Source organism: Alternaria triticimaculans (genome assembly GCF_023758025.1).
Source record: "Alternaria triticimaculans strain BMP 0046 chromosome Unknown scaffold_12, whole genome shotgun sequence".
In the NCBI taxonomy this organism is placed as follows: domain Eukaryota; kingdom Fungi; phylum Ascomycota; class Dothideomycetes; order Pleosporales; family Pleosporaceae; genus Alternaria; species Alternaria triticimaculans.
In genome coordinates, this window is record NW_026055969.1 from 1 (window position 1) to 1,069,135 (window position 1,069,135).

At 51.9% G+C, this 1,069,135-nt stretch overlaps 359 protein-coding genes and 3 non-coding genes across 362 annotated transcripts; 174 read left to right on the forward strand and 188 right to left on the reverse strand.

Moving 5' to 3' along the window:
* Positions 1–12,069: 12,069 nt before the first annotated feature.
* On the reverse strand, positions 12,070–12,525 carry J4E78_007530 (uncharacterized protein; the record flags this gene model as incomplete). Its single annotated transcript, XM_049368136.1, has 1 exon — positions 12,070–12,525. The coding sequence occupies one exon, from the start codon at positions 12,523–12,525 to the stop codon at positions 12,070–12,072; it is 456 nt and encodes a 151-aa protein (XP_049219790.1).
* A 2,915-nt stretch (positions 12,526–15,440) lies between these two features.
* J4E78_007531 (uncharacterized protein) lies at positions 15,441–16,229 on the forward strand (the record flags this gene model as incomplete). Its single annotated transcript, XM_049368137.1, has 1 exon — positions 15,441–16,229. The coding sequence occupies one exon, from the start codon at positions 15,441–15,443 to the stop codon at positions 16,227–16,229; it is 789 nt and encodes a 262-aa protein (XP_049219791.1).
* A 4,101-nt stretch (positions 16,230–20,330) lies between these two features.
* On the forward strand, positions 20,331–21,323 carry J4E78_007532 (uncharacterized protein; the record flags this gene model as incomplete). Its single annotated transcript, XM_049368138.1, has 1 exon — positions 20,331–21,323. One exon carries the CDS (start codon positions 20,331–20,333, stop codon positions 21,321–21,323), a length of 993 nt encoding a protein of 330 aa, XP_049219792.1.
* Positions 21,324–22,622: 1,299 nt separating this feature from the next.
* J4E78_007533 (uncharacterized protein) lies at positions 22,623–23,075 on the reverse strand (the record flags this gene model as incomplete). The annotated part of the gene is made up of 3 exons (XM_049368139.1): positions 22,623–22,800; positions 22,858–22,964; positions 23,031–23,075. The coding sequence occupies 3 exons, from the start codon at positions 23,073–23,075 to the stop codon at positions 22,623–22,625; spliced, it is 330 nt and encodes a 109-aa protein (XP_049219793.1).
* A 558-nt stretch (positions 23,076–23,633) lies between these two features.
* On the forward strand, positions 23,634–25,447 carry J4E78_007534 (uncharacterized protein; the record flags this gene model as incomplete). Its single annotated transcript, XM_049368140.1, has 2 exons — positions 23,634–23,856; positions 23,919–25,447. The coding sequence occupies 2 exons, from the start codon at positions 23,634–23,636 to the stop codon at positions 25,445–25,447; spliced, it is 1,752 nt and encodes a 583-aa protein (XP_049219794.1).
* Positions 25,448–26,407: 960 nt separating this feature from the next.
* Positions 26,408–27,464, reverse strand: J4E78_007535 (uncharacterized protein; the record flags this gene model as incomplete). The annotated part of the gene is made up of 4 exons (XM_049368141.1): positions 26,408–26,516; positions 26,569–26,964; positions 27,014–27,378; positions 27,432–27,464. The coding sequence occupies 4 exons, from the start codon at positions 27,462–27,464 to the stop codon at positions 26,408–26,410; spliced, it is 903 nt and encodes a 300-aa protein (XP_049219795.1).
* Positions 27,465–30,501: 3,037 nt separating this feature from the next.
* On the forward strand, positions 30,502–32,307 carry J4E78_007536 (uncharacterized protein; the record flags this gene model as incomplete). The annotated part of the gene is made up of 2 exons (XM_049368142.1): positions 30,502–30,505; positions 30,605–32,307. 2 exons carry the CDS (start codon positions 30,502–30,504, stop codon positions 32,305–32,307), a joined length of 1,707 nt encoding a protein of 568 aa, XP_049219796.1.
* A 219-nt stretch (positions 32,308–32,526) lies between these two features.
* Positions 32,527–33,240, reverse strand: J4E78_007537 (uncharacterized protein; the record flags this gene model as incomplete). Its single annotated transcript, XM_049368143.1, has 1 exon — positions 32,527–33,240. The coding sequence occupies one exon, from the start codon at positions 33,238–33,240 to the stop codon at positions 32,527–32,529; it is 714 nt and encodes a 237-aa protein (XP_049219797.1).
* A 1,407-nt stretch (positions 33,241–34,647) lies between these two features.
* Positions 34,648–34,742, reverse strand: J4E78_007538. The gene has a single exon. It is a non-coding gene; the product is annotated as a tRNA-Val (tRNA).
* Positions 34,743–35,321: 579 nt separating this feature from the next.
* On the reverse strand, positions 35,322–36,491 carry J4E78_007539 (uncharacterized protein; the record flags this gene model as incomplete). The annotated part of the gene is made up of 3 exons (XM_049368144.1): positions 35,322–35,341; positions 35,931–36,179; positions 36,233–36,491. The coding sequence occupies 3 exons, from the start codon at positions 36,489–36,491 to the stop codon at positions 35,322–35,324; spliced, it is 528 nt and encodes a 175-aa protein (XP_049219798.1).
* A 536-nt stretch (positions 36,492–37,027) lies between these two features.
* J4E78_007540 (uncharacterized protein) lies at positions 37,028–38,140 on the forward strand (the record flags this gene model as incomplete). Its single annotated transcript, XM_049368145.1, has 2 exons — positions 37,028–37,209; positions 37,381–38,140. The coding sequence occupies 2 exons, from the start codon at positions 37,028–37,030 to the stop codon at positions 38,138–38,140; spliced, it is 942 nt and encodes a 313-aa protein (XP_049219799.1).
* A 171-nt stretch (positions 38,141–38,311) lies between these two features.
* J4E78_007541 (uncharacterized protein) lies at positions 38,312–41,359 on the reverse strand (the record flags this gene model as incomplete). Its single annotated transcript, XM_049368146.1, has 1 exon — positions 38,312–41,359. One exon carries the CDS (start codon positions 41,357–41,359, stop codon positions 38,312–38,314), a length of 3,048 nt encoding a protein of 1,015 aa, XP_049219800.1.
* Positions 41,360–42,113: 754 nt separating this feature from the next.
* Positions 42,114–43,356, forward strand: J4E78_007542 (uncharacterized protein; the record flags this gene model as incomplete). Its single annotated transcript, XM_049368147.1, has 2 exons — positions 42,114–42,120; positions 42,176–43,356. 2 exons carry the CDS (start codon positions 42,114–42,116, stop codon positions 43,354–43,356), a joined length of 1,188 nt encoding a protein of 395 aa, XP_049219801.1.
* A 484-nt stretch (positions 43,357–43,840) lies between these two features.
* Positions 43,841–45,039, reverse strand: J4E78_007543 (uncharacterized protein; the record flags this gene model as incomplete). The annotated part of the gene is made up of 2 exons (XM_049368148.1): positions 43,841–44,901; positions 44,955–45,039. 2 exons carry the CDS (start codon positions 45,037–45,039, stop codon positions 43,841–43,843), a joined length of 1,146 nt encoding a protein of 381 aa, XP_049219802.1.
* Positions 45,040–48,919: 3,880 nt separating this feature from the next.
* Positions 48,920–51,945, reverse strand: J4E78_007544 (uncharacterized protein; the record flags this gene model as incomplete). The annotated part of the gene is made up of 2 exons (XM_049368149.1): positions 48,920–51,757; positions 51,940–51,945. 2 exons carry the CDS (start codon positions 51,943–51,945, stop codon positions 48,920–48,922), a joined length of 2,844 nt encoding a protein of 947 aa, XP_049219803.1.
* A 912-nt stretch (positions 51,946–52,857) lies between these two features.
* J4E78_007545 (uncharacterized protein) lies at positions 52,858–55,687 on the reverse strand (the record flags this gene model as incomplete). Its single annotated transcript, XM_049368150.1, has 3 exons — positions 52,858–54,401; positions 55,114–55,588; positions 55,634–55,687. The coding sequence occupies 3 exons, from the start codon at positions 55,685–55,687 to the stop codon at positions 52,858–52,860; spliced, it is 2,073 nt and encodes a 690-aa protein (XP_049219804.1).
* Positions 55,688–55,875: 188 nt separating this feature from the next.
* Positions 55,876–56,489, forward strand: J4E78_007546 (uncharacterized protein; the record flags this gene model as incomplete). Its single annotated transcript, XM_049368151.1, has 4 exons — positions 55,876–55,938; positions 55,991–56,015; positions 56,067–56,388; positions 56,438–56,489. The coding sequence occupies 4 exons, from the start codon at positions 55,876–55,878 to the stop codon at positions 56,487–56,489; spliced, it is 462 nt and encodes a 153-aa protein (XP_049219805.1).
* Positions 56,490–57,259: 770 nt separating this feature from the next.
* On the forward strand, positions 57,260–60,716 carry J4E78_007547 (uncharacterized protein; the record flags this gene model as incomplete). Its single annotated transcript, XM_049368152.1, has 4 exons — positions 57,260–57,601; positions 58,300–58,932; positions 58,986–59,127; positions 59,458–60,716. The coding sequence occupies 4 exons, from the start codon at positions 57,260–57,262 to the stop codon at positions 60,714–60,716; spliced, it is 2,376 nt and encodes a 791-aa protein (XP_049219806.1).
* Positions 60,717–60,764: 48 nt separating this feature from the next.
* Positions 60,765–61,340, forward strand: J4E78_007548 (uncharacterized protein; the record flags this gene model as incomplete). The annotated part of the gene is made up of 1 exon (XM_049368153.1): positions 60,765–61,340. The coding sequence occupies one exon, from the start codon at positions 60,765–60,767 to the stop codon at positions 61,338–61,340; it is 576 nt and encodes a 191-aa protein (XP_049219807.1).
* Positions 61,341–62,615: 1,275 nt separating this feature from the next.
* On the reverse strand, positions 62,616–64,031 carry J4E78_007549 (uncharacterized protein; the record flags this gene model as incomplete). The annotated part of the gene is made up of 2 exons (XM_049368154.1): positions 62,616–63,784; positions 63,836–64,031. The coding sequence occupies 2 exons, from the start codon at positions 64,029–64,031 to the stop codon at positions 62,616–62,618; spliced, it is 1,365 nt and encodes a 454-aa protein (XP_049219808.1).
* A 430-nt stretch (positions 64,032–64,461) lies between these two features.
* On the reverse strand, positions 64,462–65,458 carry J4E78_007550 (uncharacterized protein; the record flags this gene model as incomplete). Its single annotated transcript, XM_049368155.1, has 3 exons — positions 64,462–65,170; positions 65,217–65,234; positions 65,301–65,458. The coding sequence occupies 3 exons, from the start codon at positions 65,456–65,458 to the stop codon at positions 64,462–64,464; spliced, it is 885 nt and encodes a 294-aa protein (XP_049219809.1).
* Positions 65,459–65,713: 255 nt separating this feature from the next.
* Positions 65,714–67,069, forward strand: J4E78_007551 (uncharacterized protein; the record flags this gene model as incomplete). The annotated part of the gene is made up of 2 exons (XM_049368156.1): positions 65,714–66,727; positions 66,779–67,069. The coding sequence occupies 2 exons, from the start codon at positions 65,714–65,716 to the stop codon at positions 67,067–67,069; spliced, it is 1,305 nt and encodes a 434-aa protein (XP_049219810.1).
* A 6,245-nt stretch (positions 67,070–73,314) lies between these two features.
* On the reverse strand, positions 73,315–75,574 carry J4E78_007552 (uncharacterized protein; the record flags this gene model as incomplete). The annotated part of the gene is made up of 3 exons (XM_049368157.1): positions 73,315–73,435; positions 73,467–75,525; positions 75,568–75,574. The coding sequence occupies 3 exons, from the start codon at positions 75,572–75,574 to the stop codon at positions 73,315–73,317; spliced, it is 2,187 nt and encodes a 728-aa protein (XP_049219811.1).
* A 1,018-nt stretch (positions 75,575–76,592) lies between these two features.
* J4E78_007553 (uncharacterized protein) lies at positions 76,593–80,216 on the reverse strand (the record flags this gene model as incomplete). Its single annotated transcript, XM_049368158.1, has 1 exon — positions 76,593–80,216. One exon carries the CDS (start codon positions 80,214–80,216, stop codon positions 76,593–76,595), a length of 3,624 nt encoding a protein of 1,207 aa, XP_049219812.1.
* Positions 80,217–81,114: 898 nt separating this feature from the next.
* J4E78_007554 (uncharacterized protein) lies at positions 81,115–82,199 on the forward strand (the record flags this gene model as incomplete). The annotated part of the gene is made up of 2 exons (XM_049368159.1): positions 81,115–82,117; positions 82,168–82,199. The coding sequence occupies 2 exons, from the start codon at positions 81,115–81,117 to the stop codon at positions 82,197–82,199; spliced, it is 1,035 nt and encodes a 344-aa protein (XP_049219813.1).
* A 1,332-nt stretch (positions 82,200–83,531) lies between these two features.
* J4E78_007555 (uncharacterized protein) lies at positions 83,532–85,343 on the forward strand (the record flags this gene model as incomplete). The annotated part of the gene is made up of 3 exons (XM_049368160.1): positions 83,532–84,085; positions 84,180–84,702; positions 84,756–85,343. 3 exons carry the CDS (start codon positions 83,532–83,534, stop codon positions 85,341–85,343), a joined length of 1,665 nt encoding a protein of 554 aa, XP_049219814.1.
* An 862-nt stretch (positions 85,344–86,205) lies between these two features.
* J4E78_007556 (uncharacterized protein) lies at positions 86,206–87,954 on the reverse strand (the record flags this gene model as incomplete). The annotated part of the gene is made up of 2 exons (XM_049368161.1): positions 86,206–87,836; positions 87,891–87,954. 2 exons carry the CDS (start codon positions 87,952–87,954, stop codon positions 86,206–86,208), a joined length of 1,695 nt encoding a protein of 564 aa, XP_049219815.1.
* Positions 87,955–88,213: 259 nt separating this feature from the next.
* J4E78_007557 (uncharacterized protein) lies at positions 88,214–88,845 on the forward strand (the record flags this gene model as incomplete). Its single annotated transcript, XM_049368162.1, has 3 exons — positions 88,214–88,260; positions 88,352–88,636; positions 88,689–88,845. The coding sequence occupies 3 exons, from the start codon at positions 88,214–88,216 to the stop codon at positions 88,843–88,845; spliced, it is 489 nt and encodes a 162-aa protein (XP_049219816.1).
* Positions 88,846–89,197: 352 nt separating this feature from the next.
* On the forward strand, positions 89,198–90,214 carry J4E78_007558 (uncharacterized protein; the record flags this gene model as incomplete). Its single annotated transcript, XM_049368163.1, has 4 exons — positions 89,198–89,459; positions 89,514–89,734; positions 89,786–89,977; positions 90,026–90,214. The coding sequence occupies 4 exons, from the start codon at positions 89,198–89,200 to the stop codon at positions 90,212–90,214; spliced, it is 864 nt and encodes a 287-aa protein (XP_049219817.1).
* Positions 90,215–90,971: 757 nt separating this feature from the next.
* LOS1 (pre-tRNA nuclear export protein) lies at positions 90,972–94,187 on the forward strand (the record flags this gene model as incomplete). The annotated part of the gene is made up of 3 exons (XM_049368164.1): positions 90,972–90,983; positions 91,040–93,623; positions 93,673–94,187. The coding sequence occupies 3 exons, from the start codon at positions 90,972–90,974 to the stop codon at positions 94,185–94,187; spliced, it is 3,111 nt and encodes a 1,036-aa protein (XP_049219818.1).
* Positions 94,188–95,894: 1,707 nt separating this feature from the next.
* Positions 95,895–97,463, forward strand: J4E78_007560 (uncharacterized protein; the record flags this gene model as incomplete). The annotated part of the gene is made up of 1 exon (XM_049368165.1): positions 95,895–97,463. The coding sequence occupies one exon, from the start codon at positions 95,895–95,897 to the stop codon at positions 97,461–97,463; it is 1,569 nt and encodes a 522-aa protein (XP_049219819.1).
* A 7,328-nt stretch (positions 97,464–104,791) lies between these two features.
* Positions 104,792–106,048, forward strand: J4E78_007561 (uncharacterized protein; the record flags this gene model as incomplete). The annotated part of the gene is made up of 1 exon (XM_049368166.1): positions 104,792–106,048. The coding sequence occupies one exon, from the start codon at positions 104,792–104,794 to the stop codon at positions 106,046–106,048; it is 1,257 nt and encodes a 418-aa protein (XP_049219820.1).
* A 1,805-nt stretch (positions 106,049–107,853) lies between these two features.
* Positions 107,854–109,145, reverse strand: J4E78_007562 (uncharacterized protein; the record flags this gene model as incomplete). Its single annotated transcript, XM_049368167.1, has 4 exons — positions 107,854–108,037; positions 108,087–108,255; positions 108,308–109,045; positions 109,142–109,145. 4 exons carry the CDS (start codon positions 109,143–109,145, stop codon positions 107,854–107,856), a joined length of 1,095 nt encoding a protein of 364 aa, XP_049219821.1.
* A 1,301-nt stretch (positions 109,146–110,446) lies between these two features.
* On the reverse strand, positions 110,447–111,623 carry J4E78_007563 (uncharacterized protein; the record flags this gene model as incomplete). Its single annotated transcript, XM_049368168.1, has 3 exons — positions 110,447–110,829; positions 110,883–110,997; positions 111,054–111,623. 3 exons carry the CDS (start codon positions 111,621–111,623, stop codon positions 110,447–110,449), a joined length of 1,068 nt encoding a protein of 355 aa, XP_049219822.1.
* A 1,631-nt stretch (positions 111,624–113,254) lies between these two features.
* J4E78_007564 (uncharacterized protein) lies at positions 113,255–115,152 on the forward strand (the record flags this gene model as incomplete). Its single annotated transcript, XM_049368169.1, has 5 exons — positions 113,255–113,640; positions 113,704–114,326; positions 114,433–114,805; positions 114,870–114,923; positions 114,981–115,152. 5 exons carry the CDS (start codon positions 113,255–113,257, stop codon positions 115,150–115,152), a joined length of 1,608 nt encoding a protein of 535 aa, XP_049219823.1.
* Positions 115,153–115,691: 539 nt separating this feature from the next.
* J4E78_007565 (uncharacterized protein) lies at positions 115,692–119,678 on the forward strand (the record flags this gene model as incomplete). The annotated part of the gene is made up of 5 exons (XM_049368170.1): positions 115,692–117,537; positions 117,952–118,150; positions 118,215–118,288; positions 118,351–118,562; positions 118,788–119,678. The coding sequence occupies 5 exons, from the start codon at positions 115,692–115,694 to the stop codon at positions 119,676–119,678; spliced, it is 3,222 nt and encodes a 1,073-aa protein (XP_049219824.1).
* A 327-nt stretch (positions 119,679–120,005) lies between these two features.
* On the reverse strand, positions 120,006–122,523 carry MEF1 (Elongation factor G, mitochondrial; the record flags this gene model as incomplete). The annotated part of the gene is made up of 3 exons (XM_049368171.1): positions 120,006–120,911; positions 120,960–122,247; positions 122,315–122,523. 3 exons carry the CDS (start codon positions 122,521–122,523, stop codon positions 120,006–120,008), a joined length of 2,403 nt encoding a protein of 800 aa, XP_049219825.1.
* A 511-nt stretch (positions 122,524–123,034) lies between these two features.
* J4E78_007567 (uncharacterized protein) lies at positions 123,035–125,207 on the reverse strand (the record flags this gene model as incomplete). The annotated part of the gene is made up of 2 exons (XM_049368172.1): positions 123,035–123,668; positions 123,718–125,207. 2 exons carry the CDS (start codon positions 125,205–125,207, stop codon positions 123,035–123,037), a joined length of 2,124 nt encoding a protein of 707 aa, XP_049219826.1.
* A 798-nt stretch (positions 125,208–126,005) lies between these two features.
* On the reverse strand, positions 126,006–128,735 carry J4E78_007568 (uncharacterized protein; the record flags this gene model as incomplete). The annotated part of the gene is made up of 3 exons (XM_049368173.1): positions 126,006–128,131; positions 128,184–128,561; positions 128,630–128,735. 3 exons carry the CDS (start codon positions 128,733–128,735, stop codon positions 126,006–126,008), a joined length of 2,610 nt encoding a protein of 869 aa, XP_049219827.1.
* A 3,146-nt stretch (positions 128,736–131,881) lies between these two features.
* Positions 131,882–132,671, forward strand: J4E78_007569 (uncharacterized protein; the record flags this gene model as incomplete). Its single annotated transcript, XM_049368174.1, has 2 exons — positions 131,882–132,226; positions 132,282–132,671. The coding sequence occupies 2 exons, from the start codon at positions 131,882–131,884 to the stop codon at positions 132,669–132,671; spliced, it is 735 nt and encodes a 244-aa protein (XP_049219828.1).
* Positions 132,672–133,676: 1,005 nt separating this feature from the next.
* J4E78_007570 (uncharacterized protein) lies at positions 133,677–134,917 on the forward strand (the record flags this gene model as incomplete). The annotated part of the gene is made up of 2 exons (XM_049368175.1): positions 133,677–134,145; positions 134,193–134,917. The coding sequence occupies 2 exons, from the start codon at positions 133,677–133,679 to the stop codon at positions 134,915–134,917; spliced, it is 1,194 nt and encodes a 397-aa protein (XP_049219829.1).
* A 252-nt stretch (positions 134,918–135,169) lies between these two features.
* Positions 135,170–137,199, reverse strand: J4E78_007571 (uncharacterized protein; the record flags this gene model as incomplete). The annotated part of the gene is made up of 3 exons (XM_049368176.1): positions 135,170–136,030; positions 136,167–136,948; positions 137,175–137,199. 3 exons carry the CDS (start codon positions 137,197–137,199, stop codon positions 135,170–135,172), a joined length of 1,668 nt encoding a protein of 555 aa, XP_049219830.1.
* A 1,661-nt stretch (positions 137,200–138,860) lies between these two features.
* On the reverse strand, positions 138,861–140,049 carry J4E78_007572 (uncharacterized protein; the record flags this gene model as incomplete). Its single annotated transcript, XM_049368177.1, has 2 exons — positions 138,861–139,448; positions 139,504–140,049. The coding sequence occupies 2 exons, from the start codon at positions 140,047–140,049 to the stop codon at positions 138,861–138,863; spliced, it is 1,134 nt and encodes a 377-aa protein (XP_049219831.1).
* Positions 140,050–145,555: 5,506 nt separating this feature from the next.
* J4E78_007573 (uncharacterized protein) lies at positions 145,556–147,609 on the reverse strand (the record flags this gene model as incomplete). Its single annotated transcript, XM_049368178.1, has 3 exons — positions 145,556–146,653; positions 146,706–147,085; positions 147,138–147,609. The coding sequence occupies 3 exons, from the start codon at positions 147,607–147,609 to the stop codon at positions 145,556–145,558; spliced, it is 1,950 nt and encodes a 649-aa protein (XP_049219832.1).
* Positions 147,610–149,033: 1,424 nt separating this feature from the next.
* Positions 149,034–150,385, forward strand: J4E78_007574 (uncharacterized protein; the record flags this gene model as incomplete). The annotated part of the gene is made up of 3 exons (XM_049368179.1): positions 149,034–149,040; positions 149,492–149,991; positions 150,053–150,385. The coding sequence occupies 3 exons, from the start codon at positions 149,034–149,036 to the stop codon at positions 150,383–150,385; spliced, it is 840 nt and encodes a 279-aa protein (XP_049219833.1).
* Positions 150,386–151,648: 1,263 nt separating this feature from the next.
* Positions 151,649–152,455, reverse strand: FPR2 (Peptidyl-prolyl cis-trans isomerase fpr2; the record flags this gene model as incomplete). Its single annotated transcript, XM_049368180.1, has 3 exons — positions 151,649–151,701; positions 151,751–152,042; positions 152,393–152,455. 3 exons carry the CDS (start codon positions 152,453–152,455, stop codon positions 151,649–151,651), a joined length of 408 nt encoding a protein of 135 aa, XP_049219834.1.
* A 2,764-nt stretch (positions 152,456–155,219) lies between these two features.
* On the reverse strand, positions 155,220–156,299 carry J4E78_007576 (uncharacterized protein; the record flags this gene model as incomplete). Its single annotated transcript, XM_049368181.1, has 1 exon — positions 155,220–156,299. One exon carries the CDS (start codon positions 156,297–156,299, stop codon positions 155,220–155,222), a length of 1,080 nt encoding a protein of 359 aa, XP_049219835.1.
* Positions 156,300–158,277: 1,978 nt separating this feature from the next.
* Positions 158,278–160,535, forward strand: J4E78_007577 (uncharacterized protein; the record flags this gene model as incomplete). The annotated part of the gene is made up of 2 exons (XM_049368182.1): positions 158,278–159,396; positions 159,444–160,535. The coding sequence occupies 2 exons, from the start codon at positions 158,278–158,280 to the stop codon at positions 160,533–160,535; spliced, it is 2,211 nt and encodes a 736-aa protein (XP_049219836.1).
* Positions 160,536–163,937: 3,402 nt separating this feature from the next.
* J4E78_007578 (uncharacterized protein) lies at positions 163,938–166,014 on the reverse strand (the record flags this gene model as incomplete). The annotated part of the gene is made up of 5 exons (XM_049368183.1): positions 163,938–164,775; positions 164,829–165,339; positions 165,405–165,717; positions 165,775–165,903; positions 165,958–166,014. 5 exons carry the CDS (start codon positions 166,012–166,014, stop codon positions 163,938–163,940), a joined length of 1,848 nt encoding a protein of 615 aa, XP_049219837.1.
* A 519-nt stretch (positions 166,015–166,533) lies between these two features.
* Positions 166,534–168,605, forward strand: J4E78_007579 (uncharacterized protein; the record flags this gene model as incomplete). Its single annotated transcript, XM_049368184.1, has 2 exons — positions 166,534–167,953; positions 168,034–168,605. 2 exons carry the CDS (start codon positions 166,534–166,536, stop codon positions 168,603–168,605), a joined length of 1,992 nt encoding a protein of 663 aa, XP_049219838.1.
* Positions 168,606–171,047: 2,442 nt separating this feature from the next.
* Positions 171,048–171,521, reverse strand: J4E78_007580 (uncharacterized protein; the record flags this gene model as incomplete). The annotated part of the gene is made up of 3 exons (XM_049368185.1): positions 171,048–171,126; positions 171,189–171,461; positions 171,517–171,521. 3 exons carry the CDS (start codon positions 171,519–171,521, stop codon positions 171,048–171,050), a joined length of 357 nt encoding a protein of 118 aa, XP_049219839.1.
* Positions 171,522–173,582: 2,061 nt separating this feature from the next.
* J4E78_007581 (uncharacterized protein) lies at positions 173,583–177,549 on the forward strand (the record flags this gene model as incomplete). Its single annotated transcript, XM_049368186.1, has 4 exons — positions 173,583–174,558; positions 174,603–174,674; positions 174,721–174,939; positions 174,986–177,549. 4 exons carry the CDS (start codon positions 173,583–173,585, stop codon positions 177,547–177,549), a joined length of 3,831 nt encoding a protein of 1,276 aa, XP_049219840.1.
* A 1,610-nt stretch (positions 177,550–179,159) lies between these two features.
* Positions 179,160–182,592, reverse strand: TIF32 (eukaryotic translation initiation factor 3 subunit A; the record flags this gene model as incomplete). The annotated part of the gene is made up of 4 exons (XM_049368187.1): positions 179,160–179,799; positions 179,848–182,219; positions 182,271–182,499; positions 182,555–182,592. 4 exons carry the CDS (start codon positions 182,590–182,592, stop codon positions 179,160–179,162), a joined length of 3,279 nt encoding a protein of 1,092 aa, XP_049219841.1.
* Positions 182,593–183,332: 740 nt separating this feature from the next.
* On the forward strand, positions 183,333–183,737 carry GNG1 (Guanine nucleotide-binding protein subunit gamma; the record flags this gene model as incomplete). Its single annotated transcript, XM_049368188.1, has 3 exons — positions 183,333–183,502; positions 183,563–183,623; positions 183,675–183,737. The coding sequence occupies 3 exons, from the start codon at positions 183,333–183,335 to the stop codon at positions 183,735–183,737; spliced, it is 294 nt and encodes a 97-aa protein (XP_049219842.1).
* An 867-nt stretch (positions 183,738–184,604) lies between these two features.
* J4E78_007584 (uncharacterized protein) lies at positions 184,605–187,221 on the forward strand (the record flags this gene model as incomplete). The annotated part of the gene is made up of 4 exons (XM_049368189.1): positions 184,605–184,610; positions 184,927–185,628; positions 185,676–186,675; positions 186,725–187,221. The coding sequence occupies 4 exons, from the start codon at positions 184,605–184,607 to the stop codon at positions 187,219–187,221; spliced, it is 2,205 nt and encodes a 734-aa protein (XP_049219843.1).
* Positions 187,222–188,047: 826 nt separating this feature from the next.
* Positions 188,048–192,843, reverse strand: J4E78_007585 (uncharacterized protein; the record flags this gene model as incomplete). Its single annotated transcript, XM_049368190.1, has 3 exons — positions 188,048–190,580; positions 190,627–190,925; positions 190,975–192,843. 3 exons carry the CDS (start codon positions 192,841–192,843, stop codon positions 188,048–188,050), a joined length of 4,701 nt encoding a protein of 1,566 aa, XP_049219844.1.
* Positions 192,844–193,293: 450 nt separating this feature from the next.
* Positions 193,294–195,239, forward strand: J4E78_007586 (uncharacterized protein; the record flags this gene model as incomplete). The annotated part of the gene is made up of 10 exons (XM_049368191.1): positions 193,294–193,330; positions 193,428–193,510; positions 193,562–193,578; positions 193,696–193,793; positions 193,844–193,860; positions 193,911–193,996; positions 194,380–194,486; positions 194,542–194,619; positions 194,760–194,986; positions 195,057–195,239. The coding sequence occupies 10 exons, from the start codon at positions 193,294–193,296 to the stop codon at positions 195,237–195,239; spliced, it is 933 nt and encodes a 310-aa protein (XP_049219845.1).
* A 264-nt stretch (positions 195,240–195,503) lies between these two features.
* J4E78_007587 (uncharacterized protein) lies at positions 195,504–196,804 on the reverse strand (the record flags this gene model as incomplete). The annotated part of the gene is made up of 3 exons (XM_049368192.1): positions 195,504–196,077; positions 196,143–196,274; positions 196,398–196,804. The coding sequence occupies 3 exons, from the start codon at positions 196,802–196,804 to the stop codon at positions 195,504–195,506; spliced, it is 1,113 nt and encodes a 370-aa protein (XP_049219846.1).
* A 455-nt stretch (positions 196,805–197,259) lies between these two features.
* Positions 197,260–198,460, reverse strand: J4E78_007588 (uncharacterized protein; the record flags this gene model as incomplete). The annotated part of the gene is made up of 2 exons (XM_049368193.1): positions 197,260–198,223; positions 198,276–198,460. 2 exons carry the CDS (start codon positions 198,458–198,460, stop codon positions 197,260–197,262), a joined length of 1,149 nt encoding a protein of 382 aa, XP_049219847.1.
* A 300-nt stretch (positions 198,461–198,760) lies between these two features.
* Positions 198,761–199,613, forward strand: J4E78_007589 (uncharacterized protein; the record flags this gene model as incomplete). Its single annotated transcript, XM_049368194.1, has 2 exons — positions 198,761–198,839; positions 198,889–199,613. The coding sequence occupies 2 exons, from the start codon at positions 198,761–198,763 to the stop codon at positions 199,611–199,613; spliced, it is 804 nt and encodes a 267-aa protein (XP_049219848.1).
* A 411-nt stretch (positions 199,614–200,024) lies between these two features.
* On the forward strand, positions 200,025–202,565 carry J4E78_007590 (uncharacterized protein; the record flags this gene model as incomplete). Its single annotated transcript, XM_049368195.1, has 4 exons — positions 200,025–201,239; positions 201,292–201,656; positions 201,714–202,134; positions 202,194–202,565. 4 exons carry the CDS (start codon positions 200,025–200,027, stop codon positions 202,563–202,565), a joined length of 2,373 nt encoding a protein of 790 aa, XP_049219849.1.
* Positions 202,566–202,744: 179 nt separating this feature from the next.
* J4E78_007591 (uncharacterized protein) lies at positions 202,745–203,375 on the reverse strand (the record flags this gene model as incomplete). Its single annotated transcript, XM_049368196.1, has 3 exons — positions 202,745–202,792; positions 202,843–203,011; positions 203,173–203,375. 3 exons carry the CDS (start codon positions 203,373–203,375, stop codon positions 202,745–202,747), a joined length of 420 nt encoding a protein of 139 aa, XP_049219850.1.
* A 299-nt stretch (positions 203,376–203,674) lies between these two features.
* Positions 203,675–205,625, forward strand: J4E78_007592 (uncharacterized protein; the record flags this gene model as incomplete). Its single annotated transcript, XM_049368197.1, has 2 exons — positions 203,675–203,891; positions 203,947–205,625. The coding sequence occupies 2 exons, from the start codon at positions 203,675–203,677 to the stop codon at positions 205,623–205,625; spliced, it is 1,896 nt and encodes a 631-aa protein (XP_049219851.1).
* A 2,226-nt stretch (positions 205,626–207,851) lies between these two features.
* MAT1 (CDK-activating kinase assembly factor mat1) lies at positions 207,852–209,062 on the reverse strand (the record flags this gene model as incomplete). The annotated part of the gene is made up of 2 exons (XM_049368198.1): positions 207,852–208,774; positions 208,822–209,062. 2 exons carry the CDS (start codon positions 209,060–209,062, stop codon positions 207,852–207,854), a joined length of 1,164 nt encoding a protein of 387 aa, XP_049219852.1.
* A 659-nt stretch (positions 209,063–209,721) lies between these two features.
* On the reverse strand, positions 209,722–210,661 carry J4E78_007594 (uncharacterized protein; the record flags this gene model as incomplete). The annotated part of the gene is made up of 2 exons (XM_049368199.1): positions 209,722–210,381; positions 210,608–210,661. The coding sequence occupies 2 exons, from the start codon at positions 210,659–210,661 to the stop codon at positions 209,722–209,724; spliced, it is 714 nt and encodes a 237-aa protein (XP_049219853.1).
* Positions 210,662–210,785: 124 nt separating this feature from the next.
* Positions 210,786–213,134, forward strand: J4E78_007595 (uncharacterized protein; the record flags this gene model as incomplete). The annotated part of the gene is made up of 6 exons (XM_049368200.1): positions 210,786–210,790; positions 210,815–211,160; positions 211,217–211,826; positions 211,874–212,617; positions 212,666–212,975; positions 213,023–213,134. 6 exons carry the CDS (start codon positions 210,786–210,788, stop codon positions 213,132–213,134), a joined length of 2,127 nt encoding a protein of 708 aa, XP_049219854.1.
* A 730-nt stretch (positions 213,135–213,864) lies between these two features.
* Positions 213,865–214,995, forward strand: J4E78_007596 (uncharacterized protein; the record flags this gene model as incomplete). The annotated part of the gene is made up of 3 exons (XM_049368201.1): positions 213,865–214,090; positions 214,149–214,448; positions 214,511–214,995. The coding sequence occupies 3 exons, from the start codon at positions 213,865–213,867 to the stop codon at positions 214,993–214,995; spliced, it is 1,011 nt and encodes a 336-aa protein (XP_049219855.1).
* Positions 214,996–217,311: 2,316 nt separating this feature from the next.
* Positions 217,312–220,814, forward strand: J4E78_007597 (uncharacterized protein; the record flags this gene model as incomplete). Its single annotated transcript, XM_049368202.1, has 5 exons — positions 217,312–217,655; positions 217,733–218,962; positions 219,140–219,369; positions 219,417–219,955; positions 220,002–220,814. 5 exons carry the CDS (start codon positions 217,312–217,314, stop codon positions 220,812–220,814), a joined length of 3,156 nt encoding a protein of 1,051 aa, XP_049219856.1.
* Positions 220,815–221,299: 485 nt separating this feature from the next.
* Positions 221,300–221,904, reverse strand: J4E78_007598 (uncharacterized protein; the record flags this gene model as incomplete). The annotated part of the gene is made up of 4 exons (XM_049368203.1): positions 221,300–221,344; positions 221,396–221,577; positions 221,641–221,692; positions 221,749–221,904. 4 exons carry the CDS (start codon positions 221,902–221,904, stop codon positions 221,300–221,302), a joined length of 435 nt encoding a protein of 144 aa, XP_049219857.1.
* Positions 221,905–222,337: 433 nt separating this feature from the next.
* On the forward strand, positions 222,338–224,297 carry J4E78_007599 (uncharacterized protein; the record flags this gene model as incomplete). Its single annotated transcript, XM_049368204.1, has 3 exons — positions 222,338–223,287; positions 223,341–223,449; positions 223,497–224,297. The coding sequence occupies 3 exons, from the start codon at positions 222,338–222,340 to the stop codon at positions 224,295–224,297; spliced, it is 1,860 nt and encodes a 619-aa protein (XP_049219858.1).
* Positions 224,298–224,322: 25 nt separating this feature from the next.
* On the forward strand, positions 224,323–227,365 carry J4E78_007600 (uncharacterized protein; the record flags this gene model as incomplete). The annotated part of the gene is made up of 6 exons (XM_049368205.1): positions 224,323–224,327; positions 224,453–224,478; positions 224,790–225,905; positions 225,954–226,324; positions 226,372–226,571; positions 226,621–227,365. 6 exons carry the CDS (start codon positions 224,323–224,325, stop codon positions 227,363–227,365), a joined length of 2,463 nt encoding a protein of 820 aa, XP_049219859.1.
* A 1,135-nt stretch (positions 227,366–228,500) lies between these two features.
* On the forward strand, positions 228,501–229,800 carry J4E78_007601 (uncharacterized protein; the record flags this gene model as incomplete). The annotated part of the gene is made up of 4 exons (XM_049368206.1): positions 228,501–228,508; positions 228,539–228,619; positions 228,671–228,958; positions 229,011–229,800. The coding sequence occupies 4 exons, from the start codon at positions 228,501–228,503 to the stop codon at positions 229,798–229,800; spliced, it is 1,167 nt and encodes a 388-aa protein (XP_049219860.1).
* A 143-nt stretch (positions 229,801–229,943) lies between these two features.
* Positions 229,944–231,029, reverse strand: J4E78_007602 (uncharacterized protein; the record flags this gene model as incomplete). The annotated part of the gene is made up of 2 exons (XM_049368207.1): positions 229,944–230,741; positions 230,799–231,029. The coding sequence occupies 2 exons, from the start codon at positions 231,027–231,029 to the stop codon at positions 229,944–229,946; spliced, it is 1,029 nt and encodes a 342-aa protein (XP_049219861.1).
* A 2,455-nt stretch (positions 231,030–233,484) lies between these two features.
* Positions 233,485–235,353, reverse strand: J4E78_007603 (uncharacterized protein; the record flags this gene model as incomplete). The annotated part of the gene is made up of 4 exons (XM_049368208.1): positions 233,485–234,946; positions 234,997–235,123; positions 235,177–235,213; positions 235,267–235,353. 4 exons carry the CDS (start codon positions 235,351–235,353, stop codon positions 233,485–233,487), a joined length of 1,713 nt encoding a protein of 570 aa, XP_049219862.1.
* A 273-nt stretch (positions 235,354–235,626) lies between these two features.
* J4E78_007604 (uncharacterized protein) lies at positions 235,627–236,403 on the forward strand (the record flags this gene model as incomplete). The annotated part of the gene is made up of 2 exons (XM_049368209.1): positions 235,627–235,830; positions 235,882–236,403. 2 exons carry the CDS (start codon positions 235,627–235,629, stop codon positions 236,401–236,403), a joined length of 726 nt encoding a protein of 241 aa, XP_049219863.1.
* A 694-nt stretch (positions 236,404–237,097) lies between these two features.
* J4E78_007605 (uncharacterized protein) lies at positions 237,098–238,886 on the reverse strand (the record flags this gene model as incomplete). The annotated part of the gene is made up of 4 exons (XM_049368210.1): positions 237,098–237,509; positions 237,556–237,996; positions 238,046–238,758; positions 238,809–238,886. The coding sequence occupies 4 exons, from the start codon at positions 238,884–238,886 to the stop codon at positions 237,098–237,100; spliced, it is 1,644 nt and encodes a 547-aa protein (XP_049219864.1).
* A 437-nt stretch (positions 238,887–239,323) lies between these two features.
* Positions 239,324–243,725, reverse strand: J4E78_007606 (uncharacterized protein; the record flags this gene model as incomplete). The annotated part of the gene is made up of 4 exons (XM_049368211.1): positions 239,324–239,603; positions 239,659–239,996; positions 240,044–241,779; positions 241,829–243,725. The coding sequence occupies 4 exons, from the start codon at positions 243,723–243,725 to the stop codon at positions 239,324–239,326; spliced, it is 4,251 nt and encodes a 1,416-aa protein (XP_049219865.1).
* Positions 243,726–244,579: 854 nt separating this feature from the next.
* J4E78_007607 (uncharacterized protein) lies at positions 244,580–249,167 on the forward strand (the record flags this gene model as incomplete). The annotated part of the gene is made up of 4 exons (XM_049368212.1): positions 244,580–244,855; positions 244,906–245,278; positions 245,325–245,607; positions 245,663–249,167. The coding sequence occupies 4 exons, from the start codon at positions 244,580–244,582 to the stop codon at positions 249,165–249,167; spliced, it is 4,437 nt and encodes a 1,478-aa protein (XP_049219866.1).
* Positions 249,168–250,111: 944 nt separating this feature from the next.
* J4E78_007608 (uncharacterized protein) lies at positions 250,112–251,713 on the forward strand (the record flags this gene model as incomplete). Its single annotated transcript, XM_049368213.1, has 2 exons — positions 250,112–251,111; positions 251,169–251,713. 2 exons carry the CDS (start codon positions 250,112–250,114, stop codon positions 251,711–251,713), a joined length of 1,545 nt encoding a protein of 514 aa, XP_049219867.1.
* Positions 251,714–251,858: 145 nt separating this feature from the next.
* On the reverse strand, positions 251,859–252,546 carry J4E78_007609 (uncharacterized protein; the record flags this gene model as incomplete). The annotated part of the gene is made up of 2 exons (XM_049368214.1): positions 251,859–252,037; positions 252,099–252,546. 2 exons carry the CDS (start codon positions 252,544–252,546, stop codon positions 251,859–251,861), a joined length of 627 nt encoding a protein of 208 aa, XP_049219868.1.
* An 811-nt stretch (positions 252,547–253,357) lies between these two features.
* Positions 253,358–257,977, forward strand: J4E78_007610 (uncharacterized protein; the record flags this gene model as incomplete). Its single annotated transcript, XM_049368215.1, has 8 exons — positions 253,358–253,365; positions 253,541–253,640; positions 253,687–254,640; positions 254,690–255,292; positions 255,344–255,493; positions 256,436–256,577; positions 256,630–256,883; positions 256,949–257,977. 8 exons carry the CDS (start codon positions 253,358–253,360, stop codon positions 257,975–257,977), a joined length of 3,240 nt encoding a protein of 1,079 aa, XP_049219869.1.
* A 1,076-nt stretch (positions 257,978–259,053) lies between these two features.
* Positions 259,054–260,238, forward strand: J4E78_007611 (uncharacterized protein; the record flags this gene model as incomplete). The annotated part of the gene is made up of 2 exons (XM_049368216.1): positions 259,054–259,557; positions 259,612–260,238. The coding sequence occupies 2 exons, from the start codon at positions 259,054–259,056 to the stop codon at positions 260,236–260,238; spliced, it is 1,131 nt and encodes a 376-aa protein (XP_049219870.1).
* Positions 260,239–260,599: 361 nt separating this feature from the next.
* Positions 260,600–261,976, forward strand: J4E78_007612 (uncharacterized protein; the record flags this gene model as incomplete). The annotated part of the gene is made up of 2 exons (XM_049368217.1): positions 260,600–261,202; positions 261,254–261,976. 2 exons carry the CDS (start codon positions 260,600–260,602, stop codon positions 261,974–261,976), a joined length of 1,326 nt encoding a protein of 441 aa, XP_049219871.1.
* A 565-nt stretch (positions 261,977–262,541) lies between these two features.
* Positions 262,542–264,403, forward strand: J4E78_007613 (uncharacterized protein; the record flags this gene model as incomplete). The annotated part of the gene is made up of 3 exons (XM_049368218.1): positions 262,542–262,715; positions 262,771–263,304; positions 263,351–264,403. 3 exons carry the CDS (start codon positions 262,542–262,544, stop codon positions 264,401–264,403), a joined length of 1,761 nt encoding a protein of 586 aa, XP_049219872.1.
* A 615-nt stretch (positions 264,404–265,018) lies between these two features.
* J4E78_007614 (uncharacterized protein) lies at positions 265,019–266,063 on the reverse strand (the record flags this gene model as incomplete). The annotated part of the gene is made up of 3 exons (XM_049368219.1): positions 265,019–265,280; positions 265,334–265,769; positions 265,832–266,063. 3 exons carry the CDS (start codon positions 266,061–266,063, stop codon positions 265,019–265,021), a joined length of 930 nt encoding a protein of 309 aa, XP_049219873.1.
* A 1,054-nt stretch (positions 266,064–267,117) lies between these two features.
* J4E78_007615 (uncharacterized protein) lies at positions 267,118–269,278 on the reverse strand (the record flags this gene model as incomplete). The annotated part of the gene is made up of 2 exons (XM_049368220.1): positions 267,118–269,182; positions 269,232–269,278. The coding sequence occupies 2 exons, from the start codon at positions 269,276–269,278 to the stop codon at positions 267,118–267,120; spliced, it is 2,112 nt and encodes a 703-aa protein (XP_049219874.1).
* Positions 269,279–269,765: 487 nt separating this feature from the next.
* On the forward strand, positions 269,766–271,659 carry J4E78_007616 (uncharacterized protein; the record flags this gene model as incomplete). Its single annotated transcript, XM_049368221.1, has 4 exons — positions 269,766–269,788; positions 269,841–269,940; positions 269,987–270,354; positions 270,402–271,659. 4 exons carry the CDS (start codon positions 269,766–269,768, stop codon positions 271,657–271,659), a joined length of 1,749 nt encoding a protein of 582 aa, XP_049219875.1.
* A 3,383-nt stretch (positions 271,660–275,042) lies between these two features.
* On the forward strand, positions 275,043–277,201 carry J4E78_007617 (uncharacterized protein; the record flags this gene model as incomplete). The annotated part of the gene is made up of 2 exons (XM_049368222.1): positions 275,043–276,831; positions 276,888–277,201. 2 exons carry the CDS (start codon positions 275,043–275,045, stop codon positions 277,199–277,201), a joined length of 2,103 nt encoding a protein of 700 aa, XP_049219876.1.
* A 233-nt stretch (positions 277,202–277,434) lies between these two features.
* Positions 277,435–279,588, reverse strand: J4E78_007618 (uncharacterized protein; the record flags this gene model as incomplete). The annotated part of the gene is made up of 1 exon (XM_049368223.1): positions 277,435–279,588. The coding sequence occupies one exon, from the start codon at positions 279,586–279,588 to the stop codon at positions 277,435–277,437; it is 2,154 nt and encodes a 717-aa protein (XP_049219877.1).
* A 543-nt stretch (positions 279,589–280,131) lies between these two features.
* TSA1B (Peroxiredoxin TSA1-B) lies at positions 280,132–280,950 on the reverse strand (the record flags this gene model as incomplete). Its single annotated transcript, XM_049368224.1, has 3 exons — positions 280,132–280,278; positions 280,341–280,777; positions 280,860–280,950. 3 exons carry the CDS (start codon positions 280,948–280,950, stop codon positions 280,132–280,134), a joined length of 675 nt encoding a protein of 224 aa, XP_049219878.1.
* Positions 280,951–281,976: 1,026 nt separating this feature from the next.
* On the reverse strand, positions 281,977–283,824 carry J4E78_007620 (uncharacterized protein; the record flags this gene model as incomplete). Its single annotated transcript, XM_049368225.1, has 3 exons — positions 281,977–282,307; positions 282,361–283,102; positions 283,155–283,824. 3 exons carry the CDS (start codon positions 283,822–283,824, stop codon positions 281,977–281,979), a joined length of 1,743 nt encoding a protein of 580 aa, XP_049219879.1.
* A 422-nt stretch (positions 283,825–284,246) lies between these two features.
* Positions 284,247–285,155, forward strand: J4E78_007621 (uncharacterized protein; the record flags this gene model as incomplete). The annotated part of the gene is made up of 1 exon (XM_049368226.1): positions 284,247–285,155. One exon carries the CDS (start codon positions 284,247–284,249, stop codon positions 285,153–285,155), a length of 909 nt encoding a protein of 302 aa, XP_049219880.1.
* Positions 285,156–287,528: 2,373 nt separating this feature from the next.
* Positions 287,529–288,907, forward strand: CHIB1 (Endochitinase B1; the record flags this gene model as incomplete). The annotated part of the gene is made up of 4 exons (XM_049368227.1): positions 287,529–287,585; positions 287,637–288,203; positions 288,253–288,723; positions 288,800–288,907. 4 exons carry the CDS (start codon positions 287,529–287,531, stop codon positions 288,905–288,907), a joined length of 1,203 nt encoding a protein of 400 aa, XP_049219881.1.
* A 525-nt stretch (positions 288,908–289,432) lies between these two features.
* On the reverse strand, positions 289,433–290,734 carry J4E78_007623 (uncharacterized protein; the record flags this gene model as incomplete). The annotated part of the gene is made up of 2 exons (XM_049368228.1): positions 289,433–289,722; positions 289,774–290,734. The coding sequence occupies 2 exons, from the start codon at positions 290,732–290,734 to the stop codon at positions 289,433–289,435; spliced, it is 1,251 nt and encodes a 416-aa protein (XP_049219882.1).
* Positions 290,735–291,140: 406 nt separating this feature from the next.
* Positions 291,141–294,054, forward strand: J4E78_007624 (uncharacterized protein; the record flags this gene model as incomplete). Its single annotated transcript, XM_049368229.1, has 4 exons — positions 291,141–291,207; positions 291,263–291,987; positions 292,037–293,762; positions 293,822–294,054. 4 exons carry the CDS (start codon positions 291,141–291,143, stop codon positions 294,052–294,054), a joined length of 2,751 nt encoding a protein of 916 aa, XP_049219883.1.
* A 176-nt stretch (positions 294,055–294,230) lies between these two features.
* J4E78_007625 (uncharacterized protein) lies at positions 294,231–295,501 on the reverse strand (the record flags this gene model as incomplete). The annotated part of the gene is made up of 2 exons (XM_049368230.1): positions 294,231–295,304; positions 295,361–295,501. 2 exons carry the CDS (start codon positions 295,499–295,501, stop codon positions 294,231–294,233), a joined length of 1,215 nt encoding a protein of 404 aa, XP_049219884.1.
* Positions 295,502–296,166: 665 nt separating this feature from the next.
* COQ4 (Ubiquinone biosynthesis protein) lies at positions 296,167–296,850 on the forward strand (the record flags this gene model as incomplete). The annotated part of the gene is made up of 1 exon (XM_049368231.1): positions 296,167–296,850. One exon carries the CDS (start codon positions 296,167–296,169, stop codon positions 296,848–296,850), a length of 684 nt encoding a protein of 227 aa, XP_049219885.1.
* An 8,278-nt stretch (positions 296,851–305,128) lies between these two features.
* J4E78_007627 (uncharacterized protein) lies at positions 305,129–306,265 on the reverse strand (the record flags this gene model as incomplete). Its single annotated transcript, XM_049368232.1, has 3 exons — positions 305,129–305,579; positions 305,636–305,935; positions 306,027–306,265. The coding sequence occupies 3 exons, from the start codon at positions 306,263–306,265 to the stop codon at positions 305,129–305,131; spliced, it is 990 nt and encodes a 329-aa protein (XP_049219886.1).
* An 885-nt stretch (positions 306,266–307,150) lies between these two features.
* On the reverse strand, positions 307,151–308,215 carry J4E78_007628 (uncharacterized protein; the record flags this gene model as incomplete). Its single annotated transcript, XM_049368233.1, has 3 exons — positions 307,151–307,628; positions 307,685–307,989; positions 308,039–308,215. The coding sequence occupies 3 exons, from the start codon at positions 308,213–308,215 to the stop codon at positions 307,151–307,153; spliced, it is 960 nt and encodes a 319-aa protein (XP_049219887.1).
* Positions 308,216–308,755: 540 nt separating this feature from the next.
* On the forward strand, positions 308,756–309,920 carry J4E78_007629 (uncharacterized protein; the record flags this gene model as incomplete). The annotated part of the gene is made up of 5 exons (XM_049368234.1): positions 308,756–308,821; positions 308,869–308,897; positions 309,018–309,092; positions 309,139–309,758; positions 309,808–309,920. The coding sequence occupies 5 exons, from the start codon at positions 308,756–308,758 to the stop codon at positions 309,918–309,920; spliced, it is 903 nt and encodes a 300-aa protein (XP_049219888.1).
* Positions 309,921–310,527: 607 nt separating this feature from the next.
* On the forward strand, positions 310,528–312,049 carry J4E78_007630 (uncharacterized protein; the record flags this gene model as incomplete). Its single annotated transcript, XM_049368235.1, has 4 exons — positions 310,528–310,536; positions 310,695–310,959; positions 311,008–311,367; positions 311,418–312,049. The coding sequence occupies 4 exons, from the start codon at positions 310,528–310,530 to the stop codon at positions 312,047–312,049; spliced, it is 1,266 nt and encodes a 421-aa protein (XP_049219889.1).
* A 493-nt stretch (positions 312,050–312,542) lies between these two features.
* On the forward strand, positions 312,543–314,476 carry J4E78_007631 (uncharacterized protein; the record flags this gene model as incomplete). Its single annotated transcript, XM_049368236.1, has 3 exons — positions 312,543–312,591; positions 312,662–313,128; positions 313,178–314,476. The coding sequence occupies 3 exons, from the start codon at positions 312,543–312,545 to the stop codon at positions 314,474–314,476; spliced, it is 1,815 nt and encodes a 604-aa protein (XP_049219890.1).
* Positions 314,477–316,506: 2,030 nt separating this feature from the next.
* J4E78_007632 (uncharacterized protein) lies at positions 316,507–317,800 on the forward strand (the record flags this gene model as incomplete). Its single annotated transcript, XM_049368237.1, has 2 exons — positions 316,507–316,782; positions 316,832–317,800. 2 exons carry the CDS (start codon positions 316,507–316,509, stop codon positions 317,798–317,800), a joined length of 1,245 nt encoding a protein of 414 aa, XP_049219891.1.
* Positions 317,801–318,283: 483 nt separating this feature from the next.
* On the forward strand, positions 318,284–319,747 carry J4E78_007633 (uncharacterized protein; the record flags this gene model as incomplete). Its single annotated transcript, XM_049368238.1, has 4 exons — positions 318,284–318,304; positions 318,383–318,609; positions 318,683–319,212; positions 319,284–319,747. 4 exons carry the CDS (start codon positions 318,284–318,286, stop codon positions 319,745–319,747), a joined length of 1,242 nt encoding a protein of 413 aa, XP_049219892.1.
* Positions 319,748–321,555: 1,808 nt separating this feature from the next.
* On the forward strand, positions 321,556–322,515 carry J4E78_007634 (uncharacterized protein; the record flags this gene model as incomplete). Its single annotated transcript, XM_049368239.1, has 2 exons — positions 321,556–321,724; positions 321,776–322,515. The coding sequence occupies 2 exons, from the start codon at positions 321,556–321,558 to the stop codon at positions 322,513–322,515; spliced, it is 909 nt and encodes a 302-aa protein (XP_049219893.1).
* A 687-nt stretch (positions 322,516–323,202) lies between these two features.
* Positions 323,203–325,140, forward strand: MET3 (Sulfate adenylyltransferase; the record flags this gene model as incomplete). The annotated part of the gene is made up of 4 exons (XM_049368240.1): positions 323,203–323,221; positions 323,281–323,430; positions 323,528–324,445; positions 324,500–325,140. The coding sequence occupies 4 exons, from the start codon at positions 323,203–323,205 to the stop codon at positions 325,138–325,140; spliced, it is 1,728 nt and encodes a 575-aa protein (XP_049219894.1).
* Positions 325,141–331,116: 5,976 nt separating this feature from the next.
* Positions 331,117–334,492, reverse strand: J4E78_007636 (uncharacterized protein; the record flags this gene model as incomplete). Its single annotated transcript, XM_049368241.1, has 2 exons — positions 331,117–332,313; positions 332,384–334,492. 2 exons carry the CDS (start codon positions 334,490–334,492, stop codon positions 331,117–331,119), a joined length of 3,306 nt encoding a protein of 1,101 aa, XP_049219895.1.
* A 2,223-nt stretch (positions 334,493–336,715) lies between these two features.
* On the reverse strand, positions 336,716–342,046 carry J4E78_007637 (uncharacterized protein; the record flags this gene model as incomplete). The annotated part of the gene is made up of 6 exons (XM_049368242.1): positions 336,716–337,258; positions 337,316–340,894; positions 341,375–341,464; positions 341,514–341,733; positions 341,804–341,826; positions 341,915–342,046. The coding sequence occupies 6 exons, from the start codon at positions 342,044–342,046 to the stop codon at positions 336,716–336,718; spliced, it is 4,587 nt and encodes a 1,528-aa protein (XP_049219896.1).
* Positions 342,047–342,529: 483 nt separating this feature from the next.
* Positions 342,530–343,105, reverse strand: J4E78_007638 (uncharacterized protein; the record flags this gene model as incomplete). The annotated part of the gene is made up of 2 exons (XM_049368243.1): positions 342,530–342,925; positions 342,980–343,105. The coding sequence occupies 2 exons, from the start codon at positions 343,103–343,105 to the stop codon at positions 342,530–342,532; spliced, it is 522 nt and encodes a 173-aa protein (XP_049219897.1).
* Positions 343,106–345,649: 2,544 nt separating this feature from the next.
* Positions 345,650–346,885, forward strand: HHP1 (casein kinase I; the record flags this gene model as incomplete). Its single annotated transcript, XM_049368244.1, has 4 exons — positions 345,650–345,661; positions 345,737–345,809; positions 345,863–346,351; positions 346,398–346,885. The coding sequence occupies 4 exons, from the start codon at positions 345,650–345,652 to the stop codon at positions 346,883–346,885; spliced, it is 1,062 nt and encodes a 353-aa protein (XP_049219898.1).
* A 1,991-nt stretch (positions 346,886–348,876) lies between these two features.
* J4E78_007640 (uncharacterized protein) lies at positions 348,877–349,991 on the forward strand (the record flags this gene model as incomplete). The annotated part of the gene is made up of 4 exons (XM_049368245.1): positions 348,877–348,942; positions 349,062–349,290; positions 349,391–349,418; positions 349,472–349,991. The coding sequence occupies 4 exons, from the start codon at positions 348,877–348,879 to the stop codon at positions 349,989–349,991; spliced, it is 843 nt and encodes a 280-aa protein (XP_049219899.1).
* A 390-nt stretch (positions 349,992–350,381) lies between these two features.
* J4E78_007641 (uncharacterized protein) lies at positions 350,382–351,335 on the reverse strand (the record flags this gene model as incomplete). The annotated part of the gene is made up of 2 exons (XM_049368246.1): positions 350,382–350,998; positions 351,059–351,335. The coding sequence occupies 2 exons, from the start codon at positions 351,333–351,335 to the stop codon at positions 350,382–350,384; spliced, it is 894 nt and encodes a 297-aa protein (XP_049219900.1).
* A 463-nt stretch (positions 351,336–351,798) lies between these two features.
* Positions 351,799–353,811, reverse strand: J4E78_007642 (uncharacterized protein; the record flags this gene model as incomplete). Its single annotated transcript, XM_049368247.1, has 1 exon — positions 351,799–353,811. One exon carries the CDS (start codon positions 353,809–353,811, stop codon positions 351,799–351,801), a length of 2,013 nt encoding a protein of 670 aa, XP_049219901.1.
* A 572-nt stretch (positions 353,812–354,383) lies between these two features.
* Positions 354,384–355,016, reverse strand: YAE1 (Essential protein Yae1, N terminal; the record flags this gene model as incomplete). The annotated part of the gene is made up of 1 exon (XM_049368248.1): positions 354,384–355,016. One exon carries the CDS (start codon positions 355,014–355,016, stop codon positions 354,384–354,386), a length of 633 nt encoding a protein of 210 aa, XP_049219902.1.
* A 432-nt stretch (positions 355,017–355,448) lies between these two features.
* J4E78_007644 (uncharacterized protein) lies at positions 355,449–356,459 on the forward strand (the record flags this gene model as incomplete). The annotated part of the gene is made up of 1 exon (XM_049368249.1): positions 355,449–356,459. The coding sequence occupies one exon, from the start codon at positions 355,449–355,451 to the stop codon at positions 356,457–356,459; it is 1,011 nt and encodes a 336-aa protein (XP_049219903.1).
* Positions 356,460–357,680: 1,221 nt separating this feature from the next.
* J4E78_007645 (uncharacterized protein) lies at positions 357,681–359,626 on the forward strand (the record flags this gene model as incomplete). Its single annotated transcript, XM_049368250.1, has 2 exons — positions 357,681–358,354; positions 358,402–359,626. The coding sequence occupies 2 exons, from the start codon at positions 357,681–357,683 to the stop codon at positions 359,624–359,626; spliced, it is 1,899 nt and encodes a 632-aa protein (XP_049219904.1).
* An 822-nt stretch (positions 359,627–360,448) lies between these two features.
* On the forward strand, positions 360,449–362,069 carry J4E78_007646 (uncharacterized protein; the record flags this gene model as incomplete). The annotated part of the gene is made up of 2 exons (XM_049368251.1): positions 360,449–360,828; positions 360,884–362,069. 2 exons carry the CDS (start codon positions 360,449–360,451, stop codon positions 362,067–362,069), a joined length of 1,566 nt encoding a protein of 521 aa, XP_049219905.1.
* Positions 362,070–362,637: 568 nt separating this feature from the next.
* On the forward strand, positions 362,638–363,739 carry J4E78_007647 (uncharacterized protein; the record flags this gene model as incomplete). Its single annotated transcript, XM_049368252.1, has 2 exons — positions 362,638–362,737; positions 362,832–363,739. 2 exons carry the CDS (start codon positions 362,638–362,640, stop codon positions 363,737–363,739), a joined length of 1,008 nt encoding a protein of 335 aa, XP_049219906.1.
* A 2,573-nt stretch (positions 363,740–366,312) lies between these two features.
* J4E78_007648 (uncharacterized protein) lies at positions 366,313–367,669 on the forward strand (the record flags this gene model as incomplete). The annotated part of the gene is made up of 2 exons (XM_049368253.1): positions 366,313–366,494; positions 366,724–367,669. 2 exons carry the CDS (start codon positions 366,313–366,315, stop codon positions 367,667–367,669), a joined length of 1,128 nt encoding a protein of 375 aa, XP_049219907.1.
* Positions 367,670–368,125: 456 nt separating this feature from the next.
* J4E78_007649 (uncharacterized protein) lies at positions 368,126–369,316 on the reverse strand (the record flags this gene model as incomplete). Its single annotated transcript, XM_049368254.1, has 3 exons — positions 368,126–368,709; positions 368,766–369,125; positions 369,196–369,316. The coding sequence occupies 3 exons, from the start codon at positions 369,314–369,316 to the stop codon at positions 368,126–368,128; spliced, it is 1,065 nt and encodes a 354-aa protein (XP_049219908.1).
* Positions 369,317–369,961: 645 nt separating this feature from the next.
* On the reverse strand, positions 369,962–371,704 carry J4E78_007650 (uncharacterized protein; the record flags this gene model as incomplete). Its single annotated transcript, XM_049368255.1, has 1 exon — positions 369,962–371,704. One exon carries the CDS (start codon positions 371,702–371,704, stop codon positions 369,962–369,964), a length of 1,743 nt encoding a protein of 580 aa, XP_049219909.1.
* A 159-nt stretch (positions 371,705–371,863) lies between these two features.
* Positions 371,864–373,368, forward strand: J4E78_007651 (uncharacterized protein; the record flags this gene model as incomplete). Its single annotated transcript, XM_049368256.1, has 3 exons — positions 371,864–372,683; positions 372,737–372,965; positions 373,071–373,368. The coding sequence occupies 3 exons, from the start codon at positions 371,864–371,866 to the stop codon at positions 373,366–373,368; spliced, it is 1,347 nt and encodes a 448-aa protein (XP_049219910.1).
* Positions 373,369–373,779: 411 nt separating this feature from the next.
* Positions 373,780–374,488, reverse strand: J4E78_007652 (uncharacterized protein; the record flags this gene model as incomplete). The annotated part of the gene is made up of 3 exons (XM_049368257.1): positions 373,780–373,954; positions 374,009–374,276; positions 374,326–374,488. 3 exons carry the CDS (start codon positions 374,486–374,488, stop codon positions 373,780–373,782), a joined length of 606 nt encoding a protein of 201 aa, XP_049219911.1.
* A 1,454-nt stretch (positions 374,489–375,942) lies between these two features.
* J4E78_007653 (uncharacterized protein) lies at positions 375,943–376,446 on the forward strand (the record flags this gene model as incomplete). The annotated part of the gene is made up of 1 exon (XM_049368258.1): positions 375,943–376,446. One exon carries the CDS (start codon positions 375,943–375,945, stop codon positions 376,444–376,446), a length of 504 nt encoding a protein of 167 aa, XP_049219912.1.
* Positions 376,447–377,481: 1,035 nt separating this feature from the next.
* J4E78_007654 (uncharacterized protein) lies at positions 377,482–378,006 on the reverse strand (the record flags this gene model as incomplete). The annotated part of the gene is made up of 1 exon (XM_049368259.1): positions 377,482–378,006. One exon carries the CDS (start codon positions 378,004–378,006, stop codon positions 377,482–377,484), a length of 525 nt encoding a protein of 174 aa, XP_049219913.1.
* Positions 378,007–378,690: 684 nt separating this feature from the next.
* J4E78_007655 (uncharacterized protein) lies at positions 378,691–381,632 on the forward strand (the record flags this gene model as incomplete). Its single annotated transcript, XM_049368260.1, has 3 exons — positions 378,691–379,211; positions 379,261–379,397; positions 379,450–381,632. 3 exons carry the CDS (start codon positions 378,691–378,693, stop codon positions 381,630–381,632), a joined length of 2,841 nt encoding a protein of 946 aa, XP_049219914.1.
* Positions 381,633–381,801: 169 nt separating this feature from the next.
* J4E78_007656 (uncharacterized protein) lies at positions 381,802–382,428 on the reverse strand (the record flags this gene model as incomplete). The annotated part of the gene is made up of 2 exons (XM_049368261.1): positions 381,802–382,149; positions 382,204–382,428. 2 exons carry the CDS (start codon positions 382,426–382,428, stop codon positions 381,802–381,804), a joined length of 573 nt encoding a protein of 190 aa, XP_049219915.1.
* Positions 382,429–382,807: 379 nt separating this feature from the next.
* On the forward strand, positions 382,808–384,919 carry J4E78_007657 (uncharacterized protein; the record flags this gene model as incomplete). The annotated part of the gene is made up of 4 exons (XM_049368262.1): positions 382,808–382,855; positions 382,926–383,166; positions 383,333–383,635; positions 383,682–384,919. The coding sequence occupies 4 exons, from the start codon at positions 382,808–382,810 to the stop codon at positions 384,917–384,919; spliced, it is 1,830 nt and encodes a 609-aa protein (XP_049219916.1).
* Positions 384,920–386,584: 1,665 nt separating this feature from the next.
* Positions 386,585–390,272, forward strand: J4E78_007658 (uncharacterized protein; the record flags this gene model as incomplete). Its single annotated transcript, XM_049368263.1, has 6 exons — positions 386,585–386,589; positions 386,616–386,799; positions 387,019–388,385; positions 388,437–388,762; positions 389,171–389,323; positions 389,377–390,272. 6 exons carry the CDS (start codon positions 386,585–386,587, stop codon positions 390,270–390,272), a joined length of 2,931 nt encoding a protein of 976 aa, XP_049219917.1.
* Positions 390,273–392,530: 2,258 nt separating this feature from the next.
* J4E78_007659 (uncharacterized protein) lies at positions 392,531–393,093 on the forward strand (the record flags this gene model as incomplete). The annotated part of the gene is made up of 2 exons (XM_049368264.1): positions 392,531–392,757; positions 392,820–393,093. 2 exons carry the CDS (start codon positions 392,531–392,533, stop codon positions 393,091–393,093), a joined length of 501 nt encoding a protein of 166 aa, XP_049219918.1.
* Positions 393,094–393,343: 250 nt separating this feature from the next.
* J4E78_007660 (uncharacterized protein) lies at positions 393,344–394,013 on the reverse strand (the record flags this gene model as incomplete). Its single annotated transcript, XM_049368265.1, has 2 exons — positions 393,344–393,780; positions 393,836–394,013. The coding sequence occupies 2 exons, from the start codon at positions 394,011–394,013 to the stop codon at positions 393,344–393,346; spliced, it is 615 nt and encodes a 204-aa protein (XP_049219919.1).
* Positions 394,014–394,264: 251 nt separating this feature from the next.
* ARO8 (Aromatic/aminoadipate aminotransferase 1) lies at positions 394,265–395,896 on the reverse strand (the record flags this gene model as incomplete). Its single annotated transcript, XM_049368266.1, has 3 exons — positions 394,265–394,559; positions 394,607–395,669; positions 395,716–395,896. The coding sequence occupies 3 exons, from the start codon at positions 395,894–395,896 to the stop codon at positions 394,265–394,267; spliced, it is 1,539 nt and encodes a 512-aa protein (XP_049219920.1).
* A 561-nt stretch (positions 395,897–396,457) lies between these two features.
* J4E78_007662 (uncharacterized protein) lies at positions 396,458–396,902 on the forward strand (the record flags this gene model as incomplete). The annotated part of the gene is made up of 2 exons (XM_049368267.1): positions 396,458–396,709; positions 396,798–396,902. 2 exons carry the CDS (start codon positions 396,458–396,460, stop codon positions 396,900–396,902), a joined length of 357 nt encoding a protein of 118 aa, XP_049219921.1.
* A 356-nt stretch (positions 396,903–397,258) lies between these two features.
* On the reverse strand, positions 397,259–398,256 carry J4E78_007663 (uncharacterized protein; the record flags this gene model as incomplete). Its single annotated transcript, XM_049368268.1, has 3 exons — positions 397,259–397,908; positions 397,974–398,173; positions 398,222–398,256. The coding sequence occupies 3 exons, from the start codon at positions 398,254–398,256 to the stop codon at positions 397,259–397,261; spliced, it is 885 nt and encodes a 294-aa protein (XP_049219922.1).
* An 878-nt stretch (positions 398,257–399,134) lies between these two features.
* On the forward strand, positions 399,135–401,081 carry J4E78_007664 (uncharacterized protein; the record flags this gene model as incomplete). The annotated part of the gene is made up of 2 exons (XM_049368269.1): positions 399,135–400,050; positions 400,105–401,081. The coding sequence occupies 2 exons, from the start codon at positions 399,135–399,137 to the stop codon at positions 401,079–401,081; spliced, it is 1,893 nt and encodes a 630-aa protein (XP_049219923.1).
* Positions 401,082–401,536: 455 nt separating this feature from the next.
* J4E78_007665 (uncharacterized protein) lies at positions 401,537–403,558 on the reverse strand (the record flags this gene model as incomplete). Its single annotated transcript, XM_049368270.1, has 2 exons — positions 401,537–403,460; positions 403,509–403,558. 2 exons carry the CDS (start codon positions 403,556–403,558, stop codon positions 401,537–401,539), a joined length of 1,974 nt encoding a protein of 657 aa, XP_049219924.1.
* A 979-nt stretch (positions 403,559–404,537) lies between these two features.
* On the reverse strand, positions 404,538–405,694 carry J4E78_007666 (uncharacterized protein; the record flags this gene model as incomplete). Its single annotated transcript, XM_049368271.1, has 3 exons — positions 404,538–404,739; positions 404,803–405,622; positions 405,688–405,694. 3 exons carry the CDS (start codon positions 405,692–405,694, stop codon positions 404,538–404,540), a joined length of 1,029 nt encoding a protein of 342 aa, XP_049219925.1.
* A 672-nt stretch (positions 405,695–406,366) lies between these two features.
* Positions 406,367–409,048, forward strand: J4E78_007667 (uncharacterized protein; the record flags this gene model as incomplete). The annotated part of the gene is made up of 3 exons (XM_049368272.1): positions 406,367–407,063; positions 407,116–408,044; positions 408,098–409,048. 3 exons carry the CDS (start codon positions 406,367–406,369, stop codon positions 409,046–409,048), a joined length of 2,577 nt encoding a protein of 858 aa, XP_049219926.1.
* Positions 409,049–409,442: 394 nt separating this feature from the next.
* J4E78_007668 (uncharacterized protein) lies at positions 409,443–413,411 on the forward strand (the record flags this gene model as incomplete). The annotated part of the gene is made up of 1 exon (XM_049368273.1): positions 409,443–413,411. The coding sequence occupies one exon, from the start codon at positions 409,443–409,445 to the stop codon at positions 413,409–413,411; it is 3,969 nt and encodes a 1,322-aa protein (XP_049219927.1).
* Positions 413,412–413,491: 80 nt separating this feature from the next.
* On the reverse strand, positions 413,492–415,769 carry J4E78_007669 (uncharacterized protein; the record flags this gene model as incomplete). Its single annotated transcript, XM_049368274.1, has 2 exons — positions 413,492–415,509; positions 415,736–415,769. 2 exons carry the CDS (start codon positions 415,767–415,769, stop codon positions 413,492–413,494), a joined length of 2,052 nt encoding a protein of 683 aa, XP_049219928.1.
* A 603-nt stretch (positions 415,770–416,372) lies between these two features.
* J4E78_007670 (uncharacterized protein) lies at positions 416,373–418,212 on the forward strand (the record flags this gene model as incomplete). Its single annotated transcript, XM_049368275.1, has 2 exons — positions 416,373–417,252; positions 417,302–418,212. 2 exons carry the CDS (start codon positions 416,373–416,375, stop codon positions 418,210–418,212), a joined length of 1,791 nt encoding a protein of 596 aa, XP_049219929.1.
* A 3,792-nt stretch (positions 418,213–422,004) lies between these two features.
* J4E78_007671 (uncharacterized protein) lies at positions 422,005–422,976 on the reverse strand (the record flags this gene model as incomplete). The annotated part of the gene is made up of 1 exon (XM_049368276.1): positions 422,005–422,976. The coding sequence occupies one exon, from the start codon at positions 422,974–422,976 to the stop codon at positions 422,005–422,007; it is 972 nt and encodes a 323-aa protein (XP_049219930.1).
* A 2,540-nt stretch (positions 422,977–425,516) lies between these two features.
* J4E78_007672 (uncharacterized protein) lies at positions 425,517–426,835 on the reverse strand (the record flags this gene model as incomplete). The annotated part of the gene is made up of 3 exons (XM_049368277.1): positions 425,517–426,379; positions 426,427–426,745; positions 426,803–426,835. 3 exons carry the CDS (start codon positions 426,833–426,835, stop codon positions 425,517–425,519), a joined length of 1,215 nt encoding a protein of 404 aa, XP_049219931.1.
* Positions 426,836–427,452: 617 nt separating this feature from the next.
* On the reverse strand, positions 427,453–428,607 carry J4E78_007673 (uncharacterized protein; the record flags this gene model as incomplete). The annotated part of the gene is made up of 3 exons (XM_049368278.1): positions 427,453–427,913; positions 427,963–428,425; positions 428,473–428,607. The coding sequence occupies 3 exons, from the start codon at positions 428,605–428,607 to the stop codon at positions 427,453–427,455; spliced, it is 1,059 nt and encodes a 352-aa protein (XP_049219932.1).
* A 606-nt stretch (positions 428,608–429,213) lies between these two features.
* On the reverse strand, positions 429,214–430,662 carry J4E78_007674 (uncharacterized protein; the record flags this gene model as incomplete). The annotated part of the gene is made up of 3 exons (XM_049368279.1): positions 429,214–429,423; positions 429,478–430,596; positions 430,645–430,662. The coding sequence occupies 3 exons, from the start codon at positions 430,660–430,662 to the stop codon at positions 429,214–429,216; spliced, it is 1,347 nt and encodes a 448-aa protein (XP_049219933.1).
* Positions 430,663–434,538: 3,876 nt separating this feature from the next.
* J4E78_007675 (uncharacterized protein) lies at positions 434,539–435,533 on the forward strand (the record flags this gene model as incomplete). Its single annotated transcript, XM_049368280.1, has 2 exons — positions 434,539–434,635; positions 434,692–435,533. The coding sequence occupies 2 exons, from the start codon at positions 434,539–434,541 to the stop codon at positions 435,531–435,533; spliced, it is 939 nt and encodes a 312-aa protein (XP_049219934.1).
* An 18-nt stretch (positions 435,534–435,551) lies between these two features.
* On the reverse strand, positions 435,552–437,592 carry J4E78_007676 (uncharacterized protein; the record flags this gene model as incomplete). The annotated part of the gene is given in 3 exon segments (XM_049368281.1): positions 435,552–435,593; positions 435,613–437,453; positions 437,499–437,592. 3 exon segments carry the CDS (start codon positions 437,590–437,592, stop codon positions 435,552–435,554), a joined length of 1,977 nt encoding a protein of 658 aa, XP_049219935.1.
* A 1,100-nt stretch (positions 437,593–438,692) lies between these two features.
* On the reverse strand, positions 438,693–441,331 carry J4E78_007677 (uncharacterized protein; the record flags this gene model as incomplete). The annotated part of the gene is made up of 2 exons (XM_049368282.1): positions 438,693–441,114; positions 441,300–441,331. 2 exons carry the CDS (start codon positions 441,329–441,331, stop codon positions 438,693–438,695), a joined length of 2,454 nt encoding a protein of 817 aa, XP_049219936.1.
* Positions 441,332–443,031: 1,700 nt separating this feature from the next.
* Positions 443,032–444,899, reverse strand: J4E78_007678 (uncharacterized protein; the record flags this gene model as incomplete). The annotated part of the gene is made up of 5 exons (XM_049368283.1): positions 443,032–443,719; positions 443,848–443,970; positions 444,035–444,415; positions 444,465–444,559; positions 444,609–444,899. The coding sequence occupies 5 exons, from the start codon at positions 444,897–444,899 to the stop codon at positions 443,032–443,034; spliced, it is 1,578 nt and encodes a 525-aa protein (XP_049219937.1).
* A 4,765-nt stretch (positions 444,900–449,664) lies between these two features.
* Positions 449,665–450,154, reverse strand: J4E78_007679 (uncharacterized protein; the record flags this gene model as incomplete). Its single annotated transcript, XM_049368284.1, has 2 exons — positions 449,665–450,108; positions 450,149–450,154. The coding sequence occupies 2 exons, from the start codon at positions 450,152–450,154 to the stop codon at positions 449,665–449,667; spliced, it is 450 nt and encodes a 149-aa protein (XP_049219938.1).
* Positions 450,155–453,824: 3,670 nt separating this feature from the next.
* On the reverse strand, positions 453,825–455,141 carry J4E78_007680 (uncharacterized protein; the record flags this gene model as incomplete). Its single annotated transcript, XM_049368285.1, has 2 exons — positions 453,825–454,877; positions 454,929–455,141. 2 exons carry the CDS (start codon positions 455,139–455,141, stop codon positions 453,825–453,827), a joined length of 1,266 nt encoding a protein of 421 aa, XP_049219939.1.
* Positions 455,142–456,310: 1,169 nt separating this feature from the next.
* Positions 456,311–457,394, reverse strand: J4E78_007681 (uncharacterized protein; the record flags this gene model as incomplete). Its single annotated transcript, XM_049368286.1, has 3 exons — positions 456,311–456,876; positions 456,929–457,237; positions 457,301–457,394. The coding sequence occupies 3 exons, from the start codon at positions 457,392–457,394 to the stop codon at positions 456,311–456,313; spliced, it is 969 nt and encodes a 322-aa protein (XP_049219940.1).
* Positions 457,395–458,137: 743 nt separating this feature from the next.
* Positions 458,138–458,839, forward strand: J4E78_007682 (uncharacterized protein; the record flags this gene model as incomplete). The annotated part of the gene is made up of 1 exon (XM_049368287.1): positions 458,138–458,839. The coding sequence occupies one exon, from the start codon at positions 458,138–458,140 to the stop codon at positions 458,837–458,839; it is 702 nt and encodes a 233-aa protein (XP_049219941.1).
* Positions 458,840–459,480: 641 nt separating this feature from the next.
* Positions 459,481–460,047, reverse strand: J4E78_007683 (uncharacterized protein; the record flags this gene model as incomplete). The annotated part of the gene is made up of 1 exon (XM_049368288.1): positions 459,481–460,047. The coding sequence occupies one exon, from the start codon at positions 460,045–460,047 to the stop codon at positions 459,481–459,483; it is 567 nt and encodes a 188-aa protein (XP_049219942.1).
* A 1,582-nt stretch (positions 460,048–461,629) lies between these two features.
* On the reverse strand, positions 461,630–464,734 carry J4E78_007684 (uncharacterized protein; the record flags this gene model as incomplete). Its single annotated transcript, XM_049368289.1, has 4 exons — positions 461,630–462,247; positions 462,298–464,057; positions 464,105–464,394; positions 464,451–464,734. 4 exons carry the CDS (start codon positions 464,732–464,734, stop codon positions 461,630–461,632), a joined length of 2,952 nt encoding a protein of 983 aa, XP_049219943.1.
* A 789-nt stretch (positions 464,735–465,523) lies between these two features.
* On the forward strand, positions 465,524–467,147 carry J4E78_007685 (uncharacterized protein; the record flags this gene model as incomplete). The annotated part of the gene is made up of 2 exons (XM_049368290.1): positions 465,524–466,787; positions 466,843–467,147. The coding sequence occupies 2 exons, from the start codon at positions 465,524–465,526 to the stop codon at positions 467,145–467,147; spliced, it is 1,569 nt and encodes a 522-aa protein (XP_049219944.1).
* Positions 467,148–467,549: 402 nt separating this feature from the next.
* J4E78_007686 (uncharacterized protein) lies at positions 467,550–468,261 on the forward strand (the record flags this gene model as incomplete). The annotated part of the gene is made up of 3 exons (XM_049368291.1): positions 467,550–467,603; positions 467,781–467,945; positions 468,139–468,261. 3 exons carry the CDS (start codon positions 467,550–467,552, stop codon positions 468,259–468,261), a joined length of 342 nt encoding a protein of 113 aa, XP_049219945.1.
* A 775-nt stretch (positions 468,262–469,036) lies between these two features.
* Positions 469,037–470,894, forward strand: J4E78_007687 (uncharacterized protein; the record flags this gene model as incomplete). The annotated part of the gene is made up of 2 exons (XM_049368292.1): positions 469,037–469,045; positions 469,428–470,894. 2 exons carry the CDS (start codon positions 469,037–469,039, stop codon positions 470,892–470,894), a joined length of 1,476 nt encoding a protein of 491 aa, XP_049219946.1.
* A 555-nt stretch (positions 470,895–471,449) lies between these two features.
* Positions 471,450–472,820, forward strand: J4E78_007688 (uncharacterized protein; the record flags this gene model as incomplete). The annotated part of the gene is made up of 3 exons (XM_049368293.1): positions 471,450–471,513; positions 471,562–472,099; positions 472,148–472,820. The coding sequence occupies 3 exons, from the start codon at positions 471,450–471,452 to the stop codon at positions 472,818–472,820; spliced, it is 1,275 nt and encodes a 424-aa protein (XP_049219947.1).
* Positions 472,821–474,259: 1,439 nt separating this feature from the next.
* J4E78_007689 (uncharacterized protein) lies at positions 474,260–474,802 on the forward strand (the record flags this gene model as incomplete). The annotated part of the gene is made up of 3 exons (XM_049368294.1): positions 474,260–474,598; positions 474,650–474,691; positions 474,764–474,802. 3 exons carry the CDS (start codon positions 474,260–474,262, stop codon positions 474,800–474,802), a joined length of 420 nt encoding a protein of 139 aa, XP_049219948.1.
* A 2,109-nt stretch (positions 474,803–476,911) lies between these two features.
* J4E78_007690 (uncharacterized protein) lies at positions 476,912–478,324 on the forward strand (the record flags this gene model as incomplete). Its single annotated transcript, XM_049368295.1, has 1 exon — positions 476,912–478,324. The coding sequence occupies one exon, from the start codon at positions 476,912–476,914 to the stop codon at positions 478,322–478,324; it is 1,413 nt and encodes a 470-aa protein (XP_049219949.1).
* Positions 478,325–478,362: 38 nt separating this feature from the next.
* On the forward strand, positions 478,363–479,812 carry SDS22 (Protein phosphatase 1 regulatory subunit sds22; the record flags this gene model as incomplete). The annotated part of the gene is made up of 3 exons (XM_049368296.1): positions 478,363–478,368; positions 478,499–478,933; positions 478,979–479,812. 3 exons carry the CDS (start codon positions 478,363–478,365, stop codon positions 479,810–479,812), a joined length of 1,275 nt encoding a protein of 424 aa, XP_049219950.1.
* A 232-nt stretch (positions 479,813–480,044) lies between these two features.
* Positions 480,045–481,228, reverse strand: J4E78_007692 (uncharacterized protein; the record flags this gene model as incomplete). Its single annotated transcript, XM_049368297.1, has 2 exons — positions 480,045–481,045; positions 481,225–481,228. 2 exons carry the CDS (start codon positions 481,226–481,228, stop codon positions 480,045–480,047), a joined length of 1,005 nt encoding a protein of 334 aa, XP_049219951.1.
* Positions 481,229–482,797: 1,569 nt separating this feature from the next.
* On the forward strand, positions 482,798–484,991 carry J4E78_007693 (uncharacterized protein; the record flags this gene model as incomplete). Its single annotated transcript, XM_049368298.1, has 4 exons — positions 482,798–483,288; positions 483,345–483,555; positions 483,607–483,790; positions 483,850–484,991. 4 exons carry the CDS (start codon positions 482,798–482,800, stop codon positions 484,989–484,991), a joined length of 2,028 nt encoding a protein of 675 aa, XP_049219952.1.
* Positions 484,992–486,390: 1,399 nt separating this feature from the next.
* Positions 486,391–488,560, reverse strand: PYR7 (CTP synthase; the record flags this gene model as incomplete). The annotated part of the gene is made up of 6 exons (XM_049368299.1): positions 486,391–487,539; positions 487,592–488,063; positions 488,111–488,175; positions 488,347–488,381; positions 488,435–488,462; positions 488,513–488,560. The coding sequence occupies 6 exons, from the start codon at positions 488,558–488,560 to the stop codon at positions 486,391–486,393; spliced, it is 1,797 nt and encodes a 598-aa protein (XP_049219953.1).
* A 548-nt stretch (positions 488,561–489,108) lies between these two features.
* On the reverse strand, positions 489,109–489,703 carry J4E78_007695 (uncharacterized protein; the record flags this gene model as incomplete). Its single annotated transcript, XM_049368300.1, has 2 exons — positions 489,109–489,648; positions 489,698–489,703. 2 exons carry the CDS (start codon positions 489,701–489,703, stop codon positions 489,109–489,111), a joined length of 546 nt encoding a protein of 181 aa, XP_049219954.1.
* A 2,854-nt stretch (positions 489,704–492,557) lies between these two features.
* On the forward strand, positions 492,558–493,538 carry J4E78_007696 (uncharacterized protein; the record flags this gene model as incomplete). The annotated part of the gene is made up of 3 exons (XM_049368301.1): positions 492,558–492,585; positions 492,709–492,855; positions 492,934–493,538. 3 exons carry the CDS (start codon positions 492,558–492,560, stop codon positions 493,536–493,538), a joined length of 780 nt encoding a protein of 259 aa, XP_049219955.1.
* Positions 493,539–497,065: 3,527 nt separating this feature from the next.
* J4E78_007697 (uncharacterized protein) lies at positions 497,066–497,944 on the forward strand (the record flags this gene model as incomplete). The annotated part of the gene is made up of 1 exon (XM_049368302.1): positions 497,066–497,944. One exon carries the CDS (start codon positions 497,066–497,068, stop codon positions 497,942–497,944), a length of 879 nt encoding a protein of 292 aa, XP_049219956.1.
* Positions 497,945–499,055: 1,111 nt separating this feature from the next.
* Positions 499,056–499,831, forward strand: J4E78_007698 (uncharacterized protein; the record flags this gene model as incomplete). The annotated part of the gene is made up of 3 exons (XM_049368303.1): positions 499,056–499,267; positions 499,322–499,601; positions 499,631–499,831. 3 exons carry the CDS (start codon positions 499,056–499,058, stop codon positions 499,829–499,831), a joined length of 693 nt encoding a protein of 230 aa, XP_049219957.1.
* Positions 499,832–500,698: 867 nt separating this feature from the next.
* On the reverse strand, positions 500,699–502,300 carry J4E78_007699 (uncharacterized protein; the record flags this gene model as incomplete). The annotated part of the gene is made up of 2 exons (XM_049368304.1): positions 500,699–501,900; positions 501,958–502,300. 2 exons carry the CDS (start codon positions 502,298–502,300, stop codon positions 500,699–500,701), a joined length of 1,545 nt encoding a protein of 514 aa, XP_049219958.1.
* A 1,140-nt stretch (positions 502,301–503,440) lies between these two features.
* Positions 503,441–504,990, reverse strand: J4E78_007700 (uncharacterized protein; the record flags this gene model as incomplete). Its single annotated transcript, XM_049368305.1, has 4 exons — positions 503,441–503,946; positions 504,035–504,777; positions 504,826–504,897; positions 504,947–504,990. 4 exons carry the CDS (start codon positions 504,988–504,990, stop codon positions 503,441–503,443), a joined length of 1,365 nt encoding a protein of 454 aa, XP_049219959.1.
* Positions 504,991–507,526: 2,536 nt separating this feature from the next.
* On the forward strand, positions 507,527–508,566 carry J4E78_007701 (uncharacterized protein; the record flags this gene model as incomplete). Its single annotated transcript, XM_049368306.1, has 4 exons — positions 507,527–507,618; positions 507,766–508,063; positions 508,123–508,150; positions 508,325–508,566. The coding sequence occupies 4 exons, from the start codon at positions 507,527–507,529 to the stop codon at positions 508,564–508,566; spliced, it is 660 nt and encodes a 219-aa protein (XP_049219960.1).
* A 157-nt stretch (positions 508,567–508,723) lies between these two features.
* Positions 508,724–509,640, reverse strand: J4E78_007702 (uncharacterized protein; the record flags this gene model as incomplete). The annotated part of the gene is made up of 2 exons (XM_049368307.1): positions 508,724–509,294; positions 509,351–509,640. 2 exons carry the CDS (start codon positions 509,638–509,640, stop codon positions 508,724–508,726), a joined length of 861 nt encoding a protein of 286 aa, XP_049219961.1.
* A 2,417-nt stretch (positions 509,641–512,057) lies between these two features.
* On the forward strand, positions 512,058–512,979 carry J4E78_007703 (uncharacterized protein; the record flags this gene model as incomplete). The annotated part of the gene is made up of 2 exons (XM_049368308.1): positions 512,058–512,226; positions 512,288–512,979. 2 exons carry the CDS (start codon positions 512,058–512,060, stop codon positions 512,977–512,979), a joined length of 861 nt encoding a protein of 286 aa, XP_049219962.1.
* A 53-nt stretch (positions 512,980–513,032) lies between these two features.
* On the reverse strand, positions 513,033–513,719 carry J4E78_007704 (uncharacterized protein; the record flags this gene model as incomplete). The annotated part of the gene is made up of 1 exon (XM_049368309.1): positions 513,033–513,719. The coding sequence occupies one exon, from the start codon at positions 513,717–513,719 to the stop codon at positions 513,033–513,035; it is 687 nt and encodes a 228-aa protein (XP_049219963.1).
* Positions 513,720–515,405: 1,686 nt separating this feature from the next.
* Positions 515,406–516,596, forward strand: J4E78_007705 (uncharacterized protein; the record flags this gene model as incomplete). The annotated part of the gene is made up of 1 exon (XM_049368310.1): positions 515,406–516,596. The coding sequence occupies one exon, from the start codon at positions 515,406–515,408 to the stop codon at positions 516,594–516,596; it is 1,191 nt and encodes a 396-aa protein (XP_049219964.1).
* A 549-nt stretch (positions 516,597–517,145) lies between these two features.
* On the reverse strand, positions 517,146–519,825 carry J4E78_007706 (uncharacterized protein; the record flags this gene model as incomplete). The annotated part of the gene is made up of 5 exons (XM_049368311.1): positions 517,146–518,024; positions 518,270–518,967; positions 519,025–519,466; positions 519,518–519,637; positions 519,688–519,825. The coding sequence occupies 5 exons, from the start codon at positions 519,823–519,825 to the stop codon at positions 517,146–517,148; spliced, it is 2,277 nt and encodes a 758-aa protein (XP_049219965.1).
* Positions 519,826–521,640: 1,815 nt separating this feature from the next.
* J4E78_007707 (uncharacterized protein) lies at positions 521,641–523,266 on the forward strand (the record flags this gene model as incomplete). Its single annotated transcript, XM_049368312.1, has 2 exons — positions 521,641–521,984; positions 522,453–523,266. 2 exons carry the CDS (start codon positions 521,641–521,643, stop codon positions 523,264–523,266), a joined length of 1,158 nt encoding a protein of 385 aa, XP_049219966.1.
* Positions 523,267–523,354: 88 nt separating this feature from the next.
* J4E78_007708 (uncharacterized protein) lies at positions 523,355–524,650 on the reverse strand (the record flags this gene model as incomplete). Its single annotated transcript, XM_049368313.1, has 2 exons — positions 523,355–524,424; positions 524,620–524,650. The coding sequence occupies 2 exons, from the start codon at positions 524,648–524,650 to the stop codon at positions 523,355–523,357; spliced, it is 1,101 nt and encodes a 366-aa protein (XP_049219967.1).
* A 601-nt stretch (positions 524,651–525,251) lies between these two features.
* Positions 525,252–527,412, reverse strand: CRN1 (Coronin-like protein crn1; the record flags this gene model as incomplete). The annotated part of the gene is made up of 7 exons (XM_049368314.1): positions 525,252–526,233; positions 526,280–526,741; positions 526,788–526,934; positions 526,987–527,129; positions 527,179–527,238; positions 527,295–527,323; positions 527,379–527,412. The coding sequence occupies 7 exons, from the start codon at positions 527,410–527,412 to the stop codon at positions 525,252–525,254; spliced, it is 1,857 nt and encodes a 618-aa protein (XP_049219968.1).
* A 1,730-nt stretch (positions 527,413–529,142) lies between these two features.
* J4E78_007710 (uncharacterized protein) lies at positions 529,143–529,893 on the forward strand (the record flags this gene model as incomplete). The annotated part of the gene is made up of 2 exons (XM_049368315.1): positions 529,143–529,531; positions 529,596–529,893. The coding sequence occupies 2 exons, from the start codon at positions 529,143–529,145 to the stop codon at positions 529,891–529,893; spliced, it is 687 nt and encodes a 228-aa protein (XP_049219969.1).
* A 207-nt stretch (positions 529,894–530,100) lies between these two features.
* Positions 530,101–533,826, forward strand: J4E78_007711 (uncharacterized protein; the record flags this gene model as incomplete). Its single annotated transcript, XM_049368316.1, has 5 exons — positions 530,101–530,109; positions 530,229–530,383; positions 530,444–531,201; positions 531,701–531,708; positions 531,763–533,826. The coding sequence occupies 5 exons, from the start codon at positions 530,101–530,103 to the stop codon at positions 533,824–533,826; spliced, it is 2,994 nt and encodes a 997-aa protein (XP_049219970.1).
* A 3,826-nt stretch (positions 533,827–537,652) lies between these two features.
* J4E78_007712 (uncharacterized protein) lies at positions 537,653–538,885 on the reverse strand (the record flags this gene model as incomplete). The annotated part of the gene is made up of 5 exons (XM_049368317.1): positions 537,653–538,078; positions 538,134–538,376; positions 538,428–538,531; positions 538,588–538,678; positions 538,727–538,885. The coding sequence occupies 5 exons, from the start codon at positions 538,883–538,885 to the stop codon at positions 537,653–537,655; spliced, it is 1,023 nt and encodes a 340-aa protein (XP_049219971.1).
* A 2,312-nt stretch (positions 538,886–541,197) lies between these two features.
* On the reverse strand, positions 541,198–542,340 carry J4E78_007713 (uncharacterized protein; the record flags this gene model as incomplete). Its single annotated transcript, XM_049368318.1, has 3 exons — positions 541,198–541,966; positions 542,148–542,154; positions 542,202–542,340. 3 exons carry the CDS (start codon positions 542,338–542,340, stop codon positions 541,198–541,200), a joined length of 915 nt encoding a protein of 304 aa, XP_049219972.1.
* A 1,731-nt stretch (positions 542,341–544,071) lies between these two features.
* J4E78_007714 (uncharacterized protein) lies at positions 544,072–545,126 on the reverse strand (the record flags this gene model as incomplete). The annotated part of the gene is made up of 2 exons (XM_049368319.1): positions 544,072–544,431; positions 544,488–545,126. 2 exons carry the CDS (start codon positions 545,124–545,126, stop codon positions 544,072–544,074), a joined length of 999 nt encoding a protein of 332 aa, XP_049219973.1.
* A 984-nt stretch (positions 545,127–546,110) lies between these two features.
* Positions 546,111–546,852, reverse strand: J4E78_007715 (uncharacterized protein; the record flags this gene model as incomplete). Its single annotated transcript, XM_049368320.1, has 2 exons — positions 546,111–546,525; positions 546,584–546,852. The coding sequence occupies 2 exons, from the start codon at positions 546,850–546,852 to the stop codon at positions 546,111–546,113; spliced, it is 684 nt and encodes a 227-aa protein (XP_049219974.1).
* An 829-nt stretch (positions 546,853–547,681) lies between these two features.
* Positions 547,682–548,953, reverse strand: J4E78_007716 (uncharacterized protein; the record flags this gene model as incomplete). The annotated part of the gene is made up of 5 exons (XM_049368321.1): positions 547,682–548,088; positions 548,153–548,252; positions 548,381–548,536; positions 548,589–548,698; positions 548,947–548,953. The coding sequence occupies 5 exons, from the start codon at positions 548,951–548,953 to the stop codon at positions 547,682–547,684; spliced, it is 780 nt and encodes a 259-aa protein (XP_049219975.1).
* Positions 548,954–549,903: 950 nt separating this feature from the next.
* Positions 549,904–550,635, reverse strand: J4E78_007717 (uncharacterized protein; the record flags this gene model as incomplete). The annotated part of the gene is made up of 2 exons (XM_049368322.1): positions 549,904–550,514; positions 550,563–550,635. 2 exons carry the CDS (start codon positions 550,633–550,635, stop codon positions 549,904–549,906), a joined length of 684 nt encoding a protein of 227 aa, XP_049219976.1.
* Positions 550,636–553,903: 3,268 nt separating this feature from the next.
* Positions 553,904–554,872, reverse strand: J4E78_007718 (uncharacterized protein; the record flags this gene model as incomplete). Its single annotated transcript, XM_049368323.1, has 1 exon — positions 553,904–554,872. One exon carries the CDS (start codon positions 554,870–554,872, stop codon positions 553,904–553,906), a length of 969 nt encoding a protein of 322 aa, XP_049219977.1.
* Positions 554,873–555,230: 358 nt separating this feature from the next.
* J4E78_007719 (uncharacterized protein) lies at positions 555,231–556,510 on the forward strand (the record flags this gene model as incomplete). Its single annotated transcript, XM_049368324.1, has 3 exons — positions 555,231–555,288; positions 555,343–555,819; positions 555,870–556,510. The coding sequence occupies 3 exons, from the start codon at positions 555,231–555,233 to the stop codon at positions 556,508–556,510; spliced, it is 1,176 nt and encodes a 391-aa protein (XP_049219978.1).
* A 729-nt stretch (positions 556,511–557,239) lies between these two features.
* On the forward strand, positions 557,240–558,770 carry TPK2 (cAMP-dependent protein kinase catalytic subunit; the record flags this gene model as incomplete). Its single annotated transcript, XM_049368325.1, has 3 exons — positions 557,240–557,962; positions 558,013–558,266; positions 558,314–558,770. 3 exons carry the CDS (start codon positions 557,240–557,242, stop codon positions 558,768–558,770), a joined length of 1,434 nt encoding a protein of 477 aa, XP_049219979.1.
* A 4,076-nt stretch (positions 558,771–562,846) lies between these two features.
* On the forward strand, positions 562,847–564,584 carry J4E78_007721 (uncharacterized protein; the record flags this gene model as incomplete). Its single annotated transcript, XM_049368326.1, has 5 exons — positions 562,847–562,998; positions 563,055–563,073; positions 563,132–563,487; positions 563,536–564,347; positions 564,400–564,584. 5 exons carry the CDS (start codon positions 562,847–562,849, stop codon positions 564,582–564,584), a joined length of 1,524 nt encoding a protein of 507 aa, XP_049219980.1.
* A 928-nt stretch (positions 564,585–565,512) lies between these two features.
* J4E78_007722 (uncharacterized protein) lies at positions 565,513–567,753 on the forward strand (the record flags this gene model as incomplete). The annotated part of the gene is made up of 4 exons (XM_049368327.1): positions 565,513–565,628; positions 565,678–565,977; positions 566,038–567,639; positions 567,747–567,753. The coding sequence occupies 4 exons, from the start codon at positions 565,513–565,515 to the stop codon at positions 567,751–567,753; spliced, it is 2,025 nt and encodes a 674-aa protein (XP_049219981.1).
* A 2,519-nt stretch (positions 567,754–570,272) lies between these two features.
* J4E78_007723 (uncharacterized protein) lies at positions 570,273–570,971 on the reverse strand (the record flags this gene model as incomplete). The annotated part of the gene is made up of 2 exons (XM_049368328.1): positions 570,273–570,745; positions 570,824–570,971. 2 exons carry the CDS (start codon positions 570,969–570,971, stop codon positions 570,273–570,275), a joined length of 621 nt encoding a protein of 206 aa, XP_049219982.1.
* Positions 570,972–572,438: 1,467 nt separating this feature from the next.
* Positions 572,439–579,525, reverse strand: J4E78_007724 (uncharacterized protein; the record flags this gene model as incomplete). The annotated part of the gene is made up of 5 exons (XM_049368329.1): positions 572,439–573,118; positions 573,178–574,184; positions 574,281–577,219; positions 577,789–579,272; positions 579,321–579,525. The coding sequence occupies 5 exons, from the start codon at positions 579,523–579,525 to the stop codon at positions 572,439–572,441; spliced, it is 6,315 nt and encodes a 2,104-aa protein (XP_049219983.1).
* Positions 579,526–580,174: 649 nt separating this feature from the next.
* J4E78_007725 (uncharacterized protein) lies at positions 580,175–581,360 on the reverse strand (the record flags this gene model as incomplete). The annotated part of the gene is made up of 7 exons (XM_049368330.1): positions 580,175–580,264; positions 580,327–580,406; positions 580,462–580,873; positions 580,918–580,996; positions 581,047–581,086; positions 581,205–581,304; positions 581,358–581,360. The coding sequence occupies 7 exons, from the start codon at positions 581,358–581,360 to the stop codon at positions 580,175–580,177; spliced, it is 804 nt and encodes a 267-aa protein (XP_049219984.1).
* Positions 581,361–582,125: 765 nt separating this feature from the next.
* Positions 582,126–586,837, forward strand: J4E78_007726 (uncharacterized protein; the record flags this gene model as incomplete). The annotated part of the gene is made up of 5 exons (XM_049368331.1): positions 582,126–583,532; positions 583,577–584,866; positions 584,916–584,976; positions 585,640–586,178; positions 586,241–586,837. 5 exons carry the CDS (start codon positions 582,126–582,128, stop codon positions 586,835–586,837), a joined length of 3,894 nt encoding a protein of 1,297 aa, XP_049219985.1.
* Positions 586,838–587,148: 311 nt separating this feature from the next.
* On the reverse strand, positions 587,149–587,279 carry J4E78_007727. Its single transcript has one exon. It is a non-coding gene; the product is annotated as a tRNA-Thr (tRNA).
* A 226-nt stretch (positions 587,280–587,505) lies between these two features.
* On the reverse strand, positions 587,506–590,111 carry J4E78_007728 (uncharacterized protein; the record flags this gene model as incomplete). Its single annotated transcript, XM_049368332.1, has 2 exons — positions 587,506–589,437; positions 589,494–590,111. 2 exons carry the CDS (start codon positions 590,109–590,111, stop codon positions 587,506–587,508), a joined length of 2,550 nt encoding a protein of 849 aa, XP_049219986.1.
* Positions 590,112–590,455: 344 nt separating this feature from the next.
* On the forward strand, positions 590,456–592,299 carry J4E78_007729 (uncharacterized protein; the record flags this gene model as incomplete). The annotated part of the gene is made up of 5 exons (XM_049368333.1): positions 590,456–590,975; positions 591,025–591,266; positions 591,330–591,534; positions 591,594–591,811; positions 591,862–592,299. 5 exons carry the CDS (start codon positions 590,456–590,458, stop codon positions 592,297–592,299), a joined length of 1,623 nt encoding a protein of 540 aa, XP_049219987.1.
* A 198-nt stretch (positions 592,300–592,497) lies between these two features.
* J4E78_007730 (uncharacterized protein) lies at positions 592,498–593,472 on the reverse strand (the record flags this gene model as incomplete). Its single annotated transcript, XM_049368334.1, has 2 exons — positions 592,498–592,574; positions 592,638–593,472. The coding sequence occupies 2 exons, from the start codon at positions 593,470–593,472 to the stop codon at positions 592,498–592,500; spliced, it is 912 nt and encodes a 303-aa protein (XP_049219988.1).
* A 1,530-nt stretch (positions 593,473–595,002) lies between these two features.
* On the reverse strand, positions 595,003–596,232 carry J4E78_007731 (uncharacterized protein; the record flags this gene model as incomplete). The annotated part of the gene is made up of 1 exon (XM_049368335.1): positions 595,003–596,232. The coding sequence occupies one exon, from the start codon at positions 596,230–596,232 to the stop codon at positions 595,003–595,005; it is 1,230 nt and encodes a 409-aa protein (XP_049219989.1).
* Positions 596,233–596,729: 497 nt separating this feature from the next.
* On the reverse strand, positions 596,730–597,479 carry J4E78_007732 (uncharacterized protein; the record flags this gene model as incomplete). Its single annotated transcript, XM_049368336.1, has 1 exon — positions 596,730–597,479. One exon carries the CDS (start codon positions 597,477–597,479, stop codon positions 596,730–596,732), a length of 750 nt encoding a protein of 249 aa, XP_049219990.1.
* Positions 597,480–598,235: 756 nt separating this feature from the next.
* On the forward strand, positions 598,236–600,043 carry J4E78_007733 (uncharacterized protein; the record flags this gene model as incomplete). Its single annotated transcript, XM_049368337.1, has 2 exons — positions 598,236–598,239; positions 598,404–600,043. 2 exons carry the CDS (start codon positions 598,236–598,238, stop codon positions 600,041–600,043), a joined length of 1,644 nt encoding a protein of 547 aa, XP_049219991.1.
* A 57-nt stretch (positions 600,044–600,100) lies between these two features.
* On the reverse strand, positions 600,101–601,308 carry J4E78_007734 (uncharacterized protein; the record flags this gene model as incomplete). Its single annotated transcript, XM_049368338.1, has 3 exons — positions 600,101–600,735; positions 600,795–601,221; positions 601,273–601,308. 3 exons carry the CDS (start codon positions 601,306–601,308, stop codon positions 600,101–600,103), a joined length of 1,098 nt encoding a protein of 365 aa, XP_049219992.1.
* Positions 601,309–602,321: 1,013 nt separating this feature from the next.
* On the reverse strand, positions 602,322–603,874 carry J4E78_007735 (uncharacterized protein; the record flags this gene model as incomplete). Its single annotated transcript, XM_049368339.1, has 4 exons — positions 602,322–602,634; positions 602,688–603,028; positions 603,081–603,652; positions 603,712–603,874. The coding sequence occupies 4 exons, from the start codon at positions 603,872–603,874 to the stop codon at positions 602,322–602,324; spliced, it is 1,389 nt and encodes a 462-aa protein (XP_049219993.1).
* Positions 603,875–604,457: 583 nt separating this feature from the next.
* Positions 604,458–605,451, reverse strand: J4E78_007736 (uncharacterized protein; the record flags this gene model as incomplete). Its single annotated transcript, XM_049368340.1, has 2 exons — positions 604,458–605,209; positions 605,274–605,451. The coding sequence occupies 2 exons, from the start codon at positions 605,449–605,451 to the stop codon at positions 604,458–604,460; spliced, it is 930 nt and encodes a 309-aa protein (XP_049219994.1).
* A 539-nt stretch (positions 605,452–605,990) lies between these two features.
* Positions 605,991–607,397, reverse strand: J4E78_007737 (uncharacterized protein; the record flags this gene model as incomplete). Its single annotated transcript, XM_049368341.1, has 1 exon — positions 605,991–607,397. One exon carries the CDS (start codon positions 607,395–607,397, stop codon positions 605,991–605,993), a length of 1,407 nt encoding a protein of 468 aa, XP_049219995.1.
* Positions 607,398–607,950: 553 nt separating this feature from the next.
* On the forward strand, positions 607,951–609,513 carry J4E78_007738 (uncharacterized protein; the record flags this gene model as incomplete). Its single annotated transcript, XM_049368342.1, has 3 exons — positions 607,951–608,116; positions 608,168–608,204; positions 608,265–609,513. 3 exons carry the CDS (start codon positions 607,951–607,953, stop codon positions 609,511–609,513), a joined length of 1,452 nt encoding a protein of 483 aa, XP_049219996.1.
* Positions 609,514–611,344: 1,831 nt separating this feature from the next.
* On the reverse strand, positions 611,345–612,793 carry J4E78_007739 (uncharacterized protein; the record flags this gene model as incomplete). Its single annotated transcript, XM_049368343.1, has 1 exon — positions 611,345–612,793. The coding sequence occupies one exon, from the start codon at positions 612,791–612,793 to the stop codon at positions 611,345–611,347; it is 1,449 nt and encodes a 482-aa protein (XP_049219997.1).
* Positions 612,794–613,649: 856 nt separating this feature from the next.
* J4E78_007740 (uncharacterized protein) lies at positions 613,650–614,521 on the forward strand (the record flags this gene model as incomplete). Its single annotated transcript, XM_049368344.1, has 2 exons — positions 613,650–614,085; positions 614,460–614,521. The coding sequence occupies 2 exons, from the start codon at positions 613,650–613,652 to the stop codon at positions 614,519–614,521; spliced, it is 498 nt and encodes a 165-aa protein (XP_049219998.1).
* Positions 614,522–614,997: 476 nt separating this feature from the next.
* Positions 614,998–616,084, reverse strand: J4E78_007741 (uncharacterized protein; the record flags this gene model as incomplete). The annotated part of the gene is made up of 4 exons (XM_049368345.1): positions 614,998–615,386; positions 615,434–615,661; positions 615,728–615,798; positions 615,855–616,084. The coding sequence occupies 4 exons, from the start codon at positions 616,082–616,084 to the stop codon at positions 614,998–615,000; spliced, it is 918 nt and encodes a 305-aa protein (XP_049219999.1).
* Positions 616,085–620,023: 3,939 nt separating this feature from the next.
* Positions 620,024–621,798, forward strand: J4E78_007742 (uncharacterized protein; the record flags this gene model as incomplete). Its single annotated transcript, XM_049368346.1, has 3 exons — positions 620,024–620,303; positions 620,753–620,939; positions 620,988–621,798. 3 exons carry the CDS (start codon positions 620,024–620,026, stop codon positions 621,796–621,798), a joined length of 1,278 nt encoding a protein of 425 aa, XP_049220000.1.
* Positions 621,799–622,207: 409 nt separating this feature from the next.
* On the reverse strand, positions 622,208–622,945 carry J4E78_007743 (uncharacterized protein; the record flags this gene model as incomplete). Its single annotated transcript, XM_049368347.1, has 1 exon — positions 622,208–622,945. One exon carries the CDS (start codon positions 622,943–622,945, stop codon positions 622,208–622,210), a length of 738 nt encoding a protein of 245 aa, XP_049220001.1.
* Positions 622,946–624,084: 1,139 nt separating this feature from the next.
* J4E78_007744 (uncharacterized protein) lies at positions 624,085–625,564 on the reverse strand (the record flags this gene model as incomplete). The annotated part of the gene is made up of 4 exons (XM_049368348.1): positions 624,085–624,165; positions 624,219–624,399; positions 624,451–625,273; positions 625,327–625,564. 4 exons carry the CDS (start codon positions 625,562–625,564, stop codon positions 624,085–624,087), a joined length of 1,323 nt encoding a protein of 440 aa, XP_049220002.1.
* A 684-nt stretch (positions 625,565–626,248) lies between these two features.
* Positions 626,249–630,676, reverse strand: J4E78_007745 (uncharacterized protein; the record flags this gene model as incomplete). Its single annotated transcript, XM_049368349.1, has 5 exons — positions 626,249–626,788; positions 626,845–628,080; positions 628,137–630,094; positions 630,145–630,297; positions 630,352–630,676. 5 exons carry the CDS (start codon positions 630,674–630,676, stop codon positions 626,249–626,251), a joined length of 4,212 nt encoding a protein of 1,403 aa, XP_049220003.1.
* A 4,495-nt stretch (positions 630,677–635,171) lies between these two features.
* J4E78_007746 (uncharacterized protein) lies at positions 635,172–638,207 on the forward strand (the record flags this gene model as incomplete). The annotated part of the gene is made up of 4 exons (XM_049368350.1): positions 635,172–635,519; positions 635,571–635,733; positions 637,162–637,742; positions 637,797–638,207. 4 exons carry the CDS (start codon positions 635,172–635,174, stop codon positions 638,205–638,207), a joined length of 1,503 nt encoding a protein of 500 aa, XP_049220004.1.
* A 3,318-nt stretch (positions 638,208–641,525) lies between these two features.
* J4E78_007747 (uncharacterized protein) lies at positions 641,526–641,959 on the forward strand (the record flags this gene model as incomplete). The annotated part of the gene is made up of 2 exons (XM_049368351.1): positions 641,526–641,610; positions 641,658–641,959. Coding segments are annotated over 2 exons (387 nt in total), but the record flags the coding sequence as incomplete, so codon positions are not given.
* Positions 641,960–642,411: 452 nt separating this feature from the next.
* J4E78_007748 (uncharacterized protein) lies at positions 642,412–642,962 on the reverse strand (the record flags this gene model as incomplete). The annotated part of the gene is made up of 2 exons (XM_049368352.1): positions 642,412–642,838; positions 642,886–642,962. The coding sequence occupies 2 exons, from the start codon at positions 642,960–642,962 to the stop codon at positions 642,412–642,414; spliced, it is 504 nt and encodes a 167-aa protein (XP_049220006.1).
* Positions 642,963–643,360: 398 nt separating this feature from the next.
* On the forward strand, positions 643,361–644,077 carry J4E78_007749 (uncharacterized protein; the record flags this gene model as incomplete). The annotated part of the gene is made up of 4 exons (XM_049368353.1): positions 643,361–643,363; positions 643,418–643,851; positions 643,900–644,016; positions 644,068–644,077. The coding sequence occupies 4 exons, from the start codon at positions 643,361–643,363 to the stop codon at positions 644,075–644,077; spliced, it is 564 nt and encodes a 187-aa protein (XP_049220007.1).
* Positions 644,078–645,621: 1,544 nt separating this feature from the next.
* On the forward strand, positions 645,622–646,529 carry J4E78_007750 (uncharacterized protein; the record flags this gene model as incomplete). The annotated part of the gene is made up of 2 exons (XM_049368354.1): positions 645,622–645,895; positions 645,946–646,529. 2 exons carry the CDS (start codon positions 645,622–645,624, stop codon positions 646,527–646,529), a joined length of 858 nt encoding a protein of 285 aa, XP_049220008.1.
* Positions 646,530–647,893: 1,364 nt separating this feature from the next.
* Positions 647,894–649,633, reverse strand: J4E78_007751 (uncharacterized protein; the record flags this gene model as incomplete). The annotated part of the gene is made up of 1 exon (XM_049368355.1): positions 647,894–649,633. One exon carries the CDS (start codon positions 649,631–649,633, stop codon positions 647,894–647,896), a length of 1,740 nt encoding a protein of 579 aa, XP_049220009.1.
* A 1,634-nt stretch (positions 649,634–651,267) lies between these two features.
* J4E78_007752 (uncharacterized protein) lies at positions 651,268–655,987 on the reverse strand (the record flags this gene model as incomplete). The annotated part of the gene is made up of 4 exons (XM_049368356.1): positions 651,268–651,942; positions 651,996–655,718; positions 655,767–655,892; positions 655,970–655,987. The coding sequence occupies 4 exons, from the start codon at positions 655,985–655,987 to the stop codon at positions 651,268–651,270; spliced, it is 4,542 nt and encodes a 1,513-aa protein (XP_049220010.1).
* Positions 655,988–656,663: 676 nt separating this feature from the next.
* MRH4 (RNA helicase) lies at positions 656,664–658,361 on the forward strand (the record flags this gene model as incomplete). Its single annotated transcript, XM_049368357.1, has 1 exon — positions 656,664–658,361. The coding sequence occupies one exon, from the start codon at positions 656,664–656,666 to the stop codon at positions 658,359–658,361; it is 1,698 nt and encodes a 565-aa protein (XP_049220011.1).
* Positions 658,362–659,197: 836 nt separating this feature from the next.
* Positions 659,198–662,233, reverse strand: J4E78_007754 (uncharacterized protein; the record flags this gene model as incomplete). The annotated part of the gene is made up of 2 exons (XM_049368358.1): positions 659,198–661,764; positions 661,915–662,233. The coding sequence occupies 2 exons, from the start codon at positions 662,231–662,233 to the stop codon at positions 659,198–659,200; spliced, it is 2,886 nt and encodes a 961-aa protein (XP_049220012.1).
* Positions 662,234–663,485: 1,252 nt separating this feature from the next.
* On the forward strand, positions 663,486–668,749 carry J4E78_007755 (uncharacterized protein; the record flags this gene model as incomplete). The annotated part of the gene is made up of 8 exons (XM_049368359.1): positions 663,486–663,610; positions 663,674–664,578; positions 664,638–665,883; positions 665,929–666,157; positions 666,205–666,518; positions 666,570–666,879; positions 667,021–667,084; positions 667,137–668,749. 8 exons carry the CDS (start codon positions 663,486–663,488, stop codon positions 668,747–668,749), a joined length of 4,806 nt encoding a protein of 1,601 aa, XP_049220013.1.
* Positions 668,750–668,894: 145 nt separating this feature from the next.
* J4E78_007756 (uncharacterized protein) lies at positions 668,895–670,474 on the reverse strand (the record flags this gene model as incomplete). The annotated part of the gene is made up of 2 exons (XM_049368360.1): positions 668,895–670,183; positions 670,234–670,474. The coding sequence occupies 2 exons, from the start codon at positions 670,472–670,474 to the stop codon at positions 668,895–668,897; spliced, it is 1,530 nt and encodes a 509-aa protein (XP_049220014.1).
* A 381-nt stretch (positions 670,475–670,855) lies between these two features.
* Positions 670,856–672,867, forward strand: J4E78_007757 (uncharacterized protein; the record flags this gene model as incomplete). The annotated part of the gene is made up of 2 exons (XM_049368361.1): positions 670,856–670,913; positions 670,967–672,867. 2 exons carry the CDS (start codon positions 670,856–670,858, stop codon positions 672,865–672,867), a joined length of 1,959 nt encoding a protein of 652 aa, XP_049220015.1.
* Positions 672,868–673,090: 223 nt separating this feature from the next.
* On the reverse strand, positions 673,091–675,049 carry J4E78_007758 (uncharacterized protein; the record flags this gene model as incomplete). Its single annotated transcript, XM_049368362.1, has 3 exons — positions 673,091–674,643; positions 674,693–674,876; positions 674,960–675,049. 3 exons carry the CDS (start codon positions 675,047–675,049, stop codon positions 673,091–673,093), a joined length of 1,827 nt encoding a protein of 608 aa, XP_049220016.1.
* Positions 675,050–675,872: 823 nt separating this feature from the next.
* J4E78_007759 (uncharacterized protein) lies at positions 675,873–677,120 on the forward strand (the record flags this gene model as incomplete). The annotated part of the gene is made up of 1 exon (XM_049368363.1): positions 675,873–677,120. One exon carries the CDS (start codon positions 675,873–675,875, stop codon positions 677,118–677,120), a length of 1,248 nt encoding a protein of 415 aa, XP_049220017.1.
* Positions 677,121–678,110: 990 nt separating this feature from the next.
* J4E78_007760 (uncharacterized protein) lies at positions 678,111–679,440 on the forward strand (the record flags this gene model as incomplete). Its single annotated transcript, XM_049368364.1, has 3 exons — positions 678,111–678,351; positions 678,415–678,662; positions 678,715–679,440. The coding sequence occupies 3 exons, from the start codon at positions 678,111–678,113 to the stop codon at positions 679,438–679,440; spliced, it is 1,215 nt and encodes a 404-aa protein (XP_049220018.1).
* Positions 679,441–680,927: 1,487 nt separating this feature from the next.
* On the forward strand, positions 680,928–682,795 carry J4E78_007761 (uncharacterized protein; the record flags this gene model as incomplete). Its single annotated transcript, XM_049368365.1, has 3 exons — positions 680,928–681,845; positions 681,910–682,287; positions 682,331–682,795. 3 exons carry the CDS (start codon positions 680,928–680,930, stop codon positions 682,793–682,795), a joined length of 1,761 nt encoding a protein of 586 aa, XP_049220019.1.
* A 357-nt stretch (positions 682,796–683,152) lies between these two features.
* Positions 683,153–685,258, reverse strand: J4E78_007762 (uncharacterized protein; the record flags this gene model as incomplete). The annotated part of the gene is made up of 2 exons (XM_049368366.1): positions 683,153–684,774; positions 684,955–685,258. 2 exons carry the CDS (start codon positions 685,256–685,258, stop codon positions 683,153–683,155), a joined length of 1,926 nt encoding a protein of 641 aa, XP_049220020.1.
* A 1,528-nt stretch (positions 685,259–686,786) lies between these two features.
* J4E78_007763 (uncharacterized protein) lies at positions 686,787–688,127 on the forward strand (the record flags this gene model as incomplete). Its single annotated transcript, XM_049368367.1, has 2 exons — positions 686,787–686,979; positions 687,052–688,127. 2 exons carry the CDS (start codon positions 686,787–686,789, stop codon positions 688,125–688,127), a joined length of 1,269 nt encoding a protein of 422 aa, XP_049220021.1.
* A 714-nt stretch (positions 688,128–688,841) lies between these two features.
* J4E78_007764 (uncharacterized protein) lies at positions 688,842–689,458 on the reverse strand (the record flags this gene model as incomplete). Its single annotated transcript, XM_049368368.1, has 3 exons — positions 688,842–689,066; positions 689,136–689,350; positions 689,422–689,458. The coding sequence occupies 3 exons, from the start codon at positions 689,456–689,458 to the stop codon at positions 688,842–688,844; spliced, it is 477 nt and encodes a 158-aa protein (XP_049220022.1).
* A 4,183-nt stretch (positions 689,459–693,641) lies between these two features.
* J4E78_007765 (uncharacterized protein) lies at positions 693,642–696,589 on the forward strand (the record flags this gene model as incomplete). Its single annotated transcript, XM_049368369.1, has 8 exons — positions 693,642–693,758; positions 693,859–693,958; positions 694,008–694,089; positions 694,141–694,187; positions 694,238–694,564; positions 694,615–695,433; positions 695,482–695,649; positions 695,697–696,589. The coding sequence occupies 8 exons, from the start codon at positions 693,642–693,644 to the stop codon at positions 696,587–696,589; spliced, it is 2,553 nt and encodes an 850-aa protein (XP_049220023.1).
* Positions 696,590–697,256: 667 nt separating this feature from the next.
* On the forward strand, positions 697,257–699,146 carry J4E78_007766 (uncharacterized protein; the record flags this gene model as incomplete). Its single annotated transcript, XM_049368370.1, has 4 exons — positions 697,257–697,993; positions 698,201–698,256; positions 698,307–699,028; positions 699,084–699,146. 4 exons carry the CDS (start codon positions 697,257–697,259, stop codon positions 699,144–699,146), a joined length of 1,578 nt encoding a protein of 525 aa, XP_049220024.1.
* Positions 699,147–699,556: 410 nt separating this feature from the next.
* J4E78_007767 (uncharacterized protein) lies at positions 699,557–700,113 on the reverse strand (the record flags this gene model as incomplete). Its single annotated transcript, XM_049368371.1, has 2 exons — positions 699,557–699,989; positions 700,082–700,113. The coding sequence occupies 2 exons, from the start codon at positions 700,111–700,113 to the stop codon at positions 699,557–699,559; spliced, it is 465 nt and encodes a 154-aa protein (XP_049220025.1).
* A 1,432-nt stretch (positions 700,114–701,545) lies between these two features.
* J4E78_007768 (uncharacterized protein) lies at positions 701,546–703,429 on the reverse strand (the record flags this gene model as incomplete). Its single annotated transcript, XM_049368372.1, has 1 exon — positions 701,546–703,429. One exon carries the CDS (start codon positions 703,427–703,429, stop codon positions 701,546–701,548), a length of 1,884 nt encoding a protein of 627 aa, XP_049220026.1.
* Positions 703,430–704,226: 797 nt separating this feature from the next.
* On the reverse strand, positions 704,227–706,826 carry J4E78_007769 (uncharacterized protein; the record flags this gene model as incomplete). Its single annotated transcript, XM_049368373.1, has 2 exons — positions 704,227–705,815; positions 705,866–706,826. The coding sequence occupies 2 exons, from the start codon at positions 706,824–706,826 to the stop codon at positions 704,227–704,229; spliced, it is 2,550 nt and encodes an 849-aa protein (XP_049220027.1).
* Positions 706,827–707,239: 413 nt separating this feature from the next.
* Positions 707,240–708,484, reverse strand: J4E78_007770 (uncharacterized protein; the record flags this gene model as incomplete). The annotated part of the gene is made up of 3 exons (XM_049368374.1): positions 707,240–708,025; positions 708,118–708,314; positions 708,367–708,484. 3 exons carry the CDS (start codon positions 708,482–708,484, stop codon positions 707,240–707,242), a joined length of 1,101 nt encoding a protein of 366 aa, XP_049220028.1.
* Positions 708,485–709,829: 1,345 nt separating this feature from the next.
* On the forward strand, positions 709,830–712,212 carry J4E78_007771 (uncharacterized protein; the record flags this gene model as incomplete). Its single annotated transcript, XM_049368375.1, has 3 exons — positions 709,830–710,092; positions 710,144–710,619; positions 710,669–712,212. The coding sequence occupies 3 exons, from the start codon at positions 709,830–709,832 to the stop codon at positions 712,210–712,212; spliced, it is 2,283 nt and encodes a 760-aa protein (XP_049220029.1).
* An 812-nt stretch (positions 712,213–713,024) lies between these two features.
* On the reverse strand, positions 713,025–715,369 carry J4E78_007772 (uncharacterized protein; the record flags this gene model as incomplete). The annotated part of the gene is made up of 2 exons (XM_049368376.1): positions 713,025–715,090; positions 715,138–715,369. The coding sequence occupies 2 exons, from the start codon at positions 715,367–715,369 to the stop codon at positions 713,025–713,027; spliced, it is 2,298 nt and encodes a 765-aa protein (XP_049220030.1).
* Positions 715,370–716,805: 1,436 nt separating this feature from the next.
* J4E78_007773 (uncharacterized protein) lies at positions 716,806–718,379 on the forward strand (the record flags this gene model as incomplete). The annotated part of the gene is made up of 7 exons (XM_049368377.1): positions 716,806–716,810; positions 716,831–717,002; positions 717,054–717,094; positions 717,148–717,283; positions 717,338–717,521; positions 717,915–718,138; positions 718,359–718,379. The coding sequence occupies 7 exons, from the start codon at positions 716,806–716,808 to the stop codon at positions 718,377–718,379; spliced, it is 783 nt and encodes a 260-aa protein (XP_049220031.1).
* A 169-nt stretch (positions 718,380–718,548) lies between these two features.
* J4E78_007774 (uncharacterized protein) lies at positions 718,549–719,680 on the reverse strand (the record flags this gene model as incomplete). Its single annotated transcript, XM_049368378.1, has 3 exons — positions 718,549–718,592; positions 718,649–719,004; positions 719,055–719,680. The coding sequence occupies 3 exons, from the start codon at positions 719,678–719,680 to the stop codon at positions 718,549–718,551; spliced, it is 1,026 nt and encodes a 341-aa protein (XP_049220032.1).
* Positions 719,681–721,217: 1,537 nt separating this feature from the next.
* J4E78_007775 (uncharacterized protein) lies at positions 721,218–722,310 on the reverse strand (the record flags this gene model as incomplete). Its single annotated transcript, XM_049368379.1, has 3 exons — positions 721,218–721,750; positions 721,801–721,858; positions 721,921–722,310. The coding sequence occupies 3 exons, from the start codon at positions 722,308–722,310 to the stop codon at positions 721,218–721,220; spliced, it is 981 nt and encodes a 326-aa protein (XP_049220033.1).
* Positions 722,311–724,604: 2,294 nt separating this feature from the next.
* On the forward strand, positions 724,605–726,032 carry J4E78_007776 (uncharacterized protein; the record flags this gene model as incomplete). Its single annotated transcript, XM_049368380.1, has 3 exons — positions 724,605–725,366; positions 725,417–725,467; positions 725,517–726,032. The coding sequence occupies 3 exons, from the start codon at positions 724,605–724,607 to the stop codon at positions 726,030–726,032; spliced, it is 1,329 nt and encodes a 442-aa protein (XP_049220034.1).
* Positions 726,033–728,868: 2,836 nt separating this feature from the next.
* J4E78_007777 (uncharacterized protein) lies at positions 728,869–730,497 on the forward strand (the record flags this gene model as incomplete). Its single annotated transcript, XM_049368381.1, has 3 exons — positions 728,869–729,513; positions 729,567–729,704; positions 729,757–730,497. 3 exons carry the CDS (start codon positions 728,869–728,871, stop codon positions 730,495–730,497), a joined length of 1,524 nt encoding a protein of 507 aa, XP_049220035.1.
* An 813-nt stretch (positions 730,498–731,310) lies between these two features.
* On the reverse strand, positions 731,311–732,682 carry J4E78_007778 (uncharacterized protein; the record flags this gene model as incomplete). The annotated part of the gene is made up of 3 exons (XM_049368382.1): positions 731,311–732,196; positions 732,252–732,453; positions 732,676–732,682. The coding sequence occupies 3 exons, from the start codon at positions 732,680–732,682 to the stop codon at positions 731,311–731,313; spliced, it is 1,095 nt and encodes a 364-aa protein (XP_049220036.1).
* A 366-nt stretch (positions 732,683–733,048) lies between these two features.
* On the reverse strand, positions 733,049–735,543 carry J4E78_007779 (uncharacterized protein; the record flags this gene model as incomplete). Its single annotated transcript, XM_049368383.1, has 4 exons — positions 733,049–734,270; positions 734,316–734,728; positions 734,782–735,199; positions 735,539–735,543. 4 exons carry the CDS (start codon positions 735,541–735,543, stop codon positions 733,049–733,051), a joined length of 2,058 nt encoding a protein of 685 aa, XP_049220037.1.
* A 14-nt stretch (positions 735,544–735,557) lies between these two features.
* On the reverse strand, positions 735,558–736,841 carry J4E78_007780 (uncharacterized protein; the record flags this gene model as incomplete). Its single annotated transcript, XM_049368384.1, has 1 exon — positions 735,558–736,841. One exon carries the CDS (start codon positions 736,839–736,841, stop codon positions 735,558–735,560), a length of 1,284 nt encoding a protein of 427 aa, XP_049220038.1.
* Positions 736,842–737,275: 434 nt separating this feature from the next.
* On the forward strand, positions 737,276–739,250 carry J4E78_007781 (uncharacterized protein; the record flags this gene model as incomplete). Its single annotated transcript, XM_049368385.1, has 3 exons — positions 737,276–737,438; positions 737,512–739,030; positions 739,085–739,250. 3 exons carry the CDS (start codon positions 737,276–737,278, stop codon positions 739,248–739,250), a joined length of 1,848 nt encoding a protein of 615 aa, XP_049220039.1.
* Positions 739,251–739,548: 298 nt separating this feature from the next.
* KU70 (ATP-dependent DNA helicase II subunit 1) lies at positions 739,549–741,580 on the reverse strand (the record flags this gene model as incomplete). Its single annotated transcript, XM_049368386.1, has 2 exons — positions 739,549–741,462; positions 741,515–741,580. 2 exons carry the CDS (start codon positions 741,578–741,580, stop codon positions 739,549–739,551), a joined length of 1,980 nt encoding a protein of 659 aa, XP_049220040.1.
* Positions 741,581–741,970: 390 nt separating this feature from the next.
* J4E78_007783 (uncharacterized protein) lies at positions 741,971–743,310 on the forward strand (the record flags this gene model as incomplete). Its single annotated transcript, XM_049368387.1, has 2 exons — positions 741,971–742,195; positions 742,246–743,310. 2 exons carry the CDS (start codon positions 741,971–741,973, stop codon positions 743,308–743,310), a joined length of 1,290 nt encoding a protein of 429 aa, XP_049220041.1.
* A 408-nt stretch (positions 743,311–743,718) lies between these two features.
* Positions 743,719–745,228, reverse strand: PDA1 (alpha subunit of pyruvate dehydrogenase; the record flags this gene model as incomplete). Its single annotated transcript, XM_049368388.1, has 5 exons — positions 743,719–744,036; positions 744,091–744,326; positions 744,378–744,832; positions 744,889–745,022; positions 745,091–745,228. The coding sequence occupies 5 exons, from the start codon at positions 745,226–745,228 to the stop codon at positions 743,719–743,721; spliced, it is 1,281 nt and encodes a 426-aa protein (XP_049220042.1).
* Positions 745,229–746,512: 1,284 nt separating this feature from the next.
* J4E78_007785 (uncharacterized protein) lies at positions 746,513–747,796 on the reverse strand (the record flags this gene model as incomplete). The annotated part of the gene is made up of 1 exon (XM_049368389.1): positions 746,513–747,796. One exon carries the CDS (start codon positions 747,794–747,796, stop codon positions 746,513–746,515), a length of 1,284 nt encoding a protein of 427 aa, XP_049220043.1.
* A 6,804-nt stretch (positions 747,797–754,600) lies between these two features.
* On the forward strand, positions 754,601–756,417 carry J4E78_007786 (uncharacterized protein; the record flags this gene model as incomplete). Its single annotated transcript, XM_049368390.1, has 2 exons — positions 754,601–754,925; positions 754,988–756,417. 2 exons carry the CDS (start codon positions 754,601–754,603, stop codon positions 756,415–756,417), a joined length of 1,755 nt encoding a protein of 584 aa, XP_049220044.1.
* Positions 756,418–756,827: 410 nt separating this feature from the next.
* Positions 756,828–758,126, forward strand: J4E78_007787 (uncharacterized protein; the record flags this gene model as incomplete). The annotated part of the gene is made up of 1 exon (XM_049368391.1): positions 756,828–758,126. One exon carries the CDS (start codon positions 756,828–756,830, stop codon positions 758,124–758,126), a length of 1,299 nt encoding a protein of 432 aa, XP_049220045.1.
* A 337-nt stretch (positions 758,127–758,463) lies between these two features.
* Positions 758,464–760,772, forward strand: J4E78_007788 (uncharacterized protein; the record flags this gene model as incomplete). The annotated part of the gene is made up of 3 exons (XM_049368392.1): positions 758,464–758,679; positions 758,731–760,098; positions 760,710–760,772. The coding sequence occupies 3 exons, from the start codon at positions 758,464–758,466 to the stop codon at positions 760,770–760,772; spliced, it is 1,647 nt and encodes a 548-aa protein (XP_049220046.1).
* A 214-nt stretch (positions 760,773–760,986) lies between these two features.
* Positions 760,987–762,295, forward strand: J4E78_007789 (uncharacterized protein; the record flags this gene model as incomplete). The annotated part of the gene is made up of 2 exons (XM_049368393.1): positions 760,987–761,133; positions 761,192–762,295. 2 exons carry the CDS (start codon positions 760,987–760,989, stop codon positions 762,293–762,295), a joined length of 1,251 nt encoding a protein of 416 aa, XP_049220047.1.
* A 536-nt stretch (positions 762,296–762,831) lies between these two features.
* J4E78_007790 (uncharacterized protein) lies at positions 762,832–764,189 on the reverse strand (the record flags this gene model as incomplete). Its single annotated transcript, XM_049368394.1, has 2 exons — positions 762,832–763,993; positions 764,038–764,189. 2 exons carry the CDS (start codon positions 764,187–764,189, stop codon positions 762,832–762,834), a joined length of 1,314 nt encoding a protein of 437 aa, XP_049220048.1.
* Positions 764,190–768,604: 4,415 nt separating this feature from the next.
* Positions 768,605–783,292, reverse strand: J4E78_007791 (uncharacterized protein; the record flags this gene model as incomplete). Its single annotated transcript, XM_049368395.1, has 1 exon — positions 768,605–783,292. One exon carries the CDS (start codon positions 783,290–783,292, stop codon positions 768,605–768,607), a length of 14,688 nt encoding a protein of 4,895 aa, XP_049220049.1.
* A 252-nt stretch (positions 783,293–783,544) lies between these two features.
* Positions 783,545–784,284, forward strand: J4E78_007792 (uncharacterized protein; the record flags this gene model as incomplete). Its single annotated transcript, XM_049368396.1, has 2 exons — positions 783,545–783,760; positions 783,949–784,284. The coding sequence occupies 2 exons, from the start codon at positions 783,545–783,547 to the stop codon at positions 784,282–784,284; spliced, it is 552 nt and encodes a 183-aa protein (XP_049220050.1).
* Positions 784,285–784,671: 387 nt separating this feature from the next.
* On the reverse strand, positions 784,672–785,382 carry J4E78_007793 (uncharacterized protein; the record flags this gene model as incomplete). Its single annotated transcript, XM_049368397.1, has 1 exon — positions 784,672–785,382. One exon carries the CDS (start codon positions 785,380–785,382, stop codon positions 784,672–784,674), a length of 711 nt encoding a protein of 236 aa, XP_049220051.1.
* Positions 785,383–785,756: 374 nt separating this feature from the next.
* J4E78_007794 (uncharacterized protein) lies at positions 785,757–786,659 on the forward strand (the record flags this gene model as incomplete). Its single annotated transcript, XM_049368398.1, has 1 exon — positions 785,757–786,659. The coding sequence occupies one exon, from the start codon at positions 785,757–785,759 to the stop codon at positions 786,657–786,659; it is 903 nt and encodes a 300-aa protein (XP_049220052.1).
* A 343-nt stretch (positions 786,660–787,002) lies between these two features.
* On the reverse strand, positions 787,003–790,795 carry J4E78_007795 (uncharacterized protein; the record flags this gene model as incomplete). The annotated part of the gene is made up of 6 exons (XM_049368399.1): positions 787,003–788,464; positions 788,518–789,649; positions 789,703–789,982; positions 790,167–790,519; positions 790,575–790,684; positions 790,731–790,795. 6 exons carry the CDS (start codon positions 790,793–790,795, stop codon positions 787,003–787,005), a joined length of 3,402 nt encoding a protein of 1,133 aa, XP_049220053.1.
* A 548-nt stretch (positions 790,796–791,343) lies between these two features.
* On the forward strand, positions 791,344–792,570 carry J4E78_007796 (uncharacterized protein; the record flags this gene model as incomplete). The annotated part of the gene is made up of 2 exons (XM_049368400.1): positions 791,344–791,470; positions 791,516–792,570. The coding sequence occupies 2 exons, from the start codon at positions 791,344–791,346 to the stop codon at positions 792,568–792,570; spliced, it is 1,182 nt and encodes a 393-aa protein (XP_049220054.1).
* Positions 792,571–793,694: 1,124 nt separating this feature from the next.
* On the forward strand, positions 793,695–793,784 carry J4E78_007797. The gene has a single exon. It is a non-coding gene; the product is annotated as a tRNA-Cys (tRNA).
* Positions 793,785–794,304: 520 nt separating this feature from the next.
* Positions 794,305–795,432, reverse strand: J4E78_007798 (uncharacterized protein; the record flags this gene model as incomplete). Its single annotated transcript, XM_049368401.1, has 4 exons — positions 794,305–794,429; positions 794,485–794,803; positions 794,859–795,068; positions 795,145–795,432. The coding sequence occupies 4 exons, from the start codon at positions 795,430–795,432 to the stop codon at positions 794,305–794,307; spliced, it is 942 nt and encodes a 313-aa protein (XP_049220055.1).
* Positions 795,433–795,702: 270 nt separating this feature from the next.
* J4E78_007799 (uncharacterized protein) lies at positions 795,703–796,425 on the reverse strand (the record flags this gene model as incomplete). Its single annotated transcript, XM_049368402.1, has 1 exon — positions 795,703–796,425. The coding sequence occupies one exon, from the start codon at positions 796,423–796,425 to the stop codon at positions 795,703–795,705; it is 723 nt and encodes a 240-aa protein (XP_049220056.1).
* A 331-nt stretch (positions 796,426–796,756) lies between these two features.
* J4E78_007800 (uncharacterized protein) lies at positions 796,757–799,284 on the forward strand (the record flags this gene model as incomplete). The annotated part of the gene is made up of 5 exons (XM_049368403.1): positions 796,757–796,876; positions 796,931–797,033; positions 797,084–797,317; positions 797,371–798,475; positions 798,525–799,284. 5 exons carry the CDS (start codon positions 796,757–796,759, stop codon positions 799,282–799,284), a joined length of 2,322 nt encoding a protein of 773 aa, XP_049220057.1.
* Positions 799,285–802,276: 2,992 nt separating this feature from the next.
* Positions 802,277–805,906, reverse strand: J4E78_007801 (NRPS; the record flags this gene model as incomplete). Its single annotated transcript, XM_049368404.1, has 1 exon — positions 802,277–805,906. The coding sequence occupies one exon, from the start codon at positions 805,904–805,906 to the stop codon at positions 802,277–802,279; it is 3,630 nt and encodes a 1,209-aa protein (XP_049220058.1).
* A 506-nt stretch (positions 805,907–806,412) lies between these two features.
* On the reverse strand, positions 806,413–814,419 carry J4E78_007802 (Type I Iterative PKS; the record flags this gene model as incomplete). Its single annotated transcript, XM_049368405.1, has 5 exons — positions 806,413–807,194; positions 807,367–811,748; positions 811,799–813,094; positions 813,150–813,652; positions 813,799–814,419. The coding sequence occupies 5 exons, from the start codon at positions 814,417–814,419 to the stop codon at positions 806,413–806,415; spliced, it is 7,584 nt and encodes a 2,527-aa protein (XP_049220059.1).
* A 965-nt stretch (positions 814,420–815,384) lies between these two features.
* J4E78_007803 (uncharacterized protein) lies at positions 815,385–816,600 on the forward strand (the record flags this gene model as incomplete). Its single annotated transcript, XM_049368406.1, has 2 exons — positions 815,385–816,385; positions 816,438–816,600. The coding sequence occupies 2 exons, from the start codon at positions 815,385–815,387 to the stop codon at positions 816,598–816,600; spliced, it is 1,164 nt and encodes a 387-aa protein (XP_049220060.1).
* Positions 816,601–818,265: 1,665 nt separating this feature from the next.
* Positions 818,266–820,488, reverse strand: J4E78_007804 (uncharacterized protein; the record flags this gene model as incomplete). Its single annotated transcript, XM_049368407.1, has 9 exons — positions 818,266–818,645; positions 818,707–819,244; positions 819,562–819,585; positions 819,638–819,742; positions 819,799–819,863; positions 819,928–819,984; positions 820,040–820,058; positions 820,115–820,149; positions 820,206–820,488. The coding sequence occupies 9 exons, from the start codon at positions 820,486–820,488 to the stop codon at positions 818,266–818,268; spliced, it is 1,506 nt and encodes a 501-aa protein (XP_049220061.1).
* A 459-nt stretch (positions 820,489–820,947) lies between these two features.
* J4E78_007805 (uncharacterized protein) lies at positions 820,948–821,719 on the forward strand (the record flags this gene model as incomplete). The annotated part of the gene is made up of 2 exons (XM_049368408.1): positions 820,948–821,105; positions 821,161–821,719. The coding sequence occupies 2 exons, from the start codon at positions 820,948–820,950 to the stop codon at positions 821,717–821,719; spliced, it is 717 nt and encodes a 238-aa protein (XP_049220062.1).
* Positions 821,720–822,332: 613 nt separating this feature from the next.
* Positions 822,333–823,206, reverse strand: J4E78_007806 (uncharacterized protein; the record flags this gene model as incomplete). Its single annotated transcript, XM_049368409.1, has 3 exons — positions 822,333–822,478; positions 822,544–823,085; positions 823,145–823,206. 3 exons carry the CDS (start codon positions 823,204–823,206, stop codon positions 822,333–822,335), a joined length of 750 nt encoding a protein of 249 aa, XP_049220063.1.
* Positions 823,207–823,767: 561 nt separating this feature from the next.
* Positions 823,768–825,542, reverse strand: J4E78_007807 (uncharacterized protein; the record flags this gene model as incomplete). The annotated part of the gene is made up of 4 exons (XM_049368410.1): positions 823,768–823,997; positions 824,047–824,889; positions 824,942–825,251; positions 825,537–825,542. 4 exons carry the CDS (start codon positions 825,540–825,542, stop codon positions 823,768–823,770), a joined length of 1,389 nt encoding a protein of 462 aa, XP_049220064.1.
* Positions 825,543–826,544: 1,002 nt separating this feature from the next.
* Positions 826,545–827,161, reverse strand: SNX3 (Sorting nexin-3; the record flags this gene model as incomplete). Its single annotated transcript, XM_049368411.1, has 4 exons — positions 826,545–826,573; positions 826,639–826,938; positions 826,992–827,013; positions 827,084–827,161. The coding sequence occupies 4 exons, from the start codon at positions 827,159–827,161 to the stop codon at positions 826,545–826,547; spliced, it is 429 nt and encodes a 142-aa protein (XP_049220065.1).
* Positions 827,162–827,568: 407 nt separating this feature from the next.
* Positions 827,569–828,825, forward strand: J4E78_007809 (uncharacterized protein; the record flags this gene model as incomplete). Its single annotated transcript, XM_049368412.1, has 1 exon — positions 827,569–828,825. One exon carries the CDS (start codon positions 827,569–827,571, stop codon positions 828,823–828,825), a length of 1,257 nt encoding a protein of 418 aa, XP_049220066.1.
* Positions 828,826–829,119: 294 nt separating this feature from the next.
* J4E78_007810 (uncharacterized protein) lies at positions 829,120–829,827 on the reverse strand (the record flags this gene model as incomplete). The annotated part of the gene is made up of 1 exon (XM_049368413.1): positions 829,120–829,827. One exon carries the CDS (start codon positions 829,825–829,827, stop codon positions 829,120–829,122), a length of 708 nt encoding a protein of 235 aa, XP_049220067.1.
* A 928-nt stretch (positions 829,828–830,755) lies between these two features.
* Positions 830,756–832,075, forward strand: J4E78_007811 (uncharacterized protein; the record flags this gene model as incomplete). Its single annotated transcript, XM_049368414.1, has 2 exons — positions 830,756–831,776; positions 831,837–832,075. 2 exons carry the CDS (start codon positions 830,756–830,758, stop codon positions 832,073–832,075), a joined length of 1,260 nt encoding a protein of 419 aa, XP_049220068.1.
* Positions 832,076–832,229: 154 nt separating this feature from the next.
* J4E78_007812 (uncharacterized protein) lies at positions 832,230–833,689 on the reverse strand (the record flags this gene model as incomplete). Its single annotated transcript, XM_049368415.1, has 2 exons — positions 832,230–833,447; positions 833,501–833,689. 2 exons carry the CDS (start codon positions 833,687–833,689, stop codon positions 832,230–832,232), a joined length of 1,407 nt encoding a protein of 468 aa, XP_049220069.1.
* Positions 833,690–834,376: 687 nt separating this feature from the next.
* J4E78_007813 (uncharacterized protein) lies at positions 834,377–835,036 on the reverse strand (the record flags this gene model as incomplete). Its single annotated transcript, XM_049368416.1, has 2 exons — positions 834,377–834,774; positions 834,958–835,036. The coding sequence occupies 2 exons, from the start codon at positions 835,034–835,036 to the stop codon at positions 834,377–834,379; spliced, it is 477 nt and encodes a 158-aa protein (XP_049220070.1).
* Positions 835,037–837,150: 2,114 nt separating this feature from the next.
* J4E78_007814 (uncharacterized protein) lies at positions 837,151–838,667 on the forward strand (the record flags this gene model as incomplete). The annotated part of the gene is made up of 5 exons (XM_049368417.1): positions 837,151–837,375; positions 837,437–837,560; positions 837,608–837,830; positions 837,889–838,222; positions 838,275–838,667. The coding sequence occupies 5 exons, from the start codon at positions 837,151–837,153 to the stop codon at positions 838,665–838,667; spliced, it is 1,299 nt and encodes a 432-aa protein (XP_049220071.1).
* Positions 838,668–839,497: 830 nt separating this feature from the next.
* Positions 839,498–840,427, reverse strand: J4E78_007815 (uncharacterized protein; the record flags this gene model as incomplete). The annotated part of the gene is made up of 1 exon (XM_049368418.1): positions 839,498–840,427. One exon carries the CDS (start codon positions 840,425–840,427, stop codon positions 839,498–839,500), a length of 930 nt encoding a protein of 309 aa, XP_049220072.1.
* An 831-nt stretch (positions 840,428–841,258) lies between these two features.
* On the forward strand, positions 841,259–846,834 carry J4E78_007816 (uncharacterized protein; the record flags this gene model as incomplete). Its single annotated transcript, XM_049368419.1, has 2 exons — positions 841,259–846,536; positions 846,755–846,834. 2 exons carry the CDS (start codon positions 841,259–841,261, stop codon positions 846,832–846,834), a joined length of 5,358 nt encoding a protein of 1,785 aa, XP_049220073.1.
* Positions 846,835–847,897: 1,063 nt separating this feature from the next.
* On the forward strand, positions 847,898–848,653 carry ISY1 (NineTeen Complex (NTC) component; the record flags this gene model as incomplete). Its single annotated transcript, XM_049368420.1, has 1 exon — positions 847,898–848,653. The coding sequence occupies one exon, from the start codon at positions 847,898–847,900 to the stop codon at positions 848,651–848,653; it is 756 nt and encodes a 251-aa protein (XP_049220074.1).
* Positions 848,654–849,028: 375 nt separating this feature from the next.
* On the reverse strand, positions 849,029–849,713 carry NIP7 (ribosome biosynthesis protein nip7; the record flags this gene model as incomplete). The annotated part of the gene is made up of 3 exons (XM_049368421.1): positions 849,029–849,154; positions 849,215–849,517; positions 849,585–849,713. 3 exons carry the CDS (start codon positions 849,711–849,713, stop codon positions 849,029–849,031), a joined length of 558 nt encoding a protein of 185 aa, XP_049220075.1.
* Positions 849,714–849,917: 204 nt separating this feature from the next.
* Positions 849,918–851,960, forward strand: J4E78_007819 (uncharacterized protein; the record flags this gene model as incomplete). The annotated part of the gene is made up of 1 exon (XM_049368422.1): positions 849,918–851,960. The coding sequence occupies one exon, from the start codon at positions 849,918–849,920 to the stop codon at positions 851,958–851,960; it is 2,043 nt and encodes a 680-aa protein (XP_049220076.1).
* A 1,714-nt stretch (positions 851,961–853,674) lies between these two features.
* On the forward strand, positions 853,675–854,988 carry J4E78_007820 (uncharacterized protein; the record flags this gene model as incomplete). Its single annotated transcript, XM_049368423.1, has 4 exons — positions 853,675–853,853; positions 853,917–854,345; positions 854,425–854,690; positions 854,750–854,988. 4 exons carry the CDS (start codon positions 853,675–853,677, stop codon positions 854,986–854,988), a joined length of 1,113 nt encoding a protein of 370 aa, XP_049220077.1.
* A 1,659-nt stretch (positions 854,989–856,647) lies between these two features.
* On the reverse strand, positions 856,648–857,770 carry J4E78_007821 (uncharacterized protein; the record flags this gene model as incomplete). The annotated part of the gene is made up of 4 exons (XM_049368424.1): positions 856,648–857,070; positions 857,120–857,380; positions 857,430–857,582; positions 857,636–857,770. The coding sequence occupies 4 exons, from the start codon at positions 857,768–857,770 to the stop codon at positions 856,648–856,650; spliced, it is 972 nt and encodes a 323-aa protein (XP_049220078.1).
* A 327-nt stretch (positions 857,771–858,097) lies between these two features.
* Positions 858,098–858,456, forward strand: TIM13 (protein translocase subunit; the record flags this gene model as incomplete). Its single annotated transcript, XM_049368425.1, has 2 exons — positions 858,098–858,205; positions 858,271–858,456. 2 exons carry the CDS (start codon positions 858,098–858,100, stop codon positions 858,454–858,456), a joined length of 294 nt encoding a protein of 97 aa, XP_049220079.1.
* Positions 858,457–858,557: 101 nt separating this feature from the next.
* Positions 858,558–859,565, reverse strand: NUC1 (nuclease; the record flags this gene model as incomplete). Its single annotated transcript, XM_049368426.1, has 1 exon — positions 858,558–859,565. One exon carries the CDS (start codon positions 859,563–859,565, stop codon positions 858,558–858,560), a length of 1,008 nt encoding a protein of 335 aa, XP_049220080.1.
* Positions 859,566–859,976: 411 nt separating this feature from the next.
* J4E78_007824 (uncharacterized protein) lies at positions 859,977–861,613 on the forward strand (the record flags this gene model as incomplete). The annotated part of the gene is made up of 3 exons (XM_049368427.1): positions 859,977–860,159; positions 860,236–860,338; positions 860,388–861,613. 3 exons carry the CDS (start codon positions 859,977–859,979, stop codon positions 861,611–861,613), a joined length of 1,512 nt encoding a protein of 503 aa, XP_049220081.1.
* A 657-nt stretch (positions 861,614–862,270) lies between these two features.
* On the forward strand, positions 862,271–863,392 carry J4E78_007825 (uncharacterized protein; the record flags this gene model as incomplete). The annotated part of the gene is made up of 2 exons (XM_049368428.1): positions 862,271–862,460; positions 862,509–863,392. The coding sequence occupies 2 exons, from the start codon at positions 862,271–862,273 to the stop codon at positions 863,390–863,392; spliced, it is 1,074 nt and encodes a 357-aa protein (XP_049220082.1).
* Positions 863,393–863,784: 392 nt separating this feature from the next.
* J4E78_007826 (uncharacterized protein) lies at positions 863,785–864,852 on the forward strand (the record flags this gene model as incomplete). The annotated part of the gene is made up of 3 exons (XM_049368429.1): positions 863,785–864,147; positions 864,218–864,583; positions 864,676–864,852. The coding sequence occupies 3 exons, from the start codon at positions 863,785–863,787 to the stop codon at positions 864,850–864,852; spliced, it is 906 nt and encodes a 301-aa protein (XP_049220083.1).
* A 3,352-nt stretch (positions 864,853–868,204) lies between these two features.
* Positions 868,205–871,383, reverse strand: J4E78_007827 (uncharacterized protein; the record flags this gene model as incomplete). Its single annotated transcript, XM_049368430.1, is given in 3 exon segments — positions 868,205–869,384; positions 869,441–871,359; positions 871,375–871,383. The coding sequence occupies 3 exon segments, from the start codon at positions 871,381–871,383 to the stop codon at positions 868,205–868,207; spliced, it is 3,108 nt and encodes a 1,035-aa protein (XP_049220084.1).
* A 6,618-nt stretch (positions 871,384–878,001) lies between these two features.
* Positions 878,002–878,841, reverse strand: J4E78_007828 (calmodulin; the record flags this gene model as incomplete). The annotated part of the gene is made up of 6 exons (XM_049368431.1): positions 878,002–878,036; positions 878,085–878,297; positions 878,347–878,472; positions 878,600–878,615; positions 878,675–878,731; positions 878,839–878,841. 6 exons carry the CDS (start codon positions 878,839–878,841, stop codon positions 878,002–878,004), a joined length of 450 nt encoding a protein of 149 aa, XP_049220085.1.
* A 318-nt stretch (positions 878,842–879,159) lies between these two features.
* Positions 879,160–880,397, forward strand: J4E78_007829 (uncharacterized protein; the record flags this gene model as incomplete). The annotated part of the gene is made up of 2 exons (XM_049368432.1): positions 879,160–879,715; positions 879,766–880,397. 2 exons carry the CDS (start codon positions 879,160–879,162, stop codon positions 880,395–880,397), a joined length of 1,188 nt encoding a protein of 395 aa, XP_049220086.1.
* Positions 880,398–881,080: 683 nt separating this feature from the next.
* On the forward strand, positions 881,081–881,953 carry J4E78_007830 (uncharacterized protein; the record flags this gene model as incomplete). The annotated part of the gene is made up of 1 exon (XM_049368433.1): positions 881,081–881,953. The coding sequence occupies one exon, from the start codon at positions 881,081–881,083 to the stop codon at positions 881,951–881,953; it is 873 nt and encodes a 290-aa protein (XP_049220087.1).
* An 80-nt stretch (positions 881,954–882,033) lies between these two features.
* Positions 882,034–882,763, reverse strand: J4E78_007831 (uncharacterized protein; the record flags this gene model as incomplete). The annotated part of the gene is made up of 3 exons (XM_049368434.1): positions 882,034–882,189; positions 882,245–882,346; positions 882,404–882,763. The coding sequence occupies 3 exons, from the start codon at positions 882,761–882,763 to the stop codon at positions 882,034–882,036; spliced, it is 618 nt and encodes a 205-aa protein (XP_049220088.1).
* A 1,720-nt stretch (positions 882,764–884,483) lies between these two features.
* J4E78_007832 (uncharacterized protein) lies at positions 884,484–885,669 on the forward strand (the record flags this gene model as incomplete). Its single annotated transcript, XM_049368435.1, has 4 exons — positions 884,484–884,613; positions 884,662–884,788; positions 884,852–885,505; positions 885,567–885,669. 4 exons carry the CDS (start codon positions 884,484–884,486, stop codon positions 885,667–885,669), a joined length of 1,014 nt encoding a protein of 337 aa, XP_049220089.1.
* An 816-nt stretch (positions 885,670–886,485) lies between these two features.
* On the reverse strand, positions 886,486–887,198 carry J4E78_007833 (uncharacterized protein; the record flags this gene model as incomplete). Its single annotated transcript, XM_049368436.1, has 3 exons — positions 886,486–886,711; positions 886,763–886,929; positions 886,995–887,198. The coding sequence occupies 3 exons, from the start codon at positions 887,196–887,198 to the stop codon at positions 886,486–886,488; spliced, it is 597 nt and encodes a 198-aa protein (XP_049220090.1).
* Positions 887,199–889,029: 1,831 nt separating this feature from the next.
* Positions 889,030–889,505, forward strand: J4E78_007834 (uncharacterized protein; the record flags this gene model as incomplete). Its single annotated transcript, XM_049368437.1, has 2 exons — positions 889,030–889,266; positions 889,320–889,505. 2 exons carry the CDS (start codon positions 889,030–889,032, stop codon positions 889,503–889,505), a joined length of 423 nt encoding a protein of 140 aa, XP_049220091.1.
* A 1,058-nt stretch (positions 889,506–890,563) lies between these two features.
* On the reverse strand, positions 890,564–891,566 carry J4E78_007835 (uncharacterized protein; the record flags this gene model as incomplete). Its single annotated transcript, XM_049368438.1, has 3 exons — positions 890,564–891,203; positions 891,260–891,319; positions 891,373–891,566. The coding sequence occupies 3 exons, from the start codon at positions 891,564–891,566 to the stop codon at positions 890,564–890,566; spliced, it is 894 nt and encodes a 297-aa protein (XP_049220092.1).
* A 1,449-nt stretch (positions 891,567–893,015) lies between these two features.
* On the reverse strand, positions 893,016–894,353 carry J4E78_007836 (uncharacterized protein; the record flags this gene model as incomplete). The annotated part of the gene is made up of 4 exons (XM_049368439.1): positions 893,016–893,161; positions 893,237–893,372; positions 893,426–893,971; positions 894,105–894,353. The coding sequence occupies 4 exons, from the start codon at positions 894,351–894,353 to the stop codon at positions 893,016–893,018; spliced, it is 1,077 nt and encodes a 358-aa protein (XP_049220093.1).
* Positions 894,354–894,710: 357 nt separating this feature from the next.
* J4E78_007837 (uncharacterized protein) lies at positions 894,711–895,265 on the forward strand (the record flags this gene model as incomplete). The annotated part of the gene is made up of 3 exons (XM_049368440.1): positions 894,711–894,787; positions 894,850–895,097; positions 895,186–895,265. The coding sequence occupies 3 exons, from the start codon at positions 894,711–894,713 to the stop codon at positions 895,263–895,265; spliced, it is 405 nt and encodes a 134-aa protein (XP_049220094.1).
* Positions 895,266–896,439: 1,174 nt separating this feature from the next.
* On the reverse strand, positions 896,440–898,645 carry J4E78_007838 (uncharacterized protein; the record flags this gene model as incomplete). Its single annotated transcript, XM_049368441.1, has 6 exons — positions 896,440–896,586; positions 896,640–896,753; positions 896,808–897,863; positions 897,918–898,184; positions 898,233–898,492; positions 898,552–898,645. The coding sequence occupies 6 exons, from the start codon at positions 898,643–898,645 to the stop codon at positions 896,440–896,442; spliced, it is 1,938 nt and encodes a 645-aa protein (XP_049220095.1).
* Positions 898,646–898,916: 271 nt separating this feature from the next.
* J4E78_007839 (uncharacterized protein) lies at positions 898,917–900,292 on the reverse strand (the record flags this gene model as incomplete). Its single annotated transcript, XM_049368442.1, has 3 exons — positions 898,917–900,059; positions 900,188–900,240; positions 900,286–900,292. The coding sequence occupies 3 exons, from the start codon at positions 900,290–900,292 to the stop codon at positions 898,917–898,919; spliced, it is 1,203 nt and encodes a 400-aa protein (XP_049220096.1).
* A 1,404-nt stretch (positions 900,293–901,696) lies between these two features.
* Positions 901,697–902,592, reverse strand: J4E78_007840 (uncharacterized protein; the record flags this gene model as incomplete). The annotated part of the gene is made up of 4 exons (XM_049368443.1): positions 901,697–901,944; positions 901,996–902,248; positions 902,312–902,496; positions 902,547–902,592. The coding sequence occupies 4 exons, from the start codon at positions 902,590–902,592 to the stop codon at positions 901,697–901,699; spliced, it is 732 nt and encodes a 243-aa protein (XP_049220097.1).
* A 613-nt stretch (positions 902,593–903,205) lies between these two features.
* Positions 903,206–904,866, forward strand: J4E78_007841 (uncharacterized protein; the record flags this gene model as incomplete). The annotated part of the gene is made up of 2 exons (XM_049368444.1): positions 903,206–903,374; positions 903,431–904,866. The coding sequence occupies 2 exons, from the start codon at positions 903,206–903,208 to the stop codon at positions 904,864–904,866; spliced, it is 1,605 nt and encodes a 534-aa protein (XP_049220098.1).
* A 2,866-nt stretch (positions 904,867–907,732) lies between these two features.
* J4E78_007842 (uncharacterized protein) lies at positions 907,733–912,331 on the reverse strand (the record flags this gene model as incomplete). Its single annotated transcript, XM_049368445.1, has 1 exon — positions 907,733–912,331. One exon carries the CDS (start codon positions 912,329–912,331, stop codon positions 907,733–907,735), a length of 4,599 nt encoding a protein of 1,532 aa, XP_049220099.1.
* Positions 912,332–912,640: 309 nt separating this feature from the next.
* Positions 912,641–917,609, forward strand: J4E78_007843 (uncharacterized protein; the record flags this gene model as incomplete). The annotated part of the gene is made up of 4 exons (XM_049368446.1): positions 912,641–912,667; positions 912,720–915,692; positions 916,673–916,853; positions 916,933–917,609. 4 exons carry the CDS (start codon positions 912,641–912,643, stop codon positions 917,607–917,609), a joined length of 3,858 nt encoding a protein of 1,285 aa, XP_049220100.1.
* Positions 917,610–918,186: 577 nt separating this feature from the next.
* Positions 918,187–920,404, reverse strand: J4E78_007844 (uncharacterized protein; the record flags this gene model as incomplete). Its single annotated transcript, XM_049368447.1, has 5 exons — positions 918,187–918,348; positions 918,402–918,820; positions 918,868–919,760; positions 919,807–920,227; positions 920,284–920,404. The coding sequence occupies 5 exons, from the start codon at positions 920,402–920,404 to the stop codon at positions 918,187–918,189; spliced, it is 2,016 nt and encodes a 671-aa protein (XP_049220101.1).
* A 531-nt stretch (positions 920,405–920,935) lies between these two features.
* On the reverse strand, positions 920,936–921,797 carry J4E78_007845 (uncharacterized protein; the record flags this gene model as incomplete). Its single annotated transcript, XM_049368448.1, has 2 exons — positions 920,936–921,021; positions 921,071–921,797. The coding sequence occupies 2 exons, from the start codon at positions 921,795–921,797 to the stop codon at positions 920,936–920,938; spliced, it is 813 nt and encodes a 270-aa protein (XP_049220102.1).
* A 306-nt stretch (positions 921,798–922,103) lies between these two features.
* J4E78_007846 (uncharacterized protein) lies at positions 922,104–922,837 on the forward strand (the record flags this gene model as incomplete). The annotated part of the gene is made up of 2 exons (XM_049368449.1): positions 922,104–922,264; positions 922,318–922,837. 2 exons carry the CDS (start codon positions 922,104–922,106, stop codon positions 922,835–922,837), a joined length of 681 nt encoding a protein of 226 aa, XP_049220103.1.
* Positions 922,838–923,970: 1,133 nt separating this feature from the next.
* J4E78_007847 (uncharacterized protein) lies at positions 923,971–925,245 on the forward strand (the record flags this gene model as incomplete). Its single annotated transcript, XM_049368450.1, has 1 exon — positions 923,971–925,245. One exon carries the CDS (start codon positions 923,971–923,973, stop codon positions 925,243–925,245), a length of 1,275 nt encoding a protein of 424 aa, XP_049220104.1.
* A 740-nt stretch (positions 925,246–925,985) lies between these two features.
* J4E78_007848 (uncharacterized protein) lies at positions 925,986–928,694 on the forward strand (the record flags this gene model as incomplete). The annotated part of the gene is made up of 2 exons (XM_049368451.1): positions 925,986–926,048; positions 926,100–928,694. The coding sequence occupies 2 exons, from the start codon at positions 925,986–925,988 to the stop codon at positions 928,692–928,694; spliced, it is 2,658 nt and encodes an 885-aa protein (XP_049220105.1).
* A 40-nt stretch (positions 928,695–928,734) lies between these two features.
* J4E78_007849 (uncharacterized protein) lies at positions 928,735–929,730 on the reverse strand (the record flags this gene model as incomplete). The annotated part of the gene is made up of 1 exon (XM_049368452.1): positions 928,735–929,730. The coding sequence occupies one exon, from the start codon at positions 929,728–929,730 to the stop codon at positions 928,735–928,737; it is 996 nt and encodes a 331-aa protein (XP_049220106.1).
* Positions 929,731–930,588: 858 nt separating this feature from the next.
* Positions 930,589–931,377, forward strand: J4E78_007850 (uncharacterized protein; the record flags this gene model as incomplete). The annotated part of the gene is made up of 1 exon (XM_049368453.1): positions 930,589–931,377. One exon carries the CDS (start codon positions 930,589–930,591, stop codon positions 931,375–931,377), a length of 789 nt encoding a protein of 262 aa, XP_049220107.1.
* Positions 931,378–931,542: 165 nt separating this feature from the next.
* Positions 931,543–933,484, reverse strand: J4E78_007851 (uncharacterized protein; the record flags this gene model as incomplete). The annotated part of the gene is made up of 3 exons (XM_049368454.1): positions 931,543–931,694; positions 931,758–933,447; positions 933,476–933,484. The coding sequence occupies 3 exons, from the start codon at positions 933,482–933,484 to the stop codon at positions 931,543–931,545; spliced, it is 1,851 nt and encodes a 616-aa protein (XP_049220108.1).
* A 288-nt stretch (positions 933,485–933,772) lies between these two features.
* On the reverse strand, positions 933,773–935,053 carry J4E78_007852 (uncharacterized protein; the record flags this gene model as incomplete). The annotated part of the gene is made up of 1 exon (XM_049368455.1): positions 933,773–935,053. The coding sequence occupies one exon, from the start codon at positions 935,051–935,053 to the stop codon at positions 933,773–933,775; it is 1,281 nt and encodes a 426-aa protein (XP_049220109.1).
* A 5,987-nt stretch (positions 935,054–941,040) lies between these two features.
* J4E78_007853 (uncharacterized protein) lies at positions 941,041–941,928 on the forward strand (the record flags this gene model as incomplete). The annotated part of the gene is made up of 2 exons (XM_049368456.1): positions 941,041–941,300; positions 941,352–941,928. The coding sequence occupies 2 exons, from the start codon at positions 941,041–941,043 to the stop codon at positions 941,926–941,928; spliced, it is 837 nt and encodes a 278-aa protein (XP_049220110.1).
* A 3,500-nt stretch (positions 941,929–945,428) lies between these two features.
* Positions 945,429–947,308, forward strand: J4E78_007854 (uncharacterized protein; the record flags this gene model as incomplete). The annotated part of the gene is made up of 2 exons (XM_049368457.1): positions 945,429–946,454; positions 946,502–947,308. 2 exons carry the CDS (start codon positions 945,429–945,431, stop codon positions 947,306–947,308), a joined length of 1,833 nt encoding a protein of 610 aa, XP_049220111.1.
* Positions 947,309–948,062: 754 nt separating this feature from the next.
* J4E78_007855 (uncharacterized protein) lies at positions 948,063–949,459 on the reverse strand (the record flags this gene model as incomplete). The annotated part of the gene is made up of 3 exons (XM_049368458.1): positions 948,063–948,316; positions 948,365–949,202; positions 949,259–949,459. 3 exons carry the CDS (start codon positions 949,457–949,459, stop codon positions 948,063–948,065), a joined length of 1,293 nt encoding a protein of 430 aa, XP_049220112.1.
* A 290-nt stretch (positions 949,460–949,749) lies between these two features.
* J4E78_007856 (uncharacterized protein) lies at positions 949,750–951,391 on the reverse strand (the record flags this gene model as incomplete). The annotated part of the gene is made up of 8 exons (XM_049368459.1): positions 949,750–949,917; positions 949,967–950,335; positions 950,391–950,657; positions 950,705–950,791; positions 950,839–950,910; positions 950,962–951,069; positions 951,123–951,289; positions 951,340–951,391. 8 exons carry the CDS (start codon positions 951,389–951,391, stop codon positions 949,750–949,752), a joined length of 1,290 nt encoding a protein of 429 aa, XP_049220113.1.
* A 907-nt stretch (positions 951,392–952,298) lies between these two features.
* On the forward strand, positions 952,299–954,056 carry J4E78_007857 (uncharacterized protein; the record flags this gene model as incomplete). Its single annotated transcript, XM_049368460.1, has 3 exons — positions 952,299–952,338; positions 952,497–952,887; positions 952,940–954,056. 3 exons carry the CDS (start codon positions 952,299–952,301, stop codon positions 954,054–954,056), a joined length of 1,548 nt encoding a protein of 515 aa, XP_049220114.1.
* A 723-nt stretch (positions 954,057–954,779) lies between these two features.
* Positions 954,780–955,997, forward strand: J4E78_007858 (uncharacterized protein; the record flags this gene model as incomplete). The annotated part of the gene is made up of 3 exons (XM_049368461.1): positions 954,780–955,341; positions 955,434–955,807; positions 955,863–955,997. 3 exons carry the CDS (start codon positions 954,780–954,782, stop codon positions 955,995–955,997), a joined length of 1,071 nt encoding a protein of 356 aa, XP_049220115.1.
* A 1,791-nt stretch (positions 955,998–957,788) lies between these two features.
* On the forward strand, positions 957,789–959,375 carry J4E78_007859 (uncharacterized protein; the record flags this gene model as incomplete). The annotated part of the gene is made up of 1 exon (XM_049368462.1): positions 957,789–959,375. The coding sequence occupies one exon, from the start codon at positions 957,789–957,791 to the stop codon at positions 959,373–959,375; it is 1,587 nt and encodes a 528-aa protein (XP_049220116.1).
* Positions 959,376–959,704: 329 nt separating this feature from the next.
* J4E78_007860 (uncharacterized protein) lies at positions 959,705–960,565 on the reverse strand (the record flags this gene model as incomplete). Its single annotated transcript, XM_049368463.1, has 3 exons — positions 959,705–959,835; positions 959,900–959,928; positions 960,018–960,565. The coding sequence occupies 3 exons, from the start codon at positions 960,563–960,565 to the stop codon at positions 959,705–959,707; spliced, it is 708 nt and encodes a 235-aa protein (XP_049220117.1).
* Positions 960,566–961,111: 546 nt separating this feature from the next.
* On the reverse strand, positions 961,112–963,575 carry J4E78_007861 (uncharacterized protein; the record flags this gene model as incomplete). The annotated part of the gene is made up of 2 exons (XM_049368464.1): positions 961,112–963,324; positions 963,512–963,575. The coding sequence occupies 2 exons, from the start codon at positions 963,573–963,575 to the stop codon at positions 961,112–961,114; spliced, it is 2,277 nt and encodes a 758-aa protein (XP_049220118.1).
* Positions 963,576–963,732: 157 nt separating this feature from the next.
* J4E78_007862 (uncharacterized protein) lies at positions 963,733–965,403 on the forward strand (the record flags this gene model as incomplete). The annotated part of the gene is made up of 5 exons (XM_049368465.1): positions 963,733–963,859; positions 963,970–964,041; positions 964,099–964,359; positions 964,421–965,096; positions 965,145–965,403. 5 exons carry the CDS (start codon positions 963,733–963,735, stop codon positions 965,401–965,403), a joined length of 1,395 nt encoding a protein of 464 aa, XP_049220119.1.
* A 1,838-nt stretch (positions 965,404–967,241) lies between these two features.
* J4E78_007863 (uncharacterized protein) lies at positions 967,242–969,481 on the forward strand (the record flags this gene model as incomplete). Its single annotated transcript, XM_049368466.1, has 2 exons — positions 967,242–967,659; positions 969,192–969,481. The coding sequence occupies 2 exons, from the start codon at positions 967,242–967,244 to the stop codon at positions 969,479–969,481; spliced, it is 708 nt and encodes a 235-aa protein (XP_049220120.1).
* Positions 969,482–970,085: 604 nt separating this feature from the next.
* On the reverse strand, positions 970,086–972,090 carry J4E78_007864 (uncharacterized protein; the record flags this gene model as incomplete). The annotated part of the gene is made up of 3 exons (XM_049368467.1): positions 970,086–971,484; positions 971,533–971,887; positions 971,937–972,090. 3 exons carry the CDS (start codon positions 972,088–972,090, stop codon positions 970,086–970,088), a joined length of 1,908 nt encoding a protein of 635 aa, XP_049220121.1.
* Positions 972,091–972,331: 241 nt separating this feature from the next.
* J4E78_007865 (uncharacterized protein) lies at positions 972,332–975,068 on the forward strand (the record flags this gene model as incomplete). The annotated part of the gene is made up of 6 exons (XM_049368468.1): positions 972,332–972,438; positions 972,493–972,664; positions 972,714–972,768; positions 973,174–973,341; positions 973,388–974,026; positions 974,083–975,068. 6 exons carry the CDS (start codon positions 972,332–972,334, stop codon positions 975,066–975,068), a joined length of 2,127 nt encoding a protein of 708 aa, XP_049220122.1.
* Positions 975,069–975,287: 219 nt separating this feature from the next.
* J4E78_007866 (uncharacterized protein) lies at positions 975,288–976,826 on the reverse strand (the record flags this gene model as incomplete). The annotated part of the gene is made up of 3 exons (XM_049368469.1): positions 975,288–976,583; positions 976,638–976,690; positions 976,748–976,826. 3 exons carry the CDS (start codon positions 976,824–976,826, stop codon positions 975,288–975,290), a joined length of 1,428 nt encoding a protein of 475 aa, XP_049220123.1.
* A 450-nt stretch (positions 976,827–977,276) lies between these two features.
* On the reverse strand, positions 977,277–978,069 carry RAC1 (Rho GTPase protein rac1; the record flags this gene model as incomplete). Its single annotated transcript, XM_049368470.1, has 5 exons — positions 977,277–977,343; positions 977,390–977,622; positions 977,673–977,853; positions 977,899–977,957; positions 978,007–978,069. The coding sequence occupies 5 exons, from the start codon at positions 978,067–978,069 to the stop codon at positions 977,277–977,279; spliced, it is 603 nt and encodes a 200-aa protein (XP_049220124.1).
* A 439-nt stretch (positions 978,070–978,508) lies between these two features.
* Positions 978,509–979,395, reverse strand: J4E78_007868 (uncharacterized protein; the record flags this gene model as incomplete). The annotated part of the gene is made up of 2 exons (XM_049368471.1): positions 978,509–979,023; positions 979,074–979,395. The coding sequence occupies 2 exons, from the start codon at positions 979,393–979,395 to the stop codon at positions 978,509–978,511; spliced, it is 837 nt and encodes a 278-aa protein (XP_049220125.1).
* A 285-nt stretch (positions 979,396–979,680) lies between these two features.
* Positions 979,681–981,383, forward strand: J4E78_007869 (uncharacterized protein; the record flags this gene model as incomplete). The annotated part of the gene is made up of 3 exons (XM_049368472.1): positions 979,681–979,960; positions 980,010–981,132; positions 981,281–981,383. The coding sequence occupies 3 exons, from the start codon at positions 979,681–979,683 to the stop codon at positions 981,381–981,383; spliced, it is 1,506 nt and encodes a 501-aa protein (XP_049220126.1).
* Positions 981,384–981,400: 17 nt separating this feature from the next.
* On the reverse strand, positions 981,401–982,505 carry J4E78_007870 (uncharacterized protein; the record flags this gene model as incomplete). Its single annotated transcript, XM_049368473.1, has 3 exons — positions 981,401–981,503; positions 981,558–981,663; positions 981,719–982,505. 3 exons carry the CDS (start codon positions 982,503–982,505, stop codon positions 981,401–981,403), a joined length of 996 nt encoding a protein of 331 aa, XP_049220127.1.
* A 1,616-nt stretch (positions 982,506–984,121) lies between these two features.
* On the reverse strand, positions 984,122–984,484 carry J4E78_007871 (uncharacterized protein; the record flags this gene model as incomplete). Its single annotated transcript, XM_049368474.1, has 1 exon — positions 984,122–984,484. One exon carries the CDS (start codon positions 984,482–984,484, stop codon positions 984,122–984,124), a length of 363 nt encoding a protein of 120 aa, XP_049220128.1.
* An 8,847-nt stretch (positions 984,485–993,331) lies between these two features.
* J4E78_007872 (uncharacterized protein) lies at positions 993,332–994,537 on the reverse strand (the record flags this gene model as incomplete). The annotated part of the gene is made up of 1 exon (XM_049368475.1): positions 993,332–994,537. One exon carries the CDS (start codon positions 994,535–994,537, stop codon positions 993,332–993,334), a length of 1,206 nt encoding a protein of 401 aa, XP_049220129.1.
* Positions 994,538–995,922: 1,385 nt separating this feature from the next.
* Positions 995,923–998,061, forward strand: J4E78_007873 (uncharacterized protein; the record flags this gene model as incomplete). Its single annotated transcript, XM_049368476.1, has 4 exons — positions 995,923–996,041; positions 996,097–996,712; positions 996,776–997,574; positions 997,628–998,061. 4 exons carry the CDS (start codon positions 995,923–995,925, stop codon positions 998,059–998,061), a joined length of 1,968 nt encoding a protein of 655 aa, XP_049220130.1.
* Positions 998,062–998,691: 630 nt separating this feature from the next.
* Positions 998,692–999,755, reverse strand: J4E78_007874 (uncharacterized protein; the record flags this gene model as incomplete). Its single annotated transcript, XM_049368477.1, has 3 exons — positions 998,692–998,881; positions 998,930–999,501; positions 999,633–999,755. 3 exons carry the CDS (start codon positions 999,753–999,755, stop codon positions 998,692–998,694), a joined length of 885 nt encoding a protein of 294 aa, XP_049220131.1.
* A 1,402-nt stretch (positions 999,756–1,001,157) lies between these two features.
* Positions 1,001,158–1,002,631, forward strand: J4E78_007875 (uncharacterized protein; the record flags this gene model as incomplete). Its single annotated transcript, XM_049368478.1, has 3 exons — positions 1,001,158–1,001,224; positions 1,001,289–1,002,527; positions 1,002,582–1,002,631. 3 exons carry the CDS (start codon positions 1,001,158–1,001,160, stop codon positions 1,002,629–1,002,631), a joined length of 1,356 nt encoding a protein of 451 aa, XP_049220132.1.
* A 469-nt stretch (positions 1,002,632–1,003,100) lies between these two features.
* On the reverse strand, positions 1,003,101–1,004,063 carry J4E78_007876 (uncharacterized protein; the record flags this gene model as incomplete). The annotated part of the gene is made up of 1 exon (XM_049368479.1): positions 1,003,101–1,004,063. One exon carries the CDS (start codon positions 1,004,061–1,004,063, stop codon positions 1,003,101–1,003,103), a length of 963 nt encoding a protein of 320 aa, XP_049220133.1.
* Positions 1,004,064–1,004,198: 135 nt separating this feature from the next.
* J4E78_007877 (uncharacterized protein) lies at positions 1,004,199–1,005,685 on the forward strand (the record flags this gene model as incomplete). Its single annotated transcript, XM_049368480.1, has 2 exons — positions 1,004,199–1,004,223; positions 1,004,283–1,005,685. 2 exons carry the CDS (start codon positions 1,004,199–1,004,201, stop codon positions 1,005,683–1,005,685), a joined length of 1,428 nt encoding a protein of 475 aa, XP_049220134.1.
* An 825-nt stretch (positions 1,005,686–1,006,510) lies between these two features.
* On the reverse strand, positions 1,006,511–1,008,646 carry J4E78_007878 (uncharacterized protein; the record flags this gene model as incomplete). Its single annotated transcript, XM_049368481.1, has 1 exon — positions 1,006,511–1,008,646. One exon carries the CDS (start codon positions 1,008,644–1,008,646, stop codon positions 1,006,511–1,006,513), a length of 2,136 nt encoding a protein of 711 aa, XP_049220135.1.
* Positions 1,008,647–1,009,795: 1,149 nt separating this feature from the next.
* J4E78_007879 (uncharacterized protein) lies at positions 1,009,796–1,010,960 on the reverse strand (the record flags this gene model as incomplete). Its single annotated transcript, XM_049368482.1, has 4 exons — positions 1,009,796–1,009,882; positions 1,009,936–1,010,235; positions 1,010,308–1,010,709; positions 1,010,784–1,010,960. 4 exons carry the CDS (start codon positions 1,010,958–1,010,960, stop codon positions 1,009,796–1,009,798), a joined length of 966 nt encoding a protein of 321 aa, XP_049220136.1.
* Positions 1,010,961–1,012,498: 1,538 nt separating this feature from the next.
* Positions 1,012,499–1,015,017, reverse strand: J4E78_007880 (uncharacterized protein; the record flags this gene model as incomplete). Its single annotated transcript, XM_049368483.1, has 4 exons — positions 1,012,499–1,013,795; positions 1,013,899–1,014,001; positions 1,014,058–1,014,931; positions 1,014,985–1,015,017. 4 exons carry the CDS (start codon positions 1,015,015–1,015,017, stop codon positions 1,012,499–1,012,501), a joined length of 2,307 nt encoding a protein of 768 aa, XP_049220137.1.
* A 1,863-nt stretch (positions 1,015,018–1,016,880) lies between these two features.
* Positions 1,016,881–1,018,084, forward strand: J4E78_007881 (uncharacterized protein; the record flags this gene model as incomplete). The annotated part of the gene is made up of 5 exons (XM_049368484.1): positions 1,016,881–1,016,935; positions 1,017,023–1,017,106; positions 1,017,266–1,017,505; positions 1,017,605–1,017,880; positions 1,017,930–1,018,084. 5 exons carry the CDS (start codon positions 1,016,881–1,016,883, stop codon positions 1,018,082–1,018,084), a joined length of 810 nt encoding a protein of 269 aa, XP_049220138.1.
* A 373-nt stretch (positions 1,018,085–1,018,457) lies between these two features.
* On the forward strand, positions 1,018,458–1,019,074 carry J4E78_007882 (uncharacterized protein; the record flags this gene model as incomplete). Its single annotated transcript, XM_049368485.1, has 2 exons — positions 1,018,458–1,018,678; positions 1,018,798–1,019,074. 2 exons carry the CDS (start codon positions 1,018,458–1,018,460, stop codon positions 1,019,072–1,019,074), a joined length of 498 nt encoding a protein of 165 aa, XP_049220139.1.
* A 2,437-nt stretch (positions 1,019,075–1,021,511) lies between these two features.
* J4E78_007883 (uncharacterized protein) lies at positions 1,021,512–1,022,418 on the reverse strand (the record flags this gene model as incomplete). The annotated part of the gene is made up of 2 exons (XM_049368486.1): positions 1,021,512–1,021,953; positions 1,022,015–1,022,418. 2 exons carry the CDS (start codon positions 1,022,416–1,022,418, stop codon positions 1,021,512–1,021,514), a joined length of 846 nt encoding a protein of 281 aa, XP_049220140.1.
* Positions 1,022,419–1,023,258: 840 nt separating this feature from the next.
* J4E78_007884 (uncharacterized protein) lies at positions 1,023,259–1,024,332 on the forward strand (the record flags this gene model as incomplete). Its single annotated transcript, XM_049368487.1, has 1 exon — positions 1,023,259–1,024,332. The coding sequence occupies one exon, from the start codon at positions 1,023,259–1,023,261 to the stop codon at positions 1,024,330–1,024,332; it is 1,074 nt and encodes a 357-aa protein (XP_049220141.1).
* A 605-nt stretch (positions 1,024,333–1,024,937) lies between these two features.
* Positions 1,024,938–1,027,529, reverse strand: J4E78_007885 (uncharacterized protein; the record flags this gene model as incomplete). Its single annotated transcript, XM_049368488.1, has 2 exons — positions 1,024,938–1,026,266; positions 1,026,318–1,027,529. The coding sequence occupies 2 exons, from the start codon at positions 1,027,527–1,027,529 to the stop codon at positions 1,024,938–1,024,940; spliced, it is 2,541 nt and encodes an 846-aa protein (XP_049220142.1).
* A 429-nt stretch (positions 1,027,530–1,027,958) lies between these two features.
* Positions 1,027,959–1,030,149, forward strand: J4E78_007886 (uncharacterized protein; the record flags this gene model as incomplete). The annotated part of the gene is made up of 2 exons (XM_049368489.1): positions 1,027,959–1,028,371; positions 1,028,427–1,030,149. The coding sequence occupies 2 exons, from the start codon at positions 1,027,959–1,027,961 to the stop codon at positions 1,030,147–1,030,149; spliced, it is 2,136 nt and encodes a 711-aa protein (XP_049220143.1).
* A 132-nt stretch (positions 1,030,150–1,030,281) lies between these two features.
* On the reverse strand, positions 1,030,282–1,030,710 carry J4E78_007887 (uncharacterized protein; the record flags this gene model as incomplete). The annotated part of the gene is made up of 2 exons (XM_049368490.1): positions 1,030,282–1,030,611; positions 1,030,702–1,030,710. 2 exons carry the CDS (start codon positions 1,030,708–1,030,710, stop codon positions 1,030,282–1,030,284), a joined length of 339 nt encoding a protein of 112 aa, XP_049220144.1.
* Positions 1,030,711–1,030,931: 221 nt separating this feature from the next.
* J4E78_007888 (uncharacterized protein) lies at positions 1,030,932–1,032,200 on the forward strand (the record flags this gene model as incomplete). The annotated part of the gene is made up of 1 exon (XM_049368491.1): positions 1,030,932–1,032,200. One exon carries the CDS (start codon positions 1,030,932–1,030,934, stop codon positions 1,032,198–1,032,200), a length of 1,269 nt encoding a protein of 422 aa, XP_049220145.1.
* Positions 1,032,201–1,032,402: 202 nt separating this feature from the next.
* Positions 1,032,403–1,033,128, reverse strand: J4E78_007889 (uncharacterized protein; the record flags this gene model as incomplete). Its single annotated transcript, XM_049368492.1, has 1 exon — positions 1,032,403–1,033,128. The coding sequence occupies one exon, from the start codon at positions 1,033,126–1,033,128 to the stop codon at positions 1,032,403–1,032,405; it is 726 nt and encodes a 241-aa protein (XP_049220146.1).
* A 1,718-nt stretch (positions 1,033,129–1,034,846) lies between these two features.
* On the reverse strand, positions 1,034,847–1,035,797 carry J4E78_007890 (uncharacterized protein; the record flags this gene model as incomplete). The annotated part of the gene is made up of 2 exons (XM_049368493.1): positions 1,034,847–1,035,740; positions 1,035,792–1,035,797. 2 exons carry the CDS (start codon positions 1,035,795–1,035,797, stop codon positions 1,034,847–1,034,849), a joined length of 900 nt encoding a protein of 299 aa, XP_049220147.1.
* An 855-nt stretch (positions 1,035,798–1,036,652) lies between these two features.
* On the forward strand, positions 1,036,653–1,037,110 carry J4E78_007891 (uncharacterized protein; the record flags this gene model as incomplete). Its single annotated transcript, XM_049368494.1, has 2 exons — positions 1,036,653–1,036,661; positions 1,036,775–1,037,110. 2 exons carry the CDS (start codon positions 1,036,653–1,036,655, stop codon positions 1,037,108–1,037,110), a joined length of 345 nt encoding a protein of 114 aa, XP_049220148.1.
* Between the last annotated feature and the right edge of the window lie 32,025 nt (positions 1,037,111–1,069,135).

Sequence of the window (1,069,135 nt, forward strand, 5' to 3'; positions counted from 1 at the left end):
TATAATAATAAAAATAGTATATTAATACTATTATAGAGCTTAGGTTTTTAACCTCTAAGTTCTTATACCTTAGAGATTCTAGTCTAGGCTTTATATTTAGTTATTATTATATAACTATTTATATTAGTAAATAGAAATAGAAATAGAAATAGGTTTTTAGTTTTAAGATAGTTATTAAAACTTCTTATATAAATTATTATTAATAAGTTAGTTATAAAAACTACTTATATTTTTCTATTATTTAGTTATTATAAACTATAGCTTAAGAGAGTATGTAAAGATTATAATAACTTAGTTATTATTATCTTTTTATTATTATTAAGCTTTGTTAAGATTACACTTATTATTATTTCTTAATAAATTAGAAAAATTTCTAGTAAATCTAATTACTTACGTAATTAAGATTTTAGTAGCTAGTTTTAATCTACTACACTAAAAGATTCTAAAACACTTCTATTTGTCTTAGCCTAGTTAATATTAGAGTTATTACGTAATTTAATAACTTTTATCTTCTTATCTCTCTTTCTGCAATTGCTAAAAAATCTAGTAATAAACTAATTATTAGTCTATATAATATAACGCATAAACTAATATAATTAGTACTAGTCTAGATTATAAATCTAGAAGATAAGAAGAATTTAGCAGACTTAGATTATAAATCTAGAAATTAATAGAAATTAAGTAGATTTAATTATAAATCTTTATCTCTAGGTAGAAATAGGCAGATATTTACGTAATTATTCTAGTAGCTATTTTCTATAAAAGAAATAGCAATTCTTTATAGTTATTCTTTACCTAGTAATAATATTATTATCTTTTACCTATTATCTACTCTATAATTATATTATAATTTTTATTAGTTAATACTATTTATTATAGTATTTAACTACTTTATTCTAATAAAGCTATATTCTATTATTAGAGAATAGTTCTTGTTACCTATCTATTCTTTATATAACTAATATATAATAAAGTAAGTAGCGCTATATAAACTAGTATAAAGTTAAAGATAACTTTAATAACTCTAACTTTACTAAGGCTAACTCTAAGAATTACTTATATATTCTATATATTATACTACTCTTTTAGTTTAGAAAGTATAAGTGTAAGCCTAGTACTAGTTTATTCTATTTAGGTTTTTTTAAAAGTCTAGACTATAAGCTAACTTCTTCTAGACTCTTTATATTCTTTCTATAGCTATTATAAAGCAAAGTATACTTTATATATACTTAAGTTCTTTATTAACTCTAAGCTACGCTATATATTCTATAATTAGAACTACTATATTAAGTAAAGTACTAAGCATAAAAATACTTATATTATAGATCTAGAGACGTATAGCACTATATAGTCTATAACTAGAACTATACTAAAGTTTACGCTACACTTTTATATTCTCTACTACTACTTTAAATTAACTCTTACTATAACTAAGTAAGACTCTAGTCTAGCTACCTCTTATAAACTCTCTACTTAACGCTAGTATAAGGCTTTACGCTTATCTAATAACTAGATATTTTTATTTAATCTCTCTTAGAGAAATATAGTTATTTCTATAGTATCTAGTTATAGCTTAAATAATTTAAATAATCTTACGTATTTTATTAGTAGCGCTCTAAACGTTATTAGTAGTTAGTTTTAGTAGTAGAAGAATATATTTAGTAAAATTATAGTATAGACTTTAACTTTCTTTATACTATTTATATATTAACTTTTATTAAAACTAACTTTTACCTAGCACGCTCTTAAAGCACTACTACTAAGTAAACTATTTACTTCTAAGTAGCTCTAGTTTTTACTACTAAGCTTACTAGATTAATAACTAGTTTAAGAATAAATATAACTTAACTAATAAGAAGTATAAAGTCTTTACGCGCTATGCTAACTACTATACTAACTTCTTTTATAACTACTTTTAAACTACTAGAAATACTATCTACTATAGTTACTATTACGTTAATATCTAGCCTAGTACTATTTCTTTTCTAAACTTAAGTATATAAGCTCTTTTTACTATATATAAGTAGCGTAGCACTTCTAGATATAGTACTCTAGTATCTATCTCTACGTAGAATTCTTTAGCGCCTTATATAAATATAGTCTACTATAGTACTAAAGCCTATAAAAATATTAAGTAGAACTAAAATAAGTTAATAGAGAATTTTGCTAAGTAGTCTAGTAACTCTAGACTAGCTTTAAACTCTACTTTATTTACTAACTTCTCTACTTTTAACTAACTTTAGCGCTATATCTTAATATTATCTAGCTAGCCTACGTTTAACTCTAAGTTTAAGACTAAATTAGAGGCTTACCTTTTTTAAATTCTACTATTATTAACTTTTAGTAGTAATACTTTACGCTAAGACTTTATTAAGTAAGAGACTTCTTTACTACTATATAATAACTATTCTACGTACTACTATATTAAAGGCTAACTTATTCTAGAGCTATTTTTCTAAAGCTTTAGCTATATTTAGAAGTAGCTTTTACTTAAGAAGAAGCTTTCTCTACTTAAGAAGAATTTAATTCTATCTAAGAAGAACTTATAATAGTAGCTAAAGTAGAAATTTTCTAAAATTAAAAAGAAGATTCTAGAGCTTAATAAGTAGTTTAATATAAGTAGTAGTTTTTCTAATAAGTAAATCTATTATAAGATAAAGAATAACTAAGTAAACTTTATATACCTTTAGTCTAGGTTTATATAGTATCTATAAAGTTACTATTCTTAAGATTTATAGTATATACTAGATAGCGTAAGCTAAAGGCTATTAAATTAACTTTTTTATTATAGGCCTAAGGCTAAATTTATTATATACCTTTTCTTTTTTTATTATAACGTACTAGTTTATTATAAAAACGCGCGTTTCTATATTTAGATTTAAAATAATCTAGTGCCTTAGTTTTAGAGAGTTTAAGTAAGTTAACCTATATTAGCGTAATATAGCTAGCCTACTTTACTAAGACTTTCTACTAGCTCTAACTAGAAGTGTTTTTTACTTATAAAACTTTCTCTACTATCTATTTACGTAAATTCTTATTATTTTTATATAGGTCTACTATAGACTCTAGTTATATATCTATTAGTAGCTAGCTTAGTAGAAGATTTACTACTACTTACTCTACTAGATTTATATAGATAGTCTTATATAGATTTCTAAGTAAGTCTAAAGTAACTATAAAAGAGAATAGCACTACTATTATAGTGTACTTTACTTAGAGCTAGTCTAATTTCTTACTAGGCTAGTTTATTTTAATATTACGTATAGAGAACTATACTTTATTACTAACTTAGAATTACTTTATAAAGTAGCGTAACTAGTTTATAATCTTTTATTACTACTACTAGATAAAAATAATTATAGCTTAGGCTAGATTAAGTTTAAACTTTAGGTACTTTATAAACTAGACAGCGCAGCTCTTAGAAGTATACGTAGACCTTTTCTAAAGTAAAACCTACTATAGCGTCTTTACTATATATTTATTAAGTAGTAAGTTTAGGCTAATCTTTATAATACTTAAGTTATAGTTATTTAAAGTAAGTTAATACGCTAGAAAGTAATTAAGCTAGTTAGTTTATTTAAAGTTTACTATTATATATAGTACTATTTATACTTTCTAGTTTATATACTCTATATTTTTATTAGTCTAGAGGTAGTATAATATTAAGAGTAGCTAGTCTACCTTTATAAGCTTATATAAGATAGTTTAGAAAGCCTCTAACTAGTTAAAGCTATAGTCTATAATAAGAGCTAAAAAAAATCTATAGAAATACTACTAGTAGTTATAGAATACTTATATAATATAGTCTAAGGCTATAGAAAAAACTACTTCTAACTAAATAAATTTTAATAAGTAATCTATAATAACTAAAGATACTATAGTAAGGTTTTATTATAAGCTAGTAGTTTTATTATAAAGTTTATTAAGATCTACTACTAGTATCTATCTACTACTAGAATAGGTTATAATAGCTCTTAGTACTTCTTCTAAAAGAAGTAAGTAGTATAGTAGTAGTAATTTCTAATATAATATATAATATTACTTAATATACTATTTTAGTAATAGTTTTAGCATATATAGTAGAAAGTAACGTTCTTCTCTAGATACTTTACTAGGCCTAACTTATAGGCTCTTTAGATTACTATTATAGTAAGTAGCTCTTAATTTAGTAGCTATAAAACGCTTCTCTAAAGTAGTATACTATATATACTAATAGCGTAGTCTTTAATTTACTAAGTTATATTAGTCTTAAGTAGAAAAGCTCTTATATCTAAATAAACTACTTTTTACTTTCTAATATAGCTAGAATTCTTTACTAGTATAGTATTCTATAAGCTCTATATATAGAAGTTAAGAAATACTAAAGAGTTTAGTAAAGGTATATTTTCTACCTAAACTTAGGCTATACCTACTAAAATCTAGATAAGTATTATAATATATATTAACTAGTAGAAATTCTCTATATAGTCTTACTTATAGTAGCTTAATATATTAAAGTACACTATAAGGCGTCTAGGCTAATAACGTAATATATACTAGAATTTAAAAAGGTACTTTATCTAGTAATACTATTACTTACTAAGGTCTTATATACTAGTAAAGTACTCTAAGTTCTTATAGTTAGTAAAAACTTTAAAAAGCTTATATACGCTAGTAAGCTTAGCTATCTATACCTTAAGGTAGCGTACTATAGTAAGTAACTTCTTATTATAAATAGTATAGTTATACTTTTTACTTATAAAAGCTACTAAATAGTAAGTAACTAAGTATAAAATACTTTTAATATACTATAAAAGACATTTCTCTAGAGTAACACTTAAGTAGTTTATCTTAATAATTATTTAGTAAGAGAAGTTCTACTAATAAAGAATAGAGTTTATAATAAATATAAACTTTAATATTTAGAAAGCCTAATCTTTCTCTAGTCTCTATTTAAACTAGGTAGCCTTTTTTATAAGTTAGTAAAGAGAAGTAGCTACCTTAGAGAAGTTAGAGATAAAGTTATAATAAAAGTTTATAAATCTAAAAAAACTATATATATCTATTACTATTATAGACGCTTACTAGTTCTAGACTATCTAGAGCTTATCTAGGTCTAAATATATAGCACGCTTTACCTTAATAATATAACTAAAATAGTAAATCTTTTTTACTATAAATATACTTTTCTTAAAGTCTAAGTTAAGTTAAGTATTATATAGTAAAGTTAGAACTTATTTTACCTTAGTAAAGTAGTTAGCTCTACTTTCTCTAGAGTAAATTAGAATATTATTAAGGTACGCTATTATAAAATTATCTAGTGCTTTCTTTAGTATACTATTAATATACTACTAGAAGAATATAAGTATACTAGTTAAGCTAAAAGAGTAGATAAGCTACTTAAATAATCTAAATTAAGTATAGAACGCTATTTTTACTTTATTACTATTAGCTATATATAGCTTATAGAATATAGTATAAATATTAATCTTAGTAAACTAATAAGCTTTTAAAAGTATATATAGCGTTTTCTTAATTAAGAGTAGTAAGTAGTAATTTATAACTATAATTTTGTTAAGACTATAGTAGTTAATATAGAGGTACTAACTTTTAGAGGCCTTCTTTACTAGAAGAACTAGTAACTTAGTAGAGAAGAAGCTAGTCTAGATCTACCTCTTATTAAGTAGATCTATAAGCTATATATATAGCTCTAGTAGCTAATTATATAATATTAGATATAAAAAGCTTTATAGCGTATTTTACTTATAGCTACGCGCGTTTATAAATAAGTTAATATAATAATTAAAGTAGCTCTAGTAAAAAAGTAGCTTACTAGCTTTATTCTTATTAAAGAGGTTATAAAACATAGCTAACTTAGGTAGTAATTTACTTAGCTTAGGCTCTATAAAGAGTTAAATATCTTCTAATAAAAAGTAGAACTAATATAAAGTATAGGTAAAAGTATAGATACTTATAATAAGAACTACGCTTCTATACCTAGAAATACGCGCTTTATAATCTACTACTTTAGCTATTTTCTTAATACTAATTATTATAATCTCTAGCTACTCTAGAGTTTAATTATACTTATATACTACTATCTCTTTAGTATAACTTATAGTAAAAAAGCTTTATAGAACATTAAGAATAATACTCTTCTAGTATATCTATAGCTTATCTAGAATAATATTATAATATAAGTTTAGAACTATATAGATAATAAGGTAAGTTAGCTAACTATTAATATTATACTCTACTATAGCTAACTATAAAATAATAAAGTTCTATAAGAAATCTACTACTTAGCGTAGTAACTATAAAGTTAATTTAAAAAATTAGGTACTTACTCTTCTAGTAACTACTTTATTAATTATATAGAAATATTTATACTCTAAGTTAACTAACGTCTATACTTACTTAGCGCTTTCTAAAAATAAAAATACTAAAAATAGGCTCTTATTTATAGACTAGCTAATATTAACTAAGTAAGTATTAAAGCTATGTATTAGTAACTTCTCTACTAATATAACTATAGTTTACCTTTAAGCTAGACTCTCTTTAGAGGTAGTTAGTTTTCTAAATATACTTTCTTTTTATCTAAACTAACTAATTATATTATAATAAAGTATATTATAGCTACATTTAGGTATACTCTTATATAGTAGCCTACGCGCCTATACTATATATAGATACCTACTACTTTATACTTACTAAATATATTTATAAAAATCTAGTTCTTTTAGTTAGAAGCTAAACCTTTATAAAAGTCTCTAGACATAGTACTTACTACTTCTACGTTTACTATATAAATGTTACTATTATAGTTTTACCTCTAAAGCACTATAAGTATAAAGTAATAGAGCTAAGACCTTTAGGTAGACTCTATTTCTACTATCTTAAAGTTAACTATAATAGCCTTATATATAAGAACTATAGCGTTATAGTTAGTGCGTAATATACTCTAGTTTATAGAAACTTCTTTTATATAATTATTTAAAGTATTATAAAGCTAGTCTAGCTTATACTTATTAGCTTAGTAAAGCTTACTTACTTATACTAGAGTCTAGCTAAAGATAATAAAAAATTCTATAAAAAACTAATACTTTCTTTAGCGTAAGTAGTTTAAATATACTAAAGCTTACTTCTTACTATAGATATTACTATAGTAAAATAATAGGTAGTTAAGAAACTCTAGTAGATTCTAAGTACTATATTTACTTATTTTAAAGTATAGAGTAACTTACTACTAGACTATAAGTAATAGTTTAGCGTTAATAAATATAAACTATAACTTTTTATCTTCTAGAAACTCTTAGTTTATTACTAGCTTATACTTAATTATTACTTTCTAAGCTTAGAAGTACGCTTTATTACTTCTAAAGCGCTTCTTTATCTAAAAAGGCCTACGCTTATCTATATATATAAGTAGAGAAAAAGAAGAAAATAGAAAATTTACACTAGCGCTAAAACTAATAATAGGCACTTCTATAGTAGAAGTAGCGTTTCTCTTTTATAAAGTATTACTAGAGAAAGATATAGTATTAAACTACGTACTTAAGGCCTTAAGGTATTAGGTAAAGTATTTATTCTAGACCTAGAGTATCTAAAATAAGGCGTAGTCTTTTGCATAGTCTTAAATTAGTTATTATAGTTAGTTTAGAATTACTTATAAAGTTATATTTTTAGCTATTTTTATTTTTTAAGCTTAGCTAGTCTATCTCTAAACTTATATATAGTATATAAGAAAGAAGCCTTATAAATATTATAGACTAGCCTTAGAGTTAGAATATACTAAGTATTAATAGAATATTATAAAGCTTAGAACTTAAAAAGCTATATATAGAATCTAGAGGTTTATATAGCAAGTCTAGATCTTATCTATACTTTCTTTATTCTAGTCTAAGCTTAGGCAAAGCCTAAGACTATTATACTACTTTATATACTATATAATACTTAATTACTTATATATACTATACGTATTATATTATATATATATATACTAATATACTAAATATAGCTTTATATTTAGCTACTCTTATAGAAATACTATTACTAGTAATATTATAATACTATTACTATTACTATCTACTACTCTACTATATATATATAAATACTTATACTAATATAATACTTAACTAATATATTATACTATATACCTTAGTACTTAAGTAAGAAAAAAATACTTCTCTAGATTATTTTATATCTTTAGCGCTTTTATAAATTTTACTTTAGTATTACTTATTTTTTACTTACTAATCTAAATAATTAATACTTTTAGTAAATTATTTTACTTCTTTATAAATATATTTTTAGCACTTTTTAGCTTATCTATCTTTTATTAGTCTATACTATATAGCTATATACTTACTATATACTTACTTACTTTTTTATATTCTTAAAAAACTATTTAAATAAACTAAGCTATTACTTTAGCTTTAGCTTTAACGCGCTAGTTACTTTTTTATTATTTTTAGTAACTTTAGCTACTTTCTTATATATAACTATCTCTATACTTAGAGACTTTAAGTTTATTTTATTTATAATTTATATTAAGTAGCTTTTTAGATTTATATATAATTAGCTACTATATATATATATATATATATACTATAGAATACTTACTAGTTATAACTAGTTTTAAGATAAAAAGCGTTATCTTATTTAAACTTATTTAATCTTATTTAAACTTATTTAATACTTTTAAATATTCTTAGAAAAAATTTTATAAAGAATACTTTTTTAGATTAAAGTTCTTATAAATATACTATATACTTCTTTACTACTACTCTTTAAGAAAAGGTAGTAAGCGTAATTAAAGTAGCTGTAAATAGAATAAAAAGCGTAAGTATAGTAATTATAAGTTATATAGCTAGAACATAGTAGAGATTTAGATTAATTTAAGTTATATATTTAACTATAGTAGCTAAAAAGCTAAGAGAAAAAAAGCTAATTAAGAGTATAGTTATAAGAGTATAGTAGTAAAAAGCATACTTTAAAAGAACTTTATTTAGTCTAAGAAAAGTATTATTAAATATATTCTAATAAAGTAAAAAATATATAAAGCTAAAGTATATAGAAGATTCTTATAAAACTACTTAAAAAGGCTAGTAAGTATTATAAGCGTATATATATATATATATATAGTTACTAATTATATATAAAAAGATACTAGTTTATATAAATAGTAGATTTTATAAATTTAAACGCTAAGACTATTAAGAAGTAAAAAAATATAAGCGTAAACTATAAAAAGTAGTTACGTAAAATATTAAATAAAGACGTTATTAAGTTATTTAGTAAGTTTATTAAAGATCTTAGCGCGTAAAGTATATATATATATATATACGTATACGTGTATAAGATAGTTTATAGCTAATAGTATATATATAGAAAGTACTAATACGTTTATTAATAAGTAGCTTAAAAAGCTAGAAGACCTAAAAGACTAGATACTAATTAGAAAGAATAAGAAGAATAAGAAGTTTAAGAAAAATAAGAAGAAGATAGAAAAAATTTATAAAAATTAGATAGTAGTAATAAAAGTATAGAATAAGTTAGAGCTATACTTACGTATTTTATAAGCGCCTATAAGGCGTATAGTATAATATATTAGTTAAGTATTATATTAGTATAAGTATTTATATATATATAGTAGAGTAGTAGATAGTAATAGTAATAGTATTATAATATTACTAGTAATAGTATTTTTATAAAAGTAGCTAAATATAAAGCTATATTTAGTATATTAGTATATATACGTGTAATATAATATAATATATATAGTGTAAAGTAATTATATAGTGTATAAAGTAGTACGTAAGATAGATGTATAGTAGGTATATAGTAGATAAGTATAGATATAAGTATAAGTATATTATAAAGATACTAGCTAGATAGCTACTTAAGGTAGTAGGCGTTTAAGATACTATATAGCTTTAGTAGACTTAAGAGCTATATTAAGTAGGCGTATATAGATAGATTATTCTAACTTAGACTAGAGAGTCTAGATTAAGAGCTCTTACTACTACTCTTTTATACTTAATATCTTATATATAGTTTTTAGCTTTTTTTTTTTTTTTTTAGCTTTTTAGCTACTAGGCTTTAAAATATAACTTAAATTAACTTAAAATATCTACTATATTCTAGCTACTTAACTTATACTTACTATACTTATACTTTTTATTTTATTTATAGCTACTATAATTATACTTACTATTTCTTTCTAGGTAAGTATTATAGCTATAATTAAGTAAAAGATTAGTATTATAGCCTGTGCGCTACTAGCGTCTACTAGCGTTGTGTTCGATTTTTCCCTATAATGTGGTGCAAGGGCCTAGGAGGAGCGTGCACGGTGTACGGGAGAAAGCTTGAAAAGCCCATTGTGCACGGGAGATCTTCGATGTGGGCTTGACATCGTCGATGTGGCAGGCGTTGTGTCAAGCCAAGGCCGGCGCTACCAGGAGCAAGGCCGGGGTGGCGTTGGAGACGGAAATACGGGGAATGTGACCTAATGGTTGTTCCTTGGGAAGAGATGGTTACTCCCTGGGCGAGTGTAGTGGGATTGGCAAAGCGAAACGGCGTTTTGTGGAGCATGCGATGTGTTTACTATGATGATACGCGTCGTGGGAAATGCGCGGATGATGATGGATGCTCTCCGCGTTCGCGATTGGCGATAAGCTGATACGGATAAGGAACCTTATCACCGGATCTAAGTGATCACCCAGCCACGCACATGTCAAACAGCCCAGGAACCTTCCAAGGTTGGTTCAGTAAACCTCAGAGCAATCTCAGCCAACAGTAGACATCGGCCTTTGATCCGTTTCACGCGTTCCAACGGTGCTTTTGCTTGCGCGTTCACCATCTTCGATCCCCAAACTATGACTCCGTGACCCCCAATGTATTCTCTTTTCCTGATTAATCCGCAACGGCACCATCAAGGCGAGCAGTTGAGAAAAAGCCAAACACTGTACACGGTTTATTGCAAACTCTACGCGCATCACGCGTCTGGCGTGGCATCGACCAAGTATCGCATTTCCAACAAGCCGATACCCACAATTAAAGCCGTCGAGATCAGCGTGCCCTGCATCGTGCCTGGCGCACGCCATCGAGCGATGTCATCCCGCCCCCTTCGACTCCCCTACTTGAAACAGAATAGCGCTGACGCGGAAAAAGAGGAGTACAGTAGATCCTCTGAGCATGCGGTCGAAATGTAAAATCCCATGCACGAGTAAGTAATCCATACGACTGGATGACAGCGGGGGGATGCGTGCCCGCGGAGGACAGAGGTAACCGGGGAAACGTTCCCCAAGCTATGTTTGACCTGAGACGTTGTTTGGGTGATGCCACCACGCGTGAAGCTCTGCGTTTGGCGTGGTTAACGTGATCCGCGTCGGATGTTGGTTTTGCGAGACAGCAGTCACAAGGCACTTCTGGTGCCCGACAGGCGAAGTTCAGATTGACAGTTCGCGCTATGGTAGTTGCGGGACTAGCGGGAAACGGATTCTGTGCACACGGGGGTTTTGTGCTTTCCGAAGATCGTCGGATCGCGTTTTCCTGTGTATTGATGGACCTTGGCCGATACGGCACTGCACTGCAAGTGGATTAGGGGCGGGCAATATTGAAGCGGCAAATAAACCATCACGATGCAATATGGGAAATGTCATGGTTGAAAAAATCGAATTTGTGGGTCGGCGCTGTGCGCGACTGGTGTATTGTACAAATGGGTATCATATGGTCAAATGCTCCTGCAGGCCAGCTGTTGCAGCGTAATAACGTGAAGGCCAGCTCCATGACTTCCAACTCGTGGTGTGCCTGACCACACCAATAACTGCGCAATGTCCTCAGGATATGAGTAGATCCGGAGAGGGCCAAAGTGCGCTACCGACTGGCTCGAGGCCAATGTGCGGTGCCTGTTCCTCGCTCGTGCAGAGCTCCACGGCCGGGGCTGGAAAGCAAAACGGCTCACGTGGCGTGGGTTGACAGCGGATGTCTGTGTATGGGTGCAGTAGTGGTGAGGCGATGATGGTAGCCTGTAGTCGAGATGTTGACTAGGCGGTAGGGTGTAGAGCGTGTTGGAGGCTCGGGTGGGTTTCAGCCCGCGCTGTAGCCAGTCATCCGTGCGCAGTGGCTGCAGTAGTAGCGGTTGGTGCCGATCTGGTACATGTTCGCGAGGCACTCGCGGCGGCAGCGGCAGCAGGAAAGTGTGGACGGCGAACCCATGCCCATGCTCGACGTGGAGCTGTTGGAGCTGCTGGAGGAGGTGCTCGAGGTGCGCTGTTGCTGGATGGGCTCAGGGGCCGGGCGATGGGCAGCTTGTGTTTGCAACTGCAGTAGGCGCGAGGCATCCGAGGGGCTCGTCATGTAGAGAGGTGGTGCCGGGCGGAAGGCCAGCAGCGGGTTGGTCGGGTCTGAGGGGGTGTAGGGCTGGTAGTCGGAGACAGGGCTGTGCGAGGGAGTTTCCTGGGAGAAGTGGACGGCGGGCACGATGCTGAAGTAGCAGGAGGGAGCAGTGGGGAACGAGTCGGGAGTGAGGTGATCAGCGGTCATGGTCTGGCTTGTATGTGTCTGGAGTAGGACGACGGCGGGTGTGAATCACACAGCGTACGTGGGATCGCGGTCGCCTATATGCTCGTACAGCCATCGAGCGATGGCAGATCGGCCAGTCGCAGGCCGCGTGCTGGGCGGGCGGTGCGGCCGACTGATTGGCGCGTGGCTGGGCTGTGGAACACGTCTGGCAACCATCCAAGACGCTGGGTCCGAAGTCTTTGCTAGGCCACCACCAGGCTGAGACGCGCCCGCGCCGATCGCCCGACTCGGTCTCGATCGTGGCTGCTCAAGCCCCCCCGCACACGGCCAATCCTGCCCGCCCACAGCATAGCGACGTTTGTGCATCGCGATCACGCTGCAATTCCATCGCCCACGACGGCCATCGCTCGATGCGGCTGCGTCGCTGCGACATGGTTTTTTGTTCCGCTCTGGATGAGATCACTCGCACCGTCACTCGCATCCCTCGCGTTGCGTAGGAGTACGCGTCGCGTCGGCCTCGCGCCGGTGCTGACTGTGTTGGTGCCTACCTGAGGCTGTGCTGCTGAGCTGTACATACACATACCACCGCGTCAGAGCCTCCGGTTCCTCCGCAGTCCGCAGTTCGCTGTCCGCTCCGGGTGCCGAAACCACCCGTCCTCTACCGCCCATCGAGCATCGAGGTACCATCACCACGCCAGCCCCATCTCCTCATCTACAACCACCCCAATGCGGCAGTTTCGCCAATAACCCGTCGAAAGTAGCTCTTGACTGCGGACATTGCGACCGCAACCCTCGCAGCCTGTTGCTGTCCATCGTCGATGTCAAAGCGGGCCGTACCGTTGGCTGGCGGTCTAGATCATGGCCATGAACCCTCCTTGGGCCTGGGGGAACCACGCAACCTAATACATGCTCTCAGAGCCCTGCGTCGCCGACACTGAAACGTTGCTGTTGCAAACTCTACTATACCTGTCTCGCCTATACCACTTCCTCCCTGCCACGACCTCCACAGCTGCCAATCTTCACACGAATAACATGCTCGACAGATGAATAGTCGCCAGGCATATACGCCCTCTGTTTCAACACCCTACAATCACGCTGCTGCGCCGTTGGCTCCGTCCACAAGCGCTTACGTTGCACTCGGAAACTTCCACCACCCCAGAATGCAAATGTGCACCTGCATACAGCACTTGTGGCACGATCATCGACCCAGGTAACAATAGCCCCTGGTAGACAAAACAGCTGCGCGGATTATTCCACTACATTCCACAGAGGTACCAGCCCTGCATTGCCCTGTTGCAGACAAAGTCCTGGTGGGTAACGGTCTAGACCCTTTGGCCCTAGCTGAACGGCGCCCGAGCAATCGACGTCTAGGCCTCGTTGCACCCCATGACTGGATAGTCGCCACTTCGATCGCAGACCAAAGAGGTGGAGGGGCAAATGAAGTCGTTTCTTTTGCAAGATCGAGACTGCCAAACTTGGTGAAGCCTGATCCTCCAAAAGCAACGTGGTCTCTCTGAGCTTTGTCTAGCCCTGCAGTACCGTGGCTCTGCATGGTCCCAACAGCCAGTTATACGACCCGGAGCTCGGCCGTCAACATAGTCAGCTGAGGATCCTTCCGGAGCTTCCAGTCACCATAGTACGGCTCGAAACCCAACGGAGTTCGCGACGTGTACCAAATCAAGCAGGGCCACGCCTGGAACGAGTGCAGTTCAACACCTCCAGTGAAGAGATGGCATGCACAAAGCCTGGCAAACAAAGCAATATGACCTTTCGAGTCCTGTTCGCGCGGCGGTGCACGACAGCGTCTAGACTCCCAACTCGGCTTGCCTTGTTCTGCTCTACTGTGACAAATGCTGATTGCCCCTTGAAGACGCACATATCAAGCTTCTCTGAATACAAAATTGTGGGCGATCTACAGGTTTGAGCAAGTTACATGTGGCCGTGGTTCCGCTCATCACCAGTGGTTGCGCTGCGACTTCGAATAGGACCTAGTACTCTGAACCGGCTCAGTACGTATCGCCCACGTTTGATACCGAACCATATTCATACGAGGAATCGGGTGCAGCGCCAGCACCTTGTGGTGGCTTCGGACATGTTGATACTGGAAAATAGTCTTCATGCAAGCAAGCTCGGTTTTGTGTGCACCATGCCTAAGAAGAAGCGTGTGGGTACACACTAGTATCTTGATACGAGATCTTGTGGAGGTCTTCAGGAATGTACCTAGACACATGTCAAGAAATCCAGTGTCTCTAATCCATAGGTCCTTCCAGCCTGAACCAGCCGCGAGTCTAGAGCGTAAGAAAGAGGGACCTGATAACCAATTCTAGAGCATTCGATCTTGCATCCTCAACTAGTTTAGATGGGGGGTAGATACATCGTCAACATCGTGGGGTAATCTTGGAACTGATCCAGCGCTGCAAGGGACACATGCACGTGATAGAGCCCAATGCGGGCTAGCTTGTGATGTTTTCATGATGGTCCAGACGGCGCGTCATTGGTCAGTCCGACGGCGACGGTCATGTGCAGGTTGCGAGAATACATAACTCTTGTGGATATTGTTCCTTCTTCTAGTCAAATTCCCTATGCTACCATGTCCTGTTGTCTGCCTTTCAATCACGACGCAAAATGACCCAGGCCGAGCGAAATGATAGCTGCACGATTGGCTCAAAATGCACGTCGGTATCGAGGCCCGATCGTCCATGAGGTGACACCATAGGCAGCCGTTGCCGCCATTTTTTCGCCTTGTTCTACTATCTTTTTTTCACGATCGTCGTACCGTTGCCCAAACGCTGCCCACGTCACTATCGTGGCAATCGTCACCGGCCCGCCGCCGTCGAACGAAACAACGGCACATAGCTAGGTGCCCCACCTGTCCGAACCCCTCCATCGCGCGCCGACAAACTTCAACTCACCAACCCAACACACACATCAACACCATGGGCAAGCCTCCGAACCTATACGCTTTCCAGAGCGCTGCTGAGCTCGCCCCGAGCCTGCGCACCTACGTGCTCGACGCCCAAAACGCTGCGCTCGAGCGCCACCAAGTTTTCCGCGTCGCCGTGTCTGGCGGCTCCCTGCCCAAGACGCTTGCGCAAGCGCTTCTCAAGGAGACCAATGGCGAAGGAAAGGTGCAATTCGACAAGTGGGAAATATTCTATGCCGACGAGCGCGCGGTGCCTCTCGATCACGAAGACAGCAACCATCGACTCGTCAAGGAGGAGCTTCTCGACAAGATACCGTCTGAGTTGGGCACACCCAAGGTCTACCCCATCGACGTCAAGTACCTCGATGACGTACAAGAACTGGCCGACCAGTACGAGAAGACGCTCGTCAGTGTGTTTGCAGCACGCGACAGCGTAAAGTTGCCACTCTTCGACCTGCTTCTGCTTGGCTGTGGACCGGACGGACACACCTGCAGTTTGTTCCCCGGCTCTGAGCTATTGCGCGAAACCGAGGCATGGGTACTCTCCATCTCCGACTCTCCCAAGCCTCCCCCGAAGCGCATCACCATCTCCCTTCCCGTCGCACAACATGGACTCAAGATCGCCTTCGTCGCGACTGGCGGAGGAAAGAAGGACATCATGCGCCAAATCTTCGATTCGGACGAGGGTCAGCAGCTGCCTTGTGGTTTGGTGAACCACAAGGGCGGAGACCGCGTTAGCTGGTTTGTTGACTACGCTGCTATCGAGGGTGTTTCTTTCCCAGCGCGCCGTGGTAGCCTGTGAGAACAGGAAACGGAATAGCTGTGCTTTCGTAGGGATGGACGTACGCGCCATTTCACGAAGTATGCATTGGTCGCTCACTCGGCTTAGATACAATAGATAACGAACTCTGACGATATTCCCTTTCCATTCTTTGCTACTGGACATGCTCTTGCCATAGCTAGGGTTCTAGCCATATGTGGTGCTAGCGCTGTGGCCCGCGCTCATTGGATGTCAACAACCGATGTTTCGTGTGTTTGTGCATAACCGGCAACATCAGACCGAGCTATCAACACGTTCACGATAGCGCCGCGACCTGTATCGAAGATGAACTCCAAGCCGCGCTCACAGATAGGCAGAATCGGCCATGCGCCCCCACGGGCTCGGGTAAGCCATGCGCCGTCCCGTAGTAGACAATACCTAACAGGTTCCAGAACGCTGCACCAGTCGCGCCGACCGGTGACGACAAGAAAACAACAAGACATGGCACAAGTGGCATTGCGCGCCCTGCCTCTAGTAGATTACCGTCAATTCAGGGCGATTCGGAGAATCGTCGCAGCTTACTGTGGGTGATACCTGAGCGTGTGAGGGATCTGGCTAAGACTAATCTTCTTCCTATCTAGTCCCCAGCCCGGCCAGCATAGATACAATACCCGGTCAAGTATATTACCTGAAGTATCTGACAGAGACGCTGGATCGGAAGATGCGGGGGATGACTTGAACGGGACGCAAGATCAGCCAGACACAGCGTCACCAACGCAATGCGTTCAGGTTCCGGGTCCAGTACCAGGGCGACTTCGACCAAAATCCACATATCAGACGGGCACCCCATCATCTCAGCGCACGGAAAGTGCTGAAAAGACAAGTGCTCCCCGGACGATGCTGCCTCCAGCTTCAGCCAGCAAGCCTGCAGAGCCGCAAGTACGAGGGCTTGCCCGATCGCAGTCTTTACGGAAGCCAGGTGCTACGTCGCACTCAGCTCAGGCATCAGGCCCTCCTGGTCATGCCAGGACCCAGTCGACCAGTACCATATCAGCCCCTAGACGTGATGTTGCTAGATCGAACACGATCTCCGAGCGACCAAAGTCTCTACTATTGGCACCAACGCGTACCTCGAGGACTAACAACACATCTGGCGATACCTTATCTGGTCCAACGCGGACGTCGCTACGGAATGCAGGGCTCAGCCGCTCTGCTAGTACGAAAGCCAGGCCAGAAGCATCCAGTGGCCTGCCGAGCACTGGTACGGTGCGCAGGGCCGAAGAGCCCGTTGGCACTCAGTCAAAACGTAAAGACGTCGTGTCAGAAGAGCCGAAGAAGGCTAACCGACCAGCTTTCAGCACGCTTCAACAGCACTTCACACCACGTAAGGTTGGGAAAGCTCCCACTGCCACATTCATCAACCCTGCACCTCAAACAGTGTTGCAGTCGCTTTCTCCAGAGGCGATCAGCTTGCAATCTGAACTGCTTCAACTTCATCTTCTGCATCAATCGTCGGCGGAGACATATAGATGCTGGGAAATCAGTGCGAAGCGTAAGATGCGCACGAAGTTCGAAGAGGTTGCTAGCCTTTACCAAGTCATGTTAGACAGCGAACGTACAGCACAAGAACAGAAGAACTTGCAGTCCCTGCTGGAATGGAGTGCTAGCGGCTCATCTGCGGGCCTGGTTGAGTACATCCAGGTCCTTTCGGAGCCCCTCCACGAACTGCCGTCGCTGGTCGAATCGGGTGGTCGACTACAGCGTCTGGTGAAAGAGTTTGAGCATTGGTCGTCCTGGGTCCAGGAAATTCGGTCCGCCCGCCAAGGTCCGCATGGAGCCAAGGCGGCTCTTGGGACAATTGAAGGCCTTGGGGATTCATGGAAGGCCGAAAATGCTGCGTTGATCAGGAAGTTAACAGCATTTGCACGCGACCTGGACAGGCTGGCTTTGCCAACACCCGGATCAAGCATTGCATGTATAGTCGAAGCATGTAAAGCCATTCTACACGGCATCTTGGATGAGTTGCAGACGATGCAGAAGATTGAGACTGAAGTGGTGTCACGCGAGAAAGACTGGGTTGAGGATCGTCTTCGACTGATTGCCCGGGATGTCGGGACACAGTTTGTGGATACTGACGGGCAGAGTGCAGCTTGGCGCATGTGAAAACGCGAAAGCTGATGCAAAGACTCAGAGGTACGGTGTTGGTGGTAACAGGATGGGAAGAGATTAGGAAAATATCGTGGTAATACAGAAGCGTTCCTTCCAGGGCGCTTGTAGCACATGTGCGACGAGTTCCGCATTCGGGAAGGTTGCGATCACCTTGCCCCAATTCTATTACTTGCATCTCAATACGGTGTTTCGTGTTACCGCAAGCGCATGCCGGTCAGGCCACAAGTCATGTCTTCAGTCTAGATTCGGCAGATGTCGTAACAGAGAGCTTCAAAGATCCCGTGCTGACTGACGACGCTAGTTTCGGATGATTTCCCGCTCATCATTACCGATAACGATCTTTCCGTCTTACTCAGCCGTCATCCTTCCACAAGCTCCTCCTATCGTTGGCTATGGATGCATCCGGCAAGCACGTCGTCGAGATTCCCTGATACTTTGTTCGCGCGAACCGGCATGTCGACCCCAGTGAGGTCTCCTCACAGTACTGCATCGAATCGCGCCTCTCGTGCCTATGGCGTTGACAATAGCTCTTTCACGGGCATCTTGGCCTACGACTTGGCTCTCGATTGTCCAGGCTACTGAGCGCAGGTATGCTTCGGTGCAGCAATGGCGCTGACTGACTCTGGTACCACCGAGGGAGCGATACGCACGTATTTGCATACTACAATGCCGGCCTTCGGCCTCTCTGTAACGGCGGCCCCTATGAATGACCCACCGGATGCATTACGCCTGGTTGTCTGAATATTCCCATATTAGGAGCCATGCCACCGAACACGAGCTCCGACCTTTAAGCAAGACTCCGACTGCACGGCACTCACACGCGGCACCGATGGCACTCTTACACTTCAGCTCTTGCATGCCATGATATCGACTATCTTACGGTTGAACATATATTTCGAAAGATCTTATATCGACACTGTTCCTAAGGCATTATGCCTGTTCTGATGGCGGAGGCCAACTTCTGTGTCCGGTTTCTAGGTTTAAGTCCCACCTGTGCAGTGTCGTACGGACATGGAACGACGACAGGAAGATACCAACATCTTTGAAGTGCGGTCCAAGCGCCCCGGCCCGACTGTCACAGCCTCCATCAATCAGCGTCATTATTCTCGTTCCCGCCACGAGCCGGCTACTATACTCACGGCGGTTACATCCCGGATCAACAAACGTTTCTACTGTGCCCCAATTCATTCCAAATCATCTCAGTAGGGCCCAAAGTTTCGGATTCTACAGCTGCCGTCGTTGAATACAGTAGCATAACTCTACGTACCTACAAAGTTTCAGGTCTCCGTTTCTCTTTCATATCTATCAGTGTGTATATCATACGGTAGCTCTATCATGTGGTGCAGATGTGGAAGCCTGGCCATGTATGTGTATACCAGCGCGTTAAGCGGGAGCGTGTTGACCGACATGTAGCCGGCGCATGAGGCTTTCATCTTATTGGTGTGCCAATTTGCACCTTCCAAAAAGGCTACCATAGCTGACTCTATTACACAAGATCCGCCAATATGTTACCGTAGTACTGGCTGGGCCTGTCTCCTGCAAATCAGCTTGGTCATCCATCCGGGTCATGGGCCTGAGCAAGCGCACGCAGTAGGGATAGTTACTTATGCTTGCCGAGCTGCCAGGGCCAAGTATTCTGCAGCTTGCATGTATCAATGCGCAAAATTGCCACGGGCTTGGAAGTTTTGACCAATAGAGACAGAAGGTTGACGCGTACAAAGCACGATCTAGTCAATTCAGTGAGTTGCTCTAACTTCCCCTATTGCCGCTCGATTAGCACCTGGCCTTACCATGCTTGGGAACAACTCTCATACGCTGAAATAGCCGCCTGTACACAATATTGCCAGCAGTGAAGAGCTATTGTAATGGGTGCTTCGTTCGCAGCATGAGCATGATTTCTGGTTACAAGGGCACATGAAGCAAGGCTCGTCGCGTCGCCCGCGGTCCTCGTCGCCATTTCTCAAAACTTCCAAGATGAGAAGAGCTCAAGATTACTCCGATGACGGCGAGGATCGGACGCCTACACAGAGACAGGAGTCAAATCCCGGTGTTTCTGGCAGCTTCAGTCGTCCCAAATCCGCATCATTCGCAGGTAACCCTTCACCGGATATCACGCCAGCTTTCGACTCGATGAACGCCCCAATACGGGCTCAACAACGTCCGCACTCGATAATCCTACCTTCACCTTCTTCCTTCAACTTCCACATCTCCCAAAGCCTGCCTTCAATATCACCACCAGCGATGTCGCAAACATTAGGACCAAGTCCGAGCTTACACGACCTCCAACAGCAAATCAGCCTCAAAACTTCGGAATTGCGTACCCTACAGCGCGAATACGGTACTCTGCTCCAGAGCCTCGAAAGACAAAAGACGACATGCGCCACGCTCGAAAGAAAGCTCGAAATCAACGACGGAGAGGTCATCCATCTCATGGATGAGAAGGACAGGCTGTCAGCACAAGTTTCGACAATGGAAGGTCAAATGGGAGAGCTACAGCAGAGTAGGGATGAGGCTCGGCAGCAGCTCATCGCTAATGGCGCACAATATATGCAAATCATGGACATGGCCAACCGGCTCCAGGCACAAAGCACTGAAGAAAAGAGGGCATGGGAAGCTGAGAAAGCCGGGCTCGAGCAACGCATACGTTTACTGGAAGAAGCTATGGTAGCTGGAACTGAGACGTCGGTGTCGGTATCAGACACGGAACAACAACCTGGCATCACTCCAGATCCATCGCCCGTCGACTTTACACACAATACCAACAGTTCGGTTTCCTCCCAGAGAGAGACTATTATCGTCCTCCGTGCTGAGATCAGTCGTCTTCGCGCGAGAACCCAGGCACTCGAAGCGGCGGTGCAAACTATGCGGTGCGAAAGCCTCTCTATCCAGGAAGCAGCAAGGCAGATACTGGAGTCCAGTGGGAAGATGGACGAGACTTCAATCGGAATAGAAGGTTGCCCAAGATGATGTACTTCTCGCAGCACAAATTACTCTCCCCACAAAAGTTTGTTCGCCAACAGCTTCGCAATCTTGTTTGGGTTTCGCATTGGAAGGAACTTAGGCCCAAGGGACGGATCACGAGGTTTTCATGTTACTCTGCTATCTATACCCCGTCATAGTGTTCTATGTAGGCCGAAATGTAGACGCTCCTGTAGAAGTATATGTCTCAAGCGCAATGGAAGATTAGAAAGGTGCTGATTACCGTACACTGTTCTGCGTGAGAAGAACATACACCTTCATTTGCTTCAGTTACACCTACTTCCTCTGGGTTTCTCAGCGACACGTACCAATGGTTGATGGGATGATCGCACTGTGAGTTTGGGGTGTTTCTCTAGCGACATCGCGGTGTCTGGCTCAATTCGCACGCTGACCGATAACTGCCCAGGTCGACAACACTCTAGCTGTATCCATCATCACCCCATCTTTACTAAGCTTTATTACCTTTTCTATCTAGGTAGTCTTCACTTGCATGTAAAGAAGCTTGACTAGGTGCTGTGTAATATGCTCAACCCTGCAGGCCAACGACATGCCACGCATTGCTTGATTGCCTCACCATCGCCCTTGGTACACATGCTTTGCGTTTTTGGATGGCGGTATGCCTGCTGTGTTGGTGAGGAGCGTAGAAAAGGCCTAGATTCTGATTGTTAGATTGCGTTAGTCCATTTGCCTGCACTTGTACAGGGCCAAGGTTCAAGGGTTGGCAGGGTCCCGGAATAATGTGGAAGCCCGTATTGACCGTTTCGTGCTGACGATCACCGCCACCACTTCGTAACACCTTTGCTTGTTTCGAATAGAATGTATTGACTTCGATGGCTAGTCGAGCGTGTGGTAGCTTATGGGAATCTTCCTGTCACTGAACTCAGCCGTTTCTTCTTCAACAGAAGGCTAGCTTTATGGACTGGTGACTGTAATGCGGAAAGACGGGGGCTAGATCGGGGGTGCCAACTCCATCTCGTCGGCGATCTCGTATCTGCGTTCCGGTTTCTGCGAGATGCTAAGACATGGCGTTGGATTGCTAAGCTTTACGTTATGGTCACTTTATGAAGCGCCTATAGGAGGAAAGTGACTATATACTAGAGGCTTTCAAGGCGTTGGGGATATTAGATTAGACTACACAACTGTTCTGAATTTACCCTTCCTTCAATCTGCGATGGCTACTAAGCACAAAGTCCCATATGTATACCATCCACTAGCAGAGCTTTATCGGACGCCCATTGCCAAACAGTTCCATAGTCGTTCTTCGTGGGTATCGGTCATCATCCGCACTTATCCCTGGGTGGCTTCCTTCTGTTTCCGGGCTTCGTCCTCTTCAGGCGTTCGAGTGATGAGTTGCAGCGCGTGTATACCGCCTTCTTGTGCTAACTCGTCCTTCATCAAGGAGTTGATCATGCGATGCCGTGCGAGCTGCATCTTGCCTTGGAAGGCTGGCGATGTGATGAAAACACTGCGAGCGTCAGGAACACAAGTCACGTAGTTGAGAAGATTGCAGGTCGATGAATACCGGAAGTGTGTCTCTCTGCTGGTGACTCCTTGCATAGCTTTGTGGTGGGCATGCTTATTCGAATCGTTGAAGATCTCGAGTGAGGTCGGCTTCAAGGCTTCTGTGATCTACGGAAACTTTAGATGCGATGCTGGATACGTAGTTGAGGTATGTCAACCAAAGTGCATAACTACCTTCGTCCTCAGAGCATCTTCCATTGGTGTCATGGACTGAGCCATGGCTGACATGAAACGCTTTCCAGCGAGCGCGATATTTGGAAGGAACATTCACCACAATGCTTCCTAGTCAGGTAGGGTGTCAAGTAGGACCAATGGGAATACTGGATCGCAGTGGTGGAAGTATTGGGTTGCGTCGGCCCTAGAATTCGTGCCGAGGCAAGCGCCAAGACGAAATCGGAAGGCGTCGCGTCATGGTTCCGAAAGTTTGAAGCGCAGTCAGACGAGCCATTGAGGCCATTGGAGTGTCAGAGCACCCTTTGAAAGATGATTGTGACATGTAAAATAGCGTCTTGATCATACTGCACGATAATCTGGATGGCAACTCTTGCACTCCTGTCTGGAGACTGCGGTAACAGGACCGCTCCGACGCGGCTCTAAACACAGCATATCTCGCACCGATCTGCCGTACTCCGAAGCCTCGAAACCTGCATCAATTGCGCTGATCCGGGACATCTCCCTGCCGCCATGTGGGCGCGTAATCTTTTCGCTCGCACCCTGACACGACACAAAATATCTCTGTCGGCATACAACAGCCATTCGCCCTTCTATACCGTGAGAATGGCATCCACGCTGCCCCGCCTCCCCGTCTTCGAAGCCATCAAGAAGCATGATGCGCAAAGCACGGCCGTCGTCCACTCTCTTTCCGGGCGGTCCTTTACGTACGGCGAGCTTGTAAACGATGTCGCTGCTGCAAAGGACAAGCTGCAACGGAACTGCGGCGGACAGAGCGCAGAGGGCCAACGGATATCCTTTCTGGTAGAAAATGGATACGACTATGTAGGTGCGCGTTCCTCTACGCCTCGTGTACAACAGCAAAGGCAGCAGAATCTGACGCATACATAGTGACCCTCTTGTCCATCCTCGCCGCACATGCAATCGCCGTACCGCTATCGCCGACCTTCCCGGCACACGAGCTCCGATACATCATCGACCAGAGCGAGTCTCTGATGCTTCTCTCCTCGGAGAAGTTCCAGAGTCAAGCCGACGATGTGCTGAAGGAGGGAATGGAGACGCAGCCCATCAACTACAAACAGGACAAGATTATGATGGGCAAGACGGACGACTACGTCACGCTGGAGGAGCCCACCAGCGACAAGGGAGGCATGATGCTGTATACATCGGGCACTACAAACCGACCCAAGGGTGTTTTGTTGCCTCAAGACGTGCTAACGGCACAGTCGCGATCGCTGCTGGAGGCGTGGAACTACAGTAAAGACGATGTGCTATTACATGTGCTTCCTTTACACCACATCCACGGCACCGTCAACGCATTGCTTACGCCTCTCTTCGCCGGCAGCACCATCGAGTTCCAGTTCCCATTCAATGCTGCCGCTGTATGGGATCGCCTGGCAGCTCCCTTCCTACCGAGCCCCGATCCAGCCAAGAAGCCCATTACCTTCCTTACCGTCGTCCCAACCATATACACGCGCCTACTCGCGTCGCATCCTACCCTTTCGTCCGAACTTCAAGCCGCGACCAAGACCGCGCTTCACCCATCGAACATGCGCCTCAACATCTCAGGGTCCGCTGCCCTTCCTACACCAGTCAAGTCAGCGTGGACGGAGCTCACCGGGGGCAACGTGCTGCTCGAGCGATATGGCATGACTGAGGTGGGTATGGCGCTTTCCTGCGGATTGAATTTTGCAGATCGCGTAGATGGCTCGGTAGGCTGGCCGCTTCCATCAGTACAGGCGCGTTTAGCAGACATCGAGACCGGAGAAATCATAGAAGAGGGCAAAGAAATCCATGCGGAGACACAGCGCGAACGCCAGGGCGAGATCCAACTGCGCGGTCCTACAATCTTTAGAGAATACTGGAAGAACCCCGAAGCCACCTCTAAAGAGTTTACAGAAGACGCGGATGGACAAGGGAAATGGTTCAAGACAGGCGATGTCGCTGTTCGAAGGAATGTCAAGGGAGCAGGCGAGAGCGACCAGGCATGGGCCAAGGGACCTCTCTACTTCATCCACGGGCGCAAATCAGCCGATATCATAAAAACCGGTGGCGAGAAGGTTTCTGCCCTCGAGATCGAACGCGAGATGCTTTCACTGCCTCAAGTCGACGAAGTTGCCGTGGTCGGTCTACCATCAGAAGCCTGGGGTCAAAAGGTCGCTGCCGTAGTGGTACTCTCCGAACAGGGCAAGACAGCAGGCAAGGGAGGCAAAGCATGGTCTGCGCTGGACATGAGGAGGGCGCTCAAGGAGATGCTCGCAAACTACAAGATCCCTCAAGAGATGAAGGTCGTGGATACTATCCCAAGGAACGCAATGGGCAAGATCAACAAGAAGCAGCTTGTCAAGCAAATCTGGGGCGAAGCATTGGAGGGGACCAAGGAGAATGGTGCTATACAGGTGCCCAGTGGAAGTGTCTAGTAATGTGTAGATAGTAATAGTGTAACATCTCCAATCATAGACAAACATTGTTTCGACAAGAACAGGGCCATGATCCATAGATTAGACGACTTTTACAGCCTTAGAAACCCCTCACCTTGATCACTATACTCCGCAAGATGAGCACAACAACGCCAAGATGGCAAAGCCACACCCGTCATACTGTAAACGGTCCATTCCCCGGGTATGCATACACCCTTTCCCCGCCCACACGGAAGCAATCATCGTAACTTGCATGAGCACAGCACCTCATACAAAGGAAAAACTAAACAGGTCTGCAGCCTACATTAACATGAAAACTTGCAAAGTAGTTGCCCTAACGATGATGTAGGCTCTAGACTTGTTCAGTTTTTCTCTAGATTGGCGTGACAGCGTCAGAGGAATCCCACAGCGCCTCTGACCTCAGCCCAGAAAGGAGACTTGGGGTGGAAAATGCTTGTACATCGTGGCCTCACGCCACGCCAAGGCAAGCCACAACTGCCATGCCGTGACGTGTGCCATGCCTCCTAGTAGCAAGCCGTTGGCGCCTGCAGCGGAGGAATCGACCGATGGCTCAAGGCAACTAGGTTTATTGGAAGATCTGCAATGCGGGAGATGATTGTGAGGTAGACTCCGGCTGTGCGAAGAGTGCAGGTTGTCATGTTGGAGGGAATTGGGGTACGAGGAAGAATGATTGGGAAAGTGGAGACGCAAGTATGGCTTAGACGGCAATGCATCGCATCGCGACATTGCATTCAAGCTATTCAAGAATGGGTATTCGAAATGGTATTAAAAAGAATACATGTTCGTCACGGGCGATACACGTGATTTACGCGTATCTGATCCCATGCGGTGGTCATCAACTTCGGCGCATTCAATGCTGATCCATGATAACGTATCCCGTGTTATCCCCATGCATCAAACATCGACTCGTGGGTATGATAGTGCATTCTATGCACTGCCTTATGCGGTGTGGCCAGCATCGGCACGGGCAGCCGAGTTGTCGACCTTGTTGCGACGCTCGCGGCCCTTCTCAGACCAGGGGAAGTGAGCAACGGGAATGACGAAAAAGCTGTAGAAGATTAGTACGGATTGGGATGATAATAACGGCATTGAGTACTAACCTGTTTGAGCTGTCCGCAATACCAGCCAGGGCGTTGTACCAGGCGATGAAAGCAGCCATGAGACCAAAAGCACCACCAGCGACGATGCAGTCACTTTGTGGGCCCGCAGCATCAGCGTTGAGGTAGCCGATGCCAAGAAGGAGGAAAGCCATGTCCAGCGTGAAGAAGAGCGAGAAGAAGGCTATGGTGGATCGGAGGGTGCAGATCAACAAGAGGAAGGTAAAGATGAACCAGCCCATGAGGAAGAGACCGAAAGAGTTGTAGAAGTCGCCCGATTCCAGGAGCGTCTCCTCAATCGCGAATCCACCTGGTGTAAGGATGATGGCGAAGGAGATCCAGAAACCTCCGTAGGATGAAAGAGCGGTCGCACCAAATGTGTTTCCCACAGCCATTTCCCTAGTCTTCTGTTAGGACGTGCATGGACAAATTGACTGATAATACATACCACATGCCAGCCAACAGCTGCACGAGACCTCCATAACCGTACGCAGCAGCCACGACAATGTTTGGGTGGCCAATGCCTCGGGTCTTGACGTTGATCAAAGACAGAACAAAGGTGGTGAGGGCGAAAGCCGACAGACCCAGAGGGGCTGGGTTGGCGAACTTGCGGTTCGGCGGCCTGTATAGACCAGGCTGGAATTCACCACCAAAAGCTGCGAGACGGAGATCTGGGTCGTTGGTAGCAACGTGGGCGAGAGGGTTGCCGCCATAGTCGTATGGTACCCTTTGCTTGGGCATTCCTGCACCGTTGACTGCCGCGTGATCGGTCGCGCTGGTGCCGTTGGTGTTCTTCTCGAAACTCGGGCCACGCTATCAAGACGGTTAGATTTGGTACATATGTTTGGCGCATTCGAGAAACATACCATGGTGTCGTTGTGCTCACGAGCGGTCGCCATGATGTCTGCTATGATTGACAGGTGCTTGACGTGTTCCGGTCCGGACTAACTCAAGACGGGTTCAACGGGGGAGAGTCTGGGGAAGGAGAAGTCAAGCCGATTCTGGGGGAGCGGAGAGACTGATATATGTCCAGAACAGATCAGACCTCGCAGGGGAAGCATGGTCCATCTACGTGTGCCATGAGCCGTCGTCCCATACTGGTGCTAGTCCCGCGACTAAGGCTAGGTAATTAGAATTCCAAACAGGTGCTAAAGCGGACCACTCATGGCAGTTCCCCATAGACGCCTCTCCATGCCGGGTAAAAGGACAGCATGCGTCTCCACTGCGAATCAATCAACTGAGGGCACGGTGGACGGACGAACGACAATCAGTCGACCCCAAGCCACCATGCGCCGTGTGATCGGCGCCAAAGCTGCCTTAGCGAGGCCGGATGGACACCGACAATGAGGATGGCAGGTGGTGCGCCAACCGATCCAGCAGTATTCTGTCTTGCTCAGGCGGGCTCAGCTGCCGCGATGACGCGGAGAAATAAGATGCGCTGCTCGAATTCCCAAGTACAGATCGCCGACCAAGTCCCAAGCATTACATCATCGTCGCTTGTGACCATGACACATCAGCTTCCTTCGAGTGTTTTGATCGCGAACACGGCAGAAGGAGCCTGGGATTTCGAAACTTCGTATAACACACAGACCGCTATCGATCTCTGCATGTTAGCGGTCTGACTGCATGTTTACCCTTGAGGAGGGCCCCCTGCGAGAAACGTGTGTGGGAGTGGAGCTCCAGTCAGTGCGCCAACGCTCAATTTGCTCGGAGTAGTTAAAACGCGAGGTCGGGCGTTCTGACATGTACGCGAGCCTCCCAGGTGCATTCTGCCCGTTGGACTGGGATGCCGGATATCGCGGGTGCGATATGGTGACACGATATATGAACGCAGCTCTTCCTTTGGCCTTTGCGCGGTTGTTGGATGATGCCTCAGTTGGCATTGCACTGCAAACAGGCACACGGCGTCCTGTTGGTGTAGAAGCAATTTACCGGGGCGTGCTTTGAAATTCAAGATCGTCAAAGGCCGCGGAGGAAACGGGATGATGGCCTTGTGCATGAGGTAAGGCGGCTAAGCTTTGTCCAAGAGCCTCGGCATAAGCCCCCGGCATCTTCCAATATCATGACACAACGAAACTCTAGCAAAGGCTGCGAAAATGCGCCGTCGCAACGGCTCGAACAGTCGCCGAGTATTTGAATTGGAAGTGCGCTCTGGAGAAACGACGAACACAAAAAGTCTGTCCATCAATTGTGGGATCGATAGTGCTAGCGTAGCGTGCTGCCGCCATGTCCTGGCCGTCCGGGGCTGCGTGGGGCCCCCTAGTGGAGCAGCAGCTCACCACCCATCCTAGAGGTGCGGTTGAGACGCAGGTTGGCTGTTGCACGTCCTCGGTCCAGCGGGAACACATGTGAAGTCATTTGCACCTGCACCCTGCCGTTCCGTGTCTGCTGTGTCCGCGACAGGAGTGGTGTGTATGCCAGGCGTGGCGGTTGATGCCGTCTCAGAGCCTTTTGCTGTTCCGGCAAGGTACAAATGAATTGTCCTCGTAGTGCCTTCATTGTCAAAGATGGCTGAGGTCGCGCGAGAGGATGGAAACAAAGATCCAACAACATTGATGTGTAAGGGCTTCCACGACAACGGATCACTCCAGGCATCCATGTCAATTGCGTGAGACAGTGAGATGGCGCAATTGCGTGGCACTTTAGGCTAATGAAGCACTGTAAAGGTGCATCTGTAATGTTTGTGGTGGCATTGCTTGGAGTGCTTCATGAAAAAACTGAACAGGTCTAGAGCCTACATCGACGCCGGGTCACCTATCTTGTAGGTTCTTGTATTGATGTAGGCGGCGGACCTGTTCGGTTTTTTTCTTGTTTGACTTTTGTCAATAACATGCCCCAGCAATGATCAGGCTCTGCTCTCATTGTGAAACCCGCATGTACTACAGACATGCATATTGTACAAGCTCTCTAGAATAGTAATCATTTTGCCTGATAAATAGAGTGCGTTCTACTGCTTGTAATTTATGTTGGGTGTTCCGAGCTTCGCGACAATATTGATCTAGGTATACCGCCGTCGAGGCGCGTTGTGGTACCTGCATGAAACAAGCAAGCTCCTCGTGTATTGCACGAGACAAGAGAAAGGCCGGTCTTTCCATAAGCCGCATCCACACGACAGACAGTTAACAAGTGCTGATATGTCATGCCTATGTTTGCCTGAGGTGATCGGCTACGGTCCCGCCGCACTGCCAGAAGGTTTCGGAGACGAGGAAGAAGGGTCCACCCAGATTGTGGAGAGACAAGATCTGGGGACTCCACTTCGACCCTGCGTAAGAGCGTGCCAGGAGTCAGGAGAGTCTGGGACAGCGGAAAGACAGTCTGGTTACCCGCCAGTTACCGAGGGGCCAAGTGGTTTCCGCGGTCCTCCGGCACGCTGCTATCCATACACCGGCCGGGAGTCGCGGGTGTCTTTTCGCCGAGAACTGACGAGTCTCAGTATCCATTCCTAGTAGCCATCAGGTAACTTGACAAGCGTATGTGTGAGGAGGTACATAAGTCCAATGTTGTTTGTCGTTGTTTCAACTTGTTGCAGAGTTTTGGCTAAAGCAGCAGCGAGCCTTGGAGGCTCCAAGGCTGACCATAACCATACACCTCAAGCTGTCTGGCTGACGCCAACTTACCTATAACGTTTTTGTGGTTGCTAGACAACTATTACGCCTCGAAGCATGGCTTTTGAGGTCGAAAAGACGAGAGGACGTCGCAACAAAGAGGACATGGGCAGAGAGGTGGCGTTTCTTGTCCCTCTTTGCCGGCTTGTCACCTGCTTGGCGCATCTCGCTACCAACACAGACACCGGCAAGCAAAGGAGGGCCGAATACGGTGTCAAAGCTACCGAGCGCGTTGTCGGGAACATCAAGTCGCGCCTTGAAGCTGGTGCGCGATGTTTGGTTTGGTGCCCAGGTGGTGAGGCGCGTCTCCGGGCAGAAAGCTGGCTACGTAATGGGTTGGCGATCGATAGGTAGCGCGGGGAAGCTCCAAGCTCCAAGCTGCCTGCCCAGGTGTACTCGGGGTTTAGGCAGACAAGGTCATTTGAACGCGTGAGGGAGTTATAACCTGAACGCCCCAAATTATTCACACCACACACAGTCTGTCCTGTCCATCATGTCCGACAACACGACGTCCCAGGAGGACATGGCCGCCCTCTCCTACTTCGACCACTCGTCGGGCAAGCGCATCAACACCGATGTCGTCCTTATCGAGGCAATCCGATCGCAATACCCCAACCTCGACCTCACCGTCGCGCCTCAGGGACGGCTGAACCTCCTCGCATACGCATCCGCTGGCTTCGCAAAAGTCACGCCCCTCGAAGACTCGGTCACGGACCCCGTCTACGGCCCTGGAGTCAAGTGGCGCTCCTATGCTCCCCCAAGCCACAGGCTCGACCCCAGTCCTGGCTACATGGTCGAACGTGTCATCTTTGGCAAGTACATGTACAAGTGGAAAGACCAGGAGGCTATCCTATACATTGCCGAAGGTCGCGACGGAGGGTCGTATTACCCAAGCCCGACGCTGCACTATGTCCTCTCCAACGCATCGCACAAGGTGGATGAGTTGATCAAGGACGCGACAAAGTGGGGTAGCGAATTGCACAACGAGGTCTGGGTCTTTGACGGTGGCTACTGGCAGAAGAGCGCGGAGCTGTACCGCTCCGTACAGAAGAGTACATGGGACTCCGTCATCCTCGACGAGGACATGAAGAAGGCGCTCATCGCAGATGTGGAGAACTTCTTCGATGGCAGACAGACATACGAAGACCTGAAGGTGCCATGGAAGCGCGGTGTCATCTACTACGGACCCCCCGGAAACGGCAAGACCATCAGCATCAAGGCCATGATGCACAGCCTATACCAGCGCGGCAAGGAAGACGACTCCAGACTCGCCGTCCCCACCCTCTACGTCCGCACCCTGACCTCTTTCGGTGGACCTGAATATTCGTTAGCGCAGATCTTTGGCAAAGCTCGCGAGCAGGCGCCCTGCTACCTTGTCTTTGAGGATTTGGACTCAATCGTCAGCGACCATGTACGATCATACTTCCTCAATGAGGTAGATGGTCTGAAGTCCAATGACGGCATCTTGATGGTCGGTTCCACAAACCACCTAGATAGGTTGGATCCAGGAATTGCAAAGAGGCCTAGCCGCTTCGATCGCAAGTACTACTTCCCAAACCCTGACTATGATCAGCGCATGCAATACGCAAAGTTCTGGCAGGGAAAGCTCAAAGACAACAAGGATCTCGACTTCCCCGACGAGCTCTGTGGAAAGATTGCCGAGATTACGCCCAAGTTCTCTTTTGCTTACATGCAGGAGGCTTTCGTTGCGTCGCTCCTTGCTATTGCCGCGCGGGGTGGTAAGAGCGTCGAGGACGCCGACCGCGATGCAGAGAGGTGGGCAGGCCCCCAGGATCCGATGAAATCGACCACCGGCACTCTGCATACCAACTTCGCACGGAGACTGCCCTTTGGCGACATATACGACCCTGCCTCGGAGCCAGACTCTGATCTTGACAAGCTAGAGCTGTGGCAAGAGATGAAGAAGCAGGTCAAGATCCTGCGCGAGGAGATGGATGAGAAGAACCGCAAGAGTGACTGGGAAGTGCCTATTCGGTCAAAGGCAGCGGATCCTCGACCAAACCCAACTCAGTTCAGAGATGAGCTCGACGCCATCCTGCATGGAGGTCAAGAGAGGCGCCCCAAACATCCGCACCCAGAATTCGAGTATCTAGCCAGTCAGACTAGGTTCGAGTAGCGACCGCTTAGTCGGTATTACACAAGGCAGTATGGCGTTTTGGCGTGACAGTAGCTAGCTTTTAGTTTATCATGAAATATCCACAAAGAATTAGCGATTCATAGAGTTGACTTGGACTATATATTACAACCACCTCGAGCAATACCCCTTTGATGTAATTCCATGCTCTCTACCGTGATGTACAATTGCCTCTCTGTTTGGTAATGGTGCAACGAAAATCTAATCGCCATGGGTAGCAGCCTCCTCCATAGCCAGCACGGCATTCTCCAGCTCCCTAATCCTCTGCCCCACCCTCCTCTTCACTTCATCTGCGACCGGCCTATCCTCACCTTCAACAACCCCTTTGTAGTACTCGAGCAATCTATCCAACTCTTCCCTCGCTGCAGCCCGATCGTCAGGCGCATAAGTTGTGTTCTTCTCGCTCTCTTCCGACGCAATTTCAAACTCGTCTTTGGCCGTGCCGTAGAGTTCTTGTATTTCCTCAATCGCTTCCTCAACCGCTTGTTGAGCTTCTGGAGATAGCGAGGATGGGGCTGACGACGTGGCGGATGCGAATTTAGCGCGTGGCGTTGAAGTAAATGTGCGGACGGCGGAGAGGGTGTTGTAGGGTGTGGTGAAGCGCGTCCACTGGTTTGGCGCTGCTAGGATGGAGGTGTTGCGTGCTTGGTATGGTGGAGGTGGGGACGGCGACCGTGAGCACTGTTGTGTGTAGGTTTGGTAGGAGAACTGTTGCGTGGCCGGGTAGGACGTCCGTTGCGCTGCTATTGCGCTTGCACGGAGCGTCGTCTGGCGGAGGAGAGTGCGGATGGGCGCGGCGCCGGATGCCATCTTCGGGGAGGACTGTCTGTGGTACGAGGCGCCAAATTGGCGCGGGACGGAGCGTTGGGCTACATTGCGCAGCGAAGGCGCTTTGGTGAAGAGCGTGTGCGACATTGTGGGTGGTGGATGGTGGGTTGGTGAGATGGGGCTGTGGTGAGCCTGAGGTTCACCGGAGTTAAGCCTGTCATGCGGACATGACGGTGCCACCCAATACCATTATTTTACTAACCATTCATGGATACCTCGGGTTTCTTGACAGCATGTTGAGATCCAGACGTTTACATCACTATCAATTTTTTGTCAGTGGCTCATGCGATGCGGTTGTCGACTGCAAATCCGAATAACACTCTGTAAAGCGAAGAGATGCTACACGGCTACGACGTGGTATAGAACTCCAGATCTAGGTAGGTAGTATCTACGCGTGGAGACCTAAAAGATTGGAGTAGATGTAAAAAAGTGCTTCTCATGTGTCACGTAAAAGAGATGGCACGTGTGGTAGCTTCCTCTATACCTAGGTAGTAACGGTCATCGCGAATTGCACAGCGAAGCATGCTCTCAGTCCCTTAACACAATGTATTTATGGATATCTCTGAGAGACAAGGTTCCCGGACCGCGCATGGCACTGATCTACAAGCAAACCCAGCATGATGGCACGAGGGAGCTTACTGTTGCCTGGATGCATCGCAAGTACGCAGGAGTATCGCATCCTGGAGCTACATACTGCATTCTGCCTCGACGAGCACAAGATCTGATGCAGTTGGTATCTCTAAAATATAGAACACAGCTTGCTGATAACAATATTTTCTGTGTAGAGTATGAAAAGAACAAAAGAAAACAACAATGAGCAAAAAAGAAGTCTTGAAGGTCGTGCCCGGGTTCTTCTCAACGTTAGGAACAAGTCTTGAGGTCACAGCAGAGGAAATGTCTTACCGAACCGGGGTTATCAGAATATTGGTGAAGTCAAAATCTGAAGTGATAACCACTACCTAGAATCGAATGAGCGCATGCTCCATGATGTTACGATAGTGGATCAACGTACACTACACAACCTGTGGATGCTTCAAATGGTGCAATATGACAAGTTCCCCTGTTACATCGTTTATAAAGCAATCACCGTGCTACTCACGCTGCACTCGAAGAATCCGACGTTGTCATTTGAATTATTTCTAAACGAACAGCTGCCCCGTCAAGAAGCATGACGCCTAGACTTGAGCAAGCCCACAAAGTGGTGGGGCATCATGTTCGCAAAAGTCAAAAAAGAGGGGTCCAAGTCACCGATTTCGGCAAACTTCTCACAACTGTCCAGAACGCCAGGGACGACGTACAGGATATAGACAAAGTACAAAAATATGCAGTATATGCGTGTAACCATTGTATTCAAGCGAGGGCAGAATTGACCCAGGGAAAGAGGGGTTGTTCCACTTGTTGGTGATGGCAAAATTGCAAAAAGGGGACTCCACAACCACACGTCTAGGACAGCTGTAGAAGCACTCTAAAAAGACAAAAAGAATGATGCAATAGCTCATACGAGCGGGGAGGATCGAACTCCCGACCTTCTGCGTAACTTTACATTTAGAATGTAAAGCAGACATCATAACCACTAGTTCAACGTTAGAAAGGCACTAGAGAGTTGGAGAAGGGAACGAACCTAGACTACGCTCGCTTGAGAGGCGATTGATGGAAAAACTTCAATTTCATGCGTTAATATACAGTAGACCAGATCCCTGGAGCTGCTGACTGGGTCATTAGGCGAACGCAGCCCATGCGCGGACTGATGAATGGCGGCAGCGGGGTTGGTGGGGTCAGTGTCAAATTCGCTTCTTTGCAATTCGTCGTAATGTCCGCCTCATACGAGGAAGAAACTGACCCGCTACTCTACCTAGGTACTGTCTACATTACCTTAGGGAGTATATAAACTTTAACCTCTATAGTAGTGTAGACAGTAGAGTATCTATTTAGTCAAAGTTTACACACTCCCGAAGGCAATGTAGACAGCAGAGTGGCTATTTAGTTAAGGTTTGTGTATTCCCTAAGGCAATGTAAACAGCAGAGTGGCTATTTAGTTGAAGTTTGTATATCCCCTAAGACAATGTAGACAGTAGAGCAGCTGTTCAATTTCTTCCTTGTATAAGGTATGTCTAAGTACATGCTACCTAGGTACCACGCTCTCACTTTGTGAACATGTGTTACTCACACTACTTCTCGTTCTCTAGAGCTAGAGCTTGTTGTTCTCACACCACCTGCACTAATGCCGCGGCACTTATTGCCGCTTTCCACAAAACTCAAACCAGACCGCGGAGGTACTTATTGTTTTGAGCCTGGGAAGCTTTATGTAGAACAATAGAGACGGTGATGAACTGTCGTGTATCTTGTATTATGCTTTGCTTGAAATTTGGTCAAGTCTGAGAGATTTCTGCACATGTGCAGAGATAGATCGTGTAGAATTTGTATCATATGTTTGGCTAGAATTAATGACGAATATGAAAGGGGTATACTACCGTTATCTGGCCAGCGCGTGATCCCATTGCTGACACCTGTACGCCTCGCTATACAACAATGCTAAGGAACCTATGCTGCCCACAATGGCCGTGCTATGCACCATCCAACTATCTTCACACTCCACTCTTACCACCACCGCCTCAAATTCCTTCCACTGGTCGCGCACTGCAGGCAATGCCTCGTCGATGACACAACCGCACAAGTCCCACATACATTTCGCCCACAGTCGCTGCATGCAAAAGGACTATGCGCCACAGCTCCACCCATGTCCATATCCATGTCTACATCCATCTCGTCTCGCTCACCATGTAATGGTGTATCGCAGTCTTCGCATCGGGGCACTTGTGAGGAAGCTTGGTCCTGCTGTACAGGCATTGAGAAGATGGGTTGAACAGGCGGCGCGGGTAGCTGTTTCCAGAAAGAATGCAGCGTAGACTTTTGTGGTTTCGACGAGGCCAAAGTTGATGGCTGGTGTGTTGGAAGAGCGTCGGACGGGATGGGCGCGGCCTCTGGATGTTCACGTTGCGCGGCGAAGAGCATGTTCAGCGTGTTTTCTGGGATACGATTAGCAACTAGAAGCTCGAATCACCGAGTCAATAAGCCTTACTGTGTATCGCTTGCTCGTCGGGTCTGTTGTCGCGAACCCGCTTCTGTGTGCGGTTGCCCCAATCGTTGCTCTTGACTCGACTCGCGCTTATGAAGTCCCAGCCATTGGATCTCGAGGTCGCATGTGCATGTGTATCCATCGTCTTGTCATAGCCCTTGATGAAAGACATGGGCGATTGCGCATCCGGTGTGGAGACGGCGCCGAAGCTGGACATGGAGAGCGGCGAGTCGTCGGAGGAGTGCTTGCGCTTGAGGCCCATGGCTGCGGATTGAAGTATTGACGGGTTGCGATAAATGACGGGGTATTATTCGTGGTGTGTGGATGGCAGCAAATGTTTATTTACGGGTTCGTAGAGCGATATGCGAAAGGAGAGCGAGATGGGATGAAACGGGGAGTGATGATGCTAAGTGGCTGGCCTGGGAGACGCGAATTGTCGGCGCGAGCGCGTCGCGTGATGGCGTGTCGGGATCGCAATTGCATCACTACCCTCCGACCGGGCACCTGGGCAACATCACCGAACATCCACACGTGACCTGCTGTGCACTCGTTGCAGCAGGCGTCATGGAGCATGGCTTGGTGGGCTTTTGTATCTGGCGTCTAGAGATGTCCCTCGCACATTCCCAGCGGCGATGATGGCAGGCAAAGGCATTACGTCGGCTGTACGAAGGTCGCGCTCAGCTTACCCCACTGCCCCTCACGCTCCCAACACCAACTACTCGATACAACGTCACGATATCAGCTCCCAAGATCTCTAGCAGCGCATCCCGCTCCGTCGCACAATACCCGAAACCCACCATGGTCACCCGCAAAGCCACCCACGCCGGCTCCTGGTATACGGACAATAAACAGCTCCTATCGCAGCAACTCGACGGCTGGCTCGCAGACGTTCCCGCTACCACCACGCCTATCGGCTCCGTTTCCTCACAGCAGGGCCAAGTCTCAATACCGACGCCGGATGCGCGAGCCATCATCGCCCCGTAGGCTCCCTGAAGAAGCTATAGAGAACATGAGGCTCATGGACATGCAGGCATGCCGGATACTCGTACTCAGGGCCTGCTGCTGCATGGGTCTACAAGAGCGCTGACTGGGCAAATGCGTGGGTGCAAGACTATGAAGCGGAGGTTTATTGCCATACTGACGGCTTATAGCAAACGTGTTTTCCTCCTCGGCCCCTCCCACCACTACTATCTCGCTGGCGCTGCGACAACAGGCTGCGACAAGTACCGTACACCGCTCGGCGACCTCACGATAGACAGAGACCTGGTGGAGGAGATACAGCAAGACTGGGATCTGGAAATCATGTCAAAGGGAACCGACGAGGACGAACACAGCTTAGAGATGCACCTGCCCTACATTTACAAGATGTTGTCGCTCAAGAACACGAGCTTCCAGAACGACTCGAAATCTGTTCCTCTGGTTCCCATCATGGTCGGCAATACTGAGGCAGCCCTCGAAGCATACTATGGTTCTATGCTCGCTCCCTATCTCTTCGATCCCCACAATGTCTTCGTCATCTCATCTGACTTCTGTCACTGGGGGTCCCGATTCCGGTACACGTACTACCAGCCACCCGACGGTTCAGCGGCAACCCACCTGAAATCAAGCTCTGCTGTGCCGAGCGACTACCCCATACACGAAAGCATTGCCGCTGTCGATCACGAGAGTATCGACGCTGTGGAGAGTAGGTCACATAAACGATTCTTAGACCAGCTCAAGAAGACGGGCAACACCGTGTGCGGAAGACATCCGATCGGCCTGTTCATGGCCGCGGTAGAGAAGGCAGGTGAGCTACGTGAATTAGGTGAAGGAAAGGGCACATTCAAGTTCCTGCGATATGAGAGGAGCAGTCTGGTGGAGGGTGTGCAGCATAGCAGTGTATCGTACTGCAGTGCTTTCGCAGTGTTGTAGGGGGCAGTTCATTTGTACAGCATGATGGGCCTTTCATAGTGAAAGATAGTAATACGGACAACAACCAACGACTACGATGCCACTGAACAACGTGACTGAGCGCTGTAACGCCGATCCATGCAACCAAATCTATCTCATCGCAAAAACCGAATAGGCCTCCCCAAACGTACATCAAGGTGGCCGTGGCTTCGGCATAGCACTGTGCTTTACACTCCACGGCTGCATGCTTCTCCTCGCGCCCAGTGTCTTCCTCTGTGCCGACTGGTTTTGTACCTGACTCATTGATGTTGTATGAAATGTCGACGCCGGACGGAAACCCGCTGCCGAATTAAAAGATGACGATGCTTGTTTCGTTGGACTTGCCGGTTCTCCGAGCTCTTTCTCTGCTTGGTATGTATTCTCCGCGTCAGGTTTAGGCGGTGAGCTGGACAAAAGAACGTATCGCGTGTTCTCCATCCCAGGTTCTGGCTCCGCACGTTTCGGCTTGGTGAGGATAGGTCGGGTTGTAACTTTGTGACTGGGTATCGAAAGGGGCTGGAATGGACGTGGTGGACGTGAGACAGCGGGCTGAGTGTTGGAGATATCGTAGAGTGGAGTATTGGTTGCAAACGAAGACTGCGAGCGTTGTAAAGACGGCGCGTCCAAAGATGGCGGTGGTTCGGTTTCCTCAGACAGCGTGCTGTTTGATCGCTTGAAGAAACTCGTAATGGAACCTTGACCAGTTGCACGTGGCTTGACAACCTTTGCGCGCGCAGGCTTTGCTTCTGCCTTCTTCGCATCCTTGTAGACTTCTCTACCAGCCTCGACGTATTGAGCACTGGCTAGAGTGCGAATCCGCTCTGCTTCTCTTTGCATTGCTTGTAGGTCTCCAAGATCTCGTGCGCTAGTGAACCCGGCTTTTACACTCTGCATCGTGGTTGTCGCTGTCGAGAAAGCAGACGTTCGGTTCATCGTAGATGCTACTGAGTCTTTAGACAGAGAGCTTGACGATTCCAACTTACGCCGCTTGAAAGATTGGTCTAGCCCAGCACCGTTGGTTTTGCCACTGTATGCGGCCCATGTTGGGTCATCTCCGTCAATCTCCTCCCGAGTCGTTGGGTACTGGTCATCCTCTGGACGTTCCAACAAGCAGAGAGCTGTCTTCATATCTTCAGATGATGGGCATTCTCTGCGAAGGATGCGGGCTAACTCTGGTACGGTACTCCTCTTAAATGCAAGATCTGGCCCTCTATTGCTGAAAAGCTTTTGGATTTTCCGATCCGATATGAATCTCGAAAGTGTCGTCTGCTCCTGGCCCGACTGTTTGACTGGGCAACTTAAGTACAGTAAGCCTTGTGCTCGAGTCATGCCAACATATAGCAAGCGCCGTTCTTCGTCGTGATCGTCCGCTCGGGAATGGGGGATGGATCCGTCGTAAACAGCAGGCATGAAGACCACAGGCCATTCAAGACCCTTTGCTGCGTGAATGGTGGAGATGGTGACCTGGTCTAGTTCACTGCCCTCCTGGTCTGCCGCGCTCGAGAGGGTGACATTGGCTAGAAACTTGGACAAGATATCAGCTGCAGTGTCGTGCCGCTGTTCGATGCCTTCTACTGCTGGCAAGGCGTCGTCAGAGATCTCTTCTCCATTGGCGACTGCTGTAGCCATTTGTGTCGCCTGATTCACCAGCTCCTCCACGTTGGCCCATCGATCTTGCCAGTTCTCCTTGTGCGCCTGCTTGAGATAGGACTGGAAAGAAATCTTGGTTGTAACGTGCGATATAAGACCTAGCAGGTTGCAGTCTTCGCCTTTAGCAGGAAGAAGCTTCTCACGAGAGGTGATGATAACATTGACGAACTGCTCAATACCCTTCTGCGCCTGGGCGGACACTTTGCTTTCCGGCTTTCTCCTGCCTTGAGCCACGTCAAGCACTAACTTCCACAAGGTCACTTTCCTGATCTCTGCTTCTTCGAGAAGGGCCTTGACAGTAGTATCGCCGACCTTCCGAGAAGGTACGTTGATGACACGCGCTACCGCATCGTTGTGTTCAGGCTGGCTTATCACACGGAGGTAGTCCAAGATGATTTTGATTTCCGCACGGTCGAAGAATTTCGTGCCAGCGACCATGCGATACGGAATTCCAGCTTGTCCGAGCGCTCTCTCAATCTGTAGTGTGAGTGGAGACGATCGCACAAGTATAGCGTAGTCATTGAAGCTCAACAGCCCGGCTGTAAGCGTTTTGGTCCGGTGTATCTCTTCAACGATCCATTTTGCCTCCACATTCGCCGATATAAGATGGCGAAGAGTGGGTTGCTCGCCGACACCGTGGGTAGCAATCAGCGACTTCTGTGGCCGACTCTCATCCTGCTCTATGACAGCCATAGCGGAGCTTAGGATGCATCCCGAAGATCGATAGTTGTTCTCCAAATTGATCACAACTGATTCTGGGTAATCAGTGCGCATCCGCAGCAAATTCTTGATCTCGGCTGATCGGAAGCTGTATATGCTCTGGTCCGGATCACCGACGATGGTAATACGTCTTGTTTTCTGAGATAACAATCTCATCAACTCATACTGGATGTTGTTGGTATCCTGATACTCGTCAATGAGTACAGCCTGTATCGTCGAGACACAAGATGGTGATTTTCTTAACAGATCCACACAGCGGACGAGGAGGTCGTCATAGTCGAGGAGATTTGAGGCGGCTAAGTGTTCCTGGTAGGACGAATATACCATGGCAAACTCGTTATCGTTGACATTCTTAGCTGTCCTGCGAAAGTCGTCGGCCGTGATGCCCTTGGCTTTCAACTTGGAGATCCTGGAGCGAGCATGGCCAGGCTCTACTGTGTACTGATGGCGCGTAACGATACGCTTCAATATTGCTGTGCTGTCGCTAGTATCCGCGATGCCAAAGTTCTTATCAATCCCAATCTCTTGACCGTACCGAGACAGGAAGCGACGCGCGACCGAATGGAAGGTACCCAAAATCAGTTTCGCCTCAAGTTTCTCTCCAACAAAACCCTTGATTCTTTCCTTCATCTCCCGTGCGGCCTTGATGGTGAACGTGCATACGATGATGTTCCATGGTTGTAGTCGCTCGTGATTGATGTGGTACGCGACGCGTGCTGTAAGTGTTTTGGTCTTGCCTGACCCCGGCGGCGCGAGCACTTGAACAACATTGGCGGGACTTGTCACCGCGCTCTTCTGCGCGTCGTTAAGCCCTTCCAACAATGCGTCCATGACGGTTTGTGCGAAAGATGACGTCTCATTGAGGGCGGGCTCAAGTCGTTTGGCGTGAAGGGACTCAGAAACGCGCTAGGAACACGCTGCACGTGTCGATAAGATAAGCCACTCCCTAGGTATAGCCGAAGAACGGCACCCTTCATGGCTCACAGCAACGCTTAAACTGAGTCTTGAGTGCCTAAGACCAAAAGCCGAGCTAAACCTGTTAGTTCGAAAAGCGTAACACTTCCGCTGGGCTCTGCGCCGGCGGAATCTCCGTGGTGAGAGCGTCAGTCTGCCAAGTACTAATTTCTCGTGTGTTTCCCCGCAAATGCGGAGGATGTACCCTTACTCGGACAGCTTTTATCCGACAACCCGGCGAGAAGTGACGATGATCATCGGATTTTGGCTTACATTGAGCAAGCCTACCGACGGGCATTGAGGCTCTTCCCAGTTAGCTGTTCACGATGGCTGTACCGAGAAGTATAAAGGTCCGAATGTACCCAGTGTCTATGCCACACCCCGCAAGGCATCACTCAATTCACTGACCATGCTGGGACTGCGCGTTTTACTTGGCACAGCATTTGCTGGCGCTGTCGTTTCGGCAGGATACTTGCCCGAAGTTTCGAGCCACACTGCTTTCCGGTACAATGCGCGTCGACAGGCAACGAACAGCACGTCTCCATCTTTCAACGGTCCGTACAGTACCAGAGGCCGAGATATTGTTGATAGCAATGGCGAAAAGACGACTTGGGCTGGTGTTAACTGGCCAATGAGTGGTATGTATCAAGTTCAGACTCATGCCCCACTGCAAGAAACTGAGATCCTCTGTAGGCGAGACTATGGTTCCTGAAGGACTTGAGTGGGCGTCAGCGGAAGAGATTCTTGATTACATCGCGGGTGTTGGCTTCAACTACATCCGCATGGGCTACGCCATTGAGATGATTGACCAAATCTACGATCGAAACGGCGTTGACGTGCCACTCGAGGTTGGCCTCATCAACGCCCTGGGCTATGTGAACGGCACCAAAGTAACCAACGAGATCATCGAGAAGAACCCTGGTTGGACAGCTCAGACCACTCGATTCGAGATCTGGAGCGACATCGCACGCATCGCTGCTACCAAAGGCATTTTCATCAGCCCAGATGTGCACACAGGCAAAGCGCAGTGGTGCTGCTCACACATCGACGGTACCGCATGGTTCGACGACCTTGAGTTCAACGCAACGCACTGGCGCCGCGGTCTTTCCTATGTTGCCAATTGGGCAAAGGATCACCCAAACGTAGTTAGTATGTCTCTTCGCAACGAGCTGCGCGAATCTTGGAACGTCACGGATCTCTATTACAACTGGGACACTCTCGTCGGCAATATGACCGCTGGCGCTGACGCAATCCACGAGGCCAACCCTGATCTTCTCATCCTCTGGGGAGGTATGCAGTACGGGCAAGATCTGTCAGCACTCACTAGCGGCAAGAACATTCTCACCGCTCCATGCTACAAGTGCACGGCGATTCGCGACGCCGCGAGGAGGGAGCCAGTGTACTTCAATCTCGACGATCACCCCTGGGCTGATAAGCTTGTTTGGGAACTCCATCTCTACAGCATGAGTGAGGACATCGACACGGGCACCTGCGACATCGTCAAGGCAAACTTCTACCGCAACGGCTTCAATGCTCTGGGCATTGATGCACCAGCCGCCTGCAACATTACGGGTGACTGCCCGAAGGCTGTGCGCGAGACACCAGTCATCCTGAGCGAGTTCGGTAGTGCGCAAGACGAGACACTCTTCAACAACACACTACAAAACTGCTTGAAAGAGTACACCATCGATAACGACATCAGCTGGATGATGTGGTCTATCGCTGGTTCGTACAGAATCAGATCGGGTGTTCAGGGTTTCCCAGATACGTGGGGTATGACAAACTACAACTGGACTGGTTGGAATTACGAGCGCGGTATTGAGGATTTCTGGAAACCATGGGTTCAAGCAATGAACACAACCAAGATTCGTTAGTTATCCGTATCTACTGACAGCAAGTGCATAGACAATATTACTATCGAAAGACGCATTGAAAACAACCAGTATCTGACATGAACTACCGTCCTTCCCGCCTCCACACACAATTGAATTTATCACCTTTTCTCCAGCCTCGATTCTTGGTTCTCACATGCTGGATTCAGCCAGGAGCGCGAGCAAGAGACAACAGAGAGCGGAGCCGGCTTCGGTGGACCAAGTAGTAGGGCACGGCAGAGGCACCTTATCTAAGGAAAAAACTAAACACCTTAGAGCCTACGTTAACGTAAGGTTACCTACTTTATACATCATGATCTTCATGTAGGCTGCAGGCCTGTTTAGCTTCTTGCTTGTCTAAGGTGGAGGCTCGGGAATCTATGAGTGTGCAGTTTGACAGGTGATTGCGCGCATGATCGCGACTTATTGTTCATTAGAACATCGTTATGTTAGGGCGGCATGAATCGAATGCTCATGTCACCTGTTACTAGAACATCGCTCCGAAGCTAAGTGCGCCCAAAACGGCACCCATCCACCACTCCAGTTTACGCCTCCTCCCTGCTCCAGCCTCCTTGCTGGAGGTAGTAGCCAAACCGCCAGTTTGCTCACCAGGATTTGCAGCATCAGTGGTACTTGCTTCGAAGCCAGATCTTGGTACAACCATTGTAGTAGGCGCAACACGCACAGTGGCAATGACAGCAGTTCCGTCCGAAAAGACCGAGACCAAAGTGTTACCTTCGGCGTCAGTCGTTAATCCTACAAAGGTAGGGAAGAAGTTGCTCCCGATGTTGGTGCTAAGACCAGCCGTAAGCGTTAACGTCTGTGTTCCATATACAAATTCGCCAATGGCTACTGCTGGCGCTGTTTGTGGTGGAGATATCATGTCCGTATTGCTCGCCATGCCAGAGTCGGGAGTGGTTGCTGGCTGGGCAAGCGCACTATCACCTCCATTATGGTTATCGATGGGCGCTACAGTTTGACCAGGGTTTTCTGTCGCAGGAGATGCGGGTTGAGCTGGCTGCACATTCGATGGTGCGCGCCCAATCTGAGAGACTATCTGCAGTAGGAGACTGTGCTGCTCTATCTGCTGTTGCGCCGATCCTGTAGCACCGGGTCCTTCTCTTATCGTGTTCGAAGCCCTAACTGTGCTCGGTCCTATGATGAGGCCCGGCTGTCCAGCACTGCCCTCGCTTTCTTGTTCGGTCCCCCATACGAGGACGCTGGTGTCGAGGTTGAGGATGGTCGGCCGAGTCGTCGTGACAGTCGTGGCGGTCGGAGTAAGTGTCACGAGGCGATCGGTAGCTGGACCCGTCAGTCCCCAACCTGTGGCAGACGGAAGAACAATCCATTGCAAGCCACCACAACTACCCGGATCGATAGAACAACAGCTGCTGGCGTCGAGAGTACACACTTCGACCTTCACGTCGACCCGATCTACAGAACTCTCGGTAGCAGTGGCATCGGACGGTTCTGTTATCTGCGCCGCGATCGATACGGTCGACTGTTGGGTGGGAGCAATCTCGGTGACGTTGGGTAAGAAAGAGGTCTCTGTTTGCAATCAGCGTGTATGCCCTCAAGTTGGTACGATGTTGGTTGCGCACGAGGGACAGCTGCTGCGGCGTTCGCTAGAAATAATAGCGTCAAGAGCTCTGGCGGAAGGTACATGTCGGTGCGGCGCTCCCTCATGCCGTCAATCTGGCATTGGTAAGGAGACAGCGAGAGCCTCCAGCGCCCTCAGACACTCAGGCCCCTTGCGTCCCGCCATGTTCTCGAAGTGAGTAAGTTCGCGCGCTGTGCCGCAGGGCAAGCCTCATCGTGGCTAGCCGAACGTCGACGAGCACGCCAAGCGCTGCCGGGCGTTGTCACAATCTCCGAAGTCTCATGCACCACGCTGCAACTTTACGACCAACGACAGCGACGGTTCAGCGATCCTCCAAGATTCACATCAGCACTAGGACCCATACCTGCCTTATATGGCGACGCTTCCAGGTGTTTTGCATGCACTATCGCGGCAGTGGCGGTACAAAGAACGCGTTGCAGCTGACCGGCATCGAATCCCTCCGCCTCTCCAATGCACAAGCGTCTAGATGCAATTATACCACCAACGAGAAGGATCGAATTCAAGGGAACGCGAAGACGTCCATTCTTTTTTCAGCACGCTCGGATACACTACGCTCTAGAAGCATACGCAATGGCTCACACCCACACATATCCTCGAACATACCTAGGTACCGTATTGTATACCTCCACGACAGACCTCTAATTGTTGATTGCGACCCATGAATCACGATTGATTTCGTATCTCGTGCCCTGTGTGATCCTGTAACCAGGCTGGTATAGCGCATGCATACTCAAGCGCTGCCTCCGTCTCTTCACACACGCAGACGTAGCGACTAACAGCCCAGTCCCGAACGTGCTGTCAGTACGTTTACGCCTTCACTAACCTAATGAAAGTCTAACACCCTAGAGCCTACATTAACACTAAGTAACCTGCTTTGCAAGTTTCTATCTTTATGTAGTCTGTAGACCTGTTCGGCTTTTATCTTGTATACCAATGTAAGGCCAACCGTCTGGCTTCTAATCTGACGTTTATAAGCCACAATACTGTCTACGTTTAATCAGTCTAATTAATTTGACTACTGCGCTGAAATCCGAACCTGCAGATAAGGCTGTTTCGTGAGAAGCGCTAAGAGAAGCAACAGGAATAGCTGGAGAGAGAAAGGTACAAGAGCTGCGTAGGCAGTCGACGAGGCGATGAGCCGAACGAGAAGGCAGCGAAGATCCGTGAGAAACAGGACGAAGGTTTTGGGTGACGTTATCTGTGTGGCTGGCCAACAATGGCACCTCCCAGGCAGCACACTTGTTCGTAAGGGTCACATGGGGAAGATTCCCAATGCTCTTCAATCAGTGTGCGTCAACCGCCTGGTCAGTCTTTATTGCAGGCCTCCTGGATTAGGAGACATCAATATCCGAATGACTACGACGTGCAAGTGCGCAACCGATGAGTCACTGCCACTGCGACGAAGGACATCGCCTACATGGATCATAATTTTGGTCATGCTCTTCACTGCCCATCTCTCAATTGCGACATCGTCATACCAATACTCGCTGTTCTTGACCAAACCTTACTAACGAGAAGGCTGAAAAAGGAGCCCCTGACCCAAACAATGATTCATCCAAAGCGCATGACCCTTTGAGCGTCGTAAGCTCCAACCGGCGAGGTACCCACGAGAGCGAATAACCAGAGACATCAGCATAGACATCGGGACAACATGGAGTTATGCTGTAGGCATCCAGCTCAACATCGGAGATTACCCGCTACGTTTTCGCACCTTGATTACACAAACCCAACGTTCACCGTCGTGTTTTCGGCCCCCACACCTCCACATTGTCACAGCCTCGTAGTGGCGACCGCACATTCAGCTGCCATGACCCTTCCACGATACACACTGCAGGGGCCCTTAGGATCATATACTTAGGCAACTCTGAAGACTCCATTCAAGCCTCAATGTTCTGGCGGTCAGGAACTCATCGGTAAATAATCGTTCACGCGGAGCACGCCGACAGTGGGCGCAGCCAATCAAATCCTGGAGCGGTTTGCACAAGCCACAATCGAGCCGCAGAAAAAGAGGCGGTGCACGTTGAAATTCATGGAGCCCATGCTAGCCAAACAAGGTGATTTCTAAGTCGTCTAGGCAGTTGAAACATTTCGTCAGATAATATAAGAGGGTTCTGGAGGACAGTGGGCTTACTTCTCCAGTCCTCACCTGTACGAATATAAGTGCCTGCAATCCATTGACATTGCAAAACGCATAACTTTCTCCTGAGCATTGTCATTACAATCATTCCATACCTACCAAATCACAGTCATCATCTCAAGGCCTGACTAATCAGCCGCACCAGGCAGCCGACTATGTCATACCTGCACCTAACGCGTACTCGCACCCGCGAGCGCGCTCCAGAGTATGAATCTTACTACTCACGTCCTCTCGTTCATCACGACTCCAGCAAACACCGGCGGAGCATCACACTCTCAGATCTCGATGACGAAGATGGCCATGATGACTACCCCTACTCGTCCAACCATAAGCCAGTCAGGTCATCCCGCTCCCTAACAGTACGGGATCAGCCCTCTCAACTCGAGCGCTTCAACGTCTGGACTGACACTCGGCGCCCCCAAAACGATGCGGAAGACGAGAACAGACGCCGTAGCTACGACACACGACGTACGTACGAATACTCCTCAGACCGCGCCGCTTCTTCCGAGCCAGACGACCAAGCTTTCCGCCTCAGCATCAACGCTAAGTTCAGCCGTCCACACTCGTCGCACCATCACCATACTTTCTCGCTTCTCTCACCCTCATACGATCCTTTCCATCGTAGTGAGAAGTGGTGGGTGGATGAGCGTTGGGAGTCTCGTGAGCGGTCTACCTCACGGGAAAGGACCCGTACACGACGAGATAGCTTCTGGGGCGACTCTCCTTTCGAGGGGAAGGAGAAGGAGACCGAGCAGGAGAAGTGGAGAAGCTATCATAGGGTTGGCGGGAGAGAGGTGGAGAGGGAGAGCGTCAGACCGTTGAGTGGCTGGAGGAGAAGAAGGATTATCTTGGGTGACGACTAGGAAGAGCATCTGGTGATAGAAGAAGGTGCTTGATCCAAACAGTGCTTCTTAGTGTTATAGCCTTTACGTTGTTGTTGGGTTTAGACGGGTTTGATATACTTTAGGCGTCGCGATAGCCTGTTTTTGGGGGTTTGTTTGACCCGAGTAGCAAATGTGGCTAGAGGTGCTTCTGTACCCCGAATGATCTCTAATTAGTAGCTCAATGAGTGATGTGTGCAAGTATACGTTAGGATAAGAGCATGAGCAAGAGCTGGGTATCATCAAGGATGAAGTATGCATTTCCTGCACATATTGCAGGGATGATACTTTCGATGCGTTTGCGTCTGCACGATATTGGACTGCATTCATACCCGTACGACCAGCGCTCTCGAATGAGAAGTAATGCTAGTACAATAAATGAATTACACTAGTCACTCGCCAGACCGCCAGTTGACAGTGGGTCCTACGCAAGCCCAACCCATTGAGTAAAAGCATGGAGCATTCGTGCTGTCATTCGTATCGAAACGAGACAATAATATAAGACAAAAGCAGGTGACCCTAATCGTGGTCGTCTCCATTGGAGTGCCCGTGTGTCCAGGAACGCCAAGAATGCTCAACTGTGTTTCGTACAGCATCGTCCATCCATAACATGCAAGACTCTATGTAACCGCACAAGAGAAAGACAATGAACAAGCAAGAGCCAAGGTATGCAAAGACGCCATATGTGCGCCCTTCATCTGGCTATGTTGGATTCCCACGAAGGCCAACCCTTTAAGGGAGGCAGCACTCAATGGAAACCCTCAAGCCGCGATGAAGGGATGACAGGGATGACGACAGCACGACCGAAACTTTGCGAAACGGATACCAAACACCTTGATCCATCCACGCCTACCCAATGCCTGCATGATATTCCAAACTCCGTAAACAAAACAAGCATTTTGAATGCCAGCAGAATCGATGACATGACTACAAGAGGCGCAGCTTCTTGGGTGGACCGAGGGAGCTGTTGAAGAAGGAAGACTCTGCGGGGCGCTTCTTGACAGTGGTGAAGGCCTGAGGCGCAGGCTTCATAGCCGACAAGGTCGCTTTCGATGGCGTCGCCCCAAGGAAGATGGACTTTGATGGGGTCTTGATGGCTGATCTGCTGAACAAGAAAGACGACTTCTTGACGGGAAGTGTGCGAGGTGCAAGCGGGCTCTTGTCGTCGAAGAACATGCCAACTTCGCAGTTTTCCTTGTCGTCATTGAAAGAGCGATCGAACTCTGAACTTGTCGGAGTGCTAGGCATCTTGCACTGGGATGAAGGAGGTAGCGCGTACTTGGAAGGAGTCTTGAAAGGTGTGAATGGCTTCGCCGTAGTAGTAGGCAGAGGAGTGGCTGGCTTCGCAACGGATAGGTCGACCAGGTAATGGTCTTCGTCCATACGCTTCTTGTTTGACTCACTATCCAACACCCACCCCACGTTGACACACTTGATGGCTCCCTTGCTTTCAAGGCACTTCTCCAGTGTGGACATGCTTCCATCCTTGAAGAGAACGTGGCTAAGAGACGCATGCGATATGTCTTGTACTACCTTTGCGCCCAGATCCTCGAGCAGACCGCGGAACAAGAAGTTCTGCTCCCTACCGTTCCGTGTGACATCGACGTAGAAGACCATGCCCTGAAGGATGCCTTCGTAGAGGAATAGATCGCTCTCGTCTGCTGGAACGTCTGTCCAAGCGACAGTCTTCTTAGGAGTCTTAGCGTCCATGACCTTCTGAGGTGATCGCAAGGCGGACTTCTTCGGTGACACTGGCTCGAGGGCTGCAAAAGTAGGTGCAAGTTTGAGCGGAGCCAGATGCATGGTTGGATTAGTAATAAAAGGAGAAGCCTCGACAGCTGTGTCTGTGAGTGCGATCTCACTGTATTTGCTAGCTTCAGTGAGCTCAGTGAAGTCGGCAAGCTCGCTTGGTTCCTCGAGATCGAATGAGTCGTTCTTCAGAGTTGAGAATCGTATAGGTGACGGTGTCTGTTTCTTGACTGAAGCAGTGATCTCTTCCTGGAGAGCAGCCTCGAGAGCCAGGCTTGGTGTTGTGGGGTAGTCGGGCAGTTCAGCGAGAGCGCGACGTGGAGTCATTGGTGCATTAATATGAGCTGGTGTTTTGGGGTAATCGGGGAGCTCGGCCAATGCTGCCTTGGAGGTCACAGGCGCGCTGATATGAGCTGGTGTTTTGGGGTAACCCGGGAGTTCGGCCAGTGCTGCTTTGGAGGTGATGGGCGCGATGATGTGGGCGGGTGTGGCAGGGTACGCCTCAGGAAGCTCCTCGAATGCTTCCTGATCGGTGACGCCCCAGACGATCTGTGCAGGTGGAGTGCCAGAAATCTCCGAACACGAACGCTGGGCGGGCGTCGCATCATAGTATGGTGTCTTTAGCTGGACCGATACCTGGGTCTTTGCATCCGGTGTCAAGGAGACATCGGCCGTAGTCTGGCGGCCCTGGCAGTCAAATTCTTCAGTAATGTGCGGATTCTCGACGTGCTGAGGGCCCTCTGGCACTTCTATTGTGGCCTCGACCGCGCTCTCAGCAGCTGTAGAAGTATGACAAGCCTCAATCTGGTCGACTGCTTCTTTCTCCTCAACATCGCTCATGGCGACATCATTATACCCATGCTCGATGAGTTCGGCCTGAACCTCGGGTGTAGCGATTGCGACAGGTGCAGCAATATGCGCAGGTGTCGTGGGATATCCTGCGAGTTCGGTAAGAGCGGCCTTGTTCGACAAAGGTGCGAGGATATGCGAGGGAGTCGTGGGGTAGCCGGGAAGCTCGGCGATGCCCTCTCTTGAGGTCATGGGGGCAGTGATGTGGGAGGGGGTTGTCGGGTAGGTAGGGAAATCTGCGAACGGTTTCTCGATTGCCTCCACGACAGGCTGCTCCACCTCTTCCATGTCTGCATGTTCGTTTGCCTCTACAACAGATTGCTCGATGATCTCCGCAACAGGCTCCTCGACTGTTTGAGCGGCCGGCTCTGGCTCAGACTTCGCCTTAGTGACAACAGCAGCCTTCTTTGTGAGCTTGCGGGCCGGAGCCTTGAGCGGCGACTCCTGTGGGACTGCAGGGGCATTACGACCGCGTGTGGCTCTCGGTACAATGACGGGTGCGGGTGCGGAGGCTTTTGGCACTGCTGCTTTGCGTGTACGGGGAGCTGGCTTAGCAGGCTCGCTGGCGACGGTCTTGTCGACAAATGCAGGCTCGCTCTTCTTGGAAACGGGTGTCTTCTTTGCGGGTGCTTTGCGTACAGCTCTTGATGCTGGCTTGGCTGTTTCTTCGACGGCAGGCTCTGGGGCGACAGCAGGCTTCTCGACCTTGGGTACAGGTGCCTTTTTCACTGCTGCGATCTTGCGCGTACGGGCGGCTGTTGGCTTAGGGGCCTCTTCAATGGCTTCGGGCTCCTCTGTAGCGGCAGGCTCCTCGGCTTTGCGACCACGCGTCGCCCTCACTGCTGGAGCAGGGGCGGGTGCGGCTCTGGTCTGGACCTTGATGGTGCGCGCGGCCTTTGTCGCAACAGTCTTCTTGGCCATGGGCGGCTCAACATCCTCAGGCTCAGCCCTGGCTTTGCGTTTCGCAGCAGTTGTCTTTGTGGGTTTGGCCGGGGCAGGCGCTGGCTCAGCAGCTTCCTCGACTGCCTTCTTCCTGCCGCGCTTGGGAGGGGCGTTGAGCGTGTTGGGGGGTGCAGAGGCGACCTCTGGGGCGGTTTTCGCACCGCGACGTGTAGCGACCATGATGTCTGTCAATGTTCGCTGTCTTGGTGGTATGTCGTTGTCGGTCTGGGGTGAGACTGGTTCAGTCGAGGTTGTGGACGTGCTTGCCGTGTTGTGTTGTCAAAGCGCGAACGACGACTAGCCGCATCGGGACACGCGTTGCTCCAGCAACAATCCATGGATCGCTTGGCCGCCAATCGCCCCTGTGCAAACTCACAGCAGCAGACACTTGGGTGCGGACGAATGACCATCATGCCTATCGATTGTCTATCACCCATTCAAAGCTATACGTATGACTTCCATGCCCACTCCGCAGACCAACACCCTCGCATCGCCACCACCATTGCCTTCATCAAGCACCGCCATACTCGACGCATCTGCAACATTGGTCTTGATTCTATTTATCCTCTGGACCGTCAGAGCGCCTTCATGCTGTGCTGCAGTTTCAGCTCCAGCTTCGGAGTTTGCCTTTCGCAGTACAATCCGCCACAATCTGATCCACTCGTCATTTCCTGATGTGACGAGGAAAATGTGTGATTTATGTCTGAAGAGAGCGCACGACGTTACTGCAGAGCCATGTGCGCGACTGACGAGGATGGGTGGCGGAACATGGGTTGTCGTAGGCGAAGTCGACGACGGCAAAGACGTAGACTGTGCGAGTACACACGCCAGACTGCCATCGTCACCACCGGATACGATGAGCCAGGTATCCGCACTAATGGCTCGGGATGTCATGGCTTTTGATGAGCTTTGATGTATCCTTGCCGGATGATGCCATGTCAAATGATCATTTGACCCAGTGGATCTTCCACGCGATCCTTCGGTTTCTGCCATTAGCGGCCATACTACAATATGGCCATCGGTACCAGCTGTCAAGACCTTTTCTCTAGAGAGGAACATGCACTGTGTCAAACAGGATGTAAAGTAGAGACCCTTTCCAAGAGGCTTCCATGTGACAGTAGCGGCAGGATCATAACGATAGATCTTGTCAAATCAGCGCCATGCTACATTGAGAATACGGAGATCAGCTCACCTTGATGCTGGAATCTGAGAACACCATCGTGATAGTATGTGTGGATCCCGATGTGGTCACATCGAAAGACATGAGTCTCAAATCTGCGTGCTCACTTTCTGGCATGTACACATGTTCGCACACGACTCCAATGTCAAGAGCGGAGGCGGGTAAGTCCCGGATCCGCCATACATAGACTGTGAAAGAAGTCAGCAGCAGCTTTGCAGCGTTGTACCCAAACCTTACATTCTTCACAGCCACCGCTGCTGAAAAGATAGTCACCGTCTTGCGACCATTGTAGGTGCTGAATCCCCGTGGTGTGCTTGCGAATAGTCCTTTGGCATATCAGATCATGATCAACATGGCGGAAAATCTTGATATCGGTATCCTCAGCGCCTGTGGCGATGAGCGGGTGAGATCTACCGTTCATCTCCGATGCAACTGCGACCGCCTTGATCTCACGTCCATGACCCCCTCGTCGAACGACAGTATGATTCGGTCTGTTTTGACTGCATATATGCATACTAGAGGCTCGAGTCCATACTAGGATACCTCCTAGCGACGAATGTGACCGGAAGGCCCAACTTCTATGCGCTCCTCCGGTTTCGATGCTCATGACTTGCTCTTCGCTAGTGACATCGTAGAGATACCATTTCTTGCTTGAGAAGCCGTGTATGAGGAGATGGTCGTCCTGGAAGTATAAACCTTCAATGTTTGGTCCGAATGGTACCGCAAGATCATGCACCAGCTCGACAACGTTTGCAGATGCATCGAACTGGTGTACGCTGAGACGCCCATCTCTTCCTACGGAGAACAGATGGCCGTGTACGGAGCCTAAGGAGCCTCCAGATGAGGGACACCATGTAAGAGAAGTGACTGCTTCCGCACCGTGTGCTTTCTCAATGATCCGTAGCAAGATAGCAACATCCGTAACCCCCTCACCTTTACGGATTTCATACAGTGCGATCGAACCCTGACGGAACCCAATGATGAGAATGTCTCTCCCGGTTATTCTTGCATAAGTCATACTCGTGATGACCGAACCGGTCGAAGATTCTGCAATGGGTATCTGCACAACTCTCAGAACGTTCGTGTTGCTATCAGGGTCCACGTATAGCAATTGCGCTTCACCTTGACCAACAAGGGTCACAAGTAATGCCGCCGTATTTGGACCATCCGTGTTTGATACCTCCACAGCGAAGATGTCTCCGACTTTGCTACCAATGGCATGCAGATTTGCCAGGGTATTAGACTCCTTACTGTACACGTAGATGTTGCCGCTACTACCAGCGATGTAAGCGAAACCAGGACGGCAGCCACTCGTGCAGACAGAATAACCAGAAAGATCTTTCAGTTCATCGAGTAACTTTGAGTCTGAAAGGAGGCTTGATTGACATGGGGCTGTCCTGGACGAAATGGCGCCGATAAGTACGTTTCCAGAGTTAGTAGTAAGCAGAAATGAGGTTTCATCGACAAAGCAATAGCTCCGGAAGAACTCTGCTTTCCTTGGAAACTTTGGACCGTCCACAAATTCAGGCCTGTTTGGATCAGGCTCGGCCACTCGCGCCCATGATAATATGTCGTGTACAGTATACTCAGCGATCGCACCACGTAAGTTCTTCTCTGCCTGCAGGATGCGCAATAACGGGGAAGCGGTGACTTTACTATCAGCGCCACCTGCAATAACCTGCTGTATTCCTGTTGAGTCATTGGAAACAACACTCGACCACAAGTTCTTCCCGCTATGATGCGCGGTGCAGTCAAGTTCTAGCAACCTGTAAGGAAAGCTCGTGCTACTTCCGGGGTTTGGCGTAAGTTCCCACGTCCTTGCAGTTGCATCTTCACCGGCAGACTGGAGCAACAGTGATCCATTGCATGGCGATGCTTCGAGAAAGCGGACCGTCCAAACGCGTGAAAGATGACCCCACCCGATGGCGAGACAGCTCGAGCTATTAAACTCATTTGAGTCGAAAGCTTCGTTGGTAAAGCCGGTATGACGAGTTCTCAGAATCTCCAAGTCATTGCTATGAGCTTCCGAGGTAGTGGCACTAGTGTTCACATCCGATACGTCCCATATTCGGATTGTGCGGTCATCGCTGCAGCTTGCTACCACCCGCCTCAGTCTTTGACAACATTCGGTGGGTAGCTCTTCCGAAATCTGGACCCCGAAAATTGAGCCCTCGTGACCCAAAAAGACGCGATGAATACGGGAGGCGGATCCACCGCCGCCATTGTCGGACCATGACCAGTATATAATTTCACCGAACGCTGTACCAGCAGCAACGAGGACCTGGTTTAGATTCTCCCAGAACAGGTGAGCGGAGTAGAGGATAGATCGAGAACTTGAAGTAAGATCAGATACAGCTACATCAATGTAACTGAAATCAAAATGTCAGCAAGAAAATGATACTCCAACGGATCAATGTGTGGTATGCGCACTTGGTCATGTGGAAGTCGTCCGACGTCCTTTGTTCCATCTCAACGTGCAGCAGTGCGTTATGAGCAGTGACAGCAATGCAGGATCCTTTGTGGTACTGAGCATCGTCATCCAGGCCTTTGGGACGAGGAGCGAGATCAAGAATCCAATCTGAAGCTTTCGCGACGTTGGAGAAACATAGGCTCAGGCCTTGTTGGCCAACTTGATCTGCAAAGTCAATCTCGAGGGCGCGGACCAGTCTTCCACCCCAGATGACCAATTTGATAACGTGCGCATGCTCTTCCGAAAAGACGCGTATTCCATGGATTGCTTGAGCTTTGAAGACGCGCTCCGAAGAGATGTACCGCGAGTCGCTGGCATGGTGGAAGCGTAAAAAGGGGCCTTCTGCAGCGATCAGCAGAGCGCCGCAAGAGGCCAGTGCTGTCACTGGTACGCGAATGCATTCATGCTGCGGTGATTAGCTGCTGTCTGGCTCGGTGCAATGCAGACTCACGTGTAGAGTTGGCAACATTGGCTCGCCAGAATCATATGTGAGGTTGGTGTTCATGATGGGAAAATTGGGGTTGAGTCAGCCCCGCGAAGTGTGGCGGGCGTGGCGGGGCAATGACGGAGTGCGTTTCCGCGATTTTTTGTCGACCTTCACCGCGCTGATTGCTGCTACAAGCACCCACATCACTCTCTACACTCTCACTTCAAACTACCCATAGATAGTATTTCCCTAGCAAAATCGCCAACATGTCTCTCGCAGGCCCACTAGGCACGAGCATCAATCCAGAGGAGACTGAGAACTTTGAGGATGCAGGTACCCCAAAGCCAGCGCGTCGACAGTCATCGCTAACAGCGTCTACAGATCGAGAAGCAGTTCGCGGTCAAAGGTACAGATCACGAGACCTGCCGGTCGCGACCATGCTGACAGTATCACACAGTTGTGCAGCACATGGAAACATACTGGAAGATCCTCGAGAAAGTACCCGGCTCCAAGCTGCGACTCACCAAGATCGACGACGAAATCTACGAACACCTCAAGACGGAATTCCCCGAGTTCGACGCATCAGCCACACTAAACGAGGATGAGATGAAGAGCAAGGAGGGGAAGGAGCGATGGCGCAAGTTCATCAGTGAGTACGAGAAGAAGGTCGAGGACTACAACTTCGGCACAATGCTGCGCGCAAGTCCCAAAATGGAATACAGCCAGGAAGGCACAATATTCGCTGTTCGAATGCAGTTCTACGCTATTGAAATCGCACGGTAAGCTACGCCCTGGATATAGCGGCGCGCCCAATGCTGACATGCGCAGTAACCGAGAAGGCCTGAATGACTGGATATACGAGAAGGCGCAGGGCAAGTAGTTCGCCGCAGGATGATCCTGGAAATTCTAAATTCCAAGTTATTGTTCGCAAGGGACGCCAATACGCGGCTGCATTGCCGACATCCGGCCCGTCACTTGTTCGTCGCTTACGAGCTCACGTTCTTTGTCGGCCGCCCAGCTATGACCGTCTATGAATATCTGTCATGCAAGCCACTGGATCATCGGTGGAGTACCATATTGGCTTGGTAATTGACGTATTGGTGAACATGTAATCTTCGTCAGTTGCCGGCCTATACTGTGCATGTCAACTACAAGACCAACAAAGCGCTGAATCGGGAGTGTCGCTCTCAGCTCACCATCCGCTGATGACCTGCGCGGAGGAAGCCACTGTTTCATCTCGTTTTAAAGTGATCGCATGAGTGGATGCAATTTTTGGGCTTTTCGTGAAGGCGGCGATTGGTGGCTGGAGAACAACGTCAAGGAAAGACAAAGTAAGCGACGAAAGCAGGTGCGCGGAAACCATCTTTCCAGGGCTACGACCACATGGCCGCCACAAACTAGTCCATATGTGGTAATTCCCTATTCTCTGTTCTCACTTCATCTCTTTGGGTCGCTCTTACCTTTTGTCGATTCCACCACCTTACACTCTCTTTTCGCAGTCGCTGCCGGCGAGTGGTCAAGATGGTGACGATGATTAATCCAAACGCGACCGCCCGTTCCGAAAAGCCGCCGTCTCTGAATGATGAGGATCAGGATTATATAACGAACGTGGGATGGAGGACGTTGTTCACTTTCGCCACAAAACAGCATATGCCCGCACTGCTTGGCGGTATTGCGATGGCGTCCGTCGCTGCGCTGTCCATGCCCGCTTTCGCAATCCTCTACGGTCTCGTATCTGGTCAATACACAAGCCATGGCGAAGGATCGAGAAGCAGCAGCCAACTCATGAGCAACATGGCCAGGTTCTGCGTAATTCTTACCGCTCTCGCAACACTCAACTGGATTGCCGATAGTTTCTACTATCTATTCTTTCTCAGGTTCGGAGAGCTCCAGGCGAGGAGTGCCCGCAACAGAATCTTCGATGCTCTTATCAAAAAGGATATGGCTTGGATCGATACGCGGGAGGATGGAATCGCCGCATTTCTGCCGATAGTACAGATGTAGGTGCCACTCTAATATCGGAATCGCCGTAGAAATACGTTCGCTAAAGAAGATCCTTGGGGGTCGCTTTTTACTATTCGTGGAATCTAACATTGGTCGTATTGTGTACAATACCAGTTCTATACTTGGTTCAATCCTCAGTGGCAAAGCGGTTGTCACTACGAGTACACGAGCATGCCGAGAACTTGAAGTCGGCACTGAAATATATTACGACTGCAATGACAAGTATTGAGACGGTTAAATGCTTCAACGGGGAAAGATACGAACTCCACGTCTTTACCAGTATCGTCACGATTGCAGCGAGCTTATACAGAAGCGTGGGCAATTTCCGCTCTATGCAGATCGGCATTATGCAATTTTTTACGATCAGCGATTTTGTTCAAAGATTCTGGTATGGTAGTCACCTCGTCGAAACCGGGGAAAGTGACCCAAAACAGGTCCTCATGACGTTCTGGGCAGCACTTATGGCAATGTCTGGGATGACCCAGATAATGCCTCAGCTGATTGTATTGCAGCAAAGAAAGATGGCCGGTGCAAAATTAAGTGTGCTTATGAAGTTGATTTCAACGAGCGATCAGCAATTCAAATCGCAAGGCAAACTGCGGCCTGAGAGATGTACGGGCCAGCTCGAGTTTCGAAAGGTAATGCTTCTCACGCCGCGTCGATGCTCCTTACTAACTATTTACCAGGTCACATTCTCATATCCTTCACGCGCAGACGAGACTGTCATTCGAGATGCTTCGCTTCTAATCCGGGCTGGAGAGACGACCTTTGTCGTCGGCAAAAGGGGTTCCGGAAAGAGCACACTAGCACAACTTCTCGTCCGCTTCTATCGGCCTTCTTCAGGACAGATATTCCTGGATGACGTTCCACTCGAAGATTTGGACGTCAAATGGTTACGACAGAAAGTCATGCTTGTTGAGCAGCACAGCGTGCTGTTCAATGATACTATCCGCCACAATCTCGCTCTTGGTCAGCTAGGTGATGCAGTGGATATGCAAGATATCCGCAATGCAGTCAAGTTTGCTATGCTAGAACCTGTTATGGAGAGCTTTCCCAATGGACTGGATACTGAACTCGGCATGAAGGGTGGCTCATTGAGTGGAGGGCAGAGACAAAGAATGGCTCTAGCTCAAGCTAGGATTGGGATCTCGCCGGTGCTGATCCTGGACGAATCAACCAGTTCTCTTGATTACGTTACACGAGCCGAGATGCTTGACGCTATACGAAGCTGGCGGAAAGGGAAGACAACGATTATCATTACCCATGACATCTTGCAGATCCGACCCAACGACTTCCTGTACTTGCTGGACAACGCCCGGGTAGTACAACAGGGGTGTCGAAAAGAGCTCGAGTCACAAAATGGATCTTTCAGTCTTGTCTTGATACGCACACCGAGGCTGACACAGACGATGAGTCTGATGATCATGAGGACGACTCCTATTGGGGGCCTGAAGCTGGTGACGGCAATGTGGAACACGAGGAGTCACGGACAGCCCGGATCATTTCTATGACACGTCCGCTATCTGCTGTTCACTTTGGACAGTCAGTGCTGGAGACCTATTCTGAGAATACCTGCGCGTCTTGGGGCTGTACTATACCGGTCGATGTAGGCCCAGGCCCAAGGCTATCCATCCATGAACAGACGGCTGATAGAGGCGGTAAGATGGAGCCCATTGAGACGAATCAAGCATCTCCAGATTCTGTGGCATCGAAACATCTCCCGTCTATGCCGTCTCCTGTCAAGAAAAGGATCTTATGGAAAAACCATGGCTCGAGACCTATTGCAAGGTCGAATCTCCACAGACGCTCTCTGTCGTTTTCAAAAGAACATAGCTCACGTTCAGACCCTAAACTATCTACGCGACCAGTCTCGCCGATCGGTCCGTACTCGCGACCCTTTGCGACCAACGAGTCTGTCCCAGTTCTTTCGGACGCACCGAAGAAATCTTCGAGAAACGATAAGCTTCTTCAGAGAATCGAACGCTTCCGCAACAAGAACCCTAGTGAAGACAAGGATTTCCCGGCCGCTTCTCTTCCTATGAAAGAGATAGTCATGTCTGTATGGCCCGCTATAGTCTGGGGTCCGCGTCTCCTCATTCTAGCGGCATCCTTCAGCGCAACGATTCATGCTGCATGCAAACCAGTATTTGCATGGGTTTTCGCCCAGCTTTTGACTACTTTTTACGTGCCTGGCGCTAGGAAGGAAATGTCCCAAAAATACGCCCTCGTCATTCTTGGTATTGCCGCTCTCGATGGTTTATCGTGCTACTTCATTTTCTTGCTCTCAGATACAGTAGCGCAGACGTGGACTCTTTCGCTGAAGAAGGAAGCCATGCGGCGCATCCTGATGCAACCACGGAAGTTCTTCGACAAGGAAGAAAACAGCGTGTCGCGGCTTGCCGAGATGTTGGGTCACTCTGCTGAAGAGGCCCGAAATCTTCCAGGCCGGTTTGCTTGTGTCTTTCTCACTATGAATCTTATGGTTTGTATTTCTATCTTTTGGAGCATGGTCATAGCATGGCAGTTGGCCCTAGCTGCTCTCGCAACCGGTCCTGTTCTCTTCGTAATCACGAAGTGCTACAACGTTATCAGCAGCCGCTGGGAAAGATTGGAAAATGAGGCCGCTGATAAGGTTGGTCAAGTGCTCCAGGACGCGTTCGTCAGTATCAAGACCGTTCGATGCCTAGTTTTGGAAGATTACTTCAAGGAAATGTATACCAACGCAACTGCCGAAGCCGTAAATGTCGGCATCAAGCGCGCAATATACTGTGCATCCATTGACGGACTTTCATTCACTGGAGCCATCTTCGTAACTATCCTGCTATACTGGTATGGAGGTTATCTCATGTCGAAAGATGAGTACACTGCCAATGAAGTGTTGGAATGCTTCTTGGTTCTCATGCTTAGTGTCAATCAAGTTAGCTATATGGCGAACTACGTCACTCAGGTCAACATGGCAAGGGATGCTGGGTCACGATTACTACGTCTCGCACGACTACCAAAGGACTCACACGAGCTCACCGGCGAAATTCAGATACAGTTTGCAGATGACATCTCGCTAAACAAGGTCACCTTCATTTACCCAGCCCGGCCTAAGATTTGAGTACTGCATGAAGTGTCGTTCCAAATTCGACAAGGGAGCTGCACCGCTATGGTCGGATCCTCGGGGGCAGGCAAATCTACAATTGCCTCTCTCCTCCTCAAGCTTTACCAAATAGGAAACAACTCACTCGCATCCTCCAACCCGTCAGGCGATATGACCGTCTCGAATTACGATATCAAGACCTTGCATACTACCATCCTCCGTTCCCGGATGGCCATAGTATCACGAACGCCCGTCCTCTTCCCCGGCACTATCGCAGAAAACATCGCCTACGGCCTATCCCGTTTCCTTCCCGAAACAAGCATCAAAAGCATCCGCGCAGCCGCCTCCGCAGCTGACATAGCTGAGTTCATCGACAGCCTGCCCCAAGGCTACAACACGCCTATCGGCGAAGGCGGCACATGTCTATCCGGAGGCCAAGCTCAACGCGTCTCGATCGCACGCGCCCCCGTTAGAAACCCCGATGTGCGTATCCTCGACGAAGCAACGAGCGCGCTAGACGTAACTTCCGCTCAGATCATCCGCGAGACCATCCTCAGTCTCGTTCACGGCATCGAAGACACTGGATCCACCATATTCCCCACCCATATCACCCTGGAGCCGTTCAGGTTGGTTTTGGGATGAGATAGAGGGGAATTGGGATTACAAAGTTGGATATCCCCTGAAGCAGCGGATGACTCTGGGTAGTGGTAGTAATAAGGGCAACAGACCGAAGAAACGGATGACGGTCATCATCATTACGCATGTGCGGGAGATGATGGCTATTGCTGAGCACATTGTTGTGTTGGATCAAGGAAGCGTGGTTGAACAGGGTAGCTTCAACGAACTGAAGAGGAAAAGGCAAAGTGCTTTTGGAAGGTTGCTAAGGGGTACGAGGGAGTAAATTGATTGAAGTAGGGGTTTGAATGGCGAAAATAGCCATTTGTCTTGTTTTTGAGAGAGTTTTGTGTCTATCTCTTCTTTGTATAATTTCAAATACATGCTGCTCTCTCGATACTGATGTGTTCATGTTCCTTTGTGCAAGCACGAAACTGAACCGTTACATAAATACTAATTATGCTGCTACTTGACAGACTGTAATACATCAGGTTTAGAGCAGGCAGCAAACTGGATAATAACGTAGCCGCCCGTGGCACCTAGGTATGCACGTTCTCTTGCGCATTAATATGGTACTGCAGGAGAGAACGAGGCGTGTGGCCCTTTCTTTCGTGTCTATATAGTTAATCTGACGATACTTCACGAAGAGACATCAAGCCTATCATGCGAGTGGAAACCTCCAAGAACAAAACATTTATTCCTAGTTGATCATAGCTATGGCGTTTCTTCCCTTATCCCGCACGCGCTTCCTACGGCAGACTATCGTTCAGTCTCACAGACAGGCGTACAAGAAGGCGGTAAAGCATATATTAGAACCTCGTTCGAAGTGGATGGTAACATTCTTAGCCGTAAATGGGCGGCAGAAGTACCATGACCATGTAGCGAACGAGGCAATTGTGCAATTTTATTGTAAAGCAAGAATGAGTGCAAAACCACACAAGGAGAGAGTGCTCGTAGAGAACAAACCCAATAAGAAGGTATGCCCTTGAAAAGTGTAGTCGACCCGGTCAAGTCGTTAGATGTAGCGACAGCTCTGGGTTGACTGTGAGTGGAAGGATGTGGGACATGATGCTCCGTTGGACCAGTTGCTAAGACCTGCGCTCATTTTCTGCTCAGCGTTGACATGATGTGATGTAGACTAAGGGGCCGCGAGGTCACCGTACTGTCCAGTACCTGTCCTATCCTGCTCAAAGCCCCTTGTGTACTGATGGCTCGTGTCTTGATCGTGTTCAACGTTCCGTTCGATGGCGGCGTTGTGAATTTCGACTACTGCGTTGCTACTGACGCTCATCTTTCGGTTTGCTAGTTGGGCTCCCATAGCTTTCGCCGTCCACCGCCGCGAACGGGGCCCACTTTGGGGGCAGGGCGAGAGAAAGAGTCTGGATCGAGAGGCGCATTCGGATCATGTCGAGGAGCTGGTGGAGCTCGGAAGACTGGGCCTGGAGGAACGTATGCGCCGCGCGATGCAAAGTTACCACGGCCCCGGAAGGCTGGTCCACCGCGACCGCGGGGCGCCGCATGAGCTCCACGTCCACCGCGAAGGGACTGTTGCTGGTTTGTGCGAGCAAAATCGTTGGGGTCGAAGACGTGTTGGTTGCCGGTAGTGGCGGCAGGGCCTCGAGGGGCGCGCTTGAAAAGTACCTCGTCCTCGTCATCGGAGATGTCTTCGGGCTTAGTCTCGTTTACGTTCGTGTGGATGGGGCTGGACTTGGGTCGCTCTGCGGCTTTGGGTGCGATTGGAGAGGCGCTCTTAGCAGCGGTCGCTTCGACCTCTAGCTTGTGGATGGTCAGATGGTTCTTGTATTCGCGGTCTTCACGAGCAACAGCATCTCGGAGCTGCTCAAGGCGTTTAGCACGGATGCCGAACTTCTGAGCGATGGCCTGCTTGGCAGAATCATTGGTGAGGAGGATGAAGGACTCCAGGGCCGCATCTGGATTGCCCTCCTTGTTGATGCGCCACATGATGTGATTGAAGAGGGGCTGGAGATAGACAGGCACGGAGCCTTTGGTCGTCTTGTCAGCGCGAGCCATGTCGGTACTGCTGCGTGCGGTACGGTCGGGGGACGCTCTGAGTAGCGTGGCTGCCTTGTCTGTGTGTGGGGTGGCGTCGACAGGCCCGGACGCCGTGCTCGAACGCGAACCAGGCGACTCGGGAGTCTTGGACACGTTCTCGAAGCTGTGCGTAGAGCTGATGGATGTGCCATCGGACATGTCGAGGGCGTTGAAGGAGCTTTCGAGATCCTCGTGGTAGTCGTCCTCGTCCGACTCGCTATCCTCCATGGAGAGCAATGTGTCGGGTAGCAGGAAGTGCTCCACCTCTCCCCACGTCGTGTAGGCTTCGTCGACGCCTTCGAGCTGGACACGGCTCGCGGCTTCATTGGACGTGACTTCGTCGAGCCACTTGACGGCTTCGCGGGCGTCGGCGTGGATGCGCTCAGTGCCGTTCTTGAGGCGGTGGAGCTGGGTAAGGGCTTGTTGTGCGTTAGTCAAGGGGACAGGGAAGCTGCGATGCTATGGCCTACTGTGCAGCGGGACATAAAGACGTATAGCGTCCTGGGCGATCCACTTGCGGATGCCATCGCGGGTGCTCTTCTTGACGCCGGCGATCAGAGCGGTATCGTCGACGATGCAGTTGAATACCTTGCGCTTCGGTGGCTCGGGTGCGCGCGTGGCGGCCTCGGGCTTGCCAGGCCGCGAGGGGCAGGTACTGCGACGCATGATTATCGCCGATGTGCCTCGCAGCCGCGGGTAGTGAGGGTGTAGTAGCGATCGGCTATGGCGGTGCGCGGATGGGAGTAGTAGGCAGCTTGGTTGATGAACCACGGTTCCGGCTGGAGCAGGGCTAAGTGCGGGTTTGTTGTTGGGCGCCAGTACGTGCCATGGGTGTCGACGCAGGATTTCAGGGTGTGCGCATTAGATTTGCGCTGGCCAGTCGAAGCGCGGGAGCGAGGTCATCAGTCTTGGGCATGGTGCAGAGGACCATAGTCGTTGGTGTCACTGTCACCGACACGGGCGTGTGAAGTTCGGGCCTGCATCACCGCACCATGATGCCCACGCCAAGTGGGGTGCGCCACGCCACCCACCCAGCCACACCGGAACAACTGCACAGGAATGATATCTTGCATTTCATTCGCCTTGGTAGTCTGGCTCAGTAACTTTCTACCTCCCTGGCACTGCTCATATCTGGCATCCAGCCCTTGGGACGCTCGTTTCCACGCACAGTCAAACCATAGAGACCCTTCTCTACCTTGTCCACGCACTCGCGCATCACGGGCATCTTCTTCGTCTCCAACTCTGCTGCAAACTTGGACCCTCCCGGTGCGTCGAGCATCTCGAGCTGCAGCCGGATCGCCCTCAGGTCATCCAAGACAGTCCGCGGCTTCTGGCTTTCATTCGCAACTGATGCTTCCTCGTCGATGTCCATCTTGTCGCCAGCATCGTCTTGGCCATTACCTTGCTTCAGCCTCTTGTTCGCCTCTGCTTGCTTGCCAGACGGAAGTTTGCCGTTTGTCGCCATGCTCGTGACAGAGAAACGCATCAGCTCGCCAGTCATATCGCAGACACCGAGAATGTAGTCTTCTGGCGTAAAGGAGATAGGTCCAGCTTCGCCGCTCATAGCAGCGATACGGGCCTTGGCTTCATTGTACGAGATCAGTGATTGTGTTTCAAGGTAATGCTGGAAGCTAAGCGCTTCCATGAACTCTTGATTGCCGCCCGTGATGTTGTGCGAGTAGCGGTAGGCATTCAGGCCTTGAAGGTCGGCGGCGATGTTCTTGTAGCGATCTTCAATCGTCTCCCAGTACTCCGCATTCTTCTCGGTGACCCATGGCGGTACTGCTTGGCCAACAGCGCGGACCCTTGTCAGGTCAGTGTGTGTTTGGTAAGGCCATCATGAAGACCTACCTCTGGAGAGTGAAGATGCTGCACAGTTGTTAGCAATCGGCTACAAGAACCTCGAACATTGCCTAGTACATCTTCTTGCTCGACGCGGTGATGTCACGGGACGCCTTGATGATTCTCTCTCGTCGATCATGGTGTTCATCCAGCTCTGCGCGGAAGCCTTCGAACATCGACACAAAGGGCGATTGAGATTGCTCTGGCTTCTCGTCCGCCATTGCTGCGTCTCTCGGTCGTTTGAGGCCCATGAATCTGCGTGGATGGTGAGCTTATACTCAACGTCAGGCAAACGCTGGGATTGTCCGCTAGTGCACGTCCTCACGTGGACGCTATCGCGTTTACGGACTAAGGCGCTTTCGGCTGCCCTCACTCCCGGAGAGTCCATCCTGTAGGGTTTCATCAACACACCACCCAGCGAGATCAGTTCCGATCCTCCTATCATCGGGTTCGCTTTTTTCAGCGTCTTGTCTGGTCAACTTGGCTTTTGTAATGCCGGAGACAACATGGCTCTTTTCTTTTTCTTTCGCAGTCCACCACTGGTCTTCACAACGTCAATCGTCCTAAGAGTTGTCTTCCTGTTATATGGACTCTGGCAGGATGCGAATTCACCTATGAAATACACCGACATTGACTATTATGTCTTCACGGATGCTGCGCGCTACATCTCGCGCGGCCAATCCCCTTACGCACGGGACACGTATCGTTATACGCCCCTCCTGGCGTGGCTCATCTACCCTACTGTATGGTCTGGGCAATTCTGGTTTTCTTTCGGAAAGGTCCTGTTCGCCATCGGCGATGTCGCTACAGGGTGGATGATGTTTCGTATTTTGAAACAGTACAAGAAGATGAGCAATGAGCGAGCCCTCAAATTTGCCAGCATTTGGCTGCTGAATCCAATGGTGGCCACTATCAGTACAAGAGGTAGCTCCGAGGGACTGCTTGGAGTATTCGTGACTGCATTGCTTTGGGCGGTGTTGGCAAAGCAAAGAGCACTTACTGGGTTCTTGCTCGGGTTCGCAGTGCACTTCAAAATCTACCCGTTCATCTACGCAGCCTCTATTGTCTGGTTCCTCGATGACACGCAAGTCGCAACAAGGGCAGATATCCGACAGCAACCATCGACTTCCTTGCTTGAGAGAACGCGCAACTTTCTCAATCCCATGAGAATATATTTCGCACTCTACAGTCTCCTTGCGTTTGCGAGCTTGAACCTGCTTATGTACAAGGTTTACGGATGGCCATTCCTCGAGCACAGTTACTTTTACCATCTGACTCGTACGGACCACCGCCACAACTTTTCGCCTTATAATACGCTCCTCTACCTGAAATCGTCCCCAACGCCTACGAACTTGGAGCCGACCACATTATCTTCCGGACTGGAGCGTTTGGCATTCCTTCCGCAACTGCTTCTCAGTGCTTTCTTTATACCACTAGCGCTAGCGAAGAAGGATCTTCCGAACACGATGTTAGCCCAGACGTTTGCCTTCGTTACCTTCAACAAGGTCTGCACAAGCCAGGTAAGCGATACGATGGATTGTCGGTCTTGCATGAATACTAACTCTGTCGAGTACTTCCTCTGGTACATGATGTTTCTCCCATACTACCTTCCAGATTCGACTCTCCTGCATTCAGCGCCCATTGGGATCACAGCACTTCTGCTCTGGCTTGTGGGCCAAGTTGCCTGGCTCCAGCAGGGCTTTCAACTTGAGTTCAACGGTTGTTCGACCTTTGTTCCCGGACTCTGGGCTTCGAGCATACTCTTTTTCCTCGTCAATGCTGGTATTCTTGGTGTCATCATCTACGACACTGAGCATAAGAAACCAGGGAGAAAGGCTGCCCCAGAAAAAAAACCTTCATAGCCCCATTTTTGCACGTCATCTTTGCGCAAACACACATCAGCTCAACCCATATTCGGCTCCATCCACTGTGTAGCTTCCCCTCCGGTCGTAGACTTCATGTTTTCCGATGAATTCTCTCTATACCAGTCGTGCTTCTAATCACCTCCCTAGAGGTCGCCGTCCCTCATCTGCTGTTTTCTCTTCGCAATTTTCACACATGCCCATGTCACTGGCAGTCCCCTCTCAATGTAGGGCATGCTAGCCAATCCATACGAACCGCTATGTCGGTGCCAACCCAGCTGATGCTCGTCAAACTAGCTCAGTAGTTCATCCATCGCTTTGTGTGGTTCCATGTCTTTCACTGCTCCGGCTGTCACCGTTCCAATTGCCAAACTGGACTATCCGACGACTCACGTGTTGTGGGGGCATTTTTTGCCACATTTCTTCTTTTGCGAGTTTTGGACATGGGTTTGTATGTGGACCTCTTGCGTAAAATGGAGGGTCTCTCGGCAGTCTTGCTCGATGGGCCTGTATCAGACGCAATAGCAGTGTTGTCGGGTTGGATTGAAACATTTTGGCTTGGTGGAGTAGAGTTGGCTAGCACATAACGAACACTGGCAGGGACAGGGTTGGGCGCGAGTTGACGGAGCTTCGGAGACATGCTGGGTTTATCGCTTCCGGAGTAAGCAGCGGTCGTCGGTCTCCTGCGCCTTTTCTAAGTTCTTCGGCACTGGAGAGTAGCAGGGTGAAAATTAGTGCTCTTAATTTAAATGTTAGTGTTCACGTTAGCTTCTATTAGAAGGGAAGATTAACGCGCGAGAGATAACAAAGTTGCAGAGACCGACTCCGACTTAATGCAGCTAAGCCGTGCCTTCTGTGAGTGAAGCCGAGAGCTTGTCAGTCTCTTGCATAATATCTGTATGTCTTTAGGATAATTGAGGTTGGTAGGTAAACTAGTGTCACAAAAGATAGAATAAGAAAGAAGCCATCGTGTCTACGACAGATACATGTATAGAGCAAACATAATAGTTTTAACTAGAACTAGTATCACACTCTATAAAACTTAGAATAGAAGGAAATTAACACATATTAAGCGAAAGACACATGCGCTAAGAATAGGAATTTTATCTTAACGTTCATGGCTATGTGATACATTGTTTAAAAACTCAGTGTAATGTGTCGTACACTTATTGTTTAGGAGCAGGAAAACTGCTGCCTAGTCACTTTTCTTTGCACACATACAAGTCAGTAGACACATGGTGTAACGAACGTTGCTTAGATTCGATCTGAGCTTTATGTCAGCTCTAGGCTGCAAGTATTCGTCCTCATCCTTATTTACATGCACTGTGCTTATCATAAGTTAAATTCTGAGAAGGAGCTAAGCGCTGCTTCGCTATCATCCCATGCCCCATATGATTATTCTTCTCCAGCACATCTTCCACTGTAACCTTGCTCTGCATACCCTTCACCACTATGGCCTCATCTTCTTCCTTCTTGATTTTCTCCTCGCCCAAGTCTACGTTCTCACTTTCGACAACGGTGACACTAGCAACAGTACCCTCACACTCATCCATCTCCTTGATCCCATGGAGAACCTTATGCAAAAGACTACCCGGCGCCACTAGTTCCTGGCTGTAAGAGAAGCGTTCTGGATTCGGGACACCGTAGAGAATGAACTGTAGAACGCCTGTGCGCTCAGAATCTACTACAGCAGAAATCGGAAGGGTCCTGTCGCTCATGAGTGAAAAGGTTGTACTAGCTTTTGGTCGAAGCCATGACGGGAGGGAGTATGGCCATGGTTTAAAGGCTACTTCCTCCACACCCTCCTCTTTCTCTCTCTTACTATCCTTCATAGTCTCCTTCATGTCGTTTTTTTGAGACGTGGATTCCAATACTGTAGGCATTGTCGTTACCATCCCGCTGCATAGCGGAAAAGAAAGGGGACGCGTTGAGCACGGGTGGAAAGTTGAGTAGGCGACTGTGAAGCCGAAACCTTCTTCGGTTTCGGCGTTTGAAGCTTCAACAGCGTCGAGAGTATTTGGACGGAGACTGTCGAATCGCGACATGGGTTGGGCGCTAGGTGTTATGCGTTGACGCATTGTTCGTACAGAGAAGATCTTGCGGAACATTGTGGCGTTCTAATTGAATAATTTATGCCTGCTATTTCTAGAGGTTCTCGTACGGGTGGTTTATCGGAGTTGAGTAGAATGACCAATGAAAAGAGGAGTGAGTTGTACCGTTAGAAAGATCAAGCGTCGGCGGAAAAGGCTCCATCGGTAGTGGGCGAAGGGGATTTAATTTCCCTTGGTATAGACGACGTCGCACACAATACCCGCATAGCGTTGTCCAGACACGAGTGAAAAGTTTGAGGTAGGTATGCGTTAATAGTGTTTGGGCGCCGCTAGTGTTTGCCTCTCTAAAACCCGGCCGGATCGCGAAGTTCGAAACGTTCGAGATGGTGTGTTGCAGCTTTTACGTCTTTGTCGATTGAGGAAATGTTTGTGTCTGGATTGGTAATATTCTGCTCTTCTCTCACCGTCAGAGGTGGGCCCCTAAGGACCACGGTACAGAGATCTTGGTGTTGGCAACGAGTTTGACTCCCCATCAGGTCCGAACTGTGGAAGAAACTGGATACGTTGTCTTGCCGAGCAGATAGTGAATTAAATCGATGTTGTAAGGGATGTGTAGTGCGGAACTGGCGCTGCACTGCCCTAGGTAAAAAAGTTTATCTACTATTACGCACAATTTACAGAAGTAGAAACAAAGCTGGACGAAGAAAAGAAGATGAAGACCGAGACTGTCCAATGTGTACCAGGAAAAACGATGAGGGTATCCGAATTTCGCTCAAAACGCGTAGATCAACCAAGATGCAATGATGTGTGATATTCACAGAAGGAAATGTGCGACCATATCACTTCGCGTCGAATATATTAACGGGGGGAATTAGCGCGAATGGACCAAATTTGGGATGATCACAAGGAAAAAGGGCGAACTAAAGACTGGGGCTCAGTCACCATCCCACATGGGAGGTACCCACTCCTGTCCAGGATAACTAGTCGCCTTCATAGTGGGCTCGTCATCTTCCACGGCAGGCAGCTCAAATACCTGTCTGCTATTGCTGTGACTCCCACGTCTCTCCCAGGTTAAAGCTCCTCCGGTAGTGCTACCGCCAATGCTTCTCAGGCTGCCAACCTGCCCGCCACCAGACGCGCTGCGCTCAAGCTCTCTTGCTCTTGCTCTTGCAGCCTCGCGTTCCTGCCTATCGCGTTCATGTCTCTCGCGCTTCTCCTTTTCGCGCTGGACGCGTTCCATGTGGGCGAGATTCTCTTGCTGTAGGAGTTGGCGACGTAACGACTCCGCACCCATGTCTGGTGATGTGCGTTGAGGTGAAGCAGCCATTGAGGCGGGTTGTGGATGCTGCAGGATACCAATCGAGGGTTGACGTGGACGAGAATCTGGCTGTCTATCACGCGGTTCACCGTCTAGATCCGTTGTGATATTGAGCGGTCGAAGTCCTTCGGGGCGACTCTCATCTAAACCACTATTAGGCACACCAGGACCGTCATATGATGGTGGGGCTTCATTATGAGCTTTCACATCATACTGGGATCCATTCCCGTGTGACGAGGCATAGACGTAGTTTGGCGACGATGGGCTATGAGAATGCGGCCGTTGACCCTCAAATGAAAAAGGCTGGGCGTTAGAAGGTCCGGGTCGCATAGGACTTTGGGCTATTTTTGGTGGTGGAGGTGGGGCAAATCCGCTTGCAATGAAATTCTGGGGACTATTGATCACCGTGGGGTCGGGAGACATGGGCAGAGGATACGCTGCGGGTGGCGGGGATTGTCCCGGATGTATCGGTGTTGGCTGTACAGGTGTCGCGTCGCGGCGGATAATGGGCTGAAGATTTTGACTTGATTGTGCTGCCTGCGAGGTCGCATCGGGCTGCGTGAAACTTCGCGGCAGAATTTCCCTGAATCCACCGCCGTGTGCTTGAGCATGTGGAGGTACAGTATTTAGCGTAGTCTGCTCGGGCGATAAACGAGGCGATGGTGATCCGGCAGCTCTCTCGTCCTGCTGTTGTTGTTGGGCGGTAAAGCGTTCTTGCATGTATTGTCCCTGTCGTGCTCGAACAATGTCTTGTTCGGTTGCTCCTGCTGGGAAGTCGAGATGCCATGGAAGATCCTGCTGATGGACTTCTGATATGCTGCTCATCCTTGTATTCTGGTACCGTTGGCTACTAGGGGCTGGAGAGTAGCTAGGCATTGCTGGAGAGTTTGATATTGGCGACACGAGGGACATTGTGCTAGCATCCGAGTGCATTCGACCGTTTGGAGGTACTTGTGAGTGTGCAGACACTTGCGGCGACACAGCCTGCATTATTGACTCCGAAAGCGGACGATTGTGTTGATCCACTGAAAGTTGCACGGGCGCATCCGTCTGACTGAGTGACAACGACTGCTGTTGCCGATCAAGCGGCGATACAAATGCCCCAGATACATGACTATACGCCGCAGGTATTGGAGGTGCGTCATAACTCGGCTCTTGCGTAGGGGACACTGCAGGTGGAGATATCGGCTCATCATCTTGAGAAGCAAAAAGAGGTCCTGAGCCGTGCGCATCGTGGTACGGAAGCTGAGGTTGATAGTCGTTCGGTCGCCACTCTACCAAAGATTGGTGTTGTTGCTGCTGACGCGGTCGTTGCACCCACGCATCGTCGTTCGGCCATGGCCTATTGTGCTCTGGTGCAGATCGCTCCTGTCGTAGTAGTTCCTCCCGTTGTGCTCGCCAGGTATGATGGGCAAGGTGGTCCTGGGATGTCTCGGGGTGTGCTTGTTGTTCTAGTTGTCGCTCATATTGATGGTCCCTCTGAACACTCTGCTCGTACTCAGACTGCTGTTTTTCGGGGGGTTGCTGCTGTCGCTCAGCCTGTGGGACCGTATAAACTCCTTGGTGAGCTGTTTGCTGTTGATTACGTTGATCTACCTGTCCCCGCGCGGCTAAAGAAGCTGCGTAGGCTCCACTCCCAGCTGGAGCTGGCTCAGCACGATGATTATAGTATCCTCCAGGAGGTGGATCCGAATCTTGATCTCGCGTGTGTGCAAGAGTGTTCTGGAATGGTGCACTAGAGGGCTGTGCTTCAATCCCAGGCTTGGAAGCTTGGGATTGATTCAATTGTAAGCTGCTTTGCCGAGCTTGGTGTTCCATCGCTAGCTGCTTTGTTTTAAGGAATGCAGACGCTTCCTCTGAATGTAAACTAGAGATTGGCTCTCGTGATGACAGAACTTGCTGCGTTTGTTGCTGATACGGCTGAGGTAGCTTTTGAGGATGCATGTTGGGTGCTGGTTGCGATGGCCCAAGCTTTTGACCCAGGGGTGGCCTACTTTGTATGGTATGAGGCGGAAGTTGTCCGGGAGGATAGTATGCTAAGCCAGACTGCTGTGGCTTATTCTGCTGATGCTGAGGTACTCTATGAGAGGCGCTGGGAGTAGCTGGAGTAGCGGTCGCCTGTATACTCTTCTGTGCCTTCTTTCTTTCTTTTGACATCTTGTATTTCATAGCCGATCCATCACCATTCACACCACCTCGAATGAACAGAGCGCCCAACGCAGAAAATCTCTTCTTCTTGCCAGATTCTGGTCTTTTCGAGTATGATACTTGATGGGCCTGGACTTGAACATTGGATATTGACGGTGGCTGCTGGGATGAAAAGTCGTTGGGAAGGTCGGATGCAATGCGCGTTCTCGAATCGACACGCGGTTCTACCGAGTGTACCTGTAACGAAGCCTGCCCAAACTCCGGTGGCTGCCCCATGTTTGGGCGACTATGCGGCAAGAAAGGATGTTGCTGGTCGATAAGCTTTTCTGCCGATGCCTCCCTAGGGCGCATAAATCTGTCCATTACAGAGTGAAGCGGAGTACCAGAACTAGGATCCGGCGGAAGTGGCTTGGACTGGGAGATTATGGCTGTATTGCCAGAGTTGGTCGTATACTGGAGGTTCGCCTGTGTCTTACCACCAAAGCTCTTGAACATTGATGTAAGCCGAGGTTTCGAAGATGACTTCTCCTGGTTTCTTGATGTTTGCTCGGCAGGTTGAGACGAAGAATTGGCGGGTGGTCTAAACGCGGCAACTTGGTATTGCCCTTGCCTCTGCAACAATTGCTGTTGCAGTTCAAATTGATTTCTGGGTCCATGAGATTCCATCTGCCCTTGTGCGCGATTCGGGTTGCTCTGCGGCCCCGAAATTGCTGGCCTCTCTTGTTCTGCTAGCGGAACCCGACCCGAAGCTTGAGTGGCCTGTGGTAACTGACAGTTAAGATCAGGACTTCCGAAAACTGCTTGCTGGGAAGCTTGATGGCCCGCAGGACGCCAAGAACTGACGGTAATCTGAGTGGTTTTGTTACTGGGGTCGATTGACTTTACCGCCTGGAAGATGTTCTTGGATGGAGATGGGCCAGATGCAAGCATTGGCTGGTGCCTCAATGCGCTCCGATCCGAGGGCGGTGCGACGTTTGCTAGCGGGTTCGGTGAGTACACTGTGTCCATGTGTAGTGATTGCTGGGACTGATTACGATGCTGCATAGCGACTGGGGAAGATTGCGTTGCATTCGCAGATGCGGTCTGGTTGATCTGATCTTGAGGTTTGCCGTCTTGGTCTTCAGGTCCTGAGACGAAGCTCATTGGCCTTTCAAAACTGTATCTTGGGCGATCACCATCGCGAGATGATGGCGCTGTCGCAATACCGGAAGTTGAAGGCTGTGATGGCTGTTGTTGGGTAGTTGCCCCTCGCACCTGGAGATGTCCAAGTCGCAAAGGCTGGCCATGCTCGTCTTGCACATCCTTGACGACTCCGTTATGATCTGCGTAAAGATCAAAACCATCGTCTCCACCATACGACATCAAAATCTCCTCTGGAATCTGTGGTGGGACTGCCGAAGGCTTCACGGTGGACTCTGGCTGCATGCGACGAATTGTTGACGGGGTTGATCTTCCAGTAGATGTTTGAGAGTAAGGGTTGCTTCCCTCGTCAGAAACCATGGCAGATATCTGCGAGAGCATGGATCTTGACCGTTCTGGAGCCGCCGTAGCGCTATTTGAAACCTGCAGTTGCTGTGCTTGGTGCTTGAAGTCCGGAAAGCTGGCCTGGCCATGGGAGTGGCTGTTTGACATGGCGGGACGTGAATGCTCGCTGTACGGTTGTCCAGCCTTGGGTGTCTCCGGACCGTTCTGGGTGGTAATGCGCGGAACCTGCCCGGCGGGCGTGACGAGGTTGCTTTCGTCCCCCATCTCATCGGAAGCGCGCTCAGCCACGCGTGGATCAATGATGCTGTGTCCGCGGCCCCATGATGGACCAAGTGATCTAGAGGCGGTATGCTTTTCAGCGGCGTCGACAACTAAGGAGGGCGGCGCGGAGCGCGTCGAGGTGTCGCTGTCAGCCGCCGCAGCACTGGCCCCCGCAAGGGTATGGCTAAGCGAAGGCTCCCGGTCCCCATGTCTTCGTATTTCCTGCTGGGCTGGGGCTGCAATCGCGCCAACGGCCATTACTCGACTGCCTGCGTCCGCGTCGCGTTCTTCTCCAAATGTTGTCGCGCGGATTTCTGCGCTTCCATCTGCATTCCCAAGATCCCGAGTGCTTGTCGGAAGCTGCAAGTCGCTCTTAGCAAACCACACAGGACTGAAAGCGCGTTCCGCATCCGCCTTTTCATCTCTCGACATGCCCTCGTCGTCTTTGACATCAAAAGGCGCCTCGGATGCAGGTACACTAGCTTCGAGCGACGATACTCGCCAGACTTTGCCAGTACGAAAGGCATCATCAAGAAGACCGAGAGTAGGCGATTCAACATTAGATGCACGTTCTCCCTGGCGGATCGTTTGTTCTGCGCTGGCGAGCTCGTTGACTGTGTGGTGCTGCGGAACCGAAGCGCTGCCGTAAACAAACGTCTCGTGTCCGATGTCCAGGAACGAGTGTTCTGCAGACTCCTGGGCCCTTTCTTTCGAACCTAGGGTATTGAGAGGATCCATAGACGGCCATTCTATAGCAGCGACATTGTCTGGTGGCTGTCGCGCCAGCACAAAGGGTGTGTCTTCATACCTGGTGACCCGGGCTCCACGCATTTGGTCATCGCGCTCGAAATCCCCCACATCCCCGTTCTTATCTGATGTAGTACTGGCAGATTTGCCCACAGGAGCTAGTACAGGGCTGACACTGTCAGATTCCTGTTTCGCATTCAGTGCTGTCACTGGTGCCAAGCTTCTTCCACGAACAAGCTCCCTGTCGCTGTCTTCATCGCTCACATCCATGTGTCTGTTAGTGTACATAGGAGGCGGTTGCTGGCCATGTCGCAAGGATGTTGGTAATGGGTCGTGATTCAACTGTGGCGGTTGATCGTCATCATCGATGCGATCATCTCTGACCCTCTTTGGCGATTCGTCAATGAACCCGAATTGAAACCCATCGCGTCGGAGATCATCAGATTCTGCTGTAGGTAGGTCTGGTTGGAAAGATCCCTCTGGGGCACGAAGCATTGTCTTATAGTCATTCGCTCTTTCTTGCGCACCAGAGATGTTATTATCGTCAGCAAAAGCTGGGTGATAATCGAGGCTTTTTGGATCTCTCGTAATCGCTGCTGGCATCGAATGTCTATTCAGAACAATAGGAGGGGTTGAATGCCGAATAACAGATTGCAACATCCGATGGCTGGCACTGTCCTGACTAGACCTACGTCGATAATGCTTGATGGCAACCTCGTTTGGAATGGGGGGAACGGGCGGAACATAGTCTTCAGCATCCTTGTCCTGGTTTGAAAAGGCACTCTTTGCTGGCGACGGCAATATGCCCAAATGCGCCTGCGAAGAGCTTCTTCGCATCGCTGTAGTATTGAAGTACTCGTTGAGAGCAGCCGGTGGAGTGCCGACCCAAGAGTCTGGAGCATGGAAAGAATGCGGCCGACGTTCCCCCATCAGGTAGTGATGGAGCTCGCGGGGAGGCGAGGTCTTAGATGTCGAGTCAAGGACCGATGGAGTAGTTTTCGGCAGCGCCACACTACTCGGTCTGGTTCTGGAGCGACTGGCACGCCGAAATTGGGACGAGAATGAAAATCGACGCTTCTTCTTCTCTTCGTTCGAGACTTCCCCCTTCTTTTCCTTTTCCGTCATGGAGCGTAGCAGTTGCACTCCTGACGATGCTCTCGATCTTCGTGTGACGAGCTCGGGCTCTTGAGAAGCTTCGCGCGAAGAAGGAGCAGAGTCGGCCCGGTTATACGAGGAGGTCTGAATCACGCATCACATCAGCAAACAACACCGTCGTAAGGAAGCTGAGCCGCCTCAGTCAGACTTGGCATTACGTTGAGATGATTATGAAGCTACAGGCGAGGACTACGATCGTAAATGGCGAAAGAATGAAAACGCCCAAAGCAAGGTCAGAAACGCCACATTCAATGTCCATACGAGTACATCCAATCACCCGCTGTAGTCCATGGACCAAGGAAAATGGTAGTCGTGACATACGATGAGAATGCCAAGCAAAGAAAATGGGTAGAAGAGATCATTTATCTACCTTTTCGCGGCCGAAACGGCTCTTGCCTTTCGCAAACAATCCCTTGGCACTGGTCATGCCTTTCCCTCCTAACACATTAGCAGTATGAAGCAAGTCCTTGCCTTTCAATTGCATCTGCTGATTTGCAATTCGTCCGCCAAATCCTGAACCAGATGATGCAGGATTAGTGGGAGAGCCTGAGCTCGCGGGGACTGGTACGCTAGCATTGTTATTTTGGTCGGCGCTCACGTCGTAGCTACTCGAACCACCAAGCTTGCCAAACAGTGCAAGAGAGCCAGTGTGCCTGTGACGTGCCGAGCTTGTAGGCACACGCTGTACTGGGTACGTCTGCGTAGCCAGCTCGGGGTTTGCTTCGAGCGCAGAGCGTAGCCAGTCATTAAGGCCATGATCAACTGTCGCCCAGTACTCGCGTGTCTTGTTGTAGGTGTCAATTCGCTCAGCAGCAGTGTTAAGCGTTGCTATTTCTCGAGCGCCCAGAGGCTTGTCCGTAATTGGCGACTTCGGCGAAGGCTCCTCCTGTACGGCAATGGGTGTTTTCGGCTCGTCGTCAGATGTTACGATTGCGGGATGTTCCGCAGGCTGCTCTATCCGTTGCTTCTCGTTCAAGCTGGATCCTCCGAGTCCCGAAGTCTGCTCATGCTCCGCACTGAAACGTGGTGGGAGATCCACGGCTTCGGGATTGAGCTCTGTGTTGACAACATGAAGTCCCGGGGAGCGTGTTTCTTCTCGAGCAGGGCTAGTTCCGGGGCGCGCAGTATCGACGGTTGGAGAAGCAGATCGTTGCGGCATATCACTGCTACTACTAGGGTCAGGTTTAGTAACCGTGAAAGTGTGCTCTGGGCCAAAGTACGAGTCCGGAAGGCCTTCTGACCACTCTTGTCGTTCTTGATCTGCAGCTCGTTCCACAGTGGGAAGGCGACTCTCCGTTGCCTGTGAGGCTTTTGTAGGCTCAACAGCGGCTACACCGTGCGCTTGCTGGTCTGGTGTTTGCGGTTGCGGGTTGCTTGCCTCCCAGCTAAATCGATTGAGTATCACAGGCTTGGTCGGTTCTTCCGATTGTGGGAGAAAAGACATGGCTGCATCGGATGGCTGATCTTGAGCATAGCGCTCAGTATCCTGCGAAGATCGACGAGAAGCCCGATCTTCATCTGCCCAGTAGGTATCATACTCACTGGGCAGAATAGAGCTAGCACGATTTGTGCCTGGGCTGGCGGGGTGGAGCGAGGCTTGATTAGACTCGCTGGCCGGCGACGCTGGAGCCTTGAAAGGGCTGAGACTGGCGACAATCTCCTTGCGAAGACGGTCACTTTCCTGGTCTTCAGCAGAAGGGTCAGTACTTAACTGAGGATCAAGACTCGGTCGTTTAGGCTGACTCTTGAAGGGCTGTGAGGGCCTCTCCTTCAAAGGCGGGGGTGGCGGAAATTCTGATTCCGGGGTGTCTTTCGCGGGGGGAGTTGGCGGCACGCTTGAGCCGGAAGTGCCAGTACGATCTAGCTGAAGAGGCCTTGGTAAATAGATATTTCCGTGGTCAGTACGACGTGCTTGCTGCTGTTGAGTCTCGGATGTTTGGTCATCGGCACCCAAGGTTGTGCGGATAGAATTGACCATTGCAGCTCCAGCATCTCTAAGAGCGGCGAGCGGATCCGGAGTGTCCGTCTCTGCCGACAATGCCCCGGCAAGTGGCTTCTTATCCGTTGTAGCCGTCAGATCGGATTTGTTGAGCGCACTCGGACCATTGTTCGCGAAACTTAATCGACGGTCTTGCTCGCCCAGATCCGAAGGTGTCATAGCGGTAGTAGCATAAGACTCCCACTGGCCTGGAAGATGGGGACGAAATTCTTTGACAGGACTGCTGGGTTTCGAAGGGCTAGCTTTCGTTGGAGACGCCGCACGTGAATTATCGTTGCTCCGTTCCCACGATTGAACACTGTTCCTCGAGCGATTGGACTGTGTAGAGCCACGTCTCGACGATGCCACCTCTCCAAATTTGCCAGCCAACGCCTGCACACGACCCTTGCTTGGAGACTCTGAGCGATCGCGCGGCAAGCCATCATCGAGAGGGCTTTGCGCGTTATGCGACTCGAGGAAGTTGTTCTGTGATTGAAGCTCTGAAGCGCCCAGTCCGGGTGCGCCATTGTCTGGACCATCCCTGACAGCAGTAGCAATATCAGCCTCGCGAGTAGCATATGCAGGGGATGGACCATTAAGGCCGCCTTCCATTGCGCCCGGAGTTTCGTTGCTTTCCATGGTAACAAGGGCGGAGGAGGGTTCGGGTACGTCTCTGCTCGGTGCTAAGATAGGGGATCGTGCAGGACTGTCACCGCGTGTGGGCGTAGCGAGGCCGCTGCGCGGTAGAGAAGAGTTGGAGAAGTTGCGATTGTGACCTGGGGACGGTTTTCGTGGAACGTGGTGTATGGGCTCGACGATCTTCGCAGAGGTTGGCTGGGTAACGGGCGTCGTGACTTCACTTGGTTCTTCTGCGATGGCGGGTGTGGTGCTTTCTGCTTGATCACGGTTTCTCAGTGCTGAGGCTGCTGAACTGGGCACGCGGCTCATGATTGGGCTGATTCCGGAAGTGCTTCCAGTATTGCTCCTCAGAAGGTCTGAAGTTGAATCGTTGTCGTTTGATATGGGCGTTGGCGGAACGGAACGCGATTCGTCAGCGCGAGTAAATGCCTGATCAACAACAGAGCGCAGACCCTTGTCATCCTGTGGTGACGCAAGGGATTGATTTTGCTGGGGTTGTTGTTTGTCGTGCGGGGCTGCTGCATCATAATCAGGCAGATACTCGCTCTTGCGCTCAGCGACGGTTTCCATAGGCTGCAGCGATCGCCCGCCTTCTTGAGGAGAGACCACGTTGTCCTGTATCGGAGAAGAAAGAGAGTCCAGGCTTGGTCGCGATGATTCCATTGACGCCCGCTCCCGCTCCTCTTGGTGCCGCTTGTATATGTCGGCTGGTCTGATGAAGGGTAGCGGCTTGTCAGATGCCTGACTGCCATTGCGTGATCGTGGCGAAGTAGACGTTGGCATGTCTCCCTGGCCTATGCTACTCTTGCGCGGGGGAAACTGTGTGTTGAGCGGCGGGGTGAAATCGGCAGGGACCTGCGATATGCGAGTCTGGAGAGGCGGGGGCATGGCAGAGTAGCCCTGCTCATGCTCGTGGCCGTGTCCATGTTGGGGTTGCGGTATTGTTGAGGAGAAGGCGCGCTGTTCCTCGCCGTGCTCGAAGGAATTTCTTCGGGGTCGTGGGAGGGGCGCCTGCTGGGAGGGGTCGGTGAAGCTGCGCGATGGTTGCTCCGTCCGCTGGGCATAGTAACGCTGCGCCAGAGGCTGTGGCTGCTCGGGCTCCTGGTTGACGCCGTATTGGTCGTACTCGTCGTAGCCGCCCCAATCGTCGCCGTCGTAGGCGTTCTTCTTCGCCTGTACCCATTTCTTCGTTTTGGCACGGTTGACATTGGTCTTGAACGACACAGGCTGGCCGGCGGAGAAGGGCGACGCGGTCCGATCGCTAACACGAGTCAGTTCAGGACAGCAGGCGACATGCGCGTGCAGAGGCGGTACGTACAGCGGCGACCTGGCTTCCTCTTGCTGGAAGCGGAAGGGGCCAGACATGATGGCGTAGGAGGGTCCGGAGATGGCTAGGATGCACCGCTCTCGCTCTACTAGGGCCGAGCCCAACGCCAGCTATGTCCTGCAGCGCATGCAACCGGGAGACACGAGGGGCAGCCTGCCGAGATGGAGTCTGCGACAACGGTGGGGGCCGGGGGAGCGAGGCAGTGGTGGTGCAGGTGGCCGGAGTGGTGATAGACAGCGTGGCTGGAGCCGGGCGGGAGGGTTGATGAGGGCTCGACCAAGCTTCCGGGGGATACGTCACCTGCCTGCGCGTGCGAAAGGCCCGACGTGATCACGACAACGGCGCACTCGACGGGAGCAGCTGGGCAGGCGAGGATGGGCGCAGAGGACGCGGTGGAGGAGTAAGGAGAGCTAGCGATCAACTCCCCTTGATGCAGCTGCTCCGCGCGGTCTGACGGGTCTACGGCCAGTATAGCGCGCTGTGGAGGTGTGGCGCAGGGCGTCCAAGTTTGGCCGACGCGGAACTAACTACGTTTCCCCATTCCCCATTTCACCCCGACCCTCAACACATTCCGCTTTTCTCTGCCCGACTCGCCAGGAACACGCCGCTTCCGATTCACCGCCGCGCACGACTGCATCCCGCGTCTCTCGTCACTCCTCCAGGCCAAACCCCGCCGCCGCCGCCAGCTCTCGCACGCCCCGTCTACGAACCGCGTGTCGCGCGCCATCACCTCACAATTGCATCTCGCCCGTGGCTGCTCTGGATCCTCGAGCAAACGGGGCCTGAGCAAATCCGCGACTGCACACAAATCTGCCACCCGCCTCGGCGCAACTTCCACGTCGCCTGTGCATCCGCAGCGCCTGCTGTCCTGCCCACAGGTGGTGCGCCTCCCCCTTTCCGCCCTCGCCCTCCCTCCCACCACAACGAATCGTCAACATGGCTGTGTCGATACAGGACCGCACCGACGAGTTCCGCTCGATTCTTGCACAGGCTCGTCGGCGGCAAGCGCAATCCAAGACGGGCGCGCAACGGCAGTCGCTCCTCACAGCACAAGAGAAGACACAGGCAGATGCCAACCCCCGGCGTCAGCGCTCTGAATTTGCGCGCAATGCGGCCGACGTCGCGCGGGGTGTTGCGAGCACCATGCAGAAGCTCGAGCGCCTTTCACAGCTGGCCAAGCGCAAGACGCTGTTTGACGATCGGCCAGTCGAGTTTGACGAGCTCACCTTTGTCATCAAGCAGGACATGACTGCACTGTCAGGCCAGGTGCGGGCACTGCAGCAGATGAACTCGAAGCAACACCCCAAGGCGAAACCCGGTGTGGACCAAGAAGGAGAGCACAACGGCCAAGTCGTCAAGCTGTTGTCCGACAAACTAACCAACGTGGGGACCAACTTCAAGGACGTTTTGGAGGTGCGAACAAAGAACATGCAGGCATCGCGATCACGCACGGAGCAATTCCTGTCAACAGCTGCGCAGCAATCCCACAGCAACCTCGAGCCAGGCCGGACAGATTCTCCACTTTACCAAACACCCCAGCGAGGTCGATCACCAGGAGGCTTCGCCCGGAATACCAATGCAGCGCAGCAAGACCTGCTCTCGCTCGAACCTTCTGGGTCGTCAGCTCTGACGCGAGGTGCACCGCAATCGGACGCACAACTACTGCTCATGGAAGAGGCCCAGCCCCAGAACGCATACATCCAAGAGAGGGGGCGAGCAATTGAGTCGATAGAGTCTACTATTCAAGAACTAGGAGGCATCTTCAGCCAGCTCGCCCAGATGGTGTCCGAACAAGGAGAACAGATCCAGCGCATTGACGCCAACACCGAAGACGTTGTAGACAACGTCGAGGGTGCCCAGCGTGAGCTGATGAAGTACTGGAGCCGCGTGCAAGGCAACAGGTGGCTTGTCGCAAAGATGTTTGGTGTGCTGATGATTTGTACGTATACCCGCACACTCGTACATTGACAACATACTAACAAGTCTTAGTTTTCTTGCTTTGGGTCCTTATCTCTGGGTAGATTTGCGCTTCATGGCTACGGCATTTTCAGGCGTTCAGCAAGTTAAGAGGCGTTTCTACCAGCTCGGTCTGGCATCGAACTGGACGAGCAGCCATTGCATACGAGGCTGCGCACTTCTCACATGTATCTATATATATTTCTTTTGTCGCATGTTTCACTTTTGGGCCTGGCTTATGATCACCATTACGTCATATGAGCGAGCCGTTTTAAGCTACTATTAATGAATTCAACCCGTCTTTTCACTTGCGACATCAGGACGATTTGCTGGGTGTGGAAGGCTTCCCGGTAGCTCGGTCCATGTCTGTTGTGTACTGTACCATATTTGCTTGCGTGCCTTGGCTGCATATGTACAACATGCGATTTGGTAGTCGCTTAGGACAGTAGATCAGTGCCCATCACGAAGCTTGCAATACAAATGCGTGTACTCTGGGTCAAATTCGTACACTCAGGTGGAGCATGCGCCAACGACCACCACCTGCGTCATCAAGGCGGCGGTGTGATCGACGACTACAGGCTGAAACCAAATTGGACAGTTGTGCGTATCCGACCGCTTCTTATTCTCGATAGCCCCTGCGCAGTATCACCAACGTCGCAACCGAATTATCATCTTCACATGCTCCAGGATGACCCCGACACGGACGGCTACCACCTAGGTGGAACATCAGAACATCGGAAATCATGGCAACTAAGCGGCAATGCCGAAGCTATCCTCCAACCACCTAGTGGGCTCCCGGCACAGTATTCCGGCTACACCACTACGAGTCGTAGATGGAGAACTGACAGGCGCCGAACTATGCACGTCACCGCCATGACAGCCGAAGTGATATCAACGGTACTTAGCTCGTCACTAAGCGGGCCTGATTGGCGGCGCGAAACATGTAAAGTGCGACATGACGAAAAGGACGGCGCAACGTCGGTCGGATAGCCGCGTTCGACGGGCGCGCGCAAACTCATTAGCGGGCCATGGACAGATGTCATATCGGTGTTTGGCGGGTGGGATGGCTTGCAGGCGACATGCTGAATGCAGCATCAGCAGATGATCCACCTGCTGCAGAGTGGGCGTGTGGGCGCCCGTCTTCCATGCTCTAGCGCCCACTCCTTCCATCCGTATGTCAACCACACTTCCAAGGTTCTCACACCGTCGTGCGTCCTCGACACCTGACCCGCCCTCTGTTTGCTGCACCCCTCTGTTAGTCGCCCAAGCTTGTGTGCCGCCCTCCCAACGGTGCCGCCTGTCCTGCGCAAGAAGAGATTACCCTTGCGCCGCTCGCATGTCTTGGTAGCGACCTCTTGACATCAGTCAACAGCCAAGTGCATGCGCGCTCCGGCGCAATGCCTGACCGTATATGGGACGAAACCGTTGCGCTCGGCACGGCTCCCATATTTGACGATGCTATATATCTGGCCGAAGCCTTGGGTCTGCCTATGAATCAGAATGAGGACCATCTCGACGCCGAGGTGGCGCTGCTTGCTCGCGAATCTGGTATCCCCGATCCTTATCGTTTCGTACCCCCGCCAGAAACCATCTCTCGCGCAATCTCGACTATGACGCTGGATAGCGATCAGAGAAGTTCCAGATCAATTCACTCTCAAGAAACGCAGTCAACAAGCTTCACGTCCGCGCCTTCCCGAACTTCCAGAGACCACATTTTCTCCACTGACGGCTCAACCACGAGAAGGGTACCTCCAGCACGCTCACAGATTATGTCACCTGTTGAGAAGTCTCGAGACTTTGTTGACCGTCCCGAATCTGATTTCCAGTCAAGACAATCATCGACACTGTCCATCACACCTTCCGCCATCTCCAGCTCAGCCTCGTCACAGCAAGCGCAACCAAGGAAGAAACGGGGCTCCGTCATTTTCTCCATGTTCAGAAGGGATTCAGGGTACGTTATGGACAGTGACTTATGACAGCTTCCTACTAAGTCTTTTTAGTAGTACTTGCACCACGTCCGCGCCGCACCACGGATATCACAGCAGGCCTCGAGGCGCAAAGCTGGTATGCGGTCACATATCGTCTGACGCCGACGTTCGCGCACATATACAAGAGTCATCAAAGAGAGGCGCACACGTAGCGCCCGACTGCTGTGGAAGCGCATTACCGCAATCCATTCTGGAGCGCGTCTCAGCAAAAGACGATCCAAGGCTCGCTATGGAGACTGCTACCGAGCTGCCTGAGCCTCTTTCCCGTGACTCTGGCTACTGCGAAATTGTGACCTCAACTGCTGACAGTTCACATCCCATAGTCGACTCTCTAGTTTCAGACATTTCCTCCACTTTGCTACAATCTTCAATGAGGCGCACCCGACACGAGGCGATCAGCATCGGCTTGGCGTTAGCTAAAGAGGCTTTTATAAGTTACAGGACACAACAGAAGGAAGAGCTCGCACGTGTCTCGCTGTTCGAGTGCAGCCAAAGAAAAGCCTTGTCAGCATACCAGTATTGTTCAATGCAACAATTGGGAGCACAGCTTGAGATTGATAAGAACGAACGGATCGGACAGGTAAGTATAATTCGTGTTGATGTGATATACGTCAGCTGACTCAAGCGATGTAGCACAATGAGGACCTGGAGCGATTAGAAGAACGACAACTTCTCGCTGAACACGACCTGTTGAAAGCACAATCTCAAGAGACACAGAACGTAGCAACAGCCCTAAAGTATATTGAGGCGTATTGCCTACGTACGAGAAGCAACCAAGAGCGTGTGCATGCTGTGTCGGAGGAAGACTTGAAGAAGCTGGACCACCAAAGATTAATCCAACAGGATCTTCCCAGACGACACGCGAGTGCAATCAACGTCTTACGAGCAAGGCAAGAGATGGACACCGCACGAAGACTAGAAGCACAAGAAGCAGAGCTGCAGCAATTAGGCATTGAGCACGAGAAAAAGAAGTTTGCAAAAGAAGCGGAATATCAAAAGGAGCTGGCAAGGCTTGAAACCGTTATCGAATTAAGAAGAAAGAGGCTTCTACAAAGGTGGGATCTCAGGTTTGAAATATGGCGGCGAGACTGGGAAGCGCAGCACAACACGACTCTGACGGTAGAACTCGAACACGAAGACTGGCCACCTCGCAAAGCAGATCACACGATTTCCATACCTGAAGCAAGTTTGCTAGCTCAGTACATCAAGGCTGCGGCATGATGCGACGGCCTTGGCTGCTCTTGATTTCTGAAACATCGCACCTCCCGTCTGTGCGATATCTGTTCGTCCCATTGACATCGATTTGGGCAGCACCACCATTTTCGTCAGCATCTTACAGCGTAGCGAGGCGTTTACTTGAACACAAATGCTCAGACGCGCAGTCATTCTCCATCCTTTGCGGCATCGGCGGGTTTCCATCTTCGCGACTTTATACCCTTTTTGTACCTTTGCGAAGACGCATTTTCTACACACGGTTTTTAGATGTTGTTATCACGAGAGATGCTCCGCTTATATGTAACAGACCAATCTTGTTTGATTGGATAACTAGATATACGTTATATTGTAATGAGATGATTTACAATGAAGTCTGCAGCCACTGAACCCACCGTCTCTGGAAAGCCAAAATATAAATGTAACGATACTCCCATAGATCTGGTCTGACCCAGGCGCCCACACTAGAATAAGGTCTCTGCTAATACAATCTCATCGACTAGTGAACCATAGCTTTGGGCGTGAAGAAAAGGTGTGGCAGACTAGGACTAGCAGCCCGATCGCCTGGATCCTACGGAGCTTTTCCCCGCCCCTACGGCGATCGAGTAGCGACCGAACGCCGTTCGCTAGAATCGACGGCTTGGCATGATTGACAAGCCGAATGGGGAAGTTTGCGATCTGGGGTTCATGGCAGGAGTATCGGACGCTCCCGTATTTGACATGATTTAATTACTATTTGGGTATCTTGCTAACTCGTGAAACTCGTGAAACTCGTGAAAACATCATTGACGGCCATCACATCGGGCATGGGAAAACCTCCACCAACTTCCACAGACGATTGCATTCGGCAGCTCTGACAGGCATCGCTGTCTCAGCCACGAGAGAGATCGCTGTTGTACTGCTCAACGGGGGTTAGCATGTCCCATTGTAAACTCTCTTGGGCGTCCGTGGCTGGTGGCAGGTGACCCAACCCCATCGCCATGTCCATCTCAGCGTCATCCTTTATGAGTGAGAGCTGGTCGAATTGCTGATCGAATAAAGCATTTTGCCCATCCATGCTCTTCAAGTCAGAATATGGTAGCATCGGCATGTTGCTCTCCATGAGGTATGGAGCAGGCGTCTCTGGGATGCTGGGCGTAGCAGAGTCGAACATGCTCATTGAGTCGTCGAACCCACCAATCCAGAACTGCCCTCCACTGACAGCATCGCGCTCCTGTATCATGTCTTCGATCTCGTCCTCGGGAATATAATGCTCTGCGAGCAGATGACGGCGTAAATCACGGTCCATGTAGAAGCGGTACTCGCACGTCTTCACCAAACAGGGCACCTCACGGCCTTGCTCATAGCCAACACCGGTAAGCATGGTAAGCATCGAAGGCTCCGGCTTCTTCTTTGACTTTGCGGCCTTCCGGAGCTGCTTGCGGTTGCCGAGACCAAGATGATTTTTCCGAACATGCTGATCGAGAGACGACTTGGCCTTGAAGGAGGCGCCACAGGCATTCTCTCCGTTCCAGGCTTGGAGATCTGGGTGTTTTGAATTCTGCAGAGCATCGGGGGTACATGAGTACCTGAACTGCTTGTCGTGGACCGTCTGAATGTGAACAGTGAGGTTGTGTTTCCGGTTGAAGACACTCTCACAGCCTAGTCTGGGACAAGGGAACTGCGTTTGGTCTTGTGGGTGCCCATGGACGGTGTCGAAGTGTGTCTTGAGATTGGATGCAGTCTTGAACTTCTGACCGCACTGTGTACATATAGGTGGGTGACACTCGGCTGTGTGCACGTTCAGCTCGTCTTTTGTCGCGAAAGACGGTAAGTGTGGCGGGATGGTGGATGTGTCAACAGACTCGCTCTGCATTGTGTCCGCGTCTACTCCAGCCGTCGCACACAGCATGCAGAAGTGGCCCTGCCCTTGTATGTCTGCATGTGTCTTGCCCATATGCCGTTGTAATGCGCCCTCAGTCTGAAAGCCACTCGCGCATTTCTCGCCGGTCTCTTGATCCACGTGAGAACAAGTGAAGGGCTTGACGTCCATGTGCTGGATCTTGACGTGTGCCTCCAACGCCTTCGCCTTCCTAAAAGCCTCGTTGCACGGGGGGAAGTCGGTACAGTAGAATTTGGATTCGTGGACGTCTCTGTGCCTCTGGAGCCTGCCGTTGGAGGTGAAACTCTTGCCACACCCGGTCCAATCGCATGTGAATGTCCGCTCGGTCGCAGGGTCGCTATGGGCGTTCTTGAGGTGACGCTGTAAGTGGTCTTTACGAGGGAACGTCTTGTTGCAGCCGGGCTCGGTACAGATAAATGGTCGCTCCTTGTTGTGGCTTCGCATGTGTGTCTCGAGGCGACATGGTCGGTTGAAGCGTTGCGAGCAGGTTGGGCAGACGTAGTTCCATTGGCGACGGGCCTCGCTCTCTGCCCTCAAAGTGCCGTTGTCGGTGAAATTGACCTTGTAATCAGCAGAGTCGTCTGTCGCATAGTCCTGGTCGGGTGTGTCCTCCGCAACACCTCCGAGAATGTTAGCCTTCAGGATCGACGTCACGGTGCTCGGGGTTACGGTACTGTTGCGAGACCTCTTCTGCGGCGCCACACCAGCGTCTTCGGTGATTCTCCGCTTCGGCGCCATAGTATGGCATACAACGTGCGCGTGGTTGCAAGGCGGCTCGTGGATGCGCAGAACCATGGACGAAAGTCGAGCTCCACTGTATTTTGCGACCGCCAAGATTTCCCACGCTAGTGCAGACGCCGACCCCTGCGATTTCTGATCGCGAACTTTCTTTGCCAGTCGCATCGCACCAGGCATACACCCCATACTCCACGCGTACCTCTCCATCTCTCGGCATCCCTTCCTCAGACACGCACGCGCGTAGAAACCTGCTGCAAACATGTCCGACTATGGCGGTGACGACTACGACGGCGGCGCCGGTGACATGTACGTTCAGCTCCATCTCTGGGTTTCCTCCACCGGGCGCATCAGCTAGGGGAACGGTAGGAGACAGTCCCGCCGATTCTAACTTCAGTAGTGACGAGCCCCTCATCGAGTTCGACGAAGAGGCCGAGCCTGATCTGATGGACGACGAAGACGACCAGCCTGGCGGCGGTGAAGACCCAGACAATGCCGAACCCAACGACGACAACGTAGTAGTATCTGGCGATGCCAACGCGGCAGCTGCTGCCAAGGAAGCCTCCAAGAACACAGTCACAAGTGAAAAGGACAAGAAGGTTCCGAACGACAAGCGCACAACCACCCCATACATGACAAAGTACGAGAAGGCACGCGTCTTGGGCACAAGAGCACTTCAGATCAGGTAGACTACCTTCAGAGGGAGGTTGCATGTACAAGGACTAATGAGATTGCAGTGGTAACGCTCCCGTGCTGATCGACGTAGAGGGAATGACGGACCCTCTGCAAATTGCTGCGAAAGAGCTCCAAGAGAAGAAGATTCCCCTTGTTGTACGGCGGTACCTCCCCGATGGTTTCTACGAGGACTGGACTTGCGAAGAGCTTCTGACATGAAGCGTGGTGTGGCTGATTGCATTTGCTATGGAGTTTTGTTTGGCTAAATATGGGGTATTTCGGCGAAAGGAGTCTCTGAGTGGTTGCGCAATTATATCCCGAGTCTCACCCGATCTCCGTTAATTCCAAGCCTTGTCCGTTGCCTGTGCGGATCCGCGGATAAGATTTCTGTAACAAGCCAAAAGTCTAGAGGGAGGTGGGGTAGCTCGACATAGCTATTCGTCCCCCGCACTAATTTCAGGCACAACGTCACTCAATGCGCCTGCTCACAAAACTTCCAAGGGCCCCTCGACCTGCGTTTGCATTCCAACCTCCTACTGTTCGTTTTTCTCGCTATACCACATTGTCCAAGATGTCTTTCGAAACCACAGGCACCATCGCATCCTTCGGCGGCAAGCTTCTCAAGTTGAAGCACAAGTCCTCAAGCACGAACACCGACATGGAGCTGAACGTGTTCCTGCCTCCACAAGCACTCAAGTCCGGCGCCAAGGTCCCAGTTCTCTTCTACCTTTCCGGCCTCACATGCACCGGCAACAACTGCTCAGAAAAGGGGTTTTTCCAGCACGGCGCAGCCAAACATGGCATCGCTGTCGTGTACCCTGATACTTCACCGAGTGCGTGCCTACCGTGAGACTATACGCGGAGCATTTGACTAACCCACTCACTAGGGGGCCTACAGATCGAAGGTGAAGACGAGTCATACGACTTCGGGTCAGGCGCAGGTTTCTACGTCGATGCCACCAAGGAGCCATGGTCAAAGGGCTACAACATGTACTCATACATCACCAAAGAGCTCCCCGAAGCGCTGTTCTCGTCTTTCAAAGAGCTAGATTCCAGCAAAGTCAGCATCACAGGGCACAGCATGGGTGGACACGGCGCATTGACACTGGTTGGTCAGCTGCTTGCATACCAGGAGGACTAGACTGACCACCATCGATAGTTCCTCAAGAACCCCGGCATGTACAAGTCTGTCTCTGCATTCGCGCCCATCGCCAACCCCATCAACTGCCCATGGGGCCAAAAAGCTTTCAAGGGATACTTTGGCGAGGACCAGCAACAAAAGTGGAAGGAGCATGATGCGTCAGAGCTGGTCAAGCAATGGAAGGGTCCTCTTGAGATGCTCATCGATGTGGTGCGTATCATATGCGACAGTCTTGTGTCGTTTTACTAACTGAGCTAGGGCACTGGAGACAACTTCTACAAGCAAGGCCAGCTTCTACCGGAGAACTTCGTCAAGGCAGCCAAGGAAGCTGGCAATGACAAGGGCATTCAACTGCGCATGCAGCCCGATTACGATCACAGCTACTACTTCATGGCCACATTTGCTGACGATCACGTCGAGTGGGCGGCGAAGCATCTAGGCGCATAGTAAGTAGACGTGACACCGATTGTAATAGCAGTCTGCTCACTACTACAGAAGCGGCTGGTGTATCAGAGAGAAACTATAGAACCTAATAGAATCCGTACACATCTGGAAAGACTTGACTACTCATTCGTGATTTATTGGGCTGATCAACTTTTTGCACGTGAACACCGAATTGTATCTCAGCTCTTGCCGCCGTGAATTCGCCATAGAGTGCGGACTTCAAATGTATAAGCATGATAGAGGGACGACTGCGTTGCTGGCTCTCCATATGGGGACTCTCATACACGATTAAAACTTCAGCAATGCGCGTGGCGGTGTCGAAACCAAAATCTCGTGCGCACGTGTCACACGGTCAAATTGGGCGCGAGAACATCCCACCAGGCCCGGGCTTGGCGCTGCCACTTCAGTCATTGCACAGCTGTTTTCGGCCTCGACGCCTCGACGAAGACGGAGAACAACTTTTGCTTTTTCCAGTCGGTACCCTAATCGCCTGGCACATAGACCCTGAGCTCTGGCCATCGTTTCTTTCACGCACGAACCCTTGCACACGCCGTACGTCAGCCCCTCGTGCCCCGCCTCTGCCTACACCGCTGTAACGCTTTCGTGATGCAGTCTTCCACAGTTTGCTCCATGGTCCGGTAGCATACCAATCCGCTCATAGTTCCTACCCCACCACGTCCGATGTACAATCTATAGGGCAGACCACACCGACTCAACCTGTGACTCAACCCTGCTTGCTCAGCTTTGACAACACGAGGCAATGGAGGGCCAGGTACGTACCATTGTTTGCCCGATCCATGAAGCATATACTCACACTCCATTTCAAAGGTCGAAAATGCCATCCAGATCGCCGCAAATCCGACGTCGAGCCAGGAGCTGCGCGGTCAGGCTATCGAATACCTGAACCAGCTCCGTGCCGAAGGCTCCGCATGGCAAGCTGCCCTCACACTCTTCGCGCGCGACCCTCGTCCCACCGACTTTGTCCGCCATACGTCGCTCGACCTTGTGAACAACGCGATCCAAGAACATCGCCTCGATGAGCAGAGTCTTGCGTACATCAAGGATACCCTCATGGGCCATATCCACCGATCCTACGTCCCGGGCAGTGGAGCTGCAGACACAAGCCATATCCAGAACAAGCTGATGCAGACTGTCACTTATCTCTTCGTAGCTCTATACCCTTCCTCGTGGCAGTCCTTCTTCGACGATTTCCGTGCCTTGGCTGGCGACCAGTCTACCATCGGAAACGTCAATACAGCCACGACGTTGCTATACCTTCGCATGCTCGGTCAAGTGCACGACGAAATCGCTGACCAGTTGGTCGCCCGCCCAGAAGACGAGAAGAAGCGCAACACAGAGCTGAAAGACCTCATTCGGCAACGGGACGCGCAGAAGATCTCGTTATCTTGGCAAGAAATACTCGCGAAGTGGAGGGAGACAGACCTGAATCTTGTGAAGATGTGCCTGGAGACTATCGGGCGCTGGGTTAGTTGGACCGACATCAACTTGATTGTCAACCAAGCCATGATCACAACTTTCCTGGAAATGGCGGGCCAACAAGGAATCGCTGATCCCGAGAGCGCTGCTGGAAAGGTGCGCGATGCGGCAATCGATACATTCTCAGAGATCGTCGGGAAGAAGATGAGCCCATCGGATAAGATTGAATTAATCACTTTCCTAAATCTTTCCGAAGTCGTCGGCCAGCTGATCAGCAGCCCAGCTCTGGCCGATTTCAACAGCTCGAACTACGACAACGACCTTGCCGAGACTGTCGCTAAGCTCGTGAACAACATCGTGTTCGATATCGTAAAGATACTAGAGAACGAGGCTGTCGAGGAGCATGTTCGGCAACGCGCAGACGATCTCATTCGCATCTTCACGCCTTACCTTTTACGTTTCTTCGCTGACCAATACGACGAGGTCTGCTCGACTGTCATCCCATCTCTTACAGATCTTCTTACGTTCCTCCGCAAATTGCAAAAGAAGTCTGGATCGATACCTCCACAATACGCCGCAGTATTACCACCCGTTCTAGATGCGATCATTGCAAAAATGAAGTACGACGAGACAGCCTCATGGGGTGAGGAAGGCGAACAGACAGACGAAGCAGAGTTCCTCGATCTCCGCAGACGCCTCCACGTCCTGCAACAAACAGTAACCGCCATCGATGAGCCTTACTACATCGAGACACTCAGTCGCTTAGTCAACGGAACCTTTGGACGCCTATCTCAAGGCGATCAATCCCTGAACTGGCGCGACCTCGAATTGGCTCTGTATGAGATGTATCTATTTGGAGAACTTGCAGTCAGAAACCAGGGACTGTATGCGAAACGCGAGCCCTCATCGGCTGCAGCTCAGCAACTCGTGAATATGATGAACAGCATGGTCGAATCTGGTCTAGCAAGCTACCCGCACCCTGCTGTTCAACTGCAGTATATGGAGATATGCGTACGCTACTATCAGTTCTTCGAGCAGAATCCTGGCCTCATCCCCAAGGTACTTGAGAATTTTGTCAACCTTACCCATAGCAACCATGTCAAGGTCCGCTCGCGATCCTGGTATCTCTTCCAACGCTTAGTCAAGCATCTGCGGGCCCAACTGGGCAACGTCTCCTACGACATCATTCAAGCGGTTGGAGACTTGCTTGCCATCAAAGCTGAGCTACCAGATACTTCAGAAGATGAGATGTCGTCCGATGAAGAGGATCAGTCGGCGGATGCGCTGTTCGACTCGCAGTTGTACCTTTTCGAAGCCGTGGGCTGCATCGCTTCGTCCAACACCGTCTCCGCGGAGAACAAGAGACTCTACGCGCAGACCATCATGAGCCCTCTGTTCTCAGACATGCAACAGACTCTTCCCCAGGCGAGGAATGGTGATGAGCGGGCTATACTCCAAATCCACCATATCATCATGGCCATAGGTACGCTAGCTCGAGGCTACTCAGACTGGGTACCGTCAAACAACAACAGCGTCGCGCCCCAGAGTGAGGTGGCGGATGAGTTCGTCAAAGCATCTGAAGCTATCCTCGTCGCCGTTGAATCACTGAACTCATCTGGCTCCATTCGACACGCTGCAAGATTCGCTTTCTCGCGCATGATTGCCGTATTAGGCTCGCGTCTGCTACAACAGCTGCCATCCTGGATCGAAGGACTCCTTTCTTTGAGTTCTTCCATGGACGAGATCAGTACCTTCCTCAAAGTGCTTGGTCAGGTCGTCTTCACCTTCAAGTCAGAGATCGCTGGCATTCTGGATACCGTCATGAGTCCAGTCTTGCAACGCATATTTACTGCACTAGCTGTAGTTCCTTCGGGTACAGATGACGAGATTCAACTAGCTGAGCTCCGTCGAGAGTATCTGAACTTCATCGTCGTTGTTCTCAACCAAGGTCTCGGGTCTGTGTTCGTCAGCAATGGTAAGTCGACGATATCAAATATAGACTTGACACTGCTAACGTTCCGCAGTAAATCAAGCGACATTCGAGCCCATAATTTCTTCGATCGAAACGTTCGCTCGCGACACACACGACTACCCTACCGCGCGCCTTGCAATCTTCGTGCTTATCCGCATGATCACGGTGTGGGGCGGACCCGACAAAGTCGGGCCTGGCGCGAACGCAACACCCACATCTCCCGACACTGCTCAAGCACCATTGCCGGGTTTCGACAACTACGTGGTAGATAAGTTTTCTCCGTTGGCATGGTCAATTCCGGCATCGCCGGGCTTCAACTCGAAAGACGCGCAGGCAAAGCAAGTCCTTTTTGAGGCCGCCAATCTGCAGCACGAGATCATTAAGAAGGTTGGCGAACCGTATGTGGAGCGACTCAAGAGCGATCTCGGTGGCATGGGAGTGGGCGACGACGGCGCGGACCAATACCTGCGCACCCTCGCCGGCTCGTTCGAGGGACCGAAGAAAGAAAAGGAATGGCGCAACTTCTACGTTCAATTCGTGGATCGCATGCTTGCAAGCCGAGGTTGAGCTTCGATACCTAGTCGGGTTTCGGGGATCATAGTGGAGGTGGTATTTATCAGTTTGGCGTAATATTTGTCCATCATGAAGGCGGCATCATTCTGCATCGTAGCGGGCGCCAAAAGGCTTGGTATTGAGTTTGATTTCCGTGATAACCCCAGCAGCTAGCTCGCATCTTCGTAGTGCAGCCTCATTACAAAATAGATTTCTCATCATTGTATACATTCAATGTGCTTGCAGTCTAATACTGTGCCTCATAGCATGATGATAGCATTTCATAGTGAGGGACGAGCAGAGATGCGAGCCTCCGGACGCGATGTAGTCGCGCCTGCCGCTTCAGCCCTACACTCTCGCGCTGCACCAACTTCACAACGGCACTACCCTCCAGCTTCCTCCACCAAACCACCAATTCTAAACCCGCCTCATCCCGGCCCGAGCCTCTCATCATTCCCGCAAGCAGTGTCGCACGAATGCCAACATGCAATGTGATAGATTCGCGATTTCTCCACATGTACCGAAGAATGGCTTAGCAAGACCCGCCCAAGCGCTTCGCGTTTCACCCCACGCAAACCGATTCGTCAGGAACGCCCCAAGTTCAACCTGAGACTTCAGGAAGCGCGCTCCTAAAATGTCGAGTGGAAAGTTCATTTAACCCTATGCTAAGGATTCGCTCTGGTACTACGCCGTATAGGATGGGTATACGGCAGCAAAAGAAGTGTCGTTCGCTGTGTGCGAACTATCAGCCTCATCCTACCTTTAGCTTTCTTCCCGCTCAGCGTCGTGTCCACCCCCCTCCTTTTCAGAACTTTGTCACGGTGACGCGGCTTCGTATTTTGTGTGACCAGAGGGAGCCATGGATGTTAGCGGGTTTTCACGCTGGAGCCCTCTTCGTCGGCATGATTTGCGTGGCCTGCCGACTGTAGGAGTGAGGGTTGATGCCGGAGTGGACGCGGGTGCAAATGCGACGCCGGTGACCGCGGCGAAATCGAAGCCGAAACCGACGTCGAAACCTGAGATTTGGGAGACTACAATTGAAAAGGTTGGGAGTTGGCCTGAGGAAGCTCGGCCATTGAAGGCCCATACCTGGTTGAAATGGCTCTATGCATTGGGAGACATCTTACTCGCATTGCTGCCGCTGTACTTCATCCGTAAGCTACCAAGTTTCATCCTATATTGCTGATCTAACTTGTGTAGTTCTTAGTGTTGCCGTGATCACCCTGAATGGGAAACCAACTCAAGGCTCTGCATTCGGGTCTGAGGTGGAAACGGCTATGGATCTTGTAAAACAAGAAGATGTGTCGGTATCATACAGTTCACTGACAGGTGCAGGGCCCAACAATGTTTCCTATCGTGTTTGCTGCCATAACGGGAAGAAGCATGAAGATGATTGCGCGGTTCCTGGTGGAAAGAGGGTCCAGAATCAGCGTATGTACATCTTCTCGAAGCTGGTTCCCCAAGAAGCTGCTGCAGTCGTGGATCAAGTGACTAATTCGTCTTTAGACACTTGAACTGCTCATGGCAAGTCAGTCTGTTTGGGGCACCTTGGAGAGTCAACTGCTGATGCAACGACTTACAGTCGTTGGCGTGAACCTTCTCTTCCTGTGGGCTCTTTCGCCACTGGGTGGCCAGGCATCACTTCGACTGATGACAAGAAGTCTGAGAGCTTCTCATAAATCTGGGAAACTTCGATACATGACTACCGGACCAGCAGCAACTATGTGGGGGCTGTCAACAACCTATATCGACAATGGGAAGTTTGCTGATGCCGGAGCTCTCTATACCGCAGCACTATTGGCACCACTGTCCACGAAGCTAGGAACTCAAGATCCCTGGGGTAACGTCAAGATACCCAGTTTGCAGTCAGTCAACTCGTCGTCGCCCGATTCCAATGGCTGGTATACGGTGCCTAAGGACGCCTCATCGCCGGAAGACTATTCTTCTCTGGTTGGTCTTCCCATTGTTGGTCTTCCATCCCGTGACAGCTCAAGCTTCAATCTCCAGTACACGTACTTGGCGTTAGACTGTCAGCCCTTTACACAAGCGCCTTACCCTGGCGTGAACGGCTCAGATAATTACTATACCACCAATTATACTAAGCTGGACGATATGGCGCCTGGCCAAGTATGGTTCGAAAAAGAGGAGGATGATCCCTTCGGCAACCCCATGGGAGATCGCAACTCTTTCTTCATGGATACAACCCGGAGTTTTCCATGGGGGATCAAAGTCGGAGACGACCAGGACCTCTTCATGGGTCGTCTAAACGGGTTCTTCGGCAACTACAATACCTCCCTCATGCCCGAAAAAGAGCTTACCATGAATCGAGAGCTTCTGTTTGTCTCACAATACGCAACAACCAATAGTGGCAACGAGATTGGACTAAACATTGCGACATGCTCTTTGTCTCAGACTCACGTTGAAGCATTCGTACAATGTAAAGCGAGCACTTGTGCCACAACCAAGCTCCGGAAATCGCTTGAAGATACTCGTTCCACATCGCTCACTGGGCTCGAGCATGGTACGATCATGTTCGCGTTTGCGAAACAGTTTCCTCGCGCAGTAAAGTTCACGACTGGTTCGAGCCCAACCGAGCACTTCTTGGCCAACACTTCGGCCTTTCCATTCGTGCAGCAAGTCGGCCACTCACCTAGCGATGTCATGTTTACGAACCTTTCACGGGTGTCCCCCGATTTGTTCTCGAAACGACTCAGTCTGGTAATGAACACCTTTTACCAACTGAGTATTCAGCCGACTGGCTATTTTGGTAGCTTACCTCAAAACCTATCACTTTATGGGCCGGACACAGATACGTTCGACGACATTAATGCTTACCTACCGAAGAACTTGACGGCCACCGAGCATACCTTCAGCGACTGGTACACTACTTTTGAACAACAGACACAGGACATTAAATCGCCATTCATTGCAGCGACAACATCAGCCATTATCACCGCTACAGAACAGATCTTTGTTTGCAACTTTGCTTGGCTTGCACTCCTGCTTGCCGCATCCACGATCACCCTCATCACAGGTGGTGTGGCTTTAGTCTTGAAGCGCAGGACTTTAGGACCGGAACTCTTTGGTTTCGTTACCAGCATGACCTATGAGAATCCTTGGGTCAAGGTACCCGATGGAGGGACCACGCTAGATGCGATGGAAAGAGCGAGACTCCTGAAAGATCTTGAGGTATACGTTGGCGACGTGCGCGGCAGTGACAGAGTTGGTCACATTGCTCTGGCTGCGGGCGTGCCGATTCGCAAGTTAGAACGAGGGCGGCTCTATTACTGAGCTCGGCTAAAGCTCAATGCCGCATGGCTCAAGGAGACATATGCCACACCCGCTCCACATGCCGTCGTGGCGCAGCATACTCAGCCCTTCTCCACGACAGGCAAGATGCAGGAGGACTCCGAAAAGATCAAGACTTCGCAGACCCTGTAGCATGCTGGCTTGACAATGCATTTCTAGAGGACGAAGATTGCGTTGTTGCTCCCAACCGGCAATCAGAAGCGATATCTTGGATACCCACAGTCGTAGCTGGCGAAGATCATGACCGACAAGCTGGCGCTTTCTGATAGCCAGTCTTACACAGTAAACGGATAAAGTAGAGCTTCTAACCCTAAGTTTAACAGTTAGACTATTTTTGCGCTAAAATTACCCCTAACGCACAACCTAACGCATAGCCTACTTTACTAAAGTTTACTAGTAGTCTTATATTATTACTAATAATTACAGCATATAATATAGTATTATTACTAACGCCTATACATAGAAATAATATATTATTATAAATATTATAGTACTATTTATATATTACGCACAATTTTTTTAACGTTTTAGGCTATATTAGAGCACTTTTAGCGCGTTCTAGATATTATTTTTTACTTTTTTTATAAAATAATTACCTATAGATATTATTTTATATAATATATATATAATAATAACATTATTTATAGGCCTTTTTATAATTTTATATATATATAAAGAGACTATTAAACCTTAGAATAACGTAGTCTTTTTAAAGAGCAAAATTTATATATAAAAATGTTAAAAGCTTATTTTAAATATAAATTTAATAGTCTTTAATATATAGAATTATAGTTTAGACTATTTTATTGCCTAAAACGTTATAGCGCTAATATTTTAAAAGTATATTAATATTTTAAATGCGTAAACTTTTCTTAATATAGACTTAGCGCTAATAAGTAATTTTTAGAAATAATTATAGTAATATTATTTATAATCTAACTATTTTCTACTATATTCTTAGTATTTATATTTTATAGTTAAGGTTATTTCTAACGTTTTTAATACTTCTTAGCTATTATTAGTACGTATGTACTTCTTAATCTTATTTTACTCTTACTATATAATATAAGATTATTATACTTAACGCTGCTAAGCTACTTCTTTACTATATTAGTATTATTTTAGTTAATATCTACTTTTCTTCTCTTAATTAGTGCTAATAAAGGCTTTAATATAAGTATTTATAGCTATTTTTTAACGTCTTAAATAATCTTACTATATTTATCTTATACACTATATATCTTATATACTTACTCTTAACTTAAGTCTTTTACTTTATCTATATACGTTTATAATAATGTAGATTAGTAAAGGTAATATAGAGTATTATCTTAGACGTACTTTATACTAATAGTAGTTCTATTTATATATATTTTATATTTTAGAAGTAAAACTACTACTATATATAAGAGGCTATAAGAAGAGAGGTAGAAGCTAGCCTTTAATTATTATAAGCGCTTTCTTTAAATTATTTTATATAGCTTTAAGATTATAAATTAGTAGCTTTATAATTAGTAAAGAGATCTAGATATTTTTTTTACTAAACGTTATAGTAACGCCTCTAACATTAATAGTTCTTATCTTTTCTCTTTAGTAAGTACTTATAATAATATTACTTAGTTAGATAGTATTATTAATATAGCTTTATGTGTTCTCTTATTAAGAATAACTATATACTATTTTTTTTATTTCTTTAGATATTAGTAGTATAGCTATAGTATACTATATATTATATATAACGTTATAGTACTAGTAAATATAGAGGTAGATAGTATCTATACTAAAGAGTAGCTAAACATTCTTAATAAGTGTAAAAAGAAACTAGTTATATAAGTTAACTTATAAAGGTATAAATGCCTAGTAATATTATAATAGTAGTAACGTTAGTACTACTATATTACTAACGTTATAGGCTAGTAGTAGTAAAGTATATTATAAACGTTAGAGCGTATAGATAGAGAGATTCTCTAGTCTATAAATATCTAAGTCTTTAGTACGTTCTTAATATATTAGAGCTAGCTATAATTATTAGCTATGTTCTTACTAAATAGCACGTTATTATTTTTAACGCGCCTACTTAATTACTACCTTTTTAGCTACTTTTCTTATCTATATAAATATTCTAAATCTATTAGCTTTATACTTTTATGCTTATAATAATAATACTTATATATATAACGCTAACTCTTAGTTTTTAGTAGAAGAAACGTTATAAGTATTTAGTATACTAAGAGTACTACGCTTTTAGAAGTGCTAAATTTATTTAAATACCTTCTACTTTAAAGTATTATAGACTATATTAAATAATTATTAAAAGTAAATAAAGTAGAACGTTAGTAGGTTAAAGTAGTATCTTGCTATTTATTATATTATTATATTTATTATTAATAATAGTAAGTAGGCTAGATTTATAGTAGATAATAATTAGTAAGGTAGAATTATTAGAGACGCACTAAAAAGGTCTTGCCTAGTTATATATATAGGCTCTACTACTTTGCTTTTTATAGTATTTAGAACGTATATTACGTTTATAAGTATAGAGATATCTTTACTCTATAACTATTATACTCTACGCTTATTATTATTATACTTTATAATACTACTATATAAGAAAAAGATAGTAATGTTTAACTTACTTAAAGAGGTGCTAAATATAATTACTTTTAGCTAGAGCGCTAGAGATAATAAGCTAAAGAATAATAATAATCTTAATACTATTAACTAAGATAATCTTAGCTATAAAATTAATGTTGCTACTAAGTACTAAGATAAGCTTAAATAAGTTAAGTAGAAATTAGTGTTTATAAAGAAGAAGCTTTAATTATTAGAGATAACTATAAAGTAGTCTTATACTTAATTTATAATTAGAGCTTATAAAAAGTATATTAGTAATAATTATATATAGTAGTTATTAGCGTTAATAATAAGTCTAAAATAGTAGAAACGTTTTAAATAATAGGTTAAGGTAAAACGTCTAGGTTTAGAGCGTAAGCTTAATAATTCTAGTTCTTAGATACTAAAGCTTATTACTCTCTAGATATAAAAGTTATATAATACTATATTATTAGCAATAAAAGAGAAAGGCTAGTTCTATTATTATTAATATTCTTTAGCCTATTCTATTATATTCTCTACGTATAAAGACTCTACTCTAGATTTAAGAGCTACTTTAGTAATATCTAAAGTAATTAGAGATAAGCTAGATACTAATATATATAGTAGTTAATTATTCTCTTATGCCTAAAAAATAAAAGTAATAATTAGCTAGTACTATAAGTATTAAAAGAAGCGTAGTATAAGTAAGTAGAAAGAGAGAAAAAATAGAAAATATACTAGAAATCTATTTTATTTTATAATAGTGTTAACGTTAATAAAAAGTATTAAATATTAAAAGGTATATTCTTTAACGTTCTTAGAGAGTATTATTAATAACGTTTAAGTATAAGTAGGTAAAGTAGCTAAAAGTACCTACGTAGTTAAAAAGAAAGATTTGCGAAATATATAAAATAATACCTAGGCTAGATTTCTAGGTAGTTATAATAAAAAAGCTTTTTCTTAATAATTACTACTTAATAAGCGTAGTTATATTATTTAAGTATAATATTATTAATAATTAATAATATACTTAGTATATATAATATTATTCTAATACCTTTTATAGCTTAAGAAGTATCTATAAATTAAGCTATAAATACTGTAGATTATTAATAAAGAGAAAAGAATAATTAAACTTACTCTTCTTTTTTGTAAAACATACTAGAATAGAGGTTTATACTATTACTCTATATAATTACTTCTATTAACATCTAGTATATAGAGATTAAGCTATTTATTTTTTACGTTAATTAGCGTAAACATTATCTCTTAATTCTAAACCTATTACTTAAGTAGCTAGTAATTTTAGAAATTTAGGCTAGCTATCTTTTTTAACAATTTAACGCTTTTAATTATTCTAAACTATAAAATATAAAGGTAATTATAAGTATATATGTTAGTATTATTTAAATAGCAACGTTACTAATATATTATAAAATAGTAATAGCGTTTATTAAGAACTTCTATAACTATCTTATTAATATTAATATTAATAGTAGCTACTACTCTAGCTACTTATTTTATTAAGATAGTGTTTAGTATTTCTTACTTAATAAACGTTAGTAACTAAAATATATATATAAATAAAGTAGGTAGTTAATAGAGTTTACGTTAATAATAATTATAAAGTATTTTATTAGTATAAATAATAATCTAAGTATAAGACAGAATAAGTATATAGACTTATTATCTTATTTAGAACAATTATATTAGTAATATAGTTAAATATATCTTTGCGCTTAACGCTAATAATAATAATATAATACTACTTTTTTCTTTATTAATATTCTTAATAGTGTAATATTAAATATATTATATATTTTGTATATAGTAAACGCTTACTTATTAACGCTGTATACGTTTTCTATTAAAGTAGTAAATTTATTACTATAAACGTTATATATATTAATCTTTAAAGTAGTAAATACTTATTACTATAAACGTTATATACGTTTCTTATTAAGGTAGTAAATATATTACTATAAAGGTTATATATATATATATTCTTAATATAGTAAATTTATATTACTATAAACGTTGTATATATTTACTATTAAAGTAGTAAATATATTACTATATTACTATAAATATTATATACGTTAGAGCTTACTAGTAAGTTAATATATTACTATAATTATTATAAATGTTAGACTTTACTAGCATAATTATATATTATAGTAATTATTATAAATATTTTAAATATTAGTAGAATTTAACTAGCGCTCTACTAGGTAAAACTTTTACTTTTTTAGTTCTAATAATTATAAAGATTATTATAAATAATTAAGTAAGTAAGAAAGTATTATAGAGAAGAGAATAGTTATAAGTTATAAGTTGTAATAACGTTTCTAACGTTTTAAATAGGCTCTTTACCTAAGAATAAGATTATTTAGAATATTATAGTAAATTATTATTAACTTTTACGTAATTACTATAAGTCTTATAAGTAGCTTAGCGCGCTTTATACTAATCTCTTTTAGATATAAGCTATAATTATTAGTAACGTTCTAATTAGAAAAAGTTAAATTATTACTAACGTTCTTAAAGTAGTGCTCTATATTCTAAAGATTAAAAATAAAATTCTAAAGGCTATAATAGAAGTTAAATAAAAGTATCTATAATAATTAGTATATTATTAATAATATTTAATAAGACTAAACTTATAATAATCTTACTTTTAAAGGTTTTTAGCAAATAGCTTTTCTATATATATATTAGTATTATTAAGAATAATTAGAATATTATTACCTATAATAATAAGAAATTCTTTAATAAGCGCATTTTTAAAGAGGTATCTATAGAAAAGAGTATTATTATTATTTAAGCTAAGAGAAATCTAAAATGTTATTAATAATAGAATATAATAGTATATTATTAGAAACGTTTACCTAGTTGCTAGAGAAGTTTAGCTTATTACTAATGTAGTAAAAGTAATATTTTAAAAGTAAACCTGTTAAGTATTAGATTATTATAAATAATAGTAAAATTATTTATAATAAACCTTTTTTACGCTATATTCTACTATAGATTACTTTATTACTTTTCTTATTATCTAGCTTATACTAATATTAGAATATTCTAGATAATTATAATATAATAATAACTTACTTAGTATTAGCACTCTAATAATCTTACTACTACTTAACTTTACTAGTAATTATTAAAAATAATATTATAATTATTATAAATGTTTATATACTAAGTATTCTCTTTAAACTATACTAAGCTAATAGACTTATTCTTAAGAATAGCCTTCTACCTATAATATTATTAGTAATAATTCTAAATAGGTAATTTTAGTACTTATAAATTATTTACTATATTAAGGTAAAATAGTTTTTCTTCTTTATAAGAGCGTTTACTACTAGTACTATAGCCTTTCTTAGAGGTAGTTTTAAGCTTAGAGTCTAAATTATATAGAACGTTTTTATAGTTCTACTTAGTATCTACTACTATATTAACCTTAATAATAATTATCTATAATAATATAGAAAGTAGTTACTATTTATTAAGAATAAGATAAATTTATAGATAGCTAGTATTAATATTATTAGTAATATTTATAAAAATAGTACTTATTAGCTAAAGTAAGACTAGAGGTAGAGTAGAGTTAATTAGTTATATTATTAGAAAAAATTATATAGTAAAAGTAAGTTAGTTTAAGTAATTATAAAAAATAATTATAAAGTAAAAGTAAGCTAGTTTAAGTAATTATAGTAAATAATTATATAGTAAAAGTAAGCTAAAATAGAGAAATTATTAGAAATAATTAGCTGTAATTATTATAGCTAATTAGTTTAAATTGTTAAAGCTACTTATAGTTATAGTATAGTAAAGTAAGAAAGTAAGAAACTTAGTTTAATAGGCTATAATAAGTATAGTAGAGGCTTCTGCACGCTAGTGGCCACTAGGCCCAATTAGGCCTAGATCGCTACTAAGACTGTTAAACCCCGAGTAGAAGGTGTGACAGGGCATACGCGGCGCTAGGTAAGAAACCAAGCTTCGTTCCCACACGCGGTGGAGCGGATTGTGGACGCTAATAGCTGAAGGCGTTGAGAGGCCGTAAGCGGCTCACCAATGGGCCTGGCAATGCAGGGATCATTGGCTCGGAGGTGCGACGCAGCATAAAACACACAGGGGTCCGGACCTTTTGCCGACCTGCTAAGCGACGACGCCTCAACCAATGGACGTTCAGATGCAACATCGAAACGAAACCTCTCTCCTTAGGCCCTTCACCGACACATGGTGATCCTCGAGTCCACGTCTTCGTCGCCTTCCCACTTAGGCAGTGACGCATGATGTACCTGCGTCGGCTGCGTGCCGTTCTAGTATTCCCTTGGCTGAGAGCCTCAGTACACCCGGACCGCCCGTTTCATCCCGTAGACGCTCGCCGCTGTGGATCGCCAACGACTCCCATGTACCTTGTCTTACGTTGACACTCTCGCCCTCTAGACTACCCGTTTGATTAGGGGATCATTCGATGATTCGCAATGCGGAGGCTTTGGTGGCGATACGCAATGGTGGTGACACAAGTATAAGAGACTACAGCTGCCTCACAGCATAATGCTCTCATCGCAACACACGCTCTCTCGGCAACTTCTACATTCTTTCCATTGCAGTATCTTTTGCACGACTAGCAGGGCTAGCTCATCCACATTCTCTTCGATTTTAACATTCTACTGTCGTTGTACGATATCACTACTACCATCATCAACATGTCTCTCCGATCTATCTTCATGGCTGCGGCTGCCATTTTCGCTACTTCCAACGCTCACATGATCATGAAATCTCCTGTACCATACAGTGCAGATAAAATCGACAACGCACCCATCACCGCATCGCAATACCCGTGCAAGTCTAATCTTGGCTTCACTGTCTCGACTATGAACTCGATGGCTGTCGGTCAAAAGCAATCACTCACTTTCTCTGGAAGTGCTGTTCACGGGGGTGGCTCGTGCCAGCTCAGCGTCACTACAGACACCGAACCTACAAAGGATTCCGTCTTCAAGGTCATCAAGTCTATCGAGGGTGGCTGCCCTGGTATCGACGGACCCGAGGCTTTCGACTTCGAGCTTCCTGACAGCATCCCCAACGGCAAAGCTACCTTTGCTTGGACATGGTTCGCCAAGTTGAGTGGCGGCCCAGAGATGTATATGAACTGCGCACCCATCGAGGTTACTGGTGGTGCCAGCGACAAGTCCAAGTTCGACGCCCTTCCAGATATGCTCGTCGCCAACATTGCATCAACCACTTGCAAGCAGGAAGTCAGCAAGGACTTGAAGTTCCCCAACCCTGGTTCAAACCTCCAAAGTGGTGCAGATGCCGGCAATGTTGTTGACCCCAGTGGCGACTGCGGATCTACTGGTACTACACCCTCTGATCCTTCTGAGCCATCTTCCCCTGCTGGTGGCCAGTCCTCAGCTGCTCCCTCATCTCCTGCTGGTGGAGAGCCATCTGCAGCTCCCACTTCTGCAAACGATGGTCAGTACCATCCTGCTCCTACCACCCCCGCCGCGGGTCAGCCATCTGCCGTTCCCACATCTGTTGCTGGTGGCGAGTCATCTGCTCTCCCGCCCAATGGCGGGGGTGTCTTCGCTCCTGGAGCATCTAGCGCTGCATCTATCGCTCCCCCAGCCGTACCCACAGTGCCATCGACGTCCACCACACTCGTTACTGTTACCGCCTCACCCACTGCTCCCTCTCCGGTCGCACCCACCGTTCCTGCTGGAACCGGCTCTCCTGCCGCTCCTTCTATGCCTTCAACTCCTTCAGCTGGTGGCGCGGGCACTTGCACCGAGAACGGCTCTGTGGTCTGCAACGGCGCCGATCAATTTGGTCTCTGCAACAACGGCGAGGTCGTCTGGCAAGCCGTCGCAGCCGGCACAACCTGTGTCAACGGCAGCATCACAAAGCGTGGTTACAACGGACGCATCGCTCGTCCTCGTTGGTCCAGCCGCCGCGTTGTCAACTAAACGCACAATGCCTCATGATACGCATCGCTCACGACACATGTTGAAACATAACTGCATTCACACATTCGTTTCTTCCACCGTTTTCGACTGGGAATGTGGTCTGGGACCGAACTTTCCGCTGTACATAACCAAAGCTTTTCTTCGCATCTATTGGCGTTCTGTGTTGGGACTTTTCGAAATTTTCGAACGAACACTAAGGGGCCTGAGTATCGACAGGGTCACAAGGATGCCTGCCGGTAGCCAAAATCACCCTCGGTTTAGAAGCCTTAGAAATGAAACACGATTTCTGATACCATGCCTTTTCCGATTTAATTGCGTGACTGTAGCATCTGTCGTTACTAATGTGTATTGAAATCGGCTGAGAGGTAATTTCAGTTGTCGAAATAGTGGGCGTTGTTGGTTGATTGACAGCTTGATGATCCTACAATTCGTTCATTTCACATCACACAAAACTTGCTCCCGTTAACCATCTCGTTTATCTATCACAACACTATCAGCCCCATGTCTACCCAGCATGCGCACAAACATATCCCATTCTCTCATCCACTACAGTCCACCCTCGAATATCCATCCGCCTCCCTGAGCCAGATCACTAATCAGGCTCAGAGCGCGGATGTCTTAAACCTCGCATGCCTGACCATCACAGGGCCCTCGAAACCCGGACCCCGGCATCAAAGCCGCACAAGCATCATCCCACGACAAATGATGTGAATCATCTTAGATCTGGAAATAGAATTAGGCTTGCTCAGCCACTATAATAGCTAGTGTCAGGTACTAAGCGCTTGATGTCCATGGAGTGGGGTTGGTGGGGGTGTGGCGCAGTATGGACGAAAAAGGCGAGGGCGATGTTTCCAAAGTTGGGATATGCCTAGACGCAGAGCGATTGGGCGATACAAAGAATGCCTTTGGTGTTTGCAAAGTGTGGTGCGCTCATAAGTGGAGAGACTAAGCCCCAGGGCAGGTTAGTAGTTCAGAAGTAAATATGTCTTCATTGCGCGTATTATTCAACTCCAAATCAACCCAGAACCTTTGAATGCCAAGTATATCCTTCGCAGGAGCCAAGACTCGCAAAGCTATCGGTCGGACAGAATGTTGTGCGAGTCCTTCTTTGCACTGGCAGACTATCGTCGGAAACCCTATGTCGCTGGTGAAGCTGTTAGCTGTTTGGTCGAAGCCACAGAACAAGCTTTCGTCGATACAGCTCGATAAGTTCGCGGCTTGAGGAATGGTCGATAGTGCCCAGGTGCCATGGGGGAAAGTTGCATTGCTCAGCTTTGGAACCTGTTTAAGGCAGTGACGCGTTGTGCAGGAACTTAGCTGCTCTAGATAACAGAAACGATAAAGAGGTGTACAGAGCGATAGAGCACGAATAGTAAGATTATGAAAGCTATGTGAAGCTGGCTTCTGAGCTTATGATGTCATGATCCAGATACTCATGTCAGCTATTGAAATGACCGTGCCATTATAAACTTGATAGCAACTTTTGTGACCGCACAAATCCAAGGGCATTTTACCGTCGCTTACCGATTGTGGCATGGTGGCAAAGAGGGACCAACCCCTATTTCGTGCCGTGGCGATCGGCAGGATTGAGACGAACTCCGGGGCCATCATCGATTTCATCCCAGCCATCAAGCCCATGTTATAAGCGACCCTTACTGCAGACCCTTTGATTTGTGTGAAGTATCTAAGTGTACCGCTCTTCGATTCGGGATATCTACCCCCCGTGGAGTGTGTCCGCCAGACCTGGCCGAATGCGGCTAGCGGCGCAAATTTCCTCAGAAATGCGGGACAGCGGTGTGAAGTTTTCAGGCCTTGGCCCAATGCACTACTCCTGGCTCGCTCGAGGGGCGAGCTTCCACGTACTTGGCAGTAGTGAAGGCTTCCCATAGGTCCGCGAGGAAAGATGTCTTCTTTTGCGCAATGTACTTGTCCCCAAGCAACGGCGCAATGGCAAACGTAGCCTCTTCGCAGTGATAGAAGGGAATGCGCCTGGGCTGTCAGTTTCAGATCCAACACTAGTTAAAGCGAATCTACTTACGGGAAGATGTGATGCACGACATGGTATTCAATGATGCCGTGAAAGATGTGGCGTCCAATAAAGCCGAATTCGCGATCCACAGTGGACATGGCGCCCTTCTGGTAAGTCCAGGCCCCATCTTCGTAATGAGGCGCTTCTGGGTGCGTGTGGTGGAGATAAGTGATAGCGACTTGCATGGTTAGTGAATGCTGTTTACACGGTTGGGCCAAAAAGATGCTTACCGATCCAATGGTTCATCCAGAGGTAAGGAAGACCGTACAAGAAGAAAGTGTTTCGGTAGCCTAGGGTCTGGGCGACTTGATAGAGGACTGCAAAGACGGCCACGATGCCTGCGTTGGATAGAAGGACGTATGGCTGCTCTTGACGAGTGAAGACGGGCGAAGTGGGATCGAGATGGCTTTGCTTGTAGGTCGGCACGGTGGATCGACGGCCTCTGGTAAGGCTTTGTGCGCCAGCTCCTGCGTTGATCAGGATGTAGGCTGGCCATCCGAAGAGCTGGTGAATCGCCAGAGTGAAGAGACTGACGATGGGTGTATCCGCCGCGTCGTGGTCCACGAGGCGTGTCAAGAAGCTCGGTTCGGCCTTTGACTCGGAGGTTGGCTTGCGGTTGGGCACGAAGACGGTGTCCTTGTCCATGTGGTTTGCGTAACGGTGATGACGGGAATGGCTGAACTTCCACGAGAAGAATGGGACAAGAAGAATGCTGTGAAGGACCCAACCAACTGCCGCATTGACTTGGAGATGGCTTGAGAAGGAGTCGTGGCCACATTCGTGGGCCAAAATCCAAAGCCCTGTGAAGAACAGACCTTGGACAAAACTGTAGAGGACCCAGAGCGGAATGGCCCAAGACGACTCAAGACGTGTCAAGCAGACGGCAGAGTAGAACAAGGCGCTGACCGCCACGAGGTCTCGTGCAACGTACGAAAGGGATCTCAGAAGAGAGCGTTCGAAGCATTTTTCTGGGATGGCTTCTCGAAGAGCCTTGATTCCGGGCACAGAGGCATCTCCAACCGGTGCCATGTCCGGCGAGGTGAGCGTCTGGGTTGTGGTTGCACTCATGGTGGGTGGTGGAGGAAGAATGTGAGAGAGACGGAGAAAGGAAGAGGAAGGGAGAGGGCACGATTATCTACTCAGACGACAAAGCTGCACAGTCCTAAAGGGCCCTTGGTGCGTTCTCAACAAGGCAAGACGAAGACGCTCAGTGGATCAGATTGGACCCCTATGTGGAGTACAGTGTTGCGGAAAGTACCTAGGTAAGTCCTGGACTTAGCTTTGGAGACAAAGCTTTAGTCTAGAGCGGCCCGACGATAAAATCGAGGGATGGAATGCTGGAGCGGCACGCAAGGCCCGTTTACGCGCAAAAGTCGGTGTGAAAGATCAAGAGCAACCAAACGGCGTCCGCGTAATTGCTCCTTTACTCGACAGGGCTGGGCGGCCGTTGGAACGGTCTACACATGGCTGCCAATCTCGTACCCAACGTGAACAAGACTGCAGATCTCATTCGCGTCAGCGACCCACATGGAACCAGGAGTGTTTGCTCAGTTTCGGCGGTTTTCATATCGCAGGTTCTGGCCTAGCTATGCAAACCATGTATATACCATTGATAAGTACCGGAGAAACTGTTTGGGATTGAGTTTGCGCAACACGGCGGCTCAAAACGGCTTTTTACACGCCATGGCGTCCGTTGCCACGCTTATCTCACGGCGCGAGGGCCCGTATGCTCAACAGACGCATCCTAGCCATAGAAAGCAGGAGGGAGGAGTCTTTGTCTGGGTAGCAAGCAGACTAATGCTACCACTGTGGGGTCCCGATGTCGTGGTCGCAGGAAAAAAAGGGTTCAGGCACATTTGCTGGACCCTGGAACTAGCTCCGAAACGACTTGGCGCCTCGGTAATCTCTACCGCCTGTGCGCCTCCACGCGCCCTCGGCTCTTCGCCTCTTCGTCGTCCATTTAACCATACTTTAACTTTCGGCGGCCATGCTCAGTGACCTCGGGATGCTGTACCTCGATTCTCTGCATGCCGTTGCTGCAAACCTAATCGGCCGGCGCGAGAACGCACGAGAATGTCGTATGGGGTATTCCGACACGCACGGGCCACCTCACCTGGGTAGCATCATCTACACCGGACACTTTGGTCTTCTCGCCAAGCGTGCCCGATATCTCCCTTTGACCCGATGCACGTTTGGGATGACGCTGTCCTGCAGTCAACAGGCATCGCCAACATCACCATCGTTTTGTGTCTCTCGTCTCGAAGCACGTCATGTGTTATCTTGGCTAGCTTATGTACAACATGGGTCCGTATAGCCGTATTCGCACCGACTAGCCTCCGCACTCATCGAGCCGCTTGACAGCTTCCGCTTCACAGCTTCGATAGCGCACTAACCTCTTCCACGAAGCCTCGCTCCCACGTCTCGAGTCCTGCTCTGGGGCACCAACCCAGTCTCTTAGCGATTTCACTGCGAGTCCTGCATGTGCTTGCGAACCCCAGCTCAGCGACTTGCTCAACACCACCAGTCAAGAGTTTGGCTCCATCGGCGAGACAAACAGACTTTACCGTGTTACTCTTGACTACGCCGGCGTCGAATGCTGCATTGGCAACCGCCTGCGACACCTCGATCCACGTGTGACGCCCATGTGCGCTGAAAACAACGCCTTGTTTCCCCTTGGGCAGAGAAGCGCCTCCCTTTGACAAGATCTCCACGAGTACCAGCTCGTAGAGCTCTGCCAGGTCCTCGATATGAACTAGAGCAAGAGATCAGCGTGCGTTTGTGACAGAGATTCGGCGGTAATAGTACCGTTGTCCCACACGCCCTTGCCGTCACCGATAACGATGGCTTCCCCTTCAGAGATCGCCGCTCGGGCCAATCGAGGAACTTGCAGACTACGCTTATTCCACAAGCCCGTTCCAACCTAGACGAGGTGTCAATATCGTGCGGGGCCGCAGTTTGCGGGGAGGCGTCGCTCACCCCGTAGATCAATGGAGACATGAGAACGACAGTCTTCACGCCTGACTCGAGTCCAGCATCTATCATGCCAAGCTCCGTTGTGCGTTGAATGTACTTTTTTACTGTGTTGCGCGACTTCTCATACGCATAGATGTTGTCCCCCGAGTCGTCGAATTCCAGATCGGGTTTTGATTCAACGTGAACACCCGAGAGTGGCTGGTCCGCAAGGTTCGAGACACCTGAAGTGTGGACCATCCAAGCATCTTTGCCAGTGGACTTCTGGCGCAACGAAAGACCCTCGATAAAGGCCGCAGCACTGGCGAGATGATAACCGAGCGTCATGTTGAAGATGACGTCGTACTGACTTGCTATCTCGACAAGGCGGTCAGTATCGTCCAGACCTTCGAAGCCGATAACCTTGACCTTGTCACCAAACGCAGCGTGGAGCTGTGCAACTCTTTCTTGGCCTCGAACGAGACACGTAATATCAGCGTCTTTGATCGCTGCATGTTTGCTGCGAAGCAGTTGGTGGAGCACACTGCCCCCAATGTATCCTGTGACGCCGGCAAGCAGAATCCTTTCCCGAGCCATGATTGGAAGATACGACAACGTGATACAAGTACGAGATATCGGCGATGATGATATATTGGCGGTCCGAGGATTGCCTGGGAAACCTGCCTACTTTTGAAGTGATGATTACTAAGAGGGTATTCAGACAACGGCTGGGTCAATACTATGCACCTCGACATACCTGCTCTGCGTGGGCGAAAGACATCATCTTGCCCGGGGCCTCGCACTCCAATGGAGGCAGCGGAGTTCTCTCCGGAACTTTGCTTTGCATCGGTACTGCATTCCCGCCGTTGGAACTTTGTCTTAACAAAGTTTCGCTATTCTCCCGATACGGCCCGCTCCATCGGCATGATAACACATCTAGCTGCTGACGCGGCTGAATACAAACTCAACACCCTTGGTGACTGCACTACACAACTGTAGCATGGAAGAATTTAGAGTCATGCAGCTAGGGCAAAGTCCTTCATCTCAGACACCCATATCTCCGAATAACGCATATGGCATTCATCGGCCTCATTCAACATGATACCTCATGATAGCTGCAGCGGTGCGGGCCGAATACCAAGATCACTGCAAGCAGGCTTCCTACATCCCAGTCGCCTTGATTGTCTGGTGTTCCTTATGCGAAGATAGTTTTTGGCATCGTTCGTGTCGTTAGTATTGCGATAATCAGAGGTGACTCGTGGTCTGTGGGCTACGATGCAAAGAGGATAGACCAAATGTAATTAGAGTACGACACCACGCGCACATAGACCGTGTTGTCAGCACACACCAAGCTCTCACCGACCTGGGGGCGATCCCCAATGACCTGAACCCAGGCCCGGTGCCCAAAGTCAACACCATCCTCGTGGGGTTTGTCACATGTCAGTGGATGTTACCGTATTACGGCAACTACTTGTTTGGTGCAACAAGTGCCGATTGAGATAAGACGACGCAAAAAGCCAAGTCCTGAGCACCCAATAGCCACGGAAAACCAGTCAGCTTACTCTGACCGGCCGTCTAGCTAGCGTCGGCCGACTGCCGAAGTATCTACCTGGATATGACGAGGAACGTGGGCGAAGTCAAACAGAGAATGAAGCTAGAAACACATGCACTGACGTTACGTGCATAGGGCGAACAGTCCTTGAAGTTAATCGACACTACGCTACGTCACTGAGGCTGAGATCCGTTGTATTCAACAGCCTCAAGTCTAGTCGCATTGCCGACGAAACTTGTGCCCATGATGCTTCCGGGTTAAAACTTGTCTGTAGTCTCGTTGAAAGAGTCGGTATATTCACTGAGTCATTTACCCTACTGCCGGTCGGTTTTCGGTACCAGACTTGTGGGGGTCTAGTTTACCCTCCACTGATCAGCCTGCGATCTAGCAACTAGTGTATGGCAATCGTCTGGGGACTCTGTATCAACCTAGCTTTGAGGGTCTCCAGGTTCTAACCACGGCGATCCCCAACGTGCGTGAAATTGGCGGGATCGCAGGGGGAGTGACTTCGGGAGAGTATTATAGCGATTGATCAAACGACCTGACTATAAGACGCCACTTCCACGTTAGGAGCCGTTAATCCAACGCTTCATCTCATACCTCTTCATCGTATCTACCTTGATCGCTCACAATGAACGTCTCTACTCCAACTTTTCCATGGCATCTCATGCCGACCATGGACTCTCTCCCTTCTGCAGAGCAGTTCTCCACCATCGAGATGCACCCGCGCAATATAGTCGCAAGTCTCTTGGCCATAGTGATCAGCTTTTCTTACCTTCGATCTGTTACGAAAAAGACTGGCCTTGAGCGCTTCCCCGGACCGTGGTATGCGCCCTATACGGCCCTGCATCTGCGATGGCTCTTCGCTCGTGGCACGATCCACGAATATGTCGAGAAGATGCACAAGCAGTACGGCGATGTCATCCGTTTGGGACCAAGACAGCTCTGGATCTCTGATAAGGGAGCTATGAAGCAGATTCTTCTTACGATTGATCTACCCAAGGTTACCATGTATGCTGAGATCTCGAGAGACAGAAAAAGTCCCGGTCTCTTTGGAGAGATGTAAGTATCAGTCTCCCGTATTTCCTTGCGAAAACGACGGTAGCTGACGCCGAAAACCCACAGCCGCCCCGTTCCCCACCGCAACCTCAAGAAGTTCCTCAGCCCAGCTTTCACTGTCTCTTCTGTCGACAAGCTAGACACGTTCTTCAAAGCGTGCACATCGATCTTGCTCAGCAACTACTACACTGAAGTCGACAAGGCTATCGCTCAAGATGCCAAGTCCAACCCCAACGGCGACTTCGAGACTGACCTTATGCGTGACTTGCACTGTCTTGCGCTAGACATCATGGGCGAGTCGTCATTTGGTAAGGGCTTCGGGCAGATCGACAAGATCTTCGATCCCAGCAAGCTGTTGTCCGGCAGGGACAAGCGCTGGAGCAAGATTCCCGACGCCATCTTCAATGGTCAGGCGAAGAGGTATGGGTTGGTCTTTGTGAAGAGATTCCTCAGGCGCATGGGATATGAGTGGGAGGTTGATTGGCCCAAGGAGATGACGTCTGCGATTTGCGAACTCGTCGACGAACGCGCGGCAGCTCAGGGAGGACACGAGAACAGGAAACGCATCGATGTCCTCCAGCACATGTTGGACGAGGGCGCGCGACCAGACACGGGAGAGCGTATGTCGAACCAGGACATCATCGATCAGATGTCTGAGCTCCTTCTCGCTGGATCGGAAACCACGTCTGGTACGTTAGATTCGTCCATGCCCCATTGCCACTCCTTAGCTCCTAGGTTGCGGCCTTCAAGTTTCCCTCTCCACCGCGCATCATAGTAGCTAACGAGGCGCCTTAGGAACCATGGCATGCCTGTTTGTGGAACTCGCACGAACCCCCGCCGCTCTCGAAAAGCTACTCGCTTCTCTTCCCGTCCTTGGCCCCAATGACCCCATCCTAGACTCAAAGACGGTGCGCACAGACCCACAATATCGCTACCTCGAAGCCTGTCTGAAGGAGAACCTGCGTATGAACCCCATTGCCTCGGAACTGGGTCGCCGTACCACAGACCAAGGCCACAACATCAACGGCAACGAGATTCCGCCTTACACGATTGTGTCGGCCAGCTACAGAGCGCTCCATCGTGATGAGAGGTACTGGCCTCAGGCGGAGAGGTTCTGGCCGGAGCGGTGGCTGGAAGGTGAGGAAAGAGAGGACGCACCCGAACCTGAGTAAGTCGCCCTTGGTGATGAGACGAGAGATTCGATGTGGACATTTTCTAACGTGAGATTGTAGTCTGGATGCTTACTTTCCATTCTCCAACGGCCGACACAATTGTATCGGACAAAAGTATGTTACCTTGCCCCTCATCTTCTGCTGCAGCAGCGCACTAACATGCATGGCCAGCTTCGCATACGCAGAGATGCGCACAGTCTCGGCCAATCTTCTTTCTCGCTTTGCTCTCGAGGAGGCTGGATACCAGCAGATCCAACTCCGGCAATTCATCACGATGCAGTTCCATGATGGCAAGTGGAGAGTTGTGCTGAAGCCCCGCTGGAAGGATGCTGCGAAGGCTTAATGCGCGAGCTTTCGCGTCGCTACTGCAGCATGTTGGGGTGGACTGCGTTGAGCGGGAAGCACTCGATTGAAGAACAGATTGAAGAACAGATTGAAAGAAAGGGGAAAGCGCGAAGCAGGACCATTCTCCAGTTTGAGGGCACATTCCTTTTCTCTTTTGGGTAGTGCGACTAGACAGTAGAAGGCACAATTTGATTGATTCCACCACCAACTCCCGTGCTCGTCTGCTCTCTTGCAACATGACATGGCTCTGGACTGAAGCGTGAGGCGAGCGGAGGCAGCGGAGGCAGCGGAGTCAGGCTGCATGAAGGCAAGGATATCGACCCGGGCTGTGGACAGAGGCTCGGGCTTATCTCGCAGCCTGCAGCCAAGGCCGAAGTAGCAGCGCATGCCGTCAGCGAGCGTGAGGCAGCCCTGGAGTGCCGGAGGCTAGCGCGCCGCTGCACGGGAGCGCGTCAGGGCAACTCCGCAGCAACAGCAACAGCCTTGTGCACGACACCATGGCCATGGCCACGACCCCGACCCCGACCCGCACACGACATGTCTGAGCCCCGACGGTCGACGAGGGCGCGCGCCCGCGAAGACGCCGCCCCGGCTGCCCCCGACACGCCCAACGACAAGCCCGCCAAAGCCGCCAAAGCCGCCCTGAAGCGCAAGCGGACCAGCCTCGCCGTCAAAGACGCGCCGCCCTCGACGCCCGTTGCTGAGGGCGCGCCGCTGCCCCCACGACAGACGCTGCCCCTCCAGCTGGTCGACGGCGCGCCGCTGCCCACACTGCGCGAGCCACAGCCCCTCCACCTTCCATCGAGCGAATGGCAGACGATCCAGCAGAGCCGCGTCCTCGAGACGTCCTTCGAGCGCTCCAAAGCTGTCTGGCTGTCTGGCGCCAACTTTCGCACCTTCCATGCCCACTTCAACCAGCCCAAGAAGCTGGCCGACCGCACCGACGAGGACAAGGCCAAGACGGCGAGACAGAAGGAGCTGCTCAAGAACTTCCCCCAGGTCGGTGCCGACCGGGTGAGCGTGAAGCTCGTCATAGAGCCGCACACGCTGCCTATTCGCCTCTACGGCCCGCGCGAGGTGGGCAGACCAGCACAGAAAAAGCCTCCCGCGCCATCGCCCTATGCTCCCTGGCCAAACCACAACCAGCCCAACCAACACACCAAATACCAGGGTGGCCAGCCCATACAGCAGAAGCCCCAGCCACGCCCACCCCAGCCCCCCAAACCTGTCCAGGCCGCGCCTCCGCCTCAGGCCCCCGCAGCCCCCGCCCCCGATCCCGTCATACACATGCTCGCCGCGAGAGCAGGAACAGATCCCGAGCTGAAGGCTGTCATGAAGATAGTCGCCGCTGGCTCGGCAAGCAAGGAGCAGCTCGAGTTCTTCCAGACACACATCAACGAATTGACGGCGATTCTGGCCAGGCAGAAGGAGGAAAAAGCGCCCAAACCAACTCCGCCAACGCAACCCCCCAAATCTACGCCGCCGCCTCCAGCACCGAAACACACAGCTCCTCCTCCGCTTCCCCGCCCAGTCCAGCCAGTCCAACAGCCTCTGCAGCCCAGCACGCCCAAGCCGTACAGTCCGGTCCCGCCACAGGGACAGATGCAGCAACCCTCGCCTACACAACAGCCATATCCACCCTATCCGAACAACTTCAGCAAACCGCCGCAATACCACCCGCCGCCGCAACTATCGACCTACAACCCACCCCCGAGGACAACATATCGCCCGTTGGTCTTCAGTTTTGTCCATGGCAGCGAAGACAAGTTTTACTTCCCTTCGTATAGTTTCATGGAATGGCTTCCCAATGGCACAGGTGCAAAGCTGTCCTTCCTCATCACCAAGATGAAGCCAAGGCCGGATCCAGTCGTCAAACCTCCGTCTGCCTCTGCTCAAAAGTCAATGCCAACGCCGATTCCGACTCTCGGTACTGCGACTAATGCTATGCCTGACGCACCCCCACCGAATGCCATCATACCAACACCCAGCCCCACCAACCCTGCTTTTGCGTCCATACAACCCGCCGCATCAGCCCCCTCGGCAACCTTCGTGCCGCCTAAACCGCCCCAACGAATCGAAGATTTTGACGAGATGAACGAGATAGACAACATTGAATTCTACCAGCCAGTTACTGTCCTTCTACTGATCGAGCACGATGAAGGCGACGAAATCGCAAGCGCCTTGCCGCGCTCGATACGACCACCGCATGTCGTGGATAAATACATGAACGAGGTGTTTGATAAGTGCAAAAGGGCAGAGGAGACGTATCTAGCCTTCAGACTGCCCAAAGACGGCGATGAGTTGCCAGAGAAGAGAATAAGGAGCGGCGACGTGACGCCTGCGGTTGCAACGCCGACTCAGGACGTCGCCATGGGAGGGATGGGTGGGTCTGCCAGTAGTATGGCAGAAAAGAAGAAAGCTGGACGGCCTAAGAAGAGTCTTGTATGAGATCGTCTGATCGTGTGCCGATATTGTGGAATCCTTGGAATAGTCTTGCGGTGTGTATGAGTACAAATGATACCCATTTCTTAGCGTCAAACTACACACATTCTGCTCCGGTATCGCGTGTCATTGATATACGGTTGCGAGATACGTGAGACGGTATTGTCTGAAGCATGCTCTTCGTTACACATGAGATCCGGAGCTGCCATCGCTCAACTCCGATGCCAAGATCTTCGCTGCGGCCTGCTTATCCTAGTTAGATCACCCGCAGCTGCCTATCTCCATGCATCTGTGCCCTTCGCGCGCTCCATTTCCGCAACGTCACCATAATCCTTTTTGCTTTACCTGAGTCCAGTGCTACGGTCGCAGTACTTTCTCTGCGTCGACATTCCCGACAGTATAAAGTATTTAGGCAGCGCAAGACCACGTCCTGTGACTGAAATCATGCCCAACCTCAAAGCCATCTTTACAAAAGCGTACTGGACATTTGCCATTCTAGGCATTGTCTGGGCCGCGTTTGTGGGCCTATTGGTCAATCCCACGGTACAAAGGCAGTACGTTTTGCTCTCATCATGACAGATGAGATGATGTTTGGAGTCGATTCTAATGTCTTCTCAGCGCTCTCTATGCCCATAAATTTCACACGGGGTTCTACCACAACGTGACGAATCCCGAAGAATTCGGCTTTGCGAGTAAGTGCATCTGTAACTCTTCCTCGATTTGTTCTATCGCTGTACTAAGTACCCATGTGTAGAGGGGCAAGTACAACCCTTTTGGCTTACTACAGCGGATCAAGAGAAGCTCTTTTGCTGGCATGTACTTCCTCTAGATGTTTATCTGGAGAATGAACATGAGCTTTTTACTGCTGCTGTTTCGGGGGAAGTTGCAGAGGAATTGAAGGGAACGATAGGAGAGAAGCTGTTGAGCAGCGACCCGGAAAGTAGGGTTGTGGTCAACTTTCATGGTGTAGGTTGTGCTTTCTTTCGATTCTTGACTTTCGGTTTGGCATGCTGTCCCTTTCTTTCCAGAGTCTTTGGTCTTATCACATCTCAAACTCTCATCTCAGACTATATCGACTCTTCTTTCTTAGTTTTACATGGTTTCTCCCTCATTCTTCCGTCACTTCATCCACCGTTAACTCTTCTTAATATTTCCAGCTTATCTATCACTCATTCTAATCCACCCAAACAGAACGCTGGCCACATAGCCCAAGGTTACCGCCCCTCAACCTACCGCTCCGTCTCTGGCATCCCAAAAACTCACCTCGTAACCTGCGACTACCGGGGCTTCGGTCTCTCCACGCTCACACACTCCCCGCATATCCCCACTGAAAGCGGTCTAATAGCCGACGCCTTAAGCCTGATTTCCTACATCACCTCGGACCTCTCTCATTCAAGCACACGCACCGTTCTCCTGGGCCAGAGCCTCGGCACCGCCGTAACAGCCGCCAGCGCGCTCTACTTCACCAATTCCACCTCCGAGCACCTCCCATTGGCCATTACATCCCCATCTGTAACATTCAAACCATCCCGTAACTTTGAAGGTTTCGCCGGCATCGTCCTAGTAGCCCCCTTCACCTCGCTCCCCCAACTCCTCAAGACCTACAAAATCGGCGGCGTTCTCCCCATCCTAAAACCACTGCAAGGCTACCCCAGGATAGCAAACTATCTATCCACTCGCATCGTCGACCACTGGCCCACCCTCACCCGCCTACGCGCCCTCATCTCCACCGCCTCAGCCAACAAGTCCGGTTTCCACATTACTCTCCTGCACGCACGAAACGACCAGGATATCACGTACTGGGAATCTGAAGCGTTGTTCCAGCCACTGGCTACGCAAATGTTGACGGAAGAAGGGGTTGTGGCGGAGGAGGAGAGGAGAACGATTCAAGGGGCGAATAGGGTCAAGAGGGGTGCTTTTGCGTATAAGAAGGTCGAGGACGACAAGGGAGATAGGATGGTGGAGTTGGAGGTTGTGAGGTATGGAGGGCATAATGAAGTGGTGGGGTGGACGCAGGTTAGTCTTGCGATTAGGAGGGCGTTTGTGAGGAAGACGATGAGGCCGGGGTTGGACGTTGAGTAGGTTTTGGAGGAAGGGGTAAGTTACATTGGTTCTACCTGGGTTTGTTGAATTGAAGAAGAAGACGGAGAAGCAGCTGGATGGAGCTGGATGGAGCTGTTGAGGGGATATCATTCGTCGTCATATGGCGGTGTTGTTTACAACATTACATGTACAATACTTCTACACCTTTCTACCAATCCCACAAGAATACGCCAGACGTCCGCCAATGTAGATAAATCGATGTATGTCATCAGCACTCGAATCATCCAGGGAGCTCGTTGTACCAACACCGAGCTTTTCCACGGCCCCTATCCTGTTTCAACTCCGATTGAGCTTAGGAGGCTAATCTTACGCATTCCTAGCCTGCTGTTCCTTCTCGTACTTTGCCACAAGCTCCTTCTGCAGCTGCGGCGGCGCGGGACTGTAATGGCTAAACTCCATGCTAAACTCCCCCTTACCCTGCGTACTAGCACGCAACTGGCTGCTAAAGCCAAACATGCTGTTCAAACTGCAATCCGCATAGACAGTAAAGTCCTCCGGACCAATCTCCGTATCGTTGATAACAGCATTGCGCTTATTCAGAAGACCAACAACAGAACCCTGGAACTCATTCGGCGCCGTGATGGTCGTCTTCATAAGCGGCTCAAGTACCTGAGGCGCACCGGCCTGGAAAGCTTTGCGGAAAGCTTGCTGGGTGGCCATTTTGAAGGCCATTTCCGAGGAATCGACAGCGTGGGTAGCTCCGTCGTTGATGATCATGGAAGTACCCAAAACCTTATGGCCGAGAAGCGGGCCCTTGGCCGTGGAGGCCATGAAGCCCTTTTCACAGGCGAAGAGGAACTTCTCGGAGATGGTGCCTCCGGAAATCTGTTGCTCGAACTTGTTCTCACCAGCAGCTTCGCTTGGCTCCATCCAGCCGACTACTCGCGCGTAATCTCCTGACCCACCACTCTGCTTCTTGAGCGTGTGGTCGAAGTTGACGCGCTTGGTCATTGTCTCGCGGTAGGCGACTTGTGGTTGTCCGGTTTCGCACTCGACGCGGTATTCGCGGCGCATGCGCTCGACATAGATGTCCAGATGTAGTTCTCCCATACCGGAGATGATGGTCTCTTGCGATTCGGGGTCGGTATGGACTCGGAATGTAGGGTCTTCGCGCGTGAAGCGGCTCATGGCTTTGCTAAAGTTGGGTGTGTCTTTGGTGTGCTTGGGCTTGATTGATAGGGAGATGACGGGTTCGGGTACGAACATGGAGGTCTATCGTGTCAGCTTGAAGATATGATAACAATAGTCTTAAAGTCTTACCATGGTGTATCCAAGATTACCGTCAGTGAAGGTATCTCCAGACGCGCAGTCAACACCGAACACGGCACAGATTTCTCCAGCACCAATTTCCTGGATTTCCTCCATGTCGTTGGAGTGCATGCGCACAATCTTCGGTATCCTGACCTTCTTGTCTGACCTCGCGTTGAATACATTCATTCCCTTTCTGAGCGTACCCTGGTACACACGGATGTATGTCAATTGTCCAAAACTACTTTCTTCTAGCTTGAAAGCCAGACCGACAAATGGCAAAGAGTTGTATGATACCAGCTTGACCGGTGCCTCTGCTCGCTTCTTGTCCAGTGCCATGTTCTCGACTTCGGAGGGGTTTGGTAGGTAGTCGCAAACAGCGTCGAGCATTGGTTGGACGGATTTGTCTGCAAGCGCGGAGCCCATCATAACCGGGGTGAACTTGAGGGAGATGGTGGCTCGTCGAATCGCAGCCTTGATCTGGTGAATTGTCGGTTCCTGCTCGTCCAAGAAAAGCTCTGCGATCTCATCGTCGACATCTGCAAGTGTTTCGATGAGCTTCTGCCTCTTCTCCTTGCAGAGCTCAACAATATCCGCAGGTATCTCGTCGGTCTCCCTAATGGTCTCGCCCTTGGGTCCTTCGTTGTAAATCGCCTTCATCCTGACCAGATCCACAACACCCAAAAAGCCATCCTCGCGGCCGATGGGTACTTGGAGAGCCGCAGCCGGTATGCGAAGCTTCTGGTTGATCTGTTCGACAGCCTTCCACGGGTTGGCTCCCATACGATCCATCTTGTTCACAAAGGAAATCCTTGGAATGTTGTACCGCCTCATCTGCCTGTCGACTGTGATGGTCTGACTTTGCACTCCGCTGACAGCACACAGGATCATGACGGCTCCATCAAGGACTCGCAGTGCTCTCTCTACCTCGATTGTAAAGTCGATGTGACCGGGGGTGTCAATCAAGTTGATGTGGTATTTCTGGTCCTTTCCTTCATCGTCCTTCTTGATCCAGTCACAGAAGGTCGCAGCAGACTGGATAGTGATGCCCTTCTCACGCTCGAGATCCATAGAGTCCATCTTGGCACCCACAGCATCTTTGCCGCGTACCTCGTGTATGGCGTTGATTCGGCCGGTGTAGAAGAGGACGCGTTCGGTGGCGGTGGTCTTGCCGGAGTCGATGTGTGCTGCGATGCCGATGTTTCGCACTCGCGATAGTCGCTCCCATTCGACAGGGTCTAGGTTCTCGACGATTTTCTCTTGCGTCAAGGTAGAGGGGTCTTCCTTTGCTTGCTCCAGCCTATATGACGTTCAATCAGCCTTCCATTGCTCTCTGGCCGTCACAGAACAAACATGGCAGCACATACACTTGCGCAGCCGCAGACTGCCATCTTCGTTGTGGCTTCGTGGTGTGGGCCCCTATCCATGTGTCTGTCTTGGTGCCGTTGGTATAGGGCGTGCGCGTTGCCGCAATGGTCGAAAGAGCGCATCGTGAAGGCGTCGCAACCGAGCGTGCTGAAGAGCGAAGACTGCTCGTGGCAAGTGCTTGCGCCCGGAAAAGAGACTGAACCCTCATCTTGAACAAAGGGGCGACGCGGGGTCTGCTGTCGCTTCGCAATGTCGAATTGCCCGCCAGGAAAAAGTTGGGCCATCGGAGTTTCGGCGGAGGTGCCAGTCACGTGTCGACGTGTGCCCGCCCACCCTACCATAGGCATTGCACGAGTGGACAAGTAGACAGAAAGCCATCTTGGAGTGAAGAATGGGATTGTAATCTAATAGTGATGTCTGCCAGATTCTGCGAAGCCTATCGCTAAAGAACAACTATGCACGCAATAGTCCTATCCAAACCCACCTCCGCTCCATGTCCTTAGGTATCCGCCCAAATATCAGTTACGCCAAACAATCGCTCCAGAAAATGCTGTTGAGAAGTGAAAGAAGATGGGAGCCATACAGCTCCGCGCACATAACATCGCCCATAGTTGTGCAAGATGGCATGGTACGGCAACCTAAGACTTGACCAAGTGTTGCAGGAATACATACGATTTGAGAAATGTATACGCCTAGGTCAGAGGCATAATGGCCCTCGTCTACCGGACCGTCTCCTCTGGGAAGTTGGGTGTCTGGAGTTCTGCAACTGACGAGTCTACCTCTTGAACTGGAGTGGCTGGTTTCTGCGATTCGTGTGTTGGCTCATTGGCGATAGGCTCCTCGGTTGTCCGATCGCCATGTTCAGATTCCTTTGCGGGCTCATCTCCATCCTTGTGCTCCTCAGAATTTCCGTTCGTAACCACTGCTCTGGCCTTGGACACGACCTCTTCCGCCTTCTTCTTCCCCTTTTGTAGAGTGCCGATCTTGGAAGCGGCAGGAGCCTTACGCGGTGGTGATGACGGCTTTTCATGGGGCTTATCGTGTGTCTTGCTGGAGCTGGCGGCCGTGGGTCGCATCATGCGCTCGAGGAAGCCTCCTTTAGGAGCAGCACTTGCGGTTGAGGTGCGCGATTCAGGTCGTTTGGGCGCAGGGGGTGCGATGGAAGGGCGCGAAGTCTTTGGTGCCGGGGCCTTGGGTGTAGGACGGGTGTTGGTGGAGGGCTTGCGTGTGACCTTGGGCTCCTCGCCATGTTTGGCAGCCGAGGCAGCCGTCGGCGCAGTCAGACGGGTTGGTAAACCGACTGGACGAGTAGGAGACTTTGGGGCTGGCTTCTTAAAGCCTGTTGGGGACGTGCTGTAGCGTTGTTAGCATTGGCGCATTGTCCCACGTGGCTCTGTCATACCTTTTGCGGGGGGCGGAAGTAGTGGGCTTGGGAATGGCAGGCTTCTTGTTCTCCACAGGTGCGGCCGCAGGCTTGGTCTTGGAGGCAGCAGCAGCAGTGGATGCCGTCGCTGAGGACGCAGATGTTGCAGGTCGCAGAGAGGTGCGGCTGGTCTTAGCAGTTGGAACCTTTGCGGCTGGAACCTTTGTTGTGGGAGCCTTGGCAACGGGGGCCTTGACAGGCTCCTTGGGGGCTGCGGGCTTTGTGGTCTTCGCAGCTGGACTAGGCTTGATGGTGGGTGCGGCCGTCTTGGGTTTCGTAGGGGTCTTGGGTGCTGCTTTAGGTAGCGGGCTTTTGGCAGGGGCGGCGGGAGCCTTGGCAGGTTTGGCAGTCGAGATGGCAGCGGGCTTCCTGATCTCGGGCTTCTTGAGCCCAGGAGTTCCATTAGCCTTGGCCTTGGTTACAACAGGTGTGGCTGCTTCTGAAGCAGGTTCGGTGCTCGGGGCCATTACTGCTTCAGCCGGCGCAGGAGCGGTCGCGTCGGGAACAGCGGCTTCGTCGGCAGGCGCAGCAGGTCGTAGAGCAAGCTCCTCTTGAGCACCCGTCACTGCCTTGTCTGTATTCTCGGCGGGCTGAGCAGCGGCTGGGGCCGGGGCAGAGGGCTCCTCGGTGGCAGCAGCTTCAGCTTGCACAGCTTCGGCTTCCTCTGCAATGGCAGCTTCCTCGATGACAGCGGCCTCCTCTGCGATGGCGTTCTCCTCAGCAACAACGGCATCGTCATCGACGGCAGCGTCCGGCAGAGCAGGCTTGTCTTCGTCCACGACAGCCTCCTCGGTGGGCGCGGCAGGTCTCAGGGCGACATCCTCCTGCGCGCCTGTAGTAGCCTTGTCCGGGTTCTCGGCAGGCTGGGCAGGTGCTGCTTCTGGCGCGGGGACTGGAGCGGTCTCGACAGCGCTCTCGGTGGACTCGGCTGGTGTCTCGTCGACTGGCACTTCTTCCAGCTCCGGAGCCGGCACAGCGACGTCGGCGGCAGCAGACTCCGGAAAGTCGGAGCCCTTCATGATGGAGCCCAGGTTGGGCATGTTGGTGGGTGTGTCGTCGCGGATGGGCGGCGCGGGCATGGAGGACTCGCGCGACGCGACGGCCTGCTCGGGCACGGCCTCGGGGATGGCGATGCTCTGGCGGCGCTGCTCCTTCTCCTCGCTGACGACCTTCTTGAGCTCGGCCAGCTCGTCGGTCCTGTCGTGGCTCACGCGGAAGCTCTCGCGGCGGGTCGCGTTGACGCTGTTGGAGGGCGTGCCCTTGGTCTGGCCGAGGTCGGTCGAGGCGTGGGCGGGCGTGGGCGTGGGCTCGACCGAGACAAACGAGGCGCGCACCTTGGACTTGGGACGCTCTTCGCCGCCGTCGGTCGCGGCTGCCGTGTCTGTCGGGGAGCGGCCGCGGGGCTCAGGCGAGGCAGCGGCGTTGCCGTTCTCGAACATGGCGCGGAGGTTGCGCACGCCGTTGGACATGGCTGCAGGGGGACGAGGCGAGCGTCAGTGGTGCTGGGGCGGCGGGCGTGGGAGCAGAGGGTTATAGGATACGTGGGAGATGGCCGTGGCCGCGCCTGAAACCCGGCCAATTTGTTTATGTACACGCAGTGACGGCGGCGCGACAGGGTTCTCGGGCGTTGCACAGGGAGGCTGCAACTTACAACAATGGACAATGCTAATCAACTCGCGTTCAGGAACAAGGGCGGTGACAATGGGGAACCCCTGGGGACGTCGGTCGAGCAGGAAGGAGTCGCTGGTGCTCCCGAGTAACCAAGACAACTGCCCAAAGCATCATAGCTCCAGTGACGTCTGGCCTCGCCCTCGCCCAGCACAGCACAACAGTGCGCACTGCACATGCATTGTATAATCTTTCATTTCGACTCCGCATTCAATCCTCAGCCCCTGGAAGCCTCTCGCTGCACATCCGCCAGTCCTCCCTTCACTGCACACACCGCTCATTGCCAATGCCGCATCGTCTGGCAGCCGACAACGACTATCTTCGTCGGCACCACGCGAGAAAAAGAAAAAGGCTCCGATGCCATTGGCAGCTGCACGCGAATGCCACGGATGAAATGTCAGTGCCACGCCAATCATGTCGCATATGGGCGCAATTCCCTCGTCATTTCCTGGCTGTGGCCAATCAGCGATGATCCTCCTTTCCAGTCCTCGTCGAGCCCGCACCTAAACACACGTGACGCATAGAGCAGCGCTTGAACAGCCGGACATGTTGGTAAAGCAGGAACGAACGGGTATCGAATTCAGAACATTAAACGCAGTTCACACAGGACTGTCCAAATCACCCTCACAGCTTCCACTGGCCGTCCCACACCTCAGATGCAGATCATCCGACGCAGCACCAATCCAGACTCCATAATCACCGCCAACAGCAGGAATCACCCAGTTCTGCGACACTACATCCCACACACTAAGATCCTTTCTTGTGACCCTCAGGCTAAGCGTCTGGCTAGCCCCGGCCTCCAGTTCCCTCGTCTTTTCAAAGTCACGAAGCTGAATGACGGGTGTGTCGACTGTGCTCTCGTTGGGGAACTGGATGTACAGTTGTGCGACGGCCTTGCCCGCGCGGCTTCCCGTGTTGGTGACGCTGACGGTGATGTCGTATGCCGTGTCGAATAGAGCAGGGTTTCCTCCTTGTGCGCCACCAGCTGGTAGACCAGGTTTCTGCTCGTTTGAGTAACCCGTGGGGTATGGGTATGTCGAAGTCGAGTTGCCAATCTTGGCTGCGGCATCGGCATCGTTCTTGTCGAGCCACGAGTAGAGGTAGCGCCAGATGCGGTTGAAGTTCTCTGGCCAGTACGCCTCGGAAGCCGGAGGGATGGCGGTTGAGTAGGTGGGTGTCTCGCCCTTCGCGGGACGAGCTGGCGGCGCGGCTGTAAGCCGAGTTACTGGAGTAATGGTCGCGTTGGCGAATGAGAACGACGTGTAGCTGAGTCCGTGACCGAAGGCGTACCGAGGTGTGATATTGGCCTTGTGGAAGTGACGGTAGTCGATGTAGAGACCCTCGGTGAAGGTATCCTGTGGTTGCCCAATCTGATATCCGACAAGGCTCAAAGACTGGGGGTAATCATCTTCGGAGTTGGGGAGAGTGTACGGCAGATGGCCTGATGGAGACACATCGCCGTAGAGAACCTGCATCAGTGAGTCTCCTGCTTCTTGGCCAGGCAGATGGGCGAAGAGGACGGCTTTGACCGAAGGTAGATCGTGCCATTGATCCATGAGAATGGGACCGACGGTATGTACCACAACCACAACGTTGGAGTACTTGGCTGCTACGTCCCTGATAAGCTTATCGCCATTGTGCCATAGGTTAAGGTTCGAAGAAGTCCGATCTCCTGGGTTGTTCTCAACAGTAATATAGTTTTCGCCAGAGTCTGCAGTCACAAAGACGACGGCAGTGTCGCTCGGCGATGGGTTCGAGTTTCCTGGGAAGGAATCCGTATTGAAGAACTGATAGTTGGCGCCACGGGTCTTGAAGCCGTCGATCGGGCTGTTCATGTAGGGGTATCTCGCTGAGCCAGATCCCCATCCCATTCCTAGTGTGCCTTTGTTGCATCCTTGGTCCGCGCACGAGTTTATCCCGTCGGGGTTCTTCTCCGCGTCTGTGCCAAAGATCTTCAGGGTACCGTTGGAAGACAGAGGTAGCAAGCCGTCCTGATTCTTCAAGAGTGTGATAGCATCGCGGGCCACTTCACGAGCGACCTCTGCATGGTTGCCCTGAACATCCACAAACTCATTCACGATACCTTGAGGCGAGATAAGAGCGCCTGGATAAAGAGGACCCTCGGCGTTCTGAGTGTTGGCATCGAAATTGGGTCGCGGGTAGTCCTGGTCCTGGCCCATCTTGAAGTAGGTGGCAAGAATGCGTGTGACAGCATCGTTCAAGCGGTCCACTGGGAGAGATCCGTTGAGAATGGCACGCGACTGCTCGTACATCCAGTAAGAGTTGCCAAAGAGTGGAATGGTGTGGATGTCTCCAGGCATGGACATGTCAAGTCCTGCGAGCGCCGAAGCGACACCGGAGATCTGAGCAAGCCAGTCAGACATGACGAAGCCCTGGAAACCGAGCTCCTCCTTCAATATACCGTTGATCAAGTAACTGTTCTGCGAGCATGCACTTCCGTTGACAGCGTTGTAAGCAATCATGACGGCACCAACGCCGGAACGTACACCCTCAGCAAATGGCCAAAGATAGAGCTCATGAAGCGTGCGATCGTCCAAATTCGATGAAATGCCAGGCTTGACCAGGTTGTACATGCGGTACTCTTCCTGCTCGTTTGCGATCAGATGCTTGATTGTGGCTATGACGCCCGTGCTCTGGATGCCTTCGATGGAAAGAGCTCCACCAAAAGCCTGGAGAACAGGATCTGAGCCGAATCCTTCCCAGTCTTTGTCTCTGTTAGCTCAAACATCAAGGCTGGCTTCTGTTGATGCACTTACTTCTACCGCCACGCGGTTTACGTCCTAGCGGACCGACCGACGGTCCGAGATGAACGTTTACTCCCTTGCCACGGAACTCTTCGCCGATCGCAACACCACGACGATAGAGAAGATCCTTGTCCCATGTGGCTCCCACCGTGATGCCGGCAGGGAAGGCAGTGTTGTGATCCGTGTTTCTGACACCTAGAGGTCCGTCCTGCAAGCAGAGCTGAGGGATGCCTACTCTTTCTGCGCTGCCTGTGTTTCCGACGCATCTTCCCATGAAGATTCCACTACCGGCTGTAAGGTTGGTCTTTTCGGCAAGTGTCATGTTCGAAACAAGAAGAGATGCCTTTCGGTAGCTCTCAGTCCAGTCCGATGCCCATCCTCCATGGGGAGCTATGTAGAATCAGTATCGCTATGCTCGGTACAAAACTAGTCGGTCGATGTTATCTCCGATAACTTACCTGGGTAATATGGTGCCGCAACATATCCAGCTGGAACAGGATCACGTCGCTGAAGAGCAGCACCAGCGGCGAGTGTAGAGAAACATAGGACAAGAGAGGGAATCATGATGAAGGAATGACTGTAGATCAGCGAGTGAGCGTCAAGGAGGACGGTAGCCTACAACTAGGCATGGGAAGGAGATCACGGTCCTTTGTATAAAGAGCCCCTGCTTGAGCCAAATCCAACCCCGCAACACCAAGCCGGTATGGATATCGCATTTCTACCAAAACTAAGCGTGCACTAGCCATGGTGTTGTATAGTGATAGACACGGTGGGTAACGCGCATGACGGAAACAGGCATAAGACCGAGTAGTATTGTCGTGCGTCAAGGCTCAATGCTGGGGTCAAGGATTTAGGCCGGCTAATGATCGGATGCTCAAAAGGCGCATGACAATCTCGGAAGGGACTGCAGCTGTTACACAACCGCTAGGGGCAGCGCCATACGCCTGAGACAACCCAACTCTTCTTAACAGAGAAAGTACAAAGAGAAACGTCCTCGCTCACGAAGAAAAGTACATGCCTAATGTATATTCAAAGTGATTGGTCTTGAATTGATATTCGTATCTCGTGTAGAGTGCTAAGTTCAAGACTGGAGTACAAAGTCGTTGTATTGCCAAGCTGGCGGTCTCCTACAAGCTGCCTGTATAGGTGCACCACGATCCGATCCGATCGAGTGTAGATTGCGAAGGCTTTGTCCAATGCGCCACGTGCAGCCATAGCAGTCATGCGGCACGTTGCGTCGAAGCCATGATCGTAGCTGAGTGTATTCGTCTTCAGCCACATCAACGGTCCTATCACATGTCAAGATACCCGTTGGCTCGGACAGTGGATGAAGGGGTTGCGGGGTGGAGATGAAGACGACAAGGAGGATCGTGATGATGGACAGGGGCAAGGCGACCTCGGCTGCACTGGCGTATCCCCTTTCTGCTTCCGGCACACCCATCGAGCTTGTTCTCCGCCAACCACCACGCGTGTGGACCTATGATCTCATGTTCAAATCACACCGGCATTATGCAAAGTAGCAGGTACCGAGATGGAGTATTGGATGCGATCTTAGCATACACCAACCGGGCTGCTGGCTCGACTCGAATCCGAGTCATCGATCAAGGCCCCGGGGCAAATCTTGCCGAGTAGAGAGACAACTGGAAGCGGTGCCGTGGAAGAGTAACCTTGCCCCTTTGAAGTGCTGAGCGGTAAACACAAACCCAATGTTTCGCTTCACAAAAATGAGCACCTACAACGTGATTATCAAATCATCAGACGCCAGAGGTACTCAACTCATGAGAAGTCGCCCAACCGCCTGTGGCATTGAGGCTAACAGGCTGGACGTTTTCGAATGTTCGTGCAACGAAAGCAAAAGGCCATAGCGGAACTCCAAGTTCCGCGAATGACTTGGGTCTGGTAGCTATGCAAGCCCGAAGTTGATCCGACATGTTCAGCGAGTTGGGGACCAAGCGAACGCGCCTGCTACGATGGTTGTAAAGCATACAGTATACTCGGAGAGGACCTCGGGACCATCGGGGCACACGACAGTTGGTTCAACAGAGTGACCAGCTGGATGGGTACCGAAACACATTCGTTGGGGTACTGAGCAGTTGCTATTCTTAATGGACCATACCCAACTTCGATCCAGAATGTTTATTGCTATTCTCCGGGCACACGGTGCGGAGTGCTCTTTCCGCGGTTTAATGGTGAATGAATTGCAATGAGTGACGATGTTGGGGTGAGGAGGCTTGGTGCATGCTGTTTATCGATTCTGGTGAGTTCGGATGCCGAGGTTGGGGCTGTGTGAAAGGCCACCTGGGCACGCTGCAGCGTCAGACGAACGCTTCTCTGGTACGACATGACCGCTTGTCGAACCGAGAAATTCTTTGTATGATGCACTACCGAAACGCATTTTCTAGTCATCTACGGCTTGGCTATGCCCTTACTTAGAATACCTACATAGTAAAGCGCGGCATTGCTGCACCCACACAGGTCTGCAGGTGCCGTCGAATCCGATGCAGCTGCAAGCGACGCGGTACCGCACTTGCGAAACACTGCTACAGCACGTCAGGCATTGATCTCCAAAGCTCCAGTTCGTCAGAGGCACAGCAACGGCCGGCAGCAGTTCGCGGGCGCTTCTCATGGGAGCCTTGGACAGAACGTGCTTTCGGTTCTTCCCGCGGTCCCGCTGTGATGTGAATTCGTGTTTGCTGAGACCCACAACCCACACTCGCCCATCCAGTGGCCGCGCCTATCGTGAGCGCCTCGCGGGCTATCGGGCGGCCGCATATTCTTTTTGCGTCTTGAGGTCGGCTATTCTCAAGCCCTCCAAGGTTCCCTTGAACTCCCCGAGCTCAGTGCGCCGTTTCGAAAACGTCTTTGGAACGGGTTGCTGACCTTCCACTCCACGTTTCTGCACATGCATCTATCTGCAGGTCTCCGAGCTCAGCCCTACTGATTATTGATGACTACGACATCCTACAGGTGTTCGACCAGATGAGGCACCCCTTGCCCTTGTGTCGCTTGCCAAGGTCTTTATTTGGGCCCTACTTATGCGCTCGCCGAATCAGATTAGCCGCCCTTTCCCCTCCATCGCTGCCCCTCCACCACTCGCCAGCGGGGATATTCTTAGACACAGCCGCATCAGGGAACACAGTGGGATATTCTCAAACAGGCGCTTCCGCTATAGTCCCCCTTCCTTGTTCGAGGGACGAACCGCTCACGGTTTGTGCTTCGGCCATTCACAGGCCCAATTTGGGCCTGCCCTGGTCCCTTTTCATGGCGCTTGGAGCCACGACCCAGTGAACAGCCTCCTCTTCGCCTAGTCGCACATGCCGTTCTCGGTAGATGAAGATCGATCCGGCGATTACAGAAACATGTCCTGGTTTCAAAACAATTCTCCGAGTGGCCTACTGGTCTTTGTCGTGGATGGAGGCTCTGTATGCGGCTCACTGTATAAAGATGTTGGCCATGCCCCCTTGATAGAGCCTCAGACAATACAGACCCAAAGGTACGAACAGCAGTTGTTTCATTTCTACTCGCAAGGATATCTCCTACCTGTCGTTCCTCATCCGTCACTCTCGTTCGCCTACGCCAACACTCCCCTAATCATAATACGCTACTCGGTCGCTTCCATTGCTCTCATCTTCCTCCTCGCCGCGTCTTTCCTATCTCCATTCTCGTCATCACTTTCTTGTCCTACTAGTCTTTTCATTCAACTGGTCAACATGCCTAAGATTGAAAAGGGCCCGGCGCACCGCCTTTCCGTGTCGACTGCATCGGCCGCAGGCGGAACTCGCAGTTCCTCTTGGTCCGCTAGAGATGATGAGACGCTCATTCAGGCCAGGGCTCAAGGCCTCAACTGGAACCAGATTGGACCGAAGCACTTCCCTTCCAAGACGCCAAATGCCTGTCGCAAACGGCACGAACGGTTGATGGAGAGGCAAAATGCGGAGCAGTGGGACGGCGTGAAGCTGGACGTACTAGCGCAAGCCTATATGGAAGTTCGAAGGGACATGTGGAGCATGTTGGCTGCCCGAGTTGGAGAGAAATGGCAATTGGTAGAGACAAAGGTATGTCATGCGTGATTTCGTACTCTTTGAAGCACCTGGTGTTGACTCTACTCAGTGCATGGAGAAGGGTCTCAAGAACCTCACTCAGGCCTTTAGGTCGGCACAAAAGAAGCTCGAGAATGGTACCTACCACGACCATGAAGATAGTGGCGTAGGCATTTCTGACCTGGAAGAAGAACAAGAGGATCCCCATGTGGAAATGCATAGCATGTCTACGATTCCCGAAAATCATTACTCCGCATACCCAAGCTACCCGTTACATCAACACCAACATCAGCAACGGGTACCGAGCATCCAGTCTATGCTGCAGCCAATGCCACAACACCAACATCACATGCAACAGCCGATGCAACAACAAATGCAACAGCAAATGCAACCACCGATGCAGCAGACTATGCAGCAGCCCATGCAATACGCTTCGCATCACCTCCCACATCAGCAATAATACCGCAGTGTCATTGCCAGCCGGCTGACTCTCTCTCAAAGTCTCATATCTGTTTTACATCTCGTTGTCACGATCGCTACGAACTCTCAGCTTACCTTAAAAGCGGCAAGCAGTCTCTTTTTGTCCCAATACCCCCCCATTGAAGACAGTCGATACCACGGGCAACCTCTCTGGTGGCTTTCTCAGGCACGCATCACCTCGATGATGGATTATAGCCAGTCGTACTGGCAGTCACCTTATACCCCTTGAACCTACGACATTCGCACGGAGGACTGTAATCAGGAAGGAGGAACCGGACATTCATTCCCATCTGGACCGGGTATGCGAGGAAGGCTTAATTGGCGTTTTTCATTTTCGAAGTTTCCAGTACATGCTTTTCATGGTAACACTTGGGCATGGAGAGGGCCCTTATCGATGATGTAGCCATATATTTCTTGTCAATGTTATATTTTTTCATCCCTTTATTCCACGTCGCGGCCATGGTTCGCAATGGCTGTCATACTGTCACACATCCGGAGCAAGTCCGATCCGTTACTGTACATATCTCAGCCTACTAGCAATCACAGAGACTCGGCTGCATCGATTTTGTGATCGCCCACGGGTCATGAGAGTAGCCCTCATCGAGCGCTTCATTCTCAAGTTTGAGCCGTTGTTGTGACAGCTACAGCACAGCCCCCCACATGCACTCAGCCTCACACTGCACCTATATTCTACCCCACCCCGCAAACTCCCAATACAAACTCGCAGCACCTTGCAGCCCCCAAATATACGTATTCCTGCAGCGGCACGATAGCTATCCGTCGGCTTACCACGCGACAAACTCGTGCGGACGCGCAGGCTGGAAATCCATCTCGGGCCCCGGACCTCGATGGTGCCGCGCTAAAAACGTATCATGACATAACCACCGTTTTGGCCGCACGCGCGCTTGCTGGCCCCAATCCGCCCTTTGGCTTCTGCGAAGGTGGACGCGAGAAATTACAATGTTTGAGCGTGTGCGATTGCGCGATGCCCCGAGCCCCTCTGCTTCGCGTTCCCTATACCGATCCCCTCCCGGCACCTAAGCTGATTCCCGCGAGCGCGACGACGGCGAGCGGTGCCATCGCGGCTTTGGTCGACTTCTTGTCGCCGTCCCTGTCCACGTCCGGTGCGCCTTCGAGGGCGGCGCAATCGAGCCTCTCGACTCGGCTTGGTCGGGGCGAGCATGCGGGCAAGACGGTGCTGCTTACGGGGGCAGGTATCTCGGTAGCGTCTGGCTTGGCCGATTACAGAGGCACAAATGGCACCTACACACTGAACAAGACGTACCGGCCCGTCTACTTTCACGAGTTCTGTGACAGCCACGAAGCGAGGAAGAGGTATTGGGCGAGGAGTTTCCTCGGCTGGACGAACCTAGAGAAGGCCAAGCCAAACAAGGCCCACGAGGCTTGTGGCGAGTTGGGGCGCATGGGTGTTGTTGGAAGTATCATCACGCAGAGTATGTTCTCCCTGGCAAACGTCACAGCATGCTAACGAGTTGAGCAGACGTAGACTCGTTCCACCCAACGGCGCACCCCGACCTCTCCACCATCGAGCTACACGGCTACCTGCGCAACCTCGTCTGCCTCACCTGTCGCAACGAATATTCGCGCCGGGCTTTCCAGAGCCAACTCACCACCCTGAACCCCTCCTGGGCCGCTTTCCTCGCCGAGATGATCGAATCGGGCGCCCTAGACACCGAGAACCCCGACGAGCGCCGCAAGAAAGGGCTCAAGTCGAACCCAGATGGTGACGTCGACGTGCCCAACGCCCCGTACACCACATTCCGATACCCGCCGTGTCCGACGTGCTTGGAGAAGCCGCCAAAGCGCGCAGACGGAGGCAAGGTCCACGTACAAGTCGACAAGGATGGCGCCTGGGACCCGGCGAGCGAAGGCGGAGTGCTGAAGCCTGCTGTCATCATGTTCGGCGAGTCTATACCTGCTGCCACAAAAGTCGCTGCGGAAGAGGCAGTCGATGCAGCAGGCAGGATACTCGTCATTGGAAGTAGTCTTGCGACGTACTCTGCCTGGCGGCTAGTGAAGAAAGCAAAGGACATGCAGATGCCGATTGGGATACTCAACATGGGTGGTGTCCGGGGCGAGGAAACCTTCTTTGGAAACGTCGCGGACACCAATACTGGCCGGGAAGCTGCGCGCTTAAGTGAGAACGCGGAGAAGGTTCTACCCCAGGTTGTGAGGATACTGCAGGAGATGAAGGAGACGAAGTAGAACATGTACGAAAGATGACGAAGTCAACACTGGCTCGGCAAGATACCATTGAGTCAATACGGTAATCAAGTTTGCCGTGAAGGCCGCCAAGCTAGCTAAACGATGCACAGCATTCTAGGTATAACTTCCCATCCAACTCCAACGTTGCGTAAATGTGATATCATGTAATGAAGCAATTCATCCGCCCGATGCGCGCCTGTACTGCGCGTGGGAAGAAGACAACCGGACACCCAACCCAAACCCAAAGAAACCTTACGCAACACCTTCACTATCCATTCCCTCTCCCCTTTCCTCCCCATCAATGTCCTCAACAACCATCGTAAACCTGTCTTCCTTAAGCTTCATTCCCGGCGCCATGACCTCCCCCTTCTCTCTCTTCTGTATCAGCGTTCCCAAGTCTCTGCCTGAAATCGCCCTCAGATCCTCACTACAGCTACGGCAAATCCGCAACTGACACCACGTACACGCCCACTTCCTATCTTTGTCGTTCTCATGGCACACCATGCAGCCCATGGGCTGGAATATATTGTTAGACCAGATGTTGTGGCAATGTCTTGTGTAGCAGGAGAGTTGTGCGGGCGTGATACGTGGAATGTAAGACACGGGCAAAGGGATTGGTCGGCGGGTTAGGGGCTCGAAGGGAGGCGGTGTGGGTGGCGTTGTGGGCTCTGTGCGCAAGCCGTCAACGGGTGATGTTGGAACGGAAGGTCCTGGGAAGGGGGAGAGGTTGTAATCTTGGAGGTCGGATGATGTTGGGCGGGATGATGGGGCACTTGTGGGTCGTTGGAAGCCCGGGGATGGTTCGGGTGGGTCTAGTGATGTGGTGCGCATGGGTAGTCGGGTCTCAGCTGGTGGAGTGGTGCTTTGAAGTGGTAATTCCGACATTGCGAGGTATTCTTCCTGCTCTGTTGACTTTTGCTGGGTCTCAGTGGTGGCAACAGCAGGTTCGAAGCTAAAAGGCCGCCTCTCATCTTTTGGTGGTGGCAGTGGGGAAACCGGAGAGATCTCAGCATCCTTCTTTGCTAGGACTGGCTTCAACGTCGGGGAAGGTGTCATCTCAGGCGTAATGGTGTGCAATTCCATCGTGGGGATTGGAGGAGCCGGCCTCATTGCCTACGAGATCTCAGTCAGCAAACAGTATTCTTCTTTTGGAACAGGATCCAGGTACCCTTGAGTTTGCGAACATTGCAACGCAGTACGACAACTATCGTACAAGTACTGGAGAGGGAAAGGGGAGGCAAATATATACCTTCAAGACATTGAAGCCTGTGCTGCTTTTGCCGCGGAAGTGAAGGGGCGATGCCGGGGCTTTGATACGAGGGTTTGAGGGAAGACCCGTGAAGACTTTCTTAGGTGGTACAGGGACCCTGGTGTCTTGTTCTTCCCCCGGTGTCGGTGGGAGCTCTGCTTCCGTCTTTCGTAGCTTTTCGGCGGGCTGAGGTGCGGCAGCCTCGGGCATGTTTGCTTGACTGTCGACACTGCCTTTCCTTGAGACAGCATTTGATCGCTGGCTATCAACGCTCAAGGTTCTGGGCGCTGATGTGGGGGGCATTGGAGCGCCCTTCCTTCCTCGCGGTCCGTTATTCAGTTCTGCCAGACTTTTGAACTTTTTGAGACCTTGGTCTGGTACTGCTTTGCGCCCAATAACCGATGATGTGGTTGTAGTAGACGTCTCCGTAGAGTCTCTGCTTTCGCCTTGGGAAAGAAGCGAATCGTTTCTCGCGAGATCCGTCGCTGGCCTTGACGATTGGCTTCCCGCATCAGACTGCTTAACCGACTTCCGCCTCTCGGACTTTGCAGGTGGTGGAGGTGGAAGATCTTTCTCCTCTATTGCTGAAGAAGGGAGAGACTCTGATCGTGCTGGGAATGCTGGGGTAGGGGGCACAGTCGCTGTTGAACCGTTGCTGATGGTAAGCTTGAGAGATGCTGGCTTAGATTCGCGAGATAGGCTACGTGACTCGATCCTCCTCCTTGGTCGAGGTGGGGAGCCTGGCACCGGACTCCTTGGGAGAACAGGTGCGTCTTGGTCATCTGTTCTCTGTTAGCACCATTCGCTCGGGTTTATGATATGATGGCTTTGTCCATGCGGCTCTCTGAGCGACGACAAAGCAACGATGATGTATCACCACGCATACAGCACATTGGCATGCGGAATCGAGGTTGCAATATGACACACAGTCTGTACCAGCGAGCTCTTGATGAATAACCAAACACGGATGCAATCCATTATAGTAGAATTTGTGTGATCTCTGCTTACCTCTCAACTGAAACTTTGCTTCCATTCTCAACGCAGCTGGAAGCGGTTCACGTGCGCCGCTATCTGATCGTGACGGCGGCGCAGGAAGCTTTTTGTCCGCAGGTACGGGCGACCACGTTGAAGGAGATGCGTCGCCTCGGCCAAAAGAGTTGCCATAGTCGTTAAGTAGTGCGCTGACAATGTCTTGTCTGGATGCAGGCGCAGATAACATGCTTTGTTGAGCCATGACGTCGGCCATCGTAGGGTCGAGATATGGAATGTCGTGTATTAGTTCAAGTGGAGGTAGCGGTCAAGGAACGGTGTCGGGTGTATGAAAAGTATTCGAGGAGACGTCGATAATGAATGTGTCTAAGGAGCGTGGTGGCAACAAAGAGAGTGACTATGCCGTGAAGCAAGATGAAGAGACAGGCCTGCCCGATTAATATCGACTTTGTCAATTAGTACAAGTCATGAGGGAATGAGAGGAGTGGAAGGGACACGCATAGCAAACCCTCGCGGCGAAGCTGGACGTCTCAGGTACAAGAAAGTGCATGGGACACGGCTGGCAGAAGACTGGTCGGGCCTTTCAAACGCATGAAGTGTTTGACATAAGAGCCAGGAAGAGGCTGGCCTGGCACAGCTGACGACCAAGAGCTGCGCGGATCATCCATGCAAGGATGGAGGGCGTTGGAGATGACAGGACAGTCCACAGCTCCACCGCGGCGCGGGAAACCAACGTTGTTCTGCTGAATTGGTCCACGGGGCATGCCGGCCGACCTGGCAATTCCTTACCACAGCCGGTCTTGACATGGACGCAATCAAGTCCATAGCGCAAATCAAGTGCATGTTATCGACGTTGTACAAAAGGTCCGACAACGGGAAGCTGAAGCACAACGTTGATGTGTAACGTCCCAGGCGACCGCTTTCTGTCAAATCACGGCACCCCGCAAGGCTGATCACCACGTGACGAGGGTCCGCCACGTTTCAGGCTTGTTCGGAAGAGATCGAGAAGACATGCCGAGCAGGTGATCAGACCCACAGCCGGACATGCGCTGACGTGTGACGTTCGCAGATCCACATATTGTCCTTGTCCGCCTTACATGGAGTCACCATATCCATCGCGCGCTATGCTGTAATTTCCTTTTCTTCGGAAACAAGTGCGTCGGCCGAAACGAAATGACAACAACGGGGACAGGGTATAGGCAAATCGTCAGCGGGAGCGGACCCAAAGGCGCGATCGTGACGGATAGATTACCTGGGTATGTGGCATCGGTGACCAAGAATCCCAGGCTCATGGGTTGCGCCATGACCCTTCATATTACACCGACAGACTCACAGCCAATCACTAATCAAGCCCTCGATACTGGTATTCGTGAAACGAGTTCAAAAAACTGCTTTGTGCGTAGCTGACTTTTGATCATTCGATCACAGTTTGTGCAATGTTATTGGTGTACAGAAAAGACGCCTCACTCATGGCGAACTGTGTACACGTCCAAGTGTCTCGTCGTGCCTCGACAGGCCGGATCGCGGCAAAAGCCAACGTTATGGGCCAGAGGACCCCATGACTATCCCGCCAGGTTTGCAACAATCCAAGACGGCCAAAAAAGAATCCTCCCAAGCGCCGTCGCTAATGACCAGTCGATCCTGATATCAATAATAACTAAGGTAAAGTATTTACAAGTATAGAATGTATAGGGTATCGCTCCATCACTGGAAGAAGTAAAGTAAAAACATTAAGATCAAGCTTATCGTGGGTGTGATTGTGGTGGTGGTCGTCGTCGATGCAGCCCCTTTGAGTGGGGCGGCCGTGACGTTGACAAACGTCGAGCCGCATGCTATTGATATTTGCTGAGCGGCCGAGGTATAGGTTTTTGAAAGAGGTTGTGTTGCGTTGTTGCTGTAAGTGGCAAATACACCCATTGCTTGTTGCAAACACGAGTTGCAGGTTGGCCTTGATCCGCCGGGAAGTTCTTGGCCAATGGGTAGGTAGTATGGGTAGGCATCTCCCGGTGATGACATGTTGCTGACGGCGTTCGCAAAGCAATAATTTCCCTCGTCATCATGCAAACAGCTTGCTTGGTAAGACGGTTGGTATGCAACGAGGCCATTGTAAGCCTGTAGCACCAGGGGATTGTCGGTGTCGTAATCGGCTTTGCATGCCATTTCCGATAGCAGCTCCACTGCGAGATTATCCAGGGTAGGTTTGCATTGTGCTGCGTTTACTCCACAGGTTGCATCGAGAGTCTGTGTGATGCGTAGTGTAGATTTGGAGGCGTCGAAGAAACCGCTTGACGTCTGCATGGTACTGATTAGCCACACTCTTCTCTCTCGTATTATTGAAGTACCATACCTGCAATAGCAAGGAGAATGGGTGGCAGTCGTTGAATGCCTGACTCTGACGTAGGCGATTAAGGAAGTTTGCGCATGAGTTTGTGAAATTATTTGATAGGCCAGTATCGAATGCCGTGGGGACTTTGAATCCGGTGCCAGAGCCATCAGAGTCTGTTGTAATGGCGCGTTCCGAAAGAGTTGCAGAGGGTGTGCGGGTAACATCGTCGTCGCGTTTTAGAGGAGGCATCAATCGCGACGCGGTGGGTGGTGGGCTGAGATCCAGGTATAACGCCGATCCTGTCCAGGCAAGGTCGTCTTCGACGAGCAGGGCCGGTCGATCACCATAGGCTTCCGTTGCGGATACGGGGGCAGCCTGGGAACTGCAGGATAGAGATATGACGAGCAGCAGAAGCAGCGCGCGAAACTGTCGGCCGATGCGTGGTGACACTCGAAGATATAAGGGGTCACCGCGGCAGCGGTTTTCGTGTTGCCTCCTCCGCGTTGGCAGGGGAGCATGGTGCGACAGGATCGCTACCGACTCGCATTCGAAACATTGAGGACTCATCTCCAATAAACGGTACTATAGCAGTCGAGGATGCTATTATTAACCGCAGAATTTCCTCGGAATCCGGATACCCATGGCCGTACGTAGGTACCGTTGCTGTGACAAGGAGGTTTGCCGCCACTGTCAATGACTGCCTAGGTACTTCGTCCAACCTCAGATTCGGGTACCTTGCAGTGGTTCAGCAAGTGTCCGAGGGCTTTTTGCGGGCCGTCAGGGGTAGGGTAACGGTGGTGACTAGGAAAAGGCAAAGAGTGACGGCCAGCTGGGGGGACTTGCTTATCAATGTCGATCGCAGCCAGAAGAACGGCACGAACAGCCTTTCGTCGATTTATTTAGCAGCCAGAACGTGACCAAGCATGAGGAGCGGCCGGCCCTTATGATGATTGCCATGCAAGCAGCGAATCCTTCAAGCCACCGGCGCCCATGCCTGGCCTGCTAGCAGCTAACAAGCCACGACGGCCCCGTGCAAGCAAAACTCGTTTCTTCGGCTGATGACTGGCACGCGATTCGGGTAATAGAAGCTTTCGACCGAATCACGGTCTGTGAGCGGAATGACTATGATAGGCTGGATATGCACTGGTTTGTACAATGCAATAAAACGCAGCCAAATCGAGCGACGTTCTGGCCAGAAAAAACGGGACGCGGTTGTCTCTGGCGGCGCGGTCCCCAACGCCTTCGCCAAAGCCTGCCCCCTGCGCGGCAACAAGGCTCACACTACAGCGCCAGAATGCAGCCGCTACAGGGCATGTCGCGAGGAGCAGCGCTGTCAACGTAACTTTCCGGCAAGCGTTGGAAGTTGCGTTGCCCCTCCATGGCGCGGATGATGATGTAGATTGTGTTGTCCTGTTGAACATGGAGGTGGACTCGTTGCGCAGTGCGTTAGTGCCGGAGGTATAGCCTGGAAGTCGCTGCAACTGTCTCGCCGTCACGGCACCCAACACTCTAAACAGTGTCGCCAAGCCAATAAGCCACTGCGAGCCACGCCCCTATCGGCTCCGTTCCTTAACATCTTTCGTGTCTCGGTCAGCTACAGAGCGTGAGTCGATGTTCACATTGGACCACACGCCCGCTCGCTGGCCTCTTTCAGCGCGCGTGGCCGGTCGTCTTCTCACGTCCCGACGTTTGAGGGCAGGTGTGTAGGACTAGCGAAGAACTTGTCCGTTACCCAGCAACCTTCCTGTCCGGCGTCCTGTGCCTTTACCAAGACTGCTCAATATCGTCTTGTCAGCAAACCAACATCGATGGCTATGTTGGCAAACGGCGCACGTATATGATACCGAGAACAATCTGTTTGCACCCTACAAGTGACCCCGCCCCCCTATGCACTTACCTATTCCGTAGGCACACGCCGCATGGAGTGACTACCTGTTCCTTGCCGTTCTCGAACGTCAGCTTTCGGCCACTGTCAAGCGGCAGTGTTAGTGCTCACGTTCCGGCTCTCCACATTATCAAAGGCGTATATCACACCGCTGTGTGCAGTCGCCATCTTTCAACATGAAGATTTTTAAGCCGATACACATTTGGGTCTGAGTTGCACACGAGACCTAGCCAACGACTTGAATGCACGGCGACCGCATCGGAGATCATGCCAAAGTCTCGGAAAGGACGGTGCGTCAAGATCTAGAATCAAGCCATGGCCAATCCATTGAGCCTAAACTACCTCGTTCATAGCGAGCATGACATATACCGATCGCTCGGCATCTGCAGGCTGTGGACGGACATGAGGAACCGTTCGGATGATTCACAGATGTGAACTTGTGGAGACGACAGAGGTCATTTTACTTGCCTTGGGTACGAGTACTTGCTCACAACGTAGCTGCAGCATGCTAGATTGAAGTACACTGATACTCTTGCGGATGCGCGCCATGTACCTGGACAACCTTCGAGCACATAGAGTGCCCAGAGAAGATCTCACGGCAATCCATGCGTCTTCTCTCATCAGGTGCAACATGTCACTACTACAACGAGAGTATATGATTGCAGGCAAATTCTGTACGAGCACGTATATATCATGCACTAGAGGACTCTCGATGCAGTCGGTAGTTCAGAGAAGATGCACTTCTCGTGACCATGGCCCATGTCCCTACTGTTCAACAAATGACACTACAACAAGACCTGAATATTCAGCAAACCAACCACAGCACGACTGTACCCACACGCATACTGTATGTTTATTACTAGATAGTTGAAGAAATACCTAAGAGCAGTCCTATCCCTTCCCGAATCTAAAGAGACTAGTAGAGTTCAGAGTAGAGTTGCCTAGCTATAACGGCCGTGCAGTGTTAAGGGGTGCACCGATGCTTGTGAAGGCGGAAGAGTGTCATCTCCGAGACTACTACATTAAATACTTCGAGTCTCTAGTTCGCGGGCAAACTAGCATCTCTTAGATTTGCAAGTGTTAAAGATCAGCGACTCATCTACTATTAAGCAGATGCATACAGGTTTCCGACCCGTGCTACGTATCCTCGATTTGTGTAGTTGTTACCTGCAGCCGTCCAAATTCTAGAGTATTTTGCGTACTGGATATTTCAAAAAACTTGGAACTCCGAACGTTATTCCGGGGCTCAGAACTCTTGCCATTTATCTTGGGCTGCTCATCCGCTCCTCGGAGGAAATTGCCGTCACCCAGCTTCTTGATCTCCAGGCAATAATCGTTCCCAAGAAATCGAGGCGCTTCGAGATTACTAACGTCAAGCCGACGTTCCTTTACCGGGCCCATAAGTGAATATAGCGCAATTGGGTATCTCGAAGTGTCGAGCGAGCTGATGGCGCCTCATTGCGATCCCTTCATCATTGAGACCTAGACAGCCCTCTTATCAAAGTGTGGAGATGTTGGAAACGCTTGCTACCAAGTTACAAATGATGAAAGCGAGACTAAGACTTTGACGGGAGGATGGGGCCGGTAAGTAGGACCATCCACTTGTCTAGGTTTGACTATAAGGGGTGGATATCCACCGAGTTGAGATCTCACGATCCACATTGCACGCCTGCACCAATTCCGGGAGATTGACAGACGCGTCTGTAAAGGTGGACAGCTCACAAACCGACTTCTCCGGTGGCGACTGTAAAGATTGTATCAGTGTTGACTTTGCCCGAGCGTGTTCCTGTCCTTGCCGAGTCGGGTCAAACTTCCCATATAGGCGTGCTGCTAAGTAGTAACAACAACAGCCTAGCTACCTAGAAGACATACGTTCACGAGTAAGGCCACAAGCGACCTCGCTAAATGGAGGTCTTGTGTGTCAAGTGTGTGTCAATGGGATTGGAGTTGCTCACTCGCAGGTCATGACGTCAGGTTGTTGCTCCGCCTCGGCATCTGTGCAGTCGCGCCTTCCACGACAACCCAAGCTGCTAACGGCCCGACACAGCAGGAAAGACCGACATGCTTACTACTCAAACCCTGGAGAGATGCTGACGAATCTTATGCAAACGAGGATGGCTGTCCCCTCTTCTGGTGGGGTCAAGGCGACCTGTTAGCACAGTGAACTTCGTGCACGACTGTGCCGGTCATCTTTACTACATCAACAGTACTCGCCGGGCTAGGACGCGCTCCTGTAAACATGGCGACGCGATCTATCGTAAGTTGATATGAGATGCAGCGGTCCGAGGGTGATTGACGATTGGTAACTGACCCGTAACGCAGCTGCTTATCGCAGCAATCGCCATTGCCGCGCCGTGGGTATACGACCGCTATCTCGGGTTCTCCACGATATTTGCAAACAGACCAGGGAAATTTGAAAATGTCAACCACTTCAAGAGTCACGAAGTCAAGTTCCGCGATCGGCTTCGCAATTGCGAGGATGTACTGGTGGAAGAAGATATGGGTATTGCGTTCTTGAGCTGCAATCCAGAGAGAGATCAGTGGAACACGGTAATGGTGCGTAGCCGCCCCTTGGATTTGCCCCTAAGAGCAAAATAGTTTCAACGCGACGAGGGCTTACATATGCAGGGAGCCTTTGCGTCACCTTTGGACAAAAGAGATGGTACCGATAGCCCACATATCTGGATCTACGACTATTCAACGCCCGACATTCTGGACTCAGACGCTTTGAAGCCTCTCGTTCTGACTGACTATAATAACGCGGTGGATTTTCAGCCTCTGGGCATCGAATTTGACGCCGCGACTTCTACGCTATATGTCGTCAACCATTCCCGCAACTCTGGAAATCTCATCGAAGTGTTCCAAGTCTCCGTCCAGAATGCGGTAGCCAGATATTTGCAGACACTGAAACATCCGTTGATCCATACGCCGAATTCCATACACTCTCTAGGAGATGGGAAGCTACTAGTTACCAATGACCACTACATCGGCGCATTGGTCTCACCGTTCATATCACAGGTCGAAACATTTTCTGGCATTCCTGGAGGTAGTGTCGTCTATACTGATATCCACAACCTGCAGCACACCAAGACGTTGACGCACGTCCCCTTCGCCAACGGCATTGCCATGCTCAACTCGACGACTGTTGCCGTTGCCTCGTCTTCCAAAATGGGCGTAAACATCTACAGCTTCTACCCTGACACGATCAGTCTGTATTTCAGAAAATATATTCGTGCGCCTTCGACGGTCGACAACCTTTTTGTCGATTCTTCTGGCAAGCTTCTTTTGGCAGGCCACCCTTTTGCCCCAGCACTCACAGCTGTGAGCAAAGCGAGAGCAAATTGCAACATGCAAGGACTAGATGAGGAGAAAGGACCTTGCGAGTGTACGGCGCCTAGTTGGGTGGGAGAGTGGAGCGAAGAGGAAGGACTGAAGACCTTGTATAAGAATGACGGAGACGAATTCTGCAGCAGTACTACGCTCGCTCGCGACGTGGGCAGAGGCGTGAGTATCGTCACGGCGTTATATGATAGAGGTATATTGGTGGCGAAGGGATGAGGACGACGCGCAAAATTCAACCAATGTGGACGGAGCGAGGCACCGATGTGTCCACACATGCCGTGATGAACATGGATTCTTTGTGAAGGTTTGCAAGATCAAATGAATATCTTATTGCAACAAACGCGATGTTAATCGGAGTTACAAAGTGGTCTACAGCTTAAGCAGGTGGCCCTATCGCGCGTTGTATCTTGGGGGTAGAAGGACCCAGTATGGGTGGCTTTTGCGAGTTTCTATTGTCGTCAACTCCCTACTCAGGTACTCCTCAATATGTAGGAGGAGTACTCGAAATCACTGTGGCCAGGACCGTACTTTCAAGTCGTCGTCACAAGGATATCGCAACCGAAATCCCGACAAAGAATAGAGAGACGAGCAGCCGTTGAGTAGTTACTTTCTCAGTGCGGTTTCATCTTCAATGCTGTCTGTTCATGTCACCACCCGAGAGTGATGACGCCGTGCGAGTATGGACCAGTGCATGCATGTTGGTGTCACTCAAGGAATAGTGTCATAGCTCCATAGTCACATTTCAGCGCATCGTGTATAAGATCAGGAAGGACGCTTCGAGCTACTATGTCTGATGATTGGCCTCTATGTTGTAGCTACGAAAGGTTTGCCTGCAGTTCGCTTCGCTCAGGCCCGGCACAATCTTCCATTCTGAGTCTGAACACCCTGTTCTCCGTCTTGAACCACCCACCTCTCACTTCCAACGGCAGTGGTCGCGTAGAAGACATCGGTCGGGTCCCACTTCTTCTTGATCTCGCTCAGCTTAGGGTAATAACCCGCATAAAATGACTCCTGCCAGTCAGGCTCATCCACGCTCGCTTCGTTGAGATATGTACCACCACCCTCTGATACAGGTGCTATGTCGCGCCAAGGCTGCAAAATGTTCTCGTGAAGATCCTTACTGGCGGCGGCAAGGGCTTCAGGTGTAGAATGGTCGGCTGATCGGTTTGAAGAGGTCACCATGAACAGAGCACACTCACGCCAGGCTGGGCTGACGGCGTTGTTCGTGTTTGCATACTTCTTTGGTGCCTTGTGGTATCCCAAGAAATGTTTCCCGGATAACACGTGCTCTTTGATGAGCGCAAATGTTTCGTCATACTTTTCCAGGAAGTTGCGTCTGGGAACAATTCGATTCGCGGGCATTGAGCCGTCCGAACCGACACCAAAGGGTATACGCCCCCATGTTGCTTGGTAAGCAGAGTAGAATGTGTTATGCGCGATAGGTGCGTCGGGTACCGTGAGAGTAATGTTGTTGTCCTGGAGGTATTGGAAGAAGGGCTTTACAAGCTCGGTATATGACTCCATAGTGTGGTTTGGCGCGATCAGGAATCCCATTTGTAGGTATGGGGCAGGTTTTGCCCCCATGAAGTAGAAACTGTATATTCCCGCGTCCGCCCAGTCAAGGAACAGGTCATAGAACTTCTTCGTACCCGCCCAGAAGGCATCGACGCTGTTGTTCGAAGCGTCAAGGGTCCAACTCGATGTGACAGAGTTGAGCTTAGGATGTGCTCGAATGATGACGGATGTGACGACGGCGAAAGTTCCGCCGCCGCCGCCTCTAAGCGCCCAGAATAGATCAGGGTTCGAAGCTTCGGAGACAGTGACAAAGCGACCAGCCGCAGTGACGACCTGGAAAGCGACGACGTGATCGGCCGACATTCCGTAGATGCCAGCAAGAGGATTTTGTCCTCCTCCGGTTATCATGCCACCAGCATATCCAACACTCTACTTTGCATTAGCTCGACTGTTCGCTTGATGGTAGAACGAAGACACTTACCGCGGATACCGCGCCCAAGACGGTCACGCCGTTCTTGTCCGCGGCCTCATACACTTGCCTCACATTGACACCCGCAGAAAGCTTGAGTGCTGGTCCCGAGTACCCAGGGCCTTCATACTGAGACATAAAGTCGATCTGGTCCATGTTGTGCATCCATAGACTCAATGCTCCAGCGCCAGTTGACTTTCCAAGATAGCAGTGACCAGTGTTCTTGATGACAAGCCGCATGTTGGTGGCACGCGCGAAGTTGATTGCAAGCTGGATCTGTGCCACATTCGTGACCTTGACCGCGTATTCTGGGTATGCGCCCAGAGTGCATGTCTCGCCGGTGGTTTCGTTGCCAGGCATACATGTCCTGCCCTGATAAATCGGCCACATATCTGGAGATCACCATTAACATAAGCTCGAAGTCTGTCAATGGAAATAGCTTACTTGATGTGGGATCAGCAGAATGGAACAGCGGACTTGTGAAATTGTTGATAACATCCGAGCACGCTGCAGCATCTTTCTTTCCCCATCTCGTGTCGTAACACGATGCCGCAATTGGCTTCGTTGGAATCAATGCTCCGTCGAGGAGCACGTTGAACATGTCCCAAGTGGTGTCTTTAGGCCAAGCGTCGTCTCCGGGAAACGTCTTGCAAGACGCTGAATAGGCAGGAGCATCGCCATTACCAAATTTGAAGTATTTGGCATAGTCCGATGTGGCTTCTTCTGTTTCCAGGCGTTCGATCACTTCATCGGTCAATTGGAGTTTCTCCGCTGCCTGTAAAGGTGCTCCTGCTGCCGGCGTGTCTGCAACGGTAGCAGCTGCAGGCTCGATACCATCCACGGCGGATGCTTGGACGAGTGTAAGCAATGGCGAGAGAGCCAAGAGTAGTGTCGTTGACCGCTGCATAGCGTACATGGCGACCTGAAAAGCGAAGACGAAGTGGATGGGGCTGGTAATGGTTCAACACTGAGCTGCTCAACCTTTTATCTTGTATCCTTTAGCCGGTTGATGACTATCTCTCTGGCTCATTCTCGGTGGGCTTTCAGTACATGATTCACGTGTCACTGCTCTAGATTCTGACAAGACGTAGTTCTTGACTATCATGTTACCCAAGAGGAAGGCCCAACAAAGTCATGCACATGTATACAGACGCAGGGACTGCAGGAACAAGACAGCGGTCGGTTTGATATACGATTCGTCAATCGCAAAAGAAAAGAACACGGAGACAGTCTCCCTTGTACTTTTGCTGATTTGCCGCTTGCACGGCCTGGTAGGCGGCATTGGCAAGCCCCAATCGTACCTCGGATTTCAGGCCATATGTTCCGAATAGGGTATGGTCAATTTTCCCTCAGTCTACTACTGCAAGGTTGCAAGGACACTTCATGAACCCAGAAGAATTGCCACCTTGGCACGGTATATGAGGCATGTCCGAGGCGCTGTGGGAATGCGGCGCAGCTCCGAGGAAACCTTGGAATACGTTGACCGCTGTTTCCGCCCGGGCTTGTGGAATCTGATAGTCGGTGCTGCTTTCGCGATACATACCGCCGCCGTCGATAAAATTACGCTGTGAAGAATATGTACTAAGTACCTCGAGAAAGTGGAAATGGCAGGGAAAAGTTCGCCATCTCTAAGGGGGGCGGCACGCCCGCTTCCCCCTAGGCCGAGCCCGCCCCACTCATCGTGCTTACCTAGGGAGCCCTTACTTTAGAGCCTTGGCACTGAATCCTACATTTGCACCTTTGCCGCTCTGTTGCACATGCGGCAATCCGCGGACCAATGTCAGCGACCTTCGTTGGTTTTGGGAATAGATTAGAGCATTGCGAATCCTTTGCATTGCCGCCTCATCCGAGATTGAGGGGCACTCCCAAAGCGAGGTCTGACACCTTCGTGCTTTGGTCAATGGCTTACTTCTCGCATCTGTTGACAGCTCACGAGGCGACATAACCTGGGCTTGTGACTAGTGCAGCTGTCGAAAGGGTTGCTCGTGCTATTGGATGCTGATGTTTCTAGGTGGCAACATATTGGGTTCCCCGTCCATACCCATGCCCAGATTTGGAGCTTTGTCTTTATGGGATGTGGCACGGTAAACGGGACGGGACTATGGACCGCTCGCCAATATCGACACCCGACGTTTTGGAGCGTATCACACATGTGATGAACATGAAAGCATGTCGGATTGCGGCGTCATGAAACTCTTCTTAGGACACGCGAGCGCCATATCTGAAAATGAGATTACCTACACTTCTATACAATTAAATCACGTTCCACTCTGTCGAGGACAGACTTTCATGCCGCTGTAGCCATTCGAAGTGAAGTCGTGATCTTCCCCTTCGCGCAGCATGGCAGGTACAGGCCTTCAACCAGTCAACATCTTCCTCATCATTTTCCCTTTCCTGGTGTCCTTCTCGATTGTATCTATCAGGATATGGAGAAAGATAAAGGAGCGTACCTATGCTATCGGTTGGTGATACTCTTCCCTGCAAAACTAAACTTACGCTGACAAACTGCTCTAGAGGATACACTCTTGGTGGTAGCAGAGGCTATACTGGCAGTACTCACAGCCACTATGTGGAAGTGTACGTTGGAAATGTCCTCTACACCTCTACCATCTGACCGAATTTAGTCATTCTGGTGTCTTACGCAGGATACCATTCGGCCGATATTCCTGAGGGAGCCCCGAGGCGGTCAGACGTCACTTATGTATGGTCAACTGTAATACTCAGGCGTCAACTTTGGTACTGACAACCATCCTTATAGTGGCGGCATACGAACAACGTCGTCTACAACCCCATTCTAGGTCTAGCCAAGATCTCGTTCCTGATCACGCTCTTGAAGCTCCGTTGTATGGATCGCCTCATCATCGCAAGTCTCTGGACTCTGATCGCTATAAACATCATGTTCATCATCAGTTCTACTCTGGGTAGTCTGTTTATGTGCTGGCCTATCCAAAGATCATGGAATGGGGACATAGATGGTACATGCGGTGATCGCGCTGCATATGTATTCGGCACGATCGGTGTGACGATCATTACCGATGTCCTCGTATCACTCATTCCAGCGTGGGTCCTCTACGATCTACGAATGCCTTTAAAGAACAAGGTGTTCGTGATAGGGTTTCTCTCGCTGCCACTTACCGTCACAGCTATTGGCTGCTATCGTCTACACAAATTCGTCGAGGTTATGAAACTACCCACAGTTTACAAGGAGGACCCCTACAACATACGAAGCGTTTTGTCAAATGTAGAAGCCAATCTGGGTGTAATTGCCGCGTGTGGCCCAACGATCAAGTGGATGCTGGTAAGATTCTCCCTGTGTACGAAGATGAGATCAGTGCTGACTGCTCATCTCCATTATCCAGAGCCATTGTATTCCTTACTTCGATACCAGTCCGAGCAAGAACCCATTCCCGCCACTCTCATTCCCACGCTTCCAATGGCGCACACGAGAGAGTATGAAGGGGGCCGTCGACATCGAGCTGCAAGAGCATTATGTCGATACCTCTGACGAAGATCAACACAACGCAAGCCGCGATCGGAAGTTCACAACCACCAGTAGCGACAGTCAGAAAACAGCAAAGGCACAAGATAAGGGCGATGTGATGATGATGGAGGAACAAGGGCTACAGTTGCAAGTGAACGAGCCCAAGCCTTCTTTCCAACCTGGTAACCGAGGCTTAAACTCCTTTCCCTAAACTTCAACTGTTCATTCCTGTCGCAATAACATTTGGTCTTTGTATGATGACTGGTCTTTACACCAAAGGAAGCGCTTCTTCTGCCGCTGTACCCCTGTTCATAGCTTCAACCGCCTCGGAAGCATCTATCAGATGCAGTTTGTTTCCCTTCGTAGGGTCAGCAAAGTGCATGGAGATTCGCGAGTCGGAGGCGGCGTATATAATGTGTCTTTGAGACGAATCTGGAGCGGGAGCTGGCATAGGTGCAGGCTCAAATATCTGGGTTTTGTTACTTCATCACACATAATAAATCCATGCTTTTGACAGCGCCAGTCTTATCATCGCGCCCAAACGACTTCAGCCTCGGGATTGAACTCCTAGTCATCGAATTGCGGCTCGAACACAGCTACAGTTTAATGGCTTTGTCCTTGTTGATGAAAGGATTGAATCTATCAAGCAACGCAACACCGCTTATCATGTGTGCTGAGCGCGTCTGCTTTCATGCGCTCGAGGAACAGGCCTCTGCACTGGAGGGTACTGGTTTACGAAGCTTATTTCGCTCTGCCTTCTTGTTTGTCTTGGGTGGAAGGACGTTGCGGCCCTTCGGGAACACGTCAAGCTCGTCCTCTTCCTCGACTACCTGCGTCTTCGTCTTCCACTTTTCGTCATGTGCTTTGTGGCGAATGCGTTTGTGTCATCAGTCTTGCGCTTCTTGGAACTTGGCTTTGACCCTCGGACGACTGATGGAGCGAACTTGCTGATTGCGACTTTAGCATACTGGACGATACCCAGGCATTGGAGAAGGATTGAATCTTGCTCGTCCGTGTAGAAAGTTTGGTGTGGGGAATGCGTGCTGATTAGTGCACGCTGTCTGTCAAGTTGCAGTATGATCGTAACAGGATATACTTTGATGAGACTGGCGGAGAGTTAGAAAGACACGAACGTTAGCTTGCAGAACGTCGACTAGAGCTATGGTAAGTGCGGAACATCCAAAGTTGAAGTTACAAGCCGGCTCAGTTGTGTCAATGTTCAACAATAGCATCCCACTGGAAACTAGAATTACGCAGAGCTGGAAATAGAGGAATCTCGTCTAGACGGCAGACTCGACGGATAGTGAGCCAAAAAGCTGAGGATCTGACGTATTGAAGGACACGGTCAGTACTGACATGAGTCACATCGTGTTGAACCTGCTATGGGCAGCAAGGTCGAGCCTGCCTTCAGGAACCTCGAGTTGATTCTCACATGTACAATACTATGTGTGTGCAAATAACCATCTCAGACCCTTTACAACTCCTCCTTGTCAACGCCGTCAATGGAGACCAACTCGGACTCGAAGACTGTCATACGTCAGTCAATGTATTCGCCGTGTGTCCCAATAGCACTTACTCAAGACGCTGTTGGCGGGGATGGGGCCAGCACCCCGCGAGCCATAGGCCCACTCAGGCTGGATTGTGAGCTTCCTCTTTTCGCCGGGGCACATGTCTAGCAGGCCCTGGTCCCATCCCTTGATGACTTGACCGGTACCGACGGCGAAGGACAAGGGCTGGCCGCGGTTGTATGAGGCGTCGAATTCGCTGCCGTCGCTTTCGAGGGTGCCGCGGTAGTGGACGTTGACCTTGTCGCCGGCCTTGGTCTTGCGCACGCAGTTGGATTCGGTGAGGACTTCGGTCTTGAGATGCTGTACAAGGCGTTAGCACGCCATGCATGCCGTATAGCTTCGCGGGGTGTTACTTGCCTCGTTGTTGACAATCTCGCCAGCGAGAGCGGCCGTAGCCAACGCGAGGATGAGGGTGAGCTTCATGCTGACGTCTATGTATAGTGAATTTGCTTTTCGGACACTCCACGGATGTCTATGAAGCAACCTTGGAAGGCGACGTTGCAATGGCGGCGGGTGGAGTGTCTATGTGGGGATACATGTGGCGCCAAGCGGTAATGTGGCCCAAACCATATGCAGGGACCTTGGGGACGTCATTGGATGTCGCTAGCGTCATTTTACAGCATCGAAAAGACCACGGACCCAATACCTACTTCTCTGTCTTTCGCGCTCAAGCCCGAGGGGTCTTTTCGCGACGGACCTTTGGTTGTGTACATTGGAGGGGGGGGAGATATTCGGTAACGGTGGTTGACCCAATACCTACTATCTCATCGCTCGGGAGCCGCGGTACTATGACAACGACTGTTGTGAGTAATAATATCAATATGTCTGATGAGTAATAGGGGACTGGTTTCACTCTTAAAGAACCAGGTGTTACTAATAACCATAAAACCATCAGTGGTAACCTCAGAACAGCGACGCCACCCCTCTTCCAAATGATAAGAACACGAATTGAAGAAATCATGACCACACATCCTCCCCATCGAAACCAACTCCCTCTTCCCCAAGACTCTTTACCAAGAACAGAAGGCACGATCAATAGTAAACCCCTTTTTGCAACCCAATCATACCCTCCTCCCTCCCATCCATCGCCACACTCTTGATACCAAAATCCTCGACTGCCAAATCCGCAGCATCCAACTCCGCGAGAACTCCAGCCTCTTCCACCTCTTTCCTGCTTCCGCCAGAGCTGCCCTGCTCAATACACTTAAAGCTTCCGAACTTGGGCATGCCGATTGCGATACCGGGGAACGTCAGCTTCTGAAGAATGTCGCCTGTACACGAAAAGTTCTGGTAGAGGGCGCATGTAGAGCCTTGATCAGGTCCGAGTGATGCGATACCGCCAGGGCTGCCTTGGATGTGGCATTCCGTGTTGGGTTGCGTCCAGCTGCATTCGCCGGCGAAGTTGGATTTGGTGCAGGTGTAGTAAGCACCAGGAAGACCGCGCCGGGAAAGAAGATGTGTTGGTAAGGCTGAGATGGTGGTTGTAGTGGTGGCAATGGTGAGTAAGAGGGCTATGAGTGCGATAGCTGTATACATTGCCGGGTTTGTTGGACCGGACGACGATTAGGAATTAGCTTTGGGCTATGCCTGTGTGTATGGCGTAGTGCGCGTATGTGTGTAATTTGTCTTTGGGGAACACTTGACTCGGTGTTTCAAATGTTCTTATGACAGCCGTGGGGTGTATTTGTGACTGAGCCTTATCGTCTTGTGAGCCACCGAGTCTCATGATTGTCTGCGCGCGTCGTACGGACGTAGATTATACGGTCACGGGTTTGCGTACCTATTGCACAAACGGACAGGTTGGTGCATCAAGCACAAAGTCTGGAGTTTGTCTCTTTGTCACGGACAGCAAACATCTACATGGAGATGTAGAGATGTATTGGCGTGACTCCATGGCGATGACAACGCCACGAAAGCTTTCAATAGGCCATACGAAGAAACCAAAAGACGTATAGAGAAGGGAAGAAGAATTGCAAGAGTGCCAAAATATCCAAAGACTAGAGATGTGAGAAGGTGATATGTGCTACAAGGTGCATCGGATGCGCTCCGCAACGATGGCGCGACATGGGTGGGTTGCTGCTTTGAAACGTCCTTCAGCGGGGCTGATGATGAGATGCAACCAAAAGGGTCGCAGTACTCGCAAGCTCATGCCACGAATCGTCTTACAGCCGCGAATTCGCTGGGGGACGCGGGTGGCATGCATCTGGGCTGTGTCATCAACGTGTCGCCGCCAAGCTGTCGCCGGTGCCGCCAATACGCACTTTTGGCTTGACAGGTATGACTGGGTTTGGTTGGTTATGATCGTCAGGTACGAAGCTGCGAGACGTCTGCAGGATGCCGCTATAGTGGACAGCGATCTTACACGTCGCATGGGTCGTGCATTTACAAAAGTGCTGCTCTTCGCGTCGGGTTGTAAAGTTTGTGTCGTTTTGGTCGTACCTAGGTACCTAGGTAGGCAGGTGTGCATGATAGAGGCGCGACGGTGACGCGCCGGCAATAGGTATGCACATGCCATGCCATGCCACGCCAACATCGAACTCACATGCCATGCTTTGGACTTGAAAAGCAAAGAAAAGGGTCCATTACAATCTCACTCCTCCTATCTTGCGCAGGGGCTGTTGGGTACAGAAGATAGATTGCGCGGTCAAAGGATAGGTAAGTCGGCCGCAATTTGCTTGCTTCTGCCAGCGTCATCTTACACTCGGCAATAGAAGAACGTTATCTTAACATGAGTCTAACGAGCCATCACAGTAAACTTAATACAGGTGTACATCAAAGGGCGAAGGCATCCTCGGACCCTACAGGTCAGTGGCTATCGCAAGCCCGACATGCAACCCACCACCATTTCCACCCTTCCACATCTACCAAACGGCCCGACACGATCCGAGGACTCAAATCCACTACCCCCAAGAATAAACCTACACAATGCTTCCGCTTCATGATGCGCAAAACGGCATGCGCCGCGTTCCACTATTCTTTCGTTGCGTCTTCCGAAACCGCGAAACCCCAGGCGTTTTGCAAATAGGGAACCACCCCAACTGTGGGGGTACCTAGCCACGCTAACACGTTAGTGAGGTTGATCAAACACACTCGGCACAGTACAGATGTGGTTTTGTGGATGGTATGCTGCAGGCATTTACTATGTCATGGGGATTGCTGAGCGTAAGGATAGTATAGCTGGGACGTAGTCGCTATCTTCTACGTCGTGTTGTACGTTACCACACAGCAGCTCGGGGGTGTACACGAGTCTCTGCGGTAAGCCTTGATTATGAGAAACGCTGTGAGTACCTCCAGGTTATGAGATCAGCCTCATTGATGTATTGCACGACGGTCACAATATGCTCCAGGGTATGTTGGAATGCTCATCTGTATCTCATTCAAAGCCACTGTCACCAGCAACTAGATATAACCGCTACTCTCCAAACCTGCAAGCAGATCTGTAGACGCCACGTCACGCCACATGATTTAACCCCGTCCTTACGATAGTCTAGCCCTCTTGCGAGCCCAACCCGGTCCCTCATCGGACGGAGGACCCGGATTCGAGGACGAGGACATCTGCTGCTGCTCGGGAAAACCTCGGCCGCCAGCAGTGAAAACGAACGCCGGTCGTACTAAAGCTGGAGCTCGAGGAGTAGGCGGCTTCGCCATGTGTTGTGAGATGTAAGCCTCATACATCTCCTTTTGCTTCATCAACTCCTTTTGATGGCCTTGTTTCATCTGGAGCACCTGGGCTCCGCATCGCTTCCCGAGCGCGTTCAACTTCTTTCGACACTCCTCTTCCAGGGCTTGGTCGTAATCTAGATGGCCTTGGATGTCCTGGATTCGCTTGAGCTCGGCAGCCTCGGTCGCTGAGAGAACCTTGGCTACGGTGTTCTGCCAACTGTTCATGATGAATGTCAGCTCAGGAGCACGTCTGGCCAGCTCGTTGGTGTCGAGCTCTTGTACGTTCTTCGCAGCTGATCTGATGTGGTTGAGGAGAGCATGGAGTGGAATGTGTGGCGGAGTCGAACCAGACGTAGAGCCGCTGCCGGTAGATCCGTATGAGCTAGACCTAGCAGTAGACTTCGCTGGCTCAGAAGCTGCCAATAGCGACAAGATCTTCGTTTCGGCGATGTTGGAGTCGTCATGTACCGAGGGGAAGGGGCGCACAACGTTACGATCTTCAATTGTCTTGCCCAGAGAGCGTGCAATAGCTTCAGCAATGTCCTCCTCGTCTTCGTCGCTGGCGTTGTCATTTCCCGCGGCACGTGGAGATTCCGACTGTTCCGCTCTCTTTCCAGCTTTCAAAGAAGAGATGGTGTGTGACCCCATTTTGCTCTGCCTTGCGACGTTTTGTAAACAGTAGTCGATCCTGGTCGCTCGTCGCGCGGCGTTCTCGTAGAAGTCATTACCGCCGTGGGCGCTGAGAACGATCCCTTCGAGGGTCTCTTCACGCTTCGCTTCGTCTTTGACTATGTTGCTGGTCGCATCTGCATTGCGTGAAGTAGCGGAACGGCGACTGTACGTTATAGGCGGTCTAGGGGCACCAGAGGGACCGGGAGTGAGCTGTGAAGGCATCGTGTGAGATGATGGTGCAACGTCTGCGTTAAGCGGAAAGAGAGTCATCGTGGCGCAGGTGAAATAGAGTATATAGGTAGACCGTGAAAGACATGGACAAGTTGGGGTCCGACGTGAGAAATAGGGTTTTGACGTAGTCCCGCGGGCGAGCAGGGGGGGAAGTGATTTCCACAATAGAAACAACGGGTGACAGATACGAATGGGGAAAAGGTCAGACTACAGTAGCCCAAGGGTGCGTGACCAGGAGTAAAAAAGTGAAGGTGAAGGGAAAGACGGTGACTACAGGCGATCAATGACGTTCGTCTTCGCCAGCTCAATTCCGTGTGCCTCTAGTGAGGCTGCTCTGCTGCCTATTATACATTCGCAAGTCTTGAAAGTAGTTGCTGCACACCACTCATGTACAATGCTAGACCGATCCAGGTTCTCGCCGCTGACGACCTGCCCACTGGTCAAGACGTCAAATTTTCTCAGTTTGAGCAGCGCGGGGGTATTGGTATTTTCTTGGGAGGATCATGGGTCTTCGGTGAGCGCTGGCGAAAGCTTGTGTAGCGATGGGGGAGCTGTCCGTCCGGATGGTGGTGCCAATGGCCATGAAGAAGCTGCAGGAAATGTCAGAACATAACAGCGTGAGCAGCTGGAGCAAAGTATGCATACCCAAAGGTCGCTGCAGATCCCATCATATATTGGCCTAGTGTGCGCAGCATTCCGTTGGGTCCAGGGCCGAAGCGGACGATGTTGGTGAAGCCTACAAGAGTCAGCGAAGAGCATGCAAAGGCGTGAGACGAGGCGAACCGAAGATGAAGCCAATGATCAGGCCGACGGCTGTCAGGAGGTCAGCGCATGCATTTCCTGGTCTGTATGTTCACCGTACATCCACCCATCATGCCACCCATCTTCACTATGCGCTGTTAGCTATGGCCAGGCACAGGCAAAGTCAGAGCCTTACGCTTGTCTAATGTTGAAGGGCCATGCGCCCCTTGAGGCATTGAACCGACTGGTACTGGCATCTTGTAGCTCTGCAGCGTCGGATGGTGAGAGAAGGCAGGAGGGGAGTTTGAGTGTCCCACTTGAAGCTGCAGTCTCGCCCGCCGCGGCTCATCAACGCCAAGACGAAACCACCGAAATCCGGGGAAAACGCAGCCATGGATGCACGAGGAAGCTACTGCTGGGCATGTCGACACGACGTCAGCAGATGCAGTGGCACGCAAGAGGTACAGCGCGTTCAGCCCCTACATGAGGCTTTGGTGGTTTCCACAGACTCCCTTGACCTGACACGACGGCGCTGCGCACGTGACCTCTGCAACGGCTGCCCAGGTGGCCCCTTCAGTCCAGGGCTGGCGGGAATGAGGCGAAATAGTTTCAACCACGGCTTGACATCTCCACCGCGCGCGTGTTGGACGTAGCCGCAGCATCTGCCTCGTTGCGTCGTGATTCTGCTCGTGCTGCCCCCTACTCGACGTCGCCATTGCGCCTGAGCCGTCGTGTCGCCCAGCTGGCCAGTAAGCGTTGCAGCGTCCCCAAGGCCCGAACAGGACCTCCTGCTCGTCGAAACACGCTCCCCCATCTATACTGCCCACCCCAACCATCACGCAGCCCGTCCCGTGGCCTCCGCTGCTGCCCACCCATCCCAGAGACGCTGCTGCTGCATCCTCCGCCTGTCTGCAGCGCCTTGCATCGCTGCGACGTCGCACGGGCTCTCCCCGGCCAGCACACGAACGACAGAAGACGACGACGACGACGGCGGCAACCCCCCCAAGCCCACCCGCGACGCCCATCCCGGACACCGGCATCGAGCGCGACGCATGCGTGCATAGCCGACGTCGCGAGGCCTCTTTGTTGTTGTCGCTTGCTCTCGGCGTCGTCACGCTGGTGTCGCGCCGCTAAATTCGGACAAGACGGGAATCGTGCAGGAGAGGAAAAGTGACGCCGGACCCCAAACACGCCCACCTCCTTCCCTCCGCCGCACACGACCTCGCCAATGACGGCAGTTGCGCCCCCCGTCAACTACCAGAACATCAATCGGCAGGCATGGAGCGCTGAGGGCGTGTCCAACGGTGGTGGCATGTTCATGCCTCGGAAGAGCGCCCAGCGGTCCAACTCGTCGTCGAGCCTCTCTTCACAGGCCTCGGGCACCTCGACTCTCTCTGCCTCGTCCTCTGCCTCGCAGCCAAACGGCACCCCCCAGCAGCCCGCCGGCACCGACTGGGCGGCCACCCGCAAAGCAAAAGCCCCCAAGGGACTATGGCCCGCGACCAAGACTGAGCCCATCGCCGGAATCACTGCCGCACGCCCCCAGCCCATCGCCTCTGCCGGCCCCGCCTCATCAGCCGCTTCGGCCATGAGTGCCCTGCAAGCCCCTTCCGCCATGGTTCCCTCACAGCACAATGGCCAGGTCCCGGCCCAGCAACAGCCCAACGGCGCCCAACGCGCATCGCCCCAGGAGAGCACCGCCGTACTGCACCTGGTCCCCATGAACGGCACCTTTGAGCGCAAGACCATCACCGTCCCCTTCTTCCCCGACGTCCTCCGCATTGGCCGCCAGACCAACAACAAGACAATTCCCACGCCACTCAATGGATACTTCGACTCCAAAGTCCTCTCGAGACAACACGCCGAGGTATGGGCCGACCGTCAGGGCAAGATCTGGATCCGAGACGTCAAGTCGTCCAACGGCACCTTTGTCAACGGCTCCCGTCTGTCGCAGGAGAACAGAGACTCTGACCCCCACGAGCTACGCGAGCAGGACATGCTGGAACTCGGCATCGACATTGTCAGCGAAGACCAGAAGACCATCGTTCACCACAAAGTCGCCGCGCGCGTTGAACATGCGGGCATTTATGCACGATCCAGTAGCGACATGATCGACCTCAACTTCGGCGAGCTCGAAGGACCCCAGCTCTCTAACATGATGAGCCCCAACGGCCAACAGCAAATGGCGAATATGCGTGGTCGCACGCCCAGCCAAGGCTCTGTCAACGGTCAGCGACTCCCGGGCCCGGGCGCCATGGCCAATTACCCAAACGGCATGCAGCAACCCCGACACCCCAATTTCTGGCTACAACCCATCACAATGGAGCAGGTTGTGAAGAAGCTCAATGTAAGTGCGACCTAGCTACTCGTGGGACCCCTCTCTAACAGCCTTAGACCGAAATCAAGGCAGCAAAGCAGCAGTCGCAGGACCTCCAGCAGACCCACCACTACATCAATGCTATCCTCTCCGCAGACACCAAGAAGGAACCCGCGAAGGCCTCGCCAATCAACCAGGCCAGAATATCGCCGATCAAAGACGGCAGCATCAAGGCGAGATTTTCAGATCCGCCTGCGCCCCCACCACAACAGCCTTTACCCGAAAAGCCCGACGTTGCATCGTCCCTTAGGAGGTCCGACACCGAACGTCCAAAGACAGCGTCACCGGTGCGCTCTGACGCACAGCTGTCTACACTCACAGAGGCCTTGACTAGTGCGAAGAAAGAGATCGAAACGCAGGGCATGCGGCTGCGTGACTTGGAGACCTTGTTGAACGAAGAGCGTCGCGCAAGGGAAGACGCAGAAGAGCGAGCAGCCCGCCTCGAGCGTGAGACAACCAAGGACCAAGGAGACACAGAGACTATCCTTGGCGAAGATGAGACGCCCGAAACCGAGGCAGCCGATACACAGCGCGAAGAGCTCACTGATTCAGATAACGGGCCCACATCTCCCGCCAGCGCCGAGGACGCCACTGCTCGCTTACAGCAACGCCTGGAGCTCATGATGTCCGAGATGAATGAGATGAAGCAGCAAATGGAGCGGTACCGGGAAAGAGCCGAGACAGCAGAGGCCGATCGCAAAACCTTGGCAGAGATGATCGAAAACATCAGAGAAGACAATGCAAAGACTGCTGGCAAGGAAGCTCAACGGCGGAGCAGAAGCAACAGTGCATCCGCAAGAGCGAGCAGTAAGACTGGCGTTGAGGGCTCAGACGATGAGGCCGAGCAAGGTGAAATCACCATCATCAAAGAGAAGGACCTCGACGAAGACGGCCCAGAAGTATCACTTCCCAATACGAGGGAACAAAACGGACATTCTGTTGAGCCAAACGGTTCAAAGCAGTCAGGGAAGGCGAATTCCTTGGTTGCCCATCGGCCTGATCGAGCTGCCATGTACTATGGCGGTCCGGTTGGGGCCATGGTAACAGTCGTTGCAATAGGTGTCGCGGTCATGGCCATGCTCAACCAGTATCCCAAGGCCGAACGTTGAAGAGACAAATGCCAAAGTCTTTTATCACTATGCTAGGAAAGACTGGCTTTGTGAGGCGCCACCTCAGCGATCGGGCCCAGGAAGAGCATACTGAGCGTCAACGCTTGAGATGGTCTCCCGCGGAATTCTGGGTTATACGCCGATGCTAGACTACTGTCATTCTCATCAAGGCCATTCGCTGCGTTACACTACGATGCCCACTTATGGATGGCTCGCAGCAACATCATTGTTAGGCTGTTCGCGACGCAATGTTGCACGATGGTAGCACCTCCACGATGTCGTGACTAATCGCAAATGTTCCGCAACAGAACCACCCACACAACTACCCAAACTATCCATGTCACCGCACTTGTCTCAGATGAGACAACTGCGGCTGGAGACATACCGTTATACCGAATCACCACAGCAGACTTTCTTTCCTTTCGGCGTAGTTAACGGGTAATGCATCTGTATCTTTCGTTCTACTGGCGTTCAGGACTCACAGTGTCAGCCTCTGACCTCCCAGGCGTTTATCTCTTTCGGAAGGGTGGGAAGAATTGAAGGATTCTTTCGAGGCCAAACAGTCATTCACTGCGGTCAGCGAGCGATGAACCTTTTCTTTTGTAAACACGACTATCTTTTCCTTTGCGTCTCCTTTCTTCACTGGCTTGGGAATTGGGGGATCCGCGATGAATAGGTGGGCAGAGAGATTGGGATTAGGAGAGCAATCGGAGAACACATACACTTCAACGACACAAACATGACTCGCGAACTATGTTGTAAATTGCCTGGGTATCTACTTTACATTAATGAACCAAGACTGTCGTGACGTGTGAGAACTACATTACTAAGCCGATAGTAACAGTGACAGAACTCAAAATGCGTATCCTCGTCTCCGGTACATCATCTGCATCCTCCGCTACTTGGCCCATCTCCGCTTCCCTACCCTCGTCTTCTGCCATCCGATCCCCGGCCTCAACATCATCAATCGCACTCACATTCCCCATCTCAATCTTGACCCAACAATCCTCTTCGCCCTGAAAATGCAATCCTATCTCCAACGCCCTCGGTATCGCCCGCCCTGTCGCTTTAAGATGGACGTTTTCTCGCTTGCCATCTCGAGTCCCACTTTCACCCACACCATCTGCATAGCCCTTATTCCTACCACGACCGTCGCTACCCTCCCTACCCATCGCGCTTGCGATCTCAGCCTCCACATCCCTCGCTTCTAACCGTCCATTTGCTTGCGCATATCGTCCCCCGCCTCTCCCTTCTCCTCCTCTTCCCGCCTTATTCAAGGACGCGGCAGATTGCTTCTCGCGCTTGGTTATCTGCGTGAGTAGTTTCCGGATCCGTTTCAGGGCGGGTACGTACGGTGACGTGGCGGTTATGTATAGGGCTTTGGGGGAAGCGGATGAGGAGAAAGGAGTTGGTAAAGGTGCGTGAAGAAGTGGCCGGGTGCTTATTGTTGTGTCTAGGAAGTTTGTTAGATTTGGTCCATCTGTGAAACGGGGTCTACGTACTTTTGGGCAGTCTGGCGAGCTTTTGGCGGGGTTGATGGGTTGCGGAGCGAGGCTTGGAAGGTTGCTTTGCTGGCGCAGACTTTGAAGGAGAGTCCTTTGCGTGAGACGCTCGTTTTGGTGGGTTCGTCTGCTTTTCTGTAGTGGTGCCGGACGAGGTGATGTTGCTGGAGGGTGCTTGCGGCTGTCCACATGGTGGTGTCGCATCTGTCATGGCTACATCTTCCGGCTGTTGAGGCTGGTTATGGGGTTTGACTTGTCCGTTGATTGATCGCTTGATCCCTGCCATGATAGTGCAATGAACAGAGCGGGGACTCGTGGTTGTGCGTAAGATGCAGTCGATGTCCTCGCAGTCGCAGAGTCAAGTCGCGTCGCGTTACAAAACCTTATCGATAAGTCGATACCAAGGTCCCAGACCCCAGACACTCATCTCGGAAGACTTGCGACGACAGTAATGGCAAGCTCTATCCCGCAGAAGCTGCACCATATCCACCTACGAGGCCTTGTTTCCTACGCAACAGCAGCTCGCCTTCAAGAATCTCTCGTGTCGCGCTTTCTCGCCTCGAAACCGCCACTCAATGCGTCCCCACCACCACCACCACACATCATAACCACTGAATTCACACCCGTCTACACATGCGGTCGACGAGAAATTGGCAATGTCTCCCCAGACCAACAAACCTATCTGCGCGCCAATAACCGCGCCTCCTTTACCGAAGCCCTGCGCGGCGGCCAAACCACCTTCCACGGCCCCGGTCAACTAGTCGCGTATCCCATCATCGACCTGCGTACCCATAGACTCACACCTAGAAACTACGTCTGCTTGTTAGAAAAGAGCCTGATAGCTACCTGTGCGAAATACAGTATCAAAGCCATGACAACAGAGCATACAGGTGTCTGGACGAGTCCAGAGGATAAGATTGCCGCCATTGGTGTGCATATGCGGAGGAATATCACGAGTCATGGGGTGGGGCTGAACGTGAATACGGATTTGTGGTGGTTTGACAGAATTGTGGCGTGTGGGTTGGAGGGGAAGAGGACGACTAGTTTTGAGAGGCAGGGTGTCGAGGGACAGAGCGTTGAGGGGGTTGGGGGGAGCTTCGTGGACGAGGTGGGCGGGAGGTTGATGGGTGTGGAGGGCGTGCGGAGGCTGGGTCAAGAGGAGGTTGAGGCGTTATTGGAGAGCTCAAGAGGCGCATGAGCATGTTCGACAATCTTGACATCACGCATGTGGGCTTTGTGCTGCCCGCCGACTGACACTTGTGTACGATGGTGCTCCCTTCGAGGTGAAGGCCTGATTGGTGTAAGTGGACCGAACCTCCAAATGTTGATGTCAGAGTCGCATTGCAGGAAAGAGAAAATGAGGTGCGTCCTTTGCCAGACCGGAATTACGAGCTACGTCACCGTCACCATCACCATCACTGTGGTTGCAGCACGTGTCAGCGACACCGTAGCTATGCGAGCGACTCAAATTGACATTACAACACATTCAGAGTTCTAGATTGAAAGCGCTCCTAAGTAAACATCAAGATATGACGCCTCGTAAGAAGAGAAGAGGCGCACCACAAGAAACACTAGGGAAATAAGCACAAGGTGGAATGTGATCTTGTATGTCGAATGAAGTCGTGCTAGCCCATCTAGCCTCACTTTGTAACGCGGATGCATACCGTTTTGAACGCGAGATCTACAGATACGTTGCCGAGAAGTGGGTTGGTGACCAGAACTCATGTCAATCGTCTGATGGGTATCTAGCTAGCAAGGAACTGACATGAAAACGGACATGAATTGGAGGAACTATGCGGGTATCGTTAGTGAGGCATCTTTATTCTACAGGTATCCGAGTCAGCCCATATCATCGTAATTCTAAAGGGTAAAAAAGACGAGGTTCTATCTAGCAAGACGATCAAACAGCATGAGGATGAATCTCCTTCTGTCTGTGTCTCCACCACTTCTTCTCCATGTCCCCCTCCCTCAATCCCCCTTCACTATCCCGGTCCACACTCCTCGCACTCGCACTTCCGCTTCCCCTCGCAAAAACTACCGAATTGTTCCCCAATGCACCTTCCACGTTCACAGTCCCTCTACTCGCAACACCACCACGATCTCGCCACTGGCCAGCCTGTAACTCATACACGTCCTCTTTTTCGCCAGCCAGTTCCTCCAGTCTTGCTCTCTTCGACTCTGGAACAAGAAAACTGGTAAGCATACCCAGGAACATGAAGAGCGCGAAAATCTGCATTACACCGTGGATCCAGGGTGTAGGATTGTCATGCGTAGCCCCCCTCTTGATCATGGGTGCAAAGAAAATCTGTGCGAACACGGCGCCTAACTTGCCCATTCCTGCGCTGATTCCATGGCCTGTACATCGTACCCTAGTCGGAAAGATCTCGGCTGGCGCTATAAAAGTCGTGGCATTGGGCCCGAAGTTGAAGAAGAATTGTGCTAAGACGTATAGTACTAGTAAGTGGGTTTTTGTGAGGCCTTGCCAGGCGAAGCCAAGAACACAGAAGATGATGGTCAGGATTCCGAACCCGGCGATTTGAATGGGTTTGCGGCCTATGGTGTCGACGGTGAAGACGGTGAGCCAGTAGCCAGGAAGGGCACCGGCGCAGATGAGCACAATTTGCCCTGTGGCCATGTTGCGTAGGTAGAGGTAGAGGTTTGCGCGTTGGTCGAAGCCCATAGTCGACATCAGTGATGCAGAGGAGAAGCCAAGACCATAGAAGGCCATGTCTAAAAATCTATGTGAATGTCAGCTTGTTCTATAGCTAAAGTAGTAAATTGCTGCACATACAACCAGGACATAGAGGTGCCGAATAGGCGGATAGCTTGGCGTTTCCGTGAGTAAAAACGCAGTACTTCCATCAACGTAGGCCGCGGCGTCTTGTACTTGGCCATATCGCTACGCGCCTTCGCCTGTGTGACTGGATTGACCACGTTACCCTGCTTACCATAGCGGTACTTTCGCGCATCAACTGAGGCCTTTTCAACATCGTACAGCACATCAAACGTGTATCGTGGCGTTTCCGGTACTGTGAGTCTGTAGTAAAGCGCGAACCAGGCGGGAATTCCACCGAAGGCGATGATAATGCGCCACATCTTGTCAACATGCATGGAGCATTGCCCGACGCATTCTCCAACGTTAGCTACCACGATCAAGTGGTCTTTGTAGACTATGACTACGATGAGAGTTACTAAGGCGGCTGCAAGTTGGCCGAGGCCTTGCATGGCGAAAACGGCGGCGATGATGCCTCCCCGGTATCTGGTACTGGCAAATTCTGCCGTAATAACTGCACTAAGCGGGTCTGATGTATGATTAGCGTATCATCGACAAGAGGATATGGAAACGTTGCATGGAACGTGTACGTACAGTCACCACCTACGCCGATTCCCATTACAACTCTGTAAAAGATGAGCACACCCACGATGGAAAGGGTCGCTGATTCACCGCAAAGCGATTGTGCGAGTGTTGTGCAGATAATAATAATCAGCTCTACTCCGTACATCTTCTTCCTTCCTAGAACATCGCCCAAGTACCCAAAGATACATTGGCCGAAGATGGCGCCGGCGGACGTAGCGACTTTGATGGCTGTATCGGCATCATGGGGCATGACGCCTTGATGTTCCGTATCTTGCCAGTACACAATTCCTAGCAGGATGACAGCTAGGTTTATGGCGAACAGCTGAAGATATTGTTAGTCGGCTTTCAACATTGTCGTTCATGTTACTGTCAGACTCACAGAGTACGCATCGGTGAAGAAACCAATGCCTGTCACGACTGCTAGTCGTATATGATACCAGCCGAAGGGCGCCTTGTCTACCTCGGCGAGGGCCATCCGCCGGCGCTCATTGGGGTCGGCAATATGTGTCTGACAGACTTGTCAGATACAAGAGAAGATGGTAGGGTCCGAGCCACCACGTACATAGACTCCGGGTACATCGCGATACGCCGCATTTCCGACTCGTCCAAACGAAAGCATAGGTGGCAGCGGAGATGGACACTCTGGACAACGACGTCCATAAGAGAGGATGCAATGAAAGGATATGTCAGCGAACAGCCGCGGGATATGCGAAAGGTAAGCAAGGCAACGCCAGGCCCGTGCCGAGTTCCCAACATGGGGATGGCGAGAGGCTCGATATCATGCCGCTTGGAGTCAATTGGTAGACACTCGCGATCAGACTCAGCATGACATGCCGTGTGAGGGCGCGAGTTCACGTTGTCGGAGGCTCGCTTGCGATTGGCTGGCTGGCTCGGAAGCCCAAAACGGCCCCATGTCGCTCTGGTGACTGACGGCACGCCTCGAGGTCGAAGTCGGCAGTGGCTTCGCGGGAGGACTGTTCAAGAGTCAGGGAGTCGGTGCCGTGGACCAGTGTGCTGGGATGGGACCGACGCTGAGACGAGAGGCGCTAAGGGTAGCGGAGGCGCACGTGCATGGAGGTGCACGGGTGGCATTGCCCGCAGACAGACTACTGGACCTTGGCCGCCGTGACACAACACCATGGAGGACCCAGAGCCATCCTCTCCGGGTCTCGCGTCCTCCAGCCCTGCACTCCCACGGGCGCCTGCCCGCGCCGACACGACGCAGAAGACGCAGAAGACGCAGGCGACGCCAGACACTGCCCGCCCGACATCGACGCTGACGACGGCGGACCTCGCGCCCGGCACGGCAGCCACGGATCCCTCGCTGCCCAGATATCACGTCCGCGCCCCGTCGACGGCGCTGAAGCTCGACACGGACCTCGCCATCGCCTCGAACCCCAACTCGGCACGCTCCCTCGACCCCGCCAATCTGGAGCCCAGCGGGAGCGACGCGCTGCGGCAGTCGGCCACGGCGCCGATTGCCATCCAGGACAGCGGCTATCTGAGGACCGCCTGGTCGACTGCCAGTCTCGGCTCGCTGTCGCCCTCGTCCGCCATCTCGTCGCCAGCGCTGGCTGCGCTGGGCGACATCACCCCGCTCCCCTCGCCCCTGGTCATGGGCGACTCGCCCGGCCCATGGCAGCGCGCCGACCATCGTCCTCGCTCGCGCGGCATCTCGGCCGCCTCGCGCGACGACGCCTTTGCCATCTTCGCCAAGGGCACCCTGTCGCCCTCGCCCTCGCTCAAGAAGAAGGGCTACTCGGGCCTGAAGGCCGCTGCCATGGAGGCCGCCGCCGCAAACTCGCAGCAGAGGAACGAGGCTGCTCGCGAGCGCAACAGGAGCATCAGCGAGTACACCCCGGATTCAATGCACAACACCCGCCCTCGGCACGTCTCGGTCGTCGACACGGACCCCGCCATACAGCAGCGCATGAACCGCGAGACATATCTGGCGACGCAGCGAGGCCTCGTCCCCGCCAATGTGCCAGCCGGCCTTCCCACCCCGCCCGCGAGCAACGCAAGCAACCGCAGTGTTACCGACACCGAGGAAGACGACGTGACCGAAGATGACAAGACTCAATATATAGTGGTGCGGTGTGGGCCTCAAAAGACGAAGAAGCTCTGGCGCCCTGTCCGCCAACTGGGGCAGGGCACCTTCAGTAAAGTCTACCTCGCAACCTGTGAGAAGACCAAAGCAAAGGACCCTCTCGATGAGAACGTTTTGGATCCACGGAAACTGGTCGCCATCAAGGTCGTCGAGCATGGCCCTGCCGGGGGTGCCGACGAAGAGCGCGTAGAACTAAGCCTCAAGCGAGAAGTCGAAATGCTCCGATCAGTATCGCACCCCTCTCTTGTCCATCTCCAAGCCTTCGATCACGATGACGCCCAAGCTCTTATTGTCCTTACCTACTGTCCCGGTGGTGATCTGTTTGATGTAGCCAGTGACCATCGCGACAAGCTGACTCTCGACATCGTCCATCGCGTCTTCGCCGAAATGGTCAGCGCTGTACGTTATTTGCATACCCAACTTATTGTGCATCGCGACATCAAGCTAGAAAGTACTGCTTCCATTCTTTTTACCATGCCACAGTTCATCTGGTACGTTTCTTCGCTTTTACTCTGTACTAATGACATCCAGACGTCCTTCTCAATATTCCTGTGTCTACCGTGCCTCTACTCAAGAACCCACAGTGCCATCCGCATGCCATAGCGACACTCACGGATCTCGGCCTCTCACGACGCATCCCTGCTCCTCCCGAGTCGCCTCTTTTGACAACACGATGCGGTAGTGAAGATTATGCTGCTCCAGAGATTCTCCTCGGTCAGCCATATGACGGCCGTTCAACCGATGCCTGGGCGCTCGGCGTCCTGCTCTATGCTCTCATGGAAGGACGTTTGCCCTTTGATCCACCGCCAGGCAAGGCCGCGTCTCGTAGTAGAGCCGCTCACCGTATCGCCAGATGCGATTGGTCTTGGGTCAAATTCGGTGACGAAGACGGCGAGTGGGATGCGGAAAAGGGCAACGAGTGGGCTGGCGCTCGCGAGTGCGTCGAGGGTCTGCTGAAGAAGGCCTCACGTGGTCGCAAGAGCCTGGAGGACATTGAGAAGCTGGACTGGGTTCAGCAAGGCATTCAGGTCAAAGGCGGCTTGAGAATGAGACCGGAAGATGAGGTTGCTGAGATCGCTGCAGCTCAGATCTCGTCGAGGTGATCGCTAGTGAAGAGCGGAGATGCATGGGCTGCTGAACTCGAATGATAGGACGTCTACGTTTCGGGACATAGCCGAGCGGCTTTTCAGCATCTCGTTTGCTAACTCTGTCCTTCCAAAGATCAATGAGCATAGAAGCTCCGCCAAGAAAGATCCATCATCAAATTTCAGCGTCTCTGTGGCAAGCCTCCATGCGCAGCTCGCCCCGGGGCTATTACCTTTCCTTTCTTACGACTATTCACTCTCACATTCGTTGTTCTACTGATATCCCATACCTGGTTCGCTTCTTCGTCTGGTTACACTTTGCTTCATCGTCGTTCAATCGGCTATTCCCTTTGCCGGCGTGGCTCCGCCACTGTATGTTATGCCCAAGTTGGGTTGATTCTCTTTTTCCAACTTCTTCCATTAGATGGCATTTGAAAATGAAATTCGAAACTGACTTAAGATAGCGCTAGCAAGCATGCCTTTTCTGACTGTTTTGTCGAATATTGGATTGAGCTGGCTTGGATAGAAGATCAATATAGCGGTTCTTCGCCCCTGCCGTGTGGTTCTGTCGTGACTAGTGCAGCTGGAAGTATTGGATGACTATACGCGCTTCGAATCTCACACTGACATACTTTCTCCATCACGCATAGTTTACTTTCACATTGATGAGTTAATATCGCGACCTACACACAAATACTAACCAATGCATGGGAAAGAGGAGTAACTATATGATGTTGATTGGTATCGAAAATGGAAATGCGACGATCCCGGGGTGAGGGAACAGATTTTGAACGTAGCACTAGCGACGGACTTTAACCTGTCTAGATATTAACTACGTCATTTTCGGCAGCAAATGCGCTTCCCCTTTCAATGCTATTCAAGGGCGCATCTAAACAGCGGATCTCAATTTAGCATTTTGCTAGACTCATTTCAAAAGACTTGTGTATGCATCTTGGTTAGCGGTGGTACCCTTTGAGGAGGTGTTCCAAGGTTCGTACGTGGCTACACCTGGCCACCTCACGATAGGACCTTCGGAAATTCAAACAGCGCGTCACAGTCGGACAAGGCAGAATGGAAGTGGACATTAAGATTAAAGCAGTATGGCGTCCGCTATCCGCCGGTGACATTGCCAGCCTCGTCCAAGTAGCTGATAAGATCCATCCCGACCTCCCTGAAAGCGACGAAGTCTTCGCAGAACGCGCCAGGTTATTCCCGCAAGGCTGCCAAGGTCTCTTTGACGAAACCGGTGAAATTTGCGGATATATCGTCTCGCATCCCATTCGCAAATGCGAGCCCCCAGCTCTCAACCAGCTTCTCGACGAAATCAGGCCGGATGCGGATCAGTACTACATCCATGACTTGGCTATTCTGCCCGCATTCCGTAGATATGGACTCGCGTATCAATGTCTTCACGAGATCTTGGAGATTTTTGCCAAGGGATATGCAACTACTGGTCTTGTTTCCGTCTATGGTACAGGAGACTTTTGGGGTCGATATGGTTTCGAGGCACCAGTAATCGATGAGGTATTGGAGGGGAAGGTTCAAGGCTATGGGGATGGTGCGGTGTATTTTGAACGCAAGAACGAGTCGTAGACATTTGAGTGAAGAATGCATAGAGCGAGCTGTTTCAATCGGGATAGGAAGCAGCGTCTTTCAAAGCCGACAGAGAAAAATTCGCACTATATTGCAACGAAATTCTTCAACTCATATGTATCACCCTCTCCAGGCGACTAAGTTGCGTGTGCTGGCATGGATTTTGGCAGACGCCAGAACTCCACAACGCCGATACATTATTCTCGTGGATAGGGAATGGCACATCACTACGAAAGTATTCTTTTCCAGTGGCTTAAATAACTCAATAACCTCATTCTTCGACTTGAAATGCTATCACAAACACTACAGGTCGACAGTGTTTAGTCTCGCTCGTCCGTGCCAAGACCAATTCGTAAAGTCTATCTGCAACTGTGTAATCTACATACGAGGTAATCAATCTGGTCCAATGTGGGCTATATTCTGGGGATTTGTATCAAGTCAAAACGCGTGTCAGAACCCAGCGTTACTTTGCATGGGGGCATATGGAGGGTCAGTGTAGGTTGCTCCAGTTGTGCCCCCACGGACGACGCCGAGGAGACTTGCCATAGGTCTGGAAGGGAGGGGAAACGCGAAACAGGCCGGCAAGCCATCAGGGACAGGAATTGTTGAGACGAGGGAGATCAAGAACGTGGCCTTGCCAATGCTCCCAGTCAATGGCCGAGAGCTGTAGGAAGATGGGCCGGGGAAATGAAGGTGGGATGTTTCGAGCCGCGAAACTGGAGAGATTCCAATTGCATGGAGAGATATGCGAGTGCTACGCATCAGGTGGTTGGGACGGGCTTGCTTTATTCATGGACATGGATCTGTAAAATAGCTACTGGAAGTGGTACTGATATGGTAACGATGCGATATTCGGTAATGATCATCTCAGATTTTACAAAGCGTCTGCATTGCCTCTTTTGTGCTTTGCGACGTCTCTTTGACTACCTTGATGATGTCTTTGAATCTATTTATTGTTAGCCATCTAGTCCATAACAGATGACCCTTCGACACTGCAATTCCACTTACTCGGGTGTACTAGCGTCCCCAACGTATTCGTACATGAAGCTCTCACTAGTGGTCACCACGGCACCTTCATGGCGTAGCCTTGCCAAAGCGATCGGCACCTCTTCTTTATTACACGAGCTTACGCCATCAGCAATGACATAGACTTGGTGTCCGGCCCGGAGGAGATCGAGTGTGGTCTGAGTGACACAGATGTGGCTCTCGATGCCGACAATGATGCAGGAGAGTGGGCCAGAGGCGTTGAGCGAGTCTAGTGCTTGCTTGACTTCTGGTGTTCTACCATGAGTCAGCAAGTAGTATTGACGCACAGATCCCTTGTGCTGTGGCTTACACCATCGAAAACAATGTCTTGTCAAGATGACAGACTGTATTGATGCCATCAGGCTGATCCAGCTTCAGCTCCGGACATGTCTCGCCCAATCGCGCTACGGAGGCGGAAGGACTACGTCAGTACATGTCTCACATACGGTTCGTACAGCCGTAACCTACCTTTGTTCTGGGTAGTCGCGAAGACTGGAATGTTCAGTAATTTGCCTGAAAGGGTTGGTCAGCAGTCAGCACGCGGGGCGGAAAGTATAATGAAAGGTTTTGGTGAGCCTGCCTGAGAGCTTCAGGCTGACGCTCAGCGGGTGGCAAGTCTAGAGGGTGGTGTTGGTGTCTTATTGGAGTTGGGACACGGTGTTGGACAAAAGAAGGTGGAGCATACTCGCTTTCAGCAACTTTTGTGCCGTGGAGACGACTTTGGGAAACTCATAAATGGCTGGACGAAACTTCTCTTGAAGATCGCAGATGCTGTAATGATATTAGAAGGGAATTGTCACGGCTGTGGTCTGCATACAAGAGGGCGGGGTTCGCTATGGTCCATCAGCTATTGTCGCACAAGATGTCGCTAAGCAGCCTACCAATGCGTCGCTGAGCCATGGCTGAAGAAAATGATCGAAGAGAAGGTCCACGGGCGGCGAACAATACAGATGGTCGTGGGCGGAGAAATGCCATAGTCGATGCGCCTCAAGCGGAGATGCCTCGGCTGGAGGGAATGACATAGTCGCTTCCCCATCGGTGCAACGCGCCTGCCGTAGCCAAAAGGCCCCTTGCGCTTGCGCCTGCGTAGCCGTGGACATGATGGGCACGGCCGTCACGTGATGAGCCGAAAGTCGGCATCTGAAACAGAGTCCGCCCGTAGCCAGTTGGGTGCATATTTTGGAGCCCCAATTTACCGCGTCGAAACAAGTCGACAAACGCGAGAATGCCCGTCTTCTGACATCAAGACTCTGGCGGGTGGCTATACTTGGAACCGGAGGCGCGGGTACCTTGGTCATTACGAAATGCCGCCGTTGGTGCTGTCCCTGCGTCTGCTCCGGCGGTGATATACCGGTCAGATGCAGATGGGACGAGACCAGAAATACACGGTGACACAGGGTTGGTGAACAATGTCCGAGGCAGAGGACATGGCGGGCGGTCTGACTGCGATGCAGCAAGCCCCTACAATCTCACGAGTAGGCGTCATGTCCTATGACACGGGCTGCACGAGACAGGAGACGCCCATGCTGCAGCTTAACAGGAGTTCTACAGGAAGCTGTCATGTAGCGTAGAAGCACGGCGGAGTGGCCCGTTGAACACTACCGTCTCCGCACGGCCAGCCAGCACGGCCAGGGCTGATGACGGCTGACGGTGTGGCGTGGATTGTGCTTTTTCCCTTTTTCCCTTGTCCAGTGCTCTGGGCGCGGGGAAGGCCAGCGCCGCGGTGGTGATGGCGGTGGGAGTGGGAGTGCAAGCTGGTGGTGTAGGCCAGAAAGACATCGGGCAGCCCCCCGCCATGGAGCAGCAGAGGATAGATTACATGGCGTGTTGTATGTGTATGGGCCATGGAGAAGGCGCCCCTGTCGCCGTCACACGTCCCAAAGCGCATTAGAGGCAGCCCTGTGCGTTCATCCCTCGTTAGGACCTAGGTGTGGCCCAAATGCCCATGCCCATGCCCATGCCCATGCCTATGCCTATGCCCATGCATGCCGCTGCACTGCACACAACCTCACAGACTGTCGACCTCGTCCTCTGCACCGCTCCGCCCGCCGTCTGCAGTGCCTCGATTCCCGTCTGCGTCTGCATCCCGCCATTGTTTAGCGCTGACCGGCGGAACCACAGTCGACGCCGGATCCCTAGCACCTTCGCAGCGACGAGTGCGGACCAGGCTCTCACGGCAGGGGTTCACGCACCACCCTCTCACGACGCCGAATTCCGAGTACGCCCTCACCGCGGGCTCCTTTGCTCCAGCCCTCTGCCTTCACCTGCTCTGGAAGCATCTCTCTCTGCTCCCGCCCACGGCCCTAGCCCCCGAGCCGCCGCCGCCCCTCCGCGAGCACCGCCATTGCCATAGCCAGTGAGCGCCCACTAAAGTTTATGAGCGACCGCCGCCACAACAACCCACAATATCTCTACCTCCAACATCCCCAGCTCATTCATTCCGACCCTCGCCGGATTAAACCCTCCTCGCCCGCCCTCGCTGCCCCCGCCTACTCCCCCCTGCCGCTCCCTCGACACCCACTGCACCCGCACATCCACTACGCCCACGTGCCGCCCCAGCTGCTGCTGCACCCCTTCCTGCAGCTCGCGCGTATCGACGAAGTGCATCCATCCGCCTCGCACACGCCCTTCCCCGCCGTAATTGTGTCTCCCCACTCGCTGAGCCCGCCGCCCCAGCGGGACTCAGGCCGCACCCTCTCCAAGAAGCCTCCCGTCAAGACGGCCCAGGCGCACAACAATACCACAGATGGGAATAAGGCTACACAGCGTAGCGTGCCCACCAGCGCGCCCACGATGACATCAAACCGTCTGCCAAATATGTCGAGCAAACGGGAAGAGGCGGGCGCCCAGACGCGCGCCCAGCGCCCGTCCATCGTCTCGCAGCACTCCAACTCCGTCCCCTCGACGCCCCTGCAGGTCGCCCGCAAATACACAACGCGCTCACGCTCCCCGTCGCCAAACGGCGGACTGGGCAGCCATTCGCCACGCTCCGTCTCGTCCGAAGCAAACGGCACCATGCCCACGCTGAGACCCGCGCGCCCATTCAAGTGCAGATTCGAGACCAACGTCGGTATGCTGGGCCGGAGACGCATGCCCTACCAATCAGACGAGATACTCGAAAGAACCAAAGAGGAGCCCAAGAAGAGTCTGGATCCCCACGAGGATGACAAGTTGAGCGGAGACATGCGAGAGCTATACGACCGGTTAGAGCCGAAACAGGAAGACACCCACATCCGAGAACGCTTCATAAAGAAGATGCAGGGCATACTCGAAACCGAGTTCCCAGGCACCAAGATCATGGTCCACGTCTTTGGCTCCTCTGGCAACATGTTGTGGACTTCCGAAAGCGATGGTATGTTCCAACCCGCATCAAAAGGCCCGCACTAACATGGACAGTCGACATTTGCATTCAAACGCCCATGAAAAGGCTCGAAGAAATGCACCCCCTGGCTGAGGCCTTGGACAAACGTACGTTGCTACCATGATTCAGCTTGACTTAGACTAATCTCCCTAGACGGCATGGAACGTGTGGTATGCATACCAGCAGCCAAAGTGCGGATTGTAAAAGTTTGGGACCCTGAGCTGCAAATCTCCTGCGACATCAATGTGAACAACGTCGCAGCAATCGAGAATACGCGCATGATCAAGACATACATCCAGCTCGACGATCGTGTTCGGCCGCTCGCTATGATAATCAAGCACTGGACAAAGCGCCGGATCCTCAACGATGCTGGTCAGTCTGTCGCATACCCGTCTCCTCCTAATCTAACATCGCTCAGGCATTGGTGGCACAATTAGCTCGTATACATGGATATGCTTGATCCTCAATTTCCTCCAGACCCGGGACCCACCGGTCCTCCCTACCCTGCATGACCTTCCCGATCGAGCGTTAGACGAGACAACCGGCCAGCCTTCATTATCGAGTTTCGCCGACGACGTCGACAGATTGAGAGGCTACGGAGATGACAATAAGGAAAGCTTGGGCCAGTTGCTATTCCATTTCTTCCGTCTCTATGGTCACGAAATCGACTATGAGAAAGAAACGATATCAGTACGTCAAGGCAAACGGATACCAAGAGAGGAGAAGGGGTGGCATCCTGGCGGTGGCCAGAAGGAAGGTGTCAATCGCCTCTGTGTAGAGGAGCCTTTCAATACCGATCGAAACCTTGGAAATTCCGCGGACGATTATGCATGGCGGGGCATACACCTGGAGCTCCGCCGCGCTTTCGACCTCCTTGCAGATGGCCAGCAGCTTGACAAAGCTTGCGAGCAATTTGAGTATCCGCCAGAAGAGAAGTCTAACGCGATCTTCAAGAAGCCGCGATCCCAGAAAGCCATCATTACCTCCAGCGTTCCGAACCGGAACGGACGAGGTGGCCTGAATTCGAGAGGAGGTAGAGGCGGCTTCAACCTAAAAGGCCAGCATGGAGGCAGTAGGCGATCTTCCGGCAGCTCCAACTACGGTCAGGGTCGACCACCGTTTCTGCATAGTCCACCTATTCCAGCGAGCGCTGGTCCAGAATACTTCAGCTTTCCCCGAGGAATTCATGACCAGCTACATGACCAGCTGTATCAACAGTACCAGATGTTGGAAATGCAATCGAACTCTCTACGTGCTCAGCTTGCTGCTCAGCAACACGCTCAGCAAGCACATCAAGTGCGAGCCGCGCAGATGCACGCTCACGCCGTTGCCCAAGCACAAGCGCAGGGCAGAGCGTCTAACAGCACAAATGGATCGCCGCAGAAGTCGCCCTATGTGAATGGTCGACAAAGTCCTCGTTTGGCTGAGCGTGGGATACCGCCAAGCGCTCTTCCCCAGGGCTTCCTATACCATTATCCTGGCTTTTTTACTGCTCCCCAATCGGATCCCATTGGCTCCCAAGATGGGTCTCGAACCAATCCTTCTTCGCCATCTTTGAGCAACAGCATACCTGGTGTACACCGAGGAGTGCATCGCGCTTCGAATGCGAGCGAAACAAGTTCCCTTCGTTCGCATTCGCAGCCTCCTCGCAGTGCGGGACAACAGCCTATCATCGTGGGATATCCACCTGTACCCCAACTCGTTGATTCTGGAAGCTTTGCTGGCTATCCTATCGCACGATCTTCGCAGGATCTCTTGAGGCCGCAGATGACGTCGGATATTCCCACAAAACCAAATCTATCACAGCCTGAGTCGATTCCATCTTCCGACACCAGTTCGCCTAAGGAGTATGTTGGCTATTATGTAGAGCCACAGGCACGCCCGCGACAAGAGTACTCTGTCCCATTGATTCCGTCATTTAGCGAACTGGCTCAGCGTCGCCGACGCGTATCGCCAGAGATCACGCAGCCGCTCCTGAACACTGCGTTACGTCGAGTGACACGGTCTCCTTCTCCGCTCGGACATATGCGAAGCTACTCTACTGGCGTGAGTCAGCCGAATGAGGTGGCCACCCCTGAGCTGCGGAAATCACGTATCGACTCCGTCCGTCCACCTGTCGACAACGGTCCAGTCATTGTCAATGGCTCATTTCCAAGCCAGCCTCGTCACAGGAGCGACACGGTCGAAACTGTACCACCGGATATGCCATCTCAAGCTTCACTTGGGCTCTACGCAAATGACCAGGCCATACATCAGATCCAGCAACTCCAAGCACGTCAGCAACTGGTTCTCCAAGAGATGGAGAGACAGAAAGCAGTGCAAAACATGGGGCCTCCCATTGTTAATGGCTCCATGAATGGCAACCCACCGATGGAGACAAACGGCTTGACCCTCCCTGGCGAAGGCCAGCCATCATTTCCCACGTTTAGTGAAGGCTGGGTGAATTACGAGACCACAAATGGCCATCAAAGCGACCGTAGCGACGACATCTCACCAACTCGCACTGTTCCTCACCAGTGGGGTACCCCGACTTACACTAACGGTCTGCCTCCTCTGGAAACTTCAAACGCGCAGCGAGCACACCCTCAAGAGATCAAATCTGCAACCATACCACTGCTGTCTCCCGTATTTGAGACGCGTACGCCTTCCCCTACCGCCAATAGGTCGCCTGAGTCGAGCAAGCTTGTCAATGGTAACAACGGTCACAAGTCGCAGGCGAAGTCAAACAATCAGCAACATCGGCGTGCGTCGCTCACAGGTGCACCAAATGGTAACACCAAGGAGAACCGCAACGGGCAGCAGCAGAAGAGCATTTCAAGCAACGAGAGGATGAACAAGTCGAACGCAGCGGGGAACAGTCCCAACTCTTGGCAACAACAGCAACCCCGTAAGAAGGGAAAGAACAAGAAGCCAAGGGCGTCGGACCAGAAGGCATCGGGGGAGCCACTGCCCGTCAATGCTGCGGATCGCAAGGGTGGCTAGATGTTTGCATTTGCCATTGATGCGGAATTACCCACATTGCTATCCGATGGCTACCCACCATGTGCTTTTGGATAGTTGGAATACATCACAAAATTGTGCTTGAACATCGAGCAACGCAGGATCCGCTTGTAAGCTATATTGTGGGTTGGCAGAGCAGGCCAAGCTTTACGATGCGACCAGGAGCATGCAAAAGGCGAGACGCCATAGGAACAAAAAGGAAAAAAACGCAGGAAAACACCCATCGGTCGTTTTACTCACCGAAAACATGTCGCTGACTTTCCTGTCATAATCAGCGGCACGAACCACGCGCTCGCGCAAAGCGCTCTGTGCTTCTTCCCATTTGCTCGGCGTTATTGCTCTTGCTACGCGCGACACGTGCATGTTATCGCATCACCTTGGAGTTCTGTTTTCTTTGTACCTGTTTTCTTTGTTCCATCAGCGGCGCGGCGGTGTTCTCGGTTCAAACGGAATATCTCGGTACGCCACCAAAGCGTTGTTTTGTTCCCCTCTTTTCGGTCTCCTCTTGGCTCGCCAGTGTGCGGAACTCGAACCATGGGCTGGCTCATTTGCGATGTTTGTTACTGGTTAACCAAATGGACATTGAAAGGAATTGAGTTATGTATAGATAAAAGATGAGCGGATTTGACCCTATTGGCTTGGCTTGTACAAGGCTGGGGCTCTCTGGGATGAGGTAGCGAAATGATAAGTTTACAAAGTCAATTCTTGACATCATGTGAGTCGTCTTGTGACGTGTGGGGTTAGAGGAGGGATAATATAGAGGGCAAGATGGCTTCGATGTTGACTTTGCGGCCTATAACGATGGTTGGTGATGGTCTAGTACTACGTTTTCGCCCCACCCCAAACATTACAACTGTCTCTGCGCGTTCGCTGCGAGAGTTATGATGCTCTCAGCCCTCATACAGATGACAGTATACATACACATCCAAATTCGCATCTCGGCGGGCGCTAGCTGTAGGAACAGGCATTGACATTGTTCACCGTTTCTATTCACTTCTAGCTTCCTCAGTCCATGTCGTTACACATTCTCGACGGAATGTTCTGCCGCTCTACGGTAGAAGCAAGCACAAATATTGAACACATCAATATCAAATAAAGTTATGTATCCTTGCGCAATCGAGGACATTTTACAGGTCGGGGAAGTGTATATCGTGTTCTGTGGATGGTGAATATGCTGCATGTCTGCCGTGTGTGTAGGGTCGTTCTTGAGATGGAATTGATCAATGCCAGGTGTAGAGATGATTGCAGATGGACATATGTGGATGAGTAGTGTCGTTGCTGAGGTTGACACGCAGGATCCAAGCTAACGTCTAGAGGGTGGCCTCTCGAATAGGAACATACCTTGCTGATGGCATAACCACTCAACACACATGTCATGAGCAAACAAGACGCGGACCCAAACTCTGGAACAATCGGAAATGCATTTATGAAGAAGACTACATACCGTAGGCGCAGGTTCCTTACCGCCCAGCTCTAAGAAGAAGCACAAACTCCCCTACGCTATCATGTCCTTCCTATACCCGCAGTTGATCATGTCGTCAATCGTAGGAAGCGTAGAGAGGAAACGAACGCCTTGCTTTTAATGTCGTACTTTACTGCCTGTCCCTCAAATGACGAGGGACGTACTTCCCACCAGCCGGTGCTTGCGCAGGAGGCCTAGACTCACGCTCGCCGTCACCCTCACGGGCTGGTGCACTGCTGCGGACACCAGGGGCGACATAGCCACCGGCGTTGGCAGGCGATGCCTTCCTGTCCGAACCCCATCGGTCTCCTCCGCGAGCAGCCTCGAATCGGCCACCAGTAACAGGAGACTCGGTGCGCTCAGGACGCTCGGCACGGGCAGGAGGCGCGCGACCGCTGCCGCTAGCCTCACGCTCGCGCCATCCACCCCCAGGAGCGCCTCCCTGGCGGAGTGCTGGTGGGACGTACCCGCTCCTCTTGGGGGCTTCGGTCTCAGGAGCTGGTGAAGCAGCTGCCGGTGCGGGCGCTGGAGATGAGCTGGCAGGGGGAGGAGTCTGTCCCGCGGCCTTCATGGCCTCACGCTCTCGCCAGCTGGGCTTGCCGCCAGGAAGGGCGATCTTTGGTGGGCCAGAAGCCGAAGAAGACTCCGCAGCTGGCTCGCGAGAGAACGTTCGGTCCGGAACAGCACGGGCGGCACCGGCACCAGCTTTCCGCTTGGCCATGGCCTCTTCCTCGCGCTGAGCTTGAAGACGCGCTTGCTCCATAGCGGCACTGCAAATTGTTAGTGTATGGTTATGGAGATCCACGGGTACTACTGACGCTCGCTCTTCTTCCCTCTGTGCCTTAATCTCCGCCAATCTCGCGCGCTTCTCCTCATCAGCTTTGGCCTTGGCCTCCGCTTCCTCCCGCTCGCGCTCTTCCTCCTCTCGCTGGCGACGTTCGGCCTCCTCGCGTTCCTTCTTCTCCCTAGCGATACGCTCCTTGACCTCCTTGACACGTGCGGCCTTCTTGCTCTCGAGCTCCTTCTGTGCAATCTTCTGTCGCTTCTCGAACTCAGCCTTGCGTTGTTCCTTGACGGTCTTGACGAAGGTTTGGTATGGGGAAACCAGCCTTGACAGACGATGCTTGAGTTCGACGTCTGCCTTGTGCCTCTCTTCTGACTCTTTCAGTTCCTCAGCCTTGGCCTTCTCATATGCTGCGAGATCTTCTTCCTGCTGCTTCTCGTAGTCAGTCTTGAGATGCTTAATCTCTTCCTTGCGGTAGGCTCGCTCCAAATGATCGATACGCTTGCCGGCAATGCGGAGTTGCTCGCCGAGCTGGCTCTTCTCCCTCTCAAGAGCTTGAAGCTTCAAGAAGCGTATTCTCTGGGAATCGAGATCGTCAAGATCCTCAGGAAGCTCAATGTCGACCTTGGTAGTCGCCTTGAGCTCTTTGATTTGCTTCTCCATCTCCTCACGTTGGATGCGCTTCTGTTCAGCTTTGATGCGCTGTTCAGCACGTTGCTTCTGCTCTTCGGCCAGGCGTCGAGCTTCCTCATCCTTGATCTGTTGTTGGCGAATGAGCCTCTTGGTCTGCTCTTCATTCTCCTTGGCCTGTTGAGCCTTGAGCGCAGCCTCCTTCTTTTGGGAGATGATGTCGCGGCGGGTGAGTATCTCTTGATGCTCCTTCTCGGCGCCTTCCTTGGCTCGTGCAAGAGCGGCCTCCTTATTGCGCTGCCGTTCCGAGTTGAACGAAGGATCGACGTATTGGCAAGTGACAAAGAGTGATTTAGCGAGACGAGTGAGCTGAGATCGGACAATCTCAGCTGGGGTGCTCTGCAGACGCTGAACAGAGCGAGACTCAGTTTCGGCTGATCCGGCACCTGAACCGGGGTGCATAGCTTTAGCCGAGGAGAAGACGTCAGAATCGAAGGTGAGCACACCAGTGGCATGGTCGGTGCGGATGGCAAGGTCTCCCTTCTTGCATCCGTTCATGATAAACTTCTCAATAGTACCGGCGCTGACGTGGAACGGCTCTGGGAACTGGGCGAGGCCAAGCACAAACTTGATCTCAACAGAATCGTAGACTTGAGACAGTTGCTGGAACAGGCGGGTAAGGATGACCTGCTGGAGCGGGCCAACGTACTTTTCCATCCCCTCATCAGCACCAATCTGAGACAAGATTGGGGATATCTTCTTGCAAATAGAGAGGGGATGGAAATCGACCTCGAGGATATTGTAAAGATCGCGAATTTCAGGGCGGGCACGCTTGAGCAGACCCTTGCTGAGAGCGTCCTTGAAGAGAATGGCACGGGTGGGGGCCTGGGACATGCCGAGTAAGTTGGTGAGGCGTGAATTCTTGTTCTTCCTTGCCTCGTCAACGTCAACGAGAGCACCGCGGGAGCGGGAAGTGCTGATGACAGGGATGGCGAGAGCAGAGAGGAGTACAAAAGAAGCAGCCTTGGTCATGTCGGCTTCCGTGACAGCAGGGTTATCCTTCTTGGGGCTCTGGCCAGATGCAACGGCTGCAGCGGACTGGCGAAGGAGGTTGTAGTATCGACTGTAAGCGGCAGCGTGGAAGAGGTAGTTCTCGCTGACCAAGAAGATGCGGGTAAGCTTCTCGAAGTAGTTGGCCATCATGATGTTCTTGGCTGGGCGCTTGCTCAAGCTGAGCAGTGTGTGGATGTCCTCGACGCTGCGGAAGGCCTCCTGCCACAGCTCAAGCTCAACGGCCACGTTCAGCTGCTGGAAGCGGGTGTCTAGATGGCGCTGTAGGGTGTCTGGATCAGACAGGTTGATGGCGTGCATCTGAGAGGAGAACTTGGCGGCATTCTGCAAATGGTTGCGGAGCAGCTCACAGAGACGACGGAACTCGGTCTTGCGGGCGTACTTGGAGCAGAACTGGAAGGCCTGGTGGGCGGTCGACTGGTACATGAGCTCGAGGCGGGCGTTGTTCTTGAAGATGTCCAGGACGGTTCGGTAGGTCTCCCACAGGAACTTGAGCCATGGTGTTACAATGGCACGGTCGGTGCGGTCGCGCGATTGCTCGCCAGAGACGGTGGAGAGGAGGATCGACTCGGGCGTCTCGGTGGCCTCTAGATCGTCGACGTTCTTGTCGTCAGAGGGCTCGAGCGAGGACTGAACCTCGTCTGCCTTGGCCTGGGCCTCTGTGACCTTTTGCTCGGCGAGTTCGATGAAGCGCTTGAAGACAGTCTATGGCGGGTTAGTGCCAGCCGACGACAACGCCTTGGGCGGGTGTCCTACCTCGATGGTGCCAACGTTGGTGTTCTGGGCGGTGTTCTTGTACTGGTAGAGACCGTCCTTGGCCAGCTTGCCCTTGCGTAGGTCGACACAGAGCTCGACAAAGAGGATCATGACAGGCTCGAGCGAGGCGATGGGGCTGTTGCGGGTGCGCTTCGAGGTGACATGTTCGTGGAGTAGCTGGAGGGCAGCCTGCTGCTGCTCGACTCCGATGAGTTCTTGGGCACGTTTCCTGGAGCGTGTCAGTGGTGGTGCGGCCTAGAGGGCTTGTTCGAGGCGGGGCGCACAGTGTGTTCTCCGGCTTGGAGTGCGGTGGAGGCGCCATGCTGGGCAAGTTGAGGTCGCGGATCCAACTGCACGAGTCGGATGGGCTTTATAGCAGGCAGGCGACGCAGCGGAGGGCTTGGGGTTGAGATATGGGTGGGCGGGTCTCACACGGCGACGGAGTCAGGTCTGCAAAATGGTTGTGGTAGGCCTTAGTAAGCGAGCGGGCGAGGTATTCCCAGGCGCCGGCAGGTTCGCGCCCGACTCCCCGCAGATGCACGCGGCTGCCAGACGTCGGAGGCGCGCTGGGGCGTCTGAGTGAATCACGGCTACGGTGCGGTCGCAGGCAGTCACTCTGTCGCATGCAACGCGCACCTCGAGTCACGGGATTCCTCTTGGGTCGACGACACGATGGCGAGAGATTGGCTGTGGCGGCGGGCGAGGACAAAGCGCTCGTTAAACCCAATATGGCGCTATACCGCAAGCGTTGGGGCCCGACGAACAGACCCATCAAGGGGAGGGCCCTCATCTTCCAACCACCTCTCCTGGTTCCCGTGCTTCACCTGTCGCCCATCTCAGCAACTCGTCGTCAACGCCCTCGCAGCAGCCTTGCTCTCGCGCTGATACTCGGCGGCAGGCTCACCCGGCTGGCCGTCCTTCGCTCCTTACTCTCCCTTCACCAGCTCACCCTGTCCGCGCCGCACGCCCGACACGCCCAAGTCACGTCGCACCACGACGCACCCCCCATAATATCATCAACCCCAACGCCCCTCGCACCCCCATAATACTCACACGCGCCCCATGCCCGTCATGATGGCTCAAGCACCCTACGAGATACGGACGGGCGGCGACGGCAAGAGCAAGAAGCAGAGCATGGCCGAGCTCAAGCTGCGACGTCTGACCGAACTCAACCAGCGCCTGCGCGAGGACCTCGAGCGCCGCAGGATACCCGTATCGGAAGCCGCGTTAGAGTACGTTTAGGACCAAGTCGCCGTGCCCCGACGAACAAGACGGCTAACAGGCACCCGCAGTCTCATTGCATTCACGGATAAAGAACCCAAAGATTGGATGGTACCGTCACGATGGGGAACGGTCAGTACTCGCGCGCAAGCTGTTCCGCTCACTCGACTAACGCATGCCCAGATTGACAAGCGCGACGACCCCTACGCGCCACAACAGAGCAACGGCTGCTGCATCGTAATGTAAACGACGAAGAAGATGCAGGTGGTCATGTCCTTTACCGGCGTTCTGCGGGGCCCTTTTACGGCAGAGCCTGTTTTCTTTTACCCTTTAGGAGGAAGTTGATTAATACCCAAGGACCCGGAGTGGCCCAGTCTCGCGCAGTCGTCCTGGGAGCGAGGCCACCAGACGGGCCATGTACTTTTCAGCAATGTGTAAATTACTCGGATGCGGAGCTCGCTGCAGTTGATGTTTGCAGCGCAGCGGGGATTTCTGCATTTTCTTTTGGTCGGTCACGGCGGCTTTTTAGGTTCTACAATCACGAGACAAAAGCACTCTCATAATTCACTGTCGTCGTCTTTGACATTCCCACATGTGACCAGTGCTTGCCATAGCCAGCCTCGACATGTCGCCGTAGAAACGAGGCCATCTGGACAGGCGGGAACTTGCTGGAAGGGGTAGGTGGCTACATGCTAGGGCAAACGAGATTAACAAGGCGCATCGACATGGCGCGCTCCACCGGCAAACAACCGTAGTCAGTCGCGCTACAGCCCAATCAGCCTGCCGTAAAACAAACATGGCTTCGCCCAACCAGACGCCTTCACGTGCAGCTGCAGGACGAGGCAGCCCGAGTCTGCCGTTCGCTCGACCAGCTGGCTGGCGCAGCCATGTCCAATGTACCATGCACTGGCATGGGACGCAAGTCAACAAGGAACGAATGCAAAGGGCAGCTGTCCTCGCCTACGCCTCCCCCGGTGGAGTGCGGGACCGGCACTATTGGCCGACTAGTCTTGTATGCAATCCATGGCTGCAGCTTCGCAGACCCTGAAGCGCGGCCCAGCAGTCGAATCAAGTGAATGACGAGGGCATTGCGCAGTAGCTGTTCTCTTGTCTATGTATGTGTGTGGTGTGCATCCCACGCGCGCGAGTCAAGTCATCTGTGAGCCGCTGGTCAACACCATGCACCCAACTCGACGACCGGGCCAAGGCTGAATGTCATGTGGGCTAGTTGCTGGGTGCTGGCACGGCACCTGATAATAGGCTGAGGACGCGAGGCCAGGTTTTGCAAGCCGCAGTGGGCTATAGCCCGCGCTGCATTCGACGTGCGCGGGCGAACTGCCCCCCCAGCCCAGTCTTATCAAATCACCGTGGGGGCCTACCACCCGGCCTCTTCTCGTGCAGTGCCTCGTCCTGACCCCGACGACACTCTCTTCAGTATCCGCTGGAGAGAGCGACGCCCGAGTCGCAGCCCGCTGCACCCTCGCCAGACGCGAACTTGAGCCGACGCACATGCGAAGCAGACGCAGCAACCCGGTCCCAATCCCGCGCAGCCCCACCCGCCCATCTTCGCAACGCCAATTTTCTCTCTCCCCTCCGCCCAGGGTCCCGCGCCGACGATATGAACAGCTCGACTGCGCAGTCGTGGAGTGCTGCCGAGCACTTCCAAATGGACCCGCCCGCTGAAGACTTTGCCGGCGCTGAATTCATCGACTTCGACAATCTTGACCTGCACTTCAGCATCGATGGGTACAATCACGAAGGACCCGCCTCTAATGGGAACCAACTCGCCGATCTGACCGAGTCGCTCAATGTCCACCATCTCCAGGGCCAGTTTCCCCCGCAACTTCCCCAGGACCACCATCATGGCCCCAACGCCAGACAGCACGCCCAGAATCTGCCTGGCCATGGCTTGTCCCAGTCAGCCAACACTTTCTTCGACTATGGCATGGCCCAGTACAGCCAGGCTGGCACCCCGTCTTTCACCCAGGCCCAGGACCAGATTTACCGCCCACACCAGGGTGTTCCGCCCACGCCAAATAGCATAGAAATGCATGGCGACCCCCATCGCTATCTCCAACAATCAGATCACCACCAGTCGCTGTTCGACCAGAGATACCATATGCGCAAGGACGATGCGGTATGTTGGACTCGGACACTACCACAGAATCTCACTGACCCGTATAGACTTTCACCCCACTAGTTTCGCCTGCTGTGACGCCCCACGATGCGCGCTTCCAGATTCCCGACTTCACAATGCCCGGAGCCTACTTCAGCCCTCTTACATCCCCTGCCTTGAATGCCCAGAGCCAACAGCATGTGCACCACCAGTCGCAGCACACAACGTCCGGGAGCTCGACAGGCCACTCGCCCATCGATGTGGATATGGACATGCTAGGGGAACCTGCCCTGGTGCCACAGGAACAAGGACGCAGGAGTCTACGGAGTACCAACAAAAGGAATGCGCCGCGCACAAACGGCAACGGCCGTGTACGACAGTCCCCTATCGTTAAACCTAACAGGCGGAAAGCAACTGTGTCCTCTCTCATTCCACCCAAGGAGGTGACCGAACTCATGCAGGATGCGCGACTGACACGCCCGTCTGCCAACGGTCTGGATGTGCCAAGGACTCGTGAAAGCTCAGAAACCGATTCTATATCTCCTGAGCCTATGCTGTCGGAGATGCGACCGCCGCCGAAGCCTACTTCTTCAACAGCTTCCCCTGCCATGATGGCCCAGCGTAGCAGCCAGAACGGCACTCCGGCCACTCCTGCATCTCTCATGCGGATACAACCTTCGCCCGATGTCAGTGGCTCCCAAGAAGCACCACCAATGCTGGAAGATCTCACCCTACCAGAGGCATCACTAGACAGACCAGGGCTATCAAGAATCGATACAGCTATCCGGAATGGTGATGGTGACGCCTCTCGTATGTCTGCGCGGAAGACACCCAAGTTGAATCCTCTGAGCACGCCAGGCGCCTCCATGTCAGCCAGACCTAGTCCGATGCTGGACGCCATGTCTACCCCAACGAGTCCAGCCTTCTCTACAACTAATGGCAAGAAGGACCCAAAACTGGCGCGCAACCCCAAGAAGAGGAACAGCGTTAGCTCGAGTCTTGTCAGCCCTGCATTGAGGCCCAAGATCTCACCAAGCATAAAGCCTTTACTACCCGACGGCGGAAGTGGTAAGTACCCCTCAGTATCTGACTTGCTGTCTAATCTAATTTGCAACAGGGGTAACTGACAACACCCACGCCCTTCTCCTAGCATCCAAGTCAAACTACCAGAACATACTTGATGGCACCACCGTCCCCGGAGTCGTCTACCCCACATCACTTTCCACTAACCTCACTTCAAAACGCACATCTCACAAGATCGCCGAGCAAGGCCGCCGAAATCGCATAAATATGGCCCTCCAAGAAATGCAGGCTCTTCTCCCTTCACCGCAGCTTGGTGCTATTCCAGACGCCAAAAGCCCCGATACAAACGCCCAAAACTCCAACAACTCCAAAGCGGCAAAGGTTGAAAGCGCCATCGAATACATCAAGCAGCTGAAACAGGAGGTATCGGAGCGGGACGACTTGATCAGCCGAAAGGACCAAGAGATGGATGCACTGAAAAAAGAGCTCGCTGCGCTGAAGGGGAAAGGATCAGAGGTTTTGACTCCCGAGGCAGCAGCCCAGCTCAAGGCTGAGCCCTCTTCCAGCCCCAACACTGAGAACGAGACTTGACGAGGCACGGTGATGATATGAGTTATCCATCTACCTGATATTGCTCGGCTGAGCATTTGGTAACATCTGCACGCTACGTACGCATCCTGCTTTCTGCACTGCATCAGAAACGACGTAGTCGCCACATGGCAACGTCAGTTCGACGTTTCCATACTGTCGTGACCGTGTTCAGCAACACTCGAGACGGGGCCCATGTTCCACCTTACCGTACATGCTACATTAATTTGGTGGTTATCGGATTCGCGTTGAACTCAAGGGAAAACGTCTAGTCTGGACAAGACGACGTTTGTGACTTGTTCACATGTTAATACCCAAGATCCATACCTTGTGTGTGTTACAATGGCATGCAAATGTCTGTCTGAAAGCAGACAGGATTGTTAGCATACCAATTCGTGTGAAAGCATCATGTACTGGTACAACCAGATGTATCGAATATTTGAACCCAATCAATATGTGTGGTGCATCTTAGAAAAACAGAAAACATCAATGCTTCAAGTCTTTCCAACCTCAACGCCCTACTGTATGGCTGCCACAGCAATGCAAATGGCCAAAAAAAAAATACCCTATATAGTCCCTTAACGCTATATGCAGATGAAAACCGTCCCGCAAAAAACTCCGGTGTAATGCAATGTCATGAGCAGATCATAGCAGTAACCCGGGAAAACGCCTCGCTTCATGCTCTAGAACTGAAAGGTGAAGGTAGTGTGAAGTCCAACAACATAAGAGACAAAAAGCGAACGTGAGAAAACGACATGAACGAAATGAAGGTGTTCTATCCCACGAGAGAACTTGAACATAGAATAAAAGTGGCATGATACTTGTGTACTTACACCTTCCGCGCACCAAAGAGACTTAAGTTGATTGCAGTCTCATTTCCATTCGGGTTACCAGAAGATTCGGCTAGAATTTCCCACCTAGGCTGTACAAAAGGATAGTGCCGTATCTCCCGGTCTTGCCTCATTTGCAGCTTGCCCGGCGCCTGCGCAATCATCTGGCTCTGGCTACTAGATTGGCCTTGACCCGCTGCAGGAGTAGGACGCTGCGAGTAGACGGGCGATGGTTGCATGGCGCGCTGTTGCATTTGCTGCATCTGTTGCATTTGCGACATTTGCTGCAGTGGAGAGGGTGAGGCCTGGCCTGACGGGGTTCTTTGGAGTTGTGCGGGCAGCATCTTGTTCTGCGGGTGCTGGTGGTACTGCTGCTGCGCACGTATCTGTTGAGCCTGTTGAGCCGCTTGCATTTGCTGTTGTCTTTGTTGTTGCTGTTGGAAATAGCGTTGTTGCGGTGTTGCAGAGCCACTCGCAGGTACCTGCGGGCTCTGGTACGGTGATGGCTGATTCTGAAGGGGCGTTGGTGTCGGTGGTTGCGACGAAGCCTGGACCAGAGGGGTGTTGACGGGCTTGGCCAGGACAAGCCAGCCGTCGACGGGAGCCGTTACTCCCAGGATGAAGACACAACGCGCATCGCTTGCAAGCCTTGCTCCTTCCAACCGAGTAACGTGGAACCGAACGTCATCCGTTATGTAATCGGCCAAGAACACAGTGACATCAAAGACATGTTCGGTAATCGTAGGATATAGTTCCAAAGACGGATGCATGAGCAAGGCAGCCATGGAACTCATCAAAGCGGTCTGATGTGGATGTGTAGCCTCGGCCAACATGTCCGGTGCATGAGATACTACCAGACGAAGTAGGGCGTTCAACCAAACATAAATCTCTAGAACAGAGAGTCTGTTGTCTTCAAGAGCTTGACTTATGCCTTTGAACCTCTCGACCAAGGCTTGGAGAAGCGCAATCTGTTCCGTAGATGTCGCGCGCTTGTTGGAAGTCAGATCGATGACAGTGAGATATTTTTGTACCACTGCGGGCGAGACCTTCTCTGGTTCCTCTACTTTGACGGTGGATGTCATACACAGAAAGCTAGAGGCATTCAAGATCTCGCGTTCAGCGTGCTGTCGTATTTGGTCGGTGAGAGCAGCGTCCAAGCTCGCAAGTAGCCCCAGTCCTGAAGGTTGATCCTCTTCCACTGCTGTCTTGATGGCACTCAAGAGAGAAGCAGAAAGTACCTCACCGGAACCTCCCAGCGCGGTTGCACTAGATGAGAACAGCTGCTCGATAGTCGCTTGGCAGATTGGTAAAGACAACTCGCTAGTAAGTGCAAAAACTGCAAGTACCTGCTGTTCAGGGCTCTTGTCGGGCAACCGTAAGTGACCTTTGGGGTCAAGTAGGCTGTCCAACGACGGCTTGAGCAAATGACTCGAGGCATACCTGTTCAACTTTGACAAGCATCCTGGATCGCCGGCAATGCGATGTTTCAGAACATGCAGCATGGGCTTACTGCGTAGGAACTCTGTGACTTGTCCCTGAGCCTTCTGAGAAGTAATGGTTGAAGCAAGCCCAATCACCTCACTAACACATTGCGTAAAGCACCCTTCAGTTTCCAAGCAGAGCTTTCGTTGCTCCAAGCGGTATCGATATGCATCTTGCGGCGAACAAGACTGAACTAGAGCGTCAGACGGCAGAGTGATCATCATGCCTTTGAGAGCAGTTTGGAGGCCACCTTCAGAAGGATTGGTCTTGAATTTTGCGATGCAAGTTCTGAGTGAATCAAGGAAGGACGCCAAAGGAATACAGCCTGAACCAACAAGTGTAGGCAAGGCTACCCGTAGGGTATCAGTCCTTTGAGCCATCAAGCTCAGAAGCAGCCATTCATTCACGACCATGTCGAAGGTCGGCTCATCGAAGCAGCGCAGCCGATGGAACCATGCATGGTGATTGTTCAAGTGGAAAGAGCCCTTGGCTAGATGTTCCTCTAGGTTGCTGACGATCTTCCTCAGTACTCGGCCCATCATCTGTTGATCCATGCTGGTACCACTCGAAAGTATGCGTTCAATCTCGTCATTGGAAGACGATCCTGTTTGCATGACCTCACCCATGTTGTCGGAGGCTGGTGAACAGGCTACAAGAGAGTTCCTTTGGTTCAGTTGGCTCAAATCATAGTTGAGGAGCTGGGGGAGTTGGCCATCAGCTTGTGCTGTACGAGCTAGACTGGCAAGACTAAGCAGTAATTCGCGATCCGGGAGTCGGACAGTTCGTAGAGCGGCATATCTTGTGGCAATTCTAGCAAACAGTGGGTCAAAGGCACCTATTGCACGAAAGGTTCTGGCGTGGTAGTTGATCGTGTCCGCAGCAGAAGCAAGAACACTGGAGTCCAAGGATGTAGTTGCGACGCCGACAATGTCCGCAAGGATAGCAAGGTCTCCGAATCGCTCAAGGTACGATCTTACAGTGTGAAAGTCCCAGGGCGTTAGAAGAGAGACCGCGGCGGTTTCTTCGACTGAGGAGTCCTTCGTGGGTATGCTGTGTAATGTAAGCGAAGTCATGGTTAATTTACGAGAATACTTACTGCGCGCTAACCTCGGCATACTGAGCGACGTGTTGACGCAACCAAATGCCCAGTTCGAGCTTGATCGTCGAACTGAGCTTGTCTAGCTCTTCGTCGTTGAGCTTATTTGTGGTACTGTAGATGCCAAACAAGGTAGGTAAGGTCTGAGATATCATGTGCTCAGCGTAGCCAAGAGCTCGTTGTTCCAATTCGGCGGAGTGTAAGGTTCCACGGAGGAGTGTGCTCCGCAATGTACGGATTTGGTCCGGTAGCCCACTGAGGGGTATCTCGGTGATCAAACGCAACGGCCAGGACTGCGGCTATCGAATAGTTAGAACCAACAGATGGAACTTGTGGGGCATGACTTACTGAAGACAGATCTGTATTGTGACCTGTAGATCCCGTAGCAATAAGCCACTGAAGGTAGCGCCCAGTAGCGAAAGTCTTTGAACGGACCAGTTCAGCAACGATTTTGAAGAGTACATTTGAATCGCCGGTAGCAACCCACGTCATGTCGCGGAGGTGTGAAACTATGCCGTCATATACGTCCGCGCCGAGATGGTTCCATCGACGAAGTAATCGCGTCGCCAGATAGATCCTGTGTGCTCCTGCTCGGTAATAAGTACATGCCCACTGGAGGAGAACACCGATCAAGCGTGGAGCGTCGGCGATTATCTCCATGCAGTCACAGGACAAGTCCTCAATACGCACTGGCTTGCTGTAGTCTACCGAGTCCAGTACCCGATAGACGCGGCCAGCCGGTGTCTGTGAGGCCGAAGGAACTTTCTTCGGCGATCGCAGGAGCCTAGCGTTCCTCAGCTCGAGCCTCCGGATCGCTTGCATGACATGTGCATGATTCTTCCTTTCAGCGAGATTCCGCAAGAGGGGACAATATCTGGCCCACGCAGTCGGAAGCAGCAGGCAAGCAGGTCGTGTGGCGAGCAAGCGGACAATGGTGTTTTCAAGGTATTGCAAAACGGCGATATAAGGTCGCAGATCCTCAAGTCGATAGATTTTGTCGAGCTGGGTGAGCAATGACTCGGCGAGACGTTTGCCGCGGCGTCGACAGCAGGTTACAGCGGTCCAGTAGTGTGATATGGAAACGACCAGCAGCCAGATAAATAGGCGTTCCGAGGGACAGGTATCCAAGCCATTGACTATCCAGTCGAGAAAGTGGTCGTCGTCGAGCAGATGCTCTTTGTAGAGATGGGTCGCAAGCTGGAGGGCGTAGGTGATGCGGGGTTTCCAATCACCCTGGCCAATGGTACTGATGACGCCGTCTATGAATTGCTCGACCGAACTTGTCCAGCCTCTGCCCCATGTCACGGTACCGGCCTGGCCCTTTCTTTTATGCGCACGCAGCTCGTTGATACCTACGCACTTGGCCAGCCACAGGGCTCTCGGCAGAGGAATGTGCTTGTTCAGACATTGTTCGAGCAGCACTTTGCCAGTGAGGCCGTGCGGTATGGTGCGGCTGAGGCGGCGAAGGCCAATGGTTGGGTTGGCCAAGTCGTGCAGCCACTGCTCGCGGGTCGAGTCTCGCAGGGTCAATCGCGGCGGGGGCTTGAAGGTGTTTGGGGTTTGGAGGCGGCCCGTCTGCTGTCGCTTTTCCAGCACGGCGACGAACAGGGTCGACAGGGTGCTGAGGCCCGACTTGTTCTTGAGGTTGTTGATGAGCGAGGGGCGTGCGGTGTTGGACTCGTTCATGATCTGGGGCTTGTTGCTGACGCCTGCCTTGACTAGCGCCTCGGACAGGTTGTCCTCGGGGTTGTTGCCGGTCCATGGAAACAGATCGGCAGCCTTCCCACCGGGAAAATGGACGGGTGGAACGACGACTTCGGGCCCACCGGGTTTGGGCGCGTCCTTGACTCCGGTGCCGCCGGGCAGTATGCGACGCTGGTGCGAAGCGTCTCTCAGGTGCAGGGAGCCCGGGCGTGGGGGCTGGGGCAGGTTGGCGACCGGCTGGTAGGGAAAGGAGTGCAGGGGCAGCTCGGTGCCGTGGGTCGGGATGGTGGTGTAGAAGAGCGGCGGGCGTCCTCGCGGGGGCGGCCTCGCGGCATCGTGGAGGGCAGCGTGTGCCGGTGGACGGTCGTCCTCTAGGGCCGGGTCGATGCAGTCCGGCTGAAGGAGGGTGTGGGCGGGCTTCGAGGGCCGGCGCTGCACCTGGGACCGAGGAGGCAGGGCGCTGCCACGGGTCTGTAGAGATTCGTGAATCCCCGGGCCAGGTCGAGAAGTCATCGCACACACAGCGGCTTCATCGTTGTATCAGGCGCATGCAGTGGGTGGGCCAAGGGAGCGAGCGACGAGGGCTGCGAGGTCAGGAGCCGCGTCGATGGGGCGGCGGCATGTGCGAGCCTCACACGCGGGCAGCAAAGGAGGGACGGCGGTGCGGCTCGGATGGGGCTGATGGGCAGAGCGAGGCGTGTCGAGGGAGCGACGGTTGACGTGATGTCTGAGGTTATCTTGGATTGCGAACAGCGGAGTCGATCACCCGGTAATACGATAGAGCGAGCAGGGATCCACGCTACGACGCACTACGACGGGGGCCAGCGCCATGCCGGCCCAGCAAGACACACAGCCGCCGCTCACGCCGCCCAGTCCGAGTGCTGCACCCTATCCTCCACCACCCATCTCCACCCGCCCACACACCTGCCTACACCTGCCCGACACCTGATCGCCAGCTCCACGATGGCCTCCAGAAAAGACATGCGCCGCGCCGACCTGAGTATGTGATGCCGCACCGCGCCCTCATAGGGGTTCCACGGCTCGACCCGTCTATCCCAACGCCATTGATCACGTGTCTAACGCACCTCCTCCTGCAGTCGTGCCCTATGCCGAGCCAGAGAAGGCCAAGGACGACAACGACATGTCGAGCACGCTCTCGAGCACACTGCCCATGGCTGCTGTAAGTGCTGCTCTCCCAATCCCATGTTGCACGGCTGATATCGTGTCCCAGATCTTCACGCGGAACAAGTAGGCAACACCCAGATGCGCGCAAAGCTCCATGACTGACATCACGCGTGCTGCACAGGATGATCGGCTGGTAGGCTTCCCCATCTTGTGCCACGTTCCCTAATTGACTCGACGCAGGGTTGCTGTAGTATTCGCTATCCAGTCGTGGCTTGCTGAGACCCCCGAGCAGAAGAAGACGTCGACTACACCCGCCTACTTCCAGGTTGGCATGTCTGGTATGTGCCGATTTCCGTTGTGCTTGCTCAGACAGCTAACCAGATCACAGCCATGTCGCTCCTCGTTGTAAGTTCGGCCCTGGCTCCGACAGATCTCGTGTTGATGCTGTGCCACAGACATACTCGTCAATATTCCTCCCCCCACCACCTATCAGGCCGGGCCAAGCATCTGGCACGGAGGCGTTTGCTGCTGCGCCGCCGTCGTAGGCCGCCGTAGGAGAGGTTGGTGCGTAGCCGGTACTCAGGTAGCAACGGTACCGTGTAATTGTATAATTCGACGTCCTCGCCGAGCAAGCGATAATACATGTCAGCTCGCTCGTAATACCCATATCACTTGCACGCCCCATGTGTCCCATGCCACCCTCGTCTTGTCTCATTCGCACCTCCAGCCTCGCATCCGGTACCGAGCCCTGAACGGCAAGCATCACCCTTTTGGCGCGCACAGACCACGGCGGGGCTCGCCTTCCTCTCCCGCCGCATTCCCCACCTCTTTCTCTCAGCCTGCTCGACGCTACAAACCTTGGAACCCTCACTTGCACCCTCCCGAGTTGTCACCACCCCAAAACCACCCCAACTCCACTCCCAGCCCACCCAAGAAATCGCCGCTACCCAAAGCATCCATACCCAACTACCCCCCACCTACACGCGCGCTCACCGACTGTCGTATGTCCATCGAGAACCTCAAGACCTTCGGTAAGTCGTGACCCTCGAGGCGCATACCAGGCAGCTACTGACACGATATTCATAGACCCGTTCGCGGAAGCGGATGAAGATACCGGCCAGGTCAAGCAGACTCAGCAGGACTACATTCATATTCGTATCCAACGTAGGTCCCTCACCGCCCTTGCCCACTGATGCAAAAACCTCACCACGCACCCAACCCATTCGCACACCTCGCTCCTGCCCATAACGGCCCGCATCTGCCATACGCTATTCTTTAGCCGCACCAGGCTAACACGACATTAGAGCGCAATGGCCGCAAGACCTTGACGACTGTCCAAGGTCTCCCCAAGAAATTTGACCAGAAGAAGATCCTCAAGGTGATCAAAAAGAAGTTTGCCTGCAATGGCACCATTGTAAGCGACGCCGAGATGGGCGAAGTCGTCCAACTCCAGGGCGATCAGCGCAAAGACGTCCAGGACTTCTTGACCGACAAGAAGGAGGGACTTGGTCTCGATGCGAAGACGATCAAGGTGAGTCACAGCCCGGCACGATTTAGCATCGAGTCACAGTCTAATCAGAAATCAGGTCCACGGTTTCTAGTCGTCCATGACTACTACCTTGTGCCTCCTCGATATGCCAGCTGCCCTCGTCCGTGGCACGGCTAAAGCGGCACAGCTTTTTGTAAGCTTGCGTCATACGCCTCTATACCAGGATGAAGAGAGGGGCGGAGTACGAGGCTGGTTCGAGCACATGCGCGGCAGTGGAATGCTGGGCGCCGAATGAATGCGTGTACCTGGATTATCGTTATTGCTACTGGCAAGAGCTCAAATGACATGACCACCTTCCTCTACACAGTGGACTTTTTTCATGTAGCATGCTCCACGTGATGTCCGGTTCAGAGTGGAGCGCATATCTGCAGCTTCAGAGCTGGGTTTCCACATCATACATGGCTACGTCTGAAGTTTCTAGGCACAATTACATGCCCTCATGATGTCCATCACATGTACAAATATTGTTACAACGTGTCTATCCCCAGAGCTACCAACACTATACAGCACCACCAGCCTGTACGTTCAGCATCTGCGACCAATACAGCTCTTCTCTCGCAAGCACACTCGGCGTGGACGCCTCGGTGAAGCCCCAGACCTTCCAGTCCTCCTCCGTACCCTTGATGACTCTCTTCTGCAACACCAGATACTCGACTACAGTCTTCTTAACTCCATTATCGATAAACGCCTCGTCGCTCTTGGCGACCGGCTTCTCCGTCTCCCCTTCATCCTCGGATTTTTGCCTCTGTTGACGTGCCTTTTCCGCTCGTTGGCGCGCAGCATCTGGGACCCAGGGTAGCCGAGCAGCAGATATGGGAGACTTGGAAATTTTGGGCGATGTCGGCGTAGACCGTTCGACGGATTGAACGGATACGAGGCGTACAACGACTTGTCTGTACGCTGTGTCTGGTGTCTGCTCGCCCAAGGGCGACGCGCGGTGGCTCATTACGCGCGCGGATTTGAATTCGTGTAGGTTCCATTTCAGGGTCGTCTTGCCGCGGGCGGCGATTCGTTGCTTAAGTTTCTTTACGAGGGGTGGTAGGCATACTTGCTTGAGGGGCGTTACGTTGCCTCTGTTGGTTGGTTTGTGTTAGTGTGTTTGCAAAGTATGTCATATGAATTTTCGGGAGAGACGTACGAGGCGAAGCTTCTGTAGATGTGCTGGTAGTATCTCTTGGCTAGGACTTTGTATTGTGTGTTATGGAAGAGGTCGACGGGTAGATATTTTGTCCAGCCGGACTTCTGGATGCAATCGCGGTAGTAGTATCGTCTAAGGGTTTAGGTTAGTCCTATACGCTTTCAACTTTAATTTCGGATGTGTTGTCCTTCTTCTTCTTCTGCTTCTCCCCTCATGTCCCAGGCCCGGTCCTAACCCGAAGAAAGTCCAACTTACGAGTAGAGACCTGTTGCCTTTTGCTTGACAATCTCCCAGTAATATCTCAGGACCCCTCCGAGGCCGGGCGATTCATTGTACACGTCCAAGAATGGCGCCCTCACGATAGTATTTTGCAGCAGACCAATGTCCTCCGCCATGGCATCTGTGTTGGTTTGCGCTTGCTCAAAGTTGACATTTGGTGAGGGCGAAATTTGGGATCGGGCTGCAGCTATGGCTTGCGCTTTATCTTGTCCGAGTTGTCTGTGCTTTGCTGGGTGTGACGGGGTGCTGGAGAAGGCGCGGCGGGAGGATGGGTGGGTTATGGTGGGTTGGGCGGCGTGCAGGAGGGTTTGGTGGCGGAGGAAGAGACATTGTCGTTGCAGCGCCGGTATCCGTATGCCCCGGAGTGGCATTTGTGAGGACATTGCGGGGGGCTGGCTTATGCTCGGGGCGAGCGTTGGGCGTTCGCGATGAGGATGCTTAATATGTCAAAGTCGATCAATGTTCGGGCGCGAAGTTCGCGCTAGTGAGGTACATGTACGATTGGTCGGGTCGCACCGTGCCCTGCTGAACTTGCACACCCACAAGCAAGTCACAAATTACAAGGACCAATGCAGAGAGTACTAGATGGTTTTCTGGTCAGGAATACTGTTCAAGTGCACTTGGTCGAGTGAAAGCCGAATTCCGTTCTTTATGCGCAAATCTCATGTCGTCATATATTCTTCCATCTTTCTAACATAATACAAGTACATGCTCGGCAGGAGCAGAGTGGTGATACAAGACGCCGTGTATGCGTCGCAAAATCCCAACTTTTCATAACGCCGTTTGTATGCATCCAGTCCTATACATGTTTACACCACCTCTATACCGGCGTTGGTAATCACATGTTACTGCTCTCTCCGAGGAACTTGAGCACACCTTCATATGTTCCAAACATGATGGCGGCACTAGGTACCACACGGAACATGTGAGGAACCAGACCGCCGTAGAGTGCTGCCATACCCTCTTCCTTCCATATTAGTCGAAAACACTGAACGAGGCCAGTGTACTTCTGTCGGCCATCTTCCATTGGTGCTTGCCGCAGACGCGTTCGCACAACCTCATGGGGATATGTGATGAGCGCTGCAACAAATTTGGCAGATCCAGCGGCAGTCAGCTTGCCAGTCCATGCTACAGTCTGGTCCCACACGGTTGGCGGTCTGCCACTAGCAATGACGCGCTCTTCTCTCCGTGCCAATGACAGCTTCATTTGCTCGTAAAGCATCCACTGTAATGTGCTCTCGGTAACGCCCAAGTAGCTTGCAGTCAATCCGCGATATAAGCCACGGACACCCTCCTTCCGTATGGTCTGCATGGTGCAGTCGAATGCGTTCTTGTATTGCCGCCCGCGGCCATCCGAGTGTGTGTTTTTGTCCAGTTGCAGTCGTGTCTTGACCAGCCAGATGGGATTCGTAGCGGTCCCAGTCACGATACCAGCCGCTGCTGCACTACACAGATGTACCCATGCTGCCTCTTGACCATTGTTGAAATGTGTGCTGATCAGACGCTTGCCGTTTCCGTATGCAAAGAAGTTGATTGCGCGTGCGGGGACTACTCCGATGAGATTTGGTCCCAGTCCTTTGAAGAGAGCTCGCCACCCCTCTGCCTTTGGGACCTGCCATAATATCTCTCCAGTTTCCCGTATGTGCAGTAGCGAGCTGCGGCCGAAGGACATGGTCTCGATGGGGGGCAGGCCGCGGGCGGTGCGCATTGCGGCGAGATGCTGCTGGTAGAAGGTGGATTGCAGCCGAGTCTTGAGGACATCGAGCGGGGCTGTCAAGGTTGCTGAGGCCATGCCACCCAGGCTGTGACAATGTTAGTCGTCAAGGTGTGGTCCAGAGTGAACTGTAGTCTTACCCTCCGGCGACAAAATGCGCCCACGATTTTCCAGACTTGACATCTTGTTTAGCTACCGGTGTCCCATCTGGTTGCTTTGGAGGGGTGACTTCTCCCAGCTCTCGCGACGTAGGGGGCAGTGGTTGCAGCGGCTGGGTTGTGGCGTCTCGGAGGCCTCGAGGTCTGGGTGCTTCTTGCAGTGGCATCGAGGCAGGGGAGGCGCGTGGCGATTGGTGGCGGCGTGGGTTGAGGAAGGCGCACGCAAAGTCAAGGGTCGGAGGTTCGGGGCGTCGGCTGCTGTGGTATCATGAGGGGAAGTCGTCGCGCCGGGCAGTGGAGGGTGGTGGCATGTGTTTGCACATGCAGCGGTCCCCAGATTTTTGGAATGGTCATCCAAAGCGGCTAGCGGCTGGCGAGACTACCGCGGCGTCATTCACACCCCAGTGCCATGGATTGCGCTGTGAGCTCATCGAGGCCCCTGGGAAGAGCACACACCCCACGCAGCCATGCGACCAACATCGGCGTGCCTCGCGCCTGGCTTCGTCAAGCGGAGTCTGGACGAGTTCAAGCGCCTCTCCAACTTCGGTGAGCTCTGCAGCTGCATGTGTGCATGCGCCGCCACTGACACGCGCAGCACTCAAGCTCGAGGGCCTGCGCTCCCCGTCCAAGCCCTTTCCGCTTATGCACTTCGACCACGCTGAGGATCTGGAACGATGCAAGCGCATGAGCGACAAAGACATCGGCGGCTTCTCCACCGTCAACTTCGACCACCATCCTGTCTCCCAGACGGAACCCCCCCACGTCCGCTTCCATGGCACCATATCCACACAACTGCCACACAACCAGCCACACATCCAAAGAACGGGCTATGCCGGATGGAGGACACTTGATCGAGGCTCCACCATCTTTGGCAAGTCCCTGTGGGACGTGAGCATGTACAACTTCCTCGCAATCCAGTTCAAGTCGGACGGCCGCAAGTACTTTGTCAACGTGCAGACCGAGTCGATTGTTCCTACAGACATCCACCAGCACCTGCTGCACTCCAAGACACCGGGCGAGTGGGAAACCATTCTAATCAGGTGGAACGAGTTCGTGCGGACGAACCATGGGCAGGTCGTAGAGCCACAGAGGGAGATGTTGACACAGAAGGTGAGGACGGTGGGCATATCCTTGATAGACCGCATACCGGGGCCCTACGATCTGAGCATTAGCAAGATTTGGGCAACAAATGCGACAAACGAGGACGAATTTCTGAACAGCGCTCCTGTGCCGCGTTTGCAGTCAAGTGCAAACGATCTCAAGAAGGTCGCGAGGAAAGACTCAGGATTTGGCCATGCGTCACGGGAAACAGTTGCATAGATGTAGACGTTCATATCCATATCAAACTATGAAATCTTGTTTACAGTCGTGAAATGAAGTCTGTACCGCCAGATCGCCGGCAAATTGATGGCTTGGTAACCTAGGCACCAATCGCGTAGTGATTGGGGCACCTGGGCAGTCTTTCGGGCGCATGACTTCGCGACAAGTATTGTACGCGCTGCGCGCTGCGCGCCGCCTCGGTTGTTCATTCCCTCCCACGACCTCCAGCAAACACCACATCCTGGACGTCGCAGCCTTGCCTGACAGTCAGCAATCGCCTTACCTGGATACAATGCACATATTGCGCGAAATCACACGACAAAGGTTTTTCTGTTGGCGATAATCGCCAGCGCTGACACCGTCAACGCCCAGCGCTGTGTTCTGCTACAAGCATTAAACCGCCAAATAAACATGGCCACACCGCGCTACCTCACGGCGCAAAAGATCAGCCTTCTTGTCTTGACCCGTCTCTACTGCACTTCAAGTCTTCCCTATTCCGCTACGATACCCGTACTTTCCTTCATCTTGTCAAACAATCTTCCTTCGGCACCGTCCAGCGCTCGGCCACAGCGCTCCAACATCTCCAGTCAACAAGACACGTGTTTCTCAATCGATGCCTTTGAAGATGTACTTCAAGAACACCCCTCCAACATGCCGGGCCGAACTCTTCTCGATCTCTTCCTCAAACACATGTGGGAAATGAACTCTTTCGATGCGCTGCACGCTCTCTTCGACAGTATCCTAGATCTGGTTACACCTCCGCCACACGGTACACAAGATCAAGAATCACCAGATCGGATCCATCTTTCCAAGACATCACCACTTGGAGCTTTTGTTCGCAGAGCGCACCTGGAATTTACGAGGCTGCAGTTCGACGATTCAATGAAACTATGGTCTTCATTTATCAGGTACAGAGCCCCAACAGCTCAATGGACAAAGAGATTGGCTGGCTTGGCATCAAGTGGTGTAGACATGGTTGTATCCGAGATGGGTCTGAGAGCTGGCGACGACATGTACGAGATCGCGTACGGGAATCTACAAGAAGATCAAGAGGAAGGAGCGGGCATGAGTTTGAACGATCTGGATCGAATCCTGGACTTCCAACTCGATAGGCTTCAGAGGTTCGGAGACCGTGTTCCTGGCGATATGAAGAGTCAACTTCGCAATATGGTCAAGTCGTCCGGCATTGTACATCGGCAAGCGCATCTCGTACAATTCTTCGATGCCTGGAAAGCCGGAGACTACACATCTGCTTTTGACAATCTACATCGCTACTACGATTACGCTATGCAGACTCGCGAGAAGATCCATTACCAGTATGCTTTACTGCATATGGCTATCCTTCAGGCCGACTTCGGCTGCTTTGGCGAAGCGATAGCTGCTATCAACGAGACAATTGCCACAGCCCGGGAGAACCAGGACATGACTTGTCTGAGCTTCAGTCTCAGCTGGCTGAATCATATGGCGAAAGCCTACCCCAAGCAGATGAGGGGTGCCGGTTACATGAGCATGCTCGGAACTGAGAGGGATGCGTTGGCCTTTTTGAAAGCGAAAGCCAAGGAGACCAAGATGTACAACCTGCTCTGCGCAAGTTTACTCAACGAGGCAAAGCTTTCTCTAGCGACGGCACGTAGTTCATGATCGCGTTGATAGACTACCAGGACTAACTCACACATAGGGTGACTCTATTCCCCGGGCATTAGAACATATTTATCAGTCTTCACATCTCAACATCAAAGAAAACGTCAACAGTTACGGTAGTCAAATGCTTCTCACAGGGACATTCTATCAGCGACTTGGCATCCCACATCTAGCCAACATTCATTACGAGCTTCTCCTCGATTGCTATTCACATTCCTGTCCGATTGAAGAACGTCTCCGTGCGATCGCTCGCAGAGCTTTCGTTACAAGCCAGAGCGGCCGCTACGGCGAGGCTATCATGATGCTAGAAGCTGTGGATTCTTCGGTGTACAAATCGCTCAAGTTTTACCAATTCTTGATACTTTGCATTGGCCTCATTAAGCTCAGGAGAGCCATTCGAAGGTACCATTTTACCCGCACCTGCCTAGATTCAAGTCATTCATGCTGACATCAGTGTAGATCCGACTGGTCAACGTCAACTCATTTGCTCGAAACCCTTAAACCGACAGCCTCGCCATCTACCCCAACTCTCGATCCGGAACTCTCTTTCCTTCAACACGACACGTACATTGAGTACCTCATCTCCACATCGCAGTTTCCTCTAGCCTATCAATGCATTTCATTACTGGCACAATCTCTCAAAGAAGACAATGCAGACATCCAGCAGCGTGTTTCAGTGCTGCTAATGCAGGCAGAGTTATGGAGAAAAGCAGGTAAACCGGAGAGGGGCTTCAGCGTTGCGCTGCGGGCGGCAAGTGTGAGTTTCAGGGCGCGGCTTGCAAGTTCGCTATGGTCTGCAGTGGGCTGCCTGGGTGCGATACTGAATACTCTGGGGGAATGTGGAGAAGCGAGGAGGTTGGTCGAGACCGTGTTGCCGCAGGTACGTTGCCTTTTTGTCCTTACTCGCTACGGAGTTGCATATGCTGATGTCTTGAGCAGGCTCTAGAAGGCGCAGATACCATGCTTACAGGCACTCTGTACTCGCACCTAGCAGACTCGTATATGGGTCTCGCCAATCCCACCGCCTTGACAGTCTCGACGTCGAACGCTGGTTCCCACCCCCCCTCAACACCGAGAGCAGGCGAGCTGACATCAAACCGTTCCCGTGTCGCAAACATCGCCAAAGCGGAACTCTACGTCGACCGGGCGAGGGAATGCTTCCAAAAAGCAGCGTATCTGGATGGAGAGTGCGAGCAGCTGATGAAGAAGGCGATTATAGCGAAATTGAGAGGTGATGAAAAGGTTGCAGAAGAATGGGCTATGAGACATAACAGTGTTTGGGATGAGGGCTATGGATCACAAGATGTGTAAGACTGCTACCAGAATGTCACATATGACAGGGCAAGGTGCAGACGCAAAGGAAATGTATTGCTGGCTACCCCAGCTTGCTTTCGCTCGTCGTACTATATACACATTGAACCCCACACTTGACCCAAATGCTGGCCCGCATGATTCTTGAATCAATGCTTGGGAGCGTACTGTGCAATAGCTTACTCATCCTTCTTGTGGTAGTTGACTTTATCGTTCCAGAAGAGGGTCTATCGTCAAGTCAGAACACTAGCCCATCACGTTGTCGTCGAAGTCTTACCTTGTCTCCATCTCCCCAGAAGTAGTTCTTGGTACGGATGTTCTGGTATGCGTACTCGGGCCTCTCGGAGCGGGGGTTCTCGTGTTCCTCGTGGGCTACGTGCTCCCAATGAGCATCCCACCTGACCTTGGCGTTGACACTGGCGACGATGATGCAGGGGACGGCAACGCTATCATAGCATTAGCAGATTCTCTTGCTTTATCAACAACCCTTTTAATATGATGATCCGATACCACCATCCTCTCGCATGTGCCCTGGCTCCACGCCCTTCCCTCTGCCCCGTTTAACCCCCTCCACCTCCGGAACGGCCCCAAGTATCTAGGTACTTACTAGAGCGACAGCTTGCGCCAGAACTCGCCAGACTCAGCGGCGTGCTGAGCAATGTGGGCACGCTCGCGGTTGAACTCGTTGTCCTCGGTTCCGGCAAATTGCTTGGGGCTCTCGGAGCTGTAGTTGCGGCGGCCGGCGCGGGCAGGGGCGCGGGCGAGTGCCTGACGAGGCGCGGCGCGGGCGAAGGAGCGGGCGGCGAACATGGCGACGTTTGTTCGGCGTGATAGAGTGGAGGGAGGGTGCAATTGGCGTTGGCGTGAGACGTGACGACGGGAGCTCGAATTGACGAAGCAGAGGCTTGGCGGATGGGCTGATGCGGAGTTTCCCGCTTGCTCTTAGCGTGGCCGCGCTCGGCTGCCGGTAATGTGACGTCGTGTCTGGCGCGTGAAGTCGCGTGTGACCGTGTCTTGCATGTTCCCGTGAGATATAGAACGAATGAGATGACGACGTGATGATGTTCTTGGTTCGCGCTCACTGTCGCTCTTCATAACCGATCAACGCCATGGTCCGCATCACCACCTGGAATGTCAACGGCATTCGCAACCCGTTTGGCTACAAGCCATGGAGCAACACGAGGACCTTCAATGCCATGTTCGACATCCTCGAGGCGGACATTGTCATCATGCAAGAGCTGAAGATTCAGCGCAAGGATCTGACGGATGACATGGTCCTTGTACCTGGCTGGGACTGCTACTTCAGTTTACCAAAACACAAGAAAGGCACTTTCCACGTTACACAGTCCTTGTTCAGCGGCCTTGCACTAACACAGTCCAGGCTACTCAGGCGTTGGTATCTACACTCGCCAATCCATATGCGCCCCCATTCGCGCCGAAGAAGGCGTCCTAGGCGCTCTCTGCCCTCCCGGCTCGACCACATCGTACCGCAACCTTCCTGAATCTGCCAGCATTGGCGGTTACCTCAGCGCCGCGCAAATGGCCCATCTCCCCCCCGATCTCGACGCTGACAGCCTCGACTCAGAAGGACGGTGTCTGGTGCTTGAATTCCCAGCCTTTGTCCTCTTCGGCGTCTACAGCCCAGCGAACAGCAATGGCCTACGAGACGGTTTCCGAATCGGCTTTCTCACAGCGCTGGAAACACGAATACGGAACTTGACGAACATGGGCAAGCATGTGATACTCACGGGTGATCTCAACGTCTCGAGAGATACCATCGACACGGCCAGGGCGGAGGAGAATATGCTGTCGCAAGGCATGACGCATGCCGAGTATCTGAGCACTCCGAACAGGCGAATCTTCAACCAGCTCTTGTTCAATGGAATGGTTCCGGGTCAACGAGACGAGGGGAGAGAAGAGCCGGTCCTATACGATCTGTGTAGGGAGTTCCATCCTGACCGCGAAGGAATGTTCACACACTGGGAGCAGAAAATCAACGCTAGGCCGGGCAACTTTGGATCACGGATCGACTTCATACTGTGCAGCATCGCGATCAAGGACTGGTTCAAGGAGGCCAACATTCAGGAGGGACTGATGGGGTCGGATCATTGTCCAGTGTACGCTGTGACGAAGGATGTGGTGCCCATGTCACAGATATCAGCGACCGGTGAGCACGGTGCTGAAGATCAGGTGCACGTGTTGGACTTGATGAATCCAGCGGGCATGTTCAAAGACGGCATCCGGCAGCGAGAGTATGACATAGTCACAGATGTCCCAGCACTCAGCGGAAAGCTCCTAGCCGAATTTACGAAGAGGAGGAGTATCCGAGACATGTTCACCAATAAGCCTACCCTACCGAAGTCTGCACCAGCGCCTACGCCACAGATTGTCGACGAAGAAATGCCGACAAAGGTAGATGAAATGTCTACTCCCAGTACGACCATGGACGACTCCGACAGAGACCTTAAACTGGCCATCGCGGCTTCCATGGCGGAAATGCCTTCAGCAGTTGATAGTCACCTTGCATCCACCCAGAGCCCGCTCAAGTCGGTCGAGAAGCGACGCGCTTCGGCATCAGCATCGCCCAACAAGCCAGTCAAGCGGGGAAAATCCAATACCACAACCACGTCCAAAGCCCCCAAGAGCCAGCAGTCGCTCAAAGGCTTCTTCCAAAGCCGAACCAAACCTGCTGATGCAGAGCCACTCAAAGATGCAGCACCGCCCGCCTCGCCGTCTACGAACAACGATGCTACCAGCCATTCCACCATAGACATGCCTCGTCCGCTGTCGCCCATAACCTCCAAATCTTTCGACTCCGATCCGCGCGCCTCCCAGGAAGCGTCAAAAGAAGGCTGGACAAAGCTCTTCTCCAAAAAACCAGTACCGCGGTGCGAACACGGTGAGCCTTGCATCTCGTTCACGACCAAGAAACCAGGCATGAATTGCGGAAGACAATTTTGGATGTGCCCTAGACCGATTGGACCGACGGGGCAGAAGGAAGTGGGCACGCAGTGGCGGTGTGGGACGTTCATCTGGTGTAGTGATTGGAAGGGTAGTTGAGAGAAGGGACATAATACATGGATACTGATAGATGGTTCTGCTAGGCTATGAATACGCTGCTCTGTGGCTCGCATTGGTTCTGCTTACGATGACGATGCTAAAATCCTCAGGGCAGTTGTGGAGACTGAAGCTCGCCGCAGAAATAGCAGGCAAGGTCGAAAGTGTCTGCATAGTTACAGTATCACCTATCAGGCTCGGCAATGAGATTCATAGTTACGCCGGGGCGGGTAGAAGGAAGTTGAAAGTTACAGGGCTGTCCATGTCAGACCATATCAATGTGTCATGTTCAACGGTGCAAACAAGACCACAGTCTCGACAACTAATATACTAAGTGCTCTACAAAACCGTTGACGTTGATCCTAGAAGCTACAGCACTATATGCATATACGTAGTACGTCGTAATGCTACTGTGATATCTCTGCTTGACTTAACACTAAAGTACCATGTGTGTGTTGAGATGTTGCATCAGTCGTCTCTACCTAGGTATAATGGCACTGCATTCGGCTATTACTCTACTAGTATACATTAGACGTTGAAAACTGCTCTTAATACACGTTCAGTACTTATTATGAAGCTGTGAAGATCTTAGGGAGTTCTAGTAAGTGTGTTAGGGTCACTATCTTGCTTTTTGTCAGCCCGTAGGCCTGCCTCGCAGACAGGCATATACCTCTATATAGCTGTACTAAAGCACTACCGATAAGTTTAAGAAACATTTGAAATAGTGAAAAGACAATTTAACAGGCGCTCTGTAAAGGCTGAAAGGTCTATGGGCTTTTCAGTCATAAAGGGATAGGTATCCCTTTACCCCGGTCGTGACTCCTCGCAGCCAGAGCCCGGTCGTCACCACTCGTACGTCGGTCACGCCCAAAGTTATCAGAGATACATTGAGTTTTATACAAATATTTCATTCCATGCTTACTAGGATTGATGTAGAAATGCATTGTACATAGATGCTACCTCTTGGACTGGGTTATAATAAGCTATCTGTTGACTTGACAGTACGACCACTGTATGTAAGGTCACAAAAAACTTGCTTAACTCATCTTTATATATTTAAGAGTCTTTCATGAAGTGCTTGCCAGGCTAGACATGAGCTTGCGTTGGCGATACTCCTGCCAGTCAGCCATCCTCGATTTCAACATCCAACCTTGGAACCCGACACCGAACGAAGATGTCGTACCTATATGTCCCATCCACTTGTTAGAGAACCCAGATGTTGATTCAAACCTTATGAGTCACCTCCGCTTACGCCTAGGCACATCAGAGTCCTTCGGCACATGGGCGCGCTCGGACGAGAGGCGAGACAGTTTCGGCCATTATGACACCTGGGCACCTGGGCACCAATACACCACCACCCCTCCAAAACCGCAGCGGCAGAGATATCAATACACGACTCATAAGTGGTCTGATAAGTCCGCCAGCTTCACTGGGAATACTATATAACGACCTCATTGTCGGGACTGAAACACCACCATTATGCAAGCCCGTCACATCCTTCCATGCAGCCACCAACATTACAATCACATACTTGCATACATCTCCTTACATGTCAGCTTGAAGTCACGTCGGTCAAGCAAGTCAGCAAGCAGATCACTGCATATTGTTTTCAAATCACGCTGGGGAGAGAGGTGAGTTCTTTTTGTATGCATTTTTGGTATCTTTTATCTATCTTTTTTTGTGGTTGATATGTTCTTCTGATGCTGCGCATGCGCGTATGATCGACGATGTGTATGCTACACCATGTAAGACATAGGGTCTGGACGGGGTATCTGAAGTAGTGACCACGAACCATATATCGTCAAAGGCAACTTGGTCGTGATCGAGAGAAAAACACACGCTTCACCCATGTTCCCACCATCAAGATTCAAAAGCCTCTTTTATGGGATCGTTCATTCTGTATGCACATTGCCTGAGGTATCGTGGGTTGTGATCGTAATCGTAATCCGGGAAAGAGTGGAAGGTGTGCTTGACTGGGTGCTGCACAAGAAAACGTGGCAGGCTGGTGACAAGTGAAAGACTTTTGAGTGCGCTAAGAGCAAGGGGAATGCCAGATCGAGACGTAGAGGCAAGCCGACTGTGTTGCCAAAAGAAGGCGGAACATATCGACTGGAAATGAGTGTTGATGTGTGGGATTCGCCGGCGTACCGAGAGGCGCAAATCGTTGATGAGTGACGTGCGGGCCTCCGTTACATGAAATGTGAAGATGCAGGCTACGTGTCTCGAGGATCAAGTGTTGAGAACATCGTCGAATGCAGGAAGGGTTGTATCCTCGTTGGCGCCTGGGCGAAACGCATCAAAGTCATCTGGATACAAGACCATGCTTGATGCGAAGTTGGTGATGTTACCGTAAGCAATGGTGTCGGAGACGAATACGTTGTCGATCAGAGTTGCGTCAGCCTGAGGATTTGCATCATCTTGAGAGTCCGTAATCGGGCTGTCGAGATAACCAACAAGTTGCTGATAGAACGGGTTGATGTCGTAGTTGGGGAGAGCAGGAGTGGGGTAACGGTCAGGTACGTGTTCGCCGGTGTGTCCAGGGACAGCCCTGTGCGCGGCGAGGATGTCTTGCTCGATGTTTATCCTCAAAGCAGAAGTCCTAGCAATGTCTCGCTTCGCGCGGCGCTTGTTGCGAGCGACGATGCGGCGGTCGATTACAGGAGCTACGATCGGTGTCGCTCGCAAGGCGAGACCGCCCTTCTCCACAGTTGAGTTGACAGAGCGTCCGAGGAAAGTTGACGACGAGGTGCCCTCGATAGCGACATAGGTAGACGCGTATCCCATTGACTGGACGTAGGCGATGATGTCCTCAACAGAGAGCGCAATGTCTGCAACTCCGGCGCCGATGCATGCAAACTCGAGGGAGCCGTCGCGAGAGATGAAAGGATTACCCTCTTTATTGATTGAGAGAGACCATCCATAGAAGGCGAGGTATGACTCAGGTTCAGGTATGTGGAGGTGACCGCAGATGATGATAAGGAACCGGTCTAGGGGAGCTTCGACCTTTCCAACTTGGTCGCGGATGGTAGACCAGGCCTTAGCCATTAGAGACCAGTAAGACTTGTACATGTCGGCTTCCCAGAGAGCTCCGATGATGCTGGAGAGCTTCTTCATGGGCCACTTCTTCAACTCAGAGGCAGTGACGTAGTAGCCTGCAAAATTTAGTGAGGGTTACTGCAATAGTGAGAGATATACTTACATCGGAAAGCAACGAACGCGTTGAGAGCTTTCTTGGCTTTCTCTGGAGTGGTGAAGCGAGCATCGTTGACGGGAGGTCCGAGCAGCAGCAGCCTCGCTGTGAGCGCAGCCTGTGCCTTAGGATCTGGGATCAAACGAAACAACTGGATCATCTGCTTGCCACTGCGAGTCTGCAGAAATCTGTCGATTTCCGCTTCTGCCGGGTTGCGCATGAGACGGGCAACGAAATCATTGCTTGACATAACGAGGTTGAGTATTGTTGCAAGAGAGTTTGAAAAAGGTGATTTGGAGGGAAGGTTGCTATGGGTATAGGTTGTAAAAAGTGGTTGCTGTAGAGTTTTTGGAGTAATTGCAAAAGAAAAAAAAGGTTTGAGTAGTGGAAGTGGGTGGTATTTCGACGAGATGGTGAGAGCAGAGACTTTGTTTGTGGCCGCGCCAAGGCTGAGCAGGCCAGGCAACGAGTCTGCGCGTTTGCAATGGTCAGTGCATAGGTACGTCAACAACAGTATTTCCTCGCTCACCTGATGAAACTGTCTCAGTCTCCTTCACTTCGTAAATAATCCTGGACGGTCCCCTTTATAGCGTTGTTAGAAGCAGTCTGGATACTGAGCCTTATCACAAATGCTATCCGATATGACAAGCACTGTGATGTGACTTGGGAATGTGAAAACTAGATGGAATTGGAGAAAACCCCAACATTTGTCCGCTAAGTGATATTTTGAGACAAAGGAAATAGCATCAAGCCACGCACGAGATAGCGCTAAGATACGTGTACCTGATTTGATGAAAGGTATGCCACTAACCAGATGCTGCGCAAATACGGCAACCCCTTGCATACGCGACACAAGCCGCAGAATTCCGAACATGTCGGTCGTTTCCAAAAAGAGACTCCTGGTGATTCTCATGACGACATTCCGTTCGGGTTGATTTCTTGTGTGTTTTCTGAAAGGCTCCAATCTCTAACTTGGCCTTTCCAGTCTGCGATGCGCCCGTCACGAACCCTGACTACGACAACTCTGACCTCTGCTCCCTCGACGTAACACTTGGTGCCCCCGTCACCTTCTCTTAGTGATTCATCAGCGTTTTCTTGTGAACCTATGCCCCCACCGCCCCACAGTCCTTCGCCAGCGGGAGGAGCCGAGTGTGTGTCCTCGCCACCAGGGCTAAAGGTATTGTTAGCCAGGTGTTGGGCTTTGTACCATGTCTCTTCCTCGGAGCCAGAAGGCACGAGTTCAGCAACGCCATTGATGGTGGCGCTGATGCGACTCAGGGACGCGGTGTTCATGCCAAGGAGAAGTTCGGCCAAGGATCCCGAACGTGGTGCTGGACCTGACGGCGAAGGCGAGCGACCCGGCTGGCTCAAGGTTGGAGGGCGGTGAGAAATCCAGTCATGCACCAGGAGAGATACTCGAGTGTTGGCCTCGAGATTTTGTGTTTTGCGGGAAGTTGAAGGTGTTGTCATGATGATAGTGGGAGTTGGAGAATACGGAGTGTTAGGTAAGTAGGTGTAGTTCATCAACGAGACGTGAGGAATGTTTTCCGAGCATGTTGCAAGATGGAGCTGTTTGAACTTGTTAGCACATAAGCATACGAGAGATCGGGGGTGTTGGCAATGCACGTGTTTATGAGGCGGGTATGAATCACGACACTTGGTAGGAAGGGTTTGGGGGGAAATGAACTGCTCGAAACAAGCGAGGAGGGGTCATGTAAGCATGCGACGTGTGTTTGAATGTGATCCCGATGGAAGAATGAGATGAGACAAGATAAAAGTGTTTGGAGGGACTCACAAAGCGGGCATTCTGGAGGCAGGTCACCACCTCATCCGGTAAGCCGCTAGACATGGCGAGACGGATCAAGAGGGGGGTGAAGACGTGAGTCAAGAGAGGCAGGCTGCGAAAGGTGGACGGTGCTGCCGTGCTTGATCAGGCGCGTGAGGACGGTTGGCAGAACTTGACGGCGGGAAGGATGACGTTGCGTGGAGCTTGTCCGTGCAGCATCTCCGCCTCCGCCGACGCGCGCGGCATTGCGCATTCCGACGGCGACCCGGCGACGCAGCCATCACCTCCTGCCACAACAGCCGCGTCTGCGATGGCTGCCCCGAATGCAATCCCGCCTATGGAGGGCACTGACAGCGTCCATGCCGACCCGAACAGCGTATCGTCGCCCACGCATGATGGTGCCCCCGCCTCGCCCATGGATGAAGCGACTCCCACATCGCCTGACCAAGGGAGCGCACCCCCCAACGCGCAGACGCAGCAGCGCGTGCAAGACATGTTGCACTCAGACGTGGGCGTCTCCACCCTGCTGAACCGCCTCAAGGCCAGCATTGCGAGCGCCAGAGTCAGTGGCCACGAAGCCGGGCTCTTGTGCATTCCGACGGCTAACACGCTGGGCAGGACTTCGCCAGCTTTCTCAAACGCCGGGGAGCTCTCGAGGAAGAGCACGCCGGCAGCCTCAAGAAACTAAGCCGTCTGACGCTCGACGGCGTGCGGAAGCCTGACACGCGGCACGAGAGCTACCAGACGCAGTTCGAGCAGGTCCTCCACGCAAACGAGCGCATCGCCGACAATGGCACCCAGTTCGGCCTTGCCCTACACGCCATGCACGAGAACCTGCTACAGCTGGCCAACAAGATGGATACAAGCCGCAAAACTTGGAAGCAGCAGGGGCTCTCGGCAGAGAACAAGGTTCAAGACGCCGAACGGCTGGCCGAGAAGGCCAAGGCCAAGTACGACCAGCTCGCCGAAGACCTTGACCGGGTCAAGACAGGCGACACAGGTGCGGGCAGGAAGTTTGGCTTGAAAGGGCCCAAGTCAGCCGCCCAGCACGAGGAGGACCTCCAGCGCAAGACCCAGGCGGCAGATCAGGACTATGCCAGCAAAGTCCAGACGGCACAGGTCTCCCGCAAAGAGCTCGTCGCGACTCTGCGGCCCCAGGCTGTCTCTGCGCTGCTGGATCTCATCAAGGAAACCGACGCTGCTCTGACTATGGAAATGCAGAAATACGGTAAGTCCACCTGCTGCCCGCGTCAGCTTCGACTGACGCTGTCATAGCCTCGTTCAACGAGAAACTTGTCGTCAACAATGGCCAGGTCGTCAGTCCACAGCCACCCAAGGGCGCGACTACTCAGGCCCCGTCCAGCATCAACCAGCTCATCTACCAGATCAACAATGAGCGCGACTTTGACGAATATATTTTGAGCCATGCCTCCAAAGCACCCATCACCAAATCAGAGCTACAGTACCTGAAGCATCCGACACAGGCGCAGACGCGGTCACATCCAACACCACCTGCTGCTGCGAGTACTAACCGACGTACCTCCATGCAGCTGCAGAGTCAGCCGCCGCCCTCTTTCCCCATGCCGCAGCCAGATGCCAACCCTCTATCGCCTCAGGGCCCTTCCAGTCTCGAGCCCTCGTTTGGGGGTCCTGCACAGCTGCCACCTTCGTCGTTGCAATCGCAACCACAGCCTTCGCAAGCGCCGCAGTTCAGCAACTCGCCCTACTCACCCGTGGGGCCCACGCCTTACCCACAGTCAGACTATCCTCGTGGACCTGTCGGTCAGGCTACGGCACAGCAGACTAGCGGAATTCTTTACAACAACGCCCAACCCCCGGTCAATCCCGTCTTTGGCGTCACTCTGGAAGACCTGTTCCACCGAGATGGCTCACCCGTACCCATGGTAGTCTATCAGTGTATTCAGGCTGTGGATCTATACGGACTGGAAGTAGAGGGCATCTATCGGATCCCTGGAACCTCGTCGCATATCCAGCAAATGAAAGCTCTCTTTGACAGTGGTAGGTGATTATGAGAATTAGTCAATGCGGGCGACTAACGCTATACAGACGCTTCCCAAGTAGATTTCCGCAACCCAGAGTCGTTTCAGCACGACGTCAACAGTGTGGCTGGTTTGCTGAAACAATTCTTCCGCGAGCTTCCGGATCCACTGCTCACCCGCGAATTCTACGGCAAGTATATCGATGCTGCACGCATCGATGACGAGACCATGCGACGTGATTCCATGCACGCGCTAATCAATGCTTTGCCCGATCCGAATTATGCGACACTTCGTGCCCTTGTTTTGCATCTGCATCGTGTGCAGCAATCCTCCGAGGTTAACCGCATGAGCACCGCAAATCTGGGTATCTGTTGGGCGTAAGTCATCACTCGACCGAATCTATGTATCGACTAACCTCGCATAGGCCGTCCATAATGGGTCCTCATAAAGGCAACAATATGGCCGATGCCGGTCTGCAAGCCCGCGTAATCATTACCATTCTTGACAACGTGCTCCAGATATTTGACGAGGACTGAACACCTATCTTGCCTGGGCAGGGGCTCATGTCTGTCATGTTCTTGCAATCTCAAATCACGTTTCCTATTACCCTCTAGGTGTTCAATGTCTAATCCAATGCGGGCTCCGCTTGTGCGGGACGGCTACCGCATTCGTGAACAGCACTTTGTGTATGATTATGGTAGAGTACGAGAAAAGCAGGGACTAAGCTACATCATAAGAAGGCATGGTCGCTGCTCGCTGCTCGCTAAGGGGTATGAATAGCCACACGCAGGGATGGAGCAGTCAGGGACAGCGAAGTTCGAGGTCGAGGTTTAGAAGTGAATTGATCCAAATGGTCTCTTTCTAGTCTCGTGGTACATCTTGGGCCTCTACGATCATGTCAACAGATTAGATGCAAAGAATACGACCATGGATCTGGATGTTGGCCTGAAGACGCGATGAAAGTGTTCTGCGCTACATTGAAATGTAAACAGCGTTGCAACGCTTCCAGTAGAGCAATGTAGACGCGTGACGGAGGTTGGTGAGGTTTGCAGTGGGGCGCGCTTACCCCAGTGCCCCGGGCGGATACCTAGGCAGCGGGACGCTAGTGAGCTTGACAGGGACAGCTGCAGTAGGCTGATTGAGGGGAAGCTGTGCTGTAGCCCGCCCAAACCGACACAAACACCACCACTACTCCACTCCATACACGCTGTCGCGTTGGTGTGCAAATTGACCTCACCCTCCAGCTCCGGTCCCGACAGTACCATCATGCTCACACGCCGTGTTTGTGCCAGTGTGCGCGGCATCCTCTCCCCGCCGTGTGCCACCGCCGTCCGCTCTCAGGCCTTCAGTGCTGGCGCTCCAACACAAAGCCCGGCTAGAGCTCCTACCCTCGCCGACATCACACCCGATAGTGCTGCCAGCTTCAACGAGAAGCAGAAGAGCTTCCGCGACGGTCTGGTAGCTGCTCAGAAGCGAAAGGAACAGGAAGAGAGTCCGTTGCACGTCGCCCAACCTGAATTACCCAAGAGCGCTAACGTGAGTAACTACAGAAGATGCCCGCGCCCGTGAGCAAGAAAACGGCAAGAAGAAGGGCGGTGCGCTATCATCTCTCATCTACGGCACGCCCGAGGGCCGCGAACTCGACAAGGACATTGAGCGCAGCTTTTCTCAGGTCTTAGCTCGCGGCAAATACGTCCACTCCATTGTGTTCCACGAGGTATTGCAAGACAAGGTCGAAGAGTACACCGAGTTGGTTGGAAGCTGGTACCCAAAGATGGCGTCCATTCCCGAGAACAAGGTCCATCTTGTAGGTAGCTGGAGGACTGAAGTGGGAGATTGCAACACCTTTGGTAAGTCTGCAACTCGCTCCAACGCTCGCATCTCTCTCAACGATGCTGACTATGCACCAAAGTACATATCTGGGAGTACCAACGCTACGAGGGTTACCACGAATCGCTACACAACATCCAATCCCATCCAGAGTTCCCTGAGTTCGATGTCAAACTCAAGACCTTGATCAAATCCAAGCACAACTCCCTAATGCAAGAGTTCTCCTTCTGGCCTACGACACCCCCACGCCAGCTCGGTGGCTTGTTCGAATTGCGCTCGTACACACTACATCCTGGCAATTTGCTCGAGTGGGAGACACATTGGCGACGTGGCTTGAAGGCCAGGCGGGAAGTCATGGAGGGTGTGGGTGCTTGGTTCGTCCAGATCGGTGATCTGAACACAGTACACCATCTGTGGCAATTCGCCAACCTGGAGGAACGCAAGGTCCGTCGTGAACAGAGCTGGAGTGTGGAAGGCTGGGGCGAGACAGTGCACAAGACCGTGCCGCTCATCCAGACCATGAGGAGCAGGATCTTGATTCCTTGCTCCTGGAGCACTGTTGCATAAGCTTCGATTGCACCGATCAAGCCACTCATTTGGTGTACGACCAAGTAAATGGCACTGTGCGCTGCTTACAGTGAGAGGGTGTCATGTCTGCTGTATCATGTATATGAGCAAGATCGATCACAATGTTCCAGAATGAGGCAAGTATCGCTAGTGGAGCCATCAAGCCTCCAGCGTCTAAGTGGTGCGAAGTTGCGAGGGGCTGCATCAATGTCAGATACACATTCGTAGAATATGATGATTCATCTCATTCGTTGTGCACGCCGAGGTAGCGATCGTACCTGACATACCGTTTCGACGCTAAGATGTTGCCAAAACCGGCGGGCGGACGGGTCGCTACGTCATAAGATTTTGCGCTTGGCACACCACCACATAGCAACAAGTGCCGCCGAAATCACTTTCGCTGCCAGAACCCCACAACAAGTCGCCAACAGTTGCTGGTACTAAGCGAATAACACACCATGGTGTACATACGACAGGATAAGCTACCAAAGCTCAGGGAGTACAAGTACTCTGGCGTGGATCACAGCTTGCTTTCACAATATGTCCTCAAGCCTTTCTACTCTCATGTGGTCATCAAATGCTTTCCTATGTGGATGGCGTGAGTATTTCCAAAATCTCATACAAAGCAATACTAACATGTCTTAGACCCAACCTTGTAAGTTTGGCATAAAAAAAAGATTTTATATGTCGAACCCCGCCGCAAGAGCTTCGTCCTTACTTACATGATGCTGTAGATAACACTCTCTGGGTTCGGGTTCATCATAGTCAACTTCCTCACCTTACTCTGGTATACACCGACCCTTGATCAAGATTGCCCGCCTTGGGTGTACGCCAGCTGGGCCATCGGACTGTTCCTCTACCAAACATTTGATGCTGTGGATGGGAGTCAGGCCCGCAGGACTCGCCAGAGCGGTCCTCTAGGCGAGCTGTTCGATCATGGAGTCGATGCGATCAATACGACACTGGAAGTATTGTTGTTCTCTGCGACAATGAATCTTGGCCAAGGCTGGAAGACAGTCCTCACGCTCTTTGCATGTAAGCCAGCACCTTGACATTACTTGCTTTGCATCTTATCTTGCTAACTACTGCAGCATCTCTGACATTCTACGTGCAGACCTGGGATGAGTATCATACCCATACACTGACTCTTGGTGTTATCTCTGGGCCAGTCGAGGGTATCATAACCTTGTGCATAGTGTATGCCTCAACTGCCTACCTTGGTGGAGGTAGCTTCTGGCAACGCTCCATGATCCAAAGTCTCGGAGTGAAAGAGCAAGGATTCATTCCAGAAGTGCTGTACAATTTGGCATGGAACGAATGGTATATGGTCTATGGAGGAGTTGTGCTCGTGTTTAACACTGTTTCGAGGTATGAACACATGCCATTGTACGAGACAGTAGGCTGACAATGACACAGCGCGCAAAATGTAATGAAGGCGCGTCGTGCCCGTGGTCAAAAGGCGCGAGTCGCTCTCCTGGGTCTTCTTACCTTCGGGGCGGCTTGGGTCCTCATCACGGCGTACTTGTACCTGCAACCTATGATCTTGCATCACCATCTGGTTCCGTTCATCTTCTACGCTGGTCTCATCAACGCGTACTCGGTGGGTCGCATGATCATCTCTCACCTTACGAAATCCCGATTTCCTCGAGGCAACGTACTGATGTACCCTCTCATCTACGGAGTGATCGATTCGCTCGGGCCATGGCTACAGGAGCACATTGGTGTCGGCTGGCCAAGTGCCTTGGGCAACGATGTTTATCAGGTTGCCTTTGTGTTCATGTGTCTAGGTCTTGCTGTCGGTGTGCATGGAAGCTTCATCGTGGATGTTATTTGGACGATCTGCGATTATTTAGACATCTGGTGTCTCACGATCAAGTACCCCTACCAGCCAGTAGAAGAAAACATCGAACGGAAGGGACAATGACGATCAGGCTACTGGGTCTCAACCACAAGGGGAGATGGAAAGGGTTGATGGGATTAATCCCACTATAAATTCCTTTGTTTGGGGATCTTTGCGTACGCCCGCAGGAACTCATCATCATATCTAGATGTTAGAGCTGTTGGCTGAGTAGCTTTACGAGGAGCACGACATCACGTAACTATAGGCAGTGAAATACACCACACATTATCAACCTCAACTTCAGATACTCAAATATGTACCTTCCGCATTTCAAGGTTCCTGAGATTGATTGTGCCGGCCCGCATATATGTGTGGTGCCAGCGTGAGCCACGCTAGACCGATGTAGGTCACCCCCGAGCGCGTCTCCGCAATCACTCATCAACCGGAGCCAGGACTCTACAACCTCCAACGCAAACATGTCAACCGTGGGGGTAAATTTGGCTGTTACTAAAGACGGTGAGAGCTACAACAAACTACAGCGGCCCGATGGTTACCTTATGTCGACGCAGCCGCCCTCCATATCCTCCTCGACAGCGTCCCCGACTGCATACGGCAGCAAAAGAAAGTGCGCGCAAGAAGAGGCCGTTGGTGTTAAGCGCGCGAGGATCGCGCGCATCACAGCGCACCCAAAAAACCGGCCGCGCGCTGTAGATTCGTACCAAGAGTATGGGACACGGACGGTGCTACCAGGACTCGACGGTGAAGAGCAGTCATCCGACGAGACCACAAGCGAAGCGTTGGCCTACCTTCACGGTGTCCGGTGAGTGCTTACTTCATCTTTTGCACTCCCCTCACATGAGAGCATTATCAAGTGCATCGCTTATACATGAGGCCTAGGTCTGAAGCATCGGCGATTCCCACTCTACTCGTAGCCCCAAACAATGTCAACGCTGGCAAACTCGACTCAGACCATGACGAATCGCAATACAGAAGCCCGATGGATACTCAACGCGTCATATACAGGGAAGGAACCTGGATTGCCGTGGATTGTGAGTACAACGCTACCAAGTGGGAAACAGACTCGTTCGCCCTTGATCCACAGGAAGCTTGCACCAATGCTCTCCTCCAGCGCTTTCGAAACCTTCGCAAGAAACTCGCCGAAATGCGGAGGTATGGACGACTACCAGACACAGCAGCGAGCCGCGCAAAAGTAGAGAAGTTTGGAAAGCAGAAATGGTCGGAAACCATAGAGAAGGACTTACCGATTCTCCAAGAAATCATGCACATTGACGAGTCGACGCTGTATATGGCTCTACAAGGCTGCACGTTAGCATTGGGTCGATCAGCTAAGATATCCCGGGAGAAGAGCAGCTGGATATGGACCTTGTTGGCCCTAGTTGGAGATTTCGGTACTTTGGATCATGAGCGTGTGAGCAGAATTCGAGACTTGGGGCTCAGCGCAGGCCGGCTAGTGGGCCGACTCTACGCAGACAACAGAACATTGACGTGTGATGCACAAGAAGGCGAGTGCACTAGTCCCGAGGTCCCAGAGACCGATCCCAGAGAACAGACACATGGAGCTCACGACACGAGACATCTCGCGCCGAAAGTCACACAAACTCTGCGCGATGTTTCGGATGAGAAAGACAACGGATTAGACACGACGTCCTTCAGAAATGACAATGCCGTACTCAGCCAAAACACAGTCATTGAAGAGACGGATGATTCTGACGCAGAGATGATCATGTCTGAGGATGAAGTTGAATCAGAAAGCATTCCGGAAGATGGAGGTCTTGAGGAAGCTCGAGCGCGTCTTCTTGCGCAACTCGGAGACCGCTTGGTACATTCACAAGTGCCTCTGCCTCATACGCCCCCAATGCAAGTCCATCATCACCTTTCAAGGGTCGAGGCTGAGAGGCAGCGACAAGAAATACGCCGAGGAGAGCTGCAGCAAACTGCAAGTGCCACCAAATTGGCGCCAGTTTCCGAGCCGACGCAGGCCAAACCGCAGTCCATTACCCCATTGTCCGAGAGTGACTGGAACACGAAGGCAGCCATCGACATGATTCTGACAGTTGTAGCCGAGTGCTATGGACAAAGAGATCTGCTGAAATTTCGACTGCTCTGGTAGTTGCACACAGCGCGATGACTAGAAACCCATGCATCAATTTATTCCTTGTAATCCTGTGACTATATTTTGGCTACCGCAGTGACGTCGGTGTGAAGATGCACGGGCCAAGTCGCGGAGTAGAACGATTCTTTGCACACGCGCGCTTGCTCTTGGGCGATTGAGTCACTTTCCAGGTCCATGCAGCGCATTTCACCCCACTTTGTCTGCCCCGCGCTCTTCCAGGACGCCCTCCGATATACCTTCGCATACCGTAAAGTCAGCCGAACATTTATCCGAACCTACATTCTTGCACCCCGCCGCCGCTTCTCTACGCAAACTTCGCCCTTGGGCTTCGACGACGACATGGGCAAAGAAGACAAGAACAAATCGTTCAACCTGAAGGTGCCAAAGGGCACACGCGACTGTACATTTTGCCCACATTGCGCCCAAACGACTCGCTAACTATGTCAGGGACTGGCGAGGATGCCGCACTTCGCGACAACCTGTTCCAAACGGTAACGGAAGTTTTCAAGCGCCACGGCGCTACGACACTCGACACGCCCGTCTTCGAACTCAAAGAGATCCTCAGCGGTAAATATGGAGAAGACTCAAAGTTGATATACGATCTGCAGGATCAAGGCGGCGAGCTCTGCTCACTGCGCTACGATCTCACCGTTCCACTTGCACGATGGCTCGCCATGAACCCTAGCGTCCAGAGTTTCAAGAGATACCAAATCGCTAAGGTGTACCGCCGCGACCAACCAGCCATGACCAAGGGTCGCATGCGAGAGTTTTACCAATGCGACTTCGATATCGCGGGTTCCTACGACGCCATGATTCCAGATGCCGAGGTACTCAAGATTGCGACCGACGTCTTCGATGCGCTCAAGTGGGACTCGTACACGATCAAGATAAATCACAGGAAGATTCTAGACGGCATGTTCAAGGCTGCTGGCGTCAAGGCAGAACTGATAAGGCCGATCAGCTCTGCTGTGGACAAACTAGACAAGGTGAGCTGCAATCTCCATGTCTCTGCCAATCACTAACATGCTGCAGCTACCATGGTCAGAGGTCAAGCAAGAAATGGAGACCAAGGGACTGCCAGCAGACGTCGCGGATAAGATTGGTGAATGGGTGCAGCGCAAAGGCGGCGACGACATCATCGACTATCTCAAGACAAACGAGACCCTTTCTCAATCGGAAGATGTCAGCCAGGGTGTTCGGGAGATGGAACAGCTCTTCTCATACCTCGATGCTTTTGGTGCCCGCAAGAGGATCTCTTTCGATCTCTCACTCGCCAGAGGTCTAGACTACTACACTGGGCTCATCTACGAGGTAGTTACAGAAGGCTCAGCACCGCGCGTAAAAGGTCAGCAGCAAGAAATCGGCGTAGGAAGTGTCGCCGCCGGTGGTCGTTACGACGGGCTCGTGGGCATGTTCAGTGGCAAGCCTATTCCCTGCGTTGGCATATCTTTCGGCATCGATCGAATCATTAGCATCATGAAAGCCCGCGGCCAGTCGACACAGCGTGCCAAAGATGTCGATGCCTTCGTCGCAGCCTTTGGTGGTAAAGGCTTCACCGGCCTGTTGACAGAACGTATGCAAGTCGCTCAAGAGCTATGGGCTGCAGGCATCAAGGCTGAGTTCTCGTACAAACTGAAGCCGAAACTCCCTCAGCAATTCAAACAAGCTGAGGTGGCCGGTGTCCCGCTCCTCGTCATCCTTGGTGAGGATGAGCTCAAAGACGGCAAGGTCAAGATTAAGGTCCTGGGAATCAAAGACGACAACGACCCCGAGAAAGACGGTGTACTGGTGAACAGGACTGATATGATTGCCGAGATTCGGAAGCGACTACCAAGCGCAGCTTGATTGCAGTTGGCGGGCGGACTTCCAGACTGACAGTGCACTTATAGATACCCATAGACTACATTCTACAAGCTCCCCTACCCGGGGTTCACAGTGTCATTCGCAAGGACTAAATTTGGAGAGAGTCTAGAAGAACAAAAGCATGTATACCTCGACCTAGGACGGACACGACGTTGATCTTTCCAGTCGGATGAATAGCGGTTTCCCTAGCATTACTTGAGTCGGATGTGTATGTATACAAAAAGTCTACCGGAAATCACCGTGGTGCTTCAGGGGTTTCTTATCATTCAAGTCCGCATTGATTTTGCTGTCGCGTTGTTAGGCAGACCAGAACTGTGCGGCACCAATCTGTGTGAGGACATTGTAGAGAACTTATTTCATCTGCGCAATAGGTCTTATGTACAGACGCATAACTGAAGGAAAAATCTCGCACTCTGCTGCCATGAGGTTTTGATTGGAAATTGGGTAGTTGATGTCAGTTTGCGTGTCTAGTAGCCGTCCTTGCCCCACTTGTTGTATGTGTCATGGAGTTCCTACGCTCGTCAATACAGTCTGATTGCTGGTAATCAAGGGCGTCAGCTTACCTTGGGGAGAGTGACGTTGGGAATGACGACCACGTTAAGCGCAGAAGGCGCATCCTTCTTGACGCTGGTGTCACCTCCGGGGTGGTACTGGTATGGGCCCACACCACCATCCTGCTTCCAAGGCTCACTGCCTGCGGCCTTGGCGACAGCTCGTTCCGAAGAAGCACTGGTAGGAGAGCGGGCTTGCAATTGTCAGCATGTGAAGACGGGCGCACGAGGCAGAATCGATGTATCCGGGAACATACAGAAGTGCCATCCTGCCAGACCGAAAACACCGCTCATGATAGCGAACAGAACCTGTAGACGAATCAGCTATGCGCCCTGTATTGTCCAATTGACGTGTCGCATCCTACATAGAGCTCAGGGTCGCGCTTCGCTCCGGTCTTGAGGGCGTCCTTGCCGGCCTGTCTCTCGCCCTCAGCGGCGGCGCTGGCCCATCGTCGAAGAGCAGGCGTAGGACGGACACGCGGGGCGGCGCGGAAGGCGGAGCGGGCAATGATGGAGGACATGATGGGGGGTGAGTGGCGTGGACGGGATGCGAGCTATGGGATGCGTGCAGCGCGGAGCAGTGGTTCGATGTTGAATCTCGCGGACGCCAAGCTTGGCGGCTGCGTCACAGCGACGGCCATGCCGGAAACAGTCAGGCGGACCTTGCAGTGCGCCGGGCAACGTCGAAGGGTCGAGCATCAACTTTATGCGCCCCTTTCAGCGCAATCACACGTCTTGTCCATCGTTCCATTAGCCTTTCGGCGCCGCAGCCCTTCCATTCACTCACTTCCAGTCGCTCCTTCCCCTGCCGGTCGCCATCCTCGCCCATCCGCGCTCCCCGTATTCGTCGCGACCACGCGCTGCACAAGCCGTGACTTCCCTCCAGCCACACCCTCAGCTCTTTGATGTCATGCTGCGTGCCGAGAGTGTAATCGCGCCCGCAACCACATCACCATGGCCATGACGCCGTCCGAACAGAAGCGCAGCTCGACTGGCAGTCGCGTGTTGGGCATGACGGGCCCAGCAGGCGAGCCCGGCCTGCCACCCTCGCGACCGTCGTCGATTGCGACTGCCAATTCGGGCAGCCAGAACAGATGGTCCCAGGCCAGCCCTGCACGACGAGGCGGCGGCATGAGCGTCGCCGGCAGTCTAGGACACAGCCGCCCAACGACGTCTGCCAGTAGAACCCATGTTCCGCTGGCAGCCCACGGCTTCTTTCGCCCCATGAGCTCGCAGCGTCTTCAACAACAACGCAACCAGCGCCCCAATTCCCTCCTCGGCCACGGCTCGCTCTATTCCGACGCTACACACGAAACGGGCAGCAATCCGTACCGCCAGAGTACAGGCTCTACGCAAACAATTCGGCACGGCGCCCCAACCCTGGGCCTCCATCACGAGCTGGACCCGCAGCCTCCGCCGTCGCGCGGCACCGACATCACCGATAGAGACATGCCCGACCGCACCACAGCCAACACCACGCCCACGGGCGCAGAAACAGTGCGCAGTCGAGGCGAGAGCATCACTCCCCTGCAGCGACCCAGGCCTCAGCACCTGGATCTCTCTACTGTTCATGGCCACGATTCCGGCAAGCTCCCAACGCCCAGCAAATCGCCCCGCTCTTTCGGTTCCAGCTTCATGTTGTCCAGTCGCGACGGACGCTCAGCCCAAATACGACCCCATCAAGGACACGAGAAACTCACCTCTGCCGAGTCGTCACCCAGAATAGCCCGCAAAGAAGCTACTAAGGAGGCAGTCAAGCGGGAGCTCGGCAGGAACTACCAGTACTTCTCTGGCAATACCGCGTTTTGCTGGGGCGGTAGATTACAAAATACCCGCGACCGTCCAGTCAACGTCGCCACGGCAATCCTCATCATCTTACCTGCTGGCCTTTTTTTCGGCTTCTCGTTCGTGGACTCCCCTCCACTGCTATTGTTCCTCACGCTAACTATTACTATAGGGCCCCTTGGCTATGGACCAACGTTTCTCCATCGATACCCATCCTCTTTGCATATTTGCTTCTCGTCTCCATCTCCTCTTTCCTTCATGCTTCAGCTTCAGATCCGGGCGTATGTCATGCACCTCCTTTGTCATGAACACTACTAACGCCGTATAGATACTTCCCCGAAATCTACATCCATTCCCCCCTCCTAATCCTAATGACGATCCGCTCAGTCTCGGTCCGCCCACCACTGAGTGGACCATGGTGGTCTCCGCAACCGGTACGAATGCAGCTATGGAGGTGCCGACGAAATATTGCAAGAGTTGCAATATCTGGCGACCTCCACGTGCTCACCATTGCCGTGTATGTGACAATTGCATCGAGACGCAAGATCACCATTGCGTCTGGCTCAACAATTGCGTGGGACGCCGCAACTACCGTTACTTCTTTGTCTTCGTGTGCGCCACCACGTTGCTAGGTCTTTTCCTCCTGGGCGCTAGTCTGGCACACATACTAGTCTGGCGGGCGCAAACTGGAGCATCCTTTGGCGAGGCCATCGATCGATGGCGTGTACCCTTTGCCATGTGTATATACGGACTCCTCGGGTGGTCATATCCCTTCAGTCTTGGCATATACCATCTGTTCCTGGTTGGTAGGGGCGAAACGACACGTGAATATTTGAACTCACACAAGTTCCTCAAAAAGGATCGGCATAGGCCCTTCACGCAGGGCTCCGCGTTGAAAAACTGGGTTGCTGTATTACAGCGACCACGCCCACCGACCTATCTCCATTTCAAGAGAAAGTACGAGGAGGGCGACCAAAGATTTGGCTCGCGCAAAGACAAACGGACTGCGCCTCTAGTGCCAGAGCAACAGGGCGGCGGGGTGGAGATGCAGGATGTTAGTGGGTCTGGGGCATTCCAGGGCCCAGCCAGTAGGTCAGGACGTGACGCTGCAGACGCGACTGTGGCATGAGACGCTGTTTCTGATCAGCGTGATCATGTGGTTAGCCCATCTTAAGTAATAGCTTCTTCACAATACACGAGTGCAGGCACGGCACCATATGATCGTTTGCATGCACTGATGAGTGACTTCCTTGATTATGTGTACATTCCATGATAACATTGCAGCGGGCTCGGTTTCGAAGACCCGGCCCGTACGTGCCGGTAATAAGACGGAATGCGAGGAGTGGTGGTGCTGGTAACATTGGATATACAGGGCACGACGGCCTAATCGGCTGACTGACTAGCTGCATGTGTTTACCTCCCCAAATCGTCCATCCGTCCATCTATCTCCCAACTCTGGCTCGATGCGCCTCCCAATGCATGCCCACAAACTCTCCTAAACCGGACCGACAGTTGTACACGTTTCTTCGCGTGCTCTTTGCCTATCGCGCGCAGACTTTGGCAGTGTTGCTTCGTGAGCGCCGTTGACCCGCCCAAAGCGTCCACCTCCTTCGCGCGTCAGTGCCTCACCCCTCAAGACCACGACCACGACGCGTGCTCCTGCCTTGCCCGTCCGCTGTCATGGCCGAGCGCGATCTATCCCCAACTTCAACATCCTCTACGCTCTCGAACATCACGGTGCGAACTGACAAGCAGGGCGATGCTCGCGCCACGTCCAGCGCGTCGCCTTCCATCTCGACGCCACCTACCAGCCTCGGCGACGAAGCCAGCGTCATGTCCGAGATGACGAAGATCGAACAAGCTGTCGAAGTGTACGAGGAGGCTCCGGGCCTCCAAATGCTCGGCGAGACCTCAGCGTCCGCGCAAACCACCACGCCCGACGCCGTCAACAACGAGGCCCGCCGCCCTGCTAGGAGCTCGCGCAAGTCCGTCACCACGTACAACGTGCAGATTCTCGCCGGAACTGCGATTCATACGCCGACCAAATACCTTGAGAAGCACCACAAGAATGTCGTGCACGGCTCTCTTGAGGAGCTCGCGAGGAAGGAGAAAGCCACACCTATGCGAAAGAAGATGCTGAAGCGGAAGTCTGACATGACTGATGCCAGCGATCAGGTCGAGGATCAGCTGGCTGCCGAAGCCGCCCAGGCAGCACGACGTCGCACCTCCTCTCGCGTGACGGACCTTCGCAAGGAGGTCCTCCGCAAAAGCGGTGTCGGCGACACCGTCGCAAGCATGTACTCAGGGGGAAAGGCTTTCGTTAAAAGCACTTTACGGCGCAGTACTTCAGAGCCATCCTTCAAATCCGGCCAATCAGCTTCCCCCGCGGCTTCTCTCAAGCGGTCTCGCGATGCCCTCGAGGATGGAGACGCAGATAGCCAAGACCAGGAAGGAAAGATCTTCTCGCAGCCCAAGTCGAAAGTCTGGCTTAAGCAAGGTTTGTATGTTGGCCAGGATCGCGACTTTGATCCTCGTCTCTCAGAAAGCCAGAACCGCGCGAAGAAGAGGGCCAAGAAACCATGGCAGGCCACAATCTTGCCCCTCCCGATTTTTGCCTGCGAACGTCTATTGAACGAGGACCCAAAACATGTATTCCGCGATTTCAAGTTGCCATTCGATACTTACAGCCCTCTACCCAGAAAGGTTAAGGTCGACGGCTGGGTCAAACTCAACAAAAGTAACCTCACTATGATCCCACTCAGTCAACAATGCTAACGACTTGCAGACAGGTTCATTGGCGACGCATCTGCGCTGTGGAAACGCGACAAGCAAGACTCCTCCCAATGCTATTGCGATGAAGAAGATGGCTGTGGAGAGTCCTGTCACAATCGGATCATGGCGTATGAATGTGACAATACCAACTGTCCCCTGCCTCCGGAACTATGTAACAATCGGCCATTCGCAGAGCTCAAGAAGCGTGCAAAAGGCAACCGTTATGACTATGGTGTGGAAGTTCTCGATACAAAAGACCGAGGGTTCGGTGTTCGTGCTATGCGAACGTTCGAGCCACACCAGATCATCGTAGAATATGCTGGAGAGATCATTACCCAGTCTGAATGCGAGCGACGCATGAAACAGGTCTACAAGAAAGACAAGGTACGTTGTCAAGGTCTTGCATACAGATTTCTGCTAATCCTCTGCAGTGCTATTATCTCATGAGCTTCGACAACAAAATGATCATTGATGCGACTCGTGGGACTATTGCTCGATTCGTTAATCACTCGTGTGAACCCAACTGCGAGATGATCAAGTGGACTGTGGGTGGAGAGCCTCGGATGGCGCTGTTCGCCGGTCCCCGCGGCATCATGACTGGCGATGAGCTGACTTACGATTACAATTTTGAGTAAGTCATGTCCCATAACATATATGTTGAACCGTTCTGACTTCGTTAGTCCGTTTTCCCAAAAGAACATTCAGGAATGCCGCTGTGGCACTGAATCATGCCGTGGGGTCCTCGGTCCCAAGCCAAAGAAACCCATTGAAGAGAAGTCAATAGCTTCAGTGCTCATCACAGGCACGAAACGCAAGCTGCAGGATTTGCTCGGTCCTCGAAGGCCTGGTTCTGAAAGCACCCAAAGCTCCCCCAAGAAGCGCAGGATGCTTGCAGGCAACTCAGCTAGCGCCAAGGCGAAAAATGCTGTCGCTCGATTGGAGTCTGCTCGTGAGCGAGTCGAGAGGGAAGCAGATGCGCTGTCGCGCCAGAATGCATCCCGCGAAAACCGCGCTCTAAAGCGATCAAGTTCCGGAACTCTTGATAAACGTACGAGAGCAGCTAATCTCCGGACGGCAAAGCCATTTACCGTCAAATCTACCCGACACACAACCGTCAGCTTTCAAAGGAAGGTTACTAGGCCTGGTGCACTGAAGAAGGTCAAGAAGCCTACTCGACCACTGTCAAGCAGAAAGGCACTTCGCTCCCAACGACCGAGCACGCCAAATCGAGAAACGAGCACTGAGGTACTGGATTCAGAGGATAATGCTTCACCAAACATAACCCCTGCATCTTTACGCAGCGCTTCTAAGAAATCGCCTTACACCAGCCCTGTCTCACGAGAGCCTCTTGCAAAGGGCGCTACGACTGCAGTGAAAGACCGTGTTTCACACAAACCTTCAGTACGGAGCCTACGAGGAAGGTGATGAACGTGTCATTAAACTCCGTTGTATCGTAGCTTTGTTTCAACCCACATCATGCGGCAGATTTTCGCGAAGGGCTATCTGACTTGAACAGGCTTGCTGGGCTGTTTCCCAGTGACTTCAGATGTGTATGTACAGGTAGTCCTCTCCGGTTTTTAACGTGAACAATAGAATGATGGTTCCATGCGAATAGTAACTATTGCGGCGTGATGTGTCAATGCTTTGTTCACGTTTTCGCCGCTACCCAGTGGTCGTGTTGTAAAGCTCCTCCTGTTGGTAACATTCAAATCAGTGGAGAGGTGTCCATATCTGTGATACACAAACGCCTCTCCATCGCCATTTCGGTGAGACTATATCATACCGTGCTAAACCGAGCACGGCGGTACAAACTTTGCTGACACATTGAGTCACTCATTAGTCACCAGCGCTCACAGAAGATGTACAAGGCGAGCGAGTATGTACACATCGTCAAGCTCTCTCTGAACGATCACTGCCCTCAATCCAAAGTTCAAAGTAAGAAACCATCCTACAAAAACTCAACCTGGCGTACGTGTTATGTTGCCATGAATGAGCGAACACAGGCATACCGTCACAAATGTTCTCTCGGTCAAGGAGATAATGGGTATCTAAAGTCTTCAAAGAGAAGCAGCGTGATGAGATGGATAATAAACGTGATTTAGAGACTCAATGAGCTATGCAAAGGTACCGGTGTACGAGCACTCAAGGTCATATGTCTCCGGTGCTTCCGGACGGCAAGCGAAATCCTTACATATGCATGACTTCCGAACCGAGAAGACTGGCGGTAACATTGTCGATCGAGCGAATGGTAGAGTGATGGTTTGCTCCGAGTTGTATACGCTGCCATTCCGTAGACGTCAGCGTGCCTGCGCGCAGAGGAGTCGGCTATGATAATCGGACAAGCTGCCACTGAGTTCCGAACCAACTATTTGGTACTTGGTGTCCAAATTATAGAATATATGCGAAGCTCAGGGCTCATGTGTAGTATCAAGATGGTAATGAGATTGTTGTGACGCAACGGTGGGTAACGCGACGATGACTAATAATTTCCCGACGGGCATGCTGCTGCAGGGTTACCTTCCAAGACATCACATTATCACGAGCAATCCGCAGTCCACCAATGACGATGTACGCGATGAGGCTACTTGCTCGCTGCAGCTACGGCCTGCCTTTACGCCGCGCATTCCAGACGGCCGCTGCTCCCTCGGTCCGTGCCCCGGAGTTTGCTTTCGCTTTTGAGTAAGGCCTGCACACCATCAGCTTCTCAACACAGCAGCTGACGGCTGTCAGTATCGATGGAGTGCTCTTAAGAAGTTCAGATCCGCTGCCGCGAGCTCAAATGGCCCTCTCTTACCTGCAATCACAGGGCATTCCCTTCATACTTCTTACCAATGGCGGCGGCAAACATGAATCCGACCGCGTGGCCGAGTTGAGCAGTAAACTGGACGTGTCTATCGATACATCCATGTTCGTTCAAAGCCATACCCCCTTCGCCGACATGGACGACCTCAAGGACAAGACGGTCATGGTGGTGGGTGGTGTGGAGGATAAATGCAGGAAGGTCGCTGAGGCATACGGGTATGACGGAACGACATTACATGGGGCTGCAACATTCTAACAGGTTGCATAGTTTCAAGAATGTAGTTATACCTGGCGACATCATGGTTGCTCACCCGGATGTATGGCCATTCTCGCAGCAACTACTGTCCTACTACAAGACCTTTACTCGACCGCTACCCGTCCCTATCGACGTTGATTCGCCATCTAGATCGCTCCGTATCGATGCAGTCTTTGTATACAACGATCCTCGAGACTGGGGGTTGGACGCGCAGATCATCAAGGATGTCTTGTTATCAGAGCATGGCATCGTTGGAACTTTGTCACAGAAGAACGGCAATCCAGCTCTGGAGAACCGTGGCTACCAACAAGATGGACAGCCCCCACTATACTTCTCAAACCCAGACCTGCTATGGGCGGCAAAATATCACCTACCACGTCTCGGTCAGGGCGGCTTTCGCGAAGCTTTCGAGGGTATCTGGGCTGCGATAACTGGCGGACAGACACAAGGTGTTAAGCTGCAGAAAGTCGTAATGGGCAAACCACACCGACCTACGTACGAGTTCGCTGAGAAGCGTCTGATAGCGCATCGGCATCATTTGATGCAAAACTATGGTAGTCCGCTGGGCCATCTGAAGCGCGTGTACATGGTCGGTGACAATCCCGCCAGTGACATTGCTGGCGGTAACAACTACCAGAGTCCGCATGGTACAGATTGGGCTAGTGTGTTAGTGGAAACAGGTGTCTACAAGAAGGGTACAACACCGTCGCCTGAGCCGCGCAAGATCGTGAGCGATGTTTGGGACGCTGTAGCGTGGGCTGTCGCGCAGGAAAAGTGGGCATCTTCAGCAGATGCTCCGTGATATTGAATTATGTACATGTATTGTCATTGCAGATATGATGATCCTCTTGGAGTGTCTCATAACAAGACTTCATTCCAACCTTCTGGGATACATCATCAGAACCGTGCGCATGAGTCGTCTGTTAATAGACTTTCACACCCAACCTACTGCTGCTCCAACCACTGCACAAACATCAAACCGCCGGACCCAAGGACCTCAGCCGTAGCCACCGGTTTGCTGTCTTCGATCCTTCCCGTTTCTAGATTTCGGCTATAGACAGCAACGTTCTTGCTAAATTGGTTCGCAATCGCAATCATGGATCCGTCCTTATTCATGTTGAAGTGGCGAGGGTAGTATCCGCCTGATTTGGCGAGTTGGACAAACGACAACCTTCCGTCCGCTGTCGGCTTGAATGTTGCAAGTGAGTCACTTGGAACCTGGGTGCTGTTCTTTGGGTCGGGATTGTCTACTTTGAACACCGTGCCGTTACGATTCGCCGCAACGAGGAACTTGTTGTCGGGTGACAATATCATCTCCGAGGCATATGACACTGGCGGGAGCGTAGTGTTGCCATATGTGCTGACCTCGTCGACCTCGGTGAATTCCAGGCCGCCGCACTCAGGGTAGTCTACTTTGTAGCTGATGATCTTGTTGCTTTTCTCGTGGACGACAAAGAGGTATGTGGTCTTAGAATCGGGGCTTGTCCAGAAAACTGCATGCCGAGGACCGTATTCCGGCTTTGATTTGAGTGGCTCGTGTTCGGTGAGCTGGTGGCTTGCGGGATCGATACAATATACGTGGACTAGATTGGCACCGAGACTAGGGAAGATCATGAATTGGCCTGTGGGGTCGAGGACAGCCTGGTGGATCTGTTCAGGCTTCTCGAAGGTGAAGTTCTGTAGGGATGAGAACTTGTTGCTTCCGTCGATGGTGAAGAGTGAGATTGCTGCCTGGGGGCCATACTATTTGGATTGTTAGTACATGTTCATCAAGGATTAGAAAGAGAGGGTTGTACGTACATGGGCAAGGGCAAGCGCCGTTCCGTTGTTGTAGGATATCGAAGACACCGCTCCTCCCAAAACCGGGCTGCTCGAAATCTTGCTGAGGCTGCCATCAGCACCAACGCTCAACATTGTAAGGTTGGCACCAATTTCTACTTCGTCTAGACACACTATCCTTTCACGACCAAGGGAAGCATCGAGCCATGTGGGTAACTTCCCACACTCATAGCTCTCATGAGTAACCTTCATCGTTTGGCTAGTGTTTTCGTTTGTGCTAGGAGGTAGTTCGAGAGTCTGGATAGCGCCAGGAGAAGTGTCATTTCCATATGATGCGACGAGGAGCCGACCCGCGGCTACTTGTCCTATAGTCGCTAACACGATGAGTAAAGTGTTCATTGCTGCTGATAATGAAGGTATGGAGTTGTGTAGTAATACAGAGGGACCAAGACTTGTGTGGTTGTAAGAAGAAGGGAGGGCGTTGTATCGTAGGGATTATATTTTGTATCAAAGATCTATGAAACTGTGAAATGCAAAGAGAGACAGAGTAAGGAATGTGAAATGGGTCCTTGTGAATAGATGCGGGGAATCACAACCTTTGTTCTCATCGCGTGTGTATATAGTGATGCGTGTCGCATGTTTCACATTAACCGCCATGGGTCCTGTCAATAGGGATTTAGGTTTTAGTAGGACCGACAGATCCTAGGCACCGAGTTCAGCTCTAAGGGGCGGGTGTTTCCGTAAACGCGTGTGTGAGGGTCTTGATTGGTGAGTGCGGGGTTGAGCGTGAGCTGTGTCTCGGTGTTACTCGGTGATAGCCCAAAACACCAGTCGCGCTAGTGCGTCATGTCGCCATCTCTGCGCGCACGCGCTTGTGTGATGACCTCTTCACGAGTCCAAATGCATGTACGCATGCTCACATGCAGCCACACTAATCATGTCTACTTCCTCTTCCAGTTATGCCAACTATCTCCCGAACGAACTGCTGCTTGAGATCTTGGCGTACTTTGCATCGTGGGGCGAGATCGAGAGGCAAACCGCGCTTGCACGCTTTTCCGCTGTCAATAGGTAATGTGTCGCATTGAGGATCCTGGTCACATGAGCTTACATCAGTAGACAGTGGTATGATGTATGTGAATGCCATGCTACGGGCCATCAAACGTATTGTGACTAATTTGGCTGTTCGATGCATAGATAGCAGTTCAACCACTATACGAATCACCATATCTATCAGGAAGTGCGTACGATCTCTTTGTACGAACGATATGTCCTTCTGTGCTAGCCCGCATCAAGGTAAGGATGTTCTGAGTAGTTGGTGATACATGCTAACCTATCACAAGCCCACAGCATTGTCAAGTCTAGTAAAGTCGCTGGACTTATCCCACATCGTACATCAAGGCGCCAAATCGACAACAGCTAGATTGCTAGGCCGAACGAGATTATCTCTTGAAGTCTTCGTAGCACCTCAAGCTAGCTTTGCAATCAACTGTTGGGCTAGCCTGAGCAAATGCACCCGGCTACGCGTTCTCGACCTGAGCCTGTTGGTAAACCCCAGACACACGATCTTTGTTCGAATCGTAAACTGACATGCTCTTCTAAAACCAGGGTATCCGAATGCATCAGTTTCCAAAGCTTGAACCAAACGATACGGCAACTTGGGGATCTACGCGAGCTTTACTTGCCTCGCTGTTCATCTAGATATGAACCCTCCGCCACACCCGGTGGTCCCAGTATTCGCTGGCCACCTAACCTGGAACACCTCGCTCTATCTGGATCGGTCTCTGGTCAATTCCTATGGGATATGCTACGACAACCGGCCAACTTCCCTCCGACTTTCTCTTCGCTGAGTATTCACCATAGTCCAGGTCTAGATCAGTACGTCAAGACTCTATTGCAACGAGTTCACCGTACGACTGCCACTGGAGGATTGGATGCTAACATAAAGACCGCAGGCAAGGTATCAGACCCCTACTTGACAGCTTATCTGCATCGCTTACGGTCGTCGAACTCCGCGATCTACCAGCCGTCAAACAAGGCCGATTGAACAGTGTACTAGACTGGCTACCAAACCTCGTCTCTCTAACCATAGCACTAGACTACATCGACAGTCGATTCGGAAACATGCCACCAGATTTCTCACCAGCCCGATGGCAAGAAGCCAAGCCACTATACAGACTGACTCTCCTCGCTTGTGGACGGACGGGTGATCCCTCACGTAGTTTCACGATGACTGATCTCTTCACCTTAATAGACGAACGGTATCTAGGCCGTTTGCGCTATCTAAACATAGGACATAGCACGGAGTGGCAAATTGAGGATGAAGTGCTGGGCGCACTCGAGTCCAGTGTATATGAGCAGGACAAGGAGAGTTGGTTGGGCCGCAGATGGCACTACGAAGACGTGGATTTCACGGATACGAGGGGTTTGGAATACGAGCAATGGATCACAGACACAAGACTTGGGAGGAAAATGAGGCCTTGGTTCCGACTCTTGAAGAATCGTTAGTTGGACTGCTTGGCGCTTTGCATATTCAGGGCTCAGGTGCTCTTCATTGTGATCAACTCGAGGGTCTAAGCCCTCCGATAATCCTATCCAAGCTACCAAAATTGGTCTAGTAGAAACACAGGCTGTCTATGTCGTTCATATCGCATGTAATGAAAATTTTGCGGTCCAGCGCCTGGCGCATCAGTATAGTGGTCGGGCGCATCTAGGCGCTGCCGTTGACCTTGCGTCCCTGGATGAGACCACGAATACCGCCCTTGCCACCTACTTCGCGAATGATGGCATTTATGCTCAGGTCGGCACCGATGTTGATCTGGACCTCGACCTTTCCTCCCTTCTTGACACCACGGACTGCAGCTTCGCTCAGCACTTGTCCAACCTTCCATGTCTTCTCCCGTAGCTCCTCTTCCTCTTCCTCGCTGTCGTCGTCGCTGTCATCCGAATCATCCTCGTCTTTTTCAGCCTTGGGCTTGGGCTCTGGCTTTGTGACCTTGATGTGTCGTGAGCCTTCCGCAAGCTTGATGAGCACGTCACCTCCCTCTCGTGGCGTTGCAATGGTCGCAGTGCGTCGGACAGGTAGTTGTGTCTCCGCGTCGACGATGGCATGGAAAACGCCAGAGGACTCATCGCCAGAGATGCACAGCACACCAACAGCGGTGGAAAGGTGAGGTGTGACAGTGACCATAGGGTGGGTGCTTTGTTCAATGTCCTCAAGCTCGAACTCCTGGATAAGGCTGGCTTGGATAGCAGCACCACGGGCTGACAATTCCGAGGGGTTGATGGCTGATGGGGATGTGGAAGGTGCGAGGACGGTGGTGGATTCCGGGAAGGCTGAGCGTACGGCAGAAGCGACCTTGGGAGTGTGAGAGTTACCGCCAGCCAAGATAATCTCGGAGATGTCGAGAGGATCCAAGTTGGCCTTCTCCACAGCTTGAGTGACAAGACGAGTAAAGGCAGAGAACAACTTGCTTCCCAGGAGATCGTAGCGGGTGCGGTTGATGGTCGCGGTGAAGTCGGTGCCGCCTACTAAGCTCTCGACGGAGAAGTTGGCGGTGGTACCAATGGAAAGCGCCTTCTTGACAGCTTCGCACTCAAGCTTCAACTTGGCCAACGATCGATCGTTTTCCCGAGGGTCACCGGCCGACTTGTGCTTCTTGAGGAACTCCTTGGCGAAATGTTCCATAAGCACTTGGTCGAGCTTGGAGCCACTGACATCGTAGTCGTGTAGAGTGGCCAGGATGGTGTAGATGCCGCCACGGGACGCAACTACAGCCACGTCCGAACGGGTGCCTCCCAGATCGGCGACGACGATGATCTTGTCGGCCAACTGCGCACCAGGACGGGCATCGTATGCTAGGACAGCAGCTGTGGGCTCGTGGATGAACTGTAGGACCTCGATGCCAGCGTTTGTCGACGCCTTCTTGAGGGCCTCCTTCTGGGCATCACTGAAGTTTGTGGGTACGGTGATGACGGCGGCGTTGACCTCCTTTCCAAGGTAGTCAGAGGCAGAACTCCGTAGTCTCTTCAGGTGACGTGTTGTGGCATCGATAACGGATACGGTGTTCTCCTGCTCGTCGGCGGTATCGCGGATGTTGAACGCAACGCCGTCTTCGTGCTGTACGGGATGGGCCGACTGGTGGCATGGGGAGGGGTCTATCGATTTGTAGCTGCAGGGTGTCAGTCGACGTGGTTGGACAGGTAGAATAGGATTGCCTACTCTTGGCCGAGGAAGTCGCGGAAGTAGGCGACTGTGTTCTTCGCATTGCGGACGAATTGGGTCTTGGCCTGGCCTCCGTGTAGTTCTTCTCCTTCGACGTAGGACAGGGCGGTGGGGATTTGACGGTCTTTTCAAGTGTTAGCAGTCGAGGGGATCCAGGGCGTGCAGCAGGCGGCGTACCTCCGTCTTCGTTGGCGATGACCTCTGCTTTGCCTTCCTGTTACGTGTCAGAATCATCCAGAGACATTGGCGACAGACATGGACACTTACACCCGAGGTGAAAGCAATGGAACTGTACGAGTTGCCAAAGGATATGCCTATCGCGACTCGCTGCGCGGGGTCCGCTTGCGCACTCATCTTGCGCGGGGAGACGTTTTCGGGTTACGGAAAGAGGATTCGAGTCAAACAAAAGCCGTTCAGTATCGACAATAAAGCGGCAGGGGCAGGTGAACAGAAGATAGCCGGCTGTGGTAGCGTTTGTAGCGCGTGTGTTTCTTCGCGGCTAAGAAATTCAGAGTCGTGCATTTTTCTCGGAAGCGCACGGGCTTCTCGGAATGAGCTCACTCGAGGGACGGCGCATGTTACCAGGTGCTCTACCACACCCAAGGACACCACTTTGCTAGCACTACCATGGCAGCCTCAGCCACTATCGTACTGCCTGGCGACAACATCGCGCAGAGCGCCCTGCCAACTGGCACAGGCAAAAAGAAGACGCTTACCCTCGGACCCGGTTTGCGACACACGCCGCCAGACACGGTCACGGCCACGGTCGCGGGCGCGCTCGTGACGGACAACAAGAAGAATGCCGCTTCGGTCGAGTACAACACTGGAAGGGTGAGAGATCTATTCTGTCTCTTTCACTATTCTTGCTAATTCCCTTGACAGTATCTTCCTTTTGCAGGCGACCTCGTCATCGCGACTGTGAATGGCTCTGCCGCCGAGAACTTCAATTGCCTCCTCACCCCGAACACGCCGGCTGCGACCCTTCCCCACCTAGCCTTCGAAGGTGCGACCAAGAAGACACGGCCCCAGCTGCCCCCAAATTCCCTGGTCTACTGTCGCGTCGCGAGTGCCGGCAAGGACCTACCATCAGAGCTCACCTGTGTCGATCCCTCCACGGGCAAGGGCGAAGGTCTCGGTCTGTTAAAGGGGGGCATGGTGTTCAAGATCAGCCTGGGTATGGCACGGAGGATGCTTGCAGCGCGCGGAGGCATATCTTTGCTGGAAACCCTGGGCTCCAAAATCGGCTTCGAGGTTACCGTCGGCCGAAACGGACTTGTGCACGTTGATGGAGGAAACGTCAAGACGACATTGGCAATTGGACAGGCTATACAAGAGGTGGATTCCGCGGCCCTCGGGGACGAAGCACAGAAGAAGCTTGCTGCCGCGACGCTGAAGCAATGTTGAGGAAGATACGCGGATTGCTATGTCAGACTTTGCAATCGCACGATGGAAGGATGGCGCCATTGTCACGCACGTTGGTCTATGTGAAGACTGATCGTAGGCGGGCTATCAGCTGTTGGCGGACGACTGGCTATGAAGGGCAAAACTCGACGTTTGCGACTAGCACGCGCGACGCATGAGAGATCGGCGTCCATGTCAATACCAGAATGAGTTGTCGACGGATCTTACATTGCCAGATTCCGTTGATCATCTGCGTCTGGTCGCACTGGATGAAGGCTGTTGGAATCTAATGAGCCCGCCTGAGTACATTAGAAATGTTCCAGCGAGAGCACATCTGGAGTATCACGATTAGGTGGTCATAAGCGGCACATCCCGTTGGAAGCAAGCAGGTATCGTAGAACAACTGTCCAAAGGAGTAGTGTGCTTGTAGGCTGAATGATGAACATGTAATATATTTATATTTTTCTAGTATCTGCGATTGACACTACGGGTCGTGAGCTCCATGAGACGCGACGCCGTCAATAGATCAATTCTCAATCTTTGTCTCATGCCATACACGTCAGTTCTGAGACCATGTGCCGAACTCAAGACCCTTTTTGTACGAAAGGTGCTGTGTCTGCGCCCATCATCGTGACCCATCCCTGCTAAGCCGACGCTGTCGAGCAGTGTTTCATCGTTCTCTTTTAGCAGATTATCTTTAGGGCACAACACGCTGGGGGTCTCGGGGGAACAGGCTGCACATCCTGATGTTAGGCAATCCGAGCCAGAATTGTACAATCCTCTCCAGACCGAAACCACCTCCGGCGTGCGGCGGGCAGCCGTACTTGAAGCAGTCTACGTAGTCCTTGGTTCCAGCACCGGCGGGATCAATCGGGGGATCATGCTTGCGCATCTGCTCTGCGAGCAGCTCTGAGTGATGGATACGCTGCGCACCCGAGCAGATCTCTTGACCCCTCATGAACATGTCATAGGAGTTTGAGAGAGCAGGGTCGGTGGGTGAGGGCATCGTATATGCGGGACGGATAGCAAGAGGGAATTGGTCCAGAGTGTAGAAGTCGGTGTTGTACTTCTCGAGAACAAGACGGCCAAGCATCTTCTCTTGAGGTGTTCTGGAAACATTAGTTAAGCCTTTGAGGATTTCACCTTCGCACTTACGTTAGATCGTCGTAGTCTCCAAGCTCCTCACCAGCTTCGCGCAGCATCTTGATACCTTCTTGGAAAGGAATTCTGGGAACGTTTCCGGACTGAGGAAGCTTGAACTCATCGACGTGATATACTCCTCTTACAAGTTCTGTCTCTTTCTTGTAACGTGCGTTGAGCTCGTTGAAGATGAAGAGCATGAGGTCTTCCAGCACACTCATGACTTCATGGTAGTTCTCCTGGAATTCCATCTCAAGATCCAGTCCAGTGAACTCGGTCAAGTGACGGGCCGTGTTAGAGTTCTCGGCGCGGAATACAGGACCGATCTCCATGACCTTTTGGAAACGGGAGGCGATCAACATTTGCTTGTAGAACTGTGGTGACTGAGCAAGGTAGGCGGGGCGACCGAAGTACTTCAGCTCGAAGACATTAGCACCTCCCTCAGAGGCAGCTCCACTAAATGTCATATTAGTATCTGCGACGAATCACGACACGAGGAACATACAGAATCTTTGGAGTATGCACCAGAACGAAGCCCTTCTTCGAGAGGAACTCCTGGAACAAGGCGCAAACACCGCTCTTGATGACGAAGATGGATTGGTTGATCTTGGCTCGCAGATCAAGCGTCCGGTTGTTCAACCTTGTGTTCAGACTGACGAGTGGGCGCTCGCCACCTTCCTCCTCTTTCTGATCCTCTTCCGCAGCAGTCTCAGTTGGCATGGGGCGTTCCGCGTCCGACACTTGAAGCGGTAGCGGAATCTCAGCACTGGCCTCGACGAACAGCTTCTGGACATGAATCTCGAAGTCAGTGATACTGGCACTCTTTATGGGCTCCTTCACACGCTTGACTATACCCGTAACGACGAGTGTGCTCTCGGTGCTAACGCTGCCGCAGAACTTGACCATCTGCTTGCTCAGCTTGTCGCTGGCCGCAACGACAGCCTGCACAGTGTTGAGGTTTTGTCGCAGGTTCAAGAAAGCGAGCTTCGCAGATTGCACCCTTGCATTCTCAACCCAGCACCTGAACGTAATCTCCTTGTCCTCATTGTTGGCGACATCGGTAAGCTCAGTGCGCGCAGTTCCCGTAGGCTTGTACTCTTTGGATCCAATGAGGGGAAGTTCGCCGTATGCGCCTGCGGAAACGTCGGCGCCGTCATCGGCTTCTTTCTTGGTACGCTCAGCGAGTTCGCGGGCTTTGGCTGCGGCCTTCTTCTCTGCCTGGGCTACTGTTAATATCATGGACTTGACGGGAAAGAGACTCTACTGACCTTCTCTTTCTCTTTCTGCGCCTTCTTCAGCGCGTTCTTGGAGGGCGGCTCAGCGCCAGCAGCTGCGGCGTCACTCATTGTGGTTGGATTGGGGATGTTTTGAGTCGCGTTGTTCTATAGTCAGACGTGTGCTACGGACTCACATTTCCATAGTGGGGCAGCCGTGGATGAATCACAGCCCCGCTATCCCCGCGGCGTCATAGCCCACTACGGGATCCTTGAACGCCTGGGCTGTCTAAGTACAATACAATGCTCGCCTAGTAGCTTCAATGGTTCCGATACATGTCTCAACTCTCATACAATTACTAACTAATGTAGCTGGGTATAGTAAAAATTGTCATTCCCGCTCAAACCCAATGCTTCCCAGACGCCCTGCAGCAAAACAAGCTGCTATGCTTCATGGTCTTAAAAAAGAAGGTCATGTCCTCAACGATCGTTTCGTGGTTCAGCCGACAGCGCAACTATCTCATTCTTTTTGCAGTCTCTCACTGCTGGGTGTCGTTGATAGCCAATCTTCAGCCAACGATGGACGTTCGACTGGAGGTCGACGCGCTCGCATTCCCATCCCAAAGTTTCACTGTCTTGACAGCTGAATGCTTTGGTTCGTGACATGAGAATATATTGACGTGAGTGTCGTTCGCAGCCGCCGCAGCAATCATCAGTCGGTGAGGGTGAAATGCAGTGACCGAGATAGGGGCAGATCGATCGCGAAGGAAACCCGAATAGGGCTCAAGGTGCGACACAGGCTGGCCGTTGTTGATGTTGAAGATCTTCACACGATGTCGTTGCGTGCCACTACACACGTTAACGTTAACATGTTTCGTAATCTTGGAATGTGATGAGCACTTACGTGGCAAAAACGGGAGCATGTTCATGAACGCTGAGTGTTCTCAGGGTGTCGGAAGTTGCTTGGATAGTCTTCACGCTTCGGTCCCAGCGTATGTCCCATAGCTTGACCTCACCGCCACGGCAGCCGCTCACAAGTTCACGCTGTCCACCGCGCTGCAGGTGAACGTTGGTGATCCATTGCTTGTGCTCTTTCCAGACCTTGACCATGGCGGTGGCGGGCTTTTGGCGTTGATCGTATACTCGGATGGCACCATCACCAAAACCAGCAACGAAGACATCTCCCTCGACTTGATCAGAGGTTAAGGATGTAATGCAAGAGCCGGATCGTGCGGGAAGGTCCTACTCAGGTCAGCTACGACATCACGGATGCGGAGAGCGCAACTTACATTAGTGCATACTTCGGTCCCAGCGTTCCACACGCGAATGACCTTCACGTCGCCAGCAACTAGGATGAGACCTCTCCCTTGCTGCCAATCGAATACCAGACCGGCGTTCTTGTTACTGGAAACAAGATCGGTAAGCGCGCGGAATCCTGTCACTAGTTCCGTCTCTCCTTTACGGTCGTAATTGCGGAATATCTTGATTACACCATCCGAGGATCCTGTCATTAGTAGTGCCTGGTCGTCCTCGTTGATGAATCGCACGTCCGTTATTCTCGACTCGGGAGGGTTCCCGTTGGAGAAAGAATTGATTCTGTTGACCGACTTTGAGTAGTCGAAAATATTGACAGTATCCCGTGTATCTGTCACTACGAGATGGTCCTCAAACTGGTGGAAACACATCTTGGCAGGCTGGCTGAGGTTGTCGAAATATCCTCGTGGCACGTCCCAACGATTGGAAACGGCAATGTCCTTCAACGGCTGAGTCTCGGCAATGATCCTGTCGTTACGGTTCCTCCGCCAGAGTCTGCCATTATAGTCGGTACTTCCTGGTTCGTCGGCTTCTGTGGGCTTCATCTGAGGTTCGCGGAAGTACTCTACGGACCATTCGAAGAATACACTCTTGAGTGGGATTTCTGGTTTCTCCGTCAAGTTCCTGTTCTTGAACCCTCGTGAGGTTGGCTGCTCTACGGTATGATACTTTTCAGGTGTCTGGGGGCGAGAGACCGCGGGAGTGTGGGCATCATCGGCAGCAGATCTCCCTGAAGATTTCTGTCGAGGGCTTGCTGAATCTTGGCCTGCCCAGAGATTCTTCAGCGAAGCACCGACACTCGTGGACTTTCGGATGCCACCGAAGAGTGACAAGTAGGTTGAGTCTTTGGTCGGTGTTGGGGGATTCGAGGCTTTTTGCGGCGCAGAAGTCTCTTCTACTGCACGGCGCATGGGTCGAGGAGCTGGCGCGTTTTGGAGAGCTTCGTCTAGTTGGGGCTGTACAAACTTGGCTAGAGACGACTCGATAAGTGATATCAGGATGTAATCAACAACAATTCCAGCGTCTTTTGCGATCTCCGGATGCGGATCGACTGACATGACCAGCAACTCTTTCCAAATGGCAGAGTATATAGTATTTTGCGAACAAGACGTCGATTCGGAAGCACTGCCCGTAGCTCCTGTACGTGCTTTCATGAGGAGCGCATCGGGGTTCTTGTCATCAGATTGCTTTGTGTCTGAGTTGGCGTAATCCTCCGATAGTTGCTCGAATGCGGCGACGATGAACCGGGTCTTGTAGCGGGCAACGAACGTTGAGAAAAAGATGAGGAGCTCTTTGCGCACCATACTATTACCGTCCATGGTCATAATGAGGATCATAGACGCGATGGACTCTTCGATGTTGGCCACCTGTGGGGTAACATCGCGGATACCAAGGAAGGACGCCAATGCATGCAGCATTGCTGCCCGTACCTCAGCAACGGGATCCACGATTAGCTCGCAAAGTCGTTCATGTGCCATGCACCGTATGCCGACCCACTTGGCTTCTTCGTAGTTGACCCAGAGCTTGCTCAGACAAAGGCACGACCACTGCCTGAGCAACGGGTTCTGCATATCTTTGAGATGATCCAAGCAGCTCTCTACAAGCTCTGTGCTTAGTGAAGCACGTTGTCCTTGGTTGTAGTCTTTGCAGAACATGGAGATTATGAAGGCGCACATTGCGCGGTGTTCGCTTGCGTTCTGAATAGGTATACCTGTTTGAGTTTAGCTAAGGGGCAGTCTTTTAGATTGAATCTTGAATACCAGAATTGGGATTGAATATGTTGATGAAGTACTGATAGCCGTTGTCCTTGAGTAAATCGGCTTGGCAGGATTGATCGACTGCAAGAATTCGGGCCCAGATGAATACCATGACTGGCTTTAGCTCATTGGCTTGCGATTGTAGTAGCTTGAGGACGTATGGGAAGATGCCAATGCTGAGTGCAAGATTTACTGCCCAGGGGCCATGATCTAAGAAACTCGACAATAGGATCAACGCTCGGAGACGATGCACTTGACTGAGTAGTACTTGGAGCACTATAGGAAGTTGTTCTGGTACCTTTTGCTCCACGGCGCCCTGTGTCAGGTATACCTCGAAAGCGGTCAGCTGTTCAGAGAAGAAGTCAGAGTGTTTGTAGTTGAAATCTTTCTCTCCGCGTGCTTCAGCCTGCAAATCCGGTAGCTGGGCCAGGATCAACTCAACGGCCAAGTCCCAACTGCGCCAGAGCGGGTGGTTGTGTGTTTGGGGAATCTCGGGATGGGAGACGGGATTGCAGTGGTATGCGCGCATGACGCGCTGTGCAAGAAGATAGTTGCGGAATAGTGCAGCAACCATCAAGTCCTGACGGAACAGTTTCTTGAACAGAGGTTTGGAGAGAGAGTTCCACGCGATGGTATCGGTAATGGCTGTGAAGATCCAGTTCAGCTCACCAATAGGCGTTCTACGCTCAGAGACTTTGCCTGGAATATTGTGGGCATCTCGTAGGCTGACCTTGCTCGGGAGTGGGTTTTGCAAGATGAAGAAGCGTACTGCCATGGTTATGGGGTCAGTTAGACAGGATGTGAAGATATCAGCAGGCAGCTCGGGGTTAGTAGGGAGAGACTCGCGCTCTCTGCATGCTGCCAGATGGATGCAATCACTGAAATCGACATGCTCGACGCTGGGATCTCTCCGGCGCGCCTCCTCAAACTCGGCCTGGTGTTTCTCGGCAAAGCGGTTGAAGTTGCTAATGATCAGGCCAGCATCGGAGCAGTCATAGACGAACAGACTAGGTGCGCCGATCCAGGATTGCAAGTCGTAGAGCGACAAGGGAATGTACTGCGTGTAGTTTCTGTTGAAGACCCAGATCTCGCCGGAAGATGTTGGTTTGGGCACGCCATGGCCGTTGTAGTGGAACAAGACGCGCTCATTGCGGGCATTCCGGCGCAGAGTCGACGCGTATTTCCTCGTCTCTTCGGTTGTGGGGTCTAGCAGCAGTTTGTAGCGCGTGCGCATGCTCAGCTGCTCGTACTGGGTCTGGAGGGCCTTTCCGATCTGGTTCATGGGCGTATGGCCGGGCGTCTGGGAGGTAACCGTCGGGTCGATCCAGCACTCCTCCTTGGCACACGGGTTGGTCTTGATGACGTCTGGGGGATCAACGCCAATGTTGAGGCAGAGGGCGAGGACAGCCGAGACGGTCTTGAGGCGGTCCCGCATGCGCCATTCTTGGACGGGGAAGGCACAGTCCTGGTTCTTGGGGTGGCCGCCCGTCTCGTGTTTCTTGTCGGTGTAGTACATGAAGAAGTTTGAGGTGAGCAGGTTGCTGTACTCCTCCGAGTTGAGCTGGTCGTCCCAGCCATGGCGGATCTTGAAGTGGCCGTCGACGCTTCCCTCGTCGGTGCTCTCGGGCGGGAGGGCAGGATGGCGCGGCCCAAAGTCGCTCTTCGCGCGCAACATGCTGGGACGGGCAGACTGAGGGCCTATCGAGGCAGGGCGGGCAGGCGGCGCATGTTCGTCGACGGGCGAGGCAGGCGCGGCATCGGCGGCGGCAGCGGTGCTGGGGCGCGAGGAGGCAGCGGGCTCAGGGTGGTGGGCGCCGTTCATGGCGAGGGGGGCGTGCGAGGCAAGCGGATTGGGGTGCGTGTGGCCGCTGGCAAGAGGTAGTTGGTCGGCGGTTCTCATGGTGAGCTTCAGCGAGCAGCGACGGTCGTGACGGGGCCCATAGCGCGAGGCGGTGGCAGCGGGACGCGTGTGGGTGAGAGCGGCAGGCACGAGTATGGGCTGTGGCAGTGGACGTCACGGCAATGGCACGTCTATTGCACAGTGCGCGTGGATCTAGGGCAGCAGAGGTGAGGGAGCTCGACAGTGCATGTCGTCGGCGCTAGGCCCGAGCCAGCGCGCGGTGAGAGATGCGCTCCACCTAGGCACCGCGACCACGGAAGGCCAGAGCTCGGGTGCAGCGCGGATGCAGTCAGTCTCGCATGGTTCGGTCGCAATGCTGGCTGGCCAACGGCGCAAACACTGGCTAGCCTCTGCACCATCGCGACGCGCCTCTGGCACTGAGGCGTCTTTGCAGGCCCGTATGCATGCTCCGGTGGCTGCAGCCAATGGCACGCCCGTAGCCTCGTCGGCGTCCGCTGATCCTCCCGGTCTCAGGGGCGCAAGGTGAACAGAGCAGACCGACCACCGTAACCCGTTGTCCGCCTGGTCGTCTTTCCTTGTGTGTCTACCGGACGTGTCGCCCTTGGAACTGCTGCGCCGTCGTCTGCCTCCGCATCCTCAGCAGGCCATAATACAGCCCCCCAAAAGCTGCCGCCGCCCATCCCTACCACGCTCTGCTGTCCTCTCCCCAGCCGTACGACATGCGCGCGCGCCCCGTCCATTGCTCTGTCTAATTACCTCACCCTCGCCAGCCCAGCCTCTGCGTGCGCTCCGCCTCTCCTCCCTCTGTCTCTGTCTCTGTCTCCCAGGCCGAATGCGTGCGCGATAGGCCCCGGCCGCTCCAGCACCACCGCCCTCGCACCACCGCCGCCGCCATGTCCTTTCTCTTCGGCAAGAAGAGCAAGCAGCAGTCGAATACGCTGCCGCCGGCAACACGGGAAATCACCTCGTCGCATGGCCCAGGCCAACCGCCCCCCGCCGTCAATGGCACTGGCTCACGCGAACTCGAGAAGCCCCGTGGCGGCCCCCCGTCCCAGACACCCACGCCCGGCACCAGTGTGAACAACTCGTTGAGCTCCCTCCAGAATCCTGCAAATGCGCCCACCCCCGAGCCCAAGGCCCTGCGGGAGAAGGCCGACACCAACATTCAGGTACGCGCCATCGCAACTTCCTCGTGCCGCGCCTGTGCTGACTGCGACAGAACACGAACCCCAGATTTGCCGGCAATTCGCCAGACTCGCCTTACCCCTGGTCCTCCCGCCGCCTGAACTTCACCGCAGGCAATCCGTTCCCGCGATACGGCGCCGCCATCAATGCCACGGCTTCCAAGGATGGCACCATCTACCTTATGGGTGGACTGGTGGGCGGCGCGACGGTCAAGGGTGATCTGTGGCTGACAGAAATGGGCAACGGCAGCATGGCCTGCTATCCCATCTCCACCACGGGAGACGGCCCTGGTCCCCGTGTCGGTCACGCCAGTTTGCTCGTTGGCAATGCATTCATCGTCTTTGGAGGAGATACCAAACTGGCTGACAACGATGACCTGGACGATACCCTGTATCTCCTCAACACATGTGCGTAGAGCCTGAATGACCTATGCCTCCGACTAACGTGTCGCAGCTACAAAACACTGGTCGCGCGCACTACCACAAGGCCCCCGTCCCACCGGTCGCTACGGACACACCCTAAACATTCTCGGCTCCAAGATATACATTTTCGGCGGACAGGTTGAGGGCTTCTTCTTCAACGATCTAGTAGCGTTCGACTTGAATTCATTGCAATCTTCGGCCAGCCGATGGGAGGTGTTACTACCAAACACCAAGGAACAGGCTTCTCCACAGGGCAGATCCCCACCAGCCCGCACCAATCACTCGGTGGTGACTTGGAACGACAAGCTCTATCTGTACGTATCCCAATTCCTTGCCTTGTTCAAACTTTGATTGACTGATTGTTTTCAGGTTCGGTGGCACAGACGGCATCACCTGGTTCAACGATGTCTGGACCTATGAGCCACGTTCCAACGCGTGGACGGAGCTCGACTGCATTGGCTACATTCCCGTAGCCCGCGAAGGCCATTCTGCCGCCCTCGTAAACGACACCATGTACATCTTTGGCGGGCGCACTCAGGAAGGCGTTGATTTGGGCGACCTTGCCGCATTCCGGATTTCCTCCCGCCGCTGGTACATGTTCCAAAACATGGGCCACTCCCCGTCAGCCCGATCAGGACATAGCATGACCGCATTTGGAAAGCACATCGTCGTCTTGGCTGGCGAGCCCAGCTCTTCAGTCAGTGACAGGAACGAGCTCAGCCTTAGTTACATACTGGACACATCCAAGATAAGGTATCCGCCCAATGAAAGTGCTCCTCCACCACAACCGCAGAACACCCAGCGGAAGATGAGTGGTGGTGAGAGAAGCAATGTTCCTCCCGCTAAAGTCGGCTCCCCTCCAACGCGCGAGAGCATGATGTCCGGCCCCCAAATGACAAGAGCCCCAGAGAATATGGGCAACGGCATTAACCCAGGATCACGGCTGCCTCGTGCAGCTAACCAGGGACCTCCAGGCCCTCCGCCACTTCAGCAGCCTCCGCAACCCCGTGAGAATGGCGTTGTCGTACAGGGTGCCGCGAAGCCCAGGAGCAAAACTCCCACCAAAACCGAACGCGGATACGGCCCACCTATCGATACAGGCGCTGTATCCGCCGTGGACAGAGACAACATGTCACCCATGACCCGCGACAGCCCGTCTACGAATGACATGCAAAGGAAGGCTTCGGATGCTGTAAGCCAACGTACCCCGAAGGAGTCTATGGACACCATGCGCACCGCTAGCACCACCGTTTCACGGAACACGTCCAAGTCTCACCGTGCGCAAGCTTCTCAAGATAGTACAGACCAGGCAACGAGGCAGTCTTTCGAAACACAGCAGCATCGCGGCTTTGTCCGTGACGCTGATCAATTACCCAGCGAAGGCCTGAAGAACGCATCGCTCGCCAACGACCAGAGAAATGCTGACCTGGTCAGAGAACTTGAGCACGTCAAGAGTCGCAACGCATGGTACGCCTCCGAGCTTGCACTTGCCCGTCGAGCAGGTTACAGTTCGGGCAACTCCACAAGTCCTGTATTTGATGAACGATCGGCCGACGCGTTTCGGGATGAAGACAGACCTTTGCTGGAGGCGCTTCTTAAGATGAAGACCGAGCTTGAACGAGTGCAAACGTCAATCAAAGCCCAAGGTGACGATGCCGCAAAGAGGATCGCTGAAGTGGAGAGGCAGCGGGATGCAGCCGTCAGCGAAGCCATATACGCAAAAACCAAGTTAGCGGCTCATGGAGGCGGTAGTCAGAACGGAACCCCACAGCCAGATGGAGCTCGAAGCACAAGTACACCTGACGCCGATCGCCTCCAGGACATCAGTCGTCGATTAGCTACATCCTTGGCTGCTCAGGGCGACCTGGCTACCAAGGTGGAGCATTTGACTCGTCAGATTGACGCTGAAAAGAAGGCCAAGCAGCTAGCAGAGGAAACCGCGGAAGCTGCACAGAAACGCGTACAAGAACTGGACTCGACCCGACAAAAGGCTACGGCTGAATCAGAGAGTTTACGCGCCGAGTTGCACGAAGCTGAGCGTATCGCAAGAGAAGTTTCCACTAGCGCCGCAGAAGCGGAATCGGCATCAAAGCTGCTAGCCATCGACAAGCAAGAGCTGAGCGCCAGGGTTGCTAAGGTGTCCGAAGAATCGAAAACTCAGTCTTCCGTCATTCAATCTCTGCGCGATGCGGTTTTTGCATCTACAGAGAAGTCAACATTGTTGGAAAAGAAACTGAACGAGGAGCGGACGCAAAGCGAGAACCTGCGCCAGAAGTTGAGCCAGCTTCGTAGCGAATACGAGGCACGCGTTCTGGAACTGGAGACTACGACACAGAAGCTTCGCGATGCGGAGGAGCTAGCGGAGAGCCATGCAGAAGAGGCACGCCTTCATCGAGCCACTGTTTTCTCTGGTCTGCAAACGATGACGGAACGTTCCGAGCACGATGGCGCAAATGCCGATGAGCGCGTCGTGGTGCTGCAACAGCAAGTCGAAGCTGCAAATACCATGGCCCGCAAGAACCAGACAGCAGCTGATCAAGCGTCGGAGAAGCTTCGACGGGCAGAAGAACGAATCGCCGGTCTTGAGGCCTATCAAGAGCAATCTAGTCGTGAGGGACTGACCATCCGTAAACAATTACAACAGGCTATGCGAGATGTACAGCTCTCCGAAGCTGAACGTACCGAGCTTCGCCAACAACACGAACGTCTGCGTCTTGAGAGCAATGCGTTTGAAGTCCAGCTCAAGACTCTTCGCAATCTTCTTGATGAAAGAGGTGTGAACCCCGTCGATACGCGACGCTCGAGGGTACTAGACAGTCCAAACTCAAGATTTGGCACACCTGAGTTCAATCGCGTTCGCGAGCTGGAACAACAGGTGGATTCTATGACTAAAGCACATGAGGAGTTGCGTTCCATGTTCGAGGAGCGTGAGCATGAGGTCAGTAAAGAATGGGAGGAGAAGCTACAGGCGCTTCACAACGACCACCAAGCTGCCGTCAAGTACCTCCGTGGTACAGAGAAGATGCTTTCGAAGATGAAACAGGAGCTTGATCGTTACAAGAGCGCGAACCTGAAGCTCGAGGAAGAACTCACTCAAGCGAGACAAGACAAGCGTAGCCCTGCTGACGAAGCTAATCACGCCGAATTGGACGCAGAACGCACGGCACTCCGCTCCGAGTTGGACAAGTCGCGGGAGAACATGGAAGCAACCGTTTCGCGTTTCGAGACCCAGTTGTCCAAACTGCAGTCCGACCTGGCTTCCGCTCGCGCCGACGCCGAGACGGCAACGAATGCCACGAAGCAGGCCGAGCATCAGGCGGCTCAGTTCCAGGCAGACCTCGAATCGCTTCGCCGACAGTATGCACAGACAGAAGAGCGTGCACGCGAAGCTGAGAGCCGCGTCCAAATGTTCCTTGATCAGTTTGAGACATCGGTCGATAACTACCGCCGCCAATCCCAGGTTCCGGCTGAAAACGCCCACCCTGAACACAGTCGCCACCGGGCACACGATAGCGTTGCATCGGCCGAGTCTCTGTACAGCCACAACGATGGCTCCAGCACGCCAGAAGCCATACCCCGCCCTTCATCTTCTGCTACACGAAACTCAATGGCCCTTGACAATCTTGCTTCTGAGTTGGACGCACTCAGGAGTCACTGGGAAACTACCAACAAAGCTTACCGATTGAGCGACCGCTTTGATTTTGAACGCATGCCTGAAAACGATAACACTGACGATGTGGATGAACTTTCGCAATGGAGGAAGAGGGTGGAGAGCGACGATGGTCCACAGACTGCCACAGGCAGCCAGGACCCAAAATCTGTTCAGCCGGCTGCAACCATGATCTCGCCTACACAAGTCCACGGATCTTCGTAAAGGCACACACGAACCTTGAAACGCTTTGCTGCTACCTGATGGGACATGTGTTCAGCGATTTGTAAGGCGTAATTTGGTTTTTTACACTTTCTCCTTCTCATTGTACCATCGTGTTTCGATGGGATTTCGTTTTATACCATTTTTGCTATTGCAGGATCATTGACTCAAGACTCTTGAGCTTCTTGCGCCTTGGTCCACTTTCTGGCACTCAGTTGCTGTTGCTCAGTTTGCGCATCAATGACGTAGCGGTTTGCAAATCATGTCATGGATGTCAGAGGAGTTTATTGATTCAAGAACAACCACTGGCAAATGTAGGATTTTGATATCTTAATGTATATGATTTGGTATTTCAGAAAGTGAGCCTTTGACGCGCGCATATTTGTTCATTCTATTGTTCGAGAAAGAGGCTGTTGACTCTTCACAAAAAAGTGAAGGTGAAGGGGACTCGACTAGCGCCCCGACCTCGTCGCTCTCCCACGTGGTACAATAGGAACGACGGGCTGTGATTCGCCAGGATCGACCAAACAATACGGTGATATGGAAGTTACAAGCATCTTCGAGCTCCAGAATGGGACTTTGTACAGGAAAAAATCACGCACTATTGTCCGACGTCTCGACAATGGAGAAAACGATACACACGGGGCAGCCCACGAGTCTAGGGCTAGTATAACATCTCTACAGCTTCTGGTCCTTCTCCTCCTTGCAACCTACTTTCTACTCACCAAACTTCTATCTTTGCTCAATTTCTTCTTCTTCTTTCAACTTGCCTTGCTTCTGACGCTGGTCGTCTCTATATTCTCACACTCAAACTTCTTCATCACTCGGTCTGGCACCGCTTCTTTCGAGCTACCATGTCTTCACCCCATGCTCCCAACTCTCCGGCTCGCTCGGAGGCGCCAGATTCAGGTGCTGATGGACGCAACTTTTCGACCGTTCTTCCTGATATGCCTGTCGACGCACCTATCAACGCACCTGGAAACCTGACTTCAAACTCGCCTGCTCCTCGCTCAGAGCACTCGGACTCGTTCAATGCTGTCTGCGACGCCTTTGTCGGTCCCCCTGACTTGCCTGTCAACGGCAGTCCCGAGCTACCTGCCTTCAACCCCTTCCAGTCCATTGATTCCGGTCTTCATCAACAAGACGACGGCTTGGGTGATCTTTCTGGTTTCCAGTTTGACGCCGACTTCGCTCAACACCAAGATCTCGGCCGCAACGATCAGGCCAACGACTTGGCCAACGATCACGGTGCCGTCCACGATGCCTTCGCTACACTTGCAACAGCATCCACCAACAACCTCGACTTCGACATTGGAAACATGGACTTTGACCACGGCCTGTTCGACAGCAACGAGTTCACCGGCAACCAAGACAACGCCGACTTCACTGCCACCAACTCGGAGCTATCCCTACAGCATACGCTTGCTTCGACTCAGACTCAAGATGGAGGCTGCGTATCTACCATCGAGGAGCACACTGCACAAGCTTGCAACGAGAAGCCGCAAGTTCCAAAGTACATCAGTTCCGATGCCGAGTTCAACTTTGAGGAGTTCTGTGCACGCTTTCACTCTGGAGAACTCAGTCCAGCTCAACAGGTTAAGGCTGTCGCCGCCTTGTCCGCGAAGAAGAAGAACGCCGTATACCAGGATCTGATGCGCTCTTTTGGATTCCAGCCGGCCAAGCCACGTGCTCCGGTCCCTGAGGGAGCTCTCACCGAGGACAACTACTTACCCATTCCATGGGAGCCCGAGGTAGATGAGGATGGATATGAGATTATTCCCATCGAATTCGACGCTCCTGAGCCTGATCCGTCGGATCCACAGCCCATCTATCCAGCATTTAGCGGGCGCTTCAAGACCGGCGCAGCCGCTAGAGCATACCGCAAGCGCGCCCGCGTTCCAAAGAAGGGTCCAGCACCAGATGTCGAGCGCGTCAAGAAGTATGGACGTAAGTCACAGCATATTCATTACTGTTCCAACATGAACTAATCAGATCTTTTTCTAGGCATGTACTGGGTACGCCGTATCTACGACTCCATCATCGACGTCTCCGACGTCCGCGACAGCGGGAAATCGACCAAGCTCGTTCGCTTTGAGAAACAGGCGGTGTACGATCCCGCGGACATCGAGGCTACGGCTCACCACGTCTTCGACGAGGCCGTCGCCGTACACACGCGAGGCTGGGTTCGCCCCAATGTCTACCACAAGAAGGTGGTTCGCGGTAAGCTCACCGATGTCAGCGAGGGGAGCGCGGAGAGGCGCTTGGCCCGTATCTGTTTCCTGTTGAAGCACGTGAAGGCGGCGTGCGATGATGCCTTGCGTGGAGGTCTTACTCTTGCGCTCTTGTGCGACAACCCCGAGGCGAGGGGCTCCACCAAACACTCGAACAACAGTGGCAACGGAAAGCGTGGAAAGAGGTTGAAGGTTGTGACGAAGATGTTGAAGGCTGGGTACACGGTTGAGACAGATAGCGAGGAGTCTGACGAAGAGCATGGCGAGGACGAAGAAGAGGAAAGCGAAGGCGAGGAGCGAAGTGGTGATGAGGTTTGATGGTGATGGTGGCGGCGATGGATGCCAGATCTTCGCTGTTTTTCGATCCATTCTTTTTGAGCTCTCTGCTTGAGCGGCTGGTCCGCACAAGAGGCTTAGATGTCCGTTCGATATCGACTTCCATATCACGTGGCCTTTTTCAAGCTCAGTAGAACTTCACACCTCCAACGCTTTCTACTTCTTGTTTCGTGAACTTGGTACTCGGTGTCTTTTGTTGGTCCTTATCTGGTGATTGAGTAGCCTCTTGGATAGCAGCATCTTTCTGTGCCTTCCTCCTCTTCTTACTTTGGAAAAGAGCCTCCTCGTCCTGGATATCCTTCAGAACTATGACATGTCAGCTTTCAGACTGTCTCTAATCATGCCGCAATCTCGAGTGTCGGCTTACCCTCAGCCCATTCTCTTTCGTCGGCCTCATTGCCCGTTCCCAAAACCGCTTCTACAGAGACGTCTTCCCCTCTCTGTACGCGCTCAATGACCTCTTTCAATACCCCAATCTTCGCTTCGGCTTTGCGAAGGTTGTGTGTCCTCTCCTGCTTCAACCATAATATCTGGATAGCCTGGCTGCCAACGAGCAATCCAAGAATGATGTACGGGGTAGCGGGGTTCCAGTCTTTGCGCCTAGGTCTCTCAGAGCGCGTCTTGAGTGGTGTGGGTATCAGAGAGGCCCAGAAGCTCGGCTGCACAATGCGCGGGAGGGACATGAAGCGTGGGTGCGACAGCGGGGGTGCGAACATGGCGAAAGCGCGCGCATTTGGACGCGTAGGCGCGAGTAGGGCGGTGCGGTGGCCTACGGGCATGCGTAGCAGCTGGCGGAAGAGTCCGGACGGGTCCATGGCTAGACGTTGCTTCGACAGGTGGGCTCAGGGCGCGTGGGATGGAACTTTTGGTCTATCTACCATATTTTCGGATGCAGCGGCTCGAAGTAGTTAGCGCTGTTGGAGATACCGAGGTCCCGCCCGCATGCATCTCGCATCATTGACACTGCTCCATCAGCGTCATGTCTCTTTCCATTCACGACGCTCGAATATGAGTAGATTTGCAAACAAGGAAGGCGCAAGAGGGGCCGCAGGAGGCGACGAGGAGGATTTGTCGCCATTCCAGAAAGTATCGCAATGGTTTGAGGCCATACGCGACAGTGATTACGATGCATGTTACCTTGTTGAGTCCATCACGCTGCTCTAATGCCATATCTGTAGGGCCACGATGCTATTCTTGCGCGAGAACTCAAGGTCGAATCGGTTACCTATGCGCCGACAAGCAGCAATCCTCACGAGTCGCGCAACGTCATGAGCTTCACGGTACCTAAGCAGCTGTGCAACGCTGGTGGTATGCTTCATGGCGGAGCCGTGGCTTTGATCTTTGACATTACGACTTCCATGGCCATTACGCCTTGTATCCGCGAAGGGTTCTGGGATGGTGGACATGTCTCACGTAACTGTAAGTGCACTCTTGAAGCATCCAAGAGGTTGGAATATGGAATGTGCTAACTCGGCATAGTGAACACGACCTACCTCAGGCCTGCCGCTGAGGGCACAAAGGTCTTTGTCGAGAGCTGGGTCGTCCATCTTGGGAAACGATTAGGGCAGACGAGGGGGGTGATGAGGCTGGGGTCTGAAGACGGCAAAGTCGGCTATACCTGTGAACATGGGAAAGTGAGCCTGGGTAGTAATCTGTAATAAATGCAAACGTCGGGGGCTGATAGAAAGAAAGACGGCGAAATGATGCACATGTTGTGAGGTGATGGGGATTGCGACTAGTGGACCCTGTATGTCATAGCCGTGTAGCCAACCCCAGCGCCAATGCATAGCTGCCATGGCCATACCGTAGGCTTCCCACGGCACCTGCGACTTCCACTACCATCACGCCCACACACACCCAATCATTGCGCCAATGGACCTTGGAGATGAAGGGAGCTCTCCGTGGGGAGGTACGTGTCTCTTGTCCTGCCGACGACACTGCGCACAGCTGACAAGCCTCCAGATGTGCCCTCACGGTCGAGCCCTGCGCCGAGTACTCACAAGGTAGAGCAGAACGACAGCCTGGACGCCGAATCTTCCACGACCTCATCCAAGCCAGCGACCGATGCTGCCCCTACAGCCTCCGCGGCCCCGCGCTCGCCCGCAGGACGCGGCCCCCGGCGGCGACAGTATGGCCTGCAATCCACCAAGCTTGAGGCTGTTGATGACCCGCTGGGCCCTCTGGGTGCTCCCTCGCCGTCCGCAGGCCCTGAGGTTGCTCCTCCAGCGCCGCCTCAGAAGGAAGCTGCTGCGTCGCGCACCACTCGGGCCGCCCCCGACGCCTCCACGCCTTCGCTGCGCGGCATGATGGATTCGGTCGACCTTGATGACGACGACGCGCAGCTACGCTCTTCTCAAGGAGCCAGAGTACCGCCCCCAGTACAGGCTCCTTCGAATGCCGCACCGCAGCGCCAGACACAGCCAAGCGTCAGCGTTGAGCAGGCCGCAAAGCCGTCCTTTGCCATCTCGGTCGGCGACCCTCACAAAGTCGGTGACCTCACGAGCTCGCACACAGAATACTCTGTTACTACCAAGACGACGTCCAAAGGCTACCGCAACCCCGAATTTACCGTCTCGCGCCGCTACCGTGACTTCCTCTGGCTATACACACAACTGCATAACAACAACCCCGGAGTCATTATCCCTCCACCACCGGAGAAACAGGCCGTTGGGCGCTTCGAAGCCGATTTTGTTGAGTCGCGACGCTCCGCTCTGGAGCGTATGCTTAACAAGGCGGCTGCGCATCCAGTATTGCAACACGACAGTGACTTGAAGCTGTTCCTCGAAAGCGAAGCCTTCAACATGGACATCAAGAACAAGGAGCGCAAAGATCCCGGCATAAGCGAAAGCAAGGGCATGTTCGGCTCTATGCTCTCTGGCAGCAGTGGTAAATTCGTTGAACACGACGACGTACGTACAACGTTTCTCAAGATTAGTCACTATACTAACGGTACCATAGTGGTTCCACGACCGCAGAATCTACCTCGATGCTCTAGAAGCACAGCTCAAAGCTCTTCTCAAGGCTACTGACTCTGTAGTCACACAGCGGAAAGGTCTAGCTGAGGCGTGTGGCGACTTCTCGGCTTCTCTGCATTCTTTGTCTGCTGTCGAGTTATCACCATCTCTGTCCGGTCCGCTTGATAGCCTATCCGATATCCAGATTCGCATTCGAGAGCTTTACGAGCGCCAAGCCCAACAAGACATTCTCACCATGGGCATCGTAATAGACGAGTACATTCGTTTGATAGGCTCCGTAAAGACCGCGTTCCAGCAGCGACAGAAGGCCTACCATTCCTGGCATTCTGCCGAACAGGAGCTACAGAAACGGAAAACCAATCAGGACAAGCTCTTGAGGCAAGGCAGATCACAGCAAGACCGTCTGAACCAGCTCAGCGCCGACGTTGCAGATGCCGAACGCAAGGTCCACCAAGCAAGGCTGCTTTTCGACGATATGGGTCGTCTGATGCGCAGTGAGCTAGAGCGCTTTGAGAGAGAAAAGGTCGAAGACTTCAAGTCAGGCGTGGAAACCTTCTTAGAGAGTGCTGTAGAAGCACAGAAGGAAGTAAGTTCACCTACCACATCTAATATTCCGGTTTACTGACTGGCGTACTAGCTCATCGAGATTTGGGAGACTTTCCTGATGCAATTAGACACGGATGAAGGCGATACTTTCGTTCCTCCCGCGGGTGTCGTCGCTTCGTCGAACGTGGATGAGGCACCAAGTAACGATTCTACCAATAACCAAGACTCAGAAAGACCGGAAGTGGGTAACGAAGGTGTGTCAGAGGACCAAGACTAGAAGGGCTACACGAGTCGTGAAGCCTTTGCCATGTGGGAAGTGCGGGCGCGGCGTTGTGAGGATTAGCGCTCATGTCGGGATAACAAACCCCGATTCCCGTATATACCGCACGGGTTAGAGATACTCGGTGCTCGCTAGACTGTATGTCAAGTGAGCCGCATGTGGATACTGGATAATTCATAACCTGGGATGCGTGGAGCACCTCCCTGTTTGGATTTGGTAACATCATTGCAAGTAATCTAGCTCATGCTGAACTGCCTGATGGCCAAACTATGTGTACCATCAGGCCTTGACTCTACACATTGACAATTCACATCATTGGCTTTGAAGTTGTTAGCTATGCGTTTCGTTACATCCTACATGACAGTGCCTTGCGTCATCATAATCGGAGGTGCGCGTCTATCCGCTCCAGTTTTCGCTTCCTTCGGCGTGATGTTGCATGTCGGGCCAGGCGCGGGGTTGAGAACACTGTATCGTCAGCTGTTGGCCAAGTAGGCGCCGGCAAAAGAGGCGGTTCGCAGCCGGCTAATTCATTGCGGGCAGTCGCCGATATCTTCGATGAGAAGCACCGTATATAGCTGAGCTGTCATGCGAGAGTATCGCAAACAATACACATAACGTCTAACCCACCATCATGCCGCTAGTTCGTAATCCCATTCTTCCAGGTTTCAACGCGGACCCATCGGTCTTGCGTGTTGGAAATGACGGTAAGATATTGTAATGTTCAACTTGAGAGAATGAGCTAACCAGAGTACCATAGTGAGTATTACAGTTTCTACAACTCCCCGATTTCGACTGCGGGACTACCATGAAAGCCACTGTTGGGATTTTTCGATGTGATCTGGGGATTGTTGAACCTCAGACCTTAGAAGTAGGCCATGGCACATACTAATTGTGTCAAATTAGTACTACATTGCAACATCCACTTTTGAGTGGTTTCCAGGAGTGCAAATACACCACTCCACGGATCTCGCCAACTGGGAGCTTGTCACACGCCCACTGAGCAGGAAGAGTCAATTGGACATGCGCGGTGACCCCGATAGTTGCGGTACGTATTCGATCAGAATTGAATGTATCCGCGCATTTCTGACAGACTTTAGGTGTATGGGCACCTTGTCTCACACATGACGGCAGCAAGTTCTGGTTGGTGTACACAGACGTCAAACGCAAGGATGGCTCCTTCAAAGACACGCCCAACTACATCGTCACTGCTGATCGCATCGAGGGTCCGTGGTCTGACCCCATTTACATCAACCACTCAGGATTCGATCCTTCACTGTACCATGATGACGATGGCAAGAAGTACTTCATAAATATGCTGCAAGACCACCGAAGACGTAAGCAGTTCTTCGTTGTAAGTAAATCTCCTCCGGCGGCAAGTCGTTGCAGCAGATACTGAGCTCATGGATCTACTTTTAGGGAATCAGAATGCAGGAATGGGATCCTAAAACGAAGAAACTTGTTGGCCCGTGGAAGACTATCTTCCCCGGTAGCGACTTAGCACTGGTAGAAGGCCCACATCTGTACAAGCGGAACGGGTGGTACTACTTGTTGACTGCTGAGGGCGGCACAGCATATGAACACGCCTGTACCTTGGCACGATCCCGCGATATCTGGGGTCCATACGAACTGCACCCTCAAAAGCACATAATTACTTCCAAAGACGCGCCGCTAGCTTCGCTACAAAGGGCGGGCCATGGAGATATAGTCGACACTCCGGACGGCAAGACGTACATTGTCCATCTGGCTGGCCGCCCTACAACACAATTCCGTCGCTGTGTTCTTGGGCGTGAATGCGCCATTCAAGAGGCTTACTGGGATAAAGATGATTGGCTATATGTCAAGAATGGGCCCGTTCCATCTCTTCATGTTGAACTGCCGGCAGCGCGCGACGACACCGCATACTGGGCCGAGCAGCGCTACGAATTCAACAGCAAAGATGGTCTTCACAAAGACTTCCAGTGGCTCCGCACCCCGGAGCCAGAGCGCATCTTCGACGTCAAAGATGGTGCTCTGCAACTCATTGGGCGCGAGGCCGTTGGATCCTGGTTCGAACAAGCCCTTGTTGCACGCCGTCAAACGCATTTCTCGTATGATGCCGAGACAGTCGTTAGCTTCAGCCCAGACGACGAACGCACATTCGCAGGCCTGACTGCCTACTACTGCCGCTTCAACTTCTTCTACTTGACCGTCACGGCCGACTCTGATGGTAAGCGCGAACTGCTCATCTTGAGCTCGGAAGCTTCGTGGCCGGACGGCAATTTGAAACTCCCGCTCGCGGAGCCGGTGTCACTCCCACAAGAGGGCAAGGTACGATTGGCGCTGAGCATTCGGGGTAGAAAACTCCAGTTTAGCTATGCGCTAGAGGGACAAAAGGATCTGACAGAGATTGGACCGGTCTATGATGCTTCGATCCTGAGTGATGAGTGTGGTGGTCATCAAGCGTGAGTTACCTTCCTCTATCAATTACATGATGATGCATGCTGACTTTGCAAACACAGACATGGAAGCTTCACGGGCGCATTTGTGGGTATGGCGGCATCTGATTGCAACGGCACAGAGAAGGTGGCGTCTTTTGACTACTTCATATACAGGCCTGCTCACCACGAAACGGACCGCTACGATATGTGATAAGACAGTATATATTCGTCGGCACCCCGGTGTAGCACAGCTCCATTCAATATCGAAGATGCCCTGCTTGACATGGTGCACGCACAAGTCCGTAATCTCATCAGAAATGTATGCCTACAGCTTGGCTGAGGCATCTATTGCACGAGGGCACGAATACGTGTTAGACAGGATGTGATAACCGGTAGTGTTGATACAAGATCGCGGCTTGAAGTGTTTCAGACCAGCATCCGTAGCGCCGGGTCTGCTCTAGTCTGAACTATCGGCAAACGGCGCCATGACTCGCGTAGAATTTGGTGTTACACCATGGTGAGATGGGGCTCCAAGTGGAGCCTTTTCAAAAGTACGGACTCGAGGTGTTGTACCAAGTCGGAATTGTGCAGTCCAAGGCTCAAAGGCAATCTCAGGCTGATACGGCTGTCGTTCATCTGTCTGTGTCGCAGATCTCTGTGTCCTGACCCCTGCGTCTCAGCATCGTTTCATAGCATGACCGCGAATCCACGATGGACTACATAGAGGTTGTCTTGAACCTCGACTTTTCGACAGATATCAAATTCATCTTAATTACTAAGAGATCTAGCTGAGCTCAGCTTCTTCGTTCGATTGTCCCGGTTCGCCATACACGCAGACATTGCGCAACAGTACCCTTCCGACTTCAACCCCAGCATAAGATGTGGGCACCAAACCGCGTAACTCCAGGAGCGAAACGCACACCATCTGTCCATTCTATCGCGTCCTTTCAATCAGGAAGTCGCCCCGTTTCGATGAGTTCACCTCAAATGCAGAGACGACCGACGAATTACGAGTCAGACAATTACTCTGACCTGGGTTCAGAGGACGAACAGCCACAGCCACAACAATACTCCCGTCGTCCACAAGACACCTCCATGTCAGCCATGGCGCAAATGCAACGACAACAGCAACAACCTAACCCCACAGCACCGTTGTTCTCTCAGAAGAAGGCAAACGATGTCGTACACACAGTCCACGCGAGCAAACCGCAATATCAAGATCAGCGAACCTTTGTTGAGCGACCGGTGGACGACGATGCAACATCGCGATCTTCTACCCTGGACGGCAACGAGGAGGACGTCCCCTATCCATCGAAGAAGTCATTGGCGCCTTCAGCCACGAAGATGAGCCTCACAGGCCAGGAGCCGGTATCTCCAGCACCCGCACCGCATGTCCCTGGTCCTCTGGAGTCGCAACTTGCCGCCCTAATGTCCAAGCTTGTCTACATCGAACAATCGAATCCTGTCATATCAGTCAAGCCTGAAGAGTACGAGCAGACGATGGCGCGTCTGAAAGCGTTGGAAGACGAGAAGAAGACATGGTGGAAGCGACACGACGCCATCTGGGCCCTTCGAGACGAAGATGTAGAGAACAACATTAAGATTCGTGTAAGTGTGAAGACGATGGATTAGCGCAAGACATTCACTAACATGTCGATACAGGGACTGCTAGCTAGCTGTCGACGCGAACTGGACGCGACCAAAAAGCTGCGCGACGAAGATCTCATCAACGTGCAGATTGTACGGAGCAAGCTTGCGGAAAAGACAAGAGAGGTGGAGCGATTGCATGCACAGACCGGACGTAGCAGTCCAAGCCGGGGACGTCCAGGCAGCTTCCTCGAACGGCGCGACACAACCGACCTCTTCACTGCGGCCAAGGTGGCAGCTCTCGAGCAGCGAGCTCTCGAACTGGAAAAGCGAAACTCTGATCTTGTCGCGCAATTAGGGGCGCCGCGAGGTGGCAGCATCGACGATCTAAACCGATCGACCGCTCACCAAGCGTGGAAAGGGACCGTTGCTGATCTTGAATCCAAAATCAGGGCCAAAGACGCTGAGCTCGAGCGGCTACGGTCCCAGGGTGCTTCGGGAGGAAGCGGGCAGATGGACTGGTACCGAATCGAAGCCCTGCTGGAGGAACATGCCACCTACCGCGAGAGCATCGGAGGCAAGCTGCAGGCTCTCCGGTCGGAGAAGGAGGGACTCATGAGAGATCTACACCGCAAGGAGAATGATTGCCAAGTATTGGAACTCAAAGTGCAGACGCTGCAGAGACGGGCGAACGTGGTGTGACGAGACGGTGTATGACGAGACTGTGTAACGCTAGAAGCGAGTTGGCTACCCAATACCCCTGGTTATTTGATTGTTTTTATTTTCACCGTATCCACCCATTGAGGAGCCGGAAGATGTGAGATGGTGGCTGACGTGGCTGGTGAGGTCAATGCGCAACCGCTGCCTTGGCAGGTACCTGGCAAACATCGTCATATCCCGTCGGTTGTGGTCGAGCACGACCTGCTTTCGGCTTTCTCCACAGCGTACGGCACGCTGGATCCGGACAATGACATCGTTTGCGCAGCCTGGGGCAGAGCTTAAAGGCGATCATGTATCCCAACTTTCCTAGGTACGGCTCGCGCTCTAGCCTACATTGCCCACCATGCAGTCGGCCCTCGTTTCCATCCTCGCAATTGCTAATGCAGCCACGGCACAGGCCGCCTACTCGTTCGACCCTCTGCAGCATCTTGCCGGCATTGCCCCGTACTTCGAGGACCCGCGCCTCGACCCCAAGCCGCCACAGGGCTGCAACGTAACGCGCGCGTCGTACCTCATTCGCCATGCCGCCATCTACGCCAACGACTTTGACTATGAGGAGTACATTGAGCCCTTCACCGACAAGCTGAAGAACACGACGGCCGACTGGCGCAGCGCGGGACCCCTGTCGTTCCTGTCCAAATGGCAGACACCCATTAGCGACGAGGAGCTAGAGGATCTCACCTCGGTCGGAAGACTGCAATCGTACAAGCTGGGTGTCGATGTCCGTCTGCGTTACCCTTCTTTCAAGGACCCTGAGCGCGTATGGACATCAACGGCCGAGAGGACCGAGCTCAGTGCATCCTCCTTCATCGACGGCCTTGTGGCTGAGAGCAACGGCACCGAGCGCGTTTCCGTCCGCGAGGATGCTGCTCGAGGTGCAGACTCCCTGACACCATACAAGGGTTGCCCCAAGTACAGCTCTTCATATGGTAGCGAGCAGTCATCTGTACGTAAACTCACCAAGACAACATAACTCCAACTAACAATACTCTTCCAGCAATACCAAGAAACGTACACCAAGCCCATCGTCGAACGTTTGAATGCATACGCCCCTGCCTTCAACTTCACCAAGTCGGACATTGTAGGCATGCAGCAGCTGTGCGGATACGAGACAGTCATTCGTGGCTCTTCCCCCTTCTGTTCGCTCGACCTTTTCTCCCAGGACGAGTGGCTCTCCTTCGAGTACATGAACGATATCATGTACTTCTACAACACCGGCTATGGAAGCCCCGAGCTGTCGGGTGCTCTTGGCCTTCCCTGGCTCAACGCTACCGCCGTCGAGTTGCTCGCGGACGAGGCTGACCAGGATCTCTACGTCTCTTTCACACACCGCGAGTTGCCTCCTACCGTCGTAGTTGCTATGGGTCTGTTCAACAACTCCGCTAATACCGGAGTAAACAACCCAAACATCACAATGCCCCTCGACAGGCCCAACCATGCGAGAGCGTGGAGATCATCGAGGATCCTACCCTTCTTGTCCAACATTGCTGTTGAGAAGATGTCATGCGACAGTTACGGATTCGCCGCTGACGAGTACATCCGCGTCCTCGTCAACAAAGACCCGCAGCCGCTGGCTTGTGCTGATGGCCCTGGAGAGAGTTGCTCCAAGAGCGCGTTCCAGGATTTTGTTCAAGAGCGCGCCGACATGTTTGGCGGATTTACTGAGGAATGTCAGCCCGAGTACTCTAACTCTACCGATATTCTCACCATATTTAATTAAGACGACGTTCTGAGTCGCTAATAATATAATGTTGTAATGTTCAAATATCTTCTACGCATGCTGCAAGGTGAATGCCGAGCGTCGCTAGTGGACCCCACGATCGCGGGCACTTGTTGAAGCGTCGACGATCATCATGAGATGAACAACACTGAGGATCGCACATCACTAGATAGTCAAGTGACAGTTTATTGCGCATGCGCCAAGTCTTTCGACAATCTCTTGTCCGCGGGCTTCCGCTCTAAGCTGCGCGCGGATAGCATGTGTGAGCTACATTCGCGTGGCTTATCGGCTTCAACATCGCATGCAGGGGGCGGAAAACCATCCAAGGAAAGATGCCGATTAGGATTCAGACAGCCAGAAGCTTTCACGTGCAGCGCAAATGTGCCGACGCAACTCAACAATTGCCCAAGGTGCAAACTAGCCCTATTGATTTTTGTAGACGTCATGACTGGCAGTCTTGGTGTGGACTGATCCAGGAATACCCGAGCGTGGCGCGCTACAACGCGTCTTCTTCACAACGCTCATCGCAATTGTGCCGCTTCTCACACATCAATCCGTCTACTAAATGGGGGAGCACATCGAGAACAAGGGCACGCGCCCTAGCGCGATCGTCGTCGGTGCTGGTGCCGGAGGTGTCGCTACCGCAGCGCGGCTCGCAGCGGCAGGCTACAAAGTTACTGTAGTCGAGAAGAACGATTTCTCTGGCGGAAGATGCAGTTTGATACATCGTCACGGATATGTAAGTCGATGAACGTGCGGCAGCATCACACGACTCAACGCTAATCGTTACGCAGAGGTTCGACCAAGGTCCGAGCTTACTACTCCTACCTCGATTCTTCCATGAAACATTCGAGGATCTGGGCACCTCGCTCGATGCAGAGGGCGTCAAGCTGGTCAAATGCGAACCGAACTACAATGTTCATTTCCACGATGATACTACCTTCAAACTCTCCACCGACATCTCCATCATGAAGGCTGAAGTCGAGCGTTTTGAAGGCAAAGACGGATTCGAGCGGTACCTTGCTTTCCTGCAAGAATCACATCGACATTATGAGGTATCCATCATCCATGTGCTGAAGAAGAATTTCTACTCGTTGCTGAGCATGGTCCGTTTCGACTTCTTGTTGCATCTTTTCGAGCTGCATCCATTTGAGAGCATCTATTACCGGGCGAGCAAGTACTTCTGGACAGAGAGGTTACGGAGAGTCTTCACGTTTGCAAGCATGTATATGGGCATGAGCCCGTTTGACGCTCCGGGAACGTATAGTCTGCTGCAATACACGGAGCTGGCGGAGGGCATCTGGTATCCTATTGGCGGTTTCCATAAAGTTAGTGTACTCCATTGCAGAAAACTTTCTTTACTAACGTGATCAGGTGGTCGAGTCTCTTGTCAACGTAGGTGAGCGTTTGGGTGTCGAATTCAAGTTCAACAGCCCCATCCGCAACATACAGATATCGGACGACGGGAAACGTGCGACCGGCGTTGTTTTCGAAGATGAAAGCCAGGAGCCATTGACCGCTGATGTGGTTGTCTGCAACGCTGATCTGGCCTACGCATACAACAATCTTCTCCCTTCCACCTCGTTTGGACGAGCTCTCCTGAAACGTCAAGCGTCTTGCTCAAGCATATCCTTCTACTGGGCGCTAGACCGACAATTCCCCGAACTAAGCGCTCACAACATCTTCCTCGCGGAAGACTACAAAGAGAGCTTTGACAGCATCTTCAAGAAGCACCTGATTCCAGATCAACCCAGCTTTTACGTCAACGTGCCCTCCCGCGTCGATCCTTCCGCCGCGCCAGAGGGCTGTGATTCCATCGTTATCCTGGTCCCAGTCGGGCACTTGGAAGGCTCATCCGATGACCAACACAAGGGCTCGGGGCACACGAAAGGCCTGACCCAAGACTGGGACTCCATGGTAGCATCAGCCCGTGAAACCATCATCAGAACCATGGAAAAGCGACTCAAGATCTCGCTCGGTCCCCACATCATCGAAGAGACCATCAACACGCCCGTGACATGGAAATCCACCTTCAATCTCGACCGTGGCGCCATTCTCGGTCTCAGCCACTCCTTCTTCAATGTGCTCAGCTTCAGGCCCAAGACAAAGCATCGCAGCATCGAGGATCTGTACTTTGTCGGTGCGAGTACACACCCTGGCACGGGTGTTCCCATCGTGCTTGCTGGTGCCAAGTTGGTCACGGAACAAATTCTCCATGACCGCAATGAAATGAGCCGCATCCCGTGGCGCCCGCTGGACGCCAAGGCAGAGCCCAAGCCAGCTCCTGGTCCCCTGGATCGCACTCAGAACGGACCGTATCTTAGCTGGCTTGTCTGGATATTGTTGAGCATTGCCCTCGTGTTTGTGACGGTACCGGGTGTTTTGGTGTATCAGAAGGCTGGTAATGGGTTGCTGGGCGACTGGTAGTGTTGTCGTATGTAGTTTACTGTAGATACGGGCGTAGATAAGGGCTTTTAGTATATTAATGTTGTTGGTATACATTGTACTTGATTTAATGACCACTTTTTGTCATGGAATCCTGAGGGGTCACGATTGTGGGTGAATAGATATGAGCAACAAACGTTGGCTAGCCTGTTCATCAACGTATGCGCGGGACTTGGAGAAAGGGTTGCGGAAGTTATATAGTCAACGAATACGGCACGAATGGTGAAAATTAATGGTGTGTGCGGAATGCATACTCTAGGCGCAGAAACATGGGTTGTACAATCGAGTCTGCCTGTGTTGGTGGTATACATCAGCGGAGGGTTGGGTGGTTAATGGTCGTGCACTAGCTGTGAACATGTCAAATGAATGTATGCAGAATCATTCGGAAACACGTTTGACAAGGTAAAAAATTAATTAAGTATCTACCAGAGAGGGTATCTTGAAAGTACTCATGATTCGATCCGCGTTACAGTTCCACGTTCTCATCCCCGGTGGAATTGCAAGCGCGAAGGTCATCCTAACATTACAACTACCACCATACCTCTGATCTCTCGTTCTTGTCAGAGGCCACTGTTCACCTGAAACCCATACATTCGTTTAGACAGTGTTGTCGACGTGAGGGGCAGTGCCGTTGTACCCATCGGGGTGGGTAGCAGTTGCGCCTGAGGCAGCAGTCTCAGGCTTGATCTTCTTCTCCTGAACAACAGCGTCGGCGTCACCGTAGTCGTGGATGGCAAGACCCAGACGGGCGGGGTCGATGTTCCTGTGGCCCCACAGAAGGAGGGCACCGAAGCAGGGCTTGGCTAGGAAGTCAAGGACACCGTAGAAGACGGCTTCACTGTCGGGAGCGATGAGGTTGCTGTTCTGGTGTAAGTGACTGCACAATTATGATCGTTATTGGGTAAAACTTACGCGCCCTCGCAGACTCCCCACGCGACTGGGTACAAGATCCAGAGCAAAGTAGTCAAACTTCCGCACATCATGAAGGTCCTCTCGACATCACGGCCGAATGACTTGGCGTGGATGCGCGATTCCCATGCGAGCTGGTAGACGATGTAGAAGAGAGCGACGCAGCCGAAAACGAAGTAAGCCCACTTGTAACGGCTCTCTACGAGAGCACCGACAAGACCAGTGATGACCATGATCTCATCAACGACAACAACCCACATGATGGTAGGCCATGGCATGCCGGCAGTAAGGAGCAAGTCGATGAGCAGAAGAGGCGTGGTGATGAACCAGTCGATGTATCGGACGTAGTAGATCGAACGGTAGGTTCCTGCTACCTTGGGGTCGCTACGGGGGAATTCGACTGCGATGGGTGTGAAGCCCAAGTTGGCTCCCATGGTGACTGTGAAAGTATACAGGTCAGTACATGTCTCTTATGCTTGTGATTGGAGCTTTTTAACTTACAGTAGGCGATGCATGCGACGAAGACTACGGAAGCAGTGATGTAGTGGAAAAGACGGTCGCGACGCGCCTTGCGGTATCCAAGACCGATGAAGATGAATCCAGAAAGACCCATGGCGGCGCAGATAGCGAAGTAGAAGTCGGATCCATGTGTGGTAATGGCAATGTCTGCCGTCGCACCATTGACGGTGTTATCATTGAGGTTCAGCGCATTGTTCCTGCGAAAGAGATCCATTGCGAAAACAGTGGTAAAATGCCAAATGAATAGTATGGGCTGGAATGTACCAAGAGGACTGCTTAACGAAGACAAGAGGTAGCAGGTACTGGTTATATCTTGGACTACGCGCCCATGAGATCCAGAGATGCCATCATGACGACATACCTCGAGCGGATTGGAGCTTGATCATGCAGCATGTCAAAACCCTCAATCGACCAGGGGCCCAGACTAGGCCGGGACTTATCACTCAAGAGCCAGTGACGGTGAGTGATGGCCAGTCAGAAGCATGCGTTGTGTTTAGCATTTCCAGTTTCTCTGGTCCAAATGGCTGATTTCAGTGACGGCTGCTCGGTGCAATAGCCATGTCACACTAGGATCATCATCATCATCGACGCTAAAGATTCTGAGCATAGCGCCCGGCCTTTCCGTCTCACCACCTGAGCGAGCGCCACTAGGATTAAGCTTTATGACGTTGATCTATTGAGCTTACTTCGACATCGACTTGCATCTGTTGCATAACGCCAACCGAGCCAACTTAACGCTGGCGTTGAGTTGGCTCAAGGCTAGTTTGTGTTCTATCGTGTGTTGAGATTGTTTGATGATAGCGACATAGAGTTTCGTTGTGAGATCGTGAGAAGGGCCTTCTGGCTGCGCATCATGAGGGGAGAATGCGCATCGTGAGGGGAAGAAATGCATGGCAGCGTATCATTACCGTAACGGCAATATCATGGTGGTGTGATGTTCTTATCACTCACTGCCCAGGCAGGAATCGTTCCTATCGGGTGGTTTCCAAGGTTTACGTCAGTGCGGGAGTCGAGTAGATCAACACCTACGGCAGGGATCGGCGCAACGAAGCTTTCTGTACAAAGCGGGGCAAATCTAGATGCCGCATTGACTAGGGCAACGTCGCACATCACCAGGACAACACTCGGCACATGTGAAGAGCGGTAGTATGAAGCTTTGGATATTAAAACTCGCGGAAAGAGTTTGTCGACTACGTAAGAAGGTGGTAGCGCTAACGTCTCGAAACCATTCGATCCGTTAGACAAGTGGTCCGAACACAGAGGCGTCACTAGCCCAGACAACTAACTAGAGCTTTTCGCAAATTGCTCGATCCTGCCTCAGACTGCGTTTCTGACACGGATCGCACGCTTGCGATTTCTCGCTGTTGAGCAATGTCCTCTTCTGTAAACCAGTTCCCGTGCAAGCCGTAGGGTATTCTAGCGCCGAGTTGGATCTTGCAAACGACAGTCTGCATGTCCCGTGCATCCAATACCCATAACTCGCTCTCTGCATCCGCCTTGCATTCACCGTCTTCGTCTAACTGGTCCTCGTTAAAGACGTAGAACAGTAGGTACCCGTCTTCTTCGACAAATCCCGCTTCGTCACCACTTGCACTGTTCGCTGAACGAGGTACAAACCTCGCTTCCTGTCCAAAGTGATTTGGTGGAAGGTGGAATGCTTTGATAGGATCATCGCGGTCGTCTGATGCAAGTATCTCGTCTATTGTGCGGGTGTCGACGCAGCCATCAACAGCCTGTGGAGGTGATTTCTGGGCACGATTGAGCAGCGTTTGCACATCAACTCTTACGAGTATGTCGATCTTTGTCGCCTTGCCTAATGCCGCGCCAAACGATTCGTCGGAAGTGCTACAGCCGTAAATGTACCGTGCGCGTGACATTTCAGTGAAGGGCGAGATGGTGGGGAATTCGAAAGGGATCGCTGCCAAGGCGAACTCATGTGTGATAGTGTTCGATGAGCCCGGCGCGAGTGAGAACCGGTAGTAATACAGCCGACATTGTTCCTCGTCGTCATGTGAGATGGGAACGTTGTGGGGCGCCTTTGATGACTCTGGTTCGTTGTGGACTCCTAGCAAAGGCGAAGTTTCATCTGAATGAGATTTCTCGGGATCCTGTACATGCTCTTCGTCATCGTATTTAGCGAAGAAAGACATGGGCCTACTCGCTTGCTTGTGGCTTGGGTTTGGAGGCGGTTCAATGTTCCCGGCACTGAACACAAGAGATGCGGTAGTCAACCGACAGGCCAGCATGTTGACGGCTGATATATCGCCGGCGCTGTTGTACTCATCCCAAGTGTTGGCCGTATGAAGGATACAACAGCCGTCTGTCTCGAACCAACGTACTAATTCCGGGTGTCGCCGGGGAAAGACACCGAATCTGGCAGGTTTCTCGGGTTGGTAAAAGACAATGGGCTTGTTCATCGCCAAGTTTAATGGTGTAAGGGAGAGCGGCAGGTCCAGTATAACGGTATTGTGTCGTGACACACCGAAATCGTGCATAAGCTTACCGCCAGAGCACCCGGGCACTGGCGCGTTGATTAATCTGCTTCCCTCTGAACCTGATCTCTTTGCAACAGAGCCTTCTGCTGGAAGTAGGGAATAGTGAACGTAGGGCACGACGAAGTTGCAATGGAACAGAACCATCTCGTTCGTGACCTTGTCGACCTTGGGATGACCCGTTGTCCACTCTTTCATCCAGCTCAGTACACCAGTTCCACCAAGAGCTTCAGGCTGTTTCTCGTCGTTCTTGTCTTTGTCGCCGGGTGTAGCCTCGCCTTCGGCACGGTTACCGTCGAACCAGCCGACGGTTTCCAGGCTTGGCAACGCAATGCGCATTGGCGGTCCGCTCTCACATGTCGCCAGCGCACGTCCATCGTGGTATAGTATGCTGGTGTTGGCGACGCTGATGCGCTTGATAGCGCGTGCAGAGCCTGAGAGATGGGTCCAGAAGACGACCAGTACAGTACGTAGGATGCGCCAGAGGATAAGCAACAAGCTGGAAGCAGGGTTGACAAGGGTCGCGATGCTAGGTAGGATAGGCGTGCGTAGAGTCGGATTCTCAACGGCGGTGCGGTACACGTCGGTGGTGATGAATTGGTTGACGAACTTGACAGCGGGCTTGGTAGGGTCGGCGACAGAGCGACTGAACCAGACTCCAGCGAGCATGCCGTCGCCGTCGAACCAATGCGCTTCACGTCCCAAGTCGGAATTGGTCACGGGATTGCCGCCGTTGCGGACGTACATGCCGCCCAGCAGCTCTGGTGGAATGCGGCCGGTCCATGAGACAGGCGTAGGGGGACATGTTGTAGAGACAGGCGCGAAGTTGCCAGAGAGATATCTGGAGCGGGTTAGTCCGGCCGTGTAGGGCAATGAGCAGGAAGGCGTACGGGTGTTTAGGCGTCGACTTGCTGCTGTTCGGTCCAGGCGTGGACATTACGGCGGTATTCTTAGCTTGGCGGCATTGGAGAACGGTTTGGTTCAGGACAACGGCGCAGGCAATTCATTAGTACAGCGCGTGCAGTCTTCACGTGTCGCCGCGGCCGTTGGGGGGCAGGGCACGGAGTCAGGATCAGGAGCTGGTGACATGATATGATGCAACAATGGCAGGGCTGCCCGCTTCCACGGGTATCCGGTTGACATGTGCTCCACGGCCTTGGTCGTGATGGCGGCCGGGCAATCGTGATGTCATGTCGAGGCTTGCATGGCCGCTAGGCCGCTTGGGGCAGCGCGCATCCTTCACAGCCGCCCGAGCAGCGCCGTCTCAACCATGTTGCAAATATTCTCCATCATGGCCTCTCTTGCGCATTATCTTGTGCCTGACGCCCGCCGTGGCCTAGTCTCTCCCCCTGCCGCATTGGCTCCATGAGTGACGCCGATTGCACATCTCTCCGGCTACTCCCTTCTGCTCCCACGGTGCCATCATGGGCTTCGACTACGCGCTCGTGTACGTGACGCGCCTCCTACGTTACTCCAACATGGCTGACAGTGACGGCTAGTCATCTCAAGTACACGATCCCTCCGGCCGTGTTGCTCACCTGGCTCTACCGCCCTTTCTTTACTAAACTCGACGTGTACAAAGTCGTCTATCTGGTAGTGGTTGGTACGCGTATCCTCGTCAACATACTTCGTGCTAACACATCAGGTTGCCGTTGTCTCGACTATACCATGGGATTCCTACCTTATCCGCACCGGCATCTGGAGCTACCCCGCCCATGTCATTATTGGTCCAAAGCTGCTTGACATTCCGTTGGAAGAGGTCTTCTTCTTTGTCGTCCAGACATACAATACATCAGTGCTGTACCTTCTCCTCAGTAGGCCCACCTTTCAGCCTGTCTATCTAAGTCCGGAACGCGGCGCGTCCAATAGCCGATGGGCATACACGAAACGTACTGGCCAAATCTTCTTTCTGGGTGTCATCGCATGGGGATGGCGTTGCATCCAGGATGACAGCAAGGGCACATATACTGGACTCATTCTAATATGGGCCGGGCCCTTCCTGCTGATGCTCTGGTAAGCCAACCGCTATTGCAACCCGGATTCCTACTAATTAAGTCTAGGTCTCTCGCCTACCAGTTCATTCTGGCCCTTCCTCTGACCAATACCGCGATACCCATCATCCTTCCTACGCTCTACCTCTGGATAGTCGACACCCTAGCCTTGCGCAGAGGAACATGGGTAATCAACACAGGTACAAAATATGGTGTGCACTTGTGGGACGGTCTCGAGGTTGAGGAAGCGCTCTTCTTCCTCGTTACCAACTGCCTCATAGTGTTTGGTCAATTAGCATTTGACAATGCCCTTGCAGTGCTGTACACGTTCCCGGCCATGTTTGCGAAGCCCTCTCTGCTTCCATCACCCAAAACGCTGATGGGCGCTCTACTCACTCCATGCTCCAAGTACGATGATGCCCGCCTAATAGGCCTTAGCGAGGCTGTGCAACGTCTCAAGCGTAAAAGCCGTAGTTTCTACCTGGCCTCCGCAACCTTCCCCGGACCTTTACGGGCAGACCTGCTGCTGCTCTACTCCTTCTGCCGCGTTGCTGACGATCTGGTGGACAATGCTTCCTCCGCTGATGAAGCCAAGGCCTGGATAGCGAAACTGCGCAAGTTCCTGAACAATACGTATAGCGATTCTGCATCCAAGTCTACAGTACATGACCAAGTTCGCGAGGACTTTCCTGCTGCCACACAATCTGCGCTCCTCCAGCTTCCAGCCGTTAAGCTCTCGCATCAACCACTGGAGGACCTTCTACGCGGCTTCGAGATGGATCTTGCTTTCGATAAGGGACCCCTAATCAAGACCACGGAGGATTTGCGCTTGTATTCAGAGCGAGTAGCGGGTACTGTAGCTCAGATGTGTATTGAACTCATCTTCAACTGGTATCCGAGCGCCTTGCCCGCCGAAGAGCAGCGTGCCATAGTCACTGCTGGTAACAGCATGGGTGTCGCCTTGCAATACGTCAACATTGCACGAGACATACAAGTAGACGCTAAGATAGGTCGTGTTTATCTTCCTTTGGAATGGCTGTCTGAAGTTGGATTGAGTTACGATGAGGTGTTGAAGAAGCCAGACCACGCACAGATCGAGACGCTACGTAAGCGTCTTCTTAAGGACGCGTTTTCTTTATACGAGAAGACCAAGGTCGCAATCGAGCAACTACCAGTTGAAGCGAGAGGGCCAATCCGGGTCGCGGTCGAGAGCTACATGGAGATTGGGAGGGTGTTGAAACAGGACAATTTCAAGGTCAAGGCCGGTCGCGCTACCGTGCCTAAGCCTAGGAGGATAATGGTCGCTTGGAGAACACTTAATCGTTAATAATACAACTCGAGATGTTGATAACCTGAAAGCTCGGACATAATTTCGGACATAATCGCGCCAGCCCGCATTTGGCCGCACGTGCAGCAACGCGTTCCCCCGACTTAGATCTAATGTGAACTATCTCCTCATCATCAACCATACCTGCGAACAAACCAAACAAGCGTGACATGTACCAAAACCGGCTACTAGATCCAGCGGGCGCATCACTCGCCGCTACCAGCAGGAAGCGAAAGGGCGGACCGCGAATCGTAAACCGGCCTGCAAAGGGCAATTACAAGAAACTCCTGTGGTTCAAGCAGCCCTGTGAGTGCTCACGCAGGCCCCTGTCTCGGATCTCGATCCAGGTCTGACGTATACAGTTCCCGATAACTACACAGATGAAACGACATTTCTTGATCATCTCCAGCGCAATCCAAGATTACAGCCCTATGAGTTCTGGTCGCTGATGGGTGATGCCACGGTTATTGTGCAGCATCTTGCGACAGTGGTTATCTTTTGTTGCTGTTTTGTGGCTATCATCCACGACAGAGTATCACCCGTCGCGGTAGTGGGGTGGGCTACTTTGTGCACAGTTCTAGCCTGGTTCTTATGGGATCATTGGATGGGACAGGAGTTTGAGACCGTCTCCAATGTGGCATCGACACCCGCTTCAGACTCAGACCAAGCTGCAACCAAACCATCGTCGGCACTTTCAGGACGAACTCAACAGCGCTTGGCGACTGCCAAATCAGCGTTGTTGATTTATGCGGCTTTACTTGGACTCAGTCCTATTCTCAAGTCACTTACGCGCTCTACGACAAGCGATTCGATATGGGCGCTGAGCACATGGCTCCTCATGATGAACGTTGCCTTTTTCGACTACAGTGCAGGCACAGGCGCACAGTATGAACGACACTAGTCTTTTGGATGTACGTACGGCTAAGTTGTATGACTACAGATTACCAGCTTCGATATCCACGAATTCGGCCATGATGGCGTCGGCTGTTCTTGCATCACGCCTGCCATCCACCACACACGTCTTCTCGTTGACCCTCTTCTCCATCGAAATATACGGTCTATTCCCAATCTTCCGTCGGCAGCTCCGCGCTCGATCTCCGTGGGGTCATCTCGCCCTGACCATCACTCTAGTAACTGGCGCGTGGGGTGGTCTTTTTGTCACCTTGACAGGTGGGGGTCGCAGTACATTCTTGGCAGGTGCGATCGTAGGGGTCATCCTCACTGTGTTGAGCATGGGGGTCTGCAGTTGGTGGCTCATCGGTCTCCAGAAGTACAAGAATGAGATTTATGGTCCGTGGGACCCAGCGAGGCCCATCATTCGGCGGCATTGGGATTAGATGTTTTATCCACGGACTCTTCTCCATAGGTGTGGCGATTCTCGCAGGCAAAGAAGGAACATTCTCCGCTCGGTGGCAAGAATTTTGTGCTGCTCTCGTTCTGTGGAGCTCGTACACCTTGTGCGGCAACGCTTTCGTGTAAACCCGGCTTGGAGATTACTTCGAGTTGTAATCTGCCGTTTTGTCGCTGCCACTTGACGGTGTTGTTGCTGCCGGTTTTGGTGACACACTTATTCATTCGAGTAAGCAGGTCGCGGGTTCCAACGTCATCTCCACCAACAAAATGGACTGGCGACCATGGCAGTTTTCGTTCCATCGCCTTGCCTCTGCTCGTTCCAGTCACAACAATTCTGTCCAAGCTCTCGAGCTCCGATAGCATGCTTCGCAGAAATTTCCAAAGTTCACTCCGAATTACAGCGACTGATAGTTGAAATGCCATGTCAGTATATATCTCACATGAAGTTATGACTGAGAGTACTCACTAACTGGCCATGCCTCCAGGTTGATCCGCAAGCACCGTAGACCGGCTGCGTCAGCGCGCAATGAATTCAAGCCTCCATTCTTTGCTAGCGCAACGTATTGCAGCCACTCACGCGCAATGTGAGGGCGATCGGAGTTCAACTCTCGCAAGTCAATTTCGATGTCCTGGATGCGCGTTCTGTATTCCAAAGGAAGCGCACACAGGAAAGCCCGCATCATGGTCAGATTCGAGAAACGGAAAGTGTTTTGCGCGAATAGTGGACGGCGGTCGATCTCGTGGTAGGTTCTACGGCATGTCTGAAGCAGAGCAGCGCCTGGTGTCGTACGAACGGCATTATCATCTCGCGTTTTGGAACCGTCGATTCGGGGGTCGATTATGGGGGTGTCGGCAACGAAACACAATCCAAATATGATGTGTTTGATTTCTGCTGGCAGTTGGAGGAGTGCAGATTGCGGCTGGAGATTACTAGGAGGCGGGACAATGACAGCCATGATTCTAGTAGAATGCGAAAAACGTTTGTAACAATTGAATATGGTATCACCTCAGCTTTAAGTGACATCTAGAACAGCGCGGCTCGTGCTGATGGTCACGGCCTATAAGCTGCTGTCATGGTTTGTTTATCTACGCATCGTGGCGCTCTGCCGATACACCACTTCAGCTCGAGCTGAAATCTTTTCACCAGACGGATAGGCTAAGCATTAAGGTACCAAGCATTCCCTGGTCATGTCCGTAGAATGCTCGATATTTCCATGTCAGGTAGCTGAAGCGGTGAGTTGAGACCCACAGTTCCTGTCTTCGCCGATGGGGACGTTGATTTCGGCGCGTTACGGAGCTGGAGCGGCTCAACATAAGTTTCTGATAGAGGTTCTTCGGCGTTTCTAGCGCTCGCTTGACGCTGTGACGCAAGATAAGAATCATGACTGTGATTCAGTGCGGACGGATGTGTTGGAGTCGGGAAAGCCTCCCTCTCCACTTTCGACGTACGTGCACGTCAAACCAACGACATCTTTTGTACCGTGATGCTACAAGGAACGCACGGAGCTGCTCCACGATGTACGCAGGCGCCTACCCAATCTCCGGCACCAAAGAGAAGGCCGAATTGAGCAGCGGTTTTGGCCCCCAATGCAAACATGAGCGAGGCTGAAAGGAGCGGCAATGGTGTGGCAGCTTCCAGCCATCGCAATTTTCGTGGCGCCGTGCACTGGACCGAAGTGTTCAGCGCGTAAACCTCGACCACGAGAATTGACATTAGTCTCATCAATTGAGCAGCGAAAGATCAAGGCCATGTCTTTGCGGCCAGACGACAAGTCAAGGCGGTCGCGGTCCAAATCGCCTGGGCGCGGTCGAGAGGGTGCGCGCTCACGCAGCCGTGACGGGCGCGAGCCTCAGCGATACAAAGGTGCAGCTGACAACGGCGCTGCAACCCCGCAGTATGAGATTAGGCAGCCGGGTCAGCAATATGCGACGTGAGTACTGCGCGAAAAGCGTCTGCCAGATGTCTGCGACAGACATTGCGGGACTTGAACTGAGAAATGGCGACCAGACCAGCCAGCGAACCCATTACCATGGGGAACTACACCGATCTCCCTCCCCACGAGAGACCAGGGTATACCCAGTCCGCCTCGTTCGCCCATCCTGCCACCACGGCACCCAACTCGGCGGGCGTCGCGTATGCGCAGCCGGGCAACGTCCAGTATGCGCCGACCGCCCAAGGCTTTGCCTACACCGCAACGTCGGCATCCCACAACGCGCCCACGCGCACCCCGACGGCGACAGCGAAGACCAACGGCGCTTTCCAGTATGCGAGCCCGCCCACGAACATCCAGTATACCGCGAAACCTGTGGGCAGCAACAACCAGCCGCCGCCAGTCGTGCGGCACAACTCCCAGCCCATAAGCCCTTCCTACCCTCCGACGCCCCAACTCCAGTATACAGCCGTGCCCCAGGCCCCTTCCTCGCAATCGCAGTATGCATCGCAAGCTCCCCCGTCGCAGTCTCAGTATGCATCGCACGCGCCGCCTCCGCAGTCCCCGTACGCATCACAGGCCCCTCCATCGCCATCTCAGTATGCGACCATGCCACAGGCTCCTCAGCCGCCCCCAGCCGACCAGTCCTTCTACCCGCCTCCTCCCATGGGCAGCCACTCGCCGCGCCCTGATCATCACCGAGCGGCTTCCTACTCGGGGCCAATGAGCACACACGACGGCCGTAATGTAGTAGAGATGCGTCCACAAGGTCACCTTGGCGCAGGCGACAGGCCGGATGGGCTGCGCATGGATAGGCTGTCCGTCAGCGGGAACAGACCCGATATACAAACCATCATTCCAGGAGGCATGCCTGGGGGATTCCCCTCCGGACTACCACCGCCGAGTCCACTGCTCGAAGCGTACCATGGAACGTATCAGTCCATTAGCCCTATGCCTCAGGCGCTGATGCTAGATGACGATCTTGACCATCTGCCTCCTCTCGATACTCTCTCCCCTCGTGAGTCTGGTCATGGCCGCCGTCGCCGTGCTCATTCCACCTCCTCGCGACGAACGCCCAGCCCTTCGAGGTCCTCCCGGCATACCGACAAGCTGGCAATGGCTGCATATGGCCGCGACGAGCGCCTCCCAGAAAAGGAGAAACGAAAAGCGAGAATATACGATGCCACTGATGACGCTCTAGCCCTAGTCGACGCACTGGCGGCGCGGACGCCAGATGTGGAGACTATATGCGAGATCCTCCCAATCCTCACGCACGACCAGATGCTCGAGTTACGAGCCGAGTACAAGCGACACTGCAAAGTACAAGGCAGGGGTATCAACATCGCCAAACACATCAAGTTGAAGACCAACGGCAATTTCGGAAAAATTGCCTACGTGACTGCCCTAGGCAAATACGAAGGCGAGGGCTACTGGGCAAACTATTGGTACCAGTCCAACTCGGCGAAGAGAGAGCTCCTCATCGAATCGCTAATGGGTCGACAAAACCACGAGATCCGCGAAATCAAAGATTCATTCAAAGACAAGCGCTACAGCGACTCCCTCATCCGCTGCATGGACAAGGAGCTCAAAGCCGACAAGTTCCGTAAAGCCGTGCTGATGGCACTGGAAGCCAATCGGCAGGAAGAAAGCGATGTGTGGCCGGTGGAATATCGCAATCGCGATGTCGATACTCTATACAAAGCCATCCGAGCCAGGGAAGGCGGAGAAAGTGCCATGCTCAGTATTGTCATCATGCGAAGTGACGCACATCTGCGCGAGGTGCTGAGGACATATGAAAGAAAGTACCAAGGCAATTTCGCGAGAGACGCTCTCAAGAAGAGCAACAATTTGGTCGGTGAAGTCATTGCGCACATCCTCAATGGCGTCAGTAAGTGTTCTCCCATGCCTCCCAGCTCTTGGTTATATACTAACTACGCGTCCCAGTCAACCGTCCTGCAAGAGATGCCATGCTCCTCCACCACGCTCTCGTCGACCTAATGGAGCCCGCAAACGACGGCCGCTCCTCCAACAGTCGCCTGTCCTCGCGCGAAGCAACATCCAGCAAGCATGAACGCCAACAGCGAGTCGAACTACTCATCTCGCGTCTTGTGAGATTACATTGGGACCGGCAACATCTTCTTAGAGTCAAGGCGGAGTACGAGGAAAAGTACGGCCGTGTCGTTGAAGAGGATGTGGAAGAGGCTACTAGAGGAGACTTCCGAGAATTTGCTATTAGTATCTGCCAGACTGCGAGATAGGAAATTTGGGCCATGGTCGGTTTGAACAAGTGATACCCGGGTTTATGTGGGAGAAGGGCATGGGTCGTGTAGACGGGATGGATTGGTCTGCAATTGAGCTCTCGAGAGTACCGAATTGGAAAATTATACTGAAGTTTGTCGTTGTATCGAGCAGTCCCTATCCTGCCAACATGAGGTGGCTATTTGACCGTCTACCTTCGTTCCCCACTGCACATGCGACACAACAGCCTATGCTAAGATCGATGCCTATACATCCCATACGTCGGAACCCTCTCACCACCCAATAGCCAACTATCCGCCTCAGGCAGCACCATCCCCCTCCCACCATCCATCTGCTGCTGACCTCCCCCTCCTCCTCCGAGAAACCCGTTCATCCCCCCCTCACCACCATTACCACCACCACCACCACCGGACCCGCCCCCGCCAGCACCCTTAGTACCAAGACCAGCACCAAGCCCATTCCCCGTCGACGCCGAAGCAGAAGCCGCAGAAGTAGCGGGCAAGGCGAACAGAGACGACGGATTCGCATCCGCCCAACGGAGAATATTCCGACTTAGTGTTATTGGGCTTTCGTCGCCAACGGTGCTCATGTCTTGTGTGAGGTCGGTGTCTGGGTCGTCGAAGGGTAGGGTAGGGAGGGGGTCGGAGAGGTAGGAGGAGGGGTTGAAGGGTTTTAGGGCGGGGTTGAGATTATTGACGTTGTTGGTGGTGGTGTTGTTGGAGATTGGACAATGCGATGGCATGTTGGTGTTTGGTCCGTTGTTGTTGAAGAGATTCACGTCTTTTGCTAAGATGGTAATGTCGTTCTGCGAGTGACTTGATTTCGCGTGGTGCGAAGGGTTCTGGAGTGGATTGTGGTCTGGTTGTTGCGAAGAATCGTCCTGTTTCTCTTGTTCTTGTGCTTGTTTCGATAGTGTACGTTCCTTCTCTTTTGGTTTGAGTTTGTATCCTGCTTTGGCGTACTTGTCTGGATACCGGATTCTGAATCGATCGCGTAGGTCTGTTGGATGCCGAGTTGCAAACCCTAGATCCTCGTCGTCGCGCATCGAGTGCCATACAGACCCGTATTTTTCAAAGCCCTTGAGCAGGTTAACGTCGTCGCGTGCGCTAAAGGCCCGGCGTGGTCGACGTGTGGTTTTTGAAAATGGTTCTCGGATACCGAGCTCGGCTAGATCCAGCTGCGTAGTAGCCTTATTGCGAGTAGCTCCACGTTGCTGGTTCTCGGTCGGGTTGGGAGAATTCGAAATGAGGTTGTTATCGGAGTACCGTTCGCTAATGGGAAGAGAATGCTGGTGAGTGTAAATGGCTTGATCTGGCAAATCCGGTGGTGTCTCAACCATGCTTATCTTCTCTTTTCCCTTGGTCTTTGGCTGCCGTGGCTTCAGACCTTCACCAGGGCAGCATACACGAAAGCGGTCTTTTAGATCAACGGCGGTGCGATTGTTAAATGCAAAGTCTTGGTCCTGTAGTATCTTCTTCCAGTTGCCTATACCGTACCTGCTGACACCTAAAAGCAGATCTTTAGTCTCTTGTTCAGACCACTTGTTTCGTTTCTTTCCACGCTTGGGCTGTAACAGCGCTTCAGAGTCCTTGGAGGCATTTGCTGCTACATCTGTCTCATGGGCCACATCTATTATACTAGAAGATACAGGCGGAACTGACGCTTGCAGAAATGATGGGGTTTCGGCATTTTGAACAGTTCTGTTGTAGTCCATGGCATTCCCCTCGAGAAAGGCATGCTCATCCACATCCTTGGTCCTGGACTCTTCAAAACGTGCATCATACCCTCTGTCGCCCGCGAAAGCATTCTTTTCCCCAGTGATCGGTGGGAAGAGCCTGCCCTCAGGCGGCAGTGGCGGGGGTTGATGCAAGCCCTGTAGCAACGGTGGGATTCTAGGTCGCTTCGCTGTCCGCTTGGGAGGCTGCGGTAACCTCGGTAGTTTGATGACAGCTGGGCTGCATCCTGTGTTTTCTGGCTGAAGAAACTGTTGCTCTTGATCCCATCTTTGCCTCGCATGATCCGGGCTATCCAGAAGCAAATCAACTAGCCTTCCACTGAAAGGTGTTGTTGATGGGGCAAAGGTGGATGGCACGGGTTGTGCGGCCTCTAGCACATTCGCCTCATCGTTCAATACCTGTGCTATCGGAGCACTGGGCATCGATCGTGTGGCATATAGCCTCTCCTGTCCATCTCTTCGGAGGTCGTTCGACTGAGCGGTTTCAGGAGATGCGTTCGTTAGCATGAGCGCTTTTGGGCGTACGAAGCTGTGATTAATGTGGTGTGATGGTCGTTGCGAGCCAGGTGAGCTCATGTTCGATGGCTCTGTGAAGTACGACATGCTGCTTTGGTTCGAGATGTCCAGTAGCGTATTCAGGCGTGGCTCCATGATTGGAGGCCCTTCTTGTGGGCTATGTCGAAAGAGGTACAGATCCGTAGCGTTCGCGTTGTTTCCGTAGCGCCAAGCGGAAGCTAACGCGCATCCTTCGCAATGTCGCGACAAGCTTACGACTTAATTATTTGACAGAAGTTCTGGAGCTTTTTCATCTTGCTAAAGCCATTTGTGCGCTCACGTAGGAACCCGATACCTGTTGCAAATCAAGTGACGAAGATCAGTCTTCCGAACTAAGCCTTCACGATACACGCAGTGCCATGAGGTTCAGGGCAGCATTTGATTTAAAGTTTTGAACATTGTATAGAGTGGATTCTATTGGTATGATGGGCGTAGCTGAGCCGAAGACCGCAACCAGAGAACCAACGCGACAGCGGCAGAACAACGCCGATCAATGCAACTAATCACAGATGAAAGACGAGACGCATTTGCTAATATCGCAGGATCAAAGCACGCCAAAACATCTGCATTTCATGCAGTTCCTGGAAGAAGGAAGATCAGCACACTGTTTTCGAAACATTGAGGTCTGGCCGGCCATTATCAACGCGCCGAAGAAGTCGTACCGTTTGTCTTTGCGGCGACGTCAGACATCTTGGTGTCAGTATGGAGCTTCTCGAGGTATTCCTTGTTGCCTGCGGGGGTCGCTTTGATGGTTTCGTCACCCGGGTTCCAGTTAGCAGGGCAGACCTAGTGAAACTATGTTAGCATACAGCGTACTTGGGAGTGCATGGAAATAGGAAGCAACGTACCTCGCCGTACTTGTCGGTGAACTGGAAGGCATCGATCAAGCGAAGGGTTTCGTCGACCGATCTTCCAACAGGAAGGTCGTTGATCGTGATCTGTCGTACGATGCCATTCGGGTCGATCAAGAACAGCCCTCGCAACGCAATCCCCTCCTCTTCGATCAGCACACCGTAGTCCTTTGCAATGCTGTGGTTCTTGTCGCTCAGCAGAGGAATATTGATTTTGCCCAGGCCTCCTTCCTTCTTGCTTGCGTTTGTCCAAGCAAGCAAGCTATACTCGCTGTCTGTGCTGGAGAAGACGACGCTGGCGCCACGGGCAGCGAAATCGGATGCGCGTTCACTAAAGGCAAGGATCTCGGTCGGGCAAACGAAAGTCCAGGCCATGGGGACGAAACCGAGGACGAGCCATTGCTTGGTGGATGTGTAGGCTGTTAAGCTGAGGTCTAAGAGATGTCAGTACGTTGCTCTGACTGATAGGCAATCGGAAGGAAGGAGAAAGGTGCAAGACGGTAATCAGTCGCATACCTTCAAATGTGCCATCGACGACTGCAGTGCCAGAGAAATGAGGCGCGGGCTTCTGGACCCGCGCCTTAGGTTGGTACGCTGTAAAAGCCATTGCGACTGTCCGTACAATACAGAAGGACGACGCGACAAGATTGGCGATACAGGCGGTATCAACACTGTTCGTAAGATTCGAGATAAGACGATTCGCGGGGACTCGTTATCAGTGTTGCACCTCGGCGGGATTGGCGTAGGTAAGGGATTGGCTGGGCCCTTGGATGTTCAACGGCTGCGGTAAACTTTGGGGTTGATGTAAAGTCGGACGTCGATCAAGGTGTCGGACTAGGTAGGTTTATGCTGCGACGGACGGAAAAGGGCGCGACACGTCAGGCGAATAGGAATAGAGGTAAAAGAGTATTCAAGATCAGCAGACAATTTGCGACAGATGTCAAAACGCGATGTCGAGGGCGACTAGCCGCAGGAAGGTAAGCGTCGACGCCTTGTGCACGTTTCCGAGGTATGAGGCTACTCTAGCTGGCACAGCGTGTCTTCGGCGACTTCGGGGGTTTGCGAGATTCTCGGAGAAGGCGCAGGCATCTGATCCCTCAAAGCTTTGCTAGTTCACCCCGGGCCGCAGCCGTTACACATGGCCTGACATATCGCACCAGCTAACATGTCCCTCTATCGGCGTCTTCGGCATGCTGAGTCGAGGCTCGGCCTGCTTACAGAACGGTCCCAGACCATCTGATGACTGACAACTGCGAGCCGCTAAAGTTCTTTCACCCAATAACTTCAAGTCATAACCAGCCAACTGTTGCAGGCCGCTCGTGAGCAAACCCTTGCATAGTTTGATCCTTCTTTGAGCGGTCTGAGACATGTACTGCGGCGCAAACGTACCTGCATGCGCTCCAGACGGCGTGGCTTACACTGGTGCATCAGGCCACCCACTATTGGCCGATCAGCACGCCTGGTCACGGGAGAACGCGCGAGCGCGGCACATACGTGCGCAAGCGGCTTGGAGATGGATTGTTGCCATGTTTCTGGGTCCAAAAGTTTTTGATCAGCAGCCTATAGCCGCGCAATGTGCCTTCATCTAAATTCAAGCTTTGCATCTATATCGTACACTTCGTAGGTCATCTACCTATCCAGCGATCCTCCATGCCCTTAGCGGCAACGCCTGTATGCGCATAACGGCAGGTTTGATGTAGCCCCAGAACGTCACTACACCAATCACAATACACAGAATATTCACAATATAGTATCCGTCACTCGTGACGTTGCAGACACCCCCGCCTGCCTGGCAGCGATGCTTCTCTGCCTCTAGGGAGCAAGAGAAGGCCTGTGTGATAAGTGGCCCCTTCAAAAGATCTGCCTTGGGAACATCCGTAGGTGGTATGCAGGTTGCCGAGGTGAACATGTCGACGGCTTTGAGGACAAAGTAGCGTGGGAATGTACCCCCAAGGTTTGAGACGCTATAATGTTGTTAGTGATACGTAGAGAGAGAGAGCAGGGGAATGAAACTTACGTAGCGAGCAGCGTCATGTAGGTACCACCGATGAGCGGGTCAGAGATCTTTGCGTGGAACGCGCTGACTGCGACGAACATGACCGTATTCATAAAGGTCGACAGCACATGCTCAGCGATGACTAGCATCAGGAAACCAGACGATGCTCCTCCAGCCGGGAAGATGGACACGACAAACTGCGCGAACCCAGCAGCCACCAGGCGGCCGATGAACGACCAACACCAGATGTGCATCGGCGGGTAGGTCTGGCACCATTTTCCGATGTAGTAGCCTAGAAAGACCTCGACGGGAAAGTCTACAAGAATAACGAGAGACAACTGCTCCTGCTTGAGGCCCTTGTCTAGGAGCTTCAGACTTGTGACAGCATCGTTGGCTTGGAACCCGATCTTGGCGATGAGGTGGATGATGATGAAGCTTTGAATGTTCTTCAACTTCAAGATGCCCCACATGGTACGGTAAACCTCGCTGATGCCATCGCCGTTCTTGTCGCGGTCTTCGCGTTTCATGACTGCCAGTCCAAGAGTGACTATCAGATATGCCCACCCCCAGAAGCTCAGATAGCCATCAAGCTCCATGATGCCGGTGTCTGCAGGAGTGCTGCGGAACCACTTGTTCGCGAAGTCTTTGGAGTTGAAGGCCAGGAAGACGGTGTAGGAAAGGAACTGGCCTGCGGTCAGGCCGACGGTTTGCGCAGTCGATGCGTATGCGAGGTTCTCCTTGGAGAGAAGGGTCAGCGCCCAGCCTGTTCGCAATTAGCTTCGTGCATGCCAATCGTAGAAATGGCAGTGTCTTACCATCCACAGCAATGTCCTGAGTGGCACAAAGGAATACGAGCGCAAACCACCACCACGTAAAAGTCCAAACCCCGCTGTCAGTCTCGCCGGCCTCCTTCATCATGCGGTTGATGTTCTTGCCCAGCCAGATCATGGAGAAGCCAGAGATGGTCTGGATGGGTAAGATCCAACTCTTCCGGCGTCCGACTTTTGGTGACCATACCGCGTCCACGATGGGACTCCATAGAAGTTTTAGCGAGTACGGGTAGGCTGCGAGCGAGAAGACACCAATGGCAGCGTAGGACACGTTGTGTTTGAGCAGGAATGGCACAGAGCCGTGTGCCAGACCCATGGGTATGCCCTGCAGGAAGTACAGCAGCACGAGGAGGAGGAAGTTGCTCTGGTCCTTCTTGGACAGCTCGAAGAAACCTTTGGACGTCCCTTCGTCTTCTTGGCCCAGCTTGGGCACATCGTCATCGAGCGAAAAGTTGGAGTTTCCCATGAGGGATGCAGCCTGGCTCGATGGCGAATTGCTGTCAAAGGACGAATGCTTGCGCCGATGTTCCAACATGGCGCTGTTCATGGCCGTGGAATTTGCATTTCCGTTCTTCTTCTCCTGCAGCGAGTCGGTGGAGCTCTGCTCACGTAGTACAGAGCCGCGGTTCTTGGATCGCGAGGCGCGTTTGCTCATTTGGGTGCGTCGGTGGCGTGCGTCCGATGAGGAGGGGTTTTGGCGGTGGAGTTGGGTGGGTAGGTAATAGGAGTCGCGCGGGTGATAGGTGGCTGAAGTCCGGGACTGAGATTGGCGAAGCGTAGGAAAGAAGACGCAAACTCTGGGTTGCGACGGATGTTTAGAGAGCGACTAGTGAATGACAAGAAACGTGTTAGTAGCCGGGTAACAGTATGCAGTAACGATGGCCACTGGCTCTGAATGCCTGGGCGGATACGGAACCGTGTCCTCTAGTCTCGAGCTCGAGGGCGGAGCACTAGGCGGGTCGCGGGCTTCCATCCCACCTCCGGCCACCCCTGCTCGACGCTTAGTCACGTGTTAGCGCGCTCTACGCGTTTCGACCTGGACATCGATGCGCCTCCGTGACAATCCACTGCTTCACCATGGAGACTACCGAACAGCTCGACGAAGACATTAGCGATCTCCATACCCGACTAGCAACACTCCGTGCCCACCGTGCGAACCTGTCCTCCGTCCTGCTGTCGCAACCCCACCTCGCAGCGCGCCTTCAAAGCACCAACACAAACAACAAACCCGCGAATGATGCCAATGATGTCATCACACGGCAGTCGAAACGCAACCTCGAAAACATCTACCGCGCCTGCGCCGGCGTGACTGCATACAAAGTCAAAGATCCCGACCCGCATGCGCTGAACGACGGCAACATCCTCGGCGTCAGCATAGACGTAGCACTGGGAGGCAGATTCGTCGAGACGTACCATGTCTTGCTCAGCGTCAAACAGAAAAACGACAAGAGAATCATGAGAATACACAAGCACACGGTTCCACCATGTATACCTCTGCAGCACCTGTCAGACAAGTGGCTACCTGCAGGCGGCAAAGACGAAGAGAACGATCCAGAGCAGGACCTCGTGCGATTTGGAAGACTGTTGAGGAAGGAACTCGTGAGCTGGCATCTGCGCGTCAACGCGGTGGAAGAACTACGGAAGGATGCTGGTCTGGCACAATCGAGACAGGATAGTGAAGACGACAGCTTCACATCCAATGGAAAGATTCTAAACGCTTTTGTGAGCGACGACGAGGCCAGTTCGGATATCGAGCAGGAGGATGCCGATCTCGGGAGCGCACGCATATTGGACATCGAAGCGGATGCGGCGGTTAGGCAGGTTACCGTTGTCTGGTCCGACAGGCGGACAGCAGTCATGGCCATTACCAAAGACGGCAGGGTCGAGAGAGCCGTGTGTAGAACAAGAGATGGGGCGAGAAATGCCGTCTTGAGCAGAAAGGCCGTGGGGCCTCTAAATGGCTTGGTCCGGAGACTACGGGCGTGAATAAGAGAGTTTCTCATCAGATCCACGGTCCCTACGAAGGTCTGGTGGTCTCCGATATGCTAAGCATGGCGTTTATTGTTGTTATGATACCCTTTGATAGCAAGTCGTTTATCTTCATCGTTTGCATCAACCCTTTCCATCTTAAGAACGGCACACGTGCGGCGCATGTTTACCTCTGAATGCGTGAGCCCGCAACCTGCTTTCATGTATGCAAATGGTTGGCGTTTCATTGACCTGGTTCCGTCGAGCTGTCATCTTGGAGTGGTGTGAAGATACTACAGTGCAGTGGGAGGCTGAACGTGCACTGGCCACGCCACTTGAACGACTGGTCACACGAGCCATCTTTCCGCCTTTTGAACGACCACGCTTCTTTCTCATCAACTATCACCATCTCTACACACTCCACGCTCCAACTCACGCTTTCTATTCGCCGTCACTACATACTCATGTGCGCCGGGCACTCAGCCCTGCCATCCGTGGGGGATCGGCTCGGCGGGCAGCGGCCTGGCCATCCTGCTTCCGAGGTTACAGTCGCAGCCATGATGCATCGCGACGTGCGTACTGACCCCGGCAGCTCTAACTCGTTATCAAGACATGGGCCGTACTATCGCTATAGCGCTTCTCTGATCTGCAACAACCCCAACAAAGCACCGCGTGTCTCTAATCACAAGTGCACGAACGTGGGTAAATCCTTCTTATTGCACGCGAAAATGTGTCGAGAAAGGGCTTATTCGGAGCGCTTGACGCCTATCTCTTCGCAGATTGGCAAACTACAAGGTCGCTGCATCCAGGCCGGGTTTCCTTCTGTATCTGCTCATACCTCGCGTATGCACCGCGGCTTAATGCGGCCACCCGTCCGTCCCGCATGCCATCCTTCCCGTCAAGCACCCTTCCCTCGTGCGGCTTCAGTCCCCGCTCCGTCTCTACGATACGCTGCGGTCAACTCACCATCTATTTTCACCTGGCGCTATCGCACTTCTCACAGTATTTTTGCTCGGCCTAAGCGACTACAATGACCGACGACTTGACACACGCATGTGCACGCAAGAAGTGGAGACATAACATCACCCACGGAATACTCAATCTGAGCTGATCGTAGTCTCCTACAGCCTAAAGCTCGAATCCTCCGTCCACACCGTCTGTAGTGCAAACACCTAATTTCCCATCCCGGCTCAGGTGGTATCTACCGCATGCACCCTACTCGAGTACACCATCATATCTACTGCGCTCGCTTTCCACTCGACACTGGGATTATGTCTTCATGTGCCTATGCATGGTTTCACCCGTGGACTACCCAGCGAAACTATGCCGTTTTGAAAGATGCGCGTAGCAAGCGGTATGGGATCACAGAGCAATCTGATGGTTATGTTGTATTTTGACGTTACACATCCTAACGCCCCGAAACGGTCCAACGAGCAGTATGGGAGCTTTACACTATACAATTTCCATGGAGCGCCATCGCAACGAGAACCTTGGAGCCACTTACTACCCGAGCAACTTCCAAATGTCCTTTTTGAGCGACTAATGAGCTGTCGTTCCGTTCCACATTATTCACTAGAGGAGTATGGAGAAGTACACCGAAATCGCACTGCCGCTATCATTGGAGCCATGCGTTCTATATCCGATGGAGATGCCAAGTGCATTCATGTACCGAGTGTCCAAGCTCTCTTGTCGCTCTTGTCTCCAACTCGACTAGTCAGAGCTTCAAGCAGTCTGTCCTAGAGGCCTTTAACCGTCGTTCCCAGATCGTAGCCGTCTGTACCTGGTCGATCAAGGGCACACTTCATAAGGCTTCCAGATCTTGGAACTGACGTATCTTGTCAAATATGTATGTGCAAACAGCCTTGCTGCCCATGCTGCGCTTGCAGCATGATAGGCGCGCGTGGACGAAGATATGTACCCTTGAGACCTAGGTCTTTGCTAGCTTTTAGGCCCTCCTTCTCTCTTCCACTGTCACATTCCTTTCAGAGAAATTTCGTAGCATTCGCTAACTGCTCCTCCCTCGCTCCTTGGCCGTTGCATGGTCGAGTGACCCTCCTTTACGCTTTTTCACACACACCTTCAGTCGACTCGCCTTCGCCATAGCTTATCTTCAGTTGATCTTTGGGATATAAATATAGGTTCTTTGGTCGGATATCAACGTCGCAAATCATACTTTTCTCGATTTCACTACACACTTGAGCTTTCGGCACTCAATTCAAGCCGAGTTCGTACCTGCACTAGCCCGCGCCACAGCCACGTAGCACAGCATAGCGCGCCACTAGCGACATCATAAGGATGCGCGCCGCCAACATGCTCGCGGGAGTAACATCACTACTCTCGATCTCCACCCTTGTACAATCCATCGCAATTCCGCGTGGTACGAACGACACCATGACTTCAATTTCAAGCGCATCAGGCTACAAGAACGTTGCTTACTTCGTCAATTGGGTATGTCGGCTGGTTCAAATGCGGAAGATCTACATCTGACATTCCTTGCAGGCTATTTATGGTCGCAACTTCAATCCTCAAGACCTTCCTGCACAAGAGCTCACCCATGTCCTCTATGCCTTTGCCGATGTTCGGGATACCGGCGAAGTCTTCTTGACGGATTCCTGGTCTGACATTGAAAAGCATTATGCGACTGACTCGTGGAACGATGTGGGTACCAACGTCTATGGATGCGCCAAGCAGTTGTATCTCCAAAAGAAGAGCAACCCCAAGTTGAAAGTGCTCCTATCGATTGGTGGATGGACTTATTCTGCCCACTTCGCCCAGCCTGCGTCCACCCCCGAAGGTCGGGCCAAATTCGCGAGCAGCGCCGTTCAGATCTTAGCGGATGTTGGTTTCGATGGCCTCGACATCGATTGGGAATATCCTACCAATGATGCGCAGGCAGAAGACATGGTTCTACTTCTACAGGAGACTCGTCGCGCTCTTACCGAATACTCTAAGAACCATGCGCCTGATCAGAAATTACTCCTCACAGTCGCTTCACCCGCAGGCCCCACCAATTACAACAAGATGAAGCTCAAGGCAATGGACCAGTATCTAGACTTCTGGAACTTGGTCAGTACTTTCGACTCATCAAGTCACACTGACTGCTAACACCAAGTAGATGGCCTACGACTACGCCGGATCCTGGGACGCCAACGCCGGCCACCAGGCTAACGTGAACCCATCCTCTTCCAATCCCACCAGTACCCCCTTTAGTACGAAGAAGGCAGTTGACGACTACATCGCGGCGGGTATTAACCCTAACAACATCGTCCTGGGTATGCCCCTCTACGGCCGCTCTTTCGAAAACACCGATGGGCCCGGCAAGCCCTTTTCAGGTATCGGCCCCGGTACCTGGGAAAATGGTGTATTTGACTACAGCAAGCTTCCTCTTGCTGGTTGTCAAGAAAACTACGACGACAGCGTTATTGCAAGTTGGTGCTATGACCCAGCCAAAAGGTTCATGGTTAGCTACGACACACCTCAAGTCATCGCCAAGAAGACTGCGTACATCCGAGAGAGAGGACTGGGTGGTGGTATGTGGTGGGAGAGTTCGAGTGATAAGAAAGGTGACCAGAGTTTGATCTCTACGGTAAGTATTTTCGATTCTTGCGCTTCATCTCGATCTGGGCTGGTAAAAGAGGAAAACGACTGACATGTCGATGTAGTTTGTCAAGAACATTGGTGGTATTGGTGCCCTGGATCAAACCAAGAATCTGCTCAGCTACCCGGTCAGCAAATATGAGAATCTGCGCGCTGGCATGCCGAACAACTAGGCGCATACCTGCGTTGTCTCGTCGATTTTGAGACTGGATGGACGGACGTCTGCGCGTTGTCGGAAGACTGTCAGGCGCTAGGGGACGGCTTAGTGGGAACTGTATTTGTTTTTCTCGGTACTAGTAACGCTTTTTGGTTGGGTGTACACGCAAGGGTTTTCTGTACATATGACGGTCGTTTATTTCTTCTTTTGCGCGATGTCTCGCCGAACGGCGTCTGGGAGGTTGGAGAGGTGTGGGTCGTTACACAGGAGACCTTTTGTAATGGTCTATACATATAAACACGTACGAAATCTTCCTTACTCGCCAATTCTTTTTAGTGTTGATCGTAAGATGCGCAAAGATGCCTTGTTTCTCGATGCTTGTTGAGGCGTCGCATGGATTAAATGCTGTCAAACAGTTTATGTGATCAGAAGAGTGTTGTACATTAGACAGCCTGGTTGAAGCAGACTTCTACTCAGGATCGAGTTGAGGTAATCCCGAAGTCGCATAATAGCGATGAAGTGTTTCCATGAATCTACATATTTACAACGTCTTGCTAGTCTCTTCCGCGACACTGAGATCTGCAACTTCGCTCTTTCCTGCATTGCCCATCCTCCGCTTCTTCAGTACGTTCTCGATAAAGGCCTCGCCGGCCTTGTAACTTGAGCGTACGAGTGGGCCGGAGGCGCAGTATAGGAAACCCATGTCGAGGGCGCGCTGGCGCCAGAGTTCGAATTTGTCGGGTGTGACGTAGTCGTGGACGGCCATGTGGCGCTTGGTGGGGCGCATGTATTGGCCAAAGGTTACGACGTCGACGTTGTTTGCGCGGAGTTCTGTGTGAGCGTTAGTTTAGTCTCGTGGTACATCAGGCTGTATGAACGTACCCCTCAACGCATGCCAGAGATCCTCATCCGTCTCGCCCAAGCCCAGCATCATGCTGGTCTTGGTGATGAGCTCAGGGCGCGCCTCCTTGGCTGACCTCAACACATCCAGACTCTGCTTGAACTTGGCTCTCCTGTCGCGGACAAACGGTGTGAGGCGCTCGGTTGTTTCGATGTTGTGCGCAAAGACATCGACACCACTCCGTGCGACTACCTTGGCCATCTCCAGATTGCCTCCGTAGTCTCCACCCAGCAGCTCAACAAGCTGCGTGGGGTTCTTTTGCTTGATCTTCATAATGGTTTCGGCAATGTGATGCGCTCCGGAATCCACGAGATCATCGCGATCAACCACGGTGATGACGACGTAGCCCAGCCCCCACCTCCGCAGCGCTTCAGCGGTGTTCTCTGGTTCGTGGGGATCCAGTGGTGGAGGTGCTTTGGACGTCTTTACGGCGCAGAATCGACAGCCTCGTGTACATGTGTCTCCCATGAGCATGATGGTCGCCGTTGCCGCACTCTTGGAACTTCCGCCCCAGCAGTCTGAGATATTGGGACATCTTGCTTCTTCACAGACTGTGGCTAGATTCAGCCCGCGCAAGTCTTTCTTGATCTGCTTGTAGTTCTGATTTGCGTTTGAGGGTATCGGCGTCCTCAGCCACTCTGGAAGTCTTGTGATGGTCTTCTTGCGGCCTTCCGGGCCCACCTGCACCGTCTTGATCTCATATGCTTCGGCCGGGGAGAGGGGTGCCTCGGGGTTGACGAAATCGCCAAACGATGGACCGGCATTCAGTGTATCGCTGAAGGACGTCGGTGGTCGTGACCGCTTTGTGGGGGCTTCTGGTACTGCGGTTTGCGGCGTGTCGGAGGTCGTGGCAAAAGTTCTAAGCGGCGTCCTTGAGCGAGGGACAGCTTTTAATGTGGAGGAAGAGAAGAGACATCGCGATCGTGGGATTGAGGCTGCCATGTCGTATGTTTGAGTGTACAAAAAGAGAGGAGGACAGTGAGTGAATGGATTGTTGGGTATATCTTGCGCGGCAGAGCCTTGAATACCCGCACCGCATTGAGTTGCGCATTCCGAGCGCCAAGCCCTGGAACATGCAAGAGCAGCCCACACGCCGACATCCCTGCAGGTGCACTTGCTCGCGCTGGTCGAGGGCATCTTCAACGTCGCCAATTCCAGACGGCCAGGCAAACACCACTGCGACCTCGCCCCGACCCGTCCACGTCTCCTCGCCCACCAATTCCAATTGCAAGGCCGCATTTGGACACGTTTGCACCCCCCGTCGCAAGAGGACACGTTAGGCGGAGGAAGAGCGGGACCAGTTTATACACACACCGCGAGCTAGCACGCGGAGCTGCACCACAACACCATGGACAAGAAGCACGAGGACGCCGGCGGAGTCGCCCAGATCGACAAGACGTCCGTCTTCCAAGAAGGTAGGGCACCTCCCGCATGCGCCAGAGGTTGGCGGGGGACGCTGACGCTGTCCAGCACGAGTATTCAACCAGAGCCCCATCTCGCCCAGGAAATGTAGAGTGATCCTGACCAAGCTGGCGCTGCTGCTCTTCACCGGCGAGAGCTGGGGGCGCCAGGAAGCCACGACCCTCTTCTTTGGCATCTCCAAGCTGTTCCAGAACAAGGATGCCTCGCTCCGCCAGATGGTCTACCTGGTCATCAAGGAGCTCGCTGGCTCCGCCGACGATGTCATCATGGTCACTTCCTCGATCATGAAGGACACCTCCGTCGGCAGCGACGTCGTATACCGCCCCAACGCCATCCGCGCCCTCTGCCGCGTCATCGACGCCTCCACCGTCCAGGCCATCGAGCGTCTCGTCAAGACGTGCATAGTCGACAAGAACCCCTCAGTCTCCTCCGCCGCCCTCGTCTCCTCGTACCACCTCCTCCCAGTCGCAAAGGATGTCGTCCGAAGATGGCAGTCAGAGGCCGCCGAGGCCGCGTCAGGAAGCAAGTCGGGTGGTGGTTTCTTGGGAGGGTTTGGAGGGGGCTCACATACCACCCTCCAGGCCAGCACAAACTACATGACACAGTACCATGCCATTGGTCTCTTGTACCAGATGCGCGCCGGCGACAGGATGAGCTTGGTCAAGATGGTGCAGCAATACTCTGCTGCTGGTGTCGTCAAGAGCCCTGCCGCTACTGTCTTGCTGGTCAGATTAGCAGCCAAGCTCGCTGAGGAGGACCCAAACCTGCGAAAGGTGAGCTACACAACATCCATTGAAAGATGTCTACTAACAATTTCTACAGCCTATGATGCAACTCCTCGACGGCTGGTTGCGCCACAAGTCGGAGATGGTCAACTTCGAGGCTGCAAAGGCCATCTGCGACATGCGCGACGTTACCGATGCCGAGCTCGTACAAGCCGTCCACGTCCTGCAGCTCTTCCTCACCTCTCCTCGCGCCGTCACCAAGTTCGCCGCCCTCCGCATCCTGTCGCAAATGGCCTCCTTCAAGCCGGACGCCGTTCGCTCATGCAACCAGGATATCGAATCGCTCATCACCAACTCGAACCGCAGCATCGCCACCTTCGCCATTACCACACTCCTCAAAACGGGCAACGAGTCTTCGGTTGACAGGTTGATGAAGCAGATCACTGGCTTCATGGCTGAGATCACCGACGAGTTCAAGGTCACCATTGTGGAAGCTGTCCGAACATTGGCACTGAAGTTCAAGGCGAAGCAGTCCGGCTTCCTTGCTTTCCTCAGCGGCATTTTGCGCGACGAAGGCGGCTACGAATTCAAGCGATCCGTTGTCGAGGCTATCATGGACCTCATTCGCTTCGTACCTGATGCCAAGGAAGATGCGCTTGCTACACTTTGCGAGTTCATCGAGGATTGTGAATTCACAAAGCTCGCCGTCAGGATTCTATTCGTACTTGGACGTGAAGGTCCTTCAACACCGCACCCCACCAAATACATCCGTTACATTTACAACCGCGTAGTCCTGGAGAATGCGATTGTTCGGGCTGCGGCGACCTCTGCTCTGTCCAAGTTCGGCGTCGGACAAAAGGACCCCGAAATCAAGAAGTCTGTCCACGTCCTCCTCACAAGGTGTCTGGACGATGTTGATGACGAGGTCCGTGATCGCGCTGCGCTCAGTCTTCGTTTGATGGACCAAGAGGACGACGACATGGCTGTTAACTTCATCCGTAACGACTCCATGTTCTCCCTTCCTGTTCTTGAGCACCAGCTGGCCATGTACGTCTCTTCAGATTCCCGCGACACCTTCGAGACGGCCTTCGACATCACCAAAATCCCCACAGTCTCGCGCGAGCAAGCAGATGCGGCAGACCTTACAAAGAAAACCGAAGGCGCTACCCCAACCCTCAAAGCACCCAGTGCAACCAAGGCACCCTCGAAAGCTGGTGCCGATGCCGCCGCAAACGCAGCATCGAACGCGCAGAAATATGCTACGGAACTGCAAAAGATTCCAGAACTGGCTGCGCACGGCGGCGTGCTCAAGTCAAGCGATGTCGTCGAGCTCACAGAATCCGAGACCGAATACGTGGTCACTGCCATTAAGCACATCTTCAAGGACCACATTGTCATTCAGTACGACATCAAGAACACTCTTGAGGACACAGTATTGATGGATGTCGAGATGGTTGTCACACCGGAAGACGATGGTGACGTGCAATTAGAAGAAGAGTTTGTCATCCCAGCGCCAAAGCTTGTCACCAACGAGCCTGGTACCGTCTACGTATCCTTCAAGCGCCTGGAGACCGAATCGCAGTTTATCGCCGCCAGCTTTACCAACGTACTCAAGTTCACCAGCAAGGAAATCGACCCGAGCACAAACGAGCCAGAAGAAGGTGATGGGTATCCAGATGAGTACCAGGTTGAGGATCTGTACCTCACTGGTGCCGACTACGTTGTTCCCGCATATGCAGGCAGTTTTGATAATGTCTGGGAACAGTCGAACGGTGATTCGGCGACTGAAACACTGCAGTTGGGTAACATGAAGAGCATAACTGGTACGTCGATAAAATTGCGAGCTATCACTAATGACGAACGGATGACTGACGCGTTACAGATGCAACCGAACAACTCACCAAGACTCTATCTCTCCAGCCTCTCGAAGGTACAGATGTCGCTTTGTCAACATCAACCCATACTCTCAAGCTCTACGGCAAGACTATTACAGGTGGCAAGGTTGCTGCTACGGTACGGATGGCTTTCAGTGCCAAGACTGGTGTGACCATGAAGATCGATGTAAGAAGCGAGGAAGAGGGTGTTGCAGCATTGGTGGTGGGTAGCGTGGCATAGGTGATAGATGAACATTTGTTTAGTAGCGTTTCTTGAAAGCGTAAAAGGTCCACAGGCTTCTCAGTAGAACTCTTGGTAGCCACAGCTCAATGATTATGACATATATGTTACAGATTGAGAATATTGAACAATTGAACCCACAAGCGCTCTGAGATACCGACTCTGTCTGCACCCTCTTATGAAGCAAGTGCGTCGATGGCCTTGTTGACAATACTCCGTATCTGTTTCCACCGTCTCACCACCGTCTCCCTCTGGCCTTCCGCAACCTCATGTTCCCCTTCACTCAAGTCCAGCTGTTCTACCTCTTCCAGCGTATCCACTATCTCCCTCGAATACTTAGTCAACACATCCGCTAGGTACTTATTCAGCCTGCCCTGATCCCTTACTCCATCATCATCCCCCGATACAAACGCCGAATATCTCCTCGAATCCAGCACCAACAACCGAAGCACAGCTTGCGTCCTATAGCAGACAATCTCCTCTTTGCCCGCACCGAACAACGTGTAGTCCCCATGAAAGCCATCCTCCTTCAGCGCATCCACCTGCTGCTTATCCAGCAAAGGCAGCAACAAGTGATCCAAAGGCAGCGTATCATGAACGTTTTCCTCAAGGATGAAACCGTACTCCACGAGCAGAAAGTCGCTTGTGTGAGACCCATACGTGACAAAGACTTCTTCGCCCGCAGAATACGATCGGTCGGCCGTCACAGAGTAACCGTGGCTGTCGTGTTCGGGATGGCATCCGTTGTCGGAGTGGTTGAAGTAGTCGATTAGCGGGCACATGCAGTAGCAGTCGTCTGCTGTTAGTTTTCCACGCCGTTTGGGTAGGCTGGGGTGGGCGTTGGGCAGATCTGGATATTCCCAGTAGAAGGTTCGGGTGTTTACTATCAGCCAGGTGTATGTGTAGAGGGACTTTGTTATGGCGGGAGGAAGATGCGGTGAGAGTGTTGACCAGTCTTTTTCTAGGTTGGAGCGTTGTTTCGTGAGGAGCGTTTTGCAAGCTGGTGGTAGGAGCGACTGGAGTGATGCGGGGTAGTGGAATGGCATGGTTGATGCGAAGTCTTGTTGTGTGGGCCAGACGTCTTGCCAGAGTTGGTAGCCGTGTGGTTCCTGGCCGCTGTACCATAGGGAGAGGGAGGCGGCGAGTTTTCCATGGACGGTGGCGTTTTCGGGGAGCTTGAAGGCTTGGATTGAAGGGAGGGCCACATGGACGAGAGATTTGTTGGAGACGTGGACTAACTTGTCTCCTTTCTTGATGATTTAGTTGAGGGGTTTGAGTGAGGGTGGCTATGGTGGGTTGGACTGACTTTGATATCTTTTGCGGCTACGATGCCCATTCCTCGACCGCTGAAGCGTGCTGGGGCTATTCCATCGATGTCAACGCCGTTGGATTTGGCCCAGTCGACGAATTGGGTATGTTGTTCGCCGGGGTCTAGTGCTGCGGTCATGGCTGCGGTGGATGATGCTGATAGCCTAAAGGCCGAAAGTACTCCTTTGATCCTAACTCTCACATCTGTTAGAACTGTAGATATCTCATTGGTTGAGACAGTCAATTATCGTACCGAAGATTCCTTCCAGAAGCGGATACACAGTATCTTGATTTGAAGTTGTTCTTTGTAGGGTCAGGATCTGAAGAATTTGGTGAGCTACCTTGAAGGGAAGCCTATCCACTACAGAGTAAAATCTCGTTTATTGAAAAAGCAATCGAAGATGTTGCAGCTGACAAGTCCGGAAGTTGGACAAAGAGTCATCTGCTAATACTTTGGCGTGGCTGGTGCATGTGGCGTATCGATAAGAATCGCGTCATTATATCGGCTCGAACCAGATGAGAACCATCAAACCCACGCTGTCCGCAACCCTCCCCGAAACGCGTAAATGGCGAGAAGTGTGCGACCATGTCAGCTCCCAAAGCTGATATCGCGCTCACTGTTCCAAACGTCATCATTCGCGCAATCAACACGCTGTTTTTCAGTCCTCAATCGTCCCCCGCCGAATTATGAGGGTCACATACCATTGACGCGTACGGAAAGGTTAGGGCTGGCAATCGGCTCGGGTCTTGGAAGTTTCCTGGACCCGCGAAGAGGAGGTAGACACGATCCAGATTCTCAATTTCATGGTTCGCTGCTTACACAAGCCAGACCTCATTGCATCCTTTGGCGAAGCCACCGCGCAACCCTACTTCATCTACAAGCTCCGTGATCGCATGCTTCTAAATCCAACAGGCCGACGAATACTACGCGACCGACCACGCTTAACGTCTACCTCGCTCGACATTCCACGCCTCCGCAAACTCCCTCCGAACACATTGGGCTATGCATACGCGGCATGGCTTGACCGCGAGGGCGTCTCGCCAGACACACGAGCGCCAGTACAGTACATAGACGACGAGGAGTGTGCATATGTCATGCAGCGATATCGCGAATGCCACGACTTCTACCATGCCTTGGTCGGACTACCCGTCTTTCGTGAAGGCGAGGTCGCTCTCAAGGCATTCGAATTCGCCAATACCGGCCTGCCTATGACTGGCTTGGCTGTGTTTAGCGCTTTCACCCTGAAGAAGGCTGAATGGAGGCGTTTCTGGGACGTCTATGGGCCGTGGGCTACACGGAACGGCGCACAAAGTGACGATGTAATCAACATCTACTGGGAGGAAGAACTGGAGACGGATATCGACGAGCTAAGAGCTAGATTCAGCATTGAGAAGCCACCGGATCTGCGAGCTATGCGCAAGGCGGAACGTGAAGCGCGCAAGAAAGAAAAGGAGGCTAAAGAGACCATGGCACGGGCTGCCGTATGAGATTACAACCATGTACATTATCGTGTAATAACCACCTAGCACATGTCTCGACCTTGGCCTGTCATCTGCGTAGGATAAGTCCCATGCAGGTTACTTGCTCAAACCAGCAGGCGACACAAGGATGCGGGGTCTCCACACGGGACGGCACCCGCCAGCCGAATCGTCCACTCCAGACGACCATTTCCTATGAAAGCGCGACCCACCCGCACCATGCAGTTTTCTCGCTGCCTACATCAATCTCCGATCATCGACTGCTGTCATGGCCGAAAAACGGAAGCATGGCGAATCTCCCGGATCTGACCAATCACGACTTCCACTTGATGACGGCCGCCCGTCTACCAGCCCAGCGGGCAGTCTAACAGTCGTCGAGAACTACCCCAGAAAACGTATAGCGATAGCTGTAGGCAACACTACCCCTGACTTCCGACATTAATTACTTATAGCTTGTAGTGCAATGTTTGTAGATTTCGGAAGACACGCTGTGACGCCCAGAAGCCGGTTGGTCAGACAAAATTGCATTCATATATGCTTTTGTTGACATTTGCAGTCTTGTGGTTTCTGTACTGAGCTCGGAATTGAGTGCACCTACCGAAAGCCAACAGTCGGCGACCGCACAAAACCAGTCGGCCCCCCGTCAGAGGCCTGGTCAAGCATTGAAAGACGACTGGCACAGGTTGAAGCCAAGCTAGAATCCACGAATCAATATGCGCCTGGTTCTGCAGCACTTTCACCCAACACGTCTACTCATAGCGATATGCACCCTCCTCCAGAGTCCAGATCACAACACTCGAGCGCCAATCGAATGACAATTGAAACGATCAACAACTCCACCATGTCTGTTCCATCAGTTGGTACACCAGTATCGTATGACTTTGCTTATCGACAGACAAGCACCGAAGGAAAAACTCCGAGGCCTAGCCTCACTACTTTCCACGCACCTTCTTACATCCATGTGGAGAGCTGGGACTACACAGCTGACTTTTACGATGATGAGATCTTAGCTGGCGAACAACTGGCGGATCAGTGTGACGCAGTCATCTCACACCCAGTAGATCTATCCCGACGAACGTGCCGACGACTCCAACAATCGTTTGTGGAAAACTTCCTTCGGTGGACGCCTATTTTCGATCAACGAACCTGCGTCAGTGCGCTTGAACAGGCAGACTCAAGTAGCTTTGAGCACCCTAGTGCATCAACATGCCTAGCATTTCTGATACTGGCCCTTGGTGCAATCTCTGAAGATAGGAATGAGAATACGAATAATCTCACTCCAGGGTTGGAGTACTTTGCACGTGGATGTCGCCTCCTAGAGCACCTATCGCTTCGCATCGGACTAGCTAGCCTTCAGTGTCGGATACTGCAAGCTTCGTACTTCAAGTTCGCTATCAGACCACTGCAGACATGGAACTCCATCACGCAGGCTGCGAGAGACTGCATGCATATCTTGAGCTCCAGAACTATGCAACGATACAGCCCATCGGACCAAGAAGCATTCAACCGAGCGTTCTGGGCTTGCTCCACCGTGCTGCACGAGTAAGTTGTCCAAGCGCGGCTTGCATCGTTAGCCTCGATAGCGAAAGACTTTACTAATGTAACATGTGCTTAGACTTGAGGCGACATGTAAAATGCATCCCATCGGACTACGCCACTTCCATGAATTGGTGCCGCTTCCCCAGTTCGAAGAAGAGGATTCAGGCTTCTACTTCTTTCTGGCGCAGATCAGCCTTAGGAAGTTCCTGACACAGACTCTTGAAGTTGTCGGTTACTGTAAGTGTCTCTGCAGAGTCAATTTTGCTACGTGCACTTACCATGCGACCGCCCCTTCCAGTTACAGGACAGGTCATCTTCGCACCCGTCGTCGTTGGCGAGCTACGTAAACAAGTGCGCGAATGGTATCATCATCTACCTTCTGCCGTTCGGTTTCCCTTGGATTCGACGCCGCTGTTTGACTCTAGGAAGTCTTTCCTAAGGATTCAGTACATGGCTCTACACGTAGTGCTTGGCTGGCCTTCAGTACTTAGGATACTCGAGAACAGCGAAGGGGAGGCCAGTGCTCAGGAAAACGAAACGATTGTAGTCACAAGGGAGCATGCGCGACACTGCATAAAGAGTTCAGCCTTGCTTCTAAGTGTAGCGGACGAGCAACTCATGGGAAGAAAGATGGGAACGCACTTTACACTATACCCGTATGGTCATTGCGTTCAAACATGTTGATGTCTAACTAACTTTATCTAGGACATTTGCGTGCTTCGCAACCTTACTCATAGCGTACAACCATACGGCTCTCTCTTTCATCGAAGAAACCAAGCAGGAGCAGCATATACGCAATGGATATGAATTACTGCGGCCATGGACGCATCTGCCTCTGGTTCGACGAGGATTGGAAAGGGCGCGCATTTTAATGCAGCAAAACGATCTTGCGCATATATTTCGCGCATATGCAGATGAATCACCTCAGCCTGCGTCTGGCATTAGTCCACCAGTAGCAACGAGTAACGACTGGAGATCTCCCCATCCAGGGTTCAGCATCAAGCCATGATAGCCGCGCGGACCCTGAGATGGCATCTGAAGTTCCGTAGGAAGACCGATCGCAATGCGGCATGGTTCGATTTAGGGAATCCCACGGGCTTAAACCACGCCACAAAGACATCATGCCAATCGGAAGATATTTGTGACAACCGGTATACACGACCGGCCCGAGGTCTCGTTACGAGCGTCCGATACGAACCTGGTCTTGAGTTCTTTCGCTGTTACGCCAGGGCGCCCTGCGGACAGATCCGTGCGAATGGGATCCTTTCCACACGGAACAACAATCACAATCCGTAGATGCATCTCGATGCAGGACCGTTGATCCACATTTGAAAATCGGTCGGTCATCAGCAGCGTATACTTGGCATTCTTGGACTGCGCACTCATTTCGCGTTTACGAATACACGACGGAGAGGGCTTTTGTGTGGTGATGCGCACACAACCACCACTGGCACCAGCATAATGATTTACACGCAGAGAACCCCACGACAGTCTACCAGAATGCAGAAGAAGTTGCGGCAATACCACCGAATACGGCCTGCATGCTATCTCAAGTCTATCGGTCAACATAACTGCCCGCCTGCGGAGCAGAGACCACAATGATCACCAGTGTTCAAACATCAGTCCCTAGGGTCTACGTAGTAAGACCGTGCTGAAAAAATAGATGTTCGAGCTGCGAAACATCCTGGCTGAACCCCAAGTGTTCGCCTGCCGGCAAACACGAGCCTTGCATCATAGCTCACCTTAGGATCACCTGAATATGCAGTTGGGGATCCTGCAAAGTGACCTGAGCCCGGCAAGATCCACATCAGTCCAAGCCATAACATCGTGCAGCTTCGCGATCTCTGGGGTAGATACGTCCTATCGAGTGCGTTGCGCTTATCAGTCACCAACCGACCGCTCAGGTGGCCGCTGCGGCTGTGATTTGAGTAAGGGCTGTCCTGCCTTGCACGACTGTTACCAGCATCAGCTATGAGATGCGAGAAGCGCTACGTCCCCAGGACCGTCATTCATCGCGCCATCTTAACACGATCTAATCCTCTGAATCAGCTTCGCGTGCAGTGTCTTGTTTCATTCATTCTAAAACCAAACATTCTCAGTATAACACCACGCTAGTCCCAAAAGAGCACGGTTCATCGCTAGTGTACAAACGAGCGTTGTCTCATAATACCTAGATATCAATTGCTGATTATCTCTTTTCTCGTTGTGCGACACATTTTGTGGCCCGCCATGGGACACAACCGACAACCGGAACTCTACGCAGCGGCGCTTATAACTTATACTGCTGCTGCAGTCGCGCTTGTCTTTCGATTGGTTGCACGTCGTCAAACCAGCCACCCGTTGGTATGGGAAGATGTTTTGGCCGCAATTGCGTTTGTATGTATACTCGAATTTGTATTGACACAAGACTTACAGTGCGGCAGTCCACTGGAAGTGCTTTCACTTTCATCAGCATATACAGTATGTAACATTCTGCACTCTTAACAACTAAGCGCTGACGGTGACCAGAGATGCGATGGGGACTCGGAAGGCCACTTCACAACATCGATATGGCAGAAGACGAGATTGTGTACCACTATTTCCTAGAACTATGGGTAGATATGTGGTTCTACACGTTTTCCGTCGGGCTATCCAAATTTGTCATACTAGGCTTCTACTGGAGAACATTTGGTCTTTCCGTCATCCGACAGCCTATCAGGATCTTGTTCGTCTGCTCGGCATGCTGGATCGTTGTCAGGGTAAGCAAGCGATCTAAATCGACTTCTAACGGCGGTAAGCTGATCTCACAAGGTTGTCCTCATCACGATGCAATGTCAGCCGATCCAGAAGTTCTGGCACAAAGACATCCCAGGCAAATGCACATTGCCACCGATGATGTCGCTCTTTGCTGCGGCCATACCTCATTTCATACTTGAGGTCGCGATATTACTCTGTCCGCTCTATGAGATATCCAGACTGCATATCTCGACAGCTCGCAAGGTTGCTGTAGCGGCAATGTTTGCAGCTGGCCTATTGTAAGTCGCACAAAACCAATACATCAACATCTCACTAATATATTCGAAGGGTCTGCGGCTCAGCACTCGGTACCATTGCTCATACGGTCGCCCTTGGCAGAAACCCCCATCCAGATCTCACATACGACGGTATCGACGACCAGATATGGGCAGTATGCGATGTGAACCTGGCATCCTTTGCAAGTCAGTCATCTACTCTGGATCTTTTCTCGAACCAAGTCGCTGACAGTCACCATCTAGCGTCCCTCCCTCTCCTCCGACCCGCCCTGCGCTCCTGCGGCGGTATATTCACCACTCTCCGATCAAACAAAAGATCCGTTGGCCCCAGTAATTACGGCAATCCAAACTCCGCACCGACCTTTGGTAGTGCTCCTAAGAGGGGATGTAGCCGCACATTAACAACTACCTGTCCCGGTACTGAGTCTACGATTGAGCTTTCTGCAGACTTTTGTATAGAGAGAGGCGAGAATCATGGTAGAGTAGCGGCCTCGCACGAGCATGGGAATGAGTGTGGGAGCGAGTGTGGTATGCATCATACCGCAAGTCTTGAGCTGGAAGATCGGCGTCTTGTATAGGCACGGAGTGAGGTGGAAGCCGCACTTAGATTTTCTTCAAACCATGAGGATGGACTGAAGATGGTAATCTCTTAGACAAAAGACCACCTATCAAGTTAACCGTACGATGTTCAAATCACGCTTATTTGATGTAGTTTGCTTCGAGCACCAATCTACAGCTCATGCAATCCAGAAGTCCCTTTTCTTGTAGGATGAAGACACTGGAGGATCTTCAGCCCCTGCCTTAGCCTCGAATGGTTGCAACCATAGACCAACTCGCTCCCAATTCGTCCCTATTCTGGATATGAGGAGGAAAGCGAAAACTGTCTCCACAGGTTCATTGTACCGATCTTTCATATCGACAGCGCGAAATAGAAAAATGGCGTAGCAAGTTCTGATCTCAATTGCTCCAGCGCCGACATGTGAAAATTCAAGGCTCTCGAATGGACAGTCGAGCCGCGCCATCTCTGACCAGTAGTCATGACCTCCACCTCGCAATACCGATGCATCGTGGCCATGTACCACGCGACCAAGATGTCTTCCAACAACAGCTCTCTTGCGTAGCATAACCTTGAATGATGGCGCTGAAACAAATATCCGCTGAGAATAGTGGTGCCGCTGGGTAAAATTCGGACTGGCTTTCTCAAAGTCTTGCAAAGACTGCAAAAGCCCATCCTTTTTCTCAAATAGAATCGCTAGGTCTTTTGGGACCACCAGGGTCGTGTTCGGCGTTCTTCGTATATGATACACAGCATTTGGATTGTGCAACCATCCTGCCCAAGAATAACTTGGGAAGCCTAACCGGCGATTGATCTTCTCATTCTGGATATCATGGCGCCAGCACAACCCAATGAGAAGCCCGTTCATATACCCGGATGTATCGAAAGGCAAAGGTATACCCCAGTATGATCTGATGGGTGGTTCTTGTTGCTCGAACTCGCCCAAAATGCCATCGAATGCATTGAGGATGTCAACATCGTAGGTGAGGGCTCTCTCAGTATAGGACTCAATCAAATCGTAGATGATCTCTCCGTCCACATTTGACTGCCACTTCTCTAACATGGAGTGATAAAATATCTGAGAATGCTGTAGGTCCTCGCTAATGACGCCTTCATCACAGTCGAATAGGACTTGTTTCTCGGTGAAGATGAGCCTCCGCCTTGAGAAGTAACCTTCCTGAAGGGTCCAGCCACGTCTGAACCATCCTTCGGTGTAATATATCAAGGCCCAAGGCCAGGGCGAGAACGTGACTAGATTGAGTTCGTTGTATCGACCTTTTGTTTGCACATTTTCCCGTGGGATCGAAACTCCTAACAGTCCTGAACTGGCATCCGCGTCTCCGGCTGCTATTATCGTTATTTGAGCAGAGCGGTAGATGAGGTGCATTTGGCGGATCTGGTGCTTGAAATCGTCTTCGTTCTTCTGAAGAACACAATATGCGTCGACCCAAAGATAACGAATGTCGAGACTCTGGGTTACTCGAATAGCATCCTCTACCGTTGAAGGGAGTCTTGCCGGAAGGATATCTGTTTGCAAATCATGAGACTCGCCATTGCTTTTCCCCCACCGATAGCTCAACGCGGCATATGGGATGTCGCCAGAATGTCTGACGACTGCTCGTGTGTGACAATCAATCACCCTAAGCTGGCTTGGCCGGCTACTGAATGTTTCCTTTTGTTGATCGCAGGTACTATGATGGGCTAAGCAGTTCTGTAGGTGTTGTCTCGTAGCGCTGGATTCAAGCCAGGTCGGAACTTCGTTTACTCGTAGCGGGGACGGTTGAAGCTCTGGAGTTTTGATCTCCGCGGACACACCGAAAGGAACTACCAAGCTAGGATGGCTAGCAACCTGAAGCTCAGGCTTTCTGTCTTCAAAGTCATAGAATATATTGACATGAGACGACAGCTTCGTCACGGGCCCAGACTTCGTAGATACCCTCATCAGGCTTTTCCCGCGGTCAAGTTGGAGATAGCGTGGTTGCAGCGAGTCGTTTCGCGGGAATAAGTTGACCTTTGTCGCCAAGATGAAGTCACAGAACTCGCAACCAGACTGCGACTTCCATATCCAGATAGTGGTGGGGTCAGAAGATCTTGTGATCCACACTTCATGTCCCTTCTTTAGCGGTATGCCTTCGTGATTGCCTTGCAAGATCGCAATGAGATCGATATCTGAACAATTGGCGCATAACATCTTGGCAGGACCCGAACCATACGGGTTATGTCGTAGAACATTTGGAAGAAGACGGGTACATGGTCTTGGCTCAGGAGCTGCTGCCTAGAGCTATCTAAAAAGTAGGAACCAATTCGTTATCGAGGCCATGGGTGTGCATGCAGGAAGCGGATTCCTCGGGTGCCGAGCCGCGAGGCTTAGCCTAACCTTCCCCAGGCCGAGGATATGTTGCATTCACTCTTATCTTACGACCTTTTTGAAACTGTTAGAGGGCTATACCAGATTTAGACATCTTCTTGATGATACCTGACGGCTTATATATTCATCTTAATGCATGAAGCGGGATCAGTTCCTGCGCGCTTGTCTCGTGTCACCACACGCGGCAGGAACCTATAAGCCTACAAAAGCACATGTACTAGCGACATGAGTACGGCTTCATCCAGCCACTATATCATCGTCGATAGGTGTATGTTCCCAGTCCCGACAACCACAACCACAACGTCCTCCACAATGTACACAACCAAGCTTCCCTCGCGAAAAGACCCCTCAGGGCTCGAGCGCAAAGACAGAGAAGACCACGACGTCCTCCAACCCTTTGGCACAGCCAATACGATCCAAACCCTATCAAACCACCCTACACCTGATGTTCACTACGCATTGGTCACTTAATACCCATCTTTGGCTTTGCATACGTGCACGTCCAGAGTTCAGCTGCTACAGTCCTCACAATCTCTTCTCGCAGTCCCATCATCCAATAGGTCATGGCATTAATCACACACAAACGAGCTTATCCAAAGGTCGCAACATAGCCATCGATTTCAGTGTCACAGAAGACGTAGCGTTACATATATTGAAATGGATAGATAATCCGATTCCACCTCTCACACCCCATAATGAGTGAAAAGCCCAGTTCCCAGATTTGGTATCATCGAAAAAGAAAAACGCACAAGCACGCTCAAACGCCAAACCCAGACAAAAAGAAGATGATTGCACGTTGATGAGCTTGAGTGCTTAGTACGCATTACCGCCCCAACCCGGTGTCTTGCCCTTGCCCTCATGTGGCGAGTAGTATTCGTCTTGCTCCATAACTGGACTGATGGTTATAGACCCTGGCTGGTGCTGCGGCGGCCCATACCAGCCGTTCCCTCCCGCAGGCACATTGCTGTAGTAACCTCCTCCTCCGTGTGCAGCCTCCTCGCCGCCAAGGTTGTTGAACGCTTGTGTACGTGGTGTCATGGGCGACTTCATGCCGCCAATGGTACCGGGTGTACGGGGTAGTTGTTGGAGTTCCCACATGTGCTGCCATTGTTCGTCGGCAGTCATCTCGTTGTCGTAGGGCGATGAGGCCCACTTCTCTTTCTCGGCTTTCTTCTCGGCTCTGCGAGCGGCGTGGGCTTGTTTCTGGGCGGTGGTTGGGATGAGGGAGTAGGCTGATAGGGCGAAGAAGACGACGTAGATGGTGCTGTTGGGGTAGAGTTAGCGCTTTACTCGGATGGGTACGGGTGGTAGGGGACGTACAGCATGATAATGCTAACGGCGAAACTGCTCTTGGCTTGCATGCAATAACTCTTGATGTGCTTGTCGTCCACGATGTTGCAGTTCTTGGTGAGATACCAGGGCGCGCCGTTGTTTACGTGCTCTGGGTCAATAGTGTCGGGTGCGGTTTGGATGTGGATGCCGTATGCCCATAGGGCCATGAGTGCGATGTGGAGGAGGAGCGAAAGGATCGGGAAGAAGACCTTGAGGAGCCATAAGGTTGTTTTGACGAGCCAGAAGAACATGCATACTACGCCGATTACGAGGTGGTATTGAGTGTTGCTGTGATTGTCAGTACACTATTCAGGTTTTGAAGTCGAGTGGAATGATAGCAAGGATATGGACTGCAGTGTTGGTTCGACATGTTACTTACAAGCTACTCCATACTAGAGGTGTATCTACTGGCCGGTAATTCGCAGCCGCGTACAAAACGGTGCTTGGCTTCGAGTTGAAGCCAAACTCGCCTCCCACTCTCCACAAAATGGTGCGATAGAGGTTTGGCGATGCGATACCGAAAAGGGCAAGATTGGCCACGGTGAATGGCAGTTCAAAAATCATGAGAAAGTAGATGATTTTCGGCAGGCGCCATGTTCGCGATATGAAAAAACCCATGACGGGCGTTCGAAGCCGTCACGCTCGACGGTGATGTGCGGTGGTGGGCGTTGCCGTATACGTGATGCTGCGCTTTCAGCTGCGCTCGGACGAATTGCGATTGCGGGATAAGGCTGAAATGCGCCGTCCAGTCTTGTTGCGCAATTGTCGTTAACCGAAAGTCGATAGCTGGAGATGCTACCAAAAGCCTCCGATGGTCGCACACAGTCGTTGTTCGTGCTCGAGGTCCGGACGTACAAGAAAAGCATCAGCATCCAGCTCTCCGGGGCCTTTCACGCTCTTAACAGCCATGTAAGCCCCCATCTTAGCCGACGCCAGTGAGGGAGCTGAGGGGCGAAAGAGCCATCGCAGGCGCTGAGTGGCACGCGCATGCTGCGCGATCACACAGCTTGTGAGGTGTGACGGCGAATCAGACTTGCAGGTCGGCGCTGCAGGCGGGAGCTAGACGGCTTGTTCCTTGCGCCATCCCTGCTCTTGTACCGAGGAATGTGGGTTAATATCGACGAATCGGGTAATTCAATATAGAACTCCAAGGTAAGAGGTCGGATGAAGTGGAAGGCCCTATCGCGGGGTTGCACGGCGCAAGCGATCGCTTGCTGTGCCGTACAGTGCCCGCGGACAGGAAACGGTGTGTGGCGCGAATAACGTTGATGGCCATGGTTCCCAGACTGAGTTTTGAAATGTGGAGCTAGTCTAGTGGAGCAGTCCCTCGACTATCACGAGCCGTCTGGAATTTACCGTCTTTGTGGGCGCGTAAATTCGAGTTAATGGTGTGAGCGTCGTACATACAACAGCGCTTGCCGCTGCGACGGGATCATTGTCGAATGCAAAACCTAGTATTGATCGCCTTGAACTATCCAATGGTAAATTACCTTAACCTTTCCATTACCACCACTTCTCGCACAGCACTCTCTCTGGAGCGACATTATCCTGCTCCTTGATAAACTTCACCATGTCGTCGGTCATGTCTGGGGGCCCGCAGACATAGAAGACGGTGGATTGGGCTTCCTTCCTGTTGCCAACTGCGCTAGAGAGGGCAATATCGTCAATGCGATGCGTCCAGGCACACACTGGCACTTCGGTAGCCGAGTCAATTTGCGGCAGCGTCAGAGACATGAGTGGATGTATCAAGTCACCTTCATTTGTGCCCATCTCAGACCCGTCCCACGTGCCTGTAAAGAAAAGCTCAAGGCGGTCTTTGGTCACCTTGAATCTGGGTATGCGGAACAGGTCGAGCACATCTTGCAGGAAGAGGACTTCGCTCGGGTCGGTTTCGCGCGAAGGGACTTTGGTAGAGTATAGGAAGCGTACTTCGAGGTTCGGGTAGTTCTGGTTTATGTAGGTCATCATTGACATCATAGGGCTGTGGGGTGTTAGCGGGCGAGGCGTGCGACTTTGTCACGGCACAGCTGGACGCACTTAATTCCGACACCTCCTGCGATGAAGATGGCGCGCTTAATCTTTTTCATGTCCAGACACGGGGGAGGCCACACGAAGCTTCCGCCCACACGTACAGTGACCTCCTTGCCTAGTATCTCCTCCGCCGGCTGCCACAGCCATGCTGCCGGCGGGTTATTAGGGCTCTTCTGGACAGCGAGCTCGAAGTAGGGGACAAAATCGGGATCCGACCGCGGCAGGGCTTCGGAGGGCGACGAGGTAATGGTGAAGCCACCGGCCTTGTCTACATCGGGCACAAAGACATCAAGCCATTGGCCGGGGAGGAACTGACTTATCCATCAGCGCATGTCGCGAGCGAGATGGAGATCGTCATACGTTGAAGCCGTCCTTTTCCTTGATTTCGAATTTAAAGCGCTTGATCCGGTCGTTGACGGGCGTGACTTTGGCGACGGTGGCCGTGTGCAGGTCGTTCTCTCGCGGTTCCGTCGCGGTGCGCTCTTGGTGGCTTAGGATCGCTTTTGCTGAGCGAGCTTGTGGCATGCTGCTCAGCATGCTTCTCTGCGAGGAGAGTCGTCGCTGAAATGAGTGATGGGACAAGAGTCGACGGGCAGGAAGGCTCATAGCAAGAAGAAAGTATCTTACCACGAGGAAAATGTAAGTGGGGACACCAGGTAGAGGGGTCCAATGCGTTATGCAGGATGATCCACTGGGCGGGAGCTTGGACGACAGCCGTTAAGGCTAGCTGACTTCACCTTCACCACGGCATCGGCATCATCTCGGGCCTCCAAATATAGCCAAGTGGCATTGGCCATGAGCCTCCGAAAATGGGCTGACTGTCATCGTGTCGCACGCTGAGCTGTCGCGTTTGACATGTGCGAGTGCATGGTGTGTACTAAGCAAGCTATGACGCGTGCGGGAGCCGCGGCTGTCACCGGAGAGCTGAACACCATAAGACAGCAATTGCTCTGCATCCTCCTTTGACACGAACTCATCTGCACGTGCACTGCCCAACACACGACATATCGTCACTGACTCTACCGCTCAGCCGACAAACACCTCCAATATCTCCAACTCTTACCTTATTCAGGCACAATGTCCGTCGAGGAAGGCACCCATGCCTTGGCTGATGGCAAGCAGCTATATACGAAGACATTCAAGGTATGGTGGAGCCATAGCAATAAGATCGACATTAACGCAATGAGCAGACGGACGGTCCGGCCAAAGCCCGACTTGTGTTCATCCACGGATTCTCAGACGTACGGCTCCCATGGACACAATACTGAATGCATGACTAACGTTGCCTCTAGCACGGTGAGGCCATCTAGCTACATGAATAACTCCCTTCTGACACAAGTCAAGTCAACACGTACGGCGACTTCTTCCCCCATCTAGCGTCTAGAGGCATTGAAGTTTATACGTTCGACCAGAGGTGCGCACGTGCACTGCTTCCAATATTCACTACTGACAGGGCACAGAGGATGGGGCCGATCTGTAGCAAAACACGCCGAGCGAGGAGACACGGGCCCGACTACCCAGGTGCTGGACGACATTACCTCCTTCATCAAGACATTGATCCCGAGCCCTGTCCCGCTCTTCATGATGGGGCATTCCATGGGTGGCGGTGAAACGCTCTGCTATGCCGCACAGGGTCCGGAGGAGGTGCTCAAGCACATTCGCGGCTTCCTCTTGGAGTCGCCCTTTATCGACTTTGACCCCAAGTCCAAGCCATCACCCATCACGGTCTTCTTCGGTAGGGTCGCAGGAAAGCTCATGGCAAAGCGTCAGTTGACCAACAAACTGGATCCAAAACTCATCTCGCGAGACCCGGAGGTCTGCAAGCGATTCGACGAAGACGAGCTCTGCCACGATACCGGCACACTCGAGGGGCTCGCGGGATTGCTCGATCGAACCAATGCTTTGTCCAGTGGGAAGATCATCATACCTGACAATGTTGGAGAGGGTGGCGTAACGAGGATTTGGATTGCTCACGGCGAGCAGGATGGCATCACTAGCTACCATGCCTCAAAACGCCTGTTCGATGCCTTGCAAGTCAAGGACAAGGAATTCAAATCGTACGCCGGACACTTTCATCGCTGTAAGTACATGTCTGACCCAGTCCACGGTATTGGCACTAACCTTGTCAGTACACGACGAGCCTAGTCCTGATAAAGATGTGTTCCGGGACGACGTCGTAAACTGGGTACTGGCTCGCGTGACGGACCCTGTGGGTGACGATAGTGCGAAGCCAAGGCTATGAATCTGTGTAGAAGCTCTCTAGAATAGGAAACAAGCGCGCTGGCAACGTAATCACGATACGATTATCTTTAGGTGTGCATTGCTTGGCCCAACTCGTACGTACACGCGCGGCTCCCGAGGCGCAAGGCGGAGGATCTCCAGGCCCATGTCCCTGCAGGAAATTGACGACGGCACGGGAGTGATGCATGAAGGTTGCAATGACATAGTGTGCGGTTGTTAAATTTGGCAACGTCCGTGATCGGTAGCAGTAGAAGTCATCACTATTGATTGGACTATCCCGTTTTTTCACCTGTGGCAGGTAGAACATGAGACTGCTTGCAGATTGGAAATATACACCGGCATTGTGTTCTCCTGGTCCTGCTGTTAGAAGTGCGATAGTGTGCATCTTGCCTGAGTGGGACGGATGGTGGCGCCCCCACAATTGCCGTGTGTTGACGCAAAAGGCGCCATGAGAGGCCAGGCTCGAGGGCCGATAGCAACCGCGAAAGAGGCTCCAAATTGTCTTGGAAGTATTCGCAGCGAGTGGCATTGAGGCATCCCGCAGTACTGAGAGGCGCAACGGCTGCCACCACATCCCATGTTACTGCGCACCGCCTGCAGCAATGGACATGGCCTGCGTGTCCAGTTTAGCCAGCGTGCACGCGTCTCACTCCACGACTCCTCTACGCAACCCTCGGTGCGACGACACGTCCTATCACGTCACGCCTACAACCCTCCTACCTGCCGCCCCAAATTGCGCGTCCTGTGCACGCAGACGACGACCAAAGGTGCCCAGTACCTCGCCATCCCGTCGCATACAGCGCCTCTCCGCAACTGGTCGACGACCGTCCACCGCAAACCACTCTTTTCCCCTTCCACCATGACGGGCGCCACGCAGAAAAGAGGCCACGCCGGTCATCACCACCATAACCACGACAACACCTTCCTCTTGTCCAAGAACAAGAATGACGCCGGCGTGCGCATTACCAAGATTGGCCTCTACGTCAACCTGGGCATGGCTGTCAGCAAGGGCTTCGGAGGCTACGTCTTCAATAGTCAGGGTGAGATGGTCAGGCGCGTTGATACGAACGTCTACTAACGCCTGCCAGCACTCATTGCCGACGCCATCCACAGCCTCACCGACCTCGTGAGCGACATCATGACGCTGGCAACAGTCGGCTGGTCCCTCAAGCCCCCTACGGACCGCTTTCCCAGCGGGTATGGAAAGGTGGAGAGTCTGGGCTCGCTCGGTGTCAGTGGCATATTGCTCGCAGGCGGTTTCTTCATGGGCTGGACCGCGCTGCTGGCCCTCTGCAAGCAATTCTTCCCCGAAGCCGCCGAGGTAGCGGAGCAATGGGGGCTTATACCACACCACCACCACCACGGCATCGACGACTTGGGCCCCAACATCAATGCTATATGGCTTGCTGCTGGCTCAATCGTCATCAAGGAATGGCTCTACAGAGCGAGTAAGGGCACCCATGACAACATCGCAAGCGCCTGCTGACAATCACTCCAGCCCTCAAGATCGCCAAAGAGCGCAAATCGACGGTCCTCGCCTCCAACGCCTACCACCACCGCGTCGACTCCCTTACTGCCTTCGTCGCTCTCCTCCTCATCGCCGGCTCCAACGTCCTCAACAATGCAAAGTGGCTAGACCCTATCGGTGGGCTCGTCATCTCGCTCATGGTTGTCCAAGCTGGTTGGGGAAACACTAAGCAAGCGCTACTCGAACTGGCAGACGTCGGCGTAGACCAGGAGATGAAGGACAACGTGCGGAAAGCAGCGACTGACGCTGTCAAGGATGTTACTACCGCATCAGAGCCAGTCAATGTGCGAGCGATTCAGGGTGTCAAAGCTGGCCAGAACTACCTCATGGATATTGAGATTGGCGTCTCTGGCACCTGGACTGTTGACCAGACACGCGACGTCGAGAATGCAATCCGGGACCGCGTTGGTGTCAACGTGCGCGGCGTGAAGAAGGTGCGCGTGCGCTTTGTAACCAACTCGGCGCAAGCACCAGACTTTCTCGACGAGTTCATCCCTGGCGACTCTGCTGCGGCGGCGAGCCAAAAATCTGAGGCAGAACATGACCACGACCACGACCACGATCACGAAACTACCGATGGCACCGCAAGGCGAAGGAAATGATTGGTGTACACCTATAGACAAACATAGCTGGGCGTTCTGGAGTTGAGCAATGCAACTACCCGGCGGCATATACGAGACATCGGACACTTGTATATATTCTGAATATCCATCACCTGAATTCAACCCTGGCCCACGCTCTAGACTCGTACTTCCCCACGCTAACGAGATTCCCTAGCTGACATCGGCGTTTGGCCGAGATGCAACTCCAAAAAGTCACAGCTGTACTCACGATGTCTCGGCACGAATTTATCCGCCATCCAATGATACCGCGCCAAAACACTGGCGCTTCTGCAGGCACCGCCGGCAAAATTGCCTGTGATGTAGCGCGTCCGTCAATGTGGGTCTTGCGTAAGTGTGCCGTAGCCGTATCGTGGATGTGAGGCAGGGACCTCTAACACTACGAGATATGGTCTGCTTATCCTAGCCATGTCTCGTCAACATAACACCCTAACATTACCCTCACAGCTCGAAACGGCACTGACACACTTCGACCATGGCTGATCAGTTCTTGGGCTTCGATTTGAGCACTCAGCAACTCAAAGGTGCGAATACCCCGCTAGAGCTACCCCACCATCTGGTCTTCCAGCTTGGACTGACGCTGCCGTGTTCTAGGTATCATCGTCGGTTCCGATCTCAAACTTATCCACGAAGCCAAAGTCGATTTCGATGCCGATCTCTCCAAATATGGCATTGAGAAGGGTGTCCTCACAAACCCTGCTGAGGGCGAGGTTTTCGCGCCCGTCGCCCTGTGGCTCGAAGCCATTGATCTTGTCCTGCAGCGATTGAAGGAGCAGGGTGCCGACTTCTCCAAGATCCAGGGTATCTCGGGTGCGGGTATGCAACATGGTACCGTGTTCTGGAGCAACGATGCAGAGACACTACTTGGTAGTATGGATGCTGGAAAGACACTGCTCGAGCAGCTGGAAGGCGGTGCCAAGGGCGAGAGGAAGGGTGCCTTCAGCCACCCCTTCAGTCCAAACTGGCAGGACGCAAGTACACAGAAGCAGTGCGAAGCTTTTGATGCGACACTGCAAGAACCTAGGAACCTGGCCCTAGCTACTGGAAGCAGCGCCCATCACGTAAGTTTCCAGCACTCTCCAAGTCTTTGTCCCTACTAACACAATAAAGCGCTTCAGTGGCCCTCAGATCCTTCGCTTCCACGACAAATACCCCGAAGCCTACAAAGCGACCGCTCGCATCTCTCTCGTGTCCTCTTTCCTCGCTTCCGTCTTTCTCGGTAAAGTCGCCCCCATCGATATCGGAGACGTATGCGGAGCCAACCTGTGGGACATCAAGAATGGTCGCTGGCATGAGGATCTTCTTGCGCTCGCAGCTGGAGGGAGTGACGGCGTCGAGGACCTCAAGAAGAAGCTCGGAGGTGTTCCGGAAGATGGTGGCTCAAGCTTCGGTACCGTCTCGCCATACTTCAGCAAGCGCTATGGGTTCCCATCGTCGGCTCAGGTCATTGCGTTCACTGGTGACAACCCATCGACCATCCTCGCCCTTCCTCTACGCGCGTCCGACGCCATCGTCTCGCTAGGGACCTCAACAACATTCCTTATGTCTACACCCCAGTATAGGCCCGACCCAGCATACCATTTCATGAACCACCCCACCACAGCAGGCCTCTACATGTTCATGCTCTGCTACAAGAATGGTGGTCTAGCACGCGAGCACATCCGCGACGCCATCAACAAAGCCTCAGGCTCATCCGACAAGTCCTGGGACAAGTTCAATGAGACAGCCCTCACAACTCCTGCGCTTGGCCAAGCCCAACCATCCGACCCTATGCGTCTAGGTCTCTTCTTCCCCCGACCAGAAATTGTACCAAACGTCAAGGCAGGAACATGGCGATTCCTTTCCAAAGATAATCAGCTCTCGCCCATAGCACCAGAAGCTGCCCAAGGCAAGACGGAGGACAAATCTTGGCCCGTTCCTCAAGCCGACGCCCGTGCAATCCTCGAATCGCAGTTCCTGTCATTGAGGTTGCGCTCTCAGTCCCTTGTCGAACCCCAGGGCTCCCTTCCCGCACAACCCCGCAGAATCTACATGGTTGGCGGTGGTGCCGTGAACCCTGCCATCGCCGAACTTGCCGGCCAAGTTCTTGGTGGCTCAGATGGTGTATACAAACTTGAGATTGGAGGAAATGCTTGCGCTCTCGGAGCCGCTTACAAAGCTGCCTGGGGCGTACAACGTTCGTCTCCACAGGAGAAGTTTGAGGATTTCCTTGAGGCGCGATGGAATGAGGAGGGCTTTGTCAAGAAGATCTGTGAGGGCTACAGGAAGGGTGTCTTTGAACAGTATGGCGATGCACTCAAGGCTTTCGATGAGGTAGAGAAGGTAGCACTTAGGGAGAAGGGTGAGGCCGAGAAAACGGATGCTACCAAAGAGGCTATGGGGCTGCAAGGCCTGGATAGCCAGAGGTAAGATGACGGTAGTGTGAGATACTCTGGAATGTCACTTGATTGTTTGGGCACAGATCCCTTGAAAGCGAACGTCTTGGCTAATCGACCATCTGGTACCACAGTTGTGTTTTTCGTTTGACGGACATGTGACGGCGCGGCAACGCGCCGGAAGGGCCACGCGACACTTCCAAGGTTGACGTAACCTCCAACACTCCAGCTCCACATTATCAAACTTATCACATTTGAATCTTCTCCACCTGCCGCTAACACCACAGTCATTTGCGCATACTGCTTCACGCGTTGAAACATGTCCGAAGGTACCGAGAACCATATTGTATGCGTTGGTGCCGTCTACATCGACACCATATTGACGTATGTATCAACGCTCTGCAACAACCCTACCCTATTTATAGGAAAAACTAAACACCTAAGAGCCTACATTAATATAAAAGCTTGCAAAGTTAGTAGCCTAACAGCAACGTAGGCTTCTAGGTATTTTGTTTTTCCCTTGTATAAGGTGATCCTAAGAATTAGAAGCTTACTAACTCTCGAGTGTTCAGAGTCCCGCATTTCCCCATAGAAGATGAGAAATTACGCGCCAAAGCTCTCACGCGAAGAAGAGGAGGAAACACGGCAAACAGTCTAGAAGTGTTATCGCAGCTGCAACGATACGACCCTAAAGGAGCACATCCCAGTCCCACGAGTCTGCATCTGCTAGCTGTGCTCCCTGAGGAACAATCTGCGGCTTCTCAATTCATATCTACATCACTTCCTGGGGTAAACATATCCGACGTGAGCCTCTTCCGCAACCAGCACCAAGAAGCTGCGTCAAGCTACATCATCCAAAGCGAAGAGAAGCGTTCCCGCACAATCGTCAGCATCAACCAGCTCCCCGAAATGCAAGCCGAAGAATTTATCCACCAAGTCCGCAGATTCAGTACGGAACAAGGACATACGTGGAAGAAAGCGTGGTTCCATTTCGAAGGCCGTGTCCCAGAGATCACACTGCAGTGTGTCCGCTTCCTCCGCGAAACATACCCTCATTTCAGGATTAGCGTCGAGTGCGAGAAGCCTGAGCGGACGGGCATGGCTGAGGTGGCGCAGTACGCAGATGTAGTGTTTTACTCGAAATTGTGGGCCGTGAAGAATGGGTATGAGGATGCGAGAAGCTTTCTTGAAGCCAGACGCGATGAAACGAGAGATGGGGCTCTACTGTGTTGCACATGGGGTTCTGGAGGCGCTACAGCGGTTGAAAAGGGGGACGAGGAGGTTTGGGCGGATGTGGAGGCGTGGCAGGCAGATGGGGAGGAGGGGGCAAGGGTTGTGGACACGATTGGTGCTGGGGATACTTTTATTGCGGGGATGCTTTTTGCGGTTAATGAGCATGAGGAGTGGGGGCTGCAAAGGAAACTCGAGTTTGCGAATGAGTTGGCTGGGAGGAAGGTGCTGCAGGAGGGGTTTGGGGGTCTGGGGAGGAGGATGTGGTAGCTGGTGAAAGATAACGCGCTACTTGCTTTGCGATTGCTCTGGCCTATAAGGACTAGACACCTGGGTATGCGAAAAGTAAACCTACGTACAGCAACGGACGCTTGACAGCGAGTGTTTGCAAGCGTCCGCGCTTCTAGTGTTTCGTGTTCGCAGAAAGCGCCTCGCAGAAGTAGTTCGATTCGCTCGAGACAGATCATGACGCTTCCAAATCATGAGCTGGAAAGATGCGTTCGAGACCTGATCTTCAATTCAGTTTCAACCATTGGTCAGGTGCGGCGGACTAGATCGACGACGCAGACGGGAAAGGGTCTCCCGGAGCAACTTCCGGCCATCCATCGCACGGGTACACCTCGAAGAACTGGAATCATTGACGCGCTACCCCGCATTATCTTGAGCTATCGTGCCCGGAATGAAACATGGAGAAGAGCAGATGTCGGCGAGGCGGAAGCTAGATGCAGTTGCGGGGTGACCACGGGGACTGTGTTGGTGCCTTAAGAAGGCTGCCGTCCATTCAGCAGCATACGGCGGAACAAAGAGTTCATACACTACCAACAATTCATCAGCATGAGTGGAACTAAGATCGAAACATGCCCCATGGGGTATCACCGAATTCAAAACATCCACAACGGCAAGGTACCGAGTGGCACCGTCAAAGCTGGTGGACAAGACAAGAAGGCTACTGGTGAATACATCAAATGGGATGCACCAGGTGTTGAGAACATTCCGGACAATGAGCAAGAGAAGATCAAGGAGGTTTCTGCTCAGTTCAATCGTTTCCAAATGATGAACTTCAACGAGCATATGCATTGTTTGAGGGGCACGCATTTGAAGACTCAGGGTGTAAGTATTTTGGGCTTCTCGAGATGAACGTTACTGATGGCATGAGCAGTGCGTCATGGGCAAGTTTACCGTGCACGACAACCTACCTAAACATCTCGCCCAAGGAATGTTCGCAAAGCCTGGTACTTACGATGTAATCATGCGGTACTCGTCTTTGACGCCCAAGATTTTGCCTGACAACCTGGCAGCCCCACGCGGCATTGGCATGAAGGTCTTTGGTATTGAAGGAGAGAAGCTCTGGGGAGAAGATAAGAAGACGCAAGATTGGACCTTCAACAACTACCCGGTATTGGAGCTACGTGATCCCCAAACCACATACGATATTGCAGACGCACTGGAGCGAAACTGGAACGACTTGCCTACCTTTGCGGACGAGCAGAGCAAACGCGTTGATGCCGACGTAGCGACCCTCGGTGGACAACTGCCGAAACAACACATGGTTGCTATGCCCGAGTACTCACAATCAGCCTACCGCCACGGAGCTTATGTAGCCAAATACGGCGTCTTCCCCAATAGCAAGTTCCAAAAGGATCTGGAGAACACCGAAGTCAAAGACTCTGACCCCATCAATATCCTCTCGCAGACCCTCCGCACACACCACCTGAATAACACCATAACCTACAGCTTCTGCGCGCAACTCTTGCAGGATCTCACCGAACAGCCCGTCGACGACATCGGCATCGAATGGGATCCCAAGAAATATCCGTTTGAGCAAATAGCTACCATTGAGTTCCCGCCGCAGGACTCGTGGCTACCTGAGTTTAGGACGTGGTGGGATGATCGCATCACGGTGAACAGCTGGCATGGATTGAAGGAGCATCAACCGCTTGGAAGCACCAACCGAATGCGCAGGGTAGTTTACGCCGAGAGTAGGAAGTTGAGGCTGAAGGTTAACGGGTATAAGGAAGAAGACTATGTGGAGCCCGCGGGGCTTGGTGATATCCCTGGGAAGGGTGTGGAGGCGCCGCAGTTGGATTTGAAGTATCAGAGTGCTGTTACTACTACCGAGGTTGCATGATTGAGAAATGCAAGCTAGCTAGATGTAGGTTGTGGAACGGAAGCGCTTTTCTTAGATGTACGTATGCAAGGTTCCGGATGTATGCACGTTCGGTTGGTGACGTCTGTCTGACGCGTGAACAAGTCCGAAATGTCATTGAAGCTGCTAAGCTAATGTCTCTAGTAATGAGTGCAGTTGAAATACATGCAGCTTACAGGTAGGGAGTGACAAGGCAGGTGCGACTTCCGCGAGTGGCGGCTCCCCGCACATGCGCATGCTAAGTACCTGCAGCTAACTCACTGGGCCAACAGCAACAACAACAACGATTAGTTCACTCTACAAGAATACATGAACCATATTTCGCTTCGTGCTTGCGAGACTGTGAGTGAGCTACAGCTGTCAAACATGCGAATCCCTTCTTTATCTTTACTGACATGTGGAGCAGTCTACATCTCAACTCTAACCACAGCTGCAAGCATCGTCACCCTCTTCCCTCATATCAGAATGTCGTCTAACGAAAGAATGGTGAGTGCTTTTAAGTGAAAGAAGAGCTATCTGGCGCTACGATACTGTCACTGAACAAGACATACTAACGTGACAAAGGCGTATCCCTACGGCAAGCCATACTCAACGCCCTCGAATGGTACACAACATGACGAGAACAGACTATGGATGCAGATACAATATGAAGCATACAAAGATGGTATCGACCTAACAGTATTGCCTTTTGCCAAAGAAGCTATTGCGAGCATCGCTTCGCTAGCGAGTAGCGTGGTGAATGTGAAGGAATTTGACTTCTCGACTTCAAAGAGGGTCGATACGCATACACAGTAAGCTCAAACGCTACCAAATACAGTGCCAAAGACGCAAGTAAGTGTGCCGATGTACTGAAAAATCTCGTAGCCCCATCCCAGACTGGTTCCGAGCCCTCGAATTGAACGCTGCAGGCCGCGCAACGCCGTCCTGGAACGTATCATCCCACCTCAAATTCATGAGTGAACACCACATCGCTCACTCTGTACTCTGCGTCTCCACACCCCAGGCTAACGCCTTCTTGACTGAAAGAGACGAAGTGCTGAGAAAGAAGAAGACAGTTGCCCTTGCGCGTTTACTCAACTCCTTCACAGCGGAACTTTGCAGGATCTATCCGGAGAGATTTAGTTGGTTGGCCATTATGCCGTTACCCCATGTGGAAGAGTCGATTACGGAATTGAAGCGCGTTTTTGGAGAGGAGGGAAAACAGCCAGTAGGTGTCGGTGTGCTAACGAACCACGAGGGGATGTACCCGGGGGACGAGACTTTTGATCCATTGTGGGATTTTCTACAAGAGAGATCCGCAAAGATGGGAAGCGATGGGAGGGAGGTGGTCTTCGTGCATCCAACGGAGCCCATCATCAAGCTCGACGATGGCCGATTGATAAATTCTCGACCATGTGAGTTCTCTCTTCCCAAACTCGGGCTCACAAACGACCAAAAGCTAGAGCGAGCTGACAATATGCCACAGCACCCCTTCGCTCCGGTCTCGGAGAATTTTACTTCGAAACCGCGCGAGCCATCTCGAGTCTAACGGCCTCATCCACATTCCTCAAGTTCCCGTCCCTCCACTTCCGCATCTCCCACGGCGCAGGCGCTTTCCCCGATATCTCCGAGCGTTTCCTTCTCGGCTTCCCTAACATCTCGACCGCAGCAAGGGAAGCCTACAAAACGCGCTTTTGGTACGATAGTGCAGGACCAGTGTGGCCAAATCAGGTCAAAGGGCTGACGGAAGGAATGGGTATTCCAATTAGTCAGATGGTGTTTGGCACGGATTATCCGTATGGCATCGGGTTTTGGGATGTCGATGCTAATATTGATGGGTTGGCTTGGGCGGGGGAATTGAGGTTTGAGGAGAAGGAGAAGGTGTTTTGGGGGAATGTGAAGGAGTTGTGGAGAGGGAAGATTGCCGTGTTGGATGCTATGGAAGAGTAGAGTGATTACAGACTTCCCCTCTCCATAATCTGCCTCGATAACCAAATAGTGACTGTTTTGTGCTCCAATGAACGTATCAAATGTGGAGCTTGGTCGAGACTGCCTCGACTGGTGTGCGCCTTTCACAACGTCTGTTTGGCAACGACGAAGTCGTCACTGCCGTTCTCAGGTATGTCTGACACATCTCAACCCCGCTTCGTTCTTTCTGCCTTCTCATACCCTCTCACCCTTCTCGCATTCATCATGGCGGCCTCAGAGTACGAGACGGTTGCTAACGTTGCTTGGGATGTTATGAGTGTTGATCTATCCGCCACCCAGCTGCTTCGCTCAATGTACCACAACTCTTCGGTTATCCTCGAAGCTCTCGACTACTTCTCTGTGCAATTCGCACCTTCTCTCCATGGGATTCTTCGGTCACGTACTCCACCTACACCTCAGCAGCTGCAGTTATCCACCCTTCCCGAAATCGCGCGACAGTGTTGAAGCTCACCAGTACATCGTTGCTACCAATCGCATGGTTTCGGCGTACGTTCTCAATCTTCGCGCATCCATGGGAGTAGACCCTTGAATTCGGACATGGTGTTTGCACAAAAATCAAGAACAATTCCACGCCAACCAAGAAAAAAACTGAACAGGCCTGCAGCCTACATCAACTTAAAACCCTACAAAATAGATAACTTAGTGTTGATGTAGACTCTAGACCTGTTCAGCTTTTTCCTTGTATGAGGTGATTTGTTGATTGCGGTAATAAACTCCATCCAATTGATATAGAGTTGTAGACCATGCCGGTTAGCTGCGGCGATTTAGTGCGACAGACGACCTTCGACCCCGCCGTGTGACATCCGCCACCATTCACGACAACAACAGCACCGACAACACGACATAAGATTATCACGAAGCGCCCAGGCGGGAATCGCGCGACATGATTGCCCACCAAAAGGCACATGCTTGTTGCAGATACCGAAATCAGGACGACGGATCTCGCGCCCCACGAGTATGAGGTGCACCGAGTCGTGCAGGAGGCTAGAAAAATTGTTCAGCCTCAAGCATGGACAGCTATAGGTAAATATGCCTGACGTTCCACAACGACTCACACTAACCGATGGTTTTACAGTAAATCCTGATGCGTGTTACAAGTCTTCTGGGCGAGGCCCCGGACGCGATCGCCCGGCGCTTGCCGATGGGCCGGGGCACTCCACCAACTCCATATTGTCAGCAGAGGCAAACATCAAGAGAAAGTCAAGATGAGACAACATGGCATTCCTCAGCCCATCAATAGGCAGTCCGTCCGTCCGTCTAGTCCGTCAGCCAGAGCCAGATCATCATGACTTCAGCCATTCGCATTGTTCGGTAATCGTCCACGGGATGACGTTGATGACAAAACCTCAAACCATCGGGCGATTTCCAACCAACGCACAGCCGCGGAGTGCATGAGCATAGACGTCGTCCGAGCCTCAGAAGTAGCAAAACGTCTACTGCCGCCGGATGATTGGCGAGACTGCCTTACATAAGGCTGGCAGGAAGAGTTTTGCTCCACCATGTACTAGCGCGAATTGCGTGATCGCACGTCTTCACCCCCAGCTATCGCACCTTGCGGAGATGGTTACAAAGCGATCCCGATGGCGGCGCCCAATATATACTCCAGGCCGTGGTCGCTCTCCCTCTTCCCACCTCCAGACTCAAACGATTGATAATAGTAGTTTCTCCTGGGAAGCCTCCATTTAGACACCAACCCACAAAGACATACTCCTTCTGGCTTCTCCGCACGTGCCTGCCATACCCCAAACTTCCGCCACACCATCTTGAAGATGTCGTCACCATTGTTCGCAAAGGTTGACGCCTACAAGCAGCCTACACTCCGCGAGGAGTCTGGCTATGCTTCAGCCGAATCCAGTCAGGAGAGCCTACCTGAGATCTACTTCACGAAGCCTCATTTGAAGTTTATCAACGCCCAGCTCCAGAAGCTTGAGCCTCAAGGTACGTGATGGCACTTTACTCCTGAAAGTTTCCCAAACTAACTTGGAGTAGACATCCTCCGATGGTGCATCACATCTCTGCCTGGACTATTCCAGACCACCGCCTTTGGTCTTACTGGCCTGGTCACAGTGGACATGCTTTCGAAGCTCGATGGACCTTTGAAGCACAACATCGACTTGATCTTCCTCGACACTCTCTACCACTTTGACGAAACCTATGCCCTTGTTGACCGGGTAAGGAGGCGATACGGAACACCGGTACACGTCTACAAGCCTGCTGGCTGCGACAACGTCAACGACTTTACTGCCAAGCACGGTGACAAGCTGTGGGACACCAACGACGAACTTTACGACTACGTTGCCAAGGTGGAGCCTGCTGAGCGTGCCTACTCTGAACTTCAGGTCAAGGCTGTCTTGACTGGTCGCCGACGTAGCCAAGGTGGCAAGCGTGGAGATCTGGACATCATCGAGGTCGACGAGGCCGGCCTCATCAAGATCAACCCTCTCGCCAACTGGAACTTCGCCCAGGTTAAGGAATACGTCGACGCCAACGATGTCCCATACAACGACCTTCTCAACCAGGGTTACAAGAGTGTCGGTGACTGGCACTCTACACAGCCAGTAGCTGCCGGAGAGGACGAGCGAGCAGGACGCTGGAAGGGCAAGAACAAGTCCGAGTGCGGCATCCACAACCCCAAGTCGCGATATGCTCAGTTCCTCCAAGAGCAGGCGATGAAGCAGCAAAACGAGGATCTAGCCAACAAGCTGCAACAAGTCTCTTTGAACGTTTAGAGTGATGTAGGATATCTTGATTCCTACTTGTTGTACCGCATTAGCATGGGCGTTTGGGTTATTTATGGGACAGGGCATAGCATGGGGTTTGGGTCACGAAAGAATGGGGTTTGCGGCAGTCGCATCCGATTATGTATATACGGGGCCGAGATACCACCGACGCAGGAGCCAATGAAGCTCCCGCATGAATCAAACGAATTTCCAGCATTGCGCTAGACCTGTCATATACGTGAGGTGTTCCTGAAAATCGCTAAAGCGCAACACAAACTGCAGGACAAGTTGCTCCTTCTCCGCTCCGCTCACGTCACTGTGGTCGCGTCGCCCAACGAAAAGCCGGGTGAGACAGGCTCTAACTATCGCGTGCAATTGCGCAATCGCTTCCAAGATCTGCCGACCCATACAACAACCCGCTTTGTGCCCTAGTCTCTGCAAGCAGAGAAAATCCAGAGAAGCCTATGGTCAACAATCGGGGACATGGCGCCTGAAGTGTCCGTAGAACCCGGGGAATAAAAAGCCCTTTCCACCCGTCCCGCCTTGTAGTCCTTAGTCGCGCATCTTTCTGTCTGAGTGACCCAAAACCTCCCTCGCGAAGCCAGTCTTGTATAGTCAGGAACGACATCAAGTCTTCGCCGAACTACCTGACCAGATCCACCACCGGATTCTATATTCCTCACATATTCTTTAGACATGGCGAACGCACCCCATGGTGAGTTGATCAACAGAGTCGCTGGAGTTGGTCACGAATGCTGACGGAGGGGACCACAGGCGGCGTCCTCAAGGACCTGATCGCACGCGATGCGCCCCGACGCAAGGAACTGTTCGAGGAGGCTGAGAAGCTTCCGGCTATTGTTCTGTCCGAGAGGCAGCTCTGCGACTTGGAGCTCATCCTGAACGGAGGTTTTTCACCTCTGGAGGGTAAGTCGTCATCCCGCAGCGCTAGGCGAGGGGCAGCGAAGGCGCCCCTCGTGTTTGCGATGTTTGCAGCAGCACGGCCCCTGACAGCATGATGCAGGTTTCATGAACCAGAAGGACTACGACGGCGTAGTGTCCGACAACCGTCTCGCCGACGGCAACCTCTTCTCCATTCCCATCACACTCGACATCTCGAAACAGACCATCGATGAGGTCGGCGTCAAGCAAGGCGCCCGCATCGCCCTGCGCGACTTCCGCGACGACCGCAACCTGGCCATCATCACCGTCGACGACGTCTACCAGCCGGACAAGGAGAAGGAGGCCCGCGAGGTCTTCGACAAGGACAACGACGTAGCACACCCCGCCATCAAGTACCTCTACGAGACAGTCAAGGAGTACTACGTCGGCGGCAAGCTCGAGGCCATCGACCGCCTGGAGCACTACGACTACGTCGGCCTCCGATACACCCCCGCGGAGCTGCGTCTGCACTTCGACAAGCTTGGCTGGTCCAAGGTCGTCGCTTTCCAGACGAGGAACCCCATGCACCGCGCTCACCGTGAGCTCACCGTCCGCGCTGCCCGCGCCCGCCAGGCCAACGTCCTCATCCACCCCGTTGTCGGCCTGACCAAGCCCGGTGACATTGACCACTTCACCCGTGTCCGTGTCTACCAGGCGCTGATGCCCCGCTACCCCAACGGCATGGCCGTCCTTGCTCTTCTGCCTCTGGCTATGCGCATGGCTGGTCCCCGTGAGGCCATCTGGCACGCCATCATCCGCAAGAACCATGGTGCCACCCACTTCATTGTCGGCCGTGACCACGCTGGCCCAGGCAAGAACTCAAAGGGTGTCGACTTCTACGGCCCATACGACGCCCAGGACGCCGTCGAGAAGTACAGGGACGAGCTCGGCATCGAGGTTGTTCCCTTCCTCCAGATGACCTACCTCCCCGACTCGGATGAGTACAAGCCCAAGAACGAGGTTGAGCAGGGCATCAAGACCCTCGACATCTCCGGAACTGGTACGTCAATTGCATTTCCTTTAATTAGGGGTTGGAAACTAACATTGTGAACAGAGCTCCGCAAGCGCCTCCGAACCGGCCAGGAGATCCCCGAATGGTTCTCGTACCCCGAAGTCGTTCGCGTCCTTCGCGAATCCCACCCTCCCCGCAGCCAACAGGGTTTCACTGTCTTCCTGACAGGTTACCAGAATTCCGGCAAGGACGCCATCGCGCGCGCTCTCAACGTCACCCTCAACCAGCAGGGTGGTCGCTCCGTCTCCCTCCTTCTCGGTGACACCATCCGCAGTGAGCTCTCCAGCGAGCTGGGCTTCAGCCGATCCGACCGTGACAAGAACATTGCCCGCATCTCCTTTGTAGCCGCCGAGCTCACCAAGGCTGGTGCAGCAGCCATCGTTGCGCCCATTGCTCCTTTCGAGGACTCAAGAAAGGCAGCCCGCCAAACGGTAGAGCGATACGGATCCTTCTACCTGATCCACGTTTCTACCCCGCTCGAGCATGCGGAGAAGACCGACAAGCGGGGTGTATACGCCAAGGCGCGCGCCGGTGAGATCAAGGGTTTCACTGGTGTCGACGACCCGTACGAGGTGCCCGCCAACGCTGACCTGACTGTCGACCTGTCGACTACCAACGTCAGGACAGCCGTCCACCAGATTGTCCTGCTCTTGGAGAGCCAGGGTCTTCTGACACAGTTGTAGACATGAGAAAAAGCGTTTCGAAATGTTTTTGGATTTTAACGATTATGATTTGATGGACATGGAATCGACCTGGCTTAATGGTGCCGGGTTTTGAGCTGCGCAGTATAGACGATGGGTTACCTAGACACAAGGTTTAGACCATGGGTTATGAATGGCAACTTTGTTGCTTTCTTGATTGCAAGGACGTGGCGTCACAGTGATGGATGTCTGATGTCGATGTGATGACATGAAGCTGTGCGTAGGAAACAAACGCAACATGCACTTGTAGTTGATTCCAGACTGATCATGCTTTTTTGTATGTTGCTAGCAATGTCTCGCTTCAGACTTGTCTCTTGTCCCTCTCCACTTTTTCAGACCAACCACCCAGCAGCGACAGCCAACCCCCCAATCATAGCAGCAAACTGCGCGTCTACTCAGGCATATTAGCATGTATTCCCGGACCATCAATACTCCCAATCAACATAAATGACGCAACTGGTTGAGCAGCCGAAGTAGCTTTTGCAGGTGCCTGGGTTTGAGGTGTTTAGTGTGTACCCTGAAGCGGTTGTCTCAGCGTCGGAGATGGGCTTGGTCCGGAGCGAAGGTGAGGATGGTGAAAGAGAGAAAAGAGGAGACTTGAGGCGGATGAAAGGAACGCATTGCGGACGGGTTTTTCTTATTGGCATTATTTGGTGGGTAGAAGAAGACGATGTTGGACAGTTCAGGCCTTGGAATAAACAACAGCCTTTGTATGCGGCGGTGTACGTAGTGCGAGAGATTAGAGTTAGAATTGGAGATAAAGTACCATGCCATCACCCACTTGTACATGTACATGTACGCAATCTTCTACATGCATCCAAATCGATAATATTGCATGACTTCACCTTATCACATTCTTTCCCCGTCGCCTCAACGTACAGTCAAACAGCACAACCCATCTACATGGCCTCAGCCTCCTATCCCAAATCGTCAGGAATACAAGCTACAATCACCTTCCTCTCCAAGAGTACAATCAATCCTGGACGATAATCTCATCGCAGCGACATGTCACGGTAGTGGGCTGAGAGGAACCGTAGAAGGTGCGGGTACACAGACCACATGCGTTGATGCAGGTCCACAAATTGCCCTCTTTTTGGTCATGTGCCGAGTCCTTCGCATGTGTGTTATTCTGGGTGGGTGACTAGATGGCGCGAGGTGGTGTACGCAACGTCAAGCACCATCGCACGTGAGGTGCATCGCAAGGCAGATTGTAGGCTGAGAAAGCAGGCGGTGGCATGTCGGCGATGGGAGCTGTATGCAGCGTTGGGGGTGGCCTGTTGATAGCTGTCGTCGCTGGCTATCGTTGGCTATTTGTCGTTCGGCCCACACGCTCCGCCCGTACGTACCGCGCTGAGCTGTCAAGGGCTCCACATCACAACAGTGCAGCGCGACAACCCTCCGACGATGCCTGTTCAACGCACGGCCATATGCAGGCGTGGGTCTCATATTGCCGCCTCAGGGTCGCTCTCAGGATAGCGTCTTTTACCGTACCTCTGTGAGTGATGTGCCATAACGCGTGATTCGTGGAACTGGTTGTGCCCTTGTACACATTACACATTATGATCTTGATCATCTTAACGTTGCCGTCTTGATGGATCATATCTCATTTTAATCTCAATATTTTCCCATTTGATGTTCGTCAGGAAGCGAAAAGTTGTAATAACTCGGTATATGTGCCCTGGTAATTAATACCCACAAAACTCAACACCCCCACAACTCAACACCCCCACAACTCAATATTACAACATCGCTAGAAGAACATGTACAAAACGATGATCTCTTTTCAGAGAAGCTCGATGGACTCTTGGGTTATTCAGTCCCGAGATTCCATTATTACCTGAAAGCATGCTGGGAGTTCTCATTTCTACATTGTGGTGGATGGAGTGGGAAGCCCAAGAGATTCTGATGACGCTCGCCGCCTTTATCTAAGGATCGCCAGTAACCAATAGGCTTTTGATCATTATATGCGGCAGTGAAAAGAAACGGAATAGCTTCTTTTTTGCTGTGGACGTTTAAGGAAAGATTGCAAAGGTGATTGAACACGACTATGCTGCTGACGTGGACATAAGAAGTACCCCTGCTTTACAACAAGGGCGCCTGGTTAAGAGGCGTATATGAAGGTATTTATTGTCTATATTCGCACAAAGACAACGGCCTGAACTCTACTCCCTTCTCTACTCTTGAACGGATCGTCATGATGGAAGCGAAGCAAGACATTGACCTTGGTGAGCTCTACGTGTCGTATACTTTAGAGGAAACTAATCTTCCATTAGGGTTGTTCAACTCCAAAGACCACAATGGTTTTGTCTGGCCAGTCAGATACAGTCACGACTACATGCCAAAAAATGAAGCGTCCATGCCACCTTTTGTCGACCTGTCCTGCTTCCCTGATCTGAAGGCTGAGACTATCAGTGTTGAGCCAGTCATCAACGCAGTTCAGATTGAAACTGGATACTTGATCAAGGAGTGTGAAAGACTTAGCATGAACAGCATTCCTGTCTTTCCTGTACATGCAAAACTTCCATGGTATTCTTCGATTCACCATGTAAGACAGAACATACACTGGCCAATGGCTATAGAAGCAACACGAGTGCTGCTACAGCATTTTGCTTCCGACCAAACTGCGACAAGTATATTGAAGAATGGAGGCAAATCGTACTCCGAGATAGCCGCTAAGGAGCTGCCGATGTTACATGATAACTGGACTCGGTTCTGTGCTTATCTGTGGCCGGCTGCAAGCGAGGAGCGACTGAAACTCATCGCTGAGACTATTGTCTACATCTTCATCTTTGATGGTAAGCGGAATCTTACAAGAAATATTACTACTCTAATCACTTCTGGTACAGATGTATGGGAGATGAGTGACGAAAGTACAGTGAGTCGTTCCAAACTGTTGAGGCTCCACATATTTAACAGCTGAATGGCAGATCCAAACATTTCAGAACGAATTCGTATCACGACTAAAGGCTCAAATGCCTTACGGAGACGATGAACCAGTCTCGATCTTGCAGAAGGCCATGCATGCTACTATCCAAGGCCTTCATGATCAAGATGGCATCATCGGTGACGGAGGAGCCGAGGTAGTTGCAAGATTGATGGATTTCATCAATCACCCCCCGCCCCCCACCGAATTCCACAGTCTGAGAGAATTTCTGGACTATAGAATAATCGACGCAGCTGTCCCGTAAGTACGGATCAATAGTCTACACATTACGAAGGAAACTAATTATAAGTTCCAGTTACGTCATAGCGTGCACGAAGTTCTCTCTTTGTTCAACTGTCGACATTTCCAGCCCCAGAATTGCCAAATTTCTCAGGCTATTTGCGGACCATGTATCGATTTCAAATGACCTTGGTTCTTTCGATAAAGAGAAAAGAGCCTACGTAGAGAGAAAGGTGCACTACCTTGTGAACACAGTGGAAGAAGTTCGGAAGACTTATTCCCTTCCCAACGACGAAGCCGCGAAATTTGTCACGTTGGCTATCCAGGTGGAAGTGGAAAGAGAAATGGCAAGAGAACTTTCACAACTCAATGTCGATAGCAGCGTTCCTGAACCTGAGAAGGAATTCGCAAATGCGTTGGTATTCACAGTCAGTGGAAGTGTTTTGAGCTCAGTTGTCATGTCTCGATATGGTGGTAGATATATTGGCGGTTGAGGAGTTAACCGAACTTACACCTTCTTTATCTTAACTCGAAACTTATCGCCTTGAATATGAGTTTGTAAGATCTTGTCTTCCTCCTTACACAGCTCATGAAATGTACAGATGATATCATGAGCCGATTCCGTAGATGAATATTTGCTGCGAATGTTGAACCTCAATTCAAGAAGTTTTTTCACATCGACACCATCCTGTAATGGGCAATGTGGAAGTAGCATCCCTAAGCCAGTCAAGCACAGCGCTGTGATGACAACTCGATATTCACTACGCACTGAGTGTTTGCCCTGGTTTATGGAAGTGGTTCATGGAAGTAACAACGCTCGCTATACAGATAAGTCGCAAGGAAAGAAGGAGGCGAGTCAAGAGTGTCATCGCTCTTGGACGACGATCTCATCGCGGCGAGATGTCACGGCAGTGGGTTGGGATGAACCATAGAGGTACGAGTACGAAGGCACATGCTTTGATGCAGGGCTATTCTGTGGCTTGAGAGTGTCTTTGGAGCTAAGGGCGCGTCGAGGAATGTGGATGGTGGCGCGGGTGTAGATCGGGGAAGGGATGCAAGCTTGGAAGTGATGACGTTCTAGGGGTCGGTCCGCGGAAGCTGGTGCGTGTGGGAGGCTGGGGCCTCGGGAAGTTGCTTTTTCTTACGGGCTGCGGGCTCGAGTATCTGAGAATCGGGGAGATGGGGTAAACTATTTTTTTTCTCTTGTCTTTTCCGATTAAATTCGTGTAGGATAAACATTCTCCTTATGCTCTACGTATCTTGTAAAGAACGCTGTGGCGTTGTTGGTGTGGGAGACTGCGACACCTCCAACACCCAATTCCCATCATGTCCAACCCTGATTCTACATAAATGCATTGAAGGCCGCGCCTCCCACACCGAACAAAGCAGCATATTTCACTTCTGCAATAAGTCAGCTTTCTGATCTACCCAATAGTACCGCCTTTCGAAATCCCTAGACCAAGACAGAGACCGAAAGCCAAGATCGCGTACCGTGAGCATTCGCCGCACCCGTGCTAGTCGCTTGAGCCGATGCATCAGATGGCGAAGACGCAGATACAATGGTTGCAGCTGAAGAGTAGACTGTAGGATTGATGCCACCGAGGCTCGTGACACCTGGGGGGACTTCTTGCGCCGCGGCTAGAACGCTGAAGAAGGCGATGAATATGTATAATGGTGTGTTGAACATGATTGCAATTGTTTAGACTGACAGAGAGGTGCGATGCAGGAACGACAATGATAACTTGGTTGGCTGCAGGTACGGTCTTGAAGAGATGGAGCGATTGATCATGCGACTTGTTACTGAATCGGGCCCATGTCAGTACTGTATGTATGTACTGGCGTTTACCATGACGACTGCCACGTATGACGCAGACGTCTCAGTCCAGCGACAACTTAGACTTTCCATGGACGATGCTTCTTCTCCTTTGCAACCTTCATACTCCGGATGATGCGGTTAGCGACCTTCTTAGTGCGGGATAGCGCGGAACTAAAGCTATGTCAAGATGTAAATGACGTAGTCAAGACGGAACTCGGGCCTTGGAATTGGACCCTCTCCAACACAGGTATACAGGCCTGACAACTTGGTGCGAAGAATACCACATGTCCGTTGTACGAGTGGAGCTAAACCTCTAGTTGCAATTTGGACGCGATGTTGTGATATCACCTGTTTCCAGGAAGTGACACAAGCTGATTAGGGAGTAAGAATAGTTAATTCTATACTTAGGTTCTCGAGCTGTCTCTCCCCCCGCACTAGAATCTATCATAGGGTAGCGACATCCTCATAGTCCACTAACCACCCATTCCTACACTTCGAGTCGATCATCTTCCCCATCCCCATCCCCAGCGCCCCCTAAGAGGATTCGTAATCCCACTTCCTTGCGCAGCTTTTGCCTGAACCTTCACTGGCTGCAATTGCTGCGCTTGGGATGACTTCACTGCTGCATCCGTCTCAGATACTTTTGCAGCTGCAGCTGATGCAGGCGCTAAGCCGGTCTTCGTGGCACCCAGTGGGGATAGTTGCTGTTGCTTCTGTTGGCTTCCAGTCCCGGGGCTGGCGCCCTTCTCTCGTCCGAAAAGTTCTGAGATCCTTGACGTGGGACTGCGCCGTGGCTTTAGTGAGTCTCTACGAGTGAGCGCCGGAGGTTTGGGATCAGTCTGCTGCGTTGCTGGTGACAGACTTGCGTTGGCATTTGAAGGGGCTAGGGCAGCTGCCTTCCGCGGTGCCTTCTTGGGTAAAGCATACGGATCACTAGAGCTGGACTCATACATTCCGTATGAGGTCACTCGGCGCGGCATTACTGGCTTAGCATCTCTTGGTTCTGGTCGTGGGCTTGACTGGGTTTGTTGTTCTGAGATCTGGTCTGCGCGCTGGGTTGTACCCAATGAACCTTTCGGTGGTTGTAATCCGACAGGAGAATTCCCCCTGTCGTAAGCTGGGACTGGCGATGTTGTACCACGCGACCCTTGTGATGTGGCCGACATAGGTCCATCTCCCCCTCTCCTTGAGGCTCCAAATTCTGGTAACGCCGCTCTGGAGATTGGCGTACCTGTTCTAGTTGCAGTAGATGACCGTCGACCTGGTTGTACCGCGACAGGCGAGGCCGCACCTCTGGACTCTTGCCGCGGGGTTGATCTTGAGCTGCTTTCCTTTGTTGATCTGGCTTGAATGTCTGGCAAAGCTTCTGGGGAGACTGCTGTACCCCTTCTAGGAGCGGCAGACCCTCGCCGGATGCTGGCTTGTCGAGATATTGAGGGGATCGTCGCCGATCGTGTCGGTGCTCTGGAGACCGTTGGTACTTCTGTGAGGATTGGCGCTGCTCTGTCTTCTCCGACTGCTGATGACTTCCGTCGCGTGTTCGTCCTCTTGACTGACGACGATGGCCTTCGTGTGGCGGTTGTTGAATCTTTTCGTGCGGATTGTGAGGCTGTTGCGGAATCAGGCACTCGTCCTGAGGTTGCACGACGAGTGTTTGCTCGTGCGATTTGCGCTTCTTCTGGGTTTGCACCTGAAAGTCTTCGATCACCTTCATCTCCGGTGGATGTTCTTGGGATGGTCTTTGAGCGCGAGAGGTCAACCGTGCTGTTGATCCAGGCATTGTCATCTTCGAAGGGCCCGCTTGAGTTATCGATGCGACGGCGGGTGGGTATGTCTTCATCATGTGCACCCTTGGCGTCGGCAGGCGCAGGATCTTCTTCCATAACCACTTCAGTCCGCCTTTGTTCTTCGGTTCGTGCTGTTGGCTCTTGCTCTTGCTCTTGTCCCCTTGGCACTTGAACACCAGACAGTTCCGGAAACCTGCTCGGCGAATGATCTGACTCTCCTTCGTCTGACGGGCCTTCTTTCTGGGGAACTGGAGAAAACTTTTGCCGCGTCTCAGGCGACTGAGCTCCTTCTTTGGGCGTTGCTTCTGCTTTCGAGGTTGGGCTTCCCATTCCAGTCCGTCTGCGTACGTCTCTTCGGACGGGTTCCTGGAAGTCTTCTTCACGGCGTTCTTGATTCGTTCGAGAAGTCTCGTCCTCAGTCTCCAGCTTATTCTGGAACGTAGGTGCTCTGGAACTGACTGCAACATCTTTCTGGATGTAGAGAGCTCCTTGAGATTGCGATTTGCGGCGGGAGGGGCCTGACGAGACGCGACGGAAGTACTGCGCACGCGGTTCGTCCTGAGGCGAATTCTCGGGTATTGAGGCTGACTGTGGGATGGAGTAACTGTTTCTTCGAGATGGTGAAGGCTGGAGCTGCGAACCGTTGTCAATGCGGTCTGGAAGGATCGGACTGACTGGGTAGTAGTCGCCCTTGTTAGCGTAGACGGAGGGTTGTCTTGTTCGAGTGTCGGCCCTTCGGGGAGGAGGGGCACTGGAGTCTCGACGATAGGTAGCCTGTCTGGTCTGGTTCGGATAGCTGTTTTGCCTTTTTTGCGTTCCCCCTGGGGCTTCTGGCGACCCAGGTGCCGCGTCCAGAAATGGCTGCACTTCTGATGGGTCTAGGGCAGGCTGGCTTGATTGACGGGATTTGATTCCCTCTAGCTCAGAAGACTCCTCTAGCTCAGAAGACTCCTCTTCTGGCTTGGCCCCGAGATTAAGCCATCCTCTCTTCTTGGGCGGACTCTCAGCTTTCACCTTTGGTGATGGAGTTCGAGTGTCCGGCTTCGTCCATGAGGGAGTCTCCCGTAGGGGATATGCAGGCGCTGGCGGATATTGCTGCTCAGGTGGGTAGTTCGCGCCTTGCTTCGGCTTCTTCGTCTGGCTTCTAGTTTGCGTTCCGACTTCTATGCCCTCAAGTATGGTCTGTGGAGGAGACGCTGTGATACCAGGGGCCGCACTGCTGCGTCGACGATCGGTTGTGCGAGGCTCTGTGGGCGCTACTCTCAATCTTCCCTGTACCTGCGGGGTCTCATCGAGCACAGCTTCGGCGCTGGAGTGTACTGAAGGCTCTGATCCTCGAGCGGATGGCGTGAACCCTTGAGCAGCGCTACTTCGTCTTCGATTCGATTCGAGAGGTATTGTTGACGCCCGTGGTACATCGACTGAGGGTTCAGGTGAAGCCTGTGTCCTCACTCTTTCGAGAGGGACAGTCTTTGATGGCAGGCCTTCAGGGTCGATATATACCAAAGGCTCCAGTGCTGGAGAGGATCGCATGGTAAGTGCTCTATCGAGTTGGTCAGGAGCAGCACTGCTTTGTTTGCGCTCTACGTCGCGAGCTATTGTTACAGCCCGTGGTATGTTCGCTGGATACCCGGGTGAAGTCTGTGTGGCACGTCTCTCAACGGGGGGCATCGTGCCAGTCGGGCTTCGAGCTTTGACATGTTCCAAGGGCTCTACTGTCCGAGAGACTTGAGTAGTCGGTGCTCTCTCAATTTGACTAGTCATATCCTCAGTGCTGTTGGAGTTCGTCGGCGCAATAGCGTTGGGCTCAGGTTCTTCCCCAAGTGGCTCGTCAGCGATGCGTTGATATACGCGGAGCGCAAAAGAGTTCGGATTCGATAATACATTAGCAGTCGGTGCTCTCTGGATTCGACTACTCGTTGCCTCAATGACGTTGACATTGGTCGACGCGATAGCGCTTTGACTTTCAGCCTCAGAGTCCTCTTCAAGCGGTTCTTCGGCAATCCGTTGATAGACGTCAAGTGCGAGTAATTCGGGATCGAATGTAACATTCGCAGTGGATGCTCTTTCGAACTGACTAGCCGGTTCTTCGAGATTGTTGACACCAACTGAAGTAGCGCTTTGGCTCTCGGGCTCAAGTTCTTCTTCAGATGGCTCCTCGGCCATTCGCTGATACATATGGAGCGCGAAAGGTTCCGAGTCAGCCTCGAAAGCGGTCGTGGGCGATCTCCCAACCTGATCAGTGTCCTCATCGCGGCCAGGGACGTGGATTGATGCGGGAACCTCCTGCCTCTTAAGTTCTGTTCGTTCATCAAGCGGCGCTTCAACATCTTGCTCGGCACTTCGGAAAATCAGAGATCCAGTACGAGTACGAAGCGGAAGACTGGAAGACAAGGTTCTGTCGGCTATGGTGAGCCGCTCATTGGGCATCGTTTCCCTCCGAATGGTTCTTTGCCGCTCGAAAGAGCGCTGTGTAACTTCTGCGTCTACCGAAGGCTCGGATGCGGCATCATCTGCTTCTCTCGACGGATCCACAGGACTTTTAGATATAGCAAGAATGCTCGCCATGCGCGTAGGCTGGGATGAGATAGAACGCGACAAGATCGCCGGCTCAAGGACGTCCTCTGTGTCCGATGGAGGCTCAGGCGAAGGCGCACGATAAATCTCGGCCTCACGGATAGTTACCTTACGCGTTGGCTGACGTGAAACCCGGCGAGATGACATGGGCTGTGCAAGCGTATCCTATTCAGCAGGCGACAGATCGGGAGATGTGACAAGCTCATCTGTCGGAGCAGTGCCTGTCCGACGAACTTCGAGCGCAGTCTGACGTGTATCAGAGTATGCATATAGCTGATCAGGCAACTCGTCCATGGCAAGAGACAGGACTGGAGAGGTTTCGAGGCTTGGAGAGTCATTTGGCTGAGCAGTTGTCGGTACTGAGCTTCTTCGACGGACCTCCACCGTAGACTGGCGTGAATCAAGAGGCGGAAACGTCTGATCATTTACGTCATCCGCAGCGAGAGACAGGACGGGAGAGATTTCGGGCCTTGGAGAGTCGTTCCGCAGTACAACTGATGGTATCGTGCTTGTTCGACGGGACCCCTGTGTAGGCTGTCGCGATGCCACACGAATGATAAGGGGCATCCTAGATGAGATCTCTGCCGCAGGTGAGGGGGTGCGTATAGTCGAAGGCTGCCGCTGAATAGCCGGTGTCACTGTGCTTGTACGTTCAACTCTTTGCGTAGGCTGACGTGATGTTGCACGTATAAGAACTGGCTGCCTAATCGATTCGTCTGCAACAGGTGATGACGTTGGTACAATGGAGTCCAGTCGCTGGGCAGTCGGTGATGTCGTATTTGTTCTATGGACGGGTAGCGTGGGTTGGCGAGAAGCCATACGCAAGAGAGCCGGTTGCTCAAGCGAGGGCTCTGCCACAGGCAACGTGGTGGCTAACATCGACTCTTGCCGCTGAATAGTCGGTGATGTCGTATCTCTTCTATGGACGGGTAGCGTAGGCTGACGAGAAGTCACACGCAAGAGAGCCGGTTGCTCAAGCGAGGTCTCTGCCACAGGCAACGAGGTGGCTAACATCGACTCTTGCCGTCCAATAGTCGGCGACATCGTACTTGTTCGACGAATCATCAGCGTATCCTGCCGAGAAGCTGCACGCGAGAAGACGGGCTCTTCTTCCAAGTCATCCATAGCAGGTGGTGATGTGGGCCTGGCAGAGTTTTGCCGCTGGACGCTACCTGTTGCAGTACTTGTTCGACGAATCCCTGGCGTGCCCTGTTGCGTGGACGCTCGCGAGATGAGAGGTTGTGCTTCCAAGTCATACGAAACAGATGGAGAAGTGGGTCTGATAGAGTCCTGGCGCTGGACGCTACCTGTTGCGGTACTTGTTCGACGCATCCCTAACGCGCCCTGTTGTGTAGGCGCTCGTGAGATGATTGGCTGTGCTTCCAAGTCATACGGAGAAGATAGAGAAGCGGGTCTGATAGAGTCTTGTCGCTTGTTGTTGGCTTTTGCACTGCTTGTGCGGCGGGTCTCCAGTGTAGGCTGGCGGAAAGTCGCACGCGAAATCACAGGTTGTGCTTCTGAATCATCCGCACTAGGTGGTGAAGCGGGCCTAACAGAGTCTTGTCGCTGAATCCTGGCTGTTGCTGTACTGGTACGGCGACTTGCAAGCGTTGGCTGGCGTGAAGCTAGACTCAAGAGAATGGGTTGTTCAGATGCGTTATCAGCAACCGATAGTGGGCTTGAAGGACCTTGTCGTAACTGAGATGGTGACATGGTAGCTGTCCGGCGAGTACCAAGCGTAGGGGAGAACGAAGCTGTGCGTGACAAAACGGGCGATTCCGGTAAATCTTCCACTACGGAAGAATAACTGGAAGGTATCGAGACAGCTATTGAGCCAGGTATGAATGATTCTTGTCGTTGCGCAAGAGGTGGCGCTGTACTTATTCGGCGAATTCGCTGCACAGGAGGCTGGAACTCAGGTTCTTCTTCAATGACCGGTGATGCAGTGTAGTGGTCGCTGTAAGTATCAGACGTGGCTTCACCGTACCCTTGGCCCACTTGACCCCGAAGTTGCGCCTCAATTTGAGGATCGTCCATCGTATCATACTGCGGGTTATCTAGCGCTTCATACGCCAGCTCAACATGCTGATCAGGCTCCATAACGTCACTGCTCTCATCAGTGGGCGCATGTTCAGCAGCTGGCAATGTCTGCAAGACGGCGGTGATCGAAGCAACAGCAGCCGGAAGCTCGTCTCTCGCCACTCGAAGCACCTCCTAGATCTCTTCAGGCGAAACGTCTTCAGCCTTGTATGGCTCTTGACCAGCAGATGGAGGCTCTTTCGGTTGAATGAGGATCCGAGTGAGTGCGCGACTGAGCCGAAGCTCGTCCACACTCTTATCGACAACGCTTTGAACTTCGTCTTCGACGGTGTTGGCGGCGTTGGAGCTGGGCCAGGTTGGCCTGCTCGAGATGCCAGTGGACGCTTTACTGAGAACACGCTGCACCATTGCGGTGACCAGATCGTCCTCCTGGTGATCCGGAACGTCAGCCCCGAGGTCTCCGATGTCGACAGTCTTGTTGCTCTGCCATGTAGATGCGCGTGAGAAGCCAGAGGGCACCTTGCTGAGAACACTTTGCACTATCTTGGCCACCAGATCATCATCATGCAGACTCGTAACGTCAGCTCCGGGCTCTTCATAGTCGACAGGTCTGATACCGTGCCACGTAGATGCTCGCGAGAGGCCACTGTTGGTCTTTTCGAGCGTAGGCTGCGTAAGCTCGCCGAACGGCTCGTCTTCGTCGTCGTGCTGACCAGTCTGAGTAGTATCGAAGTCAGTAGACGTATCCTCCTGCTATTCGGATTCGCGCGAGACGCTGGTAGGAGCCTTGCTGAGCCCACGCTCTACACTTTCAACAAGGGCTTCGTCTACCGGTGCATCATCATCCTTTTGCCATGTAGAGTTGCGCGAGAGACCAGTAAGAGCCTTGCTGAGTACACGTTGTACGGGCTCGACGAAGGAACTGTCTGCCGGATCGTCCCCTATACCAGCCCAAGTAGTATTGCGCAGGAGACCAGTAAGAGGCTTGCTGAGTACACGTCGCGTTGCGTCGACAGAAGCGTCCCTGATCCACGTAGAGGCCTGCAAGATACCAGGAGGGGACATGCTCAAAACACGCTGCACTGGCTCGATGTCGGGGTCTTCGACGGCCTCCTCATCTTCTCCATGCCATGTAGAGCTGCGTGAGAGGCCAGTAGGAATCTTGCTGAGCACGCGTTGCACGCGCTGTACCGAGTCGACGATGGCATCTACTTGCGATGTAGACGTGCGCGAGAAGTCTGCAGGGGTTGGGCTCAGTACACGCTGCACAAGTCCGAGACTGCGATTATCGACTGCTTCTTTCTCTTCCTCATCTCCGTCATCTTCTCCAGGCCGTGTAGCCCTGCGTGAGAGGCCGGTGGGGATCTTACTGAGCACACGTTGCACACGTTGTACCGAGTCGATCATAGCATCTTTCTGCGAAGTAGACGTGCGTGAGAGACCGGTAGGAGCTTTGCTTGATCTGCGCTGTGCTGGGTTGAAATCGAGGTCATCAGCAGCCTCTTCCTGGCTTTGCTCATGCCACGTAGAGCTGCGTGAGATGCCAGTAGGCGCTTTGCTGGAATCGAGGTCATCAGCAGCCTCTTCTCCCTGATTCTGCTCATGCCATGTAGAGCTGCGTGAGATGCCAGTAGGCGCTTTGCTGAGCATACGCTGTACTGAGTCGATAAGAGCGTCTCTCTGTAATGTGGATGTACGCGAGAGACCTGTGGGAGCTTTGCTGAGTACACGGTGTGCATGTGGTGCATCCGAATCAGTCACCGACTCAACCTCTGGTTGGTCTCGAAATTTGACGTCGAGATCTCCAGCGATGGAATCCAGTTCGTCCATAAGCTGTTCTCGGGCCTCCGAGAGTTCGGTCAAGTGCCTACGCGTTTGCTGTAGCCAGCTGTCTTCGGTAAGCGGCTCGTCCTCCGTAGCCCTGTTCTCTGCTGTTCCAAAGGAGACATCCGTGTGACGTGAGACAGAATCCATGGGTGTGGTCTCGTAAGGGGCGTTGTGGAACATGTCATCGTCGGTCGCGGTGGGCCTTCGGTCAAGATCGAAGCCAAGATCGTCAGCTGCAGATTTGACAAGGTCGACAAGATCGGGTATCGACTGCACTTCTTCACGCAGGCTCGATTGAGGATCGTTGAGGTTCGGCTTGACTTGGCCTGTAGCCCCAACGTTGAGTTTCTCTGCCGCTTTGGGTGGGAGATATGGGCAGGGTGGAAGCCAATCATCGTCTCGTCGACAAGATTCATGTGCTGAACGGCAGGATGTCCGGCAGCGATTCCTGTCACATCCGTTGGTATTGCATCGCTGAACAAGGTCTCCAGACACCCTTCGCAGCTGGTCGAGACTAGGTTGGGTGTTCTTGATGTTGCTGATGACATTCTGAAGTGTGTTTGCATGCTCTTCTAGGATATTGTCGATGATGTGACCCAACTCATCAGCGAATCTATCTCCGCATCTGTCATGCGACATGCTTTCAGACTGACACCGACGACGCCTCTGCCGGCGGCAACAGTCATCTGTGGAGATTTTCGATGAAGGGGTTGTAGAGGTCAACGACTCTGATGAAGCTCGTCTGCGTGTCCGCCGCTTCGTAGACAGTAGCTCTTCAAGCACTGGTACTCGGGTCGAACATTGCCGACATATTTTCTCTTGTGCAAGCTCGCGGTGTTCAGTTTTGCCCATGTATGAGAAGTGCCCACACGCTCGCTTGGTCCAATTGCCAGGGTCTCGTAACGGTCGGCTCGTCTTGTTGATGCCATGCGACTTGATTCGTGCGCCTGGGAAGCCAAAATCTTGTGTGACGCGACGTCCGTACCCTTGGCGGTTGTCGACATCGTCCGGCACTTTGGTCTCGCCATACTGCTCTTCGACACCAATGTTGGCAGTTGGTATCGAGCCTGAGATACAGCTTTGTCGAGAGACACTCATGTCACTTGCACCGTCGTGGCCGAGATTCCTTGCCACGATCTCCTCAGCTCGTCTACGCACACCAATGGACTTCCCGGACTGGTTGCGAAAATTTCCAATATCCGTACTCTGGGTCCACTCCGCGACACGATCAACGGGTTCCTTTGCTGAAGTACCACTCTCCGTCAAAGAAGCAGTGTGTGATCCACTGCGCCTGAGCCGTTTGGGTGAAATCCCGTTGTCTTCCTCGAAAGTCCTTCGAAGATCGCGACCAGACTTCGCACGTCTACCTTCCTGTTGCGACGGAGGGTTCGGATTGCTGGCTTGCCTGGTCTCAGCAGCTGGTATTGAACCGCGGGTAGCGAGACTCCTCACAATCTCATCAGAGGGGGCTATGTGATCAACCGGGTTGGCTCCGCCAGTGTCAGTGAGTGGCCTCTTGGAGGGATCATCGCTTGCAAAGCTGTCCTGTACAGCCTGTTGGCCGAAACTTGGAAGCCTTGCACCGTCGGATTTGCCTGCAAAGATGTTGGTAGACTTCCGACGACCAATGGATTCTCGCTCTATGTCGGAAAAATACTGCTCCTCTCCCTGATCAGATGGTACGGCCGGAGGCGTTGCTTTCTGTGTCGTGATGATGGGAGCGCTCTCATCGGCTTCGCCTTGTTTGTAGGGGATCACGGACTGCACAGATTCGCGAGTATCGTAGAATTCCGTGAGAGAAGACAACAGCAGCCCTGTATCGGGGGCTTGCTCATTAGGAGTAGAAGATAACTTCTGGTTTGGAGCACGGGCAGGAGGTTCGCCAGAGGCACTAGAGGCGTATGTTTGGGGAGCGAGCGCCTTCGCGGCACTGGTACCAGGAACTGAAGGTGGGGGACGGGACGCTGACGGACGTTGGAAGGCTTCCGTCTCGAAGAAGTCCTTGGCAGAGCGGACTGACTTGGGGACCTGTGGCTGTCTTGATGGCGGGTATGTTGTCTGGGTGCCGCGTCGACCCGGCTCTTGGGCCAGAGATTGTTGTTTGGAGTCTGTGACACCCACCGCAGGTGGCCGTGAACCGATATTGGAGCCAGCTTGGGAAGGCGGTACAGGTGCTGTTGTCACTGCCTCGGGCTCCCGGTACGGATGCTGGACCTTGTCCAATACTCGGCCATATGGGTTCCTGCCTTGCAAATAGGCAGGCGATTTGCGTCCGGAAGGAGGCGGTTGAGGTTCGCTCGATGCTTGTGGGAGGGGCAAAGCTGAGGGACTACTAGACTTGCGTCTGGATGTGGTCGGGTATGGTTGCTTCGCCTCTCCGGCTCCCGGTATCGTAGCAGGAGCTTCGAACCGACCCTGTCTAGTTCTTATGTTTGATGGTTGATTGCTCTGCTCGCGTAGTCCCGCATTGGTAGCTCGGGACGCAGAACTTGACGTGGGTTGGTCGAAGCCTCGGGGCATGAGACGCTAAATTTTTGGATAATGCGTTGCAGAAGTGAGAAGGGTGATGTTGTAGACGCGTGGTAACTGTTGATTGTGTGTAAGGAAAACTGCGATTGCTGTGGTGAAGTAAGACAAGCTGTAACGAAGTAAGACAGAGTAAGACTGGGTGCTAAAGAAGTAAGACAAACTGATAGAAGTGTAACAATAAAAGTAGTGTAGCTCGTAGGGTTGCTGGTGGGCTAAGGTACGGTCGGTCCGGATTGCAGAGGAATGTGGTCAAGAGGAGCGAAACTGCAAGATGTTTGGAATGTTTTGGTCACCTCAGGGAGCTCCTTCTATTCTTTGACCACGGAAAGCACGCATGCTCTGTGCTTGCTACTATACATACCGCGCATGCCGTACTCAAGGAACGCTATTTACACATTTACTTCAATGCAGCCTGCAGGCTCTCTAGGACCTGGGTCTTGTCAGCGCTTCCTGCTAAGATGTGTTTACGGTGCGTACCTCGAGCTCGATCTTGGCCTCAGCAATGTCAGCCTCACTGCCGTTTCCGCTGGCAATCTTCTGTGCCTCGCCGATCTGGTTCCTGACAGCCTATCTCCTTGTCAGTCGTTGTTCCCCATCTCCGTGCATCCGCTCATACCTCGGCGCTGAAGTCCTCCAATGGGTAGCCCTCGACGGCGTTGATGCTGAGGACGGAGTTGGGCTGCACAACAGCAAATCCACCAGACAGGAAGAATTGCTTGCTGCCACCCTGCTCCTCGATGATCTCGACTAGGCCGGGCTTCAGCTGCTCGATGGAGGCAACGTGGTTGGCCAGAACACCCATGTCACCGGTCTCCGCGGGGAGGTTGACCTGGACGCTGTAAAACATTTCATGTCAGTATTCGCGATTTCGCTTTGCGGGATCGGCCGGGCTCTCGAGAGACGTACACATCCTGGGATTTGTAGATAGACTGTTGACCACCAGTTAGCCTCTCAATTCAGATGCCAATTGCAACCTGGGGTATGCCCCCGCATGTTGCGACAGCTGGTATGGCGTACCTGATGCGGGAGAGCTAGGGAGAGCTTGATCTTGTCATTGGCGACTTCGGCGTACCCTCTGCGCTGGATGGGGCGGGCAATGGCAGCGGGCCTCGCGCGGAGGGCAGCTCGGGCGATGCGGAGAGAGCTCATGATGGACGGGGTGGTGGGGAAGATGTGGTCGGAGAATGTTCAATGTCGGTGTTCTGCGAGTTCTGCGCTCCCTCAGGTCACGGGGTTAGCCGACGCTAGCGCATCACCAACATCTTGACCATCTGAACTGGGTATCACAACACTGCACGAGAGCGCTTATTCTTCGCTCAACTACGTATCCAAGGCATTCAATGGGCTGTCTTCTACAACCTATCGGGAAACAAGCTGCATTTCATTAGCGTCAACCTAAAATTCTGATCCTAACTGCTGTTGGGAACCTTCATGCACCAGGCGTCAAAGGTCAACTAAAGATTCGCATTTTGTTGCATTCCTCAAAATTACGTGGGAATAACATGGTGTCTGTATTCAACTACTCCGGGGTATCTTATGCCAAAACGCCTGTTCCAAGATTGTGAACTCATGCGGCCCATATCATTGCTGACAGGCCAACTCATGCTTTCTCTGCGCTAATGTAGCAAAACATCAATCATCGTATAACTGCTGCGGTGCGGCCATGCTCATCCGCAACTGCCGCTCCCTCTGCTTCGCCTGCAACTCTAGCGTCTCCACGGCATAGCTAAGCCTATCCTTCTTCGCCTTCAAGGTCTTCATCCTCATTTCTTGTTGCGCGCTGATGGTTTTGCCTCCACTTCGCTGTGCGGTCCTGCTTGCTGGTCTGGGACCTGAGCTGCCATTGTTGTCGCGTCCGAGTCTACCATCGTTCAGGTCGCATTTCGCTATCAAGGACTGCTCGCGACGCTCCAGCTTGTCGAGGTAGTTTTCTACGCGCTTAAGAAGGTTATCGACCTCGGGGCGGATTTCTGAGAGGAGTGCTGATTGCGCGGTTTGGAGGTCAGACTCGGAGATGAGTTCGAAATGCTGTTCCAGGGTCAACACGATGCAGGTATAATCATGTTCTTAACGTGTACACACCCGTGTCGTCTGCAGTACTTTGGCCAATCGAGGGAAGTCGCTCACGCCTTGGTCCAGTATGTTGATAGACGAATCGAGTAATTGCATACTACTGCGCAGCGAGCCTACGCATCCTTCCAGCGCCATGATTGTGATCGGTTCGGCAATCGCAAGTGTGATCTGGACGCGAGCGAAGTGGGATGTTGCTCCCTCTTAGTACAATGGTGTGAGGGATCCGTGCGCAGACGCCAAGCATCTCCAGGGCTGTTCTTCGAGCGGAGCTCAACCCATCACCGCATCCCTCGCCGCAACCGTCAAATCAGTCCATTGCCCCTCCAACACACGTCACAATGCCTCTTCTCGGAAGGAAGTTCCCGGCGCAAATCGGTACGACACCCTGCACGCGCAGATAGTGGAAAGTCGAGCTTGAAAAGATTGCTAACGAGGTACTACAGCCAAGCCCATGTGGCCATTCTACGTCTCCGGTACGTTGCGCGACTTAGATTAGGGCAGAGAATACTTGGAGGAGCCCAATTGATGGACCGGAGGGAGATGGAATTGCTTGGGAGCCGAGGGCTCGCAGTGTGAGACAGGATTAACAAGAGTCAATAGGCCTCGTCATCCTCTACGGTGTCAACTCTGCCGCCAACGCCATGGCCCAGTGTACGTAATCCCCATCCCAGAGACGAAGCCATCCAGCTCGATCCATGTTCGCAGGCTGACCAGCACAGCCGATGAGTACAAGAACGACCCGCGCAACCCAGCCCTCAAGAACCAGGCGCCGAACCACTAAGCCGGATACTTCGCGATACGGGGAGCGGTCTTTGAGCATACGAGTGCAATCAGAGGCAGTGTATAATAGCCGTGGAGGAGGAGGATCATTCAAGGTCTCCGACTGAGATGGCTGTATAGACTTGGCAAAATCAACCCATCACGAACATATCATCTCTTGTGTTCTGCGGCTCTGGTCATGCGAGTGCGTGTCAACTGAATTGCAGGCAACTTTCCACGCAGAGATCGCTACCACGTTGCCAGGGAGCGTACTTCGGCTCAACCCAAGAGGATCAGACTATGGTCGGGTTTAATCCCATCTACCAGGCGGTTTCCGCATGCAGATCACCTGCTGCTAGACTATGTTTGACCTACAGACTATTCCAGATTCCCTTCGAACCTGTTTGTCACTACATGTTGATGGTGTACGCTGTCAAGATGGTATTCGGATGTTTCCGGTATCGAATGTTTCTGACATAGCTGAGCAGCTCTACAAAGGAGATTGTATAACTGTCCTCGCTATGAGAGGCGGGATGTGATGCTGTATCAGACCATGGGCACATGCTACGCGGTGCTTCATACAGTAAGTATAGCGGGTTCGGTTAGCAGGCATAACTATATAGTCCGAAGAGTTCTGCAGATGTGATGTCACAGCGAGAGAGTTGGGAGATAGTGTTAGGACCACCTTATACAAGAGAAAAACTAAACACCTAGAAGCCTACGTTGCTGTTAGGCTACTAACTTTGTAAGCTTTTATCTTAATGTAGGCTTTTAGGTGTTTAGTTTTTCCCTTAAATAGAGTAGGACTGATACTTTCCTTTGTTCCGAATGAAAAAGCATCTCGCTGAGCGCTATTGTGTTGTTGAAAGGTCTTGTACGGATATACGGGACATTCTTCATGGGGTAGTTTCTGGCTTTGAACGATGAAACTGTTATACGCAAGTGGTGTTTGCCTAGTCTGAATTATGATGTGTTTGCCGTACCCGACCTTCGTCACGAGACAGTTTCGGGCCGCAGTCTTTCCAGAACATCGGCTACGACGAAATTTCATTCTAGCAGCGGGACGGCGTCTGCAGGACGTTCTTGGTCAAAGTCAAATATAGCGCAATCGGTTCGCGAACTGCGCGAGATGCATAAAGGGGTAGATCTGTGGCTCAGTCGCATGATGCGGCAGTCAGGCGACGGCATTTGAAACGGGCAGTGGCATTTCGACAGTGACACCCTGGACATGTGCGGACACGCACGACGCAAACGGCGGTGCGATGGGTCGTGATGCCTCCGAGCGGCTCAGGGATGTGATTTGCGGTCCGCATGCTTGATACACGGCGGCGGGCAGCGGGCAGCAGTCCACGGTGAAAGAGCTCGCTAGCGCGCCAAGGACGGTGGCCGAATACAAGGCAGGTGGCTCTCATCCTGCCATCAGCGTTCCTTTGATACAGCACCACGATCACAGTGTGCTTGTTCTACCGGCCTCTTGTGCTGTCCCGTGCCCTGCAGCTGCCTCTCTGTGTCGTTTTCGCTAGAGTTGCAAACCTCGCCCGCCCGCCAGCCCGCACCTACGCTCTCCGGCATCGTTGATCGTTGGGCTCATTCACGCCCTACAGTAAGTCCTGCCCAGCTCGTCAGTCGGCTCCGCCCTCTGCCCCCGGTGCCCTATTTATCTCTCACCACGACGCACCTGCTCGCTGGCCTTTCCTTTACCTGTCGGTCAACACGCTCGACTGCCTCCCTTAGCGTTTCTCGGCTGCCCGCTCCGCTTACTCACCGCCTTGTTGGCTAAAGCCTCATACTGACCGGTCCACCGCAGCAGGCTGATCCTCAAAACACCACCGCGCCCCCATCGTCACAACACTCGACCCACCCCCCTCAACACCTCCCTCCACCACAGGCCAACCTCCTTAAGGTTGCACCTCTGCAAGCATGACGACAATGGTACGCCCCGACCCCGCTTGCCGTCACCACGGCGGCCAAGCACCGCTCCGCAGGACCCCAGGCTGACAGTAGCAGGACCTCCGCGTCGGCAACAAGTACAGAATCGGCCGCAAGATTGGTAGCGGCAGTTTCGGTGACATCTACCTCGGTACGTAGCCGCCGCCCATCGCCCACCACCCCCAGCACCGCTGACGTCTACAGGTACCAACATCATCTCTGGTGAGGAGATCGCCATCAAGCTCGAGAGCGTCAAGGCGAAGCACCCCCAGCTCGAATATGAGGCCCGCGTCTACAAGTCGCTCGCTGGCGGTGTCGGCATCCCCTTTGTCCGCTGGTTCGGAACCGAGTGCGACTACAACGCCATGGTCCTGGACCTGCTCGGCCCTTCCCTCGAGGATCTCTTCAACTTCTGCAACCGCAAGTTCTCCCTGAAGACTGTTCTGCTCCTCGCCGATCAGCTCATCTCCCGCATCGAGTACATCCACGCCAAGTCCTTCATCCACCGCGACATCAAGCCCGACAACTTCCTTATGGGCATTGGCAAGCGCGGCAACCAGGTCAATGTCATCGACTTTGGTCTGGCCAAGAAGTACCGCGATCCCAAGACGCACTTCCACATCCCGTACAGAGAGAACAAGAACTTGACTGGTACCGCCCGCTACGCCTCCATCAACACTCACTTGGGTGTCGGTACGTATCCCGCACATCATCCAGCTTGCTAAACTAACATGACCAGAACAATCCCGCCGTGACGACATGGAGTCTCTGGGCTATGTCATGCTTTACTTCTGCCGTGGATCCCTTCCCTGGCAGGGTCTTAAGGCGGCCACCAAGAAGCAGAAATACGACCGCATCATGGAGAAGAAGATGACGACTCCCACCGAGGTCCTCTGCCGTGGCTTCCCCAACGAGTTCGCCATCTACCTCAACTACACCCGTTCCCTCCGCTTCGATGACAAGCCCGACTACTCGTACCTCCGCAAGATTTTCCGCGACCTCTTCGTCCGTGAAGGCTTCCAGTACGACTACGTGTTCGACTGGACCGTCTACAAGTACCAGAAGAACGCCCAAGCCATCGCCCAGGCTGCCAACCAGGGCCAGGGCGAGGAAGACGACAAGGGCCGCGGACGCCACGTCACCACCACCGCCGCTGCCAACGCGGGCACGGCAGCTGGCACCAAGCGCGGTCCGGTCAACGCGCGCCAGGAGGGCACCGGAATGTGAGTTCGATATATCTGATCCTCGTAAGGGACCCTCTCCTTTGCGTTTGGTGTTGAGAACGCTTAGCGCGGGGGGCGCCAGATCCAGATTTTACTAACCTTCTTCCTTCTTTCAGGCAGCTTCGTTCGGCCAACAAGCGTGGCGGGGACCAGTATGCATCTGGTTACTGATTTGATGCGGCTTTCGATTCGTCATCTCAACTCTTGCGTGACCGCTTCTTCTGACGCGGCTCCGCACACACAACGAATGGGAAATGCGGCATTGCCGTCCTGGCAACATATTGGACGGCGTCGCTCCTTGATCAGTTCATGGGATCCATTCGTCAGACACCTCGTACGGACCTAGGAAGACATTCCACTGTCTTGCGTTTCTCACGGCCATGCGTCTCTGACGACTATCTCACATCTCTGGAAGCTCGACCCACACGGTATCTCCATTTGGCATCACAGTTCGGCTTGTAAACACATCTCAACTCCTTCCGGATTACAGCCAACCGATTATCTTGGTCGTCCTGCACAGCTAGTGTTACTGGGCAGCTCTCCAGCTGATGACTGATCTTTGTTTGACTTTACGGCTTTCACCTCGCATTAATTATCCCCTGCCCCCTCGTCCTTTCATGTGGTTCTTAGTACTTTCCTTGAGTTTCCCCCCTTCGGATATGTCTGCCAGCTTGTGGGGAGGTAAAGCTTAACAAGGGGACGATTTTAAATTGTATCTGGCGAAGAGTGTATGTGACTGAAGCTTGGCTGGTAGACTCGAAGGGTTGCAATGGGGTTGGCGGCTAGTAGTCCGCGTGATTGACGGATCTCCATCAAGGAGGCTGCTTCCAGGGACGGGAAAGGAACATCTAGCTCGCCACGACCATTGCGCTTGGAGATGGGGAAAGGGGACGTGTGGTGCGAGTGATGGTGCTTTTAGTTTTGTTTGCTTTGGAATTATATGCTTTTCTCGCACCGCTGATTGAATGTTTTGCGTGATGCCCGTGACTGGTATACTGCTTGTGACTTGACTTGCTTGATGGGCCAATGAAGAACTACGGATGGATACTCCAGCTAGACTTCGAGCTTCAGCGAGGATGTGATGCAGTTTTCTTTTCTTACATTCATCTGAGTCGGCTAAAGCTGCAATAACGCAGAGCGAAGAGCAACATCTTCATATTTCGAGTGTTATGGACTTTCCAGTGCCATTTGTATCTGCCTTTCCAGGCTATCAGGACTTTGCGCGTGGAACATGAACAGGTGGTTTGGGACTGTAACAAAGATTTCGAATCACATGCTTCAGAATGGATTCACAAAAAGGCTAGGTGTTCTAGGGATATACCTTCACAGTACTACGGGTTATAGTTTTTGATGCTGTGCACCTTGTGCGAAATGTGGCTTAAGATAGTGACTTTGCCTGCTTCACACGGAGTGTGCGCGTGCGCGTCATGCGGTAAGTACGATTTACTATCTTAGAGTTCCTATCAGATCTCATTGAAAAAAGCGCGAACGATCAAATTGATTCCGCACATGAGTCCGTTAAGGCTTCTGTGCTGTGCATGCGATGTTGTGGATGTAGTAGCCCGTGATGACGTGCCTCGTAACCCTGCCGAGGTAAAACGCGACATCGTTCTTCACAGTATTGTCAGCAACCCAGGCACAGGTACGCGACTACATCACCTCGCTGCATCATCTCTCATCACGCAATCAGCATCAAAGCATAACATCTAATTGCTTTGTTCTTTAGATCGCGTTTACATGGTCTGACTCGACAACACATTCAACACTAGACTTCGTTCAGTCGCCCGAACCGAGGCCTGTCGCGTCTTGCGGGGAAAGCTTACTATTCATCTTCCACAAGTACACTCCGTCTCGATAGTCTGGAGTTTCATCACCCATCTTACCATCCACCTACCTAAAACAGAGTGTTATTAGGAGAATCTTTGCGACATCGTAATCGGTGATCTGCTCTACCGCCTCAAAGAACAGCGCGAAAGAGCCAGGAAAACAAACATCATGACTTCTTCATCGGATTACTCGGATATCAAGTTCGAGATCAAGGGCAAGATCGGTATCATTAAGGTAACATTCAAAGACCCCATCATCCATCCGTGCGGCACACTCCCGAATCCGTCCGGACGATCTTGCCAATTCACCCATGGGTAAACATCACAGCATGCGTCCGCTAACACATCCATTAGTTCAACCGACCCAAGGCCCTGAACTCTTTTGGCGGAAACCTCATTCCCGACATCATCGCCGGATTACGCGTTCTCAATGAGCACCCAGACACCATCTTCACCGTGCTAACAGGCGAGGGACGCTTCTTCTCGGCTGGCGCGGACGTCAAGGGAATCGCTGGAGGAGGCAGCGAAGCCTTCAAGAACGATGCGGAGAAGAAGCTGAGTTATATGTCAAGGTTCAGCTATGGTATGTCCGCCTCTTGATCTTGCTTATACCGCAACTTTATTTTCATGTTGAAATGTGATGGCACTTCTGAATTGTAGTACTAACTCTGACATGGGCACAGCAACGGAGCTTCTACGTTCGATGATCGAGTAAGTCTACCTACACTCATGTATTCCCACACAGCGAAACTGACACCCCACAGCCACCGCAAAGTCCTCATCCTCGCGCTCAACGGCCCCGCCGTCGGCGGCGGCGCAGCCTGGTTTCCAGGCATCGCCGACATCGTCCTCGCCTCCTCAACCGCGTGGCTCCAATGCCCCTTCTCCGCCCTCGGTCTCGTCCCCGAAAACGGGTCCGCCCTCTCCTTCGCGCAATCCATCGGCATCCACCGCGCAAACGACTTCCTCATGTTTGGCCGCAAGCTCTCCGCGCAAGAGCTGCTCGATGCCGGCTTGTACAATTACGTGTGGGATGCTACTGGCGACGAGTTCCATGGCAAGGTCGAGGCGTTCTTGGAGGAACAGCTTAAAGTGAATGATGGCAAGAGTATGATTGAGATGAAGAGGTTGCAGAATGCACCGATTAGGGATGCGAGGTTGGTGGCTGTGGTTAATGCTGTGGATGCGTTGGCGGAGCGGTTTGTTGAGGGGGCGCCGATGGAGAGGTTTGAGATTAAGAGGAGGGAGATGGAGGAGAAGAGTAAGGCGAGGTCGAAGATTTGATTGGAAGGTTTAGATGGGAACGCTTCTCGTCCTCCAAGATTATCTGTATTCTATCACGCCATCCTCGTCAAGAATATGAAGATGCGTGTCGTTTCCTCGGGATCTACAACCAGTGATATCCACGCGACACGATAAGCTAACTCTTGTACGAACAATAGATCCAATACAATCGCCGTCGTCGACTTCTGATTTCGTATTCCAGTCTAAGAAGCCCTAGTGAGGAACCACAACAATTCCTGTACACAAGCTTCAAATCCTAAGTATAGGAATTGTGCAAGACCTTTATGCATTCGAAACATCAAACGAATAGTCCAAAGCACTATACATACATTCCCCATCAAGGTCCCCGTACCCACACCCTCAGTCCAATCCCTCAACCCACCCATCCACCTAAGCATACTCTACCGTATTCCTCAGCGTCCCAATCTCCGGACTAAGCGTAACCTCCACGACATCTCCCGGCTTCAAAAACTGCGGCTCCTTCATCGCATACCCCACGCCCGCACACGTCCCCGTCATGAAAACCGTGCCCTTCTTCAGCGTAGTCCCCTGACTACAATAACTCACCAACGTCGGAATCTTGAAGCACAAATCATCGATCCCAGAACTCTGTCTCAGATCCCCATTCACCACCGTCTTGAGATGCAATTTCGACGGATCAGGGATCACGCGTGGGGAGACGAGTTGAGGGCCCAAGGGTGCGTACGTGTCGAAGCCTTTGGAGAAGTTCCATTGTGGGACTGTGCCGGCGAGGAGGGGGTCGCGTTGGAGTTTTCGGGATGAGACGTCGTTGCCGGAGGTGTAGCCGCCGATGTAGTTGAAGGCGTCGGCTTCGGAGACGTTTTTGGCGTCTTGCGAGATTATGAAGCAGAGTTCGCCTTCGTAGTCGGCTTGGTTGTCTTGGGCGAGTTTGGGGATGACGATGGGGGCGTTGTGGTCGTTTAGGCAGGTGTTGGCTTTGATGAAGGTTGAAGGGTAAGGAGGAAGGGTGCGGCCGCCTTCTTGGACTGGACGTGGGGAGGTCAATGGTTTGAGAAGAGGGTATGGGGTGTGTGAGAGATACTTACTGTGTTTGATGAAGTTTAGACCTATGCACCGGATGATGGGTACTTCGTCTGTGGTCACGGGGCCTAGTAGCTTCTTGACGGTGACTTCCTCATCGGTAACCTTGGTGGCGGGGTCAAAGATGTCATTGTTCTTAACATCGATTACCTTGGCCTTTAGTCCCGTCTCTTCTGTCGTCGTACCGACATCGAATTCTGGCGAGGGGAGGATAGGTTGACCCCGCAGCTCACGCCCATCTGTGGCGATGAAGCGGATAAGTCTGTCCCAGTTTGGTGCCATTGTGTGCAGTAGATACGAAATGATGGTGGAAATCTTGATCTTCCTACAAGTAGTGTTCTACGTATTTGAAGGGCTAGGATCGGAGTCTATGGTGGATATATGTTCTACCGGGTCTGCCTGACGCGATGCCGGAAAGATCCATGGATGTGGGGAGGTTCGGAAATGTCGAGCGGGATGCTAGTGCGGGGCATTCTTTGCGTGAACTTTGTTCAGGAACGCGCGGATTAGGTCTTTTTCGGGGCTTGTTGTGAGACCGTAGTAGATGATGGTTTCCAGTAGTCTCCACGGGCTTCGCTAAGTTTGAGAGTAGACGTTCGTGGTATACAAGCAGATGGCGACACGGAACAACTCTTTAACGGGTTCGTCATGCACTTACAAGACTAGAACAACTACTCCTATACAGTCATAATCTATAAAAGGCATTGCTGCTTAGATGAGGGGAATTAAACATATTATACAGCTACTAGCCCTCAAAGACGCCATGTTGAAGATCAACACCAAAGTCCTTTGCCATGACACGCATGTGCGCTTCGATATCATCCTCCATACCTCCGCCGACACCGACCAATTGCTTGAGCTTACTCCAGAGGAAGACCGCATCGCTGAGTGTAAGCACGAACCGGAAGCGCAGATGCTGGATCCAGTTCTTCCATCTCTGGCTCACACTCAGATCTTTGGATTCGATCAAAGCCCTACTTGCCCATAGTCCAGTGATCTTGATGCGGTTGACAGGTGAACCGAGGAATTGATTGTTGCCTTGTACGATACGTAGGTTACGGCCAATGAAGAGAAGTTCACGTGGAAACTTCGCGTCGTCGCCGAGAATGAGCTTGATGGCGTCGCGGCCTTTGGCTTGCATTTCAAAGGCTCGCTCCGCTTGGTCTTTTCCCTTCATTTCGGATTTGAGAACACCTGCTACACTCTTGTCGCCACCTTCGTACGGACGCATGAGCGTTGCTGATGCGAAGATGTCGGCGTGCTTTACGCCCCAGCTGGTGACGATCTCCTCGATCTTGGCGTTGTCAAAAGCGAGGAGCGACTTCCAGAATTCAGCGTATTGGAGACGAAACTTGGGATCCATTCGAATGTACAGACCGTGATCGATGAGGACGACTTCCGGCTGTCCGTTAGGCAGGCGGCGGACGAAGATGTTTCCTGGATGGGGGTCACAGTGTACCGCACCCCAGAGGAACATTTGTGCTGAGAAGAGATCGACGATAGTGTTCATGGTGGTCTTCAGGGAAACGCCGAGGCCGCCTTTTTCGTCGTTGCCTCTCCATGAGCTACGGTCAGGCTTAAAGAACTCGTGCTGTGTGGCGTCCTCCGGCGCATGTGTATCGATCTTAGCGTCTCGGGGGATTGGTGGTAGCTGATTACCACCTGCACCGGGGCTGCCTCTGCGCCATCCACCCTTCCAGCTGTTTGTGATGCCCTCCTTGTCCCACAACCTGACACCTTCGATCCATTCCGCAGTCATGACACGCTTGCTTGAAAGCTCGCGGTACACTGCAGGAATGTAGACCCGACCGTTGAGTCGCGGTTCTCCGGCCACAAGCCCCTTCATCTCTACCGCGTTGTCTGCCTCGTTCTCGAAATCCGTTTCCAGCATTAGGCGCTCCGAGATGTATGGAACTAGCGTGTAAACAGGGATGCCGAACCACCAGGTATACACTTTGGAAACGACCTTGAATGCCCAAAGGTCCCACCCCACCTGTTGGGCAATCTCTCTCTTCTGAATCTTGATGGCGACCTCCCTTCCATCTGCCAGTCTTGCCCAGTGCACTTGCGCAACACTCGCACTAGCCCTTGCAGTCTTTTCCATTATGCCCCGACCGTCCTGTCCTTCCCGTGTGAAGCTGACACCGAAGACGTCCTCGACGCTTTTGCCAAAGTCCTCTCGTATGACTTGCTCGACTTCCCACCATTCGTTCTGCGGCGCATCGTCGAACATTTGCTGGAACATCTTCTGGAACTGTGGTGGCAATATCGCGCTCTGCATAGCAATCGCCTGTCCAATCTTCAAGTATAGTCCGCCATTGTACCGCAGCAGGTCGAATATCCTCTGCGCATTCCGCGCATGCAATTCTTCAATGCTGTTCGCAAGCGGAGGATGCGCACGGAAGTTGATCTTGTAGTCTATGCCTATCAAAAGGCCGGTCTTGAATGTGCGCAAACTGCGTGTGATGGACGAAGCGTAGAATTGCCGGTCAGCTAGCCACCCAGCACCGAGTAGTGCAGAGATGACAGCAAGGCGGCGCACCCATTTCCGGCGGGTAAACGGAGGCTTGACTTTACGTTGTCGTGGTTTCGGTAGGTCTGCGGGGTTCGGAGGGCGCAGAGGCTCCCATTGCTGTGTCTGGAGGCGGCGCGCGAGTGGTGCCTGGTAGAGTCGCGTGGGGGAGAAGGTTGACGTCAGCAATCGTGATGTTGCATGTTGCGCAGGTGCTCTTCGAAGAGCAGACAAGCCATGTATCATGGCTGTCGGAAACAGGGTGAAGACAGCACGGGAAATGTGTAGTATGACATGAGGAGCACGTCGTGAGATTGCATTATCTGTCGCGCATTGTCGGACTTAAAGTCATGACGGCATTTTCAACGCCGCCAATTGCCCGCCTACAACCGTTATTTCGTCCGTGCACCATCTAGAGGTGTCAGCCTCATGCTCCGATATAACCCGAACTTCTGCTTCTATCGTAGCTGTATCTACTTGTTCTTTGTAATCTTTGCGAGGTTCGTTATCTAGCCAAAACTTTTGACTTTGTGAAGCTGCGCGGGATGGGAAAGGATAGGACGTTGTGTGCCAATATTTGCCTTCCCTTATCCTATCTCGAGATGGTGTAGTTCTGCTTCATCTTCCGTCAACAGGAGGCCACCTCTTCCTTGAGCGACCTATAGAGCGTTCCGATCGGGAACATGGAGAGGCGATTGCTGTGATGGCGTTGACACCACTTCAGCCCTTGCTGAGGCAAGTAGGGCTTTGTCGTGATGTCGATATGCCAGGCAAGGAGTGGGAATGCGAGAGAGCACCTTGGTAACCTTCGGAGTCACTCATGATTGTTCGTCCTGCGGCACTTGACTCTTCTCCACAGCCTTGAGATCAACGTCCCACCTCTTTGCCAGGTCCTCAACCACGCCCATCCACTTCTTCACTACAGGATGCTGATCCGAGACCTCCCTGAATGTAGGGTCATCGTCTTTTCCTACAACGCCCCACTTCCATATACCCTCTTCGTCTACCCACTGGCGGCCTAGCAACTCCTCGATGGCGAGCTCCTTACGCGCAGAATCAAAGACCTGTGACACTTCCTTGTGGACTTGCTCATCATGACCCCTCCAGGCCGCGACAAAGCCTTGTAGAACTCCTAGTATGTAGCCGACGCGTAGGCCTAGGTTGGCACCGAGAGAGTAGCCTTCATCGAATCCTTCTTGCACGTATTGGCCTTTGCTGTTTGCCAGACCCTCTCGGTATGCATCTGTGTCGAGCGCTCGTTGACGCGAAGGGAGGTCGGATAGTATTTCGTGAGCGCGTACATAGGGGACGTTCGCTGAGAGGGTGGGTGAAGCGGGCGCTGAACCGTAGATGTCGTCGAGTGCGTTTTCGTGTGGAGGCGTAGGTGGAGCGTGTCCGGCAGCGAGCTGCGTCGGGTCCAAAGTAGGTGACATGTCACCGAATGTGTTCATGGTGGGCGTGTTTCCTCCCCAGTAGAAAATGCGCGAAACGTGAATCCAGTCATGTTGCGAAATGTACTTGGTGGGGTGAAGGGTGAGGATCTGGTGGGACTAGCGCTGTCTTCGGCGGACGCGGAGGATTGAGCCTGTTCGAGTGGGAGCACCAGCTTCCTACCTGTATGCACCCTCAGCAACGCTCTCAAGCATACAGTCTGAGTACACAATGCTCCGCTAGAATCAGTCCGGCACGAAAAGTCTTGGACAACTTCACAACCGCTATCTCCGTTGACGCGGACGAATCTTGGGACGCACGGTTAAGCTGATAGGACTGCATTCATCGGCTACAGATACTTTATCAACGACAGCCTTCGCGGTTGTTCACGCTTTCTCTTTAGCATTACATCTTTTTGTAAAACTATCTACTTCATTCCAATTCTCGTCATCATGGTTGCTCTTGACATTGTTCGCGCTCACAACGCATCGCTAAAAACCCTATCCCCCAATCTAGTCGCAGTATTCGTTGGAGGCACGAGTGGGATAGGCTTCTTCACTGCTCGCGAATTCGTCCGCACGACCACATCCCCACATGTCTACTTGATCGGCCGCAACGCTACAGAAGCCAGCAAGATTATGGATGAGCTCAACTCGATCAACAGCTCATCCCAGGTTAGCTTCATCCAAAAGGACATCTCGCTCTTGAAGAATGTGGACGAGGCATGTAGTGAGATCAAAAGCAAGGAGGAGCAAGTCAATGTGCTGTTCATGACGTGCGGATACCTCACGATGAAAGGAAGAGACGAGACAGCCGAGGGTCTGGACAGGAAGATGGCTGTGCAATACTACGCACGAATGCGATTCATCTCTCAACTTACACCGCTCCTCAACAAGGCCTCTGAGACTAATAACTTGTCTCGCGTGGTCGCTGTTCTGGACCCGCAAGCTGGCTTGAGACTCGGAGGCCTTGACTATTCCGACCTCTCCCTCAGACATAACTTCAGTCTCAGAAACGTCCTGCTCCATGCAAGCTCTATGACGTCTCTCTCCATGGCTCACTTGGCTAATCAGAATCCAAAGACGGCATACATCCACGAATACCCATCTGGCGTCGAGACAGGCGTAACGCGAGAACTCTTCGGTCGCTTCAACGACACTGTCATGTCTACGCTGGGTGGACTATTTCGACGCTTTCTCTTCGTTCCACAAGTGGAAAGCGGCGAAAGACACTTGTTCGCTGCCACGGCGCCGCGATACGCCCCAAAAGCGGATAGCGCCACCACAGACGTTATTGGAAGTGATGGTGTGAAAGGCAGTGGAAGCTATCTGCTGAATTGGAACGGGGACATCCTGGCAGATACCAAGAAAGCGCAGAAGCTGAGGGAGGAGGGCGGGCTGGACAAGGTCTGGGGGCATACACAAGAGGTTATGGGCAAGATCGAGGAGAGTGGAAGGTTTTGACTTGAGCGGCAATCTGTTATTAGAGTTTGATCGCTGGGCTTGACGTAGGATGGAGCGGGCCGGGAGAGCAAGCCATGGGACCAGGACAACTGAGTCGCGCTACGCGTGTGGGGCATATCGATAGGCGCACGTCTTCAAGGTTGCGTGATGCTGAGGCAATGTTGCTGGCCATGCACGAGGCGCAGTTTGTTGGCGTTGGTGAAGTTTCTGCTCTATCTGGAATCAGCCAATATCAGACCTTGTTGTGTTTGTTGGAAAAAGAGCGCGCGATGACGCCAGATGTGGGCGCATATAGGGCTGCTGTCTTTCTGCGACGCGACATCGTGGGTGTCCCCAGGAGGGTTGTGTCGGATCGGAATGGCATTCATGCGCTCCTTGCCTACCAGAAACACCTGGCTTCTGCGCCCTCAGCGCGGCACTGGGCTCTCGAGATGAGCAAGCTAGCGTGAACCCCTATTCATGTGCGTGACGATCACCAGGGCCCGGGTCCCCAGCTGCATGTCGCCGGCGGACGATAACGATTACACAACACTGAGCTATCGCGTGCCGAATAATGACTGGCGCGCGTGCAAATTGGGCGCTGTCGCCCGTGGTTGTCTGGTTAGGCCAGCTGTTTCGCATTGATCTTTCGGGCGTGCCACCCCCGTCGGCGTCACCATCGTCGTTTCCCGTTGTGCATCCAACCTCGAGAAGCCGCGGCCAATGGCAGGCGCCGTCCAGCCTTCTCCTTCCCGAGACGCGTCACGCCGTGTTGACGTTGGTGTAGTCGTTGTGGCGGTCTGTTCGCCATTCGCCCTCCAGGGCTATTTGCATGCTCTCGTCCTCCTAAACTGCACTCTGTCGCAACGCTGCTACCGCGCATTCCTTTTTGTGCAGAATCCGGGGGTGCCATTGCGCGTATCGTTCCTGCAGTAGTGCCTCGGGCCTTAAGGTTAGTCAGAGGCTCTAACCAGACCCTGGGCCCCCGACCCGCACGCGCCATTTGGATGCGCGTTTGACCAAGTGCTGACCTTGGGATACAGCCGGCTGCTCCTCCTCCAATTTCACTTGCCCTCGCACTAGGACGCCAGACGCTTCCGAATTGCTGTGCCGTGCGCAGGACAGCCCAGCCCAGCAAGACCCAGCAGGACTGCTTACCCACTACGCTGCAGTCCTCGATTGCTAAGATTACACGCGCGCGAAGTGTGAGCCACTGATATTAAGAGCCCTCTGCTGCCCACCATGGCCACCACCATCGACGACCGGTCCCCTAATCCACCTAATACCAATACCTCGGCCTACAAAGACGGCTCACCTGACCCCTCTGTCCGCCCCTCTGCAGCCCAGTCCCAGTCCCAGTCCCAGTCTTCCGCCGACCAAACAGGACCGCGCCGTTCCAGCTTCAACTTCTTGCGCCGAACCAGCGGAAAAAGCTCCTCTGAAATCCGCGGCAGCAGCACCAATCGAAGCGTCTCCGGCGGCAAGATGAGCAGGAAGCAAAAGGCACTCGCCCAGGAGGAGGCTCTCCGCAGGCAGCGCGAAGCTACCATGCTGCCTAAGCAGCCGCCGCGCCTGCCTTCCCACTCGGCCCTTCCCCAGCTCGCGACGTTCGGAGGTGAGGACACGCGCCCAGACTCCATTGCCATTGTCTCCAACAAGGCCGGCACCTACAACCCCACTGCCCACAACTTCAGCCGCCCCTCGACCGACACCTACAGGATGGCTCCCGCTCAACCCAGCCCCGCTGTGGCGCCGCCCGTGCCAGGCTCCTCGCCTTCGACCTACATGGATTACGATCCCTACCCGAGGACCGAGAGCATGACCAACCGCGGTCGCTACAGCTATGCCAGCAGCCAGATCAGCACTGTCAACAGCCCTCGTCGTGTGCGGAGGAGGAAGGATCCCACGCCTTTCAAGTATGTTTTGTCACACAGCTGTAGATACCGAGCTGACCATTACCTAGCATTCTTGTCATTGGCACCAAAGGCTGCGGCAAGTCTTCTTTCATCGAGTTTCTCCGCACTGCGCTCGCGCTCCCAGCTCGAAAGCGCCCAAACACTCCCTCGCCGCCTGCTACCGCCGTAGGTGGTGGAGACTCGCCTTTCACTTCCGAATTCCTCGAGACCGAAGTTGATGGCGAGAGAGTCGGCGTCACGCTCTGGGACTCTGAGGGCCTCGAGAAGAACATTGTCGACTTCCAGCTGCCCATCATCACCTCGTTCCTCGAGTCCAAGTTCGAAGACACTTTCAGCGAGGAGCAGAAGGTCGTACGCGCGCCAGGTGTTAAGGATACACACATCCACTGTGTCTTTCTCGTTTTGGATCCAATTCGCCTCGACCAGAACATAGCCGAGGCTCGCAAGAAGTCCAACATTGTCAATGCTGGCAGCGCCATCTTCGGTGGTCTAGACGATCGTCTCGATCTCAACATACTTCGCGAGCTGCAAACCAGGACCACCGTCATCCCAGTCATCAGCAAGGCAGACACAATCACCGGCGCGCACATGCGCTATCTGAAGAAGACTGTCTGGGACACCATCAAGCGCGCAAAGTTGGACCCCTTGGAAGCTTTGAACTTGGACCTTGGCGACGATGACGAAGACCCCGACCGACTTGATGAGCGCGACGAGGACGAATACGAGCAGTCGTCTGAGGGCGAAGGCAAATCAGAAGTTCTGAACAAAATCCTCGAGCGATCTTCTTCCGAAGCTGCGCGCTCCATGGCTTCCTCCAGCTCTTCGACCAGGTCGCACTCCCCTCCCACGTCGCCCCCCAGCGCCAGGAAAGGCCACAGCCGTAAGCCGTCCGCCATGTCCGCCTCGATCCACAGCGAGAGTGCAGAGACTCCGTTCTTGCCTCTCAGCATCATCTCGCCAGATCCTTACGACCCCGAGGTCGTTGGTCGCAGATTCCCATGGGGCTTTGCCGATCCTTACAACCCAGAGCACTGTGACTTCGTCAAACTCAGGGAGAGTGTTTTCAGTGATTGGCGCTCTGAGCTACGCGAGGCTTCCCGTGAGCAATGGTACGAGGGCTGGAGAACCACTCGACTGGAAAAGGGCAGACGACGGGTCGTTACATCGGACGGACCCGCCTCCAGGCAGCTTTCCGTTCCTGCGACCAATGGCCGGGCAGCCAGCGCTGGCAGCCGCGAGTATCGCCCATATCGCCCTAGCAACGATTTCTAGATATCTCGACCCTCAGACCCCAGGCATCTTGCCATACCCGCGGCATCATCGAGTTGGATCCACGACAAGCAACATCGCTGCACAACGCGATCATTCAATCTCTACCCCACGAAGCATCTTCCGAACCTTCGTCATCCATCACAACTCACACCGTACATGTTCACACTTGGAGGTCTCATACGCCTTTTCCTATATCAGTCTGCATCTGGAAGCTTGTGTTTTCATCTGATTTTAAAATTGCGCATACCCTTTTTCTTATTGTTTAGTATATTCTAGATTCATGCCGTTCCGACAAAGTTCATTCCGTTTCACAAAGGATCCGGGTGGTCGATACGTTATTCACGCTGAGCGTAGCCTTTGATAGTATTTGGAGCAATGCGGGAACAGCTTCAATGTGTATTTAGCAAGCGATCGGGGGATCGGTGGAGGGATTGTAGCATGCTGATCGTACGTCTTCGGGAGCAGTAAAAAAAATTGTATTTTATGAATCATTCGTTGCTCTTGCTTGTTGACTGTGATCATCCAAGCTAGTATTGCTTGATCCACACTCGCAAGAAACAAGCTAGGATCAAGGTACAAATTGTGATAAACAGTACGAAGCGCAGGACCAGTGTCGATAATGTTCGTTGTGTCTTATCCCGAGATACTAGTTGGCGGGCCGGACTCGTTCTCTGATTGACCAATCGCCATCTCGTACCTCGCATCGTGCATGTCTTGCGCGCAGCGACCATCGTTCGGCTCTCAACGCTCGTCATTAACGAGACCTTCTCCATCTGCAATGGCTCCCTGTATCCCGCCTTGAGCGATTAATAAATACAAGGCATGCACCATGCTGTCTTTTCTGCTCTGGCAGCATTCGTTCTCGTCTGCACCGCGTTCACGCTCTTCTTTCGGCTACCTCAGGATACCGATATGACTTCCTCACGCAGCTATGCATCGCTGCTCTTTGCTTCGATAGCTACCACAGCGGTAGCTCAGAATGTAACAAAGGTAGATTTGGGTTGGTACGCACCTAAGAAGAGCTGGGTTAATGATCTTGACCAAGTATTGAACGGGACCGGCACCAATGGGTTCGTGTTCAACAGCTCGCAGCTGCCTGTCGGTGTGGACTATGGGACGTACAACTGGTGCAATATGCCTCATGTACGGAAGAATGAGTATGTCAAGGTAGATGACGACTTCGAGCTGGCGTACGTGGAGGTGTAAGTTGTCCTACAATCCCAATCAAGCGAGTGCGTCAACTCACGTCCTACATAGTATTCATCGCCATCATAAGCGAACACCGTATGCCTCGAATACCTTCCCCAAAGAGTCATACCCCTGGTATTGCTCTGACCAAGGTCTCTTCTACTACGGCGAGCCTCTCAATCCTGCTGGCAACACGTCGGCGTCAACATACTGGAGCGTCTACACCAATCCCATCAACCCCTTCGCCGCGAGTGGTTTCAACGGGTCATGCCAATTCCCTCAAATTACCCGCGAGGGGCTCGACGACTCTCGACAGCATGGCAAGGACCTCTTCGGCGTATACCACGACCTGCTCGGTTTCCTCCCCGACAACATCAACGAAAAGACAACCTGGCGCGTCTCCAACAACGTCATCACCAGCCAAGTCGCCGGCATGCTAATCGAAGGCATGTACAGCCCCAAAGAAAACGTGCCCCTACACGTCCAACCCTCCACCATCGACTCGCTAGCCCCATCCTACTCCTGCCCAGCCGCCACCTCCCTCTACAGTTCCTACGGCGTCGGCAGCACAGCCGCAAACTGGACGCGACATCTCACCGCTACAGCGCCTCTCTTCGCCTCTCTCGACGCTATAAGTGGTGTGCCCACTGATTCATCAGAATGGCACACCTGGTTCGACCACTACTACGACAATCTCTCCGCCCGCCAATGTCACGCCAAACCCCTACCTTGCAACATCACCAACTCCGCTCTCTGCGTCTCCCAAAACCAGGCCGATACCGTTTACCGTCTGGGACAATACGAGTACTCGTTTATTTACCGAGACTCTCCGCTTTCTTTACAAGCGGCAGCTGCTTCCTACGGCGTCTACATGGCAGAGTTAGTACAAAATATGCGCTCCGTACTAGCGGATCAGAGTCCAGTTCTGTACAGACACAACGTTGCGCACGATGGTTCGTTGGCCCGGTTACTCAGTTTCCTGCAGGTGGAACAGATGGTCTGGGTAGGCATGGGTTCGGAAGTCGTGTTTGAGGTTTATCGGAGGAAAGGACATGAGACTACTGGTGGTAGCAGTGGGCGTGACAAGGCGTATCTACGTATTCTCTGGGGAGGACAGGTGATGAGGAGCTCGAATCCCAGTCTGGGTAATAAGGATGGGGAGGTTGATATGATTGACCTGGAAGTGTTTTTGGGGTATGTGGATGGTTTGGTGGGGAGGCGGGCGAGTATGGTTGTTGGGAACTGTGCGGAGTAGGCATTGATGGATGATTTTCTGCATGTATACGAGATATGAGGGTCCTGGATAAGAAAGGAAGCAGTGGTAACCGGGTTTGTTGTTGAGTCTTTCATTGATACGGGTTAGGCCTCATGTTCGCACATCTGGTAACTCCAATCAGAGAACTGGATATGACGAATTTTTTTCTCTAGGCTAAGCTTGGCTTACTAAACGTGAAGAAGGCCGTGTAGAAGTCGTAAGCGAAGGATTTGTTAAGATGCAACATGCATGTAAGCATGCTGTCAGCTCGGAACCCGCCAATAGAATGTGAGGCATTTGACTAGCGAACGGGGGCAAGGATCTCACTACTTCTCGAACTTCTGATAAGGTACTTGGTTTGTTGAATGCAGCGATTTGGAATATACGCACTAGATGTGATTCTGTTTATTCAGCATAGCAGCATGTTGGGCTTCTGCGTGATGTATATATTGGGTCGACGAGTCGCTTTGACGCAAATATCCGACTTATTTGCTTCAACCGAACAAGACTGTAGCTGTCTAGACAAGAAGCACGATACAAAGATTAAGGATCTGTAGATTCGTTCATCATGCCACTTTCGACAAACCCGGAGGTACTGGAGACGAGCAATGGTCTTGTGAGCACTCTGCGCGGTATGGCCGGTGGCGCGCCGCACAGTTTTAGACCAGGTATGTAATTCTTCCTTATTCTTTACCTTCTCCTTGCTTAACCCTTTCTGGGTCACTGTTCCAAACGCAATCTATAGCTGACACATACAACCAGCGCACGCAAAAGGACATCTCCTTACCGGAACGTTTACTCCCAGTGCCACGGTATCGGACCTCACTACAGCCCCGCACTTCAACACGCCTTCCACACCAATAACCGTTCGCTTCTCTTCCTCCACCGGTTTCCCCAAGATCGCAGACACGGACCCCAATGCCAATCCCCGCGGCATTGCCATTCGCTTTCACCTACCGCCCAAGGAAGACGGGCGAAGGCAACACACAGATATCGTTGCGCACTCGACGCCACACTTCCCCACACGTACCGGCGCCGAGTTTCTAGAGTTCCTCAAAGCGGCAACGGGGCAGAATGCGGGAGAAGCGGTACCTGAGTTCCTTGGTCGCCATCCCGAGACAGCGAGATTCCTACAGGCTGCGAAGCCTAGTCCAGAGAGCTTTGCGACGGAGGAGTTCTTCGGTGTGAACGCGTTTAAGCTTGTCAAAGGGGACAAGGTTACTGTGGTGAGGTACAGGATTGTGCCTATGGCCGGAGAAAAGCATCTCGACACCGAGGCACTAAAGGAAAAGTCTGAATCCTACCTGTTCGACGAGTTGAAGCCGCGTTTGCAGTCTGGACCGATTGGATTCAAGCTGTTGGCTCAAGTCGCCGAGGACGGGGATGTGACGGATAACGCGACGGAAATATGGCCTGAGGCGAGGAGTATTGTAGAGCTAGGCGAGATCCAGATTGAGAAGACGATGGACGACGCGGAGAGCGCGAAGCAGCAGAAGAGCATCATCTTCGATCCTATTCCGCGGATTGATGGGTTACAGCCGAGTGACGATCCGTTGTTGGAGGTGCGCGCTAGTATTTATCTCATTTCGGGAAAGCAAAGGAGATCTGCGGAGGAGCCAGCTAAGGCGGAGGATGCAGTTGCTACTGGTGCTGCGGTGGCTGCTACGTGAGGAGGTTCTTGGGGGCTGGATAGGCGGAAGGTACGAAGGTATGCGCGAAATGAAATGACTGGAATGCAGTTCTTCTTGCGCATGGAACTGATCGTTTTTGTGGCTCAACGAGATGCTGGTTGGATCGCTGGACCTGAAGACCTCGATTGCTGACGTTTACTTCGGCGACCTAAGTCCATTTGGTTATGTGAAAGCGTCCAATGGAGATTGAAATGGAGTCACGTTCCAGTAGGAGTAGTAGTTCCTTACTGTTCTTGGACCCTTGATCCGGCGCAGGGCTGATATGTAAGGGTGCAGCCATAGCCGCAGCAACAACGGCGAAGTCGTGCATCTGTTTTTGTGCCGAAGGTTAACCTAGAATTGAGCAAGTGCCGTGCACAGACTCATAGCCATATATCCGGGACCCTCTAAGGGGGCTATCCTTCCAGCTGGTACTGGGATGGCAGTGTTTATTGGGAACTTCGTCGAATCCGGCGACACTCAGGGTGACCCTAGCAATACTACCGCCATTTTGAGCAACATCGCAAATCTATTTGCCATACAGCAGCCCTCTCGCCGTATGAATCTGACTGTGAATTCGGGGCGAGTCTGGGGTACACCGGATGAGTCGGTATAGTCAGCGCCCTTCGTCGTTGAGTATCGGGATGATCCGTCTCACCGGCAGGGTCGCGGTGGTCGAATAGTATCTCGTTGGCTGACCATGCGATGATCTAAGACCGTTCTTTGTTCTCTTATCCTTCGAAAAAGAGGCTTGACTACTTTGCTGCATGATTGCAGTCAGCTTCGAGGGTGAAATGCTATTCGCCGGGTAATGGTTAGTGGTGGGTGAAGGAATTTTGTGATAGGACATCGTAGGCGAGAATGACCTTCCATCATCAGAGGAATGGCCACCGCTCTCAGCCTAGTAGAAAATGCTATGTGACCAGACGACTACGTGAGAGGTTGGTGGTGTGTGATGGGTTCCCTAATTGATGTGCTCAGTAAGCACTCTTTGCGTGTTGAACATCATCAAACTGGGACTGGTGATCGATAGTCCTAACCAACGTCTGAACAGTATTGAGCTAGATCTCTGCTACCAGTCAGTTGGAAAGGGTCTTTGTGAGACTGCACATTGCCGATGCCGTAGCATCCGAGGCTGTGCCGTAGCCGTGAGGTGATCCGATGTATCTGAATCTTACATGTCCAGCCTGTGCATACCGTACGCATCTAGCTAGCTGAAGTAGAAGGCTCTTTGTTCTAGGGTAGAGGGTGCAGGCGCGACCGCAGTTTTAGAGGACGAGGACGTGCAGTGGTAAAGACTGCCGAATGAGATGAAAGTGGAGCTGCGGGGAAGATGACGGGCTGGCTTGGCACGTCCCACGTCGTGGTCTCGACGGCGTGCCTCCCAGATCGCAGACCTCTATTGGTATCATTTTTCTGCTATCGATTCTCTGGCCTCAGCTTTGTGGACTGCAAACAGCCTGCGCGCCACCATACAGGGTTCTTTTCTCGAGAAAGCCAGTACGCAGCAGTTGTTACCAAAAGCAGCAATGGCTTACGGCAACCATGCCCTCCGCAAAGCTCGAGACAGTAGTAAGCTATATACCAGCTACTCGAACGTAGGGAAGGATTGAGTTGTGCATTATCTTTATCTACTTCACGCTATTTTTGACCATTCCCGTACCTCTTGTGCCCACCCTGTGGAGCAGATTTACCACGCTACTGCCGTGCACAAAACTTCATTCGCCGGGAGACCGACTTACGAACCGACATAGTGGCTCAAGTTCATTTCTTGCATTTTTCCTTTCCTCTTGCGGACCCTGTACGACGTTGTGCGTAAGGGTTTCGTTGCGTTCGTAAGCGCGTTGTACACCAAATCTACGAAGCAATCTACATTCTTACAGGCGGAGAGTCCGTCCTCCTAGCTGGGAAGTCAATATTATTTGTCTCGATCACGTTATCCTGCGTTGTCAGTCGATCCGCTTCCAGATTCGAAGGTCTTTCATCCCGTTCATACCGGTTATCCTCCACACTCGACCACGGCCACCCTTGTTGGCCCTTATATCGACTATACTGGCTGTTTGCGCATGGCTCCTCGCCTAAACTGTGCATCTCGTCGGCGAAGTCGTTCGTCGTCATTGCAGGGCCGATACTGTGGCGCTCTCCGGGATATTTCACAAGTACTGCGGCGGTCGGCGGGATCAAATAACTACCAAACACGATTAGTCGCACTCGAGTGAATCCGGGAAATACTTTCAGTATCACTCACACGCTAGAAACGCACCAGATTAAGCCAACCTTGGCGCACACTTCCTTCTCTGCAAAGCACAACACGCTGTCTCGACGACTTCCAGACATGCCTACGCCACTATCACCCCACAAAGACTTTGCGCTTGTCATCGCCACGAGAGCGGCGTCCGGACTTTCCGTCATAGGCTCAACAATTATCATCACTACTTTCGTGTGTTTCCCCTTCTTCAGAAAACGTACGTTGACTTGCTTCGATGCGTTACAAGAGCTGATATAGCGCAGCAATTAACCGTCTGGTATTCTTCGCGACATTCGGGAACATCTTGACGAACATCGCGACTTTGATGTCGATTGCAGTCTTACCAAAGGATTCTGAACCCCCGTCCGGTCTCTGCGAGTTCCAGGGTCTCATGATCCAATGGTTCTTGATCACAGATGCGCTCTTCTGTTTATCGATGGCTACGAATGTATTCCTGGTGTTTTTCTATGGATACGATGCCCAGCAACTTCGCCATTTGGAGAAGTGGTATGTCGCTTGTAGTTATGGGATCCCAGCTTTACCAGTCCTCGTCTACTTCATCTTGGGTAGAACGGGAAACGAGATTATTGGATCAGCAACTCTTTGGTGCTGGGTATCGTCTGACGTCGAGTGGATGCGGATCGCATTCTTCTACGCTCCTACCTGGTAAGTCCAATCCTCGTCAAGCCAAGCGCACGACTAATTGCGCCAGGATTGTTATCACTACGACTATCAGCATCTACATCATCACCGGCTATCGGATCTGGAGGAAGAGGGCCGAACTGCGCTCCGTTTCTCGAAGCTCGCACCAATATCTAGCCAGAAACTCCTTCACTGCTGCTACCGAGAACACTACCCCGCATCCTTTCGTGGGTGCAAACAACATCGTGGTGACGACACAAATCAAATGCGACGTCCAGCCGGAGGACGCTATCTCACGCTGTGTCTCTCCCGAGCCGGATCAAAGCTCCATCAATTCATTTTCGAGCACCCGTTTGCTTTCCACGCCGAGCAAACACGACGATACGACGACTGAAGCACTACCAGCCTTGAATGCTGCTCGCACGTCTAGGATACAGATCGAGGATGTTGAAGCGCAGCGACATCCACACAACGGTACGAGAGGTCGGAATGGGTACAGGGCGACCGTCATTGCGACAAGCCCTGCAGAAACCTCGGCAACCCCAACTACATTATTGACAACGCGTCCCGTCGCTAAGCGGACCGCAGAAGGTCATGCTGCAGCAATGGCATACTTCCAAGTCGCCTTCCTCATGTTCGTAGCCTTGCTTGTCGTCTGGCTACCCAGCAGCATCAACCGCATGTACCAATTCACGCACAGAAACCGCTCAAGCTTCGCTCTCAACATCATCTCCGCAATCGTCTTGCCTCTTCAAGGAGCCTGGAACGCCACAATCTACATCTTCACAACCCGCGCCGAGTGCAGAAGAGCTTGGGGTACGGTCAAATCCAAGCTGACTGGCAGCCCATTACAACATCATCTGCGACGAGATGCCTATCGCAAGGAAACGATGACGAGCTCTCGCGACACGCAGGACTCTGGTACTGAGATCGCGCTAGATGATTTCCACAAGCACGACGTCCGTGTACGTCACGCTGAGGTGTCGAATGGCCAAGCCACTGAAGAAGGCAGAGCTCAGCGTCATCCAGAGCCCTGGTGATGCATCAATGTTTCTCCACGTCGTCGTACTACTGTGGCGTTTCAACAGTGCTACGTGGCTCGCGTCAGCTCACTGTGTTTCGAGTCATCGTGCCTTGACGTTTTGTATCATCATTTCTTATTTTATTAATGGTTCTCTATTCTTGGGTTGCGTGTAGCTTACTGTCATTCCGGGTGTTTCCAAGGTTCGGCGGATCATTCGTTTTGGAACTTGAGTTTCCAGTCAGTCGTTATCATGATACCCCTAAGTTTTTTGTACGGCGTTATACTAGATCAGGGGCGATCTATTGGGCCCAGGGCACACAGAAGAGGGCGGTACAGCCTCAATGGCTCTGGGGAACTTGATTATACTTGTGTTGCAGCGAGGAGAACGAAGTATCTGCTCTGTTGAAGCCAATATCATTATATATTACGTGAAAGTAGTCGATAAATTCGTGAAATCACCGCCTCGTACTCATCATTCCATGATAACATCGCCATCCTGCGCAACTTCATCCGTACCCCTACTCCTCGGCACGAGGATACTCCTGAGAATGCAAAGCTGACCGTTATCCGGACAGATCTTCTCCCTGTTCAACTGCTTGTCCACAGGTCCAGTCGGTCCACCCGAGAACTTAGCCTGACCAAATAGCTTGACTTGTCTCGGATCACTCTCGGGATACTCCTCATCGCCCCATCTGCCCTTGAAGTTCAGCCACGCCGTCGGCGCCTGACCATCATAAGCCGAGAAAGCGGACTTTCCGGCGTCGAATTTGTAGAAGTTTGCCGATAGGAGAGGATCCCACATCACACCCCTGTCTGTGTAGTCTTCCAAGACGCCACCGGGAAGATTGAGGTTGGGGATGGTGTGGTCGTGGGTTCCGGAGATGGCGTAGTTTGCATGCGAGCCTTTAGAGGAGTATGCGATGGGTCTGTCGCCGGTCTTCTCGACGGTGCTGTAGCGGAAGGCTTGGCCGTTCGCGTGCTGAGAGTACCAGATTGCCTCGGGAGAACCGTTTGAGAAGCGGACCATTACGTGTTCCCAGTCGCCTACGTGGTTGCCTTGTTGGAGTGTTAGTACTGAATAGTGTCCTGGTATGGATGGGGGAAAAACGTACCAAAGTTCAATTTGCTCCACCCTAGTACCTCGCCGCCGTAGTTGTAGGCGTAGAAGTACATGTAGAAAGCATCAACGTTGCCGTTGCCCTTGTCGTTCACGATAATGGCCGCCGTGGTCGCTCCTTCGGTCTTGCCCTGCTCGTTGGGTTTTGTGCCCTTGATCCATGTGGGATCTTTGGTCACGTCGTCGTTGGAAGTGAGCCAGACATCGCTGCCCATCTGATCGAGGTTGGAAGTTGTTAGGGGCTTTGAAGGACCAGAAACCTCGTTGAAATCCACTCGCGGAGTCGTATGATTCAGGAATGTTTGTATATCGGTGGGATAATAGGCATCCTGTGAGTGAAGGTAGACGATGGGCGCTAAAGAGCAGTTAGTCGAATTCGATGTACAATTACAGACAGCGAAGCAAGATCGAGTATCACTGCGTACCATATTTGAGTACATAATCGGGAACGCCATCTGGCGCCTGCCTTTCGTTGAGTGCGAGTGGCGCGCAGCTGACCAAAGATACGGCCATTGTAGCCAGCGCAACAAGTGGTCTGAAAGCCATCGTGTCGTCTTTCGATATATAACGAAAGCAGTGGTTGTGAAGGGGATCTGTGTCGGTTTGCGCACAAGAGGAAACCAACTGCTGAATCACTGCTTCTCTTATACAAACGCCTACGCCCAGCTGACTACCGAGTCACCCCCTTCACATCCGCATCAGACGAACGGTTTACCCACCCATTCTCCTCCACCAAACCCCATGCGCTAGCGACATACCGTCTATGCATGGCAGACATACTCGTACTAATTCGCCTGTGTCCCCAAGCAATAATCAGCTGCCCACGCCAATAGTCGGGGAGGCCGGCACACGTGCGAACACATTTGATGGGTGACCAAAAGCAAGCGTTCGGTTCGGTTGGAATTGACAGCGGGTGTGGCTTGGATGATTGGTTCTCGATCGCTAGGGCCCTGATAGCGAGCCGGATGTGGCGATCCGCGCCAGAGGGATGTGCCGACATTGATAGGGTGAAGGCTAAAGTGATCCACGTCTGAAACATGGTGATGTTGAGTATGCACATGCGATAGCTTGCACTGGCAGAACTGATGCAGGGGCTGTGAGAGGGTCTTGGGTAATTGCCGGTCGCGCTTGGCAAAACCACGCAGGCGTAGGTGTTGTACAGCTCCATGGATCATATCCTACAGGCAGTTGCTAGAATACAAAGGTTCGCGCAAACTTGCGATCCATCTCCTCATACTCCTCCTTGAGCATTTTGCTTCTGAGCTTGTTGAGCCGAAGAATGACGCCCTCTTCTTCACCTTCTAGATTCTCCACGTCCTCATCCAGGGCCTTGGTGCCCTTGACCTTCCACACCAGCCCCTTCAGACCTCCGCTCTTCGCCTGATCCCGCTTCTCGCGGGCCTCAGCAGCCAGGTAAGTCATGATCTTCCCCCACGATTCGAGACCGACCTCCTCGCACTTTTCGCACTTCTTGCGGAGGTCGTCGTTGGCGCGTATGGGTTCGAGCGATTGCGCGAGCTTGGAGGTAGAGACACCATCGCGCACCCATGAGAGGCCCTGTTGGCGTTGACTAGATGAGTTGCCGGCTGTCGCGAAAAGGATCTCGCCGATATAGTTCTTCAAGGCGGCTTCTTCGCAGCGGTCGCTTTCTTTGCGGAGGAGTGGTTCGTCACCTGAGGGTGGCACCTCTGGATAGTCGGGTTCACGCAGCAAGCTGAACAGAGTACCGATGAGGGTAGAGTCCTTTTGTGCCTGGACCGCAGGAATATGCGCCTCCTGGGCTTCGATACGAGCACGGAGCAGCGAGACGAAGATTGGGAGTGCGGACGAGACTCTTCGTTGTTCCGCCAGAAAAGTAGCCAGGTTTGTCGCCGCGTAGAGGATGTTTGGTGTTACTGCTTCCTTAGGTGCCGTAGACGACAGAATGGCACGGTCTCGGTCGATGACTGTCGAAGGCTCGGGTGTGGGTAGGCCTGCAATGGCAATGTCAAGTGCCCATCTATACATTTCCTCCGCCGAGTCGGGGAGCTTTCTGAAGTTGAGCCAGTCGGCGTAGCTCAACGCAGCTGACAGCCGTTGATATGTTGTAAACCCCTTAGAGGTGATAACCTTGAGGTAGAATGTCTCTGGTGCTTCCGCCGCGGGAAAGCGATGCTCCTCATCTGGTGGTTCGGGCATGCCGGGAAGAACAGCTTTCGGTCGTGGATTCGAGGGCGATTGAATGAATTCTGGCGCCCACACGTTTCTCCTCCACTTGTCCGTCACCCATCCATCTAACCTCTCTGCAGCATTACCCATGCCCATCAAGACTTCGTAGTACCCTTGTCGCCACTCCTCGCTCTTGGCCGTCAGATCGAAGCCTGCCTTGCCTACGCCAGGCACCATAATCCCTCCCTCTTCCTGGTCAGATAAACCCGCGCCATCCTTGCTCGGGTGTTCCAATCGGTTCAGCGCATACTCCAGCTCTGAGTAGACGCGCGCCCAGTTGGGGAAACCCTCTTCCTCGTTGTTTTCGGGCACCTGCCACCACTTTCCTCTCCGGAACCTGAATCTTGTAATCAGACTCCACTCATGCGGCGACGGAAAGGCCCGCTCTTGCTGCTCGCTCAATATCCCCAGACTTGCGATACTGACGCATGATGAGAGGAGAAAGATGAGGATGCTATATCGCACACTCAATTTCGCCGTCTCCTTTATGAATTTCTTGTGATTGGCGCTAATGGAGAACAGACGTTGCAGTTGGCCATTGGAGAGGTGCTGGCCCGAGGGATATAGGAACGGTAGCTGTGGCCGGGGCGAGCCCTGGTGCGCGACGAGGAATTGGCGGGGATGTTTGTTCGAGAACTGGCGTGGACATGGGCGGTCAGAGGTACGCGATGTCGGGGGCCTCAGCGAGCCGTGTGGGAGCTTTGCTCGATGCGCCGGGGGCCGCATGATGCTTTGCGACTGCAATTCTGTCGCTTGAGGGGTGCATCGATGCCGTAGTTCACGCGCCAAGACAATCTTGCGCGACCGCCCGGCAGAAAAAGTTCAGGATCTCCATTCTCGTTTCGCGACGCTCCTACAGATCTACACCATTTTTGCGCGCCCACCATGTCCAAATCTAAAGTTGACACCCCCGAGAAGAAGCGCAAGCGCGACGTCGAGGCAGCAGAGGATGCGCCGAAGAAGTCCAAAAAATCTAAAAAGACCGACAATGTCCAAGATGCGCCTGCAGTCGAAGCGACCGAGGTGAAGAAGGAAAAGAAAGACAAGAAGGATAAGAAGTCTAAGAAGTCCAAGGACAATGTCAACACGTCGGCTGTCGAGGACGCCTTAGAAGACGCAAAGAAGGAGAAGAAGGAAAAGAAGTCCAAAAAGTCCAAGAAGTCCAAGGATGCGGATGTCCCTGAGGATGCGCAAGAGGCTGATCTTATCGATGAGATGAAGAACTCGGAGAACTTCATCAGCGTTAACGATGACGAGCCAATGCCCGATGCCAGCGAAGACGCGCCTGCGAAGAAGGAAAAGAAGTCTAAGAAAGAGAAGAAGGACAAGAAGTCGAAGAAGAGCAAAGACGCTGCCGCATCTGAGGACACACCTATGGAAGATGCGGCTGAGGAACAGAACGGCGTAGCTGAGGACACACCAGCAGAGACAAACGGCGCAGACTCTGACTCCAAGGCTGCTAAGAAGGAAAAGAAGAAAGACAAGAAGGAGAAGAAGGAGAAAAAAGAGAAGAAGGCAAAGAAGGCGGCAGAAGCAGAGACGAATGGCGAAACCTCTACTGAAGAGCCCAAGGCCGAGACCAACGGTGATGCCTCTGCAGAAGACGTAGATGTAGACGTTGAGGGTGGCGCCGAAGTCGAGGTAGAGGGAGAGGAAGCCCAAGCCGCAGTCGAGGCTAACAAGGGCCGCTTCATCGTCTTCGTCGGTACGTCCTGTGCACATCCCGATCTATCATAGCCATCTAACGGACAATTCTAGGCAACCTTCCCTACAGTGCTACGAAAGAGCAAATCGAGAAGCATTTCGAAAAGATCAAGCCCACCGACATCCGTCTCCGTACATACAAGGGCACTGAGAAGTTCATGGGCACCTGCTTCATTGAATTCGACCGCTACGACCGTATGGTGACATGCTTGAAGAAGTACCACCACTCTCTCTTCGCTGACCCCAAGAAGAAGGAGGGAAGGAAGATCAACGTGGAGCTGAGGTAAGATTTCAATAATCTGGGTTGTCTACGCGCATCGCTGGCCCCCATCCAACCGGACCCCATTTCAAGTACAAAACGAGAACACACACTAACACCCCCCAACAGCGCAGGAGGCGGCGGCAACAGCGAAGCCCGCAAGTCCAAAATCTCCGCCAAGAACGAGAAGCTCCACGACGAGCGTGCCCGCGACCGCGTCAAGAAGACGGAACTCGAAATGAAGCAGAGCGAGCGCAAGGCGAAGAAGGAGGCCAAGTCGGGCAAGAAGGACGGCGATGACGCCGAGACTGGAGAGGAGGCTGCTGCAGCAGACGAACCCTCGGAGGCCGCTACGTTTGGCATGAACCCTGCGCGTTTGGCTATGATGCAGGGTCCTGAGCGACCGCAGCATAGGTCGAGATATTGAGGGCTGGATTTACAGTGAGGATGGGGATAATGTATGAGGCGATTTGCTGCGATTTATCCGTTGGCTATATGAGCGGACTTGTACGTGATTTGGGGTTCACCATCTGGCCTCATTTCAAGATACTACAGCTTTAGAGCTTTGACATCATCGAAGTTAGAAGTTTGCAATTTGTGTCTTTGCTCTCTCTCTTTTGCCAAAATATGTTCATTGTTATGGATGCAGCTCTATCGCTGGGTAAGATGGTAGTCTAAGGAGTGACTCAAGAATCGAAATGGGTCGTGAATCAACGCGCTCAAAACATAGTCCCTGCACAAGGAGTGTACCGCAGTTGGAGCTTGCGTCGCAATCAGTCGAGTTCATCGGTCCTGCTAGCTGTATTGCTAGTTTCCTTCTTGCGCGAAAGATCAAGGCTTAGTAGCCGTCGCCATAGCCACCCTTGGACGTTGTGCAAATCGTGGTGGTGCCAGTGGTGATGTACGTGGTTGGCTTCTTTGCAGTCTCCGTGACGACAGAGCCGGTGGTCTTTGAGCTTGTGATGGTCTCCTTAGCAGTGGAGACGCTGGTCTTGTAGGAAGTTCCGGTGGAGCTGTATGCGTGTTAGCCAGGAGATCACCACGAGCAATCGCGGTCGTATACTTACACAACTGGCACGGTCTCAACCTTGGTAGCAGACTTGACTTCGCTCTCTACCTTGGTGTTGTAGATGGTAGTCACAGTCGAGTAGGTCTTGGTGGTCAGATAGGTGGTGAGCTGTGTGACCGTCTTGGTGCTGGTGCCGGTAGTGGTGTATGGGTAAGGTGCTGTGACGGTCGAGAGCTTCTCAGTAACAGTGGTGACAGGAATGACCACAGTCTTGGTAGACAAATAGGTCGTCTTTCCCTCCCCGACGCTGGAGCTGACGTATGTGGCTGAGAAAAGTCAATCCAAGATCCCAGGAAGCTACACGTAAACACTTACACGGAGTGCAGATTGTTGTCTCTTTGGGAGGAGGCGCAGACGAAGTCTTTGGAGGAGGCACGTATGCGCTGGAAGAAGACTTGGGAGGCACTGCGGAGTAACCGGGGAAAGCAGCAGCGAGAGAAGCTGAAGCAGCGAGCGCGAATAGGTTCTTGAAGAGCATCCTGGGCTAAAGACTTGAGTGATCGAGAGTGAAGGTAAAGCAATTGACGACAGATTTCGACTTGTAGCGAAGGAGTATCAACTAGACTGTTGCAGACTGTGAAGGCTGATGATGCTTTCAAAGCGCGACTATAGGGTTACTTTATACTCGAGCCTAGCTTCTCAACATACACAAAACCAACGCATCGTAGTCATCCTGTGCGGAGAAACGAGGCAGAGTCGTTCTCTGGTGGCCCGGATGATCGACAAAGCGATCCGTAGTACCTTGCACATCTCGCACGATGGCTTAGAAGAAGATACACCGCGGGCCTAGTACAGCAGGTAGAGTATCAAATGACAAAAATAGGTCAAGCATGTCGATGCGGGTCCAGATCAAGTCGTCCCATGGAAGCATGCATGCATGCAGTTGCCACGCTACCAGTATCCACGAGTGCACCAGTCTAATGACTAATGAAGGGAATGCATCTAGTATGTGTACGCAAGCCATGAAAAGCGATGAGTGGGGGAGTAGACTATGAACCAACCGGATGTTCTGGTGTGGAGAAGAGAACTGGAAGTGCACTTGGCAAGTGTGTTTCTCTCATGGACTTGATGATGACCGAGAAACGTAAATCGTCGGTACCAACGACCCGGATAGCTGACGAGCATCTCTATGACTTGGAAGCACGAAATGATGCTCAGCTGTGTATCCAGGACCTGTACATCGAAGCACGTGTCGAATCAACGTGCTGTACGTCACGCACGTTTGTCCACCGGGTACCCTGGTGGTTCCAAGCAAGAGTCCCAGGAACCCGGAAACATCTGAGGTGGCAAAAAGCCGGGGAAGCGTAAGCTGAGTGTGTTGATCGGGAACTAATAGTTAGTCGTCGGGTGTACCTGACGGTGATCACTGCATACTGCAGGTTGATATCGAATCTTCTTCTCGCCCGGTTTTAGTGAGGGGAAAGATGGGCAATACGAGGGAGGTGCGGCTGGAGCAATCAGCAGCTCTTGCTTGAAGGCGTCATTCGCAATATGCGCGTCTGATCGAGCACTTTGGCATGGCGAAAGCTTGTTTGTACATGACAGGGCATTGATGCGGTGGGTGAAGAGGGGTTCAGCCATTGTGGGGAATCTGGGCGCACGGCCCGAGACCCACCGACGCCGGCTTGCATCGCAACTTTTCTGTGACGGGCTGACGAAGATGTCTGCCCGGCCATTGCCTTCTCACGCCACGCCTTTGGCTAATAACACACTCGCTCCGGGTATTTCCACGACGCCGCCTCGACTGTACGACTCTCGGCAAGCCCACATTCCCCTCCTCTGTCAGCAGAGACACGCTCGGGGGTCCGCAACGTCCGCAACGAATTCGGCATGCAACGCTAGTCCTGCAGTCACCCGACAAATTACCCCAGAATACTTGCAGTACGGCTCGAGAGGTTTATGGAAGCTGTCCAGAAGATTCCGATCTTGCGAATGATGTCCCGTCCAACGGCAGCGCCGGTCAACCCCCCTCCACGGCCGGCTGAAAGCACATACGAAGGAACGCCCATTACGTCTTCACGATCATTACGCCAGCTTTCGATATACTTCCTCGGAAGCGCCTGCTTACTGGCCTCGACCGCAATAACGCGCAAGGCGGTATGGAGGCGGCAGCTCCGTGTCATGCCAAAGTTTTACGAAGCGAACACGAACCCGCACGAATACTTCAGTCCCTTCTCAGATGCCTGCCAGGCTCTGAACCTGGCCACGATGAACTGCGCCAGTGTTGGCATCATGGCGCTCGGTGGCGCAATGTGGACCTTTGATATTGCCAATCTGAGAGAAGCTCGCGCAGTTCTACGAGGCCGCCTGAACTACGATCGGATATACCAGTCCGAGGATGATGTACCCAATACCATCAGCGAGATGATAGCAGCATCCGGCCAGATGCGAATAATAGAGGAAGACGAGAAGGACGGTTCTGACAAGAACCAATAACGACCGTTGACGTGTACAAGTACGACTGTAAGATTAGTGTATACAACAGGAAGGCTGAGTGCCCAGTAGCTGCGCACGGTAGCACAAGCACGGCGCGCTCGGAGTGCCTCATCGGAGCGACATTTGCAATCGAGGCACATCATTCTGCGCCCACCGGTACAACCCCGCCTCTATGTCAAGTCGAGACCCTCAACACTGTCGACGTGTCGTAGATTATGTAGGCTACCTGATGCTAATGCACCATGTGCAGAACGCCTCATCAGAATGTTGAGAACGACGGCGTTGTCCTCCGATCGATTGCATCAGAGGCACGCGGTTGACAATTCTGGGGAAAGCTTCGAGCATTGAACTAGTTCGCTATGCTTTCCGGTACGTTCCAAAGTTAGTTGGAACGGCTACCCGGAAGGGTCCCACAACATAAGCTGAGTGCAATGTCTATGATCGGCGTCTCACCGCGACAATGTCCAGTCTCATTCATGTCTCAGCCAAAAACGGGTTGTGATGGGCAGCTACAACACGGCCTTGGGACACATACTATCTAGATGCAGTGTGGTCTGACATCACGTTGATATTCAGAGCCGCACTAGTGGTTAGGGTCTTTCTGCCAATGGCATCTCTTCTAGACTAGATCGAACCAGCAACGTAGCTGCAAACGAAGATATAAGTGCAAATGTCTAGCGAAGTCCCAATGCGGCATACACAGCCAGCGACTTAAATTATACCCATCTTCACGACATACGTCGTAAGCTCGAAATGAGGAATAGTACAATAGTCCTCTATGCAAGGCGTTTTTACTATACATACGCAGCATAAGCTTACAAAGCCCACTTTTCACTGCGCTTCATAGCCTTGGCACTAAACATGCTTCGCCTCAAAGTTGATCCCCAAAATCGGTCTTATGTCACGAACTGGACATATACCGTTCAGCATGTCACACTGCAGTATATCTACGTCGAGGAACCTGGGAGCTCAGCAAACTTCCACATCCGGCGACCATCTTGCAAATCCTCGTTTACTTTGGCGTTCTCCCCACCCCTACTTCGCGCCATCCTCTACCTTGACACCTTTTTGCCCATCCCTATTCGCCCTCCAAACTCCCTCCCCGCCTTCAAACCTCTCTAGCTTCCATATCTCGGCTTTGTCCTTTGTCTCTTCCAATGCCTCCTCACCCGCTCTCCAGGCTGCTTGCCGGTGCGGTGCCGAAACCGCAATAACAATACTCTCTTCCCCAATCGGGCATTCACCCAGCTTGTGAATGATTGCGATCTTGGTGCACGCGTGTTTTGTGAGGATAGAAGTAGCGATCTTGAACAGGGTTGAAATGGCAAGAGGGGCGTACGAAGTGTAGGCTAAAGACGAAACTGGCTCGTTGTTGAAAGAGTCGCGTGTTGTGCCTATGAATAAGACTGTTGCGCCTGCTGATGGTGATCGGACGAATTTGGTTGCTGACAGGGTGTTTAGGTCGTGCGGGGTGAGTTCGACATGGATTGTGTCCGTGGTTTTGGTAACAGGGTCCGAGGGAATGTCTGGATTGTAGGATTGTGATTCCGTGGTTGCCATGCTGGTGAGGACGCAAAAGTCTTGTGTTTGGCTGCTGTTCGATAAGCTGTTATCCAAGAGATAGCGTGTACACGGCTTAGAGCATGGGGTTAGATGAGATGATTCCCGACGTTGTTGGTTTACTTTCGTATCGTAAATGCATTTCCAACCGGAGCACTTACTTTTTGGCAATTGGAAAAGGGTAGTGAGTTGGAAGAAACGTTATTTCCTTAAAGTTTGAGTGATTTCCCTTCTCTTCAAATCGTGTTGGTGAAATGTCGAAGATGCCGTCATAGCAGCGCGGGACAATGCTTTAGCGCCGATCAACGACGTGCACCTCACACGTGGAGCGTTAACTCCGGCCCCGCCCCTACCATAGCTCTAGTTCGCGTCGAGCCACTGACCCTGACCAAGTCCAAGCCAAGTAGTACTCGAGAACACCTCGCTGCCTAACATCTGACTGCCTTATTTCTCTGACCAAACATTCGCGCGACGTACACGACCGGCACCCGGACCCTTCGACCAGCGCTAGCATCACTCGCTACATTACTTGCTTCGACGCGCCGTGCCAACCGACCACTCTTCAACCAAACGCCCCGACACATATACAGAACCGACCACCTTCTACAATCGAACGTCGATCCGCTCAACGCACATGTACATGGCGAGGGATGGTCTACAACACCGCATAACACGTAACCCAAGATGAGTGGGGACTGGGGGTATGGAGCCGTATTCAAGATATTCCTATGGGGCTACCTCGTCGGAGGGTTGACGCTCCTGCCCGCTGTACTCGTAGCCGCATGGTTCTTGGGAACCAGAGCCACGGAACAAGACAACCACAACATCAGCACTGCAGGCGACGGGGCAACTCCAGAACAGCGCAGGAAGTCGGACACGTCCGCAAACGGGAAGAACAACGACAACGTACAAGTCGGAGTGGGAATAGATGACGAGATACTGGAGAAGCTGAAGGGAAGGACCCACGAGCCAGATGCCTGCGCTGGATACTTTGCGGTGTGCCGGGAGTATGTGCCAGGCGGCGTCAACGGCAAACCTCCGGATCGAACGACGCCGGCCGGCGCTGTAGTAGCTGTGGAGAGCCCGAGTGTGTACCAGTCTATGTACAGGAGCATCTTTGACAGGAACAAGAACGCGAGTCCCACGATAGAAGCATCAAACGCGAAGAACAAGAAGGCCCGGAACGTCTTCTACGTTGTCCTGCGGTATGTCTATACATCTTGAGTACACGAAGTCGAACTAACCCCAGACCAGACTTGGACACCTTATGCTGTACGACAATGAAGATCAGCTCGAAGTACGCCACGTTATATCGCTTGCACATTACAAAGTAGACATATATGGGGGCGGGGAACGCATACCAGAGGGCGAGCTTTGGATCAAGAGGAACTGTATGCTAAGATTCAAGCCTCTGTCATGTTTTCCTAGTGCTTACAGATACAGGTATTCGATTGGTTCAGCAGGTGGACACCAACAGCAATGTCGAAGCGAAAGGCTTCTATCTCTTCTCAGACAACTGTTCCGAGAAGGAGGATTTCTACCACGCAATGCTGCACGCGCAAGAGAACCAGAAAGACCCCACCGATACAGGCTCGTCGTCCGTTCCGCTCAAGTTCGATACACCTGATCTCGTCAAGCTAGTCCAGCAACTGCATGCTTCGGAGGAGAACCTGCATACTCGCTGGATCAATGCGCTAATTGGCAGAGTGTTTCTCGCTCTATACAAGACCTCGCAAATTAAAGACTTTATCGCGAGTAAGATCAATAAGAAAATAGCCCGCGTGCCCAAGCCTGCCATCATCAGCAGCGTACAGCTGCGCAAGGTCGACATGGGTACCTCGCCGCCCTTCATCACGAACCCCAAGCTCAAAGAGCTGACTGTCGACGGCGATCTCGTTGTGGAGGCGGATGTTAGCTACAAGGGAAGCTTCCGCATCGAGATATCAGCTACCGTACGAATCGACTTGGGCACTCGATTCAAAGCCCGCGAGGTGACACTTGTGTTGGCTGCCGTGTTGAAGAGGCTTGATGGACATATTCTCATCAGAGTCAAGCCCCCGCCTAGCAATAGACTCTGGATGACCTTTGAGACGCCCCCGAAGATGGAGTTCTCGCTCGAGCCAATCGTCAGTTCGCGTCAGATCACATATGGCGTTGTGCTGCGGGCCATCGAGAATCGCATTCGGGAAGTAGTGAACGAAACATTGGTGTTGCCCAACTGGGATGACATGCCGTTTACCGACACTATCGCACAGGTCATAAGAGGAGGGATCTGGGAGGATAGCGCAAAGGACGATGAGGAAGACGCAGACAAGATCAAGCAAGACGAAGCCACACTGGAGAGTGCGATCTCGGACGCTGAGAAACTTGATGAAAAGGCTGATGCGGCAAGTGCGCACTTCTCCATCGCCTCAAGTGTTGATTCAGAAGAAGTTGGCGCAGGTGTTTCTACGTCGACAGACCACAAGTCATCCTCGGCGTCAATAAGACCCCGCGCAATGCGGTCGTCATCATCCGTGGCTCAAGTGAAGATTGACTCGTCGAATGCTTCTGCTGAGATGTCAAACGACCGCACCATGACGCCTACAAGTGTCAAGTCGCTTCCTGTCGCATCGCCGATGCAGTCGCCAATGCGACCTGGCAACGCACGCCAAACGACAGAATCATCAGACAGCTCGTCGGAAGACACTTCTGCTGCCTCGGTCTACGCAGCGAGCATTGCCTCCGCACCAATCCCGAACACGGATCACTCACGCACAAAGTCGAGGGAGTTATCTGCACAGGAAATTGCCGCAGCCGCCGCCGCAGCAGCAGGAGCAAGCAACATGGCGACAAAGAAACAGACCATTAACCAATCCCTCAACTCTGCCACAGCAGCAGCCAGGAACTGGCTCGCAGCCAAGCAGAACGCAAAGCCCAACACCAGTACCACCAACAGACCACCAACATCCGAGGGCCCGAGCATAGACCACGACTCATCGTCATCGTCATCTCTGGACCCTCGCCCGCAACTCCACTCCAATCCTTCCATCACGAAATCCCACTCGGAACCCATGGGCAGAGGCCAACCCCTCCCTCCCCCAGGCACACCTCTACCGCACCCCAAGAACGAAAAACGACAAACGTGGGCCATCCCCGCCGCAGCCTCGTCCACATTTGCGAATCTCACGAAACGCAAACCCGTCGTCCCTGGTCCCAGCTCCCCCGCCGTCTCCAGCAAACACTCAGTCGAAGATCTCATCGATAGCCCGAAAACAGCACTAGGCACAGCCTCCCTCTTGCCCGCCGCACACTTCCCAGATCAAGACGCAAGGACAGGAGGCGGCGGAGATGACGACGACGGGGAAGATGTGTTTCGGGAGATGCGGCGGAGGAAAAGCAGTGCTGGCAGTGCTGGTGCTGCGCATACTGCGAGTGAGCTCGCGACGCCGCCGCCGCCGTTGCCCAAACGCAGGCAGAGACAGCCGAGTTTGAATCTGAGTGCGCATACGAGGCGGGCGAGTCAGAATCAGAATCTGCCGCAGCTTGGTGGGGAGGGCGAGGGGTTGTTGGTCGTGGAGGTGCCGGTTGTGGAGGGGAGTACGGGGAGGGACGACGAGGGGAGTAGGGAGAGGGGTGTTACGTGAGGAGGGTAGTGTTGAGGTAGTTCATGAATGTCATTCTCGGCACGAAGGCAAAGTCATGCAAGAAACCGAACTGAAAGCATGCTAATAACTCCTGTAATATCTCTTTTGGCCTATCTGCTTGACGACCTTTTCTTGGGGTATAAATCTTCATCTCCAGGGATCATCGTCCTCATCCCATTTTCGCATTTGAAAAGTCCATCTCAGGGTGCTGCTTCTTGAACTGCTCCAGGATATCCGCCTTCTTCTGCTCGTCGCTCGTCGGCTTCCCTAGCTCCTTCTGCTTCTGGTCAAACATCATCTTCTCCACCATGCCGCGTGTCTCGCCGTCGAGGTCGCCCAGTTTGCTGTTCTCGGGCTGGATCTTGGAGGTGTCGATCTTGGGCGCTGTGGTAACGACGTGGGCCCACCACTCCATCTGGTTCACTTTGTCGAGGTGGATGGAGATCTCTTTTTGGGACCCGACGGAGGTCAGTGTCCAGGTGGAGTCGTCGACGCGTATGGCATGAGGCAGCTCGCCCTGGACAAAGCGTTAGCTCATGCTTTTGCTGGAGGACAACAAGCAAGGACGAACGTCGATGAAAGGCTCCTGGCCCTTGATGCCGGCCTTGAGCGCGTTGCGGGTTATCTTGACGTCCAGGTCCTTGCCCTTGTACTTGCCATCAATGGTGATGGCGATGTCGAGGTCCTTGATGGTCTGGTCCCACTTGTAGGGCAGGGCGGCCTGCTCGGCCTGCTCCTTTGCGCGGGCGTCGGCGTCGGCCTTCTCGCGCTCTTCGGGTGGGGGTGAGGCAGACATGGCGGCGTGTTTGGCGGCGTGGAGGGAAAAGTTTCAGTGTTTGGGAGGGGAGCGTGGGCGGGACACGATGACGCTCCTCCGCCGATCCATCGTTCGCAGCAAGCCCGACGCAAGCGCAAGCTCCACCATGCGCCCTGCTTCACTCCTCCTACCCCGGTCCACTCCAATAACGGACATGCTCCTCGGATTGCAATCTACGGGCCACCCTCTCCTCTATTGATAACGCGACGACTCCTATCCTTCACCCGCGCCGTGATGCTCTCCTAGCACCGCCCGAGCCATTGCGACACCCGGCCACGACACCCGCACCCACCGCCAGCACGACGGCTACACGGCACCACCGAGCCCGCGGCCCAACCGGGCAGCCACCTGTGAAGTCATGGCCAGCTCCTTCGAGAAGAGTGTCAAGGGCGGCACCAAGATCAAGGTAGCTATGCGCCCTCGCTCCTTCCGGCTGCTTCCCATGCGCCATCACGCTGGACTAACACACGATACAGCTCGCCGCGCCCAAATCCAAGTATGTCGAGCACATCCTCGTCGCGACGCATGCCGGCGAGGCAGGCGTCGCTGAGATCTTTCGCGCCCTCACGAACCGACTACGCGACTCGACATGGACCATCGTATTCAAGAGCTTAATCATCGTACATCTCATGATAAGAGAGGGCGAGCCCGAGGTCACGCTCAAATACCTGGCGCAGAACCCACACAGAAAGCTGGCCATCAACCATTTTACAGAGGGTACGTCTTGAGATTCACTTCCGGGCCGCCCAGCCAGGGTGATGTGGCTACAACACGGGCACGAATTGGGCAGCAACCGCGTCGCCCAATGCCCTGTATCTTGAGACGGATGGCATTTGGACTGCAACAGAAGGCATACACCAGGCGCTAACATTGCGTGCAATAGTACAGACCCAGGGCCACAATATCCGGACCTACTCCGAATACCTGCTGCGACGTGCGATCGAATATGGCGCCACCAAAGTCGACTACGTGCGCGGCGGCGAGGGGCGGCTTAAGCGGCTGACTGTGGAAAAAGGCCTTCTTCGTGAAGCCGAGAGTGTGCAGGACCAGATCAGATCACTGCTCAAGTGCCAGCCCTTCGACGACGAACCAGAAAACGAGATTACTATGACCGCGTTCCGATTGCTCACGATGGATTTGTTGGTACTCTTCCATGTTATGAACGAGGGCACCATCAACATACTCGGTGAGTCCAACATGTCTTCTTGGTTTGCAGGGTATTGATAAAGTAGAGCACTATTTCGAGCTGTCAAAGCCAGACGCAACGCGCGCGCTGGCAGTATACCGCACATTCGTCAAGCAGACTGAAGCAGTCGTCCAATACCTTAGTCTTGCAAGAGCACACGAACACTCGACAAGGCTGGAAATCCCCAAGATCAAGCATGCTCCTACCAGTCTGGCAGCATCCCTGGAAGAATATCTCAACGACAAGGACTTCGAGATCAACCGACGACAGTACATCGCCGAGAAGGAGGCGAAGAAGAACGGAGGCAAGCCTACCAATGGCGCTAGCAAACCCGTGGATATGAAGCCTTCCATGGCAAATGCACCCTCAAACAATACGAGCAGTCAGCAGCCAGCAGCAGCCTCGAAACCCTCCTCCAGCGCACCCTTGATTGACCTCTTTGCATCACTCGAGGACAACCAACAAACAATGGCCACGCAGCCCATGATGCAGCAGTATCCCCAACAAACAGGCTTCCAGGTTCCACAACAGACAGGCTTTCCTCAACAGCAGCAACAGCCCTTTGCTATGCAGAATGGCCAGAGCACCAATCCATTCCAGATGCAGCAGCCACAGGCGCCGCAGATGCAGGCACCTCAGCTCCAGTCACAATTTACAGGCGCAGGCTTTGGAGGCTATTCGCCTCAACCGTTCGGTGTACAGAATACCATGCCTTCAATACCACAGAATGGTATGCCTGATTATTCACAACAGCAGCAAATGCAGATTCCCACAATTGCCGAACCCCTACAACCACAACAAACGTCAACAAACCCATTCCGACAGTCAATGCTGCCCAGTGCCGAACCCAAGATGCTCACTAGCCCTACCAGCACTGGATCGCTCAATCGGTCATCCACGAACCCATTCGCAAAACAAAGTACCGGTTTCTCGCAGTCGCAATCACCCATCAATTCTCCACCTTACTCCATGTCACCCATCCAAGAATCGCCATTTGCTCCGATGCAGCAGCAGCCTTTACAGCCGACTCCTACCGGCACAAATCCATTTGCACGGCAGCCCTCGCCGCAGAGCGCCGCATCCCCACAGGGTGGCCTGACAGTAAACGCTACAGGCAGTACCAATCCTTTCCGGCAGAGCGCTTTTGTCAACCAGCAAACGGGCCAAGGTTGGCAGAATACAGGTAGCCAAGGGACGATGGGCGGAATGAGCCTGGATCAGGTACCTACAACGAGTGTCTTTCCACGGCCCGGACAGCAACAGCAGCAAAACTTTCTTGGCTAGGATCAAGACATGATGATGGGTCAATGGTAGACTGCGACTGTAGGAAGCTCAAAGGGCAATTCGTACACTCGTAAACGGGCATTTTCATTAGGGATGGCGTTTCTATATCGCTCGCCGCTGTAGTTATTACGTACTCGGTTGGACATAATCATGTTGCACTGCGCAAGGCTAGTCGTGTGTATATCGGTTTCTTGGAAGGGGCGTCGGGAGCCCGCTCAATGTCGGATGTCCAAGGGCAGATTGGGTTGTTTTGTGATAGATCATGTACCGACGATGTTGTCGTTGTTGACGAGCTGGGCTGAGGCCAGGAGGGGAAGCCCCTCGCTAATGCATTATAATTACTGTCGCACACCCCGCGTTGTTCTTCCACTGTACAGAGCGTTGAGCCTTGACTCTGACTTTTGTGTTGGCAATTCTACCTGGGAGGTCGCGTCGAGTGGGGCTAAATAGTCGCCACTGCCTCTTAGGTAAATGCAGGGGTAATACAAGCCACGTGCCGACGCGTTGCCGTAGATTTAGCGCGACGGGCACAACTTGCCTATCAAGCCTCACAGCCGGCACAACACGATCCCCAATCTCACTCACTCGACGCCGCTTGATATCTACTACAGATGACGACGGTTTCTGCCATCTCTATCTGGACCCGCCTCCCATGACCTTATTGAAAGAGCGCAAATCTGTCGACTGGCGCTGGCAAGCCCGCATCAGCGTTATCAACAATGAAACCTGACGGGTCTCTGGACGCTCCCTTCACTCTGGATGACGACCCACCTAGTTATGTTCCTGCGCCTACAGTGCGACGGCGCCATCGCCAAACGCTTGACCAAGATGGGCTTGAGGAGATCTCCGACGCGCAGCAAGCTGCAGCTGCATGGAAGGAAGTCGCCGCACGGAGACAAACGAAACAAAGACACGGGAAAAACATGAGCAATGATACGTCTGGGGGAGATAGTAGTAAGAAGGACAGCAATCTCACAAACAAACCGCGAGACCGGACGTCGTCATCCACGAAGTCTGTTGAGATTGTTGATCTTTCAATCGATGAAGACGAACCGCCAGTATCCGGACAAGCAACACAATCAGGCGCAAGTACCAGAGTAAATCAGCGCCCAATTCAGGGACCACAGGGTTTTGTTCCTTTGCCTACTACGCGTCACGAAGCTGTGCTTCCTGAGCGAGCTAAGCCTGCTGAGTCTCCTAAGAGAACGAGTCGGATATTCTCTCTCCCCATGGAATCTCTAGCAACTCCGGCGTATAACTCACATCATGCACCTCTATCATCGGTCGCACGAACAGCGGGGCCATTCTCGGGACCTTCAGAGCCCTCGATAACGCCGACTCATCACTCACACTTTGTGCCCAGCTCGTCAGTGGTGCAAGCTACAGAACCAAGTGCGGAGCTTTTAAGGGGACCTTCAGCAAACCCAGTCTATCAACCACGCTACCTGCCTCGACCATCTGTCACACAAGGAGCGGGACCAAGTGCGGAAGTCTCCAAGTTCACGCCGCTGAACCGCTCGCCGTCAGCCGCATCAACACCAAGTACAGAACCGAGCGTTACCACTCAAGCGATCCTGGGACATGAGAATCTTTCCCCTCAGCCTACGTACCGTGCGACGTCGGCCGTCGGAGCCTCAACCGACCGTACCGCACCCGACTTGGACCATGCCGTGGATCCATCGGCTCAGCCAACCAGTAATATCTCCGAGACTCCACCTGAACAAGCCTCTTCAAGTCGCGAAGATACAATTCCGGAGTCGGACGACGCAACACCGGATGATGATAGCGGCAGCATGACTATCCCTTTGCCTAATAAGTCGCCCGAGCCAAGCCTTTCAGCAATACAAAGACTGCCGCAGAAACAGAAAGCCATCAAGTCAGTAAGACGAAGAGATGATGGGTTCTCGGGTTCACAGCTGCCTGTCAGACCACCGCGTCAGTCTGCGACTGATCATCGAGACGTAACAAACTTATCCTTCAAGCCTCTCGACCTGGGCTCGAGTAAGTCGAGGTCCGGGTCGCCTGTGGTAACACGTCGTAGCCAAAGCAAAACTCCAACGATAGATACTAGTATCATTGCTGATAGCGCGCCTGCGCAGACGGAGGAAGAATCCGTCAGGGCTGCCAGTCCTGTGGAACGCAGCACAACGCCGACACAATCGCCGCCACCGCCACCTCACGATGAGGCAGGCGAACCTGCACCGGGGCGTGCCATTAGCTCGACACCTTTACTGTCCCGTTCTGCCACCCCTACTGCCCTGCGTCCTGTCGAAGCATCAGCAGAGCCGACCCGGCCCTCTCAAGCGCCATTACCAGTCCCCGAAATTATGATCCCAGATGTACCAGCTCCGGCAACAGTCGTCAGTACTCATCCAACCATCGAACCCGAACACCTTCGGGTGCCTGTCGAGAACGGTGGTGGTAGAACAAGCAAGAAGCCCCCACTGCAAGCAGATGTGCTCGTCACTACACGCTCAGCTGTAGAAGCGTGCTTGAAACGTCATGTGGCGGAACGACATGAATTACATGCATACCTGATGGAGACGAAGATGCGGAATCAGAGAACGTTTCAAGAACAAGACCTACGCGCCCGGTCCCGTAAGCAGAAGCGTCCACAACAGCCAATCCTACCCGAAAAGTACATTCAGAAGACTTCCCCCTTTGAGAACATGCGTGCTATACAAGTGCCGTTCGACAGAGCCAACGCCAAGCGCCTCGTGGATATGAGTCAGGAAACATTCATCAAGGCCAAACCCAAGGATACAGTGGTCAAGTCAGGCTTAGCCGTGCCCACTACAAAGTACAAGAGTGATGCGCCAAAAATTCCTCCTTTCAAAGAGTATGTCAGTCTGAGGAACAACGTTCTCAAAGACAATGAGTCAAAACTACTCGCAACACCCTATTTCCAGGACGAAGACTATCGTGGTCGCGAGGTTCTGCTGGATACGCTTCCTTATATGTACGAGATGACGCATGACGAGAAGGGACCGCTAGACTTCCGCAAGGAACAGTGCCGGTTCTACGATAAAGCCATCGAAGCATTCCTGTCTGAGATAGGCATCACGTGGAACGATATCCTGTTTTGGTTACTGGCCCAGGATGAAGACCTTGTACGAATCAACGACTCTTTGAATGGAAGCAAGCAGTTTGAAGCACAGCTCCTCGAAAGATCACGATATCACATTGAGGAGTTTGAGAGAGACGGTGAGCCGAAGAAGGCTATTCTGTTTGACCGGAACAACAAGAAGTGGGAAGAGTTTGTCGCACAGCTTGAAGAGCCGATCCCGAGTGCTCTGAGACTTGCGGCAACAGCTTCTGCAGCGGTATTCAAAGAATGTGAATTCAGCATCTGGTACCTGGCTCAACAGTCCAAAGCTGTACAGAGTCTCATACGGAAGAAGTCTGCACATGAACAGTCTTCCAAGCACTCAACGTACAAAAAGATCATGTGCAGAGTATGCCATCAGTAAGTACCAACGCGTAGGTTTTGATGACGAAATCCTAACATTCTTGACAGACACGATTGCCTTCTTCATGGCGAGATCAGACAAGTACCTGAGGATTCCTGGAAGACGGACTCAGAAGACGAAGAGCGCGCTACACAGGCGACTGATGATACCAGTCGTCGAGGCTCCAATAACAAAACCCCGCGCCGTGTGTCGAACTTTAGCAGAGACGACACAGACGATGAGAACGAACCCGGCGACCCCTTGCCCGCACATTTTGACTCCGACTCCGACATTGAGAAGGTCATAAACTATAAGCTCCCTGCAAACCCAAGTGCTTTCGAGTCTTGCTCAGAGACGGAGATGATTACCCCCAAAGGTGCGAAACCGCCACCTGGTAAGTTTAATAGCACTTGGTGGCTGAACCAGGATACAACGCAACATTGGGAGAAGAGAAAGCCTTTTTTCCCATGCAAGCACGAAGGCAGCTGCGAGAACGCGAAATGCCGGTGCTTCAGAGAAGGCATCAATTGTGAGAAAACATGCAAGTGCTCTCACTCTTGCAATCGACGTTATCCTGGTTGCAGTTGTGCAACAGCGTCAGGGAAGCGCGTGTGTCTTACACAGACATGTCTCTGCGTCAAATTCAACCGAGAGTGCGATGCAGACCTCTGTGGCTCTTGCGGAGCATCTGAAGTCCTTGACCCAGTGAATCGTTATAACGATGAAGTGGTTCAACGCACCTGCTGTAATGTTGCGATACAGAGGGGTGTTCCTCGGAAAACATTGCTCGGTCATTCGGAAGTGCATGGCTTTGGACTCTATATGGGCGAGGACATCAAGAGTGGCGAGTATATTGGTGAATATACTGGCGAGGCCATCTCGGTCAAAGAAGGCGATCGCCGAGTGACGATATACGACTACCAGAAGACGATGTATCTGTTTCGTTTGAACTCGAGTGAGTTTCTATATTGCTCTCACGCGGATCAGATTGCTAACACCAACATGTAGAGCAGGAAGTTGATGCGACATACATGGGTAATAAACTACGCTTCATCAACAATGCCGACGACAAGTACACGAACTGCGGCCCCAAGAACTTGCTGTGCAACACGGTCTTTCGCATCGCGCTCTTCGCCACCAGAGACATCAAGGCAGGCACCGAACTGTTCTTCAACTACAACTATCCCAAGGAGAAGACAGAGCAATTCAAACAGCCTAATGCCAAGATCGTCGCGGTCAAACAGACCAAGCAAAAGACGAAGAAAAGGGAGTCACTCACCAGTCTGAGCCAGCCCATCGAGGACCGCTCACGTATCCTTGCCGCCACAGCAAAAGCCAGAGAGGCAAAAGCAGCGAAACGGAAAGAGGCCATGCTGCAAGAGGGCGGCGTGGAGCCAGCCACCAGAAGGCGCTCTGGAACACTTCAAGCACGAAAGGCAGCTACGAGCAAGCCCGGACGCAAAGCAGTGCGAAAGTCCAAGCGCGGAGGGCTTAATAGGAACGAGTCCACAGGTTCAGATACGGGTATGGATGCAGAGGCAAGCGACCCCGAAATCCCCGATATCCCTCCCGTCATTGAGTCGCAGAGCACTCAGACTAGTCTGTACGTCCAGGACACGGAGGCGGAAGACGACGAGTTCATCTTGCCAGATACCCAAGAAGACGAAGAGCAAAATGTGGCTGAAGCGGCCTCTGAGGATGATGAACCGCCCGGTCGATCTACGAGGTCTCGTCGTGGGCCGGGTCGACCACGTAGGAGGGGGTCGGATGTGGCGCCGGTGGTTGCGGTCAAGCAGGCGGTTAAGCAGGCAGTCAAGCAGAAGAAGTCGAAGATGGGCGGTGCACGGCCAGGTGCTGGCAGGAAGAGAAAACGACCCGTTATTGCTAACAGCGACGATGAGTGAGACCTCTGCGCCAGTAGCTGGGATTGTACATTGGTGGAAGGATGAGAGGGACGATGTGAGTGGGATGTCTGGTTGGTGTTCATTTTTGTGTTTAATACCCCGTTCTATATTGCTCCAAGCAAAACATTACTACAGAAGAGTTTCACCTGCCTGTAAAGTTTCCAGTCCAAATGCGCAAGACGTGTCGGCACCCTCAACGATAGAAGTTGCATAACCTACTTAGTCACCCTTGCCACTGCGCAAGCAGCTGCGACGTTCCTTTCAGCATCACAACAGACTCGTGCATCCCCGCAACACCAAAGCCACCCCCTCTCCCACCCCGTACCAAACCGCTGCCCTAATCCAGAAGAGCTGCCAGCCCAACCCAACGGCCGCACCAACCTCCGGGACGCGACCCGCGAAAAGCTGCAAGCCAGTACCGGGCGGCATGCTTACCCATCTAGTGTGCAACCACACCCAGCGATCTGCAACAGCGGGGAAAAGCAAACGGCATTCGTTCGAGACCGAGACTATCGAATCGAACGCTTGGGTAGCGGGAAAGAGGGGGGATAAGCAGCGGAGACTGGAGGTGTCATCTAGACGTGGGATTGACCGCACAGGCGTGATAGGTAAGTAAGCTCAGCGGGAAGAAGCAAAACGTTAGTTTCAATCGATATTTCTACGATGGATACGTGCCTGCCTGCACAACTGTTGAGATTGCGATTGCACTGTGCGCAACGCAACTCCTCCTATCTAGAGATATGGTAATTTGGCATTCAGCATACTCGGTTTACCAAACGCCCCATGCTGTGCGTGCGCCTCTTCCGGTGCGGATCGCTGCACCCACGCACGAGATGTGCTACAGGTATGTCTGTAGACAGCCGATGCGTTTAAGGTTTAGAGTGGGGCGGGGAAGGCCTGGCTAGTAGTTGAGATGGGCGAGATGCGACAGGAACGCGTGGAAACGGCGAGATGTCATGTGTGAGATGGATCTTGTAAGACTTGGTATGCAGCGGAGATGCTGTGATTGGAAACGTGTGTGTGTGTGTGTGTGTTTGGTGTCGCACCTGATTAAGCCCGGTGCAAAGAAGAGGCGGGTAAAGACATAAATGAACATCACGTGGAAGCTCCACCATCCATCTTCAGGGCTGGGCAATGTCTTGAACCTGATACATCGCAAGACGCGTCTTCACACGAAGCTCAGCCATGATTTCCCATCCACAGGCAGCGCTACGCACATACATCTCCGTCGACCTACGTCAACAAAACGTCTTTCTTTTTTATTACCCACCCCCCTTAGCTCCGATGCGCATCTGAAGCCCGAACATGGGAAGCGACGAAAATACCCGAGACACAGACGCGTGCCAAGCTTGCACCAGAAAGGGAACGCACCTGCTACATTTAGCCTCTTTGCTCCGCAACCGGTGCTCCACCCACTCGTTGCTGCACTAGCCACACGCTCGGCCAACCTTCGCGCCCACGCCGCGGGTTCAAGCTGTGGTGTGCGTGGTGTGTAGTTCGGCGCGCGTTCCGTCTGCTGCGCGAGAGGAGCAGTACATACATACAAGGAGCATGCAATACTACTATGCACGTATAAAATGAAAGAAGCAAGACGGCGGAACAAGAGCCCACGGAGACGTTCATCTCCGGCGTCGCGCATGCCGCAACGAGGTCTGGATCCACCCCGTGTGATTGGATGCTGATGTCATTGTACGCGGCTGGAGCGTGCACCCACTTTCACATGTCAGACGACGACGCTTCACGCATCAGCAGGACCCAGGTAGGTGCTGCAACACGGACAACGGCCCCACTGTCCAACTCGCGCAAATGATGGCGCGCTTCACTTGCCCTTCAGCTGGCGGTGCGTAACAAAAGCTTGGAGCAAACGTGCCAAACCTCATCTTGCTTGTCTGTCCGTTCTCCTGAGGCGTGTCTAGACTCGCTCGTCACTTTTTGTCTGAATTGTTCCGCGGAATAATTAACTGCAGTAACCAAGGGGTTTGTGTTGTTGGAATTGGGTATTCTTTCTTGCCGGTATCCGCAGTCTTGCATGCAGCTGGATCTGTTCATCATCCATTCTCAGCCTTACTCCTCATTTCTCACCTGACGTCTTCCCGACTCCGCTTTCCACCACCCACCCACCAACCAACCAACCATCTGGGCACGCTGCCGGCACATCACCACATCCACTTTCAACCACACGTCTCGGTCTTTCTCGACGCACTTCACATCTCCCCGGCCAAATGGATTGTATAGAGGCCATGGGTGCGCGACGTGCCATGTCGCTCATGTTCACCGTTCCGGAGCGCTTCGTCGGTTTCGCGCACATGGACCAGAAGACTTTCTTCGAACTCTCCGACTGGATCCTCGCAAACGTCGCATCGACTATTACTACCGACATAAGTGTGGAAGAGTCGCTGTTCATATTCTTGGATATCGTGGCACAGGGGAACAGCTTCAGTACCGTGGCGTATGGATGGGATCATGACCTAGAGCTTACACAAGGGTATGTTGTCGAGCGAAAACTGTTTGCGTTGTATCGAGGTAAAGACTGACTGTTGCGCGTAGCATATTCCTCAACGTCCTCAACGCCCTCACGGTTCTGCGCGAGAGTAGGGAGATTGCCGATTCATGCCCGCCCTTCACACAAACCCGCAAGCGATGGGAAGTCGCTCGGAGATGGAACCAGAAGCGGGCGCGTATGGGCACCGGCGGTGTTGTCCGCATCGGCTACGACGAGATGTTGCGCGACGGCCTCGAGGTTGACCAAGAATGTCTGAAAGAGGCGCTGATGGCGATGAACAACTTCATCCACGAGAACGCCGACCACGACGAATCATGATGGCGCACAAAACTGGTAGTTTCCTGCATTTGTTCCGGTGTTGGTTTGGCGTTTGGGTAACGACTTGGTAACGCATTGCATCGGTTGGGAGGGTTGAGCTTGGTGTTGACAGTCTTCTTTCGTTCTCGTTTCGTATGTACATATGTACGCTCTTTTGCAGGTCGAATTCGATCTCGACTGGCCGTTCGGTGCCGCTCAATTCGCCTTCCTCAGATATGTCGTGTGTCGTGACGTCTTTGATATCGCCCGATCAACCCAAGGCTACGGCTTCCACCGTGCCCTTGCCCAGCACACTCAGTCTCCCCCTCTTGATTCCCAATGCGTCTTCAATCCTCGCATCGGGCTCTCCCTTGCTTCGTCTCATCATCGCCAACGTTATGACACCAGCATCCACATACGTTCTTCCCTGGAACCCTCTCCTACCAACGTCTCGCAACTCATCTTCCGCCTGGTCTGCTATCCGTTGTCTCGCCTCCAGTACCCGTAGTACGGGGTTATTGCGCGGGTCGGGGAACGCAGACTGCGGTGGCGATTGCATCATCGTATCGGAGGGAAGATTCGGCGAGGTATTGCGGCGAGGGTCGAATTGCGAGGCAGACGAAGGCGAGAAATGAGGGTTCGGTTGAACAGCACCCAGACTGCTCAGGCGAGATGCAAAGGCAGGGTCGCGGGCATCTTGTAAAACAGCTAAACTAGAAATCAGTGCCGTGTCCCCATGCGCTGACAGCGTGTGAATACATACCCTCGGTCTTTTCCCCAGAGGCCTGCACCTCGGGATGGACAGTCGGTCCCTTTACAGGATCCTGTGCGGGTGCGGAAGGCGCGGGAGCCCGTGTTGTAGTATTTGTAGGGGCTCTGGTAGGGTATTTACGAGCAGCAGAGCCCGCCGCCTTTGCGCCTTTGGAAGCCGAAGAGCCCATTATCTCTGTTGGGAATTCGTCGAGTGTGGGGTAGTTGCAGAATGTTGAGATGCGTGGTGATAACGGGGGGGCAGATAAGATGCACGTATGGGACTTTGTGAAGCTTGGACCACTCTGATGATGTAGTGGAGATCTCCCGCGTCATGAAAAGGGTTTACTACTTTGGGCGATGCTTGCGAAGGCTGCAACGAATCGTAATTTTGTTTTAGAACACATTGTGACATGCTAACTCTATCAAGGACTGTTTCGGCTTATAGGAGCTTTTCGTCGGCACGGTAATGTCCTGCGACCAGGAATGCCAACTCCAACGCCTGCTTCTCGTTCAACCTGGGATCGCAGTATGTGGTATAGTTCAGGCTTAGATCCTCGTCCACAAGTCCTTCACTTCCGCCTGTGCATTCCGTAACTGCATCGCCGGTGAGTTCCAGGTGCATGCCACCGAGGAACGACCCGTGCTGCTTGTGAATCTTGAGCGCTGATGAGAGCTCAGAGAAGATGCTGTTGAAAGAGCGGGTCTTGATGCCAGTAGGCGTGCTGCGCGTGTTGCTATCGACACATTAGTGAATGAAAGATTGCGTACCAAGACGACTTACCCGTGCATGGGATCGCACTGCCACACTACAACGTGTCCACTGCTCTTGACAGCTTCGATGTGCGCTCCAAGCATCGACTCAACCTTGTCCGCACCATATCGCGTGATCAATGTAATCTTGCCAATCTCCTTATTCGGGTTGACAATGTCGAGTAGTTCTACGAGCTCGTCGTTCTTCATGGAAGGACCAACCTTGATACCAATAGGGTTCTCAATACCGCGGAAGTACTCAACGTGGCCTCCGTCGATTTGACGAGTTCGGTCTCCGATCCAGATGAAGTGAGCAGAGGTATTGTACCAGCCCTTACCGTCATTTGAGGCCTGAGAAGGCTTGTAGCCTGAAGGGTGCTTGAGTCTCCTTGTCAAGCTCTGCTCGTACTCCAAAACGAGACCTTCGTGGCTGGTGAACAGGTCTACTGTCTGCAGCTGACCTGACGTGTCCGCACCGATAGTCTTCATGAAGCGCAACGAGTCGGAGATGCTGTGGACGATTTTCGAGTACTTGGTTTGTAGTTCCTCGTCCCGAACGTGACCCAGTTCCCAGTCCAGAGGATTGTGCAGATCAGCAATACCGCTTGCTAGCTGTCCACGGATGTAGTTCAGTGTCGTCGCCGAATGGAAGTAGGCGCTGACCAGCCTCTCGGGATCAACTCTTCGAGCGTCAGGATCATATCCATTGAGGATGTCGCCGCGGAAGCTAGGGACTTCCTTGCCGTTCAGCATCTCAGTCGGGCTCGATCTGGGCTTAGCATACTGTCCGGCTATACGGCCAATACGAATGACGGGCTTGTTTGAACCCCAAATCAGTACCAAACTCATTTGCAGCAGAAGCTTGATCTTTGCATCGATTGGGTTGTCCGCGCAGTAGGAGAACAACTCGGCACAGTCACCTCCTTGCAACAGGAACGACTTTCCAAGTGCAGCATCGCGGAGACTGGCCTTGAGTCGCGCGATCTCTGTTGGCGTGACGATTGGCGGCAGACTCGATAGCTTGGTCAGCGCAGAGGATACTGCTGCTTGATCTTCATATGTGACGACTTGCTTGATGGGCTTTGACCTCCAGGCTGTAATTGTTAGTACGGGAGAATGAGCGTTCATGGTTCCTCTTACAAGCTGGCGACCATTCTTGAAAGCCGGCATCTGTCTCAGCTTCTTGCTTTGGCCTTTCCGGCAGTTGTGTCGAGTTTGCGCTCATCGTCGACGGAGTTGGTTGCGATTGTGTTTGGCCACTGGTTGCTGCCATGAATTGGGAAACGTAGTCGGTTAATTTTGCGTGCCCTTCGTTGTCCATAATGTGTTCTCTTCCAGTTGATGTGTCTAGGTACACTTCTTGACTAGTTCAGGGCTGTCTAGTTGCGACGCGGAAGATCACCTTTGAGTCACTTGTTAATATGGCAGTTCGGCAAGGGTTCGCCTGCAAGGAGACGTGACCAAAGGACGCAAACACATGACTCAAGGTACAAAATCTGCAACGAAAAGCGGACTGCGTGCGCAATACTTCATGACGTAACACAGCAAACTTACCCTGAGTATGCTGATAGGTGTGTAGCGAGTATATCGCCGCTTCTGCGTTGGTGTTCGTGTGTTAGATCTATGTTCCTGCCTGATGCGAGGTTTTGTGCAAGAATGTAGGAATTAGAAGCGTGCATAACTCGAGAAAGTCAACCAATGGCGGCCACTCTCTTTTCCCATTGGCCACATTTCCATAATCCTTAGCTGCCCCACAACCATCAGCTCTCCAATCCACTGGCGTCATTGTCTCTCCATCTTCCGTCGTCTATACAAGCCCTCTATATCCCCTCTGCGCTCTGCCAGCCTTCAAAACTGTATCAATCTACTCGCGACATCCACAATGGCCGAGCCCCAGCCCTCCACCGTCCAAGAAGGCGCCGCCGACCCGCACGCACCCACGAGCACAGCCGATGACCGCAAAGCCGCCGCCGCCCTCTCCACCCTCGACGCGCCCCAAGAAGGCGAGAATGGGCCGAAGAAAGAAGTCGATGGCAAGGCACTAGACAAGGCGATGAAGGGACTGAATGTAAAGGACAAGAAGGAGGGCGAGAAGAAGAATGTCAAGATCGAGGCAGCTGATGTTAACCTGCTGGTACGTTCACCTTGCAATAGACGCGCAAAGAGATGGATGTGCAGACATGTTGGAATCACTGGGCATAGACTGACAGTTGGACGAACAGGTCTCCGAACTTGAACTTACGAAGCCGAGGGCTACGGAGCTATTACGCGCCCACGATAGTAACGCGGTGAAAGCTATGACGGCGTTTGTCATGACGGCACCCTGAGCGATTGCATGGAAAGGACAATCATGCAAACACACAGAGCCGTCGCTATTGTTTGAGGCTGCACATATTGAGGCGTCGAAGGGGTCCGAGTATGGGACGAAATCCGGGCAGGCACTCGCATCTTCCGGGCTCAGGCCATCTGCTTGGACGATGTACAGCAACGGCCAATCTGCCCCCTGCCGCAACACAACTGGGCAATGCTAGATTGACGACTTTGGGAATAAGCGTTCAAGAACAGAAATAAATGGGATTATCACCGACAAGGCTTCCGTAGCATGAAAGACAAGACACCCACGAGAAGGTTTCGCGTTTCGAGACAAAAGAATTGATAGTCTACACTGGACTCTAGACATCCTCTACAAAGATAGATTCTCCTTAGCGATGATACGCCAGAAATCGACCACAAACTCTCCGCCCTCTTGCAACAGAGGAGCAAACGCTTCATGCTTCCCGATGGTCGATACTTCGCAAGCTATGTACTCCACCACCAGCTTTCTGAGATCTTCGATGCTCCCGTCAGGCTTCCTGTCTTCCCCATTATCATATGCGTATCTGGCCAGCTCAACCACATCGCCTACTCGTCGATCGTAGAGCTTGAACTTGAGAAGGGTTTGGTGGAGCTTGTGTAGAGCCAGGCGTTTGAGAGGGTCGATGAGGCGCATGCAGGCGAAGGTATAGAGACGTGCGTGCGCTAAGAAGATAGGCGTGAAATCTTGTTCTGGCGCGGAGTTCTCTGGGGGCAGGAAGCGTTCAAGCATTATGGTCTTGGGCTCTTGCGACATGAGGTATTCGCGCTGGCGGAAGCGTTGGCGCAATCTACGGGTTGCTTGGTTGAAGTCTGAATCCGAGACTTCCTCACCGCATAGAACTACTTCCGGTTCTCCGTCTGGTGAAACTTCCCAGTCATCTGCCGGTGGGACCTCGTCATTGTAGGCAGCCTCATCGAAATCGTCTTTCTTCACTGCGCCCTCATCCAGGGTCCAAGACGGCGCAGTGTAATCGTAACCTAAAGATGCGTGTACGAAGTCAGTGTTTGTCTCACATGCTGTTCGTACATAGTTAATTACTAACGATATGAGTACTCGACAAATCGAGCAAAGTCATCCGGCTCCATGTCCGGATACTCTACGGACCTTTCTTGCGACTGTACCATGCCATTGTTCACAAGTGCGTGAAAATGCCATGAGGTCGCGGCGACCGCTTTAGAGTGCACAACGAATGCTTTCTTCTCTTTGCCGATGTAGAAGGTGAACGGCTTCGATCGGATGAGACTATACACTGTCAGTCACCACGTTAAGTGACTGGTATTACATACTTACTCCTCAAAGGAACATGACTCTGATGGATCACCCATCTTCGCACTTTCTGAATACCTCTGAAGTGCCTAGCGACCTAGGTAGGTACATGTTGGAGGCATTCTGCTATACATAGTTTGAGAGATTACGCGCCTTCAATGCGGGGTCGTACAGTGCATTCGCATACATGTAGTATGCGCCTGGTGTAGTACAGCATGATTTTTCTGCCTGTGGCGTCCAGACACGTCTTCTGAACATGCAGCTTTCTGCACTGTGCCGCAAACGTCAAACAGATACCCAAGTACCGCCACACACGAAAATAGAACAGAACCATACTTTCGGTCAAGTACAGGATACCATGATGATCGTGTCTGAGCAATAGTGCAATATGATCATCACTTTACGTTGGCATTACCCTAAAGATCGCGAAGCGCGAGTATGCTTGGAAGGGCGCTTCGACAAACGCGCCATAGCTCTTGCCGCTGTAAGAGTTGGAGAAAGCCGCATTAGTTTACAGGCACCCAGGAAGCGCACATAAGGATAGCGAATATGAGCAGCGCGTGTAAGGCTAGCACTTGACGGGCGATTACTGCAAACCTACAAGCGTAAGCGAGCTCTGAGGCAACCGCAACCGCGTCTTGTCCGTTGCTTTTCCCATCTCAAAACAGGGTTCCACCACGCTGCGTCATCCGCGATCTTAGCAAGGTGATCGCGCGGGACGTTGCACATGGGGTTCCATGCTCGCCGCCGACGTTCTGGACGAATCGCGCGCTGCAGACCGCGATGATGTGCACCACGTACGTCACCGATCCGTGAATATGGTAGACGCTCCATACCTCACTACTCGTTGTTGAAGTCAACGTCCGGCAGCCAGATACACTAACGGCCGTCTACCAACTATCCATCTATCCTGTTTCTCTGCTTGCGCTACTAGCGCATGCAAGCTGTCAACACGGCGCCTCAAGTCCCCTCTCGTCGCGCTCTCGCTGGCATTGCGCTCATCTCTGTATTGTCGGCCGTCGAGAAGCAGCGCAAGAAGAAGGTGAAAGGCAAAGAAGACCAGCACGAGTTCAATACGACCGAAGATATGTCTGGTGAACTACAGACCATACCTGCGCGCCATGGCGTCGCAACTTTTGTGCCTAGAGGCAGGACGATCAAGGTCATTAACACATACGGAAAGCAGGTAGTCAGTATGTGGGCGTTTAGTCTGGGACCCCCGCCTGACGATGGAGATGGCGAGGAGGGCGAAAGGAAGGAATTGGACGACGAACAAATCAAGAAGGAAGCAGAGCAGATGAAGAAGGCTGTCGAGGAAGAGGGAGAGAAAGCTACAGAGGCGACAAAAGGAGAAGATGACGAGGCGAAGGAGCCGAAGAAGGGGGCAGATGGTAACGACAATGGTAAAGAAACGCAATCTACCGAAGAAAAAGCCGAAGACTCAAAGCAAGAAGCTGCTGAGGACCCACCCGAGCAGGCTCCCGATACGCCCAACAACGAGAAGACGACCGAAAGCACAGATTCATCGTCAAAGCAGCCCAACAAGCGCACATGGGCGTCATACCTTCCTTCTATCCCGTACCGCAGCAAAGGTGGAGCGAGCAAGCAGGAAGCAGAGCAGAAGCCTAGCCCTGAGCAGGAGAAGAAGCAGAATGAGGAGAACACTAAGAAATGGTCTTCATACCTGCCTACTGGAAAGAGTTTCTCTAGCTACGTACCAAACGTCGAAGTACCAGACTCCAAATCCGTCGTGAGCGCATTCAAGTCGAGCCATAACCGCGATCCGAACAAGAGCTACGCGGAGCAGTTGTACGACTTCTCGAAGACACCCGTGGGTGCTGGAACTATTGCCGGTAAGTCAAAGGATGCGACACTACGTTGTAAGAATCCGTACTGACACAGTGTAGCTGCAACCGGGTCAGGGTACGCATCCTCAGCTTACGCTGTATACTCCGCCTACGCTTCGACGAATCCTTCGAACTCTGAGCAACCTCCCATGGAGTACCTCTCTCTTCCCCACACGCGCGCTGCCTCGCACAAACTCGTACCCGAAGTCGATGACGAACTCCTGACCAACCTGCGCAACCCGATCGTCACTCTCATCGAAGACACCTCGCCTGGTGCGCACGATACACTGACGGCGGCGTGCGACGCGAACCAATACGCTGCTCTCGGTGTCGATAAGCCAGCGGAGCATGGTAGCTGTGCCGAGAACCTCGTTCTCGCACTCAAGGAGATCAACGAGACGGCAGGACTGAAAGGCCCAAAAGCAGTTGGCGCAGACATCTCCGTCAATATTGCACCCACGCCCCTTCATCTCTTTATGAATGCGCCTCTGCAATCCGAAGGTACATCCCACAGTGACGGCGCAGGCACAAAGGGCGTGACACTCAGCGTCGATGAGCCCAAGGGCAAGAAACGCTGCCACATCCGCTTCCGCGCCGAGCGAGACGTAGTCATTGTATTCAGCGCATGCCCCATGGACGTGGGCAAGCAGAACGGCGGACGCTGCATGGCAGCCAACTTCATGGTCGAAGACGTCCAAGAAGGCGAAGACCTCGCCTCATCCGTCGCATCTGGCAAAGCGAAGAAAGCACCGAAGAAGCTGAACCAGAAGGACAAGGCATATGACACGAAACCAAAGCCTAAAGAAGCGCAGCAGCCTAAGAAGGACGACACGGCGGAGAAGAAGGAAGCACCAAAGAAGCCAGAGTTGAAGAAAACGGAGTCGACTAAACAGGCACCTAAGAAAGATGGCGATGCGGCTGATAAGAAGAATGCTCCTGCGCAGAAAGATGAGAAGCCAGATGGCTCCACGACATCTGAAGAGCCGAAGGCAAAGAAGAAGCCTAAGAAGCTTCAGGTGCGTAGCCAGGGGGCGTAGACACCAACACAGTCCTCGGGAAGCTAGCTGCGATTGTGTGCCGGCCGTCGTTATTGCCGTGGTTCAATTTGCCGGTTTGAGCATTGAAATTAGGGTTTTGTACAAGAGCTCTGGGTACTTGTGCCTTGATTTATGTAAACAAGTAATGTCTATGATACTTCTTGACTTTGGCGTGTACCTGTGGGTCTGCCAGTCTTGTGATGAAGTTTTGCGGCATTGGAAACGAAAGGAAGTACATCCAATATGGGAGTAGAGAGAATAATGATCAAGTTGCACCATGGCGAGCTGAAGGATAAAGGAAGTCATGAGGAAAGAAGATGGATTTGGAATACCGAGAAGACACATCAACGAGGGTATGTATGCTACATCCACCTATCTCCCACTCAGACCTTCACACACACCTATCAACTACTCAATCAACCTCTTCTCCACCCACCTAACCCCCTGGCTCCAACTTACTCCCCTTTCCAAGCCGTAGCCTCAGCCCCCCTCCCCCTAACATAAACCGTCTCCATCCCCCTCGGCACAGCCGTAGGCTGCGCAACCGGCTCCCTCTTCCCCCACGAGATATACGTCGGCGGCTCAGGCTTCGGCCACGAGATACTCTGCCAGGGAAACTCCAGCCCAATACTGTTCTGCTGCGGCGCTGGCACGGCTTCTCGCTCTGCTACAGCGGGAGCTGGGGCGGCAGTAGGTTCAGGCGCGCGCTTCTTCTCTTTGCCCCAGATGACGGTGTAGGTTGGGGGGTTGAGGCCGACGCTGTTGGGCTGCGTGGGCGCGGGGTTGGCGGGGATTTCTACGGGGCCGTCGTCGTCTTCGTTGTCCGCGGGGAGTTCAGGTGAAGATGTGGGTAAGGCATCATCGTCTTCTTGGCGCTTTTTGCCCCAGATTACGGTTACGGTGGGCGGGTTCAGTCCGATGCTGTTTGCTTGGGTTGGTTGGGAGGGAGGTGGAAAGTCGTCTTCTGGGTAGTCTGGGTCTTCTGGGAAGGGCTCCTCGGGAAAGGGCTCCTCGGGGAAGGGTTCTTCTGGGTCGGAGGGGTGGGGCTCTTCTTCGGAGGGAGGGGCTGTTGGTTCGGGCTCGTCGTAGTCCCAGGTTACGCTGTAGTTGGGTGGACCTACGGTGATGTCTGCTGAACGTGTGGAGGTGGAGGTGGAGGGAGGACTTGGGGTTGTGGAAGGGCGAGGAGGACTGGGCGTCGGTGTTGGGGTGGGCTTTGGGATGGCAGATGGTGTTGGTGTAGGCGTAGGGGTGGGCTTGGGTGTATATGTAGGCTTAGGCGTTGTTGTAGCTACAGTCGAAGACTTGGATGATGACTTGGAGGTAGACTTTGACGTGCTCTTTGAAGTGCTCTTCTTCGTGGTAGTCTTTGTCATCATAGTCTTACTCGTCTTAGACTTCTTGGTGGTCGTAGAAGTTGGTTTTGCGTTTCTCTTATTCAAATCCCAGCTCACGCTGAATTTGGGCGGAGAGAGGCTGATGATAGCGCTTTTGGTCGCTGAGGGGACTGGAGCTGGGGAAGGTGTTGGCTTAGCAGTTGTCGACGGCTTTAGTGTCGAAGTTGGCTTCTTAGTAGACGTCATAGTGGACTTTGCGGTGGACTTCATCGTCGTTGGCTTCGGTGGCCATGGGTTCCATGGAGGGTAGCCGGGTTTCTTGGTAGATGAAATCTTACTCGATGAGGCAGACTTAATAGAAGAAGACACTGGAGGTTTGTAACTCGTGACAGAAGCGGAGCTAGTCATACTGGAGTTCGACCAGATAGGGGGAAGAGATACGATGGAGGAGTACTTCGAAGTTGGCTTTGGCGTTGGCGTTGGTTCCGGTGTAGGCGTTGAGGACGCGCCTGGACCATCTCCGTCCCAGGTAATACTGTAAGATGGTTTTCCGATGCTGAACTGATCGCTAGGCTTAGGTGGGGGATAACCAGGCTCTTCAGGCTCTTCCGGTTCAGGAGTTGGCTCGGGCCCATCAGTGGCCCAGCTCACCCAGAAGGATGGTTTACCGATGCTAAACTGATCCGTCGGCTTAGAAGGAGGAGGGTAGTCGGGTTCTTGGGGAGCAGGTGTGGGTGCAGGCCCGCTCGTCTCCCAGCTGATCCAGCCGGACGGTGTACCAATACTGAATTGATCAGTAGGCTTGGCTGGAGGCGGGTACTCAGGTTCTTCTGGAGCATCTATGGGAGCTGGGCCGGTGGTTTCCCAGCTGATCCAGCCCGATGGTGTTCCAAGGCTAATCTCATCAGTTGGCTTGGATGGGACAACGGGCTCTTGTGGCTCTTCGGTGGGTTCTGAGTTGCCAGTGTCCCAAGAGACACTCTGTTTGGGCGGAAGAACGCCAATCTGGCGATTTTGTAAACCAGCAGGTGCTGCGCGAATGCTATAAGAAGGTTAGTGACAGCTTGCCAGCTTAGTAGACGTGACTAACCTAATGGCAAGACCTAGCAGTGCCAGCACAGTGTTCCTTGCAGGAGCCATGTTCAATCAGCAGAGTCTCACGAAGGATTGATTGACAGGTTATAAGGACATCTCAGCATCAACCCAATGTTCGCGAATGTACGGCAGAGTTATAGACTTCGCTCGGCTCACCATTCTGGCCGGCCTGACCGCACAAGCGACGATACTGTCTGTAAATGAAAGATACGAGCCTAGACACCATCGTGCCGTACGGAACATCGCTTGCACGTGTGCGATACTCCAGACATTGCATTAGCGATGCTTGGTAGTTGTGGTTCCGGGCTCTAGGTCGTGCTTTCGATCTCGCAGCGCAATATATCCAGATAGCCGTCGGGTACAGCTGTGGCATGACCTGGAAAGGCCTAAATATAGCGATAAACCGTACTCTATAGAGCGTTGATTCGGCGAAACGTGGGACCGTCGGCAGAATTAAAGTGCACGTTGTTTGGCTAATTGCTGGATATTTGATGTGATCGTGACATGCATGCGAACAACCGAGAAGTCCGGGGTCGCTAACGCAATGCCCTTGCAGCTTCATATAAGACGGATCCAGCTCTACATCGCCCAACGTATTCAAAACGTTATCTGTGTACCGTCCTCGCCTGGTCTGGAGGCGGACATGCTTGGCGCTTTCTTGTCCAGACTAAAATGGCATGCGAGGATTTCAACATTCGCTTTGGGAAAGGTGGAAGCTGGTAGCGACTTACTCCAGGGTACCATGCAGTCCATCTACGCTCCAGATCATCTATGTTTAGACAAGACGAGATCAGTCTTGTAGATACTCGTACTGATAACGTCCTTGGCAGTTTTTCAGCCAGTGTGGCATCTGTTTGAAGCCAGCCATACTTTCCTGCCGGTAGCCGACGCGGTCTTGATAGATGCATGCATGGCTGATGAAGAAGCCAATCCAGGCAACAGCTGAGTTCTTGTGTTTTGGCGAGGTGTCGAGAAATGCTCACACAATTTGTGTTGCATACACGTGGTATGTAACGTCAAAGTTTTACCCGTCCGCCGGGGGATCCAACAGCTGGTCCAGAGGCCACTTGCGTATCGCTCTTATGCTGAGTGGGGAGACGTGACCCGCTTCATACATTTCAAGACCAGCCCAACCTATCATTGCAGCATTGTCGGTGCAGAACTTGGGCGGTGGAAAATGCAACTCAACATCCGGATAACCATGGGCGCAAAGCGTCTTCGCAAGTCTTACAGCCGTTAGCATCCCAGTCGACGAAATTATGTGTTCTCGCTACTGCAGGCAGACTTACATGTGCCGGAGAAACGAGTTGGCAGCCACGCCACCAGCCATGACAACCGCAGGCACGGCTAGAGTATCTTCTTGAGTCTGCAAGCCTAGAACTACTCGGGAAGCGACATGCTCAAATGCTGCGCGCATGGTCTCGCGTGCAAGATCCATGCGCTCTTCAAGGCTAACGTCTGCCGCCGTTCGCTCGACTTTGTTGAATTTTCTACTGACCGGATCCATGCCAAACCGAACGATGCGCTCAACCATTGTCGTGATACCTGAAAAGCTCAGCTCAAGACTGTTGATCTTGACACCTCCACCTGATTTAGTCAAGGGCCGATTGAGTGCCCAGCCCCATTTTGTCGCGCTCTTCTGCATAGCGTCTTCATGATTCAAAGGAACTTGGTACCAATCGTATAGGTGTCCATGAGTATCCAAGTATGTCTTGGCTGAATAGGTTGGTGGCCTCGTTACATGGGTTGATGCGTCGTCAGGTATTGACTTGCGGGAGCGATCGGGCAACGAGAATGCCTCGAGGAGCGCTCCATACATGGTGCTCTTTGAGGTTTCTAGTAACTCTGTAGGCAGCACTACACGAGCGATCTTGTCCAAACACTCTCCCGCAGCAATGTCTTTTGTAGAACCCAGCACGCGGTGGTCCGTCAAAGACGCCGAGTGTATGAGCAGCGTATGACCACCTGAGGCGAGGATGGATAGGAACGGGAACTTTGGCGTGGTTTGTATCGACGTCGAATCGTAGATGCCGCTGTGTTCAGGCTCGATCTGGGCTTCGAGGGCGCTGACCATGCGTGGCGTAAGCGCATGAGCCTGCATGTGGTGGACTCCGACGAGAGGTTTCTAGTATCGCTATCAGCAGCAAGTCCGTAGAGAGAAGCTCGCGCAGTACCTGCCATGCTACAGCGAGTCCCTTGGCGGTATCAAGACCCGTGAAGAGATTACTGCGCATGCCTGGCCCACGAGTGACAGACACAAAATCAGGCAGCCTTCGTGTCGCGAGATCGACCGTGCTTGCTTGCGCATCTTCTGGAGGAATCTCTCCATCTCGCATCGGCAGAGAGCGCATAGCTTCATGGAGAAGCATAGCCAGGTTTTCTTGGTGCGACAGAAGGGACACCAGCGGGTGAACGCCCTGATAGACGGCATTGTCCGATGTCACTTTCTTGTGGAAGTGCAACTGCGCTGTCGTCCGGCCGTGCCGAGTCTCTTTTTCCACTATGGCGACCGAGGTATCATCGCAAGACGTCTCGATGGCCAGCGTCATCAGACAGCGGCGAGGCCTCCATTGCGGGGGCGGAAGGATTCGCGATCGGACGACGGCTTGGAGTGTTCTGCATCGAGGTCGCATGCCTCGCAGGTCGGCAAGGGCTTGGTGTCGGCGAGACGTGGTGTTGATGCACAATTCTGCATTACCGGCGGAAGGGTTCCGAGCGGCCTGGGCCCTGTGACGTACTGGCTAGCACCCGAAGCTTCGAGCCTCACATGCCAACACGCCCATTTGACATCACCTGAGTCGTCTCCCCTAACCGTCTCGACGATGCGATTTACACCCGACGTTTCTCCCCCTCATGGCTGACGTAGACAAGAAGACGGATGGCCCCGAGCCATATTCCTCGACGGGCTTCGACTTCACCCTATTGCCCGACTACGCGAACGACTTTGTCGAAGAAGACCATTTTATCGAATTCGAGAAAGCCCTCGCTGCGCCTGAGAATTCACCATCCACCGAAGACCTCACGGCTCTGCCGCCCGATCGAACCTTCATCTCCGCCCAAAACGACTGGCGGCCGGTCCACCAGCGCGTCAAGCGGCGCAAGAAGAGCAAGGCGCCCCCGCGACGCGGCAAGGACGAGACGCGCGAAGGCTTCGTCTATGTGCTGCTCAAGTGGCCGCTGCTCCTGGTCGTGCTTGGGTGGCTGTTCTTCCTCAGCATCGCCTACGTCTTTACTCGCCTGTACATATACCTATACGAGCACTGGATCACATGGCGAGGCACACGGCAGAGACTAAGGCAGCGGCTGCAGGATGCGCGATCCTACCAAGAGTGGATTGAGGGCGCAAAGGAGCTCGACGCATATCTGGGCAACGAGTCGTGGAAGGAGAAGGCCGACTATGCCTATTACGACAGCAAGACGATTGCAAGAGTACACCAGCAGATGGTCAAACTGCGGGAAAAGGCCGAAGCAGAAGAGAAGAGCGGGCCAGGATCAAAAGCCTCACAAGGCCAACACACGGCTGTCGAGGACCTTCGTGCGCTCCTAGAAGGTAAGCGCCCCGTCTTTCCCACGCCGCAGAACATATCTAACGTCGCATTTAGCCTCCATGAAGAACAACTTCGTCGGCTTCGAGAACCCCCGACTGTACAGCGAGACGTACTACGGAACCAAAGACCTCGTCCAGAAATTCGTCGACGAAGCCGAGACGTCGCTCACTTTCCTCCTGCAAACCACACAGCTCGATGCAGAGAACAAGCGCGCCCTGTTCAAACACCTCGGCAGCAACTTCGGTCGTACTGCGCTATGTCTGTCTGGAGGAGCGACATTTGCATACTACCACTTCGGTGTGGCCAAGGCTCTGATGGACGCCGAATTGCTGCCCGAAGTCATTACTGGTACATCTGGTGGAGCTCTCGTGGCCGCACTACTATGCACGAGGACCGACGACGAACTCAAGAAATTGCTCGTACCCGCTCTGGCTCATCGCATCACGGCTTGCCACGAAGGTATTCTTACATGGTCAAAGAGATGGTACAAGACTGGAGCGAGGTTCGACAGCGTCGATTGGGCAAAGAAGTGCGCCTGGATGACTCGTGGCAGTTTGACGTTCAAGGAAGCATATCAAAGGACTGGACGTATACTGAACGTCTCTTGTGTGCCCTCCGACCCCCATTCCCCGACCATCTTAGCCAACTACATCACGGCTCCGGACTGTGTTGTCTGGTCAGCAGTTCTCGCATCTGCTGCCGTCCCTGGAATTCTCAACCCCGTCGTCCTCATGAAAAAGAACAAGGACGGCACTCTTTCACCCTACTCTTTTGGACACAAATGGAAGGATGGAAGTCTCCGAACGGACATTCCACTGAAAGCGCTGAACCTGCACTTCAACGTCCGATTTTCAATCGTCAGCCAGGTCAACCCTCATATCAATATCTTCTTCTTCTCATCCCGTGGCTCGGTTGGTCGACCTGTCACCCATCGCCGTGGACGCGGATGGAGAGGTGGTTTCCTTGGTTCCGCCACAGAGCAGGTACGTCAACCACACAACGGACTCTCAATACGCATGCTAATCAATTGATTCAGTATCTCAAGCTCGATCTTAACAAATGGCTAAAGGTGCTTCGCCATCTCGAGCTTCTACCGCGACCACTAGGCCAGGACTGGAGTGAACTCTGGCTGCAACGCTTCAGTGGGACCATTACCATCTGGCCCAAGTCCATACCTTCAGACTTTTTGTATATCCTCACGGACCCAACCCCAGAGCGACTAGCACGCATGATACATGTTGGCCAACAGTCGGCTTTCCCCAAGCTGAAGTTCATCGCGAATCGTGCGAAGTTGGAATATGCCATTCAGGAAGGAAGACGGAGATTCAGACCTCGTGGGGCACGCGATGACGAAATTGTCAACACTCTCAGCGAAGAAGACCTTCGTAGCTTGCTCAAGCGCACAGGGAGCGATGGCCCTGACGGTGGGTCTCTATACCCAGCTTCAGAATCAGAGTCCTCCTCCACTGCGGGACCATCGCGGCCCAGCTCGCCCGTAAATCTCCCTCTTGGCCTTACATTCGCTCGTAAGAAGAAGAACGCGCCAGCTGATCTAGCAAACACTACTGAGAAGCCAGACGTCCCCGACAGTCCATCGTTGGGGAAACGATTGAGTGGATGGTGGTCCGCTATGTCTCCTCAAGCTACTACACACTCTACAGCCCTCAGAGCCCGTCCCCGTGATTCGCCATTCAGTCACGATCGTCCTAATTCGATGTTCGAGTTCCGACCAAGCGGCGACATTATAGATGTTCCTACGGGAAGAAAGCAGAGTAGGGTTTTCGACGACTCGGATGATGCCGAGGGAAGCCAAGATGTATCAAGGCGCAGACAGCAGCACAAAGGAGGCATGTTTGGCGACACCGATGCTGGTATGAAAGACGCTGAGGATCATGGCGAGGCAGCAGATTTTGGGGACGATGAGGAAGACCGAGACGAAGTGCAAAATGTTGGAGTGGGTCTTGGTCTCGAGGGGCAGGGTTTATAGATTGCCTACCTTCACCTTATACCTAGATTAGAATGTAAAAATATTAATGGCACAGTTATTTATCTTTAGCTTATGACACGCTTCTTTCAACGCCGCGAAAGCCGTATAGAACGTAGACAGTGTGTATGAAGGCATGATCTAGCACCATCAAGCATCTTGCCTCATAATGACTCTTTGATCTTTTCTTAAGACTTATATCTCGCACATGTCCGGATGCTCTTGCGACCATGCTAGCGCTTATGCACGTGATAGTCGCGTTTGGTAGGCTTGGCATGTCGTCATCGAGAACACGCTCTGAACGCGCGATCACACGGCAGCCTGCGCCTGTCAGAAATCAACTCGACGACCACTTCCACCCCTCCAAACAGATGGACAACGCCCCCAGAAGAGCGCCATGGGTGTCACTGGCCTCTGGACCGTTCTGCAGCCCTGCGCGCGGCCGATCAAGATCGAAACGCTGAATAAGAAGCGCCTCGCCGTCGATGCCTCCATCTGGATATACCAGTTCCTCAAGGCCGTGCGCGACAAGGAAGGAAACGCTTTACGGAACAGCCATATTGTCGGTTTCTTTCGCCGAGTATGCAAGCTTCTCTTCATCGGCATCAAGCCCGTCTTCGTCTTCGATGGCGGCGCACCGGCGCTGAAGCGACAAACCATCAACAACCGCAAGTCGCGACGTGAAGGTAGACGAGAAGATGCGGTCCGGACAGCTGGAAAGTTGCTGGCTATACAAATGCAGAGGGCTGCTGAGGAGGAGGAGAAGAGGCAGAAGGAAGCTGCAAAGCACCCAAGGGAGGAGCCACCGCAACAGGAGGAAGAGATACCCGACAATCTGGTCTATGCGGAGGAACTTCTGCAGACGCCCCAGGAGCGAACAGAAAATCGCACCTTCAAGAAGAAGGATCAGTATCACCTTCCAGACCTCGGCAAGTCCATGTCGGAAATGGGTGCTGCGAATGATCCCAGGGTCATGTCGCTCGAAGAGCTGGAGGAGTACGCACGTCAATTTGACAGAGGCGAAGATATCAATGTCTATGACTTCTCCAAGATTGACTTCGATGGTCATTTCTTCCAGAGCCTGCCTCCGGCTGATAGGTACAATATCTTGAACGCAGCCAGGCTACGAAGTCGACTCAGGATGGGACACTCAAAAGAACAGCTTGACGCAATGTTTCCCGACAGGATGGCCTTCTCCAAGTTCCAAATCGAGCGTGTGCGCGAACGTAACGAACTTACGCAGCGATTGATGAACCTCAACGGGATGAACGACGATGCATTTGGCGCAGGCGGATTCAATCGCGTTGCGGGCGAGAGAGATAGGGAGTATGTTCTCGTCAAGAACGACGGAGTAGAAGGTGGTTGGGCCCTCGGAGTCGTACTGAACAAGGAAGAGGGCAAAGCTCACAAGCCGATCAACGTGGACCTACCAGAGCGCCCTGCTGAAGAAGAACAAGAATGGGAGGACGATGAAGACTTCGAGGACGTTCCCATCGAGGGCCTGAACAGGCTGCCAAAGCCCAAGGGGGGCTTGAGCGCCCAAGAGAAGGAGGGCCGTGAGTTCATCGCCAACGAGCTTGCGACACGACGCAGAAACCTTTACAAGTCGAGGAAAGAGAAGCCAGTACAGTCTAAACCACAAAGGGCTACGCCGGTCAACCAAGATCCAGATTCGTTGTTCCTTGCGGACGATAACGAAGAAGAGGAAGATTGGGAGAACGTTCCGATGAGCGGTGCGAACGATGTGGATGATGCAGGGGATGATGTCGAGAACGAGCAGTTACAGCAAGCCATTGCCTTGTCAATGCAGCCCGAGAAGCAAGCGGTTGCTGAAGAATCTGACGACGATCCAGTGCGTGAAGTTTTTGAACAGAAACGTGCCGCTGAAGCCAATCCTTTCGCTGGGACGAAGGGTTCTGGAATGGCTATCGCAAGGCTTGCAAATCAACGCAGTAACAAGCTTGCTCCAAAAGGCCCCTTTGAAGGAAGCGACAGCGAAGAGGATATGGACTTGCAGGCTGCACTAGCGGAGTCTCGCAAGTCCAAACGTCCAGTTAAGCCAAAGAAATCGTCATTTACACAACAGCACCCAACACCAGCACCCGCTGTCAAGTCTACGCCAAAGCCGAAGGACGCTGCCGGTTTTGATGGGCCGCTACCCTTCGAAAGACTCAACCTAGGCAACTCTCTTTTAGGCAAGAAGAAAATGGACAAGCTCGAAGAAGACAACGCAGGCGGTTTCGAAAAGGACTATGGGCAAGATAAGAAGGATGCCGTGCCACTTCCACCGTGGTTCAGCGGCCAAAGAGATATTGCAAAAGAAGTGAATGCTCAACGGCAAGAAGAGAAGGAACAGTGGGAAGAAGCACGTCAGGAGGAGAAGTCCAGATTCCAGTTCCAGCAGCTCCCAACCCTTCGAAAGCCAGAGACCAAAGAAGTTATTGATTTAGATGCGCCAGCTAGCCAAAATCAGGACCAAGTGATTGCAATCGACTCAGACGACGAGGCTGATGCACAGATGGAAGACGTTCCAGTTGAGGATACCAAATTGAGGATGGGCGATCTCGCTGACAAAGTCAAGGCGGAGCCCCCTAAACCGCTTTCTCCGCAGCAGAAGTCGCCTCCCCGCCAAGATCCTAGTCTGGTGAAGAAGACCCCATTTGCGGATGATTCTGATGATGAGCCAGTGGATTGGTCTGAGAGCGAGCCTGAAGATGAAAGACATGTACAGCATAAGTCGACCGCTGACGGGAAGTCAGAACCAACCGTTGTGCAGCCTCCAAAGTCTGCATCCGAAGAATCCGAGGAGTTCGAGGATGTACCCATGCAAACGGAGACAGCCGCTTTGACTGAACCCGCCAAGTCGGCATCGCCAGAGTTTGAGGACGTGCCTATGCAGGGCGAACCTGTTGCAACAGCAGCTCTACAACCAAAGTCACCATCGCCAGTGTTTGAAGATGTTCCCATTCGCCAGGAACGACCACGTCGACCACCAAGGGAGCTATCGCCTTTACAAGGTCCAGACGATCTGACAAAGCCTATCGTTCCTCACAGTGGCGTAGCAGATGACAGCGCACCTTTAGAAATGCCTGAAGGCAACGACTCGGACCAGTACTCCGATCCTGAGGACGAAGAACTCTTCGCATCTCTAGCGAAAGAAGCAGAAGAGCATGCGCGATTCGCTCAAGAACTGTCCAACAACACTGCAGCCAGGGTCAATTTCGATGACGAGCTCAAACAGCTCCGCGCACAGCAAAAGAAAGACCGTCGAGATGCGGATGAAGTCACCCAGACCATGATATCCGAGTGCCAGCACTTGTTAACTTTGTTCGGATTGCCGTACATCACAGCGCCTATGGAAGCCGAAGCTCAATGCGCTGAACTGGTCACACTTGGCCTTGTGGACGGCATCGTGACCGACGACTCCGATACCTTCCTCTTCGGTGGTACGCGTGTCTACAAGAACATGTTCAACGCAGCCAAGTTTGTCGAATGCTACCTCGCCCAAGACCTCACCAATGAATTCAGCCTCACACGCGAGAAGATGATTGCAATCGCCCAATTACTTGGCAGCGACTACACAACAGGCATTCCAGGCATCGGGCCCGTGACCGCGCTTGAAATCCTCTCCGAGTTTCAAGACCTAGAGTCTTTCCGAACATGGTGGGATGGCGTCCAAAGTGGAACTATCAAGAAGGAAGAAGACGCAAAGAAACCGTTCCGAAAACGGTTCCGCAAGAACCAGGCTACCAAACTCTTTCTACCACCAGGGTTCCCAGATCCTCGCGTAGCGGAAGCTTATCTTCATCCCGAGGTCGACAGTGACCCTGAGCCGTTCCAATGGGGCGTCCCCGATCTGGCTGCTTTGCGTTCTTTCTTGAGTTCTCAGATTGGATGGAGTCCTGAGAGGACGGATGAGGTGCTTGTTCCTGTTATCAAGGATATGAATCGCAGGGAGAAGGAGGGCACGCAGGCGAACATTACTCGGTTCTTTGAGGGGGGTGTCGGGGCTGGCGCTTTTGCGCCGAGAGTGAGGAATGCGGAGAGTGGGCCGAGTGGGAAGAAGAAGGGTACTGGGGCGGCTGGAAAGAGGTTGGGTGCTGCGTTGAATCGATTGGCGGGGAAGGATGGAGAGGTAGGAGATGGAGTGGCGACTGCAGGTGGAGAGGCAGAAGCCGTGCATGAGACGACTACTGGTGGAACAGGCAGGAAGAAGAGGAAGGCTGCAAGTAAGCCTGTGTCGTTGGCTGAAAAGGAGGATGGAGATGCGACTGCCAGTGTTGAGGAAGAGGAAGAAGATGAGCTTTACAAGGAGCCCACAGCGAAGAAACCACGGAAGACGCGGAATGGGAAAGCAGCCAAGTAACTTGGAACAATCTCGATATCATCTATCATTACATCTACCCAACCCTTATCTTACACAATACAACATCCATTCTAATGTCCTCATAACTTCACACTCCTGCCCTCAATCTTCTTCAAGTCCTCTACCGTGAACCTCTTATAAGTCCCGTCCCTCAACCAATACAACGTATCCCCCTTCTCCTCTACAACCCCCGGATCAATCCCCTCCTTCTGCAACTCGACCTTCTGCTGCTTATTAGTCCCCGTCAACTGCATCTCCCTGGTAACCCGAATCCAAACAGGCACCGCAAACGCGGGCAACTCCTTCTTAACATGCTGCGCCAGCTCCGCAAGCAACCTCTCCCCCACCTCACCAACCCCCTGCTCAAACACAACCGCCGCACACCCCGCGCGCCCATCATGTCCCGGAACACTAACACCATATACATTCGCCTCAGCAACACTGTCGTGTTTGCCCACGGCCTCCGATACCTCAGCCGTAGACACATTCTCCGCTTTCCAGCGAAACGTATCGCCAATGCGATCGACGAACCAAAACCTTCCTTCCGCGTCCCAGCGCATGAGATCGCCAGACCGGAAATACGCGTCCCCTTTCGTCTTGACATCGCGAATAATCTTCGAGTTCGTCGCCTTCTCGTTGCCGTAGTAGCCCTGGAACCCGTCTTTTATATTGTCCGCATCCAGTTTACCGAGTAACTCGCCAGGTTCGTTGTAATCGCTGATGTGACACAGACCGGTTTTGGGGTCGCGGAGGGGCTCCGGGGGATCGGCGTTGGGATCCATACGCACGAGGGTGAGTTTGCGCGTCATGAGGAAGTTGGCGAGGAGGCCGTTGCGGGCGATTGCGCCGCTGGAAAAGGAGTTTGAAGAGCAGTTGAAGAGGCCGCCGGGGGCTTCGGTTGCGGCGTAGAATTCGTAGATGGTGCTGATGCCGAAGCGTTGTTTGAAGGGCTCCCAGACGTCTGGGCGCAGGCCGTTGCCAAAGGCGGCGCGGAGGTGGTGTTGTCGGTCGAGGGGCGAGGGCGGCGCGGAGAGCAGGTAGCGACATGTTTCGCCGACGTAGTGCAGGATTGTGGCGTGCGAGGAGCGGATTTCGGGCCAGAAGGTTTTGTGGGAGAATTTCTTGGAGAGGTGGATTGTGCTGCCGGCGCGGAGGACGGCGCAGGCGCCCAAGACGGAAGCGGAGCTGTGGTAGAGGGGCATGGAGGTGTAGACGATGTCGTTCTTTAGTGACATCCAGCTTGCGGCGAACTTTGCGCCGCCGCCGCATTTGCCCCAGGACATTACGGCGGGTTTGGGCAGGCCCGTCGTGCCGGATGTGTAGATGAGCATGGCCATGCTGCTACGCTTTTGGTCGGAGCGAGCCGAGTCGGGGAGGCGCGTCGGCGGGTGCGTGAGGATGGTCGAGGTCAGGGCGTCGTCGAAGAAGATGATTTCGAGGTTTCGCTGCGCAGTCAAAGGCTCAGAGACGGCGCCCGCTTCGACGGCCGCTTGGGGAGTCTGTGTCTGGTTCTTGACTGATTGTGGGACGTCGGACGGTTCCTGCTCAAACGTGTATTTGACCTTGTCTGCGTGGTGGACGCGAGTGAGGCCATGCTCCTTCAGCGCATCTTCGCTGAACTTGTCCCTGCTCTCCTGGTCCACCAGCACCAGGCGCGCGGTGCTCGTCTTGACCGTATGAACCAGCGGCTTACCGGAGAGGTTGTAATTGATAAAGGCGGGCTTTGCGCCAATGCTCCAGAGGCCGAACCAGACCCAGATGAAGACGTCCGAGTTGACAAAGTCCATTGCGACAATCTCATCCTTGTCCACGCCCTTGCTCTTCAGCCAGTTCCCGTACCGCAGCACGACGTCGTAAGCCTGCGCATACGTCCATGTCTTGCCCTGGAAGATGATCCACGCATGGTCTGCGCGCGCAGAGGAGCGGGCATGCGCCTCGAGTTCGTAGAAGAGGTTCAGCGTGTCGCGTCGTTCCTGCTGCGCGCCGACGATGCTGCTGCCGATGAAGGACGACAAGAGGGGCCAGTCGTAGGTGAAGCCATGGCGGCCATTAAGATACGCGAGACCAGCTGCGGCGGCGGGCAGCGCAAAGGGAAGAACTGGCAGTGCAATGTGTCAGCGAGCTGCGCCGTGTGGTTACAGGCTGAGTGACGCGAGATTACCTGACATAACCGGTAACCAATAGATCTGGAGCAACAACGAAACGTATAAAAAAATGCTACAACCGCGCAATGTCCAGTATTCGCATAGACAAAAGATGAGACTTGATCAGATACAATCCACTCATCAACTTTCCGCGACACCCCGTTGTCGCCAGCTAGTGACGTTTGACCACACAGCTAGCGGCAGTGGGCACCATGGGAGCTGTGGAGCCGAGGCATTTAGGGGCACCCCAGTCGTCTCTCGAGTAAGCCTTCCAACCTCCCCTCCGATATCCTGAGGTGGCTGCATTCCCCTCATCGCCCAGACATGGCCAACCTCTTGCGTTGCCCGTGGAAAGCCACATGCTGCTCCACGTCGGTGGCATGTGAAGTATAGTAAACTATCGGCAAGACGATGGCTACACGTCACGTCTGGAAGCTGTGACACGCACAAAGAAGACATGTCAGTATCATAGTCAAACAATCTCAAGTAGGATTGCCGCTTGCGGCAGCCACCGCAGCTGTTTGCTTCAGATGGCCTTTGTCCAGTACCCGGCCATCATGACAAAGACGCCTCCAGACTACTGCACACTCAAATGCCGTCCGGCATCACGGCAAGAGGCGTATCGATTTTCCACTTGATCAGGTTCAAGAGTCGTCTGAAGCATAGACGTCTTGGTATGTTTGCTACATGCATGAATGAAGTGTCATCTGCTAATGCGCTCAAGTGAGCAAACATTGTCCCAGATCAAGACAGGCGCTTCCAGTAGTATTTGGCGTCTGCAAATCGCAACCTTGAGATAGCCCTATCCCCAGATCACATGGATATCTCAGCTTTCGAACACGTCCCTCCAGTTAGCAAGGAGGAGCCGACACAGCGAGAGATCAACGACAGACGATTAGCTCAAGCGATCCGCTACCTGGATAACGAAGGAGGCGATGACACTGATAGCACTTACATGAATCACGTTGAGAGGATCGACGAGGATCTCCTCCAGCGACTTCCTCCGCAAGAGCGCAACTTCGACGACCAGCTGTATGAGCGCGCGCAAGCTATGATTCGTCAAGCGCGGCTCGAATATGAGGAAGAGGTTGCGCGAGAATATTCATCGTCTTCGTTAGGCGGGGATTCCCCTAAGCCGATGATGATAGAAGACGTACCAGACTCCTACACGCCTTCTGCAGCGCAAGCTCTTTACCGAAGAGGCGATACACCGGACGAACCTCAGGCCATGCCCCGCAAACAAGTGCCTGCGGCAGAAACAAAGGTACGGCGCGAGGAACGGTTCAAGTACGGTGGCCCGAACAACGAACCTGAAAGGTGGCACAAGAACTATCCAGCCTCGCTGCCGTTTCCAGAGACCTTCCAGATGGCGCATTGGGAGAGTCTCAAGATTGACTTTGATCTTTCCGAGTCTGGCAAGAAAATGAAGGCAGAGGGCAAGATTGTCGAGACCAACATACCTTTTGATCGCCCTGAATTGGAGCAGTACAAGAACCTCCCGGTATACGAGTCTGGGTCACGCTTCAAGCTTCCCATACCCAGTGCCGAAGTTCAAGAGGAGATCAGCAAGTTGGGAACTCCTGGAAGCCTGGCAGAGATTGTGGAAGGATGGAACCAAAATGATGATAAAGTGCGCGCCGGCAACTATAAATATGCGCCACGAGTCTTCCTGGACAAATTCTCCGCAGGAACTCAAGGTGAGCAATGTAGTTTTCTTTTGGATGTGTCTCGCTAACATTAACCTAGTAGATCCTACAACGATCCGCGATGCTGTCAACACGACACCTGTCAAGTCTCGTACTGGTGCTATGGGCCGCAGTATTGATCAGCCACGCCTAGAAGACGAGGATGCGCATGCTATAGGGGACAAAGCTCGTGCCGCACAGTCGGCAGCTCGCATAGCTCGTGAAAAGGTCCGTAAGGCAGAGGAAGCTCTCAACGCAGCAAAGCAGGCGAACCTGGAAATACCTACACGAACCCCACAAACCACTTCACCTGTCGCTAGGAAGCTCAACCGAGAGCGGGCGACATCCCTCGAGCGTAGCCCGAGACGCCAGAGCGGTGTCAGTACTGCAGCTCCCAGTCCTGCATCGCCGGATAAGACTAGTATCCATCCACAGGTAGTCATTCCGAAAAGGCCAAATGATCGTCAGACAAAGCCTACCCCAGATCAGACCAACGTCGCTACCCCCAAGACTACCACCAAGAAACAGCCCAAGCGTAAACGCAGTCTCAGCGAACAAAACTACACCCCCGAGACCAAGCGTTCAAAGTCTATCGTCTCTTCCTCGCGGAAAAGCAGCAGAACCAAAACGCAAAAGTCTCCAGATAAAGCCGTCCACTTCCAGCCCGATGAATCTGACGACTCCAACGAGCTTTCTGACGACGACCTCGCAAAAGATGTCCAGGAATTCACCACTGTTGTCACGTCCACCAAGACCAAGCCTACCAAAAAGACCACCAAAACCACAGCGGTTACGAAGAAGATGAGCAAAGCGGCTGCAGCAGGTAAAGCGGCGCGTAAAGCGAAGGCAGGGAAAGAGGTTGATCTTGATGACGAACATGCGATCCAGATGGCGAAGGAGCGGAGGGCGAAGTCGCCAGGAAGGGTTGTGAAGGGGAGTACGAGGAGTGGAATGAAGTATTTGAAGGGGTGAGGTGGTGATACTGGGGTAGTTGTATTGGTGGTTTGGGGCTGGGATGATGAGTTTGATAGAGTTTATTTTGTAATCATTCAATACCAAATTGTTTCTCCCTGCTCTCGAGACAACTGGGAACTTCGCATTGTTGCGAGGTAGCTTCGTCTGAGTCGTCATCCCCGCAAATGCAGCTCCGAACAATAAGCGGGGCATCACGCTAGGACAAAGACAAGTCCGGCAGCGCACGAAGAAAGAACCGCCTTCCGCCAGCGGTGCGCATGCAGCGCCGATGCAATGGTGAGTAGTCCCACGTACCCCAGATCTTCAAGCTTGGCAGCCTTCTCATACGATCTAGAACGAATCTGGTGCCTTCCATCCGATTGCATGTGAGTCCTGTCGCAACAAGAAGTCAAAGGTCTTCGCCATCAACCAACATCGCAATGCATCAACTGACGGACTACAGTGCGATCGCGAATTACCGATTTGCTCGCAATGTGTATCGGCAGGGACTTCGTGTCGGTATCCGCCGCTCAATAAAAGGTATGAAGAGAGCGATTCCCTGGAAGCGAAGCTAAGGTTTTACTAGAGGCATCCCATCGGGTTATATATCCTTCGTCGAACAGCGATTGCTCGAGACCGAGATTGTCGTGTTGGAGCTCCTTTCCACGATCTACAATTCTCAGGTGCCGATTGAGATGCAACGTCTTTCTGACACAGATCGTCGTGTACTAGCAGAGAATGTTCAGAAGCAGGCCAAGTCGAGCAGGATAGAAGAATGGAAGAGCCTTCCCCTCAACACGGACGAGGAACGTCTGTCTTGGTGGTCAAGAAGACAAGATCTTATAAGGAAAGGCATTGAAGCTGGCAGTAGTCACGCATCTCGGGAAAGCCCTGCGCAGACGGAACCATGGGTCGTCGATTCGAGTCCTGTGGTGGCACACTATGAGGATGTGCGGTCATCAGTTGTAGACGGATCAAACCTCCCATTTGCGCAGCAGCCTCGGTTGGCGCAAGCTACGTGGCAGTTAGCACCAGATGTACTCGGTGTTCCAGAACCCGCGCCAGGTCCTCTTCATCAAGGCCAAGATATGCTAGCTATGTCGCCGCGAGGAGATTTAGGAAACGAAGCGTATTCGACAGGCGATGGCAGATCAGAGCCTGTTGCACCCTCGGTGGGCACGTTGCTTGACTCGCGTCCTCCAACCACAGAACAATGGCGTAAATATTTTTGAGGTTGTACAAATCTTTGGGGTCCTACGTGTACTTCTCTATGTTGAAACGTATTATGAAAACAGCATGTAGCAAGTAAAGCACACATTGACAGTGACTTTGCAACGCGAATACTAGGCCGAGAAACTGACTCGCGTGGCGCTAACGCCATGAGGATGCCAGGAGGGTTCATAGCTTGTCAAGCGTCATCTTCGTCGCGTCTGTCAGCTCAACCACCTCCAGCCTCTTCTATTTCCATCAGCTACCCACAACTGCAGTGTATGACCGTCGCCGCGGCAATATTGATTGCAGTACGACTAAAGCTTGATATCCAAGCTTCATGTGTAGTGCATCGTCGGATAGATGATGGCCGAAGCCAATGCGAGGTCCAACAAGCGACAGGCTCTTCATGATGAGTCGGAATCCAACACAGCGGTGCCCGATGTCGGGGCGGTAAGGAAACGTAGAGCATTTCTCCAGACAATGGGCCAGCAGCTTCGGGAATTCGGGAATGAAGGAACAAGCCCTCAGGATCACAGTCGCGGTACATTCGGCACCAGCCCCGGCAGCAACCTCAGGCCTCCGTCCAGCGCAGGAAACATTGCCGCGAACCAGGCATCCGTGCGTCATGTCGATACCCCAGAGAGTGATGCTGCACCCGGAGAAGATGATCAGCTACCCGCAGGTGCTGCAAAGAGTGCTTCAAGATGGCTTTGGAAAACAGACGAAGTACGCCCGCTTGCACCAGAGAGCGTCACATCAGCTATCGCATTTGATGACCTTCTCGAATGGAGTCAGTCTTACTTCGACCATTGGCATCCTGCCTTTCCGTTTCTTCATGCGCCCTCTTTACTGGATTATTTTCGTCAAATCGTGTCGAGAGGCGTTCGCATCGCATCTCAATCTACAGCAAACGAACTCCAACACATCATACTTCGCTCCATCATGTCAATCTCCATCCACGACCGGCGACAGATGAACCTTGCACACAAGCTAGTGCCTACGACACTCGTATTCCATTCCGTCAACGACGCCATCAGGAGCGTCCAGTTGGTGCTGACTGAAGAGAGCTCGATCCTCTCTTTGCAGGCTCTTGTTAGCGTACAATTGTTTTTAATTACGATGCACAGGTACAACGCGGCGTCGCGTCTGGAAGGTTTGGCCGTTCGAATGGCCTTCCAGTTGAGTCTGCATCGCTGTCCGTTACAGTTATCAGTTCCAAGCAAAGAAGCAGAGCTAAGGAAGCGGCTTTTCTGGTCTGTAATATGCATCGATAGATATATTTGCATCCGGCTTGGTACGCCGCTCGGCATTAGATCAGACGAGGCAAATGTCTGCTACCCACACACAGAGCGACACCTACGGGAGCCTGAGGAAGCTGGTATGTTTGTAGCAGATTGGGTTTCAAGGGTTCTCGGCTAACTCACCTCAAGATCGCACCCGTGATGACCGACTAGATTTGTTGGACTTTCTAGCTCGCCATGCCGACATCCGTGGATCCATCATGCAAACGCGACACCAATCTATGCTGCATGGTAGCGCCGATGATGTCGACCAAGCCCTGGAAGTGGAGGCGGAGCATACTAAGTGGTGGAATATGGTCGACGAACACTTGTCTAATGACGAGCAGACGCAAACCATATCCAAAGCACATCAAGTCACACTCATCGTCCTTCGATTCGAGTCAGTGCTTGCTCTCCATCGTTCTGTATTAGCAACGTCTAAGAAGAACGCTGCATACAACGCTGCGCTCCAGCGCTGCATATCAGCCTCTCGCTCCATAATAAACACACTACACAAAGCCCTCCGGGGTTTCGGGGCGTTCGATGGCTCACCCGGTCAACATGGATACGAAAGAACTCCTCTGCTTTGGCCATCATTTACCTGGGCAGTATGGATGAGTACGTTTATTATCCTGTCTGCTGCTGCGGACGGACAGGTTACGCGCGACATCGCATTCAGGCTCTCAGACCGAAGCATTCAGATTCTCAAGCACCTGGCGTTGAGGGGTACGAGTTGGCCAGACGCATGCATAGTCGCTATTCAAAACCTTGTCACACGACTCGATAAGCCATGTAGCCGCGACCTTACGAACACGTCTAGGGACAGCTCGCGGCCGGCAACTCATGCTGCTCGCGACCCCTCCATTGGCATGGATAACTGGCAAGCTCAGAGACAAGTAACTGCAAATCGTTCGGGAAATTACGTGGCCTCAAGACACCATCCAGCGACAGGCACAGTGACGCCAACAGGACAGCTCCAGAGACCCACCGATCAGCCCCATGCAGTACCATATTCCGCAAACTTCACAACCCAAGCGACAGAGTCAACCCTATCTAACGCCAACGCACAACCTGCCGATATGCAAAATGCCAACAGCCTTACATTCGACTATCTTGCGGGAGCAGGGAACTTTCTTGGTATTGCACAGCAATATTCAGACAACCCATTACCCAACGAAGAGATCATGCATCTCTTCAACGGCGAAGACATCAATTACTGGTTCGGCAACGACCCTTCGATGACTGAAAATCCACTTTATCATGAACAAAGCTTTCATTGAGCGTCAAGAGGAATACTAATAATACCAATTACATACAATCAACCCGATTTTGGCGGTGTGACCTTGCCCAGCGAGGCAGACTTGAATGCAGCATGAATTTCCTGCTCTGCGCCGTCTTGTAATGGCAGAAGTCCACTTCGCACTGTCGCGTGCTCCAAGATGCCCCGCGCCACCAGACCATGTTTGAGTGCAACAGTTCCCTCCATGTGCGAGCCACGATGATAAACGTTCCTGGTGACTGGGAGCAGTCTGTCATGAACAGCTCTTGCACGAGGGTAGTCTCTAGCCTTGCCGGCTTCAATCATCTCAAGCAGCGGTTCGGGCGCGATGTTGCCGTACCCAACAAGCATGCCGTCGACGTCGAAGCATGTGTGTAGCAAGTACTCATCATGACATGTGAGGATAGTAAGGTCGGGGTTTTGCTTCTTGATAATGGGAATCTCGACGTCCCAACGGCGCATGTTGCGGACGCCGTTCTTCATAGCGATGACACCGGGCTGTGCGGCAATCTCGAGTAGCGTGTCCAGGTTGTAGGTCGCCTTGGTGTTGTCGGGGTATTGGAACAGGATGAGGGGAAGTCCGGACTTCTCATACACCGTCTTGTATCTGTCCTGTGGCGCTCCCGGCTGATATCCGAAGCGTAGCCAGCCATGGCTTGGGTACAAGAGACCCGCCTGCGCACCAGCAGCCTTGGCGCGTTGAGCTTCGAGCGCAGCCACCTCAGTGCCCTCTGTGGTGATACCAGCAATGATGGGGATCTTGTTGTCCACAGATTTGACAAAGGCCTTGATGACTTCTACCTGCTCTTCCTGGGTGAGGAAAGTGCCCTCGCCAGCGTGTCCCAGCACGACCAGACCCTTCACGCCTGGGATACTGCCGAGCCAGGAGCCAAGGCGCTGGATGGCTGCGTAGTCGACCGAGCCATCCTTGTTGAATGGAGTGACCGGCGCAGGGACGAGACCTGCGAGGTCGATCTGGGGAGCTTGCTTGACCTCAGGCATGGAACCCATTGTGCTGAGAGGAAGTGTTGAGGATTGAATAGGGAGTAAGAGTTGATTGTAGGAGAGTGGATGAGTTTGATTTGCGTTGGATGGTGCTGAATCTTGGATCGAAAGCTTGCGTTATATGTACTTCGCCCATCCATTACATGGAAATGCCGAGCGGCAAACGTTGGACGATCTCACTGCAGCACACGACTTCGTGCCAGGTCTCGAGCGCATGTTTGGCAGGCGGACTTGAGAGAGTCCGCCAAAACGCCATGATGAATCGCTCCGGTTTGCTCTTTGGAGCCTCGATGGAGTCATGCGAGTAACGGGGACTTACAATATTCCGACGTAGTGCCACTGGCATGAGCCGATGTGCCGCTCAGGCGGACCGGACATGTCTTTGTCCGCGCTAGCGTCTTCCAGCCGCAAGCCGCTCTCCACCCTGGACAAGCCAACGATTCTCATGGCCAATTACCTAGTCCTTAACTTGACTCGTAGCGGACGCCGCGGGATGCTCTGGACATTGTCATGTTCCCCATGTTTTTCTCCGCGCCGCAACGTAGAAGTTGGGGTCTGGGGAAAGTCCGGGGTCAAGCTTGCTCATGGACTTTCTGGGGAACGTTCGTCCAGCTGGGGTATATAGAAGGCGCTTCTCTTGGGAGGATTGACCTTTTGTGCTGTTCTTCAGGATACTTCAGAGTCCTGCACATGACCGAGTCATCAATCCTGCGCTTCTGAAGATTGCCAAACATGGCCAACGCAAACATCGACCGTTACGAAGATACCGAGAAGAATGTACCCCTGCAAATCGACGATGTCGCAACATCCGAAAAAGACCTCAAGGCGCAAGCTGCGCTCGATGGCGCCGACTACACTGGTGCGATTGCCAAGACAGACCCAGCAGAGATCGCCCTGGTACGCAAGCTGGACATGCGAGTGATGCCAGCGCTCTTTTGCATGTACTTTCTGTAAGTAACGAAACCCTTCGAACTTCACATTGCTAACACTTGCGCTACCAGGAATAAGCTCGACCAGAATGCGATAGCAAACGCGCGCCTCAACGATCTCGAAGACGACCTTGGTCTAGTCGGAAACCAATACAACACCTGCATATCCATTCTCTACGTTGGCTATCTCTTTGCGCAGATACCCAGTAACATGCTCATGTCGTCCAAGAAAGTGCGGCCTTCGCTTTACATGGCTCTGTGCTGCTCCGTCTGGGGCTGTGTAGCAGCTCTCACAGCCCTAGTCAAGAACTACACTGGACTGGTGCTGGTGCGTTTCTTTCTCGGATTCGTCGAAGCCCCGTTCTACCCAGGCGCTCTATACATCTTGAGCATGTTCTATACGCGTAAGGAAATCGCCACAAGAGTATCTATCCTGTACGCCGGAAACATCTTCGCCGTCTCTTTCGCTGGACTCATTGCCGCAGCTACTTTCGCGACGCTGGACGACAAGCATGGAATGCACGGATGGCAGTGGCTTTTCATCATCGAAGGCATCGTCACAGTCGGCGTGTCTATCGTCTGTGTATTCCTACTACCGGATGAGCCGCTGACAACGAAGTGGCTTACACCTGAACAACGTCAACTGGCGCACGATCGTATCCAGCGGGACACCGTTGGACTTGAGCCAAGCAAAGGAGTCAAAGCGGGTTTCATGCAGGCTCTGCGCGACCCAAGACTTTATCTTCTGGTGTTTATGCAGAATATGCATTTGAGCGCTACGTCTTTTAATCAGGTATGTCGGATGAAGCCATTCTTGTGACAACTCTCGTGTTACAGCTACTAACAAAACACAGTTCTTCCCTACTGTAGTCAGGTCTCTGGGCTTCAGTACAACCATCACGTTGGTCTTGACTGCTCCGCCGTCGCTCGTTGCCGGCGTGGTCGGCATATGCATCGGCATCTCGTCTGGCAAGTTCAACGATAGAACATGGCACATCACTGTCATGATGGGAATCGCAGTCGTTGGGTTCGCTATTAGTGCTATCACGCTCAACACCGCTGCGCGCTACATCTCTTGCTTCCTGTTCGCTTCAGGTTCGTGTCCCCTCCGTCATCCCCGTCCTTCTTAACACTCCTATCGTGAGACCTATTACTAAAATTGCTTGTTTCAGGCGTTTACTCGGTCAACTCAGTGATTTTGGGCTGGGTGTCAGGAACGCTCGGCCAGACCACGGAAAAAAAGGCTGTGTCGCTGTCCATAGTCAATGTGGTTTCCATGGCTAGCTTTATCTACACGCCTTACCTGTATCCCGCGAGCGACGGACCCAAGTATGTAATTGCTATGAGTAGCAACGCGGCGTTTGCCGGGGCGTGTATTGCATCGGCCTGGGCGCTGAGGGCGTGGCTCCAGGTGACGAACCGGCGGCTGAAGAGGGATGGAGTCAACGTTTTCTACGCATATTGAGTAGGCTTTTGAGTCTGATCGAACTGTTCATATAGCATCCATGATTATGTTGCAGAAGTATTAAATGGAAGTTCAACGTCGCAGCAAATTACGAAAAGGGTATTATCAACGCCAATCATTAGAACATCGAGTAAAAAGCATCAAACACCCCTCTACACCTCCACGATATCCGCATCCCTCTCCAACTCCTCACTCGCATGCTCCCTCCAAAGATGATCCATCAGCGCCTCGATACCCCTACACACGGTATCCGACTTCCTGAACCTCGCGCAAAGCACACATGCAAAGCCCCCACCTTCTCTATGGCTCTTGACAATAAAGCGGTTCTTGATGCGAAAAGTTCGCGGTGCCGTAGTGCAATGACCGTGTTCATCTTTCTTATTGTAGCCGTCGACGACGAGCTCCCAGGCTTTTCCGGGTTGGATGGGGACGTGCGTGCGGCAGAAAGGACACTTGTGGTCGCCGGTGGGTCGGTAGGCGTCGGCGAGGTGGAGACGGGGGTTGTGTTGGAGGTCTTTGGCGTAGATACAGAAGAGCCTCGTGCTGTACCGTGAAGATGGAGGCTGAGGCTGAGGCTGAGGCTGGGGTGGAGGTGGAGGCGGAGGTATAGGTGTGGGCTTTGGTTTGGGCTTCACGATTGGTATCGGTTTGATCAAGACCTCTTTTGACTCGCACGAGGAGCTGGAGCTGCTGTCCATGCGCTTCTTGTGCCGCAGTGGTCTTGACGGTGGTCGCGGATGGTCTGGTAGTGGAAATGCGCCAGGGACTCTTAAAGGTGCGTCGGATTGTCGAGGTAATAGCGGTGAGGGGAGTGGTGGCAGCATGCGTTCGTACTGCATGTTCAACGAAGCGATGGAGGCCGCGCGCGCCGTGCGAGCCGTCTGAACCAGACGTACAAGGTGCGAGTGCGAAGATGACGGCGCCATATATGTGCTTAGTAACAGATCCTGTTGGATATTGATGACCGTCTGCTGAAGCTTTATAATCTGAGACTGCAGCTGGGTATGTGTTGTAACTGTTCGATATCAGTATCCGATGGTTTGATTTCGAATGAGAACATACCATCGCCACGCGCAAACGGCTCGCCCAGCTTCCGATACCCACGTTCGTACTCGGCTCGGATCTGGGAAGAAGAGGTGCATATGAGCTCTTCTTCGCTGTCACTGTAGTCGCCTTTCCTCTTCTCTGAGCCAAACATGGAGTCGCGACGACGCCTATGCCATGGCCCCTGAATGTGGTACTCATCTTCCTCGTCGTCGCTATCTTTCTTCCCAGATCTACGCTTGAGCTTGCGGTATAGATCACTGGCAGAACCGAAAGAGTCCGTCAAGGTCCGCACAAGAGAAACCACGACTACAAAGTCTTGGAGTAACCCTTTGGCCTAAACAACTTCGATCAGCACCTCGTTTATGCATGCGGTGACTATAACGTAACGTACTGTCTCTACGGCTTTTTCTGCTTCTTCTTTCATGATGCTAGGCTATGGAATATACAATGAATGCAGAGTGTGAAAGGTGACGGTGGGATGCATATTCAAACTTTGCGCTACAAGAACTCACCAGCCGGACAGTCATTCTGGCAATGTATCACCTCGCCGCAGTTTGCTCAGCTGAAGTTTGTGTTCGCATTTGATGCATCATGAGTACCTTTTTTGTTTTGGTGATGAGTGGTCTCATGACCGCGCCAGTTCACGTGCCGTTCAACACCAGATGACTTACCCGGGCTTTCTACAAAATACAAACCGAGGTCATCGACACAACCTGTTACATACTGAAATCTTCGATGTTGTCTGTTTACTAGACGTTGCACGATTGTGCCCAAGCTCTCAAGACTTCTTCACGTTCGGCTGCGTTAGGCGGTTATCATTACTCGTGAGTTGCGGATGCGGCACATGCTCGTTGTCGCGTGCGCGTCACGTCTTAGACATTCGCGTCTCGTAAAGTGACCATGATATCACTCGTCCACATATACATTTGCTTGTGATCTTTCTGGTGTGGCTTTTGACAAAGATGCAAGGACTCGCTCGTTCGCAATCGTGCTTGACCAGCTTGGCTAGCGATGCTCCACGTGGATCCTACCTAGGTCCGGTCATATGTTGGATGAGCCCACTTTGGATGAAGGAGGTTTCGGAATGCCAATCGCACCCAGGATGCGGTCCAGCAACCCTGACTCGTGGCGTAGCATGTTCCACTCGTCTTGATGCTTGACCATCATCGTGCCTCCTAACGTTGTACCGTTCAGAGCGACGAAGCCGATCTCACTGCCGTCATCGCGGTGAAGCATGGTGCCCTCGGCGCGTCTAGGCAGGATGACCATGCCTGCAGTCGTCATGGCAAGGTTATAGCTCATGGGTAGATCGCCGTCGTCGGTGGGGTGCAGAGCGAAGTCGTTCGGATTCGCGGAAATGAAGGCGTCGACTGCGGCTTTCGCAGCATCGTACAGACGGTTATAGACATCGAGTAACTGGGTACCCGAAGGCTCAGAGTCGAATGGGTAGGCAAAGTGCGTGAACGGCAGAGAAGGATGTTGCAGGAATACGGGATGCTGTTCTTGGATGCGCGTTAGCTACGGGAAAGCGCAGAGTTGTCAGACGCCTACCAGTTGCCTTGGCTGCCGGGCTCGTCAAGATCAAATCTATGAGCAGGCCCCAGTCGCTAGCGTTGTTGCTATCGCGCATTCCTTCCACAGGTAGGAACTGCAAGTGTCTGTGGGGCTGAGAGGCGCCGCTGTGGTCACCGGAGTTGAAGAAGGCGAGGAGACGCTTCTCGTCGCCGCCCGATTCGGCCTGCCATGCCTTCAAGACGGCGTAGGTTGCCTCCAGATCATCCTGTTCGAGCACGTGTGTTTGCTTCTTATTGGGTTTTGTTGCCAGGATGAAGTGCTCGGATATTATGGGGTACTTGTTGAGGACGAGGAAATGGGTTGGGTTGGCGGCTGGTATATCGGCCAGGTGGAGGGCGGGTGGGGGGTTCTCGAACGGGTCGATCTTCTGTTTGGGCGTCGCATTCTGGAGCTTCGGAATGGGTTTCTTGGCGAGCGACGGGCAGTATCGTAATTGGAACTGCTGGCGTGTGAGCCTGGTGGTGGTGGCAGGGCCGGCATACTCACGGGAATGCCTGCAGATGAGCGGATGATGGCTAGTTCCGTAGGCGAGAACAGCAGATCCGACGATGCCTTTGCAGCCTCGAACTTGCGCTTCGTGATGCTCGGAAGAGCTTCAGATAGCCCGAGAATCATCTTCATTCGTTGTCGCGTATCGATGACAGGTGGGGTGGGTGGGCAGTTCAACCGTTCGAGCTTCCACCGCGAGCTAGCGCCAAAGTCTAGAATTGTTTTCACACCTCAGGACAGCTCCTTCACTATCGTCATCACGTTTGTCACACAGGATCTGCTTCGACGTGCCACATTCAGTTCAAGGGATATTATATCGTCAAGAACCCGCTCAAAAGACCTCCCGAAACGACGTCATGCCACCGCCATGCTTTGCAGCTTCCCCATCTAGGCCATGGAGGCTTCTTACGCCCCCAAGATGCTACTAAGACGAACATATCCGCCAACATTACCATCAACATAACAATAGAACAAGGTAGTACAGACAGGGAGTATGACTCCGGAAGTAACAGAACAAAGATGCTGCCATGCGACAATCTTCTGCGCATTTGCAGAAGACAGGTGCCCCTACAGCATCCCTCGGTGCCTCAATAGCGACAGTAGCACTATGCAGTCGGAGAATGTTCCAGTAGTCGCAGTCTGTATCTTCAAGACCAACAGTACTTGACACCAGTCAAGTGTACTGGAGGATGGGGGTGTGTCGATGCCGTGGCTCGACATGCCCATGTCTATCTCCGGTCACTTGCGACCTTGGTTTCGCTCCAACCATTTCCTCTTGCACGTCGCGTTGCCGAAATGATACGATCCGCCGTTGTCGGCGATAAACTCTGCGACCTTCTTCCAAGCGACTTTGAGGATCTTTTGCTCAAAGCTTAGCGAGTACGGGTTCTGGAGGTTGCTCTCGATACGATCAAACTCTTGCTGAACGGTCTCATTCAGGAGCTGTAGCTGTCGAGGTGTCAGTCTACTATGATCGAAGGAAATTCCAAACGGTCAGCTTACATCGATCATTGTCCAGACGGGCTTCCGGACGCGATCCTTTCTCGCCTTGGTCAAGGATCGGTAGCGGCCCCTCAGAGTGGACTCTGCAGGCTTCTCACCGACCATCTTCGACTTGATCTCCTTGTACGTCTCTCCTCTCTTCTTTCCATCGATCAGCAGCTGATCGTTGTGCTCTCGCTGGGCTTGGGCACCAGCACTGCGTGGAACGTGGAACCTGTCCTGGATACGGCTGTGGAGACCGCCATCCGGGCATGAAGTACTCCAGGGCGTCACAGGATACTGCGATTTGTTTGCTTCGTCTGTCGACGATATGCTAGTATTACTGGTTGGGTGACTGGAGTGCACAACGTCGCGGGTCCTGAACGCTAGATTGGAGTTGTTATATGCGAAGTTCTCACCGTACCACGGAGAATGGCCAGCGCTACTAGTCTGAGATCGCGAATAATCTGATCCAGAGTTGTAGTCCTCTCCGAAAGAGGCAATCGGTCTTTGGTCCCTTCGACTATGATAGCCAGATGGCGCTGTGACCTTGGCCGTGTCCTCGTCCATCCTCGGGAGTCCTGAGTATCCAGTGTCGCCATCTCCGTCGTGTACAAGGAAAGACCTGCAGGGAGGTGAAAGGATGGGGGCGTTGGTGGTAGTCGCTGAAGGTACGCTCCAATTTCCGCATGGCGAGGATTGGTCTAGCATAGACCCTGGACTGTATGAGTTCTCGAAGTCATCGCTGCGGTAACTCTTTGGCGACAGTGATATTCTCTTGTCCAGGACAGAGCTGTTGGCGGTCATCCCACGAGGCAGCCCATGGAGTTCCGAGGACGGCCAGGGTATTGGGTCGCTAAAGCTCTTCGCGATACTGTTCTGTGTGATGGGCGTAGGATTGTATGTCAGGACCTGATTCCGGCGGAATTGCGGGTCCGAAATTGGTACGATGTAAGGCTGCGTCTGTTGGATAGCATGGTGCCAGTCGAACGGGGGTGTAGGGACTCCGCTCCAGTGCTGGCCAGATGAGTACGCGAGGTTGTTGGAGCTCGGCGTGGCAGGTGCTGCGCCTGTCGACTTGGTGTCCTCCTGCTCGACCCTCTGCAGTGCATACGGCTGGGTCTGCACATAGTGACTTGCCTTCACAGTTGTCAGTTTCGGTGCCGCGACAGTATAGACGTCACTTACCATCATTGAATCCGGCATTCCAGTATAGTCAGGGAAGTCGCGAAATTGACCCACTGAGGTAGGTTCCGGGACGTAGACTAGGCGGGGCTGAAGCTGAGCAAGAGATTGAGGAAGAAGATACTTGCAATCCTGAGGGACTTCTTGAGCGAGAGCCATGACTGCTCTCGCGGCATCCGCCTCTTATGGGTACCCCAAGAGACGCTAACCTTACAATAGTATTGCAAGTCGGCGTGAATGCGCGATTACGCGAGGCCAAAACGGGCGGGATACCACCGCTGTGAAGTGGGCGTGACTGAAGATTGCGGGGTGCTGTCGAGATGTCGAGGCACACGGACACGTTCAGTATTCACAGGAATGACACTCTATCATTCGCTCGACGGACCTGACCGCTTCACGAGATTAGGCGGTGGGGTTGCGGAGTTCGAGCGAGTACAAAGCTCTGCCAAGGTAGGTAGACAACAACGCTAAATCTTGCAATTTCCAGAATTGGTATCGTGAATGGTCGGCCACAAAAGTGGAGGAGACGAGGCTGGCCCTGCTATCTATATGATGCAACAGTGAGCCCACGCAAGGTACCTAATCGATACACATCATCAGTACGCTAGGCCAGAGCGGCTACGTGAAGAGAGGTAGCCTCACCAGAATGTGCCACGAGATCAGAGGGACCAGGAGGAGCCCAAAGATGGAGGCAATGATCGTATGGACACGCAAACACACTAAGGTGTCTATCGGCGCCCTCTGGCTGGTGGAACGAGTCTTGTGGACAGCGGGGATGGAAAACGCACACGGTGAACTGACGATCCGGATCGTACACCAACAAGACAAAGTGTAAGGATGAAGCCGAAGCCAAATGATGAAACAGGCCCAATCACATATGTTAGGTATGTAGAGGTGAGGGACGATCCGCACAGTTATAGTCCAAGACAGCCTCAGAACCTTGACTGGAGCGATGAGACTCACGTTTGAAATACGCCACACCCATGTCTTGCTATACTATGGTACGCGGAGTCAGAGGCCTAAGCTTTCGGGTAGACCCGCCATTTCTTTCAATCAGCAAAGTCCTCCGGAATCCGCGCGGAAGGGTAACGGGTTGTCCGTATAGGCTAGACCGTACTCCATTCGTGCAGACTCATTGGGATGCGAAAAGATTGTCAGAAGCAAGCATAACTCTCATCAAGCAACAGCACTGCCATCCCGCTACTCCGTGATGTTCAACGTGGCTAGCTCAAAGAAGGCAAATACCAGTTGCCTGACGGCTGTGTCGGTCTACGCTCCCCTCGCATGGCGGTTGGCAGACCTATAACGACGAGCTGTCAAGCGTCGAGCTGAAGAAAGATTGCTCGTTTAGTGCTAGCTGAGCTGGCGAAAAAAGTTCTACATCGTCTTGTTTGGCCGGCGTGCAGAAGCGAACGGTTATCTGCATGGCATGGCTTGGCAACAAGCCATTGTGTCTGGCGCACCAGTAGGAGACCAGCTGAGATGTCATGGCGTGCAGAGACGCAGGTACGTATGCAATCTGATGCGACGATGTTCGCTGGGTTGGCAGGAGCCTCGCGTGTACTACATGTGTCGTCGATCATGACGCTCACGTCACACATGCGCTTCGCAATCAGCCCTGGGGTACTCTGGATATTGCAATAATCCATTCCCACGACAAGGAAAAGGCCGAATCTGCTGAAATTCCCGGTATCGGCTTGTCGCTGGTGAAGGCGGGGAAGCCTGTAAGTATTTCCTATCAATACCGACTCAATACCGGCTAGACACTGCACATGCTTCGATATACTCACTAATGTGGCTAGTAACAACCCACGCATACAACGATCCACCTCCGAGCTCGCTTGTAATCCCCACGCCACCGGAAGGCCGCAGTCCAGCGACCGCCTGGTTCCGTTGCCCGACCGCAATAGCGTGGATCTGGTCAGGCATGCGCATCGCGTGTGCGGTAAATCCTCTCCGGTGGCGCATGATGCTGCCTTGACAGGTCGCGGAGACTTAATCTTGCATATGATTGCATATGTTTGGGGAAGCTTGTACCCGTCTCCGGTGGCTACACTACCACGCTTCGCCGTGAGTGGTACGAAACGGCGACCGTGCAGCCTGCATGCCGCGTGCGAGGACATCATGGTTGAAGGTACGATATGTAGGGTTGTGCGGGACGATTGGGACGTTCGAGCAGAGACACAAGTGTGAGAAATTGAGCAAGAGGTGAAAAGTCTGGCATGTTGGAAGACATTTGCACTGACGCGCAGGATTGTCTAGACGCACGTACTGCGCAATCTGTCTTTCACCTCCGCGCCATTTCCATACAATTCCCCACGCACTGGGATACCTATCAGCCTCCCGAAATCTTCTCGGTCAGATCTTCGCCTTTACATCACCCGGCGGCAACAGCTGAACATCCTTCCACGGCAATCCCAAGTACTCCCACATGTAATGGAACCTGTATGGCATACGCGTTAGCGCGCCCCACAGCTCTCGAGTGTTCGTTCGCCATGTTTCAACCGTTCGCAGCTCATTCTGTATCCGTTGCGGCATCTCCCCCGTAGCGGGCGCCTTACTGAACATGAATGTACTAGTAAAGGTCCAACCTCGTCGACCCACAACGGAACACACGAGCATGCTAAGCAAAAGGCAGGGCCGGGGATACTGGTGAGAGAGCACGTACCTATCACTACCAAAGAACGGTTCTTCTACCCCTTTCGAGTTGCGCACAAGGAACCATGGGCAGCCAAAGGCACCCCGATCGAGGGCTTCCTTGGTATTGTCGTTCAGCTGTTGCTTGTATGGCGGGCTGTTTGCTTTCGCCATGACTTCCCGGGCTTCCTCTTCCTTTAGACGCTGCTTTATAACTTCTGCAAGTACCTCCGGCTTACTAACATCCTTGCCGTTTTCCCACATTGCATGGTAGATGTCATGGAAGATAGCGACGAATTTCTCTCCATATGCTTCCTTCACGTAGCATAACGCCCGCTGTGGTAGCAATGAGAGGATCGGAAAGAAAGATGGTGTCTGCAGATTGGGAACCCCAAAGTGGTGTTTCGCTCGCGCGCCATCATACTGGCTGTAGTTCGCCTTTGCTGGCAGGGTCCACGGCGGCTTGTTGCCTGCGCTGCAGTGTCAGGACTGATTTGGCATAGCGAGTACCGAGATTCCAGGCACTCCACATGGGAGGGGATGAGGGAGTGTTACCGCTGCCGACATTGATACCCCCTAGAAAGACGGGCACTATACTGTATGAAGTCAGTGATCATACTTGCTCTTGACGAGAGCGCAATCTCGTTGGTAGGGTTTCAGAGAAGGGAATTCGTCTCGAGCTTTAGATAATGAAACAACGGGTACTAACTCGATCTCTACATTGTGCGCTTCGAGAGTCGGCTTGTTCCTCTCCAGGTGCAGTAAAGCGTAATATGAGTATGGAGACACTAGTCCATAATTAGCATGTGATGTCGATCAAGAGGACAGTGAGTACGCACCGCAATCTAGATAGCACGTAATTTTGCCTGCCATATTCGCAATACGTCCAAACGTACGAGATGAGAAATCAAGGCCGTACTTGTAAAGACGCTGACCATGTCTTATGCGCGTCGTCGTTGGATCGGCGCACTGCCCAGGTGTCTTGGCTGCCGAGGTCTAGCATGGCCGGACTTCATCACTAATCGCAACCACACCTCCGCCTTTCAGACCGCGAATGATGCGGATACCCCGGATTCTCGCCGCGCAGCTTATGTGTACCGCAGATGCAGCGCCATACGCATTGACCGAGGTTATAGAATGAATGCTCATTGCAATGTCATGTCTGCATGCGTTTCGTAGGCGCCTTTTGCTGTTAGCAGCAAGCAACAACTCTCCCTGCGCGACGTAACCTTCAACCCTACGCAATACGCTCTCTCCACCATGTCGACCTCCAACAAACAAGTCGCACTCGTCGTCGGCGCTTCGCGAGGCATCGGTCGGCAAATCGCCATCGACCTAGCAAAAGACGGCTACGCAGGTGCACATAGCAACCACCTCCTCCGTCCGAGAGTCAAAGCACTAACAACAACGCAGTCGTCGTAGCCGCAAAATCCACCTCCGACGCCTCGAAATGCTCTCCTTTCCCATCCGACCCAAACTCGGCGGCGTCCACCATCTCCACCGTGACCCGCGAGATCCACGAGTCAGGCGGCGAGGCCACGGCCATAAGCGTCGATACACGAGACTATACCAGTATCGAGCGCATGGTCGCCGAGACAATAGCCAAGTACGGCCGTCTGGATGTACTTGTGTACAACAGCGGCGCGATATGGTGGGCAAGCGTAGCCAAGACCCCGATGAAGCGGTTCCAGCTCATGCAGCGCGTGAACGTCGAGGGTCTGTATGGCGTCATACAAGCCTGTCTTCCGCACTTTGAACAAAGTGATGGGGCGTGGAGGGGCAGGATCATCATCGTTAGTCCACCGATCTACTCGCGCTTCTTCCGCGGGAAGACGGCGTATGCGATGGGCAAGGTGGGTATGTCTGTTCTTACAAAGGGGCTAGCGATGGACTTCCAGCGCGAGGGGAAGAGCGAGATGGCGGTTACAAGCATTTGGCCTGCGACGGCGGTGCAGAGTGCTGCGACGCAGAATATGGCGCAGGAAGATGCCAAGGATCTTAGGACTGCCAATGTCTTCTCTGATGCGGTGTTGCAGATGATCAAGGCACCTGTGGAAGAGGTGAATGGAGAGTTATTGCTTGATGAGGATTTCTTGCGGATGAAGGGGGTTAGTGATTTTGAGAAGTATAATTTGGTGGAGGGGAGTAGGCCGAGGAGGATTATGCCTGCGGCTTTTCCCGATTTGAGAGTCAAGGAGCAGGATGATGAGGGGAGGAGAGTTGACAGTACGAAGCTTAGGGCTTCGAAACTGTGACACTGGGGTCGAGATCATCTAGTTCTTGACATGATTGTACGTGTTCAGTTTTTCAATAGTCTGCGTCGCTTCACCATACTACTGGTTCATCAAACTGTCCCCAGCCTCCCGATGCATCAGCCTGTCCCCATCCACCATTCCCGGTTCCACCGCCGGCGCCAAAACCCCACGAACTAGCAGATGCTACTTCGGCCTCTTCAGCCTCTTCAGCCTCTTCGGCCTCTTGACGACTGCGCATGGACTTATGAGCCTCGTAGCCCTCATCCCATCCGCTGTCATAACCCAGATTCCTACCAGTCTGACGCTCACTCATGAGTCTCGGCTTGAGAGTTTCTTCAGCCGCATCAACTCCTTTCTTGTACGCTGCATCTAGTCGTCCGTCGAATCCGGCATTTGCGATGGCGTAGCCTTCGTCATATGCGCTCCCCCAGTTATCTTCGCTCCCCTGCGAATGTCCCACGGTGAACCCTCTGGCGTACCCCTTTGCGTAACCTTTCTGATGACCCTGAGATTGTCCCGCGTTCCGACCTTTCTCGTATCCCTGGGCTTCACCATCTACCTTTCCACGAGTGAACTCTTCGACGAACTCTGGGTCGCCACTTGACCAGTCGTCGCTGCAACGGTATGAATATTCCCGGCTATACCTGAATTGGTGTTGAACTTCAGTTTCCCTTCGGTGGTCAGAGCAAGTCATGTCCGCACAACAAGCAAAGATCCGTCGGATTGTCCCATCTTCCGAATGGTCAATCTTTCGGATAGTAGACAACAGGATTGTCTCGCGAGCATGACCTGCATCTTCCTGGATTCCTGCAAGCCTTGTCTCGTGTTCCGCCTCCGCCCAGTCCAATCCGAAAGTTTCGCCTGCTTCGTGCCCAGCGGAATAGCAATCATTATAGGCTTTAGACAAGGCCTCGCCCGTATCAGCTGAAGCGATGCGTCTGCCTTCTGCAAGACCCTGGGTGTAACCATCCTCGTGACCTTGCTCTTTTGCGTTTTCGATACTCTTGGTCTTGCGTTCATCCCAATCCGCCTCTTGCAATGTCCATATGTACCTTTGGGCTTCTTCCACAACAAGAGGCGTAATCTCTTCTAGTCTCTTTTCAACGCAAGCATTCAGAGTGAGCTTGAACTCCGTCTCGCTGAGTGTTTGACCTTTCTGCAGATACCACGCTTGTTTCTCGGCGAGAAAAGCTTGTCGCTCGACTACTAATCTCGCTTTCTCTTCTTCGTTTTGGTCTGCTGTCTGACTCTGTGAGATCTCTTGCTCTTGTAATCTCTTAGACCGTACAGCGTGCTCTTCTCGGTTCTTGTCTCGCTCTTGTTTGACCTGCTCGTTGAGCTGAACGAGCCGGATGCTTGGCTCGCAATACTGTCTCTCCCACTTATCGAAGGCTGATTGTGGAGTGCTCTTGCGTGCTGCTGAGTTCTTCATATCCCGACTTGCTTTCTCCACCTTGGTGCCCATAGCCACAACCGCATCAGAGAGGTCTTGGAATGTCTTGGACTTAGTTTCGAGATGCTTAAGCTTCATCGTCGCAATCTTCAAAGTTTCCTCACGCTGTTCAAGCGAGGCCAGCTTGTCTTCAGCCACCCTCACTTTCTTCTCATATTCTCTTTTCTCCGCTGTGGCGCAGACAAAGTTGGTCATCGCCCTTTTGTTGTGCTCTTTCAGTTTCGCTATGTCCCCGGCAGCCCTTTTGTTATCCTCAGCCCGTCCCAGCTCTGCGCGAACCAATCTTTTATCTCGATCTTCCATCCGTTTCTCCAACCACTCTATGAAGTCCTGACATTGCTTGCTCTCTTGGGGCAGGCTTGCATCGAGTATGTTCTGAAACGTTGGTCGAACGGGTCGAGGTGGCTGTTCGGTTATTGATTGTCGGGGGTGAGGAAACGCGGACTTCTTGAAGACAAGCTTGCCATCTTCTATATGTTAGTAATGTCAGGCAAAGGCAGAAGTCATCTTACCTCGACTGACATTGATCCATCTTCCGCTACTGTCACCTTCCGTAACCGCCGTGGTAGCGCCATCATCGGCAGCGACTGTGGTGAACGCTGGCATCTCACTTGCAACCGCGTGACCAGTATCGCGAAGGACGAAAAAGAGAGGCGAAAACGCTCACTCCGACGTGCAGCTAGGTGACGAGATCGCCTAGAGAGAGTGCTGTAAGAGGTGAAGGGACGATGAGTCAAAGCTGGGAGGCGAAAAGGTGAGACTCGGCGACGCAACAGAAGAGGAAGGAGCAATGCTTGGCGCGCAATAGAGCGCGCAAGAAACGCGTCGAATGCGGACCAACGGGGTCGCGCAAGCTAAAAGAAGCTAGTAGACGTCTTTCATAGAGCAGTAAACTTCGTTGCCTCTAGTCCTTGGAGATATGCGTGCTTCATAGGCACTCACCTTCAGTGTGTACTAATTTGCACGTGACTCGTTCGATTCATCGCGAGTACATCGGTACTGAGGTGTGCAGATATCCGCCCAATGGTGTACTCACCAAGCTCTTCATAACCGGAAAGAATAACGGCACATTTGAGAAGACTGTCTGCCAAAGACACATGCAGATGAGATTACATTAGGGAGAACTTTGACAAGAGAATGGTCACTACACTCGGAGAAGGAAACGGACCAAGACAAGAGACGTGACAAAAGACGACAAGTTGAGAATCTCAGAAACAGAACACTCGAGGTTTATGCATTAGCTCACCCATCTCTCCAGTTCATTCAATCCATTAGACACTCAACCCCGATATTACTCCATCATGACGTACGGAGACTGCCTACCCTACCACCAAGTCCTCCTTCCATCATCCTTCAATCCAGCCCTATGCGAATGCCCGATAAACACCATGCTTGCTTGGAAGAGATTAAATCGCAAAACAAAAAAGAAGACAGTTCTACTAGTACAGGGAGCGGTCGTAGATGCAAGAATCAGCCACAAAGGGCCGGGGACGCTCGATTGAGATCTTGTAGAAGGGTATAAACGCAGGGGACCTGGTATGTAATGCTCGCTGTAACATGTATGCCGAAACGATATATGCGTGTGCGGAATTCGAGGTGGTGTGGAGACGGTCTGCAAAACCGCGGTTCGATAACAGTATGGTTGCGAAGCTCAAGCGCCTTTAGGATACTCCTGACGACGAGGTGGGATGACGTGTGGCATCCCTCTAATAGAGACGTCCTCGGCTTGCCTGGCTTGCTCTGCTGGGCGATGTACGGCTCCTCTCATCTTCCTCAGGAACGTCACTCAGTCTTGTAGGATGGTGATGTCTCATGCCTACCCACTCGTCACCGTAGCCATCACCACTGTAGTCGGGTGCACCGCCAGCGGTTGGGTGACCCTGGCGTGACGATCCCGCGCTCGAACTCGTGGCGTAGGCACCTGAAGAGGTGGCAGTTGTGCCGTAGTGCTGCAGATGCTCAAGCTCGCGTCGACGTGCATCTTCTACATCATACTCATCCGATACTGGAGACTGAAGCGATCGGAACGGGATGCGGCGGCCTGAATCATCGCGAATGAAGTTGCCTCTCTCGTCCAGGGCGTACTCGATATCGCCTTCGGACTCCTCCGCCTGAGACGTGACGTACGACTGTTCGTCCTCTGGCAGACCAGACTCAGACTCTTGATGTAGATATGAACCTGGCTGCTGGTAGAACGCCTCAGGCTGAGACATGGCTGGTTGTGCAGGAGCTTGCTGTGCCTGAGATGTGTAGTATGGATACTGTAATGGAGCAGGGGCTAGTGATTCGTCCGCAACCGAAGAGCCACCCGGTCGAGAGGAGGCGGCGGATGCTGCACCTGATGGGACGTAGGTTCCTTGAGCTACGTGTGCGGGGGGTTCGGGCTCTCGGTGCGCATGGCGAGCGCCTTCCGTGAAGGGATCGGTGTCAGTTGGTGACTGACCTTCCTCATACGAGTAGTGCTGTTCTATGCCAGAGCCACTGCTCTGAGCACCGGCGTATGTGTCGTCCCCATGTCCCCTCCCTTGACGTCCCATGTTCTGCGCCATTGGCACCACCTGCACTCCGCCGACCAACGTAGGCTGCCCTTCTCTGAGTGAAAACGTGCGATCACGTTCCTCTTGCTCCCGTCTTCCAAGCTCCTCCCATGCTCGGCGTGCTTCCTCTTTCGAGATTTGAAGCTCACGCTTCATCTCCGACACCGCTCGTTCGGCGTTCTTCTTCTCGGTGGCCATGCGTTCCATGTTTGCCTCAGCCTCAAGTCGAGCCTCCTGCTCCGTGTTGATTTGTTCCGTCAGTTGAGCCTCGCGCTCTTGAGCTCGTTCCTGATCCTGGCGATGCTCGTAGAACCATCTCTGAAACTTGCGCTCGGAAGATGCGCGTAGGCGCTGCAGCTCAACAACAGCATGGAAGAGGTTGGCACCAGCTGCAGACAGGTCAGTGATCTGGCGCGACATTTGCTGAGCCAGCGGCTCCCTGCGAACTTCATCGGTATTCTGCTCAAGCCGCCGTATCCAGTAAGAGGTAAGACCTTCCCAATGCGAGGATAGTGTTTCCCAGCGCTCAAACGCATGTGGAAAGTTTGATGTGGTTGATTCGCGAACCTGTCCGGAGGACGAGCCTGGCGGAGGTGGTGGGCGTGCTGCAGCGGTGGAAGGGCCTGCTTGCGATGAAGCGGCCGTGGCACCAGACGGTCGCCTCGCATGCCCTGAGCCAGCTGGCCGTCTACCTTGTTCCGCCGTCGTTGGTAGGCCTAGATTTGCCTGAGCGGGTCGAGACTGCTGCTGCTGTGCTTGCGAAGCTGCCCGGGGTCTGGATTGCGATGCGCCGGTAGTGGTCTCCTGCGCTTCGCTTATGGTGTTTTGTGATGGGATCGGCCTCTCTGGCTGACGAGGCACTCCACCCGATGATGTCGGGTATTGTACATACTGGTCGCCAGATCTCAGAGCTGCCGATTGGGGCTGCCTCTGGGTCCCGGGCTCCGTTGTTGGTGCTCCAGCTACACCAGAAACAGCTTGAGCTCTTCTTTCTGCGCTAGCTCTCCTGCGCTCCTCTTCAGCGGCCTTCCTTTGTTCCTCCACTTCAGCCCGTTGCCGTCTGGCGTTCATGATCTGCGTTGGCGTACGTATGTTGGACCTGTCAACGGGCACAGGACCGCCTGTTGTGCGCGCGCCGCCGTTGGCAGCGCGGCCACTTGTTAGATCGGACATGAGGGCGTTCTCTTCGACCAGATCCGGGGTGAAGGGATGTGGAAGTCGGAGTCCCTCTTCGAGCACAAAACGTATTGCCGAGGCAGTACGTTGACTGACGCGAAGGGCAGGGTGAGGCTCGGCGTAGGAGGTCGAGCGAGGGCGAGGTGTCTCGAAGCGAACGCGCTGCTGCTGTTGGCTCGGATCGACAGATCTCGCGCGCTCGAAGTTGGGCGTGCGGCGAAGACTGTTTGCGACGCTGCCGGTCGAGCTCGATGCTCTCGAGCGATTGTGCTGCGTGCGATAGAAGGCGTCGGCTTGCTCCTGGCGTAGCTGGAGGGAGGTTCGGTATTCGAACAGTGGCGCTGGGCCGTGGCGGTCGTGGTCTCGTGAAGATGGTTGTTGGAAGGGTAATATGTTGGCGAGCTCAGATGGATCGCTGGACGTCACCGCGAAGTCAGGGACTCTCACTCAGGCCCGATTGCCCTTGCGCCGTCGAGGGGCACCCGCCGGGTTGGAGAAGATACCCAGCGGCTGGTTCTCTTGGGATTGGGTAAGCAACGCGCGACGGCTTGCTTATATCGAGAGGCACGAAAGCTGGCTGGAGAGGGTAATGTTAGAGACAGAGACTGCGGGAGGGCTAGCAGAGGAGCCATTGCTGCGGTGCGCCCTAGCAATTCCGCGCGCGAGGTAGGGTGGTTGGGAGGAGGTGAAGGGCTGGGAGGTGGCTGGGACGCTTCGTGAAATCAACTTACACCTCTCACCGACAGTCCATGAAACAGCCAATGTACGTCTCTGGATGCGCGATTGGTGACTATGTATGCGCTGCGCTGCGCTGTGCTGTCGTCGTGGTGCTGGTGGTTGTCCAATGCCTCGAGTTCTGCTGGCAGTGCCGAAACAGACGTCACCGGACGAAAAGCTGGCCCTCAGCCCCAGCGCTCGGAAGCGCGGCGCCTGCTGCAACGCGCGGGTGGGTAGAAAAGAGTGACGGAAGAGACAGAGGGTCTCGTCTGGATATGCATTGAAGTCGCGCGGCTGAGCAATCGCGGACGTGTGGTAGCGCTTTGAGCGCGAGCGGAGCTTCACCCGGGAAGCAAATACGCCAAACGCTGATATTTGCTGATGTGGAGTCGCACTGACCGACGTGCAGCGAGATGCATGCAAGCGACTGCACTGGGACGAGGATAGCGGACGTCGAGTTGGTGACGGCTACGATCGATTGCCAGCGTGCCAGCTCATCGTGCTTGTTCTGCTAAACCTGGCATGGGGCCAAGGTACAGCGCGAGCCGGAAAGCGGAAAGCCCATCGCCGTCATGACCGGCCGAACGAAGCAAGGCATTAGAAGCCAGCAGTCCAAGATTACAAAGAAGTCATGTAGTTGATAGCTGGAGATTTATTTGGCTCACGGCCTCTCTCATGCTCGTGGTCGCGGTTACCTCATCGCACCTGCCCACCCGCATGCGCCTGCCAATCAGCCGAGTTGTGAGGAAGGAGCGGCCCGTCTCCAGCGGGTCAAATCGTCACAGCATCTGGCCACGAGCGTCGTGCCTCTTCAACCTGACAACAAGCCGTCTTCTCCAAAGGCCCGCATCGCAACGACCAGCCGATGATGAAGTCGTTCGGTGTCTTGCACAGCCAACAAACATTCCATTATGTCCACCCCTGGAACCCGCATACACGACATGCAACTCCCAGCCTCGCCTATGCATTAGACCCATGATCCTGCAGCAACGGAAGAACAAGGAAACATACTGCAGACGTAACGTTCACTAGACCCACAGAACAGCTGTCATCGTCAGAAGTCGCCCGTCCCATTTGCGATGAGAAGAGGACGGCACACTTTGCGCACACCGCCTCACAACCTGAATCGCAAGCACATCGGACCGAGGCAGCAATCGGAGAGCTGTAGCACTTGCAAAGACGCCGAGATGTCAGCAACGATGGAGAAGCATCGACACAGCCAGGTTGTGGGATGTGTTTTTTATTCCTGTAGATCCTAGGAAAGGGCCAGACTCTGGAGTGAGACCTAGCTACAAGGTTGTTCCCAAATACCCTTTCCCAAGGCTTCCAAGCGCCAAAAGCTCCGCAGGCGCGTCGTGGTATCGTAGTTCATCCTCCGCTCCGTCATTGCCCAAGTCCGAATTGTCAATCGTTTGTCGTTCGTCATCCGCCGTCACCCGTCCGCCATCCATCTGTCGGTTCCTATGAAAGTTAAGCAAGGGTCTTTGGGTAGGACACATTCGCTGCTGCCAGCAAGTGCCATCCATGTCTCCTCACTCCCTTTGGTCAGCTGCATGATAAAGATAATGTCGAAACACCAAAAGCAAGCAGGACGCTGAGCAAAACCGGACCAAATTCAAGGAGCAGCGCCAGAACCAGAACCAGACAACCAATCCCAAGATCTTCTTACCTTGTGCTTGAAGCTACCGTTCTTGACGGCTGTCGCAGCTTTTACCGAGGATTCGTCGATGTCTGCTGGCAGGATTTGGTCGAAGCTGCTATCATTGGAAACGATAGAGTCTTCGGAGGTCGCGCTGTCGACAAGTACCAGGCTCGCGCCTGTCGGAGAGGTTTCGCCAGAAAAAGTGTTTCCGTCTGCGGCAGGGCTTCCGGTCGTCGCGAGAGTGACAGGTGTCTCGCTATCAGTCACTGGGACATGAGGGAGACTTGCCGAAGACACGGTCTCTTGCGGTTGCAAATGGGGGGTGACAGCACTGCCTGGTGACAATGGTGACTGCGCTGAGAAGTAGCTGTCTTCTTTGGCTGCGCCATCCAAGGCCTCGCCTAGGTCCTTCATCTGGAGAGACTCCTTTGTTAGCGGTATCGGGTCGCCACGATCATCAAACACTCCAGTCCAGTTAGGCCATTGGATCAGGCAATGGTTGTTGACGACCTTGCCCTCTCTGTTGTATGGATTGCGGGAAGTCTTTGGGGCTCGTAGGCCACTATCCACGCAATCTTTACCGCAGGTCAACAACGCGATACGAGAGAGCTCTTGTTCGAACGGAAGGTAGTCGACGACGAAGCCGTTGAGTTTGAGGCACCTAATAAACAAGTCAGTCTCATACCACTGGTTGCTGAGTTACGCCACGTATACATTTGGGATGTATCTCGGTATTTGGGGCTTCGTTTGGCTCATGACCACCAGGATTCTCGAGATCATTCCACTTACCATAACGGAAACGGTTTGGCCTCTTCCAATCCAGCCGCAATACGTCCCTTGCGCATGCTGAAGTCATCAAGATACTCGCCGGTGCCGAAAGAGTAGTGTAATACTCCCTTTCCGTCTATGCCCCTGCAATGTGTTAGCGACAGTACTGTATGGAACTCCAGATGCGCTCCTGTGCATGGGGACTCACTTGTACTCCTTTTCTTTTGAATCTATCTTCGGAACGGTCAAGCCACGGACGTCTTCAGCCTTGTGCCAGTGCTCTTTCCGCACGATCGGAGGCGCCGCCATGTCGAGGTCCAGCACGCGCATACCGGTCTTGGACGTATTGCGGAAGACAGCCTCCCAGTAGATGGACTGGAGTGAGTCATGCATACGGAACAGTCGAAGCTCCTCGAGCTCAGTCTGCTGGACAAGCGGCTTCATCTCTGCTGGGCCGATGTATGATTTGTACTCGTTCTCACCATCTTGCTGAAGGCGGACAGGCTGACCAAGGTCGAGGACAAGCTTCGTAAGCGAGTTGGACAACTTCGTCCAGATGACAGCCATGAAGGGTAGGTCTGAAATCCAGCTAGAGCCTGTTAGCCAGTAGGCCTGCTGAGAGAAGAGGATGTACGTACGTCAACTCTTTGAGCGCAGGCATCTGTTCAACGAGCTTCGCGATTTGCTCGCCTGCATCGTGCCAGTTTTGCTCGGACTTGGTGGACCAGTGCGGCTGTGATGACGTTAGCTTCGTCGCCGCCATCATCGCCGACTCATCTTACCTCATTCGCATAACGCTTCTGCTCCTCGGACGCACTGGTTTGTTCGCTATCTTTCGTCGCTCGAGCCGACTTCCAATCGCCAATAACATAAAGCTTGGTGACTGGAGTAAGGCGATCATATACATTGATGAGATAGTCGTCTACCCGCTCTTTTACGTGCTTGAGGGAAGAATTAACGTCGCCGTTTTCGTCGCGACTGACATTAAGGACGTAGCAAGAGTTGTCGGTGCGGTCAGCCGCGAGCGTGGTTTCGAGGACGTAGGGACCTAGGTTGTCCTTGAGTTCGGCCATGGTCGCGATGCGCGGATGTATGGTTGTTGATTATTGGTAGTAGGTGTAAGTGGTCGAAGGCAGGTGAGTGGGAGATTTTGTTATGGCCGGTCTCGAGATTGCTGCGGTCCAAGTCGAAGGTGACGCGAGATTGGGGTCGAGTAGCCCTGATAGGGCTGATAAGAGTGTTTGCTATATAGATAGGAAGGCGCTCACGGTGAAGGTGCGACACAAACGATGACGTGAATGCGTCTTCGTCCGTTTGCAGGACGTGCTCAGTGGTCGCCGCAGCATGGTTGGAGCACGTGAATAGAACATGGTGAAATTGGGAATGCTGGTCGTTTGATTGGCCGGAATGCGACACTGCGCGACCATGGGAAGGTGCCCAAGTCAAGAGTGGGAAATTGCGGTGGGTGACCGAGCGCAACTTCTGGAGGAGAATGAGACGGCGCTTTATATACGCAAGTGAATGACTTAATGACAAATGCACATGCGCACCATGCGACGACACATGATCAGATATCAATGTCATATGAAGTTAGATGCTGCGTTCTTGGAGGAGCGAGAGCAAACAAAAGTGGCGCAGAGATGGACATCGCGACTTCGGTATCGAATTTTGAGGGTAACAGATCTCAGGGTTACCGCTTGAAAAGTACTCTTGCTCAAAACTACTCTCGTATGGTCAAGTACACATTCAGTAACGTGCCTAGCTTGTTCCTGCGCCTATTACCTCCGCCGTTCACCTCCGCCGTTATGTCTATTCGGAACGATACCTAGGTACCTAAATATTGATAAGTTCAACTCCGCTAGATTAAACTGCATCTTGAGATTCTTTATATCGGACAATTTATGCGTCGCGAAACGTTTGGCAAAGTATCAATCAAGAGCTCTCACCTTTCTCAGGTCATTTTGTCCGTGCTAGCAACGACTTGGACCGCGATTGAGGCATATCTGCTGTAGTGATCAGGGTATCTCGAATGATTAGATGTCTACAGCTCACTTACTATCATTCGCTGTGCGATAGTGAAGAATGCGTCAGATTACTAAATGACAAGCTTTCAACTATAACGCATTGTCTAGATCTAGTGAAACATCGCTGCGAATAGCTTCAGTATCATATCATTCTGATGTCGCAGAACGGGAGCAAGTCTCTTAGACAGCTAGTCTATCATCACCCGTCATCATAATCGAACACACTATCATGTGCACGTATTTCAGATTATCAAGAACGGTCGGTTTATACATTTTGGCGCCTGGAAGTTACTATACACGTCTTCATTCCCTTTGCTTTAATTATCCACACTCTTGAGCTTTTTTACAAGAGAGAGTAGCCGCCGGAATCACTTGAGCCAGAGAAACAAAAGGTGCCCACTATTGCCGTACCGCAGTACGTGTATCTTGGGATAGTATCCTCGAAGCAGTTGCTAACGCGCGTTAGATCTGTTCAGTATCGAGGTACTTGCGGAAGGAAGCGTCTATCATGAGACACCTCAACTCGATTTATAACACCACTTCTTTTTGTCCTCTTCTTTCGTTTACACTGATCATATACTAACGGAGCCAGAGGAACAAAGTTCAAAAGACCTGAGTCGCTCCGTACACTGTAAGTCCAAGCCCAAGTTTAGCTGCATGCAACGACGACGCATCGTATACCTTAATAAGTTAGTTTGGCTCTTCCACAACAAATCTTGGTGCCTGAATTCACCCTCCAATGAACATATACAATGGCTGCCGGACAAGAACGCCGAGCTTCGTCAGGGACATCGGATCGAGATTCGACTTGCTTTTTGCTCATCCATGTGGAGGGGCGTAACCAGGGTTCGGGCTGACATTTGATATTGCTTTTTCGCCCGATCTATCAGCAACGTGGTGGCTTGTACGAAGTGATAATCCGCTTACCCTGGCCGACCCACGTGCTTGGTCTTAGTATACCCGCGCGGTACGGTACGGGTACACAGTTTCAGCCAGCTTGTGCCGCTCCTTGTACACAGCGGAAGCAACCCGACCAGTAGCATGGTCTACCCGAACATAGCAGTGACCTCCGCGCAGCAACACGATCTCGTACCGACATCTATTGTCTGCACAGAATGTAAGCAGGCAAATAAGCCGCTTCCAGCACGGTGGCCATTCCGAAATGTGGCATTACTGCCCAGGTGTGACGTGCGGCGTCTAAGCCTCGATGTCTCTATAACGCATGCGCATTTGCGAGACCGCCTAGCTAGATGCTATAGGTTGACTCAATATGTTGGTTATATTCCAGCGCATGTTGAATGCTGTGGGAATTTCGTAGCATGGGCCGTATCTTCGGCCCCGGATGTGCAACGCGACCGCATTGGGTCGGCAATCGGATAGAGCTCAGGCGGCACGAATCGAGATTCGGATTCCAGGATTCTGCAGGTGGACAGTAAGCTTGCGCAAAAGTCGGTGACGGAGGCCCTAAGCTTTGAATCGACAATGTGTGTTTCTCGCTATACGCTCCTTGTCAGAGTAAGGAAAAGAAATAGTGTGTACCAGACCTTCCACCGCGGGTCGAAGCAGACCGCTCTTCGGAGCTTTTACCACGAATTTGTGGGCAATAGTGCGATTGGTTCGGAATTTGACAGTGATGTCTACCGTTGTTGATGCCCAATGTCAGCCACATAGATCAGAGCGAGGCGCTAGATACCCCACAGTAACGTAGCCACGATCCGAAGCTATGACTGTGTGAACGTCATGTTTTCCTCGATACACTCCCCATCGTGTCAGTTCTCGACCCGGGTCTCGTCCCGTGTGAAGCAATGCTTTTTCGAATCGAAGTTCCTCCATGCGACAGGGAAGGATTGCCGAATTGCTAGGTATCCATGGATGCTTTTGGCAGCCGTTGGACGACCGTAGTAAGGCGAGATTGGCGTGCGTTAGCGCGCACTGCAGAATAGTACAGCGTGCTATTGGAGTGGAGACGCCGATATTCCAAATATCTATACCTACCCTGTATGTGCCACATGGAGACCAAATGTATGAGCCTGCTTGACGATTAGACGTAGAGGTACTTTAATAGTTCTCAGCTCTGTGGGTATCTAGTGATAACCCACGACTATCTACGCATCTTCGCATTTGAGAAACGACCATTAGTCTGCGATTGAAGCAAGTATCCCAAGATGCTGCGGTTCTTGAATCGAACAAAACATGACATCGTCATCTGCGGACCGCCAGCTATGGTTTCGCTTCATGTACGCGTCGTATCGAGCATCGTTGCAACGAGGTCAGGCTAGACTCGTAGGGCGCTGAACGGAGACCCGGTTCAAAAGCAAAGGAAGGCATGCAGCCCCTCTGTAGCATGGAACACCGCGGAACCTTGAACTGTGGTCGCGCAGCTTCAGGGCTGCATGGTTTAGGCAGTCGTTGACATGTGGACGGCGAAAGAACCTGAATACCTAGGCTTGCATCAGGACAAGAAGGAAACTTCACTCGTGGCAATTCCGACGAAAGAGAATGTACATATGTTGACAATGCCATTGCATTTTCATGCCTCCAGGGCTCCTGACGTGGGGCGCCTCATTCAGCGGGGCGGCGTTCACACTTCTCCACATGGGCTACCACCGAAGGTGCCCAGTCTAGTAAATTATCCGTCTCGAGCCGCGCGTGCCACCAGCCGCGACGAGATCAGAGTAGGATGCTGCAGTCGCTAAAAAAGCAAAGAAGACCTCGGGATGGTTGCATACACAAGGGTGGATGTGCGGTAGATGGGATGAGGTCTGACATGTGGGTCCTAAGACGAGATCGGAAACACCCCCCACGCTAATCTAAGCGCCCATTCTAGTAGTACCACCGGCAACGCGACCAAACTCCTGACTGTTTGATGGAGGATGCGACAACTCATGACACTCATATGTTGACTGCGCCGTCGGCGTGATCATCCCGCTGTAGCGGGAGTGGCTGTTGCCAAGAGAGTGGCATGGAATGACCCAATTTCCGGGTTAGTTGTGCATGCATAGGTTATGATTTCATGGTTTGTAGCGTTATGCGCCCCTTACTGGTGAGAACAAGTTGTGCAACGAGCCCATCGTCCTACCTATCTATGAGAGTGTGGGCATGCCGAACAAATCCGACGACGTTGGATGACCAAGCAGCTGCATTCGAGACCACGATGCTGGATCTCTCTTGGTTCTTGCTGGATCGTGCAATTTCCCATATCTGACATCGCAGTTCGTTACACGTTGATAGGTAAAACAGGCGTCCAAGGTCGCCAAGAGAAGGGGTAGGAGCGGTAGGAGCTGAGTGCGATTGAAACGCATAGCTGAACGCTCACATCCGTGTCGTGCAGAGCTTACAAAAGCAACATGATCGCGATTTCCGACAGACAGTACGTGGAGTGGAAAAAGTATGAGAGTTGGACTGTTTAATAAATTACTACTTCAGGAGGTATTACATGCTGGACAATGTGTACTGCAGCGGGTTGGCTGCAAGTGAGATCGAGGCGTTTATTGCGCAGTTCCAATCATGGGTTTGTAAGAGGAAGCGCGTGCTCGTTGTTTCCGGCTCGCGACAAAGCGCTGGTGGCAACATTGGCGTTGCTTGGAGTATGTGATGTATTCGGGGTATGGATACAGCGTGGTAGCACCATAGTGCCAGTTTCGTCAAATCCGGCCGGTGTGCTGTCTAGCGTTTGTTGCCTAGCGATATCGAATGACGATCGGATCGAATGGCGGCACCATCTGAGGGTCAAGGCCGTGAAGCGAAGATCTTTGACAAGTGTGCTGGAAGTAGAGATAGTGTGGGCTCATGCCGAAACGGAGCCTTCTGCAACTCAGACACTACGTGAAGAGCGACCATCTCTTATACCAACGTTAATTTTATAATCTTCTTCGTCGTCCGAGTCCATTGAGTGGTCGACAGGAAAACTTCTTAACCCATTCTCTAGCATCCGGAATGTTTCTGTGTAGGCCTTGGAAGGGACAGCGTCCGGTTGGATGAGGAGCGAAGCAACGTCCATCTTGATCGATCTGGGATAAGAAAGGTCGTTGGGATCTTTGACGAACCAACTGCGGTCTTGTGTAGTGTCGTGCTTCCGGACATGATGCGTTGCGAGATCCGAAAACCTTTCGTCTAGGATCTTGCGTAGCACACGCTCGACTTGCTCGTCCGTAGGCCCTTGTATGTTCTGTTTCTGCTCCAGGACCAGAATACGTTGGTGCATCTTCCGAAAACACAACTCTGTTCTACGCATGAACTCGTGGCTACCACTGATAAGCTTCAATGCTTGACTAGGATGCGGAGTGCGCTATGCTTACTACCATGCTGCAATCTGGTCGAAAGACTGATTGATCTTCTGCACCTGGAAGGTAAACGACATGTTTGATCTTGATTAGGATTGAAAAGTAAGGAGTAAACTGAGAGACTGGGTTGTGGAGGCTTCGCGAAAGTTGGCATTCAAGTGTAAGGACTTGAGACTGGAGAGACATGTATATGAAGAGAACCAAATGTGTACGGTAAGGAAGCGAACTCTGATATACATGTATGACCCTTGCAGGCGTGAATCACAGGGATACGTTTCAGGTGGGACCAACACGCCGCTTCTGATATGCAGTCAGGTGGGTAGCGCGGCAGGGTCCTCGGATGGCGGGAGACTTTGATGGGCCGGTCGGCCAGTGGGGGATGTAAGGTGGACGCCCAATCAGGGTCACGCAAGTATGCGGCTGTCTAAGTCTCCCGAATGGAGTGTTTTGGGGTCAGATACATATACCTAGGTGCTTGTCGGATTACATGCAAGACGCTGACCGAAAGAGAGACCGCGGAGAAGATCGTTCAAAAGGACGTTGTAAGCTGTTCGGGCGAAGGAAAATTCCAAAGTACCTACCTATGGAAGAATGGTGACTGCCTCTACGGCATACACAGTCGAGGTGGCAGGGGCGTGCCATGGACACCGCCCCCATCGCCATGATCGACAATGCTAGCGACAAAGGTACGGGGTCAGCGTTGAGTGGCTCGCGTGTCTAGGCGTGCAAGGTGTCCGAATATTGTTGTCGACCCATTCGATCACAGGTTGCGGCCACTTACCGCAAAGCAAAGGCGAGCTCGCGGGAACGGGTTTCTTTCCCAGCGGCGGTGCATGCAATGCAAGCCATCGAGTCAATCCGGTTATGGCCGTGCCCCTAGGCCAAGGCTGTCGCATCCGGTTTTCTTTTCTCCCACAGCTTTCTCGTTGTTCTGCCTGCGTAACGCCTGCCGATTAGTATCTCCAGCGAGACTGGGAGAAGCTGCCGGTCGAGCTGCGTCATCCGATGTTCGTAGATGCTAGCAAGGCTGTCAAGTTGTGTTTGCTGGTGCCAGCTGGTTTGCACGTGCGTCATGATGCCGCTAGACCCAAATCCGTTAGATCCGCTCTTGCGTATTAGGTAGCGGGCCTCGGGAACGACTCTCGATTCCAGGGCCACTCTCGTCATCGGTCAACATCCTGCAAGCGAAGCGACCGGGCACGTTAATCCCGATAAACACCAGTTCCCCCTAGAACACTGCCGATTCCTAGCTCGGAAAGCTCAGAGTCAGTATTGTCAGGTGAGGTTAGAGCTGCGTACAGCGCAGAGCCAGCGCATCGCATCTGGCCTCTGACAAACAATCGGCGATGGCATTTACCATTTGGTACACGCGCTGCGCCGCCTCGTTACCTTTATTGACAACGTATTTGCCTAGTCAGTTGCTAAAGCAGGGTTATACCATGGCGAGCCACTCAAAATGACTCCGGCATGTACTGACCGTCTCAAGTACCGACAAGGCATCTTCCTGAAATTTTCATCCAATCCATTCAACAGCTTTCTCTCGAATTTGTTAATGCCACCAGAGAAAAATGCAAAACTTCGTTCATATCTGAACATGGCTACTGTAACAATATCGGGGAGTAGTTGTGGCTCTGGATGATCGCTGTCCGAAAGTTGGCGCCATGTATCCGTTGCAAAATATCAGCATACATTCTGTGTGTATGCATTTCCTCCATGCATCTGAGCACAACGTATATACACAGACGACGATCCGCTAACAATTGACAACGCTGAAGGGTAAGCTGCGCTTGTTGCAGCCTGCATGGTTGCATATCGAAGCCTGGTCCATCGCTTACCCAAAGATTACGCACACACTCACTGAGGCCTTACGATCCTGTTTAGAGCTATTGCACCTCGACTTCGACATCTTTATCGACCGCAGGACTTTGTTAATGTGGACTTCTGTCGCTTACGATAACTGGAAACGGATCGACAAGGTCGAGGTGTCGACAGACTAGCCCACCAGGACACCTCAGCCACTTCTACAGGGCTCTCATCCGTGCGCGTCGATCGCCCGTCACGACGTTCAATACCCCAGTACATTCTTCGGAAATATAACGGTCTGCCTTCGCATACCGTAGCGTGGCACCGCTGATGACCCTCAAGCATCAGCGGATTACATGGCGCCATTGCTGAGCTGATAAGTCGAACGATTCTCAAACTGACAGGGCTTAAAACTCCCGACTGCAGGTATCTTAGCGCTTTGTGACCCGCCGCTTGACATCGGTAGTTGGGTTTAATCCCAGTTCACGGATCCTGTCACTTGCCTTGAGCTAATGCAGCCTCCCGAGCACTTTGCTTGGAGTATACGACGCACTGAGCTTTCAAAACGGCACTCGAGTTCGGTATATAATATCAGTATTTGATAGTTTCCTCACTTATGGATAAGCAGACTTTGGCCAGAGTGTAGGTATATGTGCTTGAGTTGGATAATTCCTCAGCATTAAGAAAGCTGGGTTGCAAAACGATACCAGATGACTTCTTTTTCTACGGCCTCAAGATCGAGGATTTCTTGATCCAGACCATATGCATGCTTCACCAGTTTTGGACAAGATAATCACATCGACGATGAGATACGGACGCTTCAGACAGTCCGCCGCTTCCGCCAGAACTAGAACACGACTCTTTTAGCAACTCATTTGATCACATTATATGCATACATCAGGTGGATCATTTTGTCGTCAACGTTGCAGAAGTTTCAGCAAGTACTGCGACCCGGGTCTCGAGCCGAATTTCCTACTCCAGAAATGATCTCATTTCCCGGGCTGTCGTTGCCCTGGCTTAGCGAAAAGCAGGGCGAACGACTACGCCGTACCAAGAGCCGGGTCGCTTGACACAAGCAGCAAGCGCTGGAATAGCGCGGCAAGCCCGCGATGCGTTTAATCCGCTTATACCAGCTATTCAGCTGTCTTTAATGCTTTCGAGGGATTCGAAACGACCGCCGGTGCCATATTTCCGGCACCTAGTGCTACTCCCGTATGGCCTTTGTTGTCGCGATTACTAGATCCTGCACCTTAGGCGGGAGCGGATATAGACGTTCCCACATCGACTCCACCCCAGCGAGGGCCTTCGTGGTGGGTCCAGAGCCCTCAAAGCTTTGTCAACACTGCGTGCTGCGTTGGTCCGGTGACTGACTCGTGGGAATTGGCTAACGGATACCTGCCCTATCAAGACTTTGAATTGCCAGAAGAAGACACTTCGACCGTGTACGCGGAAAGGACATACGACTACAAGCTGCACAGCTATCGGTGGAGCCGACAGCCCCATCCTTGCTCGTGCGATGATACGGTGAATACTGCGTCCATCGCGTCGGAACCTAGCCTGGCGAGTCGTTTTCAATGATGTTTTGTTGATGCGAAGGATTATAAAAATGACCTTCCCAGGCATTGCCCCACAAGCCTTCTCGGATGATTAATAAGGAGTTTCGTTCGATTCCCACGAAAAGCATCTCGGCCTAAAGGAAACCGAGGCACAGTAAAACGTTTTTGATCCAAGATGCATATATCGGTAACACGCGATGATAGAGAAAAGAAGTGGTAAAAGTAGGAATGTGTAAGAAGACCAATCTTACGATGTTACGACGACACGTCATCCACACAACTATTGATAGACCATGGGACTGTGACCGAATCAGGCCTTTGTGCCCGAGAGCCTACTTGAACAACTCTATCGCATCCAAAATCACGTTTGGGGCCAGGAACCCTTCTCCCGAACTCCCACTCGCACAGTTGATCTTGATGGTATTGCTCCCGCTGACCAACGTGCCAGCTGGAATGGCATAATTGTAGACTTCACCAAACCCTCGGTAGGCGCCGCGAGTCAAGCCACGCGAATCGATCTTCGTTGGTGCCGCAGGGACGGCAGCATTAAAGCTGTTGACTGTCACCGAGGGACGACAGCCGGCGAAAGAGAGCGTAGTACCGATTCGAAGGGTCGCTGCTGCAGTCGAGGTGCTCGAGAACTTGATGGTGAGGGGATTGGTGTCCTTGACTATGGCCATGGGAACACTGTCAAGAGTGCTGGAACCAACTGTATACGTCAAGGGCCCCCAGGATGCCATGCGCGAGTCTGTGGGGTGCATGCGCAGTTGCTTGTCTGCGTTTCGGAAGCCCTTTGGCTGACCATCCCACTCGCCAATGCGCCAAATGGAGGTCTTGGTTTCGGTGTCGGCGGCAATGTTGGCGGTAGTTGCTTTTCCAGCCGAGACTGTGACGCTAGCTGCCTTCACCTTGAACTCGCCCTGATACAAGACCTGCGCGTAGTTTCCGGGCTTCATTGCTGGCGAAGTGAACTTGCCATTACTATCGGCGTACGCCCAGTACTGGGCTCCATCGTTGTACCAATGCAATACCCGTTGGAAACTGGAGCCTACACCTGTCGCCGTGCCGGTGACTGTTCCCCTGGCGGATGGCGCAACGTAGTCCGTTATACCAAGATCCTTGAAGAACGTTGTATCCATATTGGAGCCACCTTCTGGTACACCAGAGCGACTGAACGCTAGAGCGTAGGGGCCGTGCAGACCCTGACGGAACTGCTCTGTTTGAACATGGCCACTGTTCATGTAGAAGGTCAACGACGTGTATTCCCCTCCGTTATTAGTGTTTATATCGCGGTGGAAGGGGCCACCAGAGGAGCCTTCGTAGGAATATGAGTTCATGAGGAAGCAGGCGTGGACCGCGTCGGCACCGTCTCGGTAGACGCAATGCTGTGTGGACTCAGTAAAAGCTCATTGAAGCATGCTGACTGTGGTACCTACCGTAGTGTCGTCGATGAAACGCTCACTTGAGTAGAATTTACTCCTCGTCTGACCAGCGACCACGAAGACGTCTGACCCCTCAACAGTCGACGTCGAACCAACGGTCGTCGATACCACGCCGAATGGGTACTCAAGCGGCAGAGCACTACTCTTGAGACGCGCGATGAATCGCAGTTCGCCAATGCTAGGCTCGGCAGTGGTGTATGTCGCCATATAAATCGTCGCTTCGCCAGCCTTAGCAACAAGGTAATGCGTCAAGGTACTAGTCGTGCAAGTAACCTTGACATATTGGCCTGTCGGACTCAGTTAGAATCTGTCGTCGAATGATTGAGGATACAACGAACTGCTTATCGTCTCATACTTGACAGTTGCACTACCCAGTCCAGAAGAAATATGCGATCCCTTGGACGACGACTGCAACTCCTCTCCACGATATTTGATCGATATAATGTCGCAGCTCTTCGCGTTGACGGTAAAAACAAGGGCGTTCGTCGAGCCAGCGTCCACAACAATGTTGTCACCGCTTTTAGTAGCGCCGAATGCCGCCAGGACCGAGGAAGAATATGTGGCCGCAGCCAACAATGCGCTCTTCAGTAACATGTCACGAAACGTAGCTGACGAGAATATAGATGGGATGAATCTGAAGTGATTTGTCCGGCTTCGATATTGAACGGCGGCTCTATCCCTTACCTATAGGCTTCTCTTCCATATCAGCAGCAGGAGCTTACTACATTGCGCGAACACTCTCGGCGCCAAATGCACCGAAACATCAACAATTTCCACCCAGGACATCCACTAGCCAGATGCTTTCCACGACTGTTACCCAAGCGCAGCCACCTTTGCAGTCATCTGACATCTTGCTTCACTAAGTTACGAAGTCGGGAGGGCGGGAGGAATGCTGATTACAGATAGTATTCGAGCTTAGGTACATGTACCTCGGCATGGAAGTGTTCGTTCATCCGGATCGAAAATGTCGTGCGGTGGTGTTGATCTAAGAGCTAAAAGTGCCGTGAGGGGGGAGTCCGGGGTAAGATGCGCCTTTAGTGGCGGAAGATCTTGGCCTGTGAGACAAGCACTATGGAACAACTTGGCGCAGCTGCGAGAAGTACCCTGCTAGCTACATTGTAAGAAACGTCAGAAATACCGGCTAGAAGCGTGGAAAAGAGGTTTCATGTTAAGACGGAAATGTTACAAGAGGAGAGTGTCGTAGCAAATTGCCCGCAAATTGGAAGGGCTAAGACTCTACTGGATAAGGTTTGCGGAGAGCCTAGCCCCCACAGGAGACGAGGCACTCGGGAATAACAGAAAAGAAGGAAGAAGTATTACTAACTGCGATTTTGTCTGTCGAAAGCAGCCATACGAACCGGTCGATCCACCGTCGCTCAATCATCGCCGCCTGAGCACTTATTCCTATACAACGGGTCAACTTCCACTTGTCGGCACCAGAGCGCCCACGGTCTGGTCAAAGTGCCTGATAGTGACTCCCAGGCATCATGGCATTCCCTGTCGCTCAGATACTTTAGATTGCCGCCCTCAACCTTCGCATGTCCCGACTTGATTTTGCCACCGGCTTCGACGTCGACCTTGCCCTCGAGTGCATAGCCCGTGTGCGCATTCAGAACCGTCATAGCGGTAGTCTGCGCCTTGGCTGCTTCCTTCGTATATATTGCTTGGTAGACAGCCTCCTCGATGCCATGCGCGACGGTTGTGAAGCCATGGCCTTGTAGCAGGACGACAGCGTGATCGGGTTCCATCTTCGGCTCTGCAGATGAACCACCGAGCTGCGAGGGTAGAGCGGAGCGTACTTTGGAGTAGATGAAGCCGGTCGACGTGGCTGGTTTGAACGCAGCTGCAAGAGAGGCGCCGAGCGTGCTGTCGCGAACGAGCAGATCGTGCTTCGAACCGGAGGGGTAGCTGCTCGAGGCATCCCAGACTGGCACATTGGTACCTGCAGTGACATCATTAGCAAGAAGCTAGACATGATGACCTACTATACGTACCCAAGAAGCCAGCCATGTGTATTGTGTTCTTTAGAGGCACACCGCTAACGCAGTACGGCAGAACATCGCCAGCATGGCTATGCACCACACTGTTGATGGCCGGAAACCTCTTGTATATCTCGCTGTGAATGTGTCGCTCTAGATATCCTGGCTTCACGTCCTTCTCGACCGCTTCGGCGCCATCGACGTTGTATTCGACTAGATCGTCCTGCGAGCTGACCAACGCTGGCGGCATATTGCAAGGCATCCAGAACGTCGCGGGATTGTCGGGCGACCGGACAGAGATATGGCCATAAGCATCGAAGATGCCTAAAGCAATGGAAGCGCGAAGTCAGTGTGTGTTTCACGTGCACTCCAGACACCAGAACTTACCATTGTGGTCGAGGATGTGACAGGCAGTGACTAGCCCTTTGAAAAGGTCCTCAAGACCGACCTTCTCCCGTTTTGGAAAGTATCCGGCAGACATATCGCAAAGATGTAGATATTGTGTACGGCATCGTGGAGGGCGGAACGCATATGTGGTGTAGTGTTACTGTGCTTGCTTCAAGCGCTCGATGACGTGCGGGCGCGCGTGTGGGGAACCTTGGAAACGACTGGCGGGGATGCACCGTTTCTTGGCAATGACCAGCCTCCGACCGTCCAGCCACACTCAGCATTCACAACATTGGTTATTCATCGCGCCTTAGCTACTAATTTCGAGATTCGCTACTATAGATCGGATGAGATGCTCGAGGCTTGGAATTGGAAGGTCGAAACGGTCGTTGATCGATGTGCGCCAGGTCGCCGCCACCACATATCCCATGCCCGAGCTGACATAGGCTCGTCCAAAGAGTGCTTGATACGACTCTTCGTCCAGATAAGGGGATATCCCAGAGGGTAGCGATGTCTACCTTCTGCACTCCGAGCCGAGAAAGAAGAACCATGGCTACCAATACTCACGATGTCACTTGCCTGAAAGGATGGATCGAGGTGCACTTTCTCTACAACAGACTAGCTTACCCTTACTCACGTCCTTCATGAAGGATGCCATATACTCATGAGCCGCTTTCCTGTGACATGGGCATCACCTCTTTCCATATTCATTATACTTGGTTTCGCAACTCGTGCAGTTCCTGTTGCTAACACGATCAACATTAACAACCCGACCTTTATCAATACCCTTCGCTCGCAAGATAACGGTTATCAACCCTTTCTAGGCCTACGACCAACATGCGCGAGACTGTAGCGTATCCGGGGGTTCGATTCTGGTTATACAAGTTGGAAGGCAAGCTCATCTGCACGCATCACATGCCGGACCAGCCACCACGGCAATTTACGGTATCGAAAGATGACTACGAGCAGGTAGAAGAGATGGAAGAAGGAGATCACCCACAGGAGATAGTAGACCTAGGAGGAAAGCGGAGGGTATTCTCAGCAAGCTTCGGGGAAGAGGTGTCCATCGTCCTGATGAACCTCCGAGGAACGCTGGACATGGAGTATTATTACGACAGCCGGGATTTCCAAAAAGTCATATTCAAGGGGTTTGGCCCTTGGCCGCCCGCAAATGCCATAACGCAACCAGTCATTCAAGACACTCAACATACGAACACGTCTGTTGGCGACAACGGAGCTGCTCTGAATTCAGATTCTCAAGGTCCGGCCCCACCAAAAGTACCCAAAGAGGCACAAAAAACACGAAAGACACGAAAGACACAAAAGACATTGCCAGAAGCCCGAGGAGCCTCATCCAAGACACAAGTCGCTCCGCCAGATGAACAGCAGGACCTGCTAGATACGGAAGAATCGCCGACGGACACACCCGTAACTCCGCCAGACATAATCGAGTCCGTATCAGACTCACAAAAGCCTTTGCTAGACATAGACGCATTCGACGAGTCTTGGATCTATTACTTGAAAAAGAACTTCTCGTAACCGTCGCCTCGAAGACAAACACAACCACTGAGAGCTGTCCCAGGCTCTGAGTCAGTCGGTCGTAGCGCAAGGATCAGAAGCTCGCGGAGACTTCGACCTGGTCAAGTATGCATCTACATTCGCGATACTCAGGGGGCGCGGATTGAAGCCATTCTTGTCAAGTGCGATTGATAGTGGAGACTACAATACATTAATTGTCTGCATGCTCGTCCAGCCGACCGAATGCCGGATCGCCCTCCCCTCCTACGAATTGGTGCCCAGTTCGTTCGTTCTGTGTTCTGCTAATGTGTCTATGCGATATGCAAACGCCGTGTTTCACCACGAGCGCGCAAGATAGATAGTTCGATGTGCCGGAGGTGTCAGTCCAAATATCGGGGGCTGCTCTTTCGTCCATTTCCTTTTTTCCAACCCGAAACCCAAGGGAGTTCTCGGCCCGCGTCCTACGATGGTCTTGAATATCCATACCTCGAACGCCTGTTACGGTCGTTGTAGTACCCCGGCGGTGTTGTATTTCCTTAGCTTCCTGAGCCGTTCTTGACTCCCATTCCACGCCTCCTTATGTGTCGACAGCAGATCCTGACCGCTACCCATGTTTGCCGCGGCTTCCTGGGTTCGCTGTTTGTGTCGTTGTATTCTCCTCATCAGCCCATGTCCACATCGCCGTCTGCCTCCCCATTGCCATCCACAAGATCGCTTTCGCCACTCTCGCCGCTTGTTTCCTCACTATCGCTGTCTTCGTCCACAATCTTGCCTTCCACCTCACACTTTCGCGCAAAGCAGCTGCCACTCTTTTCGTCCTTGCCACCAACTCCTATCCCAATGTATAATCCTTTCTTCACCTCCTCGATAATCTTGTCAAGATCGACCGTACACTCGCCGTCGTTCTCGTAGATGATCTTCTTGGCTCGGCTGTTGGCTGCCGCTTTTGTGGAATGCACAGATGTGATGTGCGTGGTACCGACGTTGTTCTGAAAGCTATCGGCCGTGGGGTAGCAGGTATCGGTCACGATGTAGATTCTGTAGGGACCGGAGTGGGAGGCATTGACCATGTTGGCCATGGGTGGGTTGGGTTGTTCGATGCTTTGCTGGATGTAGGAATCGCCGTCGTGAACGTTGTTGTTGTTGTCGTTGTCGTACGAGCGTTGAGTGGGTGTAGGTCCATCTTTGCTGCGCGCGCAGTTGGCACACATGTGGTTGCCATCGGCCATGTGGGCGCTGTGCGAGTCAGGCGCCATTGCAGACGACGAGACGCCTGGTAGCAGAATAGGAACGCGGCGCAACAATGATCGCAGTACAATTAAAAGACAAGGGAGTAAAATTCAAGCCGCGAAAAGAAAACAAAAACCAGAGGGGGAGACGAACAGTCTCTCCCCAGAAAGAAACGCAGACACCAAAGTCGAGGGATGGAAAAGAGGGTTTCACGATGTCGTGAACATGGGAATCTGGCGCAAGTGAGAGGGGTATCTGGAAAAACGCGATGCGCGGCTAGACCGCATTGTTAATTTATAACCCTCACTGGTATGTCGTTTGTGTGTGAGTGTCTCGCTCCGCGGAGGCCAGTACGGCGAGGAGGAAGGCTTCTTTTTTAGCTCAACGCAAGTGGCGAACATTCCCACAAAGAGCGACATGAAGCTCGCGACACTTCCTCTGGTTTGCCACCAAGGCAAGCAGGGAAGAACTTGGGGGTCTTACGCGTATTACTGCCGAACCCTAGCCACAGCACTTCATGCCCAAAAGTCATGTTCCAGAAAATTCCTTTTTTTCTCCAAAGGTGATCTGTCGGCGAATTAGTAGTCAAAATGTCGTTGATCTGTGTCAAATAGGGTGTTGGTTCTGGTGGTCAGGCGGAGATCATGGACAGATTACATGACTTGTAGTAACTTTGCCCGAGCTGCTGCGTGACACATGCCCGACTTCGCCGCCGGGTGCAAGGAGTGGGGTTTCCTAACATTGCGAGGCCCGAAAAAAAGAAGAAGCTCCTGGCATGTGCAAGTAATACCTAGAAGCGATCGGCCACACGTTAGATCTAGAGCGTCCCCAGTTTGACCCTTGCTGCTAACGTATTCCAGCCCACTGTGGTCCCCTGTGGTCCCTGGACTCAAGACTGCGGCAAAAAGTTCCGATGACGAATCACAAGTCTTGGACATAATCCTAGTGCGATGGAGCACATTCCGGGATCAGATGCTAGTTTGTGAAGTTGCTCAAGGATACCCGCTCCCTGCATCTTGCACCGCGCCATCCGATCGCGGGAGAGCTGTCTAGCGGTTCATCCGGCAGATCGGATGAGATGAATTAGCCTGAGGCTGAGGGTCCTCGAGCCCGGGACGACAAGGCTTAGTCTGCAACTCATTGTCGCTAGCTTATCATGTCTTCGTTGCCGAGCCGCAAGAGTTACTGCAAACTGACAAGGACCTGTGGAGGTCTAGTGCCTCGCACCGGCCTTGCAAGCCACTGTGTCCTAGGCGCAATCATTCGACATTTTTCTCGTGCTTGCCAACGTTCTCTTGTCTTCCACACTCATACATAATGGTCATGCTTGCCTTGATGCATATAGAACAGCTAAGTTCCAGAGACAAATACGACGTGAGATGTCAGATTTTCGCAAAACACATTATATGTAATCATACAAGATCCAAGGCAAATGCAATCCACTTTCCATCTGCCGTTACGTGTGTTTGTCGTGCAAGACCGAGCGCCACCAGCTCCGTACGCTGCTAAATGTATCCGTCCCTATGGTACAAAAGAGAGAAATGAGACCATGTAAATGCCATGGGAAGAAGGAAAAAGGATTTACTCATCCTTTTGCGTTGCAGATTGAGCCTCACTTGCTGGCTGAGCATCGTCCTGATGCTGCTCAATGCTCTTCTCCTTCTGCTGATCTTCCACGACCTCGACAGTAGGTGGTGCCTCGCTGGCCTCGGGAGCATTAGCCTGCTCTTGTGTCTCAGGGTTACGGCCCTCAGCGTCTGGGTGGGGAGGTGCAACACCATTTTCTTCAGCGTCACCATGCGAGTCTACAAGGCCCTCGTAGATCTCGTGGCCTTCGCCATCGACGATACGGGTTCGGGTCTCGTAACGCGTCTTGAAGCTGACCTTTCCAGCAAGTGCTGATACCTCATCGTCATTGAGGATACGGCCGTTCTCGTCGCGGTACTCAATACGCTCTTCCTTGGAAACAACAGGTAGATCCTTGGGGGCCTCCTGAGGTGGCGGGGAAACTACCGCTTGCTCAGACATCACGTTCTCTTCCTTCGCTTCTTTTGGTTGCTCTGGCTGTTCCTTGGGCTGTTCTTGCTTGACCTCAGGGACGACTTCAGGTGCGACTGGAGCCGGAGGAGCAGGTGCTGCTGATGAAGGCACGGCGATGGATGCTACAGGCTCAGAGTGCATGACGTTGTATGCTTCGTACTACAACTTGTCAGCTGAAATTGGCCAGTCGTGATGCGAAGAGAACTTACAGAGTTTAGGAAGTTGTTGCAATCCCAGTCCCAAGTGTCGAACAGCTTAACGCTCTTGCAAGCATCCTTGGTCCATGCGTTGCCGTATGCTAGGGGAGAGTATACAGTGAAGACTGTGATAGCGACAGCGAGGAAACCGACAGCCGCTGCTTGGCCGATCGCGGGGTATTGCCTCAAACCAAAGACACTGAAGCGGTAGCTCACGAAGTCAAAGATCTGGCAAAGTGCAAGGATGGCAAAGTACAGAGCGGGCAGGTAGTGGTGCAAGAACAGCTGGCGCGCCATCAGGTAGAATGGGAAGTAGTGGAAAGCCCAACCGAGAATGCTCATGCCCACTTCGTAGTCGAAACGTTTGAAGGTGACGTTATTGTAATCACGGTAACCGCGCTGCCAACGGAGAATGGCGAAGCCTTTGATAGCGATGTATAGAGCGATGAGCGCGCTCGAGCTCCACCAGATCACCGGGTTACCCAGAAGATAGATCTGACGGTTATGCTTGCCCCAGAAGTTGATACCGCGGCGTAGAATGGGCCACGACGGAGGGCGCGAATCCCAGGCGTGCGATTCAGTAAGGCCAGCGTTGGTCTTCCACATGACCTTCTGCAACTCCCAAAACTTGCCGAAGAATCCGGGGTTGCGGTAGTTGACCTTTTCGACCTCTCCGTCCACCATCAAGGGATGAACATTGCCCTCGATGTACCAGATGCTGTTGGGCAATGTGCCTTGCCGAGCGCAAGTGACCTCTTGTTGCTCGAAACCCCAGTCAGGGAGCTTCACCTTGTGTGAGAATAGCGCACAACCAGTCATGACATGAACAAGCCTGAACTTGGTCTGGATAGTTCGGACGCGCTTCTTTGCCACGGCTCCATCAGACTTGCTCTTGACAATCTCAATGCGGAACAGATCGTTCGCATCACCCTCAAAGCCTTCGTAACCGTAGGCAGAAACCTCGTTTTGCCAGTCAGCCTCGGTAACAGGAGCACGAACATCGTGCGAGTGGAGGCGTCTGTCGGTGGTGATATGGTAGAGGCGAATGACACCGCCATCTTCAATGTAAGTAGGGCCAACGTTGTCCCAAGCTTTAGGGCTTGTGAGGTTTGGGCCAGTGTAGTCTTCCGGCATGATTGGCAGAGTTTGGTTTTCCATGATCCAGATGTTGTTTTCGTCCTTGTGGGGGTAGAGAGTAATCTGTTGCTGCTTGCTACCGGTGGGGTACATGTGGCTGTGGGAATGGAGATATCCGCCTTGAGTGTTCCAGTGGCGTAGAGAGACACGGCTTCCATAAGCGACGTCGGCGGGAACAGCTTGCATGCCCTTGGAGTTGAGCGTCGCCTGGAACTCAGAAGACATGAAGCCGTCACCCTCACCAGGGTTGACCAGACAGATGAAGTGGATTCCGAACATGGCCATGTAAAACGAGACGGGAATGACGATCAGGCAAAACATGCGTGCGAAGAAGTGCTTGAACCACAGGCGTGGCGTGACGTTCTTGGTATCTCCGAGAAGAACCCAGAGTTGTACCAGTGTCAAGCTACCAACCCAGGCGATGGTGAACAGGCCTACCCATTTGACACTGACTGTTGCACCGAGTCCGACACCGGTAGCAGCCAACCAAAACCACCAAGATGGCTGGAAGGCCTTGGAGGGTCCTTGTTCGTGCTGGTTCATGAAGCTTGTCCAGGCGAGTGCGGTGACGGCCGTGAAGATGATGAGCGGCGAGTCGAGGAGGATGAGGCGGGACTGGGTGACGAGCGCATTGTCTACAAGAAGTCAGTATGCATTACACCTCCCAAAAAGTGTGTCTTACCAAAGATGACAAGTCCAGCGCCCAGGGCCGCAGTGGTAGTACGGCAACCCGCAGCTTTGAGGGTGAGGAACATGGTCGGGATCGTCAACACTCCGCAGATAGCGGGCAGCATGCGCATGGTGACATATGGGACCTTGGGCTCCAGATAGTCTTTGCCGATGTCTTTGAAGTCGAAGTTTCCGTCAAATCCACCCAACCATCCTGCCAGTGTGATGAGGAGCTTCGCGAGTGGAGGGTGGACGTCCATGAAGAATCTGCCCTTGATGTATTTCGATGCGAATCCACCGAAGCTGGAATCAGTCAGCCAACATGTCTGTTGAGTTTGTTGTATGGTGACCACACTTACTGAACTTCATCGAAGACAACACTGGTAGGCTGTGAAATCCGGAAGAGTCGAACGCCGGCCGCAATGAAGGTCAAAACGGCCAGCAGTGACCAGTCTGAGCCAGGGAGGTTGAAGATATCATGGTCCTGCACTCCCTCGGAAGTGTAGCCTTGGACCTTCTGTTGCTGTGTGTTGGGCTGCTTGCGGCCATTCGGGGCTGGGGAGCGCGACTTGGAACGCGACTTGGATCTGCGAGACTTGGGCTTCTCGCCCAGGTAGGCGTTGGGTGCCGAGAGGCTCGCCATGACGGCGGGATGTGAAGAGGTGTCGCGGCTCGATCAGCTGGCGAGTGGAGCGCTGTACCAAAAGGTGGGAACGTTGCGGAGTTCCAGTCTACGTTGAAGGCGCCCGCGGCCTTGACGTCGTTGCAAAGAGAGTTAAAGAGAGTTGGAAAAGAGTCTCATCAAGGTGAGGGGGGAAGAGATGGAGGTCTCTGTGGTATGCGCAATGGTTCAGGCTAAGGGGAGAGAGTCCCGCGAGGAGCAGTGGTTGCGTACCGATTAATCCTAGTTGCAAGCTGTTCCTTACGACGGCCCTTTCCCAACTGGGAGAGCTGAAAATAGGTCCAGGTACATAGGGCTAGCATTCACTCCACCCAATTATCTACCAGTTTGGAGAAATCAGATTAGTCCTCCAGCGGCAGTGGTCTGACCTCCGACAGCCGTTTGCAAGCCGAGGCGTCTTGAGTATTACGCCGAGTGCTTCATTTCGAAAGCTGTGGCTTGGTTGTGGCGCAACTGTGGCTGGGGTTCGGCGCGGAACATCTTGTTGCCTACCCTGGAACTTTGCGATCTCCCGCATGTCGACGCCCAGTCGCAGCTACCAACAACCACGTCCACATTCACCCCACGCGATCTACGCGCAAGTCACTCGGAAGTAGGTAATCGCGACGGGAATCTGGTCACTGGCGTTTGAATTTCTCCCCTGTTCTTGCCCCGCGCAATCTGCGAGTACCTCACCTGCTTTTCGCGACTCATATACAGGACTGCCGACGACATCACTCGAAGCCGAGACGTACACCGACCACACGCGCCATGGCGAACCCCAACGGCAATGGCGTCGCCTCGGGATCTGTCGAGCTCGACGTGAAGCCGCCGTCGAACCTGGTTATCCCCCCACCCAACGTGCGCGAAACGATTGCGAAGACGGCCGACTTCGTTGCCCGCCGAGGCGAATCACACTTCAACGGACTGAAGCAGCGTGTCACTACCGATCCTTCGGCCGCGAACAACCGCAACTTCGTCTTCGTCATGGAAGAGGATCCCTACAACGCCTACTTCCTGTGGTATCTCCAGCAACTGAAGGAGGGTCACGGACGGTCAGTTGGAAGTGCCAAGCAAGTCGTTGACAACAAGCCCAAGGGCCCCCCAGAACCGCCCAGGTTCCGCTTCTCTGCGCGCATGCCAAACATCAGCGCAAAGGACTTGGAGGTGCTGAAGCTCACAGCTCTATACACGGCCCGCGTGGGTGAGAACTGGCTGAAGGATCTGCGCAACCGTGAGTCTGGCAACTTCCAGTTTGACTTTCTCCGACCAAACCACAGCTTCTTCCAGTTCTTCCGATCGCTTGTTGAGCAGTACAAGATCCTACTTGAGGAAGAGGCGACAGTCGAGGCGCGTATCCAGGAGCTACAACAGAACATCAAGAACCGGTTCCATGTGCTAGATCGTGCCAAGGGACGTGCGGAGTACGTCAAGTACGTGACCGCCCAAAAAGAGAAAGAGGAAAAGAAGGTCGAGGCTGAGAAGCAAGAGTATGCGACTGTGGACTGGCACGACTTCACTGTCATTGCGACTGTGCTCTTTGACGAGGCTGACGATGCAGCGGACCTGCCTCCACCAGCACAACTGAACGATTTGCAGTCGCAGTCGCTCGAGCAAAAGGCAGCCGTCTCACTTTCTACAAGGCGTCTCGAGGAGGCCATGCCCGACGAGATGACTTACTACAACGTCACACAGCAGCAGGTACCCCCATCTCAGATGCCGCCAAACTACGCTCCCGCAGCGCCGCCCGTGCAGCCACCGTATGGTGTGCCGTCATACGCGCCTCCGCCTATGCCTGACTACCGAACGCCGGCACAGATATCGCGCGAAGAAGAGCAAGCTCGGCTGGCAAGAGAGCGCCAAGCGGAGAGCGAGCAGCGCGCACGCGCTCAGGCTGCTGCCAGAGGAGCACCTGGTCGCATTGTCACAGACTACGTTCCCCGTGCTGCCGCAAAGAAGGCAAACGTTCAAATGGCCGTGTGCCCTAACTGCAAGCAGCAAGTTCCCGCGAACGAGATGGATGAGCACATCAGAAGTAAGCCGACCCCATTCCTGTCCCTCAAAAGATCATCGCTAACACTGTATTCTAGTCGAACTGCTTGATCCGCGCTGGAAAGAACAGCGCGACAAGGCCGAAGCCCGATACTCTACAACCATCAACACCGCCGACGTCGCGAACAACCTCAAACGCTTTGCTAGTCAACGTGAGGATATCTACGATGGAGCTACTGGATTGCCGATATCTGCAGAGGAAGAAGCTCGGAGGAAGAAGGCTGCACTGTCGTACGATGGTCAGCTTGATCCTGCCAAAAATACTGCTCGTGTAGAGCAGATGCGGGACGTGAACGTCCAGGAGCAACTCCGCAAGATCCAAGAGAAGCACCGCCAAAAGTAGGGTTGCGAGTAGGTCTTGCTTTTTTTTCTCCAGACATCACACAGTCGCTTGAGATGATGATGGCTTTATTTGCATTGGGAGGCGTTTGTGCGAAGTCACTTGGGTATACCACTTTCATGGAGACCCGGAGCCGCAAGGCTTCCATTGATTCCAGTAGTTCTGGGACACTAGTTACTTGTAAAATATTAGTTCGTCAGGCATAATGAAAAATGTGCGTTCAGCGCTCAATCTCCTGTTCGATGCAGACTATTGTGGCGATGCAGCGTGGGGTAGGCTGCGGCAATCTGTATGCTCGGACTTTCGTAGCTTTCCTCCGACCTGCCCAAGACCTATGACCTAACCAGCGACTTTTATTCCCAAGTGCACCACTACCCTCCACGTTCCTCTGTACAGCCCGCGACCATGTCATTAGCACAGGCAACGAAAGGCGACATGGCCTACCAAGTGCGCTCACTCGTACGTATCCTCCTTGCGGTTTTCCGGACATCCGTTGCAGCCTACACTCATGGTGTCGCCGCCCTAGTGTCGCAATCCACACACCTACTCTGTAACTCTGCGTTTGAGATACACAGGCTTGCAGCGCGCTTATTTCCCATGGACTATGGAAGAGCACTGGCTGACCTCTGCACGTAGTACCGCTCCCTGCTGCGCCAAAGCGGGCAATTCGCCGCCTACAATTTCCGCGAGTATGCCAAACGGAGAACGCGCGATGCGTTCCGAGACAGCAAGAACATAACCGAGGAGCGGACAATACAGGAGTTGGTGCAGAAGGGCTTGAATGAATTGCAGATGCTAAAGGTGAGATATATACCCTGTGGCTCGGCAATGGAAGTGGAGGTTCGCAGCGCGTGGCAGAGAAGTGGTAGAGGCGAACGAGCCGCTATCTTGAGTGCCATCGGGCGACGTATGCGCTTGGGCGTGCCGCTGCAAGAAGCTCGGAACATGAAGTCGAGGTTGGATGCACAGGACTGAATGCTGACTCATTCCGCAGAGGCAAACGGTGATCAGCCAATTCTACCAGATCGACCGATTGGTCGTCGAAGGTGGAAGAGAGGGCAAGCAAAAAGGGGATAGAAGTGACATTGTCAGAGTGAAGGACCAGGGCTGGGATTGAGTGCCTCGCTCAAGAGAGCGGGTATGGACGACGAGACGAAATGATCTTGTAACACTATGGCGTACATTGCATGGAGAGGCGAGAGCCTGTACGACAGCGGAGGAGCTGCGTCTACCTCAACAGCGATGATACGTTGAGAATGATGTACTGTATTATATTGAGCCTGCTCAACTCTTTGAAATGGAGTTCAGACTGAAAATAGGTCACCTCGTTGCACGTATCGGCAATACCCATGACTGTATGAGATCTCTGAATTGCCTGCAATGCCTGAAAGCATACATTCACCATCGATAATAGTCGGTCCGATATGGATCAATCTCTCTGGCGAGGCCCAGGCCCATAGTAATTCCAATCACGCGTCGCTGGATTCACAGTTCCGTTGATGCTTTTCTTCCTGCGTGGCATCGTTTGAAATACAGAAGTTGTAAGTGGTTCCCTACTGCGCTCCCTCACAAAACCAGCGAATGGCGACCAGAATTGGTCTTGGCCAAGTAAGTGAGTATGGTGTGATTAGAACTACCATGTATCTGGTACGACGATCGGCGCAAGAAGATCAAATAGGAGGTCTGTTACTTGCGTCTCAAGCCCTAGGCCGGTGCTCAGCCCCGGAGTCGCGAACGCACTCGAAGGGGTATAGCGGCGCACGGTTGCGCCTGCCATCTGCAAAGCGACGCGCCTCCCCTTCACGCATCGCGACTTCCCGTTGCATTGCGCCGACATCAATACCCACTTTCACCGCCTGCCCTAAAGCTCATCGAGGGCATCGCATGTCACTATGGCTCCGGTACGTCATCACATCTCCTTGCTCGAGCATGCGTCCTTGAGCTGCGTTTGCGACATCAATTCCCAGCCTCTGCACGCGCGCGACGCAACACCGCTATTTCTATCACGTGCATCGCATTTTTGATATTCCATCGGCTGTCACCGACGCGCCATTATCTCTTGGAAAACCGAGCGATCAGAGAGTAATCTCTAGATTCGCTTGCTTTAACGAGTGGTGATGAGCAGCTCTTCTGTACCTGCACCTCTCGCGCGACGACGCAGCCATAGCATCGCATCGTGTCCGGACAGCGTCCAAACGTGCACATATCTCTTCTAGACTCAAGCTGACATGATTTAACTAGTTTCGGAACAGGGATCGGTCCAACAGGTCAGGACGCGGCCAGATAGAGCACAATGTGCTGGAAGGATTGCCCATTAGTCAGTATCGGGAAGCTGAAATCACCATTGAGCCAAACTCGGCCGACAACAAGCCTTTGGACAAAGATGCTTGGCCCGAGCTGCCCATGCCTCGAGATTCTCACATGTTGCCTGAGCATTCTCAGCAATTGCTGCGAGCAGCACGCTCCGGGAAGTTGTACAAACCACCGGCTCCCCCAGAAGACGACAACGAGATGAAAGACGAGGAAGAAGAGACTAAAGAGATCCGTACCGGCTTCACTATCAAGAAGTACGTCAAAGTTGCACGGCATTTAGAAGTTTCGGAACCAGAGTATCTCGCAAAGAGAAGGAAAGGTCTCCCATCACCATACGTCAATGGTCAGGTTGCACAACCTGCGTTGCGGGAAACCAAGGTTAAGAAACTTGATGCAGATGGCAACGTGGCTGTTTACAAGGTACTTGTACCTGAAGGACAGGCTGTAGAAGGCGAAGTCCAGCCTGAAGATGCTGCAATTGAAGTTGCGCCAGCTACTGCGGCACCGGGAACAATCGTCGAGGGAGTCGGTGTTGTGAATGCGGAAGGTGTCGTCGTAGCTAACGACATCCTACAACAAACGCCACCTCGGCGGAGGCCGCCACCTCCTAAGAAGAAGGTCAAGCGTGGGGGCCCAGGCAGAGGCAAGAAGAAGGTCGTCTTTGTCGAAGGAGCAGAGCAAGGGACGCCAGCATCAACTGCCGGCGGTGACATGCTGGGTGTACCAGGCGTCAAACAAGAGGACGGATCGGTAGCTCCGTCAGATGGAGGTGATACGCCAATGGCAGACGCCGGTGGCGAGGAAGAAGAGGGGTCTGGCGAGGAGGGCTCGGAAGATGAAGATCAAGACATGGAGCATACCTCCAACCCAGCGACCCCTCAGGCGTCCTCTGTAGTCCCACCCAGTGCTCCAGCGACCGAAGCCCCCAATTTTGCGGACGCTACATTGACAGAGAGCACCGCACTAGCAAGCCATCCGCCGCCGGCTTCCAACGAGCCCTCTCAAGATACCGCAACGATCGAGAGGACCGCAATCGAAACCGCTCCAATCGACACGTCGCTGCAGACGCCGAAACGTGACCAGTCCAGCTCACCTGATCTGCCGCTTTCTGCCGTCTCCCATAGTCGCCAGAATTCCATGAACCAGATCTCGACTTCTACTACTACCACAGAAGCCATCGTTCCCGAGGAGGCCCCAAGCGAGGTTCCAGTCCCAGCTCCATCAGTGGAAGTGGAAGTGGACGCGGCACCAGCGCCTGTGGTCGTCCCGGAGCCCCAGCCCCAGCCTGAGCCTGTAGTTGAGGCCGAACCCAAACTTGAGGCTGAGCCTGTGCAACCTCAATCAGCTGCTCCTTCTGCACCAACTTCGGAACCAGACCTCATGGGAAGTCTGGAGAGGCAGCTTGAGGAACACGACAAGGACATGGCAGAGTCGTAGAATGGCAAAGCCCAATCCTCCCTCCCTCTACGAGCTTGTTACACATGCTGTATATTGGAATGGACGAATCGCGCACCTTTTGACGCAGCCGTCGGTCCTTGTCGCCACATGCGAGGAGTTTGAGATGTACGCATTCTGGGTCTAGAAGAAGGGTTTCGTTTGGCGTTGCGCACATCATTGTATTATTATCAACGAACGTATTCCTTTCCAGCCTACTCACATCAATACACGCACTTTTCAGCCACAGCTCCATCTATCGGCCTCGTACAGTCTTGCGCTGCTGCCGGCGGTATCGGCGTCGGAATCAACTACGCTACCCCACAATGCAACGCACGCTCATACGTCATTCTCGACTTTCCCCGTCGGGAACCGCATTTGTCAGAACAACACTAATCCAGCACGGGTATCACGACTGGACCTACTAACGCGACAAAGGCAGGTCGTTTACCGAGTTATCTACCGCAAGACTGGACGTATATATCAGCGACCAACTACAGATTATTTGCAATTCAGCCACCCATTCTTGTAAATATCGTGAAAGCATTGACGCAGATCATGCCTTCCATAAGTGAGATTGTCAAGGCACATCAGCCAGACTTGGCTTCATATGAAGAGCTCTGTGAGTGATCATGGTAACTGATCAATTTCATCGCTAATGAAGTTACAGACAAGTGGTTCCACACGCACCCGGAGCTGTCCTTCCAGGAAGCCAAGACAGCGGAAGCGATCGTCAAACATCTAGAGACTTTTAAAGCTTTCACGATTCATTCTTCCATCGGCGGTCACGGCGTCGCTGCGACGTTCTCCAATGGCCCCGGAAAGACACTTCTCTTACGTGCTGACATTGACGCGCTACCCGTGGAAGAGAAGACAGGCCTGAACTATGCCAGTACAGCGCGTATGAAGGATGTGGACGATGTTGAGAAGCCCGTGATGCATGCCTGTGGCCATGACATGCATATTACCGCGCTGCTTGCGGCGGCGGAAACTCTGGTCAAATGTAAACAGGCGTGGAGCGGGGAGTTGATCTTGGTGTTCCAGCCAGCGGAAGAAAGAGCAGGTGGCGCGCAGAACATGGTGGATGATGGTCTGTACAACAAAGTCAAAGAGCCGGACGTTGTGGTGGGCGCACATGTTATGCCGGAAAGAGCTGGTGTTATTGGTACGAAGCATGGTTTAATCGCCAGCTCGGCTGATCGATTCCAGTAAATCCGCCCTTCTTCTTGACTCCTCGTTCAAACTAACCCCTATAGACTTCGCATCGAAGGTCGACAAGCCCACGCATCCACTCCCCATCGCGGCATCGACCCCATCCTACAAGCCGCATCCACAATAATGCGTCTCCAATCCATCGTCGCGCGAGAAGTAGACCCCCTAGACTTTGCCGTGGTAACTGTCTCCGCCTTCCACGCAGGCGACGCCGAAAACATCATCCCCTCGGAAGCCAACCTGAAAATCGACGTCCGCGCAGCTCTACCCCAAACCCGCGAGCGCGTCCTCGCCAGCGTAAAACGCATCATCGCCGCCGAGGCCGAAGCATCCAACAATCCAAACACTCCTACCTTGACACCAACAACGCAGTTCCCCTTGCTCTTCAACGACGCCGACGTTACCAACGCGCTTGAGCAGTCTTTCTCAGCGCACTTCCAGCCTGGAAAGCATTCGTATCAGTCGGACATTGCGCGTCTACAGGGCTCGGAAGACTTTGGTATCCTCGCTACTGCGATTGGCAAGCCAAGTTGCTTTTTCCTCTATGGAGGCACGGATCCCGCGGTTTGGGATAAGGCGGAGAAGGAGGGGAGGCTGAGTGAGGATGTTCCTGGAAATCATAGTCCCTTCTTTGCGCCGGTTGTGCAGCCTACGTTGACGGTGGGCATGGAGGGGTACGTTGTTGCTGCTTTGACTTTCTTGAAGAAGGGCGAGTAGTTGGTCGTCTGATTCTCGAATGTGTCGTGCTATGAGGTTTTGGCTGCTGTAGGTATGCGGCGTGGTATATTCTTTAGCGGCTAGTGATAGTTACTGCCTATACCCCGCACCCGTTCGCTGTCTCTACATCCAAACATGCTGAAGGTTACGTTTTCATCTTCCGTTACAACTTGAGACGCAATACCCCTATCTTCTGTTCTCCAGCCCATAAGGCCTAAGGAATTGGTCACGGGTTTACCTTGGGCTTCTCTGATATATGTTAGACCTCAAGTTAGTACGTGTTCGGATTAGCGCGGCCTCCGTTCGGAAGCATGGAAGGCGCGGACGACGTCGGCCACTGCTTCAAGCACGAACCTCTGGACACTCGAAGACAGCAAATTCGACTGGTCTGCATTACTCCCGCATCTTCTGGCGATATCAAATGCCAGCTCAGAAATGCCTACCTCGAAGACGACAGAACACCCGACTATCGAGCGGTTTCGTATGAATGGGGACCAAGCTCACCGCTTCGGCGCATCTACATCGACGGTCAGCCTTTGAAAGTGCGTCAAAATCTGTATGCATTCCTCGAAACTTTCAGGACGAGACTCTTCAAGTTCCAAAGTAACGGTCTATACGAGGCCGAGACACAATGGTTATGGATCGATCAGATCTGCATCAATCAAACGGTGATTACCGAACGCAACCATCAGGTGAGGCTGATGTCCGAGATCTATAGTCGGGCCGCCTACGTTTACGTGTGGCTCGGGCCATGTCATTCCGAGGTTGAAGCGGCAATGACGGTGTTGAAGTCCGGTCTGAGACAGTACTACGAAGATAGAACCACGCTGTCGCCTACGAAAGGACCAAGGCGGCGTCGGATCTCTGGAACCGAGGAGCAATGCCATCCCACCAAGAATTCTTGCTTGGAGCCAGAGTCGGATAGCTTGCCGGCCGCAGCACTCAGATGCTTCTTCCTCAACACGTACTGGAAAAGACTTTGGATTGTACAAGAAATCATGCTGGCCCGATATATTCGGATCATGTGCGGAGAGACTATACTTTCATGGGAAGAGCTGAGGCGATTCTGTCTCTCAAGTGCATCTCCACTGCTGGCGCAGGTTCGGTACTGTATACCGCAACAGGTGATATGGCTTGTGGAACACGCGCTCTCGGCGAAGAAGTACACTTATACGAGTCTACTTGCGACCTTCAGTAAAAGCGATTGCCACGACCCAAGAGACAAAGTATATGGGTTGCAAGGTCTAGTCGCGCCCCACTCGAGGGTCGTAATCAACTACGCTAGAAGCATCCAATGGGTATTTTTAGATGCTGTTGGCTTGCTGTATGGACGCGAAGGTCAGGCAACTGAAGTCGAAATTGGAAGCGGTCTTGAAAAGATTGACTACAGTGACCCGGCAGAGACCATGCTCCAAGCTTCCTCTATCTTGCACGCACAGATGGAGGTCAGCACCCGAATTCCACTGGTGACTGCGCTTGTGGAACTGGGTAATCAGATGGGATTCCCGTTGGTGCGGATGTATGCGACTTGCATAGGCGGAGCCATCCAGAAACGAACAAAGTCTCTATGGTCCCAGCTCATCAAATACTACCTCCAAGAACGCATACCGGCGCTCTGCATACGAAGACAATTTGCATATGACGAGAAAGAGTTCCACGATAGGACCTACGATCCGACTGGATTGATCAGAGACTTGTGGGAAGCATACGAAGAGTTGGAATATGTCCACACTCGTTTCCTCCATTGGATTAAATGTGATAACCACCCCGAGCAATACGTAAGTTAACGACGACGACGAGATTAATCAAGGAGACTAAACAGGTCGCAGATATACGACCGCATGTATGAGGATCATCGCGAGTGGAAAACTGTGAGTACATATCTGCGCAGTGTCTGGGAAGCCTCAAAGGTACACAGGCTAACTTATCGTATCAGCGTCAAGCTACTGGATATCTGCATCGTCGTGTTGACGCTGTGGTAGAACCTATTCGTTTTTTTAGTGAGCGTCATACCACATATAGGACCGATATAGAGATTGCTTTGGAGAAGGTTGCCTTCAAGATAGTCGCAACCACTTACAACGCGACTCTGGTGTAGGAGCACCGCGACAAGCCGCAGAATCCGTCAGCCCTTTGGTCATAGCAACCGAACCTTTGCAATCAAAGTTCGTGTTCGTTCCTCAAGCTGTCTCGCACATTGAAGCAGCGGGCCACCTGGCGTACCTCCCAGAGCTCTCCATGACCTCTCGGATCCAACGCACTACCGTTATAATGAGTCAAGCTTGCTCTACCTTCACATACGACCATAGAACAATGAGAATTAGGCTTCCCGTCCGCTCAGCCATATACAAGCATTGTACCGGCAGATTAGTGCGAAACGACCTGGTAAGGGGATAAGGGTCGCAAGCATCATCTTGATCTTTTTTCGCACAAGGATCGGCGGTGTCAAGCTTACGAATTATTTTTCTTTGATACAACGCACCTTTCGTGCTATCCCTACTATCTGTGACCAGGAAGCTCGTAGAGCGGTGGCGCGCCCTGCAACTCGGAAGGCGGCGCAAAGACCTCATGCGCTGAACGATAACCAGACTGCTTTTGAGCAGGGGCGTTATCGGGGTAGGAAACGGCGGAGACTGGCGCAGGAGGTGAACCAGCCTTATCTTTCCGGCGTTTTCGAAGGCAAAATACCACTCCCACGATGATGACGATTCCCGCGACCACGAGCCCAACCGTCAGTCCGATTATAGTGTTTTTTTCCGATGCCCTTGTCTTCCGTGTCTTTTACTCCATCTGAGGCCACTGTTGCCAGGGTATCTGTTGCTGATGTGGTCGACGAGGGACTTGTTGACGATGTTGTTGGTGGCGAAGAAATCGGGTCTAGCGTGACTGACGAAGTTGATAATGACAAGGACGAAGACGAAGACGAAAATGCTTTCGATTCGCTTGAGACACCAGTCCGTTTGATGTACCAGCTAGTACTCCAAAAGCCATCTATCCTTTGCTCCTCATCGGTGCCCTGGGCATTGACGACTCTAAAGACGAAGGGGTTGGTCAGGTTGGTCTCTTCCGCGCGTACCTCCCATTGATACCATTGACTTGCTAGATTGACTAAGAGCCTCATTAGTACTTTATGTGATAATGAAGAAGCATGAACCCTTACCAGCGAGCTGCACCGAATTCGCGACCTTGCCTCTTTGGTAAAAGTATAAGTTGATGTTTTCGTACGTGGTCGACCATGATATATTGATGCTGGAGCCTTCGCGGAAGTCGATCGGGTACGTTATTGGAAAGATGAATCCGCCGTCGCTTGAGTCCTGGGGTTCTGTCCATATTCTTCCTTCTTCTTCTTCTTCCTGTCTCGGCGAGACATGAGAGGCGAGTAACGTCGAGCTCATGACCCACAGCCTGACGATGAGTCTCCACATAGTTATCTGATACTATGGCAAAAGGGCTGATGGTATGAAAGCGAAAACAAGGGGACACATAGCGGAAGAGTGCTCTGCACATACGCCTTTGGTTACACCGAGAGCCTGGAGGCGGGAGCCCTTCACCACGCCGCACCGGTTGAATGCGCATATCTCTTAGTTTAGTTGTTGAATCCCGTGGAACGGGTGAGCGGTTGGCTGAGATGCACTGTTTGAAGCAAGACGATAATGATGCAGGTCCTTGTCTGCTTTCGCCTACTCGATTCCCACCAATCACTATTCTGCCCAAACGCCACTGTCTCTGCTGTGCCACTTACTGCTCACTCTCAATTTCGCTACTTCCTTTTCGTCTGGAAAGCCATTCAGATCATATTATCGGGGGAAGAAGGCCAGCGGTTACTTGTCTGTTGAAATAACGCCAGCGTAGCTGTCCTTCTTTGAGAAGGACACCGGAGATGCGTGTGGGTTGGCTTTCGAGTGTGACGCAGCGGTTGATTACATCGGAATGGAGGACCAGAAGCTGACAAGGATTATCAGCGCTAAGCGCCGGGCGGGAAGCTCATACTGACACGCAGAGCTGCGGATTGAAGGGGCAAACCCCCAATAAAGTCGACTGAGCTTGTTCCTTCCAACGAGCCCCAATGTACTTGCGTTGAGTGAATGACAATGGCTGCAGGTAGGTCCTGGGGCAACTTCCGACGCAGATATCGAACTGCTGTTGCCGCCTTGCTCATCTGTGGCTTCTTCATACGCTCATATCGAAGATCGACACCCAGCGCCAGTATATTCAGCCAGCATCAGACCCCACTGTACTGTCCTCAGAACCCGATCGCGAAAGAAGTATTGGTCGTCCTTCGCACAGGTGCCACCGAGGTACTCGAGAAGCTGCCGATCCATCTCACTACCGTGTTGCGATGCATTCCAAACTACGCCATCTATTCCGACTTTGAAGAAGAATTTGGGGGACATCATATTCACGACGTTTTCGACGAGCTCGACCAGGATCTAAAAGACTCAGTGCCAGACTTTAAGCTTTACCACCAGCTAAAAACCGAAGGCCGAGATGGTCTCTCCATGGACGGTATCGCACACGATGGAAGTGGCGCATCGGGATCGCTAAGCAATCCTGGCTGGAAACTCGACAAGTTCAAGTTCCTGCCTATGATAAATAAAGCTCTCCGCCAGATGCCACAAGCAAAGTGGTTCGTCTTCGTTGAACTTGACACGTACCTGATGTGGACCAACCTGCTCGACTATCTGTCCCAGTTCGATGCAGAGGCCTCGCATTACATCGGCAAGCAAATGTATATTGGCGACGTGCTTTTTGCTCACGGCGGCTCGGGGTTTGTTCTGTCGGCACCAGCAATGAGGAAGGTGATCCGTCATTGGAAATCTCATATGAAAGTCTTGAACCAGTACACGATTGAGCAATGGGCCGGAGACATGGTCCTCGGAAAGGCGTTGAAGGATGCTCAAGTATCACTGCTGTGGGCATTTCCTCACTTCCAGGGTGATCCGGTTTCAACGCTCGACCACAACATTACCAAGATCAACAGACAACCGTGGTGCTATCCCGCGATTACATACCATCATATGCCAGAAAATGAGATCAGGTCTCTGTGGGAATTCGAACAAGAGTGGTATCGTAGGCGTCCAAGGAGCGCTCCTCTGAGGCATGCCGATGTGTTCAAGGGATACATATACCCTAGTCTGAGCAAAGAAACATCAGATTGGGACAGTTATTCCGTCGATAAGGCCTTCAGCAATGAGGTTTTGAAGGGCGAGGAGGTGCACAGCTCTTTCGAAGCTTGCCAATTGGCATGCGAAAGGAACACGCGCTGTCTGCAGTTCTCCTACCGCACTTCCAGGTGCCTTGTGTCAAGCGAAGTGCGCTTGGGTCGAGCGTCGACATTACAATGCTCAGAGTATTCCACTGCCGCTTCGAGGTGTGAAAAGATGGAGGAGCCGGCGGCGATGACGGGAGATGGGGTTCGTTCTGGTTGGATCGTAGACAGGTTGGAAGTGTACATGCTTACTATGGATCAGACGTGTGATCATCGGATAGGCTGGATTACTTAGAAGTCATGCAACTCGAACGAATCTTGTAGTTGGCCGTGATGTCGGTGGTGGAGCGTTGGTGTCTGATGGCTGGCGATCGTCATGCCGCTGGACCCTTGCTTAGGCAGAGGTTAGCTCGAAACGACGTAACCTGCCGCTCCAACAATCACTTCCAGACCACACACGGCTGCCTAGATATTGCAAGTAGCGATCGATACCTACACCCAGTTCCAAGACGCTTTCTCCGTCGATTCCCCACACACTATCCCCTCACGCGCCATGGCTGAGCCAAATCCTGCCCCGCACAGCGAGCGCGACCCCGCTGCGGCGACCGACGCGAACGAAACACGCGACGAAGAGAACGACGACCACAAGCCACGCGACAGCAACGGCTGGGACGGGAAGTTGCGGATAGACAAGATGAGCATTGCCGACGAACCACGCGACCCCCATGCGCAGGTTGTGAGCGACCCAGAAGTATCAGACGACGAGGGCCCGCCTCCCGAGCAGCTGGCTGCAGACGAGGATTTGCTGGACGATACACCGGAAGATGAGGACGACATAGAGATCGTGCACTCCAAAGTCTCAGACATGTCAGCGTTACGGTTGGAGAGGTTCAAGCAGATGAAGGTATGCTGTGCTGTGGGTTGTAGATGAGTTTGCCTAACCTCCCAGCGTCTCTGCCTACGCCAAAACCGCATAGAAAGCATCGCGATACCCGACGAAGTCGCGCCGACTCTCACAGAAGTCGACCTCTACGACAACCTCATAGCGCACATCAAAGGCCTCGATGCCTTCACCGAACTCACCTCGCTCGACCTCTCCTTCAACAAGATCAAGCACATCAAACGCCTGAACCACATGACAAAGCTCAAGGATCTGTATTTTGTGCAGAACAAGATCAGCAAGATAGAAAACCTAGACGGGCTTTCCAACCTGCGGCAGATCGAGCTCGGGGCGAACAGGGTACGCGAGATTGAAGGACTGGAAACGCTGACGGGCTTGGAAGAGCTGTGGCTGGGCAAGAACAAGATCACCGAGATCAGGGGCCTAGACACCCTCACCAATCTCAAGATTCTCAGCATTCAGTCAAATCGCCTGCGCTCGATAACGGGTCTGGAGAAGCTCGTCAACCTCGAAGAACTGCACATCTCGCACAACCTCCTCACAGAACTGTCAGGTCTAGAGAACAACGTCAACCTGAACGTCATCGACATCAGCGCAAACCCGATCGAACATCTATCGGGACTGAATGGTCTCAAGCACCTCACTGAGTTCTGGGCAAGTAACTGCAAGTTGAGCGACTTTGGAGAGGTCGAGAAGGAGTTGAGAGATAAGGAAGAGCTGGAGACGGTCTACTTCGAGGGCAACCCTCTTCAACGGGCACAACCGGCGCTATACAGGAACAAGATTCGGTTAGCGTTACCCCAGGTTGTACAGATCGATGCCAGTAAGTTCAAACCCCTCAACATCTCAGAACCGACGTTAACCTTGTACCAGCATTCGTGAAGCAAGTATAGGCGACCAAGCGGGAACGAGGATCAAACTGCAAAGGTGAACAAGGCATTTACACGGCGCACTAGGAAGAAGCTGCAGGCGTTCAGGCAAGCATACATCTAGCGTGGCGATATGGTGGTGATACCCTATGAATGCATGGTATTGGTGGCTTGCGTTCTTGCCGCGTGTTGTTCATGATTGGCTAATGTTTAGAGGATTGCATATAATACACCAACGCGCCATCTTATCCCTCGCTATTTTGCAATGCGTTGCGGTCGGATGACACCATCGTATCTTCTGTCAAAGGTGTTTCTATGCTCTTGTTGTCCATATGCGAACCGCTGTCACGCACGATGTGTTCCTGACTGCAACTATCGTCGTCGCGCCGTTGGAGTGCCGTCGTAATGAAGCGATGGCTCTTCGTTGTACCCGCACCCGATTTCATCTCGTATCCGCCCGAATAGTATGCGTTCGTCGTAGGACGGGTGGTGCTCTTGGTGCCAAAGAGTTGTGGCGCAAATTTTGTGGCGAGGGCTTTGAGCGCGGGACCACAAGCGGTCATAATCGCGACGTTGACTTCGATGCCTGAGAGGGTAATGGAGGTCTTGTATGTGGGGTCATTCGAGGTGCTAGATGGGTACCAAAAGTCGTAGAAGACTTTGAATCGAATTATGCCGAGGATAGCTACAATCCAGCCAGCAGAGAGCACGGCGCTGACAGCGAGTTTCTGGCGGATCGCCATGCGTAGGTTCCACATCATAGCTACTGGCACAAGGAGTATGAGTATATCCGTCAGGATTGCGAGACCGGCGGTGACGAGGGAAAAGGCGGCCATATTGTAGCACGTGTAGTTTGGGTTCACCACCTTGCCATCGATGTTTTGGTCTGTGTAGTAGTGGTCCCAGTACATGTGGATGGGCAGGCACTGCGTGAGAGCGGCGAAGAAGACGGATATCATATGACCCATGTTGAACCACCAGAGGATATGCAAACTCCAATAAACGAATGTCCTTTGATCGCCTAGCCTGATCAGAAAGACCAAGACCGAGGCTTTCACCAGACAAAGGATTGGGTTGTATATCAACTGTTGAGCCATGTTCCACTTGTCCGCTTCGACCAGCTGGTCGATAGTAGGTGTGCGAATGTTCCAGATGTGATGTCCTTGGTTCGTCAAGACGACAAATTTGAGGAACACACCCGCTTGTGCGGCCGCTAATGCCCACGCCATGCATATGAGCCCATCGTCTAGACGTCTTGTTAGCTGGACGTTGCAGAACTGGATAGTTTCCATGGAAGCTTACCCCAACGGAACCGTTTGATCAAAAGCCGATGATATAATCTCAGGCCGACAAAAATCGTACTAATGGAAGCAAATGCAATAGTGATGGCAAAGATGGCCGGCTGCTTGGAATCTGAAGGTTCACTCATGACTACCGCAATAATCTGGCAAGCATGAACGTGGTACGAAATGAGGGACTACGGTCAATTGATATACGTCCCAACTACGTTGACAAGTAACCGTGTCTTTGGAAGACCAAGAACTCAAGGACGTGACTTGCAATACCAACGGCCTGTCGAAACAAGTGAAATGAAGCATCGGGATGGGATACGCATCCTTCATCGTCTCCGCGGCGCACGCGTTCTCGATTCGACCCGAATGACGGCAAAAACTGTGCCTCAGGTGCGCAGATCGCTTCCTTGCTTTGACTGTGAGCCGTGCCGTTGATGCCACGAAAATTCCTCCCAACAAGACTCCCTGAAGCGTTCCGTCGCTTCGGCATCAGGATTCTCCCACTTAGGTAGTAGCCTGGAGAACTACTTCGTCAGACTGTTTCTCACTCAATGTCTGATACTATTTCCCAACATGAGATATCGATTGTGGGTTCTGGCGCAAAGATACACCGATGCCGGGAGTTTGAGGCTGTTGATCAAAGCCTCGGACCGTACCCGAAGCCCACGCTATTCCCGATAGGGATGAGGAGCTGGGGAGCGGTACCTAGGGCACATTTCCCCGTCTGCCGTCCCTCCCGTGCCGCACGCCTGCATTAGCACCGGCGTAGTAGATTGAACCGTAAAGCTAGAGACTTTTCACTCGCAGTCTTATAGCCGGAAGTGGCATAATAGGCAAATACCACGATGCAGTCCTGCTCGGCAGCAGTATGTGGTGAGGAGAGCAGTGCTGCATGAGGACGGCCTGCGCGCATAAGTGACAGTGAAAACAGCTGTTCACAAGCCTGGGCGGTAAGAGTTGGGATCGAATCCTTCCAATACTCCAACGTGCATATAGTGGATCTCCTCCTTGCGTTTAGAAGCAGAGACTCGCTGATGCTGGCCTTGCCGAGCAGACGTGCCGTTCCCCCGAGCCGTTCCAAATTTCGGTCGATGTTCAACCGCCCCGTTGCCGCATCGAAGCGAACCGTGAATGGTGCTATAGTCTGGGATCATAGCCAAGTTCTCTTTAGCGAGCTCTCTTCACAGCGATTCTGTGGATAGTTGCGAGTCCGTGAGGAATATGTGGAGTCCCTCATCAACGGTCTGGGTCTGGATGGAGTTTGAGGGGGTTTGTAGACAAGCCGTGTTCTAATTTTTGGCATTCTCATGCGAACCGGAGGACAAGCCCCTTCTGCATGAGTTGATCTCCTTACTTACAGCCATGGTCTGATGAAAGTGCGAAGGAAGCGTACGTGCATCCAAAATCCATACCACTTGCCCACGAGGGCGACGATTTTGAGCGATGAATACCACCAGAAGGTGGCGCGGGCCGTTGACTAGATCTGGGCGACCAGACCCCACAGGAGCCGCACGTCTGCTGTAAGGCCAAACATGAATCGCGTACTGCTGCTCTGAATGAGCAAGGTCTCGGCACTCAATGCTGTGGCAAATACCGCGTGCGAGCTATATCTTTACTCGAGCAGTCGTATCCTGTCTTTTCTCTTTTACTTTCTTCAGCTGCAAGCAAACTTCTTGTCTCTTCAGTGCGGCTCGACAATCGCAATCATGGTGTCGTCATTTGTCAGCGCGCTCTTCGTAGCATCCGCCGCCGCCAGATTCACGCCTCGCTCCTCAGAACCCCCAATGCGTCTCGCCGATCGCCAGTCGAGCAACTTTGCGAGCATTCAGCAAACAGCCGATGGAAGCGTTCCCCGTTTTGGATGGGAAGATTTAGCCCTCACGGATGCGACTATTGAGGATGCCCTGGCCTCAGTATCGACCGACGCGAGGTCATTTTTCCAATTTGCTTCGCAGAACATTGCGAGCGACTCTACCCTTGAGACAGAGAGTACTTTTAACGGCCGTGAATGCAAGGTATTCCCTGGCGATGAAGACTGGCCGGCGGACGCGAGCTGGTCGGCGCTCAACGATGTAACCAACGGGGCTCTACTAAAGCCTCTTCCCCAAGCACATGTTTGCTACAACACTAGCTTGGCTGGTGCAGACCAGAGCGCTTGCGATGCCATGACCAAGTCGTGGACTGATCCGTTTTCCCAGTATGTAGCCTCTGAAGATTACCTCCTCATAGCCATCGACTAACGTATATGAACAGGCTCGACGACCCACTTGAGATGCTAAGTCCGATGTACCAAGGCAGTACATGCCAACCACCTCAGCTCTACGATAGTAAGGAGTGCACCCAAGGAGGATACTCTCTCTACGTTGTAAATGCCTCAACTACCGCTCAGATCCAATTGGCGCTTAACTTCGCGCGAAACACAGGCGTTCGCTTTGTGGTCCGGAATACTGGTCACGATTTTGCTGTAAGTGCTTCGTCTTGGATACCTAATCTTCCAGTCGCTGATGGGTCTTAGGGCAAGAGCGGTGGTGCTGGCTCTCTTAGTGTATGGACCCACGGATTGAAAGACATTGCATTCATCGAGAACTACGAGTCTGATGATTACACTGGACCGGCTATGAAGGCTGGCTCAGGTGCGCAAGGCTTTGAGCTTTACGCTGCTGCGAGAGATTTCGGCGGCACAGTCCTTGGCGGTGAATGTCAGTATCTACTATCTCGACATGTTGTGGGATATGCACTGACTTTGCTTGCGATACAGGCCCTACTGTTGGCGCAATGGGCGGGTGGATCCAAGGTGGCGGCCATTCACCTCTGTCTGGCCACCTGGGCTTAGGCGCTGACCATGTGCTTTCCATGGAGGTCGTCTTGGCAGACGGTCGCTACGTGACTGCTGACAAGAACAATAACCCCGAGCTGTTCTGGTCACTACGCGGTGGTGGCGGTCTGACTTTCGGTGTCGTAACCTCAGTCACCGTCAAGGTACATCCGGACCAACCCGTTGCTTCCGCCAACTGGGTTGTCACTACAGGCAAGAACGTCAGCACCGAAGCCTTCAAGCAAGGGCTCAAAGCCTACATGAAATATTTCCCACAGAACGCCGATAACAACACTTACGCCTACTGGAAAGTTTTCCCGGGGCCCGACTCCATCATGATGGATATGTCGCCTTTCTTCGCTCCCGGCAAGACCGTCGAAGAAGCCAAAGCTCTGGTCGACCCTTGGGTAAAAGACATGGCCGCACTCGGGATCACTGTCGCGCCCGAATGGACGCAGTACAACGGCTTCTACGATGCGTACAACGGCTCTTTTCCCGTGGAGGCCGTGAATAGTAATGGTGTAGCCACTACTTCGCGCATGATTCCACGTTCCAACTGGGCCAACGAATCCATCTTCGATGAGACTTTCGAAGCCCTCTGGCAAGCCGTCGACGAAGGTATGGCGCTGATCGGCTACAACATGGCGCCATCATGGGAGAAAGGCGGACGCCCTGACAACTCTGTCAATCCAGCTTGGAGAGACATGCTCGGTTTCATCATCACCGGAACGGTGCTGAACATGACGAATCCAGCTCCAGAGATTGTTGAAGAGCGCCTCAACATGACCTATGGCGTTATGCAGAAATGGCGCGATCTCACGCCCGGCTCCGGTTCGTATCTCTCTGAGGGAGATCGCCTTGAGCCGAATTTTCAATGGTCGTTCTGGGGCAGCTTCTACCCGCGTCTCTTGGAGGCGAAGCGCAAGTATGATCCGTTCAATCTCTTCTGGGCTACTGGGGCAGTGGGCAGTGAGTTCTTCAATGTGCGTAGCGTTGACGGTCTGCCGAACGAGAATGGAAGGCTTTGCGTCAACCCACAACCCACGCTCTACCAGGCTGAGGGTCCAGACTGGGTTCCAGAGTAGATGGATGCTGTTGTGACAATCGAACGTATATAGATCTCGGAAATGGAAGTGGCCGGAAATGCAAGACCTGATAGGCACAACGCAAAAGTCCATAATCTGTTGATCTTGATCGTGCCACAATGCGCCGCGGTTTTTCCACGCCTATAGCAACATATTGAGTTCTGTATGCTTCGTAGAAACGAGGGCGCAACTTCTTCGCAGGCCTAGCGCAGGAGCTGCGTGCTCTGATTGGGCGGGCTTGACAGTGATGACGTCCGCTACCTTCCCCATCCACACCGATAACGGTGAGCGTGTTCAAACCACTCTACTTTGCTCCATCGATATGTGCAGAGTATGGCTTTGACAAATTTTTCGCTCAGAACTTCTCGATGGTAACAGTAAACTGAGGCTGATCTATACTGTCTTGTCTCGGAGCAATGCCCGGCAAAGCGATGCTTCACCAGAGGACACCGATCCTTCTGAATGCCATACAATTATCTTTGTTGCATCGCTTAGAGATCTTTATGGGCTCACTTTTTTTCAGCCTGGAGCTATCCCCTTCATCAACTGGTATACGTTTCCATGAAGCCCATCAACATTGACTGCTAGCATGACTTCCAAATCTCTGTACGATACCGCACTCGTTTCCTAGGCCTCACTGATTTCTCAGGAAGCATCGCACGCAAGGAGAAGAGTAAATACTTTATCTCACAACAGATTGATGTTCCCTGACGCTACTACTACTACTGCGTCTATTCCAGCCCGTTCTGACCTCGATATTTGAGTATGTGCAGAGGCGAGTGCGAGTGATGGACATGTGTATTATACGCTACCGTGGGAAAATAAGAGAACCCTATTGGGGAAAGGGCGCCTTAGCACAACAAGTAGAATGCTGCTGAGCATGATGGGTCTAATTTTGGTGATTTGCGGAAACAAGAGGACGAAAGAGTCAATCCAGTCAAAGTAAACGAGAGTAAGGACTGTCGCATCGGAAAGCCCTCCAGATCGAAAACAGATTACTCGCTACTATTCAAGACGTCATGGATGAACACATCCTGATACCTTGTATTCCAAAATGGCTCGCGGACTCCCGACATGGAACACGTTGAAGGCTTTGCGTTTTTTCTTGGCAACGAAGTAGATCACTATCGTCGATTAGGTGGAAGGTATCGTCTTGATAATAATGGTCTACATTGAGAGAATCGTCTCTTATACTGTCTAGGTATCATATGCACATGCCACGTCAACATCGTCCAGGGCCAGTAAATGCTTCTTCCCTAACTACATAACCTTCCTATTGTTTCCATCCGATCCCAACTCCAAAATCAGACCATTCAAGTTCAAGCGTTGAATATTTCCGTTGTGTATGTCGCGGCGTCTTGCTTGGCATCATCATTCATGAACAGCCGAGGGGCTGCACTCAGAAGCTTGGGTTGCCGTTGATCTTGAGACCGCTTACACCGTTGGCAATGCCTTCAGCATCAAGTCCATTCGTCATGCCACTTTGGTAGTCGCGAGTGATCTCGTCGAGCATGCCAGCACTAGCAGCGACGAAGCCCAAGTAGGGTCTGCTCGGGTCCAGGACGCGGGACAGGTATTCCGGGTGGAACTGGACACCAACGAACCAGGGATGGTCCTTGATCTCAATAACCTCCATACGTACACCAGCTTCATCTTTGCCGACAAAGCTCAGACCGCCCTTCTCGAGCGTCTCAATGTAGTCAGGGTTGACCTCATATCGGTGACGGTGGCGCTCTAGGATCTCCTCCTTGCCGGCGTACAAAGCGCGGAGACGAGACCACTCGCTGCCTGGCTGGAAGAGTGTGGGACGGAGACCGAGACGCATGGATGCGCCCATAGTGCTCTTGTCTACCTCTGGCATGAACATGATGAGCTTGTTCTGCGCCTCGCCGTTGAACTCCTCGGAGGTTGCGTCCTTGATGCCGCAAACGTTACGAGCGTACTCAATAACGGCAATCTGCATGCCGAGGCAGATACCAAGGTACGGCTTCTTATGCTCACGCGCCCAGGTGGCCGCCGAAATCATACCTTCTGTGGCACGTTGACCGAAGCCACCCGGTACCAGGATACCTGATGCCTTGACGACCTCGTGCCAAGCGTTGTGGTACTTTGCAGGGTCTGTCTTCTGACACTTGGGCTCCAGATGGTCCGAGTCGACCCAGCGAATGTCCAGCTTCCTCTTGCACCGCATCGTAGCGTGTTCCAACGATTTGATGACTGACAGGTATGAGTCCTGGAGCTCCACGTACTTTCCGACAAGTGCGATCGTGACCGGGTCGTGGAAACGAGTGTCGTGGCCAGTGAGCGACTGCCATTGCGCCCAGGTATGGTTGCCCTTTTGCAGCATTGACGCCGAGACTGAAACTTGCTCGAGAGCAAGGAATTGGCGTACCATCGGAATCAGTCTTTGTTGTTCGAGAAGCATCGGTACTTGGTAGATGGATGGCATGTCACGGACAACAAGGACTTGTTCGTTCTCGACCTGGCAAAAGTGGGCGATCTTCTCGACAGCGGAGGCTTCAAGTTCGCGCTCGCAGCGGCAGGCAATCTAGTACTGTCAGTCATCCAAAGTAATTGCTAACGTGAAAGGCTCGACATACCAAATCTGGGATCAGACCGTTACTCCTCACCGCCTTGATAGCCTGCTGCGTAGGCTTCGTCTTCTGCTCGCCGTGGATAACCGGGACATACGAGACGTGAATCTGCATGAAGTTGTTCTTGCCCGCACGCCTCCTCAGCTGGCTCATAGCCTCAATGAAGGGCATGCTCTCGATGTCGCCCACGGTTCCTCCCAGCTCAATTATGCAGACGTCCGGCTCCTCGCCTGAGTCATCGACGGGTATCCGCGAGACCTTCTCGATCCAATCTTGAATCGCATCGGTGATGTGTGGGACGACTTGTACGGTTTTACCCAGGTAGTCGCCCTTGCGCTCGCGCTCGATAACGTGCTGGTAGATCTTGCCAGTGGTGATGTTGTTGTCGCGGGTGAGGGTGATGTTGAGGTAGCGCTCGTAGTTGCCAAGATCGAGGTCGACTTCGCCGCCGTCGGAGAGGACGAACACTTCGCCATGCCTGAGTTTTTTTCAGTCTATATTCACGGTACGGTTGGTGAAGCCTACTCCTTCGGGTTCATAGTTCCCGCATCGACATTGAGGTACGGGTCGACCTTGATCGACGAGACGTGCTGGGACGTCAGTATGGTCGGTAAACCGCGTCAGTTCATTGCACTTATCTTGAGGCCGATTGTCTTGAGGAGAAGACCTGTAGAGGAGGCTGCGACGCGTCAATCAGCTACAGCACGCAAAATAAGATCCTGACGTAGAAGATGATCTACAGTGGTGCACTTCGGCTACACACTGATAGCGGTGGTCTCGTAGAGACTGGTATGTTCTCATGAAAGTCAAACTTCGCGTGGAGCGTCATAGACGCGCGACACTTCTGACCCATGTCAAATAGCTTACCTATGATACCCTGTGTGTACGCGTTAGTGGTGATCAAAGGCGCGGCAACCTGCAGCTTACCTTCCCCACGCCGCTGATGACGCCGCCAGACACAAGCACGTACTTCATGATGCTGTTTGGTGCCTCAATCGGTTATGGGGAAGGGGAGGGAAGGAAGAAAAGTCGAGATTTCGCACGCGTTAACTTTGAAAGAAAATCGGCGCATGGACCCTCTAGCGGGGCAGATCCGCCCGCACTAGCGCCCTCTCGAGGCTTGAGGCTTGCGACCATGATCCTGCAGCGAATCTTAATCCGAAGCTTCATTTCCTGAGAAAAATTGTCTCAAGCCCAGTGTCTTCTTATATTAACTTCAAATACGAGCTATCAAATGGTATCTTGCTCCCGTCCGTCGAATATCAAATGCATTACAATGTGACCGCCTCACCGAGTCTTCAGACCCCTCCTGTGTTGTATAAACGCCATGCAAACGTTCTCAACGCTGGCAACTTTGGAACTAAAATGAAACGTCCGAGGGGAATAGGGTTCGTTCATCATGTCGTCAAGATGCAAATCGGTATCTGCAAAAGATGCTCCAGATAACCCAAATAATAACCCACATCGCCCGCTGTAGATGATGCTCATGAAAATGTAGATGCCTGAGAGGTGTGGCGAGGTTGTCATTCTCTACGCCGTCGCTTCAGCTCGTCGTCTTCCGTATTGTCGTGTTCTTGGCTCGCGGTGAGTCGTTTGCGTGCCAGTGCCTTTTCATTGCCCTTCTTCACTTGGATGTTGCACCCTTGTAACTTCAATGCCCGGGTGAGCGCGCTGCTTGGTCGCATACCCGGAAAGTCTTTGGCTGTGTAGACTGTGAAGACATCGCTCAAGACCTCGGTGAGTATGGGCGAGAACCCTCCCACGTGGAGGTTCATAGGATCGATGCGCATGAGGACGAACCGGAGTCGGTACTTGCCATGTGTACGGCAAGAGAGGTCTGGAAAGCAGAAAAAGCAACCCTCGGCGTCATGCTCATCCTTTGCTACAGACGGAGAAGCTACGAGCTGGCCCATTAGTCGTCGCGTTGTTCGTCGGTCAGGCTGTATGAGTGCCGTCTCTTCGTTCGTCCCTTCTGCGTTCCAGAGCGTGCAATGAACCACGTTGAGCGAGTAACGAAGCTCTTCTTGTTCAGCAGCACCGGTCTTCGGATCCGTTACTAGTAGCTGGATGATTGGCGGAGGGTCAATCACCCTGCGGTCGCGTTCTCCGAACCCACATGCTCGCGCAGCGATGGGTTGTTGTCGCACACGAAGCTCGTAGTTTAGATTCCTATCTGTGTCAGTCAACGTTGACCTACCCAGGCGGGAGGTGTTCCTACAGTTGTTCGTTGTACACAGGCTGTGGTATCGAACCCGGCAACGGAATTGCTCGATGCTGTTTCTGGGGCGGAGGGGCTGTCGCAGGGGTCTCTGAATACGAAATAGATCCCAATGGCGCCGCTAGAGAGCCGCGATGTGATTGTGAGTGCTGATGGGAACCGACGGACCCGCGGAATGGAGTGCTACTTGATGCATAGCTTGGGGTATACCCAGGCGAGGGCAGTGGAGGGTAGGCTCTTTGCTGCGAGGCTTCTACTGGTGAAGTGAGAGATGAGTAGGGCTGCTCGTGGTGTTGGCTGTGGGGTTGGTTGGGGTGATAGTGGCGGGGCTCCTCGTACGGATACCGGTGTTCAGTTAGTCTTCGCGGCCCTCTGCTGTCAAACTCGGAACGTGGTGAGATGGGGGGACCATATTGCTGGGGAGAATATGGAGGGTCTGATCTAGGTGGGGTGTAAGGATTCGAGTGCTGCAGTAGCTTCTCGACGGGGGCTGCTGCTCTATGTAACGAGGACGGCTGAGGGTAGTCGTGTCGTGGGTGCAGTCCAGCATGGATCGAGGGCAGTTGATTGATGGGGGAGCGGAACTGGTGATCCGGGCGTGGTGGTACAGCGTCTGGCGGGATCTCCAGCGGGGGCAGTCGGCGATGGGAGTAGTCGAGAAAGCCAGGGGGCGAAAAGATGGGAAGTTTCTGGGTCTCGGTCATATCTGGAGCAGGACGAGAAGATGTTGTCAGAGGGAGCGACGGCGGCGGAGGTGGAGGTGGTTGGGACATGCGTGTATTATTATTTGGCCGGGCCAGGACACGATGCACGAAGCCGCATTGGGATGAGGGTTGTGTTCAGTTCGGAGGCTCTTTTCAAATTGGGAGCAACGGGTCGTGGTGCAGTGTTGGACAAGACGTCAGGAGTGGGAGCACTGCCTCGAGTGTGGCGGCGTGAGTAGTTTATAGTTGACGGTTCCCTGTAGTCAACCCTGTAGGTATCTGGATCGCCAGCAGCCAGATCGACGGTCGGATGCTTGGATTCAGCAATGGCGACGTTGAAGTGGAGGCGCTCAGACGGCTTAAAACAACGGGCGCCCGGGAAGGGGAAAGGATGCAGACGGGGGTGGGCCCGCAGCACCCTGTTCACTCGCAAGCCTCACGCCAACCGTCAAGAGTAGCCGGCTCGGAGCATAAATTTCAACAAGGACAGCGATAAGTGCAGCGATGGGAGGGCGGATCCGAGCTTGGCGGAGCGGTGCTAGTCCCCAGGTTTCTGACGTGGGCTGGGTGCAAGCGATATGAAGGCCGGGAGATGGGCACTGCTCGCAGGTGACGGAGTGGGGACATGTCATGGCCGACTGGCATGATCAAATGATGGTGATGGCGTCTGGCTGGTGCATGTGGCCTCAGCGGGCGCCATGCAGCAGGAAACTTTGGGAAGTCTAGCTCAGTGAACTGGCTTCGCAGTATTTTCGTGGGGCGTCAGTTGCAGGCTGGCGGCCGGGTAAAAGGTCGACAAACAACGGCGTCCCGGTTTCGCAGGCACGTCTGTTTCGAATCAAGGCGGGCCAGGGTGTTGCACACTGTAACCCGGCGGCAGCCAATATGGAGCAATATGCCAGATATCACGTAACTCGGTCGGTGGGCGCTGGCGGGCGACGCTTTCGGCGAGGGTCCAGATGGAGGTCAGGAGTGGCTGCAGCGCGAACCCGGGAACGGCCTGGAGGCCCATCTGTCAGCGGGCTGGGCGAATGGCGAGGCTGCAGCGGTGCGGCTAAAAGCGATCTGCCCTGCGACGCCTTTCTTGTCCGTCTCCGCGCACCCACTTGGGCTGGTGAACCCAGTCAGGACGGCTACCGGGCTTTTGGAAGACGGCTGCCGTCGCATGCGCCCATCCAGCAGTGACATGAGACAAAGCCTCCGCACCTGGCTATCGGACTCGATGGGCAACGGGCACGGCCGCTTATGTTGGTCGGTGGCTTGCGCTTGACCGCGGTGGGCGACCGTTGTCGTTAACAGCAGACAATTAAGACACGCAGTATGCTGCCAGTATCGCTGCCATGGCGGCGACACGAATCACGGCCCTTCGCTTGCGGCCCTGGAGAGAGTGGCAGCATATTGCAGTCATGGAAGGCACCCGTGGACAAACCCCATGACGCCCAAGTTGGACATGGGAGCAGTTGGACATGGGAGCAGTTGGACATGGGACGGCAGTTGTCGTCTATCTGTCTATCTGTCTACCACTCTACCACTACCAGATTACACTCTACCACTCTACCACTCTACCACTCTATCACTGTCTCGCGTGGTCTACTCCACATCAGACGGCAGTCGACCATTTAGAGGAAGAGCTGGATGGTCAGAGTAACAGCTGGATTGCCCGAGTAACAGCGTTACAGCGGTCCTAGCGCCTCTCTTATTGCCTCGCTGCTCAGTCTGATATTGCGCCCGCACGGCGTACCTGCGTGTGTGCGCGCGCCCTAGGCTAGCCGCCTCCGCCGTGTGCTACCTCAGGCGGACGCATGTCTACTTTGACACACTCGTCCTCTGCTACCCCTCACCACCCATCGCGACGACGCTGCCCTCGGTGAGCTGGCACGTGTCGCAGCCAATCGTCCGCCCGGGCACCTGCCGTCTCTGCCCTCTACTCTACGCGACCACCCAACCGCCGCCCACGCCTCCCTCACCGCCCCGTCGTCTCCCACAGCTGCAACACTACTCTGCGCTGAATCACGTCGCCACTCCAGGGCTCGATCGACACGCTGCCCGCATGGCTGCTCACTTCGGCAACTACGTGGGTACGTGCGAGGCCACCTCACCCAGACGGGCTGTGGGCGTTCTGACGTGCCCTCTACCGTCGCTCAAAGCGGCCTCTGCTCGGCAATTGCTGCCCTGCCTCGATTCGTGCTGACGGCCTGCAGACTATAGTGGGGCCAAGCCTCCTGCCTCAGCGACTCACGTTCGCGACCCACGTCTGCACATCCTGGCGGCGACGATTCCGGAGATCTTCGCCAACAAGCACATTCTCGACATCGGCTGCAATGCTGGCAGCGTTTCGATCCAACTAGGTAAGTCCAGGAAGGATACCCCTGCCACCTGCTGCAACCGACTATTACCACCATCGACGAGATATTGATCAACTGCAGCCCTCGATTTCCACGCGGCTGCCGTCACTGGCGTCGATATCGATCCCAAGCTGATTGCCCAGGCCGAGAAGCTCCTGGCCTTGCGCGCTTCCCGTGCAACACCCCCCACGAGTTGCGACCCACCCGTCGTCGACTACTTTCCCATGTCGGCCGTGCTCACTCATGGCTACCGGATTGAACCGCACCGCAAGCCTGTCCACACGTCTTCCGCTGCGTCAGCTGCCTGGCCGCGTGTAACCTTCTTTTCTGCAGATTGGGTCCTGCCCTCTGACCAAGATGCTACCGACTCATACCATGTCATCCTGGCATTATCCGTCATCAAATGGATCCACCTCGAACATCGAGACGCTGGTCTGACGACGTTTTTCGCAAAGTGCTCATCGTCTTTGAAACCGGGCGGCTACCTAGTCATCGAGCTCCAGACCTGGGACTCATATCAAAAGGCCATTCGCCCCAATCATGCTCCCCATTTCCAAGAGACCCTCAAGGAGCTGCAACTACGGCCAGAGACATCGTTTGACAGTCTCCTTGCCAATCACGGTCTGCACCTCTGCGCTTCGTCGGACGTACTCCCTCGTCGCATCAGTGTCTATCAAAAGGCCTAAGAGCGGTTGGTAGACATATTGGTAGGGATTGACACTCTTCCACTAGCATCACGTTTCATGGCGTTCGGGTCCCAGTCTCTAGTATCGGGATTTACCATCTCGTCTCGCTCGGGAGACGTTGCAAGTCATCCATGGCATTATTCACGTTGACTAATCTCTACACTCGTGCCGCTGCAGCATCTACCGTATCTGGCTCTCATATTCTATTAATCAAAGTACACATGTTAGATTGGACTCGCTATCCAGGCAAGTAGAAAAGTATCCCAATCCGCGGCTAGTTACTACAAACGGCTGGTCTGCGCTCCACTTTCTTGGTCTTCTCTCCGAGGCTGTTCCCTGTCCGCCGATCTTTGGCCCTCACCATCCCAGGTTCTATCAAGCCATGCATCGTACGATTGCGGCAGCTATGCAAGTAAAGATCGGCCGAATAACAGGCTTTTCAAACTTCCGGCCTCGATGTCCGCCTCAGTAGTGAGGCATGCAGCTACAACCTAATTGTGATTGCAGCCATGGCTCCGCAAACGTCTCTGGCGGGCCACGGTAGAGTAGTGAGGTTGCGACATTTGCATTAGCCGCGTTACTACACAACCCGCCACGCTAGCCAATGGCGGCTCGGAAGCTTTTCGGCTTATGCCGGGTACCCATCCTCTGGTTCTCCAGACATTAGATCACATGTCGTCCACTAATGCAAACCTTATTCCACTCCGGATCTCGTGCAGGCCGAGGTTTTCTGCTTATGCTGTTCAATAGTATATCTACTACCAGCCGTGCTATCCTCATCGTAACGTCATTCCAGATGGCCGGCTCTAGATGTTTCGACAATTGATGATCGCTCACCGGTCCGTACATTGTGACAAAGTCTAGATGACAGGAGCGTAGGTTCGCCGACTCCATGGCAACATGGTTTAACCTAGCCGCCACTGACCGCTTATGAGCTGTCACAGAACGTGAAATTGCCAAACTCTCGTTGACGATATGACTGCTGATGCTGTGAAAGATGAGATATGACGTTGCATTTCCGTCAGAGAGCACCAATTCCCCGTCTGTACCATCTCAAACAGGTAAATCCCTCGAATTTCACGCTTTGGTCCCTGAAGCCTTGAGGACGGCGCAAAGGTTCGAGCGCTTGGTTTCCCTCATCAGCCGTAGATTCACCTTAGCTCGCACCTTGCGAACCACGTCGACTGTTGAGGAGCTCGCTGGGAGATTATGCCACACCAAGTACAAAGCTTGATGGAGTGGCTGAGTTACCTCTGGACCGGTGCTGCACGATGCCTTGCCCGCTGGATGCCATCTCATCAACATCTCGTTCGAGAACCAGGGACAGGCCGTATGCTTTGAAAATTGAGTTACTGGGACCCGGTTGATGCGAGCTGGCGACTCGGTTGTCGATCCGTCAGAGCGGTAGGCTCATTCGACATAGTCTACAGATCTTGAGAGGTGCTCAATCTCGCAGGTGAAGTCGGCCCTCACGAAAACCCAATGCATTAGCTGGAACACAGCCAAGTCGTTATTCTGTTTTTACCGCATCTACATGGCTGCACAGCTTCGGTAGCTTGGTTCCTCTGAAAGCCGTGCCATGGAACGCCAGTGCAGTATCTGGCCAGTGTACCGTCCACTGCGGCGATTCAAGCAGACATGATCTTGTCGTTGGTGTGGGAACAAGTCCGATGATGCGCTCCCCTGCAGACCAGGCAGACTTGCGACTACTGTTGTCAGCAAGCATACGCCTATCGGGATGCAGCATCATTGCTTGCTTGGTCGCACGACAGCCAATACACTCACCGATGGAGGCATCGGCAGTTTGTCTCTAGCCGAGAGGGTGAATCACAGTATATACTGTCATGTCGTGCGTGAAAGCGTCGACTCTGCTAGCCAATGACGATGCGATGCTGCCATCGTGAACGGTGTCGAGATTTGCGATCAACAGTTCGTCCAATATCTACAGCGTCAAACGATATGCAATTGCGCATGAAAGATTGACCACTAACGGGACCGCCCTGCGTAGGTATACAAGGAGGACGACCGAGGGATGTCGACTAAACGGGGCGGCCATTGATGGACAACGCATCCACGGATAGCTGCTTCGTGGACGCACCACATACCGCACAGCAGCGCATTGCACAAGTGATGCTGCCCAAGAACATGTCGTGAGCTGGCTCGAGTGACAACAAAGCTCCTGCACCCTGCGCTTATCTCCTCGATGCGATCCGCCGACAACAAGATGGAGTTGCAGGATATCGATGACGTTGAAGAGTCGCCATTGAGGTGCAGCGTGTCGAGTAAGGCGTACTGCTGTCAGTCGTCATCACAGCTTCTCATGTCGTTTCAATTTCCACGCCCGTTGCTGTTGTCATGTGTCGCCGTTCGCTCTTGCCGTCTTCGGAGCACGTCTCGCAGCTGCCTCGATTACGTAGGCCAGACAAGCCCAATGACAGCGAGGGTTCGTGCAGTTACCAGGGGCCATGCAGAACATAGTTCCTGTCGTGGAACCCTCCAGCACATCGCTCTTGCCTTGCCACGAACACTTGCATTCTGCCCCCGATACACGAAATCCACGTCGGCTAGTATTCTGGAGGAATGCGCTGCAGGGAGCTCGAAACGACCGTTGCCCGCGTCGCGTCGACGTGTTCAGACGAGAGCTTTTCGATGCTCCAGGTCGGCGGTGCGCGGGCTTGAGAAATAGCTTTTGGCCACCTCACCTTGCCGCATCGGAGACTTTTGTACCTTCAACAAATGCTCTTTCTCTCCTCCCCTGGGCCTCGCAGGGACCGACGCAAGACGATGCTAGCGACAGGCTGATCCCCGCCTCCGGAATGCGATGGCGATGATGTGTAGCTGCTGGAGCGTCTGCAGTGGCGGCACCTCTCAGCTTGGATGGACGTCCACTTGCAACTAGGCGGGAAGCCAAGCACTGCACCAGTCGGGCTATATAACCATCAAGCAGCGTCGAGGTAGGTCTCACGCGAGACCTGTCGTCACTCCTGACCTGTGTACCGGCCCATGATTCAAGCAGCATAGCTTGCGCCGGAACTCCAGGCTGAGCCGAACAAAAACAACCATCTTCTTCCCTCAGCAGCGCCAGCGAGGTAAGCTCCAGAACCGCGCGTAGCATCAATGCGTCAGCACGTGTCCTGTTCACACCACAGCTGGGGGAGGCGTAAACGAGCGGGCGTCGTATACGGCGCTTAGGGGCATGAAACGGTTTGGTGCTGACCGTGCGATAGGCTTCCTTGACGAGTCTCGCGCGGGCGCTTCTCACGATCCCTCATGCAGATCTCTGGCTATTTGACATCCTGCCGAAGTCAGACGTAAGCTGGATCCTTGCTTTTGCCAAAGCGAATGACCATCCGAGCTTGGTCACACAGAGCTAGACAACACTCAACACGATTCGGCATCTTGCCGGAGCTACGGGATCCACCACCTATACATACGCCATCAAAACCACTCGTAGAACAGAGCAGAGCCACGCCGAGCGCTCATCTCCGCCGACCGACCGCGAGCGCATCGAGCGCATCACCGACGATATGCCACCCGCGAGCGACTCCTTCATGCCCCTCAACATTGAAGACGACGTCGTACCGGAATGGTTGGATTCCTTTACTCTGGTTGCGCCCCCAAACACCGATCTATGGAGAAGGCCATCTTCGGGCGACATCTCAACTGCTCCCATGCTCTACACTGCCTTGAGCAATCCCTTCATCGTAGCAGAAGTCACGGTCAAGGGAGACTGGCAGCTTGAATGGGATCAAGGAGGGCTGGTAATATTCGCAGGCGCACCGCCGGGACAGACAGCGACGGCATCAACAACCGCAAGGCCGACATTAGAGGTCCCAAATGTTGCAAACATCCGGTTGGACGACAGCGCGACGCCGAGCTCCGCCATCTCTCTCTCGCAAACCTCAAGTAATGAGAATGTTGAAAGCTGCGGCACGACAGCCTCACACAGCCCAACAGACGAGTCAGGACCCAGCCCCCAACTAGAACGTGGGCCGCCACCACCATACGACGCTCCTGCGCCAGCACCCAAGTGGGTGAAAGTCGGGCTTGAGTTCTGCGGCAACGTATGCCACGCTACAGCTGTAGCCGCCAATAGTGAAGGTGCCGATTGGTCTTTGAGTTCGCTTCCTCCGCTTCAACAACGGCTCAAGGAACTGCGCGTCAAGATGGAGCGCATCGGCTACGCGCTGTGGGTGTCGTACGAGGAAGAACCGGGGATTTGGAGGAAATTGAGAGAAGTCACTTGGTTCTTCTGGGGTGTAGAAGACAAGGCCGTACGCGTTGGCGTCTACGCGAGCCGACCTGCAAACTTTGGCATCACCATGTGGGATCACAGACACCGTGTGGGACTCAGCAACGAACAGCGAAATTTATACGTCGAATTTGAAGATCTGGAGATCCACTAACCAGGCACGCCGCTCTGTTTATTTCTGTCGGTCTATCATTGCATGCAGCGGCTGTTCGTGCAGCCCAGGATCACGAGCAGATGCTCTCTTTGCTTCACACATCCCTAGCATGTCTACATCTCTAATCGTCTCTTCGGCCCCTACTTCGTAATCAGTTTTGAGTTTCGGTTCTATGTACCTATTCGCTTTTGGCCGTTCGCGGCGTTGCCTCGGCGCTTGCCACCATCTTCAGCTCATCACAACGTCGCATCCATCTGTGGCGACAATACCTGCACTGCAACTTCTCGCATACATATAGGGCTCATTTTACTGTAATCGCCTCTTTTTCTCACGGATGACGGATTATGTTGAGCGCAGATCTGTAATCCCGTTCTCAGCTCCGTCATCACAATCCAGTTTCGCTTGCCTTCTAGGATATATCTATTTATATAATAACACAAGTATTTGGTACCTATGTCCACACGCTACAGCGTGTGATTCTCATTCCGACCTAGACCTCGCGTGGGAACGTGAGTCGGATGCGCCTTGCATGTGGAATGGTGGTGATCGGTACCCATGCGGAGCTGGCGCGTTTGGTGTCGCGTCTTCAGGCCGCCCCGGTGCCCTTCACAGACGGGGTTAAACTCAGCACACTAAAGTACCAACACGGAGAGGGATCACAGTCTCGATCGATCCAAGTACTTGAATGGCAGGCCCGAATGATGCGTGCAAACGACAAAGCTGATGTTGAATCTCACAACTTTGAGAGACATGCATGCTACTTCCACGACGAGTACCAGGCAGTTACGGATACGATTCATGGCCAATCCTCATTGAGTGTTCACGTCGAATAAACCTAAGTTTTCTGGTCGCTTTGAGGAGCTACCTACTCGATCCTTCCCGGTTGGCTGGTCTTCCACCCAGAACCCCGTACTAGGGAACAATGATGTTGCTTGCCTATATCCTGTTGGCCCTTGTGTACCATGCAGCTTGTGGATACGGCGATATCATGAAGGCTCGTCAGGCAGAGTATACTATGACTAAGGACGCTCACGGGAGCTACACCACAGCTCCGTTGGTAGAAAGAACGACTTCCTTCCCTACATCATCATCCAATGCGGCCAGCACTCAGATGTTTAGCTCTCAGCCATCTCAGCCCGTACTACCGGCCAGTGTGCCCCCCACAGTTGCCTGCTGGGCGACACCGTACTGCGATTCCATCCTCGTGGACTTTGCGCACTGCTACAACATCTCTGGAACGCTGAAAAGTCCCAACGGCGACGATGGACGAAGCGAAGTTTACCAGCGTTGTCTCTGCAACGACCGAGGAACTGTGTACAAAGAGTAAGCGTCCCTCGAACCACCTCCTTCTCCGGCTTCCTCTAACCGAACAAACAGCATCCTCACGAACTACCAAGCGCAAAACACAGACAACGTAACGCAATGCTACGCATGCATGAAGCAAGCCGGCATCGAAGTAGACAAGAACAGCGAACCCAGCCTACAAATGCGGTACAAGATCCATAACTTCTGCAACACCGCAGTTCCGAACCTATACGATTTACTCGCTCTATTCCTCGTCTGGCTCAAGTCGACCGACGAGCCCGTGGAAAACAACACCGAGCTGGGCAACATACCCTCGATAACTACTCTAGCCGATCGCTTCACAAAGACAGATGTAAATCAAGCTACTACAACGGTAGCTAGCTCGGCTCGGAACACGGAGACATCAGCGCTGGGGAGTACGCTTACAACTGGGGACATGATACCGACGCAGTATTTACAGCAACTACCGAAGCACTGGCCGTATACAAGCTACGGCGCGGCGAGAAAGGCAGGCCAGACTACCTCGTTCGCGTTGACAAACCCCAATTCGACAAGTCAAACGGTGGCATGGCTATTCCATGAGATGCTGTGGAATCCACGACCGCTTTTCACTCCGCCGTCAGCGAGAGGAGAGGAGTATGAACCAGGGCTTGCGGACTGGACACCGGCGTTCTCGAACGGTGATGCCCTGACTGCTATCCCTTCTACCTCCGCCGCACCCGACATCTCAACGACGAACGTCGAGTCGAGCACTTCGGATCCTACGGCGACGGCAGCATCAGAAGGGACGATGACGCTGGGTACTTCCATGGCTTCGACAACGCTGTCTTCATCTACGACGACCGCTCTTCTTACAACGTCCGTCGTTGTGTCCACGTCCATGTTGATAGCCTCCTCTGTTGCGATTCTAACAACAACGACAACAGCATTACCGCCGACCTCTTCGTCTCCTCCATCTTCTTCTTCTTTTTCTTCTTCTACACTCACCTCACAGGCGCTCGTTCCTAATCGCCCAGAGTACACACAATACCCTGTTCTGAGCAAACCACACGATGCGAGAGACGTCACGACTGCGTCATCTCGAAAGGCACTTGTAGATGCCATGGCTGGGCCTAGGCAGGAAACTGGGGACGAGGAGTCAATTGAGCAATTGTGGGGTGAGATAAGAAGGGTGAAGAAAGAGATGAATCGCTGATATTCGATCGCGAGAATGCAACAGAGGGGAAGATGTAACAAACACACCAATATAAAGGCTATTCGTGTCATAATTACGTATTAACTATCTGTACTACTTATGTGGACCACCTCCCAAAATGAAGGGGTTTTCTAGACACGCTTTATACCGAAAACGCCAACCCATGCCCCTATATACAAGTCCTGTAATGAGACTCCATGAAGCGTATATACATAATGCCGTCTACTTCTTCTTCTTCTTGGCCTTCGGCTTCACTACCTCTTCACCTCTGCAACAAGGTACGGGCCAATGACGCAAATAGCGGTCCAGACCACCATCGCACTCTCAACAACAATCGTGTACGGCGTCTTCCAGATAGGCACCTCCTGCAACCTGACGTAAATCGCGTAAAACGCAACGTAGAAGAAGTGGTAGACAAGCATCCAAGGGCGTGTGATCAGTCCCGCAAGCATACCACAGGGTTCACTGACGCTCTTTCCGCCGCGCAGGAAGTACTTGAAACAGCCCTTCTTGATCAGCTCGAGGTACTGGTTGTTGGCGGCGAAGAGGCTGTACAGCGCCATGGCCAGAATGTTGATGACGGATGACCCGTCTTTGCGCTTCCAGTGGAAGGTCGACATGGCGGCGAGGACAGCAGAGGTGTCTTCTAGTGTGGGTACGTTGGCGGGGGAGAGGAGGTTGGAGAGTAGGACGACGTCGTTGAATGCGACTGTCATGCCGCCGCCGGTCAGGGGATGACGCATGTTCATTGAATCGCCGAGGAAGATTAGGCCGGCTTGTTTCTGCGTCGTAGGGGGTAGGAAGCTGTTGGGCATGGAGCGTAGTTTACCCGCTTCAATTGCTTTGCGGAAGGCGGGCTGGACGCAGGCGGGAAGTTGGGGCAGCGCGACATTGAGCATGTGGTTCTTGACACCCCCGTTCTTGGGGCTCGCCGACGGCAGGTGCTCGGGTATGTCGACAAGAATGCGCGTCTCGTGTGTGCCGATTTGGTAGATGAGGATGGGGGGTGCGTCGGCGAGGATGACGTGGCCGTGGTTGGGCATGGGCAGCTCGGCGTCGATCATTTCGAGGCCCCAGAATTTACTGCGCACTTGGGGTTGGTTGGGGATGTATTCTTTGCGGAACTTGGAGGCGTAGCCGTCGGCTACGAGGGTCACGGCGCCAAAGTAGTAGTCTTGCTCCCCGGCGGTTTGACATGATACGCCGACGACTTGGCCGGTGTAGTCGCTCTTGACGACGGATGTGACGGTGGTCTCGACGACGGTGACGTTGGGTGTGGACTGGGCCTTTGCTCGCAGCTTGGAGATGAAGCGGCCGTGGTGGAAGGAGCGTCCTTCGGGTGCTCTCGAGGGCCCGGAGGTGATGAGGTTGTCGGGGTAGGGGATGTGAACCTCCTCTTTGCCGTAGAAGATCTGGTAGCCGTGGCAGGGTATCGCGTCGATGTCGTCGAGACAATCTGAGGCATCCTGTCAGCGTTTCACCCTAGACATGTGCTAGGAATGGTTCAACATACCCCTCATGCCCAGCTTCTCCAGAGCATTGACACCACCCGGCTGTAGCAGCTCTCCTACAATCCTGTCCGGCTCCTTCAAGCTCTTCTCCAGCAGTATGACGCTTCTGCCCTGCTTGCCGAATGCGACAGCAGCTGCGCACCCCACGATGCCTGCGCCAATGATGACGACATCAGCTTCATGGTGCACGCGCCGCCTCTCTTCGCGGGAGTCGCATGTGTGTGTGGGTTCGATGGTAGGGACGGATTGGGTCGAGGTGCCTCTGTGTCGCAGCTGGGGGGACGGCGAGGCAGAAACTCCGGGCGGGAGCTCTGCAAGCTTGGAACCGGAGTACATTGTGAGCATGGTTGCGGTTGCTGGGGTCTGTTGAAAGACCCTGTTGAGTGAAAGGTAAAGTTGATTGCGCAGAGGAAGGTGCGTTCCAAACTCAGTGGGGCGGGTGAGGCGCCGCGATAAATACTGGGCGATGTGCAGCGTGGAGAAGGAGTGTGTGTGTGGAGAGTCAATCAGCCTCGTCGAAACGTCACACGGGCGGCGCGAGGGTAGAAATAAACTTCGCGGAACGTCAGGTCTCGTGCAGATCAAGGGTCCGGCATGCAACCGCGTCGTCGAGAGAACGAATCCGAGTGGCGACCTCACGATCTTAAGCCGCGAGATTGATTGCAGGGATCGCGCTCACCGCCATGGCCCTTTCTGCCAGGGGTATCACTCCCGCCTGGGCGATGTGGTGCGAAGATCATCTGATCTTGTCGGAATCCGATCGTGCTCGGCTTTTCCTCGAACCATGGCTGGTCTTCGGGCGGGTCTTCGGTCTGCGGAAGGTGTATGTGTTGTTCGTGAAGGGTGATTGTAGGGTGGGTCGGCAAAGACATGCACCTGCATAACATTCACGTGTTGGCTACCAGGCACCCGCATCAAACTTAGAATCGTCGCAGGCACACCACAGCGACAAGTAGTCGATGCAAATCTCCTCTCTATGTGGTATATACGTTTCGCACAAACTCTATACATTGGGAATTCAGAAAGCAACTCTGCCGAGCTGAGTATATTCAAAGCGCTGAACAAATGGCGCCGCGTACGCTACGGTAGTTAATAGAAATTACAAATAAAGCCAGTACATGGTGTGATGTAGGTATATAGTGGTAATGAAGCAAGGATGCGTCTCGTCGTGGTGAACCTTCCGTCTTTTTGCCTTTGCCCACACAAGTCCGATTAATCCCCGAATCGTCCAAGCCATTGTGTCGTCAATGTGTGCCAGATAATCCGCCCAAACGAAGAAAAGATAGGAACGAAGAGCCCCAAAGAATGTGCCAGTACGCCTCCAAGGCCCAAGGAAACGTTTCGCCAATAAGGGGCCTCCGCAATGCGTAAAAATTGGAAGGGACGACCGGTGGAAGTTGTATGTACATATGTACGAATATACACAAGATCATGACTACGTCTTGATGTGTTGCTGAAGCCTGGCAGTATTGATATTCAAGGCGTCTAGAAGGCAGAGCCGGGGCGCTGGCTCGAGGGGGGGAACATCGGCGATGCCATCGGGGTATCGACTTCCATGATGGTGGATTGCCGGTCAGCGAATTGTGTCTTGCCGTCGACAGGCTGGGCTGGGCCAAGGTGCGAGTTGCGGTAGTATGCCTCGTAAAACTCGCTCAGTCGAGCATCCTGCCCCTGTTGACCCGGTGCAAGCAGGTTGCTTGAGTGGGGACGGCGTTCCGCCTCGTCGTCAGTAGACGCAAGGATCGATGTGTGGCCGGATTCGACTGTTGAGGCGGCAGAGGCTGAGCGGCCCGCCTTTTGCTTTTGCAAAACCTGAGTAGGCGAATCCTTCTTTTGCGCTGCCTCCTGATAAGCTTGGTATGCTTGGAAAGTGCTTAGCCGATTGCCACTGCTGTAGATGCTGCTTGCGTCGCTTCCGTCTCGTTCATGGTGTGGCGAGTAGGTTCGTGCCTGTAGTTGGGGTTGGAGAGCGGGTGACGAAGGTTCAGAGTCTTGGAAGAAAGTTAGGGATGGCCCGATATATATCTACTAAATGCTAAAAGTACAACAGACAACGCACCAGGAAATCGCGTTACCTACTCGGCTCGTGGACCTGCACGCGAGGGTAGTCGTACTCGGGCGATGGAGAGCGGGACTCCTTCCGCAAAGCATGGCCAGGAATGGATGGCAACTTGGCTGTGGGTGGGTTGTGGGGCGAGAGCGGTGTCGGTGATTGACCAGGCGAGTTGTGGTAGGATCCTTGCTGTGACTTGATGGCGTTCGCATCTCCGGAGTGGTGCGATACCATGAGAGCTGGCGCGTATTGCTGACGGTTCAAATCGGCTGGTGACATGGACCGGGGAGATGTGAAACCGTCGCTGTCGCTGTCGGAGCCACCAAAGTCAGGAGAGGTGGTACCACGCGGGTGACCGGGCGAAGGAGGAACTTGAAGAGACATGTCGACAGCGCCGTTGTGGTTGCGTCTCCCACTGAGCTCGGCCTCAGATGGGCGGAGCTTCATGGTAGGCGGCGAAGCTCGTCGTGTGGATGGTTCTTTGGTGGCGTTGAGGTTCAGGCTGAGCATGCTGTTGTTGTTGGACTGTCCCTTCATGAGCGGCGAGTTGACGCTTCCTCCGACCAAGGTGCTGGTGCTCATTGTTGGGTTATCGCCCATGACAGATCCTGCTCTTGAGGTGGGTCGCGACTGGGCGACTCCGGCGTAGAATCCGGCCTCGATGGCGCGGATACCGAACAGATCGCCCTCATCCTTCTCGCGTTGGTTCAGTTCAACAGTGTCCTCCTTGGGTCCAGCCTCTAGCTCGGTTTGCTTCGCTTTCTTCAACCTTGCTATCGTTAGTTCACGTCAAGATGGTGTCAATATTGGTACTTACTTCTGACGGTTGTACAACACCTTGATGAATCCACCGAGGATAGTAATGACCAACAGTGACAAGAAGACAACACTGTGCAGTGTCAGTCGTTGCAACACTCTATGTTCTCCTAATGACTCACATGTACTTGTATGCCAACTGCAAGTCGCCAAACCAGTTCGACATTATGATTAATACCTCGCGATAGCGGACAGTGCTCTTGAATTATGAATGTCTTTTGATGATATCCTGGTAGGCGGTACACTGAATGTATAGGCTAAAACTGATTGCTGTCGATCCAAGTAGTGTCTATCGTTGCGTAGGTAGCGAAATGAGTGTCGGGTAAAAGCCGTGGGAGTCCAAATACGGAAGGCGCAGTGCAGGACGATGCTCGGAACGAAAGGACGTGTATACAAGATACACAAGAAAGAGTGACTGGGGTTGCAAGTCCTTGGAAGAGCGAGGCAAAGACGAGCAGAGCTACGGGGGATAAAGAGTAAAAGAGCGTAGCCTCAGAGGCGCGCGCTGACTGCTTCAGTAGTTTGGCGCTATCTACACGACGTCGGCACGCATGGTTGAGATCTAAAAGCGGAGGCGACAGCCTAGGTCCTCATGCCCGCTCGTGAAGCGAGCGTCGAGGCCAATCAAAGCAAGCACGGTGCCCTAAACGGAAAGCGATTCAGGTGCGCTAACGGATTTAGTTGAGGGTTTGTTTGAAGGCGTTGTGACCCGGCATGCCCATGCAGAGCCAGCCCTGCCCTCGTGTCAGTGCCCTCCGAAGATTCGGAAAAGCTCTTAAGCTCTTGTTCGATGTCAGTCTGGGCGCTCGTACAGCGTAATGACGAGTCTCTCCACTGGCATTGATCCATTTGGTGGTGTTCTGTGTGCAAAGTAGAGGCGTAGCGCTGATGATGCCATGGCAATAGGAGCGGCAGTGACGGCAACCGAGCAGTCAGAGCCTGTGATGGCACAGCTGTGGCGCATCAGGCGTGGAGCCATGTCGTGTTGACGGTTCACCTAAGCATGATTCGCTTCTCGTCCCGTCGTGCCCCTGACGGCGAGTTGGGATAGCGAGAGGAACAGGCATGGCGGCTGTTCAGGCGGCCTATTCGGTCCCACTTGGATGAGCTTGGCAGGGGAACAGGACTCCAAGTTGGACCTGGCGCCTGCGGAACTGGCCACTGCAGATGCTTTTTTCAGCACAACGTGCCCGACACCCACGCAGGGCATCCTTTTCTCGCGTTCTCGCCATGCGATGCCCATCTCCCGGAGTGCCTCCGCTTACTGCAATCTCCCGGGAACTCGGCAACAACTGTAGCATCGATTATCGATCTCGAACCTCCACTTCGAGTCGATCAGCATGTTCAGTGTAACGGTCACAGTCAAGACCTCAAACACCAAGGCGCGTGTTAAGAACGCAAGCGATGCAGCAAGTGCAGGGCGCAGCTGCAGTCGATCGCACGCTTGCTCTGAAAGGTGCGTGACAGGAGTAAGACCTGTCGCACCAGGATGCAATGGGCCAATATCCGTTGAAACGAAACGTTGGCTATCCGCTTCTGACTCCTCCAGCGGCGCGGTAGCTTCTGTCACGACCGATGCATGCAGAGGAACAGAACCCTGTCCCGCGGTGTATAGCGAGTACGATGTGCCTTAGCACGCGGTTGCCGACTTCCGGACAGCGCTGCCTTCGGCTTCAGATGGCAGTAGACAACGACTAGGTACCAACAAATAGAGCACATGCATGAGAATGAGCAGACTGACAATGCCATTATTCTCCGGCGGCAGAGGAATGAGATGCCCTCAGCATTGCCTGGAAATACGGCGACCGTTGGCGGAAAGAGGGTCAGGCATCCGCTTGGCGGGACCTGGAGTTGAGCGGATCCACTATTGCCAGTCCACCTCGTACTTTTTTTTCGCGCCGGCGGCGCCGCCTATGCCTATAGTATGAGCCTCAGGGACAAAACCTCATCTCACCCTGTTATGCGAAAAGGAGTAGGATGCCAAGCTGGAAATTGCATCCTCTGCACATGTCGCCAGTGGGTTCGACATGACCAATCGTGGGTGCCTGGCAAAGGCTCCGTCACGCTATCGATTGTAACTTTCAGTCCGGGGCGCCATCACTCGGACAGCCATGTGTGGTGGTGTCATAGAGAACTTAGGTCCCACGGACGGGACGTAGCTCATCACCTAAGGTTCCGCTCCGTCTTGTCGTAAACAGTGCCAAGATCCTACACTTGCCTCTGTCCCCTGAACCGCCCGATGACTTCTTTTGCGTCGCGTGTCCTCAGTGTTGAGGTCTGGAAATTGCGCCTCCAATGTAACCCCCAGAATCGCGAGCGCCGAGCTTCGGCTCGTGTATGTAGCAAGGCAGAGAGACTATTCGTTCCAATACCTCAATCTCAACGCCCACTGGCCGCGCATTATCTTCGCGGAGAACGTCCAATAGACCGTTATGAAGAAAGTCACAGACACAGCATCTCAAGCACAGCCTACAGCGTATAGCAATCAGTTCCAAATGGTAAGAGCGACTCAAATCTTGGGGGATGTCATGCGCACAGCTATTGAGTATTCGAGGTGGGAGGTCTTGGCAGCTCGCGATGTATGGCGTCATACGCACCCTGTCTAGTGGCTACCCTTGTCAAGGGCGCCCCTCACACACTTTCCATCCTACTTAGCACGAGTCCGCCGGCTAAGTTGGATTGCACAACAACCTACAGCTACGATGGCCTCATCCCTTCAGACTTCCGATAATTCCAAAGTCGTCAAGACTGAGCCACTTGACAACAAAGACGCCAAGTGGGCGACACTCAAAAAGTAAGTATTTGGCTGTTTCGGATGCCTCAAGCCATTCTCATATGCCACCAATATATCCCAGTCTAAGGCATTCACAACGAAATCACACCGGAGCCTCGCCGGATCTCTGCATCATACATGAGCCAACACTTTGCTGACAATTTCCAGAATCACCTACACTGACCCGAAAGGTGTTGAGCGCACATGGGAATCCGGAGAACGTCTCACCCGACCACCGGGATCTGACATTGACGGCGTAGGCGTTGCAGCCATCCTCCAGGACCCAGCGAAACCCAACGATGAGCCTCGGATCCTGCTGCAAAAGCAATGGCGTGCGCCCGTTGATGCGACCGTCATAGAAGTTCCGGCTGGCTTGATGGATCCGAATGAGACTGCAGAGTCCTGTGCCATCCGTGAGCTCAAGGAGGAAACGGGCTATGTCGGAGAACTCGTCCCAGATAAGACTGTAAGAAATCCATTCATCTGCCATGCAAGCATACGCTGATAACATGTCTCCCATTCTAGTTTCGGGTTACTCCAATCATGTTTAATGGTAAGTAGTGCTCGGAAATGGCGCTTGCGACGTCATCAGTATGCCGCTCCTGGATCTTTTCTTTTGCATCCGGAAAGCTTCTGCGTGATGATGCCACACAGGCAACGGCCGTGCACATTCGACATACAAGCGCTACGCATACATTTCATCATACGCACACTAATCTCCATCCAGATCCAGGGTTTTGCAACACCAACCTCAGGATGATTCACGTCACAGTAGATATGTCTCGCCCGGAGAACCAGAACCCACAGCCGGAGCTGGAAGAGAACGAGTTCATCGAAACCTTCTCTGTCCCGCTGAAAGATCTATGGGATGAATGTATCAAATTCACGGAACAAGGATACGTTATTGACGCAAGAGTCGGCTCACTGGCGGAGGGCATAGAATTCGCTAAGCGATGGAAGTTGGCATGACTAGCCGACAAGCCTGCGAGGCACTCTCGTTTATGAGGTACCACTTCATAGGCATCTATCAAAGAGCTGCTAGACTGCTACAGAATCTGCCGCGTATTCCTCGTGTACCAAAATGTTCTCACCACATAGGCCACAGACGACAACTGTCGAGACCCCATCAATCAAAATCAGTGTTGGTCGCAGCACCCTCCCACTCGTCCAAAAGCTTCAAGGTGCTCTCGCACTTCTCCCTAATCACTTGATGCGCATCCTCTCCTAATACCACTCTTATCGGTATCTCTTTTCCTTCAGCACACCCACTCATAGTCAACACATCGACTATAACCCGACAAGCTTTCGCAGTATCCCCTCTCTGGGTGCCATGTTTCCCTTCCAGCCATTTCCTCAGCTCTCCCACGTCGCCAGCCTCATACACATCGATATGCTTCTCGCTCTGCACTTGCACTCCCTCTGCAAGAACAGCGGTACGATAGTAGCCTGGCTCAATGACGGTAACAGGGATACCCAGTGGAGCGAGCTCTGCGCGCAGACCTTCCGTGATGCCCGATACAGCCCATTTCGTGCCCGCGTATAGAGCGTATCCTGCGCCGCCCTGCCAAGATACCACCGATCCAAAGTTTGAAATGGTTCGATGGCCAGATGTGGCACGTAGATGGGGTAGGAAGGCTTTGACGACGTTGAGGGTACCGAGTACGTTCGTGGTAAAGATTTTGAGATCTTGTTCCGGGCTGCATGTCGTCAGTAGGTCTACTAGCCTGGAGGTCAAGCTCGACGAAACACATACGAGGTTTCTTCTACAGCGCCTACGAGCACGTAGCCCGCAACATTGGCAAGATGGGTGATATATCCATATTTGTCGTTGGCTTCTTTTGCTACCCTCTCAAGCTCCTCCAACGGTGATGTGACGTCCAAAACCACGGTGTCGGCGCCTGCATCTTTAAGTTCGGCGATGCGAGAGAGACTTCTAGCGCTGGCAATGACCTTGTGGCCTCTCGCCAGGGCTTCGAGGGCCAAGCATTTGCCGAAACCGCTTGAAGCTGCTGTGATGAACCAGACTGGGGTTGGAACGCTCATGTTGGAGTAATTCGCTCTTGCGACAGTGTGGAAAGAACCGGGCGAGAGGCGTCAAAATGAATGAGAAGTACGCTGTTCAGTGCAGGTTCGACGGACGGCCTTTAAACAGCCTCATGGCTCGGCAGCCCCTGCACATGAAAGCTATCATCGGTAAGAGCGATGCAACATTCTCGTTCGTGATTACGCATCATGCCCGCGGAGCGCCATCATCCATAGCACAGCCTTCCATGTGCCCACCAGCGGTTCATTAGATGCTTGCAGGCGGTTGGGTAGAGTTCGCGTGGGTGCTTGCCTTGCATATGCACAGCTGACGGAAGCAAACGGAATACCAATCTAGGAAGCTGGAAAGCCGAACGAGTAAGAGGAAACCCGATTTTGTCAGCGATTGGTTGGCTCATAGAACGGTGGCGCGCATCCCTGTACCAATGCAGCCTTGTAATGAACACGGATCCATCATAAGACTGGATCTGACAACACCGCTCGTGGATGCGATAGCCAGGTTTCCCATGGAGAGCCCAGATACCCTTCGATTAGGGTAAAGATATAACGTCCAGCATTGCCGACTTGCCATAAATGTCTGCCGAAGTGTAGTAAGATGGCGTAGTAAGCAAGCACTACCAAGGCTACAGGCTGCTTCGCATCCAAGAGTCTGTTGAATCTTGGGGGAACCAGCATGGTCCACTCGCAGATCATTTGATACCGACTGATTGGCGAATCCTCGTTGCTTTGCACGGCATCGAGCCCGACTTGAAGGTAGCGCACTGCAGTTCGACATGCGTGCTTTTCATCTTCGCTCATGTCGTCAGTGTGGTCGATGAGATTGCTAATAGACGAACAATCATCGCCCTTTGGGAGCTGAGAAGTGAAGGTCCTACTCAATGAAAGTATCCGTTCGAGCTCCGACTTCATCAGTAAAGGCCACGCGGATGTAGCAATGATATAGATACCTCTGTGCATATCTATACACTGCACGTAGTGTGTGATGAATCTGTCGATACCGGTCGAAGGACGTAAGGCAAGGGTGTCCGCCAGTAGGTGCTGACCCAGCATTGAAGAGAAAAGCAGTATCGGTACACAATTGGACTGGTCCACATCTACTCTGGCAGAATTGAATAGCGAAACAGCGCGTGTCTGTAGAGCCACAGATTGGTGACGAAAATAGGCTGAGCGGTCTGGATTGACATGTGCCAGATGGCAGGCGGAAAAGGCGAGGATCTGGTGCATGAGGTATGGCGCCTGCAGAGCCGTCTCGAAACCGAGAGCGATACCAGAACGATGGAACTTCTCAAAGCCGACAGCAAAATTGTACATTTCTTCGTTGAGCATAGCGTGCAGGAGGAGCTCCATGTGACCAACGTTGACGTGATCTTCATAGTACGCTTGGCTACCAGTTGTCGATGGGGTATCTGCTGTGCGACCGTCACAGAGCGCAGAACTTGTCGGAGAGATATCGTTGGGTGTAACTGAAGCATTGAAGTCAAACTGATACCCTGGGCTTACGGATCGAGGGTGTGCATCTGGGGCTGAGATGGATGTGAAGCTGCACGCGCGCTCAGAAACGGTACATAGCCGACAGCGAGGGCGGTTTTCATCGCACTAATAAGTATCAGGTTACCAATAACTTCAAGAGAGCTTTGAATCCAAAGCTTACCTTGATATGCCGTCGTTTACTACACGGACGTGTTAGTTGAACGAGAGGAGAGGAAGGACATTGTGAGACCAGGGGGGTAAGGGACGCACCATTCCAGGCACCCGCCTTTGGACTTCCTGTGACTGCGCCGAAGCATGTTGGCTTCATGACTGTGAGGAATCAGGTAACACGCGTATTACATACGTGCAGACATCAGAAGCATGGACGAGCAACGGCGCTTGGCGGAGAAGGGGGCCTGATCTCTCGGGCAAGGCCTCCTGACTAGCGCCATCCTTCGCTGACGTAACACGCGTGTAAACCTGTTTGGGTCAAGCGCCAGCCTCTCCTCTCACCCATTCCGCCAACCCATTGATAATACCCTGCGCTTCAACGAACTGTTTTAGTACATTCTCATTACAACAAAGACTTGCACAGACGTAAAGACAGCAGCAACTCGCAAGCTCTACTCATTTCGGTCGGCCACTTCCATCCATGCCATGCGGCTATACATCGATTGCTGCACAGTTTTGCCCTGTGAGTATCTGAGCGTAATGGCTAGCAGAAGGCAGACTCTTGGCGCTTCGCAAGGCAGGAGCAAGACAACATGATCTTCTGGGTGCACGTAAGATTTCCCTACAAGTAGTCTCCAACTGCTTTGCTTGTGCTGCCTTCTCACTCACAATTCCTCTTCCATTCCGAAACAAACTTCGTGTTGCCTGTCTCTGCAGTGCCATTGTTTGAAGCATCGTCACACCTTCGCACGCTCTCGCTCAATACGTCGTTGAGAATGCCGGCGCTTGAAACCTACAAAGGCGCCTACCTTTGGAAATACGTGCCCAACTTCGCAGCAGCCATTACGTTCGGGATTCTTTTCCTCGTCTTGACTCTAGCTCATACCTATAAAGCGTACAAACATCGGACATGGTACGCTATACCATTCATTACTGGTGGCTTCTGTACGTATTCCTTGACTCTGGTCTGACTGGTATGCGTACGTCGGTAGACTGACATATCCAGCTGAGCCCATGGGTTATGCGTGTCGCGCAATAGCGACCCATCATACAGGCGCTCTAGTCCCCTTCCTTCTACAAGCGATCTTCCTCCTTCTTCCACCGTGTCTCTTTGCAGGCACACTGTACATGGTTTACTCGCGCGTAGTGCGAGCCACGCATGGCGAACGCTTCTCCTATGTATCACCTCGATGGTGCACTCGAATCTTCATCGCAGGCGACCTACTCTGTCTCAACATACAATCAACTGGAGCGGGGTTCCTTCCCAAGCCGAAATTGGTAAACGCTGGAAATGGTGTTATCGTCACAGGCTTAGGTTTACAAGTTCTCATCTTTGCCGGATTCATGTGGTGCTGCGTTCTTTTCCACCGCAAGTTCTCACTCCACCTCCGCAACACTGGCCAAACTGTCGATGTACCTTGGGAAAGTGTGCTCTGGATGCTATACGGGACTTCTGTTCTCATCTCAATACGAAACATCTTCCGCCTAGTCGAATTCATCGCTGGACACGACGGCTACCTTAACTCGAACGAGTGGCCAGTATACGTATTCGATGGCGTCTTGATGCTCCTCGTTATGATCAGCTTTTACATTTGGTACCCGCCACAGCTACAGCTCGAGGAGATTGGCACAGAGAGTATGATTGAGCTCACGAGCGAAGATAACAATCTGCCACAAAACGAGCCGTCCAGGAAGTAGCTTGGAGGATGCGATACCAACATTCGACGACCTTGTAGCCATACTGTAGTTCTCTACACTACAGTCTCTTTCAGATCAAACATAACGGGTCTTGTCTCCGCAAACTCCTTCCCCTGATCCAGTTCCTCAAACCACTTCGCCAACCCTTCGTACTTGCTTTTCCATCCAGGGCTCATGCTTCCGAAATCGATAAACCCTACCGTACACACGACCGCAATATCGGCAATCGTCATCTCGTCACCAACGAGATAGGCCTTCTCTTCCTCTCTTCTACTCCGGACCATCTCATCGAAAGCCTGCATTGCGCCATTGATCTTCCGCTTCTGTCGATCTAGCCAAAGCTGCGACTGCTTGTCTTTCTCTCGGCGAGCTTCAAACCGGGCTATCACGATGGCGTCCATGCAACCCACGCTCAAGACGACGATTTGTCGGATTTGTAGATCCAAGTCCATGTCGCCGGTGATTAGCTTCGGGCCTCTGTCTGCATACTTGCGCACAATGTATTCTTGGATGTGCGCGCTATCGTAGACTGGCGGTCGGCCGTCAGGGAGAAGCAAGATGGGCAGTTTCTCCAATGGATTGTATTTGGGTGTCTCTGTTGCGCTTTGCCATGGTATCTCATTCCTGAGCTCGAAGGGTATGCCTTTTAGAGTGAGCGCGATGCGGTTCATGCGTGCGAATGGCGATGGTGTTGCTGATATGAGGGTCAGTGGCGACATTTCTGCGGTGGAGCTGGACATCGTCGCTGGGCTTAATTTCGTATTCTAATGTCTTCAAAGGTTGCAGAGCATGCAGACTGATGTTGATGTATGAGCGCGGACTGCGGGGACGTGATGGGGTATGGATAATGTACTTGTCTAGGCGGAGATAAGTCCGCATCTCTACGTCATTGCTTCGCAGTGATATTTGAAATAGTTCAGTTCCTGTTGTCCGAAGGATCGTCGTTCGTGAACATGATGGCAGTCGTCTTCAAAGACTTCAGCTTACCCATTGGTCAACCGCTTTACAACCTTCATGCCCCATTTCGTTATTCTGCCTTCACCGTCTCTCCCACTATCTCCAATATCTCTCGCATCCATACGTCTGGCTCTCTGCACACTATCCACCAGGGCTCTAATGACATCTTCTACCTCACTGCGCTCATTGGAACTAATCTCGAAATGCCGGAAACCCTGACTTGCAGCCCATTGTTCTACCATCTCCTTCTTCACCTGCCTCTTTGATCCATCCTCATCGACCATGTCCTTTTTGTTTCCCACTACTACACAACCGAACCTCTTCTTCACTCCTTGCATCCTCCCTTCCGTGCCGTCTTTGGTAAATATGGTGTTGCGACAGTGATAGATGTGTGGATACGTGTATTTGATGAGTTCATCCCAAGACCATTGGGCAGTGATGTCGTATATAAGAACGACGCCATCAGCACCCCCAATGTATTCATTCAAGACACGGCGATATGAGGAAGATATGGAGCCCTGGAGATCTATATCCATGAAAGAAAAGCTCCAGTTGTCATCAGCGTGCGAAATGGTCCTTGAAAGTAGTTCGGAGTCGACAGCGCTGTGGCGAATAAAGTGTTTCCCTTCGAGGAACTAGAGCCAGTGTCAATACTAATGCTACTGGAGGAGAAACGACAATGGGTAATGTTGACAGGACGGTCGCATACCATGTCAATGAAGCATGTTTTGCCTGATTGGGCCTCACCTAAGACGACCACCTTGAGCGGGTTTGGTTCTTTGGAAAACAACATGATGAGACCTGAAGCAAAAAAGGAACATGCGATGTTGCCCAGGTGGGTCGGACTGATATCGCGCTGATTGTCAAGGCGTGAATCCTTCGCGACTGCCTGGTCAGGTAGCGCTAAGCTTCGAAAGGATACAAGCGGCACGTATGCCCAGAACCACGGCGCACCACCTGCATCGAAATGGGCGCGCTTCCAACGCAGCGACTGCTCTATTTCACTGCCTAGATGCTTTGCCACGAAATGGGATGCAGACACGCGTGGATTACACGTGTGTAGCTAAAGTAGCGGCCCACGCTCCCGCCAAGTCCGCGTGCCGGCAGTCCGGGATCGACGCTGGGGTCAGCCAGCAAGGCTAGATGGGCTCGACAAACGCGAAACAGCAGCGGCGTTCTTATGGAGGCTCCTCGCCCGCCTGATCATGCCTCGATGACTACCTGGCACCCTCTACTGTATAATTGCCCCGACCCTGCCTCTAGAATTCTCGACCGCCACGACAGGAAGGACCTGCGCAAGAAACACCAAGCGCAAATGACCGCTCGGCCATAATAAAAAGGACTGGCATAACGCTGTCACTGCTTTCGCATTCTACGTCGTCGTATACAGTGCCTGTTTTCCTCGCTGTGAAGACTATCTTGAGACACGACGGCAGTGCGAGATTTTCCCCTTCGACCAAAACATCGCGATGACGTCGTACCGTGATCACCCCTATGCGCATGCGCAAAACCGCCCGCGACCCCTCATCGAGCAGATACCAGACTACCGCGACGACCTTGACGTATCCGACGAAGAAGACGGCTTCTACGCACGCGACGACGATTTCCTGATTCCGCCAAAGTTCCAGGCGGCCATCGCACGCACAACCGACCGAATCCCCCGGAGGATAAAGCGCCACAGTGTCACGTATCTCGTAATTGCGGTTCTCTTTTTGATAAGTTGGTGGACATACTTTGGGCCTAGACACACAGCATACAGAACGGAGTTGCATCTCATGGACAACGCACCAACGATGAGCTACGGCAGCAATGTGCGGCCAGAGTTCAAGGGCATGATCCAGGTCAGCGACATGGACGAGCAGCATCTGCCTAAGAAGCACAGCAGACTCGTCTTCGTCGGCGATGTCCATGGCTGCAGAAAGGAACTGGAGCATCTCCTCAAGAAGATCGACTTCAACCACAAGCACGACCACCTCGTCATGACCGGCGACATGATAGCCAAGGGCCCAGACTCGCCAGGCGTCATCAAGCTCGCCCAAAAGATCGGCGCTTCCTGCGTACGCGGAAACTGGGAAGACAAGCTCCTGCTCTCCATCGCCGACGCGCAAGATCGTCACGTCCTCAAATTCACCCCCGACGACTCCCCCGACGCAAACATCGACTTTGTAGACGAAGTCAGCCAATCGCACGGCGACTACAAGCTACGCAAGCTAGCGAAGCAATTCACCAAAAAAGAAATCGAATACCTCCGACAATGCCCCGTCATCCTCCGCGTCGGCAGCGTCCCGACGCTAGGCAACCTCGTAACCGTACACGCCGGCCTCGTCCCCGACACCCCGCTCGAACACCAAGACCCCTTCCACGTTATGAACATGCGGACTATCGATCTTAAGACGAGAATACCGAGTAGCAAGCATGCGGGCACGCCTTGGGAGAAGTTCTGGAATCATCGCCAGGAGAAGCTGAAGCAAGAGGATAGGGCGACGGTGGTTTACGGACACAACAGGAAGAAGGGCCTCAATATACATGAGTATTCTTATGGTCTGGATACGGGGTGTGTTAGTGGGGGCAAGCTGACAGCGCTTGTTGTTGATGGAGACGGCAAGACGGAGTTGGTGCATGTCAAATGTGGCAAGGAGAGTGGGTATGCTAGTGATTAAGGGACCATGGTCTCTAGGATTGGATATCTGGGCGTTTGGGAACTATAGAATATTCGTTGGGCATTTTGGGAGTTGGTGTCGGATGCACCGTTGCCTATACATACTTCTGTCGGCTTAGCGTTAGCATAGCATTGTTGTAATATCACGTTAGATTGTTGTCTTTTCTCGATAAAGTCTTACGAAACATCAGAGTCATGGGTTGAAGAACACTCAAAGCAGCCGAGTAGATTGGTACATGCATCATACGATTCACTGCGAATGAAGTTCTCGTCAAGCCAGCGAGTGGAGACGTTTATTATTAGAAAAGACTTGTACATGCTGTTGCCCATGGTAGATGAGCGCGTCGCTAGCCTAGACAGCGTAACTGGAACGCCACATTCACGAAGCTCAGGCTCGTGGCATTAACGCCGATGCGTGCAGATCTGACGGCACGGAGCTGAACACCCTGAAGTGTGACCATCAGAACGTTTCTCTCGCCTAAAGTACACCTCAACGCCTCTTACAGGGCGGAAACGAAGCATCAGTGTCTCAGTAGCTAGAACTGAAGTCCTACTCCTCCATTTCCACATCCTCAACCTTCACCATCGGAGCGTCCATTTCATCACTCCCGCCCTGTATATGTTGCAATACAGGAACATACGAAGTCATGTCGTCACCCATCCCATATGCAGCGAACTGTGTAGGTTGAGTCGTCGCCGCACCAATCCTCTGGAAGTCCGGAAACGCCTCACGCTCGCCGCTATCGTAAGTGGGCCGGCGACCTTGCATGCCAGGGTGATGAGTCGGGAACTGGTATTGCTGCATGCGGTTTCGCAAATCGTTTAGCACGGTGGGTTCTCGGACTGCTTCCAGACGATCCATGAACGCGTTGCGCTGGACAGTTGGGCCATGTTGGATGCCGGGATGGAGGTTTGCAGCTGAATGACCAACGAAGGGGAAGGCATGAACACCACGACCAGTAGCCTGTGGATGACTGCTCCGCAAAGACGCATCGTTGCGCTTGATCATATCACCGAGCATCTGGTTCTGCCTAGCCAACTCTGTCTTCTGGCGCTGGTTCTCAGATGTCAAGGTGTTGACCTGATTGCGCAACTCCATCATCTTACTCTCAACGATGCGGTTCCAGTTCGCAATGGTGCCGGCGTTCTGGAAGATCGGGGTCTCGCCGTCAACAATGTCGATATTATCTTCCGAAACCTGCGAGCCAGTTGGCGATAGCGGAGTTTCAATCCCCCTGCGACCATTATCGATCATGGATGCGAGGCGGGACTTGGCTTTCATGATCATGATGGTGTCCATGTCTCGGAGTTTGATGTCGGGACGCTCAGGATCATAAACATCGCTGAAGGTCATGTTGTAGTCGATCTTGATGTAACGATCTCGCACGTCATCGTCCGGGCCGCCTAGGGCGTATTGGTATATGAAAACCTAGTCTATGCCGTACTGTTTGCCTCGCTGTTGACAATAGTATTCCAAACGAGGGCCAAACTTCTGCGACGCGCGGATCGTGAGGATGGAGAAGATGGGAGTGCCATTGATGTCGTATGTATTGCTATGAATACGAAGTGTCATTACGGGATCGTTCTCGTCTGCTACGGGTAGAGCAGAACGTTGTAAAGCAATCTAAACTTGTCAGTGACTAGATGTTAGAGTCGGGAAAGAATCCCACTTACTGGCTGTGTGAGCTCCCCAGCTACCGGTCCCTTCGTAGCCGGAGCAGCCGTATTCATTCCCTGAAGCTGCCCTTGTGTCGGCAAGTGCAAGGCGGCGGCTGGCTGGGCCGACGTCTGACGAGAAGGCATGCGAGATCCAGGCGCGCTTGCAAGGAACTCGTTGGGCCGAATGTTACGACGAGCAGCTTCCTCATACACCTTGAAGTTGGCGGATTGGATGGGTCGGAAGCGCGTCAAACGAGACTCAGGGGAATGCACATGGTTGAACTGGGTGCGATGTTCGTCCGGTGCCTGTGGAGCTGGACGAGTCGGTACAGGCACACGCACTCCGTTGTTGTGTCGAGTTGCCATGGCTGCGATACGTCTCTGTTGCGCATTCAACTTCTTGAGCAACTCATCACCATCTATCGCAGATTGATTCAAGACCTCTCCATTTCGCCCCACAATATATGTCATAAGACCAGAACTATTGTGGATATTTGGCCAGCGAGCCAGAGCTTGCTGCGGAGTCATGACATCGCGACCATTGTATTGTTGGCCGGGTATCAAGGGTGGTATAGGAACCTGCTGCTGCGGAACTGGGTGTCCTCGGGCTTGATCTCGCTGGACGTGCTGGGGCATGAGTGTCGACTGCGGGTGTAGTGTAGTTGGAACGTGATCGCGCGATTGTAGGTGCGTCGAGGATCTCAAGCCGCCAACTGGAATTGTTGTCATTAGCAGTCATTCAAGATAAGGAGTTTTTGGAGGACACGTACTGTTCTCTTCGATATCCATATGATACTGGGGCGACCTCTCAAGGTCAGACTGCGACGCAAATGGAGGATACAAACGGCCAGCTTCCTGACTTGGTCCAGTGGCTGTAGTCGTCTCTTTCTTGGCAACAGCAGTTGCACGCTTGGCGACCGGCTTGGACTTTGGACTCGCACCTGGTGAGTCGGTGGCCTTACGCTTACCTTTGTCGTCCTTGGCAACTGTGCCAGCGCGAGAAGATCTAGGAGTTAATTTGTACGGCTGTGTGGGTGTATCTGTGAGCAACTCTGGGTTGCAGTCGGACACTTGTTCTTTGTGCTTGGTACATGCAAGTCCCTGCTGCAGGCAATGTTTACAGGCGTCGTCGGTATAATAGGCATCGCAAGTCGACTTATGGCCCTTGCAACATTCGTCGCAAATCTTCCAGCATGAGTCTTTGATGTGCCGCTGATTCACAATTAGCGATGTTGATCTGAAGGATATGGACGGACGACAAACCTCTATAGAGTACTTCTTGGACATCTGGGCATCGCACCGTGGACAGGCAAAGACGCTGTCACTCGTGCTAACCCCGAGGCGCCTCTTTGCACATTTGGATCTGGTATCCCTTATATGGCGCTACAGTTAGGTCAGTAGGTGAAGATAGAATACAGGCTTCTGATACGTACTTTGAGCTTCTGTTCGCTAACATATGTCTTGCCACAATACTGGCACGCGTATGGCTTCTTGGCGTCTGAACTTTCGTCCGCAGACTCTTCGCCGTCATCATTTTTGAGCGCTTCGACGCGTCCATCGTTGCCTCGCATCGCACTGCTCACTTCTAGAGAGGGAGTTTCAGGAAGTTCTGATAAAGGCGAGCTGTCTGCCACTGGGGACGTGCCAGATGACTGAGTCTGCGCCGCACTATATATTGTAAGCATTCATTTCAAAGGGTTCGCTCGTGAATACATACTCGCACTGATTTCGATCGCTATCCTGACTCCGCTCCATAGTGAACTGGTCTCAGGGCAGATTATGAGTCGAAAGAGTGAGAGAAATCGTTCAAGCCAGAGGAGACGATATGCTCTTTATAGCAGCAGAGATGTGAAGGACGTGCAGAGAAAGTAAAAGAATCGAATCATCTGACTCAGGCGCAGAAGAGTGAAGAAGTTCAGCAGGCGCGTGTGATCGACGAAAGACTTCCGTTATAGGCACTGGTGAGCAGTGAGGGCTGATGAAAAGCCTTCAACAAGACCCTGAAAGAAATTTGCAAACGCTCACCACTCCTACCAACGTTGCCTGGAGCAATTAAAGACCGTCCAGAACCGTCAGTGCGTTCAGTCAGTGAGAGCCTGCCATGAAGCGATGACGCAACTCATGGTCCGCGCGTCAAAATAGTGATAATGGGGTGTTCTGATCAGAACCACCTTGTAGATCTTGTGACATATTCACGAGACAAAGACCGTACAGTCGTTTTGCCGGTCACTGCCTACTGGCCGTAGTCAACAGATTTCTGTCACGATCAATATGCGATCTGGGGAGATGCCTCGTCCGTGCCAGATATCATTCGTATCGGTAGGAAGATGAAGCGCGTTTTGACAGGATTCTGACAGTCGTGATTTAAAACTGCTCAATCCCACAGGAACGCATACGAGTATACACCGGGCTCTGAAAAGCAAGAGCGAAGGTGGAATAGTCTGGCACAGGAAGGCCGGGATAGGTGACTAAGGGAACCAAAGGGCTCTGGGGCTGCTGAAAATAGCTCTGAACATACTGTAGTTCATCGGCTTGGTCTTCTTGCTTGTGGAAAGGATGAATGTGCTGAGATGACAGCCGACATGAACTGCCATGGCGGAACAATAGAGGTGAATTGAAATGGAGATTGACTATCCTATCAGCACAAGCGCGTCGATAGCTTTGTCCTGTAGGATGCGTACAGATCGTGTAGGACTTGGTGGTGGTGAAGTGAGGTGAAGAGGGCACACTTCCCGAGGTCTGGTTGACGCGAGAGATGACGCGCCATGGACCCACTCTTGGCAGCATTTCTACCTACGCGCCCGCGCCGAGCAGGCATGCCCAAGCTTCTAAGAACTGCACGAGAATGCTGTCGTGAACAGCACAAGTGTTGTACGTTACAATTTTCTATACCGCCACCTGGACATGCAGGCTATGGGATATTCCCTGGCTCTGTTTGGTCAGCCCGCTCTTGGCTGATCAGGCAACTCATCATGCAGCAGCTACCGTACACGTGATCCATTTGTGGACACTCTTTCGCTTCCACGCTACATTCATCTTGTTTGAAAGATATAAGGCTCTTCTCCCTGGCTCGATCGCGATGGAGGCTTCAGGTAAATTGATGGACTTCCACGACTGGATAACCACCTGACTTACCTAGGTACATAGTATCTCAACGCCCCAACAACCGCGAGATCCGCGTCTTGGACCTGCTACCTGGCTGCCCCGACGACACTATTGAGTGCCATATCCGCAACATTAGTGTCGATGGAGATGCGCAATATGAAGCGCTATCATACGTTTGGGGTGATGCTGTCGAGAAAAGAAGCCTTCAAGTGTCAGGAAGCCCGATCAACATCTCGCCAAACCTCCACGACGCTCTTCGACGCCTACGCTATCCAAACCAAATGCGCACACTATGGGTTGATCAGATATGCATCAACCAGTGGGATATGGAAGAGAAGGCCAGTCAGGTTGCCTTGATGCGAGAAATCTACAGTAAATGCGCACACTGCATCCTATGGCTGGGAGAGATCCAATATGCCGAACATGGCATAGATGAGGCGGACACACACGCAGTATTTGCGTTCTTTGAAGCTGTGGCCAACAGACCAGCAATTGGAAACGCATCAACAGGAGAGGCCCACGACTTGTCTAGTAAAGGTGTCGACCACGAGGATGGCCTCCCCACGCTCTTCCAAGAAGGTGCCGCAGGCGTGACGGCCCGGAAAGCCTTTGCAGCCTTTGCTATGTATGGGAATACCTGGTGGGAGCGCATCTGGACAATTCAAGAGTCAATACTGCCCCACTCAGCTGAGTTCAGATGGGGCCCACTCTCAGTGTCACGGCGCAACATACTCCTGGTGGTACAGCAGCTGCGTGGCGACAATCTTCGCTCTTTTCCACTCAGATTTCGATACCAGCGCATCATGCATACCCCACTTCTCCGTAGTCTTCTGTATCCTATAAATGGGTTTCTGCATTCGACTGATGGCGAGTCCGGTTTAGACTTGTTCATGCGCTGGCGCCATCGGAAAGCTACCGATCCACGCGATAAAATCTATGGGCTATTAGGCTTGCTTGATGCGCGTCAGATTTCACAGACTCTTCCGCACGCTCAAGCGCGTAGTTACTCGATACCTGCATCTTTATTATTTGCAATGGTTACAAGCGATCTACTGCTATTCGGAGAAGGCCTTAGGCCTCTGATTGCGTCCAGCGAGATGCCGCATGTCACCCCCGATCTACCGAGTTGGTCAATCGACTTCGCATGCTCCAACCGTGTAGGCAAGCGCCAGCTGAAGTGGTGGAATCACTCGCATCGATACAGGCAGTTCTCGGCAGGTGGTAGAATCGACTGCGGACAAAACCTCGAGAAGGGAGGCTCAGTACCGAAGGTATCAAGTGATTGGACATGTTTATCCTTACCAGGTCTGCTGGTCGACCAAGTAGAGCAAGTCAACAGCGTGTACGAGGTTTCCGATGAGGAATATCTTGACTATCGGAAGATACGGAACGTAATGTCGGACGCAAGGCAACTAGTGGAAGGACGAGATAGCTATAAACGTGATCCGACACAGTCGTGCGAAGCCCTGTGGCGGACCATGAGCGGTGATCTCGTCATGGCTGAGTATCCTATCGAACGAGCGAAAGCAACACACGCTTCGGAATTTCTCGAGATCGAACGCGCACTCAACAATGAAGAATTCCCGCAACAAGGCCACCAGTCTAATTATCCTCCACACGGGATGAGCGGGCTATTTGAATCTCTCTGTGGTATGGTACCGAATCATGCTTTCTTCATTACAAAGAGAGGTTACCTTGGTATGGGCCCACCTACTACCTCGCCTGGAGACCAGATCTGGGTCTTTTATAACGGCAACGTACCATTTGTTATGGGGAAGAAAAACACGGAGAAAATTGAGAACGGACGTCATGAGCTTCGTCTTATTGGAGACGCGTATGTACATGGCATCATGGACGGTCAAGCTATCTCAGGCGAGCACGTCACTCAGGTAGCTCACATTTACTAATGTGGAAGGTCATTGTACGACAAGCTTCTTATTGTGCGATGGATTAACAGATCAGATTGACATCTGACAACGGGCGGTTTCAACACGTTTACTTGTATGCTATACCACTAGTGTAGCCACCGAAGCAAATATGTGACAAAGGCGTCCTAGACCGATGGCTGACTTGTCTTTCAATATTTCGGTCGTTGTATTTCCACGTAAAAACTGATCCAGCATCAAGTAAGCAGCCAACCCTGGCGCTCTCAATCGGTTCTCCTGATACCTTGTCAATGATCGCATCCTGTAGCTCAACAGGGAGCTTGCGAAGAGGAGCCATAGTGGGGCTGGTCTGCGTGGCTTGGAGAAGTAGCTCGATAGCTTCTTCAGATGGAGGATGCACCCCGTCAAATAGACGCATGGGTTCCGTATATTTTTCGAAATCCCTGCTTATCCGAAACAGAATAAGTTCCCGCACCGAGAGTATGAGGTAGGTGGGGGTTTTTCCTGCCGAACCAGGAGTAGACACAATCTGCTTCCCGAAATCATTTCGAATCAGCGTGATCGCGTGCGGAGTTTGCTGGCATATGACGATGGCCGTTCCACCGACCCTCACAATGTGTCCACTTGCAAAGTCCCACTCTGGGAGATTGTCTATCCAGACCAGGTAGCGGCCAATGGCTTGGTGTGCGAGCGTTGCTTCTTCGACGGTAAAGTCCAGGGTAACAATCCTGACAATAGCATTGGCAAGCCTCCGAAACGTAGAGTTGTTGTAACGACCGCAAAGGACATGCCTCCACTGGAACGCAAAGTCGGCAAGTATCCTAGAGACGAAAGCCTTGCGCCGCTGTAGGCGCGGCAGGTCGATGTTCTTGCGTCTCATTTTCCAGAACACCACTGGGCGGCGTGCTGAGTAGACGGATTGCAAGGCATGTTTGGCAAGTGTCGGCGGTGGTTCGCAAGGCTCGAAATCGGAAATGGTTATGGAACGCTGGCGAACAAGGTCGAGAGGAACCCAAAGGTTGCGATCTGTCTGGTCCAATCGCAGAATATCGCGATCAAGGTCAAAGGTCCAGACCGCTCTAACGTGACTCCATCGGCGGTCGTTAAAGGGTGTGAGGAGGTCGTCCCGCTGTTGCCAATCCCGGGCAACCTGCGAGTACAAAACATCAAAAGTAGATTCTACGTCTATGAGCACTTTTTGCCGTTTATGCCGGGCGATGATGGTACTACGCACCTCTTGCTACGCCCGCAAGCCTGCTCGAAAATAGTTGCAGCATGGCGTCATTTTCGGCAGAACGATGTCCAGCAAAATAGAAGGCCCCTCGTTCTACGTTAGAAGAACAGACCGTGTATAATATTGCACTGGTAACGTACCTTGCAAGTCAAGGTTGATATACGCTGCCATGGTGAGCCGTGGACGGGCGCGAAGTACAGGGACGGTTGAGCTCTGTATGGAGGTAACAATAAATTCGGTGCAGTCGGTCTGCGTACGTTGGCAGGCTTGGCAATGCGCCACGTGTGAAGATTGAGACGAGATGGTTAGGGAGAATTAACGGTGGAGAGAAGAAGGCAAGCCCTGGAGAGTGCAAGGTTAGGAGGTCCGGACCGTTAGTTATGGCGACCATGTTGCTGAGTCAACCAAGAACAGGATTGCTAGAAATTGCGCGTACATTTTCAGCGAATGTACAGATGTCGAGGCCGCGGGAAAATAGTCACTAAACTAGAAGTAATGAATTTTGTGCCATACAATGCCGCTAACCCAAACACCTTGCTAACGAAAGCAAGTTCGACAGACAGACGATACGCATACACAGAACAGCCCCCAATCATCGTACATCGGCCCCTACCAACAGCTCGCCAGCCGGATAATGCCACTCATATCCCTGAGATCTTATCCAAACGACGATTTCTTTGCAACACCCTGATGAGTGATCAGATACATATAGTCCTCGTTCAGTTTTCTAACAGCGTCAGCACCAAGCATGAGAAAGTTAAGGTCCTCATGTTCAAGACCTGGCTTCCTCAAGCTCGAGCTCTAACTGCCTGATGCGCTCATCCTTTTCACGGTCCGAGGGCTCGGAGCTGGCAACCTTGGTCTTGAGCATCGAGACTTCGCGCAGAAGGAGTGCGATTTGATCGGTTTGGTCCGACATGACCCTGTTTTGCTGCTCAAGCTGTGACTTGATGTCGCCTAGTGCATCGCGGAGAGCGGAAGCAGGGCCACCGGCGCTAGGTGTGGAAGTCGTAGCGGCCGCAGTGGGCGTAGAAGAGGCAGGTGCAGCAGATGAGGTGGGTGTAGAGGATGCTGCAGGTGTGGGACCGTGAGTGGACTTCGCGCTCTCAGGTTCCTTGGAGATAGTGGGGCCCTTAACCTTCTCTTCCTGGCGGGAAGCAGTGAAAGTGCGGCGCTCTGCTGGCTTGGGAATCTCTTCGAAGCTCGACGCGCTCTCGTTGTCCGAAGCATCCTTGTCCGCGAATTTGGAAGCTGCCGACGCCATAGAATCCTTGTTGTCCTTCATAGATGGGGGTGGACCACGAGAAGCGACTGGTGTAGGTATGGGCTCGGGCGCAGGCTTGGGCGGCTCGGCCTTGACGGGGGATGGCTGACTGGTGGCCGGCTGGGAAGGCTTGTAGTCGTTTTCCACTTCTTTGGGGGCTTCGCCCTCATAGACGCTTTCAAGTGAAATCTTGGGCGGCATTGCAGTCTTTCCGCTGAACCAATCGGCAGCCGAAACACCTGGCTTCAGACCTGTCGTAGGCGGGTAAATATCACTCTGGAACATCTCGGAACGGCGGGGGACGATGAATGATACGGGCTCGACGTAGGCATCGTTGACAGTCTTGAAGCAGCGCAGGACCTCGTTCTCGTGCAGGTTGATACCCCGCTTGGGAAGGAAGGCGATACCGCGCTGGGGGTCGCCGGACTTGTATTCGGAGAGGTACTCGAACTTGTCGTTCTCGTATTCGTAGTAGCGGATGTTGCCGTCACTGCGCAAGTTAGTGTATGGCCATAAAATTGGGAGGTCAGACGTACCCCTTGCCGGCGAGGTACAAGCACTGTGTACCGTCGTCCCAGAAGGGCATGCAGACGCCGGAGATGGAGTCGAGGATCTGGAAACCGCCAATGGGCTCCTTGGGGTTGCGCGGGTCCCAGAGACCGAGTTGACGGTCGCTCATGCGCGAGAAGCCAGTGGTCGCGATACGGTCGGTCTCACCCATCCACACAGCGCGGCTGTTCTTGGCACCAGGATGACCGGGAACCTCCTGGGCGGGCTTCTCCTGGCGTACATCCCATACGCGCAGCTTCTTGTCGCGGCTCGTGGTGACGAGGAGCGATCCGTCGGCGCTCCATGAGAGCGATTGGACAATGTCGTTGTGCTTGAGCGTGAGCTGTGGCAGACCGGCCTCGACGTCCCAGAGCTTTACGGTGTAGTCGCCAGACGCGCTAGCGAGGACGTTCTCGGCGGCGGTGTTGAAGAGGACATGGCCGACCTTCCTGTGGCAGTGTTAGATGCGAATCTCGACCGAGCGCATCGGCGTACCTCATGTGGCCGCTCAGCTTGGCGACAGGCGCGACATCAGCGGGCTCCTCGGCATCGGTGTGCAGGGTGAAGTTCTCGGGCACCTTCCAGATGCCGACTTTGCCGTCGTCAGAGGCCGAGGAAATGAGAGAGTCGTTGAAGGGAGACCTGCGCGCGGTTAGCGTCGTACTCGGCCCTGTCATGCCATGTGCGACCATACCAGTCGGTGTCGAGGACGGCGGCAGTGTGGCCGCGGAAGAGAGGGAGCTGGTCGGGCGCCCGGCCGCGCTCATTGATGGGGATGACGGCAAAGGCGCCACCGCCGCTGGCTTCCCAGTTGACCGAGATGTATTCGGGGTTGGCCTAGGGGGGTGAGCGCAAGTACGACGGGGTCGCGTGCGGGAGAGCTGACCTTGATCAGGTTGGTGTCCCACGCATTCTTGGAGATGCGGAGGTTATCGTAGCATTGCTCCTGCAAGAGGGTCAGTACACGTGCGTGCTAGATCCATGGATGGCATTGGAGCGTACCTTTTTGGTGCCCTTGCCAAAGACGTGGCCTGGCAGGCGTTGTTAGCATGTTGGGCTGGGCGGGCGTTGGACATCAACACTCACGGTACTTGGACGCTCGCACAAATCGGCCGGCCATGGTTGCGGGTGGCAGTGACGGGGGTGGTGGCGAGTGTAGGAATGACAGACTCTCGGGCCTCGGGCGTTGGGCTATAAGAGGCGCTGCGGTGGGTGCGAGGGCAATGCGACGGTTTCGAGCGCGTGTTTCGAGTCCTGGGACGCAGTTGCCCCCAGCATGCCTATGCAGGCGCCTTGGCGGTGGGCCCGCGATGCCCGCTCCAATCTCGCCAACGGTCCCTAGTCACCCTCGTCACTCCACCACTCCACCACTCCACCTGCAAATCCACCAATTTGCAGCTGTTTATGCAGCCCCAGCCCAGCAACCGCATGTTCGCAGCACGATCTCCAACTAACGACTTAGCACAAGATGCCTGAGGCCGGTCCCGAGGTCACGAGAATGCAACTTCTGTTTTCACATTTCTTCTTGTGCTAGTTTCCTTCGACTGTCGGTGGTCAATACTTTGCGTCTACTACTACTACCAACAAACACTCAAACCATATTCAGGCAGACCCGTCCCTAAATATCCTCAAACACCTTCCTCTCCGCCCTTGCTTCAATCATGCCTAGCTCTTCGCACCTTCCGCGAAGCCAAATCGTCCACTCGTCGTCGCCAGCAGCCAGAACCACATTTTCTTGCGGGTAGACGACCCACTGTATTCCCGAGAGAGCTTTATCCATACCCTTGTTGAAGAGCTGCGTTTGTTCCTTGCTCCACGATTGGAATATGTCGCAGAGCTGTTCGCGGACATGATTCTTATAAGCATTCTCGACGAGGTGGGTATACCGCCCCATGTATTTGCGCCGTGGCCGTCGACTCTTGCGATCGACGGTTGCATCATTAGGAAATTTCTCCGAGCAACCATCCGTAAGACGCAAGTATGCGATATACTGATCAACCGCTTCGACGAACTCAGTTGCCCATTGCAAGGCTGTTGGCGCCTTGTTGTGGAACTCCATAGGATTTTCCAAGTGCGTTGATATCAACGGAACGATGTGGTACAGCATCACCCCTAACCCCATGCCCACGTCGAAGGGCTGAGCCGAATTAGTACGGATTCTGGCAATGATCGCTGGTATTTTAAAGTCGTATCCCATCTTTCTGAGCGCGAGGGTGTCGAACGGGTGCTTTTTGGCTCGTTTGACTGCTTGCTCTGGTGCACTGGTAGTATCTGGTGCGTGCTGGTCTCCATATATCAGAGGGGCCCCCGCCCTTTTAGCGCCCTGCATCTGTGGAATGGTCATGGCCGGCAGTGAGTGCAGATTCGAATTATGGCTTCTCAGGTGAATGATCTCGACGTGCAAGATAAAGATTCCCCCTGGCAGGCCACGGGTGGATCAATTGTTTTCGTAGTGTTTGCGCTGGCATTGTTGAAATATGTCTTTGTCACAACACGTTAGTTAGCTTTGCTAATAGAACGGCTTTGAGCGTTCTCAGGTCCTATGATGTCTTTCACTCCATTGTGTGATGTTGAAATTATTCGAGACACTGGGGCCGTTCGGAAGCGTAGACAGGTGAACTGGGGAACAGAGCCATACACCTACCCAAGTCTTGGACGACAAGGCTGAGCACATGTGTGCTGCAGGCACTTAGCCGCAACCGAACCAACACCGGCGCAAGTCAGTATGCAGTCTACTATCGCAAGTAAGCTGGCGGGGAACTTCTCGAAGGAATGGAAGCTCCCCAGCCTTCCTCGAGTCACCAATCTGCCGTTCGTGAGACCGACATCGACGTGTCTCATATCAACCCCATGGAGACACCACTTTACAGCACGTGCGACTGTCGCGACAGCGCACTCTCTTCTACCGCCAACGTCCTTTCCATCTTAACATTCGCGTACATTCTGATAGCTGGCACTCTCTACCAGGTGGCTGCGCTCTATCGAGTGAAAAGTGATAGCGACTGGGCTGCAGTGCAGGCGCAAGCGACACGACTACGAGACTTTGCATGGTCGATAGAACGCAGAGACGCTATCAGCACTGAGTTCTTCAAACGGCTCGACGATCTCGATAAGGAGATAGCAAGGAAGCTTCCTGGCAATGTCGCAACAGGGAAATGGCATCTGGTATGGCGGCAGGCAAGGAGCACCTGGGACAGAGCTGAGATAGAAGAGAAGCTATACAGTCTGGCGCAGATGCGGTATGTTCTGACGGGAGTCCTCTATTTTCCCATAGAGTGAGAGGAATAACAAGCTAACGCTCAGTCCACGCATCAGTCTACTATTTCTCGAGAGTGGATTGAATGACGTTGAGCAAGACAATAAGCCGACGGACCAAGTGCTAGACAAAGCTCGCACCCAGCTCGAAGAGTCGAAACGCCTGTTCCTCACTCAACTCAGGAGCGAGCCCAAGGAGCGGCGAAGACGAACGCTAGATGCGATAAAGAGCGAATCCGGGGAACGAGGGCGCGCAGCTTGGGAGGAGATTGAGGATGTGATCAAGAGGCTTGATGCAGAGGATGTGGAGCGGCGTGGAACCCGGGGGTTTGTCGAAGGCGTTTGATGAAGTGCGGAGCGCAAGAGACGGGGGTTCCCGCTCATAATACGATCCAAAGCGCGTCCATGTCTGTAGATTTGCGCCCGTATCGCAAACAAAAACCAAAGTTCAAAAAGATCCAAGTCAAAAAGCACGATGCAGGTGGTGTTGAGAGGATGGCACACGGCTGGTGGCAGTGCCTCGGCTCACGGGGATAGCGGCAATGAGCTCCCCATGGCTTGCGTGCGGAGAAGCATAACCCTTTACCTCATTCTACCCAGACTTCCTGACCTCCTGCATGCTCATCATTACATATACGGACCAATCTCGCCATGTCTGACGAAACCGAGAAGCCCACCCAGCCCGAAGCGTCCAATGTGACTGACACCCCTGACGTCAAGGAGGTGGTGGATAAGATAGCGGATGCCGCACCCAGGGCGGATCCGAGGGACCTGGACAGGACCGACTTGCTTGCAGGCGTCAAGAAAGTGGACCAAACGATTCTGAGGCTGAACAAGTACGTCAGGTCGAGCGTGTGTCGTTGTGAGGGTCAGAGGCATGAGCTAATGTAGGGCAGACTCCTAGCTTCCCCAGGCGGCCTCTCCGCATTCCTCTCCACATTCAACTACTCCCTCTACATCCTCGCCTACGTGCAGACCAAATCGCCGTCCATTTCCAGCTTCGCGACACGGCTCCTCACGCTGATCCGCCCCGCTTGCGACGATGCAAAGATCTCCGCCGCAACCCTGTTGAACAACGGCACGGTGCCGCCCATCGCTGCGCTCGCCGTCCTCATCTCGAAAGCGCGCACAACGCTGAGGCTGTTTGGTCTCTTCCCGCTGTACGCCTGGTTGCGCTCGCTCGCCTCAGGCCCCAAAGCCGGCACAGATGTCGTGCTGCACCGCATCGCCATGCTGCAGGCGAGCAGCTACTTCTCCTACCAGGCCCTAGAGAACATCTCCCTCCTCGCCGACTCGGGCGTCATCTCGCCCCGCTTCATCTCTACCCTCAACCGCGGCGATTCGACGACTGCGCGTTTATACCTGTATGCCTACCGCTGTTGGCTAGGCGGCGTGTCGTGCGACTTCCTCCGCTTGATGCGCGAGTGGCAGCTCGAGGGCCGCAGGAGGGTGACTAGGCAACAGATGGTTGCCGATGGCCGCGCGATTGCGGAATATCAGGACGAAGAGGACAAGAAGTTTGACAACAGGTGGTGGACCGATTTTGTCATCGCAAGCGCGTGGTTGCCCATGGCGCTGCACTTCAGCAGCACGACTGGAGGGTTGCCAGGCTGGAATCTGGGATGGATGGGTGCATGTGGTTTGGTGGCTGGAAGTACGAGGTTCAAGGCGCTCTGGGCAAGTACAGCCTAGGGGATTTGTTACCATGGTAAGAGGGCTTACTGGGTTTCGGCACAATTTACATATATTCGAGCGTTTAGCTTTTTTGACAGTTGAGGTATTCGAGCAGTATGAGCCCTTACGTTGTCCATGTCATTTTCCACAGTCCGGTCATGGTGGCCATGTGCTGCCGCGGCGATTGCGCCTGCCCTAAACGCAGCTTTATGAGCGATACAAGCCGTATGCGGAATGGATACGGAACGCACCTGCTTCTACACTACATGGAGCTAGCCGTACAGGGAAAGCCCAACCGACTATCCAGAAGTGGGGAAGTGACTATCTCCCAGACACGATTACGTCGGCCCATCCTGCTCCCGCCTGGGACCACGAACATACAATCGACAACGCTGGCGTCACCACACGCCCACAAGAATTGGGACTCACTACCTTTTGGAACACCTTCGTTGAGCTAAGCTGTTCCTGAAACATGGCAGGCAATAGTGTATGTTCGCGACCACCAACGGCATGACATTGACTGACTCATTCCCTGATCTAGAGTCTTGGTCTAAATCCTCAAGACTTTAACATTGTCGAAGCTAGTATCGGTCATCATCTAGAAGCTCTCGACGAACAACGGATTACCAGCGTGGATCTTGTCATCAGCTGTCTGAATCGCATTGCCAAGTTCGACACTATCCAAGGTCTGAATGCCTTTACGGTATTCAACGAGAAGGTCCTCCAAGATGCAGCAGCTTCCGATGCTCGGCGTGCCCAAGGTCTCAAGCCTCGACCTTTGGAAGGTATACCTTATACGATCAAAGACAGCTACAAAGTTGCCGGCATGACAGTCACAGATGGCTCACCTGCTCTGAAAGGTGTCATGTCAAGCGGCGACTCTGCAATCGCTGAGAAGCTTCGAGCTGCGGGAGCGATCTTGATTGGAAAGACTAACATGCCACCGATGGCTGCGGGTGGTATGCAGAGAGGCATGTATGGTCGTGCAGAGTCGCCGTATAACTCAAAGTACCTCACTGGCGCCTTCTCATCTGGGTCTTCAAATGGTGCTGCAACGTCTGTGACGTCCAGCATGGCAGTTTTCGGCATGGGTAGCGAGACCGTCAGCAGCGGACGGAGTCCAGCGTCCAACAACGCCATCGTATGCTATACGCCATCGAAGGGACTCTTGAGCTGTCGCGGATTATGGCCTTTGTACATCACATGCGATGTGCCAACTCCGTATGCGCGATCGGTGGACGACATGTTGGAAATACTGAATGTCATCGCTACTCCAGATGAAGACACATCAGGGGACTTCATACGCGAACAAAAGCATGTGCAGATACCTCAGCCTCCTTCAATCGATTACACTACTCTGCGAAACGGCGAAGCGCTGCGAGGGAAGAGGGTTGGGGTGCCGAAGATGTACATTGGCCAGAAAGATTCGGATCCGTACGCAAAGCATCCTTACGTCTCACCAGAGGTCGTCGCAATATGGCAACAGGCAGCGAAAGACATTAATTCCATGGGGGCAGAGATCGTCTACACCGATTTCCCTCTAATAACAAATTACGAAAACGACTCCGTTTCGGGTGAAGCGAACAACGTCGATGGACGTCCCGCGAACTGGAACCTCCTCGAGCGAGGCGTTCTTATCGCCCAAGCGTGGAACGCTTTTCTCGTAGACAACAATGATTCCAACATCAAGTGCTTAGCCGACATCAAAGATCCTGCGATGCTATTCCCAAAGCCACCAGGCTACAAGCCGGATCGCTTTCTCGAAGTGAGGAATTGGATTGATTACCCCGGGCTGCCCAAGATGGTCCAGGATGGGAGTATCCATGACATACAGGGTATGGAGCAAGCTCTCAAAGCTCTTGAAGCTCAAAGGAAACGCGATCTAGAAGATTGGATGGACAAAAATGGGCTGGATGTCGTTGCATTTCCTGCGCAAGGCGATGTCGGTCTCGCAGATCTTGAATTCGACATTGACAGCACGACACATAGTCTCCAGAATGGCGTAAAATACTCCAACGGTAATCGCGCGATCAGGCATCTCGGTGTACCTACTATGAGTGTACCCATGGGTGTCATTAGCGACAAAAACATGCCTGTGAACATCACATTCGCTGGGAAGGCTTACGAAGATACCAAGCTATTGGAGTATGCATATGCATTTGAACGGGCGACCAAGAGACGTATACCGCCTCCTCTTACCGCCCTACCCACCGATATCATCCGAAAGGCATTCTCCTCGCCACCCAAAAACGAGCCTCTTATTGAGTCCGTTGCAGCTGTCTCCAACACTATCTCGGGCCTCACTATCCAAGTCTTCATGGTCGCCAACGGTGGCTCTGACCATCCATCGCCAGCAACGTCACTGGAGGTCTTCGTAGACGGGGAGGCGGTATTTCACGAAAACACCAACAAGTTGGAGTGGAAGGTTTCGTTTGCAGATGAAGTTCAGAGGCCGGAAGTCCTGGGGTGGGATCTCAAGCCGTTGCCGAAGAGAGACATCATGGTCATCGTGGTTGTGAAGAGGCAGTTGGATGGGGAGGGCCTGCAGAGGGATGCAAGGGTGCTTTGGGTACCTGTTGGTGAACCTGATGAAGTGTCTACTTAGGTCCACCTCGAAGGACTGCTTCTGTAATCTGGTCCTACTGCGCAGGGCTATGAGGGCGATCCTGCTGTGATTGGCTGCGTTGAGACAAGCAAAGCTGCAGACGCCCTCAAGTCGCGCTCTGCTGTCCTGCAAACGGATCCACTCCGAGAATTCACACGTTTACCCAGAGCTTCCCTGAGATAAAACCTGCACGCTTAGTGTCTGTCACCATGGCCATGCGGAATGTGACGTAAGAAAGGGCGAGAGCATTCGCGAGAACTCTGTACGCCTCACACGTCTGGAAAAACACGTCTACGTATGGCATTGATGCAGTTATTGGGGCGAAAGCGCAGCATGACCATACGAGTCGCTGTGCCAATGTAAGCTGATCTCGATGATTGCCCGCATCGATGGGCTTCAGCTGTAGGCATACCAGCATGGTGGAGGCATACCGGCTGGATTTTGTGCTCGATCCCTGTCAGATGCTGAATCGCTCGCAAATTTCTGGCGGCCGACCAGACTTTGCAGCGTTGGTCCTTCGGCTATGTGTGTCTACCGCGTTGTTGGAGGCATGCCAATGTGGGCTGATGCTAAGAGGGCGCTGTTTGATAGGTCTGAGATCAGGAGGCATACTGCCCAGGTGGAAACCACACCTTGTCCTTCAGACGTGATGCACGTCAGATTCGGGCATCGCCGGATGATCGGTGGAAGCATGAAGCGACATGCACACGTCCTGTCCTCTGATTGGCGGTCTCACTTTGTCGCATTTCGTCGTGTAGCGATCAGCCAATGGCAGCGCGAGCCCTTCCCTACAACCCTGCTGATGGGCGCAAGCGGCCCTGCTCTAGCTCACCCGGTCAGGCAGAAAGGCGCAACTAGAGATATATTCTGGTACTCTGATTGGCGATTTCAGCCCTTCATCACGGTCAGTTCCTTCGGTCAGGCAGAGAGACTCAATACAGGCACCAGTGAGAACATGTTCTACTGCTACTAGTGCCCAGACTGTCAGGACTACAAGCATTGCCTGCATCCTGTAAACGGACGAGAGCATGGTCTCTTTCAGTCCTTTAGAGAGCCGTGCCCTCCCACTGCGCTCCGCCGGAGGCTTGCTATATTTTTCATCTGCTGCGAGATTATCTGGCTTCATCACTACGACCCACGGTCATGCCTTTCCTGGAGTTCTTGTATCCGTTCACACAACCTTGTTATTACTGAGGAACATGAGACAAGTGGATATCATCAGGTTGGTGGCATCATTCTCTTCTCACTCTCGTCATATCTTCATAACTTGGTAGAGTTTTGGACTGACCACATTGAAGCTGCGTCCTTGAATCTTCGCTACACAGCGGTCGAGCAACTGCTCGCTCGCCAAGAAGGATAACGACACCTTTGTCTGACTGTCACCACTGCGACGCCCCGCAACACATCGCCACATTCGTATCATTCTGCACCACATGCTGGACGAAGAATAATAAGTGTCGCGCCATTGTGGGTCCATTCGAAGCGTTGCTGCCTACTCACGGACCCGTGGCAAGATCGAACGTCTCCCCCCGTGGCCTGTACGACCGGCCACCGGTACAGGAGGTACATATGCAGCGACCGGCATGATCGGTGCGCTAGGTGCACTTGCGTCTCTTCCGACGAGTGGTATACCCATCACGTTCGTACCTTCGGGCAAGGTAAGCACATATTTGCATCGTGACGATGACTGTCGCTAGTTACCTTTCAAGTTCTCTTCATCCCTCAAGCGAGCTCCTCGGTACCCGTACCATCTCTTCGTCCCTAGACGGTGCTCTGTCAGTCTCATGCAACGAGGCAGCGGAAAGTATATCTATAACGCAAGACTAGCGTGGCGTGGGTCGTAAGACAGACGCTGCATATATCGCCAGCTGTAAACCACTCTTTCGTCTGGGACATACACGAAAGGAGGCCTCACCCGTACGACTCCGATGGCTTGCCTCGATGTAGGCTTTGATGGTGATAACCGCCGCAACTGCTGCCGGAATCCCAACGATAAACGCTACCACCAGCCCCGCTATCTCGACGCCGTCACCAACGCTCATGCTTCCTATTGACCCAGAGGCCACATTCGAAGCAACGCTTGGGGTCGCTGTGCATCAGTGTTGTTAGTGTCTACGTCACACTTTGGTATCAATAAACTGAGACGTACCAAGAGCGCACAACAACGTGGCTGTCGCACAAGATCTCATCAAGACGACATTCGACATGACGAAGATATGCTCATAAGACTATCACTGCTTGAGGAACTTAGCTCTGGTTCACGCCGTTGAAGATCTGTGTATTTGCAATGGGAGCTGGTACACTGCCGCATCAATGCCTTGGAAACGTCCGACTTACGCTACAAGTCGCTACATGATCACTATTGCCCAATAGAAGCCAATGTATTTGCCCGGCATCAACGTCTTCGTCTACTGGAAAGGGACTGTTGCGCCCACCTGCTCACCCGTGGTATGTCGAACCAACCAACAGCACTGCCCAGGATGATCGGATGCAGCTTGTATCACCCACAAGGCGTCTTTGGACTTTCAGGATTCACACTAGGACACCTCAGCGATGATCATGCAAAGCTCACCGGTATTGGGCTGAGGACCGGGGCTCACCACCCTAGGCGCAGCACTGTCGAAACGACCATATACCAACTGTGAAGGGCGTTGCTGATTGCATGAGGCAAATTCAGGTATGCCTGAGGTCCAGGAGGTTCGATTGATTTGTATCCTTCGTATCTCAACACGATTTCGAGCGACCACGGAGGCTGCCGGTACAATGCGTGGCGTTTACAAGACGCGCGAAAGCTGGAACCTCGCAAAGGCTCATTCTACATCCCCAGACCCTTTTTCCATTTCACGCAATCCCAGATCCTTGTCTACATCTAGCCAGACTTAATGTGGCGCGATATTGCTCGCTACAAGATTACGATCACACCTCGAAACTCGATGCGCTCTCAGGTCACATATCTTCTCCGGACTGGTCTGCTAGCTTCACAGCCGCGCTTTTCATGGTGCAAGCTACTACTGGAACACGGCCCACGTCTACTCGTTACTTTCTACCGATCAGCGAGATATTATCTATGCCAGGTATAAATGTCCGCAGCGTCTGCAGCATGGCCAGATACATGTCTCACCTTGTGAAATCAATGGGCTATGGTAAGCTTGCACACGCATGATCACGATAATTGTGATCGGAATTCCGGATCTAGCTTCCATGAATCTCCGTAAGCACAAATATCGAGGGCTAGATTTGCTTTTCGCACGATCGAGTAAACGTGGCTACACGTTGACCAGTGACAAGGATCAGCACGCCGGCACGTAAGGTCGACAGGGCAAAATGCTCGAGGCTGAGGCAGTGGAATCGCCACCTTACAATCTGCTCAGGCTGAATCCAGTGTATTACTTTCGCAGTCTCGACCACACTAAACCTTGCACAGCGTAAGCCTTATCATCATTGCTGCAATGCGAGCTGTCTCCTCTACATTTATGCAACATTCAGCTCATGTGCGAAGCCACGTCACCTTGCGCTCGTTGCTTGCAGGCTCCGGTCAGTCTTTTTTCTGGTCGTCGATCTAGGTGGAAGAGAAGGTGACAGATAATAACTCACTAGTGATGCATACTTCTCCGCTGTATGCTATGCTACACAAAGGCCCGGACCCGTCTTCTGGGTGTTCAAGGCTCAAACTGACTGCCCCATTCACCGTTGCATCGCATTGAGTATTGACGTATGTTTATACAACCATATCAACGGCGTGAGTGGATTGACTACAGAAATCTCCGATAGTCGTGGTAGGACATCAGTGTTCGGCACAAGATGAAAGGGGCTGAGCAAGTGTCCTTTACTTCACCTGCATACCACCCGGCAACGCCGTCAGCCAACCATCAAAGTTCTCGCCGACCATATCCTTGACATTGCACTTATTCTGTGTAGCGATATTCTGCTTCTTCAGTGTGGGTGCTGACACGTAGTTGTTCCCATCCATAGCCTTCTGCAGCGAGTTGTCCTTCCAGCCAAAGAGGTAGTCCGCATGGGTTGAAAAACCGGTCACGTCGCCACTAGACCAGACGAAAGGCTGACTACCATCCGTCGGCCAGTCTGCCTTGTTGTTGAACTGCTTCGTATCCCAGACTGTCTCTAGTAGGATCTGGGGTAGGCGAACGGGGTGTGTGTCTGGACATGCGCCGCCGTTCTCGAATGTACCCGTTGCGGGGTAAGAGACGTGCTCGCGGTGGTTTGGTGAATCGAGGTTCTCGCCATCCCAGCACTGGAAGCAGTCAGTACATACATGCAACGTACAATTACAAAGTCGGAACTCTTACAGTTGGAAACCGATGGTTAATCATGATGCCAGCCGGGCAAGGCTGCTTCGGGAACTCGAGTGTTTCAGGCTCTCGGGTACCCTCGTTTTGCATGCAGATATACGTCAACTGTCGAAAGTCGCGCGCTTCCTCGCGAGAACGGTACGAGACGTCGCCGATCAGCATGCGGAAACCGGGCTTGAAGGCTGTTACTTTGGTGGTTTGCGAGGTGCTGAAGAGGGCGTCGGTCATGTAGTATACGACCTGCATGCATGTTAGGCGTTGGCTGTGATGGGGTGAGAAGAAGGTGCGTACCATGCCGCCGTTGGTACCTTCCATGCCTTGTTGCGCTCGTTGGGGTACGCGTTTGAAGGTGCCGTTCTTGGCTTTGAAGTACACGACTGCGGTCCAGTAGTTGCCTACCGTCATCTCATTAGTGTCTCTCCGTCATCTAGAACTGTGTTGTAGTCCTCACTCAAGTCTTCGGAAAACTCGCACGTGGTGCACGTCGATTGTGTCGCCAGATCATGGCCTTTGGCTGGATCCATGGTGACGTTGAAGGAGTTCTGACGGTGTCAGCAGTAGAATGCTTGTTTGGAGAAGGGCTTTCTTACACCTCCGATGATCTGATGAAGATGTGGCGAGGGATTCGAGCCTGGGTTCACCAACGGGTCAAGTCTCTGTACTGTCAACTGCGCGCAGCCAAAGCGCAAAAGCCCTGCCTTCGCAGTCGCGACTAACCCGAAGACAATGGCGAAGATGTGTAGTTTCATGTCGTTACGTCCCTGTGGTCTCCAGCGTTCCGGTGTTATCGACAGCTACCAAACAGCAGTTTGCAGCCCATGGCAAGTCTTTCCTTCATACTGTGGGTGCCACGATTTGATGTCCAAGATACTACCAACTGCCGTCTTTTACGAGCATCGATGCGAAGAGCCGAAGGCCAGGGTAATGTAAGCTAATATCGCGTAGCGAATGCGAGCTCAGATGCCAAGGAAGATGGAACGTCGTCGTTCCATGAAGGGGGTCATTCATCTGAAGCCTTCAAATGAGCAGACGCCTGGAATGAGTGTTCTCTAGAGTGGTCAAAGGACAAGAGCTGAAAAGGTGCACGACGCGGGACGATCCGTCCGATGCCTACAGAGACTGCAGCTGACCGTGGGTGTAACCAGCATTCGTTCTCCTCCAAAATACCGCAAGCTGCATAGTACTTCCGGATATATTGTTCCAAGCGACCGGCACGAGTTGCAATCGGATACATGAGTCCGGGATGCTCAGTGCCAGTGACGTCCGATAACAGATAGTTGAGCAGAGCAAAGCGGCACCACACAACGACAAACACTTCCCAACCAAGCATTCTCACCTTTTCCAATCACCTGAATCCGTCATGGTGCTCTTTATCGCGGTCCTGGCAACTCTTCTCGCTCTCAGCGCCGCCCAAACATACCCAGAGTGCACTGCCGAAGTCGCACGGAGCGACGACTGCGCCGCGGTCATCAACGCAAACGCCTGCTACAACAAGTTTCGGTGGAACTCGCAGACCTTGACATGTATAGATGGAAATGATAACGCGGTAAAACAAAAGAAGGTAAGGCATTCAACGGCTGACGATGGAGATTGTGGCGCTGACCACGGTGGTGCATGACAGGTGTGCGCTTGTTGCAGCTGCGTCGGAAAAGTCATGTGTGACTGGGCGACGAAGCAAAAGTATTGTTGAGATATTGGATATTACTCGGGTTGCGTTGAGGCGTAGGTAGTGAAGGACGCCTAGAATTCAGATCCAGTCCTCGAATCTTTGTATACATTGACTTCTCTGTGACTGTCGCGTAATCAGCACTTGTTGGATAAGAAGACCATAGATCAAACCAACATCATTCCCCGGTCTGAGTCAAAGGCGAACCCTAATTCCGTTGAATACAATAGCATGAGCATTTAGCTATCGTTCCTGGCGAAATCTGAACACGATCTGTAAGGGATTCATGCGCCTTGCGATATCTGCATTATTGCGGCACGGGAGCCTTGGCAAGGCTGACAGCCACCGCAACCAGCCGCCTAGTGATTAAAGGGGTGATGAAGCTTTCTGTTGAAATAGTCCTTGCTTCTGTACTTTCTCTCCGTCAGCTCTACGATGAAGGCGTTCTTATGCCTGTCGTACCTAGCGGCGTCTGTTTTAGCCGAGTTCACAAACCCTAACTGGATTAACGGAAAGAGATTTTGGTCCAAAGGCGAGGAGATAACTGTCCGATGGGACGACAATTGGCCGAATTGGGGTGATGGGCCCGTCGGCGACGAGTCTCTCCTTGATCTCTGGATTACAAGCTATGCCAACGACGCATTTGTACGAAAACTATTTGGTACGCTGTAATCGACGTTGTTCATCCCGCCGCCCCTAGAAACTAATCGATATTCGCAATAGAACTGGATACGACCGATGTGCGGCAAGGTGGGCAATGAAACTGGACGGTCGATGTCCCCGACGATCGTGCCAACGGCAGTAATCATGTGTTTCGATGGAAAGAGCATCGCGACGATGATGTATGGTATAACCATTCGTGGGGATATCGGAGCATGATGTTTGCGGTCTCCAGAGCTATTGAGCCTTCTTCGTCGTCATTCACAACCACATCGAATTCAGGAGCAGAGTCTACGGCTATCTCGAACAGCATGACCACTTCGGACCGCGACTTATCCAACCTACCCCGTGAAACCTCGAGCCCCGAGAATACACCGTCAGGCAACGATAGAGCTCCGCGCGGTACAAGTCCAGGTGTTATTGCAGGTGCGGTAGTTGGTAGTCTGGTCGGTCTATTGGCTATTGTCGCGGCTTTCGTTCTCGGTCTGAAGAGAGGGAAGATAAGGGAGAAGGGCAAAGCAATCATCGATGACTCTGGCGACAGGGTGCAGAAAGATGCGCCTTCTTCTGCAACAGCAACGCCAGCACCGATTGAGCATAACAAAGGGCGCTACAAGACGAGCGATTTGCCCGAGTGGGTTGCACCGAGATGATTTGGGACTGGAAGATTTGCCTCTCGCCAAAATGATAAGAATATTCGGATGTGTGCGTACATAGTCCCACTCTCAGCAAGTCTCACCAGATAGTGTATCCCCCATCCACGATGATCTCGCTACCCGTGACGTAGCTGCTAGCATCACTGACCAACCAGACGGCCGCACCGCGGAATTCCTCTGGCTTGGCGATCCTCTTCATGGGAATATCCTTCAACCACTCTTTGCTCAGCTTCTCCATCTCTTCCCCCTCGTTAGCCTCGGTCTGGATATATCCCGGGCTCAGTGCATTGACGCGGATGCCGTGCGGCGCCCACTCTGACGCCAGTGACTTCATGAGATGGGCCGATGCAGCTTTGGAAGCGTTGTATGCCGACTGCTTCTGCGGGCGGTTGACAATGGAGCCGGACATTGACGAGACGATCAGGATGCGGCCGTCGACCTTGTTGTCGATCCACCATCTACCTGCTGTGCGAGAAAAGAGGAAAGTTCCAGTCAGATTGACGTCGATCATTCGTTTGAAGTCTTCGAATGGGTAGTCCTCGGCCGGTGCACCACCAGTAATGCCAGCATTCGTAACGAGGATATCGACGGTCCCAAAGTCTTTGACGATCTTTTCCCACGTAGACTTGACGCCTTCCTCGGACGATGTGTCGCACTCGTAGCCATGCACCTTGGGGGGTGAGAGGCCTTGATTCTTAGCCTCTTCAATGAGGGCACTGGCTGATCTGTCGGCACCTTCTTGCTTCAGGTCTACAATGGCTCCATGGGCGCCGGAAAGGGCGAAGGCGGCGAGGATCTGTTGACCAAGACCTTGAGAGGCACTGTATAGCACATTAGCTTGCTTGTAACTGTATTTGGTGTCTCGTGAGAGGGACACCAGGGGTAGCTAAGACCCGTGTCGCATTCTGCTGCATACACACCAGTAAATGTTGACAAGTGAATACTTTCGAAGATGATGTATGCTTCTACGCAGGAAAATCTTGCGACACGGATCGTAGCCGCCCATGGCGCGGGTTGGTGATCTCATACCCGGTAACTATAGCAAGTTAGCTAGCTTGTCAAGAGACTCTCTTGACTACCTACCAACAGCGACCTTGCCCTCAAGCGAGAAGTCAGGCAAAGTCCTGCGCTGTGTGTGAGCAAAGCGAACAATAGGTCTCAACAGATGCGAAAGCGTCTTCGAAGTCCTCAGGACAGCATCGCGGGCGACATACGGGGGCATTTTGAACGTTTGATTCTGTGATATGAGTAAGTGGGAGATGAATTCTGGTATCAAGAAAGCGTGGAGCTGTATGTTGTAAGACTGGAAGAGCCCGTGAGGCTCTTTTGTTTGTTGCAACGTTTACCAGGTACGCTCTTGTGATGGAGGAATTACGTCACTTTTGCGTACACATGTGCTCAACCGAGTCATGTCCGGGATGTTGTTACTTCGCGGTCAACAAAGGTATTAACAGGTAGGAACTTGATGTAGCGAGGTTTTGATGTATGGCAATAGCGTTGCAGGTCAGATGGGAATCGATGAGGTAGTGATTCGAGAGCACAGCAATTGGACTCAAGCCAAGAGAAAACAGTGGCTATATTCAACGGGTTGTAGCAAGCCTTCCTATGACGATGTTCGCTAGCTGACAGCACCTAGGTGTCCTTCAAGACGTCGATCGTAACATCATGACGGAGTATGAGGTGTCCTCGCCCTACATGACGGTGCACCAGCAGGACTCGTCGCAACCGCAGCAGTCGCACGACTCGCCGCACTTCGGAGCTGGTGAGGGCTTGATGATAGTCGAGATGGAAGAGGCGACACTGGCAGGCATCTTGATGGTATTGGTGTGGAGGTGATACTGGACGGAGTGTTAGTTGCGTAGCTGGTAGCATGCCTGGATCACTTACTGTAATAGTCTTGTTGGATGTGAAGAGAATCGAGAGCCCAAGAGCCAAACGTGCTGTATTTGTGTGTGGGTGCGATAGGTGAAATTCGTAGACAGCGAAGTGAAAAGGTGGTGGGAAGTGAGTGTTCTCCTTCGCGGATGTCCACGACCCTTTATATCACTAGGTCGCAGGTCAGCAGGCGTTACAGTCTTCCCCAGCTCGATAATTCCAGGATAGTAGCTTCCGTCATTGCGGCCTGCGCGCCTTGTCATTCGACCTCATCGGTGGCACACATCAAGCCCTGACCCTCAGGCATGCATGTCCATGTTTCAACATCTGCCAGTTGTCAGGCCTGGAACTGGTCGCTCGGCCCTGCTGCACCGCCTCACCGACGCCGCTATCTCTCGAGCAAACCCAGGATGCAAGTCTGGACGGTGTGACAGATGAAAACGGCCGCGGCTGGGGTGGCTCAGCTTGCTCACGGTCATGTCTCATTGGTTCTGATTGGTGTCACGTAGACGTTTGTCGTAACAATCTGCATTAGAGCATGCCAACCCTTGCGAGGTGCATGCACTGATTGCGTGGCTAAGCTCAACTAAGCTTTGTGGCGCCAATAAATCCCTCACAAAATCAAGGAACAAGCTTTGCCAAGCGGCAGCTGAGAGCTTGGCTGTGAATGTGTCGTGACGGGCTTTGTGGGTCGGTTCGTCTGCAAGTCAAGTTTAGACACTCGGCTGTGCCACAATCGACGTGGTGCATGTCGTCGTGTTGCAGTGGCTGCGTACCCGTTGGACATGGCGCTGAGGTTCGGCTGAGGCCACGCGTCGTAGCGGTGTCTCGGGTGGTGCTTATACGCGCTCAACTCTGCGGGCCGATATTAGAGACGCGTACAGTCATGGGAGGGTAAAACTACGAATCGGTTGTAGAGCGTATATCGCTTCGCGCACATGGTGCGCATCGTTACTAAGTCATGATGAGGGATTTGAGAGGTTGGTGGAGCTGCGATTGAGGCTTCCCCAGCTTCCGGCGATCGCGCCGACTGGCACTAAGAGCGCCCACAGACGTCCCTGACAACTCAACCTCTCCTTTACAACCCCATCGGCACATCCTCTCTGTCCAGCCCACACCATTCGACGCTCCTGGACCACAAGGCTTGTTGTATATCCACATCTAAACTGTCCTGTGAGCTCTCGACTCTGTTCTTCCCTTCGAAGTACCCCTCCTGCCCATCAAATCTGTCGGCTACTGCCACATCTACGAAGGCGATTGCAGCTTGCTCGACGGTCACCAATCGAGGCTGGAAGTAGCCAATCAACGGCAACAACCAAGTCACGACCGTAGCCATGATCTGAATTGTTCGCGGAACGTGCGGCTGGTGGAATGCCCGCGATGTAATCAGATCCAGAGGATCCACCGCAACCGCGCGGATGGACTCTACATCTTTCTTCTGATGAAACAGTTAGGCTGCAAGCCAAGCAGGGTCTTCGACAACGGGAGACTTACTGCTTTCAGGCGACGATTGAGCTCGTACATCACCATGATGGAGACCAACTTGCTCACAGCATATCTTTGGAAGCCTCGTCCCAACTCTTCGCCTTCCTTATCAGTTTCTGGATGAACCAATAGTTCCAAATCGTTTGGGATATGAGTTGGATATCCCTTGACGAGGCTTGCTTCCTCCGGTCGATGTGCGCCGCTGCCCGAAAAGACGATACGGCCATGAACTGGGTCCATGGCACTCATGAGCCTGCAACATAAAGCAAAATGTGCAAGATGGTTGACCGCAATCGACATTTCGTATCCGTCTTTCGAATACTTCGGCCCGCCGGACAAATTCCATGTCATCGCATTGCAGATAATCGACCGGATGGGTGGAAGCTGCTTGCCCTCAATCTCAACAAGGAGCGCTCTGCTGAATACCCGAACGTTTTCCAGCGAAGAGAGATCGAGCTTTCTTATAGACACTTGTCCGTTGGGGTGCTGGGCTACAAGTTGACGAAGTTTTAGCGTGTTTGCATCTTTCTCTGAATCGTCTCGGACGGTAAGAACCAGGTTGAAGGATGAGTATGCTTCCAACAGGTACTTGACTGATGGTAAAGCTAGCGAACCGTTCGCGCCGGTGATTAGGACTGTGCCTGCCATGATGCGCGTAGAAACGAGCGGATGAGAGGAGTGCTCTGGATGCGAGAGAGACTTTGCAAGACGGCGCGTCGAAAGAGTCTTCGTTGTTCTTATCTACCCCTTGGGCGCGGTTGCTGACAGGCGAATACGCCCCGTCGTGCACCTCGATGCCGGCCTACCGTCTCGCAGCCATCAGCATACATGTCGTCCCGGGATGGGATCTCTCCCCCAAACGCAGCAGGCTCAAATATTCGTGACTGTGTACGTGCGAACAGTCATGAGGTAAACTACGAGTGCTGTTCTCCCAACCCTCACGATTGGTGGTAGTGTGGCCCAGGTCGTGTGCGTTCGCTAGTCGCGCCGCCCCTCAACGGCACCTCTGTAACTCCATAGCGCGCATCCTTCCACTTTATGCATGGGCCACGGGCTAGGCAACACTTCTGGTCGCGGAGTCACCACATGCAAGAGGAGAAATTTAACTGCTCCGCAGACTACATCAGGATATCGCGAGCAAACTAGAAAAGTCGGTGGTAAGGTAGGCTCCTCGGTGCACATTTTCCCCCTAGGTTGACGTGGATGTGTCGCATTGCGGCCGACCCCCGAGCACGAAGGATCAAAATGTCTATTTGACGACAGCAACCGGCTCCACTTTGCTACTCGTTCCCTTTTGGATACGACCCCGCATATCGTACGATCTGAGCAGTGCAATCCAGGGTCTTTCTCCCACAACCAAGTGTAGCCGGTCGCATAGGTTGGTGATTCAGTATGCATACTCACTGATGATACAGCAAGCTATCTAGACATTATATTCATAATAATTCCTACGGATCATTGGAGTCGTTTCTAGCCTGCGAGCGTGGATAGAGGCAGCGTAAATGAATCAAGCGGATTATCCAGGTTCCCCTCTATCCCGAGAGATGACACACGCACGATTGAGACTATAAGAATGCGTTCATGTTCTACGGCTCCACAAGTTTAGGCTAGTCATGAGCCAACTCTCACCAACTAAGTTACAGTGATGCTGCTACTTCCACTTGGCAGCAGCGTCCCGTTCGCAAATCCCTCCGTACAAAGAATCATATAGTCGTGACCGCCCAACCTCATCCCAGCCTTGTTCCACGCGTCATAATGCTTTTGCGTAGTGATTGTACCGCCAACCCTTTTCTCCGTTCTCACCGACCAGAACTGTGTAAAGGTACGAGTCCCCTCAATAGACGGTTTGTTTACGCGCTGGCTAGTGTACAGATCGTAGGTGCCTTCTTCAAAAGTGAAGTTGCCTTTGCGCGTCCAAGGTTCACCTGGGGCAAGGACGTCGTAAGACTCGATGATGTAGTATTCGATGAGGGGATTGCGCGTCCAGCCATAGAGGGCGAGGTAACCGGGGCCCTTGGCGTCGTATGTACCCGAATATTTGACTGTCCTAGTACGATCTATTAGTACAGTTCTGGAAATCGACTTGGACCCGTTGCTGCTCTTACCTCGAGCCCCCAGGCTTGAAACCTGTACCAGCAACGAAGCCACCACCAGGCTGTCCTGACCAGTTGCACGTGTACTTTCCGCCACCTTGTTGGTTGCAACGGAATGAGCCACCTCCTTCCGACCAAAAGGAGTAGTAGCCACCTTGACGGACTTCGAGCTGCTTCCCGACTGTTTCATGATTGATAAGTGAGGCAATACCACTCGGTGCGGTGAGAGCAAAAGGCAGACTGCCCAGCACGGCGGCGGCAAAGACTGCAAAAGAGACCATGATGTTGAAGCTGGTGAGTAGATAAGACGAAATATCTGGCCACCAGCCCCGGCGGTCTGTATCTATAACATACCTACCTTACATGTAAGGGCCTAGTATGGGAGTCTTGGTATCAAGTGCGCGTGATTCTTCGCACATGCTTCTCATTAATCAGCCATTGTTGCGAGATCGCCTCGGGCTCACTGACAGCAGCTTCTGCCAAGGACTGACCTGCCTCTCCCAGCAAGAAACATACTCTGCCAAGACTGGGGTGCATCTTCGTCAATATGTCCGATACTGCTGTGCCGGCTGTTCACTACCGAGCCAGGGGTGGTGCTTTCGAGCAGCCGTAAACATCAGGCTTCGATTTACCTTGATTAGAACTTGTTATCTGCCGATAGCATTTGGTACGACGATGCCCAGGTGGTCGAAATGACAGGTACCTGTCACCAATCGTAGGTGATGATCGTCGGGTGGACACGTTGTTAATCAAGGAAAAGAGCATGTGGGGTATGGTATGCGGTGAGGATGTTTCAACAGAAATTTAGCCGGGCGCTTCGATACCGTTCCGACTTCGTCAAGGCTCAGAACATAGCAGATCATGAAGCCGGGCAGCTTGAATACAGTGTCGGAGCGATGGCGAAAGGCGCAATGCGGAGACAGGAGACGCGTGCAAGCTTGCTCAAATCGAGTCTAGCGTGTTATCTTAGCTGATCGCCGGGGCACTGGGCACCCGCGAACGTGCTGCAATCTGTGAACACGAACCAGACACGCCGTACCTGCGACATCCCCGCTCTAAGCCTGACCACCACATATGAAAAAGACCAGACCTCCATCAGCAGGCACCGAGCTAGACTTCCATCTCGTACCCCGGCAGATGATCAAGCCACCCATCCACCTCTTCGTCGACGGAGCTATCAACCGCGCAAGCGTTCATCTCCTCCACAGTCTGAGTCTTCAGCACACCCTGAATACCCGGACTTCCACAATTATGGAACATGCAACTATCATTCATTACTCGCTGCAAGCTGTCCCCCTTCCACCCAAACACGTAGTCAGCATGAGTACCGTAGCCCTTGCTATCGGAATAACTCCACACAAACGGCTGCGAACCATCGGTTGGCCACATGTCGGCGAAGGCAGTTGTATTCCACATTGTTTCGTATGCTAGCTGAGGCATCTTGATGGGATGCGATGCAGGACACGGGTCCGCCGGGCGGAAGCCGCCTCGTGTCGTTGAGAACATGTGGGATTGATCTAAAGATTGGTGTACGAAGTCAGTTTTAATCTCACAGACAGTTCGCACAGGGAGATTACTGACGATCGGGAGAGTCAAGGTCGACTCCGTTCCAGCAAGAGGGAAAATGGCTACACATGAAAGACGCAATTAGTAGGTTTCGTGGAGAAAGGAACGAGTTTCTCTTGGGAAGATACGCGTTGCCCGCAAGTGCGTAGCACCTGTTTGCAAGAGTATGCTAACATCGCAGGGAGACTTACTGCCATGCTGTCAGTACCCTGATCATAATGTCTGCTAAGGATCATTACTTACCTGGATCGCCATGATACCTGCAGGGCAGGGCTCTTTCGGGAAGTCAGGAGTCTCATAACCTCTAGTGAGGATGGTTTGCAAGCACGTGTATGCCAGGCCCTTCTTTGTGCCGTTGAGTGTGTTTGTTGACGGGTTACCAACGGTCATGCGGAAGCCCTTGACCCGATTAATCGCTCGTTTCATCGACGGCCGAGATAGCATCACTCACCGGCGGAAAAGCTTTCACGGGATTGTCGAGGTCTGAGCTTTCGAAGTCTTTCTGGGTGTAGTATACCGTCATACCTCCCTTGATGTGGTCCGCATCTTGACCATCGAATCCTGATAAGGTTTAGCCTTTCAATGTGCTCCAGTGTAGGCGATGTCGTCGGAATACCTAGCTGAGCGTTTGGATAGATTGGAACGCGTTTGTATGAGCCGTTTTGGTGTTTGAAGTACATCGCCGCGGTCCAGTAGTTGGAAAAGTCTACATTCAATGTCAGCGATTGTAAAGGAACTGGAGTGAGGAACGCATGACGTACCTTCAGTGTATGCGCATGTTGTGCAGCTGCCCTGTTCCCCAATATCACCGGCCATCGTAGCGTTGAAAGCATTACCGCCTGCGGAAACGTCAATGAGAAAACCAGAGGCTGTATCGTAAGTCCAGCCTACCGACGATCTGGTGTACCTTTGCAAGTATGTCAGCACATGGTCACTACTACGATCATAACACTAACATGAGACGATGGTACACGGCCAGGCTCGACTAGCGGATCCAGGCGCTGGATAGAAACACTGCTGCAACCAAAGCGGATCGCAGCTTGCACCGCGACAGCTTGGAAAAGGAGTACATATAACTTCATGCTGTTGTAGATATCTGTGCTTGATGTGGTGATTAGAATGTCTCAGTGTTGATGTACTGCGATGGGAATGGTTCGTAGTGGGTTTTGGAGGAGTATGTCCCACCGAGACAGATACATGCCGCTCTGGAAAATCCGTTGAGAACTTCTCGCATCGATGTCCCCGATTCGCAGATGACAATGGTTCCAGCGCGCGACTGCCGGTGGGCAGCGCCAAGTCGTTGATGTTGCTCTTCATATGCGCCGTCCTGTCGGGTAAGGTGAATGTGGGGCATGTCGATGGGATGATGCAACTGACTCTTTATCCCCGATATGTTGCCCAGACTGTTGGATTTATAGCAATCCATGTAAGGACAGTTGTTCAATCATCCGAAACGGTGAAAGGGAATCGCAACGGGAGTGACAATCGCATGGAGAGGTGACGTCAATGTGAACAGTATCTTGCCCGATAGCACCAGGAGTCTAATGCATGCTCGGAACGATGCGCAGATCTCAAGATCTCAGTTAAGCAAGGGCTGTCGGGCGTTGAAGAATACATGGGCTAGGAAAGAGTTTCAAGAGCAAAGGGAGGCATTTCGTAGGTATTATGACAACACACGTGTTAATTTGTGACACTCTTTTATCGTGATGTATTCAGCCCGATCTTTCAGAACTACAACTTTACATAGTTGGCATAGTTCGGAGCCTTCATTTGTTCAGCTCTCGAGCCAGAGCGGCAATGCGCATCTGCTCCTTATGCTGCCTCCTGAGATACTTTTGTTTCCTCAGGGCTACGATGCCTTGAATCCATCGCCTTGTCTTCTCACTGGGCGCACGGTTATCACCTTGATTCTGCTGCCCCATCGGCGCAGAATGGCCTCCAACCTCCTCCACTTCCAGCTCACAGTTGCCTGCGAGTAGATCTTTCTCTTTGACAGGCTCAGAGTTACCTCCGAGTGTCTTCTCCTCCTCCAATATCTGAGAATTACCTCTCAGAACTGGCTTCTTCGGTGCGGGCTGAGAGTTACCTCCCAGGACCGGCTTCTCTTTCTCCTCCTCTTGCACAGGCTCGGGATCGCCTCCGTCGGCCAGACCAAGCAAGTCTCCTACCTGCTGCGCTGTTCCTTTCCCGAGGTTGGCAAAGGGTGCATAGCCAGGGAAGTGTGCGGCAATCTCCCTCATGTTGGCCTCCATGTTCTGGACCACGATTTCCTGCTTGGCAATACACACCAGCTCCTTTTCATCGAGGTCATCACAAGCATAGGCTTTAGCCAGTATTCCCATGTTGTATTTTCGTGCCCGGTAATTCTTATCGAAGTCTATGAAGAGTTAGCAGAGCTACTGTAAGGTGGGCATGGATTACTTACCCTCTATGGTCTCAGATGAAGGCATGGGTGCCCTCCTCATCGCATCCCGGCGGCTGCGTTCGCCCGACATCATAGTGGACGCGAGTGTCAATAGCAGAGCGGAAAGTGTCTTTGGTGGGTGAGTGCTCTGAGCGAGAGAGTCAATATTGCTGTTGATGTTGTTGACAAACGCTCGAGTTAAGTGGGTCTCGACTAGCGCATAATGCGAAGGGAAGGAGCCCTGGAGCCTGGCGAGATGGGAAGAACGCCAGATATTTGATGAAATAGTTGATGGCTTCGATGTTTCGTGTAAGCTATGTGTGTTGAATGAAGAGGATGGGCGCGTTGCTACGAGGCTTTCGTCTAGTCAGGAAAGAACTTGCGCGCGAGAATTATATTGAAGAGGATATTAGGAAGGAGGATTGAGAACCAGCGAAATTACTGATGGACAAATCTTATCATGGGGAGTGGACGAGGGAGCGTGAGTTAAGTTGGAACATAAGCGAAAAGAGAGATTTTGTTCGGTTGCTGGAATGGTCGACAGCCAGCGAGAAGTCCTCTCGAACCTGCAATGATGGTCTACTTTAGAAAAACTGCGTAGATATACGTGCGATAGCGCATGACAGAGTCCAAAACCCTAGCTGCATTTCAAATTGTTCGGTATCTGCCAGAATGCAAGATGTTGCAAACCGATTGTCAAAGTCGTGGAGATTCGATCACGAAGCGATCTCAGAACCAAGCCACAGCTTGCTCGTGTCCACGCTTTTCCCTCCAGTCCTTCAGTTTGTGATTAACCACCCAAGCCGGTAGTGGCGTTCTCCAATCATCCACATTATACGGCTCTGCCCACAACCGACCATCAACATCTTCAGGTGTCCAGAGATGAGATGTGTAGTCTACTTCAGCCTTGCTGAACAAGTAGCAGCCATATTTTAGACACCTGTGATGACGTCGCTGACGTCGCTGACTCCGGTGCTCATCTTCGGAAATCGGTTCCTGCTCGAGACGGTACCCTTCGACCCGCTGTACGAGCTGCAACGTGTCTAGACAGGGCGGTGGCACGAGCATATATGGAGACATATCAAATCGTGCAAAGGTATTGTTGTGATGTTGTAGTAAGGTTTGGGAGCGGTATTGATAATCGATTCGGATGGTTGCTAGAAATGGAGCTTTCTGCGCCAGCACAGAGACAAGACGCCGCGTAGTGTTCCACGTCCACTCATTCAGGTCTTCATGGCTGTTGGGGACGAGAATCGCGACGTGCCTGATGTAATGGCTGAAAAGTGTGTCTAAAGGTAGCGTGCGACGCTTGCGACTGGGTGGTGATTGATGCGGTGTATCTACAGGGCAGGGTCGTAGGCGGTCCCGATCGCAGATTGTGACGAAGACTCCTTGTTTCGCAGTGATTTCAAGAGACTCTTCTCGCAGACGAGGATGAGCATGAAGTAGCGCGAGAGTCGGTGCGTTGTGGACGCGGTACAGGAGACAGAATGTAGGGAAAAGACTGGTTTCACGCCAGTCAGATTCTCCTTCAGCTTGCAGGTACGAATATATCAAATCGCGCAATTCTCGAGGAAGAGTAAGGAGGGTGGAGGGTTGGGGTGCAGAGTCAGGCATGGTGATGATGGAGTACAAGTGGTGACAGCTGCGCTCGGTGGTGTCGAAGTTGTTTCAACGTGCAGGCCTAGTATGATGCTATCGGAGCTTACCGAACCTTGCACGTACCTTGGAAGTACCTAGGTAGTGGCATCGTGTGCGACTCGCAACGCAGGATCGCTGGCACTGTTGAGCCGTTGGGCCGCTCGGACAGTCAAGCTCGGTATACCTCGGCAGGCCAAGACGGCAATGGCGGCAACAATTTGAACTCCTTGGCGCAAGTTCCCTATGTACTCCGAGTAGAAAGAAAAAAGCTCGGCAGTACTGTTGATACATGGGATAAACGGCATTTAAGAATACTCCGCCCGGACACCGTCGGAAGTCGCGCGGACACAAGACCGACTGCTGCCTGGGAAAGGCGCAATACAGAAGAAACTCGCGCTCCAGTGTTCCTAGTCTCCCCAACATGGCGAGCGACGATCCATATCTTTACCCTACAGTGGCACTCGGTCGATTACGCATCCCAGGGCCAGCAATCCCAATCATCCTAGTTGGCTCCCCTTTCTTCGTGCGACGACAAACTTCACGACAAAAGAAACACCTTCAAAATTTACTGGTGGTCATACACCTTTTGCTATACATCTACAACCTCACGGAAATTTTTGTCAAGAAAGAGAAAGAGGGTGAAGGTGACGACACATTGCCATTACTGGAACACCTCGTTCTGGCCTTCGGAGAACCTGCCTTACAGGAGGGACAGACATCTGTTTGGCCATACATATCGGTTGCCGTGGGATGGATCTTGTCTCGAGCGCTTGCTCACCCTCAGAGGGTGTGGATCTCTATCGTGCTATCTCTTCCCAGTGCTCTGAGGATGAGCAAGCAAGTCAATGTTGGAGTTAACTTGAGTGCACTTTCACTGCTCACCAGAATGACTTTCGTGGTATCGGGCTCTGAACATGGGCTCTCAATGGCGAATGTTGCTGGTGTTGCCCTCCCTGTGGCGCTGGCAAGACTTTGCTACCCGCTGTTCCTCAGGAAGCTTTGCCGAGCACTTCAAGTCCGGCCTCGACGCGTGCTAGAAGATAGCATTGGAGAACAATGTTTGAAGTGCATCCAGGCGCCATTCGCAGTATTCACTGTCGCTGGTGCGGGGTGGATAATAAGCAGCTTCGTATTCTCCTGTCTCCCATGGCGAAGGCTGTTCAATGAGGAGGCGTCCAGGGCTCCATCGTGGACTGTGCTCTCGTTTGCTGGAGGGGTTGTGTTCCTTCCTCTTTTCTCGATCGTAAAGTTCATGAGGGTTCAAATTATAGGGAGGGAACCTGCAGCTGACTTGGGCGCCTTTGTGCAGTATCAGTTGGGAGACTGCGTGGCAGCGACGTGGTGGGTGAGCGTTGCGTATATCTTGCTCTGGCTGGGGTCGGAAGCGCTCTCATGGTGCGGCAAAATGTAATCCTAACTTATTAAGATAACTAAGTTAGTAGCTTTATTAGTAATTACATAGAAGAAAATTTAATCTCTACAAAGTGTGACACAAACTAAGGCTTAAGGCCGCCGCTTTAACTAGTATAATGCTATTAGAGAGCTTGCCGAACCTTGCACGTGCCTTGGGAGTGGTGGCATCGTGTGCGACTTGCAACACAGGATCGAGTGGTGTTCATGCGACGATGGAAATAGCAACTGAACGCTTCATTACATAGATGGGTATAAAGCCAAATCCGATGCGCAGCCTTACATGCTAGCATCACGCTGTCCTTACGACTCTAATCGCGCCTACGACTCCCACTCCTACTACGTGTCCTACTCCGTGACCGGCTCCGCTCGCCTGGGCTGCGACTCCTCCCGCGATCACGGCTATCGTAGCTTCGACTTCTGCTGCGGCTGCGACTACGACTACGACTGCGACTGCGACTTTCGTAGCTCCGACTCCTGCTCCTGCTGTCATAGCTCCTGCTTCTGTAGCTCCGCACACTACCATCGCTCCTTCTATCTAGTTCCTCGTCCAGCTCATCAATTTCGTCACCCAACGGACTCTCCCTCGGCTCTAGCATATCCAAGTCCTCCAAGTTGGCCCGCGACGGCAACTTCCACAGACTCGTCGCGCACATGCGGTCTTTTGTGAGGAGGTCATCGATGAACTGATCGACGTATGTGAGGGTAAAGGCATCCTTGAGGCGTCGTTTTATCTTGCGGTAATCGGTGAGGAGGGGTTCGAGGGTTTTGTAGATTTCGACGGGCTCCCAGGCAAGGCGAATGTAGAAGGCGGCAAGGCAGCGCAGGTATTTGAAGTCGCCGAGTTTGCCTGCTGCGTTTAGATCGAGCGCCTTCTTGGTTGTGTCCTCGTCTTCGGATGTGTGGCCGTTCTCCTCCTTCTTGGCCTCGCCGTCCTGTGCTCCATCTTCCTCGTCGTCGCGAAAGTTGAGGTATTCAAGGATGATCTCCTTGTCCGGAACTAGCTGCAGCATTTTGAATGCTAGACACAAGAATGGTGTAGGCTTGCCCGTAATGCCAGTCGTGCCGCCGATAAACTTGAGGTCGGCCGCGCGGTCGCACAATGTCGCAGCGTTCAGACCGAAACATTGCTCTTTCCAGTAGTAGGACTCGGTGATGCGCTCGCGTACACCCTTTTCGAAGAGCAGCGCCGGGTTCTGCCCTCTGATGAGGGCTCCGCGATAGCCTCGGTCGTCGAGGAGCGCGCTGGCGTCTGCGCGGTCGAACTGCGGTTTGGACATGTGGGTATACCGAACAGTCGTTTTGTGGCTAGTTTGAGATCGGAATGGTCCTTGGGTATCTTCGGGAATGCGCGTGCAGTATTGTGCGGTCTGGTGGTTCGGCGGTGCTGCGGTGCTGCGGAGGAAGCTCGCGTTGATGGTTGCGATAATTTGAGCCGGGGTGCTGCCAGCAATCGATAGTTGCCTGCTCAACACCAGCGATCAACATGCAGCCCTACGAAATCTAGATCCACGGGGCACGTCACACCCGCCCACTGCATGCGCTCTCCTGCACGAACTGCTCTTGCCATTCTACATGCACACTTTTGAACCATCATAGCATTCTTATACCCTTCGCATCCAGCGTTTACTTGTAGTTATGGGGAGACTTCTCCTTACTTCGAGCCAGGTTTCTGTCATTCTGTCGGCAGCCATTGGTACGCATGGCCCACGACGGGCACGCACTCGCATTCGCTGACAGCTGCCGGTAGTTCTTCTCTTCACACTCGCCCTCTTCCTTTCCGGCTGGGTATTACAGCAACGATACGTGCATTCTCTACAAGCCGCCATAAAGCCCCGATTACCCAAGCCTCTGCCCCCGCCCAAGCCGATAGAACCTCCGACATTGGACGTAAAATGGGCAAGACCGATGGGCGGCCGTCCGGAGGTGGACGAGACATATGCGCAGTATATTGCGGGGCAGACGATGGACTGGAGCCGCCTGGGCTATGTGCAGGTGGTGAGAGAGCATGTGGAACTTTGCAGTGCCGTCATGCTGCTGTCTGATCTACACAAGATGAAGAGCCCGGCCAAAAGGATTCTGATGTTTCCCAAACTGTGGCTGGTGGAGTCTGAAGACGACAAATACGGCCCGCAAATGTCGACTACACGGCGACTGCTGCGAACAGCGGCGAGGCGGTATGGCGTCACTTTGATGCCCATGGAGCCTATTGTGGAAGGCGCAGACGGTGAGTGCTGAGCCCAGGAAGCTGCCCGCTGCAGTGACTAACAGAGCCAGACACACTGCCCTCTTCCTACTCACTAGCAAGCCTGTACTCACTGGTAGACTACGAGCGGCTACTCTACCTCCAAGGTCCGGGCGTGCTGCTCGACGCATCGGCCTTGGACTCACTGCTGGCTTTCTCCAAGTCAGAGCCCATGGCAGCGTACCCCGCCACGCCAGAACGAACCGACATGTCGACATCACTCCTGATGATACACCCGTCACAACAGAGCTACAACCAGCTGAGGACACTGCGCACGACGAATCCGACGTCGGACCTTAACATGTTCCGCAAGACATTCACGGTGCCGGACTCATTGATCTCGGAGTGGTCGCTGTCCATGGGCAACGTGGTCTACGAATCGCAGAACCTGCGCAATGTCGTCGACGACTTCAACGCGACGACGTTCGAGCAGGCGACGACGTTCGTGAGGCTGTCGGATCCCGAGATACCAGGACCGGAGTACGACATTCCTTTTTCTGAACGCGCCAAGCTGCGGCCTCAGAACGCACAGGCGCAAGAGGCGTGGAGCAAGCTGTACGAGAGATTCCGGCAACGGCGCATGGAAGTGTGCGGCCTTGACCTGGAGACGTACCAGCCGATCGTGGTGTCTGGTGGGGCCGATGAAACCCATGCGGTGGCTGATGAGCTGTGAAACGGCCAGGTTTTCTTTTGACGATGCAACGTGTGCCATTTGGGCGCTTTCGAGTCGTGTTTGCGCAATAGTTTTTTGGGGTGTTTGTAGATGGGCCGGCGTTGGGTATGATGATGCATGTGTATTGGCGCGCATTGCTAGGCGTTGACGGGTTCGCGACGAAGCGATTCGCAGTATAGGCAGGCTGGGTATAGCAGCCGGGACGACCACCTGGGCACGGTGCATGGTACGCATGACGCAACAAGCAGCGATGCTTCGCGTGCAGCCCGGGCGGGCATGACACGATGTAATGAAGGGATGAAGACATTGACACGTTAGTTTGGATGCATGCATGCCATTGACTGCGGGCGCAAACACGGTGCCAGTGCAGGCGCGTGAAACATGGCTCTTTGACGAGCCGCAGGCGTCATGTTGTTGCCAATGCCGCCCGCGCGTGGTAGCTGCGACGCTTCTTCCCCGCGAGCGAGCGTCTACTGTCTAGCCCAACCTCCACCCATCACCTAGCCCAAAGCCTGCCTCGCCCGCCCACGCCGCCGACACTCCTCGCTGCTCTGCTGATGCCCGCGCACCTGCACACCCACTGCCCCTGAGCGCATCGCCTGCTGCCGTCTGCGCCGCGCCCCCGTCCCGAGCTCCCCGCGCATTCCTGGCCCCCGTGCTTGAGATCGCCCGAGCTGCGTCGAGGAACAGGCAGGGCCGCGCCGCCGCACTCGTCGCGCCGCCCCTCCAATGCCTACCCTGGGCTTCCTCAAGAAGAAGCGGACCAAGGACTCGAACGGCTCCAAGGACCTCGATTCGCCGACGTCGCCCGTCAAGGACGCCCACTCGCCCATCACGCCCACGACGTCGCGCAAGTCGGGCTCCTTCCACCTGCACAAGACCAAGACCAACGAGTCGCTGACCAACACGGCGAGCAACACCAGCTCCACGGCCCCGGCCGCGCCTGCCGCCGCCTCCAAGCCGTCCGACTCGATGAACCCCGCCTACGCCCACCAGCAGCAACACCAGCCGCCGACGCCCTCGCACAACGTCCCCAGCATACAGAACCTGATACACCCCAGCAACACGCCCGCCCACGCCGCCGCCCCTAAGCATGCCGGCGCCGTCCAGTTCCAGACGCAGCCCCTCAACCAGGCGCGCGTCACCAAGGGCAAGTACTCGCTGACCGACTTCACCATCCAGCGCACCCTCGGCACCGGCAGCTTCGGCCGCGTCCACCTTGTCCAGTCCAAGCACAACCAGCGCTTCTATGCCGTCAAGGTGCTGAAGAAGGCCCAGGTCGTCAAGATGAAGCAGGTCGAGCACACCAACGACGAGCGCCGCATGCTGCAGCAGGTCAAGCACCCCTTCCTCATCACCCTGTGGGGCACCTTCCAGGACTCCAAGAACCTCTACATGGTCATGGATTTTGTGGAAGGAGGCGAGCTGTTTAGTCTGCTGCGAAAGTCTCAGGTATGTCGCATCCGTGCCTGGCATCATGTATCTGATACTAATTCCTGCAGCGCTTCCCCAACCCCGTCGCCAAGTTCTATGCCGCGGAGGTTACGCTCGCACTCGACTACCTGCACTCGCATAACATCATCTACCGCGACCTGAAGCCCGAGAACCTGCTCCTGGATCGCCACGGCCATCTCAAGATCACCGATTTTGGCTTCGCGAAAGAGGTCCCCGACATCACATGGACGCTGTGCGGTACGCCTGACTACCTGGCGCCAGAGGTCGTCGCGTCAAAAGGCTACAACAAGTCCGTCGACTGGTAAGTAGCAATGTCTCCCCCGGCTCGAGTCGCACTAACAACGCCAGGTGGTCACTTGGCATTCTCATCTTCGAAATGCTCTGCGGCTTCACTCCCTTCTGGGACGGTGGCTCCCCCATGAAGATCTACGAAAACATCCTCAAGTCGAGAGTCAAGTACCCACCGTACATCCACCCTGACGCCCACGACCTGCTGCAAAAGCTCATCACACCCGACCTCACCAAGCGACTGGGCAACTTGCACGGCGGCAGCAAGGACGTTATGAACCACCCTTGGTTCGCCGAAGTAACGTGGGACCGACTACAAAAGAAGGACATTGATGCACCCTACGTGCCACCTGTGCGAGCTGGCGTTGGCGATGCCAGCCAATTCGATAAGTATCCGGAGGAGACGGAGGCATACGGTCAGGCAGGAGATGACCCGTGCGTGCAGAGTCCTCCTTATACTGTAGACCACATTCTGACGTGTCCGAATAGCCACGGGCACCTATTTCCCGACTTCTAAACCCATAATCGAAAAGAGATACGATATGCCTCTCCTTCAGAATCCAACTAGGCACGGCGATCCTGGTCTAGTACCCGTCGAAAGTCCGCGCCATTCGTCCTACCGTACTTCTCTGACCTTGACCCTCTCCGTGCTCTATCTTCGCGCGATGTTGATGCGCGTGGAATCCTCATTGTCTATTACTACTCCTATCTCTTGATTGCTGGGTGCCATTGGATATGGTTCGGTGTACATTGTTGGGCATGAATGACGGTGCATGATTGTTGAACAGTAACCGCCCGATCGAGCGCGGTGATTGAATTAATAATACGGAAACCTTGACTGGCTCTCCATTCTGAACTTTCTGTCTTGCTATGAGAAATGATGTCTGTATCAAAACGTAGAAACGGCGAGCATTGCAAGACTTGAGCCGAGAATCATCCATGTTTGCTAGCTATCGATTCCTCGTGCCGTACCTTTGTGCGCATCTCAGATTGGTGCCATCCACGCCTCGCTCCATGCAGTGCCCACCTGAACTATTCTGAGTCAGTTGTATACCTACTGCTTCAGACAACATCGAATGTCCATCAAACGATGCGAAAGCCGAGGTGAATTTGTTCAACTCTCCTGGCATGGCACTGACTATCTTGCTCAAAGTCTGTGCCTCTATCACTCCAAAATTGCTGCAATCAACACTTGAGCGCAGATTGCCTGGTTGAAAAGCATCCATCTGGCAAACCTCACCTCAATCATGAGTGAGGTGGACATGCGTAGAAAGCAGAGGACTAACATGGTGGTGGTTGAGGATCCTCGCGATACAGAAACACACGGGCGAGCAAGGGCTGCCCAGATTTTACAGTCCCCAAGGATACGACATACGACAGGAAGAAGCATTTCCCATTCCTTAGATACATCTTGGCCGCATCATAAGGAAATGAGAGGCGAAAGAGGTCCGCGGACTCATTGACTGCGTCACGGCCGTGCATAGCTTGGAAGCGTGGCGGCTTGGTGATTAAACTTGTGGGAGACCATTGAGTAGGGCATGTCTTTGTCGGCACAAAAGCATTAGCCATCGACTTTCAGATCGTTCTCCCGTTCATAAAACCTTGAAAACATCGAGAAATTATTCGTTGGAGTCGGCATCAGCCTCAGTTGAGCTGAGCGGTATGACATCACAGACACGCCAAGACGCTAGAGAGAAAGCGGGGATCTTGGAGGGAAGCAACCATGGCGACGGGTATGGAACATCAACGACATTGCGACATGTTCAATTTGACGCGGACGGTAAGGAGACTCATCGTACGGATGAGACCCAGAACTCCGACGCGTTGCTAGGCTGGGATGATCTCAGTGAGTTCGACTCTGCGCTACTCCCGGTGGATACTAGGAACGTCGTGAGCTAACGGCGTCAACGCAGTGCCCTGGCAGCGAGACAACGAGTTCATACTCACATCCCATCGGTACGTTTTCCGCGTCGTAGACGGCACACGGCTTGGGGCTAATAGTCACTAGACAAGCAACGTTCTCTTACCATCACTCACTCAGGAGCGTCTTCCAGGTCCACAATGAGACAGTCAACATTTGGTCACATATCCTGGGTACCGTTGCCTTCTTTTTGGTCGCTGTCGTGTTCTACCTGTCTGCTCGTCGGAGTCACCTAGATAGGTACAGTAGAAGCGGCGACGATGAAGCTGTCTACGTCTACTTTACCTCTGTCATAGCGTGCTTCTTTTTCTCGTTCTTGTAAGTACCTCTTGATACTCATCTTCAACCCTCATGCCTTGAGTTTGAAGAACAGATGGTACTGACGCTTGATAGACACCACATCTTCCTCGATCACAGCGAAATTGTTCGCACCTGGACGGGCCGATTCGATTACCTTGGTATCGTGATACCACTGTATGGTACGACAATTGCCAGTACACACTTCACTTTCAAATGCGATCCTGTACTACAGGAAGCCTACAGTATCTTCGCTACTGTCGTGGGCCTTGCTTGCGCACTCACTACTCTGCACCCCACCTTTTCTGGTCCTCAGTCTCGTCATCTCCGTACGGCGCTTTATCTCCTGTTGGGAGCGTCTTCTTTCCTTCCAATAGCGCATGGTACCCACATCTATGGCGTGGAAGAGATGGATAGTAGGATGAGCTTGGGCTACTATCTTGGACTAGGCGTTTGTCATGGCACCGGAGCTTTGTTGTACGCTACGAGAGTGCCTGAGAGATGGTACCCTCGGCGTTGCGACGTAATTGGGAGTAGCCATCAGCTTATGCATGTGCTGGTGGTGTGCGGCGCTGCAATGTACGGGGTGGGTGTGCAGACAGCGAGGAAGTATTGGGAATGCAGCGCGCAGGAGTGTTCAACAACGTAGACATCCTCCGGGTCCTGCTTCACATCAGCAGCTAACTCTTCGAAATCCTCCGTATGACCCGAAACTTTTGACCAAGGTGTTCGGAGAGTATTCAGTCAAAGTCGTGTGATGACAGATCGAGGAACGGGGTGGCTGGGTACCACTGTCTCAGGATGAGCGTGGGATCTCCGCGGATGAGGCTCAAAAGGCTGCAGCTGAGCCCACTGTGGAGCCTACCCACACTACACTACCATCTTTTTCGATATTCCCGGAGTTGCTTCGTCTTCTTGCGCAGCATCTCAGTACCCAACATGCCTTCTCCGGCCCGTTTCCTCCGATATCGCTGCAGTGACTGTAGCAGCCACCGTACGTCAGGATCTAGGCCTAGAACTCCCGCTTGCGAGAACCTCTTGGAGTTTGAGATAACTCGTCACATCCATCCAGTGTTGGCCTCCAAGTATCGACGAGCCTTGGCATTGTGAGATTCAAATACCGAGTTTCCAAGGAGCGGATGACGTTGCACTGAACTCTAGGCGTTTGAGGATCATATACCCTCCCAGATCATCGATGTGCTCCAAGAGTCCCTGTGCGTACTCCGTGTTGCCGGGGCGGAAGCTGCAATTATGCGAGATAAGGCACTGAATCTTCGCTTGATTGGTGCAAGCATGTTTCACAGGCCATCAATATCCTGACAGGAGCTGATCGACAAACAATTAACGATCTCAAATCCAAGCTGGGATTGTAAGAGTTGTGCAACGGCGCGAATCCACCCACATGCCTGGTATGGTTGCCGTTGCACCAAGCTCTGTGCTTATCGGGCCACGTCTCCACACGCACGCGGCAGACACACAACTCCCGTCACATCAAGTTTGTACCATCACCAGAAGTCAAAAGCAAAGCTACTTTTCAGAAGCAAGAGTAAGTCTTGATCTTGAGTTGTCATTGTTGTTTGCTGCGTTACTTCCAGTCGTTTTTGTCAACGCCACTTCTTCGACACGAACAGTATGCTCGTACTAGGAACAGGAAGCTGTTGAGGCTGAAGAGGTATTAGCGACACAGGCATTTTGTCAAATGCTGACCGCGGAAAAGCAGCAACTCATATTATCTCCAGACGTTCTGATAAGGATCCTTGCTGGCATCGACTACAGTGAGTCTAGTCTCTCGCCTGGCTAGCGCCAAGAGATAAGAGAACGCCCCTGCCGTCCCCCACCATCCCGCGTCAAACCTCATCCCCAGCGAACCACGACTCATCGCATCGACATTCAGCCTTTCATGCTACACTTTAGCCAGTCGAGAAAGAGTCTCAATTCGCTACAGCAGCATGTGGATCTCAAGTTGACGCCCTAGCGCTCATCGCACACATCGCCTGCACCCGAGAGCGCGGCAAAGCATACTTTCTCCGAAGTATTGGGCTTGCAGCTGCTGGCCATCGCCAACGAAGATAACGAATCCGCCAATATTACTGAATTCAGACACGGAGAAGTCTGATCTCACTTGGCCTGGGGAACGAGTTGCGCCACAACCTTAGCCGTGCGTCACTGTGCTTCACCGCGGAAGTATCATTTTTGGAGTTTGTGCATCAATCTATATAACCTCCAGCTTCCGTTTGGAGCCACGGCTTCAGCAAGCGCCCGCTCCCAACTTCCATATTGCGTCTGTAAAGCATCGCCAGCTTTACACTCTCCCGACCTACCTTTCAGAAGTATCAGTATCGTAGTAGGGCTCGACCTCTCGGGTGGTACTCATCATGCCGTTCGCTATCAACATGCTCTGGTCGGCACCAGAGATCAACCCATACAACAAGAAGGCCACATCTATTCCCGTCTTGAATCCGATCAACAAATATGGTCGTGTATTTTTCTTCTCTTACCTGGGCTTCTTCATTGCTTTCTGGTCATGGTATGTCGTTCCCCACATGTGGGTCTCCTTCGTTGATGAGTGCTAATAATTTTCAGGTACGCGTTTCCACCTCTGGTATGGTCACCCGCAACCCACGAGACTGTCCGAATTGTACAGACTAACATCCCCACAGCTGAGTAAGAGTATCAAGGAGGACATGCATTTGTCACAAGATCAAATTGCCAACTCCAACATCGTTGCGCTATGTGCAACACTTTTGGTCCGCTTCATTGCGGGACCCATGTGCGACCACTTCGGCCCGCGCATTACATTTGCCAGCCTGCTATTCGCCGGTGCCATCCCGACCGCTCTGGCTGGTACTGCCCACAACGCTACGGGTTTATACTTCATCCGTTTCTTTGTTGGTATTCTCGGCGGCACCTTCGTACCATGCCAGGTCTGGACAACTGGATTCTACGACAGGAATGTTGTCGGCACTGCCAACGCTTTGGTCGGAGGCTGGGGTAACTCTGGCGGCGGTATCACATAGTAAGCGGGACGTCCCCTATGAAGCAGCTTCCACTGACTTTTCTTCAGCTTCGTCATGCCCGCTATCTACGACTCTTTGAAGAGGGACCAGGGTCTCTCCTCGCACGTCGCATGGAGAGTCTCCTTCATCGTTCCATTCATCATGATCAGTGCATGCGCTACCGGTCTCCTGCTGTTGACTGACGATACGCCTACCGGAAAGTGGTCTGAGCGTGGGGCAACCGTAGTGTCTAGCAGCGATCAAACCAACCAAGCTTCCGTGGTCCCCACGACCGGTGCCCTCGATGACAAGCCTGCGACCACTGGATCGATTTCCTCCAACGACGAAAAGAAGCGAGAGCAACCGGCCGCTGACGTAGAGGCTGGACGTGGTGATGTTCAAGTCATGGACGAATTCCAGCACGAAGTCGTAGTCAAGCCTACTTTGAAAGAGGGACTGAAGGTCATGTTCTCTCTCCAGACACTGATGCTCTGCGCGGGCTACTTCTGCTCCTTCGGCGGTGAACTCGCCATCAACTCTATTCTTGGTGCTTATTACCTCAAGAACTTCCAGTCCCTTGGTCAAACACAATCTGGACGCTGGGCAGCTATGTTCGGTCTCTTGAACGTTGTTACCAGACCGCTCGGTGGCTTTATTGCGGATCTTATCTACAAGGTTACCGGTCGCAACCTCTGGGCAAAGAAGTTCTGGATCCACTTCGTCGGGGTCATGTCTGGTATAATGTGCATCGTCATTGGAAAGGTGGACCCCCACAACCTCAGCGAGATGATCGGCCTCATTGCGGTCATGGCCATATTCCTCGAGGCGGGTAATGGTGCGAACTTCGCGCTCGTACCTCACATCCACCCTCACGCTAATGGTAAGTCCGATTGCTTCACTCATTGAGAGAAGTCCTACTAACATTTCCAAAGGCATCCTCTCCGGCATCGTTGGCGCGACTGGTAACTTTGGTGGTATCATCTTCGCCATCATCTTCCGCTACCACAAGACGGACTATGCGCAGGTTTTCTGGATCATTGGCATCATGATCATTGCGCTCAACTGCATATTCATGTGGGTAAAGCCTCTTCCCAAGGGCCAAATCGGCGGTCGTTAGAATTGGACTATGGCTTTTTGTTTGCTGTTTTAGCGTCGCTTCGTACATATGATACCTTTGTTAATCGCAACTTGCATTCCTTGAGCAGTGGATAGTCGACTGTGAGTTGATCAATCTTACCAAAATGCAGCATGACGGCGTGATTGCTGTGATAAGTATTGGCTCCGCCTGTTTGATCGCAAACATGGAGAGTATTCTTGCTGGCGATGTCAGCTTGGCTAGCGTGGCTATAACGAAATGGCGCGCAGCCCTCCTGCCACTGATACAAAAGCCATGGCTGTTGTACGCGGTTCGATGCCCTTTTTGCTGCGGGTCCTGATACTACATGAATACGCCTAGGCACATACGTCTCAGCAATGAATATTATTGCAGCCTACAATGGTATGGAAGACAGCAATCTGCATGAAATAAAAGCTTTGTAGACTTCTCGACCCTTAATTACATATGCGATCTGCTTCTTACGCGTTGTTGTATTCGACAGGTTAAGAAAGAGCTTGGGGCTGTGAGCGATTTCGACGCAGGGGCGCCAAGCCAAGGCTCGAGGCCGGACCTCGGGAGGCTGTGCCGCATACACTAAACTCAATTCGCGTTGGACTCCATGCACGCCACCACCTAGTCGACACGAAGCCTTAGAGTTGCACTCTCGCGTTCCGTCAGCTGGATTCAGGCTTACTTTTGCACACCGCGTCCCCTCGTGCGTGTTGTTATAACCACGACATGTCTCCAGGATCGCACAATGACCTTCATGGTACCGAACCCAGTACCGCATCTAGCGTCGATACTAGAGTCTCATAGGCTCTTCCCTCTATCTTGGCTAGCTACCGGCGCACGGTCTTGAGGCCGCACCTTCGCACTCCTGCTGTGCTTGACCAGTGTCTATTGCCCACCGAAGGTGCAATACCAGGGCTGCGGGCCGCAGTATATAAGGATGACGAAAGACTGGGAGTTGGTGCAGGATGAGATCAAGGAGCTTTCTTTCGTCCAAAAGAAGCCTCTGGAAGAGGTCAAGGAGCTCATGGAACGCAAACACAAATTTCGGGCTTCGTGAGTATTTGCAAGGATGTTGTCGTTTGATAACTGACGAGGGATACAGGACACGAGCATATCGAATGAGGTTGAAAGAGTGGGGTATCATGAGGCACAAACCGCGAAGAGCCACGAAGTCGCGTCACAAAGCGAGGCTTCCCAGCGAGCAGAGTTCCGATGGCAGCGCTGGGAACGACAACGAGTCAAGCGATTTCGCTGAACCCATTTCAATCGACTCGACTTCCAGAGAGCATTGTACAAAGACGGGTGGTTGGCAGGTTGTAGCTAGTCTACCCACTCTTATCGCCGATGAAGCCGGGACGGTCGCAGAGCCAACTTTTCTGGGTCTGTTGAACCAGCCACAAGAGTATGTAGGTCTCTGATTATCCCAGATTCGTGCGCTCAGTGTGTATTGACCATATCGTAGTCTCCGGCCATCCTTCGAAGAGACATCGTCGCAAGATTCTAGGCAAGCCTCCGACATAGTACTAGACATGGTCGGTGCAGTCCTAGACGGCGATTTGGAAAAGTTGGAGAAGCTTATTGTCGACAATGTCGATCACATCAACCATTTCATTGGTCTGCCTTTCGATGAAGCAGGCGCACGATTCGTTGGCCACCCTGCTCTGAGCGAGATGGTTATCTTGCAGCATCCAAATCAGACCGTATTCGATATTGCGTGCGGTATGCCTTGCGGACCGATCATCTGGGTCTTACTTGCTTACGGCGCAAAAGGTTCCAAACATCCACTTGGAACAGACTTGGCCTTACATAATGCCATCAAAAACGGACGCACTTACACTGTTCAAGCACTGCTCCAACCTGGTCGTTCAGAGGTCAATGGACTTCCAGGTTCAAGCTGGACTCCTCTACGTCAAGCAGTCTTCTGGAATGTCCCTGAAATCGTGCGCATCCTTCTCAACCGAGGTGCCAGCGTCGAAGATGCTGGTCCATCGCCTGAGAAGCCTGGTGTTCACACAGCATTGCAACTATGCCTATTACACCGAATGAAGATCTACACAGACCCTGCGGCACGCAAGAACTGCCACACGCTTTTGGAAATGCTTCTTAGTGCTGGGGCAAATGTTCACCGCAAGCCTCCAGAACTTGTTGCCCAGTCAAACTTTGGCATGTTCATCATGGCATTGCAGAATCGCCCTTATTGGGCTGCCGAGCTTTCTTCAGACGAGCTTGAATGTCTCCGGCTGTTTGTTTGCAAGGGTGCTAGCTTCCCTCCGTTTTTGGGAGGTTATCCTTGCAAGTCTCTGTGTCGGGACAAGTTTGAGCATCAAGCGCTGTGGCATTCGACTCCAACTTTTGCGCGGTGGCTCATTGACACCTTTGTACCTACGCCTACTAACGATGGTACCTCGCTCCTATCCGAAGTTCTCGGCTACTGTCCGGACGCAAAACGACATCCCACCGATACGCTACGCGATATTGAAGTGCTTCTCAGGAAGGGTGTCGATCCGAACAGCGCAGCTCATGACGCCCTCAGTCCTTTACGGAAGTGCATTGCGGATTGCCCAGCTGTTGATATCGTCCCGCGTCTCCGAATGCTTGTCAATGGCGGCGCCGACCCAGAATGCGAAGATGCGGACGGTGTTCAGCCATACGTCCGAGCGGCGGAATCTTTCGAAGAGCCGCTTCGTACCGAGGTCATGTCAGTGTTGATCGCTAAGATCTCAGGTAGACATGTAAGGCGCGTCAACGATGCCTCCCACACATGGGCTGCAGGCCTTTTCCCCATCTCAGAGACGCAGACTTATGATCAAGTCATGGCGTGCACGCGTCAAACGGGCGAGTTCATGCTCAACATGCGTAACATGGTACCAGAACATGTTCAGAGCATCTTTCAGAGAGCCTATTTCACCGTCATCAGCGAGTACTTCTTGGATACGATGACCAGAGTCGCAAAGACGAAGTTGCTAAGCTCGAAGGAGAAAGATGAAATCGTCTGGATTGTTTCTATGCGAGATGGCGTCGATCTACCCAAGTACAGCTTCGACCAGAAACTCGTCATTGCGCTGTTGGACCCACAACCACTACCAAGTATGATACTTGTACGAGATGATGATTTTCCTCCAGAGGACCCCATGCAATGCGACACGGTCGATGTTGCTGCGGCTTCTCCAGCGTCTAGTACCACAATCACGGGGACTGCGACCGCGACTGCGACCGCGGCAACGGACCTTCAGCCCCATGCTCCATTCCAATTCAACTCCAACCGCGGGGCAACTTCGAATCATACACCGTCACCACCCAGGTCTCCGCAATGGCTCGATGACTTCTTCGTAGCCTCTACAACCCAGATTCGATGGCGCGATCCCTGCGCACCACCCAAGCCAGGCGACGCCCAGAAAGCTGTGGCAGCAGTGCTGATACACAAATGCGCGACTTGCAACGACGACAGGCTGCTCACGAAAAGGGAACTGGAAAGACACGATGCTGAACATGTGCACACTGGAGATTGTGATATCATCGGCTGTAAGAGGCGCTTCTGTGCTGAGAAACGAACTAAGGAACATTTTGGAGGATGTCAAGATCATCTATTCAGTCATTGAGGGCCAGGTTTGCGAGTTCATCCCATTCGGCCTCACTATGTTCGCCAACATCGGTACAACAAGATCCACTCCCGTCTGCACTGGGCTCATATGCCTCTGGCTGCTCCTCTTGCTCCAGCATACGTTCATGCGCTAGTCGTCTTACCTCCATATCAGTCGCTCGATGCCCCCAATGCTCGAAGTATCCTCGCATCTCTAGAGGTTCTAGCTGCCCGAGCACATGACGGGACCGATAACCGGTGTCCATCATGTTCAGCCGATAGAAGTAACGCATATGATTTGGACCGGTGTGTCTTAGTGTTGCTGTTATTCCGACATCTTGGAGTGCCTGGACATGTGCAGCGGCATGATCCAATCGCGCACGGTTGGGTAACTTTGCGCGGTCATCTCCCATGCCCTCTTGCCCCATTTGATGATGGGTGTAGATGGTGAAGCTGCGCAATCTCGGCAATATTCCAGTGGCTTTCTGTTCGACGAGATGAGTCAAGAGACGGTCAAAGTCCCAGCATGTGCCTCCGAGCGTAAGATGGGTTAACGTCTTCGGCAATACGCCAAGTGCGTAGTCAGGCTCGGATCCCCATGCTTTCCATTTAGGCGTCATCAATCCATCGGCGCATGTGGTCACGTGTGTGAGGTGAGCGTACTCGCTCAAATCGAAAGTCCGATGCCCGTTGTCAGAGTCCCATAGCCCACCGAAAGGGATCTCTAGCTTGTTCAACCGCGCTTTGAGTCGCTTTCTGATAACCTCTTTTAGATAGGGCCGACAGCGGTGGGCGTCTGAAGAAGCTAGATCCGCGGTGGAAGACGAGGTGTTGAAGAACACTGGATCGAGGAAGCGAATATCACCATGCGATAACCCTCCTAGCAATAAGCACTGTATGTTGGAGATCTGTAGCAAGAGAAGAGCCATGTCTGCCTGGACGTTCTTTCGACGAAGGTCATACTTTAGCATCAGCTGGAGGCGCCTTGTAATGCCGGACGACCTCATGATAGGCTTATAAATACCCCATTCCTTCCCTCGAGATTTACGCCCGGAAGTGCGCTCATCATCGGTGTCGGCGTCCCGGAAAAGGTCAATGCTCCTGACTAGTTGCGCGAGCTTGGGTTGGGCGGCATACAAAGAGACGAGTTTGTGTACTTTCGCTATGTCGATGCAGACATTTCTATGGAGAACGTCTACTACGATATCATCTATAAGGTGTCAGTGAGACGGCAAGCTGGATGTCATTCTAGCATCCACTTACAAAAGCGCTTGCACACCATTGCCAGCGAGACGAGTTCCGCGCGTCGGTCCCGAGGTAGACGAGGCAGATGGTCCGTGATATCGAGCAACAACTCGTTAGGTAGTGCAAGGAGATACGCCGACATTGCGAAGTAAGAGGTGCACTATCGCGCGAGGTTCGTTACCTGTATAGCGAGGAAAGGGTTGCTGGAAGGGTTGCTCCAGCGGTGCATGATGTGAGTCATGTGGTGTGACTGTACGGTCGTTTAAGAATGAAGAAACGACGCTTGCCGCTCATATAAGTCGTTGTGAGCGGTGAGGAGCTGACGTGACTGTGACTTCCTGAACTGTGAATGGGAAGGCTTGGCTCGCTTGAGTCAACCACGACTGCCACACAATGATCATTCATCAACAAAGGAGCAATCAACAAAGGAGCAATCAACAAGGGAGCACAAACGGTATGTAAGACGTCTACCAGTATCTTTTCATGCATCTAGAATAAACGGAGACAAGTCATGTACATCTCAACAGCTTGCGTGCTGCCAACTACGCTTCGTCAAAACGTCTACGCACCCGGACCATGACACTAAACGTCAAACGATAGCGATACTTGCATGATGAGACTCTTCTTAATACCATCACTGTCAATTGACGATCTCTGTGCAATCGTCACAGCAAGCTTATCGCGCTCAAGTACGTCGAACAAGCGGATCGACGCGATGTCGATCAGTCAACCACACTCCATAGTCATACTTCACTTGAAGACGAGGGAACATCACTGGGCTGACACCAAGGTAGACAGGAATGACAATGTCATAACAAATCCAATTATATCTCTAAAAATACACCGCCGACCGCTACAACCAAACTGATCCCTTACAACCCACTAAGCCCAAGCGCCAACGCACCAAGCACACTGTTCAGCAACGCAATAACACCCACAAGCACAACATTAAGCACCAACTGAACCGCTAGAATCAAAAGACTTAACGCGCTCGTCAACGGGTTGATAAACACCAAAAGCCCAGCTAGACCCAAAATCGCCACCGCGGCGGTAATCGTAGCAAAGATCTCAACAATGATGAGCGCAAGAAGGGCACCAGCGGCGATCAACTGACGCTTCTCCTTGGGCTGGGAGACGTCGACGAGATCGGTAGAGGCAGACCGCTTCTGGTTGTCTTCGGCTGGCACCATGGGTTGCGTAGCGTTTGCAGGAGCGAGATCGCGGATTTGCGTTGTCGAAGCCGTGATGGCGGCGGTGATCTTGTTGAGTTGCTCGCCTACTTTGGGGATTGCGGCTGTCTTCTCGAGGAGGGATGAGGATGCTGAGAGGGGCGCGAGGGTAGCATCTGGGACACATCTGTTAGTATAATGCAGGTGATGGGTGGTTTATCTTGGCTGGCGGGTCAAAAGGGGAGGTGGCGTACTGATGGCTCCGGTGTAGACTTGCACCGTGGCAAAGAGATCGGTGAGGAGGGATTCTACGCTGCTTGTTTCCTGGCGCTTTTGCTGGACGACGGGGCTCGCGAGCGATAGGCCGCTTAGGGCGAAGACGGCGAGGTGGGAGAAACGCATTTTGGGGTTGGTCGTGATGAAAACTATGAAGATAGTCAGAGAGGTAAAGTATACACAGGAACGAAACTGAGCGAGTGAATCGTAGTAGAGACTGGTCAATTTCAACGAGAACACGATACCTCTTATACGCCTTGTGGCATTACCTGTAGTACCCTCCCCGAGTACAAACTGGTTTACAGCATGACAAGAAATCTCAACGCCTAGTTTCGCATGAGGAAATGCTCGTCATCGTCATTTCCTACATTGGTACAGGTTCCGGGTATGCGGTTCGGAGTGTTGTCTCGATGCGGCCAGGAGTGATCGTCATAGGCGGACCTGGATCTATTGATAATATACATCCTTGCTGTATATCGCTTCTACCCGCTTTTGTTCCTGCACCACAGAACCTCGATCTTTTCAGGAACGCCATGGGCTTTCTGTGTTGGTAAGTATGCGATGATACTGGTGTTGTGACTGGATATTGGGCTTCTGGAGGATGTGACGCGATTGCCTTTCGTACTGCGCGTGATAAACTGCTGTGGGGGCAGGTACGTGCCTCCGATTCTGCGTTTCACATCGTTTATCAACCGCCCCATTCAAGAAGAAAACCGTTGCGTACCATCACGCTTGTAGCCGGTATGCCGCACGCCATGATGTGCTATAGCGCTGTGTACACCGTTTGTACCTACTCCGCGGACCTTGTACCATGCCCGCCACGTTCGCTAGGCCGTGAAGAAAAAGGAGAAACAGCGTCATGGCAGAAACAGAACGTCAATGTCAAGGCTGGCAAACCTACAAGCCTCAAACACCGGTGGTAGAAACCCCTGGAGTCAATTGCTCATTGGCTGCGCGCAACTCCATTAGTGCTTCCTGATATCCGGCATCCCTGTCTCCGCTCTTGGTCTACGCGAGGTGATGGATGGGTCTGTGCGGTTCATGCGATGATGGCGTGGCTGGTGTTGTTCTGATTGAGTTCTTGTTTGCGCGCTCGTCTCGTGATGATCCGATTGCAATAACTTTGGAAGGTACATTGGGTGGTTGGGTATGTGATGACTGTGATTTGCCGACGACTGAGTCTGAGCTGGTACGTCTCCATGTACATCCACGGTACGGCGATGAGTCTTCGAAATGACTCGTTCTGATTGAGTAGTGCGCGGCGTGAGAGACTCAATCTCAAGATACTGTATAGTATGGTGAACGATGCAAGGTCTTCATTGATACGCCTACGGATGCGCCTACGAATGCTATGTTTGCAAAACGCCCTGAGGATAATGACCCTCACCCACCTTTGATACCCCGTCCCGTTCGTCATGTACAACCCTTCCATGCTATCCTCCTTTTGTTCATCAGTCATATCCATCTAATCTAACGAGAGCCTTTTCGTCTCCCAAGCCCACGATCGCGACCTATACACTCAAACGAAAGATGCAATGGTTTGCCATTCAGGGGAACACGAATCCTCCTGCGTATTGTAGGATTTTCGTCTGCTCAGTCTTCGCCGACGAGCCTGATCTCGGCAACTTCATCATCCTGCTGTGCGACGGGTGTGCCGACACCACCCCAGCCATTCTTGACACCGTCATCGTCATCAAAGTCTTGCATCCTTTCGCTCATCTCTCCATCACCTACGGAACCCATCGCTCCGGTATCAGACGCGGCACCGTCATCATCCGAGTCGTTACGGCGATCCATGTTCGCACTGCCAAGGCCGCTGAAGCTCCAAGCTGGTTGATCAGCGTCCATTTCCCAAGGAGTGGACGTGTAAGCACCGTCATCAGCGTAGCCCTCATCGTCGCCATAGGATGGTAGCTCATCATCATCGTCACTCTGGCTCCCGGCTGCGACTCCGTTCTTTGGACGGTTCGCGGCTGCTGAGTGCTGATAACCACCCCCGCGCAGGGCTACGGCTCCCGCTGCGACTGCGCCAGCGCTCGACGACCCATTGCGGGACGAATCGTCGAGGCGCAAGCCGTTTCCCGCCGGTGACCGAGAGCGAAGTTGTTGGTCGTCTGCATCTTCATCAGAGTCGGGATTGCTGTTGTCGCCGGTTACAATTTGCTGAAGAGAGGGAGGGCCTAAAGGGACGGGGGAACGCCGGCGGTAGAACAAAAGGTAGGCGTTTCTCGATACGGCCTTGCGGCCGGATTCACACCGAGACACTATGGAGTCTAGTGAAGTTAGCATCAATGTGACTGTGTGTAAAGGATATGCGGTCGGTAAAGCTTACCATTGTAGTCGTACCACTGCTTGTCGAAGAAGTTTTGAGCAGTGGCCGTGTAATGACCGCCTCCAAGCCCACCGTAGTGATTGTCGACTGCGAAGAGATCATAGGTGAGATCCTTGCCTTCAGGGAAACCGACTTTGCCGGACAGATCTAGTCCCTCTACAGGGAAGTCAACCAGATCTTCGATCTTGTCTCTCAGGTTTCTCGCCCCGCTAAAGCGCTTCAGATGGATAATCAAGATGTCAGGAACTGTCCAGATTTCGAGTGTCTTTGTCGCCCTGCGCCTCTCCTTGCAACGGCTGCAATACCATGCGTTATCTTCGGAAAGAATCTCGCTCTTAGAAGATTCGACAAAACATTCATCAAGGTTGATGCCGTTTTTGCGACGAGCTGCGCGCCTCTCTTTCTTTTCGCGAAGCTCTGTGTCATCAAGAACCTCTATGTTCTTCATGACGTCCGCGCCTCTGTCATCGTCCGCCGTAGAGGCGCCAAATAGAGCATCATAGGCCTCGGCATTCCAATCAAGGACAAGGGCCTCGCCCATTCGGAGCAATCTCTCATCCGACTCGTCGTCAGGTCCGTCAGGGTAGTTCGGCTGGTCTGGTACTTTGCCTGCTTTCTTACTTTTGAAATTCTTGTTGTTTTTGTGCTTTCGCTCCATTTTGCGCTCATGCTTCCGCGCTTTCTTGCTCTTCTTCTTGTTCTGACGGCCCGAACGGGCAAACTCTTGTGCTGCCGGCTCGACTGATTGCATTTCCTCGTCGCTGCTGACGTTGGCGGCATCAATCGCTGCGTCGGCGTCGACAATCGTGGACTGTGACACGTCCTCGTCTTCGTCGCTAGACGTAGTTTCGCTTCCAGCAGCGGACGATTGTACAGACTCTTCTCGAGCTGGTGGTATCCTGACTCGTTTGGTGATAGGCTCAAGTGGCTTCGAATAATCGACGGTACTCCAACCTGTAGTAACAATCTCTGAGCTCTTTCGTGTGTGCTTCATCTCGAAAAGTGCCCTGTTCTAAGTCAGTATTTTGCTGCGCGAATCCAAGGTCGGTCCCGGAGCTGCGACCTTGCGTCACAAGCTTGGCCTGGAACTAGGTTGTACGTACCTGAACTCCGGATGAATGTAGCTACCTGGCCGAAGGACTTCCGGAACCTGGTTAGCCTCATCGACTTGAGCGAAACGCGTATCCTTTGCATCCGTCATCGTCACCTCCACAATGTCCTCGCCCTCAACAGAACCGTCATTGACTTGTGGATCGTTTGGCGACGCATCTTCTTCTGTTGTCAGTACAACATCAGACCCAGGGCGGGATTGTTCTGGTCCGCTGAGCTCACTAAGAATCTTGCGACTAGTCATCCCAGCGACTCTAGACAGAACCTTCCTCAGGATTGTGTCGTAATCCTTGGCTTCCTCCCGAGTGAGAACAATGAAGCTTGGCCATAGCGCCATAGACTGCCCCGTGGCTCTATACGAGGATGTGCTTGGGATGCGGTGGAACAATGGAAAGATGACGCGATCGTGGAGTGGTGAAACGGTCTCCGGAATCTCCTCGTCGGAAGATTGCGAAAGCGTCATCCGGTACTTGGCGCCCTTCTTCTTAGGTGCAGGCCAATTACTTGGAGCCATTTCTAACTCATAGAAATATATTTCGTCCCGTGCTCCTATATTCGACTCCGCTATCGACGATGCATCGTCCAAGTGTCGATAGTATTTGTGACTATACACCTCGGACGCCATGATACGGTTGGCTGGAACGCCGCCGCAGCGCTTGCCGACGAACTCCTTCAAGGCTTTGATAGTGGCATTTTTGTCAAAGTCAAGCTCGATTCGACAAGGCTTCCCGTACAATGGCACGTATGTGACGGTATGGGACCAAGACTGCTCTACCGGCAGCTGCAGTGTAAGCTGGCTGTATGGGTCGAACGTGATGCTGACCTTCTCGCAATCCGGACAAACCATGGTGTTCTTGTAAAAACCACTAAACAAGTCCATGGCTACAGAATCGTTCCGAGCTCGGTGGTTCTCCCGATAGACCTCGCCGAGTTGCTTGACTGCCTCAGGGTCCCGGAAGGTATTGTCATCGGAATCAGGGTTCTCTCGGTACGGCTTTTTGTGTATACGGTTCAGATCTTCGTGGAGCGCATCGACTAGCCAGCTGACGAATTCTTGAGAGTCCTGTTGGCCATAACCAGAAAACATGGGATTCGCCCTACCAAGCTTGAGTTTGAAGTCTTTGGGCGAGACAGATGAGCTGTTGTCGAAGCCATAGATGGAGCTCAAAAGACCAGCGTACGACTTGGCAATTACACCTTTGAAGCCTATGGGGTTGTCGATGTTGACCTCGTCTTTCCATTTGTTATTCAGAAAGTACATGCTCAACTCTTCGACACTCCGTAGACATTGGAGAGCGGAATTCATGTAACAGGTGTTGCCAAGGTTCGTAAGTCCCACGTGGCCACGAACTTTGCCATTCTGCTTTCTTCCGCGCGTCATGGGGCCTCCCGTTGGAGTGCTCCTACCACTGTTGGGGTTGCTCTGCAGGCCCTTGCCAGCGAGGGCACCAGCCTTGTTCTTGGAAGCTGTTTTGGTGGTATCGGCAATGTATTCACCCTTGTCGTCGTGCTCCTCAAGTACAATGATCTGATCCTGGGTCAGACCAGCGTCAGCCAGCGTCAGAGTCGCGTTGAACGTCTCATTGGCCGTCTCGTCTTTGCCTGTGACCAGCTCACGCTCTGATCCAAAGGCAAGAGCACTGAAACTGTCGGCCGCCATAACGAGTGTAGGCCGTTGCGTGGGTGCGGGTGTAATAGGAGATCCGTTCTGGGGAGACGCGTCGGGTGTTAATATGCCAGATGGCTGTGTTGCCTGTGGCTGGTCTGTAGGAGCGGGCGTGAGAATGCGCCAAATGCGAACTTTGTTGTTGGGGTCAACGCCTGCGGCTTTCTTGGCAGCGTCGACAAAGGCTACAAAGCTCTCATAGCGGCTCGCGACGAACCTTGCGGCTGGTTTCGTGCTGTCAGCGGCGTTGGGAGTTTTTCGCACTTTCTGGATGGTAAAGATGGGAGGGTGCAGCTCGTAAGAAATATCCTCGCTGACTTGGCCCGGTACCGTGTTGTGGGCGTAGCGGCGTATGACGGGACTCGACTTCTCAAGCCCGTACCAGCTAAGGACCAGATCCCACGCTTTGCGGGGCACAATCTCGAAGTCTTGGCCCATGGTTGTCTCTTTGCTGAGCGCGACGAAGTCATCGCCATGCTGGTCGACCAAGTTCTCGTGCGCTAGTTCTGGGTCGACGAGGTGCGAGTTGTCGACAGGGCCCACGGGACCCAAGGTCGCGTTCCTGCTGAAGTCGTTGGGCCTGCCTCTGTTCTCCGACGTCCTTGCCCACACGCGCTCTAGCCACTGTTCGGAAATAATGTAGCCCTCCTGCCCTTCTACAAGGGCCTCGCTCGACATCATGCCCATGACGCGAGTCACCTGCACGTCGATGTCGGGGAGCCCCTGCTGCTCAGTGGCGTCATCGTCGCCGTCGCCGTCGGGGCTGCTGCCGGCGGGCGCGTCAGCCATCTCTACGGAAGTTGCGCGTGCACTGCGCTGTGGTGTGCTGGTAGGCAGGGGCTTGCTGGCGCGGGCGGCCGAGGGCGCGTCGCTGGTGCGCGTGCCGTGTGCGTCGGGCTTGTCGTCCATGTCGGAGTGGAGGCGCTTAGCGGGTGAGGATGCGCGTGGAGGGGGCCGTTGAGGATGTGCTTCGGTGGTGCGTGTGCGGTCCAGGTCGGTGACGGAGCCCTCGCGGCTGTCGAGGGTCAGGTTGGCGTAGGCTTCGCTGGGGGAGCTGGCCCCGGTGTAGCTGTCTCGCGCCGAGAGCGTGCCTGGTTCGGGCGTGTCGACCAGGACTTCGTCGTGCAGGTGCGGTGGCAGATAGCGTGGCGGCGATGCTGAGGGTTGCGGGGAGGAGCGAGGGGACCCTACACCGACGCTGCCCACATTCGGTGAATGCGTGCCGTCGCCGTTGGACGAGTCTCGTGCGGGGACCACGATCTTCCGCTTCTTGTTATTAGTGGAGGCCGTTTTGAAGCTGATTGCCTACCGTGAAGCCCGCGAAGAGCTTCAGGGCAGACGGTAGAGGGCGGACGAGCGAGGGTGAAAGGGCAAGCAAAAGGCGGACAAGGACTATGCAGCGGGCCGCAGTACCTGGGCAATGGCGCCTCTTCTTCACAAACACAGTAGCACGGCGGTGAACAAACGAGGGGTAACAGCGCAATGTCCGCAAAAATCAGAGCAGCGCCGTGACATGGGCCGTCGTCACTATCGCTGTCCGACCGCTCAGCCTTGCGGACACTACCTTGGTAAGCGAGCTTGGCGACGCGGTGAATGCTCCCCCCTGTCGCGTGTCCGAAGCTGCCAGAACACCATCTGTTTGTGTTTGGTGCATGTCACAATCGCCTAGACAACACCATGGGAAACCACAGCACATGCATGTGTAGAATTCATGACGCCATGTCAACAGTCTGTATTCTGTCCGGCGTTTGGTGTTACGTATGATACAAGCGCAGCATCGCGTTTCATTTTGACCCGCCACTGTTCAGCCATGCGAAAGCAGAGGCACCGCCTACTGGATTCGCAGATCGAGGCTTCGACAGGCCAGGCATATTTTCCCTTGCTTTGTCCCCAGACACACTCCTCTTCACCGGAGGAGCCGCCGCAGGGTTGCTTGCTTCGCTCTCGCCTCTGCGCTTTCCATCATCAAAGAAGCGTGACTGCCCGGTCACAGGCGATGAGTTTGACGTCGACAGAGTACGCGTGGATTTAGAAGGTTTCAATACTTTGATGCCTGTATCACGTCGCTGGTAGCTGGGATCTGAGCTGGCGGTTTTACCCACGTTGGCCCAATCCAGAGAGCCCGTGTTTGTCTTCTCCACTTGGTCACGGCGCCAGTTGCTCCAGATGGCTTGCGGTGCTCCTGATTGTGGAGTTCCGCTTACAGAGCCCGGCTCCTGAGCGTCCTTATCAGAGCGACTTGACGCTGAGAGGCCTGGTTGTGGACGCTGTTCGAGACTCCTCCGGCCACTTGACCCGCCATCCTCAGAGTTGGTCACTGGGCCTGTGCCATTCGATTTCCCCATGGGCGAATACGTCTCACGGGTCGGTGAAGTGCTAGACATCTGAGTTGTGTGATGCGCATGCGCTGAAGCCACAGTCGAAGTAGCGCGGTTCGGATCCGTCGTAGAGGCACCGCTAGCGTGCAAGCACTTGAACGCGCGATCATCTTCAGGACGGACGAGTGGTACCTGAAGCTTGTTACGGTCATCATCATACAGAGTCAGTTGGTTGCATGAAAGAAGGAGGTCGGCATTATGTGCTCGAAGCATGTCGCTACCAAGGAAAATCTGAATGGCTTTTGGATTCACCTCAGCGTCGTGCTCCTCGATGACGGTGAAATCTACGCCTATCGAAGGGAGCTGCGGCGCCGGGCTGTCGGATCGTGAAGATGCTGAAACAGGCACAGCCTCTGGAAGGTAGACAGACAGCTTGATCTTGCGAACCCGGTCCTCGTCCAGAATGACCCGATCCTGAAAGCCCAGGTGTTCAATTGTGTACCAGTCCAGATAGGATGTGTATGAACCTGAGCAGACTGCTGCATACAGCAAGGTGTCGTGTTTGAAGTTGGTGTTGAGCCAGCAACGTATTATGGCAGGAACGGAGCCGAGAATGAACAAGCCAGGAGCCAGCCCTGGGACGTCTTGAGGCGTTGTCGGACCAAAGCTAGTGAGGCTGTTGGCGCGACCCGAAGCCATAGAATGCACCGACTGGCCGGCAGAACTTTGCCTTCCGTCTGACTTGTGGGAGTAGCTGCGCTCGCTCATGACATGCCCGCCCATGCTGCTACCAGTGCGGGGTATCAAATCCAGCGACGATCTCGATGCATGCGCCCAGTGACCGTGATTGGCGGTCTCATCGAAGCGGACGCTGTTCGCGCGAGATGTGGCCCCTACACGGCGGGGTTCCTCGTCGGCGTCAAGTTGGAGATTGCCGATGAGATTGCTGGACTGGTCGTCGAAGTTCGTGAAGTGTTCGGCGGTTGGCTGCTGCAGGGGAACTAACAGTTTTCAGCTAAAGATGCACAATTTCAGGTGAAGCGTCTTACCCTGTTGGGGTGTTCCCCCCAGCACCGAAGGAAAGGGCGATGAAGTCCCCCAGACGTTCTTCAGACGCGAGTCGTCTTCCTGCTTGCGCTCCAGGCGGGCGACGCGATCGGCGAGTTCGGCTTGGTGCTCCTGCACACGTAGCATTTCGCTTTGAAAACGCCAGAAATCGTCGCGCGGCTGGAAGGCTACGCTCTGAGGATCCATGCCCGTGACTCTCTCATCCCTTGGTGACGTGCTCAACAAAGAGACACCAGCCTTCCCGTGGGGACGCCCCTACCTTCACCACCGAGCGACCGCTGCCCAGTAGCCCAGTTCTTTTGTGGCAGTCTCTCTTGTTTAGTAGAGTAGGCGTTTGCGGTGTGCGCGGGTCTGGGTCGTCGGTTGTGAGGAATGCGTTTGAAGCCGACTATCGAGGTGTTCGGTTGGCAATTTGGACGTAAAGGCAAGACCTGTGAAGAGATATCGGCCGTGCTACTATCTCAGATAGCAGGCGTTGGGTGTTGGGCGGTGTGATTAGTTGGACTACTGGAGCAGAAGGTACGATGGTCGCAACAGCGGTCTTTGCCGAAGATCAGGCGGTTCCCGAGACGGCGCTAGAGGGAGCGAGATAATGTACAGTGTCCCAGAAAAGTTTGAACAGGAAAGGAAATAGGAACAGGAAAATCTGACTGCTGGTGTATTCTTGCGTCCTGTTGACGCGATGCTGAGCTGAGGTTCGTCGAGTGACGCTGCTAACCACAAGCTGCCGGAGTTATGCACCCTCGCCCGATTGGACACGACTTCCCCAGAGCCCCGCTTGATCGCGCAGCTGAAATCAAGCTTGCCCACATCCACCATGTCTACCACTTTTGCGCTAGATCGAAGAAGACTGAGCACTCTCCCACTGTTTCCACGCTTCCTGATCGTTCCACGGCGGCAGTACCATGGGCAGCTTCTCAGGCGACTGCAAAGGTGGAGGCACGAAGTCAGTATCTACCTCATGCATTTCATACAGTCAGAACTTACTTGATCCGGCCACTGCTCTGCGATGACCTTGATCAACTCCTGGTAGAAGATCTCGTATCCTGCTGGGTTCAAGTGAAGCCCTGAAACGTGCAGTTAGCATGGCGAGGAAACAGGAAGGTTTTGCGAAACCCTTACCATCGTACATAAGCTCCACGAGGGCGTCATTCTGCGAGACGTCTAAAGAGCCCGGGAGATCATCGCCCAGCTTCCAAATATCTGCTTCGAAGTCCGTCCTCGCCATGAAGGCTTTCCAGAGATGTACGACAGGCAGGCCAAGCTCGGCGCCAAGTTGAACGACTGCATCGGCATATGTTTTGGTCGCACCCGCCAGTCGCGTCACGCTAGCATATCCGTTCGACTGGTCTCTTGGCCACCACAGATGCTCGTTGATTGGGGGAGGAGCCACCAGGATGATACGAGGGTCGTGAGCTTTGATCTGCGGATGAGACATGATGTCCTTTAGGTTCTTGATGAACTCATCAAGAGGAATATGTTGCTTGTTTGGCGCATCTGGTAACGATGAGTCGTTGGCGCCGAAGAAGATGGTCTGTATGGTCAGTCAGGGCTGCATCTAGCATGGACAAGTCTTACCATGAACCGAATCTTAGCCTGATCCGGCGGGGGCACGATGGCGGGCAGTATCTGGAGAGCTTGGCGGGTGTTGTACCCACTGTCATGGTGTTAGTTGTCGGTGCGATCGTAAGGGTAGGACGTCATAACCTGAAGCCGCGGTTGACTACATCCAGTCGCCTGATGTATGCTGTTGGAATCATTAGTGCCTTTTACAGTGGTCCGAGCCAATGACCGCCATGGAAGCTTCACGAAGAGATGTTTTGCATGGGGTAGTAATCGGGAGACATGATGATATTTGGACTGACCAGCTTGAAGGGCTGCAGAGAAGGCAAAGCCTCGCTCCTGGGAGAAGGAGTCCTGGGTTATGCTGTCTCCGAAGAGGAAGAACTGTTCATAGAGAGCAGGCTACAGTCATCAGCACGCAGTCCCAATGGCACTCAATGTCCAGCAGGACTCACCATCTTGAATGCTTTTAGAGAGATGTAGGCACGATCGTCGTCAGACCTTCCGGAATGTCTGCTAGTACCTTGGATATCTCGCTCGGCGAAATCCCGGTGTTCCGAAACCGGCTTTCCCGAGTTGCGTCGTCTGTATCTTCAGATCAGCGGCTCAGCAGCAGATGGATGCACGAGCGGATAAGAAACGACAGATTGGCAGCCTCTACCCCCCAATTCTCCCGACCGCGAGACGCACGTCAGTGTGTAGTGGTGGGGCTGGGGGCTGCGATTGGCGGCTACGGCATCGCGCCTTCTCCGTGTAGGGTTAGCACCTTCCGTTTGCCCTGCGTTCCGTCACCATCGCGTCCACGGGTGCACCCCAATAATCACATGGGACGCGCCTACCGCCCTTTGCGGTGGTGAGACACCTGAGGTCAGCCTCCGAGGGCTGCGCACCGCTGCCTGCTGGAGTTGCTCGAGCTGCTGCTTTTGCTGCTTTGTTCGCTGGCCGCCCTGCACACGCAAGCCGTTCTGAAACAGCTGGCGGACCCGCGGCGGAGCCTATCTCGCCCCGGACACAGGACAACAACGCATCCTGGAGGGATCCGCGGCATAGTGGGGAGCAGCCATGGTGCCCAGCCATAACATATCCATCGTGACACCGCCATCGTTTTCCGGATGACCATGATAGCGGCCTCTGCTCGGCGACATGTCTCTGGCTGCCCTCGACACTAATAGACCGCCCCTGCCCCGATTGTAGCTGCTGCCTCCCTACCCACCGCCCTCGCCATGCCCAAGTCGATGCAGTCGTACCACAGCGTCGACGACTACGACGCCGACGATGACTACGCCGCCGAACAGCGCGAGCGCGACGACACCTTCAGCAGCACCACGCCCACGTCGCCCACGCTCACCTTCAGCGCCCAGCGCCCGATGCGTGCCTCGGACACGGACCTCACGAGGTCGACGGGCAGCGTCAACGAGCGGACCGCCCTGCTAGGAGTGCCCCATCTGCGGGGTGCCAGGTCCTACAAGAGCCTGCCCGCCACCTCCCCGGGCACCCCTCGCCCGGGCATGACGCGCAACAACAGCCAGCTGCCCACCAGCTCGCGCATGCGGAGCCGCCGGGGCTCCCTCACCGGCGGCCACACCTTCAGCCAGCGCCTCGTCAATGCCCTGGGCGAGCGGGGGGCGGGCCTCGAGCAGAGCATGCACTCCGCAAAGGCCTCCTTCTTCCAGGACAACCGCGTGTGGTACGATCAGTTCACGTCGACCGACTGGGTCCACGACAACATCGCCGACGCCTACCGCGTCAAGGCCCTGCGGAGCCGGAAGGACATCAGGGGCCGCCTCGCCGCTTGGTTCGACGGTGCGCAGGGCTGGATTCTGGTAGCCCTAATCGGCGTGCTCACTGCCGTGTGCGCCTACTTCGTCAACACCACCGAGACCACGCTGTTCGATCTGAAGCAGGGCTATTGCACCACCGGCTGGAACAAGAGCCGCAAGGCGTGCTGCCAAGGTGCCTCGATATGCGACAACTGGCTCAAGTGGTCCGAGGCGGTCCGCAATGACAGGCTGGACGTCGTCCAGACCCAATATGGCTTTTTCGTCCTCTCCGTCATCTTGCTCTCCATGGCCTCGTGTCTGCTCACGCTCACCACAAAAACAGTTATCCCTTCAGCCATCTCACTGTCCACACTCGACGAAAACCTCGGCGCAGAAGTCCGGAGATACTCTGATCAGGCAGAGGAAGAAGACCGCAAGCGCAGCATCAGCCCAGAGTCAAGGTTCCAGGAAGTCCAGGCACGGCCACCCATGGTCTACTACTCCGCTGCTGGCAGTGGTGTAGCCGAAGTCAAGGTCATCCTCAGTGGTTTCGTTCTCCACGGTTACCTGGGTGTACGCACACTGCTCGTCAAGACGCTAGCTCTGATCCTCAGTGTTGCATCGGGCCTCAGTCTCGGTAAGGAGGGCCCATACGTGCACATTGCGACTTGCATAGGAAACATTGCGTGTCGTATATTCTCAAAGTATAGCAACAACGACGGCAAACGCAGGGAGATTCTCAGCGCTAGTGCCGCTAGTGGTGTTGCCGTAGCTTTCGGCGCTCCGATTGGCGGAGTGCTCTTCAGTCTGGAGGAAGTGAGCTACTACTTTCCGTCCAAGACGCTCTTCAGAACCTTCTTTTGCTGCATCGTAAGTCACTAGTCTCTCCTCTCGACCTTGCTGATCGCTTGTAGGCGGCTGCATTATCTCTTAAATTCCTGGATCCATACGGCACCAAGAAGATCGTGCTTTTCGAGGTTCGTTATCATCTAGACTGGAAGTTTTTTGAACTTGCGACCTTTGTCTTCACCGGCGCTGTGGGCGGTGTTCTCGGCGCATTGTTCATCAAAGCATCTCGCATCTGGGCACGAACATTCCGTCGCATACCCGTTATCAAGAAGCATCCGCTCCTTGAGGTCTTCCTGGTTGCGCTTGTGACTGGTTTGATCAGTTTCTGGAACCGATACACCAAACTTCCCGTCACCGAACTCTTGTTCGAACTGGCAAGTCCGTGCGACACGTACACTGACACCGGCGACGGTCTCTGTCCGACTCTCGAGCATATTCCGAGCGTACTCAAAACCTTGTTCTTCGCATTTGTCATCAAAGCTCTTCTGACTGTCGTCACCTTTGGTATCAAGGTCCCAGCCGGTATCTATGTACCTTCCATGGTCGTAGGCGGTCTCGCTGGGCGCTTTATCGGCCACACTGTTCAACTTGCTGCTCTACGCTTCAACCATCTGGGCGTCTTCGGAGAGTGTTCGCCTGACGGTCCGCCAGGTTCATGCGTCGTTCCTGGAGTGTACGCGCTAGTGGCTGCTGGAGCAACAATGACCGGTGTCACTCGTCTTAGTATCACACTGGCAGTTATCTTATTCGAGCTCACGGGTAGTCTGGATCACGTACTCCCTTTCTCTCTCGGCATTCTGGTCGCCAAATGGGTGGCGGATGCCATTGAACCGCTCAGTATCTACGACCTGCTCACAGACATGAACTCGTACCCATTCCTCGATAACAAAGTTCGGCCCATCTTCACATCCGAGCTTGGCGACATCACTACTGGGAAGAGACAGGATCATATCATCGATATTTCAGAAGACGCGCTCATCCCTGCAGTCGAGCTGCGTGCAAAGCAACGTGGACTGCAAATGATAGGTGAACTGGACGGCGGCCTATCCATCATCAAGAACGGCGTTCTTGTTGGCCTCATTCCCGCACCAGATCTAGAGTTTGCGCTCGATAAGCTGGAGAACGAAGAGAACACGCTTTGCCTCATGTCACCACGAGTCGATTGGGCTGCAGGGCGTGAGCCCCAAGACGAAGAAGAGCAAGAAGCTTACGATCCAAGTGATTTCACTCCATATATTGACCCAGCACCTGTTGCATTGGATGTTCACTCACCGATGGACTTGGTATACGAATGCTTTGTAAAGCTCGGACTACGATATATATGCGTGCTCAGGGATGGCAAGTACGCTGGTCTGGTACGTATCACGTTAGCAGTTGAGACTGAGCAATACTAACTGCAAGTAGGTTCATAAGAAGACTTTTGTCAAGTACGTCAAAGAATTGGAGCATCAGGAAAAGAAAGGACGTGAGATCTAAGTCCTAGCGGCATTACATTTCCCTTCTTTGTTTCTTGCATAGCGTCATACCCTCATTATCATTCAGCGATCTTTCTCTTCACTTTCAGTTCATTTTCACAAGCATATACTGCATTTAGACTGGCGTTGTATGGCATGTCTTCGTAGATGACGCGGTATCACATGGCAAGCGTAGAGCATACATGGAATCATTCATTCAAAATGTTCACAGGATTGGTTTACACCCTCCATTATTGCATCCGGTGTTTCCGTATCAACACAGCTATAAGATGGCCGACTACTTACTCTTGAACATTTCACGCACTCTACCATTTGAGGTCTTACTCCCCGATCTTGCCATGCGATGTGGTAGTGCAGCCGTTCGCACGGTCCCTGATGTGTGCGCACGCGATCGCATCAACCTCCTATCTGACATCGTTGCCTGAAATAATTTTCTACGCAGCTGCACATTCACTTCTTGTGGAGTCGTGACCTAGCGTCTACGCTGAATCATATCCATAGTCGAGTGAAATGTACATAAGGATCAACCTGACAATTACGACCATTACCGCTACATATAGAACCGATCTCATCTGCCTGTCTACCAGGAATCGTTGCAATGCGTATGGCCTTGTTATTTCTCCTGTTCTTAGGGGTTCTTACATTAGTACTAGCCTCCACGAATCGGTACTGTCGCACCGGATCCGAAACTGACGCCCTCGATCTTGGCTCTATCGGCCCCCAGGAGGGTAACATGAATCACTTCAAATTTGGTATCGCGCAACCCTGGCCTCCCATCAGCATCCCTAAGAAGGGCCGGATTCGTCTCCTTCGATATTGCTTTGCGACCGCCAAGGCCAAAGCGGAACTTGGTTGTCCACTCCAGAAGGGGTTCAAGATATGGGCCGACGCCATCAAGACACCAGCCAGTGCTGCGAACGGCCATTGCCTCGGGTGGATGGAGATTCATGACGGCAACGAGGATAAAAATGAGAGAATGTATCCGACCTGCTACCTCGATGACTACAAGGACAAGAAAGAGCCTGGGACGTGGAACCCAAAAGTGAGCGCGGACGCTCTTGCAATACACCTTGGGGCAGAAGAAGAAGCGCCATACGCTAGCATTGGGTATGATCATCGCAAAACCACCGCTGGCCGTCATTACATGGTCATGGGCTCGAAAAGCACCGAGCCACATCGGGTAGCCCACGAAGTAAGTCTCTATGTTGCCAGTCGAGCACCCCTCGTCTCCAAGTCCGCTGACACAAGAGCTAGATCGGCCACGTCCTCGGCATGACTCACGAGCACTGCCGGTTTGACCGCGACGAAAACGTCCTTTTCCGCTGCGACAAACTAGTAGGCTACAAAGACGCCCTTATCGCCGCCAGCGTCGCCGGCCACCAAGACGCCGCAGAGCGCCTCTGCACCGAGCAAGGCTTTGCGAACGAATTCAACTTCGAAGCTGGTGCCCAGTACATCAAGAACGCTGCTTTCAACAGCATCTACGCTCCCATCATGGACGAAGGCCCCTTTGACCTCGGCTCCATCATGATTTATCCTTCGAATGCGTATGCCGCGGACTCGAATTGCTGGGAAAAGAACGATATCAGTGTTTGTCCGCCTGTTGCTGCGCGCTTTGGGTCCACGTGGGCAATTCAGGTTAATACGGCGCCGTCGGTGGGAGATGTTAATTTTGTCAGGGCGTGGTATCCGTGGCTTGAAGAGCAGAAGGAACCTGGTGCTGAGAAGCCGACGACGGGTTCTGGTACTGTTGTTGTTGGTAAGCGTAGGGGAGACGAAGCAGAGCGTGAGTTTGTTAGAGTTCACCGTCTTGGGGTTAGAGATGGGAATGTTTTGGTGTTTGCATCGTAGAGGGAATTAGAAACGTCCATGGTGGTGGAAAGGAGACAACGGGTCGTGCCATGACTGGACGTTGGGGACATTGTCGCATGCCTGCTGTGAGAGACGCCGTTGCAGCTAGGGGTCGGAGAAGACTGTTCCCGTCGTTTGTAATTGTTCAATATCCTGCTTTTGATGTTGTCGCATAAGCAATAGAAGGATGAAGAGGCATAAGCCCCACTTCGCCCCTCCACCACCACAATGCCGCAAAAAAGAACATTCTTCACAACAGAACCCCAGTACGACACCAGCAAAAAGGAATGGCGTCTGCCTGCTGCCGTCGTTGCCTTCCGCCAGAATTGAACCTTCACGGCACGTCAGCGTCGGTCGTCTCCTGTGTGCTTCGAATGGGGGTGCTACTCACTGACGACCTCGTCATTACTAGTGACGCGCTCTACCACTGAGCTAGGAAGGCTTGCTAGTTGGATGGCAAACGCTTCAAATAAACGTCTTATGATCTAAGTCGTGGATGGCATCTATAGCCTACATCTATACACCGGTCCTTGCATTCGCCGTGATCGGCCGCCAAAATGCGGTGTCGTGTCTAGCGGGGCAAAACCATCAGGGTCTAATCACGGAGCGGCACAAGCGGGTACATATGAAATATCCGCAGCTCAATTTGTGCTAGCTGCAATCAACGCTTATTTCCTCCCCCCAACACTACCCTTCCACCTCCCTCTCCCCAACTTGTCAGTTCCCGTCTTCTCCGCATCTGCGCCATTGAAGACAACACTTCTCTCATCGCCCCTCGGCAGGACAACCTCCAGGTCCTTCCAATGCGGGACGAAGCCATCTTGCAATTTCTCCTCATATCGCACCAGTACCTGCGTGGCCGTTGACTCGAAGGATACTGTAAAGACGGAGATCCTGGCTGGCGGCGGCGAAACACCGTCGTCTTCGTACCAAGTAGACGTGTAGACTTTACCGTTGGAAGAAGCCTTTGGAGGGAAGATCTCTACCCCCCGGTAGTCGTCCAGGGGCAGGTTTGCCGGGTTGTTTGTTTCGCCTACAGAGAGGACTTGTTCCGCCCGTCCAACAGGTATCGCGCTTCCGACTTTCGCCAAAACAGGAATGCTGTACTGCCAGTGCGATGCAACATCAACCCACTGTCCCGCGCTATAATACGTTTGTGGGTTGTTGTTCAGGTCCAGAAATGCGGCATCAGGGTCTGAAGCGTCCTTGGGAAGATACATGCTAGCAGTCTCGGCACCAGGAGTGAAGACACCACCGACCAGTAGTGCATCACCAAGCCAGTACTGTGTCTCGCCATCGGTAAGAACCTTGTTGGTCCAAATCTCTGGATCACTCTCATATCCCCATCCAGTCCAACGCTGCGGTGGCGTGGCGGTCATGTGAGAATGCAGCGCTAGCGAGTAGAGATAGGGGATGAGTTCGTAGCGGCGCTTGATCGTGTCGCGGATTATGCTAGTCACCTCGGGATACATCCAAGGCTCGATAACATCGCCGACGCGGTTGTCTTTGCCCGTTTTGAAGCAGTTGATGGCGAAGCGCGGACTGTAGATGCCTTGCTGGCACCAGCGGACGAGAAGCTCGGGACTGGGCTGTGGGCCTTCGAAACCGCCTATGTCGTGGCCGTAGCATTGCATTAGACATACGCCCGCGGTGAGGGACAGAGCGTTGGCGCCTTTCATGCCTGGCCAAGAGGTGACATTGTCTCCGCTCCAGGCACTTGCACAGTATCGAAGCGTTCCTGCTGTGGCGCTTCGGGTCAAGATGAAAGGGCGTTGCGCAGGTTCTATCTCCAAGGCCGCATCGTGCGAAGACTTTCCCATCAGTTCGGTGTTGAGTGCGCGACCCCAGAATCCGATGCTGTTGCCATATTCGTCGCTCTTGGGCTCTTGGGTAACTGCTGGCTCATCTAGCGCGCACTGCCAGCCGTCGTGTGGAACAGTGTATTCGTTGTTGTCGTTCCAAATGCAGTCAATACCGACACGCTTCAGCTCGCGGATGCCGTCGTACCACCACTGGTACCCGGCCTTGGAAGTGAAGTCGATATGGCCACCGACTCCACTCTCACCTCCACCCGCGCTCCACAGTCTCGCTTCAGCCGATGCGAGTGTCAAAGAGTCCGTAAAGAATGCGCCAGCGTCTTTGAGCTTTTGATACTCGGGATGACTGCCCAATACATACGGCTTCACGTTTGCAATGAGCCGAATGCCTTCCTTGTGATAAGCATCGATCCAGCCTTTCGGATCAGGAAACCGATGCTTATTCCACGTAAACACGTTGCGCGTCTTCGGTTCTGTCTCTGCGACCGTATAGCCAGATGACATTTGCATGCCGGAGCAGGGAATGTCGTGTTCTTTGAGCTTGGCAGCGAACTCCATCATGCTCTGACTAGCAGGTGGGTCGTCCGTCATGGAGTACTTCATACCACCAGCCAGGTAACCGAATGCCCACCGCGGCACCAGAAGTGGATAGCCAACGAGGTCAGCGTAGATGCGCACAATATCCGGTAGTGTCTTTCCCACCAAGAGATACTCCTCGAGACCCCCATAGTCTTGACGATATACTTTGAAGCGTCCCCACATCCCATCCATCTCAGAGCCGACCTGGTAAAAGAGGTCAGCATGCGTCTCAGATGCAGGTGTACAGCGGTATTTCTTACAGAGTAGAAGCCACGAGCATGCGACGTTGAGAAGACACCAACACAGCCATCTGGCGTGCAATTGATCAGGAGAGGAATGTGCTTATAGAGCGGGTCTGTGCGATAAACATCGTAGCCGAAAGAGTCGGTGGCGGAGAGAACGAAGTGACGATTTGATAAATCCATGGGTGCTGGCTTCTCGCCAAGTCCAAGGTGAAGAGTCCCATTATTGTAGCGTGTGTAGTGCGAAACCCCAGGCCCATCAGCAACATAGGAGCGATTGGGCAGATCGGTATGAATGGGTGTCTTTTGGCCAGGAAGCGTAAGTGATACTATGGGTACACCGCCTTCCCAATCCACATTGGCAGTGACTCCATCGACGGCGAATGCTTTTGAGGTGGTGCTAGATGATACCCGTGCCGCAGTCGTGTCGTCCAGGGTCTTGCTCGGTACTGGTGTGGCTCGGTGTGGCGGCAACAAGTGCTTGGGCGACGTGAAAGTCGTTCGGAAAAGTCCAGGTCGTAAAGCGTCAAACGTGAAAACAAAGCCCGAGTTTGATTGCAACTCAACGCTCGTATTAAACGATGCCGTTGCGGGAACAGCTTGGTAGCCGCTGGGGACGTGCTCAAGCATCGGCATGATGAATATAGAACGGGTTTAACAGTTAGCAATGCCTGTCTTCTTGCCAAGTATCATGGCCATCATGAATCATACTGTACTTATAGCAAGGCAGGCCATTGAACTTCGCCCGAAGGTACCATCGGAGAAAACCGAAGGAGCCTACCCTCGTCACGAGGCTAAAGGCATCCATCCTTGGCTGCCGGTTTCTTCGGCCGTAGCTACGAGACCTAGCCCGAAGAGAGACAAGATCAGCGTCTGGGGTCCCCGTGGGGATGCGTATAAGTGCAGTCGGGCCATATTGACCTACTACTGCAGCATTATCTCAGACTCTTCCTGGGTTGATTGTAGTCTTCTTGTTGAACATGTCGAAACCGGAGGTGACCGACGACGTCGCCGCCTCCAAGCCCAATGTCGAAACCACGGAGTCGCTTTACAAGCCAGCCAATGCGACGGACGGCAAAGGCAAAGACAAAGCCGCCGCACTTCTCGCCTCGAACGAACGCATCGTCGTAACATCCGCCGAGAACAAACGCGTCTTGAAGAAGATCGATCTTGTCATCCTGCCCATCCTACTCAGCGTCTACTTCCTCCAATCACTCGACAAGACCACGTTGTCCTACGCCTCCGTCTTTGGCCTCATCGAAGATGCAAACCTCGATCCCAACAGTCAACAATACTCATGGCTTGGGAGTATCGTGTATATTGCGCAGCTAGTGGCACAGCCGTTGGTGGCAGTGTTGCTGGTCAAGCTCAGGATGGGGAAGTTCATGGGTGTAATGGTGTTCACCTGGGGCTGCATATTATGCGGAATGGCGGGTGCCAGCAGCTTCGCCGGGCTGATGGCCACGCGATTCTTGTTGGGCGCTTTCGAAGCTGCCGTTGGCAAGCCAACTCTTCAAGCCATCTCGAAGACTATCGCTAACGCATCTAGCTCCTGCTTTCATCGCCGTTGTTCAAATGTGGTATAAGCGTGGCGAGCAAACGAACCGAAACGCAGCTTGGTACGCCATGCTGGGTATGGTCAACATCCTCGGCAGTCTGCTCTGCTACGGGTTGGGCCACATCCAGTCCAATCTTCTGTACTCATACCAGATCATCTTTCTCTTTTGTGGTCTCCTCACAGTCGTCGTTTCGGTCTTTGTATGGTTGTTCATGCCCGATTCACCCATGGAGGCAAGTGGTTTCCCTGTACTAGTTGATGTGAGAGATATACTGACTTCGTGCCCCAATCTTTAGGCCAAGTTCTTCAACGATCACGAAAAGCTCGTCGCTGTCGAACGTCTGCGTATGAACCAGATGGGCGTTGCATCTCGTGTCTGGAAGTGGGACCACGTACTGGAGGCATTCATGGATCCCAAGACATGGCTTTGGTTTTCCATGTTGACAGCGATCAGCATCCCGAGTGGTGGTATCAGTGCTTTCGGGCCTCTGATCATCCAGAGTAAGTCCAACGTTCCTGCAAGCTGCAAGTCTGAACTCCACTGATTGCTCGAATTTCAGGTTTTGGGTTTGGGCCCTTCGCTACGATCCTCTTCAACATGCCTTTCGGCGTCATCCAGATTATAGCTACCTGCGGTGGAGCTTGGCTAGCCACGTGGCTGAAACGGAAGTCGCCCGTGCTGATACTCTTATGTATACCACCGATCGCCGGCATCGTCATCCTCATGGTCGTTGGCCGCGGCGACTCGAATCGCGGTGTACTTCTTCTCGGATACTACGTAAGTAGTGGCAACGCAAAACATGTAACCTACTAACCCTGTGCTTCCAGCTGACGTCTTTCTATCCCGGCATTTCACCTTTAATCTATAGCTGGTCAGGCCAAAACACAGGAGGCGACACGAAGCGTAAAGTAACGACAAGTATCCTCTTCGTCGGCGCCAGCGCCGGCAACATCATCGGCCCACAGCTCTTCAAACCGTCAGAAAAACCACACTACTACCGAGGCCTCCGCGCCAACCTCGCTCTCTTCATCGCGATCGTCGTCCTGATCCTGCTTGCAATGTTCTGGATCAAGCTTCTGAACCGCAAGCATGCGGCAACAAGAGAGAGCATGGGGAAGTCGGCCATTGTCGTTGATACCAGCATGGGTTCTGCGCGCGAGGGTGATGCAGAGGAAGCTGAGAACGCACAAGCCAGCGGTGTGGGCGACAAGGCGTTCGATGATGTGACTGACATCAAGAACGAGGACTTCATCTATGTATATTGATCAACGGGTTGACGCTTGAAACATGACTTCCGATAGTTGTAGCTTAGTTACAATATACACTGAACTTACATACAACATTTACTCCATTGACATGTGCATGTAAACACTGTTGATGCTCCCAGGATATGCTTGACCGTCGGATCCACGCAACATGCACGGCTCTTGTATAGCCGCCTGCCTTCCAAGCATGCCTTTGGTTTAGAACAAGCTGTCGATATTGACAAAGAGGTCTTGCCATCCGAGCGGCATATGTTTTAGGTTGAGCCCAGGAAAGTCTGCAGAGGTGGACGTACGTAGTCAGTATAGATTTCACAAGCGTTTCTACAGTCCAAACTTACCCCACTCGAAGACGAACTCGCTGGGAACGTAACCCTGGAACTCGTCTTCAGCTACACTGCTTCTCGCTCCCGCCATCGAAGAGTCCTGGTCGGGTATCTGTTCCGCAGCATACTCTCGGAGAGCAGCTTCACACTTCTCGATGCTGGTTTGCAAGATCTGAAAGTATGCGATGTGGCCCACGGTAACAGTCTTTAGCTCTTCCAGTACGCGGTGCGCGTCGCTGAGCAGCGCCATGACCGAAGGTACCGGGTCGCGGAGGAGAATGGCTAACTTGAGGACCAGCAAGACTGAGACGGCGCACTTAGCCCAGACATAGTCGAGTGTCCAGCGGAAAGTACTGAGATACGTTGAGCCAGAGGTCGAGGCATGAGACACCGGCGATGAAGTTGGTGTTGACGATGACTGAAGCATGTAGTGAAGGTGTCGATTCGCTGCCTCCTTGGCTTTGCGTATGAAGTCGCGCTGAAATTCGGTCATGATCGCAATGTTCTCGATCCCGGAAGAGCCTACCGCCTTTAGGTACATGGTCATCGTCGCCCAAGCTTGCTGTATACACAAGTTCTGCAACGCAAGAGTCCGTTGATGTGGCGCTGGTTCGGTCAGAGCAATGTTGGTCCATTCATCGAGCCACAGTGACAGCTCAACACAAGCCTCCTCTACCGTAGTCCGGAGTTGGTCTTCGCTGTGTTGACCCATAAAGTCATTACTCCGGCCCATGATCTTTGTATAAGCTTCCGTGCGGATGATGTTGAGCTCCACTTGCGAGAGAAGGCGGATGTCGGTAGATGTACGTTCTGGGTGAGCTAATAGACATCTGATCTTTCGAGATGACATTTGAAGAGAAAGGCCCGGCAGTTTACCGCCATCTAGAGAGAAACTTGGATGTTTTTAGCAGCGCTCTCCGACCAGGCTAACACGATACTCACAAGAGCTCAAGATTGCAGATTCCAAGCCAAACTCTGGATAGACGGTAAAGCTCTTGCTCATGGGCGGTCACGATCCCGGAACGTGCGTGACTTTTGGCGATGAGCTGATCGACAACATGAGGTAGCCCAAGCTGAATGGCAAAGCGAAGGGCCATGGCCACCAGAACGAACGCGTTCTCCGAGTACGCAGCCACCAGTGCGATGGCCTGTATATCCTCTACTGTAGGGGTATTGGTGTTGATGAATAGGTCGGTAAATCGATCACGGACTCGAGTCTGGAGGCGGCCTAGAAATGGGTGTACAGCGTCAGCATTTGTCTCATATGCAGTTCATACAGGAAAACTACTGACGATAGATTCTGGTGTTGAAACCTTCGGCAGCGCGACATCCAATACTGACTATGGCGTCAAAAAGGATTGGACTCCGTGAAGCCACTGATGCGATGTTGTCATGTCTCTCGCAAAAGATGGGCACGAGGTATTGCTATGGCTTTTAGTATGGTTGACCAGGTGAATCGGGGCTTCCATACACTGCCCGAGAAGAAACTTTGTAGAATCAGTGATCTAAACTCGAGAAGTGCAGTGAGTTTGTCTACCTTTGATACCAGTGGACAGCTTGTTCCCATGTGATGAGACCTGCGTCAACGGCCGTTGCGTTGCACTTGGGCATAGACCGGAGTACGACTTCTGGCACTGTCCCAGTCGCATCCTCCATGGGTAACTGCATTCATTATCATGGTCAGCTAGCTTTCCGCGGATTCGCGCAGGACACCACCTCAAATAAGGAGGAACCAGAACGCCCTACAGCCCACATTGGCGCCAGATGTTCTGATTTGCCTCCTTTACCCAAGTGTAGTCTTCAGGCCTACGTACACTCTTGTCTTGATGTCGCTGGATACGCATGTGTTCACGAAGAGCAGCCATCTCATTCTCGAGCCTTTCGATCCGCAACACATTTTCGTCCTTTACGGCGTCAAAGTATTGACAAGTTGCGCCATTCCGGTCACATCGTTGGCAAGGGCGGTTCCCGTCGCATCGTACTTTGGACGTTCGGCAACTGACGCATGCATTGATGGCACGGCGTTTGCGTGGTCGCGGCGAATCCATTGTTATCGGGAATTTCGCACGTACTGGATGGCCCGGTTTTTTGAAGTCGGGGGTGGGCCTTATGGAGATGCGGGGAAGCTACACATGAGTCGTGGCTCTGCGGCGGAATCTACAATCGGCAACGGAGGACGCGACATTCGTCCCGCGGCAGACTTGGGGGCTTGCAATTGTCCAGCCAGAACACCCTGTATCGTTAGTGACCGTGAGTCGCACTTAAAAGTAAGGATGAAGATGATGCGTATCATTCGTCAACACGACCTAATGCCGTCTCAGAGGAAAGTGACGCTAAATCCTGTTCGGACTGATGACCAGTCTGCTGCAACGAAGAATACTCAGTTTGGCGCGACATATTCGTTAATTGTAGGCGCAGTGTTGAGATCAAGATCAATGCCGAATTGCCCTGTAGCCTGCCCGTAGCTAGCCTTGACAGCCTCTGTTGCGTATATTCGCATCTCTTTTTCATATGCTTCTGTGACACCCGTCCATCTATCGCCATCGCCTCTCTCCCAGGCTTCGGCTATCAATCGACCGAGCAAAGCCGAGTCGCGCACAGCTGTGTTTGCGCCGTTGCCTCCTGCCGGCGTCATGGCATGCACCGCATCGCCAACCAGAGTGACTCGAGGGTCGTTGGGCCACTTCGGTACGCCTTCTGGTGACGAACATGTTATCTTCCAGAAAGCTGCTTCCGACTCGGCCATGTTATCGAAGAGTGGCTTGACACGATCATGCCAGTGCGATGTAAGTGCCTTTGCTATCTGTGCAGCAGGCGGCCCAGTAATGGTGTAATTGTCGTTCGGCGCTTTGATGACGCCTGGAGAGCCGATCATGGTCCAGCCGAAGTTGACGTCGGGCTTGTCCATGTCGCCTGCGCGCACATTTGTGATGACGAAGACCTTGCCACCGTTCGGCTGTGATGTATCGTCGACAAGACGGAAGACACCTTCGCCCAAGGCCTTGAAGGCTGCCGTCGGGGCTTGTCCATGTATGCCTCTGGAACCGAGATCGTAGACTTTGATCGCCCCATTGGACAGCTGACCAGCGACTGCACTCTTAACACCCTCACCACCGATCAGCATAGAGCCCTCCTCGGACTTGGTACCGTCGGCGAAGACTAGTCGCACACCATTGTCCGTCCTCTCGTAGGCTGCGACCTGGTGTTTCCAAACCACACGGTCCTCGATGCCGTCCATGAACAGCTTGCGCATATCACCGCGCGACACTCCAACGACCTTGCCGTCTCTGCTGGTCAAAGGCTCGCTCTTGACGCTCGGAGCATCTCCACCTATTGTCTCGCCTGTCAGCGGGTTCACTGCCGCGAATCCAGCCCCGCCAGTTTTGCCGCAGGCGTCGTAGAAGGTCTTGAATCCTGCCGGACCGAGCACTTGCTCAATGGCGTCCAGACCCTGCGCTGAGAGTCTCAGCCTATAACCCTGGGCTCTGAAGACGATGGACGCGTCGCGTTCGAAGACGAGGAACGGGATCTTGGAACGGTGCAGCGAGCGGGCGAGGAGGAGCGAGGCGAGGCCGGCGCCGGAGATGAGGATTGGCTTCGGGGCGCTCATGGTGGACGGTGGATTGATATGGGGGGTAGACGGCGTCTGGAAGGGCGTGACATGGCTGCTGTTATAGCAGTTGCGCTTGGGGGTGAGGCAGGCGCGATGCAGTGCGTCAAGTGCATCGTTGGGCAAGTGGGGGCCGCGTCGGATCTCCTGGGCCGCCGAAGCAGCGTGATTTCTAAGCTGCCACACTCAAATGCCAGTAAGCGACTGTGGCCTCTTTCCGCACGGCGACATTTATAATACCAGAGTCCACCATACCGCTAAGCCATGCTGATGTTCTAGTCTTACGCAGCACTCGGGGATGCAGCTGTGTTGGAGCACGTGAAGACGCGTCAAAGCCCTGGGCCGAATCATGGCACCCGCGCAATCTTTGGCCCATCAATCATTGTTGAAATCCGTTGATTTGGTAGCATACTCTATGGATCCATGCAGTTCCCCTTCGTCATCACATTAACGACGCGAACGTGCTGTGTCGCACAGTGACTACTACCGTTTTGGTGCTATGATGCCATGTAATCCATAATGTAGTCGATCTTCGGCTTCATGAGCAGCAAGTAATGCTCTTCCGGGATAAGCGCTATAGGTTCCCGAGCCACGAAGACAGCCCAACTAGACTCTTTGTCAAAACTCCACTCCCAACATGTAGACTCGAAATTGGGGGCGTTCGGGGCATCGTATCTCTGGAAATGGTCTTCTTTGAGCAACTCGCCGAGTAATCTGATGTACCCATAGGGCTCTTTTGCAACACGATGGTTCGGGAAGAGGAGCTTGACTTGTTTGACGTTGCGCAGACGTCTGAGCAGACCCACGAGGGCTGTCCGGTTGGCAGAGTCGTCGAGTGGCATTACAAACTGTAGCTCATCGAGATGCATACATTGCCTGTTCAGCGGGTACTCGCACCATTTCCTGATGGTCTCATGGTCGCAGTGAATCCTCAACTTCTTGACATCTTGGAGAAGCTCTTCGACTTGCTGACCGGCAACTCGTGTGGAGTTCCTGGCGAGCACAAAGAGGGTACTGTGGATGGCAAGGCGACGGAACTCAGCGTTGAACTGGCGGCAAACCAGCCGTATCGCAAGGTTGGTACTAGCTTTGTACCTCTCATCTATCGTAGAACAAGTTCGTCCCTCATTGGACTCGTGGTGTTTCGTGAGTCCCGCGTCAGATTGTTCCAGCGCGTATGCGACAATCTCTAGGCGGAGCTCGATAGGTAAAGAGAGAAAGGTCGCCTTTGAGGCGGTGTGAGACATGACGTGGTGCCACAGGGGGTTAAGACAGCGAGTATGGCCGCTGCGTAAACTTTGTGCTCACAGACACTGGCCATTTGCAAGCTCGAAGCAACAACCCAGCTGACGCGAAAGAAGCGCGCCTGATGCCAGCGCGGGCCCGTGCGTAGACATCTGATAAGATTTCACGACCCCGCCAATCTCCGACTCCGAGCTTGCGTCGCCCCATCTTGTACCTCATCGCGTCCACTCATGCGCACTTCATCCATCTCCATCATTCTGTACACGCTTACAGGTGCATCACATGCTTTGTACTCGGGAAAGTACTGCCCTTTGGCATGTGAGACCGGCGTCAACTATGTAACCTTCAACGACACCGACCCTTCGCTTTCGAGCAAGATCCGAGGATGCCAAAGTGAATTACGCGTCACATCACTGTATCTGTGCTTCGACGAGTTCTGCATACAGGACAGCCAGACAGGAAAATGGATCGAGAACCAGAATCCCTGGTGTGAAGCACACGCGAACATTACATTACCTTCCTTTCGCGATATTCTGGACCAATGGACCCCTGACGACAAGGCTAGAGTGACGCGACTGTCAGCTGAAAAGGCACTCAGGTTTCCGACCATTGATGAAGTTGTGATACCAAGTGATGAGCTTGTAAGGCGAGCTTTCACCACCATGGTACGTTCCTGCTTGTACGGCCGATAAGACTATGGAGTGCTAAATGTGGCGTACAGGAAGCGGCATTCTGGGAATACGAGATCCATCTCGTGTATGGGTAAGTCGAGCCTGTATCCCGTTAGGCGCGACTTCGCTAATATAATACCCATAGCTGGTACATGTACTACTTCTGGCTCGTAGTAGTGGCCGTTGGTGTAACGACGCGTATACTGTCACTTCTACGCAGTGAACAGCGGCACATGTCATACAAAACAGTCCCAGAAGTCGAATCCGGCCGGATTTCTGGACCTCGAAGTCCCTTGGTTTCCCTCCGAACATGGCTCAGGCGATACGTTACTACACCTGCCGCTTTTGGTGATCGTTGTTCTCGACCGTACGGCTGGTGTACCATCCCACCACGGATCCAGTCGCTTACCATCTTTCTTTTTGTCGCGCTCAACGTTGTTCTCTGCAGCTGCTCCTACCGTCTCACCGAAGGCAACCTTTATTGGCCGAAGAAGTCAGTGCAATTCCTCCGTTTTGTATCGGATCGTACGGGAATCATATCGCTCGCGAACTTCCCACTCGTCTGGCTCTTTGGTATGCGCAATGATCTTTTGATCTGGGTGACTGGATGGGGTTTCGGTACCTACAACGCTTTCCATCGGTGGGCGGCAAGGGTTGCCACAGTACAAGCCGTAGTGCACAGTGTGGGATACACGCTGATGATACTGGAGCGCGGAGGATGGCCATCTTTCCTAAACTACTGGACGAAGCACTACTTTTGGAACGGCGAACTGTCAACCATCGCCATGTGCGGTCTTTTGGCGTTCTCGTTCTACGGTATCCGCCGTGCGCACTACGAGTTCTTCCTCGTCACGCACATAGCGCTCTCGATCGCAACCCTCTGGACTATGTACTACCATGTTGAGATTTTCACTAATGGCGAGTGGAACATATTCATCTGGCCATGCGTTGGTGTCTGGGTCTTTGACCGGATCATGCGCCTCTCACGAATCTTAGCTTTCAACCGCAGCCCGCTGAGTACCAAGGCTAGGGTTACTTATGACCCTAGCAGTAACCTCGTGCGTATGGAAGTCGATAGTAGTAAGAGCTTAGTAGCCCCAAGGCCTGGCTCTTACTACTACATCCACGTGTTGGATGATCTGTTCTATGCACATCAGAGCCATCCGTTCACGTTGGCATACAGTTCAAAAGATACGGACAATCCTCCATCTACGCCACTATCGCCGCTTTCAGCGAGGCCGGAACACTCGCGTACTTCATCAGCCTCAACCACAGAGTCGGATGCACTCTTGTCGTCTAAAGCCTCGGATGCCTCATTAAACATGGTGTTCCTTATCCGACCGTACGACGGCTTCACATCCCGATTGAAGTCACATTGTCTCTTGCATCCCAAAAGACTCCGCATCCTTGTGGAAGGGCCTTATGGACACACTGTTCCTCTCCGCAGTTCACAAAACATTTTGTTTGTAGTCGGTGGAACGGGTATCGCAGTCCCGCTATCACACTTAGCCCACGTTCTGGCCAGTACATCACGTGTACGCAGTGTGAAGATTGTATGGGCAGTACGCGAGTACGCGTTCCTCACTTCTGTTCTCCGCGACTTTAGAGGCTTGTTGAGTGATGAGAGAGTCGAGATGGAAGTGCACGTCACTCGGGATGATGAGGCAAAAGACGATGTGTTGGGCGAAGACCTGAAGAGCGTAAGAATCATGGCACACAGACCTGACGTACATGAAACAGTTCAAGAGGCTGCTAGAGATGCGGGCCAGCAACGTCTGGCGATTGTGGCTTGTGGGCCAGCTTTGATGGCGGATCAGGCTAGGAAAGCGAGTGTCCAGATGTTGGATAAAGGTTATAGAGGGGTGGAGTACTTTGAAGAAAGCTTCAAGTGGTAGGGCACATGACATCAGGATAATTCGATGGATTCAGTTCGTGCCCAACATTATCCCAGTTTACAGATCTGCTTTCTCCTCTGTTCTTTTAAGTTGAATGTACCACTCCGCGACCTCTCTCACGCTATCCTCTAACCCCCTAATCTTGTCACCATTCATCAGCATCTTCTCCGTCATGCTTGATTCGACGCGGAATGGCATGTTGATAGGCACCTTCTGGCGTCCCAATGTGAAAACCCCAGTCTTGACCTCCTTGGCAAAGTCTCGCTCGATCATGTCCGCCACAGAGTTCCAGAGTTTGTCACCATCTGTCCCCTCCTCCACCGTCCCAGCGGCAACATACCACTTGGGCAGATCCTCGCCTCTAACCCTCTCATCTAGCGCCTCGATATGAATGCGAGCGCAGTCTTGCACATGCACGAAACCAAACGCATACCGTGGTGCCACATCATCGAACAGCAATGCCTTGCTCTGTCGATCCATATGCGCACGCGCTTGCTCCGACGTTGTGCAGAACTCCGAAGGGCCGATGACGGTACCGGGTATGATTTGCGTGATAGAGAAGGGGAGCTCGTGGGAAGCTTGGAGATCAGCGAGGTAGGTCATACATTGGGCTTTTGCGGAGCAGTAGGCGTTGTGCGGGGATTTGAGAGGGGGTCGATATGCGAGGGATGTTTGCGAGACCTGAACTGCCTCTGTATCGGTCAGTAAGACGCATGAAGTGAGGCGCGAGAGCAGAAGCAAAGAGACGTACCGTTCAAGACGCGTTCCATACGCGTACCCAGTGTATCGCCGTCTTCAGAGTCAACAAGCCCCGCCCCCGCCTGCGTAAACACCATCCTCTTCACTGTGCCAGACTTGCGCCCTGCTTCTATCAAGCCCCTCGTCGACCTGATATATGGATGGTAGATGTCGTTGTCAGGATCCAGATGGAGCATCGGCCATGCTCCTGCTATGTGCACAACATAGTCGACACCCGCAACAGCTTCATCGTATGCTCCCCCGACCGCATTGTCTGGCACGGCGACGTATTCGATTAGGTCGAGGTAGGGCTGCACAGAGGGCCCGGTTTTGATCGTTTCGATGGCGGAGGCGCGGCGCACGATGCACCGGACTCGATAGCCAGTTTGCAGCGCGTAGACCACACAGGCATAGCCTATTGTTCCGTTTGCGCCTGTTATCTAGGTACCCGGTCAGTTTCGTTGTGCTGGGGACGATGGAGGTTGACTTACAGCGACAAGGCCTCGAGCTCCGCGATCGACCGTCATGCTTCAGTGCCGCGGCGGTGAAGTTTCCCAATATCGCGAGTGCTTCATGCCTGAGTCAGAAGCTGGGAAGTACATGGTTGATATGGAAATTGTTCGAGTCTTACTGAGATTCTTGCCGATGGAGTGCAGCTTAGATGAATGGGAGGGTAAGCCGGGCCAAGCCGTTCCGAGCAGCGTTCCGACATCCCTCGGCATTCAGCGACGTGGAGCTTGTCGTCATTGGACGTTTATCCACCAACACTCCTCATCCACGCGATCATTGCGCGAAGGGAGCTTTATTATGCCTAACTTGCCTCCTTTCAATACAACAGATGGTTGGGATATTGGCTGAAGACACGTGTATTGGAACACGACAGCACGCAATCGCGAAGCTTTCCTCATGCCGCCATGAGAAGCTCAACATCATCGTCGTACGCTCCAGAACCCACGCGCGTTTCGCATCATAGGCATAAACTGGCACCACCGGGTAGGCTGGAGCCTTTTCAAGCGAATTTGCCACAGTCCTCGCTCTCAAAGCACCTCCTACACGCGCGCACGATGCCACGCTCCTCGAACGGAACCCGACCGCACTCGTCCACAACCAAGGTGCCGGCATCGTTGTAGGAAGCGATGTGTGCGTATCCTTCGAGCGTTATGATAGATGTAATTGCGGCTTGGCTGTTCCACGACTCGGAGGCAGCAGTTGGACAAAATGGCGAGCTTAACCATCAAGAAGATACCTAGGTATGACAAGTTGGCATCTGGCATGCTACATGCCTATACAATGGCAAGCAATAGCCAGGCATACTGGCATGCTATAAGTTCGGCGGATACGAGCGACGGGACAGTAAGCCACAGGGAGCGGGGGCAGGACACAGCAGAGAGAAGCATGAAGTTCGGCAGTTCTAATCAGCATCAACAGTTGCCGCCGGATGCCCATATATATACATCGAGAAGAGATGTTGCCAGCATGGCCAATTGATAAGCTGAAGCAGTTACAGTGATAACGCTGCATTCTGCAAGCTTCCCTTCTTTTAGGACCAGTCGCCTTCATCCTCAACCACTTCGCCACGTTCCGAGGCCCCCAGCAGCCCGCGGACGGTCCACGGTCTGTACTCATATCCCGGCGGTATGTTCGTGTTCAAGAACTCGACACCCGTGTCCAAATGCTCAGCACACTTGTGGTAGTTATCGTAAACATACTTCTCGGGATTGTGACAGACCAACCAATCTCCGACCATCTTGTGCTGCTTTGTCGGCGCCGCCTTTTCGTCTTTCCAGTCGGTGTTGTGAAAGATCTCACGATTCTTGAATCCTAGCTTCTGCGCGCAGGACACTCGCTCGAACCTACAGTTTTGGGGTTAGTCGCTAGTGTTTCTCCACGATCTATATCGGCATACCTCAGCTTATTGTGCACCTTGGTTGCAAGCGCAACGTGCTGCTTCCCGGCAACATGTAGACAGGCTGCTAGCGAGTACGCGTCTTCCATGGCCATCGTGCCGCCACTGAACGACGTAGGCAAGAAGGGATGGGCAGCATCGCCCAGCTGCACGACATGGCCGCCTTTCGACACCCACTGCGGCTGTGGATCACGCCACATCAGCTTCCAGTCGAGCACCTGATTGTTCGGTGTCGCCTTGATCACCTCCGTAACAAAAGGATCCCAATCTTTTACAACATCCAGGATCCTATCCGTGGAAGTGGTTTTCGACCAGCTCTCTGTTGCCGTACCGTTCTCATCCTGATAGAAGTTAGCAACGATCTACAAGGCCAATGTACCAGCGACTACAAACCTTACAAGTCAATAGATAGCACAGCTCGCCATTGTCATGAGAAATAACCATGTGCGCACCAGGACCAATATACATGAAACCACGGTGATCGTGCCCCAGAAACTCCCTCGCAACAAGGGGATACTTGTCCATCGCCGGCCCAGTAGGAAAAGAAGTCCTGTAAACAACAAAGCCAGAACTAATCGGCTTCTCTCTATTCCCGTCGATGATCTCGCGGGACCTAGAGCCTACACCATCTGCGGCTACCACCACATCTGCAGTTATCTTCTGACCGCTTTTGAGAACAACACCGCCTGATGTGTTTGAGTCAAAGTATACGTCCACTTTCGCGTCGTACGTTATGGGTATACCGAGCTCTTTGACGTAGGTATTCAGCAAACTATGCAGCCTCTTTCGGTAGATGCTCAAAGACGGATTTGCAGAATCGCCCGGAGCATGGTGTTGGATGAATGTGCCGTCGTATTTGCGCAGGTCAAAGGTTGGTGGCGATGCGAGGGCCCTGAGGCGTTCTAAGAACCCTGGCCATTTCTTGGGCGTTTCGAGCGCTGAGCTGGTGATCATGATGATCTCACCTGTCGGTTTGTTAGTTTGGTTCTTTTGGAGGTCGATAGTTGGATGGGGAGGTACGTACCCGAGTATTGACCTTCGTCATTCCGTTCAAGAACGCGCACATCGTGTCCTTTGCGGTGGGCCTCGATTGCGAAGGTGAGTCCGCCGATGCCGCCTCCCACGACGAGAATGTCGATCCCGGTTCTTGGTTCTCGTTTCATTTGGGGTTCCTGGGTGTCTGGCATGTTTGATGTTGTTGTTTTGTTCGATGTGGCATTCTCTTCGCATAGATATACTTGAGCATTTCTCACACTCCCCAGGCCTTTCATCGCAAACGGCGCAACAACATACCGGCGGGCGAAAGACTACGGACGGTTGAGGCGGACAGACCCGACAAAATTTTATGGACAGGTCTGCGTTGATCGCTTGGTGGGCCTCGCCTGTCCTGAGGGATGCGATGTTGCATCCGTTCACAAACGCCCCTTCCGGCGTCCCGAAGCTAGCTTCTCTTAAGCTTCTCAGGCATATGGCTACGCGCGTGAACCAAGGCTAAGCACAAATGTATCTAGTACTGGCGGCGAAAATGTCTATGTTGGGTGGCAAGACATATTGTACATCATGTACGATGGCTTGTACAAACGCGGGCCCACATGGCAGTGGTAACATCGTACTATTCTCCACACGGCCATGCGATCAGAGAGTGTGGGATGAGAATCAGCGTGACTCTGGTTGACATCAACATCAAACCAGTATGTGATGTCGACAGTCGTGATTGACAAAGCCGATATCGCGAAGATGTTTCTCATATCGGGTCTACTGGGCAATGAACTACGTTTGCATCTGTTTCTGCATCTCCTGCACGACGACTGCTTGAACCTCGCGCATATGCTTACTCACTATCGCGCCGCCGTATCCACCTTCCAGATCGTCGAGAAGATCTTCGCTGCCCTTGGGGAAGATGCCTACGCTTCTTCCACACAACTCTTGAACCGAAGCAAACCTCACCACAGCATCCACGACTCTGTCCATGGATACAAATCCTATTATGTTAAGAACAGCGCCGTTGTCCTCTACAAAGTCGGGTTGCTTGGCGATGCCGGTATCCACGTACCAGGGTGCAACAAGATTGATGCGGATCGAAGAGTGCATGGCGCGCTCGCGCAGGCTGTACAGAAGTCCTCGAACACCGAACTTGGACATGCTGTATGTGGTGCTATATGGGTATCCAATATAGGCTGCAAGCGAGGCGATGAGAACGATGCTGGGCTTGAAAGTTGTTGCTGCTGCGCGCGGGAGGCGGAAGTGATGTAGTGCTAGATAGCAGGTATTGTATACTGCCTCAAGATTGACGGAAACGCAAGCAAAGCTTGGAGGAGGTGGTGGGGTGTCTCCTGGGTTTGGCAACGTGGCTGGCACCATGTCGAAGAGGTTCTTCTCGGCAAGGATGCCTGCATTTGGGATCACTATGTCAATCTGCCCATCTCCAAAGATGATTGCAGACTGGAACATGGAGGCTTGGTCCTCGTAGGATGTCACGTCGCATTGTACGAACTGCACCCTGAGGCCTCGAGTGGTTAGATCTGCAGAGGTGGGAGTACCAAGTTAGTATGCTTATCACATGCAATTTGCATGGTCAGAACTTACCCTGGATGACGCCCCCAGCCGTATCGTGTAGATCAGCCATGGTGACTATTGCGCCTGCTTCGGCCATCTTTATCGCGCAGGCTAGACCAATGCCAGATGCTGCGCCAGTGATAAGCACCGAACGATGTTTCAGGTTGGATGTATCCAGCACACTGTTAAAGTCGATGGGAGTGGCCATGGTTGGAGTAGCGGTGTTCGCCATGTTGATCAAAGAGTGGCAAGTAGAAGGTTGTAGGCGTAAAACAATGATGCTCAGTCGAACGCAATCGCCTGGTAGATAAGTGAAGAATCGACGTCGCGCAGACGCTACGCAGTAGAATGCAAGGGTGGATAGCGAGTGGCTACAAAGCGGGGAAAATGGCCAAGCAATCAGTGACGCTGGGCACAGCTGAGAATCCCATGGTTGCCCAAAGAGACACATGCGAGCAAATCGGGGCAAAGTTCGACATCTCGATGGGGGCTGCAGGAGGAGGCGGGGTTTGCCAAGATACAGTATGTCATGCGGGGAAGGAGCTACTCCATCACCAAACACACCCGGCCCGGGCGAATTTTAGATTGCCGTTGAGTGAGGCATCGATCATGAGTGAGCCGATGAGTGCTCCTTTACAGCGGATATGTCCGAGGTTCCAAGCCGGTACGTACGCATAGCATCCCGCCAGAGTGTAGCATTTGATCGGGGCAAAAGGTGCTTCTTAGGAGAGTTGCATCGGGATCGCATCAACCCAAAGTAAATGACCAGTTCCACTCTCTTACCACTTCTTCCCAGTCCCTTCTTTGACCACCTTCAAGCTTCGGTCGCCACACTTCTTTCAACACCTTTTGGACACATTCAACGTTCTCGTACCGATTCCTATTCTGGATATCCTCTAGCCTCTGGAAGCACTTCTCGATGGCCGCTTCATCATCTAGCTCGGCTCCAGCGAGAAATATTGGGTAGAGCAAACTTGACTCCGCGGCGCTTCCAGGTGGTATACGAGCGATGAATTCCATAGCGCGTGATGCACAGCCCGCAATATTGGCTGAATGGCTAGGAGAGGTGCGGTAGAGCTGAATGAGAGCTGCTAAACGGTAGGCTTCTGCCAAGGCGATGAGGTCGAGAGCTATAGGAGTATCGACGCCAAGTGCAAACGGGTTGTCGTAAGCCCAATTCTGTATACCCTTCTCGATCACGTTGAAAGACGCTTCGGTAGCGAGGGGAAACGCGGGACTCGAAGAGGTGACATACTGTATCCGTGAAATCAGGTCGCATAGCTGGTATGAGATGCCCATGAGCGGGTCGATTGTGCCTGGCATTAGGGCGGCGCTGATTGGTATCAAGCCCTGCTCTGCCGAACAGGCCTTTCCGGCGTTTGACACCCGCGCCATGAGCGAAGCAGAGGCGAAGTGGTAAGTGAAGTGTCGATGCAGAGAATCAACTTCAACACAGTCCATGATGCTCTGTTCCGGAGTGAGCGCACTAAGTATCCGTTGCACACTCTTCAATTGCGATATCCATCTCGTAGTTTTGACACCATTGAGTGCTTCTAGTCCTACCAGGATGAGAATCACCGCAGTGACCTGGTAGGTATCTTCTGGTAATCCACCCGACGGGTTCAAGCGCTCCTTGATGAACTGATAGCACTTCCTCTCGTGGCGGGAGGATACGGCGCGAAGATGTTTGGCGCGTTCTGCGTCCTGGCTTCGCCTCGCCAACTGAGCAGAAGATATAGCCAGGATAGCGTCAAGCATACCTTCGATCTGGAAAGACCAAGGCATGTAGAGGCTGGTGTAGAAACTCGTTGCAATAGGTGCTACTTGGACACTGGGTACAAACGCCTCGATGTAATACTGCAATAAATGCATCCGCTCCGCTCCTTCGTCGCCCGGTAGTGCATCCCATGGATCAAGAGACGAGCGCAGTGGGACTGCGACCTGGCGCTCCGGGCTCTTTGAGCTTGACTGGGACGAAGACGATTCCGAAACGATACTTCGTGGAGTTTGCCATTCGCATAACAGGTTGAGGCGTTTGCAGTTGGCACACTGAGGCTGGGCGCTATCGCACCTCTTCCGCCGGGTTCGGCATGTGAGGCAGCCCGTCCGTGACCTTGGCGCGAATTTGCGTTGACGCGGCTTGGATTCAGCCATGATCTGATGGATAGAAGTGCTGAGAGGAGCTTGATTCGGATAGTCACCGAGGGGACATGGAGACGTGCATCGTTGCGGGTGTGTTGTGTTATTGGCAAAGATAGCTGAAGATTGAGTCAGTCAGATGCCGCGATCGCGGGTGCGGTATCGATAAGGCGTGACTAATCGGAGCATGCACCTCCGAAGGGCGACAGATGCATGGTCATCCACTGCTATCAACCTACGTCAACCGCAATTCACGCGAAGCTCGGGTCGAAACCATCGTATTTCGCATGCGCGAAGGATTGCATCCTACAATGGAGTTCCTTGGCCGCTGTGGCAGACCGCGCCTCCATGCGAAGAGACCACCCACGCCGTCGATGCTCCCACGTGCAGCTGGTTCCTGAGCATCCTTACCGCCTTAGGAAGCATCGCCAGAACTCATATCCGAGGCTAAAGCAGGTGCTGAACTTGACAACACCGCGATCAATCAACATGTCGGGTATAAAGATGATAGGCGTGCGCTCTATTCCTATCTGCACTTCGGAGCGACCCTGATTTCTTAAGGGTAATCATGAAGCTTTTTGCTCTTTCTATCGCCGCTAGCAGTGCTGCTGTTGCAGCCCAAGACAACTTCAATGTCTTCCAGCATATCGGCGGCAACGGACAATGGTTCCCCGGCGAAGAGGTGACGGGCATTTCGTCCGATATACCTACAGGATGCAAGGTCGATCTGGCAGGTAGGGCAGCTTGATTCCGCGATTGAAGAATGCCAGACTAAGAACACATAGCTTTCTTCTCCCGTCACGGTTCGCGGTTCCCAGACCGGTAACTACTGCACGCGCTGTATATGAGGCATAGGCTGACTTTGTCTCTTTACCTTTATAGTGGCGCCTACAATGGGTGGGTTGAATTTGCCAATTACATCCAAGCTGCCGGAGACATCACCATCACCGACGAGAAACTCGCGTTCCTCAAATCCTGGAAGCCGGTTCTCTCAGACCCGGACGCTCAAATCGCTAATCTGAGCCCGACCGGCTGGAAAGAACTACACGAGATGGGTACAACGTGGCGCCTTCGTTACCCCGACCTGTACAAGTACAACACCGCATTTACTATGTGGGCAAACTACTACACGTCTGGTCCACGCGTTCGGGACAGCGCACGCCTGTTCGCTCAAGGTTTCGTGGGGCCCAACGCTACAGACCTCACTACAATCTATGCCCTCAACGCGAGCGACCCTGCCAGTTGGGGCAACACTCTTGCTCCCAGCGACCTGTGCAAGGCCTATGATGACGCGGGTGGAGGTCCTGCCAAGGAGACGTGGGACTCTATGTACCTTCCCCCGATTGCCGCCAGGCTCAACGGGAAGATCCAAGGCCTGAACCTTACAACGAGTCAAGTCGACCAGATACCCTACTTGTGTGGATTCGAGACCCAGATCACCGGCCGTCGAAGCCCCTTTTGCGATATCTTCACACAGGAAGAGATCTTGCAGTATGAGTATGCGCAGGATTTGCGTTATTGGTACGGCACCGGTCTGGGATCCGATATCGAGAAATACCAGATGTTGCCTATCGTTGACATGACTGTGCAACGCTTTGTTGATGGTCCAGACGCGACCTACAAGACGGGCAATGGCACTTTTGTCCCTCCAAAGATCATGGCCAATTTCGCAAATGATGGCCAAATCAACCAGCTGGCCGCTGCGATCGGTGTTTTCGACAAACAACAGCAGCTTCCTGGTAACATGTCGTTGTCGGACCGACTCTTCCGCTCCTCTCAGGTTGTGAAGATGCGCGGAACTGTTGCATTCGAACGCCTCTCTTGTCCTGCTCCTGCCCACAATAGCACATACGGCTCTGGCTATGCAACCAACTACAACGGCACCGCCTCTCAAGAAACTTTCGTGCGCATCCGCATTAACGAGGTTGTCTACCCTGTTGTGGACTGCACCAGTGGTCCTGGCTCATCTTGCCCCCTGTCTCAGTACCAAGATATCATCAAGGCGAAGCGTGCAGAGGCCGGTGACGTGACCAAGCTGTGCAACATGACGGGCGAAGGCCTTGCGGCACAGCCAAAAGCAACCTTTTTCTTCGATAATACACTTCCGTGGCAGACAGTTGTTAAGCCCTAGACATAAAATCAGGTGTTCGATAGTCCAAAATCATGTTATTCATCGCTGGCGTTCCCACGTATGCTTCTGTGCCGCTTGATGTGTTTTTGTGCCGCAATAAGGCTGTTGTCAACGTTGCGCAATTGACATGGGCCGCACTTTCTACCCCAAGCACGGTCGAGTTGCTGAGATCGCAAGGCTCAACGTGCATCGCATTCATACAGCGGCTTCGGCCACCGACGATTGACATGTACAGGGCGCGCGCGTTCGTCACTAGGACGCGCCAACCCCACTTTCCAGCTATTGGATCGCGCCTGTGCACAAGACGCACGCCCTACACCCAAATGACCCTCCTCCGCTCTTCACGCAAGCCAACCTGCACATCATGCAAGACAGAATACCAACAAGAGCTTCAAAAACGTACGGCGCGATCCTGCGGCGTCGTTGGCATATGTCGATGTGACCTGGCTCTCGTACGACTAGCCTTTTACACCCGTGCCTCAGGAGTACAACACTCGCACCGCGCATTCTTTGCTACCCGTCGGGAAGTCCACAAGCACTAGCGTATTCCGGGAGAAAGTGGCTTCAGCGCAAGTCTCCCATTGGACCCATCTGGCGCAATGCTGGCGTCAAACTGTCTCCACATTGCGCCTCTCAGGCGTATGGTCATGTTTTCGACAAGCAAAGCCGCTGAAACAAGCCTCCCACGCCTTTCAGGTCAATTACCGAAACAGTCAGCACTGCGACGGCAAAGTCATGTTGGTCCTTGGAGTCATAGGGTGTGCGATTCTCGGATGTCTGAATCGGTACAGTGGCCTGAGCTGTGGGATGAGTATAAGATGGTGTTGTGCGCAGCTGAAGTGATCTAGACATTACCAGCACATTCTTCTTCTGACAACGTGGGCTCAAACAAATCGGCAGATTTGGTACCGGTCCCACAGAAAGGACAAAGCACCCTGATCCACAGTATTCAATCGAGTACGTTTGCCATCATTCTCGACACGCAAGCTTCAAATCGGCATCAACATCGGCGTATCGAGCAAGGCTCATATATACACCACTACACCGCCTCTAAAGCCATCTGAATCGAAAGAAACACGCCCAAGTTCTCGTATATCGAAGATGTCAGGCTCTTCCGCGACGACTCCTCGCACTTCTTTCGAATACATCAAGACACCAGTCCAGGCATCTTCATCATCAACGTCTGTTGTTTCGTCATCGGCATCTACACTGAAGGAACCGAGCAAAGCTCGGGGCCTCTGGAACTCCATCAAGCGCCACGCGAAAGAGCACCATGAGGGCATGAACGCAGCATATGCTACATACTATGGCTCGGGCGCGAACGGACAAGGGCAGAAAGTCTGGGAATATCGAAGAGGAAGCAAGCAGGGAACGACGGATATGAAGCGACAATAGTGACAGATGTGTTGGTATGGTTCCGCGTTTCAGGGTTGGATTCAGCAGCCTCGACATGCTGCATGAGGCTCATGTGCTTCAATTGTGTGTACTAGGGGGGTATTTGGCGTTGGAGTTGATGCTTATATACCTGTTTCTTTCCTGGAAGTACTATTTTTTGCCGAATCGTATGATGACTCTTCGTCGCTTTATTTTGTGGCGTCGCTGCTGAACACGGCAGCGGTATGTGATTCGGCTCACAGGGGAAGTGCTGTTATAAGGCTTCCAACCCAGGACAGCCCGTGGACTTTTCCTAGACCCTCTTTGTGTTCGCCCGGAAGGGCGTATTATGGATTATCCTTGCGCTTCATTGGTGCACATGCGTTGAAACTATCATTACTACGCAGACCAGCGGATAAAACTCAATACAGCCGCCTCCAACATGCAACTATGCTATCTACTCCTGGCTCCTTTCTACTAGATCTTCGATCCCAGTTCTAACTCCCTCGATGATATCACGCATGAGCTGCTCTTCCACAGCATCCTCAGCCCAGCAGAAGTTCAACGTCGCGTTTCCATCGCCACCTGTTACAACATTGAGTTTCAAAGCATTGGCCACAATATTGGGAGATTGGCTGAACACCATCCGACCGACAGTCCATACTCCTTCACTCTGAGTATGCTTCCAGACTCCTGCACTTGACAATTCTGCTGCAGACTTGCGAGGCTTACCTAATTTGTCGAAGAAATGTTGCTGCATAGAAGAGATGTATTTCAGCAGCGCGACGGGGTTATCGACGCCAGATTTGGCGACTTCTGTGGATATGGTGGATTTCACTGCGCGTGCAGTGTCCCATGAGAACTGCTGTAGGACACTCAGTCCTGCTGAATCTTTGAGTTTGGGTTCTCGAGATGCGACGCGCTCGTGAAGGTAGGCATATTCGGCAATCGTCATGGTCATCTGCTGTGCCTCCACGTTCAGGAATTTCTTTATCGATATCGGGCCTTCAATGTGAAGCCTCTCACAGTCTTCTGCTGAGAGGCAGGTGAAGAGTGACGCGGCGAGAAGGCATTGTAATGTTGCTGTTACGCTTGTCTTTTCAGATCGGCTGACTTGAGCCAGCTTGTCCGTAGTTGCTTTCGACAGGACGAGTGTGCGATAATGTGGTGGCGGAATCGGCGTAGCGTTCGGCTGTATAGCGTTGCCCGCCCATAGCTTCGGAGGTCGCTTTGCGAATACCGAGGGTAACAAGGCACCAAGAATGGCCTTGATGAAGTAAGGCCACGTTATAGTCATTGGATGTAAGTCCTCTAATGGCGGCGCTAGATCCGCAGACGAAGATTTGACAATCGCATCTGCGATGCCTTCCGGAGTGTTGAGGCCAGCCAGGAATGATTTGTGAAACGAGAAGGCTGACGTTCCGTCTGCTAGCGCATGATGCCACATCCACGTCGCCGTGAACTTGGATGTGTCTTGTGCTGAAGTCAGGACCAGCAGCCGCCAGAAAGGCTTCGAGCCTATGTTGTCCTTAAAATCGCGGCTATGCTGCTGCCCTAGATATCGATCGAGCTCTTCGTCCGCCTCGCCATCGTTTGGGAATGGTGTCTTTCTCTCGCATATCTCTACGCAGGTGCGTAGATCGATCTCAGGGAGTTGCGCGAAGTATACGTTGGGATAGGGTTGATCTTCATTCAGCGTGATGGTTGTCAGGACCGGGTGCTGGGCAATAACTTTTCGGAGCGCAGTATAGATTTGCAGTTCGAGCGACGATTGAGGATTCCTTGATGCCACATATTCTGCGGTAAAGCCAACGTTCTTGTAGAACCCGAGATGGTGTCGCGCGGTGCTGTATGTTTCTAGTCTGCCGCATGGGCGCAGCTTCTTGAGGTTTGAAAGGTCGGCCATTCTGCACAGGCGGGAGCGGCTCTGAGGAAGCAAGAGAACTCATGGGTATCGCAGCATCCTACAGACAATATGTAGATCTGTAAATCCCTCACACTCGCAAGGGACGCCGCAAGGGGATGGAGGGATTACCAATGCAAGTACTGACTCGTGTCGCAACTCAACAGAGGACAGCGCGGCGAGAGCTCTTGCTACATCATGAAGAGTCGGACGTGCATCGCTGGCGAACTCGGCCTACTACGTACTCTCGTATACCCGTGGCTAGCTATACTGATGGTGTTGTGTTGATGCATTTGTTGTGGCATCGAACGCCGCCAAGACCAGGCAGGTGCTCCTAGCTTTCCGACGGGATCAATCCCGGTTTTCCTACCTAGGTACGTTCGTGCATTGAAAAACACGACCAACACGACCAACTCGATCCAACACATGACGACAGAGCCGCGAGACGCACCTGACAGTCCAACGGAGGGCTTCTTGGCTAGCTTTTATCCTCCTACCATAGGGCTGAAGGATCAATTCAACCCCAAAGATGGGTTCACGACATGCGCAAGCGTGCACCAACGGCATGGGTCCAACATTAACCGGGGGCCAAAAGGACTAATGGGGCAAGCACCATACCTTGAGCGGCATAACACCATATCGACGGGCTCTAGAAGGTCCTCGTATCTGGAAATGCCCTCTAACCGGTATGATGAGTTCCCCAATCACGGCAGTCCTATAGAAAATGTATGCCTCCCGGCTTCAGCCTCGGATCGCCATCGCTTCAGCCACAGGCAGGCCGTGACTTTGATATAGAGAGAGCGATGAGATCAATGCTTCACACGGCGAGTGCATCGCTGTCCTGCCTTTACCGGCCACCATGGCTCCCTACCCGACGCCTCTCGAGGCAACATTCACGTTGGATGCACGACTGGACTGGAAACTGGAGCCACGATCAACAGACAACGAGTCACCACCGTCCAAGAGTCCAGCAGAAGAAAGAGCTGCTGCCTCGATGTTTATTGGTATATGTCTGGCCGTCACATTTGTACTCGCAGCGCCTATAGTATGGGTATGGCTTGCGGATCGAATCAGAAGGCGGAAACTCGATCCCTTCAGGAAACTTAGGGATCTAGAGCGCGAACGGAAGCGCCCCGGAATTGATCCACCTCCTTATGCCAAAGCATCGTCCAAGGATTCGATATGGGCGAGGCAGGAGAAGTATGCAACCAAGAAACCGCCGAGAGTCATCACGGCCGATCAGGTTCTGGGCATCGACAAACGATCCTACCTGCAACGCATCATCCCTCAGAGTGGTTGGTCAACTCCATGCTTTGTCTTGGAGCTTCCACTGATATGTCGCTATAGAAGGATCATCACAACTACTCACCGTAGCGCCTGCACACTTTGGCTGGGCTAGACAAGCCGCCACTTCTTCGGTGGACGAGCAATACATCAGCCCATGGGACGCAGAGCATACCCCGAATCCAGTCATTTTTCCATGGCTCCAAAAGAAACGACCATTCCAAAACGACATCAATAGCGAAAGCTCGGAGAGACTGCAGGTCATGGCCATGAGCAATAGTTCATCACCACTTTTAGTCTCACCAGCGGGGCCCTCCTCATATGCTCAAGCTGACAACCCCTTCCTTGACTCCCCCACAGAATACACAAGCTCTCCACCTGACAGTGAGCAATCTTACGAGGCTTCAGAAACAGCTCCCAGAGAGCGTCCAGCGTCCAACCAATTGAGCGATCAAGCGCAAAACTCCGATGGGTCTTCGAGCCTTTACCGATGTGACACATGTCAGACGACATACCATTCGCAGGGGCAGTTGAAGTAAGTCGCCAGCCTGGCGTTTCATTCGCAAATATTGAAAAGATCTGGAGCTAACACACTCTTAGTGTACACTTGAACCGCAAGCACCGACGGCGGTATCGATGCAGGCACTGCGAATCAGCTTTCGCACTCAAAGCTGATCTCAAGAGACATGAGCGCGGCGTTCACAAGGACATTTACGCAACGCAAAAGTTTTATTGTCCCAACCCTACGTGTTCAATCCCCGAAAAGAAGTTCACGCGTAGAGATAATTTCGAAAGGCATGTGCGAAGATGCCGTATTCGCGAAATTTGACGGGTAGAAATGATCAAGACATGAGTAGTATTCCGAAAGCCTTAATTGTCCGGTCGCAGTCGACTACATACACTACAACATCTCGGCGGACATGTTACGGCACGCATTGTGAGTAATGCTCGCTGCTTACTTTACACGTTCCCTGCGCACAGGTCGTTGGACCAGTCCACGTGGCACCTCCACACTGCGCGTATAGTGCGGCTCCCGCAGCCGGCGCTTCTGGTGCTGGAGCTGGCTGTTGAGGCGCTGGTGTGGAGCCACTGCCGCCATCTTGCCCAGCCGCACAAGTCAGTGGCGCAGGCCCTGGAATGGAATAGGCCTTGCCACCCATGTAGGGCTTCCCAGTGGTGTCATAGATACTGAGTTGGATACCGGGGTCGTTGGCTTTGTAAGCACCAGGGAAAGAGACGAAGTTGGAGCCCTTGTTTGTGCCACTACCCGAGACGCGGATCTGTGCGCATTCCATGTAGAATTGGGCGCCGCCTGTTGAACATCAGCAGGTTGATAGTGCGATGGCCTGGGCTCATTACCTTGCGCCGAAGCGCTGTGGAGGGCGATGAGCTCGACACGCAGCAGATAGTCGCCCGGAGCAACACAAGTAGGCATGTTGAAGTAGTGCCAACCTCCGTTGGCAATCATCGTGTCCACAGCCCATTTTCCGTTACTCAGACCGTCTTGGGCAACCTTGAACCATTGAAGGCCTGTGGTGCCAGTAGTTGCGGCATTGTCTACCTTGGCAAGGTAGTATTGTATCGGCCCTGCGGTGGATACATTAGCTATCTGCTTCTACATGACCGAGAGAGCTATCATGAAGCGCCACCTACCTTTGTGGCTCGCAGCAATAGGATGATCGGGATCGTTAGCACCCTGCTTTCCACCTATGACGTGTCCCCACCTGTTCAGCGAAGTCAGTGTTCATCTTCCATACGGTTCGTACATCGGAGTTCCCACCATGCGCCGACCTTTGCTCCAGCCGGAATGCTTATCACAGTGCTATCTGTATGCTTGATGTCTTTGTTGCAAGCAAAAGCCGCGTCGTTGACATTTGTGATAGGGTAGTCAGAATCGGGGGCGCGGACGCCCTTCAGTTGACCCTGCTCCACGCCGTTGACAGAGACTTTCTGAAAAATGGTATGGGCTGAGACAACACTTGCCAGCGCGAAGAGGATAAGATTCTTCATATTGGAGAAGTGTATTACGGTAGGGGTTTGAGACTTGCCGGAGTGGATGGGAGTGCAGTGAAGTACCATTCAAGATACTGATGGTCATCATGATTTATCATGGATTATATTAGCTAAACAAATTGGAGCGCGTGGCCTAAGCTGGTCGAAATGACTGATAATACGAATCTCGATAATGCGAGCCATGTGCTGTGGTCGTAGATTGCCGTACCGATCTTTGGGCGAGTCTTTGCAATCGTACACTATACATTAGATTATGGGTGGCTAAGATACCTTTATATGCTGATCGGCCTGGGTGCTCCGTGCCTAATCGGACTAAGATTAGATGCCCCATAGTATGTCAAGTCATATGCAATATGTCGCTTGCGCAAGACCTGACAGGGATGCGGACACACAGGCTATGGCTGGTCGGAGTTGGCCACGCTCATGACGGGTTCTGTAAGTCTGACGATATAACAATGAGATGAAGTTTTGTATTGTGACCATTTGAGGGCAGACCTCTGTAAACTACTGGCGCCTACTGGTGCGTTGCTCGCTGAGAAGGCAGGATCCATCAAGCAATGCAAGAGGACATTGGATTGGTGCGTCCGTCTGGTCGATCAAGTACTGGGCAACCGCGCTCAGACAACCAAGCAAAGCTCCATGGCTTTTCCCTGGTTCTGCTAGCAGATATGTCACCGACCGCTTCGGAGTGAACACATGGTTGGGCCTGAGAAGAAGAGGAGCACTTGCACAGCGTATCGTAACACCACAGTTTATCCCTCAATGCTGTCCGCCGGTTCTATTCCGTCTTCCACGAAAGACCTGAGTGTATGCGCAGCCAGCGGTTGGCAAGTCTGCGAGGTGGATGTGATGATGGAGCGCTGCGAGTAGCGGGTTGCGCGCCGGGAAGCGATGAGGCACGCTGTGGAGCAAACGTACGTTTTGTCGTGAAACAGAAGACTGCCTTTGACGAGGTTAGCAAAGTAGCTTGCGCAAGTGTAGTAGGTGATCTTACCTTTACGAACGATTGAACCGTTATAGTGCGTGAACGCTGCCACTTCATCCAGACTTGCCGTGTTGTACACCTGACAGATTCGATATCACTACTCCATTGAGCCATCATGTTGGTACATGCATCATCAGGGTCGCCGGTGTTGTTCAGTTCTTGACCCGCCCAGTATGACGATCGCAGGTGTCAGTAACAGACAAGGTGTCGCTCGGTTCCTGATTACTCCAATTGCGAGTGTAGCGTTTCGAATAGAGAGTGACGCGACGCTGCGTGAACAAAAGATTTGCGGAGGCTTTGCGACCTGTTTCGTCCGTGGACATAATGGAGAGTCTCTACTCTTTCGATATCGGCACCGAGAGTTGAGTCGAGGTTCTGGACACGGAAGGTCGCGAAGCAGGCTCCTGTCGTGCCGGTGTCGCATCTCTCTTGAGCATTGACTGCCATTTCGATGTGGTGATCTTGAGTAGATCTTGAAACAATGTTTGGTCGGAAGGAGCCGGATTGCCGTCTAGGTGGTACATTATAGGCGAGGTAAACGACAGTGGAGAACAATGTTGAGGAGACGTGTAATGTGAAAAATGGATGAACGAGTACGGGGGAGCCGGTAAATACTTCGGAGCAAATTCCGATTTCGCACTACTCGTGCCTGGTGCCACCTGCAGGACGCGTCTTACATTTCCCAGCGGCACAGTCCAGCCCCGCGATTTTACGACGATCATCTGCAACCCCACGGTTGGGAGTTGGGGCTAGGCCGTGTCGCTGTTCGGGACGTTATTTAGTGGTAGTCACACCAATCACTTCTGCGTTTGACTGTTGGTTGTCAGGCTTCCCGTGAGTCGAGGCGCCAAAACGAAATTCCAGTCCACGATGGTCGCCTTTGAGCCGTCGGTCTTGGTCACACGTCGGTTGCGATCTGGCGACACCGACAAATGATGCCCGCGTCATTACCTTACTGGTTGAGCGACTCACCGCCACCGAAGCCTCAGGAAAAAAGGAAAAAGTCCTTTCTGCAATAGAGCAAGAGGAATCCGTAAGCGACGTGGCAATCACACGCTCATTCCAAAGTGAGGCTGCAGCAGAGCCAAAGACGGAGACTACATCGGAGTAGCGCCGTAAGTATCCATTGTGCGACTTGCCCCAATTGCCATGATTCAGCCATAAAGAAGGTCGTATCATCTTCGAGCTTGATCTGATCGACTTTCACGTCTCGTTGAAAGAGCGGAGAATGACACCCCAGCGCTGCCGGACGAAGCGGTGAAAAGCTGCAAACAAGACATGCAGGTACGCGTATGCTGAAAAAGTACCTTTCGGAACGTGACGAGGGCCAAAGCTACGGGATCCCAGTTGGTGGTTGGGAAGTATCCTGGCCCCGCGCAAGAGCCAGCTGACGTAATCACCGGCGCGGAAGCTTGGGCGTGCATCTTCCCGTAAGCCTTCGAAGGCGCCCCATCGTACAATCGTATACATCACTTTTTCAGTTCCAGTGTCTCCATCAAAACCTAAAGTCGAAGGATAAATCGCACAATATGACAGCACGAGACGGCATAGGCTCATAAATCCGACGGGTGGCACTGTGCGGTGTTGGACCATCTGCACCTGCCCGGCTCATGACGAGAGACCGGACGCTTGCATGCGAAAGAGAAGCTACTCTTTGAGCCTCTGTGGATTCCTGCCTCACCAAGAGCAAGCACCTGTAGAAACACCGTAAACGTGAACGTGTGTAGGTGAGAAAACGGGAAACCGGCACCTATGGCTACACCCATCTGTGGATGGGATCAGAACACATCTCCAATTTCTGAAGTAGCATGTGGGGACTCCAGATTCTGTTCCGGAGTTTTGGAGAAGAGCCCTGGCCTCGCGCGCGCGGCGAACGCAGCCATGGCTTCACGACTCGGGTACCTGTCTCTGCACCTGGTACCCGGGTCATCGTTCTCTGGCACTGAATCCACAATCCGGTCCTTCGTAACGTCACCTCATCCAAAAGAGCTCTTACTGAAACTTGGCACGCGTTAACGATACGAGTGCAACGCAGGCGTCACCACTTTGTAGAACAGCTCCTCAACCAACACTTGTGGATGTTGTATCAATGCGTGCTGTTGGATGACAGTAACCGCGCCCCATGAATCGAACACTCATTTCTCTTTGAAGTGTGGCAACCCCACTAATGGCTTTTTGGTGTACAAACCCAGAAGGGTAGCACACAAAAACGCTGATCAAACACTACTGAGCATTCAAGACGCGATTACGTCTGCATACCTCCTTCCCGCACGGGCAGCCGCACCAGCAGGAACCGACGGATGGAACACGTTTTCACCGCAACATTGGTAGGTATTGAGTAAGGTAACTGCAGGTCGACAGCAACTCACTCGTTATTGGGCTCTCGCGCTTGTCGCTACCACCGAACTTTCATTTCCTCGCTCTCCGAGGATCGCTTTACTAGCACGTAACGCGCTCTTCACTTATAGCCCGGCTTGGTCAATTCGCAGGCGAATTCACCATCTCTTCCCATTCTCTTATCGAACCAACGGCGGGCGAACGCAGTGCTCTGGTAGTGGAGCGAACCGCAACCATGAACGGGCAAGTCCTCGATCAACACCATGACAACCACCAGCACTGACGCTGAAGACAGTGCACCAAACAGCCCAGTATCACAGGCGTCCAGTACGAATGACACAAAATCCGAGCACAATGTTTCTCGACTGCGGCGTGTCAGAGGTAGTATACCATGGCAGCTTTGGATCGTTGCTGTCATCGGGTTCTGGGAGAGGGCAACTTTCTGGGGACGTGAGTGTTTTGATCACACCGCAACATCATGCCTGAACTAGCACTGACTCTATTGCGGACAGTCACAGCCCCTTGGCGTATGTCGTTGCCAATACCTCGTCTCCATCAACTGTTCTGACTAGCTTGTTGTAGAAAACTACATGGAACATCCCCGGCATCACGATATGGAGCACACCCCTGGTGCGCTTAACCTCGGCCAGACGACGGCAACACGCATTTACTGTGGATTCTTCATAGTCTACTTCACAAGTCCTGTCTTCATAGCGCCGTTGGCAGATAATCATCTGGGCCAATACAAGACTTTGCTGATCAGCTTGACGGTATATGCCCTGGGATGTCTTGCACTGGTCGTCAGCTCGCTACCCTCCATGCTCGGTCGAGGCGCGGGTCTGCCTGGTCTGATCATTGCAATGGTCCTGATAGCCCTTGGTGGGGGTGGTGTGAGTAAAGCAGTCAACAACCATTCTTACGCGTACTGAATTTCTTAGACCCAGGCCATCATGAGGTCTTTCATCGCCAACCAGTACACAGATAGAGCTCCACGAGAAATGACGCTTTGCGGAACGCAGAACCGTTTGCTTCAATGGCTGAGGAGACGCGTGGCGCGAACATGTCTTTCGAAGTACTTACCAGCGTCGTCGAAAGGCGAACGGGTCGCCGTTGACAGCGAAATCACTCTCAAGTTCATTTACAATCTATACTTCTGGATTGGTAACGTAGGGGCTTTGTCGGCATTTCCGTGTGTTTACATTGAGAGGCACCATGACTTCGCTCCTTCGTATGCGCTGGGTCTTGGCTGTATCATCATCGCCCTTGGGATGCTGGTCTTCGGAAGGAAGTGTTTCGGTGCGCATAATTCGCTCATTTGGTACGCCTTGTGCTAAACATTACAGTCAACCCACCTCAGGAGGCAGATGTCATTGTACCCGCTGCGAAAGTTCTCAGCTGCGCCGTCCGCAACGGGTGCCGGATGGACCGCGCAGACCCAGCGTATCAGCGCCTGGAGAAATCCAAGGAAGTTCCATGGAGTAGCCAGTTCGTCGATGAACTGACACGTGCGTTGGGCGCTTGTCGCGTGCTGTAAGTGCTACCACTTTTGTTTCTCAAGCATACTAACACGTAGACTAGCCTGGCATTCATCGTCTTCTACATCTGCTTCGACCAAATGCAGAACAACTTGATCTCTCAAGCGAGCGATATGGATACCGGTAGTACACCCAACGATGTCCTTCCCGGCATGAACCAAGTGGCATGCATTATAGTCAGTCCGTTTGTGGAGTACGTCCTCAACCCCATGCTAGCCAAGCGGCGCATATATCTGAAGCCAGTCACTCGCATTGCCATTGGCTTTTGCTTCGTCGTACTCTCGATGCTGCACGCAACCATAGTGCAGCATTACATCTACGCATCCCCGCCCTGCTTCGACCACCCAACAGACTGCGGAGACCGCCAATCTGTCGCACAAGATCGGCCTAATGTTTGGGTACAAGCGCCGCTTTATTTTCTCATAGCGACGGGCGAGGTTTTCGCCATGACAACAGCCATGGAATACGCAGAGAAGCACGCACCCAAGGAGATGAAAGTGCTCGTACAGGCCATCAACATGCTCATTACGGGGATAGGCTCTGCTATCGCGCTAGTCATCGCGGAAGGGGCGCGCGATCCATACCTTACTCGATTCTACGGTAGTCTGGCAGGAGCCATGGCCCTCACAACCATCATTTTCTACGTGGTGTTCCGCAACAACGACAATGACGACATTGCTACATCTCCGCACGGTTCCGCAGATGTGGAAAAGGGAAACAGAGACGCCACGCCTACACCACCCCTGACAGCTTCACCGTTTCGATCACGCGAATCCTACCTGAGCGTTCCCACGACAGTCAAAGACGAGGGCATCGAATTAAGAGTGATTCCACCTTGCAGACTACGACAATAATTGAGCGACTCAACACCACTATACTTTAGTCACGCGACGAAGCATACGTTGCCCAAAAGTCGCGTACGCCCCTTGGCTAGCACTAAGTAACGCGACTTTTCGTTACGGCTGTATATACGCAAGTGCAGGGTGGCTTTGATGAGGATATTGCCGTGCAACGCCAGCGAAGGTTGGATTGGAGACAACCATTGCGTCTCCAAAGTTATATGAAGCCATTGACACGGACATCTTTAGGCGGATCTTCTCGAGATCTCACCCCACTCAGGGATAGAAGTAGACATGTACCTCCCGCAAAGCATTCAAAATAAATACTAATAAGCCTACACTGCCTTACAGCGTTGTAAACTTTTGTTTTAATACTCACAGATCTGGTTGAACTGATAAAGATGCCTCAAGTTGATATCATGGCTCACAGCCCCCGTAGATCCAGCTTTGCGACCCGTCCGCCAGACCCGCTGGCCCAGCAAACGTCTCTCTCAACGCACTCGACAGCATCGAACGTTCCATTACCGATAGGAACCCAATTCCTCCCTCCATCGATAGTGACATCTGATCCACTGGTTCCAACTGCAACGGCTGTTTGTCTCCTGCCTGGCACCCAACTGACACCCGATCTATATCCGCGCGGAAACGAGTCAGCCTTTCGCCAGCTGACGCCGCCATCGTTCGACCAAGACGCCGTGTTGTTGCTGGCTGTAGGTTGCTCATAGTCTCCACCGACTGCGATACCGTGACGCGTATCGCGAAAACGTACTGAGAATACACCGGCAGCGGCACCACCAGAGATGGACGAGTTTGCGACCTGCCAACCATGACTGACGCTATCGGAACTTGTGTAGAAGATTCTTCCTGGATCCACGCCGCCACTTGCGATGTACCATCGCCCCGCCGCAGCTTCAATGCATGTTCCGCTTGCTGCGAAGCCGAATTCGCCGTCCAGCGCTGGCGGCATCGTGTTGTTCGAGACAATAGACCAGTGCGCACCACCATCCCACGTTTCTAGCAGACGGAATTTGCCGTCGACAGGATCGCTCATTGCAACGCCGTGGCCCTCTCTACCTGTTTTTGTCTCGAACGCCATGCAATCATAGAATGCTGTCTTTTCCTCATTGATGAACGTGGGTCTCCAGCTCTTTCCGCTGGACATTGGCGCGCGAAGTCAGTATACGTGTTGCATGTAATTTGTTACGAGCAACTCACCCATTGTCCGTTTTGTAGATGCGTGACAAGTTTCCCTCCCCGATCGATAAAGCAACAGCTTTTTTCTTGGAGAAAGCCTGGATATCGCGGAACTGGAAGTCTGAAGCATTCTCGGACACAAATTGCGGGGACACGTCGACCCACGTTCTCCCGGAGTTGGTGGTACGTAGGATGGTTCCAGACGTACCGGACACCCACAGTACCTTTTCGTCAACAGGCGAAAGGCCACGGAATTGTTGTGTACTGTTTGTGGGTGTAAGCGTCCATGAGAGAGGCTTTGTAGGCTTTGGATGCGCGAATGTGAACGAAGCGATCGAGAACAGGATGGATAATGTCTTCATGATGCAAGCACTCAGGAACAAGGCAATATTGTATACAACAGTCGTCTCAGAGTTAAAGAGATGATGCTGGAGAGATTAAGTACCTAATCAAGCGCAGCTATCGTGCCCCGCAACGGCCTTTAGCCTTGATAGGCAGGTGCGACATTCGCCACACCAAAGTAGGGGCATTGAACCCAGCATCAAAGACTTGATGAAATACATGTCTTTCGGGCCATGATGGAGTATCTGCGCGAAGTACGCAACTTTACGTCTAAGCAAAGCATCCAACGATGTTGAATTTGATGTTGCTTGCACAGTTCACATATAGCGCAATGTAGGTTTCGGACCGAGATCGACCCAGCCGCCTGAAATGTAGCAACTTGAAGGTTGAGATGTGGGAGGGACCTTGCCATCATGACTTATATATCTGCATTCGCGTATTTGTTTCTGACATGATATATGGACGACGGAAGAGTTGTTCGCTCTGACTACTTGCGACACTTGTCTGAATACCGGAAACATGCGGCCTATATTGAGTATCGGTAGCCTACGTCTTCGGCATAGCCAGGCAAACTCCTAAAAAGACTGATTGGATAGGTGTCGATGGGTGACATTTTGGAAGTCGAGAGTTTGCATCACGTGAAGCTTGGAGAACCTCGATCATGCCAACGACAGCAAGCGGATTCAACGATGCATGTATCGAACATCTTGCAATTTAGAGCTAGGTGATAGAAGAGTTTGAAGAGAAAAGACGCAACACGCGTGCTCATTGATTAATCGCAGCTTCGGTAGCTTTCAAAGCTCCAACTACAGCAAAGCATATCATGGGAGTGACTGCGTAACTGATCTGCCGGTGGGTTAGTGGATGCTACCAGCTGACAGTATCTGATGGTTTCTTACTGTTAAGAATTTTGCAACAGTCATCTTCATCGACTCCGCGGCACCTGTAACATCAGCTAGCGCTACCAATATCATAGCAGGCGGACCGGTCGGCATGAGCATCATCGAGAACCAAAGCATAGGGTCTGCATCTAGAAGCTTCGTCTTCGAGGCGATTGCGTAGATCAAAGGTATGCTTATTCTGTTGTCGATTAGTCGAAGCTTCCTCCATGTAGCGGGTAAATAATCTTACAAGGGCCAGATGATGAATCTAATCAAGGTCACGGTCGCCAGACTACCCTTGTGCACCTCCCCACTGTGCTCTCCGCGCTTCATGCGCAACAGGCTCTTGCTGAGCTTTACCCCAACAACAATGATCTGCAACGAAGCAAACAGATCACCGATATTCTTTATCGCCGCCGTGATCGACGCGTTGAGATAACCACCCTCGTTGCTAGGACTGAAAAAGATTCGATGAAGCGCGGGCGTCAATCCGATTACTGCTCCGACGATAGCGCCGATCAAGGGAGCGTTGGCAAAATGCCATGTGATTTCCAGTGTCTCTTGTAGCCACGGAGACAAGTTGTTGAACCATGCTCTTGTCTTCAAATATCCCTTTACCTCCACGCGGTTTGCGGGCTTGGTCAACTGTTGTGGGAGTAGCGAAGTCTCCTCATCGACTATCCCATCAGGACCTCGCTCCATATCACTACTCACGCCATCTCCGTTCGCTTCGCCGTTCTCCGAATCATCGTCCTCTTCATGTGGTTCATTGGATGCGTCCTCGTCTCCTGGCCTCAACAAGCGCGGCCCAAGCGCGAAGGTAAGCGAGTTGCTGACCATTGCATTCACCAGGAAGTATGATTCGGCTCGATCCATGGCCTCACTGCCAGACTCGCCGCCAATGAGTATGGCATCGAGAACTTGGGTTTGCTTGAGAGACTGTATGAGGAGGAGGGGAAGAGAGGTCGTGTTATTGAAGGCGATTGCTGGTGCTACCCAAGCTGGCAGCTTGAAGAGGCGCGTAAGGACGCGGCCGACGAGGACGGAAAGTAGTGTGTAGGATATCGACCATACTAGCAATTGTGGTAAGCATATAGTTGACGAAGGCCCAACAAAGTATACTTACTCAGAACAGGCACATATCGCACTCCGGTGTCCTGATGCAGATTGGAGCCAATTTTGTAGATCAACAAAGCCGGCAGAAACATGCGCACGCATAGCTTCGACACCTCCTTCGCCGCGTTGGGCGAAAGTAAGTTGCATTGTGCTGCGACAACACCAAAAGCAATGGTCAGGAGCACCGAGAAGGCAGCTTGAATGGCGCCGGTGAAAGGTACGATGAGTTCGCCTGCAGCCACACCCATGATGGGAAGAGACGTCTAGCAGTCGGTAGCGGAGGAAAGTCCGAGTCGATCGTGTGGTAGCGGTGGTCAGAATGATGTAAAGCTTCGAGTAGTCTTCAAGCGTGAAATTAGGAGGACAGAGTTTAGCATCATCGTCGTCGTCGCGCACGCGACCTGGGCCGCGTTCCTGGACCATGACGTCGGTGCAGCGGGTCGCCGTTGGAGACGCCAATCCCACGCCGCGGCGCTATCAGGCAGATTACTCCATCCATCGCGTCTCTTCGGGCGTCCATTGGAGACCCCGAGATTCCAGTAGGTCGTGTATCGGAGTTCCCGAAGATAGGTAGACTGCGAGCTGTGCTGTGGGCCAGAGTGCTCTTGAAGATGTAGCAGCGCCGGCACGCAAGACGCTTGGACGGTCACGTCGGCGGATGTGTGAGACGCTAGATTAGTCATCGGAGCTAGCCAAGCGCTTGGCGACTGCTAGAGCCTCACAGGCACGATAGGTTCACAGGCCAAATTCTCCACGCGTTCCGTCAAGAGACAGTGGTATTGATACACGATATAGGAAATCTAAATAGGAAATCTAAATTACGCCACCTATGCATAGCGCCTGCACAGAAACTCCGCTGACCGTCGTCTTCGCCGCAACATTACCGACGCGTCCGTCTCGCATCTCATCCCATCTCACAACACGACGCCCCTCTACGCCGCCTTCTTTGTAGCCTTGGTCCTCAACTTCATCATCAAGTACACCAGTGTGTAACTGCTCACCGAGAACAACACGACGATGCCGGCGTTCCTCCACCCATAATACTCCTCCGCAAGGTTCAGGGTCCGGAGAAAGTCCGCTCCGCTCTTGTACTGGCACACGCGGCAGTCGACGGTGGCATCGGGATTGAGCAGGTTGACACCGGATCCCATACCCTGCTGGTAGACTGAGAGGTATTCGCCGCAGGTCTGGTTGGCAGCAGGGTCGAAGATGGCGAGCTCGCTCGATTTGCAGTCCACATTCGCAGACCAGGTGGTGAACACCAAGAGAGAGGACATCAGGTAGTTGAACGGGTCCAGATAGTAAAGCCAGTACCTCCAGAACGGCTCGAGTTGACTGTAGGGAACCAGAACTCCGCAGAAAGACACCAGTGTCGTGACGAAGAGAGGGTTGACGAGCGAGGCGAATACGGCGTTTGGAGAGTAGGCTGCGATCATCTGCCCGATACCAGTATACAGGAACTCGTAAACAAGCTGCGATATGTCAGTTTCTGCACCGTCGACGCTGCCATGAGAGGGGGGTTGCATACCACAACGAAAAATGTGCTACCAGCGTACTTGGCTGCACCAGGCAAACCTGCCGTGAAGTACCAACACACATAGTACATGACCGCACACACGACCAGATACGGAAGCTCCGAAACGATCAATCCTGTCACGAATGGCGCCCAGTGGTATGTCTTGCTCTTCTTCTCGCGCGTTTCGTAAACATCGCGGCGTTGAATGAACAGCGGTTGTAGCTGGGAGATGACGCCAGGGGCCACGAAAATGAAGCTGAATACAGTGAACAGTCGCAACTGCAAGTCCTGAAGACTATCGCCAATCATCCAGAAGGTGAAGCCGTTAAGTAAAGCCAAGAGGATGTGCATAATCACCTTGTTGTTGACGTAATCGGTGTTGCGGAAAAGCGAGACGTTCATACGATGCGTGACTATTTTCACTTGCTCCCACATGGGCGAGGCAAACGCATAGCCATCATCGACAGTACCCGGTGGGCGAGCGGCGGCTTCCGCAACGATCCTGTCAAGCTCTTCGGTCACGTCGTTGTACTGTTGGGATTCGAGCCAAACCCTGTTCCAGTCCGTGTTCTGAGACAAACTGCCGGAGACGACCTCTATCATGTGCTCGGCAGGGTTTGCCTCACGTGGACATGGCGCTCCCTTGCTAGCGAAGTAGGATTTCACCGTACTTGCATCGTCCCCGATATCGCCAAAGTAGACAGTCTTGCCACCCTTGGCGAGTAAAAGAAGCGTATCGAATTGCGCGAACAACTGGGCTGATGGTTGGTGGATCGTTACGAGGATAGCCTGTCCGACTTCCGCGAGCTTGCGCAAGAAGCGCACAGTGTTGTATGCAGCTTGCCCATCGAGGCCAGACGTCGGCTCGTCCAGGAATATCAGGATGCTGGGCTTCGCTACCAGTTCAACGCCGATCGTCAATCGTTTACGCTGCTCGATGGAAAGGCCAGCACCAGGTCGGCCGATGAGTGTATGCTCGATGTCGTGGAGTTGCAAGAGGTCAATTATGGTGTCCACGTAGCGGAGCTTCTCGTCTCGTGGTGTTTCACGAGATTGTCGGAGAAGAGCGGAGAACTCCAAAGCCTCGCGTACCGTGGCCAACGACTCGTGTACGTCCATCTGTTCAACGTAGCCTGCCGATCGCTGGAACGATACCGGGAGGTCTCGTCCGTCAACCATGATAGACCCATGGATCGTGCCGTCGGTCTTCCGCTGAGCGAGAACGTCGAGTAATGTCGTTTTGCCAGCCTACATACAGTGTTAGAGTTCATGACGCTCACAGTGGACGTTGAGGTATGACTTACGCCCGAAGATCCCATTAAAGCCCCAAGAGTTCCGGGCTTCACGAATCCCTGTACGTTGTCAAGGAGAACTCGATCGCCTGATGGAGTCTTGACAGTGTACGTAAGATTCTTCCAGGTAAAGATTGAAGTATTGCGGATGAGTTGGTTGGCGAGCGTGTTATCAGATCCGGAGGACGCGGAGCTAGCATGTGGCTTCTCATATGATTGAGACTCCTCGTCATCGACGTGGATATGCTGTGTCTTCTTCTGTTTCTCTCTTGGGATGAGGAGTCCACGGCCACCCTCACCCATCTCCTTCCATCTTGACGTGAACACTATCGTCAGAGCGACGAAGAAGACCCACCACGAGATAATGATACCGAGATTGCGCCAGAGATGGCTATGGCTGAAAGACATGGAGGCCAGGTAGTCATCCCCTGTGACGATGACAGCCCCGGGTCGTGCGCCATTGACGCCAATACACGACTGTCCACCTAGGTCTGGCACGTATCCTGGCCCATTGGGAGCGAGATTGGGACCTACACACGGTATTTGTTGATCGTGAAACTCGTTGCCTAGCAAAGCCTCAAAGGCGTAGGCCATCGGGTTGATCCAAAAGATCCAGACAAACCAAGGCTTCATCTCAGGCTTGATGATCATGTAACCCATATACATGAACAGTGCCGAGACGAGGAGACCTGAAGCTTTCGTCGCTGCATCAAATGTCGGGAAGGCGGCACCGATCATGCGGAAACAGGCAGTCATGGCCATGGCTGAAGCGAAGATGACGATCCAAAAGGTAAAGAAAGCTTCTGCGGTAGTCTTGAGTCCGACCATGAAGTATATGACGATTCCGAAGTGCGACATCTGGAACAACATCAATGGTATGTCGGTAGCGACCTGAGCGATGACGAAAGCGGCGGGGTAATGCAGTGCAAATGATCGATGTTTAGCCAGGACAGGCCGTCCAGTGAAAGAGTCTGTCACCTCTGAGAGCCCCATGTAGGCAGGGTACAAAAGGCAAAAGAACAGTGCGCCACCTTTGAGGAACAGACCGGCCGAGTGATCCGGTGCGGCGTAGAACAACGAACCAGCGACAAGAGCTTGGATGAGGGTAGAGACTTGCTTGACGATGAGCACGGGCTTGTCACCCCACAGCACCTGGTACTGTCGAGTAACGGCCGTCTTGACCTGAGAGTAGAAGCTCGTAGTGACAGCGGCATTCTTTGGAAGAAACTTGTGCTTCTCTCGGGCTATCATCTCTTTGAAGTCGGCCGTATTCAATTTCGCCTCCTCGCTGTCGGGGTAGTCGAGTTCCGCAATCATCGCTTGCTTGATGGACGATTGTTCGTACGCCGCACGTACTTCTTCACCATTGCGCGGGAACTTCTCCTCATAGCCTTCGGCGACGGCTCGCACATCCGAGATCGTTACGCTGGTTAGGAAGTCGGCTTGGTTTGCGGCTGGGTCGCAGAGAAATCCGAGATCTTGCATGAAGGGTACTGCATCCTCTCTTGGACCAAAATAGATCTGCTTTCCCTCATCGAGAATGAGCACCTTGTCGAACTGCTCATAGATACCGTTGCCGGCTTGGTACAAGGTTGCAATGGTAGTCAACCCAAGTATGTCGGTCATGGCACGCATAGCCTTGGTCCAATCCAGTGCTGTGCCAGCATCTAGGCCGCGCGTAGAGTTGTCCCAGCAAAAGACGCTGCCGCGCGTTGCGAGACATTCCAGGATGGAAACGCGTTTTCGCTCACCGCCTGAGACGCCGCGGATGTACTCGTCTCCCACCTTGGTATCGTGTGTGTGCTCAATGCCGAGTGATTTGAGTAGAAACTCCTTGTAGACTTTCGCGTATTGTTCGGCAGAAGTGATGTCGGGCGGCAGATTGTAGGGGACTTTCATGCGTGTTGCGAAGTCGAGGGTCGCACCGACGGACATGGTTGGGAAAAAGATCTCATCTTCTGTGTTCATGACTGTGGGCAGGTCAGCATTTGAAGTATTGCTTCACCAGAAGACTACGCACCTATCTGACCGCGGTAGGACTTGGCTTCATCACTGGACATGGAGCCAAAGGAGACATCCCCGTCAATTTCGGCGTAGCCCTGTCGGTGATTCGACAATATGTTCAGCAGTGAGGTACAGCCTGCGCCCGGATTACCCAAGACGAGAAGCATTTCTGGAGAACTGTCAGCATCATTTGGTTCGCGCTTGATGAATAGGCGCGACATACCTCCAGGCTTCACACATCCATACGAGTTGTCGATGATTGTCTTCATTGGCGCACCCTTTCCCCTATTTCCGAATGGATTCAGCTGCGACAGCACGTTCTCGTTGAAGACGGCATCGTTGCTGATACCCTTGACTGTGAGATTCTTCCATGTCACACCCAACTTCCGGGCTTTGCCGCCATTAGCTTCGTCACGATCCCTGAGTACTCTGACTTCTTGCGAGATAGGCCATGTTTCGCTGTGGATGGGTGCACTCTTGGAAGTGGGTAAGTAGTCTTGATCGACGCGCTCGGTGCTGTACCCAGAACTAGGAGTCGTTGGTTGCATTTGCAGTGCAAATTTGTGTATAGTAGGTACGTGAATCGATTGGAGGCCAACTGCAACAACAGGAAGTTTGGTGTTGGCGGCTGAAAAGACAACGGAGTGACGGCTGGATGGTATGGACCAGAGAAACTGCAGGACCGGTAGTCCATATAGTCAAGTACCAAATTTGCTTATCTACATCATTTCTTCCATAGATCTGAAGCCACTCCGTGCGCCATCTGGCAAAGCTCTTGGCCGGAGAGAGGTCGAACCGCATAATCTGTTGTGGTGGAGGGCGTGCTGCAGTACGGCCGTAAGGCCTGGGTCGAAGACACGGCCGTACCCTTGCGCCTCTTCGGGCCGTCACATATGCCCACGAGAGTCGGAGGATCAACGCGCCGCCAGACGCCTGGCTCCGACTCCGTTCCATAACAGATTTGAAATATAACCGCGAAGACCCGATCGCTTACCTGACTGCTGTTGTTTACTGATACATCTGTGGTTATTGTGTTCTTAGTCATGAGGAATTCGCCGAGGACGTCAGCTTGGATTTGGTCAAACAGCAATCTTTTGCGGATGTTTCTTGTGCGGTTGACATGTACTCGTAGCGATGCGCCTGTATTGGAAAACATGTTACAACCTTGAATGCCATCGCTTCTCGGATGCTTCTCAAGTGCATCCCATGTACGTCAGATCGTATTGCGCAAGGCTGGATACGTTTGGACCTCTCGGTGACCTTGTAAGTGTTTCCGCGCATGTATGCATCGTTATTGTGTGGGCTATAAGGTCGTAGACAAACCGTGCTGGCAAGCCGGAAGACAGAACGACTCGAAGATCGATGACATCATGTGATGATCGCCAATGATGACGACCTCGGCCCACGCTAACCAAGAGACCCCAAACTTCCGAGAGCCTACGTTAACGTTGGATTATATATTTTGCATATTTCTATCTTGATGTAGGCTGCAGACCTGTTCAAGCTACTCCTTGTATGAGGTGGACCCACATAACACGCCTGAACAGCTGCAAATACCGCTTAGCTTGTCGGCGCACAAACGATGCGCAATCCGCGTCACGTAGGCGCCGAGATATATGGTAGGTAAGAACGCCCAGAAATTGGATCCTACGATTTGAGTGTCCCTGAATCAAGACCAGACGGTTGCAGCAATGCTTAGCTGTATGATTTGAAAGTAGCTGACGCGAAGTTTGACCCTAGTCGAGCAAAGATGTTCTCCATCGAGCAAACAGGTACCGCGAGTGGAAAGAATGGAAGAAAGACTACGTAGCGTGGTGATATGAGAGAGCTACGAGCTTCTCTAGATCGGCTTACAATATTCCAAATCCTGTCGCCATACAACCAACTCTTTTACTTCTTCATTCTCTCGCTTCGCCGATCGGGCTTTGCAAGGTTGTATATCGCCAACGAGCATCGTAAGCATGTAGTACAATACGGTCCACGGAACATCCAGTCAAAAGCTGAATAAGGTTTAGTCTCCGAAGCCGACCACACGATCTCTCCACTGCGTGACATGCCTCTGTGCATTACTGGCGCAGAGCGAAGTTTGACGGAAGAGGCTTAGTCTCCGAAGATTAAGGCCCCCAGCTAACCGTGTTTCGAACTCGCGCTTTTGAGGGCTTGACCTTGACGCATGCCAGAATTGCGAGATGATCTCGTGCGCCTCTAGGCTGCTCGTTGGGCAACCATGTATATCACGTGCCAAACCATACGGTCAAGGTTGTAAGTAGCATACGAAGAATGCGCAAGTGCTTGTCAACTTGCGGTTGTATCCGGTTACCAAGGTGCCTGAGAATCTGCGAGATCATGCGGTACTCAGAGCCTCTTCCCATCGCTGTCGGAACTGTCCCTCTCCGCGCTGTATCTTGTACCAGAGCACTACTTCCAAATACGAACGAACCTCTACCCATGTATATAGTGCTAGATCATGAGCAAGAGTCGTGGCGTATGCACTGAACCAGCCAGATGTATCTGTGTCCTGCGATGCAACCATACCGATGGACAATACCCACAAGGCGATTTCAGCGTTTGCAGTCGCGAATGTAGGCATTAAGTCCTCGATATATCTCTTGAGTTCGATGACTAAGGTGGACTGTAGATGCGCATGCGAGAAGTATGTCGGTCCATGAATGATGAGCATGTATAATGCTATTGCGTATCGGATGCATTGGGAAGTCGAACATGAGTTCGAGTATTTGAGTTGTGATTTCGATGGTGACCAGGAAAGTAATTTGTGCAAGACGAAGCATGTTAAGTCATGCAGATGAGTAGTTGAGAGCTCTTGCTGGCGTGATACGTGGAACACATGTCGAAGCCGCGTGAATACATCGCCGATTGTGGGATCCATGTCGAGTTCCGAAAGGCCGAGTGAAGACTGGTCTTGAGAAGACGCTGGTAAATCCAACCATTTCGATATCGGGGCTATTCCGTCTCCAATATCCAGATGATCTTGGACGCTAAATTGCGGACTTTGCGTCAGTATCAATGAGACCCTGGATTAGAGGATTAGTAGAGCGACCGTAGATAGCGGACGATGAGTGACATGATTACCACGTGACCATTCGCGCTGTGAGGGGGCTTGTGAGTTTCAAAAGATGTATGCCGCCTCGCATTCGCACCATCTTCTTCACGCCATCGATGTGCATGTTACCAATTGTCAAATTGCCTTTGCCAAACTATAATTTCAGATGTCAGCGTATCAAATGAAGGGGCCCCAATGTTCAGAAGATCATCATACCTCTATGGCAGCAAGCGTTACGACCGAGTCCATGGTTTCGTCCTCATAAGCCTGAAGCGGGTCTTCAACTCGTCGCCGGACTAATGAAATGGAGTCTGCCATGAGAACCTCAGAGTTGTCGAATCCATTCTGAGCTCTCATCTCTATGTCCAACGACGCTGTCTGGAGGCTGACGTGGAACAAAGCGGAGTCATGTAGCGCAAGTGGCCACCATGACACAACGAAAGGGTTTGACATTGCGTTGAGATCCAATGGATAATACTGGAAGGCGATGTTTGATAAGACTATGGCGTATCAGTAAGCAGGGTAGTTGCAAGAACCTTCAGCAGGGAGGGATTCTTGACAATATACAAAACTAAGGGGGTCATGGTAGTTTTGCGAAGTTGTCAGCGCATCCGGTGCGGCTTTTGGTACGTACAATGAATCATGAGTTGTTGAACGCGAGCCCGGGGTAGTCTTGTGGCTGGGTAAGTGTCGAACGGGTCGAAGGCCTTATTTGCAGGATGGTTCCACAGTGCAGGTTGTTGGTTTCGATCCAACACAGGCGAGGTACTTGTGTCATTACGTATGCTCCGGGAAGTATAATTAGAAGGTACAGTCTCGGTGGACGACGAGGTAAGTGGCTCGTTTGCGTAGACACAGCTGGCTTTCCGTTTTCGACAGCGTGAGCATGTGGGTGTGCGTAGATCGCAGCTCAATTTCGATCTCGCACAAGCATCGCACGATCTCCTGAGCGTCCTACGCATTGTGAGGTACTCTCCGGAGGTTCAGGCATGACCTTTGTCTTTGATGAGGGGATGGAGTGCTGCGCATGCGGGAAGACGCGGGTCGCCCTCGCTTACATTAGCGTCGACAAGGGTTGGTGTGATGGGCTGAGCTCGTGTGCCCGTCATCAACGCCATTCTCCACCATCGGAAAATGAACTCTCTACGTGAGTCAGGCAACGCCTCCTTCTCAAAATCTCTCATTGCCGTGGCCGGTTTGTACTTCGGCAAGTCGCATATTTGTAGCCAGAGCGGTCGTATTTGAACAGCTCCTCACCTTGCAAAGGACTTTGGTTCATCTATGAGCTACTAAGCTGTTCACCTATGCATATTCGGCACTACAAGACAGCGGCGTGACCAGGGCATGGATCTCAGCACATTGCTTACAACATAAAGTTCTTCACTTATTTCCAAAACACGAGGATGCTCTTTACGCGAGAACACTCTTCGTAGACGCAATTTACACGTCGACCCCAGAGTAGTCAACCGCGACCCCGATCGCCACCCAGTCATATGCACTGCAGATCTGGCCCTTCCAGAAGTCTGACCCTGCTCGTTCTACGATATTGCGGAGAAGCCCAGAATAGCCCGATCGCCCACCAAGATTGCTGTCGTTCTCGTTGTTGGTGCCGGAGACAAGGGTCATAAGACCTGGATCGCGGCTCGCTTAATCTGGGTAAATGCCAATGGCATGTGGTCGAGAACGGACGGAGCGGCTATTGGATATTGGGCATAAAGGGACGACAAAGTGCTATACGGAGTCCATAATTCGTGGTTGTCTGGGAGGTATGCAGATCTCGTGGGAAATTCTGAGGCGGCATCGGTCTTTTCGAAAACTATTTCGGTATAAGAGCTCAGGATCGCGCTCGTTTTGAGAAGATGTTTGAGATACGTATTCTAACCTTATACTAAGTCATTACCTTTCGCTCGACACAAGTGCCGCACTCTAGACAACATCGTAGTCTTGTTACATCTGGCATCACTCCGCCGTTACCACCAACGATGCGTTCCCTCCTTCCCCTCGTCGTCCTTCCACTCCTAGCCCTCGCGGCCCCACCAACTTCTCCAACAATAACGCGGCTCGTTTTCTCGGGCTCAGGATGTCCTAATGACTCTGGTTCCGTGAAGTCTGACACCGCAACCCTCGGTGACAGCGCCGGCGTCTCCTTCACGCAACTCAAAGGCGACACAACAGATAACTGTGCTGTACACATTCAGTCAGCTGGAGCGAGCGAAGGCTGGCAAGTTGCGGTTCGACAAGTGGACTACGTGGGCGATGTGAATTTGAAGGGAAACAGCGGACTGGATACATATACCCAGGTCTTCTGGAGTGAAAATGCTGGAAATACTGTGAATAGTCATCATATCAAGGCTGAATGGAGAAACGCTGACGATATACAGGGCGTGCTCACAGGTGGTCTCGCATGTGCTGGCCCAGAGATCAAAGACTACATTACTGTGCGGAGCAGCACCGCGGATCTGAAGTGGTCAAAGTGTACTGGCGCAGATGGCAATCCTGGTATCTTGAACGTCAACTTTAGGCCAGTCGTTCAGGGGGACTTTGGTACATATGACTTCAAACATGCTGCGTGGAAGTTGGAATGGCGGAGATGCTAGAGTGGTATGAAGGTCTGCTTTTGAAGGAGACTAGAGAAGCGTGTGTACAACAAAACTCGGTGCATAAAATGGAAACAGAATGTGAATAAGCGCTCTTGGACTTCTTCTCATACCTCCGTGGACAACAGCCTCTCTGTTCTTGCCCAACTGCGTTGCTAACTACGACCATGCTGAAGCATTCACTAGAACGTACCTAGGTATGCTGCATACGCAGACTAGACAGTGATATCAGCTTGCCGATGACGCTATTACCTCAGGAGAAAATGTGAGCATGGGGAAGTTGAAGTCAGTATCCCCCTCCCCAGTCTCGGTTGGTGCGTCTTCCGCTGAGTGGGCTGATGTAGAGTGGCCTGGGATCAGGTATACCAATACTCGTCGGGTATCACTTCGCGCTCTGCATCGTTGACGTATCTGAGGGGCGCAATATATTCCCCGAGGGACATGGCACGATGTAGACGCCGGCCGGTTGACCAGCTTCTAAAGGACGCGTTGAGCTGGCTAATGCAGGTAAACAGATCGCGAGAACGCAAGGGGCCAGACAGGATTAGATGAACAACCGACGCAGAAGGTTGGAGTTTGAAGCTCAGTGCCGTAGGCTTGCTTGTTTTAGGTGCTGCTAAGGGTGGCTGTAGGATGCCAGTAGGAAAGCGCAGGTGGCGCTGCTGTCATCAGGCGGCGTAGCCAGAAGCGCCGCGGTTGCACTTGCCACGACACGCATCGACCCAGGAAGACGATCATAGCAGCCGCGGGTGTTGATGCCAGCCGAGGACACCTGAAGCAAATACGGTAGATGGATGGACTGCAGCGGCGAAGATGGCGTGTGGCTGCGCGCGACACGAACGCGTCTAGCGCGATCTCGGGATGCTCCCGAGGTCGGGGTGAACCAGCCGATCAACGTCAACTTGTCAAGGGCAACGAGGGCTTCATCACTGCCGTCACCCTTCGTACCTAGGTCTCATCCCAACGACACTTGGAAACAAATCCGTGGAGAAGGCACATCATCCTTGGAAGGAGTGCCCATGTACAGCATAGCAGGCAATAATCCACAAGCTCCGCACTAAGCGGAATTCCGCAACTATGCCCAGGTGCCAGTCATTTGTGAACATATGCCTGAGCCTACATAATGCCTCTTGCCGCAACCTGACCGTCGTATACAGCCCTAGCAAGTAAGATATCGGCGAGCAAGGAAGGACGCGTGATAGTGATTTGGGGCCATTATCGTATCAGGCTCCCATACTTTAGAGGCTCTCAGATACCGGTACACAATATCAATTCGAACAGCAAACAGCCTCAAATATGGATCCTCGTACAGTCGGTACGGTATCCTAACCAGATTCAGAACCACCGCTAACCAAACATTAAGACTTATCTGCAGCGGCGCAAGATACTTTCGCGACCTTTGTCAAGGACGAAGCCTTCTTCGCTCTCAACTTTTACCTAGCATGCAACAGCAACATCGAAGCTTGTGCGCCCATCCGCCAGAACCATGCATCTTTCCAACTCGAGCTGAACCAGCTGGAAAGCAGTCTTGATACGTCGAAGCCAGCGTACATCGTTCTCCGCCGCGGTGGCTCGCTCACGTTCATCACATACGTGCCATATCGCGCGAAGGATACCGTGCGAGACTTCTTCCTCAATTACAGACACGATATTGTACGACAACTTGGCCCATCGCACATCTCAAGCTCGATAATATGTAAAGAGATCGCAGAGATTACAGACGCTCGATCGTGGGCAGAGCGAGATGCAGCTGCTACCCTGATAGACGACATAAGCATTCAAGGCAATAATGTAGAGTCGTGTACGAGCGCCGCGCATGCTGGAGGCGCTCGAAAAGACCTAGGATACAGGAAGAACAAATGCCGCCTTTGCGATCGCCGCATGAAGAACAGAATATCGCCCGAAGCTCTTGCAGCGCTGAAGGTGCTTCAAGGCCCTGGGGCAGCCGTGCAGATTGTAAGGCATTCATCTCAATAGTACCTTTTAAGCGTAATAGCTGACCCGATCCAGTCCGTCGATAGCACTACCGAGACCCTCAAGCTGAACTACATAAAGAACGAACTATCCCCGATAGATGTTGCAGCAAACGTACCAACCGACAAGCCTAGTTTCACCTTCTACCGTCACCCCGCCACTCATCTACTCTACTTCATCTTCCACTCGCCCGACCATGCCACAGTGCAGCAACGTATGAAGCACACAATGGCCATACCTGGTCTCATCAATGTCCACGCTCAAGACCAAGACGTGCATGTAGACCAGAAGATTGAGATTCATGAACCGGACGACTTGGTCTTTGGAGCCAGAGACGAGCGCATCGGCAGGTTCAGAAGCGTGTATCTGAGGAACGGGTTTGACGGGACGGAGAGCACGTATGATGGTTTAGAAGCCGACAAAGCTTTTTACGACGGGATCAAGTAGCGCATCTTTTATACATGACTTTTGTAGATAATACTCTTATCGTGCACCTATCTCAATTCTACCACACTCGTCTCACTACTTTACCTCGTGAATATACTCCGCTGGCTCGCCTCTTTCAGTTGAGCCTCTACGCTGGCCAGCAAAGTTAAAGCCTTCTAGTACACATTGTGCGCACTGTAAGGTGACTGCGGAATTGACAGGAAGGTTTACACCAGCAAAGAGTAGTGGTGTTGAGGAACTGATCGGAAGCTTATGCATACACCCATATGATAAGGAAAGCAACCACACTTCCTTCCTCGCTGGATTCGTCATCCACAAGGCACATATCAAGTCATGATGCGCCGTATCAGTCTAAAGCGTGTTTCTCGTAGCCTATGGTATCGTACAGTACAGTAGATGCGCGAATGCTGCACGGAAAGAAAGACAAAACGCCATCTGCTTATATGCAAGTTTGTATGCCTTCACCCCAGTATGCAGCGGAGATGATGTGTGGAGGAAAAGAGTAGATAACACAGACATGACCGCGCCGATGCAGAAGTATAGACTAGAAAGCGATGAAATTGGAAATGAAAAGAACACCATGCAGAATGCTACCCCTTGTCTCAAAGTCAGGACGGGGAGAAACGACTTTCCCTCCCAGCGCCGATGCAGGAATATGCGAATGACCTAGACCTAGATGGATGGAGATGTCGCGTGGGGATATCGAAATGACACTACGCGTTTGAGTGCAACAAGGAAGACCCGGTTATGCATCTACATCGTCTTCCTGATACGCCTCCTCTTTCGCCCACTGTCGACTTCTACACTCGTGCTCATCGTATCCCTTGCACTCCGCGGGGTGGAAAACCGCTCACGGATGTGCTCCCGGATGACCTTCTTGGTCTTGTCGCGCTTCAACTGGCGCTCCTCGTCTGGGTCGACGAAGCGATGAACAGTGCGGTGATCGCGTATGCGCTCTTCCTTGTCGTGCTTGCCCTCCTTCTCCGTCTTGGGCCAGGGGAAGCCGTACAGTTTCGAATGGCGCTCGCACCGTGGACATTCTTTACGCGTGTTGTAGCCGTCTTGCTGTACAAAGTCGACGTCGCATGTCTGGCAGTTGACCCACTTGGAGTACTTGGCTGACAGGAGAGCGTTCGATGTCATGTAGTCGCCCGGCTTTCGCGTGTTCTCGACATAGTCGGCTTCGTCTCCCTCTTCAATGGTGATAGGGGTACCAACGCGGTTCTGGACGTCGAAACGAGACTTTGAGCGTGTTGTTCGTAGTGTTGGGCGGGGTTTGCGCTTGACAATCTGCTGGTTCACATCGTCAAACTCGAAGCTCTCAGAAAGTTCGCTGAGATCGGACATGTATGCGTCTTCGTCTGCAGGCGGGGAGGGCCACGGGGCGTTTACCGTTGTCGTAGTGATTTCCTCCTTCACTATCGCCACTCCCATCGCTGGGCAATCTTGTATTGTCGTGGAGTCGACCTGCTCCTTGGGATCGCCGGTGTCGTGCGGGTGATCTTCGTCAATCGAGGTGGCATCTGTAGATGATTGAGTCGACTTGGGTGACGCTGCTGCTATGGACGATTGCGGGGATGCCTCTCGCGACGAGCTGGCCAAGTCCGTAATCACCGTAAGAACACCTTCGCTATGTTCATTGCGGACTTCTTGCGATATCTCTGGCGATGAGACCAAATTGGTCGCTGGATCCTCTATACTCGAAACCGGGAGCTCCTGACGCAGGGACGATGTGCTGTGTGCCTTTTTCAGCGTCGTCTTGCGCAGCAGATTCGATGTGGGCTGCTTGGATGGCGAAGTCTTCTGCTCAAATCTCGCTCGCTTTGGGGCGGGTGTTGTATCACGCGAGGGGTCGTCGTCCGTTGAATCTTCCAGCGATCGCTTCTGAGAAATGGAGGCCGCATCGGAAGCGGTTTCGGCGGTCTGATCATGACCTGCGCCCTCCACCTCTTCATCATTCCCTTCATCGTTGTGGACGACTCGCTTCATAGGTGCCCAGCCGTTTTGCTGCAGACTTTCGCAAGTATTACACAAACACTCCTCATTATCGTCGCCAAAGTAGTCCTCGCCGTACGAGACTGTGATTTCTTCTCCTTCAAGAATCGGCTTCACTGCAACAATCTGCATGCCGTCGTAGCCTTTGGTTGTGAGTTTTGCGTTTGCGTCGCAATCGTGATTGGCGAAGCGCGCGGGACCTAGGAACAAGGAGCGCGTCTTCTTGCGGCTTGAAATAACCAGACTGAAGTCCTTGCTCTGCAGCTCTAGAGTTTTCTCTTGCTCTTCAGTCATAGCTACTTGCACGCCGGTCAAGTACTTGATTTCTTCGCGTGGGTTGATGTCTCGTCGCGCGGTGATTGAGGCCTCGTGTTCCGTGATAATGTATCGGTTGGTGGTGGTGACCTCGAATTGGCAGTCGGCCATGTAGATGTTGACGTATCTGCGGAGATGGCGCTTGAACTGATCCTGATCGCGCTCATCCTTCAGCGTGTTCATGAACCTGCGCAACCCCGGCAGTTGCACCAACTTGTGCACTGCCTCTGCAGGATCCCTCTCCCAGACTACGTGTCGTCGGATAACGTCGGCCACATCCTCCTCGTGTAATCCCCGCGAGCCTGTGAAGCGGCCACCTCTGTTCTTGCGAATCTTGGCCCAGAAGTAGAGTTTGTCCACGAGCGCGTCGGTGATGATGTCGTCGAAAGTGGCGAGCTTGTCCAGCGTCAGTTTCGTCGAGGGCGCCATGATGGCGCGATGGGGTGGATGAGTTCGAACGTGCCCGCGCAATCCGCCGCCGGTCGTGGAGATCGTAGGGAGTCGTAGGGTTTCGCGATTAAGGGGGAGGCTGGCAGGGCTGGCTGACGTTATGGTGGCCAGCAACGACAAGTCATTCACCGTCGCGTACAACAATAGCTGCACCACAAACGAAAAGAAAGAGCGTGCAGACGACGCGCGCAAGGGAAGGAGCGAGCGACGGCACGCACGGGGGATCCAGCACTCGCCCGATAGTTTACGGGAGTATGGACTCGACGGAACTAGCCCTGCAGGCTATCGAGACCCGCATGCGGCGCATGGGGTGAAGGGCTAAGCGAGCATCATCGGGGCCCCTGCCCATGTGCGGCTAAACTGCGGTGGCACGAGTCTGGCTTGCGACTTTGACAGCGACCAAGACACACACCCCCGACGTCAACACCACCACGCCGCGCGCATCGAGGCAGGCAGTCGAGACCAGGATATCGGGAGAAGCCACACAGGATGATTCAATTAAAGGTGTGCTGGGCCGGTCACGCGCGGCAGAGCAAGGACTGATGGATGCCCTTCTAGACCCTCGTGAATTGCATCGACAACTCGGGCGCCGCCATAGTCGAGTGTGTCAATGTCCTGCGATCGAAGCGCCCCGCGAAAGTTGGTATGTGCGCGAAACTCCAAGGCACGGCACGAAGCTGATGGAAGCAGGCGACCGCATAGTAGTGGTTGTAAAGAAGCAGCGAAATTTCGGCCCGGAAACCGGCAACAGCGTCTCCATCAGCGCAGCGAACAAAGTACGGCGAGGCGACGTCCGACATGCAGTTGTGGTACGGACAGCGAAGAAGTGGCAGCGGCCGGACGGCAGCGTGGTCAAGTTCGACGACAACGCCTGCGTACTTATCAACAAGGCCGGAGAGCCCATCGGATCGAGAGTCAGTGGTGTTGTCGCGGCAGAACTGAGGCAGAAGCAGTGGTCCAAGATCCTATCGCTGGCGCCCATGCACGTATAACGGCTGGCATGTGGGTGGGATGAAAGATGCATTTTTTGGGAGTCTATGAGCGCTTTGGAATGTAACATTATGTGTATGCCACTACAATTGTACCCATGGGTATCTCAACGGCTGTTCCCTAAACTCCTCGCAGCAGATATGTGAGATTAAACGCCAGCTACATGCATTTCATGTCGTTGTTCTCTTAGTTATCAGACGGGCGTGAGACGTGACCGCATCCGGCGCACACGTAGTAAAGGGCCTGGACCGGTCAGAATGGCTTGCGAACATGGACGAGAAGCTTACCATGCCCGTCTCGGCGGTCCGCTGCTGCGACTGGAAGAAGACGGCTTCGTTCTCGCCGCACTCTGTGCATTGTTTCTGGATGCGCGGTAACTAGACGCAGGCACAGTCAGCGAGCACGCTCAAGAGCAAGCAAGCAACTGTACTGGTGGAAGACGCAGGAGGCGCTTTCAGGACGTGGGTTCGTCCCACATGTCCTCGTCAAAGTCGTCGTCGTAGTCTTCAAACATTTCATCCTCCTCGCGCATCTGCTGCTGGGGGCGCTCGGCTTGCGGGTCCTCGTCCTCGGCCTCGAGGGCAAAGCCAGGAGCCGATTCCTCGCCGCACTCCTGGCACATGATGGGCATGCCGCACATGGTGCAGCAGGGCATCTCCTCAGAGAGAGCGGCCTGGGCAGCTTGGGCATCGGACAGGGAGTAACCAACCGTGGGATCCTGAGCAACCTCGGCTGTGACACCAGCTGTGGCTCCGACTGTGGACGCGATCTCGTGGCGCATGACGCAGGATGAGGGCGCTTCTTCGGTGAAGTTGCATGTGCGGCAGGCGAAAAGCAGCTTGTTCTCGGATTTGTCTTCGCGGGGGAACAGCAGGTTGGAGCTGCACGTGGTTAGCCAGGCTTCCTGGTTGCAGAAGAGGCGACGCACCATTCTGAGCAGAAGCGGAAGAGAATGGGCTCCTTGCCGCCCTTGGAGCCGCCCATTTGCGCTGCTGGTGAAGCCATGCTGAGTGGACGTGAGGTCGTAAATCGTAAATGTGCGTGTGCGTGTGGATCGTCGTGACGGCTGTTATGCGCGTGTGAAGAGACAAAAGCGTCGAGGAAGCCTGCGCACAAAAGTTGGGTAGGTACAGAGACAGAGTCACGTCGGCGAGCGCGGGCCACCCGTCTTGATTCGCGCGGCTTCCGTTGCTGTAGCAGAGCCGCGTTCTTTGTTTGGCAGGCGCCCCCGCATTATCGACCTTGAGGCGCCGATCGCCCTGTCCACCGCCTGCAATTCTAGACGTCGCTCCACGCTGCACGCACAACTGCCCGTGCGGAGACTCCTATCAACCTCTGCACTGCTCGCCCTCACCCTACCACAGCCTACTCCGTCCAGCGTCACGCATACATCGCCAGCAACCATGGTAAGCACTGCGCCCGTCGTCCCAACCCACCTCGCACCCCCTCACGCATCCTAGTCGTCCGCCGAAACTGGTCTCCCCGAGGGATGGGAGGTGCGCCGCTCCAACACCAAAAACCTCCCATACTACTTCCACGCCCAGACGAAAGACTCGCGATGGGAGCCACCAGCTGGAACCGATCCGGACAAGCTCAAGGCATACATGGCCGCCAACCACAGCTCCAAGGGCGTTGCGCCCGCAGCCTTCGCGCCGACTGAAGGCAAGATCCGATGTGCTCATCTCCTCGTCAAGCATCGCGACAGCAGGCGTCCGGCTAGTTGGCGGGAGCCCAAGATTACGCGCTCGGTCGAGGACGCCCGGGAGATGATACGGGACTACCAGAAGCAAATACAGGCGTACGAGAGGGGCCAGGAAGACGACACCGCCAAGTCTCTGTCTGAACTCGCGACGACCGAGTCGGACTGCAGCAGCGCTCGCAAGGGAGGCGATCTGTGAGTCTCTGCAGTAGGAGATGCGGCGGGAAACGCTAACGTCATCAGGGGCTTCTTTGGCAAGGGCGACATGCAGAAGGAGTTCGAGCAGGCTGCCTTCGCCCTCAACAAGGGCGAGGTGAGCGATCTGGTCGAGACGGCATCGGGGGTGCACTTGATCCAAAGGTGGGACGAATGCCACAGATCTCAGTATGATGCTAACCATACGCAACGCAGGTTGGAATAGTCGATGCGTCGCGCCAAAACTAGGGCAAACAAAGCGTCATGTACTGTGATGAGGGGTTTCCTGGGACGCGTGCGGGCTGTGCAGACGCGTCGTGGATACCCGCTCAACACCAAGACAATCATGGTAGTACTAGTAATACTACTATCATGAGACATGCATGTGAAGTCCAGGAGCGGGCGCAGCACGTTGGCCGTGTGTCGTGTGTGGTTGTGGTTGTTGTCTGTCTGCTAACATGATTACGTCCTTTGCAGCTCCCCCTTGGTCGATCTGCGTTGGTTAGGGACCGTACGTCGTTGCACGCGTGCTGACGACAAGCAGACCACAATCGAGAGGGCGATAGAGTTTGTGGGGCCGGAACCAGACGCCTTGAGATAAATTTTTCCCATCGCCCGCACACAGCCCACGGCGGCCAAATTCGCGCCCTGCTACAAAAGCGCGCACCAGGACATCGTCGTCGCATCCCGTCTCGCCGTACCGCTCTGCGCTTGGACAGAGACTTCGGCTAACGCGACTTCCCCCGCCAAAGCCATCGCTGCGCTACTGCAGTGAGTAGGCGCCGGCCTCCAAGTACCTCAGTCAGCTGACGTTCAGACTTGAAACCCGCATACTAAAGCCGTCTGGGAGCAGACCTCGAGCCGTCTCCCACTCACTTCGCCTCGCACTCGCACCGTTTCAGTGCGTGTGGCTGGTTTCGGCATCCTCAGCCTGCGCCTCGCCCCCAAGCCAGCCCGGTTCCGGATCAGCCCGAGAAGACAAGGAAGCGGCGGCCCAGTGACGTATCATGTAAGTTGGCTGGTTTTATCCTTTTTTTGCATCAGCCCACCTCAGAAGACGAGGAGCAGCACCGTCGGGCGCAGGTTCTAGACATGGCCAGCAAGTTCGTTTTGGGAGCCTGCTGCAGCGCCGTAGTGTGGCGGGCATGCCGTGCAGCGACTGGGCGGCCATCATCCCGAGCGTCTGGGTGTCGTGCCCTAGCACCTTTTGCAAGGTCGGCGCACGCACAACGCTTTTCCCTGCGTCACAGTAGCCCGCAATTCGACTGTCAAGCTCCTGGGCATTTGGCCTCACCAACCACAGCGTTGCCGCCCCAAACCCTCCCTTCACCACCGCGCCGCTGTGCTTGCACGCCCACCCCGACCGCACCGCCCGTGCAGCTGCTCTCACTGTCCATTGACGTAGCTGCCCCGTCAGACTATATGGGAAAGTCCCGGGGCCGCACTTTCCCATTACCATCAGCTCACGCACCAACGCCGCCCGCAAAGTGCCCGCATACCCCTGCCGACTCCACACGGCGCCCTGTTTACTCCGCTAACACCTTCGATCACCAGCGCTTCCGCGATCTTTCACCCTTCCACCTCCACCACCTCACACAACCTTTTTGTCTAGAAGATTCCCGTCGTTCTCTACAAATATCACTCACGCTCCTTTGAGTCTTGACAGCGCCACTCACTGCAGTGCTCCCGCTGCCCACTATCCTACTCCACCCTCCACTCTCCTTCGACCAAGACTCCACACAGACCTACTCAACCTACCTCGTTGCCGCTATGGCTGCTCCACTATCTCCCCACCCTGTCTACCACGACCCCATCCCAACATCCCGCCGTAACTCCAGTCGCAAGACCATCTCCTGCCTCTCACGCACTCCCTCCAACGTCGATGCTCCTCGCACTTTCTGCCCCAAGGACGGTGATGCATTCAGCTACGACCCCTCTCACCTCCGCCACTGGTACTGTCCCCAAGAGCTCTGGGACCGTCTTCCCAAGCAAGTCCAGTCCTGCCTCGGTGATGTTCAGCATGCGGGTGCCGCTGTTCTGACTGGTAAGTCCAAATACGTCTCAGGCACTTGATATCGTACTAACCGAAAGCAGGCTTCGAGCGTCTCGACAAGCACCTCGACAACTTTGACGATAGTCAAGTCGACCCCAGGGCCACTGGAGACGAGCTTCTGGTCCACCTCGACGAGCTCCCGCCCCCAAAGTTCCGCACAGTCAGCAACGCCAGCAGCGTCTTCCAGTCTGACACTTCTTCGCCTCTCACCAGCGCATCGTCCGCTTCTCAGTCAGGGAGCGCCTCTCCTTCCACTCCAGCCTTCTCTGTGTCTCAGATCATGTGCCCTGGTTCACCCATCTGCTTGGGTCCCTCGGAGCTCTCCCGCTCACGTGAGCGCTCCTTCTCTACGCCGCTTAGATCGCACGACGCCAAGTACGCCGCGGAGCTGTCGCACCTACGTACCGAGGCCCTGCCGCGTCTACGTCACAAGTCTTACAAGGTCGAGACCGAGTGGCAGGAGGCCAAGCGTGTCCCGGGCGCCATATCTGCAGATGACATCAACGCCTTCGAGAATTTCTGGGCCGAGAAGAAGTTGCTGATCCTCAGTCTCAATGAGCGGGGTAAGCGTCTTGCGAGTGCCGCTGGCCTTGCTACCACCGGACTCGGCTGGTGCGCCCCGTAGAGGCTAGTGAGGTGGATCTCCTCGACTTGGTCACTCGAAATGGTTCACTGAGCGCATCAGTTACGCGACATGGCGCAGCACCCCCAGCTACAGCCAGTCGACAACCATGAACTTCTTTTCTTTTTCCATTTCCTTGGAGTCCTGTTTCCTGGTTTCTGCTTCACTTCCTGTGCGTTACAAGCGAGGAGTTGGTCGGTCGGTATTTATTCATGTAGGCATCTACACAGCAGATCGGGAAGATCTACACTTGGAATGGACGTGCGTTCACGATAGATCTCATACACGCCCATGTCTTCACGACGGCGGTCTCACGAGAGATCCATTTTTGCCCATGGCGGCTGCTATGGGGCATTCTGGCGGGTTCAACCCGGCTCATCTTAGGCGTAAGGTCAGCTCAGCTCAAAATAACGAATCATAACATCTACATGACGACTTTGTTTGTGCATATTCCTGCTTATCGGTGATGCGCGTCGCTTTCGTCATTGGTCACTTCCGAGGGATGCTGGCTTGATACCCTTATATTGTGATGCCCAACACCGGCCATATCGAGCCACAGGTGCATGAGTTGTGGCTGCCCAACATACACAAGTGAGTTCGACGCCTCTCGCCATCTCCGAGGAAAGCTGACAGGGCGCCGTGATATTGTCGACACGGGTCGTGCCAACTATGAGGTTGGTCATGTCGAGAGACGCAGCCAAGCCAAGGCAAGCGCAAGCCCGATGCTGCACGTTCCTCGGCACCGCAGCCTGCATCTGCCAGCAGCAGCCAACTCAGGCCGCCCCGCCCCTGCCACAGCAACGAGAGGGGGTGTGTCCGCGCCCGCGGATCGACATGTTTCACTACCCAGGCCCCAACCACGCGAAACAAGGCGTTCTGACCGCATTTTGGATCGCTCTTATGGGCGAAACGTGACGCGCCCTACTTTAAATTAAAAAGAAGAAGAACAAGACCAAATTTGGGTCCGTCGCAACGATTGGTCTGACCAGGCTAATATTGACCGAGACATACACACGTACGTACTATAGTAATGTTTCCGTGCCGTCTCTGCTTTGCTCACACATGAAGGACCAGGTGTTGCATATTCCTAATAAGCATCGTCGTCATCTGTATCAACTCGGGGCTGTTTGCCACGATCCAGACTGCCGTTGTTGTTGTTGATGAGGTTGGCCCTCCTCCCAAGCGGACTGGCACCGAAGTCACGCCTGATCGGGCTATCCCTGTCTTGAACGCCTGGTCTCCTGGTGGTGCCACGCCCTAGAATGCAACAAGATTTAGTGTACTGTACTGTACGTATCCCAAGAAACATCATGGTGGAATGATGACCATGATGATGATCATGATGAAAGGTGGGTGACGGGGTTTTTTTACTTACCGGCCCGGTCACGGATTCCTCCTGCTCCGCCGCCGCCGCCGCCTTGTTCATGTCGTATGCCTGACGACCGCATCGAAGGTCCTGGTCCGAGATCGAAATCATCAGACGATGTGTCCAAGTGGACTCGTCTACCTCCTCCACCTCGATTGCGTCCACCGCCCATCATCATGCCTCCGCGGCCTCCACCCCCCATGGCTTTGGCGTACATGGCCGCCATCTGATCCATATCCATATCCATGCCCATACCCATGCCCCCATTGTTGAACTGCCTGCCTGCTTTGGCCGCCCCTCGATGCGACAGGAAGGGGTGCCGCATACCTCCATTCTTGCCTAGGAGACCGCCGCCGGCAGATTGCATATACGGATTCCCCATGTTCATGTTTAGCCCCATGTCGTCCATTTCTGACAACATGTCGTTTTCCATGCCCCCTCCCATGCCCATACCCATGCCCATACCACCTATGCCATGATGCATCATACCCCGTTTACCACCCGTCACTGTTGGATCAGCCATGCCAGGTGGCATCCGACCCGTGGTGCCGTATGGATCACCGGACATCATGCCCATCTGCTGTGCCATTCGCGGATCCATGTCCATGCCACCACCACCACCGCCATTGTTCATCATGAAAGCACGCTGGCCCATGTTCGGGCCGCCGAAAGGTTGTCTAGCGGGACTTTCGGAACTGTCACGCTGACGTCGTTGCTGTTGCTGACGACTGTCTTTCCTGAGATCTTGCAGCGCTTCCAAGATGTCATCTTTGAGTGTGTCGAACTGGTCTTTGCGCTTCTTATCTTCTTTCTCATCCGACTTTCTCTTCGTCTTCTTCTTTCTCCTTTTGCTCTTTTCGTCTTTGCTACTGCTGCTGTCGCTTTCACTGCTGCTCTTTTTGCAGGCTGTGTGATCGCCGCAGTCTCGGCCCAGGTCGGTTTTCAGTATGTATCTGATCTCACCGCTAGTGCGGAGATGGTCTTGTTCGTCTTCGTTGGAGTCGCTGCCATGGTGCTGGGGATCGTTCTGGGCACGGTATAGTACGCGGTGGCTTTTCCGGCAGTTGCAGCCTGTGGTGCAGGTACAAGCATCAAGCCATGCGTTGTCGCCCTCGATCCACTCTTTCCCCGATGGTCCAACTTTCTTGTGAAAAGGTTGACCGCGGTTCAAACGGGCTGACGTTTGCGGCTCCGCCCGAGGCCGCCGTGGCTTCTCGGCGTTGGCATACGCGCCCATGGGGATGTGTTCGTAGTGTCTTGGCCTTCTGCCGGAGTGTCGTCGCGTCGCCTGAGGTGGATCGGGAACGCTACTCGATGACTGGCTGGATGGCGGTCCCGGGTGGTTTGTATAAGGGTTCATGCCTGGCCCCGGCATACCTCCGCCAGCACCAAAGCGAGGAGGCATTGGTGGATTGGACGTGTATTCCGGCGGCATGCCAGATGGCGGTCTAACTCCCATTCCGCCCGCTCCAGCAGGCCCCATGCCACCGCCCAATCCCCCTAAACCTCTCATGCCACCTAGCCCCGGACTCCCGGGCATGCCCATCGGCATACCGCCCATCATGCCAGGATAGCCACCTACCTGTATTTCAGGCGCAGACCTAGGTCTTGCGTCCATTCCGTCGAAAAGCCCTCCTGGTCCACCTCTTCGGCCCACTCCTGGCATGCGACCTCCCATCATGTTACCTGGGTATTCGTTGGAGGGTTGTCGTCGCATACCCCTTGGGCCTATTCCCTCCATCATGTCGAGTGACGTACTTTCGCTCTCCTCACTGTCTTCCAAGATATCGAGATCTCGCCCTCCTCCGTAGTAAGGTCTTGGTCTTAGGCGTGCTCGCCTGCCCGGTGAACAGGGTGTGTAGATGGGACCGCGTGTGTACGGCTCTGATCGTGATCGTGCGTAAGAAGGTGGGTGGACGGTGAATGCTGTACCTATAGACAAACCGTCAGTACGGTAAGTTTTAAGGTATACTAGGACCCGTGGTAGGTGGCAGGAAGAGAGGGAGGGTTACCAGGTGGAACCAGGACTTTGCCTCCTGGAGCGTTGACTTCAACAAGTGGTGGAGGCGTAGAATGCGATGCACCCATAGCGGTCGCGTTGTACGCACCGATGCAACAGACCGTTGTACTGTGCTGTAAAAGAAGAGTCTTTTCGATGAGCCTCTATTGTTTTGATCGTCGTCGTTCTTCTGCTTTCTACACCGAGTGATACTTTTGCCTTCTATATCGATTTCATTTCAATCTGATCTTCTCCACTGATGACCTTGAAGGTGCAATGGATAATGGCGGGTGAAGAAAGGAGTGTGAAGTGAAGACTGATGTGTACCGCAACCCTGCTAATCCAGCACCTGCTAGCTTGAGCCATCTGCTGACATGCCAGCGGTTATTTGTTTGCTGTATCGTGCTCTAACGAGGACACACGAGCGTCGCGTCACGTTACACGACAGCATTCATTGTCGTGTCGCGGTTTGTGCCTTTACGCCAGGCGAGATTCTCAATTGTCCAACATTCTCTCAACGCATGAGAGTGATTTCAGGGCAGTATCGAGTGAGCGTTCGAGATCATAGTGGGGTTTACGTATGCGCGTATGTCTTACGGTGCCGTTGTCGGATGTATGAATGAGAGTGCTTCGGTTTTTGTCAAAGCAATGCATCATCATACTTGAGTGGAAAAGTTATCACGCTGCGTCCGCGCGACGGAAAGCCCTGGGACACGGGAGATCAATAGAGAAGAATGCAATCATGCCGCTCCACAATACGCGCACCAAAGCGAGGGACTGTGGTTGCTGTATCTATTGATGCCCTGCCTGCGTAGAGACGAGGGCCCTGGAGGCAGCGGCAATCACACGATCCCCGTAGCGCATCACGCACAGCACACCCAGCAACAATCATGTAATATAAAAAAGTAGACTTTGGAGTCATGTTATGTTCTCATACACCTGATATAACTACTGCTCATACTCCATGCCTCGTCGCTATCAATCATTATGCAGTATCATAAACCCATAGCCGGCAACGCCGAGATGAATACAACGCCTATCCACACCAGACAGTAACAAGAACAGTGATAAGATGTGATACAAAGAAACAGACGCAACAGCACTCCTTCAACGTTTCCGCGGCTTTGTATGCAACAGCGAGAATGTGCCGAAGCGCCGCAGCTCAGCGAGATGGTGTATTCGACTCGGGAAACGGATGCGCAGCACCCGCACCTTTCAGATTTCTCCTCCCCTGTCGCCGTCTCCAAAACCCCAATCTTAGTCGATGAGAGAGAGAAGAGTATTGGCGAAGCTAAAACACAAAGAAAAGCCAGTAAGTAATTGAACAATCAATGAAAGAGGGTGACTGGTATCAATGATGGAGATGGAAAGAGACACTAGAAAATCATCGATCGAACCTGCTCTCTGCGACCCGGCTTGCTGGACTCTTGCGTTCGCGGCCGTGGCGGCGGCGCATGCGACATGCGAACATCCTTAAGAGGTGGAGTCGGCGCGTGCGATTGAGTGCGGGCGTGGCCCTTTACCGGACTTGAAGGCGTGGACTTGATAGAGCCCAGTATATCGTGCGACTGAGTGCGCTGATGAGAAGGCCGGCGGTTAACGCTCGGTGAGCTCGTGACCATGGGATGCGACTTGGTTGGCGAGATTGGCGCACCAATCTGCGATCGCGTAGCCTTCTCCTTACGCTCCTTCTCGAGGACCATGGCCGCCCAGCCCTTGTTTTGAGCAATGTCCTTGCCAACAGTCTCCGAGAGCACCTTCATCCACGCCTCTTTCTGTTCCCGACTGTCGGCGTAAAAGTCAATGACCTCACCGTTAGCGAACCGTATGCGGAAGCCCTCTTCAACGAACATATAGCCCTCCTCATCCTCAGCGAACCCGGACTTGCGCCGACCACCGGTCTTGGTTGCGGATGGTTGCTGGAGAGCGCTCTTGTCATCCATGAGCTTCGAAGCTTTGGCTAGGTTGATGGTAGCACGCGGCTGCCGTGTGGACTCGTGGTAAGCCGTAAGCTTCGTGCCTTCCAAGCGGAAGAAACGACGTCGCCAGTACTGCAATGAATGTTAGCCATGTTTACGAATAATGTTGCAGGCTTTCAACTTACTGGACAGTCACCACCCTGTTGGCTCAGTGTACCTTCGAAGCTGATGTCCTTGACTTGCTCAGCCTCCTTGAGCTCGCGAATGCAGGCATTCATGCTCTTGGGCATGTCAGAGTCCTTTGCGTTCTTGGGCTTCGGGACGTATAGCAGCTGAAGAGTGAGCTTGCCCACCCGGTAAGGTGGGCGGCGAACGACACCTCCGCGCTTGCTCTTGACACTGCTGGCGCCAGTATTATCGACGGCCCACTCATTGAAGCAAGGAATGTCAACAGTCAGCGGACGGCCATATGCTTGGTTCTCGTGGTTGTTGAGGCAAACATAGGCACGGGCGAAAGACCCATCAGGTCCGACGAGGTCATGGAGCAGGTCCCAAGCGGTGGCCTTTTGATTGCGCTTGGCAGCAGCTTGAGCCTCCTGCTGTTCCTGTTGAGCAATGCGGTCGGCTTCCTCTTGCGCTTTGCGTTCCTGCTCCTTTCTCTTCTTCGGCGATGAGAGAAGGTTCCGGAAGGCAGAGTGCGACTTCTTGTGGTTAACGGCCTTGGGTGGCGCGGCAACAATCTGAGGGACGGCTGGAGGCTCCAGCTTGGTCTGTAGTGTGAGCTGGAATTCGAGATCATCCATGACGACAAGCTCAAACTCTTGTCCGATGGGAGCGGATTGGCCAAGCTCCAACCAAGACGTTGTAACGCAGTGCAGACCGTTGTCAAGTGTCAACTGGAAGTGGGTTCGCTCGTGCTTTGGTAGCGGAAGATCAAGGTCCTTGACACCGACGACCTTGACGAACACGAGACCGCGTTCCTCGCCCTCTTCAGGCTCACCGTCATCTCCCTGTTCAGCGACTGAGTCTAGACCACCAGCAACAGCAGATTCTTGGCCAGGAAGAGGTGGTGCAGGACCCTCAGAGGTTCTAGTACGGCGACCGGATGCTGTCCGGATGCTCTTCCTGCGAGGCTTGCCATTCCAAGGCTCCTTTGTCCAGGCGGGCTTACGTTCGGCGCTCGTCTTACGAGAGACAGGCTTGGCAGCTGCATCGCTGGTGGGTTCGGTGGGGGTAGGCGGCTTCTCGTCGCTAAACTGTCGACTACTGGCGACAACGACTTTGGTGTTTTCGCGCATCAAGTATCCTTTCTGCTCGGGAATGGCATCGTTAGCGGGACTGTGCCTATAAACAAAGCCTTCACCTGACATCTGGCAGGCCGCGTCGGAGACGGCAGCGGAAGATGTAGGGAATCTGGCGAAGGGGGGAATGGGGAAAAGGTTCTCTACCTTTTGTGACTCAATGATGTTATCAAACTCCTTGTCTAGCCCGAAGCTGAGATCGTTCGACTCGTCACCCAGGTCGAGATCACCGAGCTTCAGAGCTAGCATGCGGTTCTCCTTGGTGGTAATGCTCACTTGCGTATCGTCGTCATCGAAGTGACCTTCTTCGTCGGCATGGCCCAACTCTAGGCTCATTGACTGGCGCTTCGGGCTGCGCTCAGGGACTGGCGGTGCATGCTGGCCACTAACCTGGCGACGCGTAGCTGCCATGTCAACCTCATCAGGGATGAGCGACGGGCGAGTCTTGAGCTTTCCTCCGGCACCCCGGATTGTAGCTTCCCGTTGAGGAACCTCTGGGGCATTTTCCTGAGGTGGAGGGGAAAGAGCCACTGGATGCCGAATGACAGAGTCTGGGGTACCAGGCTCCTCAGACTCGGAACCGTCCTCCTCTGTCTCTTGAGCTTCAGGAGTAACAGGGCGGCGGAGGAAGTCGCGCATGGCATCCAGCTTGGGCGCGGTATCCAATGGACTGGCAACAGTCGCGAAAGAGGCCTTTAGAGGGTCCAAGCTAAGATCCATATCTTTACCTTCGAAAGTAGAGTACATCTCGTCCTGAGGCGCCTGCTTCTCACCTGAGACAGGAGAAGAGGGGGCAACGACGGGTGTTGGTGGACCGGATGAGTCGATGGTACTCTGGGAAGTAGGCTGCTCTTCAGGCTGAGGCGAGTACTGGCTGGTATCGTCTTCGTCGTCTGACTCCTGGGGCATAGGGTGCCGGATGACAGACGACTCGCGCTCGTAGTCCTCGAGTTGAGAGATGGAACTGCCATCTACATCGGTGTCATCGGCATGATCGCCTTCATCTGGGTTGGCATAGCTGTAAGCGTCGACAACGCTGTCGGCCTCGCTGGCGGAGACACCTGAGACCTGACGCGGATGCTCGTCGAAGTTGGAAGAAGCTTCACGCGACGGAATAGGAACATCAGGGTCGAGGTCAGCGAGATCGCCATAGCTGCGCTCGGGGCTGTACTCTGGCTCAAACTGGCTGTACTCTTCATCTTCCTCATCGTCGTCCTCGCCGTCCTCGAAGTTGCGGCTCTTGACGCGCCGGAGGATGGACTCGCGAGAAATGCGCGGGATCTTGGGCTCGTCAAGCGTCAGCTCGGACTCTGTAACGTCGACTTCTGCAACGTCAACTTCGACTGCCTTCTTCTTGTTCTGCATCTCCTGTGTTGGAGTGCTCGTATCGCGGTCGTCATCAAAGTTCATCAGACGCAATCGGTCCTCGAGCGACATGGACACCTCGCGCATGTTGAGCAGATCGCTCTTGGAGATGCCAGCTGCTTGCGGAAGCTGAGGAAGAGAACGCCGCCTGTCGCCAACTCGCTCTGCGGCAGCGGACAGGCCGATGCTCGAGTCGCGCCGCCGATTGGGGCTGCCTGGTATGGCGGGAAGAGGAGGAAGCGGTCTTGCGTCGCTGTCGGAGGCTGTTGACCCCATGCGGGAGCCATTGGTCGTACCGTTGGGACGGGCACTGGGCATGGGACTGTTGTCGCGACCTTCAAAGACATCGTCGTAGAGATCGGTGAGCGAAGTGTCGGCAGCCTGCGGGCTCATGTGGCGCCAGTCCTCGGGCAGCACGACCGGCGTCTTGTCTGTGTCTTCTAGGGAGGCATCGAAGCTGTCGTCCTGGTCGAAGCTCATCTCCTCCTCTGTCTCGTCTTCGGAGTCGTAGCTGCCGTCGCGCGACATGGTGGCGACTGAAGGGTCGGGCGTGACCATCTCAAACTCGGTGATTTGAGGTGGAGCCGTGTCGAAGGTCACACTCTTAGCATGGCGGCGCAGCGGGCGGGGGGTCTGGTGGACGAGCTCCTCGTCATCAGACATGACAGCGCTCGAGTCGCCGTTGTACTGTGGGGAGTTGAAGCGACCGTTGCTGACGAGCGAAGATTTGGTGGGCGACATGCGCCCCTCGGACGGCGAGGGCTTGGAGGGTGAAGCGAAGGAAGACTGTGTGGGCAGCTTCGCGGGCGACGTCTTGGAGGGGCTGAGGATGGGAATCCGTGTCTGGCTCTCGGAGCGGCTGTGGTGGTGGCCCTTGGCCGGGCTCTCGACTTCGTTACGCATGCCGTGGAGGCCGCTGCCGCCATAGGCGTTGCCCTGGACAGCGGTGCTGAGTGGGCGTCCTGCGGCGAGCGGGCGGTCGAGCGGCTGGACCGAGTTGGGGTCGTACTCGTGCTTCTGCTCGCGTGCGAACATGCTGCTGTTCTTGACGCGCGACTGTTTCTTCAGGTTCTCGATCGAGTTGCGCTTGGGCGAGAGGGGCGAGCTGCCCTCGTACTCGTTCTCCGACGTGTCGAAGCGGCTCTTGGGCGACGTGGTCTGCTCCTTCCAGAAGAGACGCGGGCTGTGAGTGAATGGCGACGAGTCGCGGAAGGGCGAGCTCTCTTTGGTCAGGATGATCTTCTGGGCCGGGTTAGCAGGCAGGCGAGCGAGGCGGGCGCGGGCACATACCTTGGTTGTCTGGTTCCAGCTGGGAGAGTTCCTGCGGTGCTCATGGGGGCTGATTTCCGACAGGGGACGGCCGCTTCCCTTTGTGGGCGAGGAAGTGGGCGTCTTGTTGATGCGCAGCGGCGACACCTGCGGGCAGTGCGGTCAGCATCGCGCGCGCCCGACGTGAAACAGGCGAGTGCAAAAGGAAGTACGATGATGCTTACCGCTTCGTTGCGCGACATGTTGACTGCTACGTGCGCTCGCGCTGGGTGCGTCGTGGTGTGGACGCCGTGCCGTGCGCGGGCTCGCACTCGGGCGGACTGGGTCAAGAACGGGCTCCGTCGAGGAGTCGTGCAGGCTCAGCGGAGAAGGGCTGCGCGCTGACGGGAAAGAGGCAGGCAAGAAGCGAAGGGCACCGACAGAGCGCGGGGGCAGATGTGCGATGGAGGAGCGGAGGAGGATGTGTGGGCGCGCGTAGTATTGATATGGCTGGGGCCGCGGGTGCTGCCCAGTGTTGATGGCCGGGATGCAAGCAAGGCGTCGGTGTTGGGCGGTTGTCCGGGCAACGTCCCGCTTATCGGCTGCCCTGTAGCGCCTCGAATTATCGCGCCATCGCCTGTGCAGCCCGCACGCCAGCGCGCATCCTTTAGTCAAGGTTTGGCCTAGCCGGCGCATGCTAGTCTAGCTGGCCGTCTTAATTCCATCCTGCCTGTAGAGCCTGCCGCTGCAGCCATGTTGCGCAGAGTCTCGGGCGTGTGCCCCCTCTGCCAGGTGCAGGCCCTTTCACGACGACCACCGCCAGCCCACCACGTCCGCCCGTACACGCAGCTCCAGCGCGAACGCGGCGAACGCCATGGCGCAGCCTCTTCACGACCCCCGCGGCCCGTCCGCGGGCGTGACCATCCCAGGCCGTCGCGGATGATGCTCTCTGACGACGTCGCGCGCGCCGCAGACAGAGGGCCGGCGAGGAAGCCAGACGCCTTCGACTTCCTCAACAGGACCGAAGCACCACGGGGCCTGCAGCGCATGCGCGAGCAGCGAGAAGCCCGCGGGAGCCGCCCGGCCACTGGGCGCGACGACGGCAAGCGGCGCACGCGAGCAGAGCCCTTCCACGCCCTCAAGATGCAGAGTTCGCTGCACCAGGTGCCCTACAACAACCGCACCGCCGTCAAGCGCCAGCTCGACGAGTACGACTCGTTCGACAAGTTCCCCCTCGCCGAGCCCATCCTGCGTGCCGTCAACGATGCCCTGCCCGGCCTCGAGTACCGCAATCCCACCCCCGCACAAGCCGTCGCCATCCCCGCCCTCCTCGGCCTGCGCAAGGCGGTGCGCGCAAAAGTAAAGTCGACCAAGAGCGCGCCCGACTCGTTCCTCCTGGCAGCCGAGACGGGTTCAGGCAAGACGCTGGCCTACCTCCTGCCCACGCTGGACGCTATCAAGGCCGAGGAAGTGCGCGAGAAGGACGAGGCTGAGGAGCAGGCCCAGAGAGACGCCGCCGACGCCGCCGCCCGCGAGCACGACAAGAGGACCGACATGTTCGCGGCCGAGGAGCCTGAGATCAACAAGGCGGTCGACCCAGCACGACCGCGCGCCATCATCCTCGTCCCCTCCGCCGAACTCGTCGCCCAGGTCGGCGCCGTCGCAAAGTCGCTGTCCCACACGGTCAAGTTCCGCGCTGCCCCAATCTCAGCCAAGATGTCTGCCACGGTCATCCGCAACCAGCTCTTCAACCCCAATGGCGTCGACGTCGTCATCAGCACGCCCCCGCTCCTCGCCAGCATCGCCGAAAGCAACCCAAACATCCTCGCCCGCGTCACCCACCTTATCTGCGACGAGGCAGACTCCCTCTTCGACCGCTCCTTCAAGCAAAGCACCACCGATATCCTCGACCGCGCGACGCCTTCCCTCAAGAAGCTCGTCCTCTGTTCCGCTACCATCCCAAAGTACCTCGACAAGTACCTCGCAGACAGGTTCCCCGACATGCAGCGCCTCGTCACGCCCAACCTCCACGCCATCCCGCGGAGAGTACAACTAGGTGTCGTAGACGTAAACAAAGACCCCTACCGCGGCAACAAGATGCTGGCCTGCGCCGACACCATATGGCAGATAGGCAAAGCATCCGTCGACTACGACCCCACCGAAGGCAAACAAGCCATTCCCACGAAGCGCGTCCTGGTCTTTGTCAACGAACGCGAAGACACGGAGCAAGTAGCCCAGTACCTCGTCAAGAAGGGCATCGACGCCCTCGCCTTCCACCGCGACACCGATCCCTCCCGCCAAGCCAAGATCCTCAAGTCCTTCACCAACGACGCATCTGCCAAGGAAGCCGAAGACAGTGAAGAAAACAAGGCGGAAGCGCCGAACAAACGCACGCTCCCCAACACCAAGGTCATTGTTACCACTGATCTGGGCTCAAGGGGTATCGACACCGTCTCCGTTCGCCACGTCATCCTCTACGATGTCCCACATACTACCATTGACTTTATCCATCGTCTGGGCCGGACTGGGCGAATGGGCAGGCGAGGAAGGGGCATCGTCTTGCTTGGACCCGGTGACCGAGCGGATGTAGTCAGAGAAGTCAGAGAAGCCATGTTTAGAGGCGAAGCTCTGATTTAGAAAAAGATGGATATGCGTAACGACTTCAAAAGCTTCATGTACTATATACTGTTCTTCTACCACGAGTACCTGCATCGCAGGAATGTATCTATGCTTGTCCACGATATAATGATATTTGATGAATGTGCCAAATCCAGAAACACGTGCTAGTGAGATAACATGATGCCAAAGCGCGGCCTACTACATACGGTCGTTCCCACCAGATCATCGTTATCAGCACGTCCCATGCTATTTCCGTCCTCGCTAACTCATTCGGTCAGCGCCATGGGATGATGCTCTGCAAGCCCACTTGTGGCGTTTTTTCCACTTCAACCCCGCCCGGAAGGGCTCCCGTATGGGGCTCCTTGTTTATCTGCGACTAGTGCCTGCGGGGTTCATCGTTGCTGCATGGCCTGGGTATGTATGTAGTGTGTTGTGGTGTGTGTTGTTTTCTTTTTTTCTCTTTAGGTTGTTTACTACCTACGCTTACATGCGGCCACCATCCACTGTGGGGTCTCCGTTGTTTGTGGTTTGTTTGTGATGGAGGCGTCGTGATGGAGGGGCGCGTGTGATGTGACTATTTGGGCCGTGTCAATATATACGCACAACAAACATGTTTGGATGGAAGAGTCTAGGTTGCCAATGTGATGTACAAGTTTTGCCCTCTCGGCTTCATATGTCAGTTTCCCGTCGCCTTGGAAAGTAGATAGTAGGATGTCCCAGACCGTGATAGCAAGATAAGCAGGATAAGTGAGAAAGCATCCGACCCAAACCCGTAAGACACCACATCCCCTCCACAAATTCAAACACCCATGCCCCATCGCAACCCCGACGCAACCCAGTCTCGCACGCGAACATCAAAGATTCCTCGGTCCGCAAAGACTCGTCTTCTCCACCACGAGTTCCAGACTATCTCCGCCCAGTCCACAGGCGTTGAACCTGCTCTTCCAGCACCCACCTCCCTCGTCCGATGGCGACTGAAGTTGAACCACCTTTGCATTGAGCTCTTGAAGATTCTTTTCCTGAAAGGCCTTGCTCAACGCATCTTTGGGTTCTTTCTCGTGGCTGAGTTGGATTTGAAGGGCGCGAGCTGCGCGGTTCGCGGCGGACAGGGTGGTGTAGATTTCAGGGCGGGTGTGGGCGTGGTAGGCACGGATTGGTTCTTGGGTTGGGGGATCGGGGGAGTCGGTGCCGGCGTCGGATGAGGAGGAAGAGGACGAGTCTTCAGCGTCGGCTTGTGTGATTAGTTTGAAGAGGCGGACAATGTAGCATGTGCTTGAGATGAACGATGCGCCCTTTATTGCCTGTGGGGTCTGGTTTGCGAGTGCGGATACAAGGTCGCGCTGTACCCAGATCTTGAGGTGGGAGGTGTTTGCGGGGTTGTCAAAAGGTGTGATGGAGCCAGTGAGGATGAAGCATCCGTGTTCGTCCCGATTGTTGCTCTTTTCGAATATAACATCTTTCAAGAGGGTGGTATTGCTTTGGAACACTTTTTCGGCTTGCGCGTTTGCGTCGTCGAGACTAGTGAAGGGTCGCACGGTGATCTCAGTCGCTGAGAGGGTGCTTTCGACCTGCTCGACCTGCCAGATCTTTTGGAAGACGGAATATTCAAAGTAAGGCTGTGCCTCTTTGGAAACATCAGGGAGGCCATTGAGGTGTAGGATTTCCTCATTCGTGTCTATCGTAGTCTCCAAAGGAAGCAGTCCTGGATCGGGTGTTGATACAGGTGGTGTCGTAGCAGTCTTGGTGGCGCTATCGATCATCTTCGCTGACGAGGTAGGATTCAGATCCTTCATTGGGAGATTATCTCCTTTCTTTACGATTGCTACGTGTTCATCTACAGGCTTGTCATCAGTGGTCTTGGAAACAGATGATTTACCAGTAGTCGTATGGTCAAGACCATCGACGTCCATCAATGTACTGGCTTCCCGTGACTGTTTCGAACCTCCAGGCATCTGGATCATTGGGTCGTTCGGCGCTTTCTCCATATGAGGCGTAGAAGCCGCTCCGTTGGGTGCGTCCTCTTTTTTTGCGGGGGAACAAGGCACGTCGCTAGTCTTCGTGGGCACCTCACGCGAAGATGTTCTCGGGGCTACAACTGAGCCAGGGGTAACACCATCCTCTGATGCTGGTATTGCACTACCTGGACGCCTCGAACCAGTGGTAGAGGTCAGAGTAGGCCTCTTGGATGCTGTATCGGTGATTTGTCCAGGTCCATTGGAAATGATGTCCAATTTTCGCTTTCGAGCTGGCTGTCCAGGAGCTGACGAGGCAGACTTGGCGTCCGCTGTATCCGCCTTGGATACACTTGGTGTGGATCTCCTGGAATGTGAAGCAGATGGTTGTGCCTGGTCCTGTGATCTTTTCGCTGCTTCAGGCCTCGATACCTTCAAAACATCTCCTGGGGAAAGTGAGTGCTTCTCAGGTGCTGCATCGTTCGTAGCGGTATTGTGGTTTTTCCCAGGTATTTGAGCCGTCTTCCTGAATTTGCTGACTGGAGACGTCGAGATCGGACTTCTTTTGGCAATTTTCAGCTCGTTTCGGCCACTAGTCCGAGCCGTCGAAGATGGCTCACCCGTACCATCATTTCTTGCATCCATTAAAGCCAACTGGAGAAGACTCATAGGCTTAGTATCAGGTGAGGCCTTGTGACTTGACGCATCATTCCCGTGACCTGGAAGCGTACTTTCATTCAACAGCTTGCGCGGTTGGATTACTGCGCTGGGCGAAGAACCTACAACAGCGGCGCTAGGGGGTAAGGGGTTTGAGCTGATCTGCTTTCGTACACTACCATAGGTTCTGATATTTGCCATAGGTTGCGCAGTCTCTTGGAAGATCGAGGTTGGTTTGCCCTCAGTCGTGGACATCGATGGACCCCTCACTTTAGGCTGTTGATCAAGGCTTTCTGCTGGTTTTGTCTCAGATACCGCAGCGGGTCGTTTACCACGGTTTGTATCGCTACTGCCGGTCGACTGCACAGGCACTGAAGGTTGTCGGTTAGGTGGTGCAGTGAGACCCGTAGCAACGGGAGATGCGCGAGCTGTTGCGACGGATTGTTGTACATGCATAGATGGTCGCTTCTCCTTGGTATTCGTCTTTGTGCCTTTGAATCTTCCCAAAAGCGCGTTAAGACGGTCTTTATTCAACTGCTTAGTCGGTAGGTTTGTTGAAGTAGACTCAATCCTCAAGCTGGCCGGAAAAGGGTCTGGTTTTTCTAGTCCCCAGGATGGTCTTGGGACGGGTGATCTAGAAAGATTGCCATGCTTGCGGTCATCTTGATCGCTCTCGTCGCTGCCCTCGATATCGCTCTCGTCACTGCTCGTGACAACGAAACCGCCCTTCGTGCATGGGCGCTTCGCGGTGCTGGATGAGGCAAACGGCTCACTCGGACGTCTCTTGGCTGCCATGTTCTTCGTCTTGCCCACTTTGCTATCAGATCTTTTGTGGGTAACGGTTCCCATAACGCGCTTGTGCTGTCGGCGAGAAGTTGAGGTCTGAAGTTGCTTGCGTTTTGCAACCAAGGTTGGTGAAGAGAGCACTTGGCGAGATCGAGGACGGCTGCTTCGAGACTCACTGCTATCGCTTGCCGCAGTCTCAGCAGATTTGTACGCAACAGGCTTCTTGCGCCGGCCTTTCTTAATTAGTGGTATCGGAAGTTTTGCTGGCTCGTCTTCTTCACTTGTTGCATATCCAGCGAGCTGTCCCAGGGATCGAAGGCCTTGGGTAGACACTGCCTTAGTTGTAGAGATTGACGGCAGGGCAAACTTTGGTGGGTGAGAGGTTGGCTGGTGAGCCTTGTCAAGTTTGTCATGAGACAGGTGATTGCGCTCGATAGCAGAGCCCTCATCGACAGGGCCCTTGAACGAGGTGAGAGAACCACGCGTGAGCGCCATTACGGAAGACCGATCTTGCTGACTGTGATCTGCCTGTTCCAAGAGCGACTTCTTCAGTTGAAAGTTCGAAAGAATGGCATCCGACCAAATGAGAGGGAGTGGGTCACATATGGAGAAATCATACGATCGGGCGGTCCGAGAAAGTCTTTCCAGGCTTGCTGTGCCCCGGGGATGTCCTGCGGCGCCAGAGAAAGCGGTACTGTCGGCATCTCCGCTGTCAACGTACGAGGCTCCAGTAAGACTAACAGGCCTTTCATCGGGCGATGGAGTACAAAACAGTGGAGATTCGTTTCGCTCCCCGGTGTGGCGCCTTCCAACATGGGAAATGGCCATGATCAAATAACATCTGGTCGATTTCACCCAATTTACGTGATCACTACAGGGTAACGCTTGTTTTTCACTGGAAGAGTGGGATCTTGTCGTCTCCCAATACCCGACAGAAGCCCAACAAACGCCGAGACGCTTGCACAGCACCTGTCGGGCGGGACATGGCTTTGCTGTCAGGCAACGATTTGGGCCTTTTGAGCGCAAACAGCCATGAACCAGAAAGAAGCAATAGGCGGACCAGGCTGGTCCTATCAGGAGCGATCAGCAAGCTTCCAGCCTCGCCGTGAGGGCCTCGTATCGGATAGCAACTGCCAAGATATGGAAATGTTGTAGGAAGCAAACGGAATGCGCTGTTCAGTTCATTTCCCGGTTTGAAACTCTGTGCCGTACTGGCCGAGAAATCTCATATGCTTCGGAGCGCTATGTGACAAATGTATGCCTAGGTTACTCACGGAAGTGGGCTCGCCTGGATGATGGTAGTCATAAGGCAAGTCGTCCCGATCGAATATCATGCCAAAGAAAGATGATTAACGAGCATCGGTTCAAATCGCTGACTGTAACGCCTTTCGTAGGAGATACCTAGGTAATTGCTTCTTGGATACGAGATGCTAGAAGGCGCGTACCGAACGCGTGTCGAGGGTTAAAGGCGGGGCTGAGGGAGGGCGTTGAAGCAACAACACAGAAAATTCACGCTGAGTGAGTCGGTGTCGACAGTAAACAACGCGCAATTGGATAGTCAGGGCTTCGCAAAGGCGACGACGACGGGCCTCGGCGCGACGCGTGAAAGATCGAAGCGTCAGCGCACCATAAGAGATTCGCAGCTGACTAAGCTAGTGGGTCCACCTCGCGAATCTCCAGCCCTCGTCTTTCTGACCTACTAATTAGAACTGTCGACGCCCGTGCGAGATCGCTAATCTTCAGGGCCATGGCAGAAGGAACCGCACCAGCTGCTGAAGTCCCGGTCTCTGACAAGGCGTTGCGAGATGTGGCCAAGAATGTGGCGAAAATCTTGCCTAATTTCGCGGAGAAAGAGCCTGCAACTGCTCTGAAGTAAGGACGCAAAGTCCGTGAGCTTTGCTTTGTCGATGCCGAACCCCACTAACGTCTGAGTAGAGAGCTTCGTGTTATTCTCGATCCTGCTTTGGAAACTGCAGACCTCCCAGAACTAGAGAACAGCCATCGAGCAGCCGCATCCAATGCCTTGTGCGCAATCATTGAGTACTGCGCGGCTTCCCACTGCGCCTATGCACGGGAGGCGATCCTAGATGATTCCATATGGATGCGAGTATTCAACATATACCTTCAGCGGTCTGGAGATGCAAAGGGCAAGTCGATGAGGCAGATGCTCTTGGTCCTTACGGGTGTCATTACTAAAGATCAGAGTGCGCGTGCAATCGAACTTCGGACACGAGCTACGACCTCAATCCTGGACATCATCTGTGAGCGAGAAGACCGCATCAAAGTTAAACCAGCTTTGCAAGGCCTTGCGCATTTCCTGCTGCGGGATGTGATTTCCATCACGGATTTGGTCAGTCTGTTCGACGAGCAGCTGAAGCGAACATCAGATGCCATCCAGGGGCCGGTAACTTCGCGAACAGTGTTCACATCCTTCCTTGCCTGGGTCGTGCATCATGATACTTCCCTTTCAGCGGGACACTTGATTAAGAACTACTTACTACAGGCTCGCCGTCTCGCAAACTACGACGAACACCCCGACGATGGCTTAGTCTTACCTCCCTGGATAGAGCCGGTGATGCAGACGTTGCGCGACTGGCCAGACCGGATCCAGGAGTTTAAGACTCACGTCTTCCCTCACTGTTTTCTACCCAATCTCTCTGAGTACCTAAGGTTCCTCGCATATCTCAATTTCGAGTCCCATGTTCCGTATAAGCATGCGTTACCCAGCCAGCTTCGCCAGTCCGGCAGGCGCACATCATCTCTTGGTGGACTAGAAGAGTTCAGAATACTCCTAGCAGCGATCGCAACTGGGAAGGAACTCAACATCGTAAAGGATAATGGTAAGTGGATGTGATTGGCATATATCAATAACAAAGGCACTCGCTCATCTCTGTACTAGATCATAGAGCTCAAAGCACCATCCAAATCCGTGACGGGGCGCTCTATTTGCCGGACGACATATCAGGAGCCTGGATGGCGGACTCGGAACCAGAAGTCAGGCTTGCAGGCATGTTCCTGGGCGTGTATTCTACTTCTGTCACGAAAGCTATGAGTGGCGGTATTTTGCAGGCCTTGAAGCGCAACCTCCCCCATCTTCATACCGACACGGATGCAAATTTCCGCCGGGAGGTGCATGGTTATACACAAAAGCTATTTGATCGTCTGAGAGCCAGTACAGCTACTCTAGCAAAACCCATCACGAAGGTTACTTCTTCAGACCAGAGACGCCTCCCTTTCCCAGCGACAAGCTCTAGCCCACATGTTTCAATTGCGCGGGTTCCGCGACATGATTCGCTTTCTGAGTCCCTAGCTTTCATCACCTGGTATGTGCAGTTCCTTGAGTGGGAGCTGCGCCCAACTGCCTCTTACCAGAGCCGCATCACCGCACTACGGTCCATCACCATCGTATTACGATCTGGGATAGATCCTGGGGTACCGTTTACCAGTCTCTCAAAGTCTGCGCAAGGTCAGCTAAACTGGGCTCACGGTCTCCAGTTCGGAAACCAGAAGCTGTGCCGAATACTGCTCGATTTAATACTGGATCCTTTTGACGATGTTCGAGACGCGGCTGTATCGGTCTTGCAGCTATGTCTAGTTGCGCTTCCGCAAACCGATAAGAAACGCATCATGTCAATGATTCCCCGATTCGTTACGAGAGCGGAGGCTACCATGCTCCGAACAGGGCGAGCGGATCAAGCGGACGGTGTTGCGCGTGCTTACGGGATGATCTTTGCGTTGGCTGGCGATGATCCAGGTGCCCCCACTGGCGAACACTTCTCTTCCAAGCAGCACCTCTTCGAATATCTGAGAACACAACTCGACGAAACGTTGACTCTGGCCCGCAGCGATCTTCCACGAGCCGTCGATGGTCGACCGGTACATGGTACATTTGCTGCATTACGATATGTGACCGATCAACCCGACTTTTACGCGTTCGTCTCGAGCTTGCCATCTGATCAGTTTGCGCACTGGAAAAAAGCGCATGGGGACATCGTAACAGGCATAGAGAGTCTGTGGTCCTGCGTCTATCACGTTCTGTGTGCGGATGCACCGGAAGGCCATGTTCCTGACGAAGTAGAAGATGAGAGTAGCTTAGACACTAAAGAGATTCTGAGTTACTCATGGAGAGGACTGAAGGAGGCTAGGTATTGATTCCTCGACTACACAGCCGACACTGCTAACTTCATCAGTGTGCTTTTACGAACGATCATCCTCAAAGCTCCTGTAGGTGACGGTGACAACGACCTTGTGACTCCAGAACTCTTCGAAAAGCTCGGCAGACTCTGCTTCACTCAGCTACTGGAGCTTCGTCATCGCGGTGCGTTTTCGACAGTCTCTCAGACATTTGCAGTCTTCTGTCGCCGCTGTGTCTTGTCGAACATATCCACATTACGTGCTTTACCAGAGATGTGGTATCAGGTTTGTACAGCCACCGTCGGCGTGATCTGGGAACTAAAAGTCTCTAGGAAACGCTACGATCCATCCAAGCAAAGTCAGACGCCATCACTCGGAGGTCGGCGGGCATACCAGCAGCCATGTCCGCTCTACTGGCAGCTGAGCCACAAACAGGAGGCAAACTCTTCCCTCGAGCTATCAAAGATCTTGTCGCCGAAACTCTCGTGGAGGCGCAAAGTACAAATATAGAGGAAAGCCGTCTTCCTCAGGTGCATGCTCTGAACTGCATCAAGGAAATATTCACGACCTCGAAGCTGAGTATTGCATCGGAGACATACATCGGGCAGGGTCTCGAGCTTGCTGCTAAAACTCTGAGCTCGCCCATGTTAGTGACACTTACACAGACATTACAGTTTTTAAGCTAACGCGCACTCAGATGGCCCCTTCGCAATTGCAGCTTGATGCTGTTCAAAGCTCTGATCGAACGACTACTCGGCAGCGACGAAGCTCAAGACTGGAAAGAACGAGAGCGAGCCAAAACGTCTCGGTTCTCCTACGACAACTATCCCAGTCTCGTGAAGATCCTGGTTGAACTGCTTGAGCCAAGCGGCGATCTCAAAATCATGGAGACACCCGAGAGTGGCAGTTCGCCAATGGATCTCCATGGTGCTGAAGGCGTGTTTCCCGCTCTCCAGATCTTGCGTCAGGCCCGGCCGCCGGGAGATCTTACCAAGATCCGCGGCTTGGTAAGGGACTTACTACCGAGCCCGCATTGGCATATGCGAGATATGGCGGCCAGAACATATGTGTCACTGGGCACTACTAACGAGAGCTACCATGAACTCTCTCCAATTCTAGATACGGTTACCAGCGATCACAATGAACAGCATGGGAGGCTTTTGGTAGTCAAGTACCTGCTGAGGAAGCTGTTGCGAGACGAAAACCAATGCAGTAAGTAGTGTCGGAAGCAGAAACTGAATATTCAGCTGTTGACTTCTGACAGCTTTGCAACACTTCTCATCGTTGATGCAGCAGCTCGGCCAACACGCAACGAGTTGGTACATTTCGAGTAACTGCCCTTTTGTACGAACCGCCTTCCTTGATGTTGTGAGCCTATGCGGCATGGCCATGCTGCAAAGAGCGACCGCTGTCACAATACTTAGTGCGTGGATTGACCTCACTACATCCATAGCCATTGGACCGGAGTACAATATCGGACCAAGTGATCACCACGGTGATGATCTACTCAGGACATCCCTCGCACAGGTATACTTCGTTGACCGGATCATTCTGCGTGAAAATTCGCTTCACAGCATGGTCTCGGACGATTATCAAAACATTGGCGATGCGCTCATGCTTCTCGCAAACGAGGATCCGGATACCTGCATGGAAGCTCTGGAAACGATGGACTCCATATTACAGATGAAGACATCCAACGGCCTAACCATTCCATTGTCGCTAGTCCTAGCGCATATCCATCGTGTAGTCCTGGAGGCCTGCGACCCAGAAGTCATCTCGAAAGCGCAAGCCGTTCTCGCCGACGCTCTTACCAAGGACCATTTGAAAAGCGACTTCTTCAGCCTGACGATGCAAGATCAAGTCATGCTCACCTTGACAAGGTTGGAAACACAGTGCGTTCATGGCCCACCATCAACTATGCAAAGCGCCCTGCATCTTCTAGGCTCATTCCTCGACCATGCTTACACCAGCTACCCACTCCACCGCGACGAGGTTCTCGCCCGTATCGCACGCTACATTCGCCTGCTGCGCATGACAACCATCGATACCAACCCTTTCGACACTCGCTACGCAGCCATACAATCCCTGTCCGCGCTCAACTCTATCTTCTCCCTGGCCCCCAAAGGAGAAACAGGACCTCTGATCCTTGGGCTAGCCATCGTTCTCTACGACCTCCTCAACGACGATGACGACGAAATACGCGATCTAGCTGCCTCCACAGCAGGCATTCTCCTACGCTCACAAGGCGACCGACTGTTCAAGAACACGGTACCGATACTGACTACGCACCGGCTGGGGGCGTACCTGGTATCTGCATTTTCCACATCACGACTCCTCGCCAAGGAAGCAATACGCCGTCTAACCAACACGCCCTCACCCCATCGTCTCTTCTCCACGCCATTCGCCAACACTTTTGCACGGGAGAGGAAGGAAGATACGTCGCTTTTTGCGCAGGAGAAGCAGAATTTGTACAAAGACGACACATTGGACACTATGCTGTGGTCGCGCATTCTCCTCTCCCTGTCTGCCTCTGCTGTGCCGCTGAGCCTGCGCACCGATCTGACCAACTGGGTACTCGATGGTCTCACCACGCTCACACAAACAGCCGAGGGAGAAGGTGACGGCGCGCTGGGCTGGAGTACCAAAGCTGAGGTGTTTACGCTCGGTATGCGCATCTTCTGTGCGAGTGAAGTGGTGATGAGCTGGGGTGGTCAGGAAAGGGTAGAGGTAGTGAAGAGGGCGAGAGGGTTTGCTGATGTGGGTATTGAGAGAGGCGTTCATGGCCTGTGGATTGAGAGGGTCGAGAGGGTCTTGAACAAGGAAGTGGTGCGCATGCTACGCAGGGTCAAGGGAGGACTGTTGGAGATTGCAGGGTGAGCTAGGCAACGCATAATTGGTGATTCAACACGCCAATCCGACAATGAAAAGTATCTTTTGCGACTGGATGGGATAGAGTTGTATTGGACGTCCACAAGAATGACAACAACAAGCTCACTACGCGGAAGCTGGAAAAATCCGTACACTACCGCCGATAGAATACATTCACAGCACTCTCCCCCACACTCTTACTTACACTGCCATATTTTGCCTGCCAGGCAAAGAAATAAAGCAGCGCCGCGAGTGGCTGTCCGACGAGACAAAAGCTCATCCAGAAAATCATGTTACCTGCAACCCTCCCCTGGATCCATTTGACCTTTTGGATGACATCTGTGAGCGCAATGAGCGGGATCTGGAACATCATGCCAGCAAAAGCTACGCCAATAATGTTGTGTGTGGGGACGCCGACGAGCAGTTCGTGCAGGACGCCAGAAAAGAGGAAGACAAGGATCTGGGCCAGGGCGGGAGGCACACCGCGGCCGACAAGAGGTGAGTAGATGTGGCGGCGCATAAAGTTGGTCACGGGCTTGTTCCAGGTAGTCCAGTAGGTGCGGATGGACGAGACGTTCCACCAGTCGCCGTAGAACTCTCGGTCGCCGAACCGCATGACTTCGGCAAGCGCATTGAGAGCGGACTGGAAGAGGGCGAAGAAGCCGCACAGCCAGCAGAAGACGCTGATGGTGGATAGCTTCATGACACGCTCAGCAATGGACGTAAAGTTCAACGTGAGAATCTTGTCGAGCGAGTTCTGCAACAGCGGCGCGGCGTATTGGGCGGAGGCGATCCAGATGACGATGCTGAGACCAGCGAGTTCGGCCAGACGTTTGAGGACAAAGTCCCAGCGGATCGTGTCGGTTCGGGGGTAGACGGGCTGGTAGACGAGGGTGGGTGCCCACCAGAAGTAGCACAGGTTCTTCATGTTGATGTTCTGCGGATATGGGCATGCTTTGTAGAGCTCGGGCAGCGGATCGGCCTGCTTGGGGTGCAGGTAGGCATGGCGGAGGTCGCGGTTTGTGAGTGCGTAGGAAGCGCACTTAAGGAAGACGATGACGGCGTGCAGTTCGCAGAGGGTGCCGATGCCCGGGTGGTAGATGTCGTAGTAGACGTACTTGGTCGCGATGTAGAGGTTGGCGACTGCGTTGACGCTGTGGAAAAAGGCGACAATGTACCACGTCGAGTTGAAGCTGCGCAGGGCGGCGGCGTAGCTGGCGGGCGTGTCTTGGTCGCGTTGGTGGGAGATGCGGGCGTAGGCTCGGTTGGCCTGCCAGGCAGCGGCGAGCTCGATCAGGTAGGTGACGAAGAGGTGGGCGGGGACGAGCAGGTAGAGCAGCAGGCCGGTGACGACGTCGGAGCGGCGGTAGTCGTGGCAGGACAGACAGATGAGGACGCCGTACTTCTGCAGGTTCACGATCATCAAGCGCAGGTTGGAGACGACTGCAGTGGTCAGCGATGTGCGGCTACTGCCGGGAGTGGCGGCGTCGTACTCAGGACCAAGATCATGAGGTTCCTGAAGCCGACGAAGCTCGGGATCTTGTCTGCGCTCTCCTGGCTGAGACACGAGGTGCGCGACGCCGAGTGCGTCGCAAAGACATGGCGGTACTTGGTGTCGCGCGCACGCTTGGTGGTGCCATTGGGAGTGGGAGCGGTCTTTCCGCGGTACACCGGGGAGCTGGCGTGCTGCATGTCGAGGGCAGAAGAGGCGGCCAGTTGGGTGAGGGTGGCCATGGCGGAGGGTTGGGCGCAATGGCTCGGGCGGAAGCAACTAAAACCAGCCAGCGAGGGACGACAGAGAGAGGGCGGCGGGGGATTTGTAGTCGGGATAAGCGCGCCATGGCCGAGGGTTCTGGCACAATGGCGATAGAGTTATCAGGGCGTCGCGGGATTCTGTTGGGAGTCTGGTGAGCGGGGATCTGCACGGTGATGCAGCGCGCCCAGGTGTCGAGTGTGGCGCTGTGGCTGCGCTGTGGCCGACGTTCCCACGTCCAACGCGACGAGGCACGCGCTTCCACTGCACACAACACCTGCGCAGCACCCCGACTCACCACCTCGCACCCGACGCGCCCCCCATGGTGATCGAGTAAACGGCGTCTTCGGCAGCAGCACGCCATGGAGCGCGAATACCATCGTCCGGACTTTGAGGGAGGCTTGCGGCCCCGACCAAAACGTCAGTATGCCTGTTCATCATGCGCAGGATTCATAGACTGACTACAACCACAGGCGCCGTGACCGACTATGGCTCAACGACCGTCCAGTGGATGCGCAACCGCCGCCCGCGCTACAAGAATGCGCCCGCGCCAGAGATGGAGCGGCCGAGCGCCAGCTACATCGTCGACATGCAGCCGCCCGCAGCACGTGTCGCCAGCGCCGCCGAGTCGATACCTGCCAAAGCCGTGCATTCGTCTCTGAACAAGGTCAAGCACCCCATCAACGTCGTCAAGTGGACGCCAGAGGGCCGCCGCCTGCTCACAGGCTCGACCAGCGGCGAGTTCACGCTGTGGAACGGCATGGGCTTCAACTTCGAGACCATTATGCAGGCCCACGAGGCTGCCATCCGCGCCGTCGAATACACATCCACCGACGACTGGCTCCTGTCAGCTGACCAGACTGGTGTCGTCAAGTACTGGCAGACCAACTTCAACAACGTCAAAGAGATTCAGGCCCACACCGAAGCTGTGCGAGGCCTGTCCATAGCCCCGACCGACACCAAGTTCGTCACATGCGCCGACGACACCACGCTCAAGATCTGGGACTTTGCGTCGAGTACAGAAGAGTCGACGTTGACAGGACACGGGTGGGAAGTCAAGTCGGTCGACTGGCATCCGCACAAGGGACTGCTAGTATCAGGGTCCAAGGACCACCAGGTCAAGTTCTGGGACCCGCGCACAGGGCGCTGTCTGACGACGCTTCATGGACATAAAAACCCAATATCAAAAACCATGTTCGAGCCTGTCCAAGGAAACATGCTAGCAACATGCGCCCGTGACCACACAGCCCGCATCTTTGACCTCCGAATGATGCGCGACGTCTTACTGCTCAAGGGACATGAGAAGGACATCATCACCATGGCATGGCATCCCATGCACAAGAACCTGTTGTCTACCGGCGGCGTCGATGGTAGCATACACCACTATCTCCTCGACGAGCAGAACCCTCCCGCCGGCGTCGCACCCTCGATATCGCCCTACGACGCCGCCGACTCGCAAAACGCCCCCTCACAAACCATATACCCCGCGCACAGCCTGCAATATGCTCACGACTTCACTGTCTGGACCATGGACTGGCATCCGTTGGGCCACATCCTCGCCTCGGGCTCCAACGATAGGGTCACGCGCTTCTGGACGCGTCCACGGCCAGGCGACACCAACTACGTCAACGACCGTTACCACATTGGCCAAGCAGCAGCAGAGGCGCAAGGCACGTTCGACCGCGGTCAGGGCAGGCGGCAAAAGATGGAAGAAGAAGAGCAGGAGGCAGAAGACGAGGCCGAAGGCTTGGTCGATCAGAAGATGCCTTCAAAGAACCCAGGCGGTGGCTTCCTCCCACCTGGTCTTTCGCTGCCAGGACTCAACACAGCACCAGATGGCACTTCGAGTTCTCTACCGGGTATTGGGGGCACAAATCATCCACCAATCCCACCCCCACCAGGCGGTATGCCCTTTCCACCCCCACTAAATGCGGGCGGGGCGCCTATTCCTCCTTTCAACGGCATGGACCCCTCCCGCCTTGCACAACTCATCGCATCTGGCTCCCTACCACCCCCTCCTATACCCCATGGCCACGGACCTCCTCCACCAAACGCCAACGGAGCCCCTCCTTTTCCACCACCAAACTTTCCTGGCTTTCCACAAGGCATGCCGCCTGGTATGCCACCACTTCCTCCAGGCATGCCGCCTCCCGGATTCCCGGGCTTCCCTCCACCACCTGGCGGTATGGGGGCGCCGCCACCGGGATGGCCTGGGCCGCCCCCGCCGCCACAACAACAGCAAGGGTTTGCGGGTGGGCAGGGTGGACCTGCGGGTGTAGGTGCAGATGGTATCAGGAGAAGAGCGCCGTTACCGGATCAGCAGGATGCTTTGAAGGCAGAAATGAATCAGGGACGGTACCGAAAAGCAAGGTAGACGTATTTGGCGTTAGTGTTGACACCGGAATGTACGATCAAATTATGTTGGAAGTCAGTGAGCGTTTGTGTTACGTTAAGGGACAGGGAGTGACAAGTAAAAGGTGCAGTACTAGTCCCTTTTCTTCTCCAGGAATACCCAGATTGGCCATCTACATTTGCGCTTTCGTACTGCTTGTGTGCTTCAAGACTCTTCATGTGCACCTTCGCGGCCTCTACGCTCTCTACATATCCTCCACCAACCCAGGATCCTCCATATCCTTGACGAACTCCACCTTGGCCACATCCTTCAACTCCACATCTCCCTTCACCACCCTTTCCCCATGATTCCACAACTCATCCAGAAAAGCCGGAACAAAAGTCCCCGGGCCTCTGACATCCTCCCTCTGCGCCGCAACCTCTGCCGCAATCTCATAATGCAGCAAACCTGCGACAGCAGCCAACAGCTTATCCTCACGGTACGCAGCCAGATACGCAGATAGCGTGGTACCCAACGTGCACCCACTGCCCGTGATCCTCCCCAGATACTCATGTCCATTCGCCACCGCATACGTGCGCGCGCCATCCGAAACAAGATCCGTAGCCCCCGTCATAAGCACAACCGTGCGTTCGCGAGCCGCAAGCCGGGAAACAATATGCGCCCTTTGGGGCAGCGAGAAGAGTGAAGCACCAGAGTCCACACCTCGCTGTTGCTGACTCGAACTATCAAGCGTATACCCACTTGCACGTGCAACGGCGAGAATCTCGCTCTCGTTCCCTTTGATCAAGTCGAAATACCCGGCGCCGAGGAGCTGGGCTAGAGCGTCTCGTCGTACACTTGTTGCGCCGGCGCCCACGGGATCGAGGATGATGGGTCCGCCGGCGGCGTTGTACGCGTTGATGGCTTGTTGGTAGTTTGCCAGTCCATCGGGTGTTACGGTGCCCATGTTTACTACCAGCGCGCCACCTAGTTTAGACAGGCCGGAGGCTTCGGCGCCGTAGTTTGCCATTATGGGGCTTGCACCTACGCAGAGGGCGACGTTTGCGGCAAAGTTCTGGACAACGAGGTTCGTCATGTTGTGGGAGAGGGGGTTCAGTCCTTTTACCTTTTTGGTTGCTGAGATGGCGGCTTTGAGGACAGAGGTTATTTTGTCGCGGGGGTTTTGGTGGTAGAAGTGTGGGAGTGGGGATTGGGGGGCAAAGGGCGGAGCTGTCTTGAGGAGGTGGGTGAGGTGCGAAGACGCGGCTTTGGGGTCTTGAGCCCCGATTATGGCAGATACGATAGCGACGCCGTTGATGGTCTTGGGGTTTGCGTTGGCGGGAGTTGGAGCAAAGAGTTGGTATATTATGCGTTGGGTGTTTGAGGGGTTGATGCCGCCGATGCATACTGTTTTGACTTTGTTCTCTGCTTCGGTGCCTTGGTCGAGATAGTGCAGTATCTTCCTTGTTCCGGTGATGCCGATGATGTCTTTGGTGTTCTTTTTGGTATTCGTGGCATACATCGTGCCGATGCCTAGGTAATCTGCTCCTTGCTCGACGGCCGTGCGCGCTTCCTGGATGGACGAGACGGTGACGCCGATGATTTTGTCTTCGCCTAGGATACGGCGGGCCTCGTGGGCGTTCATATCATCTTGGCCAATGTGGACGCCCTCACAGCCCACTGCGAGGGCGACGTCTACGCGGTCGTTGATGAGCAGAGGGACGTTGTGTGCCTTGCATTTTTCGTGGAGCTTCTTTGCTGTCGCGACGAGGATGCTGGTGTCGGAGGTTTTGTCTCTGTATTGGACGATGGTGACACCTGCACATGTCGATCAACATCGTGCTATGTTGTATTACGGCTGACTAACCTCCTAGTAACGCCTGCTCAACCACGTCGACCAGGTCTCGGTTCCCGAGGATGGCCTCTGTAGAGTCTGTCACGAGATACAGCGAGTAGTCTACTTCCTGCCTAGTCATCTTGGCAAGTCGGCGTGCAGCTGGGGCAGAATGCTCGAGCTCGTCGTCGTTGAATGGGGGATGTTCGAAAAGCAACTAGCAGGTGTGACGCAATCTAGGCGCGGCTCGCCAAAGTCTGCGGCTGGTTTTGCAGGACCTGGTAGCGAGTGTCGACGTACTAAGCCACACAGGCTGCTGCGAGCCTTGGACCTGTTCAACGACGACTGCTGGGCGACCAACACGCTGGCCCACGTTGCTAGATGCGACATGGCTGGTGGTGTTTGCCGCGAGATGCGGGGCGTTCAGGGTGGATACAGGCCACATAGCAACTGCCAAACGCTTCCCCGGTTGCCTGCATGTATCGATGAAAGCACCGCAGAGCTGTTTGATGTCCCGCCGTTTGTGTAGACGGCCAGACGCTTTGTCCGTCGCCATGTGCAAGTGACAAAGCCAGGCAGCGCACGACGGCCTGAGTCAGGGCGGGGCTGATGGGGGCGTTTGGTATGCACGGTAGAACGCTCTGCTAGCGTGGCTCGGCAAGTTCGAAAAACTAAAGGCCGCGACCCCATATAACTTCCCTCGACCACCCGCAGCCCGCACACACTCCCCTTGGAACCAGCCAAAATCCATCCGTCGACCTCGCCCACACCAGTGACTGCCACTGGCAACAGCACCCGCCCACTCTGCCCTATCCGCCCAACCGCCTGCTCGTCGCCCGCCCGCGACCTGCCTGAACCGCCACCTCGACGTCCGCCTCCAGGCCCCAAGCACCAACCGCACCTCAGAGTCGCCCACGACAACAGGAGTATATGTATTCGCGCCAACGCTACGCCTTCCGAGTCGAACCTCCCCCCAAACTGCAAAAATTTCGCTGTATGCGGATACCAAGCAGCATCATCCACCAAACCAACGGCTAATCCACTGCCCCTCCTGACCCCGAGTCGCACACACACACCCAACCCACACGTACTGGAGACTGCTTCTGCGCATGTCTCTTTCGGCCCTCGTCAACATAGCTGATCCGACCCCGTTCGCCCGCCCGCCGCACCACCATTAACCACCCCCTCGCCCAGTCCCCGCACCACCGTCGCCATGGCTACCGTCAACATCCGCCGCGATGTCACCGACCCCTTCTACCGCTACAAGATGGAGCGCATTCAGTCCAAGATTGAAGGCAAGGGCAACGGCATCAAGACCGTCATCGTCAACCTGAGCAGCGTCGCTCAGTCCCTCGCCCGCCCGCCCGCTCACGTCATCAAGTACTTTGGCTTCGAGCTGGGCGCCCAGACCAACACGAGCCCCAACGACGACCGTTGGATCATCAACGGCGCCCACGACGCCAGCAAGCTCCAGGACTACCTCGACGGTTTCATCTCCAAGTTCGTCCTCTGCAAGAAGTGCAAGAACCCCGAGACCGACGTGCACATCAAAGATGGCAACATCACGCTCGACTGCAAGGCTTGCGGAAAGATTTCCGACGTAGACCCCCGCCTCAAGCTCAGCTCCTTCATCCTGAAGAACGAACCCAAGAAGGGCAAGAAGGACAAGTCCAGCAAGAAGGCTGAGCGCCGTGCCCGCAAGGAGGCTGAAGCCCGCGGCGAGGCTACCTCCCCCGACGGCGGCAGTCCCGGCGACAGCGCTGAGGAGAACGGTGACGATGGTGACATGGCACTCGAGGCCGGCAGCGACGACGAGCTGACCCGCCAGATCAACGAGGGCGCCAAGGAGATTGACGAGGAGGATGCCAAGGAAGTTGAGTGGTCCATCGACACCTCGGAGGCCGCCATCAGGGCTCGTGCCCAGGACCTTCCCGACGACCTCAAGCGTGCCCTTGTCATTGAGGATGACGACGAGGGCGGCTCCAGCTACGACACTTTCGGCAAGTGGATCATCGACACTGGCGCGGAGAAGGGCGGTGTTGAGAAGCTTGACAACGTCGACATCTACGTCAAGGCCAAGGAGCTCGGCATCGAAACCAAGCACCGCACGCTTACCGTCATTCCCCAGACCCTCTTTACCGAGAAGATCGTCAAGCAGATGGATGGCCGTGCTCCCATGCTCAAGAAGATGATTACCTCGGACAAGCATGAGAAGGCTTTCCTTGGTGGCATTGAGCGCTTTGTCGGCAACGACAAGCCCGAGCTCATCCCTCAGGTCTCGGCCATCCTGTTGAAGGTGTACGAGAACGACCTCGTCTCGGAAGACCAGCTCAAGGGCTGGTGCTCCAAGGCCAGCAAAAAGTATGTCGACCTCAAGGTCAGCAAGTCTGTCCGCAAGTCGGCCGAGCAGTTCAAGGAGTGGCTGGAGAATGCGGACAGCGACGACGAGGATTCCGAGTAGAACCTCGACTGCAGCGACACGTGCATGGTAATAGTACGCGGAATGTCCAACTGTTGTCAGTCATTACCTTTGGTCTTGCTTGTCTTGTTTTGATTTGTTTTAGACGGCGTGTAGGTAACTCTACTCCTGTTTCCGACACGTTTGGGCCAGTCGCGATGACAGCCTCGTATTCTTCTCCCCTCTAGATAGCCTACTAAAGAAACTTTGCTCTCGCACCACCTCGCTTCAGTGACCTGCATTGCTCTACACGAGCCCCACTTGCCGTTCGCTGTTATCATCTCCTTCCACCAGGTGCTCGGGCCCATCACTACTATGCGCCCGAAGTTTCTGCATGCACTGTGGCGAGCGCATTGGATTTGTGACAGTAGTTCCATCCGGGCTCGTGGATGCAGCTGCATGCCCCACCCCAATGATCGATCTTCGCTAAAGCCATGCAATCTCACCACGTAGTCTTGCCTCCGGTCCATTCACGATCAAATCCCTCAGCCTTTTTCACATTCAGCATGCACGATAACGCACGAAAAAGCAACATCGGGATTCGCCTAGTCTCAGCACGCGTGCATCGACATGCTCTCGCACCGGCCATCTCCACAAGGGTACATTAGTCTCCGAGGCTTAACCCCACCCAGGCAAGAACAAGCGGAGCTCCCATGCTCTGGACAGCAGGCCATGCACACTTTTTTCACCACCGCGCATGGTGGCCGGAGCGAGGGACGCGACTGGCGAGAACGAACGAGGGCAGCCCTCGTTGTTTAAAATGTGGCGGACCCCCACTTGGGGGATGAGTTGCAACCTCTCGCAGCCGCCAAATCGTACGCAACTGTACACCACCGTGAGCGACTTCTGGAGTTTTGCGCTCACGTCAATTGCGAAAAGCTCCACTTCACCACGCCGAGTCTCACGATCTTGCCGACAGGCTTTCGATAGCAGTGTCAAGCCTGTGCGCTCAGTTCCCGCGCTTTCGAATCCTCCAGGATCAAGAGAGGGGTCATGAATCCGATTCAAGCTTACCCTGCTGATGGCGTGGTCGTTCAAGATGCGCATCACGGTCATTACGCGCCCGAGGCAGCTCATGACAAAACCGGTGCTGGCACATATGTGACATCTGAGAATGAGTCGCATAACGGTGCGGCCGGGAATGAGGTTCTAGAACGCGATGCGCAGACCAAAGGACGCTGGTTCCAATACCTCAAGACGAAACAATTCTGGATCACGTTGGTCCTTGGGCAGGGTATGCACCAAACACACCATTTTCGGATGTTCGAAATGTAGACTGACAAGGTATCACTTCCAGTCCTCGCTCTCTGCATCACCGGTACAAATACATTATCGTCTCTGCTCGCGGAAGAGGGTACATCGATACCCGCCTTCCAGTCCTTCTTCAACTACGTCCTCCTCAACATAATCTACACATCGTATACCCTCTACAAGTACGGCTTCAAGAAATGGGGACGAGTCGTCATAAAAGACGGCTGGCGGTTCTTTATCCTCGCCTTCATGGATGTCGAGGGCAACTACTTCATCGTTCTGGCCTATCGTTACGTAGGTTCCTGTCCATTCTCTCGCGTAGACTTGCATGCTGACACACGACTAGACTACCATCCTTAGCGCCCAATTGATCAACTTCTGGGCTATCGCCGTTGTCGTAATAATTTCCTTCTTCTTCCTCAAAGTCCGCTACCACTACACGCAAATGTTCGGCATCCTTCTGTGCATCGGCGGTCTAGGCGTAATCTTCGGCTCCGATCACATCACCGGTACCAACAACTTTGGCGCTACGGACCAAGTCAAAGGCGATCTTTTTGCGCTTCTAGGCGCCACTTTCTACGGTCTGTCCAACGTATTTGAAGAGTGGTTGGTTTCCGAACGGCCGCTGTATGAGGTTGTTGGCCAACTTGCTTTCTGGGGCATGTTCATCAACGGTACGCAAGCGGGTATCTTCGACCGCGCCGCCTTCCGCAGTGCGACTTGGAACGCCAAGGTTGGAGGCTACCTCACCGGATACACACTCATCCTTTCGCTCTTCTACTCCCTTGCACCGGTCCTGTTCCGTCTCAGCTCCGCTGCATTTTTCAACATCTCCCTTCTCACAGGAAGCTTCTGGGGTGTGGCGATTGGCGTCAAGGTCTTCGGACTGAACATTCACTGGATGTACCCCATCGCCTTTGTCCTCATTATTATTGGCCAGGTTATCTACTTTCTGCGACAGAGTATGGTCGGTGAGGCGTTGAAGCCATGGTTGGGCAAGGATCAGGAAAGAGGCCATGCAGGTGTGGGTACGGCGAAGAAGAGGGTCGAGAGGCCTGAGGCTATTGTCTAGGAGTAGATTCCATGACGACAACGCCAAAGGGATGATGTCGGCATTGCTCATAAGATCAACTAAACTTACGAACCCTAATGAAAGACTCCGATAGCAAATGCTGGTCTTCTTAGTCGTCTCCATCGGCGAAGAAGACATGTAAATTCAATATCTCAACCGATCTAGCAGCTACGAGATGGGCATCCTCCGTCCAGACCACCTTCGTCTATCAGCCCATCCTATCGACCAGTTGCGATGCGCAGTGAAACATTCCGTTGTGATGACGAAGTAGCCGTGGCTCAATTGCGCCGCACACTTGACCCTGAGGTTCTGCTCATGATCCCTTGATGTCGTAGCTCCAATCGGGTATAATTGGTGCAAAGAGCCTATTCGGAATACGAATAGAAGCCAGCCGTTGCTTGAGGTTGGGTAGCAAGTCATATAGGCCAGATGAAAATGCGTATGAGTTATTAACGAAACTCGCTCTTCTACCGTATGATTAGAAGCTCGTGCGTGAGGGAGATGCTAAGCCACCGCGCTTCTCAACAACGACCAGTTTTCCTTTCTCACAAGTCCAAGAACTCGCCAATCTCTCTTTCTGCCGATTGGAAAAGCCGGAACCTGATCTCAACAATGAGAGAAAGGAAGACGCCAGCCTCGACCCAGAATGCAAAAGTCGCAAAGTTCTTCCATGCAGTCCAACAAACGACATACGCGGTTGTCACGCCGAAGCCAGCAATAGCTGCGCTTGCAATCGGGGTTGTTGGTAACCAGCCCTTGTCCGAAGCTGTCAAGATGAGATAACTGACTGCGAATGCTTCTAGCGGCAAAAACGCCATGACGAGGCACGTGAAGTCGTCGTTGACTGGTAACGAGGGTGACACGTAGGCAATGGCGCCTGTTATGATCCAGCAGGCTAGATTTCCTGTAAATGCAAGAAGAATGGTACCGGCAGTCGGTTTGTGTGGAGATTCGTGTATGCGATGCGTTTGAGATCCGGCTGCGCCGTCTGCCTTGGTTGTAGTTGGAGGGCCTGCAACTTTTACATTGCTCATGGTGACGGAAAATGGTGAACTGTTTCTTTGAGAGGTTACGCTTGAATTTGCTTTACAGCGATTCGTTTTACGGTCTTTGGGACTTTCTTGGTTTGAATTTGCATGTAAGATGACGAACGCCAGGCCGTCACGTTCGTCTGGGTCGGATCGCACGGCATATCAGCAAATCAAAGGCATCGTTCTTCAATCTCAGATTCTTGAATTCGGCCTCTGAGTAATGTCACATGTGCACGAACACATTTAGTGACTGTACTGCGTTTGCGTGGAGCAGAGGCAGTTGAAGCTCTTGCCTAGGTAGTATTCGTTACTAGCCTGTCTTGGCTGACGCCACTTATCACCTGCACCAGCCACTTTCCAACCTTACTTCATCTATACTCTTCCTCAGCAAGCATTAAACCATCCTGCTCTATCCGTGGCAGCTCTCAACCTAAATATATACAAATCTCGCAGATCATGTCTTCGCGCGGTCTTCCCGACGTCTTGATGCAAAAGGTCGACGATTATGTCGATTCGCTGGCGCCCCAGATCCAGCCCCGCATCGCCTCCGAACTTGAAGTCTTCCAACAAAAGACTATCGACAGCCTGGAAACCCAGGTCGTAGACGCTTTTCGTTCATTGTTCGGTAAAGACAGGCCGTCTTCGTCGGATGGCAGCCGATCGGGCCCTTGGAATCTCAATGACGCAGCACCCGACGCCTATGGTGGACAGTCATTGCCTTTTGCGGATGAAATCGCCAAGTTGACGCGTAGCTTCGGTCAGATTTCTGATGAAGCGGGCGGGGATTTGCGCGATATATTCGATCTTACGGAGGGGAACCGAGGAGGCCCAGAGCAGTCTCGATCTGTAGACGGGGATTTCTCGTCTGGAGCTCGAGGTTTCCTTTCATCGGCTCTGAATGTCGTGCAAGATCATTTCGACGAAAGAGGGTCAAAGGGTGGTCAGTCCTTTGAGATTGGGGGTCTTCTCGGTATGATCAGTAGCACAATCAAGGACGCATCTCAGAACCCCGAGGAGAAGGCGAGACTTATCAGCCCAGAGATCAAGCAGACAGTTGGTGACAAGTTACGTCAACAGCACGCGCCTCTCGCTGAGCAGTTCACCCGCATAGCTCTGGAACACATCAAGCGCTGGCTTCGTGGAAACACAAGCACGCGCGACTTGGGTGATGGTGCGAAAGCCGAGATTGCCGAACAGGTGGGCGACCTGGTGAAGGGCCTTGGAAATTTGTTCGGGAGCAAAAAGAGCAGCAATGAGGAGACATCGAGAGGCTTTGATGACTCTGGTCGTGATGGCGAGAGCAGTAGTGGTGGAGGCTTCTCCCGCGTCATCAGTGACAAGCTCAGCACGGGTCTCGCCAAAGTCCACCGAGAAGTGAGTAATATCACTGTACAAAATTTGTGTGGGAAAGATACTGACACGGCACACTCATCTTTAGGTTCGGTTAGAGTTCCGCAAGATCCTCGGAGCAATCGAGAAACAACTGTTCGAATTGTTACCTGATCAATTCCAACGTCCGCTCGAGAAGATACTAGGTGGAAATCCTTTCGATTCACAGCTCGACCGCGACGCGTCCGGTCCAGCAGATCGCGGGTTTGGAGATGACATCAAGTCCAAATTGCTCTCCAAGATCCGTGCTTTGGTACAAAAAGTACAAGAGACACTTCGAGAAAGCATACTGGGTGTAGTCAATGGTGGTCATCGCAAGTTTGAGCGTCAGAGCTGGGTCTTCGTGCAGGGCATGGTAGAACAGAAAGTACAAAGGTACCTGCCAGACGTCAAGATCAACGTCCCAGACGATATCGGAAACGAGAACGTAAGCGTCGGATCCCCGACTGCGAACACAAGCATGGGGGGAGGTTACCAACCTCCGTCACAACCGCCACACGGTGACCATCGTCCGCCCCCCACGTCTGGCAGTTACAGTGGACAGGAACATGTGCCGCAGGGATACAACAACCCCCCACAGTACCAGAGCCATGATCAATACCGAGAGGAGCCTAGACGCGAGTACCAAGATCACCAGGCGTCACAATACCCACCGCCTCAAGACTATCGACCCGAGCATCACGGGCCACGTCATGAAGGCTATGCTCCTCAGCAATATCAACCACCTCAACATCACCGCCCTGAATCATATCCATCTCAGGACTACCGATCTGAGCACCATGCCCCACCCACACAGGGTTACCATCAAGGACCTCCAGACTATCGTTCGGAGCAGTACCCACCATCACAACAAGGCTACCCTCAACAAGAGTATTCTCAGCGTGACTACCGCGGTGACGGGTATCGGAGGCAGGACTATTAAAAGAGTCGCGTAGGGGCACTAACCATGTCAAGCGTGCAAGGTACAGGTGTCAGCTTGCGCGACTTCTTCCACAACCATACCTACGATTAAATAGCAATCAATTATAAAGCCATCGATGACTTCCCGTCCGTAGTTCTTAGGCAGATGTATGTAAGCGTAAGATGCATGACTAGGACTGCAAAATCTTTTCGATAATCGTAAAAGCCGAACTCCGGCTGAAGATTCCTGGATTACGTCGCAGATACGACTACTATAATAACTAAGCGCTACTGACAACTCCATAAATGCAGGCCCAAAGAGATCCGTGGTATCATATATCTGTTCCTCCCAACAATCCGTACGCCTGAATGATCCGTCCCTTGTAGTCCCCTTATGAGGACGATGATGCAGAATCTTCAGCAGAGGGCGAAAGCGAGGCTCCACCGGCCCGAAGAGCTTTCAGCGCAACGTCAACTTCAGTGGTCGCCATCTTCTGCCATTTCTCCCGCGTGTCTTGATCCGCCAACGCATCAGCACCAGCTTCACCAACCTTTTCGTATAGCAAACGTGATACGTCGCGATTGACGTCGGTATACTCCTGTTTCGTGACTTCTTTCTTCAGGTAAATGGGTTTTAACACAGCTGTAACCATGCGCTGCAGTTCGGCTTTGGTAGAATACGAGAGGGTCGGCCGGCTAGGCGACGAGTCCTTCGAGCGAGGGGGGCTGCTGAGGCCGACAGAGCGATGCGCGAGTGTGCGACGTCCGGGGCGGTCGTCGTCTGCAGGGGAATACGGCGAGTAGGTTGGCGACAATTGCTGGTCCTGTTGTACAGGTGATGTGGTGCGAGTAAGATTAAGAGGCGGCGGTGTGGACATGCCGGGAGGTTTCTGGTAGACCGGCGACAGACCTGGGGAGGAATGTTGGGGAGAACAAGCGCGCTCCACGATGATGCGCCGGGGCTGTGGGGCGGCGATCTCCTTGTCGCGCTCGGCAAACCGGTCGACCTCGACCTCCTGAAGCAACGATTGCAGAAAACCAGGCGCGGGAGTTGAACTCTCACCGGTTGGAACTGCAGGGGGCGATGATGCAGCAGCAGGAGCGTGCGTGCTAGCCACTGTGTTGCGGCGTGCGGCTGCCGACGATGACTCTCCGTTGTCCAGGTGCATACGGGTTCGAGGGCGCTTGAGCTTGCGTTCTGGCTTCTGCTCGCGAGGCTCAGAATCGGCAGGGGAGGAGTCGATGGACTTGCGTTTGCGGCCTCTTCGGCTACTGGTGCTCGCTACGCTGGGGGCAGGACGTGCGTCACCTTGGGCTAGCTGCTCGCGCGCCTTCTCGAATTGGTTCCACGCCCGCAGTTCTTCCTGTGACTCTGGATCTTTCGGTGTCTTTGGTGGCTCGCGATGAAGCGTTCGATTCGTCGGTCGTGTAGCGGCGTTGGAGTTGCGGCGTCGACCGGTTACAACATTGTCAGTGGCGATTTGGAAGCGAGTGCCGGCTCCGGCCTGTCGTGCGACTCGCATGCGCTGCTCCCATCTACGGTCATCGCGTCGCGTGGCATCTGACTGGTTCTCAGACTGTTCTTCCTCGTCAAAGGGGAACTCGATGTCAAACTGCAATCGGTCCCAGACGCTCTGCCAGACGCCCACCCATTCGTCAGGGGCATGATTGTGACGCGGCACACGGCTCCGGCCGTTGATCCAGGCAGCGGGACCTCGTACTGCAGGTCGTCGTCGGGACGCGGCTTCCAGCAGACTAGGATTCTCAACACAGCCCTGGCAATACCAGGGCCCGCGAGATGGCATCCGGTCGAGTCCAGCACAGAAGACATGGCAGAGTTGTTCGCAGCTATGGCAGTACATGAGCTGCGATGCGTCGCCGAATTCATCACAGACCATGCATGCATCGTAGCTTCCGTCATCCTCCAGTATGTAGTCGTCGTCGATGATCATGGACGGATCGATATCGGCCACTTGCTGCTTGTCTTGCACGGCGTACTCGGATAGTTTGGGTCCTGGTGAGTTGTTAGTCGAAATTCCATGTCGACAGAGCCACCTTGTGCGGCAAGACATTGTAGGTTTGGGTAGAGGTCATGCTGAGCTTGACTGACCATTTAGCCAGTAGCTAGGCTACTATCAGCCAACAATAGCAGCGTCACAACCGCAGGGCTCCGTAGCATCCAGGACTGACATACCTCCAACGCGCGCGCTGAGCTCGACCATGTTGAAACTGGCTCGACATATAGGGCAACTGTTCGCTCGTTCGACCCAGGGCTTGAGGCACTCGTTGTGCAGATCGTGGCCGCATGGCAGTAAATGTGCGACCAAATCGTCCTCCTTGGTAGACTCTACGGCCGCCATCTTATCCTTGGCATGTGATTGGAGGTCGACATCAGCGCCATCCTCAAGCGGCATGGTCGCCAGCGATGATGCGGTGGCGGTAGGGCCGTCGTCGAGGGGGACGAGATCGCCGAGGCAGACTATACACGTCTCGGCCATTGGTGTGATGCTTGGAAGTGAAAGAGCGGAAGTACTCGTCGACGCGATTCATAAGTTGGGAAGATGATCAAGTCGAGAGAGCGGGGACTGTGGTTTAAGTAGCGGACGCTAGTGGCTTGGCCTGCAGCCACACTCCTAGGCAGTCGCAACCAACCCCGGAAACCCGTGATGTTTGCCAGGAAGAGGATGCCCAAGTGGAGACTAGTGGCGCCTTTGGTAGTGTAGAATGCGTGACGAGATCCAAAGCTGCTGCGGGCGGGCAGATGCTAGATGATCAGTCATTCTTCGCGCTTACCTTACCACGTGTTCGGGACCCGAAGGAGCAGTCCGGATGACTTGCGATGTCACCGAGTGGTTACCTATGGTGTAAATATGTTTCAGTTCAACCGCTTCGCTATCTCTTCAACTCTTGATTGTGTCAGATGCGCTGTGGTATGCATACGGAAGGCGCGCTTAGCCTCAAGGTGCTCGCATCGGTTTCCGTCTCGCGTCTATGGGGCATTCTGAAGTGGGAAGGCCGCGCATACAAGGCCGGACGGACTGGAGATCTGGACAATCTTATCTTCGCGAGAAGACGTCACTATGGAATGCACTGATAAGATAACGACAGCTGCTGAATCTGGTGTTGATGGGCCGAACAATGTGTCTGCAGCGCAAGCTCCCTCGGCGTATGGTGACGTGCAGCGCTACCAATGCCAGCCCTTGTATATTCGATACTGCGTTGGAAGACGACTCGAAAGTTCCGCCTTTGTACGGACAAAGTAAAGCAATGTAACGGGTCTTGTATTTCTACGTGTAGCGCCTCGGGCGACCTTGTAGGCGCCGGACGAGGATACCGCGCGACGCGGGCGATGTGAGTTCGCGGTATGTTTGCGGCGGCTTCTTGCATGTAGCTACCATCATCTTGAATCCTGCTGTCAGGTCTTCCTGTGAGATTTGCATATTAGCGACACTGCGAGAAACGTGGGTGTCGCAGAAAGCAGACCGCTTCATCTGCACTGTCGCGCTCCTCCACCAGGCTTCTCTGCCTTCATTGCCCGATCCAGAGAGATGACTCAGTCGTGCGATTGGAGTACAACAACTTGTGTGGAGGCCGAAAAGCCATTCAAGGATAGCGGTGAGGAATACAATTCATCGGCGTGGAGGGGCATTGCTCAAATTCAGCGTCTGTTGCCAAGGCGCTTAGAATATTTCGAGAATAGTGCATGTCCACATCGTGATCTATCCATGTAAAGGCTTACTCTGTACGTGGTATCGTTAGCTGGCGATCATTTATTATCTTGAGCTGTATTGTAGTGCAGCACTCGCGATGCGGCCTTCCTTCTTATGAGGCGTACTGCGAGCAGTGCAGATATTGTATCTACCGCGCACGCCGGCGCCTGCCTCGGCATGACCGCAGGCATCCAAAAGAAGGGTCTTGTCCGAGTCGCGTAGTATTCAATGATTAGGAATATCCCCTAGCTGCACCCCAATTGACGTTTTCCTGTCTCCTCGTCTCTTCTTTGCTCAATCACACACCCTCACCAGGATGGCTCAAGGATCGCGACAATATGAGCTGATCTTGCTGGGAGCAACCGGATATACCGGAAAACTCGTTGCGGAATGGGTGACTACCCATCTGCCGGATGATCTCAAGTGGGCTGTTGCTGGACGCAATGCGAAGAAACTGCAAGCTGTAGTCGACGAATTGACGAAGCTAAAGCCAGATCGCAAGCAGCCAGGTATGTGGCGACAGAATCTGCGTTACAAATATGTGACGGACAAAATCTGACGGGTCAGCTAACGAGACCTAGCTATCGAGACATGCGAGCTTGAGCGCCAACAGCTAGAAACGCTTGTTAAGAAGACAAAGCTCATCATCACGACGGTGGGCCCCTTCATGCACTATGGCGAGCCTGTCCTTGCCGCCTGTGTGAACAACGGCACACACTATCTAGACTCCACTGGTGAGGTGCCATGGATCTACGACATGGTTGCCAAATACGATGAGCTTGCGAAGAAGAACAAGACCATCGTCATCCCCGAATGTGGTCTCGACTCTGTTCCTGCAGACATCATGGCGTACGTCCTCGCACGCGAGGTGCGCAAGCGTTACGACGCACCCTGCGAGCGCGCCATCATGACACTCTACGACTTCAAATCTGGAATCAGTGGTGGAACATCCCTTACTATGCTGGAACTCTTCAAGAAATACTCACTCAGTCATCTCGGAAAGTCGATGCACCCATACTCGCTGTCGCCGGTTAGCGCAGACAACGTCGTCGCAGCACCGTCGGGACGCTTTCCATACAGTCTTTTCGGTCTACAAAGTATTCCTGAGCTTGGAGGCATCCAGACAACTGGGCTCATGGCAAGCGTCGATGTATGCATTGCACATCGCTCGTGGGGTCTGTACCAGTCTTCGGGTGACGACACCCTGCAATATGGTCCCAAATTCCGGTTCAACGAGTACGCGCGTGCTCCCAGCTTCTTTGTTGGGCTAGCACAGAAGGTCGTTCTTACTTCAGTCGCCGTCCTGCTTGCCATACCAGTAACACGCTGGTTGTTGGAACCCGTCTTCAAGATGGTCATCCCAAGCCCAGGCCAAGGACCGTCGAAAGAGAGCATGAAGGATGACTTCATGCACTACCGTGGCGTTGGCACCACTGGGGACGGAAAGAAGGTGATTGCCAACCTCGAGGTCGCACATGGTGGGTATGTTGCCACGGCGATGACACTCAGTGCCGCCGCCTTAGTCGTTCTCCGAGGCAGGCTAGAGGACAGCGAGGCGGGTAAGCTAGGAGGTGGCATTCTTACACCCGCAACACTGGGAGATGAGTACGTGAAGACACTGAATGACTTTGGCATGAAGATCAGAGTGGACAAGTAAGACGTTGAGCGGGAAGGCCTTTGGCCAACAATTGATCTCCAATATCCAATCTACGAAAAGTTCATTTGAACACAGCATGTACGAAACGAGCAGATCACTTGCTTTGATCGTAACCTTACCGCACGTGGCTTCATCATACATCATCCCTGGTCTTCTCATCAAAGTGTCACGAGAGCGATGATGTCAAAGAAAAATACGTTTAGCTAGTCTTGACGATGTACTCAGCTTGCTAATCAAGATCAATTATGCAAAATGACTGGACCTATTCCTCTCACTTTCAATGCACCTACTCTCTCGACTATTGTTGTTTCCGTCTTCAGGTGACTGCCTCAGCAAATACACAGTAGAGGCGTGATAGCTAAGCTATAGTCCCCTATTGCTGGGTTGTCGTTGATCGCTGCTTCGATTCCCCAACCCCTCTATAGTGGATAGTGGAACGACAATGCATTAAACGGTACGATGCAATCTCCCCTTCTCGGGGGCTCAAAGAAGTTGCCCGATTGTGTTCTGCCAGCCCCTACAGAAAGTCTCCAACACCAGTCCAGCGGCTACTTGGCCAAAAGCGTTTGGTTGAGGGTCAAATGGTAATTCCTGGTGCTGATGTAAGAAAGTGCTCGCGTATTAAACGCAAGGATCGCTCGTCCTTGTCCGATACGCCTCCTCTCTGATCCACCGTCCACATCCAACAGAGTAGACGCCAATAGCCCAGTGTGCTCATGACCCGCTGTGTGTGTCTTCCTTCTTGGTTGTACCATCTTCTTTCTGCCTCGCACCACCGGGTCCCTGCTTAGCCAAGGCTTCAATCATCTCCGCAACCGCAAGGGCCTTTGTCCGGTTCGCCTCTTCATCTGCGGGGTCTGAGAGGGTGTCGAGGCCGCCGAAGAGCCAGAGTTCTTGTAAATCGCGGATGAGGGTGGAGATGCCTTGTGCCGTTCGGATCTACGCACTGTTAGCCCAGCCCCGCTGCGTTGGGAAAGCTGGCATGCGGTATGGAAGCTTGCGACGCACCAAGGCAGCACTTTGTTCTCTAATGACCAGCTCCCTTTGTGCAGACGTTGCATAGTCCAATGCCGGCGGAAACTCGGTTCGTGTGTCGTCTTCCGAGTAGTCGGTCGCATCCTGCATCTTCACGGCGCGAAGAATGGTGGAGAGGTAGCCGTCGCCGCCCCATGGGTCATCTTTCCGGTTGTCGACAATGGAAGTGCATAGTGCCTCGGTCTTTGCTGCAAGAGGGTTAGCATGCGCTTGACGGGCTCTCGTGTGTCTGCATCTCCATAGCGTATATGGCACATACCGAGAAGTGCCTCTTTCGTCCGCTCTGAAGGGTTCATTGCGGGGCTGCAGGTGTGTCTGGCGCTCTGAGTTGCGGAGTTTCGGGAGTGACCTCCAGCCCGATCAAAGGGCTTATCGATAGCTGGCTCGCACAACTTGTGCTATGCAAACTTGGCTGCCGGCCCTGCATTCGGGTTGATCCAAGCATGCGATCGCCACGGTGATCAACACGGGGGGCTTCAAGTCCCAGGGTCCGAGAGTGAAGATCACAGTCTCGCGACCCAAAACCTCGGCGTCGCGTCACGCTATTGATCAACCCGGGGCATGACGTCCTTCAAAGGGGCCCCGTGTGTCGCCAATCTGGGACCGAAGCATTTAACCATTTATCCCCGATGATACGATGGACCCGGTACCTGGTAGTATCGCGCCATGTCAAATCGAGTCCCAGGTGTCTGTTCACCCAAGGCATACACCTGGCCATGACGGCGACGTCGAAAGCTTCAGCGGCTCGTCACAAATTGGCTGACAATTTGTCAACGAGTCGTGCATGGGCATTTTGACGAGTTGGAAGCCCGCGGACAAAGTTGGGTTTAGACGTTCCGTGGACGTTCGGCCGTTCGCGTAATCGAAACCATCGTTACCAGCACGGATGATCGTCAGGAACGGCCGCCATACCCGTCTCCACCTGACGCCCGCTTGTGCTACAGGTCTTGTGTATCGTGCCGTCGTCGTCGTCGTGTCTTCGAGCAAAGCAGACATCTCACACATGGCCTGCTATCACGCAAGCTGAGAGTCTGAGACGGACCGTCTCATTCATGGCCCGTGAACTGGGCCGCAGATAGCGACCCTGCATCCGAAAGCCACGTTCCTGGTTCAATGGCTGGCTGCCTAGGCGGTAGACCCGGGAACGCCGCACCTTATCGCGCAGCGACCACCTTCCACTAGCCTGTTTGACACGGACAATGTCCGATTTCTTGTTAGAGGGCCAACGGAGCGCCGACTACTGCAATACACTGTATTGCTGACCAGGTTCGGAACTTGTCCCGTCTGTGGCTTGCGCCTTGCATGCGTCGCGCATGTATCACTTCCAGCCATGTGGGTCTGCATCGATAACATGCTTGGGATGCATCGAAGAATCCGAGCGAGGCCTATGTTTGCCGAAACAGAGACGAGTCGACGCAGCGTGCGAAAGAAGCCATGTCATAAGATTGTCGTGATTGCTACTGGCAACTATCTACGTGGATGTGTAAAATTTGCGGTGGACCATGCTCACTAATGTCGTGTGCTGAAACACTTGCAAAAACGCCAGGACTCCTGCGTCATTTGTGCTCCTTTAAACGCTCAAATCCTTCCCAGTCGTGATAAGAATGAAATAGTTTAGAGGAGTAAGATATCGGCCCCAAGCGCTGTATTGCCAAAACGCCTTGGCCGATGTAAAATCACGCTAAAATGCAAGGTGCAGAGGTTCTCCAATAGGTCGAAAAATGGAGCCTTTGTGGTCAAAGCAATCAAACTTGCAGCACTCATACAGAGCACAGTATGCTGCGTCGGGAAATGGTGTGCCATGAGCTGCGGCTCTTGGCACGCTGTGACGTAGGCCGCGAGTTGGGAGCAGAAGGTTGAGGCAAAGTCTGGGGTTCAGATATGTGTTTTCGATTGACCAAAGTGGCTTTTGCAGGTTGTGGGTTGATGACGCGTACGATCTCGTCGTTATCGTCGTCGTCTTTGGACTCTTCAGACTTGGATGTGCCTGTCGCGAACATGAGCAGTTGAGCGTCGAATCAATTAGGGCTGCTTACGAGAAGAGGCTGAAGTACGTCTGGAAGTGTGAGAAGACGTCTCCGCCGAGTCTGCACCTAGGATTAGCGGGGTTTGTTAACCATCAATGCCGTATTGCTTACCGTCTGGAGAAGAAACATTGGATAAAGGACTCCGTCGTTTGGTCATGGAAGACCTACTGCTCGCGGTCTGGCGCGGTCGTGGACGATAAGTCGCAGCAGGTGGGAATGCTGGTAGAGTGGGTACTGGCGGTATGTTGTCCGAAAGATGCAAAGGCTGGCCTGACACGGGTGGACCGCGTCCTCTAACACGGTTTTGCTCATCAATTTCCATGGACAGTCGCCGAATCACCGCGTCTATGGAAAGGCCCTCACGGCTCTTGGGTCTGTGGTTGACGGTACGAGTAGGGTTCGGTGTTACGCCGCTCCTGGCGCGCAAGGCTGGGTGTATGAGGTCGGACGAGTGGTCGAGTTTCCGTCGTACTGCTTCGGGCAGCGGTTGAGAGGCGGTTCTACTCCTTCTTGCGGCTTTGATCCGAGCCTGCAATTCTTCAGCGGCGACCAATTTGGGGTTCGCAGCAGGCGCATCCTCGTGTGCCAAAGGCTTGGAAAAATTGGTAAAGGGCGCGGACGTGGGTCTCGGAGGCTTTATCGTAGCAATGGGGTCTTTTTGGTTGAAAGCTGCTGGTATGCTCCTGTGTTTCATGGACGTGGACATTATTGGTAGTTGGTGATGAACGGGGTGCAAATGTGTTAGGATCCAGGTCGAAGGGGTTTGCGGAAGGTGTTTGGCTTCTGGGGTAGCGTAATCTATAATGGATAATTATGATTTCCCAACAGTCGGGGCGGGAGAGGCACTTGCGTAGCGTGGAAACTGGGTTTCTGTCAATGCGCCGTTGCTTCTAGCGCTTCAGATGCAGATCCCTCTGTGAGGCGCAGCTGGTGAAACTCGAAAAGGCTAGCAGGCGTTGATAAACAATCCCAAGTTGCTTTAGCGACCGCCGACACAGCTCAGCTTCGTATAGGAGCACTTGAGCCTGGCCTCTCCATATGCCACGGACTAACGAATGCGGCAATGGTCGCGGAACATGGCGCAACGTGTGCCATTGGTGATTGGCCTCCCGCGCTATCATCCCCAAACCCTGGAAGACTATGGCTAGACCATTGCCGATGCATCTACGTATGCCGTGTCTATAGTTAGTAGTGTCGAGGCTCGTAGGATATATGACGAGGCGTCTGCCTAGGCAATGGTTCATAGAGTTGTCCGCAACGGTGACGGCTCGCGCAGTGCCATGGGCTCCCACGACGCACTGTGGAATTGGGATGGGCGCCGGGGGACGTTTGAAGGTGGGCGGGCGGCCAGCTATTGAGAAGCGCGTCCCGCAGCATGCATACTTGTGGCTGTCAGCTCTGCAGCTCGTGCACCACTTTCGCTATGGAAGGACGTATGTACAGCAAGTCGAGACTCTCGGATGCCAGCCCAGATAAGTCCAGGTGGACGCGCTGTGCATCTACCGAGAGTGCATCGTACGAGCCTTGCTCGAGAGGTAGTGGCGTGCGCAGCGAAGAGCCCCCGCCCCGTGGTATCGCAGGCCAAATGGCAATGGGCGGCCCGGTCGCAGTGGGAGACAGCGAAGGTTGTCTGACCATGGTGCCTTCCTCTATACCGCCAACGGCACGTGACGAATGGGTAGCCCCAGAGCTGCCTGCCTATCTGCCTACGTACTCAGGCAGGTAGCCCTGGAGACGAGGGCACAGAGCCAGTCGGGCAGGTGCGTGTGAAGGGCCATGGGCGTAGGTTGCGATGGTGGTGCGGCGTCCACGGGTCTGGTGGAGCTGTGGGTGCCAAGCTGATTGCGTCAGTGAAGCCGGCGTGGGCAAGCGCGCATCTCAGCGGGCGCCGTCATACGAGGCGAAAGCTGCACTCCTTCACACCAAGGCTGGCAACGGGTCGGGCGACTGCATACCGGATTACTACCCCGCAACACACACCTCGCAGACCGCGCCCACACATCGCCGCGCTCGCCAGGGTTCCGCGTGGTGGTTACCTGCCCAGGCACGCACTGGCATTGCGCTCCAAGCAGCTAGTGGCCAAGGCCCTGTGCGCTCTCCCGCCTTCGTTTTGCGACCCACGACGCGACAAAGTGTTCCGAGGCTGATCTCCATCACCCTGCCCCGTCACCGCGCCATCGCGTTGTACCATCGACTGCTGCGCGCGCCGGGCCTGCCCCATCCACGCCCTTCTTGTCGCGTTCCCGAGCTCTGCGATAGCCCGCAAGCGCCGCCGCGCCTCCTAATCGTCATCCGCCAGCACAACACGCAGCCGCCCCAATCGCCCACCCCCGACCTCCGCCCCATCCACCGCCAATTGTCCGCTGCACACTGCGCAAACGATCGCGACCGCCCGCCTGCCTCCGGAGGGTACACGCCCTAGCCGGAGAGTGTCGACACGCCGCCGCCGGTTATGGCAAACGTCGCTCCGCCGCCTGCGAGCGAACGAAAGCGCGTCAAGGTCTACGAACTCAAGAACAACGACTGGTTCGACAGAGGCACCGGCTTCTGCAAGGGCGTCGTCGCCAGCGTACGTTCCCCCACATGACCCGCGAGCCACCCTCACAGTTGGCGCACTTGTCGCGGTATCTGGCCCAACAGGCGTTCCAGGCTAACTTGTGCGACCGCAGCAGGAGGAAGCGAGGATTGTGGTCCTCTCCGAGGACGACCAGTCGCGACAACTCCTCGAGACGCGCATCTCCAAAGACGACGGCTACCAGAAACAGCAGGGTATGCGCCTGTCCGCGCCCATGGCATCGCAGCAGCTAAACATGTGCAGACACGCTCATTGTATGGACCGAGCAAAATGGCACCGACATGGCCCTCAGCTTCCAGGAGCCCGAGGGCTGCGCTAGCATATGGTGAGCCGCGTGTGCCTTTCCGAGTCCACGTCGTATGCTGACGCAGAACAGGGACTTTGTCAATGAAGTTCAATCGCGGCTGCAAGCCCTCGCTCAGGGTACGTGACATGAATCGTCCCCAGCTTCCAGCAAGCTAATGCTGACACAGACGATGGTCTTTCAGACGACATCGATCACATCAGTCCCATCCTACTTCCCAGTCCCGACCTCGGCAACCTCCACGAAATCGAGAACCACATGCGCGCTGCAAATTCGACGCCCGGCGGCCGCGAAGCCTTGGCCAAGTTCATACTCGCCCAAGATTACATACCAAAACTCATCCCCTTGGTGGACATGGCCGAAGACCTCGAAAGCGTGTCAGACCTCCACCGACTGTGCAGCATCGTAAAGATGCTTATCTTGCTCAACGACACCGCCATCATTGAATACGTCGTAACAGACCCGGTGGTTCTGGGTGTCGTTGGGGCTCTGGAATGTGAGTTTCGGCCCCCGCGACCTCGCACATGGCTTGCTGACACTGCGCAGACGACCCGGATTTTCCTCTACACAAAGCCAACCATCGACAATATCTCGCCGATGAATCCAAGTTCAAGGAAGTCGTACGGATAGAAGACGAAAACATCAAACGGAAGATACATTACACGTACCGACTCCAATACCTCAAAGACGTGGTTCTTGCGCGCATCCTCGACGATCCTACTTTCAGCGTTCTGAATTCCCTCATCTTCTTTCACCAGGTCGACATCGTCCAGCATCTCCAAGCGAACGGCCCATTCTTGAAAGAGCTTTTCAGCATTTTCTCCCCCAAAGAGCAGAACTTGTCGAGGAAGAAGGACGCCGTCTTGTTCATCCAGCAATGCTGCGCAATTGCGAAGAGCTTGCAAGCCAACGTTAGGGCACAGCTATATCAGAACTTCATCAGCAGTGGCTTGCTGGAAGTGATACAGTTTGCGCTCAAGCACCAGGACGCTTCAGTTCGCGTAGCAGGAACTGACATACTGGTGTCTCTGATCGATCATGATGCCTTGATGGTGCGAAGTTACATCTTCAAGGCCATTCAGGAAAAGTCAAAACCGCTCACCGATACCTTGATCGAGTTACTTCTCATTGAGGTAGACCTTGGGGTCAAAGCGCAGATGGCTGATGCGATCAAGATCCTCCTTGACCCCAATGCCAACTCAGCTTCCATAGAAGCCCTCGGGCGGACGAACAGCGACTTCCTGGCCAAAATGAGGGGGCAACTGCCATCTATACCCCAAACAGACTCCTTCATACAGAACTTCTATGACGAGTCTGCGAGGAAGTTGTTCCAGCCTCTCAAGGATCTTGAGGGCCGAGAGTCGAGTAAGTGTGATTGTTCGTCCCCTTGTGATTCAAACTAACATGCTGCAGTGGATGACTTATCCATGCAAGAAGTATCGCTTTACGCCCATTTAGTCGAGGTTCTGTGCTTCTTCATCCGTCAACATTCCTTCCGTAGCAAATACTTCATTCTTTCAGAAGGTCTGGCAGTGCGGGTTGCCCAGCTCATGGGTTGCCCAGAGAAGCATCTGAAGCTTAGTGAGTCCCCCTACGTCGATATGATGGCTTCCACTAACGGGTCCCAGCCGCTCTCAAGTACTTCCGCACTGTTCTCGGCTTTCACGATGAGACGCACAACCGCCAGATCATCCAGCACGAGCTGTTTGAACCGATCTTGAAGATACTATACGAGACCATGCCGCGCGATAATCTCCTCAACTCGGCGTGCTTGGAGTTGTTTGAATTCATCAGGCGCGAGAACATCAAGATGATTGTTCAGCATCTTGTCGAGACATATAGAGAAAGATTACAGGAGATTACGTACGTGGATACGTTCCAAAACCTGATACTCAAGTATGATCAGAACCATGAGCCGGTAACGACCCAAGAGATGGACAATTCCTTTACGAGTGTGGATAGCGACACACCTGCACGACATGCCGCGGCTGTCAATGGTGGCAAGTGGGGCCAAGGCCTGAAAGATGCAGACCCAGATGAGGAGGCATATTTCAACACATCAGACGATGAGGATGATCATTTGTCTGGGGCCGGAAAGTTGGCCATGAATGGCGCATCGCCAGTGCGACCCCTCGTCAACTATCCAGATGATGATGCCGACGATGCCGATATGGACGACCTCGCCACCGATATGCCCGCCTCCGCTCACAAAATGTCGACAACCCAGTTGCCAGAAGGAAGTACATCCCCCAACTCGACCTCCGCAGGATCACCACCAGAACGGATATCGGAGAAGCGCCGTAGAGAGGAGGATGAAGAGGACGAACTCCTCGCAAGCATATCCACCTCTGCTGGGCCAAAGCGACGCGCTTCCACATCTAGTAACGCCAGTTCTGGAAGTTTGCGGAGTTTGCGTCGGAAGTCACCCAATGTCAACTCTGGCAAAGATGGTGGCACGCCAAAGAAGATATCGTTATCGATACCACTCAAGAGCAGTGGTGAAGGTGGCGAAAGCGGATAGTATGGCATGCCTCCTCCGCGATAGAGTAACCAGTATTCGAGTATGTGGAGGAAGTCTGGATTTTTGCTCTACAGCAAGCCTTAAAATAACCCAAAAGATACCCATTGGAAACTCGATAAACAAGAACGACGTTGCATGAAAGGGGTTGCACGAGGTTTTGCTTCTTCATGCAAATGGTTCCGATCTGGTAGCGGCATTGCGAAGGTGTAATTATTAGGCGTTCAATGTCTTGACCATTCCGGCGTGGGGGTTTGGAACGGCCACGATGGAATGATGCAGCGCAGCGTGTCGTATTGTCAGCGTGCTTTCAGGTGTTGGATTTTCTTGTGCATGATCGAAGGTATCCGGCCTGTGTATTATAACTCGTTTTCGTGCGGGAATGTCAACTCGTATGCAAGTCATCAATCATCCGTGCTGAACGTGAAGGGATGGGATTTTCTCAACATTGCGCAAACGTGTCACAAGCATAAAATAGCATGGCGTGACACATGCAAACGTCCGTACCTCTGCGGCTGGATCACGTTCTGTTGTTTCCGCTAGCGCCGCTCGCAAGCCCGCGTGCAACTAATGCAACATCCCACGTCTAACCTTCATACAGCTTGCATTTCGGCTTCACGATCAAGCTCTCAGTGCCCGAAGCTTTTCCAATACCCAGACACGTCGTGCGATGCCGGACCAACGCTCTTCTACCAAGCCGAACAACACGACATCGATGGAAAACTCAGCTACGCACAACATCAACGTCTCCGAAATGCCACCTAAAACACCAACTCTGACTCTCATTCTTGCAGCCACACCGAGTCTCGGAATTGGAAACGGTGGAGGCTTGCCATGGCCGCAGCTTAAAAAAGAGATGGGGTTCTTTGCGCGAGTAACGAAGCGTACATCGCCTTCAGCGTCCACGGCGAGCATCAAGAAAGTAAACGCTGTGCTCATGGGTCGCAAGACGTGGGAGAGCATACCCCCCAAGTTTCGGCCTCTGAAAGATCGCCTAAACATCGTCGTTACGTCGAAGCCAGAAGAGTTCAAGAGTGAATTAGACAAGAATACGGAGGTCGAAGGACCAATGGTCTGCTCCAGTGTGTTGGATGCGATAGCACAGCTCGAGAAGCAGGATGATAGCAGACTCCAAGGCTCAGCGATAGAGCTGGATAAGATCTTTGTTATTGGCGGAGCAACTATATACGAAACGGCGCTTCAACTTCCGCAGACAAAACGAGTTCTCCTCACAAAGATAAAGAAAGAATTCGAGTGCGACACATTTTTCCCTGTCAATCTGGGAGAGACGACAATTTGGAGGAACGCGAGCAGAGAGGAAGTGCAGGCATTCACTGGAGAGGAGATCCAAGAGGGTGGGATTGAGGAGCAGGGTGTCGAATTTGAGTTCTGCATGTACGAGCGGGAGTGAGTCAATTAGAGTGAAAGAGCAGCAAACAAATATGATTCAACGGAATGATTCACATTTCATGGTCGTGCCCAACGTGAGGAAGGCGCGACGGAGGAGGCGCTCTCACCTCCACCCTGCCACGTCATAGCAATCGATTGTTCGCCTTAGGCCCTTCCACCCATCAATCTCTCCTGTTCCCCGGATCAAACTCTACCCGCAACCAGCATGTCAAAGCAAGATCCACCCATGCAGTCCGTATGGCAAGAGCTATGGCGGGGAAGTACGTTATCCAAAGCGACTGGCACAACACACACTGACTCTGAACCCCAGATCTCCCTCTCTACCTAGCCATGAATTTCTCGACGACAGCCAACATCGCACTCGTTACTCTGCTCCTCGTCGCCATCTTCTCCATCACTTTTGAGATCGCCCGCATCTGGCTATCCCGTCGCACCCGTCAGACGCATAGCTACGTTCTCGTCGACGATACCGTCGGGATCTCACCGCCGAATTCAGGACCAGTATCCTTGTTGGCACGCACCAACCGTGGTCCCCGCTCGATCGTTTATGCCAAGGCAATCCTGCATGCTATCCTCTTTCTCGGCGTACAGGCAGTTCTCACTCTCCTCGTTGTCCAGATTGCGCGCCTCATAGCATCTACTTTCGCCACCGACCGCCGTCTTCGCAAGCAATGCGACCGTTTAGCGCAGAGGGGGCTCGAGTGCCCGGCTGCAACACGCTATCACAATGTCCTGAACGTTACGGTTGCCCTTGGTCTGTTTTGCTTGATCCGAGGTCTTCAATTGCACGCAGAACTGCCGACCCGCCCATCTCAGAACAGCAACCACAGCAACGGCTTCCTGACCCTCCAAGACACTTGCCGACGGACGATGCAGAAGGTGCTTGCAGCGCCCATTGCCGTGATCGTCCTACACTCCCGTGTGCCGGCGGATGAGCTGTGGAAGCACGCCAGACTGATTCTTGTTCAGATTGCTGTGTCTGTCTGCATCTTCCTTTGTGGCAACATTCTCTGTCTGATTGCCGCGTTTCCGGTGAGTTTTTTCCGTCAGTTGACATACAACTATCAAAGCGGCTAACCAGGTCTAGGATATACATGGTACTATACTCGCATTGGAGAAGTCAGGGCTCACTGGAAAGACGGAGGTGTAAAGACCACCTCTAAATAGGAGCTTTGAGGTATATCGATTGCTGCAGTACGGCATGGTGTGTGAACTACACGTATAAAAGTTTACATTGTAGAAACGAAACCAAGTCAGGCCTAGCTCGTGTTCTGCTAGACCCTGAAGCAGTGGATTGATACGGAACGTCGGAGATTTCCGTAATACAAGAGAGTTCGAAGCCGTAGAGATAGGAACGGGACACATGCCATCTTCGTATTAAGCGGATTATTCTCATCGCAGATCACACCAAGTCAACATCTGACGAGGTGCAGATGGCGCCTGTCCGTGAAGTACCAAGACATGTTTTCCAACATCCTCAAGTACATTCCAGTACATCTCCAATCCAGCGTTCTGCCCCGTCTTCCATGCAACCTACGTGTACCCACATACCCAGCCCACTCAAGCCATGACAAGATCGTAAGCCGCCTTGCCGCTCATAAGCACCATGGCATAGTGCGCAATCATCCACAGCGCGCCATAGTACCTCCCCTTGCCACCATCCTCGCCACTCCTGGTGTAACCCACCGCGTAAACCACGCGATTCACACTCCACACCGCGCCCAATACCGCCGCCGCAACAGGATATCTCAGTCCGCTGATGAGCATGGCGCCGAGGGCGGTGACGTGGTTCTCGTTGAAGTTCTGGTGCGCGCGCTGCGCCGAGTTGAAGGAGAGCATTGCGGCTTTGGATTGCGGCGACGCGGTTTGCACTTGTTCGTACGAGGCGTATTCGTAGGGGTAGGGGATCTTGGCTGCTTTGCGGAAGCCGCCGACGCGGCCGCCGTGCCAGGCGCCGACGAAGAAGGTGGAGACGCAGGCGGCGAGGACGAGACTGTGTGTGTGTGGATTAGTTTGTGGGTGGGCTTTGGTGAGGGGTCGTGGAAGGGAATGCATTGAGGTTTCTGCCGTTGCATTTGAACGTACCCGTACTCGCTGGGAATCTGGATAATCGCCATTTTGATTGTTGATGTAGTAATCGAGCCGAGGGAAGTCGTGTTGTTGTGTCGTCTTCAGTTGCGAGATGCGTGGAAGATATTCCGTAGAAGCGCCGTCCGCCTATGTTTTATACTTTTGTCGACGTCTTCCTGTATGTTGTCTAGCGTGATACTGTGTTCTCTTGACTTGGGCAGACGCAATGTGTCTCCAGTTGTTTGCGACGCGGACGAGTTTCAGCGGAAGATAATCCGCAATCGGCGCAATTTCTCGCCGACGGCGTCCCGCAGGTGCTACCAGTATGCGACAACATGGCTGCCTGCATTGCTGAGTCGTACCGCTGATATCTTGTCGAGGGTACAGTCGTGGTTAGAGAGCGGGAAGAAGGATGTGATCAGCCATGGACGAACATGCACGGATGCGCTGCCTGGGTGAGGTAGAAGGTGAAGGCTGATTTGGCGGGTGAGCATGTGTAGTTCATCAGCACGCCTGACCTCGTCAACTGATCCTCGCCATGCGCATGAGTTGTTGCCCACCGGCCGCATGTGGGTATACGAGGACTTGTGGACGTCAGAAATTGGGCTTGTAGAGAACTTGACATTGGTAGAATACCATTGATTGATACACTGGGGAGCTGGCGGATATATATCGTGGGGTGGAGATTACTAAACTACAAAGTGCTCCCTTCCGTCATCCCGCCCCGGAATGGCGACTTTACATTGATTGCAATCGTCAAAGGGAGATCGTGCAAGGGATACCTGGCTTGCTAGTACCTAGTCTGGGCTTGCTCCGTTAAATCATGGTGGTAGATTATGTTGCCCACGCATTCTCCTCCGCAACCTAGTGTATGCACGTCGCTAGAACGTTTAGATCTTTGCTTCACGAAGTATGTATATATGACACCATGTTAGATACTTGAGCGCTGAACTACACACATTGACACACATAATGAAGAAGCAAGGTATCTTATGTATGTATGTTTGGCGTTCGGCTAGTCTATAATGCCGAGCCGTAGGCGGACATCTCTCACTGAGCCTAAAGAAAGTTTTCAAATACCGAATTGCCCTCTGTATGTAGTGCAGAGGCCATCGAGACGCGAACGGGCTGGTGTATTTCGAATCATCAACATGCACTCTAGCGTCCGTCTTAATCGTCGTGTACAGTCCAGTGGTCGTCATGCAACTCTGCAGATGAGACTTGTGTGAACCAGAGTTTTGGTGTATAAAGACTGTACCAATCATCATGCAAATGAACCCATCTGCTTATCTCCAAACACCTTCTCTCTTGGGCCTGGGAAATTCACAATAGCATGACCCCAAATCTGGGGCGCATGTGCTTGGAAGACGTGAAAACAGGCAGTATAAGGACAGCAGATCAAGAAACTGGGTATATAGATTCATCGCTCATTCATTTCTGTGTGCGGTCATCAATTTCGTGTACAGCCATTTCGGCCATTCAGCACCCATTCGCGGTGACAGCCCTAACAGCCACGCTATCAATCCTTTTTTTGTAGACGGTCATCTGGTGTTTCAGCAAATCACCGTATACAACCTTCCTCAACATCTCGTCGTCCACCGTTACTGCCTCGATATCTTCCTCACTTCTGCTTCCGACTCGTTGTCTCAACACTACCAATCGCCCCGCAGGTGACAATGTACACTGCGGTATTGGCCATGCAGGCAAGGAAGAAGAAGTCGAGTTTGTAGTGTTCGTTTGTAGTGAAGACTTGGAGGGCCTGCTAAGGCGCGGGGCAAAACCATACTTCGATTTCGCTTTCGGTGGGGAAGACCGCGAAGGGTCTAGAAGGCTGGGTTTAGACATCGATGCAACAGTCGAAGCAAGGTTAGAAGCCGCGACAGGTGCTGGACTGGCATAGAGCTTCAGCAAGCTTTTCAGCACGCTCTTGTCCGCTCGCGGTATCGGGTCGCCTTCGTTGATGAAGGCATAGAAGAGACTTTTACGATGTCGCTTGTCATCAGGCTTCTTCAAAGGATGCAGACTGACTGGTGGCGCACCGAACGTGACACAGTGCACGCGCTTGAAGAAGCTGGTCAGGTAATTAAGCTCAGAATTGATCTTTGTGCTCATCATGTGTCCGTAAAGCAGTGCCGCGACTGCTCCGCCCGCGGAGTGTCCGGTGATGAGTAGACTGCAGTTTGAACGCGCGGGGTTTTCTTGGAGCAAGACCTTCAACCGTTCTGCCACGGGCTTGATCATCTTCTTGGCCACGTAGAGAAAGCCAGCGTGGCACAGGTTTGACGGGTCGTCAAGAAACTTCTCCGGGCTGTGGGGTGCCGAGTTGTAGTTGACAGCCCAGTCCATAAAGGTCTGGCTTCCGCGAATAGCGAAGACGATAGTATTCAGTTCTTCCACAGGGATGGACTTGAGTACCATGGCTTTTGTGCCGCTACGCCAATCAGCAGGAATGAAAGTCTCCATTTCGGGATTCTTCTTCGTGCCTGGCGGCGTGTACGCCTTCTCCGAGTAGGTTGCGGCCAAGCAAAGTAGAGGATACGTTGGTAGATATACCTTGAAAGGCGGCAGATGTGGTGGTAATCGGGAGTTGGAGTATAGCCACACTTTGGAGAAATGATTCGACCCTTTATCGCTACTAGAGTGGGATTGCACTTCGTGTTGGCGTCGGCGTCTTGGTTCACCAAGAGGAGGGCTCGTTCTCTGAGCCTCTTCTTGCTGCTGCTCGCTGAACTCCATCATGAGGTCTTGTTCTTTGCCGCTGAAGTGATCGTCATCAATGCTGGTGATGACTGCGTCGAACTTCGAACTAATCATATCGTATAGCGCAGCTCCGCGACACAACGTTTGCATGCTCTTTGTAGCGACAGCTGCGGTGGGCCGCTCAATGCAGTTGGTCGTCAGTTTCGTGACACTCTTTCCAGCCGTATCGCGAAGATTCAGGTAGGATTTGGCGGCCATTCGGTCGAGACTATTCCATTGTTGTTCGAAAGGGCCTTGACCGCGGGGTTCTTGGGGTGGCGGAGAAGCAAAGCGGATCGTTGATTGACTAGCGTATGGCTGAACAGGCTGCGGTGGCGGAGAGCCATATCGGTAACTGTCTTCTGGAAAGGACCCAGGCATCTGGCGATAAATGGAGTGCTGAGGCGGACTCGCGGCATAGCCATAGAGGGTCGGGGGAGGCCTCGTTGCTGCTGCACGCTGAGGAGAGGTCGCCTGGACCGGAGGCGCGTAATCTTGCAAGTACATGTCTGCCACTGAAGCCGAAACGCGTGGTTTCCTAGAAGAGGAGCGCGGCTTCGCAGTCTTGGACGAAGAGTGCGAGGACTTCTTCCTGCTCTTCCTCTCGACTTCGGTCGCCGCCATGTCGTCGCCCTAGTCTGTATACGGCTCTGCAAGAAAGTGAAAGAAAAAGTATAGGCAGTGTCGTAATGGCGGGGAAGTCGTGGGATCTGTTCAACGCGGTAATCGTCGTCGATGTCCTGTCCGCGACGTATGCCAAGTTTCAGTCATAGCCGCTGCGTGCTCCTGCGTTACGCTAATGAGGGTTGCATGACGGGCGTAGATCTTTGAAGCTCGATTCCAGATTGTGTTGCTTTTGTTGGGGAGCTCAAAGACGTCTGACAAACGAGGGGACACGTCAAAGGCCGAAGGAGTGAAAGGCTCTGAAGTCAGAATGGGCGCGGCCGGCTGTTAAGGGCGGGTCGATGCAGGCGCAAGGAAGCCGCGGTATAGCCACCGCGCTAGGCCCATCACTGGCTGGATACACAACGCTAGATGACAAGCAGGTGCGATTGGCTGCGTAGGATCTTGGCGCGTATTGGAGCGGTGGACATGTAGCCCTTCGCTGTCGGTGCATGTAGACCTCGTGACCATCTGTAAACGTCGCGAAAGCCGAAATTGCGACCCTGTAGCGGTCTGCAGGAACAGAAGACGGGATTGCTATTTCTGATGTTCCAGCGCACATCCATCCCCACACCCTCGATCAACGGCTAACTTGCCACCACAGCGATCGGACGCCATCCTTGCCATTCGCCGGGGCTTTGGAGTGCCGTTGCATCACCCGCAACTCGTCACACAATTAGAGTTTAGACTTTGTTCTGACAGGAACTACACCGTCCATGTGCGCGTGTGGAACATGGTGCTACAGCTTCTACACTCAGCTATCTATCGTGCGCGCCAATGAAGTCGTCGTGTTCCTCTTCTGGCGTACCGAGTAACCCTCTTTCTTCGCTCTCTTCGTCATCATCACTCTCCTGCCTAAGACCTCCTCTCCCCCCCACCCCTGCACCACCTTCTTCGCGCTCTTCGTCAACACCGTTCATTACGTACCACACGTCTTTTTTGGTAAGCAAGCCTTTCAGCATACCTCGGTCCGTAAACAAAACATAGCGTAGCCCAAGCTTTTGGAACATGGACACTGTAAGCTGAAAGCTGGCTCTAGCGTTGAGTGTGATGGGTGTTTGATCCATCCAAGGCCGAAGGTCCAGTGATGTTGCAGGATCAGAGAGCGGTTGGTGAGAAAAGTACGCTTCTGTTTCGGCGGCCAAGGTACGGGGAGGCGTCAAGGCAAGTTGGAGTGCGTACTGCAATTCGGTCCTGGAGATGTAACCGAGGAGAAGTGCATCGCGGCTATTGTCTATGATAGGAAAGCCACGAAATCTGTGTTGAGATAGAAGCTGGCGCAGCGATCCGATAGTATGGCCAGTCGCAGTAATCGCAGTCAAGTCTTCGATGCGCGTCATTACATAACCTGCGCCAACATCTGGGATGCTGGAACCGTTGTCTTCGCGGTTGTCAAGAAAAGGATAGCCTTTGAAGTGTATCCAGGACTCATAGATACCACGTGGGGAGATTGCGTCGCCAATCCATTTACTTATCATGACCGCAATCATGATAGGCAGGACATAGGTGAGCGCTCCGGTAAGTTCGAACATGATGACTACAATTGAAACTGTCATACGTGTCGTTCCGGCAAGTGCGGATGCGGCACCGACGATAGCGTACGTGCCTGGGGTTACACAGGGTACGTCTGGTTCGCACGATTTGAAAACGAAAAGCGTTGGCCAGGCCGCCTGAACAACTTCGACAGAAAGTCCCACAGCACGGCCAAAGAGTCCTCCGATGGCCATAGAAGGGAGGATAATTCCAGCAGGTATCTGCAGGCCGAAAGTGAAGCCCGAAAGTATTATGCCCAGTCCTGAGGAGATGAGTAAGAGTGCAATGACTCCTGTGTTTGCTTTGCCAGATTTACATAGGCCCAGCGTATCCTCGGCGAGGTCGGCGCATTCGGCAAATAAGATGTGTACGAGTTCGGACGCTTGAGCGCGCATGAATTTGATGGGGAAGTTGATGAGTGCTGTGACGAAAGATACGATGACAACCTCTGTCACGGGACCTTTGAGATACTGTCGGTTCTTGCGCCACTCAGCAACGCCCATGTTGAGCTTGATGAAGAAGCCCCCAAAGAGCCCGCCCAAGATTCCAAGGAATGCGAAAGGGACCAACTCGAAGTCATGCCATCCGCTATGATACGTGACTTGGTACAACACGAGTTTTCCGGTGTGGAATGGATTGCAAGCCTGCAGGGTGACAGCAGCGACCATGGCGCAGACAAAGCTGCTCCACATGGTTTTATCCGGGAAGTAATATGAGAGTTGCTCAAGACTGAATAACACGCCCCCAATGGGCGCACCGAAAGCGACCGAGATACCCGCTGCAGCCGCTGCGGAGAACACTTCTCGTTTCCGTGCTATTCTCCTGTCAGTACTTGGAGACCAGAGAATGGGGAACCACGCTGACCTTCATTGCCGTTCACATTACCAAAGAGTTTCATGAAAAGGTTTGCAGAGCAGCATGCGACGTGTACCAGCGGACCCTCCTTGCCTAGCCACAAGCCTGACGCGACTGCGAGGCACAAGCCAACCGTTTTTGTGACCAGTGTCCATCCGCCCAGAAAGTGTCGGATAACGAAGCCGCCCAGGACCGTCTTGATCTCGGGTATGCCACTATGCTTCGCGTACGGCGAGAACTCGCGCACCAGAAGACTGGCGCATGCTGCAAAGAGCACAGAGAAGAGCACGAAGAAGACGTACTCGACAACATAGCGCCCTCCCACACTCCCAATACCCATGGCAGCGCCCCAGGAGTTCCAGTCATGACAGGCCTGCTCTTCCTCGATCCCCCAACAGCAGAAGCTCTTGTTCAGGTAGAAGCGACCGTCTCCATCAACATTGTGGCAGTATCCCGTCTTGAGGTCCGCAAGCCAGTCACTAGCCACATCGATGAAGGCTGCGATGCCGCCGCTCAGTATACCAGCAGCGACCAGGATGATCCAGACCTGGCTTGCGTCTGCCAACTGCTTGAGGTGGCCAAGTACGCCGCTGGCGCCGGTGTAGAGATAGCGCAGCCTCTGTCGTTCTTTGGCGTATTCGAAGATCCAGTCGATTGCTGTAAGGTCGTCGTAGCCGACTCGTCGCCCGGGCCCTTCGACATACCAGTCCAGGCCGTTTGCATCTTTGGTGTCTTGGAGGTGTTCGCCTGCGTTGCCAGGCGTGTCGAGATAGTTGAGTATAAGCTCGGTGGAGCCGTTCGGGCGGTGCGATGGTGGCTGGGGCGAAGCGCGGTTGCTAGCTGATCCGAGGGGTGAGGCGAGGTATCGCGAGAAGCCGAAGGAGGATGCAGACGGCTTGGGCCTGCGCTTGAAAGACAGCCTGGAGATGCGCGTTAGTATGGAGGTATACCAAGGGCGCTGTTTGCGCATACTGCTCAGGTAGGTCGCGTTCTAGTGGATCGTCCGCCAGCAGCGCCTCTTCATCGCTGTCGTCGTCCTCCACGACCGGCTGCTTCCCGTTGAATGTGCGCCTCGACGATGCTTCAGCCTGTCCATGGGACGACGGATTTGACGACGAGCTGGACATGCCCTCGACATATGCTCTTGTGTAGGCTGGGGCGCATTGCTCAAGCAACCATTACGTGCAGTGGAGGGATGCCGTCCCATTGCGGTATTTGGTGAGGCGTGGCTGGCGCTTGATCGCACACATGCCAAGGCCATTCAATCACATGCCAAACGAGCCCAGGCATCACCACCTGGCCACATTCCCCACATCATGTCGTCGTAGAAATGCAGCAACTTTGCGTGTATCATTTTATTTACAGGTGAACTTTGCATTCCCTCTACTCCTGGTTGAAATCGACAACTGCCCGGCCAGCAATCTCTCCCCGCTTCAGCTTCTGCACCGCTTCGTTGAACTTGCTCAGCGGATACACAGTGTAGATGGGCTTCAACAGTCCTCGCTTCGCAAAATCGAGCGTCTTATCGACGTCCGCCATGCTGCTCACGAGTGTACCTTGTACACTCTGTTTCCTGAAGCACATCTGGTTCGGGTCCACGTCGATGTGCTGAGTACCAGCCGGCGGCAACCCAATGCACATGACCTTTCCGCCTACACGGTTGCCCAGATAGGATATCGAGGACGGGTAGGTCTGCACGGCGGTAACGAAGACGCCATGGGCACCGATGCCGTCACACAACCTGACCACTTCCTCGCCTACGTTGTCGGTCTTCTTGAAATCGATAAAGTGCTCTGCGCCTCCAGTTTCCATACAGAGCTTTTGCTTATCATCGCCAGTATCAATGGCTATGGCGCGCAGACCCATAGCTTTCGCGAGCTGCACGCCTTGTAGACCGACGCCACCGCCTGCACCAGGGAACACGGCCCAGTCTCCGGGCCGTAGCTGTGACTCCTTGATTGATGTGTAGATTGTCGAAGCAGAGCACATGATAGGACCAGCTATGTAGTCGTTTACACCATCTGGGACGAGGGTTGTGTAACGTTCGGGCGAAACGATGTACTGCTTGTACGAGCCGTCGATCATCAGTCCAGTCAAGACTGCCTTTGCACAGTAGCATTCGCTGCCGTTGCGACAAAGCTCGCATGTGCCGCAAGTGTCTTGGATTGGCTGGAAACGTCAGCGTATGTTCTTCTGGAAAGGCTCTCCCTTCGCATCACTTCCTCCTCGATGCATGGGGACATGATGTTCGGCCTGCTCACCTTATATCCAGCTCGCATTCCCGGCTTCAAGTTCTTGACATGGTCTCCGACTTTGACGATGACACCGCTGCCTTCGTGGCCCGCGCATCGGACTCCTAAATCTGACATCTTGGGGAGAGCCCAGTCGTTGAGCATGAAGTGAAGATCGCTGTGGCAGATACCGGTCGCATTGAGCTTGATGAGTACGTCCGTCGGCCCTGGGAGCGTTGTCAACACCCGTCGATTCTCTGAACAGTGCTCGACACATACCACATTCTGGGACTGGAACATCCTGCACCTCAACGTGGAAATCTGGACCCTCGTTGACCACGACGCCAGCTTTGCATGTTTTCGGTATGTCAAAGGTTTGGATTTTTTCTTCTGTCATGTTGAGAGATTGGTAGTTGAGGAGGTTGGTACAAAGTCGATTAGTATGAAGGTGAACAGATCAAAACGGTGACAGCCCAACGACTAGAGAATGGTCTATACATGAACCCCTCAACATCATCCTACCCCTCATTTCATGAAATCGCACAGACTGTCCGCGCCGCAAGCTTCTCCAATGACGGAGTAGCAATTCACCTCGCGATTCCGCACAAGCCAATGAAATGCTAGCTAGACAACCTCGGTCTTGAACCTATGCCCATCTGTCCAGTAAAATATGGATCATCATCAACGCGACTCAGTAGGCTCGAATCGTCTCTCACATGAGGGAAGGCGGGGGTTTCCGCGTTGAAGGAGCGAAGTGGGCGGTTGTCGGAGCCGTGTACGTGTAGGCGCTTGGCCTTCCCCATACATGAGGCGCGTGTGGTGCGGGGTGATGTACGTGGGGTTGTCAGGCAAGTTAAGGTGGCGTGAGACCCATGTACATCGACCTCAGACTCGACTTCGGGCAAGCTTGCAACAACTGAGTTGTTTGGCACGCAAGTCAATATGTATTGTCGCGATGCAGCCTTTTCCACGCCAATGACACGAGGAGTTGCAAATCCGACGTTCTCAAGTGGCAAGAGATGGACGCATCAAACCATGTGCTGCTAGACGATGTTTCGGGATCGAAGGTCGTTAGCAGATTAGAATTCCACATAGTTCTATTTGCTGTCAGGCCCATGGATGATAGCATACCCGGTCGATCAGACGAGTTGGCGCGTCTAGCAGATTCCATGCATTACGCGATCTAGTATGGCGTGGCATCAGATGGCCTCGTCGGTGATGCGGTTGCTGCTCGACGGCTTACTCAAGGTCGGTGTCTGGCCTCGTCCAGCGCACCAAGCCGCCGATTTCCGCCATAGCTTCTTCTCGTCGTGACTTCGCGTCCACGAATGACAAGGCGAGTATTACCGTCATGGTAGCGGTTCCGAAAGCGGGGTCTAGAGGGCCCACATGCCGATCGAGGTCGTCATGCCATTGCGCGTGGCGGCGACAGAGATGCTGGCCTTTGACGAGAGCGTCTGATGGAGCGCGCCGAGGTGCACCAATGAGACGTGGCGCGACGAGCAGCACCGAGAATTGCGGCTGCGTGCTTGGGTGAAGTCACGATAGTGGGGCGGAGCTTCTCGTGATGCTAGGCAGGATGGAGCTAACAGATGCGGGGGGCAAGCCAGGAAGGTGCTGGCCAGATTGGTCGTGCTTATGAATGCCCCGCTACTTATACACCCAGAGCAACCCGGCAGCGGCGAGCGCAGTTTGTTTCCCTCAAACAGTCTCTTCCACCACACACTCCACCACACTCCATCATGTCCCAAAGCGAGTGTCCCGTCAAGAAGACGCCCAACGTCGCTGGCGCCGGCACCCGGAACGCAGACTGGTGGCCCAACGAGCTCAGGACCAACATCCTCCGCCAGCACGACCCCAGACAGAATCCTCTCGGCGCCGACTTCAACTACGCCGACGAGTTCAAGAAGCTCGACTACGATGCGCTCAAGAAGGACCTCAATGCCCTCATGACCGACTCGCAGGACTGGTGGCCCGCCGACTTTGGCCACTATGGCGGTCTTTTGTACGTGCACCCCCCAATTGGCCCTAGCTACTTCCTCTAACATGCCCGCAGCATCCGTATGGCATGGCACTCGGCTGGTACCTACCGCGTCACCGACGGCCGTGGTGGCGGCGGTGAGGGACAGCAGCGCTTTGCTCCCCTCAACGCATGGCCCGACAACGTCTCCCTCGACAAGGCCCGCCGCCTGCTTTGGCCCATCAAGCAGAAGTACGGCAACAAGATCTCCTGGGCCGACTTGATGCTGCTGACTGGCAACGTCGCGCTCGAGTCCATGGGCTGCCCAACCTTTGGTTTCGCCGGTGGCCGCGCCGACACGTTCCAGTCGGACGAGTCCGTCTACTGGGGTGGCGAGACCGAGTGGCTCGGCAGCGACGTCCGCTACGCTGATGGTGCCAAGGGTGTCAAGGGCCAGGGCATCATGGACGGCGACCAGCACAAGGTCGACAAGGACGAGACCCACACATCGAGGGATCTCGAGAAGCCTTTGGCCGCCGCACACATGGGTCTCATCTACGTGAACCCAGAAGGTAAGCACACCCAGCCGGCATTCTGCTCCTACCAATCTAACGCGCTCAGGTCCCGAGGGTGTTCCCGACCCCGTTGCCGCCGCTCACGACATCCGCACGACTTTCGGCCGCATGGCCATGAACGACGAGGAGACCGCCGCCCTCATCATCGGAGGCCACTCCTTCGGAAAGACACACGGGGCTGCTCCCACCGAGAACACCGGCCCAGACCCGAACTCTGAGGATCTTTCTACACAAGGATTTGGGTGGATGAACAAGCACGGCCGCGGTAACGGTCCCGACACCATCACGAGTGGTCTGGAGGTTACCTGGACCGGCACACCCACCAAGTGGAGCAACAAGTACCTCGAGTACCTCTACAAGTACGAGTGGGAGTTGGAGAAGAGCCCTGCTGGCGCGAACCAGTGGGTCGCTAAGACCGAGGACAAGATCATTCCCGACGCCTACGACCAAGGCAAGAAGCACAAGCCGAGGATGTTGACTACCGATTTGTCCATGCGCATGGACCCTGCCTACGAGAAGATCACGCGTCGCTGGCTGGACCACCCCGAGGAGCTACACGACGCCTTTGTTCGCGCCTGGTTCAAGCTCCTTCATCGTGACATGGGTCCCCGCTCCAGGTGGTTGGGCCCGGAGATTCCTAAAGAGGTGCTCATCTGGGAGGACCCCGTTCCCCAGCCAGAGGGCGAGATCATCGGCGAGTCCGAAATCTCAACGCTGAAGAAGCAAATCCTTGACGCTGGCATTGAGCCTGCTAAGCTCATCCGCACTGCTTGGGCTTCAGCAGCTTCTTTCCGTGGCAGCGACAAGCGTGGAGGTGCCAACGGTGCCCGTATCCGCCTTGCTCCCCAGAAGGATTGGGAGGTCAACAACCCCAAGGAGCTTGCCGAGGTTCTCAAGGCCCTCGAAGTCATCCAATCCAAGTTCAACGGTGGCAGCAAGAAGGTTTCTCTGGCTGACTTGATCGTCTTGGCTGGTACCGCTGCCGTCGAGAAGGCTGCCGGTGTATCCGTTCCCTTTACCCCCGGCCGCACCGACGCTTCGCAGGAGCAGACTGACGTTCAGTCTTTCGAGCACCTTGAGCCCGTCACTGACGGTTTCCGTAACTTTGGCAAGGGTACCGAGCGTGTCCGCACCGAGCAACTCGACGTCGACAAGGCTCATCTTCTCCGCCTTACTGCCCCCGAGATGGTTGTCCTCACCGGTGGTATGCGCGCGCTGAACGCCAACTGGGACGGCTCATCCCACGGCGTCTTCACCAAGCGTCCTGGCCAACTCACCAACGACTTCTTCGTCAACCTCCTCGACAACAACACCGAGTGGAAGGCAACTGATGCAAGCAAGGAGCTGTACGAGGGCGTTGACCGCAAGTCCGGCCAGAAGAAGTGGACCGCCACTCGCCACGACCTTGTCTTCGGTGCGCATCCCGAGCTCCGCGCCGTCGCCGAGACATACGCCTCACCCGATAACGCGGACAAGTTTGTCAAGGAGTTTGTTGCCGGATGGGAGAAGATTATGAACAACGACCGATACGATGTCAAGAACAAGTCGGTGAGTGCACAATCGAGTGGAGCAAACAGGCCGCGTCTGTGAGAAGAATCAGATACAGTCACGGTCGCGTTTTCCCTCCCCTGTTTCCGCGCGTGTAACCTACCTTCTACTTTTCCTGAGTGGGTAGCATGGTGGTTGGGTTGTGTTACACTCGCTGACGTTTTCTTCACTAGACTTGAGTCTTGTCATTGTTTTTACATGAAGAAACCTTTGCCATGAGATATGAGATACCTAGGTAGTACCGCTGTGTCGCAACACACAGAAGGAATAAGACTATGATACAATGCACATTTACATCAAGAACGGTTTTACATGCTAATTGGACGTGATTTTGCCACCTTGATATTAGCTCTGGGTTGTGGTCTCACTGTCAAACACAAGATGCTCATCGGTACAAGCACGTACAGCAAACAAACACATTGATTTATTTGTCGACGCAAGATGAGGTTGTCGAGGTGGAAAGAGGAGAGAGAATGCTACATAAAACGCCAGCGCGCCCAAGCGCATGCTCTAACCCAGGTCATTAATCTCGTTATGCTCAACGCAGGTGTAGGAAAGTCCAATTCACGGCAACCCAATACCGCATCGCTATGCTCCTTCCGCGTTCGTCGTAATGTGAATCCGAGGTGTCGCAATCTTGATCATCGTGCACTAGGCACAAGCTCATCTTGATGCTTTCGCAGCGTAATAGTAAGTCGCTGCACCAGTACCAAGAACAAGAGCGGAAGCACTGAAACTTTTGTGTTAGCAATGGCGTCACTCAATACTGTCATTGTGTGATGGAATTCGTACGAGGCAAGAGCGCCACAAGCCACATACTCAAGGATTCAGGGAGAAAAGGAAACGGTGTTCGCTCACCTAGCTCGCTTCCGATCGCCAAAACAAGCAGTCATGAGGTGACCGACGGGCCCAAACATGACTCGGAAGAAATGCTGAAGAAAGTTCTCGTTGTGATGATTCGGTCGCTGTGCAAGTGCAGGCCTCGCTGCTTCGACAATCTTGTCTTTGATACTGACACCATCTACCACTGCGCTTGTCGCATCTTCTGATGTCTCTGAAGAGTCTTCAACTAGTACTCTGCGCTGCCGGAGGTCAGAATCCGGACCGGCTACAGGGTGCGCACCTGCGGCGGTAGCCTTGGGCTCAGACGTAACTTGATCCATGGCAGGTTTCTCGGTGTTGACAGATGCGGTGATGGCATCTCGCAGAGCATTGGAAGCCCGAGAGACGTCTTTGGCACCGTCATGCTTATCCACACTTTCCGCTTCGCTGGACTCGTGGGTATGATTACTCGACTCGTCGTGTTTGGTGTCGACAGCGTACCCAAGTTGCTTGCTCTCATCAGGCAGTGGGGTTGCGTATGGGTCACGAACGAACCTGGCGGGCGGACTAGACATGCGGGTAGTGTTGTGACTGATGTACACGGGCGATGGCATACTGTCTAGATCATGGTGGTCCTCCTCTTCGTCGCTGAATTCGTCTTCAGGTACAGAAGCTAGCGAGGTGTACGATTTGACAGGTACAAGATCGACAGAGGAGCACGCTTGAGATAGAACAGATGGCTGGGGAGAATGTGGCCGCTCGTGCATGGATTCATCTTCGGGAAGATGCATGCCAATTGTCGCTACACGTTCCAAGATTGATTGACGGCTAGTGGGAAATCGTTCCAACGACGGATCGTTCAGGTCATGATCTTCCGCATCTGATTGTGGTAGCCTGTGGGGAAGATTGCTTCCTGTTCGCCCTCTAAAGAAGTCGTGTCGGCCAGCTCCGCCGAACAGTTCTCTCGCGTTGTCCGTCTCGTAACCAAAAGTCGGTTGCTTGTCCAGAGAAAAGGGGGTATCGTCCTCTGAAAAGACAGACCCAGTGCTACTGACAGCAGATGCTTCGCGTTCATGGGGGAGGAGAGGTGCATCGCCCTCTTCATTCTCAGCGTAGTCATCCTCGTCGTCCTCGTAGGCCCCGTAGTGACATGGCTCCGAGATTCCCGAGTTATCACTCTTAGTAAAGATCTCGCTTCCCCTATAATCCGAGAAGCCACTTTCGTGTGATAGCAACGGATACCTGTCGAGCTCGTCCTCGTCATTTTCAGATTCGGTTGGAATTTTGCCATCATCATGGAAGCCAGTCTCGTGAGGAAGGAGAGGAGCTCCACCGAAATCATCGTCATCGTCATCGTCGTTGTCAGTTCCATGGGAAAAATGCGGACCGTCGCTCAGCCCCGCTCCGCCATTCTCGAAGCCCGTCTCGTGGCTAAGTAAGGGCGCTAGATGCAACTCGTCACTGTCGTCAGGCTCCGAAGGTGTATCTATGGCCTCTCCGGAACTAGTCTGGTCTGTCGATGATGGCGCAGACTCATCGTCGATGATTATAGCGGGAGCGATCTGAGGATCATGATCCGCTTGGAAAGACTCATGGCGAAACAATGGAGCAGCTTCGCCATCATCAGACTCTGGCTCAGTATGGAACTCGGGCACGATATTGAGCTGGTCTGGCAAGGAATCCGCGGCTCTCATGTCATGCGCAGCCTTTTGGGCGGTCGTAGCGCCGGCGCCAAAGTCATCTCCATATGCAGGCCGACGGTCAGTCTTGTCGACTACCAGAAGAGGAATCTCGGGTGTTTTCGGAGCTGCTGTCTCGACTGGGGAGTCTACCTTGGTTCCCTCAAGGCCAGGTTCTGAGTCGGCAGCGCGTTTAGCAACATGTTCAGGCAGATGGGCGTAGTGGGTTTGATCGTAAGCTAGCTGCTCCTGGTTTATTGTACTGTCTTTGCGGTCCTCGGGCATCTTTGAGGGATTCCCGGGGGGAGTCTCTAGGGCGGCTGTGTCGGTGGTAGCTTCGGACGCTGGGCGCAGGGAGGTGCTCTCGCTGGCAGGCCTGACGTGGACAAGGTTGTTGCGAATGCCCTGGTCGACGGCAGCTGCAGAGAGTCAGCGGGACAGTCGACGAGGACGTAGAAGGACATACCGGTTTCTTTCGACTCGTCCAGCACCCAATGGTCCTCGCCGACGCGGATCTTGTACTGGTGGCTGCCTTCAGCGACGCCAGTGAACTCTCTGCTGAAGATGAGGTCGCCCGACGCCGTCTTGTCGTGCAGGGGCTGCATCTGCACCAGCGTCCAATTGTTCAGGGAGGTGGTGACATAGACGGGCGGCTGCACGCCCGGCTGGGAGAAGGTGATGGTGGCGCGGGCGGCCATGGTGCCGTCGAGGGTCGGGTTGGGCAACGGCGGGGGTGGAGAGGGTGGAGGGAGCAGGGTGGGGTATGCAGGATGGCTCGCGTGCCTGGCAAGCCGCGGCGGGTCGTGGGCGAGGGGAGCGTCTACGGGCAGAGGAATATGGTCAGTGGTTGAGGATGGCGGTATGCTAGCAGGCCACAGAGGCCGGGGAGACTGGTGAGAGGTGTAGGCGGACATGCAACGGGGCGGGAGAGGAACAGGTGTGGTACAGACGAGGGGAGCATGCCAGCTTACAGCGCAGTGACGCCAAATGTCGTGCCAGCGACCCGAGGCAGGCAGGCAGGCAGGCAAGTGTCGAGGCAGGCGGGCAAGCGTTGAGGCCGCCTCAGGGCAGGAGCGGCTCGCCTGGTGGGTTGCGGCTTCCCTGCTCCGTTGGGCAACACGCGCAGGCGTCGTGGCTGCGGCGGATGCCTCTGCTCTCCGCACGCCCGCCTGTTGGAGCCTCGATGCTTTTCGCGCGGTGCTGCCAGAGTGACGTGAATGCAACGTCCAACACGCATCAGCGCTAGCCCGCCCGTAACCGAAACCAGGCTGCCTCCGCGGCGATCCTCGACCTCATGCTCCGAGTTTCTTCATCGCCCGCCATCTGATCGTCGGTCTGCCCAACACCCGAGCAGCGCAAGCAGTGACTAGGCCCTTGTGAAAACCCCCCTGAGACGTCCAAGAAGACGTCTATGCCATCGTCACCAGCCACACCGGGATAGCCCGTCGGCCTGGTGCACGCGCGCGGCCAATCACCGTGTACCTCAGAAACACTCGAACCATTCGTTCAGCCTCCCGCCCACGCAACCCGAGGCCATGTTCTCCCACAAACCTCCGATACCATTGTGCCGGGATCGTGGCTCCAAACAAGGTTTCGAGATGCGCGCTGCGACAGGGCTTGCCGCACCATGACCACGCGACAACCCACAGTGCCGATGCCGACAAGAGGCATGCACAGGCCGCGTGGCTCTTTGTGCACCGTTTGATGTGCTTCTGGAAGGCAATCTTAGTTTCAACCAGCGCCGCCTCAATAATGCCGTGCCGAGTCTTGCAACGTGCCCATCGCCCTGTCGCACTTTGGGTGTCGTAACTCGTCCACGATGTATTAGATGTGTGTAGGTCCCGTCTGCCAGCCTCTAGTCTGGCCATCATCCTTCACTTTGCTTTTCGCTTCCTCTTCTCCAGTCGGGCGTTTGGAAACCTTGCGCCGTTGTAGCATCAACTCTCGTAGCCCCATGTCAAACCTTCGGACATCGTATAGCTCAACCAGGTACCGAACTCGCAATGGGGCACATCGTATACGTCGCGAACGGGCGTGACCAAGGGCCCGTCATAGGCCGAGTCAGTATGGCCATGTATACCGTCGCTGTGGCGTTTGTGGCTCTTCGGCAAGCACCCATCTTCGCCACGAGCAAATGTCGTATTGCTAACAAAATGTAGATGCTTCACGCGCGGATACGTTGTCAAGAAATTCGGCCTAGACGATCTCTTCATCGCCATCGCCGTTACCCTCGGAGCTGCACAGACAGTCACCATCATATTACAAATCGAGCATGGCCAGGGACGACATGCATCAGAGCTTCACGTGGAGCAATTCGACGAGATGCTCATGGTATGTTCAACACACCTTGTGACACTCGACTTAGTACTGACAGTGGACTAGTACCAATGGATCAATATGCTCATCTACTTTGTCGCAAATTGGTATGCTGCAACATCGCTCTCGACATCAGCTTCCAAAATTAACTTTATTGCAGGGCGGTCAAGATGAGCATCTTATCTCTGTACTACCGAATCGGCTATGGAAAACAGGGCCTGCCATGGATCGTGCAGTCACCTGCTGTATGGACAGCGGCCGGCTTTATGACTGCCTTTAGTTTCTCCGTCTTCCTTGTGAGTTTCATGCCCGTCTATCTGTACGAGATGCACAACTGACATCGTCCGGAGGCTCAATTGTTCATCTGTACACCAGTATCACGTGTCTGGGATATCGAAGCCCAACCCGATGGATGCATTAATGCTGCCATGTTCATGGTCATTTCGGGTGCCATCAATGTCGTCACTGATATTGTCTTGTTGATCTTCCCATTGCCTTTGATATGGGTGATCAAATTCAACAAGAGACAAAGGAGTAAGTCGACGTCTTTATGTCTCTATGAACGCTCATTGTTGACCGTCCCTTCAGCGGCTCTAGCAGTCATTCTCTCTATCGGCGTCATCCCGGTCATAGCCAGCACCATGCGCCTTTGCGAGATTGTCATGTCGGACAGTCCCATCAGACCAGGAAGTACATGGCAAGAAGTCGATTTCAGCTGGTACGCCTTCGCCTAGCCCGTTCTCTTTACTAGTAGCATTTTCTGACAAATGAACCGCAGGGGCTGGTCTTGGGTTCCAGTATGGTCCCAAATCGAGGTTGACATTGGCATTCTGGCCGCCTCTCTTCCCTCACTGTCCCCTTTACTCAAACATGTTTTCCACTGTCCCGCTCGAGCCACCACACCTTCCGAGGTACCCACTCTACCAGGATACCGCGGGAGTTGGGGAGAAAAGAACCTGGTCAGCATGGACGACGAGGACGATATCGAGAAATCGCCATGGGACTTTGCATTACCCGAAGAGAAGAATGGCGCATTCGATTTCGATGTGGAGAGGAGATTGACCGTTACGGAGATTGAAATGGGAAAGGCTATGGATATGGGGAATAGTTACTTCGATGATACCGCGTCGGAGGTCGAGGAGAGAGAATCGGTAGGTAGACCGAGTATAGGGGTCGCAAGGACGGCGGATGTTCATGTTCTGTCTCGAACCGGGGTGCCGAGGCTAATAGAGTATAAGAAATTATGACATTACGATACAATGTTTCCCCTGTGGCCCATAGCGCACTATCTGTTGGTTTGCTGGCATGTACCTTATGTACGTACCGATGCTTGCTTGCAACTGTTTGTAGCAAGCATACTTGCCTTTATAGGCAGTTCTCATCTCATGTTAGAGTAAATCATCAATTCATCTCATATCTACTCACATCCAAGACTATCTGGGATGGTTCAGGGATGGGACCTTCATTTCTTTCGTCTCGTGGTGCATCATGTTAGTGTAGTCATCAGGTGGTATACAGGGTGTTAGTACAAGTCTTCTACCGTCAAAGGGCTTCCGACGCTTCACCAGCGTCCGAAGCTATCGAACGCGGAGCTGAATTGAGTAGCTGGGTCGCGTCAGTCACGATCCTCGTCATCATACCGTATGCGTGCGTTCACTTACCGTACCCACTCGTGACAGCGCATTCGCTCGCCTCAGCTTTCTCCATCGCTTTGGGCAGCCACTCCCTAATCTTCTCTTCCCTGTTGTGGTGACTCGGGTGCGTGCTCAGTATCTGCGGCGGCCCCGCCCCACCAGCCTTCTCCATGCGCGTCCAGAACTGCATTGCAGCTTCTGGTCGGTAGCAGCCCTGCGCCATCATCAAGAGACCAATGTAATCGGCTTCAGCTTCGTGCTTGCGGGAGGCGGGCATGGAGAGGAAGAGATCGAGGAGCATTTTGCCCGAGTAAAAGGAGACATCGAAGAGAGCTAGGGCGAGAACACCGAGGAGGATCAGAGGCGCTTGAGACATACGTTCACTGTTCTTTGGTCAGTGCATGCTTCATCGGTCCGAGATAAGAGTACCAACGCAGTGTGATGCGCAACCACGTGCGCAATCTCATGTCCCAGCACGGCTGCAATGCCATCCTCATCCTTGCACAGAGGCAGAATCCCCGTAAACACAAAGACCTTGCCCCCCGGCGCTACAAACGCGTTCTGTTCCGGAGACTCGATGACGGTGACCTCCCACTGCAAGTCTTTCAACCCTTCGCCCTCGGCATACGGCAACAAACGCTCCAAAACCCTCTTCACCTGCTTCACCCGCAAATCGCTATCCGGTAGTATCCTGCCTTGGTATTCTTGCCGCACTTGCTCTACGGATGACCGTCCCAGCGCTTCTTCGATGCCAAGCGAGATGATGTTGAAGCGGCGGCGACCAGAGACGGGCACTTCTTCGAGATTGTACAGGTAGACGCCGCCAGTGCCCACACTGATCAGACCAACGTCACGGTAAAACGTTGGGCGGGCAGCCCAGCGAAATAGGAGACCGGAGAGGCCACCTGAGGGAGAGTTGAACCGTTTGTATTGCTGGCCACTGCGACCGAGTTGCTGGTAGGCACGGGATTGTGGAAGGCTACGGACATGCTGGAATGAGGGTTGAGACGTGCGAGGTAGAGCGCGAATGGGTACGAATCGCGGTCGTATCCGGTACATGGCGGCGTTGATGTGGTGTTTGGGTGAGGTTTGGGCGAGCTTTGGCGATGAGATGGGGAAGGTGACGTGCATGCCTATGAACTCCGCGGGAATGCCAAGACAGCCACGGTTCGCTCCAAGGTCGTCAGCATTAGTCATGTTTAGAAAGAATAGAGTGCGCCTTTAACTTAGACTGTAGTCTAGTTCTTAGTTAGGCTAAGTTTTTAAGATAGTACTTTAGTATATAGTATAATTATAATAGCTTTAATATTATTTACTAAAGTATTTAGTGCGTTACTATAGTACTATAGTTATTAACAAAGCTAATAATTTAGAAGAATACTATTAGTTAAAAAAATACTAGTAACTCTTAAAAAAACGTTTCTTAGTTATAATAAGTTAAAGATTTTTAAGTATAATAGTATATAAAGCTACTTACGTACTACTAATTTTCTTCTATTCTTCTATATAATACTTATACTAATATTAACTCTAATACTAACTTCTATAATTTTAAGCGCTTTTATAATAGCTAAAGTTACGCCTAAGCTAGCACTTTTAGAGCTATAAGCTAATAACGCTAAGCTCTTAATTTAAATAATATAAGAAACGCCTATAAACTTATAAAAAGTTTAAATACTATTTTATAATACTTTAGCGCTGTAGTAAAGTAGTATTCTAAGTAAGTTATAAATAAAAGCTTTATTATTATTTAATGCTAATAGCTTAAGCTATTACTTTAGGTTAAAAAGCTAAGAAAAAAGCTAAGATTACAGTAATTATAGCGCTGCGTAATACTACTTATAATTAGTCTTCTTCTCTCTCTTTTACGTAGACTTACTTCTTTTAGAATTTTATAAATTACTATAAGTAGATAATAGATAACTTAGCGCTACTATATAGACTTTAAAGTAAGTTAGTAAGTTATTATTAAAGATAGATTACGCAGTGTAAGTTAGGTAGCGTAGCTAAAAGCGGCAAGGCGGCGACAGACTAGCCTCTAGCGAAATTGATGAGGTGCATTGAAATATCCTTGAAGACTTTTCCATTGGTCATGTTCGACTTGCGTGACGATCGCCTGTCGGCCCAACAGACGGACAGGAACCTCAGTTCACATAGCGCAGTGTAGGAATCTATTTAAGAAGATACAAAGCCGTTTCACCTACTTCTACACAGGCTCACAGGCGTCATCTTCCATCGCGTATCGACAGGCTTGGAACATGGAAAAGTCGTAGCTCAATATGTTGAGCTAATACCGGCGATCCGCAACGTTCCCGTCGTTCACTCGCTCAGTGTTTCCAAATTCATTTCGAGATGCAACTTAAATGACACTCCTAGCTTCCGTCCAGATTGAAGTGGCCTTAACAAACAGATCGGACCTCGGGAACATCGAATGATGCGGCTACAACACGGTCACTTTACAAGAGGAGAGCTAGAGGAACAAGACTTTGAAGGTGGCAACACGTCGTATATATTGTCGCAATACTGTCGCTGCTGACAGCTTTTCGCATTGCACTGTAGTGGTGGTACTTGCTCCTTCGGCTCCATCTTGCTCAAACTATACGTAGGCATACTCTACGTGAACTTCAAGGACGCAGGCATCGGGCTTGTAGGGGACAGGCTCAGGGAAGGGAGAAACCATTGCCGGAGAGGTTGAGCAAGGCGTCTCAGCAGCAGAAGACTCAGCCTTAGTAGGTGTAGCAGACGCAGTGACCACGGCAGACGAGGTAGGAACGACGGCAGAAGACTGGGTGACGGCCGCACTGGTAGCGGAAGAGGCGGCAGCAGAGGATGATGAGCTGGTGGCACCGCACGACGGCAGAGGTGCGACGCTGTCGATCTTGGAGACGACCCAGGAAGAAGCATCGTCGGTGTAGAGTTCAAAGTAGTTCAAGTGGTCGGCCACAACGTTTCCGCCGGCGCAGACTGGGTCGCCGGCAGCACAGTAGGAGCGAAGGACGGGTGCGTAGCGATTGAGGCGAGCAAGATCCTCCGGCTTACGCCCGTTAGACTGCTTGTCGGCACCGTCAAGCACATTGTAGGGCTGGTTGGCGGTATGCATCACGTCTCCCCAGAGGAGAGCCGCGGCGACTGAAACATGTTAGGAAGGACATTGCCGTAGTATCGTCGAAGTCGCTTACCCGCTTTGCCTGCAGCAGAGTTGTTGTCTAGGCCGGTCGAGACGAATGTGCATCCACCCTATATCGCAGTACGTAGTTAGCACATGCCTCACGGGTGCCCGGTTCTCACATGATGCTTACCGGTCCTCCAAGCACATCTCCGGCCACGTGAGCTCCCTCAGAGTACCCATTCACCACAATGTGCGAGCAAGGGCACTTCTCGTTGAAGGCGGTGATCTGAGAGATACCATTGCGAGCGCCCTCAGCAACTTGGTTACAGTAGTCTCCACCAAGGGTTACATCAAACTGGATGTCAATGTAGTCGCAGCTCTTGCCCTGAGCAGTCAACTTGCCGCAGGTGGCCTCGACGAAGGGGAAAGTGCGACCGTCATGGTATGGGGCGTCGTTGCCACGAGCCATGAATATGACCACATCGGCACAAGTTGCGTCGAGCTTCGGGGGCACGGTTTGCGCAGCAGCGAGGGCGGAGAAGGCGCCCAGGGCGATGGTGTTGCGGATACTGAACGACATGATTAAGGATTATGTTTGTATAGTAATGTATAGCGATTAGAGAGTGTGGAGGTGGAGACCGCAGGTAGGGCTGGAGCTGCAAAAAGAACGTGATGGGCCTTTTAGGGGTACCTGGGGTATCACATTGCAACAAGAGGGGACAGCTTTAATACATGCAGTATACGAACACGTTAAATTTGATCGTTCACCTGGGCGTCAGCATCGCTTACGGTGGAGACGTCTATACGAGCCTGTTGTGGTTCCATCCCTTTTGCCCTGCATAGGTGCCCGAACAATCGTTGCGGTTGCTTGCATCCTCGAGCCACAATCTCGTTAGAGGATTACTAGAAGAAGAAGCTACCAACAGCTGTGTTCTGTTGGCGTTAGTCCTGCCGGTAGCCCAGCCATAAAGGGATAGAACAGCATCAGTGCCACCGGGTATTCTGATATCTCGGCAACCCCTACAAAAAGCTTGGTACTTGAGATTTGGATAACACGGCAGTACGACAAGATGTATTCGTGCATCGGCATCCCGTTGTTCTGCACATGGTGGGTCTCGATGAACGCGTTGCTTCTCAGCTAAAAGATGTTCATATCACAGCAGCCGTGGTGACATAGCGACGTATCAAAATAAAAAGCGCCTCGCGACTAACGACGGCGCACAATCCTTTTGACTATGGCGCCTGAGTCCCACGAGTCTTTTGGCGACTGAGCCTATGTAGACGCTGTTCACGACTCGCGTCTGTACCTACCTTACAGTTCTCCGTCGTAATAACACTCCCATGGCAATTGGGGTTTCTTCCAATCATGCTAGTCGAGGAGTAGAACTTTCAAATATTGCCCAGCTAGGTCTTTCCAGGGATCTTGCACCTCATCCCACGGCTTCCAGTGATCAACGCGCCAATAGGATTGCGATCCTTGAATGATCCAGGGGAACTGATCCCGCTGGAAGATAGCATCCGTTGCCGAGCCTGGAGATGGAATTTCATAAGTTTGAGCATCTCGAGACTACTGTTGAGGCATCCATCAGAATTGGTAGTAGAGTGCTCTGGTCAGACACAGAGCCGAAGCGACTTGCAAGACCACGGCCCTCGCGAAGGGTTTATCTCCAATCACGTCAACGTACCGTCGAGACTCACAGACTTTTTCGTCCCCTTCGTGTTCGAACAAAATCTGTCGTTTTTGCTGCCTCTAGAACGACTTAGTTTTCTCTTTCCAAAACGCTCTCCACGCAGGGTCGCACTGAGACTTTTTCAGTGTTTCGTCGTCGCGTTGATAGTACCGTCCCCCAAAGGCTGTCTCAGGTGCGAGTTCCAGCCCAATGCGATGAGTGAAGGGAGTGGCGTACTAGTATCTATCAATCACACACCGAAAGAACTCGGAATATATCACCAGTTCAGCTAGCATCTAAAGCTTGACCAGATTTAGGAAGAAAGCGAGATATTCTAGCATCCGCGAGCACCACTCTTGATAGCTGTTTTTGACCAATTTTTGGACCGGCGAGTTCTCGTTCTTCTTCGAGCCATGATAAGTGAACCCTAATGGTCGCGAAGACGCACCCAATGTACTATCAGCCGCAGTTCTACTTTGTAGAAAAAGAGTAGCGTGCGTACTCAAGTGTTAAGATTAAGTAGTAGTAGTGGTACCTAGGTAGTACCTAGTAGAGCCATACGACAAGGTTCTGATTATCGTAAACTTGTTGCGTCACTCCGGCATCATCGATCTCTCTGGCGACATTCTCTTTAGCAAGACTTAACTCGCTGTAGCGGGCATCGTGGCTGCTTCTTTACTGTACTGATATCCGCGCGCGTTGCAGGACGGACCTCGGAAGCTGGAAGACGCGCGCACATGATTGGCTGGGAGAGGCTGTGGGGTAACTCCGCCAAGTCTACCACTTCGCTGCGAACATCACCCTACCTAGGTATTGCCACGAGGCTTTGTCCTAAGTAAGATGCGCAAACAATCATTCTAAAAGCCAAACCTAGAACCCATTGCGCGTACTGCGTTGTCTGAGCTACGTACCTAGGCATTCAATGCGCGAGGCTGGCTTCCGAGCGTTGCTTCAAGCGCAGTGGCAGAGCGTGCCGTATCCGACGTACTCGCCTCGCCTGGCCCGCCGGCAATGACCGCTGCGGCGGGCATCTTCCCGCCACCGATCCCCTCCTATTACCTCATAAATTCGGAAAACTGAGCTTGCAAAATTCGCCAAACTCGATCTCCCGCAAGACGTGACTCAGCAAAGTATGGGTCTGGGGAACCAGAATCCTGGGGTCGACTGACCTTGCGGTCAAACATCATTTTTGCCGTGCAACAACATGGCCGCCATTGGACCGGATCCGCCAACTGAAGAGTTCAGCCAGATCGAAGAGGAGGATATTGCGCCAACCAAGCAAGAAGTATCTTCAACCTTTGATGTCACGAGAGTCGCATCTACCGAGCCGCCTCCCAATGGCGGATGGGTGGCATGGTCACAAGTGCTAGGTGGGCATATCATCACCTTCTTCACCTGGGGCTTCATCACATCATTTGGTATGTTCCAAGCGCACTATACCTCCATTGGACTGTCGACCGCGTCCAATATCTCATGGATCGGTGCACTCACCGTCTTCTTCCTGCTGTCCATCCCTCTTTGGTCTGGCGCCGCGTCAGACACCGGTCATTTCAAACTTGTTCTGCGCGTAGGCATTGGGCTATGGCTGGTCGGCATCTTCATGACAAGTATCTGCAAGGAGTACTGGCAGTTCGTGCTTGCGCAGGGGTTTTGCATCGGTTTCGCAAATGGATGCATGTTCGTGCCCATGGTATCCGTGATCTCGACATATTTCGATGCGACAAAGCGGAGTTTTGCAATTAGTATCACGTTATGCGGGTCGGGCACTGGTGGGCTAGTTATTCCGATCATGCTCAACAGGTTGATTGATCGCATCGGGTTTGGATGGGCGGTGAGGACGTTGGGCTTCATGGCGCTGGTCATGCTATTGATTGCTGAGCGGCTGCTAAAGAAGCGGCTTCCACCAAAGGTTGCGGTCAAGATGCTCGAACCGAGTGAGCTTAAGGACCCGGTCTTTGATCTTTTCGTAAGTGGTCTGATTCGACGAACCCGGGACGTCTTTGCTAACGTACATAGATTCTCGGCTCGGTCTTTTGCTTCGCAGGTCTTTGGTTCGCTTTCTTCTATGTAAGTACATACCGCAATCTTCTTCAACCACATAGCTGACCTTACCCAGATCAATGCTTTCGCTCGAACAACGTTGGGTATGACGTTGGAAGAATCGATACCGCTCCTCCTGGTGCTAAACGGCATCGGCATTCCGGGACGTCTGTTACCCGCGTACGTCGCTGGCCGCTATTGCCGGCCATTGACCATCAGCTTGATCGTCAGTTTCGTCACTGCTCTTCTACTATATTGTTGGATTGCGATCACTTCGACAGCAGGAATGTATGCCTTTGCGGCGCTTTACGGCTTGTTTGCTGCAGGCTTGCAAGCCATGTTCCCTGCAACACTCGCCGATCTTACCCTGGACAACAAGAAAATCGGAACAAGAATGGGCATGGGGTTTGCCTTGTCTAGTTTTGGTTGCCTTATCGGAGGTCCAGGTGGAGGTGCGTTGGTTGAGGTTGGCAACGGATCCTATCTGTATGGACAGGTACTTGCTGGCTCATGCGGTGTATTGGGCTTCTTTTGTTTCTTGGTAGCGGCATTGATACACAAGAGGCAGGCAAAGCTGTTCGATGGCGTCTAAAGAGGTGTTGTGGCGACTCATGTCCTCAAGGCTTTCGGCCGATGTCGTGAAGCGTTGCATCACATTCATGCAAAATGGGAGCCAAGATCTCGCCGCCCTGTCATTGCCTTATTTCCTCGCAAGGACCACGAAAGCCAGAACAAGAAGCTTAGATCGAAGGAGGTAGCCATTTATAGCATTGGGCAGTGTTTCTCATGCATGTTTTGTGCACTACCTACGTTCGCCCGTTGTTGGCCCTTCCGCCAGGCTGTGGAACGCGTTTGAATTATATATCTACGTGTTTATTCGTTCTCATAACACTTTGAATATCACCTAAAACACGCCCGGAATAGGTGGCCCCCAGATCTTGAGCGCCTGTGGCCCAGCAGGAACGTGCGATACCTCCGTCTCAGCATTGACCAAATCGCCATCCGCATAGTGCTCCTTGTAACGCTGTTAGTATCATGCCAATCAAATTATGACAAGTGTTGCCTACCAATATGAACTCGCTGGTATCAAACCAGTAGTCAAAGACTTGACTTCCGGGGACATGCTGTTCCCGGTTAGCAGTTCGTCCACAACCATGGAGTTGATGTAACCAACTCTTCCCACACCCCAACAACTCTCGTATCCTTTCGACTCAAGATAGTCATGGCCCAAATGCTCGACGTCGAAGTCATGGGTCTCAAACGCAGAATGCGCAACAGTAGGTTCGTAGTCCGGTTTGACCCGCTTAAAGAAGAAGGCATGGTGATCTGTGTACTCCAAACCACGATCGATATGGAAGAAGCATGTGATGGGCTTATCGTCTTTGTAAACGATATCCGATGGAGCGAGAGCGAGAGTCTTGGTGTACCAGTCATACATCTGTTGATACGCGCCATCTGGATATGTCACACCGTAGTGACCCCAGCGATGAACGGGAGCTGGGCCGAGCTCAAAGCGCTGGAATTTGCCCTTTCGTGGCTTTTCGTCCTCGTAATTCACGACCAGTGTATTCAGAGCTGGCAGTTCGGCCTCACTCTTTTGTTGACCATGAATGAGATAGACATGGTGGCCTACAGAGTCGGTGAGCCTTAGATAATTCCCTCCTCCTCGAGCGTCGAGAGGTGCAACAGATGTAGATCGATCTATCTGACTTGCGCGCTCTAGCCCTTCTCTACCCTCTATTCTATATGCTGATTCTTTGAAGCTGCAGGTGGCGTGCAATGTATACGAGGAGCTCTACGCTATACACTTTGAAGAAGACTTGGAGCACAACTGTGACAAGAACGGTTGTCCTGGAGCGAAGGCGGCTTGGGCATTCGGGCGGCTTGGGCATTCGGTACGTTGGCTTTCTGTAGAACAGAGAGAGAGAGTGAAATGTATTGGTGGCCTGTGTGTCAATGGTGGAGCCTCATCGGCATGCAACACTAGTAATTCCAGCGTATCGTCGGTCGACGTACTACAGGTCAGAGGACTCTCGAGCAGCGACACGAATCATTCTACCTAGCATTTCATGGGCAAACAATGGAAGAACCACCGAAAGTGATCAAGACATGGCAACAGGACCTGCCCATTGATCTTACAAACTACCACTATGCTGTAACGCTGGTGTCTGCTTTAGCTCAATAAATTATCGCACGCGTCAGCCAACCACTGGTAAGAGTGTAAATGGTTGCTCCACTCAAGTCTGCTCGCTTTGTTGACGCTCAAGGTTGCTGACCACGTTCGCTGAAATGCCCAATCCTGGAAAGTGTTGGTTAGGCATCCTCTCACGTGATTCACTCACCACGAGTCACCGGCGTACTCACCAGCGCTTCCTTTCCTCTATATATACAGGGGCATACTCCTTCGTACATAGAACAACCACATGTGTGGGTAATGCGTCTTTGCGCGTTGGTCGCAGTTCCTTCCTAAATACGAAATAAGTGGAGAGGTTTCGCAAAGCCTTGCCAAATGGAGAGGCGACCACGTGCTGTAGGATCCTCCAGGATGAAAGCGCGTGTCGCAATGGCGGACCATATAACATCGCGGTCTTACTCTGCAGCTTCTGTTGAGACAGACGCTGTACGCTTCCCACAGCCATCGATGACATGTGGCATGACTGTCGACGCATGTACTAAAATTTCCGTCAAAAGGTGACTAGTCGCAGACATCACGACGGCTTCTCCAGCTTCATTTGCCGTGGTTTCCTCCGCCCTCGACCGATATCGCCATACGCCAGAACATCAAGCAATTGACTAAGTTGTCGATTTCTAGAGTCCCGTCATGATTCCGTCTCCTTTATTGCGTTGGACGGTCCGCCGCTTCCAACCTTGGAAGGTTCGCTTAGAGCGAATGAAGCCGTGCACCGGACTGCACCGCATCGCGGGGTCGCCCCGGGATAGCGTTCGGCTCGTGTTTTGGATTTAGGACTATCGCGAGTTTTAGGCACACGCGAGGAATGCATAGTCCATACTTTGTTGGAAGAGAAGTTGTTCCATTCCAGTAAAGACGCGCGCCTGCTGGGCCGAGGAAGCGCCCGGAAGGCAACGAGCTCTTCGAACCCCTCATCACTTTCCGTCACTTTGGCACGAGCATGCCAGGGGAAGCACATGCGGGAAGGGCTGCAAAGCTTGGAAGCCAGCCGGTGATAGCGCTGACACCGCCACTACTGATTGGCCAACACCGTTGAATACGGGGTGCCTCTTGGCCATCGCCTCTAGCGGCCGCGTCTGCGGGCGGTGCGTGGTGTGCGCCCTTCACTGTCCTCGCCCCTAGCAGCCCAGTCCATACCGGAAAGACAGGAGACGGAACTACACATCAGCCATCTTGTGCCATATCTCATCGCATCCTCCCAGGTCTCAACAGTGGCGGTCCCACTGGTAGTCTCACAATGCCAAAGCGATCGGCTGGCTGCTTCGAGTGCAGGAAAAGAAAGGTTCGATGCGACGAGACCAAACCAGAGTGCAATACCTGCGTGAGGCGCGGAACAAAATGCCCTGGCTATCGGCCAGCACAGGCTTTTATTCTCCACAACTTCAATGCACACGGAGAAAAGCCATCCCTGATCAAGGAGGATGAGAATCGCTACAAGTACGCCAGTCAAGCTTCGTCAAGCTCACAAAACGACGCAACTTTCTCAAGCAAGGCCATCGTACGCAGAGAAGATGCGCAAACGGAGCCTGAGGATGCGCCTCTGCCCAAGCAGGTCAGCGCAGTTGCCGCCGACAGGATACAGCATCTGGGAACCTTCATTGCCCTCTATTTGCCCAGAGCTGAGGGTCCGGCGTTGCCGCCCCCTTCAGCCCTGATGCTTGGCCTACCTACTATGCCCGCGAACAGCCCGGTACTCATGGCTGCAATCGATGCTCTCTCTGCAGCGCAACTGGCGGTGAACAACAGAAATCATCCGCTCATCCATCGCTCCAGGTCGCTATATGGCACAGCCCTGAGTCAGATGTTGCGCGCAATACAAGATCCAGTGACAGCACTCAAAGACGAAACACTGCTATCAACGTATATGCTCACGCTTTACGAGGTACAAGCGATCTCATCCAATGCTCTTGCTATCAGGTCTAACCGCTCGCATAGGTTTTCGTAGGTGTTACACAAGGTCATGGCTTTTTCTACCATGTCCAGGGACTTCTACATCTTCTTAAGCAGCGTGGGCCAGCTTCGTTCGAGAGTCGGTTGAGCATGCAAATTTTCCACGCCATACGGTACAACTCGGTATGAGGAATCGTGTTGTCGTATGCTGTACAGCCTCGCTAATGCCTGCTAGCTGAGTATCGGCTACCACATGCGAAAGGCCTCAATGCTAGACAGCACGGAATGGTTAGCAGTGACTGCCAAAGCGGCAAAAGTGGATCCGTACGTGGCTCTGAACGACATCTGCATACACATCCCACGGCTCCTGGAGCGCACGGACAAGGCCACCAGACCAGAATGTCCAAAGGAGGAGATTGATTCTCTCATTGAGGATTCGCAACAAGTCGCTAGCCGTGCTTTTGAGTGGCTCTCAACCTTTGAAAGACACGGTCCGCGATACGACACGGTAGACGTTGCCTTTATGGATGGCTTCTTGGATATTTGCGCAGACCGCGTATTCGATCCCGTCTTCTACTTCCACTACTTTGGGGCCGGCATTTGCTACCTTATCTACTGGATGAGCATGTTGATCTTGCAAGGCAACACATTCAAGTTGCTCCGGCAGCATCGACAACTCGATATGAAGCAATTGTACATGTGGGACCGCCAGCTCAGCAGCTATGCAGATTCGATATGTCGAAGCGTGCCGTACAATTGTCGGCCCATCACTGGTTACACTGCAAAATTCGGATCGTTGACACCGCTTATGGTTGCGAGAAAATACTACGAGATGAAGGGAGCACAGACCGAAGCAGGATGGTGCGCAAAAGTTTACATGGGCGCGAGAGTACCGGAGCTCTACCAAGCGCCCATCGCATTAGAACCTTTCGAGAATGTCAAGAAGACCGTGCAGGGCAACCCGCGGTATATTTGAAGGGTTCCGTGTAGACTATGACGAAATAAATAACGGCATCGCAGTTTTCTTCCTGTTACACTTGACAGAACTCTCCTTAATGACTCCGTTTGCAAGGCGTAGCTACTTTAACATGCGCATGTTACACTAAGTCTACAGCGTGGATCGTTTCGACGGAAGCTTGGGTGGTGCCACCACTTCTCCATTGGCGAGTACCTCAAGATGGGCCAACTCACAAGTATCGTCATGTTCTCATCATAGTTTGCAGGTTAGGGGTGGGCAAACTACCTGTAGTCACTCAGAGGTCATCAACTATGACTTTCGTGTTCCTTCATATCACGCGACGCAGTGTAGACATCTTACACTCATACGGCGACTCATACCTGCTTGTAGAAGCTGCCTTCGATTTTCTCCGCCGTCTCACTCAGAGTAAGTTTTGTCTACATTTGCTTATCATGATGCACAGAAACCCATGTACAACAATTAGCACCCGCTAAAGCGTCTACCCCCAAAGACAGCAATGACTTGTTACTTTTTGGAAGATAGTCTACCTAAGGGTCAACGGCAGATATAATGCAAGCTACAGTCATATAGAAGCCGTTTGCCATCAAGTTCAAGCATGCAAGTCAAGGGAGCACAACGGCAAAGAGTGATTCAGTTGGACAAAGCGACTGCGAAGACTGAATTGGCCTATGGTTTACACGAAATGACATATGCTGTGGATATACATCTCCGGATATGCAAATGTCACACCTGTTCCTGTGCGATGCACGGTTTGAGTACTTTCCATTTGTAACATTGACTCAACATCTATGCAGTTGGTCTGATGCTAACCTAGGCCTGTACCTCCGTAACCAACTTGCCCGTGTTGCCACCCTGGAAAAGCATCATCCAAGTTTTGGGCACATCCTCAAACTTAGTCTTAACCACTGTCTCCGTTTCGGGTCCAACCTTGAGCTTACCCTCCTTGACTCCCTTGATCAACTCCTGGATATACTGACCAGCCTTGCCCGACTCAATAGCATCGATAACAATGAAGCCTCTGACCTCAATGCGATTGCTGATAATCTCGAACCAGTTCTTGACGCCGCTGTCGCCCATGGAGTTGTACGTTGCGACGGCGCCGCACGCAGCGATGCGTCCGTGGCGCTTCATACGACCCAGCATGAGCGACAAGATGTCGCCGCCAACATTGTCAAAGTAGACTTCTACGTAACCCTCCGTGGCTTTCTTAAGGTCAGCCTCGAAAGACGCGGCTTTGTAGTCGACGCAAACATCTGCGCCCAAACTCTCGACCCAGCGGCACTTCTTCTCACCACCGGCAATGCCGATGACGCGTTTACATCCAAGAACGTGCTTGGCGAGTTGCACAACCATGGAGCCGGTAGCTCCCGCAGCTCCGGAAACGACGACCGTGTCGGAGGAAGAGGCGCGCGCGATGTCGATGAGGCCGTAGTACGCGGTCAGGCCTGTTCCGCCGAGTGCACCGATGAAGTGCGTGGGGCGGATGCCGGCGCTCTCGTCGGCTTGGATGGGTCGAACGGCTTTGTTGGATACGACGGCATATTCTGTCCAGCCGAAGTCGCCCATGACGAGTTGACCCTTGGGCAGGCTATCGGTGCTGGATTCGACAATCTCGGCAATGGCGAAGGAACGCATTACTCCACCTTGCTTCACCGGCTCCACGTAGAGGCGCTCAGGGTCCATGTCTTTCTGGATCCTGTAGACACAAGTCAGTCGTGTTCTACGGGATTTTTTTGTGTAGTCAAACTCACCATCCTCTTTGTGCGGGGTCATTGGAGAAGTAGAGTACTTTGATAAGGACTTGATCAGCGCTTGGGCTTGGGAGGTCAATGGTTTGGAGCGAAAAGGTCGCGTCGTTGCCCTCAATGACGGGGTCGTTGAGTGGTGGGTTGGCAAGAACCCACTGGCGAGTTTGTTGGCCCGGCATCTTTCTGTATGTTATGAAATAGTGTCCTGTATGCAATTGGGTAGGTGATGTGGTAGTTTGCTGTCGAAAATGGAGATGATTGAAGAGAGCATGTACAGCGAGTACGAGATGCGGTCACCCTTTTAAGTACAACAGGAGCTAAACAGTCTCGAAGCTGCGGTGGGGTCTACTAGATCTTCCACGTTGATCCTGGACAACTTAAGCCCAGACGTAAGAGCATGTAAGGACTTGCTAGCTCTACTTAGTACTTGGCATAGAGTTGATTCGAGCTAATGTAGAGATGTTCACGGTGAACCTCGGCTTCTGGTGGTATCCAGTTTTCGCCCACTCTGGCGCGTAACGTGTCCATTGCGTGTAACAGTAGTCTTTCCGCTTTTCGTCCGACATGTTTTAGATGAAGAATTACTGAATCGGAATAGTGATTGAGAAACGCATGCTTAGTGACGCGCTGTTCTGGTCATTGAAGGGATAGCGGGGTAGCTTCAAGTTCCCAGCAGCAAGTACGCATGTAGCAGGGGGGGGTATCGATACATGACTCGCATATGGTGTATCGTCTTAGATGGCATTGCGATACAGATCTGTCTGTGTTTTTTTGTCTAGAGAAGCATCGTAGGCTGCTTTCTACCACTTGCCACCCTTGCCCTTCTTCTTGTTTTTCCCCTTCTCAGCGCCACCCTTCTTCTCCTGAGCGGCTGGTGTTCCCTTGTCGTCTGCCACGACTCCACCCTGGGTAAGGCCTTCCATTCTCTTCTTTCCTTTCTTGCCCTTTGGACGGTAGTAGCTCCTATCACGCATAGGGAGCCATCTTTCGGGGTCCATCTTCTTACCCTCGACATAGTCCTTTGGCATTCTCGACTTGCGCAACCTCTTCGCTCTGGCCGGCGCCTCCTTGGCTGGTGCAAGGCTACGTTTCCGGGATTCTGTTCCAAGATTGACCGACGTGAGGCTACCGAGTGGGACGCCTGCATTTTCAAGTTCAACGGCATCCACATCGGATACCAGTCGGTTGGCTTCTGGTAGATAAGACAAAAGATCCGCAGGTATTGACGATGGATCTGTGATACTGTATGCGGCTACGAGACCAGCGATAGACGCTCGATCCTCGTTATCCTGGTTGTACAAGCCCTTGAAGATCTCTCCTGCAGATCTAACGTTATCTGGATTATGAGTATCAAGGAGGGCGGTACCGGCAGCGACCATGAGAGACTTTGATGGGGCCTCTGTTTTCGACTTGTGAGGCTTCCGCCAGTATTCGGCTGCTTTTGCTAGCTCGTTCTTTGACGCGCCGGGCCGGCCTTGTTGTGCGTACAGGGAGACGAGTGCGGCAATCAGCCCTGGTGCGAACCGTACGTCGAGATCGGACGCTGAGGCACTCTGTTCCAAACGCTTGAAAAAGGATTCTAGGAGATGTGTTGCCGCAGCGTAGTTGTTGGTGATGACGTATAAGTGTGTTATAGTTAGTATTAGACCCACATCGGTCGGTCTCTTTTCCAGCAATGGTACTATTTCCCTCAGCGCAGCCTTCTCGGTGTCTGCGTTCCTGGCGTGGGCTGCTGCGTTGAGCACCGCCGCCATATTGATGGCAGGGGACAGGGACGGAGCAGGCGATGCAGAGATGACTTTCTCGGTGGACGATGCGACGCCAGCGACCTTTTGCGATAGCAGGGCCATGACATATTCGTCTTGTCGCAGGATGTTGGACTGGTAGGAGAAGTGCTGGTCGGTGACGGGGGGCTGCGGCGATGCGTGGAACAGACGATGTGAAAGGTACGGGTTCGAGTGCTGCTTCGAGGCGGCGATGGTGTTGACCTGGGCGATGTAGCGGGTTGAGAGCTCCTTGATGCTGCTGTTGTCAGTGTTGGTTCTGAGCCGGGCATGATCGTCTTACTCAGCGAAGGGGATCTTGGTGGCCAGCTCCTCTGCTTCATCCGTCTTGCCCAATTGCGTGAGCACATAGACCTGCTGCACGGTAATTGGCAGCAACTCGGCCTTCTTCTCTTCCTCGCTGAGGTCCGAGAGAGCATTGCACAGGTCCTTGGCGCGCTTCAGACACACCTGGGCCTGGCCAAATTCATTGCGAGAGATGCTGCCGCATGCTGCGTTGAAGGCAGTCTCGAAGACGTCGAGGTCCTCACGTGTGGGCTGCTTCTTCTGGGCAAGCTCGCCTTGGCCTGTCCACTCGAGCTGTGCATCGACGGCGCCCGCATTGATGCGGATATCGTACTCTTCGGTTTGCACGTTCTGGTCGGCGAGGTCCCGGTAGATCTTGGTGGCGTGCGCGAAGTTCTCTGAGCGGTATGCCTGGCGTGTCTATGTCAGCGATGTCTGCGGCCCCGCTGCCGTCGAGTACATACGGCCTGGGCAAGCATGTGCTTCATCCCCCGGCCGGCGTCTGGCCCTGCCGCTGCGGCTACTTGGGCAGCCCTGGCTGCATTGCCAGTCTTGTAGAGGGCGTATGCGTACTCGAACCGCGCCGTCTCCTGCAGCTCGTGTGCACCCTCAAACACTTGCAATGAATCCGCGTAGCGGTCCAGATGGAGCAGCGCTACTGCTTTGGTGTGCTGCGCATCCAAATCGCCCTTGGACCTGCCCAGGGCTGCATTGGCGGCCGTGAGCACTTCGTCGTGGTCGGCGATGGTGGCTTGCGCAAGCAGCGACGAGAGGGATTTGGTTGATGCGGCCATGGTCGATTCGCGCTTTATCCTCGGTCCATCGGGCAGCGGCGCAGGTGTTGAAGCGACAGCGATGGGCGCTGGTGTGCTCGCGGGGGGTCTGGTCTGCGGAGGCCTTAGTGAAGGTACGCGGGGATCTGAGGTGGCATGGTGCAAGCTCGCCTAGGACACGACCCTTGCAAGTTCCACTGCCTTGGTATTCTAAGGCTGTATGTACTCAATGGCCACACCAACCAACACCGCCTCGTCGCATGCTTGGAGCTATTTCGATGGCTCGGCTCCTTGTGCAAAAGTGTCAAGTCATCTCATTTGGTACATGCAATCTAAATAAACGCTTTCCATGTTTCCAGCGGTGAACATAGCCCAGTGTATGCGAAAACGCCATTGAAAAGACACGCCATCCGACAATGCTTTCAGAGACCACCCTGGATAAACAAACGCCATCGCTATGTGATCAATCAGTTTACATCCTCGAATTCATCCTCTTCGCTTTCATCGCCGCCGTTGGATGCGGCTGGGGTTGCTGCTGCTGGTGTGGCAGCCGCGGAAGGAGTTGGAGCGGCGGACGATTCCAGCTTGACACGCTTCGCTTCCGGTAAAGCACTGGGCGTGCCCACATCGACATCTTCAAACTCGTCCTCGTCGTCATCCTCGTCGTCCTCGTCGTCGTCCTCCTGCTCCTTCCTGCGGCGCTCGGCTTCGATCTGGGCGAAGACTGCATCAAGGTTCTGATTGGTGCCCATTGTATCCCCTGCCTCCGTCTTGATACTGGCATTGTCGATCCCGTCCGCCTCTTGCTTCACAGTGGTCGTATTCCCTGCCGCATCTTTGATGACAGTTGATTTTGTATGCCAAGTGGGAAGCTGGTTCTGCATGGATATCTTCTCTTGACGAGCCCGGTCTGCCGCTCGCTGCTTCTCGTTTTGCTCTGCGCTCGAGCCTATCTGCACATTGATCTTCTCTGGGCCTGTGTCAATGCCTTTGACGGCGGTTGGGCGTGAGGCCGTCGTCTCGATAACCTCGACCTGCGTACCAGGGTCGACATTCCTATCTCGAGGAAGCTCGATCCTTTCGCTGATAATGTCTGGCGGTTCCAACGCTGGAAGGTTGCCCATGTCCTGAATCTTCGACATCATCTCGATCAGCGGGCCAAACAGCTTATTGAACTTGGCTGGGGTGTCGTCGACGTCGTCTGCTTGAATGTCTTGGTCGATCTCGTCTAATCGGAATCCGCATCTCGCGCAGATGAAGCCGCTGTCGTCTGGCCCAGGGTTCGTATCGGGGTGATCAAGCGCCTGCATGGTCGTGTATGTGGATTTGCATCTCAGGCATTTGAACTCGGGTTTCTCGGTAGTGGGTTTCGCGTCCCTCTTGATGCCCTCATCAATCTTGTGAATCTTGTACTTGACAGAGTCGACGGCGCGGCGCCAGTCAATGTAAAAGAACTCTCTGCTTGATGCCTTGTTTGCACCCTGGCGCAGGACATGCTGAGTGTAGGATGAACACAGCCCTGCCTCCCGAAGCTTACCCGCAACCTTGCTGACATGTTTCGAGTTCTTGCCTGCGTCGAGGATAATGGTCATGTCGGCCACGGGCAGCGCGCCGTGATAGCAGAGCGCGTCCATAATGACGATGTGCTCAGTCTCGTAGAACATACGGACGACTGTCCTGAGCAACTGCTTCACGGCTTGTACGGGATCCCCTCCGCTCTTCTCCACGGGGTCCTTCATTGCCGCGCCCATGATTGCGGTGGTGCAGGCACGGAATCGGGTTCAGCTCGGATGACGGCCGGAAAGGTGCGTGGGGGACGGACGGCTTTATTCCCATGCGCCAGCCCAAGTTGCAGACGGGACACTCGGTTTGCAACGGTCTTATGTGGATCGGGAAGGGCGCATCGTTCTCTAGCTTGTGCGATGTGCGTGCGCCGGGCGGGCTGACGAGACAGTGGGTGGTTGAGTCGAAGCGAAGGTGAAATGTTGTAAGAGTCCAGGCAGGCACGCGCGATGGAACTACCCAGGTACGCATGCGGCAGTAAGCGGTGACGCAGGCGGTGAGGCGTGCGTGCCGAGTCCACCCAAATTTAGTGCCAATCACTTCGCTGAAACTTCCACACCAACTTACCTATGACCCGCAGCTTGCTCTACCGGACAAAGCTGCTCACTCGTCTTCAGCGGCCATGTCGGACAACGAAGGACCCCGCCGCGACCATGATTCGTCGAGCCGCGACCAACGCGACAAGAAGCGCAAATGGGCCGAGAAAGACCGCAGAAATGCGTCGCGGGGAGGTGGTGGACGGCACCAGCATGGAAGCCGTCCGAATAAGAAAAGAAATATGGGGCGTAAGGAACATCAGTGAGCCGTTGCCCATCTGCTCCGCGCCCGTCTCTAACTAAGCAAGCTCTACCCAACTAGACCGACGGGACCGCAATGCCGAACAACAAGCCAAGTATAAGGAGCAAGAGGAAAAGGGCGAAGACCGGCCCGCCCTGCCTGCGGCGTTCCCTGCAGAGGAAGTCGAGGCAGAAGAGCGCAGGCCGAAGCGCAAAGTTGCAGTTATGATCGGCTACTCAGGTACCGGCTACAAGGGCATGCAGATCGACTACAAGCAAAAGACCATTGAAGGAGACCTCTTCAACGCTTTTGTCGCCGCTGGCGCCATATCCAAGGCAAACGCATCCGACCCCAAGAAATCCTCCCTCGTTCGTTGCGCGCGTACCGACAAGGGTGTCCATGCAGCAGGCAACATTGTGTCGTTGAAGTTGATCATCGAAGAGGAAGATATCGTGGACAAGATCAACAGCCATCTCCCCGAGCAGATCAGGGTGTGGGGCATCCAGCGAACCATTGGCTCCTTCAGCTGTTACCAGGCGTGCGACTCACGGTGGTACGAATACTTGATCCCGACCCACTCGTTCCTCCCGCCGCATCCTTCGAGCTACCTAGGGAAAAAATTGGAGGAGTTTGCGGAGGCGGAGAACGATGTGGAGGGATACCGTGAGCGACAGGCTGAGGTAGCCGACTTCTGGCCCGAGACGGAAGAGAAGCACATCAAGCCCATTCTGGACTCGCTAGACGATTCGATACGATCCCTCGTACAAGAAGCGCTTTACAACGTTGAAGCGATCGATGCACCGCCTGGACAAGATCGTATAGTCGATGCATCGATTGATCATCAGACCAAGCAAGAGAAGCCTACGGACGTCGAAGCGGCGGAGCAAACTGCAAAGCCAGACGAAGGTGGGCTCGACACAAGCGGAAACCCACCAGACGAGGTCAAGCAAGTCATCGACACGATACAACAAAATGAACCCAGCATCACTCTCGACAGCTCCGCTGACGGTTCTCGTCCCCTCCCTGAAGGCGTAGTCAACCAACCGGTCCTCGAGGAAGCCATCAAAACTCTGAAGAAGGCATACCTGGACGTCAAGAAAGCATATCGCATATCTCCCGAGCGACAAGCGCGTGTACAAGCCGCACTTGACAAGTACCTTGGAACCCACCGCTACCACAACTACACCGTGCACAAGAAGTACAATGACAAGTCCGCCCAGCGCTACATCAAGAGCTTCAAAGTCGCACCCAAGCCCATCATTATCAACGATACAGAATGGTTGAGCTTAAAGGTACACGGCCAGAGCTTCATGATGCACCAGATCCGCAAAATGGTTGGCATGGCCGCCCTGACAGTACGATGCGGTACCGATCCTGAAATCATGGACAAGAGTTTCGGTAACGAAGTTGTCCGGATACCCAAGGCCCCCGGCCTGGGCTTATTACTCGAGAGGCCGGTGTTCGACTCGTACAACGCAAAGTCTGCTAAGCAACACGGACGCGAGACGATTGACTTTGACAAGTACAACGACAAGATTGAAGACTTCAAGGAGAAGGAGATTTACCAGCGCATCTTCCGCGAAGAGGCAGAAGGCAACCAGTGAGTTCCTTTCTCGATTTTACGACACCGGACATGAACGCTAACAAGCTCTAGATTCAACACATTCTTCACACACCTGGATAATTACAAGGACCCACAGTTCCTTTACCTGACCTCTGGTGGCATCGAAGCCACCAAGAGGAAGCGCGAAGACAAATCCACGCAACAAAAATACGAGGAGGATTCGGAGGATGAGAACGCGAGTGGTGGGGAGGGTTGAGCTACAGCGTGATTGCTAGAAGGCTATTAAGCTCCATGGCCATGGGCAAGGTTGGGAGTCGCTTTCGACTCCCTTCTTATGCATAACACGCGCGTCATGAAGAATTTCCCCAATGACATCATGAGAAGAACACAAGATTTCACACATGCAGAGATTGCATACCCGTGGTACAAGTCTGTGAAGATTGCTGTATCATATCCGTGCAATTCAGTCTGAACTCGATTGGCGGGACAACGCGAGCGAAGCATGACACCGAAACGCCTCGCTTGATCATCACACATCCTTCGATTAGAAGGCCTCATAAACCCTTGCCGTCGAGATATTCCTGCACCCTCTCCAAAAGCTCAGCCTTCTTACCCCCAGTACTCTGACCCCTTGCGCCAAGCCACTGCTTCAGTACGGCTACTGTTTGCTTGCTAATCTTTCCACTATTATTCAGGTCGGCCATTTGCTGGTCAGTCATTGCTTCTTCCTCGTCTCCACTTTCGGCTTTGACTTTTGACTCTTTTTTTACCCTTTTGGGCACTGGCTTGTCGTCACTGTCTGCGCCGCCGCCAGGGCGTTTCTTTGCCGTGGGTTTAGCGCGGTGGGCAAGTGCAGACTTATGTTGCTGCTCGTATGCTGCTTGAAATTCTCTGCCGTAGTCTTCAATGTACTCGCCACAGCGCTTGTCGATTTGTTTGTAGCGAGGAATCGTTTTGTCATCAGGCTGGAGTGGGAGTTCTTCTTCCAGGGCTAGCGCTTGTAAGATGCGGTAGAACCATTGCAGGTCTGGATTGGGATACTTGGATGGGTCGTAGACACCTTTGGGTAGTTGCAATTGCTCAATGATGAGGCGCATCTTGTCTGTCAGCGCATCCGTGGTTTTGAGTGGCTGCTCTGGTGGCGTTGGGAATTGGCGGATGTCGTCCGCGAAAGGCAGGGGTACGAGCCAAAGGCCCGGTGGTGTCAACTGGTCGCCTTCCTCATTGAGCCTCTCTTCACCGGGTATAAGAGCGGCAAGTGTAGGTGCAGCGTTGCGACGTGGAATGAACCATACCAAGCCCATATTTTGGGACTTTAGTAGCTTTTGCTGTAAAGCCGAGAAGACACGAGTGGAGCCAATGTAGTCTGCGTCGGAAGGGTAGATGAATGTTGATTTGTTCGTGTTGGCCCATAGTGGGACGCTGGACAGAGGCTTGAAGCCAATGATTCGGATCACAGGCTCCCCAAAACATTGTCTTATCTGTGTAATCTCTTCGGGCGTAAAGGTGATTGCATCGCCGCCAAACTTGTACGCCTTGCGCATCTCCGTCTTCTCCATGGCCCGCGCCGAATCGCCTGCCAGTTGTTGTGTTGACGAAGTCGCTATCTGTGGCTTTTCACCTCCAACCCAAACGTAGCACGACTTGACATGTTCCTGGCGCTTGATGAGAATATATCCTTTCACCCCGATGCGAAGATCAGGACCGAGCTCCATGGGCAGCGAGAACAGAGCGCGACGGGGTGTGGCTTTGGAATTGATGGAGGATATGAGCTGCTTGAGGAGCGAAATGCCTTCGCCGCTCTTCGCAACTTTGGTGGTCGACGGTAAAGTAACGGGGGCTTCGGGATCGGATGGTGATGTGGGATAGACAAGATCATCGAAGAAGCGCGATCGGTCAAAGGTACGATCTGGCTGTGAGATGGGAAACAGGTCAATGGTGCAGCCGAGGTCATACAAATCACGTGCTCGGGTGACTGCCGTGTCCTTGTCTGCCTTGACTTTGATCGGATAGTCGTTGTCCGTCACCACGAACAGGCGTCTTGACGAGAAGTTGGGCGCCTTTGTAGTGAAGATCTGGTTTGCACAGAACAGTACCGTTGCTATGCTGGCACCGTCCCTGGCAGGCTTCAATATCTCTTCGGCCTCGTCTTCGTTCTCGACCATATCTCTGAGCCTCTTGACGTCCTGAGCGGACGGGACGTCAAGGTCTGCGAGGAGGTAGCAGTTTTGAAACGTGTTGTCACCGTCCTTCAAGTCCGTCTTCTCGGTACCGAAAAGCAGTATGCCCATCATGTCGTTTGGGTTCGAGATGATGCGCTGCTGCATCAGCTGGTAGGCGCATTTCAACGCAGCAGACGTGGGGGAGTCGCGCTCGGCTTTCTTGTCTTCCGACTTGGGCGGTGGCTCAAGCATGGTAGGACTGACGTCGATTGCGAAGAGAACGGCGTCTTTGATAGTCTTGTAGCTCTACATGCTGTCAGTGACGCTTGCCAATGCCAAAGCTGGAACGGGAGCGTACAGAGTCGTCAATCTCCTCCTCTTCGTCTTCTTCTTCACGTGGTCGATTGTCCTGTGGAGCCGCCATGATGCCCGTCGCGTTCAGCTCGAGTGAGGTTTACTTGCTGTATTGTCGAAGTGCAGCTCAGCTGGGCGATGGCACCTGTGGCATTGGGGCCGCAGCAGGCTGTCAAGCACAGGCCGGTGCAACGCGGGACAGTGGCCTAGGCAGCAGAGCGGAACGCGCGCACTAGCTCCAACACGTCGGCACGTGTCTGCGAGGCTGCTGTGGGGCAAGCCCTAGCGTCCGATCGCCAGCCACGATCGTCATCAACGGCCAACAAGACTGCTGCCATTGGCCAGAGCTTTCTCCGACTTGCTCTTCCGAGCATTATTCACGCTGTTGTTCTGGCCTCGGCATCTTCTCCTCGACACATCACTGCGGGAAGACGCCCTCTTTCTCGTCACACACCTCGCAATGGCTCTCCGCGTATCCTGTTCCCGCGCTGCAAAGCGTGCGACGTCCACCACACCCGCCACATCTATCATCTCGTCGTACAGTGCACAATGGAGGAGAGGCAACGCGACAGTCGCCCCTACGCAGATGACGCCCGGCTCAAAGGGGCCGACTGCCATGGTCTTCATGAACATGGGCGGACCGTCAACAACGGACGAAGTGCATGGCTTCCTGAGCATGTTGTTTGTATGTAATCGGTTCAAGCGCATCATCGATTCTCAGCTTACGGAGTGTAGGCCGACAAGGACTTGATTCCCCTCGGACCCCTCCAAAACTATATTGGCCCCTACATTGCGCGGAGACGAACACCAAAAATTCAGAAGCAGTATGCAGAGATCGGTGGCGGATCGCCCATCAGGAAATGGTCGGAATATCAAGCCGCGGAGATGTGCAAGATCCTCGACAAGACCTCACCTGAAACTGCTCCCCACAAGCCCTACGTCGCGTTCCGCTACGCAAATCCCCTCACCGAAGATACCTACAAGCAATTGCTAGCAGACGGCTTTGGAGGAGGAAAGGGCGGCCGTGCCGTAGCCTTCACACAGTACCCCCAATACTCCTGCTCGACCACCGGCTCCTCTCTCAACGAACTCTGGAAATGGAGGACAAGACTGGAAGGCAAGCGTGCGAACGGAGAGACTGGTCAAGAGGTGGAGCCCGAAGGCGCCATCAAGTGGAGTGTGATTGACCGCTGGCCGGCGCACCCAGGTCTGGTTGAAGCCTTTGCCCAACACATCGAGAAGAAGCTGGCCGAGTACCCAGTCGAGAGACGAGACGGCGTTGTCATTCTCTTCTCCGCACACAGTCTCCCCATGACCGTTGTCAACCGCGGCGACCCATACCCGTCTGAAGTGGCAGCGACCGTATACGCCGTTATGCAACGCCTCCAGATGAAGTACAGATATCGTCTCGTGTGGCAGTCACAGGTCGGCCCTCAACCTTGGCTCGGAGCACAAACCTCCGACACTGTCAAGGAGTACATGAAGAAGGGCCACACAGACATGCTCCTCGTACCCATCGCCTTCACCAGCGACCATATCGAGACACTATACGAACTCGACAAGGAGGTCATTGGCGAGGATGCAGAAGGCCACGAGGGTGTCAAACGTGTCGACAGCTTGAACGACAGTCCCGTCTTCATCGAAGCGCTCGCGAACATCGCCAAGGCACATTTGCAGAGCGGGCAGGCTTGCAGCCCACAGATGATTCTCAGGTGTCCAAAGTGCACAAGCGAGAGGTGCTTGGCACAAAAGGAGTTCTTCGCTGGTCAGACACAACACATTGACCCTCCCACAGCATAGACCGTGTCTTGGTTGTTAGAGTTTGATATGTGTAGATATATAGCCAACGAAGATGTACTATTACTCCCGCTATGCCAGATATTATGCAAACTGCATCTTCAGCACTTGAGGTATTGTTCTCGTCACCACTGCATTCTCTGCGGGGATCCGGCGCACGGAGGCGCTAGTAGCACCTTTGGAAAAAGCGAATGATCTATCCTTTTTAAAAACTCACATCTCGAAACCAACCTCACTCTACGTGCACCACAAAGAGCAAAACTGAATGGGATTCTAAGAAATGTCATTCAATGCAAGACTGCGCTCCCTAGCTGTTACACGCATGTAGAAGCCTCTAAATCCTAGAATTACAGATCCCTCCCATCACCTAACCGTGTCTCCAATCATGACCCCGTGAAAAGCCGAAGAGCTTTATGCTGTCCTGGCAACAGGCTTCTTCTCACCGCCCATGTCGTGTTCAGTGTAGTAGAAGTTCTCTTCTGGGATGCGTCCCCTCAGGAACTCAGGCTCCGAACCACGGACGTAGATGTCCTCGTATAGTACCTTACCAGTAGCCTCGGGGACAGCCATCTTCTCCGCAATAGCAACCTCCTCGTCGACCTCAGAACGTGCTTGCTTGTCAATCGACTTGAGCTCCTCCTCAGAAGTAACGCCCCAGTCGAGGAGCTTCTGCTTGAGGCCGGCAATGGGGTCATTGGTGCTGCGCATGCGCTGGATCTCCTCACGAGTCTTTGATTGTTCGTCAGTACATGCTTTGTGATGTTGTAGAGCGGTGTGACTTACTCGGTATGTGGTTCCAGGGTCAGACATGGAGTGCCCTCCGTAACGGTAGGTGACGTACTCGTAGACAAGGGGACCCTTGCCCGCGGCGGCATACTCCTTTCCGTACTTGACAGCGGCCTTGACGGCGAGGACATCCATACCGTTGATCTTCAGACCAGGGATGTACTGTCCACGCTTGTAGTAGTCGGTGAGGGCAGATGAGCGGTTAGCGGCGGTTCCCATACCGTACTTGTTGTCTGCGGGGTGTTAGTAAATCCGGCGCATGTCCACGTGGTGTTTGTACGCACTCTCGCAGCCAAAGATGACGGGCAAGTTCCAGAGCTTGGCCATGTTGAATGCCTCAAAGACCTGGCCCTGGTTGGAAGCACCGTCTCCGTACAGAGCCAGGGTGACGTTCTTCTTGTTCTCGTACTGGCAGGCAAAGGCAATACCAGCGCCGACGGGGACCTGGGCACCGACGATACCGTTACCACCGTAGAAGCCGGGGGCAAACATGTGCATAGAGCCACCCTTTCCGTACGCGATGCCCTCCCTCCTGCCGAGGAGTTCGCCGATGATGGACTTGACAGATGCGCCGCGCATCAGAGCGAAGCCGTGGCAGCGGTAGGCGGTGATGAGATGGTCGGCGCGCTCGATGGCGTGTTCGATACCGACGGCGACGGCTTCTTGGCCGGTGGACAGATGGCAGAAACCCCGAATCTTCTTCTCCTTGTAGAGCCTGTCGGCGGCCATTTCCATGCGTCTGTTGCCTGTTAGACGCTGATCGTGTTCGCATCCCGGCATGACGGGTGTTCCTACCGTACGGCGACCATGTCGTAGTACATCTTTTTGAGCTCCTTCTTGGTGACGTTCATTGTGTACGGCGGCGGGTCGAGCTCGTACGTCTCAAAGGCCTCGTCGGAGAGGCGGATCTCGAACGGCTTGTCGTCCTCCTGCACACAGTCAACGGTCCATTGCTTGCTCCACAGCCACACGGCTGGCTGGCTGCGTGTCCTCTTACCGATGGCACATTGGCCGGGTCCGTGTGCGATGAGGCCGCATCCGTCGTCACGAACCTGAAGGCGGGTCGCGCCGCTGGGGCCACGGCGTTGCGGCGGAAGGGCGACGCAATGCTCCGCCTGATTGTCCTGGACAGCATTGTGAGGTGTGGGGGAAGCAGCCGAGGGGGAGGCGTGGGTATGCCGTGAGGTTCAGAGGGTGTTGATTCGAAAAGTTGCTCAGCTCCCGCCAGCTCGGGGATCCGCTTTGGCGCTAAGCCGTTACCGTCCGCCAACGCCAATCTCAGCACATCCCGATTCTCTCCGACTCAACACCTCCCAACGCATCGCAACTTCCATCACCTGCACCTTTCCATCGTCACTGCGCTATCAAATACCATGCGTATGCATAAGCTGCATACAACCGGCCGCAAATGCAGGACGTGATGCCACCCTCTCAAAAGCACGGAAATAAGAATGTCTCAGCATCCCTGCCTATGAGATCTCGCAATCACTCCAACCTGAGCACATAACCGCGATTCACTCGAGACATGTACAGAACCAATGAGGGACCTTGTTTTCGCTCGCCATGTCCCGTCCACGGGTCCTTAGAAACAATGGTACAACGCCGAAAACCTCCGTCCTGGGCACCTTTACGCCTAAAAAAAAACACAAGTACGGGAAGTATGAAATTAGTCGGAAGGGTGATACTACTAGCTACGAAGTTGTACACTTTTAGCCCGGAAACGCGGGCTCCAGAGACGACATCGACCTTGGGTGGGTAGTGTGCCTGGCCTGTACGACGTCTACCTTACAGGCGACGTTCTGATGAAGTTGTTCTATATCCAGAGCGGAGTGAGAGGCAGGCATTACCGATGCAGATCTGCCAAAGAGCTCAGGGTCACCCGGCAAACATGGAGTTTTGTTAGAAAATCCTTGGGGCGTGGCGCACTTGTCACCCTTACAAAATCACGAACAAGATAATGGAAGAACGTATAAAATTTGTGTGTTTCACTTATGTTGCTTGCAAACGATCATGGCCCAGCTTTGGCACTTCCTTTGGCTGTATCCTACCAGTGCTGCACCGAGCGATGATTTACCAGATAATGAGCGTATAACAATAATCAAGAGCTATTGCGCCGAATATCTCTTTCTGGGTTTATGATTATCTCTTTCCCCGAACACTTGGACATACGCATGCAATCTCGAAAAGATAATGCGCCCATATATTGCGCACGTCCGATCCTTCACAATTACGCATGGAATGGTGTGGTGTAGAAAAAGCATCAGACTCACTCTGGGTGACCAAAAGACATGTACCGTCTATTGCATAGAATCAAGCGTAGGCACAAAACCGATTTGGGGCGCCCGGCGTCATTGGGTCCGGACAGAAAAGGTATGAGAGTCCTTAGCGTATGTGATCCACTCTTGATGCTAGGGCAAAGTTAGAGAAAAGAAGGTGAAGTAGCAGAACATGTACTTGCCTTTGCGATTGCATAGCCCAGTCTCAAGACCCTCTCCATGCGATGTTTGACTGTACTCGCCAACTCCAAATATCGCTCCTCTTCGTCATGCTCTCTCTCAAACCACTTGATGGGAAAGTAATCGTCTGCCCAGATCAAGCCTCGCACAAGATAATCCTCAGGCAAAGGCAGCTCGTCGCCCCTCTCGCCCTCCCCAGGAAATACACCGGAAGCCAGTATTGTATCGATGTTGGGCGTATGGCTTTGTGAATGACTCTGGATCTGGTTCTCCGTCTTGACCAACGTATTAAGGAAAGCAACGAGTTCGGCCCAAGGCGCGTCCTCAATGAGATCGGAAACGTATGTACTGGAAGCAAAGCTAGAAAGAAAAGCGAGCATAATGTGTACGTGAGGAAGCACGTTCTTATCGCCGATGCGGCGGAGTACGAGAGCGAACGTCTCCCTCGTGATCGATTTTGCGTTGATGAAGGTCTGAAGGACTTTGAACTTGTCCATTGCCTTCTTAATATCCTGCTCAATATCTTCGGGCTTACTCGAGGCAATTAAAGGCTTCATTGGATTCTGTTGGTCAGCCGGAGATGCACTCCGAATCTTGTCTTCGGTCGCCTTTTGAGGATCTTCTGCTCTCCTCCAGATCGGAAGCAGCAAAATCTGGCGAAGAAGATTGTCGTTTTTCCCGTATTCAAACCAGCCGGCAATATTGGTAACCGCGATGTATACACCCTGCTCCTTCCATTTTGCTGTCACACGACCAATGTGATTGTCCAGGTTTCCGATGAAGTCCGCCTTCGCGTCCATGAACTCAGTTGTATGCTGATGCTTCTGCCCCTGAGCCGTGTCCACACAAGACTCCTCGAATTGCAGCCCGTGTGCCTTGATGAAGTTGGTGTCGATCGCTAAGGCATGTGTGAGAGGTGCGCCTGCACGACCAAGAATAGGATCCAGTAGAGTCAAGATTGACTCTCGCGCGCTCTGGAATGGTTTGACGCAGGTCAGAGACCTAGAGTAGTAGTACATTTGCTGGAGAGCATTTGGTCGTGCCAAGATAGCGAGGTGGTGATATAGACGACCCACAGTAGGATTCTTATCGGCAGCCTTGGTGTACCAAGAGCGCGCGACGCCTGCCCAAGTCTCACGGTCCCGGACATCTTCGTCCTCAATCGCCATCCGATATCGGCCAAGGTCTCCGAGGCACTCGATCCATGTATCCTCGAAAGCTGGAACGGTTTCGTACAACAAAGCCATCATCTGATACGCCAAATAGATGAATGCCAGCATATAATCTATACTGTCAGGAAGACGCCGCCGAAGTAACTCCAAGAAGGAATGGATACCATGTTTCCACATGCGTGCAGGCATCGAGTATTTGGCGGCAAGACGTCGGAGAGCCGGCGATGCAGAGGGATGCTGACTAGCTAAGAAAAAGTCATGATGCTCATGTAATAGCGTCCGGTGAAGAGCGATCAAAGCTTGCCAATGATCCGACGCAAGTTTGGTATCACCATCTTGCGCAGCTGCAGCTTGTGCGCGATCCACGTGTATACACTTGGTCTCCACCATGGTTAATCCTGCGTAAATAGATTTCACTTCCGACGCAAGTTGCTCTTGCGAGATGGGTCGACTATCAGGCTGCAATAGTAAACCAGGGTATCGGGGATCATAGCGTTGAAGTTCTATAAGACCTGGTTGGCGTTGAGATTGTTGGGGCTTAGGAGTAGTTCGTTGCTGTGTATGAGCAGGGGTCTGAGTTTGCGGTGATTGTAAGTGACTGCTCTTCGTAGCTTCGGCTGACCACTCGCTGGAGGGCTCGGGTGTCGTCTGGTATGGAGACGAGGTAGACTTGGCGTTTTGTTTAGGATCAAAAAGGCGTGCATCCTGTGGTCTCGACCGTGTCCTTTCCGAAACAACAGTTTGTGGAATTTGCCTAGAGAACTCGGGACCAGCCACTTCCACGTGAGACGGACCCTTCCCTCTGGGGCTGGTGAACTCATGTTCTGCCGGTCGTTTCCTTCCAGAGGGCGGTGAGTTCTGCCTGGAAGCCTTTCCCGAGTCTATAGTAAGAGCCGCGATATCAGGCGCTGACCGGTCTCCAACAGTTGCGGCTGCCGAGTGATCAGATCTGCTAACCATATTAAACGCTGATCTAGCAAATGCCTGTACAGCAGCTTGGCCTGCACTCACTTGAATTTCAGGCTTAGCTGTCGAAACTTCTCTCTTGCCTGTCGCGGAGACAAGCCTTCAAACTCGTCGCGATGGTCTATCTTGCCGTGGTCATACAGCTGGTCGGCACTCGGAAAGACGCGTCCCTCATGACCGGGGTAAGGGCACGCGTGGGCCCTGATGATTGGACTCTGAGTTTTCAGCGCCTGCGCGAATTTGGTCTGGACGAGTTCACCGGTGTCCATAATGCGGCTGAATGTCTCAGGTGTAGGATTCGCGTTCGTATTCCGATCTCCGTATTTGGCGTGGGGAGCGATGTGATCTGATTGGATGAAGTTTTGGAGCGCACATACCCACTCGTGCGCGCACACCCAGCCTCAGCGTGGACTGTATCCTGATGACCTGGACTACGCAGTCTCCAATAAGATCCGGCAAGCTTGTACACTGTCGCATACGCGTCCGGTGCTCTGCGCTCAAGTTCAAGGGGTCGGACTGCGTACGTTGACGAGGTAGTGCGAGGCCTCCGGTTTGGCTAGATGCGACGTCCGGGACGACAGGGACAGCAACCTCGCGTACAACAGAACGCAGAAATAGAAGAAAGGAGCTGTTTGACGTAAGATCTCCAACTCGAAGACTGAGATTGAATCTTGGGAGTGTCCCCCAGGGTGGGCATTAACACAATATAAGATGCGGCTCTGCTGTGGTTCGCCTACTAGGCAACAAGGCAAAAGAAGGCAAACGTCCCTGGGCACCGGACATGATTTCCTGCACGCCACCGTTATACCTGCGTCAAAGGGCGTCGTCAACTTTGGTATCAACACGTCGCCTACTTGTAAGAAACCTCCTGCTCGGTTTGGTGGGCGGTCGTTGCCTACTTATGCTTGTTCCGTCTGCGGCTCTGCTGCTTGCTTTCGCCATCACCATGATGGGGGGCCACATGAGCCCCACAATCTCGTCTGCTCCATCAAGGTTAGCGTTCCACATTATAAAAGTAACCCGGAACGGCGTGCCCATGCATATACCATCCATCCAATGAATACCTAGACACTGTCGCTTATCATCAAAAGTTCATCCATCGAATGCCGTAGGTGCCAGCGCTCCTCACCTACGGCAAGGCAAGTCTTGCAACGTAGACCATAGTGTTTTTCGACTCTGCCTCACACCGGTTAACTACATGTTCCTGTGTATCTGCGTGCATGTACCGTGTAGTCCTCCATCTTGCTTGCTTCAGCTCATCGTCGAGAGTCCCGCTAGCCACAACACAGCCGCGAAGTCAATACTGACGCGTCTGCGACATCCTCACGCTTCAAATCTGAAGCCAACTATCCCCGCAAAAGACCTTGCGACAGTCATCGTAAGCCGAAGCCAGATAACGTACACGAAGACTGATTTGCTCAGATTTCACGAAGCGGGATGGAATTTTCGAGGCCTACGTCCTTGGTCCCACCAGAATGCAGGGTGTTGCCTTGTACATAGCAGATCTGCCGAGGAACGGGGAGTGTCATCTGTTTGCCTGCGCAAGGTGTCACATGTACGCCGTGTATGTTGTATCAATACTAATTTCCGACAGTCCGCTTGGACGACGACTCGATCATTGTGGGCGCTACAAACGCTTGCACGGGACGATACTGCTTCCACAACCGATGCGTGGCCATTATGTGCCGGGTCCCCGATTACCTACCTGGTATCAGCATAGATGCCAATGAACGGTGGCCACGCTATCGGTATTGGCCCGAAGACACAAAGCGCTCATTGCGCCCTCTCACGAAACACGAGGCACAAGGCATTGCCGGCAAGCGCTTAGTGAAGGCTGCTAAGACGCGTCCTAACCTTCATATTCCTAAAGACCGGTGCGCCTCAATGCATGCCCTTTTGGTCGAAAGATATGATGCCATTACGTTCTTTTCGTCACCTGATGCACCAGGGCCCAAACACATCAAGACATGCGATTGGTCAAGTAACCAATCCCATTACCACCAACAACAATATCTTTGCCTTGGGTCTTCGCCAGCTGGTGCGGCAGAACAATAAGTCCTTCCTGGTCCGGTCAGGCATCGCTCAGGGAATAATCCAATTGTAGGTAGACGCGAATTTCACAGCGACCATTGTTGAAGTCGTTTCGTAATACCAAGAAGCACTGCGCATACGACTCTCAACCGATCAAGCGCACTATCATTGTGCTATGAGCTGTTGATCTAGGTGTATGCAATCGGGCAAACCATGATAGCGACCTGAAACACTCATATCCTCTCCCCATACGCATGTTGGCTGACCGTACCTAGGTCAAATAGAGCACGAACCAGCATGGTCATCATCTCGCAACGGAAAACCAATTACGGTCAGGGAATTTTGATCACAAGCCATCATCACCAAGCCAGCTCCGGCATTGCCGCTGGCTGTCGTAAACTAAGCGGTATGTGCTACACCAGATCAGGCGTAGTTGCTCCTGCGCTGTCGTCTGAACATGGCCGTTACAGAAAGCATGGCGTTTTCTCTGGACTAAATCATGTCGTGTATCGACACGCGAAGCGTCTTGAAGGGACTACTCAGCATCGTGTGCTATACACTAAAGATCTGCTGATTGTGGGGTGCAAGACTACCCTCGAATGAGGACTAAATAGGCATCTCGATGGCCGCTCAATCTGCGCATAGTCAGCATGCGAAAGAAAAGCCCATATGTTCAACCAGTTGAAAATCATGGTGTTGCACACAGTCTGTTGCCTGACAAGCACAATGCCTTCTGGGCTTCGTTTCAATAAGTGTATACGCGCATTCATTATAGCTTTCAAAGGGAGTGGTACGGTTTGATGAGGGGAAACTGTATGAGCAGGCCGATCACAGGGATGTTTCATCGTTTCTGGTGTTCAATTATGCGCCCTGATCACCCCGGATTACTGGAACCTTTTCTTGTGCACGCAACACCGAGTCTAGCAACTACATATGATTAAATTTGACGCGTTTCTACGCTACGTGTGCCATCTCTGTACGTACTAATCGATGATGAACTAGGTGAACAGCTATGCAGCTGGAATCTACAGGAGAAGTCCCAGCCACGGCCTATTCCACATAGCAGAGGCGTGTTATGTGATAGTGATGGAGCGGCTACATCGCTCCCAGCGTAGGGCAACAGTCATACAGAGCCCAGAGAACTGGGCCATCCTCGGACATGGTACGCAAGGCGGGGTAATCTGCCTACGGCAGTCCCGCGGCCCAACAACCCTCATACCCATACCGCTTATATCTGTGTTTACCGGAGCCTACCAAGTAGCAACCCATATCATGACATAATTTGTGAGCCATTGAGGCCTCTTGTTCATTGAAAGACTATTTTTCAGCCGTCGACTGCGATGCATGAGATGACGAAGTGGGCAGTCCAAGTGTATCAAGAGTCTATCAAAGGCCAATGAGCAGTTCTAGAAGTCTAGAAGGGCAACTGGAACAAGGCTGACCCAGAAATGAGTCGAAGACGCGAAGAGGGCTGAATCAGGGCCACGTTCTCACACCTGTGTATTCCTCAAGCAATAGCCCTTGCGACGCCGTTTCTCATAGAGTAACCCGGGAACATCAATCCACTTAAATTTGCCAATCCCATTTGAGTGTCCAAGAATACTGTGAAGACATGTCAAAGACAGTATACGGGGTTAGAAGCCGATGCCTACTAATTACGAGTGCGGATCGATTACCTAGGTACCTCAAAGACTAGAGCCCCACCCCGCGATGGAGCCTTGTTCTCACAAGGTCCAGAGGTCGCATATGTCGTTGTTTCTGTTGCTCGCCGGAAGGCTCCCAATCAGTTCGCAATACTTACGGACTATATTATGTGCCTGCGGGCCGATACACCTTGCATTCTGTGCCCTGCATGTCAGCCCTCAAGCCCAGTGAAGGACAAAGTGTAGATACCCTACCATAACCTGCTACTACCGGCTTGTAGCGCACTACATTGGTCGGCTGCACCCGATGCTAGTCCGCGAGGTGCAGTATGCCGTACCCTACCTTGATTCAAGAAGCAGGTAATCGAAAGATGGTACAGTCACAAAGTAAGCTTGGTTTGATCACGCAACCTCGCACGACCTCAGGCGCGGACTTCTTGATGGATAGAATAGCGTATCGCTGATCAATGAACCCGAGGCGCGAGGGAGTGGGCCGCTTGGAATCGACTTTGGGGCAACATCGTGTATACAGATGTTGATAAGACGTCGCAGTTCCTCTGGTCTATATTAGCTCTCCGGATACAGTCTGATGACGGACCCCACGGTGGTGCACACCTAGGCAGCCCTAAGCTGCATTATCACCTGGATCTCCTACTTCTGAAGGTTCCTTCTGACTGATTTACCAGGGAACACCCATGGACTAAATTAAAACGAGTAAAACGAGAAGGCGACGTCGTAGCGATCGCGAAACCAGAGGTTATCGACACAAGTTGTAAGCACTAGCGTTGGGGGCTAGAAGGAGTGGTGTATACATGGCAAGGCTGAAGGACTTCGTTGTCTGTAAAGTGCGCACATATTTAGGTAGCTAAGCTATAACCTTGACTTAGAACTCGCCTTACTATGCAGAAGCAGTGGTTCGCATTGAGGCAAGCTAGGTTATTATCACATATGTCCCGAGGTCGCCTTGTGATAAGACCCTCATCCCGCATGAACTATGGATGACCTTCATATCGTGATCTAAGATGGATCTGAGCTGCCGAGATATTTCACCCGCTGACTTTGACCGGGATGAAGCAAGTCAGTGTTGCCTTCGGTTACGCACGGTCTTTCGGAGCAAACCCCGAAACGCAGAAAGAAGCATATAAAAGGCGGCGCGAGCATGGCTACAGACGGCTGAAGAACATATCAGGCCCACTGTTTGCCGGAAAGATCACCGATCAGTTGCAGGCAACAATGCCCAACCGAGTGACATCTGACTGATGCTTACCGGGCTGAAGGCTGAGATCAGACTGGTATGCAGTGTTAAAGGTGAGTGATAACGACGGACGACACTACAGTCCTTATTTCGACGCCTCCATGCGCAGGAAGGGACTTACCAGACATGTGGTGTTCGCCGGAAGGCACTTAGGTACCTGAGAAAGGGGCCGGAACAGGCCTAAAGTTCAGACACTTCGACGTGAAACTGGAGCTAACCTTGGAAGCTTCCTCAGACGACCTCGGGGTTAAGACTTTTGTGCTATAACCCTCAGAGAACGATAGGCCCCCTATGGCTTCTGACGAAGTTGACACGCGATGGTTTTACAGGAAATAAGCTCCACGTCGCTTGAGTTCCTGCATTTGCAGTACCTCTTGCTGCGACCGATGCTACCAGAGCATCACAATTGTCTTGAGGTCGGTCACGCATCGCCGAATTCGATCTCTGGTCTCTTGTCGCTTGAAACGTTGGTTGCGATTGGAGTCTTGCAGGGTCTTTGGTATAAAGTACCTAGGTCCAAGAACTCATTAGCCGAAGGCCAAAATTTATCAGTGAATTAGGAGATGCATATAAGAGGAATGTTGGAACGGACGTATTAGTGTACAACCTGGAAACTCGAGCACATGGCATGATATTGGTTCGTCGAGAGTCGCACAGCGCGCAGCAATGCCGCGGAAACGGTGGTGCGATTCCAATGACATCATCGGCGTGCGACAAATGGACCCCAGGAGGCGAACTTTCAAGTTCGGGCTTGAAAACTCCACGGAAAAGAGCTTTGGACGTTACAAAGGCGGCTGCACATGGCGCATATATCCTGTACACATTATTGACACTCGGAGCTTGTGAGACGACATCGCGGCCGCACAGGTATCCGGCGAGGCGCCAAAGTACCTAGGTACTTCCTTGCCGGTCTGCAGGGTTCTCCGTGGGCGGTGCGACCAGCGTGGAGGGCACCATCGACAACCACAAAAGCCATCGCAAGCCATGTCATTATCAGAACTCACCGAGCAGCAACGAGCGACTATCGGCGATCGCGCGCGAGTATGGGAAGTCCGACGCTTCTGCCAGGTGCTGCCATCTGTCGTTAAATACGTGCGTGGTTCGGACGCTGGCCTCACGAGCAGGCCATTGGAGCCACACGGCAGATACGTCAAGAATGAACCAGACGGCGCGCTTGCTGCGTTGCTCCGTTGCGTCATCCATCAAACGGGCGCTGATCTGGCCATGGTCAGCTTGCTAGACGACCACACGCAATACTTCATCTCGGGGGCCAGTCGGGCCAACGCAGATGAAGCCAAGGTCACCTTGGGTGAGTGGAATCAACAGCATGGCGGACATACGTCGTATTCTAGCAGTGTCTAATTGGCACAGAAGACTCAACGCGATGGTACGGATGCGAGTCGGTAACTCATCACGGTGGTCTGTGCGAGCGTACCATCACGCGGCAGAATGAGCCAGGCGGGAGCATGGCACTCTACGAAGAGCTTGATATGGCTGAATTGGAGAGAACCAAACATCTCCCATTTGTTCAGGGTGATATTGCCAAGTTCAGACATTATGCTGGTGTTCCTTTGAACCCCTATGGAGGACCAAACATTGGCACTGTCTTCACGTTCAGCTCAACGCCGTCGCAGGGTGGGCTCTCGGACGCCCACCGTTCGTACTTGTTTGAGACAGCGTCACACATTATTCGTCATCTGGAACAAGCAGTAGAAGCACTGGAGGGTAAGCGTGTGCTCAAGTTCAACCAAGGTGTGGCTTCTCTACTCAAGATGGGTACGAGCGCAGGACTGGCGGCTCAGCCTGCTCACAAGAATCTTTCATCAGGCGGCCATACTGAACATGAAGTTCTGGTGTCAAACCTCTATCCCGCTGCAGCTCTGCAGCTGTACCATCTTTCAGCTACATTGCTCTACGATACTTTCGAATTTGACGGAGTTCGCATCCAAGAGTTGGGCTCCTCGAGCAACAAGAACCCCATCTGGAACGGCTCCAACGTGCTAGCCGAGCATCTCGGACCAAAAGCGCACAGGCCTCAAGAACTAAGCCACAGTCTGACAAGCAGATTGCTTGAATTATTTCCACATGGGGCTGTGTTCCAATTACTCAATGACACTAGCGACATCGTTGTTGCTACGAGCGCAGACGACGTCGCTTTAGTTGAAGATACCCTCATACTCAAGGAGCTTTCGAAAACCTTCCTGCGGGCTGAGCAGATCGTCTTGATGCCACTGTGGGATGCGTTTCACGAACGTAATATCGGTGCGGTCCTCGGGTTCGCCGAGAATCAGTCAAGAGTCTATCTCGGCTCGACGGATCTTGCTTCCATTTCAGCATTCTGCACCACGATAATGACGCAAGTGCGGCGTCTCGAAGCTCAAGCTATAGACAAGATTAAATCAGACTTTCTCGGATCGATCTCACATGAAATGCGGACACCTCTTCATGGCATACTATCAAGCCTTGAGCTTTTAGCGGACACACCACACAACGCACACCAACGCGACCTGCTGGAGACGGCAAGATACAGCGGCTTGTCATTGCTCGATACTATTGAGCGCGTTCTATATTTCAGCAACATCAGTTCCGGGTCGCAAAGTGCACCTCTACCAAGATCAGACTCATCGAACGATGGGCTTCTCCTTTCGTCAAGTCTTGCACCCCATCATTCGGCAGCTTCCTCGCAAGACAAGGATACCGTAAAGCTGATGGATACTTGTGAGGACATCATTCACAGTGAAGTTCACAGGTATCGCGTCAAAAAGGCTGTCCAGCCTGATTCTTCGATGCACAGTAAGTAAACTGGTGGAGACGGTCCAAGTCCGGTCAGAGCTCATGGAAAAAAGGCCTTGTCTATCATCCCATCATAACTTTCGACACGAATGCCAATCGGTCATGCCGTCTGGTAGCCGTCGCTAGCTTTCGAGCGATCTTGACAAATCTTATAGTAAGTTGTACAGATACAAAAAGCGCATGCATGAGCCGTACTGACGTAAGAGAGAATAATGCCTTGAAGTTTGGGGAACCGACAAACTGCATTCGAGTTTCACTGAATGTCACGGACGGTACTACCAAAATATCTTGTACAGACGGCGGTAAAGGCATCTCTTCCGACTTCATCCGCCATTCAATCTTTGACCCATTTTCTCAGGAGGATCCCATCGCAGAAGGTACTGGCCTTGGACTTTCCATTGTCAAGCAAACAGTCACTATGCTGAGTGGTGATGTGCAGATTGAGTCAAACAAGAAAGAAGGCTCTACATTCACTGTCACACTCCCATCGAGTCAGGCACTTTATGAGGCTCCAGAAGAGGCATCAGAGAGCTCAAATTTGCAGGCTGGTACTGCTGAGCTACACCAGCTTGACATGAGCCTCTTTACACCGACGCGCTGGAGATCAGGAGACTCTTTACGAGACCAGCGCTGTACTGATTTATTGTTGGGCTCCCTTGCGAAGAGTCTAAGCCGGTGGTTCCACATTCGGGTCATTCCTTGGGAAAGTGCAAGCAGAGCCTCGCCGTGGCGCTTGCTTGTTGTTTTGGAGGAGGACGAAGACAGTGCACTGCGGGCTTGCGGTGGCGCATCTGACGACTACGAGCGCATCCGTCTCTGCCCTGATGTACAGACCGCTCCCAGTCAGTACTCAACGCCTTTGAAGGGTGTCGCGACAATTGCGGGTGCGGTGACTAGTTCAAAAATCCAGGATGCGCTGGCGCACTTGTATCCTAGCCAAGTCCCCCCCTCTGAGCTTCGCCACAACTCCGACCAGGAATCAGTCGCGAAAATCTATGATCAGCAACAGCCAGTAGAAGGGAGCCGCAGCCAATTACGCGGAGACGCAACCGACGAATGTCGTGCTGCGCCAACAGCATTGCTGTCCCGGTTAGAACTCGAGAGGAGCCCCCAATTAGACGGCGAGGAAAGCGGTGGGCAGCCACTGGCAATGCCAGCCGCCAGCCCAGCGGTCACTCCAGAGATGAACATGGCAGCAAGGTCTAATGGAGCCCAACCCGACCACCGAGACGTACAAGCGCATACTGAGCAAGCAAAAGAGACGGCAGTCTGTACATCACCAGAGGCAGCTGTGGCAGAGCCTAGGCTGCTGCTGGTAGACGATAACGCTGTAAACCTCAAGGTACTTGCCATGTATGCAAAAAAGTGTAGCAAGGCAGGTGCAACACCTGTCGGCGGTGGCCAAGAGGCCATCGATGCCTTCAAGAACGCCAACGGGTCCAGCGACGACACGGCTCCGCAACCTTTCGATCTCATTTTCCTCGACCTCTCTATGCCCGAGGTCTCGGGCTTCGAGGTTGCGAGGGAGATACGGAAGACGGAAGCGCGGTCAGGGTGTAAGAGGACGTACATATGCGCACTCACCGGGCTGGTGAGCGAAAAAGACCGCAATGCTGCGTATGCTTCGGGTGTAGATAACTACCTTGTTCGACCAACGAGGCTGCAGGACTTGCAGGGCGTCATTGAGATGTGGCGGGATAAATCAAGCGAGAAATGAAAGCTACCGTGCTGCACAGATGATGCAAGACGCAACAAGTGTCCGGCTGTGGCCAACGAAAGGGAAGCGCTAGCTGCGGCGGAGGCTCAGTGCACCCGAGAGGCCGATGCGTGGGATGTGATAATTCACTATCGCAACGTCATGACGCGAGCACTCTGTTGTTGGTAAGCTGCCGTCCGCGCTTGCACCCGACGCCGAAGATGATTACAGTCGCGCTCGTTAGCCTGGCCGTCGACTTGTAGCCATGCGCGCGGCCCCCTAGCCCAGACACGACGCTACGCAACCCCGGATCTCGACGCCCACGACGACGCCAGCTCAACCACACACAGCCCTCGCCATGGCCTCTAACACCGACGCCGCCTTCGTCGAGGACACCGACATCGAGCAGCAGCTGAGGGCGCGCGCCCATGGCTCCAAGACGCCCAAGACACCGGGCCCCGACAGCGACGACGAGGACGCGCCGCTGCTGGGTGCCTCGCCGGCTGCCAGCGGACACGAGCAATGGGCTGGCGATGCCGACTTTCGCGGCCTTCCCTGGTGGAAGCGCCCTTCGGTACGCCCCCGCAGCCCCTCGCGTCGAGGGCGCATCGACTGACGGCAGCAGATATTCTGGCTCCTGCCTCCCTTCCTGCTCTTCACCATCGCGTTTGGCGGCATCATCGTGCCCAAGATCAACCTGATCATGGACCTCGTCTGCGAGGAGTACTACGCGACCCTCGAGACCGACCCCATATCCTCTCCCATGGACCCGGGCCAGGACCGATGCCAGAACGACGCCGTGTCCTCGCGCTCCTCCCTCTTCCTCCTGTACGCCAGCTTGTGCTCCGGCATACTCTCCGCCATCATCAGCCCAAAGATTGGCGCCCTCTCGGATCGGTACGGGCGCAAGAAGTTCATGATAGCCAACACCTGCGGCGCCCTCTTTGGCGAGGTCCTCACAATCCTGGCCGCCAAATTCCCCGACACGGTGCACGTCAACTGGATACTCGTTGGCTACTGCTTGGAGGGCGTATCGGGATCCTTCATCGTCGGCATGGCATGCGCCCACTCATATGCCTCCGACTGCGTTGCACCACAGAAGCGGAACGTCGCCTTTTCCTACTTCCACGCTTGCTTGTTTGGCGGCATCGCCATCGGACCCGCGCTGGCAGGCTACATCATCAATGCGCGCCAGAAGTACGTTGGCAAGACCGAAGCCGTTTTGCTCATCTTCTACATGGCCCTTGGTGCCCACTTGATCTTCATTGCATTCCTTGCCTTCCTTGTCCCCGAATCGCTCAGCAAAGCACGCCAGGAAGCCGCACGTGAGAAGCGCAGAGAGGAAGTGGAACGACAGGGTCCCGCCGGCGACTTCATCAACCAGCTACGCTCTATCAACCTGTTTGGCCCGCTGAAGATTCTCTGGCCGACTGGACCTGGCACCTCGTCGGCTTTGCGCTGGAACCTGCTTCTGTTGGCCGCTACCGATACCATCATGTTTGGTGTCGCAATGGGTGCCATGAGCGTTGTCCTCGTCTACACGCGCCGCCAATTTGATTGGCATGAGCTAGAAAGCGGCCGCTTTACCACTATCGTGAACAGCTCGCGTGTTTTTGCTCTTCTAGTCATTCTGCCGATTCTGACCCGCATCTTCCGCGGGAAGAATGGGGCTGCCCGCATGCGCAGTTCAGGTTCTGACCTATTCGACCTTTCCATTATCCGTGCAGCCATCTTCTTCGACATGGCTGGCTTCCTCGGATATGCCCTTGTCCGCAAAGGCGAGCTCTTCGCACTCTCTGGCGCTATTGCTGCCATTGGCGGTATCGGTTCGCCCACTCTTGGCGCTGCATTGACCAAACATGTGCCGCAAGATCAGGTCGGTCAACTGTTAGGTGCCACGGGCTTACTTCATGCTGTTGCACGTGTGATGGGGCCCACCATCTTCAACGGTATCTACAGTGCCACTGTCGGCGCGTACAGACAAACCGTTTTCGTATGTCTTGCAGCGACTTTCGGGACTGCGTTCCTGTGCAGTTGGTTCATTCGTCCACATGGTGAGTGCTCAACCACACCTACATACCAGGCTGATTCTGACACGTTACAGTATATACAGACGGAGATGACAAACGCGTTACACGATCAGATGAACAAGAAGCATAGCTTGCTTCTCTTCATGCTGGCGCTTCAGTCGCACTTCTTTCGGATCCTTAGATTTTCTGGACAGCAATATCCATTTTTCGCGCACGCATATGTACAGACAGCGATGGTGTTTGGATTGGCATTTTGAAACCGCCGGGTTGTCGTTAGGCTGCATATCTGTATACTTTATGTTAACGTAACGTTGAACACTTGTTCTAGCGCATATTGCACCTCGCATCGTGAGACCTTTGCCCACGGCTTGTTATCGACCAACATGTGCGTTGCTGGTGCCGCCGTATGAAAGGGTACGTCGAGACTTCAGTGTGTGCCACTCTGCCAAACTCAGCGCTGATGGGAGCCATCTTCTGAGCTCATCGGCCCAGGGAACAGCCAACACGACTTTGCGAAATTGGAGGCAACAAATCTAGGTGTTGTTTGCGTGAAATATCTGCAGTAGCTGCCTAGGGAGTACAAGACAACGCGGAGAAGCTGTGGTGGTGGGCGCCGCAGCAGAACGAGGCTGACTAACGAACCTCGGGCCGTCAGGTACGTCAGCTTCCACGTTGCATCTTCCCGTGCCAATTGGCCATCGCGCGACCACTACAGCGTCTCCCTTTTTGTATTGCACACCTTTCAATCCGCCGCCAGTTCCGGTCTCAGCGGTCGCGATCCCGACTCAATGTCAACAGCATTCCGGTAGCACCATCACTGGACAAGCCCTCGTCAGGGCCCCGCAACCGCCATGTCAAAAGAGAACCGCGCTTTCGATACCCAGAGATTGGGCGCAGGCTACGGTTTCGAGTCGCACCCGAAGCATGCTATTGAAATGCCCCCAACATGGGTGCTTCTCGTAGGCTTGGGCTTTCTGCTATGCGCAATGGGCTTTTGGGTACGGACACATGCGCCTACATGACAACGTGCATGCGACTAATGACCATGAGTGACAGCTTTATATAGCATTGAACCTCCTCGCGCCCACTCCACGACTGCCACGGCGTTCCGAGAAACAATACACGACGATACTACCCGACGGTGCACGAAGCGACCCAAAAGAACTTCCGTGCTGGCTGGACAAATGGGCAGCAGAGAAGGAAGCCGCCAAGAAACAAGCTGCGAAGGAGCCGGGAAGCAAAGTCGTCATACCGCCACAAATGCCCATCGAAGAACCGGAGCTCTTCATGAGCGTCGTGGTCCCCGCATACAACGAGGAGGAGCGGCTGGAAGGCATGTTGGAGGAGGCTGTCGACTACCTGGAGAACCAATACGGTGATGCGCATGCTGGCGGCAAGGGTGAAAAGAGCCAGAGAGGATGGGAGATACTCGTTGTTAGCGATGGAAGCACTGACGGCACCGTCGACAAAGCGCTGGAGTTTGCAAAGGAGCACCAACTCGCCCAACACCCCAAGTCGAAGCCAGGGCCGTGGTCGAAGAACGGCGACGCCAGGGCCGCGCACTCAACACACATCCCACACGGCAGTATTCGCGTCGTCACGCTCGAAGAGAACAGAGGCAAAGGCGGCGCAGTCACGCACGGCATGCGACATGTTCGAGGCCAGTACATTGTCTTCGCCGACGCGGATGGCGCGAGTCGGTTCTCGGACCTAGGGGCTCTCGTTGAAGGCTGCCAGAGCATCGAGGACAAGCATGGGCGCGGTGTTGCCATCGGCTCCCGAGCTCATCTCGTCGGCAGCGAAGCCGTTGTTCAGCGCTCCAAACTCCGCAACTTCTTGATGCACTCGTTCCACATCCTCCTTCGCATCATGACGCCTCCGGCCACCGCACGCATCAAGGACACGCAGTGCGGCTTCAAGTTGTTTTCACGACCAGCACTTCCCTATATTGTCCCCTACATGCACTCGGAAGGCTGGATCTTCGACGTCGAGATGCTGATGCTGGCCGAGAGCGCTGACATTGCCATGATTGAGGTGGCCATCGGGTGGAAGGAGGTCATGGGTAGTAAGCTAAATGTTGTATGGGATAGTATTGGCATGGCATGGGGTCTAGCGCTGTTGAGAGCTTGTTGGATAGCAGGTATTTATCAGAGGGATTAGGGTTTGTGTATATAGAATAAAGCCGCGTTACCCGCCTGTGACTGCCCTCGCATTCACTATTCTTTGATGTAATGAACTGAACGCACTTTTGTTGAAACTCACATGCTGCATTGTTTCACGTGGCTGGCCCCCACTTGCACTCTCGTTTCTTGGCCACAAAGAACAGCAACACCACATGTTTCCATGACAGACGTTGTGAGACGTAGCTTCCTTGAAACCGAACTCCTGTCTGCCACCGAGGCATTCCAAGGCTGTAATCTCCCCACGTGCCCCATTACTCGGACACTGGGCTAGAGGTTCTCGACACGGTGACAATCTCGACAGCCTATCGGAAGACCTGAAGTACTAGTCCATTCGCATAAAGGGCTAGGTATCGTTGCTCGATTGAGCATATGATGCTATTCTCGTCTCTGCTCTTATCACTGTGGGATATTCGTCGCCAAATAGATCTCTACACTATAGAAGTGAAGGTGACCTCAAAGTGCTAGCACATCCTGCATGCATAGACACCATAAATGTTGTGACGCACCCTTCGGTTACTCAAAACTCGCGACCCATCCATCACCGACTCTCTCCCCTTTCGCATCTACACCACCCCAGAAGACTATGCTGCTGCCCTTCTCCATGACGTCCGATCCAAACAGAGCCCTTGGGCCGGGATGCAGTTTGCCATCTTCCTCTTCCAGTTGTTTCTCCGAAGGGGTCTGTACTACCGCCTCCGCCCACGACAAGTGACCAGTATCAGCCCCCAGCGCAGATCGGATAGCATCTTTGATCTTCGCAGGGTTGATGGCGTTCTTGAGCGTCATTGATGGCTTCGCCTCCAAATCGCTTGCAGGGATCTGGAGAACCCACGTGTCGCTGAATTGGGTGACTTCGCCTGCGTGCTTTGGATCTTCTGGCTTCGTGTTGGATGCATCAGCAGAAGAGTCGCTCCGTGCGCCTAGGAGATAGATGAGGTAGTTACGGCCCCACCCAGTAGTCACCGGTATCAAGGCGCCGTCATGTCGCGCACGGGGGCCAGGCGCTAGTGGATTGGTAGGAAACGTAAAGGACTCCCATTTCCTCTCTTCACTGGAAGATGAGACGCTGATATGATGGAGCTGGCTACTCATTGGATCGGATCCAGATATCAGCCATAACTGACCATTCGCCAAGGCGGCGTTGGATGTCGCGACTGGCGCTGTTGGAAGTTGCGTCCAGTAGCGCGCAGCGATGTCGAACTGCCACAAATCCGATGCATTGTCCCCAGAGCCATCGACACCACCGAACAACACTACGTGTTGATCATGCGCGAACAGCTTCGCGTTGCGTCGCGGGCCCGGGCCAATGTCTCCAGTGTCGACATATCCCTTGGAGGGCTGTAGAATATCCCAGCTCTTTCTGTCAGGACTGAAGAGCCATACAGACGATTGCTCGTCGATGAGATCGCCAGCGTTATCACTGCCACCGTATATAGCGATGTTGCCGTGGAAAGCACAGGCTGCGTGATTCGATCTCTCCGCTGGCGTGCGGCCATCTTCGCATGTTGACAGAGCAGGAATGATGCTGTAGTCCATCTCCGGTTTACCGGAGTGCTCAAGAGTAACGGCATGCACATGGTTGCTCGCAAGAACGTTGTTCGCAGTATCGCCGCCGAAGATATAAGCCTTGTTGCCGAGCACCGTGACTGTGTGATTGGAACGCGCCAAAGAGCGTCTGGAGGTCAGTTTGACCGTATGTAGTAGCAGTGGAGTACATACGCCGAAGAGTCACCTGTTGCTGTGGCTATGCGTTTGAAAGTGACTTTGAGGGGGAGCGTGGGCTTCGAGACGATGTACGCGGCGTAACCTGCTTCTGCCGTGTGTTCTACCACTTCGGCCGCAACGTACGCGCCTGCTGCAACTTCAGCCATGGCTCTGGTGCTGATATGGTCTCGTAATATCTGACAGTGTCCGGTAATTGGGCAATAGGCTGAGAAGGCGTCGAGTATGAGAACTAGTGGCAGACGACAAGGAGGAGGCAGAGAGGGGCGAAGGCTAATGCAGGTACGCGGGTGATGACGTCAGTGGACTCCACAACGACTGCAAGTACGCAATTGGGACATGTACTTCATGAATTGACATTGGCCTTGTGACATCTAACGCGGCTGTCATTGCCGACTGTATGAGTTGCAGATAATCAGAATGTGGTCTCATAGTAGTAGTAGCTCCTCCAATGCTGACACGATCTTCTTGCGCATGCATGCCCCGGCTTGCGTGAGGGGTAGCGGGAGCCCATGAAGAGATCCGAGCACTACATACATCCACGTCCCTTCCGGTTATCTTACCGCCGGTTTCTCGATTTTATATATGTAGGTCTTGCAATGCGCGCCATGTTTCCGCCAATCGCTACTCTTCTTCCTTTGTGTGCCCACGTGAAACCTTGAGACCTGCGCTACACCTCCGCAAATTCCTCGTCAAGACATACTGCGTTATTTCTGTACACGCGCCACCAGTTCGCTGCAATACTTATAAACAACCTGTGCCACTCGGCGAAGCCAACGGTACCACCCTGCATGTTTCAACAAGCCCAAGTACTGTCTCGGCTAGGTATCCATGGATGGTAGCCCCTCTCGTGTCCAAGCACCACGACCCAGCCAAGCTCTTTACGTTCGTCTCATCAGCTACACCAGCTTTTCTATGTACCTTTTCATCGCTGAGTTGGTAGAGATCGCACGATGCGTAATCCTCAGTATCCCGTGTCGACGTCATTCTAGTTATATCCAGGGTTTGTGAAGAAGATCTACTACTTGAAGCCGCCACCGCATTTCTCCGCATCCCATCGTTTGTGCTGAGTCTGAAACACGACCTAAGCGAGAGGAAGCCATGAGAGACCGTCTTTGAGGTTGCGTAGTTTGTTCTCAGCCGCCGACATGGCGGCCATGCCGCAGAAACCTTGGTCGTCATTACAAGGCCTCGTCATGAACTACAGCGTTGGAATTCAACAACAGTGAGTCGTGTCTCATGTCTGGGCGGTGAATTTCCTCAGGGTGTATCCATGCTTAGATACGAGGAGAGCATTATCAGAGCAACTATAGGATAGTGGAGTCATTAGAGCCAATGTGCTGCGTCACTTCCTAAAGGCTTCGGCATGACATCCCACCCCACTGACAGACCCTCGATGCGAGCCGAGTGGATTACCGCTTCTAGCTCCCCGAAATGCGTTTGCCGCAGTTCTAGGTACCGTGCTACATCCTCTGGGCTTTTGAAATCCTTGCGGTCGAACCCGCTTTTGCCATCGTAGCGCCCCAAAGACCGCATAAACCTCATAACACCAGCCAACGATACGATAACCTCATAGGCGCCTCCAGCAGTAGCGCGCTTATACAAAGCGGCCATGATACCAGTTGCTAGAAGATAGCCGGCACCGTGGTCGAATGCTTGGCAAGGTAGTGCGCGCATCGGTTCGCCGGCTCCATGGCGCTCAGCCTCCGCTACATTGATACCGCAACAGCTCTGGACAAGCGAGTCGAACCCGCGATTTAGCGACCATGAATTCCCGGGACCGTATGCACTGAGGCTTGCAACGATCAGGCTTGGATTGGCCTTGGTCAATACTTCTGCAGAGAGACCCTTTGCTGCTAGGCTCCCGGGGCGATAGCTTTGGAGAAAGACGTTAGCTGTGGAGAGCAGATCCAGTAGCTTAGCTCTCTCTTCGGCCTTCGATATATCTAACTGCACCGTGCGCTTGCCTCGCGATAGATCTATATCGAGATCGGGAAGATCGGGTCTGGATGTACGTATGTGTGGTTAGTACACCTTCTTTCCAGGGTTAGCTCGTAAATGGATACTACTGACAGATGCGGCGATGTGATCCAGATAACGTCGGCCCCGTGTGCTGCTAACGTCTTCCCAGCGACTGGCGCAGCTATAACTATAGATCCGGGGTAGGTCAGTGTATGCCTTACAAGCTATCGGTACAGCTGCATACCTCTGCTCATCTCGACAACCCGAATGCCTTCTAGGCATTTGTCCATTACCTTCGGGGTTCGCTCTAATGGCATACAAAGCTCGGAAGTTGCAAGTTTCGTTATCAGAACTGGGTGGTCTGTAATAGCCTTGGCTTGAGGCAAAGCGTCCCATTGATCAAAAGAACGCAGCGCAGCAATCATAGCTCCGGAACGAAAAGCCTCAGCTTCCAGTTCTACCGCTTTCCACTTTGATACCTTTTGTGCCACAACTTTCTTGGATGCGTCAGGTGGAAGTCCTAGAATACGAAGCGCGTTCTGACGATGATTTGAGAATGAATCGTGTATCCTGACGTATCCATCGGCTGCTTGATGAAACCCACCAATAACTCCCCATGGGGGCGATGCGGCTTTTCCATTGAGAGTATAGAGTCGCTCGGATTTGAATTCAACGCATGCATGCTCTGCCGGAACTGTAACGCGGGGCATTGAACATCCATTTCGATGAGACCAAAAGAGGGCTGCAACAAGCGCGGACGCTGCAACGGTTGACTGCGCGAGAACATCAACTCTGAATGAAGATGGTAGGCATTCTCTATCGAAGGGCAGATCTAGCGAGTCGAGAGCTTCCTGTGGCAAGTCTAGCATCTTCCATAGGAGGGCGACAGAGCTAACCGCGTCGGAATTAGTGGGCTCCATGCAGAACAATGACTGAAGATCTCTGGAATTGACTTGATGCATCCAGGATCTAAACGGGAACAAAGTGTGCTAGGTAGAGGGCACTTGGGCAGGTGGTAGAGGTCCAGGCAGGAGGAAGTCAGCGCACCGAACCACTAGGATGACTGGCAATACATCGAGCTAGATAGGACAGATGATCGGAAAGACAGGACGGAGATGGAGTAGACGAGAGATCATGGCTGCATTCATAGCCGACAATTGCCGGGCCCCATTACGTAAGCGAGCCATGAACTGCGACCCTTGACAGACGGCGGTGTTTGTCCAAAAGCTTCTGCCATGCACTGCCATGCAGACGTACAACATCGTTGCATCGCAGTCTTCGTCGCCAGCATGTTTTTATTCACGCTCACTACCTGGCGACTGCCGCCTCACGCGTCGCGGCCACGTGTATGTAGTGAACGGCAGTCCATGTGAATACCTAGGTAATTGTAACTTAAATTCGAGATAGTAACATATAACGAAGACGATAGATTCACGCTCGTGGATGATTGCGCCCTGAAATTCTCAATTCTGGAGCATCTTTACTATGCGCGGTGAGCAGATTTCATGCCAGATTGGTACTCATACGACTAGATTCTACGTGCATTGATTTGCTTTCTGGTCGTTAAATCAACGTGGCTATCTACGCAGCATCTACTAGGTAATGTCTACACTAGAGCGGAACGCGTTCGCGGGCGTTGCAACGAAGCAAGCAGCCGGTATTCCACTCCTACAACATACTTTGCGAAACGATAACGCCAAGGTTCATGGCCCATTGCAGAAGCAAACGAACGTGGAAGTTTGGCTTGACAATGTGATGATGCATGGACACAATAAGAAAATGAAGGACCCTAACACGAACGATGAGTCAATAGAAGATGTTTGGGCTAGCGCTAGGTTACAGCCTATTATAGAGGAAAAGAAGTCAGAGGAGCTCTGGAAGAATGAGATTAGTTAGTGCTAGACACTGTCTAGTGGGCAAGGAGCATGAGATGCTAAAGAAGTAGTGGAGAAGTTAAGCAGTTCGTTCTGTGGTGCTCAAAATTAATAAAAAATGCGTAGATGAAAAGATTATCTCGTCTGGAAATAACGTGGTTCTTGACTAATGGGTGTCCTTGAGGTAGGCACTTTACTCTGACGACAAGCGGCCTTGACATAATTTCTAAGTATTGAAGCAAACATGACTAGCATTGCTTGTCGATCCTTAGCTTCGGCATGACTCTTTGCGAGGTTACGAGACTGTGAGAAGGCTTGAGTACATGCTAATCAATCCTTAAGGCGTCCACTCGGCGGTGAGAATTGCCTGTTATCCCACCCTGTTTTACCCCACTCGAGCAAGACATCGAGCGGATGACTCCGTCTCTTACCTCTCGCAATCAAGAATTTCTTAGCATGTTTTTGCATGTGCACTTTGTAGCTAGTTGTAGTGAGTGGCTGTTGGTTGGATTATCCCAACCTTGCATACAATACAGCTAATGAGCGAGTGTGAATTCAAACTACTAAGAAAGAGACTTAAGAGCACTTCAAACATTGAGCGGACAAAACTTTTGAACTGCTAACTACCGTTCCCTAATTAAAACGCCATTTCCTTGACTGCAAATGCAGCCAGATTAAATCGACCACCCACAAGTGCAAATACACATGCATAGGATGTAAGTACCTATTTAAGCACTCCCCGCAACTTCACCGAACCACTGCCTCAGTGCCCCAGCCAATACGCCCGGTAACTCCCTCACATCCCTCACAACGAGATAGTACCTGAACGGGAACTGCTCCATGTACTTGTATCTCACAATTTTGCCCTCAGGCGTGAACACAGCAGACTGTAAATCCAGGATAGAAGTCTTGGCTTGATCCTTCACTGGCACAGGTAGCTGAGCACCAAGGTTGTCAGATGGCACAGGTGTTGATACCGACGGAGCGGTAGCAGAGCTATCGATGATGATGAAGACGATCATCACACGCTCTTCTTGCGCTTTGCGAACGAGACGTTGGATTTCCGCGTGATCGTCGCAGAGACCATCACTGACAATGAGCATTAATTGCCAGAGATCTTCACTCGCTGAACTCGATCCGTTCTGTCGCGCATCCTTGAATAGCTCCAAGCTCTTGTCGACCAGACCACGAACGTTGGTCTTTTTGGCGTCAAAGCCAAATTGCTCAAAGACACGTACACCGGCTTCGGAAGTGAAGGGCTTGTCAAAGTCATGCGCAACATTGACTTCGTCGCCAAAGCCTACGACGCTAACCTCGCCAACTTCTAGCATCGAAAGCGAGCGAGTAACAAGCGTAAGGGTCTTGAGTGCGAGTCCGCTGGCTCCGCTGTCGGCCATACTGCCACTGTTGTCCAATGCGATCATGACCTGGTAGCTTCTCTTGCTTGGCATGCTACGTCGCAGCCAAATCTTGTCGCGTTTATAACCTGATGCGATGTAGGGAATAATGCGCTTGAGGTTGAGTCGCTTTCCTGTGCGGAAGTCTCCACGAAGCTTTGTAGCGAGAGTGGGTGCAAGGATAAGGCGGAGATGCTCGGTCAGCTGTTGAGAGAGCGAATTTGTCGAAGCTTCGTGCGCAAGCCAGAGGGCGCGTGCAGAAGTGGGATCTATGGTATTTGGATCGAGGTGCGTAAGCGAGAGCTGGGCTTCGATGTTATCAGCAGACGACGTCGTAGACGAGACATCATCTTTGAGCGATACAGCATCGGCCATGTCTTCATCTTCTTGATCGGAAAAGGGTCGTGGTTCGCCGACGAAAGCCTGAGGCTGGCCTTCCATCGCATTCGACTGCGGCTGCTGAGCTTCTTGGTCTTGGTCTTGTTGCTGCTCAGGCTCCTCCATATCAAGGTCTTCATCGGCACCAGTCCTCTCTTCGTCTTTGTCATCGGGGCGGGATGGCAGCTTGTCCTCCTCTTCATTCATTGGCAGAGCCATATCGTGATCCAACGTCTTCGCTTGATCCTCAGTTGCGGTGCCCAATGCTTGCGTATCAGCTCGCTGTTCTTCGTCACCAACGTGCTCAAAGTCCGCATCAGCCATGTCGATCTCTTTATCGATTTGCTGAGCTTGAGTCTCATCCATTTCTTTGGCGTCTTGAATCTGCTTCTGCTGGTTGTACCACTTCTCGAGCACATCGCCCAGTTTCTTGAAAGACTGCGCCTCACGAGATTCCTCAGGTTGGTCTCCCTGTCCTCCAGCATCTGGCGCCGCATTTTGCCCAAGTTGGCCGTCCTCAGCTGTCGGTGCTTGTTGCTGTTCAGCTGACTCGCCTTCCTGGCCTTCGTCTTGGTTTGCAGCACTGGCAGATGTTTGATCATTCTTGTTCGTGTGAGCTTCTTCATTGGCTTCTGTACCCGCGCCGGCTTCGGCGTTAGGATCAGCATGATCGGTGTCTTTTTGCTCGCGAGCCTCATCGTCCGGCATGTTTTCATCTGGAAGAGGAACAGCATCGTCATCGTCCATCGGCTCATCACCCTCGTCTTCTTGTCCTTCTTCTGGCTGTTCCTCATTTCCAACATGACCGGCTGTTTCTTTTTCCTCTTCGTCTTCCTGCTCTGGGCCGACATCTTCGTCCATGGTATCTGGCAGTGCTGGATCGACTTCTGGCTGCATGTCTTCTTCTGGCAGATCATCTCCCATGTCCATGTCACCAGGATCATCATCTTCCTTGCCTTCGTCATCTTGACCGTCCATGTTCAAGTCTTCTGGCAGTTCCAGTGTCTCTTCCTCTTTCGCATGCGGATCCATCTGCTCTTTCTCGCCAACGCCAACGTTCTCATCCTGCTCCTCGCCTTCCGTCTCCATTTCCTCGTCTTCCTCGCCCTCCTGATTTTCGTCCTTCTCGTCTTTCTCGTCATTCTTTTCGTCCTCACCACTCTTTTCCTTTTCCTTTTGCTCGGAAGCGACTTGCTCGTCTTGGTCTTCAGTTCCCACATCTTCATTGCCTTCTTTGTCCTTCGCGTCGTCTTCCTTGCCACCATCGTCCCACATCTTCTCGTCAACAGCACTCGGGCCGAGGTCATCGACACTGCCAACCTCACTTTGTGCATCATCATCTCCTTCCTCGCCAGACTCCTCGCCCTTATCTTCTTTCTCTCCCATCTCTTCCGTCTCACCTTCCATCTCTTGCTCGCCCATATCGACAGCATCTTCTTGTTCTTCAATACTGCCCTCACGTTCACCCTTCTGCTCCTGTGCCAGATCCTCGAGGTCTTCATCGTCTTCAATATCTTTGGAGATGTCTTCGGCACCTTCACCTTCGCCGAGGCCAGTTCCAGATTCAAGCTTATCGTCCTTGCCCTTCTGGGGATCGTTAGATTTCTCGGGAGGTTGACAGAAACCTTCCGTGCCAATCTGGATGAATGACTTCGACAGACGATGCAGTAGATTCGCAGTCGTTGCATGAAGCGCATCAAAGCGATTAACAATGTACTTGTGCGTCGCCACATACTGATGTAAGATTGGCTTTACGCATGCAAACAAAGCGACGATGACTTGCAGATTGGCATCTTCGTGTAGGTAATGCATCCTTTCGAGGAGCGTTTGTAGGGCTTCGCTGATTTGAGGAGAATGCAAGCCAACAAGCGCAGTGGCGAGTGCTTGTTCCTCCTTGAGGAGCCAGGACGTATCGTCTGTCGAGGTCGGTATGTCTGCCATGGCGGCCTCCACATCTTGCATTGAACCAAGGACAAGATCCAGAGAAGCGAGTACGTCTCGAGCATAAGACTCAACTGTTATGCGAATATCAATTAGAGATCTGACAGGATCGGCAGCGGGATACGAGAAAATGAATGGTTCAAGGTGCAGAAGCACTGTCTTTGCCATGTCGTTGTTGTTGACGGATGCGTTGAACGCCCGCTGAAGATCGGACAAGAAGGTTTTGACGGTGTTGTTGGCTTCTTGACGATCGATGGACTGGACTTTGAATGGGAGCTTCGGCGACTGGTCGTATGCATCGGCAAGGTTTGTAGCAGTACTGGTCCAACTGCGCATTTCATGAATCAATGCATCGAGCTCACTTGTCTTCCCGAGCCTAGCCTGAGCAGTCACCACATCGGCGGCGGTCTTGATCATAGCAGCAAGCCACCGAAGTTGCGGCTGTACAAAGCCTGAGACATCCACATGGTCGGAAACTAATGTAGCTTGACCGGGCGCCAACTGGCAGATGCTATCAACGAGTGACACAGGTGCTTTGATCTGTTCAAGACTGAGCGTAGCCTTGCTCAGCACACTGCGCTGTCGGATACAGGCATTTAGCAGGCCCTCTAAGTAGCCAATGCTTCTTGCTACGTCGTTTGGAGTCAGGTCACCAGAATGTTCTCTGGTAACCGCGCGAACCTGAGGCATGAGGTTGAGTGCTTTGTGGAGGTAGTATTCAGCGGAACGTCCGGTCATGTTACCTCCCTTGACCAATGGAATAGTAGAGAGTATTGTCGAAAGCTCATCTTGCTTTGCTAGCGTGTCCACACTTAGATTCGAGTTAATACCCATCCGCCGCAGCTCCTTCATCGTATCGGCGTAGAGCTTGCGCTTCTGGGTCTTGAGGTGTTGTACGGAAGTTTTGTTCTCTTCCGTGAGCGTCGTGGGTGTCGCCTTTTGCAACTCAAGTATAGAGCTTGAGATCTCAGCAATGAACTCGGTGATGTACGATGCACCGTCGACAGTATCGGCCTTTGGTGTTGTGAGATCGCGCATCATCGAGACTGTGATAGCAAGATTCTTGAAGCGAGCAGGCCTCTCATCCCAGCCTGGAATGCTCGTTGCACAAAGCTGGAGTCCTTCGTAGCTGGCAGCAGTACTAGCAGTCTCCAAAGAGACGTCTTGTAGCAGGTGATCTCCATCAGGGAAGCCAGCGCCCATAATCCCAGACACAGGCCGACTGAGGAGTGCCCTAAATCTGCGGACTAATTTAGTCAACTTGCGATGATTGGCTTTTGCACTCTGCTTTAGGACCTCAATGTTGGTGTCTTTCCAGCTTGCAAGCTTGATTACATCGGTCATCTGCTTCTCTAGAGTTTGACGACCCTTGGTAAGAGCGTCATGCACGGGCTTCTCAAGGCGCGAATAGTAGGCGAGAAAATTGTCGAGTGCATCGTGTACAATCTTGAAAGTGCCAAGGTCTTGCATGCGCATGCTTGTATGTTGGCAAAGCTGTCTTAGAAGCTTTATGCGCTGCCCGAAATGTCCAAGCGTTGTCGACTCAAAGAATCCCTCCAGCGTTTTGAGCAGATTCTTGACGTGTGTACGTAGACTCTTCTCATCTTCGCTGCACTCTGATGCGGCAATGATGGTCTCATATGCCACGAAGAACCAACTCTTCGCGTCGTCGCGATACTTCTCCTCTTCCATGTCGAAGAGTCGTGCCCAAGTGGTGAGCTCAAGCTCTCTCCAGCTGACGAGGAGATTGGTGAGATCATCGTAAAGGTTGGCCGTGCTATACTCTTTGCTGGCAACTCTCTGCCATTCGTGCATGTATGCATAAAGTTTCTCGGCCTTCGTGATGAACTTGGCCACAGGATCAACATGTCGAAACTCGAGGGTTTCGTCGCATGTGCGCAGAACCTCCGAGAGAGTGGCATGTTCTGGCCAGATATTACGAATCTGGCGGTAGCGCGTCTGGATACGATGGATGAGCGTGATGAGACGCTTGGCCTCTGACAGATTAGGGTCAAAGTAGAAGTTATAGGTTCTCGCTGTGCCAATAGTCGACAGTGCGTTGACCTTCTTCTCAAGCACCAGGTATATGGTTGGCAAAGCATCTTCGTGTTTGCTATTGAAGCCCTTACCACCCGATATGCGGTTCACTTCAGTCGCACACCACTCTAACAATGATTTGATAGAATCTGAGGCATCCCGGTCTCCGCCAAAGAGTTCGGCATGAATGTTGGCGAGTCGGACCGCATGATCCCGTGAGTTAGATGATAGTCGAGCTGAACTGACTACTTCTCCCTGATCTTCGTCATAGTCTGGGAACAAAGTTGGATCCTCTTCGTCTGCGTCGTCGTCCAGCCCACGGTACGTATACAAGCTGGAGTTTTGGGCCTCTTTCTCTTGGTCTTGGAGTAGCTTAGTCTTCCAGTCGACGTAGAAGCTAGCAAACAAGTCATGAATCAGTGCTCTAGCTGGTGATGTCGTCATGGCCGCGGGATCGGTTTTTATGAGTGTGAGCAAAGAGTAAAGGGTATGCCACCTTATATCGATAGCGTGTTCGCGCTGCCGTAAGCTCTCGTGCATGGACTGCAATGTCAATTCTGCCTTCTCCATTGGCTGAGTCCGCCCGAAGAATGGCGTCCTCGATGACATGTATGCTAAACTTCTGCTGACACTGCTTTCGACCCTCTTCTCTTCTTCTCTCCGGCCCATAGTGAGGCCAATTTGTAGGCAAGAGAGGAAGCCTACTGCTATGTCTGTGATGTCGTCGTATTCCCGATATCCTTCGGTGAGTCTTTGTGTGATGCGAAGGATGTTTTGCTGCAAGGTGAGATCACGAGCAGCTTCATGGACGGACATTGTTCCGTTCAAGAGAGGCTGTGTAGTACTCAGTAGGTTTGTAAATTCGCCCTGTAGATCGTCGAGCTCGGAGATAACGGGGCGGACGATAGCCGGGACAGGCGGCTCTTGACCCATAGCATTGACCGCCTCTTCGATCCGACGGATGCGGAAACTTGTCGCTTCTCCAGTGAAATCGATTTGAAACTGTCTCAAAGTGCTGAGGGCATGCGAAAGAGAACTCTTCTCTGCGTTGAACATATCGCGTTCGATCATAGGCCGTAGCGCGGGATCGTGCGGGTAGTTTGGGACATACAGCCGCAAGCCTAAAAGGCCTAAGTGAGTCCACGCTGCAGCGTCAATATGAGAACCAGACAATGGATTGCAGTGTGCGATCCCGTCCTCTAGAGCCACTCGATAGGAATTCGGGATGTCCGCATCCGGAGATATTGCGACTGAGCCTCCAATCGCCGACCCCATAATCATACTAGAGTGCGATGCGATAATCTCGTGGTAGATATCCTTGTAGATCATGTCTAACGCAGTCACCTGGCCCTGCGTTATGTGACAAGCGTCTAGTGACAGCTGTTGGGAGAGAACCTGTAATTCCGTTTCGAATCGGTCGAGCTGTGCTAGCTGTACTTCATCGATAGCGTGGAGCTTTGCAAATATGGCAGTGTGGAATCGGCCTTGTAGTACCATAGCGTTTGCTGATTTGCGCGTCAAACCAAGATGGCGATACAGTCTTGTGAACTGTTTCGATCCATGCTCAGATCTCTCGAATGCAAGATTCATGAGTTTCGTCGCTCGCCTGGCGAACAGGGCTGATCGTGCCCGCGTGGCGACAACAGCTGAGGTCAGACCTGATTGTCTGCTCGTATCGATGTCGTGGCGTGTTATGTCTAGGAACTGACAGAGCCCTTCAAACTCGTCTTCGAAGTATGGAGTAATGAGCATATTATCTTCCCCGATTGTCTGCTCAAGGTCATAGATGGCCGCACTCAGACCCGCGATGAGTCCTTTGGCATCAACTTGGTTCTTTCGAACGAGCGTGAGGGAACTTGCAACCCTTTCGCGTAATTGTATCATCTCATCCACGTGCAAGGTTGACTGCCACATGATCGCATCGAGCCGGTCGGCTAAGCTTTCGAGCTCCAGAACAGCGCCCAGCTGAGAATGAGTTGTCGGTGTAGACGGTTTGAATACTCGCCAGATGTGTTCCATGCCCAGGCCAGTGGTTAACTGAACGTCAGATCCAAATGCAATCATCTGCTTAGCGAGTGTAGTACTCAGGGTTTGTGAGAGAGAACCCGACTCTTCGGTCATGGCAGGAGTTGCGGATGTTAACATCTTAAGATAAGTCTGGAACGTGGCGCGATCGAACGTGGACGCCGTGGTGAGTCCGTGGAAAGCCCAGAATAAGGTTCTCAATGGCTTCAGGAAAGCAACGTCACGATGGTGAGTTTGTTGAACTGTCGCCGAAAGGCCATCCACAACTTTGACAAGACCCTGCCAGTACGCATGGAGGAACGCTGGCAACCTTTGCTTTTCTTTGCGTCTTTCAAAACGAGCGGATGGAAGATCCTGGATAGCGTGTTGCATCTTGTGAAGGTCTAGCATGATCTCATACATCGACGCACTCCAGATGCTGGTTGCATTCGATCTTTCGGTACGGCTCAGAAACAGCTCGTTACCTAGAGGATGATAAGGGCGAAGTCTCATTGACTCATCATCATCAAGCAGCTTGTAAACCGCTGAGATATGCGTTGCCCACGTGCTTTGCAAGAATTGAGCATGTTGTGATATACGGTGCTCGAGACTTCCTTGAGCCTCTGCGGATGATAGTTGCGTGGTAGAATGGCCGTTGGCTCCGTTGAGTTCGACAAAAGAACTTGACACGAGACCTTGCCGGGCCTGCTTAGTGAAACTTGCCAACAGACTAGAATCTTGGAGTCCCAGATGCTCGAAGCGGTACTCCAATGTTGTTGGCAAATTCTCTTCTTGTTCTTGGAATTGGCGATACCGATACATGACGGAATCAAGTGGATACTGCACGACCGGTCGATCGTCTTTAGAAGCTTCATCGCCAGCCTCCAACAGACATATCTCAACGGCTCTGTTTCGCATCGCTCTTGACAGCTCGCCATACTTGGAATCCATTGTCATGAATACTCGGAAATTTGGATGAGGGCGTACGATGCGTGCTTCTCCATCGTCTGTAGAGTGTTCGTTGATCGAAAGGTAGCCGTTAGGCTCGAGTAGCGAGTTGAGTCGATCTAGAACAGCGCTTGAGCATAGATTTGCATTATCAAGAACAAGCCAGTTCCCTTCTTCGAGCGAGCGAATGAGAATGCCGTCGACCCATTGGAAACGCGCGCCGTCGATTTGTTGGCTTGAAGCTTGCAGTGATGATTGCAGCTTTTGAGCCAGCTCCGTTGCTTCGGGGCTCAGCCCCGAAAGCAAATCAAGGAAGTGCGCGACATTACTGTTGCCATGTACCAAAGACCCAGCCTGAAGTAGTTCCAACATCTGAAGATGGATGGCTAAGGGCTGCATGCTGGTCGCAATATGTCTTCGGACGAGCTGTTCCGCCTGGTGTAGACATTGATGCACCTCCCTTGTCGGATCCAACTGTTCATATCCGCCAACGAGGTCCATAGCATCGACATCAGCATTCATAGAGAAGGTGATTAGGTCTGCGCCGACGTAGCCTGCCAGCTGGCTGATCATAGTAGTCTTACCAGAGCCGGGTGGGCCCACGACGATTATCGGCCAATTCTGCTTCACACTGACCAGAAGAGCTTCCATTGGTCCCAGCCGCGAGGTCCGAAGGGTCGACATGGCATCCGCACGTGCAACTGAAGTGTCGCGCGGTAATAGACCGAGGCCAACTTGTACTGTCATAGCGCTCAAGCTGTGAAAGAGACTTATGCGAGGTTCGTGAACCCCATACTGGTTCTCAAACAGCTTGCGAAGTCGAATGCGATCGCCCTCTGTGCGGAAACGCTGGGTGAATATAGTGTCCAGGAAATCCCGCGCTGAACCCGGGAAATCTGATGAAGTGAGAAGTTGCAGCCAGCGCAGTGTGTCGCGTAGATTAAACTCCCAAGGTGCGCCAAGATTACCAAATGCGCGACGGCTGACAACCTGCTCGTCCAGGTCTGCCACGAATCGGATAAGTTTTGCAACTTCTTGCTGATCGAATCCAGGAAATACCTTGTTACAGATGAGCGTCAGGTCTTCTGGGCGGAATATGTCGGCATATACGACGGTGAATCGGTTGACGAAGGAAGCTGGCAAACCCTTACGGCCACCGCCCTGGTGATGCGGATTCTGGGCTGCGAAGACTCTAAAATTTTGATGTTTGTGAAAGGTCTGGTCCAACTCAGATATGTAAACTTCGCCGCGGTGATCAAGGACCGCGTTGAGGCCTTCAAGTACTGACTGGGAGGCCAGGTTCATCTCGTCAAGGAGTACCCAATCGCCATTCTTCATTGCTTTGAGGAATGGAGCGTCACGCCAAGCGAATGTACCGGCGGCTCCCCCTTCGACAGGCACGTCCGATCCGAATAAGTCCATCAGATCTGTCTGCTCAGATAGATTGAGACGTGTCAAAGGTTTGCCAATCGATCTGGCTAAGGCAGTGACTAGCGTAGTTTTACCTACACCGGGGTTTCCTTCCAACAGGATTGGTTTTGGAAGTTGTAGTGCGCGAACTATCCGCATCGCGTTGGAGCGAGTGGTGGGTGCTTCAAGCGCAAAGTTGGACGCCAGCGAGGCTACCGACGAGAACTTGGGGATGGAGAAAGAGCCTAATTGGAAAGAATGCTCCGTATTTGAGATGTCAATGGCGGCGAAGTACATAGGTGCGACATCTTGACCCAATAGCTTGCTCAGGTGATGTAGACATGTCCTCTTCTCATCATCGATAGTGGATGCAGAAATAGCAAGTAGACCTGCCGGGTTGGCACCAAGTGTGTCAATGAAAACCATGGCCGCACCGTGGGTAACTCCAAATATAGGATCGCCGTGTTTCGAGTCGTTGACGAAAGACACCCATGCTAAAGTATCACGGACAGATATTGAAGAAGCAACAGAGGTGTTGTACTTGTCATTGAACCATTGTGAGAACGAGACAATAGCTTCAGCATACTGAATCAAGCTTGGTCTCAGCTTCGATCGCACAATCTCGAGGATGTCGTCGAGGTCGGACATTGCTGGAACCCAGATCTCTGTGAAGCGGTTTCGAAGGGCTGGCGAGAGCTCCTTCTTACCGTAGTCTCCACCTGGGTTCATAGTAGCAAGAAACTGGAACCCATCGCTAGCTGTAATCATGGAGTCCACCGGACCTTTCTCTGCCAGCAGAAGGGAACGCGAAGGCTCGAGAACGCTGTTCAGGCGCTCAAGCACTGAGTCATCAGCTAGCGAGATCTCGTCCAGAAGAAAATAGTGGCCTTGCTTCATTGCGTACACCAAGCTACCATCCGCCCATTCAAACAAGGCACTTGCCTTAGCTCGACTGAATTGTATAGATTGGCGAAGCTCATCAGTGACTGCACTGGGTGAGTCATTAGTGATGTTGTCGTAAAGCGTCATAAGCTCTTCGAAACCCAGCGAGCCAGGGTCACCCTGAAGGCGTTCGCCCAGAGTCTCATGGAGTGCTTCAAGCACTTGCTCTCTTACTGATTCCTCAATAGCGGCCCGGTTTCTGATCGGTCGTTGCGCACCAATCAAGTCTCCAGTTTCAGTGTTCTGGTGAGCATTGACGATGTGGAGTCGGTTGTTGAATTGCTCTGCGAGTAATTGGCAGACAGTCGTTTTTCCGCAACCAGTCTCTCCGATAAGTAGAACCGGTTCATTGTTTCGGATAGCATGTGCAACAAGAACCGATAAGCGACGCATGGCGCGGGTCCAAACGATATCAGTGGTGACCATAGCCATACCATTGCCAAGCCCTTCGATGTTCGATAGGCTGTCAGATCCGAACAGTCGCTCTTCGTCTATCGTCACCCTCGGGCCCTTTTCGCTCATCACGGTCTCTAGAATCTTCTTGACGGCGACTCGCTCATCCTCTTTGCGCACGCGTTCAGCAAGAAGCATGTAACCGTTGTTGGCTAGGTCTTGGATTGTGTCTGCTTTGCGCTGAGCCCATCTGAATAGGTCTCGTAGTGTCGCAAAACTCTTCTGCTCAAAGATACGGTTCTCCTGTCGAAGTGTGGAAAGCTCCCGATATACCTTGACAATCCGCTTGCACCATGTTTCCGGAATCATGGTACGGCGATGTAGAATCTCCGTCAACTCTTCTACCGGTATGTCGTCGAAGTGTAGCTCCAGGAAACGATTACGGAAAGCTCTTGAAAGCACCTTACGTCCTCCGTAGAGACCAGCCGGGTTCTGTGTGGCGAAGAGCATGAAGTCTTCGTGTGGGCGGACGACCTCTTGTGTTTCCGGAATGAGTAGCTCTCGGTTGTCATCGAGCAGGCGATTCAAAGCTTCGAGAACATCTGTAGGCGCCAGATTAAGTTCGTCCAAAACGATCCAGTGGCCCTCACGTAGAGCTCGTACTAATATACCCTCTTGGAATGTGAGCTTTCCGTCAAGTCCGGAGATGTACGACCCTAGGTACTCTTGCAAGTCGGTGTGCTCATGGTTGTTGATGCGAACGAACTTGTTCCCTGATCGCTTGGCTAGGTACTCAATCATACTTGTCTTACCGGATGAGGTAGGGCCTTGGATCAACACTGGGTACTTTCGTGTGGAAGCAGCTCGAATGAGGTTGTCCATGTTGCGCTGAACAAAGGGGGTGATGATGTAGTGCGATTGCTCCTCCACATCATGCACACCCTGTCGGAGCCAGTAATGGCCCTGTCTGACGTAGCCTCGACCATCTGATGGTTGCTGAAGTGGCTTTCCGAGCTCAGCCTTTACGGAAGTCTTTTGCGGGAAAAGATGCTTGGTAATAAGCGGAGCGATCAGGTCTTCTGAAGCCTTGCCTAGGAAAGTCAAGAAACTCATGTGAAACCCTTCATACAGAGCCCGACGGAGAGTACAGAGCGGCGCAATATCCCTGGCGTATGACAACGTCCGTGTCAAAGTTCGCAGGCTGAAGTGGGCTTTTTGATCTGCGCCATCGACGAGCATGTTCGCTTTCGCAAGTTTTTGAATCTCAAGGTACAGAGTAGTGACATCGCGTGCTATGCGCACGATTGCTGGATCTGTTCCGTCTCCGCCGAGATATTTCTCCACGATGTTGCGCAAGCTCTTTTCGTCACCGTCTGGACTCTCGACGTATAGCTCAGTGAATCGCGATCGGATGCCCGGTGGGAGGTCCTTCTTGCCTACATCGGTGGCCGGATTCATCGCAGCGAACACTCTGAAATTGGGATGTGCGACCACACGTTCGACATTGCCAGTCTCGGTCAGGAGTATCGATGGGTTCCCATCTGGGCCGCCGCCCAAAAGATCAGTAAGCGCCTCTAGTGTGTCCGAAGACGCCAAGTTGATCTCATCAAGCAATACCCAATCGCCATTCCTAACTGCCTTGACGATATTGCCTTCCAGGAAAGAAAAGGCAAACGCTTCCGAGCCACTAGCAAGCTGCGCCTCCAAGTCGTGCAGATCAGCTGCAAATTTCTCCCATCTTGCTGTCGGGAAGTTGGCAGGTAGCGAGTCCATCTTTCGCTTCTTTTTAGGCTGACCACCATCAGGATCCGGAGATGACGTTTGCGATTCGTGTGATTTCCTGGCTGCATCAACCATCTTCAGAGCCTCGCGCCACAGTGAACAAACGCGCTTCCAATCGCCCTTCGCAACACGTTTTCCGAGCATTTCGATGAATCGCAAGTTCTTCTTTCGTGAGAAGGTGGTATCGAAGATTTCATCAAATTCGTCCTTGAGTGGAATGACAAGGCTGCGTACATTGACAGGCTTGAAGCCACCCAGCAGATCGCCGCTCTCGCTTTGTTGTGACAAGTTGAAGGCTACGAGCTTGCGACCAAGCTGCTCAGCCAGATACTGGATGCAGGTTGTCTTTCCAGTGCCCGTCTCACCCACTAAAAGAAGCGGTTCTTGACGATCGACTGCTACGGCCACCTTCTCAAGCAGGCGTAGGGTGTAGTCATTGGTTGAAAATGGCCGTGCTGAACCCGATTTCTTAGAAGACTTATGCTTAGACAATCGCGCTCGTCCAATCTGAATAGTGCCGGATGATGTAGTCTTGGAAGGCACCTGAAGCTTGACTTCGCGGTTCCTTAACAAGTGGTCTCTGCGCTGAGGGTCGATGTGTAACTCTTCTGCCACACAGGCCATGACCTTCGAACGCGCGCCTTCGGTACGCAGACTTCCCGCAAAGCAATCGAATGCCTCCATGAATATGTCGTCCTTTTGCGCGTTGCTGAATGATGCAGCCTGTCCAAGAAGTACCGCGATCCGGTCGCACCACTTGAGTAAGTCTCGTGGTGTCATGGCTCGAAGTGATGTACCATTCTCGGATGAGAATTTGGGATCTGAGTACAGGTCCAATAGCCGTGCATAGACCTCCATGATGCTGGAAAGATGCTTCTGCAACGCAGGATACTTTGCGTGTATCACCTGACGGAACTCCTCTAGATGAGGCATCTGCACTGTGACAGATTTCCAGAATCGATGGCCAATCATGTTCTGACGGGGTATGATCTCCTGGCCTCTTGGGTTAAGGGTGCTTCGCATAGTGGCGATGATGCGGAACCCACGCGCTGCTCGTATGGTCTCTCCTCTGCTGGGTATGAGTAGTTCACCGCGTTCTATGAGGGGTAGCAGCGTGCTGATAACCTCGTTTGGCGCCCGATCGAGATCCTCGATGAAGATCCACCGGCCTTCCCGAACAGCGGTAGTGAGTACTCCTGCGCGCCAGCTAAAGGTTCCCGGCTTAGCTCCGGTAGTGTACATTCCAATCAGTAGCTTTGCGTCACTTTGTTCGTTCAAATGAAGGGTAACCATTCCGTCGAGCTTGTTGAGCTGCCATGCGAGATGACGCGTAAGAAGAGTCTTGCCCGAGCCCGCGAGGCCCGTGAGTAGGATAGGGCTGGACCCAAGAAGTCCATGAGCGATCTTCTTTAGGTTTTCCTCTGTGGTGGCTGTCGAGACGAGCTGGGCAGGCCTCTCTTGGGATGGGCTTCCGTCCAACCGAGGCAGTAGAACACCATTGACGTTGACTGTATACGGCGATAGGTCCTGATATAAAGCATTCGCGTACGTGTCTATCCCGGAAATCTCCTGGCCAATCTTGCTCTGTAGATGTTTCCACCTCTTCTCTTCCCAAAGCGACAAAAAGCGGTAGTCGATGTGCTGACCTTCCCATGGCCCCTCGATCTCCTCCTCTCCAAGGAATCGCTTGATCATTTCTTGGGTCGCAAAATCCGCCGTATGCGCGTATAAACAAAGCGTCCGTATGGCCAGGTACCGTACAACGCGACTCGTGTGCTGAGACAGGCGCTCCAAAGCAAGCGGTCGTACATAGTTAGTGAAGTTCTTGCAGTCGTAACTGACGAGTCGGAATGTTCCAAGAAGAACTTCGACAAGATCAACATCACTGGTAGCGCTCATGATTTCGATCGATGACATCGATCCGATGATTGGAGAATCAGATGTATGGGCCAGAAATCGTTCCACGTGCTCCGCGAGGTGAGGCGCAAGTGGTAGTAATCGCCCAAAGGCCGCCACTTTCGCGTCGGTCTTTGAGCCAGACTGTACCCACCGCGCGCATAGCTCTGTGAGGAGACTTCCATGCTGAACAAGAATGTCGTCTGTGGATTCGGGCTTCAAGGCTTCCGTGGCAAGCGTGTTGATGTCGACCATTTTACCGGACTTGCGGGTATTGATTCGTTCCATTTCTGCAAGGGTGGGGTTGTGATAGGACTTCGGGGCGCCTCCCCATAGTTTCGACGCTTCAGTATGTCCGGGAGGTGGTGTTGTGGCGGTGATGTCTGAAGGCCTCGAAGTTCTCTAACTTTTTTGCGGGTCTGGGAACGCGCCAAGACGCCAACCCAATTAGTCGTAATCCGCTCCGCAAAATCTCATGATGGCAGGCACGCCCGCAACGTACAATCATCACCATCGATTCACGCCTTCCCCTCCAGCACAATGACAGCACCGGCATCCCGCGCGCTCAGGCGCTGTATCTGCACCGCGAAGCAGTCCGCATACGTACGACCGACCGTTGGAGCCACACAGCAGAGGATACAGCGGAGATGGCAGTCAGATGCGGCAGCTCCCACAAATCCAAAGATTGCGACGATCGTGGATCAGATTAGTCAATTGACTCTGTTGGAGACTGCAGACTTGGTATCGACGTTAAAGGTACGGTGACATGCTACGGGGGTGGGACGGCGACCATCGGAAGCCTGTAGTGGCACGCATACAATATGTAGAGCATGCCCGTCTTCACACCTGCATTGTGTTTAAGGGAGACAGGCCTGGCTTTAAACCGTTTCGCCACCGATGATAGATGCAGCGACGTTCAGGTTGTCCCACTAACACTTCGCCAGACTCGTCTGAACATACCCGACATGCCTATGGGAGGATTTGTCGCTGGTCCCGGAGGAGGTGCAGGTCCCGCGGCCGCAGCCCCCGTCGAGGAAGAAGAGGCCGCGCCCGCCGCTCAAGAGAAGACACTTTTCAACCTCAAGCTCGAGAAATTCGACGCCGGCGCGAAACCCAAGGTGATCAAGGAGATCAAGGCCATGTTAGGCTTGAGTTTGGTGGACAGCAAGAAGTTCGTTGAGGGAGCACCGAAGATGATGAAGGAGGGTGTGCCAAAGGAGGAGGCGGAGAAGATTGTCGAGACGCTCAAGGCGCTGGGTGCTACAGTTGTCATGGAGTAGGGGCATGCTATAAGCGGCGAAGAGCAGGATCTGGGAGAGAAGGACGAATACTGTATCATAGCATTACGTTTGGGCGTGTACAGATATGTTTGGAATGACCATGGATGTATACAGTTTACTCAGAATTCCAACAACAATGTGGGCGTCATGAGACAAGCCCGTGGTATCTCTGCCCCAACGCCTAGGCCATGCCGTGGCAATGTCTGTCGCTCCCAATCAACGCCGTAAATGCAGATCAGCTACCGCCTGCCCACCATGCCAGGAACCATTTCCGACTGACACGGTCTTGGAACTTTGGCTACCCTCATCTTCGCTTGCCTGTTCCTCGTTCGCAGCAGCTCTGGCCGCTTCCCATGCCTCAATTTTCTCTCGGTCTTTGTCAGGATTCTATCCGAACTCAATAACCTTCCTCCTCTCCTCGGCATCTTCCCTCGCGGTAACGTAGTCGTCCTCGTTGATGTCGCTGGCCTCATCCCATAGCTTCTCCAGCTCCTCGTAGCCGTCTCCTGGCACCGCCCAGATACTCTCCCGCAACCTCTTGTGTCTCTCCCTGTCCTCCTCAATCCTCTGTTCAATCTGACGTTTATCCATTCTTTGCCCTCCATTCCGACCGGCAGAAGCCACAAAGCTGTCTTTGGGGTCGGAGGTATCTGTCGCCATGAAAGGATGCGCGACTTCTCTCGACTTCAGTACGGCCTCGAGTTCTTGGACAGTCTCCTTCATGAGGATGGACAGGTTCTCAAGCGTCTTGAGGACTTTGCGAACGACGCGGATGTTGGCGCCTTCTTCGCCTACGACACATTCTACGACAGCCAGTATGTCTCTTTGCAACATGCGGACGTAGCCCATTGCGCTCGTGTCGCCCGAGTTGTTGTCCCTGACGGCGTATTCGCAGAGGCATTCGATGAAGAACATGATGTTCGCGCGGGTGTTCATGTTGGTGCGTTCGAGTTGCTCGAGGATGCAGGAGTGGAGGTCTTCGTCCATTTCACGGTTCTTCAACGCGTAGAGAGCGGCCTTTTGGAGCGACGTGTGGGATGCGCTGAGGTGGGAGAGCAGCGTCGTGAAGCGTTGACGGACCTCGAACGGGTCGGCCATGGTGGAGCTCGGGCTTGCGCACGTCTTTGGCTACTATGGGCCCGGCGGTAGTCTTGGTGGTCTGGACGGCAAGGTCGTGTGGAGCGTCAGGCGGAGAGCTTGGGGAGGTGCGCGCATATCGTCGGCCATGGCCATAGCTCAAGATTTCTCCAAGCCAACCTTGGAACGTGGGGAAGGCGCCGATCTCGCGCTCCCGAAACGCAGCAGCCCTCGTCCTTCGCGTTTGCCCAACAGTGCCCACCAAGACGCCCACGGCACTCATCCACCATGGCCACCACACAAGAAGCCAAGCCTCTCACGCTGACTGTCCTCGGCTCTGGCACGTCGTCTGGCCCACCCCCCAACCACAGCCATCGCTAACAAGCCCAGGAACCATGGGCATCGCGATAATGGGCGGCGTCATGGCCTCGCTCGCCTCTGCCAGGACGAGAGCCTCGCTCGATCCCGCCTCTGCCTCTGCCTCTAAAGACGTGCCTAACCTCTCCAACTTCATCGCCTGCGATCAATGGGCCCCCGCCGAACAAAACGTCCGCAAAGCCCTCGGCCACTACAACTTCCCCCTGCAGACGCTCACCAACCAGAACCTCAAGGGCGTGCAGGAAGCTGACATCGTACTGCTGAGCTGCAAGCCACATGGCTTCAAGACGATTCTGGGCGAGGAGGGCGTTGGGGAGGCGCTGAAGGGGAAGGTGCTGGTCAGCATCCTGGCAGGCGTGACGCGGGAGCAGATTGAAGCTTTCCTGTATCCCCACGGGCCGGCGAAGACAGAAAACGCTTGTCGCGTGGTGAGGGTCATGCCCAACACTGCGTCTTTCGTAGGAGAGTCCATGTCTGTGATCCAGACTTCGGACCCACCCCTCAGTGAGGCGCAGTACAAGCTCGTTGAGTTCGTCTTCAGCTCCATCGGTCGCGTTACGAACCTCCCTCCTGCGAACATGGATGCCGCGACCGCGCTGTGTGGCTCGGGTCCAGCTTTTTTCGCACTGATACTGGAGGCGGCGGCCGATGGTGCGGTTGCCATGGGCCTACCAAGAGCAGAGGCACAGATGATGGCTGCGCAGACCATGAGGGGAACCACTGGGCTCGTGCTAAACGGCGAGCATCCAGCGGTGCTGAAGGACAAAGTCTCAACGCCTGGTGGTTGCACCATCGGTGGGCTCATGTCTCTCGAGGAAGATGGCGTCAGGGGCGCCGTCGCAAAGGCAATTAGGGAAGCGACTGTCGTCGCATCGAGATTGGGTGGTGAGCAGAAGGAGTTTGTAAACCACAGGCGGTAAATAATGTCGAAGCTTCAAACCCTGTGACGGCTTCGTCCCAACATCCCAGATTTCACAGAATAAACGATACCACAATTCCACAACGTATCCATCTCCGGATAAGAATTCTTAATTATCGTACCTAAGCCTACGCTGATTACTGCGTATACAGCATACATGTTCGTCCATATCTTCTGACTCATGTCTCAAAGGGTATAATACAGATAAGTAGAGAAAGGACCTCAGGTCTCCCCCAGCAGTTCCCCCAGATTGAGCATGTCACTGTCTCGTAGCCATATCGTGCCTTGTCATAGCCCAAAAGACCCGTCTGGAAACCGGTGCGCATATGGCCAAAAGAGCCATCTTACCGCCTTTCCCGCTCCCGCTCCATCATCTCGCGCTCGACATCGCCTTCAGTCCTCACACCACCACGTCTAGCCTTGGCGTTCTTACGCAGTCCCGCTGTAAAGAGGCTGGCAATGTTGTCGTCACCCGTCGCACCAGACTTCCTGCGCTTGTCACGATGCGCGGCGGGGCCTGTGGGAGGCTTGGCATCAGCTTTGGGGCCTGTGGGTACCGGTGCCTCGTCGTCAAAGTCGTCTCTGCTACGCTTACTCGAGAGCGTAGGGCGGGATGAAGGAGAGATGCGTGATTGAAGGGACTTGCTGGAGCTGGATGGCTTCTCCACGCGTTCGCGACTGTCTCGCTCTCGGGCATTGCGCTCTCGCTCAGCGGCATAATGGTCTTGGAACGTTTCTTTGTCTTTGGATGAAGGGCCGGTTGGTATAGTCGATGTAGAAGTCGCGCTGGTTTTACGACGGTGATCCCTAGCTTCGCCGCTTCGGTCTTTATTTCGATCAGCAGCCGGACCCTTGGGTGGCTGGAAAGCTCGTGGGCCGGTAGGAGGTTGGGCCGGTGGAGGCATGGCCGCGTTCTTTGAGCGACCCTTGATGCTGAAGCCATTCGCCGAGGGCCCGGTTGGTGCGTTCAAGGGCGGAGACATAGCGCGTTTCTTCATCATCTGACCGACGACATCCTCTTCCCTCTCCAATTGAGATGGCTTGTCTTTGCGCTCATGATCATCGTACTCGCGTCGCTCGCGATCGCGATCTTTGCGACTACGGCGTGAAGAGCGGTGATTGTCGTCCCCATAATCACGCTCATCGTCTTCACTTTCACGATCGCGACGCCGCCTACGGTCCTTGTCCTTATCCTTGTCGCGGGAGCGATCCTTCTCGCGGTCGTAATCATAGTTGCGGTCTCGCTCTCGCTCTTTACGATCCTTGCGGTCTCGTTCACGTTCCTTGTCGCGTGAGCGGTCGCGCCCGCTCCTGTGCTTGCGTCGTGAACTGCCATCAGAATCCTTTTCGCCATTGCCGTACGCATCTTCGTCTTCATATTTGTCTCCCTCACGAGGTGATCGGGAGCGATGGCGACGACGATGCTCCTTGCTCCGATCGCGGTGGGACCGCGATGAACGGTGCTTGTCCTTGTCACGACGGCTGCTACGATACTTGGAGTCTGCCGATGCAGTTCGTGTACGGTCACCCCGGCTGCCCTTCTCGTCGCGGTAACGATCATCATACTCCGGGTCACGGTCATCATAGCGTGACGATCGATGGTGCTTGCGGTCTTTGCGATCCTCGTATTCGTTGTTCAATGGCGAAACGGATCTACCGCGGTCATCGCGACGAGAATGACGGTCTGCAGAACGCGATCGGTCACGTTGCTCACTTCTGTCATCACCCTTCGTTCGTGATTGTGGTCGAGAAGGCGTGGGTGAGCGTTCCTTGACCCGCATACTCTCATCCCGGAGAGGTGACCGCCTGCGTCATTGTCAGCCACTGCTTGTACTTCATTCTCCATCAAATCTACTTACGATCGAACTCTACGTTGTGGGCTAGCAGCTGTCGCATCTTGAGCAGACGCGACGCTTTTGGGCGGTGGCGGGGCTGCGTATCGCCCACCATGGGCACGACTCGAGAAACCAGTGTTGGGTCGACCTTCTCTCATCGCGCGTGGTCCAGTTGGCGCGCCTGCAACACCGACACCAATCGGTTCCGTTGGCTGACCTGTCAGAACTGTCGCTGCACCATAAGCCCCGTTATTGAAGCCGCCACGTGGACCATAGTTGCCATTGTATCCCATAATGTTCATGCTGGGGTCGAAGGCTGCATTCATGTGCTGATCCGGGAACTGATTCATCATTCCTTGAGGGTATGGCACACCAGGGCCCATCATAGACTGGTCGTACTCTCGCATGTCTGCATCGCCAGAGTCTACAGTTTGTATAGGCTTCAGACCGCCGTCTTGAGTCTCGCATTGTGGACCACCCCCTGCCTGGTTAGTGTCGTCGCCAGCAGCTTCGCTAGCATTGCCAGCACCACCCCCATCTGCTGAAGTCTGTGGTTCGAGCGATACTGGGATATCGTCGACGATGTCCTTACCTTCTTCAGTTGGATCTGCGGACGCCTTCGACTGCTCGCCCTCGGCCTTCACCTCAGGAGCAGGGTTGGCATTTCCGTCAGGCGACTGGTCGTCACGCTGTGTAGAACGAATCGGGTCAGTTTTTGGTTTCCAAGTTTGGCCGATTCCCGTGTATGGGTTCGGTAACTTTCGTTGGTGGGTTGAACGTACGTTTTGCAAAGGACCGCCACGGCTGCCCGGACGACCAGGCGCATTCTGGCAACCCGGACCAAAGCCACCCTGGCTGCCATTCTTGTTGTTTCGCTGAGGATGTGCTCCTCCTTGATTGGCATGGAAACGATTGTGGTTCTGGTTTGGGAAATTATTCTTGGGAAACTGGTTCATCATCTCGGGATATGCTCCAGATTGATTAAAGCCACCCAGCTGATTGGGCCCGCTGAAGTTTCCATAGCCACTGCCCATACCATTCCATCCATTGCCATAGCCACCACCGTACTGCATCATGTTCATGGCAGACATGTCGTTCATGCCCAAGCCCATGTTCCCTCCAAAGTTGCCGTACATTCCGTTCATGTTGTTGAAATCTAGCAAGGCATTAGTCGCCTGCAAGGAAGGCAAGGTTATTCCAAAGACATACCCATAGGATTCATGCCGTTCCAGCCGCCGTTGGCCATGACATTAGGCATCCCGTTCCAAGCCAAGCCATTGCTGAAGCCGCCCTGATTGGGGAAGCCGAAGCCCATCTGGCTTTGCACGCCGCTCATCGGCGGGTTGTTGCCAATCATGCCATTAGTTCCGTTGGAGGGTTTTTGCTCGTCGGTCGAGCTGTTGGCCGCTGAAGGTCCCGTGTTCTTGGTCACGCTCTGGGAGGCGGTGCTACCGCGCCGCTCAGTCTCCGTCTCAGGAGAAGCATTTTCCTGATTTGGTCAGCAAGAGCGCGAGTGCAGTGGAAAGCATCTCCGGTCATTGGCACGTGTGGCAACCATGTTTTGCAATGCTTAGAGGCCCGACGATGTCTCTTCTGCTTGGTTTCTTCTTCTTCTGATTGTACAGTACCCGCATGCTCGCGCAAGAGCGAAATGAAAGACTTTCACAACCTACCTCCTTTGGTTGGGCCGCGGCCGAGCCGGCGCGCTGTCCAGCCTCTTCTGGGGCCTCGGCAGAACCAGCAGCTTGTTCAGCAGCATCGCCTTCTGCCTTGTGCGCATCCTCAACACTGTCTACGGGCTGCTCTGTACCATCACCGACCGGCAGGACCTCAGGCGCGGCCGGTGTCACCTCGACGGGCGGGGTAGCTGCCTGTGCCGCGGCCTTGGCCTCTTCCTTCTTCTTCTGTTTTTGTAGCCACACTCGCATCGTGTTACGCAGAGACTTGTTCGGTGTGCAAGAGTCGGCCTCGAGCGGTGAGTGGTCGCACGAGGGACACGCTGTCGGGAACTGGAGGTTTCCTTGACCTGGGCCGCGTTAGCGCCTGCGAGAATCTCCGGCAGCAGCATATGGTGTACGCACATGGTGAGCATATGGATTTAGCACAGCAGATCAGCTTGTATGAGTCGAACGCAAGCTCGTTACATAGGGCGCAGAAGAAGTTCTTCGGGAAGGCCGTCGTGGGGAGCGACCTGCTTACGTTAGTATGAGTTCAGAGCCTAGGCATTTCGCACGTACACAGCAAGCTCTCTCAGCTCGTCAGCGAGCGGCGCCGCCTTGGGATCGGTTGCGGGGTCGCCCATGGTAAGGCCCGACAAGTTCGCGACTTGGGGTCAGGCTGCCGTGTAAGAGTTGGAACCGATGTTTGCGCCAGACGTTACTCCATCAATGGGAAATGGCGGATGAGAGACAAGGAAAGATGGAAGCAAGACAACCCCTCGATGCAGGCGCAGGCAAGCAGGCAGGCTTGTTTGCAGGCGCGGACAGACGTGTTTGCGGAGTGACAGCTAAGTGAGTCGCGGAAGTTTTCTGGAAGTCGCGACCGACCGACGGGTCCGTGCGCAGCTCCGCTAATTATCGTCACGTGCGAACCGCTCCGTGCCTCGTTTGAGCAAGTCAGTGTCTGGGTGTCGCTCCGCCTGATGTGACTCCGGCTTCACGTCTTCCAGAGGTTCGCAGGTTGCCCGGCCGAAGCTCAGGGAAAGCATGATCAATGCGAACCGTTAGATGTGGCGCTAAGCGATTGTGGCTTAGCCGGACCCTTGTCAGCGTCATCGCTATTCCAGTCCTGAACGGTGTCGCTAGGCGTGCTCGTGGCTGAGATACTTTGTCCATCCTCTACTCTGTAAAGATGATACTGAGTCAAATTTCTTATCTGGACTGCATAGCTTTCCTCGTCTTCCTCGCTCCCCAATTGTTAGTCCAGATTGGGCTCCCGCCACTTTTGACATGGCTGATACCAGCCCTGCCATCTCTGGGTAAGCTACAACATGTCATGTACGTGGGCATACTAATACTCACAGCTCCCAAAGCCGTCGCCATACCGTACCAGTTCATTCGTGAACGCTTCTTCGTATCACATCAACATCGTGCCCCTTTCGTGCAGAAGGCAACGCCTTTCCAGGACTTGGTCATCCGTTTCGTTCGCTATGCATTCGCCAACATGCCCGCCTTTCTGGGGCGTGTCTTTTTTTCCAAAGCCGTGTCACTCCCTTTCTTGAGGTTTCGTATGCTGAGACACGGCATCGTCACCAGTCCTATCAGGTGGACTGAGATTAAAAGGCCAAACTTTAGAGGTGTATGGATAGTGCACAACCAGCAAGAGCAGCCAGATGTAATTGTATACTATTGTCATGGAGGTGGCTTTTCCATGGGGAGTAGTTTCTTCTATATGGAGTTTCTACTCGCTTGGGTTGCAATGCTCAAGAACGCTGGGTACAGCAATCCGGCTCTATTCGCTTTGGAATACACGCTCGTCCCAGACGCTACATACCCTACCCAACTCCACGAGACGGTCGCAGGCTACGAATACGTTCTATCGCTAGCTCAATCTTCAGTTCGTGTCGTCGTGGGTGGAGACTCTGCGGGCGCAACCCTCATCTTGAGCTTTCTGCTATACATGTCTGACCACACGGACTTGCGACATCAGAAACCTGGCCTTGCCATCATGATCAGCCCGTGGGTCACGATTCTATCGCGCGAAAATCGAAACACAGAATCCGACTATCTCAACAGTTCATCGTTGGAGCTATACGGCCGTCAATACATCGGCAGCAAGGTGTCAGCAGATGATCCATTCGTTTCACCCGGAACGTGCAGAGATTTGAATAAGTGGAGAGAGGCTAGTCCTGAACAAGGATGGTATTTCCTATATGGTAGTGAAGAAGTGCTTGGGCCGGAGACAAGGCGCCTGATCAGCTTATTGGAAAAGACCGGAAAAGAGGTAGACAGCTGGGAAGAGCCGGGAGGTATTCATGCATGGCCTGTTGCAAGCTTATACCTTGGGGAGACGAGAGAGGCCAGACTGAGTGGTCTGAAGAGCATTGTAGAAGCGATCAAGAACAGGATACATTCATGAGACTGGAGGTGGTGGAACCCAGCCAAGACATACGATTCTTTGTCTGACGTGACCTTGCAATTGGTAAAGCCATTTCAGTTTCCTGCTATCTGTATTCACTGAGGGGGGTAGCCTCGCTTTTGCGAAGGCTGTAGTGGTTCTGAACGAAAGCACACCTTGAGGATATCATTTGTGTTCAACACGCGTATCCAATCAGATGCCAAAACAGGGCAACTGCTATGCTGCATCCCAAGGTCGTTTCTTTAATCGTAGTCTTACAAGACGTTGTGCACCGGAACACTACCTAGGTAATAAGCAGCCATCAACTGCGAACAAGATTGACTGATCTACAGAGACGCAGCACAAGAGTTCTCATCACTTTCTTGGGCGTCTAGGCCCCACCCTTGCCGTTCGTTGTGCTGGTTGACTCATGGGTTTTCTTCAATGTACTTGTCCGGGGAAAAAGAATAGAAGCAATCTAAACGCACATTTCAACGTTGTTACTGCAGCTGCCTTCCAGCAATCAGTCCATTATCAAAGCCATCGCACTTGTGCTGAAAAATAGTTGCACCAAATCAAGATCTTACCGTATACCGAGGTGCTATAACGATAACTTGCCCGACCAAACCCAGGCTCTAATCCGAGGCAAAGACGGACCACATCCCTAGTCTGACAGTCCAATACGCGTTGGAATAGCTTGATATGCTTTCAAATGCAGGCAGAGGGTACGGCTACATTGAAATACCGTGACAACTATTTTTCTCCTAAGTGCAAAGCAACGACACACGTTACATCGCATTGCCGGGTGCATCATAGGCGATGCATCCAGAAGAAAAGCCCAATCGTTTAGTATGGATCTCTCTGCGCCAGGATATGCCCTAGTTTATGTAACTAATGTAACTGCTTTGTAGAATGTCTGACCGAACATTTGTAGGTGGACGGTTTCCGGCAGAGTCAGCATGGCGGATGCTTGATACTGCTCTTGCGGAGCCAAGGTGCAAGGCAGGTGGCGTGCTAGCAAATGCATCGATGAGGACACCACGTGGGTGGGTTAGATAAGGGGGCTGTGGATAAGTCAATGATCGGGCTCGAATCTAGTAGGATATATTTTATTTATTTTCAGAATCCTCCACATGTTCTTCGATGGGCCGGTAACTCAGTGGTAGAGTGTAGGACTGCAGTTGAAACGAAATGCTACCTTCCCGAAGTCACCGGTTCGACTCCGGTTCGGCCCTAGTTTCTTTTTGCCCGGCTATCTTTCTTTTTTGATACAGGTGCATTCGTCTCTCTGAGGCTATAAAAGCAACATATCTTGTTCTTAATGCATTCCCACAGAAGCATACGTCCGCCTTCTTTCTTCATTTTTTTTAACATAGGCACTTGCTGTATTCTCTACTGAAAGGTCACAGAGACAGCTTTATGTTTTTAATGTGTACAGCGTATCGCACACATGAGTTTTAGTATCAAAGAGTACAGACCTGTACCCTAGAAAGAGAAGACAGGATGCATAGCGACAGCTCATTCACGAACGTGTTGCATCTACAGCGAAATGCTTTGTCCTTGTAATATGGGTATTCAGACAAGTAATATACACACCTGCACACATGCCATAGTATAAGCCCCACTCACCGTATTCTTACAAAAGTATATATACATCACTCCCTGCACCTGGTGTGACTCGCACGTCCTTGCCACGTTCTATAGCATGCAAGTCACACGAGCCACTCGCATCTCCAACCTTCAGTCCGCATTCGTCTACTCCCATCTCGTCTCTTTCTTCAACGGCTTTTCCCAATCCTTGATGTGGTCTGAGATGACCTTCGCAGCCTGTTCCGCCGTGAAGTTGCGCCCGATGGCTTCGACAAAATCGCCTTCTGGGTCTGGTAGATCTGTTAGCCTATGTACGTGCAACCTGATGACAGCAAGACAACATACCCATCAAATAGAAGTAGATACTGTGATCAACCAGGTAGTCTTGGCCAGGCTTGACGTCCTTGGGGGTGCTGAAGTACACGCGATACGCTTTACATGTATCCTTGATCTCCTCGTGGGTGCCTGTCAAGCCGATGAAGTCAGGATGGAACTCTGCCAGGTATTCCTTGAGCACCTTGGGGTTGTCGCGTGCAGGATCGCATGTGATCATGACGGGGAGGATGACGTTTCCGCATTCGGCGACGACTTTGTCGTACATGAGAGCCATTTTGTCGAGCTCGTCGGGGCAGATGTCGGGACAGTGAGTGAAACCAAAGTAGACCTACGACACTATTGTTAGTATAAATGCTCACACTGGGTCGAGGGCGATGCCGTACGAGAGAGTATTTGCCTAGCATATCCTCGTTGCTGAATGGCTGGCCATTGTGGTCTTGGAGGTGGAATGGACCGCCTACTTTAGGCTTTCCGATACCCTTTGTTTGCTCGGCGATTCGCTTTCTTGCCATGCGCTCTTTCTCGTATGTGAAGTAGGCCCATAATCCTCCGCCTGCTGCGACGAAGAGGATGGCTGCTGTGAGATTGAATGGCTACGAAGCGTTAGCCTTTGATCGGGCGTCTAAGTACTCCCATCTGGTATATAGTTCCTTGGATATCGAAACGTACCCCGCCCTTGTTCCTGGCCCGGATCTGATCTATTGTCTTGAGCTTGCTCCGTGGTGTCGATTGCGAAAAACCCCTTGTGTGTCCTTGGCAGCTACTTGCAGCGTTCCTTGGTCCAATGCGCGTTGTCTGTAATTCCCTCCGACACGTTGCGTTGCCCGCTGATGGTTTCCGCGACGATGCGACCGGACTCGATGTGCTAAAGGCGAATGTTCGATGCGGAACGCGCGCCGCTCGTGGACCTGAAATACTCCTCACAGCCGTGGCCATGCATTTCATTGGTGCAGCCATTGGGGTGTTGATATTGGAGACTGTATGACGCCGTGGTGTTGCGAAATGGTGCTGCGGCAGACTTTCGATGATTTGGGATGCGAACTGGCGCGCTCGGGCCAACCTCGAATGACATGTTGCTCCTTTGTACATCCAAGGTACATCACGTCACCACGAAAGTCCAGATGGACATCCATAAGCGGAGGTCCTAACGATTACTTGAGCCAGGAGTCACGTCAACAAATAAGAAAGCGCCTTTGGAAGGAATGTAGCAGAGAACTGGTGGGATGTTTATTTGATACCGATAGCTTTGAGAAGCTCCTCTTTCTGCGTTGCCCCAATGGCTCCTTCTGTTTCGACGCCCTTGACGACATGGCTCATAGTCTCCATCTCTCTGACGCCGGCACCATGTGCAAAGTGCCAGAGCTCTGCTTCTTCATACCGTACCTGGAACGCTTGCCAGTTCTGTGCTTTTAGTGTGTTGACATGCTCTGTGACAGCTACGGAGGGGCCGGAGTAGACAAGCAAGCCAGGATATCCAGGCTTGGTGAGCCCAGACACGGGTGGCACTGAAGACGGAGGTGAGAGTGCAAGTTTGCGTTTGTTGGTATTGAGAAGATGGTGCAGCCATACAATGACTGTCTTGGAGGTGTCTAGACTCTGGTTGGCCCCTGCGGTCGAGCCGCTGTGTGATTCAGCAGGAGCAGAATCGAGCATGTGCCGAAAGGCAGCGAGGATGGCATCGAGGGCCTCTTCGCCTTGGGCCAGCCCAAGCCCTGTGACGGCATCTCTAATGCGCGTCCGCAGGTCGTGCTTGGCTGCGTCAGTCGCAGAGATGATGTCGGGCGACCCTGATGCCGGATACGACTCGGGCAAGCGAAGAAGGAGCGAGGCACGATCATCTTGGGAGAAGCTCAATTCCCGTGACTTGGGATGATAGTGCGTCTGGTGGGGATACATGGCATCTAGCAGCAGCAGCTCGGTTTCGAGGCGGGCGGCAGCGTCGTCTGCCATGGTGGATGCAGGCGGGTTGCCTGTGTTTGCAGGATCTACATGAGGGCCGGCGTGTGGGAGGCTGGACGGGCGCTGGTGGCTACAGTGAAACCAAAACCAAAGAGCTTTCCCGATGCGGCTAGGAGCAGACGCGGAACGTCCGCGCTCCAACCACCTGGGCACCCAGAGACACAGGCAAACCATCCATCTGCCCTCCGCACCGCCAGCCCAGAGCCTCACCCGCATGCCCTGCCCTCCTCCCGCCAACATCACGACCCGTCACGTGCAGCCAGCACCCACGGACGCCCTACGCCTGCGCCTGTGTGCGGAATGAGCAGCGGCCCCAGCGACGATGAAGGCTGCTCCGCTCCTGGTGTCCTGGCACAACGAGAACGCGCCCATCTACTCGGCGCACTTTGAGCCCCACGGCAAGGGACGCCTGGCGACAGCGGGCGGCGACAACAACGTGCGGGTGCGGCAGCCCCTCCCCGCGAGCAGCATGGACTTGCGCTGACCTGTACAACAGCTCTGGAGCGTCGAGGCGCACGGCGAGGAGCGCACCGTCTCCTACCTGTCGACTCTGGCCAAGCACACGCAGGCCGTCAACGTGGTGCGATGGTGTCCACGGGGTACGCCTCCGGCCCACGTGCAAGAGAGAGCAGCAACTGACGTGCCCTAGGCGAGATGCTCGCGAGCGCCGGCGACGACGGCAACGTGCTGCTCTGGGTCCCCGCCGAGAAGCAGGCGGCGCACAACTTGGACGAGGGCCTCGAAGACAAGGAGACGTGGCGAGTCAAGGCCATGTGCAGGTCCATAGGCTCCGAGATCTACGACCTGGCCTGGTCCCCTGACGGCGTCTTCTTCATCACAGGCAGCATGGACAACATTGCCCGCATCTACAACGCTCACACTGGTACGCCCCGTGCCCAGCCACCACGTCCCCGATAGCTGCTCAATCGTGTCTAGGAAGCATCGTGCGGCAGATTGCCGAGCACAACCACTACGTCCAGGGCGTTGCCTGGGACCCCATGAACGAGTACATTGCAACCCAGTCGTCGGACCGCTCCGTCCACATCTACACCCTGAAGAACAAGGACGGCCACTTCTCGCTGGCCCAGCACAGCAAGGTCACCAAGATGGACCTGCCCGCCCGCCGCGTCTCTTCCAACAGCCCGGCGCCCCCAGACTTCGGCAGCCGCGCCTTTGCCGCTGATGCTGCCATGGCAATCGGCTCGCCCGTGCCGTCGATGCCCGGCACGCCCCAGTCGCTGGCCCTGCCCACGATGCATCCGCCGCCGACCTCGCACAGCCGTCGTTCGTCCTTCGGCTCCTCTCCATCCATGCGCCGCTCCGCCTCGCCCGCTCCGTCCATGCCCCTGCCCGCCGTCATGCCAAACTCCCCCAGCATTGGCACCATGGGCCCCATGGGCCTCCGCAACGCGCCCCTCTACTTCAACGAGACCCTGACGTCCTTCTTCCGACGTCTTACATTTGCCCCGGACGGCAGCTTGTTGTTCACGCCGGCAGGCCAATACAAGGCCGTGCATGCGTCCGTTGCTGAAGCCAAGCAGACCGACGACATCACGAATACAGTCTACATATATACCCGGGCCGGCCTTAACAAGCCACCCGTCGCCTATCTGCCCGGCCACAAGAAGCCCTCGGTCGCCGTCCGTTGCTCGCCCGTCTACTATACCCTGCGCCAGTCTGCCCCACCCACCAGGCACATCACCATCGATACTTCGAATATGGACGATGAGATTCCTTCTCTGCCTGATCCAGTCATGCCCTCCAAGCCCCCTACCTCGCATTCATCCATGGACCCCCCGCCCATCACGAGTGCGCCTTCTCCCTCGCCAAGCCTATCAGCGCCGTCGCCCAAGCCCGCCGATGGCGAAGCATCCGCTCAATCCGGCCTGCCCCCCGGGCCTCCGTCTGCCTTTACACTGCCTTATCGCATGATGTATGCTGTCGCAACACAAGACGCTATCCACATCTACGATACGCAGCAACAGAAGCCCCTATGCATCGTCAGCAACTTGCACTTTGCTACCTTTACAGACATCACCTGGTACGTGCCGAGGCCCGCTTTGACTCCCAGTTCACTTACCATTCAATAGGTCAAATGACGGCTCCATGCTGCTGATGACCTCGTCGGATGGCTTTTGCTCATCCATCACATTTGCTCCTGGCGAACTCGGCGACAAGTACACGGGTCCTTTAGCTGTTCATAGCCGACCACAGCAGACACCTGCTGCCATCAACACCACGGGGGGGCACACATCAAACAACTCTACCCCGACTCCTACACCAACAAACGGAACCATGCCGGGCACCACAACGGCTACTGCACCACCAATGCAGAGGCAACCCTCTGCAGGCTTCCCGGCCTCTCCGAGCTCTTTTGTTCCCGCAAGGCCTGGAAGTCCCACAAGAAGCAATTCGGTATCCAGTATTGCTACTGCTTCATCCTTTGCGCCCGGTGCAGGTGACCAAAGCAACATGAACGCCCCAACGCCGGCTATGTCATCAGTGCCTAGTATTGCTGCTGCCAATTCTGGACCTGTACCGATGTGGACACCGCCTCTGACCCCAGCTCACGGCCAGGGCACGACGCACAGTGCAAGTAGCTCGGTCAGCGGGGTACCAAGCACTGCCCATGTTGGGCGAAGAGAAAGCGAAATGAGCGAGTCAGACCGCGACGATGCATCTTCGACTTCCAAGAAACGAGATTTGTATGCTATGCCGGAAGTTGATGCAGATGCGCGAGAGAGTAAGCGACGAAGGATTACACCAACACCGGTCACAATGGTCGCGGAAGGCGACAGTGCTATTGCCAGCACCGAAGAGAGTACTCCGACACAAACACCCGGGCAGTAGGAACTATTACATGGGATCCTCTTGTTTCCGATGCATTTCATCATTGTGTACATCTTGTCTTCAGCAAGGCGTTTAGGATACCAGGGCTATATTTACGGCGATATCATGTACAGATTCCTTTCTTTCCTTGCTAATGTTGTAACAGTGGGGCGCCATCACGATTATACCACAATTCTCACTGCACGAAGGTGCACGTAGTCGTACTCCACAATACAGATTATAGTCAAGTCAAATACATATACATTGCAGATGGGAAGACCTGAACTCATCTCCCTAGGTGGCCCAGTTGGTATTGCAGATTTCACACCACTGAGGCCATCTCCGTGCTCAGAGACGTTGCGCGCAACTCGAGAATGGTCGACTGCCGATTCGACGGAACGTTCTTGTGCTCATTCGCACCTTCCCACGTTGGTATCGCCCGTATCACAACCCAAGGATTTCCAAGAGCGATCGCCTCAGCTTATACCCCTGTCACGAACAGCCGATTATGATGCCGACCAATCAAAGCGTAGCTACCAGCTGACAAGCGCATTCCTTGGGTTGTTGCCATTGGTGCAGCCGTTCGGACCAGGCGAACAACGTGGTGAGTTCGGACGTTGCATTGGGCACAGCATCGGAATAGTCTTGTCCTTCGCTGCAAGTGCCAGCAAGATACATGGATCTACCTTACACTCGGTGCCCCTCTATTTGGCCTTTCTCTTTCTTCCCAGTCGTCGCGTGCACCTCTCACATTTGCAAAGAGTTGGAAATTTTGTACAGTGCATTCGGAGATTGAGGTGTGGTATAGTAAGATGGACGATCAGAGCAAAGTTCACGACGGGAAAGTGCAAGAGCACGAGCACGATGTTGAACACCAGCACGCCTGCGGTGAAACGAGTAGCTTGGGTAAAGACGACATCTTACAACTCACTGATCCTGTGCTGAATGCCAAAATGCATCTGGTTAACAATGCGATCGATGAGGTAAGCTTGTTGAGAGAAGACTCTTGTGGGTGTGTACTGATTACAGTCCCCAGATCGGTTTCACGACGTATCAATGGAAGGTACTTGATGTGTCTCTGACATCTTTGAGCATTTCTAATAAGGCTTAGCTCTTTGTCCTGAATGGTTTTGGCTACGCCGTTGACTCCCTCATCCTACTCATTCAGTCCGTCATCGCCGCGCAAGCCGCCCTTGAGTTCAAGCCTTCCTACCGAAACGGCCTGACCATCGCTGCTTACGTCGGAATGCTCACGGGAGCCTTATTCTGGGGCTTATCAGCCGATATCATCGGCCGAAAGACAGCGTTTAACGTTAGTTTGCTGATTTGCTCGATCTTTGCAATTGTGGCTGGAGCAAGCCCAAATTGGGAAGTCTTGGGCTTGTTCGTATGTTTGAGTGCTTTTGGCGCCGGAGGGAATTTGGTGTTGGATACGGCAGTGTTCTTGGAGTATCTGCCTAGCTATAGGCAGTGGATGCTTACGCTCATGGCAGCTTGGTGGGGTATATATATCCCCAATCTTCCGCTGTTTTCTTCTCCGAGGGATGGCATCTATAAGCCTAAGTACTAACACTCTGACTAGGCATTGGTCAGCTCGTAGCTGGCTTTTTTGCCTGGGCCTTCCTTCCAAATTTTAGCTGCGCAGACCCATCCCTCGATCCCACGGCAGGCCCCTGTACAAAGTCTAACAACCAAGGTTGGCGCTACGTATGGTACGCTTCTGGATCCTTGGTTTTTGTAATGTCTATTCTCCGCATCACCATCATCCGTCTCAAGGAGACTCCCAAATTCCTCGTCAGCGAAGGTAAAGACGCCGAGTGCGTCGAAACCCTCCACTTCATTGCCACCAAATACAATCGACCTTGTAGTCTCACCGTCACCCAGATGCAAGACTGTGGCACCGTAGATCGTATCGCTGCACGTGGAAATCAGAGTAAATGGGGCTTGGGAGAGATCAATATGCACCTCCGCGGCCTGTATTCCACGAAGCGAATAGGTATTAGCACATCGTTGATCTGGCTCTCGTGGACATTGATAGGCCTCGCCTACCCCCGTAAGTGTCTCTGTGCGAACTGCATGTGAGACATACGCTGACTTTGTACACCTTTGTTTAGTCTACAATGTCTTCCTCCCCGCCTACCTCTCCTCTCGCGGCGCCGCCTTCGGTGAACCATCACCCTACATCACTTGGCGCAACTACACCCTCGTGAACTTTAGCGGGATTTGGGGACCTGTGCTAGCGGGCTACATGTGTCATACGCGCCTTGGTCGTAAGTATACCATGGTTATTGGAGCATTGGTCACCATGGCTTTCTTCTTCGCGTACACGCAGGTCAGGACTGCTGTTCAGAATGTGGCGTTCACATGCATCATCAACTTCTGTTTAAATATCTACTATGGCACGCTGTACGCTTATACGCCGGAGGTGCTGCCTAGTGCGCACAGAGGTACCGGCAACGGGATCGCGATTGCCTGGAACAGGGTTATGGGAATCTTGAGTGCCGTTATTGCGACGGTCGCTGATGTAAGTCTGCTCTTCACTGAACCTGTCATGTTTGAGATGACTCCGAATGGCTGGGTTCGCGCTGACTGGCGGCAAAGACGGGAACCGCTGTCCCGATATATATTTGCGCCGCGTTGTACATCCTCATGGCAGGCATTGCGGCGATTTTTCCATTTGAGCCCTATGGCCGGAGAAGTTCATGAGGTCTGCAGTCGAGGTTCCATCAACTCTGCTCTATACATGGACTCTTGATGCAAGAATACAGGTGGACTTGTTTCAGTAAGCTCTCTCGATATTCGCCTGGTCCTCAGTTTATTCATGCAGGTGCAGTAAGTAGTCGAAATTGGACGCCACCTTTTTTCCGGACGACTCATGCTGCGCATTCCAGGCTGCAAACATCTTCATCTCATTGTAGCACGACATTGGTTCATACTCGAGGTTTCATCAAAAGCCGACGTCTATTGTGATATGAATGCACTATCTATGTCAAAAAGCTCGTTGTGCAGCAGGCTAAGTGACTTTCTCAGCATCGCCCTTTGTGCGGGTTGAGAGAAGAGCAATAGTCTCTGCAACAGACGGGAAATCAAGCAGTTCCTCAATACTTGTAGCAAATCCCCGCTTGGAGTATTCACAAGCAAGAGCGGCAGCAGCAATGCTGTTGCCCCATATTTCGTAGAACGGAGTTTGGTGTGTGAAACCAGGAGACGACCTGAAGTCTGATCCCAACACCGACTCCCAAGCTGAACAAACTACTTCCTCCAAGATCTTTCTATCTTCTGTCCCAGGCCTTGATGCCTGCTTCCTAGCTTGACGGGGGCTGACCAGGTTGTGCTGGAATGCAGCCAGATCGAATTGAGCAAGGATGTCTGACAGTTTCTGTTCCAATAAATGAGGCAGCTGTTCGTAAGTTTGAACGAAGCCGCTCAACACCGCTTTAACCCGATCTTCCGAGAAAGCCTGTTGCGAGTATCTCAGTTCGACTTCTAGCTTGTTGTCGCGAGCAGATGTTTGTAGCCATAGGTCGGCTTTGTCATGCTCCGGTTCGTACACATCGAATGCGCACCCGCCAAGTTCTGGAAATGGCTGCTCGATCGACCCGAAGCTGAGATGGTTCACGACTGTCGAGAATCGTGTCCATCGAGGCCAATTGGTGCACTTCTCTATGATGTGATGGTGTCCAATATGGCCATGCTGCAGCGACTTCAGATAGTTGCTTTGAGTCGCATCGAGAAGCGAAGAAGCTTTTGCGGTTGAAACGACATCCGTGCGCAAAGGTATGACGTTCATGCATGGGCCGAGGATATCCGATACGTTGGGCATCATTATGTGTCTTCCAGAAATGATGCACCCGAATACGACAGAGTCCTGACCCGTAAGCTTCGACAGCACGATCGACCATGAGGCAAGAACAGCGGTTGCGCTCGTGTAACCCGAAGTCTTCAGATCTACCAAGGGAACGGAAATCTTGACGGCGCCGTTGATAGGGCAGTCCACGCTAGGGCGAGTGTGAGCACGAACTTCGCTCATCGAGCTATTGGCCAGAGCTGTCTTCCAGAACGTCTCAGAATTCCTGCTTGCTAAGACTGCTTCTGCGCAGAAGTCGGTGAAAGGAATGACTTCCAATGGTCTGTCAAAATACAAAGCCTCGAGCGAGCGCCACAATGTGTCGAGACTGAGCGCGTCGTACTGGGCGTGGGAGATTCGAAGGACCAGTTGCGCTGTGCTAGTCGTGGCATCATGTACAAGGGTAAAAGCTACCAAAGTATCGCCGAGTTGACGGTGTCGTTTCATATCCTGCTGAATGATCTCCTTAACAAGCCCGTCCATATTCTGACTGTCACTAGACTGCTCCACAGTGAACCGGAAGGGGAAAGCCTTGGCCTTGAGAACGACCTGGAAAGTTTGTCTTGCTTTCACTACGAACACCGTCCGTAGGAGGGCGTGTTGATTTATGAGCTGTTGACAAGCGCGTTGCAACCTTCCAACATCCAGTGTTTTGGGGAACTTGAAGATCATGTAGTCATGCCAGCCATGTGACTTGAGCAGACCCTGCCCGACACACCAGGCCTGCCAGTCCGTCGCCAGAGCAACAGCGTCGACATCATCTTGTGAGATCTCCGGTGCGACTGTCTCTATCGTGTGCGCTGTATATTCACCGCCTAGCGTAGTCGACTGAGCGCATACCTCGAACCTTGCCGATGTACTCATAGCCTGGAGAGTTCGATTCACCAGGATGTCTTCGATTGACAGAATGACCTGCTCTTTCCGTGCTTGTGCGATGAGCTTGATACAGTGCAAGGAATCTCCGCCAAGATGGAAGAAATCGTCCTGCAAACCGATGTACTCTACAGGAAGGCCGAGCACTGAGGCCCATAGACGTTGCATCGTTCGCTCCTGCAATGTCACTGGCGCAGACTTGCTTAGAGCGCCAACATGCTTCACCAGATCAACCAACGACATCCTGGCAGCCTGACTCCGCAGTAGCTTTCGATCGAGTTTGCCAGACGGGTTTAACGGCCGTTCTTTGAGTTCCACAAATCCGCGCGGTATCATGTGATCCGGAAGACTGTCCGCCAATCTCTCTCTCAACTGCCTGACTTCGTGAGAGAAGTCTGTTGCAAGCCCGTGTAGGAAAGCGACGAGCATTGGCCCAGTTCCGGTTGTCGGTTCGACTATCTCCGCTGCGACCGTCACACCCGATGGGAGGCTGTCCAACAACGACTTCTCCACCTCTCCCAACTCAAAGCGTTGCCCATGTAACTTGACACGCGTATCTTTCCTTCCCACAATCTGCACAACGCCATCTTCGATATACTTTGCCAAATCTCCCGTTCGAAACATCACTCTGGGTCTCATCTCCCCCCTCGCTTTCGCCCATACAGGTAGCCCGTCGATAAATGCCTTCGTATTAGCTTCCGGGTCGTTGCGGTATCCCTGGAATAGCGCTGGTCCCTCAAAAAGAAGTTCCCCCGTTTCCCCGATCGGCGCTAGTGTATTCGCATCGTCTTGGTCAACGATCCATGCGCAACCCGTCATAAACTGGCGAGCTTTACATTTCTTCCCGCTCACATCGATGGCGTTCGCAATGCCCACGCCCTCCGTCATGCCAATCGCCTCCACAAGCGACACCCGCGGCGCCCAAATATCGATGAGTCGCTGAGTTACGGGCTCACCCCCTACGGTCAAAAACTGCAAGCAATCCACTTCCTCTGGCTTCAGCAGGTTCAGCAGCGTTGGTGTAAGGAAGGTCCGAGTGATTTTCTTCCTGGTGATGAAGTTCGCTATACCGCCCATGCGCTCTCGCTCTGGTGGTAGGATCAATAGACCCCCGTTACAAAGCGTCTTCAAAGTCGTGACAATGCTCGCAGCAAAAGCCTGGGAGGCGAAGTTGAGAACGCGGCTACTAGCTGCGTAACCATGACCATGGATAACATTAGAGACCGCACTGCTTTGCGTATGTTGAACCACTTTAGGTAGTCCCGTCGATCCTGATGTGAAACACACATAAGCGAGATCATTCGGAAGGCCGACTGGCAGGTCTATCACTCCAATCATCCCACTCTCGGAATCGCTGCTGCAAAGTTCTGGCACATTGATGACCACCTTGCTGACAACTTCGCGCGGAAACCTCTCGTTGAACTTTTCTTCGGCAAGCATTACTCGAGGACTTATAGTGGCCAGGCACGCATGTAACCGCTCCGTTGGGTTGCCAGGGTCCAGCGTCGTGTACGCCATCCCCGCCTTCGACACAGCCATCATACAGACAACTAGCCAGATGGATTTGTCGAAACAGATCGGGATGATTTCACCGGCAGTGGCTTCATCGAGTATAGTATGAAGATGTTGGGCTAAACGCGTAGAGTAGTCTTCCAATTGCGTGTATGTGAGTGTACCGTCTGGTGCGTCCACCGCAGGCGCGTCAGGGGAGCAGCTGACTTGCTTGGTGAAGACTTGGGTGATAGTCAAGTGAGGAGTTGGCGGAAGTGAAGCGTTCCAAGACCATATCTGATCTTCTTCTTCTCGAGTGATCTTCGTTCTGCCTTTCGGGGACATGTTGCTCGTTTCGGAGATTATGGCTGTGCTCATTTCTGAAGGCCGGAGGATGGATAACAATGGTGGATTGGACGTCGGCGTGACCATGAGACGTAGTGGGCCATAAGCTACCTTTTGAGACTTTCTTGTAGCGTACTAGCTGCATGTGTCCGGTACACCATGCCCCGCACCATATGTCACCAGACTCTCGGAGTAGGTTGAGTGTTGATTTGCCCGTTCGCCGGTTCCTCGGTCCAATTCTCGTGTCGCCGAAATGTGAGGTGTACGTTTTTACATTCGGTCCGCAATAGATACGATGCTAGCTCTGGATAGTATGCACCTACATCGCAAGCGGTGTGCGAAGATAAGAGACACCCTTCTTGACGCAATGGCCACCTTTGCTTGTACTCTCAACCTCGGTATTGACATTAGGACCGAGAGCGCCTACTGATTTGCTCCGCTGCATGGTTGGCTACGCAACTTATCGAAATACAACCAGGTTCTGCTTTGCGAGGGCATGCATGGTACCAGAAAGGGCGATCGACTCTACCGGATATGTGATTCATTCGTTGCAGTGACAAGAGATCAGTGACTATGTTCGACTATAAGTCTACCTAAAAGGACATCTTTAGATGCTTGAACAGGAACAGATATCCTGGTTCTACTTGGCTTTTCCACTCTCTGCTTCCCGGCTTGAGATGCAGATCATGGATGTGTTTCACTCCAGGAACCGGTAAGAAGCCACATTCAACTCCAGAATTGTTCAGCTCCTTTACGAACGATTCGGCTGTCTTGAACGGAACAATCTCATCGTGTAGCCCATGAATGACAAATGTGGGGACATTGTAGGAGCCGTCTCGCACATGCGCCATTGGGCTAATCGCTCTGACAAGCTCTGGGTCAGGCTTTTGGGCCAGAGCCTTAGGAGAAAGGCCGTAGAGCAGAACGTTTAGCCCGATGCCCTCCTTGAGAACCGCGAAGATGAGCTCAGAGCGTGGGTCGCCGGGCTTGATCCAACCCAATCGACTACCATCCATCATGGTGCCATAGTTCGTCACGGGTGCCCGCGGCAGAGCCTGCATGATTTTCTCAAGTCGCATTCTGCGGGCAGGGAACTCTCCGTAAGACTGCTCTTCCTGATGCCTTTCCAGAGCCCCAGTTTCAAAGTCGGTTGGGCCATAAAAGCCCAATATGGCGGCTGGTGACGGGATGTCGAGCGCTTTGGTAGTCCAAGCAAGGCTCATGGCGAGATGGGCACCCGTTGAATACCCAATCGAAACTATGCGAGTTTGGTCTATCGAGATGCCGTATTGAGATGTGATAGCAGAGAGCTTTGTCTGGATCCAAACGTATGCATCTCGTACGTCGGAAAACGGCCCGTCAATGACATTCACCTCTGGAACCAGCCGATAGTCTATGCTGACAGGAAGAATGTTGTGCGACAATAAGAACTTTGTCTGTGCTGGTCGGATTGCTTTGCGTGAAAGCGTCATGTGGCCACCTCCGTGGATCATCAATGCTGCCAGACGTTTAGTGCAGAACAGCAACGCGTGCGGAGGGCCATTTACCTACAGGCATCGAGCTAATTGGAGGGCTGTTCGGCAAGTAGACATCGGCTTCTATCTCAATACCATCAACGACCTTGTAAACAACTGTGTCAATACCAGACGTTGGCAAGTCACTGTGACGCTGTGGTTCCGGATACTGCTTCACAGAGGCTATAAGTAGCCGCTGAAGATTGCAATCCGGCATTGTGCTTTGAGAGTAGGTGGCGCTTGCAAACCCAGCTTGATGCATGAAGTTCATCCAGACTGCTGCAGGTTGAATGGCATGTGTGGCATCGACCGCCAACCACCAACCGTCCAGCAAACCAAAAACAGCCTCGTGCCAGTCGAAGATCGTAGTGATTTCTGAGAGCACCAAGACACCATGCGGATTGAGCATGTGCTTGATACGACGACAGGTTTCAGTTCTGTTGGCGGTTGCATGAACACAGTTCGTGCTAATGACGACGTCGAACCTGCCAACCATTTCCGTAGGCGGTTCGACTTCAAGGTTAAGCGTTCTGAACTGCATCCACGAGTATTTGAACTTCTTAGAAGCGTTTCGGACCAGGGTTGAAGATATGTCCGTGAATACATATTCAATGGAATGGCCGAGAGCACCTAGTGCTTCACCAAGCCGCTTGGTAGTCCCTCCCATGCCGGCTCCGACCTCGAGGATACGAACTGGCCCGTTTGCCTTCTTGACTAATCGAACCATGAAGTCCACAAGAACTTCAGTCAGAGTGGCAAACATAGGGGCTTGCGTGTAGAAGCTTCCAACGATTTCCTGGGACGTGCTGGTGCCAAAGAGCAGCTTAACAGGGTCCTCCACACCCATCAAGCATTCTGCAATCTTCGGTCCGGTGAGAGCCATGAGTTCAGCCTCACAGCGATAATTTGGGTGGTCTGTGATGAGGTCGCGTAGAAGCTGGAACGAGCTGGGAGGAAGGGTGGGTGAACAAAATGACCGGATATATCCGGAGTCTTTCTTCTCGATGACAGAATGCCTTTCGAGAATCTCGTAGTACCTGTGCACTACCTTACTGTGTTTAGGTTGATATCCGAAATCGGGAATCTTCTGGCCCGGCGCAATGGTCTTGAAATCAATCCCTAGCTTCTGGAAAGCTTCAATCAGGTAAGCAAGAAGAAGCTCATCCTGACGAGCAGAGACCTTTGCTAGATACTCTGTAAACTGGCAAGACCGGGCATAATCTTCAAAGGAAGACTCCGCCTCCAAGAGAGATTGAAACGGATCCGTAATCTCGGCAGTTCTGATAGAATGGTGTATGGGTGGATCAAGCACAGGTGAGTTTAACGGCTTCGAAAGTGAGGTGGTACTTGGCTTCATTGGAGAAAGTCCAGCCAAGTGCATCAGATCCTTGACAGAAACGTCAAGGAGGCTATCAATACCATTGATATCGACGTTGAACTCTTCAGATAGGCAGGAAACGAGTTCTGTGGTGGATAGAGAGTCGAAGCCGAGGTCCTGAAGAAGTTGGTGATCTTCGATATGGCTGACAGCAACGCCACAAAGATCTGAAATAAGCTCGAACAGTTTCGCGCGTCGAGTCCTACCAAGGGAGTCCTTGGCACCTTCCTCCGGACTTGAATGAGGCATTAATCCGGTTTTGGATGTCTTGGAGACCGGGGATGGAGATCTAGCCGTCGGCGTGGTTACCGGTGAGACTTGCTTTCGGTAGGCTTTTGTGACGCCAGAAAATATGGTTTGGCTCAATGCACCAAAGCTCACCGTTAGAAGCTCGCCAGGCGACACAATCTTCCCGAAACGCTCGTTAATCTCGTCCGAGAGTTCGACCGACGCCAGTGAATCGATACCAAGATCACCGATACAAGTGTTTGAGGCAATGAAATCTGCTGGTGCGCCAGTATATGCGGAGATCATCGCCCTCAACGGATCATCTGATTCGTTGGCTTCGTCGCCAGCCACCGATGAAGCACTTGATGAGTTGGAAGCGCCATCGGGCGTCAATGGCGGAGGGCTCTCGAGCATAGCGGGCCTAGAGTTCTCGCGAAGAGAGAGAGATGAACCCGATTTAGAGATTAATCTTGATCCATTGGCTGCGTCAAGCGTTCGCTCAAGCTTGGAGATTTCGAGACGATGGAATTTGGCACCGATAGCTGTCATGGCTACCTCGCCGTCTTTGGTCAAAACGAAAACGTCGCCGGTCGCATGCACATCATCGATGAGAGTGAAAATGGCATAGACGTCCCATTCCTTGTGAGTGTCGAAGTCGCAATGTTTGGACGTCGTGACACTTTCGAGGCCGGAAGCTACGAAAACCTGACCCTGTGGGCATACTTTGCTGCTGTTGATGAGAAGGCCGGAGACTTGAATGAACGCGTCAATGGACACAGTGTCGCAATACTTCGTTACTGCGCTTTCATTGCCCCCAAGATGACTGTCTGGCATACGGATGTCGGCTAGTGCCTCGTTGTTGTCAATGACGATACTTTGAATCCCGTGGAAGAAGTCGGCGTAGTCCACAACTTTCGAGAACAGCTTATAGGCTCGTCCGCCGTTGAGTTTCTCCGAGCTCGGACTCGATCGAATTGAGTCAAGGCGGTCAGCTATGAGCCGCTTGTATGTAGAAAATCGAGGATTCTCTACTAGAGCCATCCGACCCCTGCCATGAACAGTTGCGCGGTGGGAACTGGTTGCTTGCCCGGAAGAGCTCGAAAGAACAAACTTCCATCCGTTTTTGTCAATATTTTCGAGAGTCAGATTGACGTTGCGATCCAGGTCGACGCCTAGCGGTGATTCGAATGATAGGTCCTCAAATGCTAGCGATTTAGATCCGAGGTCTGCACCCAGAATCTGAGCTGACATAGCCGCACACTCCATGTACATGGAAGCGGGACAAAGCGGCCGACCACGGACTGCATGGCCACTGATGACCTCACGAAAGCGGCTGGCCGAATTATTGACAACAAACTTGTTCGCACTGCTAGTAGACTCAGCATGATGCAGCAAGCGAACAGGGATCGGAACAGAAGCGGTCTCGAGCTTTTGCGAGCCAAGACTTTCGTAACTCCGCTGAAGCTCAGTAGCTCTATCAACATTCTCGAGCCAAGCTTTGGTTCTCTGAAACTGATAGGGGGGTAGCCATGCTGGTTCTAAACCAGCTTCAGAAGGAGACAGGAAAGCCCATGGGGTGATATCGATCCCTTCCTTCCAGAGGTGGATGATACTTTGAGAGAGAACGTTGGTAGGTTGACTAACATCAGCCGTCTTGATGTTGAGAAATGAATGAATCTCCGGTTCAGCTGTCGCACGCTTAATCATGGGGATAATGGATGAATCGAATCCTGCTTCAAGCCAGATGCAGCCTCCCAGGCGCTCTTCTATCCGCTGAATGGCGTCGATGAAGTAGACCGGTTGGCGAAGATGTGATGCAACATGCTCAGCATTGATCAATGAAGTGTGCACCTTTGTGCATGGCTCGATGGGAATAGAAGCTTCTCTGAAGTCCAATGATTTCAAGAACTCCATGAAGTCTTTCTGAAGTGGCTCGGTGAAGACGGAATGGAAGCCATGAGTTACATCGACTCTCCGACTGCTGACACCCTTGAACAAGGGGTCAGTAACCAGCAGTCTTTCCGCATTGGTCACCGCAATCTTGGTGCCAACTACGACGTGGCTGTTAGTGGCATTGAAGCAAGCAATCTCTAGGGATTCACCACCGATTGCATCAATGACACGTTCGACAACAGAGTACGGCGCAAATATTGCTAGCATAGTACCTCTCTCTGGTCCCCATTTAGTCACTATGAGCTGGGCTCGGGTAGTAACAAGTTTGAGGGCCTCTTCAAGAGAGAGCACACCCGATACGGCCATTGCTGTCAACTCTCCGAAGCTGTGTCCAATGACGCAAGCGGGCTGCACGCCAGCATCGATCCAACACCTAGCGCTAGCATATTGGACCGCCATGGTAGCTGTCTGCAACAGAACTGGATCGGTAATGACGGTGGTCTGGAAGATAGCCGGGATGATCGATGGAGTTCCAAGCGCGACGAGGATTCGATCGCACTCTTGGAGGTAGTAGCGTAGCCTGGGATTTGACTCGTAAACCGCTTTCGATAGACCGACATTCTGCTTGCTTTGGCCGGAGAATGCAAGCACGATACGCTTCGAAGGTTGGGGTATGCTGCATGACGAGATGTCCGTGGAGAGTTCGGTGCGCAAGCCGGCAATGTCGCAAGCTGTTGTCATCCAGGCCACCGAATGGCGCTTTCGCCGCTCCGATAGGGTGTAAGCAAGGCTCGAGAGGCTCAGATCTCCTTGGCTGATGTACGATTTAAGGACAGCTGCGTAAGCCTTCAGACTCTCAACTGTGTGGGCTGAGAGTATGATTGGATAGTGGGTACCCGCAGGCAGCTGAGTCGGTCTATTCAGATAGGTTAGGCTTAGCTTTCTAGGAGCGAGATTCCCACTTACGCTTTGCTAGAGCTCCTCCGAGGCCCTTCGCAGACAACAAGCGATGCGTTACTTCCAGCCGCGCCGTAGTTGTTCACCCACGCAGCTCTGAAGGGTACTTCCCATGGTTCCAGGCTCTTTGCGATGACAATCTTGTCCGGGGCCAATGAGGGAATCTTGGGGTTCAAAGATTTGAACAATGCGTGGGGCGGGATTGCTTTCTTCCATAACATAGCGATGACTTTGAGCAGTCCAGCGACCCCAGCCGCCGACTCTGCGTGGCCAGTATTGGCTTTGATAGAACCAAGATAGAGTTTGGTTGGACGATCTGATCCACCAAACACGTCTCTGATGCTGCTCACCTCAAGAGGATCGCCTGCTTGTGTGCCGGTCCCGTGGGCTTCAACGTAGGACACATGGTTTGGACTCATTCCTGCACGTCCGAGAATCGACTGGTATAGCTCAACCTGTGCCGAGGGTTGAGTGACTGTCAAAGATGCAGACAAACCGCCTTGGTTGGTGGACGACCCCGGTATGACGCCTAAAACTGGATCACCATCTGCCATCGCCTGTTTCAAGGGCTTCAATACGATCATTCCAGCACCATCTCCACGGCAATAGCCATCAGCCGCTTGATCGAAAGGCTTGCATTGACCGGTCGGGCTGAGGAAGCCGGCCTTGCCAAGACCCAGATAGTTGTGAACTCCGGAGATGATGTTCACTCCTCCAGCAACAGCCATAGGACACTCACCCGACCAGATGGACTGGCAGGCACGATTGATGGCGACAAGCGAAGAGGAGCAGGCCGTGTCGATGACTTCCGCCGGTCCAGTCCAGCCATAGTGATAGCTAAGCCTGCCGCACAAGAATGCCCGAATGGTACCAGTCGCTGTATATGCAGTTGGTGGATGGGCACTCGTATTGTCCGTGTACTCGATGAAACTTGCGCCGACGAAGCAGCCGACTTTGTCTCCGTTCTCGCGAACATGTTTGCGGAGGTAGCCCGCGCTGTCCAGAGCTTGATAGGTCAGTTCCAAGAGGATGCGTTGCTGAGGGTCCATGCTGGCAGCCTCCTTGGCATTCGAGCGGAAGAAAGCCCAGTCGAACTCATTGACCCCATCAATGAAGTTGCCGAACCACTTCGGCTTCCATTTGTCGTTTTGCAACGCGCGAAAGCTTTCGCGCATCGGAACCCTGTCATGGCGGATCTCTTCGCAAGTCGATGTGCCAGCGGCGAGGAGCTGCCATAGTTCTTCGAGGTCGGCTGCTCGTGGGAGTCGGCATGAAACACCAGTGATGGCAATGGCGTCTTCCGGGCTGGCGTGATGTGTTAGCGCGGCGCTAGTCGCGTCAGCCTGTTGGGGCTACCTACTACTTGTATTCAGCCAACCTGGCCCCCTGAACAGTGGTATGGACTTCCATCTTCGATATCCGCAAGCGAGCGTTGTGGAATGGCATCAGGGGGACTGGGTCTCCTATGCCGAACAAAGCAAATGTATGGGCGTCTGTACCACTTCCCGCTAGGTCCTGTGCGACATCCTTCAAAAGCCGATACCACTCGCATCGAGAGGCGAGGATGGTGTTGATTGCCTCGTGTGTCAGCGAGCAATCATGCAGCAAGCTGCCATCCAAATTCGATCGCACAGGAACTCGCAGCTGACTAGCATCAGGCAGCATCATGTCGTCATGCTCCTGACAAATGTCAAACAGCACTTTGACCAAAGGCGCGTTCTCCGGGTTGTGCACTTTGCCACGGATATGGATATCAGTGACTAGCAAACCCCGGTTACGAGCTCTTTCTGCCACCTTCTCGAGCTCTAGCACAGGGCCTACGATACTTATCGTTTTTGGGTCTGTGATCGCCGAAATGTAGCACTGCATTTTGTAAGTAGCTGTTACACAGGAATGGAATTGCTAAATGCTGCTTGTTTGCTTCGGTGGAAGTCATGTTCCTGTGACACAAGTCCAAAGACCGACAGGGGAGAGGCCCTGCAGCGAATACGAAAAGAATCCCAACTTACTCTAGGAATACCTGCCACAAGCTCATCTCCTTGCGGAGGAGTTCTCAGGCGTACTGCGATGGTCGTGGCCCCCTCCACCAACTCGTCGTCACCCAATTCGCCAAATGTGCCAACGGCAAATGCCAGTCGTAAAGCTTTGGTTGCAAGATGGACCACCTCCTCCTCGTCTTTGGCGCAAGAAACAGCAAAGGCTGTAGGAAGACCTCCACAATATCCCTGAGCGCCGCCACCTTTCTTCAGGCTTGCCAGCATTCGCTCGTGCGTGAGACCATGCAACTCGAGCAACTGGAAGTACTGGCAGATCTGGATAACGACCAACAGCGGCAACGCTAGAATACCGGACATGGAGCTTGAAACAGGCCCAGATATTCCGTCGGTTATCCATCGCTTCAGACTGACGACATGTCGCTTGCCCGATTTGAGTTTGGCTATGTCCGGGTGGCCGTCACAAAGTATGGTCCATGTGTCTGTCAACGACGTGATGGCTTCTGCAAATGGGAGGAGTAGGGGCGTTTCAACAATGTACTTTTGAAGCTGCTTGAGGTACGCCTCTGTGGGGGCCTTGCTTTGAGGGCAAAAGAACGCCACAGAAGGCGCGAAATGATCAGACTGGCTGCGCATATCGAAAAATACCTAAACTGTCTACGGAATCACGAACGATTCGCTATGTTGAACCAGCTGGTATATAGACTGTTCCGCGAGCTATGATTCCTGTGATAACTATATACAACGTACTCTACTATGCGATTCATTGTACACAAGACTCGCTCACTCATCACTCCTAGCATTCTTTGAAACGGACCTACTTACATCCCCCACGATATAGAGATTAGGAGCTACTCTAGATTGTAACGCGCTGTGGAACCAGCCATCTCCACTTGTCTTGATCAAGTATAGGGTTGCATACGGTGCTTGCGAAGAGACGCCGAGTAAAGACCGTGTGTATCCAGAAAACTACCGAAGGCAAGAAGGTGTCGCGTGATGCCAATCGAGGAAAATGACATTCCTTATCGCACTTGAGAAGCGGTCAGTGCATGCCTTGGTTGATCGGACAAGCAATGAAGCTGGCTAAAAATGCCCATGGTCTTTCTGTACACACCACAGATTCCCTCGGAGCAACTCTGTGTCATCCAAGCATTGTGTATCTCATCATGACAGTTGTTCTACTCTTTCTACGCATCTTTTCGGTAGCAGTAAGCTACTTCACTCGTACGATGAGGGTGTAGGAATTCTAATCGTGATCAGATTACCTCCATCGCAGGATGGCTGTCGTACAATATTCTCATCCATCCACTTCGACACTACCCCGGTCCGTTCTTATGGCGAGCATCCCCTATACCCCGCATTCTTTCTAGATGGAGGGGTACTACGGTGTTTGATGCGCACCGTCTACATGAGCAATATGGGCCAATTGTGCGATTGAGTCCCTGGGAATTGAGCTACACCTCTAGCAGTGCATGGAAGGGTAAACATGGCCTCTTCCGCATACATGTTTCTCGACGCTGACTTCGAAAGACATCCATGGGACAGGCACCTACACATCTCGCAAGCCGCTGCCAAAAAACCCTCTTGCTAACCCTCCACCTATGTCGGGAGAGCCGGGCATCATCGACGTGCTGGATGACGAGAAGCATCGGGAACAACGCCAACTCTTCAATCAAGGGTTTTCCACCCGGGCACTGAAGGAGCAGGAGCCCTTGTTGCTCAAGCACGTCAACAGATTGACAGCAGCCGTCCAGTCGCGCGCTGATCAGGGTCTCGAGACGAACATGGTAGACATGTTCAACTTCTTAGCCTTCGACGTTATGGGTGATCTAGCTTTCGGCACCTCTCTTGGTCTATTGGAGCGATCAGAATACAACAGCTGGGTTCGTGTGATAGTTGCAACGATCAAAGTAGTCACTATCCGCATCGTGGTATTTTACCACGTTCCTTTTGCGTCAAAGATCCTGCCGCTCTTGGTCCCGAAATCGATGAAGGCAAAGCGAGATGCGCACATGAAGTTCGCCGAAGATCGTGTGAAGGAAAGATTGGAAAGAAAGACCGATCGTCCAGATCTCTGGGGTCTGATCACCGGTGGACCCGGCGGAAAGAAAGCGAGCCTCTCTCTGGATCAAATGGTCGGCAATGCCGCTCTCTTCATGGTGGTAGGGTCAGAAACTACGGCAACAGTGCTTTCGGGAGCGCTATATTTACTTTTGAAGAATCCCCACTGCATGATGAGATTGAAGCAAGAGATCTATGACAGTTTCGAGTCAAAAGACGCGATGACAATAGAGGCACTGCCGAGGTTAGCGTACATGAGCGCAGTTCTAGACGAAGCCATGCGAGTCTACCCTGGCGCTCCGGAGACGTTGGCGAGGTTGGTACCAGCAGCCGGTATGCAGATTTGTGGCAAGTATGTTCCGAAGGGCGCCACGGTGTTTATACTCCACTATCCGATGTTTCACTCCTCGAGAAACTTCGTCCGACCAGACGATTTCGCTCCAGAAAGATGGTTGCCTGAAGGCTCCGTGGAGTTTGAGAAGGACGACAAGAACGCGTTCAACCCTTTCTCAGTCGGTCCACGCGCCTGCCTTGGAAGAAAGTAAGTCCACTACCCTGGTCACCTTTATGCAGAGGCCTAATTCCGCCTACAGTCTGGCACACTATGAGTTGAGGCTTGCCTTGGGCCACTTGTTGTGGGACTTCGACTTCGAGCTCAACGAAAGCTGTGATGACTGGATGGATCAACAAACATACTCTTTCTGGCTGAAGCCGCCACTCATAGTCAAGGCTCGAGAGGCAGACCGGAAGCCATAGCCAGAGACTAGGGGTGGAAGATGGGTATGAGAGCAAAACTTCAGGTGACGCGCATGTCGAGGTATCTTGGGAGCTTTGGCTGTCTCGCCTAGCATATCTTACCACACAATTCACGCATAGTTCGGATCATACCTGCTTGCACATAAGATGCGCCATGCAATGTCTCCAGCCAGCTCAAAGCAGCTGGTTCGAGCCAAGTGACTGACGCTTTTGGACGATCTGTTCTCTGCTTGTGCTCCGGTATTGGGTCAACAGATAACGGATTCTGAAGGCAGAAGGTAAACCGTAAGGATTCAACCTAGCAGCAGAGTTGTCACTTGCCGGTAGCATACATTCGGTTGAAGATCCGACATGCGCATGTCGTTTTCGGCCCTGAGCGATGTCATGCATGCTTTTCGTGGCGCCGTGATGGCGCGATGTGCTGCCGTCGCAATTAGCACAACCGTGGATACGACACCAATGCTTATCGACCTTCCGTAACCAGGTTCGTGGCGGTATCTGGCAGGCCCTCATACACACGGCGGCGAAACTGATGTCCGGGATACGGGAGACTTCGGTTTTTCTTTTTAGACCGAACGCCCGAACAACCTGGTAGCGGAGTGGCATGATCCAACAACTGAGGCAGCGATGACAAATCCTTGCCGTAGAAGAAGCGAATGCATATTGTGAGGACGTGCTGTTCATCCAAATGCTCCTGAGCTTTTCGCACAAACCAAAGATGCAGCCGCACTCTGCGAAGCGCACTGCCGAAGTCGGAGGCTCCCGAGGTCCCGAAGAAGTCGTTGTCTAGGTACGCGTCCATGCCCAAGCAGATATTTGCAAGACCCCGCGATCAAAGTTTCTGGCTGCTTTGCGCATTTTTCTCGACCAGGCTGTTGACAATACAGGCGTTGCAACATGGTAGACGCCGTAGGGAGGATTCATTGGCCGGGACAGCACTCTTGCAGCCTGCGTGATACGCACGGCCCAACAGCCCGCAGGAGCCCCACGATCTTCGGCGGGTTAGAACTGAGTCGCAATGAAGCTTGTGCTACCAAGCTATCTTGGATTCCTTGAGGTCAACCCGGCGTCGGAATGCACGCGAGGGATCTTGGTCGCTCGGATCGTCCCAAGTGTGCGCACAAAGGCATGGGCGTTCATCGTCGCTCCGACCACAGCCAAAGCGACATCGATCGTGGTGCGCCTCGCAAACTCGTTTCTGCTGTGATTTTTGATGTCTCGTGTTCGCCGGGCACCATACACATGTCGTTAACAGGGGGCGGCGGTTTGTCGTGGATGTGATCGAGAGGCGGGCTGCTATGTGTCGGGGACTCGAGATCGTGTTTGGTTGGGCTGCATCAGGCTCTTGGTCGCCTTTCATCTCACAAGTAGCTTTCTGTCTTCTGGGCTTCGCGCTCAAGGCTGAAGTCTCTTCGCGAGTGACCTCGGACCTGTATATTCGCAGTAACATTGTGGCATACGAGTAAACGATGTAGATTCACCGATGGGCTAGAGGTAATTCCAAATCATCTGTCTCTTTGTTGTTTTATAGTAGAAGCTCAACAGCTCGGTAGTATCCGTAGACGACGATGATGTCAGTCTGCTCCACCACCACCTGGACCCTCGTATATGCAACAAGATCAGTCGGTACTGACTCTAGCGTGTAACATGTGCTAAACTTCAACACTAGGACCTACTATCCGAGCAATTGACTTCTGCATCCTCCTCAGCATGCTTCAGGCTCTGGTCCTTGCCCAACTCCGGGTTCCGGATGACCAGCGAGAAAGCGACAAGAAGTACTGCAAGACATATACCCGTGATGCAGAGTAATTTTTGCACGTGTCTGTATGCCTGTATCACAGCGATACGCTCTGGGGTTTGCACTGGGTATAGAGTTGCAAATGCAAACGGATCACCATACGCGACGGCTGCGAGCGAGGGATCGCCAATGCGACGGGCCAACTCATTTGGGATGATCTGCTGCCACATAGCACCTGAGACTGTATTACCAAGCGCGCTGCCAATGTTGTAGGTAGCGAGATAAATGCCCGTTACGATTGCGACGTCTGTTTTGGGTAGTTAGTATTGTCGCTTCAACTAGCGTGAGTTGCCATGGAAGAAACTTACGCTCGTGTTTTGTAGCAGCTTGGATACTGGCTTGTGCAGGATATGGAAACATGCCTCCTGCAATGCCCAAGCATATCTGCGCTCCGATGATGCCGGAATGCAACGAATCGCCAGAGCCGCCACGGTAGTAAATTAGAAGACCAAAAGCTACCACGAAAAGACAAGTTCCGGCGACGATGAAAGGTTTCAAGCGGCGGACCTTGAATACAACACCACCAAGGATCAATCCGGTGATTACCGAGGAGAAACTGTACAAAGAGCTGATGCGAGTTGCGCTCTTTACTGATTCATCAAATGCGACGACTAGTACAGTGTACAGGAAGTCGCCTTGCATGGTCCATGCAAAGTTCAAAGTGCAAGCAATACCTAAAGCACCCCAAACCGCACGATCCTTCAGTAGATGGAACGGGAGCATTGGATGAGGTGCTCTGCGTTCCCAGAGGACAAAGGCGGGGAGGCACATGAAGCCGACGATAAGAGGAGCAATGACTTTGGCAGTCCCCCATTGCGATTGCGCGCCACCTGCGATGGTGAGAGGCTCGTGGTTGGTCAGCAAATCGGAATCTCGTCTGGTGCAAACACATGCCGACTTACAGTCAGAATGCAGCCGAATACCGCAATAAGCAGCACGACGCCGGGGACGTCCATTTGCCAAAAGAGAGTGACTAGCAAATTCCTGGTACCGCCATGAACTTCGTATGGTGTTTGGTATGCATCGAATGCGCCGGCCCTTTTAGCTTGTCGGCTGGACCACATGAGCGAAGCGACTAGAGGGATGCAACACACTGTGTATATGATGCACCACATGCCTACCCCCCATCGCCAAGTGGTCTGACTAAGCACAGCTTGACTTACATCGCCGCTGACCCAAGTATTGATCTACCGAACATCAGAAACAAGCTAAACCGGAGCGTACGGTTATATTGCTTACCAAAAATGGAACGGCAGGTATGTATGAGAAGAAGAGTCGAGATCGAAGGGAGGTGATGTCGGCTATGATGATTTCGATGAGCACGATGATGGTCGTGTAGCCAATCTGTAGGATACCCGTTAGTATTGGTCTTGTCCGTTTGGCGTTGTTGCAGCACGCACTTGGTAAAAGACTGCGCCTGCGGCGAAGGACTCGACATTTGAACTGACGGATTCAATGACGGTACCTTTGGTCGTGTTAGTACGACTGCCAGAGCACAACGCTAAGCTCCCAGTTTGGTGTGTGCATACCGATGATGTAAAAGAGCATGGAGAGTATGACGACTTCTATGCGGCCAAAGACATCGGCTGTGACCATCGAGTTAGTTTCTCATATCTTGATCGGTGTGAAGACTCAACTTACCAATCTTAGCCGCAGTAGGCTGTTGAGCACACAGTGAGCATGGGTTTATACGTGGTAGCAGACTCTAAGACTTACCTGCGCAGCAGCGGCGATGACGCTCCTCAAGACATCTTGGTCAATGTTAGCGTTGGTGACTCGGAATGACTACAGATTTCACCAGACATACTAATGGTAGCCAAGGTGGAATGCTGTTGGAATCCCGCAGTGGCATATGGCTGGTAGGTGTATCGGAGCGTCCCATCCAAACCATACGCATACGCAATGAGGAAGATGCCGAAGAAGATGCAGCAGCGGTTGATCAAGGACGTGTGCGCGTTGAGGGCTTCGATGCGTGCGACACCCGGAGACTTTGCGTCTGGTAATGCGGTGGGGGAGGCTAGATCGGCGCCGGTCGCGGTCGTGTTGAATAGCGCAGTTTTGCCAACGTCCAAGTTGTGGTGATGCGACATGGTGGTTGGTGGATTGGTCGGCACAAGGTGTTGCGAGGAGATGATGTGCAACAACGGTTATTTACCAGCGCCGGGCGGCAGGTGAAAAGAATGCGGGCTGCATATTTCATGTGATTTCCCAGTGCGGAACGCGTTACTACTGTACAAGCAAACGGACAGCTTCTCGGTGCTGGATGGAGCATAGTGCGGCTCGAAACAGCTGATTGATAAGATTAGATGCAAATTCTCGCTGGCTTGGCGTGACCCCCCGGCAGCTCGGAAAGCCTTGGCGGCGCCCAATCCCGACGTGTAAACGCGGGCGTACGGGCTGCTGTCGGAGGTGAAGGCGTCGAGGACGATGGGTGCTGCGGCGAGCGACGGAGGCTGGTGCTGACAGTGCCGAGGGGCTGCGTGTGAGACTGCAGGCGGTGCGTCGAGGCAGTACTTAGCAGACGCTGCACGCAGCAACATCGAGCAGCCATGGCCCACGCGTACTTTGGCGCGACAGACGACAGCGTAGACTCGGGGCTCGGCGCGGACCTCGACGACGGCCAGCCACAGCAGGCGCGCAGCAGCAGCGAGGAGAAGGACAGCCTGACGCCGGCGCAGAGCAGGCGCAAGGCACAGAACAGGGCAGCGTACGTGTCCCGCCCCCGTCCCCCATCCAGCGCCCCCGTGCTCATGCCTCTCCAGCCAGCGCGCCTTCCGCGAGCGCAAGGAGCGCCACGTCAAGGAGCTCGAGACGAAGCTCTCGGCCCTCGAGTCCAGCACCCACTCGCTGCAGTCCGACAACGACCGCCTCAAGGCCGCCCTCGACCGCGCCCGCACCGAAAACGACATCCTGCGCGCCACCACCCGCCGCTCCCCCTCGGCCTCGCGCCCCCTCTCCGCCACGTACCCCTCGCCGGGCGCCTATCTGCCCGTCCACGACCATGGCCACGACGGCGACGACGACGAAGAAACAGCCACGGCCTACCGTGTCGAGTCCCTGACCAACGCCACCGTCGTGAACACGGCCGCGAAGGAGCATCCACGCACCCGCGCCGGGGCGAAAGAGGTCCCCGCTGCCCAGGCCTGGGACCTCATCCAGCAACATCCGCTCGTCAAGCAGGGTCTGGTTGACGTGGCCGACGTGTGCGAGCGCCTGAAAGGCTCCGCCAAGTGTGACGGCCACGGCCCCGTCTTTGAAGAGAGCACCATCTGGCGAGCAGTCGACGAGTCGCGCCGTTGCGGCGGCGATGAGCTCATATGATTGCTGCCTCCATACCCCTTGCGTCTTTTACTATTCTTCTGCGCTGCCACGCTGGCTTTGCGTTCTGGGCCTTGGGCGCTCGGCGTCCGGTGGCTGCACGAGCTTTCCCACAAGACGGGCGCTCCAGTGTTGGACAGATGGCGATGAGAGAACACACTTTTTTTAGATAAGGCGAGAATTCTATTCCGCCATGTGCTTGTTTGCCCATGCCACAGCCTGCCACGTAGCAAGTCGACTCTCAGAAATCCAAATTTCTTCATCTTGACTTGTTCACCACCAACACTCCCGTGTCCGGAGAACATGACTCCCCATCTTCAACGCTCGTACCTCAAACCAGCAGCGTAGAACAAGTCTGCCAGTAAGGGGTCAGTCCACGACCAGAATGTATCTACTCAACACCGATCGAGGCGCCATAGTATCTGATACGTCCATGCGAAGCGAGCATCCGCCATCGTCAACTACTGCCTGGAAAGCCAACACATGTCTCAATGCCAGACGTTCCTCGTACGGCGCGTACAAAGCAAGTCTCCGGGAGACAGCTTTGAGGTCGACGTCGTGGACGTCAACAACCCTACCAGGCAATAAGCCGTCACATTACCCTATCAGTACGCCTTCAGTCCCAGTCGCTATCGTCATCGTCTCCTGCGGTGTTGCCTTGTCTTATCCTGCTAGGGTTGGCGTCCTCGTCGTCTCTCTTCTTCTGGAGGCGCGAGTCTCCTGGTTTGACGGCGCCAACATCAACGAGAAGCCTTTCCAGATCTGTCATAGCAAGTTAGCACACCGTAATGCAGGACTGCCGTCAGGAGTTGAGGGACGCGACCCACCCTGTACACTTGTCCTCGGTCCCTTCAATTGCATCAGCGTAACAATCTGCCTCTTGATATCCCCGTCCTTGTAGATCAGCACCGTCGGCGTGTTCTTATCCGGGTACCCCTCGATGCAAAGATCCGCCCTCATCTGGCAAAACTTGACATCGCCAAATCTCTTTGCCAACTCCCTCCAATGCTCAATCATGACTCTTGACTCGGTGTTTGTGCCTGTTGAACTTGTCAACAAGACCAGCACATGTGCCTTTTTGCTCTCTTCGGTAACGTCGGAAGAGTAGTCGGGTTTCTGAATATGATAGACTTGGTTGTACACCGAGGCGGTATTTATCGATGCAAGCTCGGCCATGCGCTTTTGACGGTACGAGTCGAGAAAGTCGTCGTCTTCTTCATCCTCTAGCTCGGCCAGCTCGTCCATGTCTTTGCCCTCTAAACGGTTCTCGTGTGCGAGTTCGCGAGCCTGCTCAAGCGCCTCCTGAATCATGGGTGTCGGCGATGGCGGCTTCTCGGGGATGACGCCATGTTTCCTGAGAATATCGTTCCTGACGCGCTAGTTTCAGTACTGTGTCTTTCGCCATCACCTGATGGTGGTTTGACTCACCATTCCGTGTCGGCGTTGGGGTCGTCGATTGGGACGTTGACGGGCATGTCTGGCATCTGCATGATGGTGGTGTGGAGGAAATGCCTGTTGGGAAGATTCGGTAGAGTGTGCAAAGTGCAGGTGGGTGGTAACAAACGTTTCTTCTAGACGTCTGGTGCCTGGAACGTCAGATATTTCCAACAGCGCGAAGCTCCGTCATGGACCCTGCCAAGCTGCCCCGCCCCCACCTCAGCTCCACGCGACGCCACCCGTGTCTCTTCTGGAAGCTGCGTCTTAGCTCCTCCATCTCGGTTACAGATATCTGCCATCATTTCTTTTTGTATGTAGCAAGCACGCTGTATTTAGAGGCATTCTCCACTACATGTGAGAGTAAAATACGATCCGACTCATCCGTATAGATTCCCACCGCGTACTTGATCATAATCTTTCCCCGTACTTGTTACCACGAGCTCGAATGTCCAACTTCTCCGTGGTTTGACCAACACCCTTTGCTGCCTCTTTCATTCCCTCTTATGTATGGTACATGTCAAGAATGCAAAACCCGATTATTTACATCTGTTTGGTCATCCTGACTTCGCACATGCACTCCCTTACTCACTTTTACCCTCCACATCTGCACGGTCTTAAAAGAACTTCCCGTTGCTGCCATTCTCGATGCTGCTATGCTCAACCACAGCCTCACCATCGTGCTCGTCGAAAGCACCAGGTCTATCGATGTTTCGTGGAAGAGGTCGGTCAAACGCGTCGAAGCGACGACCCTGAAACTTGGCCTTGATCCAGAGGAACCCGATGCGGAGAGCGCAAGCAGCAAAAGCCCAAAGAAGACCTCCGAAGGGCGCTGCTACGAAAGCACCTCGTCGTTGTTAGCAATCGTCATGGGCGCCGGAATAGCTTGCACTCACCGAAAGCGCTCCAGTCATTTGCGTACAATCCACCTTCCAACAACAGCAAGTTCCCGGCTAGAGTGACATCGCCATTGTAGTAGACAAGCCCAAACAAGAAGATGGTGAAGATACCCCCAAGGCCTCCAATAACAAAGTCGAAACCCCGGTAGAAGTAAAACTTGTCGCTCAGCCCGATGACGAGGCAAGGTACAACCGCTGCACTGACAAGATCACTGATTAGGAAAATTTGCAGGATATCGGGACTGCGCAGAGCCACGACGACAACAGGGAAGATGAGCGCCACAACGCACGCGCGGATGATCCAGATGTTGAGTTTGTTGCGGAAGAAATCGTTGCTTCCCGTGCTGATCATGGCTGATTGGAAAGAGTCAAATGCAGCAGTGGAAAGCGAGATGGTCATGACGAGAACAACACCGACAACCCACGCAGGCAGCCGTTCTAGCAACAAGAAGAAGGCCAAAGAGCCGTTTTCTTCGTCGCCAATGGTATACGCACCAGACCATGCTGCAAGCATTCCTCCCACACCTAGCAGAGTGAGGATAATCAGTACGCCCATACTGGCGAGTGAGACACCAATCCAGAGATCCCTGTCCGTGCGAGCGGCGAAAGTACGCATCCAGAAGCCTGAGAGGAAGAAGTCGTTTGACAAAATGGCGACAGGGAGGATGTAGATAAGTTGCCAGCCTAGGAGGCTGGATTCGAGGTATCGGGATTGGTCGATGAGGGAGCGGTCGATGTTTGTTTCTACGCCGACAGCAATGACGCCCATGATGATAAGGCCGATGACCATAACGCCCTGGATGTTGTCGGTTACGAAAGAGACTTTGAAGCCCCCGAGTGCTGAAGTAAAGTTTTAGTTGATGCTCGTAGTTAGCGTTGCAACAAATCTTACAGGTGTAGATGGTAGTAACAGCGCACTCCACAATGACAACCGGAAGACCGTTCAAGCCCGTGAGTAGAGTGACGATTTGCTGCAAGGCCGAGAGCTCAGCGACCATGTACAAAAACATGGTGATGAGCGTGCAGACGCTCAGAAAGAGTCCTCCGATAGCTCCGTAGCGCTGCCTTGTCCATTCTGTCAGCACGAAGCCTTCAGGACACTTCCGTCTAATGATGGGACCCAACGCGCCAAAGACCAATAAGGGCAGGGACGATGATAGCGCGTAAACCAAGAGACCCTGTACACCAGCAATGGTAGCGATCTGAGGGTACGTGAACAAGATACCGGATCCGAGAGCTGTGATTAAAGAAGAAACCTAGGTCAGCCGTTTGCACGAAGGAGAATTGGGAGGGGGGTGCAAAGGGGGAAAGTAGCGGCAGCACGTTCCTCACGCAAGTATTATCTTGATCGAGTTCTTACGGTACTTCTCAGCTTCCCCTTCACCAGGCTCAAAACTACGCACAAGACAGAAGGCCAGGCGTGCTTCGAGCCCAGCTCTGGTTCGGCGCCCGCAGTGTAGCCGCACAAAAGACCACCTCCCCTGTACCCACATGCGATGGGGAACTGCAACGAGTTCTACAAGGCTGCAGTAGCAAGGGGAAGTGGCTCCTGTGAGAGATCTCAATACGAACCTAGAGGATTTTAATCCAGTTTTGGCCAAGCATGGAGACGCGAATTGCTTTGAATTGAAGCATCTCGCCATCGACGTCGAATGCTGGACGTCGTGGCAACGATGGAAAAGCTGATACTGCCGCTGCTTGTTCACGTGACAAGAAGCACGCTGGGTGCACGAATGCACTCACCACTAGCGATGAAGTTGAAAGCGAGCGGGACTCCTAGGCCGCAAAGTCAGCCAGTTGCTCTTGTTTGTAGGGCAGGAACGCCAAAGTCTGGCTGCAAGCGTGCGATGCGACGGTTTTCTAACCCTTTTGTGTGCGGTTACTAGACAGCCATTCGGTCTTGGACTGGTGTCGCAATCGCCATGCGACGTAACATCCTAGCACTCTATTCCCACACAGTTAGTGCCCTCGTTCCCACTGATCGCCCGCGGAGTCGCTGGTGTGAGCTTACAGGAAAGCGCCCAGGGTAAGGTAGATGATGGCGTTGGACGCTGGTTGTGACGGGATGCCCATGACTACAAGTACTGTCTGCGATAGGATGAAGTCTAGAAAGATGGGTAGAAGATGCACGGAGCCACGAGGTCGGGAACATGCAGGGTTAAGACGGTTCGGCTGCCAAAAACTTTTGCTTGTTACTAACCCCCGCGCCTTGCTCGTTGCATCGCTAGCGCTGCGCGGAGGAGGGTCGCCGCTGATGTCAAGTTGATAGCAATCGCTGAAGCCGGCGCTCGTCCCCAGCCATGGACGTTTGCGTGGATTGCATGGGATGATGATGGAACTATAGACATTGGCTCGCTGCTGCTACTCGTGACAAGGTACACAAAGCCCCACGTGAAAGCCCAACAAGAACGCCCGTTGCTCCGTACCGCAGGAAATGCGGCAATCTGATATCAAGTGTTGGTAGCCGCCCTCTGCAGTAGTCGGGTCAGGCGTGTCTACCACGCGTGTCTGTCCCAGTTGGGATCTGCTGCATGTTAGTCGTCGTCGTCGTCGTCGTCACTGCCGTCGCAGCGCTGGATGGCTACTGACCCTGCACAAAGGCAGCCAGCACCTTGCTGCCCGTCTGCAGCAACGGATGGCCCACGACAATCTGGAGGAAGCGCTGGAGCCCTTCGCGTCGGTGCTCAATGACATCGTCCGAGAAGCGGTTGGTGAGCACCTTGCCCGGCAGCGGTGGTATTGTAACGCGCGCCGACTCGCGCTCGAGGATGTCGCGGAAAGCCTCAAACTCGCTGTAGCGACGGCGTACCGTCGACGACTTGAGCTTGAAGGCGGGGATGTTGGTGCGCATAACGATTTCGTACGTCGTGTACATGCCACGGCCGACACCTAGGCAGCGCATCAGCCCCCGCTCGCGCGCTCAACATGTGCCGTCTACTCACCGTGTGTCATGGGGTTTCGGACCTGTGCACGCGACAATTGTGAGCAGGGCGGCGGGACAGCATCGGGGCATCGCAGCTTCTGGCAAGCCTACCTCGATCTCCAGGAAGTTCTCGGGGGGCCCATAGAGCTCCTCGAAGCTTTGCGATCGCGCGTCTGGCAGCGACTGCATGGTGCAAGGTGTGTGGTGCGCGTGTAGGCGGCGGTGTAGCTGGCCGAGGGCTGGTCGCGCGAGAGGCAATGGCGGGGCTGTCGCTGCTAGCATCGCCTCCTCAGCCACATCACGCTCCACCAAGTCATTCAAATCGCGACATCGAGTTTTGATATACATGTATATAGCGTAATGCCTTAGGTGCTCCAAAGTGTGTCTGATTGCTGGTTTGCTCAAGAAAGCTGTTACTTCGACTGTCCTTTTCCTTTTTGCCAACGACGTCATTGTTACTCCACCTTGGAACTACCTAGCTGCTGCGCTCGAGCTCTGGTAGAATACCGAACTTCCTGATCGCTTTTAGCATTGTCAGAGCAACAATACCATTGCCATATTGGAGACCATTATCTGCACGGTCCACAACCACAACAATGCCTGAGATAATCCTCTCGATCAACGCAGGATCCTCCAGCGTCAAGATATCCGTCTACAAGACTCCAGAAGATGGCTCCTCGATACCGAAACAACTCGCTGAAGCTACCGTCGAAGGACTTACCGCGCCGCCTTCAAAGCTAAAGTACGAGCGCGGAGATGAGAAGATCAATGGTCAAGAACTGGAGCATGTCACTTCACAAGAAGACGGATTCCGCTACATATTGGACCACCTGACCAACGACCAAGGTCTTCCCGAGCTCAACCGAAAAGAAGACATACATTTCACATGCCATCGCGTAGTGCATGGCGGAGACTACCCCAGAAGCCAGGTCATTGACAAAGAAACATACCACCACATTGAACAACTCTCGGATCTAGCACCTCTCCATAATGCACCCGCTCTCACCATCGTCCGAGCCGTGGCAGACATCCTCCCTCACGCGAAAAACATTGCCTACTTTGACTCATCCTTCCACAATACGCTCCCAGACTACATATGCACCTACCCAATCGACCAAACCGTTGCCCACAAGAACAAGCTGCGCAAGTACGGGTTTCATGGCATAAGCTACTCCTTCATCGCGAAGGCGGTAGCAACACACTTGAGCAAGCCGCTCGAACAAACCAACATCATCGCCCTGCATCTCGGATCCGGCGCTTCGGCATGCTGCATCAAAGGTGGAAAGTCGCTCGACACGACAATGGGTCTGACGCCCCTAGCTGGCTTACCAGGTGCTACGCGCTCGGGCTCCATTGACCCTTCTCTCATGTTCCACTACACGCATAGCGCTGGCAAACCGTCGCACAGTTCTAGCGAAAAACTGCACATTACGCAAGCCGAAGAGATTCTGAACAAAAAGAGCGGATGGAAGAGTTTGACTGGTACTACGGATTTCGGGAAGATTAGTTCTTCAGAGAGAAAAGAGGACAAGCTTGCGTTTGACATCTTTGTTGATCGCATTTTGAATTATGTCGCACCGTACTTTGCCAAATTGGATGGTGAGGTTGATGCGCTTGTCTTTGCCGGGGGTATTGGTGAGAAGGGAGGGAAGTTGAGGCAGGCCGTAGTGAATGGAGTCAGGTGCCTAGGTTTCGCTCTCGATGAGGAGAAGAATGCGGAGCAGGTCGAGCATGTGGTTACAGATATCAGTGTTCGCGATGCGAGGTACAAGACATTAGTCGTGCAAACAGATGAGCAGTTAGAGATGGCGAGAGGAGTTTTGGGTGATAAGGACAAGCATGGAAAGGATTAGCTATCCAGAGAAACTGTGGAGCTGTTCCTCTATTCTTGATGCTAGGCTGGTAGTCTACAGCCTGCGATGAATGTCTTGGTGCCTTGTATAAGTATATGTCACTGGGTATCGCTCCCAAGTGCTGTGATGTGTTCCGTTTACCCAAACGCCACCCATGCTCCGATCCAATCCCCTGTCAAACACCATGCAAATGCACTAGGAAAACGCGAATTCTGGGGGCAGGTCTCCCGGGGTCTGAGCCGTGCTGTTCTTGCGAGATGACGAGGCGGTTCGCGATTACGACTGGGAAGCAGACTATACTTGACCAATGGGCGCTCCAAAGTTCAAAGGGGGGCTTTTGAGCCTGACGCCGTCGACAAGTTTGGTGGCGCACGGATTGCGCGATGCGGCCGATGCCTTGTGACTCAATGGCAAGTCCTCTTGGGCGTTCTCGGCGGGTGCGGGGGGAGCTGCAGGGTCGGGGGCACCCTTGAGTTTGCTGAACCTGTCCTGGTCCTTGGCAACCTTTTCGAGTACATCGTCCAGCACTTCGAGTGCTATGTGGTCGCTTGCACCATCGACGGGATTGGTAGGCAGCATCAGTGGGCCTATCAAGGGCTGGTCTTCTGGCGGTGTGCCCGCTTGCTCTTCCTGGGCAGGCGGCTCTTGCACAGCGGGCTGCTCGTCTTGCACTGGCGAAAGGGCGCGTGGAATCAGCGGAGTGTGGCCGGCAAAGCGCTTGTTGGCTTCGGGCAACGGGGAGAGGAGAGCGTGCGTCGGAGGCGGAGAGGGGAGGACTTGGTCGTCGACATCAGCCGGGGGCAGAGAGATGCGCGTGGGCATGCCCGGCCGTCTGTGTCGCCTCTGGAGCAGGCTCTGCAACGAGGCGCCATTGGAGTCGAGGGTGCCCAGCTGGGCGCCAGTCACCATGTTGTCGAGGCCCTGCAACTTGTCCGTTACCATCTCGGCGGGCGGAGTGGTAGTGTCGGGTGCCGTGAAGAGGATGTCAGGGCGGACATGCATCCTGCAAAGGCCAGCCCAGACGGTCTGGGTGTGAGCGTCGGCGTATGGCCTGCAAAGGTGAAGATACCGAGTCAGTCTATGTCGTGCATGCACTTGGTATAGTCCATCTCTCACATGGTCAGGGTGCATCAACTCTCCAAGGCGAACCTACTGCACACTGCGGGCTCGTGGGCAGCGTCGGGTGGTGAAGAGACGAGCCAAAGCGGGATGCGTCGGAGTGGAGGGCGTAAGACTGGGCGGTGGGAAGCGGCTGGCAGCAACGGCGTGGGTGAGATGTTGCTCATATCAAGGGGACGCAGCCAGCGCACATGCAGCGACGCGGCACGCGGCTACGGTGAAGGGGAACCCGCCCACGTCATAGCCGCCGGTTCCTGGCTGCATACGTCGCCCCCACCCATTGCAGCGCCGTGTGTTTTCCAAGGTTCCTTCTCCTGCAGCGCTCGCTTCTGGTTTCACGCTTTGTTTCTTAGTCTGCCAGAATCTCCAAGCCACCCGCCTTCGCGCTCGGCTGCCATGAGCGGGTGCCCGTGACCCGCGCCATCTCGCGCCATCTCGCGACATCATCGTCTCGACCGATACCGCGCGCGCACCACTTTGGTCGACCTCGTAACCCTTTTGAACATCGCTACCCTTGGCGACATGGAACACGCCTACACGTGAGAGCTCATTGGCAGCATAGGCCCTGGCTCCGATCGAGACCTAGATCCTGCTCTTCTCTCCCGCCTTGGACGCGAAGAGGGGTAATGTGTTGCTGAATGCACTCTCGAATTAGCCTCCGTGAACACAACAGCTGCCTACTCGTTCCTGAATCTTGCAGCCGTCTCTGTCTGCCAGATAGACCCCATTCCGGCGTCTTCCGCTTCAGTTGCACATCGCCCCTACTCAATTTGCATGGCTGGTAATCGCTACGCCCCCACTGCGCCAGGCCATGGATGCATTCCCGTACATCTCTCCGCAACTCAAGTACTCAGGCTTGACCAGGAAAGAAAGAGGAGGGCCGGCAACAAGGGAAAAGCCTGCTATCATGGACCAGGCTAATTCACCAGGTACCAATTCGGCACAAGCAGACCCCATCAACACAGCTCGGGAACACGACTCCATGAACAATCGCAGCTACGCGATTCCATTCCCCGGTAGCATGAACTCATCCGAAGATGACCTTCCACCATTTCCGGATGCCGAGGTTTCCTCACTGGCACTGGACAATAAGCCCGGTGCACGTTTGCACTACACGTACTACCCTGCATCCAAACCTCACGGCGGCCATCCGAACCCTTTCTCGCAAACGCTCATCGTTTTCCTCAACGGGCTCATGATGCCAAGAAGCTCATGGGATCCTGCCATGCGCAGCTTTCTGGAAAAGAGAATAGTGGGGCGTCTACCGTATCCTGCTCTGTTGAGCTACGATAGATATGGTCAAGGAGATTCAGATGCTGATCCCGACGACCAGCAACCACCCCCGTCCCACGGACACGACGCGATATCTGCAGTCAAAGCACTGAAGCAATTTACCCTACAAATCTGGAGGGAACACCTTGACGTCAACAAACCTACGCACTACCCCTGTCTCATCTTTGTATGCAACAGCATCGGCTGCGCACTTGCAAGACTCTTTGCGCAATGCTATCCAGGAACCGTATCTGGTCTGTTGTTCCTGGACAGCATCATGGCCAACTCGGACTACCAAGACCTGTGGCCGGACCCCGATGCACCAGACTTCAACTCGCACACACTACCCGAAGGTGTCACACAAGACGAAGTACGAGCTACCAGAGAAAAGTATAGAAGAATGTTCCATCCCGACGTTCCCAGTCAAGAGGGGTTATCCAGACGTAATCTGCCACAACTATTACCCTACGCAGATGCACCAAAACTCGAGGGCTACTTGGGCAGAGGCCCGTACCTCACAGTCGTAGGTCATGACTGGGAAACGTTTGCCGAGCAGTCGTGTACGTACCTGTCTCTTTCCAAGTCGACGCTTGGACTACAGAGACTAACCCGGCAAATAGACGAGGGTACAATGCAGACACCCAAGATTCTGACCATGACTTATGCCAACCCCGCTTGGCGTCGCTACAACGAAGGTCTCTGTCGCATCACGGACGAAGGCAAAGCCATAGGTCCCATCACAGCTGTCCGCTGTGGCCACTTTATCCAACAAGACGACCCCAGATTCGTGAGCGATGAGATGGTCAGCCTGCTCGATAGAGTCGTAAATCGAGTTCAGCAGGTTAGCCAGCGGGACTAAAGTGTGAGCATCTCTTCGAGCCAGAGTAAACCAAACAGGGCTGTATAAAGGGTCCGTAGATATTGTCGTGTACATGAAATGCCTAGTGTCTAACAAACAAGATTGCGTAAGGATCGAAAGGTCGCGCGTATATACAAGGATGTGGCATCCAATCTCAGAAGTCGTCCATATCTCCCATGAAATTGTCCTCGGTTGCGTCAACAGCCTTATGCCCCGCACTCGTGCTGTTGCTGTGATCTTCTTCTTCTTCTTCAGCTTCGGCCTCGGCCTCGTTGTTGTCTCTTTGCTCGAGCAGCCTCCTCTTCTCCTCGTCAGCCAAGCCCGCCTTGTTCGCAGCCTGCATCCTCACGCTCAATGGTCGGTTCTGCATATAGCTCTCCATGTAGCTGGCTCCCAGACTACTCGGATATCCGTAACTGCCCGCTTGATCCACATCGTCAACACCACTCCCGTGTAAGCCGCCGACGTAAGTATCGAAATTCGTGTCGTCGTCTGCGAGGTCGTCAATTTCGAGTTCAGCACTCGTAGCTGGTGCGGTCGAGTAGATGGGGTCTGGACCTGCGGTGTCCGGGATCGTTTGCGTGATGTGTTGGTGCAGAGCGGGCGAAGGGTCGAGGAATGTGGGTGTCGCGGTCTGTGTAGGGCCCAAAGGTATGCTGGGGGACCGTGGGGAGGCAACTGGGGGGATGTGGGCGGCGGCGACGGATATGGGTGTCGGGGCTTCGGAGAGGAGCTTTGAAGCCGAGTTGATGGCGTTGGTCATGGGGAGAGGTAGGCTGTGGTGCACGGCGTCAGGGCGTTGGACATGGACTGGCGGCTCCGGGGTGGTGAGTCGCGGATCTATCATGTCGTCGAGCGAAGCGGTCGAGGTGGAAGCCGATGTTGCGACGCTGCTGGGCGAAGCCAGAGGTGGTTCGGCGACGGTGTCTGCGGGAAGGACGGTCTGGCCATGGATGACCAGACTGACTCTCTTCCGGCGCGATCGAGGCGTGTCCTTGTGCCGCAGCGCAGACTTCTTGGCTGGCAGCCTCAGCTGGGCTGGCTCTCGCAGCGCCATGGCCGCGGTGTCGAGGGCGTCGCTGGTAGGCTTCGGGTCGTCTCGGGCGTGCTCAGCATGTCCTGCGGCTGGCGTCTTCTTCTTTTCGGGCGAGCTGTCGCGCGCATCGAGCAAGGGAAGGAAGACGGGCGTGACGAGTCCATAGAGCTCGCGCTCCCGCTTGTGCACGCGCGTGTGCTTCTTGTGCCGCATCCTGTCGTCGGGCGCCGGGTCGAGCGGTGCAGCAGGGCCCTGGGCAGGCCCTAGGCAGCTCTGCTCTGGCACTGCAGGCGCAGGCTGCTGGTCGCATGCCATGTCGCGGTACCGGTCTGCAAGCTAGACCCAAATCAGTCTCTCACGGCACGCAGAGAAGGGGCCGGGACGCCTACCTCGTGGCCATGTCTGCGCAGCTCGGCCTGCTTGGCCGCGATGTAGTCCCGGATGTCGGCCTCGAGTTGCTGCCTCCTCAGCTCGACGCTGCGGGCCAGGGCGTCCAATTGCTCTCTGGTGCAGCCTGGGACCTCGGCCAGGCCCGCATCGGCGGTGAGAAGCATCGACTGCAATTCCGCGTTGGGCATGTGCCGGGCTGGCGTCGGTCGCCTTCGCGTGCTGGTAGAGGGCGGAGAGGTCAGTCGTCGCGTACCTGGTGTCGGGAGCGCCGCATTCGGGGGCTGACGGGCGGTTGGCCGGCGCCCAGCGTCGCAAAGCTTGATCGCGTGCTCGGGCGGCGTCCAGATGGTGCTTGCAAATCTCTGCCTCCGCCGCCGGTCATGAGGGGCAGCGCTCAGGGTGCCGCCCTCGCACGCTTTCGACCCGCCCAGCTTCCCACACACGCCTTGCCCTTTCAGGCAGCGCTCCGTGGGGGCTCTCCCATGCACAACACACGTACATGTACATCCCGAGGTCCGCTCCGGCATGTGCCAAGCCACCCTGCTGACCGACAGGATAGTGCATCAGGAACTGTCGGGAGCTGCCATTGCTGTCTGCTCGCCTTGCTACGAAAGCCATACAGGATGCAACCTTTCCAGGAAGCCGGCGTCTACGTTTACAAAGCTTCGCCAAAAGTCCATCTTATACATCTTGCGCGTCTGCGTAGCCCACGTCACCCCTTCTCTGCCGACATCTGGAGCCACCACTATGATGACGGGATTGATGGTATGATTGACTCCATGTTGTTTATGAATAATACAGCCCCCAGCAGCAGGAGTGATGGATTGATGAGCCTATGCGACTTGTCCGCGCTACCTAGGTAATCCCAGAGCAAGCTACACGTGCCAGTTTAGCACATGGCGCTCGCCATCGTTTGCCAGAGACTCTAGAGACGAAGCAGTAGCGCGCCCAGTCGCCTCGTCGACTACCAAATCATCTAGCTCTACATAGTTCTTGGATCCACGTGATCCACGTCCGAACACTTCCTTCACAGATTCTCCGCTGACCGATATATCTGGCGTCTTCTTGCTCAATTGTCGTGTGCTCAATCGGTTCCCCGAGCTCCCAGCGTTGGAAGGGTTCGATCTTGATTTGCTTTTACTCTGGCCCGTGTAGCCTTCCATCGCCGAGTTGAACGCCTGCCTGAAAATGACGCGAAGTACGGGAATCGAGGTAGCCACGATGGCCATGGAACACTCTGCGACGGCCCATATGATGGAGTTGTACGATTCATCTGTGGCTGTTAGCAATGATCCGTGCACGCCTTGAGATGCCTTACATGATACATCCTGGACTGTCAATTTCTCAATGTATGTGGATCTGATAATTGACGTAACTCCAGCTCTTCGACCAAGTCAGCGCAGTCTTCAATCCGACGATGCATGAACTTACAGTATTCCCAGACTCATAGCGACACCTGCACCGATCTTCTCTGCGGTACGCATTTGCAGGTTCCAAAGGATTTTCCACGGCAGCACAGCAAGACACACATCCATAAGTGCTGACCACACTGCGTCGCATGTCAGCTGAGGAATCAGGGTACACACTTTGAGGCTGTCTGCTCACCAGCTTGGAAACGCCCATACACGACAGAGGGATGCTTGTCAATGCACTCGCCCGGTATGAGATCCACAAAGGTTTTGGCCAGCGGTTTGCATTGTACCCATGGTATGACGGTGGCAGGGACTGCGAAAATCGCCAGGGTAGAGATCGCAAAGATTACGAAAAGTCTGACCCGTCCGTCCGTCAACCGAAGCAAAGTGAGTCCAAAGGAGATCTTGCTGAGCGCAATAGCGACGGTATATATCGTCAGTTCCGCCGCGCCGATATACATCATTTTATCAAGATTGCGCAAATCGACTAGCGTGAAGATTAGCGTTCCGAGCTGTGAAATGTGCAAGTCTCCTTTGGCAACTTACGGTCAAGTGTATGTTTTCCGTAGCCTATGTTGATAGACAGTTGGTTTATGGTAACTTGGACCAGAAGTAAGATCTATGTCGTATGAGTCAGCTGCTCTTTGCTTAGGGATGTTGTGGCACTTACCCAACTGACGGAAAGTGTGCAATCGTCCAGCCACAGCTTCCCTTGACGCTGCCGAATATAAAGCCGCGAGAACAGAAAGACTGCGGAAACAGAAACGAGCGACCAGGTGACGACGGACATGAGCGGTCCATGGCTCTCGTCTGGGTTGCTAACCCAAGAATCGTAGGCAGCCATTTGGATTGGACTCAAGAATAACGCAAAGGAGAAGGAATCGAAGCGAATGCTCCTTGGCGCTATATCAAGATCCAGTTGTGGTGCTTCGTTACGATGCTGACGTGGGACAAGGATCCAGTTTATATCGAACGATGTCGAGTATACTTAGGGTTGCGGATGTAATTTGGCCACCTGGGTAGTGGCCGGTATTCACCCTTTTCCTTGGGTGGTGGGTACCCGGCTGAGATCCGTCTCCTATAACGCAAACTAGAACATTGGGGCTGTTCTGAAGTACAAACTTGGCATATGCTTGTGGGGACGCTTAGAATAGTACGTAGGTATCATTGTTCGCCGCCAATCATGCAGTGGGGTCTCTCTGCGCGAGACTTGAACTCGCATGCGACCCTACTTGGAGCCCACGCCGGGTAATGCACCGATCTTGTTGCATTGGTCCCCGAAAGTGGTTTGTTACCCATGATCGGCTTTTGGAAACTATAACGTCTTCAGTCCGACGTTGCCCCTGCGTTGGGCTCTGACTTGGGTAGCGAGGAATATACCTTCAACCTCCTAGCACGTATGAACGACGGCCTAGGTAGACATCATGCCCGCTAGACCACATGCGCTGGTCTCGGATGCGTCTTGGCCCGATGTGTTATTGCCGGCGGGTTTACATGCCCAGGTGTTCACCTGCGCAATCTCCATTTCCGCCGCATGGAAGTAGGGCGAGGGCGGGATGCATAGATCACTCAATCTTCTTGCAGCCTCACGCGTGTTGAAAATAGATAACCCGCTTTTGATCGATGCGGGCAACGTTCATCATCTCTGTACAACGTTGGTCAGCCAAATGCGGTAAAAAAGGCGAGATCTACAGTAGCTGCCGATCTGGAGGCTTAACTACCTAGGTACCCACCCGAACACGGTCCGGCGCGCTTGGATCGCCGTTCAGGGCTCAAAAGTCTTGGGACACTCGCTCGACATTCCTACGATGTACCCAGTGCAAGCCTAACTTCTTGCCTAGGCAAGGCTCGAGCGCTTTATTCTCCTTAACACCAGTCGCGGGATTTAGCAAACCCGGTAACGGACTGAACCATATGGCTCGCGCGAGCGGATTACGGCTGGTCAAGGCGTGCGGAGAGAACGCCCACGTCGATCTCTTTGCTCAGGCCCTCCACCCTGCGATTTGAAGCAAGTAAAGCGGGCTGTCATGACTGTGCTGGAAGGTACCTGACCCCGGATTGGCATCTCTATCGGCGACAGTTAGATGAGAGTCATGGCGGCCCACGTATGTGCAGCACTCATTTGCCACTATGAAACTTAAACGATCCGTCCCTGTCGCTGACCGCATCTTCCTCAATCCAACTACACGTCCTTCCTTCACACTCTTTCCCGAACATCCGAGCTTGTTGTTGCAAACATGAGGGTCTCAGTACTATGCAGCGCATCGCTCTTCTCATTGGCGACCTTCGCCTTCCCTGCGAGCATGCTCAAAGGCGACATCAGTGAAGCGACCCTTGCGGAAATCACCGCTTTGACAGAGAATGTCTCAAGAGATTTCGAGAGTAAGCGATCGGGTACCCACGTCAAACGTGCATTCAACGCAGAGGCTCAGCGCATCAGTATCACTGGTGACCATAAATACGTGAGTAGCCCTACCGAGATGCGCGACATGTAGTTGCATTTGCTAACGACTTCGTTGTCAGATTGCGCCAGGCCCCAATGATCTCCGTGGACCCTGTCCTGGTATCAACGTGATGGCAAACCACGGTTACCTTCCCCGAAATGGCATCTCCACAATCACACAAATGACGACGGCCGCCAATGAAGGTCTGCATGCCTTTACGCTCTTATTCACGGACTGCTAACAACGTCAGTGTTTGGCATGGGCCTGGATCTTTCCGCATTTCTGGCAGTCTACTCCGCCGTCATGGCCGGTGATCTCACCTCCTTTTCAATTGGCGGCAAACCTAAGACTGGTGGACTCCTAGGCGGTGTCACCTCATCACTCGGCCTTCTCGGAGAACCACAAGGCCTGAGTGCGTCACACAACCGCTTCGAGGTTGATGGATCTCCCACGCGGGGGGACTTGTACTCAACGTATGTCATTCCCGTTTCTTCTGCATGTTGCATGGTCAGCATAACTCATTACTCGTAGTGGCAACCCCATCTCTCTCAACTTGGACTATTTCGAGCAGCTCCTCTCTATGCCTCTCGGCGAGAACGGGATTGATATCCCCGTCTTGACCGCGTTCCGCCTTGACCGCACGAAGCACTCGATTGCTACGAATGGACATTACTTCTCAGGCCCACTCACGGCCCTTGCGCTTAACCCCGCGACATATCAATTCACCTACCGTTTCTTCGCCAACCACACTGCTGAAAACCCAGAAGGCTACCTTGATGCCGAGACACTCATGTCATTCCAGGGTGTTACTGGAGAGAAAGGTAATTACAAGTGGGCTCGTGGGCAAGAGAAGATCCCCGAGAACGTGAGTACCCACGGTAACACCATCCGCTTGCATTCGCTAACACACATCACAGTGGTACCGCCGCGTCATCGGCGACGACTACAGCATCCTGGCCTTCACTTCCGAAGCCCTTTCGCTCGAAAAAGCCCACCCCGAATTAATCCGAATCGGCGGAAACACTGGCCAGCCAAATACGTTCACTGGCGTCGATGTTGATGACTTGACAGGCAACGTTCTCAACGCGCAGACGCTTCTCGAGGGTAATAACCTAATGTGCCTTGCGTTCCAGGCTGCCAGCGAAGCTGCTCCTGACGTCCTCCGCGGATTAGTTGGCAACGTCTTGGTCGCTGTGCAAAAGTTGGCTTCTGTTCTAGACCCGATTATTGCGGAGCTTGGTTGCCCCGAGCTGATTAAGTACGATGCAACCCTGTTGAAGGCTTTTCCTGGTGCCGGAAGTGGGATGTAGAGTGCGACTCTATGTCTAGCGAACATGACAATTAGACTTTTTGCCTTCAAACCCTTCTTGTATTAATATCACGAACCTTTTATCGATCTTACTTGTCTTTGTGCCACACGTGCTTCAAATTAGCGAAGTGAGATGTAATAAACTACCGTGGTATTCTTCCGCTATTCGATGCTTCTCGTATATGCGTATATATCATATATCTATCGCAACGCATTAGATCTCTAGTATCTCCCACTATCAGATACTTTTCCGCGCCATCTTGGTTTCCGTCTTCACAGCATCTTCTAGCGAGTTAACGGCGATATGCCATGCTTCTTGTGGAGGGAAACGTCGTCTGAAACCGTGAAGATCACGACGAGTATAGAGGAGACGAAGAGATTGAGCCTCTGACATGGTAGACTGAACTGTGTGGGCGTGGCTGAAAAGTGTGAACACGTTAATTAGGATTGATGTACACTTGCATGAGCGCACTGTCTACTTTCTATGTGTATTACTGTAGCATATTTCCTCATATGCTTCGCAAGCCAGTCCTGTCCTCCTCGAACAGAGGACGGACTTGTCGTATAGTCTACCTTGCAACGAGGCGTGCGACTTGGTTTCTTTTCCTGTCAACGACAGCAGCTTTGCCAGCAAGTTTACTCTTCAAGCTTCATGAGAGCTGCGGTGGGTATGCCTCTGCCTTGTCATGTCGTCTTGCATTCCAAGGTGACGTATCGCTTTTATGACTGGGAGGGAATGGCCTGTTCATCCACGATACCGTCTGTTGCCCAGCACAGCCGCATGCTTGCGCCGGCTTGTTGATGTTTCCACCGTAATGCCACCCAGCAGACTCAGTCGCCGTCTTCCTCTTCTTTCCGCTTTTCTTCTGCCTCAGCCTTCTTCTTGTCCTCCCATTTCTGTTTCTTTTCCAACAGCTTCTGGAGATTCTTTGCGCCGTTAAAGACACCATACGTCTTGGCACTACACGCCGCACACGTGGGATCTTTGCGATATCTCTTCAAAGCGCAAGGCTCGCAGAAGTAGTGTCCACACTTGGTGATGATGGGGCTCTTGTAGGGCGTCTTGCAGATGATGCAGACAAACGGTATCTTTTCGAGTTGCGCCAGATCCATTCCGTCTTCGTCCTTTTCCTTCTCATCCCTGTTGGCAGAAGCGACAACGGTGCCTCCAGGTTTCTTGCCTTTGGTCGACATGTCCCACTCGCGGTCTAGCTTCCAGCCTGCCGCGTAGTCTTCGCGCGCGTGCAAAAACTTGCAATTGTCGCCGAAGCCACAGAAACCAGTCTGCTTGTAGTCCTTGCACACATCCGGCGTGTAATCTGTAACGGTAATCGTCCGTATGTTTGTCGATGCTTTCATGGGTCCTACTTGGCGACTGGGAGCGTCGGGGTTCTTCTCGATGAGTTGGTGAGGCTTCGTTCGCGTGCTGCCGAGCAGGTTCTTGGAGCTGAGAGCGTCTCGGGCATTTTCGTCGTACCAGTTTGACTGCTTCGTCGCATCGTTGCTTGCTTCCATGACCGCCGAGCGATTTGCTGCGTATTGCGTTGTACTTGCAACTGCCGCGTGCGTCTTCTGGTCTGCAGTCGACGCCTTGAGTGCGTTGTCGTTGACTTTTCGCCGCTTCACCACGCGGCCATGCTCGCCCTCTCCTTCTGAGCCGGAAGAGAAATCCGAATCCGACTGCGGCAGCGGCGGCGGGGCCACCTTCCGGGGCGCAGCTTTTGCTGCTCGCTTCTTGAACTTGACGACGGGTGCTTCCATGCCGGGGGTTTCGTGGGTGGCGGAGGTGCGAGATGTTGGACATGTAGGAGTGAGGCACAGAGAGGCAGCCCAGCTGTGGCTGATTAATTCGACGTCACGTGATGCGGTCCGGGATGCCGGTCGTGGGGTAATGCGATGCGCGTCGTGCTTGGGTTGCTCCAATCGCACACGCAAACAGCCCCTCGGCCCGCGGCACTACCACGACAGTCTCGCAGTCTAGGCAGCAGACGTGCAGCAAGTGCCGGCGCGAACCAATGGAGGCGCAGACGTAGCTTTGTTGATGTTGTGGATATGTTATGGGTATCAGCGCTGGCTCCATGGCGAAAGCGTGAAAGCGGCAAAAGCGCACGGTCGCCTCATTTCGCTCTTGTGCACAACATCATGCGCTCTACCATGATCCCTCCTCTGTCGCCTCTGTAGCCCCTCCAGCCCGTTCGGCATTCCCTTGTTTTTCTTTCTTCGCCATTCCGCGCCCCTGCCTGGGGATGCGCCTTTGCTTCTTTTCTCTAGTGTGACGGAAACGCGACCGAGTGCCAGCAGCCGCTGCCGTGTCCCCAGTCGCTTTCCCGCGCGTCCTTGCCCCCCAAACCCTTTGTGCATTACACCCACAGCCCGACAGAGTGAGACGTACCATCGCTCTTGTCTCTAATACTACCCCGAAAACACCTCCGCCGCCGCCTGCCGCCGCGACACGCGCTCGCCGCCCACTCCTGCCCTGCACCGTTCGCCCAACGCATCCCGTCTCCGCCCGCCGTCCCGGGCACGTCTACGTGGAAGCGGGGGAGCCACGCCAGGAGATGAACCAATAGCAGACGCATCCAGCGACTCTTCATGGCTACAGCAAATCCTCCACCGGGCGCGCTCTCGGTGGAGCACCACAATGGCGCCGACCCCTTCCTCGCCGCACCGCACGACGCCCACCGGCAGCGATACTCGGCCTTCGACAACTCGCAATTCTCGCTGTACTTGAACGGATCCCCCCTACAGGCCAAACGCGCTCTACAGGCACACTTGGCAGAGACGACGCGCAGACTGCAGGAGACGTCGCATCTGGGGAGCGCGCTTGTTCAGCAGAGAAAGGAGCTAGAGGACAAGCTGCGCGAGGTCGAGCAGCAGCAGCCAGACAACGACATCGGGCCAGAGCTGCGCCAGAGGCTGGCCGAGCTAGAAAAGGAGTTCAACGAGGTTGGAAGGGAGACGGCTCGCGCCTTCCTCCCCAAGTCTCGCGTACCCAGTGGCGAGACGGATCCCACTGCCGGTGGCTCCATCTACTCCAGCGACGCCATCCAGTCACCCACCAAAGTGAGCGTTCCGTCGCGGAAGCAGAGGAACCAGCAGCCCAGCCGCATCAATGACATCGCCCTGGCCACCGAAATCTCCACCTCTTTGCTTTCCCAGCTCAAGGACCTCCAGGCCGTCCTCCTCGAGAAGGATGACGCCCTCAAGGCGGCTGATCTGGACCGATCGCAGCTCGAAATTGAGGTCGAAGGCTTGTCGCAACGTCTGAGAACATTGGACGAAAGCGAATCGCGACTCAAGGACGTCAACTGGAATCTTGAGACACAGGTTCGCGAGTCGGAAACACAGTTCAAGTCGGCCGCAGACAAGGAGCGAAGCCTCAATCATGCCTTGGATCTCGCACGTACCGAGAGGTCCACTTTGGAGAAGGAGTTGGAAGATTTGAAGCAGATGTATACCAAGCTCAACGACGATCACATCAACAAGACCAAGCAGCACGAGACGGAGCTCTCTAGTCTGCGGCGAGTCGCGGCCATGACGGAGACGGAAAAAGGTGCAATGCAGCGCAAGGTCGAAGAGCTCATGACAAAGAATCAAGAGCTGGCTCAAGCTGTCGCTTACCGCGCACGATCAGAGCATCGTGGCCGATCTGACAGATCGTCTGATGACGATCGTGGTGTCAGGCAGCAATCTCAAACGCCTGAACACTCGCCTGAACCGTCTCCAAGCAAGGCCACTCCGCGCCACGGTATGCTCGAATCGGAAACACTCAAACATTCGCTTCAACACGCCCACCGCATGATTCAGCAACTCAAGAACAATATCCATCGCGAAAAGACCGAAAAGATCGAACTGAAGCGCATGCTCCAAGACGCTCGTGATGAAGTAGACGCTACCCGCGCTCAAGTTGGACCTGGTAGCGCAAGCAAGCGAAGGAAGAGCGACAAGGATGCTTTCAAGAAACCCGCTCGACCAGATCGTCTTGGGGCCTTGCGCAACGTGTCGCACGAGATTGTAGAAGACGACGAGTGGGAAGAGCAAGAGGCCGTGCCCGACACCCCAAGTCGGCCACCGCACCCATCCAACTCTGTACCGGGCTCCTTTCCAAATGCACTCAGCTCCGTCGCGGGAACGAGCGCATACGAAAACCTCGACACTGCCAACGAAACCTCAGATGCTGCTTTCGAGACTGCCAATGAACGCGACGGTATGGCAACTGAGTCCGACGCATTCCAAACCGGAGCCGAGACCCTCGACGGAGACAGCAGCGACCAGCTGACTGAGACCGAGGCCGGCCCTTCCAACTCTGCTGCCCGGCGTAGTCGACCCTCAATCTCACAAGCTGGTCGCATCAATTCCTACCGCAGCACTGCTTCTGCCTCTGGCGATGAATACGATTCCGATTTCAGGACTCCTCTTCACCACAAGACTTCGCGCTTTACGTTAAGAGCTAGAGACAGCAGTTCGCGGAGATCGACGCCGAGAGGGTTAGATTTCTTCGCAGGTACGCCCCCAGCGTCAAGAGACTCGCCCGCGGGCTACGTCAGCAGCAGCAACGAGAACACTCCCGCCCAAGGCAAGAGTCTATTGGCAGAACTCAACGACCTGAGTGGCGATGACGATGATGCTAGTTCCATCGAGGGATCACCAAGTCGATCCAGTGTCGTATACTCAAGCCATGCCACGCCAGATCCACTAAGAAAGGCTGTTCTCGGAAGGTCGCTTCTCCAACCCGATGCTCCCAGGCCAACTATGGTTGATTCGGGCACGATGACCGAACAGGATGCCCCCGAGCCTATTTCCATATCCTCTATATCGAGTCAGAACACAGAACCGTATGCTGCTCGCTTGCCTACATTACAAGTCTCTGCCCTGCATTCGCAAGGCACAAGCCCGCGAGCTTTGCCTCGTCAAAATCTCGACGTCTCCATGGTCACCTCACAAGACAGTGAACCCAAGCTTGCACTTCGGCCAGCCCTTGGCTTCTCTTCCGTCTCCGGTCATGCTACTAGTCCCCAACCCCCAGAGATACCTCAGCTGGCTGTGTCCTCTCTTTCAAGTCAGGGGACCGAGCCAACAATCCCTTCAGCTCCGTTGTTCGCATTATCTCCGCTTCATGCACAAAACACGGCGCCACATGCCGTACCCACTGCTCCTCTGAATATGTCGTCAGTGGCTGTTCATAGCACCGAGCCTCGCCTTATTGCTCCTCCTGCTCTTGGGGTGTCGACAGTATCGTCTCATGGCACTGATCCTATTGTACCAGTGCTGGTGAAGGACATTACACCTTCTTTGGACATCTCCTCCATTTCGCATCAAACTACGGAGCCGCGGAAGGCGACTGCCCCAACCCTAGTGGCTCCAGCAGGTCTTTTTACGTCTGCTATCTATGCACAATCGACCGAGCCCGCACAACTAGCCGAATATGTCTCGACAACGGAGTCAAATCGAAGCCCTGACGATATGCTTCCGGCATCTCCTGCCCAAGATATCGGTCACAGAGAAAAGCGTGCACCACTCCAAATGTCAAGTTTGTCTGCCCACGAGACTGAGCCTAGAGTCACACCCTACAAGCCGACGTTGTTACAGATGTCACCTTTGGTGTCTCGCTCGACTGAGCCCAAGGATTTGCCTCGTGTGGTCCTCTCTGCATCTTCTACGACATCGACTAAGTCGACAGTACCCCGCGCGCCGGGAACCAGTAGACAACAATTCTCTCCACTTTCTGCACAAGTCACGAAACCTATTGCGCTACGACAGCCGCAACTCGTGTTGTCCAGTTTCTCCGCTCGCTCTACGGACCCGGTGGCAGTGGCTAGAGCAGATCCGTCACAACTATCTTCGTTGTCGATCCAGGCATCCAATCCCATTGAACCTTTGAGGGTAGCACCGTCGACCATCTCCGTACTGTCCTCGCTGACTACTGAGCCAATTGGACCCGAGCGGCCAATTCTCGCTAATTTCTCTGGGGTTTCATCTCAGGCCACCACACCCGTAAAGCCAGAACAGATACCACTGCAATTGTCAGCCGTCTGCGTACTGCAGACCGTGCCGATCCCACTACCTGTTCCTTCGGTGTCTCTACATCACAGTTCCGATGTGCGGACTGTTCAAGACACTCAGCCTGAGTCGCCAACGCTCCCGGCATTTTTGCCAACACCGACAAGTCGGCCATCCACAGCAAATCGTGTTTCTGTCCCTGCTATGACATTGTCCCCTGTTGCTGCGCAGGATACTGAACCATTGGCTCCTCCGCGACCTGGTACCGCTCATCGGGCCGCCGCGCCTTCCGTAACCACTAGTGCTTCTTCTCAGACAGAAGCATCGGCGAATAAGCAAGTATCCACGCCCAAGCTCAGCTACTTCGATACTCTACTATCTTGGAATAAGAATACCACGGACGCTAACACCCCACCGGTTGATAGCAGGGATGCTAGCACAGCCTTTCCACCTGTCAGTGTCAATGCCGCCAGTAAGACTCCCCAAACGCCAATGGCCGATGGAGCTACACAGACAATGGTGTCTGCTCAGCAGATCGACAAGCTGCTGCTTGCTCGAAGTCAGCGATGGAGTAGTTTGATAACCACGTCCGGGCTTGAAAAGTCGCTGTCGCCGCCGGAGTCGCCTAGCAAAAAGCATGTCAATGAGACAAGTCGAACACCCAAACGCCCAGGCAGTTCGGGGAGCATGCGCTCTCGCGCTGCAACGCCTCCTCCTCTGCCTTCGGATCATAAGGAAGTCATCGCCGCGGCTTCTCTCAAACCAATCTCCCCAGGCACAATGGGCCCGCCTACAATGCCTGCATCCGCCTACAAGAAGCGACCGCATACGCCTACCATCAAGACTGGTAACAACACTCTCACTCCCAGAACAGGCGGGACCACACCGCGTGTGCGTCGACAGTCACAGCGTAGCGGAGCGTCTTCACCTCTTAGCCGGAGGTCATCACTATCTTCGTTTACTTCGGAAATAGACCAACGCTTCAATATTCCAGGGGGGCCGTCTTTTGCTGCCAATGGATTGCCACCCGGTGCGACAGATCCGCGCATGATCCAGGCCATCACTCAGACGATGATTGGCGAATATCTGTGGAAGTACACTCGCAAGACTGGGCGCGAAGGCATGTCTGAGAACCGTCACCGGCGTTTCTTCTGGATTCATCCTTACACTAGGACACTGTACTGGAGCGACCGAGACCCTCAGAGTGCCGATAAGACGACATTGAAGGCTAAGAGCGTAGCCATCGAATCTGTTCAAGAAGTCGACGACCCTAACCCTCTACCTCCTGGACTTCACCAGAAAAGCTTGCTTGTCGTCACACCTGGTCGATCGATGAAGTTCACGGCTACAACAGGTCAGAGGCACGAGACGTGGTATAACGCTCTGAATTATCTGTGCCAACGGGTCGACGAGAACGATCAGCAAAAGTCGCCAACGAAGTCTGATCAAGACCAGAAGGCAGCTACCGCAGATGAGATTCAAGACGAGTTCAATGGCGGGTATCGCAGCTCTTCTCGGCAAACAGGCCGTTCAAGAGGCTCGATGTCCTCATACGTTACCCGGCGCACATCATCCCGCGATTATGGCCAAGTGCCCACGATTCGACAGTCGCATGTTACACCACATCGTGCAACCTCGACCGAGCCGCTGGCGCATGGATCTGTTTCCAGCCGAATCAACAGCATGCTCCGACCCAGCGTCACTGCTTTACGCGGATCCTTCACTAGTCGGCGAAACAGCAGGACCAGCGCTACAGAGTCGGCCACGTACGAGGAACCCAGCGCGTCCAACATGGATCTCAGTCGTGATATCCATGACCATGTTGAACGTGATCAGGACTTCATGCCCAACGTCCGAGCATGCTGCGATGGTAAGACCCCTTGATTGTTTGCATCAGTGTAGGAAAGCTAACGAGTCCACAAGGCAAGCACGATGTTGCACATCTTCATCAACATTCAATCAAAGGTCGGCACGTCAACTCTTCAGCTTCCAGGCCTTCGCTCTTCGGCTCCATAAGTTCGCGCGCGCAATCCCGAACTGAGTCTCGCACAGAGTCCCGGACTGAGTCACGTACGGAGTCACGTACAGAGTCGCGAACTGAGATGCGCAACGAGCAGCTGCGCCATCAGGCTGAGATGGAGGCAGCGAACTATGGAGCTGGTGCATAATCTCACCTTATACCTGAACCTTTCCTATTTTGTCATCCGCGTTTGTCCCGCACGACGCTTCTCTAGTCATCTGGTCTAACTGACGGTCTCTTTTCCTTTAGCACTAGTCGTTTCGTATGGGGGCCATTCCCATTTTCCTATGTATCTATCAATTCATTTTTCGGCCTTTGGACGTTACACCTCGGTTTGGATCCGGACGAAGCAGAAACTCAAATTCGAATGCGGATTCAAGGAGATTTGTGCATGGCGTTCAACGGTGAAGTATTTCCTGTTTACTCTGCGCAGTTCGCTCGACTGGGGTTGGAGCTGTACACTGAGATGACCTGACGCTTCCCACCTAGACTAGTCTCCGTCTTGTCTCCGTTCTACTAGAAGCGCATCTCAAACATATGCGGCCGATTCATTTTTCTCTCCCGACCTGCAACATTCAGTATTGTTTTACTTGTATATTTAGCATAGGGGCGTTATGTAATGTCTGTACCTGGGCTTAGAAGTGTAGCGTCGACTGTCTCTGGTCAGATTGATAAAAAATAAAACAAGATCGAGATTGATTGCACATTGCATTTCGTCCTTATAGTGCAGATGATTGCTTCTTGCCGAGAGCAAAACTAGACACAATGTCAAAACAGGCTGCAAGAGGGGTCGTCAGTGTGCTATGAATGGAGCAATAGTCTTGCAGCACCAAAACAAATCAAGACGGGATTGTGGCGGTCCCGAATTCCAAGTGGGTACGCAATAACGCCAAGACAGTAGGCCGGGACACTAAACTTTTGCTCCAGCCAACGCGCCTGTCACGTTGAGTCTTTCGTCGACCACGACAACACGAACACCAATCGCGCATCTTGTTTCTGTCAAATCTTCACTTCTGCAACTGCGGGGCAGCATCTGTTTCTCTTGGAACATCGTATATTACGCCTAATAAAATCTCGCCCCGACAAGACACCAAAGCGCGCCACGGCACGCCGTCTAGCTCCGACAGAAAGCTACTGCCATCGAAGGAGGCCCTCTCGCCCCTGCGACCTTACAGCAACGTGGAGCTCGAACCCGAGTCCGGACCGCAAGCATGGCGCGTAATTCCGAAAAAGCGCACTCGATGCTTTTCCGCTTCCGCGCTGCGCAGGCCGCGGAAGCTGGTATCATCGACATATCGCGTACCCGCCGCCCCAAGCTCATCACCTCTGTCAACTCGATTCCGGTTTGCGAGAAATGGCGCGGTCAGGTGCTAAAGGAGATTTCGCGCAAAGTCACAAAGATCCAGGACGAGGCCCTTTCAGACTACCAGATCCGCGACCTCAACGATGAGATCAACAAACTCATGAGAGAGAAGCACATGTGGGAAAGTCAGATAAGAGGCTTGGGGGGACCGAACTACATGAGAGGCGGGCGAGTGCTTGACGAAGAAGGGCGGGAGGTGCCAGGAGGAGGAAAGGGATACAGATACTTTGGACGAGCCAAGGACCTGCCGGGTGTCAAGGAGTTGTTCGAGAGGCAGAGCAGACCGGAAGACGACATGGACAAGGGGCGCGAAAAGAGGAGTGAACTGAGGCAGAAGGTGGATGCGGGCTACTACGGCTACAACCTAGACGAAGAGGACGGCACGCTGCTAGCATATGAAACGGCCAAAGAGCAGGAGGCCTGGGACAATTTCATGTTGCTCGGCGATGAACTGGACGCAAAGCCGAGCAAAACACAGAAGGAGTGGATGGAATTACCCGGTGACGTGGGCGACGGCATACGATGGCGCATCCCAACCCTTGACGAGGTCAACAACGAGCTAGTCGAGCGCAGGAGGAGGAAGCTTCTTGAGAAACTGGGTTGAGCGCGGAGTTTCGGCGGTGAAGTGTGTAGCAGCAGACTACGACTTTCCAAGTGCAGCTTCTACTTGGCTGGGAGACGAGAATCAGACATTGATACCCTTGCCGAGCGACCGGCTTCACAAAACTTATGTAGATTAGAATCATTGGGACAAGCAAGAGCAAGTCCAAATCAGCATGACAATGCAAGTGGTGCATGATGCTCTGGTCATTCATGCTTAGATACCATCAGATGGACTACTCAGCGTATTGTCATAGTGAATGCGAGTGGGTAGCAAACGGATATGCCGTGCACGCGAGCCTTGGTTTCTGGCCCCGGTTGTGGCAAAGCAGTAAGCTTCTCTTGCAGAGTGTCCATGGTCGCACAGGCTCCCGGCCGCTCAAGTTGTGAACAAAGTGTCTTCCTCTCTCAGGTATTCTCCGATATCCGCTTGTCTGAAGGTGACAATACCCGTAGGATCCAGTTTCCTCGCCTCGGCCGTCGATCGTGCACTCACACCAAAGCCCTGATGTTACATGTTAGCCCAAGATTCGGTTCGTCGCTTTACAGCTGGCGGCCGACTTACCAATGGCGTATCGTTCATGCTCAGCACAACAACACCTTGATGTTCCGGGCAATCCTCACTCCACCGTCCGACATGCGCCTTGAGCACATTGCCGCCGTACAGGAAGGGCATCTCGCCGTTTTGCTTGACCCAGACCTTGTATCGTGCGTGCGGGGCGATTACACTCAGCGCGGTGATGTGCAGGCGGAATTTGCCCGTCTTGGTGAATTTGCCCAGGCAGATGCCGAGAGAGAGGAGGTTGTCGCGCGCGACGGATGTGGCAAGATTGGCGAGGGACTCGCGGACGTAGTAGACTCGTGAGCCCTATGCGTTGATTGTTAGCAAGTTGAGCTAGCTGGGGACGGGTGGGGGCGGTTGGAAGAGTGAATACCTGGACGCGGAAGACATTGCGATCCGACCCGCCTGTAGGGTCGGCGATGAGGTTCGATATGCCCTTTCCGCAATACGTCGCGAGCTTCTCAAAGAGCGTCTTGGTCTCTGGTTCTGTGAGCGGCCTCATCGTGGGCGTATGTAGACAAGTGCTGAGTTGAGGTTGGGGCTGGGCGCATGTTCGCAAAGTCGACCTCTGCTGCCAAAAATTTGTGGGGCGCATGCTAGCCGGGCTAGGCTCCTCCGCAGCCTCCGCCAAAATTTCAGACAGTCGGGTGTGCAATCCCCAACCAAGCCTGACCGTCGCCCACATCGGCCCACGAGCACCTGCGCCATGTCTCGCGTCCCGGCTGCGAAGAGAAGGCGGCTGTCTCCGCCCGAACACGGCGAGCATGCCAGCGGCGCGGCCGAAGACCACCAGGCAAGCTTCGTGAAGAACGCCGCGAAATGGCATCTCGAACAAGACTACGAAACGCGACCGCGCAGACTGAAGAAGCAGAGGGAGAACAAGAAGCTGCCCGTCAGGACAACCGAGGGATGGGTAGCGGCGCCGCCCAATGCGCAGGATATCAAAGAGGAAGAATCCGACAGCTTTCTCGCCTCTGGCAGCGACGACGGGGCGCTCGAGGCGTCGCATCTACAAGACGTGGACGAGGAGAAGCCCAAGATACCAGCGCGACAACAGATACTCGACGCCAAGGAAGAGCTTGCGCGCATAGCAGGTCTGGTCAACGAGGACCCCGAGGAGCACGTTGGAGCGCTCAAGGCACTGCAAGCCCTCGCCGACTCGGACAACACTACCGTCAAGAAGCTGGCGTTGGCGACACAAGTCTCCATCTTCAAGGACATTATCCCCGGATACAGGATTCGGCCGTTGTCGGAAGAGAAGATGCAAGAGAAGATCTCAAAGGAAGTCAAGAAGTTGCGGCAGTTCGAGCAGAAGCTGGTATCCAGCTACGAGGCATATGTAAAGCACCTCGCGAGGCTAGCAAAGTCGAGCGGATCGGACAAAGAGCACATGGCTGGTCTGGCAACAGTCGCTGTCAGCTGCGCATGCAACCTGCTCAACTCGGTGCCGCATTTCAACTTCCGTGGAGAGCTGTTGAAGATTCTCGTTGGCAAACTTAGCACGAGGAGGGTGGATGCCGACTTTGTACGATGCAGGGAGGCCATGGAAACCCTGTTTGAGAACGATGAGGATGGCAACGCTGCGCTGGAAGCCGTCACCATGTTGACAAAGATGATGAAGAGCCGGAACTACCACTTCGACGAAAGCGTGCTGAACACGTTTCTGCACCTGCGGCTACTATCAGAGTTTGCGCAGAAGGCCTCATACCATTCCGTCGACAAGGCTGAAGACCCAATGGTCAATGGCAAGAAGATGAAGCAGAAGCGCGAGTTCAGGACAAAGAGGTTACGAAAGGAGCTCAAGGAGAGGAAAGCGATCGAGAAGGAGTTCAAGGAGGCGGATGCAGCTGTCGGTCACGAGGAGCGTGACAGGATGCAGGCTGAGACGCTCAAGATGGTGTTTGTGGCATACTTCCGAATCCTAAAGGCTCGCTCGCCCAAACTCATGGGTGCGGTGTTGGAAGGTCTGGCACGATACGCACACCTGATCAACCAAGATTTCTTTGGAGATATCCTGGAAGCTCTTCGAGACATCATCGCCACCGCCGAGCTTACGGCCGCTGCCGCAGTTGAAGACGACGAAGACGCATCGGATGAAGATGACGATAACGAAGCACCCGAGCGCAACCTTACGCGCGAGTCTCTCCTTTGCGTCATTACAGCCTTTGCACTACTCGAAGGCCAAGACGGAGCGAAAACAGCGTCAGTCTTGAAACTCGACCTCAGCTATTTCATCACCCATCTCTACCGCACACTACATCCTGTCGCATTGAACCCGGACATCGAACTCAGCTCCAAGTCTCTCCATCTTCCCGACCCCAACGCTGCGACATCACATGCCGACACCGCAAAAATCAACGTACAAACCACCATCGTCCTACTTATCCGCTCCCTCTCCTCCGTCCTCCTACCCGCCACCTCAATTCGCGCCGTTCCGCCCCTCCGCGTTGCAGCTTTCGCCAAACAACTGATGTCCATATCCATGCATCTCCCCGAGAAGTCTTGTACCGCTATGCTTGGGCTAATAAATCGTGTCACCAAGACGCATGGCAAAAAAGTAGCGCCTCTATGGAATACAGAGGAGAGACGGGGCGATGGAGTGTTTGATGCACTGAAACCTGAAATCGAGGGTAGTAATCCTTTCGCAGGGACCGTTTGGGAGGGAGAGATTCTGAGAAGACACTTTGCGCCTAGTGTGAGGGAGGCGGTGAGTGGTCTGGAGAGGAATATTTTGGAGGCTAGTAGATAGATGGGGTTTTCACAGTGGTACAACAAAGCTGCGTCAGAGACACCGATGAACGAGTATCCCGGGAGCTCCGTGGTCATGGGGTGTACAGATGAGGATACGAGTAGAAGACAGAATGAAAATGACCGGAAGAGCAACGATATCGAAAGATGGCTTGGCTCATGCGATGGTGCATGGTGATACTCGTCAGTTGCCTTCGGATCTTAAACACCGAGGTGTGGGACCTACTGCCGACATACGTCTCCGGTAGCCACGTGGGAGACTTGATAATTTTCGAATAATTAGGACTTCTTGATCGATGCTTGACTGGCGAAGAAAGCTACGTATCAACAGATACCTTGGGCCTTGGCGCTTGAAGTCTACACGACGTCTCCCGACCAGCAATCTGGACGTACGTGACTGCACACGTTACAACCTAGAAATTAAACTCGCCACTGGTTGTGAAAGGTTTCTGGTGGTCATTTATGCGACAGGGAGTACTCTAGACAAGGATGTTTTACAGGATGTATGGATCCCACTCACTCCAGAGGCCACTGAGCAATGTACCTCCGATTCCGATGGCGATTCCGATGGCCGGGATTGAGACGACCTCGGGACGCCCAAGGTCAAACCTCGTCGATCTTGGGTCTGACATAGTACTCACTGCATCTTATAGTGTTCTACCCTCTCGGTCGGAAAGCTCCGACAAGAGGGATGGATGGGTGGATTTGTTACCGGCTAAATAACCATGCCTTCATTTCAACGAACCGCCGGCATCTAGCGTCTTTCTCGCATAGATTCGCAGATCCATGCATGGGTCATGTCGTGCGAGCATCTACTGCGACGTCGGTTTACGCCCATCTCCGCTGAGCTTTCGAGTGTCTCTTTGGCATTTTCGTGAAGCTTTCTTGGACGTCGGAAACAGATAGAACCATTCCTACAAACGGCGTACAACAGCTGCGTACAAACTAGAAAGTGTTGCCTAAATCTACCATGCCTTGGCGAGCACGGCACACATCTATGGACCCTGGACGTCGTCCTAGGACGCGCAAGATCTTCAAGATTACTACTACGCCTCGCAGCCATTCATATTAGCCTCACTCTTGGCATGTACTGGCCGTCTCGTCTAGACAGCGTAGACGAAGGTTACCGCCTTGGCGACAGATATGCTTGTAGCATCTACGGCACAACTAGCAAGTGGAGACTGTGAGTACTATTCACTGAACAGAGCTGGTCACTCCCTGACACTTCACTTCAAATGTGATAGAAATACAGCTATTGCCTGTCTTCTGCGCTATTGTCGCTCCAGCTTGCTTTGAAGACCGGTAGTTAGACGCAAGGGACTATTACGCAAGACACTCTACTCAAACTTGGTAGATCTATCCTCGGGCCATGCCTAGCTATACGATGTATCTGAGCCCGTAGCCTACATTTGTTCTAGGTCTTCGATCAAAATCTTGTGTGTTCGACCTGCATCTGCCGAACGCATCACACGCTTCATCCCTCAACATATAACATATTCGCATGTGGAAACTCTTGATACATCAATCAAAGCCCCCATCTAACAAGACTCTTTCCGACATGACTGTCATATAGATCACGGCTGGAAAGATCCGAGCAACTACCTAGGTAATTTTGCCTGTACATCGGCGCTTATGCCCAGAGATCTCATATATAAGTTGGGTCCTGCCTCTATTATATAGCAGTCAAGTCAGTGAGCGCTGCCTCCAAGTCAAAGATGGCAGCATTCCATCTTGGGGCGCTGTATGTCCTCTTCATCTCACTGTCCGTACTACAAATACTCTGTGCCGCAGACGCAGTTGGTGATCTGCAGACCAAGGGCCGAGCAGCCATCGACGCCGCCATTGCCAACTCAACAACGTGTACCAAAGACAAACTCCGCGTACGCCGAGAATGGTATGTCCAAAGGCACCCTAGGACTTTTCCATACCTACACCGCCAGCTAACATGTACAATCAGGGGCAGTATCAGCGCCTCGGAAAAGCGCGCCTACATTGCCGCCGTCCAGTGCATAACCAAAGCGCCCTCCAAGCTCTCTACCGTGTACCCCGGCGCCAAATCACGGTTCGACGACTTTGTAGCAATTCATATGAAATACACGCTCTCAATCCATGGCACAGGGAACTTCCTATCCTGGCATCGATACTACACGTTTGCGTATGAGAACGCGTTGAGAGTCGAATGTGGCTACAATGGTACCCAGCCATACTGGGACTGGGGACGATGGGCAGCCAGCCCAGAGACTAGCCCGATTTTCGATGGCAGCGACACGAGTATGAGTGGCCAGGGCGAAAAGGTGCAACATAATAGCAATGGGTTGAAGCCGGCTGGCAACGGGGGAGGATGTATTGCCAGTGGGCCGTTCAAGGGTATGATGGTTAACCTGGGGTATGTACCACCTTCCATACTTGTAGTGCCATACTGCCCCTGCCGGTATCCTATATGTGCATCTGCTGACTTCTCCCAGACCGCTGGCAGCAATGGACAGTCCGCAGGCTCCACGTAATCCACGATCAGATGGCTTTGGGTACAATCCTCGGTGCATCAAGCGCGATATCAGCAACTACCTTACGCAACTGTACGCGACGACAGATAAGACTGCTGCTTTGATCACAAGCAGCAGGACTATCGCAACATTTCAAGATGTTATGCAAGGAGCGACGGGTGTCCACGGGGCGGGACATTTCACGGTTGCTGGTGACCCGGGGAGTGATTTCTATACTTCGCCTGGTGGTGAGTACCATTCTTTTTCTTCATTTGCGGCTTCCCAACTGATCAACGCGATGCCGCAGACCCATATTTCTACCTTCATCACGCCATGATCGACCGTGTATGGTCTATTTGGCAGAGCCAAGACTATCCAAACAGGCAGCAGGTTATCGCAGGTGGCACGTCAATGATGGGCGGTGGGAGGGCGCAGAGTTTGGAGGATACTGTAGACCTGGAGGTGTTGAATGTAGACGGCAAGGCATATAAGATCAAGGATTTGGTTAGCACGGTTGCCGGACCGTTCTGCTACGTCTACGAGTAGTTTACGCGTCGACGACTGTCACAAGCCGGGGCCTCGACCTTTGAAGTGTAGAACGTACGATATACCAAGCCTGGATTCGAGCTTGGGCTGAAATAGCTTGTAGATGCTAGCATATCTTTGAACAAGTCAACCGGGGCAAGTGAAGAGATGGCCTTTGTTATAAGCAGTACGTTATATATTGATGGTCCTCAGATTAGCTCTCCTGCTGTCCTCAGAAGGAACCTCGTCCATTCCCCATCGATTAGTCTTTCGACCTCTCAGCAGGCAATGATCGGGCTCCTCAACTCGACTTTGGCTTTAATGCCCCCACAGGGACATCATCACTGGACCCCTTCCGCCCGTCTGTAAAACAGGACTTTGAAAAGAAAACAACCCTCTAACACAAGCACCACCACCTAGACCCACAGACCCAACGACAAAGACCACGCATCCCCACGACCAGCGATGCCACAAGGGCAAAGGCGCTCGGATTGAAAACTACTTTTCATGTCGTCAAGAGCGAACTTCGTCCTCCAAGCTTGTTAGGCGAGGTAGCACGGCGCTTCAACCTTTTTTATTCTTCCTCAGTGCGCAGTGGGAAAGGCTGGGGCTGGAGTCTGGTGATGGTGAACCCAGTGGCTTTGCGAAATCGCCTCCATCAGCGTTGTGCAATGATGAGTTGAGCGATGTGGCTACATCTAGTATGATGGCGCACTCCCTCCGCTTTCCGTTCTTGATTGTCATGCAGTGAGACGCCGGGGTGATTAGTCCCCAGCATCGCCTTGTGACGAAGGTTTGTCGTTCACTGGGATCTGATGGGCGTTAGCTGTTGTTTCGCGTGCGCTTACAGTTCTAAGCTAGATAATAGCGGTTGGGGCTACTTACTCGCTGCTCGGGTTGTGGGTAGTGAGAGAAAGCTGCCGACGCGCAGCCTGGAAACTTGAGCGCGCAATCACGGGCCATGCTAGCAGCGCGCTGATGACATAAGCATCTTGTCCTTCCACCGGCGTCGATCAAGAAGCCAAACTACTAGATTAAAAAATTATGTCTTGGCGTCTCCACAAAAGCAGTCTGTACATCCGGGTTGTGTCTACATATATTGTCATCTGTCGAAGGTGAAGCTTGTCAATTGTACATTCGCTGTCTTGCTAAAGACGATTGGCACGACGTGCACATCGGTATGTATGTATAATGCACGTATGTCTATCCCAACACAAGCATGCAATCATGGAGCACTGTCTTATGTGTTGCTTGACTATGAATAAAGCATTCGACATCGTGGCCGCTTCCATTACTCCATGTAGCCAGGTCACCTAAAACGGATGCTAGAGCAACCCTCAACCCACTCCGCTTGCTTTCATCGGCAGCCTTTGTGAAATTCTGTACAGAGGCGTGTTATTATATGCGGAGACATGGCTTCCACCTTGGGCATGTCACGCTAAGGTGTTATGATTGATACATGCTAGGAAAGAGAAGTAAGAGCGCTAGGTGAGATAGAAAACAATGCGCGTGGCCTCTCCAGGCCATTTTTTGCACAGCTCAACTCCATCATCCAACCCTGTACAGTGCCATCCAGTCATTCTCATCGCCGACTTCGACACACCCATCAAACTGGAGCATTGGTGGACCCAGCCAAGCAAGCTTTTTGTTGCCCTTGAACTTCAGGTAGGAGCTGTTCCCCTAAAAACGGTCTCTTTGCTTGGTCCTGTAAACGGTAAAGCCGACATAGGCACCGGTCAGGGCTAGGCCAAATAGCACAAACTTGACGAGGAACCAAGTCCAGCTTCCACCGCTGCTGCTCTTTTCGCGCGTCATAGACGAGGCAGTCTTGCCCCCTGAGCTTCCTGACGAGGAAGCCGACCCAGGGGTCTTTTTGTAGAGATTTTGCGACTTGACTGAAACGATGTCGTGGTTGTCGGACAGTTCGCCGGTTTCGGCGGAGAAACCCAAGTAGGCGACGGGCGGAACCTTGAAGTTGGGGATCTCGAAGCATTGGGTCCATTCGCCCTCTGACTTGTACTGGAGCTCGAGGCGGAGGAATTGTTCTTGGAAATACGTGAGACGAGCTTTGGTGGCGATCTGGGCATTGCGAATGCCACGGGCCTAGTTGGCGTTAGTATCGAGAGGGCCATATGGGCCAGGCAGCACGTACAGAGCATCCAGCGACCTCGTTGGCCTTGCCGTCGTTGTCCTTGTCGTAGGGCGTGTTTCCATCTCCGTTCATGGCCATGATGTAGGGGAACACGGTGCCGGGGCGGTTGTTCTTGTATGTGTCGAAGAAGAGGCCGAGGCCCTCAAACTTGTCGATGTGGCCGAAGACGTTTCCTGGCTGCGCGCGCTGCTTGGTGAGCCACATGGCGAAGCCATCGCCGTAGAGGTTGCCCTGACCGTGGATCTTGAACTCGAACGTAATCTACGGGCGTGAGCGTCTGGGACATGTGGTGGGACAGAGTGCAGCCTACCTCCCAGTTGGTCGCGGTCAGAGGCACGCGCGAAAACAGCCAGCCGTCGCGCGAGGGCTTGTCTGAAGCCAGTCGAATGTACTTATCAGTCCGAATAATCGTGTCTCCGCCAAAATCCCACCAGCGGCTCTGCATGTCCGAGTCGAGGTACGGCTGTGTGCGGCGTCAGGGCATGTTTGCATGGGCGCAGAGGACATGCGACTTACGGGCTCGAGACTGTGTGTTCGCAGCGAGATGGCCTTGATATCAGGGTCCTCGCTCAATCCCCCGGACCGCGCCCAAGCACCCGTCCAGCTGCCTGCAAGCAAGCACAGGCTCGTCCATGGTCTTGCTGCCCACATGGTCGCGCACCAAGAGAGTACTGGCGCGGAAGAAAGAGTGGCACCAAGACTGCGTTGTAGTGGTTGGGGGAAACAACAAGAGAGGCACGGGTCGGGCGACTGGGACGGGGCGTGGCGTGCTGGAGTTGGCAGAGTGAATCGTCGACATGGAAAGGCCACTCTATCACCTCGGCGTGCATTGCAGGGGTCCACCGTCTCGGGTTGCAGCGACTACGCTAGCGAGAGAGGCGCTCTTGACGTCGACAAGCACGCACGACGCACCTTTTCGCAGCACCACGCCCCACGACCCACGCCCCTTCACCCCCAGACGCACACCCACCCGAGACCATGGACTCCTTGGGCGGCATGTCCTCTTACCCGAGCGACCCAAAGACGGCCGTCATGCGCCAGGTCCAGCAGGAAGCGGCTATGCAGAATGCGCGCATGCTTGTCGAGGTCCGTCGGTCCGGGGCATATACTGTCTCTGCATGGCGGTGCACGTCGTACTGACGCCTTCCCAGAAACTCAACGAGCACTGCTTCGAGCGCTGCATCCCCAAGCCCGGTGCCGCCCTCTCCAAAGGCGAAGAAAGCTGCATGAGCGCATGCATGGAAAAGTACATGAGCGCATGGAATACTGTGAGCAAGCAGTACGTCGGCAGAATACAGCGCGAGAGTGCCCAGGGCGGTGCCGTGCAGAACCTGTAAAGGCTTGGTTGGACTGCGCCATCACGACATTACAACACCGCGGAGGACCACAATGTACTATACACTGTACCATGAATAACATCTCGTCATGGCTTGGAAGCCTATTTCTTCGCAAACGTCTTCTGCCTCTGCGCATACTCCTTTACAATGACACTGCAATTGACCTCCTGGCACAACCTCTTCTTCCTCTCTGGCGTGAGCTTAGTCGCAAATTCCAGTCCACTAGCCCTCTCCACCGCCTCGACCGGTACTTCAAAATCCGTCAACGGTTTGTGGCTGGGAATGACGGCATTCGGCAGCACAAAAGCACCCAGCGCCACCTTGCCCCCCAGCTTCCCGTCTTCGGCGAAGATGACCTTGTAGAAATGTGTAGGCACAGCCACGTTGGGTGGTGAGCCGATGACTTCATATGACACTCGCCATTTGCCGTCGGCCTCGCGCTTGGGGAGATACAGAGGGCCGGTTACGATGCGGACCGAGGGGTACGAGTGTGTGAGCCTCCGGCAGAAGTCCTCGAAATGCGCCCAGTAGTCGCGGTTGAAGCCGTCGCCCACTTGCGGACACATGTTGCTCAACGCAAAAGTATCGTCCATGGCTTCCTGGCTCCACTTGGCATCTGCAGCAGGGACTTGATGCCCCCTATCGTAGCCAGAGCGGAAGTAGTCCTTCAGCTTTGCACGGAACATCTCGGGGATCGTCACGTCTTCTACAAACACGCTGTGTTTCCTGTCCGCGTTGCTGTTGGCTAGCGACTCGGGCGTAATGTGCTCGGCGACCCATGCGGGGTTTCGTGTTCGTCGGTCGTAACTTGATGTGAGGGAGGCGGCAGGGCGGAGATCGTTGACTGGGCCCGGGAACCCATATTGGAAGAGACCGTTGGGGTCTACGACTGCTCTCCGGGCAGCCACAGCCACAGCGGGCGACGGCGTGGCAGGGACCGAGGGTACAGGCGCTGGCCGGCCGGGCCCAGCTATGGTTGTCGTCGTAGTCGTGGTGACGGATGGTGCAGACGGAGGGCCATCCTTCTTTGCAGAGTAAAGCGCTGCAGTCGCTGCAGCTCCTGCAGCTGCACCACCAGCAGCTATCAAACCCAATGTGAGTTTGGACATGATGAATCTTGTTCCGTCTTCCGAGACGTGGGTTGTTGGTCGTCGGAGGTGATGGGAATGCCCCTCGTGAGCCAGAGAGCGACTCCCACGGCTTCGGCGTCCTTTACGGCGCGTGAGGGATGTCTCAGAACGCGTCTACCCGTGCTCGTCTGGTTCGCTGGCGCCTGCTCCCTAATGGTCATCTGCATTTTTGACGACGAGGGTTTGGCGCTTACCGCATGCACGCTAGTCTTGACAGCCGCACCTGCATGCATATTCGACACCACATACAAATCATCAAGTCCGGCCGTTTTACGGGTTCCCAGTACATGCGCAGCCCTCTTCGTTTCTGTTTCTTCTACTGTACATAGACGGCTATGTGGATCTGCATTGAGGACATCATCGCATAAAGTGTGACGTCAACCCGCTAAAATGCCTTCCTGGCTGTCGCGAGCAACTGAGTCTCACAATGCTCAGCTCATCACAACTGCAGCCGTGTCAGGCTTTGTCGTGGGCAGTGCGATTCTAGGTTTTCAGAAAGCTCGGCGCTTGACAAGGGTAGCCGATCTGAAGGCATCGATTCCAGACGTCAGTGACGAACATCGCGCGTCCAGAGTGAGTACCCGAATATCGAATCGGCTGCATACTCGATCATCGAGCTGACACCTAAATACTCGCTAACATCACCCAGCTGACCGAATATGGTGCTGCTTCCAACGTCTTCGCCCCAAGCAAGGAAGATGAGCGGAGTATGGCATTAGCCGCAAGGGCAAGGAAAGGTGACTACGACGACGGTATTGATTCTTTCATGAAATGCCAGTTCAACTCTGACTAGTGCACCAGATCTCATCCTTGAACAACTCGCAAGAAATAGAGTCTTTCTCACAGATCCTGGAATCGCCAAGCTAAGGAATGCCTTCGTAATTGTAGTCGGATGCGGAGGCGTCGGATCACATGCTACGGCCGCCCTCGCTCGCTCAGGATGCTCCAAACTTAGGCTTATCGACTTTGACCAGGTCACGCTGTCTTCGCTCAATCGGCATGCAGTTGCTACACTAGCAGATGTCGGAACGCCCAAGGTTCACTGCCTCCGCAAACGACTCGAACAAATCACACCCTGGACCCATTTCGAATGCCGAAATGAACTCTTTGCCGAGCATACTGCTGCAGCTCAGCTAGCACCCATGAACCATCAGCAGCCGGATTTTGTTATCGACGCTATCGACAACATTGACAGCAAGGTTGCACTTCTGGCATACTGTTACATGAATAACATCAAGGTCATATCTTCCATGGGTGCAGGATGCAAGTCTGATCCTACACGAATATTCATTGGCGACATCTCCACAAGTACAGACGACCCGTTGTCAAAGTCTACAAGGCGAAAGCTACGCTTGAAGGGTGTCAAGGACGGCATACCAGTTGTCTACTCTACAGAAAGGCCAGGCCCAGGGAAGGCTGAGCTCCAACCTCTCTCCGAAGAAGAATTTGCGAAAGGCAACGTGGGAGAGCTTGGTGTTCTTGCAGATTTCCGGGTACGAATCTTGCCAGTTTTGGGTACTATGCCAGCCATCTTCGGTCTCGCAGTTGCGAATCATGTCATCCTTTCCATATCTGGCTACCCTCACGAATACTTGCCAGCCAAGTCACGCGACAAGATGTACGACGGAATTTTAGGTGCTCTCCAAGGTGCCGAAGAAAGACTGGCACGTGCACTCTTCAGCGAGGACCCACTGGGTCTCAAGATTCCCATAACACAAGATGATGTGGGCTATCTAGTAGAAGAAGTATACCATGGCCGAAGTATCATCAGTGGGTTGTCTACACGCCTAGTATTGACACGATGGACTAAGCCAGCTCTGAGTTTTGTTGATGAGAGAACACCGGGTCAGAAGAATAGTCATCTCCAGATGAAGGACTTGGTTCTTATGACGAAAGAAGAGGCAACAAAGCATGAGAGGGAAGTGTTAAAAGGGCAAAAAAGCTTAGAGGAAGTATATGACGCCGAAACGATTGAACGTGTCGACAAGACAATGGCTGAAGAAGACAAGTTCCAACGTTTGAGGTAACAAATGATACACTGATTATCTTGTTGCACATTCCCATGTGATCCTCACACTGCAACGACTCCATAGACTCCATACAACTTCGGCATCCAGTCATCTCCGTGACACGATGCAACCGCCCTCAGAGTTGCATTCTCCGCGTTTAACCCCGATATCACCAGACCCCGGTGCATTGTCATCGGTCTGCATCAGTCGGTCCGCCGACAATCTTTGGCAGTGGCCCGATATCCATCGGCGGTCGCATTAGCGCAAGGCACGCGACCAATAGGAGAAGCCCTCACTCCCGCTATCTACGCGGTGGATAATTTTTCAACTGATGACGCACAGCATCAGTAAACGAAACCGGTACTGTCCCCGCAGTACAAGTACGCGTAAAGGTCTATGATGGCGAAGGTAGCCAATGGGCGCTCATGAGAGTGACGATGGGACCAACCAGAATAGCTCAGTTCCGCAGTCCGCCTGCATAGGCTGCCTTGAGGCTCTTCTAGACGGGCCAGGCTCATAGTGAACGTCATATCGGAATGTCCACGGAGTTAACGGTCGTTGCTGATATATAAGTGTTTGTGCACGGATGGTGCGGCCAAACATCCCACTACAACTACAACAACAACACCAACACCAACATCGAGCACGTACGCTTACAACAATACGAACTACACAATGGCGACAGACACGAAATTCCAAGGATGGCTCGGCAAGGACGAGGAGAGTGTCAAGGGAAAGATGGAGTGGGGTCAATTTGAACCCAAAAAGTGGACCGAAGACGATGTTGACATTGAGATCTCTCACTGCGGTATCTGTGGATCAGACTTGCACATGTTGAAATCTGGCTGGGGCCCTACACCATATCGTATGTTACAGACTGTGTCAACTGCTTCACCGTACTGATGGTTATTAGCCTGCGTCGTCGGTCACGAGATCATTGGCAAAGCCGTCAAGGTTGGCAAGAACGTCAAGCACGTCAAGCAGGGCGACCGTGTTGGTGTCGGCGCGCAAGCACGCTCATGCCTTCAACCAGACTGTCCCGACTGCTCGAACGGCATCGAGAACCATTGCCATCGCGAGACAGTAAACACTTATGGCTCCATCTACCCACGCGACGAGGGCAAAAGCTATGGTGGATACGCCACACACAACCGCACAAACGGACACTTCGTCCTAAGTATCCCTGACGGCTTGGATAGTGCGGATGCTGCACCGATGCTTTGCGGCGGAATCACCGTCTACTCTCCGTTGAAGCGTTATGGCTGTGGTCCTGGCAAAACTGTCGGAATTGTTGGAGTAGGGGGCTTAGGTCATTTCGGTGTTCTCTTTGCCAAAGCCCTGGGTGCAGACAAGGTCGTCGGTATAAGCCGCAAGGCTGAGAAGCGCGATGACGTTCTCAAGCTAGGCGCTGACCTCTACGTTTCCACTGACGAAGATAAGGATTGGGCCAAGCACAACGCACAAACGCTCGATCTCATTGTATGCACCGTTTCCAGCGCCAAGATGCCTCTAGATGGCTATCTTAGTTTGCTCAAGACTCATGGTACTTTCATCCAAGTTGGAGCACCGGACGGCGGAGAGCTACCTCCCATCAACGCCTTCACGCTTCTTTCTGGTGGACTCAAGGTTGGAGGCTCTGGCATCGGTGCCCCATGGGAGATCAAGGAGATGTTGGAGTTGGCGGCTGAGAAGAAGATCAAGCCATGGATCCAGAAGAGACCAATGAAGGATGCTAACACCGCGGTTGTGGACATGGAGGCAGGAAAAGCGAGGTATAGGTATGTTCTGGAGAACTAAGCAAGCAATATGCACAGCAACATAGCTTTATACGTCTGAAGGCAAACATTTACATTCTCTTGCAAAGATTTACCGTTGATGATATGCTCTTGCGGCACTTTATGTGCGTTTCTCATGTTGCGTTTCAACAGAATTGCCGCTCCGCCGACCAAATGATAACATCCTAAGACACTCGCATCTCTTCATACCTATATTGTGTGATGATTTGTAAACGCATCACTATGTTATCCCAAATAAGGAAATAACCTACCCCCCCCCCGGCCCGAACGTTCCCCACAGGATCGACATGTGACGTCGTTGCAAATTCACACGACAACATCAGCCTCACGACTCGCAACTATGATCACCAACCGCCCATACTCGAAAGACAGTACACTTTCTCGCTGTGCATCATGCCAAACACCAAAACCATTGACGTCCCCCACCTCGGCGGCATAACAGCTGCCTACCAAACCTCCGGTCCCGTGGACGCCTCCAAACCCACCCTCATCTTGATAAACTCCTTCGCTACGTCCTCGGAGCTCTATCGTGATGCATACACGAGCGAAACACTTACATCGGTGATGAATCTGGTAGCGATCGAGCTATTGGGTCATGGACAAACGCGCGCAAAGACTGAGAACTGGACGTACTGGGATACTGCGATGATGAATCTGCAGGTTATGGAGAAGCTGGGTGTGAAGAAAGCTTTTGTATTAGGGACGAGCCAGGGAGGATGGGTGACGGTACGAATGGCACTTTTGGCGCCGGAAAAGGTAAGCGACACACGCCATGTCTAATGATTTGTGACGCACTCTACCAGATATTGACAGAGGAACTACCAAGATCCTTGGCATAGTACCTCTTGGAACATCCTTAGACTATGAGTCCCCTCGTTCTCGCGATCTAGGCTGTTGGCACGCCGTTGACCCCCTCGCTGACCGCATCACCGGCGAATTCGGCACCGAATCCAATGAGCCTACGCCAAACTTTGTACCCAGCACAGATTTCTGCAACTTCCTCATCGACGTGGGCTTGGGGAAGGAGGACTGTCCCGAAGACGTCCGCGCCTTCTGGATTGATGAGATTAAGAATAATTATCAAGGCGACGAAGGACGTCGAAGGATCAGGATGTGTGCAATTAATCTTAGAGATCGGGACGGATTGCATATGCGCTTGAGCGATGTGCTGTGTCCGGTTTTGCGGTTGCATGTAAGTGGATGGATGCTTTTCTTTTCATGACAACGTTGGTCTCATTGCGGATGTGTTCTCTAGGGTGATTTCGCAACTGACTGTCGTCACAGGGAACTAGCGATGTTGTTTATTCGGTCGCGAACGCCAAAGAGGAGATGAAACTCTTCATGAACTCGCCGAATGCCAAATTGGAGGTTATCGAAGGCGGCCAGCACTTCTTGAGCGCATCCAATCCGAAAGAGGTTTACGAGTCTGTTATTCGTTTTGTAAATGAGTATAGCAAGTAGAGCTTTTGGGACGAGGGCTTTGGGTTATGCATGTTGGATGTTGGATAGACCTTGTTGAATCAAACCTTGGAAGTATTTCGACTGGGTGGCTAGGTAGCAAACTGATATCATGACACGGACGCATTAGCTATTTGCGCGCATCTATTATTCTATCCGCACCGACCCCATTACCGTAACGCCGACGGATGTAGTGTGTCTCGACAGAGAGAAAGGCTATGTAGTTGATTTGTGATGTTGATGCTTGCGTATAGAGGGCATTAGGTCAATACACAAAAATACCAACCCAGTTTATGTTGAGCATCGGAACAGATGCATGTTACAAGCACAAACGATTAATGGTCCTTATAGGCTTCATCGCAAAGATCTGATGGTCCCATATAGCCGCTCTAAGCAAGATAAATACTGTAGGGATAAGTAATAGCACGTGCGCCATTGGGTGTCTGGCTTACCAACAAGGCAAAGATGAGACCTTGCATCTTTCCACATGTTCTAGCTGCATACAAAGTATGATGCGCACACAGTCGTCAACATTTGTTTTGCAAGTAATCTTCGCCGTTTGTGTATAAATGTGCATATCGGTGTGACAAAGGGTGGATATGTTGAGTTCTGGCACACACGCACACTCACACGACGCCATGCTTTTTCTTGCTGGCTATGATGTAATTTGATATGCGCTCTTGCGATTACCCCGCTTATCCCAGTCCTTCAGCTGTTGCTTGCTTTTGCGCGGACCACGGAGTCTTGCCCCTCTCCACACCTGGCACTTGGACTTAGCCTCCGGCAAAACGGCGCTCATGCCACAGTTGTAAACTTGGTCTGCGGGCCGAAAGTATTGCTTTTGACGGAATGGTTCCAGCGCTGGGTTTGCGGGAGAATTATGGATCTATCTCGATGGCCGCTGCATAGGTCCCACGATAGCGCGATAGGTCTGATCGGCAGCGGTGATGCGCTCCAGTGTGTGGCCATGAAGAAGGAAAGTGCGGAGCAAAGCAATATTGTCGAGAACACCGCCTCTTCACGATCACGGCACGTCGGATCTGCGTGGTCAGCTACCAACAGTCACAGTCTAACAAGAATCAGCATCGGCAATCCTGCGACATCACTTCCACATTAAGAGCACGTTATTTTACCTGTATGGCGGGCTATGGGCCATACAGAGCCCAACCGTCGATGCAGCTTTGGATTTCAGACTCGCCTAAAGACCCATGTCAGCATGATCTCCAGTGTAGAACTACACCGGAATAGCCGTTTGGTAAGCGTATTCGTAACATGCATCTACATACCCTTGTCAACGAGATGTGGCTGAGAATGATCGAACCGAAGTCCCGCCCGCTCGCCTCGCAAAGGAAATGCCATCGGTCCACCCAACACCACCTTAGGGTCTCGCACGTGCGTCAAGATGCGAAGGGCTTGCAAAAGTTGGGCATTTCCCAGCAAGTGGGGAAAGTTTGACGAGCCGCCAATGGCTACAATCGCAGCGACATCGAGACTGTGCTGCCCCTTGTGCAATGCGACGAGCGATCAAACGTGGGTTGAGAGGCGACCTGGGAGTGATTACTGTTTGACATTAGCATATCTTGTCAACTGGGATGAGAGTTCATTGGCTTGTCGGAACGCGATCTATATCCATGGACTAGGTACTGATGTTGTTTGCTTTTTGGGCGTCTTAACCTGATGGACACCGGGGATACTCGATGTAGCCAGCAAGGTCTTACAGCGGGACAGATGCACCTGCAGCCGCATCTGTATCTGCAGCGACATGCAGGATGTAGCCGGTATGTCTCCGCGGCATTCGTCCACGCCGCGCCCCTCTCAATTAAGACCGGTTCCTGCGTCTTGCCGTGGCCCTTGAATCGCAGCATGAGTAGGCGTTTGTAGATGCTGCACCAGAATAAGACTTGATATATTGCATGGTGTACTACAGCCACAGAGGAATCCGTTGATGTTCCCAGGTCTGACAAAGTCGTCTTGGACACAGCCGACATTTGCCAGTAGGGGCGACGGGAAGGACACGTTTCGCATCCTGGTCATTTCGGCAGTACTGCATCGCCGTTTACCTCAGCATGTGCCGTTTGGGGAGCATGTGACGGGTTATTGTTGAAGAAAAGAGAAGAAGGAGTGGGACATCTAGACAGTGGGGTGAGTAGTTGGCACTTGGCTTGTTCCAGGGCTTGACGTCAACAGGCCTTCACAACGGATGGCAGGTGCGATAGGCGCGTAAGAAGACGGAAGCCGGTACACGTCAGGTACAACCCACTGCTCTGGGTGCCTGTGCTCTATCGTTTGGCTCGCAAATCAGCGTGCATGACCGTACAGCGCAAAGATTTGTTACCGCAGCAGGCAGGATTCGCCGATTGCGAACGATAAACTGACTGCCTGAGCCCATGCATCAATATGCAGGCCTCGATTTCACCTTTGACTTGTGTAGCTGCACCGTTCTCGTTCCAGTAAGACAAAACCAATTGCATTTGGCGCCCAAGCGAGCTGTCGGCTGGGAGTTTCAGGTGGTCGTTGGCAGTCTGAGACAGAGACCCGAGCGCACACAGCAACAATGTCGCATTTATGCGGTCAAGAACGCTCTTGTCCGCTGCATATCTTTGTGCACAAAGTCGCGGTAGGAATCCTTGCATGCCGAGATGAACAATGCTTGTATGGATGTATAGTTGCAAACTTATAGATATATAACGGTACTGGATTAAGGTGAGGGGTAATGCACCCGAACGCACCGAAGAAGTAGCTCTGCCGGCTTTTGTTCGTAGCCATGGCGTCCACCATCGGAACTCACCGCAGTGGAGTTCCAAGACTGCCTTGACCAAGTGTAGACTGACCCTTACAGCAATCAGCGTGTTAAAAGACACACGGGTGATGCAATTTCAGGGGTTAGCACAAGCTGCGGGTGGTTGTACCCGGTATAGCTATTGAGCATACGTGAACGTTGCGGTTTACCCAAGTAGCGTAGCAGATGCAGTACGGTACGGAGTATGGTACGGATGTGATATTCGTGCGTCTAAGTGCATATGTGTAGCCAATCAATCGCCAAGCGGCTGTGGTGCTCTCTAAAGCATAGATGTGGTGAGAGCGACGCCCAAGTCCTACTTTTGCAAATCCAGGAGGTCCACCCAATGCAAGGAGATATAGACCCGTGTTGGTATCGTAAACCCAATAAGAGAAACAAAGAGAAACAAGACGTCTCAAGTGGGATGAGCCCGATGACAGCTCTAACAGTGAAATCGCCAAAAAGAAAGATATGGCCGTGAATGGAAGCAAGGAAACATGATACCAAAGAGTGATGCGCTATGATACAGGGTATATGCAAGCAAATGCGAAGAGATCGAAGAGTCGTTGCGCGCAATTAATTCTCCTCCATCAAGGCTTCTTGGTCGCCGGTTTCGCGCCAGTCGCGTGCGCGTTCGGATAGGCGCTTGACACCAGCAATGCGCTCTGCCCAGAGAGATTCCGAGGGCGAGCGGAAAGTGTACGCGCGCTGGGATGAGATGACACCGATTGCCTGCAACACGGCCTTTCGCGAATCCCTACCGAAGACAGCAGGGTGGTTGATCCACTCGAGACTGGACTCGAGTTCTGCGTCAAGCGCATACATGGTTCTGACATCAATGCCTGCTGCAGGAGTAAAGGGGCTATCCGCATGAGGCGAGGGCGTTCGCGCACGCAAGTCGCCACTGGTACTGTGCAATGTCGGTGATGCGGATCCAGTGCTGCCTGCTGCACTGGATGGTTCGTTGCGTCGGTGACCTGGAGGTGGAAGTGGTGGCAGACCTCCTTTTCCGAGTCCTTTTAGAATACTGCGCGTTTCCTTGAGAAGGTGGTGTGCGCGGTCGTGTTGCCCACGCGAAACAAGCGTCAATGCGCGTGTCAGCATGTCTGAGGTGAGCAATTCCATGCGTCGCTGCACGACGTGAGGATGAGGTGGGATGGGAGGTGTTGGTGGTCTTCCAGTCGGGCTCTTCTTTGGCCCTGACGGTAGCAGAGTGATGGCGAGTAACGACGGGCGTGGTAAATGTGACAAAGACCCTTCGCGTAGGATGTCACCGTACGTCAGGTCTGCCTGGATCAGCGGCACTTCTTCAACGCTGAGTGTGCGTGAGTCGTCCTGGTCGAGCGGTCCACCGAGAGCCTCAAGGCCAGACACAATCGACTCCCAAGGGTCCTGAGGAAGCTGTTCTGGTGAGCCGGTGTCTGGTGCAATGGCTAGTTGGACCAAAATGTCTCGCTTGTCGCCAAATCGCAGGTCACCCAACGCGGCTTCGGCGTCTCGTCCGGTGGCTCGTTTTGTAATCTGTAGGGCGCCGCTGATCTTGACAAACTTGGCAGGAGAGCCTTCGGGTAGTCGTAGCTTGAGTTTGACGTTTTGATGCGAGGTAGTCTGGAGGGAGCCGAGACAGCCAGCTGCACACTCACGCAGCATCATCCAGTCTTTGACGTACGTGTACGAAGCCTTGGTGCGGGTAGAAAGTTCAATCATGGTATCGGGCTTGTGTGTCAGTCCTAGACCGAAGGAGTGGATGGAGACCCTGGATTACGTGTTAGCAGTGGTTGCGCGGATTTGTGGGAGGAAGGGGCTACGGACTTGGCAGCCTCGGCGCGGGAGATGACAAAGTCGACGCTTTCAGCATCGGAGGTGGAGGAATCGCTGATGAGCAGGATGCTGGAGAGGGGGTTGCTGGACTTGCGCTGCATGAGCAGATCCATGGCGACATTGGCACCGTCGACGACGTCTGCGCGCAGGCTCTTCTGGCCGACGGGGCGGATGGAATCGAGCACCTTGGGCCAGTCTCTCCACGCCTTGCTCGTCATGCCGACGATGGGGACACCACCGCCGCTGGAGCCGAAGGTGACGAGGCCCATGCGGTCGCGCTCGCCCAGGTTGTGGACCAGGAAGCGCAGGGTGTCGCGGAGCAGGTTGATCTTCAAGCCCTGCATGGAGGAGGATACGGGGATGACGACGACAATGTCGACGGGCACGTGGATCGAGGGCGGGGGGCGCGGCTCGGGCACGGCGGCGCGCGGGGCGCTGTACTCGGTCGGGGCGGTCATGGTGGACCTGGCGGCGCCGTAGGACGAGTTGATGGAGGAGAGGCGCTTGGGGCGGCGGTAGTCGTCGTCGTCGGGGCCCGAGTTGTCGTGGTCGTAGTCGGGCAGGCGGGCGGCGGTGGGGAAGTCGAGGCGGATGTCCATGAGGGCGCGGCGCCAGAGGTCGAGCTGGCTGCGGTCGTGGAACTGCAGGTGGAAGGCGGGCAGCTCGGCGACGGAGAGGCTGAGGGTCAGGACGAGGCTGTCGGGCGCGTGCTCGACGTGGTTGAGGTGCTTCTTGATGAGGATGGAGCCCTTGAGGGTGCACTTTGTCTTGGTGAGGGGCGGCGTCTTCTTCTCCTTGACGCAGATGAGCATCTCGGAGAAGAGGTAGCACTCGAGCTCCTGCCACGACTGGCGGTCCTTGCCGACGCGGATGTGGCCATGGAGGCGCAGCTTGCCGAAGCGCGAGAAGTCGAGGCCGTGCCAGTTGTCGACGCGGGCGTGCAGGTCTTCGGTCATGTCGTCGAGCAGCGCCGCCGGCTCGTACGGCGGCGCGGGCGACTTGGAGCGCTCGTAATCGCTCTCGGCCACGCTGGCGAGCGGCGGCAGCGGCGGCGGCGCTCGCGGCAGGTCGTCGGGGCTGGGCCGCCACTTGCCCTCGACCACCTCGACGGTGACGAGGCACGTCAGGCTCTGCTGCTGCCGCGACCGGCTCAGCGTGGGGAACTCGCTGCGGACGGTGACGGTGGGCGCGGGGATGGGGCTCCGCACGCCGCCGCGCGGGCTGCTGAGGCTCGTCTCCATCGACTGCACGTCGTAGTCGTGCCGCCGCCCGTCGTGCGTCGCGGCATACTCGCTCGACGACGCGAGCCCCGTCGCGCCCGAGTCGCTGCGCCCGTGGGCCCGCGACTGCGCCTGTGACAGCGACAGCGACGCGCCCCGCTCGGAGCCGCGGTCGCGACTGTGGCTGCTGTCCCGCTGCCGTGTGTGTGTCGTGGGCGGGTATCGCGCCGACGCGTTGCTTCCGGTGCGCGACCGCCCGTGCTGCTGCTGGTGCTGCTGCTGCTCGTCGTGCGGCCGCTCAGCCTGGCTGTCCCACGGCGTGGGCGTGTTGGCTGCGCTGCGCTGGCTCTCGGCGTGCGGCGGCGGCGCCTCGTGCTGCACCGAACGCACAATCGTCGACAGTTTCTCTGCGCGCACATCAGCCTGCCTGCCCGCCGCCGTCTGCGAGGGCTGCCTACCAAGGTCGAGCACGTTGCCCCCTCTGCTGCTGTCGAGCCCCAGCGTCGCATCGCACGTCGGGCAGTGCTGCGACTCGAACTCGCGGATGTACTCGTAGAAGCACGCCTCGTGCGACACATGGCCGCACGAGAGCTGCAGTATCCGCTCGCCCCGCAGCGTGTACTCGAGGTTCTCCTCACACACGCAGCACTCGCTGCCGATAAAGGTTCGTTCCCGTCGTGTCCGCGTCCGCTCCATGTCCATGACCCCGGCCATGCCTCTGCCCGAGCGAGGCGGCGGTTGCGAGCTGACCAGAGTCGCGTCCGATCGTTGTGTGTGCGACGTCAAGCCTTTCGTCGTGTGACTGCTGCGCGAGTGCGGACGGAGGCCTAGGAAAGACATGAGCGCCCGGAGCTCCACGACACGTCTCAATCGACCAACTCGACTCTCTTCTTGCCTCTCTTGTCCTGTGTGTCGTATCTGTCGCCCAGCTGCCGGAACAGGTAGAGATTCGTATCCAAAGCCTCCTTGGGTGTGCTGTGGGGAGGGTGAGGACGACGGCGTCCAGACAAACAAAGTTCAAAACCGTTCGACATGGAAGGGCCGGGGCTGGGGCAGGCCTCACTTTGGGATCGCCTCAAGCACGTTTCAGCATCCAGAGAGCACACGGAGCAGCGTTGAAGAGCCCGCGGGCTGGGTGGACCTTTAGGTTAGAGCCACCAGGTACCGGCAAGCTGCGTTAGCCGGGGTATTGTGCCCGACGCGATTCGAGCCGTCCAACACGGGCCTGTCTGCGAGGCACTGTGCACAAGGGGAGAATGCGATGCGCCGGCCCGTTAGCTTTCGTAATTCAAACAGCTGCAGCGTCGCCGCCCTTGGTCATCACCCACCATCGCGCAGCACGCCGTCTGGCTTCCATCACACCTGGCCTCCACTACCAGCCCCGACGACTGCAGCATCCCGTTTGCAGCCAAGACTAAGCAGCACCGATGCATGGCTGCACGCTGCACGCTGCACGTACGTCGCGCCATCCCTGCACGGGGGGCGTCGGAGGCACATGGGCCCCTGCCACGACCAACCGGACAGGGCTTGCGTGAATAGGGAGCCTTGGGAGCGACAGCCATGCGCCACCCCGTCAATCATTCGCCCTTACTTTACACGCGATTCAGTCCGTGAGTTGGCCCATGATGGCGGGCCAGAGACCGTTCGCATCGCAAATCCCCAACCTTGCGGTCCGTGACCATGTCGAGCCGAGTAGGGAGACAGCCCACACACCTGCTTGAGCGCTGGCGAGCTGAATCGAATTAGGAGACATGCAGCCTCAATACGTCAGGGGGAACACACATGACAAACGACGCTTCTCTTCCCTAATCTGACGGCCTTCCACCTCGTCCGCTATACCTACTTGTCTGTCCTGTATCTCCTAAATAGGGGACACGCTAGAAGCTCTGCTTGCCTCCTAAACCCATCGTCCACTATCCAGCGTCACGGATCCAGTACCGAGTCAGTCTCTTCCGTCAAGGTTTGCCTGCAGCTGGGATCTCTCGGAAACACACCACTTCTAGAAACCTCCTGTGAATCCTGCCAGGAGCGACTCGCACAAGGGGAACCTTACAGGAACAACCCTTCTCCGCGTGTAATGCGCGGTTAGTCGTCTTCAGTCACGCAAGCGAGCGTCACACTATGTTCGCAGGCGTGTATCTGGAGCTTCTCTTGGCGACCAACTTGCACCGTCGTTGCGGACAGATTTGCAACTTGCTCCTGCCACCCGAACCCTGCACGACCGTCAGTCACAGTTGAGCTGTAGTCAACTTGGTGTGTATTCCGGAGCAGCTTGTACAAATTCGCGTCGGACGCACGACGCTGTAGGCATAGCGGTCCCTGGATCTTCCGGCCCCAGGCGGGTCTTTGCGTAATCAGCACATGGCACGCACGTGGATGCTAGAACGTCATCATGAGTTTCCAAGATGCGGCATCTCCCAACTGTTCAACCAGCAACGTCCATCACACACATCAAACCCCCGGATCTACGGTAAGGCAAACTACCCCATGCACAGCTCTGCACCAAAATGGTTTCGTACCAGGGTTTCACAAACGACCCTTTCTTTCATCTTCTTGCACAGAACAATACGCACATTCGTTACCGGATTGGCCACGCCAACTTCCGCGGTAGATTGCCAATACATGTGCTCTAACTGCAGGCTCTGTACAGGCTATGCACAAGAATTTTTCGTCACTCGAATTTTCTCCGCCCTTACCAGTTGCAAAGTCTGCATCGCCCTGCCTTTTTAGCCGGCACATACTCGATCTCGCTTCTACGGAGCGCCGTGCGTACACGCGTACGTAAGTACTGACGACGTAAATGAAATCCATAACAATCTTTTGAACCAGCTCCAAATATGCCCTGAAGATTCGCTGCATCAACGGATCATCTTGCAGGCACGTTTGACAATGGCTGTCAGTGTGCGCGGTGGATGCGAATAACAGCTGTGACCACCGTGACAGACGCCTCATGCCGCGAACCATTCGACTATCTGCCTTTACGACCTTTGTCGAACGCTGGTTGCCTGACCAGTGAGCTGTCATTGAGCTGTCATATCGTTAAGCCCCCTTTCGGAGCTGTTCATGTACGCATGCCCAATAGTTTCTGCGCAATGGCAAGCTCAACATTGATTTGCTGGTAACTGCCTTCAATGCATTGAAGACTTGACCTCCTACATGCAGCATTAGATTCGCTTATTCAACACTATTACTCGCGGACGACGGCGAAGTCACTCCCTCTCATCTCTTTCCGCTATTGCTGTTATTAGACATATAAACGTGCAACAGTCGTTCTGCTGAACGAAAACACAGCACTTCAATCGCTCCACAACCTCCGTTCCTCATCTTCTGTTGTCTTTCGGAGCGACCCTGCCCCACGGTCGACGTGTAGTAATGCGACTCATGGAGCTCACTAGTTTTGCGACGGTCTTAAACACCACACCACTACGGAAGCCACCTCGTCAAACTCAAGATTAACGGGATTTTGCGCCGAGATTCAAGCGGCAAGATTCTATGAATGGATTCTTGATGATCATGCTCGCTCCTTCCCGTCTCTCGCCTTGTTTTCCGACTCCACTACTTCTAGAAGATCCCCTTTTTCGGATGAATTCCTAGACAGCCATCTCATAGCGTCTTACAGCAAATTTGTCACACACCATAGCTCTCATGCGAGAAAGATGAAGACACTGGAAGAGGATGAGAGTTGGGTACGTACTTGAAGCTATCCACTGTTACTGAAGACACCTATGGCGCCCGCATGAGCGGCCAGTGGGAGGTCCGAATACGTGGTATAGTCTCAAGACAGCAGGGAAACTTACGACAGTATATAAAGTATGTGCCCGTCGTTTTCCATGTGCATTACCGGAATAACGTCGGTCGGAGGTGTGCATAATGTAACTCGCATCGCCTGAGAGCCGCTACTAATACGCCTGGGTACCTTCCCCAGATCCTCCAGCAGCTTAGTTATTGACCGCATCCACAACATCGTCCACCCACACATAATGGTTCACGGCTCCGTTGCGAACGCCAATGCGTAGGTCATGTATCCGTGCAGCCTGGAACAACAAGTAAGCTAATGATGCCGACCACCTCAGTGCGGAGCGCGTAGATTTCAGCTAGTGCCCCATGTTGGTTCCCCTGCACCATTAGGTAGCTATTGGGTACACGTACTTGACGATCGTCCATGGCAATGGGCGGAACATCTAGCTCGGCATGTGCTCGCGGAACCTGCTCCGCCTCGTTCGCCCGTCCCTGTCAAGGTTAGAAGCAACACCATCACACTTATGCCCAACGACCCTAACTGCACACTACGCATCAGGTGACGTACGCTGATACGGTCTACGGGTCCCTGTTTTGGTGTTTCAGCTCTACGTCAACAGGAGCTGACAATACACAGTACGATTGATTTGCATCAGATCAGATCCGGATGATCAGCACTGGAACGACGTCCGAGCTCTGCGATTGGCAGGCACGCCGTGTGCGCGCCATCAAAAAGGTTTCAGCCTACTGCTACATAAATACATTATTCACAGGACATATGCGGCATACATCATAGTATCACACTTGATGCCCTTGGACCTACCTAGGCACGAAGCCTATGGCGTAATACCAGCTCATCCGATGAGTGACGATGGGAGCAATACCCTCAGCTGCCAAGGTGATGACGTCAGCGCTAGGCGAGAAGACATTCCACCAGCAAACTACACAGTGCATGCATCAAGAAAGCGACGAGCAGACCAGCGTCTTTGCTGAATATCGGTCTCGCTGTTTCTTTGTAACTCACGGGTGTGAACACGGGAACAGAAGCGCACCTGGGCTTGAGGCATTTATGCCGTCCCTTGACGGCGTTGCATGCTAACAAAGTGCTTGCTAGCCCCGGTACTTCTCTACCGTGTTCAACCCCTACCCATCTACAGAATATCGGTGCGCGTTGATGCGGTCAAGCAAGGATCGGAAGCTGCAGATATATGCACACTCACGGCCAGTGCATCCAGATAAACTGTGAACTGGGCGATCGTCGGAGCCAATCGTTATGGGTGTCGCATTGAGCATAAAATGCAGGCGTTTGAATATGGCTTCTATGAGTCTTTCACAGTTTAACTTCCGTACAAATCGACATGGTCGCAGTAATAGACGCGTGCATACCCAAGATCGACGGTCGGATGCGTTTGCGCTATATAGATAGCCGACCCATGGAGCATACTCTAAAGCACCAGTTCGGTGCGTACTGGAAATAGCATCATCGTCGCGATATATTAGATTTTCCTTCCGATCGGACCAGCGAGTGAAACGGCCTAGGTCTTCAGCGCAGTAGGAAGCCGAACCACTCGGATGCTAGCCTGTCGATCTGAATCGTCGCATCGAGTGAACTCGGAGCACCCCATGGGCTGCTACTGGTATCACTTCGAACAAACGCGGACGATTTCCCGGTCGCATGCAGGGTCTACACAATACTCATGTACACATAAAACGAGCGGTAGATTGGCGAGCGCGATGCTGGGTCTAGAGCTAGGCTGAAGATTATATAAGCTGGTGAGTTATTACCCCATGCATGACGTTATTCCTAAGTAAACCCTCTCGAACGGAAGAGAAGATGGAGGGAACAGGCGGCTCGATCAGAACGGACGGTGGCCCCTACATCGCTAACCTATGGTATCACGATGCCTGGGGACACTCGCGGCAACAGCGAGATCTACTGTTCCTACACTCGTGAATCAAGCCAAGAGTTTATACCGCATTTCTGACTGCATTTAAATATTAAAGGTCGCACGTCTCGGACAAACATCATGTTCTCTACGACTCAATCCATCAACTTCCTGTCACATGACATGTAGCTAGAGTATCGACAGCGTGGTACGTACGATTCGCGACAGCTACCTAGGTGTAGGCTTTGATAAAGGCCTAATAATCATACGGGATGCGCACTGATACTTCTAGGCCATTGTTGAACAATGTACACGATCAGCTTTTCCAAATCCGAATACGTGAACATGTGTACTATTTATGAGTCTTCCCAAGAGAACTGTAGGTTTTACTTGCTCAATATTGCTTCTCTAGTACATCTATCATTTCGCAATGTCTTGAATCACTTCTTCAACTCGTACTCATCAAGATCCGAACAGTTCCACGCTTCCTACACAACATTGCAACCCGTACAAGAAGAGGACCAAGGAAATTCCAAGGTACACTTGTACCACTACTTCTTCCCAGACACTCAGGGGTTCGCACTTGGCCCCAGCCTGTTATGACTCAGCAACCTACGCAAACTCTTCACCTCCGTAGTCACATCGACACGCCAACCTCGCGCCCAAGAACGGTCGAGAGGGTCAGTAGACCCTAGCAACTTCAACGTCTTAGGCGGTACCGGGCAAATGTCTTATTCGAAAGCCTAGAAAGCCGTTGCGCAACGTTGCGGCTCCCTCCGCCTCTACTTGCCAAGCCAGATGGGGCCGCAACCGTCGTGGTTTACGATGACGACGACTCGGACATGAGATGGCAGTCGCCATGCTGGGGATTCCCGTCAGTGGGTGGATAATCGAACGGGAGATGGCATTTGCCATAAACGTCTCTCCATGACTTGCTGTACCGAAGATCCTTATTCCCTTTTCGTGTCGATCTCGCCTATAGTTTCTAGTGATGACATAGAGACGGGGCGGCAGTACGGCCTCTTGACCCGTTCGGCTCGAGGAGGACTGCGTATATTCCTGCTCGCAATGCAATACGGGTACAAGACTACGAATAGAAGAGTATGCGAGTCGGTCATAACAAACAGAAAGCAATTGCACGACCACACACCTTTTGGAAGTCTATGTGTCTTGTGCGAGGTTGCCATATTGTCTCACTGTGGTGGACGCAGATGCGTTGATCATCATGGGGGAGGGGCGTAGGGCAATCGCAATGAAGCAGCCGAAGATCGCAATCCGCAGCGCAGTTGGGCAGAGGAAGAAGGTTTACCCTTGAAGACGCGCATTCGTGTCCATGGAGACTGATCAGCAAAGGACCCGCAGGCTAGGCGGTCAAAGCTTGTCCGGGTATGCACCGCCTCATGGCCCTGCGTGTCTTGCAAAAACCCGAAGGCTTGAGTGTGGCTCAAGACCATTCAGGAGAGGCTCTGCACCAAAGTGAAAGTTGGGGTAAATACGTGAGAATGTGAATTGAGGATAGGTATAGGAGACAATTCCCTGCAGACGCTGACAAACAAGCCGGGCGACTCGGGTTACAAGCAACCGGATCCGGGGTACAAAGACACGACACGCCAAGTAGGTCAAACTGTGCCGTCACTCGTCGACATCAACTCTCAGCCGTGCTACCGTCGCAATACATGTAGTCATTCCACCTCGCAACTTCAGAGGCTTACTTCTGCATCATGAGCTGGACGAACTCGTTGTCTGGATTGTGTTAGAGCGACACGTGTGATGGCAGCAAACAGGACGTACAGTCAATTCGGCCGTCGCCGTCCTGGTCGGCCTCCCGGATCATCTCGTCAACCTCGTCATCGGTCAATTTCTCGCCGATAGAAGTCATGACGTGGCGCAGCTCGGCGGCGGAGATGAAGCCGTTGTTGTCGCGGTCGAAGACCTTGAAGGCCTCCCGGATCTCCTCCTCGGAGTCGGTGTCCTTCATCTTGCGGGCCATCATGGTCAGGAATTCTGCACGAGGTTAGAGCGGGGGTGTGGCAGAAGTGGGAGGGAGAGGTGCCTGGGAAGTCAATGGTGCCGTTGTTGTCGGCATCCACCTCGTTGATCATGTCCTGGAGCTCAGACTCGCTGGGATTTTGGCCGAGCGAGCGCATGACGGTGCCCAGCTCCTTGGTGGTGATTTGGCCTGTGAGGCATCATCGTCAGCGGGGTCAAACTCGGGTGTCTAGTGCGGAGTGCGGTTGCGTGGGCAGGAACGAGGGCGCTCCCAGGGGGGCAAGGTGTGGGTGGTGCAGGCGACGGAGAGTACTGACCATCGCCGTCCTTGTCCTGCATCGCAAGGTGGTTAGCTGGTGTTGGGTGGCAGGCAGGGCTGGGCGGCCACTTACAAACAGAGAGAAGGCCTCCTTGAACTCGGAGACCTGCTCCTCGGTGAGAGAATCGGCCTAGAGGGCAGTGTTAGCAATGCGCCGGGCTGGGGGCGGGCGTGCGGTCGTCGTGTTTTGCAGGGCGGGGTATGTGCGAGGGCGCGCGGGCGGGCGGGGCTACACACCATGTTGTCTCTGGGTGGTGGGTGGTGGGTGCGAGGGTGAAGGGTGCTGGGCTGCTGGGCGACGATGGGCTGGGGCGGTGGATAGAGCAGAGGCGCAGGTGTGGTGTGAAGGAGGGTCCCGTAGTGTTTGCGGCTGGGCAAGATGGGCTGGAGTGGAGCAGGCTGTCAGACGGCCGTCTGTTGGGGAGCTGGCCTAGCGTCGCCCAGAGCGGGAAGGCGGCTCCCTCGCCGGCGCACCGCACCTCAGCCGCCGACACGCCTGCGAAGCGGCCGTCACTCACAGTCTGGCCGTCCTCTCAGGCTGACCCTCGCCAGCCCAGCATGTGGCGGGACCGAACCAACCTCTTCATATCCTACCGCCAGTCCTACGCCCACCACCCCCAGCAGAAGACGCGCCATGCCCGCCCGCGCTCCAATGGCCTGGGCGACAGCACGCGCGTGTCCGAGGAGCGCCAGGGCCTCATGTCCAGCGGCGCCTACCACGACGACGGCGACGCCGTGATTGAGATGGACCTGCTGCCTCCGCGCTGGCTCGACGTGCAGGACGAAATCACCCAGCACCTCGCCGACATCGCCACGCAGACACGCAAGCTCGACCAGCTGCACCAGAAGCACGTGCTGCCTGGCTTCGACGACGAAGACGTCAAGAGGCGCGAGGAGCGCGACATTGAGCATCTCACCCAGGCCATCACGCGCCTCTTCCAAAAGTGCCAGCAAGCCCTCAAGCGCATCGACGCCATGGTCCGCGACGCAAAACAGCAGGGCAGCATCGCCCAGGGCGAAGACGTCATGGCCCAGAACCTCAAAATCGCACTGGCAACCCGCGTCGGCCATGTCAGTGCCATGTTCCGCAAGAAGCAGGCTGCCTACCTCAAGAGTGAGACAACCCCCGCCTCGCAGCCCTGGCTATGCTAACAGTCTGTCGAGAACTACGCGACCTTGGCGGCTTCACCTCGCCCTTCCGCGTTGCAACACCCGTCCAAAACCCCTACAACGACCCTGCCTTGCAAGAGTCGGACGCCGATCGCTCCTTCTCCCAGTCCACTCTCCTCCAGACAAAGCAACAGCGCATGCGCCACGACCCCAATCAAGCAATCATTGCTCAGCGCGAGCGCGAAATCGAAGACATCGCCCAAGGCATCATCGAGCTAGCAAACATCTTCCAAGAGCTGCAGACCATGGTCATCGATCAGGGCAGCATGCTCGATCGCATAGATTACAATGTAGAGAACATGTCGCGAGACGTCAAAGAAGCCGACAAGGAGCTCAACGTCGCCTCTGGATACCAGAAGCGCACCATCAAGAGGAAGATTATGCTACTGCTAGCCATCTTGATCGCAGCTGTTTTCATACTACTGTCGCTCAAATTGGGCAGGAAAGGAGCAAATAATACGCCCGCCGCTCCACAAGTACCTGACGTTCCGCCCGCCATGGCCATGGCAATGGGATACAGACGACAATCAACAAGCACGCGCACAAGTCGCATATGGCATCGCAGGAGGCGGCGCTTGTGGCAGGGGACGAGAAGCGACCCACTAGATAAATACATGTCAAGCTGAGCTCTCCCATATACTATTTCCAATCATCTTCTCACTTCACATCAGACTACACGCTCAACAGCTACCTCTACTTCCAAGTAATCAGGCATCAGATTTGCTGCAGGATAGAGTGCAGCGGTGGGCGAGGGCGGCGTAAGCATCGCTATCGGGGTGGCGCAGGCGGGTGCAACGGTGAGCCCCACAGCTGCATGGGCGTTGGGTCAGAACCAGACTGCGGTTTAGGCACCACCATGTCAGACTGCACAATGCAAGGCCCCATAGTCTCAGAACTCAAAAGTGTAAGTCGCGTAGATTCAACTCGGTGCGTGTTGCGAGAGTGGACGTAAATAGCCAATAATGGTGGTACCTCGGCTCGGTTGCTCTTCTACGCCAAGGTCGTGAATTCAACTCGTGCTATTAAACGTGCATTCCTGGGAAGGACTTTTATATCATTACCAATTGACGTCTCTGTGTTCTCTGGCTCAGCTGATGAAGCAACCTGCTCGCTCTATGGCCGTATCATTACTAGCAAATCGTACGTGAATTACGAGGAAGCGTGTTCTTTCGAGGCTGTGTTTCGAAGACCTGCTCTAGAGAAGGTCGTCGCGTCGTTGACAATTAGCTAACAAGACGCAATGTAGTATACATCTCTGCCTAGGCGTCTATATACCTCATCATACCAGCTTCCTTGTTCACACGCAGCAATGGAGCCATCAACCTCTCCACCCGTTGCAGACATGGTAACACCGCTATCCGATTTTCAAAAGATAGGTCACAACACATATCTCTGGACATCATCATCATACCTATCCCAACTCGCAGAGCAAACTCCGCTCATCCTACTCTTCACTTGGAACGCTGCGGCCGCAAAGCACATCGCCAAATACACACTTGCCTACCAGAAGCTTTTCCCAACATCCCGCATCCTGCTGGTACGATGCTTCACCCCAGACATGTTCCGCCGTACCTCGTCCTACGCCACTTTGCTCGAGCCAACAACAGATCTTGTAGCCGAACATACCGCTTCAGGAGGACGCATCCTTGTCCATAGTTTCTCAAACGGCGGCGGGAATCAAGTCAATGAATTTGCAAAAGCATGGAAGAAGAAGTATGGAACAGTGCTACCAATGCAAGCACAGATTCTCGATTCCAGTCCGACCAAAGGCCCGTGGATGCAGAGCCATGCAGCCATTTCCGCGTCCCTTCCCAGAAACACGTTTTGGGTTTGGTTTGGTGGGGCGCTGGTTCATCTTCTCCTTGTCCTCACATTTATTGCAGACAAGACTACGGGAAGGGAGAATATGATGGTAGTTCTCTGCCGAGAACTGAACGATGAATCGGTGTTTGATACCAATGTACCGCGTCTGTATTTGTATAGTCATTCGGATACGATGGTTCGGTTTGAGGAGGCAAATGAGCACGCTGATCTTGCCAAGGCAAAGGGATGGGATGTGACAAAGGTGCAGTTTGAGAAAAGTCCGCACTGTGGTCATATCAGGGAGGACGAGAACAAATATTGGGCAGCGGTTATGGAAGCTTGGAAGAAGGGGCCGAGGAGTGGTAACATGTCTACTTGATCTAGATACCAGCGTAACGCAGTCCTCATCCTCCTTGTGTTTATTCTAAGCGGAATCTGGTATGTTGCGTCTTGGTACGTCTACAATCGAGCTGCCACCAGACTCAGATATATGTTCCACAGTAAACCGCAGAAGCTGAGGAAGACAATACGACGCTCGACAGGGATGAAGGTGGTGCTAAAGAAGTTGGCAATCGGCCAGACCTTGTATGAATCGAAGATGAGACCGAAGAGCTCCTGTTTTAAGTATTAGCACTGCACACAGCAGCCCTTCGGCAGAGGGCCTACTTACGTTTCTGAAGTCCTGCCCAATCATCGCAACTGTCTTGCCCTTCATGAGACCAATCAGAATCAGGAACATTGACTGGTTCAGTAGCGCGCCCATGGTTATGCACTGTATCTCGCGAGTAAGCTTTAATCCGTCACCACAATTGGAGCATAGGCCACTCACGTCCGTAAACCACTTCTTGAAAATATTCCACCAGTTCCTCACTCTAACCTCTTCTTCCACAATGCCCTTTCCTTCTCCATCACCTCTCAGCATTATGCCCTTCTCCTCTTCACCTTCGCCTACAGCCCTTGTTTGCTTGACGGTCTTCCAGCCCGGAAACGCGCGCTCGAGCCAATTCTGCCAGTGGTAGTTGATGGGCGCGGTGAGTACGACCATGATGGCGAACTGGGTAAAGAGGACGCGGTCGAAGACGAAGGGCTTAGATTCGTTCCATGCTTTCAAGCGTTGCGCGATGACGTTGCTGCATGAGTCTATGGCGAGAGCGGAAAGACAGGCTACCGCGATGGGAGGTAGCTTCATCGTGGCGAAGAAGGTATCTTGGAACGCGAGGAAAGCCGGCGGAGAGTCGCTGTCTAGGTAGTTGATGAGGATGGTGGGGATCAGGTCGCAGGACCGATTGCGAGATGCAGATCAGCGAGGCCAAGTAAGCATCGCAGTACGCGGGCGTTTCGGCGAGGCGGTCACGGACGGTTTCGTAGCAGGGTGGTTGTAGTGGTGGAAAACCAACAAAAGTCAATCGGAGTGCGGCATGGCCATCTGCTTCGGCTGCGCCGTTGCAATGCCACTCCACATTGGTTGGTGTTGCTACCTACTGCGCTTGTCGGGGCATTGGCGCTTGAATCAGACGGTGGCTTGATACGCGTCACAAATGACTCGGCAGCACGCTTATCGCTCTCTCAGCCTTTACGAGGCCTTTGCCGCGGTTTTGTCACTTACTTAACTTCTCGATTCCCTGGTAGGAGAGGACCTGGAGCTTCATACCTCCCAATATTAAGCCGCGCACGAGTGGCCGAGTTGTGGCAGCAGCCCACGGAGCCCTGGACAGGCTGCTTCTTGAGAAATTTTGGTGGCGTACACGCTGCACACCTATGACAACGCTCGGCCGAACAGGAGGCACATGAAATCTGAAGAGATCGTAAATGAGGCAGGACAACATAAGCCAACAGTTTTGGAATAAGGAGCCGAGATGAATTGGAATACCTATCACCTCTCGCCTTTTACGCTTGATAGGTTAAGCAAATACCAGACATTAACGAGTTCATGATCGCATCCAGAGTAGCCTCATGCAGTCCCTGAATCTATTGCAATCTCTAAAGCAATGGGCCATTATGAATTACAGGCTGTGATAGACAATATTGTGTATGGGGTGACAACAGGCTGTTGATGTGTAATTGAGTCTGTATCTACACACGCCCGCATGCCCCGCAAAAAAATCGCAATGTGAGAGAATACACTTCAGGCTAAAAGCTTGTCTTGTCCAATAAAACCAAAAGAAGAGTTAACAGATAGAGCGAACTATGCAGAGAGCTACTTGCAAGCACAACCTGTTGCATGTATACCTTCTTGACTCGAATCTTGGCGTAAGTAGCCAGGGTTCAACAATAGTTTGTATATAGATCGCAAGGGGAAGACCTGAAATGTATGAATAAAGTAGAAGACATCAAGTCTGTTCAAGAACCCAAATCACATGCAATTTAGGCTTCCAAGCAGTAACTAAATAGCCACGTGTCAGAGCAAGAACGCGATTGCGTAGAATCCAAATAGTACTCCGAAACCGAAACTCTTTTCAACCCGCAACGTAATCTCATATTACTCTACTGTTTCTTTTTCTTCTCGTTTCTGTAGGTGTTCACTCGTGGCACTCCCCGGCTCGAACCGTGCGCATGGAACAAGCCGACCAAACTCCGTTTAAATCCACCAACGATGACATAGCGCTATACATCATCATTGCTCAGATAACGTCACCGCATAACCAGCTCACCAGTTAACATGCTAAACAGATCTGTAGTCACGTTCGAAAACAAAGCGTAATGTGGGGTTCGATCTGTGTGCATGAACTGGAGATCTACCGAGGCTCAGTAATCGAAGGTGGGTAGACGGCATCGGCGAGCGTGTTGCGCCGTCGTACACCGGTGCTGTCTCTTCTTTCGTTAGTTAGGTACAAACCATCGTTTTTGCCTCACATCTGTGTCTGTACTCTGCTCCCAAGAAACGATATCTTTCAAGAATTACCACCATCATGTCAAACAAAGCAGCATGGATCCCAGAAGCAAAGGGCCAGCTCCAGGTCAAGGAAGCTCCCATGCCAAAGGCAGGCAAGGGCGAGGTTGTTATTAAGAACCACGCCGTTGCCGTTAACCCCGTAGATTGTGAGTATCTGCATTTTCTAGTAGGAATGAGTTTGCTAATTAGAGCAGGGAAAATCCAGGACTACGGCATCTTCCTGCAAAAGTATCCCAACGTCTGTGGTACTGACGTCGCTGGTGAGGTGCACGAAGTTGGCGAGGGCGTTACACACGTTACCAAGGGCGACCGGGTGCTAGGGTTCGTCTTCCGCCTTCAACCTTGAGAGCTTCCGCGGGGCTGTGAACTAACAGCATGGTACAGACACGCGTTCTCACTCGTGACTAACGACCCCGCGCACGGTGGATTTCAGCTCTACACTGCTTGCAACGCGCTCGTCGTATCGAAGATTCCATCGCACATGACGTTCGCCGAGGCCTCGGTGCTACCTCTTGCCGTCTCCACTGCCGCCGCATGCCTCTTCAAGAAGGAGACCCTCGCGTTACCCTTGCCATCCTCCAACCCCTCTTCTACGGGCAAATCAGTGTTGGTATGGGGCGGCTCGAGCAGCGTTGGAGCGACTGCAATTCAGCTAGCCGCGGGTGCCGGTGTAAAGGTCGTCAGCGTAGCGAGCAAGCACAACCTAGAGAAGCTCAAAGGCCTGGGCGCAACAGCAGCCTTTGACTACAAGGACCCCAAGGTCGCCCACGACATCATCGCTGCTCTCGAAGGCACGGAATTCGCGGGTGTTTGTGACGCCATTGGTACACCGGATGCTGCGGCTGCCTGGGCACCAGTATACGAGAAGCTCGGTGGACGTTATGGCTCTGTGCTGCCTGATGCAGAGGGCCTTCCAAAAGGTATCGAGGGCACAAGCGTCTTCGGTCCAAGTGTAGCGCTGGCGGACAAGTACGTCGGTGACGTTGTCTGGGCTCGGTGGGTGCCAGAGGCGCTGGAAAGGGGTACACTAAAAGCTGTGTAAGTATCTATGTACCAAGTGCGTGTGAGGCATACACTGACTTCGTGCACGTACCTTTAGCCCAGAACCACTGGTAGTTGGAAAGGGACTCGACGCTGTGGCGGAGGGCTACAAGAAGCAGAAGGAGGGTGTCAGCTTTCGCAAGGTTGTGATTGAGTTGTGAGCCCTATCGGAACACTAGCCCACACAACGAACATGTGATAACAACATGTCGAAACTGACGCGGGGCATAGCTCTGAGTGATTGTGTCCAGGCAGTTCCTCTAGAAGCCACGTCCGGCATTACAAGCACATGCATGCGCTGAACATCAACAAGTTTCTGCGGCCCCGGCGAAACATAACCCCGGTCGGGTCCACTTAAAAGTTTTTAGCTTCCTGCACTCTGCTTCAGTTCACGTGCTTCTTGTTCTTCTTCTTCTGCAGCTGCAAGCGTATCCAGCGCTCGCCCCTGTGTCGCATGCTCATTGACACCAGTTTCTCTGCTTTGAGCACTTGCTCTTGTAAGTACTACTGCTCTCCCAACTTCCCATCCCTGCACCATGATGAAAAGCATTCCACATTCGCAGTTTCCACGCTAGCCATCAATCGAACCTACTTTAGATGGTCAATGAGCGCGAATACCTTCCTTGGATGTCTGATTTGCATTTCAACCTCACATTACACTTCTGCTTGTTTTCGACAGCTTTCGCTGACTCTTAACAGGCCACCTAGACTCCGCCATCGTTTAGCATTCATGCTGCTATGACCAACGTGTATGCAGCTCTGTACGTTACCCAATTAGCAGTGCTCACTACACGATCGTACATAGTTGGAGTTTTGACTAGTTCATTCAATACTCATATACAATTAACACCAAGAATACCTATACTTTGCCACTTTCTCTTGATGGTGTTCCACCATACTAATGCACATTGTCTGCCAGAGCTTCGTTCCATCTTTGCTGGGGTATAACAGTTGCTTCGCACTACAAGCTCGATCGCTTAGAGCATGAAGAAGGTGAACAGACCCGTCATACCCGCGAACACAGCGCTGCCAGCGAGATGGGACGCAGCACCTGTTGCTGAAGAAGGTGAAGGTGACTCGGATGTTGAAGTACCGTTTTCGTTGAGCTTACCACCAGTGCCGGCGGTTGATGTAGGCGATACGTTTTCGGTGGCCTTCTCAGAAGCGTTCTTGAATGCATCAAGAGTGTTGGGACCAGACGCCCTAGACAATGTCAGTGAAAGCAAGCGACTACAAGATAAGCGGAAAACTTACGGGGGGTTGATAACACCGACCATGCCATTCTGGCAATGCATGCCCTGAGAGCAGTAAAACCAGACGGGAGCTGAAGCATTCTTGACCTCATAGGTGAAGGTTGTGCTGGCGACGCTCTCCATATCAGATGTCGGAACAAAACCGGAGAAGAAGCCACCGTCCATAGGCTTTAAATTTGGACGTACGAAGTCAGTGTATGTCCCACACGCAGTTCGTATATGGAGGATCTTACCTGGCAAGGGTTGGCGAAGGTAGCCTGAGCGACGGAGTGGTTCTTGGGCCAGAACGAGAAGGTGACAGTGTCGCCCTCAGCGGCCTTGAGGCTGTCTGGCTTGAAGACAAGATCGCCAGCCTTGTTACCGACAATGACCTTGTGATCCATTGCGAAGGTAGCGCTGGCCATGGCCGAAGCAGCGAAGATGGTTGAGAAATGCATTATGGTTTGTTTGTTGGTAAAGAGACTAGCTCGTTTGGGAATTAAGAAAATGCGGGTAGAAACGAAGGTTGTCTTGGTGTGTAATTGGTAGTGGGAAGAGAAGAACGTGGACCTGCCTGCCGAGCCAAATGAGCACATTTGCGTCCATTATATAGTATATAGAGAAACAGTTGCCGCCTGTTGAGCGGATCAATCGGTATACGCATGCCATGCCATAACACCTTCGAGACTTCAGGCGTCGCGAAGGCACGCTTTCTTGACGCCTGAACGCTTGAAGCGAGATCTGGGGAAACAGGGCGGTCAACGTGTCACAATGCAGAGGTCTGCTACTGGCTATGTTTGCCATGGGCGCCTGTATTGAGCCACTTGCCGCTCGGGTATGGCTGTTTCGAGCCTGAGGCCGATCCTGTGGCTGTCCAGGAGCTAAGACCAGACCCTTATTCCCATGGCAAATGCGTTTCTGGCCAAGGGATGAAACTCGCTGTTGGTCGTTGATGGAACGCGAGATGTTTTGGAGAGCGTGCACGGAAGTCGTGCGCTATTTCCGCCCTGTCATCTCACCCGTGACATGCGTGGATCCATAGCGACTGCCGTGACAGTGGACACCTACCATCGCGATATCTGGAGCGTAGGTAGCTAACAAGCCGTTGGCTCCGCTTTGAGAAATTCTCCGTCACCCGAAAGACTAGCGCAACAAGCAACAACGTCAACAGCTTCCAGTGCTGCACTCGGCGCTGCCACACATTTTCCGAACGGCCAGATCTCATGACATACCACCGAGTTTCCTCGGCACCTTCCTCCGTTGCGCAAAGCGTGGCGACCGTTCCAAGGCTCTATCTGCACGTGGTTGCTTCGTGCCTTCGGAAGTCAAAGCGTCCACGGGCCTGGTATACCGAATGAACCGACGCTTTGTTCCGCGGCTGTGTTCCAAGGTCAAGGCTCCGCTCTCACGAGATCGCAGCTCCCAGGGAGAACATTCTGGTCGAACTTCAATCGGAAAACGCTACGGTTGTATCTCGTGTCGTGAATGCCGAAATGGGGGTCTGCATGGGCGGTGAATCGACGCTTCCAAGGTTCATCTGCTGACCAAGGTAATCGTTGCTGGTGTGAGCGCTACCCTAACGGACAGCTAACTCGACGACGTCCTCCCCTGAGCAACAACAATTACTGCATCGTGTGTGACGCTCTGACGGTGGTAGTCAGATTCCGTGTTCGTCGACGTGGCTTTGGCTGCCGCCACTTCCGAGACTATACGTGCGTCGCCTTCAGACCCCGTCCGGTCACGACATCATACCTAAATCTCGTGAGATTTATCGTGCACGCGTGCCGGTGGGGTGCAGCATCGTTTTATTGATCGCTGTCCGTGGCTACTTATTATGGCACATTGAATGCAACCATCCGTATCTCCGGGCCTTTTCCTCGTCTACTGGACCGTTTATAGCTAGTGAAAGCCTCTCCCGCTGCTAGCGTGCCAAAAATATCGCAACTCTCCGCATTAATTCTCGTGTCTTTTGGCGCTATAAGCTTATCTGTGCTAACCTACACCAAACGCCGCTATTTCATGGTCATCTGCTTTGACCGCTGAAGCTAGTGCTGTCGAAATGGTAAGTCATTCCGGGATGTCGCTCGCGTTCGCGCTTGGGCACCCTGTATAGATTGCCATTGTGACGAAAGACGAGGTGGAAGCCTCGGATCGTAGAGTGGAGGCTTCGAGATGGCGGATGGTATAAATGGCAATGTACTCGCAACTGCAAGACACGTATCATCAGTAACCAGCCCTCCGACTTCCAAACCTCCATTCTCTAAGCCTCTACCCATCTACCAACAAATCATGCAGTTCTCCAGCATCACCTCAGCGGCAATCCTTGGTTTTGCCAGTCTGGCTTCGGCCATCACTGTCAGCTACGATACTGGCTACGATGACGGCAGCCGCGCCTTGACCTCGCTCGCCTGCTCGGACGGCTCCAACGGCCTCATCACAAAGTACAACTGGCAAACTCAAGCCAACGTTGCTGGTTTCCCTAAAATCGGTGGATATATGGGTGTTGCTGGATGGAACAGCCCACAGGTACGTACACTTACTACATTTCCTCATCTTCATTGTCTAACAATACATACTAGTGTGGTACATGCTACGGCGTTACCTACAACGGAAAGACCATCTACGTTCTCGCCGTCGACCATGCTGCTCAAGGCTTCAACCTCGCCAAGGCAGCCATGGACGAGCTTACAAACGGCCAGGCTGCGGCTCTGGGACGTATCGATGCCCAGTACGCTCAGGTCGCTACTAGTAACTGCGGGTTATAAGCACTGCGCTCTGCTACAAACGATGATGATTGGAGAGGGAGGATCACGAGAAACATCCGATAATGTGTATTTACAGGATTCCGGATGAGGTATTGCATAGCATAGCGTTCCTTATTTGCATGCGGTGGCGTTTGTACATACATTCCTTACTTAATTCATAGTCCATATAGGATGCAGGTCTGCTTGCCATAAAGAGAGGCGTTATTTATCTGTTGATGTAAATGTCTACCATTGCCGGCCTTAATGACGCCAGAGTCTACAAAGTCTTCACACTTTTTGTGAGCTTCTTGATCATCCTCCCCCCTCCCCTTCACTGTGCGAGTCGCAGCCATGCAGCTGCGGGGTAGGATAAGCCCAAGTTTACTCTTTTCGGCATAGCTCTTGTGAATAGTCAGTGTTCAGTAGATTCTACACCTTCGCTGATGACTAACCTTTCTATACGCTCTCCTCTTCTATGTTGCGTGTATACCTAGTCGTGATCGACAAATTACAAGACCGTTGCGTATATGGAAAGTATGAGATGACGAGGAGATTGCAGGGGTGTGGAAAGTTCGGATAAGGAGATGCAACAAATGTTTGAGGTTGTTGAGAAGGCTATGGAAGGCTGGTCGTTATTACGCTTTCGGTGGACACTGGTAGAGGGGAGTTATCAGATTCGCCGGCTTTGTTATCCCAATTTCTTCTTCTCGGATCTATAGCCTTCTTAATGAAAGGCTGCAGTGATGGTGGCGTGCAATGCTAGCCTACATTGCGGAGACGGTTGCATAGATTGAATGTGCGTGACATTGGCACTGACATCTATTCATTGTTTCTATCTACTTACATGCATCCTAATTTCTCCATGAGATCTAAAGGCTTGTTGGTATATCGCTATTCGCAAAGGAGGGCCATCTACGCGATGACCAAAAGACTTTTGTTGTGGAAACGAAATGTACATGTCCCAAGAGTATCGAGGCTACGCCCGCATAGCCAAGCGCTCGTGGCCTGCTATTAGAAAAGGTTGTGTTAAAAAACCCGAGGGGCGATTTGTGATCAAGCGTCCTCGAGACAGCACTTGTTTAACGAGGTGTTGAAGCAAGTAATCGACCAAGACTGCCACTAGCGAATGATGGCTCAGGAACTGGTGACTTGGCGTAGAAGATCTCGCCTTCAATTGTACTAGCAGACGTCCTTGATATGGAAGCCGCCGATTTGTGCGAATAGGACTTTGGACTCGATGGAGCCGTCACTGGGGTAACGAGATCAATTGATTTGGCTCCGTAAGACCCACTATGCGACGGCTTAGTCCTGGGTGGAAGAGGTCGCGTAGTGGCGGGCGTGTATGGCAGCGAGTAGCTCACTGACGAGGCTGGGGTGTGTGACAGCGAGGGGGCGGCGCTAAAGCTGATTTGTGAAGTAGAGCTACGGCTGTAGCGCGGTCGAACGGTATCGGGGAAGTAGGCAGGCGATTGGAATTTGCGGAGATATTTTGATGCCTCCGAGTCGAAACGCTGACACCGGTCCACGCTGTTATCGTCTGACGAGATGTCGGAGAAGGCACATGACGAGCGTTTTGACTCAGGCTGAGTGGGGGAGCGCTGGGGTACAATGTCGCGAAAGGCAAACTCGTCGAACGTGAAGTTGGCAAATGGCGTAGTTGGCGGTGAGTAATGATCGTATGAATAGGTAAGGCTCTTCTCGGTGTCCTTTTTCTTGCAGCTACGTGTGCATGTCAGTAGGTGGCCTGTGCATCATAGAGTGGGTGTGGGCCATACCTTTCCGAGCAATAGAGCACAGAGTTACTGGGAACAATAATTTGCTTCTCGCAGACGGTGCTGCAACACAAGATTAGTGCGCAGTCGCGAGGACTCGGATGACGACAACATACCAGTAGTTCAAAAAACTCACGGCCATTGAGTCCTCGTCCTCGTCGGATGCAGTCTCTTTGTAATGAACGGCTTTGGAGGCGGCTTTGGTGCCGTGGGACTGGGTCCGCTTTGACAGAGGCCTAGAGGGCCGTGCGTGCGCTGGTTGCGACTTCTTGGATTGATGAGACGGGTGACGAACGTGATGTGTGGCCATGATGGATGCAGAAGAACTTTAAAAGCCTCACTGTGGTAATCGCGCACGGTGCACGGTGCACGATGTCGTTACAGGGCTGGAAGTAGGGCAGCAAAGAAGCGGTGACACAGGCCGCCGAGTACCAGCTGCTGATATGACGGAAGGTTCGTGCGTGGCTTTGTTTAGGATCCTTATCGCCTGGGTTCTGCGCCAACGTCTTAGCCAGGAACACGATAGTGCGTGTCTAGATCGTGACGATGTACAAGAAGGGGCCTTGATCGATCGACGAGGTTGAGAGGCGACACCAAGAAGCCAGGAGAACGAGCTTACTTCAACAGACACGGGACGTGCGACGTCGGAAGGAAGGAAGGATAGAGTGCAGTATAGTTCCGGGAACGATGCGCGGGTTGGGCTGGGCTGGGGTGCGCGGCGATAAGCAGCAGTTCGTGAGAGACAGCAAAGCCGAGTATTTCCACGGGGCAGGCGGCTTTCAGCGGCAGGATAACAAGCTATGTATCCGAGATCGATAGCAAGAGGAGTGCGGGATTGCGGTCAATAAGTAATTACGAGACCGGCGCCTGCGAGTACCTGAGGGCAGTTCTAGAACATGGTTGACGACGACGGCCTAGATATGCGGTCGGGATATGGTTGCGCGTGTGGGGATGATTCGTGATAGCCATCACGATGGAGCCATTGAGATCATCTAGCACGCCATAGCGGCACCCGCTGCCCGCTGACTCCTCCCTACTACCCCCCACTCGCATCCACCACGGTGCCTTGCTACAACTCAATCTTTGCCGGTGTAGCCACGGCGGGGAAGCCTGGCCAGAGTGCATCCTTTCGCCGTTGCAGCGCTGTGCATGGAAACGTCGCAGCCGTCGTGTTGCAGCGAATTGCGGGCCGAGCATGCACACGGGAAGACCACCAAAGGTCCACGTTCTTGTGCAACTCGGTGCGACTCGCAGCGGGCACCATCACTACACACCACTGCCCACTCGGGTGCGAGCTCTCTCAACACAATGAAGCCATATTGCGTATCTATCACAGCCTTCCGTTCGGTAACAGGGCGCGGCTCCTCTTTCGCAATCGACTCACCACGCCTTAGTCGGGCTTTGAACAGCTTTTTTCGCGGCTTCATCCAGCTCACCAGTCGGCTTGCGAGCCGCTATACATAGAGTGTGTTCCTTGCCGATAATTCGCATCTCTGAAGCACTCCGGTTGAGTGACTTTTGACTGTGCATAACTAGATGCGGGTCCATTGTCTACTCGCGTAACTCTATCCTAGCGGCCGCGCAACAAAAGAGCCAACCGGGTCTTCAGAAGGGCCTTCACCGTCTCGAACATGGTGAATCACCAGAAAATCTCTTAGGCTTCAAAATACACACCTTTCTTTATGCTGCAATCCGCCACCATCAGCGTCTATGTACCTTCATATGTCGGTCAAGAGTTTTCTCTCTCGACACCTTGGTCTCAAACAGAAAACGCATCGTCCATGTATCGCCCTCTAGTGACACGCCACAGTTGGATCGGGGTCGAAGTTGGATAAAACGGCCCTTTCTGTTGGTGTTCAGGCACCGGTGGGCAATCAACCTGCTCGAAGCTGAAACGGTTCCGCCCTACCCCACAAAAGTCAGCAACAACTCGCCCGATGTCGTAACATGGCCAGGAAAACAAGACGTGGAGAGACCCACTACACGCGTTCAGAAAGGTCTCGAACGTTTCTTCGTTGCGAATCGTCGCAGATATCAGAGCTTCGAGCGCTGGGTTCAAGTAGAAGAATTCTCCCAGAGTCGAGACCAATCGCGGAATGACGGACTTGTCGTATGTCTGCGACGTTGTCAGATCCACTTCTCCACGAGACTGCAATGACGATGACTTACGACGTCTGCTCCCACTACAACATCTGGTACGCTCATGCCATAGTCTTCGGGAAAGGTCGCTGCGTCAATGGGATGGCCCCACCTCAGCGCGGCTGTCCGCACTTGAATCCGGGACGTGTCATCGACATCAAGTCCGTTGAGAAAAAGATTTGTTCTGATGGCATCGACAACAGCCTCGTCGCCATCTGTGGCAACCACGCCGGTCGCCCCCAAGTGCTTCGCGCAAAGAATGGACAGCATTCCAGTTCCTGCGCCAAGTTCAAACAATCTCTTCCCGGATACAAACGGTCGGCCAGCCTCGGACGCGAGATGCGACCCGAGTAGCAAGGCGGCTTCCCAAGTTCTGAGACCAGTCGTTCCAGACGAGGAGATGACGGATCGCGCTTCAAGTAGCGTTACCGTACGTTCGTGCGTTACGCTATCATCGATTGAATGATGGGGGTAAGAGTACGTCACGAATGCTTTTTGCTGAGCTGCATCGGCTTCGGAGGGCAGATCAGCAACAAGCAGAATAGTCATCGCTTCCATAATGTCATCTGAGATTTCCTATAATTGGGACGAAGAGAAAGGTCAGCAAGTGCTGCATGGAATCTTTGCGATTGCAAGATGATTATTATGACTTGATAGATGGCTGGCTACAGCGAAGGCAAAGCCATGGTGAGGAGATAGGAGACCATACATCCTCCTCCGGGTCGGTGATCGACCTCTCGAGTTTTGCGACAAGTTGTTTGAGAATCCTCAACCGATAGCGGCCCGGGGGTAGTGATGTGATATTGGCTGCATCGAACAGATTGTGGAAGAGCCACACTTGTACGTTTGGCGCTTTTAGTATCGCATCATCTGGCCATCTTAATTGGTGTGGTTCGACCAGCTGGAAATACTGGCGTTGCAAGATAAGTAGCTGCGGTAGGTTGGATGGAGCGTCCATGGAAGCGACAATAGTTTTTGTTCGGCACGTAAGCTAGAATATTTCAATGTGTCTCAGCCTCCCTAGTCGTGCAGCCTAGTTGTATGTTCTGATTTTGACGAGGGGAAAGAACATCCAAGCACGCATCTGCTTACGTAACTCTGTAGCGGGGCGCCTTGGCAGACTAAGCGAGGCGCACTGCCGACCGCCGACACGACGCAGCAAATTCGACATCTCCATCTTGCCGCCAGCTAACCACAGGTAATCGACAACAGCAAGATCGATCTCTGTCCAGTACGTCCATTGCAGACCCAAGCCCGCCCTATTGTACTTGTGACTCACGGCTAATTGTCGTGTTGCAGGTCGAATCCTTCCAACATGGCCGACTCTCAAGTTACTCTGCGCACGCGCAAGTTCATCCGCAACCCTCTCCTCGGACGTCGTCAGATGGTCGTGTAAGTGCAGGAAACACCGAGCACACAGTTGCGGGGGATTGAGTCTGACGGGAATACTACAGCGATGTCCTTCACCCCAACCGCGCAAACGTTTCCAAGGACGAACTCCGTGGCAAGCTCGGTGAGCTGTACAAGGCCAAGAAGGACGATGTCTCCGTATTCGGTTTCAAGACACACTTTGGTGGCGGCAAGAGCACCGGCTTCGCTCTTATCTATGACAGCGCCGAGGCCATGAAGAAGTTTGAGCCCCGCTACAGGCTAGTACGCTACGGCATGGCCACCAAGGTCGAGAAGGCCAGCAGGCAGCAGCGTACGTCTTCCCTGCGTCTATGCATGGTGTCGCAATTATGGCGATGGATCTGCATGTCGATATATGACACATACTGACTGGACAACAGGCAAGCAGCGCAAGAACAGGATGAAGGAGTTCCGGGGCACAGCCAAGTCCAAGGGCGGTGCGAAGAAGGACAAGAAATAAGCGGGTGCACACTGATGATGACTACGAAGGTCATGGCTGGAGTCGAGTGGCGGTTTCTCTACAACTACTGGTTCGCCTGGTTCTTCCTCACGGTGGATACGGAGTTGCTTCTGCGGGCATCGGCATGTATATCTACGAGCGCCTGTAAAACTCTTGCGGATGGGAACGACAAGACGGATGGCGTTTGAGATCAATTGTCTGCTAACCATCAATGCATATCATGGACTTTACGATCCCCCAACTATTTTGCCACTCACCCGATTTCCACATGGTTTACCCCGGCCACTGCCAATCCTATGTGTCTACGAACGGATACAGATGACCTCTTTGAGACTATCAAACCTGTGTCATGACTTGCGGCCATGAGGAGATGACGTTACTCTATATCTTGCACAGTCACTAGCCACCAGTCAGACCGTCGTCCTCGCTGCCTGCGCATCACCCGTCCTGTTTGATCCAATCCTCGCAGAGCAACCATGTTTATCCCTGGCCTTCCTCCACCCCTTACCCCTAATGCCTTCCGTACTCATGATCGCTGTCGCGTTTCCTTCCAAGTCCTTATCCCTGTCCTTTTCCAAACCCTCAAATCCATGAGCAGCATACTATCCAACGTTCGAAGCGACCTGTGTCCCTGAATCTCGTTGCCGAGTTCGCAATTGTTGAAGCCGTGTAGAAGAGCAAGAAGGCCTGATTGGGGGATCGGTGGACAAGTAGGTTTTTTGCGATGTAACAGTAACAGAACACATTGACTAGAAGCAGGGTGTAAATGGTTAGCGTAACAAGGGGGAAGAGATCAAGGCTGCTGGAGCTCTCTTATGTAGAATTGCGTTGAGCTCTATTTCACAGTATCGTCCATGGAGCTATCTTGTCGTATAAAACCACCCTGGCAGCTGGCATTCTCATGCTCAGACATCACTGTCCTTGTCATATGTGTAGAGTGATCTCAGAATGCTCTCCTATCAGCACGCTCAACGAGCGCATCTAAGGGAACATTTCCACAATAAGCTGGTGATTGAAGTTCGACGAAGCTACGTTGTAGTTCTGAGTAGTTGTACATGGTAAAGCAAACGACTGTTATTATACTTTGAATTACTACTCGCCATATTCAATACAGGTGCGCAATCGCTCAAAGGATGCATCGCCAGGTGTACACAGACAGACATGGCACGCGCCATCACTGCTCTCGGGCTTCAAAGTCCTCAGATCTCCTGGGGTATTCTTCTGAGGGCTGTGGCGCAATATTCTCAACTTCGGCTTTAGCTTCTTCCCAAGCCGCCTTGTTTCGTTTCGCCCAATCGATATGGCATTGAGCGAACTCCATCTGCAGTTGTTCTTAGCGGCTTTCAAGAGCACTAGGTAAAGACCGAGACATACCATGTAACGCCGTAAATCGTCCTCCTTTTCGCTCTGGAATCGTCGCAGGTCCTTCATCACACCCGCACTTGCGTCTTTGGTGTCTTTCTCGGCCACAGTCAGCGCTTGTTCGAGCTGCGTAATGGTCAGTATCTCCAAGTGTCTTCACAAATGACATATTAAGCCTACCTGTACCATACTATCCCGTGTCTTGCCGATCTGATCTCTTCGAGTCTTTTCAGGATCTACGTCTGCCATACCCCTGAAAGCATGTGTAATGGACCCAAACAGCTTGTTGGTGACGAAATTCCCACTTGCAGTCTTCTTGTGCGGGCTACTAGGCGGTGACTGATTATCAGGTGCGCCCTGTGCGCTGGATGGTGTGTCGCCATGTGTAGGTGGGAAGTCGGAATCAATCGACGCCCTATCCTCGTCCGATCTACGTGGTTGCTCCGCCTCGCCGATGCTTCGGTGTGAGCTGTTGGAAGCAGCGCGACTTCGGGCAGGTTGATGGCCGACGCCACTCAGATGTTGTTCTAATCGTTTCGACTCTGCTTCACTGCGTTCGAGGGATTCGAGTAGATTGCGCTTCTTCTCAAGTTCGTCCTTTGTCATGTCCTCCTGTATCCGCTTGAGCACTCGATATCTCAAGGTAGAACGTACGATGCCGGCAAATTGCGCGCTCTCACGCATAGGCTCCGAGAAGCCTGCGCTGAGAGACGAAGAGAGTTCGGTCGTCGCAATGTACGTAGAGTCGACAGCTTGTCCCGTCTTTTCAATGGCTGCAGCGAGAGACTGCGTCTGTTCAGATAGCGAAAAGGCATTGAATCGAGCGCCAAGATCTGCCATGTCCTCTCCCCAATTGCCCAGGTGCATGAGCAGTCGTCTGTTGACCTTCTCCATTGGTCCTTGCAGCAGGTGTTCTAGGTCTTTGGACGAGTTCTCGAAGCTAACAAAGTATGGATCCAACTCCTCTTCCGACATATTGCGCGTCTCAGGAGGGAAACGACCGAAAATGGCAGGACCCGGTGTCGTATGCGCGGCTGCTGAAGGTAGGGCTGCGTTGTTGGCTGGTGAGACAGGAGTACCCGAGCTAGATATGGTACCGCCCGACTTCAATTTGGCGGAAGACGAGGGGACTGGAAGGTAGCTGTGGGCTTGGGAAGGGTTCGCGGCATCGAGTGGAGGTGCTTTGAGGATCTGTTTGGGGATATTGGAAACAGGCGGGCTGTTGAGTACGTCTGCCTACAGGAGCAAGTCAGTTGAAGGGGTTGGTATCTACAAGAGAACGAAGCCTACCCAACTTGTGTAGGGATCGAGGAACCGCCAGAAGACGCCATCTTGTAGTATATCCTGCATCTTCCTACACCTGTTAAGGAAGACAGCCAGCATGCGCTTCCGCAGCTCTATTATGCCGGCATCCTCCTTCGCCTTTGTCGGCTTGGCGGCGTAGTCGGCCATGGTATGCTTCTCGGGGATGGGAGGTACGATGAGCGTGGGGTGAAGTCTGACCAGTTCGGCGCGCAGGGATGCAAATTCAGAGTATCGGCGCTTGACTTCGAGGCCCTGTCCATGTGTCAGCTGCGCGGCTCCCCAGCAGCCTGGCTAACATACACCGCAGTTGATGGTGTACTGGATGTAGTTCACACCGTCCTTGCCCGCGCTCGTGATCAAGACGAGTTGCTCGGGGTGCTCGTACAGCCATTGTTCCACGCGCGCATCGTACCCGCCCTTCTTAGGCGCCTTTGGGTCTGCGTGGTCTTGGTCCTGCTCGTTGTAGTCGACGTCGCTCATGTCGCGCTGAGAGACATACTCGGGCGATTCTTGTGCGGGCGACGAAGCCTCCGAGGGCGGCGTCGCGGGGCGGTACGGCACTTGGTCATGTCAGCTAGTGATGCTGGCGATTGCTTCAGACAGTAGGTAGAAGCCTTACGGGCAGCGGGCGACGCTAGCCCAGGAATATCGGACGTGTTGGAGTCATGGCGGGCAAAGGATCCATACGGATTGTTGTCCTCGTCGTCCCACATGTCGGTGGTGGTGGTGGTGGTGGTGGTGTAGTCGTCGCGCTCACTGGGCGGAACAATGGTAGCGCCTGTTGGTACAACGAGCAGAGTCAGGCAGCACCAAGCGTCGACGTTGAGATGTTTGCCTTGGACATGGTGAAGCTCCCACGCTCTCCCGGCAGTGGCAGTGACGTTGCGCGTGGTCCGAGCTTGTCGACCAGCCACACCTCCAGCTGCATGCACGACGCCCCGCCACGTCACGTTACACTTGCTTACTCACAGCTATGTCATGGAATTAACAGACAAACCCTTTGCTATCCGCAGCGCCGTGCTGCGTCTCATGCACTTCTTCGCCTTCCCGTACGCCCGTGATAGTTCCTACATTCTCGTCGTCGAAGAAACCTTCGTTCGCTGCCAACGCTTCAAACCCCAGCTCTCCCCCTGCCCCTCGAGGCACCATTTTCACCGGCCAGATGAGGCACAAGCTGTAATAAACCAAGCCGCCCATGAACAGAGATAGTAGAAAGCCAAGCTTGTACATATTCTTGCTAGCCTCGGCGACAGAATCAGCATCCAAAGACCCCGCGACGCCATGGACCGTGAAGGCAACCCCAGCTGTCCACGCAGCCAGCATGCGCATATTCCAGCCTTTGCAGTACGAGTACGGGCTTTCGGATGCAGTCGTGTACAATGAGGGAACATGCAAGTTACCCTTTCGAACGAGCCAGTAGTCGACAATCATGCACGCGCAGATCGGCATCAGAAATACAGTGTAACTTCCGAGGAACGTCAAGAACGCAGTCGCCGAGGCGATAATCTTCCATGGAACAAGTAAGGGTGCCAGAATCGCGCAGAGTACCTGGCCCCGCACAATGGTCAACCATCGAGGGAAGATTCCTGTAAGATCGGCACCAACGGGAAGCGAGTTGCTTCCTGCATTGGTGACAAGTACAGCGAGCATCATACCGAAAGACGCAAATACTATCCCTGCTCTAGCTCCAGCAGTCCAATATTGATCCAAGATGGCGTCGTAGAGATCCCATACGTTCCAATAGCTTTGGCCGAGGACTTGTGTAGCGGCTGCAGTCGTTGCGGTACTCAGGAACATGACCAGTACTTTACTGGTAAGAATACCGAAGCCCTGGCTCCATGTCACATCGCCGTAGGAATGTCCGTATCGCGCTATATCAGGCTGATTGATAAGCACTGGCGCCAGAGCGCCCATAACGGAATTGATGGCTTGTATCATGGGCCAGATCAGAGCTGAGCCCGAGAGCTGAGTCTGCTTGGTCGTGTACGTAAAACTTCCAATTTTGCCCCCATTGGCACTGACTACCCAAGCGAGCACCCCGAAGAGTGCAATCGTTGTATAGACAGCTTTGACAACAAAGAGGTGTCGAAGTACCGTGGGATGAATGAACATGACTGGTAGTTGCGCCTAAAGATGAGTTTACGAAGTCAGTATTTGTCTCACATACAGTTCGTACATGGATATCACTAACCTATTAATTTTAGCATACTCAGTCGGCCTTGGACTTGAACGAGAGAAAGGTGGACAGTACCTACCATCCAAAACAAGAAGAAGCTCAGCAAATCTCTACTCGTGATCCCCGCACTCTCTGGGAGGCGGTTCGGTATATCATTGTAACCCTTTCCAAATATACCCCGCATGAACACCGACGTGATACGGCCTCCATAGTAGGTCTGCGTCGCAAAATAAATGATTGCAACCACAGCTCGTACGACGATGTACAAACTCGCTCCCCTGACGCCAGCAGCTGCGCGCACATACACAGGGAAGCCAAGAAAGTACTTGACAGCGCCGCGACTATTGAGCACAACCAGAACGGTGAGAATGGCGGAGCCGATGATAGCAGCAATCATGCCGTGCCACCAGAGTAAACCGATTGAGACAAGAAATGCGCCGAGGTTGTACGAGGATGGGCTGAATGTCATGGTCAGATAGTATGCGAAGTAATGTTGCCAGCGCCATCTCCGATCTTCTGCATTGTGTTAACTTTTGGAGATGCTGAAAGATGCATTTCAAGGCTTACCAGGAGGACTGGGAAGGAGGTCTTTGTTATAACGCACTTCGCCTTGATCGCTGGTATCTTGCGCTATGACTTTGAGAGTTTTTGGAGAACTCAAAACATCCTTGCCTTGTTGCAAAATGCGAGACATGACCGCGCAGGAATACTCACGCCTGAGCAAATACCAATTCGAGCCTCGGTTGTTCGGCGGGAGGTGATTGCCAGGCTATAAACATCTTGATCGCCTCTACAAATTGCGCATCTCGTCATTGTGGCAGACAAATATTCCTATCAGCCATCTATCTATGCAAGGTTTCGCAATGCTGGGAATACGGCAGATCTTCGATGATAAGACGATAACGCGTCGGGAGGAAAGAAGCCGACGGGCAAAAAGATGAAGAATGAGGCTAGTGCGTTGACCTGTCCAAAAAGGTGATAGTGTACTTGAGTAAAGACTCCAGGGCTCCACAGGTTTTCACGGGCACGGGCATATCCAGCGAATGCGACAGGTTCTCTGCATCTGGGATTTCGATTCTAGCGACTGCATGTGTCCTTTAAGACCATGCGGCGTCCCCACGACTAATTTGCCAGGTTGCCCAGGTGGCACGTGTAGTAAGAAATCGGCGCACCCAAATGCATGATCTGGGTACGTTTGGAGGGCTGTTATACCTTCTAGCCCATGATCCGCGTGGCCAAATAATCATTTCGATCCAGATCCATAGGTACGAAGAGATCTATGAACAACCAGTCTTCGACCCAGACTTATAAGGAAAAGTCTCGCGATAGTGTTTCGCAATGTCCCTGCGTGTCGCAACCCACACATGTTCCTTCCTTGAAATATAGTTCATGAAGTTTCTCAGACTCTCCGACCTTCCTGGCTTACCAGCTATTCTAGAATGCAAAGGGATGGTCATCATCTTACCGCCTTCTCTGTATAAGCAGTCAAACGTATCCTTGAGATACTGCTCGTACACTGCACCTGCTGAGCTTACGAAACCAGGGAGCATGTGAAACTTTCCGTCGTTGCCTAAATCATGTTACTAGATTAAATCGGACATGTTGTCATGTAGAGATGCGGCTTACAATCGTAGTTGTACGGCATCATCAACAGGCCCTCTTTCTCCGATTCAGGCAGTTGCTTCTCCCAGGGAAGATCGATCCAATATGGCGAGTCTTCATTATAGACTTCCGATGTGTAGAGCATTTTGTGACCCATCTCTTTCCACATGATTGGGAGCAGGCTGGCTGTATTTGGCGTGCCTCTGCCGAAGTATGCTCCTACCGGAAATTCGCCTGTATGCGCGTCAGTATTGAACAAGATGTTTGGCATCGGGTAGGACGTACCAGTTGCCGCTTCCAAGGCTTTGCATGTCTTCTTAATATACGCCTTATCGTCTTCAAGTGAATAGTCCCATATGTCTAGCCATCTATACCCATGAGCCCCAATTTCATGGCCGTCTCTTACGCAAGCTTTTGCAAACGTAGGATTTCTCTCCATGGCCACTGCAATGGCCCACAGGGTCATGTTCCAGCCGAACTCCTTCATAAGGCGTAGTATCCGCCAAGCGCCGCACCTGCTACCATATTCGTAATCTTGCTGCAGAGGTGACGTACGAAGTCAGTGTATGTCTCAAATGCAGTTCGTACAGCCAGAACTTACCTCGCCGTTCAAATGGCGCTGTTCCCTGCCACCGCCCGAAGGGCCTTTCTCCCACAGGTAGGGTTCGCTAATGCCATCGCCATCCATGGGGTTTCTCTCGCCACCTTCTTCATAGTTGAGTACAAAGGAAACTGCTATGCGGGCGCCGTTTGGCCATTGTGCGTCATGACCATCTTCGCCAAAACCTATAATAGTGGTCAGTATGAGGAGAACTGCAGATTGTGTGGTAGCGCACCTTCAAAGTCTCTGGGGAGTTGAAGAGACTCTTCGACGTGAACCATGACAGACAGATATTCGATATCACGGTCACGAACAAAATACAAGAGGAAGAGTGAACGTAGATTCAACGCATGCTACCTGCGTAGGATTTTAGAGCGGTGTCAATACGTACAAGTCGCAAGGCTATCCACAGTTGAGCCAGCCAGGAACGACTCATCAACCTTTTGACTGCACGTCAAGTCCGTTCCTTTTCACCTGTCAATTTCTTATCAGCAGTTTCTTACCAATCACGACACAGAAAAGTTATCAGGTACAAGGCGCGCTGTTCGTTGTTTGCTGATCGGAAGTGACTCTCCCGACGATCGACCTCGGGAATAAGCGTTCCGCCTGCCCCGCTTTACTGTTATCTTTCCTTCGAGGCTTCCACTACACAATCTTGCAAGCATTCAGACGGCTGAACATATCGGCAAGTACGTATCAGTGGCTGGTAGGCTACGAATGAACATTTGTCACAAGGTGAAAGTCATGGCAGATCAACAAGTGCCGCTGTGGGTCTGCACCAGGCCTGCCAGTATGAATAACCGAGTGCCCCTGGCAATTCAGTGTATGACGAACATGTAGCATCGGCAAACGATCGCGATCTAATTACTTGAAAGCGTTGCGGTTCCACCAGAGATGTCGGTTTTTTCGCTAGATACCAGCCATGACAACCCTGTCACTACAGAAACTCTCGAGGCGCTATGCTCTCAGCTTGGGGTCAGCATCGATGAGAAAGAGAAACAGGACTATCGACGCTTACTTGCCGCATTTCACGATGCAAGTGAACTACTAATGGCTATGGACGGTAGGACATAGTGGTTCACGTCGCGAGTCATGACGGAAGCTGACATTGATGTATAGACTATGTTCCCCCAGTCGATGAGGAACGCTTTGCCAGAGAAGATATTCATTTCCCGCAAGCATCTGAGAATTCTCATGGTGCATGGGCGTGGAAGTGCAGAATCGTTGACAAGGAAGCTAAGAGCGACGGTAAACTTTACGGCAAAACGTTCGCTTTGAAGGACAACATTGCCGTCAAGGGCGTACCAATGCTACTGGGTACGAACTTCGTCAAAGGCTATATTCCGAATGTTGATGCAGCTGTCACTACACGAATCCTAGCAGCTGGCGGTGAAATCCTCGGAAAAGCAGTCTGTGAGAACTTGTGCCATTCTGCAACAAGCCACTCTTCGAGTACTGGAGTGGTGGAAAATCCATTCGCAAAAGGCTATAGCGCTGGAGGAAGCTCGAGCGGCTCAGCTGTTCTTGTGGCATTGGGCGAGGTCGATGGGTCAATTGGCGCAGATCAGGGTGGTAGTATCCGTGTGCCAGCCGCCAACTGTGGTATTGTTGGCCTAAAGCCTACATTTGGCCTTGTGCCATACACCGGATGTGGAAGTAACGAGCCTACTAACGATCACATTGGTCCAATGACACGGACAGTATTGGAAAACGCTGTACTTCTCGAAGCTATTGCCGGAACGGACAATATTGACGATCGTTCTTTCGCTGCACCTCACCCATCCAAGATACCTATTTACAGTTCCATCAGGAATACTCCAATGCACAGACCCTTGGAAGGCAAGCAATTCGCTATAATTACTGAGTCGCTCTCTACACCAGCCTTGGATCCACGAGTGGTCCAAATCTTTCGCACCGCAGTCACCAAGTACGAAGACCTTGGTGCCACAGTCACCGAGATCTCGATACCGCTGCACTCAAAAGGAGCAGCGATATGGAATGGCATATCGAAAATCGGTGGATTTCTTGGGAAAACCACAGGCTCGTTCGGGCGTCGCGGACACCAGATGCTCGAGCTGAACTCATTGCTGCATCCCATGGGCCAGGACAACTGGAACGAAGCATATGCATCTACGAAGAACATCTACCTCAACGGTCTGTACGCTACACAAAAATTTCCCAACCTCCTCGCGAAAGCGACGAATCTATCAAGACAGCTTCGTGATGCTTACGACGCGGCTCTGGCACAGTACGATATATTGTTGACACCTACACTACCGTATGTAGCAACGAGTCATGCGAGCTTTGATGCAACACCACTCGAACAGATTGGAAAGCAGATCGGCTTGACTTCCAACACGGCGCCGTTCAATCAGAGTGGGCATCCAGTGTTGGCGATGCCGATTGGTATGTTGCCAGTCACGGAAGGCCCTGGAGTGGAAAAGGGAGTCGTTTTACCGGTTAGCATGCAGGTCATTGGAAAATGGTGGGATGAAGTGGGTGTTTATGAAGCGGCGTTCGCGTGGGAGAGAGCAAGTAGCTGGAGGGGTATGTGACGAACGAAGTTTTATGTAAGACCATAACGTCGCTCGCGCTCGAATTTAACGCTGAAAGGTGTTCAAGGTGATTTGTCACCGTGACAACACAACAACGTCTTCTTTGATCCTGTTCCCATGGTCTCTTCCGTCGCCGCTCACTTCAACCTCTCCACCTCCACCATCATGTCTCTCTTTTAATTGCACATCTTCTCCAACTTCATCTGGCCTCTGCAGACCTCTATCTTCAATGAAGAAGCACCCAAGTAAACATAATCCCATGAATGGTACATTCACGATGAAGACCGTCCGACTCGCTGTTGCGTACGCCTGCAGAATCTGCAGTATTTGCCGTGGGCTCAGGGAGTTGAAGTCGGTTGTGTCGTATGAAGAGAGCGATAATGAGCGGAATTCTGCTGGCATTGCACTATGCAAAGAGTTTTGCAATGCAGCAGCGGAGATTGCAAGACCCACAGCACCGCCGAGACTGCGAATGAAGTTGCGGTTCGAGATGACGACTGCACGCTGGGCTTTAGTACAGTGGGCTTGTATTGCAACCAATGTGGGCTGAAAAACGGCACCAATCCCTAATCCCTGGACGACAAGTATGACAACCATAGCCCAAATTGGCGTGGAGAGATTGAACATGCATGTCAACCCTACGCCCAATGTCCAAAGGAAGAAGCCTAGCCAGATTACCTCGCCATAGCGTTCTCTACGGGATATGTATTGACCGGATAGGATGGAGGAAACCATCTGTGAGGCGGTCATAGGCAGCATTAGGGAGGCTGACATAAGAGGCGCGAGGAGGCGGGCGTTTTGGAAAAAGAGAGGTAGATAGTAGGTTTGCGAGTAGGCTACAACTCCGAAGAGGAAATTTTGGAGAAGCATGATGGAAACCGGGCCAGATTTGAAGAGAGATACTATTCGAATCAGAGATGGTCCACAGTTGGAGTATGTTCGGTTGCGGGATAAGTAAAACTCACGTGGCATCATGGGCAGTATGGCGACGCTGTGCTCGATGTAGACAAAAGCTGCGATGCAGCATCCTCCAATGGCCAGCATGGAGACAACCATTGGAGATGCCCACGCAAAGTAATCGCCGCCACCTGCAATAGGAATGAGCAGCAGTATCAACCCTGCACTTCCGAAGAGGATGCCTCCATAGTCGATCCTTTTCAAAACCAATTTCATATCCGCTCTCGGTTGATCCTTAGGTGTAGGCAGCACCAGAAGACACAACACCCCGCAAGCCGCCGAAATCGGGCTGACGAACCAGAAGAAGCCTCTCCAGGTACTATGTTGCACAAAAGCTGCGGCGATGAAAGGTCCAGTCATGTTGCCAAGTCCCACGCATGCGCCTATCAAGCCTTGCCATTTCCCGCGTTCTTTCAAGGTCACTATATCGGAGACGATCATGGCTGAGAGGGACGCTATACCGCCATTTGCCACACCTGATAGACCGCGGAAGACGTACAACATCGTGGCATCGCGCGAGAGGCCACAGAGAAGGTCGGAGACGGTGAGAAGCGCGAGGGCGGAAAGAAGAACGGATTTTCTACCTAGATTCATTATAAGTCATTTCCTGGTGGTTTACACAGGCTAGTGGACGTACCAAATAGGTCGCTCATCCTCCCATACAACACTTGAAAGATTGTATTCGCTATCAGAGCGCTTGTGCCAGCCCAACTGATGGTGTCTTCAGCATTAAGATCCCGCCCTATCGTGGGCAAGGCAACTCCGATACCAGTTTGGTCGACGAAGCAGATGAAATGCGATATCGCAAGGGCCGAAAATACAACGAGGAGCTTCTTTCGCTGAAGTAAATTGGATTGATCAAAGACGGCCGCTTCGGCCGCATGTTGGCGAGCCTCCATGGTGTGGGAGTAAAGAGATCTGACGGCGTTGCCCGAGGAATGTGTTGACGTTGATTCTGTTGCAAGACCTGTCGTATTGTTGTCTTGCCTCTCCGAGGAGACATTTGCAGGTTTCAGTCAGCACTGCCCTGAGAGAGGCGCTTGCTGTGAAGGCTTTTGTGCGCGTGAAGTGATCCAGTGCGAAGCTTGAAGAAAACATGGTTCATGCAACCCAATTGGGTCTCATACCGTAATCGCGATGCGAGATATCCGAACTTTGCTAGGCGCTTTGGGGATAGTCACGCGATCCCTTGGTCTTGGTTGGATGCACGGAGACGCTGTCAATCGAAGGGGCTTATTGTCATTACAGTTAGAAGTCGGGGAAAGGGGGTCAAGATCCATAAATTGCGATGTTGCTACTGGGCCAGTAAACCTCAACAATCAGGTCCTGCAGGTCCAACATACTCTTGTAGCGAATGCGACCATTCTGGGTACTTGGAGCAAATCACATGGTGATGAATCTCAAGATCGTTTCGATGTAATTTTGGTTTAGACCAGAAGATAGACCATGGCAACAGGAGCACGCTGGGGCTGAACAAGCAGTCGTATACATGGTTCTATCCTACACTAAGCACGAACTTCCAGATGCTCATGTCGCATCGCTAACGTAAAAACATAGGAATTCCTCTGATAAAGATGGAAAGCATAAAGACCAGCGTGGGATCGCACTTTACTTTCCCATGTGTTGTGGTGAAAGCGAGTGACAGGCATGCACGAGGTATGAAAAGACAAAGCAGCCGGAAGGCGCCGCGAACGGCCTGAGCAAAACTGTCCTTGGATAAGAAATTACCCATTTCTCAAAAACGCCGCTAAACGGGACCCTTAACTGACTCTTAGGAAAGAAGCCTACAAGGCTGAAGCTACGGTACAATGTAAAGAATCTAATCCGTATTGTGTGGTGGTAACTATACACATTGTACCCAGGTGTATTCCAAACAACCGAAAGAACTTTGAAAGAATAATTCACTACCTCAGCCACGAGCGCGGCCGCTGCGTCGGACAGTACCATTGGTGGCAGAAGTGGGTGAGGAGGTCGCAGCAGCGCCATTAGCCTTGGCTTTGTTTGCTTTGGTTCTAGTCGTGCTCCTCGCGGACTTGGGCGGTGTGGCTTCTTTGATCAGATTGGCAGCTTTGCGTTTTTGGATGACTGGTAATGGATTAACGCCGTTCGTGTTAGCAGCACCCTTTCCGCGTGTTCTTTTTGCTGGCGCAGGTTCGGGCTCGGGCTCGGGCTCTGAAGACGATCCTGGGTCTGAAAGTTCAGAGTCTTCTGCTTTATCTCCGTGCTCTTTCTCAGCCGCTACTTCTGCGTCGTTCATAGCCACATCTACTTCCGCAGCAGGAGTAGATTTGTCTTCTTGTTCTGCATCCGATGCATCGCTCTCTTCTTCAGCTTCTTCTTCAGCTTCTTCTTGGATATCTTCAGCAACACCTCCTGCGCCTTCTTCATCGCTTGATACCTCAACATAGCTCTTGTGTGCAATGCTCCGTCGATCGCTCTTTCTTCGTGGTCCACTAGATGGCGGAACACCGCCCTCAACATCGCTCGCACCATCATCGTCACCAGCTCTCCTCTTCTTCTTCGGTGTCTTAACGGGTCGCTCAGTCTTGGCCTTCTTATTCTTGATAGATCGGTCGCCCTTGATCTTCTTACGTGGCTTCTCCATACCATCTGAGGCCTTGCGCTTCTTGCTTCGAATAGCTTTTCGCACGAGTACATCAAGTTCGTCGACGAGGTCTTCCCCAATCCATGTCTTCTTGGCAATCTCTTGCGCCCGATCGTGACTCTCAAGAGGCCGGAAGATACCGGAGGGTAATTTCGTTTTCCCTGGCCATGATTGCATTGTCCAGTTGTTCTGCTCTTCCCACGAACGAATCAGAGCCTGCGCTAGATCTGACAAGATGTAAAGATTCTCATCAGCCTGGCGTGATGGTGCAATGCCGTCTGCTACGCCCTTGACGCGTTGAGCGACATGGAAGATAAGCGACAGGTTCTCCTCAGTTGCGATACATTTGAGGTAATACAAGATGTACTCTGCCATAAGCTTTAGTGTCTCGTCTTCTGTGTCGAAGTCGGGGTGGTGAGCAAGCAAGCTCAATAGCCGAGCGAATACGGTCTCCAATATTGTCTCCTTTCGTGCAGAAAAAGCAGCGCGGCGTGCTCGAATCCAGGTCATGGTGCTGTTCTTGATGGTCTTTTCAGGCTCATGTGCGAGGAAGAAGAGGATGGTATAGAATCGTGGCGGCAACCGGCCCTGACCAAGATATTTCATCAACTTGTCAGCAAAGCTCTGACGCACCTGCGCACAAGGATCATGTGTAATGAGAGCGAGTTGAACAAAGTCAGCGGGGCTCAAGAAAGCATCTAGGCGCTTGTTGCATGAGAGTTTGAGTAAGGAATTGGCTGCAAGAAGCCGCTGGCGCGATTTGTGTCCTGCTGGGGTGTTGCCATCCGCCGAGCCTTCCCCGCTGTCTTTCACGTAGCGGTTTAGTAGCCTGTACGTGTCTTCTGCAGCATCGTTGAAGTTGGCATCAGACGGCAAGGAGCGTAGCCGGTTCACTAGAATCTTGATCGCCCACGACCTGCCTTGGATTTCGTCATCCGGTATATCCATCCACTCGATATCTGCGTCGGCTAGCATCACATGTGGTTTCTGGAGAACCTCCTTGATAGCAATCTCAACGATGGCATCCATATCATCTTCGCAATCTTGCTGCGCTAGTAATACTAGTTGACTCAGCGCAGCTAATTTGCTAAGCCAGTGAGCCCCAGCGTACTGGAAGCCTTTGATGCTCTTCGTGAGAATTTCCTTCGCATGCATCTCCTTCTTGTCATCACTGTTCATAATGATGGTGATTGCATGCTTTGCCGCTTGCGGAGGTGTACCGTAGAAGGCAAAGTTAAGAAAGCTTTGTACCAACTTTAGGCTGTCCTTTCCGTTCATTGGTATGTCCGTGGGGAACTTCTGTGCAAATGCAGCACAGGCTTTGAGATCGTCTACTGCACCAGGAGGGTTGGGTTTCGTTGCTGTAGGTGCCTCACTTTCAAGTGTTTTACAGAGATCCTTTACGTGGGTGGAGAAAACCTTGGGGTGTTTTGTGGAGATTTCTTTCAACAACTCGTGAGCAGTGGCACCAAGGCCCTTGTCGTTAGTGCGAGTATACTCGATGACAGCTGGTACATGGCTTTTGTTGTAGCACAGTAGGCTAACGCGGTAGAGAAGTGGTGTCAAGGTATCGAGCACTGAAGAGCCTGGCCCCTCCTCAATCCTCTTTCTTAGCTCCTTGATGGACCTAACAACCCGGCGGTAGTCACTCGCTGGATCCACGCAGAACCGGATGAGAGCATAGGTACGGCGATCGTGGGCTTTGGCAAATTTCCATAAATCGTCCCTAACGCGGGTTGGATCGGGAAGTGTCTTCGCGTAGTAGGTGATGAGGCCCTCCAGATTTGTCTTGACATCCTTCTCACCCTTTTCTGTGACGCCACCATTGTAGTCTTCGCATAGTTTTAGAAAGTGCTCCATGTACCTAGCACCGGGACCCTGGTTCCCTTGTTTCGCGAAAAAGACCTTCTTGGCTTTCGCCTCCAGCCCGTTGACGAGTACGAGCAGTCTTTCGGTTCGCATCTTATCCAGGCCTGCTTCTGTGTAACCCGGGTCGTTGTTTGTCTGGCTGTCTTTTCCGGTTTGGGAGTTCCCAGCTGGCGGTGCTTTTGCTTTAACGGGTGGATAAGCAAGCGGAAGCAGCGAGTCGTATAGCGCGAGATCGACCTGCACGTTGATTTCGAGGTCGTTCACGTAGCAAGCTTCGAGAATACGGGATGGAATTGGGCCGAGCAGAGCCTTGATGCTGTCATCGCCCTCAGCGATGGCACCAGCAGCTACACCCCATATCTTGCCGAGAAGTCTCATAGACTCGGAATGGATGACGTTTTTCTTGTCCTTTACGCGATCGGCAAGATTGGAGAGAATGGACCCTGCTTCCGCCATACTGCCGTTGCTTCCGAGCTTGCGAACGATGTCGATGAAGTCAAAGTGCGCAATCGCTTTGACGGCGGCTAGACGCACCTTCTCGTCGCTATCAATCAAGCACTCACTAAAGTACTTGAGCAGCTTCTGTTCTTCTTCGAGATCGAGACCAATACCACCCGCGGATGTCATCAATATGCGACCGATTCCGGTGGTCCAAGCGGCGCGTATGATGGCAGACTTGTCGTTCTTACGCTGGAGGAAAGAATGATAGGCCACAGGGTATTGCGTGGGGAACGAGTTGATGGAGACTGGCGTGGTGAGATAGTCGAAGGGTCGCGCCGAGTCTGCGCGCGACAGGCTCTGTGAAGGATAGGCCACCGGGTCCATGTCGGGCAGAGGAGGTGGGCCAGCTGCACCAATGCCTGATATCATGTCGCCGAATGTTTCGGTAGCAAGCTGACGGAGCTGCACATTCTCCGTGGCGAGCTCGTCCTGTAGATGCGGGACGATCTCCTGAAGCACGCCAGGACAGCATTTCCATAGCTCGCGCAATAGCCGGTGTGCTTTATGTGCCTCATTGATATCGTCCTCTGAGGGGCCGCGACGAAGGTCGTCGGCAGCTTGGTCCTTGGAGTGGGGCTTGTATGTGCTCCCCGAGTTGGTGAAGTCGACAATGACTGAGCTGAAATAGTTGCCGATGAGGCGAGCCATCTTCTCTGGGAAAGCGTTGCAGACATTCTTAGCCATGTTGTAGGCGGGCGGTGCCTCTTTGCGCCGCAGCGTTGATTGCTTGGCGTCGATGTGCAGGCTCTTGTTGGCCCTGGCTGAGGCGGCGAGGGTGAAGGGATCGGCCCAGAGAAACTGGGCGACGACAACGTCGACCACGTCGTGCGTGACTGCCGGGGCCTCGTCTATGATGGTGGAGAGGATCTCGGTCATGTTGTGCTCGACGTTCTTGCTCAGCTCTTGGCCGCTGGACGAGGCGGACAGGACGTCGAAGCAGGTGGTGAAGAGGGCGGCGGTGAGGTGATGGGAGCCCGGGATCTCGTTGATGAGGAGGATGCTCTTCCATTCGGCGAGCGAGCGGAGGATGTACATGTGCTGGCTGTTGTAGGGGTGCGCGGGCTCGGCGAGGAGCGGCAGCAGCTTGAGGATGATGACGGAGAAGATGTCCTTGAGCTTCGAGGCCGGGTAGGGCGCATCGGGCGCAAACAGCTTCAGCATGTCGACGATGCAGCACAGGGTCCACGCGCGGACGCCGTTGTCCTTGTGCTGCACGAGGCTGTGGTGGGCCAGCGACTCGGCGACGGGCATGAGCGAGTCGCGGTGTGCCTCTTCCTGGTCTATGGTGCGCAGTTCGTCGAGCAGCGCCTTGAGTCGCGTCAACAGGTCGTTGACGCCAATCTGTTTGCCGGGCCGGCCAACAAGCGGTTGCTTGAACGTGAGCTTCTTCAGGCCCTCGCGTGCCTCGTCGCCGCGTTCCAGCTCCAGCTCTTGCTCCTGCTCCAGCTCTTGCTCCTGCTCCTGCTCCTGCTCCTGCTCGTCTTGCACCGCCTCGGGCGCGGCGGCCGCGCTGCGCCTACTGCGCGGTGCCATGTCGCGTGGCTGTGCGTGGGCAGCGGCGTGCAGAGACGAGGTAGTGTGTGTCGGCTGTGGCTGCGGTTGCGCGCGGCAGTGGGGTCGTCGAGTAGCAGCGCGGTGATGGGCATGGGGCGGCGATGTTGAGGCCAACGTGCTTGTGGTCCGACTTTCTGAGCCGCGACGCGCTAACTACGCGACTGACGTCCGCCTGTCGGGACCGTGCTCCACCACCACCGCCCACCACTCCTGTACGCCCCAGCCCGAACACACGCACTCTCCGACACTACCAGCCCCTTGGCCTTGACGCGCATCTGGCCATGTCACATGGAGCGCCAACACACCTTCCTGCAGGTACGCTGTCTGCCCAGACCTCCCCACGTGCGCTGACCCCTCTCTCTCTCAGTTGAAGCAGCCGTGTGTCCAAGTCCTACAAGCCACGGCCACTCTCTCGCAGAGCCCAAGCGCTCCGAGGGAGCTGATCCACGCCCTCACCCGTCTGCTCACTAACCTCCAATCCATCACCTCCACACCTGGTCTCCTGGACGCTAAACTCACTGAGTACGCTTTCGTCTCTCTATCTCAGGTACTGCGGAATTCCCGACACGTCCCAGTTAGAGCGCTAGAGCTCTGCCTGGAATGCATCTCGACCTTGCTATCTGCTAACTGGGGAGGTGGCCTTGAGCCTGCGCTCTCTGGACAACTCCTCATCCTCTTCACCTTTCTCGCCAAACCTTCATCCGCCGAGAATGGCATCTCGGCCACCTCAGAGGAGCTACAGTCGCTCGCTCTCGGGTGCACATCCGAGTTGATGAGTGCGACGTCTCGTACCAAGCAGGGCAAAGAGGCCATGACGGCTGCGGCTAACATACCTGCCTTGGGCGAGGCTGTACTAGTCATGCTCGAACGTCTCACAGATAGCAACTCCAACACCGTCAAGCTGCAGTCCACTTGCGCCCTCAAACAAACTGTCGGCGCGATTGGCGATGACGATGCTCTTGCCAGCTTTCTGCCCAGGATAGTCTCGTCTTTGGCTAAAATATTGACTCCCCGTAGCAGTGTTCGACCCGGCTTTCGCGTTGTCGAGCAAGGCTTGGAAGTTCTTGCATCACTTCTTGTCCGTTTACTTGGCGATGCCCAGACCAAAGATTTGCCCGAGACACTACTGTCGGATGAGTCTGGCGGATGCACCACAATATCTCGATCACTCGCTTGGCTACAAGCAACTGCAACACAGATGAAGATTGCGCTTGCCAATATCTTCAGATTGAGGGATCATGATAAGCAAGAGGTACGGCAAGCGCTCTTGACTCTGTGTCTTTGCGTCGTAAGGGATTGTCGTACATCACTGTCTCTTTGCACAAGCATGGCTATCGAAACCATGGTCGATCTGGCAGGCCATGAGACCCCGGCCGACACCACTGAGGACAAACTCAAAAGACTGTTATCAGCAGACCAGAATCTCTCCGAACTTTTGCGCGAAAGTTTGCATGGTTGGATCGTCGCCTTGCCTAGATTGATGCGATCAAAAGACGACCGTACCCGCCATAAAATCGTACATCAGATATCAGTCTCGCTTCGCCTGTTCGATGAAGATCCAATGATTCTAGATGAGCGTCTGGCCGATAGTCTTCGGGATGGCGTGTCTGCAGTCTTTATCCATGGCAGGGGGCTCGAAGAAATAAACGACCGCAACACCAGTCTCGTCGCTGGTCGTACGCTGGTATTTAGCTCGACAGAGTCGTCTTCTTTCCCACTAATCAGCATGCAATTCAAAGGCCAGGAAGACATGATGAAGGGGTTTAAAGTATTAGTTCAAGAACTTGCGCGATCCAACTCTGCGTTGGCCGTTGCTCAGGGCCTGACCAATTCCGTCGATCTTGGGGCGCCCGAGATGCGCTTGGCGAGCTTCTGGCTCTCAGTCAATCTAGTAAGAGACATGGCATCAGTCAATCCATCTGTCGATGATTTCATGAATCTGGGAACGCCAAACCCGAGGGAGGAAGTCTTGGATGACTTGTACTCGCATTCTCTGTCATTGCTGAACCAGCGAACTGTGGACACCAACAGCCATTGGCATTTATATGCATTAGCGCTGGAGACGGTAGCTTTGCAGGCGAAGCGGTACAAGACCGAGTTTCGCCCTGAGTTGAGTGAAGTACTTTATCCGGTGCTGCATTACCTTGGCAGTTCCAACAGCGCACTACGCGAGCACGCCCTGATTTGTCTCAATATCGTAGCAGGGGCCTCGGGATACAAGGACGCAGGGGAGCTTGTTGTCAGTAATGTCGATTACATTGTCAACGCAATTGGCCTAAAGTTGGCATATGGCGATGTGTCGCCTCAAGCACCACAAGTCCTACTCATGATGATAAGGCTTTGTGGCCCACCTCTCCTACCTTACCTAGATGACTTGGTGGATAGTATTTTCAACGCCTTGGAGAGATATCATGGCTATCCTAAGCTTGTGGAGCTGCTTTTCAACGTCTTGAAAGGCATGACGGAACAAGGTGTCAAAGCACCACAACTTGCCGTGTCAGCCGACAATAAGAAAGAGGAACATGTGCATCTGAAGAGAACGGTCGTCATGAACGATGTCATCGAAGCAATTCAAAAGTTCGAGGTAGAGACACAAGAGCGGGAAGAGGAAGAGAAGCAAGCGTCAAGGGAGGCACTCCCACGAAAGCCCTGGAAAGTCGGAAAGACTTCAGAAGATACCGACTCCAATAGCACGGACGAGGAGAACGGTCGCCCGCCTCCCCCGCACACCGAGGAGTCTTCCCCTCCCGCCCCGCGTGCCTTTGCTATTCTCCTCAAAATCTCCGAGTTGACACAGCACTATCTCACCACCATGTCGCCTAACCTCCGGAACTCGCTTCTGTCCCTCCTTCGTACCACTATACCTGCTATTGCAGAACACGAGAACTCACTCCTGCCCCTCATTAATACGCTCTGGCCTGTATTACTACCTCGTCTACAAGATTCGGAAGCATACGTGGTATCAAATGCGCTCGATATTGTAGCATTGATGTGTGAACACGGAAAAGATTTCATGCGAACTAGGATCGATGATGCATGGAACATTACCAGGAAGGTCTACGAACGCACTAGACAGAACGACGACTGCAACAGGAAAGGCAGCTTCCAACCGATGTCGCTAGAGATCAAGGCTATCGGGACTGGCCTGACGAGGCTCGCCGTGGACTCGCAGCCTACGGCCGACTTTTCACCAGTGGAGCTGTACGTTGATACGCCTACACGGATGATCTGGAACAGTCTGACCGCCTTGCTATGCGCCATTGCGAAAAACGTAACGATGCGGGATGAGCGCTTCGAAGAAATGCTGGACATGCTGGACCCTGTGCTAGCGAGAGACGACGTACGCGGAGCGCTGGGTCACAGCAACGCCGACGCGATATGGTTGCGACTATACAAAAAGCGGCAGGGGACTGACAGAGGGAAGCATTCTAGGTCATTTGTATCAACAAAAGCACATGAGGTAGCAGGCAAAATACCCGTAGGCAAGCCCCACTGGCATTTCGTGCGAGCCTAAAGCGAAACGATGTCTGCACAGCCACGGATGTCTATCGAAGAGCTTTCCATTCGGCCAGGCGCGGCAGCAGCAACAGTGCAGTTGACCTGCAGTATTGAAGGATTCCCATGTAACCATACTGTTATCGTATATATGGAATAATTGGACGTTCAGATACTTTAGTACTAGTGCAAGCATTTCACCCGTCTGCCCTTTCATCTAGCATCGCATGCTCCTCGTTCTTCAATTTTCCATATTGCCCAGTCACTGTACCTTTGCTACTCGAGTGTCACGCTGTAGATTAGCTGTGAAGGAGATTCCTTCTCCGTTACTTATCGCTCACTGTTTGGTGCACTCTTCTATAGATCATGAAAATATAGAAGAGAACCCAAAATTAACAGCATTCTGTACAACACATAACCCAACTTTCGTCATGGTATCCGCCTCACATTTTGTCCATGTCTGATCACTCGTACATGTTCTCAAGGATGATAAAATGACTTTGCGGTCTTTTTTCCCCAGGCATTATACTAGCTGATGTACGCCTTTTGTCACAGCCAGATCTTTGGGTCTTCTGCCTGCGCGCTCTTTACATGAAGCAACTCAGATATTCTACGTTGCACGTGTGACCTCGTATAACCACAAAGGTGCAACACGAGGGACCTTGCAGGGAGTATACCCTAGAGCAGAGGGACAGCAACGTAGTCTATCATACATAAGGTTGACGGCAGGACCGAAGTGGAATTCGTCAAATGAGTGTTCAAATTGTACAGCGCGCCAAGAATGTCACAAGATGAGACTATTCGGAACCAGCCCGGGCCCCACAGACCAAGCTCAAGACCATAGCTACCAGCAACGCCGACTGTGACCAGCAAACCCACATCACCGCACTAAATCCAAACACACTGAACCCAAACACACTGCAATACGGCATCATCTCCAGGCGCACAGCACGTACTATCGTCTACGTCCCAACAACACGACAAGGGGCGAAGATGCCACCAGCCCGTAGGCACTCCCGTCGCGCTCAAGCGCGTCGCAAACCACACGTAGGCGGCCACGACGCAGTGCACTAACAAGCTACCAGCGACCCGCGCCGTCTCGTCCAAAGACCTCCCTCCTTCGGTCGAAGGCGCCTACTACCGCAAATGCATCGACCTCCGCCGCCGCATAACCGACATTGAAGAGAACAACGACGGCACGCGCCTGCGCATCACACGCCTGAACCGCGGCATCCAGAAGATGCGCCTCGAGCGCGCATTCCTGCTCGAGCAGCTGAACAAGCACATGGAGTACAATGTCGACGACAGCGATCGCAGCAGCAGTCCACCGCCCACCCCAACCGATAAGCCCTTGAGGAGCAAAAGGAGCCACAACAGGAAGGGCACGCCTCCTCTTGGTGGCAGCGCCGAGGGCCGACTGGGACTGGGCTCTCTGCCGCATGCCATCAACCCTATGAGCAGTGCGCAGAGTACACCAGACCCGTCGGGACGGCCCCAGAACAGCTACTTCGGTGCCATTGGCGCTGCCACGACGACCAGTCCACACACCGCTGTCAACGGCGCGCCTCCTACACTTCCTCCCCTGCACGCGCTCCCGCCGCTGCACGCACAGCAGCCGCAACAGCAGCCACCCCCTCAGCGCGCCTACTTCGACCCGGCTTACGATGAACAGCGCCCGCCCGCGACCGACGCTGCGCCCCCTCCGCCGCACAACGGTGATACCGACATGACAGATGCAGCTTTCACAGCCGTCAACCGCTAAGACTGCGAAGCCGGGCAGCCCCTTTTGACGGCAAGCGAGAACAAATGACAGTAACCAGGAACACCATGGGAGGGCAGCGAGGCGTTTGGGCTTCTCAGAGCTCTAGGTAGGGGGAGTATTGTAATTCTTCTTTTGTGTGTTAGTATACTTATCCACTGCCTGGTGCTGTGATTGTGAAGCGGGGCTTGAGTCTTCCAGGTATGCTCCCATGGCTTTTGGCAAGTTGTTTGATCTTTCCTTCTTGCACGAGCGGTGTTGCACTCGTGTCACAATAGCACGTACATGAGCAAAGCAAAGTACACCTAGGATTTCCACTTGTGCTATCACCTTGACTAATTATTGCACGTGCAAGATGAAGTAGTGCGAACACCAATCTCAGCTTTCAGTGACTTCAAGCCGTCACGATCGCACTTGGTACATGTCCCGACTCACCCCACGTTTTGTTTTCCCGCACTCGAGCATTCACTCCCATCAAAAGTCTTCGTATGCAGACACAATGGGTTTCGCCCACCTCTTCCAGCCCGTGCTCCCCGCCTAGCATGATGCACATGGTCTGGTCGAGTATACCAATGCAGCTCTATTTCTCATCCGCATCCTTGTAGTGAACACCCTTGGCTGCTTCACACGGGTCGGGTGCATAGCCAATGGTGCAATGTTCCCAGTCCTCACTATCCACGAGTTCGCGCTTGAAGTTGAGAGCGTTGTAGATGTTTGCAAAGCGGAACTCGACGTACGAATGCTAGAGTGACCGTGTCAGTGTTATACAGACATGGGTCCGCACATGTTACTTACACCACGGGCGGTCTTTCCGCTCTTGATACGATCAACGTCGCGCTTGCTAACGCTCTTGCCCCGAGCGAGCTTCATAAGAGCCGCTTCGTTGTGCTCGTTAGTGCCGATAGCTCGCACGCAGCGTGACGCTTCGCCATCGATGCAGTTGCGGATGACATCGTTGATAGAGTTTGGTCCCTCAGCCTTCTCCACGAAGACAACTGCTTTCTTCATCTCGCCCACTATCTCGATTCCGTTTGCAGTGTCCTTGTGATACTTGTCGCATGCCTCGGGTGTAAGAAACTTGACAAGAGCGTTCGAGGAGCCCGGCTCTGGCATGGAAATGGACTCAAGCTTGCCACCCCATACAAGAGCCTGCAACTGGTTGATACTGGTAATCCCCCCAACACCCTTCAAGATGCACGTACGATGTGCAGCGGCTATGTCTTGTCAGTCTAAATTTCTGTCTGCACGGAAAAGGACTTACGATTCTCGCGCTTCTCCTGGGTCGGCCATCCCTTCATGCTATCCACTGGGTCCTTGGACATGGGCTTGCTGTTCTCAGAGCCCATCGCAACAGAAGGTGCTGGCGTCAAAGGCGCTTCCACCGACGTGGTGGTAGGTTGCTCTGGCTTGGGCAGAACATCACGCATGGCGGCGACGATACCAGATACTTCAGTCAGTGTCTCCAAGGAGACGTACCCCTCGTCCACGAGCTTGGCACACAGCCGGAGAAAATCTCCATCCATATCCCCAAGCGTTTGTTTGATTGAGTCGGCTGTACGTGACTCCGGGCGCTTCTTCAATATCTTATTGAGATAGTTGGCGACTGCGAATGCTAGACGTGCCTTGAGAGCTTCGTTGCTTCCAGCATCTACCTTGGTGGTTGACGTGTATGAGTCGTGGAGCTTCCTTGACATGGCCTTGACGAGATATGCCGTGTTTCCCGTGCTGTTCGGAAGCGCCTGGATGTACTCAGTCGCCTTACGCATGTACTCACTCTCTAGCTTGTCTTGTCTCGGTTCTGCGGTCTTGCTACCGGGAGACTTCTGGATGCCTCCCTTCTCAGCCTCTGAATCATCCGTCTTGATCTTATCTGCCTTGGCCTCAGCAAGACGTGCACCAAACGAGAATGCAGTTTGGCCAGGTCTTGCTACCGTGGGACCTACGGGTGTGCGAGGCCCTAGGATGGTTTTGCTGTTAAGGCGAGCGTAAAGTGCATCCATTGCGGATTCTTCGTCCATGGCATCAGTTGTAGCTCTCACGACCTCCTTGGTGGACGGAACCACTTTCGATGTAGGAGCAGTCAAAGCAAGTGCTGCGCCCTCTTTGTGAAGGGGACCGGGCTTGGACGCTCTAGAGGTACTGGCGTTCGCTGGTCTGTACGCACATTAGTGGAGTCCAAGGATTAAGTAGTAATGCGTACCCTTCAACAGCCTGGGGCATGGTCTTGACTGAGCCTGGAGCTGGCGATGATGTCACTGACGGGGCGGGCGGTGCGAATCGCGACGGGGTCGTAGGAATTGGTCCCGCAGCCCCGACTATCTTGACGGCGTTCTTCTTGAGCTTCAACTTGCCAGCAGAAGCTGCAGGTTGAACAGCGAGATTGCTGCGTGCGTCCCCAGATGGCGAGGCAGCCGGCGGTGCGATCATGTACCTCGAGCGATCCATGTCTATGGCTGCAGACGACAGTGGAGGTGGACTGGTGTGTCGTACGACTTCCTCCCGCGCGGGCGATACAGGTGGCGATATAAGAGAGAGCGCAGCCGGAGCAGACTTTCTTACAAGATCACTGCCCTCGTGCGCAGTGATTTTGATGTTGACTGTGTTGTTCGGAGTGGATGTCGCTGGGGAAAGGTTAGTGGAGCAGGGCGCGTGAGCAGGTGAGAGAGTCTGCACGTACCACCAATCCGCTTGTTCACCGTTATATTCGCGATACCCTCGATGCAGGCGTCGAGGCAGGATTGGTAGAGTTTGTCCTCGCTGTTACGTATACGAGGACGTGGATGGGGCTCGCCAGGCATGAGACAAGACGTGCTGCGTTGGCGTGGGCAACCGTTGGGGGGACGTCGGGTTACAGAGCAGGAGACAAAAACAGTCTGAGCGCCCACACGCGGTTGCCGTTCCTGGCGGTAGCCTACAGCCAATGAGACGGCAGTGATGAAGACGAAGCTGAATGCTGTGCAAGTGAGAATACTTGCACTCCACCTCGATACATTGCCGATATAGCGACGCAAGCTGGCCATACGGCTATTACGGTCGAGCAGGGAGCTCCTACCAGCAGTGCGGCATTAAAGCATGATTGTGTAGTCGCTTTGAGCCGAGGAGACAAGCGGCAGATGGTGAAGAGAATGCAGATAGTCCGTCAATATGACACAAGCTCATTTGCGTATGCTCAGACACGTCTCTTGGCTTGCAAATGAACACGAAAGAGCTTCACAGGTTGCATATATCCAGACGGAAAGTGACTCGGTTGTGAAGTGAAGCTTAGCATTATGAGATTCATTTTACTTAGCTGGCACGACCAAACTGTCCGGAAGCTGCACAGTTGACGCTTACATGAAGGGTATCCAGACACGAGTTCTTGCCCTGTACACCTTGTACTCTTCGCCGAAGAACTCGATTAGATGTTTTTCTTCGTCTAGGATGGGTGAGCAGCTTGACTGGGGCCATGGGTGTGTAAGGCTTACGTGAAATGCGTGTCATGAAAAAATACCACAGCACGCCTGTATATCCCAAGAAGCAGACAGCGTTACCCAGCATGACCTGTGTGCCGATGCCCCACCAGAAGAAACCGAAGTACGAGGGGTGACGGAAGTAGCGGTACAGTCCATGGGTCACCAATTCGTGCCCATCGCTCTTACGCGACTGCACTTGGTGGTTGAAGTTGGTACCCGCCTGCATCATCGCTGTGCTGCGCACAGCTTGTCCCACCACGACCATGCTTATGCCCAGCGCGATGACCCACGGCGGGTGGATTGTCGATTGGTAATCGGGAAAGAAAGACGAAGTCACCAGAGTCTCGATGAAGGCCATGGTATGGGCTTGTCGGTATTGGTCGCCGTTGGTGAGGAGGAACGAGGAGATGTACGCGACCGGGGTGTTGTACGCGGCCGTCGTGTAAAACTCGAGGAAGTGGAACATGGACAGCGCGCTGAGAAACATGAAAGGCCGCCATAGATGATTGCCGTTGTATGCTAGCAGAGCCGTACCGACGACGCCGAGAGCCATGGCGCATCCCAAGCAGAAAGCACGCACGGCGATGCCACAAAGCGAGCGCTTGCCGTGGGGAAAGAACTCGGGCGCGGTGGCATGCTGGCTCCCAGCCGCCACAGTTGAGGCCTCAAGCTCGCGTGATGCATTTCCGTTGGGCGGGAGAATATCGACACCGGGGGATAGCGAGCCGTTCGGAGCCATGATGATGGCAGGCAGGTAGAGGTCAAGTACGGGGAGCTCGGGGGGCGAGGACGGGATGGACGATGGCGTTCAAGACATGGTTCTACCAAGGCGCAGAAGAAGGGGCCCTGCTGCACAACCCCGATCGCATGGCTTGCGGAGGCCGAACAATAGCAAGGCGTGAGCGACTATCCAGGACCGGCTGGCCTCGGGAACAGCCGAGGGCCTTGGCGCCCCGCGCATAGCTCCCGCGACCTGTGCTCCTTCACAACCGTCACACCGGCCTCGGTAGCATGCGCCGGGCAGCCAGCTTCCTGCATGCCAGCCATGGACATCTCGCAGAACAAGCAGCGTATGCTCTGCGGCGAGCTCTACCATGCCATGACGCCTGAGCTGACAGCAGAGCGCGCACGATGCAGGCAAGCTTGCAGACGCTTCAACGATGCCGGTGATGTACCGCGTCGCAGGCTAGTCCAACTGTTTCGAGAGTATGTGTGGCTGCTCGATTGCTTGTCGAGAGACGTCCTTATACTTTGCCTAGCATCATCCAAGACGAAACCCCTCTTCCACCACCAGCACCTACAACAGAAGAAGACGCCAAGCTGTTCGAGGCTGAACCATGGATTAACCCACCGGTTACTATGGACTATGGATATAATGTGCGTTTGGGCAAACATGTCTTTGTCAACTTCCACGCCGTCTTCCTCGACACCTGTCTTACTACTATTGGCGCACGCACACTCGTCGGTCCGAACGTCAACTTCTACTCAGCTACTCATCCTCTCGACCCAGCCATCCGGAACGGCCTTAGCGGGCCTGAGTTGGGCAAGGAGATCCACGTTGGCGAAGACTGCTGGATCGGTGGCAATGTTTGCATACTGCCTGGTGTTATGATTGGTAGAGGTAGCGTCGTAGGCGCAGGAAGCGTCGTTACGAAGAGCGTCCCAGAGTTTACAGTCGTCGCTGGCAATCCCGCTCGCATCATCCGCAAGATCGAGACCGAAATGGACTCTGAAAGCAATAGTCGCCATGCTGGCAGGCAGAACGACCTGCAGCACTGACTTGTATATCAGTCACCCTCGCAATGAGCTTCCCCTCGTTACGAGCGGCAGTTTCACAACTCTCAAATCGAGCATCACGAGTTCTCTCGGACTCCGAACTGCATTTGGAATGGCAATGTAAGAAGAGAAGGCTACAGTCGCATAAACCTCCCTACAAATCTCTGCTGCTCCTGCAACTGATACACCAGACCTTGTTACGCCGTGCTTTAGTGGACTCTAGCGCTTCTTGCCGCTTCCAGCTTCCCTCAGCATTTTCCAAACGGGGCGATGAATGATTGCACGCCTCTGAAGATCCTCTAAGATATTAGATATTTGCAATACGGATACGATTATGAACAGATTCGACGCGAAACTTGTTTATCTTGACAGATTGTTTGCAACAAGCAATATCGTAAATCTTTTTGCTTACACATCTCTACAGTCTAATGAAGCATCATTGTGCGTACTCAAGGATCAAATCCACAGATACACAGCGCGATCAAGTCGTATGAGCACGCAACAGGAATTGGGCGACCTGAAGCCTGCCTGTGTCGATCTGGAACAATTGTGGGGCGTTTGGACTAAGGTTCAACACAAGATCTGATGATCGCCTGCAAGCTTCGGGCGCCAAGACCGACGAAACCTGTTCCCAGACGCTGTCAAAACAATGACATCGGCTTGCAAAACATCATTAACTAATCCAACTTACATGCACGACATGGCGTACCTTGCGAAACGTCCTGTTTGAGTTTAGGGCTGAACTTCGGCATCGCTCGCTTTGAGGGTCTCGGCAATTTGGAAGGCCATTTGGAAGCGCCTGATTCAAAATATGGCATACTTCGAAACTACGCCATTGAGCTAAGCGTGTGCTACCTGACTTGACGCCAAGGGCTGCGAGCCCTAGGGCTTGATCCCCAGACTGTTACGATGCATAGGCCTGCCCACCATCATGCCTTGACGGCAAGGCTTTCCGAAGTTGTAACAGAGGCGATACAAATACCACAGCTCCCATCATCCTGATAGTCTTCATCGGACTGGTTCCTCACTCACTACAGACTAATATTTTCCGCTCTACAACCTCAGCATTCCATCCACTCTTTGATATCTCTACTCATAATCTTAGTCCACTCGACAGATCCGTTCTCACAGACAAAATGAAGTACATTTTCATTGCCTCGCTCCTTAGCTCTGCAGCTTACGCTGCCCCATTCGCCCAGGTGCAGGGCGGCAACGGTGGTAACGGCAATACTGCTGCCGCCACGACTGGTCAACAGACTACGAACCAGGGCGGCAATCAGCAACAACAGCAACAAGGAGCGCAGACCGGAAACCAGCAACAGCAAGGCACCACCAATGCCCCGACTGGACTTGGCGCTGGTATACAAAATGGACAAACTCCCACTGCGAACGACCTCGCTACTGCGGTCTCTAATTGGATGGCCGATACCTCGATGGTTTCTAACTTCCTCAACACTGGAGCTAGCATCCAGAACAACGTTCAGTTCAAGCAGGCTGCCACCGTAGCCTTCAACGCCGAGGTCGATGAGCTCAACCACAAGGCCATCATTGACGCTGCTAATGGCGCGGACCCCAATGTCATTGCTGCCAACAGCACCCTCGCCACTGGCGGTTCTTTCCAGGATGTCGTCGACAAGCTTCAGCAGATGTCTGTTCAGGGAATGGCTGCCGCTGGTAACATCGACTTGATCAACCAGAACCGCTGCGTTAACGTCCTCCCCAACATTGATGCCTACATGGCCTCTACTGGATCTACCTCGCAGGCAGTTCGTCCCACTGTCTGCGACCAGACTGGCGTTGCTGGTGGTGTCCAGGGGACTGGCCCCACTCAGCCTGGTGCGCCAGCAGGTAGCCCCGCCGCTGCATTTGCCGCTGGTCAGGCTCTTGCTCAAGGAACTGGCAATGGCCAAGTCCAGAATACCGGAACAGCTGGTGGTGCTGCCGCCGGCAATACTGGCACTGCTACGAACAACGGACAAGCGCCTCAGCAAGGCGCCGGCATCTCCCCTACCAACGGACAAGCACCCCAGGGAACTACAGGTGTGCAGGCTCCCCAGCAGGGAGCTCAAGGTGCCGCCGGACAGCAGGTTCCACAACAAGGTCAACAAGCTGGACAACAAACGGGACAGCAGCAGGGACAGCAGAATGGACAACAGGCGACACCAAATGGTGGTAACCAGAACAATGGCAACCAACAGCAGGGAACCAAGGGTGCGGCTGCAGGACAGCAGTCTCAAGGCCAGACGCAAAACGGCGGTTCCCAGCAACAGGCAGGCAACGGTGCGGCTGCAGGCCAAGCATCTCAGGGTCAGACCCAGGCCGGAGGTAACCAGCCCCAACAGGCAGGTAATGGTGCTGGACAACAGTCCCAGGGCGGCAACGGTGGCAACAACAACAACAACAACAACTGAGCACTAGGCTTGGTACTTGATTGAGAAGATGATGTGAAGGATTAGCAAGGTGACGGCTATGTGCTGGCGACTAGCCAATCGGTCTTTTCTGTATATAAGAATAATGGTTGAAAGGGGGGATGACTGTGGGAGCCTGTATGTAAGAATGTATGAGGAAGGAAGGGATTATATGATATAGCTGTAGATATGCGATTTATGAGCCTGCCGCCCAGTCTTTCTGTTTTGGACTTGCATGCGATGGCACTGACTTGAAGATCAAGGTTTCGAAACCTCAGGCGTGAACGCGTGGATACCTGACGGTCGCGGAAAGAAGCCAGTGACGTGAACCGTGTCTTGGGTACGCCTGGGCCAGGGGCAAGTTGCGGTGGCTGCAGCACAGGTGAAACGATGTACCAAACATCAGGTGCTACAGGACCGGATAGCTTGATATATGCCAGAATGGGAGGGTGCGAGACGGACGAGGCGTCAGGCGCCTGTGCTGGTCACGACATGTCGCATGTTTGATGCCGTCTCTCACCGACTCCGGGGTTCTGAGGTGCTGACACGTGCGCAAGTCGCGTGACGTAGCGACATGAGAAGTGTGCGCTCGTTGCGGCAAGCAACATAGAGGCTGCAGCGGGCCGATGAAAGCGTGTGCTGGCATGCATATGCTACGGCGCCTTGTACCGTCGAGGCTCGCCAAGTGTGCAGTCTAGCTGAGAGTCAACCGCAGGCGCCTGACGAGCAGTTTGCGACGAACCATGGCCGAGGGCGAGGGCGCTGGCGGAGTCCAGGGCGACCTGGAAAAGGAACTGACGTGCTCGGTAAGTCGAGGAGCACGACGACGAGGCGGCTGCTAACTCGGCCATGGCCAGATCTGTACCGACGTGCTCTACCAGCCGCTCACGCTGCTCGACTGCCTGCACACCTTCTGCGGCGCCTGTCTGAAGGAGTGGTTCGCCTTCCAAGCCTCGACCGCCACGTCGATACACCCGTACACCTGCCCCTCGTGCCGGGCCTCGGTGCGCACCACACAGCCCAATGCCACCGTCACCACGCTGCTCGACATCTTCCTCAAGGCGAACCCCCAGAGCGGCAAAAGCGCCCAAGAGAAGCAGGCGGACCGCGACAGATACCGGCCAGGCGACAATGTGCTACCCAAGCTCAGGCGCCGGGATGAGCGCGATGACACCCATCAGCGCATGCTCGAGGCGGCTCAGCAGCCGAGTCTGAGGGACGCGGGCATCGCAAGCAGCAGGAGGGCCAGCCGGGAGCCTCGGAGAGAGCGCACAACAAGGGAGCGAAGCCGCAACGGGAGGCGGTCTGCCAGCCAAAATCCGCCCGGCGCATCCCCGTCCAGGGCCGTCATACCGCCCCGCGCTATCGAGCACCAGTCCAGCCTGCGCTCTCTGCTGAGCGCCTCGGACCTCGACGCAGAAGACGTCGACGAAGATCTCGTGCGCCAGGTGCTGGAGGAGCTGGTGTCCGAGGGCGTCGACCTGAACCAGATTGGCACTGCGCAGGAAGACGAGATCACCGAGAGGATAGCCGAGGCTGTGCGACGGCGGCAGGCAGAGCGACATGCTGGAAGACAGCGCGAGAGGAGGGAGAGGCGGGAGCGTCTGGACGACGAAGCTGCGCGCAGGAGAAGGCATGGACGTTCCGAGAGTGGCGCATCGACGCCCCAGACGGCAGTAGGACCCCCCATATCCAGACCTGCTCTCATCGACGCCGCAAATCGAGGCGGGCGGGCACCGCGCCAGCGATCGTCAAGCCAGGGCAGCTCTCGATCCGCCACGAGGGTAGAGCGCCCTGCACCTGGCTCGGCTCCTGCAAATCCGGCGACCGGCGACCGTCATTCATCATCGGAACTCGCTCGTCCAAGGCCACGTCGACAGTCCGAAAATCAGCAGAGAAATAGGCTCGACGTTCGAGAGCAGTTCCGCATCAGTCTCCACGCCAGCAACAACAATAACAACAATGAGACAGTGTCAAGTCCTAGCTCGCCCCAGAGCCTCGGCTTCGATCTGCCCAACAGCGGCAGTCCAACGACTTCTCTAGCTACAGTTGGCACTCCAGCTGTGCCCTTGTCTTCCTCTACTCCTGCCGTCACGCCTTTCCAGCCTCCTTCGGCTCGCCGTACTACCGACCCTACCACAGCCGAACTGCCACGCTCTTCTCACAGTACTACTCCCCCCTCGCTATCGCCTCCTGCTTTCCCTCGCTCCACCCCCGATCCGACCGTGAGCGAGACTCGATCGAGACAAGCTTCAAGCTCATCACTAGGTACTCCTGTCCTATATACAGAGCCCCATGTGGCATGCCAACGCTGTGGTAAAAACGACATACAGTACGAGCTTCACTACAATTGTCGACGCTGCCATGGTGGCGAGTACAACGTGTGTCTTCGCTGCTATCGTCTTGGCAGAGGATGCAAGCATTGGTACGGCTTTGGCTGGACTGCTTGGCCCCGGTATGAGCGCGAAGCACCAGAGGGTGGTTATCCGCCCTATCACGAGCATCCCCATATCCTGGTCGGGCACCGATATCGCAGACCCATGACGCCCTTGACGGAATCCACGACACCACCACATGTGCTCATGAGCGAGGATGACCCCAAGCAGAGGGTAGAAATTGGCGTCTTCTGCGATATGTGCAAGGCATACGCCAACGCCTGCTACTGGAAATGTGACTATTGCAACGACGGTGACTGGGGCTACTGCAATGATTGCGTTAACCAGGGGCATCACTGTACGCATCCTCTTGTTCCCGTTGCCCGCAAGACAAGAGACTCGCAGTCTGTTACTGACACAATTCCCTCCGCGCCCTCTACGCCACATCAGGATGGACATCTTGCCCCCCCAGACCTCGACGCAACACCCACAACCCCTCCGTTGACACCGAAATCCGCGTCTCTTATGCGAGGGCCAGGGTACTTTACCATTGCGAATTTCATCTTCCGCCCTCTCACCTTTACAACCTTGTGTAACATATGCAGTTACCCTATCCCACCATCAAACACACGCTATCACTGCCTCAAGTGTAACACTGGCGACTACGACATTTGCATGAGCTGCTACCACAAACTCGTCATCAGCGGTCGCATCACCAAAGAAGACGGCGTAAACGGATGGCGCAAGTGCCTCCGCAGCCATCGCATGTACATTGTAGGATTCGAAGACCGTGACGGCGCACAACGGCGCATGGTTGTCCGCGATCTAGTAGGCGGCTACGCACTGAAAGAAGAAGACGAAATGGCCAGAGTACAGCGGTACCCACCAGATGGCGGTATAGGCTTGAGATTACTGGCTAGATGGGGCTATCTGCCGGATGAAGGAGTAGAAGATGAGTTATCCTTTCCTAGAGGAGCAGAGATAAGGGAAGCAGCTGATATCAATGGAGACTGGTATTGGGGTGTTTACTGTGGTGTTGGAAAACTGTTTCCTGCAAACCATGTCACATCTATCTAAGTTTTATGCATAGATAGTCAGCTGCCGATGCTACGCAGACTCACTGCGCAAACTTCCTCTTCAGCCAATCCTCCAACCGCTTCACCACCTCGGCAGGCTTCTCATACGTCGCCCAATGCGCCGCATCAATCATATCCGCTTGTTCCAATTGCGGCAACAAGCCCTTTTTAATACTCTCATACATGGCTTCGGGTCTGCACACCACATCCTCTCTGCATCCGATGTACAGCGTGGGTACATTGACAATCTCTCTCCCTTCAGGCAACTTGACATCGACTTGATGCTGCAGATTGCCTGTCATGGCTTTATACCAGCACACGGGCGCTTCGAACCCATCGCGCGCCATACGATCAAGGAACGCCTTCTTGAAAGCTGGGTCTTGCGCATAGGGTCGGAGAGAAAAGGTTGGTTCCTTTTGCCCGGAGAGTGTTTCACGCATGGTGTCGGGTGTGCAGAAGAACTCTTTCAATCCATCTTTGTCGTGCATCATGTTGAACATGGCCTCTATATCGCGGGATAGAAGTGCTGGTCCGTCAGGCGCGGTGAAGAGGTACCAGTACGATAGCGATGGGTAGCCAAAGATGTTGTTCATGAGGGCGTTTGCGGCGTCGAGATCGAAGGGTTTGCGACTTGGTGCCGTGTAGGCGACGTTCAGGTTGACCAAGCCAACAACGCGTTCGGGGTGGTAGTTGTACAGGCGGCTTGCGGCTGCGGAGCCCCAGTCGTGGCCGATTGAGATGCATTTTGGCGCTTGTTCAGCATTGAGGATTTCCACCATGTCGTTGGTCATATGGTCCCAGGTGTAGGCGGATGGGTCTGTGGGCTTGTCCGTTCCGTCGTAGCCCAGCATGTCGGGAATGATAACGGGGTGGTTTAGTGGTCGGAGAGAGCTAGCGACGTCTGCCCACATGGCGGCATGGTCGGGGAAGCCGTGTTGGAAGAGGAGGGTTGGGAGAGACGTGTTGCCAGAGCACGTGTAGTAGGTGTATGTGATGCCTCGGGAGGTTCTCAGGGTCTTCTTGGTGAAAGCGTCCATGGTTGGTCTCAATGCAACGTACTTGAAATGGCTTGTTGTAATTGGTAAAGAAAGGGCAAGAGTCTTCTATGTATACCAGTGCCAAGTCTCGTTTCATCTTGTCCCTCACAAATGGAGTCCATGTCGGCCGAATGTTGGTCTTTGCTAGGTAGGTACTACTACCCAAGCGGAGTTTTCGTCGTAGCTACGTCCGTAGCGGCGTTGTCGGGTCTATAAATTTAGTGGGGTGCTCCGTAGAATTGCATGAACTTGTCTAGGTTGAGGCAGTTGGCCGGACCGTGATGTGCAAGGACACGACCGCTAGGGAGGAAAGCGGCGGTCCCGGATCGTGCATGCAACGGCCGGGCCTAAGATAGGGCTTGGATGATCGTTGTTTGCGCCTCTCATTGCCGCGCCGTGGTTTGGGTGATTGCTGCTTGTGGCGGCTGTCCGATGCGCTCGGCATGGGTCGAAATTGAACGTGGAGGAAACCGCTGGGTTATGGCAAGGGCTGCGCGAGTACTGCCGCTAGAGCATTGCGACACGGCAAGGCCGAGGGTTCTGGTTTGAATATTTGACTTTGCGCCGCGGTGCGCGTGATCGCGCGCATGGCCTCAGACCGAGGAGGTGCCTACACAGTATCATAGCGGAGCACGGCTAGTTGGGTCGTCGAGGGACATTTTGACGGGGTTCTGCCCATACAATGTCCTTCCAATGTCCTTCCAATGTCCTTTGGGTGGCAAGTACTGTGTCGAGGTTCGGGGCGAAGTGCAAGCGGCAAACACGAGAGATGTCAGCCAATAGCGTCAGAGCGCTGCACGCTCGCGGCGTACAGCACCTCCACGTCGACGAGCATTGCAACGCTACCACAACCTCGTCATGGCCGGCACACGAAGATCTACGCGTCAAACGGCAGCGGCAGCACCGGACTACAACCAAGACGACACTTCGTCCGCCGAAGAGACACAGCCCAAGCGCGATGCCCGGCAGGCGACGCGTCGCAAGCGTGACCGCGAAGACGGCGCCGACCAAGACAAAACAGACAGCAGCGCTCCTCCGCCCAAAAAAGCTGCTACAGCCAAGCCTAAACCCCCTAAGACGAACTCTCTACCCGCGCTTGTTTCATCCACCAACCGCGACGCAACCGGCGCCCAAGAAGTCTACTGGCTGCTCAAAGCCGAGCCCCTCGCGCGCTACGAGAACGGCGTAAACGTTGCCTTCTCCATCAGCGACCTGCGCGCCTGCACGCAACCCGAGCCCTGGAGCGGCGTCCGCAACCCCCAGGCACGCAACAATATGCAGGCCATGCGCAAAGGCGACCTGGGCTTCTTCTACCACTCCAACGCCAAGCCTTCGGGTATCGTAGGTATACTGCGTGTTGTTGACGAAGCAAAGGTTGATGAGACGGCCTTTGACCCCAAGGACCCCTACTATGACAAGAAGAGCGAGAGGGAGAAGCCCAAATGGTTCTGTGTAGACGTCGAGTTTGTGAGCGAGTTTGAGCATGTGATAGATTTAGCGAAGATTAAAGAGTTTGCTAAAGAGGGGCCGTTGAAGGATATGCAGCTTGTCACGAATTCGAGACTGAGTGTGAGTAGGGTAAGGAAGGAGGAGTGGGAGTTTATTTTGGGGTTGGCCACGGACAGCAAGGAAGTTCAGGCAGAGTAGAGAGGTGCGCCACATGCAGTTGTAGAAGCTTGATTATGTCGTGAATCGATCTGAGATACCCCTTGTAAAATTCCCGTTTCATGTTGTATCGTCGACAACGTCTTTATGTATTTCACACCCTGTACTGCCCATACTGAGAGACCTTGTCTCAGACTCAGCTACTCCTCAATACTGAAGCGCTTGGATGATCTTCGGACTGTTAAAGAAAGCACATCGCTCCTGTAATCTCTGTTCTGCCATCTCTCTTGTCGCGTTCGCCATGCCCAGCGCACTATTGCTCGGATGCGCGCCACCAATCGTCCTGACATACGGACCGCCTAAATGTTAATGTACGGAGTCAGCGCATGCCTCACACGCAGTTCGCAAATGAGAGATTTTACCTGGCCGGCTAAATGCCTCATCCCAGTTCAACAATGTGGTGGATTGTGATCCGCTCTCTGCCGGGGCTCCTTGACTCACAAAGGTGCTCCACGACCGGCTTGCTCGCATAGCAATTTCGTAGTCGTACTCGGTCGGGTCAAACGGGTAGTCCGTCTTGTTGTACACTTGCATGCTGTCGAAGACGTACGCAAACTCAGACGTGTGTACCACGCCAAAGCCAACAACGTCTTCGGTGTACTCGAGGATGGGATCAAGTATTGTCTGGTTGAAGTTGTAGAAGTAGACTGGCGCTTTGTGCACTTTGTCAATTGCAACACCCAGATGTAGCGATGGGCACACCATGAGGATATCGCGGAAGATGCGTGCAGAGCGATAGAACTCTGCTGTTAGGTTCACACTGGTTCCGAATTCTTCTACCGGGTACAAGTCCAGTAACTGAGTGAGAGATTCCTCCGACATAGCCGGTAGGTAGTCGCGAACAAAGTCGTACGTATCTTGTGCGGTTGCGATGGAGGTGTTGGTGTACACGTTAAGGTCGCCTTCCATCCAGCCGGACATAAAGGTAGCGTTACCGAAGCGTCCTTCTGCGATGAGCTGACTTGGTGCCGCAGGAAGGAAATCGCCGTCCACCTGTGGCAACCAGATGTCCCCAATATTATGCGCGATATCGCTGAGATACGTCGCGTTGGAGGCTTCAAAGAGTGTTTCAGTATCTAGTCCCCGTAGACACTCAATCGTCCCTGGAGCGTCCACATCAGTAGTGTTGCACCCCACGTAATTGACCAGCGCGATCATCGCATCCTTGGCGAAATTCCCTGTGATACCAGGCTCAAGGGACTGAGACTGGGCGATACCTCGCTCGAAAGGAAGTGGCTTCTCTCCGCCGTAAGCCATAATCTGCATTCCGATTGCGAGGCCGCCGGAAGACTGGCCGGCAATCGTAATCCTCTCCGGATCCCCGCCAAAAGCAGCAATGTTGGTGCGGACCCACTCGATAGCAGCGCGCTGATCACGTAGACCAGCGTTCATGCTTCCTTCTTCTTTCAACCAGTCTGAACTGGCAAACCCAAAGAACCCGAGACGGTAATTCATGGCCACATGGATGATTGGGTCCCCATTTTCTACCGACTGCTTGATCATTCCGTCAGGCGCAGTCGTCGGCTCCGTGTTGCTTGCCCACCAGAAAGATCCTCCATGTATCCATACCAGAACTGGCAGTGGTCCCTTTCCAACTCTGTCAGTCGCTTTTGGCCGCGCTACGTTCAAATTCAGGCAGTCCTCGGATGTTTCAGTTATATTGCCCAATCCAAGAGGTGGATAGAGCACACCCAATGGTTGTGGACATGCGGGACCAGGCTTGGTAGCATCGATGGTAGTACCTGGAGAGTATTCGTAGGGAATCGGTGGTTTGAATCTATTTTCGCCGCTGGTATCATGAGCATAGGGAATGCCCAAGAAGATTTCGATGTCGTTGCGTCCGATGCCTAGGATGTTGATAGGATCTTTCAAGTCGCCGAACTGGACACCTGCCGTCGTGGTGACAGCGGCGACGAAGCAGAACAGCGTAGGAAGGTGCATCTTGATCACCAACCACTGTAAATCCCGTGTTGGCTTATACGATGCGGCGAATGTGAGTCGGAAAGCTCTCGTAATAGGTAGTTGGCAAAGTTGTTGTGTTGCACAGAAACACTGCAGTAGCTGTAAGCACATAGATAACATCCTCCATGCTAGCCCCATGTAGCAGGTGCACGGTTGTGACGTGATAGACGGGAACAGGTGCTAGCGCGACATTAGACGGCAGTAGCGTAGAGCTCATCCACATCATTGATGCGAATCACCATTGTCCAAAATCTAGGTTGTTCAAATACTACTTCAAATAAGAAAGGTAGCGTGAGGCCTGCGCAAGCTATCCTGCGCCGATGCACGCCACGTGCAGATACCGTGCGCTCAAGGTGAGCTGCTCGGCCCGTCAAACACTCACAATATACCGACGATGCTACCCAAGCAAAGCTCCCTACAGTCGCGCTTGTGCACCCCGCAAGTTCCTAGCAACCTCATCAAACCTCTCATAGCAGTCGGTCTCTGCATCAAAATTTAGCAGCCATGCCTCGCGTGCTAGGTGAATGGATTCCGGCCTCTTCGCTATCTCATCCCAGTTGGCTTTGTGCCATCGCTCGCGCGTCTTAACCCCCATCGCCTGTGCTTTGTGCACCCTTTCGTAGCGGATCTTCTCGAATGCTCGTACAGCTAGAGGAATGCTTTCTTTGCCAGCCAGTTCCAGACATGCCGCCAGTACAACACCGTCTTCGATGGATTGACTGGCACCCTGGATGGATGTTGGAAGAAAGGGATGCGCTGCGTCTCCAATCAAAGCGATACGGTGCTGTGGCGAGATGAAGGTCGGCAGCGGATCGCGGAAGACGAGTTTATGATCGATGAGACGCGCGCCTTTTGGCGTCGACCTTACAATCTCTTGCACGATGGGTGCCCATCCTTCTACATACCTCAGGCAGTCTTCCACTCTGCCTGGGAATTGCCAGTCCTCCTCGATATTCCCGTCGTCTACGTGAGTAAACACCCAATTGAACTCCTTGCCGTCTTTGAGCGACGATACCAGAAAGTGAAGATCTGGACCTATGAACCCAGAGTGACTGTCTCCATCTACGAGATGTTTCAGGATCGGGTTGTCTTTGATGGCATCTCCAGAGAACCATGAGCGATATACAGCGTATCCCGAACTCTTCGGTTTGTCGTCAAAACCAAGCACAATCTTACGGCCGCGGGAACGAACTCCCTCTGCTGCAATGACTGCATCGGCAATCATCTCTTCTCCATTGACTACCACGCCAGCCTTTTCATCGTCCTCGAAGTAATCAGTTACACGTTTGCCCCACTGAATATTCACTCCCCGATCGACAGCATGCTGATGAATAATACTGTACAGTTCTCCTCTATGTCCATTGATTCTCGGCCCCCATTCCTGTTCGGACACAAAACTCTGCCTGGTGACAAACTGCCCTTTCCAGTGGTACAGATCCAGCCATGTTGTTTTCCGTGCCACTTCCTTCATCGCTTCGATGACGCCGGGCCAGCGTTCGAAGTTGCGCGCACCGTTGGGATCGAACGAGATGATATCGCCAAACCGGATTATGTCTTCCACATTTTCCGCTTTCTCAAGAAGAACGACTGAGTGGCCTTTGCGATCGCATTCTATTGCTGCTGCGATGCCCGCGAAACCTGCGCCTACTATGATGACGTTGACACCGGACGGAGGGCGGCGAGGAAAGTGCGCCATAATGAAGTGAGAAGTATGGTGAGTATACAGGCAGATGAGAGAGCAATCGTGTCTTTCGTGGTAGGTGTGCTGATCTCCTTCCCCGTAGATACAGTGTGGGGTCCGCTTACTGGCACGCCACAAGCATGGCCCCACATGCAGCCTGATTGTAGTTCTGTCGGTAACTGAGACCTCTTGGTCATCGCCCGGCTGTACTGAATTGTGCTAAGTCGTTTTCTGACTGACTCCATCCAATGTGCGAATCAACGATCCACGCACGCCTGGGATACATATTTCCATCCCCCCACTCCCTTTTCGCCTGCAAACCTCTTGTGTGACATACAGAAACGTCTCTCGATATTTTCCTCTCAGATCCGAATTTCCGACGCCTCTTCCTCTTCTCAAGTTGCTATGTCGCGTTCTCAGGGATAACCGCCGGAGCTTCACTTTCAACTTCACTCTCTGATGTTCAATGATGCTCTACCCGCCTTCCCTATTGTACGTCAAGCTTGGAAAGTCAGTCCCAGACATCGTTATTATTGGGCAAAACACCCGACATCTACAAAGTTTCGAACCTCTCATCTTCCCACTGCCTCTTGCTTAGCTCGACAAGCACGCCGGTGAACCTTGGTTCTCGGGGCACGTTAATGTCGTAAAAGCGATACAGATTGTTGACGACCGTAAGAAGAAGACAGTAGCACACAAGGTAACGGAGTTCTGCCTCATTGCGGACGTGGGCGAAAGTTGGAAGAAAGGTAATGTGCTACTTTTTCACCACCCATGTGTCTTATGGCTTTAGATTAGGTAGGTTAGGTACATGTTGCTTGCGCTCGTTGTAAGCAACCAGCTCGATCCATGTACTTGATGCTGAACTCTCTAGCTTCGATCTCCGCGAACTCGATGTAACAATAGTTCCAAGCTCTACTCAATCCCGGAGACACCGTTTTTTTATTTTTAAACGACATTGTAGGCACCCATCTGCATCATGATGCGTACGAGTTCACCAACATCAATTGCCTCGTCGTATCTCATGTTGTTGTACTTAGCCAAGAAGCGCATCATACTGCGCACCCATCGTCAGATGAAGGTCCTGAAGATTGGCGTATGCGGCAACCTTGGCGATCGAGTTGAGCTCTGACAGATTAACCCATAGTCGTTCACCGCCCGTCGAGATGGTGGGTACGTGCTTATCTGAAGAGCTGACGGCTATGCCATCGATCTTTACTACACGGGCTGGGGTTTGGGGTGCTTGTGGAGGTTGTCGATGGCTCACAGGCGTAGAGCCGCTGTCCGAGTTCTTGAATGAGTGGGGACACTATGATGTGCCGCTATTGGCGGCGTCATCTGACACAGTGGCTATTGTCGTCAAAGTGAACTGGTTCCTGTGGTTTTCGGCTTGTTCAGAGCACTAAAGCAGTCAGATCCGATTCTTGTAAGGAGGCGAGTAGGCGCAATTGATCATAGAGTAAGTGCAAGGATCTCCGCGTTCACCTCCGCGTTCACTAGTTCTTATTGATCCTCAACCTATCCCAGAAGTCCGCGATAAACCCAGCCACCTCCGGCACCCGTTCTCGTACAACACTATGGCCGGCTTGTGGGACAACAAAGATGCTATCAAAGCCAATTTCTCTCAACTCTTGCTCTGCACAAACTTCATCGTTCTCGCCCAGTACCACTAATGATGGTATACCAGACATTGCGGCCTTTTCAAACGCACCGTGATTGTTCATTGCGCCGCCATCTCTAAACGCTGCAATCACGGATGATGTATGACCACGATGTTCGTGCATCTGCCACTCCCTCACTGCCTCCGCAACAACTTCGCCTCTTCCAGCTCTTTCCCTCCAGTCACTTGGTACTACCAGCCGGCCGCCTTCGAGAAACTGCAGGATGACTCTGCTCAGTTCATCGTTATCGTTATCGACACCGTAATCAAGATGATGCTGATCCTCTTCTGGAAAAGATGAAATACAAAGAAGCCCAGCAGGCGCAATGAGCGTAAAACTGCTGACGCGATGTGGCCGTGAGTCAACATATCCGACTGTTAGTGAGCCGCCAAAGGAAAAGCCGATGAAATGTGCCGATGGCCATTGTAGATGATCGAGCAGCGCATCTAGCAGCCTATGGAATGTGGCGGCTTGATGCGGAACTATCGGCGTATCGCTTAAGCCGTGACCCCAGAGATCCACCAGCACAAAATGTGAGTGTGGAAGGATATCGTGTAGAGCGCGAGCCAGAGGTAGCAGTCCTATTGCCGGAGTCTGGATGCCATGAACGAACAGCACGTGATCTGTCGTCTGCGCGTCTATGGAGGGTACCGAAGGTGGTATCGAGTAGTATGCAGCTTTTCCATCTTGTGTTTGCAGGTATTGCGCGGGTGGAAGGATGGCGCCAAAGGTGGAAACAAAAGATGACTCTGAGGGACCTGGGATAGGCGGTTTTTGTTGGAATGCTCCGCCAGGCCGTGGGATTGCGAAGTCTGTCCTGGTAGCACACATTATGTCTCAATTTCCGGAACCTGGATCAACGGGATGTCTACCCAGGTAATGCTGCGCCTACTCTCCAGCTTTTGTAGCATCTTTGTAAGATTCAGATCCATGGATGTTAGGCGAAGGGCGCGCTTAGCGTAAGCATGACTCGCGGATACGGGGAGCTCGCCCGCGTTCTCGTTGGGTAGGTACATGTCACTTTTCCCGTCTCCTTCCGCATTTAGCTGATGAGCAATGCCCAGTGCTTATTACGCAAGTCACTGAGTTTTTGAAGAATGCAAGAGTACCTAGGTATTCCCGACCACTACGATGTGAGCCCGAACGAACTCATGCCCAGCCCCTGCAAACGATGCCACACGAGTAATCTCGGCTAGAAAGCGTACTTGCCTCAGTCCCGACAATGCCACTTCGCAGAAGGATGGAAGCACCGAGAACAGGAAAAAATCTACCATCAGGAGAGTAGCGGCAGCTGTCGCACGATAGTCTACAATACATGGCAAGCCCAGAACCACCGCGCTAACTGGGTAGTTCGGCAATGTAACATGTCAAAGAAAGCCATCGAATTCAAAAAGAATAGAAAGCATAGAGTGCAGTGCGCCTTAGACTTAGACTGCGGTCTGGTCCTGGTTCGGGCTGGGTCATTGAGATTGTACTTTGGTACACGGTATGATTGCGATAGCTTTGATGTTGTTCAAGTCACGCTGGCAATGTCGCGAGGGCCCGAAGCTCGACCTTACTGGGCTCGTGTTACAATTAGAATATAGAGGAAAAGTGTTACATGTTGAACAGCTCGGAGCAGCTAGAAGCATCGTACCTCGGTAGTACAGACGGTCCTAAGCGTCTTTTGGCTGTCCATGCTACCTAGGTATGCTGGCCTAGAATTAAATTGTCGATAATCAACAATGACCCATCCAGCAGGTCTTTCTGCGGCGCGACGAGAGTACAGCCGAACACTTCGTAGGTTTAGTGCTCATCATAAGCCCGCCATTTGCGCTAATGGGTGACAGAAACTTTACCGGACACCTGTCGATCACCACTAACAATGTCGTTACTGCCACGATACCCAACGAGCGACACCTATTCGATGAACCCTATATCACCTCTAATGGGCGGATTAAGGTAGACCGCAGGTTCGAGAACGTTCCTATCGTAAGCTACTTGGATCCAAAGAATTGTACGGTGCCCCGAACTGGAAGTACGTTTTTATCTAGTGTTTACCCGATAACCAATTACGACAAAGCTAGATTCACCATCACTCCGATACAGCGAAAGTCTCTCACATCAGCAGTGATGGGCATTGACAACTGTGCCGGCTTCGTGAAGTCGTCTTCAGATATAGCCATCGCTTTTTGAAAGAAACAATATGCAGTGGCGCAATCACGAGTGTCATGCAGGGTGCGATGGCTGCGCTGTTGATATTTGCTAGTACTGGTTTTCTGGTGTACCTAGGTAGCGTTGCAAACGAGTGTCCGGAACACAAGCATTAAGCGATGCGGAGCTACGGGAAGTTGCTACTACTCTACTTGCCAATGAGAGGCATGCCTGGACATGGCCTGTCAGGAACGTGGAACTGGAAAGGGCGTAGGTGAGTTGAGTGGGCCAATTAAAGGTCACCTCGATATGTTATGGTTTTATACTATACAGGTTCATCTTGACGAGGTGGGATGGGTCGCCTGAAAGACAAGTATTGGTGGCTCACGATAAACAGCCGCACTTTCGTCACGATATGCCATTCGTGGTGCGTTCGGCAACTTCCAAAATTAGATGCAGGCTAGCTCCCGGGTTGTTTATCCTCCGCGATGCAGGGCCTCGAGCAGAATTCTAGCAGAATAAAGTGCTGCGCATAGATACGTCGGAGAAGGTATAGCGAGCCGGCAAGCAGGTGTTTTGATGCACTTCCGATGGTAGCGCAATTCTCATGTCACTCAGCCAATCAAAACATTAGCGTACCGACTCAGCGGTGCTTGCAGCACTTGCGCAATCGAGGATTTTGCCGACATGACCGATAGCTCGGCGAACATGACCTGGTCATCAAGAACAATTGATCGCGGGCTATCCGATCGGCTTTGCGGGGATGGAGCAATGATTGCTTCCAGGGGTTGAATCCACCGGTACATGCGCCAGCTCTTTAGGGCTGACTCGAGCGACCCTGCACCGCCGTGGTGCAGCGGATCAAGCCAGCCGTTGTGGAGATCGTGTGGCATACGATTTTGTGGATACTCAAGGAAAGATCATCTCCATCGCTAATCGTTGCGATCTCACTCTAGTAGAGGAACTGAAGCAGGCCTTGGAAGATTGCTCACTGCCACTTCACCAGTGGGTAAGACTGGGCGCCGTTGTGAGACATAGAGTGGCAGCTTGATGACAGGCTTATCCCTTCCTTGGACGTAAACAAAGCTCCACTAACTGCGTCGAACCCGTTTCGTGACGAGCCCTAATCCACCCGCCACCGGCAAATTGAAGTTGACACCAACGGCACATAGCATATGATAACTGAGTCAGTTTAGGAATTGGGTAGATTCGGCGAGGTTACATGGCCTCGCCCGTGCGCTCATGTGTTGTGGCTTTTACAGCGGACTCTGCATTCTACCCCAGCACGAAAAGCAATTATTGCTACCCGTGCACATCGTCGTAAACTACCTTGTCAAAATGCTCCTTCTGTTCCCGCACCTAGTGTTTACCTTTGTGCTGTTGGTCAGCGCCTGTTGCCCCACGACGAATGCTGTCTCATTAGACGATGCGGCACTGGATGCATTGAGCCAGATTCCGCCATGCGCCGTAAGATATACATGGCACAAGAGGACGATTGTTGCAGCTGACTGTTGCAAAGCTAGATTGTATCAACGAAAACCTGCCTGCCATTGGCTGTACGCTCCTCGACATAGAGTGCCAATGTAATTCCAAAAACTCGACCAAGATTTTGCAACCGTGCTTGGAAAAGCAGTGCAACTACAACGAGACCTTTGGTATGTTCGTCGCAGTGATCGGAAGCGGTATCACTGATGTGTTTGTAGCTACGCTCCGCATTCAAGCCTCTATTTGCGACAAGCCGCACGATAACCTATCGAACTCCATCCGGATAGTGGCATACGTGACTGGAATCATACCAATCATTGTGATTGTAATGCGCTTTGCTTCTCGATATGTGGGCAGCAATAAGCTCTGGTGGGACGATTGGCTCCATCTAGCAGCGGTGGTAGGTGTTCGATGGACAAATCAGTGTCATCTTACTTACGATTGTGCAGGTCCTGGTCATCCCTATGACTGTTGCCCTATTATTGAACCTCAAAGCGGGACTCGGCCATCATATATGGGACCTGACATATCCACGTGTCGTCGCAATCGGCAAATGGAGTACGCTTCCATCTGCTAGCTTTGATACATAAGTACTGACTATAGACAGCCTATATTGCTACCATCTTGTGGGGTGTCGAATTGCTTCTCATAAAGTACAGCATTCTCTGCTTGTATATTCGCATTTTTCCGAACGTCTGGTTGAAGCGCGCGGTCTTCGCCTTCATGGCTTTTACGGCTCTGTTCACCCTGCCCCTACTTTTCCTGGCTGCGTTCCAATGTATTCCAGTCCGCGCTATCTGGAATCTTCAAGAGCAAGAAACCGCGAAATGCATCGACTATATTGCCGTCTTGAGACTGACGGTTGTATACGAGATCATCGCTGAGACTATCCTATTCAGTCTTCCTATCCCGATTGTATGGAAGCTGCAGATGAAGACTGCAAAGAAGATACAGCTACTCATCTTCTTTAGCCTTGGTATCTGGTACGTCTTGTCTTGGTCTTGTTCGATTTGTGTAATCTAACCCTTCCGAAGTGTTATTATCATGTCCATCGTACGCTTGCCATTTTTACCAGGGGTTGTCGACACTATCGACCCAACCTACACAGTGACTGGCACATCGATTACTGGATTCACCTCCAGTGGAGTTGCACATATATGCGCTGCCGTCCCCACAATCAGAAACCTGATACGATACTGCCAGAACGGGTTCAAGATGCCTACGAATATTCCTTCAAGCTACACCACAGACCGCAGCACTTACAACTCTACGAGCAAACGAAGCTACAAGTCATTGCAGGACAAAAGTAATGCCTCTAATACAGCACAACCGCGAGGCAAAGCCTCATCTCGCGATACAAAGGATCCATATCGCCTATCCGCAATCGTGGATGCCGAGATTGATGGCACAGTCGTAGAGCTATGTGCGATAAACTCGCCAACTCACCCGAACGCATTGAATGATGGGGAACAGGATGGACAAGAAGGGGAGATTCGATGGACTCAGCGCGTGGAAGAACAATTTCCTACTATTGTTGGCGAATCTCCGTCGCCGGGGTTGGACGACTCAGCGTCTCAAAAGTCCATACTTCGTCAACACCCCTATTCATGAAAGCAAAAGAGGAAAGATCAGTGGCATGTATGCCGCCCAAGAAAGCTATTTCGCCATTACATGTACCTGCTTTGAAGTTGCAACAACAGAGGCCGCTTTAGTGATGCATGCAGAGTGCTTGGACATGGTCGCACTACCTCCTTTTGCTTTTTGAAGCTTACAACAGATATAGAGAGACCATATCTTTGAGTTCACCCGCTTTTCCTGATATTCATTCGGGTAGCGCAGACTAGCGGACGCGTGCATGAGCTTGCGCCACACGTACAGTCGGCTTGACGCGACCATGGGGCGTATACTCAAGAGTGTAGTCAGGTACACCGGGTAGGTATGTAAGTGGCTGTCGCAAGCTTTCCAAACAGCGGTCTAGGCGAGCAATTCAGCCAGGCGTCTGCAATGCTTGTAGGGGTTTGAAGTAACATACTGGCATGTGATGCGAGCTCGTGCCCGTCTTGCTCTTTGTGGTCGTAGTACACATCTGGGTACAGGTGCTGCTTGATACGCTTCTGTTGAATGGTAAGCAGTTCCCAGTGGCAGCCTGCAATCAGTCATTACGTGTTTCCGATTGGCCAGTGCCCAACCGACCTTAGCCAATGCAGCAGACGACACCTGAAGTTCGCGCTTGCGCCTAAGAATTGGAGGAAGAAAAGCGGAAGCTAGAAGCTAAAATCATAGATATCCTTACACAGAGTGTTTCAAAGTTTGAAACGAGAGGTTACGAGTGCTCTTCAGTAGCGGAGTTACACCGAGTTAGCCTCGGCTCATCGCCTACATTTGACTTGGTGGCCGATGGAAACCACGACGACAATTTCTGCTTGCGCAATGTGTTCACTCATGCCTCGAAGTGTCACCAACTAAATCCTGAGCGGCAGGAGCGAGAATGGCTAACCAACGTATGGAGCTTACTACGCCAGCAGTGACATGGCAATTTCGCACGATTTACCTTACTGCATACAACGTCCTCTTCGCATCGCTATGGGCATCGGTCTTCGTTCGAGCCGTGTCTAATGCTCGAAATAGCAAATTCGAGCTCTTTGATGCAACAGAGTCATATGCGCGATGGATGCAGACCGCTTCGTTGATAGAAGTCTTACATGCGGCGTTTGGTATGTTCATCATTCCTACCTCTTCTTGTGCATCTCATTGAGAACGATACCAGGTGTCATCAAATCTCCAGTCAGCACAACCGCACTTCAAGTTGTTACACGCGTCATACAGGTTTGGATGGTGTGGTACAGCTTTCCGCAAAGCACAGCAACTTCGCATGCTTATCTTGCCTTGCTCCTTGCTTGGTCGGTCGCAGACACCATCCGGTACCTGTATCTTGCGGTCAACATGCACGGGAAAGCCCCGAGAGGACTGGTGTGGCTCCGGTATGTTCTCAAGCCACCTCATCCGCTACTTGGTCCTACCTAGGTAGCTGACTGTCCCAGGTATACCATGTTCTACCCACTCTATCCGGTCGGTATCGGGGCTGAGTGGTGGTTACTGTACCGGTCTATTGCTCCTGGAGCGAAGGTCAGCCCAGTCATACCGCTCGTCTTCTACTTCTGCTTGCTGCTGTACATTCCAGGTATGATTCTTTTATGGCGGCTTGTTTATACTCGAAATTCACATCTTATTAGGTTCCTACACCATGTACACCTACATGATCAAGCAAAGAAGGAAGACACTGGGTTCCAGACACAAGGTCCAGTAAGCGCATGGATTTGGTTGCGTTCCAGTACGAACGTAGTCATATGCAAAGGATGGGCAGTCTTTTTGAACAGCTCTGTCTCCGTAACGGCTAATGTCTGGAATGTGGGAAGACACGCGCAATGGCATTAGCCCGGGACAGGCCAAGGCTGCAATGAAGGCTAGCGTATGTGATATGACAGGGCCGACACCAAGGACGAAGACGAAGAGCATGATAGTATTGCAAGAGGTTAGCATGACCGACGGTAGTAATGTTTAGAAAGAAGAATATATAACCATAAGAACCGGACCCACATATGGCAGACAGGTTAGATGTAGGAAACCTTGACGCCCATTCCTACGGTACGTCTCACCTTGTCCCACGCACTCCGTATGATGCGTAGTATCCTCTCTCTAAGAGGGCGCCTGCCAAACGCCAAGCCAAACGCCAACAAGAAAAGTAAGGTACGGAAGAAAGCCATGGGATTGGAAGTCATGTGATGGGCCGTATCGGAAATCAGGGTGTGCATGTTTGCGAACATGGTAGACGCGCGGTTGTAGAGGCCGGGCGGCGGCGTGGCTGGTTTCTTGGCGGGCGTTCGGGAGGTGCGGGAAGACTGCGATGGCGTGGGTTGTGGCTCGTCTGAGGCGCGGGGTTGGCGTCTGTTTTGTTCCTCGCGTATGCGGCGTTCGTCTTGTGCGCGCGCCTGGTCGAGGCGCTGGGCCTCGGTTTCTCTGCGGCGCTGGTCCATTTGCTCCTGTTGTTGCTGGCGCAGCTTCTCTTCGCGGGCTTGCGTGTCTTCCTTTTCTTCCTTGAGAGAGTGCAGTGCGAGCAGGAAGGCTTCCTTGCGCTCTTGGTCCAGCACCTCGGACATGTCGATGAAGTCGCGGGCATAGTCCCATTCGTCGTTGCGTGGCAGGACGTGCAGGGTGTAGAGCTCGAGGAGTTTGATGCGCTTTTCCAGGTCGCGCGGGGTGTCAGACAGGTGTGCGGAGGCGTCGGGGGCCGGGTTGGCCGTGGCGGACAGGTACGTCTCGAGCTTCTGCTGGTTGAGCCGCTGCGAGGGCGCATGGGTAAGGAGGAGGGTGGCGAGGTTGACGACCACGTCGGCGTCGACGTCGCCCTCGACACCCGCATAGCCGTCGCGGACCACGTGGTCCCAGATGCTGCCGTCGCGACACTGCGAGACCAAGTGCTTCCATCGCGTGCTGCCAAAGGCGTGCTTGCCCTCTTCGGCGCCCAGCTCGACCACGGCGTTGAGGAAGGTGAGGTAGAAGCTCCACACCTTGACCCGGGTGCCGCGCGACGCCGTCGCGACGGGCGCGTGGCCCACGACGTCGGCCGCGTCGATTGGCGGCGGGCTGATGATGGGCTCGATGGTCGACAGCGCCTCGGGGAGGCGTCGCGTCAGGAACAGCTGGGCAGCCTGTCGGTAGGCTTTGGCCATCTGCGACGACTGTTGCCGTGACGTCGAGAGCGACGAGATGGATGATGAGAGGTAGCGCGACCCGCTGACGTCGTCGTAGAGCGTCGCCATGTTTCGATGTCCTCTGAGCTTCACGAGCGCACAGCGGTGGGTGACGGAGCGCCCGGTGTCAACATTTCGAACCTCGGCTGACCTCACCTCACCCGAACCGCCTTGGCGCGTCACCTGCCTCCGACACCCCGAGCTATCTGCGTTTGCATCAGTCTGCAGACGTCAACTGGTTGTCAAGGTGCTTGACACGCGCTTGCCTGCGTCAAGCTCAGAGGCAGGAGCTAGACACGCGCTTTGTCGCTTGATCCATCGCTGCTAACCTCCACGACCATCTCTACGCGTCTCGCCATCATGGACGTCGACGCAGCTACCTTCCCGCACCACTTGCTGGCCATCTTCATCCACATATCCGAGGCCGACTTTGTGTCTTTTGATCTCGAACTGTCCGGCATTCCATCGCGCATCCAAGACAAACCTGCACATGGCCCGGCCCGCTTCACCATGGAGGAGCGCTATGCCGAGACCAAAATGGGCGCCGACCGCTATCAGATCCTACAGGTAGGTATCACCTGCGCGCGCTTCGACTACCTTGCCAACACCTATGTCTTGAGGCCTTACAACATCAACATCAGCCCGCTTTTCGACGAGCGCATCGACTTTGAGCGTGAGATCAAGTTTCAGAGCGGCGCGTGTACCTTCCTCCTCAACAATGGTTTCGACCTGGGGGCTCCATTTGCCACAGGCGTACAGTACTTATCCCGCGACGAAGCAGAGCGAGCAAAGCGCATGGCCTGGGATCGACTCGAGAACAAGAATCCCATACCCGATCTGCAACTTAACTCGGCAGATGTCGAGTCGCTCGACTTTATGCGCAGGGTGAGGCAAGCCATTGAGAAATGGAAATCTAGCACTTCGTCGTCCTTGGACATTACAACTCATACAGGGCTTTCCACTCCGCCCGTAATACCCGTCATCACGCGATTCGAGAAGCGTCTCGTGCATCAGCTCGTGCGCGCAGAGTTCCCAGAGTTGGTGTCCATAGGACGCGGAGAGTGTGTTCGTATCCTCCATCTAGACCCTGTGCGTGAGGCCGACAATATGCGCAGGATCAAGAACCGCGTCAAAGAATCCATTGTCCGACAAACCGGCTTCCGCTGGGTCTTCGAGGCTTTAGTCAAGGGCGGCGACATCAATCGCGCGGATCCACTCTATGTCGCACGCACTACTGGCACCATCGTCACTGCCGACGCACATGATATAAGGGATCGCTACGACAGAGCCATAGAGAGACTTAAAATTAAGCAGCCCGTGCTAGTCGGCCACAACATGTTCACTGACATTGTCTACTTTTATCGTACTTTTGTCGGCCAACTGCCTGCACGTGCAACATCTCCTCATCTGGTCAACGCGCTAACTCTGTACAGGATACCCTGCAAGGCTTCCAGGATGCCATCCATGAGCTGTTCCCCAACATCATCGACACTAAATATCTAGCGACTCATGCTGAAGGCGACCTCAACGCCTCCCCTACACTACAGGATATTGCCGAGAATTCAAGTCTGCAGCCGTTGCCCCACATCGTCACGCATGCCGACCATCCGAAGTACCAAGAGACCGAGGCCTTCCACGAAGCAGGCTATGACAGCCTCCTTACTGCCACCATCATGATCAGGCTCGCCGCCAAGCTTGGTGCGGAGCGAGGAGAACAGGTTCCGGCGCCATTGCCCAGCCGTTCCAGTAACAAAACGAAAGGAGTGTTGGCGGAAGATGTTCAGGATTTTCTAAAAGATGGACGCGAGAAGGTCGACCTGCCCGTTCCCCTGCCCCCAGTGGAGCAGCCTCAACCCAAGAAAACAAAGAAACAAAGGGCCAAGGCTAGGAAAAAGGAGGCAAGACAACAACGATTCGAAACTAAGAACCTATTCGACACGCTCAAAGCTCTGAGCCCTGACGCCGAATCTTCCTCGACTGAAGATGACGGAGAGGTTAAGCTTCCTGAAGATAGTGAACTTGCAAAATGGGACGAACAGGTTCAAGACGTCGCCGGGTCATGGGAAAATGACGTCTACGTCCAAGATAAGACGGGATGGGTGCCGTTGGAGCAGATTAAGCGACAGCCAATGGAGCTCATCCCAGCCTTTGATTCAGAGTTTTGGAACGAGTTTGGCAATACATTGCGTGTGTTTGGCACTCAAGAAGCTGTCCTGAAGATTGCAGAGTGGGAGGTTTGAAAGCCGCGCAAGCTTGACTCCAAGCTAATAAAAGGTGGAGTTGGCACCAAGGTTCTCATGGTTGTGTACAATCTTGAAGAGCTAAAGTTACGCCGTGAGCGGTAGTAGAAAGACAAACATGTGTTGTCTCTAATGCGCAACTCGTCTCTGTGCCCATCATGGTGATTCATCATAAGAGACAGTGGTTTGAGTGCGTAACAAAGAGTTCTTCAATGTCTTCCCCTCTTCTTGTAAAGCATGGACAGCCTCCTGCGGCATTCCTTCGGTCCCAATTCAGCAGCGCCATCATCCACAATCACTCAGACCCAATCAAGTTGCAGGTCACCAAACACGCCTTTTCATCATAGACACATAGGTTCGGCAGCTGCCGCTCATTTCCACGCCCGTCCATGTCATCACCCATATACAGTCTGCTTCTACCGTACACGAACCCGACTTTCGGTCCAAAAGATCGCACCTCCTCAGATATACACGATTTGCCTTTTTCAATCGATGCATATGACTCTGACAGACTACTCATACACCATCACTTCGAACGGCCAGCTCCAACAGATCTCTGCAGCGGTCTCGTGTGCTCTTCAGGACGTCATAGCGTATTCGAAAGATTCCGCAGGGAGAATGCTCGACTTGACATGTATGAGTCCGCAGTTTGACGGAAAATGGTCTCGGGATCGGAAGAGGTAAAGGATATAGGCAGGTTGTCAGGTAATATCAAATTGAAGGGTCGACGTCTGGTGCTGTTGACACAAAGTTTTCAACAACGTGCAGGACCAGCGCCTATGGCTTCTACTGGCTCGATGTTCACCTCCACCGCTTTTGTCTGTGTCGTACTCGATGGGACGATCCCTCGGTTGTGCTCTTCGTCGGAGCCGCGCACATCATTTTCCTGGGGTAATGGCTCAAAGTGCGCATTGTTGACTCTTTTCCTATCGATGCGACGTCTCCAAGGCTTGTACAGCAGAACACTGAGACCACCGAAAACGATAAATGTACCGCATATAGCTCCGCCTGCATCCTGTTAGTGTCGAATTCTTTTAGTGCGATCAATCAACTCACCAACTATATCCCAAGCATCGCCCAGCTTTTCGACGCCTTCCCAAAACTTGCCATGCGGCTCGGCAACGTTGAGCACCAGATTGAGGAACTGCACTATCCCGATGATGGTCGCGACAACCACGGTAATGACTGTTAGCACAATGCTGTAGTAGCAAATGGCGATCGGGTCGCGCGCAAGTTGCGTGCTTGTGTACAGACTCATCATCAGCGCACCATCGGTGGTATCGAGAAGGCACATGCCTGCTGTGAAGAGCAGTGGAAAGATCAAGATCAGCCAAATTGATGTCCCCTTCGTGGCTTGAATCGAACTTATTCCTAGGATAGCGATCTCGGAAGAAGTGTCGAAACCTAGCCCGAAAAGTACACCCAGAGGATACATCTTCCAGGGTCGGTCGACCAACTTGAAGAGCTTCTGCAATATCGGGAAGAGGCAACCGCCGCCCTGTATCTTGAACTGTTCGTGCTCACTACCAGGGTCGCTCGAAACCATCTTTCGCATCTGTACTATGAGCTTGTACAGAATGTAGATGTTCATAAGACCAAGGAGCAACAAGAAAGCAGCAGAGACAGAAGTGCCGATGATGCCACCGACACGCTCGAAATTGTCAAACTTGTCTGACACCGCCGCTGCAGTTCCTGCAACGATGAGCGACGTGATGATGACGATGGTAGAATGTCCGAGACTGAAGAACATTCCAACCGTCACTGGCCGCTGGCCTGCAGCAACCAGACGGCGAGTCATGAGATCGATCGCCGAAATATGATCTGCATCCAGGGCATGGCGCAAGCCCAGAGTGTACGAGAGGATTGCTGTCGAGATCAGTGGCGTATGCCAGTGCTGCCGACGTTTAGCATATGCGATCAACGCCATTTGGATTCACCTTCTTTACTTACTAAGACTATACCAACTGCCGCCCAAACAAGGAGGTTTACAGCGACGAGGGTGATGATGATTGCGATTGCCGCGAATGGGAGCCTTCTGAGGTAGGGTGTCTGCGCATGATATGCAGATGCTTTGTTGGATGCATTGCGAAAGAATGATAATTTGCTCCCTGCATCGCTACCCACTACAGATGAGGGGCGGGAGGTTGCCATTCTACCAGATCTCGCTCTCGCGCGTAACAAAGGACACGAGAAATTGCGATCGAAGTGTGATAGAAAGAGAAAGAAGTTTAGAGAGGTACCTATAATGAAGCTTGGAAGGTAAGTATCGCAGAGCACCGTGGGATGCAAATGACGCCAAGTGGGGCTAGCAGCTGTTATCGTGACCCTCTGGCGGGGTAATTAGCATCATGGTGTACTAATAGTCGCGAATCCACAAAACCTCGGCATCAAGTTTTGACGATCAGAAGCTCGTATTGTATATGGTGAACTATCGTCGACTCTCAGATTTTGCGGAAGCATAGACATGCGTTGGTGCCACCAAAACCGAAGCTATTCGAGAGAGCCACATTGACTCTGTGCTGTTGAGCAGCATTGGCGACGTAGTTGCAGTTAAAGTCAACCGCCGGATCTCCTGGATTCTCAAGATTGAGAGTCGGAGGTAGGATGTTCTGGTCATCGTCAACATGTAGGCTATGGCAAGAACCACATCTGACTTACGTGATGCATCCCAAGAATCGTGAAAATTGTCTCCACGCTCCCTGCAGCACCCAGAAGATGTCCGACCGCACCTTTTGTACTGCTCACATTGATTTCACAAGCTCTATCCTTTCCGTCTTCGCCAAGCAGAAGCTCTTTGATGGCTCGGTTCTCCGCAGCATCACCTAGTGGGGTGCTCGTCGCATGGGCGTTCACGTAGTCGACAGCGCTTGGCTTGAGGCCGGCATGTCGTAGTGCATGCTTCATTGCGAGACGTGGACCTTGGCCATCTTCGCGAGGTGCCGTCATGTGGTGTGCGTCGCTGGACAGTCCGTAGCCGGCGACTTCAGCATAGATGTTCGCACCTCGCTTCCTTGCGTGCTCGAGTTCCTGCACCTGATTAGATACGACAGGTACGGCAACCTTGCACACAGCGATCGCGTACCTCGAGAACCACAACTCCGGCTCCTTCTCCAATGACAAAACCATCCCGTTCTCGGTCGAATGGTCGACTGGACTCCATGGGCCGTTCATTGAACTCAGTAGCCAGGCTTCTAGCCCTAGCAAAGCCTGATATGGCGAGAGGATGAATGCATGATTCAGCTCCGCCGGCTATCATAACATCTGCATCTCCGAACTGAATCAAACGTGACGCGTCTCCGATGCTATGTGCTCCGGTCGTACATGCTGTTGTTGCCGCATGGTTCGGTCCCTATCATGGCTCAGCATCAACAAACATAGCCAGAAGGTTATAGCCACCTTGAACCCATAACGCATCGATATGTGACCTGCGGCTAGGTTGATCAACAGTCGTGGAACAAAGAGCGGGGACACCTTTCGGTAACCCTAGCACAATCAGTTGACAGTTACGATCGATAGCTGGGACAACCCACGCCTCTCTCATAAGCAATTGTGGTATCATACACATCGTCTAAACTGCCGATACCAGATCCCATGTACACTCCCTATCTCGGCGTGAGTAAGATGCAGGCTGGGCGGATGCTGAGCCTCCGTACTGTGACTTCAAGATCGGCCTCTTCCTTCGAAAACCATCCCGCATCATTGAGAGCTTCATCGGACGCCACCATGGCGTACTGTGCGAAGCGTGCCATACGGCGTTCATCCTGTAATAAAATTAACATTGTCAAAGACGAGAACGTTGGGTGGCGGCACATACGCTGTGGCTTAGATGCTCCTTTGTATTCCATTTGCCATCGGTTTTGCTACCCTGAGGAACCAGACCAGCGACTTGGCTCGGTAGCAGCGCGAATTCAGGGCTTCTGTCTTTGATGGAAACGATGCCACACTGGCTATCGATCAGACGCTTCCAGGTTCGTCGAACACCTATCCGCGTTAGGAGAAATGGGATCAAAGCAAGGTGAACGTCGCGTCACCTAGTCCAAGAGGGGTTACAAGCCCTAAGCCTGTTACTACTACCCGTCGCATCGCATGTCAGTAATTATGGTTGATGTTGGATACGGACGCGTTTGGGTGGGCAGGGAGAGCTAGTGTCACGCGCAAGCCACGTGTGGCGTCCGTTAGCGAGAGGTGCGTGCTACATAGCCGTGATTGCGTCCGTCCTTGTTGTTTTAGGTGCCTTCATTTCGCTCCCATCGCAGGAATTCTATATAGTGCACGGTGAGCTTGGTTTCCATTTGCAGCCGTTGACTGGTCAGAGTACGCTTTGCGCCAGTCGGTTGATGCATTAATTCGACGATGACAAGTCGTATTTGGGCCAACAAAATATTTCTGTGTACTATAAAAGCCAGACAACAACCTGCAATTTGCTCATGACCATCGCAATCAAAGTCGGGAGAGCTCAACCTTTCTGTTGTTGTCCAATCATCTAACTTGAAACACCTGCGGGCAGCCGGTGACTCTGTCTCTTGATTGCACTCGAGGGTTTGGCGACAGTCTTCGTGTTGTTGCACAACCTCATGGGAGAAATCGTATGGTAACGCCATTTTGCGCAAAGCAGTGATTATGTCGCCAAGTAAGTGAAAACAATCCTAGACGATGGCGGACAGGCAACACTCGGAGGGAAGCCTCGAGTCTTGTCTCGGGCATTGCGGGGAACTTTGGAAGCAGTGTCAAGAGTATCAAGGCTTGGGCAGACACTTCAAAAAACCAATCTAGGCAAAGGGTGATGGTTGATGTTTGACAGATCGAGGGCATCATACGGGCCAGGCAAATCCCAAAAGCACGTCATTGTCTTGGCGAGCCTCGTCTAGCGGGCGTCTGCAAGCAGCACTCGACACCAATGTGATGACTCCCCACAATGTGATCGATACGCCAGACTTCCTGCAACGCAGGCTCCACTCTTCCCTACGACTACACGTACGACATCGCGACTATGGATACCTATGGATCTGCCAATGGATCGACGAAGTACAGTAGGTGCATTTTGAACTTTTCTTGCCGTCGCAAGCATTTCGGACAGGCAAAGCAAGAACGGCTGGTTGCTGTAATTTGCTATGCGGAATGTTGAAGAATCCAGACGGGTTTTCTTGACGCGTTCTGGCGGTGCATGATCCAAACTGACATGCGGTAGGGACGGTGTCGTCGCAACCCGAGAATCCGTTCGCCAAACTTATCCCCGACCAGACCTTTGCCGTCATCCCCCGGGTCACGCTCGAATCCGGCGTCGTGTTACACAATGTCAGCGTTGCCTACAAGACCTACGGTACCCTCGCGCCCAGCGGAGACAATGCCATGGTGATATGCCATGCGCTCACCGGAAGCGCTGACGTGGGAGACTGGTGGGGACCGTTGCTAGGTGGGCCTGGGAAGGCTTTTGATATATCGCGCTTCTTCGTCGTCTGTATGAACAGTCTCGGCAGTCCTTACGGGAGCGCAAGCCCGGTCACAGCAAAAGATGGCGACGTCTCGCTGGGTCCGTACGGACCCGAGTTTCCACTGACAACTGTAAGAGACGATGTCAAGTTAGTCGAGCGAAATCTGGAATTCGTACTTGGAAGCCGCTAACGGGCACAGTGTCTTCAAGCTCCTCTTGGATGATCTTGGTGTGAAGCAGGTCGCTGCCGTCATTGGAGGATCCATGGGCGGTATGCTTGTCCTCGAGTTTGCCTACTTCGGAAAAGACTACGTCAAGACCATCATCCCGATAGCCACTTCCGCTCGCTACAGCGCATGGGGCATCAGCTGGGGCGAAGCGCAACGGCAAAGTATCTACAGTGACCCCAAATACGACGACGGCTATTACGCATATGAAGATCCTCCATCGACCGGGCTTGGAGCCGCACGCATGTCTGCTTTACTGACTTACAGAAGCCGCGACTCGTTCGAATCAAGATTTGGGCGCAACACACCAGACCTATCCAAGAAACAGAGCATCAATACTGTACCGCGACCGACCACTCCGTCCAATCCCTCCCATGAACACTGGGCAATACACAACCACGGTCACAAGAACGCTGGCTCGCCGCGTCTGATGTCACGGACAAACAGCAGTACCGCCATACCCGGTTCTGCAGCCGCACATGCCGACCTCGAGTTCCATGATGCATCGGACCCAGCCACTCCGAACCTCGAAAGGTCAAGCTCGACAAGTAGCAACAGTCAATTCCCGCGCTCATCGAAGCCTCTTGCGCCGCACTACTTCTCAGCACAGTCCTACCTCCGTTACCAGGCCGACAAGTTCATCAAGCGTTTTGACGCTAATTGTTACATCGCAATCACAAGAAAGCTGGATACGCATGATGTATCCCGCTACCGCTATCCTGAAGGCGAGACACCCGACACACTAGATCCAGTATCGGCCCTTCATTATGCGCTTTCCTTGATTGAACAGCCTACACTGGTACTAGGTATACAATCGGACGGTCTCTTCACATTTGCCGAACAGAAGGAATTGGCCGCGTGTATTCCCAAGGCTACACTTAAGACGATCGATTCTCCAGATGGTCACGACGCCTTCCTCCTGGAATTTGAGCAGGTAAACGAACACTTACTAGGCTTCCTCAAGACCGAGCTTCCAGAGATCATGAATAGAACACCAAACGTAGAGACCGCAACAAGCGATTCTGGTATGGTCGCCACCAAAAGCAGCACGTTTGGTGAGGCTGAGGTCGACGATATCACGGCATGGTAAGAAGAATGGGAGCATTGAATTTGGCACGGCGTTCTGGGTTCAGAGGATAACTGCACTGGTCGGCGTACAAATTTCGGTATAGGCTTGAAAGAAGGCTGCATGAGTATAATGCGCCATGGGGCGTCCCGAGCTGAGGTTCAACCCCTCGTAGACATCAAGTATTGCAGCATGAGAGCAGCAGCAACAACCCAATAATTCTCTCCTCTTAGTTTTCCCGAATCTTTCAACTCTGTCACAAACGGCTCGCTCATGTCCAATCTACCTCATGTCTGTACCCCGCCTTGCACGCTAATCGTTAGTCGTCTCCGCACGTCCACCGTCTCGCGTGCCCCTCATCCTCGGTTCGTATACACAGCGGATACTCCCCGCAGACCTTGACACGAACGTGCTTTATCCGATCTGGTCTCCCGAGTTGCAGTGCTGTAGGATCACGAGGGCTTCGGTGACGATGCACGGTAGATTATGAACGCAACGTCTTGACAATGGTAGAGGGATTATCTGTGTACCGAATTCGGACTGCTCATGCTTTTGCGACCCCGATCAGTAACCTTCGACTATCCGTACAAAGGCCAAGAACAAGGTCCGTTAAGTTGGACCCCCGCACATAGGACAGTGGGTGCCGGGTGTCCGTGTTGATACATATATAGGTGTATTCGGAGTGACTCAATGTTCCTCAATCAGCCATACTCCCTTTCTTCACATCGTCCCGAATACAGTAACATTATGCAACTCCCCAAAACACAAAAGGCGGCCATCAAACAAGGCACCGGCGACAACGCTACGATTACCATCAAGGAGATTCCTGTCCCAGAACCAGCTCCTGACCAGATTCTCGTCAAGATAAACTACAGTGGCCTCTGTGCCTCGGACAAATCCCTGCTCCATGATGAGTGGGACTTCAAGATGGCCGAATGTACCAAAGGCATCGCAGGCCATGAGGGCGCTGGCATCGTTGTAGCCGTTGGCGCAAACGTGCAGGATCTCTGGCAGCCTGGTAATCGCGCTGGTATCAAATGGATTGCGTCTGTATGCCGACGATGCGAGTTTTGTACTAATGGCCAAGACGAATGTCATTGCCCGAAGCAGCTGAACAGTGGATTTACTGTTGCGGGAACGTTCCAGGAGTATTGCTTAACGGATGCGAGATATGCGACGAGATTGCCTGATGGTGTCAAAGATGAGGAGGCGGGCCCGATCATGTGTGGTGGTGTTACAGCGTATGTGGCTTGCAAGAGAAGTAAAGTACTCCCCGGGCAGTGGATTGTCATTCCGGGAGCGGGTGGTGGTGAGTATGCGCATAGCGCTTTTGTGTCCTCTTCCGTCTTTCGCAGCGACGAAATTGAAACCGTCATATAAGATGATGCTGATACCACCCAGGCCTTGGTCATTTTGGTGTTCAGTACGCTCGCCATATGGGTATGCGCGTTATTGCCATCGACGGCGGCGACGCCAAACGCGATCTCTGCCTCTCTCTTGGTGCCGAGAGGTTTATCGACTTCACTACATGCTCGGACATCACTTCCGAGATCATGAAGATTACTACTTATGGCGCTCATGGCGTGATCGTTTTCGCAGCAACGAAAGCAGGCTACGAACAAGCGCCAAACTTGCTGAGACCCAACGGCACGATGGTGTGTGTAGGCCTACCGAAAGATTCGTCGATCATTGCGGGAGCTAGTCCAATCCTGATGTGCCTCAAGAGATTGAATGTTGTGGGAAGCGTGACAGGAACGCTAAAGGACGTTGAGGAGGTGAGTGTTATTCTCGCGAGCTAGGTAGGGAGACTGCTACTAACTGGGCGGGTAGGCACTCGACTTTACTTCGCGAGGACTCGTACATCCGATTCTGACTCATGGTGGTTTGGAGGATATTGATCGGTTCTGTGCAGACATGAATGCAGGGAAGCTTGCTGGACGGGCTGTTATCAAGATCGCTGCGTAGATGGGTACAGTCCACGATGCTCTACATCAAGTAGAAATTTGGTACCGCCATGCTACACTCAAGATAGATCTGCGCCAAACCCTACGTGAAGCAAATCAGAGGCGAATCATTTTTCTGCTCTGCTTGACTCCTTTCCTTCGTTATGATGCGGCTGAATGCGTGGCTGAAGGGTTTACGAGTGGCTGTGTTTTACAATGGGTTCATCTTAACTTGCCTCCAAATACTAGTCAGCGCTCTTTGGAGCACTACCTCGGTGACAGACCTACTCAAATGTAGCTCTCGATCTGCTATTGAAGAATAGAGTAACCAGCCACGGAGGCATCAGCGAAATTTAAGGTGATGGATGATGACGGTATGGAGAGGATCATAGGTTTCAAATCAAGACCAGGATACTAGACGAAGCTGTCGAGACAAAGGTGCCGGTTGCCACGAATATGCCGGATAGAGTGCAGCACTGCAGATATCCGCTGTGCGATGTATGATTGTCCTAGGGCTAATGTGAGATTGCGATAGTCATCTGACTCTTCACCGTACGCAAACCGTACCACGGAAATTGTTTATCGAAATGTCTGGCGCGGCGCAAGCAGGATTGCCTCACAGGTGACGCGAAAATGACGGAAAGATGACGTGGAAAGACAAAAAGATGGTGTTCGAAAAGGAGCGGCAAAGAAGAAAGGAAGACAGTCGAGCAGGGAGAAGGTGTTGGCGATATCTGGATTCGGACAGGAGGGTGCGACCTGCGTGTGTCGGTCAGTATAGGCCACAAGGCGAGCGTGTCCGAGGTACGGAGGACAAAGACAAGCGGCGAACGCGTGCCGCCTGCGCCAGCGTACCGCGAACCCGAGCCGTGGGATTGCAATTAGCTGATGACTTCCGCATGCCTAGGGCAAGAAGCCGTCATGTGTCGAAGCCAAGATAAAGCCGACCTAGGGCGAGGCCTGACTCAGCTAAAGTGGCGCGGTTTGCGTTAGCAGGGCGCGGGGCGTGTCATGGTGGTGGAGCCGAGACTGTCAGCGTGGTGTGGGAGCAGCGAGAAAAGCGATGGTGTGGTGATTCTAGGCTCGGTGGGAGGTGCGCGAGATTCCCAGCTGAGGCAAAAAGCACGCAGGGTGGAGTGGAGTGCGGCGGACGACGGATCGCTTGCAGAGGTGCAGGACTCGACTTGGCTCAAAGGGGCGGGTGGGCCTGTTTCTAGGTCCTGTTAGCGGCATCTGGAACGTCTTCAGGCCTTGACGAGTTATCCTTGCATGGCACCAACAACTGCAGGGCAGCTGATAGCAACAAGTGATGCGCCTCTTCTCCGTCAGCTTCCATTCGCACTGCCCTGCGCTGTCAATCTCTCCGTCAGACTGGTGTCGCATCTTCCTCGGTCACATACGACGCGCCCCGTCCGCATTTCATTCCACAGCAGGACCACCCCTGTCGTCGCTTTTAGATATACCCAACGCGCCTGCCACCGCTTCTTTCGCTTCTGCAGCTCCTGTGGCGTCATCTCGACAGCGACACTGGACTTTGTCCGTTTGCCCGACTTACTTTTTCCTGACGAGAACAAATCACTGTGACACATCGAGTCCGGGGGTTCCATCGTCAAACCACTACCGCAAGCCACCCGTTCATGGCGCCTTCTCCTCGATAGGTCCATGAGCTGCTTTGGCACCACACGCCGCTTCCAAATACAGCGCCGATACCTACACTAAAGTCGTGCCCTGACCTTGGCCAAGAGCCCTGCAGCCTTGCAGCCATCTACTCTTCAACGCACCGCCCTGCTCCATAGACTCGACCACTGAAGCCATGGCTCAAACACGTGCACCACGGCCTCGCTCGACAAACCCTTCGCCGGCCACGTCAACATATGGATACCACAACACCTACCACACCCACGCCCAACTGCCCATCGGGTCGCCGCCCTCGTATGCTCGCGCAACCGATCCTCAGACCCGTCGCGTCCTAGACGAAAGGACAAGGAGAGAGAAAGAGGCGGTGCGCAGTATCCAGTCACCCCCGCCCTACACCTGCACCGTCGAGATGGAAGGACTTGTTGGCATCAAGCAGGAACTATCCTCGCCATTCCAGGTCTCGGGACATCGAGAATGGCATGATGTCTACGCCATACTTCGAGGCACGCAGTTGAGCATACACCGCATAAAGTACCCGCGTCTCCTCAGCAAGAACAAAGAGCCATGCCCAGGTCGCTTGTTGCGAACCTATTCCTTGCAGCATGCTGAAGTTGGCGTGGCATCTGATTTCAAGAAGACGTTGCTGATACCAAAGTCTCCTTTCGCCCACCTGGTGCCCGCTGTCGCTCGGCCTAAACTGTACGAAACGGATCCACAGCTTTTCGAGCCTGTACGGGAACATGCCATCCGCCTGCGCCTGGAGTTTGAGCAGTTCTTGCTCTGTCCGTCGACCGAGCAAGGCATGCTCGACTGGGTGGAATTGTTTTGCGCCGCCATCGACATCAGTGCACCCCTAGAAGATCGCAGCGAGCCCCGCTACAGAAGTCTTCCTCGAAGGGGCAGGCGTCAACGCATTTTGGACAACGCGCAGTTCGGAGAAAACCTCGAGAGTCTGACAAGTCTAGAAGCCGGCCGACGCATCGTTGCACAACAGGAGCAAATTATCCGCCAACTTTACCCACATCTGGCTGGCACCCGCGACTCGGGCATCAGCCACGCAGCACCTGCGCCAGACCTGGAATTCGACGACTTCGACCCCGAAGACGTTCGTTTCCCGACGCGGCATGCGAGAGAATCGCTAGCACCCATCTCTTCACACGACTACGAGCAAGGTGATGACGAGCGTCCTGAGAGTGAATCATCGTCAGATTCCAAATCGGCACCCGCGATCCGACCTTGCCCTGCGCAGACCCTGCGTTACCGCCGCCGTTGCGCTCCAGTGTTGCTTGCTTCTTCTCCACGTGTCAGCGACGTAGTCTTTGGAAAAGGCCAACGCTTCCGCATTAGCGTCAAGGCGCACATGCTCGTCGACTATACCCCGCACCCACCCCGTTACGACGTACATGGTTTCGCGAGGTCCAAACGCTCTGCAAGGCTTACAACGATCCACAGCTCACCAACAGCCACCGCAGACAAAACTGAATCCGCTGCTGCCTCATCAGAGAGACCCAGCTCGCCTATTCGTGGTGTCAGTGATGATTCCATCACCTCAATCACTTTCGGCGAAGACCTAGGCCCTATGCGCTCCAAGTCAAACAGCGATGCTACAGGCCCATCAGGCCCACCATCGCCGTCTGGCATGTCGCAAACAAAGATGGATACCGCGCGTCAACTGAAGACGTTAGGAAAGCGACGAACGAGCGAGGACAGTCGCGAGACAGGCCTGAGCGCCGTCGCAATTGGTGCCGGCTTGATGATCTGAGCATCCATCATACATTTCATCTACACATACTCTCTTATGTCTTGCTGCATCACTGGGCGTCAACCGAGCCTACACTCGGTTTAGAGGGACCACTACTTTTCTTTTTAGCGTTTGCACTGGTGTCATAAGCCGGAAGGAGGATATACCCATTTTACTTTGTACGGCATATAACGAGAGCGTTTGCGTTGGGCTAGCAGTCGTAGTCGACGGCAGCGGGTCGTCTGTATATAGGCCATGCTGACATTAATCAAATTCATCTATAGAAATGACCCGTGCATGTAATCTTTCCATAGCTCCACCTCTCAAGCAAAGTCGCGATCCTGACACATCTAAAACTTGACATAGCCCTTGTCCTTGACAAACGTAGCTAACCACGGTACATCCCTTTCTTGCTGCACCAACTGCGCATAGAATGCGCCGTGCGCAGGGCCATCTACACCGTTTAGCATGGGTGCACCATCTGCAAATGTAAGTTATGAAGTCAGTGTATCTCTCATATGCGGTTTGTATAGTCATTTTCTTACCATGCTGTCGTTGGTCTGCATAGAAGAACCTATAACCCGATATTAGCAGAACATCCCATGTTCAACCCACACGTTGACAGCAAGAGAAGTGTTGCGTAGAGGGGAAAAAACAACTCACCGATACCCCTTCTCCTTGTACAAAGCATCTGCCATGCCAACCCAATGCGCACTCGCGCTCTTTCCCACACCCAGTGTCAAGAACAGCGGGACAGGCGCAATGGTCTGATTCAGCGTATTGCCAGTGTAGATAAACGTCTTCTTATCCCCTGCATGCTCCTCCCCCATGCTTTCCCAGCTCTTGACCGCTTCCTGCGCTGCCACATACGGACTCACGGTATTGACATTCAGGTCTTTGGCAAATTGTTCCTGGGATATGGATAGCACGCTCTCTTCCACAGGGGGAGGCGTCAGCGCGGCGGCGTTCCAGACCACAACGCTGGGCGATGTGCCGTACTCTTTTAGCACGAGCGAGAAGAGGTTGGGAATGGATGTTGGCGCCGTGAAATCGGCTTTCAGGGTGAGGATGCCCGTGTCGGGGTTGATGCTGTTCGTGCCGGATCGGGAGGCAGTTGCAACGCGGTAGTTCAGGATGGTGAATGAGGTGCTTATGGCTAAGCCTACATTGGGGCCTGCGCCGAGAATGAGGGCGACGGGTTTGGTGGACATGATGTTGGATTGATGCTGCCCAGGTGCGTGAGGCGGTACGATGAGACAAGAGACAAATGGGGCCAAGATACAGAAGCGGTTGGTGGTCCTATTGAAGATGCATGTGCCCTCCGTTGATACTTATATGCAGTGGGACGGACAATCAGGCAGCCTCCCATCCATCCGCCAGCTTCCAGAGTCCCGTTGCATTTATAATCTGTGCTGCATACCTGTATGTCAGCACAATCACCCCGGACTTTGCTTTCATACATTCTCGCTCTTTGCCAGTCGTTGAGTAGGTGAGAAGCCAAGAGGACGAATCCAGAAGGAGGACGTCGGGAACGTGCATGAAGAGTTACAAACAGGACGTAATCGGTGCCAAGCGAAGACTTACCAATCAACATGACTTGGCGAATCGGGATATTTGGCCGTTTGGTAGGTTGAAATACAACGGAACTGCGCCGCGCAGGAAGCGAAATGGAAGAGAACTTGAACTGAGCGGCAATTCTCTGAATCCGCGGAATCGGCCATATCGTACAATACACCACTCATACCTATAGTCACCATTCATACGTCATCCAAGTCATAAGCATCGTGCTCAACCCTCTGCTTCCTCCCTTTCCTTCCCTTGCTACCCCGAATTTTCCGATCCGCAGTATACCGTCCATCGCGGTCACCAACCAACAACCTCCCTCCCTTACCAAGCACCTTTGCGGGGCCTTCCTCGACGGTCCTTCCATCTTTCTCACCAACACCTATTTCGATAGTGACTTGCTTCGCCTTCTTGACTTTCCTGCCCTTTTTGTCGAATTCGTCGTTTGGCCGGCCTAGACGTACGTTGCGTGGTATCCGCGTCTTTGCGCCGAGGGCCCAGAGGTCGCCCCAGCGGACTTTTCGCGCGTCGCGGTAAGCTTGCTTGCTGAAGGAGCGTGGGACGGTCCAGCGCTCTAGCGTGCCAGCAGGTGTGCACACATCTAAGATGATATGGCCTCTGCGCTTAAGTGCGGGGAGCACAAGACGTGGGAAGGTGAGTGGGTTAACGTCGGTAGATGAGGACATGACGGGCTCTTCGGTTCCTGGGTCTGATGATGGGCGCCATTCGTGCCCTTCAAAAGCTGCGGCGGTTGATGCTTCACCTTGCACGAACCCTTTGCCGAGGATGTCATATTGTGGAAGGCGCTGGTCGCGTCCACGCTGGACGGCTAGGTAGCTGAACTGCACATCCTCATGGTTCTTGTCTTTTGCATTCAAGATACGTTGAAGGTATGGAGGGCGGATGTACCGCTGATTGAAGAAACAAAAGTCCTTCCTTCCTTGGCTCACACCTGTAGACTGATACATCGGGCACGTGCTGTGATTTGTGCATGGTGCAACGATCATTCCCGTCTCCTTCTCAGAGAATCTAGTCTCTTCGTCCGGTTTTGACACCTGAGATTCGAGTAGCGTCTCGATAGTTTCTGAGCCGGGAGAAGATATGTGTTTGTTTAGAAGGTATGAACGGGCAGCGGCTACAACTTCAAAGCCTCGTGGTAGGCCTTTCTCAATGAGGATGAGAACACCACCCTTGGGGTTCAGAAGAGACCAGTATTTTTCGACTTGCTCTCTGCGAAGATAGTCTTGTCGGATGGGCCAAAGTGTATGTGGCGCAATGATGACGTCATAGAACTTGCGCGGTTGCTGCGTGTTTGCATCGTCGGCCGCTGTCACAGTCTCTGGCAGTCGCGGGATAAATGTTGTGTTGTCCAGCAACTTGCTTGCACGGTGGCGCAGTGCATCAGATGCGGTCAAGACAGTCGCCTTTCCCAACGGGGTAGCGCCAAGCGACGTGTTTCCCGAGTCCTCGTGCATACGTTGCCATTCGGCCTCTAGCATCTCGTGCCATGCGAGCACGCCGACACCACCAGAGCCAGCGTCTAGTATGGTGCCACCCTTTTTGTCCTGCAGCATGTGTTGCAGCCATCCTGACCCTAATCGGCGACGGACTTCAACCATGGCGCTCATGACACTTGCGTATGTGCCTGGCTGTACAGAAGCCATGTAAACATCAGCCTCGATGTTGCCCATATCTGACTGCGAAGGGTGGAGCGGAATTGGTTTCTGCTCGTGGCCCAAGCGTGCAGGGGTCGTGCTGGCGGAGTGAGGCAAACCACGACCGCCAAAGATACGGTTCGCAGACTCGGCGAGGTGTTTGTGGTTGGCGCGCGTCAGGAGCAGCGCGGTAGGGTCGACGAGCGAGTTCTTGGGCAGAAAGACGGTCGAAGGCGATGGCTTGAAGCGGCCCTCGATGGTCAATGGATGTGCGCGCATAAAGCCGTCTTCCTCTTGCCCTTCATCTACGTCCTCCCAGGCCTCTGCTTCCTCTTGTTGCAGTCGACTCTGCTCGTAGATGTCGTCGTGGTATGCCTGCGCCTCTTCCTCCCTGCGCGCTTCCCATTCTGCGGGTGTCATTGTCTCTTGGTCCGGCTCAGCAGCTGCCTCGTCTTCGGCATCGACCTCTTCCGCGACTTCAATCTCTTCGAGTTGGCCGTCCACCCCCTTCCTGAGCAAGACGATGGAACCATCAGGCCCCTCCTGCTCGACAATCTCGTCGTCAACTGCACCGTCAACGCGTTCCGCCTCTTCGGCAGCATCTGCAAAGACGGCTGGGCCATACAGCCTCTTGTATATTGTGTACTCGTCGTCGGTCAAGTGGTCCCGCGGCAACGTATCGCCGAACTGCTGCCTTGCTCTCCGCGCGTTGACTTCGTGGCTAACCGCGTCGGCTGCCGAGGGAGGCAAGCCTTCAGTATCCCGTGAGGCATGTTGCTGCAATTGTCGTCTTCCAAAGGCTGTAGAGAAGGCTCTTCGTGGCGTTGTAGGCTCCGGGGCGACCAAGCGTAGCGGCGGCGGCGCGTGCCGTGTCTGAGAGGGTAATCTTGCGCTACGCGCTCGTGAAATGGCAATGTTTAGTCGGCACGATGCACATACTGACGGTAAGCCTCTCGTCTTCAGCATCATCGAACGCCGACCTTGATCTTGTCGAGCAATGCATTCTGGCCGCTCGAGGCAAAGTTCGCCGCATCTTGAATCCAGGGTCCACGCGCTAAGCCCTGCCCAATCCAGATGCGTGCCGACATGTTTACTCAGCCTGCGCCCCGCTAGAGATGGCTCCCACCAACTATACAACATCGTTTAGTTGTTTCGAAACTATGAACATGGGCCTGGGGCCTGGAGACTTTGACTATCCGTCGCTGAAGAAGCTACTCGACAACACGACTGCTGAAGTCCTACTTCCGGGCGACGGTGAAGAGTACGAAAAGAGCATCGAGAGGTGGAGTGAGCACTGCATAAAACGAGCTGTACGTTCCCTTAGTTCTGTCTTTCTATACAAATGTTTCTGCATCATGTTCACGCACTTATACGAGCAAAGGCTGCTGTAATCCTAGTCCGGTCCGCCCATGACGTCTCCGCGGTTTTAGCTCAAATACGCGAGCACAGAATCCCCTTCACAGTCCGCGGTAAGCACATCAGAGTACAGCCAGATTACATGTGAGAGAAAGACTCACATTCTGTAGGGGGAGGCCACAGCACGTCTGGAGCTGCGTCTATCCGAGATGGCATCGTCATCGATCTTTCCAAGATGCGCAAAGTGATTGTCGATGTGGATGCCGAAACAATCAAGGCAGACGGTGGGACTGTCTGGGAAGATGTCGACGTTGAGGCTGCCAAGTTTGGTCTTGCAACTGTAGGTGGCACCGTCAACCATACCGGCGTGGGGGGCTTGACTCTGGGAGGAGGCTATGGTTATCTTACAGGAAAGTACGGCTTAACGATTGGTATGTGCATGAACCAGTATCAATGAGTATTGACAAAGTCTGCGTTATTGACATCTTCCAGATAATCTCTTGTCCGTTGACATTGTCCTCGCTTCTGGTGAACAAGTTGTCGCGTCAGCCACCTCAAACCCCGACCTATACTGGGCTGTGCGAGGCGCAGGTCAGAATTTTGGAGTAGTGACGGCATTCACATTCCAGGGTTATCAACAGAGGAGCCATGTGTTTGCGGGGCCGCTGGTTTTCCTTCCGGATAAGCTACCACAGGTCGTTCAGTTCGCAAATAAGTTTCATACTACCAACGACGGCAACCAAGCGATGCTCATGGGCTTCTCTGCCCCACCACCGGCGAATGCTTCGGTTGTAATTTGCCAGATCTTTCACAATGGTAACGAAGAAGAAGGAAACGCCTTCTTCGCCGACTTATTTGAACTCGGCCCAATAGCGAACATGACCGCCATGATTCCCTACCCTCAACTCAACAGCCTTCTTAATCAAGGAGCCGGCTTTGATGGACGTAAGCTTTTCGGTGGTGGCGCTTTCAGACTCCCCATGGACCCAAACTTCGCTATGCAGCTTCACGCTGAGTTCAATGCTTTTGTGGCGTCGCATGAGCGAATGAACGAAAGCATGATGCTTTTTGAAGCCGTTCCTTATAAGAAGGTCATGGAGATTGCCAACGACAAGACGGCTTTCTCAAATCGTGGCGACTACTATAATGTGGCTGTGATGATGAAATGGTAAGCCGAATCAGCATCACAGAGGAGTCAATATTAAAGAGAGCACAGGTTCGATCCTTCACTCGACGACGAAATTCGTACCTTCTCACGAAATCTTCTCAAGAAAGCCTCAGAAACCGCCTCGGAACGGTCAAAGGATGGTGGTGTAGGTCAGTACGGCAATTATGCAGCTGCCGATGTTGAGGCGAACGAGATCTTCGGCGCCAACGTGAAGCGACTCGAGGAACTTAAGCACAAGTACGACCCCGATAACCTGTTCAGTCATGGCACAAAATTGACTCCGCGTCCCTTGGTAGTGGTGAATTGAGTACTCCCACCATATGTGCATATATACAACACGGGATGACATGTATCGAATCAGATGCGTACAAAATTCAGTCTCCGGTTTACTACTATCTATTTACCACGATGATGCTTTGTTTACCAACAGCTCAGTACATACTTTTGTGTACTTTCCTTCGTCTCGGCTCGAGGTCGGAGTTACCACATCGGATATATATCTACACTACACGACGCGACAGTAGCGCCGGAAATCAGCAACCCCTGACGTCACCCCATACCACCGGCCTCTACAATAGTACCAAGCTTCTACGCCACACTCAGATAACCCTGCACGACTTACCGTATCCACTCCTTTTCAGTCTGCGCTCGGGAAATAATGTCTACCGATGCACCGACAGTCTCTGAATCAAAGGACCAACGTTGTGGGGCACGCGATCCACGGAGATTCGTCCTACACGTGCTTAAAACCGAGCGTGCAGACTCTATCAAAATCGCGAAGTTCGCCGCATGCAAGTTCTGTATCTATTCACTTTCCAAGCTTGAACGCCGGCATAGCGACACTGTTTCCCTCACCACAACCTTCTCTATCGTTGAAAAACACAGACGAGTTATATTTATATACATGGAAGTTCACGCCCTACACTAGTAATCATAGTCTGCTACACGTATTTGACAGCATACCCAGTCTTTGTGAACGCCTCTTCTCAGTCTCACGTCACCATGGAAAGCACAAGACGACCACGAGCTCAAAGATCATCCACGTGCCGATCAGTATCCCGACAACGGCGACTCGACAACGCACCATTACATCGTATCTTGTCCAGTCAATTCCCAGACGATCATTCGGTTTATCACCATGAAGATGGCGAGGGAACCCATGTCGACGAGGACGCGAGTTCATTGCACAAGACTGAGACTGAAAGGCGAGACGAGAACTCGTCCAGTGACAACGACGACGGCGGCGACAGCGGCGATGACAAAGGTGGGAAAGAAGTAAAAGACGATACCGCTCAAGAGGAAAATACGACTTACGAGGAGATACGGGGTGGTATTCCATACGAGCGTGATGTGGTGGCACTATCACGTTTAGAAAAGCAAAAGTCTACGCGGTCCGTCAAAGACCCAAATTTGGTATATTCTACCTGACAGACATTGACTGCTACTGTAACATCTAACATACATAAGGTCACATGGGATTCAGAGTTCGACCCACATAATCCAAAGAACTGTAGGTTTGGTCTCCCCAATTAAGCACAGATAAGTTGTGGTCTAACAGCTGGTAGGGTCCATGAAGCGGAAATGGGCAGCAACTATCATTGTCTCTTCTTTTACCCTCGTCTCGCCAATATCCTCGTCCATGATCTCGCCAGCTCTGGGCAGCATCAGTGCTGAATTCGGCATCACAAATGAAGTCGAAGCCCAGCTTACCTTATCCATCTTCGTTCTGGCGTATGCAATTGGACCGCTGTTCCTAGGCCCACTATCGGAGATCTATGGACGAGTCATCGTCTTGCAGCTGTCAAACTTGTTCTACTTGGCTTGGAATTTGGGATGTGGATTTGCTCAGACATCTGGCCAGCTCATGGCATTCCGATTCTTCAGTGGTTTAGGCGGATCTGCACCATTAGCTATTGGTGGTGTATGTACTCTCTTCCTGAAAAATGCCGTTGGAAGATAAAACGCTAATTGACTTACTAGGGTGTTCTTAGCGATTGTTTCCTTCCCGAGCAGCGTGGCCGAGCCATAGCAATCTATTCACTGGCTCCATTACTGGGCCCGGCTATCGGGCCTATTGCCGGTGGTTTCATCTCTCAAAACACGACTTGGAGATGGTGTTTCTACGCCACCACGATCTTCACAGCAATGGTGCAATGTCTCGGGTTCTTCCTTCTGCAAGAAACATACGCACCAAAGCTCCTTGAGTGGAAGCGAAACAAACTGCGTAAAGAGACAAGCAACGAAGAACTACACACTGAGTTCGATAATCCTGATCGAACGCTTGCAACAACTATTAAAATCGCCATGAGAAGGCCGTTCAAGCTGCTCCTCACCCAGCCCATTGTGCAAGTTCTAGCTTGCTACATGGCCTACCTATATGGCCTCATGTATCTGATGCTCTCGACCTTCCCCAGCTTATGGGTCACGCGCTATGGTATGACTATAGGGATTGGTTCTTTGAACTTCATCTCCATGGGCATGGGCTTCTTCCTCGGCACACAGATCACCGCACCCCTCAATGACGCCCTCTACCGCCGCCTAAAGAAACGCAACAACGGCATCGGTAAACCAGAATTTCGCATTCCAATCATGATCCCTGCGTCTCTTCTCGTTCCAATCGGCCTTTTTTGGTATGGTTGGAGTGCACAAGCGCAGGTACATTGGATCATGCCTAATATCGGTGCTGCGATATTTTGCGCGGGTGTTATTGTGGGGTTTCAGTGTATACAGACTTATCTTGTTGACAGCTATACACGGTACGCTGCGAGTGCTATCGCGGCGGCGACGGTGCTCAGGTCGTTGGCTGGGTTTGGATTTCCGTTGTTTGCACCGGCCATGTATGACGAGTTGGATTTTGGATGGGGAAATAGCGTGCTGGGCTTTATTGCCTTGGCTTTGGGTGTCCCAGCGCCGTTCATGCTATGGAAGTTTGGGGAGAAGTTAAGGAGTAGTAGCAAATTTGCCGCGGGCTGAAGGTGTCGCAGAAGCGTCAATACCCGCCTCGTAATGTGGAATGCAACACGCGGGGGCTTCATGTTGCGAAATCAGATTAGACGAGAGGGCTAATCGAAGTGGAATACTTGAAAGCATACTAGAATAGCCGCACGCTATCAGTCGTGACTTGAGTTTGTCATTCTAAACACGTTCTTCGTAAAACACAAGTCGTGAGCGACAAATCGTCTCTATCATTCCGCCCTTTGTCCACAGCCTAGCTATGTAGAGCTGCTTTTTCAGCTGGTACTAAAACTATGGCCTACGCGATGGCCGATGACGCCAACTGCGTGTCCATCTCAGTCGTCAATTTCGTAATGCAGCGATACATTGAGCCAGCTTCGTCAGTTCCACCTCTCAGTCTTCCTAATCACACCCTGGAGTACAGCAATTAGAGCATCCGTAAGTATATCCAAGATCGACATGTAAAGAAAGCATCGTGAGATGACGGCTGCAGCTTTATCGTCACCCTGAGCATCTTTGGGGCGTCGGCGACACACCAGCCGGGCAACACTCCAGCGAAGCACCTCAAAGCTATCTCAATCATCCCGCATACCAGAGCGCGCCTTCAATGACCAGCTCAAACTAAGACCAGGCCCCAGTCTTAGTCAAGATCGCATTCTCCTCTTGGTTGAGGTGTCTGACAAGCTACCTAGGGAGTGGGGGGTGTGCGATTGGGACCGTGCCCTAGCAACCCGCGAACTTCCCCGCGTAAACACACTTTTGCTCGACCAGTACTTGCGCCGCAGAGGCCGTTACTCTAACAACCTTTCGCGTCGAGCCCTCAGATACTCTACATAATACCGAAATGTCCGACGAAGATCTCGAGCAGATAAGACGCGCGCGCCTGCAGCAGTTACAACAACAGGGCGGGGGAAGCGGAGGACAAGGAGGCGAAGGCGCCGAGCAAGATTCGCGAAAGTAAATACAATTATACACGAAGATCAAGGTTTCTTACTAAGGCAGAGTTACAGGCAGCAAGAGGGTACGTTTTCAGAATCTCTCCTGGCGCAGACATGCATCACTTGACCACACACTCCCCCTTCGCCCACTCGTCCAAACCCCGCCGTCCATTAGCAACCACGGGCTAACCCTTCCCATCAGCCGACCAGCGTTCCTCCATTCTCTCACAAATCCTTCTCCCCGAAGCAGCCGACCGTCTCGGCCGTATCCGCCTTGTCAAGGAATCGCGCGCAACCGACATCGAGAACAGACTTATAATGCTTGCGCGGACTGGCCAATTACGACAGAAGGTTACAGAAGATCAGCTCAAAGAGATACTGGGGGCTGTAGCAGAGCAACAGGAGAAGGAAGAGCAGAAGATTGTTGTCAACAGGAGGGGAGGGAACTGGGACGATGATGATGAGCTCGAGGAACTCATGAAGGATGTATAGGGAAGCGAGGATAGGTAAACAAAGAGAGAGAGACACACACACAGATGCTGGGTGTTGCATTAGGCGGTGCTTCTGGGACATGCAAGGCAGGTAGTCTTGCGCATGAAAGCCAAGGTACGACTTCTCATGGCAACTTCACGACGTGCATCAAGTCGTACATGATTTGTGACTATTGTCCATCTGCCGGTGGTTGTTCAATACTCGCTACTTAGTTCTCAATCATGACGAATGATAACCTGTGGATTAGTGAAGAAGCAAGCACAAGAGAAGAACAACATCAGATGTGCCGTTCGATAAAATCGCAGCCGCAAATGGGAGTAGTACCACCATCCGCTTGGTGCAAACAGTGTGCGCAGTTGAAAAGAGGGTTCGGACGAAGTGAGGCTATAGATGCCGCGTGAAAGACTCAAACATTGTTCTAATGCTAGGTAAGCGTGGGTTTCTACCAGTATACCATCTTCCGAGTGTTATCTGAGGTATAGATGAACAAGCCAACCTGTCGCAAAGACCATGACAAGCATTTGCATGTAACCCCCAAATGAAAGTACCGGATTCGATCACAAGCGCGATCTTGGAGTTGTCGTAGGCATTGAAACCAATGATCTCACGTCGCTGCCATCCTGGCCATACCCTCCCTATCCTCCGCGCTCAAGGTATTGGCCTTGGCAGCTTCCTTCCATCTCTCAAGCTGCTCATACTGCTCATACTCCAGCTTGCCTTTCAATAACTTCAACAGCTTTGGTGTGAACTTTCCCGTTGCATATACGACACCATCGTACTGCTTTGCGAAGAGCAAGATAACTAGCGTTAAGAAGAGTACGGGGCCGTCGGAAGCTTTTTGTTTCTTGATTCGGCGAAGCATGTCGTCGAGCATCGATTGCTTGGCAGCAGCCAGCGAATCTGTAGATGGATGGTTGATACCTTGTTTTTTGTTGAATTTCTCCAAAGCTGAAGATAGTGATGTATTATCCAGAAGCATCGTGGACTCCAGCACACTCGAGAGCTTGGTAACATTCTTTCTTGTTTTGCGGCTGAGGACTAGACCCTGCGCTCGTGCTTTGGCAATAGTATCGGGTATAAGGTCCTTGTGTGCGTAAGTTGCAAAGACCTGAGCAAGCTGGCTGTGCACTTTCTGGTCCATGACTGAAACTAAGCCGGCGCTGTATATCCGATATCGGGTGAGCATGCGATCTGTCCAGTACATGGCAAAGTCCTCTTCATTCAGTGTTTCGAACGAGGACACGTGGAACCAGAAGCGCTCTTCTAATAACTTCTCAACTGGTTTTTGTTGGAGGAGAAGGCGCTGAACAAGGCCTGTGGGAGGAATCATGTCTTTGATCTTGTCTCGAGTGAATTTCACGTCTTCCACTAGGGTTGGATCGTCGTGTAGACTTTGCCATTGTGCCTTTGCAGCTTCTTTTGCGTAGCCAGCGAGCTCGTCGAGTGCTCCGTCTCGGCGCCTTTCAGTGAGTATCAGAGTGCCGACGCGCACTATCTTCAGCCCTCCAGTGGTCTCGGAGAAGTGAGCGACAATGGAGTTCTTGGCTCGGCCGGCCACCTGCTCCCTTATAGTTGGTGGAAGACGGGAGCCAATCACTTCGGTGACATCAAGGGTACAACCTTCTTGTTCAAGGATGCGTACGCAATCTTGCTCTAACCTGGAGATCCAGATCAGTGATACAGCGAAAGAGTCTATTACCTCAATGCCTGAGAGTTGCTGGAAGTAAGACAATGCGACTTGGGAAGACTGGAAAAGTTCGATGAAGTCGGAGGCGAATCTTTGCACGTCGAGATAGGCAAGAGCGCCGGACTGCAGATCGTAGACTGTGGTATCGCGTTCGGATTCTAGATATCGCTTGGGTGTGCACAAAACGCTAACGTCAGTTTCCTGGATGTTGACCTTGGAAGTAAGATTTTCAGACTGCAAGAGTCGCTCGAGAGTATGCAGAATGAACCATGTAGGGGGATTGTCAGGCAAATCAGCTGGTTTGATATTGAGAGTCCTGTACAGAGTGAGCATGCGATGCATCTAAGGCAAGTCCTGCACTTACCGGACATCATCGACCGTCTTTTGAATCATACTCTTTACTATGTCCGCGATCTTGTGAGCATAGGCCTTAGTGTAGATGTAGCCGTTAGTTTCCAGGACGTTATAATCTTGACTGGACAGGAGGAAGTCAAGACTCTTGGAAGAGACACGGTGCTGGGCAATGAATTCGGCCTTGGATGCCAGTCCCCCAGATGACAGGCGAGTGACTATCGTGTCTCGCTCATCTATGGGAATAATGCTTTCCTCGTCCGCGCTGAACAAACATAGCTTGGGGTGGCTTTGGACTAGTTGATGGACAAGTAATCGACCTATGTCGAGGTCGTTGGCCAATGTGGAAACCGGTATCCGCTGTGTCTCTGGTGCATGCTTCAGCAAATGTAGCCAAGAGAGATTACGAACGCTCACCTTTGGTCACGCGGCTTCTGAAACGAGCCTGGACAAACTGGAGCGTAACGAAAGCATGGCCGCTGGAGGACAGCGCAAGCCGCGGAACAAAATCGGAAGTGTCTTGCGGAGGGAAGAGGGCGAAGATGTCCTTCACATCATGTGCGGTAAACATGCCAGCTGGACGTTGGGTAGCGCTGCAGACTAGATTGCCAACATGTACTGTTCAGGAACAGTGCTGTGAGCTCGAACGGTTCGGCGGCGTTGGAGTATATAGTGCAAGGGAAAGCGTCAGAGGCTGGATTGCGCTGATTGGTGGGGAGCGGGCATCGGGCGGCAGAACACCGGGATTGAACAATGTTGTGGCTCATGGTCGAGTGCGCGCAGACATCCAACCCATTCCGCCCACCGCCACCATGTCTCAATTCCGCGCGGCCAAGCTGGACATTGGATGTTTCGCAAAGATTCGCAATATCCGCGACCACACCAAGCGGAAGGTGTACTCGGAGAATGAGCCAGAACGGCATGCGCCTCTGCACCTAACGCTCCCATGGCGCAACGACTGACGACGACACAGACAAGCTCTGCGATACCTGATCCGCAATACCACGCTTCCGCAACGAGTCCGCGCGCAGGCTCAGCTCCAGCTCTCGCAGATGCACTGCTACACACGCTACACCCAGATCAAGAACAGGTGTATAATGGGCGGCAAGGGCCGTGGTGTCTTCAGCGACTTCAGAATGGGCCGAGTATGCCATGGCCTTCTCTTCGCGCGACGCAGGGCTGACGATGCTACAGTATCAATTTCGCGTAAACGCTCTCGCGGGGAACCTGCCGGGCGTGAAGAAGGCAAGTTGGTAGCTGTGCTTCTACGAGAACCCGACTGGTTCCATGTACAATCCCACCTACTTTTGGCTACACATGTAGCCTTGCACATGGCCGCTCTTCGGGCGCACACTGTGAGACATTGCGTGCGAAATCTTCGTGCTTGACCCATCTCACTGTCTACTTTGCCCTCCCCTCGCTCTCTCACCGTGCGAGACACCCTTTCCTAATCGGTTTGCTCTCACCACGCGCTACAAACGACGGCAGCGGCTACCCACCGCGCCAGTGATAAAAGCCGACTTCCGTAGCCATTACACCTACAATCCCTACTCCCGCAATAGCTCTGGCTGCCGTTTTCTAGCAGCTCACTTCGCCACTGTCTACGGTCCATAGACGCCCTCAAGCATCTGCGTCAGCATGTTCCGCCGCATAGAAGACACTCTGGAGCCGGATCCATCATTTCCAGCCGACCTCAACCAACTTGGCTTCTTCATCAACCTCTCAGGTGATATCCGTATGATCGACGCGCCCGAGAAGCCCTATGTCTACCACGCCACCAACAATGAGCGCGTCAACGAGGTGCGCCGCGAGGCCATGCAAAGTACATTCCAATTTCCATTGAAACACTCGCAGCTAACACATCACAGCCTGCCAGCGCAAGGAAGCAGAGAAGCGCCTGTCCTACCTCGGCCTCGAGTGCATCCACCTTCCCGACTTCGCCATGACCAAGCCCAATGGTCCACATGTACCTATCCTTGCTCCACCGCCTGACCTCCTCAAGACGCGAAAGCGATTGATTGTACTGGTAAACGACACCATGCAAGATCTAGGCATCCTGGCGTATAGACAGTTGCAGCGGGAACTCGGCATCAACGGTGGCTCAGTCGTCAACTTTGCCAAGGAGATGGTCAAGTGCTCGGACACTGACAACACCGCTGAAAGGGACGCGAAGATTTTCAAAGATGGTCATGTTCTCCAAGACAAGACTACCACTCCTGCTTTGATTGTCTTGAACGCGGGCCAGCTGCTGTACTCGCACAAGTACGACCAGGCCATGACTCTACGCAGTTGGTCCGCCATGCCACGCAAGTCAATCGCCCACGACATGGTCCGCATCCGTGACAACGAGAACCGTGTTCCAGGTCATGAAAATGCCAAGAAACATGTCAAGACTGTCTTTGACGAAGTCATCTGCAACCCCGATCGTGTTGCAGCCGACGCAGAAGTCTACGTCATCGCTATTGAAGACGGAACGGAGAGTATCTTGAACCTGCTCACGCACGACTGTACGTCTCCTGGCCCTGCTTTCACCTGAGGAGTTTACACTAACGTATTGTTATAGTCGGCAAGTATGGTACCCGTATCACGGCCATGGCGTTCATTCACTCCTTGATCGACGACTCCCAAATCAAAGATGAACAGATTCGCGCTTTCATGCATCAGCGCACACGTCAGTGGCGATTCAGCGATCTGACATGCAACCCCCAGCACTGTGTCGACTTACCGACTGACTACAATCGACAAGTCAACGGGCCTTGTTCTGCAGACACACCATCAACCATGCAATCAATCAAGCACATGTCTTGGCACGCTTCGATTCCTACAGGCCCAGTCTCGGCTCTAACGAAGGCTTTCCACAGCCTCGCTCTCAGCGTCACCTCTTCGGCCGGGGCTTCCACTCCAACCGCAACATCAACCTCTACTAGTGGAGAAGAAAGCACAGAATGGTCCTCGGGTCAAGCTGTCATCTGCCCTACCTTCGCGGGCGGCGACAATTCGGTTGGTGAATGCATCTTTACCTACCCTCCCACCCAGCATGCCATTCTCTCTTTCTTCCAAGACGTCGCGCAAGACCCGGTCCACTATCGCAACCCACCTGGCCTCCAAATCTTTACCGAAGCCCCCAAGCCCAGCCCCGAAAATCCTCTTGCACTATCTTCAGACCACGAGAATGACGCTGGGCTCTACTTGCAAAATCTCTTGCCGCAGACGATGTCTGAGCACGCTGAGCTAGATGAAGCTCGCGAGCGGCTCGCCGAGTTACAAGTTGCCTTGTCTGCCTGCCCTACTGATGCTGCAGAGCTAGACAAGGGTCGCGTCAAGTTGGAAGTTAAGGTGAAGAGCATGGAGGCGAAGATTGAGTCTTTAGAGATCAAGGCGCTGAGTCACGGCGGACTGGCCGCGGGTGAAGTGGTCGAGAAGCGCGAGGATTGGAAGCCGCAGGTTGAGGGTCCCCAGGTACCATTTGCAGGGACCATGGTGGATAGTGAACTGTTGAAGGCGGCGGGGCTGATGGAGTCTGTGGATGAAGAAAAGGCTTTTGTTTGAATGGCGAATGGCAGCTCTAATCGTGTAGCGAAGATGAGGGGATGATGGCAAGTCCCGGATGGAAAGGACACAAAAGCGTTTGTTTTTCAGCCATCCTACGCACCACGAACTCCTCCTCTTGTCACGTCAGCACGAGGAAGACGTCTTTTGGCTGCTCGGCGATGGACTTAGGGTCATCTACCTTATTTGCATCATGTCCTTGAGAATAAGACCACAGCCTCAATCTCGCTTATCGTTGTCCTCAGGCCTAGGTTCAGTACTCAACTGATTCCCGTTATAGAACTGTTGAGGTACATCTCTTGCCCGCTGGTCCGCCAGCGTTCTTACCCTCATTCCACCCGAAGTTGCCTGATCCAGCACAGGATCGTGACTGGGATCCCGGGTAGGTCTGCTGCCCATGGTACGACCACCACCGCCATGGTTGTTACTGCTACTACCATCACCACCTTGCTCGTGTTGCGCCCCGTAGCCTATAACGGAGCTGATGGTACTCCCCACGTAGCCAACAGTAGAAGTAAGAAGCCCAAAGGCCCCGCCAACGATGCCCGTCGCGGCTCCTGCTATACCTCCTCCAGTGCCCCCGGAATACGCATCCGAGTAACCCTTTACTGGCACCAGTACCAACGTCGCACTGGGCGCTAGATCAATATCGCCCAACTCGACGGCCTCGTCGCCGGCAGAGAGCTCACGACTGGGCGATGGAGCGAGTATATGTCGGAAAAAGTAAGGAGGCAGTTGTTTGTTGTTGATGTTCTCGTCATCCTGGGTCAATTTCCCAAACTCAGTGTCAACCCAGGACCGCACGTCAGTCTGCAGGGTGGCGGAGCGAGGGAATGTAGAGCGAATGGTGCGGCCATCGAACAAACGAACATTGAGAGCGACGGTTTTGGAGTTGGTGCCTCGCGAGGACGTTGGCACTGGCTGTGATGTGCCGGGGGCTCGTAGTGCGCCCTTGTTCCTCTCCTTCTCGCGTTCTGCTTTGCGCAATTCGGCATCTACTTTGCGCGCTGCTTTGTCGGCTTCTATTCGTGCTTTTATACGGGCTAACTCTTCGGCATCTTCTCGTTTCTTCTTTCGCAGGGCGTCGCGGGCTTCTTGTTGGGCTTTGGTGGCGGATGTGGATGGGAGAGTGGGGTGCTGGGAGCCTGTGGCTTTTTGCTTGCCTGGTGTGTTGGACGTGAGGGTGGGTAGTGAGGTTTCGGGGAGGCCATACAGGTCGTCTTCGGCTGCAGCATTCGCTATACTATTCGTAGGTTCTGGTGTGCTTGCGTGTGGGGGAGAGGTTGGTGCTGCGTTGGAGGCTGGGATGGGATTCGCTCCCAGGACGCGTCGGATTGAGTTGATAAAGTCATCTCTCGTGGCATCGCTCTTGAGTTGAACTTGGAGTTGGCCGTTCTGGATGACGACGAAAGTGGGCACGCTCGAGACATCGGAGAAGGCAGCCAGAAAACCGGCTTCGGTCGAGCCCGCTTCGAGTCGCAGGACGACCGCTTTTTGGTGGAGCAGAGTCGACAGCTAGACATGCATCATCAGCGCGTGTTGTGAAAACCTGGCCGAGTCCCAACGTACCCATCCGCTCTTCAGCCACTCGCCTTCCCACTCGTGGCTCGTGGCGCCGTCGTCTACGCAGCTAGTCAGCCACGATGCTACCCAGATTCCGATAGTGCACCGTCACGTACCTCGAACGAAGCAGGCAACGAGTTTCTGCTCCTGAATGGCAAGCGCGATTCCGCTCTGTAGGCTGCCTTGGTGGAACATGTTGGTGGGTGGTGGTGGTGGCTCCATGTCTGCACTACCGCGGGGATTAGCCTGGGAACCTGCTCGGCGCGTGGTACCGAGGGCAGACGACGCACGAGCATGGCCGGCGGCCGTCAGCGCCCGCTTCACTCAGTGGCTTATTCACACGGCGTTGGAGATGTGCAAAGGGAAAAGATGCAATAAACAGTTCTATCGGTAATGCCAAGCCCATGAAACCTCCACGCCGAAGAAGGGTAATGCTGCAATAAGCCAATGCTAGACTCGCTCTATATCCAAACATCAAGCCAGAAGGTGCTGCACAGCATGTGCCCCTTCTGCTTGGTCCCGCCGTTCCGCTTGGGCTTCCCAATGATGCCGACCGTGTACAGTGTCGGGAGTGAGTGGCATATCCAAGTTGTTGGTCTTTTCCCAGTCAGGCCAAAGCCGTGGCCCCTGGGCCCTGGTATCGGCTTATAGGATGGTGCACTTCTTCTTGTTCTTGGTCGCCGACTGCTGGGGACGGGGGCTGAGGACGGCGCTGGGGCAGGTTAGGACAGTCATGCAGGGAGCACATGGGGACGTACCGAATAGCTTCGTCAAAGACACTCTTCAGGTTGCGCTGTGTGAGGGCGGAGCACTCGAGGTACTTCTGCGCCTTGATCTCCTTTGCGACCATGACGGCCTGCTCGTACTGGATGGGCGCCATCTTCTTCTGCCTCAACGACTCCTTGGTCGCCTCATCGTCCCTCAGATCGAGCTTGGTGCCGACGAGGATAATGGGAACGCCGGGCGCGTGGTGATCTATCTCAGGGTACCACTGGCAGGGGGTTAGCGGGTGCGCACGCGGCGTGGCGGGCGGCTTGGTACCTTTGCCTTGACGTTGTCAAACGACGGGGGGCTGACGATGGAGAAGCAGATGAGGAACACGTCCGTCTGGGGGTACGAGAGCGGGCGCAGTCGGTCGTAGTCCTCCTGGCCGGCCGTGTCCCACAGGCCCAGGCTTATGGGCTTCCCGTCGACCATGACATTTGCCGAGTAGTTGTCGAAGCTGGGCGAGTTAGCTCACGCGTGGTGCAGCGAGGGGCGGGCGTACACGGTGGGGATGTACTCGCCCGGGAAGGCGTTGGTCGTGTACGAGATGAGGAGACATGTCTGCGCGGTTAGCAGGCTGCGCGGCTGTCGCGGGGGCGGCGAGGCTCACCTTGCCTACAGCGCCGTCGCCGGTCACGACGCACTTGAGCGATTGCGTCGCGGGAGCAGCCATGGTGCGCGAGGTGTCGCCCGGGGAGCGTGGCTTTGGCGGACCCGGTTCGGCGGAGCAACGGGGCGGCGAGGGTGGAGCGGATCGAGTCGGGCGCAGGGCAGGGCAGGGCAGGCAGGCGGCAGGCAGGCAGGCAGGCAGGGCAGGACAGGGCAGGGCACGATGCAGATGCAGCGAGGCGGCGCGTGGGAGGTAGAGGACGCACCGGCGAGACTGCGCAGCACGATGCGGGTAGCAGGTAGCTTCTGTGAAGGCGCGGGAGCTATCTGCAGCGTAGGGGGGCGTTTTATCGCTTGGCAGGCGGCGGGTCACGAAGCGAGCTGGAGCTGGAGCGACCAAGCTCGACGAGCGCGTACCCTCTTGAAACCCTTGTGCAACACGCTGCTCACGCCTGCCATCCGCCGTGCTAGCTAGCTACGGGCTCGTGCTACGCCTACATGCTTCAATACCACACAAACAGTCCCTCGCCGCCTTGCCTGTCCTCGCCCACCAGCTGCTTGCACACCACCAGCCTGACCACGGCCTCGTGCAACTCTCTCATGTCGAGAATGCCGCGCTTCTTCCCGTCAATGTACGACACGTCCACCACGACTCGTTTCAAGTTGGCCGTCGACAAGGCTCCCTCTTGCAAGAGCGCCATCAACCGATCCGGTGTCCCAACCCCGTAGTCGATTCTGCTCTTGCTCAAATGCGCGACCTGGTCTGCGAGCTTCAGGTGCTTTGCAAACAGCTTGGCCACGCTGGGCTTCTCGACTCCCTGGGTAGGTAGCCCAGACTTGAGACATCGGCAGACGTCTGCCGCTCGCATCCCAGAGCCCGTCACTACAAGCGTGTGGGGAGCGCCGGGCGGCTTGCATGGCGTCGCCTCCAGCGTCCCTGCCTGCTTCTTGAGAAAGGCAGGCAGCTTGTCTGTAGTTCGCGGCTCCGTCCAGCTACTGCTGTCCTGCACCGTCCGCGCTGCTTGACGTCAGCCTTTCACGACATGTCTCGGGCGCTCAAACACTGACCAGGAATCCACAAGTCCTCGAGCTCGACACTGCTCAAATCCTTCCCGTAAAGCCGTGTTCGTGCGTTGACATAGTCGGCAACAAGCTGACCATCCATGCGCTCAAAAGCGTGATTGACTCCCAGCCCTTGGTCCAGATCGTCTTCAGAAATCGCCTTTGCTTTCTGCTTCTTCTTCTCTTTGCGTTTGGCCTTCTTGGCTGCTTTTTTGCCGTCCTTGCTGGCTTCGGGCTCGGCTTGCCGTTTCCTTTTCTTCGACGACGCGTCAAGATCGAACTGGGCTTCCATCAGGGGCACGCCTCCCTCTGATTCCGAGTCGGACATGGTGAGACTAGTGTTTTGTGTGACGGCGCGACACCTGAGTTCGCGACGGAAAAAGTTGCAGCGCATCGAGCTTCAGCTGCTATCGATAAGCGGCTAGCGCAGATGCACGCCGGGGAAGTCGCGCTACCTTGGTAAGCGACGCGTTTCCCTGACGCCCATCAACACCCGCCTGGGCACCCACCTCGCCTCTCGCATGCCTCTTTTGCCATGGCCGAGTCTGCGCGCAAAACGCAGCGCCTTCCCCCGCGGCGCGACTTGCAGCCGACACCCGACAACGACGCGTCCATGGAGCCCACGACACCCTCCCACCAGGCCACTAGTGTGGGCCCTGCTCCAGCAAGCAGACGGACGCCAGCTCTTCGCACACCAGCATCGGGCGCGACACCGCGGGGCGGACCCGCAGCTCGCCCTCTTCCTTCGCGCAGGATTGCACCCACTACTCCCCACGCGATACGAGCCCTGAGAGAGCGAGCCAATGCGGCAAGGACCCCAGGAAACACCCGGAGACGAAGCGGCCGCGTACAGAGGGAGACACCGCGGGACATACTGCGCCATCTTAGCAGAGGTACGGCTCTTGCAGCCGCCATCTCTCACCTAGCTAACTGTCCATGCAGCCCTCGCTCGTGAACCGCGCCCGGCCCAGCCCTCCCCACAAGCCCTACCTCGGCGAACGCGCCATTCCGCCCTCGACCTTCCAGACGTCGAAGACGGCCCTGCCATGCCTGCGCCCCGTCTTTCAATGCCCCTGGAGAACATGTACGACGACGACGATAGTTTCCACAGTGCCCCACCACGGCAGTCTCTCCTACCAGACCTACCAGACGACGTCGATGGCGGGACCGTACAATCGCTCGAGTTTGGACGGCGAGCCATCAGTGAGGATCCACGCTTCATGTTCACGGGAAGGCAGAGTGAGCGATTCGGCGACCTAAGCGAGCTCGGGGCGGTCCAGGAGGAGTACGAGGTCGATGGCACCTTCATCAACACGCGCGCAGATGGCCTCTTTGATCCTGCAATCGACGAAGCTCTAGATGGAGACGAAACCACAGTACAAGCACTGACCGGGCGAAGAGACGCAAGGCCGAGTGAGGAGGATTTGGGCGTATTTGGAGAGGCAGAGGACGATTTAGAAGAGCCTACCTTCCGCTTCATGATACCGGAGCGCATGCGTGTGCCAGCCCAAGAAGACGTACAAGCATTTCAAGACGAGCGGGAAGAAGACGAACAAGAGCCGGATGACGAGCTTCTGCACCAGTCCGATGATTACGACTCACTCAATAGCGACGACAAGGACGGAATAGCTGCTGCTTTCGACGGCAAAGACCAAACAGTAACCGCCGGCATGTTAGGTTGGGCATCAGATCCCCCTGCAGACAACGACGCCGAACTAGTCGCCTATCGAGAAGAAGAATCTGCAATTGATCGAAGCCTGCAGGCCAAGTCGCCCAAGCAAACACATGTAGCCCAGATGAAGAGTGTTCGCAAACCGAAAGAATACATGGTATCCGAACACGGTATCGGCTTCCCCTCGTTTCCAGCCGCGCCTGTCAAGAAGCTCACTTTGAGCTTCTTGAAGTCGCAGGGAGGCAAGACCCAACTCAATACGGAAACACTCGACGCACTCGTACGCACGACCAACGACTTCTTCGAGCAGATTAGCATAGATCTCGCAGCATATGCACAGCACGGTGGACGAACGACGATTGAAGAAAGCGATGTCATCGCGCTTATGAAGAGGTATGCTGCTCTACTCGACTCTGTTTGGCGTACATGGCGTGCAGACTTATAGCAGACATATACGTTCGGTACACTGACTTTCAAGCAGGACTCGCAAGACCACCGGTACCTGTACCTCGTTTTCTCTGGCGCAAAGGATGCTTCCTAGGGAGTTACTTCAGCAGCTGCGTATGGAGCGTCCGGCCAAGTTGAAGAGATATAAACGGAAACGATTGAATGCTGTCCGTGAGGAAGACGAAGATGACGACTGAAAAAGCACGGTAATGTCTCACGACCAATCAACGCTGTGGCGTACTCTCCGTTGGGTGCCCGACATGGGCTTCTTGACGACCATCCAAAACATGACTGAGGTCGCGAAACTGAGCGCGTACCTACTTGGAGTTAGATGATTGCTTGCAGGAAAAGAGCGAGGCGGCGAACCGTACCATGTGAAGATGTACTGCGTGTGGTTGTTTCGTAGGTTCACGGTGGGCGCCCTACCAATCGGTACGCCCTTGGGTTCACGTTCATAATTTGTGAGCAAATCAGGCGCTGTGTCATAGTTAGATACCCCAATCACATCATCGAAGAAAGATAGATTACTTACTCATCGTCTCCTCCACCCATACAGCCTGACTCCCGCTATACTCGGCCATCTCCTCGACACTGGGAAAGAACCACTTTCCCTTTTCCGGCTCGTTTTTCGGCGTAAACATGTTGCCCTTGGGCGGTATCCTCAACAAGCCCTCAATCGTAACCTCACCCTCAGGCAACGCCCCATTCTTCTTGCGAAACCACTGCGGCGCAGCGTCCTTCTTGATCCACCCCCTACACGCCAATATCTTATGCACATTGCCGCGCGCATCCCGCCGTTCGAGCGGCGTAACAACCGTGTACCCCTCTTCGCCATCCAAAATCCGCGGCCCAATCAACATTTCCTGATCATGTCTCAACACGCCCCTCGCATAGACCCTGCGATAGTCAAAATCCTGAATTGCAGCCGGGTCGATTCGCAGCGGGAGTTCGAGAGGCGGGAAGGTCAATCTATCTTCAAAGCGGGCGACTAATTCGGTTTTCCAGCCCAGACGCTGCACTTGCCAGCATCCTAGTATGAAGGCTGTGACGGGGATTATCGCGAGGATGATTAGGCCGGGCCCATGTTGTTTTCCTACTCGCGCCATCTTCGCCGGCCGGTCGAGAATCGAGACGAAACTTGGGTCCAGGCCGGGGCCGCCGCCCACTCGGCGACTTTGTGAGCGGAGGAAGAGGATGCGCGTGTGCGGACATTGGGGTCGCGTGGGTGGGGGACGGGCGTGGGCGGTGCGGAAGAATGCCGATGCGGGCTGTGAGTAGTATCGCCGGAAAAGCTTGAGGAATGGATTTGGTTTCGACATGGCGGGTGGTTGGGTGGATAGAAAGTTGGGAATGGCTCAGTCGTGTCGGATATGCGGGCTGCGAGCTACCCGGCTGCTAGACGCCGATGCGGTATGGTTCCCGCGTCTTAGCACCCGCCAACCTAAGCCTGGCTCTGGGCTGATCTCGACCTCCCATCGCACTGCTCCTCTTACATCACTCTTTTTTCACTCCCATCCATGCAAGACTGCAACATCATGGCGGATGCACAGGACCCACCAATGGATCGAGCAGAGATGGCTGCGAGGCGGGATAAAGATGCGCTTCTTGATGTTTTGGATACTCGACTTGAACACTATTTGCATACACTGCATGAATATCACGACATTATGCAGCAGCTTTCCGCAGAGCTGTCCTCGGTAAGCAATGCTTACGTTTGGTTAATGGCACGTGGTGTTGATGCCAACAAGGGTTACATGTCGCTTGCTCAAGCAAACTTTTACAATTCGTCCTCTGCGATCCGGTACGGACAGGACTGCTATGACGAACGTATGCAGAGTGTACGCAAGGTGTGAGTTCTACAGTTTCCTTCGAGATTTCATAGCTACCAGGGGTGCTACAACGATCCTCTGGAATGTCTATCTACCTTATGTGCTCTGTTGACAGACTACAGCCATGTCTCCGAACACGGATGTACCAAGAAGAACGATCGACCCCATTTTTCCATCAAATCTTCCGCTACCACTCGCCAGGACGCGAGCCTTGACAACCACATGAGATCAACAGAACAAGCGAACGAAGTCCAAGGACCGGGCCTCCCTTCCACAGGTTCAGAAGCTAGAGAAGGAGAAACAGGCCCTACTTCCGATTTGGATGACGAACCCGCCCAAGGATCAAGGGACAACCAAGAAGAAACCGGATCTGTCGGAAAGCCTACAGATCCTCTCAGATGGTTTGGTATCCTTGTTCCGCCCGCACTACGTACTGCGCAATCGACATTTGTAGGTGCAGTCGAAGGCCCAATCCCCCAATTAGCCACCGTTGTGAGAGATCTACGGGCCCAAGAGATCGAAATTGGGAGGGTGAGGAAGCAGATTAAAAAAATGTAGAGACGAGTCAGGTGCTGCTTGTGGGGATATTAGGGAAGATCGCGCATGAGCACTGGGTTGCGCGCATTCGATGTCGTGACTCGGGTTGGCTGCAGATTGTTGCGCGTACTTTAGACTAATCAGTAGCATTACGCGTTGTCGCAACACTATATTTACTCTCGGCACTGGTTTATGCCGACTGGAGACAAGAGTAGCTCTGGATGGGCGTATAATATGCGATGATTCACCTCCGCTCTATTGGTGGTCAGCCGGAGTAGCACAATAATTTGGTCGTTTTATTCCCGTGTGTGCTGGCAGGGGAAGGCCCACTAGACTTGGGACGATTTCTTTCTCGATCATGAAAACTTTGCCAGATCAAGATAGTGGCGCGAGCTGTGCCACCTTTGTTGCTTGTAAAGCAATCATTCATATTGCCAAATTCACGGATATTGCCGAAGAGGGTTACATCAAGGTAGTAGCCATGAGCCTAGTGCTACATGCATCCACATCGTATGGGTTTCAACATTGGTGTAGTGTGAACCTCGCCCTATATACAGTCGCACGCTCACCTAGATATCCGCGTTCCTCAACCCTCGTTTGAACCTATCCAACGCCCTAGCTTTCGTCTCTTTCCAGTCCACATGCGGTTTTGGATAACCCAGCTTGTCGAACTCGCTCTTCGACAACCTCGCGTAAGGAGCAAATACCGCCTTTCCCTTGACATCTTTGAGCTCTGGGACCCATTTACGGATATAATCACCATCAGGATCGTTCTTCTCAGCCTGAGAGACGGGGTTGAAGACGGTGTAAGAAGGCTCCCAGCCTTGGGTATTGTTGGAAAGGTCCCAGTCAATCAGAGTTTCGGCAAAGTAGCGTTCGCCGCGGCGGTAGTCGAGGAGGAGGTTGCAGTAGAGATAGGAGGACACGTTCATACGTAAGCGATTGTGCATGTATGCCTCCACTTTAAGCTGCCTCATGTGTTAGTTAGAATCCTATTACGTAATTTACTCACTAGCGTCGCCCTAGTAGTATATATATAGGGCTTTCTCTCTCTTACATAGAATAATTATTATATTTTTCTCTTTTTATTTTATAAGTTATAAGCCTTTACGCTACTACGCGTAATTTAGCTACTTCTTTCTATACTATAGTTACGTAATAATTTCTAAGCGTTACTATTACGTAACTTAGTTCTTAATCTTCTAGCGTACTAACTACTATATATTTTTTCTTTTTTCTACTTATTTTTTATAAACTATTTTATTATTTATAATATTTACTATTAATAGTATTATCTTTACCTTAAGTAAGAACTTTAAAAAGCTTACTAGTTTTAATAACTACTAGAACTAGTCTAAGGCTTTTATTAAAGTTACTTTTATTTATAGTTATATAGACTACTATAATAATACTAGTAAGAACTTTAAGAAGCTTTTACTTTCTACTTATATTACTCTCTATACTATATATTCTTAGTCTACTACTAACTTACGTAAGAAGGCTACTATTTCTACTCTAATTCTATCTAATACTACTACTAAGCTTACTATTTATAACTACGCTTTCTAGTAGTAGAAGAAGTATAATAAGTTTATACACTTTACTATTACTCTTTTTTATATATTTATTAAACTATAGATTTAGTAAGAGCTTAAAAAGCTTAATATACTTAATCTTTATCTTATATACTACGCTATCTAAGCTAATAATAAAGTTTCTAAGAATATCTTAGTTAACTATACTTTATTTAAGCTAGATAAAATTACTATAACTAATTCTACTACTATTTAGCTTCTTTTATCTAAGTTTAAGAAAATATTTTATAACTTTTATAATACTAGTAAAACTCTATTACGTTTATAGTTAATTAATAAGATTAATAAAGTTCTTCTCTACTAGTATAACGCGTTTCTTAATTACTAAAAGCTTTTTTACTATAGTATTCTTATTACTAATAATATTTTTAAGATCTATAAGACTCTTTTCTTTAACTACTAAAATAATAATAAGAATAAGTAGAATACTTCTAAAAATAAGCTTCTTTAAGTAACCTTAGTAGCTAACTTTTACACTTTCTATATTCTTAATAATAATTTTAATAAGTTTACTTTTTTTAAGTATAAGTACTATAGTAATATTAAATACTCTATTACTACTTATTATTATATTAGTAAGTCTAATACTTTTATATATACTTTCTATAAGAAGCTTAGTTATATTACTACTACTTATTATAAAAAGAATTACTAGACTATCTACTCTAACTAGTTTACTTCTAGTATAGCTACTACTCTAAATATAAACTTTACACTAGCTAATATAGATAAGAATACTTTTTTTATTAACTATATTATTATATCTACTTATAACTTTTTACTTATATCTACTTTTAATAGCTTTAATATTAACTACCTAGATATTAACTATACGTATAACTACTTTATACCTATTTTTAGTACTAATTTAGCTTAGAACTCTAAGTACTTTACTAGTTTAAGAGAGGCTAACTAAATAGTTAGTAGGCGTATAGGTCTAGATATAGTTAATAGTTTTAATATATCTATATTTATAGTAACTACTTCTACTTCTATATCTATATACTAGATATATAATAGTAGTGCTTTATAATATATTACTAATAATCTTACTCTTTTCTCTAAGCTAGAATACTACTTTAAGTATATTAGCGTATGTAAATAAGAATTATAGCTTAAGATTACTAAAAAAGACACTATTAAGTTTATTATAACTACTTAGAATAGAATCTATATTATTCTATAACTTAATAATATATAGTATATACCTACTACGTAGTATAATCTTCTTTTTATTACTTCTTTTATTTACTTAGACTTAGGTTACTATACTACTACTACTAAGCGCAATAGTATACTTCTTTATTAGAAGTCTAATAATAAGAAAATTATAGTTATACCTCTTTACGTTAGAGTAAACGTATATATCTTATATACTACGCTCTTACTTAACTTTCTTACTATAGCTATAGTTAACTTTAATAACTCTATATAGTCTAAATACTATTAACTTAGCTATCTTTCTCTAAAATATATATATTAGCTTATAAAAATTAGCTATAGTATAAAGATTACTAATAAATAAATCTAGGTAAAAGTAAAGAATATATACTCTATTTACGCTACTACTTATACTTTCTATAAAGTTCTTTAGAATTTTATAAACTAATACTATAAATACTTTAGTAAGCTTATTATAGTTAATACCTAGAGTTCTTACTCTATCTTTAGAATTAAAAAAGAGCGCTATATATTATTTCTTATTAATAATACTATATATTTTATATAGATTTAATTCTTTAAGAATAAGTATACTCTTATCTAGATATTTATAAACTTTCTTACCTACTTATTTACTAAGTATAGCTAGCTTATTATATATATTTAGTATAATAATAAGTTTATATAGAGAATAATTACTATCTATTATAATACTTATAGTATTACTATAGAGCTAAGTATACTATACGCTTATTATTACGCTAGTGCTACTAAACGCTTTTACTATACTATATAAGAACACACTACTACTATAATTTAAGATCTTACTTCTACTTTTATTATAGTATAAGATATTATTAACTAATATAAAGAGACTCTATATAACGCTATATTACCTAAAAGTCTTTAGATATTTATAATATAGAAGTTAGTTAATAAAAAGAATAAAGCTTTTTTAAAAGTACTTTATTTCTTAAAAATACTATATAAAGCCTTATATAATAGAAAGCTAAACTTTACTAAGAATAATACCTAGAGAGCGTAAGTATATATTACTACTTCTTCTAAGCTTAATTAACTAATTAGTGTTACTATATTATATTACTTATAAGGCTATCTAGCTTACTTTTTATATACTTTTTATAATTAGATATACTTTATATAGTGCTCTAATACTTATAAAGTTAAACGCGTTTTTATAGCTTATATTAATAACTCTACTAGTTTTAATAATATTTAACTCTATAGTATTTATATTAATAATTAAGTCTCTTTTATTATACTTCTAATCTCTAATAAAGTAGAGGCTTCTAATAACTCTAACTATACTAAACTATATAATAATATTACTTTAATATCTCTTTCTAGTTCTATAGATACTTTTAGTAATTTACTATACTAGTTTAATATACCTTTACTTTCTAAATTATATAAGAAGTATATAGAAGTTAATAGTAATACTACGTATAGCTTATGTCTCTATTTTAATCTAAAGTATATTTAGATAATTATAGATAATAATAATCTCTATATCTAATATACTTAATAAAATATTAATTATAACTATTAAACTTAGTATAATTATAATTATCTTCTCTATAGGCGTAAGAAGAATACGTAATAGAAGAAAAAGAGAAAGTAGTATTAGATAGCTATACTTACCTAACTAATAGTTTTACTCTTCTTTAAAGATAATACTAAGTTATCTACTCTATCTAGTACTAATAGTAATAATTTAGTTAACTATAATAGTAATAATATTATTATCTCTACTATACTAAAATATACTACTTATAATAACTCTAATAACCTTTATAATAATAATAACGTTATCTCTACTACGCTAGTATACTTATCTCTAGATAATAATAAAACTATAACTATAGCTATATATAAGAGTAAATATAGTAATAGTATTACTATTTTTTCTACTTCTTTTTCTACTACTCTAGTAACTATACCTAAAGATACTTCTTTTATTAATAAATACTTCTAGTATCTTTACTATAAAAAGAAGTACGTTTAAAATAATAACTCTTTTAATTATTAATAGTGTATCTAGAATAGAGATATTTACTCTTCTACTACTATAGACTACTAATAGAACTTTATCTTATACTATTATCTATATAATAAATAAGCGCGTAGTATCTTCTATATATACTAGACTTCTAGAAGTTCTTATAATACCTATATCTCTAGTAATAACTATCTTAACTAAGTATCTATATATAAGTATATTACTCTACTTATCTTAAAGAAGTAGTGTTATATTACCTATTAGTCTTTAGTAAATTAGTATAGTAAGTAAGGTAGTCTTTCTATAGTGTAATATAATAGCTAATACTCTTATAATATATATATTAATAAGTAATAGGCTTATATTACTATTACTAATAAGAATAACACTCTCTATATAGAATATATACGTAAATCTATAATATATAACCTTACGTTACTATATCTTAACTATGTTAAATACTAAAATAGCTAGCCTACTAATACTTAAATAGCTCTTTAACTTTATACTTATTTTAGTAATAATAATACTACCTAGATAGGTATATATCTAGATAGAGCTCTAGATTACTTACTACTCTAAGTCTATTCTAGCTATATATAAAGTATATAAAACTATATAAGTCTATAAGATAGATAGTCTCTATATTACTAGTATCTTTTAATTAATACTACTACGTATAATAAGTCTATATATTATATAAAGATAGACTTTACTACCTATATTATAAAAGATAAGCGCGTATACTCTTTTTCTAGAGATAAAGATAGCTATAGTATTGTTTTTAACTCTATCTATAAGAGCTAGCGTATCTATAGCACTATCTAGCCTTAAGCTTCTAATTAGAATAAGTTTAATAAAGGTCTACTTAATAATAACCTATATAGGCTTAATAGTATTTCTATAGCTACTTTTAACTTATTCTAGCACTTTTATAATAGCTCTATTACTTAGTAGTTAGATAAAGAACTTTTCTTCTCTAACTTCTAGTATAATAACTTACTACTTTGTTAAGTGTACTAGTGTAGAAATATAAGCATAACGTAGTTAAGTAATATAGTATATAATTATAATATAGGTATATTTTTTAAATACCTTATTTTATAGTAGGTAGTAGTATATATTCTTTTAAAAGTTCTAGTAATTAAAACTAAGCTATAAAGTTTAAAGCTTCTAAGCTCTATAAGCTTATATTCTATAGAGAAAAGAGAATAGAAAGTATTTATATATTCTATATACTCTAATTCTAGAGGCGTAAAGGTACTTAAGAGAGTATTTAAAAGTTATATATATATCTTATTACTTTCTAAAAGCTTTATATAGAAGTAGAAAGTAGAAAGAGCTATAACTATAGAAGAATAGTAATAAATATCTAAGAACTTAAGTATTTAAAGCTATTTCTAAAATAAGGCTATAGAGTAGAAAGGTAGTAAAGTATAGTAGTTTATAACTCTTAGTTAGTAATAACTCTAAATCTATTACGTAATAGCTATTCTAAGATAGTAGTAGAAGAGTCTTATATATATAATTATACTAGACTCTTTAGCTATAGTCTTAAAAAGTAAAATTCTTTACTTTTTTCTTTTTCTTTTCTCTTATCTTTTTTATCTTTCTTATCTTCTATATTTTTCTTATCTATCTTATCTTCTATATCTTCTACTTATTAACGTAGTAATATTAACTATAAGAGCTCTTATTATCTCTAAGACGCGTATAGACTATTTTATATTTACTATAACTAAGACTACTATAGTTATTACTAAGTATAGGCTAAGTAAGTTTAACTTTATAAACTATTTTATAAAAGTCTACTAGTTTAAAGAGATAATACTTAAGATACGCTATTATACTAGGTTATTCTCTAAGTTTAATATAAATAATATAGTATAATACTATATATCTAATACGTCTAAGAGTATTAACATCTACTATCTTAGCTTTATTTTTATTATACTAATAAGTAGTTCTATAAAGAACTATACTAGAGTATAGTATATACGCTAGCTAAACTTTATTACTACTAGTAAAAATCTAGGCTAGACTAATTATTAGAAGAACTTTATAAACTATAAGGTACTTATCTATTAACGTAAGAAGTAAATACTATATATTCTAACTATAGTAGAGAAGCTATTTAAAGTTAAAGCTAAGAGATTTCTTACTCTCTTTACTATTATTCTATCTACCTCTACCTAAGCTATATCTATAGTAGCTTCTATATAGGCTAGTAATTAATAATAATAATAACTATAAATCTATAATTAGGCTAATAATATAAGTAAAATAGATAATTTAAGTAACTAGGTAGTAATAGCTTATTAATAAGCTTATAGTAGAATACGTAACTAGTAGAATATATAGCTCTTTTATAGCACTATAGATATATTACTACTAATTCTAGAATTTTCTTAAGCTTATAGGTAATTATAACTATAATAGAAGTAGTAGCAGCGCTTGCTTTTAAGAGAAACTACGTATAATATAGTAGTGCTACTACTAAGTATTATCTAAGTATTATTAGTAGTAATAAATAAGTTAATATAGAATTATAAGTCTTTATTATAAAAGTGTAAGAAAGAAAAGTATAAGTAAGTAGTAAGAGGCGTTTAGGTTTAGGCTTAATTTTAATAGCTTAAAAGTTTATTTATTATTTATAATATAGTATAATATTATAAGATATAATATAGTAGGCTCTATCTCTAAGACCTAGAGAGATTATAATAACTTACTACTTAATAATAATCTACCTACTCTACGTATATCTAGCACGTAGTATAATAATTTACTACTTAATAATAACTTACGTAATCTTTACACTCTAAGCACTATAACTATTCTCTATAAGCTATAGACTTATAAAAAGACTATAAATACGCTCTAAGCTACTAGTTAGTATAATACTACTTAGGCTAAGCTTAACTCTCTTCTTACTAAGAAAGTATATAAAGTTATTTTACTTTTTTCTAGAACTAAGTCTATCTCTTCTAAGTTTATCTATAAAGCTAAACTTACTTTAACTAGTAGAATTATAAAGCTTAAGGCCTATATTATTACTTAGAGTTTCTAGTAGTAACTAGGTATTAATTATATAAAGAAGTTTTTATCTACTATAAAATTTTTATCTATACGTACGCTTTTAGTAATTTATAGTCTTCTCTAGTAGACTACTTTCTAAGTTAATATATATATTACATTTCTTAATACTAAGCTTAAGAAGTAGGTTTACTATATACTACTACTACTTATTATCTTACTAAAAGAATATATTTAGCTTCTTTAGAAGTCTCTTTATAAGTTAGTATAGTTCTTTTAAGCTTAGTATTAACTTCTTATAAGTAAACTTAAAGATATAGAATTTTATACCTTACTTTATAACTTATATATCTATATTTATACTTAAAATACTATTATTATCTCTATTTATATTAATAATATTTAGATCTACGCGCTATATAATAACACTATTACTTAGTTTAAAACTTAGCTCTTTAAATTCTTTATTATTATATCTAAAGACCTAAATCTTTTATATCTTAGTATATATATTAAGTACACTAGCTAGAGTAGTATTAAGATTTATTAGGCTAAATATATACGTTATATACTTAATTAGTATAGCCTTTAAAACCTTTCTATTACTACTAACCTATATAATTATAAAGTAAAGCTTGCGTATAATAATAACACTAAGTCTATACCTACTTTTAAGAAGTAATACCTTTAGATATTTAGCTCTTTTAACTATATACCTATTATAATATAAATTAATCTTACTTATACTACTTTTCTATATAGACGCTTTAATATAAACTCTTTATAAATATATATTAATAGTATTATATAAGTATACTTATACGTTAGTAGTATATAGAACTTAGGTATTATATACTCTTTATAGTAAGAGCCTTACTTTATTAGCTATATTAATATAGACTAGGCTAGCTACGTAGACTTATAGTATTCTACTACTAGATATATCTTTACTTTAGCTAATAGCTCTATCTTCTAGTTATTTACTATATAGAAGGTTATTATATAGTCTACGTATAAGGTAGAATATATAGTACTAAAAGAGGCTATTAAAGAAGCTTTCTAGCTTTAAGTATTTATTAATAACTTTAGTATTAGCTTCTATTTTAGTACTATTCTAATTTATATAAATAATTAGTCTACTATAAAGCTATCTAAGAACCTAGAGTTTTATTAACATACTAAATATATTAATATTTATTACTATTTTTTTTACTAATATATTTAGAATAAAACTATATTTATAGAATAGATTAGTAGTAAGAATAACTTTATAGATATACTTACTAAGCTACTAGATTTTACTAAGTTTATAGCTATGTATAAGATTCTTAGTTTTATTTACTAAAACTTTCTATATAGTATAGGCTAAGGCTCTTTATATCTTACTATAAGTATAGTTACTATTATACCTTAAAACTATATAAGTAATAATAATAGAGCTTTTACTTTATAAACTATTTTTCTTTAAAATACTTATAAAGACGCTAACTATATAGAAGCTCTTATATTAAAGTAGCTTTTCTAAAAGTCTAGTATTACTCTAGAATATAAAGAAGTCTAGTATAAGTATATTAGTACTTAGTATATATACTATATATATATAGAGAAAATTAAAGACCTAGATAAGAAGAAACTTATTACTTTATATAGTAGTTTCTAAACTACGCTTTACTTTAAGCGTACTACCTTACGTAATAATAATAACTATATTTAGTAGCTCTACTATAGTAAGTAACTTAGAAACGCTTATAATTCTAATATAAACTACTTTTATTATAGTACTATACTTTAACTTACTTTTATAGTCTCTTATTTTCTTTCTCTTTTTTATTTACTTTATAATAAGTTCTAAAGAGGCTATTAGTTAGAATTCTATTACGTAATTTACTTACTAGCGTTGCTTTAGTAGTATATATATAGAGCTTTCTCTCTCTTACATAGAACAATTATTACATCTTTCTTTTCTTGTTCTACATTATGCTAGCGTCTACAAAGGGAACGCCTGTATTGCCTTCATACCATTTCTCCCAGCCTGCTTGGTCGTCTTCCCACTCTACTGCGTCGAATTTGAGATTCTGTGGGAGGTTCATGGAGGTGTGTGGTGTAGTCATAGTTGTCTGTCTGTAGAGTTCTCTGAAAACAATCTCTCGGACCCAACCGTAGACGCCATTGGATGCCTTGGCTTCGGTAAAATCGGTACTGCCGCGATTGTAATCTACAACTTTCTGCAGTGCTTCGCGTACGGAGAACATGCCCGCACTAAAGTAGGCAGACATTCGTGACGTGCTATTTGCGGCAGGATTTGAGCGTGTAGCGGCGTAGTGGTCAATTTGCTTTAGGAACGCATCCATTCGTTGTGCTGCTGCATCGTGACCGACAGGCCACAGCTTCCGTATCCTCTTCTTGTCTTCTTCCGACTCGAATTGCTTGTCTTTTGCAGGCTGGGGTACGGCTGTATCGAAGAGGCTTTTTAGCTCCTTCTTCGCAGAGGGGGGATTTGCGGTAGGTGGATGGTTAGTGTCAAGCAATTCCGGCTCGTCTTTCAGCCTCTCGAGCCATGCTTTGAAAAACGGCGTAAAGACTTTCATGGGTGTCCCAGCACCTGTAAGCATTGTACCAGGCTCGACAACGGTCTGGTCATGGTACAATGAGACTTGAATACCATCCCCAGCTGTTTGGCAGAGTTTCAAATCCCTCCGCATCTCATCAATCTCGTACTCCAAGTTGCCAAACACGTGTGAAATCTCCCACTTTTTCATCCAATCCACTGCTGTCTGTACGATCTTCTTCCTATCCTCGCACTCTAGGAAGACTAGCGGTATGTTCAATTCCTTGAGCTCTTTCTGCATGATGCGCAATCCCTCGCACATGAAGTCGACCCTTGCAGGGCTAGTCCCATGCCACGACTCGTCTGCAGCGCAATTGACGTAAAAACACACGAGAGGCTTCCTCGCACTTTGGGCAAGCTCGGAAGCATGATGCAGCGCGGTGTTATCTTGAATGCGGAGATCTTTTGGACGAAACCAATGCGCTACCTTTGTCACAACCTTGATTTCCTCTTGTGCACCGAGGGCTTCTTGAACTTGATCGTAGGGAAGATTATTATCTACTCGTTTCGCGCGTTTGAGAGTCGTATGCCCGAGTTCAGAGCGTTCGTATGATGTTCTTTTGGACATGTTCGTATGCGCCTGGGATTTGTTCGGCTGTGCGGGCTTTTTTGGCGGTGCTCTACTTTGGAAAAGAGTCGCGTGTTGAAACGCGCGGATCGGTAGTCGTGCTTTGACACTAACACATCTAAATTGAGCAGCTGCCGGCCTAGGTAGAGTTTGCAATAAGAAGACGCGTTCGAAGAAAGGCATTGAACATGCGCTATGCGCTTAGGCGTACCTTTGTACCTGATCATCGATAAACCTTAGACTAAGGGTTCAGAGTGGTGACGTCGGCGGACCACCCAACCACACCAACTAGAGCCGATCAAGACGTTACCCTGATGGACACCTGGCGTCGAACACCAATCGAAGGCATGCCTATCGGCGTTTCAGACACAAGATCTGGAGAGATCCTTGGTTCCCGCTGCATTTCGCGATCTGTCGCCGCTTCCTGGGATTTTGGTGCTTTGCATAGGGCTGCATTCGATTCAGGGTTCCAGGCGACGACGGTGGATGTGAGCACGCGACAAACTACGCTGCTAGTGCGAGGTGTTAATGCGACCGACATAATTCCGCTCTAACGCGCAGACAAGGAGTTGCATAATTTCCATGTTGGAGTTTTGTTGGTCTGACAGATTGACCGCAGCCGAACCATGCCAGCCGGGCACGGTGCCTAGTTGCTGACACGTGATGCGAGTCTTTCGGACTGCGATCAAGCTCTCTTCCTTGAGCTCGTCGGCACCATATCCGTCGACGAGCTAGGCTAGCAAAGCTTTGTCGTGTTGTGTCGCTGGCCCTCACTACGATGGCGAATGGAATTGCCCCGTCCGGAGCACACCGTAGGCATCGAAATCCCAGCCGCTCGCAATACCCCATCGCCAAGGGAAAATCTACGGGGATACCAATTTTGGTTTCCACGAGAGAACCATTGAATAGCGAATCAGATCATAGCTGTGCGGAACGTGACGCCAAGATGTACCAAGCCACGCCAAGTCCTCATCCTCCAGCCTTCCAATAACTGGCAGAAACGTGCATGTCTTTCCCAATGAGGCAGCTCGTTAAGATTCTCGATGATGACAGTGGCTCGCGGCGCGGACCAGGCCAGCGGAATGGAGACTGGGCCCAGGTAGCCGGAGTCTTCCTCTCGAGCAGTAAGAGCGCTGTGTTATCGCACGAGGGACGGGAAAAGGCACTTAATGCACCTTGTACTGAGAGGAAGGCATGCCTCGGGTATGAAATGTGGACGCTAGTAGCTTGATACGCGGGACATAGTCTGATTCGTCTTGATGCATCTATGCAGGTCCGGGAAGCTCTGTGAGCTTATAAAGGTTGGAGCAACAGCTTCCCAGAATGTCGGTTCATCGCACTTTTGAGAGTCTTGCCCACCTACTGATCTCTCAATCGCGTTCGTTATGAAGTGTACATGCTCAGCTGTCGTGGCTGCAGCCCTTTTGGTCGGGTCTGTCTCCGCGCAGACATTCCGCCGTCTGGGAGCTTGCCCAACGCTCGGTTGCGTGTTCCCTCCTGACCAGTAAGCATGCAGATTGAACGAGCTCAGAGAGCTCAATTGCTGATACACAACTCAGGGCCGACTTTCTTGCGGGCCAGTACTTCGACATCCGTCTAGAAGTTCACCAGCCAAGGAACGGATCCGAGTTCATCGGTCTACCTCTGGATGAGCAGTTTACCTTCACTCTTGGAAAGAAGGGCGAGGAAGCGAAGCTAGTAACAGAGTTTTTCAACCTCGAAGAACCCAATTTGGAGAAGTGGAACTTCACATGGTACGAAGACCTCTTCGCACGCGACGCGGCAATGAAAACCCTCGTCAACGTTGCCTCTAAAGCCTACCGCCGCATCGCTCTTTACGAACCTGGCGAGTACACTGCTACCCTCAACTATAACAATGGAAGCAAGACGGAAGCTACTTGGCTCGTTCGCGACCTGGCTGAGGAGCGCAAGGCCAAGAACATCGTTCTCTTCATCGGTGACGGGATGACCACAAACATGATCACAGCTGCTCGTTTGATAGGCCATAAGCAGGTCAACGGCAAATACCAATCTCTCATGGCCATGGACAAATTCCCTGTCGTTGGCCACCAGATGACCCACTCGATCGATAGCTTCATCACCGACTCCGCTAACTCTGCTGCTGCGCTCAACACTGGTCACAAGTCAACAGTCAACTGTTTGAACGTTTATGCGGTACGTGTCTTCCATCTCGTTGCGCACTTGTATACATCATCATTTTACTAACAAATAGTATAGGACAGTAGCAAGGATCCTTTTGATGACCCGAAGGTTGAGAGCATTGCTGAGATCTTTCATCGTCTTACCGGAGGTCACGTAGGAATAGTATCGACAGCATACATTGCGGATGCTACTCCCGCTGCCTTGGTATCACACACCCGTCTCCGTAGCCAGTATGGAGCTATCGTCGATACCTACCTTAATGGTGTGAACAACTGGACGCACGTTCCTATCGATGTCATTTTCGGTGGTGGCGCCGAGCAGTTCTACCCGTCTGAACTTGGAGGTGTCACGTATCAGGACAAGAACTACTATGATGAGTTTGCCGCGCAGGACTATCAGATCATCCAGAACCGCACTGCTCTGCTCTCTGCCAGCAATGAGGAAAAGGCTCTCGGTATCTTCACCACCTCCAATATGGCCAAGTGGCTCGACCGCAATGTCTACCGTGACAACCTCAACCAATCGCTTTCCCCTACTGGAGATGAGACACCCGCTCTTGATCAGCCGGGTCTCAAAGAGATGACCCTCAAGGCCATTGACATCCTCGAAACCCGCTCAGGTGACAAAGGATGGTTCCTTATGTCAGAAGCCGCCAGCATTGACAAGATGATGCATGTTCTCGACTATGATCGCGCACTCGGTGAACTTCTCGAACTCGACGACACGGTGAAGGCCACTATTGACCACCTCAACTCCACCAACTGCCTCAAGGAGACTCTGATCCTTGTCACTGCCGACCACGGCCATGGCTTCGATGTCATGGGCTCCGTTGACACCCACTATCTAGCTGCTCAAAACGTCGACCGCAAGAAACGCAAGTAATACCCATGTACGAACTGTTGCGAGACATTAACTGACTTCGTACAGGCAATGCTGTGGGGACGTACGAGCAATCTGGCGAATCCCAATACATCAACACCGGCAATCTGACGTACACAGATTCTAACTTCCCGTCGACTTGGGAGCCCAGATTCAGTTTGTTTCAGGGGTTAATGGCAGATCCTGATCGTCGGGAGAATTGGTCCGTCCGCAAGAGCGGTCCCCGCGAGCCCGCCGTCGAAATCGAAGAGGATAGCGACGACAACTACGCTAACCCCGAGGATGGCGAGGACGGTATCTTGCTCAATGGTACGCTGCCTGTCGAGAACGACCAAGGTGTGCATTCGTTGACGGATGTGCCTGTCTATGCCATGGGCCCATGCCAGGAGCTCTTCCAGGGGACATACAACAGCATTGATATCTTCTACAACATGGCGACTTGCTTTGGCCTAGGAAGAGGCAAGCCTAGTACTGAAGAGTAGAGCGTCTTTTTAGATGGGGTGTCGAAGAGAGAAGAGCTGTGCAGGGTTCATGACCACGTGGACGATGATGATGTTGTGGTAGTACTAAAATTACGTCTGCTCTAGGGTAGTTGTAATGTATTCTTGGTGATGATATTACTTCGTGCAACATTTGAGTTGTCCTTGGTTCGAGCCTAAAGTGTGTTCACACATCTTCATCGCAGGAAAAAGCTGCCACGGAAAGTGATGTGAAAAAGTCTTTAGTCGCTTTTCGCGATTGCCATAGTTATCAGAATTTGATCATTCATTAGTTTTTACGTGTTGGGGTGGAACATGAACAGACGGGCGCTGCATAAAAGCGTCACAGTGTTGTTATGTAACCAATATCCTGAGAAGGTCTTTGGTTTTTGTTGTCACTAGATAAGCCACTGTGGAGCCAAATGCTATCACAGTTCATGGCAACAGCACCCTAACAACACAGTTCCTGAATGTTACGGCCAACCAAGCAGATTGCCTCGCGCCTACTAAGGTTTCCACGGGTATCGGTAGCGTCCATCAGTTCCGTAACGAACATAAGGCTCGACTTCACTTGGACGAAATCATTAGCACCACTTGATAAGAATCTATCCTCACACCGAGAGCAGTGTATTCTCACAACTCCCGCCTATTCTTGGCCAGTTCAGCTTGTTGGCGTAGGTTCGGCGCCGTGGTGCTAGCCTCGCCGCTTTGAACGCCCTGCTCCATATCGGCAGCCCACAACGCAGCGCCAACGGTGTTTGTGAAAGAAAAGAAGATTCCGGCAATCGGGACGAGTTCAAGGAGGACAGCTGGGATGCCGAAACTATGGAAGGTTAGTGGTCTGAGTATGACTACACGTAGACGGACCGACCTAGCATATGCGGCCTTGCGCTCGTCAATGAAGCGCTCCTTCTCCTGCTTCTTCATCTGCTTGAGTTGGAAGTAGCGGGCATGTGCGGTGGGACCAAACTTGCGTCCTTGGAGGATGACGAATAGTACGGTGCCCACGACTGGGATGAAGTTGAGCGGAAGGTACATGAAGTATCGGATGATGGCGCTGGGGGCGAATTTTGCGAAAGGCTTCGAGACGAGCTTGCCCAGTTTCGCAACAGGGTCAGTTCCCGACTTTACCTGGCGCTCTTTGGAAACTAATGTGGTCTGGTTGCGGCTGACCAAGGTTGAATCAAAGGTATCAATAAGCGCTTCGTCAATGAGGAAGTTCTTGCTGAGAACCGAGAAGATAGTGGACGACTCGCTGAGTACGAGCAGAACCGTGGTGAAGACTGCGAGTGGTCCGTTGAAAAGGGTGAGAAGTGCGACTTGGGGAATGTATGTGACGGCAAACATGAGCACGGTGACACCAAGACCGAGCGAGACAGTAGGGACCAGTTTCGCAGCGAGAGGCTTCCATAGAGCACGGTGTGTGAAGAAGTACGCAATGCCCTTGGGTCATGTCAGTGTTGTGCTTTGAATGCAATCCCCTAGTGTGGTCGAGAGGGCCGAAAAGCACTCCCAGACCGGCCTCTCCAGGCAAACGTCGATGCAATGTAGGTAGCAAGGATTCAGACGCGTACCTTGAAAGGGTAGAGATATGCGGCCGAGCGGACAGCTTCTGAGGCAAGCTGTCTAGCTTGGTTGAAGTCTTCCTTGGCGACTTCCTTGACCTTGTCGGGTACTCTCACTCTGGACTCTGACATGGTTGCAACGGATAGATCGGAAAGGTTAAGAAGATTAGGAAGTAGGGAAAGGCGTCTGAGTCGTGATGGAAGACAAGTGGTGTTCCCTTGCCCAGGTGTTGGTGGGGTGAAGCTGTGGAATGTGGAAAACTACGTCATAATCGCGTACTTGGCCCAAGCTCCAATCCTAACAACGCGGACTCTGTCCCTGCGCCAACTACGTCGTTTGAGCAGATAACTTGTTACCGCAGGAGAGAAGAAACCCGAGAGATGGTACATGTTGATTGTATAAAATGCCAATAAGGCAAGCTGGGACGGTAGCGGATCAGTGCAAGGCACGTCATACAGTGCTGGTTTTGCGCATTTGCTTTGAGGTGCAGGGAATCCTGCGTAATTGCAATGTCAGGGCAATTTGCTGTCCCGCTGATGCTGCAATAGTTCAGAATAGTCCACCTATGGGCGATGGCTCAGGAATGCATTTCCAAGGCACCAGTTCAGGAGTGAGTCCATGCCGGATTCGCACGCTTCTAGGCCCTTGACAAAGTCCCCACCGTGGCCATTGTGCCAGGTAAATGTGGCGGTGTTATCAAGATTTTACAGAAGATCTGCTACAAACACGCGTCAAGGACCAAAAATCCGATGCAAGACAGGGTAAATCAGGAATTGAAGACGTGGCTAAGCTTTCCTCTTCCCCACTTTCCATGCACCGGATCGCAAAATGACGCAGCGCCAGCCGCGTGCTAGCCCCCACCACAACCGAACCGGACATTGGCTAGCTGCATCCGTCGCGAAGCCCCTCATCGAGGGTCCAGCGCTGGAGTGGCTGATGTAATTAGCCAAATCTTGTGGCAGCGGCAGACAGGAGAGAACGCCACGGCAGGTATAAGCTGAGGGATTAGGGAAAGAATACCGACCCATGGCCGGTTGGGGCTTGCAATGGCCACGTTTGAAAACAACAGGCACATCGTGCATGACGTCCGACACGAGTTGAGCCAGGTATTCACCAGTGGCTGTGCTAGGGGATAGAGCCAAACGCCTCGTATACTCGAAAAAGCTGCGCGGATGTGCAGCCTACGTTGGGATAAAATCAGCAATTTAGAAAGCGTAGCGTCAATGTAGGCTTCAGCGTGGTCAGCACTTCCCTCGATCAAGGTGCCAAGACCAAAGTAGGAAACAGGGATGTGAGCAGTGACTGCCCAGGTGCCGTTTGTACGACGTGTGCTGATGCAAAGGCATGACGTAGGACCATGGGTCTCTCTGACTTTGGCCCTCGCCTGTGGTGTATATATTAGACCACCAGCGCTTGCTTTTGGTGACCATCTACGCAACGACAACCACCACACCCACGCAACACTCTAATCAACTTCATTCAAGCCCAATCAGCTATCTATACCACCTCTTATTCAAACTTCACACCGCGATCATGTCAGGAGTGATGGACAAAGTTAAGGCCAAGGTCGACCAGGTGATGCACAAGGACAAGACCCATGGTAAGCACTTCCTGCAGACTGCCGAGGGCCTGAAGACCACCGTCAGCTACTCACACTTCTCTAGATGATCCCACCGGTCCTCACAGCTCTCATACTGCCAACACTGCCGATCCTACTGTACCTAATACTTCCAATGCTACCACTGGCACTGGGGGCTTCTCTGGTACCCACCATGGCTCTGGTGTAAGCACTGGCCTCGGTACTTCTGGTAGCCATGGCGAGCGCAACCCCGAGTACACATCTCCTACCCATGGTTCTACGGGTCTTGGGTCATCAGCCACTCATGGGAGCACTGGTCTCGGGTCCTCAACTACCCACGGCTCTACCTCTCACAATGACCCTACCGGTCCTCACGGCTCCCACACGATGAACAAGGCTGATCCCCGGGTCGACTCCGACCGTCTTGGAAACGCCGGTAACACTGCTGGCGCAGGCGGTTATGGTGCTGGACAGTATACTGAGTCCCACGGCACCCATGGTACTACTGGCAGCGGCCTCACCGGCACAGGGCTCGGCTCTTCGACTACTGGAGCTTACAGCTCAGGTAACAGCAGTGGACTGACTGGTGGTCACGGCACTGCCGATTTCAACGACCCAACTGGTCCCCACAGCTCACGCATGGCCAACCAGGCTGACCCCCGCGTCGGTGGTGTTGGTAGCACTGGAGCTGGCGCATACAACACTACTGGAACCGGTCTCACCGGCCATAGCACTACCGGTGGTCTTGGACACTCCCACAACGACCCTACCGGCCCCCACGGCTCCCACATGGCCAACTCTGCCGACCCGCGTGTTGGGGGTGTAGGTAGCACTGGCGGTCTTGGCCACTCTCACAATGACCCCACTGGCCCTCACAGCTCTCACATGGCCAACTCGGCCGACCCGCGTGTTGGGGGTGTAGGTAGCACTGGCGGTCTTGGCCACTCTCACAATGACCCCACTGGTCCTCACAGCTCTCACATGGCCAACTCGGCCGACCCGCGTGTCGGAGGTGTAGGCAGTACAGACACAGGAGCCTACGGCAGCAACGCTGGCGGCATCGGCTCAGGCAACATGGGCCAAGGAGGATACACCACAGGTGAGCACGTCAAGACCGTCCCAGGGGAGGTCGAGGGAACAGGCCGTGACAACCTCTCTCACCGCAATAACGAGAGTGGCGATCTTCCCAAGGCCCTCACCGAGCCTGTTTCCCACGCTGAGCCTCACTCTTCTCTGCAACATGACCAACACGTTTCAGGTGGCGCTCACGGCACTCATGGTACCACTGATGTTCACGGCAAGCCATCCATGATGGACAAGCTGAGTAAGTCTTCCCCATGCGGTTGAAAGTTGGATTGACACTGACAAGACACTCTAGACCCCAAGAAGGACGCTGACCACGACGGCAAGACTGGCATCATGGACTAGATTTGTCGTCGTCTTTTTGCCATCTCACTCGTAGTGTGTTGCGAGAGCAAGTCACATGGTGGTTTTGATGGTGTGATTTGCATGAATACCCCTAAGTAGCGTAGTAGCTCAATGAATAGTAATCTCCCTGTCAATTTGGTTCTGTCGCAGTGCTCGCTCTTGATGAGCCATGTTATACTTGTCTGTTATATGCATCCATGATGCTGTTAACGTAGATCTGTGATTTCGCATGTACTCGCACATGGGGTATATCCTCGTCAGTGCACTCAGATCAGGTGTATATACTCCGTGCAATGGTGTCGAAATTATAAGAAGTTTGATTAGGGGGTATCATTACTTTTTGCACAAACTCGCCAATGCATACGGCGACCACTCGCTCGCCGTATGACGGGAGTGAATTCAAATATTCAGAGGTTTCGAGATGTGTCGCACAGCCCAATGGACTCTGTGAAAACCCATGGCCATGAAATCACTTGGCTTTTCCCTTGCCCCCCTTCCTGTTTCCTTTACCACCAATCCCTTTCTTCTTGGTTTGGTTCAACGAGCCATCAAGAAGCGCGCTAAAAGTCTCACTCCGCGTCTTGGGCGCGCGATCTGGGGTCGGCACTACAGGCTCGTCTTCCTGTGAATTTTGCGTCGAAAGCCTCTTGTTCCTCGTCCTCGTTACGCGCTCCTCTGCTCTTGAGGGTGTTGCAAGGCTGACTGTGTCCAAGTCCTGCCTGGTCTTTGTTGTCTTGTTGTCTCTCTTTGCGGGGCGACGGCGCTTTTTGGGCTGCGGTGTGGCGGTATCTGGCGCGGGTTCTTGTTGCAATTCGGCAGCTGCGTCGACGCGAGCTTTCTTGGGAGCCGGCTCTGCTTGGTCGGAGCCTTGCAGGACGTGGCTGTCCGAATAGTCCTCCTGAGCATTGAGCTCATCGACAGCCCTCTTGCTGGACGTGGCGTCAGTAGACTCGAGGGCGTTGCCGTCGGAGTCGAATTTCTTGTTGATGTTTTGAGCCTTGAGGTGGGCGCGGGCCTTCTCCTTGGCCATGCGCTCCTGCCGCTCCAAGTCGTACCTGTCGTTGCCAGCCAGGCCGTGGTTGATGAAGCGTTGGGCGGCGCCAAGGTCTAGTCGCGCTCTGCCCTCGGCGCTGCCCATGACGCCGCGGTCCTTGATGTGCTTGATCTTGCTGTTGTACTGCTTGAGACGGGCAATTTCCTTGAAGACATGGTGTTGCGTGGCATTGACGCCCGACGCCTTGAGCACGGAGAAGAGAATAGCTTCGATGGCGTATGCGGACATGCAGTAGAACTCTGCCTTGTCGAGGAGCGGGAGAGAGGACGCGGTCGTGTGAAGAGGCGCGGCCAGCAGAGGGTCGAGCGCGGCGGTGAGCTCATCGATGTTGACTTCGAGGTCCTCGACGAGGTCGGGGAGGTCGGTCTGCGGGTCCATGGTGGTGATGGAGGTCAAGCAGCGGTCGCATGCGCACGCCAAAGAAAAGCAGCGGGCCGAGCGCTCCGACGTGCAAGCGTCGGATCGCTCACAGCAGACAGCCTCACTCACTAACTCGCCTCGGCCCCGAAGCCCATGGGAATCCCAAGTCGTTCAAGCTGTCGTTCTCCTCCGTTTCACCCTTTCTCCCCAGGCTCCGGCCTCGGATACCACACGCAGCGTCACGATGCGCCGCGGCTTCGGCTCAGACGAGAGCCTTCCTCCACACGGCCGGCTTCTATCGCAGACAGCCTGTACTCGACCGACGCATTCACATCATCGGTGTCGGCAACGTGGGCAAATTCATCGCCCACGCCCTGCGCGGCATACCCAACCCTCCTCCAGTAACGCTGGTCTTCGGGGGCTGGCAAAAGTTGAACGAATGGAACGACTCGCAACGCCGCCTGGCCCTCGTCACCGACGGCCGTGTCGACACCAGAGACGGCTACGATGCCGAGCTAGCCATCCCCCGTCTTCGCTACCATGGCCACGAGGTCGGCCTGAATCCCTCCTCGCTAGACACGACCCAAGGCCCTCAGATGCTGCCTGGCGAGTCTGCTGAGCCCATCAGCTCGCTCATCGTCTGCTCCAAAGCCCCCCATGTCCTGCAGGCCATCTCCGCCGTAAAGCACCGGCTGCACAACCACTCGGTCGTCTGCTTCCTGCACAACGGCATGGGCGTCATCGACCAAGTCAACGCCGCCGTCTTCCCGGACCCTGAGCACCGGCCACACTATATGCTCGGCATCAACTCTCATGGCATGCACGCCTCGCCACACAGTCGCTTCACTACTGTCCACGCTGGTTTCGGCACCCTCTCGCTGGGCATCCTACCCCACCAACGAGACGGCCATGCCAACGAGCCCTACACCCCCGACTTAAGATTCTCCGCATCAAGACATGGCAAGCCCGTCTACCCGCACCCTCCCGACAAACTCAATCCAGAGTACCCACCCCCAAGGAGCGCCAAATTCCCCTTCACGCCTAACCAACGCTATCTACTTCGCACCCTCCTCCGCACTCCAGTACTCAGCGCAGCCTCCTTCTCGCCCCCCGATCTCTTGCAAATCCAACTCGACAAGTTAGCCGTCAATTGCATCATAAACCCCCTAACCGCCCTCCTCGACGCGCGCAACGGCGCCATTCTGAACAACTACGCCTTGACCCGCACAATGCGCCTCCTCCTATCCGAGATAAGCCTCGTCATTCGCTCCCTCCCCGAACTCCAATACATTCCCAACGTGTCCCAGCGCTTCGACCCAGGCCGCCTTGAAACCGTGGTTGTGGCCGTTGCACACCGCACCAGCGACAACGTGAGCAGTATGCTAGCCGATACGCGTCAGGGTGCGCACACCGAGATTGACTATCTCAACGGCTGGATTGTGAGGCGAGGCGAGGAATTGGGTATTCGATGTGCCATGAACTATATGGTTATGCAGTTGATCAAGGGCAAGAGTATGGTGGTGCAGCATGACATGGAAGAAGAGCTTCCCCTGGTAGGGAGTAAGAAAGGGGGGAGGGCCGAGGCGGACTTGGTGATTAAGAGGGATGGCGCGGAAGCCCACAAGAAAGGCACACCGTGAGACGGCATTCGTCTTTGACGCTACGGCCAAACCTTTTGCACAGTTCGACTTCACAGCGCTCCAAGGGCTATCAGAATCAATACTATATACAATCCGCAGAGCAGAATGCGCCATCAGTCGCCATGTCCATGTCCCTAGAGCGTAGATCTGCTTATATCCCGGCTTCTGATGATGCACATGTCCACCCAAGAGCCGGTAGGCATAACAGTAGAGCAACCGAAAGAATAGTAGCGTCCTTGTAATTCTCTCGATACCAAAGAAGTAAACGACAGATTGCGATTAGTAGAACTGCAGGCGATGGACATGGTCAATGTGTATATTTCTTCTCCTACTCTTCATCGTTTCTCTTTCTTGTCCTATCTTCCAAGAGCTAGTATTAGATAAAGCTATAGTACATTATGTGTAAAGACACACATCCAACATGTTTAGTCAACCAGACCAATAATACTCCTGCCCACCGCAAACCCTTCCCCCAAAGCTTCTTAACCAGAACAAAAGACTACCAGAAGAACTCCCGGTATCCATCAAACTCAAGTTCCCACCATCCCGAGACGAGAACTAGCAGCGAAGATACCTCTCTTGCTATGTGTATATCCGACAGTAACGGGTCCGTAAACCTACCCCTCTAACAAGCCACTGAAGATGCTCAACAAGTAAAGAAAAACAACCAAAGCATTCGCCTCTTACTCGCCGTATACAAACGTCAACTAGGATAGTGTAACATGATTGAATAAAAGAGTAATGGTCGTGTAAAACTCCAAGCACAAGACCGGCAAACAGCGAGTTACCCAACAAGAATCAGCCAGTTACTGCATCATGAATGGCTCAGTCGAAAGCACCAGGCATGCTCGTACCGGGCATCCTCAAACTAAGTCTACTGCCACTGGCATCCTTCTCTCTGCTCGGCACAGCAGGTGCAGGGTTCGAAGAGGAGCGTTGACGCTGTAGGCGCGGATCCTCCAGCTTCGTCATTTCCTGTTCCTGTTCAGAGACCGCTGTTGCTTTCCTGGTATCGAGAGACTTGTTCACTTCGTCTTGGAGTTGAGCTTCAGCTTGCTGTTCAATATCCTTTTCCTCTTCCACTGTCAATGAGGGTATTGACGGGGCTGCAGTGACAGACTCATTCTGACTACCGTGGTGAGCTTCGGCTGACGATGTTTCGGCTTCCGGATTGGCGATTGTCTTGGACTCTGAGGTCAAAGCGTCGTTGTGCTTCAAAAGGACCGTCTTGCCAATGGAAATTCTCTTGACCTTATCACCGCTTTTGCTCCGAAAAGGGTCTTCATCGCTCTTCCTTGGCTCATTCGCCATCGACGCAGCAGAACCACCAGCTGTGATGTCTCGAGGCTCAAACGACATGATGCTCTCTTCACTCATCCTCTCCTCAATCTTCACATCGCTGTTCGTGAATGTGGGACTGCGTGGGCCATCTCGCAAAGGAACGAAGGAAGGAACCACACCGCCACCAACGCGAGTCCAGAACATGCGTTCGCGAAGTCGCACACTCTCTTCCCAGGACGACTTCTTCTCTTCATCCGTCTCTGCGCGCCAGTGCCCCGCTGCTACCATGCGTAGGAAACCAATGTAGTCGCACGTTGCCCGAACGCGACCCAGACACCAGTCACACAAGGGGTAGCGCTGAGAGTCTTCAGTATCGGAGGGCTTGAATCGAAATTTTCGGGCGTACTGATCACCATTCCTTGCTTCGCCACAAAGCGAGCATGGAAAGATGGGAACCCGAAATTTGGATGGAGGAGCAGGGTTCGGCTCTACGACCAGGGAACCAGAAGTGATGCTGTTCAGTACCGTGCGGCGTGCCATCCATGAGAGACCGGGGGCGATATCCAGACGCAGTGTTGGCTCTATGTCCTCGACCAGAGCACGTTTATAGAACTTCTCGTCCTTGAGGTTGGGCATACCAGCAGTGGCTACAGATTCGCGAGGTGAGTTGGTAGCCGAAGTGGGCGACTTGGAGGGCAGCGACGTGGTGGAGCTGTTGGTCAGTGATGCCAGTCCCAGCACATTCAGGCTGCTGTAGTTGCCGCTGGATGCGCGACTTGCTGGGGCAGAGGAACGGGCGCTGATCTTGAGCATGTCCTGAAACTCGTTGAAAGCGGCAAGATCGGAGCGTAGTACGGGATGGATAAGATGGGAAAAGTGGAGGGGATGATCGGGGCTGATGTCGTCGGTTCCCGGCGTGGTGGGTGTCAGGTTCATGGCCTCGAACAGCTTGCTCATCTTGTCGGCCGGAGCGATGCCTGGTGTTGACGGAGCGGTGGTTGCAGTGAGAGCGTGGCTTTCGTTGTCGTCGCCATGAGAGCTCATCCTCTCGACAACGGCCTTGAGATCGTGCAGCTGGTCCTGGAGGGAGTGTTGCAGGACGTCAGCGTCGCCCAACTGCTGCTTGAGTTGCTCGCCGCGTTTCTCCGAAGCCTCCGTCTCTTTGCGCGCAGCTGCAACCATGACGTTGGCCTCTTCGAACAGGGCAGCCGTCAGGGCCTCGACTTCGCTGTCCGTCTTGCGCTTGGCAGCTTCTGCGTGGGCTCTGCGTTTGCGCTCCTCGCGCAGCTCCGTGGACAGCTGCTTCTCCATCTTGTCGTAGACGACCTTGTCCACCAGCAGCCCCGTGGAGAGCTTGGCCTCATGGGCCTTGACCTGGGCCTCGAGGTGGGCCAGCTTCTCGCGCGCGGCGTCGAGCTCGTGTCTCGTCTGCTGCAGTGCATCGTCGAGCATGGTGGAGTGATTGATGGCGTTGATGAGCTTGGTGCTGAGGGTCGAGACTTCCTGGCTGAGGTCGGGGTGCGAGTCGGTCGAGTCGTGGCGCGACAGAGGCGGCTGTGGAGTGGCCGAGCGCGGGTCGGGGATGGTGTTGATGCCGTCGCTGTCGGACTGCGATTGCGACTGGGCGGTTTTGGCGAGCTGTGGTGTCGACATGGATCGTGTGACATGGCTCTTGGGCATGGGCGACAGAGAGCGCAGTCGCGAGGGCGTCATTGCACCTGAGCCGTGGACCCAGGGGGCCGAGTGGGCTATGAAGCTGGTGGGAGAATGGACGTTAGCGATGGCCCACGCAGCGCCTCGCTCGGCCAACGTGGACGTACGAGTACTCGGCCATGGCAGATGGCGATGCAGGCAATGTGCTATGTCGTCGCAGGCATGACAGAATCCAACCGAGCGAAACAGCACGAGGGCGCGGCCGGCCGACGGGGTGGACAAGGAGTGACGTGACGAAGAGCGTCTGACAAACACTGCGTGATGGACCTTCAAACAACGACGACGACGACGACGACGACGACGACGACCCTCGCGTCGGGCGCCTACGCTCAGATCGCCTCCCAAGCCCCCGCGCGCGCCGCCGCCAATCACACACAGGCCATCCCGCCGCCCGCGCCCGCCCTTGCCTGCTGCAGGCCTGCTTTTCTGCACCGCCACACCCAAGTGGCTGACACGGACACTGTCGCACGCTGATCCAATCCACTTTGGTCACCATGGCAAACACGCCAACCACGAGCAAGGGATACGCATACTCCATTCCACACTAGCTTACATGCTTCATCCCCAAAAGGTTGCTTGTTCAAACGCGACACAAAGAGAAAAGAAAACGACTGACATTATCGCATCGACGTCTCGCACCCCGTCATGACAAGCCGCGAGCCAGCGGTGAATTCCCCCATGTTGTCCACCATGTCTTTCCCCCCTTTGACCTTTCCGCGCTTTCTCCAGTGCTGTTGCCTGTGACGTCCACATAAAACAATGCTCTGATATCCGCCCTCTTGTGTCGCCGCCATCCATGCCAAACGCCAAGGCTAGCCACCGTCGTCGTCGTTGAATCGTCCGGGAAAGAGAGGGCCGACCGTCGTGTCCTTTGTCGTCGTGTGCGTGTAACGGTACTGGAATGGCAAGAATCAACGACAGGATTGTGTACAAATGCCAACGGCCGTCCGCAAGCCCATGGCTGAAAGGGGGTAAGGAAATCGAGATGGAGCGTGTTTCGCGTCGTTCGGCATCGGGTCTCGGGGGTGGGCTAACGATTGCCATCGTCTAACGACGCCCAAACCTGCTGTAAGAGAAGTTCGTATTGATTCTGAATGAGTGTGGTCATGGCTACTTCTAGCTTTTCTTGGTGCGAGGAGACGCTGCTCTGCCGCTGCCAAGGCTGGGGACGTACTTTTGTTTCTTCTCTGCAGGCTTGAGAATCTGCATACCCCATTAGTACCTGTTCGACGTAACCTTGTGCGCCTAGAGCTTACCTGGAAGGAACACAGCAGACTCTCGTCAACGCTCATCATCGCGCCAGCGTTGTCAAATTCACCGCAGTAGTTGGGTGCGCTGAACAGTGTGACGAGCTGGCGCTTGGAAAAGAACTCGTAACCGTCTTCGACAACTTGGTGCGCACGGCAGATAAGGTCCATGTCATGCTTTTGCAGGAAGCGCGATACTACGTCGGGCCCGAATGTGAAGCTCACACCTCGGTCATTCTCGCTCCATCCGGTAATGTCCTTGTCTGGGTCGGACCAGAGAAGGTCGCAGAGGAGACCGCAGTCGGGAATCTGTCCTTGTTAGCCTGTGCGCTTCATGGACACTGCAGTTGCAGTTGCAGTTGCAATCTGAGCCTGACTCACGTCCGTGGGTCGCATGACGCGCCTGATCTGTTCCATCGAGTTAAGGTCTGGGCTGAGACCGCCGTGCATAGTGAAGATCTTCTCGTCGATGATGGCGGCAATGGGTAGGCAGTTGAAGCAGTCGGTAAACGTCTTCCACAGCTTGATGTTGTATCTTCGTTTGCACTCGTCGTAGAAGCCGTAGATGCGGTTGATGGAGGCGCACTCGTGGTTGCCACGGAGGACGAAGAAGTTCTCGGGGTACTTGATCTTGTACGCCAGCAGAAGGCATATCGTCTCGAGAGACTGCTTGCCACGGTCGACGTAGTCGCCTAGGAAGAGGTAGTTGGCCTCTGGAGGGAAGCCGCCGTACTCGAAGAGCCGCAGCAGATCATAGTACTGGCCGTGGATGTCTCCGCAAATCTGGAAGGCAAAGCAGTCAGTAGGTGCTCAGAAGCCAGATCTCGGGCTTCGCAGCACTGCGCGTTGTGACTGACCTTTATCGGTGCCTCGAGCTCGAGCAGGATAGGCTGTGAGATGAAGATTTCGCGTGCCTTGGTGCATAGATAGCGGATCTCCGTCTCGAGCAGCTGTACCTGTTTGCCAGGCCGGCTGCCACGGACCTCGAGCAGACGGTCTATGATGGAGTCCAGGTCCACCTCGTTCTCGGCCATAGCTGGGACTTGCTACTGGCACTGGTGTGGGTGGCTGAAGGTGCAAGGGAAGACCTCGCGCGGGTGGGTGGGAGACGGCTGCGCGTAGCACTGGCGGTAATTCTCCTGCACCGGGCGTGTTAGCAGTGCCCTATGCCTTGGGGGCTCCAATGGGAACGCCGACGTACCTCTGATCTCAAAGAGTCGGCCGGATCGGGTCGTGGGTGGTCGACGCTATGGGCGGGTGGAGTATGGCTCAAAGCCCCTCAAAAGCGCCTGGCGGCAGAGCTGGGATCACGCGACGAGTGGGGCGGCTGCGATGTGCGCTGGTCAATTGTGCTTGTTGAGACGGCGATACCTGTGCGGGCTGCTGCTGCGTCGTGGGCAGGCGAGTGCGGTGCAGTGGGTGGGGGGGCCGCTGAGGCGTTGTTGTGACCGGAAGCCTGTCGAGTGGGATGCTAAGAGTAACTTCACCGCCTGTAGCAAGCGGGGACGGTCTGGCTGCGAGGACACTGGGGGCGAACGGCGTGCGACTGCTCAACACAGTGTACCTATGGGATCGCGCGCGAAGTGTTTGTATACGCTGATTTGTAGGCCGGGTTGGGTTGCGGTGGTGAGAGGATCGCGCCGCCCGAGTAGTAGTTTTGCAGCGTTTCAGTTAGTCCTAGGCTGGGGCTGCCTTGGCACCAGAGCGTGCTAGCCCAACACAGACGCGCGTCGGACCTGGCAGAGGTTGCAGACGTCTCGACTGCCTTGCGGAATCAACTGTAGAGGGTGCAATTGTTCGCGAGTCTCTGATCTGCGCAAAGCTTCTGGCTTGGGTGTATCTACTCCTCCAGCTATTGCCGAAGCCCTTCACTCTCACCCCGTTTCCAACCCAGTCTTTGCCTGTGTTTGCCGTCTCCAATCAATGTCCCACTTGAGCGCCGGCAGCACCTCACGCGTTACATACATCTTACATGTCGCAGTAGTCAACAATACATGCTGAACGTGTGCACCATCTGCGAGGAAATTGCTATTGTATTTGTAGTCATGTGAGCATTCACTGCTAATGCGCGCTTCATGATGCAATAGATCAACCAACGCCTGCCTTCTTCCTTGGGCTCCCTCACCAGAACGTAGACGACGCTAACAAGCAACACAAAGGGAACAAGAAGCTACGCACTCATCGCCAAAGGTAACGGGCAACCAACCTACAGTGCGCCGGCATAGAAGTTATCTTACACTATCCATTCAACCAGGAATATGGCCGTTATGCTCCCAGAGGAGAACACGCAGAAATGCAACACGACCGCCTGTTGACAAGGGAGAGGAAGAGATCCCGCCGGTAAGGTCGAAACACCCTCGGAAAATGGTCTCGATCGGTCCCACGAGCGTGACAAACTGCGACGCTCAAATTCGACTTACATCTATCCAACGCCTTGCCCGAAGTCCCGTGAATAAATTGATGAACAAACTGTATAGACAAAAGCGTCCGCTTCCGGAAGCTGCAGTGCGAGTCTGGCAAAGCGAACAAATTGTTTTGGGTATCGCAAGTGGACAGATCGGGGGAAATTAGGTCAGCCAAGTGTACGACCAGAAACGATGCTTTGGCTCGGTGTACGAGGTAGTGTTGGCCGCATGGTAGGGGAGCTATACCCACGATCCGAAGGAAAACTAGTGACCGACGTGTTGTCCCAGCTCTCGTCTCCTAGCGCGCTAAGCCATGTGTTACCGAAGTCTTGCCGAAGGGCTTCGATCTTCTTCTTGTACAAGTCCTCACCGACGTCGAATTCCGTTGATTCCGGATCCGCGGTTTTGTTCGGGGGTGCGGTATCGATTGAGGGCAACTGTTGGTGGCTTGTGTGAGGTTCGTGTGCGACTGTACGCTCCTCTAAAATACTCTTCTTGGTAGGATCCCCAGAAACTTGTCCCTTAGACGGCTCTACAAGCCGGGGCGTATCCGTGGCCAATGTGTTGCTTGCTGTCTTCGTGATCTTAGGGGCTTGTCCGACGACAGTATCCTCGTATGCCAACCCTGTCAAACTAGAGTGCGATGACGACTGCAGCGAGTCGGTCTGAGAGAGCTCGACAATTCTCCTTTTAGGGCCCTTCTTCTTCTTTTGGGAACCTTGTGCACTGCGCCCACTCTTGGTACGTTGCAGGGAACCGGTACGCTGAAGCACACCTGTTATGTCGGAGGAAGTATCGACAGATTTGACAACCTTTGGTGGTACGTGTCGCGGGGGTTGCGAGTCATCCTCGGGTGGCGGCTTAACGATGGGAACACCATGGCGTTCGGGAACTCGGTCAACGAGTTGCTTCTTCTCGGCATTGCTAGGTCCTACAGAATCGATGACAATATCTTCCGTATAGCCTGGCGTCTTGCGGAACAGATTGAAAATAGTCACTCTGTAGGTGGAGTGCGTTTTGCAAAACGGATTGCGATTGACATAGATATCAGTTATGTCGGGAACGCCAGTCAGTCGCGCAACTTCTGTAGGATCAGTCAACCTGTTATCACGGAAATCGACCCGCTCCAGAGATAGCAGTCGCTCAACACCAGCCAACGATGTCAAGCGGTTGGAACGAAGGTTGAGCGTCGTGATGGCTGGCAGCGGGTTACGACCCAAAGAGTGCAAGCTGTCAATCATGCAATTGGACAGGTTCAGTGCGCGCAAACAGGTCAGGCTGGCAAGACTGTCAGGAATCTCAGCAAATAAATTGGCAGAAATATCAAGAGACTGTAATGTGTTTGCCAAGGGAGCCAGACTTGCAACTGATATGTTGGTCAGAGCATTGTCGGCCAAGCTCAGATGTCGCAAGAAGCGCCACTTGGTTGCAGGAAACCAGCCCATGGAGAGGAGGTTAGAGGAGCTGCCTCTTGGGGTGGTAGAGCGCACGCTAGAACTAGAACTCCCAGACGAGCGGCGGATGTTGGGTGCATTTGTAGTGCTTCGACCATAGGCATGGGACGAACCATGACGAGAGCTTGGGGGCCGCGTGGGAGAGGTACTGCGCTGTCGCTGGCGCGTCTTGGACGAATTCTCCGGCGCCACGACCGCGCTTCTTGGGCTTGTGCTCTGTTTACTGGCGGAGGTAGGGGAAAGTGGTGGAGATTCTGATGGCGCCAACTGACCAACCTTGGCGGACGGGCTTGCGGTAGACCAAGGCGCGGAAGAAGCGTGTGTCTTTGCCGACCGTCTACGACGCTTGTCCATGTCGTCCAAGACGACATTGATAAGAAGGTCAGCGGGATCGTCAACACCTGCTCGCTTGACAGTAAGACTGCGAAGGTTTTCGGCCAGGCGGTCCCAGCCATAGAATTGCCGAAAGTCTACATCGTGAATCTCAAGCGCAGTGACATTCTTGAAAGCGAACAAAGGGACGGCAGTGTCGAAGGGAAATTCTTCATAACCCGCAATGAGACGGGCTTTGTGGTCAGGAGACAGCCTCAGGCAGGGAATCTTAGTAAATGCAGAGTAGAGATATCGCAAGTCTTCTTGGAGTTGAACTTTCTGTTTCTCTGCCTTGGCTTCACTGTTTGATCCAATGCGAAAGGTGGACCAAAGCGAGGACATGCCTGACATGACACTGCGAACGCTCGACACTGAATGTATGGAGTCGCGGTCGGAAGACTTTGTTTTGCTGCGCTGAGCGCTGCCGAGGAACGAGACATAGTTTGCGGGTGAAGCGTCCGTGTGGATGTTCTCCAGTCGCACATTCATGGGACCAACAGGTATGCCGAGCTCCTCGAATCGAGAAAGGATGTAGAAGAGATGGTGGGGCGTCAATGTGAGCTTGGCTGGCTTGATGGACTGTGAGGTGAAGGTCAGGGACGGCAAAGACAGGGCGGCGGCCCAGACGCTTGACGACGAGGATGAGGGCGGACTAGCGGGGCCGTTGGGAGACGAGGGTGAGATAATGGCCTGGCCATTCTTGGGCATCTGCCGCTGCAGTTGCAGGGCGTTGGCGAGGGCCTTTTCGTGGGTTCGTACAAAGTAAGCCAGGTTCTAGAGCCGTGTCAACGCATGTTCCGAGCAAGGCCAGTCATTGAGAACCGCACCCTTATGAAGACGTGGCCATCCTCGGTATCCATGATGAGAAAGCCGCAGACAACGACGGCTGCATGTAGGGCGCCGGGGCTGTCGTAGCAAAACACGACGTTTACTGGGAGGGAAGGCGCGGTGCGAGGGCCGTGGAGGGAGGGGACGAGGTGCCTCCGGGGCGGTAGCGGCGACCTAGGTACTGCGCCAGTCAGCGAGGCACTGGGGACACAGAGGAGGGTAGAGTAGAGTGAGAGTCAGTCATGGTTGGGATGCTGGCGAAGAAAGTCTTGGCGGCGGGGGTTGGACTCGACCTACGGAGCGCGAGGTAGAAGCAAGGAACTGCGGACAGGCAGCACGATATGCAGCGGCGCAGGACAGAGCTGCCCAGGGCTTCCAAATCCGCAGCACACACAGCGCGGCCAGGCCAGGCGGCGAGTACTGGCGGCGAGCCAAAGACTGGCGCGGCGACTGCGGCAGCGGAGGCGCGGGACGGGCGTGTGCAACAACAGGAACCGACCAAACCAGCGCTGCTTCGCGTTGGGGACGAGCACAACGGTGCTCGACAATGGGCTTGGGTGGGGCTCGGGCAGTCGAGCGAGCACCTGGGAAATTGGATGGCTTCCCCAACACGGCTTGCCGCCTTGGAACGCCCGGTGCTGTCGAGGGGGGCGTTGAGTCTGCGGGAAGAAGCAAGCAAGAGACGACGGTGAAAGCGCCGGGGAGCGGCCTTGTTGGAGTGCACGCTTCGAGGGTCGAGTTTGGCATCAAAAGTCAAGTCAAGAGCTGGTAGACACGTGATTGGCTCGCGCCGCGCACCCTGGAGGAATCTCGCGAGATGTGGCTGCCGTCAATCGTCCCCAACGCCGTGCGACATGCGGGATCCAGCAGTCAAGACACGGCCAGGTGTGCGTGACGTCCGCGCACACATCGAGCAGGAGGCCAAGCACACCGCCCGGCCCGTTTCGTGGCATCGACGTACGCACAGAACCATTGGGTGTTTTTGGGCCTCATACCCTTCGAACACTTCGAACACTAGGTGCCCAAGCATCCCAGCCACGGGATTCCCGCATGACTACTCTCAAGAACCTCGCGCACACGTCGCAGTGCTTGCACTATCGCATGCTCGACTGTCGGTGCAGCTAGTCCATGTCTGCTCTGCAACCCTTCGCTATTCTCCTCTAGTCACATCACGACCGTCGCAAGTCTGCCGCCGAACTGGCGCCATTGGCGGTGAGGCCTCATGAATCCCACTCGACCGTTTCGTCACCTCTCGGTGCAGCGTACCAAGCCCGTACCTCTCCGTCCCTCAAGTCGCTATTCTTTTCTCCTTCCCCGTCTAGCTCGGGATTGACATCACCTCGCATGTGTCCCCTAGACGGCCTCCACCAACACTACTGAACTGACCCACTGGGTACCCGTAGTTTGGGACAAGCTTTTGTAGATATTCCAACTCGCATGAAAATGTTATCAGATCCCTGATATGGCCCTCCAGCAATGCACGTCGTCACATGGACTTGATATCTTTCTCCCAGACTACCATGTACTCATAGCCGCAAACCAACTCTGCGATCTGTCACTCTCAGCATCCCGAGGTCATGTCAGGTAGAAACCACCGCGGCGAAGGTCGAATGAACTGCAAAAGCCAACCCCAATAATAAAAAATGGCATGGCAGATGTTTTCATCACACTCGCGGCATTTGCATCAGCACAGTTCTGACATTTAATTTCTCAAACCCCTCGTGGCATAATAGAGACGCTGGTTGTCTCTGCATCGCATGTGCTTCAATGTCGCCTGGACCGTGCGCATAACATTACCCCACCACCCCACCTCGAAACCACCTTCACAAACACGTACGCCGCAGCCTTACCAATAGCCAAACAACGCTCAGGTCAAACAAGACAAGAAACACGCAATGCTCGTTATAGAGACACACAAAGATGTACCCACCAAGGCAGGTGGTGATATGAGTATGTTACTGCATGCCCAGGTGTGCCGTCCATGGGTGTCACGAGAAGGTTGTTACACGGAGGCTAATTTGTATGCTCGCCGTCCAGGGGTCTTCATCTTCCACCCTACTATTGCCAACTACCCAAAGGCCAAATTTCCGGCTGTTGTTGTGTTCTCCGAGATATACCAAGGTACATATAGTCGCCTGCTTGCACGACGTCAAATCTTCTCGTCTACCTCGCTCACCACATGAACTTTATCATTCATCTTTTTACTCTTCAACGACCACCTATGTGTCCCCATCATCCATCTGCGCTACCTATTTCATCTACTAATTGAGCTTTGATAAGTCACTGGGCCTGTTGCTCGCTTTGCCCGTCAAATAGCATCCCGAGGCTATATCGTCGCAGCACCGTCCTCCTACCACGAGTTTACCGGCCCCGAGCCTCTAGCGTACGACGGTCCGGGTACAGATGCTGGGAACGAATGGAAAATCACCAAGACAGTCGAAGCATATGACGAAGACGCCACGCTATCCATTGACACACTACTTGCATTGCCAACGTGTAATGGTCGTGTTGGCGCTACCGGTGCGTTGCCACTGTATTTTATCTTGTCTTTATCCAGCCCCATCTCCATTATGCCCCCAAGCTGCAGCGTTCCCATCGATTCAGGCTAACCGCAAGCAGGCATGTGCCTAGGCGGTCATCTAGCCTATCGTTGCGCTTTCGATCCCCGCATCTCCAGTGCAATTTGCTATTTCGCAACCGATATCCACAGCTCCACGTTGGGCAAGGGTAAGAACGATGACTCACTCGCTCGCACCAAAGACATCAAAGGAGAACTGGTTATGATCTTTGGTAAGATGGACACTCATGTCCCAGCCGAGGGTAGGGATTTGATTAGACAGAGATTGCATTCGACTGGAGTAACATTTTCATTCTATGAGCCAGCTTGGGCACAGCGTGAGTTCTGTATCAGCGCCACTACGGAAACAACACTCATACGCTATAGACGCTTTCATTCGCGACGAACTTAGCAAGGGCCGGTACGATGCTGCGTTGTCGGGGATCTGTTTCGAGATGCTCAAGGAGCTTTTCGATCGGACGCTGCGAAGTGACCTCGGGCCAAAGAGTGGTGGTGACGTCGAGGTCGAAGATGTCTGTTAGATTGGACCGGGCAAACGGACGTGGCACACCATGTTGTGATGTTTCTGTCAGGGCACAGTTTGATGGACAAGTGTAAAGTAGCCGTCACGAATAGCTGATGGGCTTTCTCGCTAGCTTCCTACTAGTAGATATCTCTCTTACTATACTTTATTTGTGTGATAATCAAGGCTGTTCTAAGATGTATATCTCTTACTACGCTGGCACTTGATAGCCAATAAGCTGATGCGGAAGCCGGCCATATACCCACCTGCGCCAAGCCAATGGTGCACTAATAAACGGCTTGAAATCGCCATGTCGATGCCTTCCATCCCCATTGCCTGCCACCACACCGGAGTCTACCTGCAACGCACAACCCACCACCAAATCGCTCAACATGCCTCGTCAACGCTCTGGGACCGCTCCTCCTCGTCGCCCGCAGGTCCCAGCCGCGAAGCAAGCAACCACTGCCCGTGCGCCCGCTCCTTCGCGCCCTCATTCTACGGCGGCAGCTCCCCCACACGCACCAGCCAGCGCTCATGTGCCTCCCCAGCAACAGGCGCAAGCTCCCACGCCGCAGGGACCCGGTCTGTTTGGGCAAATGGCCAGCACTGCTGCGTAAGTAGATCCTGAGCACCCACCTTTGCGCTACCTGTTTGCCACTACGCGGATACTCTCTGCATCCAAACCCGGCCCAATGCACCAACATGCGTTTTCGTCGCTGACCTTCGCAACAGCGGTGTCGCAGTAGGTTCCTCTATCGGCCACGCTGTCGGAGGCTGGTTCGGAGGCGGTTCATCTGCCCCCGCCGAAGCTTCACCCCAAAACACCGAGTTCTCGGCCCAGCACCAGCCCGCCGACACCGCATCCGCCCAAATGGCGCAGTCCGGTCCTTGCGCAAACGATGTTCAAACTTTTCGCAAATGTATGGATGAGAACCAAGGTAGTCTGACTATCTGTGGTTGGTACTTGGACCAGCTCAAGGCGTGTCAAGCGGCGGCTGGCCAGTACTAGTGGAACGGACAGGGTGGCAATGTACTGGTACAGCATAGATAGCGAACATGGCATATTTCTCCATCATGGTCAACCTCTAATATAGCATCAAATGGACAACGCAATTACCTTGGTTGATTCAACATACAGTCATCCTCCCCTGCACCGGTCCCCCTCAATATCCCCCTTCATCTCCGGAAACGTGTCAAAGAATCTTTCGTCTACCGACCAATACTTCAGATCCCCGTGGTATCGCTCAAACAGAGGACTGGGGTAGTGGTTTCCACTGCTATCATCGAGGAAGAAAGCGTCTTCAATGGGAAAAGGCCAGTCGAAGCGCAGATAGCGCGAGTAACAGCATGAGAGATCGGTGTTTTGGAAGATCGTGGCATGGTTATTCAAGAGGCGGGAGCGGAGGGTGGGCCAGGCGAAGAAGTCAAGGGCGATGGGGTGGGCCGTGGATGACTGTGAGAAACTGATCGTAGTGTCAGACGGACGGACGGACGGACGGACGGACGGACGAAGGAGTGAACTGGGCTCGCGTGGCATAAGGGAATGCATGCGGGTGGGTAGCTAGGTGAGAAGGTTACCTTGGACGGAGCCAGTCGGGTACTCTATCTAATTCTTCTTTTCTTGCGTTCAGATAATACTACCGTACGCAGGTTAGCTTCCTGATTTGCATGCTTCATGCATGGTGAGCTGGCGTCGACGTACCTTGAGCAGTTTGAAGCTCTTATACGCCACAGCCAGCCTCTCTACATTGGGTAAATGAACAAACAGCAACTCGTCGACCTGTTTCAGAATAGTAAGCGCTGGACTTTTCTTCCATTCCAACGAGGCTAAGCTGTTCCAACCCTGCTTTATGCCAGCGTATAGAAGTCCTGCTTCTGCGATATCGACCGGCACTAGATTGTGGCAGGAAGATGAATACTTGTCAGAATTGCCTGAGTAACGACGATTGTAGGTAAAGACTTTGCCAAAGAGTTCGTTGCTCTTTTTCCAAATAGGGCAAATGGAGGATGAGGCTAGGGGGGCGGGGTTGTCTGGGTTGCCAATGTGGAGGATTGTTGGAGAGGGACAACGCCAGTTTGGGCCGAAAATCTGTAGGTAGTTCTGAGTCAGCCAGGGAAAGAAGGCGATGATTAACATACTTCTTCCATCATGGGCGCCCATGTTGCTGTAGCTGATGCATGGGCCCAGTGCTGGCCTCCTCCCTTTTCTTCTGCTGAGCTCTTGTGTACAGGCGGGAGAACGGGCTCCAAGCTAAGTGGTTGATTCGACCCCACAGGCGGCGGAAATAGATCTGGCATTACTGTCATACCATCAAGATCGAGCGAGCGCATTGTTTCAGAAGAACTATGGGTGGTGGGCTGGTCGATGGGCGCCGGCAGAGATGCAGGTGGTCTCGTCACACTGCTAGACGAGACAATGCTTGGCTTAGGCGATTGCTGCCCTAGCATCAAAAGTGAGTCAAGGGTCAGTGCTAGAGATTTATGCGTACCGGCACTCGTCGCAGCGAGAGGAGTGTCCTCATCGTCACCATCATCAGCGAGGTATGGTGGTACGATCGCCGCAGCGGTCTTGCTCGACACCCCAAGGTCCAGCCCCACCACACTCTTGACGCTATCGATGACATCCCTCAACTGCTCATTTTCCGCTCGTAGATTATCAATCTCGGAGAGCAGACTCGACGTAGCCCCGTTACGATCTTGATCGCGAAGTATCTGGATTGTTCGTTCCAATTCCGCGATGTGCGTTTTGGTCTTTTCTCGCAGTGAGCGTTGAGCTTCACGGTCAATAGCTCTTTTCCGTTCGCGACGCTCTTGTTCTCCTAGGCAGGAAGCACGTCGTTTTCGCTTGGCGACGGTTGCAACGGGTGGTTGAGTTAGGGGAGCCGCTGCATCGCTAGCTCGTCGGTTCACCATGGCAAGATATCGGGTATGATGTCAAAGCAGGGTATTCAGTTCTCTATTGAATCGTGCAGTTCAAGTTAGTAGAATGTCAATGTCTTTGAGTCAACAATCTTTCCGGACTAGATACTCCATTATAAACCGCTTTAGTAGCGCCTGCCTCGGGAGTTTCCTTTGACATCATGTCGAGCTAGCGCTACCCGAGCGCTGTCATGCGGGGAGAGGTGGGGTTATGGGGCGCATGTAGGATGCATGCGATGACTACCTCTTCCCACATACCTAGGTACTGTGCTAACTCTACCTGGCTTGGTTCAGCAGCCTCGTAAAATTTGGTGCGAAGCTATTGGCCGAGCACACCGTGTGCTAGGAAAAGCATCACCGAAGCTTGCCAACATATGCACGATGGGTAACATTCACCCACGTAGAATGAAGACTTGTTCAATTACCAGAACGAACAGATAGGTAAGAAAAACTAATTATACCAGAACAGTGCACGGGAGTTGCCTATTCAAGATAGCAAGCTCCATACCTAGGTACTGCAGTCACGTCTACAGCTTGGAAGGTCGCCAATTCGGTCTCCGCTTCTCTGCAAAAGCCTTGAGCCCCTCTAGCGCATTATCCCCCGCGTTCAAGCCATGGTTATACTGCTCAATCGTTAGTTGAGTAGCCCGCTCCACGCTCCCGGTTTCCCAAGCTTCCTTCAGCGCCGCTCGTGTGACGATTGCCGAATCGGGTGAGATGGCCGCGATTTCATTTGCCAGTTTCAACGCCTCTTCCACTACTGTGTCTAGGGATGACGATATGCGATTGACGAGGTTGAGCTCTTTGGCTCGTTGTGCGGTGATGGATCGGCCTGTCAATGCCATCTCGGATGCGATGGGAAAGCCTACGTTGCGGACTAGACGTGGTGGACCTCCTGCGCCGGCGAAGATGCCACGGAGAGCTTCTGGGAGCCCAAAGGTCGCGTGAGGTGCCGCCACCACCATGTCGCTGTGAAGCCGCTGATCAGCAGCCTGTCTCACTCTCAAATTCGTAACGAAGCGCGACGTACCAGCCCAGAACAATCTCGAACCCTCCACCCAGCGCAAACCCATTGACAGCAGCGATAACCGGCTTCTTTCCCATCCTTCTGCTCAGCCCCCCAAACCCACTCACAGGGTGTCGCATCATACCAGGACTTGCTTTCAGCTCCCCGCTCCTTATCTTTCCGAGTTGAATGAGATCTTGCCCGGCGCAAAAGCTCTTCTTGCCTGCTCCTGTGACAATGGCAACGCGGAGGTTGGGCTCGTGGTCGAACCAATCGAATACTTGGCCCATTTCAAGGTGTCCTTCGAACGGTATGGAGTTCATTTGTCTTTCGCGGTTGATTGTAACGAGGAGGACATAGTCGGCTGGATAAGAGAGGACGACGTGGGAGGTGGGAGGTGGCGTTGTTTGGCAGTTGACGGATGTCATGTTGGGCAGGGCCGGGCAGGACGGACGAGACGGTCACTATCTAGGTATGAACCGTTTGTGTGAGGCCACATTTGCGACTGCTTTCGCTAGAAGTATTCAAAGGTATAGACAGCCCAAGTTTCTGAGAGAAGCTACCTAATTGCCGATAGAACGAAGATGGGTAAGCCTGCGAGTGCTGGAGCCGAGGTGTCTTCCCCGCACGACGCTAATTCGGTAATGTTTGGCTCCCGAGGTCGTCTGTCACCAGTGTGCCCATGTCGCTCGGTTCAGTGCCTCGACAATTGTGCCAACAGCTTCAAATCACATTGCGATTGATACCTCTTCTACCATCTCCTTTTTCGCCAGCGGCAGGGTCGTTTTCAAGACGCTGTCAGCATCCACACGTAAGCACGCGCGACGTGCCTAGGTTTGCTACTGAAAGTTGTCGCTGATTCGATGGCATAGAGATTGTCATTGCAGGAGGACCGATATTGCAGATACGATATATATTGGGCCGAAAATAACCCGGTGGTCGGAGGATGCTAGTGTATGACAATTGGGTCGGTTCCCTACCTAGGTAGTTATTGCCAGCACTTTTTTGGAACCCCCTGCATGCAGACAGTGGGGTCTAGTTTCATCACCTTGTCTGCAGCGAGATTGTCCGCGTCATAGGTAGGCTCTAAGCGTCCGGCGGTCTGAGGCTTGCAGAAGTCAAAGCGTCTAGCATTTAAGGCAGCAAACATTACTACTTAAGTAGCGTAGCGTAGCTGTGCAAGCAACAACAATCAACCTTTATCTTTATTATTCTGCACTCGAGTCTTCTCTACATTATCATTGTATCTTTGATCTCAGAAACCAACCATGGCTCCAAGTCGTAAAACGAGCAGGAAGCCACGCGCCAAGCAACCGCGTCGGACTGTTGCCTCAACGCGTTCCCCGACAGCTCCCCCTCTTATACGTGTCCAACGTAAACTCGGCGACAAGACACCCCGAACGCGAAAACGCTATCTCGCCAAGGTTCTGAAGTCCATCCGTTCCTCGATGCCTCCTACGCCTGACGTACGTAGAGATCCAATCCCTGATATCAGAGCCCAACTCGACAAGCTCCGCAAAGACAACGAAATGATCTATCACGACCTTGCCGCCACATCCTCCGGAGTCAAATCGAAAGTGCACCCCGACCGAGAGTATGTCATGCGCCAGTCAAACCCCAAGACGCTCCTGAACCACCTCTCTGCCGGCCGAATTGCCGTTGGTCACAACGGATGCTGGATACCGAAGGAGGCTTCAACCCCCGCAGACCCATTCGGGGAGCGACACAGATATGGGCAGGTCAGCATCACAGCAGGTGGTATGACCCGGAGATTCCAATTCAATCTCCTCGTCTTGAAGGTCATTGGATTTGAGGATTTGATGTGGAACAAGGACGTGCAGGCGTCCCACTTGTGTGGGCACAGTTCGTGCGACAATCCCTTGCACTTCGTGTGCGAGTTGCGTTGCTTCAACATGCAACGGATATTGTGTCCGGGTAGCTGCCAATCAGACGCTGGCGATTACATTTGCGATCATGGCCCAGAAGGCTTGCAATGCTTCGGGCATTTGAACTGCCCAAGTACCTGCGAAGTCGGCCGAGTTATGCAGGAGAAATTGTACAAGGTTTTCGACGACGAACAGCGCCGCCTGGCGACGGAAAGAGCGAAGACGGCGAGGAAGAGAGCAGAGAAGCGTATCGCTGAGGAGGCAGAAGAGCAACTCAAAGCCGAGCGCAAAGAGGAGGACGACCGAGTCAAGGCGGCAGCGAAGGCGGCACTGTATGCAGCCAGGGATGCTCAAAAACAGAAGGACAAGCCAGCCAGGAATGCGCAACAAAAGACGAACAAGCGAACCAAGGTGGCGAAGAAGGGGGCGGACAAGGTAGCCGTGAAGAACAGGTAGACACGATAAGTGGTAACACATGAGCGCCGGTGTGTGATGGAATTTGAGAGAATGACGAGCGCACCTTGATACAATATCGAACTGCATCGATTGATGCAGACGCAATCAGACAGGTAGCCTTAGTTCACGTAGAATCAAGAAAATTGGAGTGTACTTTGGTTGTTGGAATCGAACATTGCTGTGCGTTACATTGAAGCTTTGCACTGTCTCTTATCATGTGTGCGTTCTTCCCCGCACGTCACGACCGTGAGCCTTGGGTGGTGGGCTAAGCAGCTAACCTAATGGGTTACATCAGTACCTAGGTACCGTGGTTGTTAGCAGAGCATGTACGAATGGGGCAGGAGTGAACATTGGATCGTTTTATTATTTGTCGCGTGCTCAACAACCGCCACAGGCTATCACATTGACCTGAAGGCGCTACCACGCTGCTGCGCGGTAAACCATGCAGACCCGGCAGATCTGTTGCACGCTTCATTGGTATGCATATCGTGACATTTTTACTCAGTCGTACATGCTGTAGTAGAGCTCTGAGGTGACGTGCATAAAGCGGCTAGGATAGAGGCCGGTTCGTCACTTTCGGCCTGGCCCATTTACTTCATACTTCTTCAATTCTCCATGCGCTGATAGAACAGGATGTAGGCCACCTTGTTGTCGCGCACATTCTCGCTGGGCAGTGGCGTCCTCTTGCCCGGTGAGATGGGGGTTGTCGTGCCATTGACAGCACCAGTCCATTTCTTGATGCTATCCTTTTGCTTCTCGGCTCCACTGACTTGGTTCCAGCCTCCTTTGTCCGTCCCTTGCTCATCCAGGTCAATCCGGGCAAAGTAGTTCTTGCTCATCCCCATATCGCTCTGGTGTTGCTCGAGTCCGGCCGCGAGGACCTTGGGATCCTCTTCAGCGCCGCCTTCAGCGACATCCTCGGCGCGGATGCGGCGGATGATGGTATCGTCCATTCGGATCCATTCCTTGCCCTCCTGGCGCCGGAGGTCGACGGTGTAGTGGCCACCACTTGCGTTCTTACCGTGGTGGTACACGACCCCAATGAGGCGATAACGCGGGAAGCATCCTTGGATGTGGTAGCTGCTTCGTTTATGCGGGGGAAAAACCTCTTTCGGTAGCTCCAACTCCAAGGGGTACCCAATCTTCTTCCAAATCTTTTGTGGTCCCTTTTCGTCGTAGTGAAAACGCTTCAGGTGAAGAATGAGGACTGGTGGGAGGGTCTCAATATGCACTTGTTTGGTGGAAGCTTTGGAACCCCGAGCCGCACCATCCAACGTCTCGAGACGCGTAAGATTCTTGAGAGCATCAGAGATGTTGTTAGTGTTGGGCTCACCGATATCGAGCTGGAGGGGTTGGTACGGCTCAAGTGTGACCGAGGCCTTCTCGCCTGGCCTCTTGTATTCCGACCGCAGCTTGCCACCGAAGATCTTGGTGATGGGACTTTCAACATCAATCGCCCCAGAATTTTGTGTAATAGAAGTTTTTTGCTTGTGCCCAACCTCTTCCCAACCACCATCAATGGAGCCTGATCGTGCGGTCCCGGGGGATGCGACGGCGTCTGCGGACTGGCTCTGCTTGCCACTCTTGATGATGTGGACGCACTCGTCGTGCAGTCCAGCAAGCAAGAAGCCCAGAAACTCCTCGGCGTCTTCTTGCTGACCCCTCTTCATATTGTCGAATCGAGGTAGACGCTTTATGACGTCGTATACGTACTCTGGTGTGAGCGGGTCGCCGTACTGCTCGAGCTCGTTGCCTTTTAGCCGAAGACGGAGTTGGTCGACGGTGTCGGCAGAGTCGATGAGTCGGAAGTCGCGCAGGAACATGATCATGGCATCCACGAGAGGAGTTTCGGACTTGAAGCTGTGCGCAGCGCGCTTTGCCACCTGATCAAGGAAGTCGTAAAAGGGAACGCAGAACAGTAGTACTTGGAGAATCTGCAAGACAAGTCAGCGTGGCACAGAGTAGAGTAGCGGGTTAGGTCGCACCGAGTTCATGTAGCACAAGTTGCCCGTGTTTACAAGCCCTCGAGGCTCGATAAAGGAAGCCTTTGTCTCGGCGTCAACTGAGAAAGACGCCAGAACGTGTGCAAGCGTGGTGTTGCTAGGTACTACAGGGCCGTTGGAAATAGCCAAGGTATTGTTGGGAGAGGGAGCTGGCTGCGCGACGGCGGGAGTGTTCTTTGCCCTCAACAGCTCTGCCCAGGATTTTGGTGCTGCCGGCCGAGGCGGAGATGCCTTTGGAGTCTCTTCGGAGTTTGGGCCTGTGTGGGGTGTTGTTGCTGTAGTGTCTCCATTCTGGGTGTGTTCCTGATGAGTGCCGGCGGGCGATTTAACCGACTGTTGCGTCATCGAAGGTGCACTGGGAGCCTGTATTGGTTTGACAGGAACGCGGGGCACGGCTGGGATCGTGGGGTTGCGGGCGTGTTGCTTGACAGTGGCTGAAGGCTGGGCTGGCGATTGTACGGGCAATGGTGTTGCAGCAGACGGCGGGGCAGATTGCGCCAGATCGACTTCCGAAGGCGGGTGTGAGGTGGACGGAGTATCGACATCAGCGTCAGAGGGTGCCGGTATGGTAGAAGCCTGCGAGTCGTCGGGCTCCTCGGACGGGGTCAGCTGGCCGTGGGTGCCTTGGTCGAGGTACGTGGCGTCACGCGAGGGTAGGGCCAGAGCCTGGTCCTCGATGTGAACGGGAGCCCTGCGCCTTCGCCGGCGGGGTGTCGCGCGTGGCGGGAAGACGGAGTCGGGGGCGGACAGCCAGGGCAGAGGCGGGTAGAAAGGCCTGAATGTGACGGAATGGGGCGAGGGCGGCGGGGCGTCGACAGTCATGGCAGCGGGCGAGTGCGGCGCCGGCGTGGGCATGCGCGGGGGAAGCGTGTGCAGCTGCGAAGAGACGACGACGGGCGAGGCATGGGGTTGAGGCTGGAACGGGCGCGGAGGCATGGCGTACTGGAGCGGCGGCTGCTGGTAAGAGTACCACGGCGGCGGCTGCTGGGCATAGGCGTGGAGAGGGCCATGGTGCGGTGCCTGCTGGTGGTGCTGGTGGTGCTGGTGGTGATGTTGCTGGTGGTGGTGTTGCTGGTGGTGGTAGGGCGCGGCATAGGGATTGTGGTGGACGGGCGAGTGTGTCTGGGGCGGCATCGCGTGGTGGTAGTACTGCTGCTCGTGCCTTCTGCTGCCAGGCAGGTACGGGCCGGGCATCGTGGGCGCTGGAGGCCGTGTTGCCTCGACCGTGGGCGCTGGCGGGAGCCGTCGCAGCCAGCGTGCGCGGCAACGGGTCGAGGGGAGTGTCTAGTGGGACTGCGGGGTCATGGTATCAGGACGACATGAGCGCAGCACGGGCTGCCCGCGACGGAGACACGTGGGGTGCAGTGTAGAGGTAGAGGTCGGGGCGGATTGCTGTTGGGGTCGGAATCGGTGAGGTTGTAGAAGAAGCCGCGCCAACGTGATCCGAAAGGGCAATCGCAGCCGTCTGTGCGGAGACGCTGTCGTCAGAGCACCATCGCCACTCGGCCTTGCGACGCTCGTCGTGTCCAAGCCACCTCTTGGGGACGCCAACCCTCGCAGCTACATATCACCGCACTCGCATTACTCGCCCTTGTCCTGCTCGTGAACCCTTAGCTGGGCGTCATGTCCAGCAATCCGCCCACCGCCGCCGCCTCGTCCAAGGCCTCCGCTCCCTCGGGGCCCGCTTCACCCGCCCAGACGCAGACGCCCTCCGCCAGCACCAGCAGCTTCTCCACGCAGCCGCGGGGTAGTGGCGCGCCCGCGCGGTCATTGCCGACTCCCCGCAACTCGCAGCAGCAGAAGAAACAGCACAAGGCGTCGAAGCGCTTCAGGCAGACGGACGAGGATGCCATTGCCGAGTCTCTCGCCATGCGTCCCTTCCAGAACCGCAAGGGCCAGACGTCCATTACCCACCTCATGAACTTCAGCTTGCCGCCCCGCCCAACCAACCATGCCGCCCATGGCCACGCAAGGAGCTATCGGCGCAACCCGACGTGGGGCCTTGGCTCGGGCTACCACGCCGTAGACAAGGCAAGGTGAGAGTCCCAGCCGGAGCAGCACCGTGTCGACCATTCCGCTAACACCATGCAGATACGTGCACGCCAACTACCGCTTCATCGTAGACCCCCGCGCCGACTACCGCGCCCAGAGTGTCGATGCCGATGTCCACCTCGACTGGAACAACGTCCTGCAGATCCTGGCTTCCGAGCTTTCACAAGACGCCTCGTGTCCCATCTGCCTTGGCACACCCCTAGCCCCCAGGATGGCGAGGTGTGGCCACATCTTCTGTCTCCCATGTCTCATCCGCTACATGCATTCCGAAGACGACGCCAAGGCCCGAGACAAGCGGGCGCGTTCGAGCAAATGCCCGCTGTGCTTCGACACCATATACGCCTCTGAAACGAGGCCAGTGCGCTGGTACACAGGCCAGGAGGGCGAGCCTCCCCGCGAGGGAGGCGATGTAGTTCTCCGCTTGGCTGTCAGATCCGCGGGAAGCACCCTGGCTATGCCCCGCGATGGCGCCTACGCTATGACCAAAGACGAAGATATCCCCTGGTATCATGCCGCCGAGGTGACCGACTATGCCCGCATAATGCGCGGCGGTGAGGACTACATGCTGGACCAACATGATCAAGAGATTGTGAAGCTGGAGCACCAAGGCAAAGAGGATGAAGTCATGTTTGCCGAAGACAGCATGGAATGGACCAACAAGGCGATACGGAATATCCGAGAGGCCAAGGAGAAACTTAGAGGAATCGGAAACCCCCCAGACGAGGCCTGCAAGCCCGCGGAACCCAAGATGAAGAGAGCGCCCATGGTATTCAACGAGACGACGGCGCCAGACATGAACACTGTACAGGACCATTCCCAGGTCGGGACTGCTTATGGCAAGGACAGGGTCATGTCTGTCTCTTCGCACTCTTCAGCAGCAAGCCACGGCATGTCTCTGACGCTTGCAGAGCTTCGCAATCGACAGCACCACGAGCACCACCAGACGCCCGCGGAATATTTCTTCTACCAAGCACTATTGCATTACTACTTATCTCCGTTAGATATCCGCATTTTGAAAGCGGCTTTCGGAAATTTCGCCTCGTTCCCCTCAACGATCCTTCCCCGTGTCGAGCACGTATCTACGGGACACGTAGTCGATGACGAATTGCGCAAGCGCACAAAATACCTGGCGCATCTACCACACGGCTGTGAGGTTGCTTTCCTTGAATGTGATTGGACCGATACTGTTGCCCCAGAAGTCCTGGACCGCTTCCGACCCGATATTGAGAGGAGGCGAAAGAGGCATGTTGAGAAAGAGAGCAAAGAAGAGAAGGCACGACAGCGTGCGGAAAAGGCCGAGTACGCCGAGTTCGCATCTGCGCGCAGAAGGCGTCCAAGCATGACGGAGAGATTCTCCGCCGACGACTTCCAGCCTCTAGCATCAGGCAGCATGCCGGACGCGCAGCCCGTCATGGATGGAGACAACTCTTCGACGTCGCCACCCTGGCCACGGCGGCGTGGCGATGGCTTCGCTCCGCTGGCTTCTCCTTCGTCAAGCCCGTCAGCGCCACGGACCGTATGGGGTACGGCGATAGTGGCAGGCGCGTCTCCAGTGTTTGGGCCGCAGGATCATCATGATGGCGACGATGGATGGCTGCAGGGCTGGGAGAAGGATTTGCTTGCCGAGGAGGACATGCTTGCCCGAGCGCAAGCCATGTCTTTAGAAGGAGGCGAGGAAGGTGCGAAGAAGCCGGCCGGCGGAAAGAAGAAGAAGGGCAAAAAGATCACGTTGATGAGTACGAATGTGCGGAGGGGAGCGTAGTTAGTATCGTTAGCATCACCGAGTCGCTTGGCGCGAAAGGGAGCAATGAAGATGTCAAGATAGGCTCAAGACTAGGCCGCCACTCATCGTCAGCCATGCAAGTGCTGTGCCCACCGCCTCGCGTCGCCTGCCCTAGGTCAAACAAGCGCCGCACCCAGCTGTGCCACCCATCTGAATCGGCGGTCTCGAGTCGCCCGTCTGCGCGACGCTCCCGGCGTGTCCACGGCCCCGCGCTTGACTACCAGGCCCGGGTCCAGCACGACCGCGACCATGCATGCCGCCCTGGTAGCTGCCTCGTGCCGGTGCCGTGACGGGAGGACGATGCGTCGAGTTGTCGATGCCTGGTGCGCGGTAGGGGGAGCCTCGTGCGGCGGCCCACGTATCGAGGGAGAAGAGCGTAGTGAGGTAGAGGGCGAGGAAGGCCAAGAGCGTGCCGGTGGGCGTCGCAGGCGACGCGTGGGCCTGGACGGGGTTGTCAGTTTTGTCTGCGAGCAAGGAAGGGGGCGGTGGCTAGGCATACCTGTGCGCGTCCATATTGTGAGGCGCTTGTACCACTGTCATGGTGGGAAAGAGACATCGCAGTTAAGTCCGCAAGCCGCGGTGCGACAGGGGTGGGCGCGCCAAGACAGGCCGAAAAGTTGCAACCTTCAAGTAGCAACATGCTACCTACCGACCGGTTCACATTTTCCCGCGACCGCACCCGCTACCCGAGAGCACGTTGCGCCATCTTTGTCCACGACATCGTGACTTCGAAGGGCTCCAGCTCAAGTCCAAGACTGACCATGGCCGTGCATAAGCCTCCACATGATAACGTCAGTCCTGCCAAGAAACGCAAACGCGACACCCAAGAGCAACAAATAGACGACGTTGATACTTCTAAACCTACCGCTCTTTTCGCACCAACCAAAGGTCGCGACTGGACCGTCACCATCGCTTTGCCCGGAAGCTGGACTCTCAATGCCAAGAAGCCCGATCACAAGACTATCCAAGTCGGACGAATCGCACGCGCAGCCGCCATCTACTGTGTCGATGAAATCGTCGTATTCGATGAAGATCCTACCAATGTCGATCCCAGAGTCGTTGATCCAAGATACATCCGCAGAGGACGGTCCAAGCAACAAGTCCTCGACTCTATCCTGGAGCACGATGAGGCATGGCAGAGCCCAGACCAGTTCCTTTGCCATTTATTGTCTTATGCCGAATGCCCACCTCATCTACGATACGACGCCGAGGATCCCCGATTGAGCATCTTCAAGGAACATCAGAATCTCAAATGGGTTGGTAATCTCCCAAGTATGGATATGCCGCACCATCTTCGAAGCCACGAGTGGTGTCGGTACCGCGAGGGTGTCTTTGTCGGCCCAGCCCATTTGCCCGCATCATTGATACCCAAGAACAACAGCTCAGGGACATCTCTGTCTCATGACTCAGAGTATGCATACGTCAAATGCGGTCTGCCGCATCCCATCCGCGTCCCTGTCCCCAAAGAAGCCCCTCCTGAGCAAGGCATGCGCACAACCGTTCGCTTCACCAACGCCGATGCACCTCCCAACTGGCCCCACCTATCTCAGCAGGAATGTAATCTACTAAATGCTACGGCATGCGCGGCCAGTCTTCCACGTGAGGAAGGCGGCTACTACTGGGGTTACACGGTCCGACGCGCTCCATCACTCAGCGCCGTCTTCTCCGATTGCGAATACCCAGATGGCTATGACATGTCTATAGGAACATCGGAACGCGGCCAGTCCGTCTATTCACTATTTACTGACACCAGCAATGAGTCTGCTACGTTTGCAGCCAAAGCCAAAGCTCACAAACCCTTTAAACACCTCCTTATTGTGTTCGGAGGCCAGGCCGGCATAGAACCGGCTATTGCCAACGACCCGGTTCTCGCGGCAAGAGGATTGGGCAAATCGATGGCTAGCGAGCTTTTTGATGCTTGGGTTAATTTGGTTCCGGGACAGGGCAGCAGGACAATTAGAACAGAGGAGGCTGTTGTCATCGGCCTTGCGGCGCTGAAGCCTTGGATGGACAGAACGATGCAGGTATAGAGGCATGATCAACCAGGCTCTCGGCCTAGTGCTGGGTGTTTGACATGCGATTGCCTCATGCTCGATGGGTCTCACAACAAACGCTCTCCTCTACAAAACAGCACTTGAACATTATTAGCTGTACTGGATCTATGAAGCCGTCTTGATCCTCCATGCATCCTCGATTCCGACACGCAGTCAAGTCAGTATGTGCTGTCCAGCCTCATAGTGTACCCTCGCCCAAGCATCTCTTGAGAGGAAACTCGTCGCCTGTACAAAGACTGATAACACCATCAACCCATTCCATATTGTCAAACTGCTTTGACTCGAACGAGTCAGCCTGGTAGTCGGATAGCTCTCCATAACCACCGATGGTACCCGTCCAGACACTTCCACTCGCACGGTTGGTCCAAGGGTTACTGACAAAAGCGCCATACTTGTCCTTGGGGACCTCGGCGGTGAAGGTTTGCGTCTGAGTCGTTTGCCACGTCTGGCTGTAGTCGATTGACATGGAGACTTGGAGGAAGTCCTTGACTAGTGTCAAAGTGCTGCTCGCCCCAACCGAAATGCTGTTACTAATGGAGAAACCCGAGGCGACGGAGATAGTAGTCGGTGCGCCCTTGGTGACTTGGCTCATTTGAACATCCCAGCCCAAGAAACGAGAGTTGGGGTTTGGAATGATAATGCTGGTGTCGCGTTTCAAGTGCTGCTTGTCTGGTGTTTTGGTCTCGTTGCCGGAGAAGTGAATCTCAGCAAGGTAGGCAGGCTTCGGAGGTACAGCACTGGCCTTGCGTGCAGCTTCCAGCTCTTCAAAGGCAGATCGTTTCATAACGGTGAAGTGGCCTTTGCCGTGGAGGATAACGTCATCCAGTCCGATTTTGACGGGTGCGGGAGCAGCCGCGACGAGAGCGGCGCCAAAAATGAGGGTGATGAAGGAAGTGGAGTGCATTATAGCGAGTACATATATGAGGTGAAACGAATGTGTAGAACTTTACGAAAAGAGTGACAGGGCAGGTAAGGTGGTGAGAAGAATTCATGATCAGGGAGGCGTGCTCTACTTATCGTCAAGAAATGCGAGCAAGTTAGCACCGCATTGGCAGCGTCGGCTGTATGACTGATCGTAACATGGGTTCTGAGACGCAATTTTAACATTCCAGCTATCTTGGTAAACAGGTACGTCAATACATTTCTTGGCAGGGATTTATGAAGGATCAATAGTGGTGGAGTATACGAACCTAGGTAACGTGTTCAGGTGCGCGGCTGATTGGTTTCATGGTTGTCCGGTGATTTGCTGTCTCGAAGTACGAATAGTTCTTCCATGCCTACCCAAAGGCTCGCCGTAGGATTACTTATTCTGAGTGGGTCTCGCTAGGCGCAACATGAGTCGAGTGGCTCCTCGAGTATCACTGTAACAAAAGCACGCCCGCATCGTTCTTTCGGGCCGAAGCGCATGAAGTGCAAACCCTTTCCGGGTTCTCGGCATCTACCCTTAATAATACAAGGCATAGAATTCCCGACTTCTAATAGGACACCGCTCTAATAGTGCACTCGGTTCACCTGCCGAGGGAATGTGGGATTGGGGCATTGCTGTGCGGTCCCTCGATACCGCGGTGGCTCAACCACGTTTCAAAACCTTGGAAGAAGGGGCGCGCTCGCCACAATTGCGCCGAGAATGGACAAAGGACAATTGTAGTGATGGCCATGAAAGCATGAACGAGGATCCGTTCTATCATCAGTTCTTACTTATTTATCTTGTTTCCACATCCGGTTCTGAGCAGTACCCAACTTCCGCTCTTTAATCCTTTGGTGCACCTGGCTTTTACAGTCAATTCTGTCGTTACCTTCGCTCTGTCTGAGCTATTTCGAAACCTGAAGCCGTCATGCATTTCTCAGTCGTCCTCTCCGCACTTCCCATCCTCGTGGGCTCCTTCGTCAACGCCGACCTCCACAGGGAAGGTCTTTGTGTCGATGAAGTCGGCGGACAATACGTGTACAACGCCGACGCAACAACAAAGGCATGCGACGCATATCTGAATCGCAACACTGGCGACCAGCAATGGGATACATGTGCCGATTGCAAGATGGTGAGACATACAAGAATCCCTCCATGAACCCTTCGCATGCTAACATTGTGCAGACCGAAGTCGGCAAGCTCAACCTTTGTCAATCGCTAGGGAATCACATCGGTGGTGATGAGTTGAACTATTACTGCAAGGAGAATGGCGCTGGCAATTCATTAGCCTCATAAGCTGCGGACAAGGAAGAATAGCTTTCGTGAACAGCAGTGACTTTGCTGTCGTCGTGTTGCGTCAGAGGTCGATGTATACCGTCCTGCAAAGTTTTACCAACCACGATTAATTTAATTCGATAACAAAAGGCTTATGACACGGACGTACCATTTTGCATGGGCTCATATGCTCATCTCCATCGTAGCGTTATGTTTCAAATGTCCTAGCTTACCTGCAATGACTACAAACTAAAGTGCGAATTGCTAAACATCTAGTCCGCTGGTGTTCTATAACGCAATGTTACAGCAGCTACAGTGACCGATAGGAAAACGCTTCGGTGATGAAAAGCGATGAGACAGCAACTATTGCCTTGGGACGAGCTCACTAAATTCACTAACCGTAGCGAGAAAGATGAACGGAAATCGGATCTATCAGTTGTCTAGATCATGGACTTAGACGCGATTTTGACGACACTGAAGTTCCAGCGCGGAAAATGTACACGGATGCTTTTGCTGTTACAGATAGTGACCTCGTCAATTGTAAGACCAACGAGATTCCCAACAGTCTTTCCCATATGTCCGTAATCGGAAGGAAATATCTCGACCTCGTCGCCGTATTTGAGCTTATGTGAATTGTCATCGATGAATGTGACGTTTTCTGGTGAGGTAGAAGTGCCAAGAGTTCGTTGTGCCATAGTATTTCCATCCAGCGTTTTGAGCATTGGCATTCTCTTCCTTTTCTTTTCCAGTTGTGCCACAAATCTCTCTACCCACGAAAATACTCTCGGATACGTCTCAGCGTTGAAGTAACGCGCGGGAAGACTGTCCTTCATAGTGGGCTCCGACATCAACCACTTGAACGGCCACACACAATCAATATCTGCTAGCGAGGGTTCTTGTGTGTTCAAAATCCACGCCCTGCCATCGGCAAGGAAAGTAGACTCCAACATGTCAAAAGCGAGCTGCAAATGCTGCGTGCCATCGGGCCGCCCCATCTCCATATCATCGGCGGTGAAGCGCCTTCCCATGAGCTTCTGACGATCATCTACAAAGGCTTCATTCGATAGGAAGCTTGTCTCCTGCCAGTATGGTATCATCCTCACGGCGTTGGCGAAGATGCCGCCGTCGATTGTCCAGTTTTCGAAGAGCTTTCTGATACCAACATCCATTGGCGTGGAAGGTGAGAGAGCGCTGTTGGGGTACAGAGACTCTAGCTTGGAGATGATGAATCGAGAATCGCAGTATATGTCCTTTCCGATGATCACGACGGGTATCTTTCTGTAGCCGACGCCCAGCAGTTCAAGGTCTTCACGCGGCATGAATGCCGGCTGGATCTAGATGACTTCTTAGCTGACGCAACTGAAAGAGACGGAAATGATGTACACATTCATCATAGGGTATACCGCGAAGCCATAGATACCATAATACCCGGTGCGAGAAGATGGAGCCTTCGTAATGGAGCACGATTGGCTTGTCGAGAGAGACCATGGTTGTTGAATGGTATTTGTTCGAACAGCGTGGAATGTTGTTGCAGACGCGTAGTGACGTGGAATATATCTTGAACAACGGTAGGGCGGAACGTCTTTCCATTACCCCACCCCATGACGTGAGGCGCGGCGCATCTCCGTAGCTATCGAGCAACGGGAATCTTTGAATGCCACGGGATGTACAAGCGAGCGTCTGGCCGTGATCGTTGCAGTATTAGCGTCATGACGACGGTCGAGCAAGCTGCCGTACAATACCAATCTCGCATTGGGGAGGTGCTGCGATACAGGCTAGTTGGCATGCTTTTCGAATGGCCCATCGCAAATGATACCGACACCTCCAAAGCGACAAAGCATCAATCTTTCGACGTGCCACCTGGGATTATGCTCCGTTGTTCTGTGTGCTGCCACCATTGTTATCCCACGCCAAGCGTTACCGACCTGCGCGCACGCCCGGGTGCTGCAAGCACTGCAAGGGTGGCTTAAAGCAACCCCGCATCCCCCACACCACTCCGGAAGAGACATTATCCTGCACGCATCGAAACGCGCTGCGGCCGGCGATAGATGCGTGTCCGATAGAACGTTAGTCGAGTACGGCGACGACGCGCCTGCACACGTCAGTTCCGCTGGGTCGACTCGTCTTCGCAGCTTGACTTTTGTCTTGCCTTTTCCGCCACGACTTGAACCAACGCCAGCTATGCCACACAAGCTCGACATCTTAGTCGTGGGCGCTGGGCTCTCTGGACTCGCCGCAGCGATACAATGTGCCTTGTCAGGACACTCGGTGACGGTATTGGAGGGCGCAAGGGAGCTGGCTGAAGTATGTGCTCACGTCTACGACACCAGATGGTTGCAATCGGTGTCTATACTAACCAGCATTCCAGATAGGCGCAGGCCTTCAACTTACACCTAATGCTACACGTCTCCTTCTGAACTGGTCTGTTTACGACACTATCCGCGATCGTGTCTGCGAGCCCATCGCACTGACTGTCCACAACTATCGCGGCAAGATACTTGCGCACGAGGCAGAGTTCGATGCGAACATCCGCCGCAAGTACGAAGCGCTATTCTCCGACTGCCATCGCGTAGATCTGCAGCAGGCTATGGTCAAGCGAGCGCAAGAACTGGGCGTAATCGTAGTACTAAACGCAAAAGTAACGACTATAAATCTAGGCTCGTTTACCGGCAATAGGGCGCGCGTAACAACCTCGGAGGGCTAGAACTAGAGCGCTAATCTTATAGTTACTCTTCTAGAACGGAACAAACCTCTAACTACCTACAGAAGATCTAGCATATTACATTATGCTTTAACTTAATTAGGCTAGTAGATTAAAGCAGAGAAAAATAGTGTAATAACCTGTATATTAGTTCTAGGCAGGCTCTTACGCACACGCTATAGCATACAGCATACGTAGTAGTAATATATATAACCTAGTCTTACTTCTTTCTAATAATCTATAAGAGAGTGTTATAAAGACTAAGAGTAACTTAGATAAGATAAGAAATTTAATTTATAAATAGAACCTAGTGTAAGTTACTCTACTTATTATATATTATAACTAGAACGTATACTTACTATTAATATAGATTAGCTTAGCTACTTAGATATATAGAAAAGATTTATAAGTAGAAATTAATATATTAAGTAGAAATAAGCTTCTAAGTTAATGCGTAGCATAATCTTACACTTATTAGAAACTTCTACTACTAATACTTTCTTATTATACTAAGAGCGTAAACTCTTCTATTAAAGATAGCGCTATCTTAAAGCTTTTACTAGCGCTAGAGTACTTTAATTCTTAAAATAAACTAGTAGATATACTATAGTTATCTATAAGAAGCTATTCTACTATATAAAGTAAGTTTATAAAGTAATTACGTTACAAAGACTCTATTAAACTCTACGTATTCTAGCCTTACTTTACGTATATATAATATTTTACTACTAATCTAGAAAATTTATAGTATTTATAAACTATCTTTAGCTTAAATATATTATATATATATTCTTAACTATTTTATTAAATAGTAACTAACTACTTTATAGATCTATATATAATAGCTAAGCTAATTTAAGTAGCTTTAATATTTTATTTAGCTAAGATATAGATACCTAATATAGCCTAGTACTATACTTAAGATAGTACATTACGCTTAGAACCTCTTGCTTGCCTTTAAACCTATATAGTAACTTATACTTCTAATATTATATAGCTAATTAATAATACTACTTCTTCTTTACTACTACTATTAATACTACTATTATAGATATTATAGAGAGTGTAGAGTTTATACAGCGCTAGCTAGAAAGCTAGCTACTAGAAAAGAAAGCTTTAGAGCTTACTTATCTATTACTAATATAAGCGTAATAGCTATAATCTTATACACTAGTAGCTACTAAAATTACTTCTATTCTATATATAGCGTTATTAGAGTAAATATCTAACTAGAAAGTATTATATCTAAAAGAAGTTATAAATAATACTAAGAGTAGTATTCTAAGAGATAGAGTTTAGTATAAGAAATATTCTACTAGTAAGAAGTATAGTATTCTCTTTACGTAAGACTTTACTACCTAAGAGTTAGAGAAATACTTTATTAATAAAAGAAAAATTATTCTAAATACTAAGAGATACTAAATCTAGTAAGAGAAAATCTAAACTAATAATAGCTATCTCTAACTTTAAATTTAGTATATTTTTATAGTATAAGAATACTATATAATACGTTTATATCTAGATACGTCTATAGCTTTTAAGTTTACGTAGAATATACACTAACTTAGCTCTCTTACTATAGTAAGTAAAGCTATATTTATATACTACTATAGATTTAATATTCTAGATAGTTTTAAGTGCTCTTACCTATATAACACTTAACTATATATAAATTCTAACTACTTATACGCTAAAGATAAAATATCTAATAACTTATAATAGTAATATTAAGAGCCTTAAAATTACAATTTTTTAATAAACTACTTAGAAGAGTAGTACTTCTATCTTTCTCTATATATCTATAGTCTTTATATTTACTATATAAGTAGTATTCTTTAAAAAGTTTCTAGTAGTAATAAAATACTCTTAGAAGATTAGAAAAAGATTATACTTATTAAAGCGTAAAGGTACTTTACTAAAAAGTATAGAGTATAAGTAGACTATACGTTAGTATAAAAAGCGTACTATAGCTTATATAGAAAGTCTAATAATATAGCTAGAAGTAATTATAGATAGAATTACTCTACTTTCTAGCTACGCTAGAAAGTAGTATCTTAAATCTTCTTAAGATATAAGGCTTACGTAAGCTCTAGAAGCCTACGCTATCTACCTCTTATAAAGCTTCTATTAGCTATAGTTTTTACTTATACTAAGGTACGCTTACGTATATAAGTAATTATGTTATATCTTACGCTATACGCGTAATATTTACTTCTATCTAAAGTATTACGCTATATACGCGTATACGTATTACTTCTATCTAAAGTTTTAATATTTCTTACTAAGACTTAGCTTCTAGCTATAATAGTAACCTAATATAAGTATTACGTTAACTTCTTTTATTAAAAAGTATATCTCTAATAGCTAGTAATATTACTTACTATATATATATAATTATAATTTATTAGTAAACTAATAATTCTATAGCCTATAAACTAGTTCTAAAAAAGTAAAGTTTATTACTAGTATACTAAAAAATATATAACTAAAAGTTTTAGTACTTTAGAAATAGATAAGCTAAAGCTTAGAGTCTTAGTACTACTACTTTTAAAGTAGTTAAAGCTTTTAAATTTAGACTAGCTATAAAGCTATTTTAATACTAAACTACTTTATAGAAAAATTTTAATACTAATTTCTAAGAAAATTATAATATAATTATATATACTTATTAGCTTATAACTAATAGAGTAATATATTTTAAAGTTTATAATTAGAATATATATTCTAAAATCTTAGTAAAAGTATACTTTTTCTATTTTATAAATTACTCTTAGAAATCTAAAGATATATTAATATAGTGTATAGGTATTAGAAAGTATAAAGATATATTACTATAAGAATATAAGATAGTTAGTATAAGTAAGAAAGTATATAGATATTAATTTAGTAGAAAAGAGTTCTATTATAAAGAGATTCTATTATCTAAAGTAATATATAAGAGTTTAATACTAAAAAGTATAAGTAAAAAATAAAATAGTTTATAATAAGATAATCTTAAAAAGCTTTTATAAAAAGATGTTTTTCTTCTAAATAATTCTTAGGTTATTATAGATTTTATTTTTATAAAAATACTTTATATACTAGTATAAATCTTCTTTTTTTTATAGTATAGTTTTATTATACTATCTAAACTATATTACTTACTTATAATATAAAGAAAAGATAAAGAAAATATATAAGAAAGAAAGTAAATAGTAAAATAAATAATTAAGTAGAGATATTAGTAATATACTATTATAGTATAAATAGTAGTTAGATTTTAGATAAAATAAAAAGCTTATCTAAAATCTATATACTAATAGTGTTACTAATATATCTAGTCTACTTTATATTCTATCTACTATAATATAGTTCTAATAAACTAGCTATAGAAGCTAATAGAGCTAGTATTAGTATCTTAAACTAAAAAGAAAGTAGTAGAACTAGTAGTAGTAATATTATTAAAGAGAATAAGAAGCTAGAAGATAATAATAGACTAGACGCTAGACTACTAGTATAAGCCTAAGAAGTTTTAAATAGAGAGAAAGAAGTAAGTATAGTATTAAAGTTAGTAGCGTTATAGAAGTAGTAATAAATATCTAGTTTTATATTAATTTTATTAATAAGATATTTAATAGTATTTCTTATACTATAATTATAATTCTAAATATACTACTCTCTTTTATAAGTAAAAGGTTTACTTTTATTAGTAAAAAAGAAAATATCTAGATATTTACTATTAGTACTTTTAGTAAAAGTAGCTTTCTTAAACTTCTTAACTACTAGCTAAAGTATTTTATTAGAGCTAGAGATAATTAATAATTAAAGATAATTAAGTATATTATAATTATTCTACTATAAAAGAAAGTTAGAATAAAATCTCTAGCTATATACCTAAGTACTAAGTAATTACGTATTTATAATTAGATAATTCTAACTACTCTCTAACTTTAATATACTTTCTAAAGTAGTAAAAGTATTAATTTATTCTACTAAAATTAATTCTATTAAATCTACTATAATTAGTATACTTTAGTAAAGTCTAGGCTTAAGAATCTAGAGCGTAGTAGTAAGTTATAGCCTAACTAAGCGTTTAATTATACTTAACACTAATAGTAGTAAGCTTTTACTTATTTAAATAAAGTCTAATAGTTTAGAAATTAACTCTATTAGTTTAGAAATTACTTTATAATAGTCTAAAATATAGCTAATAGCTATAGAAATTTAGGTATCTAACTAGTAAGAGATAATTCTAATAGTAAGATCTAGGTTTCTAATTTCTTTTTATAATAGTTTAGTTCTTTAGGCGTTAGGCCTACTTTAGCCTAATAGCCTATATATATATATTTAACCTCTAAGTACTTCTTCTAAGCCTTACTATAATAATATTATAATTTAATATAATATTATTATCTAATCTCTATATAACTCTTATATATTATTATAGTTAATTTCTATATTCTCTAAAAGTAGTTAAACTACTTCTAAAGTATTATAACTATATTATTACTAATTCTCTACTTTTCTAGTAGTAGAGATATATTCTACTTTAGCTTACGCTCTCTAAGCTCTATCTACTACTATATATTAGTTACTAAGATTACTCTATTACCTATAATACCTACTAGCGCTATCTCTAACGTGCTTTTATTTACTAAACTTACTATAGCCTCTACTACCTATAGTTAGCGCGTAAACTAGTTCTAGTTCTCTTACTTTACTACTCTAAGTAGTATCTAGATATTACTTACTACTATAGTATATAATAGCTTCTAGAACTTTTATTAGTTTCTTTTCTACTTACGTAGTAGCTCTAATCTCTATAATAGTAGCTTTCTATAAACGCCTAGTACCTTCTAGAATAACTTCTAAGTTAATCTAACTATAAGTAGTAGTAGTTATCTTACTAACTCTAATAGTAAAAGTAATAATAACGTTAATATTACCTAGATCTATTACTTACTTAATAAGTATAGTAACTATAATAACTTAGTTAAGCTATAAAAGAGCGTTATATTTACTAATAGTTTTAATAATATTACTAAAATCTATAGTAATAGTAGTAAGTAGCTACGTTATACTTCTTTTAGTAACTTATTAAGTTATATTACCTATAGTAGCGTCTATTACTCTAATCTATTATCTCTATTAAGCACTTCTTATAACACTTCTTAGAATATTACTACTTTACTTTAGTTTAACTAGAGTTTTTAGTAGTAGCTTTATTAAGAAGATTATTAAGTACTAACTTTAGCTTCTATAGAAAATAATATCTAGTTATCTTTTTAGTCTCTAGTATAAGAAGAAGCTCTAGCTTTAGCTCTACTAGTTAATAACTATAAAGTTACTAGATATATTATCTCTAAGCCTAATCTCTCTAAGAGTAGTTAACCTATTCTTACTATATATAAGTATAACGCCTAGAGTAAAGTAGAGTCTATTAGTAAGATAGATAAAACTCTTTTTAAGAAAAGCTAGATTATAACTAAAGATAACTTTAAGAAGTATAAGTTCTACTTTAATATAGCCTACTTTCTCTACTATAACCTAATTATTATAAATAGTTATATTAATAAGTTATAGAAAAAGCTTACTAATAAGTATAATAAGTTATATTAACTTTGTATTTACGCTGCTAAGACACTTAAAGCCTCTAAGACTTTCTAATATTAACTTATTAAGTCTAATAGTAAGTATATTACTTTATAAGAGTAACTATATACTATTTAAAGTAACGTTTATATAACTATAGTCTACTAGAAATAGTAAAGTATTACTATAGAGAAAAAGCTTAATAAAGCTATCTAACGTAAGAATATATATAAAAAAGCTTATAATAATAAGTTTAAGACTTATACCTAAGCTTACGCTAAAGTTACTTACTTAGAAATACTTCTTTAATAGGCTACTATTACTACTAGCGCTCTAAGAAGTAACTCTAATAAGTCTAACTTAGATAACTTTAATAATCTTTTTAGCGTCTTTTAGCTAGACTATTATAAGTTTTATTATAATCTATTCTACTCTATAGAATAGTCTAGTACTCTTACTATTATACCTATACTTATAGCTATAGCTTAATACTCTAAGTAACTAGAGCTAGATAAGTTTAAGAGTCTACCTAGTATCTTCTTAGATATCTACCTAAAGTAGAAGCTTAATATAGAAAGCTAGTTCTACGCCTATATAGCTTTATTTAAAAGTAATAAAGCTAAATAGATTAACTATATCTATATAAAGACTACTAGCGCTGCCTAAAATAGTATCTCTATTAGATAGTATATTCTAGACTAGAAGTTTACTTAGGTATAATAAGTCTAGAATATTCTAGACTTTTACTATAGTTAACTTAATATAGTATATAACGCCTATAAGTTCTATAATAAAAAGAGTAGTATAAAAGCTAGTAAGAATATTAGCTTATACTTAGTCTACTTCTAGACTAAAGTTACTTTCTTTAAGTAGAGTAATAAAGAGAAAATTCTCTAGTTATACTATAAGCTACCTTTCTACTAGTATACCTATATTAAGTTTTTTATAGATAATAATTACTATATAAAAAACTTTACTATCTTTAGTAATAAGCTATATTATCTTAAGTAACTTTACTTTTTTTTTTATTCTTTATAAACCTAGTTAAAGACCTATAATACTAGTAGAGGTAGTAGTAGTAGTAGTAGTAGTAACTATAGTAATAACTATACCTATAACTTATAGATCTCTACTAGTAGTACTAGAGCGTTTTATTTTATTATTAATAAGCTCTATAAGAACTATAACCTAATAGAAACTTAAGTACTTACTAATCTATAGTGCTACTTTAACTATACTTATATAGATTATAAGTCTAATAGCTTTAATACTTTTTATAAAAGCTAGAATAAAGTTACCTTAATAGCTAAGTACTTTAAAATCTTTACTACTTTTAATAAAGCGCGTAAGACTATAGAAATTCTAATCTCTAAGGCCTCTATTAGAGTTAACACTATTTAAGATCTAATATCTTTATTATCTATTATTAGAATAAATATATATATAGAAAATAAGTAGTTTTTAGTAATAGTTACTTCTAGAAATCTTCTAAGCCTAAGAACTTTTATAAGAAAGAAAATACTATAAAGATAATATCTAAATCTATATCTATACTCTTCTCTTTTTCTTTAGTTAAAGCTTATAAAAATAATAATAAGTCTAACTCTATACTATAAGCTATTCTAAACTAAATTAAAAACTTAGAATACTCTACTACGCTATAGATTTATATATTTACTATTATAGCTACTACTATTAGTAGCGCTATATATCTTCTCTAAGTAGATTAGTAGTTAGTTTTTAAAGAAATTATATCTCTCTTTTAATAGCTATTATTATACGCTAAACTTATAGGTAATTCTAGTTATACTTCTATCTTTATTAATAGTTCTTATATCTATATAAATAATTATAAAATAATTACACTATAGAATCTAGTAGTTCTAGAGCTTACTAATAGCTCTTAAGTTAGTAATATTATATTTATAATCTATATTAATATTATATTTAATAACTATAATAAGTAGGTTCTTATCTACGTTACTTAGCTTAGTAGCGTTTAAATAATTCTAGAAACTCTATAGTTTTAATAATATAACTTTTAAGTTAATTAGAATACTATATCTATAACTTTTAACTTAGATTACTATATATAGCACTTTCTCTATAACTATTAGCTATACTATATTTCTAGTAGTTAACACTATAAGTAATCTATACCTCTACTTTATAAGCTTAAAAAGATACGTTACCTAAAGGCACTACTACCTATTAACGTCTCTATTATATTAAGTAAAGTAGCTACTATCTTAGTTATACGTAGTAATAAGGTATATATAACTATAATAAAGAAAGTAAAGTAGCTTTATAATATAAGTAACTAAAAATAGTCTAATATATAGCTACTATATATAGCTAGAGCTAAGGTTCTATCTAAGAACTTTAAAAAGTTCTAGAACTATATAGAGCGCCTATCTATAACTAAGAAAGAAATTCTTATAAAACTTCTAGAAGTTCTTTATTCTTTCTACTCTAGCTTTAATCTATAAGAAGCTAATAAAGTCTTTCTCTAATAGAATAAACTAGATTATACTATTAAGATTTAGTTAGATCTAGATATAAGTTACTCTCTATAGCTATTCTTCTAATAACTATAGCTACTTTCTTATAATAAAGTCTATATAGTAAAGCTATATATTAATAATATACTTTATAAAAGTTATATTAAATAAAGTATATCTAAATAGACTACTTCTCTACTAGTTATTAAAAAGCCTAGTAGTAGTATTTATATATATATTAACTATAGAGGTCTAAATACTTATACTATTAAAAACTATAATACTCTACTACTTATCTATAATATACTTACTAAGCTCTCTAAGGCTTACTATTTTTCTAAGATAAATATTATTATAGCGTTTAATAAGATATATATATAGAAAGAGTATAAATATTTATTTACTTTTATTACCTTATATAGTTTATATTAGTACACTATTATACCTTTTAGTATATATAATAGTCTAGGTACGTTTTAAATATATATTAATAATATTCTATATAAATATCTTAATAAATTCTATATAGTCTACTTAGATAATTTTATTATCTTTAGTAAAATAAAAGAGTAGTATAATAATTACCTTCTTTAAGTAGTTATAAGGCTTACTAATACTAGGTTATTTATAAATATTCTTAAGTCTAAGTTTATAAAGTAAGAGGTAAAGTTTCTTAGACTTATTATTATCTTAGAAAGTATTAAAATAGATCTAGATAAGGTATAAGCTATCTAAGAATAGTAACTACTATAAATATTAAAAGACGTCTAAGCTTTTCTAGAATTTACTAACTTCTACTACTAGTTTATCTATAGATTCTCTAATATTACTAAGCTATTAACTTATCTTATAAAAGGTAATTCTACTATATTTAAAATAAGCTCTAACGCTATATAAGCTTTTAATCTACTAAAAGTAGCCTTCTATAGTAATATTATTTTAGTATACTTTAACTTAGATTTTAAGAGTATTTTTAAGACTAATACGTTAGATTACGTATATATAGTAGTTTTCTCTTAGATTTAATCTAATAAAACTATATATTCTATAGTCTACTTATTAAAGAAGATAATATCTATAGAATATAACTATAAGATTTATAATAAGAAACTTTTTACTATTATCTAAGCCTTTAAGAAATAGCGCTCTAAGCTTATAAGCGCTACTAAAGCTATTAAGGTTTTTATAAATTATTATAGACTAGAATACTTCTACTCTAAATAATATCTTAACTATTAGTAAGTCTAATAGATAGAGTTCTTAGAGAAGTTTAACTTTAAAGTAAAATATAGGCTAAGTAAGTAAGACACTAAGTCTAATAGTTTTATCTATAGAATAGAGAACCTACTAGAATATATTACTAATAACTAAGTATAGCACTAGTACTAAGTTATACTTAGAGACTATAGGTAGAATAGTAGTAGTTATAATATAGTTAAACTAGTAGCACTTTACCTTAAGAAAGCTAAGTATAACTTACTATTACTACTTACTCTACTTTATAAGTCTAATAAAAGTAGCTCTTAGTCTAGTTACTATACTATAGGCTTTATAAGGCTTTTCTTATAAGAATAGCCTAACTTTTATAATACTCTATCTAGCGTAGATAATTTAGTAACTAAGAACGTTTTTAATACTTTCTACTTAACTAATACTTAACTTATAGCTATACGTAATACTTTTAATAATAGTAACTATTATATTTTATATTATTTTATTATTAAAGGCGTATATTTAGAACTTAGTAATCTAGAGTCTAGTAATAATAATAAGTTATTTCTATATAATAACTAACTACTTATTCTATTTAGTAAGAAGCTAAAAATACGTATTATTAAGAACGTCTATAACTTCTTACTAGAAGAATATAGTAGGTAAACTATAATATATTAATAAGTTAGTTAATAGTATTACTAGTAAGAAATAATAGATATAATTACGCGTTTTACTAATAACTATATAATCTATTAGTAATCTAAAGTTAACTATTAAGCTAAATATAGCCTACTATATCTCTTACCTATACCTAAGAGGTACTAGAAGAATATCTCTATTAACTTTATTACTTTTCTATCTATATTAATATAGTATAGATATTTCTTCTACTATATTATAGTTATTATTAATAGGCTATCTAAAAAGAAAAAGTTTATTACTATAGAGACTATAGAAGTCTCTAATATTATTAATAAGTTTCTTAAGTATATTTAGAAAGAGAAAGAATACTCTTAGATACTAGTCTCTAACTATAGATATTAATTTACTTTATACTTTTAGAGGTATTTTTATAATTATATTAGTACTTACTCTAAACTAAGTATAGTGTATTACTCTAAAACTAATAGGTAAACTAAAAACGCTAATACTAATCTTAAGTAGTACCTACGCTTCTATATTAACTACTTATAAAATAACTAGGCGTAGTTATTACTATTAGTAGAATTTAAAGCTAACTTAGCTATTAGCTTAGTAACTAGAGTTTTTCTATTCTACGCTATAAAGAGATATTAACTCTACTTTAGCTTAGAGCCTACCTACACTATTACTAATACTATACTTATAGCTATATAACTACGTGCTACTAATACCTTAACTAATTATATTAATATAATATACTATTACTTTTGTAATAAGATTATATAGACTTAAAAGAAGATATAGAACTTTACTAATATTTACTACTATTCTATACTACACTTTAATATTAGTAACTAGGTACTACTTAATATAAAGTATATATATATAGAATAACTAGTAAAGTTATTAGACTATAAGAATATAAGCTTCTACTAAGTTACGCGTATTATTAATAATATAGCTTATAAACTAAACTTACTAAATAGTTTTAAAAGCTTATTTTTTATATTCTACTTATAGCTTCTCTAGCTCTATAAAGATAACACGCTTCTTAGGTAACTACGCGCTAGAAACTATACACTATCTAAGGTATATCTTACTAATAAGAGTAATACTAAGTTTATTATTATCTAGGTAGTTAACTTTTATATTTAATATATAATAAATAACTCTTATACTAGCTACTATAGCTATCTATAATATAAAGTTAAATAAGTTAGTAATAATTAGTTCTTTCTATAGTAGCTATACTTTAATCTCTATAGTAGTAAGAAGTTAGTATAGAACTTCTATAACTATAATTCTAATAAGCTAGAATCTTATAATATATTTTACGCGTATAATAACTATAGAGAGCTTATAGTTATCTTACTCTATCTATTAAATAAAAGCTTAGAAAGAACTAGCTAGTTATTTATAAACTTTCTTAACTATATTACTTATAAAGCCTATTAAGCTAATTACAGCGTATATCTTTACTTAACTAAAATATCTATAGATATTCTTAGCTCTAGAATAACTTATTACTCTACTTATAACTATATATCTATATCTATTATAGAATTCTCTAAGGTACTTTAATAGGTTAGAGTTACTCTCTCTCTTTTCTTACTATTTTCTTCTCTATTACTATATTTTCTTTTTACTTACTTTTCTATATAGAACTTATCTACGCTACTAATATTAATACTAGCTTAGATAGCTACTAGGTATAATCTCTTTTCTATTTTATTTACTTAGTTAGAACTTTAAGCGTTTTAGCTAGAGAATATATAATAGTTTAGTTTCTTAGGCGTTAGGTCTATCTTAGCCTAACAGCCTATATATATATATTTAATTTCTAAGTACTTTTTCTAAGCCTTACTATAATAACATTATAATTTAATATAATATTATTATCTAATCTCTATATAACTCTTACACTTTTAGATAAGATTTATAGTATAATTAATAGCTTAATAAGCTACGCTAGCTATCTATATAGGTATATACTTAGACTAGAATTAGAGACTTTATAATAATAAGTTTTTTAATTCTTTTCTTTTCTACTATAATTATCTACTTCTATATTATTAAGATACTTAAGCTAATAAGCTAATAAGCTAATAAGCTAATAAGCTATCTATCTAATTAACTTATTTACTTAAAATTCTTAGCTTTTAAGTCTTAGCGCTTTTAAGCTTTACGCTTAATTCTCTACTCTACTTAATATACTACTTTACTTACTTTTTTATTTTCTCTATTATTATAGTAAGTTCTTACTTTTATATCTAAATTAATAGCTAACTATTATAATTTAGTTTAATAACTTAACTTTTAACTTAAATAATAGCTATAAGTATTAGTACTTTAGCTTCTACTATAATAGTATTTTATACTTTAATTATAATACTTTTAGTAGTAGTAATTATAATATATAAGTAAGTACTTAGTGTAATAGTGCTTAGCGTAATAGTGCTTTACTTAATAATACTTTATAGTTAAGCACTTAATCTATCTACTTTAATTAACTCTAGGTATTTACTAATTATATTCTATCTTTCTCTTATAGAATAATAGTAGCTAATAGCCTATTCTCTAGTAGCTTTACCTAAAGTAATTAAGCTTTTAATACTTAACTATTTTAAAGCTTTATAAATTCTAATAATTAACTAGATTAGAGCTTTATAGTATCTAGAAACTCTAGTAATAATCTTTATAAAAATTATAAGTACTTAGAATTATATATTAAGTATATCTACTTAGGTTATAAAAGCTTTTAGTTTAATAATTTTAATAATAAGAATATTTAAGAAACTATTAAGCTTATTTTTAAAAGTAGTATCTTTATTAAAGATAATACTTTCTAAACTTAAAGTTTAGGCTTTTAGTAATCTAACTATATTAAGAACTAAAGCACTTAAGATTAAGAGAAGAAAGTATTTTTAAGTAAAAACTATAGTTATAGTTACTTTTCTAAGAGGTCTAAGAGTAAAACTTCTAAGTCTAAGACTTTTTTAGATTATCTATACCTAGTATATACTAGTTATTAGCGTAAGTAAGTTAAAGTAATATCTAACTATAATGCTTTTTAATATTTTTAGTATAAGTACTATATCTATTAGTAGCTTTTTAATAATATTCTAGAGCTTAATTACTTTAAGTAACTTTACTAAGTTATATAGTATTTATTCTATAACTTTTATAATTACTATTTAGCTAACTATAACTTTTATAATTACTTTATAAGTATAGTAAATTACTATAGTACTTAAGTAAGTTTATAATTCTTTTCTTTAGCTTTTTTTAATTCTTTACTAACTTAATAATAGTGCTAAAGCTCTAAGAATACTATTAAGTATTATAAGTAGCTTTATAAAAATCTCTATACTTATAAAAAGTATAAAAAAGAAGCTAAGAGTAGCTCTAAAACTCTAGCTAAACTATTAGATAGAACTTCTAAGTTCTTAAGTAAGAAAAGCTTAAAAAGTACTCTACTTATAACTTTCTATAAGTTTAATTAATATAGTACTTATAGTAAGTTTATAATACTAAGTAAGAGAATAAAAGAAATTAATATAGGTAGTAGTTAAATAGCTCTGCCTATAATTTCTACTTAGAGTTATCTATCTATAGCTTTTAATCTAATATTATAATACTTAGAATATTATTATTAGAGCTTAACTTAGTAGCTACTACTACTAACTTTTTAGCTATAGCTTTCTTAGTTTAGAAATTAGCTACTATAGAATTAGTAGTAGAATTAGTATAGTTATTATTAGTTTTAGTAGCGTAATAACTAGTCTTAGTAGCGTAATTACTAGTCTTAGTAGTATAATTCTTAGTCTTAGCTATATAATAATTATTTTTAGTATTATAATTCTTAGCTATATAGTTATTAGTCTAATAGCTCTATATCTAGTATTATAAGTAATAGATTTTACTACTATACTTAGTATTAGCTAGCTAAGGCTAAGTATAAGAAGATAATACTACGTACTAAGTATAATTAGATATAGCTTAAGATTTATATATAGGCTTAAGCTACTAAGACTACTTACTTATAAACTTAAGTTAAGAATTTTAAAAATAGCTAGAATAGTAAGCTAGTCTTTAATAAAAATAACTATAAAGGTTATAATTAGAGAGATTACTACTATAGTAGTTAGTAAGTTAGTAGCTATATAGATTAGTCTAGTAGAAAAGTTTAGTAATTTAGCTACTTTATACTTATATTAATTATTAGTAATTACTTCTCTATAACTAGATACTATTTAGAGTAACTAAGATCTAGCTTAGATATAATTAATCTTTATAGTAGTAGTTTAAATAAAGATCTTTCTACTCTATCTACTTCTTAAAAATTAAATATTATAAATTTTATAAGTTAAGTAGCTATTTAAACTTCTTAAACTATTATTAAGTAAGTAATTTAGTTAATCTATCTATAGGTATAATTATAGTCTCTAAATACTTAATCTTAAATAATTCTTTAGTATATTTCTACTATAGCTATATATTCTAGATATTAACGTACCTAAGCTAAGTATTAATATACTTATTTTTTCTAATAACTAGCTTAATAGTTTACTAATTATTATACTAGACTATCTAGAGTTTTCTAAAATTAAGTACTAGCTTTTTAAAAAAGCGTCTAAGCGCTATAGCTTTTTTAGTAGTATACTTAAAAGTAAGTAGCTCTACTTCTATAGTAGAAGTAGTAACTATACTCTACTTTATAGCTTTCTAAAAAATTACTTCTTTATATAATATAGTAATATATCTATAAAATAATTAGTAAGTCTTTAGATTATTAGTAAAGAATATATTTCTAGTAATTATTAGATTAAGCCTATTATAGTTACTATACTAAATTATATTAAAGTAGGTATAGTAGAGATATATAATTACTTACTTTATAGTTTTTTTATACTTATTATTTAAGTTTATAAAAAAGTATAAAAGCTTTAAAATAGTATACGCTATATCTAGTTAGAGTATAATTACTATATAAAGTATAAAGCTAACTATTTTCTAGTATCTTTTAATCTTAGGCTTAGTTACTTTTTTAGTATTCTTAATTAGCTTCTCTAATAGTAGAGGTATTAGAGAAAAAAATCTATCTTTAAGCTTAAACTTCTTAAGTATCTTATCTATATATATATTATAAATAAGTATAATTATCTTTAGATATTAGTCTCTAATTATATAAATACTAAGAAACTACTCTATATCTCTCTAATCTTAGATTTTATACTTACTAGAGATCTTAGCCTATATAGCTATTATATATTACTTTATACTTTTATAATAAAGTAATAAGATATTATTAATATAGAAATAAATAAAAATTTTATATTTTTAATTAAAGAAAAGATAGAGCTTCTTTTAAGAAGCTTTTATACTAATAGCTTTTAGCGTTTCTAAGAACTTCTTATACTATAATAGTAGAAAGTTTTATAATCTATAGAGCGTATAGTTAAGCTATATATATAATTCTAGCTTTTTAAATCTATCTAGTATCTTATAGATTACTAAGTTCTCTACTATAATCTTTATATTAAGAAACGCTTCTATAATATTAAACTATTTAATCTTTAGATTACTTTAGGTAGAAATTACTATTATAGTATAGAAAAACTTTATAGTAAGTGTTACTATATAAGTTAAGTTAATTAAGTTCTTTTTCTAAAGATTACTATAAACTATAATTTAAGCTTTATATTTAAAAAGATAGCTATTCTAATTATACTTATAAGTCTATACCTATTTTAATAGAAGTAGCTAATCTAAGGCTTATAACCTAGAAATTTCTATCTAAGTTTTTTTTTTACTTAGCTAATTAATCTTTCTTTTAGAGGTATTTTTAAAAAGTATATATATTAAATACTAGATTAGTTATTTCTATAATCTAGGTAGCTTTTAGAAATTATTATAGTATTAGTAAGTAGCTTTTAGCTTATACTTACTAAGCATAGTAGCTATAATAATAAAGTTTATAGTCTTATAGTTAGCTTAATTATTCTAGTCTTTTTAAAAACTAGAAAAATAGGTCTTATAAAAGTTAATCTAAACTTACTTATTAACTAAGCTTATAATTACTATATTTACGCTATCTACGCTATTACTCTCTAGTTAATTACTAGACTAAGTAGGCTATTTACTCTTACCTTTAGAGTATTTTAATAGTTAATAGATATTTATAGAAAGAAAGCGCTTAGACTATTTACTTATAATTCTCTTACTATAGCGTATTCTAAAGAATTTAGCTATTAGCTAATTTTATAGCTATATTAATTATTAAGAAAAGGCTACTAATTTAGATAGTCTACTTCTTAGTTTCTTTAGCACTTACTCTAGTTAAGCTAGTTTTTTATCTATTTCTATAGAACTAGAGTCTATTATAATAAGCTTAATAGATAGAGTTAGATTTTCTAATCTATATATAGAAGACTCTCTACCTCTAGACTTTAATAGATTAGCTCTTTTAGATATATATACTACTTTTTAACTATTAGAAACTCTATAATTACTTTAATTATCTATTTCTAGAAGCTTACGCTTAGGTATAGGTTCTAGAGTAGTAAGCCTAGTAGAAAGCTACTAATTATTAGAAATTCTTAATAGAATACTAGCCTTATACTCTATCTTTATTAAATTAATAGAGCTTTAATTATATTTAATAGATAGACTAACTTTATTACTTTAATTATAGCTTATATTATCTTTAAAATCTTACTTAGTAGTTAATAGCTCTACTATACTTACTATTTAATTAATAGAAAGAATATTAAACTTCTTTATAGAATTAATAAGCTTACTATTATTAAGTATTTTAATCTACTTAACTACTTAATCTCTAGTTAGCTTCTCTTTACGTTTACTTTAATAGAACTTCTACTTATTAAAGATAATATTATAAGTTATAATTACCTAATTAATTACTAGTACCTATATATAATATATATTAGAAGCTTAATAGCTAATAAGATATTCTATATAGCTATAAGGCTTAACTTTAAAGTCTTAATAGTGCTTTCTAGCTACGTAATTACTATTAAGTAGATATACTTAATAGCTATAAGTATAGATTCTACTCTAATCTAGATAAAGATTAGTAGTTTAGTGCCTAATCTTAGGTAGCTAATAATATTAGAAATACTTTCTAAACTATTTATATAATATCTAATCTAGAGATTAATAGCTATAAAGCTATAATAAACTTATTCTATAGAGTTAGACTACTACGTTTATAATTACTAGCTAGAGCCTAGCTAGAAGATTAGTACTTATACGTATTTTAATTAACTTAGTAATAAGCTCTTAGCTAGCTCTCTCTACTAAGCTATTAGGCTTATAAGTATATAGTAGAGGTATTATAATTATAATCTTCTTCTCTTTAGTTTATTTCTTATATCTTAAGTACTTTCTCTAAAGTAGTATTATAGTATTATTATTCTAATAGATTTCTATAATCTTCTACTAATAGTAGTACTTAACTATAGCTATAAAGCTTATAATAACTTCTATTATAAAGTTTAAAGTTTTATTCTTTAGATTATAATTATATAGCTTACTTAAATAATTTTCTTTAATAATTAGAGCTTATTTATTAAGTATATAGCTTATAGAGAAGTTAAATAGATTTTATAATATTCTAAAGAATAGTTATAGTAATAGCTTATAAGGCTAATAAGAGATTCTTTATAATATATAGATAGTAGTATAATTATTATACTTACTACGCTATATACTTATAATTTCTATATTCTAAGTAGCTTTAATAAGAGCCTTAAGAGCTTACTTATCTAAGTAGCTAGATCTTTAGTACTAAAGATTAGCGTTACTAGTATATAATTATAGAACTTATAAGTAGATAATAGTATTTATAATAATAGAATTAGAAGAATAGATAGAAAAGTTATATTTACTAAATAAAAGATTAAATCTATACTTAAGAGTTATAAGAATAATAAACGCTTTTAGCGTACCTATTTTAATTATATAATTATAGTCTATATACTATATACTACTATTTCTAAAAAGCTTTTCTAAGATAATATTAGTATAGAAACTAAAGATAATCTTAACACTAGTAAGTATAAGATCTACTTTTCTAGGTTCTTTAGAGGTACTAAGAATAAAACAAAGTATATAATTACTAATACTAATTACTAGAAGAATTTAGCTATCTATTTTAACTATTTCTCTATTAGTTTTAATAAAAGAATTAGACTTAATTAAAGCTTTATTATTAACTAAGTAAACTATAGCTCTACTATTAAGAATTATACTAACTAAGAGCGTATAAGACTTAAAGTCTATACTAAAAATAGAAGTTCTAAACTTAGTAATTAGCTTCTTTAGGTAAATAATTATTAAAACTATATTACTTAGATACTTAGAAGCTAGAGCGCTTATCTTCTAGCTAGATTACTTAATCTTTTTATATAAGCTACTTTACTTTTCTTTATAGTAGTACTTCTAGATCTTTTACTTATCTTAAGCTAAGAGTTTTATTAAAAGAATATCTAGTAGTTTAGATCTAGTAACTATAGTCTATAATTAAAAGTATAAAATAAACTTTTACTTATACTTTATATTAAGTTTATAGAGGTAAGACTTAAGTAGTAAGCTTAACTACTTCTTATATAACTTAGTAGAAGTAAAGAGTTAATTTATAATAGTGTTAAAGATTATATTAAACTTACTTTTTTTAGTAGTAATTAATATCTTTTAAAAAATAACGCTAAATACTTTACTAAGATTACTAAAGCTTAATATATTTTTTTTAAAAGCTATAGTAAATAATTAATTATATTACTACTAGTAAGTCTACTTAGAGTTAAACTTCTTAATTATAGTAAGAAAGTTAGTAATTATAAAAAGTTCTTTAACTTCTAAAAGCTTAAAAATCTTTACCTTCTAGTAGATTATTAACTAGTTATTAAACTACTTTTTAGTAGTTTCTTTCTAAGTTTTCTTAAAATAAGTATAATACTTTATATAAACTATATATTATAAAGTTTAATTAGTAGAAGTAAGCGTAGTTTTAAAAGTTTTTATAAAAAACTAAACTATTTTTCTATTATTATTTATAGTTATAAGTAATAAGTACTTAGATATAACTATACGTATAATCTAGTTTTTAATATTATTAATTTTCTTACTTTTTTTTAACTACTACTTAGACTTATAGTTCTAGTAGACTATAAGTATAGTACTAACTCTAACTCTAAACTCTTAAATTTAACTTAGCTAAAATTTAAAATTTACTAAAGCTACTAGACTCTACTAAAGCTACTAGACTCTTAATTTTAACTTAGCTAAAATTTAAAATTTACTAAAGCTACTAAACTCTACTAAAGCTACTAGACTCTTAATTTTAACTTAGCTAAAATTTAAAATTTGCTAAAGCTACTAGACTTTACTAAAGCTACTAGACTTTACTAAAGCTACTAGACTTTACTAAAGCTACTAGACTTTTAATTTTAACTTAGCTAAAATTTAAAATTTACTAAAGCTACTAAACTTTACTAAAGCTACTAGACTTTGCTAAAGCTACTAAACTTTACTAAAGCTACTAGACTCTACTAAAGCTACTAGACTCTTAAATTTAACTTAGCTAAAATTTAAAATTTACTAAAGCTACTAGACTTTACTAAAGCTACTAGACTCTTAAATTTAACTTAGCTAAAATTTAAAATTTATAAAAGCTACTAGACTTTACTAAAGCTACTAGACTCTTAAATTTAACTTAGCTAAAATTTAAAATCTACTAAAGCTACTAAACTTTACTAAAGCTACTAGACTCTACTAAAGCTACTAGACTCTTAATTTTAACTTAGCTAAAATTTAAATTTACTAAAGCTACTAAACTCTACTAAAGCTACTAGACTCTACTAAAGCTACTAGACTTTACTAAAGCTACTAAACTTTACTAAAGCTACTAAACTCTACTAAAGCTACTAGACTCTTAAATTTAACTTAGCTAAAATTTAAAATCTACTAAAGCTACTAGACTCTACTAAAGCTACTAGACTCTACTAAAGCTACTAGACTTTTAATTTTAACTTAGCTAAAATTTAAAATTTACTAAAGCTACTAGACTCTACTAAAGCTACTAGACTCTACTAAAGCTACTAGACTTTACTAAAGCTACTAGACTTTTAAATTTAACTTAGCTAAAATTTAAAATCTACTAAAGCTACTAGACTTTACTAAAGCTACTAAACTCTACTAAAGCTACTAAACTCTTAAATTTAACTTAGCTAAAATTTAAAATTTACTAAAGCTACTAGACTCTACTAAAGCTACTAGACTCTTAAATTTAACTTAGCTAAAATTTAAAATTTACTAAAGCTACTAGACTCTACTAAAGCTACTAAACTCTACTAAAGCTACTAGACTCTTAAATTTAACTTAGCTAAAATTTAAAATTTACTAAAGCTACTAAACTCTACTAAAGCTACTAAACTTTTAAATTTAACTTAGCTAAAATTTAAAATTTACTAAAGCTACTAGACTCTACTAAAGCTACTAGACTCTTAAATTTAACTTAGCTAAAATTTAAAATTTACTATTAGTATTAGATATATAAACTTTAAGTTAAAGTCTACTATAAGTAGTTTATACTACTTTAGTTTTTAGTACTTACTTAGGTTAAAGTCTATAAGATTCTCTAGATAATATCTAGATTAAAGTTCTAAACTTTAATTATCTTATAGGTATTCTATAACTACTAATTCTTTTAACTTTATATAAAGTAGATATACTTCTATATAAGTAATAATATACTTATATATTCTATATAATTCTAACTATAGAGTAAGACACTTACTAGCCTATAGTTAGAGTATATATAGGTACTAAGAACTATTTACTTCTTATCTAGATATAAAACCTTTACTATCTAACTCTAATATTAAACTTTACTATCTAAGCTAGATATAAAACTTTTCTACCTCTATATAATGCGTACCTTTAGCATCTATACCTAATATAAATCTATTACATTTATTTAAGTAATAAAACCTTTATTTTAAATATTACTATATCTAAGTATAAACTTATTATAAAATTTATTATCTTAGTCTTTCTATTCTATATATATAATAAGTAGGCTAAAGTTTATAATAAAACGTAATATATTATATATATATAATAGTAGTATATTATGTAGAGAGTATATTAGAATAAATAAGTTTAGTTTACGTTAAGTTATTTTATATATAAAGGTTCTTATAGAAGGTAGAAGACGCACTAGAATATAACTACTATATGTATAGAAGAAAGTTTATATTACGTAAGTATAATATATATTCTAGAATAGAGTTATTATTTCTTTATTCTAGCTACTATATACTAAAGCTTATTAATTATCTTCTACCTTACTATTAATAGTAAGTATACTATTAGTATCTAAATTAGCGTAGTTAACTTTAGTAGTATTATTAGTATTAATAATAGTTTTATAGCTTTTAGTAACCTTATAAAGTATACTCTTACTTATCTTAATATAACTATAGAGTTAAGCTACTTCTACTTTAGCTACGTTAACCTTATCTAAAGCTTTAGCTATCTTTAGCCTTTCTATTACAACGTTGCTCTATAGCGCTACTACTACCTTCTCTAAGTAGACTATTTCTACTTAAGTATAATATAACTCTTTTTAATCTATATATAGCTTTTCTACTAAGCCTTTTATACGCTTAAACTCTACTTTAATTTCTATAGAAATATACTTAAAGCTTAATATTCTATAGTAAGTATATACTAACTTTTTACTATTCTAAACTAAAGTAGAGGTAGTAACGCGTTTTAATAACTACGTAGAAAAAGATAATTAGCGTAGAGTATAAACGTAGATAACGTTTTTAATAGATATATCTTTTAATAGTATAGTAGTACGCGTAGCATATTTATGCTTAGCTAAGGTAAAACTATCTAGTAGCTTTCTCTTACTTTAGAAAGGCTCTACTATACCTATAGCTCTAGTTCTAGATACTATATCTATTTAGTTATAGTAGACTAAAATATTAGTAAATATTACTAGCGCAGAGCTTTATTACTTATAAGATAATTATAGGTATATAATAATAGAAGAAGATATAGTAAATATAATATAAGAAGAAACTAGAATAAAAAACGCGTTGCTATAACTAAGTTTAGCTCTTTATATAATAGTATATAACGCTAACGTTAGAGATTACGCTAAACGTATTTAAACTTAGTATAACGTAAAACTATTATATTTACTTATACTTTAAAAATAATATATTTTTACTTAAATACCTCTTCTCTACTATATCTTTAGGCTTTATAGTACCTACTAGGCGCTACTTAATCTAAATATACCTATAACTATTATTTAGATTATAAGACTAGAGTAGAAACTATAAACTCTCTAGGTTATTATAAATATAGTTCTATTTCTCTACATCTTTAAACGTAAACTATTCTAATAGTAGAGAGTATTTCTCTATTAGTATTATTATTATATTCTTAATTATATCTAATAGTAGTACTATATATTTATTACACGTAATAATAAGATTATACTACTTTAGAAATATTACCTTTTATAGGCTCTTAATCTAACTATTCTTAACTTTCTCTAGTAATAGCGTAAAAGCGCTAACTCTAAATAATATCTTAAAATAGCTTTACCTTTTTCTATATATTATAATCTTATTAAACTTTATCTATTCTCTTTTATATATTTACTTCTCTACGTTCTAACTATATAGTACTTTTAGTAGATATATTTTTACAAATATTATAACTCTCTATTCTAGTTTCTTTCTACTACTTTTATTCTAGTGCTCTTTAATAATATATTTTATTTCTAATTTATCTTTATAAAGCTTAGTATATTTAATATAATATTAAATAGTTACGTATAACTTTATACTCTCTATAAGTATTACTTTATTATATTTTTCTTTATATACTCTCTAAGATTATACGTTAAGGCTATAGACAGAAACTATATTATTATACGCTAGTAACGTAGTATTATTACTCTACGTTATAATCTATAGTAGCCTTAGTCTCTTAGTAGCTTACTACTACTAAACTCTTATTAGTGCTAACTAGTTCTAGAATGCTTCTTTTAAAGTAACGCTGCGCTTAGCGTAAATTAAATTCTCTACTATAGCTAGGCCTATCTTTTTCTATCTTTCTACGTACTCTTAGTACGTAAGCTACTCTCTATTTATTCTAACTCTTACGTTAGAGTTATTTAGTAGCTTCTAGGTAGAAGTCTAGCACTTCTTCTAGTGCTTTAATTTCTTAACTTAGTGTCTTTCTATTACTTATTTTATACTACTACCTAAGCTTCTTTTCTAGTGTTATTATTTCTTTAGCTAGGTTATTATTTTATTTACTATATTCTTAGCTACTTCTAATATTATATTATCTATAAGAGTAGTACTATTTATATCTACTTTTACTTTACTTTTTCTAACTTTAGCTTTATTCTAAACTAATATTAAAAGTACTAGTATTACGCCTATAAGTGTAAGTATGTTATACTTATTAGAAATCTATAACACTAGATTTTTCTACGTAATGCGCTTATATATCTATACTATAGTATAGAATAGTAACTAAGATATTAATAACTTCTAAGAAGCGCTACTATTATAAAACTCTAACTAGTAAGTATTAGTATACTCTTTCTTTAGAAATATATTATTTACTATAGTAGTAGATTTATAGATACTATTATTCTAGCTATCTTAGTACTTACTAGACGTAGTAATAGGTAGAAGTGTAAGCATACTTATAGAAATAGAATATTTGCGTTATATACTAGCGCCTACTAGTCTATAACTCTCTTTTTATATCTAGTAATAATAGAATTATACTAATTATTAACCTATATATACTAATTTAGTATCTACGTTAGACTAGTACGCGCTATCTTACGCTGCTAATTACTAGCGCAGCTGCTTAACCTAAGTTTTAGACTATAATACTAAAGTTACGCTATTCTTAAACGTATAACTCTTATAGTTATAAAGTCTAGAACTATCTATTTATACTTTAACTACTCTAGCTATATATTTCTATAGCTATATTAGAGTTAGTAAAACCTTATTTCTTTTTTTTCTAAACGCTAAGACACTATTAGATAAACTTTTATAATATGTCTCTTTACTATTATAGCATTTTTTTAGTTTACTCTAAACGTAACTCTATTTATAGTAACTAGCTTATCTATTCTATATTACTTTACTACTACTTATAGTAGTTACTACGTACGCTAATCTATTTACTTATTTACTTTAAAATTAGCGTTATAATTAGGCTACTATTAACGTTATATTAAATTCTAGAAATTTCTTTTAAAAGACTAATCTGTTACTATAAAAGCCTAGCACTATTTTTATTTACTTACCTACTTCTAGAACGCTTACTATTAATTAGTTATTATACTTATATTTATACTATACTTTCTTTTATTACGCTTTTCTTTCTACTATTACTATAGAATTACTAAAAATCTTCTACTATTATAAGAAATAGAATGTTCTTATCTACAAAATCTATAGAATTACTATTCTACTAGATAAGTTAGTAGTCTACTTTAGTATATACTAGAGTCTAGTAGTAGATAAATGTTGCACTATTATTAACTATCTAGCTTCTATTATTCTATCTTTACACTAATATTACTCTAATTTTATTCTTTTACCTATTTTAATTAAACCTATTAAGTTTATTTCTATAGTAAATAGGTTAATATATACTATAATAGAAGGTATCTTTTCTAGAATATACTAGTATATTACTATAAAAGATACTATGTAGAAATACTTATAAACTTATATTTATATCTACTATTACGCTTCTACTAACGTAGACGTAGCTAAATTACATAGCTCTAGTATAATAGCTTTTTTCTTAAACTATACTACTACTATATCTTACTAGCGTCTATTTAACTATACAGCGTTTAGCACTACTACTACGTTTTTCTTTAAAATTATCTAGCTATATCTTACTACTATAGCGCTTAGTAATAACGCCTTTAAAGCTATGCTAGCTAGCACTAAAAAGTATAAATTAGAAGAGTTTACTAGTATTTATAATATTTTTTCTAAAGAGAGTAACTAGCGTTATAATATAAGCTTATAGCTTATTTATATAAATTTTACTACTTATATAAATAGTAAATCTAGTATAAAGCTTCTTAAGCTTATAGTACTACCTCTTAAGAAGATAGAGCCTCTTAAGTAGTTTCTAGTAAACTACGTCTTAAGTATAGTGTAAATATAGATAGCTATCTATAACTACTTCTTTTACTATATCTAGGCTATAGTTATACGTAAGAAAAGATTCTATAGTTAGTTTACGTAGCTCTTATAGTTATATATATATAACTCTATTTTATATACTAGCTCTTTCTAGGCTATTTTTCTTTACGTATAGCGCTTATAGCACTAACTACCTAGCTACTTCTTCTACTTCTAGCTTATCTTCTAATAGCTTATAGCTTTCTAGGCTCTTAAGAACTATATTACCTTTTTTTATATACTCTATCTACTTATTAACACTAGCTCTAACTAGATAATACTTACTATAATAGAAGTTCTTCTCTATAACTTATAGCTCTTATTACTACGCTAAAAAAGCACTCTAGATAAAAAGAAACTTTTACTACTTATACCTTTTACTATTCTAAGCGTTGCGCTAAATAGATATAAGTAGACCTAGTTTTACGCTACTAATCTATTAGCTATAAAGAAATTTGTACGCCTAGCCTTTATTTACTAGCTATAGTTAGACTTTAAGCTTACTACTACTTCTAATAATAATAATATTAATAAAAAGAAGTCTACTAGCGCATTAACTATAGAAGAATTAGATACGCTATAAAGCTACACTAATAATAAAGTAAAAGCTACGCTTCTAAAGTAAAGTTATTTATAGTTAATAGTTAATTATATAATACTAATATAGTAGATTATCTTAATAGCAAAGTATGTAAGCTACTTCTAGTACGCTAACTACGTAGATAGATTTATAATATAGTCTAGTAACTAGCTTATCTACTATAAATTTACGTTAAGTATATTAAATTTCTAAAATATAATCTACTATTTCTAGACTTAGATTAAGAAATAACTGTGTAATCTTTACTACGTTAATACGCTTAATAAACTTTCTCTTATTACGTATACTACTCTTAGTAGCATAAAGTTTATATTATAATATAATAACTTATAGTTAGTATTTAATAAGTCTAATAATAACTACTTTATTTAGCTTAGAGAATAGATTATACGTTACGTATAGACGCTAGCTACTAATAAGAAAGTAGCTACCTAGTAGCGTTTCTCTTTTAACTCTACTTTCTATAACTTTAACTTTATTTATTATATTAGAGACTATATCTAGCGTCTAAATAAAGATATAGTAGCGTTAGCGTACCTAACCTTAGGTACGCCTACTTATAGCACTAAGTTAATAAGTTACTATATATAGAACACTATAGGTAGTAAAATACGTAATATTTTCTTTTTTAATAGGTTAGTGTTACTAGCGCTATAGTACTATAAGAGTTTTAATTATAATAAGACTCTAAAACCTATTTACTAATTTCTACTATAATCTATAAGTAATATCTTTATCTATTATATATAAATAGTGTTACCTTTCTATAAGCGTCTATAGTATAATCTTCTAGCGTATTATTTGCGTAATCTCTTTATAATAAGTCTTATACTTTTTCTATTCTATACTAGTATAGTATAGAAAATAGCTAATTACCTTAGTAATAGACTTTACTTTATTACTAAGAAAGCGTTAGGTATTAGAATTAAGCTTTGCGCTATATAGTATATCTATATTACTATTAGACGTAAGATTAACTATAAGAATATAGCTCTTTACATTATATTAGTAGTAAAGGTCTAGAATATATTTTAGAAAGAGAAAGCTAATACGTTAGAAAAGTAGGCTAGCTATAGAGTATAGATTAGAACGTCTATATATACGTAAGAAGTAAGTAGAATTTTTATAGTATAGTATAAATACAACCTAAAGATAAGTACCTAGTACTATATATTTCTTAGATTTATACCTATTAAAGTTTTAGTGTATAATAATAGTAGTAATAGCGTAAGCTAGTTTAATAACCTAGCTACTACTACGCTAGAAGAGACATTATTAAGCTATTACACTAATCTCTACTATAGTATTAAGTATAAGTTTAATACTATCTATCTATCTAAACTTTTTATTTATACCTATAGCGTAGCTACGTAGTTTTATAAGTTATAAAAGAAGATTTTACTTAAAGTTATCTAGAGTAAGTTAGCTACTATAGCCTATATAGCTACTACTAGTAGTAGTAAGAGCTTAGTATTTAAGCTCTCTATAAAGCTTCTAAGGTATAGTATAATATTACTTATAGTGCTACTTATAGCACTAAAAGCTAATCTAGTAGACTATCTTTATAGTCTTAGCATGTACTCTATTTTATAAAATACTAGTAATAACGTAGATAAGACTACTAACGTTATTATTACTATACCTAAATAGGTTATAACTTTATTCTTACTAAAAGCCTTTCTTTAACACTAATAGTCTATCTAATACCTCTTACGTATTATTATTAATAAAGTCTACTATATATTATAAGTAGACTCTATCTTTTACCTCTATATCTAGGCTCTAGGCTACCTAACTACTTATAGTGTACTATTAACTTTTCTTATAGCTACTCTATTTTCTAATAATAAAAATAAGATTTAGCATAAATTATACCTTAACCTATCTTCTATTTACGTATTTTAAGAATTAACTAACTACTCTAATCTAGCCTATTATATATACTATATAAATATACTACTTACTAGTAATAAAGCTATCTAAAAGTATATTACTATAAATATTAATATTAACAAAAGCCTATAAGGTATTATCTACGTAACTAATTACTTTAGCGTTATAGTAATAAGTGCTAGGCTCTAGTGTTTAGGTATCTATAGTAGTATAACGTTATTAGAGTAGAAGAGTATAATATAACGCTTTTTTACTAGAAATAGCTACTTTCTTATTACTAATACTACCTATAGATATAGTGTTTATAATTTATTTATAGTGTTTATCTATATTTATAGATACCTAGATAATTTTTATAATACTATCTAGTAGTTAGAATAGTGTAGTTACGCTAGCTAGGCTACATTAGCTATTATTATGCTAGCTTCTAGTTTTTACTTCTTTCTCTACTACGCATCTCTACGTAATTAGTATTAGATAGCTATACTTACGTTATCTATAGAATAGATAGTTATATACTATTATTATAACGTTATTCTTAAGTATACTAATAGTATAGTTTAAGGTAGCTTAGTGTATAGCCTAAATAAGTAAAAATGCAACGTCTACTTATAGTACCTATACTTAAATAATATTATATTTAATATAATATTAGCTATTATAATATTACTATAGTTAAGAATAGTGTTATTTTTTTCTCTTTGCACTTTTACCTTTAAAGTAATATCTATTATATTTTTACTTTCTACTCTACCTACGTTAGTATCTTATAAAATACCTTACTAGATATAAGCTACGCTTTTAACACTATCTTCTACTATTATCTAAACTAGTTTACTAATACCTCTCTATAGTAGCTCTAGTGCACTATTTATAAATAAGTAATAATAATAGCTAGATAATATAGTTACTAGTATAGTAGCCTCTACCTGCGTAGCTAGGTCTATATACTATATATATATTTCTACTGCTATAGTCTACTAGTAGACTTATTATATAGCCTACTTTATCTAAAGCCTACCTTAGAATTATATAGCTAGTAATTCTATAGTGTTAAGTAACTATAGTAGAATTTAGTAATAAGTAAAAAAGTTTAAAAAAAATTAACTTAGTTAGACTAACTCTAGTAGGTATTACTTCTATTACTAGATATCTTTTTAATATTATAGGTAATAGGTAAAAGTAGTTACTATAAGTTAGAACGCTAAGATATAATAGTCTCTAGACTATAACTTTTATTATATCTACACAAACGTTATTACGCCTATATTTATCTTTCTCTAGACTTATAATAAATGTTTTACTAAAGTATAGTGTAAGTATATAAAAGTAGTTAACCTCTATAGTAGGCTAGATATATATCTCTAGCCTAAATTCTAAGCAAAATACTTTTTGCGCGTATAGAAAATAGACTAAGATTACTATATTTACTAACTATACGTAGACTAGCTATACTTTATAAAAGAGTATTTTCTTAAAAGCTATATAGATAAGTTATAGAACTCTATAGGTAATCTTAATTTAGATAAGTAAGCGCCTAATAACTCTACGCCTATTCTACGCCTATTCTATATATATAGCTTTATAATCTAGATCTTACTATAAGAAAAGAGTATAAGATAGAAAAGTAGTAAGCGTAATACTATCTTATATTATTTTAGTTTACTTTAGTAAAGAAGAATTCTATCTATAGAAAAACGTCTAGATAGATATACTTATAGGCAACGCACTGTAAGGTTATAACTTCTTATACTCTACTATTTAGATTAACTCTTTAGTAATTATTAGTTATATTCTTAATCTCTTATTACTATATTTATTACGTAAATTTTTTAATTTAGCGCTTTACTACTATAGCTATATCTTATCTCTAGATAATCTATTATTTAGATTACTTCTTTACAAAGCTACAGCTATAACTACTTTATATACTATCTTCTTATTACTAATTAGGTTACGCCTCTTATAGATAATACTTATAGCTTTAGTACTAACTATCTTACTTTTATCTCTTAGATTAACTCTTTATAGATAGATAGTTACTTATATATTTTATCTATTTTATCTTTAGTCTATAGATTATCTACTTCTTAAAGCTAGATTTTATTACTATAAAGCTATACGTTCTTTACCTAATACGTAGACCTATACGCGTCTTATTACCTAGTCTAATATTATTCTATTAATGTAGTTTTTCTCTTCTAACTATAATAGAATCTTAAGGTAATAGAATCTTACTTTCTACTACTCTCTAAGTAGTAGACGCGCTTTCTATAGCTAAGACGTTTACGTTATCTTTTACTTTAACTCTTACTATAAGCTAATAAGATAGCGCGTAGCGTATAAGGCTATTTAATATTTTAATCTTACCTTTTACTTTTATCTTAACTTTTCTTATTAGCGTCTTACTTATCTAGCTAGCGTAGCGTTATATCTAAAGAATATTATTTACTTCTATTAGTTTATTCTTCTATCTTCTACTCTTTTTTAACTAATTTTATTATTAGTCTATTAGTTATTTTTACTATCTACTCTATCTATCTAACTACTAGTTTTATAAAAGCTTAAAGTAAGATTTACTTACTAATCTTATTAATAGTACTACTATCTATACCTAGTAATAATAACTCTACTATACTAACTAGTAGTTAACTATAGAATAGGTCTCTAAAGCGTAGCTTTTCTACTACTATTATTATAGAGTAGCCTGCTAGAAAGCGCTATAAGTAGTATAATATTAAGTATAAGAACTAGCTAATAGAATCTAGTGCTCTTTTTTAACGCTAGCCTCTTAAACTATTATAAACTAGTAAAAAGCTTTCTAATACTATAGATATACTATAGAATAAGCTAGAGCTCTTTTTTAGTGTTACTATAGTATTTCTTATAGACGCTATATACTATAATAACACTATCTAACGCTTACTTAATTATACTTTAAAAACTCTTACTAAGATAGATTTAACTCTAGTATAGAACTTACTCTATTAGACTAAGGTAGTACTTTAAGTTAATATAATAGCTAATATTCTCTTTAACTAGACTTAACCTTCTTACTATACTAACCTAAGAAAGTAGAATAAGCTAAACGTGCCTTAACGCCTTACTTATATTATTCTTAGCTTTACTAAGCTACTATTTAAGAATAACTAGGCACTACTAGAATATATAAATATTTCTTCTAAGCTTTAGAATTAATATTTATAGTAGATTATTAAAATATTTAAGTAGAATTCTAATCTAATAAAAGTAAGCTTTAGCGTAGAGAACTCTACTCTATATCTATACTAGTCTATTACTAATCTATCTAGTAGCTATAGTAAACTAAAAGGCTATAATATTTACTATATTAATAATACTAACAACAGCAACGTATCTAGTTAGAATAGTGTTACCTAGTTATTAGAGGTTAAAGCTAAATCTCTTACTATAAAAGATATTAACGCTCTAACTATCTATAATAAAGCGTTCTATTATTACTAAAAGTATAAAAATTCTAACTTTATCTATTTTCTAGACCTATCTTATCTCTCTAACCTACTAGATAATAAATATAACTTTTTTACACTATAGATTAATAAAAATACTCTTTAAGTTATAGAGTTAGTCTATATTAAAGCTCTAAGTAATAAGCTATTTAAAGTTAATTAAGTAGATAGTAATCTTACTACTCTATCTATAATACTAGAGAATAAATAGTAAACTATTCTGTATATTCTAAAGAGCGCTTCTATTACTCTTCTAATAACTTCTAATATTCTTACTACTTAACTAGCTCTAAGCAACCTAGCTATAGATAGTAACTATTTCTTTACTTTAGAAAATAGCTACTTTAGTAAAGAGCTTAAGCTTAAGTAAGCTAAGGTAAAACGTAATAAGTAGTATAAGCAGCTATAGTAAGCATTATATATTAACTTTAGCTAGATAGATAGACGTAACTACGTTTTCTTTCTTAGTAAGTTAATCTAGTGTCTTAGCGCAACCTTATTATTCTATACCTAGAGTATTTAGTTAGAAGTTATAGCGTACCTAAGCGTAGTTAGCACTAATAAAGCTACTAGTTTTAATACTAGTAATCTTACTTAGCGCACTAATAAGGCTGCTTTTAACTAGGTAATAAATAACTTCTTATACTAACTATTTACTAAGCTAGTAACTAGTAGATACTAAAAGGCTCTAAGTATACTTTATGTTAAGCGTTAGTCTAAACTACGTCTTTCTAGCTAAAAGAGACTACATTTACTATAGGCGTAGACTAGGGTTAGGGTTAGGGTTAGGGTTAGGGTTAGGGTTAGGGTTAGGGTTAGGGTTAGGGGTACGCTGA